The sequence below is a fragment of the Capricornis sumatraensis genome, chromosome 3, assembly GCF_032405125.1.
Source record: "Capricornis sumatraensis isolate serow.1 chromosome 3, serow.2, whole genome shotgun sequence".
In the NCBI taxonomy this organism is placed as follows: Eukaryota; Metazoa; Chordata; class Mammalia; order Artiodactyla; family Bovidae; genus Capricornis; species Capricornis sumatraensis.
In genome coordinates this window covers 108,289,044-109,256,290 of record NC_091071.1, presented here as the reverse complement: position 1 = coordinate 109,256,290, position 967,247 = coordinate 108,289,044, and the positions used below count along the sequence as shown (strand labels likewise).

Here is a 967,247-nt window from a genome sequence, read left to right as displayed (position 1 = left end):
TGAGTTCCTTTACAGTTTTTGATAGAAGCAGGATAACACTTCTTACTAGAATCTGAATCTGTCAACAACTTGGAATTTGCACTAGAATTAAAGTTTCTATCAAACTGAGATTATGAGAGGGAGATGACAAGAGCTTTCTGTTTTTCTGGCAGGCCCTGTTTTCATTTTACAGAGTGTACCCACAATTTGAGGACTAGGACAGTGACCTGAACAAAAAGTTGATTTGGAATTTTAAAAAAATATACTATCAACTTCTAAGACTTAGGACATCATTTCAAGAGCATGGCACTGATTCATTTATTGCTGGCATTTTTTTGCTACAAATATAATTTCTTTTTCAAGAAAATTTACAACTTCTGTACAAGTATTCCAAAAAAAAGTGCAAAATTAAGACTTCTGTATCCTGGGTGTGTTTACTTTTAATCCTTGTGGAACACAACAAATAGAATCTATCTTTATTGCCCTGTCAGGGAAGTAAGCTCAGTGGGCTGCTGGCTCTGAGTCTGACAGCAGAGGCTCTGGTACTGTGACCATTTATGTGTTGTCGTCTCTACCTGTCCTGCTCCTCCCACCCCTGCTTCTTAAGTGCTCCATTTCCAGCTCACTAAGGGGGGAAAAAAGCCCTTTATACATCATTTGAACCCTGACTTGCACAGGAAGAGAAGCTGTCGTATAAAGAATCACTCAAAGATTCCAGGTGGTCTATCCCAGGCCTATCAGAACTACTCAAAGAGGCCTCTTCAGTTTTTTCTTTTTCTTCCTTTTGTCCTTCAACCTTGTTCAGAGAGTTCTTCTCCTTTCCTAATAAGATCACAGTATTGCTGTCATATTTATTGAATGACTCCAGGGAAATTTTGCATAATCTAGTCTCAGGATCTTCTCTGGTTTCTTCAACTTGTTTCAATTTCTGCAATAAAAAGAGGAAAATATTAGAAACATATTTCTTTGCAAAATCAAGTTATTCTAGGCAATATTCAATTATTGTTGGTATAAAGCACAATTTAAAAGGATAGAAGGAACCTACAAGTCTTTTAACAAATCTTCTAGTATAATTTAATGTAATAATAAAACCAATTTTAGGGATAAATCAAGACTTTAATCATTTTACTGAGATAAATAGGTCCCAATTTGCAAATCATTTAAGTGCCACTTAATTTCATTTTAAATGGATCCTTCTGAAATTTGTTCAGGTAAAGTGTCTTCTTTTTCTTAAAGTTTCAAATGCCTTTCTTTTCCTAAATATTATTAGTTGTCCTATTTCTAAATATGGATAGGGACTGAATTTCAGCCAGAAATGACAGTTCTATGTTAAAAAAAATAAAAGGCATACAATCCTTTAAATTGCCACACAATTTAAGTACACGTTAAATTTGTCAGAAGCATCGTCATGTGTATTTTTGCTCACAAATCTTATGCTATTAGAAAGAGATCTTGGGTCTGAGGGGACAGATTCTTCAAGGCCCAAGGGCTTAAAAATCATACTAACAGTTCTGTACCCCAGTAACCTCTCCTCCAGGAGGTTCTAGCAAAACCAATTTAAACAAGGGTACTTATAGGCTGTTACTGGTAGTCTCTGGGACTTCATAAAACAGTGCAGTCATATTTGATAATTATTGTAGGTGAACTCTGTAAATGTGAATATATTCAGTTGCTTAAGTAGTTCCCGAGGTCCAAGGTGACCGGAGGCATAGATACAAAAACTGACAAATGTGGAAGTATTAAAGCCATGACCACATCTCTCCATCTCCTTTTCCTCTTTCAGGCAAAAATTCCATCGAAACACAAGGAGGACACAGGAACAGGCCTTAGAGATAATAACAGTAGCTAGCATTTATTAAGTATCCACCATATAAAAGACACTGAAAGTACTTTATCTATAAGCCTTTCCCTCCACCCCCCAACAAACCTGTAAATTATAACTCTTTGCGACCCCATGGACTGTAGCCCACCAGGCTCCTCTCCATGGACTTCTCCAGGCAAGAATACTGGAGTGCGTAGCCATTTCCTCCCCGGGAGGTCTTCCCTGACCCAGGGACCAAACCTGCATCTCCTGCATTGCCTGCAGCTTCTTTACTGTCTGAGCCACCAGGGAAGCCTGCAAGATACACATCTCTACTTTAATGAGGAGGAAAACAAGGCTCAGATTGACAGGGTTACCTGCCCAAGGTGGCTCAGCAAGTGATGGAGAAAAAGATCTGAATTCCTGTCTGGCAACCTTCCATGCTCTTGTAATAAAGGACAAGGTGTCCGGTATGGTTTTCATTTTTTGCATTTTGCCACCCAAATATGCCAAACCATCTCAACTACTCCTGTCAGAGGCCCTAACAAGGCAGTTCTATTCCCCACCCCTCCCACAACATAGCTATGATGGATGTCAAAGGTACAATGAGGAAATTGTATTTGGATTTGAGGAAAAGCGAACACAGTCAAAGCCTGTGAATTCTCACATACTAAATATTTAATTTGTGGTGGTTGTTGTTTTATAGTTGCTCAGTTGTGTCTGACTCTTTTGCAACCCCATGGACTATATAGCTCACCAGGCTCCTCTGTCCATGGAATTCTCCAGGTAAGAACACTGGAGTGGGTTGCTATTTCTTTCTCCAGGGGCTCTTCCTGACCCAGGGATCAAACCTGTGTCGCTTCCATTGGCAGGCAGATTCTTTACCACTGAGCCACCTGGGAAGTCCGTTAATATTTAATAGAAAGAGAAAAGAAAAGGACACAGAAGTGGATGGCTCTGGTGTCCCAAGAGCAGGCTCAGACAGCGTTTGTCTCTCTGCTGTGGGAAATGGCGTAATTCAGTGGGAATATTTGAGAATCATCCTTGAAGTGGTGTTTATTTCATTATACTATTAACGTACAGGAGCACTATTCACAGAACTAATTTTTGATCTGAAATGGCTACCTCGAGACCAGAGATGGGCTGACGAAGAGATTCCTAGGTGATTACAGAAAAGTGGCCCCACAATTAGGAACAACTTGATATAGCAGCCCCTTTTCATGCTGTGCCAATTTTAAGCATTCTTTTAAAAACAATTATAAAGTACAATGTGAAAAATACATGGAGGGAGTAGAAAAGCTTTGATTATGCTCCTGCTGCTGCTGCTGCTAAGTCGCTTCAGTCGTGTCCGACTCTGTGTGACTCCATAGACTGCAGCCCACCAGGCTCCCCCGTCCTTGGGATTTTCCAGGCAAGAACACTGGAGTGGGTTGCCATTTCCTTCTCCAATGAAAGTGTAGTCACTCAGTCGTGTCCGACTCTTAGCGACCCCTTGGACTGCAGCCTACCAGGCTCCTCTGTTCGTGTAATTTTCTAGGCAAGAGTACTGGAGTGGGTTGCCATTGCCTTCTCCATTGATCATGCTAAGTGTAGGTAAATAGAGGGCATTCAATGTAATTTCCTCCTCACCTGAATATCTTCTCCCTTTTTTCTTTATTCAAGAACCACAATTCTTTTTCTTGCCTATTTCCGGTTATTGTGGATCTCAAATTCATTCAATAAACACTCACTAGAGAAGCTATCATGAGGCAGGTGGAACGTTTTGGTGCTGAGGATATATAGCTGAATAAAATTGCAGACTTCCCTGGTGGCTCAGACAGTAAAGAATCTGCCTGCAATGCAGGAGACTCAGGTTTGAGTCCTGGGTTGAGAAGATCCCCTGGAGAAGGACATAGAAACCCACTCCAGTATTCTTGCCTGAAAATCCCATGGACAGAGGAGCCTGTACAGTCCATGGGGTCGCAAAAGAGTCAGACACAACTTAGTGACTAAGCAACAAGGAAAGGGTTATTTACGTGAAAACACTCACTGTTTATGGGACAAAAACAGCGCATCTTGTTTTCTAAATGTTGCCCACTTGTAGGTTTGGTTCTTTCAATTAATTATTATGACAAAAGCCTACACTGGCCGAGGAGGCAATGGAAATAAATAAAGGAATGGCCCACTATAAAATCACATGCCTTCTCAGTCTTCCTTCTATTTTCAGTTTTGATGAGGGGTGGGTGCCAAATATTCTGGACTGTAAGAACAGCATCAGTGCAAGAGTGACGGTGAGGACCCACAGGCATTTGACCTTGGTGTGGGGAGCTGAAGGGACTGGGGAGGACTGCGGTCAGCTCACGAGCATGTGCCTCAGGTAAAGGCAGGAGCAGCTGCTCAGATCTAGCTCATCACTGCTGTGCAGAAACAGGAGTCCAGATTTGGTCCAGATCTTTGATTTTAAAGTTAAGGCCACAATATTCGCTCATATTTAAAGTTCTCTAATTTTAATTATTTGCTTCGATTAAGGAAAAAAAACAAAACAACAAAACCCCCACTGCATATGTCAAGTAAATAATCTTTGCAGTGTCTGAACTCCTGAGCTAGTGATTTTTGTTTTATAGGTAACAGCTGACCCCCTCTTACTCCTTCTCTCACCAGTTTTCAGCCTAAAAATCTAGCCCAATGCTAATCATCAATAGATTCTCGATGGAGACTGGAAGATGGATTCAGCTTTCTCTAGCATCAGCAGAATTTCAGCTGTTGGCTTTGGTTTCTCCAGTAGTCCTGCCAGCTAAGAATAAAAACAATGAAGTAGCTTACTTTCCTTCCCTGAATTAGGAGTACACCCAGCCAGCCTCAACACTGTCTTGTCAGATCTCAGGTATGTTAATTTTGAAGTCACAAAACATTTAAATTTAAAACATAAGGAGGGGTTGAGGTCCCACAGCACTGTGCTTAGGATGGATCTGTTGAATGGTAACAAAATAGTGAAACAGAGCAGGACCCTTTGGTCCAAACTCCCCTCCCCAATGTCCTCCACCTGTCTTTTGTCTGTAGAAACATTTTAGCCAAAGGATAAGTTTAATGAAAGAAGTGAGAAAATACAGAAGCAAAGGAAAACAATCAAACAAGACAAAACAATAATAGTCAGTAAGCAAACTTAAAAGCCTTTAGTTCTTTCTCAAGGGCTATAGATAATATCCTGAGCCATATGATACAGCCATATCCGAGCTGTCTTATAGATACTGAAACTGCTATTTGGTGGAAGAAGTTAACTGCATGATGACTAGACTCTAGCAACAACATAAATTGGCTTCAAAAAATGGGAACAAACTGACCCTGGAACTGAAGACTGACTATACATAAAACAATCAAGATGATGCTTATAAGACCACCCCATGACCAATTTCAAAATGCCTTTCGGAGCTGCCTGTGTTGATTCTGCATGTAGCCCCCTCCCTCTGCCTATAAATGCTTTAGCCCACCGATGGTCTGTGGGGGTGGGGAGTGGGATGGAGTTGGCCTGTGGACAGGAGTCTGCCACAGCCGCCCCCCTCATCCTCTGTAGGCTGCTGGTCTCCAAAATAAAGCAAACTATCCTTTCCACTGGGCTTGCCTCTTTATTGGCTTTAGAGGAGTGAGCAGCTGGACTTCCATTTCGGTAACAATAGTGCACATCCATTGGTAACAAATGTATGTGAAGGTGCTTTGAAAACTAATCATGGTAATAACAGTATTCAATTAAGTGCCCCTGATCGTGCAGATATTTAAGGCAGGAGGAGAAGGGGATGACAGAGTATGAGACGGTTGGATGGTATCACCGCACGGCATCAATGGACCTGAGTTTGAGCAGGCTCCAGGAGACGGAGGACAGAGGCCGGACGTGCTACAGTCCACGGGTTGCAAACAGTGGGGCACAACTGAGCGACTGAACAACAGCAACACCAGTCAAGCGCCTGCTCTGCACAGACACTTGGCTAAGCACACTGCATGGATTATCTGTTTTCATTCTCCCATCAGTACCATGGCGTAAGGTATTATTGTTCTCTCCGTTTACAAGCAATCAAGGCTAGAGAAAGGAACTTGTTTAAGGTTATGGAGCAATACCTGGTGGGATCTGGATTTGGACCCAGGCAGTCTGCCTGCAGAGTCCAAGCTCTTAACCTATCCTGGAAAAGAACTTCACATATATCAGCCCATATTACCTTTAAGGGGAGCATCTGAAATAAGAATCATACAACAGCAGTGATAGTATTGATAACAAACCTAGTAAAGATTCCTGATGAAGACTGCGTGGGTTCCACATAACACTCATTTCCTCTGTAGAGTGTGCTTCATAGAAATTACCATAAAATTAATATACTACACTTGCCACCTATAGGTGGCAACAGTTGTACAGTTCACTTTTTGGTGGGGCTTTTCACTGTACTTGGGAACACAAGTTGGGCTAAAAAGGGTGAGAATATATTTTCAAGTTTAAAATAAATAGTTTTGCTTATTCCTAAATATTTTCCTGTCCTTTGTGTAATGACATTATTAACAATAATTCAAGCACAAAGTAGATAGTGTCATAGTCTCCAGAAATCCCTTGGTAATTATGCCTTAACTAATTTGATTCCTTTTAGTCAAATAATCAATCAATCAAATCAATCTCAGTTCAGTTCAGTTCAGTCGCTCAGTCGTGTCTGACTCTTTGCGACCCCATGAATCACAGCATGCCAGGCCTCTCTGTCCATCACGAACTCCCGGAGTTCACTCAAACTCACGTCCATCGAGTCACTGATGCCATCCAGCCATCTCATCCTCTGTCATCCCCTTCTCCTCCTGCCCCCAATCCCTCCCAGCATCAGAGTCTTTTCCAATGAGTCAACTCTTCACATGAGGTGGCCAAAGTACTGGAGTTTCAGCTTTAGCATCAGTCCTTCCAAAGAAATCCCGGGGCTGATCTCCTTCAGAATGGACTGGCTGGATCTCCTTGCAGACCAAGGGACTCTCAAGAGTCTTCTCCAACACCACAGTTCACAAGCATCAATTCTTTGGTGCTCAGCTTTCTTCACAGTCCAACTCTCACATCCATACATGACCACTGGAAAAACCATATCCTTGACTAGACGGACCTTTGTTGGCAAAGTAATGTCTCTACTTTTCAATATACTATCTAGGTTGCTCATAACTTTCCTTCCAAGGAGTAATCGTCTTTTTATTTCATGGCTGCAGTCACCATTTGCAGTGATTTTGGTGCCCAAAAAAATAAAGTCTGACACTGTTTTCACTGTTTCCCCATCTATTTCCCATGAAGTGATGGGACCAGGTGAATAATCATGTGGTCCTCCTTCTCAGAGTTTCATAGAAGAGGAGGCTCTTGGAATGCTTTTGAAGTATACTAAGTAAGAAGGCAATGGCAACGAACTCCAGTGCTCTTGCCTGGAAAATCCCATGGACGGAGGAGCCTGGTAGGCTGCAGTCCATGAGGTCATGAAGAGTCGGGCACTTACTGAGAGACTTCACTTTCACTTTTCACTTTCATGAATAGGAGAAGGAAATGGCAACCCACTCCAGTGTTCTTGCCTGGAGAATCCCAGGGACGGCGGAGCCTGGTGGGCTGCCATCTATGGGGTTGCACGGAGTCGGACACGACTGAAGCGACTTAGCAGCAGCAGCAGCAGCAGCAAGTAAGAAGGAGGGCATTCCAAGAAGTTTTGTGCCGCTACCTCATCTGTAGATATTCCACAGTCTCTCTTGGGTCTAGTAGCTGCCCAGATAGTCTTGTCTCTTGCCTTTTTAGATTCTGTAATGGACAGAATCACTTAAACACAGAAACATAGAGCTATGCCTATCCCAAAGGGTTCAAAGAATTCCATGGACAGAGGGGTCGCAAAGAGTTGAACACGACTGAATGACGAGCACTACCATGGGCTATAAATAATGAGTAGCTTTTATTTCCAAAGAGCTTTCTCATCTATGATCTCACTTTGCTCTTACATCAGCCTGGAAGGGGAGGAAGGCTGGTGTCAGCTGTATTTTACATGGAGTATTTACGGAAACTGTGGTTCATACAAATTCAAATACAGGTGAAATTAGACCTGGAAACTTGGTTTCCTGATTTTCAAAATGGAAACACATATCATTTCCCCCCACCCCCAATAGTCAACAATAATCATGAAGTAGAGAGTCTGCCTAAAACCAACAACCTGAACATAAGGAAGAATAAAATAGAAGGTGACATGTCCCCTTTTCATAAGGAAAAGATGGGGAGAATATATAAAGTTATGCCGAAAACTTCAAGTGATAAACCGGAATAAATATATGTATGATGAGATCAGCTTCAGAGAGAGACATGTTATCCACGTACAGTCAGAAACTCAGCCCAGAGCCAAGGAGAAATAAGTAGCAAATTCATGAAATAGCACAATGGATTAGTGTTCTATGATGAAGGCTACTGTTTTATTATTTCGAGAAAGTTTCCGTCTGTTGATTATATATTGAAAATACTGGTTAGTATGTCTACTGTGAAGTGTCAGGAGGAGATTCAGCTCTACTTGTGGAATTCAAACACAGCATCATTCCTCAGCTGGGCACTAATATTTGCCAAGAGGACTAGAGCTTTTAGAACAAATTAAACAGTACCTTTCTCAACAGATTTCGTATTTCTCTATTGCCATAATGATTCACTGACAATCAGTCCAACAAGACATATGGTAAGAGAATAATAGCTACATATATAAGGTGTTTTTACAATGCGTTTTACTATGTGTCAGGTACTGGGTTGACTGCAGTGCATGAATTATCTCATTTAATTCTTATACCAACCCTATGAGACAGTACTATTTATCCTATTATACAGAGTGAAGTAAGCCAGAAAAAAAAAACACCAACACAGTATACTAACGCATATATATGGAATTTAGAAAGATGGTAACGATAACCCTGTATGCGAGACAGCAAAAGAGACACAGATGTATAGAACAGTCTTTTGGCCCACATGGGAGAGGGAGAGGGTGGGATATTTTGGGAGAATGGCATTGAAACATGTATATCATATAAGAAACGAATCGCTAGTCCAGGTTTGATGCATGATACAGGATGCTTGGGGCTGGTGCACTGGGATGACCCAGAGGGATGGTGCAGGGAGGGAGGTGGGAGGGGGGTCCAGGAAGGGGAAAATGTGTACACCCGTGGCGGATTCATGTTGATATATGGGAAAACCAATACAATATTGTAATTAGCCTCTAATTAAAATAAATAAATTTAAATTAAAAAAAATACACACATGGGGAGACAGAGAGTAGAGAGGTTGAAATATTTAGCCACATACACATGGTTAATAAAACAGGGAGTCAGGACTCAAGCAGGAAAAGCCTGACCACAGATCTTGGGTGGGTTCTATGTGGAACTTGGGTTACCACACAAGGCTGGGTATTTGGAAACCAGTGTTCATATCCTGGCATTGTACTAACTAGCTGTGTGGCCCCATTGAACCTTAGTTTCTTTAAAAAAATTTTAAAGGATCTTCCCATTCTATAAAACTCCAAGACTCTTAAGTGTTCTTAATTGTGCAGCCTCTATGCATCCATTATTGGAATTTCAGGTGATACAATAATTCTCTTCCCCACCTTTAGCTCTGAATGAACTGAAGAAAGAGACAAACGAAAAAAAAAAAAAAAAAGGCTGATGGAAGGCAAAAATACCAGCTTTATTATTGAGAAAGCCTCTGAGAAGAATGAGGTTTTATCTTTAGAGAAGTGAGTTTCTTAGCAGTGGCCCTAGAAGTAGACGGGCTTAGTAACTGGTAGCCCTGGGCTGGGGGCAAGTGACTTCTTCTAAAACCTACAGCATGAAGGGAACAGATTAGAACGTGTGCTTGTAACAGCCAGCATGACTTGAGAGGAAGGATGCAGAGAGCAGGAGGTGGACTCAAGCTTTCCCTGTTCCCTTCCTAAACTTGCTATTTTTTTTTTAATTGAAGTATAGTTAATTTACAATATGGCATTAGTTTCAAGTGTATGGCAAAGTGACATATATATATATATATATATATATATAATATAATATCTCTATTCTTTTTCAGATTCTTTTCTCATATAGGTTATTACAGACTATTGAGTAGAGTTCCCCAGGCCATATATCCTGGTTGTTTATCTATTTTATGAGGAGGGCATGGCAACTCACTTCAGCATTCTTGCCTGAAGAATCCCATGGACAGAGGAGCCTGGCAGGCTACAGTCCATAGGGTTGCAAAGAGTCAGACACAACTGAAGTGACTTGGCAAAAAAAAGCAAAAATATTTTGTATATAGAAGTGTGCATCTGTTAGTTTGTTATTTAAACAAGCTATTCCTCCTTCTCCTGAGGAGAAGTGAATGAATGGAGGTTAGAGACATTAGAAATGTCATCCTAGCGAACTCCTTCCACATGGAAAGAAACACGTCCCCAGAATTGGGAAGAAGTGTCACGGCCATGGCCCCACCATCACCCCACATTTCCCATTATGTGTGATGATGCAGGTTTTAACTAAAGAATCACGTGTGCGCTGGGGACAAGAAGGTGAAAAGTTTGGAGACTGCAGAGAGTTAGTTTGGGCAGAGAGCATTTTCCATGGGTGAAGCAGTAGGAGGGAGGTGATTTAGCAGATGTGATAAACAGGTGATGGATCAAACAGAGGAGATGGGCTGGCTAATCCTGAGCTTCGAGTTGAAGTGGAAGGTGTGATTTCCCCTATCCCTTTCCTGAAGAGCAAATCTTGGGCACTAGGAAGATGATTATGTGTTACATTCCTGTGGGAATGGGGAGGAGGTATTTTAATACTGGGTCTCTTAGTTGAAGATCTATGCACATTCAAAGTCTCTGTTAAGTGATGTTTGCTGGGGGCAGGCCAACCTCAAGGGAAACCTTCCAGCTCAAGTCATTTTTCTCAGAGACACAGTTAATCTCTTCTTTAATACCACCTCTTACTGTATTCCTGGTGGAGCTGCTTTCTGAATGAGAGGTAAAAATAGACAGTGACCTTTGGTGAACACGGAAGACCCTCCAGACTCTTCTTGAGAGTTGTGGCGTTGACCCGGTTAACCTGGTCAAACTCCAACTTGGATAATTACTTTCTCTTGGAGTTCAGTTCCCTCTGTTACCTCAACTGGACACATTACTCTTCGCTTGCCCTTTTGAAAAATTAATGTGCCGGATCAGTATTCGAGAACCATTCTCCCCACCCACCCAACACCAGGAGATATGATTCAGCACTTGGGGGCACTCTGTTTCCTTATTGGGGTCCTGAAGAGTCTTCAGTATCCCCAGGGCAAACTGGTTTTATTAAGTGAAAGAGTAATTTTCAGCTGAGATGTGCTTTTATGAGTACAGTATTAACTGTATCACTGTTCTTTATCATGATCAATGACTTCCAGTGACCTCTGTTAGAACCCCTGAACTCAGAGAGGAAAAATGAGCTTACTTTTTTGGGGAAAAAAGAAAAAAGCAAGCAGAGAGAAGTGCAATAGTAAGCTTTAGGGTTGTTAGAAAATAATATATCTTGTGGAAAAGAAAAGAACTCAGCTTGGAGATAAACAGTGGCTGCCAAGGACTTTCAGAGACCAGATCAAAAGGATGGTAGGAAAGTGAAGTTATTTCATCAAAGAGATGGGAAATGTTCCCATACATGGAAAATGGGGAAGAAAAGGTCCCTCAGTGGGGAGAGAAAAAAAGGAACATGGAGAAAATCACAAACTTTGTCTATGGCAGAGAAAGGCATCTGGGAAAAGGAAAAGCATATAATCACAAGTTTGGGCAAAATGATTTTATCAACATGCAAAGAACACATTTGTGATTTCTCTAACATTAGTGCCCTGACTTGAAATGCCCATTTGAAACCTTGTAGTTTTTGTTTTTTGTTTTCTAGGAGGTAGGTGGATCCACAAATTTAATTTAAAATACAGTTTAATCACCTGAATTAATATATCAGATTTGATGATCACTATTGGTCAGTTTCTCTGAAAGTGAAATTTGCCCTGTTTCATAGTGACTTCTTGAGAGTTGGGAAATAAGCCAGCTCATTGGTAGCAGTTTGTAAAATTAACTAAACAGAACATGCTCAGCCATGTTGTTAGATTTATTTTTCTTCTTCCAGGGCAATGCTATTAACTAAAATGTTTATTTAGGAATGAGCATTGAGCAGATTCTGGGTTGGAACTTCTGAATCTGTTTAACTTAGTGTCAGGTTAATGATTCCAGCCGAAGAGAGAGAGGGCATCAAACCTCTGGCCTTTCATTTATAGGCACCATTATGGATAAAAATTAATTTATATGCTACTCACTTGCCTTAAAAGATTGATTAGACTTTTTTCTCTGACTAACCTTTCCATCATTTTATGTCTTAAACAGTATACCTATTCGTCCAGTGAGCTGGGCCATGACTGGCTTAGATGTCAGTGTATTTGTAAAGAGCCCATGAACTTTGTCAGAGGAAAATGCAGCCTGAAGGCACCAGTTGTGTATTCCAGAAGAATGACGCTATGTTTTCACCTTGGAGTAATACAGTTTGAGCTACTCTTTCAAGACAAGAAAAAAAAAAAACAAAGAAAAACTTTTTTGGGGGGGTGGGAATCAGAGGAGCATTAAAAAAAGGTTATACTATTTTTTTTTTCATGGATGTTCTCCTTCCAAAGAAACATCTCCAAAACCACCATCATCACAGACATCATAAAAATGTACCTGAAAGTGCAAAGTTTTCATTATGAAGTATTGGAAGGACTGATGCTGAAGCTCAAGGTCCAGTACTCCAGCCACCTGATGCAAAGAGCCAACTCATTGGAAAAGACCCTGATGCTGGGAAAGACTGAGGGCAGGAGGAGAAGGGGGCAACAGAGGATGAGATGGTTGGATGGCATCACCAATTCAATGGACATGAACTTGGGCAAACTCTGGGAGATAGTGAGGGACAGGGAAGCCAGTCATGCTGCGTCTGTGGGGCCACAAAGAGTTGGAAAAAACTTGGCGACTGAACAACAACAAAAATGCTGAGGGTTAAAACCAGGGGAAAATATTCTGCATTTTGCACTACTCATTAGCCTGCAAATAATTAGGCAGCCTGGAATTATTTCTAACACAAGCTGGTAGACCATCTGGGAGTCAGAGTGCACTGGGGCACACATCTATTTAGGTGGTTGCAGCAGCCACGGAATCCAGTGAGACTGAGCACTAAGGTCACCCAGAGACACACTGCTATTTGTGGATGGAAGAGTGTTACCTCTACTCAGGTTTACGCTATTCATCTCCCAGCGCAACTCATCTTTCAGTTCTAGGGCCCGTCAGCCTTTGCTTTAGATAAAACTATTTCCCAAGGATATTTGACATATCGAATCCTGAGTGTCAGAGCAACTCAGAATCAGTACCAATTTACTGATCCTTTTTCTCAAGAGAAGATTTCTTGATGGGAATTGTTCTAAAAGACTTAGAAACATTAAGCTGTATATTGTGTGTTGCACACAATTGTAAGGTGCTCTCATTCCTCATTACCCAGTAAGCACCAGGGGTTCTAGAATGGAAGGATGTGCTAGGTGGGAGAATGCCAGTGGGAATCCACATTTGTTCTAAGTTCCATCCTTTGCTTTGCCACAACACAGTAGTGACGATCCCTACGTCAAGTCTGGACCTGGATTCACTAAACATTTACGTAGGGATTATGCTGCTTCTGCAACGTCATTTATTCATTCAAGAGATATTTGTTGAGCACCTTTCACGTACTGGTAGTACTCTAAATACTGGAGATATTGGAGGGGCATGAGACAAAGTTACTGTTCACATGGAATGAGCATGCTAAAGATTTTTTAATATGATGTCAACAGAGAACAAAACTTCAGATATATTAGGAGATGAATCCCTGAGAACTGTTCGACTAGGCTATCCTGCCTAATATTTCCCTGGCTCAGATGGTAAAGAATCTGCCTGCAATGTGGGAGACCCAGGTTTAATCCCTGGGTCAGGAAGATACCCTGGAGAAGGAAATGGCAACCTATTCCAGTATTCCTGCCTGGAGAATTCCATGGACAGAGGAGCCTGGAAGGCTACAGTCCATGGGATTGCAAAGAGCTGGACATGCCTAAGTAACACTGATTTTGTCTGATAATGGCATTTAGAACACAAATATCCTGACAAACTCGAAGTTCTAACTGTATCCCTTTACCCTAATCCTAATTTTTAAATAATTCCTTAACTTGCTTATCTTCTTTTGATCTTTTCCCATTTTTAGTCTTTAAGATCATTCAAGCCAATGTTTTCCATAGGTTAACTAATAACTATTTACATTCACCTTTCTTAATCTTTCTGGGTCTAGTTATCTCCTAAATTTAACAAGCTTAAGTTGGATTTTTTCTCTTTTTCTCTAATTCCATATCATTTTTAATACTAACTACATTTTATAACTTGATCCTTTCCTTTCTTTTTTATTCACATCTGCTCGCTTTGTTTCTATAATACCTCATCCACAGGGATCTTTCTATGAATTCCTGGCCTAAGTGGCCAAATTACCCATTTCAATCTTGAACTTATATTCATTCTATTATATAGTTTCTTTTCATATCCACATCCTGCTTCTAAATTAGATGACACACTTCTGAAGGCCAGGCATTAAATTTGGTTCTTCTCTCTTCTTCAGATTCTGACCCAGTATCTTACATGTTGGAGTTGCTATTGATTGCATATCAATGAACAGTCACTATCAGGTCTGTTTTCAATACATAATTCCATTTCAGAGCTCATAGACTTGCTGAGTTTTCATAATGTCTAATTTTCCATGACGAAGAGGCAGGTAAAATAAGATCACTTCTGATGTTCATCTGGGCTGTGAAAGCCACACTGCTTTCCAGTCCTGGACACACTAGCAGAAGCACTGTCGTTGTTGGTTAGTCACTAAATCATGTCTGACTCTTTTGTGACCTCATTGACTGTAGCCCATCAGGGTCCTCTGTCCATGAAATGTTCCAGGCAAGAATACTGGAGTGGATTGCCATTTCCTTCTCCAGGGGATCTACCTGACTCAGGGATCTACCTGACTCAGGGATCAAATCCGAGTCTCCTACACTGGCAGGCAAGTTCTTTACCACTGAACCTCATGATTTCTGGGATTCCAGGATAGCCTCATAAAAACCAGGATGGCCCTTAGATTAATGGATGCCTGACTACCATCTGCTTCGGCAAAAGCAATTTCCCTTCTCTAGCAAGAGCAGAGACCAGTGGACTCACATCCCTCGGCCATCCTAGTCGGGCAGCTCTGCTGAGCATCCTGGGCCTTCTTCTGTACCTCCAGGTGGGCCTGGCCTGTGGCTGGGTGAAGCAGAAGCTGCCATCGCTTCCTGGAAATTCAGGACAAGAGCCGAGACAATAAGCTTGTATCTTGGGGTGCAATGTTATTGAAAAGATCAGGCCTGTGATAAATGGCACCAACACTGACTCTACTCTTTTATTAAGTGTGTCCTTCAACGAGCAAGTGCAGTCTTTCCTGGCCTGAGCCAGTCCCAGAAAGCTGCTTAAATTCAGATTTCTATCTCCTGAAGACAGGGGAAGCTGGGTGATGTGTTTTGGTGCTTTTAAGTGAAAGTGTAAACAGGACAATGATGACATTCTTAGAGACATCAATAAGACTATCTGGGTGATAAACCCACAAATATTACTGAGTGTGTGAAGTCAAGAAATGAAACTGTAAGGAGATTAAATTACAGCCAACTTTGGACAACATTCCAGTACCCTGCAGCATCCAGGTGCTTTTTTATTCTCTCCCTGCCACCAGTAATATATTCAATTGACAAACTGACTCTTGCTTTATAAAAGGGATTCTCTTCACGAACCACCTAGGCTGGCTTAACCTTACAAGGTTTACATCACCGATCCACTACAATAAAAACAAATTTTATTTTTGTCTCACATGCCCAGAACAATGTAATGTTTAAATTAATGTAGAACTGAAAGGCGCCTTGCTCCAAGTGAAGTATGCCTGCCCACCACGACTGTGTAAACACAACTCAATTGCTATGAGAATTAAAGATGGATCAACAAAAATCAATAGTTAACTGTGTAACTCAGGGTCTTTTATTTCAGATCTAATCTGGAAAGAAGGTCCAGGAGATGGCTGCTTTTGATTTTCTTAAAATATTATTTCAAGCCTTTCTGTCAGGCTAAGGAGCTCATAGGGTCTGTGCATCATTTCCATAAGATATTTGGCTTATGAGTAGTCAAGGTCATATTGATTACTTAGCTTCTCCAGTTTTCATTTTAAAAGTCAGTATCTTTATCAGTCAAGCTGCCTCATTCTGGGTATCTGGCTGGCACTGATGCCAAACAAACTTTATTTCAAAAATAACCCAACACAATAGCTGTCTCGGTACCAGACATGTTGTATTAAGTTGGGTTCTAAAATACCTTTTGGTATATTTGATTACACTATCCTTCGCAGTTAAATAGCTACATAACCACCCCATCCCCCATCAGCAAAATACACTGTGCTCTGAAGATGCACAATTTTGTGTGACACAGCAAGACATAATAAGGTCGAGTTGAGCCCATATAGATGGGTATACTGTCTGTTCTGACATTCCCAAAGGGACCAGAGCGAGGGGGAGCTGTTTGAATAGAATCTAAAAACACTTCTTCCAATCTCATTAGCTCAAACTGATGAGATGGGAAGGAGGGCATGCAGGCCTCCTTTGCAAAGGGAACACTACAGCAGCGTCCAGAAGACCATGGGGGTAACAGACGGACTGCCTTGACCCCAGTTTTATTACAGCAGAGCTAAAAATGTAATGTTTGAACTTCTTCTCCCTGTAAAATGCAACCTAAGCCCTACTCTCTCTTACATGTTGTTAGAAGCCTTCATCCATTTTGGGGACTGAAGGCAAAATGATTCTTGAAATAATGAATCATTTTTCTTTTGCCAGCTTCTCCAGAAATCCCATGATTATTTTACTGTTGCAGACAATGACCTTCTCAAAGGAGGCCTATCAAACACTCAAGATAAATAATGAGAGGGTCTCTTTCTCCTGCCTCAAGGGAAAAAAAAAAACCTGCAGAAAGGGAAAATGTTTGTGATAGCACTAAGATGTTCATCCTAGGATGGGCAGCGGTGTGCTTCAGGTGCAAGGGGCAGCATGTGTGTCGCTGTGTGACCGGGGGCCTCCTTCCACAGGACTCCTGGGGCAGTGTCTTTGGAGAGACCTTGGGGGGGAAAACACCCAAGCCCTTCACCCAGTAACACTGGAAATAAATGTTCTGCTAATGACAGGCAGAGGAAGCTTTAGCCTCTTGATCTGTGAGCAAGTTAACTAAAGGAAAGAAAGTTCTAGTTAATGCTGCCTCCCAACAGTCTAGAAAACCATGGTTCTGATGTATTACATCCAAGAGCTAAAATTAATCATAGCAAATTCCCCACTTCCTCCCACTTTCCTGCCTTCTCATCAGGCAGCACATCCTCAGAGGGTAAAAGGATCTAGTCTCTTGCCATTGTTGCCCTGGAAGCCAGGTCTTAGAAACCAAGTAGAGGTGCTTCTGAAATAGCCACCTTGCTGAGATTCGGGCACTTTGGGGATTCATGGAAGCCAGCTTCGCAAGGCAACAGATATCTGCCCATCGTTTTTTATTTTTTGATGTATAACATATCCACATTTATTTAAGGATGTATTCCAAAATCAAACGGCAAAGTTCAACAATGCAAAACGAAAATTACTTTTGCACCTACCTAATATCTCACTTATGGCAGAAAGTGAGGAGGAACTAAAAAGCCTCTTGATGAAAGTGAAAAGAGGAGAGTGAAAAAGTTGGCTTAAAGCTTAACATTCAGAGAACTAAGATCATGACATCTGGTCCCATCACTTCATGGGAAATAGATAGGGAAACAGTGGAAACAGTGTCAGACTTTATTCTGGGGGGCTCCAAAATCACTGCAGATGCTGACTGCAGCCATGAAATTAAAAGACACTTGCTCCTTGGAAGGAAAGTTATGACCAGCCTAGATAGCATATTAAAAAGCAGAGATATTACTTTGCCCACAAAGGTCCGTCTAGTCAAGGCTATGGTTTTTCCAGTGGTCATGTATGGATGTGAGAGTTGGACTGTGAAGATAGCCGAGCACCGAAGAATTGATGCTTTTGAACTGTGGTGTTGGAGAAGACTCTTGAGAGTCCCTTGGATTGCAAGGAGATCCAACCAGTCCATTCTAAAGGAGATCAGTCCTGGGTGTTCTTTGGAAGGACTGATGCTGAGGCTGAAACTCCAATACTTTGGCTACCTCAAGTGAAGAGTTGACTCATTGGAAAAGACCCTGATGCTGGGAGGGACTGGGGGCAGGAGGAGAAGGGGACGACAGAGGATGAGATGGCTGGATGGCATCAGGGACTCGATGGACATGAGTCTGAGTGATGGACAGGGAGGCCTGGCGTGCTGCGATTCATGGGGTCGCAAAGAGTCGGACACAACTGAGCAACTGAACTGAACTGAACTGAATATCTCACTGTTTTTATTTATTTATTTTTAATTGAAGGATAATTGCTTTACAATATTGTTTCCATTTCTGCCATACATCAATGAAAATTTGCTGTCTGACTCAGAGAACTCAATCCGGGGCTCTGTAATAACCTAGAGGGGTGGGAAAGGGTGGGAGGGAGGTTTAAGAGGGAGGGGACATATGTACACCTATGGCTAATTTATATTGATGTATGGCAGAAATGAAAACAATACTGTCCATCGTTTTATGGCTTTTGTACTTACAGCTCTGGGGACCTGAACAGAGACCTGAACTTTAGGAATAAGTACAAGGTTCTTTCCATACACACCCTTTTAGTCTCCTTATTTTTGTTGAAACTTCCTCTTTCCGAAGAGTTGGCTGATGGATGGCTTGATTCTAGGCCAGGGGAAGAAAATTCATTGCTGGTGAAGCCCACTAGGAAGGATATAACTACAGCACGGCTGCAAGGATGGCATGGGTAGGTAATGGGCACGAAGGTGGACTCAAGTGCACCTGCTCATTTAGACGGGCAGCTACTGCTTATTTAACAAACATCTAGGTAGCACTTGTTCTTGTCCTAAAGGCTAGGCGGAAGACCTCTACAAGGGAGGTGCCATTAGTTACACCATTTAATTCACAGGGAAAGGGAGACACAGGGAGCTAAGTATCTTGCCCAAGGCCCCCCGGCGGTGAGAAGCCAGGCAAGGCCAGGATCCCAGTTCAGGAGTCCAGCGGCAAAGTTCCCTCTCTCAGTTACTATGCCTCTTGCCTTGACACAAGCTCCATCTTATCCTGTGAGCATGTTGGCTCACTGTTGCCAGAACTTCTGATTTTTCAAGAGAAGTGAAAATCTGGACTTTGTATATGAAATCTCCCAACGTTTTGCTGTTGTTTAGTCACTAGGTTCTGTCCGACTCTCTTGTGACCCTGTGGTCTGTAGCCTGCCGGGCTCCTCTGTCAATGGGATTCTCCAGGCAAGAACACTGGAGTGGGTTGCCATTCCCTTCTCCAGGGGACCTTCCAGACCCAGGCGTTAAGCCTGAGTCACCTGCACTGCAGGTGGGTTCTTTACCACTGAGCCGCCACCACTTCCCCTGTGACACCCAACCGTCGTTTTACTCTTTCTAATGGGAGTTTGGTGTGTATCTGAACGTGTATGGTGAGTGGGAGGCGGCAGGAGAAAGAAGCCCTTTGACCAAAAATCAGTGCAATTAAAGTGCTTTATAAAAAACAACAACAAATCTAGTGATATTCCAGCAGGGGGCTTCCTGAAGCTACTGGAAAAATGATGAGGATTGACATACTTACTACCCCCACCCCTGGGGCAAGGGTGTTTTAAATAGTGAGTGAGTGAGTTAGTGAAAGTCGCTCAGTCGTGTCCAACTCTCTGCTACCCCATGGACTGTAGCCCACCAGGCTCTCCTCTGTCCATGGGATTCTCCAGGTGAGAATACTGGAGTGGGTTGCCAATACCCTCATAATGCTTCTAAATTCTTTGTCTCTGCCTTTCCCCCAAAAAAAGAAAATCCCCCAAATAAAAACAAGCAAAAAAAACTTCAAAAGCCACTCCTTAAACCTTAGGGGTAGCAGGTGACAGAGCTTTCTGATGTCTGTAAACTCACATCCAACACCTGGGCCACTGCTTGGTGTTACCACATAGACGGTAAGTCAAAGATGCTTTTATTCTTAATCTTACATGGGCTTTCTACTCTTTCCTTGGCTGCAATGGGTGGGAAAGATGATGTCTGTATCCTAAAGGAAATCAGTCCTGAATATTCATTGGAAGGACTGATGCTGAAGCTGAAGGTCCAATACTTTGGCCACCTGATGCGAAGAACTGACTCACTGGAAAAGACCCTGATGCTGGGAAAGATTGAAGGCAAAAAGGAGAAGGGGGCAGCAGAGGATGAGATGGTTAGATAGCATCACCAACTCAATGGACATAAATCTGAGCAAACTCCGAGAGATAGTGCAGGACAGAGATACCTGGTGTGCTGCAGTCCATGGGATCCCAAAGAGTTGGACATGACTTAGCAACAGCAACTGAACAACAAACAACAACAAATTGCCTCTTGACCTGTTATCCGCAAACCACACACCACAGGATATTTTTTCAGAATGGGGAGAGGGGCTGGTATGTGTGTGTAAGTTACTATACTGGTTTTATATGGGCCCTTTCTTCAGTTAGAGTTTGTGAACTTATTCACATGTAGGATAAGGAATAATCAAAGTCCAGTTATACAAGGAAGATACTGTGAATTTCCACAGGCTAACTGCACCTACCACTGCCCTGCATACCATTGCCTTCTACAGTCTTTTAAAGCAGGGGACCCCCAACCTCTGGGATCTAATGACTGATGATCTGAAGTGGAGCTAATGTAATAATAATAGAAATAAAGTGCACAATAAATGTAATGCACTTGAACTACATTCAAACCAAACCATCTCAACCCCATGGTCTGTGGGAAAATTGTCTTCCATGAAACTGGTACCTGGTGCCAAAAAGGTTGGCGACCACCATTTTAATGCACTGGATTTAGGTTATATCTAAGAATATGTTAAGTGTAGTAGTTAGTGGTCTTTTTCTGTGTCAAAAATGGAAAACTGGTGATAAAATTGAAAGACAGTTTAAAGACCTAAGGAAGGAAGGGAGAAGGAGACTGGGGAGAAGAGAAAGAAATTCCCTATTTCCAGGCAAACTTGGGCATCAGTGGACTTAACTGGGCAGTATCTAGCGGCAATATAGGGGGAAGGGTGGAAAAGCAATCTTAAAAGTAAGGAGGATATAAATGATCCAGGCCTTTAAAGAGGAAATTAAAACTGCCCAGCAACACCTTGAAAACAAATCAGTAAGCATGTCAGGAAGATCCCCTGGAGAAGGGAATGGCAACCCACTCCAGTATTCTTGCCTGAAGAGTCACATGGACAGAGGAGCCTGGCAGGCTACAGTCCAGGGGGTTGCAAAGAGTTGGACATGACCGAGCAACTAACACAAGCATGCAGATAGGTGCCAACATATTATGGTTGGTCCTCCATATCCACAGAGGGCCGACTGACTGCATTATGCCATTTTATATAAGGAACTTGGACATCCATGGATTTTGTTATCTGTCGGGGGGTCCTGGGACTAATTTTGCCAGCTAGCTGGGGATAGCAACAGGCTGAATTCTGAGTCTAGAAAGGCAGTCAGTGTCTCCGTGTTCTGGCCCACATTTCAAGGCTGGCCAATATGTACTATCTCTGGAGACTCAGCGGAGGAAAGCTTTCTGTGAATCCTTTTTTGACTAGGGGCCTTGACCACTGCCCGCTTTTCTTTCTCCTTCCTTCACTAGGCAGACTGTCACCATGGTACCAGTGAGCCATTGTGGTGAACTGGTTGCCACAGCTCACTCTCTCATGTAGGTACTATGATCCTATTATCTTTGCATCCCTTTTGCTCGGAACATCTAGCACATGGGAGGTCCATAGATGTTACTGGAATAAAGGGAGTTTGCTAATTGTATTTCTTATTTACTGATCTTCTTTCCATTTCCTATCTTTTCTTTGTCTTTCTCCTAACACCCTTTATTGTCTTTGAAAGTGACTGAGTTCCAAGGACAAGATACTGTATAGTCTGGCAGGGAACATTCATTTATTTCCTGAGGGGTAGTTAAAGCTCTAATTACTCAGAAGACACTTGGGTTTCATTTATTTAGAAAGTAGAGATAACTTGCCCAGTAAATAAACAGGAAAAGAGATTTTGATTTTCAAAAAAACTTGATTCACAGATGACTTTCAAGGAGCATTTCTTTTGCTATAAACCAAGCTCTTTGAAATAATCAGCAGCACTGCAGACTGCAAGGTTAGAGATTAAAACAGAGGAAATAAGTGGGGATTATATCATCTAGCAATGGGAAGACTGAATATGTCAGTGAGGCTTTTTAAAAATCCAAGTAGTTTTATGTGAAGGAAAAAAAAATCCTCACTGTGCACAAAATAAAATGGGATATTGCCTAAGAATGAAGGTTTCAGGATTCTGGGATGAAGTTAAAGAACACTGGATGTCCCTAAAGAACAAAAGAGACTTTTGAAAGGCCTGAAGTGACTGAATACCTCGACACAGGACAAAGTGGAACCTTAGGGTCACCTGGAAAAATATCTGGCCTTGGCTGTGTCCTCTGGGACGCAGAAGAAAAACGCGATGTGGCAGCAGCAGACCAATGCAACCAACAGGTGGGAACATTTCATACATCAGAACTGGCACCAGGTATCGTAGTGAGTGTGGAGGGCACGGGGGGAAGATAAGCATCCTTCAACTGCATAAAAGCCTAGAGTTACAGTTAGATGTGAGTGGGCTGGAGTTTCTCTTGGTTGGCTACAGTGCAGTGGTTTCTCTGCCACATATATCGGCAGTTCTCTAAAATGACTCGAAAATATACTTTTCCTTAAATTGGTGTTTAAGAAGTTGTTGGTACAATGTCCCTTCAATATGCCTGCTGAGTCATATCAAAAGGTTTATTGAAACTCATGAAACTAATCCAAAAGCTGTTCCTTATTGGAAAATGACTAGAAAGAGATGTTTAAGTTCAGACTGGCTAAGCATGAACATGTACACACACACACGCACACACACTCTCCTGGTCTTTCAGAAGGCTACAAAAATGCCATTGTAAGCAAAGGGGAAAAAAAAGAATCACCCCTCACAAAAGTGTTTAAGTGAATTTTAGTCTCTTCGTCAGGGCCAATAAAGATCTCTCGCTGTGAGCCAGCTAGAAAAGAAACCAGGGGAAGGATGTTACACTTTATGTGGTCTGAATGTGATTAGTGATTAGTGCTGGTAGCTTCAGTCACTTGGGAATAGCAATCAGGTTTCTCTCCTGCAACTCTGAACAACTACACAACACCATTGGCTCCCAGCCCATACGATGATGGGATATTAACTGAAAGTCTAATTAATCTGCAAATGAATTATAGCCTAAAAATAGACTATTTTATAATCAATTTGAAGTGAGTCCCTAACAGAAGATAAGATGAAGAAAAAGCTATAAAATTATCAGAGGTTGGTACATTCTGTTCACTGTGACTGATGGTTTTAAGGGGGATAATTTTACAATCCATCAAATTTTTGTCATTTCAAAAATCATGCCTCCCAATGTATGCTATAAATTAATTTTAAAATTTACATATTTATTAAAAATCATATTGAAAACAGCAGGAAGAGAGCCCCATTTGAATAATAACTTGTTATCCCACTAGAGATAAAAAAAACAAAAAAAATTAAAAGATTTTTATTTTAAGGTAATAATCATATAAATTGCTATGTGAATTAGTTAAGGCAAGACTTTATATTCACCAGAAGCATCAATAGAGTCTTATAGATAATCCCCCAAGTTCTCCTTTTGTCTCACAACGTGGACAAGGCACAGGAAGGTGAGAAGGGAGGTGAAGACCATGGGGCTGAGCCTGCTGGTGAGCATGTCTGATGTGGGGACTACAATCTCCTTGGGAGGAGGTATAGACAGGAAAACCCCAGGCCTGGCTCTTGGGTGGTGGAACACTTGAATTCATTTCAAAAACAACTTTCCAAAGAGATCCCTGACGGCATAAGCCCAACTGGCCAACTTTCCCATCCACCGTGGAAGGCTTGCTGAGGTATAGACCATCCCAGATGTCTACATTAGCCTAGGCTGCCAAGGGGCTGGGCACCACCTGGGGCGGGCTCCAGAGCACGCATGGAACTCACTGGAAAGGCCCAGGGATGTAGTCAGAGGGTGATGCCATGCCACGTCTGAGAAACACCACAGTCCACTCTAGATCAACCTCATAATAGATCATCAGCTCAGAGATCTGGCCCCAAGATCTGAACTGCCTGGATTCATCGACAGAGAGATGAAAGGGTCAAAGGGAACAGGGCTGGTGTGAGTCATCATGTGTACTCACTAGGATAATGGATAATCTACTGGGCTGAGCTGACCCAAGGAGATGTTCTGTTTAAACTCCTAGGAGAGGTAGGGGGTGATGAGAATATCTTTTTTCCATGAACTTCAGTTTAATCATGGCTGTTTCCTTCCACAGGGGATTCATGATAGATATTACTACTATCTTTAAGAAAACAACAGAAATCCCTCTTTGAAGCACTAAAGGTGAGGAAGTGGCTCCTACTGCTCCCGCTGTACAGAGTTCACTGCTATGATGCAGACACGGCTAATCCGGGCACTCACATGGCAACTGCCTCCTCCCATGGCCAGAGCAGGCGCTGCCTACCAATCACCTCCCGCTGAACATGGATACAGCCTCAGAATTCTTAATACAGTGATTCAAGCAACCTCTGTTTACTGAATGTCCTTAGCATTTGAGATGAAGGCTATTTGGCATCCCTGCTTAGTGTCTGTGTGAAATACATATACACAGTATCTATATGTTGGTGGAATAGGTATATCCTTGAGTAAATTTTCATACTATGAGATAAGTATATTGATGTCTAAGTATGTGGAAAGTTGAAGTTATCTTACCCCTGTCTTTCTCTCTTTTTCTCATAGCCTGTGTCAACCAGCCTTCTGTTAAACTGCGTTTGTTCTCAGATGCATTCTTCTCCTTTTCCCTGCTTTGCATCACAGGGAATTACATTTCCCAGGCTCCCTGTTTCTCTGGCTTCTGGGAAGGTTCAGCGAATGAAAGGCAATCCTGGATGGAAGGAGGAGAGGAGAAAGCAAGGCATTTCTTCCCTTCTCCGTGACCTGTGGGATTCCTGGCAGGAAATGCTTCTCCTCCGTGGCTCTATCTCCTGCCAGATAACACCTCTTACTCAGTGCTGTAGCTAGCATTGGATAGTCCAGCTTCTGGACTTTGATATCACTTTCTGCCATCCTCCATCTCTCGGGAATGATTGGGACTTCTTGCTTCTGCTAAATCTCTGGATTGCCTGATTGTCTCCTTTTAGCTTCTCAGCTACTCCATTATCTGGGTGGTTAATTCTTTCTCTTGGAGGGCACAACAAAATGTTACATGCACCAGGACAAAGGAGAAAGGAGCAGAAACCTCATAAGAGACTAAGCCAGACATGCTGTGAGTCTGTGATTGTCTGGAGTATCCAGGCGAGACGCGGGTCAACAGTGGCCTGCCGTGGGTCCAGGGGCACTGACTACAACAGTCCTGGGAACTGCTACGAGCTGGCATAAGTCCTTTTGAAGAAGGTCGCCATTACTACCATTACCCCTACCATAACTTGGCCTCAGGCCAAATGACAGCGAGGGAACACAGCCCCATCATCAACAGAAAGTTGGATTAAAGATATACCGAGCATGAGTAAGACTAAGCCTTCTTACTCTTGCCAACCAGAGTAAGAATCAGTATTCCCCACAGCCAGTCCTTTCCATCAGGAAGCTTCCACAAACCTCTTATCCTCATCCAGAGGGCAGACAGAATGAAAACCACAATCTGTGAAACCTAACCAAACTGAACATGGATTACAGCCTTGTCTAACTCAATGAAACTATGAGCCAAGCCATGTAGGGCCACCCAAGATGGATGCGTCATGGTGGACAGTTCTGACAAAACATGGTCCACTGGAGAAGGGAATGGCAAACCACTTCAGCATTCTTGCCTTGAGAACCCTATGAACAGTATGAAAAGGCAAAAAGGTATGACACTAAACGATGAACTCCCCAGGTCAGTATGCTACTGAACTCCCCAGCCCAATATGCTACTGGAAAAGAGCAGAGAAATAGCTCCAGAAGGAATGAAGAGGCTGAGCCAAAGCAGAAACAACACCCAGTTGTGGATGTGTCTGGTGGTGGAAGTAAAGTTCAATGCTGTAAAGAACAATGTTGCACAGGAACCTGGAATGTTAGGTCCATGAATCAAGGTCAATTGGAAGTGGTCAAACAGGAGATGGCAAGAGTGAGCATCAACATTTTAGGAATCAGTGAACTAAAAATGGACCAGAATGGGCAAATTTAATTCAGATGACCATTGTATCTACTACTGTGGGAAAGAATTCCTTACAAGAAATGAAGTAGCCCTCAGAGTCAAAAAAAGAGTCCAAAATGCAGTACTTGGGTACAATAAAAAAAAAAAAAACAACAGAATGATCTCTGTTCATTTCCAAGGCAAATCATTCAATATCACAGTAATCCACATCTATGCCCCTACCACTAATGCTGAAGAAGCTGAAGCTGAATAGTTCTATGAAGACCTACAAGATCTTCTAGAACTAACACCAAAAAGAGATGTCCTTTTCATTATAGGGGACTGGAATGCAAAAGGAGGAAGTCAAGGGATACAAGGAATAAAAGTCAAGTTTGCTCTTGGAGTACAAAATGAAGCAGGGCAAAGGCTAACAGAGTTTTGTCAAGAGGACGCACTGGTCATAGCAAACACCCTCTTCCAAGAACACAAGAGAAGACTCCTCACATGGACATCACCAGATGGTCAATACTGAAATCAGACTGACTATATTCTTTGCAGCTGAAGATGGAGAAGCTCTATACAGTCAGCAAAAACAAGACTAGGAGCTGACTGTGGCTCATATCATGAACTTGGTATTGCCAAATTCAGACTTAAATTGAAAAAGTAGGGAAAACCACTAGGCCATTCAGGTATGACCTAAATAAAATTCCTTATGATTACACAGTGGAAGTGACAAATACATTCAAGGGATTAGATCTGATAGACAGACTGCCTGATGAACTATGGACAGAGGTTCATAACACTGTACAGGAGAAGGTGATCAAAACCATCCCCAAGAAAATAAAAGCAAAAAGACAAAATGGTTGTCTGAGGAGGCCTTACAAATAGCTGAGAAAAGAAGAGAAGCAAAAGGCAAAGGAGAAAAGATATACCGATCTGAATGCAGAATTCCAAAGAATGGCAACGAGAGATAAGAAAGCCTTCTTAAGTGAACTATGCAAAGAAATAGAGGAAAACAATAGAATGGGAAAGACTAGAGATCTCTTCAAGAAAATCAGAGATACCAAAGGAACATTTCATGCAAAGATGGGCTCGATAAAGGACAGAAATGGGATGGACCTAACAGAAGCAGAAGATATTAAGAAGAGGTGGCAAGAATACACAGAAGAACTGTACAAAAAAGATCTTAATGACCCAGATAACCACATTGGTGTGATCACTGACCTAGAGCCAGATATCCTGGAGCGTAAAGTCAAGTGGGCCTTAGGAAGCATCACTACAAACAAAGCTAGTGGAGGTGATAGAATTCCAGCTAAGCTATTTCAAATCCAAAGAGATGATGCTGTGAAATTGCTGCACTCAATATACCAGCAAATTTGGAACACTCAGCAGTGGCCACAGGACTGGAAAAGGTCAGTTTTCATTCCAGTCCCAAAGAAAGGCAATGCCAAAGAATGTTCAAACTACCACACAATTGCCCTCATTTCACATGCTAGCAAAGTAGTGCTGAAAATCCTCCAAGCTAGGCTTCAACAGTAAGTGAACTGAGAACTTCCAGATGTCCAAGCTGGTTTTAGAAAAGTCAGAGGAACCAGAGATCACATTGCCAAAACTGTTGAATCATACAAAAAGCAAGCAAATTCCAGAAAAAAATTCTGCTTCATTGAACACGCGAAAGGCTTTGACTGTGTGGATCACAACAAACTGTGGAAAATTCTGAAAGAGATGGGAATACCAGACCACCTTACCTGTCTCCTGAGAAACCTGTATGTAGGTCAAGTAGTAACAGTTAGAACTGGACATGGAACAACAGACTGGTTCCAAATTGGGAAAGGAGTACAACATGGCTGTATATTGTTACCTTGCTTATTTAACTTATATGCAGAGTACATCACGCAAAATGCCAAGCTGGATGAAGCACAAGTTGGAATCAGGATTTCTGTGAGAAATATCAACGACCTCAGATATGTAGATGTCACTACCCTTATGCCAGAAAGCGAAGAAGAACTAAAAAGCCTCTTGATGAAGGTGAAAGAGGAGAGTGAAAAAGCTGGCTTAAAACTCAACATTTAGAAAACTAAAATCATGGCATCCGGTCCCATCACTTCATGGCAAATAGATGGGGAAACAATGGAAACAGTGACAGATTTTATTTTCTTAGGCTCCAAAATCACTGTTGATGGTAACTACAGCCATGAAATTAAAAGATGCTTGCTCCTTGGAAGAAAAGCTATGACAAACCTAGACAGCACATTAAAAAAACAGAGACATTACTTTGTCAACAAAGATCCATCTAGTGAAAGCTATGGTTTTTCCAGCAGTCATCTATGGACATGAGAGATGGGCCATAAAGAAGGCTGAGCACTGAAGAACTGATGCTTTTGAACTGCGGTGTTGGAGAAGACTTTTGAGAGTCTCTTGGACTGCAAGGAGATCAAATCAGTCAATCCTAAAGGAAATAAGTCCTGAATATTCATTAGAAGGACTGATGCTGAAGCTGAAACCCCAATACTTTTGACCACCTGATGCTTAGATTCGATTCATTAGAAAAGACCCTGATGCTGGGAAAGCTTAAAGTCAAGAGGAAAGGGGGATGGCAGAGGATGAGATGGTTGGATGGCATCACTGACTCAATGGACATGATTTGAACAAGCTCTGGAAGACGGTGAAGAACAGGAATGCCTGGTGTTTTGTAGTTCATGGGGTCACCAAGAGTTGGACACAACTAAGTGACTGAAGAACAACAACAAATTATTTCTACAGAAAGACTTAGAATGGTTCCTGTTCCATGCTAAAGTGAAATGAAAATCACTCAGTCATGTGTAACCCCATGCACTATACATTCCATGGAATTCTTTAGGCCAGAATACTGGAGTTGGTAGCCTTTCCTTCTCCAGGGGATCTTCCCAACCTAGGAATCGAACCCAGGTCTCCCACATTGCAGGTGGATTCTTTACCAGCTGAGCCACTAGGGTAGCCCAAGCATACTGGACTAGGTATCCTATCCTTTCTCCAGTGGATCTTCCCAACCCTGGAATTGAACTGGGTTTCCTACAATGCAGGCAGATTCTTTACCAGCTGAGCTACCAGGGAAGTCCTGTTCCTTGCTAGACTCTGGCCAATACAATCATCAAACTCTATTTGCTCTATATATTTTTTCCTTCTTATTTTGGCCCCACCATACAGCTGGTAGGATCTCAGTATCTCTGATCAGGGACTGAACCAGGCTATGGCAGTGAACGCCCAGAATCCTAACCACTTGGTACCAGAGAACTCCCAGTTTGCTCTACTCTTAAACCATATCCTAAACCCATTCCCCTGAAGAAGGGTATGGCAACCCACTCCAGTATTATTGCCTGGTGAATTCCATGGCCAGAGGAGCCTACTAGGCTACAGTCCATGGGCCTGCAAAGAGTTGGACACAACTGAGCAACTAACACACACACAAACCCATTCAGCTTCCCAGGTAGTGCTAGTGGTGAAGAATCTGCCTGCCAATGCAGGAGATGCAAGAGGCATGGGTTCAATCCTTGGATCGGGATGATACCTTGGAGTAGGAAATGGCAACCTGCTCCAGTAAAATTCTATGGACAGAGAAGCCTGGCAGGTTACAGTCCATGGGGCTGCAGAGTTGGACAAGACAGAGTGACTAAGTACACACAAACTCATTCATTCTCCACCATTTCTTTTCTGCTACAATGATCAGGCCAAGTTACACCATCTCTTGCTTGGATGACTGCAATGGTTTCCTAAGTGGTCTTGGCACGTCTACTCTGACCTCTTAACAGTCCATTCTCCATCCAGCCACCACAGCATTCTTTAAAAACTCAATCAAGTCACAACACGTTCCTGTTCAAAATCCTCCAGTGGTTTCCCTTTGCTGGGAACTTTAGAAACCTAAAGTTATTGCCACAGCCTACAGGGTCCTATGTAACTGGCTCCTAATTTCTCTAATTCCCTTCCTCTCTATTTCTCTGTTTCAGCCATAATTGTTTGGGAACACACACTTCAGGCTTTTGTACTTTCCTACATTCTCTGACAACATTCTCCTCTTCCAAAGAGTCACATTTCAAAGTTTCACTTCATTTAAAACTCTTCAAACGTCCCCTCTTCAGAGAGACCTTAGCTGATCACTCTCTTTGAAGTAGTACCTACTCATCCTGCCTATTTTTTTAAATAACATATCACTACTTGACTTTATGCTTTGTTTATTATCTGTCTTCTCATCCAAGACATAATCCCTACCCACAAAGGTGGGACTTTTTTGTTAACTTGCTTTGTCTGTAATACCTAGAATGTTGCCTGTCAAGTAGCATAAACTCTATAAACATTCTTGAAACAATAGGAATAGCACTGTGAAAAACAACTGGCACAAATAAATACTTATATGATTAGAATAACATTTTAGAAAACATTAGGAAAACAGATCAACACTTTCCTAATTAAATCAACATATGTCTTCAAAATGGAAACCCACTGCAAATCAGGGTATTGCTTGGGCATTATGACACAAATGAAGTTAATGAGTGGACAATGATTAGAGAGAAAGTCCCCAAGAATTAACATTTCTTCCATTTTTACATCACTGCCATCCCTCCTTCTCAAGCACTGTTCCTCAGTACCTATATTTAGCACACTTTGCAAGTGATGTTGGAAATACTTTTAAATTTCCATGTATCAAACAGAACCAGATACTTTGTGAATAAAGTTCAGTTCAGTTCGCTCAGAACCAGATACTTTGTGAATAAAGTTCAGTTCAGTTCCCTCAGTCGTGTCCAACTCTTTGCCACCTTATGAACCACAGCACTCCAGGCCTCCCTGTCCATCACCAACTCCCAGAGTCCACCCAAACCCCTGGCCATCGAGTCGGTGATGCCATCCAACCATCTCATCCTCTGTCGTCCCCTTCTCCTCCTGCCCTCAATCTTTCCCAGCATCAGGGTCTTTTCCAATGAGTCAACTCTTCACATCAGGTGGCCAAAGTATTGGAGTTTCAGCTTCAACATCAGTCTCTCCAATGAACACCCAGGACTGATCTCCTTCAGAATGGACTGGTTGGATCTCCTTGCAGTCCAAGGGACTCTCAAGAGTCTTCTCCAACACCACAGTTCAAAAGCATCAATTCTTTGGCACTCAGCTTTCTTCACGGTCCAACTCTCACATCCATACATGACCACTGGAAAAACCATAGCCTTGACTAGATGGACCTTTGTTGGCAAAGTAATGTCTCTGCTTTTGAATATGCTATCTAGGTTGGTCATAACTTTTCATCCAAGGAGTAAGTGTCTTTTAATTTCATGGCTGCAGTCACCATCTGCAGTGATTTTGGAGCCCAAAAAAATAAAGTCAGCCACTGTTTCCACTGTTTCCCCATCTATTTGCCATGAAGTGATGGGGCCAGATTCCATGATCTTAGTTTTCTGAATGTTGAGCTTTAAGCCAACTTTTTCACTCTTTCACTTTCATCAAGAGGCTCTTTAGTTATTCCTCACTTTCTGCCTTAAGAGTGATGTCATCTGTATATCTGAGGTTATTGATATTTCTCCTGGCAATCTTGATTCCAGCTAGTGTTTCCTCCAGCCCAGCATTTCTCATGATGTACTCTGCATATAAGTTAAATAAGCAGGGTGACAATATACAGCCTTGACGTACTCCTTTTCCTATTTGGAACCAGTCTGTTGTTCCATGTCCAGTTCTAACTGTTGCTTCCTGACCTGCATATAGGTTTCTCAAGAGGCAGGTCAGGTGGTCTGGTATGCCCATCTCTTTCAGAATTTTCTGCAGTTTATTGTGATCCACACAGTCAAAGGCTTTGGCATAGTCAATAAAGGAGAAATAGATGTTTTTCTGGAACTCTCTTGCTTTTTCCATGATCCAGCGGATGTTGGCAATTTGATCTCTGGTTCCTCTGCCTTTTCTAAAACCAGCTTGAACATCTGGAAGTTCACAGTTCATGTATTGCTGAAGCCTGGCTTGGAGAATTTTGAGCATTACTTCACTAGCATGTGAGATGAGTGCAATTGTGTGGTAGTTTGCACATTCTTTGGCATTGCCTTTCTTTGGGATTGGAATGAAAACTGACCTTTTCCAGTCCTGTGGCCACTGCTGAGTTTTCCAAATTTGCTGGCAGTACTTTCACAGCAGTACTTTCAGTGTAGTACTTTCACAGCATCATCTTTCAGGATTTGAAACAGCTCAACTGGAATTCTATCACCTCCACTAGCTTTGTTTGTAGTGATGCTTCCTAAGGCCCACTTGACTTCATATTCCAGGATGTCTGGCTCTAGGAAAGTGATCACACCATGGTGATTATTTGGGTCATGAAGATCTTTTTTACACAGTTCTTCTGTGTATTCTTGCCACCTCTTCTTAGTATCTTCTCGTTCTGTTAGGTCCTTACCATTTCTGTCCTTTATTGAGCACATCTTTGCATGAAATGTTCCCTTGGTATCTCTAATTTTCTTGAAAAGATCTCTAGTCCTTCCCATTCTATTGTTTTCCTCTATTTCATTACATTGATCGCTGAGGAAGGCTTTCTTATCTCTCCTTGGTATTCTTTGGAACTCTGCATTCCAATGGGTATATCTATCCTTTTCTCCTTTGCTTTTCGCTTCCCTTCTTTTCACATTGGTATACTTATTTTAATTATTTAAGGTAGGAATAAATATACACCTGAGATGTCTAAAGTTATTTGCCTGCTGCTTCTTCTGGCCAGGAATTATAGTTAGAAATGACCACTTGTTTCAAGTGAAAGTTGCTCAGTTGTGTCCAACTCTTTGTGATCCCATGCACTATACAGTTCATGGAATTCTCCAGGCCAGAATACTGGGGTAGGTAGCCTTTCCTTCTCCAGGGGATTTTCCCAACCCAGGGTTCGAACCCAGGTCTCTTGCATTGCAGGCGGATTCTTTACCAGATTGTTTAAGGGATAGATACTGATAAATCTGAAGAACTCAAAGCTCCAATAATTTGGCCACCTGATGTAAAGAGCCAATTGTCTGGAAAAGACCCTGATGCTGGGAAAGACTGTGGGCAAGAGGAGAAGATAACGATAGAGGATGAGATATTGTATGGCATCACTGACTCAATGGATATGAGTTTGAGCAAACTGAGGGGGATAGTGAAGGACAGGGAAGCCTGGCATGTGGCAATTCATAGAGTCACAAAGAGTCGGACATGACTTAGCAATAACTACAACAGTAATGAGAGCTGATTTCTTCCTACTGAAGTCAAATGTCTGATTAATTCCTCTACCACATCATCTTCAGTTTTTTTGGCTTTGGATATACTCACGGGTCAAATTATGTTCCCTGAAAAGCTACATTGAGGTCCTAGCCCTTGATTCCTGTGAATGTGACTTTATTTGGAAATAAGGTCTTTGCAGATATGGAAGGCAATGGCAACCCATTCCAGTACTCTTGCCTGGTGAATCCCATGGACAGAGGAGCCTGGTAGACTGCAATCCATGGGGTCGCTGAGGGTCAGACACGACTGAGCAACTTCACTTTCACTTTTCAATTTCATGCATTGGAGAAGGAAATGGCAACCCACTCCAGTATTCTTGCCTGGAGGGTCCCAGGGATGGGAGAGCCTGGGGGGCTGCTGTCTATGGGGTCGCACAGAGTCGGACACGACTGAAGCGACTTAGCAACATAGCAACAGATATAATTAAGGCACAAGTGAGGATGGGTCATACTGGCATAGAATGGGTCCTTAATCCTATATGACTGGTGTTCTTCTAAGAAGAGGAGAGGACTTCCCTGGGGGTCCAGTGGTTAGGAATCTGCCTGCCAATGCATGGAACACTAAGGGCAACCAGGCCCATGTGCCACTCCTACTGAGCCCATGATCTCTAGAGCCTGTGCTCTGCAACAAGAGAAGCCACAGAAAGGAGAAGCCTGTACACTGCAAACAGAGAGTAGCCCCTGCTCACTGCAGCCAGGGAAGGCCCATGCAAAGCAGTGAAGACCCAGTGCAGCCAAAAATGATTAAACATAAAAGAATAGAAATCTATTTTTTTTTCTTTAAAAAAAAAAAGGAAGAGGAGAAGAGGTAGAGAGGTAGTCATGCACAGAAGAAGGAGACGTGGAGGGAGACACATGGAGAGGAGAATGCCATGTGAGGATGGAGACAGAGATTTGGGGTTGTATGGCTACAAAGCAACAGACAAATTCTGCAAAGCATTGTCAGTAGCCACCAGATTCCAGGGGAGCTGCTAACACCCTCATTTCAAACACTGGGCCTCCAGAACTGTTATAAGCCCCCCAATTTATGGTTCTTCATTACATTATGGTAACCCTAGGAGACTTGCTAGAGTACTCATTAACAGGAGCCACTTTAAGTTACTCCTAAAATTTCAGGTTTTACAAATATATGCTTATGAGTTTTTTTGAACTGATGAGAAGAAAAGAAGGGAAGCTTATTTTTACACTTTTTACCTTTATTGGACTTAAAATGGAATGCTGAAGATAAAAGAACTTTGTTTAACTCTGTGCTATGTGAAATTATGAAACTATGAATATATTATGAATACATTAATTCTGTAAAATATTAAAAAATACTTCATTTGAAAGGAAATATCATCAGAAAGGAAATGAAGTTATATTTAGAGTACCAAGCAATGATGGAATATTTCACGCCACGTTTCTTTTATGCATGCATTAGCTCGCTGGCTGTGCTAACATGTTAGTTATACTGTCTCGCCCCCCCTGCAACCCCCAACCCTAGTATAGCTGAATCCAAAGAGTGGTGTAAAATGGTAATCAACATTTCCTTACAAACATGTTCTTGGCCCAAATAAAGTTTTAACTAAAACTTAAGTTTTAGTCCCAAGGTTTTTCTTTCTTTAAAAGTAAGTTCAAATTCAATTTCCTCTTAAAATTTGAAAATGTTGGATATAGGCCCAGGATTCTATTCCCAGCTAGAATTTCTGCTCACAGTATGCTTGGGGGAATACACCTGGTAGGCTGTGAATGTGAATGGCTTAACTTCCTCTACTCCCTTAGAGATGATAACCAAGTAAGTAAGTTATAGACTAAGTTAAGCACAGGCCAACTGGGGGGCCATCTGGCATAACAAAAAGAGTCTGACCAACTCCTTGTTTGAAAGCTTTTCTTAATATCAAGAGAAATATGAATTGGCTCTTTACAGAGTCCCTGTGGTTTCATGAAAGTTAGGTTAGCTCAAAAATGTATGGGTCCAAGATGAACTCGGGTGCCATCCCCCAGCCTCCAGTGTGGCCAGGATAAACTCAGGTGCCATCACCCAGCCTCAATAAAGTTGTGGACCCATGTGGGCCATTTCTATGCTTATGATGAAGAAAGAAATCTCTTATCCAAATGGGGAAAAAAATGTTATTTTTCTTGGTACAGAGCAAAAAGCTTCAGAACGAATAGCAGCATCTCTGCCCTCGAAGGTCTATCAAGAGTGACACCTAATTCAGTGTTGGGAAAATCAGCGTGGGAGCTGGAAATGTCAGAACCTGCCTTTCCTTTATGGGAGAAGCAGTCTTCTGATCCTGGAACTCCTTTGCTTGATTCCTGACCATGGTTCCCACCTTGTGCCCCATAATCCCTAAACAAATGATAAGTCATGCCTAGTTCTCAATGGAATTACCTATTTTGGCTTCCCTCATAGATCAGTTGGTAAATCATCTGCCTGCAATGCAGGAGACCTGGGTTCGATTCCTGAGTCAGGAAGATCCCCTGGAGAAGGAAATGGCAACCCACTTCAGTATTCTTGACTAGAAAATCCCATGGATAGAGGAGCCTGGCGGGCTACAGTCCATGGGGTCACAAAGAGTCGGACACGACTTAGTGACTAAACCACCTCTAGGATAAATGAGCCAGTAATCACTCTATCAGTTTCCTTCCTATGATCTTTGGTGCATAAAGTGGGAATGAATCCAAAAAAGGGCTGCTATAGAAATATAGGGGCCTAATGATATAAAGTTGTGCCTTCATTTGAAACAGGATACAAGGATACTGTAGCTGACTCATTGGAAAAGACTTCAATGCTGGGAAAGATTGAAGGCAAAAGGAGAAGAGGGCAACAGAGGGTGAGATATTTAGAAAGTATCACAGACTCAATGGACATGAGTTTGAGCAAACTCCAGAAGATAGTGAAGGACAGGGAAGCCTGCCATGCTGCAGTCCATGGGGTTGCAAAGAGTTGGACAAAACTTAGCAACTGAGCACACACAACACACACAAAGATACTCAGTTGCTCCTGTTACATGCAGCTTGTCCACACCACACATATTTGCCTTTCTCCCCCTTGACTCTTTTAAATTTTTTACAAACCATACAATTTTACTTCTCTGATAATCCATTATTTTCTATTTAACTCTAAAAATCTTTAAAAGTATCTCATTTCAGAGATGTATACACTTCTTCCAAGTTTTGCTGAATTTTTCTTTTTTTTAAATTAAAAAAAATTTTTAATATGGACCATTCTAAAAGTCTTCATTGAATTTGTTATACAATACTGTTTCTGTTTTATGTTTTGGTTTTTTTGGATGCAAGGTATGCGGACTCTTAGCTCCCTGAACAGGGATTGAACCCACACCCCTTACACGGGAAGGCAAAGTCTTAACCATTGGACTGCCAGGGAAGTTCCAGACTTTTCTTTTTCTAGTGATGATTAAATGTTTTTCCAAATACTACCTATACTAGCAACTAACTTTCATGTGAATATTCTGGCCAAACCAATACTAATAAATCCTAGTCTGTTTCAAAAATTCAATGCTGAGGAAAATTTAGTTTGCAACAAATATGATGGTACATACATTTATTTTAAAGTAGTAAATATTTATTTACATGGACACAGTCTGAGAAAATCAAGTACACTGGGTTTGTATGTAAAAACGAGGCCACAATGACCCCACAGAAGGACAGGTTCATGGCTTCTATTTTTCAATAATTAGTAGAGATTTCTGTTGGTTGATCCATTCTATAGAGCCTAGTCCTCTATAGACCAGGAGTTTATACCTACAAAAAGCTTTCCAGCTCTGGAATGTTCTAGTTCTTGCGAGCAGTTAATATTATCATTTTTATTAAAAGCTAATTGGCCCATATAGAGACAGTGATCATATTCAGTTCAGTCAGTTCAGTCGCTCAGTCATATCTGACTCTGCAACCCCATGGACTGCAGCATGCCAGGCTTCCCTGTTCATCACCAACTCCCGGAGCTTGCTCAAACTCATGTCCATCAAGTCAGTGATGCCATCCAACTGTCTCATCCTCTGTCACCCTCTTCTCCTCCTGCCTTTAATCTTTCCCAGATCAGGGTCTTTTCCAATGAGTCAGTTCTTTGCATCAGATGGCCAAAGTATTGGAGCTTCAGCTTCAGCGTTGGTCCTTCCAATGAATATTCAGGACTAATTTCCTTTAGGATGGACTGGTTTGATGTCCTTGCAGTCCAAGGGATTTTCAAGAGTCTTCTCCAACACCACAGTTTAAAAGCATCAGTTCTCCAGTGCTCAGCTTTCTTTCTGGTTCAACTCTCATATCTCCGCATGACTACTGGAAAAACCATAGCTTTGACTATATGAACATTTGTTGGTAAGATAATGTTTCTGCTTTTTAATATGCTGTTCACCTTTGTCAAAGTTTTTCTTCCAAGGAGCAAGCATCTTAATTTCATGGCTGCTGTCACCATCTGCAGTGAGTTTGGAGCCCAAGAAAATAAAGTCTTTCATTTTTTCCCCATCTATTTGCCATGAAGTGATGGGATCAGATGCCATGATCATATTACTACTTACCAAATACTTCCTGTGCTCAACGCACTGTGATAGAGGATGTGTACACATCATCTCCTTTAATTCTTAGAACTTTATGGAGGCAGATTTCACAGCATCCATTATAGAGATGAGAAAACTGAGATTCAACAAAGTTAAGGAATTGTAGGGACAGAAAGGGCTATCTGATTATGCATTCCTAGTCTTTTTATTGGCAAGAAAATTTAATCATCTATATTTACTGGTAATAAACTTAGACAGAGTTAAAAAGCTTTCAGACTTAAAGGTGAGAAAATCAAAACTAAGGAGAAATTTTCCTGGACTCACAGTTGGCAACTTTTTTAATAATCACATTAACAATCTGTTAATATAAATTGTTAGAGTAATCTAAAGTAATTAAAAGGGGACAAGATAAGATAGACTCCAGGGTGGCTGACAGTCTCATGTTCCCAAGCTTCTAACAATGGTCTCTTAGAGAGCAATCACCTTGGAGGAATTGGTCTTGGGGGTTTTGCCTGTCAGGACAGAATGCATGGAGATCAGTTTGGATGAAGCACTGTGACAAGTGCCACTTGACTTTATACTTTGGATATTTTGTGCATTTAAACAGCAGAATTGTAACTTATAAACTGTCCACATCATTCCTGCCATTCTTTGTTACTAGGATACTGAATCCTCTGAGAGAGATGTCATATTAGATCATATTTCTTACTCTGAAAACTGGTAGGTTTCTCAATAAATGAAAGTAACATTGGGAACACTAGCAAAAGTAGAAAGAAAAATGACATTATTGTTTTCTGTTGAGAATTTTGACCTTTCTAGAGGCTTCCACAGGTCAGCTTCTGGTACTATCTTTTTTTCATGTCCTGGAGGAAGCTAAGTGTATATATACAGTGACATTTTTCATTTTGATATAGTTGATCTATTTTCCAGATTGTAGAAAACTGGGAAATGACTTTTCATTTAAATATAAGTTGAAACCCTTTGGGAAAGAAAAATAATTCAAAAAATATAGAGAAATGGCTGTTTCCAAGCCAACAGGAAAAAGGGAGACTCTATGGTTTTCAAATTAGTTGTTAGGAAATACATTTTTCTTCCCATCAAACTTTTACTTTTCCTTCTTTAAAACAGATTAATCAAAGCTGTGAAAAAAAATCACTGGTTTAGTTTTCTGCCTGTTTGTTAAAAATGTGGAAAATATGAAGAGTTGTTTCAAACTTTCTGAGTAAATTGTTATTTTGTGACTTTTTATTAGCCTGTATTTCAAACCCAACTTTGCAAGAGCTCACTCTTTACTTCTAAGCCTTTTGCTGGTTAAGAATGTGCTAAGGGGTTATGTAGGCCATGTCTTTACAAACTGACAGTACAATTTCAAAGGACAAAATAGTTTCAACCATTATCCTACAGTATCAAAGTGCTGGAGTTCACATATTTCAGAATCTCATTAAAATAGACATCTGCTCATTTTTTCCTGCTTAAACAAGACACATTTGTTTTGTCTTTTCTGAAATTTATATTTATCAATTTAAAAATTAAAATAGCACCCTTGAAAATTATACAACTTGCTTTAAATTCTAAAATAACTCTTTAGAGCACAAACGCAGATACACGTGGCAGACCTGGGTATGAATATGGACTGCGTGACTCTGGACAAGTCATTGACTTCGGGCAAGCCTTAGTCATTGTCTAAGGCTCAGTTTTATCACATATACATTAGGGAACAATACAGAGGATCTGGAAAACTGTGTTTCTCAACAGGTGATCACCAGAGGAGAAAGAACAGGAGCATCTGAGAACTAGTTGCTGCTGCTGCTGCTAAGTTGCTTCACTCGTGTCCGACTCTGTGCAACCCCATAGACGGCAGCCCACCAGGCTCCCCCGTCCCTGGGATTCTCCAGGCAAGAACACTGGAGTGGGTTGCCATTTCCTTCTCCAACGCATGAAAGTGAAAAGTGAAAGTGAAGTCACTCAGTCATGCCTGACTCTTAGCAACCCCATGGACTGCAGCCTACCAGGCTCCTCCATCCATGGGATTTTCCAGGCAAGAATACTGGAGTGGGGTGCCATTGCCTTCTCCAGAGAACTAGTTAGAAATGCACAAATTCAAGCCCCACTCCAGACCCAAGGAACCAAAAACTTTGGGAGTAGGGTACAGTAATGTGTGTCTTCAAGCTTCCATGGGATTCTGATACACATTCAATTTTGAGAAACACAACTCAACAACACAACACAAAAACAAACAATCCAATTGATAAATGGGCAGAAGACCTAAATAGACATTTCTCTAAAAGAAGACATACAGATGGCCAACAGACACATGGAAAGAAGCTCAGCATTGCTAATTATTAGAGAAATGCAAATAAAAAAGACAATGAGGTACCACCATACCAATTAGAATGGCTACTAAAAAAAAATCTATAAATAACATATGCATGTATCCTTTCTTCCCTAAACTTTAAAAAAAAATTTTTTGTAGACCCCAGTAGAAAATAAACAAGTTTTGAAAAATCTATAAATAACAAATGCTGGAGAGGATATGGAAAAAAGGGAACACTCCTACATTGTTGGTGAGAATGTACATTAGTATAGTCTCTATAGAGAATAGTTTGGAATTTCCTCAAAAAACTAAAAACAGAACTACTATAATCCAGCAATCCTACTCTTAGGTGAAGATCCAGACTAAACTATAATTTAGTCTGGTCCCATCACTTCATGGCAAACAGATGGGGAAACAATGGAAACAGTGACAGATTTTATTTTCTTGGGCTCCAAAAATCACTGCAGATGTTGACTGCAGCCATGAAATAAAAAGATACTTGTTCCTTGGAAGAAAAGCTGACAAACCTAGACAGCATATTCAAAAGCAGAGACTTTACTTTGCAGACAAAGGTCTGTCTAGTCAAAGCTATGGTTTATCCAATGGTCATGTATGGATGTGACAGTTGGACCAGAAAGAAAGCGGAGCGCAGAAGAATTGATGCTTTTGAACTGTGGTGTTGGAGAAGACTTTTGAGAGTCCCTTGGACAGCAAGGAGATCCAACCAGTCCATCCTAAAGGAAATCAGTCCTAAATATTCATTGGAAGGACTGATGTTGAAGCTCCAATATTTTGGCCACCTGATATGAAGAGCCAACTCATTTGAAAAGACCCTGATGCTGGGGAAGATTAAAGGCAGGAGGAGAAAGGGATGACAGAGGATGAGATGGTTGGATGGCATCACTGACTTGATGGACATGAGTTTGAGCAAGCTCCGGGAGTTGGTGATGAACAGAGAAGCCTGGCATGCTGCAGTCCATGGGGTCGAAAAGAGTAGGACACAGCAGAATGACTGAACTGACTGAAACTATAATTCAAAAAGATACACGCACCCCTATGAACACAGTGGTACTATTCACCATAGGCAAGACCCAGATGCAACCTAGACGTCCAATGACAAATGAATGGATAAAGAAGATGTGGTATAAGTGTGTATATACATACATATATATGTACACACACACACAGACACAATGGAATACTACTAAACCACAAGAAAGAATGACATAATGCCATATGCAGCACATGAAAGGGCCTAGAGATTATCATACTGAGTGAATTAAGTCAGAGAAAGACAAATACCATACAGTATCACTTATATGTAAAACCTGAAATATGACACAAATGAGCTTATCTATAAAACAGAAGCAGACCCACAGACAGAGACAACATTCTCGTGGTTGCCAAGGGGGAGAGTAGAGAGAGCAAGGGATGGGTTAGGACTTTGGAATTAGCAGATGCAAACTATTATTTATAGAATGGATAGACAACAAGGTCCTATTCTAGGGCACAGGGAACTATATTCAATACCTTGTGATAAAATATAATGGAAAAATGCAAAAAAGAATATATATGTATAGCTGACTCACTTTGCTATACAGCAGAAATTAATACAACATTGTAAAATCAACTATTCTGCAATAAAATGAATCTAAAAAAATAATTTTGAGAACAATTGCTCTGAAGATCAGCCATAATCTAAACAGAGGGCTTCTGTGACACATCTTAGAAGTTCAAGAAATAGTAACTATTGTCTTTCTGTTATTACTCCAATTGTATGGAAGAAACTGAAGCACAGAGCCAGGTGGTGACAGTGCTGGAAAGGGCACCTGAGCCTTCCTGCTCAATCAAGTGGCCGGCTGGGCCACTCCTCCACTCCACACTCTCTCTTTGTAGAACAGGGTACATAGATAAATCTCAGTTATAAGTGCACCAAGTGTAGGAGAGAGCATGGCTCCTCCAAAGTTCATTTAGTAATACCAGCCATCTCCCTGCTGGGGCCAAGTGATAAGAAATGGTCTTTCTCCTGATAAGAACTATCTTAGAAATTCTGAAATCATAAATTGTGATATGCTTAGAATTATAGTTTTAGAAGTGGAAGTAGTTTACAGATCATCCATTTCAGTTTTCACACTGTGCTTTGCAGAGATTAGTGGATCTCCTCCCAGAATCTCTGGAGAAACTTAAAAAAACTGTAATGGGAACATACAACTCACAAAATTCTGACTTAACTAGTCTAGAATTTAGCTGGTTGAAAGTTCCTTATGTAGGGTTGCCAGATAAAACACAGGACACCATGTAAAATTGGATACCTGGGTAAATTGTTTAACTGAAATCATACTTTAACTGGGTGTCGTATATTTTTGTTTGTTAAATATGGCAACCAAACTGGAGGATTTTAAGGACAAGGTAGGGTTGAGAAATGCCCTTGTAGGGTTTTCCACTGAAATACAGCTGTAACTATAGTGACCTAAAAGAGCATGGCAAGCACCATCTGTGCCCATCAAACCTGCTTTTCTTTTATTAACACTTTTACATTCGAAAATTGCAAATTTTTTACATTTACATTACTAATTTTTACATTTACATACAAAAATTTACATTTGTTATCTATCTTATGTATTGTTTCTGTAATATTTTGCTTGCAAAAAAAGTTTCTGTTATGACTAAAAAAGATTTGTAAACCTCTGATCTAATTTAAGATCTTTTTTCCAGATTAGCAAAATATAAAACCCAGAGACAATGGCTCTTAGTTAAGCTCTCATAGCTGATCAACTGCAAAACCAAACTCTTTCATCAGATGCTTTTGCTAGAACCCTTTTCCTTTTTCTAAGATATAGGTCAGGAATAAGAGGTGCTATGATCCTATCTAAAAGTGCTGGAGGAACATTTGGCAAATCCCTAAAATTTTTCCAGAGACTGTGCTCAGCCTAGGGATTAAGGTGTGATTTCAGTTCTCAAGGAGCTGATACAGGGAGATAAACACAAACACTGTAGCTGTCTTTAGAAAGAAATGCCACTGACTTTTCTGACTTGTTCCCTCCATAATTTGACTATTCAAAGTATCCTTCTTTGATATGCAAAATTAGAATGGTAGGTTGAGGTCGGAAGATAGCACTGGGTGTACCAGAGGCAACTGGAATCTAATCTAAATTTGCATTTTGAAAATTAAAGGAATCAAGAGTAAATGATGACAAATGACACGGGGATGACTGTACTTTGTGCTGTGGCGTGATTCACAATGGCTATATCTGTCAGATTTTTTTGACAAATGGTCTTGAATGTTCTCCAGTTAAATGAATCACATAGAACTTAATGGAATTCCCTGGTGGCTCAGATGGTAAAGAATATGCCCACAATGTGGGAGACCTGGGTTTGATCCCTGGGTTGGGAAGAACCTCTCCAGTATATGGCAACCCACTCCAGTATTCTTGCCTGGAGAATCCTCAGGGAAAAAGGAGGCTGGTGGGCAGCGGTCCATGGGGTCACAAAGAGTCGGATACGACTGAACGACTAAGCACACATAGAACTTACCAGGTTCGGGGAATAAAAAAAATGTGCCCTCCTAGTTGGGGGAATACATTACTCCTATCCAGTGAAGGAGGGCAGTCACTAACAGTGTTTCAGTGCCATTTGAAAAAATAAAATACAAATAGGCATTGGGTGGAGTGGAGGTAATGCATTCTCTAAGGACCTCCCTGCCAGTGTCAATTTGGCAGGGTCTATGAAGGGCAATGAGGAAAGACAGCTGCTCCTTGGCATCACTTTTGGATGCCAAGGACCCTGAAATTAAAGGAAACTCCAGCTTCTTCTTCCCATTTCCAGGTGACTGAAAGACATTTTAGGTGATTAGTTGGCCTCAGGGAAAGAGATAAAGGAAGCAGGACTAACAAGCCATAAAGGGGTCAATCTTGAGGGCAAGAAAACTCCAGAGATACAATTATCTTCCCCTAAGAGTTTGGACTCTGACTCCAACCAGTCCCCAAGGCTCACACAGTGTGCGGGAAGTTGCAGGCTGTTCACACCATCTACAGAAGACTTATTGATTTTGTATTTTCTGTTTTTCGTCATCTTGCCTCTCTCCCGACCAGCATCACCGGGAACCATGTTGCCTCCTCCATGCCCTTCAGTTTCATTATGAAGTTTCCTTTAGCTGGGACTCCCAAGCCTCCCTATTACCTCCTTCCAGGATCACCATGGGTCTAAGAACCTCAGGGTAGGACTCTCTGAGGTGCAGAGTAATTTCTAGGATATATAGTCTGAGTCTGTTACCATCTGAGGATAAAAGGTATTTGTTATTACCAGATTTCCACAATGTTTTAAAAAATTTTTAAGTAATTAATGTGTTCAATGTAAGTATTCAAACACTGTTCTTTTCAATATATTCAAGTCCTCTTTATAAACATATAAATTTATTCTGTGGGAATTTTTCTTTTGAAGTTGCTTTCAGAATCTGGTTATTAGCTCCATTATTTCAAAGTTACATGTCATATTTTGTTTTTGACCATAAATGGTATTATTGCCTGGATTCACCAGATTTGTGTCTTAATAATGATGGACTGATTCCAAAAACAAAATTCACCTCTAGTGGATGAAAACATCCACTTTAAGGGAACACAACAATATTCTGAACAATGGGTTGGATTTTCCTCCTCAGTCAGTTGAAATGAATATACAAGACTGATTGACTGAGTCACTCATTAATTAAACACTTATTTTGTGTAAACATTAACATGTTTAGGGATACCAAAATAAATAATTCATGAGGGAATAAGCTATATGAGTAAAATCATCTTGTTATAAAGTTCTACAATTGCATATTTCTATAGTTTATAGTTTTTATATCTCTAACAGTATTTTGAGCAAATTTAGCATTACTGATAAAAATATATAATCCCCTGGTACTCCTTAGATGTCTAAGTTCTGATGTGCTAGTTACAAAATATGATTATTAAAGTTACTCCTTTTTCTTATGTGGTCACATCAGTAACATAGATAGTTAACTGTCAGCCAGTATCTAATATCCTATTTTTCCTTTTAATAATTGAACCTTCTGAGGTTTAATTGGGGTTTTGGCCTCCCGGCTACAGGCCACATTTTGCAGATGCCCTTGCATCTAGGCATGACCATATGTCTAAATTCTGACCAGTGGCTCTGAATGAAGTGATATATGTATCTTCTAGATTGTATCCATAAAATGGGTACCTTTGTCCTCCATTTCCTCTTTCTCCCTTCCTGGGAGCTGGAAGACAGATGAGGTACTGGTGAGTCAGCTTGGTTTATAAGGATGAGAATCACACCCCAGCAGGTGGTGAAGTAACACATGAAAGGAACATGAGTACCTGGATGATTTTACAGAACACCACCGCAGGACTCATCTTCCTACCTCTGGACTGAGATGGAGAAGGAAACAGATTTCTATCTTGATTTTCATCGTTGTGTTTTGCGGTCTAACCTAAGGCTACATTCCAAATGATAAACCAGGCACATGTCAAGTCAACTGTCTTTTTACTCTGAACACTTAGAAAAAAAGAAACTAAATCCTTTCATTTGCCTCTGCTCTGTACTGAGTCACCCAGATGTACTGTATGCAAGATATTTTAAGAAATTTTCCATCATGAGTAGTGAGAACATCTGTCTTTTGATCTCTACATCTTCAGGAGTTCTGAATGCTCATAGTAAGACCATTCTTCCATTCACCTCCATACTGCCATTGGCAGGAGAGAAATGGAGGCTTAGTGCAAAAATGCTTCAGATAAGAATGACCCACCCTTGAGCTCTGCATCATCACTGGACGGATTAGAGGGGCGGGGGCAGGGGGGTTCCATATTGTCCTACTTCTGGAGGGACATCTCCCTCTCCTCCAGTCTGTCCTCTCATATCTACAGTCTTGCCACTATCATGTTCCTGGAAATCTCAGGGCTGATATCCACAGTCTTGCCACTATCATGTTCCTGGAAATCTCAAGGTTAATCTCACAAAGACTCATACATGTGTATGTATCAGTAATCACAAAAAACTTAGAACTCTGGGGTGATTCATCATCCCCTGACCCTCATCTTCATTTGAGTCTTATTTCACATAGAATCTCTCTCCTATCCCTGCCCCTGTGCTCTTGAAACTTGAAGTAAACAAATAGAAATATTACCTACATACCCTCAACCTCTCTGAACACCCACTTCATCTTCTAACTCTTACTGAAATCTGACTCTTCTTTGGGGAAATGGCTTCCCATGAAGCCCTCTCAAGTGGTGGCTACTTTCTTCCCTACCCACTTTGTACCACTGGGCCTGGAGGTGCAGTAGAAATCCTCCTTCCCCTCCTTGTTGCCTCGGGATTGAATTTCATGTCCTCTGACTGCCATTTATTTCCCATCTTTGCTATAATCATCTATGGATCTCCTGGTCATTTCCTCTAATTCCTTGATGATTTTAGCTTATACTATCACATTCTCTGATGTAACTCTAGTTAAAAATCTTGATGATTTCAATGTCTATGAAGATAATTATTTGAAAGCCCTGGCTGTGGTCTTCCACAGGGCTGGTCTTCCACCCACACCCACTGCCATCAAATGCAACTTCTCCTGAACCTCAATTTCAAACTTCCCAGCCTCCTCTTTTACCAGCTTATTCCTTCTAATGCTTCAGCTCAACAATCTTTTGATTTGAATCTATCATCCATTGATTCTACAATTTTTTATTGGTTCCTTATATCCCTCATGTCAACATTTCCATTTTTAGCTAACTTTGTCTTCAAGGCTCATCATTGTAATCACTTCTTTTCAAGTGCTTTCAACTCCACTGCCTTTTTCTCTGTGGTACCACCCGGCAAAGAGTTAACTTTGTGAAGTCCAACTCACTGGCTATTTTTCATTCGTGCTGCTGAATATGGATGTAGATAAACACGCAACCCTATTCGCTGGTTTCATTTAATTCATAATTCCTAATGTCAAGTAGACAATCCTGCTCAATTTCTCTAGCCTATTGGCTCTCCCTCTCCCCTATGTGAGCCTATCTCATGCTTTCTCCTCTCCAAAATTTCAACACCTTCTTATCAGTTCTTACTCTGAGCTGATGACCTTGCTTTCTATTTTCCTGAGAAAACAGAACCAAGCAGAGGAGAATTTGCACAAGGTCCCATTCATATCTAATACCATCTGCCCATAAATTCTCCTGCCTCCTAGTTATCACGCATAAACACATGTTCCTATCTAAGGGCAGCCCCTCCACTTGTACACACCTCCTACAGCATCTGTTTTTCTCCTAATTTTACCAGATTATTTTCTTCAGTATACACTGTGTAGTCATTTTTCCTATCTAAAAAGAAAAAAAATACTTCTCCAGTGACACCACTTATTTATACCATTTACAGTAAAAATCTTGCAAGATTTATATATATTTACTGTACCTAATTCCTCTCTACTCTTTCCTAAGCCCTCTCTAACTGGACAACTGACTTATTATTCTATGCTCTCCTTCTGGTCTAGATCTGCAGTGACTTCCAGATCACTCAAAGGTTAATTTTCAGTTTTTATGTGAGTTGATCTAACTACTGACATCATTTGATATAATTTAATCTCTTCCTCTCCTTGGGAACTTGTTTGTAATCATAACCTACATTGAAAAGTTGAGTCAGATTTAAAATGTAACTTGCTTGCAAGGCCCTAGTGACATCAAATTCTGACTTAGGAGGTGTTTACCTCTATGAGGCAAATACTGGGAAGAATTTGGAAAACTCAGCAGTCGCCACATGACTGGAAAAGGTCATTTTTCATTCCAGTCCCAAGGAAAGGCAATGCCAACAAATGCTCAAACTACCACACAATTGCACCCATCTCACATGCTAGTAAAATAATACTCAAAATTTTCCAAGCCAGGCTTTAACAGTCCTTGAACCATGAACTTCCAGATGTTCAAGCTGGATTTAGAAAAGGTAGAGGAACCAGAAATCAAATTGCCAACATCTGTTGGATCATCAAAAAAGCAAGAGAGTTCCAGAAAAAACATCTACTTCTACTTTACTGACTATAGAAAAGCCTTTGACTATGTGGCTCAAAACAAACTGTGGAAAATTCTTCAAGAGATGGGAATACCAGACCACCATAACCTGCCTCCTGAGAAATCTGTATGCAGGTCAAGAAGCAACAGTTAGAACTGGACATGGAACAACAGACTGGTTCCAAATAGGAAAAGGAGTGCATCAAAGCTGTATATTGTAACCCTGTTTATTTAACTTATATGCAGAGTACATCATGAGAAACGCTGGGCTGGAAGAAGCACAAGCTGGAATCCAGACTGCTGGGAGAAATATCAATAACCTCAGATATGCAGATTACACCACCCTTTTGGCAGAAAGTGAAGAAGAACTAAAGAGCCTCTTGATGAAAGTGAAAGAGGAGAGTGAAAAAGTTGGCTTAAAACTCAACATTCAGAAAACTCCGATCATGGCATCTGGGCCCACCACTTCATGGCAAATAGATGGGGAAACAACGCAAACAGCTAGAGACTTTATTTTCTTGCACTCCAAAATCACTTCAGATGGCTACTGTAGCCATGAAATTAAAGGACGTTTGCTTCTTGGAAGAAAAGTTATGGCCATCCTAGACAGCATGTTAAAAAGTAGAGACATTACTTTGCCAACAAAGGTCTGTCTAGTCAAAGACATGATTTTTCCAGTAGTCATGTATGGATGTAAGAGTTGGACTATAAAGAAAGCTGAACACTGAAGAACTGATACTTTTGAACTGTGGTGTTGGAGAAGACTCTTGAGAGTCCCTTGGACAGCAAGGAGATCCATCAAGTCCATCCTAAAGGAGATCAGTCCTGGATGTTCATTGGAAGGACTGATGTTGAAGCTGAAACTCCAATACTTTGGCCACCTGATGCGAAGAACTGACTCATTTGAAAAGACCCCAATGCGACGACAGAGGATGAGATGTTTGGATGGTATCACCGACTCAACGGACATGAGTTTGAGTAGGCTCCGGGAGTTGGTGATGGACAGGGAAGCCTGGAATGCTGCACTCCATGGGGTTACAAAGAGTTGGACATGACTGAGTGACTGAACTGAACTGAACTGATGAAACAAATTATGAAGAAAAAGGAGGACCCAAGAGCTTGTCTTTAAAATCGATGATGTCCACATTTTAGCATAAACTTCTGAAAGCTAGCTAGAACTTCAGAATTCATCTAGCCCAACACTTATTTTACACTGAGGTCCAGAGGAGAGGAGTGTTTTCTCCATTGTTACAGGGTTGGGATTACCACCTAGATCTTCTTATCCTAGTATCCAGTTTACACTGCTTTACCTTTACCTACATACCTCTTTTATGTGCATATGCATGTGTGTGTATTAAAAAATACCTTAGAAGCATATATATGTAGATATATATAGAACCATATATGAACACGATATAAATGCAATATTTATATGTATACACAATATAAATACTGTATATATATACATATATGTATACATACACACAGACACACACACATATAGTGGTCCTGGAGAAGACTTTTCAGAGTCCTTTGGAAAGCAAGGAGATGAAAGTAGTCAGTACTAAAGGAAATTAGCCCTGAATATTCACTGGAAGGACTGATGCTAAAGCTGAAGCTTCAATACTTTGGCCACCTGAGGTGAAGAGCAGACTCACTGGAAAAGACCCTGATGCTGGGAAAGACTGAAGGCAAAAGAAAATGAGGATGGCAGAGAATGAGATGGTTGGATAGCATCACCAACTCAAAGGACATGAATTTGAGCAAATTCCTGGAGATAGTAAAGGACAGGGAAGCCTGGCATGCTGCAGTCCATGGGGTCACAGAGAGTTGGACATGAGTTTGCGACCGGACAACAACAATGCTTTTTGTATTCAGAAACCTTTCCCTTCCTTCAGTTCAGAAGGAATTTGTAAAGTCATGCTTCTAATTTACTGTTACTGTTAAGTCAAAATACAATAAAATTTTGAAATATTGACCTTATATTAAGTCACCTTGCAAAACATTCCTTATTATTTCTAGTAGAGTAGGTTTACATAAGTTCTTTTGTGTTTTTTAATGGACATGTCCATAACATCTAAATTGAAAGAGAGAATGCTATAAAAGAGGAGAGGAAATCTTTTTTGAAAATAACAACAACAACAACAAAAATGCTTGAACACTAGAAAAAGAAAGAGATAAAAGAAACAGAAACATAAGATATGAACTAGCTAAATGCCCTTGTGAGAGTCAGAATAAGAGAAAATAACTAAGCAAAGGTGAAAGAAATATGAAAAATAAGGAAAGAAATCAATAAAATACAAGTTAAAAACAATAGATTGAGCAAAGTTAAAGTTAGTTTTTGGAAAAGACTTGCAAAGTTTACAAACCGCTGCTAAGACCGATTTAAACAAAAAGAAACATTAAATAATATTATGAAAAAAAGGAGAATGTAACTGCATATGTAGTAGAGACCAAAATGATAATAAGTAAAATCAATCAGCTAGTTTATGTCAATAAACATAAAAACTTAGAGATATATTCTCATAAAACATTACACAGTTTATCAGAACTGAAGGAAGATGAAGAACCCAGAAAAATTTTATAGCTATTAATGAAATTAAAGCATCATTAATAATATTCTTATAAAGAAAATATCAGGATAAGATATTCTAACTCATACAACTTCTTAAAAAGAACAGAAAAAGAGGGAGTATTCCCTAGTCATTTTTACAAGACCAGTGTTATTTTGATAGTAAAGTATAAGAAAGTACAAGGTAAAGAAAGCACAGGAAAATAACACCACTTAGCCATTTCATCCCATTTAATAAATAAAATGGGTTAATAATAAATCAAATAGCAATAAATAATTAAATGGTTTAATAATAATACATCAACAAAACAAGACCAGGAGCTGACTGTGGCTCAGATCATGAACTCCTTCTTACCAAATTCAGACTCAAATTGAAGAAAGTAGGGAAAACTGCTAGACCATTCAGGTATGACCTAAATCAAATCCCTTATGATTATACAGCGGAAGTAAGATATAGATTTAAGGGCCTAGATCTGATAGACAGAGTGCCTGATGACTATGGAATGAGGTTCGTGACATTGTACATGAGACAGGGATCCAGATCATCCCCATGGAAAAGAAAGGCAAAAAAGCAAAATGGCTGTTTGGGGAGGCCTTACAAATAGCTGTGAAAAGAAGAGAAGTGAAAAGCAAAGGAGAAAAGGAAAGATAAAGGTATCTGAATGCAGAGTTCCAAAGAATAGCAAGAAGAGATAAGAAAGCCTTCCTCAGTGATCAATGCAAAGAAATAGAGGAAAAGAACAGAATGGGAAAGACTAGAGATCTCTTCAAGGAAATTAGAGATACCAAGGGAACATTTCATGCAAAGATGGGCTCAATAAAGGACAGAAATGGTATGGACCTAACAGAAGCAGAAGATATTAAGAAGAGGTGGCAAGAATACACAGAAGAACTATACAAAAAAGATCTTCATGACCCGGATAATCACAATGGTGTGATCACTCATCTAGAGCCAGACATCCCGGAATGTGAAGTCACGTGGGCCTTAGAAAGCATCACTACGAACAAAGCTACTGGAGGTGATGGAATTACAGTTGAGCTATTTCAAATCCTGAAAGATGATGCTGTGAAAATGCTGCACTCAATATGCCAGCAAATTTGGAAAACTCAGCAGTGGCCACAGAACTGGAAAAGGTCAGTTTTCATTCCAATCCCAAAGAAAGGCAATGCCAAAGAATGCTCAAACTACCGCACAATTGTACTCATCTCACATGCTAGTAAAAGTAATGCTCAAAATTCTCCAAGCCAGGCTTCAGCAATATGTGAACCAAGAACCTCCTGATGTTCAAGCTGGTTTTAGAAAAGGCAGAGGAACCAGAGATCAAATTGCCAACATCTGCTGGATCATGGAAAGAGCAAGAGAGTTCCAGAAAAATATCTACTTCTGCTTTATTGACTATGCCAAAGCCTTTCACTGTGTAGATCACAATAAACTGTGGAAAATTCTGAAAGAGATGGGAATACCAGACCACCTGACCTACCTCTTGAGAAATCTGTATGCAGGTCAGGAAGCAACAGTTAGAACTGGACATGGAACAACAGACTGGTTCCAAATAGAAAAAGGAGTACATCAAGGCTGTATATTGTCACCCTGCTTATTTAACTTCTATGCAGAGTACATCATGAGAAACACTGGACTGGAAGAAACACAAGCTGGAATCAAGATTGCCGGGAGAAATATCAACAACCTCATATATGCAGACGACACCACCCTTATGGCAGCAAGTGAAGAGGAACTAAAAAGCTTCTTGATGAAAGTGAAAGAGGAGAGTGAAAAAGTTGGCTTAAAGCTCAACATTCAGAAAATGAAGATCATGGCATCCGGTCCCATCACTTCATGGCAAATAGATGGGGAAACAGTGGAAACAGTGTCAGACTTTATTTTTTTGGGCTCCCAAATCACTGCAGATGGTGACTGCAGCCATGAAATTAAAAGACACTTACTCCTTGGAAGAAAAGTTATGACCAATGTAGATAGCATATTCAAAAGCAGAGACATTACTTTGCCGACTAAGGTCCATCTAGTTAAGGCTATGGTTTTTCCAGCAGTCATGTATGGATGTGAGAGTTTGACTGTGAAGAAGGCTGAGCGCTGAAGAGTTGATGCTTTTGAACTGTGGTGTTGGAGAAGACTCTTGAGAGTCCCTTGGACTGCAAGGAGATCCAACCAGTCCATTCTGAAGGAGATAAGCCCTGGGATTTCTTTGGAAGGAATGATGTTAAAGCTGAAACTCCAGTACTTTTGCCACTTCATGCAAAGAGTTGACTCATTGGAAAAGACTCTGGTGCTGGGAGGGATTGCGGGCAGAAGGAGAGGGGGACGACCGAGGATGAGATGGCTGGATGGCATCACTGACTCGATGGACGTGAATCTGGGTGAACTCCGGAAGTTGGTGATGGACAGGGAGGCCTGGTGTGCTGCGGTTCATGGGGTCGCAGAATTGGACACGACTGAGCGACTGAACTGAACTGAAGCAAAAATATTAACTAATTAAATGTATCAGTATATATAAAATATTACTCTATTATAGATAAATTGGGTTTATCTCAAGGATATAAGGCTGGTTTAATTTTTAAATATATTAATATCTTTTATTTCATTGAGAGATTAAAGGTAAAAACCACATGATCATCTCATTAGATGCATCTATACTCTCTGATAAAAGTCAACATGAATATATGATTTTATAAAAAACCTCTTAGTTAACTAGGATTAAAACAGAATTCTGTAACATGATAAAGTTAATTTACCAAAAAATAACAACAACAAAAATACAAAAAACAATCATCCTAAATGGGGAAACACTGAAACAGTCCCTTTAAAAATGAGCCATAAGACTAGAATGCCTATCATCACTGCTTCATCACTGATCAAAGAATCTTTCTTTTAGAACTATACATCCTTTTCATAGAACTTCAGGCTAACTTCCCCCTCGAATGTAACTCTAAAAACCTGTGTTCTTAGACCCACGGTTCAGTGTTTTGAAAGGTGGAACACTCTTCCCTGCCCCAAATCATCAGCACATTTCTTTTTAAAAATGGTGCTATACAGCATGGTACATTTTATCAGACAAAAAAAGTGAAAAGTATAATTTGACATAGTTGTAAATCCTGAAGTATTATCCAGGCTAAATACCATCTTCCTCTGGAACCAAGGAATTAAACTCATTTTGCTTTCTGAATGCATATCTTAAAGAGCTGTTTTAGCCCATAATTTCTTTCATCTTATGATCCAACTGGTATTATACTGAATAACATTTGTGATTTAAGCACATTATATGTGTGAACTTTGCACTCCAAAGAGACATTTCGTGGCACTGACATGATAATTTAAAAAAACAATTTTTTTTTTACTTTTGAGAAAGACACTGAGAAATTCTAAGACACTGGTTCATTTTATGCTTTCCTCTGAAAACCCAACTGAGTTTTTATGAAGAGAATAATTCATTTCAGAAGTAATGCTTTTCACTCATTTATTAGGTGCCTCCTATGTGCCAGGCACTGTTCTAGGCACTGGTGATCTAACAATGAACAAAATAACACATTCAGTCCTTGTGCTGCTTAAATGTCCAGAAATACATGAGCATTGTTAATAATAACATATGACAAAGGTGTGTCCAGAAGGTTCTAGCATGGGGACCCCCAGTCCCACTCTATGTTTTCCTTTTCTCTCTGAAAACCCTCCATTATGACATTTTAGGTACAAGAAAAGTGTCTGGGTTGAACCTCTTCCAGGCTTCTGTCACCCTTCCGTACCAGAGCTGTACCTCACTGAGCCTTTACTTGTAAATTAATTTATAGCAATAACAATAGCCAGCATTAAAGGACACCTTTCAAAAAGGCATGCTGCATATACTGTCTCATTAAAATCTTACATTTAAGCATTATTATTGTCATTTGATGGATGAGAAATTGAGGCTCAGAGAAGCTCAGTGATACCACATGCTATGGATATCAATTCAAGTTTTCCTGACTCCAAATCCTTCATGAGTATTTCCCAGTATATCTGGCTGTCCCATTCATTCATTCATTCATTTATGCATTCATACAGGTATGCATTCTTTCATCCACTATCTTAGCAAACCGTGCATTAGATACCAAAGAGAACTTTGGATTTCATGGTTCTCCTGAGCATATGCTGAGTGTAATCTTTATCCACAATCCATCAAGACCATGTTTCTCCCAGCTATTATTACTGTGTGACCCAAATGGCACACAGATCCTCCTGTCCTCCTCCCTCACCAGTGTATGGGATAGAAAATCTCAATTAAATGTTTTAATAATTAAATTCTTTCCAATGGAATAGCCTGATTTGTACAGTCATTAAGGAGAGAATGCATAAGAATAGGATAAGGGGGATTAAATCATTCTTCATTTATCAAATAAATATCCAAGAAATTCTCAGGCTACGGCACTAAACAAAACAGAAATTCCTGCCCTCGAGGAGCTTACATTCCAGCAAGAGAGAAGATGGGCAAGATAATGTCTGAGTTCTCTTCTAACACTTTTGTGCTCTAGGTTATTACAAATGGAGAGGAAAACCAAAAAGAGAGAGAGGCGAGTTTTCTGATTACTGTTTTTCAGCAACGGCTGCAGGACAGATTCACGTTGAAAGGCAGATTCTGGGGACAGTAATAGTAAATCCAAGCCTGTTGATTACATGTGTTCTAGCTCACCTCTCAAACTCACTGGCACAGACAGATCACAACAACTGCAGGTTGGAATCACCTTTATATAAATTACTCTCATAAAACCACATGACCTCTGTTATGCTGAACCTTTGGGGAAGACTGACTGTCACTGCCCTCTTCTGACCCTCTCTTCACTTCCCAATTCCCTCACTAGGTCCAAGGAGAAATTCTCTTCCCCTTTATGCCAACTCAAAATCGCAAGACTGGCTCCAAAAGTCCCTTTCAGGGAGATAGCATGACTGCTTCTTGCCTTTTGCTGGAAATCCTTGTTAGCACTCAATCTCAGAGTCACAGACCATTCATACACCCAGCCCTTCAATAAGCCTCCAGTAAGCTCTTCTCATATGCCAGAGCTTCAGTGGAAAAGATCACAATTCCTGCTGTTAAGAAACAAGCAGGGAGGTAGACAGGCATAGTAGTGATTTGATGGTCATGGTGAAACAAGAAGATTGTGGAATCCCAGGAGAAGGATATAAGCCCAGATCTAGAGTTTTGACTTGAGATGGTTCACTCCATTTGAAATGTGGAAAACAAGTCTTTATTTGACACAGGAAAATAAGACCCTATGACAGTCCACTATGTTAGGTTACTGAGAAGGCATTCTAAGTGGGACAAAGAGGTATGAGCAGGGGTGGGGTGTCTGTAACCATACTTTTGGGAACTTACTTATATGCTGCTGATATTATTGTTAGTGACTTTTAGAATTTCTAACTTCTTCTCTCTACTATTACTACTAGACTGTGCATTCTGTGTGGGCAGGACCATGCCTCATGCTTCCTTTCCAATGCCCACAGCACTTAACTTAGAGATGAGTTCCCAACAAGCACGAGCAGAGTCTACCACAAGCATGGCCAAAGGAGAGCCCAAATGTCCTAGGAGCCTTTTCATGCACACTTAACTTCCTCTCCTTGCTCATATGCAGGCCTGTAATAGCCTCCCAAAATTAGTCACAACAGGACAGCACACTCTACGATTCATCCAGAAGACCACTGGAAACAAAGGATGTTCCTTCACCTGGCCATGGGTCGTATGATTCTTTTTGCATTAATTAGGCCTGATGGTGAAATGACTGACACAGAATATGGGGTTGAAAGGATCAGGCTGGCTAACTGAATTATTGTACCAGAAGAAACTAAGGTCTTTTCATTTTTCCTCAGTTACAAAATTGTCTCCTTCACAGCTGGTCATAAAAGAAATTGATTGATCTTATCTTTTTTAAAGTATCTCTTTGATACAAAACTGACATAAGACAACTGGATAGTCAAAAAGAAAAGTTTGGATCCATATGTGAGGACAAAAATACACACTGTCTGGGTTACTATGAAAAAACATGAGTTTTTTAAATTAATAAACTTGCAGTGTACAAAGGCTTATCATAAAAGACCGATGGACTTGACCCTATGAAAGAAAATAAAACCTATTGCAAAGAATATCCAAAGTGACATCACAGGGAAATGAAAAAACTGGGAATGTCATGGACAATTTGTATCACAAACAAAGGAATAATCTCCCTAAATTTTATAAAGCTCTTAGAAATGGTGTTGAAAAAGACCTACATAACTCCATAAAAAATTGGGCAAAGGTCACTCGCAGATGATTCACAGATTTAGAAATACAGATGACATTTAAGTAGATCTAAGCAGAAGTTCTCAGCCTTGCTGTTCATAAGATAAATAAAATTCAAACCACACTGTTTTTCACTACATTTTTCCTATGTAAGACTGGCAGAGCACAGTAGTTTGACCTTAAATTTGAGGGTGAGGCTTTGGGGGACGAGGCATGTTGATCACATGTGGATGTGAAAATAGCCCAACTCCTCTGACAATGAATGCTTTTATCAGTCAGTTCAGTTCAGCCGCTCAGTCGTGTCTGACTCTTTGCAACCCCATGAATCGCAGCATGCCAGGCCTCCTGTCCATCACCATCTCCCGGAGTTCACTCAGACTCACATCCATTGAGTCTGTGATGCCATCAAGCCATCTCATCCTCTGTCGTCCCCTTCTCCTCCTGCCCCCAATCCCTCCCAGCATCAGAGTCTTTTCCAATGAGTCAACTCTTCGCATGAAGTGGCCAAAGTACTGGAGTTGCAGCTTTAGCATCATTCCTTCCAAAGAAATCCCAGGGCTGATCTCCTTCAGAATGTACTGGTTGGATCTCCTTGCAGTCCAAGGGACTCTCAAGAGTCTTCTCCAACACCACAGTTCAAAAGCATCAATTCTTTGGCGCTCAGCCTTCTTTACAGTCCAACGCTCGCATCCATACATGACCACTGGAAAAACCATAGCCTTGACTAGATGGACCCTTGTTGGCAAAGTAATGTCTCTGCTTTTGACTATGCTATCTACGTTGGTCATAACTTTCCTTCCAAGGAGTAAGCATCTTTTAATTTCATGGCTGCAGTCACTATCTGCAGTGATTTTGGAGCCCAAAAAATAAAGTCTGCCACTGTTTCCACTGTTTCCCCATCTATTTCCCATGAAGTGATGGGACCAGATGCCATGATCTTCGTTTTCTGAATGTTGAGCTTTAAGCCAACTTTTTCACTCTCCACTTTCACGTTCATCAAGAAGCTTTTTAGTTCCTCTTCACTTTCTGCCAAATGCTTTTATACTATGACTCAAAAGTCTAAATCTGGAAATCCATTCCATAGAGGACTAGTTACATTAATTATGGTACAGCCATACAACATAGCTGTGAGAAAGAAGGAGGAAGACTTTTATGTACTGACATGGAGTGATCTCCAGGATATATTGTGAGTTGAAGGAAAACAGAACAAGATGAAGCACAGTATACAGTTTGCTTCACTTTGTAATACAAAGTATTTGTTTGCATTTCCTTGATTTGCACAAAGAAAGACTAGAAGGATGAACAAGAAAGCCGTAAAGATGGTTAACCTACACGAGGCAAGGGGCAGCAAAGTAGGGAAGTGGCTTCTGTGATCAAAACAATAAAATCAAATTTTGATAAATGAGACCTGATGAAAACTCTGAGAAGCTCTCCAAATAGCTAAGGCTGCTGGATCTTGAAGCTTGAAGCTTGATGTCCAAATCATTACAGCCTTGATTTACAGGCTGTAGTGATAGAACATCAGGCCTGGTTGGGGCAGGAGGATCCGGAAGATATCTAGTTCTAGATGGGCCAAATGATGGAAGGGAGAGGCTTGCTCGATATCACTAAGTAAGTTATGGTCCAAGAAGACACAGGCATGCTTCTTCCAGCTGGCTAACTGAGTTCTTCTGTACATCTCAAAGGTCCTGTGGGCACTGTGAACAATGTTAGCATAGCTTTGGGTCTTCCCTAAAAATACTGATCCTGTCACCTCTCTTTTTATGGAATCCTAATCAAATTTAAGAAGATACCTAGAGGTTTTTTGGGGGGAGGGGCGGGAACATTCCAGGATGAAAAGAGACAATAGCCCTGGATGGGCCAAACAAACCAAGATAGAAGGAAGGCTTTTAAAAATGTGAAAAGGTGAAGGTGGAAGAAAACACTGTTTATGATGCTTCTGTAGGGGTTCATAAACAGGTGAGTAAGCTGATCAGGGGGCGGCTGGGAGCCAACCGTTAACCATTTCTGCCTGCCCAAGACTGAGAGTCAGCTTGGCCAATACCATGAAAAGAATGCTGTCTCCTTTTCTAATTAAATTTCTTAAAGAGTATGCTGATTTATTCATTTATAATAAAATTCATGGTCTAATTAAAAATGGAACTTTTCCCCACCTGATCCAGCCTCACCATATTTCTTGGGTCCCATGTAATTGAACCTGGAAACAATGATCCTGAGTGATAGCTTGGGATATTGCTACTCATTGCAAAAATAAATAATAAAGGATGGAGGATGCTACTGGGCTTGTTTCATGGAAGTTTAAATCAGTTCTTTCTTACTTAGGCTGAATTTTAACAACAGATAAAGAGACTATGATATTTCCCTTAATGAAACTGTATAACCCTGGCTAAGTTATGAGGGGGGTTTATAACCTTTCTGAGGCTGTAGCCTAACATTATTTCAGCCCACAGTTTGCAAGGTCCATGTGCCCTCCTCCCCTTTTCTGATAACCTCAACCTTAAATTCTAGGAATTGTTCTCTTCTTCAATATATTTAACACAGTTCCACTCATGTTTATTTAGCACTCTGCAGGTTGGAAGCCTTGTGACATCCATTTTCAAATCTGAACTATTCCATGAGAAGGAGGCAAGGTGGACATTGGATGGCAGATGAACAAAGGCTCAGAAAAGCTAACATTACTGGTTCAGGGCCACAAAGTGTACTCATTAGAACCCAAGTGTCCTAACTCTCACTTACAGGCATGTCCCACACATTTCACCAAATGGCCCATTGCTTTTGGTTTCTAAATTCTGAAAAGTTCACAGAGAACAACCAGTTGTATGATTTGCTGAATGATACTTGACATTTTCCTGGAAAAATTCCTAGTTGCTTGTTAGGAAGGGAACCCTGTTTTTTTCCCTGAGCTCATCTGCTTGGTTGTGTAGTACAAGATAGGTTTCTAGGGTTTTGGCTGGTTGAAGAGGGCTGAGTGGGGTGGGAGAACATGAGAAATGGTGTCTGTCATTTTTCTTCAAGTCTGAGAACAAAATACTCTAAATAATTAGAATGCATCTGTCTCTTTTCTCCCACATCTCAAAGATTTTCACATCACATTCACTTTTTTCAAACTTTAATAATTACCTCTAGAAAGATTTTCCCTGAATACCGAGACCTTTATTTTCCCCACAGACCCCATTTCTTCAACAGAGCTCCTTCTACTGACCCTGAATTTTTATTCCTGAGATTTATGTTAATCTTCCTAGTCTTAACCATTCTGTGGAAGAGTTCTGGCAAGGGGCCCTTTTTAAATATCACTGTGTGCTTTTTAGCCAAGCATGAACTCTGAGGTCCCCCAGGAACTCCAAACACCTGTGGAAGATGTTTTTTTCTTCTTTTAACATCTAATTGCAATTTACCTACTTTACTAGAGCAGCATGAGGATTAACTGTCCTCGGGTAACTTTCAAGTCTGTAAACGATTTCCGCCTCCTCAGGGCACATGTTCTCTAAGAGAGACAGAAATGAAATACTAGTAAGAGACTTAATGGGTATCAGCCTTAAACAATCTGTGCTCTGTGTTAGCACTTCAGACAGTCGCAGTGTCCCTGACACTCAGACAGAAGCACGGAACAGGCTCCACAGGCCAGCGTGAGAGGCCCCGACAGGAGCACAAATGTCCCTTCTAAAGCCCCTTGGAGAGGGAGTACACCCTGACCCCAAATCAGGCAGCTGGGCCAGGCCTGGGGCAAATGCACGGCAGGCAGGGGGATTTTTGCTGTTATAGTTTGGCGCAAATATTTGATAGCTTGTGCTTCCCAGCGAACATTTCCGATACCCAGGGGTTAATTTTGTTAGGCTGCTTCTTGGCCCTGCTGACATCCTGTGCTTGACAAGGCTTTGTTATTAGGGGCAGCCCTGTGCCTTATAGGAGGTTTAGCAGCATCCACGCGCTCCATGCACCAGACATCAAGCTCCTCCTCACCTGTGAGTTGTGACAGCCCACAGTGTCTCCAGACATTGCCAAATGTCCCCTGGGTGTCACAATCACCCCGTTTGAGAGCTACTGGGCTAGACGACCCAGTATGAACAGTGGGGGTATTCCTCAGATGCTGTGTAAGCTCTACACAAAAGTCATCTCAGACACTCTTCCGGGGCTGCAAGGTGGCAAGAGGCCTTGGGGGTTTACCAGACTCCACTTCCTTCTGCTCCCCCTGCATGAGACTGAGGGGATGCACACGTTTTCATAGATGAAATGGTATCCGATTCATGGCTTATTTATTTAGATCCATTGCCCAGCTTTCTTTCAGTCCTGGCAGCGAAAGATGGCTATTTTGCACAGCATTCTGTATCATTTGCTCCCCCCACCTATTCCACAACAAGCAGGGAGTTGCTTTGCACTTTGAAATTCCACTCTGCAAGCTCCTGTTTAACTGTTTGGGGCTATAATGGGTAGTGCTGGGGGGGCGCTGCGATAATGGTGGTGGGGGAGGGGAGAACATCCATCACAGAGTGACAAACTCTGGGGGGTTGGTATCTCTTCCCTCCAAAATGTCTCATTAGGGTCCCCAGACTTGGTCTCCATCTCCTCTGTATCCCGCAGTCCAATTTAATTGAGCGACAGCTTTGCCACGGCACACTGCTCTTTCGACAGGAGGGTAAACTCATTCTGTCCATCGTGACATTTGCTTTCTTAAGGGCCTCCCAATATGCAGCTTTAATAATTAAATGCAAGTCACATCGCAGCCTCCTTTTTCAAGCCTGTCTGAGGACACAGTGGGTTCTTTCTGATGGTTAGCTTCTGACCACGTGGGTTTTAAAAGCTAGTGGGGTTTTTTGTTTTGTTTTGTTATTATGCATGACACTTTTCTCCACTAAAAAAAAACAAAAAAAACACTTCAGCAGACTGCAAACCCAATCCTAACAGCTGAAAGGGCCGTGGTGGATAAATAGTGACAGAGAGAAATCTGAGACCCTGGTTCTGGCAAGGGTCTAAGAACAGCCTGCCTGACATGGTCAGGAGTTTCCATTTGTCATCCAGGAAAGCGTAATGCTAGGACACAAGTCCCTCGTGTTTTATTGCATGTGTTCATTCCGCTAGGGTCAGGATGGGTTTGTCAAATATAAAGCTAATCTTTAAAATAATCTAAATAAGACAGAAGATCCAAGAAGGACTAAAGACAGCTCTTACCTGTGGTGTCCATTTCAAACAAAAGATTTCTTCTGGGAGAACTTAGAATGATTATAATGAGTTTGGATTTAGTTTAACCCAATGCCGATTTTGCACATTACAACGATTTGTCATCTTTAAGTCATGTGCCAGATGAATGCTTTAAAATAGATGCAACTTTGCGTGAATTCTCTACAATATAGTAAAATCTGATTGCTCTATTAATAGCCAAAGTCCTTGGCCTTGGCAAGACAGGGTGGCAGCGTCTTTAAAATTCATCATCTCTGCATAATTAGTTGTGAATCTCGAAATATTCAAGCTGAGGAATTAACCAGGAACTGGAGCCATTATCCTTCAGCGTCTCTTTTAATATTGGTCCACAGTCATCATGTCCTTGTGTTTTTCTAATTACTGCAAAACCAACTGTTTTTAACTCAACTGTCCTGACTCTTTGTAATTTTTTGAACGCAATCACCTTGAAATGAATAAAATGTACTTCTTGTTCAGGGAATTGGGGCTCGATTAGGGGAACATCATTGGGGGCTGTGGGACCATGATTCTGAAGCTGTGCTCAGTGGACCTGATTTGTGTATTTGAGACTGAGGGGCCTAAGGTGGGAGGGAGAGCTCCTGAAAGTAAGTTCAGGACCCCGTGATCTGTAGACCCTAGTGGGAAGTCAATTTGTGAAAAACTAAAAGGAAATGAAATTCTGGTTCCTCACCCTGAGGAGCCAACAGCATGGCCTTAGGCAGCAGAACACAACTGTTTAGGGTTCTTGACCAGCTCCTATCTCAGCCGATGTTTTGCGTCTGTAGGTCTGATCAGAAGCACTGAGGGAGCAGGGCTGTGTCACTAACCTGCCCTCAATCCCCAGTGTCCAGCACTGGCCTGGATACAGATTAAGAGCTGAGTAAACCAGAGGAATTCGTTTTAACTCTCTTCTTTGCGTCTGTTCTTTCTGTCAATACTGTTCATCCACTAACTAATGCAACTTGGAGATTTTCACAGAACAAATATCCCAAGATTGAAGGTTCTCAACAATTACATGTCTCTTTCAGGTCTCAAAGGTATGGTGCAGTGTTATCAGAAGAAGGGACTCTCTGTGACAGTAACTCCCACACTGGGGCAGAGATGAAAATCAAGCCAGGGGACATGCAACCATTTAAAAGAAACAAAACAAAACAGAGGAGTCTGATATGCCTCCAACAGTCCCCATGAAGAATCATCATGGAAGAGGAAGCTAAAGTACATCTACACCTCTGAGAAAAATTGGAAAAATGGATTCACCAATTTCTCTAGCATAACCGTCCAGAGAAGGAGAAATGTTCTTATTGAATTTCCTTCTGTAGATAGCTGCTCTGAGTCATTCTTTCTCTGGTACAAAGAAAGGCCCAAGTGGATGATGGATGTTGCATGAGGAGCTAACAAGGCCTTAACCAGTCCTGTGCTGCATTTTAATTCAATAGTCAGGAAGCTGTTTAACATTTATTCAGCACTTACGTTGTACCAGGCCCTGTGCTAAGTGCAGAATATGAATAAGAAACAATCTTGGCACTAATGAGACACCTGAATATGCAAAGAAATAATATAATCTCAAGGGGCAAGGGACACAAATAAACACAGGGTAGGGCAGGAGAACAGACAAGTATGAGTAACTTGGGCATGGCAGATGGAGGAGCAATGGGAAGACTTCCTGGAGGAGGTAAAGTCTGAACTCTCAAAGACACAGTAGGAGTTACATGAAGGTTAGAATAGAAGGGTGTTGGAGTAAAAGCCATTCCAGGAAGCAAGACCACTAAAGCAAAGCCATGGAAGTCCCCAAGGGCATCATGTGTTCAGGACAGAACAAGCATTTCGATGATGCCTAGAGTGCTGAAGAATTGATGCTTTCAAACTGTGGTGCTGGAGAAGACTCCTGAGAGTCCCATGGACAGCAAGGAGATCAAACCAGTCAATACTAGAGGAAATCAACCCTAAATATTCATTAGAAGGACTGACACTGAAGCTCCAATACTTTGGCTACCTGATGCAAAAAGCTGATTCATTGGAAAAGACTCAGATAATGGGAAAGATTGAGGGCAGGAGGAGAAGAGGGTGAGAGGATGAGATGGTTGGATAGCATCACTGACTCAATGGACCTGAATTTGAGCAAACTCAGGGAGATAGTGAAGGACAGGGATGCCTGGCGTGCTGCAGTCCACGGGGACAAAAAGAGGTGAACACAACTTAGCGACTGAACAACAGCAACTAAGTTTAAGACAGGAAATGGAGAAAGATGAAGTCAGAAAGGCAAGGTCAAAGTGGGCTTTGTGAATCTTACAAGTGGAGGACACTGGATTTTGTCTGTGAATAAGAACGATTTTAAGCAAAGGAAGAATATGATGGGATTTTATACTTCGTGGCAGCATGAATGGGACAGGCAGGGAGTTGAGCAGGGAGGGGAGCAAGGAGGCAGTGGGCATGTTGACCAAATGAAGGCACTACTGGGGCAGCAGCAGAAAGGCTAGAGATTGGGTAGGTGTGAGGAACAGCTCACCAAGAAGCCAGCAGAAGCTTTGGCCTGCCAGGAGGTAGAGGCAAGAGAAGGAAGAGTCTAGGAAAACTTCCAGCTTCATAGTTTGTGCTAAAAGAATGGTGAGACCATCAGCTAAGACACAGAGTCGGCGAAACAGACATTTCTACAGTGAAAAGGAAAGGTCTTGGCTTGGATTTTTGCCCTTGAGATACCTGGCAGGGTAGGTGATGGTGGTGGGCAGCCAGATGGATGAATCCAAAGCTTAGTGGAGGGGTCTTGGAGAAATTGCTGTTTCAGGTGTGAGACTGAGCTTCACTGCTGCAACTCTGCTGGGCTGTCCCTATTTTACATTCTGGCCCTGGTCTGCTCTCTGTCCTTCATCTTCCTACCTCTGTACCTGGCTCCTTCCTGCCTTCTCCCAGGTCCTACCTGCAGGAAGCGGGTAGGAGTGTTTGTTATGCCCAACATGGCAATTCAGAACAGATAGCTCCATGGAAACAAAGCCACAGACTTACTTTGCCCACTCCCTCACCCGCTGCGCCACCCACCCAGCTCCTAACTCCTGCTTCTGCTGCTGCCTCTCTACTAACAACCTGGGCTTTCTACACATATTTCAAAGTCACGCTATAGAAACCAACTTTTAAAGTAAAGACGTGTATTTACTTGGGTCCTTTATGAGCCCATAGGCAGGGTTTTAGAAAGTAGGACTCTTTTGCATAAGGGGTAGAGGCCACTGAGTGCCCATTTTCTAGAAGCCTTGGAGGACAGATTGCCAATGGCAGGTACCCTCCTTACCTGAGGGATATTTCAGTGGACCAGGGAGAGACGGTGTGCTCGAGAGAGGCCAACTCTCTGGGACAACTTCCACTAAGGCTTTAAGATATGGAAAATTCCATCCTACGGGTTGGGAATCTCTATTACAAACCTTGTTACTGAAAGAGTGAACCAGCTCATGGGGCAGGAGCGGGGGAAGGGTAATCTCACCTTGCAGACAAAGGAGATAAAAGCAAGACAAAATTGTGACTCCAAAGGGAAGAAAATCTCTACCACCTACGTAAGGCATGCACCGTTTTCCGTGTTTTTCTTTTGTTTCAATCTTCTTATCAACTTTGCCAACATCCAAAAAGTTACTGGTGCTGCAGCAACCCTAAACGCCCCTTTCCAGGCTTGCAGGAAGCCAGCACACACCCAGAGCCACGCCAGCTGTCTGGACACATTTTCTCTTTCTGGCAGCACTGACATTAGCGGGGCTGGGGGTGGCTGGGTCGGTCAGGGTGGACAGATGACAGAGCTCTGGCAACAAGTCCCATTTTACAGACAGAAGGCAGACGCCTGGCGAGAGGGACTGATTTTTGTGCTGGTTGTGCTGCTTCCAGTTACTCTGCATCTTATTCTCAAGAAGCACCAATGGGCCCAGAGGCTATAGCAATAGAGTGAAAGAAACCTCTCAAATAGGGATTTGTTCTGGTTGGAGGAAAGAGGATGAGCACTACGAGGATACAGAGAAAAAAAACTGAGGCTGAGACTTGCTTTATTTTGCAATGAAGTAGAAAAAAAAAGAAAAAAAGGTAAAGAAGCAAGTTCTCTGTCCACCAAGATCCATAGCCACCACCTAATGGGTATTCTGTATTGCTTTGCACACCTCATTTAAACAAGCTAGGTTAAAACTCTGGACCCTAAAGTGATTTCTTTCATACTCAGGTATGTCATCCTCATGCAGAATCAATTTGTCTTAATCTTGTTTCCTTTTTGAAGATGTTTTCAAACTGCCTTTAGACCATCCCTCCCCCACCCCCACTTCCTACCCCCAGAACCCCACTGTCAGAGTAAGAGACAGGTCTCAATATGAAGCCTGTGTCCTTCTTTTTAGCAAGTAGCATATTGAACCATGGTATTCTCCCTTGACACATTCTCTCCACTCAGCTTTAGGAATGCCACACACTCCTCTTTGCTCACTGCTGGCTCCTGCCCAGTCTCCTTTGTTGGTTTTTCCTCTTCTCCTCTCTGGCCCCCTTCTGATCTCAGTGGGACCCAGGACCTTAGATTCTGTCGGCACACTGACATCCAATTACCTCTCCAGACCAGACTTGACCTGCCCAACCCCAGGCTCACACAGCCCACCACCTAGCTGAGAGGCCTGGGACCTGCGACCCTTTGCTGCAGTGCTGCAATGCTTTCACCTGGACATACCTCTCCTCGAGCAGAGAAGTACAGAGAAACTATAAAGGACTAAAAATAACTGTATGTGCATGCAGTTAGGGACAGATTCCGGAACATGAGCTAGAGACCAAAAAACCCCACTGCCACTTACAAAGGGCCTGGAGCAAAAGCAGGGTACTGTGCATGCCTCCTGCACACAACACAATCTAAGAGGTGGGCAAACCACCCAAGCCGTCCCTCTGGCTCAATTCCTGGACACACCTCTACCCTCACCCCATATAAGGAACAAGCTTGCCCCCTTCCTTAGGGAGTGAGCAAAGGAGCCTGGTGTTTGTTCTCACTCCCCACTACTGCAGCAGGAACCCTAATAAAGCCTTGCTTGAATATCTTATCTGACCTCTGATCAATTTCTATTGATGAAGGAGGCCAAGAATCTTGGTGGGCAACATACTCATACCTCTGCTTGCTTGCTGGGCAAGCAACTACCAATCAGCTTCCTCAAGCAGCAACCTCAGTCTTCTCATTTCAGCGGGCAGAGGGCTGTCCTTTCTAGGACCCCAACCTGGGAGCCACCCTCGACCCTGCTTCTTCTTTCACTCCACCTCCAATCTATCAATGACTCGTGTTGTATTTTTAATTAGAACTGGAATGAGACCATTGTCACTCCTTGTGTTGTACCAGCTATTAATATTTAAAGTTAATTAGAATTTAAAAAATAGAGGAAAATGGAACTCTTAGAGAAACTATGGCAAAAAATTAAATTAAAAAATCCAGTTCTATTCTCACACTAGTCATACTGCAAGAACTCCTGAGTCCTGGGTGGGTAATGGCGCTGGTACTAGACAGAGCTGATACAGAACATGCTCTTCACTACAGACAGTCCTATTACTAGCCCGTGCTGCCCACTCCTTCACGGGGACCATCTTGGTCTCAGCCACTAACACATGTTGCTTGGGTAAGTATAATGGCCTTCTAGTTGACCTGGCTTCTTCAGTCTTCTCAAAATAGCAGCCAGAGTGGTCCTTGGAAAGCACCTCAGATCATGCCACTGCTCTGTTCAGATTGCCTAAAGGCCCCCATGGATGGCTCTCAGGGGAGAAGCAAAGTCCTCAGAAAGGTGAGCAAGGCCTTACAAGAGCTCTGACTCCTTCTCCATTCATCTGAACTCATCTCCTAGTCTTCCAAGATCCTCCTTCTGCCACAGCATCAAGGTGTCTGCACTGATTGTTCCCTGGCTGATAATGTGCTTCCCCAAGATGTCTTCCGGGCTCACTCTCTCCTCCTCTACATCTCTGCTCAAATACCACCTTCTCAGTGAGCCTTGGGCTTCCCTGGAAGCTCAGATGGTAAAGAATCTGCCTGAAATGCAGGAGACCTGGGTTCGATCCCAGGGTCAGGAAGATCCCCTAGAGAAGGAAGTGGCAACCCATTCAAGTACTCTTGCCTGGAGAATCCCATGGACAGAGGAGCCTGGAGGGCTACAGTCCATGGGGTTGCAAAGAGTCAGACATGACTGAGTGATTAACACAACAACAGTGAGACTTGTTCTGACTGCTCTATTGAAATTTTAACATCTGATCCCCTTCCTCTCCCTTTGGACCAACCACCACTCCTGAGCAGTCCTGTTCTTCCATATCCTATCCTCCTTTACTTGTCTCTTCCATATCTCCTTTCAACAAGATATATTCATTTACTAGTTTATTCCAACCGGGAGATGCAAGAGACATGGGTTTGATCCCTGGGTCGGGAAGATCCCCTGCAGTAGGAAATGGCAACTCACTCCAGTATTCTTGCTTGGAAAATTCCACGGATAGAAGAACCTGGCAGGTTACAGTCTATGGGGTGGCAAAGAGTCAGACACAACTTAGCAACTAAACACCACCAACAAATACCTATATTTTACTGCCTGGCAGAGATCTTTGTTCATTCCTTCACTGCCAGAAAGCTGGCCCAGAGGAGGCCTTTAATAAGTACTTGTTCAATAAATGTATGAAATTAGAGCCAGGAAGAACAGTTCAGGACCAGTGAGGTGAGGCTATTCACTGTGGATCCATGCTAAGCGCAAGGAAGGAGCTAGACTAGCAGTTGGCCTGGCCTTCAGCATCTTCATGCAGAAGGCCCCTTGACGATTAATTCCCCTTCCCCTTAACTGTTACAACAAAGGGACACTGACAGACCCCTGAGAGCTTACAAGGACAACAGCCTAACTAAAACGCCAGGGGTGTTAGCCACTTTCCTTTTGGTAAGTCTTTGCAGGATCCACCCATTGGTCCTGCCTCTCTGGTGATTTGTAGGATGCAAGGAACAAAAAGGAGGCTCAGGTTAATGACGATTCTCACACACCCATCTCACCTCACATGTCACAAATGCCAAGACAAATGGAAAACTGGTAACACACACATAATTACTAGTTAATTTCTTTTTTTCAAAAGTAACATACCAGACTTGTTTTAAAAAGGACAGTCATGGTTACAACAGATAATTGCCAAATTAGTATTTGATAAAAGTTGATTAGTATGGAAAGAATGATTCTCCATGGATTCATTAAAGTATTTCTGATAATCCAGAGTAGATCAGGAGAAAAGCAGATCCTGGATCACACTCTGCGTTAGGGGTCATCTGTCCTCTTGTATCTGTGAGGAAATGCCATCTGACTATATATATTTTTAAATGCCCCAGGATGAAGGCTTTTCTACTGCCAATTCTCTTTCAAATAAAAATGTAAGGGAGTTTGAGCCTAGTAAACAGACCTGCTCATGATGGGTAACAGGTCCAGAGTTACAGAGCATGATATGAGCAGAGAGCCTGGAACACCCCATCCATAGCTCATGTGGTGATTTAACTTGCCAAAGTGTGTAATTAAGAACAAAGTTATCTTTATAGCCATCCCTTCATTACGAAGATAACTCCATTGGAGACTTTTTGGGAGACGCCAGATTTGGAAATAAAATCCTTTCAGACTGCACTGCAATGTCATTAAGATAATACCAGAAAACAAATTGATGCGCGTAGACAATGTTCCATAAGTACCAGGAAATTAGATCTCAGGAGAGACGTGGAACTAAGATGCAAGATCTAAGTGAGGCTGAAACAGAGCCTGGTGAAAGGCATGATCGAAGGCTACCCAAGAGAGAGGCTCCCTGAATTTCCTGGGGGCCCGGCGGGTATTACCTGGGGTGGCGCTCTTCATTGCTTTCACTAACTTGCCCCTTCCAGCTCCAAAACCATTATTTCCATAGTCCGGTCACTGTCACTATCACTGCTACCGCTGGCAGAGTATGCACACATTCTGGGTACCTTGTCCTGAATGAGTAATATGAGACTGTTACCATTATTCATGCAAGTCAAAATCGACAGTGCATCCTGCGAGGATGTTCATATCTGGCTGTTGGTCTGTGCACAGAATTCTATTCCCATCACCCCACCCTCACTGCCTGGTCTGTTGCTCTGTCTCCTGTGGAACTGGTGCCTTCTATTAGGTTATCAGAGCTGCAGAAATGGGAATGCGCTGATGAAGCCATATGCCGCCACTGTCCAGGTATGGGACAGTCCCCACAGTTACCCCCCCTGCATTCTGTACACTATTTTATGGCATCTTAGTTTTCTCAAGTGCCCATTAGAGCTGCTGTCCCAAGCCTAATGGCTTATTTATCTAGCTGATCTCACCACTAGCTTTCAAGTATCAGAGAGTATGACGATAATCAACCTTGGGAACAAAAGAATATGTGTTTGCCCAATACATAATTTTATTCCAGGCCCTGAAAGACTAAAAGCCTTTAGGAAAGTACACAATTGCTGGCTCTATAGAGTTATATGTAATCATTGAATCTACTAACAGTTCACAGGTCAAGGGAATTGGTCTCCTCTCCTGCTCACATGAACATACGACATGACCCATGAGGATGTCACAGGCATGGCAACAAAGCCAAGTTCAGGAACTGCTGAGGTTGTTCAAACTGTATGGATGGTTTTTCACACTGTGCACCTAAGCAGAATACTGGTATCTAAGACCTCAACCCCTTTGTGTAGAATCAAGAGCATTTGGGGCTTTCTTTTACATTTGCAGACTGCCCTCTTAGAACCGATTATTCTACACTCACCCCAGGCAGTTTATGCACAGATGTGTGGGATATGTCTCTCAAGTTAAATCTGTTTGGGAGGGTGCCATTTAGTCAGAAACGATAAAAACATATTTTAGGATCTAAGCTCCTTTATCTAGGGTTATGAATCCAGGCAATTACCCATTTCCTTTATTTCTTCATTCATTTAATCATTCATTCACCCATTCCAAAGATTCTGTGCTAAGCATCGTAGTACCTACTTTAGACTAAGTGGTATCCTAGGTTCTGGGGGTACAGAGCTCAATCCAGGAGATATCAGTGGTCTAGTAAGGATGACATTTATGAAGGATGACAGGTCTACAGCAGTGGTTTCAAGGGAGGCCCATGTCTAGAGTTCTGGCAGGAAGCTGGGTATGATGAAATGCATTTTCATCCCTCTATTCAAGAGACATGAATGGAACCAACCACTGTACTTGGAACTAGAAATATAAAGCTCACCCATACTTTACACTTTCCCTCCCTGGCAGTCAATGAAGCAGAGTTATGAGTTCCAAGCCCCAGTGATGACTCTTACAAGACCATGCAGGATTTCCAATGAACTGAGCTGGTGAAGGATGATGAGGAAGGAACCCCAGAGAGGTGTGTCTGTGTTGGGGATATAAATATTCATAGAGGCTCCCTCCTGCCAGCACTGAATGACACCCCCCTCTTTTTTTGTTTTTGTTTTATTACTTTCTTGGAATTGCTTGAATCCTTTGCCACTATCACTACCTATTGTTTCTGAACTGTTTCCCCTCCAAGTCTGGGTGTCTTTTAGAGTTTTATAAATTTTTTAGTTCCACAAAGCCAGCACAGAGTCCTTAAGGCATTGCTTCTCAAAGTGTGTTCTGTGAACCAGCAGCATCAGCATCACCTGGGAATTTATTAGAAGTGTTTGGACCACACCCCATCTATACCAAACTGGACTCTGGGTGCAGGCAGCAAGATACACATCCCATGTAGCCCTCCACATGATTCTGATGTCTGCTTACATGTGGCAGCTACTGCTTTAGAGGAAACTGAGAAAAGCCTAACATTTCTGTGTCTGATTAAGGCATGACAAAACATACTTGTTTACTCCTTTGCCTTTCACACCCCTGTTCTGAGTGCTGGACATGGAATTCAGAGGGCTGAGTTCTAATCTTAGTGCCATAGTAATTTTCCTTTGGACCCTGACTGCAGTCCAGCATCTCTGGAGCTGGTGTCCTCTGCTGCACATTGAGGCTATGGGCCCAGGGCATCATTTCCCCTACCTGTCCAGGTTCCCATTTCCATAACGAGGTGTTAAAGGCTGAAAGAAGGCTCCACCATACTGGCTATGTGGGATCTCTGATGTGGGCTAATCTGGTATTTGCTCATCACGGTTGGGTAGAAACCCTAGTAGAAATAGTAACGGGGCCTCCTAAAGCCAGAAGTGGGAGAGCTGAGGTGGCAGAAGCAGGAAGGGTCAAGGAAGAGCCAGGAAGCTCTGGTGATTGACTCTTATGTCCTTCCACACACTCTTCTCACTGTGTGTGGGTACCACCAAAGACCCTAAAGTGGGCTAGCTCAAGGACAAGGTGAGAAATCACGTACAGGCTGAATATGGCCCAGGTAATGAGTTGGAAGAGGTAAGCAGGAGGGTGCTAAGGAGGAAATACCATGTAGCTCCTGGAGAAGACCCAAGAGTCCCTGAGCCCTGAGCTCCTCCCCAGGTCCAATCACATGCCAGGAGGCCTGTGGTGTGCCATCTCAGGGAGGATGAAGGACGAAGGACTGTGAAAATGACAAGGACTGAAGAAACACATGTCTCACTGACCCCAGCAAGTCATTTGACCACTCCAGGCCTCAGTTTCTTAATCCCTAAAGGGAATATAATCACGCCTGCTTTACCTGTTTCACAGGTGCAAGGTAAAGTTAATGTAACTGATGAGATAATGAAAAAATAATCATGAACTCATTCTAAGTGGTGCTGTTACAGTTTGGGAAAGTGAATGACAGTCCCACAATGTCTCATCAGGGCAGAGAATCCTTACGTCGAGAGTCAGGGTGCAGATGGGCAGAAGCAGTTGAGTTACAAGAACACAGGGTTATCTAATAATTCAGGAAAAAAAGAGAGCCGTGGGCCTTGGTCATTCCTCACTGAACCACAACAAATTTGATTTAACATTAACTCTACCACAGAAGTGGTTAAGGAGGTCATTTTTCACACTCAGGCCCAGCAGATGGAGGGTGCCCTCCTGGCGATCTCTCCTTACCTGGGTCTCTGCAGCAGCGCCATCACCCTCCCAGGCTGGAAGTGGCTTGCTCGTCATTGTGTTTTCGACATATTTGAATGATGAACAATTCTGAGACCTTGGCTCAGCTTCACTCTGCATTTGGGAACTGATTTTTCCTAAATGAGGAAATGTAAATGAAATCACAATTGGCTTTCTTCAACTCTTTACAAGTTTAGGGAGGAAGGGAGAACATATAGAAATAATCAAAAAGGTCCAAACATGGCAAAAGCTTGGTTTGTCAACATTCTGTCCCCTGCAAGTCTTGCTAACAGAAATGTCTGCATAATTGTATGCACCGTTAGAGGATGTTCAGTCTTAGAGACCCAAAGGCAAACTGCCCTCGGACCACTTTTCCTCAAGATGTTGACAGACTTTCCATGTTTCAAAGCATTTAGCGGGCAAACTGCTTGGGAAACACTGATCATTCTCCAGGTGGTGTTATATTAATACATTAAATAGGAAGTAGATTTCTTCTTTTAGAAAAAAAAAGATTTTTTTTACTGGAGGATAATTGCTTCATACATTGTGTTGGTTTCTGCCATACATCAACATGAATCAGCCACAGGCATGCATATATCCCCTCCTTCCTGAATCCCCCTCCCATCTCCTACCCATCCCATCCCTTGAGGTTGTCACAGAGCACTGGGTTGAGCCCCCTGTGTCACACAGCAAAGTCCCACTTGTTATCTGTTTTACATATGGTAATATACATGTTTCCACACTATTCTCTCATTTCATCCCTCCCTTTCCTTCCTCCATTGTGTGCACAAGTCTGTTCTCTTATGTATGCATCTCCACTGCTGTCCTGCAAATGGGTTCACGGGTATCAACTTTCTAGATTCCATATGCATGTGTCAATATACAATGAACAAGTGGGTTTCATTTTTGGAGAACATCTTGGAGTCTTCATTGTGCTGATGGGGACAGTCATGATTTCCAAAGGGAGGATTTGAATTTGCAGTTTTTCCCAAACATGGTTGCTTAGGGAGCCTTGATTTTCCTAGCAACCTGATGAAGACCATTTTGAAATAGGTGGTTTGGGAAACTGCACAGTTCAGTTCAGTTCAGCTCAGTCCAGTCGTTCAGTCGTGTCCGACTCTTTGCGACCCCATGAATCACAGCACGCCAGGCCTCCCTGTCCATCACCAACTCCCAGAGTTCACTCAGATTCACGTCCATCGAGTCCATGATGCCATCCAGCCATCTCATCCTCTGTCATCCCCTTCTCCTCCTGCCCCCAATCCCTCCCAGCATCAGGGTCTTTTCCAATGAGTCAACTCTTCGCATGAGGTGGCCAAAGTACTGGAGTTTCAGCTTTAGCATCATTCCTTCCAAAGAAACCCCAGGGGTGATCTCCTTCAGAATGGATTGGTTGGATCTCCTTGCAGTCCAAGGGACTCTCAAGAGTCTTCTCCAACACCACAGTTCAAAAGCATCAATTCTTTGGCGCTCAGCCTTCTTCACAGTCCAACTCTCACACCCATACATGGCCACATGGAGGCCCTTAAAGATCTCACTGGGCAGTACTGTGCAAGCTCACATGTGCGTACACCTCCAGAGATTTTGTAACACTTCAGATTCTGATCCTGATTCAGGGGTCTGGAGTGGGGTCTGAGAACTGGCATTTCTGACAAGCTCCCAGGGGCTGCCGCTGGCCCAGGGATTATATTTTAAGTAGCCAGGGTGCAATTAGCAGAGAACGATTAGAGTTCCTCCATAACACATAATAGCAGACTAACCTGCACAGTGTAGCTCTTCCTCATGTCGGAATGGAGAACTGCTCTTATTATTGCTCCAGCCTCAATGATTATCAACAGGACATGCTGTGAGAGCCTCTCAGTAGCATTTCGCTTGTGAGCAGAAGCAAAGCAATCGTATTTTCATCAGCAATGGGAGATCTATACAGTTACTTCCATTTTTGATATGGGGATAAGAAAATAACCAATTCCAATACATATTTTAACCAGAAGTGACTGCATGGAACTACCTTCCTTTTGTTCCATCTAGTTTTCTGTTCCTTAATTTTTAAGATGAGTAACCAATGGTCACAGAAGAGAGAGAAGTCTTGGAAAGCAGGCCTTGCCTCTGACGCATGGTAACACCATCCTAAGGTGGGCAGGAAGTTTCAGGATGGACAGCACAAAAATGTCCTGCATCGTGTTGACCTCACTCTCTACCATATACCACTTTTTGTTTTTTTTATAACTCTTCATGACGATTTAATTAAGACACACACCTTAGAAAACTGGAGCACTGAATATTAGCAGCAAGATCAGAACAATCTCCTTCCTATTCTCTTCCTATGAAGCAATTCAAGGCTTGCGGTTTCTATTCAATTTGTTATAATGACAGTGTTTAATCATGGAGTCTGCTCGGCCGCCAGTTGCTGAATTGAGGTCACACATGTGGCTAGTCAGGCATGGAGCACATAATCTATAACTACGATTTCGCCCCTGAATCTCTGGAGGCTGTGTCATTAATTAACAATGCATTTACTTCAAAAATAATATGCATTCAGGCCTTTTAAAATGTAGCCTTGGCTTGAGATGAGCAGAAGTTTGTGATGAAACATTCACAGCAGTTAGTATTACAGTGTGGGGGAAGAACTCAGCCATGGAAATACCCAATCACACTGATTCAAAGATGTTTAACGAAAAGTCTTCATTTCTAATTTCTCAGAAGCCCCTGGTATAATCTCTACTTGTGGTTGCTTTCTCATCATCAAATCATAAATGAAAGCCTTCAGAATTCTAGCTCATATGCTTATACACATCATAAATGCAACATGGGCCATACAAGTTACAAATTATTTAGTGTCATCCTGAACTGTAATAAATATTTTTAATCCTGAGTGAACAGTGAAAAAACTTTGACCCTTAGCCTGATCCTGTCTTTAATCATGAAAGCCTGATTCAACTGACTGTAGTGAAGCATAGTTCTTCTCAGGTGGAAGGCTCCCTCCATTCCACTGTCATTAATGCACAATCTACTGCTAATATATCAAACTACATTTTTTATAGTTCAACATATAAATACATTTGAACAGGATAGGAATATGTCAGAAGACATATGTTTCTGGTTAGAGGGCAAACAACATTTCAGCTAAATTTATGTCTTGGGCCTAGATTGGTCTATACTCAAAGTTAAGATCTGAAAGATAAAACCTGAAGCGTATGTCATATAGGTTTCTCTGTATCGATTTCTATGTCCATATACCTGTGGTTACAGCCGGTTTCTTTTACATGTGTTTGTGCATGTGGATGTTAAGTCGCTTCAGTTTGCGTCTGACTCTTTGCAACCCCATGGACCACAGCCCCTCAGGCTCCTCTGTCCATGGGATTCTCCAGGCTAGAATACTGGAGTGGGTTGCCATGCCTTCCTCCAGGGGATCTTCCGAACCCAGGGATCAAACCTAGGTCTCCCATATTGGCAGGTGGGTTCTTTGACACTAGGGCAACCTAGGCTCCTTAAATAATACTGAGTTGATGATGTTCAGTACTTACTTTTATAACTTTTGGGGACTCAGACATTAAAGAGTCTTCCTGCAGTGTGGGAGACCTGGGTTCAATCCCTGTGTTGGGAAGATCCCCTGGAGAAGGCAATGGCAACCCACTCCATATTCCTGCCTGGAGAATCCCATGGATGGAAGAGCCTGGCAGGCTACAGTCCATGGGGTCGCAAAGTGTCGGTCACGAATGAGCGCCTTCACTTCACTTTGTAACTTTTTGGTTGAGGACATAAAGGGATTTCATGTATACACACTTCCAATGGGCAGAGGCCATTGACTGACCTGGTGGGAACCTTTCCTGCTGCCTGTTTTCCATTTTTGTCAGCAAGTACATGACTTTGACGAGAAAACAATCTCATCTGAAAGGTAAGGGGCACTGTACCTGAGGAGGCTGGTTTGGGGAGGAGATTCTGAAGAGGTCGCATCCCTCTGGCAGTCATGATGGGGTCGGATGTGGAGTGAACAATGGCGTTGTCTGCAGAGCCCTGGCTATCTGCAGAGGAAGGCACTTCTCTTTCAAGGGTCTGGGCTCTCATGGAAGAAGCTGCACAAAGGGCCGGCTGGAGAGACAGGATGGGGTCAGTGTCCTCAGGGGAGTCTGCTTGGCGTATGTACCGTCCCGCTGCGCGAGTTCCTGAGTCTGGGAGTGGGAAGGTTCCAATCCCACTGTCCAGGGTCCTCATCTGGCAGTTTGTTTCTAGACAGAGTAACATAGTGAGGGTTAGAGATGGCTCACATAAAAGGAGAAAAGGATCATGAGCGTTTGGATCTGGTCTGGAGGAAAGGGGATATCTAGAAGGAAGAAGTACTATTAAGGGTGTAGTAAGTTTCTAAAGAGTGGCATGAAACGGACATTTATTTGAACACAGACATATTCTCATAACATAATACGAAGTTAGAAGGCTGGCCATTATCGACAGCAAGAGTCATGTGTACATACAATGTGCATGGTTGTCTAGAGTTGTAAGAGAAAAAGAACAGTCATTAGAGGCCAAAAATTATTTTTGCTCACTCTTATTTCAATTGAGAACCATATGACTTCAATCAACGGTGACATTTATTAACTGAAATAAGAAGAGTAATGAGCACATATAACAAACTGAAGTGATGTCCTAACAAAGGAGATTGTGCATCTTCTACTATGAATTATCATCCGTCCAGTAGTTCACTAAGTCTCTGGCCTCTCAATTTGACTGTGAGGACAAGTAATTCACATACTACAACAGCATTCCCCCCAAATACATCACCTATCGTGTGGGTTTCCTGTGACTCCACTGCCATCTAAGCTCTTACTGAGAAGGTTACAGGGCCACTTTCTGCCTTTCCATCTCCCTTTCTCAATGGCAAAACTCATCAGTGCCCTTTGGAGTTCTTGTTTCCAGGGATCCCACTATTCGCCAAAACAAACCAAGCTGATTTCACCATCTGTGTGACACATTCTGCTGGTTACATCTCAACTCAAAATGTTTTTTATCCAAGAAAAAAATATAATATCTGAAAAAAATTATTACATAGTTAACTCCTGAAATGAGGTGTAGTTTATCTAAGCTAATGAGATAGCTTCCAAGATTTGCCTGTGACCCAAAAGCCTCCTGTTCACATTACAATCTTAGAATGAAACATCCTTAGTATAATTTGTATGACCATCTTAGTCTAGGACTGGGGAATAGGAACATCTCAGCACTGTGTTTGGCATGATGAGGAATGTAATAGAATATGTCATGATCTTTGTACCAAGAGGCTTAACAACTAACATTTCAGTGGTGCTTGGAGTCTGGTCTCTGCTAATAACTAATTGTGTGAACTTACCACAGAGGATCCTTAACCCCTCAAGGTCTCAAGTTCCTTATGAGTTGCTGTGAGAATAAAAATACGTTCACTGTGGAATTTCTTAAATTTAGCACACCATCAATAGCTGAGTGAAGAAAATAATGAATGATGACATAGACAATATGCTAGGGATATTTATTAGATTTCAGTAGATATATGACAGGTATATAGTTTATCTTTGAGGATTTTTCTTACTAATCTCACTGAATGTACAGCAATTCATATCTGAAGAGCAGATATGTCTATTCCCCCACCTTCCCCCTCGAAACCTCTTTGCTCTGAGTAATAGAATTCTGGAAATTTCCGGATACTAAGGTGAAAACAAAGCGGGTGGAGATGGGTACAGAGCTGACTTTTATAGGTTCTATTAGGTTTAGTGCTTGGTTTTAGAAGCTCTTAGGAAGATGGAATCCCCATCAAAAGAGAGGATTCAGTCTCCAAAGTGAAAGTTAGCAGGAAGGTGCAGACACCCGTTCTCCAGTATGGTGCCACTTAGCCATCTCACATGTCATCTGATCTTATGAGACTCGTCATGGACTTCAGGAGCCCTGAATCACATAACTATGGTCTGAGATCTTTCCTAGAACCACAAGGGCTAAGTTTTAGGTCCATTCATTTCAGGGCCTCCACCCGGTCACCTTTCTTCTCACTCAGCTTCCCAGATTCTTCATTATCTTCTCTGCTCATTTTCTCCTCAATTAAGCAAACTCAATTGCTACAAAAGAGACTTTTAGAAAAATACTCAGCTGTTTGCATGGGAATGCACAGCCAGAAAAGAAAGATCTTCTTATTCAAAATTTGGTGTCCTTTCTTCATGCTAACCTAGATATATAGCACTCCTCATGTTTAGCATGTCCATATGTTGTACTTGGGACAATTTTAACTATCTAAATTGTTTCAGTCTCACACAGAAGCAAGTGGATCAGTCTTTAGGGATGGGCATCAAAAATTCATGGAATGTACCTGCTTTGATGTGTCAGTTCCTGTGTGCCCCAGGGTGCCTGCCATAATAATTTCCTCCCAGCATCTTCAGGATGCTTCAGTTCTGGATTTAACAATTAACAGTTCTAGAGTTCTGTTCACTCGATGGCTCAGTTAACAGCCACCGAGGCAGCCTTGTGAGCTGAAAGCACACACAATGGCCCCCTACTTCTGGCCAGAGAGCCCGGCTTGTCCTCTGGAACTGCTGCTGGCCCTGAATACCAGCTGGCTCCCGTGAAGATGGAGTCAGTGGTTGGCATTTCTGGCATCTGCATGGTTCCTGAGAACCACAGTTCCTCAGTCTCTCTGCCTGCACCCTCTCGGATCGCATCTGTAGACTTCCATGCCAGGGTTGGGTTTTTTTTTAATCTTACCTCTCTGGGCTTGGTGATAGACATTGCCTCCAAGAGCAATATTTTTTTTGGCTTGGTTGAAGAATTCTGTAGGCATTTTATGCGTTAATATAGTCCCCTGAAATGCAGTCTCAAAAAGCAAGGTAGGAGTCTTGGCAACCTTTCTAGTGATTTTCTGGGGAAAGGCCCCAGACGTCAAAGCCTGTTGATGTTGCCTGGCCTGGATCACCAGGCAAGGAATAGGACAGGGAGAAATCTGGAGTAGGAAGAATGATAAAGGAAGTCTAACTCTCGTGCCCTTCTGAGGACACCAACATTTTTTCACATCTGTCCCTTTAAATTATTCTTCTTTTCCTTCTCTCCCTCCACAATATTGTCCTGGTTAGAATCTATAAAACAGAACATCTGGTATTCCTGAGTTTTCTCATTCTCTCAGAACTGTGTGCATTGACATTAACCTCAGAAATCATCTGCTATTAAAGCCATCTTTTTATTTCTAAAAATTACAGATGCCAAATGTAGTGAATTTGAAGGACTCAATTGTAAGTACCTATGAAATGAGGTGTGGACAGTCAGGAACTCAGACACCATATGCCAAGTTCCCCCTCAAGCAAAATTTCTCCAGAATGCAAAAACCTTTGGAAATAAAGTTTATACTGAAAATGCTGACACCTTCTTTATGTAGTTTCTTTAAGGCACTATAAGTTTCTCACAGTTCATAAAAAAAAAAATATTGTAACCTGAAAAAGTGTTAGATATTGTACTTTTGAAATCAGTTTCCACCCCCCTCCCCAGGGAATTATAAGAACTCACAAAATAATTGAATAAGATAAGAATAAACATCATGACATCTGGTCCCATCACTTCATGGCAAATAGATGGGGAAACAGTAGAAACAGTGACAGACTTTATTTTCTTGGGCTCCAAAAATCACTGCAGATGGTGGCTGCAGCCATGAAATTAAAAGACCCTTGCTTATTGGAAAAAAAGTTATGACCAACCTAGACAGCATATTAAAAAGAAGAGACATTTCTTTGCCAACAAAGGTCCATCTAGTCAAAGCTATGGCTTTTCCAGTAGTCATGTATGGATGTGAGAATTGATCTATAAAGAAAGCGGAGCGCCAAAGAATTGATGTTTTGAACTGTGGTGTTGGAGAAGACTCTTGAGAGTCCCTTGTTTAGAAGGAGATCCAACCAGTCCATCCTAAAGGTAATCAGTCCTGAATATTCATTGGAAGGACTGATGCTGAAGTTGAAACTCCAAATCTTTGGCCCCCTGATGTGAAGAACTGACTTATTGGAAAAGTCCCCAGTGCTGGGAAAGACTGAAGGCAGGAGGAGAAGGGGACAACAGAGGATTAGATGGCTGGATGGCATCACTGACTCAATGGACATGAGTCTGAGTAAGCTCCAGGAGTTGGTGATGGACAGGGAGGCCTGCTGTGCAGTCCATGGGGTTGCAAAGAGTCAGACATGACTGAGCGACTGGACTGAACTGAACTGAATTGAAGAATAAAGTTCAAAGGCACACACTGGCTTTGCATCCACAATGAGTTGATTCAGTCTTGACCTCAGCAAGTCTAAGTTCACATCCGTGTCTAAGAAAATAGCTGCCGAAAGGGCCTTGCCAATGAGTTTAAGGATTGGGTCACTAGGTGGATCAGCAGGTTATATTCTCTCAAGGTCATCAGTGACTTCTCTGTCCCTGGTAACTTGTCATCCCATTTGTTTTCTGTCTCCCAAGATAAGTTTTCTCAATTATCACCACCAATAAGCCCCAGATGTTTCATGAGATGACTTACAGCAGTGCTTCCCAGTCCTTTTAAAGTCCTGGCACACACAAGAATTATTTGACTCACCAAGGAACACACCATCTGCTCCTGGACCCCTGGCTACCTGAGACCCGAGGGCTCAACATCTCAGTACACCCGGGGTCCATTCATGGCACATCAGCATGGCAGAGAATCTCTTCCTTACTATGGACTTGGGACCTTCTCTTACTATCACCTTTATTTTGCATACCTATGGCAGGAAAGGAAACAAACAGATTTGCAGTCTGTTAGCAGCTGATAGAAGCATCTCTAGGCCCTTCTTTTTTGGAAAGAATGTTGAGAGTACTTGGGTTAGGAATACTGTCTGGTCTCAAAACTTCAGCAAAGAGGGATTTATTGTGCCTGAGAGAGGGGATGAGTGGGCTAAGGGTGAGCAACCAAGAAGGGTGACATTCTGCGTGCGATGGTGGCGAGAAGACATTTTGGAGAAACATTTCAACCTGGGGCTTTTCAACTGTTAACTTAGGATGTGCAATACAAAATCTCCACTCAGCTCATCAGTGAGCATAAGCCCTCTGCTCCTGAATCAGGTGCCCCAGCAGGTGGCTTTAATTTCCTCATTTGAAAATTAGATTATATAACCTCCATCACAGAGGTGCTCTGAGGACTAGAAACACAGCATACAATAAACAATAGCCCAATGCCTGGAACAGGTACATAGCTATCATTCAGAAAATGGCAGCAATTCTCAAAATAAGTGTTATTAGACTACTAGCATCCTGGGGGCAAGACTGGGTTTTACCCATCTCCTCAGAATTCACAGGAAGCCCATTCCTGACTCTACTTTACCTTTATTCCACTGAACAGCAATTATATGCTGATAGAGATGATGAGATTTATAGGCTGAGAGAGTGTCTGGTTTATTCTCCATCATCCATGCTAAGCACAGTGCCTGACACATAGTCAGCTCACATGGAGTGCAAGAAACCAGAGGTGGATGAAAAACAGCTCTCATCTTTAGAAAATTCTTCCTGAGATTAAGTTGAATATGAACTTTTCCTTTTGAAATCCCAAACTGCTGCTTTCTGTTCTCACTTCAGCAACCAGAGAAAACAGCTGACTTCATTTTTCTGTGTAGCTATATTTCTCTTACAGCCAGACTTCATTAATTCAGATAGCCAGGGGGATAAGATCATTCAGAATAACTGAATATTTTAAAGACAGATTTCTTAATACGTCCAAGCCCTTAGAGCAAAGGTCAGTGATCAAGATGAAGGATAGCACAGGCAATGCGGCTTCAGCATCCACCTTAGTCCCTCCCTTGCCTCAAAGCATCACTGGGCTGGAGGTCCCAGGTCTGGCATCATTCCTCTAGCCCTCATCCTCAGGAATGCAGATGCCAAGCTGAGTGTCAGCATTGCCTTTAATATCGGCACCCACAGTTGTACAAGAACCAAGTTCTCACAAAGGCAAGTTCCTGGGAACTACTTGTAGTGAACAGTTGCAATTATTCAGTAACTTCTTATATTTTTTACACAAAACAGTGAGGATTTTCTCTTTTAAAACAATTTGTTCTTATAATTTTCTTCTTCTTGAATCTTCCAAACTTGTTTTACACTGTTCCCTTACATTGTAACATTATTTTCAAAAATAGCTGCAAAGGGAAAATCTTATTTCCAGTACTGCTTCAGATAATACAAATTTCCAAGTTGGTGGAATCTGCATTAGCAGTTTTGGAGTGTTTGGGAAGGGCCACAAAATCATTTTCTTCCTCAGCCTTCTCTTCTCCAGATAAAGTATCTCAACTTTTTTTTTTTTTTTCCCCTACAGATCCTATCTCACAAATCTTTAATTGCTTGAATATGTAAACCAAAACTCCTGGTATTATTAACATATCTGTCCAAAGAGGTTATTGTATAGGACAGTCTTAAGCAAATGTGCCTTGAGTTCCCAATTAGTCTAAATATTCAGAAGAATGAAATGAAAAGAGAATATGCTCCAGAGTTGGAAAGAGGAGGCTTGATGACCTTCCTGGCTACCTGCTGGCTATATCAAAAAAGTGATTTTTTAAAAAACTATCCTGGCCTCATATAACCATAGCTCATTGGTGATAAGCCTGGCACAGTGCATATTACAAAGTAGGTGCTCAGAAAGTTTCCAGAAGGGGTTGTCAGGGAGAGGTGAGGGCCTCTGCAGGTACATGATACCTGTACAGTCACGGAATTGAAGACTAATCAAACCTTTGCCTCTGTGGTCAGAATTCTACTGCAGCACCTGAGTACATTTCACTAAACAGCTACCCTGTTCATTTCCTAAGCAAGTGCCATGTGACAGCCATTTCCTTGGGGATTAGTTGATCACATTGTCAAGAACAATTACAAACATGAGGCAAAGTACTTGGAGTTGGTTGCAAGCTGCCTTGTGTATAGAAAAGATGGAGCCCATTCTCTCAAGAAATCTATTTTGGAGTTGACACCAGAAAGGTTTTTAAAAAGCCTAGACAAATGAGGTTTACTAATTTTCCTTTGCTCACAGACTTATTACATTCTCAGGGAACACTCCCAAATTAGCAAGCTGTGATTTTCAGTCTATCCTAAAATGTTATATACTTGCTTCAGTGCAATGATCTATTCTCTCTTATATATTCAAGCAAACTACTTCATTCAGTATCACTGTTTTTCTCCCTTCCATACTCATAAATCCTCAGAAAATGGAAAACTAAAACCCAAACTCATTTTTACTCTGAGAACTTTGATCATATCTACAAAGTTTCAGCCAAACATGCAATGAGGACCCAGTGTAATTTACCAGCCAGAAAGAGCAACTTACAGGTGTTTAACATTCATACCATATCATTAATTGGCATACGTTCCTATAAGGTAATTGTTCATGTACCTAAGTCTTTTCAAGAGTTCTCTCCAAGTTCCTAAACATCTTAAGCTACATGTGGCACTGGCGATATAAACTTAAACTGCAGATGGGAGAACAGATCTCTTTATTTGCCCATCCTTCTCTTCATCTGTATGGCTGAAACAAGTTAAAAAAAAAACCCTAAGTCTGTTGCCAAAGTCATATCAATTACATGGAGGTTATTCATTCTAAGTTTACTCTGTGGTTTTGTTAAAGCAGTCTAAAATGACTATACTGGCTATTTACTCACAAACTTTTAACTGTGGCATTAAGATGACCTTCTGGAAGAGTAAATTCAATTTGATGGTTTCAGAATGCGTGTGGAGACTTAGCTTCTAAGTTCAAATTGGATTTAAGCTTTCTGAGATTTTAAAAATATATAGGAGACTGCAAACTTGTTTTCCAACCCATGTGTTCTCTTTGATATGAAGGAAGACTGGAACTTTGGGGGTCTGGTGAACTAGTACCCGGGCTTCCCTGGTGACTTAGCAGTAAAGAATCCACCTCCCAATGCAGGAGACACAGGTTTGATCCCTGGGTTGGCAAGATCCCCTGGAGAAGAAAATGGCAGTCTACTCCAGTATTTTTGCCTGGAAAATCCTACGGACAGAGGAGCTTGACGGGCTACAGTCCATGGGGTCGTAAAGAGTCGGACACATCTTAGCGAGTAAACAACAACAAACAACACTGGTATACAGGGAATGGAAAGGAGAAAAGATGAAGGGAGCTAGTGTGACACATATTTTAAAAAGAAAAAAAATTATAAAACTCCTTTGTCAAGGTGAAGAACAAGTTATTTAAACCAACATAAAAGACGTGCTACCTCAGGATGGGTTGGTATCCTGTGGACCTAATACTGTTAGTAGTAAGATCACATAAAATATTGTAGTGGGATGTGACTTAAGGACATAAATTGGAAAAGGTCAGGAATATGTTCCAAATGTCTGTGCTGACCATGAATTCACAGAAGCCCTTCTTGAATTTCTGTAATTATTCATCTGGCATAAACCCTGAGAGAAAATTCCTTAAGTTTGCTATATGTTCCTTCCTGTCGTTGACATTAAGACAACCTCTTCAAAGGTTTCTGGGATGGCCCTTGGTCGAGTATTCTAAGATTTTTTTTTTTTTAATGCAACTTTCCAAATCCGTTTTGATTTTACAAATTTTAATAATTTTCTCTAGACTCTTATCCCTCTAGACTGAAAACTCTTGAGCTCTTCACATAACTCCTTCATGTCTTGCTATACCACTGTGCCTGTCTGTAAAACAGCGGTCAGACTTGTACAGGGTATTTACTGTGGTCTTCTTGGTGGCTCAGATGGTAAAGAATCTTCCTGTAAGGCGGAAGACCCAGGTTTGACTGCAGGGTTGGAATGATCCCCTGGAGAAGGCAAAGGCTACCCACTCCAGTATTCTTGCCTGGAGAATTCCATGGACAGAGGAGCCTGGCGGGCTACAGTCCATGGGGCCACAAAGAATCAGACATGGAGTTGCAAAGAGTCAGACATGACTGAGCGACTAACGCTTTCACTTTCATAAGAGAAGGGTAACATGATCACTACAGTTTAAAAACCAGCATTTGCTTGACTTGGTCAGGTGGTCTAGGAACAGACCTGGATCCCAGATTCTTACATCTTGTTTCAGAAGTCACCAATTCCAAGGTTAAAGTCCTTATTAATAAGAATGCAATATAGATTACTCCCATCTCTGCACAGAAAGATGATTACCAATCAACCACTTTCCTAATCATATATCAAATATTGTCCTCCTCAGATACTTTTCTTATTGAAAAAAAAATTAATTTTATTAGCAAAACTTTCTAGAGTACCACCAAAATGTAGAACCACCATGGTTCTAGCCCTGACCTGTGACCATCATTTTTTTTCTAATTTAAGAAATGCTAATTTATCTCTCTCTTTTGTTTCCTATTATTCTTACTCATTCTATATCCACGACATAATTGCTCTGATCTCAGTTTTTCCCCCTCTTTATCTAATAATAATTTAGCTATTTGTTTTTTTTTAATCCACTTTGGGACTGGTGCTTATAAAAGGCATGCTGTGCTTTTGTGCTTAGTTACTCAGTCGTGTCAGACTCTTTGTGATGCCATGGACTGCAGTCCACTAGACTTCTCTGTCCACGGGGAGTCTCAAGGCAAGAATACTAGAGTGGGTTGCCATGCCCTCCTTCAGGATATCTTCCCAACCTAGGGATCAAACCCAGGTCTTCCACATTGCAGTTGAATCCTTTACTGCCTGAGCCATCAGGGAAGCCCTTAAAAGGCATAATAAAGTTCTAAACAAACTGTTTACTGGTTCTTCTTAGTTCAAAGAGGTATTGTATTCTCAGATCACATTATAATTTCCCCTTAGAGAAGATACAGCATATTTATCCTAAAAGGCTATCCTTGTATCTGTTCAATCATCTAACTTCTCTCTCAGTTTCACTCCATCTCTATCTGCTCTGCCAAAAGGAAGTGAAAAGTTGAACAATTATCTGGTGAATCTGATAGACACAGATAGCTATTATGGGTAAATCTGTCTTTCTAAATCTCTAAGACTCAATATCAGGTTACCTGAATTATATGGACAACTGCCTCTACTCTCCGTTTTACCTGCCTGGATAACATCTGCTCTGATAAGGCAAGTGAGGAAAGGGAGGAAAGAAAATAAATTGGAGGTAAGCTGCTGCAGGAAGAGTGTCAAAGCAACTTAATTTGTTAGGGAGCCTATAAAAATAGAGGAGCATGAGGGGATTCAGATTTATCAGTTTAAAAACAGATTAAAAATATTAAAGATGTTTATAAGAAAGAACTTAAGCATCCTATGTATTACAAACCTATTTTTTAAATTAAAATTTTACATACTCTAAAATTACAAATTATTTTAGTTTGCTTTTATTACAGTCATTATTGATATTTAATAAAGGGCTCCAGAAAGATAAGAATTTAAAGCTCATAGATGTTTTTCTCCATTTGTCTCTCTATATAGTCAATGTTAAGGATTTTTTCAAATTGTATGCAGAAAGGAAGAAAAAAGCTTAAATCTTCATGCCCTGAAATTTAAAATTAAAAAAAAATTTACTTTCATGTACCTTACTTGCTTGGTTCAGGATTTTAATTAATATGAGGTAATCTATTTTAAGTGGATATTCAAGGATCATTTATTTTTCTTTTATGTGACCGTAGCTGAAATGTGGGCGAAGAGAAGGCTAAAGCAGATATGAGCCTATCTTTCCAGTTCAGCTGTCCCTCTTCACTCTCCAATATTCCATGGTTGTTTCTACAGGAAGATAATAAAGAAGTAATGAAATCCAACAGACCAAAGGATATGAATATGGGTAAAAATATATAGAGACTTTTGCTTCTGTCCATTAAAGATTAACTATAACAGGAACAACATACACTATTAAACACTGTTTTCAGGAATTGGACAGCAGGGAGCATAGAACTTGATCTCCGGATGAAGGAAAACAAATGAAGTGAGCTCTGTAATGTCTGCAGCCAACTGCTGGGTGATGGCTTCCAGACTGAAAATGAAGAGGAGAAACATGAACAGAGTCTGGAGGGCCTGCTGAATTGAAGAGGTTGATATAGGCATGTGTGTGTTGGTGGCGGTGGGGGGGTAGTCAAAGCAGCTAGAATTTGCAGGGCTATGTCTTAGAAAGAAAGGATAATAGCTGCAATTTTCCTACAGTTTTCAACTATGTATTAACCTGCACAGGCATGAGGTGAGATTCATGAGGTCAGAGAAGCAATGACTATGAAGCTGTAGGTTAAATAATTTTTTGAGCTCACATAAGGCTGAAAATAGTTTACATTTCCATCATCCATGGAGAATACACCTTTCAAAAGATGGACCACATGATAGAGTCCTAAAAAGGGTAAAGCCATAGTCATGAAGCTAAATCATTCCAGAATAAAGTCTCCCCTGGATTGTCATAACAAAACTTAAGAGAAAGCTTGAAAAATAATATTAATCTGTAAATAACTGCACCCCAAAATAAAGAACAACAGTCTTTATAGGAATGCAATGAAATCAAGCACTCAACAATGCTTGACAAAAATTGACAATCTCTGGCATCCAATCAAAAATCATTACTAGGCATGAAAAGAAGCAGGAAAACACACTCCATATCCAAGAGAAAAATTAATCAGTAGAAACAAAGTAATGAGACCATGAAATTAAATAAGAAACTTAAACATATTGTAGATGTCATAAATATGTACAAAGATATAAAGAAAAACTGGAACATAATTAGGAGATATTAAAATAATAAAAATACACAAGTGGAAACTGTAGACAGGAAAAAATACATCTAAATAAAAAAACACACTATACAAAATTCACAGTAGATTTCAGAGCTATTAAATACAGCAGGAAAAAAGATCAGTGAGTTTTAAAACATAACAAAATAAATTCTCCAATATAAGGCACATAGAGAGAAAACAGTTAAAGAGAGAGACTATCAGTGACCTGGAAGTCAATACGAAACAGTCTAAATATGTATAATTGGAGCCCTGGAAGGAAAGAAAAGGCAGTGGAAAAATTATGTGAAGTAATAGCCAAAAATGCACATATTTGATAAAAAAAAAAGCATAAACCCAAAATCTAAGAGACTCAATGAACCTGAACCAGAACCAACATGGAGAAAATGACATTTAGACTCATCATAATCGAACTATTGAAGATGAATAATACAGATGAAATCTTAATGGCAACTGAGAAGAAAGATACTTTACAGAACAGAGGTTAAACTGACAGCAGACTTCATGCTGGAAACTACATAAACCAAAAGAAAATGAAATAACATCTTTAAAGTCTTGACAGAGGGGGAAAAAATCCAACAAAACCTTTCAAACTTTAAAAAATTAATTTGAATTAATCAACTTCTCAACTAATTTAAAAACCAAGGGAAAATATATGCTATTCAATGTAACAAAAAGCTGAGAGAATTCACTGCCCAGAGAATTTTTAGTGTTAGTTATTAAGGGAAGCTTCACAAGCAGATGAAAAATATGTATCAGGTAGAAATCGGGATGAAATAATAGAATGAAAATCGAAAGAAATGTAATTATATGCTAAATAAAGTATATTTTTCTTATTTTTAAAATTGCTCTAGAAGATAATTCACTAAAGTTAATTTACAACATATTGCAAGGTTTTCAATATCTAGAAGTTAAATATCCAACAATAGTATAAACAGTGAAAAAGATTATAAGACAGTAATCTGGAATACAGATAGATATAGATAGACTGCTAAAGGAAAGATGTAATTACATTTAAACATTAGTTCAATCACTAAACCAAACAAAAACAAACCCCCACTAAACCCCAAAGATGTATAGCTAATAAAGTGCAAATGGAGGTAAAGTGGAATCATAAAAAAATACCCAATTCAAAAGATGGTACATACAGCCCCAGAGACCAGGAGGACCCAAGCTCCCTGGGGGAAGCGCCTAGAGAAAAAACTTTAAAAGAAAGTGTCCATGACCTGATGCATTTGATTAAGTGGAAATTAATATTGAAAGGGGCCTTACAATTTTGTTGGAGAATCTGGAATCAATGAGCAGAACATAGAAACCTGATAATTGGGATAAAATGTCATTATTAATGCTAGAAAAAATTCTAAGCTCTATAAGAAAGGAACTTACAAGTAGTATAATTAGTTCATCACTGAACAGTATTTGCATAATCATAAAGCTCTAAACAATACATACTAAGTTAATCAAAATCTGTAATACATTTATTTTGGGAAAAAAAGGGAGAAGAAAGGATCAAGAATGCAAATTCATAATCTCACATAATAGAAAGTCAATAGATGAGTTTACATTTTCAAAAAACTCAAGAAATGGCAGTGCTCATTTTTCATTTCAGAATATGGAGGTGCAAGGCTGAAAGAAATAGCTGAAAGGCTAGAAACTAGCCGTACACTGTGGGCCCCAGGGCTCTGAGGACTCAGGCAGAGAAATTTGCTTTTAATATGTCTTAGAGAATTTTTTAACTTGAGACTAGAATAAAATAAAAATCACTGGTACAAAAACCAAAACCAAAAAAACAAAAGAGGCAAAAATATAAATAACAGATGGAATAAATAAAACATATTAATATAATAGATCTAAACCCAGCCATTTAGATTATTAAATATCCCAATTAATAGGCTAAGATTGTTAAATTTGGTTTTTAAAAAATCAAGACCCAATAATATGCTATTTATGAGAAGTCTGCTTTAATACATTCATGGATCAGAATATTCAATACTATTCAGATGTCAATTCTCTCCAAATTGATCTATAAATTCAATGCACTCATTGAAATTAAATGCACTCATATGCAGGTCAAGAAGCAACAGACAGAATCAGACATGGAACAACGGACTGGTTCCCCTTTGGAAAAGGAGCACATCATGGCTGTATATTGTCACCCTGATTATTTAATTTATATGCAGAGTACATGATATGAAATGCGGGGCTGGATGAATCACAAGCTGGAATCAAGATTGCCAGGAGAAATATCAACAACCTCAGATATGCAGATGACACCACCCTTATGGCATAAAGCGAAGAAGAACTAAAGAGACTCTTGATAAAAAAGAAAGAGGAGAGTGAAAAAGCTGGTTTAAAACTCAGCATTCAGAAAACTAAAATCGTGGCATCTGATCCCATCACTTCATAGCAAATAGATGGGGAAACAGTGGAAACAGTGGCTGACTTTATTTTTCTGGGCTCCAAAATCACTGCAGATGGTGACTGCAGCCATGAAATTAAAAGATGCTTGCTCCTTGGAAGAAAAGCTATGACAAACCTAGACAGCATATTAAAAAGCAAAGACATTACTTTACCAACAAAGGTCCATATAGTCAAAGCTATGGTTTTTCCAGTAGTCATGTATGGATGTGAGAGTTGGACTATAAAGAAAGCTGAGCACCGAAGAATTGATGCTTTTGAACTGTGGTGTTGGAGAAGACTCTTGAGAGTCCCTTGGACTGCAAAGAGATCAAACCAGTCCATCCTAAAGGAAATCAGTCCTGAATATTCATTGGAAGGACTGATGTTGAAGCTGAAGCTCCAATACTTTGGCCACCTGATGTGAAGAGCTGACTCATTGGAAAAGAGCCTGATGCTGGGAAAGATTGAAGGTAGGTGGAGAAGGGGACAACAGAGGATGAGATGGTTGGATGGCAACACCGACTTGAGGGACATGAGTTTGAGCACACTCAGGGAGATGGTGAAGGACAGGGAAGCCTGACTTGCTGCAGTCCATGGGGTCGCAAAGAGTCAGACACGACTGAACAACAGAACTGAACTGGATGCACTCAAAATCAAAACGCTATCAGGCTTTTTTATAGACACCGAGAAACTGATCCTAAAATTCTTTAGAAATGCAAACACTTTTTAGAAAGCAAAACAATGTCAGAAAACTTACAGTACACAATACCTGAATTCTATTTGGCTACAGTAAGCAAGAGAATGTGGTACCAGGTTAGGATTTGCATATAGATCAGTGGAACCGAACACATATCAGAAATAGACTTACAAACACATTGTCAATTGATTCCTGACAAGGATGACAAGGTAATTTAATAAGGGAAAGGTATATTTTCAACAAAAGGTACTAGAAACACTGAATATTCATGCAGAGAAAATTGAACCTCACCTCTTTCCTTATACCCATAAAAGTTCTAGAAGAAAACAAAGAAGAATATTTCTGTGATGTTGGATTAGGTAGCAATTTTTTAAACACAACTCAAAAACATGAACCATAAAACAACAAAAAAGTTAAACTTGATCAAAAGTTTTAAAAATCTTTCTCTTCAAAAGTATTGTTAAGAAAATTAAAAGGCAAACAACAGGTTGGAAGAATATGGCAAAAATATTTCAAATAAGGGATTTGGATATAGAATAAAAAGACCTCTCATGCAATAATGAGGACAAGCAACTCAATAGTAAATTGAGCAAAATATTTGAATGCATATGTCACCAAAGAAGATATATGGATGGCAAATAGACACATGAGAAGACGTTCAACATTAGCACACATAAGGGAGATGTGGATGAAAATCACAATGAGGGGACTTTCCCTCGTGGTCCAGTGGGAAAGCATCTGCTTTGCAATGCAGGGGGTGTGGCTTTGATCCCTGGTCGAGGAACTACGATCCCACATGGCATGGGGCAACTAAGCCTGCACCCTACAACTACAGAGCCTGTGTGCTACAACTTATATCCAGCACAGCCATGAATAAATAAAGTTAGGGGATACATTTAAGAAAATTTTTAAAAATAAAATCACAATGAGATATCATTATACTCCTCTAAAATGGCTAAAATTCAAAAGACTAAGAATATTAAATGTTGATGAGGATGCTGAACAAGATGAATTCCCATACATTTTTGGTATTGGTACAGAACGGTAAAACTTCTTTGGAAAACAGTTTGGCAGTTTCTTGTAAAGTTAAACATACACTCATCATGTGACCCGAAAATAATATTATTTACCCAAAAGAAAGAATAATATCCACCTAAAGACTCACATACAAATATTTATAGCAGCTTTATGCATAATACCCAAACAGGAAATAACTGAAATGTCCATCAGCTAGTGAATGGATAAACAAATGTGGTATATCCATACAATGAAATGCCTATTAGCAACAAAACACACACACACACACACACACAACTGAGGATACAGATAACAACATGGGTGATTCTCAAAACCATTATGCTAATTAAAAGAGGCCAAACCTCAAATATTACATACTGGTTGATTAATTCCACTTACATAAAATTCTAGAAAAGGCAACACTGAAGTGGCAGGAAGCAAATCGGCAGCTGGTTGCCCAAGCCCAGTGGTGCTGAGAGAGGTCTGGATGTAACGGGGCATGAGGGGATACTCTGGGGTGATGAAAATGTTATATATCTTGATTGTGATAGTGGTTATATAAACACATATATTAATTAATCAAAACTCATTGAGCTGGATGCTTGCAATGGGTACTGGATGCTTGCAATGGGTACATTTAGTTGTTAGATAAATTATACTGAATATATCTTACGGACCCAGGCTGCCAATAAACATATACTAAATCTTTAAATCCCAAAATATAAACAATCCTGGTTAAACATGGCTGAACAGAGGAACTGGGCTTTCCCCACATATAACTTTGAATAAACTTTAGAGGTATCTGAAAGTGATGTTGAGGAGGAAGTTTCTTCAGGAGTCACTAGGAAGCAAAACTGGAGCCATTCCTTAATGCTAGATCCAGGTAGCACACAAAATGCTTTGGGTACAGGGAGGCCTGGTGTGCTGTGGTTCATGGGGTTGTAAAGAGTTGGACATGACTGAGCAACTGAACTGGAAGTGGATTTCTTCATCTTCTCAATAATCTTGGGAAGTAGCTATTATTATCCCCATTTGGTAGAGGAGGAAGCAAAGCTCTTAGAAATGAAGATGGTGATTGGACAGAGTACAAGTCCAACTCCAAAGCTCGGGCTCCCTCTATTCATCAACCTACCTACCAGTAGGGTTAGGGATCCCCATTATCAGAGGGCCTGCCAGGGACTCTGTAGTGTAGTACTTCCCCAGCTTGGGGCATGGTACCTAGACCTCTGCTTTCTCTGGATGTGTGTCCCAGGCTTCTTTGCAGCAAGGGTCCTTAAAAAGTCAGTAAATCATGACTGTACAAGCAGCCTAAATATGCTCTGTGCTGATGCATTTGACCTTCATCGTACCTCGTATTTCTGCAGCATAACATTTGCTGACTGCTAACTATGGTGCAAGCATTTTGCTTGCATCACGTTACTACGCAACATGCAATGGACACATTTTACATACGAGGAAACAGGTTTTTAAGGAGGTTAATAAAGTTGCCCATGATCATATAGCTACAGACAGGCTTGACAGTATGTGATCCCAATATTGTCTTCTATGTTCAGTTTATTGAACATTCTGAATGAGTGCAGTGGAATGCTTCCGGTGGACAGTAACACATTAAACAGTAAGTATGTATTATCTCATGGTCCATGATTACAGTGAGGTGCGTGCACCTGTGTGTGCTCAGTCACTCAAGCTGTGTCTGAGTCTTTATGACCCCATGGACTGGGGCCTGTCAGGCTCCTCTGTCCATGGGATTCTCCAGGCAAGAATACTGGAGTGGGATGCCATTTCCTACTCCAAGGGATCTTCCCGACCCAGGGATCAAATCTGTGTCTCCTGTATGGGCAGGAGGATTCTTTACCATTGAGCTTCAGGGAACAGCTTTAGAGCTGCCTTCATCTGGGCTTCCCTGCATTTCTCTTGACTCTGCCCCTCCTGTGTCTCACCTTTATCTTCCTGTTGAGGTAGGAGTTGGTTGGAGCAGCCCTGCAATAGTCAGCTCTACATTCCCAAGATTAGAAGGAAAGAGAAGCTGATTCCATGTGAACCTCTCTATACCTAAAACCATACTGGCTCCTGAAAATTAGTCAGATGAGGGTCACGAGCTCATTCCTGGACCAGTCCACGTCACTGTGGGATGCCACTCAGGGGGTGGCTCAGGCCTGGGTTCTCATCACTGGCAAGGGGATGTGAGGGCAACCTGGTTGCAACATCTGTCACATGGATCACTAGGACCGGTTCAGCTGATCTGGTTGGCTAGGCGGGTGCCCCCTTCCTCCAAAACCTGCTCGCTCAGTCAAAGAGGACGACCATCCCTGATAGAGGAGGACGGGTCTTTGGTCAAGAGTATACAGGTAGCTGTGCTCCCCGTCTGGAACCTCCAAACAAGCTCTCAGCACTGGCAGGGACAGTTATCATGACTGTTCTAATCACACAGCACCCCTGGAGTAGAGACGAATGTTGGGGTGGCAACCATAATGTGAGCTACATTCTTTCTTAGTTATTATTTCAATGGAATTGTACAGCAACAGTATGTCAGTGATAATTTCCATTTTACAGGTGGGAAAGCAAATGCACAGGGAACAGATGTCTCTTGGGGACATGAGTACATACCCAGCAGCCAGGATTCAAAGTCAGGTCTTCCAACTGCAAGTTCACAGCTCTTTTCACTGCTTGGCAACTACTCTGACCTTAACCCATGCTTCCTCCTCAGAACCAAATTCTAAGATACTGCTCAGAACCTATTCATCTTCTAGGATCTCTCTTCTGGTATTTATCATCCCTTTTTCCTAATTCAATAACCATTTCATTATGGACTCTAGTGAGCCATTTATAACCAAGTCAGGTGGCCGTTTTTTTTTAAAGCACTTCTCTTCTAATGAGGTTTTATAGCTATCATTTAAAATAAATAATCTGATGTACCTTAAAACCTATTTAGTGTGATGGAGACTTTCTTCTCTTTTTTCCTCCTCAATCTTATTTTTTCAATAAGCTTGTGTTCAGAAATACTGTCTTTTTCAAATTCTTTTTTCACATCTACCTTCCGCATGCTATCAAACTATACCCGCAGGCTTTCTGGTCTCATCACCTGTATTCATTCTCCATAATGGACCTAATGAGACACTTGGCCTTCGGGATTTTAAAGCAAGAATGTCATAAAGCTACCATCTTTTCCCTTAAAAAGATATATAAGAGAAATCACATGGAAAAACTCCTTAAATACCTACAAAACTCCAAAAACATCTACACACAGCAGTGTTTCATCAAGTTCCCAAAGGAACAGAAATAGAGAACTGGCCCAGGTATGACTGTGACCTTGGTACCTAGTGGAGCCCCAGATGCTAGTATAAAGCTTCCCTGGGTTGGGGCCCATCTTACATTTTAAAATGTGAAGTTCATGTCCTTTGACTTTCCCAAATATCATGCACTGAGTTGGGAAGGCAGAAACCAGTATGTCTTAGTCTAAGATACAGAAACCAAGATAAAGATTTGCTTAATTGATAAGGGATAAAATTGTAACTGAAACTTAGCTATACTGGTTCAAGGATCAGTGCTGTTTATACTGCACTATTTTGATTCCTGAGAAGTTAAGGAAGTTGCTTGAAAAATCTGAAGACTTAGGAATTAATTTAGTACCACTGACCCTGGAATTTAAGTTTGAATCATTTATATATATTTTGACCTTTTGGTGGTGTTCAGGAAACGCAAACAAGACTTGACAGGAAATCTGATGAGTAGCTGCAACCATTTTGACCTAAGGCTGATACATAAAAATTCAAAAGATGTTCAGGAATACATGTTGGTACCATCTAAAGGCAACTGTCATAACCTGGCCTTCCAACAGAAAGATATTATCATTGCACATTGAATAATGTTGAACATGCTGTTGATTCTTTAGAAAATATATATCTCTTGAAGATAAGAAGAAAGAGGTGAAATAGTCATCAAAGAAGAGTCGCAGGGACTTCACTGGTGATCCAGTGGTTAAGAACCCACCTGCCAATGCAGGGTACATGGTTTGATCCCTGGTCTGAGAAGATCCTGCATGCTTTAGGGGAACTAAGCCTGTGTGCCACAACAACTGAGCCTGCCTGCGGCAACTACCGAAGCCCACACACCCTAGAGCCCATGCTCTGCAACAAGAGAAGACATTGAAATGAGAAGCCCGCTCATTGCAATGAAGAGTAGCCCTGGCTCACTGCAACTAGAGGAACCCCACACACAGCAACAAAGATGCAGGCCAGCCAAAAATAAACAGATACTTTTAAAAAAATCTCTCATTTTTCTAAATGTGAAGAATTGGGAGTATAGCAATGGTGCATGTGTGCTAAGTTGCTTCAGTTGTGTCTGACTCTTTGCGACCCTATGGACTGTAGCCTGCCAGGCTTCTCTGTCCATGGTATTCTCTAGGCAAGAATACTCAAGTGGGTTGCCATTTCTTCCTCCAGGGGATCTTCCTGACCCAGGGATCGAACCCAGGTCTTTCATATCTCCTGCATTGGCAGGTGGGTTCTTTACCACTAATGCCATCAGGGAAGTCCCTATTTTAGGGGTTACTAACATAGGAGCCAATTGAGAGTCTAGAGAAAAAAATCATAATAAGAAAGTAACCACTGTGAGAAGGAGGATATGGAGAAACTGAGGGGAATCACGATGGTGAAGGCCATTCCAGAATTATCTAGAGCTCTGCTTGGAGATTTTGTTTGTAAACAGGGAAATGACAAGGAAAGCTATGCCAAATAGCATTGACAGATAACACTGTTGAAGGTGGGGTTGAGGCACCTTAGAGAATTCAAGATGAATAGAATGAATATTACTCTGGCGAACTCAAGCAAGTCATGGTGACACTTAATGATCCCTCAGACCTGTCCTTTCCCCAGTCTGACAGGGAAAGAGTCATGGATGGACAGAATGAGGAGAGAAAGGCAGAAGCTGAGTGGGGGGGCAGACTCCGTGGGGTCCTCAGGGTTGCAGCCAAATGAAACATGCAAAGCTTCAAAGGTTTTTGCCAGCTAGATCTGCTTCAGTGTGCAGGAGGAGAAACTTCGGTCTGAAAAACACAGCTCAATCCATCTGTTTCTGAGGAATGTATCCTAGCTTCTATCCATATGACTGCAGAATATCACCTTAGCATTAAAATCTATTATCTCTGTAAATGCAAATTCACTAAAGGGTGTAGTTTACTGTGAAGGCACTGCCCCGTTGCCTCTGTCTGCTAATACTCCAAAGCTCCTGTCATCCTGGGACATTTCACCCAACTCAGCAAGGTTCCCATGCTTGATGTGACGATGGCCTGGATTGAAGGATCTTTGTGCAATGAAAGAAGCAGGAGGGATAGGGTGAGGAGGGAGGTGGGAAGAGAGTTCAGGATAGAGGGGACACATGCATACCTGTGGCTGATTCACGTTGACGTATGGCAGAAACCATCACAATATTGCAAAAATTACCCTTCAATTAAAATAAACAAATGAAAAAAACAGATGCCAATGAACCAACACATGCTAAAAAAAGGAAAAAAAAAAAAAAAGAAGCGGATATGTGTATAGCACTCTTGAGGGTCGCTTTCTCCCATAGGGGTTAGTGCACCGTGGGACTCCCTCCATACAGAGTGGACTGTCCTGCCCGGCAGTTTCATCACAACATTCTATGCGACTGTATCTGGAAACGAGGAGCTGGCACGAAGGAAGCATAGCACCCCACCCATTATGTAATCCTGGACATGGTAGTTTGGGTGAAAGAAGGCCATTTAACCCAGCTTCTCTGGAAGCCCTGTCTTCTTGCAGAGCGGAGCCACAGGTGAGTCTCCTGGCCCACTAACCGTCATCCACAATTCTAGCCATTCAGCACCATCACCTACGTGGGAAGCGACTCCCATTGACTTCATGGAGCTCCCGCTCCATTGACAGCAGGAGCATCTTGTGAACCTTGGAAGTCACTGTTTTTGGCTTGAAGGAGCTTTACCCTACAACACAAATTTTATTTAAGGGGAGCCATTACTCTGTAATGAATAAACATGCCATGAGCCTACATGCAGATATCTGGGGCCCTCAGGGGCCCTACCCTCAGGCACAGGCCTCTGAAATCTTTCTTCCCACTGCGATAAGAACGTTTGCAGAGGGCACACACCTCCATGAGAAAGTTCACATCATACAGACGTCTGAATGAATTCTGCTTTCAGATCCACAAGAAATCAAACTACCTGGTTGTGTTTGCTCACGGGAAACTGGAGTGCTCAACTAAAACGGCTTTTATTAACTGGGGTTTCCCCAGGGCTGCCCGCTCCACTGTTTTACATCAATGGTGATAATATGGGCTGTCTAATACTTCAACCCTGAGTTTTCACACCCCTGCCCAGTTTATAGGATGCTAGGTTTTCAGCTCAATTTTCCTTGGACTGGATGAAGCAAACTGAAATCTTTAGCCACCTGGACAGATGACAGCAGTTCAATGTCCTCTAACAAGCTGATAGTCTAATCATCCTGTGAAAATCTAATTACATGTACTTTTGTTAGGTTTCTGCAGAAAAACAGAGTTAAGAATGTGTGTGTGTGTGTGTGTGTGTGTGTGTGTGTGTGTAATAAGAAACTAGTTCATGTATTTATGGAGGCTGGCAAATTCTAAGATCTTCAGGGTAACTTGACAAGTTGGAAACTGAGGACAGCCCAAGGCTTAGTTCAAGTCTGAGTCCTGAGGCCTGGGAACCAGGAGAACTGATGGTGTAATTCCAGTCCAAAGGTCAGCAGGCTGGAGACCCAGGAAAAGTCCCTATTTTAGTGTTAGTCGGAAAGCAAGTAAAAAACTGACCTCCCAGCTAAAACGCAGTCAGAATTCTCTTACTTGAGGGAGAGTCAGGCTTGAGCCTTCAGCTGATTAGATGTAGCCCATTACATTTTAAGAGGGCAACCTGCTTTATTCAGTCTGCTGATCTAAATGTTAATCTTATCCAAAACACCCTCACAGAAACATTCAGAGTAATGTTTGATAAGGAGATCAACCCAGTCAATCCTAAAGGAAATCAGTCCTGAATATTCATTGGAAGGACTGATGCTGAAGCTCCAATACTTTGGCCATCTGATGCGAAGAACTGACTCACTGGAAAAGACTCTGATGCTGGGAAAGATTGAAGGCAGGAGGAGAAAGGGACAACAGAGGATGAGACGGTTGGATGGCATCACTGACTCAATGGACATGAGTTTGAGCAAGCTCTGGGAGTTGGTGATGGACAGGGAAGCCTGGCATGCTGCAGTCCATGGGGTCACAAAGAGTTGGACACAACTGAGCAACTGAACTGAAAGATTCCAGCACCCTGTGGCCCAGTCAAGTTGACATATAAAATTAATCATCACATGTAATTTGGGATTTGCTTGTGGCATACAGCAGTGATTAAAGAGCCAAAATTAGGGGGAGGGATTTCTAATTAAAACATAATCTTTGTGCCCCCTTCAAATAAACACTGAAGATGACCTAGTTAAAAGAACTCAGTGGAAACGGCCTGGCTAATGCCTTCCCCCTAACCCTCTGGGGCTACCCCCAGCTCTAAGAGACATTGTTATTACTTAGGAATGAATTTATTGTTTTAAACTTCATTGTTTAATTTCTTATTTTAAAACTATTATGTTCCCCATATTTTTCTGATGAAGACTACCAAATCTTGTGGAAATGGCCTGAGAATAATTTTAGTGTCTTCTTCCTGGATGAGGAAATGAAGCACAGGGGTGAGAAACAGCTTGTCCAGCGTCTTAGTATTTGGAAAACAAATGCGGCTGCATTTTAAAGAACTCAGGATTGCAGTCACCCACCCTCTATTTTTGGCGCTAGTGGTAAATAACCCACGGTCAGTTCAGGAGACATAAGAGACAAGGGTTCGATCCCTGGGTTGGGAAGATCCCCTGGAGAAGGGAATGGCAACCCACTGCAGTATTCTTGCCTGGAGAATCCCATGGACAGAGGAGCCTCACGGGCTACAGTCCATGGGTTTGCAGAGTTGGACATGACTGAAGTGACTTAGCATACCCTCTATTTTTAGGAGTATGCTGAAGCTTTCACAGGTAGAAATTGATGGCTCTGTTAGTTATTGAAGAGCTGGCTCAGATGCAGACAGCAAGGACAGGATTGAGAGAGATATTATTTGTAAAGGGGAGAAACTTCAAGGGGAGTCCCCTCAACAAGGTAGCTCACTTCTCAGGAGACTTGGGGCTGACATGGGATATAGGAGGTTCATTTTAATTGGGTAATGTGTTGGTCACTGTTCCTGGTTGGTCCATGTACCTTCCTGGGGTCTTACTGCTTGAGTGTGCTCCTGCTGAACTTAACAGTTGCCAGAAACTGCATCTCTTTGCCTAAAGCTAACAGCCTCTGAGCCAGCCCTTAACATATCAGTGATGGAAGGTGGTTATGAATATCCTGGTCCCTCACTCCTCAGGTGGGAAGACTTCAGACTTGAATTCTATACCCTGGAAGTTTATTTTGTTTAAATCTTTCTAATCTTCTTTCTTTTTTTACATATGCTATATGATTTTTTTTAATTGGAGTATAGTCACTTTACAATGTTGTGTTAGTTTCTGCTGTACAGCAGAGCAAATCAGCCGTATGTATACATGTATCCCCTCTTCCTTGGATTTCCTTCCCATTTAGGTCACCACAGAACTCTTGAGTTCCCTGAGCTACACAGCAGGTTCTCACTGTGTGTTAAGTCACTTCAGTCATGTCTGACTCTTTGCAATCCCAGGTACTGCAGCCTGCCAGGCTCCTCTGTCCATGCGATTCTCCGGGCAACAATACTGGAGTGGACTGCTACACCCTCCTTCAGGGGATCTTCCCAACTCAGGGATCAAACATAGTAGTGTATATATGCTAATCCCTATCTGCCAATCCACCCCACCTCCCCTTTTCCTCCTTGGTATCCATACATTTGTTCTCTATATCTACATCTCTATTTCCTTGAAAATAAGTTCATCTATACCGTTTTTACAGATTCCACATCTGTGCATTAATATATGACACAACTAAGGGACTGAAAAACAGCAGCACTGCATTTCTGTCTTTCTGACTTACTTACTTCACTCTGTATGACAGTCTCTAGGTCCATTCACATCTCTGCAAACGGCACAATTTCATTCCTTTTTATGGGTGAGTAATACTCCACTGTATACATGTACCACATCTTTATCCATTCCTCTCTTGATGAACGTTTAGGCTGCTTCCATGTTCTGGCTATTATCTATACCCTGGAATTTTTCCGAGATTAAACTTCTGTCTCTCACATTCACACACTCAGGGTTGTATGGTTATATAGGACCTTGTGCTCTGCAGTCACCACCTTGCAATTTTTAATAACTTTTGAACAAGGGAACCTAGATTTTATTTTGCATTGGGCTATGCAAATTTTGTAGTCAGTTCTGGTGGTAGCTGGCAGGATAATACATTTTTCATTGTCTGAGTTCTCTTCTCCATCTGACTTCTCCTAGTGTGATCTGACTTCTATTGGTCTCTCCCATCCTGATAATCCATTTGTCCTTGAATCCTTTTCACAGGGTCTACTTCTGGGAGACCCAAACTAGACTGTTGCAAATGTCATGATAATCCTGAGAAACAGTGAAAAGTATTACTACATCTCCCTATTCTATTAAAATAAAATAATAATACACATGGGCTTAATTGTCACTAAAAATAAAATCACAGTTAGATCAATGCCATAATACACTGTAATATCTAAGAGGTTTCATAGGAAGTAATCCTCAGCAAAGCTTTCCAGCTTCTCTGCATTCCAGATCAAGTGCCCAGGTGACTCCCACATGCAAATATCTCCCCAAAGAAGTAGGGCAATAAACAGCAGTGGAGTTGACATTTAAACAACGGCTCTGCATGCCATCTGTTTTAAAGAAATTATTTGTCTTTGCCAGCATGTCAAGAAGAATAAGTCCACATAATTTATGAGCTACTAAAGTATGTAAGCTCTTGATTTTACAAGGACAGCCCTGTCTATAGTCCTCACACTTCTTTACTAATGTCCAACAAAATTTTTTTAAAAAAACAGGTCAGGGAAATTGACCTTTTTGTACAGTTCAATGAAGAGGCAAGAGATTATTACAGTGATTCAATCTCAAACTAACCTTTAAGAAAAAGACATAAATAAGAATTCTGGTTCAGAATCAGCTCAGCTCAGCTCATGTAATCCAGAGCCCATGTATTCTCGATTTTTATGTCCCTAGGGTCTAGCACAATGTCCAGAATGGAGCTGATGCCTAATAAATATTTAGTAATTGAATGAACTTGGCTTATGGCTGTGCCTTGAGGCTTGGGTACCAGAAAATGAAAGTGACTCACCCCTACCTATGAAGAAGCTATAGGTTTTCCTCTAGTTCTTTCTTACAGACTGGAATTTATCAAATGGGTGTAATCCCAGTGCAAAAGATTGGTGGGAGGAAGAGTATGGAAGGCAGTAGGTTGCTAGCAGGTGCGGGTTCAGGTCCCTTTGCAGTACGTGGGGGATGTAATACTTGAGAAGCGGCTGGAGAACTCAAAGGTCATCTTGGGCCTTTCTCTCCATGTGTGAGACTTACAAGCAGGAACTTCTAAGATCAAATCCATCCTTCCTTAAGGCGGGATGGTCTTCGATATGAATCCTGTAATCACCTTGCTGTGAATTATGGCCATGAAGCCTCCCTGCGCCTTACGTTCCTCATCAGTCATAAAAATGACATCCAGTCTACATGCAGTTTGCATCAGTAGGCTGAGATCCTGACTCCACTTCTCTCACCTTTCCCCTGGAACACAAGCTTTTGAACAGACTGATTATTAAATGCAGCTGTCCACAGAAAGGTGAAACTTTTGAGGCTGCTCACCGGATAGATGATCAGGACCAAAGAGGTTACAAAAACCTATTTTGAAACATTTTAAAATTCAAGTTTTTGTTCTAACCAATTTCTGAACATGATAATTGTCTGCTTAAATTGTATAAAAATATTTTTATGTGTTTTATAGCAGCATGATTTACAATAGCCACAATATGGGAGCAACTTAAGTGTCCATCAACAGATGAATGTACAAAGAACACGTATAATGTAATACAACTCAGCCATAAAAAGAATGAAATCTTGCCATTTGCAACAATGTGGATGGACCTGGAGGGTATTATGCTTAGTGAAGTAAGTCAGATGGAAAAAGATAACTACTGTTTGCTTTCACTTATATGTGGAATCTGAATAATAAAACAAATGAATGACTATAACAAAACAGAAACAGACCAATAGATACAGAGAACAAACTAGTGGTTACCAGTGGGGAGAAAGTTGGAGGAGGTACAAGATAGAGGTAGAGTATTAAGAGGTATGTACTACTAGGCATAAAATAAATACGATACAAGGATGTAATGTACACCAAAGGGAATATAACTAGCATTTTATAATAACTTCATATGGCGTATAATCTATAAAAATAGTGAATCACTAGGTTTTACACTTAAAACAACGTTCTAAATCAACTATACCTCAATTAAAAAAAATATTTTTCTGTGAAAATTCTTTTATCCCTCTTGCATATGACCTCCTTAGACAAAAAACAAAAAACAAACAAAAACCACCGAGGTGAGAATTTAGGGATGAAAAAACATAAAAAGTTTTGATTACTGAATGATGCATTGATTTTGTATCAGTGGGAGAAACCAAAGTCCTGGCACCTGGGGACATCGGGGGTGGGCGGGGGCACGGGGTGGGCAGGGGCACGAAAGAGGGAAGCTTTCCCCTCTTCCTGAATGAAAGGTCCTCCTGCAGTGCTTCCAGGATACTGTGAGGGCCTTGATAGTTGGATGGCATCACGAACTCAATGGACATGAATCTGAGTGAACTCCGAGAGTTGGTGTTGGACAGGGAGGCCTGGTGTGCTGCAGTCCATGGGGTTGCAAACAGTTGGACACGACTGAGTGACTGAACTGAACTGAACTGAATTCACACTGACAACTGCACCCAAGGTCATCCCTGACAGCACCAACTGGGAGAGGGTGAAGGGGGCCAGCTCTTGTGCTTTTCAAACAGAACACTTACAAATGTCACTCATACTTGTGACTGGCTGCAATGCTTCTGAAATCAGGGACTGAACTAAATTCTTTCAGACTAGACTGGGGATCGTAGGGATGGAAACTCCAAGGGGAGAAGCCACATTGGGATCTGCTAACCTATACCATCCGAATAATAAATACCCTGTTTGGAGGGCCTTCATGATAGGAAAATCCTTGTTAAAAGAAGTAACAAGGACTGTGCATGGGAAAGCCCTTCCTGTAAATGTTATCAGTGACTATCATGCTGGCCTCAGCCCTGGATAGGTCAAGTCATTCAAGTCAAATTCAACTTAGTTCAGGAGCCCCAAAGGGAAAAGCTGAAGTCAAAATTTCAGTTTGGTCTCACCCTACTGTAAGGGAGTCCAACTGATAAAAATTTTGCCATAAAGATGCTTTGGACAGGGCCAACGTGCTGGATTGTGCACAGAAGAGTTATCAGAGCAAGCCTGAGAGTACTCACCCTTAGAAAGACCTGTGAGTAAGGTGGACCCTTTACTAGCACCTGGTAGCCTGCATTTTGAGAGAGTTCTCACCATCCTAACAGATAAGAGTTACTGGGCCTGAATGTTTCATGCAAACAATGTGGTTTATGCTGAATAACGGTTTCCCTTCTGGGGAACTGGGATTTTTGAAGGCATGAGGCAAGACGGTGACTGTAAAAACCCTGGGCTCTGAGTCTCTCACCAACTCAGGTAGTTAGCACTTTGCATGCACTGTCATCGCTTGTCACTGGCGGAGCTGAGCGTGTCCTGTGTGACTTCCAGGAAGAAAACCCTGGGCACTGTTCCCTCCCGATGCTGCCCCATGGGCCATTTCTCTGTTGATTTTGCTGTGCATCCTTCCACTGTAATGAATCACAGCTATGACTACAACTAGAAGGAAGGGAGGGAGGGAGGGAAAGAGAAAGCTGATATCCACACCACCCACACTTTTTCCTCACCTTCTTAATAACAAGGAAGACCAACAGTGGAGCTCTTACTAATTCCTGGCCTGGTGTCAAGCATTCATATGTAAAAACTCAAAGTTCTCAACAATACTTCTGAGTAGGTCTTGCTATGCTTTCCATTTGGCACATGAGGGAAGGAGGTTTACTCAAGTAAGGAAGGAACTTACTCACGGTCACAATATCTGTTAGGAGGCAAAGGGAGAAATGGAGATTGCCTTATGCGACTGCCAACCCTAGACTGGGAGACTCTGTTGAGGAGACCAGTGAAGCACTCTCAAAGATGCAAAAGTCTAGGCAAATACCCAGTGGTGACCCTACTGTTAGGAAGGGGGTCTGAGGCCTGCCCAGAAATCGCTAGATAAGCTTTGCAACTTTTCTAGTTTGCTTGGATCCTGGGATTGAAACCCACTTTCTTACAGAATCATGGGAGGTGGGAACTTGACATGGATGGGTATGTGTGAATTCAGGTATACCCTCCTCCTCAGATGTGGGAACTCTGGACAAGAAAAAAAAACATTAGAGAGCATCTAAGCCCTTCATTCTATGATTATGGAATAGAGAGAGGCAGCATTGTACACTAAGTCATAAAATCCCAAACTAGACTTTGGATCCCACCCCATTCATTTCTTCAGCACACTGCCTCCTCCTTATCAATTTTTTTCTCTTTTTAAAAATCAGATTCAATTGTATGTAACTCAGCATGCAGGAAGTACTTTCATTTTTTTAATTATAAATTACACAGAAAAGAGACCTATTTTAAATAAGAAGAATATGCACATACTTTTGGAAACATTTTGATGATTGGGTCAAAAGGAAGGGGAAATGACACCTTTGGAAATGCAATCCACTTATTTGAAAGCAGGGCAGCGGCTACCCACTCCAAATGTGTTCTCATACACACAAAATTCCCTCCGAGTGGGCTCTGAAGGCAGAACGCACGGATGAGTTTCAAATGGGCAGAAAGTCACCTTAAAGCATTTTTCCCCTCCATCTGGGAGTTGACACAATTGAGTTACAGGCAGAGACTGTTTATCACAGCGGCAAGAAAGTCTCTCTTCAAATTTCTCATGCTTTTATAATCAAACAATAACATCTCCAGAGTATAGGTTTTAACTACATAAGAAACATATTGGAAATTGATTCAATGCTCCTGGCTTGGCTGTGACAATGTTTCATAACCTGGTAACCTCTCAGCTTATTCTTCCCCCCTTCCTGAAAAGCTTTTAGCGGCAGCAGGGTGTCAAAGCAAAGATAAATCAAACATCATCCTTTTATCTGATCCTGTGCAAAATGAGAAGAGCAGGCACTGTACCACTGATAAGAAGATTGCTAAATGACTCTTCTCAAATTCTATCAATGGGCTGATGAACAAAATTAAGACTGACATTGATGAGTTATTTTCTCAGGCCATTTTCAAAAATGAAGGTGTTTCTTCTGAAGCAGTTATACCCCAGTTGCATGTCTGCGACATTAAAAAAGTGCCCAGGTCTGCCCTGTGTTGTAACAGATTGATGGCAATGCTTTCCTTTCTTTACATTCATTTTCTTTTTTCTCTGGGCTTCCCAGGTAGTGCTAGTGGTAAAGAACCTGCCTGCCAATGCAGGAGACTTAAGAGATGCCGGTTTGATCCCTGGGTTGGGAAGATCCTCTAGAGAAGGAAATGGCAAACCACTGCAGTATTTTTGCCTGGAGAACTCCATAGACAAATCTGGAGGGCTATGGTCCATAGGGTTGCAAAGAGTCGGACATAACTGAAGCAATTTAGCACCTTTATTGAATAAGGATTCATTCAAGTCAAGAGCGTTCTGTTCCCAAGATCACCCTTCCACCTTTTTTCCCCTCAGTTGCATGTTTCATTACACAACTCAGTTTCTGCCACCACAATGTGCCATAGCCCTCACCTGATCTAGCCCTTTACACCTGTCTCAAGCTAAGGTATTAATTTGAATGTGCCAAACTTAATGGACACATCATAGGGAATCCTGGTGGACGGAGTACAGAGATCAACTCAATTGAGATGGTTTTTCACTAAGTCTCTGTGATTGAGTTCTTACAGTCAAGAAAGCATCTTCCTTCCCAGCTTGACTACAGACTTCTGAAAAGCTACAAGTGCCTGTCTGGCAAAAGTTTTTTTTTTTTTTTTAATCATTGCTGCTTCTCAGTTACTAATTTTTTTAAAATTATCTTTAGGATTAAGAAGAATTGCTGATTTCAACAGCACTGATGGCGCTGACAGTTCAACCTATCTATAACATCTAATCAACCCAGAATTATCTGTGGTAATATGGAGAACAAAGAGATTAAGATTCAAGAGTTGTCCACAACCTCTGTTTCCAACTTACTCCTCAGACACCTGATGAGCTTCAGAACTGATGATGTAACTTTCTATGCGTGGTCAGGGATGTGTCCTTTCCTGCTCTTTCTCCTCTTGGCTGACCTCTCTTCTGGAGATGCTAATGAGCTGGTCAGAGGGCAGACAGGAAGAGTGTGGAAGGTGGAGGATGGATGATCTAGGTCAGCCAGGCAAAAGGAAGTCCCATTCAGCCCATACATGTGCTTTGTTTCAGACTGTACTTTGCTTATCTTTTAAAAACAAATATGAAATATACTACGAACACAGGAGCATATACAGCAAACAGTTACATTTAAATCACTACCACTGTAAAAGAATACATACATGCGCCTCAGTTTATTTTTTAAGGCACAATCTTTACCTTACATTTTATGTTTTAGAAAGGTATTATAAGCCTGCAAAATTAAAAAGATACAAAACAGCATATACTGAAAACATTCTCTCATTTTTGTGTTCTTTAAACCCAGGTCTGCTTTGAGGCAATCAACAGTACTGGCCTCTTGTGTTTTATTAGTTTTATTCATGCCAACAATTACGTGTGTGTACATGTACAAAATCATATTCACACTTGCATTTAGCTTTTTTAAAACCTATATATGTGTGTTATAGTCCTTTTTACTTTTTAAAAATTCAAGCATACTATAGGCAGTATTCTGTTCCTGCTCTTCTCATTTAATAACATAGCTCAGAAATTGTTTCTTATCAGTAAAGATCTCCCTTGGTTTTAAAGTTGTTTTTTTGATGTGGACCATTTTTAAAGTCTTTACTGAATTTGTTACAACAGTGCTTGTGTTTTATATTTTGGGTTTTTGGTCCCCAGGCATGTGGGAACTTAGCTCCCCTACCAGGGACTGAATCTGCACCCCTTGCATTGGAAGGCAAAGTCTTAGCCACTGGACCACCAGGGAAGTTCCCCTGATTTCTTTTTTACAACTATATTATATTCCATTATCAGAATACATTTAACCAGTACCACACTAATGAACATTTGGTTCATTCATGACTTTTTCCTGTTACTATAAATAAGGTTTCAGTGCATGCATTATTTCTCATATGGGCAAGTATGTCTATAGCATAAATTATTTGATTGGAATTTCTATTCAACAGCATTAAATAAGTGTGGCTTTTATTAGATATTGCAAACTTATCCATAGAGCTTGTACTAGCACCCTCTCATCTGTTGTATCCAATGCCTTTTTCTTCATATCCTTGCCAACAAAGTTTTTGTCTTCAAACTTCTTATGCTTTTCCAATGTGATAGATTAAAAAAAAAAAAAAAGGGATCTGAGTTTGACTCAGATCCCATTAAGGTGGGTTTCTCATATTATGAATGCACCTTCCTGACCCTGTTTCTGTTGATACATCTTTTTCTCTGGCCCTCTTCTGCTTCCTCCTCTCACTCTTAAGAGGCCCTGTGATGAGATGAAACCATCCCAACTCTAAGGCCAACAACTCAGTGTTTTTAAGCCACTCCTGCACCCCTTCCACTACCTCCTTCTCCCACCACTTCCCCTCCATAAGGAAACCCATTGTTGGATTTCATGCTACTTGGTAATTTGCTGTGGTTTTCAAATTAGCAAAAAAGAAAATAACATTGGATTACATTTATGTATAGGTACACATGCAGAGGTGTACTGGTTTATGATGTAAAAAGTTATTTCCATGCATACCTAGAAAAACCCTCGGTAAGTATATCAGGGAATATGCATCACAGTGACACTAGCAACACTGTCATAATAGCAAAAAATGGAAAACAACCCAAATGTTTATTAACATTAGAAAGAATAAATGAAATCTGAAATTTCTCTGCTATGGAGGACTATACAACTATGAAAATGACTGGACTACCACTGCAGGGACCATCACCAATGCATTCCAAAAACAACACTGCCAACCTAGCAGAATATTTATAGTATGATTCTATTTGTACAGTGAGCAAAAACTACACAATAGTGTGGTAAGACTCTACAAGTAAAGTGAAGACTACAAAACTATACATACGTGCACACACACACATCTACACACACACATACATACCACAAATCCTTTATTCATTCATCCAGCAACAGATCAATACTATCTTGGCTATTGTGAATAACGCTGCAGTGCATCTGGGGGTCCAGCTACCTCTTTGAGATAGTGATTTTATTTCCAAATACAACAAAACTATCATGTGGTTTAGCAATTCCACTTCTGGATATATATAGCAATTGCACTCAATGGACATGAATCTGAGCAAATTTCAGAAGATGGTAGAGGGCAAGGAAGGCTGGTGTGCTGTAGTTCATGGGGATGCAAAGAGTCAGGCACAACTTAGTAAGTGAACCACCACAAGAAACTGAGGGAACTATACAGCTATTTCTGATTCCCCAGCGATGTACTCTAGAGCAACAGGCCTTGGAAAAATCATGGGAGAAAAAAGAAAAAACTTATTTAACATACCCACTTATCACCTGTTCTATGGGATCTTTTGCCTTACTAGCACGTGCCACCCCCTGGGGCTTCATGTCTACTTCTGCCCTGGCAGCTGGGATCCCTGTCGGAAGAGCACCATCCTTACCTCTCCTAAACACCCAAGCATGCCTTCTTGTGCTTCTCAGTTCACTGGCAGGAGGATGGACAAGTCTCAGAGCTCACTTTTCTAGGGTCTTGCTGTTGCTAATCTGAGAGATGCACTGAGGTTATCAGTCAGTGACACTCAGTGGATACCCCTCCCAAACACCAGCTGTATATATAAGAGACTTGAGCACTTGCACTCAGTGGGTAGGATATTTATGTAATAAATATCGTGATAGATTTCCTACCCTGATAGATTTCCAGGAGAGTTCTTTTGGAGCAACCTTTTGGCAACTCTGTAGTAACCTTGGCAGTCCATCCTTTTACATGACTATATAACTCTACTCATCATGGCATATCCCTTGTGAGAAAACAGGATGTATATTTGGTTGGTCCAAGGCTAAGGGAGAGAAAATGAAGACATGTTTTTGTTTTGAAAGTCAAAGAATGAGCATCATAGTGATTGGATGACCACTTATTATGCTGGTCTTTAAATTTTTTCCCACTGTCTATGTGTTGTCTATAGGGTTAAATTCAAACATGTAGGCTTGGCTTTCAAGTTTCCCATAATCTGGTCCCATCCTACAAAAGCCCTTTTATCTGCACTTCAACCTTAAAACTTACCCTCTACTCTAGCCAAGCTGGTCATTTATTGACTCCCTTCCCTATGGTGTGCCATATTTCTATCTCCAGGTCTTTAAATATGCTGTTTACCTTGAGTTTAAGGATCTCTCTCTCCCCTTTGCTGATGAAATCCTACTCCTTAGGAAAGTGGTTCCCAAATCACCTGGGGATGTTTACAACATAGTAATGACTGGCTCTCCTTCCTAGACCTTGTGATTTGAGTTTGGGAACCACTGATATAAATGGTGAATGCTCTTAAAATTCAGTATCTTACTCTCTCACTCTTATCTTTTCCTTACAGATGGACACCAAAATGCCTGGCTTCACCCAGGAGGGGCTTGACACCTTGCTCTATGCACTCATATGTATGAAGAGCATGCTTCCATCTTATTTGTGACCATACTGTATCAGAATTATTTGTTTGCTTCTCTGTTTCCTTACTTGACTGGAGTTCATAGAGTGTGGGTACCATGTATCATTCACCTCCATATCTCCAACCTCTAAGATAGGACATGGCTGGAAGAAGATGCTTGATACAGGCTTGTTGAACTACACAGAACTCAGCTCACTGGTGCAATCTATAGAGGAAATATTTTATAGCAGTAAAAAAAGTCACACTTTCAACTCAAAGTCTACAGCTCTCTATCTCTCTAGTGAAAAAAAAAAAAAAGAAACATAAGAGGGGGAGTCATAAACTATGACCCGGTATGCTGACAAACTGGCTTTCCAGATGGTTCAATGGCAAATATGCCTGCCAATGCAGGAGACGTGGGTTTCATTCCTGGGTCAGGATGATCCCCTGGAGGAGGAAATGGCAACCCACTCCAGGATTCTTGCCAGGAAAATTTCATGGACAGAGGAGCCTGGTGGGCTACAGTTTATTGGGTTGCAAAGAACTGAACACTACTGAGTGACTGATATAGCCTATCACCATGCTCACAAATTTGGCATTCATGCCTTGAGAACCCCCTGAACAGTCAGAAAAGGCAAAAAAATATGACACTGAAAGATGAACTCCCTAAGTTGGTAGGTCTCCAATATGCCCCTGGAGAAGAGTGGAGAAATAGCTCCAGAAGGAATGAAGAGCCCGGGCCAAAATGGAAACAATGCCCAGTTGTACATGTGTCTGGTGGTGAAAGTAAAGTCTGATGCTGTAAAGAACAATAATTGCATAGGAACCTGGAATGTTAGGTCCATGAATCAACGTCAACTGGAAGTGTTCAAATAGGAGATGGCAAGAGTGAACATCAACATTTTAGGAATCAGTGAACTAAAATGGATTGGAATGGGTGAATTTAATTCAGATGACCCTTATATCTACCACTGTGAGAAAGAACCCCTTAGAAGAAATGGAGTAGCCCTCATAGTCAACAAAAGAGTCCAGAATGCAGTACTTGGATGCAATCTCAAAAATGAGATGACAGAATGATCCCTGTTCATTTCCAAGGGAAACCACTCAGTATCATAATAACCCAAGTGTATGCCCCAACCTCTATTGCTGAAGAAGCTGAAGTTGAACAGTTCTATGAAGACCTACCTTCTAGAATTAACACCAAAAAAAGACGTCCTTTTCATCATAGGGGACTGGAATGAAAAAGTAGGACGTCAAGAGATACCTGGAGTAAAAGGCAAGTTTGATCTTGGAGTACAAAATGAAGCAGGGCAAAGACTACAGAGTTTTGCCAAGAGAACACACCGATCATAGCAAACACCCTCTTCCAACAACACAAGAGAATACACATGGACATCACCAGATGGTCAATACTGAAATCAGGTTGACTATATTCTTTGCAGCTGAAAATGGAGAAGCTCTGTAGAGTCAGCAAAAACAAGACCAGGAGCTGACTGTGGCTCACATCATGAACTCCTTACTGCCAAACTCAGACTTAAATTGAAGAAGTTAGGGAAAACCACTAGGCCATTAAGGTGTGACCTAAATTATATCCCTTATGATTATACAGTGGAAATGACAAATACATTCAAAGGATTAGATCTGATAGAGTGCCTGAAGAACTATGGACAGAAGTTCATAACAATGTACAGGAGACGGTGATCAAAACCATCCCTAAGAAAAAGAAATGAAAAAGGAAAAATGGTTGTTTCAGAAGCCTTACAAATAGCTGAGAAAAGAAGAGAAGCTAAAGGCAAAGGAGAAAAGGAAAGATATATCCATTTGAATGCAGAGTTCCAAAGAATAGCAAGGAGAGCCAAGAAAGCCTTCCTGAGTGAAAAATGTGAAGAAATAGAGGAAAACAATAGAATGGGAAAGGCTAGAGATCTCTTAAATAAAATTAGAGCTAACAAGGGAACATTTAATGCAAAGATGGGCACAATAAAGGACAGAAACGGCATGGACCTAACACAAGCAGAAGATATTAAGAAGAGGTAGCAACAATACACAGAAGAACTATACAAAAAAGATCTTCATGACCCAGATAACCATGTTAGTGTGATCACTCCCCTAGAGCCAAACATCCTGGAGTGAGAAGTCACGTGGGCCTTGGGAAGCATCATTGTGAACAAACCTAGTGGAGGTGCAGGAATTCCAGCTGAGCTATTTCAAATCCTGAAAGATGATGCTGCGGAAGTGCTGCACTCAATATGACAGCAAATTTGGAAAACTCAGCAGTGGCCACAGGACTGGAAAAGGTCAGTTTTCATTCCAATCCCAAAGAAAGGCAATGCCAAAGAATACTCAAAGTACCACACAATTGCACTCATCTCACACGCTAGTAAAGTAATGCTCAAAATTCTCCTAAGGAGGCTTCAACAGTACATGAACTGAGAACCTCCAGATGTTTAAGCTGGATTTAGAAAAGGCAGAAGAACCAGAGATCAAATTTCCAACATTCTCTGGATCATAGAAAAAGCTAGAGAATTTCAGAAAAACATCTACTTCTGCTTCTCTGACTACGCTAAAGTCTTTGACTGTGTGGAACACAACAAACTGTGAAGAATTATTACAGAGATGGGAATACCAGATCACCTTACCTGCCTCCTGAGAAACCTGTATGCGGGTGAAGAAGCAACAGTTAGAACTCGACATGGAACACTAGACTGGTTCCAATTTGGGAAAGGAGTAGGTCAAGCCTGCATATTGTCACCCTGCTTATTTAACTTATATACAGGGTACATCATGCAAAATGCTGGGCTGGAGGAAGCACAAGCTGGAATCAAGATTGCCAGGAGAAATATCAACAACCTCAGATATGCAGATGACACCACCCTTATGGAAGAAAGTGAAGAGGAACTAAAGAGACTCTTGATGAAAGTGAAAGAGGAGAGTGAAAAAGCTTGTTTAAAACTCAACATTAAAAAAACAAAGATCATGGCATCCATTCCTATCACTTCATGGGAAACAGATGGGGAAACAATGGACACAGTGAGAGACTATTTTCTTGGGCTCCAAAATCACTGCAGATGGTGACTGCAGCCATGAAATTAAAAGATGCTTGCTCCTTGGAAGAAAAGCTATGACCAACCTAGACAGCATATTAAAAGCAGAGACATTACTTTACCAACAAAGGTCCGTATAGTCAAAACTATGGTTTTTCCAGTAGTCATGTATGGATGTGAGAGTTGGACCACAAAGAAGGCTGAGTGCCGAAGAATTGATACTTTTAAACTGTGGTGTTGGAGAAGACTCTTGAGAGTCCCTTGGACTGTAAGGAGGTCAAACTAGTCATTCCTATAGGAAATCAGCCCTGAATATTCATTGGAAGGACTGAGGCTGAAGCTGAAGCTCCAATACTTTGGCCACCTGATGCGAAGAGCTGATTCATGAGAAAAGATCTGGATGCTTGGAAAGATTGATGGCAGGAGGAGAAGGGGATGACAGAGGACGAGATGGTGGATGGCCTCACAGGCTTGATGGATGTGAGTCTGAGCAAGCTCTGGGAGATGGTGAAGGTCAGGGAAATATGGTGTGCTGCAGTCTGTGGGGTTGCAAAGAGTTCGCCATGTCTGAGTGAATGAACACCAGCACCAATACAGAAGTCTCCACCAAAGCCTCATTCATGATTACCTCTGGTATTTAGAGAGAAGCACTCAAGGAGCAAGTGTATAGATGACAACACCAGAGAACCAGCCACAAGAGAGTGAAACAAGAAGGATTATGGGTAATGTTCTAAGCATAGGGCTTGGTGAAAAAGAGACACTCAATGGATGGGAATATGACTATCTTCAGTCATTTTTAACCAGAAGGAACCACATGGTTCTGTTTCCATGAGTCTACCTTCATGCCACGTGGGATTTATATTTCAGGCTGCCAGATGCAAAGCTTCCCCTCTGAAGTTTGTTGCTTGTCCATATAAATGGACGAACTCAGTGCAGCCACGATAGAAGCTCCCGTGGCCAAGCTATTACTCTGTAATATCTCTGAAATGCCATTTGTAATATTTGGAAATGCAGAAATATTATCATCCTGGGAAGTATTAACAATTTAAATTATGTAAAATCACTCCTCCCTATTCCTCATCCATAGTTATTACTATCCATGCAGTTTCCAGTTCAGAACCAATCTGTTACTAGTCAACAGAACATTATCTATCAACATTGCTATTGAGAACCTTTATATTTCCCCCTCATGTTTGTTTTGATGATCAGCAGCTCACTCTTTCTACAATTAAGCCTACACATATCGGCGTGCTATTCAAAATGTGGCATTTGACTCAAATGGTCTTCCACTCAAAAAGCTGTGAAAATCTGATCAACTTTCTGAGATATTTTAATTTGTAATATGAAAGCCATTCCCTCTACACTAAATTGCTAAACTTTTTCAAATTTTCTCAGTGGGGAAAATTAGTAATAGTCTTGAAATAAGACAGATAGTTATCGAGGACTTTAATCGATTGGCAGCTACAGTACTGGTGCCCTACTGGTTTTAATTTTAGAGAAGGAAAATTCTAGCTGCACTGTACTCCACAGAAAATTTATTTGAACCTCTAAACTTTGTGGCTAACCAGTGATATGTTCATAAATATGGTGGTGGCAAACTAATTCAAGTTCAATACATTTCCTGAAAAAGTTAGTCAAAGTGAAGTGTACAAATAGAGACCAGTGGTAGTTCAGATCATGCAAAACTAGCATAAATGATTGAAATTAATCACATCTTTCCCAACAACTCTTGAAATTTATTTTCCTATGGTCTTCTTAAATGACAGTGAAAATTTATTTGTTACTATCAAGAAGATAACCTTGATAGGGGGCAAGAAGCAGGTTAGATTGCTACATGTCCTCTAATATTCATTGTCTTTTTCTTCCAGAGTTACGAGAACCTCCATTTATTTTAAGTTTTTTGTTCTGGACCTATGTCCTCCTGCCTGGATTAAGGTTTCTTCTTCTGTGTGACTAAGTGCCAGCCAATGCAATGCTACCCAAAGAACGGGTCAAGCGATGGGAAGTATTCTTAAAGGGATGGACCATATCCTTCCTCATCGCTCTTCCTTCCTGTGGGTTGGAAAGTGGACATAAAGGATGGTTTTTTAATAGTCATCTTGAGCCAGAAAGTGGCCTTGGGAATGGAGACCATATGAAGCAGAGAATGAAACAGGAGGAGGCTGAGGCTGTACTATCAGCCTGAACCACCTCCCTGTGCCCTGTCATGTGTGACAGAAAGAAACTTCTGTTCTTATTCAAATAAATTACTGTAATTTGAGTTTCTTTCCCTCCCATATGAACCTAGTCCTACTGGTGCTAACAATTAGGGAAGTCCAGTCTTGGATTTAAAAATAACTATGATCTAGCTAATGAAACTGTATAATCTATGTATGGACAACCACCATTGACCATATTGTACGTGCATGCTCAGTTGCACAGTTGTGTCCAACTCTTTGGGACCCCATGGACTGCAGCCCGCCAGGCTCCTCTGTCTGTGGGCTCTTCCAGGCAAGCATACTGGAGTGGTTGCCATTTCCTACTCTAGTGGGTCTTCCCGACCCAGGAATCGAAATTGTGTCTGTGTCTCTTGCATTAGCAGGCGGATTCTTTACTGTTGTTCCATCTGAGAAGCCCCTAACCAAATCACATTAGGACTTTAATACAATAAAGTATTGAACAGATTATGGAGTTCTTTCCATTCAGATGAGATAATAGGCTCATGTTCTTGTTCTCCAGGTAACTGAGGTACTTGATTCAAGAATCTGTGAGACCCTCCCTATCACTTGAAGAACCACAGATGCAGATATATCAACATCAGGTCAGGTCTTCTCTCTTCTACTGGGTAAAAGAGATGCTGCATTTGTCACCCTTCATTGCAGTCTGGTGTAAAGATTCCTCAACAATGATAACTATAAATCATTCGACTCTTTTATCCCTTCTATTTCTACCAGACTCCAGACCAGACACATTACTACCATGGATTAGGTGCTTTATGGTTGGACAGTCAGAACTTACAAGAACAAGTTCTGTGTGCTACAGAGGTAAAAATGGCCATTGTACCAGGAGGTTCAAATCTTCTCTATTTGGCTCAGCATGGCCTTGTCTTACTTCTTCACTTTCAGGCAGGCCATTACGCAAAGTAGGGTTTTATACAGCAAAATAACTCATTTCCTCGCTACACTGCTTCTTGTGCTTTTCATTGTCTGAAGTCAGGTTAATTCCTGTCCTTTCTTCCTCACCCTATAATTTGCTCAAATCAGTGTGTGCCTGAAATGTTAGCTCCCCAGAGTTCCTCTTAACTAGAGGTAGAATTTTTCTTGAGTCCCTGTTATAATGCAAATACATCATCTGAAAAAAAATAGCTGTTTAATCTAACTTACTGACATGCGTAAGTTTACCAGATTAGACAGCTAAAGTTTATATGGACACAAGGAATAAGAAAGCAAGACACCTTGGGGAAATGGAAATAAAGTGATGTATGGTCTGTTAAGTAAGTCAAAGTGGGTACTTACTGAACATCCACAATCCTCCTGCTAGTATATTAGCTGCTGTAAGACTATCTGGGGAGTGAGGAAGAAGGACAACAGGAGAGCTCTTGGAGGCAATTACTGAGTTGGGCAGGACGGCACCAAGGCAACTTTACAGAGCTAAACCAAGAAAACGTGATCCTCAAGATACTCAGAACTAGACCACGTCCCTTGTCACACTCTCCTCTGGTAGTGGGAGACAGAAGGGGTCCTTTAGAAGAGACTAGGAGTATACATAGCCGATAAAGGAGAGTAGACAAATCGTGTTCCACAATGAGGCACTGGAACATTTGCCCACTGTGCTACTGGGCAAATTGTTCTCCGTAACTCTGTAACAGGGAAGAACAAATCTGACTCCATATTAGGTCTGTTCATTTTCTCAAGCTTAGTCATGCTGGCTCTGCACCTTCTATGAAGGCACAGTTACCTATAGCTTGAAATATATAGACTAGCCTATTCTCACGACTCTGACCTTTCAGGGTCCATTCATACAGAGATAGAAAGTTGCAGAGCAGAGAATAATATTTGTCTTGTTGGAGGTTTAACAGGAATATTGTGATCTGACCTATGTGGACAGCTGCAAGAACAAAGTTGGTCTCGGTCTTCTTGATTCTGAGACCAAGGAGTCTTCAACAACTAACCACAGCCCTCCCTCTCCTGGCCTTTAAAAGTGCTTTGCTGAATACCATCCAGGAGTCTGGGGTCTTATTAGGCACAAGAAACCCATCTCCTTGCAGGGCCCTGCAATAAACCTTTCTCTGCTCCAAACTCAGATGTTTTGCCTTGTCGGCCTCACTGTGTGTTGAGCATGCAAACTTCCACTCCGTAACAACTCTTTTAGATTTAAGGAAATACCACACATCTTTCACTTCACAAGAGCTTACCATGAAGCCTTGTTTTCTTGGTTATCACTAATTCTGCTTCGCTTCTTCCTCAAATTCCTCAAAAGACATCTCTTCCTCTTTAAAGGAATTTCCAAATCCTCTGTCTCCTCTTAGATTATTTTTGATGCTATCATTAGCTGATGTTTTTAATATGAGGTAATGTTATTTGAATTCCTACTGATCATTTAATCTTATTAGATAATTAGCGTAATACACTGGGTGAATCAATTAAACAGCAAGAAAGAACAACTGGTGTTTGTGATCATTCATGTTAATACTTCTATTAGGCTAGTATGGTCATTTGCTTGTTGCTTATTAACATGAAAGTCTGATATTTATTAGGGTGATTTTAAAGAAAAAAATCTAGTTGTATTACTTCATTCATGAATGTTGAATTTCAATATAGAACAAGTTAACAATATCTTGTTTTATAATCAACTCATGCCATTTTGATTAAACTGACATGATTACCCTTAACCACAGAAATATAAACATTCAGTTTCACAGATTTTCTGATTGTTGTTCTTTGTCAAAGATATTAGCAGCTGTTTGGTTTTAAGACCATATTTAGATTTGCTCAGTTGCTGAGAAAATTGGAAATATACGATGGTTGTAAGTATTGGGAAGATATGTGATAATACTTAGCTTAGACAAAATGAAGAACTTTGGGATTTTTGGGTGCCAAAATATTTTTTCAGTCATTTTTGTGCAATAAAGATAAATAACCACTTGATTTATAGAATGTCACTCAGTCTTGAAATGGATGAACTTTTTAAAAGGCCTGTGGTAATATTATTGATTGTCTTATTGATTGTCTAACTCAGAGAACATTTTCACCCCTCTTCTCTCTGCTATCTCATGCAACAGGGGCTGGGAAGCAACATACTGACCTTCCCAGCTTCCTGTGCACCTAAGATTGGCTTTATGATCAGGTTCTCATTGATGACATGTAATATTAAGTCTATAGTGGGGAGGATTCTGAAAAATTTTTAATTTTCCTTACACTTTGTGTCTTGAATATAGCTGGGATACCTAGAGTGGTAGGAATCAATTTTCAACCAGAAGTGACAAGGATGAGGACAAAAAAATCCAAATAAACAGTGCTTTGGATGGCATTGCTGAGCTGCTGCTCCTCTTTTACGTTTGCCTTCCTTAAGACTTTTAATTACATAAGATGATTCAGTGACTTTATTACTTAAGTCATGGCTAGTCAGTTTTGTTGTTACTTGCTGCCAATAGCAGCTTGTTCAGATAGATCGCCACTAGTTTGAGGAGACGAATCTACAATTATGTGAAGACCAAGTCATTCCTCTGTCAGAAACAGAGTTCAAATTTTCTTCCAGGAGAGTATTCTAAACCAGCACTTTTCAGAAGAATTTTGTGTGATGATGGACATGTTCATACAGGCCATACAGAATATGTGGCCACTGAACACTTGAAAAGTGGCTAATGCAACTGAAAAATTCAGTTGAGGGGCTGAATTTTTAATTTTATGTAGTTTTAATAAATTTGAGTCTCAACTACATTTGACTACTGGCTATCATGTCAAACAGCATAGATCTAAAGGATTGCTAGTCTCTAGAAAGTACCCAGATAACTATAGCTCTCTCGAACAAAATGCAGCCTCTAACTTTATATATGTTACTGTAAAAGCCCAAGAATACTTCATTATAGAAAAATGATGACTCAGTGGGGCTTTACACAGTGCCAGTTTTGAAGGTTGTTGAATAATATTTAACTTGCATATTAGCTAACTATGTAGAACTGATACTAATTTAAGCATTTTACATTGACAACTGTACTAAAGGATGTCTTTCTGGAATAAAAATATTCAGATTCCACTCATTCTGTTGTTTGTTAAGACTTTTATATTCCCAATTACACCAGAAAAGAGTAACAATGGTGTGCCAATCTTATTAAACTTTGGGGGTACAATAAATCTCTGAGATAAACTGTAAATTGTAGCTGGAAGAAGACAGCTGGGTAAGCTAGAAAAACAGCTGCAGAACATACCAACATGGAGCCAGGAGTGATGAGACACTGAGAGCTGGCAGCTAAAGGTACTCCAGGGAAAGAACAGGAAGAGGCACAGTGAATACTGATGATAACAGAAACCGACATCTGTGGGGCTGTCCTAGCCCAGAGTACAGTAATTGGTACTGTCTATACACCCAAATGTGATTTGAAAAAATGACTCTTCGTGCTTTGAAGTTTTTTGTAAAACTAAATTAGCATGCTTACATTCACAGCTATTTCTAGAGCCCAAGGAACAATTAATTTTGCAAATGTCCAAGGTGGCCTAGAGCTGTTATCACATCTTCTATTTCCTGACAAGGATCACGGTCATAGACAGCTACTCTATTACCAGTTACCTCCTGGCTGATGGAAACAGGCTGAGAAAATCCCTCTGTGTTAGAAATCTGAGTCTCTTCAATGTAGGCTCATGCAAAATTCTAGGACAGAGCTGACAAGCCAAATATGTCTCTGAGACAGGACTACCTATAATCAGGGTTCTAATAGAAATGTAAAGAAAATGAGTGAGTTGGAGATTTTGGCAAGCTGTAAATACTTAATCTGGGGCTTCCCATGTGCTTCAGTGGTAAAGAATCCACCTGCCAACACAGTAGACACAGGTTTGATCCCTGGGTCAGGAAGATCCCCTGGAGAAAGAAATGGCAACCCATTCTAGTATTCTAGCCTGGAAAATCCCATGGACAGAGGAGCCTGGTGGGCTACAGTCCATGGGGTCACAAAGAGTCAGACATGACTGAGTGGCTAAACAACAACAGTATCTATTTAGTTCTCTGGGTAAAACATATTCAATTAAAAAAAGTGTTCAATATAAGAAAGTTACTACTCCGCATTTCAAGCCAGTAGTAGTGCTTCCTGAGACAGTTATAGAAACTGGATCAATTCAAAGTTGATTTTCTCCTCAGCAATTATTTACATAGTATCATTTTCATTGTATATTGACAAGGTCTCACCTTAGTTTCCATTTGTAAACACCTATGTTTTCTTCATAGGCTGTGCTTTGACCCATTTATTTTATGGTACTTTCCAATATTTAAGATAAAGATAACCAAGAATCAGAAGTTAAAATCCTATCCTGGTATAAGTGGGCATGAGACATGTTCTTTAAGAACATGCCCTCTCTGAAATAAGGTTGCATGTAGAAAATGTCAGTTAAAGACGTATGGAGCCATGAATTTTTACCTATGGTATGGCTCTGAAATGCAGAATCTGCAACTGTGTCTTCTTCATCCTCTTGCAGGTGTTCATTTGCCTCTCTTATCTGCAGAAACAAGGAAATACTGTGAGTTCTTATGTGTTACATTAAATTGATTTTGTAATCTTCAGAATATTGGTGCATTATATAACAAACATGGGTATGTATGTGTCTGAGTGTATGTTCATATATACACATATATTTTCTTTAGTTCATTTTACCCTACTCTACTGCTTGGCTTTATTACAAGTTTTAATTATAAGAGCATATTTTCAGAAATATAACCCCAGCTCTTACAGGGCATCTGATTCTGCAAAGATTTTCGAGATAACAGCTTTAGGTTCTTCTTCTTCCTTTTTTTTTTTTTTTTAAATAGTTAATAAAGTCAGTAACAGAGCTATTAGGAAAAATTAAGTCTAAGGAAACATAATTCTTCCAGGGACAGTGACTACCCCACAAGTTATTTTAATGAGAATAAAGAAATACACTTAGATCTTTTGACCTTTTCCTAGAATATAACTCTAAGAAAATGTTATTTTGTTGTTGCTCTTTCCAGAATGAAATGTGAGGTGACTATGATGCGTGCTCAGTGAACTAGGATCGTGATACATTTATTTAGATTTTTTTCACGTCAAAAACACCCTCCTTATTTTCAGCTGGGATATTCAGAGGAGTACCAGATGGAACTTGAGCAAGAATCTAATAAAATCACAGTATTTCACAAATGAGAATTTTGAAATCCAGCTACTTTCTTTAAAGATACCATAAATGCCAACACTGGAACTAAAACTCATGCCCTGTACATCCCAGTCTAGTAGCAGTAGTAATAAAAACAGCCAATGCTTAACTACTATGCATCAGGAGCTGTTTAAGTTCCTCACACCTATTCTCTCATAACCCTCACAATGCTAAGAGGTTAAGTGCTATTGTTAGCTCCATTTTGGAGATAAGGACCCTGAAGAAACAGAAAAGATAAGCAGTTGTCCAGGTAGTGAAACCCAGATTCAAACACAGCAAATCTGGTTTCAGATTTGTGTTCATTTGGTGAAATTTTGTTATTCTCCAATTTCCACTGAACAATGTCAGTGTAAACTTGGCCAAAGGGTCAAGATAGCCATGGTCCTTGGCAGAATGATCCTGAAAATCTCTTTGAAAGTGCATTCCAGCCACCCAGTGATACTAATGTGAACTGTGCAGTGAATGTAGTGGCGGTTCACTAGAGGTTGTCAGTGAATTTCTTCAGGGGTTCAAGTTGAAGGCTGAGAAACCATTACTTTATACTTAACAATATAGAAAGTCATATACTTGTAAACTGATCTTGAGCTAGACTTAGATTTCTACTTTTTATCTCTTCCTTTTCATAATTAATGGAATAAGAACAATTATTTACATTTCATGACTATGGTTCCAATAACAGAAGTAACTGGTGCGTGATCCATACATACTAATAGCCAGAAGATGGCACACTCAAGGGGGTTTGTCAATGGCTATCTGAACCCTCACAAGGAGAGTGTGCTAAGGGCTGAGTATCCAGAGGCCATGCTTCATCTCTTTCTCTCCCATCATCTGTCTGCTGTTGGCACTGTTTTGTTAGCACATCTGGAGGAAGGGAGTTAGGGAGTAAGGGAACGATCAACCAGCTGTTTCTCGTATTTATGGGAGGCAGAGAGGAACATCTCTGTGAGCACCAACAAGACTATGTTACTTATTTGCCTTCCAAAGTTCACCTAGCTCAGTGACCTCTTGTAACAAAGCTGCCAAGAAACCCAAAAGGAGGGAGATCCAAACACCTTCATTTCCATTAAGAATTCAACAGGAAATTTCTATCCTCATTTATAGAAATATCAAGGAAGTCTATTTATATTTTCAAACCATTCCAACACTTATGACAGGATGTTCCATATTTTCCCACACCTGTTATGTAAAATAGTATTTCCTTTGGGTTTTTCTAAACCAACCAATTTTAAACTTGAATGGGGTGCTGCAAGGTGGATGAGTCAACATCTCCATCAGTCTGTGAAATACCGAACAAAAGAATCCAATAATTAGAACAAGGTTATCATCTTGGGAGATAAAGCAAAAGAGGCTTAGAGAAGGTTGGTGATCTCTTTAAGGTTATAAAAGAATTTCAGTTTTAAGAATGGGCACTCTTGACCCCTATTCATTGCTGTAATTTAATTTTTTCAGAGTGTACCATATGGTCACACTCATCCTTTCCAGAACTTCCCAAGAACTACTGTATCTTTCTTAGTGTCTAGCAATTAGGTAGGCAGTATTTCAAATACACAAAAACCATATTTTCATTTAAGAGTAGCAAAAAGTTTTCTGTGTGTGTGTGTGTATAAGTGCCCCGTTTCTCTTCCCAGTGTCTTCTGTGGAACTTCACCACCACTTCTGTTTAAGTATCATATTTAAGAAGGAAAATAAAGCCATCTTGAGTTCCTACCTGTTAGCTCCTTGTCAGAACTTTGCTGTGGAATTAAGTGCTTAACAGCAAATGCTACATGTGGCCTCTTGGGTATTTATCAGAGGAACTGGGCTTGCAGTCAGGCCTCTAGTTCCTTCAGCTCCTCTGGGCTCACGATCCATGAGGAGCAGATGACCCAGGAGGGCAAATTTTGAATTGGAAGGGGATGGATGAAGAATCAACGAAGGAATGGAAAATAGGATAGTGTCTTTGAAGGGCACACTTGTCAGCTCTAATTATCCATACAAATAGATTTCAATACAAAGCGGTGAGTAATTAAAAAAATCCATTTGCCTATGGAAATGAGGGGCATAATTTATTTTGGCAGCAGATTCCCCTTGCTAATTATATTTTTCATAGGCTGAAATTAAAATTAATTTTCACTCTTGATCACACAGGGGCTGGATGCTGGCAAAAGGCTATGGAACTTCCAGGGGGCAAAGGGCTGCCAGCTTAAGAGGAAGAATTTGTCAAAGTGAATTCTTCACATGGCAAAGGACTTCACAGATGGGAATAGTCACAAAACCAAAAAGTTGGATTCAGCAAACAATGGTGTTTAGAGATTTATAATTTCTTCAGCCATTGCTCTACCAGAAACAGATACAAATCAAAGTCAGTAATGTCCCACTTGGTAGGAAGTATTAATGGCAAGTGATTCATAGACAACAAGTGTGGACTTTTTTCTTTTGGCCACACAATGGGGCATGTTGGATCTTAGTTTCCCAACCAGGGAGAGAATCCATACCCCCTGCACTGGAAGCACCAAGTCTTAACCACTGGACCAGCAGGGAAGTTCCAAATGTGGGCTAATTTGGTTTCAGTTTGCTGTCAGTATTTTGGGCATTTTTTAGTGGTGCATGTACCTTCAACTCTTGCCCATCTTTTGAGCTCCGCAGGTGTAGTCAAGAGCTTACTAAATACCAGTTTCTAAAAAAAATACCAGTATCTAACAAGTAACTATTAAATGTCACTGTGCCCATTATATTCTATTAACCTCTCCCATTAGAAAAGGCTGGGAGGAATGAGTTACAAAGGACACAGAAGGAAACAGGGAGAAAAATAATTCACTTCTGACAAATATCTACATAATTGCAGAATAAAACCCAGTATTTGGGGGACATCCTTCATTTAGAATTCTGTGTATACTTCTTCTTTGAATCATCCTAACACGAATTGCTTTCCCAGAAAACAACATTTTGATGTTAAAGCTCATTGAAAAGGAAAAGAACATAATGAACCTCTGTGAGATGAGAGAAGTGATCTTTAGAGGGAAAACTCCTGGAAGGCATTACCTTTAGAAAAGTCTGTCATTTAGAAAGGTTTGTAGGAGGAGGGTAAAATAGGCATGCTTCTTATTAACATCCAAATAGTATTTAGAACAGAAGTGTTCAATTAAAGATGTTGAAATTCTAAAATTTTGCAGAACTTAATAAGATGATAACAATTTGTGTAATTATTGTACTATTTTATACTACTTCATCACCACAACTTTAATGGGATTGAATTTGATACTTTATTATTGGCATATGTGATTTTTTTCAGCCTATGTGATACTAGGTGAAGAGAATACTCATAATTTAAATTAAAATACCCATATTAAAATGGCCTTCTCTTTCCAGGTATATGATCTTGTTAATTTTGTTAGTGATTTTTATTCTGTCCAGTGACAGTGGAACAGGATCTGTTCCTTTGAGACTTCTCATTTCAGAAAATTATCTAAATTCATAGAAAGGAAGGATCTACAACCTACAGAAAGGAGAGTGTACTTCTTTCTGACTTATTTACTTAATACTGCTGCAATCTTTTCCGGGGATGCCTTTTTCCCCTCTTATAACGATTTTGCATAATTTAAGTAAAAGTACAAAGTAATATGGCCCTTGTCAAAATTACACAAAAATTAGAGCTAAGTGGGCTGTAAATCATGGCATAAATGGGGACATAAGCCTCTAATTAAGGCTCTGAAAACAGAAAAAGATTTAATTCGGTAAAGTGTTAATGGGATTTTTACACATATTTTAGAAAGCATCTAGCAATCCTGAAAATGGATATGCAGTCACCAATGAATTAAATAGAGGTGTGCTACATACAGGGACTTGTTATATTACAGAAATAATTTTTCTATTATATTACCATAGATTAAAATAAAGGCATCCCAGGTGGAGCAGTGGTAAAGAACCTGTCTGCCAATGTGGACTGGCAGCACAAGAGATGCAGGTGTGATCCCTGGGTCAAGAAGATCCCCTGGAGAAGGAAATGGCAACCCACTCCAGTATTCTTGCCTAGAAAATACCATGGTTGGAGCAGCCTGGTGGGCTGCTGTCCATGGGGTTGCAAAGAGTCAGTTACAACTGAGCGACTGAACAGACGGACACAGATTAAAATAATGAAAAAGCCTTAGGACTCTCGTGATTAAATATAGTCTTAGTTTGTAAAGGGCAAGGATGATGGTAGATTATGGCATAAAAATTATATTTTTGGCTGCATCTCACATTATTCAGAATCTTAGTTCCTGACCAGGGATCGAACCCATATCCTAAGCAGTGGAAGCACAGAGTCTTAACCACTGGAACTCCAGGGAAGTTCTTGGTATGATTTTTGAAGAGTGATTTTATTCAGGGAAAAAGTATGCTATTGTTTTCACCCAAAATAACTACTGTGAGAATTTTTTGCAACACACTTGCAACATAAGAAGCAGATAGCATATTTACCTTGAGCCCCAGTAGAGGAAAATTCCCTTAAACTCTTGATTTTAAAAGGTTAATGAGCATTCACATCAGTGTGCTCTGGTATTATAATTTTCTTATTTTGCATCTAATTTCCTTTCCATATAGGCTGATAACATATAATAAATAGGTTTTCACTGCTATTCCTTTAATAGTCCCAAAGGGGATTATGGCCATTGTCCTTTCTAGAATTAGTAATTTTAGTCCAATCCATGTTGATGATCATAGAGATGAAAAAAATTGCATTTTACATCTGAAGAAATGACTAGCGTGTCAACTATCTAGGTTAATAATATTTCTCTATATTGAAAGCTTCCCAGCATGTCTTAATTTCCTCTTGCAGCTAACTAGAAAATTAGCCTATGATACCCAGGTTCAATCCTTGGGATGAGAAAATCCCCTGAAGAAGGGAATGGCTACCCACTGCAGTATTCTTGCCTGGAAAATTCCATGGACAGAGGAACCTGGAGGACTACAGTGCACGGGGTCGTAAGAATCAGACATGACTGAGTGACTAACAGCTGATAGATTATGTATACTTGGAGTGGTTAGGGAATCTTTGTTCTCAGAAAACAATATGAGTGTTTCTTGCAGATATTCTGGGAAGATGAAATGAAACTTGTTACTACATTGTAAAAGACTGAAAATGAGAGAAGAAAAGCAAGGCAAATTACTTTCCCATTAGGAAGTAATAGGAAAGTAAAAATGAAATTGTAAAAGCCAAACAGAGTTGTTTGGTTTTTTTTTTTTCCTCCTTTTTGGTATTTTTGTACAGTGAAGATATACCCCAAGCTGTCAGAACCATCTTAAATGGGGCATAGTTAAACTGAGTGCCTCTGATAAGGGGCTTTGCCAGGCTATCAAAGTTTTAGATCAGCTGGATTGAATTTCCAGCATATTGCACATTTCCACACATTTATTCTCTCTCTTTCTTTCAGTGACACTACAAGGGCAGCCTTAGATACACTTCTAATTTGAGATTTTATAATGCAAGGGACATCTATGTTTTCAAGAAAGGGTGATATCATGGAAGCCAAGAGCAAGAGTAAGGGGAAAGAAAAAACTTTTACAAAGAACATAGTCTGCATACCATTTCAGAGCCTGAAAAAAAAAAAAAAAAAGACCTTGTAGCTTTTTAGAGTAAAGAGCTGTTTGGAAAAAAAAAAACAAAAACATTTAAGTGTACATTTGTTTCAAATTAAAGTGAAACTTTAAGGAGACCTAGAGTTTAATTATTATTAACTAATAATTAATAATAATGCCAATCATGATTACTACTAAAATCTCCTCTATTCTTGAACCACTCCAGAAAAACATGACTAATTCCTTCATTTTTCAGGTTTTCCTGAAAAAGGAAAGAAAAAAGGTAGTAGATAGTATATTTTATAATCTTTTATTATGAGTACACAAATATATGGATATGGTAATTCTGCAAAGAGATTTTTTTTGTTGTTCGAGTGCTTTAAAGTTTACATAGAGAAACAATGAATATCACAAGATCAATGATGCAAGAACAGAAAGAATGTAAGGAGAGGAAGTTCAATTTAAGATAATTTTAAAACAAAAATATTTGAAACTAGCATATCCCGGGGAAATGCCTTTTATTCATTTTTTAAAAGGAAATTACCCCCTGAGTTCTGAACCTCATAATTAAAAAACAAAATGATAGGGAGTTAAGTTCCAAAAACGATACCTTGAATCTTAACTCCTTCTATCTTAGGTAGGATTAATCAGTATATACAACTTAAGGAAAAAAGGGGAAATGCTTAAATCAAATCATCAAAATAGCCAATATTCTCTTAAATTGTTTCACACTTTTATTTTTTCTAATCATTTTCATTCCCTTCTGCGTTGCTGGAAATGATGGAAATAATCACCATAACGAATTCCCAGCACAAGGGTACAACGTGAAGGTGAACACCCACAGCATCACTGCCTGCACTGTGATCACACCAAGGTTCTGAAAAGAGAGCTACAAAAGCAGCAGCATGGGTGGAGGGAGCTGGGACCCTTCCAATCTAGCTGCCATCATTCTGTTACAGTGTCTTCACGACGTCTCTCTCTCTTCTCTTTGGCTTTACCTTTCTCTTTCCTGGTCATCCCTTGCCTGTATTTTCATCAGTAAAAAGTAGACAGAACCCAACTAGCCCATATAGGGACCTAACACTTTATAACCAGGATGGTGAACTACTTACCGGGGAGCCTTTCGGTTTTTCCATATCTGCTTTGGTTTTGATGTTTTTCTTGTGGTTTCCTTGAGCGCTGAGAGAGCTGCTGGTGAGACAGGAGCCCTGGGGGCTGCCCTTTAGCACACTCCTACAGGAGAGATTATTTGATCCACTTTCCGCCTGTTGAGCTGCTTTCTTATCAACTCTGCAGGTAGAAAGTGATTCCTCTGATCAATTACATTGCTCTTCTTCAATCACTCTATTTATCCCAATCCTTTAATGTTGAAAGTAACCTCCATATATCTCCTTGTCTTTAAACCTTTGAGTGGTAAGTGCATCTCACTAGCCTTGGGCAAATCTGCATCTGCTATTCCAGCAGTGTGTCAATTTAGATTTGATATACAATAATTTGTTTTTATTTTTATGATTGCTTGTGAGATGAGGTGTGGTATAAAATAAAAACCTGTGAAGAGTGATTGCTAAATATATTTCTTCTTTTCTCCATTTTAACTTATTTTACATTGGTGTACAGCCGATTAACAATGTTATCATAGTTGCAGGTACACAGCAGAGCAACTCAGATATACATATACATGTGGCACCCTGGATGAGAGTGGAGACTTGGGGAGAATGGCTAAATATATTCTGGCTTAAGATCAGCAGAATATGTAATTATCTCTGGAAAGTTTTAAGTGTAAGTTTGTTTGGTACAATAAGTGAGATCAGCATCCTTTAAAATGTATGTGTAATTTTCTTCCATTTCATGCCATGTGGATCCACTCATGATTTCTAGTGTAGGTTGAATTTCTATCAACCTTGATAAAATTTACCATTCTTTAATTTCAAAGACCATTGGTTTGGTTAACAGAGTAACATGGACTAAATTATCATTTTATTGCTAACTTTTATTCCATTGTTTAAATTCTGGCTAATGTATAAAAGATTGCTATGATGCATTCCTGCTTGTCTGAAAAGCATGCTTGACTGGCATTCAATATGCAGGAGACAAGAAGCTCTCCTGGTTGGGGGTGGGGTGGGGTCCTGCACTGCTCTACACACTGCCAGCCTCCCACTCTCTTTGCCAATACACTACCTGTTCAGAAGTTCTGTCATAAAGGTATCTTTTGCTGAACATGGTACAGGGCTGGGTCTATTTCTTGATTCAAACTTCACTTGGTCATAAACGTCTGGTGGTGTTTTCAGGTTATTTCTATTTTGCAAACCACTGTCTGGACCATCTGCCAACTCAATGTCCCTGTGAAGTTCATTTTCCATCTCACACTGTAGCTCAGGCTTCTTTTTCTCTTTCTTTCTCTCTGATTTCAGCTGTTTGTTTCCAAACCCTAAACCTTTTGCATCTTTCTTTTCTGCTTTGGTTTTGGAGACATCCATCTTCCTGCTACTGAGAGCCGGGAGTCTGCTCCTCCGAAAACCGAACCAGCTGGCAAAAGAAGGCCCCGGCTTTGGTTTTGCTTCCACAGTGGTGGACTTTGTTTGCACTTGGCCCTTTTCCACATTTTCCTGAATGCACAACATGACCTTTTCTTCAATTGTGGGTGAGAGGGGGGCTTCTGGGCTTACAACACTGGCCCTGGTTGTTGAAGTGTCTGTATACCTTCCAGAAGTTTCTAGCTTGGAGGTCCTGCTTGCTGTGAAACTGCTGGGATGCGGTGTCCTCCCCAGGCTCTGTGGGCCTCCGGAGCTATCTGTTGGGGTGAGTGGGCACCTGCAGTGGTCGCTGCCTGGTTCCTCAGGCACCGTCACCCTGGGGCCTTCTCCCTGGGCGTAGGCCTGCTGCTCTTCTGTTCCAGCTGGGGTGAGGGGCTCTTCGGATTTTGGAGGGATCCTCAAAGGCAACTTGCTTGGGCTCCCATGCTGGCTGCTGGAGCTGCCTGTGCTCCCCAAGGAACCCTGCCTGGGGGAAGGATGTCCCAGGGGCCTCCCAGTGCTTGGGAGACCATCAGACACGGAGGCAGATGCACTCTTGCTGGGAGAGCCTTCGGTGGAAGAGCTCTGCCGGGTGAGGGAATTGCCTCTCTCAGCAGTGTTGGTAATAATCTGTGTCCGGACTTTGCCCAGCCCTTCTGTGGGGGGCGTGGGGGGCTTCTCCCCTGAGTGAGCACTGAAACTCTGGCTGCGGGCTTTGGCTCCATTCATGCCTAGAGCTGGTTTCAGGTGTGGTTTGCTGGAGGACAGGGATCTTTTCACAGACCTGTTTTCTACTCCATCTTTTCTATCAGCCCCAAGCATGCTATTTTCCAGTGACTCTGGCATTGCTCTTTCCAGGGGAAGCCCTTCGGCCAAACTCTCTTGTGCTGGTAAACCCATTGGAGACGCATTTCTTTCCCCTCCTGTGGTCTGAAGGCTGGCTGAATTTCTGGAGGCCCCTGGCTTAGCCTTGCTCACAGCCACGGAGGTTTTCGAAGCTTCATTTAGACTGTCTTTTTCCTGTTTCCCTGGCACCGTGGAACTTTTCCTGAGCAACTGGGGAGACTTCATGAAAACTTTGAGCCCAACTGGGAGGCGAGTTTTCAGTCCTCTCTCATGAAGGTTTTGACAACCATGTAGGGGGTTATGGCTTTTGAAGGATGCTGATGATGAGGGACTGTTAACCTGAGATGATGGTGATTCATTTACCCCTAAGAAGGAAGGCTTGGAGGATGCGGAGACACTGGCATTCAACTGTTCTTTTCTCCTTGGAGATACACCTTTGGAGGACAGTATTTCCAGTGGCTCACGAGGGGAAGCATAGTTCTTGGGAGTCTGTAACCCTGTGTTGTTCTGTGTGGTCCCAAGTGTTTGGTGAGGTGGGGCTCTGGGGACATTTCTCTTTGGAGAGACTTTTGGGTTCTCGGGCACCATCACAGCAAATGAGCTGGAAGGGCTGTGAGCAGGGCTTCTCATCTGGATTGCTATTTCTGCAGAGGGCGGTGAGGGAGTGAAGACAGGCTTTCTGAAGGCCACAGACGGTTTCTTCCCCTGCACATCTGTTAGGGTCTGGTTAAAATAAATAACAGGAGCAGAGGATCCTTTCAGAGGGGGCGATTTCAATACCATTCTGGCTGTCTCGTTGGGGACCCTGCTTTCGGATTTGGCAGATGAAGGTGGAGGCAAAAAGTCATAATTGGGCCTGATGAGTAGGGAGACCGACCTGCCTGGAGGGGATGGTGGGGAGGGCGATTTCACCCCGGCCTCTGGCCCTGGATCACAGTGTTTATCCCTCGTGGGGGGCTCCCCATCGTCACTCCGTTCAGTGGGGGGCCTGGACAGCAACTGTGATGCTAGAATCTGACTCTTGGAGCTCTGGACCCAATCCCTTCTGCTGGACATCTTGGAGCCATGAGGAAGCTGAGTAGGGCGTTTTGGAATGTGTGAATCTGGCTGCAAATCAAAAAGGGGAGCTGGACCTTCAGTCTTTTTGAACTGTGAGAGTTTCGCTGGAGCTGGTGATTTCTCAAGAGTCACTGGGCCAGCTGAGGGCATGATAAGGGAGGCTTCAGGCTCCCTTACTTTTGATTTCTGAGGTGAAGACTTGCCCCTGGTAGGTATTTTTGTCAGACTTTTCTTCTGACAGATGCCTGTGCCCACAGCTGACCTAGAATGACTCTGGCATGGAGTGACATGCGTCGGCTTGGCCAGCCTTTGAGTATTTTGCGTCACTGTCCTGGGGTGGAAAGACACAGCAGGCGCCATGGCAGTATCATCCACCTCATCTTGTGGAATGTTTCTTTCAGTTTCCTCTTCAGACCTCTTTAAAAAAGGGTAGTCTCTAGCTGCAGGCCCTGGCTGTGAATGAGCAATTCCCTGAGGTGAAAGTTCAGTGTGTTCCATCTGGGGCCCAGCAGGGGCCTGATGGATGGAAATCTCCTTTCTGGTAACAGTAACAAGGCCAGTCTGGTGAGAGCTGAATTCAATGGGCTCGCCGTCTTCTGCATCAAATATCACAGTAATACATTCTTCTGAGGAAGTCCGTTTTACAACCTTCTGTTGCTTAATGAAACTAAACGTCTTTGGCCTGCTCTCTAAATGGACGGGTACTTGGTTTTCTTCCTCCTCAGGAGACCCACGTGAAGATTTTTCAAATCCTGTGAGGATATCCAGGTTCTCTGTGGACTGGTCGGTATCCGCGGTTGCAGACACATCTGAAGGGCTTTTCTCATCACTGCTGTCGATGTGCAGCTCATCCAGGGTCTCCGTGTCATCGGTGTCTGAGGGCTGGAGACTGAGGGTTTGGCAACCCTGGATGGGTGATACCTTCTCTCTCTGTACCCGAGGCCCCTGCACGCCTGGACACAGCTTCTGCTCCAAGGGGCAGTTGCTGGCACAACCGGTCAGCTTCTCAGGCCTCTCCCTGGAGTAGACCGAGGAAGTGATTTCTGAACAGTGTTTGCCATTCAGCTCCCAGCCAAAAAGGCTGTCAGAGACACTGTGGGTTAATTTACAACTGTGCAGCCTGCAGACCTGGTTTGGAACCACTTGGACCGAGGCTAAGGAGGAAGCGTCCTCATCAGCCTCGTCGTGAGAATCCATGTCATAAACAAATGCCTTGTGGGGATCCGTGCAGGGGCTCCCTGTGTCTGTGGGTTTGCAGGGTGGATATTCCTTCAGGCTGCTACTTTTAATTCCTGGAGAATAGATTCCTTCATTGGAGTTCATGCAATCTTTATAACCCCATTTGGTTATCACTGATGGGGGTTCAAGTAACACTTTTCGCTTCTGGAGCTTTCTTAGTCCTTCCAAAATGTGGCTTTCCTTGATGCGAGTCGGAGGTAGTTCATCTGTAGGACTAGCAAAGCCACTCGGGAGCGAAGAGTCAATACTTAACCTTTTGTCCCAATTTTGTGATGACTGCTAGGAAAGAAAGAGGAGATATTAGACATGATTGAGCCCTGTGGATCACTAGTTTATAGAAGGAAAAGCCCATCATTAAACTTAGTTCATCCTAGTGGTTGATAAATATTCATATATAAATGTATTTATTCATTAGTTAATGAAAACTAGTTTATTATATAGCAAAACTCTACTTTGCCAGGTCCTGAATTAAGGAGTGCATGATATAGGTAAGTACAAGATAAGGTCCCTGCCTTCAAGGAGCAGGTGACCCAGGAGAAGTTGGGCTCAAGTACTGTAAGTTAAGGGAGCAAATGAGACATAGAAAACTAGTAGGTACTCTAGAGTTTCAGAGGAGGGAGACCACAGGTGTGCTTGAAAAACCACAAAAAGCATATAAGAGAAGCTCTCGCTATTCTTCTCCTTCCTTCTTTCCTTCCTTTGTTTTTATAACAAACTTAGCCCTAGAAAGATGGATAGGTTTGCCTTAGTTTAAAAGTAGAGGAGGACTTCCCTGGTGGTGCCGTGGATAAAATTCCACCTGCCAATGCAGGGAACACGGGCTTGATTCCTGGTTTGGGAAGATCCCACATGCTGTGGAGCAACTAAGCCCATGTACCACAACTCCTGAGCCCGTGTACCACAACTCCTGAGCCCATTTGCTGCAACTACTGAAGCCCTTGTACCTAGTTCCTGTGCTCTGCAACAAGAGAAGCCACCACAGTGAGAAGCTGGTGTACCACAATGAAGACCCAGAACAGCCAAAATTAAATAAATAAATAAAATTTAAAAATATATATATTTTTTAAACTAGAGGAAATAATTTCCAGGTAGAAGAAATGGAATGGCAAAGACCTTAACTGGAAAAGTATGCTTAAGGAACACTTAGGGAATAATCAAGACAATCTAGATCACTGTGCAGCCTTTATGGGAGGTGAAGAGGGCAAGAGGAAAAGTGAGCTGGTCCAGGCCTTATAGTCCGTTCCATTCTAACGACTGAAAGTTAGAATGTCATGCAGCTTCAAGACTTTATTTGATAGGCAGTGAATATCTATGATTTATACACATAGAGCAGCTGGCCATTTGCCGTTAGAACCCATAGCAATGATTGACCTACTAACTTTGAAAGGTCAATTTCCTGTTCTTCATATTTCTCCAAATACCAGTATTAGTTCTGGAGAAGTGACCAAGAAATGACATAGAAAAAACATGGTATTCTCCTCAGACATTCACATTTATCAAAATATTGCTAGCAAGAAACAGAATGGCAGAGGAGGAAACTCATGCTGGCCGAGCATCTGCTGTGTACCAGCCACTGACCCAGTACTTTGACTTAATTTCAGAACAAGACCATGAAGCAGACAACACCAATCCTATTTTCAGAGGAAGGAAACTGAGATTCCGCAAGATCTGTCCTTTGGAGATCATACAGTCAAGTAAGAGCTAGTGCAAAAGTTTCAACTCTGGTTTCCTGGGCCCTTTCTATGACTCAGTTCTGAAGTGGCTGCATGGGGATCTGAACCAGGCAGTCTGGCTCTAAAGACTGTGCATTAATCTTGAAGTGATACTGCTAGAGTCAGGCTTAGCCTCTGTTCTCCCCTCTGTATTAGTCAAAGTCATAATAGAGACCACAGGTTACTCCAACAGCCCTCTTCTGAATGAAAGTTGCAGAATTTAATCACAAACTAGCACTCAGGGAAATTAGGAGGCTCAGAACTAATGACTCTTTTAAAAAAGGCTGTATAATTAATGCTGAAGAATGTCTATGAATGAATCTGATACATGTTCTCAGTACCAATTTTGGCTAAGAGTTACAGCTCCCGTTGGCCTCTCTACTAGCTGCCCTGCTATCCTGGGACCCTGAACACTCACGCATATGCTCATAAGGAGACGTCAACTCAATGTCACAAACTTACTTTGGAATTTCAGATTTTTACTAAGCAGTGGGCATTTGCCTGCATTTCCTGACACTGAAGACTTTTTTCTGTTTTGTTTTCATAAAACTGACCTTTGCTATCAACGTGTCTTTTTTTTTTTCTATTTGTTATATGTATATTTAATTTTAAGTCAAATTATATATTCTGTTTGGAAAATTCTCCAGGGTCAGAAGTTGCTGTGGAGAGATCTATTTTGGTGATGCTTCCCTTCCCGCATTCCTTCTCCTCCTCTGCTGTGCCATTAAAAACTTGTTTGGAAAGCAGAAAAAAAAAATCCCTTTAGTGGGTATTATAGACTGACCAGTGAGTAGACTGCCACAGCTTGGGTTTCTAAGAATTTCCATGATTCTGATGTCACATGCACAATAAAGAAGAGAAGCCAGATAGAAGGGCTCCATTAGAGCTTGAAAGGGGCAGATTTGTTCAAGCCGTAGAAGATGTGCTCTGCGTCAGCCCACCCACTTCCTTCCTGCCCACAGCATGCCCATGCTACGGTATGATGCATCCCCAGGGCCAGCAGCTGCAAAGCTCCCAGGGCCCAGGCTCCCTACCCTGTGAGATTAGCCACATTCCTCAATCTGTTTTCCACAGAAGGTTATGGTATTTAATCACTTGAGAAAAGTTGGAGACAATCTTGAAACCTGAGAAAGAGAAGCACAAATCTTCTGTTGGGGAGGTGGTGGGGTAGAGCTCCTCATTTTTTGCAGGAAAGTCAGAAGAGAGTTGCTCTGGAAGGAGGGTAGTGGCTGAATGATGCTGCTACTAAGGTAGAAGCCTGGGTTTAATGTCCACAGTTCTTTTCTATTTCTTAAATAGATACCTGTTTCATGCGTTCTTTTTTGTTCTTGTTTCATTAAAGAACATTCTTGGTCTTATGGGAACAAATCCATCCCAACACCTGGGACTCTTCCAAGTGTTAGACTAATTCAAAGTCTAGCAGAATAGTTGAGGTTCTGGAGCCAACTGCTCAGTTCTACTTACTGGCTATGAGACCTTGAAATAAATGTGTAATTTCTCAGGACCTCAGGTTATTCCTCTGTGAAAGAGGGGAAATAAGAAAACCTAAGCAATAAGTTATCATGATCATTAAATGAGCTAGTGCTTATGAAGTGCTAACAACGCTGACACATGGTAATTACTTAGTAACTAGAGCCATTTTCCTCCATGAAGGGCAGGCTAGTGCATTTCATGAAGGTTTCATTTCTGCCTTTCCATTTCTATACAAAATAATACTAAAAATAAAATACTTATAAACTACCAAAGAGCCAATGGTCATATATTTATTATTGTGTAAGCTAATATTCATGTTCAAATTTATATTGTATGTGTTTATTATGGCAGTTAATACTAAATGAGTACTTGGTACATGGTAAGAACTTAAGCTTCTAAATAATGCCATTTAAAATGTTTTAATAGGGCTGGGTCAGTTTGCTGGGTCCCTGAGAATTAAGACTTTTCTCTGGGGAATGTGACAGGCATGCTGGTACTCCATGGCCATTGTGAGTTGGGACTGTTAAATTTCTGGGTGATGTCTACCAGAGTATGTAAGAAGTGTCTTAAGAACCTTACGCCTTCTCTTTCAGGGAAAAGATGTCTCCAAAAGATCAAGGTTTGCTCTAACTGGAAAAATTTTAGTCAAAAGAGAAAAAAAAAAAAAAAAGAAGAAGAAAGGCTGAGAGGGAGAGAGGATTAGCTATGAATGAAAAGTGCTGAGCGAGGGGCCCTGAGAGCCAGCAATATTCAGACAAAGAGAGGGAACACCCTCCCGACCATCTCCCCACTCTGGTAAAAGCCAGGTCCCTATCAGTCATTATTCAGAACTCCGAACATCTTAGCAAGAACCGTTCTGACAACACCCCAGGCTCCGCACTTTGCATTTTAAGTCTGAGTCCAAGGGAATAAACTCTAAATTCAAGCTTGAAATCTTTTTCTCAGTTCTTGTTCGGAGTATGACAAACGTCCTTCCTCACCTGAATTTTCTGACAGTTATAGACGTTCCCTGGTTTTTTATACTTCTGACATTATAAACTAAATTTATACAGATGATAGAAAACTGACCTCCAAATATTCAGATTCAGGGCTTCCACACTCTAGTACTCTTCACTTTTCTTTTTCATTAGTTTTTATTGGAGTATAGTTGCTTTAGAATGTTCTGCTAGTTTTCAGGTGTACAGCAACGTGAATGTTATATTATACACATATCCACTCTTTTTTAGATTCTTTTCCCATATAGGCCATTATAGAGTGTTGAGTAGACTTTCCTGTGCTATAGAGTGAGTTATCATTGGTTGTCTATTTTATACATTATACCAATAGTGTATGTATGTCAATCCCAATCTTGTTTTTCTTTAATATAAGGAAACTGTGAAAACAGCTATTCCAGATTCTTGACTTATACCGGTGTGCAAAGATGTTTATTCAAATCATGAAGAAATCTGTCATGTGAGCCCACTTAGCAGATGCGAGTCATTCCAGTCACAGGAGTTATTTAACAATCTAGTAAAGAAACTCTTGGTATCTATGTGGAGACTTTCACTGAAGCTATGGTGCTTGAAATCTACCATAGCATTTTCTCTCTCTACTGTACCTCCTTCAATTTATAGCCAATTAGAGTTTTATGAGGCTATTGCATTGAACAGAGGAGGTCAATATATTACATTGCTATTTTTGAGCAGTAAATTTCCACAAAGCTAATGAGACTTCCAAAACTTCTGGTCATTTATTCTGAGAGAATGCACCCCTCTCCCTATTCTCCAGAAGAAAACCTTCTCTTTGCACTTTCATAGGATGCTCAGTCTGGGATGACTTGGCCTCATTCAGCCTCATTTGCACTGGACATCGACAAGTCTCTCCAAGCATCACAGTGATAGAGAATGTCTATAAAACTAATTGAAAATGTCTGAGTCAGTCTGAAGCATGGTCAGTTCCATTAGGCCAGGGCTGCCATTCCAACTTGATACAAATCTGTGAACTTGGTGGGCTCCACCAAAGCACAGAAGGAAAATGTCTTTCTCTCCCAAACTCCCTCCTATAATGTCCTCATCATCTGAGATAAAGTCATCATTCCACTCCTCTCTGGCTGTATGACTTCTAGCAAGGAACTTAACCTTTTAGAGCCAATCTCTCCTTCTGTGCAATGAGGAAGATAATATCTCCCCCTATGGCTTTGTGAGGTGTAAAAGAACAAGGACTCAGCAAATGGGTATTTCCTTCTTGGCCTCCCTCCCGCCTTCCGCCTTCCTACCAGAAGAGGCTTTTTTTCTGGTTCCCTCTGATGCTGCAATGCCCCTGAAGGAGCCTTACCCTTTTCCTGAGGTTCTTTCCATCATGCCACGTGTAGGAAGAGCTGCTGGAATACTCGCTGCAGGTGCTGGAGAGAGAGAGCTCACTGCTGCTGTAGCTGCTTCGAGGGCAGAGATGACCTGAGACGGCAATCCCCATGCCAGGGCATTTCAAAGCAGGGGTTCCTGCTTTTGTGTTCAGCTGGCAGCCCTGAAAAAGCAGGACAGCTCTGAGCTAGGACTCTGCTTAGGGGAGAAGAAATATCAACTCAACATCATAATGAGGGAGGCATGAATATAGTACTGTGGTTAGAAACGCAGACTTTGGGGTCGACAGACTAGAGGTTTGAGTCTTGACTCTGCCTCAGACTAACATGTGTGGGAAATTATTAAATCTCTTAGAGCTACATCTCCTTTTCAAAAAGTGATAATGCTACCTACCAAATAGGGTCACTGCTAGGACCAACTGAGGTTCTAGATGAGATGCATGCAGCACCAGATCCAGCTTAGAAGCAGGTGCTCAATCAGTGAGCTGCCATCAGCATTAGGCAGAAGTATGACCATAGTAGTTTCTCATTTTATCCCATCACACTGATTAAAGGATCACATCAATATCAAGTCATGAATCTAATGTGACAAAAGGAAGAAGACAGAGCAACTTCTTTGGCTTAAGAGTTCAAGGGCATGTGCCCTGGACTGGAAGTCTAGCAACCTGGCTCTCAGGCTATACGTGCCACCAGATATGAGACACAGAGCAGAGAAAACATTTAACTTCTGTGGATCTTAACATCTTCCTGTGTAGGGTGGGCCAGTTCTACCATAGCACATCCTATGATCCGTATGGCTCTGATAACATCATTGTAAGTCTGGGATCAAATGCCCAGGAAATTATGTCCTGTAGTGAAACACCAAAACGAAGGAGTCAGGAAGCTCTGCTGTACAGATTCCAGGACTTTTCAGGTCAGATCAGTTGGATGTTCAAATGATAAAGAGTTTCACATCAAACAGATCTGGGCCCTGCAAGAAGGATCCAGGCAGTTAAAATTCTAGTGGGTCTGCACAAGGCACAGGTGGCAAAGCCATAAACACCCAGCACATCTTGACAGCCACATTACAGGCCCCTAATGTAACAGATGACGCTCCACTAACTGGATGGGCTAAATTAATTCAGCATCCCGATTGCAAGAATGGAATCTCTCCATTACAGTCTCATTCCTGTCCCCTATCTAGAAAAGCTTTGTCTCAGAAACTCATGGATGGGGGAACCATCTGTCTTCGTGTCACTGGCAGAATGGCAAAGCCTCTTACTTATGCACTTTATTGACACTTTATGGGAGCCTTTAGTACCTGCGTACTTATCACTGTTCTCCAAATGCAATTCTAACTGACGATGACTAAACACCAGTGTGGTGAAGGAAGGTGATGCTGTTCTGGGAGCCTCTGTGGTCAATAGGAAACCCCTGCATCAGTACAGAGGGCACGTTTAACCTGCTCTCTAATCAATATCCATAATGCTTAATAATGTTAGATTTTCAATATCAGGCATCTTCCTTGCTATTGATACTTCATTTTGGCTGCCTAATCATCTCTTAAAGTGGTCTGAAAATGCCAGGGAATTTTACTACTCTATTTTTCCCCCTGAAATTTGGCTCTAAATATCGCTGAAAGGAGAAAGTTGTCTTAAAATCCAGCAATATCTATTGATTTATGATCTTGTTTATTGCCAGATGCAATTTAGTTAAAGGGAGTTCATGTTTATGTCTCTACAGCTGCCCTCCACACATGGTCCCAGTGTCAGGAGAATAGGCTGAAGGTTTCAGCCACTGCACACATCTGGAACATGCCAGAAACAGACTTTCAGAAACAGCACGTCACAATCCACTTCTACTTGTGTGCTTTCGTTCTTCTCCATCCCGTTCTCTGATATTCTGTTACTTGAGTCAGCAGGGTGGTGGTCTTTATTTTGGATGACCTCTCCTCTGAGGCTTTCCCAAGGGCTCAAGCAGTAAAGGATCCACCTGCCAAAGCAGGAGATGCAGGAGGTGCAGATTCAATCGCTGAGTTGGGAAGATCCCCTGGAAGAGGAAATGGCAACCCAATCCAGTATTCTTGCCTGGAGAATCCCAGGGGCAGAGGAGCTTGGCGGGCTACAGTTCACGGGGTCGTAATGAGTGAGACACAACTGAGCAAGCAACTGAGCATGCACCTCTGTTCTGATGGTTGTGTCTACCATTCAGGGAAATATTATGTCTGTGTCTTTTGAGGCCATCAGATCTAAACTTCTCCAGCAGCCTTTGCACACACTGCACAGGTGTTAGTCACTGTTTGCATTCTACTTTTCTCCACAGTGCTGAAGCTTATATGTGATTTCCCTGTCTTTCCAGTCTTCACCTTTTCACCTCACCCATTACAATTATACCTATCTTTATAACTCAATTCCCAGGTTTTTAACAAATATGCTTCTCTGCCCTGTTATCAACCCTGTGTGCACCTCTGATAGATGCCGGATTAAGATGAAAGGAAACTAGAACACAGAAGGTGTGCTAGGAGAGAAAAGCATTGTTATCTCTCCCTTGACCTTGAACCTGAGATGCCCTGACATGACAGAGGGTACTGTGAGGAAGTGGGGAAGGCCCATCAATGTTATGTGGAGGTGGGCAGGGCTGGGGTAGTTAAATAGAAAAGTATCCTTAAGCCAGGCTTTTCATACTTCAATATTCACTTGAGTCATCCCAGATCTTGTTAAATATAGATTTGATTTAGCAATTCTGAGGAGGGGTCTGAAATGTAGTATTTTAAGAAATTCCCAGATGCTTTGAGGCTGCTGTCCAAGGCCTGTGCTTTGAGTAGAAAGTCCCTAGCTTAGGAAGAGCTTTGAGAGAGGATAACCTCTCATGTGAATTACCTGGTAGAAAGCTGTGTATCTCAGTCTGACCTGGGCTGTGCTGAGCAGGATGAAGGCAGGGGTCTGAGCCCTCTCTGGGGGCAGAGTACTGGAGAGAGGGAGTGTGTGTATAGTGGGCTGATTACAGAGTAATTCCTTGACAAGAAGAGGAAGGGGCTAGTCCTCTCTACTGGGAAATTCTCTCACATTTCCTGACCTTGGACAATTGATGTTGGAATTTAAGAAGGGACTCAGAATCTGACATCATGACTGAAAGTGAGCTCCTTTTTCCTGAGGTTTCCTCTCTCATCAGCACATGATTATCATCAGGATTATCTGCTCATTTATAAGGTCATTTATAAGGTTTAAATCCTGGCTCTCTCACTGGCTAACTCTTTGATTTGGGGAAAATTACTTAATTCTTTACGGCCTCCCTAAGGGACTCTGATGCTATGGTGTTGGAGAAGACTCTTGAGAGTCCCTTGGACTGCAAGGAGATCCAACCAGTCCATTCTAAAGGAGATCAGCCCTGGGATTTCTTTGGAAGGAATGATGCTAAAACTGAAACTCCAGTACTCTGGCCACCTCATGCGAAGAGTTGACTCATTGGAAAAGACCCTGATGCTGGGAGGGATTGGGGGCAGGAGGAGAAGGGGACGACAGAGGATGAGATGGCTGGATGGCACCACTGACTCAACAGACGTGAGTCTGAGTGAACTCCTGGAGTTGGTGATGGACAGGGAGGCCTGGTGTGCTGCGATTCATGCGGTCGCAAAGAGTCGGATACGACTGAGCGACTGAACTGAACTGAAGGGACTCTGTATTACCTTTAGCATGCCATCATATTTGATGCCTTGCACATGGGATCTGTGATGAGAAAGAGTCGAAAGTGGGTGTACTTTGTTTCTGGGGATCACTGATGTGACCTGGACAGGCACACTAGCAGGTACTTATCTCAGCTCTCATTCTCCATCTCTGCCATGTTCTTCTGTGGCTGTGACAAGAAAATTACTTAATTCTTGGACCACATATTTTAGAATAGAAGACAGCCAGAGTAGCAGAGATCTCATTATGGCCCCAAATTCTCAGCAGGTACTGTGTTATGTACATGTCATGTTATCTCATTTAATCCTCACCACAACTCTCAGAAATAGAACAGAAATATCATTCTTCTCATTTTCCAGATGGGGAACCTGAGGCACTGTTAAACTGAAGCTTTAAAATCTTATCCAAGGTCACCCAATCAATACAAGGTTCTGATGTCAGCCCCAGGTCCCAGCCTCTATGCTATAGCTCTAAGTAAAGCCCTTGACAATAAGCAGAACTCCTGGACATATACAGACTGCCAAGCATCCTCCTGAGAAGAGTTGTAATAGATAGTTATTATTAATAAAATTCTTGTTTGCCTAAAGATGTATGTTGGTCTCCATTGCAACATTACCTTAATTATGTTGATTGAATTGACAAAGTACACTGTTTGCACTATTCAAAGCGTTTTTTTCCCATAGTGTATTTTAGATTACCACCTTGAAGCACTCATATGCTTTAACATCCTTATTATGTGAAATGCAATACAAAATCCACAATTTTAGTTTTTTTAAAAAAAGGAGAGAGACAGAGAATGAAGGCAAGAATTTCTTGGATTAAAATTTGCAACTTAAAAAATTCCTAATCTTAAGGCCATTTTTTATATTGGATGGCATTAGGGTCTTCAAGAATGTTTAAAGGTGACAGTACTCCACTGACATGCAATTCCAGTCTAACTTGAGAATATTCACTTTTGATATAGACTCTCCTAGCTATACTTATAAATTTAGACAGTAAACTAAAAGGCCAGTTATCCACAAATGCCCATCAGTCATTGTTTTAACACTAATATTTTTCATTATATATTTGACTCTTGTATTTTTCAAGCTATCTTTTTTTTTTTTAATGTCAATGAGAGTTAAAAAACCATGCTGGTTAAAGTTTTGCAAAATAAGCACAAAGCTAACCCTAGCTAAAGAAAAAAAAGTACATCCCATGAATTTTTAACAGTTCATACATAATATATCATAAAAGTAAGATGAGTAATATGGGACATGGGCTTTAATAAAAAGCTCCTTGACCATTTCTCTGTGACTTTGAGATATAATCAATACCCAAAAAAGGTATCTTGGGGACAAGGCAAGATTTATAATATTTTTGCTGAGAGTGACATTTTCTACTTACTCTATCAGCTGGGGGATATGATGCTGAATTGCAGAGAACACAAGAAAGGAAAGTATTTTTATCTATCTGACAATGCTTCAAGGATGCATTTTATGGTTCACTTGTGACATCACATTTGATGGAGGAAAATAACCACCTGAACAAGTATTCTGAAGGCGACAGGGAAACTCACATGCATTTCAACATCAGTTCGTGAGTGCGTCAGACTCTGGCTTCTTTCCACATCTGAGAGTAAATCCCCGGATGAAAGATCTAAGATGCGTGAGTGAAGTTTCTGGGTAAAAACAGGCAGAAACTTTGAACAGTGTTGATTTAATTGCTTGTTTCAAAATCCTGCCTCAGACAGGTAAATCTCAAAAGAGTTGACATTTCTAGATTAGCTAACACATATCCTAACCCAAAAAATGTTTATCTGAGGTTATTAGTGTTCTATATATACACATGTGCAAATTACAGCTTATAAACAATAATCACACTTTCACAGTCTGTCAATATGCATTGGAAAATAAGTAGTAAGGAAAAAGAAACAGTAAGAAAAATGTGAATACCCCAATACACTTATTAGCCAGCATGAAAATTAACTTTTGATATTCACATTATGAAACACTCACCATTTTAACCTTATTATGTTGAGCAGTGGTTAAAATTTGAGCAAATAATTATAAAAATGACCTTATTTCTAAACAGCATTGATCTTGTGAAATCTTCCCTTGCACACATTTCAACTCAAAGTCATTAATGTCATCTGTTAGGGACAATTAATGTGAATAGAAAATAATTGCATCAGGGATCTGGGGACTTGGAGGGTTTCATGCATTAATATTCACATGCTATTCGATTATATACTCAATTCTTTATTTCAGTTTTGCTTGGGTGGCCTCCTAAACCAGGGACATTTCACTATATTAATCTTTATCCTAATTACTAAGGCTTTTCTGTGGACATTAAATTTGATCTGTTTAATTGCAAATACAATAAAACTTGTGATTTATGTCTCATGTTTCTGCTAGGCTGATGACATTTTTAAAATGGTACTTGCAGCCTGGTTTGTCTTGGTTACAACTTTTGTGACTTCAGACACTAAAAAATCGAATTGAGTAAGTAAATAATGTGACTGAGATGGCTCCCTCACCTCTGAAAAGTTTTTCTATTCCTTTGTCTCCCAGGAAAGGCCTTGCTGCATGCTGATGTTGATCTGGGAAATGACTGATTCTCTGCCATTAATTCCTGCTAGGATCTTAGCTTGCAGGGGTTTGCCGGACAGTCACATTGTCCCAGCAGATCCATCATGTTGTCAGCAAGGATGTAAATGCCTCTGAAATGAGGCCTGTTTTACTCTGTTTCCCATTTGACTTTCTTCAGGTTCAATTCGTGTGAAAGCCCTACGTATGTGGTTAGTTGGGAAGTGGCGGTTCAGAGGTTAGTCATGTCTAACACTTGAGATCCTGCAGACGGTAGCCCGCAAGTCTCCTTTGTTCATGGGATTTCTGAGGCAGGAATACTGGAATGGGCTGCCATTTCCTTCTCCAGATCTTCCTGACTCAGGGTTCAAACCTATGTCTCCTGCATTACAGGTGGATTCTTTATTGCTGAGCTTGGTTAGTCAGTCAAAACAAATTCTATTCAGCTCTCAGGATGAGCATGGTGGTAGGGCTGAGCTGCAACCAATTGCAAGAATAAAGGCTTTTTTTTTTTTTTTTTCCTGCTATGGATCAGTTCTTCTTATCAGTGGAGCCTCAAACCATTTACTTCAGACTTATACTTTTGCTTCTCTCAACCTGTGTTTGTGGAGTTACTTTTATCAAAAATAACATAAATAACTGGTTGTTCATTATTTTGAAAATGCTAGTTTCTCCAAGAAACTTAAGACATAGGTAAGTAGAACCAGGATGTTGTTTTTGCACAATTTCTGTAATGCTTATCTCAAGCATTCTCTAGAGTATGAGTTCCCCGGGACCAAAGATCCTTTAAGACTCAAGACTTCTCAAATGTGAATGCTCAGTAAGTAACTGACTGATGCTTCTTACAGCCCATAAAGAAGAAGCTGTCTATATTTTCTCCACCCAAATCTGGGTTTTAAGGACTGAGAGAGTGCCAAAAAAATGATAACATTCTGACTTAACAACACATTTATCATTATGCAAAGAGTCCAAGAAGTTATGGGAAATGACATTCAACAAAAGAAATGATGATTTTGAGTGGTATATCACATGATTTGGGGGAAGAGTCCTTATAGATTAGATATCTGACTTCTTATTTGGTTAATGGTTATATTTCACTCCTTTTTACCAGATATATGATGCCATCATTTTGCTTTCAGCATGAGTATGTGTATATATAAACTCATCGTCCTAAATGATGTTATATTTTATTTTTATGCAAATGGTCAGGTTTCCCAGGTGGCTCAGTGGTAAAGAATCTGCCTGCCAATGCAGGAGATGGAGGTTTGATTTCTGGGTTGGGAAGGTCCTCTGGAGGAGAAAATGGCAACCCACTTTAGTATACTTGCCTGTAAAGTCCCACGGACAGAGGAGCCTGGTGGCGTTCAGTCCCTGGGGTCGTGAAGAGTTGGACTAAGTGACTGAGCATAGTCAGTTTTCTCCACTGAAATATGTAGAGTCATGAGGGAGAGGGTAAAGATCCTAGAGCAAGGGGACTTGAGTTTTAGCCCTAAGATACAGGTTTTATCAGATCTGGGGATGTAACTGAATCTCTTTGTCTCAGATTACTTGCCAGCCACAAAAGGATGGAAGAAGCTACTTAACCTACCTCTCAGGTAGGGAAAGGTACTGGCATAGTCAGAAAGGATAATAAATAAGACAGCATGGTGAAATTTATAGTCTTATATCAATTAACTGTCATAACTGATGGTAATTTCTTAAATGTTAAGGTATAAATGAATCATTTACTGTTATAGTTTCCACATATGTAGGGAAAATAAAAATTGACTTAGATGAAAATAAAATCTACTTCTGTGTTAAGGCTGTAGGTAAGAAAATGATAGGTAAAGATCATCCTTTCACATATACACATTCTACATGGTTTAATTACCACAAAAGCTCACCAGCCCACAGGTGTTATACTTCTTATAATAAGAATTTTTATGAAAGGTTTATATTATATATATACATATATATAATAAATCATCAAAGGAGGAGAGAGAATATCACTATTCAAACTGGGACTGTGATATTATCTGGCCATAATTCAGATCTCAGGGAAAAGTAGGTAAAATGTATACATAGGGAACTCAAAGTCAGAAATACATATTCACACACACACACGTGTGTGTGTGTGTGTGTGTGTGTGTGTGTATGGATTTTCAGCTTCATGGAGAAGAGGCTACTTCATGTCACTATGCAGGAGGAGGGGTGAGGATCTGTGAGATAAGTGGTGGTGCAGCTCAATCCACAGTTAGAGTGCATGCTCACACCAGAGTGAAGAGACCAAGGTCAGCTCTGGGGACCTGGGAATGCCAGAGCAGCCAGGGTCAGAAATACACGCTGCGTTAATGATTTTGCGGTGGGTTACTCTGCCTTCTTCAGTCAGTCAGCTGTATTTTCTATTTTACAGTTTTGAATCTGTAACTCAAGGCTGAGAAAGGCTGCACTCAAGGCCAGCTGTCCATTATCCGGCGGGATGGAGGTGGAGTGGCCCCTTCACAGTGGCAAGGCTGGCTCCACAGCTCTCCAGCTAATGAACGCAGCAGAGACTGGGAATGATGTGCAGGCGGCCATTCAGAACGGGGCTGGAGGGCCACTTTGCCATTTTCTGTCTCTTCTCACTCATTGAGCTGCAGATCTTCAGATGCTGCGTCGGCTTGTGGCATTTAACAGAATTCTACCTGTGGGTTTTCGCTCAGTACTGAGATGATGTCTCAACTGGAATGCCGTGATTGCTGAGGCCAGGGAAGCACTGAGTCCTCATTCAGTGCTACAAGGTGGGGTTAAAAAGTAGATTATCTGATAAATGTGGGTAACATGGGAAACCATGCAGGAAAAACCAAGCAAATAGGGTGATGAGGAGCTTTTGTATATTTACTAATGTATTCCTTGAAGTTTGAAAAGGAACATGTGATTTTTTTTCACTTCAAGATGTCAGATGTAAAAAAGGAACATACAAAACACATCATTTAACCATTGTTCCCTTATCTTTAGTCATACTTGGTGAGAGAATTAATCTGGTTCCATAATCGTTCATATAAATTATTCTCCCTTTCAACTAAGAAAACCAAATACCTGTAAAAAGGAAATTATGAGAGTGAATATGGTATATCTGATTAATGGACTCTACCACCATGAGTAATTTAGGTTCAGCAACAAAAGGTAGATGTGAATCTGTGTTTTTAATCTGATCTGCTTCAATTCTCTTGATTTACTCAGCCTTGGTAAATGCTCTAGTAGTGATATCCTGAATTCTACCCTGTCCTGTTTTATATTCTCTAGAGTTCTTTCTCTCCTTGTGGAAAAGGTCTCTCAGTCAAAGGAGATGGCTCCTCCGCCCACAATTCTTGAATTCCTGTTTTATTTATGAAGTGAGGTCTGCTATTGCCAAATGATCCAGGGCTAAAGCTTCTTTACCGACTGTATTTTCCTGAATTCTATTATCTATTTCTAAAGCACTCTACCAACATTAGAAGGTATTTTTCTACTCTCCAAAAATTTCACAGCAGGATATTTAGAGGAGGAGTAGAAGAATTTCTTGGGATTTGCCCACTTGCAATTGGTATCTTTGGTCATTCAGCACCCTCTGCAAGAGACACAGTACCAGCAGCTGCCCCTCGTCATTTCTTGTGTCTAAGCTTATGCTCACCTGCTCCTGCTCACTCCCTTGTGGAGCACTGCTGCTCCTACTAGCTTGTGAGTTGGTTGCTTATTTGTACTTGGCCTTGAGTCAGGCTTCTCCGATGGCTCAGTAGTAAAGAATCTACCTGCAATGCAGAAGACTCAGGTTTGATCCCTGGGTCGGGAAGGTCCCCTTCAGGAGGGCATGGCAATTTACTCCAGTATTCTTGCCTAGAAAATCCCATGGACATAGGAGCCCGGTGGGCTAGAGTCCATACAGTTGCAAAGAGCTGGACATGACTAAAGTGACTGAGCATGCAAGAGTGCTCCCTCACAGAGCTACTTGTTATAGGAAAAGTGGAACACCAGAGGACAGTCATGTTTCAAGTACTGAGCCCCTGGGACAGCTGCCAAGTAAGGGTCTGTGGCTTCATGCAGGAAAGAATTCAAGAACGAGTCATAGCAAAGTGAAACCAGGTTTATTTAGAGAGATATATTCCAAAAACAGAGTATGGACTATCTCAGAAGACAAGAGATTGCACCAAAATATAGGGTGGTTAGTTTTCACGGGCTGGGTAATTTCACAGGCTAAAGAGTGGGAGGATTATTACAACTATTTTGGGAAAGGAGTACAATTTCCAAGAATTGGGGTGTTACCCACTTTTTGGTTTATATGGTCAGCCTTAGAACTGTCCTATGTCTCATGTACATCATGAGAATTGCTGGGCTGGATGAAGCACAAGCTGGAATCAAGATTGCTGGGAGAAATACCAATAACTTCAGATATGCAGATGACACCACCCTTACAGCAGAAAGAAAAGAACTAAAGATCCTCTTGATGAAAGTGCAAGAGGAGAGTGAAAAAGTTGACTTAAAACTCCACATTTAGAAAACTAAGATCATGGCATCTGGTCCCATCACTTCATGGCAAATAGATGGGGAAATAATGGAAACAGTGACAGACTTTATTTTTTGGGCTCCAAAGTCACTGCAGGTGGTGACTGCAGCCATGAAATAAAAGGACGCTTGCTCCTTGGAAGAAAAGTCATGACCAACCAAGACAACCTATTAAAAAGCAGAGATATTACTTTGCCAACAAAGGTCTGTCTAGTCAAGGCTATGATTTTTCCAGTGGTCATGTACGGATGTAAGAGCTGGACTATAAAGAAAGCTGAGCACCGAAGAATTGATGCTTTTGAACTGTGGTGTTGGAGAAGACTCTTGAGAGTTCCTTTGACTGCAAGAAGATTCAACCATTCCATCCTGAAGGAAATCAGTCCTGAATATTCATTGGAAGGACTGATGCTAAAGCTGAAACTCCAATACTTTGGCCATCTGATGTGAAGAACTGACTCACTGGAAAAGACCCTGATGCGGGAAAGATTGAAGGCGGGAGGAGAAGGGGATGACAGAGGATAACATGGTCAGATGGCATCACCAACTTGATGGACATGAGTCTGAGTAAGCTCCAGGAGTTGGTGATGCCTGGCATACTGCAGTCCATGGAGGTGTAAATTGTTAGACACGACTGAGCGACAGAACTGAACTGAACTGAATGGTCTACTAGAGCCTAATGAGCCTGATGAGGCTTAAGGTCTACTAGAAGTAAAATCTTCCACCATCTTGGGCCTAGTAAGTTCTGTTTTGCTGTTGTTTGTTTATATATTTATTTGCTCTGTGGTTAAAAAAAAAATCATATCCTATTCTTAACGATCATGTCATTCTTTTGATGGCTGCACCCTGCCACCTTCCTTCCTGTCTCACAGTGGCCTGAATCTTAGGCTGATTTCTTGGATGAAGAACTTACTGCTTCTTTAGCTGTGGCTTTGTTTTCAAATTGTCCTCTTCCACCTTAGAGAGCTGATCTCGGCTCAGAACTTCCAGAGAGCTTCCTAGAGCCCCATTCTTGCTCTCTCAACTCAGCCCTAGGTTGGTCCCAGGTGGTGTGTTTCATCTCCTTTAATCCCAACACAAGGGAAGCAAGTTTGGAGTATGTAATTATGAAATCCTCTGAGCATCTTCAGATTTTGCCAATTCCACAGTTTTCCTGTGATGAAATTTAAACCTTGGCTATCCACTGTTACAGGGGTGGAAAACATGTGTGTTGGATTTGGTATATGTTTAACAGACTTGTTCTAAATATGGCTTGAATTAGACATCACCAAGTGAAAAGCCTTGTTCCTTCTGTTGAGTAATAAAATGATTTTCACAGATATGCGCAAGGCTCTGAAAGGAGGTTCAAAGAAATCTCCTAAAATGACTTGGAGCCTGATAAAGATAATTTTTCATTGGAAGCTTTACTCACCAAATGACCATTCAAAAACCCCAAGTTTTATCTTACTGACACACTAGATTTACATTTTTACTTATATTTTGCCACACCCAGAAATGTGATTTTTCATCAGCCCTTCCAAATCCCATCAAGAGATATTGTGGCAGACGCTTGGTTCACATTTCAGAGGTTTCATTCCATTCCATTAAGAATTTATCATAAAACTGAATATTATATAACTGTATATTACATAACTGAGTATTATATGGTCCTTTCTTAGATTCACAAAAATTTGAGCCTAGGACAAATGTTTTTGGATAAAAGCTAATGTTTAATTACTTATGTCATTATTTCTATTTGGGGATACAAAGATAAAACATTCTAACTATTTGCATTCGGTCATCCTGCCAATGCCAGAGCATGCCTTTTGAATATTTTCTTAGAGGTCTTTTAAAAATATGTCCATCAAAATTTGATCTCATTTCAGAGTCTAAAATTTTTATAGCTTTTTTTTTAAGCCATCTACAACAGTCCTTGCTGCAATTATTATTTTCCATGACAACTTTCAGATTTTCCTCACATAACCATTTTTCTGTGCCCTAGTGCATTCTCTTTCACTCTAGATGGTGCTTCTGCAAATGACATGGTTCTACATCCTCTTTTCTACTTTTCTGGGATCCAAGGTTATAAAATGTTTTGAAACAATTATTTCAAAGCTATATTCAAAACCTTCAAGGGTCCCTGCTGCCATGACAACCTAATTACCCAGTGGCTGCCTTAGGGAGCATTTCGTTTGGTGACTAGGAAGTTTATGTGGGGCTTCTGCAGCTTAGACTGATGACTAGAGTGTCTCAAATCTGTCCTGTTCTGAAATCCCATGAAGAGTGCCCTGAGGTCCTGCTGGGAGAGGACCAATGAGACATGGATTAGGATGTAAACAGCAAACCATGCTCTCAGGAGTCTCCACTCTAATTAGTCCAACAAGAAGCATTTATGAAGCATCTACTATGTGAGGGTCCTAACTATGAACCATGAACAGACTCAAATAAGCTCATTAGTGTAATCTATAATGTGAATGAGGAGCCTGGACACACTGATGAGAAAAAAAAAAAAGAAGAAGCATTTTTAAGGCAGGATATACAAGAGAGATGCAGGAAGAGTAAGATAGAGGCAGAGGTGGAGGTGAGAGTAGGGGTCAGTGTGGCAACACGGTTAAATATGTGCTGATGCGCTGTCGGCTGTGCTCAGTTGCTCAATTGCATCCGGACTCTGTGTGACCCCAGGGACTGTAGCCCACCAGGTTCCTCTGTCTGTGGAAATTTCGAGGCAAGAATACTGGAGTGGATAGCGGTTTAGACCCAGGGATCTAACCCACATCTCTTGCATCTCCTGCGTTGGCTGCCAGATTTTTTATCATTAGCGCCACCTAGGAAGCCCTATAAATAAGATAATATTCTGTGCAAAAAAGGTTTAGGTCACAGGTGCTTAGGTCTCCCTGTCAAGCTCACAAATCGCTTGGTCTCCTTACATAAAACAAACAGGAAGGAATCGTAAGTATTTAATATGTAACAGCCAAGTGACAGATGTTCGGAAACAGTTTGCAGAGTGAGTGAGGGGATTAGCCCACCCAGACCTGGGAAGAGCCAGTTCCTAATGGTGATTCACACCTGCCTCCCAACCCTAAAACTCTCTGAAGCTTCACTTTTGTCTTTTTCTGTGACTCTGATCTGAGAGAGGAAGTGATTTAGCATAGTCTGAGCCTATTCTGGGATCTAAGAAATACAGAAGTGCCTTGAAATTTCCATTTTTATCACTAATTACTTTAACAGGTACTTTAATAAGTGCTTTGCAATTGCCCCTGCTGTTTTGTAAAATTATCTACGCTGCATTTTACATTTTTAATCAAGCTTTATTTTTGAAAAATCTCCTGGATTTCTGAAGGTTTTTGACTTTTACATGTGGGGGGAAAATTTTTTCCTCTGATTTCACAGAACTAAAGGGATTAGGGAGAAAAACAACTTGACCTTCTATTTTTTGCCAGACTTAATAGAAACTGCACTGATGGTCACTAGAGTCCAATACTCTGTTTATTAAGAAGAAATGATTCACCTCCTGCCCTGTGATGGAAAGGAACGCTGAGTGAAGTCCCTTCCCAGATCTTATCTCATGAATCCTCACACTGCTGTACAGAAGAAGGTAACTTCTTATTTTTAAGGGTGAAGAACTCAAACAACCAAAGCTAAAGATGGTATCCAGAGTCATAAGGATATACTCCAGTAAGTGGCAGAAGCAGGATTCTCTCCCAGGTCTCCCTTACTATTGAGTTCAAACTCTACCCCATTCTGTTCACTTATCCCCTCAAGGAAGGAAACAGCCTCATAGGTATCTTCTGCAAGATGAGTTGCTTCAGTTCAGTTCAGTTCAATTGCTCAGTCCTGTCCGACTCTTTGTGACCCCATGGACTACAGCACGCCAGGCCTCCTTGTCCATCACCAACTCCCGGAATTTACTCAAACTCGTGTCATGAGTTACTCATTTCTGTCTAAATTCTAAGCCCATAATTTATGCTATTCCCATTAAGTGAACGCTGTTGTCTTGGGAATTTTCTTGCCAAGATCTATTCTCAGAGGCAGATAATAACTAAAAAAGAAGTATTCATAACAACAACAGTAACAATAGCTGTGACAACTGATTAAGCTTTTTTTTAGCACTAAGTATCTATTTTTACAAATTTTATCATTGTAAATCCTTATTGCAATTCACAGTAAAGACTATAATTATCCCCATTTACAGGTGAAGAAATGGTGGTTCAGAGTTAAAATTATTTTCTAAGGTCATATAAATCATACTTAAATCCTAGGCAGTTTGACTGAAGAGTTCAGACTTAATTCTACAATTAAATCTGGTTAATGATAGTTTCGTGGAAACAACTTATTAAAATAACTATTTAAATTAATTAGACAAGACAATTACACAGAATTAAAAAACAGAAATAACTCTAAGTACAATGTCACAGCTTCACTTACTATACTGAAACATTAATTATTAATTTATTCAAAAATGTATTTTCTTTATGATTATTAATATTATTATTGATAATATTTTTGGTATCGGTGATATTTCCTTCTTAGGTCTGTACGTTCTTTTCAGGAAAACACAATTTGTGTATAAATATTTGGAGCTAACTAAAAAGTAAAACTAAGGAATCAAGATTGCCGGGAGAAATATCAATAACCTCAGATATGCAGATGACACCACCCTTATGGCAGAAAGTGAAGAAGAACTAAAGAGCCTCTTGATGAAAGTAAAAGAGGAGAGTGAAAAAGTTGGCTTAAAGCTCAACATTCAGAAAACAAAGATCATGGCATCCGGTCCCATCACTTCATGGCAAATAGATGGGGAAACAGTGGAAACACTGTCAGACTTTATTTTTTTGGGCTTCAAAATCACTGCAGATGGTGATTGCAGCCATGAAATTAAAAGATGCTTACTCCTTGGAAGAAAGGTTATTAGCATCCTAGATAGTATATTGAAAAGCAGAGACATTACTTTGCTGACTAAGGTCCATCTAGTCAAGGCTATGGTTTTTCCAGTGGTCATGTATGGATGTGAGAGTTGGACTGTGAAGAAGGCTGAGTGCCGAAAAATTGATGCTTTTGAACTGTGGTGTTGGAGAAGACTCTTGAGAGTCCCTTGGACTGCAAGGAGATCCAACCAGTCCATTCTGAAGGAGATCAGCCCTGGGATTTCTTTGGAAGGAATGATGCTAAAGCTGAAGTCCAGTACTTTGGCCACCTCATGAGAAGAGTTGACTCACTGGAAAAGACTCTGATGCTGGGAGGGATTGGGGGCAGGAGAAGAAGGGGACAACCGAGGATGACATGGCTGGATGGGATCACTGACTTATGGACATGAGTCTGAGTGAACTCTGGGAGCTGGTGATGGACAGGGAGGCCTGGCGTGCTGCGATTCATGGGGTCGCAAAGAGTCGGACATGACTGAGTGACTGAAATGAACTGAACTGAAGGGAAAAATAGCAAGGATTTATAGAGTGCTCGCTACATGTTTGCTAAGGCAAAAAAAAAAAAATAAAACTCAAGATGCTATTTTTTCCTTATTTAATCCTAGGATCATCTAACAAGGGAGAATCTATGAGTTCCGCTTTTCAGATGAATAAGCTGAGGAACAACAGGAGTTAAAGAATACACCAGGTAAGGGATTTGAACCTGGAAAGAGACTTCAGGGTCCCTCATGACGTCTTTTGCTACTATGTTCTCTTATTTGGGGTACGATCATGGACAAATGCAGCCTCTGCCAACAAGGTGCTTGTAGAACAAGCCACTGTACCCTCAGTGTCCCGTGCCATGGGAACCTCAGCAAAGGGCTCTAGCAGGGCTCCTCCCAGGAAGAAATAGCTAAGTTGAGATTTTATGAACAAGAAATGATGATGCAGGGGAAGAAGCCAAGAAAGAAAAAAAGGACTTTTGGGCAATACCTACACAAAAGGTCCAGAGATGAGGGAGAGTGACACATTCCTGCATTCAGCTCAGCAAGACCACAGCGGCAAACTTGAGGAGAAGCATGGTGAGAGGGACATCTCAGTAACAAGGCACCTGTGGCAAGTCACACGGGGTGAGCAAGTAGTGGAACCAGGATTTGAACCCGTCACTCTACAAAACACATGCGTTCTCTCCCCTTCCTTTGCCCATCACACATTTTCCCCTAATGCTGAACATGGCTGCTGGCCTCCATGACCCCGTCCATGTAAACAAGGCCTGGAAGAAGACACTAGAAGGGTCCAGAGGAAATGTGGCCACAGAAGGCACATACAGCTTCTAGCCTTCTCATCAAGCTTCTTCCTAAAAGGGCTGCCAAGGAGTTTCACCCAGGATCCTCGCTCATGCTGCATGCTAGGGCTGTCCTAAGAGCTGCCCATGCTCCAGAGACCTCTAGGCACTAATCCTGAAGACGCAGAGTGACTCCTCCTATGATGCCAAAATAGTCCATGCATCAAGCTGGCTGCCAGCAGGAAACCAGACCTGCGCCCGGCTCTGTTCTTGCAACCACTGTGAGGGGATATTAACATCAAACGATTATTGCTTGACCATACACGAGATTCTTCTAGAAAAGGAAAATGTCTTGTCAGTGTTTGGAAGAACCAAAAAAAAAAAAAAAAACCAATCATGCGGAATTATTTATCAGATGGGTGCTGCCTTACATTATTAAAGGAAAAATGAGAACAAATGAAATGCAGAGTTTTGGAGATTACATAACCACTGGGACCTTCACGGGCGCCAAGAGTCACTCTCACAATATTTCCCTGCAGGGGGGCTGCGGTAAGACACAGATCAGAGTGGATGAAGACGACCTCTGTGATGAGCCCTCCTCTGCATATTATGGCTCGATGCCCTGACTCTAATGGGACAAATTGCTGGAGTCCCATTCAGTTTATAACATTTGTGAAGACATATCAAGCAAGGCAGTTTCTGGCTGAATGTTCAGCGAAGGCCCATAGTCTCAGCACCTTTGGCAGTTAATACTAAGTTGTGCATTATCAGGGTCTCAGACTCATGACTTTATTTGGCCTTATAGGTTTTGTTGCTACATATCTGAGACATAATTTCCCTGGAGTTACATCCCCACAGCAGTTTTTTTTTTTTTTTTTAATCCACTGTTACTCTACCCCAAGGTAAGAAATGCCTCACAGTATTATAAACAAGCAGTTGAAAATTGTTATTTATGTGGCTTCCTAATAGCAATTTGAAATATAGCACATAAAATTACTAGCTTACAATACTGTTCAATATTAACAGTGGGAAGGGTAATATGTAAAACAGACATTAAAAGATTAGCTGTAAAATACATTTCACTAAGCTAAATCATTTCTTGGCAAATGGCAGTTTCCAGCTATTACATAGGATTTATCAAGTCAAGTGGATTTATTTTTATTTTTCTATTAGTTTGTTAAATATATTCTCCATTTCAATTTCAATTTTGTGTGTGTGCAAATTAGGACAACCTGTTAAAAACAAAATCTGAGATAGAAATGACATCAAAATTGTTTCTTGGTTTCCCCAGAAAACCCTCCAGTAAGTTGACTACAGACTCAGCTATAACATCCAAAAGAAAAGTACATGATATGAGATTACAAACATCTATATGACATTTTAGGCAGTTTATAACTGCATCAAAAAGGCATATCCTCCATGAGACATAAAACAATGCTTCCATTGTTTTTGCTTCATATTTGAAAGCACAGAACACTTTACTTTCATCAAGCATGTTCAGTAAACACTATGAATTTGTGAACCAGGCACTGAGAAAGAAGGTGAAAAGAGAAATTCCTAGTCTTTTAGAGTGGGAATTATTAAGTATTAAATGAATATTTGATGCATAAACACAAATAACATAATCTCTCCATTTTCTTCTAAGATAATCACCGGTTACCATAATCCTAAAATTACTCTGTTCTCAAATCACTACAGATTTATTAATTTTCATAAGTTGCCTTGATGGGAACTTTCTTAAAAGATGCAAACTAACCTTCCTCTGAGTTTCTTTTCATTTGATAACATATGCAACATTTTCAATCTCAGAGAATACCAAAAACGGGTTTTGGTTACTGATTTATAAATAACTATTACAAAGAAATTGGTTATAGATCTACAAATATTACAAGGCACTACAGAGACAAGAAACTATCCCTTAGACTAACTTGTGAAACTACAGGAAAATCCCAATTGCCAAGAATTTTTATTTAGAATTCGAGATCCATTTTGAACACTTGTTATTAGTCAGCTAATTTTAAAGACAACAAATTTCTTCTCAGACTATGAGTTGGGGACCACAAATATTTCTCCTCAAATGCCCAATGTTCACAATTTCAGGGGCTTCAAATAATTTTTTTCAATATAAATCTCTACTTTCTTGTTCAACTCTTTCGTGTGGGATGGTGTAGCTTTTTTCATAGATATTGATACTTTTCCATTGTTTGAAAACTAATGAAATAAGAAACCCTCTAATTTGAATGTACAAAAGTATCATCATTGTGTCAGATGGTGATATTAATGTACAGGAGTTTATTGAAGATTGGATGTTTAAGGGAAGAAATTTCTGAATTTATAAGGTTATGATAGAGACTCCATTCGTTCAAGTGCTTGGGACATATTACTCAGTAAATGTTAGCTATTTTCAGGATCAGTGACATAATTTACGGAACCCAGTGCAGCGGTTCATTTGCGAAAAACATATTAAGATTTTAAGATGATTTGGGACAGGGGGGTATCAAGCACAGGCCCTTCTAAGGCTTTACGTGACTGCACAGGTTCACAGCCACGAAGTGGGCCCTGACTATCATCTTCTTTGATAATCATTAAACTCTGAAAGATACTCATAATCAAGCAAGGATACAGTTTGTTAACTTTACTAAGCTTACTGGGTTAAGAGTGGAATTTTGAATTTTAACACGTGCTCAGTCATTCAGTTGTGTTCAACTCTTTGTAACCCCATGGACTGTAGCCCACCAGGCTCCTCTGTCCATGGGATTTTACAGGTAAGAATACTGTAATGGGTTTCCATTTCCTTCTCCAGGGGATCTTCCTGACCCAGGCATTGAACCCATGTCTCCTGCGTCTGCTGTATTGGCAGGAGGATTCTTTACCTCTAGCGCCACCTGAGAAGCCTGAATTTTGACATAATTTTTATTAACAGAGTAGCATGCATTTCCCCACCTGTTTATCCTCAAGCAGTGACACTTGTCTACCAGTGCAAACCAACAGTAGTTATGAGACAGCTAACATGAGATCACATTCACTGAAGAACCACCACTTTGGCAGCACATAAGTAATAACGACCATCTGAAACGTAAGACTCCACATTCCAAGCAGTGCCAACAGAGTATACCCCACAGAGGTACAAATAAATGCAAATAGCAATGGAAAGAGAGGTAAATATTCCATGAATGTCAGTTCTGTCAATTCTGAGTCACAGTTGCTTTATAATCAGAATGTTAGGGTGACTTCAAAAGTTGCTGCCTATTTTCACATATTCCCCTTCGTGCCCCCACAGGAGGGCCACCCATGCTCTGAAAGGAACTCCTGCCTAGACAGGAAATCTGAGAGGAATCTCCTGCCAAATCAGCAAGATGGCCCCAGGTAGCAGTGGGCAGAGAGATACTTTATACTCACATTCTTCTTTTTCTGCCCCCCCACCTAACACCTCTGTCCTACTCCTTAGCAATTCCACATGCCTTAACACTCCCTGGTTTTCTTGATCCTGAAAGTCATTGCTGATGCTTGTTCTGTTGCTGTCCATGGTCCCTAACATGACATGGGGGTGAGGACATGTTCTGAGCAAAAACCGTGGGCACACAGTCAATAAAGGCATACAAAATGGCAAATGACTTCAGGAGTCTACCCTAAAAAACCTTTCTGAGAACTGACAGTTTCCTAGGCCACTGCACTCTCCAAACATGGCCTCCCAAAGGCACAGTAAATAAGCTCACTAAGTTTCTTCTGCTCCCTCTCTAAATTGCCATATCTAACTATAAATTGTTGTTGTTTAGTCGCTAAGTCATGCCCTACTCTTTGCCAACCCCATGGACTATAGGACTAGGCTCCTCTACCCATGGGATTTTCCAGGCAAGAACACTGGAGTGGATTGCCATTTCTTTCTCCAGGGGATCTTCCCGACCCAGGGATCAAACCACAGCTCCTGAATTGACAGGCAAATTCTTTATTCTGAGCCATCACAGAAGTCCAACTATAAATTACCAGCTACAAAAACAACCATTATTATATTTCACCATGTGGTACTACATATCCACAATGTGAAAATCCTTTCAGTTCAGCTCAGTTGCTCGGTTGTGTCCGACTCTTTGTGACCTTATGGGCTGCAGCATGCCAGGCCTCCCTGCCCATCACCAACTCCCAGAGTTTACTCAAACTCATGTCCATTGAGTTGGTGATGCCATCCAACCATCTCATCCTCTGTTGTCCCCTTCTCCTCCTGCCCTCAATCTTTCCCAGCATCAGGGTCTTTTCTCATGAATCAGCTCTTCGCATGAGGTGGCCAAAGTATTGGCGTTTCAGCTTCAACATCAGTCTTTCCAATGAACACCCAGGACTGATTTCCTTTAGGATGGACTGGTTGGATTTCCTTGCTGTCCAAGGGACTCTCAAGAGTCTTCTCCAACACCACAGTTCAAAAGCATCAATTCTTTGGCATTCAGCTTTCTTCACAGTCCAACTCTTACATCCATACATGACTACTGGAAAAACCATAGCCTTGACTAGATGGACCTTTGTTGACAAAGTAATGTCTCTGCTTTTTAATATGCTGTTTAGGTTGGTCATAACTTTCCTTCCAAGGAGTAAGTGTCTTTTAATTTCATGGCTTCAGTCACCATCTGCAGTGATTTTGGAGCCCCCCAAAATAAAGCCAGCCACTGTTTCCATTGTTTACCCATCTAGTTGCCATGAAGTGATGGGGCTGGATGCCATGATCTTAGTTTTCTGAATGTTGAGCTTTAAGCCAGCTTTTTCACTTGCCTCTTTCACTTTCATCAAGAGGCTCTTTAGTTCTTCACTTTCTGCCCTAAGGGTGACATCATCTGCATATCTGTGGTTATTGATATTTCTCCCAGCAATCTTGATTCAGCTTGTGCTTCATCCAGTCCAATGTTTCTCATGATGTACTCTGCATATTAAGTTAAATAAGCAGGGTGACAATATACAGCCTTGATGTACTCCTTTTCCTATTTGGAACCAGACTGTTGTTTCATGTCCAGTGGAACAATCTCTAATTAATTTTAGCCTATCCTGTACCACCAAAGTACCATGTAGCCTGCTGCTGGTCAATCAAGTGATTGTAAAAGTTTTCAGTTCCTTTTCACATTCACTTCTTGAATTTGTCATCAGCCTCCAGAACCATCTGAAGGAATCAGGCAGTTCTCAATCTGATCTCGCTATTGACATTTATGTTGATCGATGTTGGCTCTTACAGAATTGGAATCCACAGATCAATTCTCTGATTAGATTCTTTCTCCCTGCTGCCATAATCATTTTATCACAGGGGCTGCTGCTATCAAATGCTGCTTTATCCTTATGAAATAGGACAGACTAAATCGGTTCCTCTAGTATGCTACAAGAAATAAAACACATTCCCCTGGTTTTAAATCTTCCTTTTCTCAAACTTTAAACATTTTCCTGATAATTTCATTCATATATAGATTAACTTGAAGTTACTGTCCCTTAAAATTATGTTCCATGAGAGAACCAATGTTGAATCCTAAGGAAAATATATACAAGACTCCTTGAAACCAATTTTCCTTTACTCTCAGAGAATTTCAGATGTCAGATTGTAAAGCAAGTATCTCCATGTGGTTACCTTGGCCAGTTGGGTAGAGCTAATGAAAATGTCATCGTATCTGCTAGGGTCCCAACAGCTGCTCAGGTAGCCTTGTATAAAGAGTAAGAAACAGAACTTTCAAGGTGCTTCTAGCTCCACACTTCTATTAGTTGTAAGATGGCCAAGAAAAACGCAGTATGGCTATTATCAGAGAACTCAATCCAATTCTACAGAATCAAACTTGGGGTACATGCTCCAGGAGTGACATAAAATATGAAACACAGTCATCCAAATATTTTCTAAAGTCTGCTATTAGAAAGTCTACTCTGCACTTATTCCTCTGGAGGAATAATACAAATAATTACCTTTGTAGCTACATAAACATGCAGTTGCCAGGAAACAGAAAATATAGATGCTCAGGGCTTCTTAATATGAAACTCCAGGAGTCCACGGATAGAATTCACAGCATTTGTGAACTTGGTGGGAGAATGCACATCTTCAATTTAATGAAATCTGAACTAAAATTTAGCATCTCCTTCTGACAGGAAGGTAGGCATCAAACTTCAGTGATATATTAACTGGTGACTTTGTCACTGACAGAAATCAGACATCTTCATGTCACATTACAGTTGCTAGAAATCTATTTGAACTTGTTATTTTATACTCTAGAAATGAAGCACATATATTAATATGTCATGTTTTTTAATATTTTAGCAACTATACCTCAATATAATTTGTTTCCTTATTATCCTATGTCATTTATTTTATACATTTCAAAGCATTATTCTGACAAGGGGACCACAGGCCTCTATGATCTTAAAAAATGAACCATGGCTACAAAATGTTTATGAACCCAATTACTTGACTGTTCCCCAACCCTCCACATCATGTTGCATGTGACATGGAAATCTTTCCCAGCCCTGATTTTCCATACATGTGAACAAGGATGGGTGAATTTCAGCCATCCTGTGTCCTGCCATTTACCTCTAGAACCTGGAGGCACTGGCTCTGGTTTGGCAAGGACCTTCTATTAATTTGAATCTCCACTAAAATAAATGAGTTTTATTTTCATTGACAAGCCTACCTCTTCAGCTATGATCATTATGTATTGTTGCAGTTGAGACCTTAATGGCATTTTAGCCCTGTGGTGGGCTCACAGAGAAACGATTTTCAAATTTCAAAAGGCCATTAAAACGTGTGCAGATGTCTGGAAAATTAATACTATTATCTAACTCTCACCCTTTGCCTGTAGGAGGCAAAGAAGAGACAAGGTTCAATAAAGATATTAGCGATCAATACATGGTCATAAAGCAAAGTGCTGTCCTTCCGGGAAGTACCAGTGATAAGAAGTGAATCCAACAGTGCTTTTGAAGAGACTTTCTCATTAGATTTTTTGTTAAAGTCATTCACTCAATCTGTTAAAAATTTAAAGAGAGAATGGGGATGGAATGGAAGGTGGAAGGAGAGAGAAAGATAAAGATAATTTTCTGCTATCCTACTTCAATCTAGATGTTCAAGGTCCAGAATTCTCAAGGGTGCACACTTTCATTCATTCACATGACAGAATCTGAATTTGTCAAGGTTAATGTTAAGCAGGTTACAGTTTTTAAAGTGTTTTGCATTCTGAGAGATTTCAGCCCTATTCTGTAAAATTCTCAGGAAACGGAAATACTTTCATAGCTAGTTTCAAGGCTTTCATAAAGTTTTTAAAACCACAGTATATTCTCTTCTCTTCCTTCATTTTACTTCCAACAGATTTTCTTCTGTGTGTCCCAGGTACCCCCAAAAGTCATGAAAACCAGACTTGTAAAAATCACAGAATGGGAGCTTTATATTTTTATTAAAGGATTTCTTTTAGAGAGTCCTTCAATTTAGAAAAAGGAAACAGAATGGAAAATGTGATAAAAGATGCTTCTAGCAGGGTTTCTTTTTTTCAGATGGATGGAACTGACCATGGGAAATACACTGGGGACTCTTAAGGAGGTATTATATAGAATCATCTCTCCAAATAGCCCTTCATAAGAAAACCTGAAAACATTTCACAGATTACAGGTAACACATCCTTTTAAGTTCAAGAATAATCCAGACTGTATTGGCGGGTATAGCATCTAGCTTTAAGAAGCAGAACCATTGACTTTCAGGGGCTTAAACATACAGGTATTTGTTTTCTCACACATCAAGAAGTTCAGAGATAGGCGATTTGAGACTTGGGGGATTGTTTGTTACTGTAAAGAAACTACCTTATCATGAGGAAGAGAGTCAACATAAAATGAGAAACCAAAAGGACCAACTGGCAAAAAGTGGTCTAAAAGAGGGTGAAAGTGAAGTCGTTCAGTCGTGTCCAACTCTTTGCGACCCCATGGACGGTAGCCTACCAGGCTCCAAGGTCCATGGGATTTTCCAGGCAAGAATACTGGAGTGGGCTGCCATTTCCTTCTCCAGGGGAATCTTCCCAACCCAGGGATCAAACCCAGGTCTCCTGCATTGCAGACAGACACTTTCCGTCTGAGCCACTAATTCTCCAAGCCATATTCTAATAATATTGGAGTGACTGTAAGACATTCTTCCAAAGGGGATCTTTTTCTTTTGACGTTCAAAACATAGAAAGACTGTCTCAGGATTGCATTTAGTTACAAAAAAGGAAAGTTTGACTTACAGCCTACAAGGGTTATATTTCTCACATAGTTGGATGTCCACAGGTATGCAGTTCAGGTGTAGTGGTTCACCGATATCATCAAGGAACCAAATTCTCTCTTCCCAGCTTTCTGCTATGCCATATATATATATATATATATATATATATATATATATTTTTTTTTTTTTTTTTTTTCCCCTCCACTTGGGGCAAGGGGTGGGGAACTCATGCCAAGATGGCTGCTACATGTGCTGACACTGCTTCACCTTCCAGACAGGAAGAAGGAGTTAAGTATGAATGAAAAACACCATGGTTATGCCCAGTCCCCTTTGTCAGGAAAGTCAAAGCTTTCATAAGTCCCCATTGCAGAGTTCCATTTAGGTTTCACAGGCCAGAATCAGGACCACATGGACTCTTTTAGGAGAAAATGAAGCTGAAAAATCATGTGGCTTTCCAGTTTTTAAAGTACGGAAAAGAAAGGAGGATGTTGATCGAGTGTGTTGGTCCTGAGTGCTGCTAGAAAGTATGCCTAACTCGCTTTCCTGTTGTGAAGGCGTTGCCTTGTGTTTCCCTATTGTTTTACGGTTGGGTGGGGCCATGTGACTAGTTCTGGCTGGTGAATTCTGAAGGTGGTGCTCCAGACCAGAGTGCTTTTAATAGTGATGTGAGACCTCCTAGAACTCTCTTCTTCCTGGCCTGGTGACTGGCAATGTTTGAGATGGTATCTGCTTCATAGGCCATGCCCCCTGCATGCCTAAAACATGCAGAGCTCCCCTGTTGATCCACAAGAGCCATGGAACATGAGGAAGAAATAGACTTGATGTCTGAAACCACAGAGGTTTTATCATTGCTATCACAGCAGGTGGCGCAGTGGTAAAGCATCCGCCTGCCAATGCAGGAAGAGCAAGAGACTCAGGTTCAATCCTGGGTCAGGAAGATCCCCTGGAGAAGAAAATGGCAACCCGCTCCAGTATTCTTTCCTGGAAAATCCCATGGACAGAGGAGCCTGGAGGGCTACAGTCCATGGGATCACAGAGTCGGACATGACTGAGTACACACACACACATACCACAGGGTGATCCAGTCTGTCCTGACTGATTCAACGAGTCAACCTGAAGTGTCAGAAGGAACATATAAGAGAGGCACAAGTAGTCTCAGGAAGGCCAATGTATTAGCGATCTTGGTACGTGGTTATCAGTGGGATGATATCCTGAAGCCAATTTTCTAGACTTCAAGTGTAGTTAAGTAGACTCTAATTCATAATGAGATAGCTGTCCTTGTGCTGCCCACAGGACACAGACAAATTACCTCTTTTTCCTGCGTCTCTACATAGGTAAGTGTCTAATGAAACATAGCATGTTCAAGGTAAGCCACCAAATTTAATATGAACTTCCAGGATGACCATCCACAAAATTTAGTGCATGATAACGAGGATGCTATAGTTTCTGACAAGCCTAGTTAATGATACAATTCACATGTCTGCCTTGCTGATCATGCCCTTAAGAAGAAGACCAAAAAACACACACACACACACACAAAAACAAAAAAACAAGGAAGGGGAAGTTACTAATAGTTAAACATTAATGGTCTCTTCAGTTAACATTAAAAATCTGATTTGATCTCTAAATATAGTATTTCACATCCTCAGCAAAGTCAATAGAAACTCATTCAATAATGACAAGGTTTTTCCCCACAAGGACCCCAAAGCTACCAGCATCCAACCCATGTATCAGAGGGCAAATCATATGGAGGAGGAAAGGGAATGCTAGTAGAATTCAATACAGAAGAGGTGAACTGCCTGACAGGCTGGTTCAAGTTTCACTGTTGCTCACATTTCATTTTAACTACTTTCCTTGGGCTGGTCATGGGATGGGAGAGGCGAGCCATATGGATTTATGCCAGCAAAATGGTTGGCTCCACAACAGATGGTAACACAGAATCTTACACAACATACTTATGCACTAAAAATCACTTAACAAAACTCATGTTAGGTTCATCTGGTTTGAAATGCAGGCAGAGCAGGGTGTGCGGCGAAAGGAATGGTATACGGCTACAAGCGTGATGCTGAGCTGGTCTTTTCTAGACAGTCACGCTCTAGTTCCCGCTTGCAAAGGTCAAAGGCAAGTTTGAAAACAGCAATGGGAAAACAAAAGACCACTGTCACAGAGTGCTACATTTCCCTGGAGTTTTCAATTGCTCATTTAGCAGAAGGGATGAGATAATCTCGTCCTTTTGTAAAAATCCAAGTATGGTCTGCTTTACACTCCCTGAATGTGTGTACCCACCTCACTTTTTGGGGTTTCCATCTTCATTTCATTTCAAGTGTCAATTTTTGAAGCAAAAATAAGAACATTACCTATTTAGGGATATCACTAGTGGTGGTGTTACAGTTTCTTTTCAAGTTTTCAGTGGATTCCCACTCTGCCATAAAAAGGATAAACCCTTTAAATCTTTGAATCATTTAATTTTATGTATTCTTTTGGTATTTCATTAGGGAGTTATGGGGTGTGAAATATGCACCATGATGAGAAAACAATTAATCAGCACACCTGTTGTTTATGCATGTTGTATTCAGGGAGGGCCTGCTGGAACTGTTATTTCAGTCCACAGCATGGCATCAAGTGGGGCGGGGTGGGGGAAAGTGGCGCGGAGAGCCTTCAGAGGTAATCTGATGCCCACCACATTCAACTTTTATTTGCATGACATGCCCTGGGCTTTGCCCTCATGTTGAAATCATCCTTGTTTCTCAAGTCAAAATCATGTTTGAAATCCACAACAGCAGTCAATAAGATCTTCAGGTCTAAAAGAAAAATTAGAGTTCACATTTGCTACAGGATTAGTGATAGAACAATAAGAGTAGCGGAAACCACTGTTGTTTGTTGAGTATTGACTACGCTGCTGCTGCTGCTAAGTCACTTCAGTCGTGTCCAACCTTGTGCGACCCCATAGACAGCAGCCCGTCAGGCTCCCCCGTCCCTGGGATTCTCCAGGCTAGATCTCTAGAGTGGGTTGCCATTTCCTTCTCCAATGCATGAAAGTGAAAAGTCAAAGTGAAGTCGCTCAGTCGTGTCCGACTCTTAGTGACCCCATGGACTGCAGCCCACCAGTCTCCTCCGTCCATGGGATTTTCCAGGCAAGAGTACTGGAGTGGGGTGCCATTGCCTTCTCCAGTATTGACTATACCCAGGTTAAAATAGGAAGTTTACAGATAAAGAAACAGGGGGTAGAATAGGCCATTCTGGGTTTGTCCGTAATACAGGAAAAGAAATGTTCTGTTTGCTACCTTTTCATTAACAGACTGCTGGTGGGAGAAGGAAGTAAAACATATTAAAAAAAATTAACTCTACTTCAGTATTTGATTTAGGGCCCATGAAGCCAATAACAAAAGATTGTAATTTCACAGCTCTGGCTAGTTCTCTGGGTGGGTATCTGGGGGTGAAGGACTATTTTGTTTAAGAAAATGGTTCTCAGTCTAGGAGACTTAATGTCCTTTGTAAACAAATATTTTTTAATTCTCCACTTACTGTTTACCAATGATATGCATAGGTAATATAACCCACTACACAGGAAAAGAAAATTAACATAGCAGGCTTCACTACTATCTCTTGGTAGCAGAAAGGCCCTCTTACCCAAGGTTGGCTCTTAGCTGGCATCCGGATTTTGGATTAGCTCACCCTCTGAGCTAATCAAAGTGGCTCACCATGCCTAAGCTGTGTGTATATATGGTGTGGTTTGGTTGAATACCTGCTTTCCTTTTGGGAGTCTAGAAGTTTGATACATGCTGGACGAAGGGTGCCTGTGTGACAAGCCCTTAATAAAATCCTGGGCACTGAGGCTCTACCGAGTTTTCCTGATAGACTACATTCAACACACATTGTCACAACCCACTGTGTATCTTGCGTGACTCTAATGGGAGAGCCTGCAAAGCTCATGGCAGGTCTTCTCCAGACTCGCTCCATGCACCTTTTTCCCTCACTGAGTTTGTTTTCTATCCTATCATCATAATAAATATATTACTTAAAAAATACACTGTACGAACTTGAACTCACATAAAAGGAAAACTACATATAATTTAGAATAGAACAAGAGGCTTTTTGATATGCAAATGCTCAGGCATCCTCCAGTGCAGATACAGTGAAGTGGTCCGATGCTTGCCCAGTGGAGTCAGCACCAATGAAACAGCCATAAATACAGACTCTGTTTTCTTGTCCTGGCAACTCAAACACAAAGAGAGCCACTGCAATCAACGATGTGCTTTCTTGCATCAGTGAACAGTCCTTGGCACAATTAAAAATGAAAAAGTTCAATTCTTCTTGAAGAATGCCCCCCAAAATTCAGCTTCTATTAAACCATGCCCCCAGTACTTTGAGTTTCTGTGTGACATGTGGTAGCTTCTCTGCTCAGATGACGGCCTGGTGGGAACTCTGAGGCAGTTAGGTACAAGGGATGAAGGCTGGCATTTTTGTCTCCAGTCCCTGAAACGTGAGTGTCAGCGGTGCTTCCCAAATGTTGTCTCATCCAACAATATGCCCCAAGTACCCCCCTTTCCAAGGTACAGGACCACCCATTCAGAACTCATCGTCTGTGAGGACACATGAATGAAGTGAGGGAGCATATAATCAGGGCTTGTGGTGAACCTGAGATCAGGCAAGTGGAGGGAACAAGAGTTAACAGCACAAAGAAAGAAAACGAAGCAAGCAGAAGTTTCTCTAGTAGCTGAGAACAGACTGCAGTTCAGCTTAGTGCAACAGACCTTTGGCAAGTGCCTACAATGCAGTGGGTGCTGTGCAAGGTGGGATAAGATGAGGCAAGAGCCGATGGCAGGAAAGAGAAAGTGCTTGCGTTCAGGGGCAAATGGACACGCAGGTATCCCCAGAGGTGCTGATACATGAGACTGCTTCTCAGGCGCGAGCAGAAGGCCACACGGAGAGGGTGGTAAATATCCACCCTGAGTTAGTCAGGGACAGAGTGTGGGGGTAGAGTCGCACAGAAAACAACTGCAGCCAGCGCAATGATGGCCAGGCCACTGTGTGTCAGGCCTGATTCAGGTCCTTATGTATTATTTCAGTCCTCACAACTTCCACGTTAGGTGGACGTGGCTACTAGTCCCGTACAGATGAAGAAACAAATGCAGAGAAAGGTAAAATAACTTGCTCAAGGTAAAAACCTAGATAGTCTTGTTCCAGAAAGTGTTCTTATAAGCTCTGTGCTATAAAGAATGATTCAGTGATCAGCAGTTACACTCACACTAAAAAGTTTGTAAAGGTAGAGAACAGACTTACGTTTGCTGGGGGGTGGGGGGTAGGGAAGACATGGACTGGGAGCTTTGGATCAGCATATGCTAACTATTATATACAGTATGAATAAATGACACAGTCTTGCTGTATAGCACAGGGAACTATATACGATATCCTGTGACAAATCATAATGAAAAAGAATGTATATCTGTGTATAACTGAGTCACTTTGCTGTATAGCAATAATGAACACAGCATTGTTCAGTATAGTTAACTATACTTCAATAAAAAAGAAAAGAAAAAAAGTTCATAGGATTTTTTGAGATTGTGTTGATGCATGACCTTAAAGTCTCCGGTTTACTGATTTTTGCTTTTAAATGAAGGCCTCTAAGGTAAGGTTTAAATATACTTCAGTTGAATTCTGAAACATAATTTTTAGGTTTTTACAAAGCTCTTGCAAAGCCCAAGGTTGACCCTGCACTTGTTTTTAGTTTACAGAACTACTATGATATATTAGTTGAGACACAGGCTTTGAAGTCACCCACAAGTTCAAGTCCAAGCTGAAGGATCTGCCTGATTTTATTTGTCACTTGTAAAATAGAAATGTTTCCTCCTTGTATGTTATGGTAATAAATGGAGAGACAGCAAGTAGATCTCTTAGTGAGGTGTGTGGAACCCAGGAGTTCATGTTACACCGTTGTTCTTGTCACGACTCTCCTCAGAGTGGACAGTGCATGTGTGTGGTCCAGTCTCAGGAAGTGACCTCCGTTCTCCTGTGACCCTTCTACAGCCTTCCTCCCACAGGTAACTATGCTGGCTCAGTGCATGACAAGACTGAGAAGTAGGCATTGCCTGCTCGTGTTTTTCTGTCTAGTCTTCCCTCGGGGTGCTGCCCGAGATGCCCAGAATCCCTGAGGAGGCCCTCGTCTGAGGCCTGTGGGACCATGACCTGGGCAGTGCCCTGTGTGACAGGTCATTCCTCCCACTTTTGGTTTCCAGAAATAACGTGGTGTCATCTTAGTTCTCAGCTAGGAGACTTCATTTCTTACAAAAACAACAACAATGAAACAGAGACAGCAGACTGAGGTAACAACTAACCAGAGAAAAGCATTTATGAATATTCCTTTATATTTACTGAAACAATGGCACAGCCAGTTCACCAAGTGAAGAAAACGTCAGCCATGTTTGACTTATGTCATGATAGTAATATTGAAACAATGCAATTAGTTTCCATTCATTTAACATAAAAGGAAGAAAAGAAAAGCATGGTCTGTGCAGTGAAATAAGGCCTGGATTCTGAGCTGGTGAACTGAATGCCTTTAGGAAAGTGAGATACTCATTTCATGACCTGTGAGATGACAGAAGCAACATGTACCTTATAGAGCACTGAGGAAATAAAAGGGATGATTTACGAAAACCCTTATACTGGCCCCACAGGAGACACTCCATAAGTAGGACCTGTTATTGTTATCTAGAACAGGAATTTACAAACCACAACCTATGGGCTAAATCCCTGTTTTTATAAATACAGTTTCAATACGGCCATGGCCACTCATTTATATATCTCCTCTAGCTGCTTTGGCCTACAACAGCAAAAGGAGTACTTGGTTTTGACAGACACCTACAGCCTTCAAAGACTCAATATTAACTATCTGGCCGTTTGCAGAAAAAAATTCCTGACCCTTGATGTAGAGTAGGCGTTCTCAAACTGTATCATGCATCAGAGCCACCCAGGCAGTTTGATAAACTCCCCATCATTAGGGCTGTGGTGAACCTGATAATCTGCACTTCCAGTTGGTGGCTAGGTGGGGATGCTGCTGCTGGCACAAGGACTCCACATGGAGAGCAGCCCAACTAGAGAAACTCACCAAAATTCTGTCTTTTTTTTTTTTTTCCGCAATTCCAACAGAATGCATACATACCATCAGATTTGCTTTGTGGCTGTTGATAGACCCTTGAGGCCCATCTGGTACTCTGGCCAAATTTTCAGATTTCACCAGTGAGGTTGACTCTTCCCTTTTAGTTCCTACTACAGTCTGAAGACACAACAGGCAAAGCTCAGGCTTTATTGCTTCTCTCACACAAACTAGGTTTGGTAAGCAGAAGAGCACTCCTAATGTCTGATGTTTTACTTTTTCAGCTTCTTCTCCACTAAGCCTTTCCTGAAAAACCCATTCCCACATGACCCTTTTCAACTCCTTTCCAAGCTGTAAAAATTATTTTCAACGAGATGCACAGAATTAAAAACAAATAACAGAAAGTTCTTATAAGTGGGAATCCTGGGTTTTTGTTGTTGTTTTTTTGCTTTTCGAAAGGGTGATAGAGGTGGCTGGGAGACTAAATTGGCTTTTTCGTGCTCGGCTAATTATGCTAAGGTGCTAAGGACTGATAATTGCTGGTAATTTTCTCTGTTGCAGTGCTACCTGGGAACTCAGGAGAGTAAACAATACCTCCAACCAAAGAACAAAAGACTAAGTGTACTGTGAGGGTCACTGGCCAATGGCAAAAGAGACACTGTGGGGACAAATTACTCCCCAAATCACCGCAGAGATAACAGCACAGAGGAGCCTGTTCCACCTATCTACTGAGTTCTAGAATAGCCTGCATGCTGCTTCCAGCAGAAGTGAAAATAACACAACTTTTCTCTCACTCGGACTCTCAGGATACATATTCATCATCTGCTCAGTCACTTCCTGAAGCTGTTCAGAGTTCCAAGAACAAAATACAGGTTTTATCAAAAGAACAGAAAAAGGATCAGTGGCATTTACTAGTCTTAATTTTAAAAAATATATGAAAATGTTCTTATAATAAAACTTCAATAATGAAGTATAGGGAGTAAAAGTCAAAGTCTTTTCAACATCTTCACTCTCACTAGGTTCTCTTCTTTTTCCCAGAAGCAGCCATTGCTTATCGGTGTGCATCCTTCCAGAACATTTACAATGTGTGGAATTTACAAATCCATTCTGCATCATTAATCATGCTTTTTCTGTTTTATACAATTCTGGTGTTTTCCAGTAGTCATGTATGAATGTGAGATGGACTATAAAGAAAGCTGAGTGCTGAAGAACTGATGCTTTTGAACTGTGGTGTTGGAAAAGACTCTTGAGAGTCCCTTGGACAGCAAGGAGATTCAGCCAGTCCATCCTAAAGGAGATCAGGCCTGGGTGTTCACTGGAAGGACTGATGTTGAAGCTGAAACTCCAATATTTTGGCCACCTGATGCAAAGAGCTGACTTATTTGAAAAGACCCTGATACTGGGAAAGATTGAGGGCAGGAGGAGAAGGGGATGACAGAGGATGAGATGGTTGGATGGCATCACCGTCTCAATGGACCTGGGTTTGGGTAAACTCTGGGAGTTGGTGATGGACAGGGAGGCCTGGTGCGCCGAGGTTCATAGGGTTGCAATGAGTCGACACGACTGAGCGACTGAACTGAACTGAACTGATCCTGGAGAGGTTACTTCTTCCTGGGTTAGCCATTCTACAGAGGCAGTAAATGAGGATTCTCAAGTTCTCACAGTGGTAAAGAATCTGCCTGTCAATGCAGGAGATGCAAGAAACACGGATTCAGTTTCTGGGTTGGGAAGATCTCCTGCAGTAGGAAATGGCAACCCATCCCAGTATTCTTGCCAGAAAAATCCCATGGACAGAGGAGACTGGTGGGCTACAGTCATTGGGGTCTCAAAAGAGTCAGACTTGATTGAGCATGCACTTGCTCAGGGTTAGAAGTAGTAAACTACTCACCTGAGAGGGAGCCTTTCAAATGCAAACTAACCAAGCGAGAGCCTACACCTTTCCAAAGCCTTCTTTTCTAGGCCCTTACACTCTGTTACACTGTTATACTAGTTGTTGTTGTTCAGTCCCTAACTGCTGTCTCTTCATGACCCCATGGACTGTAGCGCACCACACTCCTCTGTCCTCCACTATACTGGATCTCTGCCTGAATCGCCCCAGGGCTAGATATCTCAGAGCAGCCCCTACACCCCAGAGCCTGCTGGAATTATTTAAACTAGCCACTTCTAAACCTGCTTATCCTGTTTTACCAGTTCTTTCCAGCAAAAACCACAACAAACTCTCTTGCTCCCATTTTCCTCTTACTCTTCAAGCCTTCTGATCAACCCTGGTGCTGAAACATGTCACTGACCCCTGCATGGCATCATGTCAGGCACAAAGGCCTATGTTTTCCTCTTGGGACTAGTAACAAATATCCTCAAAGTTTCCTTTTTTTCCTCTTTTTGGTGAGAAATGCTATAGCTTATTTTTATTTATTTTATTAAAGTATACTTGATTTACCATGTTGTGTTTCAGGTGCACAGCAAAGTGATTCAGCTTCACACATATATAAATATGGAATATATATACATATGTTATTTTTCAGATTATTTTCCCTTATAGGTTATTACAGAATATTAAGTACTATTCCCTGTATTAATAGTAGGTCCTTGTTTATCTATTTTATATACAGTAGTGTAGATCTGTTGGGGTTTCCCTGGTGACTCAGTGGTAAAAAATTCGCCTGTCAATGCAGGAAATGTGGGTTCTATCCCTGGGTTAGAAGATCCCCTGGAGAAGGAAATGACAACCCACTCCAGTATTCTTGCCTGGGAAATCACATGGACAAAGGAGCCTGGTGGGTTACAGTCCATGGGGTCATAAAAGAACTGGACACAACTTAGCAACTAAACAACAACGACAAGTGCGTATCTGTTAATCCCTAACTTGCAATTTATTTTAAAATAAATGTGTAACGGCATGTAATGTGTAAATGCTGTTGGATATGAATTGGTGCCTTGTTCAGAAGAACAAAAAAATATCATTGTCCCTCTAAACTATCTTTTCCACGGTAATCATCTCCTTATCTGTTGTCCTCATCAAACCTGAGTAATAATAAAACCTACATTCTGAAATACATATGAACACACATTTTCCAAAAACATAAATGGTTGATAAAGTATTATGCATATGGTTGCACAACTTGCTTTCTTATACATTATACAATATTTTGAAATTATTTCTGATCCATAGGAATAGATAAATCTGATAATTTTTCTCACTGTAGAATCTGCCATCACTCAGAAGAAACATTCTTTGTTGAATCTTTTTCCCACTAGAGGGCTATTTTGGTTGTTTCTAAGTCATTGTTCTTTTGAACACTGCAATAAACATCCTAACAATCTATATATGCACATGCTCAAACATTTACGATGAAGAGATATTAAGAACAGGTATTTCTGGGACTGAGAGCATACTTAGATTTTTTTATAAAATGGCCTTCCAAAAAAACTGTACCTATTCATATTTAAGAGCATTTCTCATGTATCACATGCCAAATGCTGGATGTCAGTTTTTAAAAGTTTTGTCAATCAGTGTTTCTGATTGCAATTTTTATTTTCATTTCACTGATTACTAATGCACTTGATTGTTGGATATTGATTATTGGTTGTTCACAGGAAACTTTGCTTTGAATCTCTGCTTCTGCAAAGGTTTTAAACTTTTTTCTATTGGGTATTTGTCCTTATTTCTAGAGGGACTTTTTATATAGCGTGAATATTAATACTGGGATATTTTTCCTCCCTGTCATTTGCCTCTTAACTTTATGATACCTTCTATAATAGGGTTTTTGTTGTTTGGTTGGTTTGGTTTTGCAATTAAATACATCTATCATTTATGGCTTCTGGGTTTTGTGTCTTACTTAGTAGTATTTATCAGAAGATTATAACACCATTTTCTTCTATATCTTTATACTTAATGCTTTAATTTATTTGAAGTTTATTTTTGCTTGTGCTAGAGTTAGAACTGTACACTCACATACTGATGAATGTTTATTGTTTCCTCTATTGATTTAAAATATCTCTATCATAAACAAAACTTCTATTAAATATTATTTCTGAAACTGTTCTTTTGCTTAGTTAATTTGTTTTTCTACTTTTGAGCCAATACCATACTGACTTAGTTGCAGCTTTGCAATTCAGTTTTAGATTTGGTAAGCAAGTCTCCCTTCATACTTTCTTTTTCAAAAGTTTCTTTCAGTTTTTGTCAAAGTTCATAAATGAAATAAATGAGATTCAATTTAATTTTCATCAATTTGGAGAATACTGTTATTATCAAATGAAGAATATTACTAGCCACCTGGTTCCAGAGTGATTGAGTTATTTGCCACTGTCACCACTGATCTTTGACATACCCTGAAAGGAATTCAGAGTGGAAATCAGGAATAAGACCCTTTGTGCTCTGGGAAAACTGGAAAATGGGCCTTTAGATAGATATTTTCAGGAGAAAATTTCTTTATGAATCTGGATTCTTGCATCTTCCCATACATACTAAAATCATTAACTAAGAGCCATTTTTTGTGACACGTGTACATGGTTGCATGTACCCTTTTACCAACATCACATATATATTGGCTGACTATCCCTGTCTTACCTCTTAGAAACAGTTTCTCAGAGCTATCTGAGAGGTTGTTTCCTGAGCTATAGACCTCAGTAAGACACTGGATAAACTTGACTCATAGTGTTGCTTTTTTAAGTAGTGTTGGCATTATATTGCTGTGTGTTCCATGGATATTTTATCCTTCCACTTTATGGATCTCTTACAGTGAATACAATGTTACAGTTAACCTCCCATATCATTCATAGAGCTCTCAAGTGGACTTATTTATAGGTGTTTTATGGTGTTTATTATTGTTACTATCAATGCATTTCCCTTTTAATTTTCTAATTAGTCATTACTGGTATGTAGAATTGGTATTTTTTCGTACTTTTATACTACACATTAGATGACTTTCTTAATTGCTTGTAAAGGCTTTCCAGTAATATGTTTGGACTTTCCGGATCATAGTATTCAGAAATAATGATAGCGATATGCCTTTCTTTCCTCAATACATATACCACTTATTTCTTTACTTTTCACATTGGATTGGCTAGTAAATATTAAATAGCAACAAGTATAAACATATCTGTGTTTTTGATGATTTTAATTTAAATACTTTAAACATTGTAAATGAAACTTGCTGTTGGATTCTAAGAGACAACTAAGTATCGTCTAGCTTGCTAAGATTTTTTTTTTCTTTTTAATAATTTCTGGCAGCCACTGAGATGATTACATGGAATTTGTTTTCCTTGTTTTTAACATAGACTATTACATAAATGGAATCATTAAAGTTGGATCTTTGTACTATTAGAATAAACTTTGGTAATAATTTATTACAACTTTTAATAATACATCATTTTTTTCCAATAATATGTTGACCTTTATGAGAATTGCACGGTAGAGAAGAAGAGAGTGCTCACCAGCTAGGAGCTGGGAATCTCACACTCTAGTCCCTTCATGCATCAAGGCTGCCTTTAGTACTGAGCATACCCAAGATACCCTTTCTCACCAGCTCTCCCCTCTTTCCAGAATTGCTTTGGGATCTATAGAGGAGCATAGTCCTTTTACTTACAAGTGTTAAAATTAGAAAGAAATAAACCTGTATACTTGAGGAGGGGTTAAATATATATTTGAAAACAAGGAGACCCACAGAATTTATAAGACAAAAGAGAAAATGAAATTCTCTAAAGACATCATGGTGATTGTTCAAGGGAGCAAAACATCATGAAATTTTGTTTCATTTTGCTTTCAGTTCATTATTTAAAAAAAAAAAAAAACTTTTGAGAAATGTGACACAAAGTTGACTAACTGGGGTGGGGGAGGGTGTGCTGATTTATTCTTTATTTCCCTACCCCATGGTTATAAGGCAATATTGTGGCAGACACCATTGGTTACCTGTCCATTGGTATTAACCACTTTCCCTCTTCTCGACTGCCTGCTGCCCACCTATGTCTAAATGCCAGATTCTTGCCCTCCTAACTGCTCTGCATCTGGGCATATGTGTAATGGGCTTCCTAGGTGACACCAATGGTAAAGGACCCAACTGCCAATGCGGGAGATGTAAGAAATGTGAGTTCTATTCCTGGGTTTGGAAGATTCCCTGGAGAAGGAAATGGCAACCCACTCCAGTATTCTTGCCTGGAGAATCCCATGGATAGAGGAACTTGGAAGACTACAGCCCATAGTGTCACGAAGAGTTGGACACGACTGAAGTGACTTTGCACAAAGAAATGCACATATTTCATCTGTGTATATGTTAGGCTATATGCCTTCCCCAGGATGTAACTGTCTGCCATCATAGTAAGAGTCACTTGAGGTAAGTAGCATAGGGAAAAGAAGAGGAAGAGAACCTTGTTGGTAGTAGCCGCAAAGCAGAACTGAATGTCAGAGAAAGACTATTCTGTGTCTTGCTTCTCAACACGGGGCAATCACTGAGGGCTTCACATACAGATATTAGAAGGCCACACACATTCTACCTCCCAGACCACAGGGCAGAGAAAACCTGGAAGGCCCAGAAGAGGCATCTGTGGTTGGCTGGCCCACCTTGTTCTCATGACTGTTTTTCCGACCAAAGGAATGGGTTCACAGGAAAGGACCAGATTGGAATGAAAGGCATGAGGTATCATTTGTCAGTGTTTAGAATTATTTGCTTGTTTTTGCACAGGTGTTTCATAAGTGAGAGAATTGTACTTCTGGTTTGTGTGGGTTCTTGTCCAATGTCAATTTCTGGGTTTGCCTAGCCCAATGGAATGAGTTGAGAAACTTTGAGTCTGAAATGGTTTACATAATGATACAAATTGTGCCTAAAGAATGGGGTGGTACCGTCTTGTGAAACTTCTGCTTTGTTTTGAGGTAAGTCTTTGCCCTTTCAACTTCTTCTCTCGTCACTGTCACTGGTTGGCCAAAACTTCCTACCGTCTCCTGAGATGACTTTCCTCTTTTGTCCTCCTTAGAACACTATGCATTCAGTTTTATTGGTATAAGGCTCTCCTTATCTGTAGTTCAAAACCATTTTCTAATTTCCAATGTCATTTATTTGCAGTTCTACATTTTCCCCTACTTCAGGCTTATTCAAATTTCTTTCTTTGTTGGGGAGGTCTGTGTTGATTTTTTTTCACTTCTCTGCCTTTAATGGATTGATTAATTTCTTTGCTCCAATTTTCATTCAAACAGTCATGCTCACCATAACCCTATTCTCATAGTTTCCATTTTAATCTTTAACTGCCAGTTAATTTCATGTCAATTAATTTTGTTTTGTTAAAGTAAAATATGTAAAAGTTTAAAAGTCAAGTATTACTAAATGGTTTAAAATTAAAACAAAAAATAGAAGTCTGATATCCCTTTCTTCTCCACTTCTTGGGTCTAAATTATATTACTGCATTTCCTCCTTATATTTGGCTCCAGTTTTTAAATAATAATCATAGTAATGGCTCACAAAGTGCTTACTGTATATCAAACACTATTCTAAAAAATACACACACAGCAAAGGAAATCATCAAAAAAAGGTAAAGGCAACCTACTGAGTGGGAGACAACATCTGCAGATCATATATATGATGAGAGGCTACCATCCAAAAGATGGAAAGAACTCATACAACTCATTAGAAAAAAAAACAAAACACCAAACATCTGATTTACAAATGGAATTTTTTAAGAGGCATTTTAAATAGACATTTTCCCTGAGGAGACATACCGATAGATGGGTAACAGACACATGAAAAGATACTCTACATTATTAATCATCATGGAAATGCAAATCAAAATCACAATGATATATCATCTCACACTTGTTAGAATGGCTATTATCAAGAAGAGAAGAAATACAAGTGTTGACAAAGATATGCAGAAAAGAGAATCTTGTGCACTGTTGGTGAGAATAGCCACTATGGTAAAAAGTATGGGGGTTTCTCAAAAAATTAAAAATAGAGTTAACATAGATTCCAGCAACATACATTTCAGTTAACATACATTCTACTTTTGAGTATATATTTGAAGGAAATGAAAACACTCGTTTTGAAGAAATAGCTATACTCTCACGCTTACTGTCAGAGAAGGCAATGGCAACCCACTCCAGTACTCTTGCCTGGAAAATCCCATGGACGGAGGAGCTTGGTAGGCTGCAGTCCACGGGGTCACGAAGAGTTAGACACAACTGAGAGACTTCACTTTCACTTTTTACTTTCATGCATTGGAGAAGGAAATGACAACCCACTCCAGTGTTCTTGCCTGGAGAATCCCAGGGATAGTGGAGCCTGGTGGGCTGCTCTCTCTGGGGTCGCACAGAGTCGGACATGACTGAAGCGACTTAGCAGCAGCAGCAGCATGCTTATTGTAGCCTTATTTATAATAGCCAAGACATGGAAACAATGTAAGTGTCCATCAATGCAAGAATGGATACAGAAAATGTGGTGTGTATGTGTGTCTGTGCATGTGTATGTGTGTGCCTGTGCGTGTGTGTGCTAAGTTGCTTCAGTTGTGTCCGACTCTTTGCAACCCTACAGACTATAGCCCACCAAGCTCCTCTATCCACAGAATTTTTCAGTGAGTTGCCCTGCCCTTCTGCAGGGGATCTTCTTGATCCAGGGGTTGAACCTGCATCTCTTATGCCTCCTGCATTGGCAGGTAGGTTCTTTACCTCCAACACCACCTGGGAAGCCATACAAACACACACACACACACACACACACACACACACACACACACACACACATATATATAAACACACATACATATATATAGGTATGTTGTATATGTAATACTCCATTGTATGTGTCAGCCATAAAAAGAAAATCCTGCCATTTGTGAGAACTTGAATGGACCTTGAGGGCATTATGCTAAATGAGTCCTTGTAAGATGGCAAATATCTTTAGTTTACACTTGCTGCTGCTGCTGCTAACGTCGCTTCAGTCGTGTCCGACTCTGTGCGACCCTGTAGATGGCAGCGGTGGTTGCGGCATGTGGGCTCTCTAGTTGTGATGCATGAGCTTAGCTGCTTCTTGGCATCAAGGATCTTATTTCCATAACCAGGGATCAAACCTGCATCCTCTGCACTTCAAGGTGGATTCTTAACCACTGGACCACCAGGGAAGTCCCTTGCTATCCTCTCTGATCCTAGGATTGTCTGAATATAATTTCCAAGTAGCAATATGTTTTGATCACATTTTTATTATTTATTTATAATTTTATTAGCTTATTATCAGCAAATCAGCCTGTAAAATCCACACATCTTTTATTTCATTGAAGTTTTCTCTGTGGCTAAGGCATAATTGATTTTTTTCCAAATGTTCCATAGACACATGAAAATAATGAATATACCTTATTGAAATGATGTAGAGTTTTGTATATAGCTATTACATCAAGATTATTGGTTATGTGTTTCTTTATGTCCTACCTATTATTTCTCTATCACAGCTACCCAATTATGAAAGAATCTGTGTCTTTATGTTCTGAAGTCACTTTCTATAATAGTATTTTTTATTCTATTCTTGCATTTAAGTTTTTGCTGTTACTGCTGTGGGGTTTGGTGTATACAATTTTGTGATGATTAAATTTTTATTCATGACATATGCTTTTTATTGTTACAAATTTCCCTCTTGATCTCTTTAAAAGGCTTTTGCCCTTAAATTTCACTTAATCTGTTGTAATTCCTCCATACTTGTTTTCTTTATATTTGCATTTTTCAGGTATTAATTATTCATTGCTTCCTCCACTATAAGTTTGTTTGTTTAATAAACAGCTTATTATTGGGTATTATTATCTAACCCAATCTAACAATCTTAGATTCAGCTTTTGACCATAATCTGACCCTATTTTCCTCCCAACTATATACACTGTAGTGTCATATTAATATGACACTAATTGATATTAATAAAATAATTAATTTTATTCTTCCATCTTATCTTAGATCTCTTCTGTTATAGTGTCCTTTAATCTCTTATTTGTACAGATTTAGGTTGCTATTGCTGTTAGTCACTAACTCATGTCTGACCCTTTTGTGACACCGTGGAGTGTAGCCCTGCCAGGCTCCTCTGTCCGCGGGATTTCCCAGGCAAGAATACTGGAGTGGGCTGCCATTCCCTTCTCCAGGGAATCTCTCCGACCCAGGGATTGAACCCATGTCTCCTGCACTGACAGGTGAATTCTTTGCCAGTGAGCCACCAGGGAAGCCTAGGTTGCTTACTAGTTCCTTGCTTTTTCTCTTGTTAACTTCAAAGTTCCTGTGCTATTTTGCCCTAAATAATACACATACCCCTCTCACATTTTGAGAAAACATGATATCACCTATTTTCCCCACTGGGACAAATGTTTCCTCTATCCCTGAATTTTCTCAACCTCATAAATTAAGTCCTTAAGAATCCTTTCACCACCACCCCTTTCTCTCTTCCTCTTTCCCCTCCCATGAGATCTTTGGAACACTCTCTCTTTCTGTCCCTCACTACTTCCTACTTCAAGGTTTTAACTTAGAATAGCTTAGCATTTTAAGATCTAGATCAATAATTTCCCTTGTAGTATGTGATTTTTGTTTCAAGAGTCCCTATGAAACACATATATTACACTTTCTCAGAAGTCTATCATTATAAATGTGTGTTTTGTGTATATATTACATGTCTACAAATTATTCTCAATGTTTACATTAACAATTTTTTTCTACCATTGATACTATCTTAATTTACTTTTATGTTAAAGAAGGCATTTCAACTCTGTAAATAATATATAAATAATTTTTCATTAAAGAATTCAAACTCAACAAGAAAGATGAAGTGTCACTTGACCATCTCTCATCCTATTCTTTCCTAAAGGTATACTCTTATCATTATAGCATGCATTTTTTCAGAATATTTTCTGTATGTATATACACATGTCCTAAGTTGCTTCAGTCATGTCTGTTCTGTGCGACCCCATGGACTACAGCCTATCAGGCTCCTTTGTCCATGGGATTCTCCAGGCAAGAATACTGGAGTGGGCTGCCATGCCCTCCATGTGTATATATATATATATATACACACACACACACACACTATAGTGTATATTTTTAATATAAATGATATCATGATATTTGTACTGCATTCCAACTTCACTTTTTTCACTAAATATACTATAGAGATCTTTCTAGATGAGTAAATAGAATTTAACTTGATTATTTTAAACTGTTGCATAATATTGTTAGTATAGTACAATTCTTTTGGTGGACATTTAGGTCATTTCTACTAATTTGCTATTAAAACAGTGTATAATACATTACCTGTCACCATCTGCACATGAATAAATGTTTCTGTTAGATCAAAGGGTAAATCTTTTCCCTACTAAGTTGCCAACAGGAATTATTCTACCTGTTTATAATATTACTGGCAAAAAATGAAGTTTATATTTTCAACAACAGTACATAAGGTTGTTTCCCTCTACCGTTTTTTTTTAACACTGGTCTGCATGCATTACAGAATAGTTATCATATCCTATCAGTGAAATAACAGTGTTATTTCAATGTAACAAGGGGTAATACTCTTATAAACATTTTTTATATGTTTTAAATATATATACAGAAGTGTACATATGTACAGAAGAGTACTGCCCCGAAATAATACTATTTTGCATGTAGCAAGCTCCCTCCACTTCTGACAGAAGTGAATATTATCACAATTTTATTTATGCTAGAATACGTTGGTAAAAAAAAAAAAGCATCTTGGATTTTAATTTCTGATTAGTAGTTAGGTGAGCATCTTCTCACAAGTTTATTAGCTATTTGTGTTTCCTACCCTGTTAATTGGACTTCCCCGGTGGCTCAGACGGTAAAGCGTCTGTCTACAAGGCGGGAGACCTGGGTTTGAGCCCTGGTTTGGGAAGATCCCAAGGAGAAGGAAATGGCAATCCACTCCAGTACTATTGCCTGGAAAATCCCATGGACAGAGAAGCCTGGCAGGCTGCAGTCTATGGGGTCGCAAAGAGTTGGACACGACTGAGCCACTTCACTTCACTTCACCCTGTTAATTGTCTATTTCCACTCTTTATCTTCCCTCTCCATTTTTCTAACTCATAACACAATCAAAACTATAATTCACAGGAATTATTTATAAACTTTAGATTTCATTCCTTTATTGTTAAATATGTTCAAGCGTTTATTCTAGGTCTGTTGCTTATCCTTGCTTATGTTTATGGGATATTTGGGCAATGAAAATTTATAAATTTTGAGGTAGTCAAAATTTAATAGTCATTTTGTTTATATTATATTTGTTTGAGAAAGGCTACAATACACAACATTAAAGACAATAGTCTTCTGAATTTTATCATCTGTATTATTTGTACATTTAGGATAGTAAACTGTGCAAAATTTATGCTTCCTATGGTGAGGTAGGGCTCTGATGATGATGATGATGATTTTAAAATCTATTATCAAATGTCCTCCAAACATTTATGTATAGTTCATTATTTCCCACTGCTACTTTTATCATAAAATACATTCACTTTAAAAATAGGTCTATTTTTAGACTTCTTTCAGTGGATTTACTTCTTTGTGGTTCAAATCTACTCTTTTCCACTTACTACAATTATTAAGTATATTTTAAAGTATTATAGGATAATTTTTCCACTCCACACTTCTGTGTAGTTCAAAGCTGTCTTGTTTATATCAGAACATTTTAAGCTTCTCAGGTGAATTTATAATCAGCTTGACAAGTCTCATAAAAAATTCTGTTGAATTCTGATTGAAAATGCATTTACTTTTAAATTGGCTTTGGAAGAATGAACATTTTAATAATATTCACTTATCTCATGGATATATAATATATTTCCATTTATTCATTTACTCACTTCTTTTCTGATGAAAATTTTCCATTTGTTCATTTAGATCTTATACATGCTATTTTATTCAGTTCACTTCAGTCACTCAGTCATGTCCAACTCTTTGCGACCCCATGAACCACAGCACGCTAGGCCTCCCTATCCATCACCAACTGCCGAAGTCTACCCAAACCCATGTCCATTGAGTCGGTGATGCCATTCAACCATCTCATCCTCTGTCATTCCCTTCTCCTCCTGCCCCCCAACCCCTCCCAGCATCAGAGTCTTTTGCAATAAGTCAACTCTTTGCATCAGGTGGCCAAAGTATTGGAGTTTCAGCTTTAGCATCAGTCCTTCCAAAGAACACCCAGGACTGATCTCCTTTAGGATGGACTGGTTGGATCTCTTTGCAGTCCAAGGGACTCTCAAGAGTCTTCTCCAACACTACAGTTCAAAAGCATCAATTCTTCAGCGTTCAGCTTTCTTTATAGTCCAACTCCCACATCCATACATGACTACTGGAAAAACCATAGCCTTGACTAGACAGACCTTTGTTGGCAAAGTAATGTCTCTGCTTTTTAATATGCTGTCTAGGTTGGTCATAACTTTCCTTCCAAGGAGCAAGTGTCTTTTAATTTCATGGTGCAATCACCATCTGCAGTGATTTTGGAGCCCCCTCAAAATAAAATCAGCCACTCTTTCCACTGTTTCCCTGTGTATTTGCCATGAATCTTAGTTAAGTAATTCATATTTTTTATAGGTATTATGAATGGAATCTTACTTCAGATACATTTTACAAGTGGCTGTTAGTTTACCTTCGTGAACATATTAGCTTTCAAAACCTTTCTTCTGCTAAATGAAGCCTTATTTTCTAGTAACAAGCAGATGTTTTGATATAATGCATTTAGAGTTTAAGTTTCAGAAGTGAAACTTAGGTGTGCAGAGTATGACTCCCCTTTCTTTATATTTTTTATGCTGAGTCAATATTCAATGAGTTTTCCATGCCCCGCTCCCCTTCCCACTCACTGACCCGATCCCTTATTCTCAGCACCAACCAAAATATATCAGAAAGAAGGACTCCTGCTTCCTTGACAAATACCTCATTTTACCTACTGAGAACTAAAGCATTTAAGTAACTTGTCTAAGGTCACACAATGTAGTGCTCAGAAAAAGGCAGAATTGGATTAGCTTCTAGAACAGTTATTATAATTCCTAACATAATAACAGTGGCTTAACTATGCCTTTCTTATATATTATACATGCTTCTACACACAGTTTTATCCATTTTAGTATTCTATGGAATGGTTTGCATAGTATTTATGATTGAGTATGAAATGAGCAAATTTCCATGCCATGAAAATACTGTTGGTTTTCAATTATGTACTTCTAAAAAGTAGAAAATGGGTCATATTTATATTGTAACAGTATACAAGTATCCAAAATGGCTGAAGGCAGTTATCAAAATGCTTGCGAGTGAAAGCCAATGAAAAGTTATTAATCCCCCAAAGTGCAATAAGCATTCTGAGAGAAACAAAGATTATATAAAATGGGGCAAAGAATAATAGAGAAGTGATTTAATTAAATAGCTGTTATTTGCACTTTAATACATTGTACTATATGCTTTACAAATGGTAACTCTCTTAACTCTAAAACATACACACACAACAATCAAGAGGCAAATAAAGGGTTTTGTTTTATATTAGAGGAGATACCAGAAGTTTAGAGATGAAATTACTGGCTCAGGGTCAAGATATTAATGAATAGCAAAGACAGAATTGGAACCTGGGTGTATTTAACACCAAAATTCTTGTTCTAACTTTCCTATATACTTATCTATTTCCCTCAGAATCCAGCTAAAAATACACACATAGCTTCCCTTTTGGAAATACCACATTAGTATAACAAGTCCCAGGAACACTTGTAACTATTAACTGAGACCCATATGCATCTACTACCAAAAAGCTGGTCATTCCCAGGAATGCCTTTGAGAAAATACTCATGACATATCTCATCACAAATCAAAAGATCAAGTCATTGTGGAAGAACAATGCATATCAAACACATGCTAAGCAAAATTACCCAGACACCAAAGTGTGTATACTATATGATTCAATTTATATTAAACTCTTGAAAAGGCAAAACAAATCTATAGTGACAGAAAGCATATCAGCGGTTGCCTGGGGCTGGAGATCATGGAGAAGTGATTGGGAAAGGAAACAAGGGAATATTTAGGGGCTGCATGAATAGGTAAAGCAAATATTCTTCAGAAGCGGGTCACAACCATTGGTAGAAAGGGTTTAATGTTTCCTCTTAATTAGGGTAAGGAGGGGTAAGGACTAAGATGTATCAGAAAGCATCTTTGACGGGTCACCAATGAATACTATGTTATGTGGGCCTTCAATGTTTCAGCAACCTGGTCTGAGAATAGCAGCAACATTTAGCTACTAAAATAAACAGTCTGGAAGCTTAGTGACTAATCAATGGTGGTAATCTACTCAGCTGCACAAAGGGCATGTGGGAACATCTCAAATGTCCTGTTTTCATATGGAATTAATGCAGTCGGTTATTTTTTCTTTTTGAAATGGCTATAACATTGTAAGGGGAAGATAATTTTACGTCAGAGGTGTCAGCTTGCCGATTATCTCTTGCATTTCAGCTTTCCCCATTTTTATGGCAAATTCTGCTGTAGTATCATCGTAATGGCTTTTGACACTCATATTATTTTGAGATCTGTGCGCTAATTCTAGGATCTCAATGCCTGTCTTGAACAACATCAAACAGAACAAGGAAATATGAACAGGGCTTATTGGAAAACATCTACATGCATCTCACATCAAGAAATGCACATCACTTTTGGTTTTGAAAGTCTGATTTTCTTCACATTAAAATTACCTTGAAAGATACCTATTATGCAATACGATTCTGTGACATGATCCTTTATCTACCATCCCTTCATTAAATATTTAACTATTTGGTAAAGAAATACAATCATTAAAAGGGAAACCTGAAAACAATTCTTGATTTTAGGGGGGCTTTTACTTTGAATTTTTAAAGGTGGACATTCAGGGAACTAACATACCTTGTTAGGGTTTCAAAATAGGTCTAAAGGAAAGAAGAATGCAAAATAGAAAGTGTCTAACACAAGATGAACGAATAAAAGTAGATTATGATGCAGACTACCATCAAGAATTCAATCTTCATTTAGGATTCATTTCTTATTTAAGGAAGTAATAGACAGGCCTCACAGGGTCCCTGTAGGTCTTGAGGTTTTAAGAAAAATTTTCTCTGAATGTGGGGAGAAAACTTACATTGTCTTGTTCAGAATCTCAAAGGATTCTGTGATCCAGCCACAACCTTCCTCCCCTTCAAAGTTAACCAGCAGATGAGGTAAATAGCTTAATTCCAGGGTATTTCCAATTCACTCAATTTCAGCACATCTCATATACATACTCTTGCTTAAACATTCACTCCGAGGCATTGAGGTAAAAGCCTGTAAGGATCTACTTAGAGCTAAGTACCTCCAGAGAGTCTTCAGAAATACAAATCCCCAGGAAACTCAAAAACAACAACAAAAGTCAACAGTGAAGAGAAACTGATTAAATACAGTAAATGTGGGGCCTGAAACCTCATTCCCTCAGACCAGTTTTTCAAAAAGATGAAGAACCAGACCACTTTGTGCCCCTCCTCAGTTTCCCTATCATGTAGATGCTGATCACTAGGGGAAACATATACAACAGCTGTTCAGCTTCTCCCATGCGACAGTCAGTGGACTAGGCATTTTAGACATTTTTCATTGCTTTATTTTCTCAGATGAAAAATCAAGGTTCTTGGAATTTTAGGAGCCTGTCCATGGTCACCTAAGCAAAGCCACTGGGCACAGTTGGGACTTGAACCCAAGACAGCTTGGAGCTTAGTATTGTCTTTCTGCTCCTCCACACAGTGATTCCTCCTCCCTCCCTGCCTCACTTGTCCTTTCCCTTATGCCTCCTTGGAGGGGTGGGTGTTTTTAGTCAGCCTACTTCACCTAAACTACTTCCCAAAGCTGCCTGTTAGGTTAATAGCACATGTCTCATACTGCATTCTTGCTCTTCCCTATGTAAATTTCATATGTATCACCCATGGCACAGGAGCAAATGTGAAGTGCTGTGAACTAGGACTCCTGAGTCCTGCCTGCCCAAAACAGACCATGCGACCTTGCACAAGGCATGAATCGATCTGAGTGTCAGATAACAAGGTGGGTAAATTACATGATCTTGAAAGCTGAGATATAATATTCTAACTCTATTATTCCTTGGCATAAATATGTTTCTATTGAAAGTGATCTGATCATGTTACTAGGCTATTAGATCCATTGTCTTTATTTGGGGAAATATCACTTAGGCCCACCACGGTGTTATCTAGCACTCAGATTATAAGGACACCACACAAACATATTTAACTCAATTTGTCCACAGTGTAACATATTGCCAAGTCCAGACAGACCCTTAAACGTCTTTTAATGGGCTGATTTGCTGAAAGTTGCTGCACCAGGCCTCCCTTATGCAGGCCAGGGGGCAAGAGTTGGAGATGAAGGCATGAGCTAGCAGTGGGTACTTTGGGTGGGAAGTTTTGGACCAGGAGAACAACCTTGGTTAAGAACAAAAAGCTTCTAGGAATTTTATATTTTTGTTTGTTAAAAAGTAATAATACTCCAGACTAAGAGTAAGGGTTCAGTGAAACGACATCTGTCTGCTAATAAGGTATAGACCAACCTCACTATCAGAGATACCTATTTGGAAAACTCTAGATTTGACCAAGCCTGGCTTCCCCCGTGCCTCCCCCCAAGACAGATGTAGAAATTTTCTTGCAGCCTCAATATAGCCCATACTAGGCTGGCAGAATTGCATGGGTGACTTCTCTGTATGCACAACCCTGTTCCATTTACTTTGCATCACTTTACAAGTACACCCTGGTCCTTCTAGACTCTTGCTTGTGAGGTACAGTGAGGTAGAGATTTATCAGCCACAGAGTGAGGCTGGAGGCAGTGGTGATGTGTTTGTGTGCCCGTCTTCTGTCACCATGAGGCAGCAGTGATACTGTTTTAGCAGTGACACTGTTCATCCCTCATTCCAGGAGGCCTCTGGGCAGCTGAAGGTCCAACCTCCAAATTTTGTACAAAACTTAGGAGTTATTTTAGTTCTTGCTTCTGAGACATGAGGCCGATGGTGATCAACAGAAATTGACCCAGGTAAGGGAAACTAGCTGCTTATAAAGGCAGAAAAGGCTGCTGCAAATCGATTGAATGCAGCTGGTTTTATGAACAGGAGCCTTGGTGACACTGCTCTGGTTTCCCAGTCTTACAAAGGTGCCCGCCCCCACACCTGTCCAAGCATTTCCATCAGAGTGTGTGGAAATATGACCTAGGCCTATGCGTGTATGTATGTGTGTAAGTGGTAGCAGGTGGGAAAGGGCATGTCTTTGTGCCCCTGCAGCTGGTCCTGACCACTCTGGGGCAGCCAAGAACACAAGCTACACATCAGTGCATCAGCAAATGAGAGCATCTTGCCTTGGGAATATTTATCTCCATCCATCTGATCAGTTTGGGAGCTATTGTGAGCATAGTCCTGGCATATTTTTGAGCAACCTCAGTAGGCCAGGCACAGTTGAAGGGCACTCCCATTTGTCTCTAGGGTCTGACCATCCCAAGCTGCACTGAGCTTCAGACCTGCCTGAAGTTTACTCTTCATGGAGCCTCAGCCCATGGTAGGTCAGCTCTGCTGAGAGACTGCAGATGCTTCTATCTGTCTCCTTGGTATATACCCCAACTTCCCCTCCCTCTTCTGACCCTGGACTTCAAGGATATGCATCATCACTGAAGGCTGACCAGTTAAAAGACTTGTTCCTGAGTTTCCTAAGAGCTGTATAAATTGTGAATCTCTACCTGGCTCCAGAAAGTGGCTCCTGAATACGTCAGGCAGGTCTCAGACAAGTGTGCCCTCTTGGTAAGAGAGGTGAAGACAAAGCCAGATTGCTTTCATCCCTGGAAACAGTGGTCTTGCATGTCAGAGTTTGGGTTATTTAATCTTTTAGTCCCAGGTATAAAATTTCCCTGGTGTGACATCCACTGATAGCAATGGACATTCCACAACTTTGAGTGCCAAGAAATTAATGCTCCAATCTGCATAATCAAATCCCCAGGTAAACATCACCATGCCTTTCTCAGTACTTTTCATCCCGTGCATTTCCAAATCCTTACATTTATCTAAAATTCATGAAAATGTAATGCTTAATAACAATTTTTACTGTGGGAGCTTTTAAGGTTACTATGATAAACACTGACTGCATGAAGTTCACTAAATTCTGAATTATCAGGTTTTCCTATATGTTTAAAATATGAAAAAAAAATATAGCCTGAAGGTTACATGCGACAAAGTACATTTCCTGAATTTACATTTCAATCACTTAGCCTGTTTCAATATAATGTTGGTTTATGTTCAGGTTTGAAAAGTTCTTTAATGTTAAAATTCTTAAAACAAACTTTAGAAGCAGAAGGCTCTGTAGTTTTCATCAGTTTCCTTAATTTAGCTGAACTAGATTCTACTCAGACAAAAAGCTAGAGAGAATGAATGTAGAAGGCCATAGTGGCAGAGAATTCAACTAGCATGGTGACTCCTCAGAGGCTTATGCTTTTCCATAGAACTCAATGAATTAATCTGATATTGTTGGAAGGGATTGGGAAGGACAAATAATACCAAATCAGGTGAAGACAATTTTATAATTTTTTAGTCACAATTAAAACCAGACTTTGGGTTTAATCTGAATATAAACCCTGATACTAAGCTTAATCCCGAATCTAGTCTAAGAATTGCCTGTTACCTTAACAAACTCCTATGCATCCTTCAAGGCCCATTTTATCTGTCACTACCTCCTATAAGGCTTCCTTGATATCCCAGATAAAATTACTCTTTCCTCTGAGAAACTCTGCTGGTAAATATTGCTGTTTAATTTACTATTCTGCTACACAATTGTTTGTTCATGTTATATCTTATTATTAAATGATAAATTTTGCATCCTCAGTAGATGGTCAATGAATTTTTCTTGAAATAATGAATACAGCAATATATTCTAGCTGTCTCATGAATATGATTCTAAAGCTTGGTGCCCAGGTATTCTGAGAATTTATACTATTTGAAATTAAAACCTATCATCATTACAGCAAGAAAAGAAAAGCAGGTTGCAGATCAAATCTGGTTCACAGATGTTTTATTGGGCTTCCTCGGTGTTATAAAATAGCTGAATCAGAAGCCAACATTTAAAAGTCAGGAGACTGCATACAAAAGTTTGCACTTCCAATTTCTTAAAATGTCTAAATCTATGGTAAAATCTAACAAGCATTTCCATATGATCACATGTGGTGGAAGCTGGCAGCTGGGTACACAGCTTCCCTTGCTTATCCCTTTACCTGGCTGAGCCCCTTAGGCATTTCCATTTGCATTGTTGCTTTTAGAATATTAGATTTTTCATTGCTTCAGGTGATGGTGGTTTATGAAGAGCTATCCATGTACTCTTAAAAGCAATTAATACATATTTGGTATATGTCTAGTTTTAAGATGAGACAAAGAACAGGAAGCCAGGTGCCTTCTATTAAGTGGCTAAGATTTTGGGGTAGGGGCTTTGGGCAGGAGAGATAAGAACCCACATCCATTAAACTATATGAAACATCAGTCCCTCATCCAAGACACATGATGTACGAACAATTCCAAGAGGGAAACCACATATGAGGTCCCAATGGAATCAGGAAGACATAAAACTAAAGCAAAACCCAAACCCCAAACTAAACCAAACAACAATAAAACTAGAATGCACTTAGAAGGAGAAATAAGTCCCCCTGGTTGTCCTGACATGTCTAAACATAATATTGCAAAGTCTGCCTTCTTCATCTTAAGTGGACAGTGCCCTAAGGACCACTCTCCCTCCCTTCTCTTCTTGTTCCCCTCATGGTCACTTTCTTTGTGAAGCCATCTCCTTTTATGTCCTCTGTTGGCAAGCCTTTACATTTATCCCAGAGGTTCACTCAGTGCACTCAACATTTAGTGAAGCTCACTTTATTAGAATTTTGCATTGACAGGGTTCAGAGGCCAATAAGTCAAGGTCCTTGTCCTTATGAAAATAAAAGCCAAAGCAAACAATTACCGAGTAGAAATCAACCCTCACTTCCTTATAACAGGCTATGTTTACCCTCAACAATAATGTAGACAGGAAGCACACCATGACACATAAGCCAGTAAGCCTGAGTATTGCATCAAAGAACAAAAGTAGAAAACATCCCTCAAATGATTTGGGAATGAAGAACAAACATGCAAGAAAAAAAATATATGGCGTATTATAAAGTAACATCGGAGAAGGCAATGGCAACCCACTCCAGTACTTTTGCCTGGAAAATCCCATGGACAGAGTAGCCTGGCAGGCTGCAGTCCATGGGGTCACTGAGGGTCGGACACGACTGAGAGACTTCACTTTCACTTTTCACTTTCCTGCATTGGAGAAGGAAATGGCAACCCACTCCAGTGTTCTTGCCTGGAGAATCCCAGGGACGAGGGAGCCTGGTGGGCTGCCATCTATGGAGTCACACAGAGTCAGACACGACTGAAGTGACTTAGCAGTTAGCATAAAGTAACATATAAATATAGACTGGGACCTGGTGAGCCAGGCATGTGCAGGAGATTGGGGAGCAGGGTGGTTATTCCAGGACCACTTTCAAAGCATATTAATTCAGAAACAGGACTGAAAGGATGCCTCACATATTTGCACAGGCTGTTCCTTCTGGCTGGCATTTATACTCTCCCTTATCCACCTAATAAACACCTATTCATTTGTTGAGATGCACATGGAGGCATTACTTCCTTTGTTAGGTTTTCTTCAGGTACCTCGTCCAATAGAGGTACCCCCCACTCTGCCCATCCCCACCCTCCATAGACTCTCATATGCCCCTCACCATATCACTCTGTTCTTTCCATGGCACTTGCAGACTGAACTGTTGAGAAACGCATTTTACCACTGAATCCCTAATACTAGCAAACCCTTGCTGTTCTGAACTGGTTAACTGAATAAAGAGGAGTGGCAGTGGGTGGGATAAGGGTGGGTAGAATAGCATTTTGAATGGAGGAATGGCATACAAAATGGAACAGTTGAAGGAAAACCTATGTCAGGCTCTGTGGAGTGAGAATGTTTCTGCTTGGCTAGAGCAGAGAATTTGTGTCAGGGAAAAAAAGAAAAATGAGGCTGTTGAGGGTAAAGCAAGTCCATAGAGGGCCTTGGGTACATTGTGAAGAGGACAAAATCACATCGTGCCATAACCCTGAAGATTCTTTCTCGTCTCCTCTGCTGCTCTTAACTTGATTCCAAACCAACCTTGTGTGGAGGATCTCATCATTTCAAGCCCTGCCATGCAGGAGTTGTGTGGTCTTTTAAAGTGTCCCTTCTTTCTCAGAGAGGCCACTTTCTGCACCTCAGACAAGTTAACATCCTTTGCAGGGCTCAGTGTGTAAGACAGGATCTCTGTTGCACATTCTCTGTATGTTTTCATGCTGACAGGTGTCCATAATGAAGCCAGCATGGTCCTTCTGATCATGCAAGCTGACAGACCACTGCTGGTGGGTACTCTGCCATCTGGACCCAGACAGTCCTCAGCATCCCTGAAGCATCACCACACTGCGGCTCCTGTTGCTCTGTGGGTCTATAGGGCAGGGCTTGGAAGCTGCCTCTGTGGCCAGTACACAAGCAGCTCAAGGGCAGAAACTCATAAGGCAAGCCTACAACCTAGCAGTATGGGAAACCAGATAGCTGCTCTAAACTTGTATGGCTGTCCCTGCCTCTTCTCTTCACTCCCTCATGGCTTGTGTCTTGAGAGAGGCACAGGTCAATCAACATGAAACCCTTCCATAACCAGAACTCAGACCCACTTTTCCTCCTTCACCCAACCCCTCACTCACTCGCCTACTCCTCCCGTATTTCTGTCCATATCATTCTAATGTCCCCTTGATGACTTCTACTTTTCCTCTCACTTTATTGTCTATAGTTTCAAAGTACCCAAGAGACAGATAGGTAGATCTTTTAAAAAAGCAAAACACATGCGTGCTAAGTCACTGCACTTCTGTCTGACTCTTTGTGAACCTATGGATTCTGGCCTACTAGGCTCCTCCATCCATGGGATTCTCCCAGCAAGAATCCTGGAGTGAGTTGCCATGCCCTCTTCCAGGGGATCTTCCCCACCCAGGGACTGAACCTACATCTCTTTGTCTCCTGCACTGGCAGGCAGGTTCTTTACTACCAGCTCCATGTGGAAAGTCCCATAAAGCAAAATAAATACATTTTAAAATGTTTAATATGACTAGCATTTTCCAATTTCTCTGAATCGCCAAATACCCTAGAGGAGATGGCTTTGGGCTGGCTGTTTGATGGTTCAGTTCTGGGTACTTCTGTGAGGCTGTGTTCATTTTGCAATGGCAAGTTCTAAGGTAACAAAGAACATAAATGCCTAAAAAAAAATCTCTTGCTTCTCAGAAACTAAAAATTAAAGGATTAAAAATATGAGTTGGGTACCTAGGTACAAGGGATTCATACAAAAATACACATAAGTGGACAGAAAAAGGCATGGTCTTCGAACCAAGAAGATCATAGTTTTATTGTGGTTAGAAGCATCTCCCTTAAGGGTGGTATCATCAAGATGGTGACACAAGTCATTCTTGAATTTAGTCCCTCTTACAAGAAGATCAGCTAGTAACACCAACATAGGTGAGACACCCCCGTGAAAATCCCAAAAGATGGAGGTAAGATGGAAGCTGCCCTCTAGACCACAGAGACTGAGAAGGCCCTCATTAGAGGGGCAAGAGTAATGGCTATACACTGATCCCATCACCTGTCCCCCGGAAGGCACAGCAGCACACTGAGAGGCCCCTGGGGCCTATGGTTTCCCTAGTGAGATACAGAAAGCCCAAGGCGCACAGTATCGTGAGTCACTCCCTTGGAGGCACAGTTGGGTCTCACCCCACGGCTATCACATTGTGGGGCCAGGGTGGGGGATGCGGGGAAGGGCTAACAGTAACCAGGACTTGGGTCTTAGCACACCAAGTTCCTCTTAACGGTGGAGGAGGAGATCCCAGCCAGTGACTTTGCCCATGTGCAGAGCCTAGCTGGTGACCTCATCTGGCCAGAGTACTTGATGCAGAATTCCGCCTAATCTGATCCCCAAACAACAAGCTGTGCTGGTCTTGGGGCCTGTTCTGCTGCACCACCAGGCAGGGAAGCAGGCTCCTACTGTTCAGGATAGCTCTCAGTTACACCTGATCAGGAAGCATAACCAGAGCACCTGGAAGGCTGAGTGCCCTACCTTCTAGCTGCACTTGCAGGGACACCTGAGTAGAAAAGACAGCCAATAGCTCTGTCCATCCACAGAACCAACTCAGTGGCTCTGCCTGACCAGGGAGCGCAGGGAATAGTTTTGCCTGACCTTGATTCCCCAGGCAGTGAGAGATACCAGCTGTTCCATAGCCTTGGCCAGGTAGGGAAGCAATTTTTACTATACCTCTTAACTACTAAGTATAATGCCAAACTAGCAACTATGGAGCCCATTCTACAGCTGCACTTGAGCAAGAACCAAATCAGCAGTTCTAGTCAACTATTCCCAATCAGTGGCACTCCTGAACTCAGGGCTCAGGCAGTGGCTTCATCCAAATAGAGACCCTGATAGCAAGCTCCATTAGTCCAAGGATGCTACCAGCTGACCTGTCAGAATCTCAAGATAAACTGGCAGATGAAGGACTGCCTCTGACTAAAAGTGAAAAGAGTGTTAGTCGCTCAGTCATGTCTGACTCTTTGCGACCGTATGGTCTATCCATGGAATTCTCCAGACAAGAATACTGGAGTGGATTGCCACTTCCTTCTCCAAGGGATCTTCCTGACCCAGGGATCAAACCCAGGTCTCCTGCATTGCAAGCAGATTCTTTACTATCTGAGCTATGAGGGAAGCCCTCTGACCAACGGAATCTGTAAAGTCTATAAGTGGAAACTACTTTCTTAAATATACAGATACCAATGCAAAGAGTCAAAGATCACAAAGAATCAGGTAAACATGATGCCATCAAAAGAAACTAATAAAGCTCTAATATTAATAACTAACCTTGAAGAAATAGATCTATTATATGCTGTCTGACAAAACATTCTGAATAATCCTCTTAAAGAAGTTTAGTAAACTACAAGGTCACACAGGCAACTAAATAAAATTTGGAAAATAATGCATAAACAGAATGAGAAGTTCAACAAGGAAACAGAAACCATCCCGAAAAACCAAACAGAAATTCTGTAACTGAAGAATACACTGTCTAAATGGAAAAATTCAATAGACAACTTCAACAGCAGACTCAACCAAGCAAAAGAATTAGAAAATAGGTCATTTTGAAATTATCCAGTCATTTGAGCAAAAACAAACAAAAAAAATCAAAAGAGTATAAAAGTCTATGGGGCTTAGGGGATACACTCAAGAGAAACAATATATTCATTATGGTTAAGGACTGTTTCCGCTGTAATGAACCAGTAAAATCTGGAGGAGGTGATCATATATGCAAATGCACTATCAAGAATATCAAAAGTGAGAGAAATAAAGACTTTACTAAACAAACAAAAGCTAATAAAGATCACCACTAAACCTGCCTTACAAAAAAAGCTACAGGATGTTCTTCCAGAGGAAATAAGATAATGCTCACCAACATCATAAAGGTATATAAATGGAGGTATAATACTCACTGTAAGTTATATAACAGTATATACATAGACAAAGTCAGATTATCTAATATTGTGATGCTGTTACATAGTTCACTTACAACTCTAGATTAAAGCTCTTAAAAAGTATGAAAAATAACCATAACTACAGTAATTTATTATTGGATACACAATACAAAAATATGTGAACTGTAACACTTATAACCTAAAATGTGAGAAGGGAGAAGAAAAAGTGTAGAGTTTTATGCATGCTGTTGAAATTAAGCTGTTATCAGCTTAAAGTAGAATGTTATAAATGTATTTTATGTAAGTCTCATGATAACTACAAAGGAAAAACCTGTAGTAGTTACACAAGATTACGATAAACAAAGCATACTGCTACAAAAGTCATTAAATCACAAATTTAATCAGTAAGATAAGAACAAAGGTTTTACAATGTAATCAGAAAATGATCAACAAAATGGCAATAATAAATCCTCACCTACCAATAATTACTTTAAATGTAACTGGATTAAATTCTCCAATCCAAAGACATATAATGAAAATTTTAAAAAAATTAATATGCTGTTTACAAGAAACTTAGCTTTAACTACACACATACTGTAAGTGAAGGGATATAAGATATTTCAAGCAAATGGTAAGAAAGCAGGGTTAACTATACTTATATCAGACAAAACAGAGTTGAAACTACAAATGTCCAGAAGAGACTAAGCAGGTCATAATATAATCATAAAGCAGTAAATCAATCAACAATATATGACAATTATAAATACTTATGCACATGGTATTGAAGCATCTAAATATATGAAGCAAATACTAAAAGGAGTAAAAGGAAAAATAAACAGCAATACAGTAATAGTTGGAGACTTTAATATCTTACTTTCAACAGTGGATAGGTCATCCTGCAGAGAATCCATATGGAAACAGTAAATGTGAATAATACTATAAACCAAACAGACCTAACAAGACACATAGAGAACATTCCATTTAACAATACCAAAATACACATTCTTCTTAACTGGAAAGATCAATTTCTAGGATAGATCACATGTTGGAACACAAAATGAGTCAGTAAATTTAAAACACTGATATCACACTAAATGTTTTCCAAAAGTAATGATATGAAACTAGAGACCAAAGACAGGAAAAAACAAACAAACAACAACAATAAAAAAAAAAACCTCACAAATGCATAAATTAAAATAAAAACAAAACAAAACACATTTCTGAACAACCAATGAACCAAAGAACTGAAAAGAGAAAAAAGTATCTTGGAACAAAAACGGAAACATGACATAAGAAATATGAGATGCAGTGAAAGAAATTCTAAGAGGGAAGTTTATACTGATAAACACATATATCAGACAAAAGAAAGCTCTCAAATAAATAACTTTGTAGCTTAAGAAACTAGAAAAATAAAGAACAAATGAGGCCCAAGAGTAGCAGAAGAGGGAAATAATAAAAAATAGAGGAGAAAAAAAATAGAAAAGATTAACAAAAGAATAATAAAGATTATCCAACTAAGAGCTTTCTTTTTTTAAACAGATCAACCCTTAGCTAGGCTAGCCAAGAAAAAAAGAGAGATGACTCAAGTAAATAAAATCATAAACAAAAGAGAAGACATTACAACTGATGATATATTAGAAATGCAAAAGATCATAAGAGACTACTTTGAACAATGACATACAAACAAATTGGACAACCTAGAATAAATTGAAAAATTCCTAGAAACAACCAAGCTACCAAGAATGAACCATGAAGAAACCAAAAATCTGAAGAGACGAAGAATGAGTAATGTGACTGAATCAGTAAACATAAACCTCCAAATAAAGAAATGCCTAGGACCTCATAGTCATTTGTAAATTTCTACCAAAGATTTAAGAACTGGTGCCAAATCTTCTCACACTCTTCCAAACGACTGAAGAGGAGGGAACTCTCCAAAATTCATTTTATGAGGCCAGTATCACCCCGATACCAAAGCCAGATAAGGACATTACAAGAAAAGTAAACTATAGGTCAATATCCCTGATGTATATACATGTAAAAATTCTGAACAAAGTACTAGCAAACTGATTTCAACAGCTCATTAAAAAGGTCATGCACCAAAATCAATTGGGATTCATCCCTTGGATGCAAGGATGGTTAAACATATGCAAATCATTAAGTGTGATATATCCTAATAATAGAATTTTTAAAACCCTATGATCATCTCAATAGATGCAGAAAAAAAATTTGATAAAATTCAACATTCATTCATAAAAAAACTCAACACCTTGTATATAGAATGGATATAACTCAACATAAAAACATCATATATGGTAAACCCACTGCTAGTATCATACTCAGTGGTATTCCATATCTATAAAACCTAAAAACTGCATAACAATCTTTTAGATATAATCATGAATTGGATAAAGTTATAGAATGCAAAATCAACATACAGAAAGTCAATAGCATTTCAATATACTAATAACTAATTATCTGAAAAATAAGCAAAAAAATCCCATTTATAATAGTATTGAAAAGAATAAAATACTTAGGAATAAATCTTACCAAGGAGATGTAATAGTTCTACAATGAAAACTATAAGACACTAATGAAAGAAACTGAAGATGACACAAATTAGTGGAAAGATATCTTGAGTTCATAGATTGGAGAAATTAATATCATTAAAATGTCCATACTACTTAAGTCATATATTGATTCAATGCAGTCCTTATCAAGATTCCAATGGCTTTTTTTTTTTTTAAGAAATAGAAAACAAATCCTAAAATTTGTTTGGAATCACAAAAGATGCTTAATTGGCAAAGGAGTTCTGAGAAAGAAGAACAGAGCTAGAAGGATAACACTTCCTGACTTTAAATTACATTATAAACCAATGGAAATCAAAACAGTATGGTACTGGCATAAAAACAGACACACAGAGCAATGGTATAGAATCAAGAATCCTGAAATAAATCCATGCATGATATGGTCACTAATATCTGACAAAGGAGCCAAAAATGCTCAATGGAGAAATGACAAGCTCTTCAATGAATGGTGATGGGAAAACTGGATATTCACATTTAAAAGAATTAAACTAAACCCCTATCTTATATCATTCATAAAAATTAACTCAAATGGATTAAGACTTAAATATAAGACCTGAAACTACAAAATTCCTAGAATAAATCATATAGAAAAAAAAAAAAACAAACCTCCTGGACATTGGTCTTGGCAATGATTTCTTGGACATGACATCTAAAGTTTAAGCAAAAAAATCAAAACTAAATAAGTGGGACTATGTCAAACTTAAGAGCTTCTGCATTGCAAAGGAAACCATCAACAAAATAAAAAAACTACAGAATGGGAGAAAATATTTGCAAGTCACCTATCTGGTAAGGGGTTAGTATCTAAAGCAAAAAGGAACTTATATAATCCAAAAGCAAAATATAAAAGCCAATTAAAAAGTGGGCAAAGGATATAAGTCTTTTTTCAAAGAAAATATTCAAAGAACCAACAGGTACACGGAAAGGTGCTCAACATCACAAATAATTAGTTAAATGTAAATTAAAATCATATGGGTTATCACTTTTCCCCTGTTAGAATCCACTATCAAAAAATAAGAGATAACAGTGCTATTAAGGTTGTGGAGAAAAAAAGAACCCTGTACACTGTTAGTAGGAGTGTAAATTGGTATAGCCACAATGGAGAACAGTATGGATATGATTCAAATAATTACAAACAGAACTACCATATAATCTAACCATTCCAGCTAAGGGCATACACTCAAGAGAAATGAAAGGACTATACCAAAGAAGCAATTATCTGTACATCATGTTAACTTTAGCATTATTTATAAGAGTCAAAATGGGGAAACAGCCAAAGGGCCTAAACCCGTTTTCATAGATGGATAAATTGATAGAGAAAATGTGTTATATATGGTACACATATTTTTGATTCATAACATATATTTATATATTTTTAGAGATATATTTATAAATATATATATAGATATAGATAATAGAACACTATTCAGCCATAAAAATTATTAAATCTTGCCATTTATGACAATATGGATGGACCAGGAGGACATTATACTAAGTGAAATAATTTGGACAGACAGTAGAAATTGCATGATCTCATTTATATGTAGAATTAAATAAAAAACTAATTCATTGATAGAACTGATTGGTGGGGGATGGGGAGTTGCAGAAACTGATAAAGGGGATAAAAAGGTACCAACTTCCAGTTATTAAGGTCAATAGGTTCTGGAGATGTACAGCATGGTGACCACAGTTAATAATACTATACTGCATATTTGAAATCTACTAGGAAATCTTAAAAACCATCATTACTAGAAAAAAAAATCTGTACATAGTGACATGTTAATTAGATTTATTGTAATGTCCGTTTTGCAATATATACATGTATCAAATCATTATAGTGTATACCTTAAACATATACAGTGTTATATGTCAGTTATACCTCAGTTAAACTAGAAGAATAAAGGCAATTAGATTGTTGCATACAAAAAACAAACAAAAAGAAACATCACTCCCAACATACACAAAATTAAATTCCATTAAAAATACTGAATTAAGGTTAAGCCATCAAAGCATACACTGAATATGTACTATGAACGACATTGTGGGTGGGTAAAATGCTACATTCAGCATAGCTGCTACCCTCAAGGAGATTTCTATTTAGGTGAAATAAAAGTTAACATGACATCCCGAGTTATGGAGGCTCCATTGTGTGACCTCCACCATCAGTACCATGAGACTAGGATTCTGTAACCGCATAGAGGACAATGAATGAACTGCTTATTCTGTGGTATAGATTACCAATACTATGGAAGCTCCAGCAGAGGAGAAGTTCAGTGAGGACCCCCATGACTCTGGATGGCCCCTGAATGGCAGGGGAGTTAGACTGGTTGTCAGAAAGCAGGGTTCATTGCTTAAGGACAGGTGGAGAGGTGAGTGTGTTGTGTAGTGTCCTGTCAAATAAGACTCTTGGAGAGATTTACACTCTGAAAATAAATTCAGGGAAGGAAAAATACATCAGAAGCACAAGAAGAACTTAAAAATTGTCTCATGTCATCTGAAATAATAATATAAAACAAAACATTAGCAAAAAGAAGTCAATACTCTCAGAAGTGACAGCAAATTTTTACACCGTGGTTCTAAACTGTCAGATTCTCAACTGTTTGTGAGAATAATCTACACTATAACATTCTTTGCTTTCTATTTTGGTCCAAAGATATGAGTATAGGACCCTTTGAAATATCAGATAAAAAGGAAAAGGAAAAAAAAAAAAAAACAACTGTGTTAGGCAGAAAACATGCGAATAATGTCCTATCAATGTAATGATAACACAGGTGTCCTAAAGAAGACAGGGCAGAATACACAAGAGAGGGGAAAGTTGTGGATGCCAAAAAGCAAGAGGCTTTCAGAAATGTGTAAACATGGTAGGCTCCTTACTGTGATTACACTGCAGAAGCCCCTGATCTGATTTGATCACTAGTGGGCCGGTTAATCAAAATGTCAGAGTACAGAATCAGAAAATGATCCTCATGTCCATTTGTGTTCCGTGCAAAGGGAGCACAGATGGGAAGTGAAAGGGAGCACCTGGACCCAGACCATGGACTTAAATCTCCACTCTGTCAATTACCACTGGGTGACACAGGCTCTTTGTGCCTAAGTGTCCCTGTCCGGAAGATGGGTACAGACACAGGTCCTACCTCACAGGACTATAATGGAGAGTACACTGATGAACACTGTAAAGGCTGGAGAACAGTACCTGACATCATAAGCATTATGTGCTTGTTAAATAACATTCTTTTTAAAATAGGGCCAAAGCTGCTTCTTTTCCAGGGATCCTATTATGAGATCTTCCAATGTCTTTTTTGGCATCAAACACATGCTAGGTTTTGTTTTTCTTAACAGTGGAACAAGAACTTAAAACCACTTAAGAAGCAACTTCCATGCAGCATGCCTCTACATTTAATATAACTCCCCATCTCCCACAATTTTTTTTGTTTTTGCATTAGACACAAATATTGTTTGATCCCACTCTTTTAGAGATATGCCTTTACATGCTTTTGAAGCATTCAACTTTGTTTTATAGAAACAGTTCTTTTTGCACCACACTTCATTGGTTTATAATGTACTTAAAATCATATAATTAACAAGACAAATGATAGTCATATGAGAATGAGTTACAAACATAACTCATTCATAACTCAACTGGTCGGAGAAGTAAGTGTTCTTGGTAGAGAGCTCTCTGCTAGTTCAGGAAATTGAGAGTGTTATTTAATATGATTTGTAAGTGGCAAAGGTGAGCATTATTTAATCTGACCAGTAAGTTTGAATAAAGGTAGAGACTCCAATTCCATTAAGAATGTTACTTTTGGATTTTATTTGCTATACCAGTTTCTTAATTCATTAGAATTTAGAAAATTCTTTTAATATAAAGGAACTTCTTAATCTGATTTGTTACGGTCCATAGTCCTAGAGATGCTTTACTGGAAACTGGAACCAACAGAGAAGTTTATGGCCATTCTTAAGATTTAAATTTCAGGTTAGGCTTCTTTTCTTTCCCATCACCGACCTGGTTCTCTTTGTAAGTTTCCGAGAAACTGACAATTAACCCTTAGAAGTAACCCTTTTTATTCCTCCTACATCAGAATATGCTAAATAATATCCAGGTAACCCTTTCATTCTCTATTTTTGAGGGACAAAGAATTAAATATTTTTATAAATTATTTTCTTTTTCACTACTTAAAATATAGCTACTAAACTCACAATGTGTTCAACAATCTTCTTTCTGTGTCTCTCTTTAGGTAGCTACTTAGATTGTACAGAATCATTAGGCTGTATTCAGCAGATGACAGTTAATGCAGTTTTTTCAGATAGGATGAAAAGTTGTATTGAACCTGTAGTCCATGGGCAGAACCTAAAACATCTATCATACTCAGGACTAGGCATACTGATGGATTTGCTGCACTCACCAGCCATGCCCTCCAACAGACCGGGCTGGACCAGCATGGTTGCATAGTTCCAAAGCATCCACACAGACAGGAAACATTCAGAAGAGATAGGGGTGTAAACCTCCCTTCAGTTCAGTTCAGTTCAGTCGCTCAGTCATGTCCGACTCTTTGTGACCCCATGAATCACAGCATGCCAGGCCTCCCTGTGAATCACTAATTCCTGGAGTTCACTCAAACTCATGTCCATCGAGTCGGTGATGCCATCCAGCCATCTCACCCTCTGTCGTCCCCTTCTCCTCCTGCCCCTAATCCCTCCCAGCATCAGAGTCCTTTCCAATGAGTCAACTCTTTGCATGAGGGGGCCAAAGTATTGGAGTTTCAGCTTTAGCGTCAGTCCTTCCAGTGAACACCCAGGGCTGATCTCCTTCAGAATGGACTGGTTGGATCTCCTTGCAGTCCAAGGGACTCTCAAGAGTCTTCTCCAACACCACAGTTCAAAAGCATCAATTATTTGGCTCTCAGTTTTCTTCACAGTCCAACTCTCACATCCATACATGACCACTGGAAAAACCATAGCCTTGACTAGATGGACCTTTGCTGGCAAAGTAATGTCTCTGCTTTTGAATATGCTATCTAGGTTGGTCATAACTTTCCTTCCAAGGAGTAAGCGTCTTTTAATTTCATAGCTGCAGTCACCATCTGCAGTGATTTTGGAGCCCCCCAAAATAAAGTCTGCCACTGTTTCCACAGTTTCCCCATCTATTTCCCATGAAGCGATGTATGTAAAGCAACTCTCCAGCTTACAGAATGAATCTGGGTCATTTATTTTAATCAACAAATAATTACAGAGCTTCCATGGGTGCAATGCAAAGCAAACTCATATTGCTTCTACTTTAGCCCGTGCTTCATGATACGCATTTATGCCATCAGAAAGGAAAAAAAAAAAAAATCACAGGTCACATGAGAACAGACCACCTGAAAAGCCAGCAACTTTGTCTATGATTGCCAGTTCTTACATGTTAGAAGGCAGACATCACTCTTATTATTCTACCTCTCAGAACTGCTAATATTGTCAGCCCGTCTTTTACAAAATTCATTTAAATTAGAATGGCTCCTGGAAAGGAGATCTATTTGGGGAGAAATAGTGTGTTGGCAGAAGACACCCAATGAATAAATACTGAGTTCAATTGTTAGAACAAACACCATCCTCTGCCATTTGGATGTGTATTTAAGAAATCTGTGACAGCTAATGAAACAGCTTACATATCTATGGCACATGTGCCTACTGTGAAAATAAACCATCGTGCTTCATAAGCAGGGACTAGAGATCCTTAAAAGTTATTCCAGAAAAGCCTCAAGTTAAAACAGGCAAAACGGAAAAGCTCATGAACATGCAACAGCTGTTAAAAGTAATTACAATATTGGATCTTGATTGTAAGAGAGCAAATGAGATACAACTTTTTACAGATCCAAGATTGTCTCTGACCAACATTTATCGTGGCTGGGATCAGGAAACAGAATAGAGGGAGATGATTTTTTCCCACACAATTTGTGACCAATAAATTATGAATTAAGCACTAACAGATAAAGCAGAGAGAAAATTAATTTAAGAGATGAGATCTATTCTACAATTCAGAGAGCTCTTTTCATTTGTGTGTGTGAGGGATTACATTTTGAAGAGAGGATTTACCAAACATCTTTCTATCTCTGACATGAACTACAATTTCTCATTATTTCCCTGAGGAGGCAGGCGAAGATGTTTGTGTCAAAGTTCAGAGGGTAAATTAGCAACACCGTCTCAACCATCTGGAAACATGCTGAACTTTCTAGATGACAGAAATGTTCTATATAAACACTATCTAATATGGTAGCTGCTGGTCATGTGTGGTTTTTCAACACTTGCAATCTGATGAGCTTGACATAGAAACTTAATTTAAAATTTCAATAGCGCCATTTGGCTAGTGGCTACAATACCGGACAGGCTGCTGCTAAGTCACTTCAGTCATGTCTGATTCTGTGTGACCCCATCGCCGGCAGCCTACCAGGCTCCCCCGTCCCTGGGCTTCTCCAGGCAAGAACATCAGAGGGGGTTGCCATTTCCTTCTCCAGTGCATGAAAGTGAAAAGTGAAAGTGAAGTGGCTCAGTTGTGTCTGACTCTTAGCGACCCCATGGACTGCAGCCCACCAGGCTCCTCCGTCCATGGGATTTTCCAGGCAAGAGCACTGGAGTGGGGTGCCATCGCCTTCTCTGACTGGACAGGCTAGTCTAGAGCATATCTCTTTCTTCTTCCCTTTAGCCAATTAGATCAGGCAGCTGGGGTTTATCCTTCACACACCGTACACTGCCCCTGTGAAACCCCACATACTCTATGCCAGCTTGGTCTCCAAAGGGCTCTGAGCAAGGCTCATTGGAGCTTGTTTGAGCAAATATGCACATTAAGAGGATTTTTTTAAAAAATAGGCAATGGCAAATATCAGCTTTCTAGACCCCTCTGCCAATCCACGTGTCTTCCTGCACTCAGATATATTTTCTAGCGCTTTCTCAGGGACAGCTTCAAAATGATTCAAATGGTCTGACTTTCCATGACTTTGCCTGTTATAAAAGCAACTGAAAGAGTTCAGGGAGAACACCTAGACAAAGAAAACCTGTAAAATACTGAGGCAGAGTGGAGGAAGTCTTAGCTTGTGAGGAGGCAGGCTGCATAGAGAGAGATATGAAAGCACAACAAACCTCAGCTGTTTTTTTTCTTTTTATTACAGAGTGTTCAAAATAAAGAAATGCTCTTTGGCCATTACATAAAACTCTGCCTTGCTCATCATGGAGTGCAAACGTACTAATACTGGTTCCCAAAGCCATCAATTATTTTCTGACTCCATTTCCCAGTTTCATTGAGTTAACCAGATGATACTCTGATTGTTTCCTTTTACCTGTTTATTGTTTGTTGATGCATTTCTTTACGAGTCAGAAATTTAAGAGATGTTCAATTTTAATGACACCCCTTGAGAGGTGAGAAAATGGATGTTCTGAGGCAGTATGTCTTGCCCATGAAGACAGTGGTAACTTTTGAACTTAAGTCACTTCTTGTCAATAGCATTTTAGTAGCGAAGACTGTTTTCCACAAAAACACATACCTGGAGGAGATCAGAAGTTGGTCTGACTCGCTGTTGGAAAAGGATGCTTAGCGTTCGATTCTGTTGTTCCAAATCAAACACTCTTGTTTTCAACTTTACACATTCCTCCCTGAGATCCTGCAAAAAACACATTGAAAGGAAAAAATAAAGTCTATAATTGAAAGATAGCTTTGCATATTATAACCATATTTCATCTGCTATTTCAGATGCATTAGTAAAAAATAGTATTTTTAGTCTTCAAACCCCCAGAAATAAATCACACATAATATTTTCTTCCACAGCCCACTGTCTGATAGAATTATTATGTTCAGGAAAGCCAATATAAAAAAAAAAAATCAACAACAACAAAACAGCACCTTGAAATCAGAAATGCATTAATCTAGCATGCTATTTTTAAAGATGGTAAATCTCAGTGATATAAAGTCAATTTAAGCTTCCACCTATATATTTGGCCTTTCACGGTCTTCATAAAAGCAATCATCAAGCACAAGCCACAAGGACAGTAATGTTTTTGCAGTGAATAGAGATTTGATGAACTAAAGAAACTATCACTTTTGACGGAGCCCTTCGCTGTCATTTGTGGAAACGAGCTGAAACTCTCAATGCGGTTGCTAATCGAATCAGTGATGCATTTAGATGGAGTGAAGCAACTGTGAAGTAAAGGCTTACAAGGCCGCTTGGAACTTTCCCACCCTCTACATTAGTGGACTTTCATTTCGTTTGGGGGTGTTCTGGTCTTAGTGCTGGGGAAGAAGTGGAAGAACCGTACCTCGGCATCTCCTTAGAGCAGCTCTTTTGAATAACAGTTAAAACACCATCAAGAACTCTCCTCCAGCTTTCATGAGGGGAGCTGAGAAAATGGAGTTTTAGGATTCTCTGGAACCCCACCAAGGAGCTTCTTTCCAAACAAACTTACAATAAAAAGATACTTGTACTGACTTGTCTACATCCTCTGATGAGGTTCAAGAAAGACCAGGTAGAATAAAGCCCCAAGGCAAGGTTCTTCAAAAGCTGACCCTTTTCTGTATTTCAAACTTTATCTTACACTATTTCATGATTTTTTTTAAATAGGCTTCTGCTCTTACCATGTGAAGAACAAGGGTCTGCTTGTTCTCGAAAGCCATGCATCCTGACACCATCCTTCCTGCCTCACCTCCCTCTGGCTTCTCATCCACCTCCTCATTCTTCCAGTCCAAGTCTGGCTCTTTGGGTGACATCCAGCTCAAATTCTGTCTCCTTCCTGATGCTTTAATCTGGCATCCTCCACTTTTATCTGCTCCCTTTTGTGAACTCCAGTAAGCCCTCAATGCTTCTTCTGTGACATTTAGTTAATGTCACATACTGCTTTGTGTTGATTTTCTTTCATGCTTTGGACTTAATGTTGTCAATTAGGTAACATGTTCCTCAAAAAGCGTAAGAAGATACAGAAACACCAGCTTGAGCATATTGTCTGACACTTTTCTTTCATCATCTAGTACAGTACCCCACAGAGTAGTGGGAGCTTAGTAAACTTGCGTGATTATGTTGTTAAAGGGGAGGATTATGGTGAATTCTTTTACTCTCTAGTGATGGTGGGATATTCTACTAGTTTATCCATCTATATATTCTGATGTGGGGCAACTACAGGTTGGGCAACTAAGATCTTACTTAAGGCTCTGCAAGCAAGGCAAAGTGCCAGTCCACAGCTCTGCTCCCCAGAGTCACAGAGGTTAGTAGGTCTTTGCCATACATAACCATGTGGCAACCTGAGTGTGCAGCTAGAGAGAGATCTATTAGTATCTTCCAAGGCTTTACCTGAGGAGCCTCATCATTTCTAGGCTTATCCAATCCATTTACAGAAGGCAAAGAGACAGGGCACGGTATAATAGCTCAATGCACAGCTTATACTATACTCCCCTTTTTAGGTAAGTAGGAAGCCTATGCTTAGGATGTTTTCAACTGATTGCTGCCTCTAATGAAGAGCAGAGCAAAGGAATGTCATGTCAGAGCAAGGCACCCAGGTACAAGCTCTAGGCAGGCAGTGGCTGTAAGTTAGGGGCAGTGGGTGTGTGCACACGTAAACATGCATGCCACTTGGCAGAGGCTCTTTTGGAGGCCTAGGCACTGCTCAAATTAAAAGGCTAGATTTGTTGTCTTTATTTAGAATTCAACCTCTGTGTTTCACTTATGCTAATTTTTGCTCTTAGCATGTATATAACACTCCCTGCTCCCAAACACTAATTGTTTTCACTACTGCTAATTAAGCAATTAATAAAACTTGACTGTGAGGTAAATAAATATTAATAGTACCTATTGGGTGGGAAAACACAATCATTCTTTCTCACTTGCAGGGGGAGGGGTAGAGACAGAAGCATATGAGTGTGGATTTGCAAGGAGAAATGAGACTTGTAAGGAATACCAGCAACTGTTTTTAGCAGCAAAACTGAAAATAACTTGAAAAGATCTCTTCAGATGAGTTTTAAAAAAAAAAAGAAGGGAAAAAAATCAATATATTCTATAACGAGTTTTTGTACCAGTGCCCAAATTTCCATGGCCATTACTATTACTTAAGGCAGTAAAAGTTCATTAGCAGAAACACAATTTATTGACCTTGAGAACCATTTATCACTCCTGGCTTATCTAGATCAGTACACAGAAGAGGGGAAAACAAAGGGCTTTAGGAATGTGATGCAGGTCTTATCATCACTGACCAATAGACATGAGCTGCAGAGCAAATTTGTAGACATTAAAGAATATTCTGTGTTGTTCTAACATTCTTCCTTTCTTCACTCAAGCTGTGGATGGTAAATGATGCCAGACAGCTCTCACCCCAAGAAAGTGTAATCAAAACCATGTGTGTACCCATGTGCATACACATAAGTCAACCAGACTGGAAAGATGGAAAGAGAGAGAGAAAAACAACAATTTTTCTGACTACTACAGTGAGACCTGAGCAGAGAGTGTCAGCTGACTGTCTTTTCTTACTCTGGGCTCACAATGAGAACCCACTGACATAAAGGCACATAGGACATTTTGAGGCTGGGTAAAAGGACCATTAATGCTGACTCTGTCAGTTACAGAGACGGAAACTACACTATGCCTCCCAGGAAAGGCGTTAGAAACTAAAGAATTTTTCTATTTAGATGCCAGCCTCTGAGATCATGGCTCCCTATAAGGGCTGGACCATCTGCCCTCACGCACAACCCTTCTTTTTCTCTGACTCCCTTGTACCTCTCAGGTCTCAAGAGGAGGACCTCACTAAAAATAAAATATAGGGTTGTGTCTTTTGAAGCAAAAAAAAGAGAATATGTTGTATAATTGTTATCAAGAAGTAAACAATGCCAAAGATTTGACTACATTTCGTCTCATGTAAGCAAGTACAGTGGTCTTTGGGTTCAAGGAAATAGCCGGTTTTATTCGTAATCTGCATGCCACTCTCAACTGAAAACAAAGTAAGACATTACAGCTGGATGTGTGGGGAAAATATACTGAGCAATGTGGTATACTGGTCTAAAAGGGTCCTGTGTATCTTAATGATCCCAAGCCACAACTGCCTGGGAGGATCCACACACGGCACTCCTAACAAGTTTCCCCTGTGCTTAGGGCTGAACGAGATTCTGGATTCGCTGCTATGGAGTAGCTGTGGAGTATGGTCACTTTATGCACTTAGAGCAAAACCATTACCAGCTCCAGGCTAAAGGAAAGTTAGGAAAATGCTGGTTGCTTAAGCTTGATGTATACTGATATTACTATTAGATTATTGTTCAAAACTATTGAAAGTTGATTTTATCATGTAAAATGCTATTATACTGGTATAACTATTTCAGAGGTAGTATGTACTATGGGAATACACTGGATTGAGAGTTAAGGGGCCTGGACTCTGGTCCTTATTACCCACACAATCTTGAGGAAGTTACTTACTCTGATTATGCCTCAAGTTTCCTCATCTGTAAACGGAGTTACTGCACAAAATCAGGCTTTCAAAACAAGGGATGCCTCAGCTGCTTCATGAGATGGCTTGTCAAGGGCCACCACCTCAATCCTTCGCTGAGACTTACTGGTACCACCACATCCACCAGCCTCTCCTTGTCACAATCCTTTTCACTGTCTGTCACTCATATCCCTATCTCTTCTAAGAATGCTAATACTTCAGTTAAAAAAAAAAAAAAAAGCCATTGCTGGAAAAGATTGTTCACATCTCAGACCAACCAAGGACCTCAACATCAAACACTTAAAACAGTGAGACAGGTAACATAATTGTATCACTGAATCAGGTCAGTTTTAATCAATGGGGAGTGCTGAGTCTTGTGGCAAACTGAATACTGGAAGCCTTCATCCAAAAGGCATTCGGATTAAAACATTTTTAATCTGAGTGATGGCTAAACAGCTTATGCAATTACAGTAAATTGAGCCTATTATCAAAGCTAGTTGACAAGCTCAAGATTAAATGTTCACTAAGGTCCCTGGCAGTTGGGAAATTCTATCATCCAAAAATAAGACTGATTCTAAGAAAGCTTGATTTGGAAAGAGCTCCAAATTTACAGTCATTTTTGACTCCATGCAAGTCAGATCCTGGATGCCCTTGCTAGCAAGGGCTGGCAAGGCTTCCAAAAGTTTTCAGAAATCCACCTGTGACATTGCCCCTTTATTTCTTCCAATTGTATGTGACTAATGATTGGATTTCAACCCATCTGTTGAATTTCACAGTGTTTCCCTGCTTGCTGAACTACAGTGGGGAAAACATTAAGTGACTGAAGGGATTGTGGAGGCTGAATGGTGCAAAGGATAAAGGCATGGAGTATGAATGCAATAACCCCAGGTTAACATGTGGGCTTTGCCACTTGTAGCAACTGGAACCATGGGGAAATTATCTTCATCGTCCTACTCACAAGACTGTGGTGAAAACCAAATTATTTTGTGCATTTAAAGTGCTAGACATGGTGTCTGATTCCTTGTAAGAGTGCAGTAAATATAAACAGACTCTAAGGAAACCAGATCCTACACACACCATTGCTAGAAAAGTACACCCAGATGGCCCAACTGCTCTTTCTACAAGGGAAATACATAGGAGTTGGGAGTTCTTTTAGTTTAAAGCTACAAAATTGTGTTCTGCTTCTATCTGGATGGCTGTGTTGCTCGATTTCACCATATAAGAGCCTTAATTCTTGTTGGAAAATTTAAAAAATACCACGAATATTTGGTTATTTTAAAGAACTTGAAGATAAGACCGAGGTTGTTGATATACTGTAAAATAACTAGAGGGGAAAATGCCTTTCTTCCAATTTTGTGTTAGTGGCAAAAAAAAAAAAAAATTAAAAAAGAACATAGAAGAGTTAAATTTTCAGTGTGTGTAATTGTCTTAATGAAGACAGAATATATTTCAGACAAAATGTGAATTTGGCTCAGATTACTGATTGCACTTACAGGCTTGTACCTATGATTTGGAGGCATAATTGGAACTGAGCTGTGTTAAATATTGTCACTTTAACGTTATTGATCTAAAGGAGGAACAGTCAGCTCTCTTAAGAGAACCTGTCGATTTCTGAGATAAACTGAATTACTTTACTAGGACATGATATGTATCAATACATTTAACAGAAACTACTAATTTATAGAAATAATTTTTTTTCCTATCAGTACTTAGAAAGGAAATATACTCTGTATACTCTGTGACTTCAAGATACGTATCAGGGCCAATTCACTGTATGTCAGCAAAATACTTTTTCGGTTGCTGAGGGAGGAACAGAAGTCATGGGAGATTTGCCTTTGTGTCCCAATAAATGATATATTCCATAACTGTATGATTATGACTATAATTTCACCTCAAGGATGTGTGTGTGTGTGTGTGTGACTTAGATAATTCACTCAAGATTTCTGTTTTTCACTCTGTATCAGCTACATCACTCCTTAGAATTAGGTTTCTCATCTGCTTTTGGAGTACATCTTATTTCCCATATTGTGCTTTTCATTAAGAGATTTTAGTCTTTTTGTAGCCATTTTACAGTTTCTATAAAAACTGGGAGGTGCACGTTTCTGCAGAACATGATTCTTTTGGAATCTCTGAAAGCTCTGGCATCTTTTCCTGCTCACAGCGTCCCTGAGGTATGCTATCTCACAGTAGCACATCTTTTTGTGTCTTCCTGCTTAACTGTACCAAGGTAGATTTATCTGTTTACTAGTTATTACTTGAATTTGTATAGCTACGTTTTTGTGGCTGACCTGAAAGGTCCCATTTTCCTATATATTGTGCCAGATGGTTTTCTTGCCTCTTTTCTGAAGCACCATTAAAAAAGACAGGCATGAGAAGTCTTTCAACAGTTACACACTGAGCTGCAACAGTGCTCCCTGGCATTCCTTACATCTGTAATTAAATGAGGAGAAACAGGAGGAAAAGCAAATGAGAAATTAAAGCCTTTGAAAGAGAAAAAGTGTTCAAATATGTTGTGACAGAAATCATGATCTGTCCTTCAATGTATGTTTCTTCTCTTCTACAGTCAGGTGACAATCACTTTTCAACTGGGCACATACCCAGAAGAAAGACTCCATCACTGGCTTCCTTAGGTGTGGGTGTGTAATTAAGGTTTGTAAACAGGGAGGTACGTAAACTTTTAGAAGTCTCTCTTAAAAGATAGCTGCTGTGTGTGTTTTACCCTCTTCCTTTTCTTTGGCTTTCATTTCCTCCTGATGGCTAAAATATTAATGTGATGACTGGAGGTAGGCAGCCATTTTGGACCATGAGGTAACTGTGGAAATGGAGGCCACATCCCACAGAATAACAAGATAGAAACCATGATGCCAGTGACCCTATGAACTTTATGGAGCAAAGCCATCATGCTGGCTATGTACTCGCCACCTGCAGATTTAGATCTGAGAAGTAACTGATCTGATTTCATGTTACCTGATTTAAGCCACCATTATTTTGGATTTTTGTTATTCACAATTGAATCTACCTCTAACCTAATAAGTATGCTCAAATCTCTCTCTTCATGTAATGTTAATGTAAAATCTGAACTAGTTAAAATCATCTGTATCAGGAAGCATGACATTTTGACAGAAGTAGTCGGGGGAGAAAGTCTAGCAAAACTGTTATCACAATGCCCTTATAGCATGCATTTAAAATAATTATTTAAGTACATTCATGAGAAGTAGCCAACCCCTCAAATTGTTTTCAATTAAAAAAATTTAAATGCCATAAGTGATTTTGCTCTCCTAAGCCACATCTGCCTGAACAAGTCACATGTTCCCACATTTTCTTTTAAGAGGATATCTCTATCTCACAGAGCAGTAACTCAGAATAAACAAAATCGGAAGGAACTAGAATTCAGCCTCTCAGATAGATCATGGAAAGAGACGCAAAATGTTCAACACAATTCACCAAACTAGCTGTTTGGGCAAACTACCTGCATTTACCCATTCTGCCCCAATAACATGATCTGCAGGCAGAATAAGATGACAACAAAGGAGAAGGTATAAAAATTTCATGCTCAAAGACTAACATTTGTTTTCCCCTAACTTTATTGAGGAGAAATTCACATATATAATTGTATATACTTAAAGTGTAAGATGTGATAATTTGATATACATTACATGGTAGAATGATTACCAAGAGCAAAATAATTAACACATCCATCATTACACATAGTTAACTCTCTTAAACAAAAAAAATTGTGGAGAGAAGGCTTTCAATCTACTCTCAGCAACTTTCAAGTATATAGTACCACCATCTGCTTTATCTTTACCACAGAGCTGTTCCTGTGAGAATAGCTCTTCCTTTTCATAGAGGGACCACAGCAATTTTGGGAGGTGGACACTGTTATCTCTATTTTACAGAAGAGGAATTAAGGTCCAGAGAAGTTAAATAACCTTCCTAACCTCAGAGATCTCTTGCTGAATTTTAGGCCTCTGTTAATGCTGTCTATCAGAGGCTATTCATTTTATAGGGGCCAGAGGAATCCATCAACTTATTTAACATTTACATTTACTAAATAAAAATGATAGGTTTGCTACTCATCTAGGTAGGCCCATGGAAATCTTTCATCTTCAAAAAGCTTTCTATTACTTTCCCAAGAGTTTAAATTTTATGAATCTATTGGTCATTGATGTTCATATGCCATCTAAAACGCATACAATTTTAACCTAACTGAATAAATGGAAAAGTATTGCAGCTATCAATCATAGTTTCCTTTAGTTTGACAATGTGAGTTCCAATCTATTCACGTAAGTACTATGAAAATAATAAAACCAGAAAGTGACTTACCTTTTGAGTGAGCAGGGCTTGCACAACCTGGTTCGCTACCTTTAAAAAATAAAGAAAAGAGTTGCTGATTATAATAATGAGACCCTATATGCACAGACTCTAATTTACCAATAAGTTTCCCAAAGCTAATGAGCTCCTCATCTGGCTCTTTCCTCTACTTCTAGAGAATTTGATTCTTTTCATAATAAGCCTATCCTTCTAGGTAATATTTTGCATTTTCCGAAGGTGACCTTGTTGCTAATTAAGACGGTTAGGCTGGAAAGATCATTCATATCTTGACTCTCACATTTCCATACTTGGAAAAATAATATCCTTTCATATGTAAAGTACTTTAAGAAGGCTAAAAAATGATATAGTGCAAAACATGATCCTAATTATCTGTACACAGTTTTACACTGCTGATTTACAATGCCCTTTGCCTCTCCTTCCCATTCTTTTGCTGTGTGACTATCTCATTGCCTGAAATTACTTGCAATAGAGGTAGGTGGAAAGTGCAGAACAGGGGCAACTCCTTCACTCCTATATATGCTCCGCTTTCTTCCTCCACATCTTCATTTATATTATCCTCTGTCGTTACTACCTATAAGAGAGTCTGATAGTTGCCTACTTTATTCTTTATTTTCCCCTTCTTCCCGTGATTTTTTTTGCCTGGATACATACATATGCATTTTCCAACCTCCCTTGTCTCTGTGTGACAAAATTCTGGCCCAATGAGTTCCAGGCAGTCCATTTTCTTGGACTGATGGATAGGCAGTCTCCTAAAAAAAGAGGGCTCATCCTTATTCTTTATTTTCCTAGCTGGGATATGAAAGTGATGGCTGGAGCTTCGGCAGCCATCTTGAAAATGAAAGTCACATTTGGGTGCAGAAAAATAGAATGAGCCTTGTCCTGATGATGTATGGAGCTGCACTTTCTATTTCTGAACTTGCATATGAGATAGAAATAAAATATCCACTGTTATTTTAGTTTCTTCTAATACACAACTAAATAAAATTGTCACTTATTACTAGAACTCTAATTTTCTTCAGGTATCAGGCAGTTTGGGACAGTAAGAAAAGCTGGAGCCCTCTAGGCCCTAGGAGGTGAATGGTGAATTGGTGTTGGTAATTTCATTCCCTTTCAGTGACTGGCTTAGGAGTGGGCATGCGACACAATTCCAGTTAAAGGCCATGTGAAAAATCAATAACACATCCCTCATATTTCAAGGATCTGGCATTTTCTCCGAAAACTATTCATCTTTCTACATGTAAGATTTCTTTTTCTAAGATTTCTCTTTCTAAGATTTCTTTTTCACCTGCAGATTTCAAAAACACTTCACAGAGAGTCACTTATTAAACTTCACCACAATCTTAAAGTCATATACCCATATGGCTACTATTGATAAAATTATGGTAGATAGGTGAATTATATGCAATGTTTTAGTCAGTACATACACATACGGTAAACATTTAGTGTGATAATTGAAACTGACAACATTAAAGACCAAGTCAGGCCATTTAAATATCCTAAATATTTCTGTTCATTCATTTCTTCCTTCACTTATCCAATATAAATTTGCAGAGTATCTAGGATTGGGATGTGTTTCTTGGTTTCAAAAGGAACAGAGCTGGTAAGAGATAGGCAAGAACACAGTTATAAGGGTGATAAGCTTGTAATCATCTTGCTAAGTCTCACATTCAACCAAAGACTAAAGACCATACTTTTATCTTCTCTTTCTCTTGATAACAAATTAAATTCTTGTTGACACTAAATTGTGTATGTTCATTTCTCTTTTTAGTATACTGGAATAGATTATGATAAAAACGTTTTCATGGAATTTGCTTCTTGACTCAATATTGACAAGACAGCATATCCTTAATGACAGCTGGCTACCAGTACCCTCACTGAAAATTATAATAGAGGCTGCCATCTATTTGTGGTTAGCAGACATTCACACTACAAGTAGTAAATGACTAAAATCAGATTACCTGTACAATTGATATGTACAAGAGGGAATTTTTTTCCTATCCGAACCCTTTTCAAATTTACATTGCTGACATTAAGTTTAAAAGAAAGGCTTTTTACTGAAACTAACTATAGTTTTGAAGAAAAAGTATTATGAGGTATTTCTTTTAGTCCAGTCTAAGTTAAAGAAGATATCTAAGAATTACTGTAGACTAAAATAAGTCATTTTCTGTAACTTGTGATGTTTCTTTTTCTTTTATCACTTTATTTATACATGATCACAATGGTGATAAATGTTTCTCAGCCCACACAAATTGACCAATAGCATAATCTTGAAAATCTTTCAGTTTTTAAACGTTCATTCAAATTCATGAGAATTTAAAGTCAAACTACATACCATCTATTTTATTCTTGCAAATTAAAAAAAAAAAAAACAGAAGAACTATTCATGCTGCTTAAGTCAGAAGCAATGTACCAAACTTAATTTATACCATAAATAATTTAATTCTTTTGTATAGCAACCTTTGGATTTGATTTACATTCTCATAAAACTGCCTAATATCAATATTTTCTTTTCTTCCTCAGAACTGGCCCCTCACTTAAACCAGTCTGTGGAATGGTGGTCACATAAAAGAGCTCTCTGCATGATTTAACAGGAGTCATAAACGAGTATCTTATCTGTAAAAGCCTGCAGGAATAAATATGTTATATCTTTGCAATCCAAGTATGTTTGCCCTATAGGCTTACAGACTCTATTTCTGATACAGTTACTCTTGGCATGTATTTTGGACAATTGTTTGCTCTACCCGAAAATTGAACAAAGATACACAAATGCATTATTTCTTTACCTACTGACATGGGGTTCTATTACCCGGAAGGGCTCACAGGTTCTCTGCAGAAAAGCAGGCAAGTGATACAAATGCTTTCCTCGGTACTGTCTATAAGGATAGTTTATTGGGTTTTGTTACGACTTTTAACAGCTAGGCTTCCCAGATGCATAAACAGAACAATTGATCGGAGTTTGTATCTGCAACCTCTAATAGTCTCATAAGATGATCCCTGGAAATGGGCCCCTGCCTTCATCATAGCATCCTGCCCTCAGCACTAGGGTTTTAAATAATCACACCCTGGCAGGCCCAGCTAATGAGAACAGATACCTTCCAGTGTCAGCTGACAACCTTCCTCTCCAAAAAAAGAAAAAAGAAAAAAAAAAAAAAAATGAGCAGCTGGGCTGGGTCACAGGAACTTGAGACACAATGAGCAAGCTGATGGTCCTTAAGCCCCTGGCTTGTTTGACAATTTCCCTTAGGCTGTTTGTGGAAAGCTCCCCCTTTGTATCTAGGAGAGGAACAGGGATGGGTGGGCACTGTGGTACATCTCTTCTTTCCTCTCCATAAGAATTCTCTCAGACAAGCCAGCTCCTCTGATCCCCAGGTGTAGAGGGATCTCAAAGTGGGTGGGCAGAGGGAGGAGAATAGGGGATGCAGATTTGTCTGTTATTTTATTGCACAACAGCCCCTGAGGCTGAATGAGAAGCCATATCTGGGAGTTCATTCCAGAGGGAGCCAATTCTCACCACATCCAGAAAACAATTGGAGATGGGGTCGAAGGTGGGCGAGTGAGGAACTCAGCGGACACCATGCTTAAAGTCTTGTCCTCAAGCCTGGTTGTCCTGCTTTCATCCTTTTACGTGCTTTACATGCAAAGCCACTGCCATGTCAGCCAGGTAATTAAAAAACTGGTCACAAAAGCACACGTTTTAGAAATTGTGCTTTGGAGAAGTTTTCTCTACTTTTGACCTTGGTTTATTGTAGGAAGACAGCTGGGGGCAAGTACAAGGAGCACTGGTGGCAGAATCACAAGAAAAACCCAGGTTCCGATATTGTCCTGTGTTGACCGATCACTGATATGCACAGGGGTGGGAGAGCAACCTGATTTTTCTCATCCGTAATGCAGGGAAACCATCAGCCTCTGAAGTTGTTGTGAAAAAAGTATGAGATGACAGACATCATCAGAAAAACCTCCTCGGACAGTACCTGATGAAAAATACCTGACAAAAATGTTAAATCTGAATCTGGTCACTCAAACTTCAGGAAGTAAAACACATTTTCAGGTAAGCATTTAAGGAAGGATGGTTTGAGAAGAAGCCCTTTCATTTATAAAGGGATGAAGTCTTGTGTGTGTGTATTTGTGTGTAAAATATATGTACAAATAAAAATCACTAAGCATCTACGTTATTTATTTACTCTGTAAAAAGAAACCCTGTAAGATCCTGGGAGTGGGAGAAATTCATCTAAATATTATGCGGAATTCCAGCAAAAACTAATTTGGAAATTAATTTGCTGCTCATAATCTCCATTCGTTCATTTAGTTATTCAATAAATATGCATTGAGTGACCTAGTCTGGGCCAAGGATTGTGCTGAATATTGGAGAAATATTGTTAATGAGAATAAAGTACTGCTAATGGTGGTTAGAGTCTAGAGCAGGCACAAGAAGTGGGTTATCTGTTGATTTAACGATCCGTTCATGAAACAGCCATGAAATGGAGATTGGAAGCATGTGAGGGCCATGAGCAACACCATGTTCCATCCACATTTGTCAAGACATTTATTTTAAAGATGACTTAGGTCCCAGATGTGGTAGATGATTCAGCAATCCAGTCTTGGCATATCCCATAGGAATAAGAAAGAAAAGTAAAAACTGTTCTCAGCCTACTTCTGCCTTTAGTTAGTCTTGCTTTAAAAAAGAAATCCTGATGCCTTTTTTTTTTCCTTTTTTTCTGAACTACACCCAGAGGTCTGGTTTTCCCTGTCCTTGTGCTCTGAAGCGTAGAATGTGGAAAAGTCCAAGAAGAACTCAAACACTCTGGTAGCCTGGCTGACTGTGAACACTGGTCTAACTCTAACGGCCTGATGGGGAGGCAGGTTCTCCAACTTCTGTGTTCAGTGGCTTCACCTGGGAAATTTCTTCGAATTACCAGTTCTCTCACCCCTCATTTTGTTTAAGAGTAGCTGAGTGAAGTCTAAGAATCAAATTTTTAACAATTGAGACACCTCGTGGTGATGCAGAAGGGGTCTGGAGAAACAATTTGAGAAACACTGGGCCAGGGTTTATTTTTTGCTCAGACACTGTTAGGGAATCGGAAATAACTTTAAATCTCAGCATGGGTTCACCTGGCTCTTCTATCATCATACTCAATTCGGTGGAGCTTTCATCTTCTTACAGATGCTTTCTGAAAAGCTCTCTAAAACACACATTCAGAGACGTAAGGGTAGTGGTTCCTAATCTTGGCTGAATATTATAAACCCCTGGAGTGCTTTAAAAAATTCTAATACTCAGGCTCTGATCTAGAGCAGAATCAGGTCAGAATCTCTGGGGACAGCCAGCTGTTCTTTCAAAGCTCCGCAGTAAGTCCAATGTGTTGGTAAGAGTGAGAATCACTCACCTTTCTAGATCTGACTTCACCTGCTCCAGCTGTTTCTACTGAAGATGTCCTTTCAGTTTCGCCCTCTTTACCTCCTGCCCACCACTCTTCCTGACCTTTGGTGACTGTGCTATCTGTTCTCCAAGTCCCCAGTGCAGCCCATTTCCTCTGTGAGTTTCCCTTACCTCCTTCCTCTGGGATTAACCATCTCCCTCATTTATCCTGCTAGGCTGGGGGCACCCTGAGATCCCAGAGCCTAGGCAAGGTTCATATCTTACAAAGGTTTCGAGGGCACAGCTGAATCTACCCAAATGTAAGACATTAGTTTGAGGAAGTTGTATGTGTTATTACACTTCTCTACTTGGGAATAAACTGGTCTTAAAGGAACTGGCCAAGACGATACTGACAATAAACACTTCACCGCTTGCCAGTGAACTGTTCAACAGCTGGACACAGAAGCTAGATGCAAACATGAAAACCTCTAGTCCCTTCCCTCACAATCAAGAGTGGTCCTTGGTTTTGCTTTTGTATTGCAAGGTGAGGAGATGAGGGGTTGGGCGGCAGTAGAGGTGATGGTGAAGTGACAAAGTGTGTGCATGTATTTGTATGTGTGTGTGTGTATGTGCACTGGACTGGAAAAGGTCAGTTTTCATTCCAATCCCAAAGAAAGGCAATGCCAAAGAATGCTGAAATGACTGCACAATTGCACTCATCTCGCACGCTAGTAAAGTCATGCTCAAAATTCTGCAAGCCAGGCTTCAGCAATACATGAACCGTGAACTTCCTGATGTTCAAGCTGGTTTTAGAAAAGGCAGAGGAACCAGGGATCAAATTGCCAACATCCACTGGATCATGGAGAATGCAAGAGAGTTCCAGAAAAACATCTATTTCTGCTTTCTTGACTATGGATCACAATAAACTGTGGAAAATTCTGAAAGAGATGGGAATACCAGACCACCTGACCTGCCTCTTGAGAAATCTGTATGCAGGTCAGGAAGCAACAGTTAGAACTGGACATGGAACAACAGACTGGTTCCAAATAGGAAAAGGAGTACGTCAAGGCTGTATATTGTCATCCTGCTTATTTAACTTCTATGCAGAGTACATCATGAGAAACGCTGGACTGGAAGAAACACAAGCTGGAATCAAGATTGCCGAGAGAAATATCAATAACCTCAGATATGCAGATGACACCACCCTTATGGCAGAAAGTGAAGAGGAACTAAAAAGCCTCTTGATGAAAGTGAAAGAGGAGAGTGAAAAAGTTGGCTTAAAGCTCAACATTCAGAAAACTAAGATCATGACATCCGGTCCCATCACTTCATGGGAAATAGATGGGGAAACAGTGGAAACAGTGTCAGACTTTATTTTTGTGGGCTCCAAAATCACTGCAGATGGTGACTGCAGCCATGATATTAAAAGACGCTTACTCCTTGGAAGAAAAGTTAAGACCAACCTAGATAGCATATTCAAAAGCAGAGACATTACTTTGCCGGCTAAGGTCCGTCTAGTCAAGGCTATGGTCTTTCCAGTGGTCATGTATGGATGTGAGAGTTGGACTCTGAAGAAGGCTGAGCACCGAAGAATTGATGCTTTTGAACTGTGGTGTTGGAGAAGACTCTCGAGAGTCCCTTGGACTGCAAGGAGATCCACCTAGTCCATTCTGAAGGAGATCAGTCCTGGGATTTCTTCAGAAGGAATGATGCTAAAGCTGAAACTCCAGTACTTCGGCCACCTCATGCGAAGAGTTGACTCACTGGAAAAGACTCTGATGCTGGGAGGGATTGGGGGCAGGAGGAGAAAGGGACGACAGGATGAGATGCCTGGATGGCATCACAGACTCGATGGACGTGAGTCTGAGTGAACTCCGGGAGTTGGTGATGGACAGGGAGGCCTGGCGTGCTGCGATTCATGGGGTCGCAAAGAGTCGGACACGACTGAGTGACTGAACTGAACTGAACTCTGTGTATCTATGGATCCATGTCTGTTCCTTCTGAATAAACACACCCTTTTATTAGGAAATCAGGGGGAATCTCTGATCCCCAAGTACTTTCTCCAAATCCTCAATATGTTCTCCATTTCTCAGAAAATAACGATCAGTGCAAAAGGGATTGAAGAACACTTCAAATTAACATTTTATCCACCTGTGTATATTTTGTGAAACCCACTAGCAAGGAAATAACTTAACATGAGGCCTTACCTTGTTAGTTTGTTTAATTAGTACCAAAAGCCTGGAAAAGAATTTCCAGTTGGCATTATTACTACATTCAACTACCCCTTTGAGAGTGTTCTCTTGCAATGTATAGAAATAGATTGTCTCCCCTAGTGCAATTAGTTACAAAACAACTGGCATGTGTAATCAGGGGCCAGGATTCATGAATACAAAACATTTGTACTGCTCAGAGGTGGTTCTTTGTTACAAATCACCTCTTTGGCAACAGTTAATTTCTGCAATTAAGAAGGGAGAAATTCTGCCTCTGAAAATTCTGTCTTTGGTGGAAACTTTATACTAAATGATTTTGTGGGTGAAAACTTCGGTTTTGCCAGTCACATTCTAATGAAATGTGGGATGCAAGCATAGGGGACATATAGAAAACAGACCCTGAGTTTCCATAAATAAATGCTGGGAGTTTTTTGACTGATGAGGAAGGACGATTTATAGGGAAACTGTGACAAATTAAGTTTATGTGGTGTGATTCACATAAATTTGACTTCTGAATAGGGATTCTCATTGGAAATTCCTGTACAGGAGGTTAAGGTAGTACTTTGCTGATCAATACATATGACCCAAGGGCAGTATTTGTTCCTTTAAATATCCTTGGATCTATTTGGAATTTCTTGGCCTCAAGTTTGATTGGACCAACAGCCTGGGGAATAGAGATGAGAGGGGCTGAACTGGCCTCACTAGACATGAGTCATCACTCCCCCTTTTATGTCAACTTATTTGAGTGATTCTTTTAACTCTGGACATTGTAACGATTATTCTGAGTCCTTTCAAGTCTTGACAGGGCAGAGGGACTAAAAACACCATTTTGCTTGAGTAACTAAAGTGTTGGTCACTGAGTAGTGACTGACTCTTTGTGATCCTGTGGACTGTGGCCCACTAGGCTCCTCTGTCTGTGGGATTCTCCAGGCAAGAATACTAGAGTGGATTGCCATGCCCTCCTTCAGGGAATCTTCCCGACTCAGGGATGGAACCTGGGTCTCCTGCAATGCAGGTAGATTCTTTACCATCGGAACCACCAGGAATGCCCCATATGGCTGGAGCTATGAGACAATTAAAACATTAAAAAACTAAACAATTTTCTAGGGACTGTTTGAAGGTTCTTCAACAAGTGACTGTGAAGCCAAGTGGTGTGTGTTATAAGGATAATGCCTCTTGGTTTGCAGGGTTCAACAGATCATCTGGAGATCTTGCTGACACACAGATCACAGCCAGGCCCACCTCCACTCCCAGAGTCTCTGATTCTCTATGGCTGAGGCTTAAGAATTTGCATTTCTGGGGCTTCCCTTAGAGTCCATACCCTGAAACAAGAGAAGCCCTTGTGCTACAACAATAAAGAAGCCTCAGAGCTGCAGCTAGAGAAAGCCCACATGCTGCAACAAAAACCCAGTACAGCCAAAATAAATTTTAAAACTTAAACTAAATTTTTAAAAAAGAATTTGCATTTCTAACAAGTTCTCAGATGAGGCTGATGTTGCCAGTTCAGGGATCATATTACAAGAACCACTGGTGTAGGGAAATATCAAGCATATGTGGAATTCTGAGAAGAAACACCATTTCTAATTTTGAGGGTGAAGAGAAGTATATGGCAGAGGTGAGTATGCCACAACTGGGGTTTTTAATTGTGTTCTTTGTCATTTACTCCATCACCTTCATGGACGGGCTAGGGAAGGCGTAAGGAAGTTCAAGAGCATTTGTTGGAAAAAGTTTCCTAATTGACAGTGAGGAGGAAAAGACTGAAGATATACTTCCAGTTTCCATTGTTCAAGAAGTGGAATGTGACTGAACATATTTTTCTAATTTTCTTGAAATCTCTGTCAGCTCTATCATAACAACTATTAAACTGAATCTTCTAGAAGGATATGTGCAAGTTTTAGGGTATTGGGCAGATGACTGGAAGAGTCATCCCATTAAATGAATAACTCCAATTACCAGCCAACCCCAGACGAGAGCTGGTCAGGGAGGTCACTGGCAAGTCCTGGCTAGGTGACACAGGAAGGTTGGATGGTGCACTCCCTGCCAGGTGTGAGAGGATGACTGAGAAGAGAATGAGGGCCCTGCACACTTTCCAATTTTCCTTCCCCTCTCAGGAATCTGAGACACCTGCCATTTCTGCCTTCACCTCTCCATCATCATCAAATTATATTTAAGTTGGCTCATGCTCGTGCCTCTGTCTCCTTCCATTCTGCTCAAATTTTCTTCCTAGCTTCCTTTGTCTTCTTGGCTTGTTCACAATCTACTGACTGATATTTTCTCTCTGGCTGCCAACTGTGAACACCGTCCCCACCCACTCTATCAAGGATTTTGCTTTTATTCAGAAATGGCATCCAACTGGAGAGGATGCACTGTGCCCTGAGGCAGCTTTTCTCATTCACAGGCTGGGATCACACTTACCGGACAGGAGGAATTTATCATACAGTGAAGCATCTCACAACCTATGCCCCGAGAATATTAAACAATAACCAAAAGGAATTTGTAGACACCTGTATAAGGATATAGGGAGGGAGAGGGAGGGGACAGACTGAGCTTCCTTATCCATACTCCTTGTTTACAACCTCCCTTTCAAGGACTAAATGCTAATGTTTGTTCGGGACTGGTAATAGACATATATTAAGATCTGACCAAGGAATCCTAAATAGTCCAGCCTCTTATCCAGAACCTCTCTGTTCCCCTTACCTCATCAAGACATCTCTCATACTGTTCCCTTTGATTTTCATTTTCCAAAGCCAATGCTGAATTCTCTGCCTGCAGTAAAGACACAAAAATAATACAAATAAATCAATGAAATGTTGTGTTACGTGACAACTTCTTCAATACAGTTACTAAATATATCTCCTCAGGATCCAAAACAATCTTGTAGAAGAATCTTTGACGAGTTGGCTCTAAGTACTATTATAAATCTCTCAGGGATGACTTCTGTCTTATCTCTCACAAAAAGGTATTAGGGCTTAAAGAAATGCAAAACTTGGTATTCTGAACAGGTAGAAAATCAAATCATGGCCTGATGTGAAAGTGTTCTGTAAAAAAGATTACAATGTGTATTTCATTCTATGAAAATGTTTAATGGAAGAAAGGCCTTAATCTACTTCATTAAGACCTGTCATAGATATATAGCCTGATATTTGTTTAGGTCACAGAAGAGAATCTCTGGTAAATTCATGAAAGTATAATTCCAAATGCAGACTAAACATGTTGTTTTCCTGGTTAATCAATGACTGTTGAACATGAGACTACAATGAGAAATTCAAGAACTGAACTATACTTGGGCTCACTCCTGCCACTGCTGACCCTGGTCTGAATCCTAAACTGTGTGAGTTAGCCTGTCCCACTGCTGCCACAACCGCTGTCTCAATCCCCTAAGGCAACCTTGCTTCTCTCCCCTTCAGGACAGCCCTCCTTGACATTTAGAAATGGGGATACCGATCTCAAAATCATTTTTTTCAAAACTATGGTATGATTTTTAGGAGGTACTGGTACATAGATCCACATTTTCTATTTAGATTCTTTCCACCAGACTTTAAAAAACTTTTTATTTGGAAGTAATTTCAAACTTGCAGATGATGTTCAAGTATGATGAAGTGCCATATACCCTTTCCTCAGATTCACCAATTTTGCCAGATTTTCTGTATTATTTTCTTCTCTTTCAATTTTTTGTTCCTGTAACTCTTTATCCCTAACTACTTCTGTATGAATTTTCCAATAACGAAGACAGAGTATAGTTTTCAAATCAGGAAATACAGTGTTGATTAATACAGTACACAGTCTCTTCTATAGTCCTTATTCCATTCATCCATTGTCCCAATAATGTCATTATGGCAAATTTTTTTTCCAACCCAGAATCATATCCAGGATCAGGCACTGCACCTGTTTAGCATTCATCTAAGAGCATGTAATCTGGAAGAGTTGTCTTTCATGATTTCTTCTTTCCATTTTTAAAAAAATAGTAACAGACAATTACATTGTGGAATGTCCTTTAATTTAAGTTTCTTTCAAGTTTCCTTCTGCAAACTTGGCAATAATGGAACAGAAATGATACTACAGCCTTCTTAGTTCATCATATCAGGCTCCTGTATGTCTATCTGTCCCATATTTGGATATGTTAACTTTGTCACTTGGTTAAGGTGGGGTCTACCAAATCTCTCCACTATAAATGTACTATCTTTCTATTTTTAATTAATAAGTAAACTGGGGGTAGGTACTTAGAGACTGAAAACTCCTATTCCACATCAAACTTTTGTCTATTTATTTTAGTAACCATCAATGAATCTTGAATCAATAATTATTTTGGCTGAGAATGATGATTTCTATCATTTTTCTACCTACATTTATGAGTTTGCATGATATTATAAGAAATTGTTTTTCCTATTTATCAGCATAAATACATGGATACTTTTATTATTCATAAGTCTTTAAGTTATAAGACATAACTTTAAGTTATAAGTCTTTAAGTATTTATTTTGATGCTCAAATTTTCTCAGCTTTGGCAAGGTGACTCTCTTTAAGCTGTGCCCTTTGACATATTCCCTTCATTTTTAAGACATGTTCTTGCCTTTCTGGCAAATGGAAACGTCCCATATCCATTTTGCTTGTCTATTGTCCCATCCTGAAATCAGCCATTTCTTATAGGAATCCTGCTTATTCTTAGTGGGGCGATGCTATTTGGAAACTAAATTCTGGTTGTTAATGCTTGCCAATTACCACTGAGGAATCCTTGCTTTTAGTTCCTTTCAGTGGAAGGATTTCTTCTTTTTTCTCTTCCTCTTCCTCTCCCTCTCTTCCTAGACACACACACACACACACACACACACACACACACACATTTCCTCCTTGTTCTTCCCTTTTCATACTTGTATCCCCATTTTTTAGAAAGAGAGTATGGGCTGCTGACATCATTATACTAACCCATTTCTTCAATCCCACAGTGTGTGCAAAATAGTCACACTACAAAAAATAATACTTGACATATATACACTGGTGCTGCTGCTGCTGCTGCTGCTAAGTCACCTCAGTCGGGTCCGACTCTGTGCAATGGCACACTCATAGACGGCAGCCCACCAGGCTCTCCCATCCCTGGGATTCTCCAGGCAAGAACACTGGAGTGGGTTGCCATTTCCTTCTCCAATGCATGAAAGTGAAAAATGAAACTGAAGTCGCTCAGTCATGTCCGACTCTTCACAGCCCCATGAACTGCAGCCTACCAGGCTCCTCCGCCCATGGGATTTTCCAGGCAAGAGTACTGGAGTGGGGTGCCATTGCCTTCTCCAATATATACACTACTATGTATAAAATAAATAACCAACGAGAACCTACTATATACACAGGAAACTCTACTCAGTGCTGTGTGGTGACCTAAATGGGAAGGAAATACGAAGAAGGGGGGGGATGTATGTACACATATGACTGATTCTCTGTACTGTACTGCAAGAAACACAACATTATAAAGCAACTACACTCCAATAAAAATTAATTAAAAAATAGTACCAAGAAAAATTCTTAATTTCTTTTCCCTTTAGAATGCAGAAATATAGTAAAATTCAGTGTCTAAAAGATACTAAAAGATATACCCATCTGGATGCAGAGTTCCAAAGAATAGAAAGGAGAGCTAAGAAAGCCTTCCTAAGTGAAAAATGCGAAGAAATAGAGGAAAACAACAGAAAGGGAAAGACCAGAGATCTCTTCAAGAAAATCAGAGCTACGAAGGGAACATTTCATGCAAAGATGGGCACGATAAAGGACAGAAACGGTATGGATCTAGCAGAAGCAGAAGATATTAAGAAGAAGTGGCAAGAATACACAGAAGAACTATACAAGAAAGATCTTCACTACTCAGATAACCACGATGGTGTGATCACTCACCTAGAGCCAGACATCCTGGAGTGTGAATTCAAGTGGGTCTTAGGAAGCATCATTATGAACAAAGCTAGTAGAGGTGATGGAATTCCAGTTGACCTATTTCAAATCCTAAAAGATGACGCTGTGAAATTGCTGCCCTCAATATGCCAGAAAAGTTGGAAAACTCAGCAGTGGCCACAGGACTGAAAAAGATCAGTTTTCATTCCAATCCCAAAGAAAGGCAATGCCAAAGAATGTTCAAACTACCACACAATTGCACCCATCTCACATGACAGCAAAGTAATGCTCAACATTCTCCAAGTCAGGCTTCAACAGTACATGAACTGTCAACTTCCAGGTGTTTTAGCTGGATTTAGAAAAGGCAGAGGAACCAGATATCAAATGCCAACATCCGTTGGATCATCAAAAAAGCAAGAGAATTCCAGAAAAAACATCTACTTCTGCTTTATTGACTATGCCAAAGCCTTTGACTGTATGGATCACAACAAACTGTGGAAAATTCTTAAAGAGAAGGGAATACGAGGCCATCTTACCTGCCTCCTGAGAAATCTGTATGCAGGTCAAGAAGCAACAGTTAGAACTGGACATGGAAAAATGGACTAGTTCCAATTGGGGAAAGAAGTACGTCAAGGCTGTATATTGTCACCCTGCTTATTTAACTTAATATGCAGAGTACATCATGTGAAATGTGGGGCTGGATGAAGCACAAGCTGGAATCAAGATTGCCAAGAGAAATATCAATAAATCCACATATGCAGATGACACCACCCATATGGCAGAAAGTGAAAAAGAACTAAAAAGCCTCTTGATGAAAGTGAAAGAGAAGAGTGAAAAAGTTGGCTTAAAACTCAACATTCAAAAAACAAAGATCATGGCATCCAGTCCCATCACTTCATGGCAAATAGATTGGGAAATAATGGAAACAGTGAGAGACTATTTTCTTGGGCTCCAAAATCACTGGAGCTGGTGACTGCAGCCATGGAATTAAAAGATGCTTGCTCCTTGGAAGAAAAGCTATGACCAAACTAGACAGCATATCAAAAAGCAGAGACATTACTTTTCCAATAAAGGTCCATCTAGTCAAAGCTATGACTTTTCCAGTAGTCATGTATGGATGTGAGAGTTGGACAATAAAGAAAGTTGAGAGCCAAAGAATTGATGCTTTTGAACTGTGGTACTGGAGAAGACTCTTGAGAGTCCCTTGGACTGCAAGGAGATCCAACCAGTCAATCCTAAAGGAAATCACTCCTGAATATTCATTGGAAGGACTGATGTTGAAACTGAAACTCCAATACTTTGGCCACCTGATGCAAAGAACTAACTCACTGGAAAAAACCTCGATGCTGGGAAAGATTGAAGGCAGGAGGAGAAGGGGATGACGGAGGATGAGATGGTTGGATGGCATCATCGACTCAATGGACATGAGTTTGAGCAAGCTCTGGGAGTTGGTGATGGACAGGGAAGCCTGGCGTACTGCAGTCCATGGTGTCTCAAAGAGTCGGACATGACTGAGCGACTGAATTGAAAAGATACTAGACTGGCTCTTCCCCACCCCTCCCACTTTAGTGTGGTTATGTTCTTAATTTGAAAATGTATTTTTGAATTCAGTTCACTTGTTTCTGATGGCATTCAAATTTAATTTCTCATCTTGTTGCTTTCATGTTATTTTTTGAATATGAAAAACATGAACATGATTCTAAAAGTCAAAGTACCTTAAAAGGAGCAAAGTGTTGCTTCCGTTCCTATCTCTTTGACACCACCCATCCACCTCTTACAGGTCCTCTCATTGCTCCCTCTGTTGCTACCATCTAGCTACAATTCCGTGCCTTGCCTCTTCCTATTACACATGCAACACTCAACAGTCCTTGCCTCATTCCTTTTCCCAACTAACTCTCCAGTACATTCTTTCTGCTTTATCAGAGTCTATCACTTTCACATACTATTCCTCCAGCCTTGCACTATATACCCTTGTTTTAGCCTCTTTACCAGATGATGATGGAGGAGGCTGGTCTATTTCCATAGCATCTTGAAATTTTCCCTCATCTTTTCCCCTTCACATTCACATCTCCAAACAGTACATTTTCTCTTTGCCCTCCTCCCCCTAGAATCACTACCTTGCTGAGATGGTCACCTTAGGTTGTGCACACTTTTAAGCCCTGTCCGATAGCCAGTACTGAGATCTGAGCTTGTGGTGTCAGGCCGTCTCATTCTGGGAGTGCTTTCCTTGTATCCTGCGCCACCATCCTGCCCTGGGACACCAGGCTTGCTGCAGGTAGTGCTGTGGGTATTTGGTGTTTATTTTTCTATGTACAGCAACTGAAGTCCTAGTGTTCCGTTTTCTGGAACACAGAAGGTGTGGGTTCTGTGTGGTTTTATCAGTGCTTTGATGATTTGAATGTTGTTGGGATTTTGGGGGGAAGATGTATGAAAAGTTTTAGACTTATACCCATTTGTTACTTAACAAGCAAAGCCAGTAGTGTGACTGAACTAGGATGGGCACGAAAGTTGAAGAAAACTGACAGGAAACAGGCTGTTTCAAGGTGCTCTTACCACTGTCAGATCATCTCGACCTAGTCATCTTTCAAGTCCAAGGATCTGAACCTCTGTTTTTTCTTCAACTTTCAATTCTAATACTTGGCTTTGACCTTTTCCCTCTGAGTTTGAATCCCTGTTTTAGTAATACTCTCCCAACACTCCTGTCCCTCAGGTGGGATCCTGCCATGGTCTTTTCATTCTCATCATGGACAGACATCTGCCACCCAACCCAAACCTTCTGCCCTCATGCTGAACATCTGTTTGGATTTTTAAGTACTGGTTATCCCAGATGGTTCCATCATTTCATTCCCCACTCAAAGGAAAAGGAAACATTTTCCTGACCTAATGTTTCTTCCAGGGTTCGCCCTGCTTTGGCCTGTCACACTGAACCCCTTTTGACCTGCAGCTGGTGCACACTCTTGGCTGGCTGCCCAGCCCAGAAGAGAGGGCCAATTCCACCCCCTTCTAGTTTACCTGGCAATACCATGTTGTGTAACCTTCAACAAGTCATTGAACCCTCCTGGGGATTACAGTTCTTTAGCAGTTAATGAGTGAAGGGGACAAACTAGCCAATCTATAGCCCTTCCTCAAAGTGACTTCAGGTTCAAATATTTGGATACCAGGAATCACAGAGAAACTGCTAGAATTTCCATCTTACAAGGTCACTGTTTTCTTTGGAGAAATTTAGTTTTCCTGGGCTCTGCTGGTTTTATTTAGTAAAGCAGTAGCACAAAGGATGATAAGGAGAGATAAAGGAGAGAATAGCAACGCCGGCTAGCATTACTTTCACTTGAAAAATCTTGGGGAAAAAAATGTGTAAGGAAATAAAATTGAAAACAGAATGTGTATGGGATGTCTAATATTGCTTCTACCCACAATATCACGTTGCAATAACACTCCAATCGACCCATTCAGATAATTACCGTCATTACACCATTTACATTAGTTGCCTCACGTTTACTGCTCTGACAATCTATTGCAGGCAAGGAAATTAAATACCTAAAGGGTGCTGGGGAAGACACAGCAGCCACATTTATGGTTAACGCATTCAGTTACAGAGACCACTTTAATTAATGTAATCCTACATATCCCAGGGGATGGTGGAGATATTAACAATTATGCCAATGAAGTTAAAATAATCTTAAACTCATGATTTTCTTTAATCCATTTGTATTTATTAGAAATTCAGCATTAACCTGCTACCAACACAAGACAACAGGGGAAAAAACAGGAAAAGAAAAAAGAAAACTTAATTAAATGTGATTTAAAGAGACAGCATCTATTTATATGGCAGAGATAGGAGAGGACAAGGCAGAGAGAGGAAGAGAAAATGTTGGTGTCACTACTGAGAATTACAAAATGATGACATGGGTTTTGTCACTTTAAATAAGTATGTTATTAAAGCAGTGTTCTCAGAGGATGTCATTAGAGTGTTCAATTAAATGTAACCGTGGGTTTTAGGGTTCAGCTCTGTCTTGCACAACGATGATCAAAACCTTGTGCAAGGCTTAGTCCCTGATTTAGAGGATTTCCTGCTCTATGCTGTTTCCCCATGACTCCAAATTACAGGGATCTAAATATGTTTCTGATTCCATCCCTAAAGTCCTAAAATATCTTTATAAAATTGAAGAGCTACATAGAGTAAATCTATATTGTTTTGGTTTACTGTAGAAAATGGGCATGAATTAATATTTGTTTTTTAAAAAATTTTAATTGAAGTATAGTTGATTTACAATGTTGAGTTAATGCATGTTTAATATTAATATTGGAGAAGGAAATGGCAACCCACTCCAGTATTCTTGCCTGGGAAATTCCATGAACAGAGGAGCCTGGTGGGCTATAGTCCCAGGAGTCACAAAGAGTCAGACAGGACTGAGCAACTAACACAGCAATATCAATATATGTTTTAAAGAAACTATGTTTCTTAGAGGCCCTGCTCTGTTAACAGACATGCTGGCCAGAGCTTACCAATAACTAAATGGACCCATGTTTCTAAAGGACTGCTCTACATTAACCCTCTAAGTGCTTATTATGTTTAGATCTCTCTACACTATAAATGCACTTAATCCATCTGCTGTGGTTGAATGTTCGTGTCCTCCCCAAATGCTTATGGTCCCAGTGCCCAGTGAGATACTATGGGGTGGGGCCTTTGGAAGGAGAGTAGGTCAGGAGGTTGGAGTCCCCATGAAGGGGATTATAGTCCTCATAAAGGAGGCTCTGGAGGTTTGCTAGCCCCCCTTCCTCCTGTGAGGACAGAGTGAGAAGGTGCTAACTATGGCTGTGAAGCAAGAGGAGGACCCTGGCTAAAACGTGACCATTGCTGGGGCCTTGGATTTCCCAGATGCTGGAAATGAGAGAAATAAATCTCTGTTATTTATAAACTACTCAGTCTGTGATATTTTGTTATTGCAGCCTGAACAGACTAAGACAGTATCCTTTTCCACAGACCAAAAGGTAGAATAATTCTACCTTAAAAATGTTCCTCTGCATAAAATAACAACTCTACTGCAGGACTTTCACCTCTTAGACTCCGTGCCCACTCATCTATGCAAACATACATTTCCCACTAGATTGTATGTACCACCTCTCAGGTCAGTGCCAGTCCCTGTTCATCTCATGAAGTCCAAGTTCTCATTCCCCAGGCTGTGCCTTTGGTTCCATTGTTTTAGATGGGATATATTTCACTTGCCCATTGGCTTTTCTAAATTCTACTCATTTTTTTGTGGTCTGGCTAAGATGTGAACCTGAAAACTTAAATGGGGCACATATTTAAATTTTAAAGTAATTTCAGATGTAAAAAAAGGCTTTGAGAATACTACAAAGAATTCTTCCATACCTTTTACTCAGACTCCTCAGAGGTTAGTTTTTACCACCCTTGCTTTATAACTTGTTTTCTGGAGGAAGGAAGAACATGGAAAGAGAAAGATGTTCTCTAAAGGGGAGAAAGAGCAGGAAAGAGAAAAAACTCCAATTCACAATCGTTACAAGGGCCGCATCCCCATGGTTTCCCTTCTGTAACAGCTGGTCTTTTTCGGAATGACATCTTCCCAGCTTGCAAAAAATCCTTTAATTCAGCAAAGGCAAACGGGTCAGAATAAGGTCAGGAAAAAGGTATTTTTTGAAAATTGTGGTTAGGCCCCGAGTGGGAAAGCACTCTTTTATGATTGCATCTCTGAAGCAGAGTCCTGTGGCACTCCAGTTACGTACCCCAGTTGCCCATTAAAGCACCATCCTAACAACCTCACTTCAGATTCAGCCTTCCAAGCAAAACAGAGATGCCCTAAATTCCTTAATTAATCTGTTTATTTTGAAAACTATCTGAGGAGAAAGCGTCATGGTAGTGGCTAAATGTGCCATCAAGCAGGCCATCCAAGTGTTCACATTTTCATCGAGTAGAGCAGTAGGAAGCCTGAATACAGAGGACGCCAAGAACTAGACCTGGATATCACGTCTCCTTCCCTTTTATCTTCATCTTCAAAACTTTTGGAATTTCAGGATCATTCATCCCATCATGTCCAGTCACTGTGGTGGTCATGTTCGGGTGGGTAGCCAGCAAAAGGGTCTTTTCCACTGACAGTAATTTTTTTTGCAGCACGATGGGGCACATGGGATCCTAGTTCCCCGACCAGAGGTCAAACCTGCACCCCTGGCATTTGAAGCACAGAGTCTTAACCCCTGGACCACCAGCAAAGTTCCCCACTTGCTGTATTTAAAAGCTGCAGTCTCCATACCTGGGCAATGTCTAGGGCTGCTGTGCATCAGGGAGATAAATTCTGTCACTTTAGAAAATTTCAGGAAATATTTACAAGCTCTGTCCTCCCACCACAGGAATAAGATATGAATTCCTAGAAGGCTTAGGAGGAATCTCAGTGCTCATATACCACAGACACATAGCCAAAATGTCCTTTCTCTTGCACTAAACCAACCTGATGGATCCCAGGAACTCAAGGTCCAGCCCAAGGCACTGGAGACCTAAATTCAAATAAAAATAGCATCCATGTCTCAAGGAGTTCAGCGTCCCAAGCAATGATAACATGTTATGCAAGACATGTCTGCAGGCCTGACTAGAAAACACTTTCCAATGAAACCTCTATGTATTTGCAGAATTTAAATCCTTGGATCGGGCTTTAGACCAGGGGCTGGCAGACTTGAGTAGACAACAGGATGGCTTGGTATGATTCTGAGATCTAAGATTGCTTGTTAGATCCCTAGGGTTTGGATTCAGTGTAATTAGGACAGGGCCTGAGAATGTACATCTCTAACAAGCTTCCAGGTGATGCTGATACTGCTGGTCTGAGGGCCACACTTGGAGAACCAGTGACTTGGGGAAATCAGTTTCAGAATGAAGGCAGTCATCAGCCTCTGCCTCCCCCTGGCCATACCACCTGCCTTTAACTGTGCAGGAGTTTCTTAATGTTTCTCTGCAACTGGGGATGGTCATCATGCTTGCCTTCTCCATCAGGAAGTCTTCATGAGTCTCTTGTGTAACAGGTGCTCTTCTTTACTTCCACAACATGCCATCTACAGATTCTGAGTAGAACACCTACCATAATGATTTTCACTACATACAGATAAAAACACCTTATAACCTTGTACTTCACTTTCTCTGTTTATGAGTCTGTCTCTTTCCTCCTACATCAGTGATTTTCACTGGGGAGAAATGGCCCCTGAGAGGGCATTTCTGTGTGTGTGCATGTATGTGTAGAATGGAGAAACATTCAGAAAAATATTATTTGATATTACATATCTGGAAAATAATAAAAGTTAACGTTTTCATAATACAAACAAAAAAAGCTTGATACTTTTCTTTTCTATGGGGATATACAGGAAAGATCCATGTACAGATTTCATATGTAGGAATGAGAAGAATCTATCATCCTAGGAGGAAAGTATGTGATTCTAAAGGGATGTCCCAACATGCTTTGTTAATCTCCTTTTTTATTTTTTAAAATAATGGAACCAAGCCTGACTTTTGAAGTCAAGTGTTTATTTGGATCTTGATGCTACCTCCGGCTTCCCATCACTTCTAGAAAGTCACCTGGACTCTTTGAGTCTGTCTCCTCCTTGAAAAACAGGAGTGACAGTAAATCCCCACCGTTCTTCTAGGGATGAATGAGATGATGGGTGTAAAACAAATCTAAAACAGAGAGAGCCTGGCCCATTGCAGAACTTGATCAATGTTAGTTCCCTCTGTCCTTTGTAAAACAATTCCCATCTGGAACATGGGCAACTCATAGGCTTTAACACCAGGAAGGGTGTCAGCCAGGAGAGAAGTTATTCTGTTGATTGCGAAGGTTTAGCCAAGACCAGTGTAACCTGGGGTCCTCAATATTGTAAACAGCCTCACATACAGATTAGCTTTAGCCACTGGCTCCTCTCATCTGTGGGTCCCCCTTTTCTGTTTTCCCCTCACTTTCTCATACTTTATTTCTATTTCCAGGTACCCATTTATCAAGCACCATCTCCCTCAGAGACATACTGCTAACTTCACGCACATTAAGATTCAAAGCTGATAAACAAAGCACCAAAAGGATTTTCATTTTAAGAGAGGATTAAGGAGTGAATCTTTAATTGTAACATTTCAGGAGTTAGAAAGTAGGCAGGTTTGCAGGGGTGCAGGATGGTCTGGGAGAGGACATTACATTTCACCTTGAAATCCTATCATAAGGATATCAATCCTATCACCTTGAAAGCCTATCTCCTGCTAGGTTTTCCTGCAAGGTTTAGAATAATAACCTCCACTAGCCTTTAGGGCAGATGAAAAGAACATTATGCTACTCATAGTTTTCCTGAACTGTACACATGAAACAGTTGCCTGCCTGATTTGTGGATGCCATTGGGCCAGGTCCCTTATGTTCTTGGAGCATCCTGTCTGCCCTTTTGTTACGGTACCCACCACGTTACAGTCCAGGATGGACTATATTCCTCCCTGCCAGTTGTTCTACTCTTTGAAAGCAGGCCCCTTTGCTTTCCCATATTCTGTAACGCCCTTAGGATGTGGAAGAGATCCAGATTCGTTGAAATTCTGACCCTTTACATATAAAATTCTTGCACTGAAGGTATGTAGGCCACAACTGCTGCTGCCAAGTCGCTTCAGTCATGTCCGACTCTGTGCGACCCCATAGATGGCAGCTCACCAGGCTCCTCCGCCCATGGGATTTTCCAGGCAAGACTACTGGAGTGGGGTGCCATTGCCTTCTCTAGGATTACAAAAAGAAATATTAATAGGTTTAGGGAAATGAACGCTTCTATTTTATGCCTCCAAGCTTCTGTCTCTTGATTCTACTCAAACTTCCTGTGCAGACTTTTGCCACTTGCATAGGTCTGACATTTTGGCAAATCACTACAGCTGCTGATCCCCTTTTCCCCACTTTCCCCCTCCCCCTATCAAGGTTATGCCAATTATGGAAAAGCCAAGTAAATCCTCAGAATGACACTGAGTAAGGATAACAAAGTCACAGGATAGTACTCTGGACATGGCACATGGACCTGGCACACTGAAAACAGGCTTCACACACCAGCCTCCAGAATCACATTCTCACACCAGTAAATCAACATCCTCTTTAGGAGCCCACTGGCAGATACTTAACAACTGGCTCTTTGGGAGAGAAGAGTCCTGCTTTGTGGTTTTCCTGATTTGCATGGTGTCATTACTCCCATCATGACTCATTTCCAGCTGCACAGAGTTGGGAGAAGATGCAGAGCAGTGGTGCACCATCTCATAGGATGCCTGCCATCCGGGATATAGAATTTAGATGGTGGTAAAATGTTAGCACATAATTAAGAAGTGATTTGTTTTGAGTATGTATTACCTTGTCTTTAATTATGTATAAGTTTATATGACTTAATTAATAATAATTGCTATGTTTCACAGCAGGATTGGAAAATTCTTGAAAACTACCAATTGGCTCTTAAAAGCTGCCATGAGCTGGCTGCAGCACACATTGTTCCTATCTACCAACAGAGCGCCTGACAGCACTTCTCTTATGGTATAAATGTACACTGCTGTCTGCTGCTCCTGACTGTGTTCTGTTTTTCCATCCAGGAAACCATTTGAACCACAGGGCTCAACTCTGATGCTATTCCCTGCTCTGCTTTTCTCTTAAGGTCTGTTTTATTTTATATTTTATTTAAGCATAGTTGATTTACTATGTTAATTTCTGGTGTACATCAAAGTGATTCAGTTCTACACACACATATATATAAGTATATATATATATATATATATATATAGAGAAGTATATATATATATAGAGAGAGATGTGTATATATATATTATAATATCATTTTCTATTATAGTTTATCATAGGATATTAAATATAGCTTCCTGTGTTATGCAGTAGGACCCTGTTTATCTATTTTGCACATGGCGGTTTATATCAGCAGTATGTTAACTTCCAGATGTACAGCTGAGCTTAGAAAAGGCAGAGAAACCAGAGATCAAATTGCCAACATTCACTGGACCATGGAGAAAGCAAGGGAATTCTGGAAAAACATCTGCTTCCTTGACTACATTAAAGCCTTTGATGGTGTGGATCACAACAAACTGGAAAATTCTTCAAGAGATGGGTGTACCAGACTACCTTACCTGTCTCCTGAGAAATTTGTATTCAGGTCAAAAAGTAACAGTTAGAACTGGACATGGAACAACTGACTGGTTAAAAACTGAGAAAGGGGTAAAACAAAACTGTATATTGTTGCCCTGCTTATTTAACTTATATGCAGAGTACATCATGCAAAATACCAGGCTGGATGAATCATAAGCTGGAATCAAGATTGCTAGGACAAATATCAACAACCTATGAACATAGGAGTACATGTATCTTTTCAAATTAGTTTTCTCCAGATATATGCCCAGGAACAGGGTTTCTGGAGCATACTGTAGCTCTATTTTTAGTTTTTAAGGAACCTCCATACTGTTTCCCACAGTGGCTGTACCAGTTCACATTCCCACCAAGAGTGTGGGAGGGTTCCCTTTTCTCCATACTTTGTGTAGCATTTGTTAATTGTAGATTTTTAATGATGGACATTCTGACTGGTAAGAGGTGATTGCTCATTATAGTTTTGATTTGCATTTCTCTAATGATTAGCAATGTTGAACATCTGTTTCATGTGCCTATTGGCCATCTGTATGTCTTCCTTGGAGAAATGCCTATTTAGGTCTTCTGCCCAAGGTCTGTTTTGACAAGTTGATTTTGGAAACCCAATACCAAAGCATCATAAAGCTGCTAGTACTTATACTTCTTCCCCTATTAATGATGTTGCTTCCTTTGTCTCTGTACTTGCTAAATAAGGGGGTTTAACCTGGCATCCACTTCCCTGAAATTTCATCTCCCCCCTCCACCAGCTTGAAGAGAAAAATTGGTCTTTTCAGACTGCGCTTGGGAGTCAGACTTGTGTTAATTCAGGGAAGTGAAGTTTTGTATGTTTGACAAGTGCACGTTTTTAAAGATTGGTATAAACATTTAACTATTACAAACATTTAATACTACTGTCAAAGGATTTCTATTAAAATCAAAAACTTCAGCAATTTCAAAAATTACATATTTGTGCTCAAGATACAATAAGTAATTTTTTAATCATGACAGAGCCCAAAATTCAGGTACTCTATAGTTCTTAGCAAAAACATCCTTTAAACATACTTCACTCCCAAGATATGCATTCAGAAATACCAAATCTAGAAACTTCCCTGGTGGTCCAGTGATTAAGAGTCCCTCTGCCAATGTAGGGGACATGGGTGTGATTCCTGGCCCAGGAAGAGTCCACATGCTGGGGCAATTTGGCCCATGTGCCACAGGTGTGTGCTCTAGAAGCCTGGAGCAGCAGCTACTGAGACCATGCACCACAACCACAGAAGCGTGTGCTCTGCAACAAGAAGTCACCGCAGAGACTAGCCCCTGCTCCCTGCAGCTGGAGAAAGCCTGCTTACAGCAGTGAAGACCCCATGCAGCCAAACAAAGGAAAAAGAAAAAAAGAAATCCCAAATCTCTTTCAAGCAATAGGGGGACTAGAGTGAATTTTTTGGTTCTGGAAGAATCACAGAGAAATTTCACAGAACTGAGAAAAGTGAACAGATCTGATCATTTTGTTGCGTTCAGAATATTTGGGACATTAATTGTCAGTCATTTTAATAGTTGAACTATATAAAACTTGATTTGTATAACATAATATCAGTTACTATATTGACCTTATTATCTCACTTAAGGGACGACCCCTAGACTGTATGAAGTACTCCGTTTCACAGACAAAAACTTGAAAAATCATCCATATACATCCTCTAATCTACAGGGATATTTTCTTTATATACATAGTCCTTATCCTTAAAGTATTTTTAAGAACAGCATGTAAGCAAACATAGCCTGAGAAATGTAGCCTAAGTGTTTGTCCCCAGTCTGCTAAGAAGCAGGCAACTCAGGTTACTGAATTGACTGAGAATATCTTCAGGAATAGGAATCTTTGACCTCTGAACTGAAAAGACCTGAAAAATAAACAAGGGAAGCAAACAAGCACACAGACATTTGTGGTTCAGAAACCATTTTACTCCAGAGAGGAAGTTAATTAAAAATGTAAGTTAAAACCATAAAGATATACCATTACACACACCCCAGATTGGCATGAACAGAAAAAAGGTTGGTCAACACATGGAGCAACAGGAACTCTCCTATCCTACTGCTGGAGACGTAAATGAGTGCATTCTTTATAGAATAGTTTGGCTTAACCTACAAAAAACAAGAAGCTCATATACCTCTTGACCCGGCAAAGCCATCTGTAGGTATGTCTATTACAGATGCCTGTGAACACATATACCAGGATGGCCATACACATACATTCACAGCAGCTTTGCTCTTACCTAGATGGAGATAATCCAGATGAAGATTAACAGCAAAACTGGTATATAATTTGTGGTTTATTTATATAATAAAATACTATATGGAAAAAAGAAACAGTGGAATAGAGAGAATGATTCATGTATGACATGTATAAATCTTGCAATGATAGCCCTAAATAAAAAGATCTTGTTTGGCTGTTTGTTTGTAAAAGTATGCTAAATATACCTTTAAATAGTGACTGGAAAGTCTGTCTTATGTAATTTTTACTATTATTATTACCTTTATGGCAACAATAACAATCATTTTTTTTTTTTTACCTCTAACAATGTGTAAGACAGAATACAGACTAAGACACAAAAGGGAGAAACATTCCAGAAAATCTATTTTTTAAGTTTTTGACTCATAAAATACAAAATGATACTGGTCAAGCAAAAGCCCATTGGTCAAAATATAAAAATATTGTGGATGTATGAAGTAGCAATCTGCTCCTGAGTATATAGCCAGAGGAAACTATAATTTGAAAAGATACATGCATCCCTACATTCACAGCAGCACCATTTACAATAGCCAAGACATGGAGACAACTTAAATATCCACTGACAGATGAATGGATAAAAAAGATATGGTACATACATACGATGGAATATTACCTAGTCATCAGAATAGTGAGAATAGACATCAAAAGAGTGAAGCAATATTCGCAGTAACAAATACTAATAGTAAGATTATATCTAGCAATAAATATTTGCAGTGACATGGATGTACTTGCTATACATAGAGATTATCATATGAATATATTTAAACCTATTTATATTTATACATATAGATGACACCACCCAATGGCAGAAAGAGAAGAGGAACTAACAGCCTCTTGATGAAGGTGAAAGTGGGGAGTGAAAAAGCTGGCTTAAACATCAATATTAAAAAAACTAAGATCATGGCATCTGGTCTCATCATTTAATGGCAAATAGATGGGGAAAAGAATGGAAACAGTGGCAGATTTTATTTTCTTGGGCTCCAAAATCATTGTGGACAGTGACTGCAGTCATGAAATTAAAAGACACTTGCTCCTTGGAAGAAAAGCTATGACCAGCCTAGAGAGCATATAAAAAGCAGAGACACCATTTTGCTGACAAAGGTCTGTATAGTCAAACCTATGGTTTTTCCAGTAGTCATGCACAGATGTGGGAGTTGAACCATAAAGAGGGCTGAGCGCCAAAGAACTGATGCTTTTGAACTGTGATGTTGGAAAAGACTCTTGAGTGTCCCTTGGGCAACAAAGAGATCCAACCAGTCCATCCTCAAGGAAATCAACCCTGAATATTCACTGGAAGGACTGATGCTGAAGCTGAAGCTCCAATACTTTGGCCACCTGATGTGAAGAATGGACTCACTGGAAAAATCCCTGATGCTGGGAAAGACTGAAGGCGGGAGGAGAAGGGGACGACAGAGGATGAGATGGTTGGATGGCATCACTAACTCAATGGACATGAATTTGAGCAAACTCAAGGAAATAGTGCAGGACAGGGGAGCCTGCCATGCTGCAGTTCATGGGGAGAGTCAGACATGACTTAGCAACTGAACAACAAGAATGCACACATGCACACGCACACACACACACACACACAACCTCCCATTATGACTTCATGTACACATGTTAAACTGGAAAACTTACATTGTTCAGGAATATAAAAATACGAAGTAAAATTATTTTTCTTCTGAAAAGCAAGGAAAGGATTATCCCAGAAGTCAGATGAATCATTGCCTTCAATGGGGAGAAAGGAAGCTGTGATGAGAGACAAGCTCAAGGGGGTGGGCAGAGGGTGGTACTCTGCGCTGTTACTGATATTTCATTGGCTGATCTAACAGCAGTTACTCAACGGTTTGCTTTATAATTTCTCACTGTAGAGACGTACTTTATGGCTTATTTGTAAACACATTTCACACACACATACAGACAAACACAGCTATAAGTAAGTCATAGAGCACGAGGCAGAGCTTGAGAACGAGGGAGTTCTAGAAGGGCCTTGGTGTCCTCGGGCAGCCAGTTCTGCTCTAACAGGGTCAGAGGGCACAGAACAGGGGCACTGGTCAGGGAGAAAACCAGATAGGTGGAAGGAGCGAGACACTGTAGGGAAGAAAAATGACCAAACACGTATTTTAAGTAACTAACCCTCCAGTACCAGCAACAAAGAGAGATTGCAAGGGCAGGTGGGGAGATCAGAAAACATGTGACTGCAGCATCCTGCAAGGACCACCCACCCCTGAAATACAATGGTAGCATGGGGGCGGGGAGGGGGGGCAGGGAGGAGGAAGACACGCGCTGAAGAGAGAATCAAGAACCGATTCTTCCAACTCCTAACCAGAACCTGGGTGGGAAGGATAGTTGGGAACCAGAGACGAAACAAAGGTTGATGTTCTAGGCCTCTGAGAGGGTGGTGAGGTCTTTGACAAAAAAGCAGAGCAAAGTGAGATAAACAGTGTTATGGGAGATTTTTAGGAAAAAAAGAATCCATTGCCCTGCCATGGAACAATGTTTTCCCTTTCTACAGAGAAGACAAAATGACAACAGATGTACAACTCTTGCTCTTAAGCAACATATGTTTGCAGTCACACTGACCCCTCTCCCCTTTGTGCTGTTTACATGTTTCCAGGAAATCCTTTTCAGCAATGCTGAGGGCTCATTCTGACTCTCTCTTTCTCTTTAGGGAAGAATATTGTCTCTTTGCTTAAGAATTCACAAGGGAAATGATATTAAGCTTTAGGAAGACTGTGATTAAATCTAATTATCAAACATAACCTCTGGCCTGTCCACTCTGGACAACTGCCTGGTAATGGGTAGAGCACATGGGTAGCAGACAGTCAGTGAAGGCTGCCTCGGCTGCCTGCTCTGCACTCTCATCTGTCCCCTACATGAGTGGGCAGCAGCTCAGAATCTTCTCCTTCCTGCAAGGACCCAGTGCGATGGGGGTAATCCAGTGTCTAAGGATAATTTAGTTTGATTATTGCCTTTAGCTGAAATTATAAGGACATGTGGGACTTCCCAGGTGGTGCTAGTAGTAAAGAACCCTCTTGCCAATACAGAAGATGTGGGTTTGATCCCCGGGTTGGGAAGATCCCCTGGAGGAGGAAATGGCAACCCACTCCAGTATCTTGCCTGGGAAATCCCATGCACAGAGGAGCCTGGCAGGCTACAGTCCATGGCGTCACTAAGAGTCAGACACAACTGAAGCAACTTAGCACGCACACATGCATAAGGACGTGTGACATCTCTTGATTCATTTGCTGTCCTGAAACTTCCTCAAGAGATCAAAGTTACCCTCAAATTTATAGCAGTTCTCAAAACCCATCAGTTTTGAAAAAAGAGTTCAGTTTTGTATATTTGAGATGTGAGAGTAACATCTGGAAGAGATCCATCTAGATGGTGGCGGGGATGGTTTAGTCGCTAAGTTGTGTCTGACTCTTGCAACCCTATGGACTGTACCCCACCAGGCTCCTCTGTCCATGGGATTCTCCAGGCAAGAATACTGGAGTGGGTTGCCGTTTCATTCTCCAGGGGATCTTCCTGACCCAGGGACTGAACCAGGTCTCCTGCATTGCAGGCAGATGATTTACTGACTGAGTTATGAGGGAAGCTGCTGCTGCTGCTGCTAAGTCACGTCAGTCGTGTCCAACTCTGTGCAACCCCATAGATGGCAGCCCACCAGGCTCTTCCGTCCCTGGGATTCTCCAGGCAAGAACATTGGAGTGGGTTGCCATTTCCTTCTCCAGTGCATGAAAATGAAAATGAAAAGTGTAAGTGAAGTTGCTCAGTCATGTCCAACTCAGTGACCCCATGGACTGCAGCCTACCAGGCTCCTCCGTGCATGGGATTTTCCAGGCAAGAGTACTAGAGTGGGTCGCCAGTGCCTCCTCCGATGAGGGAAGCTAGATGTTGGTAATTATGTCTAATTTAAGACGGAAGCCAGGGCTAGAGTCATTGGCATAGCTGAGACAGAGATAAGCAAGGAAGCTCTAGAAAATGACGATCACGATGACAATGGGAGCTAATGAGTATGGATGTATGTGCCAGGCTCTGTGCTCAGCACTCAGTATGCTTTACTTCATGGGATTCTCATGACAACACTATAGAGAGGCTGTTCTGTCCATTTTCCAGATGAGTAACTTGAGCCTCAGAGAGACTGAATGGCTTTCTTCAGATAACACAGACCCAACTGAATCCAAGCGCTCTAAACCATTACAGCAAACTTCACAGCATCCTGAATTCCTAGTTGTCTTTGATTTAATAAATGTATGCTAAACTGAATCCTCTTCCAGAAATGACATCCCTTGTTTGCAAGTCCAGGAGCTAAAAGGGGGTGGGTGACCTGCTTCCCTTTAGAGAACCGGTAAGCAGTGGGATTTACTTTGAAAATCGTGAGGAGAGGGGAGAACTAACACACTGACACATCGCCCTCATGCTTCTCATTCTTGATTTGAAAATTTCCTGGGTTACCTCCTGTGGGTGAGTGGATGAGAAATAACAGCAGATATTTTTAAGCGGTTGGGACCTTGGCGGTGATAAGGGAAGAGGCAGCTGAAATGTAATTCCTTATTGAGGGCTGGATAAAAGAAGAGTAAACACCTTAGCTTACAGCTCAGCTCAGGGGCAATAACAGACATGTAGGTTGGGAAGTGAGCAGCCACCAATTTTATTAAAAGACTTTTCTGTTTGAATTACACATCGTTTTACCAAGATAATATTGGATCCGTGTGTACACTATGTACTTATCTGGTGACGCTACTAAGAAGGTATTTTATACCAGATGATATCTCAGAGAGACATTTTAAGGATAAGCATAGTATGATATCATGAGACCTTGATTTTTAGTTTTAGTTTGGTGATTTTAAAAAGATTTAAAAGCAGCATAATATGGCAGAGATCACAGCCAGGAACGCATGGTTTCAAGCTCTGGCATTTACTTACTGTGACCCTGATCAAGTTGCTTAACGTCTCATGGCTTTGCTTTTTGTTCCCTCATCCTTTTCCTGGATCATGTCATCTAAAAAGTCTTTTCCAGATGTAAGTCCCAAATTTCTTTGCATTTATACAGTAATTATCCAAGTATAAATAATCATAAAATCCTAAATTCTAAAGAGATGATGAAGTGCATCATACTTGAACTTCTGTCATAGTTCAGCCAGCTCTTTTATAAAATACTGAACATACATACATGGTTCTCCCTCCTCCCTTCTTTAAGTCTATGAGAGAGTCAGCCAACTTCCACTAGAAATCACAGAGCCTAGCTGGTCTCATGTCTCTAAACCAGACTTTGATACAATCTGTTGAGCAGACAGAAATGTAACCAAACCAGAATGAAGTCTCATTAAGACAAACATGGATAAAATGTCAAACTGTACACGCAAAACTTATTTCTATGTCTCAACAGATGGTTAGGAAAACATCTCGTTGATCTGTTAAAACAAACTAGATATAAAAAAATCTTCTATATAATGAGTATGTATGCAGTTTATCTGTGTATGTTTATCAATGTGTACGTGTGTTTATGTACCCAAAACATAAGCCAGTTCTTGTGGGAACAGGAACCATTCAAGTGTAGCAAGGGGAAGGTCTAGGAAAAGTTCTATAAGTAGAATCCTATTTTATGCCAAAGGAAATCACCAGTTGATATATGAAGGGCCTGCAACATGTTCTTAGAATTGTCTAGAAATGAGCAGGTGACAAGTCCTGTTCTAAATGTTAACACCAGTTCCATTTCTACTATTTCCACTTGTTATCATGCCAGTAAGCTCCAGGAATACTTTCTGTACAACTGCGTAGTATTTTCTATGTCTCAGGTTATACTGATCAGACTTGTGACACAATAAAAATAATGCCTGTGGTCTCTAGTACTATTGATTTTGCCCTTGGAACACATGGGCAAAAAAAGATTAAAACTGAAATAACAACAACAACAAAAATCCCACAAAGAACACACACAGATATCCCTATACCTATATACAAACTAGGATTTCTCCACCTTAGCACTAGGGACATTCTGGGTTAGATAATTTTTGGTTTGGAGGGACTGTCGTCTCCACCCACTATATACCAGTAGCATCCTCTTCATTCAGTTTGACACCAAAGTTGAGACTTTGCCAAATGTCTTCTGGGAGAGATGCACACACACTATATACACACACACACACACACACGCACGCACGCACGCATGCATATATATCTTTCTATATGTATATATGTGCTGTGTGCTGTGCTCAGTCACTCAGTCAATTCTTTGGTGACTCCGTGGACTGTAGGCCATCAGGCTCCTCTGGGTAATTTTCCAGGCAAGAATAGTGGAGTGGGTTGTCATTTCCTACTGCAGGGGATCTCCTTGACCCAGGGATCCAACCCACGTCTCTCACGTTTCCTGCACTGGCAGGCGGATTCTTTAGAATCAACCACCGTGCCACCTGGGAAGCATATATGTATGTATATATGCTCAAATTTTCATGCATATATGTCAGTAACATCAGATATATACTGGCTTGGGACTTTCAACTTCATGAATAAATGTGAATTTTTAGAGTTAGAACAGACTGGGAGTTTTACTAAGCACATAATTTTATAGATAAAGCAAACTGCATCCCAGAGATGTAAACAATGACTATCCACCCAGTCACTGTAATTCATCTTTTGGTATTATTCAACAATACCAGAGCTTAGAGAGATCTCAACTTCATTAAATCCAGTCTCTGTACAAGAAAATTTGATCTCTGCTCTTTGTTTTTCTGCCCTTCCACCCATCCCACTGATCATTTGGATCATTTGCACTCATAGATTATTGGTATTAAATAAATCTGATTCTTCAAGGTGGCATAGAATTTGTGCCCAATTAACCTGTGAAGAAACAGCTTCACAAAGCATGTTCCCTTTGATCAAGTAAGTGACAGCAGGGGGAGACAGGTCCAGGCTTGGGTCTTACACCTGCCGAGTTCTACTTAGGACTCATGGCAGCGAGAGAACAATTATCTAGTCAATTGCTTTAGAGGGAACATCATCTCAAAAACATGACCAAGTTCACACTATTGTAATTAACCAGACAACTATTCTAGTGTGATGGCAGTTAGCACTTCACAGATTTGGAACTGTCTTTTTAGCTCCATAATACACTGTTACATTAACGCTGAGTTCTATTTACATAAACCAAGTCCACATTTGGATGCTAATTAGCAAAATAATACCCACATTGCAATCCACATCTATGTTTCACCTTTGGATGGATATACATTAAATAAACAACGTATTAAGTGAAATAGGATTGTGTCAATATAACATTTTTGTTATATAAAAAAACTACTTAAAGTCCCTTGTGCAAAAAACAGACTTCACATTTTTTAAAGCTGTCCTAGAATTACTGTCTTTTAAAAAATGTAGCTTTTGGGGACTATTGAGACAGGATTATATAAAGAACTACTTTAAAAGAGCAAAGAGCAGAGCTGCTCTGTGCATTAATTGCATGTAAATATACGTCAGGAGTTTGAAAGGGGCTGGTTGCGATTTGCAAATGCTAGTAGAGGGTTTTCAGCCATAATGATGTTACATCATCTTATGTTTGAGAGCAGAGAAAAGACACTCATATTTCTAGGTGACATGCACTTTGCTTTTCAAAACCAAAGGTTCTCATTTTCTATCACCATTTGAATTATTAGTTTCACAGCATTTGAGGATTCCTGAGTTTCTGTGCATATTGATTTTTCACTTATCAACATTTGTACACCAAAGAAATTATTATTGTGTATCAGAATGATAATAAACCTGATGTTAAAGCATGAATATAAAAAAAAAACAAACCTCTATCTATCTGGAATGAAATATTTTTAAATCTGAGAAAATCAATTACTATTTCAAGAGCAATCATGACATGGGTAAGAAATGAGTGACCCGAGAGAGGGGAAGGCGTAAAGGAGGCATTTATTGGGCACTGAGGGAAAAGTGAACGAGGGTAGATGTCCACTTAGAACTCAACTAGTAACTCAAACCTCTGCCAGGTATCATGATAAAGGTCAAGGGGAACAGAGTTATGACAGTGAGCTTTAAAAATGCTGACAGTACTGGTTTCCATGTATGTTACCTTGCTATTCACATAAAACCATTAGTCCCTTCACAGAAAGATTTATTGATTTACACAGACACTCATTTGTCACACCCTGCAGAGTACATTAAAAGCTGCCTGGGCATTTCAAATATACTCTGCAAATTTGCTTTGTCACTTGTGTGTAGTCTGGGATCTTGGCTATATTTTCAACATGAAGGGCTTGATTCAAGAGAAAGTCAGCAACTTAAGCTTTGAGACCTCTCCCTGATGACTGAGAAGTTGCTCTTGTGGTTCATGGACACTGATGTGGAATTCGTAATGTAAGAGGACGGCGATCATTGGACGCAGACTGGATCCACCAAGCTGGGACAAGACATGGCCATTGTCAGGCTCATCTCCATGAAATTCCCTGACTTCCCTTGCAGTTTGTCACTTTCACTTGCATATGACTGCCTGGGTCATGGCCCAGTGTTATGTATGGGAGGCAATATGGGGTCCCGAACTGGGGGGTGGGAAAGAGGCTAGCTCAGGCATCCTCCCACGTGGGTGTTCCACAACTTATTAGCACTCTTACCCTGGACAACTCACTTACCCTCTTTATCAGTCAGGTCACTTATCTATAAAATGGGGGTACAAATAATACCTGGACCACAGGTGGTCACAGGGATCAAATGAGATAATATATGGAAAGCATTGACGCCTGATTTACAGTCATGCTACATTGTAGAGCAATAGCCACTTGTCACCTGTGGCTACTTAAATGTAATTTAAATTAATTAAAATGAAGAATTCAGGTCCTCAGTCACACTGGCCAGATTTCAAATGCACAATAGCCATGACTGGCTACCATGTCAGCACAGATAAAGAACCTTTCCAACATTACAGAAAGTTCTATTGGATAGCAGTATTCTAGAGGTTGACATATATTTTGATGTCTATTAACTAATATTAAATCTGCCTAATAGTCACTGAAAATTATGAAACGTGTTGACTTGAGAAATATATGTTGATAGACCTCAACTCATTATATTTTCTTACATTTTTTTCTTCTACATCATGTTTTCATATTTATCTCAATTTATTCTTATAATATCCTTGTGAGGTAACATATGTTAGACATTCATCATTTTCATATCACAAGAGAAGCAGATACAGGGAGAGTATCTATGTTCATATGAGCAAACAATGTCTGTTCCTTGGAGAGTTTTGAGAATATGAAACAAATAAAGTAAGGGATATTACTCAGGAAGAATGGAGATTTACTTTTCCTTGTTCAAAATTAACGAGAGTGTGTTGGAAAAAACATGAAAAATGCACCAACATGTGAAGAGAACAAAACTTGCTCAAAATTATACAGCCCACAGATAGCCATCATTGATGCTATGTTGTCACTTTCTAGAAATATAAAATACATATTGCATATTACAGTTCATTTATTAGGTGACAAATTTGATTTCACTTAGAATGAATCTTTTCTCACTCCATTAAAAATTATTGGGCAACATATTTAATGAATACACAAGAATTTCCTATGGGGCTATACTATTTAACCATTTCCCACATTTGCTGTTGAAAATAATGCTTCAAATCTGCACTTAAATGCAAGTTTCATTTTAAATCATGAATTGTTTCTTCGGGATGGAGCCCTGGCAGTAGAATTACTGGGTGAAAGCCCTAGAATGTTGTCAGAGATTCCTGATTCGTCATCACCCCTTAGCCTTTGGGAAAGCCTTTATCGATGTTCACTTCCCCAGGAGCACATGTGAGTGTCACTAGTCTTTCTCTAACACTGATTAGCACCTTCTAAACATTTTGCCAATTCTTCAGGCAAAACCCCCTTTTGTTATTTCATGTATTATGTCATTCATTACACATAAGGCTAATTTTTTCCCCTGTGTTTCTAGCTAAAGGTATTTTTTATTCTGTGAATTGTCTGCTCATATACTTTGCCCAGAATCTTGTTACAATGTTTTCATTATGAATTTATATTAAATCATCATATATTAAAGATAGCAGAAATTGTTTTAGTTCTGAAATATTTTTTCTTTTCCTGTCTTTTTATTTGTGATATTTTCATCTTCATAAATTTTAAATGTTTATGAAGTCCAATAAATCTTCTATTTCCTTTGTGATTTCCTTCATTGATTTTAAATTAGAAAGTCCTTTTCCCACTGGAGAGCAATTAAGTAGTCACTTTCGTTTTCTTCAAGTTTAATAATATTTCAATGTTTTTTTTTGGTGCATTTACCTCTGTGATCCATATGGGATTTATATTATGCTTCATTGTCAGGTAAGCATCTTATTTTCTTTCCAGATAGTAATAAAATGACTTCAGAACATTTATGGGATCAGTCTTTGTTTTCTGGTTGATATGTGATATCCCTTTTATAAGTATTAAACATTTAAAATGATAAAGTCTACTAGCCAGATAACTCATACTATTTTATCTGTCTACCTGATCTAGAGTAATAACCATAATGCTTTAAATGACATAAGTCCATATCATTTTAATATTAGAGTGAGCATCATTTTAATATTAGAGTGAGCCATCATTTGCTATTCCTTTTATTTTCAAAAATTTCTCATTTTTTCCCTACATGATCTATAGAACCATTTTAAACTTTTATTAAGTACTCCCTATTCCCCTCCTACAATCCAATTTATTTTTATTTCTTTTAGAATTTAATTTGACCTTAAATTCTTTGGGGCAGAAATATCAGCTTTGTAATATTTAGTCTTTCTATCCAGGAACACGGTTTGTCTCTTTATTAAATTCTTTATTTATCTTACTAAGTTCAATATTTCTGTTTAGATGGGTTCTGCCCTTTCTTTCAAATAGTACTTTATGACCTACATTACAAGGATACACCAACTTCCCCTAATTATTTTTTGAACCATATTCCTCATTAACATAAAAGTACTGACGTTTGTAATACTTATAGCTCACTTATTGTACTCTTTTATTAATTCTAGGTTTTTCCAGCTGATTTTCTAATTTCTAGTATAGATAATGTCACCTGCCAAGAACAATTTTTACTTCTTTTCAATACCAGTTTTATTTCTGATTCACATACAGGTGTCCCTGGATTCTGAAATCTCACTTTACACCACTTTGGTTTTATGAAACACATACATTTGTACCGGCTTTCATTAATGGAAAGAAATTCAAAGCGAACTTTTGCTTTCATGAAAAAAAAGGTAAAAAATGAAAATAGCGTTTATTTATTTTGCAGAGAGAAAGCCATTAGACAGGTGCCATGCACCTCAGCAGGGGGTGTTGGCCCCACCAAGTTTCTTCCCCGGACACTACACTCAGCATCTGAACATCAAGCCACCACAGGTTTGAACTGTGTGAGCATCTGTGCTTTATCTGAATTTATCTTGTGCATCTGTTAGCAAGATACATCCTAAGATTTTCACTTTTCTTCACTTTATATCATTTCATCTTACAAAGGATTTCATAGAACACTCTATTTTCAGACAGCAGGGGAAACCTATATTAAAGAATGAGGCAGAACTTCCAAAATGATGTTAACTAAGGATGCTAATTGCTGGCACTATGGTTCCTGACCATAGCCTAATATCTACAGCACATTTTCTCACTGATAGTGATACCAGATTAAGATAGTCTTTATCCTATTAAGGAATTATACTTTTAATCTCCTAAGAGTTTAAACAGGAATTGGTTTGAAATTGACTGAAAAACTTTGATCTGTAATTTTATCTACGTTGGAGTACTTCTTTTGTCAGATTTGGATATCTTTTCCCCCATTCTAATTTATAGAATAACAGAACAAGAAAACTATCTAATACTTGAATGTGACTAAAGAGACTGAATTCCAACAGATGAGGGACAATCCATCTATTAATAAAAGTGCCAACAAATTGTAGAAGCAGGTGGTCATTTTCCAGAAGAGGGATTTCGGGGTAAAGAGGGAAGGGTTCTTGGAGTGGTCATCACCCTGCAGAAGCTATATGGACCCATCACCTCCAGCCAAAATTTGGTGTGGATGTTGAAGCCGATGATACCACATATACACCAAAAGGTAAGAACAGGTCTATTTACTCAACAAGGCGGCTTTCTGGGAAGATGAAAGAAATCTTCAAAGTAGGTCTGAAAATGCAGTGGGAAAACTAGAGTTCTCATGGTTCGAGTTTTCTAATCACGCCAAAAACAGAGAACATTGGGGCTTTCTCATCAACCGGCCCAGAGGTGGGACAGAATGGGTAAGGAGAACAGGGGCACTGGAAGACTGTCAGCAAACATTCAAATGGAGTCCACGTGTTTCTTACAGTCCAGGCAGAGGGGGGAAGCAGAGGAACACGGATCTGATGGTGAAGAAGACAGGAATGAAAGTTGAGGACAGGTGACCTTAGGAGCTTGGGAGGCAGTAAAACATCAACCCTCCTCTATATTCAAAATTGCACGGTGGATAAGGGGTTTGGAGTACAAAAGAATTTTTGTTCCTGACAGGTGTTACTTTAATGATTTACTATTTGGAAAATAATTTACTGAACTCATACTGTGTACTGAAGTGTATAGTACTTTTGTACTGTAATCAAAATATTTGTTATTCGGATTCCAAAAGACTATTTCAAACTTTCAAGAGTAGAAATAAAGAACTTAGCCACTTCTTAGCATTATAGCTCACATTTTGGTGAACAATTACCTAGAGTAGAACTGCAAAATCTAAATGAATAGGTTTTCCACAGGCAGAGGTAATTGAATCAACAGTGACTAACACACAGTATATTAATAACATCAACAATTAAATGTACTATGTTGCTGCTGCTGCTAAGTCGCTTCAGTCGTGTCTGACTCTGTGTGACCCCATAGACGGCAGCCCACCAGGCTTCCCCTTCCCTGGGATTCTCCAGGCAAGAACACTGGAGTGGGTTGCCATTTCCTTCTCTAATGCATGAAAATGAAAATTGAAAGGGAAGTTGCTTAGTCGTGTCTGACTCTTTGCGACCCCATGGACTGCAGCCTACCAGGCTCCTCTGTCCATGGGATTTTCCTAAGATCAGAGAATTAGTAAATAAGGCATTACATTTTGAACCTCGATCCTTTGTATTCCAGTACCACTTGCTTTTACCCACTGGGCTGCTTTGAATATTCTGTCTGTGAACCTACATCATTACAGTGTTGTGGTTCATAGTGTGGAGGTTTGAGGTCATTTGAATCTCAGCTGCATTTGCTAGCATTTTCAATATGTTTTTAAAATTTTGCAAGTTAGTTTCCTCATCTGTAATATTGGTATAATAACAGTATCTACTTCCTAGAATCTCAAAAATATTAAATGATATAACATTTTTAAAGAACTCAGTATACTGCATAGGACACACTATAAAATTAAACTAGCATAAACATTAATGTTTATTTAGGAATAGTGACTGGAGAAGGCAATGGCACCCCACTCCAGTACTCTTGCCTGGAAAATCCCATGGACGGAGGAGCCTGCAAGGCTGCAGTCCATGGGGTTGCTGAGGGTCAGACACGACTCAGTGACTTCACTTTCACTTTTCACTTTCATGCATTGGAGAAGGAAATGGCAACCCACTCCAGTGTTCTTGCCTGGAGAATCCCAGGGACGGGGGAGCCTGGTGGGCTGCAGTCTGTGGGGTCGCACAGAGTCGGACACAACTGAAGCAACTTCGCACCAGCAGCAGCAGCAGCAGCAGGAAATGGGAAACCTTTTTTTCCCCCGTCCTCAACTCTAACCAGTTATCACTCAACAAAGTTAAGCATTTCTGAGATTGAATATAGACTTTTCCCAGTTACGATGCTTTACTTAGAAGGTAAACTATTTTTAGTATGTATCTGTCTCTAACTTGGGTGTTTCACAGGTTCAGATTATCGAGGCAAAAAAGCCTTCAGCTTTTCTTACCAGTAATTTAAAGAAGTCTCTTCAGCTGAGCCTAGAAGTATGATAAACCTTCACCTTAAGATGCCTAATTTACTTCCAGAAACTTGTGTTCACATTCTCTACCTTTTAAGAGGGAAAGATACTTCCTATTCCACAAGTCTGAAGCTATCACTGGCATTAAGTACCACCACAGTAAGTCTCTCATCCCTGCAAAACCCATTTTATAGCCATTCTAACTAAACCTCCTATTTAATGTAATTATTCTTCATAAAGTCTCACACTCTACAGAAGTTTATTTGGTCAATACTTTTATATAGGAAAACTTGTTAGTCCTAATAAGAAGCTTATCCTTTACCTGGACACCTCTAATTTTTATAAATTCTTTCTTTAGATTTTCATCCCTAAAACACCTACTCATTAACTCCTTTTTGCCTTGAGAGTTATATTAAAATATATGTGGTTCCAGAGAAAGTTCTTTATTTACAGATCTGAATTATTTCTTCTTGATCTTCATTTCTCAAATTAAGTAGCTGTGGCCTGAATTTATCTATATTTTTCTTACAAGATTAAAAATTTTTTTAATTTCATTTTGCTTTTTATTTTTTAAAAATGTTATTGGAGTATAGTTGGTTTACAATGTTGTGTTAGTTTCAGGTCTATAGTAAATGATTCAGTTATAAATACACATTTCTATATCAGAAGGTTTTGATTCCTCACTGTCCTGTTGTCTTTTTTTTTTTTAAAAAAAACGGGTACTTTGGCTTGTCAATCTCTCTCTTGAAATGGGGACTATTCAGGACCAAATCCTTTAAGATGTGGCCTGAATGGAGCAGAGTGTGGCAGGGCTAATCACAGTCTTAGAAAAGAATACTCTCCTTTTATTGAGCACCTTCTGATTGTCTTAGCTTTTAGTACACTCTTTTAGTACTAATTGCTTTTAAACCTCCTGATTTAATAAACTGATTTTAAGTCCAATATGCAGGAAATTTTATTCTTGTTCAGTTTTATCTTATTTATTACAGCCCACTATTCCAAGATATTAAGGTGTCATAAAATATTAGGACTCTGATAAAATCAATTATTACCCCTTGTCCTAGGTAGTATATATCTTTACATTAAAAACATGACTTCTAATATTTTTGTCATTGGTAAAATATGATGAGCAATGTTGTTATCAAGGTAGAGTTCTGTTTATAATTCTAGAAAGGTTACTCCAGGTTAATTAGTCACTATTTGACCATATTTGTGTATAGTGGAGCAGTTGATTACTATACACATCTATCCAACTGAACAATCAACCAACATACCTTTCCTCATCTTCTCTGAACATTATCACGCGTCGAGAAAATAGATGCTTTGTTGAAATCCTGAATCAACCAAGTTATGGCAGTCTCTTGCCTAATGGCTATTCTTTAAAAAAAATCTTCTAAAAAAGAAAGTATCTTATTTTTAGTGATCCTATGCTGTATCTAAGTGATCTTGTCTTTGTCATTCTCACTTTTCTAGAAATCTTCCAAGCACCAATTTCAAGCTTTATATACTTTAGTTTTCAGGATTTTTTTCTGCTACAAAAATGAGGACAGTATTTTTCCATTTCTGATCTTTTAGCTCATCTCCTATATGCCTTTCCATGGAGATTATCAACCGTGGTTGTAGGATAATACCCAGTACCTGGAATGCAATTTATTTGGGCTGGGGGAAGATGAGTCATCCATCTAGAGTAGCTAACTGCTTCTATTTCACTGAGTCCCCAGTCTTGGGCATAATTCACCTCCTGGGATAATCATCCCATCCTTCATTAAGTGAGGAACACGTTATAGAAACTACAGACAGAAAACAGGAGGTGATAAGTTTTGCCATTTTCTGGTCCTGCTGTTATAAATGCTGCTGTTTTCAAGGTGTTATCAAAAAGTCCAAGTGGTTGAGAAATCATAATATATTTTTCATCTTAGACAATAATAATAGTAAGATTTTATAAAGCTCTCACTCAATGTGCTAGGCCTTAACTTTTTTATATGAAGTTATCTCATTTATTAGTCAAAGTAAACCTATGATGGCAGTACAGATTATCCTCATTTTACAGATGAGAAAACTTATAATCAGAGCAGTTAAGGAACCTGTCCTATGCACAGCTAGCAAGACATGGAGTCAATATTCAATATTCAAATCAGGTGTTCCCGATACCAGCAATATTATTATACCTTAATATTAACTGTTATGCTCCACTGCAATTCATTTTAAAAATGCAAATTTGAGTGACACTCTTTTTGGTAAATTTTGGTCTATTTATTGACATTTGTATTCAATGATGCTATTCTTTCACATTTGTGCTCTCATATATTTTAACAGTCGTTCCTTTTAGTGAATATTCACATCCTGTAAAAACCTGATTCTAAAACCAGGCTTCCCTGGTGTCTCAGTGGTAAAGAGTCCACCTGCCAGTGTAGGAGCTGCAGGTTCAATCCCTGGTCTGGGAAGGTTCCACATGCTGGGGAGTAACTAAGCCTGTGGGCCACAACTATTGAGCCTGTGCTCTTGATTCCCAGGAACCACAACTAATGAGCCCCCATGGAGCAACTACTCAGGCCCATGTGCCCTAGAGCCCATCTAGGCTCTAAGGAATGAGAAGGGCAAGGGGAAGGCTCCACAGGAAGAGAAGCCACCACAATGAGAAGCCCACGCATCTCAACAAAGAGCAGCCCCTGCTTGCTGCAACTACAGAAAAGCCCAGGCGGCAACCAAGACCCGGCACAGCCATAAATAAATAAGCAAAATGTTTTGAAAATATTTGATTTTATCATCGAACTCCCTGGAGGATCATATTATACTTAAATATCTCACTGTGACCTTACCGTTTGCCCTACTGAAGTGGAAGAAGCTTGTTAAGCGAGTTTGTGTGCACATGCACACACACATAAAGGCTGTCACCGTCTTCTAAGCACCGCCAATGTGATGAGCATACTGCCTTTTTTTTTGCTAAGTGGACTCCACAAGATGAGAAAGTCTCTGCCTCCCATTTCTAAGTGATAATGGAGAAGTGTCTCCACAGCACAAAAAGTAGAAAGATTTACTAGACCCTATTACACATGTCTGTTCTGCTCCCTGCTTACTCCTGTCAACTCTGGGGCTGCTGAGTAGCACCGCTCCCACCCTCTCCAACCTGTCCTGAGAGATTCAGCCAGTTTCTGCTTCTTGCCGATGGCTGGGCGCATGACCTGGCTGAGCCGGTGAGCTGGGGCTGCTGCAGAAACTACCAACCTGAGCCACACAAGGTAACTGGAGAAACAGCCAGGTTCGGAAAGAGTGCACACAGTCACCTCAGCAGAGGCCTAGATGGATAAATCCTGTCTAAGGTCAGGTATGGTCTGAGGTGACCAAGTGGTAGTGACAGAAACAGGCTGGCCTGGGGACCTCCTGCAGGATTCTACAGGGGATGCTCTGTCTGCCGTCAGCCAAGCTCTCTCTCTGTGACATGATGTCCTTCATAAAAGGTCACCATGTCTGAACTCAAGATGTAACAAGTGTTTTCCAATCATGACAGAGTCCAAAGTTCAGGTACACTAAAATTCTTAGTAAAAAAAAAAAAAAAAAAAAAACCTTTAAACATGTTTTACCTCCTGGATATGCTTTCAGAGAGAATCAAATCTGTGACTTTCAAGCAACATGGGGACTAGAGTGAATTTTTTTAGCCTCTGATTCCTGGCCTACTACATAACTACCTTGCAGTTAAGCACAAGTTGGAGAGTAACACAATGTGTTCAAAACAAAAATTCTTCTTGAAAAAATTATATAAGTGAACTTATTTACAAATCAGATTCACAGACTTAGAAAACAAAGTTATCGTTATCAAAGGGGAAAGGTGTGGGGGGGAGGGATAAATTTGGAGTTTGGGATTAACAGATATACACTACTATATATAAAATAGATAATCCTATTGTATAGCACAATGAACTCTATTCAATATTCTATAATGACCTATATGGAAATGAATCTGAAAAAGAATGGATACATAAATACATATAACTGAATCACTTTGCTGTATACCTTAAACTAACACAACATTGTAAATCAACTATACTCTAGTATAAAACAAAAATTAAATTTAAAAAAGGCTTGAGATCGAGTACTCAGTTTTTCAGGCCAACATTCCTTTTTCTCTTTTCTTTTTGTTGGTGCAACATGTGGCACAGAGAATCTTAGTTCCCCCTGGGATCAAACCCATGTCTTCTGCAGTGGAAGTGCAGACTCCTAACCTCTGAACTGACAGGGAAGTCCCCAGTATTCCTCTTTTAGAACCTTCAGTCCTTTGTGAACTGTGTTACTCTTCAGAGGGTGTCCATGATTTCATCACTACTTCTTTAGTAAAGAAGTTGATACATCTTATCTCTTAAAGACCAGGCAAAGTGAAAATATCTAACCACTGCCCTGTTTCCAATTTTCCTTTGATGCTGAGTTTTCCTTTACCTCCAAACTAGAAATCAGATCCTTCCAGATGTTCAGAATTAAGTGCAGAGTAGCTGACCCTCTCACTGTTCCCTCTGCTTTCAGAGAGGGGAAACTATTTCCAGGACAAGCCAAGAATTTATCAGAAGCACTGCTTTCAACAATCTGAAATTTCCAGGGGTGTTCAGATAACTGAGGTCCCATTTCACTACCTCTATTGATGGTTCCTTTCAATGCAGAGGAGATTAATTATCTTCCACCTGCATACTCCAGCTTTAATCTTATCTCTTAATCTTCCTGATATGTGCTGTACAACTAACTGTATGCAGCCAAGGTCTGCATGCAACTTCACAAAATTCTTGTTAACTTTCAAACTTGACTCTTCTCCCTAAGGAATATTACAAAATACTCAGTTTTAGCTACCTGATAATTGACCCCACTGGCCTAAAGTAAACTCCTGTGGTTCCTTCTCTAGACTTAACACTTGGAGTTGGGCTATACCCTGGAGATGATATAGCTGAATCACTGATGAGGATGAACATGTATCAAGCGTCTACAGTCTGCACAGAAATGTCATGAGGTAATTATGCAGACCTAGCTTACAACTTAGAAGAAAAAATAGAGGTCTTAACAAATAAAATTATATAAACACAAATCTGACTATAACTAGGCCACATAGTGGCTGACAGTGTAGATGGTCTGGTCCTGACATTATTTATTAGCTGTGTGATCCTGGGGAGTCATTTAACCACTCTCTGTCTTGGTGTAAAGTGGAAGCCATAAGAGAAGCTAATAAGTTTTGTGAAGATGAAAGAGATGAAAAATACTTAGACTATGTCTGCTACATCGTTATCTCTCAATAAATGTTAGCTGTCCTTCAGATCTGCATTATCATTGTAGTGCTTTTCCACAAAGCTGGTTAAGTATTACAGATGTGAATGACTGCTTTTGGGGTAAAGGCTTACTGAGGCTCTTGACTGAGTCCTGTGGCTTTGCATCCTACCAAAAATGCCTTAGACGGTGCCTTGTACATCATGAGTTATAAAAAACATTTGTGGAACAAATGTTTGAATAAATAACCTTCAGACTTTATTATATCCATGTTTGGAAATAACTAAAAAAAGTAAACAAACAACAGAGTTGGTATGGACTGCGTAGAGAAGATTTTTGTCATAATTTTTCATTTCTTTATCCTCTATTAGCATACTTATCTTCTTCTTCAATCTGTAAGTAAATCTGAAAAATAATGGAATTCAGATTCATTTATGGAAATTAATCTCCTTCTTAGTTTAGCCCAGTGGGCCCAGTTGGTAGTATTTCCCACGGGGTCCTTGTAGGATTCTTAAAGTAAACATATAGTTAAAATCTGAACCAGTTTAATACACCTGAAAAATAAGCATGAGTCTTAATTGCCTTTTTCTAGACATACATCAATTTCTACACATAAAAATGCAGCACTGAATAACAGCAGTAAGCCAAATTCCTTTCAAATAGTACATCTGTGTGAATACTAGCTGTCCATTATGTTTCTTAAAATCTACGAGGCTGAATCTTATTTGTGAAAAGAAACTTTTTAATAACATTTAAAAAGCCTAATTCTCATGCATGGGAAAAAAAATCAGAGAAATAGTTCTCTTTTAATTAATACAAAACCTTCCCACAGGCTTCAAAACAGTAATAATTTTATTTTAATATAACTCATTACATAGTCTTTTATTGTAGTTTAGAAAAAGCAGTGAAGTATAAAATATAAGAAAAGTGAGATAGGAAATTTGGGGAATCGTAAACTTCTGCCTGAAAAAGGAGACGTACTCTAAGGCCTGACATTGGTCTGCTTTCCCTGTGGCTCACTCTCACAAATATTCTCATGGAACAACATTACCTTTAAAAACTAAACCCAAAGCACCAACCACCACATCTTACCTAAAGTAGATTTCAGAGGTCGAGCTCTGTAATGGTCATGATGACAATGATGGCTATAACTTATAAAACTAAAATGAAGTTATGCTAGTGTTATTATGCATATCAGCAGCTCTTCTCATGCAGTGTCCCTACATTTTTTGCTAGAAATGATCTTGAAAATTCAACTAAGTATATTTCCCTCATTGGTTTCTGCTGCTGCTGCTAAGTCGCTTCAGTCGTGTCCAACTCTGCGCAACCCCATAGATGGCAGCCCACCAGGCTCCCCCGTCCCTGGGATTCTCCAAGCAAGAAAACTGGAGTGGGTTGCCATTTCCTTCTCCAATGTATGAAACTGAAAAGTGAAAGTGAAGTCACTCAGTCATGTCTGACTCTTAGCGACCCCATGGACTGCCCACCAGTCTCCTCCGTCCATGGGATTTTCCAGGCAAGAGTACTGGAGTGGGGGTGCCACTGCCTTCTCCATCATTGGTTTCCAGGTGAGCTATAAAAATGCCCTCATGGGTGGTCAGGAGAACTGAGTCCTAGAGCTGATTTCACTAATGAACAGAAGTAACCTTGCCTGTATCTCGTCTACATTGATGCTAATTAATTGATGCTAATTCTAATGAAGACTGATGTTTTTTATAAATAAAGCTAACAATATTCAGCCTTGACGATTTCCAATTTGGAACCAGTCTGTTGTTCCATGTCTGGTTCTAACTGTTAATTCTTGACCTGCATACAGGTCTCTTAGAAGACAGGTAAGGTGGTTTGGTATTCCCATATCTTTAAGAACTTTCCAGTTTGTTGTGATCCACACAGTCAACAGATTTAATCTGGTCAATGAAACAGAAGTATATGTTTTTCTGGAATTCCCTTGCTTTTACTATGATCCGACAGATGTTGGCAATTTGATCTCTGGTTCCTCTGCCTTTTCTAAATCCAGCGTGTACATCTGAAGTTCTTGGTTCACATACTGCTGAAGTCTAGCTTGAAGAATTTTGAGCACTGCTTTGCTAGCAGGTTAATCAGCACAACTGTATGGTAGTTGGGGCCTCCCTGGTGGCTCAGTTGATAAAGACTCTGCTTGCAATGCAGGAGAACTGGATTTGATCCCTAGGTCAGGAAGACCCCCTGGAGAAGGGAATGGCAACCCACTCCAGTATTCTGGCCTGGAGAATTCTATGGACAAAGTAACCTGGAGGGCTACTGTCCATGGTGTTGCAAAGAGCTGGACACAACTGAGCGACTAACACTTTCACTTTTTGAGCATTCTTTGGCATTGTCTTCTTTGGGATTGGAATGAAAACTGACCTTTTCCAGTCCTGTGGCCACTGTTGGGTTTTCCAAACTTGATGACATACTAAGTGCAGCATCATCTTTTAGAGTTTTAAATAGCTTAGCTGGAATTCCATCACCTCCTTTAGCCTTATTCATAGTAATGCTTCCTCAGTTCAGTTTAGTCACTCAGTCGTGTCCTACTCTTTGCGACCCCATAATCACAGCACGCCAGGCCTCCCTGTCCATCACCAACTCCCAGAGTTTACTCAAACTCATGTCCATAGAGTCAGTGATGCCATCCAGCCATGTCATCCTCTGTCCTTCTCCTCCTGCCCCCAATCCCTCCCAGCATCAGGGTCTTTTCCAACGAGTCAACTCTTTGCATCAGGTGGCCAAAGTACTGGAGTTTCAGCTTTAGCATCAGTCCCTCCAATGAACACCCAGGACTGATCTCCTTTAGGATGGACTGGTTGGATCTCCTTGCAGTCCAAGGGACTCTCAAGAGTCTTCTCCAACACCACAGTTCAAAAGCATCAATTCTTTGGCACTCAGCCTTCTTCACAGTCCTACTCTCACATCCATACATGACTACTGGAAAAACCATAGCCTTGACCAGACGGACCTTAGTTGGCAAAGTAATGTCTCTGCTTTTGAATATGCTATCTAGGTTGGCCTTAACTTTTCTTCCAAGGAGTAAGCGTCTTTTAATTTCATGTCTGCAGTCACCATCTGCAGTGATTTTGGAGCCCACAAAAATAAAGTCTGACACTGTTTCCCCATCTATTTCCCATGAAGTGATGGGACCAGATGCCATGATCTTAGTTTTCTGAATGTTGAGCTTTAAGCCAACTTTTTCACTCTCCATTTTCACTTTCATCAAGAGGGTTTTCAGTTCCTCTTTACTTTCTGCCATAAGGGTGGTGTCATCTGCATATCTGAGGTTATTGATATTTCTCCCGGCAATCTTGATCCCAGCTTGTGCTTCTTCCAGCCCAGGGTTTCTCATGATGTACTCTGCATTTAAGTTAAATAAGCAGGGTGACAATATACAGCCTTGACATACTACTTTTCCTATTTGGAACCAGCAAAGTGAAGAAGGAACTAAGAAGCCTCTTGATGAAAGTGAAACAGGAGAGTGAAAAAGTTGGCTTAAAGCTCAACATTCAGAAAACAAAGATCATGGCGTCTGGTCTCATCACTTCATGGGAGGCCCACCTGACTTCATACTCTAGGACGTCTGACTCTAGGTGAGTGACCACACCATCATAGTTATCTGGGTCCTGAAAATCTTTTTTGTATAGTTCTTCTGTGTATTCCTGCCACCTGTCCTTGCCTCTTCTGTCCTTTATTGTGGTTATTGAAAGGAATGGTAAAAAAACAAATCTAATTCAGGATGAAGTGTACATTCCTGGATATATGTGCCCTATGGTTTCACTATCAGAGCAATATTCTTGCTATGACCTCCATAAAAATCATCAGTTCTTGAGTGTGCCCAGTGGCAAAATAAGATGCTGCCGGAACTCAACCAGGCATTAAGTAAAGCTATAGCTCCCAAATGCCTATGGCATACCTTCCATTTCAGCAATTAGGTTTCTAAGAATTTATCTAAGGGCACAATTTATGATAATTGGAGATGTACACAAAAATTTAGGTAGAAGGGGGCTTGCTGCTGAGCTGTCTGTGTGATGAGCCTAGGTCAGGATGGGTAATCTGATGCTTCTGCTGGACATAAGGCCAGGGTTGCCCAAGTATTTTTTGCTTGAATTTACATTCCTGGGAAAAGAAGTATGAAAGGTGAAAAATGGATTACTGCATAGTGTTTTAAGAGAAATGAGAGGCAGGGTGTGTGCATTCTAGTCTGATCAGGTATGATTCCTATAGAAGAGGCAGAAGACTGAAGTAGATGGTAATCCCAAACAGGATTTGGGAATTACCACTCCAGTTACCAGAACACCATTATGGGGGCCACGTGGGAAAGCAGTGTTATATCATTTTTTCCCTGTGGGAACCAGTGTGAATGTGAAACAATCAGAGAGAAATATTTACAACAAGGCACAGTAGAACTTTCACTATGAGAAGCTGTGAAATACTGGAACACAGGGCAGCCTAGTGGATGGAACATGAGGGCCCCTGTGTGGGTTCCTAAGCAGAGGCAGCAGAGAGGGGTCTTTCTTAAGCTGCCTTCAGTCCAGGGGTGTGTATGTTGGAAGGTCAATCAGATGACGGGAGAAAACGTTTTCATAAACATACATATGAGCTTCCTGGGGATTTCTAAAATAACTGAGAAGCATTTTCTTGCAAGGAAGAATGAGCTTCGCTTCTCTTTCAGCTGGAGGTGGGAAAAGATGGAAGAGAGCCAGCAACATCTGGGTTTTTAGTGTGACCTCATGTGCACCCACAGGCAGATGAGCTATGGAGATTTGTGGTTATATTTATACTCCAGTAAATCTGGAGACAAGTAAAATGTCCAACAAAAGGGGATTATCACATATCCCTACAGTAGGCAGGGTTATGACTCAAAGAATGAATGTGGATATTTTCTGTGTATTCCACAGTCCCGCTACATTCATTCTCCCTGTTATCCCAAGAGCATCCCTAGACCTCATGAAGCAAAGGCAAAGCTCAGAGAAGTTGATTGACAAAGTGATGACAGAAACACTGATGCAGACAGTTGAAGAGCCTACTCCCCTTTTTTAAACAGATACCAGAGAGGAGTCATTGTGTGGGTGAAAAAAAATATGGGGCAATCAGGGAAACCTGGTACATCTTACCTGGGATAAGAAGTTCCCTACGTATAGAGTGGCCATAGGCTTTACAATCAAAGTTGATCACTTTATACAGTGAAAGAGGACGCTACCTGGATAAGTAACTAGACTTTAACTACAATATTTATACATGGAGCTGGCAGATCCACTGCCATTGTTATTAATGGATCACAACACAACCGATAAAGTTTTATCATCAAACATACACTATAACATGGAAAGGCCCACTGTCACATTATAAAAATGTTACAAAATAGTATAAATGTATGATCCCATTAATATGGGGGGGAATGCATAGAAAAGTATGACTGGAAATCTAGATGCTGTTAGGAATGATTATTTCTGGGTAATTGTAAAAATGAATACTTAAATTATATGATTTTCAATTTTCCTATTAATAGACATTTTGTTACTTGTAAAATTAAAGTTTATGTAAAACTGTAAAAAAGAGTTAATTTAAGGACCAAGAGCACAGTTTATATATGGCCCTGGTTATTTAATTTTGAAATTCAACTTCTGGATCACATTTGGAAGTGTCATATTAAATCATCCAATTTAAGTTCATTAGACTTAAATTATAATTTTATCAAAAGTATGATCTTGATCTTATTTCATCTTTTACTTCTTTAGAGGGATTGGAATAACATCAATGTGTAGTCTGGATATAGTAGTATATGGCCTCCTTTCTGGAGTAATCATATTGAAATATTTCATTTTAGGTCTTGATTCTCTAATGCAAGCTTGACGTAATGGTAAGACTGAAGGAGACTCAATAATAATGACAGTTAATGTTTATGGAGTGATTTCCATATATCTCTATATCAGGTACTGTTCTAAGGTCTTTACTTGTTTTATTTAATCCTAACAATAATTTAATCCTCACAGTGAGCTAGAAACTCCCCAATCATCCCTGTTCTATAGCTAAGAAAGCTGAGCAAGAAAGATCATCAGTGACTTGCAGGCTTAAGATGCATAATCTATCCTCCATCTGTAGTGGTCTTTATGAGAACAATAAGCTACTCTTAAATCTAGGAATCTAGGAGGGAAAAAAAAAAACAACTATTAGTGGTCTTTAATATTTTAGCAAACAGCTCTTTTGTCTTAATTTTAATACATAGCTTTTGATGGCTTACATATAAGATATATATTACATATATTATGTTGCTCATTATAAATAACCCATGTTGCTAGTACATCACATTGTTATACAAAAAGAAGCATTGAAATGAGAGTGCTGAGTCTCAGGCAATGGGGTCCTTTTACTTTTGGCTTGTCCTTTAATATATTGGGATAGTTTGCTCATTTGTTATAATTTCTTATAAACACTTGATGAAGCTTTAAGTAAAGACATCTTTTCTGCTAGAACATTCATAATCTATGATTATTTTAATTTGCTAATCAACATGATGAACAGACATAAATGAAGTCAATACTGGGCAGAACATGAATAAACACTCTGACTTGATTGGCTTCAAAGAAAAACAGTCCTGCTGGAGCCCCTGTGTTCACTTGCAGATGTGGGGCTTAAATAGCCAGTCCCTGGGTTCTTTACTGAAGGCATCTGAGACATAAGCCTGTGACTCATTCTTTTTAACATGTTTTTCAGCTTTGGAAACCATAAGACTTCCCTCTAATAACTCTGTTACTTCACTCTAAATTCAACTTACATCATTTCATAAATCTAGTTTCTTTGAGGATCTTCCTCCCCATCTGCAGGACAACCAATTTAAATCATCCTTAAATCATCACATTAAACACTAGCTACCATTGGCTGCAAGGGGAGCCAAGAAGTGTATTATATCAAGTCTTAAAATGCTATCCATGCCTTTTTAATTTTACCATAAAATCAGAGATAGCTATTTTATCATGAAGGATTTAATAAGTTTACCTTTTAAACTAATGGACTATAATGGGTTCTTTAAATTTTGCATGTAAAAACCCCTGGGATGGGAAACTTTCAATTTCTCCTTAATAACTCATCACTATAAATCAGATTCCTTTAATATACTGCTATACGCTGATGTTTAAGACACTTAGAAAAAACCTGTATTATTTTCCTCCTGATGTTTCAGCCATAAGGAGAGGCTAGTTTATTTCTGAAAAGTAGTACTCAAAGCAATTTCATTTTATTTCCCTCCACAGAAGATACCAGATATTTAAGCACTCCCATAAAAGATTTACCCTTAGATATTTCAGAATGACCTGTTTCTGAAGAATTCATTGGTTTCTCTCTTGCCAGGTGGCGGGGCGGGGGGGCGGATTTTTTTTTTCTCTATATAGGTTTTAAGTCTGTCATGGTACATTCAGTGTGTATTTTGTAATAATACTGGTTTTTTCATAGTCACTAGTTAAATATTAATAGTATAACACATTTATTGGATCATTTTCCCTCCAATTAAAATGTAACATGAATAATTATCATGTGATGACACTATAATATCAATAATGATAATAGCAATGTTATTATAAAACATTAACACTGACTTATTTTCGGTCCCTCTTCAAAGCTTTGTACTTAAACAGATTTCTAAAACAAGAAAGAAAAGGATGATAAAATACAAGTTGATTCAAAGGTCTGTATAATGTAAATAACAATGCTTTCTGAAGATCCCAAGTTTAGAAAAAAAGTCATGAAAAGAAATTGCTTCTTGAATATTGCACAGTTAATCACAATCTGGTGCCTGAAGGTCTCCTATTGTGAAATGCCAGCTATCAGGATAAAAACTCAAAGATGTTTTCAAAAATTCATTTTTCAAACGTCTGATTTCAAACAAGACAAAGATATTCCCCAAGCATTCTGAGAGTAGGCATGTTAAGTCATGAATGGTCTGAATTAATGTCTTCTTTGACGATGAAAGGACCTATTGCTCATTTCTGGGTCTATCACCTAAAGTCAAAGAGGTAAATGGAAATTGTCAAGCTTCTTTTATTTCAGCTCAGCCAATATGAATACATGACAAAGCAGATTTTCAGTGACAAGAGAAGAAATGATTTCCATGCATGGTTGGACTGTTGATACAGCACTTTGGACTGGGAAGTGGAGAAAGGAGGGACAAGAGCACTTACAGGCAGAGCGTTCCAAGACCATGTTTATTTCAGCTATAATTCATCACTTACCATGCCACTGGGAATTCCAGGATTATAACACATTACACAGTGGAAAGATGTCAAGAGGCAGAGTCCTTGGTAGAAAATGTTTCAGGCTATTCATTTTGAATATGCGCTCTGCACAGCATCATACAGAGCCTGCCAGAGCCTGGGCACCTGGAGAGAGGTGTGGGTGGAAACAGCTGCCAGTGGGGAATCATTCACTGAACACATATCACACAAATTAGCTAAATGCTACCAAGCCAAGAAATTAATGTAAACACCAATCATAGGATTAACTACACAACATTTGATGCAAAATCAACAGGAAGATGATGGTATGGCTTCCAAAAGTAGGTATGCTGCTGCTGCTGCTAAGTCGCTTCAGTTGTGTCTGACTCTGTGCGACCCCATAGATGGCAGCCCACCAGGCTCCCCCATCCCTGGGATTCTCCAGGCAAGAACACTGGAGTGGGCTGCCATTTCCTTCTCCAGAAAGTAGGTATACTTTGCCCTTAAAGAAATCAGATTGAACAGGAAGAAAGGGCAAGATCAAGAGCAGAAGACAGGAAAGAGAAGGAAAGAGAAAGAAAACAAAGATGACAAAGGAACAAAATAAATGGAGGAAAGAAAAAAAAAAGTGATCTTTAGCAGATGTACTGCATACCTCTTACAATATCATGCATTGGTATCTAGGGAAATTCAGGGTTTCTGTGAAATATTGAAATTGCCTTAAAGTCTGAAGATGCTGAGTCTAAATCATCTCCCATGCAGCTCCCTTATGGGCAGAAAGCCCCAGAAAAGTTACGAAGAGAGGCCAAGCCTGGCTTGTCTCTCTCTCCCTTGGGTGTGAATGGATAGGAAAAGTGTCCTTGTGGCCAGTGGGTCACTGTTGGTTATAGTGCAAGCTGTTGGAATGAATCAATTTAAAATCCAAGAATCAACTGTCTTGTTTGCTGGCTATTACATACCTAGTCATGCCAACTGAGTGCCTTTCCAGGTCCATCATGGCCCTCATCTTCCCCTTATCATGACAGGGCTTCTTACTAACTTTTTAAACAATTAAATGCCTGATGCTAAATCATGGAATGGAGTCTCGTGGTTCTAATCACATGAGGCTCTATATGGATGCCAGTTTTAACATCAAACAGTTCATAACCCAGTTTTACCACTTATTAGCTCTATTAACCAGGTCAGGTTGCCTACCGTTTCTGAGGTTTGTTTCTTTCCCGGGTAGGAATACCAGCATGAATCTCAGAGGTGCCCCTATGGTTCTCATAAGCTGCAACCATCTTCAATCATTCTCCTTCCTTACTACGGATGGAATACTCTTAATTGGTAAGAGATAGGTTTGATCCCTGGGTCAGGAAGATCCCCTGGAATGGAAAATGGTAACCCACTTCAGTATTCTTGCCTAGAGAATCCCATGGACAGAGGAGCCTGGCAGGCTACAGTCCATAGCGTTGCACTGAGTTGGACATGACTGCCCACTCCAGTGTTCTTGCCTGGAGAATCCCAGGGATGGCGGAGCCTGGTGGGCTGCCGTCTATGGGGTCGCACAGAGTGGGACACGACTGAAGCAACTTAGCAGCAGCAGCAGCAGCAGCAGCAGCAGCAGCAGCAGAAGTGGCTCTGCACCTAGAAAGGGCCCTCCTTTTGTTTACAGGTCCTCACAAAAATGGCAGGAAGGGCCAGAGTCAGGGCCAGGAATTAAGAAAGGCTTTAAAAAATAAATCAGTGGGAAAATGTTTGCTAATCATATATCTGATAAGGCGTTAACTTCCAGGATAAAGAACTCTTATAACTCAACACATAAAACCAAATAGATTTAAAAATAGGCAAAAGATTTGAAAAGACATTTCTCCAAGGATTATATGCAAATATCTAACAAGCATATGAAGAGATATTCAACGTCACTAATCACTAGGGAAATGCAAACCAAACTACAATTTGATATTACCTTATATCCATTTGAATGAACATTATTTTTTAAAAAACAAATAGAAAAATGACAAGTGTTGGTAATAATGTGGAAAGATAAATGGAAGAAACATTGATTCTTATGACACTGTCTGGGCCTGTGAATATAGATAGCTATGTAGGTAGTTGCTACTGTTGCTGCTTAGTTGCATCCAACTCTTTGCAACCCTATGGACTATAGCAAGAGCCAAGCTCCTCTGTCCATGGGATTCCCCAGGCAAGAATACATGAGTGGTTGCCATTTCCTTTTCCTGAAGATCTTCCTGACCCAGGGATCAAACCCACATCTCCTGAGTCTCCTGCACTGCAAGGGGATTCTTTACTGCTGAGCCACCAGGAAAGCCTATACAGGTAGTTACTTCTGAACAAAGGAACTATTGTTCTATTGCCTAATGGCTCAAGGAGTTTGAGCTGGATTTTCTGCCATTTGAGAGTTTTTACCAATAATTCAGTTAAGACAGAAAGCACGTACTAAGAAGAAAGAATTGTATATGCAAAAGCTCAGAGGCCAGAAAATCAAGGTTGATCCTGTATATACAGATCTGTGAGACCGGAGTAGGTGTGAGGAATGATTTGAAGAAGAAGCTAAAAAGGTTAAGGGCCAGTGATTTCTAACCCAGCATTGCTCTGCCAGAGCTACTGTAGTAAAATGCAAATTTGACCTCAGCATTCCTGTTCCTTGATTAAAATATTTTAACATCATCCCAAAGGTACTAGCATGAAGTTCAAACCCATTAGCTTGCCACCCAAGGCTCCTGATGACCTGCTTGCTCTCCTCTCTTTTGTATCATCTCCCACATCTTTCCCACAGGCACCCTGTGCTCCAAGTAAATAAAACTACTTATGGTTTTCCAAACATGCATGCTGTTTCACGCCTTTGTGCCTTCATATTATATGTATTGTATCATTTAATCCTTGGAGAGCTCTAGGAAGAGGACATTCTTGTTCTGACTTTCCAGATGGGGAAAAATAAGGAGTAAAAAGAATCTGATACTTTGGCCACTGTATAAAGATCCAATACCTTGGCAACCTGATGCAAAGAACTGAGTCATTGGAAAAGACCCTGATGTTGGGAAAGATTGAAGGCAGGTGGAGAAGGGGATGACAGAGGATGAGATAGTTGGATGGCACCACCAACTCGATGGACATGAGTTTGAGCAGGCTCCGGGAGTTGGTGATGGACAGGGAACCATGGTGTGCCACATTCCTTGGGGTCACAAAGAGTCAGACTGGACACAACTGAGAAACTGGACTGAACTGAACTGAAAGAGTCTGAGGGAAGTCAAAAGCCATATAGTTGGTCAGAAGGAAAGCTGGGATTAGGACACATCTGTCTGACACTGTTAAAAGTTCTCACTCTTTCTTCTCTATCATTACTCATCCCAGTTCTTTTGACTTCTGGTCTGCAGATCTGTATATTTCACAGCTTTGTCTTTAAATGAAATAAATTCAATTTCAGAATATCAGGGGTGGGGACTGGACAGATGCTTACTAATCCAGTCAAGCTATATTTTGCCACTAAAATCAACATTCTTTGTATTTTCTTCATCTAGTCTACAAACACTTCTGAGCATCTTCTTCATGCTAGGGCCTGGGCCAGGGAAGAACAAAGCCAGCCACAGTCCCTGGATTCAGAGTGATTAGAGTAATCTATTTCTTTAACCAGGTTCTAATTTTGAAGGTTTCCTTCCTGGCTTCATGTGAGAATAAATGCCTCTTGCTTTCTTTTACACACATGGAACTTCATTACTGCTGCTGCTAAGGAAATATCACATGCATTATTTTCAACCAGTACTGCTCATGAGTTATAGCAGAGATTAATTGATCAGTTAAATGGGATAAGGTGGAGAATAGACTGGGAATAAATCAATGAAGGAAACTGTGCCGTGTCTCATATAGTTGGGATCAATTGTGTTACAGCTCACTCAGCCAGGCTCCAGATTGCAAAGCAGACTGCTCAGAAGGGGTCATGAACAGGGCAAATCACTGATTTAATTACATATGAAATTTTCATTGCCTTATTTTTATTCTATATCTCACCAAAGTGAACAACATTTCTAAATGCATCAATTCTACAGGATCACAAACTAGAAGTGCCTTCCTTTCTTCTGACTGGGACAAAACTGACCATCACTTAACAGGCTCTTTGTATGAAATATGCAAAAACTAATAGAGAAAGAACATATTTTAAAAGCGAAAAGGAAAGAAAGAACATACACCACAAAGTGGGAACCAAGAATCCAATGAAAATAAAAGAGCACTTTTATTTTAAGGTCAAATCTTTAATGCTATTGTGTGTCCAACCCTTTGCGACTCTATGGACTATAGCCCACCAGGCTCCTCTGTCCATGGGATTCTCTAGGCAAGAATACTGGAATGGGTTGCCATGCCCTCCTCCAGGGGATCTTCCAGACCTAGGTGTTGAACCCGCAACTCTAATGTCTCCTGCATTGCCAGGAAGGTTCTTCACCACTAGCACCACCTGGGAAGCCCAGTAATTACTTAATAAATCTTATTTGGTTTTTTAAAAAAGGCTACTGGAGTTACGGCAACCAAAACGTTGTAATAAGAAAAGGTTGTTGCAAAATGAAAACTTAAAAGGGAAATTTCCAATATCAAAAAGTCCCATCTTTTGTAAATGTATATAAGTGGATCAGTCCGTTTACCCCCTAAAACAGTTAAATTGGGTTCAAGAGGTTGAAAGCTGGCCACGAGCCCAGTTCATCTGAGTGCAGAGGGATTAGAGAGTCATGGGAGGGAAATTGAGCAGCTGCCCCATAACCCATGGATAAATGATGCTTGCTGTCCCTTGGGGTCTACAGAAGTGAGTGGATGTGGTGTCCAGAAAAGATTCCTTGGGCAGGTGACCCACACACAGCTGCTACTCGTGGGCAGGGGCTTTTGCTGCCATGAAAATGTCAGGCTAGGCAGTAGACATTCTGTGAGCAGAAAAAAGCCATTACTCCACCCAGGAAAACAATTTTTTCCCCTAACTTCAGTGGCTATCAAAAAATCAACCTGTTTTTCTTGTGCTATACCCTGGACCCATAAAATAGTTATAAGATCTCCAAAAGACTGTATTGCAGGTGGAAGTTTTGTTACAACCAACTGGCTAGAAGTGAGGATGACTTTAAAAGATTAATATTTTTAAAGGCTCTCAAGTCCAAAGATTAAGAAAATATAAAATGTTACTGAGAGGTATCTCCTTCTGTGTTGTATACGTTAATCATGCTTATTCAGTAAGTCACACTCTAAATGCAGGATGCCAAAACTTGAAATATTATTCTTAATTCCTTTAAAATTACATGAAATTTCCTCTTATTGACCTAGACAAGTAAAACAGAAATAGGCATAATTGATGGAAGACAACCCTTAACATCCAGGTTAATCCCTTGGCATGGATTAGATTATTAAAGGCTCAAATGACAACTAATCTCAAAGCTTTACATATATATTAGAGATTTAATTTGACTAAGCTTAACGATTACTTGAGTGTTAACCAGTGCGACTTAAGAGGCAAGGAAACTCATGCAAAGTCCTATTTAAGAACACAGTCTAACCTGCAATGGAGAATTAACTAAAACACAAAACAACAAAGAAAATCCTATAATGAACATGAAATACGTTCATTATAGATTTAAAATGTGTGATAGATCAAGACAATTTTTTTTTTTTTAATCTATGGGGGAAAATGAATAATTAACACAAAAAAAGTTAGGGATAAGATGGCACCTTGAGAACTAGAATTGTATGACTGGCATCTCACAATCCCTCTGATACTGGCTGTGTCTTAGTCATGATAGCTGTTTGCTACTTTTGGAGGGGTAGTTAATTCTAGTCTAAACCTCCTCTGTTAATTTGATAGAGTGACTGTGCCAATATTGACACAGCCAGGTAGGGGATAAAAAGTCATGAAGTTGTGATTTCCTGACTACCAGGTGTTATGGTCTTTTCATGATAGTAACTACTATACTTTAAACAAAGAACGGGGTTTCATCACTAAGAAGTAAGCCATGGGATTCCACCAAGACAAGTTCATCTACGATATTTCCTTTGCTCTTTTTCACGGGTAAGACACAAAAGGGCAAAGCCCTGCATGGTGATTCATAATTATTTTCCAGTTTCACAAGTATAGGATATATTGGTCTCTTCAAACAGAAGTAGAATTCCTTATTCTTCCCTTACTTGTCTCCAAAAGCCATCATAATGCAGTTTTTGAAGACGGTGGGAAGCGGCATAGGGTACTGGTTAAGAGGTCAGACTGCCTGGAGATCTAATTTCAACTTCATCATCTGTTAACCAACTGACCTTGAGTAAGTTACTCAAGCTCTCTGTGCCTCAGTAGGTCCAACTTTAAAACAGCTAAAATACTACTATTATCTCATCAGGTTATTGTGAATATTAGATGAACTATTCATGAACCTCTTAGAACAATACCTGGCAAGTGATAAGCATTATATATATGCTAAGTTAAAATAAAATGTTTATTGAATGACCAAATGTTTCTTTGCACTTATACTAATTAATATTATTCAGCAATTGATAAGGTTTCCCTAACCAATACTTGGTTTGGGAATTTGCTAAACCTTGAACAACTCCATCTGCTATTATTTGAGATAAGCCAGTTGATAACAGCTATGACACATATACTTACCTTGTAAGGGCCTCCACAATCATTTATTACTTGCTGAAAAACTCAAGTCAGTGAAAAGAGAAACAAAAGTCATGTTAACAACTAAACTTCATTAAAGTTTCATCTTCTTTTAAAGTCCAGGAAGACAAACAAGTTATCAGAGGAATTTCCTTTCGCCTGTAAGGCTTATTCCTACATTTGAACAAAACTGCTAAAGTGAATTAAATGGGATTTCCTAAATGGCCAAAGGCACAGTGGTGGGGATGAGGGGATAAAGCCAAGTTATCAGCATTGATATGAATTTCAATGCCTGAGATGAAGCTGGTATACTCTAACAATTAGACTCTTATCATACAGTATCTTACAATGTTTTTGTATCAACACTGAAAAATAAAAGTGATTATTGATTTATTAAAAAATACAAGTGAGAAGACAAAGTTAGAGAAAGTTATCCTCTTAAAAACATACCAATGATTATCTGGCATGGAAGGTGAAATAAATGACAAAAAAATGGTGACACTTTCCCATCTCTGTATGTATATCCTTTATGATGTGATTTTGTCATGCTGCCCATCAAGATATGAGGTCTATTTCCAACCCCATGAATCTAGGGAATACGAGACCACCTGACCCGCCTCCCGAGAAAACTGTATGCAGATCAGGAAGCAACAGTTAGAACTGGACATGGAACAACAGACTGGTTCCAAATAGGGAAAGGAGTACGTCAAGGCTGTATATTGTCACCCTGCTTATTTAACTTAATATGCAGAGTACATCATGTGAAATGCCAGGCTGGATGAAGCACAAGCTGGAATCAAGACTGCCAGGAGAAATATGGCAGATATGCAGATGACACCACTCTCTTGGGAGAAAGCAAAGAGGAACTAAAGAGCCTCTTGATGAGAGTAAAAAGCTGGCTTAAAACTTAACATTCAGAAAACTAAGATAATGGCATCCAGTCCCATCATTTCATGGCAAATAGATAGGGAAACGATGGAAACAGTGAGAGACTTTATTTTGGGGGGCTCCAAAATCACTTCAGATGGTGACTGCAGCAATGAAATTAAAAGAAGCTTGCTACTTGAAAGAAAAGCTATAACCCACCCAGACAGCAATATTAATAAGCAGAGTCATTACTTTGCCAAAAAAGGTCTGTCTAGTCAAAGATATGGTTTTTTCAGTAGTCACGCATGCATGTGAGAACTGGACTATAAAGAAAGCTGAGTGCCGAAGAATGGATGCTTTTGAACTGTGGTGCTGGAGAAGACTCTTGAGAGTCCTTTGGACTGCAAGGAGATCCAACCAGTCCATCCTAAAGGAAATCAGTCCTGAATATTCATTGGAAGGACTGATGCTGAAGCTGAAACTCCAATACTTTGGCTACGTGATGCAAAGAACTTACTCACTGGAAAAGACCTTGATGCTGAGAAAGATTGAAGGCGGGAGAAGAAGGGGATGCCAGAGGATGAGATGTTTGGATGGCATCACCGACTCGACGGACATGAGTTTGAGTAAGCTCCGAGAGTTGATGATGAATGGGGAAGCCTGGCGTGCTGCAGTCCATGGGGTCACAGAGTTGGACACGGCTGAGTGACTGAACTGAACTGAATCTAGGCTGGTCTTGTGACCTTCTTTGACTCAGAAAATGCAGAAGAAATAAAGTCATGGAGGTTCTAAGTCTTGGACTAGCTAGGCCTTATAGCTTCAATTCTCACTGTCTTGCATCACCATGGGAAGAAGCCTGGTCTAGCTCACTGAAGGATGAAAGGTCACTTGGAGCAGATATGATTCATCTCACCAGGAGCCCTCTAAACTAGACAGCTGACCACTAACACCAACCACCTGTAGTATGACTGAGACCACCTTAGACAGCTGTCAGACAACTATAGCCACAAACATGACCCTTAACCAGAACAGCATGAGAAACATCCAGGCCAAATCATTGGTCCACATAATTATGAGCATACAAAATGTTTGTCATTTGAAGTCACTGAAAGTCTGGGAGAGTTTGTTACACTGCAACAGATAACCGATAGAGGTGGTTTTCAAAGTCCTTAACAGGAAGTTAAACTAAGGAACTATAGAGACTCAAAACAAGGCAAAGAGGGAAAAGCATACAAAACACTTCTACTGTTTCTAACCCATGTATGTTTGACACAGAATATTTTCAAAATTTAAAATTAAATTTCAGAATGCCTGGCTCTCCGTGTGGATGGGATTGGTTTTGTTTGATTTGTGTTACCTGAGATAATAAAATAAAAGATCAAATAAAATATCTGGCTCATATTCCAAAATCTAGATGGTATTTTGGGAGCATATTTTAAGAAAATCAAATACATTAGATTTATTATGCTTTATGAGAATAGTTGTAAGTCATATTTAGGAAGAGGGATCTACTAAAGAACAAACCACAGGTCCCTGCTTTATTTAGCATAACTCTTGAGAGATTGGGGCAGATACATGCAGAGATCTGTAGAACTTTGTCCCACAATCCTCAACACACATTTCCTTCGAAATAGAGGCAAATCAAGCTCAATGTATATCTCATTTCCTCTTCGTTTCCCTCGTTTTTGTCCTCTCTTCTGCCTACTTCTTCTTCCTACTATTGGTCATTCTGCTGGCTCTGTGATATACCTACCTGGCTAGGCTAAACTACATTTCCCAGAATTCCTTTTGGTGCACATTTTGGAGTCACAAGTGAGACTGTTGGGGGCTTTGGAGGGTAGAAATGAAGCAGCAGCAATTTGTAGCCCACACATGTTGCTGATCTGCTGATTCAATTTGTCATGAAGCAGCAGCTGGCCTGCAACTGCTCTATCTTCCTCTGGATTCTTCTTCACTTCTTCTGACTCTTGACTCCTATTTAGGTCTATGACAAAGGGGCCTTGTGGCTGAGATCGCAGACGGTAAAGCATCTGTCTACGATGTGGGAGACTCGGGTTCAATCTCTGGGTTGGGAAGATTCCTTGGAGAAGGAAATGGCAATCCACTCCAGTACTATTGCCTGGAAAATCCCATGGACAGAGGAGCCTGGTAGGCTACAGTCCATGGGGTCGCAAAGAGTCAGACACGACTGAGCGACTTCACGTTCACATTCAAATGGTCGTGCAGGATACTCTTGCAACCAAGGTCAAACACAAGAATACTAGGTTCAATTCATTGTTATGGCATTCTAGCTCACAGATAAGGGCGTCAGCTTACTTCTGATCTTCCCTCTTTGACTGCCTGCCCTGTAAACTTTAAGCTCCAGCCTCAGATGCAGAGACAACAGCCCCACAGAGGCTTACAGACTGCTTTACCAGTCCCTACAACTGTGTAAGCTAAGTTCCTACAACAAATCCACTGGTTCTGCCTCTCTGATTGAACTATGACTGGTGTGGTCATTTATTTTGCCCATAATGATGCTGACAAGGTTATCTCCAGTCATCTCACTGATAAGTCCTCCACATCTATGGAGAAAGGTAAAGAGCCCCCAAGAGGTTATAGATATGGCTTAGGAATTTAGAAGCAACAGATAATGAAGATAACAATGGAGCGATCACACACACACACACACACACACGGCACTTACAATGTACATGGTCCCAAAACTAAAGATTAATTTTATTCAACCAAAAAATCTATGTGATAATTTCTATTATTTTGTCTTCCTCTGCACATTTGGCACAGAAAGATTAAATAACTTGATAGTAAGTGAAAGATCAAGGGTTAAAATTGGGCATTCCTGCTCCAGAATCTATGTACTACGTACTCTTACGTACTATTCTATGGCTTCAAATCAACCTGCATCTAAGAGTTTTCATCTTCTGGGTACTCTGGGTTTTAGAAACATTTCATAATGGAAAGCTAGTTTATGACAATTCATCAGGAAACTTCAGTTCTGGTCTTAAATTAACCACTAACTAGCTGTGTAATCTTGAACAGGTCATGCTGATACCCTTATTTGTAAAATAATCTCAATGTTCTCTTCCTGCTCTAAAGGTTCACAACTCTAGAGTGTTAAAGTTCTGAGGATGATATTAGAAGACCTTTGAAGGAAAGCTGCTAGATACGATAAAATCAGGTAATAAAACCTGCCACTGTATATTTGATTTCCTCCTAATAGCTTTCTACCATTTCCTGTGTCAAAAATTCCTCTATAGCTCCTTACATCATTATAATAGTAATTTTTATCCTTTGTATGTGCGAGGACCCTTGGCATTTTCTTTTCACCCACCTTGGGTCCTCAGTGCCCACACTAGACAGTCATGTTTTGGTGAGTTCCTCACTGTTATTCATCTACTTTAATTTTCTTCAACTTATCTTACAAATATAACTATTCCCATGAAATAGATGTTAAAAAATAAAAGGATGACAGCTTTTGTGCCACAGTTTTATTCTCTTTAGATTTACTATTTTCATTATTGTTTGTTTTGTTGTTTTTTAAACTTTATATCTTTGGTGAATATTACAAAAGGTCTAATCAGGACTGTCACTTTTTAGCAAAAGTTTTCCCAAGAGTTGAAAAACCAAGAGGCAGGCATCAAGTTAGTGACAGGAAAATAATACAGAGTGTAAAAGCAATTTAAAAAATTGGACAATCGATCCAAGAATAGATGCTGATTATCTTTACAGGCCAGAGTCCAAATCAGTGACCTTCAGAATTTGGTCAAACCTGTACTGTGCCAATGGATAGAAAATAAAATGGTACCACTGGCACTCACCAGAAAGGTTAAGGTGACACTGCACTTGGAAATGCAGCCACAGCTAAAAACGGGAGGTGACCATCATATGAACACCCGCTGTGCTAGTTACTTTTCTTGCGTCTGAGCCTGTGTCAGCAACGGTCTTACTTTTCCAAGAAGGGGAGAAGTATGCTCACATGCATGTATAATGACATTCCTGGGTATGCATTCTAGAACTCATTGCTGAACAGGAACATGGTGAAAAAGAAGCTCATGAAACCCATCCCAGGGAAGTCACCATAAGTCACTCTTAGCTGTCTTCTCTAGGCAACCATGATGGGGTATTGCAAGGGACTAAGAGGATTAAACATTAGCAGACATAGTTCAATACGACCCATTCAGGCAAATCTTTCCTTATTATCCTTTCATTCGACCCCTCAGCCATGGACTGAATAACCCTCACTTCTATATTTTTCCATACTTTTGCTATCATACGTATCCCTGTCTCATACTAGAAATGTACTGTACATCTCTCTCTCTCCCATTAGACTGTGATGGACAGAAAGAAATGTCTCTCATTCATGGATCTGTTCTTAGTATCTAGCATGGAGCCTGACATATAAGAAATACTCAGTAAATGGGCAATAGAATTAAATGAATCCTATCATTTTACTCTTGATATCCAAATTCAATATAGGAATCCAAGTGGAAATTTTTCCAAGTATTGTAAGAGTTATCAAACATTGTGTTTCTATGGAATTGACGATAACTGTCTTCAAATGCATCTAAAAAAGGTAATATCTATTCTTTTAAAATATCACAAAAGGCAGTGGCAAAAGTCCCAAGATGATCATGATCCCAATTAAAATTCTTCAACCCCAATGAAATAACTCTGATCTGATAAAAATGTATGAGTTGCTTTTTTTGTCACCATAATTTAAAGACAGAAAAATGGTTTTTAAGATTTACATAAACATGTGGAGGTCCAACCTCATTATGATGATTGTACCTAGAAGCCAGAGAGTTTTGAATGTTAAATATATTTTCAGAAAAAAGTGCATTTTCAGAGAAGGAAAAAAAAAAAAGAGCTACAACAATAGCTCTAATTTAACTGGAGACATTCATTGCACAATCCCCAAAGAAGAAGATGCACTGTTGAGAACATCAGCAGACTGTCTATTCATTTGGCATATTAAAATGAAAGAGGGCTCTCTGCCCAGTGGAGCCTGGCCTCTTCACTACAGGATTTTGCTTTTGAGATCTTTGAAATTGCTATTTCAAACACAATGCAACAAGATTTGCTCCTATTTAATCATGGAAGTTGAAAAACTCATATAACTTTAAGTATACTTGTTGATCTGTCCAGTCAAATCATGAATCTTGCCCTTGGGACCAATATCTACATTATAACAGGAAATAGACATATGTACAGCCAATTATTAATTTCCTCTGGTAATGGCATGCACAAAGTATGTAAAATCATGGATAACTGAACATGACAACAATCACTGTATGAAAAAAAGATGTTACTAAAAAGTTAAACAATGACTCCAAATGAAGAACTTTGAAAATCAAAGTTAAACAAAAAAAATCCTTTAAATCACTCTATTTTACTTCAACTCATTAAAACATATAAATTCATTGCATATTTACTAAAGACCTACTTTGTGTCAGACAAGGGTGACCATGTCTAAGAACTACAACCAAGAAATCACATATAATATACCATCTCTAAGCGTCTCTGTGATCTGTTCTAGTATGGAGGACTCTGTGGCCATCTACATAACACTGATTTCATCTTTCGGATATTAATATGTGGAAGTCACCGGATTGGTCAGTATTGATCCGTTTTTCAGGGACAGCAATCCTAATTTGTCTTATCTGTTGAGGGCTATATTAACTCCCTTATCCTAGTGATTGCTCAACCTATCCCAAGGATAAACCTACTTAGTACATGACTTTCCTGTGGCCACAGGGACTGATTTAGGAAAGAGTATATAATCAAAGGTAGGTTTAGAAAGGGGAGGTTCCATAGGGACTTTCAATGGTTCAGTATTTTCAGGGACTCCTCTGAGAAATATATTGGGTAATGTAGTAAGTGAATGTGAAGCTCAGATCTTCTACAACCATTTATCTACCCTGAGGGAAGCCATTTTAGAATAATAATAGCACATGAAAAAGGCAAAGGCAATAAAATTATATTAAAAAATGGAACCTGAAACTTAACCAAATTATGGGCAGAAGTCCAGCCAATTTCTGGAATCCTTTGAAACTTAACGATAGCTAGAGCTGAATTTTCTTTTACTTGCAGTCAAGTGTATCCTAATTATTACAACTATGATAGGAAAAAGCTGATTGCAGGTGGCCATTTCAGTAATCTGGATGAGAGATAATCAAAACACTCACTTGCACATTGGCAGGGAAAATAGAGAACAGAGGATGAGTTCAGAGGTACATCAATAATAGAATACATGGGTGGGACACTCCATGGGAGGAAAAGAGAGAGTAAAAAATGGACTGTAAGTTTTTACTCTTGAGATATTTAGTAATAGCTAATGCCTTGCTGTTAATCAGGAATAAGAATTCAGGCATAGGAGTTGAAGTTATGCATATTAGGTTGTGTCTGATTCTTTGTGACCACATGGACTGTAGCTTGCCAGGCTCCTCTGTCCATGGGATTCTCCAGGCAAGAATACTGGAATGGGTTGCCCTGCCCTCCTTATATCTATATATATGTTAAAAACAGTCACAGAAACAAACTAAATACAAAATAACAGTAATGTAAATAAATTATGGTATATTCACTAATGAGTAAAATACTATACAGTGAGTTATTAACATTTCTCTGTTGGTGACTCACTTGATTGATAATATTTCCCCCATAAAGAAGGTCTCCAACTCTATGTGTTTGCAGCAGGGCTGTAGGTTACATGCTCATTTCAACATCATCTGTTTCTCAGCCACTAATAGATCCCTTGGCATGCTATAGTTGAGAATCATTATATAAGAGAATGGCACAGAAACCACTTCAACTTGGAGGAAAGAAAAGAAGAAACACTGTTCTGATATGATCCTAGTTTTGAAAATTAAGAAAAATACAAACACATAGGAAAAAAAAAAAAGATACACACCAATATGCTTATAGTCATTAACTCTGAGTGATAGGATCTGGAGTATTTTTTCTTTGACTTCTTTACAGTTTTTATTTTCTTTTCCTAAAATGCACATGCATCAATCTTTATAATTTTAAAGGACACTGTCTATGTTGAGTTTCCCAGAAGGAGATAATGAGATGAGGATGTGTACGGAAATGATTAGAAAGTATTCTATGGAGAATCCAGTAGGTGAGCAGGAAGGTGGGAATAATCAAGGAAAGAGACAAAGCAAGGGTGTAATACTAGACAAAGTTTCACTGGAGAGAACCTGAGGTCAACCCATCAAGGTCAAGTCAGCTAGAGACTTGATTACTGGTCCTCAAGTCTTTCATTGATTAAGGGCTGCCCCTGGGAAGATGCAAATATTTCTCCTTATAGGCAGGAAAACTTGATGGCAGTCTGCCAACCAAGAGACACAGGTACTGGCTGTTATGAGCATGCATGAAAATAGCAAAGGGATTTGAGGGAATATGCATGAAAGACTGATGGCACCTGCTAGAGATATTCATGATATGAAGTCTTTATTGTTTTATTTAAATAACTATGAACACCTTCATTACATGATTATATCCATTCCTATTAAAAATGTTTACTTTGGGTTAAAAAACAGGACTGAATAATAATGTATTATTGGCTAGCACTGCTTACTGGGAAGGAAATTTAAAAAGTCTTACATTCTAAAATGACTATGTTAGAAACTACAACCACTGGATATAAAAGCTTGATGATATCTGGGGACACTAAATATGGATTATTACTTCTTGTTACAATGACAAGACTTCTGAAGTTTGGGGAAAGGAATCTTTCTTCCTGACAGCAACAGGCCAGATTGTTAAGAATGTTTGCATAAACCAATGGTGGCCTGAATTATTCAATTGGTATAAAACGGGTTAGAGAAGAATGTAAATTATCTGGCTTCCACCAATAAATTCGGGTCTGGCATCCATTATGTGTCCCCAAAGAAAATAATCCCTAGGGAGACAGAATGTTAGATTTGAGAGAATTATCCAACCAAGATGATCCCAGCACAAACTCCAATGCTTCATTGTATTTGCTAATATAAAGGGCAGACCCACTGGCATATTACATGTTGGTAAGATCCTGACTTCCTGTTGTGGTTCAATATGGACTGGACCAGTCTATCTCATCCGTTGAGCTTTGAGTCAATAAGTGGATTATATACTATTATCTCCTTCTCCCAAACCAGAAAGCCCAGTCACACATCTATGTAGGTAGCTGTCAAGATGGCATAATTTAAAGTGTACTGGGAAAGTCTTGTTTATCCTGAAATAGCTTCCTTCCATTGACCTCTCAGCCATAGAAAGTCTATCAAGATGACATTTCAGAAATTGAGCAAAAATGCATGGGTGTATTCAGGGATTCTTACCTCAGAGGTATGGGACTTATGAATAAACTTCAGGAGTTCTGGGATCCCATAAAATTATTTGAGAAATGTTGCATAGATATATAATGAGTGCATTTTCAAGTAAGAGAATTTAGAGCTTTCATTATATTTTCAAAGTAATCCATGACCCATGAAAGCTTAAGGTACTCAGGGATGAGTCAGGACAGTTCTATGCCTGACAGGCTACTAACTAACCAGGTGTTCTCATACTGAAACTTTTCCCTCCATCAGTTTAAGATTCATACACATCTGACAGCCCTGCCTGGTTAAAGTTTCAGCATTCCAACAGAGGCAAAGGCTTCCTTTCAAAGACTGCTAAGGAAAATGTCCAAATGCTTCTTTTGTATCTGCTCCTTATGTATCCCTCCTATAGCTAAGAGAACATTGATAAACTGAAACAACATTCCTGGAGACAAAAGGAAGGTCAAAAAGAGATGGGAGAAAAGGAGCAAAGAAAGGAGGGAGGGAAATGAGAAGGAAAGAGATGGGAAGGGGAACAGAGACCAAGTATTTTCATATGATAAAGTTGTCTCTATGGAGCAAACTTGAACAGAATTGACAGAAAATGGTTGTAGGAGACTCCCTTTCACTTCCTTCCAGTAGAGTTACAACATTCAAGTTTTTGAAAATTCATTTTTCATCAGTTAACTAGGGCAGAGAGCAGCGGCATTACATACATGTGTATATTCTCTTTAATATTTATGTTTCAAATTATCAAGTCATCATATTCCCCTAATGAGTGATAAAATGCAATAAGGGAAGAATTTTTATAAGCTTCCTCACATGTTTAATAGTGATATGTGGGGAAAAATGACCTTTTAAAAAACACTTAACCATTTAACTTTTGATCCCAAGTCTTTTCCCCATGGCTTAGTGTATTAAAACTAAACACATCTTGACATTATAAATTAGGAAAGATGAGAATGCAGTCCACTATAATTAGAAGCCTTAGCTAGGCATTCTAAGGATAGATAACTACAACTATTATAATGCAGTTCATTGAAAATTTGACTGAGTTTCATTCATATATAAGTAACAGAACTGCCATTCATTAATTAGGTTTGAATTAGGAAAGTAAAAATTCCAACAACTTTGGGAATCTCTGTAGACTGAGATCAGTCTTCTTTTGAAAACTCATAGCTGTTCTTACATTAAAGAAGGGGAAGACAATACAATGAACTCGGTAAGAGAGGCAGGGAAAATCTGTTAAGTTCTTGGAAAGTTAGGACACCTAACGTCACACTCATCACCACTACTAACCATTGACATGAAAGAGATTCTGTTGGTACCGTTGCTTTAAGGGCCCATTTTCACTTACTATGCATCTAATGTGCCAGACACAATCGCATAGATTACTTCTGGGAAAAGATCAAACTGGAACCACCAAAGACAGAGCCCATCCCTCCCCACTCAGAAAAGACCACACCATGGATGCACTCCTAGGCTTGCAGGAGATGTTTACACTTAGAATATGTCAAATAGAAAGACATGGATTTACCATCTGTAAGTGCCATCTCTTCCTATTGGACATGAAAATGACAATGAAACTAAGTTAACTGAAAAATTACCACACTCCAAATGTTCATCAAAAGAGTCACATAATGACATACCACTGACAGGATATTATATAGCCATTAAATGACAGTTATGAAAAGAATGTACTACTGTGGTAGATTCTTATGATGAAATGTTAAATTTTAAAGAGTAACATGATTCTATACATATTATTTTTCAAAGATATGGATGTGTAATCATGTCACATTATAATTAAGGAAAATATACAAGAAAAAAGTACTATAAGAAAACAAACCAAAATGCTAACATATAATCAAGAAGAACATGTAAAAGTATTTTTAACTCTTCTTTTTCATTTATTTTATAATTATATCATATATTATAATACATTTAAATTACTTGTATACTGCTAAATACATTAATGATGGAAACAGACATAACTTCTCTATTACTTATAGTCATATATGAATTAAAATTTTAAAATACTTTCTGCTTCTCTATCTCAATTCTTCAATTGCTATATTAAATTCAAAGCAAAAATGTTAGAAACCAAGTTGTTAAATCTGCAAACAAGACAATGGGTGAAGGTTGGCAAAGTCCAGACCCTGGTCAGGACAGAGCACATCCTCAAAAACAAAGCTGCTAATACCCGTCTAGCACTTCTTACCCCCAAATCAGATAGCTGCTTCTTGTATAAAAGTAAGTACACATTATAGATAATGCACTTGGAGGGGGGGAATCTTTCTATTATTGCCTTTTAGTACAATATCTCTGCATTTTTTTTTAAAACTTGCCTAGGCAAGCTTCCTACCATCCTCTGGCATCTTGTCCTGATTTTCCTTTGGTAAACAACTCTTTTTTTCATTCATGATCCACAGTTTTAGGTAAAGCTGCCAACTCATTAGAAAATATCCTGATGCTGGGAAAGACTGAAGGCAAGAAAAGGGGACGAGGAGGATGAGATGATTGGATGGCATCACTGATTCAATGGCCATGAGTTTGAGCAAGCTCTGGGAGATGGTCAAAGACAGGGAAGCCTGCGTCCATGGGGTCACAGAGTCAGACATGACTAAGTGACTAAACAACAACAATAACAAGCCTAGAAAACTAGTGCTGCAGATAATCCTATTTATTACCATTTCTATAATCTTGCCTAAGAATAAAATAACCCAAAGAGAAGCATAGCTGAGAATACAGTGAGATGATTCCTGGTGATATTATCTGACGCCTGGATATGAGGCTTAATACCCATCGTTGGACTTTTCATTTATATGAGTCAATAAATTGTTATCTCTTTGCACTAATTTGAACTTTGATGCTTTTGTTACAAGAGACCCCTGACTCATGTTTCTGCAATTACCCAGCAAAGTGTACACAAATATACTTTCTGGTTAAACAAATGATTACTGATTAATATAGAACCACTATGGTTCTATATGAGGTCATCAAAATTGTCTCTGATCATTCACCACTGTTGTGATCCATTACAAACTTCTTCCTTTAGTATATTTTTGAGCATCTTCTAAGATGCTAAATTCAGGGGAAAATACGGAATTACACAGTTATGCTACTTCAGTTATCACAAATGTGTGTTATAGTTCCTTCCTAACTTTGCAAGGCAACAAATTACTTCAGATAGGCTAATTTACATTTGGCAATCTGAAATATACACAGTATTTAAAAATAAGTTTTCATAAGCAAATCTTAATTGATAAAACAGAAAAGGAAGGTGTTTAATTAGCCATACTTATTCAATCTGGGTTTAGATTTTTCAATATATATAAACCTGAAGACTTTTTTTATTAATGGTAAATAATTCAGATCTGTGATTCTCAAACTTTAGGTTGTGTGAGAATGATCTGGAGGAGCTGCTTAAAAAAAAAAAAATTGCGGGCCACACTACATTGCTTCTGAATCAGTGGGTCTGGGCCTGTGACTCTGCAGTTCAAACAAATTCCCAGGTGATGCTGATACTAACTCCAATGGTCCAAGAACCACGGTTTAAGAAACACTGATTTAGAGTAAAAAAAAAAAAAAAAAAAAAAAAAATTGACATGTTGGTATAACTGCTGGTATTTATTGAATATCTCTTAAAAACAGGGCCCATGTTTTTTAGATGTAGACATAATTTAGATCTGAAAATTGTGGACGTAAGGATGATGTGTTTTAAAGATGAATGGGATATAACAGAGTATAAAGTTATCTGGGAAAAAGTTTAATTAAAATATTTCATTATGGAAACCAATCAACCTTGATTTCCAATAGATGACATGACCAGTCAGGCATTCTGCTACATCAAGGAAAAGGGAGACTTAAATGCTGCCCTGCTGCATTTATTAGCAAAGTTCACCAGGTCAAAGTAATCAAGAACATGACAAATTCCTAGGTGACTTTCTGCCTTTGCCTAACGAAACTATGCGGTTTCTATCTGCCAGTTGGATTGGAAGCTCTTAGGAAAAACAAGTAAACATTTTTAGCAAAACCTGGTTCTGCATTAAGTCATTAAAATGAGAATATAATCCAAACAATCTGCTGACTTCCAGGGCTGATGCCTTATTACTTTGTAAAAAACATGATAATGTTTAATCCATTTAGTTCAAGTAAGAGGTTCTCAGAATTAAAAATAGAAAAAAATAGAAAATATATATATATATTATTCAGCCACAAGAAAAGGAATACTGGCATTTTTGACAACATGGATGGACTTTGAGGGCGTTATGCTAAATGAAGTAAGTAACACAGAGAAAGACAAATCTATATGGTCTCATTTATACGTAGAATTTGGAATTAAACAACACACACACACACACACACACACAAAAGAGGTCAAATTTTTGATTACCATTGTGGGGTCAGGGGGAATTGGATGAGGTGGTCAAAGATACAAACTTCCAGTTTTAAGATACATAAATACTGGAAATGTAATGTACAACATGCAGACTATAGTTAACATGATATGGTATACATGAAACTTAAGAGAACAGATTGATCCTAAGAGTGTTCATCCAAGGAAAAAAAATACACATTTGTTTGTTTTTATCTGTATGACATATGAGATGGGGCTTCCCAGGTGGTGACGGTAGTAAAGAATCCTCCAGCCAATGCAGGAGATGTGGGTTAGATCCCTCGGTGGGGAAGATACCCTAGCATAGGAAATGGCAACCCACTCCACTATTCCTGCTTGTAAAATCCCATGGACAGAGAAGCCTAGTGGGCTGTAGTCTATGGGGTCACAAAGTCAGACATGAATATGCATGCATGCACACATGAGATGATGGATGTTAACTTACTGTAATCATTCCTTGATATATGTAAGTCAAGTAAGTTCGCTATATACCTTTAAGCTATGATAACCATAGAAAACTGGAAAAAATAAAATAGGTAAGAATAGTTTTATAGTACCAAAGCACAATATCCAACTGACTTTTTCTAGAATCACCCAAATTAGTTTTATTTTCCACTGAAAAATCATCACATTTACCCCATCTTCCCTTTTAAGGTATAACCACATACATACATACAGTGGAATATGACTCAGCCATAAAAAGGAACATATTTGAGTCAAGTCCTAATGAGGTGGATGAACTTAGAGCCTACTATACAGAGTGAAGTATGTTAGAAAGAGAAAAACAATTATTGTATACTAATTCATATATATGGGATCTAGAAAGAGAGTGGAGAAGGCAATGGCACCCCACTCCAGTACTCTTGCCTGGAAAATCCTATGGGCAGAGGAGCCTGGTAGGCTGCACTCCATGGGGTCACCAAGGCTGAGCGACTTCACTTTCACTTTTCACTTTCATGCACTGGAGAAGGAAATGGCAGCCCACTCCAGTGTTCTTGCCTAGAGAATCCCAGGGACGGGGGAACCTGGTGGGCTGCCGTCTATGGGGTCGCACAGAGTCAGACATGACTGAAGTGACTTAGCAGCAGAAAGAGAGTACTGATGAACCTATTTACAGAGCAGCAGTGGACACACAGACATTGAGAACCAACTTATGGACATGGCTGCGGGGAGGGGGAAAAGAAGAGCGGGGGAGGCATGGAGACAAAAACATGGAAACTTATATTACCATATGTAAAATAGCAGCCAATGGGAATTTGCTGTATGACTCAGGGAATTCAAACAGGAGCTCTGTATCAACTTAGAGGGGTGAGATGGGGAGGGAGATTAGAAGGAGGTTCAACTGGGAGCGTACATGACTGATTCATGTTGATGTTTGGTAGAAACCAATGCAATACTATAAAGCAATTATCATTTAATTAAAAACAAGTTTAAAAAATGGTGTAACCACTGATGAAATAAGACTCTTTTATATTTTAACAACTAAGATTAGATTATGACAGAAACTTCACTATATGTTACAGGTAAAATATATTCTCTGACTGGAAATCAACATGAACACAGCCCATTTTCACATACTGCATCCAAAATATATACTTTTTAAAATGTGCCAACACTACCTTTAAGGGTGATAAATCATGATTGGCAATAAGGATATTTATTTCTGTACAACGGAGATAACATGAATGCATAGAGCTGGAGGAAGTCTTATAGACCATCTGTTCAAATCCCTGCTTATACAAACAGGGAAACAAGCTCCTGAAAGGGTAATTTCTTTTCAGAAGAGTTCATTTAGCTGTAAAAACTGTGTTGCTGATCAGAATGTTTCTCATTTTTCCAATGGGAAACATTCCCTTTCAACATATCTGCATATGATACAGAGCAGGACAGAGAGCACATATATTGGACAACAGACTCAAGGACTCAGAAAGACCCCGAGAGTCTGAAGTGATAGATTATGATGGAATGTATCCAACCAGTAAAACTCAGCTGGAGTCAACACACTGCCCAGCACTCTGGTCAAAAACAACTGTGCAAGAACAAGGTGGGGGAAAGGCATGGTACCAGAGTGCAGCAGAGAGGATTCAGGGAGTGCAGACATAAGCATGAGTTGCTGTGCGACCAACATGCCTGGCCTGCTAGAACTGTGCAGCATGCAGAGAGGGGACAGAGGGACAAGACTTCACTCTGCCCATCCTCACTCAGAGGGGACCTCGAGTTATGCTGGTCGGATTCCACACTCACAAGAGACACGCATAAATGAGATCAATCAGAGAGAAGGATCGGAGTGGCAGAGGGATTTGAACCACAGGAGGTCCTCCCCAGTGGCTAGTGGTAAAGAATCCGCCTGCAGTGTGGCGGGAGCCCTGAGTTCGATCCCTGGGTCAGGAAGATCTCCTGGAGAAGGAAATGGCAGCCTATTCCAGTGTTCCTGCATGGAAAATTCCATGAATAGAGAAGCCTGGGGTGCTATAGTCCATGGTATCACAAAAGACTAGGCCACGACTACGTGACTAAGCAACAACAAACCTAACTGTAATCATGTAAAGCAACAGCAGAAGCAGCCCTGCCTACTTAGCCCAAAGGAGAAAAGTCCTGGAGGGGATGTGAGGGCTGTCCCTGGATAAGACAGACTGTTAGGGAAGAGGAATTAAATTGTTCTCTGTGGCCTCTGGGGAGAGAACTAGCACTAGTGGGTATACCTCCTGGGAGAACTTCAGAGAGGTCATTCTAAAAGATGAAAGCTGTTTAAAGATTACTCATTTAGTCACTCAGTCGTGTCTGACTCTCTGCGGCCCTATGGGATGAGACCCTGAAGAGGGCTGTAGCTAGACGCGACAATGAGCGGGCCAGTTACCCCAGACACCTGGCAGGGGAAAGGCTGTGCTGCTGCTCCTCAAGGGACAGGAGAAGGAAACTCTTGGATGACGCACTCCCTGTAACCACATCCATGCGGACATCAGGGCCCTGGGAAAAGGTCTAACTGAACAGTCTCCCGCCAGCCCCACCTAAAACATGGAACGCTGAGGGGATGATTTGTCCCTCCTGTGGGGCAGGAGGAGGGAGAGGTGACCAGAAGCACTGTCAGCGGTTTCTCCAACTCCTTAACTTAGAGCGAGGACAGGACAGCTGAAGAAGTAGGGCAAGGGAACTTGGAAACCAGTGGCAGCAATAAAACTGCCCAAGAAGCATACAGAAGGACCTCTCAGCACTTAGGAATAACTGGAAGTGCTTTCCTATCATCTGGATTCCTTATGAGACATTAGGAAAGCATAGCACCCATGGTTAACATTCTTCATAGTTCATTTTTCCTACAAGCTGTATGAAAAGAACTGCCTCAGATCAGTTCAGTCACTCAGTCGTGTCCAACTCTTTGCAACCCCATGGACTGCAGCATGCCAGGCCTTCCTGTCCATCACCAACTCCTGGAGTCCACCCAAACACATGTCTATTGAGTTGGTGATGCCATCCAACAACCTCATCCTCTGTCGGCCCCTTCTCCTCCTGCCCTCAATCTTTCCCAGCATCAGAGTCTTTTTAAATGAGTCAGCTCTTTGCATCAGGTGGCCAAAGTATTGGAGTTTCAGCTTCAACATCAGTCCTTCCAAAGAATATTCAGGACTAATTTCCTTTAGGATGGACTGGTTGGATCTCCCTGCAGTTCAAGGGACTCTCAAGAGTCTTCTCCAGCACCACAGTTCAAAAGCATCAATTCTTTGGCACTCAGCTTTCTTTATAGTCTAACTTTTTATGATCCATTCATGAATACTGGAAAAACCATAGCCTTGACTAGACAGATCTTTGTTGGCAAAGTAATGTCTCTGTTTTTTAATATGCTGTCTAGGTTGGTCATAACTTTCCTTTCAAGGAGTAAGCGTCTTTTAATTTCATGGCTACAATCACCATCTGCAGTGATTTTGGAGCCCCCAAAAATAAAGTCAGCCACTGTTTTCACTGTTTCCCCACCTATTTGCCATGAAGTGATGGGACCAGATGCCATGATCTTAGTTTTATGAATGTTAAGCTTTAAGCCAACTTTTTCACTCTCCACTTTTACTTTCATCAAGAGGCTCTTAAGTTCTTCTTCACTTTCTGCCATAAGGGTGGTATCATCTGCATATGTGAGGTTATTGATATTTCTCCTGGCAATCTTGATTCCAGCTTGTGCTTCCTCCAGTCAAGCGTTTCTCATGATGTACTCTGCACAGAAGTTAAATAAGCAGGGTGACAATACACAGCCTTGACATACTCCTTTTCCTATTTGGAACCAGTCTGTCATTCTATGTCCAGTTCTAACTGTTGCTTCCTGACCTGCATACAGATTTCTCAAGAGGCAGGTCAGGTGGTCTGGTATTCCCATTTCTTTCAGAATTTTCCACAGTTTATTGTGATCCACACAGTCAAAAGCTTTGGCATAGTCAATAAAGCGGAAATAGATGTTTTTCTGAAACTCTCTTGCTTTTTTGATGATCCAGCAGATGCTGGCAATTTGATCTCTGGTTTCTCTGCCTTTTCTAAAACCAGTTTGAACATCTGGAAGTTCATGGATCATGTATTGCTGAAGCCTGGCTTGGGGAATTTTGAGCATTACTTTACTAGCATGTGAGATGAGTGCAATTGTGCAGTTGTTTGAGCATTCTTTGGCCTTGCCTTTCTTTGGGACTGGAATGAAAACTGACCTTTTCCAGTCCAGTGGCCATTGCTGAGTTTTCCAAATTAGCTGGCATATTGAGTGCAGCACTTTCACAGCATCATATTTTAGGATTTGAAATAGGTCAACTGGAATCCCATCACCTCCACTAGCTTTGTTCAAAGTGATGCTTCCTAAGGCCCACTTGACTTCACATTCCAGGATGTCTGGGTGTAGGCAAGTGATCACACCATCATGATTACCTGGGCCATGAAGATCTTTTTTGTATAGTTCTTCTGTATATTCTTGCCACCTCTTCTTAATATCTTCTGCTTCTGTTAGGTCCCTACCATTTCTGTCCTTTATTGAGCCCATCTTTGCATGAAATGTTCCCTTGGTATCTCTAATTTTCTTAAAGAGATCTCTAGTATTTCCCATTCTATTGTTTTCCTCTATTTCTTTGCACTGACCACTGAGGAAGGCTTTCTTATCCCTCTGTGCTATTCGTTGGAACTCTGCAGTCAAATGGGTATATCTTTTCTTTTCTCCTTTGCTTTTTGCTTCTCTTCTTTTCACAGCTATCTGTAAGGCCTCCCCAGACAGCCATTTTGCTTTTCTGAATTTCTTTTTCTTGGGGATGGTCTTGATCCCTATCTCCTGTACAATGTCATGAAACTCCATCCATAGTTCATTAAACACTCTATCAGATCTAGTCTCTTAAACCTATTTCTCACTTCCACTGTATAATCATAAGGGATTTGATTTAGGTCATACCTGAATGGTCTAGTGGTTTTCCCTACTTTCTTCAATTTAAGTCTGAATTTGGCAATACGGAATTCATGAGCTGAGCCACATTCAGCTCCCAGTCTTGTTTTTGCTGACTGTATAGAGCTTCTCCATCTTTGGCTGCAAAGAATATAATCAATCTGATTTCGGTGTTGACCATCTGGTGATGTCCATGTGTAGAGTCTTCTGTTGTGTTGTTGGAAGAGGATATTTGCTATGACCAGTGCATTCTCTTGGCAAAACTCTATTAACTCTATTAAACTTTGCCTTGCTTCATTCTGTACTCCAAGGCCAAATCTGCCTGTTACTCCAGGTGTTTCTTGACTTCCTACTTTTGCATTCCAATCCCCTACAATGAAAAGGACATCTTTTGTGGGTGTTAGTTCTAAAAGGTCTTGTAGGTCTTCATAGAACCGTTCAACTTCAGCTTCTTCAGCATTACTGGTCAGGGCATAGACTTGGATTACCATGATATTGAATGGTTTGCCTTGGAAACGAACAGAGATCATGCTGTCATTTTTGAGATTGCAACCAAGTACTGCATTTCAGACTCTTTTGTTGACCATGATGGCTACTCCATTTCTTCTGAGGGATTCCTGCCCGCAGTAGTAGATATAATGGTCATGTGAGTTAAATTCACCCATTCCAGTCCATTTTAGTTCACTGATTCCTAAAATGTTGACATTCACTCTTGCCATCTGGTTTGACCACTTCCAATTTGCCTTGATTCATGGACTTAACATCCCAGGTTCCTATGCAATATTGCTCTTTACAGCATCGGACCTCGCGTCCATCACCAGTCACATCCACAACTGGGTGTTGTTTTTGCTTTGGCTCTGTCTCTTTATTCTGTCTGGAGTTATTTTTCCACTGATCTCCAGTAGCATATTCGGCACCAACGACCTGGGAAGTTCATCTTTCAGTGTCCTATCTTTTGCCTTTTCATACTGTTCTTGGGGTTCTCAAGGCAAGAATCAGCCCTGAATATTCATTGGAAGGACCGATGTTGAAGGTGAAACTCCAATACTTTGGCCACCTGATGTAAAGAGCTGACTTATTTCAAAAGACCTTGATGCTGGGAAAGACTAAAGGTGTGAGGAGACGGGGATGACAGAGGATGAGATGGTTGGATGGGGTCATCAACTCAGTGGACATGAGTTTGAGTAAACTCCAGGAGTTGGTGATGGACAGGGAAGCTTGGCGTGCTTCAGTCCCCAGGATTGCAAAGAGCTGGACATGACTGAGCTACTGAACTGAACTGGACTGATGGAAGAGACTGACTGAGAGGGAAACTGGGTCTTGTTCTGGTACACAGGGCCATCAGTAAATCTTTAATCCAATTTTCTCTTGATAGGTGGAGTTGTGTTCCTTCCCTGCTATTTACCTGGGGCCAAACTACGGTGGAGATAATGAAAATAATGGTGACCTCCTTCAAAAGATCCCATGCATGCACTGCTACACTCAGTGCCCCCAGCCTGGCAGCAGGCCACCACTGACCCACGCCTCTGCTGGAGACTCCTGAACACTCATAGGCAAGTCTGGGTCAGTCTCATGCGGGGTCACTGCTCCTTTCTCCTGGGTCCTGGTGCACCAGGTTCTGCCTCAGTCTCACTTAAAAAGAATAACTCTAAAGATTCTGCTATTCAGTTTAGAAGAAAGAAACCAGGGAGTCTTATTGTGCCATATCCAACTCTAGCATTTAAAAATACTACTTTTACATTTAGTGCATTTGCATATGTATTACTATGCCCATGGTATAGATGCAGAACTGAATCTTTAAAGTGTTAGAGAACTGCCCCAGAGTTAGTGACAGGAGAAGGATCTGAACCCAGGAATAGAGTTCAGCTTCTCCTTATTTCTATAATGCTGCTCCAGCATTAGGAACATTTCAAAGTTCAGAAAATTACAGAACCCAAAACCACAAGCTCTCTTTACGTCCCTGGCTAACAAGTATTAAAAAGGAGAAAACAGGCCCCAAATGGAGTCACCGGGCTTAGCACAAATTGAGACTCAATACTTAACCTAACTGCAGTTTCAGCCTTTCTCAGGAATGTAATCTTTAATCAGTCAACTTGGAATTACCTGTTCAGCACTAGTGAGATAATCTGCCCAACAGACCCACAGACTCCTTCCAGTCCCCTTAGGAAGGCAACCTTGCCTGAACAATACATTTCTTTTTTTGCTAACAGTTTCCCCTTACAGCTCCCTTTCCACCTCTAAAATCCCTTCCTTTTTTCTACAGCTCAGCAGAGCCCCTTTCTGTTGCTGAATGGGATGCTGAGTATTCATGAATCACCAAAGTCAATTTGATCTTTAAATCTATTCAACTGAATTTTTGTTTTTCTTAATATAGGTAAAGGCACGTCCCACTTGCTTCTGTCAGAAAATCCATCGTCATGTAATAGTTATCCTAAGAAATTTGAATTTTAATATTAGACTCTTAGAGTGGGGGGGGGGGAGCTAAAATACAGGAAATTTGTGAAATGGGCGAGTTACTGAAGAAGTTGGTGTTGGAAGGGAAAGGAGGGGAGGCTGACCGTGGGATCTCTCCTCAGACTGCTTGGTAATCAATTTCCAAATTTGCTTCTGTGAAAGGAGCTGGGGGTGAGGTTCTCAGCAAGATACTCTCTAAGAAACGGCCTGTCCTCTGGCAGGTAAGTGACCTCCTAAGGCATCCAGAGGAAATGGGGCAACAGATACCATTTCCAGAGTTGTCTTCGGGGTGAACACACAGGTTTTAATTCAGCAATAATGAGTAATGATGATGTTTTGATGGGCTTTGGAATTTATAATGACCCTGCAGAAGACAGCTGCCCTTAAAATACCATCAATCTTTCTGTGGGTACTGGCTAAGCTCTCACTGCCTCACACCTCCTCAAAACATCTCTAATTTCTCTGGGTGAAAAGCGACAAGGAAATGCAAGCTGTAAAAAGCGAGTCAGTAGCTTCAATTCATGAATGCTTTATCACCTTCAGAAGTTCATATATGAGGCCAAATTATCACAGGATTCATTTTCGAAAAGTGATAGTTAAAAAGCATTGATCAAAACAGACAAAGTAAATTCAATGGTTTTCCACACATACAATAAAAATTCAGTTTCACAGGGGGCATGTTGGTTACCTCTACTCATAAGATCAGAGTAGGGTTTTTATTTGTCATATGCTTAAGGTGAACTCAAATAGAGGTGGCAATGCATATAGTAAAAGAAAATTAAATATTCTGTGACATAAAAATCAAAGTGGGAGAACTATAACAATTATAGACTTTCAAGTTGTTAACTCTGAGATTTTTTTTGGAAAAGCTCTTCTGTCAAGTATTAAAAAATTAAATAAAAAAAAAGATGACCTATGGATTAATCAACTCTGCCTAAAAGTCATTAAAGACATTGCACAGCAGTGCTGATTTTAAAATAAGATATGCTTATTTACATACTGAGAGTAGAATAAATGAAAACTAGAAATGATGCAAAATAGGTGAGTCTCCTGGGTTTTGTTCTGTCTTGGTTTATCAGTATTAATAATAAAGTGTAATTTTAAAATGAAATGATTCCCTCAGCAGATAGTACACAATTCCTTGCAGCCAAAGAATGAAAAACAGATTAGTTCTGTGACTATTATCTTGGTATACCATCCCTTTAGCAGGGCCCCGCTTCTTGTTATAAACCTTTGTATTCATATGCAGAGTGTACTGCCTGGGTGATTTAAGCAAATGCTACAATTCAACACAGTGAGTCCTGTTCAATAGAAATTCGAGGTGAAACTGTACTTCCTTGTCTTACCCTCTGGGAAACCACACTTTAGAGAGGGATGACAGGACACTAGTTTTTTTGTTTTTTTGTTTTTTTTTTGTCGGGGGGAAGGGAACTTAAATCCCAAATAAAAGAAATGCAAATTTACCGAATCACATCATGGGGGGCTATATAAAGTGCATTTTTCACCAGTTTCAACTGCTCCCTATCCCGGATTGCCAATGCACTGTCTTGTAAGAATATCTTCTTATTCTTCAGGAAGGATTACTATGATACTAGCCTCAGTGGGGAAATACATATAATCTTGCTACTGAAACGGAAATCACCCTGACCTGGGATACACAGGATCTTCCAAAATCTTTATCTAACACACTGGCATCCTTATAGCATCCTCAATGAATGCCCATGGGATACAGGGAAGGGAAGGGAACAGTGACAAGTGCCTGTGGGCAGACTTGGATAATGGTAGAATCACCATAGTAATAACTTAGTCATTGTTGTACCAAAACAGCTCCAGCTTTATTTTTTATATCCTATAGACCCTTTCTCTATATTTTTTCTGAGCAACCATGCATGTGAGGCTTCCAAAAAATAAGTGGGTGCTCTTTATGAATGGCTGGTTTAGAAGGTTAGTTTGGTTTTCTGTAGGTTCGTAGCTCATTGTGACAAGATTCATCTCAGCTGGTTGTGGGCAGAGAGCAGCTGGCAGCATGTAACCAAATAACTGCAGAGAGAAGGTAAAAGGGACTGTTGCCTGCTGAAACACCAGAAGAATTGCTTTAAGGACTCCCTAAAGCACAGCCTCCAGTAGCAAAGGGGCATCAGCGAGGCGGAGAAACTTCGCAACTGACAGCCCCGCTGATGAGCAACTGCAGAGAATGTAAACTGGCTATTTAGAGTAAAGGTTTGGGGACCAAATATGAGCCTAGGATATGGGAGTGAAAAATAGTGATGGGCTCTCTGGACAGCTTCAAAGGACAGGCTGTGTGGGAAGAAGAGACCCATCCTTCAGATGCTCCATGCAAATTCCAAGATGAAAGGCACTAACACAGAGGTGTATCTTGATATCCTGACCAGTTGGAATTTGGTCTCTTGGAAGCTGTGGCTTTTGAAATGACTGCAGACCCAGGTTCAACATTTTGGCCCTCCCACCTCTTCCCCCTACCTCCACCTTGGCAGGTGGATAGCAATCCCTGGGCACAAATAAATCAAGTTTAGAGCCACCCAAAGATTAATATAGGGGGACTGTCTGATTCATTATAGCCAATTCATTATGTGTAAGGAAAAGAAAATTCCAATGGATGAGGAAAGGTCTATGTCACACTGAATCTCTGGCGTCCTGATTCAGAAAAACAAAAAACCAGAGAAATCAGAATAAAGAAACATGGAAAAACATGGAGATTCTCTAAAAAAAAAAAAGCCAAAAACTAAAAATTGAGTTGCCATATTATCCAGCAATCTCACTCGTGGGTAAATATTTGGAAAAATATGAAAACTCTAATTTGAAAAGATACATGCATTCCAGTGCTCATAGCAGCACTATTTACAATATCTAAGACATGCAAGCAACCTAAATGTCCATCAACAGATGAATAAATGAAGAAGGTATGGTATATATCCACAATGGAATATTACTCATCCGTAAAAAGAATGAAATTATGGCATTTGCAACAAAATGGATGGACCTAGAGATTATCATACTAAGTAAAATAAGTCAGACAGAGAAATATAAATATCATGATATCTGGTATATGTGGAACATAAAAAATGATACAAATGAACTTATTTACAAAATGGAAACAGAGTCACAGACATAGAAAACAATCTTATGGTTGTCAAAGGGGAGGGGTGGGAAGGAACAAATTAAGTTTGGGATTAATATAAACACACTGCTATATATAAAATAAATAACAGCATCCTACTGTATAGCACTACACACTACCTTATATACATAACAAGGTCCTACTGTATAGTGCAGGGAACCATACTGAATATCTTATAATAATCTATAATGGAAAAGAATCTGAAAAAAAATATATGCATATATATATATATACACATATATGATTGAATCAATTTGCTGAAACTAACACAACATTGAAAATCAACTATACTTCAATAAAAAGTAAGGTTAAAAAAAAAAAAAACATGGTAGGAAGGAAAGACAAGAGATTCCCTCCCCCTTTGAATCACTCTGGGCATAAGAAGATACAAAGAAATTGGTGAGGAAGTGAAATATGAGGATCAGTGATAAAGGAAACAGCCCAGAAGTCTGGAAGCACAATATCTCAGGGTCCTCAAGTCACCTGTGTGACTCACTGAAACAGCGTCCACTCTCAGATGCCCCTGCAGCCTCAGGTAGAGGGAGGCAGATATGTACAACACAGACCACATACGTGTATGTCTGGGTATCTACTCACTTGTCCGCGAACCAGTGAAGAATATAAGGGTACCAGGGTGATGGTAGAGGAGGAAGAACAAATAATTCTTTTCTAGCTCATTGAAAACTGTCATAACAGGCAAAAGAAATTCATCTATTTTTAACAAACCAAACTTGAATCTGTTCATTAAATACATATTCCTACAGTGCATCTTACTAGAAATACTTCTGAAAAATTCTTTTTTGAAAATTGTGAGCTGAGCTATTAATAATTTAAGATACTATATAAGATTACCAGATATGTCTCTTTTAATATTTCCCCCCCAAAATGTATTGCCAGTGAATTTATCAAATTTACATCTGGCTAGCAACAAGAGGTTGTAATATTATATCATTTTTATAATTATAATATCATTATTTTAGTGAATATATACTTATTAAATCTATTATAATAATTATGTGATTATTATAATAATAATTACTTAATAATGAGCATGGTTTAGATTTTTTTTTGATGATCCATAAAGGGCTTATGCCCTTGCTGTGAAACCCTTGAGATCAGGTTTTGGGCACTGAGAACTGAGAAAGACCATCAATGGGGTCTGCACTCAAGAATTTACATTCATCTCAGGAAATAGGCAGACACTGCTTTGGGAAGAGAAAAACCTGTTTGTTTGCTTATTTGTCTCTCTCATAAAACAAGACTGCAGGGAGATTTTCGGTTACTTGGATTTCTGAGGGAAGCATTTTATCATATGGACTTGAAACAGTAGCACATTGTATGGTTTGCCTGTGGTTGCTTCTCATTTTAAGCTGGAATTACTTAGAGTTCCTTCTTCCAAGTTACTATGCTATAAGGGAGGCAGTCACCTCTAAACGAATTCACAATTATCTTGGTATTTTATGAGATTACCAAAGCCAATTTAACTTTGGCTCTAGGCATACAAAAAGAAAAAAAAAAAAAAGATGTCACAGGAAAAGATGCTTTTCCTGTTTCTAAGAAAGCCCCCATGGATATGACTACCAATGAGACGCAAGTAAAGGAAAAGACTCTGCCTTGGGGAAAAAAGATGCAAAATTTCCAATCAGGTCATGTACCCTCGTGTAATTTTAAAAGTATTTCATTTTTCTTTGCTGTGTTGAGATCTTGTCTGTCCAAAACAACAGGCACATTTTATAAGCTGTATCTTAAAGAGCACATCAGAAAGTTAACTTTCTAGAAAAGCCCAGTCCCCTACATTAGTTGAATACTTGGCAACATTGAACACTGAAGAGGTCAAGCCTACCCTAGATGACTGTAACTAATGGGCTCCAATTAGAAAACCAGGGATGTAATTAAGCATCATGCTGAGGACAGTTATATTTAGAAAGTTAAATTCACAAATAAAAACAAAGATATTTTTAGATAGTTCTGAAATAGGACTAATTACCCAAGTCAATACTGCAGAGAGATTTTTTTACATCCAGGACAGTTTGTATTTATAATCTCTCCTCCCACGTTCAAATTTTAAATTCCCTGATCTGCTCATAGAGTACTTGGTCACAATGCTTTAGTGATAGACTAAAACTGTGTATTTCCCACACCCAAAGTAGAGAACCCCTAGGGTTGGGGCTGATTTGAATGCTAATGAATTAGGTCACCCTCAAAAGACTGTCATCAGAAATCAGAGCAAGTGAATTTCTTACAACACTATTGCAGCCATGACATTAAAAGACGCTTACTCCTTGGAAGAAAAGTTATGGCCAACCTAGATAGCATATTCAAAAGCAGAGACATTACTTTGGCAACAAAGGTCCATCTAGTCAAGGCTATGGTTTTTCCTGTGGTCGTGTACAGATGTGAGAGTTGGACTGTGAAGAAAGCTGAGCGCCAAAGAATTGATGCTTTTGAACTGTGGTGTTGGAGAAGACTCCTGACAGTCCCTTGGACTGCAAGGAGATCCAACCAGTCCATTCTGAAGGAGATCAGCCCTGGGATTTCTTTGGAAGGAATGATGCTAAAGCTGAAACTCCAGTACTTTGGCCACCTCATGCAAAGAGTTGACTCATTGGAAAAGACTCTGATGCTGGGAGGGATTAGGGGCAGGAGAAGGGGACGACAGAGGATGAGATGGCTGGATGGCATCACGGACTCGATGGACGTGAGTCTGAATGAACTCTGGGAGTTGGCGATGGACAGGGAGGCCTGGCATGCTGTGATTCATTGGGTTGCAGAGTTGGACACGACTGAGTGACTGAACTGAACTGACTGATATTACTGACTCAGCACATAAAGGCAATACCTATATAACAAGGGCATTTTTCTGGACCCCATTCTTGAACCACAGCTTTTCTTTCCCCCAAGGCTGTGTAACATTTTCTCCTGGCAAACTATTAGAGTTTATAGAATTCTGTGAGTCTGTAACTGGGAACTGGTTCTGTTCATCAATCATACAATTTTTTGAATCACAGATTGTAGCTTTTATTCATGACACTTAAGTAAGTTATTGAAAAGCACTACATCTAGAATAATTCAGAAACCCACAATGAAAAAAGAACTAAGATTTGGGGTTTTGTTTTCCAATTATACTCGTGACATACCAGGCTTAATCATACTTTGCATAGACAGTGAGGATTAAAATGCCTAATTGGCTATGACTAACCAAACTGAGGCCTTTTGATTAATCAAGCCAGCAGCTTTCAGTTTCTGACATCAAAATTTATACCCTTCATGAAAAAAAACAAGGCCACGGCTACATAATATTAAACCAACACACAATTAACAACACTTTGTTCTAATTACCTCTGGGCACAATTAATGTTGGCCCAATGGTTCATTTTTCTTCTTTGAGAGCTTTTAGAATATTTATGGAGATTAGGCTGTGATGCATTATCTTTCACTAAGATTTGGGGTTTTCTTACCAGCTCCTAAACCTGAGCAGGGCAAAGTACCATATTTATGCAGATTAAAACATATTAGCTTTTTCTAATGTCTGAGGCGCTTCTAACACATTTCCACTCAAATCAGGCCCTGGCCAGGCAATTCAGTCACAGGTCCCCTTAACACTGAAGCTTACTAACTCACACTGAGGATTTTTTTTTTCTTTCCCCTCAGCAGTTAGTCATAACTGATGAAAGGTTATATCTTGATTGAACAAGCTTCCAGGAGTTGGAAGGCCAAAAGGGCTGCTGTAAAACAGCGATGCAGATGCTAACAGAACCCAAAGCAAGGGGACAGCCCTGCTGCCTATTATCGGGAAACTAAAAGTGCAAACAAGTTCATTTCCTCCATATCTATAATGAAGAGACAGCAACAGGACAACGCACACAGATCAAAGGCTTTGGTGATTGGCACCACTTTAATTTATGGAAGGCACATCTTTTCTCCACACTCTAAAGGAGTCGGGGTGGGGGGTGGGGGCGTAAACTTTAAAGTCATAAATATTCTCTCCGTGACCCAGGTCTATTTCGCACCCTCACTTGGTGTGTTTCTTCGGCTGTTTCATTTTATGCTCTAAAGATGGGCTGAGCCACCCGAGGAGCTGTAGTTGCAAGACACTGGGGAAATTCAAGGGGCTGTTTATCTCTAAACAGATTAGAGGTTTGATTAGACGCTCCATGAATTTTTTAAATAAACACTGTTAGCTTTTAATACACATGTGTGGAATAGATGAGTGGCTCCATGCACTGGCAATGCCAGGACAGGCCCAGCTTTCCAGTTTAATTTCTGGAAGAATGTACCCAGGCTCTAGGCAGGCCCGCATCCTGATGGCTGCTTGATGCTGTTTCAGACTTTTCTGCTTTTGTCTAGTCAACTCCCTGTGATGTAGCAGATAGATGGGTTCCGGGTTAGACATTTACAACTGGCCTCCTGTTTACATGCCACTGCTGCTGCTGCTGCTAAGTCGCTTCAGTCGTGTCCAACTCTGTGCGACCCCATAGACAGCAGCCCGCCAGGCTCCCCCATCCCTGAGATTCTCCAGGCAAGAATACTGGAGTGGGTTGCCATTTCCCTCTCCAATGCATGAAAGTGAAAAGTGAAAGTGAAGTCACTCAGTCGTGTCCGACTCTTAGCGACCCCATGGACTGCAGCCCACCAGGCTCCTCTATCCATGGGATTTTCCAGGCAAGAGTACTGGAGTGGGGTGCCATTACATGCCATGGAGCACAAAGAAGTGGGCTTCAGGCTGGATACTTAGAACTGTAAGCATTTCCTGAGATAGGAGATAGGTGAACTCCAGTTAAGGCATTTACAATCAGCTTTCTATTTGTCATCCAAGATGGAAGTAACAAGAGAAACAGGGTAAATACCCAGTGTCTGTCTCTTGCAAACACCTCAAGGGGAGAGTCAAGGCAATTAAGTAGTCAAGGTAAGGACAAAGAGGGGCAAAATCCTGTTTGAGTAAAGGATTAAGGGATCTCCCTCTCCCCTCTTTTGGGACAAGGGAGACATTACACCAGATAGAAAGGCTCCTTGTGGGTCAAAAGTCAGGGGATAACACCAGACCATACTGACTCTTGCTCCTTCCAGAAGCCTTCACTTACAGATCCCTCTTGGCTGAGGGTGCGTGCACACCCCAGGGGAGGGTTCCAGGGTAGGTCAGGTATGGAAAAAGAAACCAGATGATTGGCCTGAAAGAAGACAGAAGACCTGGAAGAACTGGCCTACATAAATTAAGTAACCACCTCTTTCCGTGCTCCTCCTCACTAGGTGGGATGCCCACACCCTTCCTCTCCTGTGCTTTTCTGCCTGCTTCTGTCTTAACTAAACAAAGCATTTCTCTGTGTGCCCTCCCACTTGCTGTTGTGCTATGTCTCTAATAATGAACTTTGTACCTGTATTTATAGTTTCTTCTTCTGTGATAAACACATTTTTCACTGGGGGCAAAGGTCCAGGGAAAATAGCTTTCTAGCCTCTAGCCCTTGCTGGTCTGGTGGCTAGGATTTCTGGTTCTCATGCAGGCTCAGTTCAGTTGCTCAGTCATGTCCGACTCTTTGCGACCCCATGAATCGCAGCACGCCAGGCCTCCCTGTCCATCACCAACTCTACCCAGGTTCAGTTCCTGGGCAGGGAATTAAGATCTCGCTTTACACCACTGCTCACTGGTTACTTGCCAAGATCACCTCTGCCTTTCCTTGAACTGTTTGCCTAGAAAATGTATACAACGTCTCAAAGATTCGGTTCAAATGGCACTTTCTTATCTGCTGGTCTTCTCACAAAATAATCCAATTACATCCTTCTATTTCGGTGTTCAGCACAGAAGAATTGATGCTTTTGAACTGTGGTGTTGAAGACTCTTCAGAGTCCCTTGGACTGCAAGGAGATCCAACCAGTCCATTCTGAAGGAGATCAGTCCTGGGTGTTCTTTGGAAGGAATGATGCTAAAGCTGAAACTCTAGTACTTTGGCCACCTCATGCGAAGAGTTGACTCATTGGAAAAGACTCTGATGCTGGGAGGGATTGGGGGCAGGAGGAGAAGGGGACGACAGAGGATGAGATGGCTGGATGGCATCACCGACTCAATGGACGTGAGTTTGAGTGAACTCCGGGAGTTGGTGATGGACAGGGAGGCCTGGCGTGCTGTGATTCATGGGGTCGCAAAGAGTCGGACACGGCTGAGCGACTGAACTGAACTGATTGACCCTTGGACATACTTAAAACATTTTTTTAATAAATGTTAATGTTTATTTTTTTGTTATTTAAATTAGCATATTTGTGTCTTCCTTCCAAAAGTGTGTCTCCAGGGCAGAGAAAATGTCACATGGATCTTAGTAACTCCAGTAGCAAGTAACACTCCAGGCTTAGAGATGTCAAAGAAGGGAGAGAAGGAGACGTAGAGAAGAGGAGAGAATGAAACAGATAGAGATACAGAAGGGGAGAAACATAAGAGAAAAAGAAAGAAGACACCACAGAAGACAAAGAAAAGACAATACCCAAGTAGGAACCTACCTTTTTCAGTGGTATTCAAGCAATTCTGACATTTAAATAACTAAACCCCAAGAACTTTCCCAAATCTTAGAAATAATGCGACTGTCAGTTGTGATGTCCCCCCTTCAATTTTCAGTATGTGAACACATGTCAGTGACATCCCCTTCTGGAGTCTGAGAGCTTGGGTGAAATTACCAGGAAAGAGAAACAACCTTTCAGTCGTTTGCTGATGCCGTGAGAGACAAGTCTGGAAGCTTCCAATTGCCCTCTTTGCCAGTGAATGGAGATAGCCCACCTAAGAATGAAACCAACTCACAGGAGAGTGGGGCTGAGAGATGGAAAAGCTCCCTGACATAGTCTGAACCCCTGCACCAATCCATGCCTTCATCCACTGATACCCCTCAGTTTCCAGCTACAGTCTCTCTGTTAAGTCCGTTTGAGCAGGGCCACTATGACTGAGAACTGTAAGAGTAATCACAGAGTGCCTTGAAAGAATAGCAGGACTGCATGCATTGCAGCTCTCCTGAGAACTGAGATCTCTGAAACTGTCCCAGCTGTGTCACTCTATCACTGTATCCTATGCTGAGCAACATGGTGGCTCCTAGAAGGTGGCTTGGGTGCTTCTCCCTAACTGCTGCCCCATCCGAGCCATTTCTGGGGTTCTTAACTTTGGGGAGCCACTGCTTCATTTAAACAGATATGAAGAAATCTAGTTGCATAACTTTTTGAAAAGAATGGTCATGCGGTAACTATTCTATTAAAATATGTGTGTATAAAGGCTTGTTGCACCAGGACACTCATCATCTCATTATAATAAGGAAAAAGTATCAACAACTTAAGTAGCCAATGAAAGTGATTAAATAAATGGAACTCAGCATCCATTTGACAAATTTCTGCTAGCCATCAAGACATATTTTAAGGAACGTTGGATCACGTGGGGGATGTTTTTGATATATTACAGAAAGAGCAAGCTACTATCTGTATAAAGTGACATTTATGATTTTTAAACTTGATTGGCATCTTTGACTCAATGGACATGAATTTGAGCAAACTCTGGGAGATAGTGAAGGACAGGGAAGCCTGGCATGCTGCAGTCCATGGGTTCACAAAGAGTCGGACACGACTGAGTGAGTGAACAACTTGATTAAGTACAACAGAGGAAAAAAATGACGGAAAATATACATACCAAAATGTCAACAGCATATATTTCTGATGGGTGTAATTATAATTTACCTATTTCCTTATCACGGTGGCTCGGATGGTAAAGAATCTGCCTGCAATGTGGGGGACTTGGGTTCAATCCCCAGGTCTGGAAGATTCCCTGGAGAAGGGAATAGCAACCAACTCCAGTATTCTTGCCTGGAGAATTCTATGGACAGAAGGGCCTGGAGGGTTACAGTCCATGCAGTCTCAAAGAGTCAGACACAACAGAAGCAACTAACACTTTTACTTTTCATTATTTCCTTATATTTGCCTAATTTTCTATAATGCAACTACTGACTATTTTTATAATCAGAAATCTGTTAGTACAAAGTTACATACTGACATAGGAAGGAATATTTTTTTAAACTTCAAGCCCCTTTGCCGAAGAGGAGATTTTGTCTCGAATCCTGGTTCATTGATTGTTGCTAAATGACCAACAGTTGTATAGGAATTAATCAGAAGAAAGATATATACCATGCACCTTAAGACAGGTATGTCTGGAGCTACCTGTCACCAGGCTGTCATAGAAACTAAAGATTAAAAGGAAACAGTTAAGGATTTCTACTCAGACAACCACCAGTATGCTGCTTTATAACTTTTAAAATTTCTTTTTATATTGTCTTAGGATATGAGAGATGGACTTCTCAGGTGGCACTGGTGGTAAAGAACCTGCCTGCCCATGTACGAGACATAAGAGATGCAGGTTTGATCCCTGGGTCAGGTAGATCCCCTGGAGAAGGAAATGGCAACCCACTCCAGTATTCTTGCCTAGAGAATCCCATGGACAGAGAAGCCTGGAGGGCTACAGTCCATAGGGGCACAAAGAGTCGGACACATCTGAAGTGACTTAGCATGCATGAAGGAGAGGACAAAAATGAGAGGAATAAGAAGGTAAGAGCTTGAAGTCAATCAGGAATGCCATGCAGCAGACCGTTTCTCTCATCAGCAAAGAGCCAAAGTCAGACCTAGGTGTTTCAAACCCACAGCCATGGCAGGGGAGCCATCAAAGGCCACTTCGGAGCATCTTGATTATAAACTTTCCTCAGGTTCAAAAGCTCTCTGGCAATGGGCACACATGGGAAGGGCTTCTGCATTTGAGTCTGAAGATTTAGGAAGAGTAGTACTGGGGGCAAAGAAAGGTTAGATTGAAAACTGGTTGAAACCAATGAGTTTGGTACTGAACTGGACCTAAGGTGTTTCAAGAGCTTTCAGTGTTATCCTAAAAGCTGTATTGGTGGTTCTCAATTCTGGTTGTGCATCTGAAACACCCTCAGGGTTTTATAAAAACACAGATATTTAGCTTCCATCTTAGACAAGACTTCGAATTTCCTGGGTTGTCTCATACGTGTCTGGTTTTTCAGAAGCTCCATTCCTGCACGCAATTTATCCCTCTTATGCTTGCAGATGTCATTGCTACATTTATACAGGAGTGAGTTATATGTCTCACTCCTAACTCATGGGTTTTTCCCTTTCTACTGGATGGTTCCCAATGGCACATCAGCATGCCCTAACATCCCGTGTCTTTTTAAAAGAATTCTCTTGCACAATGTCTCTCTCCAGCTATGACTCTCACCCATCTTGGCTTGACTTCACCAGAAACCTTACAAGAGCCATTTATCTCCATGATGTCTCCATGTCTTTACCTGCCTACCAACTCAATCAGAAGCTGTTGTTGCTAGGCTTTTAGCTAACCCATCCCTTGCCAGAGCCAGTGAGGATTTCTATGTTTTCTCTCTCTTATTCTCCCCTCAGCATTCGACAAGGTTGTCCTTGAAACATGTTCCTCCTCAGGCATCTGGTTTTCCTCCCAGCTCACTAGCTACTGTTTCCTGGTCTCATTTGCTGGCTCTTCTTCCTCTGCTGGACCTCCAATAGAGAGGTGCCCCAGGGCTCTGTCCTCTGCCTCCTTAAGGTCCACCTTCATGGCCTTATTAAGTTCCACAACGTAGAATGTCATCTATATTCTGATGACACTCAAATCTATATATCTAGCCCTGACCTTGGCCTTGGATAGCCAATTGCCTATCGAACATCATCACTTGAATGTTTAATAGGCATCTCAATTCAACATGGACACAGCAAATGGTACCTTTCTTTCCCCAAGTCACCTCTTCTCCAAGCCTTGCCTGTCTCAGAAATCTGGAACACCTCACGTTCAGTTACTAAGGTCAAAAGCCTAAAAGTCATCGTTGTGTCTCCTTCTCTATATTCCACATCCAATACTTCAGTAATGCCAGTAGGTTTTACTTTTAAAATATTTTCTTACTTGACTATTTCTTGCCAGCATAGCATAGAGAAACTACACAACTGGAAATCAAATTATCACACTTAACCTGACCATGGTTAAGTTACCCAGCTTGCCTGGAACTCCAGTTTCATTATCTGTAAAATGGGGATCATAATAATCATATACATCTCACTCCACAGGGTTGCTATGAAGATTTCAATAGTGTATATGTGTATATGTGTACGTGTGTGAAAATCATCATTACAATTTCCCACTAGTCCACTGATATTACTGTATAGTTTTATCGTTTTTATTCCCTGTTAGTCCTAAGTTGCCCAACTAGACCAGTCTAATAATATATTTTGTTTGGAATCTGAAACAACCTCCTACCTGATCTTCTCTACCTCTGTCCTGCTGCTGCTAAGTCTGACTTGAGTCAGGTCTGACTCTGCATCCCTATGGACTGTAGCCTGCCAGTGTCCTCTGTCCATGGCATTCTCCAGGCAAGAATACTCTGTCCTACTATCAGCCCACAAACCAGCAAAATTGTCTTTCTAAAGCACACATCTGATCATGCTACTTTCCTAGTTAAAAATCTTTCCTGGCTTCCCTTTCCATGTATCATCATGTTAGAAGTCTTTACTGACCTAGAAGGCTTTAAAGGGTATAGCCTCTGTCTACTTCACTGAACTCAATTTCGTTCCAGTTTTCAAATCTTATACCTTATTTCCTTAGGACAAAGTTCTTCTGTTCCTCTAAATTGCCAAGTTTTCTACCATCTCTGGGCTTTCACACTTACAATTTCTTCTTGTTCATCTTCCAGACACTTACACAGCCGTCTCCTTTTTTTAAGTGATATTATCTCCATGTGACCCAATATGAGAAGCCACTGGAGATAAATACCTCTCCCATTTCCATCCCCAGAGTCTCTACTACTGTATCACCTCATTTTTTCTTATTCAGCGGGCCTTATTTATATATTCCTTGTTTGCTTATTTATTATTTTATTTAAGTTTGTACATTTTGTCTGCATTCCCTGGGGTTGACTGGGGTTAAGGACCATGAAAATTGCTCAAATCCCAGTGTCTAGAATAGTGTTTGGCCCATAGAAGGCATTCAGTTAATATCTATTGACTAAAAAATCAACATATAATTGTGATGTGTGGCCAGATTTGAGAATCGCTATTCTAGACTACCTCATTTTAAACAGGAGTTACGATGAACAAGAATGCTTAAGCTTAGCACTTTAATTGTCCTACTTTCATGGAAAGTTTAACTGAGCCGAGAAAGCTATTCACTTTAACACATTTAATTGCCATATTTTTTCTGCACAGAGTAAATCTTTTCTATGAGAAGCTAAGTTCTTCTGACTTCAGGCTGTAGCTAAGACTTCAGCATGAATCTGGAGGCTCAAAACTCCCAGATGGTCTCAGGGCAGTCCTCCTTCTGGCTACAGTCTGAGAATGAGAAATGCGATGGGAGGTAAAAGTGAGTATACGGATGTCCAGGTTGACTTCCGGTCATGTACGAAGTTGGTTAATGCATGGGGAGAAAGGGCTGTTTGGTCCATAGGGAGAGGGTTTGGAGACAAGGAACTGTGCATGTCAAGGAACATGCCAAGACCAAACCTGGGGCCTGAGGCCAAAGCCCAGGAGTAGAGAATAAGGAAGATACAAGGTCAGATCAATGGACTGTGAAGGTCAGGTCTGGGAAGAGTCTTTAAATCAATGGTCTGGGATGGGATAGGAGAAAGGAATGGCAGGGGCCTGTGACATGGTGGTGCTGTGCCAATGAACATGGTGAGCTCTATTCTGAGAAAGCAGTCTCTGATAGCAGCTATGGGAATCTAAACTTTTCTTAAAAACAGAAAAAACCATACTTAGCACTTAAGAGTTACAGAAAATGTCCAAGCAGCATCCAGATTGCCTATGTGGTCCTTGTGGCATAGACATAAAATATATCAAATGGCTTCTCCAGCAGACATCAGGACCCCAAATGGAAATTATCATTTAGACCAAGAGGAAGCAGTTGCTGGGTGGTGATGTTAAGTGTCCTGCTCTTCTGCATTAACACTTGACAAATGCCAAAACCAAGGCACTGAGTGGAGAAAACAGCTGCTAAGAGAAGGAAAAAAAAGTGTGACATGCATGTGTATATGAAATTATTATTTTGGCTGATGGACAAGGAGTTCTTTTTGGAAGGTTAATAAATGTCTTATTTAGCAAAATACCTTAGTGAGCCAGGGAACAGTGTGGAAGGAGACCATGAATGAGGTGCAGAGACCAACAGAGCTCTATGTAATAACATGATGGGGAGGACGGCTAGGGGAGAGGGAACATGTGAGAAAAAGCTGGTCTCTGCCAGGAGGCTAGGAACTGAGAAGTGCCCCGTGAGGAATGCCCAGCAGCTGCGGGACTTAGAGGAAGGGCTCTCTAAAGGGTAAGTGCAAAGCCCTTAGCCTCAGGGACATTCTGCATGACCACATATTCTTTGTGGGATTGGATTTTGGGAAAAGTGAGTAGAGTGGATTCTGTTTCACCTGAGATTGATTCTGAAAGAAGAGAGATTGACAGTTGAGTGGTATAGAAACACAGCCCCTGGAATAGCCACAAGAGAGAATGACTCAGGTAGGCGTGGGAGCACTAGACTTTCTTCAGGCTGGGGGATCTGGTGCTTGGACAACATATGCTTAATTAATTCTCAAAGTCTGGGATGACTTGGCTATAATCTAGGCTGTTTTTGAAAAAATTCATTTTATTCAAGTACAGTTGATTTACAATGCTGTGTTAATTTCTATACAGCAAAGTGATTCAGTTATACATATATACACATTCTCTTTCATATTCTTTTCCACTATGGTCTATCATAGGGAACTGAATATAGTTCTATGTGCTATACAGTTGGACCTGTTGTTTATCCATACTATATATAATAGTTTGTATCTGCTATTTCCAGACTCTTAGTCTATCCCTGAATCAGTTCAGGCTGGCTTTGAATAATATTGTGATATTCATCAAGAACATAATATTAAAAGTCAAGTTTGTGTCTCTTCTTTTCTGCCCCTGTTTGTGGAGCAGGAATGAATGAAACCGGCTTTCCATTACTCTGACAATCATAACTCTCTGCTTCCTACCACACCAGGGGCCAAGAGATTAAGGTACAAAAATATGATTGTTTCAAAAATACACTGATGGAAAAGAAAATATTTTTGTCTTTCTAAAATCTTGCTGTACGACATCAAAATTCACCAAAGTAATTTTGAAGCATTATGGTTAATTCACTGGCAATCTTCCAAAAGAGCATTTTGTTAAAGTGTAGAAATCTATGTGGGGGTCTGTGACCAGATCTGATTACAGTCTATCAAAATCAGTCTTTTATCGTCTCACAGTAATTGCTAACTTATGCAAAAGGTTTTATACAGAGAACACAAGTATTAAATTTTAAAAAATAAAGTAACACAAAATTCTTGAAACAATCAGAGGATGTATAACTCTGTGTGTTTGTGTATGTGATATGATTTCTTTTTATTATCTGTTTAGGTAGACAATAGTGACTACTATTAGGAGCAAGGAGAGAGTTCATTTACTATTGAGTAAAGAATTTTAGGAAACAAGTCATGACATTGTGACTAGAGAACATTAATTTAGGAAATAAAATATTTTTTTAAATTAAAATTGTGGGGCTTAATGGCACTTAGAGATGTCATCTATTGCATCCAACTGATCCTAGAGGCAAGAGTTGTTGCCTGAAGTGTAAAGATCTCTGTGAAAGAAAAAAAAAAACAACTGTTCTCTCCTACTCAGTGAGGGTTTCAAAGACATTTGCTGCCAAAGATATTTTTTAGAAACCTCTTAGCTTGATTAAATAAAATGTCCTTCAAAAGTTGTCTCAGTGACAATTAGATGAACTAAAAGCAATTCTGACTGTGATCATCAATAAGATTAACAATTTAAGTACGTGGTTCTAGGTAAATAAATTGTAATATCAATTCATTCCTACAATTATATTCAGTTAATTCAACCTCAAGACAAATCTGAGTTCTCAAAACTCTCAGATAACAGCCTCAGTTTCCCTTGAGAAGGTCTTTCTACCTTTCATAGCGATTATCTTGAAAACGACAAATGAGAACCTTTGGGGAAACAGGTGAATATTGGCCCTTTGCTCAAAAGGAACTGCCAGAGGGTCCCTAAGTTGACCTCTCTTCTGCCCCATATGTAACATCACACACTAAACCTTCAGTCACTCTGGCGTAGAACAGCTGAAGTTTTCCATTCATAGTTCTTGTGTTAATGATTGTACTCAGATAAAGAAGAGAAAAGCCATGTAAGGAAAGGCAGGAGCCTTGGAGTAGGAGGAGAGAAAAGACGATTGGCTAGGCACTGTTGTACAAATATTAACTCACTTAACCCTCATTACTTCCCTGTAAGGTAAGTTACTATTATCCCCAGTTTTGGAGTTGAGGCAACAGAGGCATAGAGTCTAATTGATTTGCCCAAGGATTCAAAACTAGAAAATAATAAAACTGAGAGTCAAACCAATCTGTGGGAATCTGTCTCCAAAGTCCATAATCTTATTCCTTTCGCTTTACTATTGCTGAGGAAATTAAAGTAAAAATGGAATGCGGCTAGAGACAACAAGGTAGGTTAGGATTAAGGACAGAACTGCAGAAGTTAGTAAAAGAAAAGAAGATCTTCCAAGGTCATGTTTCTTTTCATTAGCGCAGGAAGTTTCAGGATTCTGCAGACCCTGTGGTGAAAGTGAAGTCGCTCAGCTGAGTCCAACTCTTTGCGACCCCGTGGACTGTAACCTACCAGGCTTCTCTGTCCTTAGAATTCTCCAGGCAAGAACACTGGAGCTACATTTTTTAGATATTGGCTGAGGGCCCATTGTGCCTAGTTTAAGAAGAGGTGGCCTTACCATAGTGAAAGTGAAAGTGAAAGTGAAAGTGAAAGTGAAGTCGTGTCCAACTCTTTGTGACCCCGTGGACTGTAGCCCACCAGGCTCCTCTGTCCATGGGATTCTCCAGGCAAGAATATTGGAGTGGGTTGCCATTTCCTTCTCCAGGGGATCTTCCCAACCCAGGGATCGAACCCAGGTCTCCTGCATTGCAGGCAGATGCGTTAACCTCTGAGCCACCAGGGAAGCCTGGCCTTACCATTGTCCTTGCTTAAAAATAATTACGTTCCAGTATTATATGCAAACAAAACATTTATTGAAAGGAGGTAAGCCAACTCACGGAACAAGGCATCTTTGCTGGATCTTTCAGCATGTGAACTAATAAGTAAAATGCTCTTTGAGGGCTGCTATAAACATTCAGGAATTAATAGTTGAAATGATGTCAAATGCCACTAAGTAACAGACCAGAGGTCTCGAACTGTTTTGAAGGACTACAGTGGTCAAAAACCCTCCTTAAAGCACCTTTAGTGCAACTTCACCTCTATTTATATATGTTTTATATGTTGAACTTCAGCATAAGCTTTTTCTGTTTTTTGAAGAAATAGCTCTACTGCTTAACATTATTTTTCTTATAACTGTCCTTATACCGTATTCAATAGTTTGTTTATTCATTCATTTATTCAATCATTAGGTATTGGGAAAATAAAGCAAGAATATCACTCAGACCTTCCTTCAAGGAACTTGAAATTTTAGGGAAACTGATCTAGTTTGAGGGCCAAACTGAATTTAAGATGAATTATTGTCTTATGTACTCTTTTCAAGGCAATACAGTCGTAGTTACTAGGTTAGGACTCATTCAGTGAAACAAATTTTAACGTTATACTCATCATTGACAAAGGCATCTCAATGGCAGCTACTAGATCCTATTAGTCTGGGAGAACTAAGAAAGGGAGATTTATCCTTTCGCAAAAGCAGTGCCAATAAAAGAAGTAGAACACGGTTATTTTTCTTTAAACGTGTAAAAAATGGTTCCATTTCTTACCTCTAGAGCTTTCAATCTTTCTAACAGCCATTTGGTCTTTCCTTTCCCCTCATCTGCACTGCTCCCTTCACTCCTGGAGTCCTCATCTAGCACCATGTGACGGCCTTCCAAAGCTGCCTTGTGTTTTCGCTCCTCTTCTGACAGTTTTTCCTGAAGCAAGAAAGAATTGTTGTTTTTAGTAATCTTCACTGAAAAATAAGAAAGAGTTTAAGGCTGAAAAGTCTGGAATCTTCCTACTCTTTTTGCTTTCTTTCTAGGGCTGAGGTAGAGAAAATTTTGCTAAACAAATTCTGAGTGGTGCTTGTATTAGTGGTGCTTAATACTATAAACACCGGAGCTAACTTTAATGAATGTTGGCAGGTCAAGTCATTGGGTTACCACCACTGAATGCACATGTCCTCTGCCCTGCTGGAGAAGTGACTGAGCCCACAAAGTGGTAGGTGAAGTCATGTGGTTAATTCACTTTGATCTGCACTGAGAAATTCAGCTCTGCTCGTAACTGCGGGAAAGTCAGTCAATCTTGATACCTTGACTTGTGAATAACTTAGTTCCTCAAAAAAAGATCATCAAAGTCACTGGACATGCAACCAGTATAAGGTAAAAGAAAATATGAGAAAATATTTAAATGGTAAAGATCTCAGAATTCTATGCTGAAACCACTTAGCTCCTTCTGCTCAATAATGACGTGGCTCTTAAGGACCCTGCTGCTGCTGCTGCTGCTGCTGCTGCTAAGTCGCTTCAGTTGTGTCCGACTCTGTGCGATCCCATAGACGGCAGCCCACCAGGCTCTGCCGTCCCTGGGATTCTCCAGGCAAGAACACTGGAGTGGGTTGCCATTTCCTTCTTCAATGCATGAAAGTGAAAAGTGTAAGTGAAGTTGCTCAGTCGTGTCCGACTCTTAGCAACCCCATGGACTGCAGCCTACCAGGCTCCTCCGTCTGTGGGATTTTCCAGGCAAGAGTGCTGGAGTGGGGTGCCATTGCCTTCTCCCTTAAGGACCCTATAGCCCCCTTTCTAGAAAATATTTCGGGATCTCTAGTATAGCCTTGAGGCAGACATGAAATGTTATCTTGCCTGGCTTCCCTGTTTGTTGGTGGCTTCTTACTCAATCCTGTCACTTTCAGCTTTTTGGAAGCTGGGAAGTATTCATTTGAGCCTCATGATTGGCTCTTGCTTTCAAGGTAAAAAGAAATGTCAAGAGCATATCATATGAAAAAAAGATATCTCATCCACTTTTATACATACGTCAAGACACTGTGCTACAGAATCAGGTGTCATCATTTCATCACACTTTTTAACTCTAACCAGAATGCTGTAGAAATCTTTGTATTGATACAGCTGCTTGCCAACCATGTGGACTAAACCGGATTTCAGTGGTGAAGGGTTTCTTTATATTCAGCACTAGACTGAGATCATTTGCAAATATAAAAGTATTAAGAGATAGGATTCTTAAAAAACCCACTGGGAAAACAGCATAAGCAGGAAAAAAACAAAACAAAACAATTTTTAACTGTGTTCATAAAAGTGTTTTGCAAGTTCTGAAATTATTTAACTTCTTTTTTTGAAAATAAAATATGAAGGAAAAATTCAATGTATATGTACACATGTGTAAGTATACATGCATGTATAAATACATAACACATTGGAGACTAGATAGAAACTTAACACATGTTAATCTGTTTCCTAACAAATTTCAAGATATAATTTCCATTTCTTTATATAAATGTGCAATTGACTAAGCAGGTGATAGCTCTTTATAAAATCCGGCCTGGGTGTAGCCACATACAACGCACAGGTGTGTCCACTTCGGTAGCTGGAGTTAGTTTGGTTCAGATACATGCTCAGCAAGTTTAAAGTGTAGATCCCCAAGCCAAGACAAACATCCAGGACTGTATTTTTATAGTTTTGATTCTTTAAGGTTTGTTCACTCATCAGACCTTCATTTCCATGATAAGGACTTGAAATCTGCAGTTATAACTCAATTTAGAAATAAAGAGTTCCTTCTATTTCTCTTTTAAGATTCAAGAGCACTGTACTTAAACACTAAATTGGGATTACAAAACAAGCTTTAAAAAAATATATGATCTACCACTATTTCTGTGTGTGTGTATACACAGAAATAATTAGGATTCTACTTAATTAAATAGAATTATTCTATCTAATTAAAACTAACAAAGGAAAGTCACTGGTATAAACTGAAAGCCAAAAGACTTTGGGATATGGCAGCCAGATTCCACATCTACCATTTATCAGCTTTGCAAATAATACTGGGCAAACTACTTAATTTCAATAAATCTTGGTGTCTTTGTCTCCTAAATGCTTAAATGAGGTTAACAGCCTCACACATAACATGCACACATCTACAGTCAATTCTCATTATTCATGATAGCTGTGTTCACTGAATTAACAAATACTGAATCATTGCTCCTTGGGGAGATATAGGGTTAGGTTTCTGGAGGCCTTTGGTTGCAACAGTTTCATCACTAATCAATATGTAATCTTGTTTTATGAGTGTTTCTATTTAAAGACATCTTGTTTAATATATATTGTTGATTAATTAGCACTGAACTAACCACAAAAGGCACTATAACTCATGCTTAAACAAAGCTTATCTAATACCCATTTTCTCCATGAGGCATATTACAGCCTTCTTGCACTTAGGAAAATTAGATAACAGTTCACACCATGCTTGGGGACCATTTTCAACAGTAAGACCACTCACAAAAAAATATAAAAAAGTGGCACTAAACAGAGTGTTAAAGGACACATTTCCAGTGGGAGAGCTGAAAAAAGAAGGCAGGACATTGCGTTGGCTGACCTAAGCTGGGATAATACAGGTGTTGGATGACTTAAAGTTTTCACCCCTCTGCAATGTCCATGAATAACCATGAAAGCACTGCAGGCTTTCATTTTGGGGCTGCAAATAAATTTTCGGTAGTAAGTGAATTCAGAAAGTCAAAAATCATGAGGACTGGCTATATGTATGCATACACTCACATTAAAGTGTCTAGGCACAGTGCCTAAATATTATTATATGAACAAACTGGACACAATTCAGGATAGTATAGATTATAGATGAGTATTTAGGTTACATAAAAGTCAAGGGTCACTTTACATAACTGAAGAAAGGGTGATCAATGATGACTGGGAGGAGTGATTTTGTAAAAATGGAAATGACTTATGCTTTGGTGGACTGATACCACTTGAATAGGTAGAGAGGCATAGGATGGGATTTCTGGTTAAACAGAAAAGTGGAACAAAGGCCTCCAGACAGGAATGCATTTTGTCCTTATTGGTTCATGAGGAAACCAGTCTGATTATCTTGCAAGAAAAACTGAGAGGCAGGTAATAGAACTGGAGAGTAAAAGAAAGGGTTATTGGAAATGAGAAAGAAAAATTCAGATATCATTCATTTATTTATCCTATAAATGTTTCTTAAACACAAAGTATTGGCCTTTTGATAGTCCAGTACTAGAGGTATGGCAAACAAGACAAAGTTTCTATACTCTATGAATTTGTATCCTAAGTGTGGGAAACACAATAAACTCCAAGTCAAATCAGTAACCAGTGGTATGTTTAGGGACAATATGAGATACGGTGTCATCAGTGTAAGGCATGTCTGAGGACGTGGTCCTTTAAGCTGAGACCAAATGATGGGAAGGAAGCAGCTGGACAATGGTCTGGGAGAAAAACATTTCAAGCAGAAGAAACAGCAAAACAAGTACCCAGTGGCAGGGCTCAGCTTGTCTTGCTGACCAGTTGAGGGAGAGCCTGTGTGACAGAGGATAGGAGCTCTTAAGAGTAAAGAACAGCACGGAATGAGATTAGAGAGAGTTGAACCATGGCAGTCTTTCAAGGCATGGAAAGGAGGTCTGGTTCTATTTAAGTGCAGTAAAGAGGGATTGGAGGCTAAGTAGCGGAGTGATAAGCTTTGGTTTACATTTTAGAAACGGCATCCTAACAGCTACAGTGGACAATGGGCTATGGCAGGAAGGAGCCAGGAGGCCAGCTGGGAGGGTTTTCTACAAGAAGGAATAAAAATTAGGAATGCTCTGAAAGTATTGGATGGGAACTCACCAAAACCAGTTCTCATACTGGATGGTAGGCCAGACGCCCTGGATTTAATATCCTGGTTTTACAATTGTGCCCCTTGCTGGGCAAAACATTCAGTCTTTTCAGTCCCTCAGTTTCCCTCAGATGTAAAGTGAAATGGATGGACTAAATGTCCCTTGCAATATAAAGGTTCTAAGAATTCAATTATTCAAGACACACTTTTCCGGGAGGAAAAGCTATTAATATGCTCAATGGTAACAGAAATGACAAGAATGACAAGAGGACACAAAAAGGACCTCTACATTTTGTAATAAGAAGGTTGTTAGTGGGAACTTGAGAGCTATTTGACTCAAGTGTGATGATGGTAACCAAATTGTCAGTGGTTATGCAAAAAGTGAAAAGAGAAAATTGCAGCAATTTTCTCAGATGCTTATTTGAAAGAGTGGCAGGGAAGGAAAGGAAATATAAAGAACTACAGCCAAAGAGCACTGAAGAGACAAGTGGAAACCTTGATTTCAAGATGCAGAAAATTGAGTTGTTTGAAGAAAGAAAGAGAACAGGTGGAACTAAAGAGATGCTAGCAAAGGTGGTATGAAGGTAGGAAGAGATCTCCCAAGCAGAGAAGGCAGAGCATGAAAGGCTTTGAAGGAAAAGTCAATGTTTTTGTTTTTTTTTCTTTAAATGTGGTTCCCTGCAAAATATTATGTCACAGAGTAATTTCCCAGTTAGTACTGCTAAGTCTGTAGTTAGTGTCTAGCCTGGGTTCTTAAAGAACAAGGGTTTACGTGCACGTAGTCCATTTGAGACATGTAAAAAACACCAGTTTGGAAGTGACTCAAGCAAGGGAGCCACTAGAGGGCATATTACTAACCCATTGAAATTAAATCCATGAGAAACTCAGGGAAATGCAACAAAGCACGGAGCTCAGCATCATCCCACCCTAGGTCCAAGGGTGTATGTGTGTGTGCTCAGTCATGCCCGACTCTGTGACCCCAGAGACAGTCCCCTGCTGCGCTCCTCTGTCCATGGGATTCTCCAGGCAATAATACTGGAGTGGGTTGCCATTTCCTTCTCCAGGGGATCTTCTCAACCTAGGAATCAAACCCAGGTCTCCTGCATTATAGGCAGACTCTTTACCAACTGCAAGGGAGTTGGGACATTCATGCACCAACCTCCTAAGAATCAGTAATTGGGGGCAGCTTCTGGGGTGTCAGTCTCCAAGCTGCCACAGGCAGTAAGGTTTTTAAAAATACTTCTAACATAAAAGCGCTCTTCAACACAGACACTGATAGCTAGAGATCTCGGGAGCACTCTGGATGACTTTGGGGTATGGGCTGAGCATCGTCAGTGTCCTCTACAAGTCGAGAGGAGGTTTGTGACTGCTTTATATGACCCCACGAGGAAAGAAAGCCACATTTGTATACTTCTCAGGCTTAAACGCACATTTTATTGTGTTTCAATGCTATTAATAAAATGCCCTAAAACCAATCCAGTAAGTGCTGTAGAGTTATCCATCCTATCCTTTTCTTTACTTTGTCTCTTTAAGCACGTACCAATGAGAGTGTTGGAGTGTAATGTAATATTTAGGAGGAAGACAAATGGAAAGGACATATTAAGTAAACAGATGAGCAAAAGAGGAAAATAGGTGGAGAGAAACAAGGAGAAGGGAGAGTTCTGGGAGAGTTGGAAGGCTAAACCCCATTGACAGATGACTACTGTCGATTTCAGACATGACAGCTGTTGGATTTATATTATGCTTAAAAAGCATGACCATATTTTTAAACATTAAGTATATGAATTCTATACACACATAAATAACCAATTTCAATCAGAAATATTAGTCCCTTTTCTATTAATAATTAATCTGTGATTTACCTGGTAAAAAGAGAGCAGGACAGAGATCAGAAACATATTTTAAATACAATGTATTCTTCATATAAACCTCTAACAGGGAAACAAGACAAATGAGGCAAGTCCACTCCTGAGAATGGCAAACTGTGAAGAGAATAAGTTGATTCCAGAGGTGACCTGTTTTCATGTTTCAGACCTTTATGGACTTTAATCAGCAGTGAATTCTATAAAAGTGAGGCCACCACAAAAAACTTTCACTCCCCACATATTTCACATATGGTTGAGACCATAAGCTTGTTGCTCTCAACAAATACCAGCGGGTACGCAGGAAGTTAAAGATTTAAAAGTTCAGTTAGTATCCAAGGGTTTAAATCAAACTCTGCCTTGAAGGTACATAAAGCAATCCTTGGAGCTATAAGTTTCTTTAAGCAGTTATCAGGGCAATGATTCACCTGTGGGGGAGCCCTCATCTTTTGTTCTCACGTAGTCAGCATCATCAGACCTATGTAAAATAATATTGATCAACACAAAGCTCTCAGACACATCAGCTCATCTCAGATAGATGACAGTCCGGGGGGCTCAGTTACTTCAAAGAGCAGCCAGGACAGCCCCTTACTGATGGCCAGCTACTATTCAAAAACATCATTGAGGAAAATGATCAGAAGACCCTGCTCCCAAATTATGTCCTATTCATCTTTTGGTCACCAGCTTCCCCTAGCCCAGCACAATGGGATTCAGGCAAGATTTCATGAGGTCATCTTACTTTATAACTAATTAATCCATCCATCCAATACATATGTACTGAGTAGCTTTTGTATGCCAGGCACTGTGGAAGATGCCAGAGGTAGAAAGGTGAATAAAAACACAAGTGGAGCCTGTTTTCATGAAGCTTAGAGTCTTGTGGAAGGAGACAGTAATCAAAATGTCACCAGCAAATATAAAATAACACTGTGGTATGTGCTGGGAAGAAGAGATTCCAGGAGCTTTGAAAAATCATTACTAGAGGGATGCCAGAGCGGTCAGGAAAGCCAATGCTCATGTTTACCACCATGGCAGTTAACCAGGAAAGGCCCATGAGGTTGGGGAGGGAGAGAGCAGTTTTTAAAAAGTCTGAAAGGAGGTATGTGTAGCTGGGGAGAAAAGTGAAGCTCAGTGGACTAATGAGACCATGCCACAGGTCAAGGAATGTTGGCTTTACTCTATGCCTTTACTCAATAAGAAGCCATGGACTGTTGTCACGCACGTGTGTGTGTGCACACATGCACACACATGATACAGGGTGGGGGCAGTTGACAAGGTAGGATCTATATTCTAAAATAGATCCCTGGTAAAGTGTGGAGGATGGATTGGAGTGAGGTAACATAGATGTGGGAAAAATAAGATGCTACTGCAATAGTCTCAACAGGAGTAGACTGACCCATGATTAAAGTGACAGTTTCGCAAAATGAGACCTCATAGTTTGTAATTATCTTGTGATTTTGATTCTTTCATACGCAGTTACTCCAAGAATGACAAATGCTAAAATTTCCTTGGGTCACTGATGTTGGCTGGCATCCGTCAGTCATTGGTCAATGGGTGTGGGGAGCAAAATGTGGCTTCTTTAAAATGCAGATACCTTGGCCAACTTTGGCCCCAGTGGATTACAATATCTAGGAGTGAGGGCAGGGATCTGCAATTTTAGAAAGCACCTCAGATAACACTAATCTATGTCAAAATTTAAGAGCCTCTGGACAAAGATGCTTCAATATATAAGATAAATCATTTTTACTTTAGATAAGCTTTTGAGGTTGTCCATTTGATTTAATTCTTATAATTATTCTACAGAATAAACAGAATAATTATAAGAATGTTGCAGAATTGCCTGGTGCACAAGCTTGGCCTTAACATGGTGGCACTGCTGTCTTCCAGCCCATCAACTGGGGGAGTGACATTAGGTCTGAGCCCAGGACTGCGAGGATCATTAAAGAACATAAATTTGGGCAAAGGGGAAAGTCAGTGTATGCCACATGTGGACATAACTTGGTACTTCATTTGACAGGATAAAGGGAGGGTCAGCCTCATCTGTTTCTTGAGGGCCATCAAATTCCATCTCACTGTGATCTATTCTAAGCCAGAGTGGGAAGAGACCCATTTTGGTTTTAAAATAAATAGAAATGAAAAATTTACATTCCAGTCCTAACTCTGCCACTAACCAGCTGTGTGATTTTAGTCAAGTCACATAACTTCTCTGTCCCTTAATTTCCTCATCTGTGAATAGAATGTACAGAAATAGACTATATCAAAGGTCCCTCCTAGCTTTAAATGTCTACAATTTTGATCATCTGTAAAAACTCAATTAAAAGAATAAGTATTTAAATACTAGTGAAGTTCAGGAATGTTAATACAGAATGCCATTAAGGTTAGATCTGCCTAGGTAATAAAATCTATTTGCTTCTTTCCAGAATGTCTGTCTGTCTTCCTTGGGTAAAATCCGCGACACTTTTTTTTTTTTTTTTGCTGTGTACTTCTCTTGGGCGCCAGGACAGACATCACCTAATCTAATCTTTGCTTTTTTTTTTTTTTTTTTCGTTTAGCCTGTTTCATTTTCTGTCTGTAAGAAAGGAAAGACCTGGTAAGCAATATTAAGGGAGAATTTAGTGAAAGATACTTGTAACACTCACAGGAAATCATGCCCAACGTGAATCCTGTATGTGAAAAGGGCCTTTGCTTAGAGGAGGAATAATTTCAAGTATCTTCCAGTTGCAAGTATTTTTTTTAATCACCCATCTCTATTTTTATTATTTTTAAATCTGATGGCCAACACAAAGCCAATATACAGAAACTCTGCACATGTGGTAATAATCAGTTCAGTTCAGTCCAGTAGCTCAGTCATGTCTGACTCTTTGCGACCCCATGAATCGCAGCACGCCAGGCCTCCCTGCCCATCACTAACTCCCGGGGTTCACTCAAACTCACATCCATCGAGTCGGTGATGCCATCCAGCCATCTCATCCTCTGTCATCCCCTTCTCCTCCTGCCCCCAATCCCTCCCAGCATCAGAGTCTTTTCCAATGAGTCAACTCTTCACATGAGGTGGCCAAAGTACTGGAGCTTCAGCTTTAGCATCATTCCTTCCAAAGAAATCCCAGGGCTGATCTCCTTCAGAATGGACTGGTTGGATCTTCTTGCAGTCCAAGGGACTCTCAAGAGTCTTCTCCAACACCACAGTTCAAAAGCATCAATTCTTCGGTGCTCCGCTTTCTTCACAGTCCAACTCTCACATCCATATATAACCACTGGAAAACCCATAGCCTTGACTAGACAGACCTTTGTTGGCAAAGTAATATCTCTGCTTTTTAACATGCTGTCTAGGTTGGTCATAACTTTCCTTCCAAGGAGTAAGTGTCTTTTAATTCCATGGCTGCAGTCACCATCTGCAGTGATTTTGGAGCCCAAAAAAATAGTCTGACACTGTTTCCACTGTTTCCCCATCTATTTCCCATGAAGTGATGGGACCAGATGCCATGATCATCTTTTTCTGAATGTTGAGCTTTAAGCCAGCTTTTTCACTCTCCTCTTTCACTTTCATCAAGAGGCTCTTTAGTTCCTCTTCACTTTCTGCCATAAGGGTGGTGTGTATCTGAGGTTATTGATATTTCTCCCGGCAATCTTGATTCCAGCTCATGTTGCTTCCAGTCCAGCATTTCTCATGATGTACTCTGCATGTAAGTTAAATAAGCAGGGTGACAATATACAGCCTTGACGTACTCCTTTTCCTATTTGGAACCAGTCTGTTGTTCCATGTCCAGTTCTAACTGTTGCTTCCTGACCTGCATACAGATTTCTCATACTATATTACAGATCATTCATTATTTTTCTAAAGGAGATTGTCCTGAGCTCTTACCATGAAAGGAAGGAAGGAAGAAGGGAGGGAGAGAGTAAAGGGAGGAAGAGGAAGAGAAGGGAAGAGACCCACGTCAAGTACACACAGATGTACTTGAAGATGGCAAAATGAAACCACGGGGATATGAAGAGACAACTAACTATCTAACTGTGGAAAGATAGTCAGTCAAGGAAGTTGGAACATGTTTTTCATTTTGGATATCCAGCCATGTGTTAAATATCTGTCTACTAATTCATAGTAAAAATATAAAAATACATAATTTAAGACTGATCACATAAGGAAGAGACTTGGGTAGTGTTAGCATAAAACATTAAGCCCTTTCCAGAACACAAAAGATATAAATAGCATCTAATATTTGTAGAACACTTCAGAGTTAAGCCAAATCACCTCATGCATATCAATTAACATACTCACTGCCATGGGGACATAAGACAAATGGCCTGGACTCCATTTATAGACAAGAAAACAGACTCCAACAGGTTATAAAAGTATAACTGTTAGTCGCTCATTTGTGTCCAAGTCTTTGTGACCCCATGGGCTGTAGTCCCAAGGCTCCTCTATCCAAGAGATTCTCTAGGCAAGAATACTGGAGTGGCTTGCCATGCCCTTCTCCAGGGGATCTTCCCAACTCATGAACTGAACTTAGTTCTCCTGCATTGTAGGTAGATTCTTTACCATCTGAGCTGCTAGGGAAGGCCAACAGGTTACCAAGAGTCCTGTTAATATTTAGTGGCAGAGCCAGAATTTAATTACAGTGCAATTTCCAGTGTCATGCTCTTTCTACAGGTGCAGTTACTTCTTTTGGACTTTCCCATGTACTTAGAGAGCTAATTCTATCTGAGAATCTGTGATCATTATCCAACCATGGGCCATGCTGTGAGACCACATCTTCCCAAGGTTTCCTGGTCATTTATCCAGGGAGCAGGTGATTTTATCAGAGATGTTGGATCTGGTCTCAGATGACTTTTACCAGCACAACAGATTTAACAGACCACAACCATTTCCATAGTTAATAATGTTTCAATTACTTCAAAACAGAGACACATACCTACTATGGGAAAATGAAAACGTAGAGGCCAGTCGTTTAGCTGACAGCTGCCCCAGTGAGCCCCGGTGGCTTCAGCCTCAGATTTACTTACTCATTTGTTGTCTGGTTGTGGGGAGGGTGCACAGAATATATCGTCACTTTAGCTAGCACTTTGGCAAACACCATAACAACATTCCCAGGGACTGCTAGCAGCTTTTGTTCAGGACTAGCACACTAAATTTTAAGTGGGGAAACACAACGTCAGATAAATCACAGGGTTTTAAAAGAACATCCAATTTGTTCACAGTTTAACATTAGTACTGTCAGGCAAAACATATAAAACTCTTCTTTTTCATCCCTGGATTTGACTTACAAAATGAACTCAGCACACAGTAAAATCCCCAAGATTAAATGTGCATGATGGATAAGAGAACAAAGTATTTTCTTTATGTCTCTAATATGAACCACGACCATTGGCATATCAATTCACATCTACTCAACATTATTCTTCACTCAAAACACTCCTCAGTACTGCCAACTGTCTTCCATATTGAACAGCTCTGTGAAGGTACATTAATAAATTTTCAGATGATGCTTTTATTGCCTGTTCCATCTATCAGCAACATTTATTTCCTTTAAAAAAAAAGTTCAATTCCAAAAACACTTTAAAAGAAAACTCTACTGTGGAATAGGATGATGTGAAAAAGTGAGCTGTAATTTTCATTACAGGCATGCTTCAGCTGGTAAGAAATCTTAAAAAAAAAAAAAACCAAAAAACAAAAATGATGTCCTTGTAGCCCATAAATAGTTGTCTGAGTGTAACTCAAGCAGAAGGAAACCAAAAATGCTAAGAATGTTATGCAGGTGGAGAATTTCAGTAGTCAGTGTCTACACTTAAATGCTTGGACATCACTAAATACAATTCATAAGTTAACATCAAAATTTGCATTCAAAATTGATCTCTTTTTCCTCTTCTGCTCCCTTTCTCCCATCTTCCTAGCTTTCAGAGAGAATTCATGGAACAGGAGAGCCAGATAGCCTCCAGAGGAAAGCACTTGGGCTCAGCAAAGGCCATCCCAAAACAAACAGATTATTCAGTCCTTAACTAGTTAGTGGTGGGCGGGTGCCTATATTACTGATGTCTTTATATACATCTCAACAGTCATATGTTTGCAATCCTGGACAGAATTTTAAAGAAAATTTAAGCAATTTAAAAATATTCCTATCTCACTGTTCCCATAAATATATAGTGTCTGATAACCAACATATCCAAATTTTTATTTCAGAAAATATGATCAATACTATATATATATTCTTTTTTTGACAATTATTGCCAGGTCCATATTTATGTATCATCTGAGTTTGTTAAACTGAACTGAACTGACAAGTCTCTCCTAAGAAACAATTAAGTGTTCAAATACAATATTATTATTATTATTATAATAAATAATAGTTCAAAGCAGAGACATCACTTTGCTGACAAAGGTGCACATAGTCAAAGCTAGAGTTTTTCCAGCAGTCATGTACAAATGTGAGAGAGGGACCATAAAGAAGGCTGAGCACCAAAGAATCAATGTTTCCAAAATGTAGTGCTGGACGGTCTACAGTAGCCAGGACGTGGAAGCAACCTAGATGTCCATCGGCAGATGAATGGATAAGAAAGCTGTGGTACATATACACAATGGAGTATTACTCAGCTATTAAAAAGAATGCATTTGAATCAGTTCTAATGAGGTGGATGAAACTGGAGCCTATTATACAGAGTGAAGTAAGCCAGAAACAAAAACACCAATACAGTATATTAACATATATATATATGGAATTTAGAAAGATGGTAATGATAACCCTATATGTGAGACAGCAAAAGAGACACAGATGTAAAGAACAGATTTTTGGACTCTGTGGGAGAAGGTGAGGATGGGATGATTTGAGAGAATAGCACTGAATCATGTATGTGAAATAGATCGCCAGTCCAGGTTCGATGCATGAGACAGCATACTCAGGGCTGGTGCATGCACTGGGATGACCCTGAGGGATGGGATGAGGAGGGAGAGGGAAGGGGTGTTCAGGATGGGGAACACATGTACACCCATGACTGATTCATGTCAATGTATGGAAAAACCACTACAATATTGTAAAGTAATTATCCTCCAATTAAATAAATTTAAAAAAATATGGAATTCACATATGACAAGCTGAAAAAAAAATGCAGTGCTGGAGAAATGTCTTGAGAGTCCCTTGGACAGCAAGGAGATCAAAGCAGTCAATCCTAAAGGAAATCAACCCTGAATATTTATTGGAAGGACTGATGCGAAGATGGATCTCAGCATCCAGCCGATACTTAGGCCACCTGATGCAAAGAGCTGACTCACTGGAAGACTCTGATGCTGGGAAAGATTGAGGGCAAGAGGAGAAGGGGATGACAGAGGATGAGATAGTTGGATGGCATCACTGACTCGATTGACATGAGTTTGAGCAAACTCTAGGAGATAATGAAGGACAGGAAAGCCTGGGGTGCTGTAGCCCATGGGGTTGCAGAGTCAGATATGACTTAGCGACTGAACAACATGGAGAAGAAAACTATCATTTCAAATTCAATAAATAGATGTTATATGCAGTTTACTAGGTCCCAGTTATAACGTAAGACTCTCGGGGGTTGGAATGTTTTATAAATCACATCCCCATCATCACACCTTGCATAACACAAAAGGCATTCAATAAATGTCCAATGTTGTTGGTGTGATGATGCTTCATAAGGAATGCTGCTGCTGCTGTTTCTAAGTCACTTAAGTCATGTCTGACTCTGTGCGACCCCATAGACAGCAGCCCACCAGGCTCCGCCGTCCCTGGGATTCTCCAGGCAAGAACACTGGAGTGGATTGCCATTTCCTTCTCCAATGCATGAAAGTGAAAAGTGAAAGTGAAGTTGCTTAGTCGTGTCCAACTCTTAGCGACCCCATCGACTACAGCCTACCAGGCTCCAGAGTACTGGAGTGGGTTGCCATTGCCTTCTCCAATGCATGAAAGTGAAAAGTGAAAGTGAAGTCACTCAGTCATGTCCAACTCTTAGTGACCTCATGGACTGCAGCCTACCAAGTTCCTCCGTCCACAGGATTTTCCAGGCAAGAGTACTGAGTGGGTGAATAAGGAATGACATCACTTCAATTTACTTCTGACAACACTATGCTCAAGCTTAATGCTGAACTACCTAAATATTCTTAGGTAGTTTCAACAGAAAACTATTTTAAGCCAGTATTTTGCTAACAGAAACAAGAAGCAATGGACTGATGGAATATTTGCATAATAGGTAAAGCACCACTATATTGATTTCCACTCCAAGAAAATAAGATTTTGCTTGTTTATCCTTTAAGGGACAGTGCACCACAAGGATCTCACCCAGAAGCTCATATTTTATGCCATGTAACTATCTAACCTAAAATGCCCTGGGAGTTTCTGGAGACTCACACACTCCTAATCAAGATACTCAGTTCCTCCCTGCTTTCTCTTTCCTGGAGTTACCTAAAAGAAAAGCTCTAATGAGGTACATTAGTTATACTTTTGAAAGTCAGAGATGAATTATCTAGTTAATTCTCTTGGGGTCTCATGTCAGAACAGAGAGTAGCTTCACTTATTTGCACCTAAATGGAACTTAAACATAAAGCAAGAATATTACACTTTTTTTTCTAATAAAATTTACATAATACTTGCTCTCTGTAGTCAGGCAAAACCCAAGGCACAGCATAGGGCCGAATTGTTTGAGGATTTCACAGAAGAACTTTTGCTAGCAATATTGTCCTGGTATGCTTTTTGACATTAAAACTCTTATTTTTATCTCTAACCCCTGAAAACAGCAGAAAGCTATCACTTGAGGTGCTTCTTTGTCACTGAGTGGGATGTACATCCTGACAAGCTGCTCACAGCCACAGTGGGTGTAGACAGACAAAGAGCTACTTGGTGAAGACACCTGTAACCCTGCCAGATGATTCATCTCGGTAAGAGAAGGAAGGCAATTCAGATAAATTAGCAAGAAATAAACATGATTCTAAGGGACAATCAGAAAAATCAGAATACACACACTCACACACATATACACGAAAAGTAATATCAAAATAAATGTGAATCAAAACCTTAAGAGTAAGCATTTTCTTCATGCAAAATCTGTACATTTAAAAAGTAATGAATCAGACATGTTTTGGTGCCTGAGACAAAGGCCAGAGGTCTCTCAACTTACTCCTACATCCCAGAGATGGTCACCTCAGTACTAAGCCATTTTATATTGCCATAGGGAGGGAGGAAACATACAACTAGCTACTGAGCTGATTGCTCGTTGCAGGTGTGCCACTCATGGGCAGTGGTGCCTTAGTAAAGGCCCTGGTTATCAGTGACATTGTTTCCTCATGTGCAAAATGATGTGGCTGGATATTGGAGGTAACTTTCCTCTTTCTGAGCACATTAGACTTGCTAAATATCCTGATCATCTCTATACACTGACTGACTTTCATGTGTCACACCACAACTGATTCCTTAGAAAATAATGAATAACAAAGGCTGGCTATTGATTATATTCTTTGCAGCCAAAGATGGAGAAGCTCTATACAGTCAACAAAAACAAGACTGGGAGCTGTCTATAGCTCAGATCGTGAACTCCTTCTTACCAAATTCAGACTTAAATTGAAGAAAGTAGGGAAAACCACTAGACCATTCAGGTATGACCTAAATCAAATCCTTTATGATTATACAGTGGGAGTGAGGAATAGATTTAAGGGCCTAGATCTGATAGAGTGCCTGTTGAACTATGGACAGAGTTTGTGACATTGTACAGGAGACAGGGATTAAGACCATCCCCATGGAAAAGAAATGTAAAAAAGCAAAATGGCTGTCTGGGGAGGCCTTACACATAGCTGTGAAAAGAAGAGAAGCAAAAAGCAAAGGAGAAAAGAAAAGATATACCCATTTGAATGCAGAGTTCCAAAGAATAGCAAGAAGAGATAAGAAAGCCTTCTTCAGCGATCAATGCAAAGAAATAGAGGAAAACAACAGAATGGGAAAGACTAGAGATCTCTTCAAGAAAATTAGAGATATCAAGGAACATTTCATGTTAAGATGGGCTCAATAAAGGACAGAAATGTATGGACCTAGCAGAAGCAGAAGATATTAAGAAGAGGTGGCAAGAATACACTGAAGAACTGTACAGAAAAGATCCTCACAACTCAGATAATCACAATGGTGTGATCACTCATGTAGAGCCAGACATCCTGGAATGTGAAGTCAAGTGGGCCTTAGAAAGCATCATTATGAACAAAATGAGTGGAGGTGATGGAATTCCTATTGAGCTATTTCAAATCCTGAAAGATGATGCTGTGAAAGTGCTACACTCAATATGTCAGCAAATTTGGAAAACTCAGCAGTGGCCACAGGACTGGAAAAGGTCAGTTGATCCCAATCCCAAAGAAAGGCAATGCCAAAGAATGCTCAAACTACCACACAATTGCACTCATCTCACATGCTAGTAAAGTAATGCTCAAAATTCTCCAAGCCAGGCTTCAGCAACACGTGAACTGTGAACTTCCAGATGTTCAAGCTGGTTTTAGAAAAGGCAGAGGAACCAGAGATCAAATTGCCAACATCTGCTGGATCATGGAAAAAGCAAGAGAGTTCCAGAAAAACATCTATTTCTGCTTTATTGACTATGCCAAAGCCTTTGACTGTGTGGATCACAATAAACTGGGGAAAATACTGAGAGAGATGGGAATACCAGACCACCTGACCTGCCTCTTGAGAAATCTGTATGCAGGTCAGGAAGCAACAGTTAGAACTGGACATGGAACAACAGACTGGTTCCAAATAGGAAAAGGAGTACGTCAAGGCTGTATATTGTCACCCTGCTTATTTAACTTATATGCAGAGTCCATCATGAGAAACTCTGGACTGAAAGCAACACAAGCTGGAATCAAGATTTCCAGGAGAAATATCAATAACCTCAGATATGCAGATGACACCACCCTTATGACAGAAAGTGAAGAGGAACTAAAGAGCCTCTTTTTTTTTAATTTTTATTTTTGCTTTATTTTACTTTATAATACTGTATTGGTTTTGCCGTACATTGACATGAATCCACCACGGGTGTACATGCATTCCCAAACATGAACCCCCCTCCCACCTCCCTCCCCATAACATTAAGTGAAAGAGGAGAGTGAAAAAGCTGGCTTAAAGCTCAACATTCAGAAAATGACGATCATGGCATCTGGTCCCATCACTTCATGGGAAATAGATGGGGAAACAGTGGAAACAGTGTCAGACTTTATTTTGGGGGCCTCCAAAATCACTGCAGATGCAGCCATGAAATTAAAAGACGCTTACTCCTTGGAAGAAAAGTTATGACCAATCTAGATAGCATATTCAAAAGCGGAGACATTACTTTGCCAACTAAGGTTCGTCCAGTCAAGGCTATGGTTTTTCCTGTGGTCATGTATGGATGTGAGAGTTGGACTGTGAAGAAGGCTGAGTGCCAAAGAATTGATGCTTTTTTTTTTTCTTTTATTTTTTTTTTATTATACTTTACAAGAATTGATGCTTTTGAAGTGTGGTGTTGGAGAAGACTCTTGAGAGTCCCTTGGACTGCATGGAGATCCAACCAATCCATTCTGAAGGAGATCAGCCCTGGGATTTCTTTGGAAGGAATGATGCTGAAGCTGAAACTCCAGTATTTTGGCCACCTCATGCAAAAAGATGACTCATTGGAAAAGACTCTGATGCTGGGAGGGATTGGGGGCAGGAGGAGAAGGGGACGACAGAGGATGAGATGGCTGGATGGCAACACCGACTCGATGGATGTGAGTCTGAGTGAACTCCGGGAGTTGGTGATTGACCAGGAGGCCTGGCGTGCTGCGATTCATGGGGTCGCAAAGAGCTGGACACGACTGAGTGACTGAACTGAACCCTATACACAGCAACATCACAATGAAGAGTTGGTAAAAAATGGCCTATGTTCTTGGCTGCCCAAGATGATCCAACCCTTTCCAAGTAGCCCTGGGTTTCCAAGATACCAAGTTACCCCTTTACTGACTTTTCCCATCACTAAAGACACTTGCCCAGAAGCACTGTGGCTGTAGGTCTTTCTACCTGGTAAAACTGCCCAGTTTTGTCACCCTCTCAGCACATCAAACTCAGTTGGCTTTGTGTGTCCACAATGATCTCAGACACCAATAAAAGAGTCAAAAGCAATTATAGTTCAGGTTACTCTGGAAAATCAGCGGAAGGTTTTGAATTTGTTAGGCTGAGAGAAGTTTGAGGAACTCATTTTGAGGATTAGCCTCTAGGGCCCAGCTGACCACATTCTTGCTGACAAGTTTATACTGTCCCTTTCAGGGCCTGCCTTGCATTATGCCAAGGACAAAGTCTTAGTTTGGTAATTCTCTAAAACTACCAAATTGTTAGAAGTTTTGAAAAGGAAAATAAGCCTCAAGCTCAGTTAACATGGAACACTAATTAAGATGAATTTAGAATTTTATCTTTCTTTCTTTGTGCTCATGGGTCCCTCCTATTTATACAAATGAAATAATTTTCCATTTCCAGCAAGGCCTCCCTACCAGCAGAGTTTTCCTCAACACTTCTATATCCTCAGGCATGTCCACTAGTTCTCACTCTATCTAGCTGGGGGCTCTGAACTGGGCCCAACTGCCCCTATCATTTGTCCGAGTGACTCACTGACCCACCTACCTGTTCCATGTCCTCATGGTCTCCCAAAGTCTCAGCTATCTTTCTGACCCCTCATTGCCTCCTCACCAATGAGCTCACTACCAATCCTTGGACTGAATGTGACCGAGAGTAAGGTCCTCAAGATCCCAAGGGGTTAAGTAAATTTTCAAATATTATATAGCTTGTAAGTGGCTCAGTCAGGATGTGAATCCATACTATTGGCCTCCAAAGGCTGTAAGCTTACCCATAATCCCCTGATTTCTCTCACCAGAGTGCCCATAATCCTCTGCTCTACTTCACTGGAATCCTCATAATCCTCTGCTATACTCTAGTGGAATACTCACAGAATACCCACTCTGCTGTATCTCACCACAATACCCATAATCCTTTGCTGTCTCTCATCAGAGTACACATAAAATAAAAGGACCTTTCCATTTATCTGAATTTTAATGTCTTTTAAGGACCAACTCAGGGCATCCCAGGTGGTGTAGTGGTAAAGGATCTGTATGCCAATGCAGGAGACATGGGTTCAGTCCCTAGGTTGAGAAGATTCCCTGGAGTAGGAAACAGCAACCCACTCCAGTATTCTTGCCTGGAAAATTCCATGGGCAGAGGTGCCTGGTGGGCTACAGTCCATGGGGTCACAAAGAGTCAGACATGACTGAGCACACACACCTGCCCACATGTGACTAACTCAGCTCTTACCTTCCCAAGAAGCTCAATATGTTTCCTAAACATGAGCCAGTGGGTTGGCTGCTTTGAGGAAAATGCTGGTGATAGGTTAATGAAAACAAGACCGTGGTTGGAAGAACCTTTACCATGATGAACAAGAAAGGAAAAATATACAGCTGAATATAATGCCTTGTAGCACAGTGGTTCTCAACCCAGATCAATTCTAACAGTTAGAATAGGTCTGTGAAGATTTAAAAAAATCCTCATGCCACACCCTTGATTAATGAAATCAGAATCGCTGGGATGGAACCAGGACATCACAAATTTTTTGAACTCTTCAGATGATTACAAGGCAAACCAAACATGAGAACCACTAGTAGAGAGTGTAATCAATGCTATCTGCAAGATTATAGGACTTGGAATAAAAAGACCAAATACATGGTGGCCTGACACTGTATGACACTTGTAAGTCAACCACCTCTGTAGAACTCAGTTTCTTCATCTGTAAAGTGTACTTGAACTTTTTGACCTTCCTATTTTGAAAGGTTAATATGAGGATCAAATGAGATGATGTTTTGAAAGTGTAAACTGTATATATTAATTATTACTGTGGCAATTTTGACTACTGATCCTCTAGTGTTGATGTTTAAATGCCCTGGAGAGAAGAGGTAATAAAAAATTATAGAGAAGAAAAAATCCAATAATAGTTGGATTTGAAAAACTTAGACGTAATTACTCAAGATGTTCAAGCTGGTTTTAGAAAAGGCAGAGGAACCAGAGATCAAATTGCCAATATCCGCTGGATCATTGAAAAAGCAAGAGAGTTTCAGAAAAAAATTTATTTCTGCTTTATTGACTATGCCAAAGCCTTTGAATCTGTGGATCACAATAAACTGTGGAAAATTCTGAACGAGATGGGACTACCAGACCACCTGATCTTCGTCCTGAGGAACTTGTATGCAGGTCAGGAAGCAACAGTTAGAACTGGACATGGAACAACAGATTGGTTCCAAATAGGAAAAGGAGTACGTCAAGGCTCTATTTAACCTGCTTATTTAACTTCTATGCAGAGTATATCATGAGAAACTCTGGGCTGGAAGAAGCACAAGCTGGAATCAAGATTGCCGGGAGAAATATCAATAACCTCAGATATGCAGATGACAGCACCCTTATGGCAGAAAGTGAAGAAGAACTAAAGAGCCTCTTGATGAAAGTGAAAGTGGAGAGTGAAAAAGTTGGCTTAAAGCTCAACATTCAGAAAACTAAGATCATGGCATTCGGTCCCATCACTTCATGGCAAATAGATGGGGAAACAGTGGACAAAATGGCTGACTTTATTTTTCTGGGCTCCAAAATCACTGCAGATGGCGACTGCAGCCATGAAATTAAAAAAGACTCTTACTCCTTGGAAGGAAAGTTATTACCAACATAGACAGCATGTTACAAAGCAGAGACATTACTTTGCCAACAAAGATCTGTCTAGTCAAGGCTATGGGTTTTCCAGTGGTCATATATGGATGTGAGAATTGGACTATAAAGAAAGCTGAACGCCAAAGAATTGATGCTTTTGAACTGTGGTGTTGGATAAGATTCCTGAGAGTCCCTTGGACTGCAATGAGATCCAACCAATCCATCCTAAAGGAGATCAGTCCTGGGTGTTCATTGGAAGGACTGATGCTAAAGCTGAAACTCCAATACATTGGCTACCTGATGCGAAGAGCTGACTCATTTGAAAAGACTGTGATGCTGGGAAAGATTGAGGGCAGGAGAAGGGGACGATAAAGGATGAGATGGTTGGATGGCATCACCAACTCAATGGACATGGGTTTGGGTGGACTCCAGGAGTTGGTGATGGACAGGGAGGCCTGGTATGCTATGGTTCATGGGGTCGCAAAGGGTCGGACATGACTGAGCAACTGAACTGAACTGAACTGACTCAAGAGAAATACAGCCTAATTCATATCTTAAGGATTATATTTACAGTTATTTTGTAAATGAAATAAAAAATGGTTGTTGGAGAACACTTGCAATGGCATTGTTTCCAGATCATCACTTACAGTAGAAGCTTACTAATTCAGACTAAGGCATAGACTTGGCTTTAATGGGGAGAAATGAATTTATTCTGCTACTTCATTAATTTAGCATCGATACAAAATTTATCAGGGTGTGGGGGTAAACCTACCAAACAAAATGCATTTGAAAAAACATATTTTGATCAGTTTACAAAATAATGGAATCATCATGAATTGTTTACAGATATTTGCCTGTTTATTTAAACAGGTAAGAGAAAAATATAGGCCATTGTAAGACCCTGACTTAATATGCTTGCTCCAAAATTTCCTTTGAACTTCTCAGTTTGATACCTGGTGCATTTCACAGAAGTTATGCAGTAATGACACTAGGGGCAGTAGACCAGACCCACGGTATGACAGTATCAGCCTGATATTTGGGTTCTGAGAGTATCATGGCAGGAAGACAAAGAGGTTTCACTCTCCTTTGTATGTATACAGCACTTAGCAAAGGAGACACCAGTTCAATTCCTGGGACGGGAAGATGCCCTGGAGAAGGGATAGGCTACCTACTCCAGTATTCTTGGGCTTCCCTGGTGGCTGAGACAGTGAAGAATCTGCCTGCAATGTGGGAGACGTGGTTCAGTCCCTGGGTTGGGAAGATCCCCTGGAGGAGAGCATGGCCACCCACTCCAGTACTCTTGCCTGGAGAATCCCAATGGACAGAGGAGCCTGGTGGGTCGCAAGAGTTGGATATGACTGAGCGACTAAGAACAGTATAGCACAGCATTTAGCAAACCATAGAAATGACGGCTGAAATTTGCAAATTGATTTTGCCGGCTTTCTTTTCCCTTCTGTACCCCTATGCTGGTTCCTAACACTTCTTTCTTGGTACTTCCCCCCAGGGTGTAGCCTCAGCCAAACGTAACAAACATAGGGGATTATAAGCTCTTAAATTACTCTAGGAAAATTATTTTTCTGTCTCTTTTCCTTTCATCTCTCAAGCTCCAAGTTTCAGTTTTCTGAGATGAGTTGATAGAGCAAAGCCCACAGATTTAACTGGTTCCCGCTAACATCTGAAGGACCTTCCCTTAAATATTTATCTTCTTGACTCTTTATTTCTTACATAGAATGATATTTTAATGGATACAATTTCAGAGAAACATATCTGAGTGAGAAAATATTGGTAGATAGGGTACAGGGATGACAAAATTGTAGCGTGGGAGAAGATATCATTAAAAAGGCCAATCATGTCAGGAAACCTGACCCTGGGTTTAGCTCTCCTGAAATGTCCAGACTGCTTCAATGGAGACTGCAGACCCCAGGCCAGACCATCTTCCTCTCACCCCACATTCAGTGATTCTTCTTCATTGCCATGCTGTGTTGGCTGGTGCAGGCAAGATCAATAAGGACAATACAGCTGAAAGGTTACAGTGTAAGAGAGATTTCAGCAATAAAAGTTTTTTTCCCCTAGCAAGCACCTTCCACTTCTTTCTTTACTATTTTCTAATTCCAACATTGTCCATTTTTCCCTACACATAATTTTATCTCCATTTCATAAAGCATTGATAAGCCAAGCCCTAAAAAACAAGAAAAGTTTTGTTTTTTAGCTTCAGGTGAGTTAAGAAAATAGGATCAAAGTTTAAGGATTGGTATCATCATGATTTTGCTCTGTTCAAACTCATCTATTTCCTAAGAGGAAGAAATAACTGATACGACTAGTTGATGACCTGATGTGCCCAAAGTATTAGACAACCCACACACTTACGAAAGGGCAACATCTTTTGATTTCTACCCACACAATCTCCCAACTTGAGACCCCACTTGGGGTTTCCAAAACAAAGTCTGACCCTCTGCTAAGATCAGCTGAGGAAAGCAGCTCACCTATAGGAAGAGAAGGTGATTTTTCAGGGCACCATCTTATTCATAGGTTATATTTGTTTTAACAGAGAGTCTGTATTCTGCTTTTACTTCATAAAAGTTCAACTCTGGGTCAAAATATCCAATGGGGAACGTATTCATGTCTGCACATAGAATGTAGGCAGAAATTGAGAATGAGAAAGAAGAGTCAGAACCTATTAAACCAGGAATTTAAAATTCCCAAGGAGAGAAGTAACTACTCAAATTCTGAGTGATATTTGATACCCCTCTACTTCTTTCAAAGTATTTCATAGACTTTGAAATTACAGAGGTGAACCCTCTCCCTAGTCAGTGTGCTAACAAAGATTGTTTTCATAACTTCTGGAATTCTGGAATGTGTTTCTATAGGGTATAAAATCATACATTCATCATATAGAATACTTTCAAAGAGAAAAGAGATATTTTATGAAGGACAACGACTTTGACTATACTGATGACACTTTGCCTTTAAGAAATTCTCCCTCTATCTAAACTTAATATATGAATAGAGCATGTTCCTTAAAATAAAGGGAAGGAAGAAAACCACTTCCTCAAGGAACATTTTCAGCCCTTTAAAACTTAACACACAATAAAAATACTCCCTTTATTACCATTACCCACTTCAGCAGCAATTCAAAGTTCACAGCAATTCAGAGAAAAGGCCAAAATTTCTTCAAACAGAATCAAACACACTTGAGACTTCCTGAGATTACAGGCCATACACATAAATAAAAGCACTCAATAAAAATATTTCCCATTCCACTGTGTGTCAGAATTTTATAAATACCTGTGTAAAGACTTAACCAATCTCTCAACAGCCACTCAGTAGAATTTCAGATCATTTCCCCCCACTGGGGAGGAAATGAAATCAAAATTATTTCCCCCCAGGGGGGAGAATGTACTCACTGAATGTACTCACTGGTGACCTACGGATTTGCATTTGTTTACCACATTTTGTTTAGGAAAGAAAGAAAAAGAAAAAAAAGAAACAGAAACACTTCTGAATAACCAGTATGAATTACAGTCAAGCTCTCTGTAGAGTTCTAAAGTGTTCAGATCTCTTAGCTAATTAACTGCCGGAGCACTTACTGAAGTACGTACGTCACTGAGAGAGTCAGTGAACGATGCAGTACGAGAGCACATAACGCACCCTGAACTTCATCTCCATTTCCTCCTTTGCAAAATGAGGAAATAGGGTGGTAGTCTGGGTGGGTTCTGAGGTATCTCACTGGTCTCCAACACATCTGTGGACCAGATAAATCAAAATTACCCATCAGACTCATAAATAACCAAAAAAAGACAGACTGTTCTAAGTCTGAAGATAGAAGTTGCCCACATAGCTGAATCTATGGTTTCCTAAGGTGATCCATATACTCAGCCAGGAAACAGAGACTGGAACTGTGCTGCTCCTGGGAACCACAAACAGAAGTTTTGTTTTGCATTTATGCATGTTCACAAAAACAAAATGAAATTATGATAGAAGCTTGGAAATCCACACTTTAAATATAGGAGGAATATTGTTGCTTTGAAAAGCTTTCTTAGAAAGGAATCTTTTATGATTATTTAATTTTTCAGCCCTAACTTTTCTTTCTAGTGCACTCAAATTTTTTTATTTGCCTAAAGTACATTTAAGTAATTATAGGGAAAGAAGGTGAAGTTTAAAGCAAACAAAACAAAACAAAAATCCTATCCCTAATAAGAATAATCATTTATAAACATTTCTCCAAAGAAGAGATCCAGATGGCTAAAAGACACATGAAAAGATGCTCAATGTCACTAATTATTAGAGAAATGCAAAGTAAAATTACAGTGAGATATCACTTCACACTGGTTAGAACAGACATCATCAAAAAAATCTATAAATTGTAAACGCTGGAGAGGGTGTGGAGAAAAAGGAGCCCTCCTACACTGCTGGTGGGAATGTAAACTGGTGAGGCCACTATGGAGAGAAGTATGGAGGTTCCTGAAAAAAGCTACAAGTAGAGTTACCATATGATCCATTAATCCCACTCCTGGACATATACCTGGAGAAAACCATAATTTGGAAAGATTCATGCACCTCAATGTTCATAGAGGAACTATTCACAATAGCCAAGACACAAAAGCAACCTAAATGTCCATCAAAGATGAATGGATAAAGAAGATGTGGTATGTATATACAAGACTTATTACTCAGCCACAAAAAGAAAACCATTTGCAGCAACAAGGAGGGACCTAGCCTAGGGTTACAATACTAAGTGAAGTATGTCAAAGAAAGGCAACTATCACTTATATGTGGAGTCTAAAAAAAAAATGGTACAAATGAACTTATATACAAAACAGAAATACACCCAAAGACATAGAAAAAAAAAATTATGGTTACCAAAAAGAGGAGGGAAAATAATCTCTGTGAGTGCATATGTGTGTGTGTATACACACATAGTCTTTTTCAGATTCTTTTTCCTTATAGATTATTACAAAATAATGAGTATAGTTCTCTGTGCTATACAGTATAAGTTATTATTGATTGTCTATTTTATATATAGTAATGTGTATATGTTAATCGCACACTCCCAATTTATCTCTCCCCTCCTCTTTTTGGCAACCATAAAACCTACTCACTTTGCTGTACACCTGAAACTAACACAATGCTATAAATCAACTACACTTCAATTAAAAAATTCTAAATTATGAACTAATGTTAACACCTCTGCTCGGCAGGACTTGGGCTTCAGTGAGAAAGACCTCAGCCCGTGTCACATGCTTTCTGTGTACATAAAAGAATCTGGATATGTATTTGATGTTTGACATATTTTAGAATGACTATAAAGATTTCCTTTCCCCAAGCATCAGCTGCTTCAGTTCAGTGCAGTTCAGTCGCTCAGTTGTGTCCGACTCTTTGCGACCCCATGAATCACATCTAATTCTACTTTTTAAGGAACTATTTAAGGAAAAATTCATTTTGATTTTCAATTAAATCATTGAAAATGGAAATAACTGGGTTATCAGACAGTAATGCTTTAAACATAGGCTAAGGGATCAGTAACTGAGCTTAGACCCTCACTGGAAGAGAGGGAGCTGGGCTCAGATGCCACACAGCCCAGGGCTGTCCACAAAGACGTGCAGAGTAAAGGGGTGAAGAAAACTGGCTGTGGACCATCGCAGCACTGCTGCTGTGCCGGGCCAAGGGCACCTCCTGATGAAGCTCCTGTGCCCCACCCTTGCGGCGACTTGCTCTGTTGCCGAGAGGGCACCAGGCCATTCAAGGGACAGAACCCTGGTGATGTGCAACTTTGGGCAGACGGTCTAACTGCTCTATGCCTTAGTTTCCTCTTTTGTAAAATGGAGACATTTCAAATGGTTCCTGTGAAAATTCAGTGAGCTCACACTTGTGAAATGACTGGACTGTGACCAGTACATAGCTGCTCAGCACGTGTTAGAAGCAGGGGTGGCGGTGCTGTAGGTGTGCGCTTCGTGCTGCACTTTGTGTAGACCAGGTCTCACAGGACTGCACAGAAGCATCAAAATCTCAGAGTTCTAAGAGCAAGAAAAAACACACAAAAGCATTTTTCTGTGCTGAGTGTTGCTTCCCTGAGTCTAGCACGTTTCACTTACTCTGCCTTATATATATATATATGCGCCATTATTTACAGATTAAGAAACTGCTCATAAAACACTTGAACTTTCATCTTTTGAAATATCTGTCATATTGTGTTCATTCTGAGTCATCTGAATCTGCTGCAGTGGGACTCTGACTGCTGCCTTTAGACCAGACAGACTCTTTGGTCAGTTTTCCACCCTGTCCATCACTATTGCCCTTTGACAATAAACCAGGTGTATGATGCTACTGTGGTTTTTAAAACCAAGGCTTTTTTGCCTTTGAATAGCAAACAAACACCACCTATTTCCTTACCAAAAGTGGGAAAATAGCCTGTAACCCCCCAGAGGACACATATTGTTCTCATACCTGCTGCTGCTGCTGCTACTAAGTTGCTTCAGTCGTGTCCGACTCTGTGCAACCCCATAGACGGCAGCCCACCAGGCTCCCCCGTCCTTGGGATTCTCCAGGGAAGAACACTGGAGTGGGTTGCCATTTCCTTCTCCAGTGCATTAAAGTGAAAAGTGAAAGTGAAGTAGCTCAGTCGTGTCCAACTCTGTGTGACCCCATGGACTGTAGCCCACCAAGCTCCTCCACCCATGGGATTTTCCAGGCAAGAGTACTGGAGTGGGGTGCCATTGTTCTCATACCTAGACCATTTTAAACATTTGTGTTTTTTGGCAACTGTAGGTTTTTGGGTTTGTGATTATTAATCTAGTCCCAAACCTCTTCATTCACACACACACAATCTGAGGTCAAAAGTCCTGGCAGACTTTAGTGGCAGAAGCTGTACCCACACGCAGGTCTCTTTCCACCCCTCATTTCTGTTTGTACTTATCTGTCCACTTTTTTCTTTCTAAATAAATGATCTAATGTGGGTTCAAATTCATGTTGCATAGAGAGAAGCAGAGACAAGAAGAAATCTACAGCCAAATCTAGTTTTAGCTACAACAAAGCAACACAAAAGGTAGCTACAGACACAAGAGGACTCTAATGGGTAATGGATCATCAGGATTAAAGTTCCCTGTATCTTAGGTTGTCTAGGTTGAAATATTTTGACAGATGAAGCTGAAGGAGTAATGTCCTCTCAACGAACTGCTCCATTTCATTTATGCTTAATTGCCCTTGCTCATATTGAATCATGAATGTTTTATCTAATATGCTTCCTAACTACTCAACTAAATGAAACGGTTACAGAGGTTTCAAGAATACACTATATAACACAGAAGAAACCCCCAAATGCCTAGGAAAAAAAAGAGTTGGAGAAAAAAACACAAGAAGAGAGAAACGGAAGATGTTTCTCCTTTTCAGCCTCCTTTACAGAAAATCCTTTGGAGTCTTTTATTTTCCTGTAATGAAAGGAATCTGTCCAAGGTGCTAGGTATGTCACTTTCCCTCCGTATACTGATAATATTTCTCTCACTCATGGGCTTGTCTCTCCCACAAAAGAAATGTCAGGTGCAAATATTATATGGCTTATTAATTGATTTCATTTTCCTTTCACTGATTTTCTTGTATTTTGAAACAAGGATTTTGTGAGCAGGGAAGTCTGTGTCTGTTCCCTCCTGCACCATCCGATTATCTCACTGGTAACTTCTCAGTCTCATTCTATGTTTCTCACTTAGGAAAGCCTGAGATTTCTTTCTAGTTTTACCACTTAGCATTTACCGGAGTTCAATCAAGCTTCTCTGAGACTCATCCTTAAAAATGAGCAGGATAATCTCTCCTTTAGAGACTGCTAAAATGAACAAATGAGACCCATTGTGTGTAAGCACTTTGACAGCTGTAAAAGCACCAACACATGTGTCCTGACAGTCACAGCTGTATTAAAATGCCAGGGATATAAGATGCTCTGTGCAAGGCAGGCTGTGGTGCACACGACTCTCGAGTCCATGACATCAGAGGCTAAAGGGAAAGGGAAACCAATTACTGAGAAGTCCTAGGCAGGAGCAGAGTCTCCAGGGAGAGCAGAGCAGTAGGTGTGGTGGCATCTTCTTTTTGTTCCCAGAACTCAAGCAGGCTGCCCTCTGGGCTCCTATCACAGAGTGGCACATATTCAATTATCTGCCTTTCCTCCCTAGTTTCCAGCATCCTGTAAGCTGAGCTTTCCAAGAGAAGGCATCTTTCTACCTCCAGCACTTAGCTTGGTGTCAGCTAGGTACCTCCAGCCTGCTAGATAGATTAATGTGCTATTTAGTGTAGTAGACAGAATAATGTTCCCTCACTTAAATGTCCACATTCTACCAAGCCTCAAAACCTGTGAATGTGCTTCCTTTACCTTCTATGGCAAAAGAGACTTTGCAAATGTGATTAAATTAAATATCTGGAGATAGGGGATTATCCTGGACTAGGGGGATGGGCCAGAAAAAGGAGACATGACAACGGAACCAGAGTTTGCAGTGATGTACTCTGAAGATGGAGGGAGAGGCCAAAAGCCAAAGAATGCTAGAAGCTGGAAAAAACAAGGAAATAATTCTGTCCTGAAACCTCCAGAAAGAATGTAGCCCTGCTGCTATTGTGATTTTAGACTCTGACCTGCAGAATTAGAAGACAATACATTTGTGCAGTTTTAAGCCATTAAGTTTGCTACAGCAGCAACAGGAAACAATATACATAGTTGCAAATGTAAATAACTATATGAATGAAGGAGCAAGTAAATGAATGACTGGAGAGAGCTCTAGGCAGACAGTGGAAAGGCCTAGGTTCAAGTCCCATTTAGCAGAGTAACTTGGGCTCCATGATTTCATCCCTGTAGAATTTATCTGCATAAGGAGTTAAGGCCAAGGAGTCAGACCAGCTAGGGTTCAAGTCCCTTCTAAGCTATTTCCAGCTGCATTTTGGGGCAAAAGCTCACCTCTGGGAGTCTATGTCCTCGTCTGGAAGGTGGGGATAGTGACAGTACTTCCTGCACGGTTATTGTGGGGACTAAACTACAATCCAGTCCACAGTCAATGGGACCCTGAACTAGGTCTATTTTAAACTGTGATCACATAAAAATGCTGTTTATGTCACTTGATGCCCAAACCTTGAAATTATGCAAATTCTCCAAATTAAAAAAAAAAAGTCAGGAAGTGCACAGTGACAAAGCTGGTGAAACCACTGATAGCAACAGGCAGGTTTGTCTTAGCTGGAGAACAAAAACGACTACTGACTTTCCAGCAGGTCTAGATGAAATTATACAAGCTCTATATGATACAAGTAACCAACTCTGAGAAGTCATCAGGAACATGCCCCTTGAATGAACCAGGACCACCTTTCAATGCATGCCAGCAGTTAGCAGGGGTCTGGAACCTAGAAAACTATTACCCTACTGTTACTATATTAACTCAAAGACAAAAGCCTCAAGACAAACACTTCAACAATGGAAAATAAAATCCACTTCAGCCTTCCTGTGGACCTCAGCTCTGCATGGGCCTCTAATTCATGTCAGAGAAATCTTACTGTTGGAAAATTTGAGTCAGGTGTGCCAATAACCCTTCATATTATGAAACAATAAATTTCCCAGCTCTTACCCCACAGAATATGATCTCAGAGAGTGTTAACTATGCAGTCCACTGGTTTCATCACATATGCCTTGCACAACTGGTTTCACTACTGTTCCCATATTTAGAACACTGTGATGACGGAGGTGACAGGGATCTCCGTGGGACTCAGGGCCACCCTTCTCTGTTCTCATGTTCTGAATCCCCAGAGGGTAAAGTTGTGCCTAATTCACAATAAAAACTCAGTAAATAACTGTTCAATCTACAAATGAGCTTTATGGTTCATGTAACCCAAATTCCTCTCCCATTTTCCTGATAGTGAACCTAAGGCCAATGAGAGCAATAGCTGAAAAATCCCTTCCGTGGAGCATGAATTCATGTTAGTAACTGTCTCCTCCCTAGAGAGGAGAGTTGACTTCCCAAATCTAACAGACTAGACTATTAAGAGGAAACAGGTTTCTTGTTGTTTTGGGGGGGTTTTTTGAGTTTGGAGTAGAGAAATGTTTATTGTAGGCCAATGCAAGGAGATGGGTGCTCAGTCGTGTCTGACACTTTCACCCCAGGGACTATGGCCCACCAGGCTCCTCTGTCCATGATGATTCTCCAGTTAAGAATACTGGAGTGGGTTGCCATGCCCTCCTCAAGGGGATCTTCCCGACCCAGGGATTGAACCCAGGTCTCCCGCATTGCAGGCGGATTCTTTACCAGCTGAGCTACCTGCCTTAAAACCCCCAAATTCCCGCAAAGCTTTCAGCAAAGCCCTTTTCTAGGAAAGGTGAGAGAGGGGCATGGGTAGTTGTTGCAAACTTCTTGGTGTCAGAACCTCTGTTCTTGAGGTCAGGTCATGATCAGGTAACGATGTTCCTGTAAACCTCCACCAAGCAAGATTATTCCCTGTTCTGACAAGAACAGGCAAGGACCTGAGGCACAACTTTCACCCTCTGAGGTCCAGGTCCTGGCTGAGAGGAGGCAGATCTCAGCTGGTTCCCTAGGGCCACACACCCAGACCCTGCCCAGCTGTTGTTGCTGAGGGAGCCAGGGGTTCAGGACCCAGCTGGTCCTCAGACTCCTCAGATGGCACAGGCCATGTACCAAAGACTGAGCCCCAGGCAGACTCCCATTGATATCAGGTCACAAGAGGTGGGGATGGGGGAGAGATTCACCGGCAACTCAAGGGCTGGGCAACCTTGGCCAGAGCTCTGGGGCCCGGCAGGACACAACCCCCAGCCTGTTCCCTGTGCCTCGCCTCCTCCCCAGCTCACCAGCCAGCCTGAGGACTCCTACTTCACTCTCCTAAGGACAACCCCTCCATTGACTATTGGCCGACAAGCCCAGGTATTCTCCTTAAAATTGAGAAGCATCAACAAAAAGGGGGAATCGTAACAGAGCAGGACAGTGCACAGCCCTTGGCAGGCAGCCATTGTCGGGTGCCATTACCACACAACACATTACCAGGCAATGGTTACCAGTTACCCTGAGACCACTAATGCCAGAAAGTTACAGCGAGGTTAGAGGGCCCGCTCAACGATTCATCAGCGCCACAATGGGCCCCGCCTCCAAGTAGCAACTCTCAAAGAGGAAATAGTTAAAACACATTTTTAGAAGTCTCTGTTTTTCTAAGAAGCTTCTGGTTTCATAAAATGAATTCTGATGATAAGTGTCTATACTACAGACTTGGCTAATGGGTGGTAAAGAGATAAGCAAAGAATGATTAAAAGAAAATAAGAACTTGGATGAAACAGAGCCACACTGAGGACACGGGAAAAAGCATAGAAGGAATGCTGAGTTACTTAGTTCTAATTGAAGCCAGGTATTACCAGGGGGCAGAGAATATGATTCTTTAAGGTTAAACAGAACCATTTAATGCAGAGTCAATCTGGGTTTTTTGGTTTTTTTTTAACTTATACTTCAATTTTCTGCCAAAGAAGATATTACTACTAGGAAAGATTCAGACCTAAAAGCACTTAAAACCGTATCCTAACTGCAGGCGACCACACACTAGGAAAAGCTGGGTATGCCTTCCCCACGTGAAGACGACCTCAAGAAGAATCTCAACCTTTTCCCTAGAAACAGATTTTAGTGGTTTTTTTACTGTCTTTATGGAGCTAACTTTAATCTCCTCTGAGTTAACTTAAGTCAACACCCCACATTGTTTTCACTGGAGATGGAAAACAGTTGTCTCTGGTGTCAAACTGTAGACCTGTAGATGTCTCAAGAGTCAATGATTTAGGACACAGACTTAGGGGCTTCCTCAGTAGCTCAGCTGTAAAGAAACAGCCTGTAAGTGGCAAAGAAATGTAGGTTTGATCCCTGAGTTGGAAAGATGCCCTGGAGAAGGAAACAGCAAACCCACTCCAGTATTCTTGCCTGGAAAATACCACGCACAGAGGGCCGGTGTACTACAGTCCCTTGGGTCACAAAGAGTCAGACATTACCTAGAGAGTAAACACACACATAGACTTCTTAAGGCTAACTTTACCTAGATTTCTTCACTTTATATGATACTGTGACTTTTATTATCAGATTCCTCTCAATATTGTCATCATAAGTTGGGTTGTAGAGCCCAGAACCTGTGAATTCAGGGAAGCTAGTGTGAAATGACCATTTACCAGCTGGGTTCCTTTCTTTGCCTCTCCAAACCCACTTGCTTTCTTAGCTAGCCAAAACCTGGGGCCACCCAATGATCATCTTAAACTTTAGCCCATTCCCTTGACTTTTTTAGCTTTTAAAAGCTCTCTATGCACAGTTGTACAATGGATATTGGGTGTTTATTTGTGATTTTAAGGGCTTTTCAATAAAAGTCTTCCATTGATCTAGATAGAATGCCTGGGCCTCTTTCTGCTATCAGACTCTTCTCATTTGTGTGACCAACTTGGGTCATGCTCAGATTAGACGCGCAGCTTCCTGGCCTGGTCACCTTGCTAGTGTTTTTTGTTCTATGTTAAAGATTTATTTATTTTTGGCTATGCTGGGTCTTCACTGCTGTGCACTGGCTTTCTCTAATTGTGGAGAGCAGGGCCTGCTTTCTAGTCACAGTGCAAGGGCTTCTCATTGAGGTGGTTTCTCTTGTAGAGCACGGGCTTTAGGCACTCAAGTTTCAGTAATTGTGGTGCATGGGCTCAGTAGCTATAGCTCGTAGGCTCTAGAGCTCTAGGTTCAGTAGATGGGGCGCAGAGACATGGTTGCCATGCAGCATGTGGCATTTTCCAGAAGCAGGGGTCAAATCCATGCCTCCCACATTGGCAGGTGGCTTCTTAACCAATGGACCACCAGGAAAGCCCCTCATGTAACTAGTGCTAAAGCACCGGGGGGCAAGGGTTATCAAAAGGTGACAATTTGTTAGTCTACTGACCACTGGCTCTCTTTGGATGTCTATAGAGTTAATGTGGCCTGAGGTGCAAGGCCACACACATAAGCGGAGCAGACAGGCATAACCTCAAGAGATCTTCAGCATCCTGGAATCATCTTCCTCTCCAGGAGTCTGTCATGCACACTCACACCACTGCCCCTTTATGTAGGCTTCCCTCTGCCTGGAATGTTCTTTCTCTTGTTTCTCTATTCCTCAGGCCCACTTTACATGTGAAAGCACTGAGAAGTATTCCTTACCTCCCTGAACAGGAAGAATTACTCCCTCCCCTTTATTCCCAGATACTTCTGTTACAGCCCTGGTCAGAATTCTGTAATACTTCTTTAGGTCTCTCTGCATCACTATAAACTTACTTTTTGCACTCTCATACAACTAAATCTATGATTCTTTTTCACAAAGTACAAGGAATGAATGAGTGAAGTAAACGTGTACAGGATTCCTCAAACAGAGGTAAGTGGGGTGGCTCTCAGCCCTGGGGGCAGATCGTCCTTTCTTATTTATCTCCAGGTAAGAATGGACAGAGAGAGAGAAATCTGAGCAAAACAAGCTGACCAGTACCCAGCCAAGAGTAAGACATGTAGTGTACCTGATAGACCATTATATTAACAGTTTCTTCTTTTTTCTGTTCTGGAGGTCCTTGACTCTGTAGTAAATTTCGTACTGTTTCTTCCATTCTGAAAAATGAACAAACAAAAATAAATAGATGGATAAATAAATAATTTAAGAAATGTTTCCTATTAACATGGGTCTTATTCAGTTAGTAGAAATCATTCTTTAGTAAATGATTCCCTAAGCTTAAAGCCTAGAAATCTCTCTTCTCTCCTCTCTCCTTCATCCCCTGTATTAAGAATCTGTCTTAAGTCCTCTACGATCATTTTGCAGAATGGCCCTGGCTTCTCTCTCTTTTTGTTTACTATTCAGGTCTCTATCCTTGGACTCTCATGTCTGTACTATTGCAAACATCTTCCAACATCCCTCTTCACTTTCAATTTGACACAATGTCACTCCAGTAATCTTTCTGAAATACTCTCTTGATTTTTTAAAAATCAATTTTCAGAGTCGACAAATCCTACATGAATGCATTTTCACCATTAATATACTGCTACATCTTTCCATGGTGATCTTTCTATGTCAGCACACAAAGATCTACTTTATTCTTTTCAACTACTTCCTAATATTCCATAATGTGAATGTACCATAAATTTTTTAAACATTCCTCTGCTGATGGAATTTAAATTGCTTCAAAATTTTTGCTATTTCAATTAATACATTTACAAATACATCTTAATGTACATTTATGAATATTTCTATAGGTCACATTATACCACATATTGTATGCCATAATCTTATTAAGTACCCACATCACAGTACCCCTTTCCAGTACCTCCTCCCTCAAGCCTAAAAGAGAAGAATAAAACACACACACTCATTTCCATTTCCAGACAACTACTTTCTGGAATGCCAACAGCCTTTCATCTTCTCATGGGCCATCCATCTTTCAAAATCCACCTCAAGTTTCACTTCCTAAGAGACTTCTTATTAGTACCCTACCTGTATGAATTCTTACAGCCCTACAGTCATTCTTTCATTTTAAAATTCTCCATTTTAATCCTCAAAGACTTCATGTATGCATGCTCTGTCCTCTGAAGTAAATTACAATATTTTGTATAGAACCACGTCATATATTCTTAATTTATCCTTCAATTCTGGATAAAGTAAACACTCAGAAGACAATATTATGTGAATCTCTGATTGATTCATTTTTTTTTAATATTAAATGCTTACTCTGTAACAAGCAATGAAAATGTATATTCAAACTGTATTCAAATGGCTTTGTCCTTGGGATTTTATCTGTGAGGATTCATGGACCAGAATTCTGAGAGCGGGCCGCCTGAATGAAACACAGTGAACATAGTGCTCTTGTGCCCAGAGCCTGAGTCGGTTTTCTCTTCAAGTCCCATCCTGAAGCATGTATTCTACTGACTCAATATGATCCTAGTTCAGAAGAGTTGTAGGGAGAAGCAGACTAAGCCCTCTCTCTCTCTCTCTTGGGCATCTAGCAAGACAAATTAGGGGCTGTAGGGGCCTATGAATTCCTGGAAGTGGCAAGACCCTTACAGTAACCAAGGTAGTGTGGTTGAGAAAGCCAGCTTCTCATATGGTGCATCATTACTTAACAGCAGAGAAAAGACACTGCACATGAACTGGGCTAATCCAAACCTGGGTTATAATTGGGGAAATTCTGCCTTCTCAGGGAGTGGAACCATTATCCTTTCAGGATTTGGAGAAGATAGTGGACACTGATTATGAGTATGCAGAGAATGATTTTTTTTGCACATTTACACAAGCCACCTCTTCATGACTCCATCTAGGAAAACAAAATACGTTCCCAATAGTTTCACATATCTCATTTTATTAACGGTGATTAGTAGTACTTTAAGCTTGTCAAAGAACTCTCTCATCTATTAATCATTATAATGCACTGTTGGCTCAGTAGGTAGAGTCTGCCTGCAATGCAGGAGATGCAAGTTTGATCCCTGGATCAAACCGGGGCTGGAAAGATCCCCTGAAGGAAGATACAGCAACCCACTCCAGTATTCTTGCCTGGAGAATCTCATGGACAGCGAAGCCTTACAGGCTATAGTACATGGGGTCACAAGGAGTCAGACATGAATGAGCATATGGCAGCGGCAATGCACTTTTTAAAATATCATTATTCCTCTGTGGTAGATGATAAAGCTGAGGCCCAGAAAGGTTAAGTGGCTTACTTACATGATCACGGTTAGTTGGATAGGGAGTTAGGATTAAACTATTTTCATGACTGTAAAAACAGCATCCTTTTCCCACTAGGCTTTATTTACATTCAAGGAAATGATTTTAAATGAAGTAGAGTCTTAACTCCTAATTAGGAGTTATTTGTGAACACCTATTAGCTGCTAAACCCAAGAAAGCACAAATATTGTTTCTGATCTGTGGAGAGGTTAGAAAGACCTGGTAGAAAAGACAAAGTAAGTTGGTGAAGAAGTTACAAATTCTGAAATAGTAAGTGATTTTAACACTTTCAAATTTCATTTTATAGAAACAGAAACAACCTCTTTAATGGTGGTAGATTTTCCATGATATTTGCTAAACCTATCAGAAACAAGAAAAGTAGGGATTCACTGGTGGTTCAGCAGCTAAGACTGAGTTCCCAAAGCAGGGAGCCTGGGTTTAATCCTGGGTCAGGGAACTAGATCCCACATGCCACAACTGGAAGAACCTGCATGCTGCTAGGAAGACTGAAGATCCTACATGCTGCAACTAAGACAAAGCATAGCAAAATAAATAAATATAAACATTTTAAGTAGGAAAAAAGAGAAGGGTAATGATAATGTTAATAACTTGTCCAAGATCACTCAGCAGAGACTAGGCTCTCATCTCCTAAATATTAATCTACTCTTTTCCTACCTTAGCAAAGAGACTGAAAGTCTCTCTCACGTCAATCCTTACTTTAATCATTTATATAAAAATTTGGCTTAATTATGGCCCAATAGTTAAAACTCAGTTAAAATAAAATCTTGTCTTTGTCATAAATAAATTAGAATACAATTCTGTTTCAGTGCATATCTTGCTGAATTATCTCTTCTGTATAATTAAAAGTTCTATGCATGAGTTGCTGGATCAAAAAGAAAAACATTTATTCACCTTCTCCCCTTTCTTCTTGACTTCACAGTTTGAAAAATAAGAAAGAAAAAAGAGGGCGTGGACAGAAAATTGTTAAAACAGAATCTCAAGCAGCCTAGACCCACAGTAACACTATGAACACTTTTCTGGCACAAATTCATGATTAATTAAAACCAGTTATATATCCAAGCTACAGCTTGGAATAGAGTTGTAGGGACTCAGCTTAATTCTTGATTAAAAAAAATAAAGTTGTCTCATCTTTTCACAACCTTTATGAATCTGGTGACAGAGAAATATTTTGAACCTGATAAGAATATACCATTATTTATTCCCTAGTGACATTTTTAAAAAAGATTATCATTTAGTAAACTCCCTTATTTTAAAAATCAAAGATTGTGAAGCACCATCCATTGTAGTGTAATGTCCAGTGACACTTTATTTTATTATTTTGATAGCTGGTGTATGAGTCTAGTCTGCACACAGAACAATTACACTATCCACTTTCCAAATGTGAACTAAAAATAATTCAATTCCTTTTTCCAGGTCAGGCATGGGCAGAGTTTTCCTGCTTGTAAGTTGCTGATTTGTTGAACATATCATTAAACACTAACCTTAATTAATATCTTCTAGTTCTGTTTTTTTCCCCACTTTTGTCTAACCTTAGATTAAATCCTTTCATCCTCTAAGTATGGGTCAAGTAACCATCAGAACTAAAAACTGTCTAGGCTAAAATTATACTTGGTGAGATGTAATAAATTTTAATACATATTAAGTGAACTATTTTTTAAAAGTTAAGTCCTATACACATCAGACAAATAAACTGCATTCATATGCAAACAATATATTTTAGATAACATAGATAAAAACGTAAGAACTGTATTTAATTAAAAACAGATTCCATGTTTTACAGTATATGTCACTTAATTACCACCACCACTATAGTATTTTCTCTAGGGGAAGAAAAAAAAGGTTTGGCTTAAAAGGGGCACAAACTTACAAGTCAGAAAAAAAGGACATTAAAAAAGAATTCATGAGAATAACAATTCAAAACCACCTAAGAGCTGGATCAGTGAGAATTTGAAACAAAATCTCCCCGTGCCCAGGGACCGACCTTTGCCACAGACCCCCCTTTTAAAGAGCACATGACTGGGGAACTGTCACTGGATCTGCTTCCTTGTCTTATAGAGACAGTCTCCCTGCACAACAAACGAAGATTCTTCTGGAAGTAAATGTTCAAAGATAATGGTTTCCTGAATCTCCTCAAGGCAGGAAACAACCTAATAATGTCACAATCAGAGAATATGATTTGAGCCCTAAAGAACTTCATTCATTCAATAATGAAAGGATTATTAGGAAACAGGATCCCAGGGCACTCTGGGAGCAATTTATTCTAACAGCAGGTAAAGGAAAGTGAACTCATCCACACTCCTTTCTTTCTCCCCAAATCCTGCACTCTCTTTTGCTTACTAACATTCTGGGAACTGATCAGACCATTAGACTGAAGGGTTCTTTTGTGACTCTTGTGATCAAATATTCAGTTTAGTATGTCATTTTTGACAGAAATGGAACGAAATGAACACAAAAACAAGAAGTCACTCTCCCCAAATCAAATTAGTAACTCATAAGGCTCTTTAAACCAAAAGCTGATCATGCTTTTTGTTTTAAGAAATATACTTTAACCTGTATATTTGCTGATGAGTCACATAAAATTAAATCACTAATTCAGTTTTTCAATAGTCCCTCATATTTCCTATGTGAGAGGCTTCAAGATCATAACCCACCCACTTCTGATAAATGCATGCCATATTCTCTTCATCTACACTGTGCAGTTTGTTCAGAGCTGCTGCTGTGACTTGCAAATTGCTTCACCCTGTGTTTTACTGACTCCCAATCCTCTCATTTTGAGAAAGTGTATCAGTTTAAGCAAGGATACCTCCATGACTGAATTTCATTTTAAGACAAGAAGAAAGGGACTGTGGTTCAAACAGAAAGAAGGCTGAAGGAGCTGGGGCAGCGCAGCACCTCTCTTTCTCCTGGAGCCTCCCCCTTATAAAAACATGCCACATGACCCCATTTGGAGAACAGCAACCATCCAGCCAGGTCAAAGGCCATAAAGGGACAAGCATCCTTCTCACATCTGCTAGAGAAAAGAGAAATGCTTGCAAGAAAGTCTTTCATTGGATGCCTATTAGCAGGGTTAAAAAGTTTAAGCATACTACCACTAGGGTATTCAGACAAAATACAATTCATTTATTTTGTATTTAACCAAACATCTTTTTCTTGAGCCCCCACATGCTGACCAGCATTAAATTTTTTCTCAAATCTTACTTCAAACCCTAGACCTAGTCTAACATGATGGATTTTTATTTTTTTAATATAAATTTATTTATTTTATTTGGAGGTTAATTACTTTACAATATTGTATTGGTTTTGCCATACATCAACATGAATCCGCCACAGGTATACATGTGTTCCCAATCCTGAACCCCCCCTCCCACCTCCCTCCCTGTACCATCCCTCTGGGTCATCCCAGTGCACCAGCCCCAAGCATCCAGTATTATGCATCGAACCTGGACTGGTGATTCTCTTCATATATGATACTATACATGTTTCAATGCCATTCTCCCAAATCATCCCACCCTCTCCCTCTCCCTCTGAGTCCAAAAGACTGTTCTATACATCTGTGTCTCTTTTGCTATCTTGCATTCAGAGTTATCGTTACCATCTTTCTAAATTCCATATATATGTGTTAGTATGCTGTATTGGTGTTTTCCTTTCTGGCTTACTTCACTCTGTATAATAGGCTCCAGTTTCATCCACCTCATTATAACTGTCAAATGTATTCTTTTTAATGGCTGAGTAATACTCCATTGTGTATATGTACCATAGCTTTCTTATCCATTCATCTGCTGATGGACATCTATGTCCTGGCTATTATAAACAGTGCTGTGATGAACATTGGGGTACATCTGTCTCTTTCAATTCTGGTTTCCTCGGTGTGTATGCCCAGCAGTGGGATTGCTGGGTCATAAGGCAGTTCTATTTCCAGTTTTTTAAGGTATCTCCACACTGTTCTCCATAGTGGCTGTACTAGTTTGCATTCCTACCAACAGTATAAGAGGGTTCCCTTTTCTCCACACCCTCTCCAGCATTTATTGCTTGTAAACTTTTGGATCACAGCCATCCTGACTGGCGTGAAATGGTACCTCATTGTGGTTTAAATTTTAAAATCCATTGAGAAGCAAGTGTCCATCAACAAGAGAATATATAAACAACTGTATGACAGACATACCTTGATTAGATAGTTTCTGGGTTCAGTTATAGACCACTGCAATAAAGTAAATATTGCAATAAAAACTCTCACAAATGGTTTCCTATTGCATATAAAAGTTATGTTTATTCTACACTATAGCCTATTAAATGTACAACAGAATTATATCTACAAAACCAGGTATATACCTTAACTAAAAATACTTTATTATTAACAAGGAAAAAAGCTATCATCTGATCATGCAGGGTTGACACAAGCCTTCAAAATGTAGTATTTGGGAAGTATTACACAAAAGAGTGAAACACAATAAAACAAAGTATGCCTGTATATACTTCCTACATTGGAAGACTATTCAGCAATCAAAGGGAATAAGCTGATAACATGCAGTATTGAAGACTCTCAAAAACATTAGGCTGAGAGAAAGAAGGCACACACAAGACTAAATACTATATGATTTCATTTATATGTAACTTTAACAGGGAAAATTAATTTATGATGTAAAATTTAACAACAGTGATTGTCAAGAAAGGGCAGGGGAGGGGCAAGGACTGACTGGTAAGGAACACAAGGAACTCCCTGGGATGATGTTAATGTTCTATTTCTCTCTAGGGGTTTCAATGGATTGCACAAACATAAGCATTTGTTGGAATTCATCCAATGCTACATTTAAGATTTGTGTATATCATTATACATAAATTTTACCCCAAACAAAAAACACGGAGTAAACAAATATGGAACTCTAATTAGCAATATACATGCCCATATCTACATAATTTGGGCCAAAATATATCAATGCCTGAAATTTACTATGAAATGCTTTAATGATTAGATGATGGATGGAGAGAGAGATGGATACATGGCTAGATATATAGTAGAGCAAGTTCAGTAAAAGTGAATGGCAGAATCTAGTTGGTGGGTTTACAGTGTTTGCTATAAAATGCATTCAATTTTTTCTGTATTTAAATTTTTTTCATAATAAATTATTGACAAAGTTTTAATTGTATTGAAGAGAGGCAACTGCTTTTCTTCTACAAATGGTTGCTAGGTATATGCAGGTCTGGCTGTGTGGATCTCAGTCTCTACAGAGAAAGGAGATTTGGGTGTGGTGTCACCTTACACTTGGAGAGAAGTCACTTGTCTTCAGATTTGTTGCTGGCCCTTCTGCTTCCATGTGTAGGTCCTGAGGCTATTCCCAGTCTGTCTGTTCTATTTGATTAGAGCCTGGAGGTCTCTATGGCACTCTGACCTTCACTTAGCTTCTGCTTGCTACACTATTCTGAATCTTGGCCACTTTTAGTGAGTGTGATGACCTGGCGGTTTGTCTCCAGACACTGCTGTAGAAGTGCCCTGGACCTGCCACAGTCGGCCCCGTGGGTCTCCAGGCAGCCTTGAAACCACACAGAATCTGAAGAAAGCCTGGAAAGGTAAAGCCCAGGATCTCCTCTGTACCTGAGCCTAGTGGACCACCAAGTGGATAGTCTTCTTTCCATAAGGAGAAGCCTTACCTTCGTGCTTTCTTCACACTCTGAGCTCCACTCCATCATAACCTCATGGCATCTTATTAATAAGCTCTGAGTTCCTTAAGGTCAGTGACTGTCTTATTTATCTCTGACAACTAACCATAGCTAGTGTTAGTGAGTCAGTGTTCAATAAGTTCTTTTTTAGTGCATGAACAAATGAATCTAATAGTTCTTTTACTCATTCGTTCCCTGGCTCCTTAGATTGTCATTGCCCTACAGACCTATATGTAGATCTAACTGGTCAGAGAGAAGTCATAACAAGTGAGAGGTACCAACAAGACTAAATGGGCTGTGACTCATGGGGCTAAGATGCAGGGCTCCTGGTCATTGGTAAAACAAACCAAACATCTCCCAGAAATAACTCTCCGCCCTTTCTGTCAAATTGAATATGCAGTCCACAGTTCATATGCTTCATCTGCAACTAATTAGCTTAGATAGTTAGAATATTATCCTAATGAGGCCAGGGTTTGCAATTCAGTCCCTAGCCTGGACACCCTTTTTCACCTGGCCAACTAATCTCTGCTAAGAAAGCCCAGTGTCCCACTGCTAAAGGAGAAAGGATCGGAGAATTATATTAATAAAGAACATATTTTGTATGGTCTGCCAAATCATTTGCTTTTAAATTTCTTTTTCCCATTCTACTTCCATTGCTTTCCTCAACAACCCACCCTACCTCTCCATTTTAATTGCAGTGAAAAGCTTTCCTCAAGGTCAGGAGTGAGAGGAAGAGCTGACTAATTTTCAGTTTCAAGATGAAACTGTTCATGTGGAAACTTTGCTGGTTTAGAACTGGGTTCTGCTCAAGTATACCAACTTGTTTCCTTACCAAATAAGCTTCCTCACTTAGAAGCTAGCACATCTAAGCACGTAAGCAGGGAGAATTCCCAGGTCAGCTGTGACTCTGATGTTCTTAACCCAGTCTTTCCTTATCCTGGTTTTAATAGTTAGGAAGACTAAATCTATGTCGACAATAACTAAAGACAGCACGGAAACTGAAATTTACTCTGGTTAAATGTGGGAGAGATAGGATTTCTTCTTTCTTTCCTAGATGATATATATTTTTAATTCAGCACAAATTTTGCCAGAATAATACTGTTGCCCAGAAACCACAGTGCTCTTAATTCACTCATGGGGACATAGCACCATCTATAAACAGATCGAAAGGTGCTAGTCTAATTTGAATTACTGCATCATATTCACTCCAGGGCCATCTGTATGTGAGCAGAAAGCAACATAAATTTCCTCATGGGCAGGCTTATCCTGATCTTGCATGGGGAGCTCACTGTGTGGAGAGAGGCAGATTTTAAGAAGGCAAGGAAGCAAGGATATGCATTCAGGGGAAAAACCCTCATTTTTCACATGAAGTTGAAGGGAATCTCCTGAATGTTAACAAGCAAATCTCAAGTGTCTTTGCACAACAGAGGCAGAACACAAAACTGCATTTATGGATTCATGTGTTTGTAGAGTTTGCACTAATCCAGAGATAGAGAATCCTGTGTGTACTGGTGAATGCCAGAAAGAAGTGTATCTCACTAGTTCTCACTGTCCTGAAGGCAGGGTTGGTGATGTTTCCCAAGAATCCACAAGAGGCCTACAAAATGGGTTACTTCTCTCTGTGGAGCCTGGTTTTTAATTAATGCAGTAATTATTAATATGATTAGCTTCACTAATACAAAATAATTAACAGTTAATACAGTCCCCCATGTCCAATCTCAAAAGCTTGTCTCCTTTTTAAAAAAAAAAACTTTTTATTTTGTATTGAGGTATAGCTGATTAACAATGCTGTGAAAGTTTCAGGTGGACAGCAAAGGGACTCAGGGACACATACACATGAATCTATACTCCCCGAAACTCTCCTCCCATCCAGGCTGCCACATAACAGTGAGTGGAGTTTCCTGTACTATACAATAGGACCTTGTTGGTTATCCATTTTAAGTATAGCTATGTGTACATGTTCATTCCAAACTCCTTAACTATCCCTTCCCCCATCCTTGCCTCCCTGGTAACCATAAATCCATTCTCTAAGTATGAGTCTCTTTCTGTTTGTAAGTTAGTTTTGTCTCTTTAACTTCTAAATCTACCCTTATGATGTGTTCTAATAGAATTCCTCAAAATAGTGAATTTCCACAAATACACTCAGATTTACTTGGATTTCCTAAGATTTTGTTTTCTTGAGTAGTCTGAAGAATGAATATTCTTTGAGTTTGACACTGCCCAAAAAGAACTTTGAATTAACAAGACTACTTTTAATATAAATGGATTATTTAGCACTAGTGGTACCCAACCTACCTGGCCAATGAAGGAGATTTAAGAGACACGAGTCTGATCCCTGGGTTGGGAAGATCTCCTGAAGGAGGGCAAGGGAATCCAGTCCAGTATTCTAGCCTGGTGAAGACCATGGACAGAGGAGCCTGGCAGGCCACAGTCCATAGGGTTGCAAAGAGTCGGACACGACTGAAGTGACTTCACACAGCACGGCAAGACATATTATTTAGGGTACAAATCTTTATAGCTCAGTAGCCAAAGGTTAGGGAAACTTTGAAGATAACAGACATTTCTATTTGTAATCGATCCTCACTGTTTATTCTTATTGGCTGCTGATAATAGGAATAAAATAATGTATCATGAGGATACATATTAAATTGTAAGTAGTGGCTATTCTCTTTTAGAATATTAACTAGTTGGAGCATCATTTTACCCATTTCTTAAAATGAGACTTTACCTTGGTCAAGAAAACAATAAAATGTGGACTCAGTCGTCAAGATTTCTTTCTTGACTTGCACCATGCTTTTGAAAGCTGAAATCTAGTAATGGAAGGATGTCAGGTACTCAAAATGAGGCCCTCCATATGTTTATAATTTTTTCCACAGTTGTGACTGGCTCCTCACAAGATGGTTAAGACCCCCAAGAATTCACCACACACTCTGTTTTATCATGCTTCAAAACCTTTTTGGGATTTGACCCAGAAAAAAATGAAGAATTGAATGAGATGATTAGACTTGCTTCTCATTGGGAAATTAATCATGAATTTGACTCTCACTTTCCACTTCTTAAAGACTCTTTTTCAGGGGGCCTGGAAGAACAAGAGTTAATGTTAAAGAGTCAAACCAACTCTACACTGGATCTGAATAATGTCTAAGGCAGCACTGTAAGTCAGTATTTGTTGTTGTTGTTGGGAATATTAGAGAAGGACAGGAAAATCTAATTGACCATATTTGGGATCCAGTTATAGTGTTAAGTTTGGGGGCAAGAAAGTGCAATAGTAGCAAAGAGATGTTTTAAGAATCCATAAAACTGGCTTCTGGAGTCTCCTGGATGCCACAGGGCATTCTTCAACGAGCCTGCTCTTTAATTCATATGCTTCTTTTGACATTTGATTCATAATATCTTAGGGTGGCTTCTCTTAATCAAGAAGACAGTACTGCAAACCATAGCACAGCCAGAAAATTGATGCTATCAGATCCTCTTCCAGCCTCAACTCCTGTGGCCACAGTATAGTAAGTAATTGTATGAGAGTCCTATACTTCCTAAAATGACATAAGTGGGTCTGTGGAAACATTTCTACCAGCTGTGCAACTCTGGACAAATCACTTACATTTCTAGAACCTTAGTTTCCTTCTCTTTGAAATGGATATATCACGTCAGTCGTACTTACCCCAGAAGGATGTTGCGAGGATGCAACGAGACAAAATGTGAAATGTTATATAAGTTGGTATTTGTTTCTCTTATGTCTTTAACTAACTTTCAGAAGTAAAGGCTCTGTGAATTGTAGATCTTCTGGAGATGGTGTGAGAAAGATAGAAAATAGTCTCTTTCGGAATATAAACCAATCAAGTCAACACTTGATGGAGGCACCTACTGTCTTTTCCTTTTTTCAGCAACAACTGGTCTGAGGAATAACCTATCTTCCAAGCCCGGAAATGACAGGTTACACTGGTGTCACAAAGAACCCCAACATCCCCGTGGCTTAAAAATGACTGATTTGTATGTTGACACATGGTCTGGGTACCTTGGCAGTCAACTGTCCTGCAGGAGTAGGGAGTTTCTATGTCCTGGCTTCCCAGGACAGTCCAGTTTATGTCTATCATCCTGGCACAATTATTGACAGCATCCTTTTCACTCCAACATTTTCTGGTTGGATGATAAAATATTATGATCTTACTGTAAATGGAATAACTCAAATATTCAAGCTGTGTTAGCCTCTCAACACGAGGCCTACAGTGCTACTGGGAAAAGAGACCCTGGTGAACACTGTAGGAATTTTTACTATCTCATTTCAAAAATCACTTCAATTTAAAAGCCTTTGGCCAGAACTAATCACAGGGCCTGACTAAATGCTATGGTAGCTGGTAAATTTTGTCTTGTACCCAGCAAGGAGAAGAGAACCAGATACTGGTGCTAATAAAAAGTCTTCCATATCTGCGTTGTCAGAATTGAACACTTACACGGAACTACTTCTCAGTGAGTGTCTGCTCGGCCTGTCTGACTGTACACAGTCATCTCCAGGTGGCTGACTGCCAAAACTCAAGACAGGCAAATGGGTGTTAGTCGTGTTGGTCTCTTCCCTTTGGGTATTACTTCTCTCCATCTGGTGACTGAGCTGTCACTATTGAGACTTTTCTCCTTTCCCAACTAGATATCCATTGTCACCCTTCTTTCACGCATGCTAAATTGATCACCACCCTGTACAATTAGTCCTTTTGAGCTTCCTGAATTGTCTACAAATGTGTTCCTTCTAATGGGAAATTTTCAAATCAACACCTTCAAAGTCTGTTTTGCTTTGAAGAACACAGTGTAAGCTTTCAGCATGACAGTTAATATACATATGTTTCTAATGTAGCCAACTATCTATAAACATGGAAAAGCAGCCTGTACTTCCATAGAACTTTTGTGATCATCCAAGTCACATCAGAGAAGAAAATGGAAGAGGTGGTTTCTCAGTGGTGTTAGCAGAAGGAGACATTTAATGTTCCACTTATTTTTTTACCCAATAGTCCTTGTTTAAAATGTCATCACAACTCAAGATATGGCAGTAACTGGCATGCTTGATCCTTAGAAATCCTGAAGTGTAGAAATGTGTCAAGATTTAACAGGTAAAAGTGAAAACTGGGGAAAAAGAAGTCAATTTAAAACCTGCTTCTGCGGTAGATTAAAAACAAAAAAGGAAACATCAGAGGAATACTCTGCAATGCCATGAAAGTGTATTTTGTCAATCATCATAATCATCTGGTATTTGGAGAGAGATGTTCCTGCCAATTACCATAAGACAAAGGAGATTCCTTCCTTTCCCTCCTTGCCTATCCAAATATCATGCATCCATCAAGTTCCAGACTAAGGCCCATCTCCTGTTTCCCTGATAGCTCTGGTCCACTGGAGTCTCTCCTTCATCCAGTGAAAAGTGTTTTCTCCAGAACAATTGCAGGAAATCACCAAGGTGGGGTGGGGGCGAATCTCATTAAAATTCAGATTCACAGGTCCACCAGAGATTTAGTGATTCAGAATCTCTGAGAATGAATCTGTATTTATTATAAGGAAATTCTTATACATTAACTTTTAGGGATCTCTGTTATAATCTCATGTCTTCCCCAAACACTTACTTATATACTACTTGGCATGGTTAAATATTACAGAAACAATTTAATGTGTAGGATTCTTGTTTCAACAACTATCTGTAAGTTAGTTAGAGGGCCCCAGTATGTATCTCAGGTCTTCTTCTATTATCCCCATCACAGAATCAGTATCAATTTACCCCGAGTGTACGGAATATCTCTAGAGTTGTGAAGTTATATACTAATTAGCTTCATCTGGAGCATAGTTGATAGTGAAAAGTAGATGGGAAGTATGGTTAGATGAACCTAGGTTTCATTCCAATGCTGGAAAACTTAAAGACAATTCCTTCTATAACATGAATAATCATTCTCTCATTTACTCATTCTTTTTTTCATCATCCCCTCATGCATTTATCTATTTCCTTATTTGCTAATCAGCCACTGAACCCATCTATGCACTTTGTACTATAAGCAGCCACTCAAATAAAGAAAATCAGCTAAGTATAGGAAACAGGCAGGCCAGTAATTACACTATATGTAATAAGTTCCAAAAGAAGATGCCATGGAGGTGAAAAAAATCTAAGAGGCTAAGAGAGTTCCTTTGGAGGCGTTGACATGTGCTGAATTTTTGGAAATGAGTAGGATTTAATTTGACAGAAAAGAGATGTTCAAACTAATGATTTTGTTTACAAATTTTAAATTGCTTGCCATGAGATTTTGTAATGAGAAACATGCTTTAAGTGTGTACATCATAGTCTGTATGCCTACTGAGTGTATGAGCATTCCATTTTAGTATTGTATAGGTTGTATAGACATTTTAGTATTATATAGTATTGTATAGACATTTTAATCCAATGTAAGGCATTTTTCCATCATTGTTAGCTAAACTAGTTAAGGTTCTTCCAAATAAACTACATACATTTAAAGTTATGTTCACAGTTTCATGGAAATTTATAACTACGTTTCAAACAGTGTCCAACAGAACTTCTAGTTACTGCTCTCCAACTGATACATATTCCTAAATGGAGCACTGGCCTCATTACATTCCATGCACATATGTATTTATTCCCCGCAACTTGGGATGTTCAGCTTTCCTCCACTAATTAGAGTCTGTTCTTCTTGACTTTGAATGTCTATGAGAAAATGAAGAATAACCACATCAGAGTATCTGTTGCTAAATAGTTAGTATGATAAAACTAGTACCAATAGCTGCAAAATTTCCCAACCAGAAGGTTAAGATTAAATAACAGTGGATTGTTTTCAATTATTTCTTATTGTGGAATACAAGCTGTTATGTAGCACTTTTATTGCACATTTCTGCCCAGTGAAATAGAGGCTGGAAATAGGGTGACTTTTGGTGAAAAGAGTGCCCATTTATCCTCGAATTTTCAATGCTTCGGAAAGAAAGAAGCAAGGATAGTTGGGGGAAAGGGCAGAGAACCTCTGCACTAACTTAAAAAAAGAAAAAACATTTTGATATGTAAAAGCACCAGAGAAACCAGTTTTCAGGCTTATCGCAAAAGAAAAAAAATGAGACACTAAGTACTGATAAACACTCAAAATCTGCCAAGTGTCAGGATTTTTAAAATGTAAATGATGAGTGAGAATACGCTATGCTGATTGAATTGCTAGAAATTATCATGGCAGCATGCATAGATACATACAACATTAACTGCTTTTAATGTTAAAGCTATGCTATTTTAGGACTTCCAGACCCATGGTCAGAAGTCCTTTTCTCCCCCCGTCTCCCTGTGAACATGAGCAACTAGGCAGACCTCTGTCGTCTGTCCACTCGCGTGGGATTACTGCAATAATGGTAAATTCTACACACCCACACTATACAAAGGGCTTCCCAGGTGGCACTAGTGGTAAAGAACCTGCCTGCCAGTGCAGGAGATGTAGGAGGTGTGGGTTCAGTCCCTGAGCTGGAAAGATCCCTTGGAGGAGGGCATGGCAACCCACTTCAGTATTGCTGCCTGGACCACAGATTGTGCCACAGGGTCACAAAGAGTAGGACATGACTGAAGTGACAGCTGCAGTGACTTAGCACGCACTCATGCGTACTATACAAATATCCAAAACCAAGCAATAAGCAGAACATTCAACTTTCTTCCAGCCATCCTTACCTTCCTCTAAATGAAGAAGAACACATTTAATCATAAAGAACAGAGACTTCTAGATTGGAAAGGGGAGGGAGAGGGTCACTCCACAATAACCTATTAGAACACAGATCCCCTAGGACCTAATTATCTACCTCTTGTCAGGCTATAAGGGACTCTAAAATGATATTGCAGTTTTTCTACAGCCAAGAAATTGATTGATGAAGCTGAGTAAATCTAGTGCCAACGTACTTCTTATGGGTGAGTATTGGCAGTAACCACAGCCTGTAACAAGGAGCTGTCATTACCACTCAGCAGTCACTAAGTATACAGAAGAGGGCATTTGTATCCACACTGACTGGTGGTCATTTCCAGATTTTTCTGCTTGGATATATTGGATAATTTTCACTTGGCAAGACACGTTCCTCTGGTCCTTGCTTTGACACCCTACTCTCTGGGAGGAAATTCAATACATCTGTAACATCTCAGTGACAACGCCAATGAGGAAACTAACGTCCTCCCTGAGCCCCTCTGCCATGGCTGCTCCTGGGCCCCTGGGTTCTATCCTCTTCCATCTCCTCTGGACCTTCGCTCTCACACCTGCCCCGTTGCTGGTCTCTCTCGCTCCATAAGCTTTTTTTTGTTTTGTTTTTAATTTTAAATCAGATGTCAAACAAGTTGATGTCAATTTTACCCTAATGGATCTTCCTTTGCCCCACTCCCCCTTTGCAATGTATTCCTCTTTTCTCTCCTCTTACCACCTATATTAAAGAATAGTTTATATGTTCTGTTTTCACATTTTTCCCCACCAAATTAATCTCAACGACTACCTTTCACCCAACTTCTACCCTGATGTCTATGCTCAGACTAGTTTCTTATCATCAGTAGACCTAAAATCACCACACTCACTAATCTGTCCTAAGTCTTCTGACTTAAAGCGTCTGCCTACCTTGGTCACCCCTTCCTTCTTGAAGCTTTCCTCTCTCTTGCCTCCACGGCTACATCCTCCACATCCTCCTCCTTCCTACCTAAACATGTCTCTATTTCCTACTGAGGTCTCCTCTCCCATCACCTAAAGATGAACACACCTCATGGCCAAGGCCTCAGTCTTCTGTCCTCGCTTTCTGCTAGCTCTTTCTCTACCTGTCTTTTTCTCCAATCTCATTTATTACCTCTTGTGCTCTGTTTTTCCAAAGCTAAATCTCCAAGCCCAGATCTGGCACTTACTCAGTGCTCAACTTAATGCCATGCCAGAACTTCATACTCAGCATATACACACTCACCAGCAACATCTTCCCCAGATAATCTTCCTTCTTCTTTTCCCTGTTGGGTCTGGTATTGTTTTATTGCCCTTGGCAGACTCCCTGCCATACTTTCCCTGATGGCTCAGGAGCAGAAAGCCTGGGAATTTTACTACCTCAGACACCATTACCTGGTTTCAGGTTCCTCCAGTGAGGTGCATGAACAAAATTTTGAACGTTGAAAAGAAGCCTACGTTTTTCCCCTCTTCCAATAGTGGTGGAGATCATGTGGGCTTCGAGAATGTCAAGTTTTGCCACAGTTGGCTGGACTTGCGCTTCCTTGCCTGTTAGCAGTCTTGGGACTGACTGCAGGGCTGCTGTGACTACTGTTCTCACAGTTGCTGCATCTTTGGAACTGGCAACAAACCCTCTAACTGTGGACCACAGCTCAGCTTGAACCTGATAGCAGCGGTCCCCTTAAGGACGCTCCTTGAACCTTTCCTTTTGTTGTTGCGGGCATGTACTCCCCTGGATGGAATCCCTCTATGCTGCAACTATCCTTTTCCTGACTGATGCCGAGACCACTCCTTTCCCAGTCACTCAGGATGAAAGGTCTGCAGCATCTTTTTGAACTGCACCCTCTTTGCCATCCAAGTCCCACCACTTTCCAAGCACTGCCAACTCTTCCCTTTCAGTGTCCTCCTCTTTCCTTGATCAATGTCTCTACTTTGATGAGGCTCTCTATTTTGTGCCACTGAACAACACTAAAAGTTTCTAACTAGTTCCCATAACTAGTAAGTCTCTTCATCATCCTCATTCGGCATCAGGTCACTCTCCAAACAATAATGGTCATGCTTTCAAGAATTTGGTTACAAACATTACATGAGCCCATATTCCCTGCCCACAGGACAGAGTGAACCACATAGCAGGGTATGTGCAATATTTCCTTCCTCCTGTGGCCTTATTATATCCCGCTCCTTCCCTCCTCCCACAGCATATGTCCAGTCAATCATAGCCAGTTGGAATTCACTCTTACAACAGAACACTTGCTTTCTGGACTCCACACCTACTTCTCATCATTTTCCCATTTACAGTGTGACTTTCCTCCACCCCCCCATGGAGGTCTTCAAATCCTTTAAGAATCAATTTAACTGTCACTGGGACTCTCCATATCTGGCTAGATTCCTGCAGCCTTCTGAACCTGACCTGGCTCATCCTACATCTCAACAGCTGTGCTGACCCTGTGACCCAACATGGGAGCCACATAGCTTTCACTCAAACTGTATTCTCTATGTGGGCTTCCCCGAGAGCTCAGTGGTAAAGAACCCACCTGCCAATACAGGAGACATGGGCTTGATCTCTGAGTCGGGAAAATACCCTGGAGAAGGAAATGGCAACCCACTCCAGTATTCTTGCCTGAAAATCTCACAGACAGAGGAGCCTGGGGGGTTACAATCCACGGGATTGTAAAAGAGTCGGACATGACTTAGCAACTAAACAACAACAGCAAATTCTCTATGCTAGGCTTCAGTCTTTGGTTTGGTAAATTGTGAAAACCAGGAAACATAGTACTAAGTTCACTTCCCATGTCTGCGATCCAAGCTAGACCCTAATCTGACTGAGATCTGAGCACTAAGGGTTCACTTATTTAATAGTTAATGAGGTACTCCAGCTAACTTCCCAATCTCTGCCAAGCCATAGTCTTATAGAGACTATTGCTTAAATTTAGTGAATCATGAGATCTCAAAGTTTCTCATATATAATTTTTTATTTTAAGATTTTCTTTTTTATAGGTAAGATCTAGGACTCCAAATAGGTAAACACATATACATTAAGTTGAATCATGTAGAATTGTTGATATTTGACCATTTTTGATCTATAAAATGATAGTTATACATGGTTCAACCTAATAAATACATGGAAAGAGATTTTCATTGCAGGTATTTTTCACAATAACATCTGCTATATGTAAAAGGCACAATTAACAAATGCACTGAAGAACAGATATACCTCATGGAAAAGGGCTTTAATGATGACAACAGTAATGGTGATATTTATTGCATACTTACTATTATACCAGCTATCATGTTGAGAATGTTACACAGATAATCTCTTACATAGATTATATCTTTTCTGTCCTCATAAAAACTTACGTTTTAATCAGTATTGGATAAATGGAGAAACTGCTGGTGAAATGGTTAAGGAATTTTTCCAAGACCACTGAGCTAGTAAGCAATGGAAGAATCTGAAGGAAGACTTATTCTGCAGTTGTAGAATGAGAAAATTTATTCTACATTTGGCCACATAAAATAAAATTAACTACCTTTTTCTCCTGGAGTCTTTCAGATCCCTTGGTTCCTCCAGACAATGCCAGGAAGAAGAATGAAGAGAAACAGAATTCAAGGAAGAGCCTAAATGCCACCTCCTCCTCAAAGCCTCGCTTGACTGCTGGGGCTTTGGTCTATGTGCAGTATTACTACACAGTCCTTTCTCTCTCCTTCCCCTTTGGCTGGACTTAGCATATGTTGCCTCTTTTCATAGCTCTGTATATGTTGAAATTTCTCAGTTAAGTTGTAAAACTTCAATAAGACGTTAATATAAGCATGTGCAATGTGTTTCATTTCCAAGATCAAGGAATAGATACTTTATTTTCACCTAAACACAATCCATCCATCCATCTGATGTTAACATTGCTGGCTGCAAACACTAAAATAAAAGACCTAGTCTCTACTCAAAAGGAACTTACTACTGGTTAATGGGGCACAAAAAAGTGTGACAGCACAAACAACAGTCCACATTACGTATGATGAGAGAGGTAAGCCTGAATGTGTGGAGAGCAGAGAAGTGGGGCATCCAGCAGTGGTTTTTAAAAGCCTGATATTATTGAGGTGAAGCTGGAAAGGTGAGTCAATTAGCCATCTAAAAAACCTGAGAAAAGGATACTCAGAAATAAAAAACAGCTTGTGCAAAGACATAAAAGAGGCTGAGATACTCAAATTATTGCGAGTGTTTGATTTGGCTTAGGGATAGAAATAAACAAGCAAGTAGAGGAGAGAAATAGGAAAGGGAAAGGAACTTGGAAAGAAAAAAGAAAGAAAAAGGAAAACAGTTTAAAAAAAAAAAAGGAAACTAGTGAAATTTGCCTTTGATTTTGGGAAAGTTTCAATGAAGATAAAGCAGCCACCCCATACCAACCAACACAACCAGATGAATTCAGAGCTACTGCTCAGTGGCCATGACCCTAATGCTCAGAATCACCCACAAAAGAGATCCTGGCATGTAAGAAGAAAAAGAGTCACCATCTCACAAAAAGTCTGTTGATTTATAATAACTTTTGGAAAGTTGAAAATGTAGTTCCATGGGTACAAAAGGCTGATGAAAATAAGGAAGGTTCTGTTTCTACCTGCTTTGGTAATTGTAGCTCTTTAGCTGAACAGATGTGCATTTCACCAAAATCTGATGGAAACAAATCTTCACAGGCCTTCTGTATTAAGAAATAATTTAGCTGCCTTCCCCAGAGCTGGTATGCTCTTTGTCTAAATACAAAATAAGACAAGGAAACTGGTCTTTTGGAATCCTTAATTAAGCAGTATTAATCCTAGAGAAGAAAATAGGGTCTGTTTCCAAAATAAATCATAATAAAACAAGAGGAGGTTTTCTATGTCTGGACACATTATTAAAGACATTCAGTGTAAGGGAGGATTTAAGTATATTTCTTAAAAGTTTGTGTCTGAAAGGTTCAGGAAGAGATAAGTGTGTCTGGCTAACAGAACAGAGTTAATGGCCATCTCCAAAGTGATCAGCCTTATGGAGAAGACATCTGCTTACCTAACTAGAAAATGTAATTTTGACAGAAAACCAGGAGATATACGGCAATGCAATATTTATGGACTGCAACTCAAATGAAACCACCTTTTAATATGTAATTGAATGACACAACAAATTTATAACACACCTTCTACATTTCCTAAATTTGCATTGAATAATGGCAAAGGGCAAGGAAACTACTCCGTTGTTAACGGATTGAGATGCAGCGTGAAAGGTGTTCAAATTTATATTCTTTCCATACCAATCTTCTATTTTTATTTATATGATCATTTCCTGACAAACATAATAAAACAATGCCTGCAGAATTTTTATTAGCAAAGTGCTAAGGCAATACTGCTGTGCCTATCTGAACCATCTGCTAATGACTCATGCCAAAATCTATTTGTATTATTTCATTTTCTTCCTTCCTATGAGTTCTGAAGGTTATCATTTCCCACTGAATTGATCCTGGCCACCTTCGAGGCATAAGTATTCTTTTGGCATTTCACCTTCTTTGGGAAACCCCTGGGTATTCAGATTCATTATGGAAATTCCTAAAAACAAAGCCAGGTTAGAGTTTAGAATTGTAATATAACTTTCTTTTCCTAATGGACCAGAGGGCTACTTGTCACTAGCGACAACCTTCTAGAGAGATATGTACTGGATCGCATGCACACCATAGCCAAAATCACAAGTATACTGGCATCTCCCCTACCGCTTCATAGCAGTTCCTCAGAGCTAAGAGAGGGGCTGTCTCCTGGGCTATAGCCCTCAGTATGGTCTCCAGATAATACTGAAACTCACAACTTTTATGTTGTGTGTTCCGTGGAGTTCTGCCCCCAGGAGACAATACATTATTTGCATGAAGATCACAATAAAGAGGAAGGGGCCAAAATGATTAGGACTATGAGTTTCGGTTCCAGAAAGCTGGAGTTCTACTTCTAGATTTAATATCTCTGGGCCACAGTGTCCTTACTCCTAAAGCAGGGATAAACACATTTATCACATCTTACAGAAGGTATGATGGTCACATAAGTTTAAAAGATTTAAAGCACTTAGAATTATACACAAGCGTTTCTGTTGCTCCCGTGCTCAATAAGTGTATAGTCATCATTTGCTCAGGGGTACGAAATAATTAACAAAATCCCTTGAAAGACAGGCTTCCAAGGAGTTTTTCCACTTTCTTCTTTGTGGGTACTCAGAGACAGAAGGAGTACAAATTTTCAGCTACACTAATTCAAGAAGAACTTTGTCTTAAAAATAAACAAGTTCATGGTTGGAATTACACAAAGTCATAGAGCAAGCCTACAAGGTATGATGAGTGGAGAATGCCTAAAGGACTTCCAACCCTCTAGCCTTGTTGATATTTGAAAGTTAGTAAAGGTTAATTTCTTTAGTTTAAATTATTTCCTACTAATTATTAGAGATATGCAAATCACAGTGAGATACCATCTCACAACTGTCAGAATGTCTATCATCAAAAAGCCAAGAAATAACAAGAACTGGTAAATTGGAAGTGGTCAAACAGGAGATGGCAAGAGTGAACATTGGCATTTTAGCACTCAGTGAACTAAAATGGACTGGAATGGGTTAATTTAACTCAGATGACCATTACATCTACTACTCTGGGCAAGAACCCCTTAGAAGAAATGAAGTAGCCATCATAGTCAAAAAAGAGTCTGACATGCAGTACTTGGGTGCAATCTCAAAAATGACAGGATGATCTCTGTTCATTTCCAAGGAAAACCATTCAATATCACAGTAATCCAAGTCTATGTCCCAACCGGTAATGCTGAAGAAGCTGAATGGTTCTATGAAGACCTACAGGACCTTATACAACTAACACCCAAAAAAGATATTATTTTTATTACAGGGGACTGGAATGCAAAAGTAGGAAGTCAAGAGATATCTAGAGTAACAGGCAAGTTTGGCCTTGGAATACAAAATGAAGCAGGTCAAAGGCTAACAGAGTTTTGCCAACAGAACGCACTGGTCATAGCAAACAGCCTCTTCCAGCAACACAAGAGATGACTCTACATATGGACATCACCAGATGGTCAATACCGAAATCAGACTGATTATATTTTTTGCAGTCAAAGATGGAGAAGCTCCATAGAGTTAGCAAAAATAAGACTGGGAGCTGACTGAGGCTTAGAACATGAACTCCTTATTGCAAAATACTGACTTAAGTTGAAGAAAGTAAGGAAAAACCACTAGACCATTCAGGTATGACCTATCAAATCCCTTATGATTATACAGTGGAAGTGAGAAATAGATTCAAGGGATTAGATCTGATAGACAGAGTGCCTGAAGAACTATGGATGGAGGTTCATAACACTGTACAGGAGATGGTGATCAAACCATCCCCAAGAAAAAGAAACACAGAAAGGCAAAATCATTGTCTGAGGAGGCCTTACAAATAGCTGAGAAAAAAAGAGAAGCAAAAGGCAAAGGAGACAAGAAGATATATCCATCTGAATGCAGAGTTCCAAAGAATAGCAAGGAGAGATAAGAAAGTCTTCCTCAGTGACAAATGCAAAGAAATAGAGGAAAACAAAAGAAGGAGAACGACTAGAGATCTCTTCAAGAAAATTAGAGATACCAAGGGAAAATTTCTTGCAAAGATGGGCACAATAAAGAACAGAAATTGTATGGACATAACAGAGGCAGAAGCTATTAAGAAGAGGTGGCAAGAATACACAGAAGAACTATACAAAAAAGATCTTCATGACCCAGATAACCATGATGGTATGATCACTCACCTAGAGCCAGACATCTTGGATTGAGAAGTCAAGTGGGCCTTAGGAAGCATCACTATGAACAAAGCTAGTGGAGGTGATAAAATTACCGTTGAGCTATTTCAAATCATAAAAGATGACGCTGTAAAAGTGCTACACTCAATATGCCAGCAAATTTTGAAAACTCAGCAGTGGCCAGAGGACTGGAAAAGGTCAGTTTTCATTCCATTCCCAAAGAAAGACAATGCCAAAGAATGCTCAAGGTGAAGTCACTCAGTCGTGTCTGACTCTTTACAACCCCATGGACTGTAGCCTGACAGGCTCCTCTGCCCATGGGATTTTCCAGGCAAGAGTCCTGGAGCACGTTGCCATTTCCTTCTCCAGGGCAAGAATGCTCAAACTACTGCACAATTGCACTCATCTCACACACTAGCAAAGTAATGCTCAAAATTTTCCAAGCCAGGCTTTGACAGTATATGAACTGTGAACTTCCAGATGTTCAAGCTAGATTTAGAAAAGACAGAGGAACCAGAGATCAAATTGCTAACATCTGCTGGATCACCAAAAAATCGAGAGAGTTCCAGAAAAACATCTACTTCTGCTTTATTGGCTATGCCAAAGCCTTTGACTGTGTGGACCACAGCAGACTATGGAAAATTCTTAAAGAGAAGGGAATACCAGACCATCTTACCTGCCTCCTTAGAAATCTGCATCCAGGTCAGGAAGGAACAGTTAGAAATGGACATGGAACAACAGACTAGTTCCAAATCAAGAAAGGAATACGTTAAGGCTGCGTATTGTCACCTTGTTTATTTAATTTAAATGCAGAGTACATCATGCGAAATGTTGGGTTGGGTGAAGCACAAGCTGGAATCAAGATTGCTGGATGGTATATCAGTAACCTCAGATATGCTGATGACACCACCCTTATGGCAGAAAGAGAAGAAGAACTAAAGAGCTTCTTGATAAAATTGAAAGAGGAGAGTGAAAAAGCTGGCTTAAAACTCAACATTTAGAAAACTAAGATCATGGCATCTCATGGAGGATTCTCATAAAATTAAGATTAGAACTACAGTATTATCTGGCTATCCTAATTCTGGGTATTCATACAAAGAATATGAGAACACTAATCTAAAAAGATATCTGCACCCCCAGGTTCATAGTGGCATTAATTACAATAAACCAAGATATGGAAACCACCTGAGTATTCATCAGTTGATGAATGGACAAAGAAGATGTGGCATTTACAGACAGTGGAATAGCTCAGCCAGAAAAAAAGATGAAAGCCTACTATTAGGTGACAACAAGGATGGACCTTGAGGGCATTATGCTAAGTGACATAAGTTAGATGGAGAAAGACAAGTTCCATACTATTTCACTCATAGGTGGCACATAAAAAAGCTAATAAGGCACAAATGAACAAATACAAAGCAAGTGAACATAGAAATCTAACAAAAACAAACATATAGACAAAAGAACAAATTAGCAGTTTCCAGAGAGGAAGGGATCGAGCGAGGGTAAAATGGTTAAAGGGGATCAACTGTATGGTGATAGAAAAAACAATTGTGGTGTTACAGTTTTTATGATAATAAATAAATAAAAAGCTCTTGGAGGGAAAACATTAATGAAGGAAACAGGCCTGGCCATAGGATGAATGGAATCTTATTTGTTAATGTTTTCGATTGTACAGTATCATACTGAGAAATTTACTCCCCTTTCAGCAACTAAAACCCAGGGATACCTTACTGAGCTGTTACTTGGAGAGGAGATAATACAATACAAGGAAGCCACACAGTAGAGTGCCTGGCGCTCAGGAGACACGTGATGCGTTGCAGCATCCTCTTCATTTTTTTTATCATGTTAAATCACTGAGCAGAGTCTATCCGATTTTTCTGAAGTAAAAGTTCATGGACAGTGAAGGCAGCAGAATACACTACCCCAAAATATGACTGTAGGATTTCAGGACACAGCATCTCAAAATATACTGCTTTGACACTGCGATTATTTTGAGCTGCAGGCACTTGAGAAAAGCAGCAAGTGTAGGGAAAAGTTTTCCCTGAACGCCCCTCTTCTGCCTAAAGACAGATCTTCCCAAAGAAACTCCATTGTCATCCATCCCCTTCCCGGGAATGTCCTCAACCAGGAAAAATTGACTTGTCACAGGAAAGAAGACTAGACCTTGGCACCACACCCAGACAAACTTTGCCACAAATGATCACATCTTTCATCTGTTCTCTAAGGACCCATTTATCTTTCCGAATAATCATTTACTCTCCTCTAAGAGGCCTTCACCCTCCCCCACTTTCCCTGTGAAGATGAGCTCTAATCCTAAATCCTAAAGCCATCTTTTGAGTAATTTGTTTTTCCTAGGCATCTCCCATGTAGGCAAGAGGCGCACACGTTAACAAATTTCCATTCATTTTTTCTTGTTGACCTGTCTTTTATTACTGGGGTCTTAAATAAGAACTCAGACAGGCAGAGGGAACATAATTTTTGCTCCTCTACAACAGGGTATTTTGATGGAGGATACAGAAGCAAGGAGGGGGTCACTACTAGTGTCTGGAAGAACCACAGAGGCAGGAGGGTGGTAAAAGCAGAGGACAACTAAACCTAAAGCATGCCTCACCTGCTCGGAATCCTGGGGCCTGACCTGTGAATGACTTTGTCTCTCCCTTCACACCGTTTTACACCTAATTAAAATTCCTTAATTAAGTTCTGTGCTAGAGTCCTTCAAAAACCTCACTGTGAACTCTGATTATTCCTTGACCTTGCATCCCTGGAAAACATGATAAAGTCACACAAGGCTGAGCAGGAGGCATTTCGCTTGTCCCTCATGTTCAACAGGAACACTAGACTCACTGCACATGCCTAATCACACTTGAAAAGTCAGGAAAGCTGCCCAGACTAACAAAACTCCCCAAACAGAAGTTTATTACTTGAAAATATAGCTAATTGTAAATGAACACACAATGGAATAAGGATAAAACTGTAATCATCTCTGAAATGTGTGAAAATCACTCTCAAAAACAAATCCTCCACTTAAGTCTCCTATTAACCCTTTTTTTGTGTGCAATTCAGAAATGCATGTCTGGGTCAAAACCCTGCAAACTGCCAAAGAGGCGGAGCTGGTAGTGGCTTTCTTGTTGTGCCCTGTCACTGACAAGTTGTGTGACCTTGAGCCTATTATTATCTCCCTCTATCTCAGTTTACTTAGGAGTAAAATTTGCCTGTCATAGAAGAACGGCTCCGTAAATGATACGTGTAGCAAATTATAACTAAAGTTACTTATTTATTTGGTATCTACCATGTATTTAGCACTGCCCTAGATATTGAAGCCTGGAGAATCCCAGGGATGGGGGAGCCTGGTGGGCTGCCGTCTATGGGGTCGCACAGAGTCAGACGTGACTGAAGCGACTTAGCAGCAGCAGCAGCAGATATTGAAGCAATCAAAGAAGACTCTGAGTGAATCCACCTTGGTTCAACTGAAGGGAAAAGTATTATAAAGAAGGTATGTGTGCCTGTGTGTGTGCTCAGTCGCTTCAGTAATGTCCAATTTTTTGCGACCCCATGGACTACAGCCCATCAGTCTTCTCTGTCCAGGGGATTGCCATTTCCTCCTCCAGGGGATATTCCTGACCCAGGAATCAAACCCACGTCTCCTGTGTCTCCTGCAATGCAGATGGATTCTTTACCCACTGAGCCACCTGAGAAGCCCTGATAAAAGAGACATCAGGCCCCAAATGGAGTCACTTGTAAGCCCACTTAACCAAGTTGGTAAGTCTCTTGGTAAGCCCACTTAACCAGACTGCAACATCATACTTAACCTAACTGCAGTTTCAGCCTCTCCAAGGAATGCAATCTTTACCAGTCAGTCTAAAATCACCTGGTCAGCACTAGAGATGTAATCTACCTGAGAGACCCCTACTGTCCCCCAAAGGCAGATGACCTTGATTGAAACAATTCATTTTTTTCTAGTGACATCCTTGTCCTGACTCTTTCTGCCTATAAGAGCCTTCCCTATTGCACAGCTTGGTGGAGCTCCTTTCTATTTGCTAGATGGAATTGCTGAATAAAGTCAGTAAAATCTATAAAATTTGCTCAGTTGAATTCTGTTTTTTAAAAGATCCGGTGGCAGCTAAGGGATGGAAGGAGACTTCTGATGGTTTCAGGGACAATGAGAAATACTTATCCTGGGACTTCCCTTATGGTTCAGTGGCTAAGACTCCATGCTCCCAATTCAGGGAGCACGGGTTTAGTCCCTAGTTAGGGAACTAGATCCCACATAATGCAACTAAGAGTTTGCACACTGCAACTAAAGATCTCACGTACTGCATGGAGACTGAAGATCCTCTGTGCCACAACTAAGAAGTGATGCAGTCAAATAAATATATTTATATTTTTAAAGTAAGAAATGCATGTCCTGGTACCCACAAACCCTTTGAGTTCCCTTTCTCGCCATTTCTGAACATGGTGATAAGTTCCTTCCTCTTAGTTCTGAGCTCTGTTCTCTTTGTATTGAGCTCCTGATCTAACTAGCTTTCTAGTCCAGGGACAGTTAGCTTAATCGAGCAGACAGTTCTACCCAGAACCCAAGTCCCTAGCGCTTGATTCAGTCTCCAGCTACCCATTTGATTGGAATCCCAGTCCACAGTCCCCTTGTGCTGAATTCTGTTGGTTCAACCCTATCCCCCTTTCCTAGTTTCACGTTGTGAATTACTGGAGGTATGTCCAAAGCTCTCTTGTGTCCAGTCCACAGTAACATCTCTTTGGTTACTGCTGGTGTGTGAAGGCCCACATGAGGTAAAAGCTGTTGCTAATGGGAATCTCAGAAGCCGAAAGTCACACAATTTGTGGGCACAGACTATGCACTGAAAGGTTTTTAGAATGTTCACCATCTCTCTCTATGACTCCCATGTTAGCATAAGTTGATTACAGAATGGGTTAGATTAACATTTGGTCACCTTCCAAACTCAGGAAAATTCCCATGCAAAGGGGTACACTGTAGCACAACACACAATCCTCAACCCAGTGGTACAGCCCTCTTCAGTATTAGTGTGACTCTGAAAAATGCAAAGTCGTAGCTAAAAAAATGGGAACTTTAAGTTCCAAAGAGTCCAGCATATGACCTCCTGGTACCTGCTAATTGTATGACTAAGAACTATGGTCCCAGAAGTTATAAATATCTACAAAAATGGCAAAATCTTACTAAAGGCACCCTAGAATTAAGATGGCCATTTGGGGAAGATTCTAATTAGACAACATAGTTTATTTTAAAAGTACACTTGAAAGCAAGTGTTTCCAAGCCAAATTAATAGAATAGGATACCTATTTTAATTGGTATGCACACACTTTCAAAAGGCTTCAAGACTTTCATGTAACTTCATTGAAAAATTCATTGCAAAAGGGTAACTAAACCTTAAAGATACGAGATACCTAAAACAAAAGGCTGTAACAGATGTAACTCCTGCTGCTCCCCCTCTATCCTCCTTTATTTGCATAGTCATTTTAGAAATCCTATGTCTGAATTGTATTTGCATTTTGAAGACATTGAATGAGTCTGAAGGAGTTACCTTTTAAAAAGATGACCCGAGGCTACAGGCAACCCTCTTTGGGTATCTTTTTACTCCTTGGTCAAAAGATTAACTAAGTTCAGTTCAGTTGCTCAGTTGTGTCTGACTCTTTGCGACCCTATAAACCACAGCATGCCAGGCCTCCCTGTCAATCACCAACTCCTCGAGTCCACCCAAACTCATATCCATTGAGTCGGTGATGCCATCCAACCATCTCATCCTCTGTCGTCCCCTTCTCCTCCTGCCCTCAATCTTTCCCAGCATCAAGGTCTTTTCAAATGAGTCAGCTCTTCGCATCAGGTGGCCAAAGTATTGGAGTTTCAGTTTCAACATCAGTCCTTCCAATGAACACCCAGAAACACAAAGACACCCAAAACACAAAGAAAATTAAGGGGTCGCACAGAGTCAGACATGACTGAAGTGACTTAGCAGCAGCAGCATAAATTAAGTATTACTACAACTCTCAGAAATATAATAGAAATGAACCCAAATATTTTTCAAGTTCAAGTGATCTCAGATAATCTTTAAGTATCAGGTAAAGCTTTTTTATTTTTAAAAAATCAAATTAAACTTTTTTCATTTAATTAAAAACAAGCATGTTTTTAGAGTTTTCAGCATTAAATATAACATTTTTTATTTTATCTAGATTTGCTGAAAACCAAATAAGTTCATATTACTCTTACAAAATTTACTAGCAAGAAAAATAGATTGAACTAATAGCTGACTTGGTCTAATTCTCATGAAATTTTCATGAGTAATTTAAACATAATTGTTAAAGATAAGGGAATTTAAAAATCTAAGTGGGATGAAAGTTTTCTAGGTAAACTCTTCAATAATAATTATGTTTTCTGGCATGTCTACTTTACAGAATATAATTTCTAAAATATTTTTAGTTACTTGACACTTTAAAGTTTTATTAAGTTAAATTAAATAATGAGTTAAGTTGAATTCATTGATTACCTAGATCATTTACAAATAAGATAAAAGGGTGAAACATCAATTACTGAACAAAGGTGTATCCAGTTTTGGCTTCCTTTTACAGATAAATTAAATGGTATTTGAATCTATGGAAAATACATTTTTATGTCACACTGAAAAATTTACTATGAGAAAGTACATGTTTCTAAAAAATATAAAATGTATTTATAAATTTACCAAGTCATAGAATGCTAATGTGAAAGACAGCTCACTATCACTTACTTCTTTACTATCACTAAACATTGAGGCTTTTAAGGGTTACAAATTCTAACATGTAATTAAAGCTACCAGAAATAATAAGAAAAACATCTTTCAGATGCGAGGCAAACAGAATGTGTGTCTTTGGTTAAGAGATGGTATGAAGATCGGAAACATATTTTGTTGAGGTGAAAAAGAAGTACTTTTGTCCTAAAGTGAGGCGTTAGGTTCTTCCAGAATGAGAAAGAGAAAACACATAGGACAAAATCTGGATGGAAAAATAAAGCTGTGGAAGGTTTTTGGAAAAGAAATCTTGAGGAAAGAATTTTCTCCATGGTCAAGATTAAAATGAATTTATTTAGGTGAAAAGAATGAGTTTCATTAAAAAAATAATAGGTTTATTTATTAAATGTTTATTTAATAAACATTTATTCATTTTTATTAAAAATAATCAGTTTAATTAAAAAATAAACTGGTACAATAACAAAACTTAATTTACTCTCTGTTAAAAGGACAAAGTTTAACTGAGCTATTGATTAATTTTTGGTAAGAGTTTATTATGAAAGTTTCATCTTTATCAATTATGTAGTCTGCCTCGAGAGCAATGATCTTGTGTCATGTCAAAATAATTTCCTGTGTTTCAGGTTGTGTTTATCAGATATTCAATAACTTAAGAAGTGGATTAAAGACTTAAATGTAAGACCTGAAACCATAAAACTTCTAGAAGAAAACACAGGTAGTATACTCTTTGACATCAGTCTTAGCAATAATTTTTTGACTATGTCTTCTCAGGCAAGGGAAACAAAAGCAAAAATAAACAAATGTGACTACATCAAACTAACAAGGTTTTGCACAGGGAACCGAACTATTAATATCAACACAATGAAAAGGCCACCTACTGAATGGGGGGTGATATTTAAAAATTATATATTTGATAAGGTATTAATATCCAAAATACACAAAGCATTCATACAATTCAACATCAAAAACAAAAAAAAACCAATAAAAAAATGGACAGAAGCTCTGAATAGACATTTTTCTGAAGAAGACATACAGACAGATAGACACCTGAAAGATGCTCACCATCACTAATTATCAGGGAAATTCAAATAAAAACCACAATTAGATACCATCTCATATCTGTCAGGATGGGTATTATCAAAAGACAACAAGTAGCAAATGTTGGCAAGGATGTGTACAAAAGCAAACCTTTGTGCACTGCTGGATGGAATGTTAACTGGCGCCGCCAATGTAGAAAAACACCATGAAGGTTTCTCAAAAATTAAAAACAGATTTACTATACAATACAGGAAGGACACAACTGGGTATTTGTCCAAAGAGAAAGAAAGCATTAATCCAAAAACATAAATGAACTCCTATGTCAATTGCAGAATTATTTACAATAGTCAAGATACAGAAGCAACTTAACTGTCCACCAAAAGATGACTAGATAAAGAAGCTATGGAATACACACACACACGCAGAGAAATAGCTGACATCAGGGGTAGACTGCTTCCACTCAAGATGCCAAATCAAGACTTCATACTTTAAACAGGAAATCTTTTCTTCTTCTCTGTCTTTTCTTTGGGCTTCCCAGGTAGATCTAGTGGGAAAGAGTCCACCTCCCAATGCTGGAGATGCAAGAGACTAGAGCTAGATCCCTGAGTTGGGAAGATACCCTGGAGGAAGAAATGGCATCTCATTCCAGTATTCTTGCTGGGAGAATCTCATGGACAGAGGAAACTTGTAGGCTACTAGAAAGATAACACCGTCATTTTATCTCCCAGGGCCATTGCCAATGGAGGGCATCTTTCAGGGTGCTGGGTTTGTCGTCAAAAATTCCCATCTGCTCCCGTTATTGGTGACTCCTGTCCTCCCCAGTTCTCTTCTACTCCCAATGTCACTACAGACTACAATCAACTCCCCTCAGAAGCCACTGGCGGAGTCCAACTTCTATGGCCAGAGCATCCAATGCTTTGCTTTTACCCTTCTTAGAGTATAACTGCATTTTCCCTATTTGACATAAATATTTATAAATAGGTGAACTATTTGCATCTCCACATTCTTATGATTATCTAAATGAGATGTGCTTCTCACAAAAAGATCTCACCAGCAGTATTCATCTTTACAAGGCCAAAGTTGTTTTTTGATAAGAGGGCAGCCCTTGATTATATTTTAGCTAAAGAAGGAGGTGTCTGCGCTATGGCCAACACCACTTGCTGCACCTAGATTAACATTTCTCGAGAAGGTGGAACTTAGCTACATAAGATCACTGAGCAAAGACACTTGGCTTAAGAAAGTGACTCCTTTGAGGGGGGTCTTTCTTTGACGTACTTGATTTACATTCACTCAGATCACTTAGATTCACTCAGATCACTCAGATTTAGATTCACTCAGATCAAGGACCACTGCCCTGAAGTGTACTCCAGACAGTGGAAATTATCCCGCTTATAACAATCCTAATAGTCTCCCTGGTACACTGTATTCTCTCAGAAGCTTTAAATGAATGTTCACAGCCACTAACCATCAAGAAAATTCTTTTCCTAAGACTGGAACATCAAAGAAGGAACATAGACAATAAATAAGTAAAATAATGTGAACCTGAAGTTATGACCTGTGAATACCATAGAGATTCAGCAAATAATGTCATGATCTGTGAACACCACGCTGCCGATCAGCAAAACCTGCGACAATTTCAGAGCAGTAGCTGGGAGTGGTGCTAACACCCTGAATTTTGATCACATCTCTCAGTTGATCAAAAGGGAGGAATTGTTAAAAAAAAAAAAAAAGTGTCAACAGACCTAAGATGGAGTCACTTGTGCTAAGCTCCAGGTCAGAAAAGCAAGACTTAATACTTATCCTAATAGCAGTTTCAGCCTCTCCCAGGAATGTAATCTTAACCAGTCACTCTAAAATCACCTGGTCAGCACTAGTGATATAATTCACCTGATAAGACATCTTCCATCCCCACAAAGGAAGGTGGCCTTGCCTGAAACATCCATTTTTTGCTAGTGACTTCTTTTGGAGCTCCTGTTTGCTAGATGAGATGCAGCCTGACTCATGATACATCTTTGTTGTTGTTGTTAAGTCATGTCCAACTCTGCAACCCCATGGACAGCAGCACACCAGGCTTTCCTGCCCTTGACTATCTCCTGGAGTTTGCTCAGATTCACGTCCATTGATTCAGTGATGCTATTTAAGCATCTCATCCTCTGTCATCCCCTTCTCCTCTTGCCTTCAATCTTTCCCAGCACCAGAGTCTTTTCCAATGAGTCAGCTCTTTGCATCAGGTGGCCAAAGTACTGGAGCTTCAGCTTCAGCATCAGTCCTTCCAGTGAATATTCAGTGTTGATATCCTTTTGGATTGACTAGTTTGATCTCCTTACAGTCTAAGGGACTCTCAAGAGTCTTCTCCAGCACCACAATTAGAAAGTATCAATTCTTTGGTGCTCAGTTTTCTTTTTGGTTCAACTCTCACATCCATACATGACTACTGGTAAAACCATGATATACTGAATGAAAACAACTGGATATTTAAAATTTACTCAGTCAAACTTGTGTTTTTTTTTTAAACAGAAAGTTGCTAAGAAATACAACATAAAGAACATTAAATAATAAGCAATGGAGTTGGAACTTGATCCTAGCATTAGATGAGAAACACTGAGAGCTCTACAGAAGTAAACTACATACCAAAAGCACGTTTGTAGGGGCTGAGTCTTGCAGTCAGCTTTAAGCAGGAGCCACTCAATTCAGATGAGGATGAGTTAGTTGGAGACATGGTAGAAATGGGAGGTGGGAAATGAAGAGATATGTCAGAGACATTTTCAAGAGCTGGCAGGATGCAGAGACAACCATAGGACCGAGCAAAGGTGAAGGGAAGCCAGAGGGACTGGATGATGCTGAGTGAGGTTCCATAGTTGCAACTGCAGAGGATGTTAAGAATGGAAGCTGGCTGGAGGCTAAGACAGTGTGGTTTTGTTTTCCAATTTCATTTCATTCTATTAAAAGCATTCTGACCTTTAGGGTCTAAAAGTCCAGAAGAGTAGCAGTTATTCAAAATAAATACAATGTGGTAAGCTACATTCAATTCAAGATAGGTTAGGCTGAAGAAAGGTGGTGTGAATAATTCTGCCCCAAGGGGCCAGGGACAACAGCAGAAGATAAAATCCCAGTGAGGTCAAGGTGGAGAGCCATCTACCAAACAGTCAATGGGAAGGAGGCTACATCAGGGAGAGAGAGCAGCACACGCAAAGACAAAGTGTAGAAAATGGTAGAGCCGCAGAAGAACTTTAGAAAACCATCTCTACTGTGCCAGGACAGGCCACGTCAACAGCTACTCCCTCGTGATAATGACACAAATGCCCAAATGACTTCCCCATCCACCTGAGGGCACACACTACAAAAAACACACCTTTTAAGAAAGTCTTGGCGAAATGAACAGTTTAGACCAGGCTTCTGCTACTTGTGAGAGGAACAGATTGGCTAGCTGTGCTAGGAACAAATATTTTTGATGAATTATACATTTTAACATTTTGGAAAGTACTATCCTTAGAGGAAAAACTGGTCACAGGATGCGGAGATCTTATTAGAAAGAAGCATGGACATAGTCAGTGCCTAGAAATCCAGGTTCTCTAGCAGGGAGTGAGTCTGGGAATCAGCAGGCAGAAATCTGATGTAATGGGGCTAGAGGCAAGGGAAACTCAAAAATGAACAAAGGGGTCCCTAGAAGGGGAAGTGGGAAAGGAAGAAAGATATTCTTTTCATCTACTTTAGATTTTACTTGGGGTCAAATATATGTTCAGTTCAGTTCAGTTGCTCAGTCATGTCCGACTCTTTGCGACCCCATGAATCGCAGCACGCCAGGCCTCCCTGTCCATCACCAACTCCCGGAGTTCACTCAGACTCACGTCCATCGAGTCAGTGATGCCATCCAGTCATTTCATCCTCTGTTGTCCCCTTCTCCTCCTGCGCCCAATCCCTCCCAGCATCAGAGTTTTTTCCAGTGAGTCAACTCTTCGCATGAGGTGGCCAAAGTACTGGAGTTTCAGCTTTAGCATCATTCCTTCCAAAGAAATCCCAGGGCTGATCTCCTTCAGAATGGACTGGTTGGATCTCCTTGCAGTCCAAGGGACTCTCTAGAGTCTTTTCCAACACCACAGTTCAAAAGCATTAATTCTTTGGCGCTAGAATGTTTATATTTAAAACCTTGATGAAAAAGTCTTCCAGTATATTTTATTTATGAATGTATTTGTGTGTATATTCATCTACACACATTTGTGTGTATGCATATGTACATGAACACATGTACACAATACTTAATTTATGGGTTATGTTTGCAGCTGAGCAAGGTAAAGTACAACGGTATGCATACTTCTGAGTTGACCCCCGATAATCCCTGCCTCCTGCTATATCATACTCCTGAGAATTATGAGGTGTGTTTTGCAAGAGGACAGACAGGATTTAGTGACTTGTTTCTAACCAACAGCATACAGCCAATTTGATGGGATGTCACTTTGGTGATTACAAGTCTGTGACTTCTATCTCACTAGCAAACTCTGTGCTGCCTTCTCTGCTTGCATGCCTTGATGAAGCAAGCTTCCATGCGGGAAAAGCCTATGTGGTCAGGAACTGATGAACTGCCAATGACCAGCCTCCATCAAGGAAGTGAATCCAGGCAACAGCAAGAAGCTTGAAAGCTAGTCCTTCCCCAAGGGTAGAGGTGTCAGCAGACACATTCAATGTAGCTGTTAAGAGACTGCAGCAAAGAATGTAGCCAAGTCAGGCCCAGATGCCAGGCTCTCAAATATAATGAGGCAACGAAACATATATTTGCATTGTTTTAAGGCACAGTTTTGGGGTAGTCACTTACAGGACAATAGATAACTAATATAAAAGCCAAACATTAAAACAAATCCTCTCCATTCAAACAAGGAAAATTGTAAAGTTTCTCCCAAGTTAACTATTGCCAGCACCTTTTCATATTGTCTTCTAGACCTTATTTTTTTTAACATATATTCTATTATAATTTATTTATATTTCCTCATCCTGTTCATTCAATGCACATGAACTTGGGCACACTTTGGGAGATAGTGAAGTACAGGGAAGCCTGGCGTGCTGTAGTCCATAGGGTCACAAAAAGTTGAACACGACTGGGCGACTGAACAACATCCAGTTCCAGCCTTTCTTTGCTTCTTCCTTAAGAACGGCTCGGCTGCAAACCTACCATCTTCTTTATAATCATCAATGACGAACTTCTTTCTGATAAAGAACTTGTATCAAGAACTAGCTTCCTTGATATATGCAATGTACAGTCTTTATATTTGACACAAACATGTACGCATTAATTGCTTCTTGCTGATATAACTGTAAACTATGTAAGGGCACAAAGGATATCTAATCACAGACTCTGAAGATCTGTGACCCACAAAGAACTGCTTGTATTTCACAGCCCTTCAGTGTAGATTTGGGATTAATTTTGCAAATACAGTACAAGCTCTTTCACAGAGCATTCAAAGAACTTTTAGAAATAACTCAAAATACAGAAATTAATATCTTTACTTCTGACATAAATTTAAAATCAGTAAATCATATAAAGACAAACTATACATGTTTGAATAGAATATAAGCTAAGGATGTTAGCCCTGAGAACTTCACAAGGTATTAAAATGGAATAATGCCAAGGGAAGTTATACACATACCTCAAAGAATTATCTAAAATATACTGCTCATTATGCAAGAAATAATAGGCCTTTAATAAGCAAATATAGACTATGGTACTTCATTTAATTCTGAAAATTTATAGTTAACTTATCTTGCACTAACAAAACATTTTAAAAAGACGTTGAAAACCTCATTTACTTGTATTTAGTACACTAAATGTGGGAAAAAGTTATGCACTTATTTTAAACAATTATAATTTCCGCATATTGAAAACAACAGCTGTGGAAGAAAGTAATTAACATGATTTACTATATAATCATTCTATCATTAGATGCTATTTGGAAATACAGAAGCAAAACTGAGTGGCTTTCTTTCTTGCATTCTTAAAGAAACCTGTTTTCTCAATCTTCTCCTCTTATGTATTAACTGTACATGAATAAGAGCTTGGTTCATTTATGCGAGAACATTTTATGACAAATCTCTTGTATTTTGGAACTCATTCCCCACTGCCTGGTACAGATGCTTACTGTGTATGCCTAGCCATACCTACCATGTTACAAAGAGATCCAACTTATCTTCCTGGAGTGATAATGCATTTGACGACATGCCATAGAAAATATGATGATGGGTCTGAAAAGATAACAAAGTCTTATCCTTGCTTGGTATTTCTGGCTATGCTTTTAGGTATTTTGCAAAGAATGATAATACTAGGTGAATTAGTCCAATTACCACCCTGGAGAAACAGACAAAGAAATAAGTTTTCTCCCTTCACTTTACCATCCTTATTAGCATCCAATTTTCTCCAACGTATTCCTCCCACTGACTTCTGCAGTTCAAATATGGTGTCGCAAGAAAGTTTTAAAACAGGCAAATATCCAAAACATTTTTCTTACATTAGGAAAAACAGTTCCCAGTGCCTGTTTTTCTGAAGATAACTAACTGTTGGCTGATATCTATAGAATGAATCAGTCAGCATATGATATATCTGATCTATGATCTGCCTTTTATTTTGCCTCTCGAGACTATGATTTTTGAGAAAGCAAGGGGTTCTACTTTGCATGCTTCTAGAAAACTTAGATCATGCCATTTGATGAAACCTAACTCTAAGAAGAAACAATATGTGTAGGGTGGTGAACAAAGTATTACTTCTAATTTGTGAGTGCTTCCGTGTCTGTGAGAGATATCTATTCAGCAGACACCCCTGGGTGCTACAGGTAGAGGTGAGTTCTAAAGGAAAACCTGACACTGTGCTAATTATGGCAACAACACTCCACTAAATGTCAGCAAGGAGCAAAGATAAGACCAAGAGGGGTGGATGGAGAACTTCCCGAGCAACTATAGCCCTGGATTAATGGGAACAGAGGATTTCCTAGCACAGTGTATCAGAAATATTTCCACTGGAGCTACAAAGGACCCAAGTTCATTCTTGAGCTCCAGGGATAGTGCTCATTGTGGGTCTGTTCAATGATGATAGCACATTTTCTTATCTTGGCAATCAAAAGTCATAGCAAACTACATTCTTTCTAATTTTTTTTAAAGAACACATTTGTAGGGAATCATCGTGGACTTACTTTTCAGAAACTTCTCTGACTTGAGAAAGAGAAGAAGGATTCCAGCACAAAATAATAGTGAGAAAGTTTTTAAAAATTCAGAAAACTCCCTTTGCACCTGCTGTTGATGCTGCTGTTGCTAAGTCGCTTCAGTCATGTCCGACTCTGTGCGACCCCATAGATGATAGCACATCAGGCTCCCCCATCCCTGGACTGCAGCCTACCAGGCTCCTCCGTCCATGGGATTTTCCAGGCAAGAGTACTGGAGTGGGGGTGCTATTGCCTTCTCTGCCTTTGCACCTAAAGGATGGTTTATTGTTATGCTGAGAAAAGAACTATGAAGACTTCTTGAAAGAAAAAGATGTAGCTTTTTTAAAAGGCATTTTTGGGGGGGCTTCCCAGGTGGCGTAATGGGAAAGAATCCTCCTGCAATGCAGGAGAAGCAGGAGATGCAAAAGATGGGGGATCGATCCCTGGGTCAGGAAAGATCTGGAGTATGAAATGGCAACCCTCCAGTATTCTTGCCTGAAAATTTCCATGGACAGAAGAGTCTGGCAGGCTACAGTCCATGAATAGTCCATGGAAGAGCTGGACTCAACTGAACGACTCAGTACACACATAAACTTGCTTCACTGGATTTCACTTTTATGACCAGGCATTTTAAATCAAAGGAGAGCTCATCTTAGAGGCTGAACTGACTTTGAGGAGGCCAGTGCTGGAGAAGGCGCTCAGGGAACCATCCATGGTGCTGAATTAAAATTCCTCTGCCACTCTCTTGCCTGTTAGATTCCCAACTTTTCAGACAAATCCTCATCACTGCAGTCCATTGTGCTTATCAGTGATACTGCCCCTTTAACAAATATTTTTAGCTACGTCCCAGTCAGAGACCTAGCCATATCTGTTAGCATCATATCTGACTCAGTCCTGTCTCCTCGGCCCTGTCCTATTCCTTCTGATCTCACCCAGGCTACCTTCCAGGACAGTTCATTCCCCTGTATCCTAACCAGTAGCAGTGACTCATGCTGCTGAGTAGGGGTAAGAGATATATTTCCCTGGAACTAAATGCATTTGGGAAGGCAAGACACTCAGGGACAGGCCAGCATGACTCTTCTTTCCAATAATAATGGTGCCTCCCTATGTCTACTTCCCCCTTGAGCTACTTGTTGCTGTTCAGTAGCTCAATCATGTCTGACTCTTTGTGATCCCAGCAGCAGGGACTGGACTTCAGCAGGCCAGACTTCCCTGTCTTTCACTATCTCCCAGTTTCCTCAAACTCACATCTATTGAGTCGATGATGCCATTCAACCACCTCATCCTCTGTTGCTCCTTTCTCCTCCTGCCCTCAATCTTTCCCAGTGTGTGCGTGCGTGTGTGTCAGTTGCTTAGTCGTGTCTGACTCTTTGCAACCCTATAGACTGCAGCCCACCAGGCCCCTCTGTCCATGGGATTATCTAGGCAAGAACACTGGAGTGGGTTGCCATTTCCTTCTCCAAAAGGAACTATAGAAAGAAAGTGAAGTTGCTCAGTTGTGTCCAACTCTTTGTGACCCCATGGACTGTAGCCAACCAGGCTCCTCCATCCATGGACTTTTCCAGGCAAGAGTACTGGAATGGGTTGTCATTTCCTTCTCCAATCTTTCCCAGTATCAGGGTCTTATATCCAGGAAAATGACTTGGGACATCAAAACTATCACAAGATTTAAGATCTAACAGTTCTATACAGATAAGTCCATACACATCACCTTGCAGGTAGCATCTATGAACTACATGGCAAACACCCTTGAGTTTCTTTTAAACTGGAGTATAATTGTTCCAATTAAATGTTGTATTAGTTTACTATGTAACATGGTGTAAGTTTCTGCTGTACAACCAGGTGAATCCACTATGTGTATACATAGATCTCTTTTCTCTTGAACCTCTCTCCCTCCCACCTCCAGGTCATCACAGAGTGCTGAGCTGAGCTCCCTGTGTTAGACGGCAGCTTCCCACTAGCTCTCTAGTTTGCACATGGTAGTGCATATGCGTCATTGCTGCTGTCTCAATTTTTCCCACCCTCTGCTTCCCTGCCTGTGTCCACAAGCCCATTCTCCACATCTGCATCTCTATTCCTGTCCTGCATATAGGTTCTGCACCATTTTTTTCTAGATTCTTTCTCATTCAGTGCAACTCATAATTTAAAGGATGGTAGATTATAAGTCACTAAACACAACAACTTCCTGTCACTTCTACTCTAGACCCTGTTCTAAGTGCTTTGCATGTTTTAAACCATATAATGTTCAAGATAATAATCTCCATGAGTAACTATTACGACTATCTCTCATCCCCTGTAATTAGATGAAGGAAATGAGACAGACAAGTGATGAGCTCAAGGTCACATAGGCCATTTAGTGGTAAAGTGGGATATGCATTCAGGGAATCTTGCTCTAATATTCAGTATCCAAACTGCTCTACATATCTGCATCTGTCATATAAGAAACTTGTACTGGTGATGCCTGTGTTGAAAGGGACATTGGACTAAAAATCTTTAATTCCTTGCAGTTTGAAATTTTTGTGTTTCTAAGAAATCTAAGAGTTTTAGGGATGGTTTGTTTGTTCTTTTTTTACATAAACAATGATCTTCAAAAATGCTCATGATATGCTAAATTACATTTATACATACAATAATTTTAAAATATTTCATTATTTAATTTTTACTCAAGGTCTTAGGTATTCAATATTTGCAGTTCTATATGCTTTTACAAAATATTATATGCATAGCATTACACTGAATCTCCACTGGTGCATTAAATTTTATGATCTCGGAATAAAATTCCTAAAGGGAATCATTTAATGTACCTCAAAATATATTTTCTCATGACCCAGGAAATTTAATAATATTATTAAATATTATTAAATAATAATTTTATTTAAATATTTAAATATTATTATTCCCAACATTTTTATTCTCAGAGGAATAAAAACAAAATATTAAAAACAAATGAAGTTTTCAGATAACTATTAACTACTTATTCAATTAAAAAATCTTTTGGTAAACATTTTCCTAAAATGGATCACATACTTTTAAGTTTTATGGGAATGATCTGAATATAATTTAACTTTTCCAGGACCGTTTAGAATAGTCACTGTAGCTATCAACTGTTGAGTATATATAATTTTCCTGTTCCTTTCTCAATTTGTCATTTGTCTGACACTGTTATTATGATACTTGCCTCTAACAATTACTTATATCCATATCATATTTTCCTCACTGATTGCTATGAACTTAAGAAACTATATAACCAAATTGACTAACAATGTGCCTGAAACAGAAATAAACCAATTATGAGTGGGAAGCGTAGCACTCTCCCAATGAATAAACAGAGTTCAATTCAGTATATAGAGCCTGAGGCACTTGTTTTCACTACAACACACACAAATTTTTTTTCATTCCTTTTATATTTTCAGCTGTGCTCTACGAAGTTGAATTCATCATGTAAGTAAACTTCATATACATTTTACAGCCATATCAACAGTTGTAGTGAGAGGCAAGAAGGCCAGGGGACTCCAAACAGAGGAAATAGGCTGCAAGTGTCAGACATTTTTCTCTCTCTCTTAAGGGGCAGGAGGAAACAAACAAGTGTTAGATTTTTTTCCCCTTCTCTGTATAAATTTAAAAGAAGTTTCTCTTAAAATTCTGGGCTGCCATGACGACACCTGTCTCCACCTGAACTTAACTTTTCTCAAACTTGAGCTAACCAATGCATTTTTCTTAGGAAACTGTTTGTCTTCAGTCTGTTCAGTTCAGCTGCTCAGTCGTGTTCGACTCTGCGACCCCACGGACTGCAGGACGCCAGGCCTCCCTGTCTATCACCAACTCCCGGGAGTTTACTCAAACTCATGTCCATTGAGTCCGTGGTGCCATCCAGCCATCTCATCCTCTGTCATCCCCTTCTCCTCCTGCCTTCAATCTTTCCCCACATCAGGGTCTTTTCAAAATGTTTGTCTTAAGCTATGTTAATGAACTACGTATTTACCCTAGACTCTGTCTTTCTTCAAGTTGGTTCCGCCTAAGACTCAGAACCTGCTGGACAAACCATAGTTCTGTTAAGCTATGTTAATGAGACTTGTATTTGCTTGGAAATCCGCCTTTTTTCAAGATTCATGTCAATCATTTTATGGCCCAGGATGACTCACCTGGTGCCAATGTTATCTCAAAATGCATGTTGTGGGTGAGGGGCCTGGTGCCACTCTGAGTTTTGAGACATCTTCTTTCTATAATTAACAGCTTGCTAGTGGCTATATAACATCTGGCTAAAGACTAGCAGAGGGGAGCTCTTTCTACCCCCTTCTGATGTCAATGTCATAAGCTTTCTCTATCTATTTTATACTTTAATAAAACTTGATTACACAAAAGCTCTGAGCGATCAAGACTCATCATTGGCCTTGGATTGAATTTTCCTCAGGTGGCCAAGAACCCCAGGGTCTTTCGTGGTTCAGCAACAACCTTCCTGTTGGGGGCTCGTCTGGGATCCTTCAGGACAGGTAAGGATGCTCGGAGCTCTAGTTTTTTGTTCTCTTAGCAAACACGTTTTCTGCTCTAATTTACTAACTCTATGGTGTGTTCGTGTGAATGAATGACATGCCCTGCGTGAAGCAAATGAGAAGCTCTGCTCCGCATTTCTGGGGTGACCTCATAAGGCTTATGGCAGAAACCCTGTTGGGGGATTATGCCGACCTGCTAATGTCAAGCGGCAACCAATGTCTCCTTCAGGGAACAGCCAGAGATGGTTCCTTCAGGGATCGGCCAGAGTGTATGGACCGAATACTCCTTTCTTGGTCAAACTTTCCAATCTCTTTGACCATTTCATAACTTCTTGGGAATTAGAACTACTAACCTAATCTGTCGGATCATAGACTTTGAAGGGACTTGTGATCTATGCTGGTACTGTGCGCTGTTACTTAGGTCCCAAACATGGATTGGTAGTCAGGAAGCACCTAGGAGTCGGAAGTTTGGAAGCTAGATGGAGCTCTAGCTTCAAGAGCATCTCTCAGGTTAAAGGTTACTCAGATGGGAAGTACAGCAGGCTTCTTCCTCTGGTAACGCTAGCTCTTAGTGGACTAGAGGAGGCTCTCCAGTACCAACTCCTCATATATTCTTTCTGTGGAATCTGTGGGAATGAACTGAAACACTGGCCCTAATAATCTGAGGACAAAAATCACTTTTTCCTCACTGGCCAGCCCTTCACCATCTCTTTTGCTGTCGCTTATACTGGTGTGGTGATGCTCAGAAGGAATATATCGGTTTTATGTTTGTACCAGTCTTATTATGGTCAGGGATATACTCAGGGTCGTGCACAGGCACTCAAATGACAAGTGTTTCCCCCAGCAGTCTTAGCTTGGGAGGCATTCTGGAAGGTTACTCTGACAGCACCCCAGGTGGCATCGGAGGCAAGCAAGGGGTACTGGACACTATACTGGGATACCATGAGGTCTACCCCGGTGCATCTCCACCCCGCCTCGGTGGTAGAGCCAGGAGGGACGAGTATGGCACCTGAGTCAGTAAGGGACAGACTAAGTCCGACCAGGGAAGGAAAGCTTCGGTGTTAAGTCTGTCAACACCCCCGTCTAGAGCAGGGAGAGACACTTTCAGTAGAAAGATGGTGCTGTCACTTTTTTCTCTCTTACAGATGGGAGCTAACAATTCCAGCCTCACTCCTTTGAACTGTGTCCTGAAAAACTGGGATAGATCTGATCCCTAGAGCTTAAAGAAGACACGCCTGATCTTCCTATGTGATACTGCACGGCCATGGTACCCATTGGAGGACAGCAAATGATGGCCGGTTGGAGGGTCTCTTAATTATAATACTGTTTTACAATTAGACCAGCTCTGTAGGAGACAAGGGAAATGGGCAGAAGTAGCATATGTGTTGCCCTTTTTCTCTGAGAGGCATGTCAGACTTACGTCCTAAGGGTATAGATTTGGGTATGAAACCTTCAGCTCCCTCCTGTCCTCCTACTTTGCCCCCATACTCGGGGCTCCAAACTGAGCAAACTCAAAGTCAGAGAACCCCCTTAGGAAGGGTTGCCTTGGTCTTGGTAAAAATCCAAACTGAGGTTCCAACTGCCCAAGTAGAAGTCCAAACAACCCCTGTCTCAGTACGACCTCAGACTACTCTGGTTTCAATAGAAACTCAGATAATCGAAGTAAGAGAAGCTCAGACAGCAAAAACTAAGGGTGAAATACAGGATGAGATGGAGGACAGGAGACAAAGAGATAAAAATGACTGACTCTTGCAGCCTATTTCCTCCGTTTGGAGAACCCTGGCCTTCTTGCCTGTTACCGTCTCAGTAGCATTTACTATCAATGATGCTGAAGGGTATTTAATGCCATATACTGTGTATGTGACATATGTCAGGACATTTCATTTGCCACCTACTGTCCTGATTTGCAGACTATCATGTAAAGCTCACCGAGTAAAGTCACTTGCCCCAGACCATTTAAGATGTACTGGAGCAAGAATTCAAACCCAGAATAACAATAACCATTACCTGAATTGTGTGGGGAGATTGGAGAGATTCAGGGAAGAAAAAGTTATCACTGGATAACAATATAACTATAGATCCAACCCATCTTTTCTAGGCTGTTACAGTCAGCAAGGCTAAAACAAAAGCTATAGACTGAAAGCCAGTTCTGGAGACTGGCAAGTCCCAGATCAAGGCACCAAGAGATTTGGAACCTAGTGAGGACTGGCTTCCTGGTTCATAGATGGCCATCTTTTCATGGTGTCCTATGCAGCAGAAGGAGGCCTTTTTTACAAGGACATATTCCCATTTATGAGGGCTGTACCCTCAGGACTTAATCACTGCTGAAAAGCCCCACTGCCAAACACCATTACATTGGGGATTAGGCTTCAGAACTGAATTCTGGGATAATACAAACTCTCAAGCTACAGATCAGGCTTTTCAAAAGATGGTTTGTATCTAAAGGTAGAAACAGTATCCAATGTAGTATGGTCTTACACTGGTAAGACTGAATCAGTCAACATTTACTGAGTATCTACCATATGGATTTCCATAATAAACAGCATCTCAGGGCCTTGAAATGACTGGTACTTGTCCCATCCAATAGTACAGGCTAACAGGTGCCCCAGGGTACACTGCTCAAAGAGAAGCAGAAGCAGACAGGAGAGTGGGGAAGTATGTACACTGTCAGAAAAATACTCACCAGCTGTCCACTCCTATTTGTTTTCCTGCTTCAAATAAGCCATAAACGACTTCGGAAACCCATTAGACAAAAATAAATGTTTGACAAGGATTTTTCTGGATATATACCTAAACCCGTTAGAAATGAAAATATCCCTCAGGTCCCAGTCCCAGTGAGACTGGCGGCCCAAATCATGAAGAGCCTCTTAGTTATGTACACAGCTGTCAATGCAAACAGGTACCAGCAGAAGCTGTCAGCCAAATCCCCCTCCTGCACAAAACAGCATGTTTCAGAGACGTGTTTCCAGGTATACACATGCAGACATGTGTTCTTTAGTGCAGATTAGGTTTCAAGGAAGAACATGTGAAGTTTGATCACTGAGAGATGTTTTGGCATTAAACCACAATGTCAAAGAATTGATTTTGAGAAGGGAATAATCTTGAGGTTACAGAGGGATGGTTAATGATAGAGCGTAAGGGTGTGGGTTATTCTCAGGGTGATGAGGGAGCATGTAGAAACTGGATTTCCAGACCAGAGTCTCACACTCAGGGTCTGCGAGGGCCCAGCAGACACAGCAAGTCGAGGGACCAGCCAGGGAGCAGTCCGGCTCCACTGCCCCCTGACCATGCCTGCTGTGGGGAGGTCATTCTGTGTCAAAACACATCCAATTCTCCAGGGAAGACATACAACTAGATTTTACAGATATCTTCATATTTTACTTATTGAAAAATAATTTTTACTTATTTGTATTTTTGACTGCACTGGGTCTTCCTTACTGCACACGGGAACTCTTCAGCTACAGTGAGCAGGGGCTACTTTTCATGGTGGTGCCTGGGTTTCTCACTGAGGTGGTTTTTCTTGAGGAGCACAGGCTCTGGGGCATGGGCTCAGCAGTTGTGGCACACAGGCTTAACTGCTCCGTAGCATGGGGTCTTCCCAGACCAGGGATAGAACTCATGTTACTCGCATTGGGAGGTAGATTCTCAACCACGGTACCACCAGGGAAGTCCCAGTATCTTTATATTTTAAAACGAGGATGCAGTCTGTGGGCTGCTGAAGCCCTCCAGAATGCCTCCAGCTTCATCTCTGACCCAGAAGACAAGCAGGTAACTCAATATCAGTGCAGAAAATTCTGCTTAGTCATTTGGATGAAGCCAGGCTGATGTGGAAATCCTGATGAGATGTAAAAACCTAAGCTACTGAGCATTCTTTACTGTTTACAATAAATTCATAAGTACGTAGACACTCAGACACAGGGTGAGCCTTGAGGATAGAAAAGGAGTCAAGGATAGAAGCCACATGTGTTTTGTGCTAACCTTCACCCTAAAACACCAAACTCTGCTTTTATATTTGATGTGGCCATTTGGATGGCACAGGATAACGAGCAGTTTCCAAATGCTTCTTCTCTCAATAAGACTACCACGTTGAATGCCCCAGGGCTATGAATGGCATGTCTCTATAGCCAGTGGCTTGACCAAGTCCATTTCAGTGGATGGCTATTTTCAGAGCGTGGCAGAAGGCGCCAATGTCTTGGCCAGTGGGAGAGTGGGCAAAATAGGCAATGTATTAGTTTCCAATGGTCATTTTGGACCACAAAGACACTAAACAACATAAATTTAACTGCTCACAGTTCTTCAGGCCAGAAGCCCCAAATCAAGGTGTCAACAGGGCCACACTCTTTCGGCTCTAACTAAAAATCTGCTCCTTACCTCCTCCAGCTTCCGATCACTACTGGCATCCTTATCTATGCCCACATGTCTCTGTGCTCTGTCTTCCCACTGACTTCTTGCCTATCTTCTCTTCTGAGCATCTCTCTGATAGGGATAACTGTGACTCCATTCAGGGCCCACCTAGATAACTCAGAATAAGAGCTTTCTCTCAAGATGATCAACATATCACATCTGCCATATACAGTAATATTCATACTTTTGCCATATAAGATGTGAGATAACAGAAAATATGTATTTGTCTCTGCCTCTTGCTCCTGGCACAGACCTTCTAAAACCTTTATAAATTCCTAAGCAACTACAATACTAGGATCATCTCTTATTCTATTATTTGCCCTTCACCTCATCTCTGCTGCAGGGCTCCTAAAGCCCTTGTAAATTCTTAAGTGATAAGAGCTCTAGGAACACCTTTTGTTGTAATGAGGTGACTCTGGATGGCTCCTAGATGGGGCTGGTCACCAGAAAGACCAAGCCGATGACAAACTTGGACCTTTCAGCCCCACGTTGCATCCTCCAGAGAAGGGCTAGAAATAGAGTTAATAATTCATCATGCCTATATGAGGGGGTGTCCATAAAAATCCCAGTAAGCATAGGTTTCAGACAGCTTCCATGTTAGCAAAACACATCCATACCAGGAGGGTGGGTGATGCACCCCGACTTCTGGGCACCAGAAGCTCCTGTGCTCAGGACCCTCCCAGACTTGGTCTTACATACCTCTTCATCTGACTGTTCATCTGTATCCTTTACCATACCCTTTAATAAACTGATAAATGCAAGTAAGTGTTTTCCTGAGTTCTGTGAGCTGGTGAAGCAAATCAATCAAACCTAAAGTGAAAGCCACTCAGTCATGTCTGACTCTTTGCTCTTTGAGACCCCATGGACCATAGCCTGCCAGGCTCCTCTGTCCATGGAATTCTCCAGGTCAGAATATTGGAGTGGGTAACCTTTCCCTTCTCCAGGGGATCTTCCCAACCCAGGGATTGAAGCCAGGTCTCCCACATCTCAGGTAGATTCTTTATCATCTGAGTCACTAGGGAAGCCCAAGAATCCTGGAGTGGGTAACATATCCCTTATCCAGGGGATCTTTCCCAACCCAGGAATCGAACTGGGGTCTCCTGCATTGCAGGTGGATTCTTTTATCAGCTGAGGTACCAGGGAAGCCCCAGTCAAACCTAAGGAGAGGTTATGGGAACCTTGGATTTGCAGCCGAATGAGACAAAAGTTTTGGGTAACATGGGGACCTACTATTTGTGACTGGCTTCTGAAGTAGGAGGGAAGCAGTCTCGTGGGGCTCGGTTCTTAGCTCATGGACTCTGACACTCTCTCCAGAAAGATGGTGCTACACTTGAGTTGGACTGTAGGACACCCAGCTGGTGTCACAGAGAATTGCCTGGTATGGAAAAACTCTCACACATTTGGTAACCAGGAGTGTCAGCAGAAAAGGAGACACAGAGGGAAGAAATACACGGTAGGGAAGAACTGGGTTTTTCTCTATGTAGAAGGGAAAAAACTAAGTTTTTCCTTTACATAAGGTGATATTCACAAGTTCTGGATATAGGGCATGGGAATATCTTCTGGGGTATCACAATTCAACTCACTATGAACAGGGAGTTGGGGCAGGTGGCAGAGATTGCAAAAGGTCTGAAAGAGAGGGTGGGATAAACTGAGTGAGTAGCAGTGAAACATACATATTACCATATGTAAAATAGATAGTGGGAAGTTGCTGTTTAACACAAAAGAGCTCGACCTAGTGCTCTGTAATAACCTACAGGGATGGGATGGGGTAGAGGGTCAGAGGAAGCTTCAAAAGGGAGGGGACATATGTACACTTATGGCTGACTCATGTTGTTTTATGGCAGAAACCAACGTAATATTGTAAAGCAATTATCCTCCAATTAAATTTTTTTAAAAAAACAAAACAGACAAAAAAGATCTACCAGAAACCTAGAGTGCATCGCAGGATCAGTTCTGGGAAACCTCAAGAACCTTACAAGATTTCAATAAATGAATTTAAGTAGACCAGGCCAGGATGTGGTCACTGAAATGAAGGAACCCAGGTGACAGCTACTGGAGGAGAGGATATGGGTAATTTACGAGATGTGTTCACAAAGGTCAGAGGAGTCCCTGGCCATGCATTTGTCGAAGAGCAGCAGGTTTCAGATCAGCTTACCTGCCAGGTGGCAAATGGACAAATGCAGGTGACACTGATGACTGCTGGAGAAGGAAATGGCAACCCACTCCAGTATTCTTGCCTGGAAAATCCCATGGACAGAAGAACCTGGTTAGGCTACAGTCCATGGGGTCGCAAAGAGTCGGACACGACTGAGTGACTTCACTCACTTCACTCACTCAATATAAACCTCAGCAATTTCCCCATGCCAGGGAATACTTTGGATGCTGAAATTCTGTAGAGCAAACCAAGATAAGAGGTTCTGGCTTACTTTATCAGTTAATTTTTAAAATGCAGATGGCCAACAGTCAATGAAAAGATGTTCAACATAGCTAATCATTAAGGAAGTGTAAATGAAAACCACAGTGTCTGGCATTCTTCACAGAACTCGAACAAACAATTTTAAAATTTGTATGGAAACACGAAAGACACCTATCACAATGGCCGCCATCAAAAACAACACAAATAACAGACTGGAGAAAAGGAAACTGTTGGTGGGAATGTAAATTGGTGGCAGCCACTATGGAAAACTGTATGGAGGATTCTCATAAAACTAAAAAAAGAACTACCATGTGGACCAGCAACTCCACTCCTTGGTATATATTCAAAAAACAAAAACACTAATTTGAAAAGATACATCCACCCCAATGTCACTGCAGCAATATTCACAATAGGGAATATATGGAAATAACCTAAATGTCCATCAACAAATGAATAGATAAAGAGGACGTGGTGTCTGTGTTTGTATAGACCCATTATATACATATGTGTGTGTGTGTGTGTGTGTGTGTATAGCACTTATACATGGAACTAAAAAATACAACAAATTACTGAAATCAAACAAAAAAACAAGACTCACAGATATAGTGAACAAACTAGTGGTTACCAGTGGCAGCGGGAGGAACAATGTAGGGGCTGGGGAGTGGGAGGTACAAACTGTTTGGTGTAAAGCAGGCTACACGAATGTACTATGTATCATGGGGAATATAGCTAATATTCTGTAATAACTGTAAAGGGAGTTTAACTTTTAAAACTGGTACTAAAAATATAGATGGGGAAAACAAGTATATAAAAATTTTTGATAACAAAAAAGAAAAGTAAATGGGTATTTAAGTCATTTGCAAACAATCTTCAATACATCCACATGGCTCTATTTTTCATTTAGGATCAAGCCCCTGATCTTGAACCCCAGACAACAGTCTCACTGGTTCAAGATGATTCACAACAAAATTCTAATACAATTCTGCACACACAATTGCATGGCAAGGTTTAGCCCTGACTAAGGAGTTCAGGTGCTAAGAGATCAGGAATACACCATTCCATTACCTGTATGTAACACACAACACTTTTACATTTGAGATTATAACCCAGTGGGAATAGAAGAGCCACCCCTCCAGGGCCAGCTCTGCAGCAACGAGTGCTGAGTCCAGAGCTAGGCAGTTATCAGAAAGACTGATTTTGGCATGGGCCCTGGGTATCTGGAAGCCACCAGCCAGCTCTGAACACTAGCACCACAAGCCACAAAGTTTGCAAGACCAGAAGAACATACAATGCCACACTCTTTAGGAAGAGTGGTCAAGATGGAAAGTTGTCCCATGGACAGCTTTGTTTTGTTTTGTTTTTTACAATTTTTAAAAAGTATTTAATGATATCTAGACAATGTATTTGGAGAAGGCAATGGCAACCCACTCCAGTACTGTTGCCTGGAAAATCCCATGGATGGAGGAGCCTGGTAGGCTGCAATCCATGGGGTTGCTAGGAGTCGGACACAACTGAGCGACTTCCCTTTCACTTTTCACTTTCATGCATTGGAGAAGGAAATGGCAACCCACTCCAGTGTTCTTGCCTGGAGAATCCCAGGGACAGGGGAGCCTGGTGGGCTGCCGTCTCTGGGGTCGCACAGAGTCGGACACAACTGAAGCGACTTAGCAGCAGCAGCAGCAATGTATTCAGCATTTAATAAACAGATATTAAGAGAAAAATAGAACATGCCAATAAAATTCCAAATGGAAATAATGGAGAAGTATATGAAACTGTTTCTTAAGAGACATATGAAAAGAAAAACAATTCTATTCCTTTTATGAACACTTTATATAATCTGAGGCCATGGTATCGAACTCCGGCAGACATAAAGTCTATCTGGGGTAGGACACTGTTAAAATAAAGACACCAGGGCTCGAGCTCCAGAGCTTATTTATTCTGATTCAATAAGCACCTGCGAAATAATTCTGCTCTAGGTGGTCTAGGAACCACATTTGGTAAGTGGAAGTGAAACTGCTCACAGACAAGTGCAAATGAGATTTGGAGAAAAAAAGCTACTTACAATGGGACATATTACATATTCATGTACAATAAACTGAAGTTGTTGATCATGTACGTTCGCTCAGGGATTTTAACCAAGTTTTTAATTTATTTAAAACTTATTCTTAATTTGGAGGATCCTTCATTTAATTTTACTTCTTTCAAACACTGCTTTTAAATCCCAGATCCCCTTTACCTAGAATTAGGCCTCCCAGGTGGCACCAGTGGTAAAGAATCTGCCTGCCAATGCAGGACATGCAGGAGACACAGATTTAATCCCCGGGTCTGGAAGATCCCCTGGAGAAAGATAAGGCAACCCATTCCAGTATTATTGCCTGGAAAATCCCATGGACTGAGGAGCCTGGCGGGTTAGACTATGGGGCTGCAAAGAGTTGGTCACAGCTGAGCACGCACACATCCCTAATACACTAAACATTTATAGAAGAAAACTAAACTTCTACGTTCATTCAGAACCATATCCAGCATACCTTAGCAGAACTGAGAAATAATGGAAGCGTGCTATATATTCTTCAATCTTTGATTTCTGTTTACTAAAGAAGCTATATGATAAGGCACATACCACAGGCTTCTCCTGATCCTCTAGCTAGTTCTTACGTGTTTATACTTCTCCTCTCATATTTCGTACATCCTACATGATGATGGATTTATTTGTGAAGGCCACTGGACAACATCTTTTGGTTTCAGGAGCGTGGTGTTTTCCATCCTTGTGCATGCCCTTAGAAAGCAGCTGTGAACAAAGCTGGTATAAATAAGAGTTTATTGAGTTAAGTTAAATGGAAAGCATGTATGGTCTTCCTAATAATTTCGAAGTTCATTATATGATTATAATTCCATACTTCATTACATGGTTATACAAGTATATTTTAAAAAATCTTTTCAAGTCTACCAATTTCATTCTTGAAATAAACTGTTTTCTAAAGAAGCAAGGGAAAAAATATACATATATATACACACAATGTTGAAAGAATAATGAAGACTAATAAAGAAAGCCATCCCATCTGAGGTATCTGGGTGTAACCAGACAGCATGAGTTCCTTTACAAAAGGGAACTGGTTTGGATACATCTGTGAAGAGTTGGGCTGGGCTATCTTTCAGACTCATACTACATGGGTAACACTACTGGTTACATGCAATTTATCTATTTCTCCAGGCCACACAAAATTAATTAAAAGGTATTGAATTTTCCCCTGGATTATTTCTAGGCTATGCACTCAAATTTGGAGTAGATAAGAGGTTTGGAATGACTCAAGTTCAATGACAAATGTTAACTTGTGCAAAAGTAACAGCTTAAGAATAGTGATGATTTTGTAAAATATCCCAAAGGAGTTTTGCATATTTCAGACTCTGTGGCGGACTACAAATACACATTCCACTCATAGCAACTGTGAAATTTTGCAAAGGAGATGCTCTTTACCTCTCTCTGAGCTGCTCTGGAACTAAAGCTGGATAAAGCGAAAGCAAACTGCGTAAGGAGTGCTGAGGGCACAGCATGATAACTTTTACACACACTTGACCCAGAACTGGGGAAAATTGTAAATTCTCCATCTAACAAATCATAGTAGCAGAAACCACAAAACCAAGTACTATCATGGGAATGATCACCCATTTTGATGATAAGAACTGACAATGATTACTTCAGTTAAAATTCTGATGATGAAAATGTTAAAAGCTGGAATTTCACAAGTAGTTTTCATTTATTGCATGTAGCTTAAGAATATTCATGTGAGGAATTTTTTCGGATCACCCACACCTGTTCAGCAGACGATACTTAAAATGATATATTTATGCAAGAGAGATTTTATATATATATATATTTATATGGCATTGAAGTGGCCATTATTCTGAGGTGTACAAACTGGAACTGTCTTATTGAAGTTAAGGTTTAACTCAGCTCCATTTGAAAACAGGCTGCCTTGCTTCATCTGCTAAATAAACTTCAATAAAAATACACGAGGTGAGATACATGACCAAAGTATTCAGCAGTGAAGTTATATAAGTCCTTTGCTCTGTACTGATTAAAACTGTAAACATTGACTCTTCGAAATGGTACATTTTCAGCCTTAACAAGAGAGAAATAAATGATGCTGTTATGCATATTCTTTGCAAAATAAAATAAATTAGCTTTTATTAGAAAACTTTTTTCTAACAAAAATTCTCATTTAACACTATTCTCATTGCAGTTTATATTTTATGAATGACAAACACACTAAATATCATTTACTTCACTGATTTGCCTCTATTTTTAGGATATGCTTGATGATTTGATCAAAAGATTATCTGCTAACTAAATGTAGCAGATTTTTATTATGCAAGGATTTGGCTTAGTTTTTTATACATACAATCTAAGTTAATAAGAAGGTGTTTTCCCATTGATTTTCAAGTTTTTATATGTATTCAACAGGCCTAACAACAGGATGGTAAGGTATAGAAAGCATCTAGCCCCGTATCTGACAAATAGAGTGAGTTTTTTAGTAATTAGCTTGTGCATCATTAAGGAGCTGCTGATGTATAATGGAAAGTAAGTGGCAGGGTGGGAAGAGATCACACAAGCAGGTGGTAGATTTCTTTCTCAGCCCACATATTAATTGGTTAAGATGCTCTTCCAAAAGGAAGGTGAGCTGACAGTAATATAATTTCTACATGAAACCAAAGGCTTGCTTACTGAAAAGTGAAATAAATGCAATAGGTATTTAACATACTTCCAATAAGTAATTGGATCTGACAAATTTATACTTCTTTCAGAACTGCTTGTATTTACACACTAAAATTCTGATGTATAATAGGAATAGTGTAACTACTTTATTAAGCAGAGATAGTCCTTGGCCAACAAAGGTCCATATAGTCAAAGCTATGGTGTTTCCAGTAGTCATGTATGGATGTGAGAGTTGGGCCATAAAGAAGAAAGAAAGAAAAGAAAGTGAAGTCGCTCAGTTGTATCCAACTCTTTGCAACCCCATGGACTGTAGTCTATCAGGCTCCTCAGTCCATGGAATTTTCCAGGCAAGAGTACTGGAGAGAGTTGCTGTTTCCTTCTCTAGGGGATCTTCCCAACCCAGGGATTGAACCTGGGTCTCCTGCATTGTAGGCAGACGCTTTTAATGTCTGAGCCACCAGGGAAGCCCACCATAAAGAAGGCTGAACACCAAAGACTTGATGCTTTCAAACTGTGGTGTTGGAGAAGACTCCTAAGAGACCCTTGAATAGCAAGGAGATCAAACCAGTCAATCCTAACGGAAATCAACTCTGAATATTCATTGAAAGGACTGATGCTGAAGCTGACGCTCCAATACTTTGGCCACCTGATGTGAAGAGTCAACCTACCAGAAAGGATCTTGATGCTGGGAAAAATTGAAGGCACAATGAGAAGGGGACGACAGCAGACAAGATGGTTGGATGGCATGGACATGAGTCTGAGCAAACTCTGGGAGATGGTGAAGGACAGAGAAGCCTGGCATTCTGCAGTCCATGGTGTCACAAAGAGTGCGACACGACTGAGCAACTGAACAACAACAAAAACTACTCTGTAAACTAGTTTAGACAATTTGTGTATAAGTGTAAACATGTGTTTTTCCTATCTTCCATAATTAAGCCTTAATATTAATTAAAAATATGGTGAATTCTACAGATTCAATCATAATGGGATGATTTTCATTAGTATTATTTAATTGAACCACAATTAAATAAATGAATGAAAATCAGCCTTTCATTCAGAGCAGCCTAGTCTACCTAATTCATCTCAGTATCATTGTTTTCTTTGGACAGTTCCTGGATTTTATTTCAATACAAATAATTTTATAGGATCATTAAATATGTCAAAAAATTCTGAAGAATTTTATTTGATTTTTGACAGGTTCCAGGTTAATATTTCTGAAAAAATAAAAATAACAGTATATTAATATAACATTATGGCCATTTGTATTAAATGTCTTTTTTTCTTATATTCTGTATTGCTGGTGTTCAGGTACCTGAGTCCTTACTGACCTAGAAGAGACCTTCCCTCTCCAAGTATCTAAGGCCCCTTTGGAGTGTGCCTTTCATATGCAAGCCAACCAATCCACACCCCACACTCCAAACCACCTCCTCTTTTCTGGTTCCTGTAGTCCAGAGGTAATGGTTCTCTGCCCTAATCACCCAGGGCCAGGTACCAGACAGCTAGAGATAGCCCCTACAGCACAGCTCATTGAAATTATCAAAAGAAGTCAGTTTTAAACATGCTTACCCTGTCCTGCCTTTCCTGCTTGCTTGCTCGCTCAGTTGTGTAACCCTTTGCGATCCCATGGACTGTAGCCTGCCAGGCTTCTTTTCCATGGGATTTCCCAGGTAAGAATACTGGAGTGAATTGCCACTTCCTTCTCCAGGGGATCTTCCTGACCCAGGGATCAAATCGGTATCTCTTGGGTCTCCTGCATTGCAGGTGGATTACTTTACTACTGAGCCACCTGGGAAGCTGCTGCAGATATCACAATGAAGCCCTTACCCAAGCTTTTCCCTCACTCTCCTTTTGCCTCTTAATGAAGCCCAGTGCTTCCTCACAGGGTCCTGCATGGCACCTATTTCCAGGGAATCCCTCAGTAAACAACGTTCTTTTCATAACATTCATTTCTGTGATTTTGCATCTTATCATATTTGATCAAAACAAATCCCAGGGACAATCTAAGACACCATTTAATTGGATAATTAAACACATCATCATCTGAGGAATACACTTAAACATGAGAGACTCAGCACTCCTACATTAAAGAAAGACCTTTAGGAATTTCAGTAGTGAAATCCAGACTTATGCTCTAGGCATCACGATGAGGGGTGAGAGAACCTGAAACTGACTTCTACAGTCACTATATGGAAAGGCTGGCCTTCCGGTGGGCAGGGCTTCCCACCTGAGTTCCATCTGGATCGGATGGAGAATCCCAGTGAACCACGATAAGGTTTCTCTTTGGGGGCTTACTATTTTGTGTCACATATTAGTTTGTGAAGAAGAGTTAGGAATGTTTGTCTAGGAACTAATTTAACTTTTGACAGACAAACAGACTAGAGGAGATTTAAACAAAAGACCCAGTTTTAATCAGTGCTAGGTATTTATTCTCCTGTTAATCCATCACATAATCATGTTTGCTTCTTTATGAATAAATGAACTACACATCAAAAACTTCCTGGAATGTTTCTAACATTTACAAACTAAAAAGTACAATTTAACACAAAATTTGTCTGGATGTACTACCTAACTGTTGTGAAAGAAATAACACTGTATACCAAGAAAGATTGTTAACAAACTACCCAGAGCTTCTCACACCACATTGAGCTCAGAGTGGACACAGAAAAAATACTTGTCCCTTCCTTTTCTTATTTCTCTTTGAAGGCAAAGACATTACCTCATATTCTATTCCCCTCTATATTTTCTTGCATTCTCTCCATCTCAATGCTGAGCACATAATTGAGAACTCTGTGCTAGCTTTTTTGATTTGCTGGATGATAGGCTGATTCAATGGTATCTATTAGTATGCTTGAAATAATACATAAAAATGTTAAGGATTCAAAAGCTATAAACGGCAGAGCCCAGAAACAGATCCACATAAATAGGACAATTTGGTATTGGACAGAACTGTCTCTGCAGGGGTCAAGACTGTAGGGATCAGGGTTCACTTTCTACCATATGGATATCTATCTGCATGCATGAGTGCCCAATCATGTCCAGCTCTTTGTGACCCCAAGGACTGTAGCCCACCAGGCTCCTCTGTTCGTGGGATTTTCCTAGCAAAAATACTAGAACGGGTTGCCATTTCCTTCTTGAGGGAATCTCTATGCAGACTAACATGGAAAAAAAAATAGGTTATTCAATTAATGGTACTGGGAAACATTTTATCCATAATTAGACATTTACCTAACACCATATCTAAAGATCAATATTTAAAGTATAATATTTTATGAATCTGATGTAGGAAACATTCCATAAGCAGGAACCTAGAAATGCAAACAATGAAGAAAAATGTGATAAACATCACTGCATTGAAATAAAATATTCTGTTTATCAAAGGACATAAACAAAAAATTGATAAGGTAAGCCACAGAAAGAAGAATTTGTTATGTATATAGTCAGAAAAGGACTGGTATTCCATACATCAAAGAGAAGAAGACAACTCAATAGAAATTTAAGCAAAGTACTGAACAGGAACTTTGCAGGAGACAAATTTTATATAAATGGCCCATAAATGTGTAAAGTGATGATCAGTTCCATTAGTAACAGGTAAACTGAAATTAAAGCCACAATGGATATTATTTCACAAACATAAAATTGACCACAAATGTTGCCTGACAAAACCAAAACTTGGCAGGATGTAGAGCTCTGGGAATGTAAAGTATCCCAGTGGAAATATAAATTAGTGCCACAATTCTGGACAGAAGTTTGGCAAGATCTAGTAAAGTTAAGAATGAGCATACCAAACAACCCAGAAATTTCACTCCTACCTATTTATATGCCCCCAGAGAAGCTCCTGCACACATGCTCAATGAAAATTCACAGCAGCACTTTTTGTATGTGCCACAAAGGAAATCAAAATCATTAGCATTCATTTATGTAATGAAATACTATACAGTAGAGAAAACAGGCATATTGGTGGCTCAGAAGGTAAAGAGCCCACCTGCAATGCAAGAGACATGGGTTCAGTCCCTGGTTGGGAAGATCCCATGGAGAAGGGAATGACTACTCACTCGAGTATTCTTGCCTGGAAAATCCCATGGACAGAGGAGCCTGGCGGCTACAGTCCATGGAGTCACAAAGAGCTGGACATGACTGAATGACTAACACTTTCACTTTCACCCACATGGATACACCTCACAAATAAAATGGTGAATCAAAAAGAGAAAACTGCAGAAAACACACAGTGCGCATGCTCAGTCACTTCAGTCATATCTGACTCTTTGTGACCCCATGGACTATAGCCCACCAGGCTCCTCTATCCATGGGATTCTCCAAGCGAGAATACTGGAGTGGGTTGCCATGCCCTCTTCCAGGGTATCTTTCTGACACAGGCATTAAACCTGTGTTTCTGACATTGCAGGCAGATTCTTTACCACTGAGCCACCAGAAAAGCCTATATTTTATATTATACATTATATAATATAATATATAAGCCCATTATATATTATACATAATATATATTATATTATATAGTATATTATAACTTTTTTTTTTTCATTTTTAAAGGCTTAGGGTCATAGCACTATTGATCAGTGGGTATAGACACTTCTCAAATAGTCCCTGCCCTTGTATAATGTTTTATAAATGGAAAACTAAGACCAGATGCTACCGTTGATTTTAGTCAAAAAGCCATGTATCTTTGATTTTTAATATCAGCATGGGTTCATGGATATTTATTTTATTCTGAGGGCTATAATCCAATATTGTCATTTATTTTATTGCTCAAGTTGTCCCAGATTTTGCCATTAGGAGCTCCTTCAAGTGGCTCCTGTTCCTTCAATGTGTCCCATCAGTTTTTAAGTACTGCCTTACTTTGGGGCACCACAGGACATTTCAGACTCATCTTCTATTTTCTTAGCGTCAGTTCTGGACTCAACAATTTCCCCAAGTGCTCCTGATTCCATTTATTATAAAATGGCATTTAGAAACCAAGACTTGGGCTATAAATTTGTTTCTTGCTTCTAGGGTATCACTGCTTCTAGGCCTTTTTTTGCAGACAGAGCTAGAAAACATAAGTATGGGTACTAACACATACATGTATATGTATCTAAATTTATTTGTCTATCCATAGGAAACCATAGTTTTATTGGGGTAGTATTAAATTTATAAACTGATTTAGGGAGAACTAAATGTTGATATCATTTCCAATAGCAGGTTAATTTCTTTTCATTATTTTTGTGTATTTGATGGTGCTTGGCAATTCTCTTCATATGGAAAGAAGTAAATTAAAAGCAGTAATGTATATGGACTTGGGATCCACATATATGTAGTAAAAGTAAAAGGTATGAATGGGACTAATAGGCACTGAATTTAAGGTTAGGTTAACTTTGTGATGAAAAGTAGGAGAAACAAAGATGACCATAACTCTATTTGTAATATTCTACTTCTTAATCTGCTTATTGAGAATATGTGTTTATTATACTGTTCTCCAATTTTGAACCAAAATATTATTTAATTTTTAAAAATATCTAAATGAAAAAATCGAATATATTTTCTTAAATAATTTTTCTAAAGATTTACATTTCTTTAAAAGAAAGTAGAGACCCTCCAATAAATTTTTACACTTCACTCAAGATAGAAAAACTTACCTAGCCCTCAGAAATAGTTTAAAAACTATACAAGATAACTGGGAAGGTATTGCAAATTATTTACATGATTTCAGAAAGAGAAATAAATACTTTCTGGAAATGGATATATATTAGCATGAGTTTTCTCCAGAAGGGAAGAAACATGAAGGGTCCAGAGAGTTTGTTGTTCTTTCTGTTGCAATTGGTGTTGCCAAACTGCCTATTCTGCTGTTGGCTCCTTCTCCACAATCCCAGTGAATTAAAAAGATAGCTTATCAAAGTAACTCATGCCAAGGAAAAAGTCCGAGTGATTTGCCCTTGTCCCCCTCTTGGGCCACAGAGACCTACTTAAAGTGTAATAGCCTGCACTTGTTCTCAGTAAATTCAATTACATTGTTTCTGGTTACTTTATCATTGGGCCACAATGATTGCAAATTGTACTGTGCCCTCATCTTCCAGGCTAATTTTCATGCCTGCAATGTGAACTTGATGGGTAGGCTTTGTTTTTTCCATCCAAAGTTCTTTATTAAGGACTAAGTTAGCTGAGCACTGAAGAATTGATGCTTTTGAACTGTGGTGTTGGAGAAGACTCTTGAGAGTCCCTGGCAAGGAGATCCGCCCAGTCCATCCTAAAGGAGATCAGTCCTGGGTGTCTATTCAACGGACTGATGCTGAAGCTGAAACTCCAATACTTTGGCCACCTCATGCGAAGAGCTGACTCATTGGAAAAGACCCTGATGCTTGGAGGGATTGGGGGCAGAAGGGGATGACAGAGGATGAGATGGCTGGATGGCATCACCGACTCAATGGACATGAGTTTGAGTGAACTCTGGGAGTTGGTGATGGACAGGGAGGCCTGGCGTGCTGCGATTCATGGGGTCACAAAGAGTCAGACACGACTGAGCGACTGAACTGAACTGAACTGAACTGAAGTTATAAGCAGCGCTGTTAAGCACTTTTCAAAAAACTTGTTTGCAGACAGTCTCAGTGGGCTTCCCCAGGTGACTCAGTGGTAAAGAATCCATGTGCTGATCCCTGGGTCATGAAGATCTCCTGGAGGAGGAAATAGCAACCCACTCAGTATAGAGCCTGGTGGGCTACACTCCACAGGGTCGAAGAGAGCTGGATGCGACAGCACACAGGCACACACCCACACACCCCATACAGTCTTGGCAGCCTCCTGCCTGTACTCCCATGAAATCTAGTACCTGCTCATGCCCAAACCACTGCTTTTAATACTTAAGGCAGCCAAGATCAATGTTGATCCCTAAAACCCTTCCTATGAAGTGAATCCAATACGTGTTATGTTTGAGAAAGACCATTTAAAAATGTGCTGGATTATGAATTCTCAAAGTATTTTTTCCATGGTTAACGGAAATGTGAAACTTTACAAAATATCAGGTATCATTTTTCAATATACTTATTTTGACTTTAAATACGAAAGAAAGCGTCTGCCCCCACCCCCATCCCCTTGCAACTGCCTGGATGATAATGGCGTAATTGCAGTTATAATTACAATGGGTGTCAATTCAATTTAATTTTAACTATTTAAAATTTGTAAACACTTCAGGAAAACCTCATTAAGCTAGATGAGCCAGCTTGTTTGCAAGAGAGACCAGGAAGTAAGCGTTTACAAATGATTTACATTATAATATCCATTTACTTACACTAAGCTTTCTGAGTAACCAGTAATCATATTCTTTGGGGGTCTGCAGCATTGGCAAAGCCTGTTACAACTTTTAAAAAAGGATTTGTAAAGTTGAGGATATAAATAAACTCCCATATTCAAAAACAGCCAGAAGAACTTTGGCCTGTATGAACTTTGGAGAAGAAACAAAAAGACTCTCACAAAGTGCACGCATTTAAAAATACTGGTGATTCCACATCAAAACAGAACAGACTCACAGATTTAGAAAACTAACGTATGTTTACCAAAGGGGAAGGTTTTGGAGGGGAAATAAATTAGGAGATTGGGATTAACATATACACATTACTATAAATAAAATAGATAATCAACAACAGACCTATTATAGAGCACAGGAAATTCTACTTAATATTCTGCAATAACTTAAATGGGAAAAGAATCTGAAATATATATATGTATACATAAATATGATAAACTGTATCACTTTGCTATACACCTGAAACAAACACAACACTGTAAATGAAATATAGTAGAATATAAAATAAAAATAAATAACAAAAAATTTTGGTGAAACAGACATCTTAGAATCCCTGGCTTCCCTGATGGCTCAGAGGGTAAATAATCCTTCTGCAGTGCAGGAGACACAGGAGATTCAGGTTTGATCACTGGCTCAGGAAGATCCCCTGGAGGAGGAAAGGGCAATCCACTCTGGTATTCTTGCCTGAAAAATCCCATGGAGAGAGGAGCCTGGTAGGCTATAGACCACAGGATCACAAGGAGTCGGACACAACCGGATGATTAAGCCCATTCGAGTCTCTACCAATTTGCGTTTAAGTCTCTTTTACTTTAAGATTGTGTGAGTTGCCCACCTCCCTCAGTCCCAGGGCCTCACCAGGATGTGAGGCTCTCAGTGCTCAACGGATGGCAAACCTCAGCCCTTGCACAGACACGTTTAGAAGGCAGTGCTCTGTGATGTAGCAGTGGAAAGGGGGCCGTATTACACCTAGGGGCACCTGACTCAACTCTATCTGGGGTGTCTTCCAGCCTCTCTGAGTCTGCCTTCTTAAAATAATCCAAACATGAACAGCTACCTCACAGAGTTTTAAGAAGAATTCAATGTGCCTGACATACAGAAGGCAGACAATACATATAGTTTGTGGTGCTAAAACTGTTGAAATTAAGGGTTAACCTAGTTAACCTAGTTACCTAGTCCACAGTGATTAACATTTTGGCGATTAGTGTCTGAATATGTTTTAACTTCAAAAACTGAAGTTTTCAGAAGTCATCATCATTGGTTTATTTGATAATAAGAATTATAATAATTAGTGAATGAAGGCTATGTGTATTAATTTGTATGATTAATAAAATATCCTATATCACAAATTCTCTGGGCAATATTAGGAGGCTTGAATGGACATATTTTTTAGTCAAATTAAAATCCCACCTGGTGATAAAACACTCTCACTGTCACATTTAACCAGATCTGTTTTCATCTGTTATTGGAATTTTGGCATTTCCTGCAGATACTTGGCAAGAAACAGGATAATAACAATAATCATTATTACTACCCAGCTCAAAAAAGGACTTTTAAATTTCTAAATTTTAAGATTCATTGTTTTCAGCTTGTTCTAACAGTGACCCCTGTGGATTTTGACCACAGAAAGATTTTACACAGTGCCCCTAAGCAATCAGTGGCCACGGAGAGTACGCTATGGAAAAGACTAATTGGTTTTACTTCCCTTTGGAATAAATGGACACAGTGCACCCTGGCCAGGACGTTCCCCTCCTTGTTGGAGATTCCCATTCCGCTCAGCTCCATCACCAAGCTTTGTGCTTTTGCTCCAGAGCTCCAGGGCTCCAGCATGCTTTGGTCAGTTGACCTAAATCCCAGGCCATCTTTTAGGGTCTGAGTCAAAGCAACCTCACCAATGAATCACCATCATGCCCAGGACCAGTGCTAAAGACAAAAGTTGTACAGATATAAAACTGGCCCTTCTAGCAATGGAGCCACAGAGAACTGACTTGTGGACACAGTGGGGGAAGGAAAGGGTAGGATGAACTGAGAGAGTAGCACTGAAACATAAACATTACCATATGTAAAAGAGGTAGCCAGTGGGAATTTGTTGTATGACACAGGGAGCTCAAATCTGGTGCTCTGTGATAACCTACAGGGGTGGGATGGGGTCAGAGGTAAGAGCTCGGAGGTTCAGGAGGGAGGGGACATATGTGTACTTATGGTTGATTCATGTTGGTGTATGGCAGAAGCCAAAGCACTATTGTAAAGCAATTCTCCAATTAAAAATAAGTAAATAAACTGGCCCCCCAAAGTTTCAAGAGAATGGAGGAAATATTCTTCGATAGATAACTGTCATTTCAGACTGATATGCTAAAATCTGCTAAGAAAATACAGATAATACATTTCATTGAATTGAGGGGGTCTGGTCATTACCTATTCTGACCACCCATGGCTCTTACTGGTAATTAACAATTTAGCACCTGCAGGGTTTTCTAGCTTCTCCAGCGATTTTTTTTACAGCTCTTCACTGGGGTGTAAGTCATTTGAAGGAAGCAACCTGGGTGTCATTCTTCTAGATGACTCTCATAGTACTTGGCATAGTCTTGGTTACAACATCAGAGTTCAGTAGAGACACATTAATTAATTGTATATAGAAGACTCAATGGGTGGAAATGATTTTTAAAAAAGCTGGGAGAAAGCAGAGTTTCTTTTCAGAAGAAGGCATAAGAGGGAAAAAGAGAAATGGTTTAATGTGGGGGAGTTTTTTTCGGTAGGAAATAAATAAATGAACAATCTTTGCACCATTTGAAATCTGCATTCTACTGGCTAATAGAAAGTAATCTTTCCTATTTGTAAAATGAAAACCATGCAAAGATGATAACACACTTTGTACTAAATCTATTTAAAGAAGGAACAACAAAATTTTCTCCATTAGCTAAATTCAGCCTGGAACATATAAAATGTACGAAATTATAATTCAGAGCAGGCTTATTTTCTGCTGCTATTTATTTTCTGAAACATTAGTCCAGGAATATTATTCTACTTTTTAATATTAAACTGTATCTCTTAAGTTTCATACATATACTCTCAGGGGGACTGGGTGCTACCAGTTTTGTAAAATGTTAATTATTTGACTGGCGAACTGAACAAAAGATTGCTATATTTTACATTTATCACCAAACAGCCTTTGATAGTTCAAAATATTTGTTAACCTTTGTCTCAGTTTTATCACTAAAAATAAAGAGGAATAACAGTGCTTGCCTTGAAATATATATGCAGCTGCACACATTTGTGAAATTCTTTTAGATTCTCAGATGGAAACACTATTAGAATCATTAAAATTTAGTGAACCTTGGGAATTTGAATCCTTTAATACTGTAGAGGTAAAGTAATCAGATTAATGGATTTTTTATTTTTCCTTAGTTACTCTTGTCAGGAGTCTGGGTTATTCAAGATCAGAAGTTTTCCACTTCTCTATTGAAAAAAACTGACTTGAGACTTGGTAGAGAAATAAGTCAGCTTCCTAATTATTCCCTCTGCATGTTCCTCTGAGACTACAGCTGATCTGGGGTTAAAGTTATACTTTAACTAATTAAACTCTTTTTCTTTAATTAAGCAGCCCTAAAAACCTTACTTATAGACAACTGGCTTCCCTATAATTGTCTGATATATAACACAAGGTGGGTGAGTAATACCCAAAAAAAGGTTTAAGAAATTACTCTTATCAGATGAAGCCTTTTAGTTAAAGGAGAGAGGGGAAGGAGAAACAAAAGTAGCTGGAAGAGTTCCCAACCTGAACTGGCCAAAATCTGAACAGGTGCTGGACCCTGTAAGGCCTGAGGTCCATGGGGGGATATTTTGCTAGGAAATGGCACCCCACTCCAGTGTTCTTGTCTGGAGAATCCCATGGACGGAGGAGCTTGGTGGGCTGCAGTCCACGGGTCGCAAAGAGTTGGACACGACTGAGTGACTTCACTTTCACTTCACTATAGCATGCCTAACAATATCTGACGTAAGTCCTTACCCTGAGCAACGCAAAGCATTAAAAGAGACCAGATACATGGATTAAACCCATGACAAAGTTGTTAATGCACTATATTATAATGCACAGTGAATACAGGAAAGAATTAAGTCCTCTGTTCCCCTGATGTAATCTAGCTGTGTTTAAAACAGGGACCTAGAAAATGATAGGCTTTCAGAGCACATTTGCAGAATGCTTCCTGGATGAGTATACATGAATGAATGAAAACGAAAAAACTAAAAATCATTTACTAACCTCATTCACCATCCTCACTGTGTAGATGAGAAAGGTGAGGTCTAGAGAGTTTAAATTAAATATCCAAGTTCATACATGTATTTTTTCAATACACCTTAACTGAAGGCCCACTATGTGTCAAGAAATCTAGGGTTATAGAGATGAATAAAACTGCTGTTTTCCTGTGCAAATGAGCACATTTCCCTAGAGGGTTTGCAACATTATCATTGGTTTCCATCAGCAGCGTAAGTGAAATTTCCAGGTTAACAAGTCAGAAGCTCAGAAAATCTTGTTTTTCCTTTTCAACAATTACAAAATAAACGGATCAGTAAATCAAGTCAGCCTCTTCTTTCTCTGATGATGCACAATGGGCATGGGGACAAAAGGTTGGTTTTCTACCTTTCTAGAAAAGCATGTTAAGGTGGAGACAAGGGATGGGCAAAAAGACTGGAAAATGGAGGGTTTCTGGCAAAAAGCATTAACAAGAAAATAAAATCTGTTATCTTCTTTAAAATGAGGAATAATTAATGAAAAACATCTAGTACAATTATGTTAAGCCTCTTTGAAGGAGTGGAAGAAATGTCACAAGAAGGCAGTGATTAAACATCAGGGAGCAATATGATCAAAATCATAATACTACAACTGTTTTTTTGGTTTGCTTCCTGGGACAGGGAGTGAGAGACGGAGGGAGAACAAAAATGTAGAAGAAAAGAGAAAAGTGGGAGATGAAAAAAGTACAGTTAATCTGGAGATAAATTTTAGTTCCTATTCACCAGAGCTAAAATTTTCAGAGTGATAAACTAACAACTGCCTATTGCCTGTGCCTTCATTGGGTTAGATGGTAAACAGCTCTTTCTCTACTTCAATACTAGGAGAGATTTTATTCTAAAGTGGCTAGGTGTAACAGCTCATTCCTTTTTTTTTTTTTTTTTTGAGCTGTAGTCCTAATGACAAAAATAACTGTTCAGAAAGCAACATGTTATCTGCTTGAGTTGAAATTTCTCTCCCGGATGGAAATTTGCCGTTTCTAGTCCAGTGATCCAAGATTCTCAAAAAAATAAAAATAAAAATAAGATGCTTTCATCAACTCATATTCTAAAAAGGTGCTTGCTACCTTCTTGTCAATTATCTTAACCACAACTCTACTTTCATACTCTTGATTTTACAGTCAAAATTTCCTTTCTGAAATAAATCTTGGCTATAGAAATAAATTTTTAATTAGACAAATGTGCAAAGTGACCTTTAAAAATTAAAGGTTAACTTTCTTTACTTTTTAAATCCTATTGTGCCATGTGTGGCCATGTAAATCAGCACTAGTCTAATCTGTTTCCCTTATGATTTCTACACTCTTTGGCAGATTTCCATTTAATTTTTTCAACTCTAAGTTGCTTACAGGGTAAGATTTCAAAGCAAGCTCCATTTCCTGGTGTCTTCATGTAACCTTGGTTTTTGTTACTAAGGAAACACTTCTTTGCTATGCTATACTGTAAATCCTTTAATTCCTCATTCTCCTAATTCTTAAGTAATCCATTTAAACTGCAAAAGCAAATACTATGAGAGCATTCCATAAAACACATAGCTTGGAAGCCAATTTATTTTTAAAAGCCTATGTATTAATTCACCCTTAAATTTTCATATTAATTGTCATTAGAAATTCAAATTCAAGAATTTATATAGGGTAAATGGATGAATAGAGGTAGTAGATGACAGATAAGCTAGTACCTATATAATGATCCTATAGTGTTTATCAGATAAAGGAAGACAGCAAAGGTAAGTCACAGGCTGGTACAAAATTTAAGCAGTTTGCAAGGAAATGCAGGCAGTATTTAATTATGCATTAATTCTAAAATGCTTTGTTCCAAAATGTATACTCAGAAACTCAATTATTCCCTCAACAAACATTGACTGAGATCATACCTTGTTCAATAAAATATTGTAGTTCAAAGACATGTTACATCCCCGCCCCAGTGGGGAAAGAACATATACAGAAAAAAAAACACAGAAATATGCTAGAGGGCTAAAGAAAGGCACGATGTGCTATGAGAGATGGACAGGAGCAGTTTATTGCTGGCTAACATATGCACAGAAGCCCTCATGTAAGTGAAATGTTTGTGCTGGCCCTTTTACCAGTGGAACAAGCCAAGATGGTGGCGTGAGAAGTGAACATACATTCCAAGGAACAGTTCAAGCACTGAGTGTGATACTGAGAATTTACATGCTGTTAAGTTAACCAGTGTCCTCCTGGGGGAGGTGGATAGAGTGATTAACAAACAGGCCAAGGAATCTGAGTTTTGAACTAAATGTAGTGATGATGGGCAGATTGTAGTGGCGCTGGAAACAGAAATACTTCAGAGAGGAATTCAAAACTAAAAAACCAAACTTCTCTTCACAAGATAGAATGATATACTTTCACTCTCGTCAAATTTGATTTGGGATTTCCTCAGGAATTAGGTGTCTACCAGATTACCAGGATTCACCATTCAGCAAATTAATGAGTCACATAATGGCACTTGTGACCCACTGCAGTATTCCTGCCTGGAGAATCCCATGGACAGAGAAGCCTGGCAGGCTGTGGTCCATAGGGTCGCAAAGAGACGGACACAACTGAAGTGACTTGGTACAGTATGGCATGCAAGGCTTTGGTCTCTAACCAGAGATTTTTTTGGTCACGCTGCATGGCATGTGGAATCTTAGTTCCCCGACCAGGGATCAAATCTGTGCCCTCTGCAGTGGAAATATGAAGTCTTAACCACTGGACTGCCAGGGAAGTCCCTTATAACTAGATCATCTTTATTTCATCCCAGAAAATTAAAACCTGATGAAAAGTGCCAATAAAACATTTCACCTAAAATCTTAAATTTACACATTTTTGTAGGAGGTATTATAATCATCTTCACAGATGTACCTGTGAAGTCTATTTATAAAACACTGCTTTTACTGAAGTCAACTATTATTAATTCAGAGAAGTAAGTGGGGATACAGGAATAAGGAGTGGTGTTACCACAAAGGACCAAATTAGAGGAAGGCAGTTTTTCATTTTAGACTCCACAGGTGATATTAGCATCAGGGAAGACACTGATCAAGGGTGAAGGAGAATGGTAGTCCAATCAGCCAAGAAAGGAAACTCTGAATGAGTCATCCACCCACAAGAGTGGAAAACAGACAAGAAAGAAGATTCAAAGGACAAAAAAACAGAAAGTTGGGCCTAGTTTGAAATAACAGCAAACAATGTAGAATAGTTCACTTTTATCTTAAAATATGGAACGAAGTAGAAAGCCACATTGAAAAGGCCAAGGATAGTATATGCTACAAGATACCAGACTATTTAAGAAATAATGATGCCACTTTATATCAATCCAAACAAAAATTGTTAACGTCAAAATAAAACAACACAGATATATTGGCTGTAGTGAATTTAAGCTCTGAAATATGCGTGCAGACAATGAAATGCTGTTGGGTGACATTTACTGCATTATTTAGTCTATCTACAAGTTATTGTCTCTCTAGGTTTCATTAAATAGCCACTAACAGCACTGCAAGAAAACCTAACTCCCAGCAACGGCGCCTATCCTTTTGGTGAGAGATTTGAAAGTACAACTATTCTTTTTGGTGAGATCTCTGAATTTTCCACCTGGCCAAACTGCTTAAGGTTTGCCTGCTTCCCTTAGAGGGTGTCCATTTCACCATGAGCTTTAATTATGGGGACAGAAAATGCTTTGTTTCTTAAGATTACTTGCAACAGTTATTAAGAGACTCCTATGTGACAGATAGATAGGAACAAATTCTTCCACTCATTCTTCAACTGCCCCTCCTTTCCTCACTTTCTTGTTTTACATATTTAATCAAGTTACTCTTGAATCCTAGTGTTAACCTGTATTCTAGGCAGGAGAATTACATGGCTGAATTCTCTATATGATGTAGATTCTTTTATTGTACCTATCATTTATCTGTATCTATGTTATTGTCATTGGAAATTATTTTTTTGCTTATACCAATCCAGAACCTCTGTCTCTTTGTGACTAGCTCACTTCTAGCCTCTTCATGAGAACTTCCTCAAAGGCAGCATCTCTTCTCTGAATATCAACACTCCCTAGTCTAGCAACTCTGTTCTGTATGATAACCTACCATGTATTAGTTTCAAATGGTCCCTATTCTTCTCTAACTCTCCATTGTGCCTAGGGTGATATCACATTATGTATGGTATTATATACCATCCTGGGCACAAAGGAGAGTTATCAATAATACTTATTGATAGATAAATTATAAAATGTCCCTTTCTTTAGCAAATTAAGGGCTTGGTAAAAAAAAAAATCTGGTGTTCTCTTAAATGCTAAACGTTAAAGTGTTTATCCATGTTGCTTTTCATTTTCAGTGAAGGTTTGTGCCAATTACATATCAAATGCTAAAAAGCTCTAGATATGAGAATTGTGCTAAATATAACCAGGGTAGTTAAAGACATATGGACTTCTGATATTCTTCAAGTCAACAAGCATTTACTAAATGTGTACTATTGATGACAAGCAGGAAATCTTTCCCATGTTCTTTTTTTACAGATACAAGATGATTGTGCACATTTGACAACCCCATAACTTTTTTTTTAAAAAGTTATGCAAGCAGACTTCCCTGGTGGCTCAGATAGTAAAGCGTCTGCCTGCAACGTGGGAGACCCGGGTTCAATCCCTGGGTCGGGAAGATCTCCTGGAGAAGGAAATGGCAACCCACTCCAGTATTCTTGCCTGGAGAATCCCATGGATGGAAGAGCCTGGTAGGCTATAGCCCATGGGGTCGCAAAGCATCCAGACATGACTGAGCGACTTCACTTTCACTTCACTAACTTTTTAAAAAAGAAGTATCTTTCAGGCAATTTTGTTTGAAAATCTGTGTGCTTAGAAATACATGGCTCCAAAGATGAAGATATAAGGAACGGCTGTTTTACTTTGATCAAATACATATCTTCTCAAGTATAAGACAATAACGGAGGAAGTGGACAGTCCTCTCACCAGTCCAACCAGCTGAATTAATCTGATGACTCCAGGACAACCAACAGATACTGCAGTCAGAGAACCCTACCCTCCCAGGACCCAAATTAAGTTAACCCCAAATGAAGTAAAGTAAAGTCATTCAGTTGTGTCCGACTCTTTGCGACCCCATGGACTGTAGCTTGTCAGGCTCCTCTGTCCACGGGATTTTCCAGGCAAGAAGACTGGTGTGGATCCCTTCTCCATGGGATCTTCCCAACTCAGGGATTGAACCCAGGTCTCCATCATTGCAGGCGGATTCTTTACCGTCTGAGCCACCAAGGAATCCCTATATAAATGCATAAAAAAGCATATTTATTTTTTCTAAGACCTCAATTAGACTAAGAAAACAAAACCATCCCAAGAGCTAAACTTTAAGCTATTTAAGTGAATTACACTTAGCATTTTTTAAAAAATCACAGTTGTGATATGACTTTGTAATATCTTACATATATAATAAGTACTTTTTTCATAACTAAAAATTTCACATGAACAAATTCTTGCAGGTGGTAGGTGTGTTCTGGGAACCAAAAATATCAAACTTTCATGGAAGGCCATTTAGGGAAGAGGTGATTTCAAAGAGAAAGGTGTTATCCTGAAAAAGTTGCCAAGACTATACCTACTGTGACAAGTTTCTACTGAGCAAAAAACAGCCTATTAAAAATTCCAGATATCACCATGTATAAACACCACAAAGGAAAAGTGGACTGTGTCAATATATTTTATAGCTGTATGTTCATGGATATGTTTTCATGAACTAGATTAATCAAAATATAAGAGGCTGTCTTCCCTCCTATTTTCTAGCTGTCCCTGAAATTCACTTTGCTGCCAACTATAATCCTTTCCCCATTTTTATTTAAAAGCCATCAAGATGCTAAAGTAGTAAAATTGAATGGAGATGTCAAACGTGAGACTATTTTCCTTTCTTATGACCTATGAAGACAAACGTGCACATGGGGGTAAGGAATATAAGCTCTGCACACAATGTACATCAGCATAAAAAGACATCACTCTCTTTGGGAGGAATTGACAATTTATTAGGAGGCAGCATTCGAGCAGCCTTCTGAATATCTTATCATTTCTTCCATACCATTTTCTTCCCCTAGTGACTTCATCATCCAGGCTTCTCTCTGCTCTCCTTGCTGGATTTGAGGACTATAATAAGCCTGACGACTAACCTATCATCAGAATACTATAGAGACTTCCTGCATTCTTGTCTATAAAGCTACAACTCAGTAAACAGAGGAACTGCATTGGCAACAGCTACTGAAAAGAGAAAAGCAAAACTAGTTTCCATGTCCACAAATGCTAGAATACTCAAGAAAGCTGTTTAGTCTTTTTAAAATTTTGTTTCATTCATAGATGGTAAAAAAATTGGATTTCACATTAGATTAGACTCAAATTCAATCACTGTATTTAGGCCCTATGTCAAGCACTATACTTGAATCACTCATCAATAGTATCTCATGGAATCTTCAAAACCTTCTTAAGAGAGATTTTTCTCTCTGCTTCATAATTAAGACACTGAAATTCAGAGAAGCAACTCATCCTGCCCAAATCACAGAACCAGATGAAGAGCAGAAAGCCAGGCTCTGGACTCAGATTTGAAGTAAGGACAGGGGACAGAATTACAGGAACTCATTGTCTACTGGAACTATCAAACCTCTCCTTTGAATATGTCAGGGGAAATGAAAACAAAAGAGAAGAAAAAGACATATGAGTTCTCAGAGGAAGAAATAGAAATTAAAAAAAAAAAAGCTCATAATTGATCAAAGTCCTACTTCTCTTATAGGACTGAGCCTTTATTTAATTAAGCCTTGGTGTCTGCTGGGTTGCTAGGGCTATTCCATCTTAAGGAAACAATGATAAGCCCCTCACCATCTAAACATCTTTCTCTGTCTTCCAAACATTCTGCATTACTGAAAACCAACAGACTCTTGTATCATGCCCACTGATTCTGCAGTCATTTCATGTGAAAAAAAATATATATATCTTAACTCTATGCCACTCATTCCAGTCTTGCTGTACTCCTGTTTTCTTAACTTTTTCTGATAAGTACTAAAAATAAAAGGTAAACAATCTTAGAGATGGAACAACAAGTGTTATAAAAGAACCTTAGGTACTATGTTTTGTAAGGAATTATAGTGGTTGGGGGAAAAATCTTTAAAATCAAATTGAATGTTCAACTTCCACATCTGTGGCCAAGACAAAAAGCCCAGTTAAGTTTACATGTGGTGTTATTTTGAACTCTGGTTTAAAAAAAAAAAGTTATGGTATCACTTTATGAGGCCTGGCCTCACACCTCCCATTAGATGAGAGACGAGGCAATGCTCTGGCGCAGTGTCCGGAGGGTCACTGAAGTGCATTACGCAGATCTGCAGCACAGATGCTGAGCAGCATTTTCAAAAGAACAAGACAATGGTTATGGCTAAGTTATCACAGAGAAAAATACAAAAGCACAACTTGAAATATGAAAATTCAGCACTGTTGTAGAAAAATAAACACTTGTCTGTCCTTCAAATGAGCCACTCAATCATCATGAAAAACAAAGTAAATCCTTCAGATAGAAATGAATGAAACATCCCCCTCCTTCCAAGTACCTTCCAAGAGGTACTTATTAGGTATGTGATCTGGTGGATGGCTGGAGATCATTTAAACAGCAGGGTTACAGATTTTAAAATATATTTAAAAGATAGTTTGCATTTAATTTTATTTCTGGTGAGATTAATGTTCTATAAAGTTAGATGAGCAAAAATGCTCTGTGAAATCATTTTCTTGGTGAATCAATCTTTATAGTTCAATTGCTTACAAGATTTATATAGGAACCTTTATAAAACCAAAGCAAATTCAGTAAAAAGCACCTATAAATTGACTCACATGGAGAAACAAATAACAAGACTGTATTATCAGTATATTTATGTCTAAATAACAGAATAAGGATTTGAATATGTCAGACGCACAATAAGTGGTCCAGTCTCTCCTGAGTGTGTTCCTCTAACTTCAAAGTAGAAAACACTAAAACAGGCAGGCAAAACCAAGCTCCTGTTGAAAGGCACAAGCCATACATATTATTCTAGATAAGCAAAGCAAGGTTAATGCAATCCCCCCGAGAGAGACATCAGAGGGACTCAGGATTAATTAATCACAGCAGGAAGAAGCTGAGTTGCCAGAGATGTTGCTAAGTCGCCCCTATAAAAAGGACCAAGTTGCTCCCTTCCTTAGGAGTAAAATGGAGATGTGATTCCAAATGTCAAATTGTGGATTTATAATCAATAATGCTATTGTCAGATCATTTACAACAAATGTGTTTATTCAGCTGGCATTGACAGGGAACTCAATTTATTATCTCTGAACTGTCTGAAGTTATATATCCACTGCCAACATGCATTTATATGTGCCGAATCCATCTGCAGTTTCTCTTTTTCTGGTCAGGAGAGTTCATATAGCTTACCAAGGAGCCTGACCAGATCATAAATCAAGGGGAAGCAATTTCTGATAACTGAATATGAGTTTCCTCTAAAGCTTTTATGTGACCAAGATTTGAGGAGCTCTGTGACTAGCACAAAGGAAAACCTATCATGACTTTTTTCCCCCCTCCCATCAATTGCTTGCTTCTTTGTTCTAGAATGTACGACTATAATTTCAGGTGCTTTTCAGCATTTTAATTCACATTTGTCCTTATACCCAGGAAGGCCTCAGCAGCTTATCTTTCTCTCTACTCATGGCTCCCATCGTATCCAATATAAACTGAGCAAAGCAAGTTGCTACCAACTTTTGACTCTCCTGCCTAAGATAGGTTTTCAATTTCTTTAAAAGTAGGAAAACTGAAACCACCTAACATATATTTTGTGAGGGGAAAATGCTGACATTTGAGAATAAGAGGAGGGAAAAACCCTTTAAGATCTGCTATATGACAGGTTAAAAGTTGTACAGGAATTAGAAATACCCAGCCAAACCCCTCCCTCCTTCTGGAACTGTCCATGGTGACCACACACCATGAAATACTCCGTTCCTAGGCACCAGGCATCAAATCCAACTCAGCCTCAATGACTCATGAGTCAAGATTCCTATTCCATTTCTTTCTTAAGAAAGAAAGAAATTAATAAGGTTTCCTTATTAATAAGAAAACCGAGGAAAGACAGACAAAAGATGCTGAGATCAACAGACGCTGCCCTATCTCACAGTTTTCATCTTAGCAGGCTTTTCATCGCTAGCTATAAAACATCATCAGGGAACTTCACTGGTTGCAAACAAATTTGCAGTGCTTTATAAAGTTGCTTTTAAAGCTTATCCCCCTTCCCAAGTAAAAGTGATTTCAACGGGAAGATAGAGCTTTGAATACCCTGACACAGTGCTGCGTTGTGCTGTGCTTAGTTACGCCCAATTCTTTGCAACCCCATGCACTGCAGCCCACCAGGCTCCTCCATCTATCAGGATTCTCCAGGCAAGAATGCTGGAGTGGGTTGTCATGCCCTCCTCAAGGGGATCTTCCCAACCCAGTGATTGAATCCAGGTCTCTCGCAGTGCAGACTGATTCTTTACCGTCTGAGCCACCAGGGCAGCACCTTGATATACTAAGTGTAATGTTTAGTTTGAGCAAAGCTTTGCCTATGAGAAAAAGTCTTTCTAAAAGGGTCTTCTAACAACATAAAAACAACATATGTGCCAGAAAGAATGCTGAGCTGAAAACGAAAGTTACTTCTAAGCAGATAATGTCACTTTCCCACAATTACACAAATGAATAAACAGATTAAGGAAAACTGTTAAGGAGTTTTACTTCGACTACAGCAAAACCATTTCAAGGAAGAGATAAACTCAAAGAACGATTACAAAATGTTGTAAAAAGCCAAAGAAAGCTTGGCAAATAATGAAATTTTAAATTATGGCTCACATGAAAATAAATGATACTGCCCATCACTGCTCTGGGAGGGGTATGCTTTGCATAAGGAATACTCAGATGCTAGAAGGAAAAAGAAAATCCCAATAACTATGATGATAATCCAAACACAGTAATGTTTACAAAAGAGTCTGTCTTTTAATCTGTCTCCCTGAGCATAACCATTTAGTAACCACAGTCACAGCACTAGCTGATTTTATTTCAAATTCTGCAAGAACGTAAAAGTTCATTAAAGTAAATGGACCAGTCCATCTGAGGAGATGCTGGTACAAATAGCCTGCTTAGTATGTGACTAAAATCAGAGAGCTCCAAGAGGCTCTGGAAGCAATATTTTTACAGAGTGCCCAACAGCCAAACTGGATTAAAGTGATCGGAGCTATGAACAGAGTCATTTAGCCTTGCCCTCTTGTTTAAAGGGTTGATTGCCTAAAAGTTATGAGAAGAAGGTTCTCTCATTTCCAGCCTTCAGAGTAAGCAAAAGGGAAACATCTCAAAAATCCACAACCTAATAACCATACTTGTAATTTTTTAAAAGCTCAAGTGGTAAAAAAAAAAAAAAAGCTGTGAAAAAAGCCATTTTTGTTTTTTTCTTCTTTAATAGAAAGTGTTCTCTCTCACAAGTGAGTTTATCATAAGGAGGGATATTAAAATGTAACTCACAGGGAGAATAGTACAGGCAAGAGGCTACTGGTAGAAAGTCAGTGCATCTGGTGGTCTGGTGACCTTGGCAAAGTCACGGAGGAGTCAGGAGGTCTCCTGGAGCTGCAGGAGAGGATTGGTTGGTGTTTCACTTGCATTCAGATTAACCATGTGAGATACTGCATGAGATTATGAACGTTTGGTGGAAAATTGTTTATAACAATGTAACACACAATCCACACAGATACTATCATTTGATGTCTTTTTCATTCATCTTAATGTGAACTGCTACCTCTATTCACCCTTCATGTCAAATGTTCATATACAAGGCTAAGGAATGTGTGGCTCATGTGTGTGTGTATCTGCGTGCACATGTGCGTTTGTATGCATACTTAACATATGCATGTGTTTCCCTCATATGCTTTATTAAGATAAATAGAACTGAAGGAACCATAATTGATGACTGGAAAATTTAGTAGAAATAAAGCAAGAGAAATCTGGAGCTCTACTACATCAACATGATAAAAGGCAAATTTAAGGCTTAATTACCAAACTGTAGAAGCTATTTAAAAATTATGATTCATGTTAGAAGAGCCCACAATTGAAACAGCCTCGTCATCATATTTCTTTGTGTTTTCAATAAGTGCTCCTCTTCTTATTAACCAGAAAATGGTCTTCTTTTTTCTACAATGCTTCTTACAATTCCACAACTAAACTCAAATCTATCACAAAAACTATAAACTAGGTTCTCCAGATAAATTAGAATTGTAAGCTAGATATTGCCAATGCAACTCATTAAAGATAGTCCATCAAAATAGGGAAATTATATGCATTTCCAAGCCACTCAGGCCTACACACTTTCTCTCTGGCTCCCTCCCTTCTTCACTCCCTCACTCACTCACAGGTTCACTTACACATACATACTCATCTATGAAAAACACTGCAAACACTGGAATTTTGAGTGCTATATTTTCCATGAAACTGAATAAGACCAAGCTAATTTCCTTGCAATTAAAAGGAAATGTTGTTTACCCTCCCACATGAAAAAACCCTGTCTTATTTGTATTCCGGTCTCAGAAACATTAGCATAACAAATCTGACCAAAAAGAATTGTGCAATGGTTGTATAGAAGTGAGGAGGATGGGAGAGAAAAGGAAATCCTAAAATCAGAGTTTTTAACATTAAAGACCTCTCCTTGTGACAGAGCACTCTTGTGGAATTTAGATTTGTTCAGAGAGGTTACCTGAATTTAGGTGGAACAGTGGCAAGTTTTAATTTTAAACCATATCTGAATTAGCAGTTACTCCATTTAAAACTTTTCCTGAGATCCTGAGGGAACAGATAACCTAAATTTAAGCAGAATGGAGGAATTTACATACCATTTTCATAGCTACTATTCAACAGGGTTTTCAGAATGGTGACACTGGCATTTTGTTACAAGAGTTAAATTCTCCATCCATATTCTGGGATTTTGTCATCTCTCATGTAAGCTCTCATTCTCTATCTTCAATAGTCTATCAGATATCCCAACTAAGATATTCTGATGCCATCCAAACCTACGCTTAAGACAGAAAACACTGTTCCTTAGTCTGCCTTCAAGAAAATAGGCAAATAAAATTGGGATTATTTAGGAATGAGGTTTGCTGGAATCTAGCTTTGAACAGATGAAGAAAAGGAAAGATGAACAAAAGGAATCCAGGGTCATATACAAATGAGAGTGGACATAAATCATTAGGTTTTAGAGCTGACCTGAGCAAGGGAGCCAGAGGGCTAACTCTAGCCTGTGGTTTCAAGAGATCCTGGTGTCCTAGGGAATCCAGTATAGAGGACAGGAGGCCCAAGCACCAGGGAATACTCAATCAGGTGGGAGGTGACATATGAACGCGAAGAAGAATGCCCCCTAGCAGCTGAGAGTGTTAGGACAAGTTTCAGCCAGAGAAGAAGCTGGGCAGGGTCAGCCTGAGTGGGCCAGGCTGCTTTACAGGATGAGAGGCTGGCTCTGTTTATGGAAGAGCAGGTGCATACTGTCTCACTGGAAAATAAGACTCTGAAACAGGTATTAGCATGAATGAAATGTAAAGGGAGGAGGGGTTAAAGTCACTCTGGAGCTAGGATGGACCCAAAAAATTGCTACCAACAGGGGGAGTGCACCCAGTCTGTTATGCCCCTCATGAAGTAGTCACTGGATGCATGCCTGACCCTGCGAAGAATAAGGAACTGGGGCAAGATGCTGTTCTTTACCTGGTAGAGATATCCAGAGAGGGACTCAGCAGAGATCTATCTTCTATCCAAACCCCTAGTTGTTGGAGGAAAGAAAAGGAAGTCCTGAGGGGAAAGGTCTGGACAGTACATCATAGATAGTCTGGAGAGTAGCATCACAGAAGTGACAGCAGGTGTGCAGCAGGCAACTTAGGATAAAGTCTGATGGCAAAGGTGGATTTAGGACTGCCTGAATCTTTGCAGGCCCAGGGCTCACTCAGATATACAAGGTACAAGGTTTTGGTACCAGCAAGACAGATTCCGCTCAGAGCCACTCAGATACTGCTCTAATATAATTCCTCATGGTCTTTGGATTATCAATGGTCTTATACCATCTATATTCTTCTAGTGACAGTAATAGTAATAAGATGGCCTGAATAGAGTATTGGAGGCATGAAGAAAGGGGAGTGCATGACAATGAACAAAGCCACTGAGCTCAATTTCAGGACACCAGGCAAACTTATCAAGGGACTCCGTCCAGACTCTGTACCAGAGATAGATTCCCTGATCAAAGCTGGGACTCGTAGAACAATAACTCAACTCCGGGTCTAAAGAACCAACAACAAAATTGGGAAGGAGGTAAAATCATTCCTGAAGGAGTCATCTGACTCCAGCCAAGCCACTGCTGTCTGGGTCAGGCCTGAAACAGTGGGCCCCACAGAGGTGTCTGAACCATAACACTAGGTGTGCCTGCCCACTGGTGATCTGTCTAGTATCCCAAGATGTCTGAAACTAACTTCACCCTTAGGTAGGGATTTCAGAATATAGATAACCAGGGAAGATTCTATCCTTAAGATTCAACTAACAAACTTGTAACTAGCAAAGTGAGGCATCATGTGTTAACTTTAAAGCTCGTTAGGGAGGAATCTAAACATAAAAACAAGGATTTCCCCAACTGTTACACTCCAAGTTTGAAATCAGGAATTTTATACTTCTGGATTATCACTTTCCTTTGCTTACTGGATTGGATAGAGAACGCAAACTGTGACAGGATGGCACAAAATTGCAGCCCGAGGAGTTAAGTGATAGAGAGTTAGGGAACCAACATTACACGGTGAGGTACTTGTGATTCAGTGAAGAATTTGAAAATTAGATGCCTTAAGATCTTCCTACAGGTCCTGTCCAGCCTAAGTATTGATAGAAAGTAACTTAAAATGGAAATAAAATTTTGTTATTGTTGTTGTTATTCTAACACCTTTCTAAACTCCTTTCCTAAATCTTTTCCTTCTTGGGGATATCATGAACCCCTTTGAGACTCTGTTCCCCAGAATCTTAGAATCACTCTGCTCTAGAATCACTAGAATCACTCTGTTTTAGAATCACTAGAATCAACTCTGTTCCCCAGTTGCCTAGAAATCACCACTAAAAGAGATAACATGCTGATATGGACAACATCCCAGAATTTTTCCTCTGGTGTCCAATCAAAATTATTTTCTCATTTCCCCAAGGAATTCTTCCCTAATAGGCAAATGATGAAAACATAAAAATTAAGGCATTGATGGCTATTGTTACTTAGTGGGTTGTCCATCCCAGCTATAGACAGATACTTCCTTTTAATTCCTATTGATTCATTTCAAAGATGTAAAAAAGGATAGTATCAGAGTAAAGTCTGCCATTTCCTCCCTGCCTCATTAGATGGGAGGGTTGGTGTGGCTAGGCAAAATGAAAATAGCACACAAGGTAGTTGTTGAAAGTGAGTGACTGAATGAAATGACAAGGAAAGATAGCACAGGAGGCGTATAAAAAATAATAGGTTAGCTGAGTAAAGTGATGAACAAACCCCCAGTACCTAATAATTATAGAAATCACTCATAAATATTTATAAATGTCATTGATTCATTCAACAGATATATACTACATTCAGAATCTAGTATTTGCTTTTCAGTAAGTATCTTTAATTATTTATTTCAAAATTATAATTTATGGCAGAAATTAAACAGCTAAGGCAGGTATGTGGGAAAGCATATTTGGCCAGAGAACCCTTTGCACTGCATTTAATATCACCTCACATATATGACAATTATCAGAACTAGAGTTAAATCGACTTGGTAAACTCTGAGATTAATATCACATGTGGAGTTTGCTGATGAACAGGAAGTGTCACTTTAGCGTCAGTTTATGATTTTCCTTTTGTAAAACGTAGGATGAGAACACTGTCTCCTTACATAATGAAAAATACAATTAGAGTTCTCAAGGCTGCGAGGAGAATTACTATGTAAAGATAATGAATGGAAATTAAAGACAGAGTAAATTAAGATGGGATGATATGGTTGATAGATATGCTGTGCCCACTAGACCAGCAGATTCTTTTCATCCCAACTCTGGATCAATTTTTAGGTAGAGGTAGTCACAAGGAAGCAAGTTTGGTACCCACTTGCTGTGAGAGGCACCTATATATCAATCCATCTTAGCCAAGAGAAAAGGACAAGGAAAAATTTCCTGCATGATCTCTCCAGGCTACCTGAGGACTGATTTCTAAGTTCCAGTTTCCTAGAGAGGCTCAGCCTCCCAAGGAGTTAGAAATGTTCACAATTGTACCCCTGCCTTCTAACTCCAAGTTGAACTTTTTGGCCAATCCAATATATATTTTATAAGTATATATACAGCTCATTTTTGCAGAAATTATGGGAGTATCCAATCCTAGAAATATTTATTCATCTTAATAATTTAGTGGCTTAAATGTATATGAGAGGTCACTCCAGCTAATAATAATTCTAGAAGAGTTGTTCACACATGCATCAATTACTTTAGAGAAAATGAACGAAATTACCTTTTAGCATAAGGGAAACAAAAGATGGCATTAAAGAAGCAAAGGAACACAATTCATTTCCAGAAAGTTTTAACTGTAGACCAATCATATTGGCAGGGAGCACTGAATAAAATATCTGAATCTGAGAAAAAGAAGGCATTCTTAGGGTAAAATAGGAACAGGAAAAGCAAGAGCAAACAAGACCTACGATAAAATTACAGCAGTCCCATGTACCAGGATTGGTGGAATGTCCATATAGGAGAAACTTCCAGTCTTTATACTATCCTTCCCAATCAAATGCCACTTAATAGAAACCAGATGAAGTTAATGAAGCTGGGCAGTACTCTGCTTTACTGAGAACGTTCTAAAGACAGAACCATGGGAAGGGTCTTATTCTTTTGGAGTCTTTAAGCAGAAAATAGAATAGTATTTTAAGCAGAGAAAAAAAATTCAATCTTCTTGCCAACAATCTTAAAGATATACTTGTTGAGTTTTGAAATTCAGAAAAAAGTATCAATGCCTTCAGGATACCATATGCTTTGAAAGAGAGAGGAAAGCAGAGAATTAACATTTCCTGAGAGCTTCCTATATAAAGACAGAATAGCACAGTGGGCAAAAGTAGGTGCTTAGAGCCAGACTGCCGATTTCAGAGTTCACCGCTGCCATTCACAGGCGGTGTCACGGGGTGCTGTATTTATTGTATGAATTAATATTACTGCAGAGCATAGTAAGTGCTCATTAAAAGTTGGCTATTGTTTCTGTTACTCTGTGCAAGGCCCTTTCTGACATGTCCCATGGTCTCCCTTGTTTCAGTTAGTTGCCATGCTCTTTTGTTTATCGAGACTCATCTCATCCCCCTACCCTTTTCCCTCCTGCCTTCCCTTACTGTTTCTCTTCAAAATCTCACCTTTTCTAGGAAACACTGCCTGACCTCTCCAAACTAGAGCAGGAGCCCCCACTCCCATTTCACCGTGTCCTGCTACCGTTTGCCTCACTGGAGGCAACTTGAGAGCACCCATTCCACCCCCGGGGTCTAGTCCAGTCCTAGATATTTACAAGGATTCTACACTATTAGACTAGTATGCCCCTTCACTGAATCCATATAAAAACCTTACAAAATGGGAACACTGTTACTCCTATTTTGTACTAGATATATATGAGTAACACAATATTGAGTGAGGTGAAGATTCAAAGAACACAAAATTAGTAAAAGCAGGATCCCAGATTTGAACCAAAACCTGTCTGAATCCACAGTTCACAATTTTTTCCTGAGCTTACATTCCATATGGATGTGTCTTACAGATTTAATGAGAGACTCATTTACAAAAGTGTATCTAGGTCTTGAATGACAAGTGAATTGTCAAACAAGCTTGGTGTCAATTATTAGCCTGCTTTTACATGTGCCAACTAAATATCATCTTCAGAACAGTCATCCTCAAAGTGTGGCTCCTGGAACAGCAGCATCAGCAGGATGTGGGAATCTGTTACAAATACAAATCACTTGTCACCACCCCAGAACTACTGATTCAGAAACTCTGGAATAGAGCAACCTGTTTAGCAGGTGCTCCAGGTGATTCTGATACAGGTTCAATTTGAGCACCACCTTCTTCTGGGTGTGCTTATTTACTAATAGATGCTCCCCTTGCCAAGAGGCACAACAGTGGAAGAGATTGGATGTTTGCTCAAGTCCCTCCCAGCGATTACAGGTCTGTGATTTTTCCACTTGGTCACAAGTCAATAACCTAGCCAAGCTTTCACTTGAAGTCTTAGGTTCAAGGAAGTATATTGAGCAATCAGTAATATTTTTTTTCTTGAAAAGATGATGTCATTATTATAAATGGACACCTTAAAAGCAGTTTTGCTTTTCACGAATCCCAATCATTCAAAATTATTAGGTTTTTAATTGTTGTTGTTTACTTGCTAAGTCATGTTCAGATCTTTTGAGACCCCATGGACTGTAGCCCACCAGGATCCTCTATCTATAGGATTTCCCAGGCAAAAATACTGGAGTGGGTTGCCATTTTCTTCTCCAGGAGATCTTCCTGACACAGGGATCAAACCGGCATCTCCTGCATTGGCAGGCAGATTCTTCATCACTGAGCCTCCAGGGAAGACCCAAGGTTTTAATTATGGCATGCTAAATGCCATTTTCAGTTCATTTGCAAACATTTATTGAGCAATTGTGCACCAGGACTGTTCTAGGAGATGGGATACAATGTCGGACAATGTCCTTGACTACAAGCAGCTTATGATTAAAAACATTCCAACAGCAAACTAATATAGCAGTCAATGGTGTTTCAAATGCAATATTTTTTTGCTTGTGGAAAAAACTAAACTATCAAGTCATGTTCAAAACCCATTATGTCTATGGTATTTTCAGAATCATCGTAAAAACTGAATCATCATAAGAAACATCAAAAAAGAATATAAAAATGAATCTCATCATATTTACTGAGAAACCCAGTAGGGCTTCTAATTCTAAGATGCAAGAAGCACATTCTATCTATTCTGCTGATTACAATGAAAAACATCTGAACTAAAGATATATCTCAACTATTTGAGAACGCTGAAAATTTAAAAAGTAGCACATAGTTTAAGAGAAGTGAGAACTCAAAGAATGACTCATAAGGCAGTGAATTTGTTTCTTTGGTCCTCCCTCTCTTAGATTTGAGGATAGGCCAGATTTTCAAACTGTAGGGCAGGTATGAACCAGGAAATACCCAAGAGAAGATATTTTTAGGCCATAGGACAAGGCAGGGAGACCTCTGTGGGTCAGTGAGGAGTGTGTATGGAAGTTTCCCTCCCCTCCCCTCTCCTTTTTCTCTTTTAGTTTCCCTGCCTTGTCCTGAGTAGAGCACTGGTAAGGAGGATATACTCCTGTTGGGGGCAGCAAACATGCTGATACCTAGAACTCTAAGAGAAAATCTTTCTTTCTGACCAGAGGGATTGGAAAAGGAGCTCTCCATGGTTAGAAGAGTATGGAAAGAATTCTTAAGATTTTTTTTCCCCTTTTCTCTTTCCATTTTGTGACAAAGGTAGACCCATTTGTGGAAAGCAGAAATAGTGTAGAAAGCTTAAAATCCAGCTTTGTAGCCTGAACCAGGAAAAGGGACTCCCAGAGAGCTGGAAAGTGCAGGGTAAATTACAGAGAAAAAGAAGCTGTGAGGCTGGATTCCCTAGTCCTGTGCATAAAGTGCTTGCTGCTGCTGCTGCTAAGTCGCTTCAGTCGTGTCCGACTCTCTTGACTTACTCCCAAGATACACATTTTTGGAATTATCCTGAAACAGCACATCAAGAGTTTTGAGTATTAAACTAGAATGTAGATTACTGCCCCAGAGCTTTGAGAATTAAACTAGAATGTAGATTACTGCCCAAGTCCCAGATGGGTGCCAGCTTGGCACAATGCTGGACAGGTCTGAATAGTACAAAAGAAACACAGTGTAAACACTAATCAAAAGAAACATGGACAGAGTTTAATATGACAATCTAGATTTATGACCAAGAAAAACTGCCAGAGATAAAGAGAAATACTACATAATGATTATTATACCAATTCATAACTATTCTAAATGCACAGGTACCACAACAACAAAACCTGAAAATACATGAAGCAAGAATGGATAGAACAGAAAGGAGAAATAGATTCATAATTGTAGTTGGAAACTGCAACATTTTTAATTGATAAACAGAAAATCCTTGAGATACAGAGGATCTGAACATCACTTCAACCAGCTGACCACTCTAACCAACAAAGGTAAGATATATACTTGTCTCAAGTACACATGGAACAATCACTAAGATGACACATACGTTGGCTGTAAAATAATCTTTAATTACTTTAAAAAACTAAAATCCTAACAGTATGTTTTCTGATGATAACAAAAACTAAAGTAGAAACTAGTCACAAAAATATAACTGGAAAATATCTAAATACTTAAAAAATGAACAACATATTTCTAAGTAATCCATGGGTCAAAGAGGGTGTCATCTTAATGAACATTAGAAAATCTTTCATATGGAATAAAAATGAAAATACAATATATCAAAATGTATGAGATGGAGTTATAAAAAGGTTGCTAGACAGGAGCCAAAGCATCAAACACTTACATTACTACAAAAGAAAGTCCCCAAAGCAGTCATCTAAGTTTCTATCGCAAGAAAGTTGAAAAAGGAAGAACAAACTGAACCTGAAGCAAACCGAAACAATAAAAATTAGAGAAGAAATCAATAAAATTGAAAAAGAAAAACATAGGAAAAAACAATGTAACCTGAAAATGTTTCTCAGAAAGCATCAATAAAATTGATTAAGCCTCTTGGTCTTTACTAACCAAGGAAAGAAAAAAAAAAAGAAACAAGATGCAATTTAATAATATCAGGAGCAAAAGAGGGAGCATCTCTACAGACTTATTAAAAGAATTCTAAAGGAATACTATAGACAAATCTATTTTAATAAATTCATCAACTTTGATGAAATAAACCAATTCCTTGAATGACACAAACTATCAAAATTCATTCAAGGAGAAATAAACAACCTGAATAGTCATATATATTTAAAGAAGTGAATTTGTAGTTAAAAACCTTCCAACAAAGAATACTCTTGACTAACATGGTTTCATTGGTGAATTATACCAAACATTGAAGGAAGAAATTAATATGAATTCTCATATAAATCTCTCCCCAAAATATAAAAAAACTAACATTTTTCCTCTTATTTTATGAGGCTAGCATTGTACCTGATGTTCAAATCAGACAAGAGAAAGTATAAAACTACAGAATAATATAAAACTCAAAAACAAATGTAAAAATTCTTACCAAAATATTAGCAAATATATTCTAGAATATATATTATAATATATAATATATATATAATAATATAATATATATATAATATATATTATAATATATAATATATATTCTAGAAATATATAAAAAGGATAATATATTCCAATCAAATGGAGTTCATCGCAAAAATGAAAGACTGATCCAACATTCAAAACTCAAAGTAATTTACCATAGTAACCAGCTGAAAGATAAAAACATATGATCATATTTTATAAAAAGACATTTGAAAAAATTAATATTTATTAATGATAAAAATTCTCAGTAAATTAAGAATACACGGGAACTTCTACAAAAATCTACAGGTCGCATCATTCTTAGTGGTGTAAAACTGAATGCTTTCTTCCTAAGACTGGGAACCAGGAAGGATGACTGTTCTCATCACCCCTGTTAAATACCATACTGAACTTGCAAAGAAATAAGGCGAGGCCTTATTGGCCAGATTGGAAAGAATCAAGATTGGAAAAAATAAAAAAATCTTTGTTCAGACAACCTGACTGTTTATGTAGACAATCCCAAAGGATCTACCAAAAAAAAAAATTTCCTTAGAATTAATAAGCACAAAGTTACAGAAATAAAATTCATATATAAAAATTAATTGGGTTCTATATATTAGCAATGAACAATTGGAAACTGACATTTAAAGAACAGCATAATTTACAGTGACTCTAAAAAATGGAATAGATATCAATAAGGTGATTCTAAAATGTACATAGAGAGGGAAAAGTATTTGAACAGCTGAATTTTTTTGAAATTGGCAATAATGGATTATGCATCCTGCCTAATTTTAAGAGTTACTATAAAGAGTTACTTCTAATTTTAACAGTTACAATAAGCAAGTACAGCAATGGCAATGAGATAGACTTATAGATCAACAAAAGAGAATAGAGTCTGAAAAATAAAACCATACAAACAACTGACCACAAGAGAATAGCCTAAAAGAAGTTTCTTGGAGTGCAGAACTTTCCTATGTCTCAATTGTGGTGATGTTTGCATAATTTTATGTATTTGTCATAAAAACAAAGCTGTACATTAAAAAGCAGATTTATGTATGCAAATTTTAAAAATTATCCCCTTCTTAGAATTCAGTGTTCCTAATTTACTTCTATGTACTTTATGGGCTTCCCTGATGGCTCAGTGGTAAAAGAATCTGCCTGCAATGCAGGAGCTGCAGGACACACGGGTTTGATCTCTGGGTTGGGAAGGTTCCCTAGAGTAGGAAATGGCAACCACTCCGGTATTCTTGCCTGGAGAATCCCGGGACAGAGGAGCCTGGTGAGCTACAGTCCACAGGGTCCCAAAAAGTTGGATACAACTGAGCTACTTAGCACACACACATGCATGTACTTTATACACTTTATAATCCAAAACATGAACTTTCTAGATGACATATTTTATAACCACATGATGATCAACCCTACATAGTGGGAAAGAAAAAAGCTGACTGTAAATTATAAGTTTAATATCGCTACTCTATCTGAATGATTATTGTCTTAATTAGGAAGAGTGTTCAGTTGCTTGTAACAGAGAGCCAAATTAATGGTTTATATAAATTATGAGATTGTTTTGCATTTACCTAAAAGGTAGGCAGTCCAATATTATTTGAACTACCTGGATGATAGTGGGTATACAATATCATCAGTGTTTCAGGCTTTTTTCTTTACTGGTCTGTTTTGTAATCCTTAGAATATAATCGCTTCTACCCTCAAGGTTCCTGATAGCTCAGTTGGTCAAGAATCCACCTGCAATGCAGGAGACCCCAGTTTGATTCCTGGATCAGGAAGATCCCCTGGAGAAGGGATAGGCTACCCACTTCAGTATTCTTGGGCTTCCCTGGTGGCTCAGCTGGTAAAGAATCCGCCCACAACGCGGGAGACCTGGGTTCGATCCCTGGGTTGGGAAGATCCCCTGGGGAAAGCTACCCATTCCAGTATTCTGGCCTGGAGAATTCCATGGACAATATAGTCAATGGGGTCGCAAAGAATGGTTCACAACTGAGTGATTTTCACCTTCACCCTCAAGGTCAGCCATGGTCACATGATGGCTACACAGGATGAGTTAAAAACATCAGGTCTACATGAAAGGGAGTAGGAGGAGCAAGGGAAATGACGAAACCAAAAGGGTGTGTGTCAGCTGAGTAAGTTCCTTTAAAAAACCTTCTTGGAAGTTTCAGTAATAAATTTCACCCTATATCCCAATGACTATCTCTTTCAGCACAGGAGGCTGGGAAATGTAGTTTTTACAAGTTGCACTTATAGTCATCCTCAACAATATAGAGGTCCTACAAGGAGAAGAAAGAGAAGAATGACTATTGGCAAAGAGCAGTCTAGTTATTTAGACAATAATTCACAAATTTGTATTAGCTGTTTGCAGAATCTTAGTTTAGAAAAGCAATTCAAGTCAATGGAATTGAACAAGGGAAGAAAATGGAGAACAAAGAATTCCATTCACATATTTATAAAACTAGATCTATATCTGTATTATCTCTGAAATGCAGAATGATATGGCAATTATTACAAACACAGTTGTCTAAATATATACTGACAGACATTCCACTCCTCAAAATTAAAGAATCATTTTATCTCCAGGGTTTCGATTTTAATTTGAGCTAAATCCAAATGGAACTAACCATGGATGTTTATTCCCCTTCTTTTTGGACCAGAAAACAAGAAACAAAAATATGTGTTTTTAGACTGATCCTCACTTCTCCACATGAGGATTCTTCTTGCAGACCCTGTTGCAGAAGCTTAGATACACATGGTGATGAAAGGTCATTTTACAACTTCACATGTTCCAGATGGAGACTCTTGAGAAAGAATCTATTTTCTGGTATAAGCCAGGAAAAGAAACTTTACACTATTTAACTGCTGTTAGTATTTTATTTCCTGCCAACACAAAAACATGATGGGACAGATTGTTTTCTCTTAATGTAATTATGTCCTTTGAAACGCAGTGGTGTAGAAAACACAAGCAGTGGGGGTGGGGAGGCGGGGAGGGGTGGAGGCGTGGGCAGAGATGCTCAAGGGCTGAAAGCTCCATTGGAGGCTGAGCTTTCCACTAACCAGCTATTATACCTTGTCCAAGTTGTTTCCTCTTAGTTTCTGCTACTCTGGACCAGCTTTTGCACACTGTAGAAGAATCTTTAATTTCTTCATCTGTAGAATGAAAACTAGAATATAGTGGCTTGTGTAAGAGGCAGAAGCAGTGCATGAACCCAGGTCACCTGACTCCCTGGACAGTACATTCCCACTAACCGTGCGATGCTTTTATATTTGAGAAACCAGTCTTCACCAAAGTCTCTGAAGCTGCTTGCGCAGGAGAGAGGAGACTGAAAAATGAGATAAGAAACCAATATGCTGGTACCAACTCTGTCACCAGCTAACTATGACATCTAGGTTCAGGTTTCTTGGCTATAAAGTGAGAGAGTTGTTTTGGACTGGAGAGAGCACTTATTGACCCAAACATATATTTGACTCTGAACTTTATCAGATATTTTATCTTGCAGCAAGAAACCTTCCTGGATCATCTTTAGGGAAACATGATCAGTGTGTTCCAACCTTTCAAGTTGTGATACATATAGTACACAAAGATATCTTTGGAAAATGGACTCTAAGACCCCTTTGAATAGAATATGCAGACACAAAGTACCAACTGTATCAGCATTCTACTCTGGCACATATGAAAGAGGCTTCCTGGAGTCCTGAGGGCTTAGGGGAATCAGGGTCTCAGCACATGTGTAATTCTGGGTGGCACATAGAAAACTGGGAAGCTACTGCCTAAATGTAACCCTTATGGTCCAGTAGTTAAGATGCTACACCTCCAATGCAGAGGATGCAGGTTTGATCCCTGGGCAGGTAAATAAGGTCCTACATGCCACATGGTATGGCCCGAAAAATTGGGGGGCTCCCCTTGCGGCTCAGAGGGTAAAGAATCTGCCAGCAATGCAGGAGACCTGGGTTCCATTCCTGGGTTGGGAAGATCCCCTGGAGAAGGAAATGGCAACCTACTCCAGGATTCTTGCCTGGGAAATCTCACGGACAGAGGAGCCTGGCGGGCGACAGTCCATGGGGATGCAAAAGAGTCAGACACGACTTAGCAACTAAACAACAGCAAATCGTTAAAATCTTATTTTAAGATTTTCTTATTTACAGGTAAGATCTAGGACTCTAAATGGGTCTCCCGCATTGTGGGTAGAGGCTTTATCGTCTGAGCCACCAGGGAATCCCCTGTAAATGGGTAAATACATATGTATTAAGTTGAACCATTTGAAATTGTTAATATTTGACCATTTTTGATCTATAAAATGACAGTTCTACATGGTTCAACCTGATACATGAAAAGAGATTTTCACTGCACAGTTATTTTTCACAATAAGATTTGCTATATTCAAAAGGTATAATTATTTGCCATAATTAACAAATGCACTGAAGAACAGATATGCTTCATGGTAAAGGGCTTTAATGATGACAACAACAGTAATGGTAATAATTATTACATACTTACTATTATACCACCTATCATGGTGAGAATGTTACATAGATTATCTCTTACATGGATTATCTCCTTTCTGTCCTCATAAAATCTCAGTTTTATCACTATTATATAAATGGAGAAGTTACTGTTTGAAATGTTTAAGGAATTTGATGGTGTTTGTCAGAGTCAGCCTTCAGTGGGGCCATTCCCTCAGGGCCTCTGCTGATAGATGGTGAGTTGGAGGGGAGGAGGTTGAAAAATGTGGTCATCCTAAAAGCTGAAAAGATTCAAACCAATGTGAGCCAGACAGAAAGACCAGTGACTCTCAGGAAGACAAAGGGGATGAGATGGGCTTCTCATGTTTTCACTCTCCCACTCATAACTCATCATTCTAATACCAAAACCAGATGGAGACAGAAAAGAACCCCAGAGAACAATATCCCTTGAACACGGATGTAGATCACTGAAAGCCCTTTACAACTTCCTTCCCTCTAAACAGCCTTCGCTGTTTGTTCACTTCAACCGGATTTCAACTGCGAAAGGATTTTGGCTGATGAAAAAAACACTATGAGAGGTTTTGGGCCCCCTGACCCCAAGACACAGTTCTGGTCTGCTCCAGCCAAGGTTAGATAAACACTCAGTACTCATGGAGAGACACAGACGACAGGTTCGAAAAAACAGGCATTTCCTATTTTATATGAGAAAAAAGGAGATGGAAGGCATAGAATAATAATCTGGGGTAAGCAAGCTCTTAGTATCTAGCAAGTTCAAATTGCTGGATTCTTTCTTTTGTCTTTCCTTGAACTAAAGCTTCTAAAAGAAAAAAGACACACAACAAAAACTCACCGACACTGGGGATTTATTCAGCAAAGCAATTTCCAGAGGCTATCCTAGAATCATTTCACATTCAGCTCAATATTCTGTATCTTCCACATCTATATCTTTTGTCCTATACAATGATAACTGATGGTCAGCATTACAGCCCTCAGGTCCTGCAACACACTGAATCATCAAAGGGAGATTCAATTATATTCATAAGACTGGATGGGCCCCAGCAGCAAAGGGGACTTGGAGATCCAGAAAGGTTGCAACAAAGGATTTTCTGGTTAACCCTTAGTAAGTCAAAAGAAAAAAAGAAAAAGACCCAATTCTACATAATATGTGGGTGGATGGAAAAAGATTCAAATATTTGAATTGATTTAAAGATTTAAACATTTGCATAAATATGAACATTTATAATCTCATAGATAACTCAGCAACAATTTAACTAGAAGATTTTCTATTCTTGCCCAGCAGAAAGTCACCCTAAACTTCATTTTGTGGATACCATGCTTTATTGTTAGCCATTCTGTACAATTAAAAACATCTTTTAGATTTCTTTTGGCTTTCTGATAAATGATACATATTTTTTTTAATTAACTATGAAATATGAAACAAAAGCATGAGAAAGATCTCTGGGAACTTCGCTATCAAGAAAAAGTCATTGTTAATATTTGGTGACTATCATTATCATGATTTTTTCATCTAAGCCTACTTATATACTTAAAAATTTTTAAAAAGATTTCTATAAATACATTTTAACCTCTTTTCCACTTCTTATGAGTATTTGAATCTTTCCATGCAATTAAAATTCTTCTACAATATCTATAATGTTTGCAAAATAATCCATCATAGGGTAAAGCAGAGCTTACCTCTTCCAATTGTTGGATATAAGATTTGGTACTGATTTTTCTTTGTGGCAAACAGTCTTGTAATTAACAACTGATAGCTCAATTCTGGTTCACTTCCACAATGATGCAATACCCAGCAAAGTACCTGCCAAATTGTAGGCCTTCCGTAAACATAAAAATTTGCGTATTAAAAAGCAGAGACATTACTTTGCCAACAAAGGTCCATGTAGTCAAAGCTATGGTTTTTCCAGTAGTCATGTACGAATGTGAGAGCTGGACCATAGAGAAGGCTGAGAGCCGAAGAATTGATGCTTTTGAACTGTAGTGTTGGAGAAGACTCTTGAGAGTCCCTTAGACTGCAAGGAGATTAAACCAGTCAATCCTAAAGGAAATCAACCCTGACTATTCATTGGAAGGACTGATGCTGAAGCTGAAGCTCCAATAATTTGGCCTCCTGATGCACACAGCAGACTCATTAGAAAAGACCCTGATTCTGGGAAAGACTGAAGGCAGGAGGAGAAGGGGATGACAGAGAGGTTAGGTGGCATCATTGATTCAATGGACATGAGTTTGAGCAAGCTCAGATAGATGGTGAAGGACAGGGAAGCCTGGCATGCTGCAATCCTTGGTGTCATAAAGAGGCAGACACAACTGAGTGACTGAACAACAATAACAAATATAGATTGAAAGAATTAATGATTTCTTCAGCATAGTTTCAGAAGAGGATTAGCAGATACAAGACTATGAATATATCTGTGATATAAAATATCAAAGTGCTTCTGGAAATGCTAGACCAATTTATACTCTTGACAGCTGTGTGAGTGTGCCCAGAATAAATATTAATTTAAGAAAACAAACAAAAGTCATCAGTTGATTTCCACATTCTGAGTAACCAACAAAACATTACTGGGGGTTTTGGAACATTTCAGAGAAACTGACAAGATATTCTTTCCTGGAACTTGTGAATGTGAAACACGTCCTGTATGATTTACAGTGTCCTCTCTACATTAGTTACCCTAAAATCCAAAGGGGTATTCTATAAGAGAGGTGTTTCTTTGCCTTAAACCAGGGCCTGCCAAACTCCCACCTGCTGCCTGTTTGGTAAATAAATTCTGATTGGAGCACAGCCACACCCACTGGCTTATATATTGCCTACAACTGCTTTTGTGCTACCATTGCAAAGGTCAGTAGTTGCAACAGATTAGTAAGGTCTGCAAAGCCTAAAATACTAGTTGACCCTTTTATAGAAGTGGTCCCCAGCACAATTTTTCCATGGACCGGGGGTTGGGAGGAGATGGTTTATGAATGATTCAAACACATTAAATTTATTGTGCAGTTTATTTCTAATCTAATGCCTCTGCTGATCTAATAGCAAGTACCAGTCCGAAAACCAGTGGCTGGGGACCTCTGCTTTATAGGAAATGTTGTGTGTGCTAAGTCGCTTCAGGTTTATTTGACTCTTGCAACCCTACGGACACAAGTCTGCAGGTTTCTCTGTCCATGGGATTCTCCAGGCAAAAATAATGGAGTTGATTGCCATTTCTGCCTCCAGGGGATCTTCCTGACCCAGGGACTGAACCCAGGTCTCTTATCTCTCCTACACTGGCAGACAGGTTCTTTACCATCAATGTCATCTGGGAAGCCTACAGGAAATGGTAAACCCTTCTATAAATTTCTAACTGAGCATTTGATATTTTGTGTTTTGTTGTTGTTTTTAATTTTTTATTTCTATAATTTTCAAGATTATTTTACAATTATTACAACATATTAGCTATATTCCCCATGTTGTACAATACATCCTTGAGCCTATCTTAGACCTAATAATTCATACCTCCTACTTCCCACCCCTATATTGCCCCTCCCTGGCCCACTCCACTGTCAACCACTAGTTTATTCTCTATATCTGTGAGTCTCCTTCTCCTTTGTTATATTCAGTACTTTGTTTATTTTTTAGATTCCATATATAAGTGATATCATAGAGTAGCTGTCTTTCTCTGATTTACTTCACTTAGCATAATGCCCTCCAACTCTACCCATATTGCTGCCCATGGCAAAGTTTTGTTCTTTTTTATGGCTGAATAATATTCCATGATAGAAACTAATGGTACACCCATGACAAAAAATCAGTTAGCAAGCATTTACTGAACACTGTGGGACATGCTACCTTGTCTCAAGGAACTTAAAGTATACTCATGGAGAAAAAAAGATATGTAAAAATTAGAGTTAAAAAGCATTTCCACATTTGGAGATAGTACTGGAAGAAAGATAAAGTATTAAAGGATTTCAGAAGAGGGAGAGAAGAGCTGGGATTGGGAAAAAAAAAGGCCAAAATATCACTGAGAGGCAGAACTTGAGTTAGATGGTGAATGAAGAAGATCTTGGGGGCAGGAAAGCAGAAGAGAAGACTGTTCTGGAATCAGGAGCATCAAAACAAAAAAAAAAGGAGAGAAGTGGTTTGCACAGCAGGGAGCCATGAGGAGGGACTCTGTCCAGATGCAGGTGGAGAGTCTATTAGAAAACCTATTCTGCCGTAGGGTCTGAAAGTAAAACCTACTTTACCCACGTTATATTTCAAAGGCACACATTTTTTTGTTAAAGGAACCCAGAATATGCCTTTTACTTAAGCAAAGAATCCTTTTATGAAGCAAATTTTTATTATACAGTCCCTCTCTATAGTTCATGATGTCTAATTTTTGTCCCCTTTTCCAAATCTAACAGACAGTTTATTTCTCAGTAATCTGAATACCAGTGCAAAACTACACTGAAACATTAGAAAGACTAGGGAAAAATAGGATCTGAATGCAATACACAAAAATACAAAAGAACCCGCAAACTGATCTCACCACTTACCATTTGCCAAAGCTCCCTGTTTAACACTGCATTTTTCTGAATAAGCCAAAAGTAGAGTATCTGCTTGTCTTCTATTCCCTTTGATCCAAGCTGACACGAATGTCATTGTAAAAGTAAGTCCTCTGTTTCTGTTGTTTATAAATTTTGAGACCCCAAATGCCTTTTAAAATTTGCAAAGAAAGATATATTTACAGTATGATCATTATTAATCAGCAATTCTTCACTGCAGAGCACACTCTTATATGGCATGGGTGAGCAGAGATGAATATAACACTGAATCTATTTTCTTTATCAATGCTTTGTATGTGAAAGCGCAGGGGTAAGGGGATGACCTTTTAGGAGAAATTTTTTAGAGAAAAGGTTTCATAGCAATTTTAAATGAAGGACGAGTTATTGAATGAATGCATCAAATTTTTGATTCCCAATATAAAATGGTGTAGATGTTATTCTCAGCACACACTGTTCAGATGTTCACAGACAACTGACTTATTATTGTTTAGTCGCGAATCGTGTCTGACTTTTTTGTGACCCAGTGGACTGTAGCCCTCCAGAATCCTCTGTCCATAGGATTTCACAGGCAAGAATACTGGAGTGGGTTTTTTTGTCCAGGCATCTTCCTGACCAGTGATCAAACCTGCGTTCCCTACTTCACAGGCGATTCTTTACCACTGAGCCACCAGGAAAGCCCATATCTGACCTATGTGATGTGTTAAAATAAGACACCCTGATGCAGATTTGAATCACAGAAGCCACAAGCAGAAGACTGAAGACTCTTAATGGAAAGTATCATAGCATACCGACTGTGCCAAAGCAGGACATCTCTGGAGCTTTTTCATGGGAAGAACATTCCCTGGTAAGGATGATGGGGATGGAGAAAAGGTGCCTAGTTCACTCTCTCCATCTCCTCCCACTCCCGGGCTGGTGCTGGGGCTTCCATCTTTCCCATTTCCTTCTGCCATGTTCAAGTTCAGTTAAGAGTTCTACTCCTGAGAGTAGGGCTCTTCTGCTCTGGGCACCTGAGTGAACAGACCCACCATCCCCCAGCCAAGAACTCTCCCTGGTGCCAGTTGTCAAGTCAAAATGCCCTGTGAGCTGCAATGGCCCACTGTTTAATTGTATAATTATAGACAGTTAAAAATGCATGATATGTGGTGGAGAGAAAATAGTTGGTGCTATGGGAGCCATTACAGATTATAGTTTATGAAAATTTAAAACGCTGCAATATTTATATGAGCTTGGGTGCACTGAGTTATCCTGTGTATGCTGTATTCTGCTCTGGGGCCACTGGTTCCTTACCAGAAACCAAGAAAGCCAGATGGGGATCAGCAGAGCTGCTACAGTGGTTGTAGAGCTGAGAAAAGAGAGCATCTTGAGGGCTCTGTTTCAGAACACTTTCAGGTTCTGTGTCTCAGTGATCCTGTGTTAAGAAAGCACAGTCATCAATGTTTTAAAAAACTACTTGATAATTGCTCAGATTCTCTTACAAGAGGACAATAAGACTTTCTTTTTATGATCACTAGCATATAAAACAGGAAAAAAAATCCACACTGTATTTTCCTGGAGTCATGGTTCTCCAGGAAAACAGAACCAAAAGGAAATCAACCCTGAATATTGATTAGAAAGACTGATGCTGAAACTGAAGCCCCAATACTCTGGCCACCTGATGGCAAGAGCTCACTCACTGGCAAAGACCCTGATGCTGGGAAAGATTGAGGGCAGGAGGAGAAGGGGACGACAGAGGATGAGATGGTTGGATGGCATCACCGACTCAATGGACATGAGTTTCAGCAAACTCTGGGAGATGGTGAAGAACAGAGAAGTCTGGCATGCTAGGTCCATGGGGTTGTAAAGAGTCAGACACCACTAACAGACTGAACAAAAACAACAACAACAACAATATATATTACAGGAGATTTAATTATAGAAATCAGCTCATATGGTTTCAGAGGTCAAGAAGTCCCACCATTTGCCATCTGCAAGCTGAACAACCAGGAAAGCCAGTGTTACAATTCAGTCTGAGTCTGGTAGGGAGTGCTGTTGGTGTAAGTCTGAGAGATGAAAGGTCAGAAACTAGGAGCTCCTATGTCCAGGAGTATAAGAACATGGGCATCCCAGGTCAGGAAGAGAGTGAATTCACCCTTCCATTTTTTGTTCTTTTGGGCCCTCAATAGATTGGATGATTTGCATGTACATTGGTGAGGGCAGATGGATATTCTTTATTAAAAGTCTACTGATTCAAATGTTGTTGCTGTTCAGTCACTCAGTTGTGTCTAACTCTTTGCAACCCCATGGACTGCAGCATGCCAGGCTTCCCTGTCCTTCACCATCTCCCTGAGCTTACTCAAACTCATGTCCACTGAGTTGGTGATGCCATCCAACCATCTCATCCTCTATCATCCCCTTCTCATGCCCTCAATCTTTCCCAGCTTCGGGGTCTTTTCTAATGTTTTTTCTGACTGCCCAAGATATATATGTATGTGTGTATATATATATGTATATATATACGAACAATTTCTATGAGTTTAGAGAATTTTGCGTAACTGTTTGAAGGAGTCAGACATGTTGCTTAAGTGGAGGTGACATCTGCTATGATGTTTGAAGGATGAATAGGAGTTTCTGAGCCCAGAGGAAATGGCCTCCCTGGCAGAGGGAGCTACATTTAATAATACATGGAAGCCTGCAGAACATAGCATGTTTGGGAAATTGCATGTGACCCCGGGTCACTGCATAAAAGAAAAAGAAGTGTGGAGAGTGAAGTGGTAAGGGAAGTAGCAGGCTCCAGGGAATGACCTTGAATGTCATATTAACGGAGAAATGGAGGTGGAAGGATAAACCAGGAGTTTGGGATTAACATACACACACTACTATATATAAAATAGATAACCAACAAAGGCCTAGTGTACTCAATATTTTGTAATGATCTATAAGAGAAAAGAATTTGAAAAAGAATATATATACACGAAGGATGGAGGAGCCTGGCGTGCTACAGTCAATGGGGTCACAAAGTGTCAGAAACGACTGAGCGACTTGAACCACCACCAACCCATCCTTGAACAGCTGTAGTCCTCCCCTATAGGGGCAGGACCCCTAGTTCATCTTAGAGGGAGTACTAGACTAAACACACCCCAAATGAGAACCAAGCAGACATCGCCCCCTTTGTTTCCTTTGGAGAAGCAGGTGAAGGAGGGAAGAAGAAGCCAGGAGTGGTACTCCATCAGTACAGAGTGTCCCCAACATACACGACAGATAACAACCAACCAGGAAACACACAAACTCCCAAGTGACTAAACAATCAACACCTGCTACCAGAACATTTTTTCCATTTCTAGTTAGAGCACTGTCACTTCTGTGTAACTTTAGATCAATGATTTCATAGCCCTGATTCAGGGTCTTTATCTGTAGTTGCAGGAGCTATAGTAGAAGGTCTCCTAAAGTCAACTGGACCTTTCTTTGTCCCCTTCTGAGCCCCCTAACATGCTAGGTGATGCCCACTCATTGGGTATACAGTGTCAAGAGAAACTCTTAGTACTTGAAAATACTTCTAGTGAAGAGAGCATCTGAATAAACAAACTCTTAATTTGATGCCCAGATCTATTTTTTTCTTTTTAAGTCAAGTGAAATACTACATTGAAATAATTTGAAATCCATTCTTTACATTGTTTTTCTTAAGTTTTTCTCAAAAATAACACACAAAGAGATCACATATTTTTCATAATGTAAGAATACAATAATCAACTTATTATGTATATGTCAGCCTAGGCAGTGATTTCTAAAGAGGAAACTGGGTTTGTGGAAGATTTAGGGAGCATGAGGAGAAAGAAAGAGCTCTGACATGATTCTAGAGGTGAATATTTTGTGTTTCCAAGCATATCTGTGATATAGGAATTTATTTATGAATTAAGAGTATTATCATGTCACTTGGTTACATAAGGAAAAAAAAAACAAATAGAAAGTGACTTTTCAATAATAGAGAGCATAAAAGGTGGAACCAGGGAGAATTCTCAGCTGCATAATTTGTTAATACAGCTCATTCTGAGATCTATTAATCTCTGAGTTTAATTAAAAGTCTGAATGAACAAACAGCTGTTTTATCTGATGCCCAGTTTCTTCTGGCTTTTCTTCTGATACCAAGAGAGATTACTGGAACTTTCTTACCTGCTTACTTTCATTTACTCTTGTAAATGAGTTCAGATCTAATGTGTGGCCTCGTGGGGCATTCTATAACTAAACCCAGTTGCTAGTGAAATTTACAAAACCAGTGACAAAGAAATTCAAAAACCAAAAAGAACAGTCTTAAAAAAAATTGCTATTTCTCTTTTCAATCAGTTCTCAAGATTAAAGGCAGAATTTATTGAGAAAGACAGAAGTAATCCTGTGATGGAGTGAGATGGTATATCAGTGTTCTACAAACTCGTTCAATTAATAGACTTCACTGTATGCAAACACTGGTAAGTGGATGAAATGTGCTGCTTCTTAATGATCTAATCTGTATTCTTAGAGGATGGAAAGCTCTGCTATACAAACATTTTGCTTGGCTATTTCCCCTAAACATTGATGCTTGGTAACGTGCTAGCTTTTTATTTTGACAGTGGAACTTGACGCACATCTTGGCTGTTAATAGCTCTGCCAACATTATACAATGGAAATACGGCATGACTAGAACTAATCTCATTATTTTCCACATTAATAATTCTTCAGAAACAGAAGATCATTAAAATACAGAATGGTCCTACACAGATGTTTAATGTAGATGTTCAAGAACTCCTAGCCAAATCATTCCTTCACTCTTTCTGCAAACAAATATTAATTGAGCAACTACTCTGTTTCGGGCACTGTGGGGCTTGTACATATTTTTAATAAAACAGACATGGTCCTTTTTTTTCATGGAATTGCCATTCTGAGACAGAGACCATTAAATTTAACAGACAAATAAATGTATGTTCAGAAATTGGGACAGATATGACAAAGGCTTTTTCTTCACCATAATCTCCCTTAAGCACACCTACCCCTCATTTCCATTTCACTGTCAAAAGCCCAGTTCTATTCATTTATTTGAGTGAAAGTCTTGCTTCTTTATTTTTCTTCCCCAAGACAAAGGTTAACAATAGACCCTTTGCCTTGCTTGATCTGCTGTGGAAACATTAAGTCCTTGATTTCTAGAATTCCATATATGCAGCCTGAAATGAAGATAATTATAATTCATGCTTATAGCACAGAACCTAAACATAGCCTGTAGCTGGATTCTATACTACCTTCTCGGTAACTGTATCAAAGTGATGTCAACTCTGACTCATGGAGACATGAACACAGTGTAATCTGCCTATAAATCACACCACTCACAATTCTGCAAAAATCTTATGGGCATTTAATCCTCATTCTTCTGTCTGCCAGCCTTGCCTCATCTGCCCCTCAAACATGGAGCAGAAGTGCTCTTTTCTACCCAAGACCGTCTCTTCTTTTCAAAAGAAGCTTGAGGTCTCTCTCCCCTAGAAAGCCAGTCTACACATACTCCCCACATCAATCACCTTCTCTTTATTCTCCTCCCACCTTCCTCACCCCTCCACCTCCTCTCACCACCCCAGAGAGACCACTGCTTCTGCCTTTTGCTTAATACACATATTATTTACAGTAACAGTTTTCAACCCTATCAGATGCAATGTACCATTTTATAACAAATGTTATGCAATGCTCCCTTTACTATCCTGAAATAAAATTAACAGATAATATAACCTTCCTACAACATTATTTTAAGAAAAAAATCAATATGATGCCCTAACAAAGAAATAAAAGGGAAGTTGTTAGGAATAAAATAATATGTACTGAGAAAGGGTATCTTGGAATACATATTGAATTAAGCAGAAACTTGCACCTACCTATAATTATAATGAATAATTTTGGATTTAAAAGAAACAAACAAAAAAATTAAGTTCCATAGAAGTACAAGAATGCTAAAGAACAGAAGTAGAAGTTGATGCTAAAATAAAAACTAAAGTTTGCTTAAGTAATAACAGATCAGACTTATTTATACATGATAAATAGAAGGAAACAGCTTTAATTAGAGAGAACCTGCAGAGACAAATTTCAGACTGCCAAAATAGAGACATGTATGATGGAGAAGTCTGATATTCTCACAAATGACCTGAGCCTTATTTACAAGTGAAGCGTCAACATTTTCCTTCAAGTAATGACATGCAACATGGTTGATAAATACCATGGAAAATGTCTCTTATCCTAAAATTCCACCACCTGCTGAAGCATGCATTTCATCTTTAGCTTAAAACACTTTGGACCACATGCTCTTCCATAGGTCATGAGAAATAAAGGATGAATGTGAAAGTGAAAGAATAATTCCAGAGGCTGAAAAACAACTGGGTGTTGACCTCTTAAGAAAGAATCAGAATAAGATGAAAAATGCAGGAAAGTCAATATTTTTAATATGGAAGTTTTATAACCTACAGGTTTCTTAACATGGGGCTACCAAATTATTCACATACTCACATGTACACACATACAAACGTGATGCATTTATATATAAGTGATTTCTTTTGTGTGAGTGTGTATAATGGCAGAAATATTCTAAATTAAGCATTAATAATAAAATTCAACGAGGTCTATTGAGTTTCACTTCTCCACTAATTTTATAATGTTTAAGTATCTTAATCAGAGTCACTCATCTTTTTTATTACATATTTGTATGTGGCAACTATAAATGCAGATTGATAAAAGCAGGAGTGTTTACTTATTAACTCAATGGTACAAATGATGATCCTGTGCGTGACAGCTTACCAAAATGGCAAAAAACTTAAGTTTTAAATAAAATAAAGTACCCTTATTTTACAAAACAGATGCACTTTAGGAAAGCAGGCAAAAGCATATTCTGAGTATACATATAAAACAGAGTCTGGTTCCAGGCATTTATCTCTATTATCTGTATGACCATGAATGTCCGGCAGAACCAGGGGCATTTCTTTGTTTGGGAATCCTGATTGCATGTTAAAGGACATTGAGCTTCCCTGACTCCTATATGTTAAAAGCCAGTAGCACTACGAAGGTCTGCATTGTCAAAGCTATGGTATTTCCAGTAGTCATGTACGGATGTGGACAATAAAAGGACAATAAAAGGCTGAGTGCCAAAGAATTGATGCCTTCGAACTGTGGTGCTGGAGAAAATTCTTGAGAGTTCCTTGGAGAGCAAGGAGATCAAACCAATCAATCCTAAAGAAAATCAACCCAGAATATTCACTGGAAGGACTGATGCTGAAGCTGAAGCTCCAACACTTTGCCACCTGATGCGAAGAGCTAACTAATTGAAAAAGACCCTGAGGCTGGGAAAGATTGAGGGCAAGAGGAGAAAAGGGTGACAGGAGATGAGATGACTGGATGGCATCACTGACTCAATGCACATGAGTTTGAAGAAGCTCAGGGAGGTGATCAAGGACAGGGAAGCCTGGCGTGCTGTAGTCCATCCGGTCGCAAGGAGTTGGACACAACTGAGCAACTGAACAACAACACCTATGATAACAGGGATAAAAACACAACCCCCACAAAAGATCACGTAATGGGCAGTACTTTTCTAATCAAAATCATGGCTTTTAAGGATGCTTTTTTTTTTTTCTGTCTTCTAGTTCTCCCCTAGTGCTTTGAATCTTCCAAGCTGTGTTTCAACATGCTTGTTATCAGTGAGCCCAGCAATGGTAGAGTGGAAAAGATACCTAAATCAAATCTCTAGAACCCTGTGAATGTCAGCTTATTTTGGGGGAAACAAAACAAAACAGGCTTTGTGGGTGTGATGAGGTTAAAGATACTGAAATAGATCATCCTAGCTTATCCAGGTGGGCCCTAATTCCAACAGCAAGTGTGCTTTTAAGAGAAAGACTGGTTTGATACAAAGAAGAGAAGACACAAAGATGAGGACGAGGCAATGTGACCATGGAGGCTGAGGTTGAAGGGCAGTGGCCATGAGCCAGAGATTGTTGGCAGCCAGAAGCTGGAAGGGGCAAACAGCAGATTTTCCCCTGTGGAGCAGAAGGGAGGACAGCCCTGCGCATAACTTGATTTTGACTTTCTGACCTACACAACTGTATAACCTTCTGTTGTTTTAAGATACCAAGTCTGTGTTACTTTGTTACAGTAACCAAAAGTAATTAATATACCAGGTGAGTCAGTCACCAGCCAGGGCAGAAGTTTAATACACAATTACTTTGACGTGTTTATTTTTCTCTAAGGCTTTTGTATTCCCCAGACAAGGGTGGACACTAGGGAGAAACTACAAAATGAACTTCTCTCTTTTGAACATTCCACTCAGCACCCCCTGCCCCCTTTAGGTGATGAATCTCAGTGCAAGATTTTCTTCCAGCTGAAAACATTCACATTCTTTAAATAAGTGGGCATAGAACTGTTTTCCATTCTGCAGAGCATCCACCTCCTTTTCAAGCTAAACATTCACGCCTATGATTCTCTGGCAAATACTGGTTTCCTCACTAGAGCACAAGTTCCCTGAGAGAAGAACTTTTGGGTATATGTCATCACCACTGGTTTTTCTACAGCCTGGCATGATGTCCAGAGTAGAGAAATGTATATATAAGTATCTTATGAGTGAATATTTGTATACAACTATTTACAGATGTTCTGATTAAAATTTTAAAAAGCCCTTGTCATTAGGGTTCACAGCAGCAGCAACATGTGTTTCTCCAGAATAAAGGAATATTTTAAGGAACAGATTCTTCTACATACTGTATTTAAAATGTCTTATTTCAGGGGGCTAATCATCCCAATCTCTGATTCAATGTTTGAATACAATTAGCTCGTGGGCAGTTTTGTAGGTTGAATTATGTGCCCATAAAAATTTACACCCACGCAGAAGAGATGAACGTGACTTTATTTGGGAATAAGATCTTCTTAGCTGTAGTCATATTAAAATGAGGTCATATTGAATGTGGGTGGGGCTGAAATCCAGTGATTGGTGTCCTTATAAAAAGGGAGATAAACAATGAGGTCCCACTATGTAGCACAAGGAACCATTAATACATTCAATATTCTGTAATAAACCAGAATAGAAAAGACTATGAAAAAGATTATACATATATATGTGTGTTTTATCTTAATCATTTTACTGTACACCAGAAACTAACATAACATTATAAATCAACTATACTTCAATAGAAAATGAAAAAGAGAGGGAGACGTGAACACATGGGAACCCAGAGGACTCAGAGGGGAGACACATAGAAGAGACGGCCACAGAGGCAGACACTGGAGAGATGCATGTATGGGCCAAGAAGTGCCAAGGACTGCTAGCAATCACCAGAAGCTAAGAAAAAACGAGGAAGGATTTTTGCTTGGAGCCTTTTGAAGAAACACAACCCTGCTGCTGCTGCTAAGTTGCTTCAGTCGTGTTCGACTCTGTGTGACCCCATAGACGGCAGCCCACCAGGCTCCTCTGTCCCTGGGATTCTCCAGGCAAGAACACTGGAGTGGGTTGCCATTTCCTGCTCCAATGTATGGAAGAGAAAAGTGAAAGTGAAGTCGCTCAGTCATGTCCAACTCTTCGCAACTCCATGGACTGTAGCCTACCAGGCCCCTCTGTCCCTGGGATTTTCCAGACAAGAGTACTGGAGTGGGTTGCCATGTCCTTCTCCAACACAACCCTGCTGATATCTAAATTTCAGACTTTTACCTTCTTAAACTGTGAGAGAATACATTTTGCTTGCTCTATGCCACCCTTAAAGTAGTCTGTGGTACTTTTTTTTTTTTTTTTGGTAGGGTTAGAAAACTAGTAGAGCCAGTAACTAGTGGTATATTTTATAGTTTGCCTGTATTTTTTACAGAGTTATCTCACTGGGTATTGTCTTACTACTGATAATTCCAATACTAGCAATTGCTTCCAGACATTGGATAACAAGAAGCAAAGCCAGAATTATGGGAATTGGGGGACTCAGCTCTGGGAACAGACTGTACACTAGTGTGATCTGAGAAAGTACTGAACAGACAGGCCCAGGTGCCAGAGGGTTTTTTTTTATTGCAGTTCCTGTCTCATGTAACTAGAAGTTACACGACCTTGGTTAATATACTTAAGAGCTTTGTCCCTTAACTTCTTCATCTGTCAAATAATAATAATCATCCTTTCCTCATTGAGTTCCTGCTGCATGCAAAATGTTTAGGACAGTACCTAGGACATGAAAATTGCTCAATAAATATTAGCCCTTACTATTGTTAATACTGGCTTTCAGTTCAGTTCAGTTCAGTCATGCAGTTGTATTTGACTCTTTGTGACCCCATGAATAGCAGCACGCCAGGCCTCCCTGTCCATCACCAACTCCCGGAGTTCACTCAGACTCACGTCCATTGAGTCAGTTCCCGGAGTTCACTCAGACTCACGTCCATCGAGTCAGTGATACCATCCAGCCATCTCATCGTCTGTCGTCCCCTTCTCCTCCTGCCCCCAATCCCTCCCAGCATCAAAACCTTTTCCAATGAGTCAACTCTTCGCATGAGGTGGCCAAAGTACTGGAGTTTCAGCTTTAGCATCGTTCCTTCCACAGAACACCCAGGGCTGATCTCCTTTAGAATAGACTGGTTGGATCTCCTTGCAGTCCAAGGGACTGTCAAGTGTCTTTTCCAACACCACAGTTCAAAAGCATCAATTCTTTGGCACTTAGCTTTTTTCACAGTGCAACTCTCACATCCATACATGACCACTAGAAAAACCATAGCCTCAACTAGACGGAACTTTGTTGGCAAAGTAATATCTCTGCTTTTGAATATGCTATCTAGGTTGCTCATAAATTTTCTTCCAAGGAGAAAGCGTCTTTTAATTTCACGGCCACAATCACCATCTGCAGTGATTTTGGAGCCCCCAAAAATAAAGTCTGACACTGTTTCCACTGTTTCCTCATCTATTTCCCATGAAGTGAAATACTGGCTTTAGTGGAGGCTAAAGAGAAATCATCTAACATGCTAGTAAAGTAATGCTCAAAATTCTCCAAGCCAGGCTTCAGCAATACATGAACCATGAACTTTCAGATGTTCAAGTTGGTTTTAGAAAAGGCAGAGGAACCAGAGTTCAAATTGCCAACATCCGCTGGATCATCAAAAAAGCAAGATAGTTCCAGAAAAACATCTATTTCTGCTTTATTGACTATGTCAAAGCCTTTGACTGTGTGGATCACAATAAACTGTGGAAAATTCTGAAAGAGATGGGAATACCAGACCACCTGACCTGCCTCTTGAGAAACCTATATGCAGGTCAGGAAGCAACAGTTAGAACTGGACTGTTCTAACAGTCCAGTTGGAACAACAGACTGGTTCTAAATAGGAAAAGGAGTACGTCAAGGCTGTATATTGTCACTCTGCTTATTTAACTTATATGCAGAGTACATCATGAGAAATGCTGGGCTGGAAGAAGCACAAGCTGGAATCAAGACTGCCAGGAGAAATATCAATAACCTCAGATATGCAGATGACACCACCCTTATGGCAGAAAGTGAAGAGGAACTAAAAAGCATCTTGATGAAAGTGAAAGTGGAAAGTGAAAAAGTTGGCTTAAAGCTCAACATTCAGAAAACGAAGATCATGGCATCTGGTCCCATCACTTCATGGGAAATAGATGGGGAAACAGTGGAAACAGTGTCAGACTTTATTTTTGTGGGCTCCAAAATCACTGCAGATGGTGATTGCAGCCATGAAATTAAAAGACGCTTACTCCTTGGAAGAAAAGTTATGACCAACCTAGATAGCATATTCAAAAGCAGAGACATTACTTTGCCAACAAAGGTCCGTCTAGTCAAGGCTATGGTTTTTCTAGTGGTCATGTATGGACGTGAAAGTTGGACTGTGAAGAAAGCTGAGTGCCAAAGAATTGATGCTTTTGAACTGTGGTGTTTGAGAAGACTCTTGAGGGTCCCTTGGACTGCAAGGAGAACCAACCAGTCCATTCTGAAGGAGATCAGCCCTGGGATCTCTTTGGAAGGAATGATGCTAAAGCTAAAACTCCAGTACTTTGGCCACCTCATGCGAAGAGTTGACTCATTGGAAAAGACTCTGATGCTGGGAGGGATTGGGGACAGGAGGAGAAGGGGACGACAGAGGATGAGATGGCTGGATGGCATCACTTACTCAATGGACATGAGTCTGAGTGAACTCCGGGAGTCAGTGATGAACAGGGAGGCCTGGCGTGGTGCGATTCATGGGGTCACAAAGAGTCAGACACGATTGAGCGACTGAACTGAACTGAAAGAGAAATCATCACTTAATTTAATTGTTTTTTTTTTTTTAAAGCCCTATGCGGTAACTACGATATAACTAAAACTGATTATGTGTACAGAGGACCTTTGAGAAAAAAATGGCAACCCACTACACTATTCTTGCCAGGCGAAGTCCACAGACAGAGGAGTCTGGCGGGCTATAGTCCATGGGGTCACAAAAAGTCAGAGACGACTGAGCAACTAACACTACGCAACAGAGGACCTTATTTCTTCTTTTCCTTGAAGATAAATCAGGAGTTTGACTCCTTGGAACACCTTTAAAAACAAAAAGCATTCCATTTTGGAATTGCAATGCCTGAACACCAATTACACTCACCTGAACTTGTCCAAGTTACTATTTAGGAAGCCTTGCATCCAGCAAATGACTTCTGAGTGAAGCTGAAAGCCAGTAAAACATTACATTCCTTACTGTGGAGACAGGGAAACCCATCTGTTTCTAAGGTTTTTAATAGTTAAACATCTTGACATCTAGTAACATGCTCAAGTTTTCTCCCTATCTAATATACAAAGTTGATTTATAATGGAAACGCAGGACATGCTCTCTTCCTTCTAAATGGTAGAGGAGAGAGTGTATACATTTCTCTGCAGTGGTTTCTGGTACAGCTACTCAGAGTGAGCAGAACACAAACCAGTTACTGGGAAGTGTGCAAAGAAAACAGCTATAGTTCCTGTTCCTGTACAGTTTGATAGAGGAAAGGGTACAGATGCACTTAACCGGTGCTACCTTATGAATCCATACTTCTAAAATCGAGACCAGGCACAGAGCAATCATCACAATATGGAACCCAGTGTGGGTGGGGGGGCCCTGTTTACTGTTAGCCATTTACTTCCCTGGTGGCTCAGACTGTAAAAAATAGAGACCGGGATTCCATCCCTCAGTTGGGAAGATCCCCGGAGAAGGGAATGGCTACCTGCTCCAGTATTCTTGCCTGGGAAATTCCATGGACAGAAGAGCCTGGTATGCTACAGTTCATGGGATCACAAAGAGTTGGACGTGACTGATGAACACTTTCACGTTCCCTTTCTTTTTAGCCATTAACTACCTGGACTGCAGGTGGTCTAAGCATCTCAGGGAATGGCAGGGTGTTCCAAGTCTTAGGATGTGAAGACATCTCATTTAGTTGCAGGACACTCAAGAGAGCTTGGGGCAGGGACAATTTGCCTACCAACACAAAAATATTTTAACAGTATAACAACTTTGTGGCTGTAAAGGCATGGATGGACTGGTAAATATTCACCCTGGACCAGACTGTAATGAATTAGATTGGCACAATGACGGCAGGTCAATCCTGGGGCAATCATGTAATGGAAGATGGTTGCAGAGAGACGGACGAGGATACCACTGTGTATCCGTGCTGGCGCTGTTATTTCTATAGAGTCACAGAGGTGACTGTTTGATCCCTCAAATTCTTTTAAGACATTTTGCTTTCTAATTACATTAATGCAGGGACAAAATTTCCTTGTTAAAAATTTAAAGCATTCCTATTAAAACTAAATATATATCACCTGCCTTCCAAATTTTGGTCTACTCTCCAGAGATAAATACTGTTGTTAATTTAGTAACATCATTTCAGATACCGCTCTATGTGTATTCACATGCATTAAGTATTGTCAAGGGTGCTATCTATGTGTTTACAGTGTGATAAGCAGAACTGTAAAATGCTCCCCTAAAATTTGTCTATTCCCCAGAACTATGAATATGATGAATTATCATACTCTGATTCTGTTATGTGGCAAAAGGAATTTTGAAAATATAATTAAGGTTACTAATGAATTGACTTAGAGTTAATTAAAAGATGTTATTCAAATGGGTTTAATCTAATCACACATACCCTTTTAAAGCATAGTTTCTCTAGGTAGTAGCCAAAAGGAAGTCAGAGAGATACAAAGCATGAAATTAATTTGATGTACCATTTGTGGCTTTGAAAATGGAACAGTCACATGCTGAGGAATATCGATGGCCACTAGAAGCAGAGAGTCACTTCCACTGAAGCCAGCAAGGAAATGGCACTTCATTCTATACCTGCAAGGAACTGAATCCTGCCAACCACTTGTATAAGCTCAGATGCCAATTCTTCTCCAGAGCCTCTAGGTAAGAGTCCAGTCTGGCTCCAACTTGATTTGAGTCTTGTGAGACTCTAAGAAGAAAACCCAGCTAAGACCAATACCTAAGTAAATGGGTTTTGTTTTAAGTCACTAAATTTGTGACAACTGATTACATAGCAACAGGAAACTGATACCACCTACCACTCTATGGTTATTTTTTAATCAAGAATATGTTTTATAAATCTAAGCATATTAACTCATTCTTTTGAACTTCTCTACCATCTTTCACTGTATGTGTGGTACAAAATTGCCTAAAATGGCTATTTACCAATTCCTGCCATGACTGTTCAGATCCAGCACTTTTCTCTTCCCCTTCTCTTTGAATCCGGTCTGGCCTTATGATGTGTTTAATAAAATTTACTGGAGATAATGTTCTAGAAATTCTGAGTTCAGGTCTTGAGAGACCTTGAAGTTTTCACCCTTCTGGGATCCAAATTGCACATATAAAATTTCAAAGTAAACCACATAAGTGAGGGGTCATGAAACAGGTGAAGGAAGGAAGGGAGTATGGAGACAGGGAGGGAAAGACAGACAAGGAGAGAAATTAGGACCCCATGAGCCCCAGGTAATACTGAAAAGACTGTATGTAGAGCAGAAGAACCAGTCAGCTAAGCCTAGATAGTCCAAAGAGTTGTGAGAAATACTCAGTCACTAATGAATATGGTAATTTGCCATGCAATAATAAATAACATTGTAACAGACAAATCATGAACATTACAGTTTATTCTTAAACACTGATGAACATTGTTTTTCAAATTATTAAATTGAACCATATGAAAGTACCATTTGTATAAGTCAAAATTGGTAAAATATCAACCATTTCATGAGGTTCAATAATAAAATAGTTTGTTATAATAATAGATAACATTTTAATAGATATATCATGAGTGGATACATCATAAATGGATAAATTATAAACATTAAAGTTTACTTATCCATTTTCCTACTGATGAACATTTTTGTCTTTATTAAATTGAACCATATGAAAATCCCACTTTTATAAGTCAAAATTGGTCAAATATCAGCAATTTCATGATGCTCAATCCTACATATAAAGCTGCTAGAACTCTTCTTTCAAGCACCTGTTTGTGTACATGGTGGGAGGTATCACTGAAGAGTGAGTATCAGATACCAGGACTGTTTAGTTATAGGACAGGCACACTTTACATTTAGCAGATGTTGCAAAATTACCTGCTACAGTGACTACCAACTTATGCTCTACTATCAGTGTATAATGTTATCCTATATTCCTTGATTCATATGTTTCTAGAATTCCGTTATAATAAAAATAGTTACCCAGGACTCAAGATGCAGCCAACATAATACGAACCAATTTAAAATTCAAACAGTGTTGGCAAATCTGATGTAAAATTCCTGACACCCTACAAGGCATTCTGATTTGAATTTTAATATTATATTGTAGGTGCCTATTCTAAGATAGATATACCTTCCTATTTGTGGAATAGTTAAATGAATATAAGTTGAGTTAATGTTCCATGATAGATGTCATGTAAGTGCTGGGAGTGACACTGGAGTAAGCAAGCAGTGGGAGGATGCCCCAGCCTAAGAGGTGACAGTTTCAACAGACGAGAATACAGAGAGATGCCCTGCTCCACGGGTAACGAACGGGGTTATCCATCCGAGTGCCAATATCAGAGTTAATATTGATACTGCTATCACAGTTGATAGCTGGGGGGGGCTTATGTTAACTGATATCTAGAATGTGTTTATTAAGAAGTAAATTACTAAATGTGTGTTAAGGCAGAGACACAGACTCTTCCTAAACAGTATTTATATGTGGCAGATTATACTTGTCCCCCTGATATAAACTCTTGTCTTCTGTAGCACGGACTTACTTGATAGCTCAGTTGGTAAAGACTCTTGGAGAAGGGATAGGCTACCCACTCCAGTATTCTTGGGCTTCCCTGGTGCCTCAACTGGTAAGGAATCCACCTGCAATGCAGGAGACCCCGGTTTGATTCCTGGATTGGGAAGATCCCCTGGAGAAGGGATAGGCTACCCACTCCAGTATTCTTGGGCTTCCCTTGTGCCTCAGCTGGTAAGGAATCCACCTGCAATGCAGGAGACCCCAGTTTGATTCCCGGGTTGGGAAGATCCCTGGAGAAGGGATAGGCTACCCACTCCAGTGTTCTTGGGCTTCCCTTGTGCCTCAGCTGGTAAGGAATCCACCTGCAATGCAGGAGACCCCAGTTTGATTCCTGGATTGGGAAGATCCCGTGGAGAAGGGAAAGGCTACCCACACCAGTATTCTGGCCTGGAGAATTACATGGACTGTGTAGTCAGTCCATGGGGCTGCAAAAAGTCAGACATGACTGAGCTGTTTTCACTTTCACTTCTGTAGCATCAGATAAAAACGGTCACTTGCCAGCTGCCTCTATAAGTATTAACTCAGTAGCCACTGCAGCTGCTGACCTTCAACACACCCTGAAAGCAGTTCCAGATGGAGATCAGGGATGAGGCACTCGGTGCCTTGGGAAAAACTGGCAGAACCAGCCTTCAGAGAGTTACAAGATTTCGGGAGATTTTATGAGCCCAAACTCATCCATCTTCTCGTATCTAGAAAAGCACTAAAATCTTAACTGGAGATATCTACTCCTCTTGACCAACAGCAACCTTCCCATGACTAGCACCACGCTTCTGCCAAAATATGTACTTGATTGCACATTCTCTCCTTCACTAAAATCATATGTAATACTGACCTTCCCTCCTTGAAGCAGCTCCTCAGAGCTATCTGAGATGCTTTTTTTCCCTCCTTTTACCTCCAAATAAAAGTTATCTCACAAATCCCACATTGTGCACATCTTCTAGTCAACAGAAAATGTGATGCAAATATACCTGGCTACCTGATCACACTTCCTCTCTTACTTGATTATCAAATCCTTTACTGGGAACAGGATTTGATAAAAGGGAAGGAAAATGGGAATTCATTTGGTGAGTGGTTACAATGGTGTGGGAACTCTCTCTTAAGACAGAGGGGACCAAAACCACAAAGAACAGTAATAATCAATTCCTCCTTCACAGTTTGACTACACACGTCTGACCGCACAGAGGCACAGCAGAACCATAAAGCCACCTTTTGCCCTAGGCGACTGGCAATGTGCTATGAAATGAAGATTAAAAGAACACATGTTGTGAAGCTCATGGTGACTGGCGTTAACTCCTCAGAGGACCTATCAGAGCTAGAGTTGTTGGAGATCCCCGTTTCCTAACACGTGCATCTTCTACATCTGGGTGAACCCTGTTACCCAGGAAAACAGGTGACGCTTTCTTGTCCCAGGGAACAAGCTCCATGCTGGCCGGTCACATGAAAAGCACTCTCTTCAAAAGTTGCACGTGTTTAGAAAATGCAACAATTTGCTTTCCCCAAAGCCCATACCCAGAAGAAAATCCAAGAAAAGCAGTGAAGTAAATTAGAACTATTCAAAAAATGGAATGAGAAACACTTTCTGAAATACCAGCATAAACACCTCAAGTAAAAAATTTCCAACATAATGTGTTTTTAATCAAATACATCCATCTAAAGTTTTTTGCAACATCCACAAACTTGAATCCTATTGTATAATGTGATCAAAATGCATTAAAATAATTGCATTAGGGTTTTTGGCATCAGTTTATAATAAGTGGACAGTAATTCTTACTAAATTACAGCTGAATCTCTGCAGAATTAGATATTACATCCATATTAGAATCAGATGCCTCTATCATGATTAATGATACTGCAGTGAATACCAAGAGAATTAAAATGATTAGCTATTTATTCTAAAGTGTTGACATTTTCCTACAATTTTAGAGTTATGTTTCATGAAAACTTTCCAATTAAACTTATTGCTAATAGTTACTGCGTTAAATGCAGAGACAAATATTCCTCAAAAGGTCAACCTTATTAATGAGTAAATATTAAAATTTGAAAAAAAATTAGCTGAACTATCTACTTTAAATAATTAATACCAGATGATGTGTTTAACATATTAGACATATTTGAACAATATAGCTGTGTAATTAAAGATACTTGGCAACAATTAAAATCTTGATATTAACTCTTTCAAAATAATTCATGCAATGCAGACTCTATGTGTGTGTTGAGCTACAGAAAGGAAATGCATTGCCTATTTTGGAGGAGTACATGTTATTTTACTGTTAGACTTTTTGGTAACATATTAAGAAATTATGAAGAGTAAAAGCATAAACTGGTGTTTAATTGTTTACAGAAGATGCTTAGGTTATAAAACACTTTCAAGCACTTCTCAGGAGAAAACTTGGTAGCAATTCATCAGACCCAGACTTGGCAATGTCTTAGTAAAGTAATCATGTACTTGAAAATGGACAGTAAACAAACACTTATGGAAAATGATTTATTTTTTCCTACTGTTTTAGTATGATTGGATGCTAGTTCCAAAGATAAGTATAATATTGTACAAGATTCTGTGGTTCTTAGAACAAGCTTTTCTCAGCCCCAAGAGTAACTTTGTAAATGACTGAAAAATGCAAATGCTATTAAGAGAGTAAGCATATGTGGAAAGAATTGTTTTGAACTGGTATGGAAACTTCCATGGGTTCAAATTTTGAGTTTATCTCTAATTTACCCATCTCTTTGGAATTTGTCTCATATATACAGACTCAGTATTTTTCTGACTTGGTCTCCCAGTTCAAAACAATATAAAAAAGGTAAATGAAATAATGCTGAGAGAACATATTGAGCTCTTCAGAATAAAGCTAATTGATTTCCTCCAGTGTTTATCACTCTAGTTAGAAATCCTGCCTCCATCTTCACTTAGACAATGGAGAGAAATTTGAGCAGGTAATAATGGGGGTCACTGTCACTAACTCGCTACTGGTCTCTGCTAAATTTGCCCCAAGTCAATTGTAACCTCTAAGAAACACACACCGTGTCTCAAATATCTTTATTTTCATATTCCCAACAATGCCTATTAAAAGCTTAGGGAGACAAAACAGGGTATTCTCATAAAACCCTTTTCACTTGTTGGGGCTCAAAGTTTCTCCCAGTCTTCATCTTACATTCACCTAATGTATGATCTCACTTTTTCTTCACTGTAACCCCCACCCCTCTTTCCTTATGTAACTCCCTAGAGTGCGTGTGTGTTGGGAGGGGGGGCGGTGGCCAACTAGGATCTGCAAGCCAATTCTGTGCTGCTCCCTGCTTTTACAAATAAAGTTGGACTAAAATCCAGCTTTTCTTGCAAATATAACTTGTGTTTACACTACAAAAGCAAAGTAGCTGTGACAATGACTACCTAGCACAAAAAGCCTTAAGCATTTATGATCTGGCCCTTAACAGGATGAGTTTACATTAGAAACAGGATCCTCAGTGCTTGTGCACTGCAGAACTCTTTTGATTCTCCTCTGAAAGCAGCTGAAAATGTCTAAGATGGAAGTTAACAGATGGGTGGGGAATTATTCATGAAGAACCATGGGCGTATGTCAATAACTTTCTTCCAACAATCCACTTGAAATAAGCGTTTCAAGCAAAGTAGCCCTAATCCCACTCCCAGCCATAAACTCCCAAAGGGGGAGGCGCTCAAGTGACACATGGTCACCCAGGTCATCTTCTAGGTGGGATGGATCCTCATTTTAATGTCAGATACTGATTATTAATCATCTGATAATTAGATATTACCCATTCAGTTTTCCTAAGCTCTCTTGTTACTCTGCATCAGAAACTTTACATACGTTATTTCAGTTTAGTTCAGTTCAGTCTCTCAAGTCGTGTTTGACTCTTAGGACAAGAAGCATGCCAGGTTTCCCTGTCCATCACCAATTCCCAGAGCTTGCTCAAACTCATGTCCATCGAGTCAGTGATGCCATCCAACCATCTCGTCCTCTGTCGTCCCCTTCTCCTGTCTTCAGTCTTTCCCAGCAACAGGGTCCTTTCCAGTGAGTCAGTTCTTCCATCAGGTGGCCAAAGTATTGGAGCTTCACCTTCAGAGTCAGTCCTTCCAATGAATATTCAGGATGGATTTTCCTTAGGATTGACTGGTTTGATATCCTTGCAGTCCAAAGGACTCTCAAGAGACTTTCTTCTTCAACACCACTAATCAAAAGCATCAATTCTTCAGTGCTCAGCCTTCTTTATGGTCCAATTCTCACATCTATACATGACTATTGGAAAAACCATAGCTTTGACTAGACGGACCTCTACTTGATGTCAAGGTTGATCATAGCTTTTCCTCCAAAGAGTGTTTTTTAATTTCATGGCTGCAGTCACCATCTGCAGTGATTTTGGAGCCCAAGAAAAAAAAGTCTGTCACTGTTCCATTATTTCCCCATCTATTTACCATGAAGTGATGGGACTGGATTCCATGATCTTAGTTTTTTGAATGTTTAAGCCAGGTTTTTTTTCACTCTCCTTTTTTACTTTCATGAAGAGGTTCCTCAGTTCCTCTTCATACATTATTTAGTCTCCCAAATAAATATACATAGCTGAAATATATGTATTTGTAATATATATAATATACATAATCCTATGTATATGTAAAATATATATCCATTTACAAATAACAAACTGAAGTTTACAGAGTTAAAAGCGCTTCTCTAAGGATGCATAATTGGGAAAAAAGCATAACTAGAATTGAACACAGGCAGTGGGACTCCATGGTCCAGGCGTGACAGTGTGCTGACTCGGAAGTAATTTAAATTTCTGCTCCCCAAATATTCCTGAACTGCAGGCACTCAAATTAAAAAGACTAGAAATCGGATTGTAGCAACAGTATAAAACATTCTTATTGCTTACAGAAAACTTGCAAAACCCTGCAAAAAGCATCTCACTTATTTCAAACCCCTTATAAATGATATTCTCAAATGTTATTTCTCTTCAGATCAAATTAGCAGTAATACTTTATATTTAAGCAGTTCAAATGAACTCTCTTCTGTGGGGGCTTGGAAAAATAAAGTTCCATCATCTTAAAATGCTTCTTTACAATGATTTTCCCAGTACAGATATGAGATTAAAGTTATCATTTGAAGATATCTTGTTGATGCTCATATTCTTAACAATGTTTTGAATTATGTGGATATTATAAGCTAATGGAAAAGATGCAAGAAAACATAAGGAAAATTATATTTTTCCGTTCAAAAAATACTACTAAAAGCAATGTCTGAGGCATGTAGAAAGGCAAGCCCCTGATATCAAAGGATGTTTCTGGATATAATTGGAAGACTGCTCCACTGAGGTTTCAAGTCTCACATGAGGCATATGTTGGGCTAAGCAGGAAACCTGTTAAGAAGTCAAGACTCCCCCAGGGACGGTAGGTTGCAGAACACAATGAAAGATGCGATGTGCTGAAGCGGAATCTATTTTTCACATGGCTTTTGATCAGTCACTAACATCCTCAATAGCATGTCAGCCAGGCTCCTCAAAGCACATCCAGATTCTAATAACTGGGGAGAAAAAGGAGTTTTTGAGGGAAAAAATATATTTTAGAAAAAGAAAAAGTAATCTTAACGATTTTGTAAAATCTTAGCAAAAACGCAAAGACTGTAGTAAGGAGCATGAGATCATTGAAAGAAATATTCTAAACTGACTTTTTTCTTTTTTTTTTTTATATGGGTTCCTTAACTGTGGGAAATGACATGTCAAAGAATAAAGGAAGGAAAAGAGTGTTGTTTTGTTAATTAATGTTCTACATGTGTTTGGTACACGGTTATTCATGTAAGAAACTTCATCAGCTCTTCCTTTGGGATCTACATTTCAACATTCAAGTTCAAACTGCATTTGCCACCGCCATTTATTCATATCTTCCATTGCCTCCACAGACACATCTTTGGCTATGGCATTGCTAACTGTTATCATTTTTAATTGATAGTTCGGACAAGCATATAAACACACACCCATGGATGTATACAAACACATTGGTCCCATAAGTCGTTTACACTAAGAATTGTAAGAGAATAGAGCGGTACACATTTGAGACTGAGTTCCTGAAGATCCAGTTTCAAGTTCCAGCATGACACTTAATCTGTAACTTTGGGAACTCCCTGGTTGTCCAGTGGTTAGGGCTCCGTGCTTTCACTGCAGGGGGCACAGGTTTGATCCCTGGTCGGAGAACTAAGATCCCGCAAGCAGCACAGCACAGTCCAAAAAAAAAATTAAGCCGACTTTGGAAATGTCACCTTTCCTCTTCCAGTTTCAATCTTCTCTTTTGAAAACCAGTGGGTCTGTACCTGAGGATGTTCTTTTCAGCTCTGATATTTTATCATCCATGAGTCATGTCTGCTATTTCACCCTATTTCTATGGTACTAAAAGCTCATTTCTTTTCATTTTCCCCAGTGAGAATGATTGATAGCTTTCCCCTTAGCAATCTCATTACATATTTTTACATATTTGTTGGTTATTATGTTTTCCTTCCATCACTTTTCCACATGAATGAATGGCATAAGTTATCTTCATCTTTGAAAGTTCTACCTTCATTTTTCACTATTTTCTTTTATGGCTACTTTTTGAGTACTATTTCCTAAAAATCATGTAGGGTGGCAGTTAGGAGTCAAGGCTCAGATTTAGACTGCCTGGGTTTGAAGTCCCTTGACCAAGGTGAAACACTTTGCAGGTCACTTAATATGGCCAAGTACTCTTATTTATAAAATGAGCACTATAATAGTACCAAACCTGTCAGTCATTGTGAGACTTAAAGGAGAGAAAGCACGTTCAGATGCACCAGATGACAGGTATATAATTAATACTGTTTAAATTACTGTTGGGGGGTTATCTGTTATTAACGTTTCTGACGCCTCCTCATTTCCACAATGAGCCAGAGCACTAATTCAATAGAATTATTCAAATGAAAACTCAAGAAGGCTAGATAAAGAGAAACAATTCCATCCATTTAGAGAATCAAGGTACTTTCTGTTGAATAATAAATGAGTTTAATAATTAATTAAACTAAATGACCATGTATGTTTCAGAATCATCAGTGTGCAAAACCACACACGGAACTGAGAAGGGTGTCAGGGATCTGCTGGAGGCAGTGGTGAGATGGCCATGCTTTCATGTAGATCTCATTTCTGCTTTTGTTCTTCCCTGATTCCCTTCAGGATGTGGGGCCCTGATGCCTTAAATCACTGTTCTAATCTACCCTTTCCTATAGCTTCTTATACGCCCATGTCGTTATGCAACAACAAACTTACCATTTTTCATACACACTTGTCCTTCCTAAATATTCAGAGATCATTTCACTTATTCCGTTTCCTTTAGGACTCTTAAGTGTACTTAATCAAATCTCAATGCCTTCAATACATTCAGTTGCTAAAGTGTGTCTTAACCTGCTCCAGATGAGAACTCACTGACTTCTTCCTGAATATTACTGTACTAGCATCCTTTAACTATTAACCTCTGTAGTGATGGCTGAACAGGACAGCTGGTAATGACTTCACGGTTTTCCTGCAATGTGCCTGCCCTCCTCTCTTTCTAATAAGTGGCAGGTATCCTCCTCTGGGAGAATTCTCTTCTGTCTTGTGGACACATGCAGCTATACTCTGTTCACCTCATTTTCCAGGAAAATCACATTGTGTCTTCTTATATTTTTTTGCTCTATATTTCAGTCATTCATACGTTTAGAGCTATCTTTAGATTCTTCCTACCAACCATACCTAAAATATTTCTCTCTTCATTACAAATTGTACCCAAACATATATATCTTCATTGGACGTATACTTTATTTTTAACCTTCAACTAGTTAACACAGACGCATAGTATCATTCCATTCTAGATTGGCTAAGGTACGTTACTTTTTCTATTTACTTGATGGTGGTTTAGAAGGACAATAAATACATGGACTCAACAACTGTTTTTGCCACTGGTTTTAATTTGAAGAATTCTATCTGTTCTCATCTTTGAGAGGATAAAATACTAATTTTCATCTCAATCTATCCATCTGACTTTATCATGCTACCCGAGAGTATTCCCTCCATCTAGTCCTTTGAGCTCTGTGTCTCTTTATCCCCTGCATCTCAAAATCAAGTTCTGTCTGCTTTGCTCATTTTATTGGATTGGCCAAAAAGGTCATTCAGGTTTTTCTGTAAGATCTTATGGGGAAACCCAAACAAACTTTTTGGCCCACCCAATACTTGCCTTAATACGTTCTTCATTCAGACAACTCAGGCACAGTGTCAATTCACTGGGCATCCCACCATGCTGACCAGTGGGATACCAAACTCTCAGAAGACATGCTGATTTCCATGGTTAAATCCAGTGAGTCCCAAATGGTATTCAAACACGTGCCTTGATTATCACAGAGGTAAATGGGCAGAGGGTCTGAAGGAAGGAACTATATAACAATTATTTTTTAAAAAATGTTTTGGTTGTTACTATATTTAAACTTCCTGCTTATGTTCTTAGCTTTAACGTTTTTTCCCCCTTTCTCAACATGTTGATATTCAGCTTTCACAGTCATAGAAATAAAACATAAATCCTGTTCACTCAAGCCAAAATCCTACCATATGGACTCTTCTCACCTACCCACCCACCTCATACTTTATTCCTTTCCTTCCTTGGCAGCTTTCTTCCCTGTGAAGAAAGTTAAAAACACAGGAAGCTGCTTGTATCAGAGAAGACAGCGTGGGCTATCCTACGGATAACTTATAGGGGCTATCAAAAAGAGGGGATCACTCAGCCTGAATGGGAGGAGAGTTTGCGGGAGATTGGATGCATGGCTATGTATGGGTGAGTCCCTTTACTGTCCATCTGAAACTACCACAACATTGTTAATCAGCTATACTCCAATATAAAATAAAAAAGGTAAAAAAAAAGAAAGAGGGGCCACATCAGCACATCTTTTAGGCATCAGGACCAGCAATGTCTACTCAGTGGGCAATTATTTGAGGCACATTTATTAGGCACCTGCCCAGTTGCTATTTTTACTCCCAGAAGGGAGACAAATGCTTTCTTCTCATTCACACTGATGCTGAATAAAGGTCACCTGTTTTAGAAAACATGTGAAGAATAGTATTTGAGTTCACTTATTTCTACATAATGACATTCTTTTTGCTTTCTTTCCTTAAATGCTGTTGGGAAGTGGTGAGGCAGAACTTGTGTGACCTCAGATATAGCAGTTTTAAAAAATATGGTTCGCCTAGACTATTGAAAGAGGGAACAGAATTGCTGAAAACAGCTGCTCTGGAAGTTTGAAAATTTTTATTGACTCATAAAATGTTAGAGTGAGAAAGAACCCAAGAATTTATGTTAGAAATGAGCAAACTGGGGCCCCAGAAAATTAAGGGAATTGCTCAAGGTCATTCAGCATCTTACTCGTGAGGTTGGAACCAAAGTGAAAACCAGTCTGGTGAGTTTTCCAGTATATGACATTGTCTCACTGTTTTCTTTTCAAATGTCAATCTTTCTGTTAACCTGGCCTTAGATGGGAGCAATTTTTAGGCTGCTCCACTGTTGCCTGAATCCAAAATAGTATAGTGTGAAAAGGTCATTTTAAAATCACCAAAGCTTCTAAAATTTGGGGTCAGAAGGGGTCATCTGAAAGTTCTTGCTGCCTCCAGGTAAACCTACAGCAAACCCTCTATTCTCTACTCTACAGAGTCCCATGGGGCAGGAAGGACCATGACAAGCTCCCTGCCATCACCTTACTTTCCAACCAGAAAGGGTGCTGATAGCTCCGGCATGTTCTATGGGTCATGACAGTGGCTGTAAGTTCAATTGTGGATTCTGCACTCATATATTTTGCTTTGCATAGAAGCTATATTTCTGCAAAGCTGTAGGACACAGCGCAAATTCTATTTTGTATATTTGAATTCTAGCTCAAAAGCAGCAGAGGAACTTGCTATTTAAAGACATTTTGCATTAAAACTGCACAAAATGTAAATAACATGTGTTAATTTAATGTTAGTCAAGCCATATGTTCATTTGCTGAATTTTCATATTTAAAGCTTTGTATAAGAGTGGTCTGTCTGCATGAAATGGAGAAAATGCCCTTGCTACTTCACTGCCACCATCAGTCATGGAAGCATCTCCAGTCAGACATTTATTGGGTGGACATTACAAGGCAGAACCTGGCTATGTTCCATGGATACAGATATAAATAGAGCCCTCAACACTGGAAAGGTCAAATCTGGTAGGAGAAAAAGACCCTTTAAAAATAAGTTAGGGCATCATCTAAATGGTTTTGTTGAGAATAATTACACTGTCTCCTTATTTTTGTCCATCTAGAAGGCATATCCTTTAAGGTAGAAAGTAACCTTTAAAATTATTTAGTCCATCTCCCTGGTCTTCGGCAAGAATAAGATTTAACCACATCCACCATTTTAAAAAAAATGAACCTCTTTCGAATAGTCTCTCTAACATTTAGCCATCTTTACTTTTACGATGTAGTTACATTACCTCTAGCCTATATTCCTCATGTTGTAACTCAAGTTTTCTTCCCTTCTTTATGGACTCTTCAGAGAAGATGATGAACATTTTAACCAACCCATTAATGTAACCAGAATACCATCTTAGTTTCTTGTTTTCTGGAATCCATAGGTTTTGATTTATGTCAGTAGGTAGTATGCATCATTCTCCTCTGTGCCTGCCCTAATCAGGAAGCCTGAAAACTGTACAAAGCTGACAAGCAGAAATATTTGCCAAGACAAGTGGTGTCCTGGTGAGGGCATGACCAAGCCCCCATGGAATGAGACAGAAAGAAGTGCTTGAAGATACTGTCTGTGTTTACATGGCAGCACACCAGGAGAGCACCCTTCTTTTTAATCATCACAACAGGAGAGCACCCTTCTTTTTAATAACAGTCTTCCAGGGAGCCCTTTGAGAGACTAAGAACCATGCTCTTAGACCTCTTTAGATCTTTTTCTTGACCTAGGATCACATACATTAGCTAGCATGCTGGAGGTCTTCAATCAACTTAAATGAAGGAAGGAAGAAAAACAGAGGTTTTCCACTCTCACTATAATGACCTCCATTAACTCTTCCTAGTGGAGGTGATGGAATTCCAGTTGAGCTCTTTCAAATCCTGAAAGATGATGCTGTGAAAGTGCTGCATTCAATATGCCAGCAAATTTGGAAAACTCAGCAGTGGCCACAGGACTGGAAAAGGTCAGTTTTCTTTCCAATCCCAAAGAAAGGCAATGCCAAAGAATGCTCAAACTACTGCACAATTGCACTCATCTCACATGCTAGTAAAGCAATGCTCAAAATTCTCCAAGCCAGGCTTCAGTAATACATGAACCATGAACTTCTTGATGTTCAAGCTGGTTTTAGAAAAGGCAGAGGAACCAGAGATCAAATTGCCAACATCCGCTGGATCGTCAAAAAAGCAACATAGTTCCAGAAAAACATCTATTTCTGCTTTATTGACTATGCCAAAGCCTTTAACTGTGTAAACCACAATAAACTGTGGAAAATTCTCAAAGAGGTGGGAATACCAGATCACCTGTCCTGCCTCTTGAGAAACCTATATGCAGGTCAGGAAGCACCAGTTAGAACTGGACATGAAACAACAGACTGGTTCCAAATAGGAAAAGGAGTATGTCAAGGCTGTATATTGTCACCCTGCTTATTTAACTTATATGCAGAGTACATCATGAGAAACGCTGGGCTGGAAGAAGCACAAGCTGGAATCAAGATTGCCGGGAGAAATATCAACAACCTCAGATATGCAGATGACACCACCCTTATGGCAGAAAGTGCAGAGGAACTAAAAAGCTTCTTGATGAAAGTAAAAGAGGAGAGTGAAAAAGATGGCTTAAAGCTCAATATTCAGAAAACGAAGATCATGGCATTTGGTCCCATCACTTCATGGCAAATAGATGAGGAAACAGTGGAAACAGTGTCAGACTTTTTTTGGAAATCAAAATACTATAAATTATTCTCATCAACAACTATTGGCCACTAAACAGTAATAATTTCTTTGGAGAATTATGAGAATTATATCTCCTATGTGCCTACAAATGTAAACTATTATTAATAGTTAACAGTTATGGACATAGAAAATAAAATACTAGAGGTGTTAAATTCATGATTTTACTCTATTTTTTTAAAAAATTTCTTCCATATTATGTAGGGTCTCAAAAAGCCTAAACTTCATTTAAGCATATCTGTGTGCTGCGATTCATGGGGTTGCAAAGAGTCAGACACAACTGAGCAACTGAACTGAACTGAACTGTGTGCTACAAAATATAGGCTATTATAATTTTGAGTTTGATACTTTTAAAGAACTTTTCAAATGAGGCATTTTCTTGAATTCAAATAATTAAGATTAAAAATATTTATCAAGAATCGATTCCATCAGGTATTGTTGAAATAAGAGTTTCTGAAAAACGTGAAACCAAATATTAAAACATTTCCATGTGAATATGTTATGGAATATTACAAAATGAAGCTCAAAAAAAATAACAGCAATATAACTTGTATTATTGAACCAAGTATCCACAGAAACATGCAGAGATATGATCATTCAAGTTAAGTAATTACCCTGAGTTTGTTCCTAGTTGAAACAAATTACTTCCTTCCTTGTACTTGATATAAGAAGGCTTCAGAGCAAAAAAAGAAATGCAATTAAAAGGACAAAAAATAAAAAGTACATTACTCATTATTTGCAAGCCTTGCGATAACTAGGGTTTACTATCATCCCACCTCCCCCACAGACTTGCAGGAGAGGTTCATAAGCCAGTCCTTTATATGCTTAAATGATCTCATTCATAGACTTGCCTTCCTTTTGTGAGCTCCTACAGTAGTTCTCAACGGCCGCTTTGTGACTTGCATCCAATTGCCAAGTGCTTCTAGTTACTTGTTACTAATCCCATGGACAGAGGAGTATTGTGGGCTACAGTCCATGGGGTTGCAGAGAGTTGGACATGACTGAGCAACTAAACTTTGGCCACCTGATGCGAAGAGCTGACTCATTTGAAAAGACCCTGATGCTGGGAAAGATTGAGGGCAGGAGGAGAAGGGGAAGACAGAAGATGAGATGGTGAGATGGCATCACCAACTCAATGGATATGGGTTTGGGTAGACTCTGGGAGTTGGTGATGGACAGCGAGGCCTGACGTGCTGCAGTTCATGGGGTCTCAAAGAGTCGGACACTACTGAGTGACTGAACTGAACTGAGCAGCTAAATATAGAATGTTAAAGTTTGCAAATGACTTACTTCAAAAAGCTAGTTCAGATTTATTTCTCAAGTAAGCAGGGGTGATAAACTATGTATGACTAGTAAGGCATAGATAACTATCAAACTTGCTGGCCTGAGTGGTTGCCACTGTCCCAGGTGCTGAATGATGGGGTGGACCAGAGGGCTAGAGAAGAAATGTGTCAGCACAGAGGGCACTGGGAGGAGGGAGGCTTAAGAAACCTAAGCTCTTATCAACTAGGAGTGAAGCACCCTGGCATTTTAACAACCCAGTACATCTGTCTATTAGGGCGAGAAAAAGGTGAATATCATTTTTGATTATCATATTAGCTTTATTCACACATTTCCTACTATATTTTCTTGAACAGCAAAGGGGAAAGGCTGGAAATTATACTTAGCTTATGGGTTTTCTCACCTGCGAACCCAGGGAAGTATGCCACATATAAATATAGGAGGGAAGGGTTACGACTCTGCCCTTCTAGTCTCATGCACTATATTATTCTGCTAGGGTTGCCATAATGTAATAACACAGACTGGGAAGCTTAAACAACAGAAATCTACTTCTGGAGGCTGGAAGCCCAAGCAGTCACCAGGGTTGGTTTCTGGTAAGACTCTCTTTCTGGGTTGCAGATGGCCGCCTTCTCACTTTGTGTTCATAAGGCCTTTCTTCTGTGGGCACATGGACAAATAGCTCTGGTGTATCTTCTCCTTATAAGGGAATCAGTCCTATTGGACTAGGGTGCTGTACTTATGACCTCATTTAACTTTAATAATAACCTAAAAATAGATGGGGAAACAGTGTCAGACTTTTATTTCTGGGGGCTTCAAAATCACTGCAGATGGTGATTGCAGCCATGAAATTAAAAGACGCTTACTCCTTGGAAGAAAAGTTATGACCAACTGAGACAGCATATTCAAAAGCAGAGACATTACTTTGCCAACAAAGGTCCGTCTAGTCAAGGCTATGGTTTTTCCAGTTGTCATGTATGGATGTGAGAGTTGGACTGTGAAGAAGGCTGAGCACCGAAGAATTGATGCTTTTGAACTGTGATATTGGAGAAGACTCTTGAGAGTCCCTTGGACTGCAGGGAAATCCAACCAGTCCATTCTGAAGAAGATCAACCCTGGGATTTCTTTGGAAGGAATGATGCTAAAGCTGAAGCTCCAGTACTTTGGCCACCTCATGCGAAGAGTTGACTCATTGGAAAAGACTCTGATGCTGGGAGGGATTGGGGGCAGGAGGAGAAGGGGACGACTGAGGATGAGATGGCTGGATGGCATCACTGACTCGATGGACGTGAATCGAGTGAACTCCGGGAGATGGTGATGGACAGGGAGGCCTGGCGTGCTGCGATTCATGGGGTCGCAAAGAGTTGGACACATGACTGAGCGACTGAACTGAACTGAACTGATGGACTCATTGTGAGCAGGATCTCAGTGAGGCCTGTGCCACCTTGGCTAAAACCACACCTCATCACTGCTACTGTGTACCCAACTTTTTTTTTTTTCCTAAGTCGCTTCAGTCGTGTCTGACTGTGCGACCCCAGAGATGGCAGCCCACCAGGCTCCCCTATCCCTGGGATTCTCCAGGCAAGAACACTGGAGTGGGTTGCCATTTCCTTCTCCAATGCATGAAAGTGAAAAGTGAAACTGAAGTCACTCAGTCGTGCCCAACTCCTAGCGTACCCAACATACCAACCAGTAAATACTTAGTATATGCCAAATGTACTCCCAGACCAAGGAGATAAGCAAGAAGTATAAGGTCCACATAGTTTAGAGGGAAACAGAGTATACTTATGAATCAGTCTGTGAATATATCAGTTCACTTCTATTTAATCAATGCATGACAGCCATACGGAATTTTCACAGGTACAAACACCCCTCTACAAATACTACTGTGATGACCACCTCCTTATATCTCTCTTCCATGATTTCCATGCAAACAAGAATATTCCCCGTTACAGTAACATGACCCAAAGCAGACAGCCCTGGAACTTTTGCTGCATAGAGGGGTGATGTTGATGAAACTGTTCACTGTAGTCAGTTCCAAATTCACTCGAGTCTGTTTCATATCGAACTATGCTGAACACTTGGTCAACAGGATGCTTAAATGAAAAATACAGATAAATGACCATAGAGGAAAAGATAAATTAGTGGAATACCATATAACATTTTAATTCTAGGAAGAGAGACATAACAGAGTATGAGTGGAAGGACACCTCAAAAATATACACTAAGTTTCCAGATGAATTAAGGGAGTATATGGGAAGACACTGAAACCAAATTCTGGCTGGGATACAGAAGCACAAAACTTGCCAGAGAAGAAAATGGGAAGATAAAGGCAGCACAGAAGATAGAAAGAGCCTAAAACTTTGGAAGTTGAAAGCAGGGTATCAAATACTATACAGAAGTCCTTACTAATTTTATGCCTAGCTCTCTGAGTTTCAGTTTACTCATCTTTAAATAGTTATGATGCTATTCATTTCATTGGTTAACTGCAAGGATTAAATGAATGCGCACACGCACACACACACAATGTCCGTAACAATGCCTGATACACACAGTAAAACCACTCATAAAAATCTGCTAAAGGGATACATTAACAGTATAATTAGTAGCTATACTTCTGCTGCTAACTTGGAGCTGAAACTATCAGCCACAATAATGGCAATGCCATCTGCAGTGAGAAGATTGGAATCCTTTCCACGCCTCTGTGTAGACAGATGAGCAGCAGCCGTTTGGCTTAATAGAAAATTATGGTCAGTACTACCCTATCATTTGCCTTTTACAAATGTCCAGATGCCCCTAAATTGGGCCCAAGGTCACCATGGTGGAGTCCACTGTCCTAGAGCTGACTGTCTTCTTTCTGTCACAACGGATCCAGGGCCAGATGTTTGCATGGCATCGACTGCTGGCTTATAATTTTCAGCAATTTTTAGAATGGAATTTGTCCCCAGATGACTGACCAGAGGGCAACCAGGGCAGTTATCCTTGATGAATTCTGCTTCCAGATGCTCCATGGGATTATCCTGCCCTGTTCTGGGAAAGTTTTCTGCCAACTGATCAAAACAGTCTCTCTCTCTCGCTCTTACTCTGCTACAGTAGCATGTGCGTTGTAGACTCAAGGTGGACCAGGACCCCTGCCTTGGATGTTATACAAACAACAATCAACTCTTCCTTTAAGGATGGTTTACACTTTTTTTTCCCTTGAATACGATCTAAACTGGTGTTAATTCTACCAAGTGAATGGGTAGCTAAATCCTCTCAAGTTGCTAAATATACTTGATAGCAAAACAAAAATTTTTTTAAAAAGATGAATGTTCAGTTTGTATTTTAGCTTAATTGTTGTCAATATTTGCAAAAGCTGAATGTCAAAAGGAATGAGAAATGTCAAACAATGTGAGCAAAATTAAGGGTTTCTTATAAGAATTATAGAATTCAACCTAACAGAGATCTACCTCCCTTGGCCCCAGGGACAACATGTCAAGCTCTGGGCCCTGAGCTTTAGAGGGCTCTGCTCTGACCCCCCAGCAATCACCAATTTCCACCAGGTGAGGACTCCTCAGGATTAAGAGGATATGTCCCTTGAAGAATCGGTACCTCTCCTGGGCCTCAGGATGCTCTGGGTACTTTAAAATCAGGAATTTTCTTCCAAAAGGCCCTAAGTCTGGTTCGAGGACCTGTACAGGCCTCTGTATATACTCAAGGCCCAAGGAGTGGCAGCATACAGGGTATGTGAAAGAGTGTAAACAGGAAAGCTGGGTAGTACACACAGGTATACTGAGGCTCCTTGTAATTTTCTTTGGCTCCAAAATCACTGCAGATGGTGACTGCAGCCATGAAATTAAAAGACACCTGCTCCTTGGAAGAAAAGCTATGACCAACCTAGACAGTGTATTAAAAAGCAGACACATCACTTTGATGACAAAGGTCCGTCCATACAGTCAAAGCTATGATTTTTCCAGTAGTCATGTACAGATGTGAGAGTTGGACCATAAAGAAGGCTGAGCACTGAAGAATTGATGCTTTTGAATTGTGGTGCTGGAGAAGACTCTGGAGAGTCTCTAGGACAAGAAGGAGATCAAACCAGTCAATCCTAGAAATCAACCCTGAATATTCATTGGAAGGACGGATGCTGAAGCTGAAGCTCCAATTTTTGGCCACCTGATGCAAAGAGCCAACTCACTGAAAAAGGCCCTGATGCTGGGAAGGACTAGGGCAGGAGAAGGGGACGACAGAGGATGAGATAGCTGGAAGGTAACATTGACTCAATGGGCATGAGTTTGAGCCAGCTCCAGGGGACAGTGAAGGTCAGGGAATCCTGGCATGCTGCATTCCATGGGCCATTCCAAGGGGTCGCAAAGAGCTGGACATAGTGACTGAACAACAAAGTAAACAAAGATGGGGAATGGGAATAAAAAGCGAGGTGACCAAAGGACTGGGCTGCAGGCCAGGGGTTAGAAATTAGAGGTCTAGTACAAAACATAGGAAGGAAGCTGAGAATTTTCAACTCAGATTTGGTTTTCCAGGACATGATGAAGGTGTACTCATCTAGATAAGGAAATAGAACGTATTTCATTTGGCAGTTCACTAGCCTGACTTGTGACTTATGTATTGGACACAAAGAACATGGGTACCACTTTACTTTCACTGAAGGCTCTTATAAATGTTAGCAGTAGGCTATGTAAGTTAATTTTAGAAAAATAACAGGCCTACAAATGAAAGAGTAATTGTATTAAATTCTGCTAATTTCTTTAGCACTAAGAGTATAGCTAATAAACCACAATAAGAAAGAGCATGTTTCTGAGATATTCTTTTCTTTTAGTGAAAACTGCAAACATCTACAAAAGTAGAGGTTTACAGGATAAGAAATTCTTATGTGTTTACCACACAGATTAATTATAATTAACTCATGGTCAACAGGGGGCTTCCCAGGTGGTTCAGTCGTAAAGAATCCACCTGCAATGCAGGAGACATGAGTTTGATCCCCACGTCAAGAAGATGCATTGGAGGAGGAAATGACAACCCATTCCAATATTCTTGCCTGGGATGTCCTGTGGACAGAGAAGTCTGGCAAGTTACAGTTTATGGAGTTGCAAAAATATCAGACACAACTGAACAATAACAACATGGCCAATAAGGTTTCACATTTACTCCTCATCCTTCTTCCAGGTGGTTTAAAGCAAATCACATATTTCTGTCAGTATGTATATTTAGAATATAGACTCTTTTTTAAAATGCAATTATATATTACCACAGTAAAAAAAAAAAAAAAAAACAAGAACTGTATAAAATATCCAGGAAGGATATACATCTTCCAACCACTTCATACATTCCAGTATCTCATCTGTTTTCTTTTTATTGTTCGTTCAAATCAGGACAAATAAGGTCCACATGATGTCTCTTGAGTAATCTATAGATTTTCTCTCTACCTTTTTTCTTCCTTGCAGTTTACTTGTTGAAGAAACCAGGTTATTTGTCCTATAAGAGGTTCCTGCAGTTTGAATTTTGCCCAACCTATTTTCACGATGTCTCCTGTAAACTGGTCATTAGATGTGCAGGCTTGATTGCATTCAGGTTCAAGGTTTGTTAAGACGCTTGCATAGGTGGCAGTGTGTATTTCTATCAGGAGGTACATACAGACAATAGTCTTTTCTGTGATGCTAGTAGCCAAAGATGATCATTGCCTAGATCCATTGTTTCATTAAGAGTTGCAAAATATATTCTAACTGTATCATTCTTTCCTCATTTATCAGCTGAAATATCCTATAAAGAGAAACATCCCTTAACAACGTATTAGTTATAGTTCTTAAAGGAAAGACACAATAAATGCTTGAATCCTTTCTTTTGATATTGGTTTTGAAAATAATGAGTTGGTTCTCAGCATCCTCTAACGGTTGTTTTGTATGATTATGAACAAAAGGATTTATCCATGACAGATGCATTGCAATATACTACTGTTATTATTCTTACTGATGCACAAATTGAGACATTTTTGATGGGTAGAAGTCTTTTCAAATTGGCTTGTCTTTTTTAAAAAAAGTCTCAGAATAACAATAGCAACATGACCTCCAGAAACATGTCTACTAAAAACAATTACATTTTTTTGTCTTTATTTTTTCAGACAGTTGAATTTATTATTTTATTCATTTTTATTTAGAATGTATAATAGTGTATAATAGGAAGAAAATATATCTTAAGGGATGGACCTGAGCTGAATCCTGGCTCAGCTGTTTAGTGGCTGGGTGACCTCGTGTAAATTACTTAACCTCTCTGAGCCTTATTTTTCTTGTCTATAAAATATGGATTCTAATACTTCTTCACAGGATTACAAGCAATAAGATTCTATGTTTAAAGCAGTCTCAAAAGCTACTGATACAAGGTTAATACTCAGTAAATATTAGCTCACTTGCTCTTTCATAGGTAATAAAAAATTGAGTAATGGTTAAGAGTCAGGCTATCTGAGTTCAAATCCTAGCTACAATATATTCAAACTGTGTGATGATGGTTACGTTATTCAACCCTTATAAGCTTCAATTTCCTCACCTATAAAACAGACATAGTAGGAATATTTTCTAAGGAAAGTTGTTTTAAGAATTAAATTACACATAGTATTATGTTTCCTTCATGAAGAAGGGACATTTTTCAGTTTTGTTTCACTACTATATTCCTGGCACCTACAAGAGAATCCATAAAGGTGGTATCTTCTGCATATCTGAGATTAATGATATTTCTCCAGGCAATCTCGATTCCACCTTGTGCTTCATCCAGCCTGGCATTTCGCATGATGTACTCTGCATATAAGTTAGATAAGCAGAGTGACAATATGCAGCCTTGATGCACTCTTTTCCTGATATGGAACCAGTCTGTTGTTCCATGTCCAGTTCTAACTGTTGCTTCTTGACCTGCATAAAGATTTCTCAAGAGGCAGGTTAGGTGGTCTGGTATACCCATCTTTTCAGAATTTCCCACAGTTTGCTGTGATCTACAGAGTCAAAGGCTTTGGCATAGTCAATAAAGCAGAAGTAGATTTTTTTTTCTGGCAGATAAGCAAAGAAGAACTAAAGAGCCTCTTGATTAAAAAAAAAAAAAAGAAAGTGAAAGAGGAGAGTAAAAAAGTTGGCTTAAAACTCAACATTCAGAAAACTAACATCATGGCATCCAGTCCCATCACCTCATGAGAAACAATATGGGGAAACAATGGAAACAGTGATAGACTTTATTTTTCTGGGCTCCAAAATCACCATAGATGGTGACTGCAGCCATGAAATTAAAAGACGCTTGTTCCTTGGAAGAAAAGCTCTGACCAACCTAGATAGCATATTAAAAAGCAAAGACATTACTTTGCTGACAAAGGTCTGTCTAGTCAAAGCTATGGTTTTGCAGCAGTCATGTCTGGATGTGAAAGTTGGACTGTAAAGAAAGTTGAGAACTGAAGAATTGATGCTTTTGAACTGTGGTGTTGGAGAAGACTCTTGAAAGTCCCTTGGACTTCAATGAGATCCAACCAGTCTAAAGGAAATCAGTCCTGAATATTCTTTGGAAGGACTGATGCTGAAGATGAATACTTTGGCCACTTGATGTGAAGAACTGACTCACTGGAAAACACCCTGATGCTGGGAAAGATTGAAGAGAAGAGGAGAAGGAGACAGCAGAGGATCAGTTGGTTGGATGGCATCACTGACTCGATGGACATGAGTTTGAGTAAGCTCCCAGGAGTTGATGATGGACAGGGAAGCCTGGCGTGCTGCAGTCCATGGGGTCGCAAAGAGTCAGACATGACTGAGCGACTGAACTGATATGGATACTGAGAAAAGAATCCAGCACATGGTTAGTTCCCCTTAACTGCCAATAAAAGCTAAATAAGTTAAACTTATGCATCATAGAAGGATCGTCATAGATGTTTCAAGTATGCAGCTTTGTCATTAATCACATCTAAGGAGTTCTCTCCTTGTGCCTTTAGACTTAGTCTTTTGCCTCTCCAGGCTATATTAAATGATGGATGTTCTCACCATCACTGTAACCTCCAAGGTCCTTGTTATTATTTAGTCGCTCAGTTGTGTCCAACTCTGTGACCCCATGAACTGTCCTAGCCTTTCCTAAACCAAGCCTTAAGTATACTGAAACAGTTTCCCCAACCTTACTACTCCACTATTAGATTCTTTACTCAAGAGAGACTGTTGAGAAAGTCTTGGTCTGCAACATCTTGAAGCTATTCAAATCCATTACAAAGACCTGTAGGGTATTTCCTGATAACATACTGTGTGCTTTGGTGATTGTTTCTGAAAAAGCAATAGACTTGTAAGTGTTATATGTGTCATGCATATTGGAAGTATACTAAATATATTACTATTTCACTGGGAACTCTCTTGACAATAATGTGAATTGCTGAGGGAACAGAAATCAATCCTTAAAGTATTTCTGACATGAAAGGTGACCGTTGGGCTTCAGGGAAAGGGTTCAAAGTAAGATTGACTTGAGTGATTGAGATGTTCTTAACATCAACACTGCAAAGGTAGGCCAGGCATTCTTTCACTAGATCCAAGATGCAAGGCAATGCCGAAGGCCTAATTCAAAGGACTGGTGTGATTAAATAAGAGCCTGATAGGAACTGAACCCCGGCCACACAGGACTGTCAGCTGCTTCTGAGACCCATCGGGAACGTTCACACCTTTAGGCACACCTTTGTCTTCTGTTCTCTTAACCTAAAATCCCCCTTCTTCAGTTTTCAATTAAATCCTCCTCACTCCCAATGCTTTAATTCTCATCTCAAACGAGTCTCTTTCTGACTAGCAGAATTTTTCTCAGGTCATTTTTCTCTCCCTTTCTTGCAGCAAAAATTTGATTTCATCTAACCTCAGGGTTTTTTTGTTTTTTTTTTTTTCGCTGTGTTTTTTTTTTTTTTTCCTTCCCTGCAAGTGTGACTTTCCCATAAAATCCTGAGGGACAGGGGACAGAACTGACTTAATGCATGCTCTTTCCCTCTACTTAACACAGAGTCAAGTCAATGTTGTCATTAAAAAAAAAAAATTGTTACACTTGGATCTCAAAAGTGCTTGCTAACTCTTAATGCAACTGAATGGAAAGACTTATTACCACCTGAATGGAAAGAAAAAAATGTAATCATATAAAAGTAAAATTAAAATTAATAAGACATCTTAAAAATTATTTAGTAAACATGATGCACCAGAATGGCCAAATGTCACCCAGAGTGAGGTCTTACTACATGATAGCTAAAACAATAACAGGGCCTGCTGGAAATGCTACTTGATTTGTTTATTATATTTACTGAGCACCTACTATATATCACTCTAGAACCATAAGAAGATTATAGTCCACTAGAAGAAGTGCATCATACTGGGGTCCAAAAATGCTATCAAGAAAAATATGTAATTATGTGCTTAAGGTCTGTCTAATAATTAGATGAGCAAGTGTAATGCTATAGACAGCATCAGGAAAAAGTGAATCTGGATCTGGGCTTTGTTAACTAAACACATACTGTCCAAGCCAACTGCAGTGGGAAAATCTAGGTCAATTCAGTTAAATTCAATGACCAGACAGTCCATGTAATAAATGGAACTGTAATTTGATGGTAGCCTGAATGTTTGGAAATGCTAACTTTATTATCAGCCTAGCTAATCTGATAATGCACTACAAAGACATTAGCCGAGTTAACTTGATAATGTGGACTATAAAAGAGGCACTAAAAATACAAGTGGACTTTCCTTATGAATTCTGAAATAAGAAGATAGATACAAAGTTTTCCATTTAGTCTGGTATAATGTCATTTATTCCTCTAGCCTATGTTTCTCTTGGGTACAGTTTCAGGTGAGAATAATCAAGTTTAAAAACACCGTCAGTGGCAGAAGGCATAAATTTATGATCTAGACTGAGACCTGCATGATCTACGATTACTTCTGATATCATCCGAAACTTAAGTTTCTACCATGGATTGTAAACTACAAAATGAATGAGCACGACAAGAGAAAGAGCATCTGACCAGAACTCAGCAGTTCTAGTATCTCAGTTGGTGTCCACCTCACCCTGTGACCATGAACAAGTCACTTCATTTCTCAAGTTTCAATACTATATCTATTTAAGAGTTGCCATGTGATCCAGGAATACCCCTCCTGGGTATGTATCCAGAAAGAACTACAATTCGAAAAGATGCATGCACCCTAATGTCCATTGCAGCACTATTCACAATAGCCAAGACATGGAAACAACGTAAATGTCCATCTCCAGATGCATGGATAAAGAAAATGTGGTATATATACACAATGGAAGCTACTCAGCCATGAAAAAAGAATGAAATATTGCCATTTGCAGTCACATGGATGGACCCAAGATTGTTATACTAAGTGAAGTAAAAAATAAAAACAAAAAACATATAATATTACTTATATGTGGAATCTAAAATATGACACAAATGAATTTACCTAGGAAACAGAGACAGACTTGTGGTTGCCAATGGGAAGAGGGATGGGGGACGGGTCGATTAGGAGTTTGGAATTAGCAAATGCAAACTATTATTTATAGGATGGATAAACAAGGTCCTATTGTACAGCACAGGGAAGTATATTCAACACCCTGTGATAAACCATAATGGAAAAGAATGTGAAAAAAAATGTATATACATACACTATGTGAGAATTAAATGAAATAATGTAGGGAATGGTTTTGTAAACACTGAAAAATAAAAGTGTAAAATGTCATCATTTCTGTGGCCATGTTGATATCAATATTAATAAAAATGCTTACTATAAAACCTAACAGCTTGAAATGTTATAGAGACTATGCAAAATGAGGCTCATATTGGTGTCTTGAGAAAATGCATCCTGTCACTTGCTGCTCCTCCAAACAACAGGTAAAAAACCTTCGGTCAGGATAAATGTGAAAAAGAATCTTGAAACACAAGTTAATGAAAACTACAACACATTTCTTTTGTCAGAATCCCATAGCTTCAGCATAACTAATTCACTACTTTATTCTCTGGGAACCTTCTTAAAAGCTTGAGGCTGTTTGTTAGCAACAGATGTAGACATTTATAAACAAAGACCATCTTCACTGAATTATTTTTCACAAATTAAACAAAGGGTCCCAAAGAACAGTTCCAAATGTTTACAATCAGCATGCAGAGATACACTCTGCGGGAATACCATTCATTAAATGCACTGCCTATGGACCTAAAGGGTAATGAGAACAACAAACAGTCCTTGCTACTCAGACTGCTGCTGTTGCATCCGTCCCACTCCCTACCCTAGACAGACCAGTATAAACGTTATCTGAGGGTCATAAAACACTCTCTGAAAGTAAACTTTACCCTATGGGAAGCAAACATTCAATGCACCAAATTCCATTTCGTGCCCTGCAGACAGGAAATCTGAAAAGAATATTCTGAAACAGAAAACTCATCTTTTATAGGTGAGCACTCTATCATAGAAACCCAGGAATGGAAAATGGGCTCCTCATCCTCCCAGGCCATCCTGGTTTATAACTCTAAGAATGATGATTATGTTCCAAATTTTAAAGATTCTCAGAAATGGCCATTGTAAAATCTCTCTTGACAGCAAATTTCTATCATAAACACATTATCTTTAAAATTCTTCCATATGTTTAACCTAAGTCTTTCACAGTAGCAATACAATGCTGACTGCACCTTTCTGCTTCAGTGAAGGTATTCATTTATTCTTGTATTTATTCATTCATTTTTTAACCAAATTCAAACAAAATTGTTTTTGAATGAGCATCATGGTAAAGGTCATAGGTATACAAGGTATATGGGGATATGAGAAATATTCTCTGCCCCCTTAAATAGGCATAAACAACCTTTAACTCTATTTGAATCATTATTAAGAGCAATGTATAGAAACAGCTACTCTTTTGTGGAAAATATGGAGGACCAGGAGGACACGTTGAATTGTCCCAAGAACAATAACTAATAAATTTAGACTCTGTCTGAGAAACTCGATTGGTCCAATCCTCTAGGTTTTTCAATACATAAATCTGAAGAAAAAGCAAGTGATAGAGGGTAATCTGTTGGTTAAAAGAAACCTAAAAGATATATTCAGTTTTATAACAAACAGACAAGATAAAGTATGCAGATGTACATTAAATGAAAAACAAAAAAAAACTATTAAACCATCTAGAGATGAATGGATAAAGAAGATGTGGTATGTGTATGTATGTGTGTGTGTATATATATGTGTGTGTGTATATATATATGTGTGTGTATATGCATGCATATATGTATATGTATATATTCCATTATATAATATTATATCTATAATAACTCAGCTATAAAAAGAACAAAATAATGCCATTTGCAGCAATATGGATGGACCTAGAGATTTATCATACTAAGCAAAGTAAGTCAAACAAAGAGAAAGATATCACTTACATATGGAATCTAAAAAATGATACAAATGCACTTATTTACAAAACTAAAACAGAATCACAGACATAGAAAACAATTTTATGAATACCAAATGTGGGGGCTAGGGATAAATTAGGAGTTTGAGACTAACAGCTACCTGCTACTATTATAAAACAGATAAACAAGGATAGATATAGCACAGGGAACTATATTCAGTATCTTGCAAAAACCTATAATGGAAGAGACTATTAAAAGAATGTATACATATATATATGTATAACTGAATCACTTTGCTATACAGAATAAATTAACACATCATTGTAATTAAGCTATACTTCAATAAAACTTTTTAAAAAACTATTGAAAACACTAGGCATTTACTGCTCTAAGATGAAGATAATAGTTACTTATTGGAAGAAGATAATAATAGTTACTTCTTGGAAGAGGCACCTGGAAGGGATTCTAGGAGGTATGGCAGAATTCTCTTTCTTGATTTGAGTTGGTTATAAGGATATTCTCCTTAATATAATTCATTAAGCCAAACATTTGTTTTGGTGATCTTATGTATTTGTGTTTTGTTTTTCAAGGAGCATTTATCAACATGGAACAATGAGAACCCCTACACACTGCCAGTGGAAATGCAAAATGTCACAGTGACTTTGGAAAACAGCTTGGCAGTTTCTTGTAAAGTGGAGCATAGGCTTACTATATGACTCAGTTATCCCATTTTTAGTGATTTGTCTAAGAGAAATGAAAGCACACCAAGACTTGGGTATGAAAGTTGTATGTTTAGAGCAACTTTTATAATCACCAAATATGGAAGAAACCCTTCAATAGATGAGTGAATAAACAAACGGTGGTACCGTTATTTCTATACAGGGAATACGACTGAGCGACGAAAGGTGAAGAAGCTCTGACACATGCAACCCCGGGGCTGCATCTCAAAAGACTTGCTAACTGAAAAAAGCCAGATACGCAGGCAGAAAAGTTAAATACTTTACAACTTAAACAAGAAGAACTTCTGGAAAAGGCAAAACTACAAACACAGAAATCAGATCAGTCATTGACAGGGTCTCAGGGTGTGGAGAGGAAACAGAAAATAAAGCGAAATGAAGGAACTTTTCAGGGGCATGGACATATTCTGTATCTTGACTGTAGTAGTAGTCATATGACATATGCCTGTCAAAACTGATCAAACTATACATTTCAAAAATGGATTTTTTGTAAACTTGAACCAAAAAGCACTTATTATTTAGAGTAGGGATGGATTTAGTTTTCAATTTTAAAATAAAATCTATTCTCCCATATCTTGCATTTATTTTCTTAAAAGAAAAAGTGTGTTGGGTGGGTATAGTACATTGAGTCATCATCAGTAACTGAAAAAAAAAGTTTGGAGGAGAGACTAAATCACTGGTATTTTTTACTGAGGACTATGCCTTCAGAGAAATTGTTTAGAAGTGGAAACAACTCTGGTTGTCATAAAGTTCTCTCTGTTTCAGCTTTCCCCCAAACTAGTTCAAATAAATCCTAAAGCAGACAATATCAGAGCTGAGAGCAATAATGGTTATGTTCATAGCAGAGGATCTTTACTTTCTTTTACCAGCCAGATTTCTCAGGATTCAATCTGACTATCCTCAACAGAAATATTTCATCTAGGCTTGGCAGTTTTCTCATCTCGACTTCTCCAGAGTCAAGTAACCAAAATGGACATGGTGAAACTGTTCCAAAAAACGTCATTGTCATCACAACATGGAGAATAAGACGATCCATTTCAAGTTCTTAATATGAAACCTGTTGGTTAGGACTTCAAGGAGCCCTGGTTATAATAGTGTAATTATAACTTCACTCAAGAAATGCATTTCAGTTCTAAAACATGGCCTTTTCAAAAGCCTAAAAAGCATTATAAAACTATAATGCAATTCAACTTCTTCATTTTACAAATGAGTGAAATGAGATCCAGAAAGGTCAAACTATTTAATCAAAGTTATTAAGCTAGTTAGGAGTGGGGCTAGAATGAGGTATTAGAAAACCTCATACTCCATAGGATAGGGCTCCTTGAAATGAAATTGGAACTGTATTCTATGTTAATACAGTTTTTTCTACCAGACATGAGTAATGGGCAGTACAACTTTCATGCTGCCTACTCAACAACATATACCTCTGTTAAAATTGTTTTTAAATTGTGAGATCATCCTGTATTATGCAGAGGCAGAACTACAAGGGACTCAAGGAATGTTTCACATTAAGTTAGAAGCTGCTCAGGGAGCTGTAAAAGGCCTCCTTTCTTTCCATTGTCTGTATAATTCATTTCAGACCCTGTCTGCTTTGCTCAGGTGAGGACTTATTCACTATATCACTAAGGTACACATTTCTGACATCAAAGTATGATTCTTACTATGTTAACCAAGCATTTAAAAAGATGCCATGCCATTTATTCCATCTGTTGCCATTTGAAGAGAAGTTATTTGACCAATGTTGTTTTGCCATTTTTACTTTTTAGTTGTGGCCTGTGGAATACGGGATCTAGTTCCCTGACCTTGCATTGGGAGCATGGAATCTTAGCCACTGGACCAGCAGGGAAGTCCCATGTCATTTTAAACTTCTGGTAGATTTACCCAGAGGAGCAAATGAGAAGCCTCCATTTTTATGAGAAGTCTCAGCCAGAAATATTGCTGATCATGTGGAACCAGTAACTCCAAATCAATAGGAAAGCACACTCTACATTCATCAGGAGAACAAGGCACTCAGGAGAGCCAGCCTCAGTGACAGGTTAAAGTTGACAAACATTCTGGGAACTGAGCAAATGGAAAATAGGAGCAGAAGAGGCCTGTGCTGCTAACTGCCCAAAGGTCAGCTGACAGCTCTTCTCATCTTCTTAAGTTTCACTGCTTCTAAAGATGTAAAATGTTCTTTTAATGCACCAGACAGATACAGAGGTAGAAAGGAATAGGTGGACAGAACAATGGAAGGTGTATTACTTTCACCACCCTTATGGCAGAAGGTGAAGAAGAACTAAAGGGCCTCTTGATGAAAGTGAGAGGAGAGTGAAAAAGTTGGCTTAAAGTTAACATTCAGAAAACTAAGATCATGGCATCCAGTCCCATCACTTCATGGCAAATAGATGGGGAAACAATGGAAACAATGGCTGACTTTCTTTCTGGGGGCCCCAAAATCACTGCAGATGGTGATTGCAGCCATGAAATTAAAAGACACTTACTCCTGGGAAGGAAAGTTATGACCAACTTAGGCAGCATATTAAAAAGCAGAGGCATTACTTTGTCAACAAAGGTCCATCTAGTCAAGGCTATGGTTTTTCCAGTTGTCATGTATGGGTGTGAGAGTTGGACTATAAAGAAGACTGGGCACCAAAGAATTGATGCTTTTGAACTGTGGTGTTGGAGAAGACTCTTGAGAGTCCCCTGGACTGCAAGGAGATCCAACCAGTCGATCCTACAGGAGATCAGTCCTGGGTGTTCATTGGAAGGACTGATGTTGAAGCTGAAACTCCAATACTTTGGCCACCTCATGCAAAGAGATGACTCATTTGAAAAGACCTTGATGCTGGAAAGATTGAGGGCTAGAGGAGAAGGGGACGATGGAGGATGAGATGGCTGGATTGCATCACTGACTCAATGGACATGAGTGTGGGTAGACGCCGGCAGTTGGTGATGGACAGGGAGGCCTGGTGTGCTGTGGTTCATAGGGTCACAAAGAGTCGGACATGACTGTGCAACTCAACTGAACTGATTACTTTCTTCAACACACACTTCTATGTCAGATGCTGACAGCTTCCAAACGAACAACAGAAAATGAACCCTAGGATTCCATAAAGTCTCTGACATATGATAATGTGAACAGTGGCCAGTGAAGTAGTTAAGTGGTAAAACCAGCTCCATGTATGTCTCCTTGAAGTTCAGCAAGCAGCAGACTGCACTTAAGCACAGCAAACAACTGTGAGAGGCCAAATCCCCTTACAGTAAGCGAAGAAATAGCTTCAGCTTCAAAGCAGCAGATAACAGAGCAGGAGAGAAGGGCAAAACAGGTGCTGAGAAATTCTGGAGATAGAGTGCCAGCTTGGATTCCATTTGGGTGATTTTTAAGTATCTTAGTCAATTATGAGTGACAAAGTTTAATTGTTCCTGTTACTGAAATTTTCACTGCATGGCATAAACACATACACACACATGCACGCACACACACACGCACACACACACACACACACATACACACACACCACCACCACTACCACCACCACCACCACCACCACCACCACCACCACCACCACCACCACCACCACCACCACCATCACCCCCCCGCCGCCCAGGCCTGGAAAATTTCAAGGCCACAGAAAAACATTGATTCCTGATGCTTTGGGTGTGATGTGATTTGCTAACCACAGATCGCTTACAAAATATATCTGCCTGATGGTGAGTCTACCAGGTTGATTCTAATTTAAAGTTTCAGATATATACTGCAGCATAGAGTTTCCACATAATGATCACATATGTTATTACTGCTAGTTTCACTACTCAATTATTTATTTCATTTGATCTGACTCATGTCTTTGCATGAAAACATACATTAGTAAATATGAAGTATGGTTGTCCAGAATTTAGACAAATGTCCCTTCATTTACAGCTAAACTTAAAATGTGTTGTTGGATTCTTAGATGTACATACAGCTTCTCCACCTGGAGTTTATAGTTTTGAGGACACATACTGTATTCTGGGCTCCCCTTGTGGCTCAGCTGGTAAAGAATCCGCCTGCAATGTGGGAGACCTGGGTTCGATCCCTGGGTTGGGAAGATCCCCTGGAGAAAGGAAAGACTACCCACTCCAGTTTTCTGGCCTGGAGAATTCCATGGATTGTATAGTCCATGGGGTTACAAAGAGTCAGACACAGATGAGTGACTTCCACTTTCACTGTATGTTATCTTATCGTGCATACAAAAGTAGTTGACTGTCTATATGAACAGCAGCTTTCAGTAATAACCTACACACTGATTAGATTGTTTCCTAAGGGACCAACACAAATAACTTGTGCAAATCATGCATGCTTTGCATGAAATCAGTACTCTGTAGACTTGCTTGTATCTTCACAAGTCTGTTTTTTAGAAATCACTGATTAGTTCAGTTCAGTCACTCAGTCATGTTCAACTCTTTGCAACCCCATGGACTGCAGCAAGCCAGGCCTCCCTGTCCATCACCAACTCCCAGAGTTTACTCAAACTCATGTCCATTGAGTCAGTGATGCCATCCAACCATCGCGTCCTCTGTTGTTGTACCCTTCTCCTCTGGCCTTCAATGTTTCCCAGCATCAGTCTTTATAGATCATCAGTTCTTCCAATCAGGTGGCCAAAGTATTGGAGTTTCAGCTTCAGTATCAGTCCTTTCAGTGAATATTCAGGACTGATTACCTTTAGGATGGACTGGTTGGATCTCCTTCTGAACAAGGGACTCTCAAGAGTCTTCTCCAACATCACAGTTCAAAAGCATCAATTTTTTGGTGCTCAGCTTTCCTAAAAGTCCAACTCTCATATCCATACATGACTACTGGAAAAACCACAGCTTTGACTAGATGGACCTTTGTTGGCAAAAGAATGTCTCTGCTTTTTAACATGCTGTCTAGGTTGGTCATAACTTTTCTTCCAAGGGGCAAGTGTCTTTTAATTTCATGGCTGCATCACCATCGGCAGTGATTCTGGAGCCCCCAAAATAAAGTCTGTCATTGTTTCCATTGTTTCTCCATCTATTTACCATGAAGTCATGAGACCAGATGCCATGATCTTCGTTTTCTGAATGTTGAGTTTTAACCCAACTTTTTGACTCTCCTCTTTCACTTTCATCCAGAGGCTCTTTAGTTCTTCCTCACTTTCTGCCATAAGGGTGGTGTCATCTGCATATCTGAAGTTATTGATATTTCTCCTGGCTATTTTGATTCCACTTCGTGCTTCATCCAGCCCAGCATTGCACATGATGTACTCTGCATATAAATTAAATAAGCAGGGTGATAATATACAGCCTTGACGTACTTCTTTTCCTATTTGGAACCAGTCTGTTGTTCCATGTCCAGTTCTAACTGTTGCTTCCTGACCTGCATACAGATTTCTCAGGAGGCAGGCCAGGTGGTCTGGTATTCCCATCTCTTTCAGAATTTTTCACAGTTTGTTGTGATCCACACAGTCAAAGGCTTTGGCATAGTCTATAAAGCAGAAGTAGATGTTTTTCTGGAACTCTCTTGCTTTTTCCATGATCCAACAGATGTCAGCAATTTGATCTCGGGTTCCCATGCCTTTTCTAAATCCAGCTTGAACATCTGGAACTTCATAATTCATGTACTGTTAAAGCCTGGCTTGGAGAATTTTGAGCATTACTTTGCTAGTGTGAGATGAGTGCAATTGTACAGTAGTTTGAGCATTCTTTGGCATTGCCTTTCTTTGGGATTGGAATGAAAACTGACCTTTTCCAGTCCTGTGACCATTGCTGAGTATTCCACTTCAATACACCATACCTGGTCAACGCCACTTCATTCACTCAAGGTGGAGCATGAGTTGTGCTCACTCTCTCAGTCGTCTGACTCTTTGCAGCCCTTTGGACTGTAGCCTGCCAGGGATTTCCCAGGCAAAAATACTAGAAAGTAAAAGTGAAGTCGCTCAGTCATGTCCAACTCTTTGCGAACCCATGGACTCTAGCCTATCAGGCTTCTCCGTCCATGGGATTTTCTAGGCAAGAGTGCTGGAGTGAATTGCCATTTCCTTCTCCAGGGGATCTTCCCGACCCAGGAATTGAACCCAGGTCTCCCGCATTGCAGGCAGACGCTTTACCATCTGAGCCAATACTAGTGTGGATTGCTAGCCAGAATACTAGAGTGGATTGCTATTTCCTAATCCAGGGGATCCTTCTGGCCCACGGACTGAACCCGTGTCTCCTGAATTGCAGGAAGATCCTTTACCTACTGAGACATTGCAGGAGTAATGAAACTGGGGTTCAAACACTAATTATCTTTACACAGAAAGGAAGGAAGTGCCATAGCCTTAGTTTGCACCATTGACCTTGGCTGGCTTGACAAAAGACAGTTCAAACAGTGTAAAGGAAATTATAGAATTATAGGGGGGAATCACAAAGCTAACCCCACATAAAATATGCCCAGACATATGGTTAAACAATCACTCTGACATCTGGAAAGCATCTTTGATTTAATCATTAAATAATAAGAGAAGGAAGGGGTAGCCCTAATGACACCACCACCTGCCTTTATGTACTTCTTATTGCATCTGGCTTGATTCATGCCTTCATCTATGGGGAAGGCTAAATTTGACCGCATTCCTTTTTTTCTCTGAATTGACATTAAAGAAGGTAAATGGGCTAGATCAAGTTTGTTATGGTTGCCTGACTCACCGTCAGTGAAGGCAATTTCTGATTTATGAGCTTATAGATAATTATGTAACCTCTGGCCACATTTTATTTAATTGCCCAAACTCTGGACTCCTGCTAATCATTATACCCTAATAAGAGGTCAAGAGGGAGGAAAGGCTTATAGATGAAGGTTTGGTGGTGACATAAAAGAGAACTATTCATTCAACACTTGAATAGATTTTTATCACCTAACTGATCCCCTTACTCATTACCACAGATAATCACAACCAGGTTTGCCCAGTGCTTCTAAGCCACCAAGCCCATCACCTAAATGAAATTGTATAAAATCAAGCCTCAAAATCATTCTGAATCACTCATTCTGACACTTGAACTCTACTTCACACATGTACCTAATTGTCCCATCTTCTAACTTCATTATTCATTTTTTCCCGTTAATGCCTCATGTCATTCCTGGACCTGAGCCTCAGAATCTCCTTGACTACTGTTTAGATTCTCCCATGGATACAGTATGATCAAAAATACCATGAAAATACCTCATTCAACTCAGCCCAGGCCTCAATATCTCATACCTCTGTGCTCTAGTTTCATAAAAAAGTATTAGAAAGATACAACACATGTATACTTACATGTCCCCATGAAATTGAGATCTAATGCTTGAAAACACTGAGCAGTGAAGTTCTGCCTATTTCACTTGTTTTCACACAGATATGGACCAAAACATTCATGTAGTGTGAAGTTGCTTAACTTCATAGACATAGGTGACATAGCAGACGGAATAATACTTTTAAGAATTAATCATAATTTACACTATCTTGGAGCATTGTCTATCATATCCTTCAATACCATCTCTCGAAGGGTCTATGAAATGCATTCCACTATGAGTTTACTGCCAAAGATAATGTTTCTAAAGAGTAGTAGCCTTTGTCTCTGAGGTAATAATTACATATCCTCTTGCATTTTCCTTTTAATCATGTCTGCCATGAATCTTAGAGGTCAATTAAATGCCCACTCTCAGAAAGCATGCTTCCCTTTCGTGGTCTTCATTTTCTGTTCTTATTTTAATAGTCTTATTGTAAAACTGCCTTTGATTGTAAGTTACATCATATCCTTTGAAAAGAGAGACTATTACATTATTTTTAAAAATAAACTCACACCATGAACAATACCCGAAGTATGTCTACAGTATACCCTGGACATCATCATGTGCTAAAAAGACTTGTTGACTATTAAAGTTTTAAATTCAATACATTTTTTGAATTATAGAATTTATTTATGTGAGCATTTAGATACTGACCATGTCCCAGGCTGGTATAATGCAGTTCATGGGGTCACAAAGAGTCAGACACGACTTAGCGACTGAACAGTAGCAACAAATGTCTCAGGGTGATGTGCTCTAGACATGTTTTGTAGTAGTGAGGATTTTATAAAGACTTAGAGTACAGTAACAGGGCTGTTTAAATAAGCCTAACTAGAGACATCTTACAGACCAAAGTTTAAAATGTGAAAGGCCATCAGCAGTGGTTTGGTGCGTCTACTTGAATTATTCTGTAATTATCTTCTCTGTTACATATGCTTTCTCCCCCATCTTTTGCTGATTTACATTAGTAGTCTGGCTATAACTGGCCTTGAACTTTCAGTGTCAAAGATGCTTACCAAGAAAACTGATTATGTTGAGGGAAAAAAATCTTCACAAAAGCAGTATGTAAAACAAACCACTATTTGTTTTACAAATAATTATCTTCTTTTTCAGCCTAGGATGTAGCATCCACTCTTGTGCAACTCAAATCTGTATGGGATTGTCATCTGATTTACAGCAGATCGCCTGGCATCATAGGAAAATAATTTACTGTGCCGATGCCTCACGTCCTGTAAATCAATAGCTTGAATACAGAGACATCTCAATTAGATGGTACAAGGGTAGCACAATCTGCACCCTCCTTTCTTATATCATTAAAATGGCAAGTATTACAAAGCGGTACTTGTTTCAAAGTTGCTTCAGGGGGTGGGGGAGGAGCTATTATTTCAAGGTGGGAGACATAAAGTGAGAGTTGCCATCAAACACAATGAAAAATTGAGCACAAGGCTATATAAGTAATAGCCTGTGAGGGGTGGGACATGCATTTGTTAAAGTATTGATTGGTGCATTTCTACAGCACCTGTATTACCATGGGCTCCAAGAATTGAACAGGGTGTTAAATTATGACTCTGAACACATAGGAGTCATCCATCCTTTCTACCCTACTTCTCCAAGATGCCTCTAAACCAAAATCGCCCACATTCATGATACGAGCCACCATGAGATAAATCATCTAAAGGCTCAATTCTTCCCGCAACACAGATAAAACTGTTACCAATATAAAAGCCTCATGATGAGGAAGCAAAATTATCCATCACCAATTTTATTCAAATCCCAATGGTAAATCCAAGGCAAGACAGAGCTTGCTGAAGAAAATCTTAGGGCAACTTTTTAAATTTGAATCTGAGACAGCCTCATGAGGGAGAAAAGAGTTAAAAATTATTTTCCTGGTTTTTGCAAAGTGAAGTAAAACTCACAAAAATGAAAGCAAAGTCCCTCATAGGGTGCCTAGATCTGATTCTAGGACTGTAATTGCACAAGTTTGTGTTTCTTCTGTGAAACTGAAGAGATTTTAAATAATAGGTTGAAACTTTACCTGGCCTTATATTAACCATATTTGAAAGTTGAAAGCTTTTTTACTGTGCTGACATTAAATCAAAGAGTTACCTTTGCCAAATTGTTTCGAATTAAAGTTTTCTTTTTTAAAGGAAAAATGATGATTATAATTTTAACAGATTCTAAATATCACTCTAAATAAGGAGTAAGAGTTTGCTGGGAGATTCACGCTCTCTCTACCTGAAAACTGGACGATAAGCCCAGTAAAACTGCATCCTCCTGGCGGGGCTTTCCCAGATCACACCTGCAGGCCACACAGCCCACTCATCTTACTTTGGAAAGATACTCTGAAACGCCATTAGGGAAGAAAAGATAACTAAGCTCAAGAAATTCAAGTCTGAGGTACAGATGGAAAGTTCCAGAATATTGGTCCAAATCCAACTGGATGGCTTGGCTAGAAGCTAAACTGTTGGTCATTAGCTTCTCAAATGTAACACGAGCTTGCACAGTGGAAATACAAGCAAAGGTGTAACTGGTAGGGGGAGCAATGCACCTCAGGAAGCAAGATGCTCCGGACAGAACAGTACCTGGAGAACTGCTGCTGCAGGCCGCGCATCTGAATTCTGTTGCGCTCAGACTCCAGTGTCACCTCCTGCAAGCGCTTCTCACTCTGAAGACGCAAGTGTCTCTCCTCTTCCAATTCATGGATCAGCTTCTCATGCTGCAAAAGGCACACAGGGGATGGCTTTTAAGAATGTGTTTCTTAAATATTACTAAAAAATAATTAGTAGTTACTTTTGGTTATTAAATGCTACCTTGGACTTTATATATTAATTTCATCCTCATTGCAACCTCATAAAGTAGGTTCTAGTATTAAACTCTTGTTATCTAGGAAACCAAGGATCCAAGACATCAAAGTAGTTTGTCGTAAAAACAAACAAGGTAATAAGTATTCAATCCTGGCTGATTGACTCCAATGCCTGAATGATTTCCACCAAACCAGGTGGCTTCCTAGACAGAGATGAAGACTGATGACTGAATAATGCCATACTGGGCAATGGCACCCCACTCCAATACTCTTGCCTGGAAAATCCCATGGATGGAGGAGCCTGGTGGGCTGCAGTCCATGGGATGGCTAAGAGTCGGACACGACTAAGCGACTTCACTTTCACTTTTCACTTTCATGCATTGGAGAAGGAAATGGCAACCCACTCCAGTGTTCTTGCCTGGAGAATCCCAGGGAGGGAGGAGCCTGGTGGGCTGCCGTCTGTGGGGTTGCACAGAGTCGGACACAATTGAAGCGACTTAGCAACAGCAGCAAATGCATATCAATTTGAGTAATAATGAGTAAGTTTATTGGTGATTGTTGAGAATGATTTCATCTCTTCAATCTCTGGTAATACTTTAAAGGGAATATTTCTGTATTATATACAGACATTCCAACCTAATTATACCATGGAGCTGATGAGGATAAGGTTAAAGAACTATTTTGAATTTGCCCAATTAGATTTTCACAGATGGAAACTGGTTAAATCACAAACCAGTGATTACAATTTATAAATTACAAATAAAGTGGCTTATTTGTAATCCCAGAAAATGAGCTCCTCACAAGTGGACATCAGGTGTTAAAAAGAGGGACTGGATGAACCAGGATAAATGGTTCAGCAAAATCGCACTTCAGGAACAGGTAAAAAGCACACATGCTCAGATCCTGACATTATAGACTCAGCTAAAACTAACAACTTTTTTTGTTTATGTTTGGCTGATGTTGCTGCCTTTTCTTTTTTTAAAGCATGTCATGCTATTATGGTTATGTATATTACTAAATTAAGCACTTTGTGTACAGCATATATAATCAAGAAGGAAAATCAAAGACAATGCCTGATTATGAGGGACCTACATTCTTCAAGGGAAAGAATGGAAGCAGAGATTTGAATCTTTAAATAAATCAAACACTACGACTCTGTACACTGAATTACCCAGAAAAACTTGATCCACTGTATCATTCAAGGAAAAAAAAAATTCTTCTGAGGGCCATGAATGAAACAGACCATTTCTGGAAAAAAATCAAGGTCCTCTAAAAATACTTCACACTCTGTGCCTCAGCAACTTTGACTACATTCTCTCTTCTGTGTAAGAAGCCTGCTCTATTGGGTCGGGAGCTGCTGCTACGTGGTGCTGGAAAGACTTTGAGGAGATAACCCCACGCCCAAGGGCAAAGGAGAAGCTCCAGTAAGATAGTAAGAGGGGAGAAATCACGTTTAAAGTCAAACTGTATACACACCAGAGAGGCTCAGAGGGCTCAAACAAATCTTGTGCGCACCAGGACCCAGAGAACCCACAGAGTAAGACAGAACTGTGTTTGAGTGTCTCCTGTGGAGGTACGGGTCAGCAGTACACTGCTGCAGGGGCAAAGGCTCTGGGTGTGGTAGACCAGAGGGTGCCATAAGCCTTCTTGGAGGACACTGTCATTAACCCCACCACAGAGCCGCCAGAACTTACACAGGATGGGGAAACAGATGCTTGGGGGTCACAGAACCTTGTGAGCACCAGGACCTGGGAGAAAGGAGCAGTGACCCCACAAGAGACTGACCCAGACTCGCCCGTGAGTGTCCAGGAGTCTCCGGTGAAGGCATGGGTCAGCGGTAGCCTGCTGCAGGGCTGGGGGCACTGAGTGTAGCAGTGCATATGTGGGCCTTTTGAAGGAGGTCACCATTATCTTCATTACCTCCACCACAGTTTCAGTTCACTTTAGTCACTTAGCTGTCCCCAACTCTTTGCGACCCATAGAGTGCAGCACGCCAGGCCTCCCCGTCCATCATCAACTCCCAGAGTTTACTCAAACTCATGTCCATTGAGTTGGTGATGCCATCCAACCATCACATCCTCTGTTGTACCCTTCTCCTCCCACCTTCAATCTTTCCCAGCATCAGAGTCTTTATGGATCAGTCAGTTCTTCCAATAAGGTGGCCAAAGTATTAGAGTTTCAGCTTCAGCAGCAGTCATTCCAACGAATATTCAGGACTGATTTCCTTTAGGATGGACTGGTTGGATCTCCTTGCTGTCCAAGGGACTCTCAAGAGTCTTCTCCAACACCACAGTTCAAAAGCATCAGTTCTTTGGTGCTCAGCTTTCCTAAAAGTCCAACTCATACATCCATACATGACTACTGGAAAAACCACAGCTTTGACTAGATGGACCTTTGTTGGCAAAGAAATGTCTCTGCTTTTTAATATGCTGTCTAGGTGGCCCCAGGTAAATAACAGGGAGGGAACACAGCCCTACCCATCAGCATAAAAATGGATTAAAGTTTTACTGAGCGTGGCCCACCCAACAGAATGAGACCCATTCCCCCCTCAATCAGTCTCTACCATCAGGAAGCTCCCATAAGCCTCTTATCCTTCTCCATCAGAGGAAAGACAGACTGAAAACCACAATCACAGAAACCTAACCAATCTGATCACAAGGACCACAGCCTTGACTAACTCAGTGACACTATGAGCCACACCCTGTAGGGCCACCCAGGATGAATGGGTCGTGGTGGAGAGGTCTGACAGAACGTGGTCCACTGGAGAAGAGAATGGCAAACCACTTCAGTATTCCTGACTTGAGAACCCCATGAACAGTATGAAAAGGCAAAAAGATATGACAATGAAAGATGAACTCCAAAGGTCGGTAGGTGCCCAATATGCTACTGGAGATTAGTGGAGAAATAACTCCAGAAAGAATGAAGAGATGGAGCCAAAGTAAAAACAACACCCAGCTGTGGATGTGACTGGTGATGGAAGTAAAGTCTGATGCTGTAAAGAGCAATTATTGCATAGGAACCTGGAATGTTAGGTCCATGAATCAAGGTAAATTGGAAGTGTCGAACAGGAGATGGCAAGAGTAAACATCAACATTTAAGGAATCAGCAAACTAAAATGGACTGGAATAGGTGAATTTAATATCTACTACTATGGGCAAGAATCACTTAGAAGAAATGGAGTAGCCCTCATAGCAAACAAAAGAATCTGAAATGCAGTACTTGAATGCAATCTCAAAAACAACAGAATGATCTCTGTTCTTTTCCAGGCAAACCATTCAATACTACGGTAATCCAAGTCTATGCCCCAACAAGTAATGCTGAAAAAGCTGAAGTTGAATGGTTCTATGAAGATCTATAAGACCTTCTAGAACTAACACCCGAAAAAGATGTCCTTTTCATTATAGGGGACTGGAATGCAAAAGTAGGAATTCAAGAAATACCTGGAGTACCAAACAAACTTGGCCTTGGAGTACAGAATGAAGCAGGGCAAAGGCTAATGGAGTTTCGCCAAAAGAACGCACTGGTCATACAAACACCCTCTTCCAACAACACAAGAGAAGACTCTATGCATGGACATCACCAGATGGTCAATACTGAAATCAGATTGATCATATTCTTTGCAACCAAAGATGGAGAAGCTGTATACAATCACCAAAAACAAGACTGGGAGCTGACTGTGGCTCAGATCATGAACTCCTTATTGCCAAATTCAGACTTAAATTGAAGAAAGTACAGAAAACCACTAGAACATTCAGATATCACCTAAATCAAATCCCTTATTATTATGCAGTGGAACTGAAAAATAGATTCAAGGGATTAGATCTGATAGACAGAGTGCCTGATGAACTATGGACGGAGGTTTGTGACACTGTATAGGAGACAGGGATCAAGACTATCGCCAAGAAAAAGAAATGGAAAAAGGCAAAATGGTTGTATGAGGAGGCCTTACAAATAGCTGTGAAAAGAAGAGAAGTGAAAAGGCAAAGGAGAAAAGGAAAGATATATCCATTTGAAGGAGAGGGCAATGGCAACCCACTCCAGTACTCTTACCTGGGAAATCCCATGGACGGAGGAGCCTGGTAGGCTGCAGTCAATGGGGTCACGAAGAGTTGGACACGACTGAGCAACTTCACTTTCACTTTTCCCTTTCATATACTGGAGAAAGAAATGGCAACCCACTCCATATTCTTGCCTGGAGAATCCCAGGAATGGGAGCCTGCTGGGCTGCCGTCTATGGGGTCGCACAGGGTCAGACACGACTGACATGACTTAGCAGCAGCAGCATTTCCCTTTGAAAGCAGAGTTCCAAAGAAGACCAAGGAGAGATAAGAAAGCCTTCCTCAGTGTTCAATGCAAAGAAACAGAGGAAAACAATAGAATGGGAGACTAGAGATCTCTTCAAGAAAATTAGAGATAACAAGGGAACATTTCATGCAAAGATGGGCACAATAAAGGACAGAATCGATATGGACATAACAGACTTCCCTGGTGGCTCAGATGGTTAAGCGTCTGTCTACAATGAGGGAGACCCGGGTTCAATCCCTGGGTCGGAAGATCCCCTGCAGAAGGAAATGGCAATCCACTTCAGTACTATTGCCTGGAAAAATCCCACGGACAGAGGAGCCTGGTAGGCTACATGTAGTCCCTGGGGTCACAAAGAGTCGGACACGATTGAGCAACTTCACTTAACAGAAGCAAAAGATATTAAGAGGAGTTGGCAAGAATACACAGAAGTGTACAAAAAAGATCTTCATGACCCTGATAATCATGATGGTGTGATCACTCACCTAGAGCCAGACATCCTGGAATGTGAAGTCAAGTGGGCCTTAGAAAGCATCACTACGAACAAAGCTAGTGGAGGTGATGGAATTCCAGTTGAGGTAATTCAAATCCTGAAAGATGATGCTGTGGAAGTGATGCACTCAATATGCCAGCAAATTTGGAAAACTCAGCAGTGGCCACAGGACTGGAAAAGGTCAGTTTTCATTCTAATCCCAAAGAAAGGCAATGCCAAAGAATGCTCAAACTACCACACAATTGCACTCATCTCACATGCTAGTAAAGTAATGCTCAAAATTCTCCAAGCCAGGCTTCAGCAATACATGAACTGTGAAATTCCAGACATTCAAGCTGGTTTTCGAAAAGGCAGAGGAACCAGAGATCAAATTGCCAACATTTCCTGGATCATTAAAAAAGCAAGAGAGTCCCAGAAAAACATCTATTTCTGCTTTATTGACTATGTCAAAGTCTTTGATTGTGTGGATCACAATAAACTGTGGAAAATTCTGAAAGAGATGGGAATACCAGACCACCTGACCTACCTCTTGAGAAACTGTATACTGTCACCCTGCTTTTTTAACTTATATGCAGAGTACATCATGAGAAACGCTGGGCTGGAAGAAGCACAGACTGGAATCAAGATTGCCGAGAGAAATATCAATAACCTCAGATATGCAGACACCACCACCCTTATGGCAGAAAGTGTAGAGAACTAGCCTCTTGATGAAAGTGAAAGAGAGTCAAAAAGTTGGCTTAAAGCTCAACATTCAGAAAATGAAGATCATGGCATCTGGTCCCATCACTTCATGGGAATTAGATGGGGAAACAGTGGAAACGGTGTCAGACTTTATTTTTTTAGGCTCCAAAATCACTGCAGATGGTGATTGCAGCCATGAAATTAAAAGATGATTACTCCTTGGAAGGAAAGTTATGACCAACCTTGACTGCATATTAAAAAGCAGAGATATTCCTTTGCTAACAAAGGTCCATCTACTCAAAACTATAGTTTTTCTAGTAGTCATGTATGGACGTGAGAGTTGGACTTTAAGGAAAGCTGAGCACCAAAGAATTGATGTTTTTGAACTGTGGTGTTGGAGAAGACTCGAGAGTCCCTTGGACTGCAAGGAGGTCCAACCAGTCCATCCTAAAGGAGATCAGTCCTGGGTGTTCATTGGAAGGACTGATGCTAAAGCTGAAACTCCAATACTTTGGCCACCTCATGCGAAGAGTTGACTCATTGGAAAAGACTCTGATGCTGGGAAAGATTGGAGGCAGGAGGAGAACAGGACGACAGAGGATGAGATGGCTGGATGGCATCACCGACTCGATGGACATGAGTTTGAGTGAACTCCGGGAGTTGGTGATGGACAGGGAGGCCTGGCGTGCTGCAGTTCATGGGGTCTCAAAGAGTCGGACACAACTGAGAGACAGAACTGAACTGAAATGATGGTTTCAAGACATACATTCCATTAGGCCTTTAATACTTTTTGAGTTAATTTTTGTTCATGTTATAAAACAGTAGTCTAGTTTCATTCTTTTGCATGTGTATATTCATTTTCCCCAAAACTATTTATTAAGAAATCCTCTCCCCATTTTACAAACTTAGCTTGTCATAAATTTATTGACCATGCTGTTTTGGCTCAGTTGCTCAGCTGTGTCCCACTCTTTGCAACCCCATGGACTGCAGCACACCAGGCTTCCTTCTAATTCACCATCTCCCAGAGCTTGCTCAAACTCATGTCCATCCAGTCAGTGATGCCATTCAACTATCTCATCCCTCTGTTGTCCCCTTCTCCTTTTGCCTTCAATCTTTCCCAGAATCAGGGTGTTTTCTAATGAGCTAGCCCTTCACATAAGGTGGTCAAAGTTTCAGCTTCAGCATCAGTCATTCCAATGAATATTCAGGATTGATTTCCTTTAGGATAGACTGGTTGGATCTCCTTGCTGTCCAAGGGACTCTCAAGAGTCTTCTCCAACACCACACCTCAAAAGCATCAATTCTTTGGTGCTCAGCTTTCTTTATGGTCCAAATCTCACATCCATACATGACTACTGGAAAAACCATAACTCTGACTATACGACCCTCATCAACAAAGTAATGTCTCTGCTTTTTATTGACCATGTATATGTGGCTATATTTGTGAGGCCTCTATTTAACTCCATTAACCTATGTGTCTATGTTTATGCCAGTACCATCCTGTTTTAATTACTAGAGCTTTACAATATAATTTTAGCGTGATGCCTCCAGCTTTAATCTTCTTTCTCAAGATTGCTTTAGCTATTCAGGGCCTTTGCACTTTCATACCAATTTTAGGATTGCTTGTTCCATATCTGTGAAAAATGTCACTGGAATTTTAATAGGGATTGCATTGAATCTGTAGACTGCTTTCGGTATTATAGACATTTTATTATTAATTCTTCCAATCCATGAGAATTGGTATATTTTTCCATTTACTTGTGCCTTCAGTTACATTCATTAGTGTCTTATAGTTTTCAACATATATGCCTTTCAACTCCTTGGTTAAATTATTCCATAGGTATTTTACTATTTTTGATGTATGTAAATGGGATTATTTCCTTAATTTCTTTTTTTTTTTTTAAACTGATCTGATTTCTTTATTTTCAGGTTTGCTTCTATACCTTTTGTTACACATAGAGACAAATGGAAATTTTATTTATTTTTTTTTTAATTTTTAATTTTTTTAATTTTAAAATCTTTAATTCTTACATGTGTTCCCAAACATGAAACCCCCCCCCCCACCTCCCTCCCCATAACATCTCTGTGGGTCCTTAATTTCCTTAATTTCTATTTCTGATAGTCTATTGTTAGTGTAAAAGAATGAACTGGAATTCTGTATACTGACTTTGTATCCTGAAAGTTTACTGAATTTATTACTTTTAACAGGGTTTTTTTTTTTTGGTAGTTTTTGGAATTTTTGATACATAAAATGATGTCTTCTTCAAATAGTGACAGTGTACTTCTTCCTTTCCAATTTGGATGACTTTTATTTCTCCTTGATAACTGTTCTGGCTGAAACTTTCGATAATATGCCAAATAAAAGTGGCAAGAATGGACATCTTTGTGTTCTTCTGATATTAGAAGAGAAACTTTCAGCTTTTCATTGTTGAGTATTAATATTAGCTATTATCACAGGCTTGTCACTTATGGCCTTTTATTATGCTGAGGCATGCTCCATCTACACCGTGGAGAGTATTTATTATAAATACATGTTGAATTTTGTTAAATGCTTTTTCTATGGTGATTCAAACGATCATATGATTTTTGTTCTTCATCTTGATAACATGATGTATCATGTTGACTGGTTTGTAGATGCTGAACTCAATTTGCACTTGTGGAGTAAATCTCACTTGATCATGGTATATGACTCTTCCAGTGCATTGCTGTATTCAGTTCACTAAGATTGTGTTGAGGATTTTTGCTTCTATGTTCATCAAAGCTATGGCCCTGTAATTTTCTTTTCTTTCTTTTCTTTTCTTGCCTGGTTTTAGCATCATGATAATACTGGTCTTTTAAAATGAATTTGGAAATGTTACCTCTTTTTCTATTTTTTTTTTTTAAGTTTGAGAAGGATTAGTATTAATTCTTCCTTGAATGTTTGGTAGGATTCAGTCTTAAATTTTTGTTCTTTGGGAAGCTGATGATTATTCATTCGATTTCTTCCTGGTAAGCACTCTATTTAGCCTTTCGGTTTCTTCATGATTCAATCTTGGAAGGTTGTATGTCTCCAGAATTCACCAATTTCTTCTAGATTGTCTAATTTGTTGACATATAATTCTTCACAGTCACCTATCAATATCCTTTGTATCTCTGTGGTATGAATTGTAACATCTCCTCTTTCATTTCTGGTTCTTAGTTAATCGAGTCCTCTCTTATTCCTTGGTAAATCTAGCTAAAGGCGTGTCAATCATTATTTTCAAAGAATCACCTCTTCGTTTCATTGCTATTTTCCGTTTTCTTTTTAGTCAACATTTTTCAGTTTAGAAACTTTTAGATATCATTTACCTCCACTCTGATCTTTGTTACATCTTTCCAGCTATGAACTTTAAGCTTAGTTGGTTTATCTTTTTTTAGTTCCTTGAGGTATAAAGTTAGGTTGTTTATTTGAGATATTTCTTTTTTCTTGGAGTAGACATGTTAGTCTGCTTGATGTTGTCTAATAAGTCCCTTAAGCTATCTTCCTCTTTTCAAATTCTTTTTTTCCTCTGATCTGCTTAGATGAATTCCTTTGCCCTGTCTTCAAGATCACTGATCCCTTCTGCTTCATCTAGTCTGCTGATAAACTGATCTAGTGTATTTTTCATTTGTTATTTTAATCCTCAGCTCTCTGACTTCTGTTTGGTAATTTCTTATTTTTTTCTATCTCCATCAATGTTCTTACTGTGTTCATCGAGTCTTCTCCCAGGTTTGGTTAGCATCTTTATGACCACTACTTTGAATCCTTTACTGGGTAAATTACTCATCTCCACTTCATTTAGGTTTTTCCTGAGGTCTTACCTTATTCTTTCATTTGGAAAATTTTTTCTGTTTTTCTATTTTGCTTGACTCTTTATGATTGTTTCTGTGTGTTAAGTGAAACACTTGCCTCTCCCCACCTTGAAGGAGTGGCCTCCTTGCCCTAGATCTTGGCTTCCTCATGAAACTTTGTAATTGGCCAGGTAGTCTGCTTTATTATTTTTTAATGGCTTGCAGGTAGCAGTGGTGTGCCTAGAACTGTCAGTGTTATAAAGGGAAAGAACTGTCAGCACCTAGTTTCAGGGTGCTTAGAGGCCAGACCCGTCAGGCAGTAGCTTTTGACATATGCAAATGATTGAAGTTCCTTTGGGAATGCAACTGTAAACCCTGCTGGCTCCAGACCTGGCACTCTGGACGTGTCCTCTGGGCAACAGCTGCAATATTCAGGGCTCCAGATGAAAGTATTTGGAAGTCACTAGTGTCTGTTCCCAAGACTACCGCCATAGCCTCTAGATGAGTGGTAACCTGAAGCTGTCCCTCAGGCTGAGGCTCCAGGATAAGTAAATAGGCCTCTTTCACAGAAAGACTAAATAAATGTGTGTTTCACTCTAGTGTCTGTGCAGTGTCTAAGAACTGCCTCCAATTGTTACAGATCTGTGGGACTTCACAATGCAAGCCCCTCTGGCTACCAGAGCCAGGCAATCAAGGAGCATCTCCTATGCCCACAAAAACTGGGGCACCAGACACAGGTTAGAGCCATCTTCCAAGAGACACTGGCATTCTGGAGCACAGTACAGAGTGTGAAGAGAGCATCTGCCCTCTAAGATCTTTGAAAGATTTAAAGTCAGTCCTTTGATGTGTGTTTAATTAGAAGAATGCCCCTCATACTGCAGCTATGCTGATAAGTCTTCCACGGAAAGATTGAGTTCCTGGGTCTGTTACCTCTTGGTGTGCCCTCAAGTGGTAGCTATTTAAAAATGCTTTCTCCAGTGGTTATCATTCTGTGAGACCCACAAGTGTAAGCCCTCCTGACTTCTAGAGCCAGGTGATATAGGGGTGTCCCTTTGTGGCTGCTGCAGAAATGAGGGTACCAGACAAGGGTACAAGCTCTTTTCTGGGAGATACCAGAAAGCTAGAGTGAGGGACAGTGAGAGGATGAAGACTATCCACCAGCCTTTATCTCGAGAGCCTTTCCCTGGGTCGCTAGGAGTGTGCCAGGCCAGGAGCTTCTGGACAAGGAAATGGGCCTCCTCAGAAAGACCAGGGGTGTTACAATCTGCTATCTGTGCGCTGAGGGTGGCAGCCTGCTAAGAACTGTCTCTGTGATTGTTATACTCCCATGAACCTAGGAAAGCAAACCGTTAGAGCCAGGTGCCCAAAGGCGGTCCCCTGGGTTGCTGCCAGAAAACTGTATACCAGACATAAAAACCCAGAGCACCAGCTGTGTGTGACAGCTCCCATCTTGAGACACTGGCACTGAGGAGCTGGCAGGGAGAGACCACATAGATGCCACCTTCCAAGAATTAAAGAAAAGAGACGGTGACTGCAGGCTTTAGTGAAGCAGAGGAAGAGTACAAGGATGCCACTGGCCAGTCCCTCCATTCCTAGTCAGAATCTGAATAGGCCCCTTCCCCTATGGCATGCACTTAAACATTTAAAGATCAGCAAACAAATCTTCACACGCAGTCTGGGTGTGTTTCTAACTGCTGCCTCTGTGCTGTGCCCTGGGGTGAATGAGTCCTTTAAGAGCGGTTTTCCAGTTCACTACAGCTCTTTGGGTCTCATGATCATGAGCCTCAGTGGCTTTCAAAGCCCAGTGTTTTGGGGGCTCGTCTCTCAGGTGCAAGTCCTGAGTTGGGGTGCCTGACGTGGGGTACAGACTTCCCATTCCTGAGGGAGAAGTTCAGGATTTATGAATTCCCTCCCAGTTGTGGGTCACCATGCCAGAGTGTGGGATTTAAGGCGGGGTCAGGTATCTGCTTCTACCCACCTCGATGGGGCCTTTTTCTCACTTGATATGATGAAAAAGTTAAGCTAGTCTGGAAGTATTTTTCAGAGGGAATTGTTCCATATGTAGTCTAGTTTTGGAGCGTCTGTGGGAGAAGGCGAGTTCAGCATCTTCCCACAATGCCATCTTAGATCACCTTTTAACGCATATTTTAAAAAGACAAATTTATCCCAGCACAATGGACAGACAGTCTGAGGATGATGCTACTCTCTTAGACCCAATTTCATTCACGAGAAATATAAGTGAACGCAGAAAACTGCACCTGAATGAACCTAGTTAGAAACATTCAATGCATACCTCAGCCCGCCACGTGTGTCATGAGTCACCCCATCCACGTCTGATGGTAACACTTGCCCTCTGACCTCACACAGCCTTCTTTCCACTGCTTCACAATAACTCACGAGCTGCAGCCCTTCCCATGATCACTCCCACAAGCAAACTGCACGTCCTTTTCAAGGTCAAGTGCCATATTTATGGTGTTATTTCTGTATATCTTAACCATTTAACACTGTAAAACTTAGCTGCCATTTTTACTAGATGCCTATTTTTTTAAAGTGTCACTTCCAGTTTTTCAGTATTGTGTCCCTGGTTTCATTTTTCCTACAAGCCCTGCGCAATGATTTTTAGAAACAGATATGTCCTATTACAGCAGGGCTATATATCATGGTGGAGAAAAAGAACTCTGAATCAAGAGGAGGATTCCAAAGCCCTTTCCTCTTTAAGTGAGTCCAGCTTTTGCGACCCATGGACTGTATGTAGCCCACTAGGCTACTCTGTCCATGGAACTCTCTAGGCAAGAATACTGGAGCTGGTTGCCATTTCCTTCTCCTTTCCTTCTTTGGGCACAAGAAAATAGTTGGACCTTCAACACAGAATCAAGCATAAAAACCAAAAGAAAGTGTTTTACATACTGTTTTAAGTTTTTGTTTTACTGTGGACCATTTTTTAAAAAAATCTTTATTGAGTTTGTTACAATATTGCTTCTGTTTTATGCTATGGTTTTTTGGCCACAAGGCACATGGGATCTTAGCTCTGGGACTGGGGATCAAACCCACCATCCCCTGCATTGGGAGGCAAAGTCTAAAACACTGGACTTTCAGAGAAGTCCCAAGAAAACTCTCTTAATTCCAAGTCTTTTGATCACATCTTTATCTCATAGCCTTCACATAGTCTTAAATTTCCTCAGTCACTATCCTCTAACTAAACCTCCAGCAAGGGAGATGCCACCATTCCCCTGGGTAACTCATTTTATTTTTTTTAACTCTTATTTTGCTAATTTTCCTGAGTTGCTTAAATTGTTTTGAGTATCAAAAAACCCTCCTAACTGTATGTTACCAGGAAATGGAGAAAAATCTATAGGTACTGACATTATTTCCTAATTTAATACAACTCTTCTTAGAAAAAAAGCTATACACACACGCTCATGGACATATTAATTCACTTAGACCATAAATGTTTGCTGAACAGGTACTATGTGCCAGACACTAGATGAGACAAGCCAAGAATCCAAAAGACACTATTCCTGGCTGTAGTAGACTTAGTCACTAGTGGACGTGGCAGGTACTACATGAACTATCACACAGACAAATATATCAATATAAACGGATGGATAATTAAAGGTTTGCTGAAAGATGACAGCCAGAGGAACTGATTTTGTTCACTATGTTAGGGAAAGGCTTCTCCGAGGAATTAATATACAAACTGAGGCCTCTGTGATGACCCGGGAGTTACTTGGTAAAGAAAAGGGATCAGTCCTATAGGCAGAATGAGTAGCAAGTAGAAAGTCTTTCGTTACATGTGAAAAGAACAAAGAGAAGTTCAGTGTGCCTGGAGCCTGGTGAGCAAGGGGACAGAGTGACATATGATACAGGTGGAAGGAGCCAGGGGAACAAGAAGGTCATATTAAAATGTGAGATTATATCTACAGTACAACAGTAACTCTTTACCACATTTTAATCTAGTGAGTGATAGGATCTAATAAAGATTTTGCAAAGATCACCTGACGACTGTGTGGATAAAAAACTGAACTAAGAGGCTGAATAACAGAATGGGAAGATATTTAAATAGAGAATGGTGAATGCTACCAACTACTGGTTTAAACTGTACCACTTGCTAGTCCAGAAGGTTTGGACAGCGGATTTAACTTGAACTATAACTGTTTTAAGCTTGCTTCTTCTGCCTTTTTGGGAGAGCAAAATCGCCCAATCCAACTTCACAATATCACTGTAAGGAATGGATAAAATAATGTACACAAAAGCACTGAAAAATCTTGAAAGTTCCATATAAAAATAAGATAGGGCTAACAGGAACTATACAGCTTACATTATCTAATATAATTACCTTTGATAAATTCTGAGCATTTTAAGCATTACTTTACTAGCATGTGAGATGAGTGCCACTGTGCAGTAGTTTGAGCATTTTTTGACATTGCCTTTCTTTGGGATTGGAATGAAAACTGACCTTTTCCAGTCCTGTGGCCACTGCTGAGTTTTCCAAATTTGCTGGCATACTGAGTGCAACACTTTCACAGCATCATCTTTTAGGATTTGAAATAGCTCAACTGGAATTCCATCACCTCCACTAGTTTTCTTCATAGTGATGCTTTCTAAGGCCCACTTGACTTCACATTCCAGGATGTCTGGCTCTAGGTGAGTGATCACACCATCGTGATTATCAGGGTCATGAAAATCTATTTTGTACAGTTCTTCGGTGTGTTCTTGCCACCTCTTCTTAACATCTTCTGCTTCTGTTTGTTAGGTCCATACTGCACAACTGCACTCATCTCACACACTAGTAAAGTAATGCTCAAAATTCTCCAAGCCAGGCTTCAGCAATATGTGAACCATGAGCTTCCAGATGTTCAAGCTAGATTTGGAAAAGGTAGAAGAACCAGAGATCAAATTGCCAACATCCTCTGGATCATCAAAAAAGCAACAGTTCCAGAAAAACATTTATTTCTGCTTCACTGACTATGCCAAAGCCTTTGATTGTATGGATCACTATAAACTGCGGAAAATTCTGAAAGAGATGGGAATACCAGACCGCCTGACCTGTCTCTTGAGAAACCTATATGCAGGTCAGGAAGCAACAGTTAGAACGGGACATGGAACAACAGACTGGTTCCAAATAGGAAAAGGAGTATGTCAGGGCTGTATGTTGTCACTCTGCTTATTTAACTTATATGCAGAGTTCATCATGAGAAACGCTGGGCTGGAAGAAGCACAAGCTGGAATCAAGATTGCCGGGAGAAATATCAACAACCTCAGATATGCAGATGACACCACCCTTATGGCAGAAAGTGAAGAAAAACTAAAAAGCCTCTTGATGAAAGTGAAAGAGGAGAGTGAAAAATTGGCTTAAAGCTCAACATTCAGAAAACAAAGATCTTGGCATCTGGTCCCATCACTTCATAAGAACTCGATGTGGAAACAGTGTCAGACTTTAATTTTGGTGGCTCCAAAATTACTGCGGATGGTGACTGCAGCCATGAAATTAAGAGACGCTTACTCCTTGGAAGGAAAGTTATGACCAAACTAGATGGCATATTCAAAAGCAGAGGCATTACTTTTCCAACAAAGGTCTGTCTAGTCAAGGCTAAGGTTTTTCCAGTGGTCATGTATGGATGTGAGAGTTGGACTGTGAAGAAAGCTGAGCACCAAAGAATTGATGCTTTTGAACTGTGGTGTTGGAGAAGACTCTTGAGAGTCCCTTGGACTGCAAGGAGGTCCAACCAGTCCATCCTAAAGGAGATCAGTCCTGAGTGTTCTTTGGAACAACCGATGCTGAAGCTGAAACTCCAATACTTTGGCCACTGTAAAAGTGCTGCACTCAATATGCCAGCAAAGTGAAGAGTTGACCCATTGGAAAAGACTGATGCTGGGAGGGATTGGAGACAGGAGGAGAAGGGGACAACAGAGGATGAGATGGCTGGATGGCATCATCGACTCGACGGACATGAGTTTGAGTGAACTCCAGGAGTTGGTGATAGACAGGGAGGCCTGGCGTGCTGTGATTCATGGGGTCGCAAAGAGTCAGACACAACTGAGCAACTGAACTGTTAGACATTTTAATCTTTAATGATTACTACATATTAAATAAATATCGCAGTTACATATTTCTCTTATAAGGCTCAAAAATGTGTTTTTTTTAAAGCAGACCAAACATTAATTCTGAAGGGAAGTACCATTTAAATTATATTTTAATGTAAGAACCTAGAGACCAACTTTATCACAAATGTTAATTAGAATGCATATAACATTGTGTTTGGACTTCCTGAAAGACATTATTTTTCAGTTCCATTACCTAGTATCATCTTAAACAGGTGGCCTGATCTGTGATGTTCCAAAATGCCAGGAGTTAATATTAAAATATTAACACTTCATTGCAAATACAGAAAGCCAAGAAATACCTCTATCCAAGGTCTAATTATATTTAGTGATTCTAGTTACATGCGTGGGTGATACTACTGGCAAACTTAGTTACAGAAGAGTCACAGTATATTAACACATATATATGGAAACTAGAAAGATGGTGCTAATGAACCTATTTGCAGGGCAGCAAAGAAGACACAGACGCAGGGCATTTGAGCGGAGGAAGGAAAGGGAAAGATGAATGGAGAAAGTAGCATGGACGCATATATATCACCATATGTAAAATAGACAGTGAATGGAAATTCGCTACATGACTCAGGAAACTCACACCTGGGCTCTATAATAATCTAGAGGGGCGGGAAGGGGTAGGAGGCAGGAGGGAAGTTTAAGAGAGAGGAGACATATATACACCTATGGCTAATTCCTGGTGATGTATGACAGAAATCAAATCAATATTGTAGAGCAATTATCCTTCAATTGAAAAGAAAGAAATTTTTAAAAAGGAGTTTACTTGCTGTGAAAGTTCTAGTGCCATCTCGTACGGCCATGTGCTAGGTGAAGACGCACGGGAGTAAGAGAAGCACCTCCCACATATGCTCAAGCATTCCGTGTAAGTCCTGCTTAGTGAGTGACACGAGGCCTTGTGTCATCTAGAGGCATTCTGCACTGATATGATGCTCAACGGCACATGATACTATATAGAAAGGCATTCACTATGTTTCCATCTCAAAAGATTTCTTGAAATGTATTCAAAATATAATATTCTTTTTGAACAATATTTTACAACCAAAGAGTTAAAGGAAAAATATTAACACTCTTGGAAGGTGAAAGAATCTAAAAGATACTGAAAAATGAACAAAACGCCATTAGATAAGGGCCCTGGGTTAAATATTCGTGGGTATTCACGAAAAAATATATGAATTCATTGAAGAAATGTGGACTCTGGCAAACAAGCTATATACTGTGCCAAGGGGATTTTAAGTAAATAGATTATTAGAAAAGTACATTTGATTCAATGACATACACATAAAGCATGGCAGTAAAACCCAATAATCAAAACTGCTTAGATTTGCTTATTAATTGCTATGTAGACAATCACAGATATTGCCATGTGTTCACCAATCAACATCTGATGTATACTGAAATGTTTTAAGACTACCCAGAGTGCAGAGTTCCAAAGAATAGCAAGGAGAGATAAGAAAGCCTTCCTCAGTGCTCAGTGCAAAGAAATAGAGGAAAACAATAGAATGTGAAAGACTAGAGATTTCTTCAAGAAAATTAGAGATACCAAGGAAACATTTCATGCAAAGATGGGCTCAATAAAGGACAGAAATGGTATGGACCTAACAGAAGCAGAAGATATTAAGAAGAGGTGGCAAGAATACACAGAAATGTACAAAAAAGATCTTTACTACCAGAAAATCATGAAGGTGTGATCACTCACACTCACCTAGAGCCGGACATCCTGGAATGTGAAGTCAGGTAGGCCTTAGGAAGCATCACTACAAACAAAGCTAGTGGATGGAATTCCAGTTGAGCTATTTCAAATCCTGGAAGATGATGCTGTGAAAGTGCTTCATTCAATATGTCAGCAAATTTGGAAAACTCAGCAGTGGCCACAGGACTGGAAAAGGTCCATTTTCATTTCAATCCCAAAGAAAGGCAATGCCAAAGAATGCTCAAACTACTGCACAATGGCACTCATCTCACACTCTAATAAAGTAATGCTCAAAATTCTCCAAGCCAGGCTTCAGCAATATGTGCACTGTGAACTTCCAGATGTTAAAGCTGGATTTAGAAAAGGCAGAAGAACCAGAGATCAAATTGCCAACATCTGCTGGATCATCAAAAAAGCAAGAGAGTTCCAGAAAAACATCGATTTCTGCTTTATTGACTATGTCAAAGCCTTTGACTGTGTGGATCACAATAAACTGGAAAATTCTGAAAGAGATAGGAATACCAGACCACCTGACCTGCCTCTTGAAAAACCTGTTTGCAGGTAAGGAAGCACTAGTTAGAACTGGACATGGAACAACAGATTGGTTCCAAATAGGAAAAGGAGTACGTCAAGGTTGTATATTGTCCCCCTGCTTATTTAACTTATATGCAGAGTACATCATGAGAAACGGCTGGGCTAGAGGAAGCACAAGCTGGAATCAAGATTGCCGGGAGAAATATCAATAACCTCAGATGTGCAGATGACATCACTCTTATGGCAGAAAGTGAAGAAGAACTAAAGAGCCTCTTGCTGAAAGTGAAAGAGGAGAGTGAAAAAGTTGGCTTAAAGCTCAACATTCAGAAAACGAAGATCATGGCATCCAGTCCCATCACTTCATGGCAAATAGATGAGGAAACAGTGGAAACAGTGGCTGACTTTATTTTTCTGGGCTCCAAAATCACTGTGGTTGGTAATTGCAGCCATGAAATTAAAAGACGCTTGCTCCTGGGAAGGAAAGTTATGACCAACCTAGACACCATATTAAAAAGCAGAGACATTACTTTGCCAACAAACAACCATCTAGTCAAGGCTATGGTTTTTCCCGTAGTCATGTATGGATGTGCGAGTTGGACTATAAAGAAAGCTGATTGCAGAAGAATTGATGCTTTTGAACTGTGGTGTTGGAGAAGACTCTTGAGAGTCCCTTGGACTGCAAGGAGATCCAACCAGTCCGTCCTAAAGGAGATCAGTCCTGGGTGTACATTGGAAGGACTGATGTTGAAGCTAAAACTCCAATACTTTGGCCACCTGATGTGCAGAGCTGACTCATTTGAAAAGATCTGATGCTGGGAAAGATTGAGGGCAGGAGGAGAAGGGGACGACAGAGGATGAGATGGTTGGGTGGCATCACCAACACAATGGACATGGGTTTGGATGGACTCTGGGAGTTGGTGATGGACAGGGAGGCCTGGAGTGCTACGAGTCATGAGGTCGCAAAGAGTCGGACACGAGTGAGTGACTGAACTGAACTGAGAGACCCAAATTAATCCTTCTATTTCTCTTGCTACCTATTGAGAATCCAAAATTGACAAGTGACTCTTTTTCTTCCAAAGTCCATAAACTAAATACACATCAGCAACAAAGTGAAACCATTTTGTTTTCATGAAAACTAGTTTTTAATGGGAAAACTCTGCATTAACCAATTTCTATCAAGCCACTGCAAAAATGGGTCTAAATTAAGCTATACTTATTACCTCTAATTGCAGCCTCATTTTTGCTTTTTACACAAATTGCAATATATTTTCCCTGTAAGGCTCCCTGAATTCAATATCCCCATTAGTTATGAAAGATTCTGTTACCCTAGAAGCAGAGAAACAGATAAAGAACTTTAGAATTGATTTTTTTTTTTTAAGCCTGTGCTGTTACGTGTAACAGAAGTATCAGAATCGGATTTTGAGATGCTAGGACAGAAGTGGCCCAATACACATTTACACAGCTGATAACATCACCCAAGAGAGACAAAGCTTTTATTCTAACAAAAAAATACACAGAGCTCAGTTTAACAAAAAAAAAATTGAGAGGACAGAGGAAAGGGCAAGCAAGACAAATAAAGGAAAGGTGTGTGTTGGGGGGGCAGGGATTTCAAGGGTAAAGACGACAGATCTGCTGTTAGGAGGAGCCTAAAAATGTCCTTAATGCTAGATGGGAGCTCTAGAAAGAGAAGTGGCCACAGGTGAATCACTCCATACGATTACATTTTCTTGGGCAAAGATCATCTATATATTTATTACTTATCAAGCAACCAATGTGCACTTTCTGGGAGGAGTATTTTCAGGGTGGGTTGTGCACAGAAGCACGATGAAATGAAGGCTGGGAATGTCAAGATTGATGTGGATTATAAAACCATGTGGGAACAAATTGCGACAGATCATGCTATCCACCAAAGACAGCAAATTAAGTTGTCTTTTGCTTATCGTCACTGATCTTTATTATCTATCAAACAGTGCTACACAAAGAACAAAGCAGTGATATGGCATTCATAATATAAAGTAATGCAGTTTTGACTTTATTATCACCGTATAGCTAAAGAAATAAAAGGACAGAAAGTTACACACTGATCCACACCCCACACTTTTCATCCATTTACAGTGCTATGAACTTCGCCGTCAGGACTTCTGTGCAAGCACCACCGGGAACACCAGTCCACTGGGTTATTGTCTTTTTTGTTCTCCCATGAATTCCATCTGCAATATTGGGAAATGCACCGACCTTTTTGGACCCCTTTCTAAAATGCTAAGGTTCCTTTCAACACTCACATAGACATCCCTGAAATCTGCCACAATCATAGTGATGGGCTTTGGGACGTTACCCTTAAATATGGCACCTTGGCAGACTAAATGTCTTAACCTGAAGCAGCTGGAGGAAACAAGATGCAGAAGATGGAAGGTTGCTCTGACCTCCCCCAACTCCTTCACCTTCTTCCCGGCAACAGGTCATAAACTCTCGTGTGAGAGATATCCTTCCTCTACCCAGGAGACAGAGAATTTCAGGCCAAAAAATTCACACAAACCAACCTTGTTAAACTAACTCATCTTACTAGCATTCTTCACCACTTACTACCCCTAGCCCATACCCCTCTGTCCTGTTAATTCTTCATGAATTGGTTCCCATTTTTTCTTTTTTTTAATCTAAAAGCTTCCTGTTCTGGTCACTTCTTTGGGTGAAGGCTGCTATGGACACATAAAATTCAATACAATGTAAACAATAAGGTCCTAATGGAAAGGACAGAGAACCATATTCAATATCTTATAATAAAACATAATGGAAAACATTATGAAAAAGAATGTATATGTATATCAGTTCAGTTAAGTTCAGTTCAGTCTCTCAGTAGTATCCGACTCTTTGCAACCCCATGAACCGCAGCACACCAGGCCTCCCTGTCCAACTCCCAAAGTTACCAACTCCCAAAGTTTACCTAAACCCATGTCCATCGAATCGGTGATGCCATCCAGCCATCTCATCCTCTGTCATCCCCTTCTCTTCCTGCCCTTAATCCTTCCCAGCATTAGGGTCTTTTCCAAGGAGTCAACTCTTTGCAGGAGGTGGCGGAAGTATTGGAGTTTCAGCTTTAGCATCAGTCCTTCTAAAGAACACCCAGGACTGATCTCCTTTAGGATGGACTGGTTGAATCTCCTTGCAGTCCAAGGGACTCTCAAGAGTCTTCTCCAACACCACAGTTCAAAAGCCTCAGTTCTTTGGTGCTCAGCTTTCTTCACCGTCCAACTCTCACATCCATGCATGACTACTGGAAAAACCATAGCCTTGCCTAGACGGACCTTTGTTGGCAAAGTAATGTCTCTGCTTTTAAATATGCTATCTAGGTTGGTCATCTCTATGTGAAAGAATATATTCATGTGTGTGCATAGTTGAATCACTTTGCTGCACAGCAGAAATTAACACTTTGTAACTCAACCATACTTCAATAAAATAAATTTTTAAAAATGAATAAAATGCAATTGGTTTTCTTCTGTTAATCTGTTTTATATCATTTTAATTCTTAGGCCCAAGTGGATGCCAAAAAATGGTAGAAAACAATCTCTCCTTCCCTACAGCACCAAGGAAAAGATAAATACTAATGGCTCAAAGAGTATAATAAGATGAAACATGGTATCTATAAGACATGGGGGTATATATATGTGGGGTTAATCATAGCATGGATTTCATCCTATGTATGGATGAAGGTGCCTGACATTCCTGAGTGGACAATGAGGTAGGTGAAGCTGTGGATTTAAGAGGATAAGGATGTCGTTTTCTTGGCTAGTGTAAAATAGGCAAAGTGAAGTGAAAGTGTTAGTCATTCAGTTGTGTCCTACTCTTTGCGACCCCCTGGACTGTAGCCCGCCAGGCTCCTCTGTCCATGGGATTCTCCAGGCAAGAATACTGGAGTGGGTTGCCATTCCCTTCTCCAAGGGATCTTTCCAACCCAGGGATCAAACCTCGGTCTTCTGCATTGCAGGCAGTTTCTTTACCAACTGAGCCACCAAGGAAGCCTGTAAAACAGGCAAGGCGATGTTAAAATGGTAACTACCATTGGGCATTACACAACTGGGAAGAGAAGTGGTAAAACTTTGACCCCAGAGGCACAGGTTTTCGTTAGGTTCCCAAACAACTGCAAGTCTCAGCAGACTTTGACAGCGACAGAATCTAAATGTGTGAGCAAGATGATTCTTCCTCAGGGTGTACCCAGAAGTGAAAGGCAACTGTAATAGCAACCAGAAGTGACTGCTTCTTAATTACTGTCAATCATTAGCAATGGTACCTTGAGCTGGAAAAGGTTTTCCTTAGGATTTTCTGGCTCACTGACTTTCTGATTTCAACAAGCTTCTCAGAAAACTGTTTTCTCCCAAGCCTTTGAATATCTGATGATTATGGAGGCTGACCAATGAAAGCAAAATGTCAAGTAATGAAATGAATAGATGCTTGCCTTCCACTGTCAAACGCCAGTTCAGAGCCTCTATCATTTATTTCTTTGAGTAAACTTGGTCTAAAGGCCCAATTTTCAAGTTTACTTATAAAAAAGCTTCATCTATACAACCATGGGGCCCTTTTATAAGAAGTCAATGACTCCTCCTCCTTCTCTGGTCACAGATCTTTCTCTGTTGTCATGTTAATTGATCACTATTAACAGTAGCTATTAATTATTCTATCCCTCTGGGGGTTCTCAAAAGTCAATTTTATTTATTAAGTGCCTTCCAACTTGACTGAAATCTTAAGTATTCTTTCCTGTTTCATGGATAGAGTATACTTCATATAAGGAAGTGGGAGAATTTCAGTTCTTCAGGGAATTTTTACTTTCAGGCTGGCACCCATCCATATGGCCCTAGATTCACTTTTTCTCCACTTCACCCCCACTCCGTTCCTTTTCTATCTTTACCCCACAGTGACTGGTAAAGAATGAATGGATTTCTTCAGCACTCAGTTTCCACTGCAAACTTTGAGTCACGACATTTCTCTCCTCACTCTTTACTGTAGAGAATTCCAAGATCTTTTATTTTCTCTTGGAGTATAATTATTCTGTGCTGTACAACGAGGTAGGTGGGCTATATGCAGACATATATCCCCTCCTTCCCGAGCCTTCCTCTCACTCCGCTCCTTCCCACTCCTCTAGGTCGTCACAGAGCACCAGCTGAGCTCCACGCAGTCTCCCTTCTACACTGCCCTCTTTAACGTCAGCTCTACGGACTATAAAAGTTATCGGTTGCTCTGCCTTCTCCACCCTGTCTCTCTTACTTCACTGCCCACCTAATTTCTTGTTTATCTCCTACATTGATGTTCTTAATATTTAACTTAGCTTTTTAAAAAGTACATGATGTCACATTATTTGCCAAGCATTTCCTATATAATTATTATCCCCTATCTCCTCAAAGAGCATCCTTTTCTTCAGGCAGAGACTGAGCTTCACACTTGGTAATATAACCCTGTGGAAGGTTAGCGTATCTCTAAGCATTCTGGAAATGCTCCATACACTCTTGTTGAGTTCACCCAAATCCTACTGAGCCCCCACTACATCCTCTCCCTTACTCGGCAGCTAGCTCTAGGCTTGCAGAGTTTGTACCCATGACAACTTTCAGTCTTTGCTTTAAGGACAATGTAATGAGAATTTTTTTTCTTTGGTTTAAAAACCCTCAACATACATCTCATCCAGTTTGTCATTTTATTTCCCTGACCATTGCTTTTGTCTGGTCTTGTTTTTCGCCCTCTCCTAATTGCCCATAGATTGTAATCCCAAACTTTAGAATGAAATCTCTTATTTCATTAGTCACTTCCATTTCTCAACTATTAAGTCAAAAATTTTCTTTTTAGAGCATTTGTTGTGGCCTTTTGAAAAAGCATGTCTAATTTCATTACATTTTTTAGGATAGTGCATTTTACGGTTCTTTTGTTCACCCTACTAGATTTTACAGAATTGTAAGAGGAAAAAACTATTCAGACAAAGAATTATTGTTTCCCTGTGATTGGAATCCTTATATTCCTGCCTTTCTTCAGTGAATGGGTGTAATTATGTGTATGGGAAATTAGAGTATTTGCTATGATAATTATTCACTCCTCTCAAACAGGAGAATAATTATAATGTCAGCAACAGACTATACAAGGTATTACCAGAGGTTTCCTTTAAAATTTGTCAGAGAAATGGCTTCTGGGACCTCAGTAATTAATATTAATTTCTCACAAATATGTTTTATTCATTTGGAAAACATATTAGAATGCCTTCATACTTCCAATTTTATGGTAGAAAACTCCGAATATTTTTTTAAGCTAGGCCCTGAGAACATCTGGATAGGCTTTTACATAGCCAGCTTCCATTATTTTGTGATACTAGACCATTTTAGACACATAAAATTTTGAAACAACATGATTTTTAGCAGTGCCCCTTATCCTTGTTAGCAAATGCAAACTTACATATTCTATCACTCCATTAAAAGGTCAGCTATAATATTTAAAAGATCAATGTGGAACTAATCACAAGTTTTGGTTCAATGCTTTCGCATTTCATTTCATACAATTACCAAAGCTAAAATAAACTGAAAATATTATGCATTGAATAATTATAGTTTATGTTACTTTTGAGAGGTAAGGTTAAACAGAAATACCATTTTTATGGGGAAATCATTAAAGACATAGAAATGAACCATGAATCTATAGAAAGGGAAAATGTGTGTTGTGAAAACACAATCTGAGCATCTCTTTGAAAGGTGTACTTAACTCTTGGTTAATCACATAAATGAAAGAGAAGATTATGAAACAAAATTGCAGTTCCTGAGTGATGGGCTTCCCTGGTGGCTCAGATGGTAGAGAACCTGTCTGCAATGTGGGAGACCTGGGTTCAATCCCTGGGTTGGGAAGATACCCTGGAAGAGGTAATGGCAACCCACTCTAATATTCTTGCCTGGGGAATTTCATGGACAGAGGAGTCTGGCGGGCTACAGCCCATGGGGTCGCAAAGAGTCACCCACAACAGAGCAGCCAACACACACTGAGTGGTGGTGGACAGCTGCAAGTGAGATCTAATAGAAAACATTGCCCCATACAGTGCGTAATGGCATGAAAAAGAGGTCAGTGTAGACTATAGTTACCACTTACAAAATGTCTGTCTGTCACACTGCTGAGAAAAACCTCATAGTAGAAATGCCTACATTATGACTATAAGTTGTTGTTATACAATTTAAGTATCAGAAATTATGTTCTCAAGTGATTTTTTTTTTTGCGATTCCCTGGCTTCTCCCCAGTTTCCACTCCTGGCTGAATGTTTAGCCCTCTCTCATCCGGAAGTGGTCTCTCCTGAATGGCTTAATCAGACTTGAATGAACACAACCAAGCTATTCAACTAGGTTTCCGCTAAAAACCTATGGATCCTCTATAGATCTTACAATCAAAAGTAAAGGTGGATGAACCTCAAGACTATTATACAGAGTGAAGTAAGTCAGAAAGAGAAAGACAAAAATCATTTATTAATGCACATATATGGAATCTGGAAAGCGGGTACTGATGATTCTACAAGCAGAGTAGCCAAGGAGACACAGACATAAAGAACAAACTTTTGGACTCAGTGGGAGAAGGAGAGGGTGGGATGACTTGAGAGAAGAGCACTGAAATATATATGTTACCATACGTAAAACAGATAGCCAGTGGGAATTTGATGTATGATTAAGGGCACCCAAAGACCATGCTCTGTGGGTGCTGTGACAACCTGGAGGAATGGGCTGGAGAGGGAGGTGGCAGGAGGATTCAGGACACATGTACGTTTATGGCCAATTCATACTGATGCAGGGCAAAAACCATAACAATATTGTAAAGTAATTATCCTCCAATTAAAAAACAAACTGGAGGAGGAAACGGCAACCCACTCCAGTACTCTTGCCTGCAGAATTCCATGGACAGAGGAGCAGAACAGGCTGCAAACCATGGAATCGCGTAGAGTTGGACACAACTGTGCTATTAACTTTCAACTTTCATAAAAAACAAACAAAAAGTAAATGGAAGTCTTTACACTTGGAAAGGCACTTTAGATCACCAAGTCCTAAAGGTCCTAAAGGGTGCTAACTGTCCAGGGGGATCCAGCCCACCCCAAGTCTTTGTCTCAGTGCAGAGCAGATCAAACCTCCTCTTCAAAGTCTCTCTTCCCAAGATAACTGAGTGAAAGGCAAATTTTCAGGAGGTTGGTGGAATTGTGCTTCTGGAATATTAGGATTTACATGCAAAACTTTTATCTACATTTATCAATTACTTTCCTTTGCAATTGAAGATCAAAATAAAACTCCTACATGATGATAGAAAAGCAACTGGCAAGACCATAAAACATTTTAATCATCATTATATTAGTATCTTTAAAAGCAGTCTTCCCAGGTGGCTCAGCAGTAAAGAATCCACCTGCAATGCAGAAGATATGGGTTCGATCCCTGGTTCAGAAAAATCCCCTGGAGAAAGAAATGGCAACCCACTCCAGTATTCTTGCCTGGGAAATCCCATGGATAGAGGAGCCTGGCAGGCTACAGTCCATGAGGTCACAAAAGAGTTGGACACAACCAAGCAACTAAACAACAACAAGAACAATCGTTAAAATATCTCCTAGAAAAAAATGTGCTTCCCTCTTCAGAAAACAACAATGTTAAATGCTAAGTTTTGCTTTTTGTTTTTTTGGCCAAGCCTTAAATGTTATGAAATGTGGTTCCTTCAGTTTTACAGGTATAGTATATTGGTGCACTGTGTAAATTTCTACACAAGCTAGGACTCTCAAAAGTTTTTGATCAAAGAAATGGATTCAACAGGTACAAAGAAAATGAGTGAGACGTAACTGCCATTCATTGCTATGGTCAAGAAAAACATGGGTACTAGAACACAGCCATGGGATTCATCACATCCAAATGCCTGGAACAGCAGCAGGCCAGGAAGAATTGCACACAGTGCACAATTTACAAAGGATTCAGTATACTGAACATTACTTACAAGGTGTTACTGCATATATAAAAGCACAACTACCATAATACTGGGCCTCTGAAGCTTTATTTTCCTTTTTGTTTAAAAAAGGATCCAAAAGGATCCATCTAATCAACAAGATGGTGGCCACTGGTATTCAGTATGACATGGTTGGTGGCAGCAGCCCCATTGATGTGTAGAGCAAGGACATATGTATATACGTACATTTAAAGAGTGCCTGTGTTAGGCCTTCCCTGATGGTGCAATGGCTAAGATTCTGCACTCCCAGTGCAGGAGACCTGCATCTGATCCCCGGTCAGGGAACTAGATTCCCCACGCCACAACTAAGAGTTTGCATGTTGCAACAAAGGCTCCCATGTGCAGCAACTAAGCCCCAGTGCAGCCAAATAAATAAAAATAAATATTTCAAAAATTCTGAAAAATAAAGTAAAAAAAATGTATACTCAAAATTACAAAAGAAATTACAAAACCAAATCCAGGACATATCAAGTGAGTGAGAATAAAAGATGGGGAAAAAAAATGAATACTCCTGTATCACAAATAAGAATGATATTAATGATGATTCCAGACTGTGTTCTAAGCACTTTTCATGAATTATCCACTGAATCTCACAACACACTGGACTGCAGGCACTATTTCCAAGACAATTTTCATTTCTGATTATGAAGCTAAGGCTACAGGAACTGGTGTAGCAGAGCCAGTCTGAGCCTAGGCAACCTGATTTCAGGGTTGCAGAGCTTGACTGCCTCTCCCTACAAGTACCAAAGAGTTTTCGTCCTGGTTGAGTGAACTTCCATCTCAACCACTGGACCAACTGTCATTAAGCCTCTTCCTTTCCATGACCTGTTAGACTGTGCGGGGTATAAAACAGATTTAACAGATGGTCTTAAAAAAAAAGAGATAGTCTTTTGCTATTAAGAGTATTATAATAATCACACATCAAACAACTGGATGGCAGAACATGAGTTCCTAGAACAGAAGTTGGTGAAATTTTTCTGCACGAGACCAGATGATAAATATTTTAGGCTTTATGAGCCTCACAGTCTCTGTCGCAACTGTCTGGGTATGCCCGAGTAGCACAAAAGTCAGCCAAGACAATAAATGAATGAATGGGTGTGGATGTGTTCCAATAATCTATTCCCAAAAACATGTGGGGAGGGGGAGAGCTCAGCCATAGTTTTCAGACCCTTTATCAAGATGACCAGCTAACATCTCATGAAAGGGAATGAATCACAGTCTTCTTTTCCAGGAGGTGGTATTTCTTTTATTCTAAATCTATAAGTTCCCCAGAAGCCATAGGGTTAGGAACAGTCTTATTATTACTGAGGAACAAACACAATTACACTTTTCCCAAACTTAATGAAATTGGAGCCTCTGTCAATAAGCAAGAAGTTAGTTTTGTGATTTCCAAAAAAGGACAAACCTTCTCGTACTTCTGGAAATAATGTAATGTTTGTGCTGGTCAGTGTGCTGGGGACAAATCTCTCATCCATTCCTGTGTGGCTATCTTTGTATAAAGCCACCAGCTTTATGTTACACACTGAATTACATTTTATCATTTGATGTTGAGCCATTAGCCAAAGTCTCTTCTTATTCTCATTAGAAATAGATATCCACCTCTCCCCACAGAAAGAATAGTCTATAGTCATTTGCTGCCAGTGTTGCTTAGTGTTAGAGATTATTCAAGTTACTTTAAATCGACAACAATTTACAAAGGACCTACTTCATGTCAAGCTAATCTCAATATTAGATAATTTTGAATTCTAGTCATAAAATATGGATAGATAAAAGATTATATAGTCATACAGATAAACATCTTGTTTTTCTCTAATTCTCCAAGAGGCTATAGGATTTAATGTTGGCAGGATATGACATCTTTAAATGCTTTCTATTATATATTCTCAGATGCAAAAGTAAAATCTTAAGTCTAACACTAAGATCAAACAACTCAGAGTATACAATAAGACCCTTGAGTGTATAGATTGCAGGTTATAGCAAAAAAATTATTTTTCCATCGCTCTACCAAAAGTTTTGTATTTACTACGTGCTAAATAAATTGACTCTTTTGTGGTCAATAGTTAAGCCCCCTATTTTATAATGTCTGAGTTGTCTCGGGAGAGAAAGAAAAAGTTTACAAACTAGAATTTGTGTAGCCCTTGGGTCATGATGCTTTCACTGAAATTTTAACTCCCCAGATTGTGCATTTAGTTCATATTTTAAAGACTTCAAAACTTCAAATGTCCTTTGTCTGTGATCATTGATTGCTGTTAAACTAAATGTTTTTCACTCTGTAATCAATACTTTCTTACAAAAATAAACCAAGGCATTGACAAACAGCAACTATGCAGCACACTGCAGCCTGCCTGAGAGCAGACAGCATGAAAAACTACCGCTCCCTGGAATTTAAAAGATCGCATTGACTCCAGCACTTATTACAATTTTTACAAGTTTCTTACAGCTGAATCATTCCACTGTAACAAGACTTTATTAAATTAGACAGCTATTGAGTAATAAGCTTTCTGAGAATAACAATTAACGTGCCTTTGGCCTTTATTACTGTTTCAAACTATTGCAAGCACACTGCTCATGTTCCTTTTTGCATCTTTGGTGGCAAAGTCATTAAAGAGCAGTAGCTCGATAAAATGAGGTTACGAAATGTGATGACTTTGTGTATCATCAAACTACTGTAAGTTTTTCAAAAAAGAAATCATCGCACTTTTTGGACCCTAAATGCAAGGCATGCTTTTATGTGGGATTTTAATCCTGTACACTCAAAGTTGTACATTCCTGGCTTTTGTAAGCGCTTGATTTCCAATTTGTCTGTTTGTCAAAGGACACTCTTTAATGCAACTTCTGGTGAGAATCATGGCAGATGTGAGTCATGAACAGCCAGCAACACGTAAGATTGCGATCAACATGCACCATGTGTAACTCTCTCCCTCCAAGACTAATGTACTCAAACACCAAATTCCTAAAGCACATAACTGGCAATGAGTAGTCAGTGGTCTGGGTGAGAGCTAAATGAAGTTGGGAAGAATAACACCAAGCACTTCCAAGTACAACAGCACGCAAACAAGCACTTCCGATGCACACACCTTAGATCGGTTATGGCAGTTGCTTGCCTTCCTGTTTATTAGCAAAAAAAAAAAAAAAAAAAAAAACAAGGAACAGCGATTTTAAATCATATGAACCCTGCATGTGTTTATCCGTGACAAACTACAACAAAGGCATTTACAATTTTTATTAGCAACCATTGATATTTACTGCCAACAGAGGTGGTTTTGCATTACAGTGAAGCAATTCAGTGAACCAACTCCAAGGTTTTTCAAAACATACTTTCTCTTTCTTGTTCCAAGATGCCTTAGCGCTTGTTCCTCTGTACCTCAGCTCAAAATTGCCACCAAGTGGATAGACAAACACCAGTTTGCTTATAGCTGTACAGCAAACAGCTGCTTCTGATCTGAGGACAGTTGAACAAATCATATCCACTAGCATTTTCTAAATTACATACTATGTACAAGTTATTCTCCCAGATGCTACAGATTAAATACATTGTGATTATGAGGGAGAAGACCAAAGTCCAATTATGGACCACAATTTTCTAGATATATATAAACTGTACTTATCTCTTAATATATAAAATTTAATAATATATATATATATATACACACACACACAAATTTATATCTTTATAATCTATAAGGGAAAAAATAACCAATTAGTGCTACTGTTCCTGAGAACAAGGGTAATACCCAGCTTGGGGAAAGTTTTCTTACTGCCAGTAACTGTTTAATTGCATGAACGAGAAGCTTCTGAACACATAAAATTGGAGTTGCTTCTTAAACCACTGATAGTATTCAAGAGACCAATAAAGTGGAGGTTATGTGGACCCCCTTTTACAATCCTTCACAGATACTGTAGCAGACCTGATAGTGGAGATGTATTACACAGTTCACTGTAGGACTATAACCAGGGAAAGGAAGGCACACAGATGAGAAACATCTGTATTCCAGCCTATCAGCTGCCTCTCCTTGCATGGGTCCACCCTGACCTTTCACATTGCAGAGCACGGCATACGGGAAACCCCCAAAGGGAAGGGAATCTATAAACACACTTGATCAACCAGTGTATTACATGAAATATCTAATTTATTCAAATGAGTATTTCTGTCCTATTCAGGCTAATCCTCAGCTTCCAGCATTATTTACTTTCCACTACAAAACCTATCCTCTCTCTCGGAATCATGGGCACCAAAGGGAGGAACAGTAACTTTTAATGGGTGCAGTTAGAACTTGAATTTTTTATCTGAAAACCATAAAGCTTTTAAAAATGAATTTGCAAATGTAATTGAGCTCCTAATAGCTGCTACTGATAGTAATTAAAGAAATCTCATTTCCCTAAATTAAACATAATGAAATGTTTTTCAAGATCAAATAAAACTAGAAAATGCCATCAGGATGATAGAATTTGCCTCTGAAAGTGGTGTTCTGGAGTCTGCAGAGAAGCCTCCATTGCCAGCAGAAGCCAATGGCTTATAGGGTAATGGGTAATGGGGAAGTCATTTCCACTGGATCATATCAGTCACGGTGCTTATGCAAATGTAACAGGCATCCTGTAAAGCTCTTTCATTAGGGTCTTTAAAGAGTTTGTTATTTAATTAAATGTCAGCATGTCTTCAGCTCAACTTGGGCATTTCCAAACTTAATGTTTAATTTTCTCTTTTACATTTGCCTCTTCTTAAAGTGAAAAGGGCACTTGGGGCCCATCAGCGACCGTCTCACCCTGGTCCTGTTAAGAGGCAGGGAAGCACTTCAGTTGCTCAGAACTGATCATTGCCTCTCCATTTCTTAATGGTCCCCAAGGGGGAAAAAGTATCCAGACTTTTCCTCTGTATTTCAGCAGTTTATCATCCTAGTGGTCAAGAAGTTTTTTGCCCCTTATGATGGATCAAAACATTTTGTGTTTTAGTTTCATTCCTTGCCTTATCAGTTGGACTTCTACCAATCCAAGAAACAGTCTCACAGCTCTTCATAAAAAGGTCTTACTTCAGGAGAAAAAAATTAGGTCAGCCTTCAGTCTTCTTTTAGTAGTCACATCACTTCTCATCCCAGGACAAGCTTTTATCTTCACACTTATGTATGGCATGAACAATGATGCATTCTTGTGGCTTGTCACCAGCTTCTTTTTAATTACTATGTTTGCCACCCTTCTCTGGTATTCTCACATTTCCTTTAAAAATGATTCTCAAAATCAGATACAAAACGATAGCAAGAGTTAGGTAACCAACCACTGATTAATGTTACTAAATCCCAGTGCTCTTTGTTGTCCCCCCACTCTACCCCCACAACACACATACCAACAGTCCTTCTCCGCTGAAAATCCCTCATTCACCTGCTGAAGAACTCATAGCAAGTGCTCAACAAATAGCTGTCTTTAACCAATGAATGATTTTTTTATCCAAACCTATACAAGATGGTCAGCATCATATCGCATTAGGGAACTGAAAATTAAAATATCAGTGAGATATCACTATACACCTTTTAGAAAAGCTAAAATCCCAAACAGTGGTAAGAAAAAATGCTGAGGAGCAAGAGAAATTAACATTCAATGCTGGTGACAACTCAGAATGGTACAACCAGTTCAGAAGACAGCGTGGCAGTATCTTACAAACCCGAACATCAGTTCAGCTCAGTTCAGTCGTTCAGTTGTATCCAACTCTTTGTGACCCCATGAATTGCAGCACGCCAAGCCTCTCTGTCCATCACCAACTCCCGGAGTTCACTCAGACTCACGTCCATTGAGTCATTGATGCCATCCAGCCATCTCATCCTCTGTCGTCCCCTTCTCCTCCTGCCCCCAATCCTTCCCAGCATCAGAATCTTTTCCAATGAGTCAACTCTTCCCATGAGGTGGCCAAAGTACTGGAGTTTCAGCTTTAGCATCAGTCCTTCCAAAGAACACCCAGGACTGATCTCCTTTAGGATGGACTGATTGGATCTCCTTGCAGTCCAAGGGAATCTCAAGAGTCTTCTGCAACACCACAGTTCAAAGCATCAATTCTTCGGTGCTCAGCTTTCTTCACAGTCCAACTTTCACATCCATACATGACCACTGGGAAAACCATAGCCTTGACTAGACAGACCTTTGTTGGCAAAGTAAACCTGAACATATGGTTCCATGTACAACCCAGCAATCATAGTCTCTGGTTTTCATCAAAATCAGTTCAAAAGTTATGCCTACAAAAAACCTGCACAAGACGTTATAGCAACTTTTGGGGGCTCAGGGCAATCTGCTCCTAAAGTATGCCAAATATGGCACACTGATTATTTTTGTTTTACAAGAATGTACTCAAACGGCCAATGCCAGGAAAAACACTCTGACTCCCTTCTTTCCTCCTGAAAATGAGAAATAAATCTCCCATGTGAAGGTATCTTCCCTATACCAGGAGGACAGAAAGCATCCCTATCACCAGAGTCGGGGGACTCAAGGATAAGAAAACTATATAAACAAACACTGTTATTTATTTATTAGCATGCTACCCCAAGCACAAGCCCTTTTGCTTTGTTAAACCTTCACAAGTACTTGCTTGTCTAAAAATAAAGTAATTGTTTCTTTGTCTTAAAATAATATAAGTGAAGTGAAGTCGCTCAGTCCTGTCCAACTCTTTGTGACCCCATGGACAGTAGCCAACCAGGATCCTCTGTCCATGGGATTTTCCAGGCAAGAATATTAGAGTGGGTTGCCATTTCCTTCTCCAGGGGATCTTCCCAACCCAGGGATTGAACCCGGGTCTCCTGCATTGTAGGCAGACCCTTTACCGTCTGAGCCAAATGACATATAAACAGTCTTATAAACAAAACATTATACAAACAAAGCCTGCTCTGGTCACTTTGGAGATCCCATTTCTATGACATTTTCATATGTATGAATTAAATTTTTTAAAAGGTCAAGTGAAAGTGTTAGCTGCTCAGTTGTGCCTGACTCTCTGTGACCCTGTGAACTGTAGCCCTCCCAGCTCCTCTTTCCATTGGATTCTCCAGGCAAGAATACTGGAGTAGGTTGTCATTTCCTACTCCAGGGGATCTTCCCAACCCAGGGATCACACCTGGGTCTCCCACAATGCAGGTAGATTCTTTACCATCTGAGCACCCGACAGCTTTGTAAATAAAACACTATTTAAACAAAGCTTGCTTTGGTCACCTTGGAGATCCCATTTCTACGATACTTTCATATGTATGAATTAAATTTTAAAAAATTATTTATTTATTTGGCTGCATTGAGTATTAGTTGTAACACTCAGGATCTTTTTAGCTGCAGCATGTGGGATCTAGTTCCATGGCCAAGGATCAAACCTGAGTCCCCAGCATTGGGAGCACAGAGTCTTTCTTAGCCCCTGGACCTCGAGGGAAGTCTTTTCAGTTTTTTTTTTTTCCTCCTATAATATGTCAATGGCAACTTAAGTATTAGAACAACAAAAAGAACTAAATGCATTAGGGGGAGAATTTTTCCTCTCCCCAACAACTGTCATGGACTGCAAGATGCTCACTGGATCTCACTTCCCTGTCCACTCCCACCTTGAGGCACAGATACCTTGGGACCTCTCCTCACGAGAGCCAGCGACAGGTGAGACTACTTGTCAGCCTCCCAGACCTCTGGCTGCACGATCTGCTGGAAATAAAAGTAGCGAATCTTTTCTTCTTTCTAAATTTAGATTATCAGGAGAAAATGTGTGTGGGAAGAGCTTCTTGGACATAGCAGCTCTGGTAAATTTGGTAATAAGTATCGATTCTTTCCCTCCCAAAGATGATCACTGTTTTTGTTTTTGTGTTTTGCGTCATTTGTCACAAGGAAGGAAAACCACAGGGCAAAATATAGGCAAAACCCCTATAAGCCTGCTGCTCAAGCTGGACTCACAGACTGTTAAACTAATGGTTCTCACCAGATCGGCAAACTCTACCATGGTTCCTCTATGTAAAAATCGAAGGAAAATTTTCTTTTCGGCTTGTTCTATGTCTTGAGATCTTGGCTTTATGACCAGTGAGAATATTCTTTCTGGTCTCTGCCATCCAGAAGGTACCCTTACTGTGGTGTCTCTCATGACCAGTCAAGTAAAATGAAGTTCTGAAACACAGTTACAAGCCACACTCTCTTTGTCCAGTCATGTCAGTTCTCAGGTGAATTTGTCCTAAGGGCTGTCAGTTCATAAAGGGGCATCTGTCATTTCAATTTTCATTGCTTTTTTAGTGCTGGAAAGATGCCATTCCAACTGTGCCTGCCTGGTGGCACACAGCAGGTCTATGACTGGAGGCGTCCCACAGTCTTGTGGAACCCAGAGACCCTATTTCATGTCACCATTCTTACCACCCAGAGCCACGGAAGGCTTTCACTTTCTTAGACTAAGCTGAAAGAAAATTTTTTAGATCTGTTAAGGGCTGCATACTCTTCTGTGAGATTTCTCTTTCACCTTGGGTTAAGCCATGCAAAGGCTTATTGGTTAGAGTCACTATTTGAGATGAATATAAGATCCTACTTATCAACCGCCAAACAAGAAATCCTTTAAGTTGGCTATACTTAAAAGAAAAAAAAAAAAAAATTAGAGAGCTCTCATTTTAAAAACAAATCAAAATATGATAAAAGAAACAAAACATAGAAAGTGTTTTAGGGACTTTAGGGATGCCCTAAAAAGATGAGAGAAATTAGATTTTTTTAAAAAATTCATTGTAAGTTCTCCTTCTTAAAAAAAGCATCCTATGTCCTCAACTCCCCTAGTCCTCCTACAAATAATCAGGAAATGGATCATCTGGAAACCAATATTCAAGAGCTAACAGAAGGAACCATTTTGTCTTGCAAATTGCTATAAAACCAGAAATACAAATCTAGAAGCAAGTCAAGGCCTACCTATCATTATGATCCCAAAACATTGTCTGTTTCTTTCAAAATGCCTGTAGATATTATAAAAGATCAAGATATCAGAACCAAAAGGATCCTGTACTTAAGGAAAAAAATAATAATTACTATATAGTGATTACCCTAAGGCTTCTGGTACGTGCATGCCAAGTCGCTTCAGTCATGTCCAAATCTTTGTGACCGCATGGACTGTAACCTGCCAAGCTCCTTTGTTATGGAATTCTCCAGGCAAGAATACTGGAGTAGGTTGCTGTTTCCTTCTCCAGGGTATCCTCCCGACCCAGGGATCTAACCCATGTGTCTTATGTCTCTTGTCTTGACAGGTGGGTTCTTTACCTCTAACACCACCAGGGAAGCCCAAGACTTCTGGTAATAAGATAAATACACTCTAAAATTCTTATGAAAAAAACAGGTATATTTTCTATCTCTATCCCTTGAACAAGTAAATCTTACCATGTCTTTGAAATGTAAACACTTCAGGAGATAACTGAGACAAACTTGAAACTAAAAGAAAAAAACAAACAAACAGGAAAGAGGCCATTTTAAATACAACTAAGAAAGCTCTCTTGTCCAAACTCTAAACAGCCACCATAACAGTGTTTGTCAAGAGCAAATACAAATCTTGAAAGTCTTCACCAAATGTAGTAGAAGACTTTAGCCATCTGAGCAAATAAACAGTTCTTTCCAACTGTTGTTTATATTCTGTATTGTACCAGATTCATAGATAAAGTTCTAAAATGAAGGCAAAGAGACCTCTGTTTATGTCTGTATCTATGTTCATTGGAAGGACTGATGTTGAAGCTGAAATTTCAATACTTTGGCCACCTCATGCGAAAAGTTGACTCATTGGAAAAGACTCTGATTCTGGGAGGGATTGGGGGCAGGAGGAGAAGGGGACGGCAGAGGATGAGATGGCTGGATGACATCACCAACTCGATGGAAATGGGCTTGGGTAAACTCCAGGAGTTGGTGATGGACAGGGAAACCTGCTGCTAAGTCACTTCAGTCGTGTCCGACTCTGTGCGACCCCATAGATGGCAGCCCACCAGGCTCCCCCATCCCTGGGATTCTCCAGGCAAGAACACTGGAGTGGGTTGCCATTTCCTTCTCCAGTGCATAAAAGTGAAAAGTGAAAGTGAAGTCGCTCAGTCGTGTCCAACTCTTAGCGACCCCATGGACTGCAGCCCACCAGGCTCCTCCGTCCATGGGATTCCCTAGGCAAGAGTACTGGAGTGGGGTGCCATTCGTGCTACAATTCATAGGTTCGCAAAGAGTCAGACATGACTGAGCGACTGAACTGAACTGAACTGATGCCTATGTATGCACATTAAATGGTATTTTTCTACCTTCAGATGGCATTACCAAAGTTAATTTGTAAAAGAGTTCAATTTAATCACTTAAAAACAAGTAAATGTTTATAGAAATTCAAATATAATGGAAACTAAGCCAAGTATTTGTCAAGTTTATATGATCTGGGAAAAAGTTTTGGTAAATAAAGTCTAATTTAAGTTTTTTGGTTTAATTAAAACAGACAAGTTCTTACAATTACCAACATTAGGTATAATACTTTTATTCTACCAGGTTTTACTAAAAGTCAAGAAAGTCTACATTATTTCTGTTACAAAATGTGTCAGCAAGAAAATCAGCTTGAGATAATGACTCATTTTGTCTAATGTTTCATAAAGTTTTTGTGAGTAATCTAAGTATAACTGTTGAGAACAATAATTAAATAGATGGAAATAGATTAAAAGGTTATAATTTTTAACATACAATATGTTATGATATGTGTTCTTAAATGCTATCTTCTGAATTCTTTTTGGTAATTTAAAACCTTAGAGTTTTGCTAAGTTAAATTAAATGATGAAAACTCACTGAATATCTGGATTTCCAAATAAGATAAAATACCAAAACATTAATTTCTAAACAAATTTAAGTTTACTTGGGTTTAACCTCTTACTTCACAGCAAATAAAGATGTCTGGATTTATTTGCAAATATGCTTTGTGCCACTTTAAATTATTATGCTATGAGGAAATATATGTTTCTAAAAATTATAAATGTGTTCAAAAAGTTAAAAGAATTCAGGTATAGCAGGCAGTTCACAATCAGACACTTCTTAGTTGTCACTAAAATTAAAGTTTTTAATTAATTTCTGTGATTAAGGTCATTAGAATTAATAAGGGCAATAATTCCATGTGCATGAAAAGAAAAATGTACTTTTGGATAAGGTATGAAACATGAGTTACATTTTGTTGATGGAAAAGAAAGTACTTTGTCCTAAAGTAAAATGATTTCCAGAATAAAAAAGGAAAACACAGGACAAAAGCTGAGTTAAAAAGTTTTTGAAGGTTTATGGAATGTAATTTTATATGTGCTCAAGCTGGCTAAGATTGAAATAATTTCAAAAGCAAACAAAAAGGTTTGTTTGAAAAACAAACTTTACTGTCAGTAGTGTACTTGTATAAAGCTGAATTTGCTAAAAGGACAAATTTTGATCAGCTCTTCTGATAACAGGTTGTAAAAGATGTTCTTTACTTTTAAAATAATCAGCCTAGAAAACAAGGACTTTGTTTCTTACCAAAATGATTTCCTCGCCTTCATATTGTTTCTATCAGGTGTTGGATTTAAAAACAAACAAACAAACAAACAAAAAAAAACTGTCAGTCCTTGTGATTAAAAAGAAATAAAAAAATGTTTTACTTACAACTATTCAGTGTTCTGTATTTGCCTGTGAAGTCTTTAATTTTCACTATAGTTAAATGGATAACTAAGTATTGTTGCACAGTGACCTATGATCGTATTTCACCAAGTGTTTTAAAATCTTATGATAATTTTGTCAAACTTCCCCCAAAATCAAGTTCTATCTGAAATCTTACTGACTTGGAAATGACCTTTGAGTTTTCCAGAGGGCCTATGAATACCACAAAAGATTTGTTTTCTCTCCTTATGAAATGGAAATATTAAACTAATCAGGCTAATTTGGTATATTAAATTACGTGGGAAGCACTGTTAAATAAGTGATGATAAACCTTACTATGTTGTACTGTATGGGTAAATGTTATTAATATAAGTGTTTTAAAAATCATACAAAATTCATAAAATTCTGGTAAGTCCTGGTATAAGTTTATTACTTGTAATTCTAGTTATTATCATAATGTTTATCACAGAAATAACCAGATTTCCTTGCCAATTTCATTGGAATGAAGCTTCATCAAGATCTTTAACCATGGCCATTTGAAAGTCTTCTATCATTTAACAAGTTATTGTTTTGCTCAGACACTTTTACAAAAGCTTCTGGTAAACGTATTTCACCTTTAGAGAAGTTCATGGAGAGGAATCTAACAAGTACTCAGTTGGTAAAGAATCCACCTACCCATGCCTGCCAAGGGGCTTTCCTGATGGCTCAGTTGGTAAATAATCCGCCTGCGAAGCAGGAGACCCTGGTTTGATTCCTTGGTCGGGAAGGTCCACTGGAGAAGGGATAGGCTACCAAATCTGGTATTCTTGGGCTTCCCTTGCAGCTCAGCTGGTAAAGAATCTTCCTGCAATGAAGGAGACCTGGGTTCGATCGCTGGGTTGGGAAGATCCCCTGGAGAAGGGAAATGCTACCCACTCCAAAATTCTGGCCTGGAGAATTCCATGGGGTTGCAAAGAGTTGGACACAACTGAGCAACCTCACTTTCACTAAAATACAAGTTTCTGATAACTTTAAATTATACCACTGAACTAAAATTTTCAGATTCTTAATGGAGAAATTGACAGCTTCATAAAATTTCTAACAAAAGATCAAGCAGAACAAGAATAATTACATGGGGCTGAATGAACTGCTGAGGATAATTATAATTTTTAATGACTTTTTATTTAAAATATTGCTGATTCTTTAATTTTTGTTTTTCAGATATTAGAACACCTTTCCTCTTAACCTAACTATGACTTAGAGCACATTTTTAAATGATACTTTGTAAGCAGAATTGAAATATTTTCCTCCTTACCCAATCCTTTCAGAGTTTGAAACTCTTAGTAAGTATTCTTAATTTCTTGATAATATAGTTATTTGCATAAGTTCAATACAAATTTTCTCTAGGACACGATTGGAAACATGGATTACATTACCAAAATTTTAACTAGCATGTCATTTTTGAGAGAGACATATATAGACTCAGATATGACCTGACAGCTTTAAAAAATCCATAATGCCCCCTAAAAAAATTGCACTGGTACCTTGCTTATAGGGCTCCCAGCAACTTTACTGATGAATAAGAAAAGTTACTTCCTGGCAGGTCCAAGAACCTTAGGATATTCTGAGAATCTTAAAAAAGAGAAGAATTTACCCAAATCTATAGGTATTGCAGGCAGAGTCTGATGGCAAATGTCCAGCATAGTTTTTCAGCTTTGAGAGGCTACTAAAAGCTTAATCTGGAGATTTCTTATTAAAAAATCCAGCAAACCAGATACATGATAAATCACTATTATTGCTACACTTATGTAAATAACCAGGCCACATTTACAGAATCTATTTATTTGCAAGCAAATTAGTCTAACTTTGGAGATCTTTGGTAAAAATCATTTTCAGATCGAAAAATTATATTTCAACACCCTTGCGGCTATTAGATTCTTATCCTTTTCCACACTGATCCCTGCCCTGGGGGGCTACCCTGTCTGGTCCTCATTAATAGGTTTTGTACTCTGGCTTCCTGTCAGGTCTGGCCCAGCAAGAAATCAGGAGGAAGCAGGGAGGGAAGTGGATTCATTTACCTAACTAAACTGTTCCTGTTTAGAAAGCATCAAAATCACACAGAACAGGGCTTGTTAACACCCAGATTGTTAACAATGTTAACATTGTTAGCATATCTGATTCAGGCCGGCTAGGATGGGGCCTGAGAATGTACATTTCTAAACAGGCTCCCAGGAGATGCTGCTGCTGCTGTTCAGAATACCACCTTGAGAACAACTGCCAAGCTCCCTCCCTCAAATGGAACTTCTGAATACTTCTAACGTCCTTCCACTAAAAGTGACTGCTCCTCTCAAAGTAACTCATTCTACACGAATGTGATGGTTGATTTTTTGTGTCAACTTGACTAGACTTTAGTATCCAGATTTTTGGTCAAGCATTGAGATATTGTTGTGAAGGTATATTTTTGATGAAATTAATAGTTAAGTCAGTGGACTCTTGAGTAAAGCAGATTATCCCCCATAATGTGGGTGGGCCTCATCCAATCATTTGAAGGCCTTATTAGAAAAACAGTAACCTTCCCAGAGGGCTTCACTGGTGCCTCAGACAGTAAAGAACCTGCCTGCAATGCAGGAGACCTGAGTTTGATCCCTGGGTTGGGAAGATCCTCTGAAGAAGGGGTTGGCATCTCACTCCACTATTCTTGCCTGGGGAATTCCATGGACAGAAGAGCCTGGCGGGCAACAGTCCATGGGGTCACAAAGAGTCAGACACGACTAACACTTTCACACTTTTTAGTCTCCCCAGAAGAAGAAGGCATTCTGTCAGCAGAATGCCTTTGGACTTAAACCACAACTTTTCCATGGATCTCCAGTCTGCCAATCTACCCTGAAGATTTTGTACTTGCTAAGCCTCCATAATCATGTAAGTTGATTCCTTAAAATAAATCTCTCCACAGACAGTCATATAGATAGACACGGATAGGTAGGTAGGTAGATTCATGCATGCATGTGCACACACACACACACACACACATCCTGTTAACCCTCGTTCTCTGGAGAAGTCTGACCAATACAAAGACCTAGTTCCCTCTAGGTTCTAGAACTGTTCCCTGCACGGAATATGTGTCCTGCATGTTTCTTCAGACAAGCTGATAACACTGACGGCTTAAAGTCTCTGGTACATGCACTGTCTCTTGTGGCGTCCCTATTTCCACACTTCTGGAAAAAGTCCCTATGTGACTAACCCTTCTTGAATTATCCTATTTCAAATGTGTCATCTGCTTTTTGTTGGGATAGAACCGGTATAATGCATCCTAAATTCCATGAGGGGAAAAGCCACCTCACCTTCTTGCTCTCTAAGCCTGTGGCTCCTTGCTGTGCTTCCTCCCAGGCACCTAGACTTGAAAGCTCAGTATCACTTTCTGACTTTATGGAATTGTTGGTTCAACTTTCTGGGTTCTATGCAATTCTGGAAGCCCCTTAACAAGTAGCATGTCATTTTGGGTTTTTGCATCAGTGGAGTCGAACACAGCATGTACTGGGCATCTTCCAAGTGTTCCCAAACTATGCTTTAAAAAAATGAATACATTAAAATTCTATAAATCCTTATAGATTGCATATGCCTTTCATATACATTGCTTCCAGACTCCAAATCTCAGTTTCTTTCTGGAATGCTTTGCTCCGATAAGCAAAGATTCACCATTAACATTTGGGTAGGTCCTTCTTCCATAATTATATCTGTATCCATCATTTCTCCATTCTCATTTCCACAACTCTGCTTTATGATTCTATTATTGGTGACCCAAATAATTAAACAAACTTTAAATTGTTTCCTTGCCTCCAGTCTCCCTTTCTACTTTACATCTTAAATTTCTGATCATAACTTTTTCTAGTGTGATGGCATCCTATTAGCAAACTAATATGATACAAACTTCTTAGTTATTACATGCAAGATTCTTCACGAGCTGGTCCCATGCTAATTTCTCGTTATCAGTCTTACCAATTCTTTAAGCTAATGTTCTACCCCAGGTGCTGTTTAACTGTATTTTGTACACATTCTGAGCATCTCTAGCTCTGCGTCATACTCTATCCGTTGCTTTAAACCATCAGCTATTCATTTTCATATGCGTCTGCTAAAACCCAGTTACAAGCCTGTTACTGGAGCTTCCCAGGTGACACAGTGGTAAAGAATCCTCCAGCCAATGCAGGAGACACAGGAGATGCAGGTTCGATTCCTAAGTTGGGAAGCCCCCTTGAGTAGGAAACGACAACCCACTCCAGTATTCTTGCCTGGGAAATCTCATGGACAGAGGCTACAGTCCATGGGGTCACAAAGAGTCAGACAGGACTGAGCATGCACACACACACATCCTGTTACTGTCACTATGCCACCTACACTCACCTTTCGTTTCCTCAAACACTTTCAGTTCTTACTGCCTACACGTCACATTTGAAATCTACTAATATACGATCCAGCTATCCCACCCCTGGGCATATATCCAGATAAAAGCATCATCTGAAAAGATACATCCACATGAATGTTCATTACAGCACTATTTACAGTAGGCAAGACAAGAAAGCACCCTCAGTTCAGTTCAGTCACTCAGCTGTGTCCGACTCTTTGTGACCCCATGGACCACTGCACACCAGGCCTCCTGGTCCATCACCAACTCCCAGAGTCTACTCAAACTCATCTCCATTGAGGCAGTGATGCCATCCAACAATCTCATCCTCTGTCGTCTCTCTCTCCTCCTGCCTTCTATCTTTTCGAGTATCAGAGTCTTTTCAAATGAGTCAGCTCTGCATGAGGTGGCCAAAGTACTAGAGTTTAGGTTTCAACATCAGTCCTTGCAATGAACACTCAGGACTGATCTCCTTTAGGATGGACTGGTTGGATCTCCTTGCAGTCCAAGGGACTCTCAAGAGTGTTCTCCAACACCACACTTCAAAAGCATAAATTCTTCAGCGCTCAGCTTTCTTCACAGTCCAACTCTCACATCCATACATGACTAGTGGAAACACCATAGCCTTGACTAGATGGACCTTTGTTGGCAAAGTAATGTCTCTGCTTTTTAATATGGTGTCTAGGTTGGTCATAACCTTCCTTCCAAGGAATAAATGTCTTTTAATTTCATGGCTGCAGTCACCATCTGCAGTGATTCTGGAGTCCAAAAAATTAAAGTCAGCCACAGTTTCCCCATCTATTTCCCATGAAGTGATGGGACCAGATGCCATAATCTTAAGTTTTTTGAATGTTGAGCTTTAAGCCAACTTTTTCACTCTCCTCTTTCACTTTCATCAAGAAGCTCTTTAGTTCTTCTTCACTTTCTTCCAGTGAAGGGTGGTGTCATCTGTATATCTGAGGTGATTGATATTTCTCCTGGCAGTCTTGATTCCAGCTTGTGTTGCTTTCAGTCCAATGTTTCTCATGGTGTACTCTGCATATAAGTTAAATAAGCAGGGTGACAATATACAGCCTTGACGTACTCCTTTTCCTATTTGGAACCAGTCTATTGTTCCATGTCCAGTTCTAACTGTTGCTTCCTGACCTGCATATAGGTTTCTCAAGAGGCAGGTCAGATGGTCTGGTATTCCCATCTCTTTCAGAATTTTCCACAGTTTATTGTGATCCACACAGTCAAAGGCTTTGGCATAGTCAATAAAGCAGAAGTTAGATGTTTTTCTGGAACTCTCTTGCTTTTTCAATGATCCAGAGGATGTTGGCAATTTGATCTCTGGTTCCTCTGCCTTTTCTAAAACCAGCTTGAGCATCTGGAAGTTCACAGTTCATGTATTGCTGAAGCCTGGCTTGCAGAATTTTGAGCAATACTTTACTAGTGTGTGAGATGAGTGCAACTGTGTGGTAGTTTGAGCATTCTTTGGCATTGCCTTTCTTTGGGATTGGAATGAAAACTGACCTTTTCCAGTCCTGTGGCCACTGCTGAGTTTTCCAAATTTGCTGGCATATTGAGTGCAGTACTTTCACAGCATCATCTTTTAGGATTTGAAATAACTCAACTGGAATTCCAACACCTCCACTAGCTTTGTTCGTAGTGATGCTTCCTAAGGCCCACTTGACTTCACATTCCAGGATGTCTGGCTCTAGGTGAGTGATCACTCCATCGTGATTATCTAGGTCGTGAAGATCTTTTTTGTACAGTTCTTCTGTGTATTCTTGTCACCTCTTCTTAATATCTTCTGCTTCTGTTAGGTCCATACCATTTCTGTCCTTTATTGAACCCATCTTTGCATGAAATGTTCCCTTGGTATCTCTAATTTTCTTGAAGAGATCTCTAGTCTTTCCCATTCTATTGTTTTCCTCTATTTCTTTGCACTGATCACTGAAGAAGGCTTTCCTATCTCTCCTTGCTACTCTTTGGAACTCTTCATTTAAATGTGTATATCTTTTCTTTTCTCCTTTGCTTTTCACTTCTCTTCTTTGCACAGCTATTTGTATAGCCTCCTCAGACAGCCATTTTTTCTTGGGGATGGTCTTGATCCCTGTCTCGTATACAATGTCATGAACCTCTGTCCATAGTTCATCAGGCACTCTGTCTATTAGATCTAGTCCCTTAAATCTATTTCTCACTTCTACTGTATAATCGTAAGGGATTTGATTTAGGTCATACCTGAATGGTCTAGTGGTTCTCCCCACTTTCTTCAATTTAAGTCTGAATTTGGCAATATGGAGTTCATGATCTGAACCACAGTCAGTTCCCAGTCGTGTTTTTGCTGACTGTATACAGCTTCTCCATGTTTGGCTACAAAGAATATAATCAGTCTCACTTTGGTGCTGGCCTTCTGGTGATGTCCATGTGGAAAGCACACTAAATGTCCATAGACAGATGAATGGATAAAAGAGAAGTGGTGTATATATACAATGAAGTATTATTCAGCCATGAAAAAGAATGAAATAATGCCATTTACAGCAACATGGAAGGACCTAAAGCTTATCATACTGTGTGAAGTCAGTCAAAAAAAACAAATATCATATGATATCACTTAGATGTGGAATCTAAAATAAATGATGCAAATGAACTTACTTATATCACAGAAACAGATCAACAGACTTAGAAAATGAACTTATCATTATGAAAGGGAAAAGGTGGGGGGAAGGATAAGGGTTCTGAATTAACATAAACACGCTATTATATATAAAATAGATACTCAACAAGGACCTACTGCATCGAACAGAGAACTCTGCCCAACATTCCATAATAACCTACATGGGAAAAGAATCTGAAAAAGAATTGATATATTCACACATACAACTGAACCATTTTGCTATAAACTTGAAACTAATTCAACATTGTAAATCAACCAAACTCCAAAGTAAATATTTATGAAAAGTAAGTAGGTATGTCTCAACTCTCAAATTAGGCTGTAGGTAATCAAGTGAAAGTGAAAGTGAAGTCGCTCAATTGTGTCCGACTCTTTGCGACCCCGTGGACTGTAGCCCACGAGGCTCCTCCATCCATGGGATTCTCCCGGCAAGAATACTGGAGTGGGATGCCATTTTTAAATGGTGTTCTACTTTCTTGTATCCACCAAACCTCAAGCAAAGTCGTTGTCATAGCACAGGAATAGCATTCAACCCATCCTTCTTCAGTGTGTTTCCTCATTGCTGGTGAAAAACTATGCTTCTAAAGAACCTGTACTGACTGTGCTCCTACTTTGAGGCAATAAAAGCATACAGGAAAGGACTCCATCTGCTTGTGTTTTACAGAAAGAAGAAGACTCTACATGTAGCTAATTTTATTGAGTGTTTGTTTTGAAAAGAGCAACTAGAGTGTACGCTTTGATTCCTGGTTTTTACACTTTTTTTTTTTAAAGAGGCTTTTCAAGATGTACTTGCAGAGACTATAACTCAAAAGATGTAAATGTGGTCCAGGAATTTCCTTATTACTGAGGACTTTTAGCTATTCAAAATGCTGGTGGTTTTGTATTTGACCCTCATTTTGACAAACACTAGAATAGTGTATAAAAAGAAGAAAATGCAAGGAAAAGAAACAGAGATTTCATGCTATTGATGGAGCAATTGTAAAAAACACTATTAAACAGGTCCTATTAACAGATACTTTTATTCGATTATTTTTTTCATTAAAAAATCCACATAATACAATGAATGAAGGTATTTGCCAACTGAGAAAATGATTCTCTATTTGCCTTAGAAATCCCTTCATATAACAAAGGTATACTAGCTAATTCTTAACCTCATGAAGCTCTGACGGGTACTAACATGTTAGCTATATGACATAAAACATTTCATTCAATGCAACTATAGGGTGGATGCTTCTAAATGAAAGAGGCCATGGGTATCCAGAGAGGAGTATCGAAACCTATACATATTAAGCTAGGCAAAAATCAGACAATTATCCTTTAGAAAATTCAAAACATTCCATTTCTCCTTTCTGTTTGCTCTCAGTTTGGTAGGCTTTCATTGGAACCTATCTGAAGCAGGTGCTGAATATATTTGCTATCATTGTGTTCTTTGATCTCAGTATACTGGATTCAGCTATAGAAACAGGCAATGTGGGTAAATATGAAGAAAACACACTGCTGCCTGCAGATAATATTTCTCTGGGCTGTGAGGGAAATCCAAGATGATTACCAATTTTGCTCCATTTAATTTCAAGAACATGAATAGAAACAGATACTTCAATCTTCAGAATTGAAGTTTTACCTTCTGAACTCACTTTGGATTCTGAGTTAAGAAAATTCAAAGTACTGTATTGATGAAAGTGAAAGAGGAGAGTGAAAAAGTTGGCTTAAAGCTCAACATTCAGAAAACTAAGATCATGGCATTCAGTCCCATCACTTCATGGCAAATAGATGAGGAAACAGTGGCTGACTTTATTTTTTGGAGCTCCAGAATCACTGCAGGTGGTGACTGCAGCCATGAAATTAAAAGACGCTTACTCCTTGGAAGGAAAGTTATGACCAACCTAGACACCATATTAAAAAGCATTACTTTGTCAACAAAGGTCCATCTAGTCAAGGCTATGGTTTTTCCAGTAGTCATGTATGGATGTGAGAGTTGGACTATAAAGAAAGCTGAGCACCAAAAAATTGATGCTTTTGAACTGTGATACTGGAGAAGACTCTTGAGAGTCCCTTAGACTGCAAGGAGATCCAACCAATCCATCCTAAAGGAGATCAGTCCTGGGTGTTCATTGGAAGGATTGATGTTGAAACTGAAATTCCAATACTTTGGCCATCCGATGAGAAGAGCTGACTCATTTGAAAGGACCCTGATGCTGGGAAAGATTGAGGTGGGAGGAGAAGGGGATGACAGAGGATGAGATGTTCGGATAGCACCACCAACTCAATGGACGTGAGTTTGGGTAAACTCTAGGAGTTGTGATGGACAGGGAGGCCTGACGTGCTATGGTTCATGGGGTCGCAAAGAGCCAGACATTACTGAGCAACTGAACTGATCTGAAATTGCTGTATTCATTCATTTGCTCATTCAAAAAATATCATTGAGATTTTGTGCCAGACATGTAAATAAGGGGCCACCTACTCTAACAGTAGCATCCGGGTGTCCTATTCACATCTCTGAAGAACAGAGCTTCTCTAGCCTCCATTTCCCCAACAACCTCTACTACCCCATTTCTAGATTAGTTCTACCACCTGCCTGTCTGTATACCTTCAGTATTTGGGATCTCAATCCACCTTATATTCAATCAACAAAACAGTCTTGCCAAGTATTATTTGGATCATTGGCTACTGGATTAATAACACAAAATGGTACCTCAGTGATTATCAATGATTCAATTAATCCCTCAACATGTAAAGTTACTGAGAACCTACTATTACTCTAGGCACTGGAGGTGAGTGGACATCGAGGGGAAAAGGAATACAAAAGAAATACCACATAGAACTTTGCCTCTTAAAGACTGTGGAAGATTGGATAATGTCCCTCCTCCCTCAAGATGTCCATGCTCTAATCCCTGGAATCTATAAATTAATCAGAAGGGATTCTGAAGATATAATTAAGGTTACACACTTCAAATAGGGATATTATCCTGGATTATAAGGATGGGACTAATCTAATCCCTTGAGTCTTTAACAGAGAATTTCTCTTGCTTTATGCAGAGAGATGAGGCAGAAGGAAAAGTCAGAGAGCTTTCAAGTAAGAAAAGGATTGAATGCACTATTCCTAGCTCTGAGACATAGGGGCCGGCCCACATGCTAGCACTAGAAGAAGGCTTCCAGGAGTCAGCAGTGGCTTCCCGTTGAGAAAAATGAAGACTTCTGTCCCATAATCACAAGGAACCAGGTCCTGCCAACAACCTGAATCAACATGGAGGTAGATTATTCCCAGAATCTCCAAATAAGAGCCCAGCTGACCAACTCCTCAATTTGGACCTATGAGACCAGGAACAGAGAAACCAGTCAAGCCGCCCCAGATTTCTGAACCTATATAAAATATACCTAGCCACTATAATCTGCTAAATGCACATAATGTATGGAAACAACTAAAGACTAATACAAAGAATCTATGAATGATTTATATGCAGAGTAGCACTACTCTATAAACCAACACATTTCATATTTAAGTAGAAGATGTAGAGTCTGGTGAGAACCACTGGCACAGTGACATGTACACATAAGATAGCTAGCTAGTGTGAAATAGCTGTATTAACACCCAGAGTCCAGTCTGGTGATCTGTGACAACCTAGAGGGGTACGGTGAGGATAGGGAAGGGAGGCTCTAGAAGCAGGGGATATATGTATAATGATGACTGATTCACATTGTTGTACAGCAGAAACTAACAAAACATTGTAAAGGAATTTTCTTCCAATTAAATAAAAAATTTTAAGTTTTGAAAAAATCTGGAGGAGAGAAAAGTCAGTGAGATTTATAGAAGTCACAGAAGGCTTTGTGCAGGAAATAGAACTTGAATTGTTTGAATAAAGAAAAGTGAAAGTTGCTCAGTTGTGTCTAACTCTTTGCGACCCCATGGACTGTAGCCTGCCAAGTTCCTCTGTTCATGTAATTCTCCGGGTAAGAATACTAGAGTGGGTTGCGATTCCCTTCTCCAGGGGATCTTCCAAACCCAGGAAACGAACCCAGGTCTCCCATACTGCAAGCGGAATAAAGAAAAGTGCTACATAAAAAAGTAGGGAACTTCCCTGGAGGTCCAGTGGTAAAGAATCCACCTGCTACTACAGGGGACATGGGTTCCAGCCCTGATCTGGGAAGATTCCACATGCCATGGTGCAACCAGGCTTGTCCACCACAACTACTGAGCCCCCATGCCACAACTAGTAGGCCTACATGCCCTAGAGCCCGTGTTCCAACAAGAGAAGCCACCACAATGAGAAGCCCACACACCACAGCAGAGAGCAGCCCCACTCCACAGCCAGAGGAAGCCTGTGCACAGCAATGAAGAACCAGAACAGCAAAAATAAGTGCATATTAAAAAATAAATATAAATAAACTAAATATTTCAAACAAGTGAAGACATGGTAGTGGCAGGAACAAGCAAGCTGGGATAACTGTGAAAAGAACAGCTCAACTGGAAGGGTAAACTTCATTGGTTGGCATGGATCATAAGGCTTATGACTAAACAATGGTTTAACTGTTCAAAGGGGTTCCCAAGGCCAACATCAGGATGCAGAGCAAAGCAAAGAGGAGTGTGCAGGCTCCATGATGGGGGTAACTGAGCCCTGCTTTCCATCCTTCCTTCAGTCATAGCAGTTCTATGTTGACAGCTTTCACATATTAAATCTCTGGGTATGACTACATTTGCAAAAAAGGTTCCATGGCTGCTAGTTTACCAGGGCTGCAGTAACAGAGGGCCACGAAAGAGGAGACAGAGCACAACAGGAATTTATTCTCTCACAGCCCTGGAGGGCAGAGTCTGAAATCAAGGTGTCATCAGGGCCAAATTCCTTCTGAAGGTGCTAGGGAAGGACCTATTCCAGGCCTCCCTTCTAGCTTCAGCTGGATCTTTAGCTTGCGGTGACGTTACATTCAGCCTTCATGTGATGTTCTCCCCATGGGCATGTCTGTGTCCAAATTCCCTTTTTCTAAAGACATCAGGCACTGGATTAGGAGTTCATACTATTGCATTAAACTCTTATCTTAACTGATTTCATCTTCAGTGACTCTGTTTTCAAATAAAGTCACCTTCTGGGAATTGTGTTTAGGACTTCAACATATGAATTCTGGACGGAGAGGGCATAGCTCAACCCATAACAATGGCTAAAATAAGCTTTGAGAACTATATGTATCAAATAACAACTCTGACCAGCATCGGAAGCCCCCCAACCAATAACTTGCCTTTCAGTGTGTCCAAATTGAAGCTTTCAGGCAAGCAATTTACTCATTCTTCCTCCTACTTATTACCTCTCTCCTCTCTGAGACCTTTCTATACACAGTGCCAATGTTAAGGTCCAGAGTTCTCTCCTTTATCATTTGGAAAAATCTAAGAGAAAAACTGTTTCTAGGGAGGACACTGTTTTACTCATTATATTACTAACTAACTATATAATAATATACTATCTTATGCTTGTTGATCAACTGCTTAGTAATTACTGCATTGACATCCTCTTTGAGACAGGAGCCAAGACCCCTGACTGATTTTAATCCCCTTCTACCTAAAGCCTTGTTCTACGCGCAGCACGAACCCCATACATTTTCATTAAAATTAGTATATCTGAAAATATATTTAAACATTACATATCCAAAAACGGAATTCAAAGCTAAATGTAAACTCCGTCCCATAGAAATACACTCCTGGCCAATTTATAATGAGCATATGGGTCCTTCGGTGTGCCAAGCACTTTGGCAAATACTACCTTGTGTCTGAGTGATACACATGTACACATAGCATTCGTAACTACAGTACTGCGCTGAAGATGCAACCTTCCAACCAAAGCTGGAAAAGTGCCACCTAGCGCTCCAACGTCAACATTACATGTCAGCACAGGACTGAGCAAAGCACTGTGGTCTCTGGCAATGAGCATTATTTCTCAAGTGAAAAGATAAAGACAGAAACCCATGTTAAAATTAAGTCTCAGAGGCTCTCAAGTGAGACCTAAGTTTTGAAAAGTAATTGCACTCCCAAAGCTCAGGATTTCCAAAAAATATTTATTTTATTTTTCATGCCAGTGGGAAAGCAGAACACCCCAGAGTTATGCACAAAGGCATTTTCTTCTACAAGCACAAAGGATATACAGCCAAGGTGAAAAGTACAGATGTGTCTTAATTTCTTGGAAAGCCCTTGAAACGTAGGTTCAGATTCTAGAGACTTCACATGGTTCTGCCTTCCCCATCCTCAAAGATCCAAGTTGCACTTGCTCCTTCTTGTTCTTACTCTGTGCCCTCTTGCAGAGTTCATATACAGAGCCTATAATTAGGCATTCACCACTCTTGAAAGCATATGTTTTTCACAACCACGCCACTAACCTCAGAAAACATACTCTACATAAATAGACAAAAGGCCACGAAGAAAGATTTTTTTTAAGTTTTAGATAATTTCTATCACAGTCAAGGAATACTGTTAGCAGAGACTTGCTTTTGGTAAGAAATTTAATTACTGCATTTAAAATTCACATAAAGCACTGTACTAAAGAGTAAAGATCTGCATGGAAAAACATTTTGAATTAAAAAAGGGCTGTATCCACATATATTAGAGTTATATCATCTTAAATCAGAAAAGGATTGCTCTATGGAAAAGAAAAGTATAAATACTTCAAGCTGCAGTGTCATATTTATTTTTGTAAAAGGAAGTACAACGTTTACTTATCCCTGTAAATACAGTGTTACTATGAGAGGGGGAAAAAATCAAAGTGATCTATAGAAGCCCTAAATTCTTTCTTGAACACCCTTGGGACTCTGACTTACTAATCAACCTCCACACCGGATGCCCCATTTTGACTCTTAAGGAAATGATGAGGTTTAGACAGGTCACTCCAGAATGCACTGCTTTGGCCTGTGAATTATTTCAAGCTGAAGACAATCAAGGCCCAAGAAACCCAAAGAGATTTTACTTCTCCATTAACTGCAGGAAAGAATTTAGATGGGGGTAGGGAGCTGTACCAGGAAGAGACTTATTACCAAAAATAAATTTTTATATCAGGAAGATTCATCTGCAGGGCATGGCAAACATTTGTTTACCAAACATTAGCTCTTCACAACTTTCTGTGAATCCTCTTTCTCCCCTGTAATGTCTCTGACGCCTAATCCCTTCTCCTTATCTCAATATGACATATAAGCCTCAACGGCCTGACATTTGGAAATGTCTCATGTCTTTGTGCTCCCTGGTGGCTCAGATGGTAAAGGGTCTGCCTGCAATGTAGGAGACCGGGTTTCCATCCCTGCATTGGGAAGATCCCCTGGAGAAGGAAATGGCAACCCACGTCAGTATTCTTGCCTGGAAAATACCATGGACAGAGGAGCCTGGTAGGCTACAATCCATGGGGTCGCAAAGAGTCGGACACCACTGAGCAACTTCACTCATGTCTTCATGCAACTCTCTTACATATAAAATTAAACTTGTTTTTTTCTCATGTTAATCTATCTTATGTTAATATAATTATTAGAGCAGCCAAAGAATCTAGAAGGAAGGAAGGGGAAACTTTTCTTCCCCTACAGAAACACCGACTCGACTTTCTTGATAATATTTATATATATAAACATTCTAAATTTAGGAAATGTTTAATTCAAGTATTTATACCTTCACAAATATATAGTCTTTTAAGAAGACAAGCCAGGAAAATTGAGAGCTTTCAAAGCCACTTGTGACTCCTCCTAAATTACTTTGTGCAGTTAAAATAACTGTGTAAACCAAGTGTTTTTCAAGAGTAGGATCCCCTAAACAGCCATATGTTATTGCTTGCCACATAACCAAATGCATTATTGTGAAGGATCAGTGACATAAAGATGGCACTAGAGGACTAGGGTGGTGTTTTCAGTTCCATAAAAGGAGAAGTTTCAAAGAGAGCTGTCCAAGGAAACTTAGGTATTATGCCATACCTCAAGAGAGGCAAAAACCTACTTGTATGTTTTTAAAAAAGATGGAGGACTAAGTTTCAAGAAATGCAAAAGTAAAAAAGAAAATGCCTCCAATAGCACTTTGGAAACCTCAAGGGGAACTAAAGAGCCAGCCCTTCAGATGACCACATCCTACCATTTGGGCTGCCCTGCTTCTGCCTGTATGATTGGTCCTGAAGGCCCCATATACACTGTTGTTCTTGGACATAGTTCTTTCTTGTGCTTTAACTTAATTGCCTCTATTTGTAAAGGTACAAGGGCACTGAGACCTGATTTATCAGCTGTTCAGAAAAGCCTGATGTCATGGGAATACAAGCATTCTTGGGTTCCTGAGCTGAAACATTCAATAACAGAGGCCCTGAGGAAAATGGGGACAGATATTTTACTTGCCAAATTTTCTCAGCTATTTTGAAAAAATTTACCATCACATCTCCCTACCACTGATAGTTATTAGTCAACACCAAGTCAGGCCAGCTTTATATCCTTTGCTAGAGTAAAACTTCAGAATAAAAATCATTTGGCACTGGAACTCTAAAACGCATAGCTTCTGTCCAAAGAATTTAACTATTCAGAGATGCTGAGATGGTCTTTACCCATGTATTCTTGAAAAGGTTTAGTGAGCAGCAGAGTTTTTTTGTTGTTTCTTTAAACATTTTTTCATTTTCCTATTGACCTCTTGTCCACTTAAAAAATAGTCACAACCTAGAAGTTGAGAATTGTGTTTTATTTGGTGGGAATTTTTAGGACTTCAAGCCCAAGAGACAGCATCTCATGTGACCCTGAGAGAATTGCTCTGAGGAGGTCGGGGGGAGTGGTCAGGTTATATAGAAGTTGGCAACAAAGGGCAGGTAGTCTGAATATCAAAAGTATTTTGGGGAATTAAAGAAAATCATATAACTCAAGGAATTTAGTGCTTTTCTACATATGGGAAGATGCAAGAGTCTGGGCTCACTGAAAAGCATTCTTTTCATATGCATCTCAGCTATCTGGGGCCAGTATCCTGTGATTCTTCACATCCTGAGTTCCCCTGTGCTCACCATAGGGAGTGGCTGCAGCCTCATGCTGCCAGATCACAGGTAGTCTCCTCCTTCCTGAATGCCTTGGAGGGCTGGAATCATTGATCACTATGACATTCTTGTATACTGATATGGCAGGAAATGATCCATTTCTCATTCTATTCTCATTTCAAAGGAATTTTTAGTTTTATTTATCAGTTGCCTTAACATCTTAACTGTTAGTTTCTTTGTCAAGTAGTAATTGCATTAGATGAATTCCAATTCAAAGAATACTGTTATTTGGAGGCAGCATTTTAAACTAGGTAAGAACCTTTTCTTGTGTTTCTAGCCTGAATAATTTATCTGTTTTGTAAGTATGGATTCTCAAAACTTCAATATCTTTTTTTTAAATTTTTATTTTTACTTTATTTTACTTTACAATACTGTATTGGTTTTGCCATACATTGACATGAATCCGCCACGGGTGTACATGAGTTCCCAATCCTGAACCCCCCCTCCCACCTCCCACTCCATATCATCTCTCTGGATCATCCCCATGCACCAGCCCCAAGCATCCTGTATCCTGTATCGAACATAGACTGGTGATTCATTTATGGGCATATCTCAACTGAACAAAACAAGCATCAAGTGAATACTAATTTTAAGCTCAGCAATGCCTAAGAAAACAGACAATATAAAGGAAGTTAGTCATGGCAAACAATGAGAGAACAATTCCAAGCCCTCAGGCAAAAACACAATTTTGAATGGTTCTCTGTGTACAGAGCCCTTTGCCCAAGTTCATGTGCATTGAATTGGTGATGCCATCCAACTATCTCATCCTCTGTCGCCTTCTTCTCCCTCTGCCTTCTATCTTTCCCAGCATCAGGGTCTTTTCCAATGAGTCACTAGTGTTCACCCAAAAGTGTGGGAAAATACCTTTAACATAGAGCAATAAGCTAAGCTTGCTGCTGCTGCTGCTGCTGCTAAGTCACTTCAGCCATGTCTGACTCTGTGCAACCTCATAGATGGCAGCCCATGAGGCTCCCCCATCCTTGGGATTCTCCAGGCAAGAACACTGGAGTGGGTTGCCATTTCCTTCTCCAATGCATGAAAGTGAAAAGTGAAAGTGAAGACGCTCAGTCGTGTCCGACTCTTAGCAACCCCATGGACTGTGGCCCACCAGGCTCATCCATCCATGGGATTTTCCAGGCAAGAGTGCTGGAGTGGGGTGCCATTGCCTTCTCAGATGCCTATAAAGATTCCTCCTCTGAGGCATAGCCTGCCCAGACCTGTGGTGTTAAGTGGTGTGAAAAGAGCCCAGAAAATTCTAAGTGTTGGCAAGATATAGAGCTGTGGTTCTCAAAGAGGGAGGTTTTTGCCTTGCTCCCCACCCCCACTTCGGGGGACATCTGACTATGTCTGGAGACAATTTTGGTAGTCACACTGCAGGAGTAATGCTACTGGCATCTAGTAGATAGAGTCAGGAAATCTGCTAAGCTTCCAATAGCCCACAGACAGCCCCCACTCAGCCTTCCTAGGAAAGAATCACTGGTCCGAAATGTCAGTCGCACTGAGAGTGATAAACTGATGGAGAACAGACGTAACTCTCATGTACTGCGATGGGACTGCAAACTACTCCCTGCCCCTTGACAACAAGCTAGCAGTCTATGGTCATTCTCAACATGCTCATAGCCTATGACCCAGAGATTCTACTAGGCAGTGCCTTCAAGAAATTCTTGAAAGAGCCCTATTCACTGTTGTTTGGAGAAGCAGTCTAAAATTCTATTAGTAGAAGAATAGATACCTAGCGGTATATCCATGTGAAAGAGAAATGCTGCCTGCCATATCAGTAAGCAAATGATGTTGCAGCCATCAAGCCATCACATTACAGCCACCCTGATGGTGAGCCCTGGGAAAACTCAGGATGCAAACAGGATGCTCACCATCAAGTAGGCAGTCACTGCAGCCACCCACAATGGTGTACGTTGAGAAGACTCAGAATGAAAAAGCACAGGATGCTAGCCCCAGAGAGCTGAGGTACATGTCAAAAGAATGATTTCAGTGAGCCCAGACTCTTGCATCTTCCCTTACATAGAAAAGTGTATTAACTTGAGATATCTGGTTTTCTTTCAGTTCAGTTCAGTCGCTCAGTTGTGTCCGACTCTGCGACCCCATGAACTGCAGCACACCAGGCCTCCCTGTCCATCACCAACTCCCGGAGTTCACTCACTCACGTTCATCGAGTCCATGATGCCATCCAGCCATCTCATCCTCGGTCGTCCCCTTCTCCTCCTGCCCCCAATCCCTCCCAGCATCAAAGTCTTTTCCAATGAGTCAACTCTTCACACGAGGTGGCCAAAGTACTGGAGTTTCAGCTTTAGCATCGTTCCTTCCAAAGAACACCAAGAGCTGATCTCCTTTAGAATGGACTGGTTGGATCTCCTTGCAGTCCAAGGGACTCTCAAGAGTCTTCTCCAACACCACAGTTCAAAACATCAACTCTTCGGCACTCAGCTTTCTTCTCATCTGGTTTTCTTTAATTAATAGTAATTACTTTGGTGAAAAAACTCCTATGTATCCTGCCTCCCCTCCTAGTTTCTATGGAGCAGTCCCTCAAAATGACTTGAGTCTTATTTTCCAGGCTTGAAGTCCTCAGAATGTTTGCTGAATAAAACTGAACTCTCAGCTTTTAGGTTGTGCATTTTTTTCAGTCGATATCCATACAGTGTTAAACTAAAGAGCTGTTAAAATGAATGGACTACAGCTACATGCCTTGAAAAAGAGGCAGATAGAGAGACAGACAGAGAGATGAACTGACTCCAGTAGAAGAGAACTGCAGAAAAAAGAGCTGGGGAGACATAAAGAGCAGGGGGTCCAGGGCAGACAACAGAGACATTTGTTTCTGGTGGGTCTAAGCGTTGGTGTGTGAAACAAGGGTGCTCCTCTGGTGTCACCAGGATCCAGGGGTCATGCCTTCACATCATCTCCCATCCCTGGCACGGAACGTCACTCACCCCAGTCACCTTCTGATGATTAATTAGCTCCGTAGGTACCTTGGTGCCCAAAGAGGCAGGGCCCTGGTAGGAATTCCAAGTCTTCTCCTCTTTTGAAGGCAAGAAAAATTGTAAAAATTATTAAACAGGGCTCTGATTGAGTCATTATCTTTTCACTGTAGTTTATATAAAATTTATATTATTTCTTTGTTAACCCCACTAGCATTCGTTAGTCAACAGATGTTCAAACGCCTACTATAGAACAGGATGCTGTGTTTGGTGCTATACACACAATCGGGGTGAAGGAGATGTGACCTCGGCTCCCCAGGGATGCCAGACAATCTGAGGATCATGCTCTGGCAGCAGTATCAAGTGGGATACTACGGTAGAAGGTCTGTCTGAGGATGCAGCGTGCACAGACGAAAGAAGGATGGAACAGTCAGCAATGCAAAGAACTATCAGAGCAACATTCCAGAGAAAAAGAACTCTGAAGTTTGAGAAGATAAGAAAGCATGAGAATCTTTACTTTACTCCAATGTAACTTTATGTTTGTCATTTTACCTAGTTCATATTTTACAGAGATGTAGTCATAATTTACATGTACTTTAGTATCTTGTTTAGTATATTGTATCAGTGAATATTTTTTTGGTGTTGCCACACAGCCTTCATAAAAATTTAAATGGCTGCATGATATATCACAGAGGGCTATGCCACCTTTTACTTAATCACTGTCTTGCTTTTAAGTCATTTGTGTTACTTATAATTCTTTGCCCTTCTGAAGAGTGCTGAAATATAGTGGTTTTTTTTACATAATTTTTCCTTATGCCTTTTGCATTATTGCTCTAGGCTAGTTTCTCCTATCTTAAATTTAAACACAGATGCACATGATAGGATAATGAAGAATGTTTCATTCCTGATTCATCTTAATCTGTTTTATATCTCAAATTCTCAAGTGTTTAGAGAATAGCTCACCTTATCAAAGCTATATCTTTAATTTCAGTATAGTCCTGAATTCTCTGTAAATTCATCACATATATAAATTGAAGAATTGAACTACAGTTAACAGAAAGATTTTAAAATCTAAAGCCTGATTTTAGGAGGCTGACATTTCTCCAAGTTATGATTTAAAATATTTGTTTCCTCTTTTTAGTCTCTAGCATATCAACCTTAAACATTTCTTCTTGAAGATTGCTAATGATCACCAAGACACATTATATATGACAATATTACCTGCAATTGTCTTTGAATTCAGTCAGTTCAGTTAAATTCAGTTACTCAGTAGTGTCCAACTCTTTGTGACTCCATGGACTGCAACTTGCCAGGCTTCCCTGTCCTTCACCAACTCCTGGAGCTTACTCAAACTCATGTCCATCAAGTAGGTGATAACTATCCCACCACCTCATCCTCTGTCGTCCCCTTCTCTTCCTGCCTTCAATCTTTCCCAGCATCAGGGTCTTTTCCAAGGAGTCAGTTCTTCAAATCAGATGGCCAAATTATTGGAGTTTCAGCTTCAGCATCAATACTTCCAATGAATATTTAGGACTGATTTCCTTTAGAATTGACTGGTTTGATCTCCCAAGGGACTCTCAAAGAGTCTTCTCCAATACCACAGTTCAAAAGCATCAATTCTTCGGTGCTCAGCTTTCTTTATAGTCCAACTCTCACATCCATACAACACTGCTGGAAAAATCATAGCTTTGACTAGACGAACCCTTGTAGGCAGAGTAATGTCTCTTCTTTTTAATATGCTGTTGAGGTTAGTCATAGCTTTTCATCCAAGGAGCAACCATCTTTTAATTTCATGGCTGCAATCACCATCTGCAATGATTTTTGAGCCCCCTCAAAATAAAGTCTCTCACTGTTTCCACTGTTTGCCCACCTAGTAACCATGAAGTGATGGGAGTGGATTCATGAACTTAGTTTTCTGAATGTTGAGCTTTAAGCCAACTTTTTCACTCTCCTCTTTCACTTTCATCAAGATGCTCTTTAGCTCTTCTTCGTTCTCTGCCACAAGGGTGGTGTCATCTATGTATCTGAAGTTATGGATATTTCTCCCAGCAATATTGATTCCAGGTTGTGCTTCATCCAGACTGGCATTTCACATGATATACTCTGCATATAAGTTAAATAAGCAGGGTGATAATATACAGGCTTGATGTACTCCTTTCCCAGTTTGGAACCAGTCTGTTGTTCCATGTCCAGTTCGAACTGTTGCTTCTTGATCCACATACAGATTTCTCAGGGGTCAGGTAAGGTGGTCCCACCTCTCAGAATTTTCCACAGTTTGTTGTGATCCACATAGTCAAAGGATTTGTAATAATCAATAAAGCAGAAGTAGATGTTTTTCTGGAACTCTCTTGCATTTTTGATGATCCAGCAGATGTTGGCAATTTGATCTCTGGATCCTCTGCCTTTTCTAAATCAAGCTTGTACATCTGGAAGTTCACAATTCACGTACTGCTGAAACCTGGCTTGGAGAATTTTGAGAATTATTTTGCTAGCATGTGTGATGAGTGCAATTGTGCAGGAGTTTGAACATTCTTTGACACTGCCCTTCTTTGGGATTGGAATGAAAATTGACCTTTTCCAGTCTTGTGGCCACTGAAGAGTTTTCCAAATTTGCTGCCATATTGAGTGTAGCACTTTCAAAGCATCATCTTTTAGGATTTGAAATAGCTCAACTGGAATTCTGTCACCTCTACTAGCTTTGTTCATAGTGATGCTTCCTAAGGCCCACTCAACTTTGCATTCCAGAATGTCTGGCTCTAGCTGAGTGATCACACCATCGTGATTATTAGAACATGAAGATCTTTCTTGTATAGTTCTTCTGTGTATTCTTGCCACCTCTTAATATCTTCTACTCTTGTTAGCTCCATACTGTTTCTGTTCTTTATTGCCCATCTTTGTATGAAATGTTCCCTTGGTAGCTCTGATTTTCTTAAAGAGATCTCTAGTCTTTTCCATTCTACTGTTTTCCTCTATTTCTTTGCATCGATCACTGAGGAAGGCTTTCTTATCTCTCCTTGCTATTCTTTAGGACTCTGCATTCAAATGGGTATATCTTTCCTTTTCTCTTTTGCCCTTCACTTGTCTTCTTTTCTCATTATCTGTAAGGCTGCCTCAGACAACCATTTTGCCTTTTTCCATTTCTTTTTCTTGGGGATGGTCTTGATCTCTGCCTGCTGTACAATATCACAAACTCCATCTGCCGGGAGCCGCCATAGGAGATCCCACCCATGACACGGTCATGTGGAAGAGAACTGTTAAGCAAGGCTTCAGAACTCAAGGGGCTCCCTAGGCTTTCTTGAGCATCTACCCCAAAACCAGAATCTGTCTGTTTTACTGTTTCATGACTTTCCCCAACACCCCTGACATTAACAGGGGGCTAACCCTGACCACCTTTCTCTGGAGAAAATCAACTTAGGGCTATAGCTAATAAGTCTCCTGGACATGAGAGGAATATTTCAAATCAAACCCCCTCTATTAGCATTCTAGCTTTCTTGGCAGGTTATCCAGACTCTTGCAGCTATGCATACAATTATTTACAGCCTCCCAACTGTGAGAAGCATGGAAAGCCTAAAACATAGAGCCTTTGAAAGAGTTAAAAGTTATTAGAGTAGTGCTAGTGCTGATGTAGGATTTCATTATTGGGCCAATGCTTGTTGCTAAGTTCCCATATCTCTTATCCACTGTGCACCTGGGAATGCATTAGTTAACATAGTGAGAATGCTAGAAAAACAAGTGTAGCCTTGAATTTAACCACATCAGACTTTTGAGCTAATTGGTTATTTCTTGTAACTCACTGCACCTTTGCTCTGTGAAAAACGTAACTCTGTTTGGCATTTTCTGAGGCTGACATAGATTAAAAATATAAAGAAAAAACACTTTGAGGGAAAATAAGTTTTCTGGTTGAGCAGCCTTTATCAAAAGAGGGTCATAAAATGTTCACAGACCTCCAAGGCCAGAAGATACAGTACACAATATCTTTTGTGGAAAAGGTATGCAGAAAAATCATGGTTTCAATAAGGGCAATCCTGCTGGAATGTTGGGCTGACTCTGTATGACCTTGCATCTTTCATTTCTCTCTATGTACAAAAAAGGTGTATAAGTACCCTTTAAAAACAAAGCTATGGATCTTGTTCATCAAAGCAGCTTGATCTCCTTGTGTCAATCATTTTCCTCCTCTTACTCTCTCTTTCAGGCTAGTTCCCATCTGGAGTACAGAGATCCGCCGTGTCTACTTACTTGCCTGGGTTTCTAAGACCTGAATGGGAAGGTGCCCTGCACCTTCACTCCCTCGGGAGACCGGGAGGGCACCTGTGGCCTCATGTAGACGGTGCAAGTCTCCTGTCTTGAGACTTTATTGATTTTCTGTATAAACCAAGGAACACCAGCCTCTTTTCTTCTCTCCTCTATTTTCTTATCTACAACATTCTTAACTCTCTCTCTAAATCAATCGCAATCACTGACGCCGTTTCTCCTTCGGGTTTCCCTGGATCCTGCAGGGGCTGGACCCCGGCATCCATCCATAGTTTTTCAGGGACTCTGCCTATCAGATCTAATCCCTTGAATCTATTTTTCACTTCCACTGTATAATCATAAGGGATTTGATTTAGGTCATAGTGTTCTTGCCTGGAAAATTCCATGGACGGAGGATCCTGGTAGGCTACAGTCCATGAGGTTGCAAAGAGTCGGACATGACTGAGTGACTTCACTTCACTTCTAGGTATCTCTTGACTTTCTACTTTTGCATTCCATTCCCCTATAATGAAAAGCACATCTTTTGAGGTGTTAGTTCTAGAAGGTCTTGTAGGTCTTCACAGAACCATTCAGCTTCAGATTCTTCAGCATTACTGGCTGGGGCATAGACTTGGATTACTGTGATACTGAATGGCTTGTGTTGGAAATGAAGAGTTGTTTTTTTAGATTGCATCTGAGAACTGCATTTCAAACTCTTTTGTTGACTATGAGGTTACTCTATTTCTTCTAAGGGATTCTTGTCCACAGAAATAGATATAATGGTCATCTGAGTGAAACTCACCCATTCTAGTCCATTTTAGTTTGCTGATTCCTAAAATGTCCATATTTACTCTTGCCCTCTCCTGTTTGACCACTTCCAATTTACCTTAATTCATGGACCTAACATTCCAGGTTCCTATGCAATATCGTTCTTTACAGCATCAGACTTTACTTACATGACTGGTCACATCAACATCTGGGCATTGTTTTTGCTTTGGCTCTGTCTCTTCATTCTTTCTGGAGTTATTTTTCCACTCTTCTTCAGTGGCAAATTGGGCACCTACTGCCCTGGGGAGCTCATCTTTTTGCCTTTTCATACTGTTCATAGGGTTCTCAAGGTAAGAATACTGAAGTGGTTTGCCATTCCTTTCTCTAGTGGGCTACATTTTGTCAGAACTCTCCTTCATGGCTCATAATTTCATTGAGTCAGAGAAGGCTGTGGGCCATGTAATCAGTTTCATTAGTTTTCTGTGATTGTGGTTTTCATTCTGATAAGAGGCTTATGGAAGCTTCCTGATGGGAGAGACTGACTGAGGGGGAAACTAGGTCTTGTTCTCATGGGCGGGGCCATGCTCAGTAAATCTGTAATCCAATTTTCTGTGTTCCCTCCCTGTTGTTTGACCTGAGACCAAACTGTGCTGGAGGTAATAAAGAAAAGGGCGACCTCCTTTAAAAGGTCCTGTGCATGCACTGCCACTCTCAGTGCCCCCAACCCTGCAGCAGGCCACCACTGACCCACGCGTCCACTGGAGACTCCTGGACATTCATGGGCAAGTCGGAATCAGTCTCTTGTGGGGTCTCTGCTCCTTTCTCCTGGGTCCTGGTGCATGCAAGGTTTTGTTTGTGCCCTCCGAGAGTCTGTTTTCCCAATCCAGTGTAAGTTCTGGTGGCTCTATGGTGGGGTTAATGGTGACCTCCTCCTGTTTGCTGTACCGAGAGCCCCTGCCCTTGTGGCAGGCCACTGCTGAGCCATACCTCTGCAGGAGACACTCAGACACTCAAAGGCAGATCTGGCTTAGTCTCTGTGGGGATTCCTGGTGCGTACAAGGTTTTGTTTGAGCACTCTGAGCATCTCTGATGGGTATGGGGTTTGATTCTAAACACGATTTTGCCCCTCCTACTGTCCTGCTGGGGCTTCTCCTTTGCTCTTGGATGTGGGGTATATTTTTTGGTGGGATCCAACATTCTCCTGTCGATGGCTGTTCAGCAGCAAGTTGTAATTTTGGAGTTCTCACAGGAGAAAATGAACATACATCCTTCGACTCCACCATTTTGGAGCAAGTCAGTATCAGTGGTTTATCATATTTTTCTCAGCACTTGCTGGTTCCAAGCTTCCCAAAGCTGAGTGCCCTGATATCAGAGGAGTGGCTCCTTCCTGAGATTCTGTAAGACCTCTGACTGGTAACAATTTCCCATCCCCAAATGGCCTCCATCCCTTCCTTATTAAGCAAATTCAAAGTTAAAATTTGAATTTTCACAAGTAAATTCAAAATTTCAGTGCAAATGCTTTCCAGTGGCTCCAACCCATTTTGGGTCCTGAACTTAACAGGTTGTGGTCTATCGAGAAATTCCTCCATGTTACAGAAACTATTTACATAAAATCAATAGTAGGCATGTGATAAAATTTCAAGTCTTTTTGTGGTGACACAAATTTACTCAGTATCGGGATGACAGGTGACAACCTGAAAAACTATCACCTGGCCTGCTTTGGGCCAGTGATTTAAACGTCAGTGAGAGGTGGAAAGCATCACAGGGAAGGACTGAGCAATCATTGAGAGATCTAAAATAAATCACTGGAATGCGCCATATCTTTGCCGTCATTAAGAATAATTCCCGTGTGGATCATTTCTAAACTGCATGGTGAATGATGCAAGCATAATTAGAGCTTATTATTTGCAGAGTTCTTTAGAGTTCATAAATCATAATCATACTTTTGACCCTCCCACTCTGAAGAGTTTATAGGACAGAAAGCCCGGTTATTTTGTAGATGAGAAAATGATTCCTTTGCAGGTTAACAGATCTGCCTGAAGTCATATATAATGAAGTAAAGCAATGAACACTGATATCCTGATTCCAAATCAACTGCTCTGCACTATGCTACCAGGATCAAAGCATACTGAACAGCAATTCATTTCTAGTTCAACTTTTGGCATGAACTAGCCATTTTTCCTCGTGCAAGTCAAGTAACACTGGGTCTAGTGTCTTTATTTGTGATAGGATAACGTTTGATCAACATGACTTCTAAAGGCTGAAAATTCAACTTTCTATGAACAAATTTTCGTTTTCTTTACATGAGAAAAATCATTTTCCCAATTCACATTCCTGCTCCCCACATCACCAGTTACACTCCAGCCCATGCCAAGTTTATATAAATATGATCTGATTCAATAAGTCAACTTCAGTGTCATAACTGTAATATGAAATAGAATAGAGTAGAAATACAATAGAAATAACAGAATATAAATAGCTAATTTTAACTGTGTGCTTACTATGTGTAAGGCACAATTTTAAGTATTTTATATAACAACTCATTTCGTCCTTATGATGACCCTGCTGCTAAGTCACTTCAGTTGTGTCCAACTCTGTGTGAACTAGGTAAAATCACTATTTCTACTTTATAATTACAAACTCAGACCTGGCAGAGGTAAAGTTATATTTTCAAGGTCACAAAGCTTCAGTCAAGATTCAAAGTCAGACAATATAATTCTGGAGCCCATTGTGCTCAACAACCATTTTATGAAGCCACAGTTCTTGACTTAATATTCTGTCAAAATAGTCTTCAAGGGTGGACTCCAACTGACATACATTTCTTGACCATAGACCTTGCTTAAACCTACCTTGTCTAGAAGAACACCATATTCCCATGTAAAAAGCCCACAACCAGTTTTTTCCTAGTGGATGGATTCCTGTCCACTGTTGATGGAGATGTTTGTACCATTTTGGGGAACTCTTCCATCTTAGGGTCTCCCCAAACAAAAGGAGTTGTTGAGCAATGGCTCAATGGAAGAGATCAGGCTAGAGCCTTCAGACCAGGTTCTCCCCTGTGCCTGGCTCCCTTCCTCTGCTTCACTTGTTGGACTTGCTAGAAAAGTCACTTCCTTCTTTGAGTCAGTAAAGAGTCACTGAGTTCAGTTTGCCGTAACTTCATTGACTCTCAAGAAGAACTCGTAAGACTGGACACTAAGACGCCAAAATAGTTTCCTCTTCTTTCACCCCAGGAAGAAAAAAACAAAATACAATATACATATTTTTATTACCTATGTTTAATAGTCACTGAGAAATTTTCTTGCATTTTTGTAAAGGTCAAACTTACTCTTTATATGAATGGTGAAGATTTCTCTCATAGCAAAAAGACCAAGACTACTCCTCAGATAAAGAGTCCAAGAGTCTGTGTGTGTATGTTCAGTGGTATCCAACTCTTTGCAACCCCATGGACTGTATAGCCTGTCAGGTTCCTCTGTCCACGGGATTTTCCAGACAAGAATACTGGAGTGGGTTGCCATTTCCTATTCCAGCCAAGAGTCTATCCATCCCTGTACTTCCTTTTTGCACCATGGACAGCACCTCCATATTCTAAGCACAGCCAGGCAATCAGAAAAGCTACCCCTCTCTCCCAGCAGCCCTGACATTAAGGGACCACATTAGTCAATTTTTCCATTCTTTATCAATACCATTGTAATGCTGTAGAATCCAGTCCTGGACCCAGCATCCCAGCATAAGAAAAACAAACCAGCACTTGTTAGCAGCAGCAGATGCATACAATAAAGTAAACCTTATCAAGTCGGGACAAAGACTTGAGAACAATTTTCAACAATCTTATCTTACTACCCTGACCCTGCAATGCCAAAGTTCACTCTAGTAAACAAAAGAGCAACAGATCAAATGTTCTGACTGCTGTTCTGTTTGTAGAAACCTCCAATGAGATATGTGACAGGACATCTCACTCACACTAATCAAGATGGAAATCTTTTCATTCCCAATTAGGTCCAATTGTGCAGATAAAGTAGTGCATCTGTTTGCCTTTCAAGAAGGCTCTCTTGGGGGATTGGCAAGTTTTACTGACAGAACAACTAGATGGTTTGTCATCTATCCTTTCCTCTTGAAGAGCGACTTTGTCATCTTTTATCAGTGGTTATACACAGCTTCCCTTTTGTGACAATATTAACCCAGGATTGCTGCTATAAGCATCCAGCCTCTGCTCGCTGCCTGCAGGGATGTCTGATGAGAGTTTATCAGGATTGCTGAGCCCAACGCTTTTACATTAAAGTGGTTTCCACTCACAGTTATTAGTGTGTGTGTGGCAAGTTCACACCTGCACATACATTCGGCCAGTTCCCCAAGAGTGTTACCTAGAGCAGTGGGTTTTGTCTGTTTCCAGAAAGGAAACAGGATGGCTTTTGTGCAGTTGAAAATGAATAGTACGAAATAGACCTGGCAGACTTTAGAAGTAACAGCAAATACCTAGTATGGCTGCAAGAGTAAAGAATTAAGGTGTTTATCAAGCATAAGGCATCACTGTGCATCATAGGTTTGTTTGTAAAGCAATAAACAAGTCCATCGATGCAAAAAATGCACTGTATTCCCAATGTACAGTCAACAGAAACTGCAATAATCAGACACTGACTTTTAGTACATGTTTCCCCTTGGATGACTTTTTAAATGATTTTAGTCAGGGTATATTATAAGTCTAAATAAGTCTTAGTGATTCATGCAAAAGCAATTCTTTTTAAAATGGCTGGAAAGACAGGCATGTCAAAAGTGAAAATATTAGGAGAAAAGTATAATTTCACTGCCTCTGGGGACTTCCTGTAAAATGGAAAGCATACAGTTGGGAACTTGGACTTTGGGGTCACACAGAGTTCAAAACCCAGCTTTGCAACTTCCTAGCTATGGGAGTTGGGCAAGTTATTTAACTTCTCTGAACTAGAACAATGCAATATTAAGAGGAGTCACTTTCACAGGTTGTTGTAAAGAGCTTCAGCAGAAAAGGTGTCCCCCGAATAGAAGTCCTTGTAACCATTATCCAATGTAGACTGGAGTTGCTGTCCGTGTGAGTTCTCAGATAACTCTGCAACTGCTATAAAAGGGGATTCTACTCAGTGGCATCAACCCTACCTTTGTGACTTTGACAGTCAGCTCTGTATTCATATTGTTGTAATAGGTGAGGAAAAAATAGAAGAAATAGCTATTGCCTGACTACTGAGAAACTCCAACCATGTTCTGGCAATCATGATCAAATGAGCACAGCTTATTTTTCAGAGGTTGTTGATAAGACTCAACCAGGGCCATGGTGCCGTGGATATCTTCAGACACGTGTATTCCTCTCTTCTAAATTTCCTTTCCATAATGTCTTTTTTGAGGTCTCATTTTACATATGTTTTCATTTGGGCCCTGAGTCACTTCTCAAAACAGGAATAACCTCTCTCCAGTTCCATTCAAAACATAACCAGCCCAGTAGAAGTGCCATGCTCATTTCAGGGTGACCCACAACATCCAAGACATGGAAACAACTTATATGTTCATCTACAGATAAACAGATAAAGAAAATATGTTATACAAACACAGCGAAATATCATTCAGCCTTAAAAAAGGAACTACAATATGGGATGAACATTGAGGACATTACATCTCAGTGAACTAAACCAGTCACATAAAGACAGATAATGCATGATTCCATTTATATGCAGAGAAGGCAATGGCACCCCACTCCAGTACTCTTGCCTGGAAAATCCCATGGACAGAGGAGCCTGGTAGGCTGCAGTCCACGGGGTCGCTAAGAGTCAGACATGACTGAGTGACTTCACTTTCACTTTTTACTTTCATGCATTGTAGAAGGAAATGGCAACCCACTCCAGTGTTCTTGCCTGGAGAATCCCAGGGACGGCAGAGCCTGGTGGGCTGCCATCCATGGGGTTACACAGGGTCAGACACGACTGAAGCGAGGAGCCATTTATATGAGATATCCAACACAGTCAAATGCATAGCAGTAACGAGTAGAATGGTGGTTGTCAGGGGCCTTGGTCAGGGGCGGGGCAGGTGAGATGGGGTGGGGGAATGGAGATTTGCTATTGAACAGGCATAAAGTTTTAGTTTAATAAGACAAGTAAGTCCCAGAGATCTGCTGTACAACACTGTTGTCAATAGCAGTTACTGTCACTTAAAATTTTATTAAGAAGGTAGATCTCATGTTAAGTATTATTAACAAAATTAAATTAAAAATAAAACTGCATAACCATCTCCTGCTTCAGTCACTCAGATGGCAAGCTTCTTAAGTCTAATAAACTAATCCAGTATACACAGTTAAATGGCTCCTGAATAGAGGAATATATTACCATGCTGGAGATATTTACAGTTCTAAGACTCGCTGAAGTAAAATGTAATAATCCAAATGAATTCATTTTTCACACTGCAATTTTAGACTCTAGAGCTGGTAGGTAGAGAGAATTTGGGGGCAGGATCCTTTTGAAGGCCTATTTCAAACTGTGTTACAAAGGCTACAACCTATTTTTCATACTGTGGCATCAATTTCACAAAAGAAGAGAGAGTTGTTTTCGTGGAATGATAAGGAAAAGTAGGCTATTATACACTTAATTAGAGATCCAATCCTTTTAATCCAACGGAGATGCGATTTCCCAGCTGAGTAGAAATGTGGGCTTCGGAGAAAAAGCAAGCAGCTTTTTAATTTTTGTTGTTGCCTTTCTTCATTTATTTTTGCTATTACTGTTTTAATATAAAACACATTAAGATCTATCTACTCATCCCAGCGCTGAAAGTATCCTCATGCCATCAGCCTCTGGTGCTGGTCTCTGAGCTTGTCTCCCTCCCACTCCAAAGGCGAGATCTGGGCCCAAGGTGTTCAGAGCATCCTGCCCCATGCACTCCATCCAAACTTGCCTAATAAAGAACTCAACATGGATTTTAAATGGATGTGGCTCCCTCTTCTGGTGGAAAGTCTGAATCAATAAGAAACTCTGAGAAGCCTACCTTCCTCTCAGTTCCAGAAACAGATGTCAACACAAGAGCCCCAACAAGTGAATCAGGCAGTGTCAGCCCCTCCATAATTCTTACACTGTTTCCTGATACCAATACTAATATGGTGAAGAGAGCCATAACTGAAATACAGTGACAAGAAAGGGAAAAAAGAAGTCCCATTTTGAGTAGAGAAAAATGAGACACTGACAAAGGTATTTTCAAGGGCTGTTTAAAGAAGATATCAGGGGTTAAAATAACTAAGTTTTCCTCTAAATAATAAGAAATAGTAAGAAACAGTCTCCTGATCCTTGGGTCTCTTGAAGAGGAGCCATACCTATAAAGATGTGAATGGATATAGGGACTGATGAACTACTGCTTTGAAAAACTATTACGAACAGAATTCTTCTGGGACCAAGTCAATATCTCAATACGCCTATTTGACATCTTGATTCTTCACGAGGTCAAATACACAGCATTAAAAGTACTCTCCATCACATACAAGGAATTTTTATGAAGGGAGGCTTTGAAAAAGAGTCTTTTGTTTATTAGAAATTAAGACTTGGACCCCCATTAGATAATTTTGTATCATTAAGCCAAAAATGTAGACAACCATGGTGTGGTGCCAAATATGTATGCTTATGTGAATTTCAACAGCCACATAAAATTACAGAATGGTGATGCACAAACATGCTGCTTCCAAAAGGACTCCTACCAGGCTGAGCATGACAGAGGCCAAGGAATAGTTAAACACAAAGCACAACAAAACAAAAATGCTCACAGTCCTAACAGAAGAGCCTGTTTAGACCCCCACATTCTATCTCTGAACACTTCGTTGACTGCTAAATTATATTCACTCCTGAATGATCCCAGTGTTTCTGGATCACAAATCCTGCCACTCGCTAGGAGCTATAGCCTAGATTTATCTTATCTTGATGAAAGCAGTTCAGTGCTGGGAGCAATGCACTGTGCTTCCATGCAGAAAGTTCAAGTTGAAGAAGGCAGAGGGCTCCAGCCTCATACCAAACATGACCAGTGAAGACCCGGGTGATCTTGTGTTTGGCCTCTGAGGATGGCTCCACCAACTCTCAGTGAAGATTAAGTAAACTCCCTGTTTTCGGAAATGACAGGAAGTCGGGCGTGGGGTATTGCCAAAGACAACTTGGGTAGATATACTTATTTTTGTTCTTTCCTATAAAAAAAGAGGCACATTGCAACTCTGAGGGGAGTTGGAAGAAAGGAAATGGATATGGAAATATCAAGCATCATTCATACCAAAATATAGACACACAGGCTTCCCAGGTGGTACTAGTGGAAAAGAACCCATCTGCCAATGCAGGAGATGTAATAGGCGTGGGTTTGATCCCTGAGTCAGAAAGATCCCCTGGTGAAGAGAAGAGCAACCCATTCCAGTATTCTTGGGTGGAGAATCCCATGGACAGAGGAGCCTGGCAGGCTACAGTCCATAGGGTCGCAAAGAGTCAGACACAACTGAAGTGAATTAGCACACATGATAGATTTATTAGGGATACGGAAACCAGAAACACAGACTAAAAAAATGAAGAGACGTAGGAAAATATGTACTACATTGTTTTCAATGATATAAATGGACGTAATTCACATTGGTATAACACCATTCACTAAGGAGCATACTTGAACATCATCAATTATTTTTTAACAATATCCTCCCTCTGTTCCAGTATCCTATCCAGCATCCCATGTTGCATTTATTGGCATATCTCCTTAGTCTTGTCCAGTTTATAATAGCTCTTCAGTTTTTCCTTGACATTCATAACCTTGAGAATCACAAAGAGTACAAATCAGTTACTGTGGAGGATGCCCCTCAATTTTAGTTTTTCTGGTGTTTTAATGATTGGAATGAGGGTATGTGTAGGAAAGTATAACCACAAAAAATGTTCTCAGTGTATCATACCAAGAGTTTGTGATGCTACTGTCTTACTACGGGTGATGCTGACTTTGATCATTAGTTGAGGTCTCTCTGTTGTAAAGTTGCCAACTTTGCTTTGTATTTAATATAATATATTTATATTATTATAATATGTATATAAGTATATTATATTATATAAATACTAATATATCATGTAGCACATAAATGTTAATGTAAATGCATATAATATATTTATATTAAATACAAAGGGAACCAGGCAACTCGGATGAGCTACTCTGAGAATATGTAAATTTGATTTTTCCTCAAACATACCCACTAATTTTAGAATCCTCCATATGGACCCACGGAAATCTGTTCTATAGGTTAAAATTCAATTCTGGGTTATTGATATTATTCATTTTGCTACTCATATTTCTCTAGCTTTGGCTATTAGGAGCTGCTTCAGGTAGATCCCATGTTCTTCTGAGAAATTTCCATCTATTTGGGGGCACTTCTATGCTTTCTGGGAAAACAACATATTTCAAGTTCATCTTGTGTTTTTCTGCTCAAGCTCTGGAGTAAATCACTCTTCCAAAGAGTCTCAGTTTTTTGGTGAATGGTGTTCAGAAATCAAGATCTGGGCTCTAGATGTGCTCACTGTGACCAGAGCGCCACTGGGTCCTCAGTGGGCTGGGACATACATGTATATGGTAACCTATGCAGTTGTATACAGCTATATTTCTGTTTAAACCACACTGTTGTGCATATTGTGGGGGGGCGGTATATAGGCTGTTAAGTATGTACAATGTATATGTTTGTATGTGTGTAGATGTGAAAAATTATGTGTGTGTGTATATATACACATATATACACATATATAAGCACACACAAATATGAAATCGCTTCAGACCAATTCATAGAGATCTTTCTTGTTGTTTTTTTCACAGCTGCATAGTATTCTATTGGGTAACTATGCTACAGATGATTTAATAAATCTCCTATCTGTTGGCATTTAGGTTGTTTCCAGTATCTTGTAATTACAAAGCATCTTAAATGAATAACCTTGTGCATGCTGCAGATGTATCATAAGGATTCCTAGAAGTAGGAATTCCTAGAAGTAGAAATCCTAAGTATTCCTAGAAGTAGGATCTCTAGGTCTGAATCTAAGTATATATGCAATTCTGTTAGGTGTTACCAAATTTCCCTTCAGAAGGAAAGCACCTATTTGCATTTCCGCTAAAAATGGATGACAAGAAAATGTTTATTCCCAACACAGCCTCTCAACAACATGTGCTGTGATATTGTCTAGTTTTTACCACTTCCATAGGTAAGAAATAGTATCTCAATGTTTTATTTTGCATGTCTCTAATTAGAGCTGAGCTTGATCATTTTTTTCATATGCCTATCGGTCATTTTTATATCATTTTTGTAGATTATATGTACATGTCTTTTCTCCATTTTTTTCTATTAGGTTTTTGGTCCTCTGACTCTCAACTTTTATTTATTTATTTTTTTTAATTAATTTTTTTTATTTAATTTTAAAATCTTTAATTCTTACATGTGTTCCCAAACGTGAACCCCCCTCCCACCTCCCTCCCCATAACATCTCTGTGGGTCATCCCCATGCACCAGCCCCAAGCATGCTGTATCCTGCGTCAGACATAGACTGGCGATTCAATTCTTACATGATAGTATACATGATAGAATGCCATTCTCCAAAATCATCCCACCCTCTCCCTCTCTCTCTGAGTCCAAAAGTCTGTTATACACCGCTGTCTTTTTTCCTGTCTTGCATACAGGGTCGTCATTGCCATCTTTCTAGATTCCATATATATGTGTTAGTATACTGTATTGGTGTTTTTCTTTCTGGCTTACTTCACTCTGTATAATCGGCTCCAGTTTCATCCATCTCATCAGAACTGATTCAAATGAATTCTTTTTAACAGCTGAGTAATACTCCATTGTGTACATGTACCACAGCTTTCTTATCCACTCATCTGCTGATGGACATCTAGGTTGTTTCCATGTCCTGGCTATTATAAACAGTGCTGCGATGAACATTGGGGTACATGTGTCTCTTTCAATTCTGGTTTCCTCGGTGTGTATGCCCAGCAGTGGGATTGCTTGGTCATAAGGTAGTTCTATTTGCAATTTTTTAAGGAATCTCCACACTGTTCTCCATAGTGGCTGTACTAGTTTGCATTCCCACCAACAGTGTAGGAGGGTTCCCTTTTCTCCACACCCTCTCCAGCATTTATTGCTTGCAGATTTTTGGATCGCAGCCATTCTGACTGGTGTGAAGTGGTACCTCATTGTGGTTTTGATTTGCATTTCTCTGATAATGAGTGATGTTGAGCATCTTTTCATGTGTTTGTTAGCCATCCGTATGTCTTCTTTGGAGAAATGTCTATTTAGTTCTTTGGCCCATTTTTTGATTGGGTCGTTTAGTTTTCTGGAATTGAGCTGCATAAGTTGCTTGTATATTTTTGAGATTAGTTGTTTGTCAGTTGCTTCATTTGCTATTATTTTCTCCCATTCAGAAGGCTTTTAAAGGATTTTTTTTAATGTTAGTTATATTAGCTGTTTGTTGTGAGATTATATATAGCATTTTACCTCAGCTTGTCACTTGTCTTTTGACTTTGCTTACAGTGTTTTTGGTCATGCAAATATGTTTAATCTTTCTGTGAAATACATCAGGCATTTATGTGAAATAGATGCCTTCTATTGCATCTAGAGTTTGAGTCATAATTAGAAAGCCTTTTGCTAAACCAACATTACAGAAAAATTCATCTGGGTTTTGTTCATCTTAGTAGTTACAGAGTTTCATGTTACATTTAAGTCACTAATCCATTCAGAATTCATTGCTTTACAATAATCGAAAGAAATAAGGTTTTTTTGATGGTAACTTAAGGCCTCTTACTCAATTATTCTCAGACCATTCTGAGAATGCCTTGATTTTTCTACTCTGACCTAAACCAAGGCTAACTACAGTGTAGATATTTAGCTTGGAGTCATAAGTTGGAGAGAAACATCTGAAGCTTTATGCAGTCCAGTTTTTCTTCTTTTCCTATCCTGTCTCTTCTGTTCCATGTTTGTCTCTGTCTGTGTCTCCCTCTCTCACCCCACAGATGGGAAGCTAGAACTCTTAACGATAAACTTAATTGGGTTTAGAGGCAACAACGGAATGATTTCCTTTATTGCAGGATACACTCCAAGCTCCATATACCAACCCTCATTGTGAAGGGCGAATGCCAGGGACCATGGTAAATCCATTAATAGGACTTGCTCCCCATTATTAGCCATCTGAGTCTGTTAAAAATCTTAACTAGGAGTTTAATTTCTCTACAGAGGGCTTTAAATTAATTAGGGGTTTACATGCTAACAAAGAGCCTGATGCATCCATAAATCAATCCAGTGGAGAAGGACTACACAGAGAGGACAGCTATTCAGTGGAGACTCAAATCCAGCATCCCTGTCGGGCTCCCAACAAAAGGGTGCAGGTGTGGAATAGGCCACTGTGACAAGAAGTCCCAATAATTATTTTGCATCACTTACACCACAGCAGGTAATGTGGCAAATCAAAGTCCCAGGCGCTCAGCAAGTGAAACCCATGTTACCATGAAAGCCACATCACACTGCTTTAACCGCTGTAAATGAACTGCCACAGCACTGTGATTTATTTCATACCAAGTTCAGGAATTAAAAGGACATTGATCAAAATGATCTCCTTTTATTTCCTTTTGTTAGGAATAGAAGTAACAGATGGAATCACTGTCTTTTTTTTTCTTTTTCATGGACCAAACATCATTCTAAGAACCTTTGAAATTGCTAGTGCCCTCTATTAAATATTCCTGCTTTAAGGTTTACACTTCTGTTCTGTCCTTTGGATAGAATGTTACTCATATTCTTTTCCTAAAACATGGGATTTGTATTTTTAAATCAAGTGTGTACCAATGATTCCCAACCTCAAACACTTTCAAGTGATAGTTTTGTTTCTTTTGTGTCACTTGATTAGAAAACACCTAATGAAAGAAAGCAACAAGGGATTCACTTTTAAATGATTTTATATTTCACCAGGTACAATAATCTTTACGTCTATATGAAAAACATGAGTGTGTGTGTGTGTATATATATGTGTATACATATATATATATATATATATATATGGGAAAACAGACTGTGTTTTTAAAATCTATTTTAAAAACTAGTTTCTATATGGATTTACAGTCTCTTTCTTTTTGTAGTAATTTCTTTGTCTCCCAGCCTGTTTAGACTCCACTTCTCCTTCCCCAACCACAGGCATCTGAAACCCATCCTAGAAGCAAGTATATTTAAATCTATATAAATAATATCCTATAGTGTATTCCTCTTTGAGCTGAAACTTTATCGCATCAACTCTCTACTCCTCCAAAATGGTGGGAAATCAGTATTTTTAAGATATGAATGCCAAAAGTCCCACTGTAAATATAGCATCTCAAAGATACTGTGAGTTTAAGCTAAATAGCCCAGGTTGCAGATGATTTAAGTCTAGAAAGAATGGAGTCAACACTGAACGGATTTTGGTGACACAGTGTTTTTTTTTCCCTGCACATATTATATAAAAAGCATCCACGCAGTCCATGTTTTCCACCTATCCATGCTCACAGTATTTGGTTAGGCTAGCAGTGATTCAGACCCTCCAGAGTTCATTGCCAAGTACAGAAAAGAGAAAGAAGGAACACTGTGAGCCCAAGAGCAGGACTTTAGGAATTCTCTGGGCCCCTCTCCCCACTCTACACTGTGAAGAAAAATGAGAGAGAGAGGAACTGGGAATCCAGAATGCAAGCCCAAGCCATCTCTGTGCAGCTTCCTTAGCCTTGCTTTACCCTCTTCAAGCACACAGATGTTCTCAGAATGCAAACACACATGGTGCCAATCATTTAGAACAAAACAAAAAGAACAACTCATCCTTCGATCCCATATTTCACTCCCAGCTAGCACTTTAACCTTGAGCTGTTTTCATATGGCAAGTTTGGGAAGAGGGGTCTGTGTTCGAGTCTCCACTCCTATCTCTGGTATTTCCTAGTCTATATCCCATACTTTTGAAGCTGTAATGAAACACCTCAGCATACCCACAGGGGAGTGAGAGGCAGCCATTGGAAATGAGGACTTTCATCCCCGTCATGTGGTCATGACCCTCACCATGTAAGTGGAGACCCCCTGGCAAGTCAGCCTAAACATCCACCTCTATCTAGCAGTAATGAGAGCCTCACCCCTACCCCATGTCCCACTGCAGTGGTATCAGTGGGGGCCTAGTGGAGAGATGACATGTTTACCACTTGCTGTTGTTCAGTCGCTCAGTCATGCCTGACTCTCTGTGGCCCCATGGACTGCAGCAAGCCAGGCTTCCCTGTCCTTCATCATCTCCTGGAGCTTGCTCAAACGCATGTCCATTGAGTCAGTGATGCCGTCCGACTATCTCATCCTCCGTCATCCCCTTCTCCTCCTGCCTTCAGTCTTTCCCAACATCAAGGTCTTTTCTGATGAGCTGGCTCTTCACATCAGGTGGTCAAAGCATTTACCATCACTGAGTAGTAAGGAGGCTGAGCACCCCTACTGCCAGAGAAGATCATGTGGAAGCAGTAACAAGACACTCTCACCCGTCCCTCATCCAGAAAGGAGATTATTGGCAGAGGCCAAGGAGGCAACCAGAACTCCCATCCCTGCCCAGTGCAATGAGAAGCACCCCCTTCGGTGTCAAGGGAGGCTGACAAACTTCCTCACTAACCTCGCAGTAACAAGGTGCCTCTCCCTTCTTCCAACGGGCAGTGTCAGTGAAAACCAGGCAAAGCAGAAGGTTCCAATAAGCTGCAGAGTCTCATAACACAAAGGTCCAGATGTCATTGCAAAAATCACTCTTAAAAATAATCAAAATCTCAGAAAAACACTACAGTTGTAAAGTAATTAGCCTCCAATTAAAATAAATAAATCAATTTAAAAAGTAATCAAAATCTAAAATAGAAAAAAGAAGACACTCAAAAGATGCAAAGCCCAAGAACACAGAGCTGTTAGAACTATCTGACAAAGACCTTAACATGGCCACAAAAGACATGCTTAGCTGAGCAGCCATAGACACGTTTGAAACAAATGAAAACCAGAATCAGGTTATTTGCCTTTAGTAAAGAAATAAAGGATATAAACAAAAAAACAAAAGACATAAACAAGAACCAAATGGAAATGTTAGACCTGAAAAATTCAGTAACCAACATGAAAAAGCCAATGAACGGGCTCAACTGCAGCAGGGAGGCCAGAGGAATGAATTCGCTGATAGGAAATGCACAATCTCAACAACAGGGAGAAATGAGACTGAAGAAAAGTATGAAACAGAAGAACCCCAAGGGTGTGTGGACACTAACAGAGGGCCTACCTTTTATGTCCCCTGAGTTCTGGAAAGAGAGGACAAAGGGTAGGACTGACAAAGTACTACAAAAAATAATAATGTGCAAAAATTTCTCAAATGTGACCCAAAACATACAAATTTAAGAAACTGAGTAAATCCCATACATATAAGCCCAAAGAAATCCACCTCAAGACAGATTATAGCCGACTTTCTGAAAATGAAAGACAAAGACTATAATTAGAACAGATTTCTCATCAAAAGTTATCACAGCCAGAAGTAAACAGCCCAGTATTTTTCATAAAATGTTGGAATTTCTTTCAGCCCAGAATTCTGCCAACCCAGAATAGTTTGGGTTGAGTTAAAACATCCCTCAGAAATGAAAGGGGAACTAAAACATTCTCAGTTGAAGGAAAAGTGAAGATAAATTATTGATAGTAGACCTACCCTAAAAGAATATCTAAAATTTTCTAAAAAGAAAAGAAATAATAAAAAAAAAAAACCACAATAGAAAAGGGTGATGTGGTTTTAAATGTTTGTAGAGGAAAGTTTTAAGGCATTTATATTTAAATGGGGAACAGTAAAGGGATTTAAAGGAATGTAAGATTTCTGTATTTCATTAGGTAAAATGACAACATCAGTAGACTAATAAGTTATGTTTATATTGTAATAATCAGTGGAATGAATAGAGGAGCTATTCAAAGAGATAAAAAAAAGCATCAATAAATCAAAATCATATAATTGCATATTGTAATTCTTGGGGATTGATCCCAGAGAAATGAAAACATGTTCACACACAAAACTGAAAGTTTACAGCAGATTTATTTATAACAGCTTAAAACTGGAAACAACCCAGATGTCATTCAACAGATGAATGATTAAACAAGTTGTGATGCATCCAGACCACGGAATACTATTTAGCAATAAAAACGAATTAACTCTTGATACACACAGCTATCTGGATGAGTCTCTAGAGAACTATTCTGAGTGAAAAGGGCCAATCTTAAAAGGTCACACATTATATGATTCCATTACATTCTAGAATATTCTTTTTTTTTTTCTTTTTGGCTAAGCCACAAGGCTTCCAGCAGGATGTAGGATCTTAGTTTCCTGACCAGGGATTGAACCAATGCCCCCTTCAGTGGAAGTGCAGAGCCTTAACCACTGGACTTCCAGAAAAGTCTTGATTAGTATAACATTCTTGAAAAGACAACACTAAAAAAATGGAGAACAAATTAGTGGTTGTCAGGGGTTAAAGAGCAGGTAGGAAAAAGAAGGAAATGGATGTGGCCATAAAACAACAATATGAGGGGTCCATACAGTCAAAAATATGTTTTGTGTCTTGACTGTATAAGTGTCAATTGATACTGTGATTTTTATACCATTTATTTACAAGAGGATATATCATTGGGGGAAACTGGGTAAAAAGAACACTGGAATCTATATTATTTTAACACAACTTCATATGAATGTATAGTTATCTAGATATAAAAAAGGTTAAAAAACAGAAATTATTATTTTTTTATATGGAGATACTTTTGCTTCTTTGCAAATGCCCTGAAATCGGTGTATATTTGTGAATACCAACTAAGGTTTGATTAAATTTGTAAAGAGAAGTAAATACATAAAAGCTAATCAGTTACTTGTAGCCTCTGAGTCACATGGCATTTTATCTTCTGATTGTAATAAGCAAATGTCTGATTTAATACTAAATTACATTTAAAAAGACAAGTTTCCACAAAATATATTTTAGTAGAAAACTAAGCATACTGAAAATTTCCTACTTACAAAGTGGATTGGGGGCTGGGTTACAATTGATAAAGGAAACCTGAAACTAAATTCACTGTTTTTAAGTGTAATACATTACATATAATACATACATTTATTATATACACTAAGCTTAAAAATGGCAACTTTTAAGGCTCTTGTTTTTTTAAACTCATGAGAGCTAGAAGAGACACTGTCTCTGAGAAGGGTTTGAAAGTGACTATTTTGTATTAGGGGCTTCCCTGGGGGCTCAGAGGTTAAAGCGTCTGCCTGGAATGCAGGAGACCCGGGTTCGATCCCTGAGTCGGGAAGATCCCCTGGAGAAGGAAATGGCAACCGACAGGGAAGCCTGGCATCCTGCAGTCCATGGGGTGGCAAAGAGCTGGATGCAGTTGAACTGAATTGATTCTGTACCTGAAATTGATCAGTCATTTAAGTCTAGGTACCTTGTTGCTGCTGTTGCTGCTACTGCTGCTGCTAAGTCGCTTCAGCTGTGTCCGACTCTGTAAGACCCCATAGATAGCAGCCCATCAGGTTCCCCCGTCCCTGGGATTCTCCAGGCAAGAACACTGGAGTGGGTTGCCATTTCCTTCTCCAATGCATGAAAGTAAAAAGTGAAAGCGAAGTCTCTCAGTCGTGTCCGACTCTTCGCAACCCCATGGACTATAGCCTACTAGGCTCCTCTGCCCATGGGATTTTCCAGGCAAGAGTACTGGAGTGGGTTGCCATTGCCTTCTCCACTAGGTACCTTAGTTTATATATTATCCACTAACAGAGTGCTTGCTCAGCAAACATAACACTGTCATTCTAATGGAATAAAATGTTTATCTAATAAGTAAATAAACATCTTCCTCCAGACAAAGACTGTGAAATGCATCTTATTCCACACATAATATATGGGTAATTATTTAGCATCATAGACCTACAAGTCAGTCTCTGGCATCCTGACCTCTCATTTTGTATTACATATAGGATATGCACACACCACCCTCACCTTTCCCGAGATACCAGCAAGTACAGCAAGTACAGGTGTCTTGCCAAGGACACCAATGTTAAGATCACTGTTTCTAGGACTGCCAGGTTAACTTTTCTGTTGTGTCACTATTACCTGTCCTCCTGTGTTCCCTATTTCTGAGAATTATACACCTATGATTTCTCATTCTCTGCATCCTGAATCTTGCTCATTTTTACAATCATTACCAAATATATTACTAAAATCTATTTATATAAATGTTGGTACTTCTAATGTGAAGTGAATTAAAAAAAGAAAAAAAAAAAAAAGAATGCACTCACATGCCTGCCTGCCATCTGAAGACCCAGATAATGAAGAAGAGATAATTCTCTTGCTAGATAAAATTATCACTGGAGTATAGACAACTACTAGATAACTGTTAACAAAGGGATATTTGAAAAAATATATTCCAACTCCATTTATTGTAGCACTGGTCTAGCGTGTGCATGCTCAATTGTGTCTGACTCTGCAACCTCATGGACTGTAGCCCACCAGGCTCTTCTGTCCATGGAATTTTCCAGGCAAGAAATACTGCAGTGGGTTGTCTGGCCCTCCTCCAGGGGAATCTTCCTGAGGACTCAGGGATCAAAGCCATCTCTTGAGTCTCTTGCATTATCAGGTGCATTTTTTACTACTTACACCACCTGGGAAGCAAAATTAAACACTATTTGGCAAGACTCCTTGGGGCTTTTAATATAATTATATGTAGAATTAAATATATATTAAATTATATAATTTAATATGATTATATATATTATACTACTACTGAATCACTAGTAGAGGAGTATGAGTTGTTGAGTTTCTAAAGTTTATTTAAACCCTTGCTTTTCACACTACACACTCCAGTTGCTAAGAGCTGAATGCTAATTTTAGAAGCAGTGGCTAAGAGTAAGAAGCTACTCATCTAAATCCTCAAGATTTCTCTCTGTAGAGTTGTACACCCGGATGACATGAATGATCAGATGAGTACAAAATCAGAACACCAGTGAGGTTAAGAGCTTCTATAAGGCTTGCTGTCTCTATTTAAATCATTAACAATCACTAGAAAAAACATTTGGATGAAAATCCCCTATAGATACTCAAGAGAATATTTTTCTTGTTTTGGGCCACTGAAAATTGGTTAAAGTGATGGTGAGAATTAATCAGCACTGAAACCCAAGATAACTACAGTTGAAAGGGGACCTCATCATGGCATCTTTATAAGTGCCTTGAAAGTATCATGAAAATCAGAAGTTTTGACATTAAACTTTAAAGATAATTAGGAAAACACAGAATTTTTTTTTATAACTTTACAAGGCAATTCAATACAGAAAGGATGTCTGTTCAACAAATGGTACCAGAAAGTAATTTTTAAAATGTCAAACAGCTTAGTTTAGAGAAAATCACAATATTGTTTCTACCATAAAATTGAAAACAAATCTGATGTACCTGGGCATAAATATCTTTGAAATTGTCTTGTTGAGGTTCACTGAGCTTCCTGAATCATAGAAATCAAGGTTATAAATTTTCAACCCCATTGGAGAACTAAAGATATTGAGAAACATAAATGAACTAAAACCCAGAAACTGATGAGCTCCTACTCCAAGTAATGAAGAGACCCATGACTGCTTTCACCCTGGACAATGACAGAGGAGAAGCCTGCCACTGATGGGAATTAGGAGAAACCAGACAAACTTTTTACAAAATGTTAAAGGTTGAGTGTGCTGGTGTGTTTGTTCAGAAACCCTAGAAGCCCCTAGGGATTGACATACCACCTGTCAACTTTTTGTTGTGACTCTTCACTGAAACACCACCTGTAAGTACTGGGTCAGATGAAGAGAGGTAGGAGAGAATTCCCCTGAATTATGTGAGCAGCAGAAATACTAAACATAAGGGCACAGCACAGAAAGCCCGTGATACAGTCTTGGCTTTCAACAAGTACTAAATAAACATGGACAGCTAGCTGCTGGTGAAGGACCATAGACAGCTGGGAAAGAGTCACCCTGAGGAAGGTATGTACAGGGTTTCCTAAACTGTGACTAAAGGCAAGAGAACTAAGATGCACACAGGCACTCCAAACCCTCACTGAATATACAACAGCCCTCTAAGGCTAAGGGCAGAGAAGAAGAGTAGAGGGTAACATGGAAGGCATGGAAAAGCTAAGAGTACCACAAGGAGGCAAAGACCTCTTCCCAGTGACTCAAAATGCTATCAGCTGGGCTGCAGGGCAAGACATCTGAGGTGAGCCATGTTTTCAAATATTGGCAGTTGGAATAAAGCAAAGGAAATCTCCGAGGCCCCTGAATTGCTCAGGGTCTAAGCCAAGATGAAGGGAAGGTATTAATTCTGACCTAAAAATCCCTTGGTTCTGCTTACAGCAAAGATGGAGCAAGAATACTCCAGCACCTCTCTCATTTAATGCAAATATAAACCCTGGATGCACAGAACTATTATCAAAGGACTCTGAAAAGTGAAGGGTATATTGGAGAAGGAGATTAGAAGTTTTACTGAACGTAGTCAGTTTACTATTTTTCCCCTCTGATACCACTTGGCCTGGACTCAGTGACAGCCCCAAAACTCAGAAGTACACAGCAGGTGTAGACAGAAAGGACTCCAGGATTAGCTCTCTTTCTGGCCTAAGGAACAGGAAAGGGGGTCCATAAGAATAAGAGAGTATACAGGGCAGGAGGAGAAGAATTTAGTTGTTTTCTATTTCCCTTTCTCTCCTTCCCTAGCCCCTGGTAGTAGCAGAAAAACAAAGTTGAAAGAGCTGCACTGTACTATTTTAAAGCTTACTACAAATTCACCACATTCAGGCAATGCAGTATTTGCAAAGGACAGAGAAATGTATACAAACAACCAAAGTGAATTCAGGAGTAAATCTGTACATATAGAGTCAAATGACATCCAGCAAAGGCAACAAAGCAATTCAATAAAGGAAGTAAAGTTATTTCAAAAAATGATAACAAAACATGTAGATATCTATATTTTTAAAAACAAATCTTAACACCTAACTCACACCACCGAAAAGAATTAAGGGTCAGTGCATCATTGATCTAAGCATAAAAAAGAAAGCTCTGGAGGAAATAATATTTTGGTCAATATAAGGTAGGCTGAGACTTTCAGAACACAGAAAGCACTAATTGTGAAAAATTAAACACAATTTCATCAATATTAAAATGTCTCTGCTTATCAAAAGACAACATTATTCAAAATGATTAGGCAAACCAACAATGGAAAATCTGCAACACATACTTTGACAAGAGACCTATATTCAAAATATATAAAGCAACTCATTAAGAAAACTAGTTACTTCTCTCAATTAGACAAAAGAATTTAACAGACATAAATGAACAATAGGTAGATGAAAAGTTCTCCACATCTTTCATCATCAAGGAAATGCAGATAAAATCACAATGAATTTTTCACCTCTTTGGTCAAATTTATTCCTAGTTATTTTATTCTTTAAACATAACTGCTTTCTTGCTTTCTCTTTCTGATAGTTTCATGATGTAAAGAAAACCAATAGATTACATTATATTAATTTTGTATCCTTCAGCTTTATTGAATTCATTTATTTGTTCTAATAGTTTTTTGGTGGAGACTTAAGGGTTTTCTATATATAGTACTATGTCATCTGCAAATAGCGACAATTTACTTCTTCCTTTAGGAAACCACTGTACATTGTCGGTGGAAAGGTAAACTGGTGCAATCACTTTGGAAAACAGTATAGAGGTTCCTCAAAAAACTAAGAGTAGAACTACCATATGATCCAGCCATTCTACCCCTGGGTATATACCCAAAGAAAATGAAAATACTAATTCAAAAAGATACAAGCACTTCAATATTTACAGCAGCATTATTTACAACAGCCAAATTTGGAAACAACCGAAGTGTCCAGGGATGGATGAACAGATAAAGACAATGTGGTATATTACACAATGGAATATTACTAAGCCATAAAAAGCAATGAAAATTTTCAATTTGCAACAATGTGGATGGACCTAGGGAGTATTATGCTTAGTAAAACAAATCAGAAAAAGACAAATTCTGTATGATATCACTTATATGTGGAATCTAAAACCAAACAAAAATAATAGCAAAAAAGAAACAGACTGACAGATATAGAGAATAAACTAGTGGTTACTAGTGAGGAGAAGGGATGAGGGAGGGGCAAGATATGGGTATGAGATTAAGACAGATAAGCTACTACGCATTACTGCTGCTGCTGCTAAGTCGCTTCAGGCATGTCTGACTCTGTGTGACTCCATAGACGGCAGCCCACCAGGCTCCTCCGTCCCTGGGATTCTCCAGGCAAGAATACTGGAGTGGGTTGCCATTTCCTTCTCCAATGAATGCATGCCTGCTAAGTCGCCTTAGTCGTGTCCAACTCTGTGCAACCCTATGGACAGCAGCTTACCAGGCTTCTCTAGCCACAGGATTCTCCAGGCAAGAATAATGGAGCAGGCTGCCATTTCCTTCTCCACTACTATGCATTACTATAAAATAAATAAGCAACAAGGATATATTGTACATCACAGAGAAATACAGCCATTATTTTACAGCAACTTTAAATGGAATATAAACCAAAAATATTGAATCACTATGCTGTATACCTGAAACATAATATTGTAAATCAAGTGTACTTCAGTCAAAAAAGAAAAAAAAAAAAAAAAACGAGATACCACCACATATTCATTACAAGAGCTAAAATTCAAAAGACTAACAATTCCAAATATTGGCAAGGATATCAGTGGACCAAAACTCTCAAATATCACTGGGTGGAAATACAAAATAGAACAACTACTTTGGAAAACACAGTGGCAATTTCTTACAAAATTAAATATATATGCATCTATCCTAAAGTACAACAATTCCACTCCTACATATTTATTCAAGACAAATAAAAGCATATGCCCATAATAATGAATGGCACACGAATGTACAGAGTAGCTTCTTCATAATATCTAAAAACTAGAAACTACCCAAAAGTATACAACGGGAGGATAAACAAAATGGATGCATTTACACAATGAACTACTCCTCACCAATGTAAAGGAATGAACTGTTACTACATACAAAGACATGAATGACTCTCAAAAGCATATCCTGAGAGAATCTAGACATGATAAGAGTACATACCCTAGACTCATTCATAAGAAGTTTGGAACCAGTAAAACTAATCTGACAAATTCAATATAATCCCTTTTAAAATCCCAGGTGCTTTTTTTTTTTTTTGCTAAATTTAATAAATTGATCCTAAAATTTACATCAAAATGCAAAAGGCCTAAACTAATCAAAGCAATCTTGAAAAAGAAGAATGAGTTGGAGGATGCACAATTCCCAATTTCAAAATTTATACTACACCATAGCTCTTGTATTACTTGACTATTCCAGTAATTCAGACAACATTGTTCTGGCAGAAGGATAGACATATAGATCAGTATAACAGAACTGAAAGTCCATGCTAATTGGTATAGGGTTTCTTTGTGAGATGAAACCTGAAACTAACAAACATTGTAAATCAATTCAGTTCAGTTCAGTTGCTCAGTTGCGTCCAACTCTTTGCGACCCCATGAATCGCAGCTCGCCAGGCCTCCCTGTCCATCACCAACTCCCAGAGTTCACTCAGATTCACGTCCATCGAGTCAGTGACGCCATCCAGCCATCTCATCCTCTTTCGTCCCCTTCTCCTCCTGCCCCCAATCCCTCCCAGCATCAGAGTCTTTTCCAATGAGTCAGCTCTTCGCATGAGGTGGCCAAAGTACTGGAGTTTCAGCTTTAGCATCATTCCTTCCAAAGAAATCCCAGGGTTGATCTCCTTCAGAATGGACTGGTTGGATCTCCTTGCAGTCCAAGGGACTCTCAAGAGTCTTCTCCAACACCACAGTTCAAAAGCATCAATTCTTTGGTGCTCAGCCTTCTTCACAATCCAACTCTCACATCCATACATGACCACAGGAAAAACTATAGCCTTGACTAGACAGACCTTAGTCGGCAAAATAATGTCTCTGCTTTTGAATATGCTATCTAGGTTGGTCAATTATACCCCAATAATTTTTTTTTTTTTTACAAAATTCAGATAGGGATGATATCTGGACAATCTAAAACACTGAGTTGTACACTTTAAAAGGGTAAATTTCATGGTATATAAATTATATGTCAATAAAGATATCATTTAAAAGATATAAAAAAAGAAATGGAAGTCCAAAAACAAAACCCCACATTCACCTCTAATGATTTTTAACAAGAGTGCAAGACAATTCAATGTGGGATAGAACAGTCTTTTCAACAAATAATGCTATGACGGCAGGATAGCCACATGCAAAAGAATTAAGCTAGACCCCTTCCTCAAACAACACGAACCAAAAAAATGCCAAAGTGGAACACAGACATAAATGTACGAGCTAAAACTATCAAACTCTTAGAAGAAAATCTTCATGGCCTTGGGTTAGGCAAGACCTTCTTAGATAAGACACCAAAGGTGACAAAAGAGAAAAAGGAAATAAATTAGAGCTATTAAAAAAAAACAAAAACCTTCGTGTTTTAAAGGGCAGTGTGCACAAAGAAAGTGAAAGAACCTAGCAGAACTGGAGAAAGCATCTGAAATCATGTATTTGATAATGGGCTGACAGGTCCATAAGAAGAACTATATAAGAATTTCATAGCTGCCTTATTTGTAATAGACCAAATAAAAATAAACCATATATCTGTCAAAAGGAAACTGGAAAAACAAAGTATGAAATTCATACAATGAAATACTACTCAACAGTTGAAGAAAATAATAAGGAAAACCTGAAAAAACTAAAACAAACAATATATGAAGAATCTCAAAAACATTAAATTGAAGGAAAGAAGCCAGACACAAAAGAATACACACTGTATGAAAGCATGTATATAAAATTCAGGAATAGGCAAATAATACATGGATTATCTGAGGTGTATCAATGGTTGTTTCTGCAGAACTTGGCAGCGGGGGGGGGGGTGATGGAGAAAGGTTAAGAAGGAATCTTTTTTAAAATATTCTATATTTTCAATATTCATATATGGAGTATTGCTTTTACAGGGAAAGACATATACACAAATGTATCAAATTGGAGAATTATGATATATGCACTTCACTATATGTGAATTTCACTTCAAATTTTTTAAGTACAAGAAGGGGGAGCACCATGTTTCATGGTGTCCTGTACCTCCCTGTACCCTTTTCAAATACAGAACCCAGAGGCAAAGGGACTCTGCATGTAAGTACGTAGGCTTCTAAAAGTCCTACCTTATTTGAAAATGGAACACACTCAGAATAGTTCACGAGCTTCCTGATAGAATACTGTATCTATCTCCAGTATCAACCTTGCATTAAAAGGAAAATGGAGATTTTCACCTAACTCTTCTGTGGGCTAGACCTGGTTAGCAAGAGGTGAACAGATGAATAAGAATATACCCTTCTTCAGGGAACACTATTTCGACTTAAAAGAGTTCTAGGGAAATCTTAGAGGCTCTAGACTGATCCAACTTTTAAAACATAGCTACGTAATCTACTGGAGAAAAAACTGGAAACCCACTCTAGAATTCTTGCCTCAGAAATCCCATGGACAGAGGAGCCTGATGGGCTTTAGCCCCATGGAATCACAAAGAGTAAGACACAGCTTTAGCCTCTAAACAAAAACAAATGTGTAAGTTATCAGTTCATTTCAGTTCAGTTCAGTCGTGTTTGACCCTTTGCAACCCCATCACCAACTCCAGGAGTTTACTCATGTCCATTGAATCCATGATGCCATCCAACCGTCTCATCCTCTGTCGTCCCCTTCCCCTCCTGCCTTCAGTCTTTCCCAGCATCAGGGCCTTTTCAAATGAGTCAGCTCTTCACTCAGCTGGCCAAAGTATTGGAATTTCAGCTTCAACATCAGTCCTTGCAATGAACACTCAGGACTGATCTCCTTTCGGATGGACTAGTTGGATGTCCTTGTAGTCCAAAGGACTCTCAAAAGTCTCCAACACCACAGTTCAAAAGCATCAGTTCTTCAGTGCTCAGCTTTTATACCCCAACTTTCACATCCATACATGACCACTGGAAAAACCTTGACTAGACGGACCTTTGTCGACAAAGTAATGTCTCTGCTTTTTAATATGGTATCTAGGTTGGTCATAACTTTCCTTCCAAGGTGTAAGTATCTTTTAATTTCATGACTGCAATCACCATCTGCAGTGATTTTGGAGCTCAAAAAAATAAAGTCTGACACTCTTTCTACTGTTTCCCCATTTGTTTCCCATGAAGGGATGGGACCAGATGACATGATCTTAGTTTTCTGAGTGTTGAGCTCTGAGCCAACTTCACTCTCCTCTTTCACTTTCATCAAGAGGCTCTTTAGTTCTTCTTCACTATCTGCCATAAGGGTGGTGTCATCTGCATATCTGAAGTTATTGATATTTCTCCCGGCAATCTTGATTCCAGCTTGTGCTTCCTCCAGCCCAGAGTTTCTCATGATGTACTCTGCATAGAAGTTAAATAAGCAGAGTGATAATATACAGCCTTGACATACTCCTTTTCCTATTTGGAACCAGCCTGTTGTTTCATGTCCAGTCTTAACTGTTGCTTCCTGACTGCATACAGGTTTCTCAAGAGGCAGGTCAGGTGGGCTGGTATTCCCATCTCTTTCAGAATTTTCCACAGTTTATTGTGATCCACACAGTCAAAGGCTTTGGCATAGTCAATAAATCAGAAATAGACGTGTTTCTGGAACTCTCTTGCTTTTTCCATGATCCAGCAGATATTTGCAATTTGATCTCTGGTTCCTCTGCCTTTTCTAAAACCAGCTTGAACATCTGGAAGTCATGGTTCATGTATTGCTGAAGCCTGGCTTGGAGAATTTTGAGTATTACTTTACTAGCGTGTGAGATGCGTACAATTGTGCAGTAGTTTGAGCATTCTTTGGCATTGCCTTTCTTTGAGACTGGAATGAAAACTGACCTTTTCTAGTCCTGTGGCCACTGCTGAGTTTTCCAAATTTGCTGGCATATTGAGTGCAGCACTTTCACAGCATCATCTTTTAGGATTTGAAATAGCTCAACTGGAATTCCAACACCTCCACTAGCTTTGTTCATAATGATGCTTCCAAAGGCCCACTTGACTTCACATTCCAGGATGTCTGGCTCTAGGTGAGTGTGAGTGATCACACCATTGTGATTATCTGGGTCGCGAAGATCTTTTTTATACAGTTCTTCTGTGTATTCTTGCCACCTCTTCTTAATATCTTCTGCTTCTGTTAGGTCCATATCATTTCCCCATCATTTACCTTCACAGTTTATGGCCTTGCATGTGACATGCAAGGTGTCATGCAGAGACATGACTTAACCATGCCCTGATCATAAAAAAAACAATGCATATTTTCTAATAATCTGAGAAGTCTAATATTTTCTTCTGATTTCTCCTATCTTCTCTGCTGATGGTTATTACAGCTTTATTTTTTCAATTTATTTTCATTTTTGTAATTTCTGAAACTTCACTGAGGATTAACCAATATCTGTTTAATCTGTACAATGTGATGATTTGTCATACATATACATTTGATATGGGCTTCCCTGGTAGCTCAGCTGGTAAAGAATCTGCCTGCAATGTGGGAGACTGGGTTTGATCCCTGGGTTGGCAAAATCTCCTGGAAGATCCCCTGGAAGAATGCATGGCAACCAATTCTGGTATTCTTGCCTGAAAAATCCCCATGGACGGAGGAGCCAGGTGGGCTATAGTCCATGGGGTCACAAAGAGCTGGACACAACTGAGAAACTAGACACATACATTTGATACATGTATACATTATATGAGATCAAGATAATGAATCCATCCATCACCTGCTTACTTAACTTATATGCAGAGTACATCATGTATCTATGATACATCTCTCCACCAACCTTTGTCCCTTTTTTAATACTTCATTTCTCCATTAACATCTCACATATTCCTTCCTTTTTAGATTTATTCCTAAATGCCCTTTAAAAAAACTATACTGTTCCTTAAAATTACTTTAAGAGTTGATAATGGATAGATTAAACCAGTCAATCCTAAAGGAAAACAATCCTGAATATTCACTGGAAGGACTACTGATGAAGTTGAAGTTCCAATACTCTGGCCACCTGATGCAAAGAGCCAACTTATTGGAAAAGACTCTGATGCTGGGGAAGATTGACAACAAAAGGAGAAGAGGGCAGCAGAGGGAGAAATGGTTAGATAGCATCACTGACTCAATGGACATGAATTTGAGAAAATTCTGGGAGACAGTGGAGGACAGAGGAGCCTAGCATGTCCATGGGGACACACAGAGTCAAACACAACTGAACAAGACAGTAACAACAATGGAAATGCAGGATTTCTATTCACTTTTGTAATATTCAGTAACTTCTGTAATATTCAGTAAACTTCTAAAAGTATGTCTAAAGAATCTCCTGGATTTTCTACTTAGACAATTATTTACAAATAATAAAAACTGTGCTTTCTTCCTAACCCATATATCACTCAATTTCATATGTCAGTTAGGTCCAGAAGTGTAAAAACAAATAGCCGTGCTGACTCGAAGAATCCTGGTCTGGTTACGGTTTTTAAAAGGAACACTTCCAGATTTCACCTTTAAGTACAATTCTCACTGAAGATCTTCTGTGAGTACCTTTTGTCAACTTAAGAAAACATGCTTTTGTTCTTGGTGACTGCATTTTTAAAAACTACTGTGAATTGCTATTGAATTTTATCAAATGTTTTATTTTGTATGTGTCGAGGCTTTGTTCTCTGTATTTAATCTATAGCTGTGATTATTTTAATTGACCTTCTAATGTTAAGAAATCACTGCATTTCTGGAATAAACCCCATTTTAAATAAGCCTCAGAAAAGCGAGTTGACACCTAGCAACCAGATCTTGGTTTCAAATACCCTTGTCCTTCAAATAAAACCAGTGCTCGTTAAATAAATAGCTGATTTGAAGACTGTAGCAGGAAATATACAATACGAGCCTGAAGCTCCTTGTAAAACCAAAAAAGTAAGAAAGTGTAATGGTAAAGAATCCATCTGCCAATGCAGGAGACGCAAGAGATGCAGGCTCAATTCCTGGGTCCAGAAGATCACCTGGAGGAGTAAAGCAGTAGCCCACTCCAGTATTTTTGCCTGGAAAATTCCATGGACAGAGGAGCTGGGTAGACTGCAGTCCATGGGGTCACAAAGAGTCAGACACAACTGACCTACTGAGCATGCATGTGTGTGCACACACACATGCACACACACACAGAAAAGAAAGGAAAGGACAGGAAAACAAACAAAACCAATGATGACAGTGTGTCAGAGCAACAAGAGAACCAACTGAAAGGGCTGCTAATGGACAATGAGAAACAAAATACCAACAAAATTATGTAGTTTATGTTGGTTCACAACCCAAAGTGTAAACGCAGATACCGATGCATTCATAGTAATATAAATGACTGAGCAAATAAACAGCAAAGAACAGACGAGTCTCCCATGTGGAAGGATTACAAAAATATTCCACCCTCAGGAGGAGGAATACAACAGCACACTCTAAGCGTGGACCATGAAGAGTGACCTTCCTTCAAGGGGAACAGTACAGAAGCGGGGGTTGGGAGAGAAACTTCACAGTGCAAACCTGACAGACACTACCTGAGCCACCTGACAGAGGTTCACCAAAATAAAGGTAAGTTATACAGCTAATATGCAATCTTGATACAATGTGATAAAAACGGCACTTTAACCTGCCTTTTAAATACCCCCCCCAAATCTATGCCCATCTAACTATAAGAAAAACAGCAGACAAATCTCCTTGAGACAAATCTCCCAAAGCAGCTAACCAGGACTCCTCAAAACTGTCAACATCAGCAAAACCAAGGGAAGTCTGAGAATCTGCCACAGCCAAGAAGAGCATAAGGAGGCAAGGTGAGTAAATGTCATATGAATTCTGGATAGGATCGTGAAACAAGGACATTAGGTAAAACTATGGAAATAGGAATAATGAATGGACGTAAGTTACTAATGACAAATCAACACTGTTCCTTAGCTGTGACAAATGTACCATATTAATATAAGAGGTTAAGAGTTGGGAAACTGGCTATGAGACATATTGGAAATCTCTGTAATATCTTTGCAATTTTTTGGTAAACATATAACTTCTCAACAGAAAAGTTTAGCTTTTATTTTTGTAAACAGTGAGTTGGGGATATTTTCTTCATCTTCTTCACATCAATGTGTATAAAATATTATCTCTTTCACTCCAGGTTTGGTTGAACTCTAAAATCATTAGACCTGGCAGTTTTCTGGGGGGTGGAGGGGTGAGAATGGTTAAAAACTTTTATCATGAAAAGTTTTAAACATTTGTAAAAGTATGTGCTGTGCTGTACTTAGCCGCTCAGACATGTCTGACTCTTTGCGACTCCATGGACTGTAGCCTGCCAGGCTTCTCTGTCCGTGGGGATTCTCCAGGCAAGAATACTGGAGTGGGTTCCTGTGCCCTCCTCCAGGGGATCTTTCCAGCCCAGGGACTGAACCCACATCTCCCACATTGCAGGCAGATTCTTAACTGTCTGAGGCACCAGGGAAGCAACACTCAAACTTCTACAGTTACCAAATATGGCCAATTTTTAAAAACAATTTATACTTTTGAGGTATAGTTGACTTAAAATACTGTGTCTCAGGTGTACAACATAGTGATTCAACAGTTATACTCTCTTTATCGTTATTACAAAATATTGGATATATTCCCTTTGCTGTAATTACATTCTTTTAGCTTATTTATTTTATGCATAGTAGTTTGTACCTCTTAACCCTCTACCCCTCTCTTGCCCTTCCTTCCTTCCCTCTCCCAATTGATAACCACTAATTTGTTCTCAGTGTTGGTGAGTCTGTTTCTATTCTGTTCACCAGCTTGTTTTATTTTTTAGATACCATGTATAACTGATATTATACAGCATATATCTTTCTCTGAAATATGACCAATTTTAATTTATCTAAACTTCAGCTGTTTCCCTCTTCCAGCATTATTTTGAAGTAAACCCAGATATCACAGCATTTTAAGGGTAAATATTTGTGTGTTTCTCTAAACATAACTCTTTTGAAACACAGAATCACAATTTCAAGTTTACATATATATGTATATACACATATATATACACATATATATGTATATATACACACAATAATTCTTAATATCAAATAGTCAGTGATCACAAGTACAATTATCTTATCATTTGTATGCATATCTGATAGTGATGCTGAAAATTTTCTGCTATTTCTTCATTTTGTACTTCATTGGCTTCTGTTTTTTACTTCATTATTTATTTCCTCTTTCTGTATATTACTCCTGATTACTTCTTGAATTAAATGATTAATTTAAAATTTTTTCCTATTATATACCTTTAAAGGTAAACATCTCACCATAACTTTTGATTTAATTATATTGCCAAAGTTTGTGTACACAGAGTGTTTTCATTTTCATTCAGCTTAAATATTTTAAATTCTCTTATAATTTATTTTCTAAAAAGTGGAAAAGACATTTGTGTATATATATATATATGTATGTGCATGTATAACTAAATCACTTTGTTGTATACCTAAAACTAACACAATATTGTAAATCAACTCCACTTCAAAAAAATTTTAAGTGAATAATCTAAAATATTTTACTAAAATTTTCAGAGATATGCAGTTTTGAGGGGATGTTATTGATTTCTGGTGTAACTGTGAACAAATATCATGAAAAGTATGACATTGATGTATTTCTGCAATAAGTATATTATAAATTTTATGAAAGCAAGTACTTCATTTTATTCTCAGCTGGATAAGTTGAACAGATAAATGAACACAATAATATGCAGGGCCTATTTCCAAAATTTAGCACATATACAGAAACAAGTCCTGAAGTTTGCCATCTACCGTTCTATACTCTTAGGAAGACATGTCTACTTGATTTTTCAACTTTAATTGCTGCTGTGAAAAAGAGAAAAAAAAACTGGTTCTTTTTCCAGAGATATATTATGGATATATTTTAGCCAGTGATAAACAATATGAATGATGTATTGCCCAAGACACTTTTCTTGGATGACACTTTAAATTCAACTGCCATGATGGCTGCTAACATCAATATATTAACACAAACAGACAAGTCAAAACTTCTCATGAGACTATAACTAAGTTTTTCCAAAATCAGTTAATTTCTACATATTAATAATAAACTATCAGAAAGATAAATTAAGAAAATAATCTAATTTATAATTTCATCAAATAGAGTAAAATACCTAGGAACAAATTTACCCAATAAAATAGCTAGGAACATATTTAACCAAATTTAACTTTAAGACACTGATGAAAGAAATTGGAGACACAAATAAATGGAAATATATTCTGTGCTCATGCTTGAAGGAGTTGATAGTGTTAAAATGTACATACTACCCAAAGCAGTCTACACATTCAATGCAATTTCTATCAAAATTCCAATGGCATTTTTCACAGAAATAGAACAAACAATCCTAAAACATATATGAAACCACACACAACTAAACTGAATAGCCAAAGGAATCTTGAGAAAGAAGAACAAAACTGGATACATCATGTTCCCTGATTTCAAACTATATTACAAAGCTACAGTAATCAAAAAGGTATGGTACTGCCATAAAAACAGATACATAGTTCAGTGGAACACAATAGAGAGCATAGAAATATAGCCACATGTGTATGGTCACCTAATTTATGATGAAGGAGTCAAGAATATACAATGAGGGAAAAACAGTTTCTTTGATAAATGGTGCTGGGGAAACTGGACAACAATATGCAAAAAGATGAAACTGAACCACTATCTTACTCTATCCACAAAAATTAACTCAAAAATGGATTAAAGACTTGAACACAGACCCAAAACCAGAAAACCCTTAGAAGAAAACATAGGCAGTGTCTTGAGATCAGTCTTGGCAATGATTTTTTTGGATTTGACACAGAAAGCAAAGACAACAAAGGCAAAAAGTAACAAAGGGGACTATATCAATCTAAATAGCTTCTGCCCAGCAAAGGAAACCATCAACAGAATTAAAGGCAATCTACTAAATGGAAGAAAAAAATTGCAGTCATATATGTTAAGGGGTGAATATCCAAAACACATAAAGAAATAACATGTATCAGCAGCAAAACAAACAATCCAATTCAGAAATAGGCAGAGGATCTGAATACAGTCACGTCTTCTTTTAAGTGCTTACTATATAGTGCTTCACGCTTGTGATTTTACAAACAGAAGGTCTGTGGAAATTCTGTGTTATCAAATTATGGGAAACATTTTAGTAATAATGTATTTTTAATCAAGGCATGTACTTTTTTATACATAATGTTATTGCACACTTAACAGACTACACTGCAGTATAAACATAACTTTTAGATATGCCCTGGGAAACCAAAAACTTCATGTGATTCACATTATTGTGATATTTGCTTTATTTGAACATTCTTTGGCATTGCCTTTCTTTGGGACTGGAATGAAAACTGACCTTTTCCAGTCCTGTGCCCACTGCTGAGTTTCCAAATTTGCTGGCATATTGAGTGCAGCACTTTCACAGCATCATCTTTCAGGATTTGAAGTAGCTCAACTGGAATTCTGTCATCTCCTCTAGCTTGTTCATAGTGATGCTTCCTAAGGCCCACTTGACTTCACATTCCAGGATGTCTGGCTCTAGCTGAGTGATCACACCATCATGATTATCTTGGTTATAAAGATCTTTTTTGTATAGTTCTTCTGTGTATTCTTGCCACCTCTTCTTAATGTCTTCTGCTTCTGCTAGGTCCATACCATTTCTGTCCTTTATCGAGCCCATCTTTGCATGAAATGTTCCCTTGGTATCTCTAATTTTCTTGATGGGATCTCTAGTCTTTCCCATTCTGCTGTTTTCCTCTATTCCTTTGCATTGATCTCTGAGGAAGGCTTTCTTATCTCTTCTTGCTTTTCTTTGGAACTCTGCATTCAGATGCTTATATCTTTCCTTTTCTCCTTTGCTTTTGGCTTTTCTTCTTTTCTCAGCTCTTTGTAAGGCCTCCCCAGACAGTCATTTTGCTTTTTTTGCATTTCTTTTCCATGGGGATGGTCTTGATCCCTGTCTCCTGTATAATGTCAGGAACTTCCGTCCACAGTTCATCAGGCACTCTATCTATCAGATCTAGGGCCTTAAATCTATTTCTCATTCCCACTGTATAATCATAAGTGATTAGATTTAGGTCATACCTGAATAGTCTAGTGGTTTTCCCTACTTTCTTCAATTTAAGTCTGAATTTGGCAATAAGGAGCTCATGATCTGAGCCACAGTCAGCTCCCAGTCTTGTTTTTGCTGACTGTATAGAGCCTCTCCATCTTTGGCTACAAAGAATATAATCAATCTGATTTCGGTGTTGACCATCTGGTGATGTCCATGTGTAGAGTCTTCTTTTGTGTTGTTGGAAGAGCGTGTTTGCTATGACCAGTGCATTTTCTTGGCAAAACTCTATTAGCGTTTGCCCTGTTTCATTCTGTATTCCAAGGCCAAATTTGCCTGTTACTCCAGGTGTTTCTTGACTTCCTACTTTTGCATTCCAGTCCCCTATAATGAAAAGGACGTCTTTTTTGGGTGTTAGTTCTAAAAGGTATTGTAGGTCTTCACAGAACAGTTCAACTTCAGCTTCTTCAGCATTACTGGTTGGGGCATAGACTTGGATTACTGTGATACTGAATGGTTTGCCTTGGAAACGAACAGAGATCATTCTGTCATTTTTGAGATTGCACCCATGTATTGCATTTCGGACTCTTGTTGACAATGATGGCTACTCCATTTCTTCTAAGCGATTCCTGCCTGCAGTAGTAGATATAATGACCAGGCAGATGCAAATCAAAATCACAATAAGATATCATCTCACACCCTTCAGAATGACTATTAATGAAAAGATAAGAAACAAAAGTTTGGGCTAGGATGTGGAGAAAAGGGAAGGCTTGTGTACCATTGATGGGAGTAAACTGGTAAAGCTTCTATGAAAAATAATATGGAGGTTTCTTAAAAAATTAAAAATAGAACTACCATATGAACCAGGAATTCCACTTCTAGGTATTTATCCAAAGGAAATAAAATCACTATCTTTAAAGAACAAGTGTGCCATCAAGCTCATTTCCACATTATTTACAATAACTAAGACATGTAAACAATCTAAGTGTCCTTTGATGGATGAATGGGTAAAGAGAATGTAGTATATAATACATACAATGGAATACTATTTAGTTATAAAAAGAAGGAAATGTTGCCATTTACAACAATGTGGGTGGACTCTGAGGGCATTCTAAGTGAAATGAGACAGAGAATGACACATACCACACAAATGTGTGGAATCCTAAAAAACAAATAAGCAAGACTCATAGATACAAAAATAGAGGCAAGGAGAGGGGAAGGGGTAGGCAAATGGTAAAGGAGGCCAAAAGGTGCAAACCTCCAGTTCTAGAATGAATCCTGAGGATATAACAGACTGCATGCCAACTATAGTTAATAACACTGTATTTTATACTTGCTATGAGAGTATACCTTAAAAGTTTTCATCACAAGAAAAACAATTTGTAACTGTGTAATGATGAATATTAACTAGACTTATTGAGGTGATCGTACTGCAATATATAGGTAGAAACCACTTTTTGAAAGTTTACTTTGCATTACTTCATTTTTATGAAAGACATATATCTATACCATTTTTGCCAACCAAAAGAAATTCATAGAGGACTTTCACTATTACAAAGAAGGTAATTGCTTCTAGTTTTACACCATTCAGCTTACCAAGGATTTCATAGGAATTATCTACTTTCAGACAGCAGGGGAAACCGATAAACTCATATATTGAACCATTATGGTGGATACCTCAAACTAATAACAATGATGTATGTCAGTTTTGTCTAAAAAAGAAAAGAAATACAAGAAAGTTAATTCAGCCTATAATCCTAACCCCTCTTGTTTGACTACTGAAGTGAAAGTGAAAGTCGCTGAGTTGTTTCCAACTGTTTGCAACACCACGGACTATATAGTCCATGGAATTCCCAGGCCAGAATACTGGAGAGGGTAGTCTTTCCCTTCTCCAGGGGATCTGCTCAACCCAGGAATCAAACCAGGGTCTCCTGCTTTGCAGGCAGATTCCTTACCAACTGAGTTATCAGGAAAGCCCACTGCTGTTTGACTACTAGCAGTTAGAAAATCAGTTATATTACCCACTGTGTTGTGAACAGCAGTCTTCTAATTCTACCAAAACCAAACAACTGACCCCAAGAAATCTAGCAGCAGGAATTGACATGTTTAGTACCGCAGCTCCAGGCCCTCTTCCTTCTGGGTTTCCAAACTCTTGGCTGCCCTCTTGTCTATCAGAAGCCAGACAATACAGCTGGGTAGGCATGAAAAGATGAAAGACACACTGGTCGCAGTCCTGGCCATTCACCAAGGCACTGTTCACCTGGGTTGTGTGCAATGTTCCTATTTTTACATATGTCTCTTAAATTAAAAGAAATTATCTCTTCCCTGGTCAGGGTAACGTGGCAGCCTGGATGGGAGGAGATTTGGGGGGAGAATGGATACACGTATATGCACATCTGAGTCCCTTTGCTATCCACCTGTAATTATCACAACATTGTTAATCAGCTATATTCCAATATAAAAGAAAAAGTGTTTTTTTTTTTAAAGAAAGGATCTCTTCTTGTTTAAGACACAGTTGTTTAACACTGTGATTTTTGCTTTCTGTGAATAACTAATAGGCAAAGTAAACTCATGCACTGTAGAGGGCAGGGAATCGACATGTTAAAAATAAGACTAGGACTAAAGCTCTCAAAAACCACGTTCGGTTCAGTTTGGTTATTTCAGACTCTTTGCGACCCCATGAATTGCAGCACGCCAGGCCTCCCTGTCCATCACCAACTCCTGGAGTTCACTCAAACTCACGTCCATCGAGTCGGTGAGGCCATCCAGCCATTTCATCCTCTGTCATCCCCTTCTCCTCCTGCCCCCAATCCCTCCTAACATCAGAGTCTTTTGCAATGAGTCAACTCTTCGCATGAGGTGGCCAAAGTACTGGAGTTTCAACTTTAGCATCAGTCCTTCCAAAGAAGGGTATTCCAAAGAATACCCAGGACTATTTCCTTTAGAATGGACTGGTTGGATCTCATTGCAGTCCAAGGGACTCTCAAGAGTCTTCTCCAACACCACAGTTCAAAAGCATCAATTCTTCAGCACTCAGCTTTCTTCACAATCCAACTCTCACATCCATACAAGGATTCTGACCTCCCTATCTCCTTCAACTTTCATTTTTTCTCAAATTCCTGAGATGACTGAAAATATCCTAATCACTGATAGTTATTCCTTAGATGTTAATTACACAAAAAACAAGGGGATATGGTTCCAAATTCAGCTGATGGTACACAATGGACACCCAGTCAGTGTTTGAATATCCATCTAGATGAAAGAAAAAGCAATGAGCAACAGGGTAAATGGGGATACAATGTTGCCTTAGTGTCTTGAGATGAGTAATCAAAAATTGGTATTTTTCTTTTTCTCAAATTAGAAATTACTCAATGGGATGAAAAGGAGCCATACAGTGTTGGTAACTTTGCATAATTAACCCAAGGATTTCAAAAATTATATTTGGTAGAATTTTAGTGTTCTACAGATATTAATAAAAAACAAACTCATTGGCAGAAGAGATATTCTTTTAAAACTTTTTAACATAAATGTAGAAAAGTGAACATGTTAAGCTTTTTTCATGTCATTTTGAAATAGTCTTTAAGATACTATTCTGTCATAAGCATGTATACAAACAATTTTGCTATTTTTTAAAAATCCAAATACTTATTTTTAACTCACGAACCTGAGTTGTTGTTCACTAAATAAAATTATCGTTTATAAACTTGGAGAAAAGAATTAATCAGAAACAACTCAACTTATAAAATTATTAGACTACAAATTTCTAATAATAAAAATAGTTAAAAAAAAAATTTAGGCTAGTATAAGGTCCATCTAGTAAAGGCTATGATTTTTCCAGTAGAGGCTATGGTTTTTCCAGTAGTCATGTATGGATGTGGGAGTTGGACTATAAAGAAAGCTGAGTGCCGGATAATTGATTCTTTTGAACTGTGGTGTTGGAGAAGATTCTTGAGAGTCCCATGGACTGCAAGAAGATCCAACCAGTCCATCCTAAAGGAAATCAGTCCTGAATATTCACTGGAAGGACTGATAGTGAAGCTGAAACTCCAATACTTTGGCCACCTGATGCAAACAACTGACTCACTGGAAAAGACCCTGATGCTGGGAAAGACTGAAGGTGGGAGAAGAAGAGGATGACAGAGGTTGAGATGGTTGGAAGGTATCACTGACTCAATGGACATGAGTTTGAGTAAACTCCGAGAGCTGGTGATAGACAGGGAGGTCTGGCATGCTGCAGTCGATGGGGTCACTGAGAGTCGGGCACGACGGAGCAACTGAACTGAAGACTAAACTAAGGTTAATATAAAAAAATAAGCGGTCCAGTAATTGATGCAGATTGATTGAGAGTGGATTTGGAAAATAATAAATATGATAGCAAAAGTTAGATACTGCTTCATTTCCCAACATCATTTACTGAACAATTAATTTGGAAAAACACTCATTTTGATCCCTACCTCACAACAATGTAATTCCACCTAGAATATGCAAAGATTTACATACAGAAAAATAAACACTATGTACATTCAAGAAGAGAATGGGATGAATATTTTTAAACTCTTGGAATGGAAAGAGCTTTCTTATATGTAACAACACTTAAGATGGTTTTAGAAAAGGCAGAAGAACCAGAGATCAAACTGCCAACATCTCCTGGGTCATCAAAAAAGCAAGAGAGCTCCAGAAAAACATCTATTTCTGTTTTATTGACTATGCCAAAGCCTTTGACTGTGTGGATAACAATCAACTGTGGAAAATTCTGAAAAAGACGGGAATACCAGACCACCTAACCTGCCTCTTGAGAAACCTATATGCAGGTCAGGAAGCAACAGTTAGACCTGGACATGGAACAACAGACTGGTTTCAAATAGGAAAAGGAGTACATCAAGGCTGTATATTGTCACCCTGCTTATTTAACTTATATGCAGAGTACATCATGAGAAACGCTGGGCTAGAAGAAGCACAAGCTGGAATCAAGACTGCCAGGAGAAATATCAATAACCTCAGATGTGCTGATGACACCACCCTTATGGCAGAAAGTGAAGAGGAACTAAAGAGCCTCTTGCTGAAAGTGAAAGAGGAGAGTGAAAAAGTTGGCTTAAAGCTCAACTTTCAGAAAATGAAGATCATGGCATCCGGTCCCATCACTTCATGGGAAATAGATGGGGAAACAGTGGAAACAGTGTCAGACTTTATTTTGGGGGGCTCCAAAATCACTGCAGATGGTGATTGCAGCCATGAAATTAAAAGACACTTACTCCTTGGAAGAAAAGTTATGACCAACCTAGATAGCATATTCAAAAGCAGAGACATTACATTGCCAACAAAGGTCCGTCTAGTCAAGGCTATGGTTTTTCCTGTGGTCATGTATGGATGTGAGAGTTGCACTGTGAAGAAGGCTGAGTGCCGAAGAATTGATGCTTTTGAACTGTGGTGTTGGAGAAGACTCTTGAGAGTCCCTTGGACTGCAAGGAGATCCAACCGATCCATTCTGAAGGAGATCAGCCCTGGGATTTCTTTGGAGGGAATGATGCTAAAGCTGAAACTCCAGTACTTTGGCCACCTCATGCAAAGAGTTGACTCATTGGAAAAGACTCTGATGCTGGGAGGGATTGGGAGCAGGAGGAGAAGGGGACGACAGAGGATGAGATGGCTGGAAGGCATCAATGACTCGATGGATGTGAGTCTGAGTGAACTCCGGGAGTTGGTGATGGACAGGGAGGCCTGGCGTGCTGCGATCCATGGGGTCGCAAAGAGTCGGACATGACTGAGCGACTGAAATGAACTGAACTGAACTGAAAATGACATCAAAGTCTTACAGACAGAATCAATTTGGCAATAAATTGAGTCAGAGATAGGGAACACAGGCGGAAACACAACTTCCCAGAATAAAGAGGAACATGACCTTATAGCAGTTTGTGAAAAAATAATGAAAGGTAGGTGTGAAAACAATGGCAATATTTATTGTATGGAAGAATGAATAAAGAACAAAGAAACAAACAGGAAGTATCTAATATGATGAAAGATAGCTTTGCCAAATAAGACCTGAGTTAACAGAACAAAAGCACAGACAGAATTGTTAAAAACCCATAAAGTAACGTGTCCAAGTTACATAGCTAACTAGTGGTGGAACTGTACTTTGAATCCAGACCTGCCTTATTCCCATGTTTATATCCCTCTGATTTCCACATATGTGTCAATCAGCCATCAGAAAGAAATCTTTATACATGCAATGCAATACCTTGAAATGAATCCTAAATCAGAAAGGGGACATTATTGGAAAAACTGGTAATATTCCAATAGAATCTGGAACTTAGTAGTAACATGTCAGTGTTAATGTCTCAGTTTTGATCATTATCCTATAGTCATGTAAGTATTAACACTAGAAAGCTGGTTGAAGGGTCTGTAGGTGTGCAACATCATGGAAGTCTAAAATTATTCCAAAATAAATAGTGTATTAAAAAATAAAAGCAAACTCTCAAAAATGATGCCTTTGTTACTACCTTAAAACTCATAAGGAAAAAGATTTATTGCATAGTCAAATTTTTAAAAGGGCATGTTTTACATTATAACAAGTTCACAGGTTTGCTTCAATTATTAGAGGTTCACTGATGATTTTAAAAACAATTATCACCCTTGATTATACTATTTTTTGAAAATACAACTTATGTAACTTTTTTCATAACATTTTTCCTTTCATGTGATAAAACACAGAATACTGTAAGTATTATTCTTTAAAAATGTAAGGTGATCTGGCTGTAATGAACTGTCTTCATTTCTGCTACAAAAGTGACAAAAGTTCTGGACTTGTAACAGCAAGAATTAAATTTAGAGGATTAATAGAACTGCCTGGTTTTAGGAGCTGTCAGATACTGAGAGAATCAGGACTTCAGAAATAAATGAATCCTAGGAGCAGAAAAGCTGAAGCATATAATTAAGTCGAAAACTTAGAGGCGGTTGACTGGGTAAGGAGAGGGGGGAAATAGTAAGAAAAAGTGAAATAAAGAACATTAATAAAAATCAGGGCTTAGGTGTCTTTAAAGCATTGAGATGTGATAAACTATGGAAAGGGGGAAATATCACATGAATAGTAGTACATCAGATTGGATAAGGGCACTCACTCAAAGCCTGCCAATGGGTCCCATCACTCAGGGCATGAACCGGGGATCTCTGGGAATGCTCAGGATGTACCCCTCTGCCCCCATCACGTCTCTGATTCCTGTTCTACCATCAGCCTCTCCCTCACTGTCCTCTAGCCACCCTGCTCCTCCATGCTGTTCCTCAGGCAATCCAGGCCTTTGTACTTGCTCACCTCCCCACTAGGAACATTCTCCCCCAGCAGATACCATCAATGGTTCATTCCTTTTCCTCCTCAAATGTTGCTCACACGCTAACTTTTCAGTGATACACTACTAAGAACACTCATACTGATCCTCTGGCATGCTACTTTCCTCTACCCTGATGTTTTTTCATAGCAGCTTCCACCATCTATCAATAATTCCATCAAACTGCTGTTCTCCAACCACTAGAACGTATGCTCTCAGATATGTACCTATTTGCTTGTTTTCCCACCAATACTTCCCCAGTGCCTATATAGAGCTGGGTAGGATAAGGGTTAGGTGCTCCATAACTTATTGGCTACATCAATCAATACATAAACGTGATTTTTCAATAATATTATATAAATAAGAGTAATAAATCACAGGTAATTTCTCCAAAGTTGCCTTTTGAGCAGTCAGAGTGATCTTTTATTTGTTGGGCTCCAAAACCACTGCAGACGGTGACTAAAGCCTTAAAACTAAAAGATGCTTGCTCCTTGGAAGAAAACCTATGACCAATCTAGACAGGATATTAAAAAGCAGAGACATTACTTTGCCAACAAAGGCCCGGCTAGTCAAAGCTATGATTTTTCCAGTAGTCATGTATGAATGTGAGAGTTGGATTATAAAGAAAGTTGAGCACCGAAGAACTGATGCTTTTAAACTGTGGTGTTGGAGAAGACTCTTGAGAGTCCCTCAGACTGCAAGGAGATCAAACCAGTCAATTCTAAAGGAAATCAGTCCTGAATATTCATTGGATGGACTGATGCTGAAGCTCCAATACTTTGGCCACCTGATGCGAAGAACTGACTCACTGGAAAAAACCCTGATACTGGGATAGATTGAAGGCAGGAGAAGGGGATGACAGAGGATGAGATGGTTGGATGGCATCACCGACTCAATGGACATGAGTCTGAGTAAGCGCCAGGAGTTGGTAATGGACAGGGAAGCGTGGCGTGCTGCAGTTCATGGGGTTGCAAAGAGTCGGACACAACTGAGTGACTGAACTGAACTGAACTGATTCTCTGGGTATTTCCTACACTGAACAATAACCTCTATAATGTTTTAAAAGGGGGCTTCATTTTACAAAAAAAAAAAACTAGACAGTTATCTGAGATGATTTCAACCCAGGTTCATCCACTGTCAGATTCAGAAAGATAAATTATTTAGGGGTCTGATCTTATGAGCTTAAATAATATACCAGAAAAACTTTCTCATTATAAAAACGTCACATGAGCAAATGCTCATTCATGATTCACTAAGCTAACGGAATTGCACAATCCCAACCTCCTCATTTTAAAGATGAAGAAACAGTCCTAGAAAAGCTGTCACTGCTTCACCTTCACGTTGAACACAGCTGAAGAAGTGCTGAACAGCAGCCAGCATGAACAAAGATGGAAGTATTACAGAATGACCTAGCTGAGAAACATTGTGCAATGCAGCGTAAGTCCAGACTGAACATTTTCAACTCACCATGTAACTAAACTTCCATTTTCTCCAACTTATTCCTGTATCATTGTTCAGAGATCATATTGTTTGAACAGTCAAGATTCTCTTTGCCTTGAGATCACTAGCAGAGCAAGCAATGTGATCACCTCCCTAAGTGTGTTCAAGGGCCACCAAAACTTCCAGAACCCACTGAACATTCAGCCTCTTTTTCCAGACCTTTGCCTGCCCTCTGGAGAGAAGTTCAAGGCCAGCTTATTTTATAAGTTTCTTACTTTTTTCAGCAAATGAATTGCCAATTAACTCTCATGAAATCAAATGGAAGCAGCTTTCAGGGTTTAAAAATGTGTGGCTTCTCTCTTTTTAAAAAACCATTGGCTGAGAAATTGAACACATGCCACTGTTTTGTTATCAGTGGGGGGAAAAAATCTGGTGTCAGATTTCTCTTCTCAGAGGTAACAGCAGCAGTTAATCCACACAAGTCCATTTTCCAGGTCCCCCGACAGTCGTCTCTGATTATAGAAGGACACACAGGCAGATACTTTGGCAAAGAAGTCTATAAAATGAAGTTGCCTGGACCAAAACACCTATATTGATTTTTAGTACAATTCAAAACACAAGGAAACATCAGTTTCCTAAGTAGCACATACTGAAATGGACAGGGAAAATACACCGCAAAGAGCTCAGAGAAAGAAGAGGGTAAAAGACAATTACATTAGCAAACATCTGAGTGTTCTTTTGTTTTCTTTCTGAGGTTTTTTTGTTGTTGTTGTTGTTGTTGTTGTTGTTGTTGTGTTGTTGTTGTTCAGGTTTGTAGAACTGAGAGGCTTGAATTAAATTGCACTCTCCTTATCTGAGAATCTGAGATTGATCCTTTAGGGGCACTGTGCTCCCAGCTGGAAGCCTAGGCATCTAATAGACCTTCAGGAAATAATGCCGACAAACTTTTGAACATTTTAACATCCTCCTTAGAGCCCTCAAAGAGTTATTTTTCCCAATTAATATTTCCTGCTCTCTCAGCAAATGGCAGATTTGTTTAAACTGCATTATAAACATATTATTTACCAATGTAGCATTCAGTTTGCTGCAAGCAAATATTTTCCTTTGAAATCCTTAGTGAGACAAAATGCCTTTCAAGCCAGAGACCTCCGGAAGGGAGGTTGGGAATTGGGACAGACCATCCAGGACTTACCATGGCCCCCTCATTTCTTCTCTGGGCAACTTCTCTCTGCAGTCGGGCCACAGCCAACTTCTCCCTGGAGAAGCAAAAGTACATAATTAGCTGACCATCCTTCTCAGGGCAGAGGGACACTGGCATGGCTTTGAAACATCCTTTTGCCGTCTCCAGGAAAACCCCCTCCTTGGTTTAGCTCACTTCCTCCACTAAACTTTCTATAAATATTTAAAGTGATTGGTCACAAGTGCATTGTTTTCACTGTGTGTCATGAAAGAGATATTTTGCCTTGGATTTTTGTAATAGCCAAATAAATGCTATATCCCAACTCAAAGCTTCCCTTTAACTTCATGAGCATGTATCACTTATAAATGTTCCATAGCTAAAATATTTCAGTTTTCCTTTCTGTATCAACTCTGCTCATAAATAGTTTTAATTATTTTTATTTCTTTTGTTGCCCTATGTAGATAATTGAATTTGAAAAGCAAACAAAATGTAACCTGGTACCATTCTTGAAATAAAAACAGAAAATCCTTGGCAGGCTTGATACATAACAGGAACAGTGCTGGCCATTTTACCTGATTTCATATGAGACTGACAACAACTCTATAATATTAATAGGCTTTATTATCTCCATTTCATACATATAGAAATGAGGCTAAGAGGCTAAATAATATATGAAGCCCCCCGCTGGTAAATAGTAATATCACAACCAAATTTTAGGTTTTCCTTAGTTCAAAACCTACTTTAAAATTCTGCATATCATTTTTCAGGATCTAGGAAATATGAAAATGTGAAATTGAAAATCAGATTATTTAAGTATTTTTTAATTCACAACAGGGAACTGTTTCTAAGAGCTTTATATCCTTTATAATTGGAATTCTGATTTCACTAAGAGTCACTAAAATTTTAAAAACACTTTTGTAAGGTGACAGATATCTTCATTTTGGCCAACTTTTCAATTATTCTTAAAAAGTTGATAGACGAAGTAGGGGTAATGAACTCTTCCAGTAATTCTCAAGTCTTAGCTCTAGCAAGGATCTTCCCTGAAATCCTCTGCTGCCTTCAATTTGAAAGCTATTTCAGCCCTCTGCTTTCCCTCTACACAGGATCAGCTACATGCAAGCAGCAAGGAAGCAACCTGAATCCAAGATCAGGGTGAGGATTTCTCCTTCTCTAACCATTTATGTATTTGAAATCTCAAGACTGTCAAGAAGCCATGCATTTTAGTTTGGTTATGGGCTTCCCCGGTGGCTCATTTGGTAAAGAATCTGCCTACAATATGGGAGACCCAGATTCAATACCTGGGTTGGAAGATCCCCTGCAGAAAGGAATGGCTACCCACTCCAGTTTTATTGCCTGTAGAATTCCATAGACAGAGGAGCCTGGCAGGATATAGTTCATGGGATCGCAAAAGAATCAGACACAACTAGCAACTAACACTTCTGCTTTCACACAAAGTAGACTGACTTTGTAGTAGGAATATTTCTCTCTCTGAATTAACACCTAAAGACACAAACTAGAAGGAGGAAACATAGAATCAGGAGACTTATGAGGGATAAAGCTTTAGGAACCAAGGGCAGGACGTGTGCTTATAATCTGTGAGATGGCAACAAAGTAGGTGGGAAGAAGCCAGAAAGAGATGGGGTCATGTGTCCCTTTTTGAGGTTAGCCAGGCAAAGAGCCCACACATGTTTTCTGATCCAAGTCCAGATGAGCAGGAGCAGAGAATTGAAACAAGACTATGACAGATTTCTGGTTTAATAAGAAAATTAAACACTTGGTAAGTATTCATGAGCGCAAAAGAATGGAGAAGATTACATTAGTAGTCTATGACTCAGTAAGTCCACTCTGAGGTATAAACCCAACAGAAATGTATATATATGTTTACTAAAACACATTGTACTATATTTTTCATAGAAAGACTACTCATAACACCATTAAACTGAAAATGCACACACCCATTAACAGTAGAATGGATAAACCTGAACACAGTTACACATTAAAATATCATAAAGTACTAAGAAGGAATAATCAAGACTTCAGTGAAACAGTAATGGGTGAAAGAAGAAAATGTAGATGAATATACACCTAATTTATTTCATTTATTGAAGTTCAAAGATGGCATAACTCTGCTTGATAAAGTAAGAAAAAGAAATTAAAGATACAATTATCAAATTTGGTTTTGCTGTTTAGTCGCTGAGTAGTGTCTCACTCTTTGCAAACCATGGACTATAGCATGCCAGGCTCCTCTGTCCTCCATTATCTGCTGGAGTTTGCTCAAATTCCTAGCCATTGATTTGGTGATACTATTTAACCATCTCATGTTTTGTTGCCCCCTTCTCCTTTTGCTTTCGTTCTTTCCCAGCATCAGGGTCCTTTCCAATGAGTCAGGCTCTTTGCATCAGGTGGACAAAGTACTGGAGCTTCAGCAACAGTCCTTCCAATGAATATTTAGCATTGATTTCCTTTAGGATTGACTTGTTTGATCTCATTGTTGCCCAAGGGACTCTCAAGAGTCTTCTCCAGCACCACAATTAGAAAGCATCAATTCTTTAGCACTCAGTCTTCTTAATGGTCCAACTCTCACATCCATGCATGACTACTGGAAAAAACATAGCTTCGACTGTATGGGCATTTGTTGGCAAATGATGTCTCTGCTTTATAATACACTGTCTAGGTTCATCAGAGCTTTCTTTCTAAGGAGCAAGCATCTTTTAATTTCATGGTTGCGGTCACCATCCTCAGTGATTTCAGAGTCCAAGAAAATAAAATCTGTCACTGCTTCCATTTCTTTTCCACTTTTATCAAATAGGAAGAGGAAAAATTGTCTGTATTCACAAACAATATAATGTTCCAAACAGAAAATCCCAAGGAATTTACAAAACAATACAAAATTTAGCAAGTCACAGTGATACAGTGAATATAGAGTACAGTGATAGTGATACACAGTGATACAAGTGAATATACAAAAATCAACTGTGTTTCTACATACAAGCATCACACAATTGGAAAATCAAATTTAAATAATTTATAATAAGATAAAATACTTAAGGAATAAATGTAATGAAAGACTGCTACACTACAAAACACTGTGTACAGCACTTAAAGGAGATGACACACACCTCATTCATGTGATACAAAAACTTAATATCACACCCCAAATTTTTACCAAAATAATCAATAAATTATTTCTCACTGGAATATATAACACCACGAAACTAAATAAAGAGAACCCAGAAACTACTCTGATGCTTATGATGATAATTAAGTTATAACAGTACCTGAACTCATTGCTTTCTCTTTGTACTGAATACAGAAACATTTAACTTCTAGTCTACACTCTACATTGTATTATATTTCCCTTGATTGATTGTTACTTTAGTATATCTTTTTCTCTAAATAAGAAAACCTTCCTAAGTGATCAATGCAAAGAAATACAGAAAAACAATGTAATGGGAAAGACTAGAGATCTCTTCAAGAAAATTAGAGATACCAAGGGAAAATTTCATACAAAGTTGGGCACAATAAAGGACAGAAATGGTATGGACCTAACAGAAGCGGAGGACGTTAAGAAGAGGTGGCAAGAATACACAGAAGAACTGTATAACCACGTTGGTATGATCACTCAGCTAGAGTCAGGCATCCTGGAGTGAGAAGTCAAGTGGGCCTTAGGAAGCATCACTACCAGCAAATTTAGTGGAGGTGATGGAATTCCAGCTGAGTTATTTCAAATTCTAAAAGACGATGCTATGAAAGTGCTGCACTCAATATGCCAGCAAATGGAAAACAGCAGTGGCTACAGGAATGGAAAAGGACAGTTTTCATTCCAACCCCAAAGAAAGGCAATGCCAAAGAATGCTCAAACTACTGCATGATTGCACTCATCTCACACGCTAGCAAAGTAATGCTCAAAATTCTCCAAGCCACGCTTCAACAATACTTGAACCGAGAACTTCCAGATGTTCAAGCTGGATTTAGAAAAGGCAGAGGAACCAGAGATCAAATTGCCAACATCCACTGAATCATCAAAAAAGCAAGACAGTTCCAGAAAAACATCTATTTCTGCTTTATTGACTATGCTAAAGCCTTTGACTGTGTAGATCACAACAAACTGTGGAAAATTCTTAAAGAGGCGGGAATACCAGACCACCTAACCTGCCTCCTGAGAAATCTGTATGCACATCAAGAAGCAACAGTTAGGACTGGACAAGGAAAACTGGACTGGCGGAAAACTGGACTGGCTGCAAACTGGGAAAGAAGTATGTTAAGGCTGTATACTGTCACCCTGCTTACTTCACTTATATGCAGAGTACATCATGCGAAATGCTGGGCTGGATGAAACACAAGCTGGAATCAAGATTGCCAAGAGAAATATCAACAACCTCAGACATGCAGATGATGCCACCCTTATGGCAGAAAGTGAAGAGGAACTAAAGAGCCTCTTGATGAAAGTGAAAGAGGAGAGTGAAAAAGCTGGCTTAAAATTCAACATTTAGAAAACGAAGATCATGGCATTTGGTCCCATCACTTCATGACAAATAGATTGGGAAACAATGGAAACAGTGACAGACTTTATTTCTTAGGCTCCAAAATCACTGCAGATGGTGACTGCAGCCATGAAATTAAAAGATGCTTGCTTCCTGGAAGAAAAGCTATGACTAACCTAGATAGCATATTCAAAAGCAGAGACATTACTTTGCCAACAAAGGTCCGTCTAGTCAGTGCTATGGTTTTTCCAGTGGTCATGTATAGATGTGAGAGTTGGACTGTCAAGAAAGCTGAGCGCTGAAGAATTGATGCTTTTGAACTGTGGTGTTGGAGAAGACTCTTGAGAGTCCCTTGGACTGCAAGGAGATCCAACCAGTCCACTCTAAAGGAGATCAGACCTGGGTGTTCTTTGGAAGGACTGATGCTAAAGCTGAAACTCCAGTACTTTGGCCACCTCATGTGAAGAGTTGACTCATTGGAAAAGACCCTGGTGCTGGAAGGGATTGGGAGCAGGAGGAGAAGGGGACGACAGAGGATGAGATGGCTAGATGGCATCACCGACTTGATGGATGTGAGTTTAAGTGAACTCCGGGAGTTGATGGACAGGGTGGCCTGGCGTGCTGCAATTCATGGGGTCGCAAAGAGTTGGACACAACTGAGAGACTGAACTGAACTGAACTGAACCTCGAGAGCATATTAAAAAGCAGAGACATTACTTTACCAAGAAAGCTCTGTCTAGTCAAAGCTATGGTTTTTTTCAGTAGACACATATAGATGTGAGAGTTGGACCAAAAAGAAAGATCAACACCAAAAAATTGATGCTTTTGAACTGTGGAATTGGAGAGGACTCTTGAGAGTCCCTTGGACTGCAAGGAGATCAAACCAGTCAATCCTAAAGAAAATCAGTCCTGAATATTCATTGGAAGGACTGATGTTGAAGCTCCAATACTTTGACTACTGATGAGAACTAACTCATTGGAAAAGACCCTGATGCTGGAAAAGATGGAGGCAGGAGGAGAAGGAGACTACAGAGGATGAGATGGTTGGATGGCACCACTGACTCAATGGACATGAGTCTGAGCAAGCTCTGGGAGTTACTGATGGACACAAAAGCCTGGTGTGCTGCAGTCTACTGTGCCACAGAGTTGAACATGACTTGGCAAGTGAACAACATGTGAAGACATATGCCCACTTTCAAACAGCCATGTGGAATTGTGTGATGCAAACATAGAGAATCTCCAAGTAGCCTGAGTCACAGGAAAGACAATTCCCATCCCTAGCCCTGCTCCCTGGTTGTCTTCACTTACAAGTTGGAAACTCACTTTAGTCTAGTTCATGGGAATTACTCTCATTCAAAGCAGCCTGGTGGTGAAGGAGAATTTTCATGAAAAACAAATACAAGTGCCTCTTTGGGCCCATGCTCTATAATGCTCTAAATCATTTGTTTAGGAAAGACAATATATACAACGTCTTAGAACAAATATTACTATTAAAAGCCCAGTGTCTTCTGTGGGGTGGGTTGGCAAGACTAGTGGCAGCTAAATCAAACTACAGCAAGGGAACCCCAATTTTATGTTCTAGGAGCTATCTCATGTAGTAAGGCTCTGAATCATATTTCCATATGGTAAGGCTCTGAATCATATTTCCTTTGAAAAGAGGGTTTCAAGGCTAAAACTCACCAAAAAGGGTCGTCAGGTTCCATATTTTTGTATTCCCTAAATCTTTCAAGCTTTTGGTATTTCATGTATGTACACTTTATGTCAGCAGGAGTTTTTCCCAGCAGAAATTGTATTTTTTGTGTGTATGAAAGAAGGATTGTCTTTTTTAAAATTAAAATTAAGAAACTAATGGAGTTGTTGAATGGGTGAAATGATCTATGATAAAATTCTTAGCATTTCTAGATGTTAATATTTCTGGGTTCAAATTATGAACTTAAAGTATTAAAACTTAAATTTTTTTTTTTTAAACTGTACTCTCATTTTCCCTTGGTGTAGTTGCCCCTTGGCAAGCCATATCTTCAAATTCCCATGGTCCCAGTATATGTATGGAACCAACTGGGACCAGCATCTTTTTCATGTAAATTCAAGGTTCTTAAGAACAGCTTTGTATAAGAAATAAAGAATCCTTAACTTGCAGGCTACCCAAGGCAAATTAAACCCACTCCCAAATACTCTGGTTCCTGTTTGAAGGCCTTAGCTTACCTGCTAAAAATTGACAACTGTGCTTTTGCAATGCATCTCTGTTTTGTTTTATGTTTGTGGCAAAGCCAATAACCCATTATGAAAAGGATATTGACTTTATGATTGCAAGACAAATGTCCAGAGATATTTTATCAAGAGCTGTGGCCCCTTATTTATAGAACAGGGATAAAAGAAGGATATAAAAAATAAACAAACAATAAAACAAAAGAGATCACAACACTCTCGTCCTTCAGTTAAATGCAAAGAGAATTTTTCTTTCCAAGAAGGATGAAACAGAGCTACATTTTTATTCAAGTTTATACCCAAATACTGAATTAGTCCCAGGTTTCTAAATCCTTCATTGCAGCCCCAGACAATCTCATCTAAAGACTGTAACAAACAACAACAAAATTATTTACATGAACCATGAACCTTCAGAATACTACTGATACACCTGCAAGTTAAGCCACAGAAAGATTGTCTACAATGATATCAATATCAACAGGATGTTGGCATTTGTAAAATCCAGAAAAGACCGGCAAGGTTTGGATGTTCAGAAAAATGTTCCCCAAAGAGACAGCAGCTTGCAAAGCGGGACTATATTCTGTTTTTGATGTGTGGAGACCTCAAACTTCAGGGCACCGAACAGCCATCTGTTGCAGCAGTGGGGCAGGCAGCCCTGTCAGTGGTGTTCTGCTGCCATTTGCAAGGAAGCCCTATCCATCCTGAATGCGCAGGAATGATGCCGCCGTCCAGGCTTGCTCTCCACCACGCAGATGGTACCCCTGTGACACTGCCCTGAAGGAAGGGGCAGCACTGGTTGATATTCAGTGTGAGTGTGGAGAATCACTTCTACTTATTGTAAGTCTCATCACACTCAAACTGGCTATATACACAACACATTTGAAAGGTGCAGATCGAAATGTACATCCAGCAAGCTATCAATACAGTAAGTACTCTGTATTTTCACCAAATTGCCAGCTAATCTGTGTTATTTCTATTGGACTCTTCTAGAAAAATAAAGTATAACAACTAAGCATGTTCACATATGTATTTTAAAAACAATATTACTGAGCAGCTTACAAACCTAAAGTCCATTTCCTTAACTGTAGGAAAGATACTATGATATTTAAGAGTCTTCTAATATCCCACCAAACTGTACCTTCATGTTTGTTTTGGTTGTGAGGATAAATTCCTATATTTTAAAGTATTTAAACTCAGTTATTTTATGTATTATATAATGTATATATCTTTCCCTATTTTAATTTACTTGGAATGTTCTGCTGATTATATATAGCAATCCAGTGATGGAAATACTAATTCATTCAGCACACATTTAATGTGAGTTTACTCTAGGCCTGGGCTGATATTAGGCACTGGGAAATAGAGAGCTCAGGGTATGACACACAGAGAGCACACCTAGGCACACGTGTGTCATAAGGTGCATGAGCATAACATGAGTGCTGGGTATTAAAAAGTGTTGCTTACTTAAAAGTTGGTTTTTAAAATAAATGTGAGGTAATGATTTTTTCAAAAAATAGCATTTATCTGCCTTTAAACGAATAGGTGCATTCTCCTATTTCTAAGAAAATTATTTTCCAAATTTCATGGTTTAGCAGCAAGTCATATAGAAAAACAGGTCTCTTTCCACAAGTATTTTAGTTCTTAAGAATGTCTATTACAGATCTTGATTGCACTATTAAATTCCTTAAGTTTTGCAGGTGATGGTACTGGACTTCAGTTCCAAGTTTTGCCAAGGAGACAATGATGCTATCCAGGTTATTTTTTTTTTTTTTTCAGAGAAACTCAATTGACTTCTTCAGCCTTTTCCATTCCAATATACCATATCACAATTATAAAAAATAATATTAACAGTTAATATTTATTGAAAAGTTAGTATGTCAAGCACAGTTCTAAATACATAAAATATTGCAACTTCAATCCCATGAGTTAGGTATTACTATCATCAACAGGACACAGAGCAATGATTCTCAAAATTTTTTAGAAACTTTTTACACTCTGAAAAAAATTTGAGGACTCCAAAGTGCTTTAATTTATGTAGGTTACACCTACCAGTGTTTCCCATATTCAAAATTAAAACAGGCTTTAAATATATATTAATTTATAGTATAATATGTATACTACATATACTAATCTATTTGAAAATATAATTTCATTATAAACAATATGTAATTATAAAATACAACTATATACAAAACTAAAATTAATAAAAAGAATGGCAGTGTTTTATAGTTTTGCTAATGCCTTCCATGTCTGCCTAACAAAAAATGACATCTGGATTCCCATAACTACTTCTGTATTCAGGATGTTGCAGTGTTATACACTGAGTAGCCTCTGGCAAACCACTATACACCCATGAGAGTGAAAAAGACAAATGACATATCAGTATTCTTATAAACAGTTTTGAACTCTGAATTCTTGAAAAAGTTGTAGGGCCCCTGGAGCCCCCCCGGTCCACAGTCTGAGTGCTCTTGATGCAGTGACACCTGGCTTCCCTGGGCAACCTGAGGCTCAAGCAGTCTGGAAAACATGCCCACTGTGCCCTTGCTGTTAAGTTCAAATACAACCACACAGGTATTTCTATATTTGCAAAATAGCAATGAATATTTATGTAGCTAAAATCTCATTTGCTAGAACTTGTGCCTCTGTATTTACCATCAGCTATAAAACACTGCCTCTACTGCTAGAAAAGGAATCACCTATTCAAACAGGCTGGACCTGAGACCCTTTGCAGAAAGGCTTGCTGGAAAAACATCTCCTCCAGCAACAAAATACAAAGAAACTATAAGGGACTAAAAATAACTGGGTGCATGTGCAACTGAAGCAAATCATGGACAACAAGATACAAAGAGACCAAAAAACCCAACTGCCACTTCTGAGGAGCAGGGAGCAAAAGCAGGTCACTGCATGCCCCCTGAACATACCACCACCAAAGCAGTGGGTAAACCACCTAAGCCACCCTTCCACTGGACTCCTGGACACACCTCTACCTTCACCAAATATAAGGAACCAGCTTACCTCCCCGATCTGGGAGTGAGTGAGGAAGAGAACCTGTTGCTTCTCCAAGCTCTGGCCCCTATAACGCCTTGCCTGAATTTCCTGTCTGACCTCTGATCAATTTCTATTGATTAAGGAGGTCAAGAACCCTTGTCAGGGTCACCATAATGTGAGAAATAATGAGGGTCTTTAAGGATAAAACTTTCTTGACTATTTGAAGGGCAATCAATAGGAAAATTTCTGATCAAACTTTTCAAGGACATACTGAATTCCAAGAACTATGAACCTACATTTCTGGCAGAGTAGAAGAAAAATACTAATGATATTCCTCATATAAACCTAAGTTCAGGCACACATTTTGTTTCAGTTAACAATCCCCACCCCCATTTTTTCCCTACAAAGATCTCACCAAGTGCCCAAAGGGAAATGAGATAAATGATTCCTATCATTTATACCTTGGGGCAGAAAGTCACACTCTAAATTCTTGGAGAAAAGTTTCAATAAGTTATCCACCTTCCCATTTCTGAATGGGCCCCATGGATAAGAGCATGTGTATGTGAGAGAGAGGAGAGCAGGTCTGCTCCCCCAGGAGGCCTAGAACCATTCTCTGCACACACAGGCATCCTAGGAAGGTGTCGGCCAGAGAGGCAGGACAATACCGAGTGCCAGGTGCGCCTGTGGAGTGGGCAGATGGGGTGATCAGTGGCAACAAGCCCTGAGTAATGGTTAAATTAATTAGCCTTCCAAAACAGATCATTTAATTACTCATCCACTTGGATATTCAGAGCGAGACTTAAAGAGAAACTTTGAGAGCTATAACCCAGATGAAGGAAATGTCTGTACAACTCAAAAATCACCCTCTTATTTCATATTTCAGAGGACTCAATTAAAATCCACAATCCATAAAATGCAGTAAGTTGAGAATGGTTCTAAACTGGTGACCTTAAACGATCTGGGGCAGCAAAACTTAAGGCAGCATACACACCCACTGACTTTGAGAGAGAGGCAGTGTAGTAACAGTGTGTTGTGCTAATTAACCAAATTTCCTTTCTACCAAAAAAAATTAACACAAACTTTGTAGAGAATTCAGTATATTGAAATACAGAGATGATAAGTAAAAACAAACGCACACTCATTTGCCTGATTCCTGAAGGTCTGTCCACATGCTGTTCCTCATGGTGTTTTCTGAAGTGCTATCAATGGTTTTTTCCAATTTTCTAAATTTCTTGAGAATTTTCTAAAAGTTCTCTAAATAAGACGTCACATAAGTATTTTTGACTTTGAAAAAGAACAGATACATGTATATGCATTACTGAATCACTTTGATGTATACCTGAAGCTAACACAACACTGTTAATCAACTGTAATATAAAGATTAAAATAAACTGTTCTACAATGAACGTTCTTCCACTCTCAAAAATGGTGTCTCAAATGATACCCGCATGTTCATTTAGTGAACATCCATACAGCCACTTGCTCCACCTACTGTATCCTAATTGCTTACCAGTTTCTCACCTCCCCTGGGCGTTAAGACCCAGGCAAGTAGGACTTCATTGTCTTTGTGTGTCAGAGGCACAGACACATCCTCAATGAATGAAAGATCATGCTTCAGGGCAAAGACAACCTATGGACTTGAGGCAAGACCACAAGCTGTCTTCTGAGTATCTGAATCTGTACTGATTATCAGAGGTTAGTCTCATGCCCCAGCGCTTAACAAAATGTGCCAATAGTAAATCCTACTTCTACCAACACACTTGCAGAACTCTGCTCATTTTAGATGAACCATGTACTCTTGTTAGCAAATAAATAAACTAGTGAAGAAATATTTCTGGGGTTTCTCTTCTATATTTCTAATACTTAGAATTATTAGCTTTCACTAGAAGAATACATGCTTTCACCCCAACATGTTTTATAAACACAGGGTCTACTAACTTTATTGAACACAACACTGAGTTAAAACAACCCCATTTTCTTCTCTTCTTTTTGTGGGGCAGAAGAAAATCCCAAAGGTCTTCTACCAAATGTGTATCTAAAATACATATTACAACAAAAAAACCCCTCCCTTTTAATACAGGAAATTTGAGTCTTAACTCTTGCTGTAATTTCTTTCTTGAATGTTAAGCAAAGTTTAAGGACTTTAAAAAAAGGTCTTCTTGAGACACATTTTATGAGTCATTGAAGGGCTGTTTAATTTTTTAAACTGAACTGTCACTTCTAAAAAACCTAGATTTCTGAATGAGAATTCCTTAGGCTTCTAAATTTTCTAAGAAATGTGAAATATTGTATGTTCTCATATTCTGCACCCATAGGTCTTCCTTTAATATTAAAATTCCACTAAAAAAGATACATCTAGGTTTGTTTTATGCCTGTCAATTAAGGAAAACAATGGAAAAACAATAGAACTTCATTAATAATGTTTCATTTTCTTCCATCAATTTTCAGTTCAGTTCAGTCGCTCAGTTGTGTCCGACTGTTTGCGACCCCATGAATCGCAGCACGCCAGGCCTCCCTGTCCATCACCAACTCCTGGAGTTTACTCATACTCATGTCCATCGAGTTGGTGATGCCATCCAGCCATCTCACCCTCTGTCGTCCCCTTCTCCTCCTGCCCCCAATCCCTCCCAGCATCAGAGTATTTTCCAATGAGTCAACTCTTCACATGAGGTGGCCAAAGTACTGGAGTTTCAGCTTTAGCATCAGTCCTTCCAATGAACACCCAGGGCTGATCTCCTTTAGAATGGACAGGTTGGATCTCCTTGCAGTCCAAGGGACTCTCAAGAGTCTTCTCCAACACCACAGTTCAAAAGCATCAATTCTTCGGCGCCCAGCTTTCACAGTCCAACTTTCACATCCATATAGGACCACTGGAATTTTAGTAACATTCAAAATGTAAAGAGAATTCTTAAAGAAAACACATGTTAACTGTCTCCTAAGGAGCATTACATACCTGTGGGTATGTGAGACAAAAGCCTTTATATGACAATTAATTTGGTTTTCATGGCTTTAAATTATCAATAGCCCTGAAATCTCATTCTGTCTCTATTTTCATGAAGGTCTCAAGACAGTATCTGTGAGTAGATTCAAGCCATCTGTCTAGACCAAGAAAAATAAGGCTTTTGAGTTCCTATGGGAATTAAATTAAAGGAGATAATGAAGAAAGCCATGGTAAGACTGCAACACAGAACACAGTTTATCCTCTAAGTACTCCTTCTTCACTTGTGAAATGAGCTGCACATCCAAGGTGAATTTGGCTCAGCAACGTGGTGGCCACTTAGAATGGATTAGCAATGCCATAAATTTGTCCCACAAATATTGTCCTGCCTAGTGTTTTGGATGGGACTTCCCAGGTAGTTCAGTGGTAGAGAATCCACATGCCAAAGCAGGAGACGCAGAAGACCCAAGTTCAATACCTGAGTTGGGAAGATACCCTGGAGGAGGAAATGGCAACCTGCTCCAATATTCTTGCCTGGAAAATCCCATGGACAGAGAAGCCTGGTGGGCTACAGTCTATGGGGTCGCAAAGATTTGGACACGACTGAGCAACTAAGCACACACATACTATGCTGGAAGCACTTGGCTAGTCTCAGATACAATGACAAGTAAGGCTTAATCCCTGTAGTCAGGAAGCATCATGTCTCAGAAAACAGGGCCTATAGCCAGTGTTATGAGTTAAACTGTGTCCCCCTAAAAATTTGAATGACTTTGTATGTTGGAAGTCCCAGCTCCCAGTACCTCAGAATGTGACCTTATTGGAGGCAGTGTTTTTACAGAGGTAGTCAAGTTAAAACATAGTCATTAGAGTGAGCCCTAATCCAATATGACTGGAGTCCTTTAAAAAGGGGGGTAAATTTGAAGATGGGTATAAACAGAGAGTATACCATGTGATGACAAAGAAAGAGATTGTGAAGATTCTTCTGTAAATCAAAGAACTACCAGCAAACCAGAAGCTAGGCAAAGGGCATGGAACAGATACCCTCAGAGGAAGCAACTGTGCCAACACCTTGATCTTATATCTGTAGCCTCCAGTACCATGAAACAAAACATTTCTGTTATTTAAGCCAGCGAGTGTGTGGTACTTTGTTAGGGCAGCCCTAACAAATGAATATATTCAGATACACTTAAATTTTAACATAAAATCTACCAAGTATATGTGTTTGGACATATTCCCTCTGTCTACAAGCAAATATACACATAGCTTAGTAAAATATAATGGCTGCCCCAAGCAAGTGTCATATAGTTTAGTTTTAGTAGGAATATGTACTTCTGACCAAGGGAATCAAGGAGGTCTTTATAGAGGAAACGGTAGTCACATTTAGACAAGTTAAGGGCTATATAATTCAGAAGGCAAACCTAGGAATTTATGACTATAGAACTATAAAGTATTTATTGCAAAGTTGTTCCTATTGTTTCTCATCTAATCAACTCACTTCTTTTACCATGCCAGTTCTCAAGAAAGTTCAAGAAGTCTATATGAATGGCTCAAATGGCACACCTCATATCTAAACTTCTAAAAATATACATTATCTTAGCGACAAAGATATTTTTAGTCCTTTCATCTTTGTATTGCTTTTTCTAAGGCTACTGTGACAGAGGATGACATGATTGGATGGCATCACCAACTCGATGGACACGAGTCTGAGCAAGCTCCGGGCTATAGTGAAGGACAGGGAAGCCTGGTGTGCTGCAGTCCATGGGTCACAGAGAGTCAGACATGACTGAGTGACTGAACTGAACTGAAAGGCTACTGTGATATCCAGTATAAGATAAGTGCTGCCTCCTTGTGCTACTAGAATACTGACTCGGTTGGTCTTTCCAAGGGTGGATGATTAGCAAACATATTTACTCTGGCGGCCACCTTCTCCCTTGTAACTACACTTAACTCACTCTCTGGCCACCACCCTCATTACAGGGATGTGAACTGGTCACTGGCAGATAATAAGGAGTTAGGAGTCAAGTGCAGTCCTGGAACTGCTCTGTCTAGAGACAGAATCCATGACCATGCTCCCACTAACGTAAGTCTCTCCCAACAAGCCATTATCAAGTCTTAGAACTATTAATTTTCTGATTTTTATAAACCATCCAACTTAATAACCTTCCCTGAAGCATTCAGGAAGAATAATTTTGGAAGCTTTGATCATTTGCCAGTTCATATTAATGAATCCATAATCTATCAGAACCTAGCTCACTTACTTTACTTTCAGAATTTTCATTATTGAGCTTTGTAACCTGATTTTTTTTTCTCTATCTTTTCATAGGGAATGTATGAGTCTGTTATTTCCTGGTTGTAACAGAAACAAACTCCAGCTGGCATAGGAAAGATGAAGCTTTTTACTGAACAGATTATTTTATTTTAGGAGCAACTGAACCACCAAACCCTAGAAAGGGCAGGACCCAGAGCATGTCCAGAATTGATTTACCTTCTCATTAGGCGCGGCTATAATGCTTGAGCTCAGTTCTGGGAACTTCTGGTTTCCATTTCTCACCAGTTTCATATTTTAAATTCCCTGGAATAAGATCCTGATTGGCACAGCTTGAGTAGGGCACACCTTCTGAGTTGATGGGCTTTGGCCTGGAGGTCAAGGTCACACAGCATAGTCTTAGACATACTCCTCACTAATATAGGCTGGGGGCTGTTTCAGAGAAGAAAACAGTCTATCTTATGGGTTGCTAAGATGTGTTGTCTTCTCTTTGGAAAATGGTTTCTATAGATTTCCTAATTAATCTTTACTTGGACCTATAGCAAAAATAACCAGATTTCATACTTTTTCTTAATTTAATAATTTTTACATTCATTTTAACTGGACTAACTCCTTTTGAGGAGTCCTTTTAAAATACTGGACTAGAATGGAGCCTATACCTTGCTTTCCTCATATTCTCTTGACCCTTCCACTATTTCTGTGACCTAAAAATTCATATTGAGCACATTTCTCACTTCTTTCTAGAATAGTTTTAGTCCATATATGCTTTCTATATATTGCCTTACTAGCCCCATTGTCAGCGTTACTTAATTTACGTTGAGCACATTCCTAGCAATACTATCAACTATGAAGCATTCTGTACATGTTCACACAGTACACATAATATTAAAACTAGAGAGAAGACTCTCAGAAGATATGAAAAAATCAGGGTGTATCTTCATCCTCTAGCTCCTGCCCCTTACACCATTATCAGCAAGTCTATTCAAAACACCAACAATAACATTACAAGACAATCTGTATCTTTTAAAGGCACATTTAAAGGAATGTCAATGTAGAAAAGCTAGAAAATAAAAGCTCATATTTCCCTATATTCTTGGTAGACAACCTAACTGTGGCCAACTACATATACTATCCAATTAGTATCTGAACTGAGTAGCCACCAAAAAGTCAACAATGGGAAGTTTTAGAGGGAAAAGAGAAGACATGGGTGAAAAAATAGAATCTAATGTCTGAGAAACCAATCTGTGAAATCATATAATATATGTGACACCAGGTAAGACCCTAGTGGGGAAAAAAAATTCTCAGATATATGACCACATAGGATACTCTCAACAGAAGTAAAAATATTTTAGGAAAAAGGAAAACAACTCATATGCAAACAACAGCAGGTGTTTTTGAAGAATAATAATAGCACAACAACCAGGCAACAAAATTAATTCTGTCAAAACAGGTTACTGAAAACTTTTCATTTATAGATAATTAAATCTAAGCATTTAAATTACCTGTTTTACTAAAGAGAAACATTTGAAAAGTGAAGGCATCTTTAGCATCTTAAAACAAGAGAAGAGAAAGTCAGATTGTGAGTAGTTTAAATTCAACAAAAAGCCATTTTCTGAAGAACGACAGGCACTCATCATCCTCAAGTCAGAAGGTGGTTAAAGAAGTGAGGAATCATTTTTTAACAAATTTTGGTTACATTTAAGAAACTAGATAATGAGAGTAATAACAACAATCTTAACACTCACATTGTGATTACATTCCAAGCATGTTAGTTATTAACTCATTTAATCGTCATCCTAACCAAAAAGTAGGCACTATTGTTATCCCCATTCTACAGATAAGGAAAATAAGGCAGAAAAAGATTATTTATCTGCTCAAAGGTCTTGGAGGTAGTGACTGATGATGTCAGGATTTGGAGGCAGACACTCTTGGTCTCAAAGCCCCATTCTCATCTGAATGCTGTGCTATCCGTGTAGTTCTAGTGTGTGTGAATGTGTGCTCAATTATGGCCGACTCTTTGTGGCCTCAAGGACTACAGCCCACCAGGCTCTCTGTCCACGAAATTCTCCAAGCAAGAATACCAAAATGGGGTGCCATTTCCTACTCCAGGTGATCTTCCCAACCCAGGGATCAAACTCATGTCTCTTGCATCTCCTTCATTGACAGGCAAAGTCTTTACCACTGTGCCACCTGGACAAGTAAAATTCTAGCTGGAGTTAACGATTTTTCTTGGTGCATTGTTGTTCAGTAATATGGACACTAAAGATCTGTGTGAATTTCTCAAAATCCATTTTCATTCCCTCTGGGAGCAAGCAACTAAAGAGGCAGAACAGAGGTGTGGTTAGCAGAACAGGCTACAACCAGACTGCGTGGGTTCAGAATTCAAGCTCACCCACCCACCAACTCACTGACTGAGGGGAAGTTACTTACCCTCCTGAGACAGAATGTGCAATCACTCACAAATACAGACTGCCCCTTTTCTGGGGAAACATTTTGACGTCCCCACCTCACTGATACCAGTCTTGGCAGGAGACCCACTTTGGCAATGAAATGTTGAGTAGAAGGAACATGTGTAACTTTGGGGCAGAAACTTGTAGAGCTAGGACAAAATCTGCCATTATTGTCTTTCTCATTGTGATCAGCGTTGTTTGAGAAAGAGGCTGGCCTGGGTCCTGGAGTGAGGCAGCCTTGAAGCCAAGCAGCAGACGCACCACAGACTCCTGCTGGAGTAAGAAATATACCACTGCGTTTATAACCCACTATAATTCGGGGGCTGCTTGGCTTCACATACAGAGTCACATACTGGCTCTCTTGTCTCATACACTCTGTCCCTCAATGTCCTACACCTCCTTTTAGAATTGCTATAGGAATTAATGCATTATTTTTATGAAGTGTTTAGAACAGTGGCTGGCAAGCTGTGTGGAAGTGTTCATGCTTATAACCATTATCATCTATAACCGGTAGGAGATAAGTATTAATGAGCCAGACACTCACATGGAAAAAAACACAAGTAGAGAAAAAATTGCTAGAGGAAACATTTCTGGTACTAATCAAATCCAATGCTTCTCTAATTCTCAGATTCTTTCAACTCAGTTCTAATGTTCTACTGGTTGCCTTTTGGGCTTTTTGCACACTTCTCTTCAATGTCCCCAGTAATCTTTTTCATTTATTGACAATCCAGGACTTTAATATTAAAGACCTGAAGTCTCTAGTTTTCCTTCTACAAGATCTAGTCAGTTATTTTGCCCATGAAGATGCACCTCTTTCATTTCCTTCAGCTGTCATTTTGGAAATAGAGTTGAACATCAGTTTTTCCATTGATGGAACACAATTTGAGTTACGATCACAGCAGCTGCTATCTCTGTTTCTAAGGGTGAAGGATTATATAACTTTGACATGTTTTTTGCTTCATGACTTCTGACCAGCTTTAGTTTCCTAATGTAAAATATTTTATGCAAAAGCTCCTGTTTCACAATGATGTCCCACCCAACCTGCTTCCAGGGGATGCTGCCGATGACAACTCTGTAAGTTGCGGCAGATACTGAGAAAGAGAAAGTAACTGTTTGGTGCTTCTAATCTATCTGAGAGATCACAGGCCACTAATATGAGAGCCCAAAGAGATCTTTCACAGTACCACTCTTAATTTAGAGAGGAGAAAATGGAGTGTCAAAGAGGCTGACTACTTTGCTGAGAAAAATTAAAGTCTGAGCAAGAACAGAGTCATTATCTATAGGAATCAAACCAGTGCTCCTTCTAGGCTAATTGTGTTTATAAGAAAAATATTTGGTGACATGAACAAATCTGTACAAACTACAAAACATGCTAAATACTCAACAAATTCATTGACTCCATATTACTGTGCATCTTATTGGGTTTTAATCTGACCTATTCAGGTTACTGGGGCTTTTGGGGTAATGCTGGTAGTAAAGAACCCGCCTGCCAAGGCAGGAGACGTAAAGAGATGTGGGTTCAGTCCCTGGGTCGAGAAGATCCCCTGGAGAAGGGCATGGCAATCCACTCCAGTATTGTTGCCTGGAGAATCCTCATGGACAGAGAAGCCTGGCAGGCTACACAAAGAGTCGAACACAACTGAAGCAAGCGGGTGAGCAATTCAACTTACTGAGAAAAATACAGTAATACAGCCCCATTTTACTATGCTCAAATGTGATGTGGGACCAAGTCAGTATCAGGGCTTAACTAAAGATATAAAACAGAGAGCAATTTGTTTATTACATCAAAAGCAGTTACTTGCTAGATAAGTAACTCATCAGTTATTTGCTCTGAAATAAAATGATTACAATGTCTATCACATCCAACAAAAACTGAAACAGGCAATAAATGGGATCAATCTTCAAAAAATAAATATACTAAAAGTAGCTGCTTTTGACTGTAGCAAATAAAAGCCAAAGCTATTTTGAGCATTCATCACTTCAATGATTTCTAAATTTGCTTCTCCAAAAGAAATGTACTAGAGATTAATAAATTTTACATAAAAGCAAATAGAATGTGTAAATTACTAAGGGGTTGACTTCCTTTTGATTCTAACCATTTTCCTAAGCTCAGAAAAGATATTCACTCAAGTTTTGTATGGCTTCTGTGTAATCATCTCCCCTACAACTAAACAGGTAAAGAAATGATGTACTTTTTTAGTGGATAATGATAAACCTGAGATTTGTAGCTAAAAACATTCTTGATCACAAATGCTTTGTTATTTTCTTTGCTCCTTGGCTACACTCTCATGTCTAAAAGACAAAAATGAAAACAAAACAAGAAAAGGATTCTGCAGGCATCCACATACAAGAAAGATTCAGTCCTTGAAAGTCACAATAAAAACAGATCATCATAGATGGGAGTTCCATTAAAGAAGGACAATATACTTGCTGTGGTGAAGGGCTCAATGCATTTTTTTTTTTTTTGGTAAATTACTGATATACAAAGTCCAGAGCTGAAACACATTCTTAAGATCAAAGGCAAAATAGCAATGTTCAAGTTAGTCCAAAAGAAAAGCAAACCTAGCAACAGACAGATTTTCTTGCAAATGGAGAATGTCTTTAGCACAATACAATAAGTCTGTTGTATGTGACACCTTGATAAATTAAAGAAACAGAAACACTGTCACAAAAGAAAAGGAAGAAAGGAAGGAAATTCACAAAACAGTGCCCACAGAAGATGGATAAGAACATTTTTAGAGAATACATGCATTGATTAAAGGCAGGCAAGGAAAACAAGATAGCTGCTCTATCTGGCTCACCCCCTACCGCACATGCCCTATTGTATTGTTTCTTTTGGCACTAACTACAAGAGAGCCTCATCCTATGTCTAATAATACTATTATTTATAAAATAGAAGAAAAACATCCTGATAAGAATATACCTCAATAGGAAAAAGTCTCCTTCTATATAATCTGAGTGTCCAGATGAAAAAGAAATGCCTTTTCAAAGCAATAACAATTACAAAGCGACCAGTGAACAAGATAAGCACTTGCAGAAGGAACCACACTGAATCTATTCAACCAACCAGCTTTTCTGTCATGTGAACCCAAGAAGGGATAACTGCTCCTCACTGGGAAAACCTGCAGTGCTGTCAAAATGCCAATATATGGTCGGGGGCGGGGGGGAAGGAAATCATTAAAGAAAAAAAGAAAGTCGAGAGAGAAACAGAGGAAAGGGTGACAATACAAGTTGTAATTCTGTATTCAACGTTATATTCATTGACCTGTTATATTTAACTCAATATGGAAAGACACAGGGTTTTGAAAAATACACACATCCACAATGGCCCCTGTCCTCCAAAAGCTAGAACTTATAAACTACTACTTTGGTCTCTGATTTTACCAAAGCTCATTTCTTGCAAGTATAAACAGAATGTTCAACACTGTAAGTGAAGTTATTTTCATATTCTGGCCAGCATCCCCATATTAATATATTTTTGCTGCAAAGTACATTTCTACTATATCAAAATAAAAAATCAAAATAGAATGCATATTTTCAGAAGTCCAAGTTTATGAACAATCTATTGAATATGATGTTTCCTATTTCATAACTTTATATGCATGATATGTACACCTAACTACATCTGAATACCAACCATCTTATACATGAAGTACAATCTGATCAGGTATTTCAGAGATGAGGCTGATAATTTGCTGGAGTTGGAGAAGAGTAAAAAAAAATCCATAATACTATTCAGTTCAGTTCAGTTCAGTCACTCAGTTGTATCCAACTCTTTGCAACCCCATGAATTGCAGCACACCAGGCCTCCCTGTCCATCACCAACTCCTGGAGTTCACTCAGACTCAACGTCCATTGAGTCAGTGATGCCATCCAGCCATCTCATCTTCTGTCATCCCCTTCTCCTCCTGCTCCCAATCAGAATCAGTACTTACTCAGCCATTAAATGTGGCAGCCATTGTCTTATATGCTGCTACCTTTATTTTCTTATTGAATCCTCACAAATCTATCCTTCTTACAGATGAGTAAAAGACCTTCTAAATGAACAGTCATTTGAACTTCAAACCACTAAACTCCTTCAAGCCACACACCTCCAGAAGAGATTCTGTGGAATCTAATTTGTTGTTGGTTATGAATGGAATTGTACACTGCTTTTGAAACATGATCAAACCAAAGATGATTCCAACAATAATTCCCCAACAGAGTTTGTAACTAGAAGTGCCAGATGGCAGGGCAAGGACCTTTGAGCCACCCCTGCTCTTACCCTCAGGAGCAGGCCTATGAGTTCAAAATAGGAAATTCAGGCACATAGTTCAGAGAAGCACCTTCTGACAGGTATAGGGAAAGGTCTAGATTTGGAAAAGTCCAGAATGTTTCCCAAATCCAGGTTCTATGAAGGGGATTTCAAAGCTAGTGGTCACCTGGGAGTTTAAGTTTCAAGGACAGAATTCCAGTTTCTACAAGGGATGACAGCAATGTGATAAACAGTCTTAGATCAGCTGAAGCACAGGGCAAAATTACAAGGAATCTACTCAGAATAGGTAAAATCAGAAACAAGGATAATTTTAATATACAAACATATGCTTTTAAGTTCGGAGAAGGCAATGGGAACCCACTCCATTACTCTTGTCCCACAGACAGAGGAGCCTGGTGGGCTGTAGTCCATGGGGTCACGAAGAGTCGGACACTTACTGAGCGACTTCACTTTCACTTTTCACTTTCATGCATTGGAGAAAGAAATGGCAACCCACTCCAGTGTTCTTGCCTGAAGAATCCCAGGGATGGTGGAGCCTGGTGGGCTGCCATCTCTGGGGTCGCACAGAGTCGAACACAACTGAAGCGACTTAGCAGCATGCTTTTAAGTTTACTCTCTCATAACACTTTTAAACAAATTCAATAAAATGTATTAGTTCACTCTTCTGTTCAACAGTAAGTCCCCGAATGAGTTCTGTTTTGAGAGCACATTCACAAGTCCAATTTATTCATTAAGTCCAACAAAGTTAGCCTAATTCCCCAACTAACACAGTCAACTATATAGTATTGTACTGTAACAGGTTTGTAATACTTCTCACACAAATAATAAATAAACACAAAAAATAAAACATTTTTAATCTTACAGTACAGTATCTTGAAAAGTACAGCAGTACAACAGCTGGCAACAGGGGCACATTTGCATTTTCAAAAGTTTGCAACTTGAAGGTTCATATGCAGGGGACTTAGTATCACTTTTCTGGACCTTGATAGGTTCATTTTGAGAAAGGGTGAATCTAGATCTCTCTGGCACCAATACACCATGATGGAGAAGCCAGCCTTAGGAACATTAATTCCAGTACTGACCATCATGGATTTCTTGACACATTGCTCACATCTGGAGAAATCTGTCAAGAACAAAATCTAGACTAGCCTGCAGTTTTGTTGACTTCTACTTTCGACTTTTAGCCCTTCACCATGAGCTAAATTCTGTGCATTCATTCTAATTTTTAGAGAAAGATAATGGAAAGTGTGACATCAAATCTTACTTTTAAAATATTTATCTAAAGTTTTAAAGATTGGTTTTGCTTTCTATAAGAACAGCCAATGTTAAAGCAAGAACCAAAAAATAAATATTATTATTTTAATAATAATTATTCAGGCAGAGTAAGCACTTCATTCTTAAGTCTATACAAATATAGACATGAGTCATTAGGCCAGTTGACAACTAGGGGCCAAGCCTAGAATCATGGACCATGTCTCTCTTAGTATCATGCTCAATGCCCAGTAGGTCTTGGTAGATGATTACTGAACTGAATTTTTCTAACATCTAAAGTCTGAGTCTCCATCTTTAAACTCCAGTGATAATGTAATCAGGGGCTTTCCTGGTGACTCAGTGGTAAATAATCTGCCTGCCAATGCAGGAGACGTGGGTTTGATCCCTGGATTCAATCCCTGGGTCCAGAAGATCCCCTGGAGAAGGAAATGGCAACCCACTCTAGTGTTCTTGCCTGGGAAATACCATGGACAGGGGATCCTGGCAGGCCACAGTCCACATAGTTGCACAGAGTCGGACACGACTTAGTGACTGAGCATGCACGCATGATAATGTAATCATTTCTCATTATTTATCCATTACATATTTGCAAATTTGCCTACTCAGTAAAATGTATTTGCAACCCCAAAATCAATACCTGAGGTGTTTTCATGATCATTTGCAAACATGAATAGAGCAGCAGAAAATGTGAGTCGTCAATGCCCACACTGCTAGCTGAGGTTGAACAGGGCAATACTCTGTAGCTCTCATACCATAAACAAGCATCCTTGCCATGTTTTTTTACACTTCTGTGTTTTTGTTGTTTTGGCCCTCAAATATAGTGCTGAAATGTCACAGATTGTCCCTAACTGAAAAAAGCTATGATATATCTTACATATAAAACATATATGTTAGATCAGTTTCATTCAGGTATGAGTTACAATGCTATTAGCCATGAGTTCAATGTTAAGGTATCAACTATATTAAATAAGGTATTTTCAAAAGATATACATAGAACATACATGGAGATAAAGTGCTGATTGGATAATGAAAACATTAACAACACCACAGGCTAGTAGAAACCGAACTCTACTTCCCTTAGGGGTGATGATTCATCATATACCAAATCAGTGTTTGTAGCAAGCTTCTAGAGCATCACTACCATGAATTATAAGCAGTGACTGTCCTTATTCAATCAGTGTGTTTTAGAGCTGAGAAAAGGTAGGTTTGGAAAATGCTGGTGAAGTGACCAGCACAAGTAGGCACTTAGGGAATCTGACCCATCTAAAGGTAAAGCCAGCATCTTCTCAGCTGTGTGCAAGCAACATAATGTAAAACATCTACCTGATTCATTGCATTCCACAGGAGAGGGCATGAAAACATGAAATTGCATTTAAATATATCCCTGAAGTTAGTATACTAGCAGAAGTTGGAAATACTAAGATTATCTATAATCAATCAAAAGGCATCTGAGTTCCAGGTCAAGTAAATATAGCCTACTGGAATAGGCTATTAACTCTGCCACTTAGAAAATCATAGCCTTTTACGCATAAACCCTTCAAACAAATCCAATTAAAATGGCAAATCAAACTTGAGCATGTCAGTGACAATAGTTTCAAATTACAAAGTTGTCCTCATTGTAAAAAAATTTCAGGGTTTCAACATAAAGCAGAAACTCACCAATAAGAACGGCTCCATTTAATGAATCTAGAGAATGTACTTTAGGAAACAAGAGTATTGTTTTAAAAACTCTGCCTTGATTAATTATGAAAAACAAATTAATGCACTCCTAAGCAGAGATAGACTCCTAGCAGAGATACACTTGTGTAAAAGTGTAACAAAGTAACCCTTTCTTAGTAAAGATAAGATCATTTTAATTCAGATTTCACTAACTCAGAATCAAGAGTCTAGGCAGGCATTGCTTTGTTCTATAAAAACATTTGACAGGTAAAAACACACTAAATGATATTAAAGGAAACAAGTTTTAGAATACTGTACTAAGAATTTTTTAAAAAGCTTTTCAAGATTTTGAATGCATCTATTTTCATACAACTTATTTGTTTATTCATTCAAGATGCATTAATTCCACACAAATTTATTGAGTTCCTCTCTGGGCTGGCCATCAGAGACACTGCCAGGAGAACAAGATATAGAATAGCCTTCCTGAAGCTCACGTTCTAATAGGTGAACAAACGTTGCCAACAAAGGCATCGCAAGGTGATAAATACCATGAAAGATGGAACCGCAAGAGGAGAAAAATATTACTGAGCTGTGCTGTGCTTAGTTGCTCAGTCATGTCCGACTCTTTGCAACCCCGTGGACTGTAGTCCACTAAGCTCCTCTGTCCATGGGGATTCTCCAGGCAAGAATACTAGAGGAGGTTGCCATGCCCTCCACCAGGGGATCTTCCCAACCCAGGGACTGAACCCAGGTCTCCCGCTCTACAGGCAGATTCCTTACCATCTGAGCCACCAGGGAAGCCCATGGAGCTGAGGCTGATGCTTTGAAAAATAACCCTGCAAGGGGTGACCTCATCTCCACATTAAAGAATGGTTTCTCCAGGGGCCACAGTACCAGTCAGCTCTGCTCTAATAGGAACACTTGAGAAATAATGCAACTCTAACTCCATATGTGAGGGAGGGAAACCTCATGCTCAGACTAGTCCGGATGGGTAACTCTCACCTTCACTGTCAAGTCACTTTTGCTGTCCACACCACAAGTTGAAAGCAAGTTAGCCGGAAGGTGGAGATACTGGATCCCACCAGTGTTGTTTCTGGCTGGAAGAGTCATTAGAAGGAGAGCACCCTGACTCTTGCCACTGAAAACATATGTGCTCTCATGAAAGAGAGTACACAGTTTTCATTACCCTGATGTTAGTTAGCTTGGGCAAGTGATGGAAAGTTGACCCACACCTTAGTTTCTCTCTACAAAGTGACACCTCTTAATTTTATTAGTACCTCTTTTATCCCTTTCTCATCTCCCCCTGCTTTTAACGCAACAGAAATGTGATGGATGTCCTTTCCCAGACTTAAGTTCTGAATATGGTTAGTTTATCTGTTTGAGACTACTGAAGAGGAACAGGATCAGTTGAAGGAACTCAATCCCCCCAGGTAGGTCATCTCCAAAGAAGCCCACACACACTAAACGACTTTCAAGAGCCAAGAGCTCAGGGCCTTGCTGCTGAGCAGGAAGCATCTTTGTCCACTCTGACCAACCAGGCTGGAATTAGAGTCACCTTGGCCTCCACTGCTAATCCTTCCTCGGTACCACCAGGAAAAGGACCTGATCTACTGGGGTGATGCTGATAGGAACCAGAAAGAAGGCAGAGACTCGGACATCTATGAGGATTCTAGACACAAGGCAAGAACCACAATTATTTGAGAAGACTTCGTTCAACAGTTCTGAGAGGAAAATGCCCAAGTGGGTATGTGCCACCTGTGAAAGAAACCGACTCACCTTCTTAAGTCTTCTAAATGTATGCAGACTATGGGACCATTATTCCAAATCCAAAAACAATACAGCTCCCAAACAAACAGAGATAAAATACTGAGTATAATGAAAAGAAATCAGACTTCAAAAGTTATGACCCAAATGATTCCTCCAGCATGGTTTACACTATCATGATTCAGAGGATACCTTTTCTTAAGACTAAGGAAATAAATGTAGAAGAAGGTTTGGAGGGCCTAGCATCCCAAAGGAAGACGGAAACCTGTTTTTTAGCACAGGTCTCAAGCAGGGTGAATTTAATGCATAATTTAAGAGGAATCATCCCATTGGATGGAAAAGGTGGGCCACAGGAAGAGATGAGGAAATCCCAGCTCTCAGAAGCAGCTAAAGGACTCTTCTCGTGGAACTTCTCTTGTGATCCTGTGGCTAAGACTCCATGTTCCCAATGCAGGGGTCCTAGGTTAGACCCCTGATTGGGGAAGTGAATCTTACATGCCTCAGTTAAGTGTTCACATGCTGCCAGCTTTAAAAAAAAAAAAAATCTTTTCATGCTTTCATTAGGTTAATACCTCTACCATTCAGTACTTATACTTCTCTAGCCTTTTTTTTAGATATACATTTATTTATTTTAATTGGAGGCTAATTACTTTACAATATTGTATTGGTTTTGCCATACACTGACATGAATCTGCCACAGGTGTACATGTGTTCCCCATCCTGAACCCCCCTCCCACGTCCCTCCCCATCCCATCCCTCTGGGTCATCCCAGTGCACCAGCCCCGAGCACCCTGTATCATGCATCAAACCTGGACTGGTGATTTGTTTCACGTATGATAATATACATGTTTCAATGCCATTCTCCCAAATCATCCCACCCTCGCCCTCTCCCACAGAGTCCAAAAGACTGTTCTATACATCTGTGTCCCTTTTGCTGTCTCGCATAGAGGGTTATTGTTACCATCTTTCTCCACAGCTTTTCTAGGCAGCCTCAAGTGTGTACTCTCCAAAGCAAAACATTCTTCTTTCTTTCCAAGTGAATTGGATCTATGGTAACTTCTCATTTAATCTCATTCTTACCTAGACAGGGTTCCACGAATTCATGATTCATGAGAGAGCATTTAAAGTGTCAAGAGGCTGAGTTCGAGCTTCCTTCCATTCTTCTACCATTTTTATGGTTTCAGATAAATTACCACTTCTTTGGTCTCGGTTTTCCCATGACAAAGCAAGAGGAGTAGATAAAAGGATTAGTAAGTCCCCTTTCATTTCATATTAATCTACCTGGTACCTTGTAATATATCGCCTATTCCAAGTTAATAACCAACCCAATTCCTTTATTAGGTCAGTAAAGAATCTGCCTGCAACACGGGAGACCTGGGATTGATCCCTGGGTTGGGAAGATCCCCTGGAGTAGGGCATGGCAACCCACTGCAGTATTCTTGCCTAGAAAATTCTCGTGGACAAAGAAGCCTGGCGGGCTACAGTCCATGGGGTCACAAACAGTCGGACACCACACACGTGGCATACCTAAAATCCATAACGTAAAAACCATTTCACAGTTACTCAAGCTGGATTCCCATAAATACGAAATTTTTTATACCTGCCAGTCAAATCAGCCAAATGCATTTATCAAAATCCATTTAATACATCATGTGATGGCATCTTCCAAAATATGTTCACTTGTTATGTTTACCAGAAAGAATTTGTAATGAGCAGCTGCCTCGAAATTAATTAATGTGTATAGCTCACATGATAAAGTTACAAGCCAAATCCCATTATAAGTAATATATTTTCAGTGCATAGCTCAAATTGCAAAGGACAGTGAAACTCCAGCTGATGGCCCATTTATTTAGAGCAGTATGTGAATCAACAAAATTACAGGAGCATGAAAAAAATAGTTCTGTTCTCAATGTATATATTGAATAATATATTCTATGAAGTACTATACCATGGAATTCTAGCAAATTAAAGAAACCTTATTGATCCTTCATTTTTTCCTATAAACTGTTAACCTTTTATATATAGAACCAATATAGGAAAATTGGAGTATCTGAACGCATTAGCTAGATTCCGATTTTACCCCCAAAATTATCAAGCCAAGGAATTATTTATAGCCCATTAATTGATTACCTTCAAATATCTCTATTTTTCACTTACATCCTGTTCATGTGCTAAATCCCAAAGCATTTTTGAAGGAAATCAAAGTAAGGTAAATAAAGCTGAAATCCTGCTTTGGCAACATTTTTAAAAAATCAAAATCAGGTGTAACTGAAAGAAAATAATGATACACCTTGCTGGCACTTGTTCCATTTTTTAGAACAAATGTTCATACTGACCTAGGGGATGTTCCATCTGCTTCTCTCATTTTAGTTTCCATGCTTTGCTTTAATTATTATACATAGATAAATTACCAAGATCTTATGGTCTCAAAATAAATAACCCTGTTCTCATTTTTTCAAATCATAATCTACCAAAAATGAAATCAGATTTCTTTCAGAAAGTGGTATTTTAACAATGTGTAAGTTAGTAGAAAAGGAGATCTTATCATCACACCATTTGGGGAAAGTATCATTTCTAGAATTGCATAACGGTATAACTGTATACTCTACAGCTTTTAACTTCACCAGGCAAATAGAATATCTATTCTCTTAGAGTCTAAAATCCAAAATTCATGTGTAGGTATATTTCAAAAAGATTAAAAAATAATAAAACTGATAAAAAGCATTAAACAGATACACAGTAAATAACACAAGTGCACATCAAGGCATGAATGTCTGTGGCTTGGTACATCAGGTCAGTAGAAAAGTGACATGGAATCACAGAAGTGACAAACCTTGACTGCACCAAAGCCTCAGTGAAAAGCAAAGCTTTAGTACAACACCCATTCATTTTGCCTTCCCCATGTCCCACCTCTGAGGCCCCCAAAGTAACTGCATAACTGATTTATTTCTCATCCAGATGGCTGGCGTCCTGTAGACAGACTTAAAATGTTGACTGTGTCTTGGGCATGCTTATTCAGTGAGTCTTGAAAGCCATTATTCACTAATTTCACGTGAAAATGAAATTTCAGCTTCCCATTGTGTACAAATAACTTGGCCACTTATGCCACGCACAAAAAGTGCCTTTTGCCAGGCAGGAGTGGACGGCTGGAATGCAAAAGCCTTGTGTGCTTCCCTGGCTCAGGCCCAAGCCGGCATATGGCGGCCCCACCAATCAGCTCTATATATCAATAGAATACTAGGTGAACGCTTTAAGCAAGCCCCAATAATGTGATTTACAAAGCACACACTGGATGGCTGCTGTTTGCCTCTATTTTCATTCAGGATAGAAGATTAATCTTATTTCAAATAAAAGCAATTGGTGACATGTTGCTCCCTTGCATCCACTCTCCCAACATGATCAGCTGCTAATATTTTGGTGTATCTAGAAACAATCTTGAGTTTCTAAGCTTTCTTCCTTTATCGTTTTCTTATTCTACATTGCAATCCTCAACATGGGCTTCACTTTCTGTGTCTCATCTGGGACTAATAGGCAAATAAAACTGGCTTTTCAAGACCAAGTTAAAGATTTTAGCAAAGCTCATAGGCTTTGCCCTGGTGCAACATTCCCACCCCATGCTTCTAAACAACTATTGATATTTTCTGGAATTTCATCTCAGAAATTGTTTGTTTTCAGAGGTCAAAGAACTCCCTTCCCCTCCCTTTCTGGGGTTTTAGTTCAGAATCAGCAGTGCTACTCATCAGTCATAAATAAAAATTCCCATGTAAATATCCATGAACATTTCACACTGTTGCTGAGGAGCTCAAACATTACCAAAATCACTGGTGATTTCAAGCCCTGAAATCTGACTTTTGGATCTTTCCAAGAAAATTTATTTACATCATGTTTGCAAAGTGCAATTTGTATTTATAAACAGAGGTATATGCCAGCACTCAGCAATGGATGCAACAAGTCATAGCCTGGAACCATCATTTGTTTCCAGCAGAAGTTCCCAGAGATATGAGATAGGCCTGTCTAAGGAGATCCTTTCTCCTCATTTTGAGGAGTAAATGGCTTTTTCTCTCCTAGTTTTTATCTACCCTGCCACATAGCTCTCTGTTCCTCCCCCATATCTGCAGAGGGCTAATAACCCTCCCCCTTTCAGATATCCCAGGAATGTGTTTTTGCCCAATTGGCCTACCCCCAGGGTTGACTCCTAGATAGCTGAATCTCAGGATGAGATGAATGATATGGATTATAGGGATATCTGGTGCATTAAAAATAAACATGATCAAGACAAAAGAGCTCAATCTCTATTTGGAATTACTCATCCAATTCCTGAAAATAACCAATGCTCTCAGCATTGAACGTATAAATACCCTGTTTCCTTTTTCTTTTTTTAAACCACAAAAACAACTGATAGAGCATTCAGAAAAATTAACTTTGACTTATTCCTGCAATCACAATCTACTCTAAAGAAAGGGAGATACCCTTGCATCAGAAAAAAAGTGAATGTACTTTAAAAACAAGAAACTGGCTCTAGCATGGAGCGGACTGCTGCCACTGCTACTCCGTCATGCCCAGCTCTTTGTGACCCCATGGACTATAGTCCACCAGGCTTCTCTGTCCATGGGGTTTTCCAGGCAAGAACACTGGAACGGGTTGTCATACCCTCCTCCAGGGGATCTTCCTGACCCAGGGACTGAAGCCACATCTCCTGTGTCTCTTGCATTGCAGACAGATTCTTTACCCACTGAGCCATCAGGGAAGCTCATGGAGGGGACATCCTGAAACAAACAGTGGTGGCTCCAGAATTTCTAGATGGGGTTTCAAAGAAGCAATTGGGTCAGAATGAGGATGCAGGGTATTTGCCTTGAAGCTCTATTTGAGCAAGCTCATACTTCTTTTTTATTTTTTTTTTTAATTTTTATTGGAATATAGTTGCTTTCCAAAGTTGTGCCATTTTCTATTATAGAGCTGCTGCTGCTAAGTCACTTCAGTTGTGTCTGACTCTGTGTGACCCCATAGATGGCAGCCTACCAGGCTCCCCCATCCCTGGGATTCTCCAGGCAAGAATACTGGAGTGGGTTGCCATTTCCTTCTCCAATGCATGAAAGTGAAAAGTGAAAGTGAAGTCAGTTGTGTCTGACTCTTCACGACCCCATGGACTGCAGCCTACCAGGCTCCTCTGTTCATGGAATTTTCCAGGCAAGAGTAAAGAGTGGGATGCCATCGCCTTCTCCGCTATTATAGAGCAAAGTGAATCATTCATACATATACATATATCCCCTCTTTTTTGTATTTCTTTCCCACTTAGGTCACCACAAAGCACTGAGTAGAGTTCTCCATGCTCTACAGTAGGTTCTCATTAGTTGCCCATTTTATACAGTGAAGGTAAGTCAGAAATAGTAAACCGAGTATCATATATTAACACATGGATGTAGAACCTAGAAAAATGGTTCAGATGAACCTATTTGCAAAGCAGAATTAGAGACAGAGACTAGAAAACAAACTTATGGACACTAAGGCGGAGAAAGCGGGTATCAGGTGAATTGGGAGTTTGACATATAGCTCATACTTCTTAAATGGACTGTGGGTTTATAAAAGTGGCTGAGTGAATGGCTAAAGGAAATGCCACCATTAACTATGTCAATGCAAACTTTGGTAACTCCTCGGAAAGAATGCAGCTTCTATATGCAGCATCAGTAGGACCCTTCTTAGAAGTCAGCTTGGATCTATCAGCCTTACAAGAAATATAAATGATTGGACAAACATCTTTGAAAAAAACAATAGAGGCACTCACAGACTCTACAATTCTCAGTTGGGAGACATATAAGTATTAAAGGAAAAGTGAATGTCTATTCCTCCTCCTCTCATCCATTACAAATTATTATTGGGAAGATGTTTTAATAAAAGACCCATACTACAGAGGACTTTATACAAAAGATCAAGACCACTGTGGCACAAATATCAGATGAGTATAAAACTAGAGTAACATGATATATAATGTGTAGCTTGTATCCAAACTGAAAAAAGAAAACTTGGTCCTAATATTGTTTTTGGAGAAGGCAATGGCAACCCACTCCAGTACCCTTGCCTGGAAAATCCTCTGGATGGAGGAGCCTGGTAGGCTGCAGTCCATGGGGTCATGAAGAGTTGGACACGACTGAGCGACTTCACTTTCACTTTTCACTTTCACGCATTGGAGAAGGAAATGGCAACCCACTCCAGTGTTCTTGCCTGGAGAATCCCAGGGATGGTGGAGCCTGGTGGGCTGCCATCTATGGGGTCGCACAGAGTTGGACACGACTGAGTGACTTCACTTTTCACTTTCACTTTTAAGAAAAAAGGTCAAGAGCAGTAAAAGCCTGGACTCTTCTATAATTTAAGTGTTCAGTTCAGTCACTCAGTCGTGTCCGACTAGCCCCAATTTATTAAATCATGAAATAGATTTTCGATTGGTAGGGAGCTGCTCAACAGAACTCTACCTGGAAAGAACCTTTCTAAAGATGTTTTTGAACAGAAAGGCAGTTCTAGGATAGGTAATGGCATTCTCACAACAGAGCAAGTTTGCTTCCAGCAGATCCTAGACTGAAGCATTTCATACGTGGAATAATTCATTTCCTAAAAAAGACCTGGCCTGGTAGCTACCATCTAGCAGTAAAGGTAGCAAGGGGAAAAATGCTGTGACAGCATTTTCTTTTGATTCAGCCCAGTAGCTATGGAAACTATCTTTTAAAGTCCAATTGGTCTCCTTCCCTACAAACCATATAAAATAAAACTATTTCTCACCTTCCATGGATTCCATGTCTGGAGGCTTCATTTTTCAACATGTTTAACTTAGCTAAGCCCTCTCCAGCTCTAGGTATTTGCAAGCTAAAGCTATCATATTTGATCGATACCATGGTTTTAAATTAGAAAACCCATGAAGGTGTTTCTAACTAAGGCAGCAAGAAGTCCTGACGCCCAGACAATGAGGAGTAAACATTTGTTAAATCTGTTTGATATGCTCCAATAAATACAATGTTTGCTTCTTTACATTTTTCTATTTCTCCTCTTCTCCAGAGGAAAGAAACTATGTACATTCCCATCACCTGTAATGTCATCAGCCCATGAGTTTTTCCTGCAGCTGTACATACACCATAGGCTGAGTAGCAATTCAGAGTGAAGAGGCTCCTTCTATCTAAGATCTTTCTTTTGTGGCTCTTTCAAGAAGAAAATGGTAGACAAACTAAAATATAAAGCAAGTCTGTGGTCTTTTTTATTTTTTTTCCTATGTGAATTTTAATCATAATCCATTCAAAATGGAACTGTCTTCAGAAATTTTTTCTAGATGCAGTCACTCTAGGTTCACCATGTTATATCTTAATTATACTTAAGTATTTCTTTTGGTACAAGATTTGATAAAGACAGATGTTCTTAGTGCTCACTCTTCTACTCTAAACACCACTTTAATTCATCTTTATTGTCTCTTATTTTCCTCAGTCAAATCCCCTCAGAATCTGTTTCTCTGTATACAATCATCTCTCATCAGCAGCCCCAATTGTGAAATTTGCAAAATCAAAATAGAGTAACTATTATCTTACAACATGCATAAATTTCTCTCATTGATTTTTGCCATGATTTTGTCATCTTTCTCTTACATAAAATTTGTTTACAGCCCATTTGAAGAATACTATATTGTTAGCATGATACTTAAAAAATGCCCAAGACAATCCTACAGAACAACAAAGCTAGAGGACTTCCGCTATGTTAAAGTCAAAGTGTTAGTCACTCAGTCATGTCTGACTCTTTGCAACCCCATGGACTGTAGTCTGCCAGGCTCCTCTGTCCATGGAATTCTCCAGGCAGGAATACTAGAGTGGGTTCCATTCCCTTCTCCAGGGGATCTTCCTGACCCAGGCATCAAATCCACGTCTCCAGCATTGAAGGAAGATGTTTTACCATCTGAGTCTCCATAAACCTGGAGACTTGAGACTGTTGGAAGCAAAAAAATAAACAAATAGACCTGTGGAACACAATGGAGTCTGAAACATATATATATATATATATAAAACAGGCATGTCAGAAATAGAGAGTCACTTGATATATAACAAAGATAACAAAGGAAAGTATTTGGGAAAGAGTGATTTGGATTCAGTGGGTATCTACTGGGGGTAAAATGACTCTTGAGTCTTTACTCAAATCATAAACCAAAATCAACTTCTGAGGGACTTCAAATATAAATACAAAAGACAACAAAGTATCTACTTTAAAAAGCACAGGAACATGTATCTTCATAATTTTGGAATAGGTAAAGGATTCTTAGAGAGGACACAGCTAAGCATTAAGGGGAAAATCTGAAAACTCAGCTTTATTCTCAAAAGACACATTCAAGAGAATGAAGAGATTAAGCTTCAGGGTAGGAAAATATATATGCAATTGTTAGGGAAAGCACACTGAAACCGTTCACCCTGGCCAGGCACCATAGTAACTATTTGCATAAGTTGTTTTACAACAGGAGGTCCCGGTAAGGAACACAGAACTAATAAGCCTCCACCAACCGGAAGAGTTCGGGAAAGGTCAAAAGGTGACACCACATGTCCGACCACCTCCCAGAATCCTTCTCTCTGGCATCCATTTGGCTGAACAAGGCGTGCACCACCAGAAAGGCCTCTGAGTCAGAATTATTGGCTAAAGACAACCCAGAAACTAATCCCATCACCATAAAACCTGAGACTGCAAGCCATGTGACAGAGCTATTCTCCTGGGTTCCCTTACCCTACTGCTCTCCACACGGGTGCCCTTTCCTAACAAAATCTCTTTCTTTGTCAGCACATGTGTCTCCTCGGACAATTCACTTCCGAGTGTTAGACAAGAGCCCAGTTTCAGGCCCGGGAAGGGGTCCCCTTTCCTGCAACACAATACCTACATCCAATTTAGACTTGGATCCATAATATATAAAGAATTCTACAAATTAATAAGAAAAAAGAGATATAACCCATTGGAAAAATGGGCAAATGACTTGAACAGACCGTATCAAAAAAGAGAATACGTAAATGGCAAATAAGCATATGCATATCAGTTTCATTAGTCATCAGGGAAATGCAAACAAAACCACAGTTCAATACTGCTACCACCCACCAGAGTGGTGGTGGTTTATTTGCTAAGTCATGTCCGACTCTTTTGTGACCCCATGGACTGTACCCACAAGGCTCCTCTGTCCACGGAATTTCCCAAGCAAGAACACTGGAGTGGGTTCCCATTTCCTTCTCCAGGGATCTTCTTGACCTAAGGATCAAATCCATTTCAGGCAGATGTTTTACTGCTGAGTCACCAGGGAAGCCCACCCACCAGAGTGGTTAAGTTTAAAAAAAAAAGAAAGAAAATACCAAGTGTGTGTTGGCAAAGATGTAGAGAATAAGGAATTCTCATAACTTAATGATTCAGTTTTATCAAAGGGAAAAAAAGTGGTGCCAGACACTAAATGATTATAGTGCTGGCACCAGCAATGACCATATCTTCCCACAGCTGTGCTGTAGGGAAGCCTGAGAAAGGATAATGGTGGAGGATTGAATCTATCTAGATATACCTGGTGGAAGAAGGGAATGTGAGCCTGAAGTGGAGACAAATACAACACTGAATTTGCAGTCTGAGGAGAGAGTGCTAAGAAAAATTCCAGAGAGAGGGAGAATGCTGGGACAGATGGGTGGTGATTGTAAACAGACTGAATTTCCACCATGAGGTCTGTAAAGAGAAGCCGCTGCGGAAGATAACACTGAACACCAAGCTCTATTCTAATGGAAAAAAAAAAAATCATTGTCCACTCTTGGATCCCTTAGATAAAACAATGGCGTGAGAAGAAGCTTGTGAAAGAGGTATCTTAATTCATCCAACTACATTTACTGCCATTTTCTGGAAACTTTTTCAAATTGTGGGAAGCGATATATTAGTTGAGGATTAAAATCATGTTGACACCACCCTTATGGCAGAAAGTAAAGAAGAACTAAAGAGGCTCTTGATGAAAGTGAAAGAGGAGAGTGAAAAAGTTGGCTTAAAGCTCAACATCCAGAAAACTAAGATCATGGCATCCAGTCCCATCACTTCATGGGAAATAGATGGGGAAACAGTGGAAACAGTGGCTGACTTTATTTTTCTGGGCTCCAAAATCACTGCAGATGGTGACTGCCACCATGAAATTAAAAGACGCTTACTCCTTGGAAGGAAAGTTATGATCAACCTATGACCAACAGCATATTAAAAAGCAGGGACATTATTTTGTCAACAAAGGTCCGTCTAGTCAAAACTATGGTTTTTCCAATAGTCATGTATGGATGTGACAGTTGGACTCTAAAGAAAGCTTAGCACAGAAGAATTGATGTTTTTGAAGTGTGGTGTTGGAGAAGACTCTTGTGAGTCCCTTGGACTGCAAGGAGGTCCAACCAGTTCATCCTAAAGGAAATCAGTCCCGGGTGTTCATCGGTAGGACTGATGTTGAAGCTGAAACTCCAATACTTTAGCCATCTGATGCGGAGAGCTGCCTCATTTGAAAAGATCCTGATGCTGGGAAAGATTGAGGGCAGGAAGAGAAGGGGATGACAGAGGATGAGATGGCTGGATGGCATCACTGACTCAATGGACATGGGTTAGGCTGAAAACTCCAGAAGTTGGTGATGGACAGGGAGGCCTGGCATGCTGCAGTCCATGGGGTCACAAAGAGTCAGACATGACTGAGCGACTGACCTGAACTGTAATTATTCAAACAATTTTGCTAAAATTGACATTCCTTAAGAAGAGGGTAGACTAGAAAACATCACAGTGGAAAAATGATATAGATGATCTTATTTGCAAAACAGAAACTGAGATACAGACACAGAGGACAAACGTACAGACACCAAGATGCAAGGGTGGGATGAATTGGGAGATTGGGATTGACATATATACACTACTATGTACAAAATAGATAATGAGAACCTACTGATACTAGGGGGCCCTACTCAGTACTCTATAGTGACCTAAATGGGACGGAAATCCAAAAAAGAGAGGACATATATATATGAATGGCTGATTCACTTTGTTATACAGTAGAAATTAACACAGCATTGTAAAGCAACTATATTCCAATAAGAATCAATTTTAAAAGAAAGAAAGAAAACACCACAGTGCATTCCACAGACGCTTAGCAAGGACGTACATATTGCAACTGATCCAGGATGGAAATGTGGCAGAGTGGGGGATACCTGATGGAGGGAATATGAGGAATATATGTAATGGCTGACTCATCCAGCTTGTCTTCATTTCATCTGGTGCTAGAGCATTCTTTTTTAAAAAATTTGTTTTAGTCACACATGCGTACATGTCCTGTATGTGTATATATTCACACATATACATGCATCAAGTTGAAATATACAGTATATTTCTTACTGTGGTTGGCAGTCAAAAAAATTGGGAAATCATGACTCTGAAAGTAGAGTTCTGTAGAATGAATTTGAACAAGGAAAGGCTTGAATGTTTGCCAAAGAACACTAAATGAGAGAGCTACTCAGTAGATGAAAGAACAGCCAGTGCAGAGTCTACAGTAAGAGTCTAGAGCGAAAGTCTACAGCAAGATGACCTGCAGACCTTCCCAAGTTCCTGCGTAAACCTTAGGGTTATTTGTTTCTCCCTAAATGTCCTCTTTCCCAAGGCTCTTCAATTCAGTAATATCAAATGATGCTGGAATTTAATCATTTCCTATGTTCTTTTGTATTTTTAAAAAATTGTCTTGGATTACAGTTGATTTACAATGTTGTGTTAGTTTCACAGCTCAAAGTGATTCGATTTTAATATATACGTATATTCATTCTTTTTCAGACTCTTCTTCCCATACAGGTTCTCATAGAATACTGAGTAGAGTTCCCTGTACTATACGGTAGATCCTTGTTGGTTATCTATCTTATATATAGTGATGTGTATGTGTTAATCCCAAGCTCCTGATTTATTTCCCCCACACACACATTTCCCCTTTGGTAACCATAAGCTTGTTTTAAGTATCTGTAATTCTGTTTCTGCCTTGTAAATTCTAAACTGTGTTGCATTTGGAACACCTAATACACCTAGCGCTGCCTAAGAAGGGTCAAATAACTGGCAATTTGAGGTGAGGTTGCAAGCTGTCTTTTCTTTAACTTATCTCGTTAGTTATGTCTCTACATCATTTTCACTAAATAAATCCAGCATCAGCAAAGCTAATGGCTGTTTTATGATCATGCCATTAATGATGTTGACATTAAAAACTGTGATGAATGTTAAAAATAATTTTTTACATACAGCAATATTATTCTATGTTAATTTCCTATCTCCTTAAAATTATGCAGACTTCAATTAAAAGAACATAAAAATTTCCCAACCCCTTCAAATTTTATAGCATTAAATTAAAATCCAATAAGCAGCCTCCACCCATGCCCCCACCGTCATCACTTTAAATTAAAAAAGAAAACTCACTAGGAACCCAAGGTCTTTAGGCAGTAAAAGCATTCCAATCAGCTACACAAAGCGTTTATTGTGGGATAATATCCATGAATAGTTAAAGGCCCACTGAAATATCTGAGTACATGTTTTCTTTATATAAGCTTATACTGGGAGTGGAGAAGGCCTTCATTCATTCTGAAACTTGGCGACCTGGAAGTAGGCAGTCACAGAATATCTCAAGTGTATATTCACTTCCTCTTCTGCAAAAATCTGCTTTTCCCCATACTCTACGGTTCTCCAATTTCCCCCCATCACATCCTATTTTCTGCTAAGGCTACTTGAAGTCATGTTCATCTCATGTTACTTGTTCCAGAATTACTCTAAAATCCTTTCAGATATGTTACTATATTAGGAAAAGGGAATTGAAACTTTCAGAGTCCTATCTGGGTATCTGCAGTTGCTCTGTCAATAAAGCCATGTGTTGATTGCTTACTAATTGTTACTGATGCATCAGTAAGTGTTCAAAGAAGTTTAGGAATTCAACCCCAAAAGCTGCATGGATATTCTAGAGAAACTATTCTCTTACTGCCCAGGAAGAAAATGGACTCCATGCTGAAAGGGGAATAATAATGAACTTGACCCTGTGCAGCTGCCTTCCTATCAGCCAGTCATATGACCTCCCTTGATTTCAAGACAGCCACTTTTAGAAGATGGTGTAATTACAATACTATATTGACCAAGTGGGTGAGTTTAACTGCATTGCTATTGTTTGGGACTAGCTATTTTTGAATCTACACCCAATCACACAGCGGGTATGCATGTTCCACCTCCTGCTGTATGCTACTCATAGAAAGCTTCTTTTTGTCCATCTGTTTCTCAAACAAAACCACTCAGGGCTCCATCAAACCAAAAGCAATCTGTGTTTTTGGGATGGAGATAGTGGGCATGTGTCCTAGCCCCACACTTCTCTACAACAGGCGTTGAACAGTATATGGGACACTAATACATGAGACCATTTCAGGATTGAAGCCAAGAACCTTGGTTTCTAGTCTAAATTCTGACACCACCTGGCCATGTGTCTTTGGACAACCCACTTGAACTTTCTAGGTCTTAGTTTTCTAAGTTATAAAATGCAGGGGCAACTTTAAAATGCAGTTCAACTTTAAAATTTTCTTTTATATGGATAAGGAAATTGCAACCCACTCCAGTATTCTTGCCTGGAAAATTCCATGGACAAGAGGAGGCTGGCAGTGGGCTACAGTCCAAGGGGTTGCAGAGTCGGACACAACTGAGCGAGCATGCACAGCACATGCAGCTGCATAACTGACAGGTTTACAGTGGCATCTTTCACTCAGACCAACCCAGAGCACCCACAGAACATTTGACTTGCTTCTGCTTATTCCCCTACTGGCTCAACAGATCCAATCCTGGTCCCTGGGAAAACCTACTTCTTCCTTCCTCAGTTCCAACCAATAGGAAAGAGAGAAATAATGAATAATAGTTCAGAGAGAAATAATGCTCTCCCCACTAGAGAGATTTTGGTGGCCATTACCCTTGTATGTTTCTATCTTACTTTCTCATTTTTATTTCCTTCCTCTGAGTCCTGCCAAGGAAGATAACTCTAAATTCATTTATCCTGGACTATGGGTGTCCCTTTAGTCTCCCCCCAACCCACAGTCTGAATCCACTCCTGACATCTTGATATCCCTATTTAAGTAGTTGTGGAAGAAACTCGATCACCCACATGCGAATGTAGCAGTCAGACAGTCTCCAAGTGGACAGATGAAGCACGTACTGCTGCTGCTGCTAAGTCTCATCAGCCGTGTCAGACTCTGCGACCCCATAGATGGCAGCCCACCAGGCTCCTCCATCCCTGGGATTCTCCAGGCAACAATACTGGAGTGGGTTGCCATTTCTGTCTCCAATGCATGAAAATTAAAAGTGAAAGTGAAAGTGAAGGCGTGTCCGACTCTTTGCGACCCTATGGACTGTAGCCTACCACGCAGAGAGTTGGCTATAGAGTGATGCCTCCTTACATCCACATAAAAGGACCTGCTGGGTCACACCTCTTACTTCAACCCCAGAACAACTTAACCCAACATAAATGTGTCCCCCCACCTACTTGTTGTGACACTCTGACCGCCACTATGCCCCATTATGCCCTGACCCTTCTGGCTCTAACTGAGGTGTGACACAATCTTTCCATGTCCCCAGAACTCTCCATGATTAGTCAGATAGTGTTCCCCATCACCATTAAGCTGTCCACAGCACAGTCCTTGAAACCTCAGAGAATATTACCTTACATGGCAAAAGGGAGGTCAAAGGTATGACCAAGCCAGGGGTCTTGAGATAGGGGCAGGGGAAGATCCTGGGTCACCCGAGTGGGTCCAGTTTTATCACATGGACCCCTGGAAGAGGGAGGCAAGGAAGATCAGCACCAGAGGAGGAGATGTGGCAATGGAAGCAGGAGCCAGAGTGACCCAGTTGCTGGAAGGGTGCCCTGAGCCAAGGAATGCAGGCGGTCCTTAGAAGCTAGAAAGACAGGGAAATGGATTGTCCACAAGGGCCTCCAGAAGGAATCAGTACTGCCGACACCTTGACCTTTGAACTATTAAGTCCATTTCAGACTGCTGACCTCCAGAACTGTAAAGATCATAAATGTATGTTGCTGCAAGCCACTGAATACATGGCAAATTGTTACAGGCAGCATTAGGAGACTAGACTTCCCGGTGGCTCAGACGGTAAAGCGTCTGTCTACAATGCGGGAGATCTGGGTTCGATCCCTGGGTCAGGAAGATCCACTGGAGAAGGAAATGGCAATCCACTCCAGTACTATTGCCTGGAAAATCCCATGGACAGAGGAGCCTGGTAGGCTACAGTCCATGGGGTCGCAAAGAGTCGGACATGACTGAGTGACGTTCCTACCTACCTACCACACTCTCCAAGACTGTTCTCGGTACCACTATCCCCAGTCTGACCAGATCCCAGCACCTTTCCTTTGTCTTCCTGCTTTTTCCCAGGGCATGTTTACTGACCACCTTCTATGTGCCAGCTCTGTGCTCCATACTGCTCCATACAGGACAGCATGGACACACTGTCCACAGGTATGAAGCCGATGAGCAGACCCAAAGTCAATAACAGCAAATGACACGAAAGCTACAAAGGAGGCAAATAATGTTCTCCATGGACTGGATGTTTGTGTTCTCCCCAAAACTCATAAGCTGAAGCTCTAACTTCCAATGCAAAGGTGTTTGGAGATGGGGATTTGGGGAGGTAATGAAGGCATAAGCTTAGAGTTCTCATGAATGGAATTTGCAACCTTATAAATAAAGACACAGGAGAGGACACAGCAAGAAATCACCAGTTTGCAAGCCAAGAAGAGATTCCTCACCAGACACTGAAATGCCAGGCATGTTGATTTTAGAATTATAAGAAATGAGCATCTGTGGTTTAAGCCACCCAGTCTGCGGTATTTGTTACAGCAGCCCCAGGTGAGTAAGACATTCCCATGGGAGCACATTGTGGGGGCTGACTTCATCTCTAGAGGAAGGAGGCTTAAGATAAAGACCTGAAAGAAGAGCAGGCTTTATCCTGGAGATGGGAGACAAGCAGCCAGCAATGAGTTTTGCAAGCAGAGGAAAGGTCGGGGCGGGTTGTGAAAAAGGAAGCCAGAGGAGAAGGCAGACCCTATCAGATCCAACTACTATGCCACAGGAAAGAGTGCCTTTTATTTCTTTTTGGTTTTGCTTTTGCTTTAACTTCAATCTAAGGAGAGGGGTTTTAAACAGAGGAATTACAGGATATCTGCAAATATCACGTTCCTGAGATGAAATCAGAGCACAGACTCCAGAGCACAAGGAAAACATCGGATTTTTCTTTGCGGTTTTGATGAAATGTGCAAATATTTCCCAGGCAGAGTACCTCTTAACCCACAGCTTCGGGATAAACCTTTATCAGAAACAATCCATCTTTTGGTGAGCCAGCCACAGAGCAGTGCCCCACGGACATGGAATAAGGAAGAAAACATGCCTAGGAGAAGAGGGGAAGCGTGCATTCAGGACAGCCCCTGGTTGGGGCAAGCTCCCAGAACTTGGACCTTGGGTGACCCCCTGGAGAGAAGCCCAGACCCCAAGTGAGCAGAGCAGGTGGAGTAGGGTTGGCCCACTTTTCGTTTCACTCCTAGTTGGAACCCCAGAGGGCTGAGCCTTGGCCTCCACCACGGGAATGGACATGATGTTGTCCTTGGCTGAGTTCACAACCTCACAGAAGAGATGCCACCCTTCAAGGCTGCTGAGAAACCATGCCAGACATGCCTCCCAAAACTTTGAGGAGCATGAGGCCAACTGCCTCTGAGGCCAGCTCTGCCCTCTTGGGCATCTCAATGCCTGCTAATTCCTCAGTGGAAAAGAACCCACATCGGAAACAAATTCTCTCCGATTTACTTTTATTTGCCTTTAAAGGAAGTATCTGCTGCTAGTCACAAACTGTACTGCACGTACACTCGGTCACTCAGTCAGGGCCAACTCTTTGAGACCCCATAGACTGTAGCCCACCAGGCTCCTCTGTCCATGGAATTTTCCAGGCAAGAATACCAGAGTGGCTTGCCATTTCCTACTCCAGGGGAGCTTCCTGACCCAGAGATCAAACCCTCATCTCTTGTGTCTCCTGCATTGGCAAGAGGATAAATATACTTGCCAGCTTGGAAGCCCACATTCTCAGAAGTGAAACAGAAAATAGACAACTGTATAGATGTTGATCCAGACCCTAAAACTGCCACTGAGCTTCCCCAAGGCCAGGCCAGGCCTTCCCAGGACAGGTCAGGCTTTGCATGAATGTGCTAGTCATTGTTTTGTGACATGGCTATGGACTTATCAGGCACAGTGGTTTTAAGGGGGATAATAACACTAAATAAAGCATCCAGCACATACCATTGCCAAAAACTACATACAATCATTCATTATTGACTGTGCAAGGCACTTTAAGTATGCAACTTTAACCTAAAGCAAGTTCGCTACCCATTGGGAATTGAGAATTTTTAGATGTTAAGTTTAGAAAATACAAATGAAATCAGTGCATACAAAGAAACACGCACTCATAACATTTATTTTCACAGGCTTATTTCTTCTAAGAGCAATGAAACAGAGACATGATACAAATGCCTATATCTTCCCCGTGAATGTTCAACCTCATTTTGTTTATTCCAGTGGTTCTCTGAAATGGAGGGCTTAGACCCTGAAATGAGGAGGAAGTCTCCTCATGTTTGGCCTTGGCCATAACCCACTAAAATATTATTTTTAATTTCTCTAGGAAAAAATGATTTCACAGACCCTGAGTTTAAGAATTGGAACTCCATAACACAGGGGAAGGTAGCTCCCGTGAGCTAATATCATCCATCTTGTACTTTTCAATACCTGAAGCATCACTGTTCAGTCCAATCCCCACATCTCCTAATTAAACAAACAAGAGAACAGAAGCCTGGTTTTTAGACTGGAGATATGTTTATTAGCAATGAGGAGAGAGTTCCTGGCAGGAAAGGTTACTTAGAAAAGCTATAAAATCATTTTTTCCAGAGGCTTTCAAAAAGGAAGAAATAAATATATCTGCTCAAGTTGGTTTTGACATAATCATGCCTAGAAGCGGTTGAAAAGAGACTCTCTAAGCTTTCATTCTCACCCTAGGGCTCTCCTTCTGTTCACACACACAAAAGCCCAACCTCCCAACAATACCACAACTTACAGATATCCCATCACTGGTGGAAGCTGAGCCCCCCTTCAGAACCACCAGACACCATCAGATCAGAATACAAAAGATCTGTGAGCAGAGTACTGAGGGAAGAGTCACTGTTTAATTCCAAGGTCACATTTCAGCTGTCCTGACTTGATTTAGGCAAAGAAGATGCACTAACACTTTCCTATATCCTTGTGGGAGTGAGTCCAACCTTCCCTTTTCCAGAACAGAAGTTTCTGAGGCCAGAGTCAGGCTGCCAGAGAGCAGCATCTAATGCAAATGAAGAAAGCTTCTCTTCGATGCCAGCCAAAAGGAGGGGCCAGAAGGCTTAGAAAGCTCTAATACATAAAGTCTACAAGTTTAAATTTGGGACTGATGTCCTGCTGGTAGACTCCATCCCAATGCTTAGACTAATCTTCTGAAGCAGTCATTTACAAAAGTAAGCCACGGTCCTTCCCCATCCTCCTGAGGTAGGTGGTGAATCCCGGTGGGTCTGCCAACTACAGTTTTTGTGGTATGTGTGGTGAAGACTCTGTCGGCTACCTTCTGGACAGAGGGATTCATTCACATCACCACTCCTGTTAAGGAATAACTGGTTCTGTGTTTCAAGGGAAAAGATGCCAACTTTTCCCAAGTTGCATTTCTCTGAAGTGGGCAACCATAAAAGAATCCCTGATGGGAAACCAGGCAAGTAACCCTCAACTTTTCCACTCATTTGTGATGACACAGAGCACAATAAAAATGCTAAATGCATTTGAAAATATAATAAATATTTCATAGATTTTTTATTAACAAAAAATTAAAAAGACAGATGCATCCCTATGTTCATTGCAGCACTATTAGCAAGACATGGAAGCAACCTAAATGTCCACCAATAAATGAATGAGTAAAGAAGATGTGGTTCATATATACAGTGAAATACTACTAAGCCATAAAAAATAACTAAACAATCCCATTTGCAGCAACATGGATGCAACTACAGATTATTGTACTAAGTCAGAAAGAGAAAGACAAATGCCATATAATGTCCCTCAAATGTGGAATCAAATATGATAAAAATGAATCTCTCTACGAAACAAAAACTGACTCACAGAGAGAACAGACTTGTGGTTTTAAGGAGAATCGGGGGGAGAGGGAGGGATAAAGTGGGAGTTTGGGATTAGCAGATGCAAATGAATACATATAGAATGGATAAAAAGCAAGGTCCCACTGTATGGCACAGGGAACTATATTCAATATCCTGTGATAAGCCATAATGGAAAAGAATATGAAAAATAATATATATATGTTGGGTTGGCAAAAAAGTTTGAGTTTTTCTATGTTACAGAAAGACCTCAAAAAATTTTTGGCCAATCTAATATATGTATGGGCTTCCATGGTGGTCAGACAGCAAGGAATCTGCCTGCCATGTGGGAGACTTAGGTTCAATCCCTGGGTTGGGAAGATCCCCTGGAGGAGGGCATGGCTACCTACTCCAGTATTCTTGCCTGGATAATCCCCAGGGACAGAGGAGCCTGGCAGGCTACATTCCATGGAGTCGCAAAGAGTCAGACAGGACTGAGCAACTAAGCACAATACATGTATAACTGAATCACACATTAACACAACATTGAAAATTAACACAACATTTCATTGTGTATCAATTTTACGTGAATAAAATTAAACTTTAAAAAATAGAGTAAGTGTTCATTCAGCTCTGTGCCCAAGAAAGAAGATCCTTTCAGAAATATAAGGAAAGAGGAAAAAAGAATTAACATGTTTTGAACATCTTCTGTATGCCAGGTCCTCTGCTGGGCCCTATGATTACTTAATTCAACCTTCATGACAAGCCTATGAAGTGATTAAGGCAAGTATGATTCTTCTCTTTTTCATGGAATAGATAACATATCCCACAAATAAAGCCAATGAAGGCTGAAGAGCAGAGAAGTTAAAGGCTGGAGTTCACAAAGTGGAAAGTAGCAGAATTAGGAAACATACGGAGAACTCAGGTCCTATCTATCACCCCACGCTTCCCCTTAACACCCTCCACTCATTACTCTTCCCTTCTGCTCCCACCGTCCCCACTCCCATTCCATTTCACCACCTTTATCTCTAGAATGGAAGCAAGATGGGGAGGCAGTATCTCAGTTGCAGAGCCGCTGCAATGAGACTCTATTTCTACTTGTTTTCAAGCTTCATGCCATTGCAAAGGTTATTTAAAGTCCTAGACTCAGTTTCTCTATCGGTAGAATGGGTATATAGGTCAAAACTATGTGCATTTCAGAGAGAAGAGGAAAAATATATGCAAAAGTGGTTTAAAGTTAAAAACTTAAATGTGAGGTGTCATTACCACAAAACCCTACCCAGACATGTTCCAACAGCTCTTCTACCACGGGAAGCTCAACATGAGAGAGAATAGTGGACACTAACATGTTCCTTAGAGGGACAACCAGGTTACCCTCTATTAACTCATGGAGTGGCAGAGACAGACTCAAGTCCTCTGCTCATGGACTGGAGTTGTCTTATTCATGGCACCACAGCAAAGGCACGGGAAAGACATCCTTAAAGGCTTTGAACAATTAGAATGACTATGACAGTTGGTCATCTCCAAAGATGACCACTCTTAGGCATAGTCCCCTCCAAGACTGAAAACAGGTTGGTCCTGTGAATCCCTACAACCCATAAAACATGGCAGAAGTAACAATCTTCCACTTATAGAACTTAGCCTTAAGAAGGTGTAGAAGCTTCTAGTTTTGCCCTGAGACACCATGTAAGAGGTCCTATTCGAAAGACCAAGTGGAATAAATTACAGAGCCAGCCATCTCAGCATCCCTGCTGAGCATAGCCTTCTGGCCATCCCGCCGAAGCACCAGACATGTGGGTGAGTCATCCTGGATACTACAGGCCAGTGGAGCGCCCGGAGGATGGTAGCCCCAGCCAAAAAAGGAGCAAAAGAACCACCCAGTCAAGCTCAAACAACGCAGAACTGTAAGAGGAAGGAAGTACAATGAAAGTTCTTCTAAACCCTAAGTTCAGGAATTGTTTATCAGGTAGTAAAGAAAACAGTACCAGTGGAGAAGGAAGAGGAGAGGGAGAGCTACCTTCATCTGAACCGTTGCTATACACCTCATTTAACCTTCACTAACACAGGGTTTATGCTTCCGATTCACACACGACGTTGGGTGAGGTAAGTTATCTAAGGTCGAGAAGACATGGATTTGAAACCCAGCTCTGACCACAAAGCCCATTTTCTTAATAACTGTGTTATACTTTTCATAAAACATATGATAAAATTACTGGTCTTTGATGAATCATTGGAAAACTGGGCTAACAGAAAATGTTGCTAATTATTAGATACTTATTTTAAATAATCTAAGTGGAGCCCATGTGTTATAGTGAAAATAGCTTTTCAACTAGGAGCCTGGAAACTTGAACTTGACTTCTGACTTAATCACCAGCTGTATAAAAATGAACACACAATTTGACTACCAAAAGGTTCCTTTTATGAAAAATGAAAATAATGTCTTAGATTTTTGTGGTGGTTGTGGGATCAAAATGATATGCTTAATAAAAAGAACTGTAAGCCAAAAAGGAAAAAAAAAAGTCCAATACAAATGTGAAGAATTGTTGAATTAAGTTGACATTTCTCTATTCCATAGTTATCAGAGACATTCCCAGTTTCAAACTGTGTTTTCTTGCCTCCTTCCAAGATAAATATTCATATAATTACTGTTTTGTTTCGAGAGCTTTGGGACACACCCCTTTTTAAAAATGGGGAATAAACTCAAAGATAACTATAATACATCAGTTTTTATTAATATTTTTGGAGGCAAAGTTGTAAAAAGCAGAAACCTTTTGACTTCTAATGAATGTCTATATTCCTCATCCCTTTGATCCACTGATTTACAGGAGTTTTGTTCCTAGGGGACGGGGGTGGGAGCAGTAGCTTTAGGCAAAGTGCAATGAGAATACTCACAATCTTTAGGCAAAGAGAGGTCTCCTCCTGGTACTGGATACCAGAAAAGAAGTGCAAAAGAGATGATGACTACAGATTCTATCTGGCAAAAAGCAAATGTGTATATGAAGTTATCTGCTCTATTGAATGAAATCAGATATAAGAATTCTCATAAAGAGAAAGAAACTCTCCGCTCCTTGGGTAGGCAGTGGCAGCTAAGAGCATTACAATATCCCCTGAAGTCATTGCCTAGAATTCTTTTAGCAGTTTTTGTTTTGGAAACCAAATGGTGTCACTGGTAGTCTCAACAATTTATGGGACTTCTTTCATCGGAAATAAAATGTATACCATAATAAGATAATGCATGCCTAAAGCTTATATTATAGAGTTAAAAATAAGAGTTTTATTCATGAACAAATTATGTGCCAGCTCCTGAGTATGAGATGACAGGTGGTAAGGAAGATGCTTCTCTTATTAAAGATTTAAGATTATTCTTTTCCAAAGGCCTCAAAGCATATATATTTTCTAGTATGCGAACAAACAAAATATCATGGCTTCTACTGAAAAGTGGAAGGAACAATGGTAGACTAAAACTAAATAAAACAATCTATGTTTTAATGCTTAAACATAAAAATGTTTAAATAAACCAAGGACAAAGTTGGAAATATAATCTGATCAGTCTGATTTCAAATATGCAGCTTATTTTCTGAGTAATGGTACTCATATTATATTATGCTAATAAAATATGTATAATATATACATGTGTTTGCTTATACTTATGTGACATATTCTTATCTCCTCATTAAACAAAATGGAATGCTACCCACTCTTCTTAAATCTAATTGCATAGAAATAGAAGCTGTGAGTAGGCAGTGAGACTAAATCCTTCATTAAAATTAAAAATCCCATTAGGAAAAGTTGTGCCTACAAAATACAATCACTATAGATTGATTATGGTTGATTCAGCATGCTTTTGTTCTAATCTTCCTCAAATTGTTTTTTTTATCATGAATATTAATAATACCTTGTTCATGTTTGCTTTTCTTTTTATCAAAGAACATTCAAGAGACTCTGAAACTTTCTCTTAAATCTGCATGTAAAAAGGCAAGTCAGTATTCTCACAAGCATATTAAAATTGTGGTTTAGAGAAAGAATGACAAAGATAAAAATCTTGAGGATACTATAATCATCTACTTAGGAAATTAATGTGGCCACACAAACTAGTAAAGACATTTGGCCTGGATTATTATCTACAATATATGAAATGGAAGAAAAATATATCCTGTAGTTGCAAAGAAACAGCCAAACTTTCTGCTGAAATCTAGCACACTAGAGGCCATTCACTGACAACTGTTCCCAGGTACGTATCTCCTCCTAAGATGTGCCTTCTCTATTTGTTTCCCTTATCCTCCCTTCCTTCTCTCCTAGATTCATGTAGCAACAGAAAGTCAGCGAATCCTAACCAACCAAACAATAACAATAGCTGGACAAGTGAGCTGGAGTCATAATAAGAGTTCCATCTTTACCCTTTATAAGCCATTGTCTATGACACACTGGCGGAGAATACACAGTGCTCACCAAAGGAATGGACTGAGTGGGGGTTGGGTGGGATCCGAGTAGCAGAAGAGCTGGGGATAATTACTAAAATAGCCACAAATGTGTAGCACTAAAAACAAAACAAACAAAAAAGGAAAAGACTGATTTTGCAATTATAGTAATTTAGCCAACAGTGACAGCCAAATGAAGAAATCAGGCAACAACCTAAAAGTCTATAGCCTGAAGGAGTTGATATACTCAAGGACACTGGTTTATTTACAGATTACAAGTTAATTTCACAGTGAGGCATCAATGGACAGAGATGTGTCAAGCAAGAAGTATAGACAAGACACATATAATATCACTTGTATGTGGAATCTAAAAAAATGGTACAAATAAACTTATTTACAAAACAGAAAGAGTCACATATGTAGAAAACAAACATGCTTATTGGGGTTGTGAGAAGAGGGATAAGTTGGGATAATGGGATTGACATATATACTCTACTATATATAAAATAGATAACTAATAAGGGTCTACTGATAGGGAACTCTACTCTGTAATGACCTACACGAGAAAGACTTTTAAAAAAAAGAGTGGATAAATGTACATGTATAAATGATTTCACTTTTCTGTACAGCAGAAACCAACATAATACTGTAAATCAACTATAGTCCAATACAATTTTTTCAAAAAAAGCATAACTCAGGGTTTTCAAGGCCATGAGCAGTGCAAATAAGCAACATAAGTGGAGAACCAAAAGGATTCAGATACTTTCTGGAATTTCAAACAATAAAAGAGAAGAACATTAAGAAGTACTGAATATTCACAACTACTTTGAATCATTTGCAAGCTTTCAAATACATGAACAGAGTAACAATAGGTATAGCAATGGAAAGAGGTAAATATAGGGAATGAATGAGTTATCAAGCAGTTAAATGTATTTATATTCATAAATATATAAGAAAACTGGGAATCTTATCATAATTAATTGCTCCCATGAACAATTTTAGAGAAAAAGCAGCAGAGCTTTTCATTTTATACCCTGCATGATTCTGCTGCCTATTTGGGGGGGACAAGGTATTAAGAACATTTCTCAAAAATAGAAAATAATCATAGAAAAGGAAAAATCATTACTCTGTGTAATCTTATGTGAACAGCCAAAAGCCAGGTGCATGATTTCCTGCACACAAATTAAACAGTATATGCAGATGAGGAACAGACCTGGAGTCCAGTCCTTGGAGACCAAACAGACAAGTGATGAGACTCAACTCTGTAAGCTGAAATCTCTGCCTCTCCAGGGATGAATAAGCTCAAGAGACTGGCAGCAAAATTGGTGTGACTCCTATACTGTGCCCACTGTCATTTCCAATAAAGCTCCCCATGATGAGGAAAACCAACATAAGTGCCCTTTAGCCAGATTCCCAACAGCAGGGTGTGGTGTCTTCACTCCCTCGGCAAAAACAAGCCACTTTCAATTCAGGAAGCTCTAATAGCTGTGTTGGGTCATTTATGACAATGTTATACCAGACACATGATTTAAAATAGCAGGACTGTGTTAAGTTCGTTTTACTGAGGAAGTATTTGGACTATTGGGCAATCTCCCCCAAAAGGTACATGCCTGCAAAGATACCCGTTTCATCAAGTTTTCTTTGCTTTTGACTACCACCTGGAAGATTAAAGAAGTTTAGAAATAGAAATTGCTAGATAAGGCTCCTAATGCATAAGAATCTAAAAGTTTGAGGCCATCCTTGATTCCCCATCTTGGCAACTCGTTTTCATTTGGTCATTGGAAAAAAAAAAAAGAATGGAGGTTCTTATACACTATGAACTCACAAAATCTCTCTCTCCTTTCCCATTCCCACTACACTCCCCAATCCAGGCCTTCATCCTGACCTGCCGCCTCCTCATCGTCTGGTGTTCTTCACTCATATCCCACCCACTATGCACTGTCTTCAGGTTCCTGCTCCTAACATCTTTTACCCATATGACTCCAAATCATCAATGGCCTCCAACAGCATTTCCTGAAACAGGATCCCATAAAAAATGGATTCAGTGATCAAAAATATTTTGTGAAACTCTTAAGAAATGAACAATGCAGATTAGTGTATTAAAGCCCCTGAGAATGTCTGCAGGAAAGAAAATCTGTTTAACTCTCCCTCAGCTTTTCTTACTTTTCAACCATGGGGACTTGTTTGGGCTAACACATCTACAACACCCAGCAGACCTACCGTTCCAGGGAGATGTATTTTGGGTAAAGTGAGCCCAGAGGATTGAGCCCAGGTGGCTTAGCACACATGTGCCGACCATCGTTGCTGGGCCCCCACTACTTCTCCATCTTCAGCGCCCCTTCTCTTCTGGGGCTGCTTGAAGTGCCTGTCTCAGCGCCAAAGAGCAAGCCCTCGCCTGCCTAGATCTTCTCCCTCTTTTTAATCAGCTTTTGGGGTCAGCTATGTTCTCCTCCCCCCTCCTTCCTCACCCCCAAACCCAGAAGCCTATCCCATCCACCTGGTCCTCATCTACCACTTCATCTTCCCACTTCTGCTACACTGATTCCCTTCACTAAACGTTTTTGTTATCTTACAGGTGTATTTCTTATTCCATCTAGATAATAAGCTCCTCTGGGACATCGGCATCTTAAAACTAATTTTTATAACTAATGACATTTTTTTAACAACTCACTACAAATTCATGAAATCTGGGGCAAGGTCTTGTGCAGGACAAGTGTTACACATGGTCTCTTTGAATGGAAATAAAGTAGATGTCTCCAAATATGCCAGTGTAGGAAGAGGAAGAGGGAGGTCATATTGAGACAGAGTGCAACTTTCAGAATACTTAGAATTTAGCAGAGTGGGTAAAAGGTGTCCACGGAGCAGCATCAGGTTTCCAACAGTTCTAGAAAATCATTCAGTTCAGTTCAGTCGCTCAGTCGTGTCCGACTCTTTGCGACCCCATGAATCGCAGCACGCCAGGCCTCCCTGTCCATCACCATCTCCCGGAGTTCACTCAGACTCACGTCCATCGAGTCCGTGATGCCATCCAGCCATCTCATTCTCTGTCGTCCCCTTCTCCTCCTGCCCTCAATCCCTCCCAGCATCAGAGTCTTCTCCAATAAGGCAACTCTTCCCATGAGGTGGCCAAAGTACCAGAGTTTCAGCTTTAGCATCATTCCTTCCAAAGAAATCCCAGGGCTGATCTCCTTCAGTACCAAAATGTCTTAAGATGAAAACACAGACATAAGGCAGTGTACACCAAACCCTAAAATGGACTGTCCAATGAAAAAGAGGATACATTCCCTCATATGATCTGAGGCAGACGTGATGACACGCAGGAAGAAACCCCCAAATCCGGAGAAGGCAATGGCATCCCACTCCAGTACTCTTGCCTGGAAACTCCCATGGATGGAGGAGCCTGGTAGGCTGCAGTCCATGGGGTCGCTAAGAGTCAGACACAACTAAGCGACTTCCCTTTCACTTTTCACTTTCATGCATTGGAGAAGGAAATGGCAACCTACTCCATTGGAGAATCCCAGGGACAGAGGAGCCTGGTGGGCTGCCGTCTATGGGGTCACACAAAGTCAGTCACGACTGAAGCGACTTAGCAGCAGCAACCCCCAAATCAGAGAATTTACTAATTCCTAACACTTTAAGGTTTATGACCAACCCAGACAGCATATTAAAAAGTAGAGACATTACTTTGTCAACAAAGGTCCATCTAGTCAAGGCTATGGTTTTTCCAGTAGTCATGTGTGGATGTGAGAGTTGGACTATAAAGAAAGCTGAGCACTGAAGAATTGATGCTTTCAAGCTGTGGTGTTGGAAAAGACTCTTGAGAGTCCCTTGGACTGCAAGGAGATCCAACCAGTCCATCCTGAAGGAGATCAGTCCTGGGAGTTCATTGGTAGGATTGATGCTGAAGCTGAAACTCCAATACTTTAGCCACTTGATGTGAAGAGCTGACTCACTGGGAAAGACCCTGATGCTGGGAAAGATTGAGGGCAGGAGAAGAAGGGGATGACAGAGAATGAGATGGTTGGATGGCATTACCGACTCAATGGACATGAGTTTGGGTAGGCTCCAGGAGCTGGTGATGGACAGGGAGGCCTGGCATGCTGCAGTTCATGGGGTCGCAAAGAGTCGGACATGACTGAGCGACTGAACTGAACATTTTAAGAAATTCCTAAGCTTCGTCAGGTTTTCCTTTTCTTCCTGTAGTCTAGTTAACAAATATTTATGAAAAGCCTACTGGGCATCGAGAACTGAGCAAAAAAGACAAGTGAAAATGTATCAGGAAAACTAGTATAGACTCTGAGACAGACTAGAATCTAGATATAATCTTTTAGAAGAGCAAAAGTTTCTATTTTCTGAATAAATGTTTTGGTGAAATAAAAAGAAAATCCATGCGAAATAGTATATTAATGCAGTAAGAATGAGATCACCTGAAATAAGTCACAAAGCAGGAAGTGGGCAGAAATGTGCAATGGCAAATGTTTGTGCTTGTTTCTTTTGAGAATTAATGACTTTCTGTTGAAGAATGGACACTGGTTGCAGTGCCTCTTCAGCCTGACATGTTGCCTGACACATGGTAGGTATTTAATCCCAGTCTGTTGACTAAATTAATGAATAAACAAGTGAATGAAAGACGGCAGGCAAGAAAGCCTTCTGGCAATGCACAGAAATTCTGTGTTTGGCTAGAATTCTTTTTGTGCTGGAATTTCTTTAAACTGGGCACAGCGGATGATGAGCTGCAAAGATCAACCTATGCTTTCTCAAGAGACTACCTGTCTCCTTTAAAATATCATTATGAATGATTAAAATTCATATGCCCAAATATTTAGATAGCCTATGGGATTCTCTTTTTGTGTTACAGTGATTCAGGCAAATTCAGGATTCCTAAGATAAAAACACCACTTCAAAAATCTGAGAAGACAGTTCATTTTATACAGTCTCAATAGGAGAAAGTGGAGAGTGACAGTTGAGCTTGGACATCTGTCACCTGGGAGGAGGTGGGAAGAAAAGCATTACAATATTAGAATATTAACATGCTTAGGTGAAAAAACAAGACGTGACTAAAAGGAAAAACAAAAGAGGAACAGTTTGGGAGAAGTCAACGTATCAGAATTTGCATCACGTGAAATGTGTGTTGAATCTTGGATTTGACTCTGATGCTGGTAGTCAATAATCCATGCTATTTTAAAATGCCACAATTACCATTTGGCAGACACCCATGTGTGTTTACAAACTTGATATGAACTACACTACAGGAAAGTTTGGTCACTTTAATGTTAAGCAATAGAAAAACAGAAATAAATTCAAAGAAATCATTGATGATAATATGGTCCTTAGAATAAGGAAGAACATTTCAAGGGAAGTGAGTAAGATATTTTCTGTGGGGGCATGTACAGTGAAAATGAACAAAGACTTGAGAAAGAGAAGAGAATGAATTCCTCAGTGGCTGCTTAATAAAGTCCAGTCTTTTCTCTCTTTTCTATAATGCTATGAACAGAGCATAGGGGATCAAGAGATTGTTGAACCCCAACACAACCCTGGATAATGCAGTTATGAAATAAATAACTTTCAATATTTCCAGACAACTCATTCAAACACCAGCAAAAACCACCTAATGAAGGCTTTTCTGATAAGGCTGACACTCTCCTTTGCAACCAATAGTATTTTGTTAATAATACCGCTGTGAAACTTAAGTTTCCCTTTATCCTATCTCTATAATGGATAGAGATATGATAAAATAAATAACATCTAAAATAACATCTCTCACAGATATCATATTCTGCTTTTAATAAAGGAGGTGTCTGACACACACCAGGGCTTACTAAGTGACAGGTGTCTTCATTATGATGAAGTTTCTTACTATTATGCTGTAATATTTTTTCACATCAACACATCCTCTCTCCCACCTTGAAAGCTGAGAACAAACTGTTTTTATCTCTTTGCATCCCTTGTATCCCAGCATAGTGCCTTTCATAGGATGAACTGAATGTTAACTGAAAGTTTCTAGGTTTACCTGTGAACCCTGGAAACTAAACTGTTTGTGCTGAAAGAGAGAAACAGGTACCATCTACCGTCATACTTGCAAAAGGCATGTGCTCCTTCAGAAAGTAGCTGCAATGGCTTTAAACTATAACTCTCCTATAATGGTGACCCTCTGTATGGTGCTGGGAGACAGTTCAAAGGTGATATAGATGTGAAAAAGCAGTTCTGTTGAGTTCCAACACAATGGAAAAACCTTAAAAGGCCACATCAGAGAGCATACACTAATCTTCTTGCATATTAGATGTCGTCCTAAGCCCATGAATGTATACTTAGAATGTATATGTTAGAATTTATACTTAATGCTTTATAAATGCATAGTTTTCTCTTTTATTAATAAGGAAACAAAGCTGAGGTTATAGAGATGAACAACTTTGCCTCAAATCACATCAATAGTAAATGATGGTATCAGGATCTGAGTCCAAGTCTACAAGACTCCTAGGCTTAATCTCTTAACCATTTGCCAGGTAACTTGCAGTTATAGCAACACTGAATCCACAATTCATTTAGGAGTCACAGTCTTACCTGCAGCTGTAAGTACCATGACCTATTCTTGACATCTTTCAACACAGCATATGATGATTCAGAGAACCTGAGAATCTGGGTTCAGAACCAGAAATGTCCTTAATATATTTGTGTGCTAAGTTAACATCAAGTAACATGAAACAGCCATGCTCTCTGAGATGAGCAATGAATTCACAGGGACGGCTTACTTAATTCACTGCCATCTAAGAAGTCTAAGCAGGAGGAGACATGTGAACAGAGTTACTGGGAGAATGAAGGTTGGAAGAGGGTAATATTTAGGAAGAAACAACGGTCAGAGGCAGCAGCCTTTGGCAGCAATACTATAGGACTTCACTGCAGCAAGAAAGCCTCTCAAGCACCACATTCTGTGTCCTCTAAACCACAGCTACAGGAACCCCGAAGGGCAAAACCATCAGATATTTGAAAGGAACACGACTAATGGACTAGATGAAATGGCACAGCTCTGTAGAAAAAGCAAAGAGGCTTGGACCACAGAGACTGGTCTCTAAAAACGCTCAACAAATATTTATTGAACAAGCAAATCAGTAATGAGGGTTTAGATTAGAAAGTCATGGGGAAGCCTGACAACCCTGCAGCAGGGTGATGTTAGCCATCATCACGGTGCCCACAACTTTCCTCTACTCGTGCCTCTCACATTAAACAGGAAAATCAGAGGAGGATGCCTAGGGTTGGAATCAATCATACCTCTCTGTAAACTTCACTAGAAATCTCAAGCATCCAACTAAAGCTACAGAAGTCCCCCTGTTAGAGGAGGGTCCATTAGATCCAATCAAACTTTCTATATATATATATATATATATATATATATACGTTATATGTTTTTCATTGACACACAGTCAACCTAAGCATGTAAGTTGAACTCTAATCTAAATGTTTTAACATCTAAGAATTAAAAATAATATACAGGAATGCCAAATACAGAGTATCAGGGTTGAGAAAACAGATTCTCCACCAAAAAAAAAAAAAAAACCTTAAAACCAAAATACCTACACATCAAAAGTTTTCCACAAAGCCCTCATGATACCAAACAAGAAAAAGCTTCCTTGGGTATCTCATTCTTTCCTAACAACAGACCTTACTCTGTGATTACTTTCTTGGCTTATCTGTTATCTAGTTAGTGGTACCCGCAGCCAGCCTCTGGCCATATTTAGCTCCTTATGATATACCATCTTGCTTGTAAATCTTCTTTGAATAAAAGTTTTCAAAATGACAAACAAGAGGCCTCATATGATGTCTGAAATGCCAACCAAATTTTCTACCAGTTGGCATTCTTGACATCGTTTTTGGAGGGAAGTCATGAGTGATATTCACAGCTGAGACATGAGAAACAGCTGCCCTCCATGGTGAAGAATAAGGGAAAAGGAACAAATCTACGGAAACAAACCCACATGAAGGCCTTCTGCACATTTTCCCTATAAATGATAAAGCAGAGAAATTTCTATTTATCCACCTGTTTCCAAATATAACCCTAGTTTTCCAAGTAGTGGCTGGAAAATAAAACCCTGATTGTCTTCATATGGCTCAGACAAGGCACAAAAACTCAAGTTTTATGCTCTAAATACAGAAAATTGCTTCATTTCTAAAGTAAATATATGCCAGAAACTTGCGGATATCTCAAGAATGCCTTGTAGCTAAAGAAAGTAACATCATTGCCTACTCATTTTGCTTAATTTGCTAGTCTCTCAGCAACTTTGCGCTAACACTTTCATCCTGTTTTAGATCTTGGCATAAGGCAAAGGTCCAGAGCCCAGAAAGCCACCTCCAGCGGCCAGCCCTCTCAAGATGGAGTGTCTTCCCAAGATGCCTTTCTGCTAATGCCCATGTTCCATGCATTTCACTTATCTTCCTCAAGCTACATTCCAGTAACTAAGCTTCATAAGCTTCTTCTGAATTGTTTACTCTGTGTTTTAAAGCTCTGTCAGCTGTTGGGATGATCTGCAAGATTCTTTTTATTTTTGGTTAAGCGGGATTGGCGAGCCTTATTGGGCCTTTTGGTGGAATCCCTACTATTGAAAATTCCCACTGCTGGGATTAAAGGAGATAATGCCTATGAAAGCCTTTTGTAAACTGTAAAGTCCTGGTCGAACGTAGTGTGCTGTTGTAATATTAACCATCATGGCAATAACCACAATCAAGCTTTAATGGAGGCTTTAAAATGACCACAGCCATTTGGGCCTCGTCTCTGCTCCATTTCCAATCCATGTCCTTGGTTGGTGTCCAACACAGGAGAGCTCACAAAAAAGCTTGGTTGGCATGAACAAATGAATGGCTTAAAACATCACATCATTTTCCAAATTAATATCCACATGTAAAATGAAGCTAGACTATTTAGATAGTGAAAATATCCTGCCCAAAACACTAAGGGGCTCAGAAAAAAACTGCAGAACCAAAACTTACTTTGAAGAAAATTTCACTGATAATAAAAGCTGGCCCTTTGCGCTCAGTATTGGAGAAGAAGAGAAGGGAGACAGACAGGTACAGGAATTTCTATGAGCCTGCAAAAATTTCTTTTAGTTCACAGTAGCTTAGAGGAGGAGGTTGCCATCCTAGAGAAGAGAAGGGAAGGGAAAAGGATTTTGGATGGCTAATGTGCAAAAACACAGAGGTGGTAAAGGCTGGCCCAGTATGGAGCATCCCAAGCTCAGGCTAATTCCGGGGTGGTGTCTCCTTGGGTTGCAGAGGACCAGCTCCTATGGGAGGAGGGAAGAGGCAGTGCAGTGGGAGGAGAGGAGTCTGCTAAGGAAGAGGTGCTGAGAGGAAATGAATTATTTTTGGAAAATGTTTTCCGGAGCATTTGCAGGCACAGTTCAGGTCATGATATGATCTATCTGAAGTCTACCTCTGTGTGAGGAGGTGGGGGCTGGCAGCGGAATGGAAGACCATAGCGACCAGAAAATGTTGCCTTGTTTATGCTTCTCAGCAGAAGCCATCTCAACAGAATCAAGAACGGAAACTCCAGGGAGACTGCTAGACTCAGGAAAGCAAATGCAGACACTTTATGCCCAGGGGCTAAGGTGATTCAAACTGTCCCTTTTGGCTAAGGGGTGGGGTGGGGTGGGGTGGGGCCTAGAGTTGGGAACGGTAGCAGGAGGTCTGCAGGGCTCCAGTGGCTGGGAGGGCCCCTGCACTAGCCTGGCCGCTAAGCTCCAGAAAATATCACATTTCTGCCCATCAATCAGCATTAAGCGGCTTTGGGGGCTGAGCTTTCAGCACAGGCAGTTGCCAGTAGCAACAGGGCACACACTAGTAGCTCCTGGTGAGCTGGGGAGACAGCAACCAGTGAGGGGCTGCCCGGGCCAGACAACCTGAGCTGGGTAGACAAGATCAGAGACCATTGGTGATGGGCCTGGGGGTACCGGGATGGAGGCAGGCCCCAGGGGCCAGAAGCGGTGCCAGGCCGCTGGCCCCTGGGGATGGGGGGCGGGGTGAGGAGGCTAGGTTGAAGGGTTTCTGGTGGTACAGCATTGCCAGCGCCAAGTACAGTAGCCTCCCGACCCCCCTTGGAGGGGCCTGGCTCTGCTAGTCCAGGACACAGAAGTCAGGGCCAAGAAGCAGGAAGAAGCACTGGTCCTCAAGTTCTCAAGATCAGCCCCTTCCCCCGCCACCCCTCTCCCTTCAGGAGTCTCTGGAGAACGCCAACGTGGAATTGTGTCTGCACGTGTGCTTGTTTTCATTTGCGCTTCCAGCACAAAAACAAGGCCCCACAGGTGGAAAGGAGGGTGTGTGTGTGTGTTGTGCGAGGTTCCGACTGCGTGGGAGCGGGAAGGGGGATGAAAGCACACATCTCGGCTCCCACCCACAGCCTGAGAGGCGAGTCCAGGTGCAGGAGCTTGGGGAAGAGAGCCGGAACCTCATGCCACCTCCGAACTTATCCCCCTGATGTTGGGATCCGGTAAGGTGGAAAAAGAAGGGCGACAGTGAGGCAGGGCGGTAGAGGGCAGAGATGGACCGAGGAGACCACAGAGGGAGGCACTGAAGCAAGGAGTCCACGCGGACTAGTGGAAGGAAAGGGGCCGAAGGGTCAGGCTGGAGAGCGCGGGCGGCGTGAGCGGGAGGCGCGCCCGGGAGGGGGAACAGGCTGGCATCTCCTTACCTGGCCGGTGGTGGAGCATCTTGCAGTGGGTCGGGGCCGGGATGGGCAGACCCTGCAGTGCTGTCACTTCGGGGGCAGCAAGGCACTGGCCGCGGACCCCGCAGTTGATAAACTTGCCATACCCCAGGCTCGCGGAGGCAGCTGGAGCCAGACGCACCCCACCGCCTACCGCGGCCGGCAGCCAAGCCTCCTCCGTGCGCTCCCGGGCGCTCTTCCGCTTTGTTGTGTTGGGTTTGTCTTCCTGAGCCTGCCTCGGGGTGCTGGGTGCCCTCTCGGCAATGGGACGTTTCCCCGGCCTTCCGGGAGGCCCCTGGGATCCGCGTGCCACTTTCCTCCCGGAGGCGCGCGTTAAACAGCTGCCCCGTTGCGCCTGGCGGGGCCGCGCGGTGCGCTCCTAGCAGGCGGCTCCGGCCTGTAGATTCCCGCCCCCCACCTTCTCCCCCTCCCCGCCCCTTCGCGGCCCCCACATCAGAAGCTGCTTAGAATCAGGCTGTCAAATCCAGCCCATCTGCTGCAATCATAATCAGTCTCAACCCAACGGTTCTGACAAATCTCTGCCTGGAGCCTGAGTTGGGGGAGCCGGTGGGTGCGGGGCGCGGGCGCGGAGGGGAGGAGGGGGCGAGGGGGCTACCGGGAACAGCGCGGGGAGAGCGGGGCCTGGAGGCTTCTATTGTCTGCCCCAAACAGAGGAAGTGAATGGGGAAATGGGGATCCCAATGGAGAAATAATGGTTTCCTTTCCCAGTTTCCGATAAGAAAAATCAATCCATCCTGGTAGACATATCCATCCCCTTACCCGCATCTCAAACCGCTGCTTGCTCTTTCTGGGTGGAACGAATGCTAAGGAACTGAACAAACAGGTCCTGTGGTCTTACCATCAGGCTGATCCAGAGACTGACAGGGATATTCAAAGTAAGATGTAATTGGGAGGTAAGAGCTAGAACTAACAGTCATTTGTCTGCAGTCAGAAGTTGGTTCCCAAGTACATTTGAGAATCAAGTTTATGGAGAGAGAACCACCCTGTAATTCGCGATGAAGCTGGGCCCACTGCCTCCTGTTGGCATTTTGAAAGATAAAAGGAAAATCTGCTTTGGGCAAGAAAATTCTGGACTCAGGTTAGCCCCATCCTTAGTTAAAAGAATTATCATATTTCTCTCACATTTTAATGGAAATGGCCTTTTTAAAGAAATGCTATTTTATTAGAAAATCATGACTTCTGAAACTGATTTTTTTTTCCCAACTAAAATAGTTTCTTCTGCAGATGAAATAAGTTTTTCTGCTCCTTTCTATAATATACTTTGAACTATTTTAATATGCCACTGCAATATAATCACACATATTTCTACTGGTTATAGGCTTATGGGGATTATGGCAAAAATTTTTAAATGAAAATAACAGCAGTCCTAGATATACATAAATCTTAAAGTATAAAGAATACAACCAATGGGATTATGCCTGCTTTCATACATTCTTTGCAAGTGCTGGAAATGTTCCCTGAATGACAGTGTTTGTTGGTAAAATAATTTGTTGGATAAACAGATCACCAGTTGGAAAGTTGAAGAGGAAAATCTTCAAGTCATTTATTCAGATAGATGTAAGAGTCAGGTAAAAAAAAAAATAACTATATTGTGAAAACTGAATAGAGCTTTAAAATAGTGCTCAAATCATTCTTTTGCTTGATGCTATAGTTGAGAAATGCAGGCAAGTCACAGTTAAGTCCCCCACTGATCCAACCAGAGACTGTGTCTTCTACTTATTTACAGCCCAGTAGTATTTACAACAGGAATATGCAGTAATGGGCACTCCATGAATACTGATAGTTTGAAGTTTTAATTTACAGGTCACTGTAAATTAAAATCATATACATTACTGTGGCTGGACAGGTGAGCTAAAATGAAGTTCAAGTGTTACTTTCCTTCATAAGTAAATAATATAAAGGACAACTACAGATCCAATGTTAAGATGTTTTTATAATATCTAAAAATTGCATTTTTTCATTGCCAGTTTGTTTAATATTAAAAATTCTGTTAAAGATTGATCAACATGGTACCAAGAAGTAAACATTTCCAAAAAGGTCCTCCCCACCAGAATAAAGCGTGATGGTGGTAAATAATTTAAGGGATAATGTCCAGGAAATCACCGTTGTCCAAGTAGACAAGAGCTGAGTGGAAAGTCAGCCCCTGGGCTACAAGCACCTTACTGTTGTGTTCTGCTGTGTTTTTTCCCCTGCAAGCTGGTAGTTTTAATTGTATCAGGCCCACATAAGTGAGAGGCTAAATAGATGGCCCCACCGCCAATCCATCAAGTCTTTGGTTCTAAATTCAAAATATATCCTGTCTAGTTGTCTCAATTATTTACTTCTCAGTTATATATTGAGTGCTTGCTGTGTTTCAGTGCTGGAAAATACAAATGAGTATAAATTCAAAAAAAACATTTTGATCTTGTGGAACTTACATTCTGCAGGAGAAGACAGACATTAGAAAAGAATACGGAAATAATACTCTGTTAGAAGGTCATCAGTGCTATGGAGAAGAATAAAGCAGGGAGGGTTGGGTGGTATTAAAGTTTAAGCAAAATTATCGGTGATAATCCCACTGAAAATACCAAGTGTAAGTAAGCAAAAAGAAGAGGCAAGGAAGCAGTGAGCCATGTAGGTACCTGAGGGAAGATGGTCCTGGGAAGCAGAAAGAGCAGGTGCAGTGCCCCTTACTGAAGAGTGTGCTGGGAGAGGTCTGAGAACAGCAGTGAGGCAGTAGGGATGGAACAGAGTGAGGTGAGAGGGCTACAGGGATGATCTGAGAAGGCAGATCATTGGGTGGGACATAACAGGCCATCTGAATCCAGAGTTTCAAAGAATAGCAAGGAGAGATAAGAAAGCCTTCCTCAGTGATCAATGCAAAGAAATAGAGGAAAACAATAGAATGGGAAAGACTAGAGATCTCTTCAAGAAAATTAGAGATATCAAGGGAATATTTCATACAAAGATGGGCTCGATAAAGGAGAGAAACGGTATGGACCAAACAGAAGCAGAGGATATTAAGAAGAGGTGGCAAGAATACACAGAAGACTGTATAAAAAAGAGTTTAATGACCCAAATAACCACGTTGGTGTGATCACTCAGCTAGAGCCAGATATCCTGAAGTGAGAAGTCAAGTGGGCCTTAGGAAGCATCACTACGAACAAATTTAGTGGAGGTGATGGAATTTCAGCTGAGTTATTTCAAATTATAAAAGATGATGCTGTGAAAGTGCTGCACTCAATATGCCAGCAAATTTGGAAAACTCAGCCGTGGCCACAGAACTGGAAAAGGACAGTTTTCATTCCAATCCCAAAGAAAGGCAATGCCAAAGAATGCTCAAACTACCGCAACAATTGCACTCATCTCACATGCTAGTAAAGTAATGCTCAAAATTCTCCAAGCCAGGCTTCAGAACCGTGAACTCCCTGATGTTCAAGCTGGATTTAGAAAAGGCAGAGGAACCAGAGATCAAATTGCCAACATCCATTGGATCATAGAAAAAGCAAGAGAGTTCCATAAAAACATCTACTTCTGCCTTATTGACTACATCAAAGCTTTTGACTGTGTAGATCACAACAAACTGTGGAAAATTCTTAAAGAGATGGGAATACCAGACCACCTTACTTGCCTCCTGAGAAACCTGTATGCAGGTCAAGAAGCAACAGTTAGGACTGGACACAGAACAACAGACTGATTCCAAATTGGGAAAGGAGTACGTCAAGGCTGTATATTGTCACCCTGCTTATTTAACATATATGCAGAGTACATCATGAGAAATGCTGGGCTGGATGAAGCACAAGCTGCAATCAAGACTGCCAGGAGAAATATCAATAACCTCAGATATGCAGATGACACCACCCTTATGGCAGAAAGCAAATAACTAAAGAGTCTCTTGATGAAAGTGAAAGAGGAGAGTGAAAAAGTTGGCTTAAAACTCAACGTTCAAAAAACTAAGACCATGGCATCTGGTCCCATCACCATGGCAAATAGATTGCGAAACAGTGGAAACAGACAGACTTTATTTTGGGGAGCTCCAAAATCAGGGCAGATGGTGAATGCAGCCATGAAATACCTTGGAAGAAAAGCTATGACCAACCTAGACAGCATATTAAAAAGCAGAGACATTACTGACAAAGGTCTGTCTAGTCAAAGCTGTGGTTTTTCCAGTAGTCATGTATGGATGTGAGAGTTGGACTACAAAGAAAGCTTTGCATAAAAAAAACTGATGCTTTTGAACTATGGTATTGGAGAAGATTCTTGAGAGTCCCTTGGACTGCAAGGAGATCAGTCAGTCCTAAAGGAAATCAGTCCTGACTATTTATTGGAAGGACTGATGCTGAAGCTGAAATTCTAGTACTCTGGCCACCTGATGCGAAGAATTGACTCACTGGAAAAAACTCTGATGTTGGGAAAGATTGAGAGCAGGAGGAGAAGGGGACGACAGAGGAGAAGATGGTTGGATGGCATCATCGACACGATGGACATGAGTTTAAGCAAGCTCCAGGAGTGTGTGATAGACAGGGGAGCCTCCCGTGCTGCAGTCCATGGGGTCTCAAAGAGTCAGATACAACTGAGTGGCTGAACTGAACTGAAGGACTGGCTTTACTCTTAAGTGATGTGGGAGGGCAGGGATAGAGAGGTTTTGCGGTAGGGGGCAGCATTTTGTTTGTTTTTTGTCACCCTGTGCAGTTTGTGAAATCTTAGTTCCCCAACCAGGGATTAAACCCACTCCCTCATCAGTGAAAGTGCATAGTCCAAACCACTGGACTACCAGTGAATCCCCCAAAGAGAGTTTTGAGCAGAGGAATTCCATGATCTGACTTTTGTTTAATAGATTATTCTGGTTGCCTGCATGCTAAATCGCTTTGTGACCCCATGGACTGTAGCCTGGCAAGCTCCCCTGGCCATGGGATTCTCCAGGCAAGAATACTGCAGTGGATTACCATGCCCTTCTCCAGAGGATCTTCTTGACCCAGGGATCGAACCCAGGTGTCTTACGTCTCCTGCATGGCAGGCTGATTCTTTACCACTGATGCCACCTGCGAAGCCCCATATTGCAAACTAATTTAAAAAAAGGAAAATGGTAAGGGGGAGATCTGTTATTAGGCTATTGCAAAAATCCAGGTAAGACAGAGTGACTTGGGCAGGACCATAACAAGAAAAATAATGAGTGTTTGGACTTAGCAGGCAAAAGGATGGAGTTGCTATTAATTGAAATGAAGAATGCCGGGAACCAGTGTGGAGAATCCCACCCATGGCAAAGGTCATGAGGAAGAGGCCTGATGGGCAAAGGCGAGATCAGGACTCAAGGGACCCTCTGAACTTGCTCGAGCATCTACCCCCGAACCAGAATCTGTCTGTCTTATTATTTTATGTCTTTCACCAGCTCTTCTGACATTAGCAGGGGTCTGTCTCTGACCAAAAGAGTTAACATTGGGCTTTAGTTTCTAAATCTCCTGGGCATGAAAGGAGTGTTTCAAACCCTCTGTTAGCATTCTAGTTTACATGGCAGCTTTATCCAGACTCTTGCAACATTGTTGAGCCTATGCAATGCCTGCTGCCAAGTTCTCACATCCCTTATCCATTGTGTTCCTGGGAGTGCATATAGTCAGGATGTAGGAGAAGCAAGTAATAGCCTTAACATTAGCAACATTAGACTTTGAGTTAATAAATTCTTTCTTTGCTGTAACCTGCTGAATCTTTGCTCCATAAAAATGTAACTCTGTACTTTAAGGGTGATGCAGGCTAAGAATTTAAGAAGAAACACTTTAAGGGAAAATCATTGTTCTGGTGTTCTGGCTGACCAAGCTTTATCAAAAGGAGGTCATGGAATATCAACAGGCCTCCGGAATAGAAGATGATGTACAGAAAATAAGACTTTTGCAGGAAGGAACCTGATATCGATAAAAGTTATTACTGATGGAATGTTGAGTTGACTCTGCATTTTTCACCTCGCTGCATGTATAACTCAGGGTATAAAAGCCCCGAGAAGAATAAAGTAATGGTCACCCTGTGTTATCTCTGTATCTATCTTTCTTCACTCACCAACGTCGTCCATCCTGAGGATATCCCTGGACTCTGCTGAGGCTGGACCTCGGCAGAAGAAGACAATGGGTAGAGCAAATTTTGGTGGAAGAATATGAGGTTTAGTGTTAGATGTGTTATGATTAGGATGCCTATTAAGTTACATTTTTAAATAGCTATATAAATAAAGCCCTTCATAGTTCCTGGCTTTTGCTAGTGAAGTCACTCAGTCGTGTCCGACTCTTTGCAACCCCATGGACTGTAGCCTACCAGGCTCCTCAGACCATGGAATTTTCCAGGCAAGAGTACTGGAGTGGGTTGCCATTTCCTTCTCCAGGGGATTTTCCCAACCCAGGGATTGAACCCAGGTCTTCCACATTGCTGGCAGATGCTTTACCATCTGAGCCACCATAGATGGTTAAATTAAATTTATCATCATATCTGGTGGGCCATTAAGGCTGAGAACACAGTTAGAAAAGAGAAGATGTTTCAGGATTAAATCCCAAAAGACATTCCAACTTTAAAAAGTCAAGAAGATAGAGAGGAACCAGCCAAGGAGATGACCCCAAATGGAAACCTGAGAGGGAGAAGGTAAAGTAGGAAAGCAGACTCCCTCAGGAACCTAGTAATCAAGGTATATCAAGGAAGGAGTGATCTGCTAATCAGAGTCTCCTGGTATGACCATCTCCATAGAAAACCCAAAAGAACATACAGGAAAGCTATGAGAGAGTTAACCGAGGTTACTAGAAAACTTAATTATCTATTGTCTGTTTACAGCACAACATTCAGGGTGTCCTGTCACTTATGTAAAGGTCAGGGGCCTGAGAGGTATTCAGTGTGTGCTGAATCAGGTAATGAATCAGTGAAGGATCAAATGCCTTATGCCGAGAAATATTTCTTAGCTTATCTATGGATAATTTTGGAGGGGTCGCCTATTCTTAAATTCAAGAAATATTGATGTAGAACAAGGTTTCTGAGAGGGAATAGATATGTTTCCCTTTCAGTAAGCAATGTCAATAGACCAAAGATTTCTAGCCCACAAGTTTCATATAGAATGTTTTCTCAGATCATGTTCAATAAATTGTAAAGTAGTAACAAAGAAACAACTTGCAGACATATGGAAGTTTAAAAATATACTTCTGTAAGCAATTTTCAACTTAAGACAACAACCCGATTTAAGTGTGCAGAAGATTTAAGTACAACCTTATCAAAGAAGATATAAAAATGGTAAATCACTGCATGAAAAGATGATCATCATCATGAGTCACTAGAGGAAAGCAAGTTAAAATCTCAGTTACATTTACTCACACCTACAAGAATCAACAAAGTTAAAAATATTAACAATATCAAGTGTTGGCAAGGATGTAGAGCAACTTAAATTCTCATCATACATAGCTGATGGAAATGCAGAAGGGTATAGCAAGTTTGGAAAACCAGTTGACAGCTTCTCAAAAAGTTAAACACAGAAAAGATATATGTTTCCCAATGTTCGCTGCAGCACTATTTACAGTAGACAGGACTGGAAGCAACCTAAATGTCCATCAGCAGTAGAATGGATAAAGAAGACGTGGTGCATACACACAATGGAATATTACTCACCATAAAAACAAATGAATAGTGCCATTTGCAGAGACATGGACAGACCTAGTGCTTGTCATACTGAGTGAACTAAGTCAAAAAGAGAAAAACAAATACCGCATAATATTACTTATATGTGGAATCTTAAAAAATGGTAAAATTATTTGCAAAGCAGAAATAGAGACACAGATGGAGAGAACAAACTTATGGGTACCAAAGGAGGAAGGAGAGGGTGAGGTGAACTGGGAGATTGGAATTGACATATATACACTACTATGTATAGATAGATAACTACTCAGATGGCGAAGAATCTGCCTGCAATGCCAGAGACCAGGGTTCAATCCCTGGGCTGGGAAATCCCCTGGAGAAGGGCATGGCAACCCATGCCAGTATTCTTGCCTGGAGAATCCCATGAACAGAGGATCCTGGCAGGTTACAGTCCATAGAGTAGCAAAGAATTGGACAAGACAGTAGCAACTTAGCACACACGTACCAAAGCCATCAAATAAAGGATTGATGGGAAGTAACAGATTAATCCAGTATCAGGTATCACCTTGTGATTTTCTGCTAATTGTTAAGGGAAAAGTTATACAAGAGAGAGATTCCCTGACATGCTCCTGCTTATATGATGCTATGTGAGAAGAGCACCACATCACCTGTGGGGTAGTCTTGGAAAAACCATGTTTAACCTGAAACTAAGTAAGGACTTTGATATAATTTCCAGCTTATAAGAAATAAGGAAGATAAATGACACTATGAAGAAACAATGAGGCTTATGCAAAATACAGGGTGCTCTGCAGCACTTAATGTCTGAACAGAAGGAAGTAGAAGCAATAAAAATAGATTAAGTGACAGAAATAAATGAAACTAATGAGGTTAGATCTTGGTCCAATATATAAGCTTTAAGAGACTTTCCCCTGGTGGTCCAGTGGCTAAGACTCCATGCTCCCAATACAGGGGGCCTGGGTTCAATCCCTGGCTAGGGAACTAGATTCCATATGCCACAACTAGAACCCATGATGCCATAAAACCTGTTTTAATAAAACAAATATTTTAAAAAATTAAAGATACTTTGGAAATTAGAGAAATTCAAATAAGGTTGGCATTGAATAGGATAAGAGAAGTTTTATTACTTTTCCTAATGATGAAAATGATATTGTGTTTATAAAGACAGTAGTCCTTAGTTTTAAAAGACACATGCTAAAGTATTCAGGGTGAAGTATCATTGTGTTTACCACTCACTTTGGAAAAATTATATATGAAACAAAATATTAACATTTAGGTGGTGTTAGTATTTAACTGATATGCAGAGTACATCATGAGAAACGCTGGGCTGGAAGAAGCACAAGCTGGAATCAAGATTGCTGGGAGAAATATCAATAACCTCAGGTATGCAAATAACACCACCCTTATGGCAGAAAGTGAAGAGGAACTAAAAAGCTTCTTGATGAAAGTCAAAGAGGAGAGTGAAAAAGCTGGCTTAAAGCTCAACATTCAGAAAACGAAGATCATGGCATCTGGTCCCATCACTTCATGGGAAATAGATGGGGCAACAGTGGAAACAGTGTCAGACTTTATTTTGGGGGGCTCCAGAATCACTACAGATAGTGATGGCAGCCATGAAATTGAAAGACGCTTACTCCTTGGAAGGAAAGTTATGACCAACCTAGATAGCATGCTCAAAAGCAGAGACATTACTTTGTCAACAAAGGTCTGTCTAGTCAAGGCTATGGTTTTTCCAGTAGTCATGTATGGATGTGAGAGTTGGACTATGAAGAAAGCTTAGTGCCTAAGAATTGATGCTTTTGAACTATGGTGCTGGAGAAGACTCTTGAGAGTCCCTTGGACTCCAAGGAGATCCAACCAGTCCATCCTAAAGGAGACCAGTCCTGGGTGTTCATTGGAAGGATTGATGCTGAGGCTGAAACTCCAATACTTTGGCCACCTCATGTGAAGAGTTGACTCACTGGAAAAGACCTTGATGCTGGGAGGGATTGGGGGCAGGAGGAGAAGGGTACGACAGAGGATGAGATGGCTGGATGGCATCACCAACTAGATGCACATGAGTTTGGGTGAACTCCGGGAGTTGGTGATGGACAGGGAGGCCTGCCGTGCTTCGATTCATGGGATTGCAAAGAGTTGGACACGACTGAGAGCCTGAACTGACTGAACTGAACTGAACTGAGTGGTAAAGTATCTGCCTGCCAATGCAGGAGACACAAGAGATGCAGGTTCAATCCCTAGGTCAAGAAGATCACCTTGAGTAGGAAACGGTAACCAACTCCAGTATTCTTGCCTAGAAAATCCCACAGACAGAGGAGCCTGGTGGGCTAGTGCATAGGGCTGCAAAGAGTCAGACATGACTGAGCACAATGCCAAGTTATGGATAAATGAGTATTTCATTGCCCTGGTCTTTTACTTTTTTCTATACATTGAATTTCTTCATAATAAAAAATGAAAAAATACATACTTATAAAACCCAATAGTTAAATATGAAGGAATTAGAAAAAATAGAATTTGATGTCTTAAAATTAACACACTATCAAAACTTGTAAGATGAAAACAACTAAAGCAGTATGTAAAGAGAAATGAATAATTTTATTGCATATTCTGGAAATGAAAAAAATTGGAAAATTAATGTGTAAAGCATCCAAGTAAAGAGGCAAACATAGCAATAAACAAGTAGAATAAAAGAATTAGTAAAGATAAAATCAAAGTCTAATAAGGTATAACAAAGCATTAATACAGGATCAATAAAACAGTGACTGCTTAGATCAATGAAAAACAGAGGAGACATAAATCACTAAGTTTTAGAGTAAAAAAAAAGCTGCATAACTTAGGATACAAGAGATTTAAAATAATAGGACTGCTTCACTATGAACAACTTTATAGCAATAAATTTTAAAACACAGATAAAATCATCAATGTCCTAAATTTTTAAAAAATCTGTCCATAAAACTCTAGAAAAACCGAATCGTAAACAATATATCAACTCAATAGTTGAAAATAAAAATTTACCCCTGCATAACCAATAGGCCTAGATTTTTAAAACATCTTTATTGAGATATAATCCATATACTATAAAATTCACCCATTTAAGGTGTACAAACCATCACCATCATTTAAGTTTAGAAGAACTTTTATAACCCCTCCCCCCAAAATCCCCCAGTACCCATTTGTAGTCACTCTCCATTCTCCAGCCAGAGGTAACCAACAATGCACTTTCTATCTCTATAAAATTTGTTTATTCTGGATATTTCATATAAATGCACTCAAACACTATGTGATCTTTTGGGTTTATCTTCTTTCACTTAGCATAATGCTTTCAATACCTGTCCTGCTGTAGCACATGTCAGTATTTCATTTCTTCCTGTTGCCAAACAATGTCATTCTATGGAGAGATATCATTGGATAAATTTTGTTTCACTTCCTGTGCCCATTTTTATATTGGATTATTTGTCATTTTATTGTTGACTTGTGGGTCCAGTTTTTTTAAGGCAAGTTTTACAAAGCTTGAAAACAATACAAAAACTCTAATATTCAAATCTTGCAGGAAAAGTTCTAGCAAAATAAGGCAAGGACGGGAGAAAGATTAAAGAGAAGGGGGGAGAAAAAGGTGAGAGGAACGATTTTATGAGTCATCTAGAATGACCTCGATACTAAAAGTAAACGTATCATACAGGAAAGCTAATGAATGTTGTCCTGAAAATTCTAAATAAAACAAAAAAATGCACAATAATTTTTGAGAATGGTGACTCCACTAACATCCAGAAACGAGTCAGGCACCTTGCTATAAAGGTAGGTAATTAAGCAGGTAAGTGAGGTAGGCAATTGCATCAGTGAAATAGTAAGAGAGCCTAGACATAGAGGTACATCTATTGAATAAAGGTGTTGATCAGAAATGGTATCATTGGGACTTCTCTGATGCAGAGGGTGTGGGTTTGCTCCCTGGTCATGGAGCTAAGATCCCACGTGACTCGTGGCCAATGAACCAAAACATAAAACAAAAGTAGTATTATAACAAATTCAATAAAAGACTTTAAAAATGGTCCACATTATGGTGTCATTAATTAGTGGAGAAAGAATTGACTACTGAAACAATGGCAACAAATCCACTTTCTATCTGAATAAAGAACTCAGACCATTCACAAAAAAAAACAAACTAAGATTAAACACTGAATGTGTAAAGGAGAACAATTTAGAGGACTTTTTACCTCCAATTTCAAGACTTAACGCCACCCAATTTCAAGACTTAAATAAAGCCACGGTAATCAAGAGAGCATGATATTTGAGAAAGGACAGATATATTAATGGAGAGACCAGAAATAGAACCTCATAAATATAGCCAACTGATTTTTGACAAGGAGAAGAGACAATAGAACAAAGAGTCTCTTCAACAAATGGTCCTGGAATATCTAGAAACCCACATGCAAAAAAAAAAAAAAACCTAGACTCAGACTTTGCACCCTTCATACAAATTACTCAAAATGGATCAAAATGGACGTAAGGGTAAAACACAAAACCATAAAACTCCTAGAAGATAACATCAGGGAACATCTAGATGACCTTGGGTACAGTGATGCCTTTTTAGATATAACATTAAAGAAATAATCCATGAAAGAAATAAGTGATAAGCTGGACTTCATTAAAATTAAAAATGTCTGCTCAATGAGATACAGTATCAAGAGAATAGATTGGGAGAAAATATTTGCAAAGGACATATCTAATAAAGTACTGTCGTCTACAATTTACAGACAAGTCTTGAAACTCAACAATAAGAAAACAACCTGATTTTAGAAATGGGCCACAAACCTTAATAGGCACCTCACCCAGCAAATAAGTGTATGAAAGCATACTCCACACAATGTCACTGAGGAAATACAAGCTAAAACAATACTAATGAGATAACACTGATACCTGTTAGAATGGGTAGGATTCGGTGATAACACCCAATAATGTGAGGATGTGGAACAACTGGGTCTCTCATACGTTGTTGGTGGGAGTGCAAAATGGTAGAGCCAGTTTAAAACAGTTTGGAGTTTCTTACAAAACTAAACATACTTGTACCATATGATCCAGCAATCATTTTCTTTGGTATTTATTCAAAGGAGTTGAAAACCCATATCCAAGCAGTATAGAGGAGGGAAGGATTGGGAGTTTGGGATTAGCAGATATAAACTATTACATATAAAATGGATAAACAAAGTCCTACTGTAGAGCACAGGGAACTATATTCAATATCCTGTGATAAATCATATTGGAAAAGAATATAAAAATATGCATATATATGTATAATTGAGTCACTGCTGTACAGCAGAAATTAATCATAAATCAACTATATTCAATAAAATTTAAAAAAACACATCCACATAAAAACTTGCATACAGATATTTACAGTAGCTTTATTCATAATTGCCCAAACATGGAAGTAACCAAGAGGTCCTTCAGTAGTTAAATGCACTATGGTGCCTCCAGACACTAGTATATTAGTCAGCAAAGGAGCCGGCTTAAAACTCAACATTCAAAAAACTAAGACCATGGCATCTGGTCCCATCACCATGGCAAACAGATGAGGAAAAAGTGAGAGACTATTTTCTTGGGCTCCAAAATCACTGTGGACAGTAGACAGGCTTGCTGCTTAGAAAAAGAGCTATGACAAACCTAGACAGCACATTAAAAAGCAAAGACATCATTTTGTCAACAAGGTCCATCTAGTCAAAGCTATGGTTTTTGCAGTAGTCATATATGGATGTGAGAATTGGACCATAAAGAAAGCTGAGCACTGAAGAATTGATGCTTTTGAACTGTGGTGCTAGAGAAGACTCTTGAGAGTCCTTTGTACAGCAAGGAGATCAAACCAGTCAATCCTAAAGGAAATCAACTCTGAATATTTATTGGAAGGACTGATGCTGAAGATGAAGCTCCAATACTTTGGCCACCAGATGCAAAGAGCTGACTCATTGGAAAAGACCCTGATGCTAGGAAAGATTGCAAGCAGAAGAAGGGGATGACAGAGGAAAAGATGGTTGGATGGCATCACCAATGACTCAATGGACATGAGTTTGAGCAAACTCTGGGAGATAGTAATGGACAGGAAAGCTAGGTGTTCTGCAGTCTCCATGGGGTTGCAAAGAGTCACACACAACTTAGTGAACGAACAAGAAAAAGAAATGAACTATCAAGCCGTGAAGAAATAGGGAGGAACCATAAATGCATATTACTAAAGGAGCCAATCTGAGAAGGCTACATACTGTATAATTTCAACTATATGACATTCTCGAAAAGGCATACAATAAAAATAGCCATGATTCTTAGATGTCGGAGGAGAGCTGGAAATGAATAGAGGATTTTTAGGGCAGTGAAATTAACAGAGGATTTTTAGGGCAGTGAAAATACTCTGCATGACACTATAATGATGGATATATGTCATCAATTTGTTCAAACCCATAGAATGTACACCACCAAGAGTGAACCTTAAGGTAAACTATACACTTGGGTGATTATGGTGTGTCAACATAGGTTCGCAGTTGGTAAAAGTGTACCATTTGGTGGGTGCTGTTAATAATGGAGCTGGGGTGCTATGCACATGTGGAGGCAGAGGGTATATTGGAAATCTCTGTGTCTTCCTCTCAATTTTTTGTAAACTTATACCTGTTCTTAAAAAGTAAGTCTGAAAAGAAAACACACACGAAAAGCAAGTCTATAAAACCTTTGGAAGAGTACGTTTGTATCATCAGGCTGGGAAGGATAAAGAAGTATTTTACTGCATCATATTTTTGAACCACTGTGAAAAGAAAAAAATTACCATAAAGAAAATAAAAAGTTAAGGCACAGATTAGAAGAATATTTTTGAAACATATATAACTAAGAGGCTTCCTAGGTGGCACAGTTATAAAGAATCCACATGCCAATGCTGGAGACATGCATTCAATCACTGGGTCAGGAAGATCCCCTAATAAAGGAAATGGCAACCCATTTTAGTATTCTTGCCTGGAAAATTCCATAGACAGAGGAACTTGGTGGGCTACTGTCCATGAGGTCACAAAGAGTTGGACACAACTGAGCACACACACATAACCTAAAAAGAATCACTATCCCAAGCTGATAAAGAAAAACACTTCCCCTGGTGGCTCAGCTGGTAAAGAATCCGCCTGCAATGAAGGAGACCTCAGTTCAGTTCCTGGGTTGGGAAGATCCGCTGGAGAAGGGATAGGCTACCCACTCCAGTATTCTGATCTGGAGCATTCCATGGACTGTGTAGTCTATGGGGTTGCAAAGAATTGGACATGACTGAGAGACTTCCACTTCATAAGTATAGTAGAAAATAATTTTTATAAAGAAAATATATTTATAGACAGCTCACAAAAGAAGATAATTGAATGGCAATAAATAAAGTGCTCAATCTCATTCCTGGGGTAATACAAATTAAAACAACACTGAGATACTATTTCATGCCTATCATGATAGGAAAGCAATAATCATTCTGATTACAGTATGTTTTGGTGGGGCTTCATGGAAAACAAAACTCTGACACATGTCAGGCAGAAACACTTAGACCTATGCTGGAAAGGTGAAAGTGCTCCTTGTCTAAAACATGGCTGCCCCATATCTATGTACCTGCAAGAGGGCAAGTCTCACACATATATATACAAGCACACGTGGAACATACAAAATTGCATTATTTTGTTGTTGTTGTTTACTTGGCTGTAAAACTCCAGCCATTTAATAACAAATGCTTCTCCACCCACACCCCTCACAGCACTCGGAGAATCATGGAACCAACCATTGGTGTGGGATGTGCTGGGAAAGCCAGGGTGAGGGGCAGCAGCCAGCTGACTCCTGAGAGCCTCAGGTCCTAAAAGTTCCATCCAGGGCAGGGTGGAGCTGCCCATGGGCCCAGCCAGAGAGGATAGGTGGAAGCCAGGCTCAGGAGAGGAAAGGGCGGGATAAAAACAGAAGTGACGCTGGTCTGCCACCAAACTGAGGCCTCCTGGTCTGCCTGTGCCAAGTCCAGCTAAAAGGAGTTGGCCTTGCCCATCAGAAGGCTGCTGCCACTCACACTGTCTGCCTTCTTAACTTTCAAAAGGTGTATGTTCTAGTTATAAGATAAATAAGCACTAGGGATATAATGTACGACATGATTGATATAATGAACACTGCTCTTCCTTATATGTGAAAGTTGTAAAGAGAGTAAATCCTAAGAGTTCTCATCACTAGGACATTATTTTTCCTTTTTATTTTGTATCTATATGAGATAATGAATGTTCACTAGCTTACTGCAGTAATCATCTCATGATGTGAGTAAGTCAACTCATGCTATATATCTTAAACTTATATAGTACTGCATGTCAATTATATCTCAATAAAACTAGTGGTGTAAGTCATTATATATTCAGTCTCATAGTAAGTATCAGTAAGTTCCATAAGGTTGAAATATGACAAAGGTTTGTGGGTAAAATGCAGTAGAACAATAAATTATCAACAAATTTAAAAATGTAAAAGCTCAAGGACTTCCCTGGTGGTCCAGTGCCTAGGACTTCCCACTCCCAATGCAGGGGGCCTGGGTTTGATCCCTGGTTGGGGAACTAGATTCCACATGCCACAACTAAGAGTTCCCACATCAAACTAAAGATCCCACATGCCACAGCAAAGATCAAAGATCCTGTTGCAGCCTTCCTGAAGTAAAATTTGGCAACATCTCTAACAAAATTCCATGTATATTTACAATTGGAGTGAGCATTTTCACTTTTTGGAAGATTTCCGGGATGAAAGTATACTTCCAACAATACAAAAATACACAGGCACATGATTATTCAATGCTAAATTGTTTGTTATTTTTTTATTTTTTAATATAAATTTATTTATTTTAATTGGAGGCTAATTACTTTACAATATTGTATTGGTTTTGCCATACATCAACATGAATCCACCATGGGTGTACACATATTCCCCATCCTGAACCCCCCATCCACCTCCCTCCCCGTACCATCCCTCTGGGTCATCCCAGTGCACCAGCCCCGAGCATCATGTATCATGCATCAAACCTGGACTGGAAATTCGTTTCACATATGATAATATACATGTTTCAATATCATTCTCCCAAACCATCCCACCCTTGTCCTCTCCCACGGAGTCCAAAAGACTGTTCTATACATCTGTGTCTCTTTCGCTGTCTTGCATACAGGGTTATTGTTACCATCTTTCTAAATTTTTAAACTGTTGTTTAAAATATATTTAACTTATTCTTGGGGCTTCCCTGGTGGCTCAGAGGTTAAAGCGTCTGCCTGGAATGCGGAAGACCTGGGTTCGATCCCTGGGTCAGGAAGATCCCCTGGAGAAGGAAATGGCAACCCACTCCAGTACTCTTGCCTGGAGAATCCCATGGAGGGAGGAGCCTGGTAGGCTACAGACTGAGCAATAAGGAAGGGAACTTATTCTTACTCTACATTTTTTCTTTATCCTTATCTTATTATTTATCTTTTGGACTGGATTAAAAACCATTATTTAATTTTGTAATCCTTTATGAACAGTTTCTACACTATTTTCTGTGCGGTAACATTGAATAAATCTTTATTGATTTGAAAATTATTAGGGCTAAACAATTATTTGTTATAAGAAATTTCGTTTTGAAATAAAGCTTTCATATAACTAACACTATATGGCTTACTAATTTTGGATTTATCCAAGATTGTTGTCTGCTATATTTTTTTCATGGTTCCAATGAACTTTCTGTTAATTGGGAAATTTGATTTCTTCAATAATTAGACCTCTGAGGCTAGGGTACAAGGCTGAATTCAGCACATACACTTAGAGAAGATTCCACTGGACTTGCTACACTTCTGCAGTCACAATTGAGCAGATCATCATTCTAGGATAGCATTATTGTCTTCAAAGAAATTTATAAATGGAATGCACTTAAGTAGTACCTGATTATTCTTCTGGGCCTTGGTGAAAAAAAAAAAAAACAGATAAATACACATCCATGTTCTACCGATTGTTCTATTTTTTGAAGCTTAAAGATTCGTGTTCTTTCATTGTACTTAGTCACTCAGTCGTGTCAGATTCTTTGCAACCCAATAGACTATAGCCTGCCAGACTCCTCTGTCCCTGGAATTCTCCAGGCAAGAATACTAGATCAGGTATCCATTCCCTTCTCCAGGGGATCTTCCCAACCTAGGGATCAAACTCGAGTCTCCCGCATTACAGGCAGATTCTTTACCATGTGAGCCACCAGGGAAGTGCATTCTTTCATTAACATAGTTATGTATTCAACTATCATTTATTAAGCAACTATTACCCAGATATAGGTTTTTAAATTCAAAAGTCTTTGAGCCAATAAAGTTTCATGATTTCAAATTTTAACAGCTGATTTTCTGAATATTTTGTGTTGTATTCAGATCTGCCTTAGAATGTCTCCTAAAGTTAGTGTGTGTGTGTTACATATATTAGTTTTTTCAATTGATTTTACCTGATGATTTATGGATTTCCATTCTTATTGTTTCTCATAATAGACACATATGAAAGAATATGATTATTGAAAAGAGCCTAGAATCACTCTTTGTGCTTGCTCTATAGATAGGGAAATTGGGCTTACATTATATTTAGGACCACACAAGGGATTTATAGAGAGAGTTGAGTGTTGGCTAGGAGGTTTCCACATCTACTGTTCAGAACCCTAGCCACCAGATCTGTGGACCTTTAAGTGCCCCAGGGCTTAGCAGAGCAGCTCTGAAAGATGCCTTAGAAAGACGTAGAGAGACAGAATCAGAATTATGTTGACCTATAATCCTTCTTTACTTATACAGAAGTTGGTATGTAGAGAGATGCAAAACAACACAAACATGTTTTTTTAAAAACACATTCTAGATCAGGAATTGGCACCCACAGGCAAAATCTTAGCTATTGTACCAAATAAAATTTTGAGGGGACACAGTCATACCCATTCATTTATCTGTGACTGCTTTTCAGCTCTAGCTACAGATTTGAGTAGTTGCAACAGTGACCATAAGGATACAGCCAGTAAAGCCAAAAATATTTGTCACCTGGCCCTTAACAGAAAAATTTGTTCACCCCACTATAGAAAATATTGCTCTCTCACAAGCTATAACTATACACATTAATAACTATACTTCAAAACACTGCCAATGATTATAATTTTTAGCTACACTTGGAAACAACCATGGTAATTAAATGCATGTTATAGAGTCTAATGAGCCCTCAGGTTTCTGATGTAAGTTGTTCTACAGCATATACACTTCTGCAGAATCTGAAACATTCCATTTTTAATAGTTAGGAGTAATTTTAGCTAATTAACTTTTAAAATTAAACCTAAATTAACATTTTATAGCCTGCTATAACTACAGCTAAGAACACTTCCCGATAATTAAAATACAGTGTTCCTAATGAAAGGATATCTACTGTAACTTCCTTTACAAAGAGTTATAGTTGCTTTTATAGTTTCATTTTGTTCTTTGTACACTCAATATTATTGTATTTTCCCAACATACAAACATGAAATTTTTTAAATCCATTTTTACATATTAGGAATACAACATTTATGTTGTTTTCTATGTTACACTATAAGTAAGACTTAGTGTAACAATGTGTTACACTAAGTTTCTATGTTACACTATAAAATCTTGAAACTGTAGCTACTATTTGAGCAATTACAGTAACTTATCTTTTTAATTTTTATTTTATAGTGGAGCATGGTTGAATAACAGTGTGATTCACTTACATATGTATGTGTGTGTGTGTGTGTGTGTATGTGTGTGTATATATCTATTCTTTTTCAATTTCAGTAAATTTAAAGGAATATTAAGAAGAATGGATTCCAGAGTTGCTTATAAAAGGAATAGAATTTTGAGACATATTATTCAGATATACTGGGGATAAAATGAAGAAAAAGTCTAAAGCAGAAATTGGCATATAAGGGGTTGAAATAAGATAGCACCATAATAAATTATTAATTTTTAGGAAATATTTTCTAGGCACCACAGAGAATCTGTTCTGCCTTTATTCTGTTTGGTCTGTGTTTGGAGTCAGGAAAGACTAGGTTATGGTAATAAATCACCCCCAGATATGCATAGCTTGACACAAAAGCTTGTTTCTCATGCTACATGTTGGCAGAGACCTCTGCTGATGGTAGTCATTCTATATCCCAAGCTTTAGATAAAACACCATCTTGAGCATTGCTGGTTGTCATGCCAGAACAAAACAGCACACTGGAGGGTTGTCTGTGCACCATATTCAACTTGGAATGTCCCTTTTGCTAAGGACTCATTGGCCAGAATAGTCACATGACCCTGCACAACCACAAGGGACCAGGAACTGTAATCCTATTATGTACTTCCCTGGTGGCTCAGATGGTAAAGCTCCTGCCTACAATGCAGGAGACCAGGGTTCAATCCCTGGGTTGGGAAGATCTGGAGAAGGAAATGGCAGCCCATTCCAGTATTCTTGCCTGGAAAATCCCATGGATGGAGGAGCATGGTAGATACAGTCTATAGGGTCGCAAAGAGCTGGACATGACTGAGCGACTTCACTTTCACTTATGTACTCATAAGGGATAAAGTAGAATTATTTACTAACAACTCATTGGATGTTTAGGTTAATGATTAAGGACTTAACCCTCAGACCAAGCTAGTTAATTGTCTGTACTTTACTTTCCTCATCTGTACAATGAAAATACTAAACCTCATAGAAATGTAGGAATTAAATGAGTTAAAACTTACACAGTATTTAGAAGAGTATTGGAGTACAGTAAAATGTGTTATTGTTGTTTCATTCCAAGTTATGTACTTGCCACACTGCTCTTCAGAGTCAAAAAGAGAGTAGGGCAGCCTTAGGAATGTTGACCTGGGCCTAGCAGAGATGCCTATGAGAAGTATGAGGAAAGGTCCATGACTAAATGAAAGAAATCAAAATGCTAGGTTTTCCTTCTAAGTAATATTGATCCAAGAGGCAGGAGACATGCCATTAAAGGGGTAGACAGTTCAAGAGAAGCTGGAGCACCAGGGGGATAAAGACATCAACGACAATAGGTCTTATGAAATATGAATGTCAGAGAATGAATTTAGGATGTGAACATAAAACATGGACAAAGCAAGTGGCATATGCTGGGTAGGACTAGAATATATTAATAGTATACACATTTGGGTAATACAGTATATGAATGAATCCCTTCTAATAAGTGGTTTATGAGGTTTGTATCAGACTAAATATAAGCGTTAAAGTAGAAGACTCCCATTAGAAAAAAAATGAAATTGTTAGTGGCTCAGTTGTATCTGACTCTTTGCAACCCCATGGATGGTAGCCTCCAGGCTCCTCTGTCCATGGAATTCTCCATGTAAGAATACTGTAATGGGTTGCCATTCCCTTCTCCAGTCTCCTGCATTGCAAGCAGATTCTTTACCATCTGAGCCACCAGGGGTTGAGTCCCATTGGAAAGGGCAAAGGTAATACCAAAAGAAGAGAAATGGGAAGAAAGAGACAGTGAGCCAAGAACCAGTGTGCAGGATGTGCAGTCACCTCCCATCCTATGTAGAACATAGCAAATGGTGGGTTTATGGCATTGTTCAGTTCCTATCAGAGCTGTTGACTCAGCACTGGTACAGTACACAGCGTACAACTGCTCTGAATCCATGACCAGATATCCACCCCTGACCATCCACCCGTGACCACCCCTGCATCAGCACATAGCCCAACGATTCTGGACAGTTAGGCACCAGGTGAGGAGAAGAGCAGACATGATTTCCTCTTCCAGGAGCTAATAACAAGGGACACAGAAAAGTTACTAACCCATGCATAACATAAATCAGAATGAAAGAAATTCTGTACTGCACACACATGCCAAATTTTAAGAGCACACAGAAGGAGGAAAGGTCCATTTTCAGGAGATATTTAGGGAATACTTTTTGGAAGAACTAACATTTTAACTGAGATTTTAAAGAAGAAGAGGGATAAAAGTCAAAGGATGTAATGAATACCAAGCTAATGAAATATCATGAATGACCATAAAATGGGTAAAAGTGACTACTTGGAGAGAGTAGAGGAGAAACAAATTTTTAAAAGTAAAAGGAGCTCTTTTTTTGACCCACAGGTAATAATTCAGAGGCACCTTAAGAAGTTCTCATTTCATAATCAATTTATATTTATAAAATTCCCTGCTATTTATTCCCCAAAATAGTAATTACAATATAAAAGTGGCTATTTAATTTGAATTTTATTTCTGTAGTCTTGAAATGTAAGCTCCACAGTCTCTATTTCCCTAGATGGTCACAAGTTCAAAAGATCATAGAGCTGAAAAGAAATCACAGTCCAAAGTTCTGCTTCAAAGATGGAAGGTCCAGTAACCAAATGACTTACTCATATTGACAAGAGTGCCAGACTCAACACTAGAACTGTTATAATACTGAATGTACCAGCTGCTTTAAAAGATGAAAGAATCAAGAAAACAAACATGAATCCAGAGCTATTCCTGTGGTTTCTCTGGGAATGTTCTGTATTAGAACCTAAGTGATTTATATCTATAAGAACGTAAGTAATATGAATAGAGCAAACATGGAATTATTCATTAAATTCAAAATGTCTAATGGAGGAGTCACTACTTGCAATCTATGTGTGTTTCAGCCATGTAAAAGGAAGCCCTACTGCACAAGGTAGGGATTATGTTTATGGAACTTAAATGCAAGGTAGAGGAAGTCAGAAATACAAACAAATTCTGAATGGCTCATGTCAGGTAACAACAGGCCCATCACAGCTCATAATAAAAAATGCAATGTCTGTGTCATGTTATCAGTGTTTGAAGTGAACATCAGAGAAGCGCTGCTTTGCCAACTCCGCCAAAGACAGGCAGCACAGAACCATGATGCACCATGACAGTTCTTGCTTCCATCTGTGAAGTGTCCACATGCCTCATTTCGGATGCCATGTGAAACTGCTAGGCTATTGGGTTTCTGAACAGAAGATGGACATTCAAGGAACCAATTTTTGACTATATATTAACTATGACAACTCTATCTAAAATATCTTGTTCCCAAACAGGAGCATAAAGGATATTTCTACATTCTAACTTTACATGAAGAATCAGGTCTTGGAAATCCCATGAGAAAGTTTTCATGAGGATTTATCCACACTTTCCTCTTTGGTTTCCTCAACTGCAAAGCAGGAAACCTTCCAGACATCCTGACCCTTTTGTGGTTTTTCCCATCAACATACACAAGCATCCGTGCGTCAATTAGAAAATCTCACCACATTATAGCATGGCCTTGTTTTAGACCTATATCTAGAACACTACTGTTTCCAACCCACTACTGAATGAATTAACTTGCATGTTTCTTGGGAAAAAGAAGGTGTCATTGGCTCAGAAATGTCAGAAGTCCATTATCACATAAACCTATCAGGTCTCCAAGATGATGTTCCCAGGCTACCCTAAACGACTTCCTCAGAATGTGTCCTGCTAACATGGGAATCAGCTTTTTGCCTTTTAGCCAACCTCAGCTCATTCCTTCTCTGTGACAGTATCAGGACATCCACATCTGACAACAGTCCCAGCTAATTAATTTACTCCAATGACTAGCAGCCTTTTGACAGGAAAAATAATCTACATTGTATTTATGGCAAAATCTCTACCACTCTGACAAAGATGAATGCCAGCTTCACACAGCCATTTTTCAGCTGTTATCCAGAGCTGAAAGTGATTTTCAAATGTTGGCTTTAAAATTAGGAGGAAGGAGATAATCGTTCTACTTTAAAATGGCCTGGAAATGGAATCTCTATAATGATAGTGTAGCATCAAGCCAGAAAAAATAAATTCTCCTGCTACAACCATAAATGGGCCAGAAATAAACCTCGGGGTGGGGTCACACACAAAGACTGGGCAGTGGAATTGGATTTCCAAAATAAATGATCTGAAACTCACAGGATAATGTATCTTCAAAAAGTGATACCTTTCCTTATCCCCATCCCTCTGGCCATGGGTAGTGGGGGGAGCGACATCTGCCTCTGTAAAATGCACACTGTTGTTGCTATTGATTGGTCGCTAAGTCCTGTCTGACTCTCTGGCAACCCCATGCTCTGTAGCCGGCCAGGCTCCTCTGTCCATGGTATTTCCCAGGTAAGAGCACTGGAATGGGTTGCCATTTCCTTCTGCAGGGGATCTTCCTGACCCAGGGATCTAACCTGTGTCTCCTGAATTGACAGGCGGATTCTTTACCACTGAGCCGCCAGAGAAGTCCTAAAATGCACACAACACTGTCAGAAAATTGGAAAAAATCAAAATTTGAACCCAGACAACATCTACAAAGCTCAACTTCTGTCTCAGTCATAAGCAAAGTATCCAGTAGCTCCATTCACTTTGGCTATGCTCGGAAATACTTTCTCATGAGTTTTGTTTAATCTTCCTAGCAGTATCCTTCCTAATGTTCCTTAACCTTGGGATTGTAAATGTTAAATTAATAATTATTCATTTCACTGATAATCCGAACCTCATTCCCTTCTTCCCTCTGAAGACCAGAGTAATCATCCAATAAAAGTTCTACCAAGGTCAGAAATGACCTAATTTATTTGTAATTATTAATTCTTCTCTGACCCTTTAACCATAAAGCCTTGGCATTGGAAAAAAAAAATGTGAAACAGGACAAAGCAATTTTCAAAAGTCAGGGAGTAATGGAACAGTGGAGAAAAAGAGAACAGATTTTCTAAATTTAAAACACTCCTTGTCCTTTCTTGAAATAATGATTTATATTTTTTGAGTCCACAAGAGAGTAATTGGATATGTGTGATGCAATGCTGGAATTTTAGGTATTTTGCGTAAAGGTTATTAACAATTAGTACCACTGGGATAAAAATCATAAAGTTGAATAATAACCCTCTCTCAAAGGATGACTGAAATTGAACTTGTAATCTGCTCCTAATCAAATATATTATGTTTATATTAGAGACCCACATGTTCAGAGGGATATTGACAAACTAAAATAAATCACATAGGTGGCCATGTGTAAGAGGGGTCTGAAATGTAAGTTGTATCAGGAGCAATGCAAGAACCAAACCTGCTTCCTTTGGAAAAGTGAAGACTGAGGTCAGACAGATCAAACTGTCAATATTTTAAAGGGCTGACAAGGAAATAGTCATTACAAATAGAGATACTGATGGTGGTGTTAGGGCCAGAGAGTAAAAGCTGTATGATGAGTTATCCAACACGAAAGGCACCTGACCTCTCCCCATCCACGGAAGGAGAATCCTCTGGACACGACCTCTGAAAGATAGTCACCCAGGCTCTGCCTAGACACTTGTACTGGCACAGAGCTCACTATTCCAAACACCCTCCTTAGTGTTAGAGAACAGAATGTATCAGAACATTTCTTTTTAGTCCTGAGTTGCCATCCCTCAGGTTCTAACATAGACAACTGGATAACTAGTACCTGCCCTGCTGAATATCCTAGGATACTGTTGATCTCTTCTCCACAAGATAACTCACTGCAGTTGTTTTTTATTGAAGTATAATATTATATGAAGTACAGGTATGCAATATAGTGATTCATAGTTTTTAAATATTATACTCCATGTAGAATTATTATAAAATATTCCCTGTATTTCCCATATCATACAATATCCTTGTAGTTCATTTCATACATCATAGCTTGTACTTCTTAATCTTCCACCCCTATCTTGCCCCTCCCCCCTTCCTCACCCCAGCTGGTAGCCACTAGTTTGTTTCCTACATCTAGGACTCTGCTTTTTTTTTTTTTTGCTATATTTACTAATGTGTTGTATTTTTTAGATTCCACATGTAAGTGATATCATACAGCATTTCCTTTCTCTGTCTGACTTATTTCATTTATCATAATACCCTCCAAAACCATCCAGGTTGCTGAAAATGGCAAGGCTGCATTCTTTCTTATGGCTTAATAGTATTCCATTGTCTATATATGTGTGTCGCAGAGTTGGACACAATTAAGCAACTGAACTGAACTGACTGATATATGTGCGTGTGTGTGTGTCCACACACCATTTTCTTTACTCATACATCTATTGATGTACAGTTGGATTGCTTCCATATCTTGACAACTGTATTCTGCCATGAATATTGGGGTGCATGTATCTTTTCTTATCAATGGTTTTGTTTTTTGGATACATACCCGGGAGTGGAATTGTTGAGTCATATGGGAGTTCTCTTAGTTCTCTATGTGTCAAGTTAAACATGTGCAATTCCTTCAGACCCTCCAGATACTCTCTGGTTTCTAATGTTCTTAGCTGACATCTGAAATAAGTATTCTTGATACAGTATTACCAGCCACAGTACAGAATAGAACTTTCAATTCTCCTGTCGAAGAAATATCAGTTAGTATGTGTTAGCTGAACACCTATTATGTTCAACCCTATGCTTAGCCACCATTTGATATAGAAGTAGAAGACCAGGTGCTGAAAATATCTATAGAATAAAAACTGAGGTATGTGGAATAATTTTGGAGTTTTTGCAAGATGCAAACAATTATGTGGACATATGTGGTATAGTCTCAAATTCAGGGTGAATTTTAAAAAGGGAGCCTGGGCGGACTGAGGCTGAGGAATCCAGGTGCTGAGTTGTAATAGATTAGGAGGACCATTGCTTGCTCCTTGGAAGAAAAGCTATGAAAAACCTAGACAGTATATTAAAAAGCAGAGACATTACTTTGTCAACAAAGATCCATCTAGTAAAATCTATGGTTTTTCCAGTATTCATGTATGGATGTGAGAATTTGACCATAAAGAAAACTGAATGCCAAAGAATTGATGCTTTTGGACTGTGGTGTTGGAGAAGACTCTTGAGAGTCCCTTGGACTGCAAGGAGATAAAACCAGTCAATCCTAAAGGAAATCAGTCCTGAATATTCACTGGAAGGACTGACACTGAAGCTGAAGCTCCAATACTTTGGCCACCTGATGCAAAGAAATGACTCATTGGAAAATACCCTGATGCTGGGAAAAATTGAAGGCAGGAGGAGAAGAGGATGACAGAGGATGAGATAGTTGGATGGCATCACCGACTTGATGGACATGAGTTTGAGTGAACTCTGGGAGTTGGTGATGGATGGGGAAGTCTGGTGTGCTGCAATCCATGGGGTCTCAAAAAGTTGGACAGGACTCAGTGACTGAACTGAGCTCATCTCTGCTCTCCTTTGAAGGATGTGTGTGACTAGAATAAGACACTGACAGTAGGGAGTGAGTGTGTAGGAATAATCAGTAATAAAGAAGGTCAGCGTTGGTAGGGACATGTATAGCTAGAAATAGAAATACTTAGATTTTTACTCTTAACATGTCTACTAGGACTTTCTTCAATTCTAAATATGCTGAGCTTGACTTTGCTAAAAAAAAAAAAAAGAAAAAAAAAAGCCAGTATTCAGATATCCACAGTTCCCTAATTGGCAAACTAATCCTTGGTGAATACTACCAGGAGCTAAGAGAGTAAAGCTAGAACTTCCCTCAGGTGGCAAGTACAGATTTCAGAAGTGATTTTTCTGGACACCCAATTTCTTTTATTTCAAGCGTGAGAATTCCAAGCAGTCCAGTGGTAGAGGTATTTTTGGATAGATGCAACTTTTGGTACAGTTTAAATTATGTCATCTTGGTAATAAATGATTCCAAAGGCCAAAGTCCTAAATTATGTATCTGACCCAAAGAATTTCTCTTTTAGAGTGGCTGTCTATAATTGACCCCACTCAGATATGTATTTCCAAAGCCAAGATACAGGAAAATCAATTAGATAATAAAAATGAATAAACCCAGGTAAATACACATTTTGGCTTTCAATTACCCAATGACTTTGTGAATCTCTAGGGAACACTGAAGAGACATCATAAGACAGTGCAGTTTCCCTTAATAGGGACCATAACCTCAGAGTGGCATATTTTTCAAATAATGAGCAAATGATGTGTTTTTTTTTTTCACCATGCTGTGCTCATAGCTTCTGTGGAAACTTAAACATTATTCAATAGAACAATTTCCTGCAAAGCCTTTAGCAAGTGTCACAGACTCTGACTCTATTCTGGTGCCCTGGGTCTGCCAGCATGCTGTTTTACTACCTTTGGAAGATTCAGGGCCAAGACACAGTCCAAGAGTTAGAGCTGAAAGAAGACCAGGTATATAAAAATAATTTGCTGCCTTCTTTCAAGAAGGAAAACTGTCACTTTCTATCACTTTCAAACTTTCAGTAATTCTGTGGATCTATCATTTCTCTTCTGTCTTCATCACTCAACCCTTCAGCTGACCTACAAGGTAATTGATAATAATTAGACTGTTAGCCCTAAAGAAAAGACTGCTGAAATCACTGATTAACCCTGTCCTGTTATCAGTGGGAAACCAAGGCCCTGGATGTCTAAAGGGCTTTTTCAGAAACCACACTGTAAGTGTCAGAATCAGGACATGAACTTCACATTGCAGAGAAGGAGCCAGAGATAGTATTTGAAAAAGTTCTCAACAGGACAGCACATTCACCAAGCAGTCAGAACAGAGACCCTGATTGTGGCAGTGTGCCACCAAATACCACCACAGGTGGACTAGATCAGAGGTTTAGGAGATAAAAAGTGCCCCTTATTTGTTATCTAAAGCACTTAGCTGCTGCTGCTGCTACTGCTGCTAAGTTGCTTCAGTCGTGTCCGACTCTGTGCGACCCCACAGACGGGGGCCCACTGTCTCTGGGATTCTCCAGAGTGGGTTGCCATATCCTTCTCCAATGAATGAAAGTGAAAAGCGAAAGTGAAGTCGCTCAGTCGTGCCCGACTCTTAGCGACCCCATAGACTGCAGCCTACCAGGCTTCTCCGTCCATGGGATTTTCCAGACAAGAGTACTGGAGTGCGGTGCCATTGCCTTCTCCGAAAGCTAATAAAAATGAAATTTACTTTTAGCTGTTAGTTGCTCTCTTTTTTCATCTGTTTACTTTCTACTAATGCCACTAATCCTTTGAAAACTTGCCCTCTGTTTGGCAGCCCATGTCATTGTTATCTATGGTGAATGACCTTGACTTCAAGTGTGTGTCCATCTTAACGAAATTCTAAGGTCTTCTCTGCCAGTACCACTGTATAGATTTTCAGGCCAAGCCCCAATTCTATTTTTTTTTAATTAAAGTATTTGTTGGTTTATGATGTGGTATTAGTTTCTGGTGTACAATAAAGTGATTCAGTTTTTTAATATATATGTACATATCTATTACATATACTTTTAATATATGTATTATATATATTATACAGTGATATATATATGAATGTGTGCTTATATATATATATATATATAAAAGTTATATATGTATGTGTATATATATACGTTTGTGTGTGTGTGTGTGCGCGTGCACACACGTGCGCTGTCACTTCAGTCATGTCCGACTCTTTGCGACCCTATGGACTGTAGCCTGCCAGGCTCCTCTGTCCATGAGATTTCCCTGGAAAGAATACTGGAGTAGGTTACCTCCTCCAGGGGATCTTCCCGACCCAGGGATAGAACCCACGTTTCTTATGTATCCTGCATTGACAGGTGGGTTCTTTACCACTAGCGCCACCTGGGAAACCTATATATATATATGTAGGCTATATAAGCTTATATATAGGCTTCTATATATATAAGTTTCTATATATATGTGTGTATATATATACACACACACATACACTTTTACAGATTCTTTTCCATTATAGGGTATTACAAGATATTGAATATTGTTCCCTGTGCTATCCAGAAGGTCATTATAGGTCATTATTGTTTATATATTTTATGTACAGCAGTGTGTATCTTATCAATTCTATCTTTAAAAGTAACGATCGATTGTCTACAATTTTTCTAAAATTTTTTCATTTTATTCAAGGAGATAAATTATTGAAGGCCTAGATTTTTACCATGGATTTTTTTTTTTAACCTCTCATAGTCTCTTAGTCCTTTTTTTTAAAAATTATGAGAAATTCTTTCATTGTGTCTATTGAAAATGTTGTTTGCAGCCCAAGATACAACTGGTAGATAATGGGAATAAAATTATGGACAGAAATACACATTTGATTATTGTTAATGGTTGGAATCTTTCCTATGATGCCCAGTGACACAACATGCAGACAGGACATGTCTCCAAACTTATTTTATGATTGAATTTTTTAAAAAGCATAAAATAAAAGTCTAGTGAAGCAAGCATTCTTCCTAGCTTTATATAGCAAAAGCAATATGTTCACATCTTCATGAAGTATCCCATCTTTACCTTTCTAAGAGGAACTATCTTGAAACTATGGATCCCTTTTAGCACTGGTATAGCACTGAAACAAAGGACCTTTTGTTATGCTTGCTTGATCTTTTCCTTGCAATGGACTCACCAATAAAGGTAGACTCATCCGTAATGAACACATGAACCATTAATAGTTTCTCTTCTTGAATCAACATCAATTCTTTCAATGGCTTAAGAAAAGTGTTTTGAGGACCTATCGCATGCTAAGTCTCTTAGGTACAAAGATGATTAGAACATACAACCAATTGTCTCTCTGCTTTCAGGCTAAGTGAAGTGTTAGGTTTGAAGTTGGATGTCTTATGATAAGCACTATGAGAGAGATGAGATACCCAAAGATTTGGTTTTACAAGCCAAAAACCTTAGGGGAATAAGGTGGCTCAGTGGTAGAGAATCTGCCTGCCAATGCAGGAGATACAGGAGATGCAGGTTTGATCCCTGGGTTGGAAAGATCCCTGGAGTAGGAAATGGCAACTTGATCCAGTATTCCTGCCTGGAAAATTCCATGGACAGAGGAGCCTGGTAGGCTACAGTCCATGGAATCACAAAGAGTCAGACATGACTGAGCTACTGAGCATGAGCATGCGCATGCATGAAAAAATAAGACAGTGTGTGACTGAGAGCTTCATGCTTGGAACTGGTATAGAAGTCATTGAAGGTGTGGATAGAGCCAGTGTTACATTTTGGATTATTTTGTTGAAGGGTCTTTCTCATTAACTTGGGGGAGGGGTAAAGTGATAGAGCAAGAACCAGGGCCTCCCTTGGGTCTAAGTGAATGATGTCCTCTACTAGTAAAAGCTGACTAATGGAGCAGCGTAGAATTGAGATGTACAGTTTGTATTTTCTCTTTTCATAGAAGCTCTAACATCTCTCCCTAGAATTGAAGGATTTAGGTGGGTTCTAGAACTCCCTTCCAGGCCTCTGAATACAGACGCCACAAAAAGAATAGAGGGTAAGCAAAAACAAATAAGTTTACTCCTTTAAACTCCAGAGTTACACATGTAGAGAGATATGTAGAGTTATATCCTAACAATCAATCTCTTTGGGGGTGGGGAGAGTCACAAGTATGCTCATGCACTAACAAGTTGGTGATTCTTTTTCCATTAAAATTAAAATTAAATAGAATGCCATGGTAAATTACCCATTTTATTCCTCCTTCTAGAAAAAAAAAAAGACACTTTGTCATTCTTTACTGTGGGTGCACGTCAGCTTCAACACATGCATTTATGTCTAGTAGGTCATTTATATCATCGCCTGCTGGAGTTTTTCTTCTTTCAACTTAGTAGGGAATATTTGTGATCTTTATTACCCCCAATAAATCTACAAAATGCCTTTTGCTTGAGGCTTTTTATTTTAATTTCACATAAATAAATCACATTAGGTTCCTGGCTGTCATATTAAGATAAGCATGGATCTAAAAATAACAAATGTGTTTTTAAGTCAAATGTTTTCAGATTACATAGTAGTAAATTTCTCTGGGTCACCCCTGAATCTTATTGATGTTGAAATATTTTTTGGCACTTTAAGATTTTTCTTGAAGAGCACAAACCTATTTAAACTAGAAGTAGAATAATTTTCAGATCCTCTACAGACCTACTTGTACAATATTATTCAACTCAAGCTTCCCATGGCTGCAATAAATCCATCTTTAATGTGGGGATGTGTCCCCAGTTATAGCAGAGGGCAGTTTTATGTCTTTGTAGGTTAATTGAATGCTCTATCTATACTGTTTTAAGTATTAACTGTAAAGAGCTCTAGACCTGAATCCCTCATCAAAGATCTTACATATAGTTATACTCAAAGGTCTTAAAGGCAGCCCAAATCCAGTCTAGTCAATAACCAATTCTTCATCTGTCCTCATGCTTCTAGACCTGCTCCTACTCAGGACTCAGATCAAACCATCAGCTCCTTGGGGAAACCTTTGGTCTTTTGAAGGACTGTTTCATATAAAGTGTTTTACAGAGTCTTCCACTTAGCCTGGGGTGGAACAGTCTTGATAAATGGATGTGAATTTTTCTTTCAAACAAGATTTGTAGTGAATAGGCAAAGATAAAACCCATAGGTTTTAAATAGTTTATTTTATACATTTATTCAGTTGAGACCTAAATATATTCTCTGATGGATTAGCACAGCCTTTTTAAGGGTGGACAGGTTTAATAAGTAAATCATGTATATATAAAGTTGGTGTAGAGTTTCACTCTGGCATTTTTGGTAATCTCTTTGCCTTGGATAACTTGGATTCAAATACTAGGCAACTCTCAAAGTAGACAAACATGCCGACCATACACCAGTCACCTAAATCAACAATAACGTTGATCAATCCTAAAGTAAATGTCAAATATGAACCTGGGCGGGCTTCCTTGGGGACTTATGGGGTAAAGAATCAGGCCTGCAATGCAGGAGACCCAGGCTCAATCCCTTGGTTGGTAAGATGCCTTGGAGAAGGGAATGGCTACCCACTTCAGTATTCTTGCCTTGAGAATCCCATGAACAGAGGAACCTGGTGGGCTGCAGTCCATGGGGTTGCAAAGAAACAGACACAACTGAGGAGCAAAGCATGAAGCATGATGAACCTGGGCAATCTTCCAATCAATCGGATACCTTTCTGGATTAAGCTCTATTAGCCCCTTCTGTTACTGAACAAAAGTCACCTTAAAGATAAAGCTGTTAGTTCAGCCAGGGTCTCGGAGCTCTGAGAAGAAGCCTACATGCTCCCTTGTTTACCTAAAGCAGCACCATCAGTCTATAATAAGAGTCCTTGGGGATACATCTCAGCCCACAACCTTCACCACCACCGTCCATGGATGACATAACCACTGAAGCATGTGACAATATCCGATTTCCTGATTTATTCTCCCTTGTGCTGGGCAGAGGGCATGACTTAAAGGCAAGACTCTTATCTTGGCAGGGGTCTGAGACTGTCTGCATCTCTGGAACAACCCCTGGTGGGTAATTGAGAAGTGACATTGATGGGTTCCCAGGGTGGCCTGATGCTTGCACTTGCCCTGAGGACGCAGATATATACTAGAAATCCAGCGCAAGGGCAGAGAGGAGGGGAAGAAACTGTAAAGCTTGCTAGTCCTGGTCTCCTTTGACCTCAGCAGAGAGAAAGATGCAGAGCTGGGAAAGCGTACACTATTATTCTATGGGCTTAGCATGAGCTTTTGCTTTTATTGCTAGCAGAGAGCACTGAGTTCTTTGTTTGCTACACAGTCTATCCCCCAGAGGTAGTCTCCTTTTCTCTTGAAGGGATTTTAAAAAACAAATCACAGTTCTTATTTTATTTGGTGTCCACCATTAAGAATTCATGCAGAGCAATTTTACTTGTTGCCAATTAAGCTCTCCCAGTGGAAGTCTATGATTATACCAAAGGCACCCTGTGTAATACTTGGAATCACTTTGGTCTACATAAATTAACCCCTTGAGGATAGAGACGTGCTAATTCTTAAGATGCCTGGATAATTTGATTCTAAGAACCAAAATACACAGAAGGCAAATCTCCAAGAAGTTCTGGGCTTGACTTTTCTCAGGCTGTGTGTGCTTTTGCCTCTTAACTCTATTTTACAGCTACAAGACAATTTCTATATAACATGGTAGCAAAGGATGATCTTTTCCTAGAGATAGAATGATAGCATGTCGCCTCTCAGTAAGCAACTTTAATGTCACTCACATTTTACAGAAACAGGGATTACTGCTAAAGGAAACTTTAGGCACTGGGGCCAATTACCTTCACCCCAAAATGTATAAATACGTCAAAATTATGGAGAACGTGAAGACTATTTGGGATGTGCATCATTTCACGGCAGTCTTCACTCTGCTTAGGTAGGCAGCATGTTGAATCATGGCGGGAATGGAAACAAAGCTCTTGCCCAGTATTTTTTTCTATCTCTTCCCTTATATTAAGAATCACAAATAAGGCAGAATGCAAAAGCCTACTTTACAGATTTTTGGATGCACTGAAACTATCATTTTATTGTTGGAAGGATGGATCCTAGGGACTCTTATTGCACCCAGAGATCTCTACATGCTTTTCAGTGAAGTGTTTTCTTCTTCTTGGTGATGTAGGCAACCAACACTTATTCCTCTGGGAAACACAAGTTCTGTGCTTTACCAGGGCAAACATTGCTTGTGATCAATGGTTCTTCAGATTCTTGCAATCTGGTATTATTAATACTTTGACTGCCCCTCAGAACTTGGGGTTGACTTTCCTCTTTTATCAATAACCCAGACTTCTCACACTATTTGCTGCTCTTTTACAAACTTCCCATCTCTTTTACAAACTACCCATACCATTTGCTTCTTTTTACAAACTACCATTCACAGGTACCCATCCCATACCTGTGAAGTAAGGGGAGAAAGATGAAAAAAGAGATGCAACTATGTTTTTGTATATTTGGCTATCAAACTAGATAAGTCGCCATTTCCCAAAATATATTCCTTAGACCTTTAGTCAGAGTAGATGCTCCAAGAAAAATAGGATTAGGAAATATTTTTTAAGAAGTAAAAATTATATTTTATAGTCTATATTTGATATGCATAACACATTAGCAATATAAATAGCTCTGAGTAGTTCTACAATTAAAGCAAAATCTTTTCTTTTTTGTCTATTTTTTGTCTACTCCATGCAGCATGACAGATCTCAGGCCCCTGACCAGGGATTGAGCCTGTGCCTCCTGTAGTGGCGTGCCTGGTCCACAAATGTCAAGAGTGCCTTAACTGAGAAACTCTAGCCTAAATACAGCTTGTTCCAATGAGGCTTCGCTTTGGCATCTGTCGGTTGGAAATTGGCACTGTGCGTTCACCAGATCTTGTCATTTAATTTTGGCCTTGAAACCTACTTATTCTTCACTTACTTACAGGCTATTGATAACTCTGTCTCTAACTCAAACTCTGAAAATCTGAAATGAATACTTTGACATTATCTGGTTCAGTCACTGGCAAGCTGTTGTTGTTTACTCACTAAGTCGTGTCTGACTCTTTTGCAACCCATGAACCATAGCCCACCAGGCTCCTCTGTCCATGGATTTCCCAGGCAAGAATACTGGAGTGGGCTGCCATTTCCTTCTCCGGGAATCTTCTGGACCCAGGATTAAACCCACATCTCCTGCACTGCAGGTGGATTCTTTACCACTGAGCCACCTGGGAAGCCCCACAAGTCATTAGGGATCTATTATATTAGGCATTTCTACAGATTCTTCGAAGCCTTTTATGACATATATTAAATTCTACATGATCCAGCTATATAAGTATTAGAGAAAAAATATTATACAGATCAGTACATGTTATTTATAGGTAATGCTATTTTAGATATTATATGCTTCATATAATCTCAGTGCTCAGTTATCTTAAATACTAGCTATATTGATACCTTCTTTTTATACCTAAGGAAACTCTGTCTCAGAGGTGTTACCCAGTAATCACTTTGGACAGACCAGGACCAGAGTCTATGCCTCCAAAACCTCCAATCCAGTCTTATTTCCATTTCTAGAGTGTTATGCTGCCTCTATTTGTCATACATAATTTCACATATGTGACATGAAAGAGTAATTAACACCATAAATATTCATGAATCCCGTTTGTATTTTCCAACTGTTTGTGTTTGTTCTAAACTCTTAATCTAAGGCTGCAAATGGATAAAGATTTCTGTCAAATATCAGGAGAAAGTCTCAGCAGTTGTTTTCTCACACTCCTTCTTGTCAGTCACAAATATATTTAGTCAAATCAGAAATAGTAACAGATGATATAAGAATCATTAAGTACAAAAGAGCCTTTTTCTCCTAATCTTAACTTTCCTCATTAAAACAAATAAACATACAAAAATATATGATCACATTTCAACATCAACTTATAAATAAGTTGTTGCTGGGTATGTTTATTTTTTCTTATCAGGCAGGGAGAGGCAGAGCAATTGAAATGCACCCAGATTTGTACTCAAGTCTTAGACTAGGTTCTAGATCCCAAATCTACCCTCTTCTTCAGATAAATTCACAGAAGTTTTCTTCTGCTGGTATCAAAACATTAATTGAGCTAAATGCTCTTTGCCAGACAGCTATAGTTGAACACCACAAATTCCTTAACAATTTGAAAACCTAGAGTAGATTAAAGGTCTATTTCAGCACAATACTAAACTGGACCCCAAAATAACCAGTTATCTTGAGAGTATGATTATAACAATATATTTGTGTCACAGCACATGGTTATGCTATAAAAAATGACTAAAGCCTGTTAAAGACTATGAGATTCCTTCACAAAAATAAGACTTTTCATTCTTATATCCAATCTTCTACCATTTGTCCAATTCTTTTATCATTAAGCAAGAGGCAATAACAGTATGACGTATATCTTCTTTTGATCAGTCCTCAAAGACTGTGGCCATAAATTAATGCTGACTAATATTATTGTTGGAAGATAAAAATACTCAAAGTTGGTACTTCCCTGGTGGTCCAGTGGTTAAGACATCCCCTTCCAATGTAGAGGGTGTGGGTTTGATCCCTAGTCAGGGAGCTAAAATCTCACATGCATTGTAGCCAAAAAACAAAAACGTTTTTTTAAAGCAACATTGTAACTAATTCAATAAAGACTTTAGAAATAGTTCACATCAAAATAATCTTTTAAAAATATTCAGAATTTTTAAGTTATAGGTTAAGTATAAATGGAAGACCATTAGTTAATATCAACATCAATGAAAGTTGTAACAGCTACACGAAAGTTGTAACAGCTACAAATCAAATGCACAATAAAAATCAGAAAACATATTTACTGAATTATGGGAATGTTTGTTTGACTTCAGACGCTTTAGCTGTGCTTGTGTTTGTGGTACGCCATGGTCCTCGGCATATCATAGAGTCTACCTTAACTCAAGAAAGCATTTTAAATATTCAATCATAAACAGAAAAAAAAGTCCCCCACTGCTCACTGTCACTCATAAATCTTTCACCATAAACTATTTGGCTGTAGTTGAAGTTGAGATATTGTAATAAGCATCAGAAAGCCTATCACTATGCGTCAGTCAGGATCTATTTACAAAATATAATCAAGTATAATTTCATGATTCAATAAATAGTATGTAAATCTACTATTATTGGTTTTCATTTTCATTTCAATACTACCATTTCCATTTCCTCACTGTTATTCTGACTATTCAAATATCATTATTGCCCTTTATTATTATTCAAATAAAGCTTTTCTATTAGATCTTGTGACTATATGTAAGCCTTTGCTTCTTTACTAGCAAAATTCTATTACTGAAGGAAAATAGCTGTGATTGCCCACAAAAATCTGAGCTCTTACTTTAGGTTAGGTGATGTCTGTACCTGAAATGATATTTTAATTTAATCATATCAGAGAAAACCAAAGGTTTTTATTAACTACCTTAAAAAAGCAGGAAAATATCCTTTCCCATGCAGGTTTTTTGATTCAAAAATGTGTGAAACTATTATTCCTCTTCAAAAATGTATATAAAACACACTGACCAAATTATAAATAAAGTATAATTTATTCATCAGATGGTATTCATCATTCATATATTTTTCTTTGGAAAGATGGGGGAACTTATTTTATACAAATAGTTTTAAGAAAATGTTACAACTCAGTTAAATATACTTTGCAGTACATCTATGGAAAATATAATTTAAAAGGCATACAGCCATAAATATATTGCTATTGCTACACACTCGTTCTCAAAAGAAAACTGTATCACCAAGTTATAGATCTCAAAATCAAATCTAACAAATATTGCATCAATTTATATAAAGTTAACTGATGTGTCTTTTAGTGACAAGTGGACTTAAAAATTGTACAGTTTTGTTGTATCCTATTAGCAGTTTTCTTCTAGGTAGAAAAATAGAATATTGTCTATTACTATAAATACCGACACGTTTTCTAGTTTCACAACGAGTCGGACATGACTTAGAGACTGAACAACATGTTTCCTAGTAGGAAAACTAACATCAGAGCAGAACAAATGAGTAAAATGGATTTGGATGAGGTTGGGCAAGAAAGCCACATGGTTAGGTCATACTTACCTCCCTAAAATCTTTGTGTACAGAGGGAGGCTTCCCTGGTAGCTCAGAGGGTAAAGTGTCTGCCTGCAATGCGGGAGACCCGGTTTCAATCCCTGGGTCGGGAAGATCCCCTGGAGAAGGAAATGGCAACCCACTCCAGTACTCTTGCTTGGAAAATTCCATGGACAGAGGAGCCTTGTAAGCTACAGTCCATGGGGTCACAAAGAGTCGGACATGACTGAGCAACGTCACTTCACTTCTTCACAGAGGGGAAATTGGCCTCCATGCCATGAGGAGATAAGACATAAAGGACTTTGGGGCTTATTGACCCCTTAGAGAGGAAGCTAATTATATTCAATAATTCTGATGCAGTGTAAGGTATCATGCAATTAAGCACTAGCATATTTATTCCAGATAACAAGAACTATAGGAATTTAGTAAGTGGAATTCAGAGTCCATACTAGCACTGGCAAAAACATGGCCACATGGACTTTAAAGATCTAGATAATCCTATCACAATAATCTCCATTCCCTAGAAGCCTCAGGGAATGAGTTACTTGGGAAAACTTATATAATACTTATGTAATACTCTCCTCTTTTTCCAATTTACCTGCAGATGTTTTCATACCTAGGGTTAGAATCCATCACATAAAACAACCAAACCAAACATGGGGGACCTATATAACAGCATTCTTGAAATATGTATTTTTTAATATAAAGAGAAGCAGAAATTTTAAGCAGAAGTGTTCTCAGCCTTTCAGTTATAGAAAAACAAACAATATTTAGGCAGGCAAAGGCCAGAGGATTTGGGTTCTAGTTTCTACAAGAATACAAGTATTCTTGCCTGGAAAATCCCATGGACTGAGGAGCCTGGTAGGCTACAGTCCATGGGGTCGCAAAGAGTCAGACACGACTGAGTGACTTCACTTTCACTTTCTTTTCTACAATATGTTTGTTGCATGGCTGTGGACAAATGCATTCCTTGACCTTGGCAAGTGTTATGATTTCTACCATCCTCCAAGCTCTGAGCAGGTCCTTCACTCAAGGACAACTTTTGACACCACTGTTTTACTTTAATTAAAGGAATGGAACTCTTTAGGTAGCCTCTGCTGATTTTTGCCCCCAAAGGTGCGTTTGGCCACCAAGTAGAAGAAGGACCTTTTGCCAACTCCATGCTTCCGTGATCAAGATTAAAGCTATAGATGCACCTATTAAGTTAAGAAGTAGATTTAACTCACCTCCAGAGACTTCTGTGTTGCTCCTCAAGTTGATTTAACAGATGTTCAATGTATTTGTTGGAGTCCATGTATTCCTGTACATAGAAAAATAAAGCTGCATTACACCAAAGACAAAGGCAAAGACAAAACCGCTTTACCATAGGCATCATCTTTATCTCTACAGGACAATTTTGGACAAGATAATTCCCTTGGTCCCTCTCATTTGTAGGAATAGATGCTTCTGTGACTTATATGCATTGTCATTTGGGGACAAATAAATTTTTCCCCACATCCTGTGACGGTTCCATAAATGAAAAAATGGAGGAGAACTGGAGTTCTATCAAGTCAGCATAAAAATGCTCTTAATCACAGAGAAAAGCCAAATTTCATAGTCATTTACACTATATTTTATGTGTATGTGTGCTGTGTGCTCAGTTGCTCAATTGTGTCTGACTCTTTAAGGCCCCATGAACTATAGCCCACCAAGCTCCCACGTCCATGGTACTTTCCAGGTGAGAATATTGGAGCAGGTTGTCATTTTTCTACTCCAGGGGATCTTCCTGACCCAGGGATGGAATCCATATCTTTTCCATCTCCTGCATTGGCAGGCATATTCTTTACCACTGCACCCCCTGGGAAGCCATGTTTTATGTTTTCCCATATAAATATATGGGGTTGTGGGGGGATGGGAATTGAGCCAGCCTTAGAAAAGAAGGAATAAAGTAGGTAGTGCAGGTCTTGATTATACTGATTTTACACAAATCACTTTCTAACAAAAACACTATTTTTGAGCTACATAGAAACTACATATTCATTGCCCTCCTTCACTGGGCATATCGTTTATATTGATGAATCACATGTTTATTTTTCCTTCATTTCCTTATATGAACAATGCAATTTGTTCTTGAGTTTCCTTTTTTTCTTTTTATCTTATTTATTTCCTTAGAAAACCAATCTTTAGCTTCTAAGAAGATATAAAGGCAAGCTTTATCTTGTTTAGAAATAGTCATAAATTTGTGTAAATCAAATTAGGTTTTCAAGAAACATCTCCCAAAAATGAGGGATTCCTTCATTACATGAGAACTGCTCATAGAATCTGTAAGTTATTGAACCTAATTATTTTAAAATTTGTGATTCCTGAATATGAGGTTCAAATACAGTCATTTTAATTGCTAACTATGTAGAAAAATACAACAACAACAACAATGAAAACTTGTATAATTTATTTCATCCTGAACCTAATACTTCTTTCCCTTTCTCTTTGAGGAGCCCACAGGCCTCTGTGTCTACATCACAGCAGCCTTAGACAGAAGAGTGTGCAGTGATTTCAGTGTTAAGGTACCCATGAAAGTTACCATTTTATATCTTATGGATTTAAGATAAACTAGGAACTCAGATTAATATTGATACCTTTTAAAAACATTTTTATTTTGATGGAATACTATATAAAATCAGTTGTTTCTATAAAAATATTGACTATCATGGGTGGGGGAGTAGAAGAGCTGACCTTCTATAACAGGAAGGGCTCTGTTCAAGTTTCTGGACCTATGTAGCCTTGGAGAAGCCTTTTCACCTTTCTACAATATTTCAGTTAGACTGGAGGGCATCCCCAGTCCTTATCTAGCAAAACTATTCTAATAGTTTTCCATAATTCTATTGCAGAAAATTAGCCGAAGAGTTATACTCTTATTAATATGCACATTCAGGTGAGTTATTTAAACAAGACCATTACATGAAAAGCAAAGCAGGAATCTGTTGCTGCAGGAAGTTGCAATGGTTTGTGGTAACGCTATTAAGGATCTTGACCAAGGTTTAAACATGATAGGAACACTCAAAATTCTTAAAGATATTTTCAAATACATCCTTTGAAAAAATTTTAAAGACAGTGTTTCTAAGTACAGGCAAATATATAAACTTCAAGGTCACCCATACAGTCATCTTTCAAATTTTTTCAACACTTATTATATGTCATGTACTGTTCTAACTTCATAGATATAGTTCTCCAACACCACAGTTCAAAAGCATCAATTCTTTGGCACTCAGCCTTCTTCACAGTCCAACTCTCACATCCATACATGACCACAGGAAAAACCATAGCCTTGACTAGACGGACCTTAGTCGGCAAAGTAATGTCTCTGCTTTTGAATATGCTATCTAGGTTGGTCATAACTTTCATTCCAAGGAGTAAGCCTCTTTTAATTTCATGTCTGCAGTCACCATCTGCAGTGATTTTGAAGCCCAAAAAATAAAGTCTGACACTGTTTCCACTGTTTCCCCATCTATTTCCCATGAAGTGATGGGACCGGACGCCATGATCTTCGTTTTCTGAATGTTGAGCTTTAAGCCAACTTGTTCACTCTCCTCTTTCATTTTCATCAAGAGGCTTTTTAGTTCCTCTTCACGTTCTGCCATAAGGGTGGTGTCATCTGCATATCTGAGATTATTGATATTTCTCCCAGCAATCTTGATTCCAGCTTGTGTTTCTTCCAGTCCAGTGTTTCTTCCAGTCCAGTGTTTCTTCCAGTCCAGTGTTTCTCATGATGTACTCTGCATATAAGTTAGATAAGAAGAGTGACAATATACAGCCTTGACGTACTCCTTTTCCTATTTGGAACCAGTCTGTTGTTCCATGTCTAGTTCTAACTATTGCTTCCTGACCTGCATACAGATTTCTCAAGAGGCAGGTCAGGTGGTCTGGCATTCCCATCTCTTTCAGAATTTTCGAGAGTTTATTGTGATCCACATAGTCAAAGGCTTTGGCATAGTCAATAAAGCAGAAATAGAGGTTTTTCTGGAACTCTCTTGCTTTTTCAATGATCCAGCAGATGTTGGCAATTTGATCTCTGGTTCCTCTGCCTTTTCGAAAACCAGCTTGAACACCTGGAAGTTCACGGTTCACGTATTGCTGAAGCCTGGCTTGGAGAATTTTGAGCATTACTTTACTAGCATGTGAGATGAGTGCAATTGTGTGGTAGTTTGAGCATTCTTTGGCATTGCCTTTCTTTGGGATTGGAATGAAAACTGACCTTTTCCAGTCCTGTGGCCACTGCTGAGTTTTCCAAATTTGCTGACATATTGAGTGCAGCGCTTTCACAGCATCATCTTTCAGGATTTGAAATAGCTCAACTGGAATTCCATCTCCTCCACTAGCTTTGTTCGTAGTGATGCTTTCTAAGGCCCACTTGACTTCACATTCCAAGATGTCTGGCTCTAGGTGAGTGATCACATCATCGTGATTATCTGGGTCGTGAAGATCTTTTTTGTACAGTTCTTCTGTGTATTCTTGCCACCTCTTCTTAATATCTTCTGCTTCTGTTATGTCCATACCATTTCTGTCCTTTATCAAGCCCATCTTTGCATGAAATGTTCCCTTGGTATCTCTAATTTTCTTGAAGAGATCTCTAGTCTTTCCCATACTGTTCTTTTCCTCTATTTCTTTGCACTGATCGTGGAAGAAGGCTTTCTTATCTCTTCTTGCTGTTCTTTGGAATTCTGCATTCAGATGCTTATATCTTTCCTTTTCTCCTTGGCTTTTCACTTCTCTTCTTTTCACAGCCATTTTGCTTTTTTGCATTTCTTTTCCACGGGGATGGTCTTGATCCCTTTCTCCTGTACAATGTCACAAACCTCATTCCATAGTTCATCAGGCACTCTATCTATCAGATCTAGGCCCCTAAATCTATTTGTCACTTCCACTTTATAATCATAAGGGATTTGATTTAGGTCATACCTGAATGGTCTAGTGGTTTTCCCTACTTTCTTCAAGTCTGAATTTATGGATGTGAGAGTTGGACTGTGAAGAAGGCTGAGTGCCAAAGAATTGATGCTTTTGAACTGTGGTGTTGGAGAAGACTCTTGAGAGTCCCTTGGACTGCAAGGAGATCCAACCAGTCCATTCTGATGGAGTTCAGCCCTGGGATTTATTTGGAAGGAATGATGCTAAAGCTGAAACTCCAGTACTTTGGCCACCTCATGCGAAGAGTTGACTCATTGGAAAAGACTCTGATGCTGGGAGGGATTGGGGGCAGGAGGAGAAGGGGATGACAGAGGATGAGATGGCTGGATGGCATCACTGACTCGATGGATGTGAGCCTGAGTGAACTCCGGGAGTTGGTGATGGACAGGGAGGCCTGGCGTGCTGCGATCCATGAGGTCGCAAAGAGTTGGACACCACTGAGTGACTGAACTGAACTGAAGAGGAAAAAAATACCTGCCCTCAGAGAGCTTACATTCTGTAGAGAGATACATAACAAGGAAGCGATCAGATTGATTTCAGGTTGGCTACCTGCTAGGAAGGAAATAACAAATAGGAAGGACTTTAAGTGGGGAGGGCACCTCCTTTATACACCATGGCTGGAAGAGGATTCTGAGCAAATGAATTCTGGGTCTAGGGCCTGATAGAGAAATAGGCAAACAAATAGAAAAAGGAAGAGGGGGAAGAACACCACAGGCAAAGGAAACAGCATAAGCAAAGCCCCCCAAATGTGGTATTTAAAACAGAAAGGAAGCCAGTGGGGCCAGGGAACAGAGCCTGAGGTGTGTAGCCTAAAAAGAAGTTGGACAAGAAGTGAGTATGAGGCACTCAGTCATGTCAGACTCTTTGTGACCCCGTGGACTGTAACCCATTAGGCTCCTCTGTCCTTGGAATTCTCCAGGCAAGAATACTGGAGTGGGTAGCCATTCCCTTCTCCAGGGGATCTTCCTGCCCAGGGATCGAATCCAGGTCTCTTGAATTGCAGGCAGATTCTTTACCATCTGAGCCACCAGGGAAGCCCTCCCTGGACAGGAAAGTAGGGGCCAAACCATGTGCAAGCTCTAGTAACCAAGAGATCTGTGTTCTGCTTATTCTGCTTAGCTCAAGTCAGAGGTGGACTCTAAAAGGTTATTACAAATATAATCTTTGGATCAAAGAGATTTAGGTGCAAATCCTGGTTTTGGTACTTACTAGCTGTGCCCCCTCAGGCAAGTCATTTAATCTCTCTAAACCTTACTTTTTTTCATAGAGATAAATAATTGAAGAGGTATAGTAAGGATTAAATAAAACAGTTTAAGCATATAACACAAGGCAAGCAGTGAACAGAGCCATTTCCAAAGGATCAAACCTCTTCTCAAAAGGCAAACCACTTTACAAGGTGAAGGTTATATGCATTTTCTCTTCTCTTACTCAGCTTCAAGGTTTGTAAGTCAAAGCTCTTCAATTATAGTTGGATTTTAGAACAGATAGTTAGAGATTAACAGTAATAATACAGCTTTTCAACCATTAATTCGGTATATCTGGATTATGATTTAAACTATAAATGCTATTTCAAATAACAAATACAGACAGAGTGCTTCCATTTAAGGTATTTTTACCCAATTATCCATAAAAATAGCTATAATATAATGACCTCTTAAACCACAAACAATGGAAAACTAAAACTATGAATTCTTCATCCTTCTTTTCAGCTTAATTTTTCTCCATGGCATGCTTACTTCTAATATCCAGTTTATCTTACTTGCATATTTATTGGGTATTGCCTATACCCCACCCCTATGTACACACACACACACACACACACACACACACACACACACACTAACTTAAATGAATTGAAAGAAGAAAAGATGATGCTTACATGTGCTTTCTGTTAAATGAAATGTTTTCCCCTGCCCAAGAGAATTTAGGCAGCACCTTATACATTTATCAATTCTGGCTCCTGAATTGGAAAGATTTGTTAACTAATAATAAACACCTATCATTCTGTAAGAATAAAATAGAATTATTCTACTGGGAATCATTTACATTTGGAGATTAATTCCCAGAAAACAATGGAGGAGGATCACAGTGGGGCTGGCAGTGGTGCACGCTGGAATTACAGTCACAGACAGAACAGTGCTGTAGCAATGGTGTGTATAGTGCCAGCTTGAGTATAAAGCACACACTGAATGTTCTTAACACAAGCTCCAATATTCCAGAGTATCAAAGCCACAGGCAAAAAGAAGGGGAATGGCAAAAGTTTACCTCAGTATAACACACCTCTCCAATGTACCTGAGAGACTGGACATTGGGAGACCTTGGAGAAAGATTTCTGAAGCAACTTAGCACACATGCATGCAAGCTAGAAGAAAAACATATACCATATTCCCATTGTCCTTGGTGTCAATATTCATTGTAATTTTATCCATGAAAAAATGCCAGTTTCATCAGGCTTGCTTTGCCTAGAAGGTACTTCTCATGTTACTCAGCATAAAAACTATATTCAAATATAGTTATTAACATGATGAACATTGTATTCTACTCATTTTCCTTATGACAAACCCACATTAGATTTTACAGTAGAAGTGACAATAAAAACACTTACACAGTCCTGTGAAGGACAAACAATCTAGATAAATAAAGGATAAAGATGAAAATGAATAGAGACAGGGTGGATATTAGGTCAGAAAATGTAGGTGTGTCTATTAATTATAGCATTTGAGTATTTGGCAAGATTTGTAAATGGCACCCTACTCCAGTATTCTTGCTTGGAATATCCCATGGATGGAGAAGCCTGGTGGGCTGCAGTCCATGGGATTGCGAAGTGGGACACAACTGAGCAACTTCACTTTCACTTTTCACTCTCACTTTTTACTCTCATGCATTGGAGAAGGAAATGGCAACCCACTCTGGTGTTCTTGCCTGGAGAATCCCAGGGACAGAAGAGCCTGGTAGGCTGCCATCTCTGGGGTCGCAGAGAGTCGAACACAACTGAAGCGACTTAGCAGCAGCAGCAGCAGTAAGGTAAACAACGATCAAAGGGATAATTAAAGAGACCTTTCAGCATAAAATTGAGAAAAAAGAAAAACACTTGATTTTACACATCAAAAAGTTTCCTCACACTCCAGGTAGATTTTACAGAAAATCATCCACACTTCTATCCACATAAGGGCTGAAAAAATAAAAAATGTGTGTATGTTTGGGGTGGGGGCTGGAAGACTGCATGTACCCAAACAGACAAATGGGTCTCCTACCAAGGATTTTAAAAAGGCTAACTGCATAGCTTCTGGCAAGTACAGATGTCCATTGAAACCTTTGAGTCTTAATCCATAAACAATCCCAATAAAGTAGAGTCTTTGTAACAAAGCAACAGAAAGACATTCCCAGGTTTACATGAATTCAGAAAGTAAAGCACCTCCCTTAATTAAAAATACATGTGCATGGCAGGGGTGGGGGTTGGTGGGGCAGGGAGAGGTGTTCCAAGGTGGAGACTCAGGAAGATCAAGAACTCACCTTGCCCCATGGACACACCAACTCTACAGCTATATATGGGACAATATTCTTCAAAAAGGAACTGAAAATTAGCTGAACTGCTCCTCCACAACACATGATCAAAGGACCACACTGAGATTGGTAGAAAATGCAGAGATGCAAACTCAACAAAAATTCCATCCCTGGTGCAGAGTCCCACAACAGGGCGGGATCTCACAAACAGAGGGCTTTTCCCCAGGATGACGAATTTGTTCCCCACATCAGCCAGCCCAGCCCTGGAACCTACAACAAAGAAATGAGCCCCCAAAATGTCTGGCTTAGAAACCAGCAAAGCTTATGTTCAAGGAATCCAAAAGTCTGTGTGAACTAAAAATGCCACCTGCCACATAAGTAAACAGAGTATGTTGCTGACATCAAGCCATCACATTACAGCTGCATGGTGAGCCCTGAGAGAACTCTACAGTCCATAGGGTCACAAACAGACAGAACTGAAGCGACTAAGCATGCACAAAATATTCCATCCAAAAACTGCAGGACATATTGTTTTCAAGTGCACATGGAACATTCTCTAGGACAGATCATACATTTAGCCATAAAACAAATTGCAATTTTAAGGAGACTGAAATCATATCAAGCATTTCTTCAAACCACAATGGTATGAAACTTGAAATCAATTACTAGAAGAAAACTATAAAAATCACAAATACATGAATATTTAACAACAGATTACTGAACAACCACTGGGTCAATGAAAAGTATCAATAGAGAAATAAAAACATACTTTGAGACAAATGAAATACAATATACCAAAACCTATGGAGCAAAAGTGGTTCTAAAAGGGAAGCTCGAAGAAATATCAACCTACTTCAAGAAACAAAATCAATTTCAAAAAAACAATTTAAGTTTACATCTAAAGAAGCTAGAAAACAAAGATCAAACAAAGTACAAAGTCAGAAAAAGAAAGTAAATAATAAAAATCAGATGGAAATAAAATAGAGACTAAAAGGACAATAGAAAAGATCAGTAAAACTAACAGCTGATTCTTTGAAAAGATAAACAAAATTGACGAACCCTTAGCCAGACTAACCAAGAAAAAAAAGAGGTCTGAAATAAATAAAATCAGAAATTGAGGAGATGTTATAATTGATGCTACAGAAATACAAAGGATCTTAAAGCAAGTAAGTGAAAGTTACTCAGTTGTGTCCGACTCTTTGTGACCCCATGAACTATACAGTCCATGGAATTCTCCAGGTCAGAATACTGGAGTGGGTAGCCTTTCCCTTCTCCAGGGGATTTTCCCAACCCAGGGATCAAACCCAGGTCTCCCGCATTGCAGGCAGATTCTTTACCAGCTGAGCCACAAGGAAAGACCAAGAATACTGGAGTGGGTAGTCTATCCTTTCTCCAGGGGATCTTCCTGATCCAGGAATCGAACCAGGGTCTCCTGCATTGCAGATGGATTCTTTACCAACTGAGGTATCAGGGAAGCAAAGTTCTTAAAAGACTATCCTAAACAATTACTTGCCAACTCATTGGCAATGTAATGAATGCATTCAATGTAATGAATAATTCTTAGAATTGCAGAATCTTCAGTGACTGAATTAGGAAGAAATAGAAAATCTGAACAGACCAAAACATATAAAGAGATTGTGGGAGGCTTTTGATTACTGATCAAACACAAGTTTGGGACCAGATGCCTTGTCTAGTGAATTTTATTAAACATTTAAATAAGAGTTAATACCTATCCTTCTAAAACTCTCAAAATTTGAACAGGAGGAAATTCTTCAAAACTCATAGCATTATTGTGATACCAAAAACCAGACAAGCACAAAAACCAAAAACATCACAAAAATTTAAAATTACAGGCCAATGGCCCTGATGAACACAGATGCAAGAATCCTCAACAAAATATTAGAAGATCAAATTCAACAATATGTTAAAAGAATCATATACTATGATCAAGTGGGATTTACTCAAGGGATGTAAGGATGGTTCAACATCAACATCTGCAAAGTAATATGATATACTACATTAACCAAATGAAGAACACAAGTCATTTGATCATCTCAATAAGTGTATAAAAACACTTCTGACAAAATTCAATATCTGTTTATACTAAACTTTCAACAATGTGGGTACAGAGGGAATATACCTCACCATAATAAAGGTCGTATATGAGAAGCACACAGCTAACATTATACTCAACAGTGAAAAGCTAGAAATGTTCCCTCTAAGATGAAGAATAAGACAAGAATGTCCATTCTCCCCACTTTTATTCAGCATAATATTGGAAATCCTTGCCAAAGAAATCATTCAAGGAAAATAAGAGGCTCCAAGTTGGAAAAAAAAAAAAAAGTAAAACTGTCACTATAAACAGATGAAATTATTTTATATGTAGAAAACCCTAAAGTTTTCTCCAAAAAAGACTGTTAGAACTAATAACCAAATTCAGTGAAATGGCAAGGCATAAAATCAATATACAGAAAGTGGTTGCATGTCTATATACTAGGAGGAATTAAGAAAACAGCCCCATTTACAATTGCATCAAAAAGAAGAAAATACCTAAAATTAATTTTACCAAAAAGTTGAAAAACCTGTACTCAGAAAACTCTAAGACATTGATAAAAGAAATTGACGACACAAAGAAATGGAAAGATATTTCATGCTCATGGACTGCAATAGTTAATACTGTTAAGATGTCCATGTTACTCAAAGCAATCTATAGATTCAATGCAATACCTATCAAACACCAACATTATTTCACAGAAACAGAGAAAATAATCCTAATAGTTGCATGGAAACACAAAAGACTGAATAGCCAAAGCAATCTTGAGAAAGACAAACAAAGCATCATGCTCCTCAATTTCAAACTATATTTTAAAGCTAGAGTAATCAAAATAATGTGGCATTGACATGAAAACAGAAACACAAACCAATGGAACAGAGCAAAGAATCCAAAATAAATCCATATTTATTATATGGTCAGTGAATTAGTGACAAAGAAGTCAAGAATATGCAATTTAAAAAGGATTGTCTCTTCAATAAATGGTGTTGGGAAAACTGGACAGCCACATGCAAAAGAATGAAAGTAGACCACTATCTTACACCACATCCCCAAATTAATGCTAAATGGATTAAAGACTTGAATGTAAGACCTGAATTTGAAATTCTTAAAAGATAAAATAGATGGCAAACTCCTTGACATGAGTGTTCTGTGATGAATTTTTAAATCTGATTCCAAAAACAAAGACCACAAATGCAAAAATAACGAAGTGGGACTACATTAAACAAAGACAAAAATTTCTGCATAGCAAAGTTGTTGTTTGGTCAGCCAGTCATGTCTGACTCTTCGCAGTCTCACAGACTGCAGCATGCCAGGTCTCCCTATCCCTTACCACCTCCCGAAGTTTCCCCAAGTTCAGGTCCATTGCATCAGTGAGGCCATCCTGCCGTCTTATCCTCTGATGCAAAGTTTACCATCAACAAAAGGTAGAGACCACCTTCTGAATAGAGAAAATATATCTGCAAATCATATACCTGATAGTGGGTTAATATTTGAAATATAAAACTCATGCTAACTCAGTGGCAAAAAATGCAAAAAATCTGATTTTTTAATGAGCAGACATGTCTCTAAAGATGCAAATGAATAGTCAACAGATACATGAAAAGATGTTCAATATCACTAATCATCAGGGAAATGTGAATCAAAACTACAATAAAAAATGCCTCACACCTGTTAGAATAGCTATTATGAAAAACGACATATCTTGACAAGGATGTGGAGAAACAGGCACTCCGATGCACTGTAGGTGGGAATGTAAATTGGTGCAGCCAATTTGGAAAACAGCATGGAGCTCCCCCAAAATTAAAAATGGAACTACCATATTATCTAGTAATTCCACTTTTCTGGTGTATGCATGCTAAATTGATTCAGTCATGTCTGACTCTGTGCAACTCTATGGACTGTAGCCCACCAGGCTCCTCTGTCCTTGGGATTCTCCAGGCAAGAATACTGGAGTCGGCTGCCATGCCCTCCTTCAGAGGAATCTCCCTGACCCATATATAAAACTGTATAATGTTACGTGAACCGTGAACTCCCTGATGTTCAAGCTGGTTTTAGAAAAGGCAGACGAACCAGAGATCAAACTGCCAACATCCGCTGGATCATGGAAAAATCAACAGAGTTCCAGAAAAACATCTATTTCTGCTTTATTGACTATGCCAAAGCTTTTGACTGTGTGGATCACAATAAACTGTGGAAAATTCTGAAAGAGATGGGAATACCAGGCCACCTGACCTGCCTCTTGAGAAATCTGTATGCAGGTCAGGAAGCAACAGTTAGAACTGGATATGGAACAATAGACTGGTTCCAAATAGGAAAAGGAGTACATCAAGGCTGTATACTGTCACCCTGCTTATTTAACTTATATGCAGAGTACATCATGAGAAATGCTGGGCTGGAGGAAACACAAGCTGGAATCAAGATTGCCGGGAGAAATATCAATCACCTCAGATATGCAGATGACACCACCCTTATGGCAGAAAGTGAAGAGGAGCTAAAAAGTCTCTTGATGAAAGTGAAAGGGGAGAGCAAAAAGTTGGCTTAAAGCTCAACATTCAGAAAACGAAGATCATAGCGTCCGGTCCCATCACTTCTTTGGAAATAGATGGGGAAACAGTGGAAACAGTGTCAGACTTTATTTTGTTAGGCTCCAAAATCACTGCAGATGGTGACTGCAGCCATGAAATTAAAAGATGCTTACTCCTTGGAAGAAAAGTGATGACCAACCTAGATAGCATATTCAAAAGCAGAGACATTACTTTGCCGACTAAGGTCCGTCTAGTCAAGGCTATGGTTTTTCCTGTGGTCATGTATGGATGTGAGAGTTGGACTGTGAAGAAGGCTGAGCGCCAAAGAATTGATGCTTTTGAACTGTGGTGTTGGAGAAGACTCTTGAGAGTCCCTTGGACTGCAAGGAGATCCAACCAGTCCATTCTGAAGGAGATCAGCCCTGGGATTTCTTTGGAAGGAATGATGCTAAAGCTGAAACTCCAGTACTTTGGCCACCTCATGTGAAGAGTTGACTCATTGGAGAAGACTCTGATGCTGGGAGGGATTGGGGGCAGGAGGAGAAGGGGACGACAGAGCATGAGATGGCTGGATGGCATCACGGACTCAATGGATGTGAGTCTGAGTGAACTCCAGGAGTTGGTGATGGACAGGGAGGCCTGGCGTGCTGCAATTCATGGGGTCGCAAAGAGTCAGACACGACTGAGTGACTGAACTGAACTGAATGTTAGGTGAAAGAACTATGATGTAAAACTGCATAATCTTATAAATATGTATATATACACATATATACATACATATCTGTGTGTATATATATACATATGAATATATATATATATAGATATACACACATGCATATTTGTATTCATTCCCTGGTGGCTCAGTGGTAAAGAATCCACCTGCAATGCAGGAGATGTGGGTTGGATCCCTGGATTTGGAAGATCCCATGGAAAAGGAAATGGCAATCCACTCCAGTATTCTTGTCTGGTAAATCCCAGGGACTGAGAAGCCTGGCGGGCTGGTCCATAGAGTCACAAGAGTTGGACATGACTTAATGACTAAACACACACACAAACATATACAAATATCAAAGAGGTGAGTAAAAAGTATATACCAGATATGTATATGTGTATATGCCTGTATGTGCATGTGTATATATACACATACATTATATACTGAACCATAAGTGAAAAACATGGAATTCACAATATAAAAGGAAGATCCAAATTAATTCAAACAGATTTTAATGTCTAAAAATTCAACTACATTTATAAAATTAAACATCCTAGAAAGAAGATGTAGGATGTAAATTATGCATCTTTGTGGTAGACAGAGGGAGGAGGAAGAGAAAGGGGGAAGCAGGAGGATGCAAAGATCTCTCCGTACATAGAGACAGGGCTTCCCTATCTCTGTGGTGGCCCTAGTGGCAAAGAATACACCTTTTAGTGCAGGAGATGTAAGAGATATAGGTTTGATCCCTGGGTTGGGAAAATTTCCTGGAGGAGGAAATGGCACCCCACTCCATTATTCTTGCCAGGAGAATCTCATGGACAGAGGAGCCTGGTGGGCTACAGTTCATGGGGTCACAAACACTCAGACACAACTGAGCATCTGTGGACATAGGTATAAAGTTATTGTTCTATTTGACTTGAAAATCAGAAAAGCTTAAGTACAAGGCTGTATTTAACAGCTGGGAAAAGCAACTTAGTAATACGTCATGAAAATTAAAACATTCATGTTCATTTGATCCAGAAATTTCATGTCTAGGAATCACCCTGAGTAAAAAGTCAAAACAAATGATGTTCAAAGTATGATTTATAGAAATATAAAAAATTTGATGTATTAGGTTCCAAAAATAAAGGGTTAGCACACTTTATCCATTTGAAGAATTATACAGTTTCTTAAATTTGTAAAGAATATATAATAAAATGGATAACAGTATAATATTAGGTAAAAGAAACTATTGTTTTACCTGTATAACTGTATAATTCTTTTACCTGTATAACTGTATAATCCAATATAGCACAGTTTGGAAAATATATAAAAGGTCAAAAGAGAATAAAGCAAATAATACATGGTAATATTATGGACTAAATTAATTTCTTCACTATATAAATATTAAAAGTGATGAATCAGTTCAGTTCAGTTCAGTCGCTCAGCTGTGTCCGACTCTTTGCAACCCCATGAATCACAGCACACCAGGCCTCCCTGTCCATCACCATCTCCTGGAGTTCACTCAGATTCACGTTCATCGAGTCCGTGATGCCATCCAGCCATCTCATCCTCTGTCGTCCCCTTCTCCTCCTGCCCCCAATCCCTCCCAGCATCAGAGTCTTCTCCAATGAGTCAACTCTTCACATGAGGTGGCCAAAGTACTGGAGTTTCAGCTTTAGCATCATTCCTTCCAAAGAAATCCCAGGGCTGATCTCCTTCAGAATGGACTGGTTGGATCTCCTTGCAGTCCAAGGGACTCTCAAGAGTCTTCTCCAACACCACAGTTCAAAAGCATCAATTCTTTGATGCTCAGCTTTATTATTTAGAAAAATACAGGCCAATAAAAAAATGTCCAAAAATTTAATAATTAAATTTTAGAAAGCTGGATCTAAAATACCACAATAAAACAAAATAGTTTATATTATCTGAGAGCTAAGCTAGTATTTGAAACAATGAAGACTTTCTTCACTTGTTCTTGTCAATGTTCTGCTAAAAGCATTTCACCCAAGTGAAGACAGGTGAGGAATACCAAGTTATACCATTACATAGCTGTATGATATGTTTTAAAAATTTTACAAAGGCATGGCATTTGTTCCTTGTGCAAAGGAATCTAACTTACGCAAATCAGAATCATTTGGGAGCTCTATTTCAGGGAATTTGCCTTTTACTTCTCTAATGAACATGCTTCAGGACAGTGAGTATGAAACATTTAAAGTAATTAGGTTTATAGATACACAGAACACTGCATATCTGTGTAGTATGAGCCCACTTAATGTGAGCCTGGTATTGTCTAATCTGTGTCGGTTCTGAGCAAAGCCCATTATAAATGAATTCCAATGATGAGAAGATCTTGTTTTTCATTCACTTCAAGTGGAGTTTAAAATATAATACTATTTCAAAGCTTACAGAGATCCAAAATCCCTCAAAATAATCGTTATGCTATAATCACCATAATTTATGTCAGAGCTTGTGAAATCCTGTCAGCAGTTTTATACTACTTATGTAGGATTCCAAATCCACCTGCAGGCAAAGCTGTATGAACTAGGCCAGCTGTTCAAATCAACCGATCTAGCATTAGTTACAGGATTTTTCACACCTAGGAAATGACTAACTACTACAACAAGTGATGCTGTCCTCAACAGTTATTTTGTCACCTTAACAGAAAGGTATATCTATTCAGTAAATATAAAACACTAAAACATACTCACTTTGGAAATGACATAGCAAGGTAACAGACAAGAAAGGTGCCTCATACTTGATTAGCATCTGTGCCAACATAAGTTCTTCCAATAAAATATTTTTAAATGTTAAATAACACAAACAAATCAATTCAGAAATACTTGCTGTGACAAATTCATCTCACTGCAATTATCTCTCCACCAGCCACCTCTAATTTTTCTTTTCCAATCATTCTTTAAACCTCACTTCTACTGCAAATGCTTCAGTGGAACTGCTCCACTAGAGCCACTGATGGCCTCCACAGGTGGAATCTCAGAGTATTGCCTTGATCCTTATTGTATGAACAGTTTCGATAGCACGACATGTGAAATCATACTTTCTCCCTCTTTGGTATTCTACGAAAGTGTTTCCTGCATGCTATCACTCTGAGATCTTTGTGTGTTTTTTTTTTTCCTTCCTTCTTCCTCCTCTTCCAGCCCCTTATGTATTAAAAGTAAGGTTCTATCATAGGCCCCTTTTCTCCTGGAAAATCCTATAGACTACTAGGCCTTCAAATATCACCAAAAATCCAGAAACTCCCAAATATTTACCTGTATGCTAGATCACCCTTTTGGGCTTCTCAGGTGACTCAGAGTTAAAGAATCCACCTGCCAATACAGGAGACGTGGGTTCAATCCCTGGGTCAGGAAGATTCCCTGGAGGAGTAAATGGCAACCCACTCCAGTATTCTTGCCTGGAAATTCCATGGACAGAGGAGCCTGGTGGGCTGCAGTCCATGGGGTTGCAAAGAGTTTAACACAACTTAGCAAGTGAGCATGCAGATCACTTTTTTGAGGTCCAATCTTGTGTATCTGGCTATTTATCAAACAGGTCCCTTTGAATGTGCCACAGATCTTCAAAGCACCTATTCCTTCATTTTTGTACCCTCCAGTACTTAGCTGAGCACTTGGAACATCATAGATGTGTGATAAATAAATGAGTAAGTAAATTAGATAATCAGCTAGATGTAGTCAGTCTAACAAAAGAGAATCTGAAATTCTAAGTGTATTAGTTTGACCTTACAGGGCTATTTTTAACTGAAAAAGATTACAGTGGTCATAGAGACATTAGGCCAGGTTTCCAAAACCACTGTATGCTCACTTTTACTCTATTAGTACAAACCAGAAATGGAATCTGAAAAATAACCTATGGACAGTTTTCCAAAATCATTGTGTTCCGCTGATCTCCTAATCCTTCCTCCTGAGGAAGATTTAGCTATACTGCTTATCTATGCTGTGTAAGTCATACAGGCTGTCAAAGATTTCAACACAATACAAAAAGTCATAGCCAAAGTTTGTTGTCAAATAGAAGGATAATGGATAGCAAAATGAATAGTAAACTCCACAGGGTGAAAACATCTCTTAATTTCTGTCACATATGAGAATTTCATTAACATAAATTAATAGTGACAGAGTATAGACAAATAGTACATGTGGTCCCCAAAAAGTTTCATTGCCTGCTCTTTGGGACCAAGGCAATGCAATTAATGTAAATCAAACTATGAGTACAGTTTAACAGGACACTGTAGGACAATATGTATCCATTTGTTGGAGACCACTAAATTGTCCCCCATTGTATATTTATTTTACAGGGAACTGACAAAAAACAAGGCAACTATATTCAATATACTGAGATAAACCATAAAGGAAAAGAATATGAAAAAGAACATATATATATATATATATATATATATATATACACACACACACACACACATGTATGCACATACATATATGTCTGAATCACTTTGCTATACAGAGAAATATTAATTTATATATTATAAATCACTATATTTCAATAAAAAAGATAGCTTCCACTCCTCCCCAGTTTCAGCTGAGCACTTGGTTTGTGAGCTGGAGTTTCTATTTCCCAGCATGTTAGGTGTGAACATGTGACTGAGTTCAAGTCAATAACATGGAGCAAAAATGGTACTTGCAGTATCCAAGGAAACTTCAACCTAAAGACAAGTTGCTTGGGACTTCCCTGACAGCCTAGTGATTAAAATTTAGTGCTCCCAATATAGGGGGCACAGGTTCAATCCCCAATCAGGTATCAGGGAACCAAGATCCCACATGCCACACGGCATGGCCTTAAAAAAAAATCCTAACAAACTACTTTCAAATTCTGTTTTTAAAAAAACGACAGGTTGCTTGCCCATTACACATTCTTCCCCTGGGAGGAAACAGTAACAACCTTGGACTCAAAAACAGAAGGGCAAAACTGATTGATTTTAAAGCAGCTGTCTGCCCACCTTGTGAAAAAGAAGTAAGTTTCTATCTTAGATGAAACATTTTGGGATCTCTTTGTCACACAATTTGCCCTATACCATAAGTAATAGAATAAATACTCTGTTCAAAAGACAATTCTTTCAAAATTAACATCGCAAACAGACAAAGTGAAATATGGTACTAAACAACCAACTTAACATCTCCATATTTCTTGATTGATTGATACATTTTATCATCATTTTCCAAAGCACTTTGGCAACCATTCTCATTTAATCCTCACTACACCTTTAAGTCATGGTCACCATTTCAATTTAGAAGACTATGGCTCAGATTATGGTTAGATGATTTGTTTGGGGTCAAACAATGACAGACTTAAGACAATCACTCAGTCTAGCACATTTCTCATTGCCTCAGGCCAAACTGAAGTAGGAGAATGTCCTTCCCTGCGCTCAGCTCAGTTCAGTTCAGTCGTTCAGTCGTGGTCCGACTCTTTGCGACCCCATGAATCGCAGTACCCCAGTGCTGAAAGGGAAACTAGAGGGACAATGACTCCGCCAGTCCCTCACTTAGGGGGATCTGGAGAGATGCAGTCATAAACAAAGTCAGGAATAAACCTCCAAATTCATGCTAATGGTACATGCTGTGTAAGTTTGACTTTGGTTTTGCTTTGATAAGGCCAAGGGCAGAAGTTAAATTAGTAATTTCATATTTAGCACTCTAAGAAATGGAATGAATTCAAACACAATACATTTTAATTTTTATCACATTTGAGAAAAGATGCTATTACTGATACCTAGATATTCTCTGAGGAAAAGACATAAGAGTTATACTTGGTTTTAAGTGAAAAAGAGAAGTGTTACTGTATTTCTAAGTTGCTTATATTATTTTCATACTTACTGTTTTATAGCAATTTGGGAGATAAGTATATATTGGTCAAATAAGGAACTCATTTAAATGGGAAAATAACTTACTTTTAATTTTCCTTTTTATTTTTTCCTGAAGTAGAAATGAAAAATAATTCAATCAATCCTAAAACTGTGTGAGTCAGTAACGTGTCATTTGTCAGCAAGGCAGTAGATGATATATATATATATATATATATATATATATATATATATATGGTTCAACAAAAATATTGGTCACCATAAAAATATAAATGACATAGTTAACAGAGTCCTCATTTCAACCTTGATTCCTGTTTTGATGGAGAGATGCTGACAGAGCCTTACATAAGTAGAAAGCCTCAATGAGGTCACTAGCTACTGTAAATAGAAGAGTTTGGCCACAGAAAGTTCAAGGACTATTCCAAATTCCAGTATCACATCAAAACACATCAGGAATTGACTGATGGATCCATTACATTAATATACTGAACTTTTCACATTTCCTTCCACTTAAATATCAGATCACAGAATACTATTGCACTGATTACAGTGTGTCATAGCTCCCTGAGCCTACTACTATCAACACTATTCAAAATCTGGCTAGTTATATCCTAATTTTATCTCCTATTATTCCCCCAAAGCTGTCCTGGGACTTGTGTTTCCAGGCTCCTCACTTTTCCTGAAAAAATAATAAACAAGATATAAGCTCTCTGCGATTCCAGCACCTAGAACAGGACTGCAGAAAGGTAGATGCCAAGTTAAGTTTCAGCAGTGTCATTCACAATTAGGCTTTTAAGAGACCAGTATAGTAGCAGTAGTGTTAGTCATTCAGGCATGTCTGGCTGTTTGTGATCCCGAGGACTGTAGCCAACCAGGCTCCTCTGTCTACTGGAGTGGGTTGCCATTCCCTTATCCAGGGGATCTTGAAGAAACTATCCTCCTCTGGACAGGAGAGTATAAGATGCCTATTGGATGTGGGAGAGGAGATACTGACAAGGACACAGATAACATTTCGAGCCACAAGACAGAAGTGAGGTTACCTGAGGAAGGAACAACACTGAAGATGAAAGGATCCCATAGTCAAAGGTTGGGAAAAGGAAAGTAAGCCAATAAGTGAAGGAGAAGTCGGTGAGAGAGAAAGAGGGATGAATTTCCCAAAGTGTTTCAAAAAGAGAAGGTCAAATACAATCAAGGATTACATACGACAGGCCCCAAAGTTGACCTTGGCCTTTGCCAGTATGGAGCCCTCAGTGGTCTGACGGAAGCAGTTTTCATGGATCAGGCTCTCCAGAGTCCCCGCAGGGGAGATTCAAGGAAAGTTTGATGCCAGGTTGGAGAAAAAGAATATTTCTAGAATATATCATGTGTCTTAAAGGTCAATGCTCCTGAGAGAAAAATGGCAGATTCCAGGTCCCAAACCAAACACTCTGGTTCTGTAAATCTGGGAGTCAGGGAAGCCCCAGAGATCTAATTTTAACAGGAATAGAGAAGAAAATATTGTCAGTTTTCTGGGGGCACTTTTGGAGAACTGTCAGCTACATGGAGGTTTCAGTCATTTTTGAGGGTCTAATGCATCAAACCCAACCAACCAATAACCAACAAGCAATCAACTAAATGAACCTTTTGCTGACCCACTCACAATACTTGTTCTATCTCCATGAGTCAGGGTGTTGCAGTCAATTGACATTCCCATATTTTTAAAGAAAACTCGGAACACAAAGATGTTTGAGAAAAGCAGTATATGATTCTATCCATGTTGGAGCCAGGAACTCTTCTAGGAAAGCTTGGGTTGCCTATCCTAGGAAGATGCCCTTGCCACACAAAAAAAGCTGTAAAAATATTTAAAAATGTTCTTTGTTTTCATATTCATGCTTGGTAAGTGATATTCTCTAAGAAACGGGTTACTTCCTACTGGGTGATAAGATGATGGTTTATGTATTAACACAGAAACCTTGTTTGGATTTTATTTTCTGAGCCTGAAAGCATTTGTGGATTCAAGGATTTGAGTACACTGCCTGTTAAACTGCATTTCTCACTTGTGGGCACTGTACATCAATCATGCTGGAGAAAAACATTCCTCCTGGAGCGAGCGGTTTCAAAGACTTCCTGTCTATTGCCTCTGGGTCTGGGTGGGTGGTGTACAATCAGGTCTCATTGATGTCTATAGTTTCATCATAAAAATAAAAAAATGAAGGTAATGGACCCAAGCTCGAGTTTTTCTCACTCTCCTGTGGCTGGAGGCTATTGTTGTAAGTATTTAAACATTCAGACTTGTTTGGGTGAAAAGAAACACTAGCTCTCTCTTGTATTTCCTAAGATAAGAAAAGGCAGAACATTTGAATGACCACCATTGACCATGTTCTTCCTCTTACCCTTCAATCTGGTGTCCATGTTATATCTAATGATGTATAATGGGAGACTACAGGTGCCCCCCTAACACACATTTTGGGAAATAAAGGATGGTGGCGCCGAAGAGATATGCCATCTCTCAACAACCTTCTCTGACACAATATTCTGCAGGGCATACATGTGTGTGCATGCACACACATATAGTATAAGTCTGTATTATCAATGCAAAATAGGAAAGAGGGCTAAAAAGTTATGAAAAATTCTAGAACTCAAAAATGTTAATGTAATTGACAAAAGCTATAAGGGGACAGTCCAAAATAAGAACAAACAACCATGAATAGTTTCTGGCTGCACCAGAAAAACTCCAAGCTTGGATAGAACAGAAAAAGAGTAGAAAGGGTCTCCTACATAATAGCCTGTGTGATGTATTCAAATGAACTGTTCTGTGGTCATCTCCCTTCTTGCACACACCAAAGAGAAGCAAGGAAGTTTGATCTCAGGATTGAAAAGAACTGTCCTCACAGAGACTAGACTGGTGGTTGCCAAGAGGGAGGGGGTAGGAGAGGGATGGGTTGGGAGTTTGGGGTTAGTAGATACAAACTATTATATATAGGATGGATGAACAATAAGGTCCTGCTGTATAGCATAGGGAACTATATTCAATATCCTGTAACAAGTCATAATGGAAAAGAATATGAAAAAGAGTGTATAGTGGTGCTAGTGGTAAAGAATCCACCTGCTAATGCAGGAGACATAAGAGACGCAGGTTTGATCCCTGGGTCAGGAAGATCCCCTGGAGGAGGGCACGACAAGCCACTCCAGTACTCTTGCCTAGAGAATCCCATGGACAGAGGGGCCTGGCGGGCTGCAGTCCATAGGGTCACACAGAGTTAGACGCAACTGAAGCGATTTAGTGGAGAAGACAATGGCACCCCACTCCAGTACTCTTGCCTGGAGAATCCCATGGACGGAGGAGCCTGGTAGGCTGCAGTCCATGGGGTCGCTACTAGTCGGACACGACTGAGCGACTTCACTTTCACTTTTCACTTTCATGCATTGGAGAAGGACATGGCAACCCACTCCAGTGTTCTTGCCAGGAGAATCCCAGGGATGGGGGAGCCTGGTGGGCTGCCGTCTATGGGGCCACACAGAGTCGGACACGACTGAAGCGACTTAGCTGCAGCAGAAGCGATTTAGTAGGCACATTCGCACATATGTATAACTGAGTCAGTTTGTTGTATAGCAGTAATTAACACAACACTGTAAATCAACTCTACTTCAGTTTTTAAGCAAAGAAAGAAAAAAGAATTGTCCTCTACTGAGGATTAATTTCATCCTTGGACAGACAGGGCCAGGGTGTTAGGGTGGCGTTTGAAGATTGAATTCTGTGTGGGTTATGGACTTAAGAAAAAAATAAAAAAGAGCTGGTATCCACTGGTAACTCTGCAAGAGATGCTAGTAGAACCCTGCCAGTAAGAGCTGTCAGCCTGCAAGACCTCAATGAATCATGGAGAGCTCTAGGTTGCTTCTTTAGCTGTGGCTGTCTAATGGTAGAGACTCTTGAACTTGTCCAACATCCTCCAGGAAGAGGCCAACTCTACAGAAAGAAACTTAGCTCCTTGAAGGCCAGTTCAATGGTATTTCAATATGGTTCCCTAAGCCAGGATCATTACTGATATAATAGGCATGAAGGAAAAGCAGGACATGTCTGGCTGCCACTCTTCATTTTCAGATCTTTAAACATGACCAGGAAAATGTCAAGTGGGAACTAAAAGGTACTGGTTCCAAATAGGAAAAGGAGTGCATCATGGCTGTATATTGTCACCCTGCTTATTTAACATATATGCAGAGTACATCATGAGAAACGCTGGACTGGAAGAAGCACAACCTGGAATCAAGATTGACGGGAGAAATATCAATAACCTCAGAGATGCAGATGACACCACCCTTATGGCAGAAAGTGAAGAGGAGCTAAAAAGCCACTTGATGAAAGTGAAAGAGGATAGTGAAAAAGTGGGCTTAAAGCTCAACATTCAGAAAATGAAGATCATGGCATCCGGTCCCATCACTTCATGGGAAATAGATGGGGAACAGTGGAAACAGTGTCAGACGTTATTTTTGGGGGCTCCAAAATCACTGCAGATGGTGACTGCAGCCATGAAATTAAACGACGCTTGCTCCTTGGAAGAAAAGTGATGACCAACCTAGATAGTATATTCAAAAGCAGAGATATTACTTTGCCAACAAAGGTCCGTCTAGTCAAGGCTATGGTTTTCCCAGTGGTCACGTATGGATGTGAGAGTTGGACTGTGAAGAAGGCTGAGCTCCGAAGAATTGATGCTTTTGAACTGTGGTGTTGGAGAAGACTCTTGAGAGTCCCTTAGACTGCACGGAGATCCAACCAGTCCATTCTGAAGGAGATCAGCCCTGGGATTTCTTTGGAAGGAATGATGCTAAAGCTGAAGCTCCAGTACTTTGGCCACCTCATGCGAAAAGTTGACTCATTGGAAAAGACTCTGATGCTGGGAGGGATTGGGGGCAGGAGGAGAAGGGGACGACAGAGGATGAGATGGCTGGATGGCATCATGGACTCGATGGACATGAGTCTGAGTGAACTCCGGGACATGGTGAAGGAAGGGAGGCCTGGCGTGCGACTGAACTGAACTGAAAGTGAGTACTCCCTTCTGCCAATGGATCCCTGCCTCCTGAAGACAAACGGACTGCATCCAGGGGCTGTCTACATTTTCATGAGGCAGCCCCTCTTTCTAGTTTGCAACTCTGCCAAGGCAGAAAAAGGGCACAGTGGGGGACTTCCCTGGTGGTCCAGTGGTTAAGAATCCATCTTGCAATGCAGGGGAATGGGTTCCATCCCTGGTCAAGGAACTAAGATCCCACATGCTGCAGAGCAACTAAGCAAGTAAGTTGCAACTACTGAAGCCTGTGTGCTCTGGAACCTGCATGATGCAATTGATGAGCCCACATGCTGCAGCTAGGGAGTCTGTGCGCTACAATGAAAGATCCCGAGAGCTGTAAGACCCAACACAGCCAAATAAATGAAAACAAATTTTTTTTTTAAAGAGAAAGAGCACAGTGGGAAAACATGCCCTCCTCTGAAATGACAGAACAATTTTCTTCTTCAACTTTGCCTCCAGAGACCCTGATCTTCTAGCCTAGAGGATTCTTTAACACCAAGATAAACAGTTTCCCCCAGAATCAGGCCCATGGCATAACTGCCAGTCACTAAGAAGATTTTAGCACAGTGTTGGAAGATGCAGAGAAAGGATTTAGGAAGTAGAAGATAAAAATAGATAAAACCCAATAACAATTCAGTAGTGAACTTCTCCATTTTTCTCAAAGTGAAGTGAAAGTCACTCAGTCATGACTGACTTTTTGCGACCCCATGGACTATATAGTCATGGAATTCTCCAGGCCGGAATACTGGAGTGGGCAGCCTTTCCCTTCTCCAGGGGATCTTCCCAATCCAGGGATGGAGCCCGGGTCTCCTGCGTTGCAGGCAGCTTCTGTACCAGCTGAGCCACCAGAGAAGCCCTTTCTCAAAGAGACTGGATTAAATATCATTGTTTCCACTCTCAATGCTATAGTGTGATATATAGAAAGAAATGTGAGTTTATTCTCCAAAGTGCCCCAAATGTCTTATAGTATAACATGATTACCACTCTGGTTAAAAAGTACTCTTATTAGAGGTAATTAGAGGACTGATACAGCTGAAGGAAATGGCACTGTCTCTTGTTGGTAAGGTAATTAGAAAACCATTTTGTCCTAACAATGGAAACTCTCTCTGATTCTGGAGAAAAGAAATTTCTTTCTCTTGAAGGGCTAGCCAAATTAAGTAGGTGTTAGAATGTGGTTATAGGAGTCTTGAATGCTTTCATTGGTAAATCTAAAGAGAAATGTTGTAACACACAGCACCTCTTAATTTAGACAGAGACTTTGTACCCAGGGTCACCATTTCTTGGCACCCATTCATCACTGGAAGAGAAGCAGGATCAGAACATAGCATCTCATGACTTCATATCACCTGAACCCTGCTCACATTCATTCTCCTCTCAGCTCTGCCAGGTCTGACCAAAACGGTCCTTTAGCTTTAGCTGAATACCTATTATGAGGCTTCTCAGGTGGCAATAGTGGTAAAGAACCTGCCTACTAATGCAGGAGACATAACAGACACAGGTTCAATCCCCTGGAGGAGCGCATGGCAACCCATTCCAGTATTCTTGCCTGGAGATTCCCATGGACAGAGAAGCCTGGTGGGCTACAGTCCATAGGGCCACAAAGAGCCAGACACAAATGAAGCAACTTCGCACACAGCACAAATGCCTGTTATGCCTCACAAAAGTACATTCTTCTTAAAATTAGGATCTAATTCAGCTTTTATCCCTGTGTGGTCTCCTGACCAGCAGTAGCTTCACCTGCAAACTTGGTAGAAATGCAGATTCTTGGGTCTTTCCTGAAACCAACTTAAGCAGAACCTCTATAGTCAGGGCCCACCAATCTGGTTTTACCAAGACCCTCAGGTGCTTCTGATCTCACTTTACTTTGAGAACCATCCCAATAAATGGTTAATAAGTTAATCAGCCCATCCTTATTACATTCATTAACCACATGTGTCCCACCCCTAGAATTTTCAAAATTAACTAATCTCAAAAGTCCATAATTAGTTTGAGTTGCTCTCAGCATTGAATAAAGATTCCAAGTTTTTTCTTTTCTTTTTTTTAAAATCTCATTTTGAGGGTAGGGGACTAGAGAATCATTAAGGGACTTGCTTCATCACATCTGGTGAAAACTCCGTTTATTTAAAATAGTGCAAAATAGCTGTGCTGCTGTGAAGCCAGCTTTCATACTATTGATGAAGGTGCCATTTAAAAAATCAGCATGGGGTCAGTAACCATGATAAGTAGAATGGTAGGAGGTACACCTGTGCTGTTACTCTAATTTTTTTTTTTTTTTAAGTATTTCCTCTGAAAGCCTTAAGTAGCTAAGACCATTCAGTGAACGGACTGGGCAACATTTGAGATTTGAAGAGTCATGAGCTCTTTGTACCAGGACAATCACCCAAGACAAGAACTCCATTAAAACAAATACTTATCTGGGGTTGAGACACAGACAGGTCACTTACCAGTGGATAGTAATTTAGCTATCCTAATCCTTATTTTTGATGAAAATAAGCCACATTTAGACAAGGCAGATGTGTTAAGTCAATTTAGAAAGGCAATTTACTATGATGAGGTTGTTAAGAACATCAGGAAATTTATGCAAATATTTTTGGGAATTTGTTCTGAGTATGCAAATGCCACATAATTAGTTATTCTGCTTTTCATGCAAAATTAAATTTACTATAATAACGAATCACAGTCAAGAATAAGACTAGTTAACATGAGAGGGACCCTCATTTTTATGCCTGAAAGGCTGCAAATTGAGAGTAAACTGCAGGTGAATCTCATTGCAGTCTCCAGTACTGTTATTCACTCAGATCAAACAAAACCAACTGAAGTGAGAGGTGGGAGGATTCTGCTGACGCTGGCACCACTTGTCTGGATACAAGAATCAAAAGTAGTGGAAGCAATGTGTCTTTTAGCCTCTAGTTATTTTGGAAGGACTCAACACGATCATTTTAAAACAAAACCAAACTTCTATTTTGGAATCTCTCTAAAATCTAAATACTGCTCCACTCCTTCCTGCCCTAGGCTGATAGGCTGGAGAGAATTTAGCCTTCTAGCATATTGATTCTCCCTTCCTCACTCTGTAAAGTCGTGTCCGACTCTTTGCGACTCTGTGGACTGTAGCCCACCAGGCTCCTCCATCCATGGGATTCTCCAGGCAAGAATACTGGAGTGGGTTGCCAACACTCCCACTAACAAGTGGGCTCTGGACCTCCTTTTGTTGGACAGGTTCTGTCTTATGACCTTGCTGGAAAATCTGGAAATTAGGCTCTACATGCCTCCTGGCCTGGCACTAGTGGTAAAGAGCTCACCTGTCAATGCAGGAGACATAAGAGATGTGGGTTCAATCCCTGAGTTGGGAAAATCCCCTGGAGAAGGGCATGGCAACTCACTCCAGTATACTTGCCTGGAGAATCCCATGGACAGGAGCCTGGTGGACCACAGTCCATAGGATTGCAAATAGTCAGACACGATTGAAGTAACTTAACACATGCACATACACACACACAAACACACATGCCTTCTGGCCACTTGAGTTATAGGTCATCCGCACTTGCACAGGACTGAGGCTTCTCAGGGTATGAGACTTTCAGGGCTAACACCAGGGAAGTCTCGGACAAACTGGGTCAAGGTGGTCACTCTACCGTAATCACAACTCTTAACTCTCGGCCTTTTTGCCCGTTCTATAACCAAACGGGATCCCCAGGGGTCTTCCCAGGACACACCTTCTTCCAGGTCCTCCACCTGCCTCTTATTCGTAGAAAAACTTTAGCCTCCTAGGCCTTCTCTGAGTTCCAAAGTGTAAATTTAACCAGAGAAGTGAGAAAATGCTGAAAGAAAGGAAAACAGTCAAGCAAAACAACATATAATAGTTTAGCCATTAAACAAAGTCAAGGAACTTTAGTTCCTCTTCGAGGGCTATAGATAATATTCTGAGCCATATCCTTTGAGCTGTTTTGTGGATACGGAGACCCCCACCAGGTGGAAGAAGTGAATTGTGTGCTGCTTACAAGCATGTAGCCCCCAGACCTGCTGGAACCAGAAGGTTGATGATGTCAACTTCTGGTTACCTCATCATCAACCAATCAGAAGAACGTCCATGAGCCGATTACACGCACTGCAACCCTTTCCCTCACCCTGTCTTTAAAAACTTTTCTCTGAAAGCCTTTCAGAGTTCAGGACTTTTGAGCACCATTCACCTGGATGCCTTGCTTTGGCATCCTGCAATAAACACTGCACTTTCCTTCACCACAACCTGCTGTCAGTAGACTGGCATTACTGTGAATGGGCAAAGGAACCCAAGTCTGATTTGGTAACAATTTCTCATTACTGGGCTTCAGTTTTTCTAAAAAATGCTCTAAGTTCCTTTCTGGAAATGGATTCATCCCTAAACTTTATTGCAACTGACCTGACTTAACCCTAGGGGGTGCTTTTGCTCCTCCACCATCTGCTAAAGAGGTGGGAAGTGATGAGTCCAATCACTGTCCCAGGTCTTGCATTATCCCACGTGGACTGCTCTGGAATCAAAGGCTTGCTCTCTTACAGGGAGCTCACTCTCAGAGGGCCCATGCCCTCAACATCACCCCCAGGTTAAAGCCCCCAAGATAAATCAGTTTGCATCACAGCCATGCCTCCACCCTAGACACTGTGTGTGACATCTATTACTACTCAGGACACTACTCAGTTTTACTTCTTAAAATATACTTTTCTGTCTCCTAAGAGAAGTGAATACTGTACTTCTTGAAAATTCATGTTGTCTTTCCTCAAAAGCACTGGTCATAATCCTGTTGCTCTGTTTAATATAGTGCTTTACTGTATTAGTATCGGGTTATACTTCATTTTATTGTTCTTCACTTTATTGGGCTTTACAGAGACAATTTTTTACAGATTGAAGGTTTATGGCAATCCTGCCTCGAGCAAGTCTACTGGCACCATTTTTCCAACAGCATTTGCTCACTTCGTGTCCTTGTGTCACATTTTGGTAATTCTTGCACTATTTCAAACTATTTCATTGTTATCATTTTATTTGCTATTGTGATCTCCAGTCATGATCTTTGATGTTACATCGGGACCCACTGAAGGTTCAAATCATAGTTAGCATTTTTTTATTATTTTTTAACTTTATTTTATAAATAAAGTATTTTACTTTATAAGTATTTTTTAAAATAAAGGATGCACATTTTTTAACATAATACTACTGTACACAAAATAGGCTACCATACACTGTAGATATGCACATTGAAACCAAAAAATTCTTATGACTTGCTCTATTGCAATATCTGCTTTATTGCAGTGATCTGGAACTGAGCCCACAATATCTCCAAGGTTGGCTTGTATAATGAGAGAAACAGATTTTAGTAGCATGTTTTTGGCTAAAAGTAGAAGCCAAAGCTGTACTAAATTTAGAAAGAAACTCCAGAATTTGAAAGCTGCAGCCATTCCTTAGATTTGAGAAAAGATGGACATGGTAGAGATAATTTGTAAAAACAAAAGGGGGATATGAATGATAAAAGGACTTTGCCTGGCCGCTGACACATGGAGACATCCAGCTTCCTATTGAGCCTGACTGTTAAAAGCACTTGACTCTTTTGGTTTCAAGAGCCTGCTAATCTACCTCCTTGCTACACCCCAAGCTTGAAATGAAATAGTCCCTATCCACATACAATGTGTTGGACTCTTTTATCCTCTATTCCACTTCACCTTAAAAAAAAAAAAAAAAAAAAAAACAGGACAATACCCAGATTAAGCCCAACTCCAGAGCAATAGTTATTTAATTCACTCCAATTTAAGCTAAAAGCCTTCTCAACTTTAACTATGCCTTGTCTTAGCTTGCTTTTAAACTTAATTAGCTAAATCTTTAAATTATGCTTGTGCATTTACTTTACCCAAAAGTATGTTTCTGTAAGAATTGTATGTGGACTTAATTTTCATGCATTGAATCATTTTATAAAGCGAGTATCATCCCTCAATTCATCATGTTTGTAAAGAGTATTTTATATATACTAGCGTTGCTTAGCAGAAAATCAGTAGATTTGATTAAACATAAATATTAAAATATCAATAGTTAAATCAGCAAATAAATATTTTAATACTCACTATGCAAATTCTGTTCTGCTACAGACAAGACCATTAGCCTCTGAGAATGTAACATTGCATAGATGTAGGAAAGTTACACACATTTAATCATATGGACATATTTTACATAAAAAAGGTACCATTCTAACTATGATTGAGATCCAGCAGCATGTAAGATCAAGGCTTCTGGGAGCTTGCAGGAAAATAATTTATGTATAAAAATCACATTTTACATAATGCCTTATGTTTAATACAGTGTCATACAATTTGTCACTGTTCATTCAAAATATCCTACTAAAAACTGCATATCAGAATCTGCCCTGGATCAGATGAAGGATACTTACAAGCCATATAGACTCTGATACCTCTGCTTCTCTGCAGCCTTACTTATAAGGAGGTTGGGCCAGATCAGTAGTTGGCAAACTTCACAAGGCATCAGAATCAACTGGAGAGCTTGTTAAAACAAAGATAGCAGGAGCAAGACGTGAGAATCTGTATTTCTAATAAGTTTCCAGGTGATGCTGATGCTGCTGGACTTGGAGAACCACTGAACTATATCTCAGATCAAGGCACTAAGGCTGCTGTCGTTTTGAGTATGAAAAACTTAAATAATGGTCTTCCATCTGGACCAGCTAAGAGTTATGTCTTCATGTATCCAGCATCATCCATCCACTCATTCAAAAACATTTGTTGAATGTTTATTACCAGTACGTTTTCCATTTGTCCCCAGTTTGGGTAAAAGTAGAGAAGATGATTTAGCAAATAGATAATAAAACACAGGGACTTCTCTGGTGGTCCAATGGTTAAGATCTGCCTCCCAATGCAGGAAACGAGGATTCCATCACTGGCTGGGGAACTAAGATCCTGCCTCAGTAAAGAATCTGCCTGCAATGCAGGAAACCTGGGTTTGATCCCTGGGCCAGGAAACTCCCCTGAAGAAGGAAATGACAACCCATTCCAGTGTTCTTGCCTGGAGAATTCCATGGACAGAGGAGCCTGGAGGGATACAGTCCAAGGGTTCCCACAGAATTGGACATGACTGAGTGACTAACACTTCCCTGGCAGTTCAGTGGTTAAGGGGTCCTGGATCCCTTCCAAAGTAGGGAATGGGTGTTCCATCCCTGGCCAGGGAACAAAGATCCCACAAGCTGTGGGGCAAGGGCAACTAAGCTTCCACACCACAGTGAAGGATCGTGCACTGTAACTGCAAGCATCTCTCCCCTATTTCATCATTTTTGAGTTTTCCTCCCTGTCCTTTGCTGGAGAAGCTCAGGAAAGCAAAGACCACATGGAGACCAGGCTGAGAAAGGGAGAATTGGGGTTAAAGAGAAGGGAGCATGGTTACATGCAAAGTGTATAATTGACTCCTAACACAGTGCATTACCTGATGGAGACCAAAATCCCTTGTCTGCACAGTGTGAATCAGCTCTCATTAGTGCCAACTGTGCTACTAATGAGGGTATGCATTTCCTGAAATTTACCTCACTTCCTAGCATATACTTCGGGGAGTACAGGGTTGGCAGCAAAATAAATGAGCAGCCAATTGTCTGGGAAATCCGACAGAGAGGTAAATTTGATATAATTACTGTCCCAGCCTGAAGCACATTTTTATGGGACTATGGTTCTATAGACACATGTTTAGAAATAATCATAAAAGCAGTAACAAAAACAAACATGCCCAATACTTTTCTCTAAGACAGAAACCTTCAGTCAACCTCAGCTCCTCACTGCGATGACAGTTGGTCCTATCCAGGACCTGGCATCAACAATTTGAAATGATGCCCAAAGAAACTCCCAGAGATTTTCCTGGAAGTGGCACTAAATCACCCTCACTGTGTGAGACAGATCCTGAGCTCCAGACAGAAGTCTTCATTTAAAGATTTGGCTTCTAAAAATACCTGCCTTTGTCTATACCCTTTGACCTTCCCTCCCCACCCCTGCCCATTGGGTTTCCAAGGCCTAAGTAAGGTTTGAAGGCTGGACGGTATTAAGTTTAACTTGCCCATCCCTCTTCCCAGACGGCACTAGAGGTAAAGAACCTGCCTGCGAGTGCAGGAGACATAGGAGACACAGGTTTGATCCCTGGGTCAGGAAGATTCCCTGGAGGGGGCATGGCCACCCACTCCAGTATTCTTGCCTGGATAATCCAATGGACAGAGGAGCCTGGCGGGTCACATACAGCTGGACAAGACGGCAGTGACTTAGCAATCATGCACACTTATCCCTCTACAAAGAAGTGGAGAGGAATCAACCCTGCCTTCTGGGTCAGCAGACTAATCTACCTCCAGGGACGGTTCAAGGGGACAAGAGACTCTATTTTGAGAGTATAGAGGCCTGAATGGCATTTCAGTTTCTCTGAGCTTATTTGTGACAGCAAAACTGACTCACTGAGAAGATCTTTGAAAAACATTTACTTGGAATGACACTAAAAAATATTTTAAAGGATTTTTGTCAGAAGTAGGAAGTCTGTTTCACAGATGGCTGAGTCAGACTGCTGCTGCTAAGTCACTTCAGTTGTGTCCGACTCTGTGCGACCCCATAGATGGCAGCCCACCAGGCTTCCCCATCCCTGGGATTCTGCAGGCAAGAACACTGGAGTGGGTTGCCATTTCCTTCTCCAATGCATGAAAGTGAGAAGTGAAAGTGAAGTCACTCAGTTGTGTACGATCCTCAGCGACCCCATGGACTGCAGCCTTCCAGGCTCCTCCATCCATGGCATTTTCCAGGCAAGAGTACTGGAGTGGGGTGCCATTGCCTTCTCCATGAGTCAGACTAAACTGCCCGAAAAACTGGAAACCTTCAGCTATGCTGTAGCTTCTTGGTTGCAAGGCCTGGAGATGTGCTTCTGAAAACAAGGCACAAAGAGAAAGACCCAGAACTTCTTTGAAGAGTTCACTTGGATGAATTGGGAGATTCTGACTGACATATTACATTACTGATGCTATGTATAAATGGAGAAGGAAATGGCAATCCACTCCAGTATTCTTGCCTGGAAAATCCCACGCACAGAGGAGCCTGGCAGGCTACAGTCCATTGGGTCACAAGAGTTAGAGATGTCTTAGAGACTAGACCACCATCACCATCAGTATGTGTAAAATAGATGATTAATGAGAATCTACTGTATAGCATAGAGAACTCTGCTTAATGCTCTGTGGTGACCTGAATGGGAAGGAAAGAGGGAATATACATAAACGTACTGGCTTCCCTGGTGGCTCGGTGGTAAAGAAACAGCCTGTTAATGCAGGAAATGTCAAGAGATGTGGGGTTCAACCCTTGGGTCAGGAAGACCCCCTGGAGGAGGAAATGGAAACCCACTCCAGTATTCTTGTCTGGGAAATCCCATGGATAGAGGAGCCTGGTGGGCTACAATCCATGCGATTGCAAAGAGACACGACTTAGTGACTAAACAAGGACAATATATACGTATGGGTGACTAATTTTTGCTGTACGGCAGAAACTAACACCAACATTGTAAAGCAACTATACTCCAATAAGAATTTTTTACGAAGAAAGAAGAAGATACCTAGCACATAGAAGATCCTAAAAACAAGAAAATTTCTCAAAGAAGGCCTGCTTTTAGCCAAATAGAAGAAATCTGTTGTAGAGGCACACCTAAGCATCAGTTATAATCAAGTAAGAAAATAATAAATATTTTAAAGCACCTCCTATAGGCCAAATACTTTTAAAATCATTTATTTATTTATTCACTCAACAAACTTTGCTGATATCTGCTATATGTAGTGCTAGGAGCTGTTGGGTACAATGGTGATAAAAAATAAAGTCCCTTGCATCAATGCCATATATAATCTTTACAACCATTTGGGAGGGAGGAAGCAAGAGAGGAAATGAGGCAGTGGTATCTCACTTACTAAAAGAAGCCCTATAGCTCTACCACATTAAGCCCCTTTCCCAACTATTCCCAGCGAGTGAGGGAGCATCAGGGGAAACGTAGCCAGGATTTTGTGTCTCCAAAGGGTGTGCTCTGACCTTTGGGAAGGGATGGGTCCAAATACTGTATGCAAACCAGATCACTGCATCTTGCAAAGATCACATTTATTTAACCCTCTGTCCACATAAGCCTAACAACAGGGGACACTTCTACCAGCTACTCTTCAGTACGGGGCCTTTGGGGATGATGTTTCCTGAGGGATCTGCATGCACTGTGACTCATTTTTATGATTTCAGTCCCAGCTCTCCCTAAGTGCTCACATCCTTAGTTTCCGCAGCACCACTCTCTATGGGGCATTGCATTTCTCAGTTACTGGTGGGTGCACAGAGCAGACATTTGTGACTTTGGAGAGCATGAAACCCTTTTCTTTGGGAGACTCACTCCTTTTTTACCCAGTGGCTCTCTATCCCTGCTCCCAGGGTGGAGCCTGTGACCTGAATGAAAGGCAAACAGCAATCACATTCCCCAGAGATGCTGACTGGTTCACAGATAGGCACTGGACCCAACCAGAGCCAATGAGGTTTTGCTGGAACTAAAGCGTGAATGGCATCTCCTTTTCTCTTCCAGTCTTGAGACTACCAGCTTCTGCATTGGTTGGAGCCATCACCATCCCCTGGGCCCAATACATGTGACCTTTTGGCTACCTTTTCCCCTCTTCAATATAGCTGAAATGTTCACTTTTACCCAATTTCTTCAATAAAAAGCTGCCAATGGTGTGTATGCTCGAATCAGTTAAAGGGGAAACCATTCAAAGGATGTCATTAAGGTCCACTAACAATGCCGCCTTCTAGTAGTTACAAGGAATAGATTAACCTTATAAGCATGCAGAGTCGGACATGACTGAAGCAACTCAGCATGCATACATGCATTGGAGAAGGAAATGGCAACCCACTCCAGTATTCTTGCCTGGAGAATTCCATGGACAGAAGAGCCTGGTGGGCTGCCGTCTATGGGGTTGCACAGAGTCGGGCACGACTGAAATGACTTAGCAGCAGCAGCAGCAGCATAAGCATGCAGGCTCTCCTTTCACTCATTCTGGAGGATGGACCACTTTAGGGATGATATGCTCAGCATTTCTGGCAACAAAGAGCTATAACTGAGGATACCACTGATGAAAGTACAGGAAAAGTTGCCACGAGACTTGTAAAATGGGACACTGAAGGAGGGGTCCTGAAATAGCACATAACAGTTCCACTTTCCCTTGGAGACATTTTCCATCTCTTTATTTGAAAAAACTTTACAGAAACCTGGAATTCTGAGCACTCTGTTCATTAACGTGGAAAATCTTATCTTTCTGCACTCCCATCTCCAGGGACCTCTCCCCCATCTCTGATGACCTGTGAGATCTGTCATCACCCACAGAGTGGGACTTAGTGATGACTTATTTTTCTTACTACTTCCTACTTAAAAGTTTCCAGGATCCTTTCTACTTAAAGTGAAGTGTACTAACCTGAAGCCTCAGCATCTCTTTGGTGCTGGCTAGGCATGCAGTATCCTGGGCCCCACCTCAGACCTGTGGGCTGTGAATCTGATTGTAACAAGCTCTCAAGTTGCTACTGCTGCTGCTTGTCCAGAGATGCTCCTGCTGGCCTGGGGTTGCAGCTGCTGGCCCAGGGATGCTGCTGCTGCTGGCCTGTGGACCACATTCTGAGCAGCAAGGGTTTAGACCTCAGTGTTTTATAATCCTACTTGATCACAAAATTCACACAGGGAGCTTCCTAAAAATACAATTTCTGGGCATAACCTCAAACCTTCAGATTCAGAATCTCCAGAAAAGAAACTTGGATATTTACCAGGCAACCCAGGTGATTTTCTGAAGGACAGACAAAAATGGGAATTGAGTTTCAAGTTCCAGGCTGTGCCTTCAGCTCCTAGCTCTTGTCCTGCCTAAATTTGGGGGTCAGCAGCTAGAAACACACTAGTGCTCCCCATTGAGCTATTTCTTCTTTTTTTTTCCCTGAAGGCTTGCTACCAAATGCTGCATCTTTAGCATCTGAAATTGTTTTTTTACCTTTATTCTATATCATTAAGTGAGAAAAGACCTCTGAAGTATTTACATTGCAATCCTAGGCAAGAGATGTTACTAGTTACGACCCAGTGGCACTGTTTAATGTTCTTAGAGTTTCAAAAACAAAATGTAGATTCTTGACTCTCATTGTTCTGCAGGTTGTAGACATGGTATATTGATTGGTCTGAGTAACTAGTTTATTTGCAGGACTCACAAAATGCAAGAACAGTTGTTATCATGGGGAAAAAAATGGATAGAAATGAGAACCCTCCGTCTAGGGTCTAGGAAAACAGTGTTTGTTATGGTTTTCTAGATCTTTTTAAAACTGGCAAATATATTTAATACAATTGCCTCAAATTCTTAGGGCCTTTGAAAAGCCCTTAAATATTTTCCCTTCTATAGCTTCGGATTTTTAATAAGACTCTAGGGATATGCACACCTAAAGGGCTCCTGTGAGGATGCGAGGTCCAAAGGTGAACGTGCAAACCTGTACTTCTCACCAGGGGGCGACTTTGTACCCAAGGAAACATTTCTGGTCTCAGACCTGGGAAAGGAGGCGTGGCAGCTGGTGAGCAGAATCCAGGGAAACTTCTAAGCAACCTCATTGTTCAGAGAAGCGTCTACAATCAAGAATTAGCCAAAGTGTCAATACGGCTGAGGTTGAGAAATTCTGATGTAGACCAAACCAGAGACTGTCCACATCCTCAGGGCTCCATTAATGACAATTAACCTGCTCTCTACCTGCCACCATTTGGCACAAGGGTACCTACTCCATAGAACCAAGATTTGAACCAATGTCTCTTACCTCTACAGCTGCGTCCTTCCCATTCCAACCTGCCGCCTGCCCTTTCTGGGCAGACTACCTTAATCTTCCTTTGTTGATTTATAGGAGGTCCTGCAAACTGCAAATTCTATACTGATTTTCAAATTCACTGAACGTTTGCTCTCATTATATAAGTTTCAGGTAGGAGATAAAAAGTCATGGAAGAATGGAGTTAACATAATATAGTAGCTTGGACGTAGATGAAAATTTTTCTCTTCTTGTTTTAAACTGAGCTCTTACATGAATCAAGATATTTAAAACGATCTATTTAAAGAGAGAGAAAAAAAAGACTCAACAATAGAGACAGAATGACAAGTAGGTTGAAAGTAATTAATACTTTCTGAATTCTTCTGCACCCCATACAGCTCCTGGAGTCTCAGTGGGCTTGACATTCTTTGACAGCCAATGTTTTAAATATTTAAGAGAATTAAATGATGAACACATAATAGAAACATGGGAAAAAGTCAGACACTATGAACTTCATTATGATGTGTTGGTAATAAGGATTGAAAGCAACCAGCCCATCCAGTAAGGTCTACAGATATATCTACAAATGGAAAAATATATACAAGTTTTATTTGAAGAATAGACTAGATGCATGCCTCATGTTTAATTTAAAATGAACTTGCATTTTCAAACTCATATAAGCACTACTGAAATATCATTAAATGCTGGGAACTTTCCTGAAAGTAAAAATTTACAGCAATCAAAATATTAGAATTTTATTCCTCTCAGGTGTTTATAATCCCAGGACAAATGATTAAGCACATCTCTTTATGTGGAAATGCCCTGTAGTAACTATGAACATTGTATAATAAAGAAAAGTAAGACAATAAAAAGGAATTAGTTTTAAGGAAGCATTTGGAGTTTCACTGTTTCCTTTACCCAAATATAGGGGCCTACATATATTAAATTTTCTCTTATTTACTTCTTTTTTAACATATACTTGATGAAAGTGTATGTTTTGTTAATTTCTGCTATAGAGCAAAGTGATCTAGTTGTACATATATATATTCTTTTTAAAAAATCATTTTTTTCATTATGGTTTATCATAGGATATAGAATATAGTCCTCTGTGCTCTGCAGTAGGACCTTATTGTTTATCCATTCTATATATAAAAGCTTACATCTGCTAACTTCAACCTCCCTCTCCATCCTTCTTCCAACACCCTCCCCCCAGCCCCACTATAGTAACCACTAGTCTATCACCTATGTCCATGATTCTGTTTCTATCAGTGGCATCATATGATATTTATCTTTCTCTGTCTGACTTCAATTAATATGATAATCTCTAGTTGCATCCATGCAATGGCATTATTTCCAATCCAATATAAATATAATTATTTCATTCCTTTTTATGGCTGAGTAGTATGCCATTATATACATGTACCACATGTTTTAATTTTCTCTTCTAAACTTTCTGAAAGTGGAATCGAGCTTTCTGCCAAATTATTGAAGAAACAGAAGAAGGGAAACACTTGAACCATCAGGATTGGTTCCACCTCCCTGTCTTGCCTCATTAGCTATTCCCACTGTGCAGTCTACAGGCCTGTGAGGGAATACAGAGCAAGCAAGGGGGGCCAAGTGGCCACTGGGCAAGGGAGCAGGAGGCTGGAGACGGCACATAAAAAGAAGAGGGTGTACCAGATATGACTTCCCATAAACTTCACAGTTTTCCAGTTGCCTTAGGAAAAGGGGGAAATAACAGAGAAGCAAGCAGAGGAGCTTGAGGTAGAATTTACCTACCAAAAACACCATCCCTTAATAAGGAAGAGTCAAGTTTAAAAAAAGAGAAAAACAACAAATCTGACAAAAGACAGGTGGTGGATGAGTAAGGCATTTGGAGAGCAATGGGAGGAGAAGACAGGTTTAACAACTGGCCTAACATCAATTCACCTGAATTGTCAAAATTTGGGTTAGATAATAGGAAAGATATTTGTACCATGACACATTAAATGATTACTCTGTTAATTTATTCACCAGAGCTAATGCTGGGATAGATTATGTGCATTTTTGTAACTCTTGAGTGCTCTGGAATTTTGGAAACACTAAAAAGGACACAGGGAGCTGGGCAGAATCCTGTTATGGGCTGAACTGTGCACCCCCAAGTTCATATCTTGACGTCCTAACTCCCAGTACCTCAGAATGTGACTGTATTTGAAGATAGGGTCCTTAACAGGTGATTAGTATCAAATAAGGTTATTAGCATGGGTCTAATCAAATACGTCTGGGGTCCTTGTAAGAAGAGGTTAGAGCACACACACAGGGAAGACCATGTGGAGACATCAGGGAAAGACCACTGTCTACAAGTCAAGGAGAAAGGTCTCAGAATGAAACCTACATTGCCCACACCTTGACCTTGGACTTCTAGCCTCCAGAACTGTAAGAAAATAAATTTCTGTTGTTGAAGCCACTCAGCCTGTGGTACTTGGTACTTTGTAATGGCTTCCCCTATGTCTGTCAATGCAGGCGACACAACAGACGTGGGTTCAATCCTTGGGTTGAGGAGATCCCCTGGAGAAGGAAGTGGCAACCCACTCAAGTATTCCTGTCTGAGAAGTCCCATGGACAGAGAGGAGCCTGGCAGGTTATAGTCCATGGGGTCACAGAGAGTTGGACATGACTGAGCGCACACTCATACATAATGGTGGCCCTAGACTAATCCAGTTCCCCACACATCGTTCTCTAAATGTGCAGGAAAGGAGTGGTCACCCACGACTCTGTTTGTGGGTGCTCTGTCCAGTTTCATGCATCACTTGAGGAGTCTCAAAATATGGATTCTGCTCTTCTGATGCATGGGTCTGAAATAAATCTGAGGAATCTGTGTTGTGTAAAGGTCTTCATTTAATCCTGAGCACCTAACCTTTGACCTGAAAGGGCAGTGTCTAAGATGCTATGAAAGATACAGAGAGTATACTGGCATTATTCTCCAGCCTTGGAAGGGAATGTGGGCAAGAAAACAGCTGTATTTTTTTCCTTTCTAAATACATCAATCCTTATTTTTTAAAGGACATCTTTTATGTCATAACAAAAAGAAAAGAAAATTGAAAGTCTCTTACTTACAACTTTATTTTGATGTATTGCTCTCTACACCATATAGTATTAGTGGCAGTTAAACATTATACTCTATACTATACACAGATATTATTTAAGTTGTGCAAACACACAGATACACACATACAGCCCAGTTGGGCATGTACTAGTATTATATTCATTTTACAAATCAAGAGACCCTGGGTAAATATGTTTGCATAAGTGTGTGTCTATGTATGTGTATGTGGCTATGGTTTTAAGTAAAATATAAAATATATCCTAAGGACAGTGTCCTCAAAATTGATACACAAATTTTTACAAATATTCTTGTGTTGTACATATTAACTTTTATTATCAGTTCTTGCTCTTAATATAAATATTTATTCTCTTTCTCCTTTTCTTGCTGGCAGGGTACAGTCATTTAAGACATCTTCGTGGAGAGGATAAATGATGAATCACAATTGATGGATTTCTCAAAAGTTTTACATTAATGATTAAATTGCACCTGATTAAAATCACCTGATGACTTACTCAGAAACTTGAAGACAACAAAACATAACTAAATCTATCAATTAGCATTTTCATTTTCTCTCCTGGCAGCACCTAATAGTATCTGCAAAATGCAATTTTCAGCCCTGAGCTCTTTGACATTTTCTATTTCCTCTTGTGTTTCTCTCCTGCCGCTCCTGTTATGACTACGAGCAGCCATGTGCTTTACTCCACGGTGGCAAATGCATTGCTGGTCGTGGAAAGGAAAGCAATTATTGTGTCCTCATTAAATCTTGGGGACAGCTTGGGCACTGCTTTCCCACTAAAGTGCATAAACAGCCAACCCAGGTTTTAAGTGGCTTAGCCTTCATAATGGCATCTGGGTGGCAGGTTGATGTCACCTGTGGTGCCCATTAAGGGTGTGGAAAGCTGCCAGCAGACACTGCCCTTCCAGTAACTACTACAATCGTCCCTCCGGGGAACACACTGCATTCCCACGCACAAAGCAACACACAGTGACTGGGAAGATAACATATTGACTTTCCTTTCCCGCTCACTTAGTTTGAGGACAGCAGCCCTGGAGAGGAGGTTGGGCTGTTCCCAGCTGGTAGGAGCAGATGCTGTCAGGAATGACATCTCTTCCTTTTACAGGCAGTTATGTTTAAAAGCTCATGTACGTGTCACATGTGTGGACCCCTGTCTAACTCCTCTATATCTGGACAGTCCTGAAGGAGGTTCTGGGTGATAAGAAGACATGTGTCTTCAGGGAAACTTCAGAGTGTTACCTTAGAACTTTGCACCTAATGGGGCACCTGAGTTTCTAAGCTTGAGGGTCAAGTGCCCCAGCAAAACACGCTCAAAATACCATTTTCACCTGAGTTATTTTTTAATGCACCTTTGCCTCTCTGTGCTAGGGAAATTGCCTTGTAAATACTACCAAGAACCAAGTGAAGCCTTTCATTCTAAATAAATGCACCAAGTCTGTATTAACCAGAATCCAATGGAACTGATGTGCCCAACAAACCAGAATCAGTTTTATTACCTCATTTTTAGAAAAGAGAATAGGATGTTCAAGAGCATATTCTCATTTCAGCTAAAGAAACAAAATTCATTGTTTTTTCTGGAGTCGGTCATCTCAGTGGTTCAGCCTCTATCTAGCTTCTTATATAAAGAATGGGTTTTTATAGAGTTGCCATATGATCCATCAGATCCTTTCCTGGGTGTATACTCAGACAAAACTATAACTTGAAAATATATAGGCACCCCTATGTTCCCATCAGCACTATTCACAATAGCCAAGACATGGAAACAGTCTAAACATCTATCAGCAGATATGTGGATGAATAAGATGTGGCGTATACAGAGAATGGAATATTACTCATCCATCAAAAAGAATGAAAAGTGTAATTTACAGCAACATAGATAGATAGACCTTGTGGCTTCCCTGCAAGCTCAGCTGGTAAAGGATCTGCCTGCAATGCAGGAGATCCTGGTTCAATCCCTGGATTGGGAAGATCTCCTGGAGAAGAGAATGGCTACCCACTCCAGTATTCTTGCCAGGAGAATTCCATGGACAGAGGAGCCTGGCAGGCTACAGTCCATGGGGTGGCAAAGAGTCAGACACGACTGAACAGCTTTCACAGTTTCACTGTGGATAGACCTAGAAGTTGTCACACTAAACAAAGGAAGTCAGAAAGAGAAAGACATGCTACTGCATGATATCACTTATATGTCAAACCTAAAATAGGACACAAATGAACATATCTACAAAACAGACTCGCAGACACAGAGAACAGACTTCTGACTGCCCAGGGGGAAAAGAGGTGGAGGAGTGATGGATTGGAAGTTTGGGATTAGCAAATGGAAATTATTAGGATGGATAGACAACAATGTCTTGCTGTACAGCACAGGGAACTATGTTCAATATCCTGTGACAAACCATAACGGAAAAGAATGTGAAAAAGAATATATACATGTATAACTGTACATTTTGCTGTACAATAGAAATTAAACATTGTAAATCAACTATACTTCAATAAAATTTTTAAAAGAATAAATTTTCATAAGACCCTTGCGCAATGATCATACAGTTATCATAAAAAGATATAATGATTGACGTGTTTATGCTTAAGAATTGAACATTTCAGAAAATGTTTCCACTGTATATAACTTTAAAAAGTTTTAGGGACTATGAGGTTAATGATTAAGGTAAACAGAAATTTATATCCATGCATATACTCTTGGCCTCTAGAATTCCAGAGTCAAAATTGAAGTGCTTCTTTTACTCTGTTAGTTTTTTTTTTTTTCTTTCTGAGGGAAGACTAATCTTTCTCTCACTTCACAGATGGGTCCCTGAGGTGGAAGGTTCCATGACCTGCTCAGAATTAGACAGCATGTCAATACCCAATTTAGGGTTAGACCCCTGGGGTTGGGCTGATCATTTCATGACGGAATCTATCACTATGTAGGTGGACCACTTGACAACACTTCTCTAAATGGTTCTCCTTTGAGAGAGAATTCTGGTAAGAACAAAACAAACTAAACAAAAAAATGGAGTTTCTATTGGATTGACTAAAAAGTTCATTTGGGTTTTTTCTGAACAGGTAAAATTGGTAACAGCCCAATATTACCATCAATGTGACTCCTTGCCAACTGTCTGCAGAATAATTAATTATGAGTGTAAAATTTGCATTGATCTCTGAATTTTCCCTTAATAGTCACTAGCAGAATGAACACAAAGCCTCTACATTTCAGTCTCCCCAGAGCTAGTTCTGTAAGTAAAAATTCTATTACTCTAGCAGTTCCAAAAGTTTTATAGGTGATAGGTGGTTAATTCATTTCAGAATTGCTTGAGACAAAAAAGCAAGGGGTGATAATATATCAGTTCAGTTCAGTTGCTCAGTCGTGTCTGACTCTTTGTGACCCCATGAATCACAGCACACCAGGCCTCCCTGTCCATCACCAACTCCCAGAGGTCACTCAAACTCACGTCCATCAAGTCAGTGATGCCATCCAGCCATCTCATCCTCGGTTGTCCCCTTCTCCTCCTGCCCCCAATCCCTCCCAGCATCAGAGTCTTCTCCAATGAGTCAACTCTTCGCATCAGGTGGCCAAAGTACTGGAGTTTCAGCTTTAGCATCATTCCTTCCAAAGAAATCCCAGGGCTGATCTCCTTCAGAATGGACTGGTTGGATCTCCTTGCAGTCCAAGGGACTCTCAAGAGTCTTCTCCAACACCACAGTTCAAAAGCATCAATTCTTCGGCACTCAGCCTTCTTCACAGTCCAACTCTCACATCCATACATGACCACTGGAAGAACCATAGCCTTGACTAGACGGACCTTTGTTGGCAAAGTAATGTTTCTGCTTTTCAATATGCTATCTAGGTTGGTCATAACTTTCCTTTCCAAAGAGTAAGCGTCTTTTAATTTCATGGCTGCAGTCACCATCTGCAGTGATTCTGGAGCCCCCAAAATAAAGTCTGACACTGTTTTCACTGTTTCCCCATCTATTTCCCATGAAGCGATGGGACCAGATGCCATGATCTTCATTTTCTGAATGTTGAGCTTTAAGCCAACTTTTTTGCTCTCCTCTTTCACTTTCATCAAGAGGCTTTTTAGCTCCTCTTCACTTTCTGCCATAAGGGTGGTGTCATCTGCATATCTGAGGTTATTGATATTTCTCCCGGCAATATATAGATCCAAATATTTACCTTTTCTGTTTTAGATAAAACCTGGCTCCTGGAGTTTGTAGAGTTTATCGATGAGCACATGGTACATTGGAAGAACAAAAGTGCTGGAGTCTCTTGGCCTGTTTGAAGCTACCTTTGCCCTTAAGGTATTACCATGAATGTCAATGTTCTCTCCTTCTTCCCATAACTAGGCATAGCCATGACCCTGTGGCTCTCAACAAATAAGAGTATGGAAGTGAAATCACACAGAAATACTATGATCATTCATGTCCACAACAGTTCTCTATCCTAGCCACACACTGTCACCTTGTCCACACCACTGAATTAGTGGTAGAGTCAGGAATGGTGGCAATGCACCATTTTCCTTCGAGACCTTCCATAAATTGTCTCAAACAGTTCTGAGAGTCAGTCAGGCTGCACTTTTCAATACCATGAGACAAGAGTGCCCAGAGAGATAGATCTTCTCAAATCTCCTTTGCCTCAGACACTGGGGAAAACAGTAGGGAGGCATTTCAAAAAACCTAAAACTAGAATTACCACTGGACCCAGAAATTCCTTTTGAAAAGATAAGGTGCACCCAATGTTCACAGAAGCATTATTTATAATTGCCAAAACACGGAATCAATCTAAGTGTCCATCAACAGATGAAGGGATAAAGGTGTGGTGTACACACACACACACACACACACACACAATGAAATACTACTTGGCCATAAAAAAGAACAAAATTTTGCCATTTGCAGCAACACAGATGGACTCGGAGAGCATTATGCTAAGTGAAATAATTAAGAAAGAAAGGTAAATACTGTATGATATCACTTATGTGTGGAATCTCAAAAGTACAACAAACTAGTGAATATAACAAAAAGGAAGCATACTCATAGAGAACAAACTAGTGGTTACCAGTGGAGAGAGGGAAAAGAGAAGGGACAGTGCAGTGCGGGAGGGAAGTTTCTTCCTGTCTTATTCAGTATAAGATATGCTCAAGGTCATATTATACAACACAGGGAATATAGTCAATATTTTGCAGTAACTGTAAGTGGAAAGTAAACTTTAAAACTGTATACAAATTTTGAAAGTTTTAAAAACCTTCTTTGCCTCAATTTTTATACTATTCGTTGGCCATCATATGTAGTGAGGGACTAGACTGGGTGCCTTGAGGAACTGAATGTGACATAGGCACAAGCCGAAACCTGTAGCCTCCCAGGCAGACAGGCATATACATATATGAACCAGGCACCACGAAGTGTGACCGGTCTTATAGAAGGGATTCTAAGGAGATGCAGGGGAGGAAAGTCAGTGACCAATCCCTTGAAAGTTAGTTTATTTTAGTGGTTATGCGCATGGATGCTAGAATTATCTTGCTTTGGTTCAAAGTCTGGTTCTACAACTCACTGGTTCTTTGACCTTGGTTAAGTCCTCAGCACTCTGTGTATCAATTTCCTTATCTGAAAAATGGGTATAATACCAATGATGATTCTTATTTCATATGGATTTCAAGAAAATCATACAAATTAATACTTGTAAAGCTGGCATTGTGTAAGGGTTAGCCATTCCCCTTGAGGACTGAATTGACACAGCAGTGCTCTCGGTGGTGGTGGTGAGAAATATTGGTCATGGAGGGCATGCCATGTGACCGATGCCAGACACCTTATGTTCATCATTTATTTTATTGAATCTTTCCAGCAAGTAGCTCCTATTACCCCCATTTTAAAGTGACTGCTCACAAGTATTGAATGACTTGTTTGAGGTCACAAGGTAATGGATGGCTGAGTGGAGATTCAATCCCACAACTGTCTAGTTCCCAAGTCCACGCTTCTTCTGTCACTCTACATTGCCTTTTATAATTTCTCCACATTATTGTACATAAAAATAAAATTCCTTCAATTGTAGGAAGGAAATTCTCCATGTACAAAGCCACAGAGAACTGACTTTGTTATCAAGTTGTTCCCCATTCATACTGTTCCGTTCAAGAGGGCTGTTGTGTACATTAAAGGCAAAATAGCTGTGCATGCTAATTCAAGCATGGAGCACCAGATGCTTTGCCAGAAAGTGATTAGCAAAACTCTTGAATTAGGGTGCCCCTCACACTGGTAAGTGCAGGAAATAGCTTCCTGATATTAGATTTTTCATACTGGTAGGAAGAACAGCTTCTTTCAGCCCTGGCTGCAAGGGGTCTCTGTTGTTAATCAAAGATGTAGAGAAAAACCCAAACACATGTTCATTACCTTGTAGTTGCTCACTGCCTTCCGTAATAATGGCAAACACGTGCTGGGTGCTAATTATGTGACATGCATTATGCTAAGTGTTTTCCCAAAAGTCTGTTCCTTAAGTTTCATGTGGCTGAACGGTGTAAGTATTGGTGTCATCCTCATTTTATAAGTGCCCAAACCAAGGCACTGGGTGGTAGAGTAACTGGCCCAACTTATGGTATATGTGGAATACCTCAACAGAGCTAGGATTCAAATATAGGCAATATGTTTTCTGAGCTATAATCACTGTATTATAGTTTCTTCCTGTCTTACTCTTAAAGCTAAAAAAAAAAAAAAAATTACTTCAAAGAGATTAACTTTCCCAACAGAAATATAACCCAAATCTGCTTGCTATGCAGGAGATCTGGGTTCAATCTCTGGGTTGGGAAGATCCCCTGGAGGAGGCCATAGCAACCCACTCCAGTATTCTTGCCTGGAGAATCCCCATGGACAGAGGAGCCTGGCAGCTACAGTCCATGAGATCACAAAGAGTCGGACTCAACTGAGCCACTAAGCACAGCACTAGCTCCTAAATTGCTGGCAGTTCTTCCTATTCACCACTAGTTGGTGCTCTAGCTGGGACCATTACACCTCTTCCTTCTCCTTTAGTTGGAAGAACACACACTGTGAATATTAGAATTATTATAATTCATGTACAGAGAGAACTGGAAATCAGTTTGGCACTTGGGAGCTGGGTGTGTCACTGAAAGAAAAGCAATTACACAAAGCCCCTTAATCCTACATATATTTTACCTGTACTATAAATCTCCTTTATTTTAAATCTGTCACTTGCTCTATAAAAATGCATAGAACAAGGAGCCATAAAAAACTTAAATAAAAATTTTAGCCTAATGATATATTGATTGTGCATACATATCTTCATTTTTGCATATTCTGTGTTGTAGTAAAAAGATCCCTTAAAAGCTGAGTTTAAATAATTATTCACTTTTCCCATTATTATTGTAATCAATTGCCAATTATGAAAATTATTCCTATCTTTATGAATTACTTTGCTAAGTGAAGTAATTAGAACTGATATTTTATTTTCCATTTCTATTCCAAAAAATTGATTTTAGAAGCTAAACAGAGTAGGAAAGTTGAGATATAAATTTCTTAAAGCAAAATGAATGGCTGGTCAGGCTTCAGGTTAGATGCCTTATATAGTATTTGGTGTTTGTCAAGGTATTTTTCTCTTGAGACAATATTGCTGATTATTACATCTGTTAGCACTCAAGCAGGTAGAAATTCCTCCATTTTATAGTCTTAGGTATCTGATATTCCCAAGAATGAAGAGGTATAGGCCTTCAACCAACACAGAGGGTTGGAAAGTCAGTATCTTGTTTTCACTAATCCAGCCATTATTTCTTAGAGTTTGATGAGAAAGTAGAGAAGAGACAGGTCCCATTCACTAAATGTCTTGGGTGTACCTGGCCCCATTTACTAAATGTCTTGGGTGTACCTGGCATTAAGCTCAATAAAACAGGACTTCCCTCATGGTCCAACAGTTAAGAATCCACCTGCCAATAGAGGGGACATGGATTCAATCCCTGGTCATGCGCACAACTACTGAAGCCCCATGCCCTAGAGTTTGTGAGCTGCAGCTGCTGAAGCCTGCATGCCTAGAGCCTATCCTCCACAAGAGAACCGCCGCAAAGCATGTGCACCACAGTAGAGCGTAGCCCCTGGTTACCACAGCTAGAGAGCCTGCACACAGCAACAAAGACCCAGAGCAGCCAAAACTAGATACATAAGTAAATAAGGTAAAGAGTACTTAAAAAAACTCAGTAAAGCATACATATATATTTTCTGTTCCTTATAGTTGTCTGGCTAGGTAGTTACTGTTCAGATAAGGACATAGGCTCAGAGAAGGAAAGTGATTTGTGCTCCATCAATCAGATAGTTGTCAGTGGCTGAGTTGAGATTCAGACTCAGATCTGTTGGTTCAAAAGTTCACATTTTCTTCTTTCCATTAACCCCCTAAATGCACAGTTTACATAAATACATTTTAACACAAGGATTGAGCTCCACGATAATTGTGCCCTTTGGCATGATCATTTTAGCAATGTTTCAAACCAAAGTGCATGCCCTCCCCTGGTTTTTACACCATAGTGAGTTGTATAGGAAAATGTAAAAAACAAACAAACAAACACAGAATGAAAGATGTGTTTGAAGGAAAGACACATATAATAGTTTCACATATATTAATGGAGCTAGTGAATTGAAATGAAAGAGAGAACCACTCAGTGGGACAGGGTGAGAATCCTAATTTCAGATCAGCTAATGATAAGCTGGGAGATTTGAATAAGTTCCCCTTCACTCTGGCCTTGAAATACCTCATTTGTAGAATGAAGGGTTATGCTTCTCAGGTTAACAACTTCTCTTTTGCCTCAGGAAGAGCTGATAAAATTGATTCCACCGCTAAAAGTGACAGGCAGTGGGCCTCCATCAGGCAGAGCACAGCCCCCCTGGGTCTCTCAGCGCAAGGAGCAGAGGAGGCGTTCATTAAACAGCTTCACCTGATTTGTCCTCATGACCCCAGGTGTCTATTAGAGAAACATGAGTGGCATTGTTATCATAAATACCAAACAACTAAAACTGTCAGAGCCTTTAGAGGTTCTTGTCATAAGCCAACAAACTTCTGTGACTGTGGTTTAAGTCAGGCCTCCTTGCAACTGTGCTCTCTGCTCCCCTCCCCTACACCCAATCTTCTTTACTTCCTTATTGTAAGGGATGCATCTTATGTCAACATGATGGACAGTTTTTATTTTCCACACAGCATATTCAGTCCAAGGGCTTCACTGATGGTTTAGATGGTCAAGAATCCACTTGCAAAGTGGGAAACCTTGGTTTGATCCCTGGGTTTGGAAGATCCTGTGGAGAAGGGAATGGCTACCCACTTTAGTATTCTTGCCTGGAGAATTCCAAGAACAGAGGAGCCTGGCAGGCCTCAGTACATGAAGTCACAAAGAGTCAGACACAACTGAGCGATTTTCACATATTCAGTTCATATTCACCATGCCTGCGTTTTAAGCCTGGCTCTGCCATTGTTTAGCTGTGTTCTGTGAAATTCATCTAAACTAGGAGGCTTCATCAACCTGAGATTTTTCATCTCCTTGATGTTTCACATTCAAGGCAGCTTGGTTTAAGATACAGGTTTATGGAAGAGATAGTTGGTAAACTGGAGGTCTGCATTAATACTCTGCTCAGTGTCTCTGTTACAGGAATGGATTCAAAGCAGACTGATGTAGAAAGAATTTTCCTCATTGTTTTGAGCTGAACTGTGTCCCACCAAAATTCACACCAACTCCCAGTACCTAGAGATCACTGTGCCCTCAAAAAGGTGACTGAGTGAAAATCTTTTGAGTGGCCCCTAATCCAATGTGATTGGTGTCCTTATCAGAAGAAGAGATTTGGACACAGAGAGAGAGAGACATCAGACACATGTACACCCAGGAAGACAACAGCAAGAGCTCAGGGCCAGAAGGCGGCCATTTGCAAACCAAAGAGAGAAACCTCAGAAGAAAACAAATATGCCAACACCTTGACTTCAGGCCCTGGAATTGTGAGAAAACCTATTTCTGTTGCTTAAGCCACTCAGTCTGTGGAACTTTGTAATGGCAGCCTGGACAAACTAATAAACTATTTTTTTTTTCTATTTTTTTGGCCATGCCACAGGGCATGTGAGCTCTTAGTTCCCCCACCAGAGATTGAACTTGTGCCCCTGCAGTGGAAGTGCACTGTCTTAACAACTAGACCACCAGGGAAGTCCCTACTATACTCATTATGCCACTAATCAACATCCTTGGGTAGGATGAATCATTTTCAGGAAGAATTTCATGCTAGAGCAGAGAATGTACAGCCTTAGAAGATCTTACCCCAAAATTGGTAACACATATTCTAGACTATAAACAAACACTGATATATGTTACATTCATATGTTTAAACATGTTCTATTCCATCCAGCCCAAATGTTTGAACCAAATTTTCAAGAAGTCTAGATTTTAATATTAGCAAGGTATAGTAAAAATTCTTGGAACATATAAAGGGCATGATGGAAGGAAAACTGGATTACATGGGTTTATTGAATCTTTTGTTGGTTTCAATCAAATTTCTAAATTGAACAATTTGGTTAAAAAATTATGTAGCATTTTCTCCTCACAAGCACTTGGTGTGAATGATGTGAAAAAGTGCAGGGAAGTCTGCACAAAGTGATAGCATATTCTTCTCTACAGATACCAATACATGTTCAAAGACAAAGACATACCAGTTCTTACTAATGAGAATGAAATTCTGCCTGGAAAAGAATGCATACACAAGGAACATCATTGTATTCCAGCTCATTAATAATAGAGTAAGCTACATAAGGCGGCCTTGACTCAAATGCTAGCAACCTGGATAGTGCACCTCACTCTCATATGCAGGTCTCATCCTGAGACATTAAATCCTATTACTATATGACTGATTAATTCTTTTTAGTCTTCAGCAAAGGTAATACAAATGAGTACTATTTGATATGTGAGGAAACAGAGACAATAACTGACTTAATAAACCACAAGATTTATTTAGTGTTTAGTGGTGCCATCAAGACAAGAACCCATGAATTCCTACATTACTTTAGTGTATTCCTTCTTTGCAAGCAAAGGTGCTCTGACACATAAGCTTCTTTAACACACAAGGACACTTTTCCCTTTCTGTCTGTTCCTGCTATCATTATATGCAGGGGAAAAAACTGAAGTCACTAATGTAATATAAATTCTTAAGAACTGAACTACCCATCTTTGTTTCTTTCTCCTCCCTGAAGTCTCTTTAGCAACAGAAAGAAACTGTAAGTTGTGTATCTTTTTTAAAATAACTCTGCCACAAGAGAGAATCTCCTAGAAATAATGAGAACTTTGTGGAACTTTTCCCCTTTTGATCTTAAAAAAGAACACAAGGTTAAGTCATTGAAAAAAAAATTCTATGAAACAGGTCCCCTGGGCTGTGAATTCATGCCCCAGAGCTATTTTTAATAAGGCATATAAACAGTGAGTTGCTTTGGTCTTTGAAGGCCTGAACTTTAGAATAAGGAAGAACTAAGAATTCCTTAACTTTTGACATTTAAGAATGTTTGTGTGTGTGAAGGGGAACTAATTGGACAAGTGGGCTGGACTGTTAGGACCACAGCTTGAGTAACCATACTTTAACCAAACATCATAGCATGCTCAAAGGCAGCCATTCATTTCTTTTTACCAAGACAGACAGACTTACACTCAATAATGTGTGTGTGTCAGGGGGGAGAGGATAATTAAGAAAATCTAGAGCCAGAGCAGAAAAGTTACTCTTGTCTTGACAATGTGATTCTTCAGTTTGTAATTAGCAATTGATAAAATGTTCAGTTCAGTTCAGTTCAGTTGCTCAGTCGTGTCCGACTTTGCGACCTCATGAATTGCAGCACGCCAGGCCTCCCTGTCCATCACCAACTCCCAGAGTTCACTCAGACTCACGTCCATCGAGTCCATGATGCCATCCAGCCATCTCATCCTCGGTCGTCCCCTTCTCCTCCTGCCCCCAATCCCTCCCAGCATCAGTCTTTTCCAATGAGTCAACTCTTCGCATGAGGTGGCCAAAGTACTGGAGTTTCAGCTTTAGCATCATTCCTTCCAAAGAAATCCCAGGGTTGATCTCCTTCAGAATGGACTGGTTGGATCTCCTTGCAGTCCAAGGGACTCTCAAGAGTCTTCTCCAACACCACAGTTCAAAAGCATCAATTCTTCGGTGCTCAGCCTTCTTCACAGTCCAACTCTTACATCCATACATGACCACTGGGAAAACCATAGCCTTGACTAGACGGACCTTTGTGGGCAAAGTAATGTCTCTGCTTTTGAATATGCTATCTAGGTTGGTCATAACTTTCCTTCCAAGGAGTAAGCGTCTTTTAATTTCATGGCTGCAGTCACCATCTGCAGTGATTTTGGAGCCCCCCAAAATAAAGTCTGACACTGTTTTCACTGTTTCCCCATCTATTTCCCATGAAGTGATGGGACCAGATGCCATGATCTTCGTTTTCTGAATGTTGAGCTTTAAGCCCACTTTTTCACTCTCCTCTTTCACTTTCATCAAGTGGCTTTTTAGCTCCTCTTCACTTTCTGCCATAAGGGTGGTGTCATCTGCATATCTGAGGTTATTGATATTTCTCCTGGCAATCTTGATTCCAGCTTGTGTTTCTTCCAGTCCAGTGTTTCTCATGATGTACTCTGCATATAAGTTAAATAAGCAGGGTGACAATATACAACCTTGACGTACTCCTTTTCCTATTTGGAACCAGTCTGTTGTTCCATGTCCAGTTCTAACTGTTGCTTCCTGACCTGCATACAGATTTCTCAAGAGGCAGGTTAGGTGGTCTGGTATTCCCATCTCTTTCAGAATTTTCCACAGTTGATTGTGATCCACACAGTCAAAGGCTTTGGCATAGTCAATAAAGCAGAAATAGAGGTTTTTCTGGAACTCTCTTGCTTTTTTGACGATTCAGCGGATGTTTGCAATTTGATCTCTGGTTCGTCTGCCTTTTCTAAAACCAGCTTGAACATCAGGGAGTTCACGGTTCACGTATTACTGAAGCCTGGCCTGAAGAATTTTGAACATTACTTTACTAGCATGTGAGATGAGTGCAATTGTGCGATAGTTTGAGCATTCTTTTGCATTGCCTTTCTTTGGAATTGGAATGAAAACTGACCTTTACACATGGCAAATTTGGGGATGAATAGTTTGTCATTTAAAATACTAATCTCATTTTCTTTCACCAGTACTTGTTCCCATCCCATAAGTAGGCCATACAATTTGAAGAAGAAAAAAAAAAATGAAGTGTCAGTGTATACCAGCTATGATTCTGGGAATCTCTTTAATTTTAAATTTTTGGTTTTAACAACAAATCCAATTTCCACTGCTGAACATTTTTCTAGTTATTTTAGCTTCCTGGGGTTCAAAAGCAGATTTCTACCCCCTAACATACATACTCCCTGGTCAACAAATTATTGTATTTTTAAATTATATCAGCTGACACACACACACATACAAAATCTGGCTTTTCATGAAAAGAACAAGTGTTTGAAAATAGACCAAATCACAGTAATACCAACTTACTCACAACTGTGTGAAGCTGACAAGCAATTTTTTTAATAGTTTGGTGGTAAGTGCCTTTTTAAAAAAACTGAGGATAATATATTCTTGCTGTCACTTTGGGAATGAAAAACAATTCTCCTTCTCTTCATCTTGAAGGTTCAAAGACCTAATGTGACCCTCAAAAGTCTTTTTCTCTAGCCAAACTAAGTTTTACCAAAAAAAACTCATGGGATTTTAGACATTGGGAGTCCTAGCCTACTTCTTTACTTCCTCTTCTCTCTATATTCTACAAGTATTTATTAAGATTTTATTTTGCATCAGAGTTGGATTCTATGTAATCTAATTCTTTGACTTACAAAAGTGACTTTGGATATTCCTTGACAAAGTGTGGGAAAAGAAGAGCTTTACAATTTAGCTGACAAGCCAAGAAAGAGGGAGTAACTGACCCATAACAATGACCTTAATAAACATCACTTAAGTGATGTAAAATGGTGAAGGGTCTAAGAATTCAGAGATAGTGTGCTGGAGTAGACAGATTGCTTTTCAGAAGAATGGGATAAATCTGGATCTTAAAAGTACATTTGGAGAAGGAGAAGGCATTCTAACACCTACATTTTCCACTGCTTATGCCTCGGTGCATTCCTATTTGCTTCCTGACTCAGTTAACTCACCTCCTCAGGGGCATCACTGTTCCTAGACTTCCCGAGGAACATCACAAAGTAGTTTTATTTAGACATGTTCATGTCTCATACTTCATCCAAACCACTCTAAATATTCAGTTCCCCCCTCCAAACTCTTGTCAACTCCATTAATTGCTATCCACTTCTAGATGAAATTACGAAAATCACTGGCTCAAATCTATTTCTGGTTATCTCCTATAACCATGCTCATTTATTACATAAAAGAAGCATTTATTAGAGTCTATATTTAGTGGTAAAAATGTCAAACTATAACAACACAAGAAATAATGACCAACTAGGTCAAATCCAACACTGACCTCTGACTTGTCACTCTGGAAGTGAAAGTTGTTCTCAATATTTTTCTCTGTATGCACAGACCTGAAGGCTATGACTCACTCCTCACCAATTCCCTCTAGGCAGTACTTCTAAGAGGGGTGGAGGAATGGGATCTCTTTCTTAGAGGAAAATAGCACATGCTGTCATGAGATGAGAAATATGTAACTCAAGAAAAGACCCTCAGGTGATCTTAATATTCTTATCTTCCCCATCATTGAGTTCCCATCACCAAAAATGATCCCTCTCTTGGATAGGGATTTCTTCTTAACATCAAATGCAATGAGTATCATGCTAGCTTCCCTTAATAACTTATTCTCAATCTCTCATCTGAGACTACCTAAATAATTTAAAAGTTATCTGTCTTTCAGAATACATGTGCTTAAATGTCATTTTAAAATTACCGACAGCTAAGTAGAACAGCACCTGCACACATAACTACACTAGATTATCTCTTCATCTATGTTTCTCTACCCACAAAGTGAAGTCTTTGAGCCTTACAGCACAGCAGGAGGTGAGAGGCAGGTGAAACCCAAAACCATATCCTTTATACATGAAAAAATTGTCTTCCACAAAACTGATCCCGCCAAAAAGTTGGGGATCATTGCTTTGACGTCAAGGATTATTTTCTTTGTTTTTGCATTTCCAGCACCTGGGACAGGGCCTGGAATTTAGCATGATTTAGGATTACATTCAATTGCTAATTTTGCTGCTCAAACGTAGCCACACTGGCAACTTCATAAGATTCAATCTAGTAACTGGAAGCAATGATTGGTGAATAGAAGAATAGAGGAGTCTAGGCTTATTTTTTTTTTAAGGACTTCCAGGAAAGGAAATGGAGAAGAGAAGAAAACTAACATTACTGAGATTTTGATGCAGTAGTTCTAGGGTGGGACCCAGGACCCTACAGAATAACTAGTATCACAGACAACGTTATGCAGAAGATGCATGACCACACTGTGACCAACGCCGCCCTTGATGACCCAAAGGGAGGAAAATGTGCTTTGGTCAATGAGGAGGAGACAAGAGACAAGCCTGCCTCCCAACTGCTCCTTTCTATGGGAATCCTCCTCATCCTTCCCAGAACTGGCTGTGTGAGCCAGATTTAGGAGGGCCTGGATACTCTGGATGTCTGTCTTCATTCAGCCTTATGACCATATGCTTTTTGCAAGGATAATTTGTCCTTTGAGAAGTCCCTAGAAGTTTAAGGACTATTGCTTAACAATGTTCCCACTCTCCCTCCAAGTCTGCACTGTGCATGCCGGGGAGGACCCTTTCACTCCTGCATCTCCGTGTACCTCTTTTAGGAAAAGGGTTCTCTAATATGCTCAGACCCAAAAACGCCCAGAGGTCACTGTGTTCTTGGTTCAGGTAACTTCAGAGCCTGAAAACATAGGGGACATTTGGACAGATGTCACCATTTTGTGATTAATCAGTGTCTCCTTTTGACAAGCTAGGAGAAGGTCACCAAAGCAGTTCCCACAGGCTGGTGCACCATCTCTTATACGTCAGAACAGTGAGAGATGGGTGAGAAGATCATCTCCAAAGCAAGATGGGAGAAAGTGACCCTGGAACATGGGCTGCAGGCTCACCAGATCTAAACTCTCTTATTCCTTCTTCCCAGGTATAAAGGCAAAGGTTCATTCAGGGAAAATTAGAGACACAAATCCTCTGAGGTGAGGCATCACAGATGCAGGTGTGGTGATTGATGGACGTGCTGTGTTAATGACTGTCCTCCTTCCCCTTGGCACAAAGCATTGAGTTGAACTAAGTGCTGTTCATAGGGGACAATGCATTCAACTTGTTATGTCCCCAAACACGCTGGCTGATGTCTTATCCACATACTATTCATTATGTACATTTTCCTGGGTTTCCAGAATTTATGGTGACCCTGAAGAATAGCACTCCCCCACTAAAATTGACATGTTTAATTTAGACAGATACATAAAAGAGAAAAGTCTTATTTTGGTAGGAAATGACAAATACAATATACATGCAAAAGAAAATCACATGTAAAAAAAAAAAAAAAGAAAAGAAAAAGAAGAACCTATGCTACCTGCTACTGGAGGTGATGGAATTCCAGTTGAGCTATTTCAAATCCTGAAAGATAATGCTGTGAAAGTGCTGCACTCAATATGCCAGCAAATTTGTAAAACTCAGCAGTGGCCACAGGACTGGAAAAGGTCAGTGTTCACTCCAATCCCAAAGAAAGCCAATGCCAAAGAATGCTCAATTGCACTCATCTCACACACTAGTAAAGTAATGATCAAAATTCTCCAAGCCAGGCTTCAGCAATACATGAACCGTTAACTTCCTGATGTTCAAGCTGGTTTTAGAAAAGGCAGACGAACCAGAGATCAAATTGCAAACATCCACTGGATTATAGAAAAAGCAAGAGAGCGCCAGAGAAACATCTATTTCTGCTTTATTGACTATGCCAAAGCCTTTGACTGTGTGGATCACAATCAACTGTGGAAAATTCTGAAAGAGATGGGAATACCAGACCACCTAACCTGCCTCTTGAGAAATCTGTATGCAGGTCAGGAAGCAACAGTTAGAACTGGACATGGAACAACAGACTGGTTCCAAATAGGAAAAGGAGTACGTCAAGGCTGTATATTGTCACCCTGCTTATTTAACTTATATGCAGAGTACATCATGAGAAACTCTGGGCTGGAAGAAACACAAGCTGGAATCAAGATTGCCAGGAGAAATATCAATAACCTCAGATATGCAGATGACACCACCCTTATGGCAGAAAGTGAAGAGGAGCTAAAAAGCCACTTGATGAAAGTGAAAGAGGAGAGTGAAAAAGTGGGCTTAAAGCTCAACATTCAGAAAACGAAGATCATGGCATCTGGTTCTGTCACTTCATGGGAAATAGATGGGGAAACAGTGAAAACAGTGTCAGACTTTATTTTGGGGGCTCCAAAATCACTGCAGATGGTGACTGCAGCCATGAAATTAAAAGACACTTACTCCTTGGAATGAAAGTTATGACCAACCTAGACAGCATATTCAAAAGCAGAGACATCACTTTGCTCACAAAGGTCCGTCTAGTCAAGGCTATGGTTTTTCCAGTGGTCATGTATGGATGTGAGAGTTGGACTGTGAAGAAAGCTGAGCACCGAAGAACTGATGCTTTTGAACTGTGGTGTTGGAGAAGACTCTTGAGAGTCCCTTGGACTGCAAGGAGATCCAACCAGTCCATTTTGAAGGAGATCAGTCCTGGGTGTTCTTTGGAAGGAATGATGCTAAAGCTGAAACTCCAGTACTTTGGCCACCTCATGTGAAGAGTTGACTCATTGGAAAAGACTCTGATGCTGGGAGGGATTGGGGGCAGGAGGAGAAGGGGATGACAGAGGATGAGATGGCTGGATGGCATCACTGACTCGATGGACATGAGTTTGAGTGACCTCTGGGAGTTGGTGATGGACAGGCAGGCCTGGCGTGCTGCAATTCATGGAGTCGCAAAGAATCGGACACTACTGAGCGACTGAAATGAACTGAACTGAACTGATGCTACCTGTGCTCAGAGAAGTATTGCAAAGATCAATAGTTTAAGAAAAATATAAGGGAGCGAAAATAAAAAATTCCACCCTTTGAAAATTTCGTTTCTGAAAATTGTGATGAGACCACCAAAATATGACTTTCACTCATCCACCCATCTGATGAAGATTAATTAAATGCCAACTGTGTCCGGGGACTCTCACAGACAGTTAAATATGACCATAGGCCAAAGTCACTCTAAGTTATATGATCAGGCCACCCAAGATGGATGTCTCTTGCTCTCTGTACATCCTCTGCTTGACCCATCCTTGCTTTACCTACACCCTACTCACATGACTGATCTTCCTACATAACCACAGAACCTATTCAGTATGTACCTACATACTTGCCCCAGGGCCCAGCTAGTGATTGTTCTGATAGTTTATTAAAGGGACTTTCTCCTCTGCTGGTTTCCCTAGTAACTAATAAACCAACCTGAGGTCAATTTGCCCTATAACTGGCAACACTCTCATCCCCCACGCCCAGCCACAGTGAGGCTTCCATGTCCTGCCTGCCTTCTGCCTCACACAGTGTGGTGGGCAAGTAGAGGGCTTGCAGGCCTTGGGGGTGCAGTCCAACATAAGCCCCTGTGCTCATGGAACTTAAATTCTACTGAAGGAGTCAGGCCAAACACACAAAGTCTATGATCTGAATTCAGGTAGTCAGAAGCAGTGGTATAAATGTTTCACAAAAAGCTTCAGGGAGGGAGCACTTGGCGTAGCTCCTCTGTCCACGGAATTTCCCAGGCAACAATACTAGAGTGGCTTGCCATTTCCTTTCCAGGTGATCTTCCAGACCCAGGAATCAAATACACATCTTCTGTGTCTCCTGCATTGCAGGCAGATTCTTTACCTGCTGAGCCATCAGGGAAGCTAGTAACTTTTTGCCACAGTATAAACACTCCCACTCTGGATAACCTCAAACTGGCAAGGTGATGTCACATTCAGTGTGACAACATGTTGTATATAGTCAGCTCTGTGGAGCAGTGCAAGGCAGGTCCAACTCATGCCTGGACGTGATGTAAAGAGGCAAAGCATGGTTAAGGGGCCAGGTGCTGCGTGGAATGGTGGATCTTTTAGGCAGGTGATCAAAATTCGTAAGCCAATGACATTTAAGCAGAGATGGGAATGAAGAGAAAATAAGCCATGAAGTAGGAAGTTGGGGATGGGTCAGGAAGAAAAAGTCAATACAGGGACCTAAGGCAGGAAATATCTTTTCTCTCTGTGGAACAGAAAGGCCAGTGTGAGAGGAGAGGTAGGCAAGGGCTAGATCACATGGACTTTGTCGGCACTGGAAGGAATCTGAATCGTGTATGCATAAGATGGGGAATCAATAAAGAATTCTGAAAAGGTCAGAGCTGTGACCTGATTTATTGGGTTGGCCAAAAAGTTAGCTTGTTTTAAAAATCCAAATTAACTTTTTGGCTAACCCAATACATTTTTAAAGAAGCAGTCAGGCTGCTGAAGAAACAGTAGGGAAACAGCACTGTAGTGAACGTGCTCTCTTCCAAGGTGAAAACATGATGATCGACCAGGAGGGCACAGAGGTAATTTCCACGAGAGATGAAAGTGATCTGGAGTGGCAGAGGTGGAGGTGATGAGATACTTTTAGGTTTGGAATATAATTGACTAGGAGACCTACCAGAAGTACCTGATGGACTAGATGGGAGAGGGTAAGTGATGAGTCAAAGGTAATCTCAAGAATGTCTTAGTTAAGCTTAGCTCTTAGATGAATAAGTGAATTAGCTACTAGGTGGCACCATAGCTTGGATGGAGAATACTGAGGCAAGAGCAAGTGTAGAGGGGAAAATCAGGAGTTCAGTTTAGGTCATTTTAGGTGAGCGTTATGACCTGAAAATGGAGATATCAGGTAGATAGCAGGATATATAAAAGTCTACAGCTTGGGGAAGGTCAGGAGTGAAAATACAAATGTGGAAGTCCCCTGTTAATCTCTCCATGTTTCTGAAGCTATGAACTTGCTCAGTGGTGTCCAACTCTTTGCGACCCCATGGACTGTAGCCCACCAGGCTCCTCCATCCATGGAATTTTCTAGGCAATAGTAGCTACTTCCCAAATAATCCTGTTATAAAGTCTACCTTAATACTTATCAATGAACTAAAAGAGATTTATCCATAACTTAACTAGAAAACTGAATGTTTTGATATTCAGAGGGGGAGCAATGGTTCTCAACCCAGCTACAGATTCTAATCACCAAGGAGCTTTGAAAAATACTAACACCCAAACCACACCCCCAAACATCCACACCCTGAGGCCATTCTGATTTGTTTGGTGAAGGTATGGATTTATTTTGAAAGGAATTAAATTAGGGGGAAAAAAGACAGGAAAGGCAGTGATAGAATCAGAGACCTGAAGGCCTTGATAAAGCAGAGGGTACTTGCCAAAGTCATCTGAGAAGGGAGGCGTTGTGGTCAGGGAGTGGGATGCTTGCACTGTGACTTTGAGGGTGGCTCAGGATGTGACATAGGAGCTGAGATGGAGTAAAGCAAACCGTGACCTGGGATCAAGGAAGTGAAGTAAGTGAAGTGAGCCAGGGTGCTGCAAAATCCTGGGGAAGTTTGTTTAGAATGTGAGGTTGATTTTTTTTTTTTTTTAAGTTCCACATGTAAGTGGAATCATGCAGTGTTTGTCTTTCTGTGTCTGGTTTACTTCACTTATAGTATTGTCCTCCCAGTTCATCCATGTTGTTGCAAATGACAGGATTTCCCTAAAATTTGCTAAGATGATAAATCGTGTGTTCTCAGCAAAATACATACATACATACATACAATTTTTCTTTGCCAGTTATACCTCAATAAAGCTGAAAAAAATTCCATGTTTCAAATAAGTGACTTTCAGAATACAATAATTTAATAAGCAAGAGGCTAGGGCTTCCCAGTTGGTAGTAATGGTAAAGAACCCACCTGCCAATGCAGGAAACATGAGAGATGTGGGTTTGATCCCTGAATTGGGAAGATCCCCTGGAGAAGGGCGTGGCAACCCACTTCAGCATTCTTGCCTGGAGAATCCCATGGACAGAGGAGCCTGGTGGGCTACAGTCCATAGAGGCACAAAGAGTCAGACACAACTGAAGCGACCTAGCTCACAAGCGAGTGGCTATTCTTACATAAAGTTTTATTTGGACAATATTGTTTACAGATCACTCCAATATTTAAACTTCTATCCATTTATTTTACCCATCTATCTAGTATAACAAAACACAAAATCTGCATCTAATTTTTCAGGTGGAAATACTTCTCAGAAACTATGAAGATGATGTTACAGTGATGCCATGCCAGTATCATCACTTCCCTACACCCCCAGATGCCCATCAGTGGCACTGAGGTACCACTAACCTGCACGTAAATATCATACTGCAATTTGTATGCTCTTGATCACAAGAAATACAGTTTCTAACCCTGTTAAAACAAAGGAATCTCATTTTCTTCCTGATTCCTGCCACCCATGCTATTGAAAACACCAATTTCCTCCTGATGGTTAATGAACGAGATTCAATATCCAATAAAGGCAATTTATCAAGACTGTAAGCTTCTGCCTAATTGGGAAGGAGTTACAAGAAATAAGAAGACATAACAAAGAGGAACTGAAGTTTAGAAAACCCCCAAAGCCATGCAAGCAAAAATGGAAAAGTAAGTAAATACTAACATATTTCTTTTTAGAAGTCTTCTGGTATTGGAGTAATAACAAAATTCTCTCCCAGAAATAACTCCTAAGCACTTTTTCCCCCCTAAAAGCAGTTTATTTTGAGCACACATCCTTCTTGACCTCTCCTTAATTTAAAAATGTCCTGTCAACTCTTTCCTTTTTACTGCCTTCTCTCTGTCCACAAAAAGAAAGGGGAGTATATTTTAATAATTTGTTTGCGGTAAGTTCAAACATTACAATTCCTATTCTGTGGCCTTCAGTTTAGGGAAATGTCATTTTGTTTCCCTAGAAAGAAGAGATAATGTTAGTATGAATGAATGAATTTGCCTTTCCCTGCCACCTCAGGGACCGCCTGAGAAGAGGAGAGTTTGCAGTTAACAGGAGGGAAGCTATGTGTTAGAAGGGGAGCCCCAATGCCCCCTGTCTTCTCTTCCAGGGATCCTCTTTGGTGGGACATCTCAGAGAGCATTGAGAACTGCGGTGTCCAGAGGAGACTGTTGGCTCTGTATCTTAACTATCCCTTTTCAACACCACCACGCTGCTTTGTCCTCAACTCCTGCCCGGCCTATAGAACTAGCCTCATCTCTGAATTTTGTGTTTCCAACTGGCCCATCTCTTATCTGCTCTCTGAAACCAGAGTTAGTTTAATATTTATTTTTTCATTTTGATTTTTTTTCTTTTGGCCTTTATATACCGAATTCTTTTTAAAAGATTTTTATTGCTGTATAGTTGACTTACAATGCTGTGTTAGTTTCAGGAGTACAGCAAAGTGGATCAGTTATACATATACATATATCCACTCTTTTTTAGATTCTTTTCCCATGTAGGCCATTATAGAGTGTTCAATAGAATTTCCTCTGCTATAGAGTAGGTATAACTTTAGACTCAAAAGAAGTTACAAAATTAAAACACAGTTTCCTGTACCCTTTACTTAGCTTTCCTAACATAACATTTTACATAACCACAAACATAACATCTAGGAAATCTATGCTGGTACAATGCTATTCACTAAATCAGAGTGATCCTTTACAATGCAAATCTGACTATGCCAACCTTTTCCATTTTGCTAAACCTGTTAATTACTTTCCATCAACTCTTACAACAGGACTAAAATCCTTAAGCTGGCTCATAAATAGTGTATCTATCAGTCTAGTTTGGCCAGAACAGACCTCGTTCTCACACAGAGTGCCATTTAACATTTGAGTACTCAAATGCCACTCATTTGCCACTCAAAAGAGTGGCAGTTTGGATGACAAATTACTTGGTCACCCACAATGAGCTCTCCATGTCTGACCCTGCCTCGAGACCTCTAACTTATGTTTTGCATCACTCCACTCCCTGCTATTGAGGCCCTGTGGCACAGACTTTCTTTCTTTCTTTTTTAACAATGAAATACATGTATGTGTTTTACATGTACACACTTAATAATGGACTGCTACATAGCAATAAGAAAAAAGCAAAGCAGCAAGGATAAATTTTAAAAACTAGTGTTCGTTGTTAGTAAGCTCAAAATGATACTAATATATGATACCATTATATATAACTTTAGAACATATAAAGCAACTTTGTTATAAGTGCTACCTTTTTTTAATCTCTCTCGATTTTATTTTATTATTATTTTTAGCTGTTGACTCATGGCCAATCTTGTTTTATTTATTTTCCTCCCATTCCATGTTGTTCTCCTCAGTAATACAAAGCAAATCCCAGATATGACTGAATCTGTAATATTTCAGTGTGGATCTTTTAAAAAGTTTATCACAGTATTACCATTATTCTTAAAACAACAGTAATTACTTAATATTATCAAATATGCAGTGTTCAAATTTCCAATAGCATAAGTGTCATAATTTTTTCCACATTTTATCGACTCAGGAATATTTTTCTGTAAGGTCCTGGGGGATGAGTGGGTTTGGAAGCCACTCTTGTGCATCTTTGTTGAGCTGCAGTCAGGCATTATTTTTCCCCTTGAGATTACATTCCAAACAAAAAGAAAGGTATCTCAACGCAAATCAAATGGCTGCTCTACCTAGAAATAGTCACCGCTTTATTGTCCCTTGTAGTTCTTTTACGAAAGAGAATTTTACTTAGAAATCTGTGATTTTTCTTTTTTAAAAAAAATTATTTTAATTGGAGGCTAATTACTTTACAATATTGTAGTGGTTTTTGCCGTATATTGACATGGATCGGCCATGCGTGTACATGTGTTCCACCTCCTGAATCCCCCTCCCACCTCCCTCCGCATCCCATCCCTCAGGGTCATCCCAGTGTACCAGCCCTGAGCACCCTGTTTCATACATCGAACCTGGACTGGCGATCTATTTCACATATGATAATATACATGTTTCAATGCTATTCTCTCAAATCATTCCACCCTCGCCTTCTCCCACAGAGTCCAAAAGTCTGTTCTTTACATCTGTGTCACTTTTGCTATCTTGCATATAGGGTCATCTTTACCATCTTTCTAAATTCCATATATATGCATTAATATACTGTATTGGTGTTTTTCCTTCTGACTTACTTCACTCTGTATAATAGGCTCCAGTTTCATCCACCTCATTAGAAATGATTCAAATGCATTCTTTTTAGTAGCTGAGTAATATTCCATTGTGTATACGTGCCACAGCTTTCTTATCCATTCATCTGCTGATGGACATCTAGGTTGCTTCCACATCCTGGCTATTGTAAACAGTGCTGAAATGAACATTGGGGTACACATGTCTCTTTCAATTCTGGTTTCCTCAGTGTGTATGCCCAGAAGTAGGATTGCTGGGTTGTATGGCAGTTCTATTTCCAGTTTTTTAAGGAATCTCCACACTGTTCTCCATAGTGGCTGTACTAGTTTGCATTCCCACCAATAGTGTAGGAGGGTTCCTTTTTCTCCTCCCCCTCTCCAGCATTTATTGTGTGTAGACTTTTTGATAGCAGCCATTCTGACTGGTGTGAGATGGTACCTTATTGTTTTGATTTGCATTTCTCTGATAATGAGTGATGTTGAGCATCTTTTCACATGTTTGTTAGCCATTGGCATAGACTTTCTTTAAGATCCTGGGATGGGATGCAGGATGTGCAATGTTTCTTCCTGCCTCAGGACCCTGCACATGTCCTTTCTGCCTGGAATAACTCCTGCTTCCAACGCCCCTTGGCCTAGTTAGCTCCTACTTGCCTTGGTTCAGCTAAATCATCACTCCTTCCCCAGACTGTCACATTCGTCCATTACATGTCCTCACCACTCCCTGGACCTCTCCGCTGAATCACTTATCACAGTTGTAATTTCATCTTCGTTTCTATAAGTAAAGAGTAACCTGTAAGAAGGCAGGGGGCATATTCGTGTTTATGCAACAGCAATCCCCAGAACCTGCATGAAACTTGCTACACAGAAGACAATTATTTCAAAGCTATGGATTGAACAGAAACAAGCTCAGCTGACAGCTCCAGGGGCAACAAAAGCAAGTGCTTGATGGCTTTAGGAATAAAAATAAAAGTGAATAGCACTTGCATTTCTTTTGTAGGCTGCTGCCTGCATGGCTCATTTAACCACTTAAAACCCAGCTTTAGTGAGTGAGAGAAAGTCCCAAGTTTAAAACTTGGTACCTATTAACTGAAGAACTTTATGCTAGTAATTTAACTTCTTTGAATCTTATTTTTTTTCTTCTATAAATAGTAGTAGTAGCTATAAAACTGCTAATAATAAACTCATCTACATATAATAACAATTATAACCATTATAACTATATAACTATAGCTAATTATAATTATAACTATATAGTTAATTATATAATTATATCATAATTATAAAATTATTAATTAAATCTATAATAATTATTTATTATAATAATGATCAAAAGATCATCTACCCTATAAAATTCAGGTGAGGACATCATTGGGTAAATGTTAACTCTTAATATCAATACTATTTGGCTAAAGCTGTTTCAAATATATCCCATGTCTAAGATGATTGTCTTGCTTCATGAAAGACACACCGTGAGGACTTAGTGCTCTACACCTGACACAGCCTCCTCCACCTGCTCCCCTCAACCTCTCCACATCAGACAGGCACTCTATCCTGGCCATGACCCAGGCCAGACCTGGCATCTTCTTGGACTCTTCCCTTTCTCCCCTTACATCACATCCATCATGAAAGTGTGTCTGCTTTCCTTCAAAATATGTTCAGAATCCTGCCACTCCCCACCGTATTGACTACTACATTCTGATCCACCCATATTATTACATCAGGCTCCAAATGGGTCTCCTGCTTCTGCCCCTGCCTTTGCGAACAGTCAGAATGATGTTGTTAAAATGTAAGTCATATCAGGTCACTCTCCTGCTCAACCTCCTCCAAGGCTTCCTGTCATCCACAGGGTAACACATGACACACTTCTGGAGTGGAGATAGCACCCCACAACCTGCCCTTTTTCTTGGATTCTGTCTGGCACATCTCTTCCCCGTCAGATCTTTCCTCCAAGGAGAGCCTTCCCTACTCCACAAGATCAGCACACTGTATCTCTCCCTGCTTTGCTTTTGTATCTCTCAACACTCACCACCTTCTACACATTTTCTTTATAATCTGTCTTCTACACTAGAAAGGAAGCTCCTGGAGGGCAGTGATGTATGCTTGTTCTGTCACTGCTGTCTCCCTAGCACTGAACACTAGGGAGTATCTGATGTGTATCTGATACACAGCAGGTGCTCAATAAATACATTTCGACTCAATACATGGATGGCAGAGAGGGAGGGATGGGTGGATGGATAGATGGATGGATGCATGGATGAGGCATGACCATTCCCAAGGCAAGAGCTGTCCCAAACACAATTTGATATAGGTTACAAGGCACAGACAAGCAGCAAACCTGTTTCAAGTGAGTGTGAGGCAGAGGCCCAGGAGGAGGAGGAAAGGTTAGGGTGTACCCAAGCACATGCTGATGACTGGCTTCCTGACTGTGGCCACATCAGTATGGCAGGGACACTGGTAGCACCCTGGTGGTGGCAATGCCAGCCTCATGACTCTGGGACTGCTGAGTGGCTGTGTGTAAAAGGACAAGGATGGTTGCTCTCTGCACATGCAAAGAAGGGCATCTGTTCCCCTTCAGAGAATGATCTGATCAGATGGACCTGCCAGTGACTAACACGGACTGCCAAAACTCAGGGACATGCCTGCGGCAGAAGACTCTGAACAGAAATCCTGCTGGCTTGGGGGCCAAAACGAGGCTGTTTTTAGACTAGCCAAATTCACTTCCCATTGTCAACTGAAATTGAATTTCCAGAACATATGCTGAGAAACTGGCTCAAAATGAGTTGTCCAGATGTTGGCCAAAGAAAAGCCAAAAAGAAACATTTATAGTAGGCTGCCTGTCTTGTGACTCCACAGCTTTTTGCCAAACAAACAAGTTTGTCTTGTTGAAACTGAAGACCATACCAAGGCTCTGAGTAGACCAGCATTGAAAGAAACTTTGGGCCTTATTCAAACAAACTTGGACTGAGCAGAGGACACTGAATTCTCAATTAGAATGCAGTTATTTACAAACTTAAAGGAAGTGAACTTTGATAAGGAAGAAAAGAAAAAGAGCATTAGTATTTAGGCCTCATAAAATCAGGCCTAAATGAAAATCTAAAACCTAAATTCTGTCTCGTTGTTACCAATAGACATGAAGCATTTGCAGAGGAAACAAGCTGGATTGTTATCCAACAGGCTTAAGAGAGAAGACATTCCTACAATTTTCATTGCTCGAAGGCATCTTACAGGCCATCCAGTCCAGATTTCCCATGTTTATCCCTTCCCTGGGCTTCTCAGCACAGTTCTCCCTGAAAGCCAGCAGACAAGGCAACCTCAAGGCATTGGCTGTGACTGTTCTCATATCTCATCAGTGACTCAGTTCTTCCTTGTCCTCTGTAAGACTGACTCCAGGCCCCCTCATTACTTGTTCAGACTCCCTTCTCCTCCTCACTTCTCTGCTTCTCGCCCACACACTTCCTTGATGTTGTTACCACACACCATCTTGGGTCAAGGGACAAGGTCTCTAGCAATCTTGGCCTGGGGAATGCTCAGTAGTGGTCAAATGCATCAACTAATATATTAAAAAAATGTTCTATAGAAGAGAATTGATTGTCTTCCATCTTATTAATGATAGCCAAATTAATAACCCAAGCCTTCTGATTCCTAATAAAATAATACCTCTACCAAAATGAGGAGGATGGGGTAAAATAAGTTAGCTTCTATTTTTCTAGTTTGTTTGCAAGACCATGTATAACTTGTAACATATTGAGACATGATAGCTATTTAGAAAACATCCAAAAATCTCAGAAAAAAATGCTCAGTAGAAAGAGCAACAATGTCGGGGGAAGGATAAATCAGGAGCTTGGGATTAGCATATGCACATTACTATATATAAAATAGATAACCAACAAGGACCTAGAGTATAGCACAGGGAACTATGTTCAATATCTTGTAATAACCTATACTGGAAAAAACCTATATAAGTATATATATGGTATATGTAAAAAGATTATATATATATATACACACACACTCACAAGCACATATATATATCACTAAATTTGTTGTACACCTGAAACCAACATATCATTGTAAATCAACTATAATTTCCTTAAAAAATTAAGGAGAAAAAGTTAATCAGAAAAAAATGCAAAAATAAAAAAATAGTGCCAAGGTATTGATACATAAGGCATGTGATAAAACATCCTGAAGAGGCCACTTCAAAAGACCCGAGTCATGAACTAGATATATTCTAACTAGTTTCCATATAATCTCATCATCTTAGCTGAAAAACAAAGTTATTCTGGATGGTTAACATGGTATAAAATAAAATACTTACACTTCTTAACATTTGTACTTAAAATAATTGTTTGAGATCATCACAGAGAATCTGAAATAAAAATTTAATAGCTCATTGACCTTTATGTTTATAACTCCTAAAATGGTAGATAAGTGAAAATGGATATTTTATTCAAATGAAACCACAATATTTTTCTTGCTTAAATTTTTCTCTAGCTCAGTTTTGTAATAGCTTGATACTTTATATGAGTGATTATGAGCTGATCTTAAACTGTAGCCATTGCTCTAAAGAAAATGTTTATGGCCTGCTTCGGATAATTGTATTCTCCTATTAAATATCACTCCTTCAGGGCTAGTTATTGTTCAGTATAAATGTGCCACTTTATATGCAAATAAAGCATACTGAGGTTTGAATAAAAAGTTCTGCATATATCTACTGACAAATCATCTTATTATGATTCATATTAACAGACAGAACCTCTCCAGAAATGAGATGCTAATATCACACACAAGAGTTAATTCTTTCCTTGATTTTTTGTCTTCAAAATGTTCAGGTAGTGTTGGAAATATTTAGTTTCCTCATAGCTATAGCACATTTGGAACTGGAACCTCAGTGTTACTTTGAGTCAAAAGATTTTTCAATATTGTGATTATGAAAGCATTTCTTTTTCATGACTTTGCCTAGCCTTCAGTCTTTTTCTCACCAGGAAAAATCAACTTCCCAGATACTCCACTGCAAAAGATACCTGAGAGTTCAGCTTTCCCAAGAAGGCTTCTTAATTTCAACCTAGTAAACCCAGGTCTCCTGCATTGCAGGCAGATTCTTTACTGTCTGTCCACCAGGGATTCAACCAGCAAAGCAGAGAGATTCTACAAACACGATACATGGCATATAAGCACTCTAAGTCACATATCTGCATTTTTAAAAAAATCTAGGTTCTTTGAATTAGATATTTGTGCAGAAGTGTGATATTAAAACCCATGATTCTGCTTTTCACACTTGAAGAAGCAATGTCCTACAGCACAAATCTCAACTCACACCTGTGTCTTGTATTTTTATTAACCTCCTCTCATGGTCCTGTGGGACCATGATTAAAAAATATTATGCGTATTTACCACTATCTATGCTGAGTTAGCTCAGAGAAGGTGATGGCACCCCACTCCAGTACTCTTGCCTGGAAAATCCCATGGACAGAAGAGCCTGGCAGGCTGTAGTCCATGGGGTCGCTAAGAGTTGGACACAACTGAGTGACTTCATTTTCACTTTCATGCACTGGAGAAGCAAATGGCAACCCACTCCAGTGTTCTTGCCTGGAGAATCCCAGGGATGGGGGAGCCTGGTGGGCTGCCGTCTATGGGGTCTCACAGAGTCGGACACGACGGAAGTGACTTAGCAGCAGCAGCAGCATGCTGAGTTAGCAATGCAAGATAAATACTATTTAAGGAAACAAAGTTAAGGATTATTTTTTTTAGAAATATTTTGGCTGTACCATGTGGCATGCAAGATCTTAGTTCCCAGGCCAGGGATTGAACCCACACCCCCTGCAGTGGAAGTTTGGTGTCTTAACCACTGCGCCTCCAGGGAAGTCCCCAAAGTAAAGCATTTAATGACCATTTTCACCACTCTCCCTGCAGCGTCCAAAAGAAGGGAGCAGAGTCTAACAGCATCAGTATTGGAGACTGAAATCTGATTTTCTGGCCAATACATCTAACTCCCTAGAGTTAAAGGGTCACACAATTGAATGGAGACTAAAGGACAGGATGTAAGTAAGATAAACTGAGGGCTGTATCTACCCAATCAAGATATTACTGCACATTTGGAAATTTATTTACTTATGATAAAACTTGGAGAAAGCTTATACCCCACAAATTAGATAGTTATTCATTCATCCAGGAGTTGTAGCTAAATACTTACACCTTGAGAAATACCTACAATTTTGCTGTTGAAGTTAAAGTCTGACTATGATATTTTTAATTAGGATTTATGGATAATAGGAGAAATCATACAACTGGTATCTGCATTATATGAAAAAAGATGGGAAGGCCTTTAAGCTATTTTCCCTGGGAAGTCAGGGAACCATATTCAATATCTATATTCCTTCTCCAACAATTCAAAGCCAGCTGATGGAGAGCTGGAAAATACCAAGGAACTGAGATTCTTGACCAATTTGAAGACTTGGATAAAAGGTATTGTGAGATAGAACTGCATTAATTGTTTAAAGGCAAATGCATTTATTTGAGTAACATTGGTCGTTCTTGCTAGACTGTAATTTCCATAAGGGCAAGGCTCATATCCGTTTTGAAAATGATTGCTTCATTCCATAGTCCTTGTCACCTGTTAGAGGTTCAGAAATATTTGATGGATAGATTGATAAATGAATGAGTGCATGCTTTCCCAACCCTAGATAATGTTCTATTTCTAGTCCATTTTTTAAAACTGTAGTCACCCAACACTTATCCCTATCAGTTGGGTGACACACACACACATACTCAAACACACAAACACACACATACACACACACAGACTAATGTGAAAATAGACTTTTTCTTATAGCCTTTAAAATGGATTAAATCCTTATGTTTCCATAATCATTTAGATGTTCTGATTAAAAGCAAAGAAATTGACTAAATCTGTCCTAAAAATGAGACTGGTTTCCACACTACAAAATTAAACCAATTAACATTTTAATTGTAAGAGGGCATCACTAAGATCACCTTGAAAATAATGATTTTAAATAAAGATTCTCATGGTTAGAGGGGGCATTAATAAGCTTGCATGGGACCTGTACTTAGGCCCTGATACTTGGGACAAAGGAGACAAGTCACTGGAAAGGTCTGTGCTTCAAAAATGATCTTTTCATCAATCTCTTTGGCTTTAATCTTATCCTGCTAATTCCAGTCTCCAAAATGAAGTCAAGGTACCTACTTAAAATGTAAATCCTGTCATGGTGCTATCTTGCTTTAAGCACTTCAGTATTTCAGTAGTCTCCATCTTCTTTTTTAATATCTAATTAAAGTCATTTGAATATTTAAAAGACAGGGAATTCCCTAGTAGTCTAGTGGTCTAGTTGTCAGGACTCTGTGCTTTCACTGTCAAGGGTCAGGATTCAATCTCTGGTTGGAGAACTAAGATCCTGCAAAGCTGGTTGGGTGGCCAAAAAAAAAAAAAGAAAAGAAAAAATTATTATTTGGAGTCTACTAAATTTAAAAATGAGAATGGTGCTAGGAGCCCTGAAAGATATCCCTCAATTTTTTATGATTTCTTTTGTGTATTTGTTAATTTATTTTTATTGAAGTATAGTTATTTATAATATCATATTAGTTTCAGGTATACAACATAGTGATTCAATATTTTTATAGATGATACTCCATTTAAGGTTATTATAAAATACTGGCTATATTCCCTGTGCTGTACAATATGCCCTTGTAGCTAATTTACTTTTATACCTAGTAGTTTGTACCTCTTAATCCCCTATTGTCCATCTTGCCTCTCTCCCCTTCCCCCTTCCACTGCTCACTGCTGTTTTTCAGATCTGTGACTGTTTTTGTTTTATTATATTCATTTGTTTTATTTTTTAGATTCCATGTGTAAGTTATACCATACAGTATTTATCTTTCTCTGACTGATTTCACTAGGCATAATATTCTGTAGATCTATCCATGTAGTTGAAATGTCTTCATTCATTTTAATGGCTGAGTAGTATTTCAATGCCGGGCTAGATGTGTCAGAAGCAAGAATCAAGATTCCTGGGAGAAATATCTACAACCTCAGATATACAGATGATACCACTCTAATGGCAGAAAATGAAGAGGAACTATAGAGCTTCTTGATGACAGTAAAAGAGGAGAGTGAAAAAGCTGGCTTGAAACTCAACATTCTAAAAACTAAAATCATGGCATCCAGTCACATCAGTTCAGTTCAGTTCAGTCACTCAGTCGTGTCTGACTCTTCGTGATCCCATGAACCGCAGCACGCCAGGCCTCCCTGTCCATCACCAACTCCCAGAGTTCACTCAGACTCACGTCCATCGAGTCAGTGATGCCATCCGGCCATCTCATCCTCTGTTGTTCCCTTCTCCTCCTGCCCCCAATCCCTCCCAGCATCAGAGTCTTTTCCAATGAATCAACTCTTCGCATGAGGTGGCCAAAGTACTGGAGTTCCAGCTTCAGCATCATTCCCTCCAAAGAAATCCTAGGGCTGATCTTCAGAATCACTTCATGGCAAATAGATGGGGGGAAAGTGGAAGCAGTGATGGATTTTCTTTTCTTGGACTCCAAAATCACCACACACAGTGATTGCAGCCATGAAATTAAAAGACCCTTGCTCCTTGGAAGGAAAGGAGCAAGGTTTGCTTCCTAGGTTTGTCTATGAAAAATCTAGACAGTATATTAAAAAACAGAGACATCACTTTGTCAACAAAGGTCCATATAGTCAAGGCTATGGCTTTTCCAGTAGTCATTTATGGATGTGAGAGTTGACCAATAAAGAAGGCTGACTGCCAATGAACAGATACTTTCAAACCGTGGTACTAGAGAAGACACTTGAGAGTCCCTTGGACAACAAGGAGATCAAACCAGTCAATTCTAAAGGAAACCAATCCTGAATACTCATTGGAAAGGCTGATGCTGAAGCTGACGCTCCAATGCTTTGGCCCACCTGATGCAATAGCTGACTCATTGGAAAAGACCCTGATGCTGGGAAAGATTGCAGGCAAAAGGAGGAGAGAGCAGCAGAGGAGGAGATGGTTAGATACCATCACTGACTCAATTCACATGATTTTGAGCAAATTCTGGAGATATTAAAGGACAAAGGAGCCTGGTGTGCTGCAGTCCATGGGGTTGAAAAGAGTCAGACATGACTTAGCCACTGAACAACAGCAACAGTATTCCACTGTGGACTTCCTGGTCACTCAGTCGTAAAGAGGTAAAGAATCTGCCTGCCAGTGCAGGAGATGCAGGCTTGATCCCTGGGCTGAGAAATTGTCCCTGGAGAAGGAAACAGCAATCCACTCTGGTATTGTTGCCTGGGAAATCCCATGGACAGAGGAGCCAGGCAGGCTACCATCCATGAGGTCACAAAGAGTCAGATGCAACTTAGCCACTAAACAGCAAGTATTCCATTGTGTGTGTGTGTGTGTGTGTGTGTATAAAAATATTACCACATCTTTAACCATTCATGTGTTGATGGACATTTAAGTTGCTTCCATGGCCTGGCTATAGTCAATACTACTGCTATGAATGTTGGGGTGAATGTAAACATTACAGTGTTTTTTTTTCTTTTTTTTCTGGATATATATGCAGTAATACAATTGCTGGATCATATGATAGTTTTATTTTTCTTTTAATTTTGTATTTTTAGTTTTTTTAGCAGCCTCCGTACTGTTTTCTATAGTGGTTGTACCAGTTTACATTCCCACTAACAGTGTAGGAGGGTTCCCTTTTCTCCACATCTTTACCAACATTTACTATTTGTGATCTTTTTGCTAATAGCCACTCTAATAGGCTATCCATCCTAAAGGAAATCATCCCTGAATATTCATTGGAAGGACTGATGCTGAAGCTGAAACTCCAATACTTTGGCAACCTGATTCGAAGAACTGACTCATTTGAAAAGACCCTGATGCTGGGAAAGATTGAAAGTGGGAGGAGAAGGGGACGACAGAGGATGAGATGGTTGGATGGCATCACTCAATGGACATGAGTTTGAGTAAACTCTGGGAGTTGGTGATGGACAGGGAGGCCTGGAGTGTTGCAGTCCATGGGGTCACAAGGAGCTGGACATGACTGAGCAACTGAACTGAACTGAACTGATTCTAATAGGTGTGAGGTGATATCTTAGGCTGGTTTTGACTTGCATTTTTTCTGATGATTAACAAGGATTAATATCTTTTCATGAGCCTGTTCAGTAGCCTATCTTTTTAAGAGCAATGTGTTTGTTTGTTTGTTTTTGGCAGGGTGAGGGATGGGTAAACCCTGACTTGAACTATGCTCCTCCTACATATTCAATCCCAATTCCCTTTGCTCTTTGCCTTAGTTCTGGAAATTCTAAAGAAATAGTTACTACCACCTTTCTGAACACACTGCATTCATTTACACACCTCTGTGCCTTTGTGTCCTTTCCTTTGTCTAAATGGCTGTCCTCACTTTTCTTCACCTTGTTGATACTTTCTCCCTTTAAGCTTTATGGGGTATCTTCCTAGAGATATTTGGTTATATGTTCCTCTGTTATAGCCCCATATATGCCTGAGTGTATCTCAGTATTTGCTATGTTACATTGAAATTAACCAGTTACATGTTTATATCCAACTCTGCACTCTAGGTATTCTCATTTCACAAACTACATCAGTAATCTTAATATTTCCAGCACTCATTCTGAAATCAGAATCACAGTACCAATGGAATTAATATGTATTGAACCAAATTGACTAACATTATCTTGTTTTCTTACCATCAATATTGCCTAATTTCTCAATGTTCTGTTGTGATCTGGGAGTTTCCATAAATTATCATTCTTTTTTTTCTTACATGAATCAGTTAATTAAGCTACTAATGTCCTTCATAATGATAGGGCAACAACACTCTTCATAAATGTGTGTTAACAAAAGCCATATTGCTGACACTGATATATTAGTAAGCAACTTTATACTGGAGACTCAGGTGGGAAAAATACCCAAGCATGAGTTTGCTTAATGTGCTAACACTTGCAAAATATAATCACTTAAGTTGAAAGCAACATTTCTATTATACCATCTCAGTTCTGTTTCATAGTAACTAAATTTGATATTATTTGCATATTGGGAATGGTTCTATAGATTTTTTTCTTTTTAAATCTAAGAACTCGTTTCATAAATTCAAAAAATAGTTATAAAATCATTTCTCTATTTCAATCTAGTATTTCAATGTATTGCCTAGAGAGATTTTCCTTATGGTTGTTATAAACTCAGAAGAATTTATAATAGAAATGCTGACACTCCTTGAATAATGGTGGTTCTAGCAGCCTTCTCAGTATCATCAGTAGACTGTGCAATGCAGTGACTTAATCAGTACTCCCCAAAGCACAAAGTAGGCAATCGTTTTTGTCCTTTGTGCATTTTTCACATCTTAGAACTGTTCCCCTTCAATCTTCCTATGTGCTACCTATACCCACGTCTCTCTCACCCTATATCACTATTCTTTACAATTTCTTCTGAGCTTTGTTTTGTTACTACACTGAAATCTTATACATAATTATGTGAAGTTGCTATGGAGATTTTATGTGATTTGTCATGAGGAAAATCTATTGTGTTTGAGATCATTCTCCATAGTAATGACTCAGGAATCTATTTCCCACCTCCTCCCCCTTATTTTCTCTGGGATTATAACCAAATGCATATATTTGAATATCTATAAGCAAAAGTCATTATATAAATAATGCAACCAGAAAAGTTACTGAATTCACCATGAAGATGAAGCACATCACTGAAACCAGTCAGGCTCTCAGAATATAGAAAGAACTTCTAAAACATTACTTTTTGGAACCCATTGAATTCTTCCCTGAATCCTTTAAGAAGTGACCCCAGAGAAGTTCTTCCACAATTATACTTCTTAAAATCCCATCACTAACTATATTATAGGTATTTTGGCTATGGCAAAACTTAGGAAATGCAATTTTGGTTAATGTGCTTTACAATAGTGTGAAATTAAGGGAAACTGTAACAACCTCATTAAAATTACTTATTTGTTCTACTTCTATGGCACAGACCATTTCAAGTTGGGAGCTATGGTGAAAGTGATCATCTAACATTAGTCAAAGGCAGTCTAAACTGAAGACTGTGTGCTGAAACTTCACACCACTCAACAAGAATATGAGTATCTTTCTCTTATATCCTTCTTGTCTGACTATACCACTGCCATCCTAGAATGTGAAATATGATGCCAATTATCACTAGACAGCTCACATGGGCCACTGTTTTGATTACCAGATTTTCAGAATTGATTTTGGAATCATGATTGATCTTTGGAGAGAAACATTTCTGTCAGGTGTAGGTGAGAGAGAATTTCAATGAATCCAGCCATTTGCCATCAGGAGAGTGGCATCCAGAGAATAGTTATAGAAGTTGAAGTCAAATTTCAACAAAATCCTAAGCAACACTTTGCCTGAAAACATAGCCAAGTTACTAATTTCCCAAACAACCAATTCTGAAAAGTGTATGGTTTTCACATAGGATGATTTGATATCCCAGATAGAAATCCAATAGGAGCGAAGATAAGAAGTGAAGGGAAGAGAGGGAAAGTGAATCAAGCTGAAGGGACTGAGTGAGATGCTCTAAACAGAAGCCAATATCTGTGTATTTCTCTTAAAAGCAGAGCTAATGTTATATTGCGTAAGTCAAGACTGACGAGTAGCCCATAAAAAATGGAGGCAAAGAACAGGAAAGAGTAGAGGAAGAAAGAGGAGAGAGTAGACATCAAGAAAATGCCCATTTGCAGGCTGTGATAAAGGAAAGTGTCGAATGAGAAGCCCACACACCACGACTAGACAGTAGCCCCCACTGGCCCCAACCAGAGAAAGACCATGTGCAGCAGGGAAGACCAAGCACAACCAAAACTTTCAAAAGTTAAAGTCATCAACAAACTTGGCAAGAGAAAGTCTGCATACCAGGGATCCTCTAGGACTTTTAGGTATTCCAGTTCATTTGAATATCGGTAAGTCTAGATAGCAAGAGAGCCCTTTCATTATCCTGATGGTAATGCAATGAAATGCCTTCTTCTTGGCATCTGAGAATCATCGATATAGGACATGTCAATTAGTGTCTGACAAGTATCAGAGCAGGTGGGATCTTGTGGATTTTTCTCCATGTCCCAACTGGTTAAAAGGGAAAAGCATTCCCAGAAACCATAGACGATCATTTGATAGAAGACCATTTACAAAGCTGGAAAGAAACTGGAATCAATAAATCGTTTTATGGTCTTCTCATGGAAGGAAGAAAAAATACCAGTTCAGAGGAAGAATTCATAACTATCTTAAACATAAAATGTGTGAGATAGCAATGGTCAGAGATAGCAGTGGGCAACCTGAAGAGAGAAACAAGGACCTCCTCTCTGGTGACTGGAGAACTCTCCCTGAAGTCTTTAGAGGCAGCCATGGACTCATCTCAAATTGCTAACTAGGGATTTGGGTCTTTTCTTGGAGCCTGCATCTGAGATGCCAGAGAGAGCCTCACCCACTACACAACTAACACTACTCCATATTGAAAAGAAGAGGAACACATGAAGCCCAAGAAAAGTGAAGAAATCCCTCTGGAGATCAGCAAGCTATTTTGAATAAATCCAACCCTCACCGATCAACTACACCCCAGGTAATGGAAGGCCTTCACATGGAACTGTGGAAGCATTGTTGCTAATCTTTGGGAAATCATGGTGCATCAGAGAGGGGCCTATATTAGGAGGAGGAAAATGTGCTTTAAGGACATTTCAGAATTTTTAAATTTTCATTATTAAGGCATAAGCTGCATTTAAAAGCTATAAATCAGTTTCTAGTTTGCTTCTCTCCCCTCTACCCATCCCTCCTCAAAAAAGGGAAGAGAAAGTATGTCTAGAATGAAATGTTTTAAAAGAGGATATATGAGAATGAGAGAACACATCAGGAGTCACAGGGCCTTCCTAAGAACAATTCATGTTCATAAGTCTTGAATAAAAGTAACAAGACTGAGGGGTAAAGTGAATCTGGACTTTTACTGAGTGTTTAATAAAGTAAACCAAGAAGTAGGACATGGAAACAGGGCCTAGAAGTGCATTTTAGTTAAGCATTGCAGAGGTGTACTGTAGTGTTCTCTGCCTAACAACTGTGCTGAAATGATGCAACAGAAGATAGTAACATGCCTGGGCTTGGAGTCAGGAATTTCACGTTGAGTCTCTGCTTCACCACTGTTGAGGGGCCCACACATCTGACCCACTGCTCATTTTTGTGAATCAAGTTTTATTGGAACACAGCACACGCATTTGCTCACCTGTCATCTGTGACTGCTTTTGGGCTCCAGTGGCAGAGTTGAATAGCTGTGCAGAAACCACATGGCCCACAAAGCTAAAACATTTACTGCTGAGCCCTTTACAGAAAACGTCTGCCAACCCTCTGATGAGTCACATAAGCTAAGATGTATCACAGCCTCTCAGACACTCATCATCACCCACATTTTAGAAACTGACGACTACAGCAAATGCTTCACAAGGTATCTAATGAAATAATGTATGAGAAAGCTCTGTGTGGATTTTAAAGTGCTCTACACATGTACGGCATGGCTTATTATGATCTCTGTGCCTGTTCAAAGACTAATTGCTTCTCTTCACATTAAAAACAAGCCAAGTTCAAGTACACAGGAGACCCTCAAAAGTACTGGATGGATGGATGATAGCAGTAACCATACCTTACGCAGTAGCAACTGTGTGCCAGAGACACATAATGGTTTAGACAGAATACCTTGTTTTATCCTTATAGCAAAAATTGGACATAGTTTACATTTCACTTCTGAATAAAGAAAAAGAGATAATAATATCAGGAGCAACAACTAATATTTATAAAGCAGTTATTACATCCTAACCACCATGCTACATATTTATTAAATGTTATTTCATTTAACTCTTTCAACCTCTTCACAAGATGTTAGTATCATCACCATCCTCACCCTCGTTACAGTATTTGTGGATGAGAAAATTGAGGCTCAGAGAAACTAAATAACTTCCCAAAGTCAAGTTTCAAGTAAGTGGCAGAGCTGAAATTCAAAACCTTGTCTTCCTGACTCTGATCTTCTAACCATCATATGCTGGGGCAACTTATACACATGAATAAGCCTAATTTTATTCAGGATAAATGTAAAGTCTTATTATTTGTTTGAAAGAACCTATGAAAAGTTCCTATGAAAAACATACTTTTTAAGGAATCTCCACACTGTTCTCCATAGTGGCTGCACTAGTTTGCATTCCCACCAACAGTGTAAGAGGGTTCCCTTTTCTCCACACCCTCTCCAACGTTTATTGCTTGTAGACTTTTGGATCGCAGCCATTCTGACTGGTGTGAAGTGGTACCTCATTGTGGTTTTGATTTGCATTTCTCTGATAATGAGTGATGTTGAGCATCTTTTCATGTGTTTGTTAGCCATCTGTATGTCTTCTTTGGAGAAATGTCTATTTAGTTCTTTGGCCCATTTTTTGATTGGGTTGTTTATTTTTCTGGAATTGAGCTGCATAAGTTGCTTGTATATTTTTGAGATTAGTTGTTTGTCAGTTGCTTCATTTGCTATTATTTTCTCCCATTCAGAAGGCTGTCTTTTCACCTTGCGTATATTTTCCTTTGTTGTGCAGAAGCTTTTAATTTTAATTAGATCCCATTTGTTTATTTTTGCTTTTATTTCCAGAATTCTGGGGGGTGGATCATAGAGGATCCTGCTGTGATTTATGTCGGAGAGTGTTTTGCCTATGTTCTCCTCTAGGAGTTTTATAGTTTCTAGTCTTACATTTAGATCTTTAATCCATTTTGAGTTTAATTTTGTGTGTGGTGTTAGAAAGTGATCTAGTTTCATTCTTTTACAAGTGGTTGACCAGTTTTCCCAGCACCACTTGTTAAAGAGATTGTCTTTACTCCATTGTATATTCTTGCCTCCTTTGTCAAAGATAAGGTGTCCATATGTGTGTGGATTTATCTCTGGGCTATTTTGTTCCATTGGTCTATATTTCTGTCTTTGTGCCAGTACCATACTGTCTTGATGACTGTGGCTTTGTAGTAGAGCCTGAAGTCAGGCAAGTTGATTCCTCCAGTTCCATTCTTCTTTCTCAAGATTGCTTTGGCTATTCGAGGTTTTTTGTATTTCCATACAAATCTTGAAATTATTTGTGCTGGTTCTGTGAAAAATATCGCTGGTAGCTTGATAGGGGTTGCATTGAATTTGTAGATTGCTTTGGGTAGTATACTCATTTTCACTCTATTGATTCTTCCAATCCATGAACATGGTATATTTTCCATCTATTAGTGTCCTCTTTGATTCCTTTCATCAGTGTTTTATAGTTTTCTATATATAGGTCTTTAGTTTCTTTAGGTAGATATATTCCTAAGTATTTTATTCTTTTCGTTGCAATGGTGAATGGAATTGTTTCCTTAATTTCTTTTTCTACTTTCTCATTATTAGTGTATAGGAATGCAAGGGATTTCTGTGTGTTGATTTTATATCCTGCAACTTTACTATATTCATTGATTAGCTCTAGTAATTTTCTGGTGGAGTCTTTAGGGTTTTCTATGTATGACCCAGCAATCCTACTGCTGGGCATACACACTGAGGAAACCAGAATTGAAAGAGACACATGTACCCCAATGTTCATCACAGCCCTGTTTATAATAGCCAGGACATGGAAACAACCTAGATGTCCATCAGCAGATGAATGGATAAGAAAGCTGTGGTACATATACACAATGGAGTATTACTCAGCCACTAAAAAGAATACATCTGAATCAGTTCTAATGAGATGGATGAAACTGGAGCTGATTATACAGACTGAAGTAAGCCAGAAAGAAAAACACCAATACAGTATACTAACACATATATATGGAATTTAGAAAGATGGCAATGATGACCCTGTATGCAAGACAGCAGAAGAGACACAGATGTGTAGAGCAGACTTTTGGACTCAGAGGGAGAGGGAGAGGGTGGGATGATTTGGGAGAATGGCATTAAAACATGTATACTATCATGTAAGAAACAAATCGCCAGTCTATGTCTGATGCAGGATACAGGATGTTGGGGCTGGTGCACGGGGATGACCCAGAGAGATGTTATGGGGAGGGAGGTGGGAGGGGGGTCCATGTTTGGGAACACATGTACATCCGTGGTGGATTCATGTCAATGTATGGCAAAACCAATACGGTATTGTAAAGTAAAATAAAGTAAAAATAAAAATTAAAAAATAAATAAATAAATAAAAATTTTTAAAAAAGAAAAACATACTTTTTGAAAGTGTTTTTATTTTCAACAAATTTTAGACAGAAAAATTATAAAAATAGTACAGAATTCCCATTCTGTTCCTCACTCAGTTTTTCCCAATGTTAACCTGTTATTAAATACAGCACAGGGACTTCCCTGGTGGTCCAGTAGTTGAGACTCCACACTTCTGATGCAGGAGTCACTGGTTCAATCCCTGGCCTGGGAACTGAGATCCAACATGCTGTGTGGCACAGCCAAATTAAAAATAAGTAAATAAATACAGCACAATGACAGTCAGGAAATTAACACTGGCACAATACTCAACTAAAGATCTTACTCAAATGTCACCAGTTTTTTTACTAATGTCCTTTTTCTGTGCCAGGATCCTGTCTGGGATCCCACTTTGCATCTGGTTGCTATCGCTTTTTAGTCTCCTCCAATCAGTAACACTTTCTCAGTCTTTGCCTTTCACTTTCTTGACACTTTGGAAAAATATTGATTAGCTTTTTGTTGAATGTCTCTCAATTTGAGTTTGTCTGATGTTTTCCTCTCCTGCTAGGCTGAGGCTGTTTTGACAAGAATAGCACCGAAATGCTGTGTTCCCCATGCCTTATACCATGGTATTTAAAATGTCAATGTGACTTTTTATTTAATGGACTACAAGCTCAGTAAGCTGATGTGTAGCTTAGTCATTAACACACTTATATGTGTACACATACACACAAAATCTCATGACAGTTCCAATTCAGAAATTGTTGAGAACCACAAACAGCATGAGTATCAGTTCTACCTTTTTCCAACAATGCCGAGATTACTGGAATAAACACTGGGCTATGAGCATCCTAAGTTTACTTCCTATATTTAACCATTTGCATGCTAGCTGGTAAAGCATGTTGAATGACAGAAATGAACTCTTAACATGTATGTCTCTGAATTCCAAAGACCAGAGTAGTTTGGGTCATGATCCTAATATTCATTCATTGCATGAGTCAGACCAGCCCAGTTTTCCTGCCTCACCTATTAGCCAGGCTTATTGGATGCTGGGGGAGTCTTCCAGAATCTCATCATTATATTTGGCCAAATAGAAAAAAATACACACATTGATTCTATATTTATATTAAAACACATAAGTCCCATGAAGGCAAGGGGACTTTATTTTCTCACATCTTATTCAGCCAGCTAGCTAACTTCAAAACTGCAACTGATAATGAAAAGAGCTTGCTATGGAGACACTAAAGACACATCACTGCTCACACAGGCACATTGTTAACCTATTAGGAGAGTCCTGATTTATTTATTGACTTGATTTCTAAAATTTCTTGGATTTCAACACATTTGAAACACATTTTCTCATTTTTCTTGTTAGATTTATCTCCTCTGAAAACTATAGTCTCATTCAATCTGAAATGTGTTCATTCTACAATTCAGTCACTGTAAGGAAGGAAAAAAAACCTTTAGTATTTAAAGTAGCAGAGGTATGCCCTGCTGACACTAAAACATTGTTGTCAGATGTTAGTTGTCAAGATTTCTCCAGAAAATGCCCTATTCAACAATGTGCTTTTATTATTTCAGTTAGAGACACTTTCTTGATATGTTTAAAAGGACAGAGAAAAAATAAATTTGTTCACCTTAAAAGTAAAAAACCTGCAGAAGTGGGAAAAATTGTCTAGTGTATAATTTTTTTTGAAATTTTAGTGTTTGGAGTTTTTTTATAATAATTTAAGGAGTAATGACCATTCTGAGATCTTTCATTATAAATCTCTTATCAATAGTAAAAAGAAAAGACAATAAAGCCACAAATTTATAAGAGATTTTTAAAACAATATGGATGATTTGAATGTAAATAAATATTTTAATTAAATACTAACAATTAAATAAATAGTTGTTTTGATGTAACTTCTTTTCAGTGCTTATTAAATTTGTATGACACTAAAAATTAGTATAGTCCAAAAATAAAATGAAAAGAGTGAGGAAGCATTGTTAAACACTGACTATTGATGTAATAAATCTTTAAATCAGGACTTGAAGGGACATTTAGGGTGTACATGATATAAATTGTTTTGCTCTTTCTGGAATACAATCTTGACACTGTATACAAAAGATTTAAAGTGCATATGAGACAGTTTTACTCTCAGAATTTATCATAAAAATATTGTAATAGAAACATGCACTAGTGTATGTGCTCTTATGTTCCCCATGACCTTACTCATCATACAAAAACGTTGAAAATTAGTAACTCAAACAGGGATCGGTTAATAAATCTAAAGACAAATGGTCTTCAACTCCCATATGTATGTTCTACCTCTAAATAATGTGAGCTGTAATGGAATCTCCTTCTTAAGGATTCTTCTTAAATGCTAAGTGTGAACTCCTGTTTACCAAAATAAAACAAAAGAAATATCCACAACAAAACCTTCCCAGCCATGGAGCAGTGGCAGGTGGCAGATTTGCCCAGTCAGTGTCTGAGGTTACTGTGGCTGCAGTCCTGCCCTACCTGATATCGCAGACCCTGAGAAACTGTCAAATATCACTGCTATAACACCCAACACTTTCATTTATTGATTTTTTTTTAAATGAGCCCAAACCAGAAAAAATAAAGTGCTGATTTTAGTCACAGGGATTGTAGATCTCATAAATTTAGGCTACAGTCTGTTATTCAAAACTCTTTGTTCCAGCTATGTTTTGGAACTCAGAATAGTTTGTATCTATGAGCTAGTTAATAGAGAACATATCCTCCATATTAGGTGTTGGTCCCAGGAAGGACTTAGGGCAGCAACTCATAGTTAAATACATTCATATATTGAAAGCAAAACACATAAGTGTTTGCAGCAAATGGATTATATAAAAAGCTATAGGTTTCCTCACAGCAATTTACATCTTTTTTTTTTTTTTTGCCAATTGATCTGGGCCAAAACTTCTAAAAAAATAAAGAAAACTTTTGACTCTTAGGGCTTTCTGGATGTTGGGACTGTGGCCAAAGGACTGTGCATCTATGTGGTGGAAGTGAAGTTGGAGCTTCTCAGAAGCCAGAAGTGGAGACTTCAGCCCAATCCACTGAACTGAGGCCAGCAAGAAACAAACAAAAATTCAGTGATGAAGTTCAGTGAAAATTTCTGTACAAAAGTCAGGAATACTCACCAAAGATAGTCACTTGGAGATTATAGATCCTTTTCAGCAGTCAGTATATATGTCTATTCTGACTTCATTCTCTAAAATACATTGTCAAAAAGAGACTATATATGCTTTAATATCCATACAATGGCACAGTGATTGTGTGATGTGTAAGCAATATCTATCTTATAGTGTTAAGTGAGAAAAGCTGCCAAGAAATATCTTTCTATTATTAATAGGTATATGGATAGGTAGATAGATCAATCTCTTACCTTGTGTGCACATGGATAAGAAATGTGAAATGATAAATCCCAAAATGTTAATACAGCACCTATCTCAAGGTAGTACATTTTCAATTGACTTAGAAATTTCTTTTTTAAGCATTTCTGTATTATTTGAATAGTTTATAATGAGAAAGCATTATCTTTTGTAGGGGAAAAGAGCTCAACCCTTGGTGGAAATTGTAATCATTAACAAATTATATATAATTTAGTCCCTCAGTGTTCAAACAACTCACCAAAGTCACAGTGTTAATTGGTAGCAAAATTATATTTGAATTTAAATCCTTTGACTTCTAGTTCTGATCTTCTCCATGTTTTTTCATGCCACATGTGACAATGAAACATGAGGTATGGTCCCTATCTTGAGAGCTGATGTCTGAAGGGAAGAGATAAGAAATATAAGTAGGAAGCATTGATCAACTATTATAAGATACTATCTACTTAAGTAACTGCTACAAATACTTTAAGAAATGTGCTGTGTGTGTGTTGGGGGGTGAGGAGTACATATAAACCTCAAATAAGAGAGAATAAAGTATAATGTTACATCACACACATCACAAATCCCCATGAATGTGGAGGAGTATAAGATAAGACAGAAGTACCAGAGAAGGCTTCACGGGTCCAAGATGAACATGCTTTGAAAAGGCTAGATCAGGGAGGACATTTCCACAAAGAAATAACCAGACAGCATGATTGATAACGGATGGTAGAAATATGACTGCACATGATGGGGAAGGAAGGAAATACGACTGGAGAGGTAGAGTGGAGACAACTGAGGAAGGCTTTGAAAGCCAAGGAAAGAGTGGTTTAGATTTGATGTGGAAAGAAATGGAGGCCATGGACAAATTTTGTCAAGAAAACCATGTGGCAAAAGTCATTTAATTGGCATGAAATTTCCAGTAGTGTATAGTATGGGTTGGCAAGGGGAGGCTTGAGTCCAAGATGCCAGGTACAGGGCTAGGGAAGTGAGGGTAGGCTGTGTAAATCAACAAGAGATCAGATGTGTGGGGGTGGAGGTGAAGGGGGAAGTTGAGTCACAAAGATCTCAAGGTTCTAAATGAATGTCTCTGAAAACAGTGATCCCTTGACAGTGACAGATGGTTAAGATGAGGCTCACTATCTTAGAAGGGAAAGCAAAGAGAATAGAAGCATTCATGTTCCTGTTTTTTAAAATTATACTATAACTATTTGGCTTTGTAGATTTGTGCACTAAGGCCATGGGACTAGACTCAAACTTCTGATTTGCAATATAGTTTTGTTTTGAATCTTAAGCTGTGTTATTTTTATTTCATGCAGCTATCACAAATGCAGGGCTAGGATAAAAATACAGAAGATCAATAAGGCAATACCAAGAGAAAACAACAATTAATAAAAAAAATTAATAAGACAAATCCTGAAAATATGACATCTAGATCAATAGCACTTTCTTTGGATGTTGGGATAGTATTTTATACGGCTTAAAGAGCAGCTGAATGTTTCCTTTTAATTTATCTGTAAAGGAGAAAAAAGAGATTTTAAATGCAAAGGATGAACTAAAATACAAGTCATCCTGTCTTCCTTATGTCTGCTTAGGTCTCCTATATTTTGTTTAAAGTGTTTCTTAAGAAATGATTTATTATCATCATCCAGGCTGCCCCATCAGGGACATCTCGATTGGGTCACAGTGGCTGGCTGAGCTAAGACCTCACTGCCTCTGAACCTTTAAATAGACACTGCTTCAAATTTCATCTCTGAGATCAGGTGACATCCAAATCCACTTAACGTTCCACTGGTAGGGGTTTTGATGTCATCAGAGACCTTGATGAAATTACAATCCTATTAGTTACCACAGGGGAAGACAGGAGACCTTAGGTGGCTAATGTTCCATTCATAACAAGAAAGAGACATTTAACATTTGTAAAGGGCATTGATTTCTGATAGTTCCCTGCAGAACAAGGCTCAAGTGAAGAAATATGACCAGAAAAGGCTTGGGAAAGAAATGATAGAAAAGGCAAGATTGCATTTACCCAAACAACTTAACTCTGTGTACTTTCTACAACTCTGCTTGACTGAAAAGAATTGAGTATTCAAGTAATGTGGGTGGGACGAAGGGCAGGGCAGAATAGGAAGGACATGCCTAGCTATGCAGAGATTCTGTTACTGAGAAATCTGCGAAATCATACCAAGCCCTTGACTGATGCCAGAGAGGTGCCTCTAAATATGAAGGGTAAAAATGGAGGTTACAGGGAAAGGGCTTTTAATCTGGGTGATAAACTGCCAGATTCCATTATGTTTAATGAGTCTCATCAAAGCAAAACTAGGCTCAAAATAATAATAATAATAATAATAAGATCCCTTTCAAAGCCTACTATAAACAAATTAGAAGAATTAATATTAAAGATCCTATTAATGTGTATGTAATTTTAAGAAGTTAATGAAGTCAATTAGAAAATTTTGCCTAATGTATTTTTACCATTTATAAGAAAATGCCTCATCATCAAAATGGATTCATTCTTTAGCTTTTTTTTTCTTTTAAACTCAAGTATGTCCGTGTAAGACTTAAAGGATTACATTTCTTTTGGCTAACACTTCTCCAGGGAGAGCCCTGTTTAGAAGTTATGGGATATGACAAAAAGAGTGTTGCCAGCCCCAGTGTGCTTACGATGCTTATTGACCTGAAAGTAACAAATGGGATTCATTCAAGTGAATTTGCCAAGCCTCATAATATGCCTCCTAACCAAATGGAGAGCACAGGAAGGCACACTTCTCAGTCATTAGACTGCGGAAACATAAATCTTTTGCCTCTCAATATAATTGTAGGTAGGAAACAAGAAGCGGGGTATGAAAACATCTATGTGTGGTTCCAAATAGAAGTGGTTGTTTCTCATCAGCTAAGACCCTTGGTCTTAAGCAAGAGAAAACTTGCTGGTTTTGCATTTACAAGTATTTGTACAATATACCGTCAGTCATGAATTAGAAATTAGATTCTCACTCCTCACCATGAGGATTCTTTTAAGCCATTATTTTAAAAGAATCTCAATACTCATGTGTATAATCAAAGCACTTGGGGACATGGGAGAAAAGGTAGCCCTGTTTTGCAGTTAAATCCCCAGGTGAGAAGGCACAATCAGACATCTGTGCTTAGTTAGATTTCCCAGAAAACGAATGCCACATGCTCCTTAATGCAACATAAAATAACATAACTCATGGTTTTCAAATAGCATCAAGGGCCATGGAGCTTGCCTGCAATGATGTCCACTATGAAGTTAGGAACAGCCCTGTTTATAATACTACAAGATAATATGCAGAGTGTCTGACACCCAATAAGCACCCAATAAATATTTCTTCAAATGTGGATGGAAGAGTGAGTTCTTTTATATACAATCTGCTACATAAAGTTTTTACATCCTCTATTTTACTATAAAAATAATATATGTTCTCATGCACATCTGCTTCAACCTCTGAATCAATAAAGACCCAGAGCCAATCTTGCCTTCTCTGACATCTGTCTTTCCTGGGCTGCTGATGTGCTGGTTTCTCCTGGTTCTGCCTCCAGAACTCTGAATATTTCTTTATTGGGCTTCCTTCTCCTGTCACTTATTGCTGTCCCATTCCTGTTCATTCCCTTTTACATTTTCTTACAAATTTATTGAGTTTCAGGGCTTCAACAAATGCTGCTGTGCAACCATGTCCTTCAACATTTACAAGCTTAGCAATAGACTAGATTTTGTAATGGATGAAAAGTGGAATTAATCTAAGGTCTCTATCCTCTGGTGTTTATAATAGTTTAGTAAGTGAATGACACATCCAAGGATAAATAATGATTTTAAGGACAAGTGAGTTGGCAAACCCAGAAGAACCATAATTCGAGAAGAGAGTTGTATCATTGTTGGCAAAGGAGATGAGATTCGAGTGGGCCCTTGAAGGATGAGTGGGATTTATATAAAGGTAGTTGAGGGGGGTGGGAATATTAGAAGGGTCAACTATTATGAGCAAAGATGGTGGGGATGGAAAAGTGTGTGACTGGTTTGGGTCAGTGAGGATACTGCTTTGTCTGCCATGAAGGTTTCATTACAGGAATATTGGGGGAGAGGATGGGCCAGGCAGATTGACCCACTCTGGAGACCTTCAAATGCCCGATTAAGGGATGGGATTTTATCCCTTAGGAAAGAAGGAACTATGTGAGATTTTAAGTGTGGAAAAGACAATCAAAATGATCTGTTTCCTATTTCTTACTGGCTACAGGATACTTTCTCAATATCTCATCACTGCTTGCTTGTTCCAGAACTCATATTTATTTTCCCCATGTCCACTGGCCCAGCCATTTATGTCAGTGACAACAAACATTCCTCTCTGGTTCAAAGGCTGATACCCTTGGAAGTATTTTTGATGTTTGTCACTGGCTTCAACATTAGATGAAGACTGACCAAAATCACCTTGGGGGCCTTTAAATAAGTACAAATTCCTAAACCCTGTCCCAGACCAAGTGAATCCAGACAACTTGGGGACCCAGACTACTACCTATGATATGATATGATATGATGCTTAATTGCTGTTATGCTTTCTTCCAAACCTCTCTCAACTTTCTCATTTCCCTTTAAACCTACAATAATCTCTGTAACTCAGGATTTCCTCCCCTTTGACCTACTACCATAGGAACCTTCTGGGTTGCACTTTTCCTTTTAATACCCATATCTTCTTTGTAGCATTCAACCTGGGCTCAGGGAAACCAACATAATTGTAGTTGAGTGGTGCGCAGATATTTAGGTGGTGGAAATTCTGATGACATAAACCCTTCCCCAGTATGCTGGAAAGGCAGCTCACTCAAAGAAATTTTGTGTGAGCTCAAATCAGGGTCTGATGACTCAGCCAGTCTACATGGACACAGGCCATGCTACAAGTCCTTGGCAGTAATCTCTGCCCCTTAGATAAGCCACTGTCTAAGCAACTCCTCAACAAAGATAGCTCCTGAGACAGCCTTCTCTGTGGCTGTTTTCCACAGCTGAGTTTCAGGAATGTGACTAGCTGGCAACATGAGGAGCAGCCATGATATGATTTCAGAAGTTTCCTCTTCATACACCCCAACTCACCACCCCTCACCATGGGCATCTAAGATGTCTCTAACCATGACTGGTTTCAGCTCAAATCTCCAACATTAGATATTCTTTTAGCTAACCTGAGATTTTCTCTCTTTATATGTGTTACATTCCCCCAAACTCTTTATATGTATATTATAAGTATGCTATAAAAGGGAAGTTTCTAGCATCAGATTCTCTTGGGTACCAGTCCTAATTCTTCTGCTGACTTTATGGGATTTTGGTTATGTTTTGTAACCTTTCCAAGTCTCAATTTCTTCCTCTATAAAGTGGGAATGACAAAAATACTACCCAGAATGTAAGACTGTTGATATAATGTACATAATGTGCCTATAATAAAGTACATATTTAATGTATATGTCAAAATACCTGACACATGGTAAATATTAATGTTAGATATTATTAGTATTCTGTTATGCTTTTATGCTTAAGATTTAGTGGAAAGGCATTCATCCAGTCCTTACTCAGGATGTTGAATGAAAAGGCGGAAAAGAAGTACAGATGCAGAACACCAAAGGGACCATAAATTATGGGATACTGCGAAGAGTCTCCAAGTCTTGAGGGAAAACCATGTGCAGCAACTACTGTAAACGTGAGTCAGCCTTAAAGCTGATCTTAAAACTTGTGTGGGGTAACTCTTCAGCACATGTTTTGTCTTTGATACACAAGAAAACCCAGCTTTCCGCCTTTGTCTGTATGAGGTCAATAGTGATGTCACTCAGTTATTACAGTGTTCTATAGAAAATGACATTAATAAATTATATGAAGTACCATGTGCAGTGCTGTGCTGAGCTTCAGTTGTGTCTGACTGAAGTGAAATCACTTCAGTTGTGTCTGACTCTTTGCAGCCCTATGGACTGTAGCCTGCTAGGCTCCTCTGCCCATGGGATTCTCCAGGCAAGAATATTGGAGTGGGTTGCCATGCCCTTGTCTAGGGGATCTTCCTGACCCAGGGATCAAAACTTTATCTTGTCTCATGTCTCCTGCACTGGCAGGCGGGCTCTTTACTACTAGTGCCACTTGGGAAGTCCATGAAGTACTAAACAGTTTGTATATTAAAAAGTCTTAATCCAGAAAAAAAAGGAGGGGAGGGAATACTGTTAAGGGTCAAACGATGTAAAGATGACAAAGGGGAGAAGGGAATGGATATCTGACCCAGCCAATGTCATAATTTGGAGCAGGCCCAGCCTTGCCTTGGGCATGACTTGTGTGAGCCAGATTTGCTTTCTAAGATTTTTATCTGAGAAAGATGTGTGCAGACAGGCTGAGAGAACACATACTTCAAAGTGAGGACCACTTTAGATTCTCCCAGACTCTTCTGAACTTAACATTAAATTTCTTCACTTTCTCAGAAAAAAAATATTTTTTAAATTAAAAAAAAAGTTATTTCAGGAGTCACAAAATTTAGTTATGTATTTGACAATACCATTAACATATTCTTACTGTTAAGGAATTAAATCATATGGAAGACTAAAGATAGATACACATATCATAGACAACTTCCCTTGAGAGCACCAGCATGAGGAGAGAGGTTCATAACATTTACATTCAAAAGCTGTATGGAAAACCACTCTTTTTGCATTGTGGAAAAGTAAACAGACTAAAAGTCACACTCTGTTTATCAACTGTTGCTGCTGCTGCTGCTGCTAAGTTGCTTCAGTTGTGTCCGACTTTGTGCGACCTCATAGATGGCAGCCCACCAGGCTCCCCCGTCCCTGGGATTCTCCAGGCAAGAACACTGGAGTGGGTTGCCATTTCCTTCTCCACTATTTATCAACTAGCATCCCCTTTTCAAACATAACAAATAGTTCACTTTTAGAAAGTAAAAGAGATAAATAGTGAAATGTAATAGTTAAAACTAATTAAGCAAACTTGTTGTTTCTAGGGACTTCCCTGGTGGTTCAGTGATTGAGACTCCATGCTTCCAATGCAGGAGCACAGATTCTATCCCTGGCTGGGGCACAGCCAAAAAATAAAATAAAATGCAAACTTAAAAAAAAAAAATCAGTACTGCCTAATGCTAATCACTGAGGTTAAAAAAAAAAAAAAAAAAAACTTGTTTCCAAAAAACAAAATTCAAACTTAGTAACAAATTTTCTTATATCTCAGTGGAATGAAGTAAGTCTCTCTTTCCTTCCTCTTCATTTATACCATCAACTCACTTTATTCCTCCACATGCTTTATGTAGAGATCTCAGGGATTAGCAAACAAGATGGCCATCGTTAGAAGTATAATGAAAGAGATTTGCTTATAGAGGAAAATGCTCTGATCCTGGACCTGTTATATTATGTGTGTAAACAAATTTCTACAACTAATTCAACCTTAGTTTCCTCACTTAGGAAAGTGAGGATTCAGGGGGGATCCCTGAGGGCAGGGTCAGTGCCCAGCACTTCTTTGGGTTCGTCATCCCTAAGCCTGGCCTCTCCTTTTTCACAAGGTCTGGCTTATGCAAGAGGCTGATAGCTTCCTGACAATCATCCCCCAACTTGTACCTTGTACTTGTACCTCACCAGTCACAAGTCCAGAGCAGGTGGTTTAGAACCTTTATTCTCAGTAAGTACAGCACCAGCTTCCCAACAGTGCTGGCTGGGTTGGCGCCTTTCTTTGGAAAACTTGGTCCTCTCATTCCCATGCTTCTCCATCATCAAAGAGACATGATCCTGACCACAGATTTGGAATTAACTAAATCTGTCATTTAAGCTGATTTGAAGTTTTGTTCCTTCTCTGGCTGTACCCTGTGAGTGATCAGGGAGATTCCCTGGTTTTCATCACTGTTCACTCCCTTTTCCAAGAAAGAGGGATTTTCCTTCCTAGACTTTACCCTTAATAATGACTCTTCCTTTCTCTTGTGTCATCCTCCTCCCTTTAGTAAATCTTTCCACCCAACAGTACAGAGGACTGCCTTAGGGCTTAGCTTAACCCATGCCCAGGCTGATGAATTACCATGGGTATTCCAGCCAGCTGTAAATGTTGTTGCTAGGAGGGACCCACGGAGTTTTGCCTTCAAATCTCTGAGCACTTCCAGAGGCAGCTCCCTCCCTAGACCTGGGGGAGGACAAGTTGGGCTTGGATCCACCTACGCCACCACATTTGCTCCAGGAAGAAATTTTCTTCTCAACAATACACTTCTCTTCTAGATTTACACTTCCATCTAGAGTCAGTCCTATAATCCCGTCACCAACTTGTCCTTCTTAGGCCCCTTCTAACTGGATAAAGTCTTCTCCTTAGCTTTTCTGCTTTCTCAAATTGAGCATACTTCCATTGCCTTCCAGTGACTGAGAAGGGCTTTCTTTCTTTCCTTCTTTCACATTCCCTCTCCTAAACCCTCCAGCCATCTACATCCCAGTTCTAACCAACAACAGGTCACACAGATGGCAAATCAATCATGAAATAAACATGAAATCTACTTTTCTCTATGCTGTTGGTCTTTAGGGAAAGAAGCATCTCCAACGTACATTACAATAAGAGCCACATAACTAGAGAAGTAATCAGTCTCAGGAAAACACTCATTACACTTTCTTCCTAAGGCCAAATTAATACCCAGATGGCTTCTGAAATTCTATTAAAGATGGACATCCCCACCCCAAAGCCAAAGGCCACTCCAACAACTGGATTTCAAACTCCCCAAGTGAGACAACCCCAAATTTATAAATACAGTTCCCTCTATTCCTGTGCCCTTCTTTCAGTTGGAGGGAGGGAGCAAGTATGGGGGTCAGGGTTGTTGTACTGCCACAGCTTTGCGGGCAGTGGAGTGAAATAGTGCTTATCTGGCAATGAAATGAATCCCTAGTTCAGTCAGTTCAGATCAGTTGCTCAGTCGTGTCCGACTCTTTGAGATCCCATGAATCGCAGCACGCCAGGCCTCCCTGCCCATCACCAACTCCCGGAGTTCACTCAGACTCACATCCATCGAGTCAGTGATGCCATCCAGCCATCTCATCCTCTGTTGTCCCCTTCTCCTCCTGCCCCAATCCCCCCCAGCATCAACCCTTTTCAAGTGGAAAATCCCCCTGTTCCAACTTCTATTAATGAGACTGAAGTGTAGATACTCATTTGGAAACACACTGCTTCCATAATCTTATGCTCTCTTTGCCATTTTAGAGTTTACCCATAGTAACTTATCATGTTTCCAAAATGTGATTATATTGCTATCATTCTAGAGTGTGGATAAAGTTTTAAGAAGATAAAAGTAGGCCAGCAGTAGCCTGTACTGAGAAATGAGTCAGATGAAGTGAATCTGGCATGAAGTTAAATATCTAGAAAAAAAAAAAAAAAGGATAGCAATCTGAAAGCCACTATTTTTAAGAGTAGGCTCATCAATGATGCCAATGATTACAGGAACTCTAAAAAGGGAAATGGGTCTAATGTCTGAAAGACCAGCTAAGGCAGGAAAGAAAGGGCTTCAGAAGGTGGCCATTGAGTCCAATCAGGGAAGCTGGCTCTCCAGCACCAAAGGCCTGGCTAGGTGTTCAGAAAAGTATGGTATTTCCACCAACAAGGGCTGGGCAATGGAATCAGGCACAGGTACAATGGAAATGAGGGAATCCCTGGTGGTTCAGCAGTAAAGAATCTGCCAGTGGGAATTTGTTGTGTGACTCAGGGAACTCAAACCAGGATTCTGTGACAACCTAGAAGGGTGGGATAGGGTGGGAAGTGGGAGTGAGGTTCCAGAGGGAGGGGCCATATGTATACCTATGGTAGACTCATGTTGATATATGGCAGAAATCAACACAATATTGTAAAGTAATTATCCTTCAATTAAAAAAAAAGAAAGTATCCACTTGGAATACTAGAGACTGCCTGCAATGCCAGAAATATATTTTCAATCCATGGGTTGGGAAGATTCCCTGGAGTAGGAAATGGCAATCTGCTCTAGTATTCTTGCCTGGGAAATCCTATGGAAATAGGAGCCCAGTGGGCTACATTCCATGGAGTCACAAGAGTAGGTCACAATTTAGTGACTGAACCACAACAGAAATGAATAGAAGGTGTCAGAGTACTGCTGTCTACACAAGTCTGGCACATAGTCTCAATAAACACCCAATATCCATCTGATGAATGAATGAATGAATGAACAAATTTAAAAAGAGGTAGGCACCAAGATAATCATGATGGTGTGATCACTCACCTAGAGCCAGACATCTTGGAATGTGAAGTCAACTGGGCTTTAGGAAACATCACTACAAACAAAGCTAGTGGAGGTGATGGAATTCCAGTTGAGCTATTTCAAATCTTTCAAATTGAATGATGCTGTGAAAGTGCTGCACTCAATATGTCAGCAAATTTGGAAAACTCAGCCATGGCCACAGGACTGGAAAAGGTCAGTTTTCATTCCAATCCCAAAGAAAGGTAATGCCAAAGAATGCTCAAACTACTGCACAATTGCACTCATCTCAAACGCTAGTAAAGTAATGCTCAAAATTCTCCAAGCCAGGCTTCAGCAGTACATGAACTGTGAACTTCCATATGTTCAAGCTGGTTTTAGAAAAGGCAGAGAAACCAGAGATCAAATTGCCAATATCTGCTGGATCATCAAAAAAGCAACAGAGTTCCAGAAAAATATCTATGTCTGCTTTATTGACTATGCCAAAACCTTTGACTGTGTGGATCACAATAAACTGTGGGAAATTCTGAAAGCAATTCTGACCTGCATCTTGTGAAACCTGTATGAATGTCAGGAAGCAACAGTTAGAGCTGGACATGGAACAACAGACTGGTTTCAAATAGGAGAAGGAGTACATCAAGGCTGTATATGGTCACCCTGCTTATTTAACTTACATGCAGAGTACATCATGAGAAACGCTGGGTTGGAAGAAGCACAAGCTAGAATCAAGATTGCTGGGAGAAATATCAATAACCTCAGATATGCAGATGACACAACCCTATGGCAGAAAGTGAAGAACTAAAGAGCCTCTTGATGAAAGTGAAAGAGGAGAGTAAAAAGGTTGGCTTAAAACTCAACATTCAGAAAACTAAGATCATGGCATCCGGTCCCATCACTTCATGGCAAATAGATGTGGTAACAGTAGAAACAGTGGCTGACTTTATTTTGGGGGGCTCCAAAATCACTGTAGATGGTGACTGCAGCCATGAAAAGACACTTGCTCCTTGGAAGGAAAGTTATGACCAACCTAGACAGCATATTAAAAAGCAGAGACATTACTTTACTGACAAAGGTCTGTCTAGTCACTGCTATGGTTTTTCCAGTAGTCAGGTATGGATGTGAGAGTTGGACTATAAAGAAAGCTGAGCACAGAAGAATTGATGCTTTTGAACTGTGGTGTTGGAGAAGACTCTTGAGAAACCCTTGGACTTCAACAAGATCCAACCAGTCCATCCTAAAGGAAATCAGTCCTGAATATTCATTGGAAGGATTAATGCTGAAGCTGAAATTCAAATACTTTGGCCACTGGATGCGAAGAGCTGACTCATTTCAAAAGACCCTGATGCCAGGAAAGATTGAGGGCAAGAGGAGAAGGGGACAACAGAGGATGAGATGGTTGGATGGCATCACCGAGTCAATGGACATGAGTTTGGGTGAACTCTGGGAGTTGGTGATGGACAGGGAGGCCTGGCGTGCTATGGTTCATGGGGTTGCAAAGAGTCAGACACAACTGAGTGAATGAACTGAAGGCAACAGAAACGATAAATTATCTCCAATACATGATAGCTGAGATCTCAAATTCAGTATACTCAAACCTAATAAAAATAAATGATTTATTAGGTAGGACAAAAAGTTTGTTTGGGTTTTTCTGTAACATCCCATGGAAAACCCTGAAAGAACTTTTTGACCAACCCAATATAAAAGCAATGGTGTTAGAAACTGGGGACAATTTTTAATAAATGGTGACTGATACCTGAATTTCAGTATGTTCACACGTGACTAAGACCACGTGAGATGTGGCATCACTGGTCACCCAGTCACACAGACCAGGGGTTTGGGAGTCATCCTCAAGCCCCCTTCTCCACTTGCCAGAGTCCCATGCCACCAAGTTCTCTTGCATTAACATTCTCAATAAACTTGAAATATTTCCCTTGATCCCCATCCTCATAGCCACTATGACTAAATTTCTGTCTTTATCAAGCCTCAGTGAGAACATTGCAGAGACTTCCTAACAAGCTGCTTGCCTCATCCCCCCGCCCTCCACAACAAACTTCAGCTGCAGTGATCTTTCTAAAACATAGATTTCATCACCAGACTCTCCTGCTTCAAGCCTGCTGGTGGCTTCCCTCTGTCTACAGAATCAAGCCAGGTGTCCAGGCCTAACAAAGCTTTCCAATCTCTTCCATTGTCATTTCCAACAAATAAAAAAGGTAGAAAAGCATCACTGTAAGAGCTGGTCTATAGCAGCACTAAGTATTGCTGGGGATTCCCAAATGAAATGAAGTCAATATTGTTGCTGACATGTTCCATTCCTGTAGGGAACTTGGATTTTTTTTTTTTTTTTGACAACCACACACAATGCAAAGCTCTGTAGAGAGTCCTGAAATCAATTCTGGTACTGTGTTCATCTAGCAGTGTGGGCAGAAATGCCTGAAATATCAGACATAATGTTTGGAAGTTCTCTGAATAAATAGTATCAAGAAAATTAACAAAGAATCCTGAGTGGGGAGGCAGGTAACATAGAAGTGGGGGAGTAGGAGGTATTATACAAATTATTAGGGTAAGACAGGCCACAAAGATGTACTATACAACATGGGAAACATAGCCAATGTTTTGTAATAACTTTAAATGGAAAGTAACCTTTAGAAATTGCATAAAAATTTAAAAAATCATCTTAAGGTGAGTGTCTTGTCCTGTTTTTCTGAGACATCAAACTCTGTTCCTATATTCTGTATTTCTCATTCACCTAAAGCCATCCATTGGAAACATCAATCTATATTATCCCTTGTTTTAGCTGAACATTGCCAAAATCATACATAAACAGAAAAGAAAGCCTGTTACAAAACCCAACATGACTATAATTTCCAAAGCCACATATAAGTTATTTGAGATTTGCTGAAGTTTCAAATTATTAAGTGTATTGATGCATTCTGAAAAACATACAAGCTTCAATAAGCACAGTAAAAATATTATAACACCACTATAAAATTCTTGGTGAATGCTGCAGCAAAGATTTTGCCACCCACCTACACTATTGAAAATTCACAAAGAAAGTAGGGGAAAATACATTATTTCCCACACTACCCCTTGCCTGGATCAAAAGTGGGAGGAAAAGGAAGAAAAAAAACACTCTACAAAAGCATTTTGTGTAAAGAGCCTTGAGATAGAGCGAAGGGAAGTGTAGAAAATGGGTTTAAGTAGCACTTTCGATTGCTACGTGGTGAGGCATCCAGTGTTCCCCTGAGTTACCTGGAAATGATTCACAGGCCACCTAGTATGTGCAAAGCAGTGTGAGGTTGAAAGCAAGGGCAGCAGGCTTAATGTTCTAAAGAGCATGTGATGTGTGACAGCAAATGATCTACAGAAAGGCAGAAGGCACAATACTGGGAAGACGGAGGTGAGAGCTAGGCTGGACTTGTGATAGAGCAAGCTCAGTGCAAGCCCCAAAGTGGCCTTGATGTCTGGAATCAAGCAGAAGTTCTGAACTGGGCAGCTAGCAGGTGCCTGGATCTACCCTAACATCAATGATCACAGGGAGGACAGGCTTGGACAAAAGCAGGGTTTCCCCAGGTGTGTTATGTGTTATGCGCTATGTTATCTGTAGAATGATTATAGCAGCTCACAGAAAAACATACTTACATCTTCATAGCCATGAGTTTGAGTATATATTAAAAGAAAATAAAAAATAAAGCTACCGATGTATAGTTGTTTTATAATAAAACTAACCTTGTGACTCATTAATATTCTTTCTTAGGGTCACATAAGTTAAAAAAGAGTCGATATGAAGAAAAATTATAAGTAAATGATAGTGCAGGTCTTCCTGGGATATGGAAAATTGTGAAGCTTATATCAAATGGTTAAAGTTTGAAAAAAATCTGAACTTAACCAAAGAGATAAGATAAGGCACGTCAGTGAGTTGAAAAAAAATATCTAGTGCTAACATTAAAATGATATTCTTGGAGAGGTTATTTCCCCCCTACTTGTTAGATAAATTACAGACACAAAATAATCTGAGTTCTTATGTAAACTCTCAAATTTTCACAGAATAACCAGTGAGGTGGGTCTAAACCCAACTTCTTAGTTTCTATCTGCAATGTTTTTTGTGCATCCAATTCTGCCCTTTTTTTTTTCCACCTCATTGACAGTAATCAGACAAGAAAGGCTGACTTTCCTGCAAAGCCTGCCATCAAAGGCACAGGGGATGAGGCTGCTGAGCAGCAGGTGAGAGACAGGTATAATTAACCTGTCAGACCAGACCTTCCTTCCCAAGCCTCCTCCTCTCAGCATAGGGAGCAGCCCATAGCCAGGAAAGGGTATCAGAGGGAAAGCAGCATGTGCCACCTAGGAAATTAAGTGAAACAAACAAGACCTCCCTCCATCCCATCTCACCCAGATTCAGAGCATCTTAATTGCAGAGAGGCTAAGCTCATTAAGTGCTGCTCAACTGTTGGCAGAATATTATCAAGTATTAAATTTAAAACCTATATACATACAGTCTTTACACTTGCTAATAAAAGTGTGTAAGGGTTTTTTTTCCAGAAGCCCAATCTGGGATGATTGTGAAGTGGTGATTTGCTAAGAAGCTTATCCTAACCAATGTGGATATGAGCAATTTGCTTCTAATTATTTCAATCAACGAGCTTCCTAAGATATCCTAATAATAAAGTAACTTATGCCACCGAAGAACAAATCCTGGCACTCTCAATATCCAGATAACATAACCATGCTATTAAGAGCTGACTTGTCAGCAACGATAGTCTTTATATAATCATCTAACTCTATACAATACACCAATGGTGCCTAATGCAAAACAGGGGTTATATATAGCATGAGTTAACTTGGTAGCAAGAATTCATATCCCACCTTTGCACTGGTCAAAAAACATTATTACACACTCCATTGCCCTAAGCAATAAATTAATAAAGCTCATCACTTTTCCTGTAAATCCCGATGTGCATACCTCTCTCGGTACAAAATAATATCTTCCCAGTCTTGCCCTTGCATATCCTTCGATACATTCATGGAGAGAGAATTATTTTCTGGACTACCCCACTCTGCATCTGACCTCCAGATGTATTTCACCAAACTGGGTTCTGGCCAAAGCTGGGGAAGAAATCTCAATGCTAGTGATGATCTCATCCTTTCATATCAAGTGAAGGGAGGAAAGTTACCAGGATTTCTTGTTCTCATTAAAGTGAGTGAAAGTTGCTCAGTAGTATCCAACTCTTTGTGACCACATGGACCCCATACAGTCCATGGGATTCTCCAGGCCAGAATACTGGAGTGGGTAGCCTATCCCTTCTTCAGGGGATCTTCCTAACCCAGGAATCAAACCAGGGTCTCCTGATTTGCAGACAGATTCTTTACCAGCTGAGCTACCAGGTAAGCCCATTCTCATTAAAAATCTCCCAAATACCAAGTTCCATCGTTCTAAAATTATACTGCATCAAAACACCCCAGGGTTTTATCTTTCCTTGCCTTGTCAATTTGATGTGGGCAGGAGCTATCGCCTTCTCACTTATTCACGTTTATATCCCCAGTGTCTGGCACAGTTATCTACTTAACACCTGGCACAAAGTAGGGACTCATGAAATGCTTATGGAATCAATGAATAAGCATTATTAATATTACATCCCAGATCTGAGAGGGTGATCCATTGTGATGTCAGAATACTTCAAAGTGCAATAAAATGCATCAGTTATGTATTTATTAATATCAGGGACCTCATGTAAGGTATTTTGTGAGATACAAAAGAATAAAAATTAGGATCTATAATCAGATGATGGGAACTAACCTAATTAACACAAGGAAAATAGTGGGAAACAAATAAGGGTGTGGACTTATTTGGAAAGATGTTTAAAATTTTGCATCTTAAGTGTCAACAAGTGAAGTGCAGAAATATGAGAGAGAGAAAATCTACTTTTAGCCCCTTTGAAACTCATCCTGTAGGACTGAAAATATAATTTCCCTTTTAGAAAGAAAAAAGATATTAATTTGTTTCTCCCTCTAAAATATTTATGTGAATACAGAGACAAGATTTACATAAGCACAGGAAAAAGCCTAAAAGTTCACAACAAACTCTTCAAACACTGTAATGATGTTACTAAATCTGAGAGGTAGGGTTTGGGAGAGGATATGTCTTTACTTTCTATTTTATGCCTTTCTGCACTGTCTGAATTTCATGTGATGGGCAAGGATCATTTTTTGTAGTTAAGTAAAACAATGAAAAAAATAAAACAACAATTATATAACCACATTTTGTGGTATATATTGGGTGTTTTAGGTGCTCAATCAAACTTTGTCCAGAATATAATCAAAGACCTCAATAAACTAGCATGTTTTCCTTTGTTTTATTCTTCGTAAGAAGCACATCATATAAAAACAAATTCATATCAAGAATTTAGAAAGCAGTATTGTTTATCAAAATTAAGTGTTTTTAGGGGATGGTCTCACTACCAACCATTCAGCTCTTCTAAGTAATCTACCTGTATCTTTGTTGGTACACAAGTATTAGTACTGTTGAGACATTTGCTCCTCCATGTACAGTCCCAGACAAGCAGGTTTCCAGAATCAAAGGCTTCACCCAGACCTACTGAATCAGAATCTCTGGGGTCAGACTCTAGAAATCTGGGTTTTAACTGATATGTACGCACATGAAAATTGAAAGGTACTAGTTTGGAAGGCTAACCCTGAGATCCTGCATGATTTTCAACCTACAAAGAAAGATGGATTTATTTCAATAGATTTTCCTTTTGGAAACAGAAAAGTAGATCATTTTCTACTTTCTGTAGGAAGTGCAAAACTGTGCTAACTAGTAAACAAAGTGAACCAGACAAATAGGCACACTGCCCCTCCCCCCCACCCCCAGCATTATCCCATCAGATAGCTGGAAATGGCATTAGAATTCAACACAACAAAATAAAAAGGATAGTGGAAAATTTCAGCTCCAGAACAAGTTTGGCAAAGTATAATCCTGCAATTACTTTTTTTAACCACCAGATAGTGCTCATGTATCGGCAGGGCAAATATGAGATCCAGATTTCAGAACTGAGATGGCAAGTGAAAGTGAAAGTGTTAGTTGCTCAGTCATATCCAACTTTTTGTGACCTCCATGAACTATAGCCCACCAGGCTCCTCTGTCCCTCGAATTCTCCAGGCAAGAATATTGTGTGGGTTGCCATGCCCTGCTCCAGGGGATCTTCCCAACCCAGGGATGGCAAGACATGACATTCAAGATGCAACCACTTCTCATCCCATACGAAAGACAGACATCTCCGATCAACTATGGCTCTTTCTCCTCCCAGCCAAGGTGCTGCACCAGAATCCTTCTTAGTAGAGAACCAGAGGTAAACCATGGCCCATGAGTCAAAATTAGCATTACAAAAATGTGTCTTTATCCCTATTTAAAAGCTGCTAGAAATGATAAGTAACAAGATTAAGTGATGATAAATGAAAGATGGGTAATTTGAGGCTCCACTGAGCAAACCAAACATGAGAGATTCTGAAATGGCCAAATATTACTCCCTACCTCTAGAAACATATTTATCTCTATTCCCCAAGAGACTCAATTAGTACAGATTGAGATTAGAAATTAGAATAAATGAGATTTTAGAGCCAGATGGACTCATTGATTAGCTCAACTGCTTCTCTCTCTCTCAGGAGGGAATATTGATCTAGGGAAATCACAGTGGGCAAGTCACATTACTAGTCATGGCTGAGCCCAACTGGGGATCAACTGTATCTAACCAGGATTTCTCCTGCTATGTCAGATGACTCCTAAAACCACGACAGCCACTGGGAGGACAAACTGGGCGTGGATATGCATATGGGTTTAGAGACAGAGAACCACATCATCTCCTAGTTGTAGGGGTAAATCAAACTCATGTAATGGTGGCCCATGCTTCTTGGTAAGGCTGTGTAGCCAGCCATCAGGTAGAGTAAAGATAAACAACAAAATGGAAAATTCCTCCAGGGGGTGATGCACAGGTACTCCTAGGAGTGTTGTATGTGAGAGTATCAAGAAGGAATCTGAAAGGTCAGGTCTGAGGCTGTACTTGCTGATCATCTGTTCTTAGGTCTCTCCCAGAATACTCAAGACATTGAAAATTAACTCATGGTTTATTCTGTACACCCATGCCAAAGCAACAGCAAACCTGTTCTTCCTCTTTTGATTTTGCAGGACTGAAGACTAGAGGCCATCCCTCCTTCTTCCTCAATCCCAAATCCAGGACTTCCCTGGTGGTCCAGTGGTTAAGACTCCATGATTCTAGTGCAGGGGAAGCAGGTTCAATCTCTGGTTGGGAAACTAAGATCTATGTCACATGCATCAGTTGCTTAGCTGTGTCCGACTCTTTGCAACCCTATGTACTGTAGCCCGCCAGGCTCCTCTGTCCATGGAATTCTCCAGGCAAGAGTACTGGAGTGGGCTGCCATTTCCTCCTCCAGTGGATCTTTTTGAGCCCAGGGATCAAACCCAGGTCTCCTGCATTGCAGGCAGATCCTTTACCATCTGAACCATGAGTGAGGCCCACATGTCACATGGTGCAACCAAAAAAAAAAAACCCTCAAATCTGATCAGCAGCACCGTAAATTATATCCCTAGAGAGCTTGGAATTCCCCACATCTCTACACTTTCCCCATTACGATGATAGTCATACACACTGTCCTTTCTTGCCTAGACTTGCACAGTAACTTATTAACTGGTCTTCTCACTTTTAACTTGTCCTTCTCCCCCATGTGTCCACCAGACAGTGGCCAGAGTAATTTTTTTCAAATATCTATGTCACTCACCTCCACTTAAAGCCATTCAATAACTTCTCAGAGGTTTAATACAATCCTCAATTTCTTACATGTTCTGACCCCACCCATCGCTCCTGCCTCAGCCCTTAATTCTCCCCAATCTCAGCTTTAAACCCACTTCCTCTAGGAAGCCTTTGCAGACTCATCAGTGTAGACACTGCTCAGTAATATGCTCTTAAGTATAAGTATGTGTTTCCTTTGGAGGACTTCCACGAGTATATAATCCTACATTCATTAGGACATTCTTGATTTATGCCTGCCTCCTCACACACCACCCTGTCCTCACTAGTCTGTAAACTGCACGAGAACAAGACTGTGACCTTGATAGATCACCATTTTATCCTCAGTGCTTAACCCACAGCTGACACGTAGTAGACATACACTAAACAGGGAAGGAAGGGAAGGAGGGAGGGAGAGAAGGAGGGAGGAAGGACAGAGAGAAAAAAAGAAAGAATAAAGGAAGGGAGGAAGGCAGACAGAGGAGGGAAGAAATGAAGGAAGAAGGAAAGGAGAAAGAAGGAAGGAGAGAAGTTAGTTGAAATTTATGCCATTGCTTACGAAGCAGCTAGTAATAATTTGCAGCTTCTAGGTACATATGAGAGTAATGCCTTCTAGGATTTCTGAGGGGAAGTAGCTCCTTAGCTGTACCAGTGGCTCATAAATCTCACCAGCGTATTTCTGCAAAATGGCCTATTCTTGGAAGCCATGTGTATCCAAAAGACCCAAGTCAAACCACATCTCTAGGTTCAGATGTGAAATCACGATGTCTTACTTCTTATCATTTCTGACTGATTCCCCCACCCAGGTGTCAGCTTCATAAATTGGGGCAGAGATGCCACGAAATACATGAGCACCCAGGTAAGTCCCAGGTATGGGACAAGGACTAACCTGTGCACTGTCAGCAACAAAGCCTACCAGAGGACAGTGCCTAACACGCTTGTATTTATTAGAGATTCAGCATGGAAGGCAACAGTGAACATAAGGTCCTCCTGCTCTGTATCACAGTCTGGAAGAAGTCTCTAACATCCAAAGCCAATAATACTGAGCAACCCCACATGTTTCTGAGACGTGCCACAGCCAACTGGATCACAGGGTTTACAACAATTAGAATGTATGGCCCTGTGCTTGCTCATCTATTGTCCTGGTTGCAGGGTCTCCCTCCCCCAATCCCCTCATACTCCTGCCCTTACTTATTCTGACTCTCTCTCTCACTTTCTCTCGCTTTCTCTGTTCTTATTTGTCAGAGAACTCCAATGTTGAGCAACAATTACATTCTTTTCATACAAAATGACTTTTCACCTTTAGAATGAACATCTAGTGGCTTGTTCTTTCAACAGTAGAATCTTGAAACTGAAATTAGCCTTCAGAAGCTTTGGCTTCCAGGCCACCTAAGTGATAGCTTGATTAGACCAGTTTCCCTGTTTGGAGAATACTTGAAGCATCTCTAGGGCTTCCCAGGAGGTTCAGTGGTAAGTGTAGGAGATGCAGTAAAGGTAGGTTCAATCTCTGGGTCGGAAAGATCCCCTGGAGAAGGGCACGGCAACCCATTCCAGTATTCTTGCCTGGGAAATCCTACAAACAGAGGAGTTTACCAGGCTACAGTCCATAGGGTCACACAGAGTCAGACACGACTGAGCACACACTCATGCCTGAGGCATCTCAATCAAACCCTCAGGACCAAAGATGCCTTCCACTTTATCCCAACTTACACCCACAACTAAGAATGGGAAGTAACACGCCCATAATGACAGCTGTCTATCAGTAAGACTGGGCAATTCCTGGCAACCAGGCCCACTGGTGTCAATACCTGAGTACTCATACCGTTCCTTCACAGGACATGCCCGTGCTTTGAACCCTTCAGACCACAGAATGGACAGGACTGCTTCCAGTGGAGACTATTTTAGCCCCTCAGAATGTTCTGGGTATCAGTCAGTGATGATTAACTTCTTGATTTTCCAGTTTAATGTACCTGTGGTGTGCCTACCAGACAGAATGCAGAGCAACACACACATGCCCAGTGCCTGGAGGGCATGCACCTATTTCCAGACTTGTTCTGCTCTTTAACCCAATTCTTTCAGTCAAATTTTTCTTAGGAAAAGATCTTTGCCTGGTTTCTTATGGAATATGCTCTTTCTAATCCTAATTTTTCCTTTTTCCTAAAACTGTTTCACTTAATTTTTTTCTTGCCTCATTTCCCATTCCCCCAGCCAGGGTGTTACCTTCACTTTACCCTCCCAGTTCATTCTCGTTTCCTCTAGAGCAGTAGTTCTTCCCCTTGGCTTCACACTGCGATCACATGGAGACTTAAAAATCTACACACAGGAGACTGTGCCTCTGTCTCAGCCCCACCCTAGAAAGGGGAGAAGGAAATGGCAACCCACTCCGGTATTCTTGCCTGGAGAATCCCAGGGACAGAGGAGCCTGGTGGGCTGACGTCTATGGGGTCGCACAGAGTTGGACACAACTGAAGCGACTTAGCAGCAGCAGCAGCAGCTAAGGAGTAAGACTTCCTCACTGATCATTTCTAAAGGATCTTCCGTGATTCACTGTATACTCAGGGATGAGAGTCACTACCAAACATTTCTTTACCTAATTGTACCTTTTAACTTTCATTTACTCATTCAGAATGTATTTACGAATAATCTAGTCATTTTATATTTATTAAATTTTTACATGCACCTGTATTGGGCCCTGAGCCTGCCTAAATATACAAACACATCCTTCTTCTGTGTTGACATTCTGACTATTCCCATCCTCAGCCTCCCTGTTCTTCTCAACTGAACTCTCTTCTCCCTCCAAAAAACTCTCAGCCTCCATCCAATTATCGTTTACTTTCTGAGAGTCTCCAAGTTGAAATATTCAATCCAGATATCCACCCAGATGTTCAGACTAGTGTACGTAACCACATCATGGACATCTGCTTTGGTGGATCCCATAGACAAGTCAAATTCAATGTGTCAAAAGAAAATGCTTTGGCTTCCCACTGGACCTGCTTTTTCTGCATCCTCTTAGTTGGCAGACCCATCATCCGTTTGGTCACTGAAGTTCAAACCTGAGAGTCTTGTTTCTCCTACCTCTCCCAGGCACTCCCTCCCCTCATCTTCTAAATCTATTGTTGTCTCCAAGAAATTATGTTCATTCACATGGCCAGTCCCTGGTGCCCGGTGTCCTGATTCAGGCCTTCATCCTTTCTCTGATGGATGTCCCTTAATTTATTTTGCTAATTGCAAAATAAGGCTAATTATGGGTGTCCCTTAATTTATTTTGCTAATTACAGTCCCATCTTCAGCAGAATCACCAGGATAAACATCTAAAGAGAAATGTGATTCATGTCACTGTTCTTCCTTTGCTCAAAAGTAAAATTTAAGGTCCTTAACCAGGCATGTGATGCCTTCCAAAATCTGACACCACCTAACTCTCCAGCCTCAACTAGAATGTATTACTAATCCATTATAAATCTACAACATAAAATGGTTTGCAGCTTCCCTTGGCCACCTATGGTCTTTCTCACTTGTACCACCATGGCATTGCTCAGGCACCTCTGTCTGAAAAGCTCACAACCATCATACACACACTTCATGATCAATTGATTTGTCATTATACTGAGTGCACAATCTCAAGCATGATACCAGTTTAAAAAAGAACAGTGTAATTATCTGTCTTTATTTCTATCTTCCCCATTGGTGAACTCCCTAAAGACAGTAACTATGACTGTAAAGTTACTGTTTTTTTCTTCCTTTACATTTTCAAAATCTAGCACAATGACTGAGTCATCTCAAGTACTCAGTAGCTACTTAAAAAATGATGAATGCTGCCTCCCCTTTGTTGTTGTTGCTGTTGTTCAGTCGCCCAGTCTTGTACAAGGCTTTGTGACCCCATGGACTGCAGCACACTAGGCCTCCCTGTCCTTCACCATCTCCCAGAGTTTGCTCAAACTCATGTCCATTGAGTCGGTGATGACATCCAGCCATCTCATCCTCTGTCACCCTCTTCTTCTGCCTTCTATCTTTCCTAGCATACATTCCCTTAAGAAGCTTAAAATCTAATACACTTTTTAAAGATTTTATGTTCACCTATCACAGTCCAGAAATAGCTTTCTCTCCTCCCAAACTCTTAACATGTACCCCAAAGGTCCATTATACTCAGTACATAAAAAAGTGAAAGTCACTCAGTCGTTTCTGACTCTGCGACCCCATGGACCAGTCCATGGAATTCCCCGGGCCAGAATACTGGGGTGGTAGCCTTTCCCTTCCCCAGGGGATCTTGCCAACTCAGGGATTGAACCTAGGTCTCCCACATTGCAGGCAGATTCTTTACCAGCAGAGCCATAAGGGAAGCCCAAGAATACTGGAGTGGGTAGCCTATCCCTTTTCAAGATCTTCCCAACCCAGGAATCAAACCGGGGTCTCCTGCACTGCAGGTGGATTCTTTACCAACTGAGCTATCAGGGAAGCCCAACACGAATAAGACAATTTAATTCAACACTGGGAGAATGTAGCTTACTATACCTTTTGAAGGATATAGGTCATGTATATTATTAATACTAGTGAAAAATGACACTCTTAGCAAACAACAGAGCCTAAAATTCACCTTGTCACTTTCCATAATCTGATTGTTTTTCAGAAAAAGTTCTCATCAGAAAAAAGACTCAAATGATCTCATTACAGAAGCCAAATTATAGAATCAGACAAATAAGGAGGCTGGTCTGCTGAGTTTGGGGTGCTACAGTCCATGGATTGCAAAGAGTCAGACAGGACTGAGTGCTGAACAGCAACAACTGCTGAATCAAGAGCTACTGACTGGATCGCCTGTCCCACATTCAAATCAACCAACTCTTTTTGGAAACTAGACTTTCAGATGTTACACCAAAGATGTGCATGAGTGGAACAGAGCTTTCCAAAGGAGGAATTATACAGGATGCTTATTTTATTAGAGATTTGAGAGGGAACCACTGAGCCATTGAGTAATAAACTCAGTTTGACCTTGTCAAAATCCAACATCCAGCAGCGTTTTGAAAACTTGTTGGTTCCGCCTCTTCGTTCCAAGTTGTTTAAACTTTAGTTGAGCACATGAAAGCTTTCAGTTATCAAAAATGTGCTTATATATGCACATTATTTCACGTTCATCTGCACCTGCCTAGCAGTCATCACCAGAGGCCCTAGAAATATTCAGAGAACCACTGAACTGTGAGCAATAGTTAATAAAAAATTCTTGCAGTTTTAATTACAAACAAAAACCAAGCATGTTTCAACTCTATAAAATGGATCTGGAATATCCAGGGAATGGCTGCTGTTTCTAACCACACATAAATTATATTCATCTCTCATGCTGAGTTAGTGCAGCATTACAGATTGATATAAAGCCAGCAGGTTTTCATATTTATAAAAATATTAGTTCTAACACTTGTTTCTGGAATTCTAGGTAACCCAGCCTCCAAAACAAATAAAAAGTGATAAATAACAAGCTCCTTCACCTTCCCATCACGGGCTCTTTCCTAAGTCGCTTTCCTATCTATGAAGGAAAAACAAAGCACTGCTAAGAACCTTGGTGCTATAAATAATTGGAAGGAAAATTGCTGTGCTTTGTCTGAGGGTCATTAGTGGTAGAGCAAAATTAAGAAGCAAATCAGAGTTTCTCCTTCTGTCTGAATTCTCACTGCCAAAAACATGATGCAAGATGATGTAAGAGATTCTTACTAGGGATCTTGGTCCCCACTTGCTTATTTCTTCATTTGGCACCTATCTATGACCTGGCCTCCTTACTGAGCACTCAGCATACAAAGATTATTTAGGAAGATATTGTCTTCTCAAAGATATTTTCTGTATAATGGGCAATTTACATAAGAAGTCACACAGTTCGGTAAAAGTGAGGGAAGAGACATGTCTTTTTCTGTCACTCTTTCAATAAAAAATCTGGCCTGACTTTCAGATGTCAGATACTGTATTAAGTACCAGAGAACCAAATCAAGTCAATTGTTTGTCACAGATGTTCAGACAGTAAATGTGAGTATATTCAATTGCTCAGTTGTGTCCAACTTTTTGTAGCCCCATGGAATATAACCCACCAGACTCCTTTGTCTGTGGAATTTTTCCAGGCAAGAATATTGGAGCCAGTTGCCATATCCTACTCCAGGGGATCTTCCTGTCCCAGGGATCAAACCCACATCTCCTCCATCTCCTACATTGGCAGGTGGATTCTTTAGGCCACTAACACTACCTGGGAAGTTCCAGACGGTAAATACACAATCACAAAACAGTGACCTATGTCTCTGGTAGGTTAAGTGCATAGAAACATCTAGCAAGGGCTCCAAACTCAGAACACAGGTTTCCAGGAAAAGTCTCTAAGGAGATGGGCCATTCAAGGCAGAGCTAAAAATGATGAAAGAGGTGGATGTAGAGAATACAGGCTAAGGGAAGCTGCAGGCCATGGGACTTGCAAACCAGTAAGAACACAGACACACTGTGTTGATTTAAAGACTAGAGTTAGGATGACTACAATGTTCATTCTAGGAAGGTTTTATGTAGCAAAAGGAACCAGAGATATTAGATCCTCTAGTAGAGGCTTTGGAAATGATTATCCCAACTTTTCAAATGAATCCAAAGAATAAGTAGTGATGTTTCTTAACAGAAATTCCAGGTGTCATTTTGGAGGAGGATCCTTGAAAAACATATTAGAGAATTAGATTATATGAGGGGAGATGCGAAGTTACCAGGAAAGCATGAGGAGGAAGCAGACCAAAAAAGCCTATGACTCCGTAGCCTCGGAGAGAGACCCAAGGAGATGGGAACAACACTTTAAACCATGTGAAAATACCTAACTCAGGCTCTGGGCAGAAAATTAAAAGGATAGAAAAATTCAGTGGGCAGAAAATTAAAAGGCAAATTTAGTTACCTGGTTTTGAAATAACCAAGAGGATTATTCCCTCTGAATTAAGGAATGAGATAAATAAAATATTTAGCAATACATCTGCCAATAGAAAATATTCCCTACATGTCAGGTACTATTGTTGTTATTAGTGTTATCATCATCTATGAGGAACCAGTTCATAATACATGTGATACGTTGATCTAGAGAGGAAAAGCATCTCTTAAGCAAATAATTCCTATTAAAGTTTTCAAAGGCAAACAATAGAATGGGAAAGACTAGGGATCACTTCAAGAAAATCAGATATACCAAGGGAACATTTCATGCAAAGATGGACACAATTAAGGACAGAAATGGTATGGATCTCTCCTCCTGCCCCCAATCCCTCCCAGCCTCAGGGTCAACTCCACATAAGGTGGCCAAAGTACTGGAGTTTCAGCTTTACCATCATTCCCTCCAAAGAAATCCCAGGGCTGATCTCCTTCAGAAGGGACTGGTTGGATCTCCTTGCAGTCCAAGGGACTCTCAAGAGTATTCTCCAACACCACAGTTCAAAAGCATCAATTCCTCGGCACTCAGCTTTCTTCACAGTCCAACTCTCACATCCATACATGACCACTGGAAAAATAGCCAGACTCAATTTCCTAGAGTGTGAAATCAAGTGGGCCTTAGGAAGTATCACTATGAACAAAGCTAGTAGAGGTGATGGAATTCCAGCTGAGCTATTTCAAATTCTAAAAGATGATGCTGTGAAAGTCCTGCACTCAATATGTCAGCAAATTTGGAAAACTCAGAAGTGGCCACAGGACTGGAAAAGGTCAGTTTTCATTCTAATCCCAAAGAAATGCAATGCCAAAGAATGTTCAAACTACCGCACAATTGCACTCATTTCATACAGTAGCAAAGTAATGCTCTAAATTATCCAAGTGAGGCTTCAGCAGTGAGTGAACTGAGAAATTCCAGATGTTCAAGTTGGATTTTGAAAAGGCAAAGGAACCAGAGATCAAATTTCCAACACCCATTGGATCATAGAAAAAGCAAGATAATTCCAGAAAGACATCTACTTCTGCTTTATTGACTATGCCAAAACCTTTGACTGTGTGGATCACAAGAAATTGTGGAAAATTCTGAAAGAGATGGGAATACCAGACCACCTGACCTGCCTCTTGAGAAATCTGTATGCAGGTCAGGAAGCAACAGTTAGAACTGGACATGGAACAACAGACTGGTTCCAAATAGGAAAAGGAGTACGTCAAGGCTGTATATTGTCACCCTGCTTATTTAACTTCTATGCAGAGTACATCATGAGAAATGCTGGACTGGAAGAAACACAAGCTGGAATCAAGATTGCCGGGAGAAATATCAATAACCTCAGATATGCAGATGACACCACCCTTATGGCAGAAAGTGAAGAGGAGCTAAAAAGCCTCTTGATGAAAGTGAAAGAGGAGAGTGAAAAAGTTGGCTTAAAGCTCAACATTCAGAAAACGAAGAGCATGGCATCCAGTCCCATCACTTCATGGGAAATAGATGGGGAAACAGGGGAAACAGTGTCAGACTTTATTTTGGGGGGCTCCAAAATCACTGCAGATGGTGACTGCAGCCATGAAATTAAAAGATGCTTACTCTTTGGAAGAAAAGGTATGACCAACCTAGATAGTGTATTCAAAAGCAGAGACATTACTTTGCTGACTAAGGTCTGTCTAGTCAAGGCTATGGTTTTTCCTGTGGTCATGTACGGATGTGAGAGTTGGACTGTGAAGAAGGCTGAGTGCCGAAGAATTGGTGCTTTTGAACTGTGGTGTTGGAGAAGACTCTTGAGAGTCCCTTGGACTGCAAGGAGATCCAACCAGTCCATTCTGAAGGAGATCAACCCTGGGATTTCTTTGGAAGGATGATGCTAAAGCTGAAACTCCAGTACTTTGGCCAGCTCATGCAAAGAGTTGACTCATTGGAAAAAACTCTGATGCTGGGAAGGATTGGGGGCAGGAGGAGAAGGGGACGACAGAGGATGAGATGGCTGGATGGCATCACGGACTCGATGGACGTGAGTCTGAGTGAATTCCGGGAGATGGTGATGAACAGGGAAGCCTGGCGTGCTGCGATTCATGGGGTTGGAAAGAGTCGGACATGACTGAACGACTGAACTGAACTGAACCCTCATCTCTCCCATACTCCTTTTTTCAACTCTCCTATCCATTTCCCAAGAGAATATTGTGGAAGAGTCACTGAATCACCAAGATATATAAAATCCAAGGAATATGGCCAGCAGTGTTGGCAAGCTGAGGGATGTTATAAAAATTCTGCTTGGAATTTAATAAAAGTATATAAAGGTCAATGAGCTTTGTCTACTACAACAAGAGGTAGAAACAAAATTGGGAAGTATGAGGCAAAACCCTCAATAAATGAACAATGTGGTTGCAAGGGCTTTTGAAATTTGCAGGAATTCCTATTTATACACCTCAGCTCTTGCCGCCAAGATGACCCCAGCTGATTCTCATCAAAAGAGAATCACTAAAGCCACTCTGGTCCTTTCCCCTCTCAAAACTCATAGCAGCTGATTCCTCCAAGCTTCTTGCCTCATAGGAAGGCAACCAAAATGAGATTCAGGATCTCTGCTTAACTCAGATGGCATCTGAGTTCAGGCAAACAGTGTATTAGTTTGCTAGGACATCAGTAGCAGAGTACCACAGACAAGTGGCTGAAACAACAAACCTTTACCTTCTCCCATTTCTGGAAGCTACAAGTCTGAGATCAAAGGTGCTGGCAGAATTGGGTCCTTCTGAGGGAGCATCTGTTCCAGGCCTTGCTCCTAGCTTCTGGTGGTTTCCTGACATCACCCAATTTCTGCCTTGATCTTCACATGGTATTTCCCTTGTGTGTGTCTGTGCAAATTTCTCCTTTTCCTAAAGACACGACTTATATTGGACCAGGGCCCATCCTGATGACCTCATTTTAAGTTGATTACTTATGTAAAGGTCATTTTAAGTTGATTACTTGTGTGTCTCCACACAAGGTCACATTCTGAAGTACTGAGAGTTAGAACTTCAATTAATAATAGAAATTATTAACTGAATTAATATTATTAATTGATCATTAATTATTAATTAATATATTGGATTATTATTAAATAATAGACAGAAATTCTTTTAAATAATATAAATTGTTGGGTGATACATTTCAACCTATGACACATGTTAATATCTTTACCATCATTATTATTCAACTGAGTCTGTGGAGCAGCAATTACAATGGGAAAGGCGCAAGCTTGTAGCTTGATGGATTCAGGCTGAAACTCACCTCTGAGGGTCCCTACTATATGACATACAGATAACATCTCTATCATGCAAGGATGGTGTGATGCCAAGGCAGGGGGAGCAGCTTCTATAAAGAGGTCTTTGTACATTGCGTGTGTGCTCAGTCGGTCAGTTGTGTCCGACTCTGCGACCTCATGGACTGTAGCCTGCCAGGCTCCTCTGTCCATGGGATTTTCTGGGCAGGAATACTGGAGTAGGTTGCCACAGTGAGCCACCTGGGAATGCTAATTGTACATTACAGGTCACCAATAACTAGTTACACCCAGGTAAATTAACCCACATTAAGTCAGCTCATTCTTTTCATAAAACAAAAATAACACAGCAAAATCAAGCTTCTTCCTCTGTTTCAAAAAAGGAAACATCTTAAAAATAATTCAAAAAAAATCACTCAAATATCTTTGTTTACCCCTAAGACTCTAAATATTCTTTTCTCATAATAAAGATAGGTTTTTTATTTATGGCTGTTTACTCAAGTCTATAGAAAGAAATCTAAAAGGATCCTTCTTGTCTTTTCATATTTGAATCCATCTAGTCACTTGATTGCAATCTCTTGGAATGGAAGAACAGTGCATTCAATGATATCTGAAAATATTTTCAAAGATAGCCTTTTTGTTAACTACCTTCTCTATGTAATTCAATGGGAAAGTTGTGCAACTGTGAAAGCTACCTTTGTTTCCCAGTCTGTTCTTTCTCACTAACCTTGATATTCACTGTCTATTGGGAGTATTTGGGTTGCCTCTTCTTTCCTTATTCTTAAAATTTACTTGCAGCAAAAAAAGCATAGATGCATTTGGGGGGACTGAGTAGTAAATTATCCTGAAGTTGTTGAGTAGTTTGGAGCAGTTTGTAGACAAGAGTGTAGTGTTATAATTATTGTAACAATTCTTGAGCAAACATTTACAAGGCCTTGCTCTAGTATAAATCTGAATGTTATAGCACTTTTCTAATCTGTATGAGAAGGGATGCTTTTTCTAATTTGCATGAAGGGGATGCAAAGGCCACTCTTGTTCCTGCTGCCAGTGATTACACATCACTCTCAGGAGATTCTCAGGCAAGGAGAGCTAAGCCAAAGGAAGAAAATCTGTGCCATTTCTAGCATCATGTGAAAAGTTAATCTGGGGAAAATCTTCTGATGAGTCCTATGTCAGGGACAGCCCCCCCCTCAGCATCAGCTCAAGAAAAACAATTTTACTTAGGAAGGGCTCCTGGGTGAGTGGCGATTCTGCCAGCATTGGAGAAATGAAGATACTGAAGTATGAATTTCTTCCTGGCAAATGTTCTACCCTCTGGTTCCTATGTGAGAGCAGGGACTTGGCCACCCTGTTGTCTTCACTCATCACAGTTGACTCTTCTGGACAAGAAACAAACTCAACAATAAGAAACTCTGAAGATGAGAAGCAACTGAAATAAGGTAGTACTTGGTAGAAATGTGGCACCCTGACACGTGATAAAGACCTTGATTTAGTGCGTTTTAACACATCCAGAGGAAAGTTTTACTGAATTATCCTAATTGTCTCCGCACAAAATAGCAATATGACCAATAAGGCGAGTCAGTAGAATCACTCTGAACCATATTTTTTTCAATATAATGAACGTATGGAGTAAAAGAAAACATGTCCATTTTAAATAAATACATCTTCTAACTGGAGAGTAGGAAAAATAGCAGTGATAAATTTTCAGGGGGACAAAAGTGTGGATACATCAATAGTGATGTATTTGGAGAGAGATGTACGTGGTGACTGGTAGCAAAGCCCCAGAGGATGGAGATATAGAGAAAGGAGAATGGAGAGAGGGCTGGGGCCCATTGGGTGGGTGTGACTGGATAAGTTTTGATCACCTGACTCAAAGTTAGCCAGTCAAAAGCATCAGGAAGCAGGGAGCAAGAAACAGCAGGTGAAAGTTTCTAACATGGAGTTGGTCTGAGAATTGGCATCACAGATAATGGTGTCAAAGTGACATAAACCAAGATTGCCTAGAGAGGCCACTTTTCCAAAATGTGAGGGCAAATAAATAAATTTGAGAAAAGAGGAGCCAAGTGGAGATAACAGAAAACCAGAGAAGTATCAAAAAAGGGACAGCCTCCCAGCCTGCTGATGGCTTCCTGGATCCTAAGTTTAATTCCTGTTGAGCGTGCTTCCTTTTAGAGGGAGCCCTGGAACCGTGCAACGAAACACCCTCATTCTTTATCTGAGCTAGCCTCAGTGAGTTTCTGCTCCTTACAGTCACAGTTTTGTAACAAAAGCTGCACAAGTGCTAAGTAAAAGAGGAGAAAGAAGGAATAAGGTTAGGGAGGTCTCTACAGCCAAATAAGGCTCACAGATAAGGAACTGACCCTAAGATTAAAAGATTAGCTATCTTTACAGAGCTGGTGGGGGAGGGGCAGCAGTAGCCCAGAGTTTTCTTAAGATTCTGTCCATATTGACAGGCAAAAATTGTGACTTGGAAAAGCTCACTTCAGAGTTTTTTTTTCCAGCATTTTATATGAGGTTTTATTCCCCTCCTCCTAAAATTTCCAAATCTTCAATCCCTTTCAATAAGAATACTTTTTGCAAATTATTAAGAGAGACAGTATGGAAACTTCAATAATATTTAGAAATCTATGTAGGAGGACTAACTTGATTCCTTCCTCACATTTGCAAGTAACTGATGTGGACTCCATTTCTGACCACACAGCACAGTACAGATAGACTTTTGTGTATCAAAATTAATGAAAAAAAAAGGGGGGGGGTGTTCAGGGGTCTCAGTAGTTCTCCCAATTTAAATACGCTTAAGTAACTGTAAAAACCAGTCAGTTTACACATAATGGCGTGCCAAGTTAAAACAGAAAAGTTCCATTGATATTGACCACATTTTTGGCTCCTATTAAATTGCTACATAAATATATAAAGCAGGTCTGTAATACTAGATGTCTGCAAAAACTTGTTTTTGGCAAACAAAAGTTTTTCCATTTTTAATCTTAATCTTCCTTACACAGTATTCTTAAATATTTTTAAATTAATTTGAATTCTTAAGTATCTTATCTGCTCTCCACCCCCTATCTTCCACGCACACTTTTGTGGAGGATACAGGGTAGAGGGCAGATCTATCCTTTTCTTTTATATATTTACACATAAAATAGTTTTATATTAATGAAGATTGGCATTTTCAGTCTCTCAAAACCCAGTTTCTAGTTGTCAGAGAAAAAACATCGGAAGTGTAATGTTATTAGTCAAGATCATAGTAGGTTGAATTGTGGTCTACTCAAAAGATATGCCCATACCCTAAAGTGTGGAATGTGATCTTATTGGAAAAAGATCTCTAACGATAAGTAAGCTAACCCATGGACTATACAGTCCACGGAATTTTCCAGGTCAGAATACTGGAATTGGTAGTCATTCCCTTCTCTCGGGGGTCTTCCGAACCCAGGGATGGAACCCAGATTTCCTGCATTGCAGGAAGATTCTTTAGCAGATGAGCCACTAGGGAAGCCCAAGAATACTGGAGTGGGTAGCCTACCCCTTCTCCAGTGGATCTTCCTGACCCAGGAATTGAGCCGTGGTCTCTGGCATTGCAGGAGGATTCTTTACCAGCTGAGCTAGCAGGGAAGACAGGATTTCCATCTCAGATCATTCTGTATTATCTGGTGGGTGCTACATCCAAGGGAAAATTTCTTTAGAAGAGACTCTGAGAGGGACTTCCTTGGTGATCCAGTGGTTAAGAGTCTGCCTGCCAATTCAGGGGACATGGATTCAATCCATGGTCTAGGAAGATTCCACATGCCCTGGGGCAGCTGAGCCCACACATCACAACTACTGAAGCCCATGCCTTTGAGCCCGTGCTTCACAACAAGAGAAGCCACCATAATGAGAAGCTTGTGCACTGAAACTAGAGAATAGCCTCCACTTGCAACTAGAGAAAGCCCTGAAGTTGCAATGAAGACCCCAGCACAGCCATCAATAAACAAGTTCATTATTTTTTTTAAAAAGAGACATTAAGAGGATAGAGAAGGAAGAAAAGAAAAAGATGATCATGTGAAGATGCAAGCAGAGATTGGAGTAATGAAGTCACAAGCTAGGCAATGACTGGAGCCACAGGAAGCTGGAAGAAACTAGGAAAAGCTCTCTTTTAGAGACTTTAGAGGGAACACAGCCCAATCTGATTTGCAATGTCCGGCTTCCAGAACTGTGAGAGAACATTTTCTGTTGTTTTAAACCACCATGTGGATGGTAATTTGTCACCATGATTAAATGATACCCATTTATTTTTATCAGCTTTTCATTAAAGTCATGACATATATAAAATGCTGATTTTTTTTTACCACTGTTATCTCTAAAATGATTAAAAATAAGTATCTTATGGGCTTCCCTGGTGGCTCAGTTAGTAAAGATTCTGCCAGCAATACAGGAGACCCAGGTTTGATCCCTAGGTCAGGAAGATCCCCTGGAGAAGGCGATGGCTACCCACTTCAGTATTCTTAATTGGAGAATCACATGGACAGCGGAGCCTGGCAGGCTATGTACAGTCTATGAGGTCACAAGAGTTGGACACAACTGAATTACTAAGCACTCACATATGCAAGTATATTATAATAAAGCACTAGTAATAAAACTAGAAGCTAAGGTAAAATTTATCTCTAAATGCTCTTTATTTTAAAAATGTCACAAAACACTTTTAAATGGCAATAGTGTTTAAACATTTATATGCTTTATGATTTAATGTTGTTACCACAACAATTGAATAAAATCTATAACCCATGAGGAAAAATCACAGCTATACTGCAAGATATATTCTGCAAGGTAAGCACCAAATGAAGCCAGTAAAAAGCATAACACATGACATCCATGCTTTTGTACCAGAATTAAGGAGTTCAATTCCAGAAGATCTTGCTGTGTCTCAGGCATTGTGCTAGGCACATAAAGATCATATTCCTTTGTCAAGGTGCATTTACCCTACTATTGGGATAGACATGTAAATAAATTGGCTAATTTCTATTAAGCTCAGAATACAATGTCTGGTTTTAGGAGATCCCTTAGCTTCAGTGCATTACCTGGTAATTCTGAGCCATATTGTTTTAATAAACTCCTTAGCATGGCAAGGAAGGCCTGGCTCTTACCTACCTCTCCAAGTTTTTCTCTCCCTGTACTCTTTTCTTGGACCAACTGCACTACTCTAATCTACTTGTGGTTTCCAAACCTGCCTTCCCTGACTTCTTAAAAATCAGCTCAAGGAATGAGATTGTGAAATCCTTTATGTCCTTTCAGGGACACCATCCTGTCAGTCACCATCGTAGCCTATACAGCTTCATCAGGGATGCTGTAAAGTTTTGGGGCATCCCTGGTGACTCAGATGGTAAAGAATCTGCCTGCAATGTTGGAGACCTGGGTTCAATCCCTGCATTGAGAAGAGCCCCTGGAGAAGGGAACGGCTACTCACTCCAGTATTCTGTCCCAGAGAATGGACAGAGGAGCCTGGTGTCTTTCAAATTAATAATCTATGCACACTGTATTTATGATTCAATTCGGAAAGTCATTTTTGACGGATAAATAGGGGAAAAGGCAAACCCATAGGAGGCCTCCAATGCTAAAGAATAGCTCAACTTGCAATTTTGTCTGACTGGCACTGTGTGCACTCAGCCTTCTGATGGCATGGAACATAGATCCATCTAGAAAGTCCTCATTAGAATGAGGCTCCTAGTGATTGGTCGTCTGGATGTGAGGAAGAGATGAAAAAGGAGCTTAGATGGGAAGTGGGGGATTTGGTTTGGGATACTAGATTTGATGGAGAAAACATTTCTCTTTAGGTCATAGAGATATGGCAGCTGCAAAATAAGAGGAGAGTTTGAGGTCACCCTTGGGCTTCCAGGTGGCACAGTGGTAAAGAATCCACCTGCTATGGAGGAGATGCAAGAGACACAAGTTCGATCCCTGAGTCAGGAAGATACCCTGGAGAAGGGAATGGTTATCCACTCCAGTATTCTTGCCTGGAGAATTCAGTGGACAGAGGAATCTGGTGGGCTACAGTCCATGAGGTCTCAAAGAGTCAGACATGACTGAGCATGCACGCACAGAGGTCACCAGCAACAAAAATTTAATAGGAATGTAAAATGTAAGACATAGCAATATATCTTTATTTACTGTTTACATTTCCCAGTGAGTTCTAAGGAACAGAAAGATTGTTTCAGTTGTGGAAATAATTGACCAGGGTTAAGTTTTATATCCCTGTGGAGAAAGATTTCCAGACCCAAAATGGCATAGCACAGATCTCTGAATAGCTTTGACAAGGAGAAATTATACCACAGAAACCAGATAGCACTGTGATTCGCTGATTATGCTTCAAACAGCTAAGAAAGTCCTGCTGCTGCTGCTGCTGCTGCTAAGTCTCTTCGGTCATGTCCGACTCTGTGCGACCCCATAGACGGCAGCCCACCAGGCTCCGCCGTCCCTGGGATTCTCCAGGCAAGAACACTGGAGTGGAAAGTCCTAGGTCATGACTAATAAAGTAGGACCACAAAAGTTCATTTCTAAAACAAATAATGTAAAACCAAATTCATTAAGATGGAGGCATTTATTTTATAAAGGAAATGACTAATGGATAATTAAAATGCCATGCATCACTGATTATTTAGTGACAATTGGTATTTCCACAGTGTTAAAAAAAATACAGAAATTGATTTAATTAAATTTACTTTAGCCAGCACCTTATAAGAGTAAAGTAAATGGCCTGTCGTGGATATGTATGACCACATGGTGTTTGTAAGTTATTTCTTCTATGTATTACTCAAAGTATTTAGTCTACCAACAATGTTTTATTGAGTTTTTAAAAATCTGAATGTCTAGCATTTAACATAAGACTCTTGGTTCAAAATGACTGCATTTCACATCCATGTGAAATATATTTGATCTTCAGGAAAGCCCATCTATTGATGTAATTTTAATAACTTGAGGCTGACATTAGCTTTAACAGCAGATGATGTAAACTACTTTTGTCACTGTGGCCCTTCCTATCACCTCCTTTGCAAAATGCTGTCCTATAGAACATGCTCCTCTGGGCACATTCTTTGTAGTGCTCCAAGTGCTTGTCCATCTCACCTCCACCAGCCCCAACTTCCTTTTTTAGGTAAAATGGAACAAAGAGGATTCACATCATTTCAGTCCATCCTTATCCAACCTTTCAGAGGGTGCAGGAAATGAAAGCACTTAACCAATGCATTCAATCTTAGGGCTTCCACAGCTGGCCAGGAGCCAGGGTAGGAGGCATATATGGAGAGGTGAGTTTTTCCCAATCAGTTCTGAGCCTGTTGACTGCCCTGTGAAGGCCCACTTCTCAGCTCCAGGGCCCCCAGGCTTGCTCTGCATACTCACACAGCCTACAGCCTGGATTTTCCCAGAGGCTCAGGTACCACAGCTACTGTGCCTCAGCTTTATTCTCTGTCTCCCAAGTATTCTGAATTGAATGAAGTAGGAGCCTACTTTCCAGTTTTGTCAACACACTTCATTGAAAGTGTAACTCCACCAGCATGTAAATGATCAGTTAGATTTTGTGAATGAGATCACTTGAGGGATCACCCCCAGTCCCCAGCTTCCCACTTCAGTTAGGTCAGATTCAAATGCTCTACATGAACTCTAAGGTCAGATACAACTTGATACCTCCTACATTCCTAACCTCATCTCCTTTCAATACTTTTGTTTGTTTCACTCCAAGGTCGCAAAAATTCAGACATGACTTAGCAACTGAACAACAACCACTGATCTCCACATTTCTAAGTCAGCCCAAGCTCACCCCTATCTCTCGGCCTTTGCACTTGCTGTTCTCTTTACCTGGATTGTGCCTCCCCCAGATCTTGGGAGGCCTGGCTCCTTATTATATTATTATCTTTATTGTCTTCCTTACAGTACAGGTCTTAACTGACCTCCCTATACAAATAACCAGTTCCCACTTGGTCCCACCTGATCTCATGCCTCGGTTAATTTTCTTCCTAGGAACCACCTCTATAAGATGTCCTTATATTGTTGCTGTCTCTCCTTTTATATAGCAACAATATTAGAAGTATAGCCTCCAAAATTTATAGCTTATCTCCTTTCTTTACCACTGTATCCCCAGTTATACACTAGAACTCAATATACTAAGTATTCAATAGATATTTGTCAAATTAATGAATTCATTAGTGACAACTGTTTTCATAAGATGTACTTTCTCGGCAAAACAGAATACATAGCCCATCTTTGACAGTATCCAAATTTTAGGGGACTACTTTACAGGTCTAAAAAATCCCCAATTTGAAGATCCACTACTTTTAAAAAGCACCCTCTATGAAGTTCCAGCCTATAATCTTTTCCTATTATGTTGGGATTTTATTTAATCATACATGTCATCAATAAGTCAACAGCAGCCTCTCAAATTAGAAACAGTACTAAATTGTTGAGAGAAGAGGGGATTTGGGGCAATTTCACCTGAGTACTGATATAGATTTGTTATTCTCTTATCTCTCAGATGAAGACAATTTCCTTTCACTTAACTAAGCTGATTTGCTAACTAAGCTAAGAGAAGCATTTTGATGAGCTTTGGGTAGTGATTTGGGAGAAAGGCAAAATGTGAAAAAAGGTATGCAGAAGGAAAGGGCCGCTTTGGAGAACTAGATTCAGCATGAAGGCAATGGACTCCTGGAGGTGAGAAGAAATACAAAACATAACAAGGAAGAAAGGAAGGGAGGTGTGAGGCCTTCAGAATCAAACCTCTGTTTCACAGTGTTGCTTGAGGTTGGGCCTGCCTCATGCTCTCTTGGTATGACCCCAATTTGTTTAGAAAAAAGAAAGAAAGAAGGAAGGAAGGAAGAAAGAAAGATTATTTTACTTTTTCTTTTTTTTTTGGCTCTAGGTCCCCAGACCAGGGATTGAACCCATTCCCCCTGTAGTGGAAGTACCAGCATCTTAACCACTGGACCACTAGGGAAGTCCCAAGAAAACCCTTAATAAAGAGGGAAGGAAGGAAGAGAGAGAAGAAGAAAGGCAGGAGAGACAGAAACTGAAAACCAGTTGAGTTTAATGATTAATTAATCAAGTTGGGCTGCTCTTTGTGGCGGGAATGCAGATACAGCTTTCTGATGAGTAAACTCACAGACAAGAGAAGTTCAGTTCAGTTGCTCAGTTGTGTCCGACTCTTTGCAACCCCATGAATCACAGCACGCCAGGCCTCCCTGTCCATCACCATCTCCCGGAGTTCACTCAGACTCACGTCCATCGAGTCCGTGATGCCATCCAGCCATCTCATCCTCTGTCGTCCCCTTCTCCTCCTGCCCCCAATCCCTTCCAGCATCAGAGTCTTTTCCAATGAGTCAACTCTTCGCATGAAGTGGCCAAAGTACTGGAGTTTCAGCTTTAGCATCATTCCTTCCAAAGAAATCCCAGGGCTGATTTCCTTCAGAATGGACTGGTTGGATCTCCTTGCAGTCCAAGGGACTCTCAAGAGTCTTCTCCAACACCACAGTTCAAAAGCATCAATTCTGCGGCACTCAGCCTTCTTCACAGTCCAACTCTCACATCCACACATGACCACTGGAAAAACCATAGCCTTGACTAGACGGACCTTTGTTGGCAAAGTGATGTCTCTGCTTTTAAATATGCTATCTAGGTTGGTCATAACTTTGCTTCCAAGGAGTAAGCGTCTTTTAATTTCATGGCTGCAGTCAGAATCTGCAGTGATTTTGGAACCCAAAAAAGTAAAGTCTGACACTGTTTTCACTGTTTCCCCATCTATTTCCCATGAAGTGATGGGACCAGATGCCATGATCTTCGTTTTCTGAATGTTGAGCTTTAAGCCAACTTTTTCACTCTCCTCTTTCACTTTCATCAAGAGGCTTTTTAGCTCCTCTTCACTTTCTGCCATAAGGGTGGTGTCATAGGGAGTGCATTGTTGTACTCAAGAAACATGATTCAGGCCACCATGGAGTTCCTTAACCTCCCAGAAAAAAATCAAAGTCCATATCAAGTTCCACCTGGCTCTGCCCTCCAGGGGATTTTCATAATGGCAAATCCAAACTTCTCTCTCCTACTGGGGGTTGGGGGCAGGGAGAGCAGCAGCCTTTAGTAGTGTTTTTAACATGAATCCAACAATTCTGGCAGCCCTTTAGAGCCTTCCTATGTCTCAGATCCAACAGGAAGAGCAGAGAGAGCAAGTGAATGAAGTCGCTCAGTTGTGTCCGACTCTTTGCGACTCCATGGACTGTAGCCTACCAGGCTCCTCTGTCCACAGGATTCTCCAGGCAATAGTACTGGAGTGGATTGCCATATCCTTCTCCAGCGGATCTTCCTGACCCAGGGATCAAACCCGGGTCTCCCGCATTGTAGACAGACCCTTTACCGTGTGAGCCACCAGGGAAGTCTCTCAAATGGGAAATAGGGTGTCTCTGTGCCCCAAGCTCATACTTGACTCTCTAGGCATATCTGTTTTGCCAAAGAACTGAACTCATACAATAGCATCTGAAAAGTACAGGAGCCAGAGTCCTGAGATAAGGAATGTTTATCTGCCAACTATGAAAGATGAAATAAGGGCTCCAAGAATTTCGTCTTAACTTGCAAGTAAGGAGAGTCTATTGTTCAGGGGCTGATCAGTGTTGATTTTCAAGTTTTCTTAGAAACACAAGTGTTTGCTCTCAGGATAACTATGTTGTTTTCTTTTAGGGCTTGTCAGTACACCATGAAAACAGAGAAACCAAACTAATCCTAGTCACTCCTGTTGGCTTCTTTTAAAACCTTGAGTGGTTTCCAGTCCAAACCAGATTTTCCCAGGCTCCCATTTAAGAATAATCCATTTACCACAGCAGTCAAAACAATTGAGCAAGTCTGGGAGGAAAGCTAACATGCAGTGGGACTGGGGACCCGGGACTGGTTGGGGCGTGGGGGCAGTGAAGATGCTGGGAGACAGCAAATCATGTTTGCTGTGCCCCTTCACAGGGAGAGGTGACTGGGCCATCCACTTAACAAGCTGAGTCTGGGGTTTTTTAGAAGAAGACAGGGATGCAAACAAGTGTCCCTCAAGTTCCCAAGTGGACTCCTTTGGAATCTACATCATGCTGTGACTATCCCAAGAAAAGATAACAAATATATGTCATCCCTGAGCATATAAAACACAGAAATATCACAACTAAAATGCAACAACTTCTTAATTTTCAATTCTTCTAAGAGTGAAGAGAAGAACATCTCGTGTTGGACTATAAATAACAAGTTTACAGATGTTTTAAAAAGAGCCAGTTGACCCAAAATGCGGTCACTTGTGATAAATGCATATCAGCAAACCAAGACTTAACATCTAACTTAATTACACTTTTCGGGCTCTCCCAGGATAGAATCTGAAACCAGTCAATCGGGAATTACCTGACCAGCACCAGTGAGGTATCTATCTGCCTGATAGACCCCTGTTGTCTGCTCATGGAATGTGACAAACAATCTACTCTTTGCTAATAACTTCCTGTTCCTCCCCCTTCTGCCTATAAAGCCTTCCATTTCGTACAGTTCCTCAGACCTCCTTTCTATCTGCTAGATGGAATACTGCCTGATTCACGAATCATTGAAGAAAGCTAATAGGCTATAAATTTACTTGTTTGAATTGTGTTTTTCAACAATATATACAAATAAACTTCATCTACAGTTGGTGTTTGGGGAGGGAAGAAATAATAGAGGAATAGAGAGGATCGAGGTTAACCAGCAATAGGACAGGAGGAAACAGCCTCACAATCCTTGGGTGCCCTGACGGGAGGGGACAGAGACCGAAGGAAACCGCAGGCAGATCACACCTCACTTTTCAGGATCATAGACTTCACAAGCTAGACTGCAGGCCCTACTTTGTAAATGAGAAATCTGAGGTGCTCAGTCCCTCAGTTGTGTCCAGCTCTTTGTGACCCCATGGACTGTAGCCCACCAGGTTCCTCTGTCCATGGAATTTTCCAGACAAGAATACTGGAGTGGGTTGCCATTTCCTACTCTACAGGATCTTCCTGACTCAGGTACTGAACCCATGTATCTTGCATCTCCTGCATTAGCAGGCAGATTCTTTACCACTGAGCCACCTGGGAAGCCCTAGAAATCTGAGAGCCCTGAAAACTCAAGCAGTTTGCTAGAGCTGCACATCCCAGTGGGGAGCTAGGACCAGGGTCTGGCCTCTTAGCATATTTTCCTTTCTTTTTCCTGCTGCTGAGTTGGGGAAGATCTGATTGCAGTTTACTACAAAGAGGAGATCCTAGAGCCCTTGGTCTCCTAATGGTGTGGAGCACAGTTCAGTTCAGTTCAGTTCAGTTCAGTCACTCAGTCGTGTCCGACTCTTTGCGACGCCATGAATCGCAGCACACCAGGCCTCCCTGTCCATCATCAGTTCCCAGAATTCACTCAAACGCACGTCCATCGAGTCAGTGATGCCATCCAGCCATTTCATCTTCTGTTGTCCCCCTCTCCTCCTGCCCCCAATCCCTCCCAGCATCAGGGTCTTTTCCAATGAGTCAACTCTTCGCATGAGGTGGCCAAAGTATTGGAGTTTCAGCTTTAGCATCAGTCCTTCCAGAGAACACCAGGGACTGATCTGCTTTAGAATGGACAGCTGGTGCTAAAATGGGATGCTAGACCTATGACTACTACTCTAACAATGTTTTTTGGGCTGGCACACATTTTGTGTTCTTTTCGTGTGTAGTGTGTTATTAGGCTGCACCTTGTAGGCCCACAAGCCCTGTACCTGCCCACCTGCCAAACTGAAGGAAAAAACCCAGAGGCAACAAAAGAGAGATCAGTGGTTTAATGGATGGAGGACCTTACATGTCTGAAGTGAGGTCCTGGAGTGACACCCCACTGTGTACAGCAGGAGGTGGACAGGATATGGTGGCAGGCTTCACTGTGGTGGTAGGCAATAGGAGGGGGGCGGTGTTACCAGTTATAGGAGGAATTTTCCCCTTTAATAAACTATCATAGAGGAGTCGTTATGATCTAGAGATGAAAACAATCCCTAGTTGGGGCCGGAGGGAAGTATCTGGGCATTTACTGATTAGGCTCTATGATGAAGAGGGAAGGTCAGTCATATCAGCAGGGTGTAGGTGAAGCAGGACCTTGTCAAACAGCAAGAGAACAGTCATCTTGGGTGGCCTGATCACACATCTGTATTTTTTAAATTCTGCCAGAATGCTGTTCCATAGTAAATCTATAGGCTCTGTGAGACAGATAAAATCTCTCCTCTCTGAGACTTAAAGCTCCTCAAGGCCAAGGTCTATGCCTTTCATATTTCTGGCTCATTTCCATACTACAAGTGTATGGCAATTAACACTAACTTGGTAATATTTAAGGAACTGATTGGAATGGACTGCCTGCTGAGTGATTAAGGGGACATTGAAAGCTGTATCATTTAACTTGGATGGTGACAGATTGTATTACCTGTTTGTAATTCTCCTTTTTCTACCATTCCTGTTCAGGGAGAATTAAAAAACATCTCCTATCACCACTGATTTTGAGATTTGCCAAGGAATGGGCTTTGACCAGTGAGGCATGGGCAGAAGTCACCCTGTGCCAGTTTTAAGCAGAGCCTCTTTGCCTTCCCCTCTTGTGTTCCTGCCTCCCCTGTGAGAAAAACACACTCCTGAGTGGGAAGTGGGGCTGCTCCTTGAGTCTGGGCTTTGGGATAAGATAGGAGGAGCAGACCCAACTCATCTGGCTGCCCAAGCACAGCCAAGCCAGGCAAGGACCCAGCAGCTCCATGCTAACCCAAAGAGCCATGAATGAGAAATGGATGTTGGTTACTGTAGCCAATATGTTTTTTCCCGGGTTGTTACCACACATGATTTAATAAGTGGAATCTCTCCAAAAAGCAAATCCACCATAGAGCTGAAGTGCTGTGAACTGTTCTCAGCCAATTAGATCACAGAAAACACTGAGGTTCTTTCTGGTAGATAATGACATTTCCCGAAGAAGCCTGACCTTGCTGCTAAGTTATAATGGAAGCAAATCTCAGATCAGATGTTCTTCTACAAATGTAAACAATGATTAAATAAATATGGCTTAGCCAGCAGGCATAAAAATGGTCCTTAGAACCTGTTGTGCAAGTTCAAGAAAGTGCCAGATCTCTGTCCTTTGATGCTCATCTCACCCCACCATGAAATGTTTTCTAGAAGCTAACACCAAACATTCCAGAGGCAGCATGCCTTTTAATAGGCAGCAAGAAACTATTACTCTTTGTAACGAGGCCTGGGCAAAAGGACTTCTAGAAGTCAAGACTCAGTCGTCAGGCTTTCATCCCTGTTTTATGCCTTAAAGGTGAATCTATCCATTCTCTATCTATGAATCTAAAACTGTGTGAAAAAAATTGTTAGTCTCTCAGTTGTGTTTGACTCTTTGTGACCCCATGGACTCCTCTGTGGAGGAGGTCCCAGAGGACCCCATCAGGCTCCTCTGTCCATGGAATTCTCCATGCAAGAACACTGGAGTGCGTATTCATTCCTTTCCCCAGGGGACCTTCCTGAGCCAAGGATCGAACCCGGGTCTCCTGCACTGCAGGCAGATTCTTTACTGTCTGAGCCACCAGTGAACCCCATATATCTAAAACTAATTAATATATATCAAATATGTAACACCTTGAACTTCACTAATAAGACCACTCCTAACATTTATCAAGCTAATTTACTAATTTCACAAATAAAAGCAATGTCTGACATTCACAAAACCTCAGGTGGCTGGCTGAAATGCTTGTAGAAGCTGGCCCTGGAGTGTATTGTCCAGCCCTGGAATGGGGATTTGCAATTAGAAATCTGTAACCTAATTTGAAAATTAAACTAGTTAGCACATACATAAAATCACACTAGTCCAAAGTATTTTGAAGTAAATTGCAGACACCATGACACAGAAATTATTGCCTCTGTTTCACCCTCCAGAAATACCCAGGCTGCCATACCTAGGGTGAGAGTCTTTCCTGCCTATAACAGGTTTACTGTGGAAACATTAGCTTGGGGACTCACACCTCCAGCCAGGACTTCAGCAAAAAAAAAAAAAAGAAAAGGAAAAAAAAAAAAGAAGCAACATTAGGAGGCCGTTCTGATTATTTAAACAAGAATTGCAAGGGTTCATGGCCCTAAATCCAGCAGAGGAAATACCAGGCAGGAAGTCAGATAGCAAAGCCTTGGTGTGAGAGCAGAGGACACTGACATGGTACTCACACTGGATTCAGACGGAATGTTCCCTGTAAGCCCTGCTGGGCAGCCAATAGAGGTCCAGAGTATCCCATCACACCTGTAAAGTCCTGACACACTGCTACAAACACAACACCTATGGCACAATATCCACAAGTGCTCAAGCTCATTTCCTACTTCATCACTCCAGTAGAAATCATTCATTCTTTGACATTGACTGAGTGCCCTTCCAGCCAGCCATTGCACTAGACGCCAGAGACTCCATTACAGACAAGTCACAAACCTTGCCATAGAGAAGCTTTCAAACTTGGGCAGGAGTTCTGGGGCCTGTGGCTAGGATTCATGGATGGGTTTCAGTGGTTTGTAAGTGTTCCAGAAAGCAAGGCTATGTATGTATGTATATACGTGTGTGTGTGTGTGTGTGTGTGTGTGTACTGTTCTGTGCTGAATCTATATTGTTCATCAGATTTCTGAAAGAGCCCTTGACTCAGAAAGGATGAAAAATGTGTGTTCAATGGGGAAACCTGTATATGACTTATTGTATGACTTGTATGACTATATAATAAGTGCATTTACTCACACTTTGCTATGGAAGATCAAACTGTAGACCATACAAAAAATAGACTTTTTATCAAAATGACCCAAAAAACCCTTAAACATAATAACTTCAATGAGATAAGAGCTTATTTAAGAAATGTCCTTATAACTGAACTAATGACTAATAAAAATGGTACTTGACACATTGCAATGAGGGAAACTTCATCCTCTCCATTACAAAAGTCAATCACAGATGCAGTAAAGCAAGGGCTCAAGGTTCTCTGAGATGTGACTATGTGTACAGGGTAATAGTAATAATTCCCAAGCCTCATTTCAATCTCCATTTGTCTTTTCAGGTCAAGGATGAAGTAGAATGGGGAAAATTTACAGCCATGACTTGACTCTCTACTACTGGCCTAGAATATACATCAAAGTTAAGATAATCAATGTACAGGTAATAGGGACATTTCCCTCTCAAATAATTCAAGCCTGTTCAGCAAAGAGTTCATCTGATGCCAATGAAATTCATGGTCCAAGAAGTTACATGTTATCCATTGTGTGGTTTTCATAATTTCTGCTATATCCCCAGAGATCCCAGTTTGAGAAGCACAGATTTAACCTCTCTGAGGTTCAGTTTCCTCCATATATTTAATAGGAATAATCCAACCTAAATCAAAAGGTTTGTGGGAAGATTGTGTCACTTGTTGGCCAAGTCATATAACATATAATCATTCTGCCTAGTACCTAGCATGTATGCAATAAAGGCTAAGATGTAGCCCCATCCCAGTCTTCCATTTAGGTGTGTGTGAAATTGTGGTCCTCGATTATGATGTGCAGCAGCAGCATCACAAGGAACTTGTTAGAAATGCAAATTCTCAGGCCCACCCCAGACGAAGAGAATCCAGAAATTCTAGGAGTGGAGCCCAATGAGAGTATGTTACCAAGCACTCCGCACAATTCTGACAGATGTTTCACTGAAGAATTGCTAGAGAAGTGAACTGCAATCACAGCTTAGCATTAAAATCACCTTGGATGCTTTTAAACACAATTGATACTCAAATCTACCTTAGACTAAATCAGAATCCCAGGCATTGACAGTTATTAGAAGGACCCCCAGTGATTTAAATTATTTATTCTGAAGCCCAGGGAAGTCCATTTTTCTCCTTTTCTTCAGGCTGTGATGGACACTTGAAGATCCATCAACGTGCAGTTGTCCCCTCTGGATGCAGACCTGCCACACCGCTTAGTAGCTGTGTGATATTGGGGATGTTTCCTACACTTCTTTTAGCCTCAGCATCTTCATTTACAAAACAGAAACAGTAACAATCCCTACCACATATTTATATTTTCAAATGTGAAAACTGAATTCTAATGTCTTTTTCACTTGTAGCTACACCTCCAGTAATAGAAGGAAGACCAGGACCAGTCTTTGCTGGGTCCTCTCTGCTGGAGAGTCATGTGTCTGGGTGAAGGGAGGAGAAATACCTGGGGGTGATGGAGAAGGCATTGGTAAACCTTAGAGTATTTTTGGCTTAAATGCCAAAAAGCAGAGCTGCTAGGTATTCATTGGAGAATGTAACATCTAGAAAGGGGACTGTGGGTCTCACAGGACTTGGTGGGAGATGTATAGGGCAAGACAAGGAGCAGCATCAGGAAGGGGTGACTAGTGGGTGTGCTCAAGGATGGAGACCCTGTTTCCACAGGGGTCAGTAGAGGAGCAGGCAGTGTTGGCTAGGACCCATGGAGACTTTGAGTTCCAAATCAACATGGAAGGGCTTGGAGAGTGTGGCGTTAGTCCAAAACAGAATTGGGTGAATATCTGTGTGCACTCTCCTTCTATAACCATTTTCTCTTGCTTGGTAAGGAAGACACAAGTTCATTAGCTCAAAAGGATGGGATCCAAGAAATGAACTAGTTAACTCTAGGAAAATTCAACTTTGGGTTTATTGAATCCACTATCTCTATCCTCCTCTTCCTCTGCTTCTTCTCCATGAGAGACACAACTTCTGAATCACTAGCTCTGCTGGGTGAGGATGGTTCACTGTCATCTGAGAAGAAGCTTCAAACTAAGCTTCATGGCTTCTGCCTCCAACTACTGTTTACACACAATATTGGGAAGAAAGCAGCTGGCTCTAGACCTCAACCCATCATGGGTCATCGTGGTCACCATGTGCTGGTCACTTAGGCTCTGCCCCCTCTTTTCCTCTTTGCCACATTCTTTCCAATTCTGAACCCATAATTCTGACCTTGGTTGGTACTCAGAAATCTCAGGTCGCTGATTAAAGTGTTTTTTATTCCAAGAATGTCTGCTATTACCTCTGTCATGATAACCTGGAATGACAACACTGTAGCATAGGAACCATTCCCACACTGAGGTTGGAAAAAGCACTGAAGTCTATGAGATCAGCCAACAAACATTCAAGGAAGACTCTTCCCTTATAGCAGAAGGAAATCTAGAAGTATATTACCACCCTCAATACTCTAAGACTTTATTGGCATTTTCTTTTTGATATCATGGGGGTCTTAAAGCCATTTACAGTAGAAAACTGATTTTTTATGACAGATGGTATAAAAGCAAAACAACTCCATAACTGTAATCTCCAAATTACAGCTCACTGCTTTTAAATAAATATTTGAGATTTCAAAATTCCAGTATAAACAAATAAATACTTTGGATATCCACCACGTTCAAGTATTTGCCTTCAGTGGGGAAGGAGAGAGCAGGAGAAATTAGGAAGGAATATGAAGAAAGCAAGTCTGAGATGCCTGTGAGCCCAGAGGGCATGTCCAAGGCCAGAGCCTGCAGGGACAGGCTCACCTGTAGGACGCATGCAGAGCTGACCAAGCTTCAGTGGAAAGCAAGGCCAGATATGGAGCTACACAGTGGGGAGAGAAGGGGTGGGTGTCAGAGCATGACCATTGCTGGGCTCTCACTATTAGGCAAGATGCAAATGGGATCAGACCAGAAGAACGGAAAGGCATTCAGAAACGGAAAGCTAGGAGGGGTCCATCTTCTAGCCAGGTTCTAAAAAGGCTTCTCTATCTTCAGCAATGAGGACCCAGAGCCATGGGCTGATTCTCTGATTCTAGCAAGATTGTAAGAGACACTGGTTGCAAGTAGAAATAGTAAAGCAGGCTAACTCTGCCCCACAGCTATAATTTGGTGGATATGTACTGAGTTGGAAAAGAATGAGCCAATAAGGTCAGTGTATTATATTAATGTCAATTTTCTGATTGTGATATTCTGTAGTATGCAAGATGTTAACACCAGGGGAAATAAGGAGGAAGATGTATGGGATTTCTCTGTATTATTTCTTGCCACTGCTTGAAAATTTATAATTATTCAAAGCAAAAAAAATGTTTTAAACTTTAACTCAAGAAAATGAGTTAACCTTTATAAACCAGAAGATTTCATATAAACATTTTATTTTCCAGCTGTTCTTGAAAAACTGGAAGATTTGACAATAGCACCCTTATACATTGTTCCCACAGTAGCATGGTATCCCATCATAACAACTGGAGGCCTAATTCTCAAAGATAGGCCTTAAAATCTTCACTTGGCCACATTCACTACCCAGGCTGCCACACTTATGTATGTTATTTGTCTGGTCCCCACAGACACTAGCTTCATCCCATCCTTGTATAAAGAATTATGGAGATGAAAGTTAGGTTGCCCAAGAAGTCATCTGAGTTTGCACAGTCTGTCTCAGGTTTAACACTGCATCATAAATGAGAATACAAGGACACCTCACTATCTGTCCCCCTGGGGTTGTGAACATAAAAGTTACCCTTATTGTATTCTTCTGTAGTCACTGAACCACTTAGGGTGGGTTCCAAGAAAAATCAATGATATACTAAATGTCATGCTATTATAACTCTGTCACAACTCAGGAGTCATATAAAATATAGGGAGTTCCTAAAGTCACAAATTCTCTGAAATTATCAATGAAATAAGAATCAGGTAAGGCCTAATTAATCAAAGTTGAAAATACATAGACACATGATTTAATTGGAGCTCTCATATATGTACACACTAGGATTCAAAGACAGAGTATCATTCCAAATGGAGTCTGCCTTTTAGTTTTCTGAGATTAAATATTTTCCACATTAAAAACCTGTTCCCTTTGGTTTCCACATGGTAAATTGTTCAAGTGGAATCATTTACCCCAAAGGCAATGCAATGTTCCCATTATCACTAAGCAGCAAAGGGCAAAAACACCAATGGGGTAAAGACAGGAAGGATGAATTGAGGTCATTCATTCCTTGCTACACCAAAAAGGCATGAAATTGACTCACATCTTTAACTCCATCTTTATGTTTATTAAAAGATATTTTGTATGATCCTTGGCCTACTCAATGTATGGTCCATCTCCTCTATTAGCATCTCTTCACTATTCATGTCATGCTCAGACATAATTTTTCCTAGTTATGCCATTCTAATAGTGATGTTTTCTCATAATTTTAGCCAAGAAAATCAGATTTTCCCCATAATAAGTCTATTAGAGTTGGAATATTATAGCATACAAACCATATAGTGAAGAGAAAGTATGATTTTTTTTACATATTTTTTCACATATAAGTTAGCTTATCAAGAGAGTTAAATTGCATTTAAAACATATACACACTACTATGTATAAAATAATCAAGGACCTACTACTATATAGCACAGGGAACTCTACTCAATATTCTATAATAACCTATATGAGAACAGAACCTGAATAAGCATGAATATATGTATATGTAAAACTGAAGCACTTTGCTATACACCTGAAAGTAACACAACATTGGAAATCAACTATACTTCAATATAAAATAAAAAATTTAAAATAAATAGATTGCACTTAAAATTCAGGGGCAGATGGAGGTCCTGGCTAATGGTCCCTCATGTGGCCTGTTAGGTCAAGGATTCACTGATAGGATTCTCTCATCCTCCTTGGTGCTGATCTTTGACCCACAATATGTTCCCTTTCCGCTTAGCCGTTTTCCAAATTGGTAAATACACAGACCAAGCTGCTTCTGTTCATTACGTCCTCAGATTTATTCAGTTTGGCTACACAGGTTAATTCAACCCTCTAGTCCCCACAGATGCTGCCTCAATTCACACTGGTAGAAGGCAGTTATTGTTACCATTTGCAGTATGTCACTGCCAAAGAGAGTGCATATCTGGAATTCCTTTCAAAATGCTTGGAGCCTGTGATCTGGCTGTCACCAGCAGCTATAGATTGGACCACAGCTCGTGCATTTGGGAAACCAGATTACAAGCATGAGATGCTGGTTCTGCTGAATTGAAAGTAATGTCAATGACGTGTAAACCAAGACATTTTATTTGTAACGTAAAATTGGTGGTGCACTGCATGTAGCATCAGCTGGACCCTGCTATAAGGCATCTGGTGAGGCCATGAGGCCCCTCCACGTGTGCTGCTGCGTGTGTGTGACGGCCAGCTGGCGGTGCAGCTGCTGGCCCAGCTCACTTATGGAGCCAGCTGACCATCCATCCTGCAGACAATGCATCGAAAGGTCAAAGGGGCTTTGGCTCTTACTTTGAACAAGTGTGTTCAGTCACCAGGGGTTCCACTGACCATCGGGCAACAAATCAGGCAAATAATTTGCAGCTTCCCTAATTAAGCTAAACTCCAACCCCCAATCTAGAGCTTCACTTCCAAATGGTACTTGTATTTCTTACTCAAATATTTTTTGCAATCATGGATCCCCTCTCTGTATACAAAGGCTCTCTTTTGAAAAAATGATTAACTCCTTTTTTGAAATGATGTACTTATTCTGAATAGATTTATAGTTATAGATAGAGGTAAAGATAGCAATCAAATATGGTTTTGCTTCCCAGAGATGAGTTTATTGGAGCAAAAGTAAAACATCATTATGAATGGTGGATTGAAAGCAGCTTGGTTTGATTTTGAGGAGTCAAATCAACAGTCCCATTGAATAAAATATTCCTGTTATCATTTAGTGCCAGATCTCTCTGCTACTAAGAGATCTCAGGTTTCTGTTTGTCCCTGATAAACCTCAGGCCTCCCTGCCCTTTTCATGATATGGCATGTTATCATGATTAAACAGATATCTAGAGAACATCCTTCTCTGTAACCAGTGCCATGTGGGATTCTGGGTCTCATGGGGAACAAGACAGATGAGGTCCCTTCTTTCACAGACTGAAATGAGCAGAAAGTTCTCTAGTTATTCTTTCCTAGCAAACACATATGTTTTGTTTTCCAAATCCAAGATATGGGAAATTTCCTACATAGGCTCAATAAAAAATCCCTTTAGAATTATTTTTTAGAAATCACCTATCAGACTATAAAGGGGAAAAAAATTAAAAAACATATTCTGGAACAACTTTTTCACATTTGCAAAAAGCCTCAGAATTTCTGAGAATGGGGGATCCTCAGAAAAGAAAAGAAGCCAGATTCTTTTTCTTTTGATCCCCTTCACTCTTGTAGCATTTTATTGGAAAAAAAAAAAAGAATAGAAAATTTGAGTGTGCATCAATTTTAGTAAAGTGTTGAATTACATATTTGTTTCAGTTAAGAAGCCATCTTCTTGATGAAAAGGGTCACAGCAAACAGAAAGCACAGGCTTCTTGAGAATGCCCAACTACATCTGAAAGATTGGGTGGGTTCCCTATCTCCTTATTACATGTGTGGATTTGCAGGGAAAGGGGCTTATGACCAACTTGACAATGAAAGTGATTTCCTCTGGCATCATCTGAAAAAGTTTGTTTGGTATCATATTGGAATAACTATATCCTACAGGATTTTTACAGCCTGTTTTCCTATTTTTATCTCTCAGTAGGATTTCAACTCAGCCCAGGTTCATCATTCTAAGCTTTGTGTGAGAAACATCTCATTTCCTGGACCATCCTGGAGAAAACGCCAGTTCTGAAGCAACATGCAACTTCTCAAGCTTAAGAAAAAAGAGGCCTCCAAGGGTAGCATCTTTCTATTTTACAAAACTCCTCTCCCTGCCGAACATTTGGTTTTGCATGCTTAGAAAGAGAATGAGAAACCCAAGTTTCAATAAAAGCATTGCCAGATACCCTGCTTTCAAAATGTTCCTTCAAATGAGAAACACTTTTCTCTTGCACTTTTATGTGAATAAGGGGAATATCTTTCTTTTTCGCCCCATTCTATTTTTTTTAGAATAAAAAGAAAACTTTTTTTTTGTTTCTATTAAAAACCACATTATCTTCCATCTGACTCATTTGATTTTTTCCAATTATTGGTCCTGACAGTTGGCACTTTGCTCCCAACAGCCCTGGAGGATCCAGAGGGGTCAGCTCTCTCAGCATTTCATGATTTGTGACAACCCCAAATGGTGATTTCCCATTAACCTCTGATTGCCTCTCCCCCTGAAGGCAGGCCCTTCTGTCCCATAAGGTGAACCTACAGACGTCACAGCATGCAATCAACCTGCGCCTCACTTTCCCAGGTTGATTTTATGATCATGGGAAGTAATGCTGTCAACAAGTCGGCCAACTGCCTGAATGATGGCAGGTGTCCTGCCTGGCAGAGCGCTCCCCTGATGTGGATGTGGGAAATATGCTAATATTCAGGGTGGTGCTGGGAGCCCCAGGCTCTGTGACCTCTCATTTGAGAGGCCTCGGTGCACTTTTTATGAGATGGAGCTATTGTCTTGCTGGCCTCCAACAGGAGATTCAGAGGAGAACCACAATGGAGATCAAGGGATGGCAGAGGAGGACCTCCAAGCAAAGGGTCCAGGGCCTGGGTAGTATTTTGCCGGGGAGAAGAAAAGCTGGAACTGGAGGGGGTCTTGAGACCAGGATGGTATTGGGGCTATTATGTTGTTGACATGGCCAACTGTTCAACATTCTGTGTGAGAAGAAAAGCAGAGGAGAAAATGAATGTAGACTGGGATGGGGAAATTCTTGTTTGCAATGTCCAATAGTAAGGGCTGTTAAATACTAACATTGGTGACAGGAATACATTTTGTGTTTTAAAATTCAGATTTTCTCAGTTGAGAGTTTTAAAAGCAAACTTGTCTGGATGCAGGGAGAAGACAGGGGTCCTTTGAGTCCCCTTCAGTTAGCCATGTGCAAAACAGAATTTGGCCCTTCACCACTGCCCGTTATGACTGACGTCTCTTTGAATGGGAAGAAAGTCCGAAAGGGAGAGGATATATTTATATGTATGGCTGATTCATTTTGCTGTACAGTAGATACTAAAAAGAAAGCTGAGCACTGAAGAACTGATTCTTTTGAACCATGATGCTGGAGAAGACTCTTGAGAATTAGTTGGACAGCAAGGAGATCAAACCAGCCAGTCCTAAAAAAATCAACACTGAATATTCGTTGGAAGGACTGAGGCTGAAGTTGAAGTTCCAATACTTTGGCCACCTGACGTGAAGAGTCAACTCATTGGAAAAGACCCTGATACTGGGAAAGATTGAGGGTGGGAGGAGAAGCAGGTGACAGAGAGTGAGATGGCTAGATGGCATTGCTGACTTAATGGACATAAGTTTGAGCAAACTCTGGGAGACAGTGAAAGACAGGGAAGCTTAGCATGCTGAAGTCCATGGGGTCACAGAGTTGGACATGACTTAGCAACTGAACAATGAACAACAACAAGCATACTAACAGCATTGTAAAGCAACTATATTCCAATTAAAAATTTTAAAAAATGATAGCATTTGATGTTGCCATGCAGGATTCCCTAAACCTTGTTTTAATAACTTACTTAGCTGAGATGGGACTTGTTTTTGTGGCCAAGTGACAGATCAAGACCTTGGATGACGGGCATCCTGATGTCAACTCTGCTGTTAATCAACTCTCAGACTTCAAACAAGCACTGAAGCTCAATTTCCTTAACTGTCACATGGGGATGATTGCTGTGTTGTCCCTTGGAGGACTGCTTGGAGAGACATATTATGAAAGGAATGAAAAGCACAATGAACCCAAGTATGTAGTAATTAGACTGTTCAGACCTCGGGGCTACTCCCAAATAGTAAAATACCTGGCTTCCTTAGTATTATTCTAATAAGCTACTCCTACCTGGCCTCTGTGTGAGAACAAAGAAGGGTCAGCAGGACAGGGAACTCAAGATCAACGCGATGCTGGTGTCCAAGCTGCTGTTTCCTTCTTGTCTTTCCCAGATCTGCAGCCCAACATTGGGCACAACCAGGAGGCCTAGACCAGTGCAAAGCAAACACATAAGGTGTTGTAACCAGGGCTGCAGTCTCCACAGTGTTTGGACATTTCGAATGGAAACACTCCACCATGAAATTCTCAAATATCAGAACTAGGGAACTCTACTGACCTTGGTACTTGTTATAGGTATGTTTTAAATAAATACAAAATTGACAAATAAATATAAGTGTTTTCTGTATGTGTGTTATTCGCTCAGTCATGTTTGACTCTTTGCCATGCCATGGACTGTAGCCTGCCAGGCTCCTCTGTCCATGGGATTTTCCAGGCAAAAATACTGGAATGCGAAGTGTTTTAGCATAGTCATAAAGTGATGGAAATTTTTACCCCTAGAGCAAATTCAAGCTGAAGACATATTCAGTTACCAGGTAAGAAAATAAAACTTGTCCATCCAGAATTCTAGCTAAGGAGAAAAGAGCCTTTGAAAATAAAGGGAAATTAAAGTACCTTTTCAGCCAAAAGATGAGAGACTTTGTCCCAAGAAGATCTAAGTTTTTCCCAAGAAGTGGAATGCACCCTTGCCTTTTCAGGTTTGTCATGGGCTGGAACATCGCTTCTGTTCATTATGTGGTCTGTGCTACTGCTGTCAGAATCAGAAGTCTGGACTGGGCAGTCTTTATGCAGCTCTCGAATGATAGAGGCAAAAAGACCAACCAAGTATATTTCATCAAATATCCTTATTTTCCGAACAGGAAATAAAAGGTTAGAGAAATAGAGACAAACTAAAAATAATACAATTAGGAGGAGGACACACTGGAATTACCCCAATTAGCCCCACAAGGAAAATGTTGTGGTCACTAAGTCATATGATTTGCTGTTTGAAAGGCCACAAACTGATCTTCAGGGAGGTAAACAGGATTCATAGTTATTTTTATTTGGCCCACAAAGTCAATTTTTAAAATTCAAAATTAATTGCCTTGAAAATTTAGAAGGCATTGTCAGGTGAGCTCATATACCTATCCGAGCACAATCAGCCAGAGTTTCATGTTTTCTGTCCCGTTTAGATGTGACATGTACTCTCTAGTTTGCCATAGTCACCCCACTCCCTAATGTCACCATGACATGAGGTCACAGGAGATTCAGAATGAATCATCATACTTGTACAGTTGCATATCTTAACTACTGATGTCATTCATTCATCTTATTTTCATGGGCCATGGAACATTTGATTTTGCAATCCCTTCTGTTCCATATGTTGTTTTTATTTTCCTAAATAGTAATCATGATAATTTTAGCAAAGAACTAACAAACAAGAAACTTAATGTCTATCTGCATGGACGACACACTTTTTTAAAACACTTTTCTTTCTTGATTGATTGATTGGTTGATTGATTTCTGGCTGCACTGGGTCACTGTTGCTCTTTGCAGACTTTCCCTAGTGGAGAAGAGTGAGGGGCTATTCTTCACTGTGGTGCACGGGCTTCTTCTCACTGCAGTGACTTTTCCAGTTGCTGAGCATGGGCTCTAGGCTCAGGGGCTTCAGAAGTTGTAGCACGCAGGTTCAGTAGTTGCAGCTCGAGGACTCTAGAGCTCAGTCTCAGTTGCTGTGGCATATGGGCTTAGTTGTTCCAAGGCATGGGGAATCCTCCCAGATCAGGGATCGAACCTATGTCCCCTGTACTGGCAGGTGAATTTTCATCCAGTCTACCACCAGGGAAGTTTACATGGCACAGTCTTGATCCTATGGTGATTATGTATTTAGGGAACACAAGGCATGTGCATTCACATAAGCTGGTACAGGAGGCCTGTTTATTATATCTGCATGTACCTAAGACTTTAAACATTGAGAAAATCCTACTTGTATCACAATATTCTGAAGGAGAATGATGACCATTTTGCCATTTTTCTCAATTTCCACTGGGTAAGATGTAGCCTCCCCGAGTCTTTTCTACTGTGCTCCCATGTAACTTCTCAGGAAGATGGGGCAGGGGGAGAATCTAGTTTTATATCTATATTAAAAAGATAAGCTAGACCCATATGTCCACACAATGAATTTCATAGCAGTATTATTCATAATAACCCCATGGCAGAAACAATCTAAATTTGAATCAACTGATGAGTGGATAATTACAATATTTTACATCTATACAATAAAACATTATTATTTGCTAATTTAAAAAAAAATGAAGTACTGATACATACTACAACAGGAATGAACCTTGAAAATGGTATGGTGAGTGAAAGAGGCCATTCCAAAGTATAACATTGTATACTTTCATTTATATGAAGTGTCTAGAATAGGTAAAATCTATAGAGAAAGCAAGTAGATTAATGTTGCCCACCACTGGCGACTCGGGCGGGAAGCGGGAATGACTACTAGTGGCGATGAGGTTTCTTTTTGGAGGAGATAAAACTGTCCCCAAACTGACTGTGGTGATGGTTGCACAAGTCTGTGAATATACTAAAATCATTGAATAGGATGCTATAAATGGGTGGATGTTATGGTATGTGAATTACAGCTCAGTAAAGCTCTTATTTAAAGAAAGTTGAAAACTGATAAGCCTTTTGTAATTGGGAAAGGGGAACTAATATTTTGAAAGGATCTGCTATGGGCCAGGCAGACTCAGACTGTGTGTGCTGTGTGTGCTGTGTGCTGTGTGTGTGTGTGTGTGTGTGTGTGTGTGTGTGTGAGTGTAAGTGTGAATGATTTTATTCAAGCCTCACAGCAACCTGCCAATTGATTTCATTTTAACCATTTCATAGATGAGCAAATAAAGGCTCTCAGAGATTAGGCCTCCGTAACTAGTTACTCGCTAATCTGATATGTGAACCCACATCAGTCCATGCAGCATTTCCTCCTCCCAAAGACATGAAACTAAATAGAAACGATTTCCCTTGGCTGTTTCTTACTGCTGCAAGTTGACTACTTAATTATGAACAGGAAAGCAGCTTTTCTTAAAAGCTAACCTGCAACATGCCAGTCTTTCTAAAGCCAAAGGGAGCTTTTTTTCTCTCAAGGAAATGTGTCCTTTTCTAAATGCAGAGCTAGACCTGCCTAAACCACTTCTCTATCTGCTGTCTGTTGACATTTTCTCACTTACCCAATGTAATGTTCTCCTTGAACTTACCTCAGCTTTCTTCCTCATTAAATATTAGAGCTAAAAGCACTGCCTAATGTACCTCTCACCTTACCCCTGAATACATAAAACAACATCTAGACAGCACTGAACATGTTTACGACATCCTCATTCTATTGCATGCGTGTCTCTCATTGTCACCATCAAAGAACACCTGCATGTGAATTCATGTGGACAAGCTCCTCAAGTAAGCATTCAGAACACATGCACCTATATCCAACCCACACACTTCAGGAGGTACTGTTAAAGCATAAATCACCTGGGAGAGGGCAGTAAGGTGCGGTGAGGGGAGGACAGACTCAAATAGAACTCACACACCTTGCATTAAATGAGAGTCAGCCTGAGCTGTATACGAAGGGGCAGCCAGCAGAGATCCCAATCATCTCCAAGCCACAGGCTCAGAATCTGCACTGACTCACATCACAAGCCATTAGTGTCCCAACTGGGCTCCAGTCCTTACCTCTACTGAAGCAGAAGTCTTCACCAGGGAGTGACCTCACTGGGTCATCAGGATCACTGCAGCTTCTCAGTTTGGCCCCTTAGAGCCTCAGTTCCCTGATCTGACAGCCAGATCTTTCTTTCCTCTTTCTAACAGGACCAGTATGTTTCCTCCTGCTTGTCAATATTTAACTACCCTGTCAAGTTACATTACATCACCTGCACTAAATCCCACTCCAGCGATAGCTAGAGGGTGTGCCTGCTCTATTCAATTCGACTCAACTAACATTATATCTACTACTGTGGGCAGGAATCCCTTAGAAGAAATGGAGGAGTCATTACAGTCAACAAGACAGTCCAAAATGCAGTACTTGGATACAATCTCAAAAATGACAGAATGATCTCTGTTCGTTTCCAAGGCAAACCATTCAATATCACTGTAATCCAAGTCTATGCCCCAAACAGTAATGCTGAAGAAGCTGAAGTTGAACGGTTCTATGAAGACCTACAAGACTTTTAGAACTAACATCCAAAAAAGATGTCCTTTTCATTATAGGGGACTGGAGTGCAAAAGGAAGAAGTCAAGAAAAACCTGGAGTATCAGGTAAATTTGGCCTTGGAGTACAGAATGAAGCAGGGAAAAAGCAGAGTTAGGCCAAGAGAACACACTGGTTATAGCAAACACCCTCTTCCAACAACACAAGAGAAGACTCTACACATGGACATCACCAGATGGTCAACACCAAAATCAGATTGATTATATTCTTTGCAGCCAAAGATGGAGAAGCTCTATACAGACAGCAAAAACAAGACTGGGAGCTGACTGTGGCTCAGATCATGAACTCCTTACTGCCAAATTCAGACTTAAATTGAAGAAAGTAGGGAAAACCACTAGACCATTCAGGTATGACCTAAATCAAATCCCTTATGATTATACAGTGGAAGTGAGAAATAGGTTTAAGGGATTAGATCTGATAGACAGAGTGCCTGATGAACTATGGACAGAGGTTTGTGACATTGTACAGAGACAGGGATTAAAACCATCCCCAAGAAAAAGAGATGCAAAAAAGCAAAATCGTTGTCTGAGGAGGCCTTACAAATAGCTGTGAAAAGAAGAGAAGTGAAAGGCAAAGGAGAAAAGGAAAGATAAAAGTATCTGAATGCAGAGTTCCAAAGAAGAGCAAGGAGAGATAAGAAAGCCTTCCTCAGCAATAAATACAAAGAAATAGAGGAAAACAATAGAATGAGAAAGACTAGAGATCTCTTCACAAAAATTAGAGATACCAAGGGAATATTTCATGCAAAGATGAGCTCAATAAAGGACAGAAATGGTATGGACCCAACAGAAATAGAAGATATTAAGAAGAGGTGACAAGAATACATGGAAGAACTGTACAAAAAAGATCTTCATGACCAAGATAATCACGATGGTGTGATCACTCTCCTAGAGCCAAACATCCTGGAATGTGAAGTCAAGTGGGCCTTAGGAAGCATCACTACAACAAAGCTAGCGGAGGTGATGGAATTCCAGTTGAGCTATTTCAAATCCTGAAAGATGATGCTGTGAAAGTGCTGCACTCAATATGCCAGCAAATTTGGAAAACTCAGCAGTGGCCACAGGACTGGAAAAGGTCAGTGTTCATTCCAATCCCAAAGAAAGGCAATGCCAAAGAATGCTCAAACTACTGCACAATTGCACTCATCTCACACGCTAGTAAAGTAATGCTCAAAATTCTCCAAGCCAGGCTTCAGCAATACGTGAACCATGAAATTCCAGATATTGAAGCTGGTTTTAGAAAAAGCAGAGGAACCAGAGATCAAATTGCCAACATCTGCTGGATCATTGAAAAAGCAAGAAAGTTCCAGAAAAACATTTATTTCTGCTTTATTGACTATGCCAAAGCCTTTGACTGTGTGGATCACAATAAACTGTGGAAAATTCTGAAAGAGATGGGAATACCAGACCACTTGACCTGCCTCTTGAGAAACCTGTGTGCAGGTCAGGAAGCAACAGTTAGAACTGGACATGGAACAACAGACTGGTTCCAAATAGGAAAAGGAGTCCGTCAAGGCTGTATATTGTCACCCTGCTTATTTAACTTATATGCAGAGTACATCATGAGAAATGCTGGGCTGGAAGAATCAAGATTGCTAGAATCAAGACTGCAGGGAAAAATATCAATAACTGCAGATATGCAGATGACACCACCCTTATGGCAGAAAGTGAAGAACTAAAAAGCCTCCTGATGAATGTGAAATGGGAAAGTGAAAAAGTTGGCTTAAAGCTCAACATTCAGAAAACTAAGATCATGGCATCTTAGATCACGGTCCCATCACTTCATGGCAAATAATAATAATGTATCATTAATTGTGACCAACATAGCATCCGTATGTAAGACACTAATAACAGAGGAAACTAGATATAGAGTATATGGGACATTACTTTTCCATCAAAGGCCCGTCTAGTCAAGGCTATGGTTTTTTCCTGTGGTCATGTATGGATGTGAGAGTTGGACTATAAAGAAAGCTGAGCACTGTAGAATTGATGCTTTTGAACTGTGGCATTGGAGAAGACTCTTGAGAGTCCCTTGGACTGCAAGGAGATCCAACCAGTCCATCCTAAAAGAGATCAGTCCTGGATGTTCATTGGAAGGACTGATGTTGAAGCTGAAACTCCAATACTTCGGCCAAATGAGTCAGCGAAAAGCTGACTCATTGGAAAAGACCCTGATGCTGGGAAAGATTGAGGGCAGGAGGAGAAGGGGACAACCGAGGATGAGATAATCAGATGGCATCACTGACTCAATGGACATGAATTTGGGTAAACTGCAGGAGTTGGTGATGGACAAGGAGGCCTGGCATGCTGTGGTTGATGGGGTTGCAAAGAGTCGGACTCTACTGAGCAACTGAACTGTATTGAACTGAACTTTTATCAAGTGCCTTCCATGCATTCATTTCTTTCAGTTCTTTCAGCATGCATTGAGCACCTACTGAATTTTCAATGGAGATACAGAATTTAAGATCTCATCCTTGGGCAGTCAAGACAGTGTGTTGTGTGTTAGGATGCTGGACCACACAGGGTAGGGAATCTCCTATTACAGGTGGCTGCAGAGAGATGACATCAATGGGACCTGAGAATTTTCCAAAGATGGGGACACTCAGAATCACATCCTTAATGGGCCAAGCTAGATCCAGAAAAACACAGAAGGATAAATGCATCGCCTCTATCCTCAAGGAGCTGAAACTCAACACAGGGGGCTCTATCAGTCTACAGAATAGCAGGATTGCATACATAAGTACCATGGGCAAGGTATGAGAGAGGCCAGTCATTTCTCATTTTTTCTTGATGAGTTGGATTATCAGCTATTTCTCTTTTTTCATTAAATTTCATTTGGCATATAATATGTGTATACTAAGGTTCAGTTCAGTTCACTTCAGTTTCTCAGTCGTGTCCTACTCTTTGCCACCCCATGAATCGCAGCACGCCAGGCCTTCCTGTCCATCACCAACTCCTGGAGTTCACTCAGACTCACGTCCATCGAGTCAGTGATGCCATCCAGCCAGCTCACCCTCTGTCGTCCCCTTCTTCTCCTGCCGCCAATCCCTCCCAGTATCAAAGTCCTTTCCAATGAGTCAACACTTCGCATGTGGTGGCCAAAGTACTGAAGCTTCAGCTTCAGCATCATTTCTTCCAAAGAAATCCCAGGGTTGATCTCCTTCAGAATTGACTGGTTGGATCTCTTTGCAGTCCAAGGGACTCTCAAGAGTCTTCTCCAACACCACAGTTCAAAAGCATCAATTCTTTGGCGCTCAGCCTTCTTCACAGTCCAACTCTCACATCCATACATGACCACAGGAAAAACCATAGCCTTGACTAGATGGACCTTAGTTGGGTTACAACATGTTAATCTGATGTATTTATAACAATTACCACTGTAGTGTTGTTAGCACTTTTATCACAGCACATAGTTACTATTTATTTTTGGTGGTTGTAAACATTAAAATCTAATCCTCTTAGCAAGTTTCATGATTATAGTACAATATTCTTTCCTATATTCACTTGAGTGCACATTAGATCTCTAGGACATGTTTGTCTCTCATTGCATATTTGTACTTTTAAACAACATCTGTTCTCTCCAGCTATTTCTAAGACTGAATATTTGAACGCAGATGTCTCAACAGGGAAAACTGACTAAAGTCTATTGGTCCCTTAGTATTACAAATATGGGTGACTCCTCAGGTCTTTCAAATAGCAGATAAACCTAGAGAGTAAAGAAGATTACCTGGAACCTATTTTCAAGATCAGGGAAAAAAGAGTTTGCATAACAGAGTAACATTCTTCCCTGATCAAAGGAATTAATCTGGGACAACATGGCTTGGCCACAGGTAAACAGGGATCTGCCAAATACCCTTCTAATCTCTTCATGACTATTCCAAAACAAAGATACAAAAATTCTGACACTTAATGAACAAATGATGACTCTTTTAAATAAGATAGACAGGGGCTTCCCTGGTGACTAAGTGGTGAAGAATCCACCTGCCAAGGCAGGAGATAAGGGTTCCATCCCTGATCCAGCAAGATCCCACATCCTGTGAAGCAACTAAGCCCATACTGCTGCTGCTGCTAAGTTGTTTCAGTTGTGTCCAACTCTGTGCGACCCCATAGATGCCAGCTCACCAGGCTCCACCGTCCTTGGGATTCTCCAGGCAACAACACTGGAGTGGGTTGCCATTTCCTTATCCAATGCATGAAAGTGAAAATTGAAAATGAAGTCGCTCAGTTGTGTCTGACTCTTCAAGACCCCATGGACTGCAGCCTACCAGCACATGCACCACAGATATTAAGCCTGTGCTCTAGAGCCCAGGAGTCACAACTACTGAGCCCATGTGTCACAGCTACTGAAGCCTGTGTGCCCAAGGGCCCATGCAACAAGAGAAGCCACTGCAGTGAGAAGCCCGGGCACTGCAACTACAGTACAGCCCCCACTCGCCACAGCTAGAGAAAGCCCAAGCCACAACAAAGGCCCAGCTCAGCCAAAAATAAATAAATTAATTTAAAATAACAATCTATACAGATTTACAGAGCCTGGGCAATATTAAACTGTGGCCTTTCATCTGTGATCAGGAAAGCTCAAAAGTTACTCACTTTAGGATGTTTTTCAAAGTTTGAGTTTACCACCCAGCACAGCCCTCACATATATCCACATAATCTCTTTTCTACCAAAACTGACTTCAATTTCATGCTGCAGAGAACAAAGCTCCCCATTTATATGTGAACATTCAAAGAACCCCACCATTGGGAGCCTAAGAGACTGCCATATAAAGCGTTGGGATATTTGAATTGCAAACCACAGCCTGAGGACCTCAACACATCTAATCTGGGACATGTTCCAAACTCAAGAGCATCTCTGCATGGAAGCATCTTTCACAGTCAGTTTCTCAGGCCATTTCCCAGCTCCACACGTCCACTTCCCCAACTGTTTCTAAAGTGAACGTTTATAGTCTGTTTCCATATTTTACTACAAGGTATTTAAGGTTTTGACAAATACTAACTGACACTGCCACCATTCCAGTGAAAACTGGTGACCTGGAACTAATGCCGATGACTTGGTTGTGGCCAAAGACATTTTTTAATCGGTCATTAATGTTCAGCAGAATCCTGCCCCAAATGTCTCTTTCATATCCTGGAAACATGGTTTAATTTCAGTCTTTAATAAATCCACAGTGCATGTTAAATCATCACAAAACTGAAGCTTTATCACACTCAAGCTTGATCTTTAAAAAAAAAAACAAAACAAGACGTTTTCAGAATCTCTTTTCTAATAACACATAACACATGTGGCATGGGGGATACTATACATTATTAATAGAACAATTGTTACTTCTAATTGCCCAATGCCTAGGGATTTCTGGATCCAATTAGAGTGGATTTGTGCCATTTATCTTGCAATCCCACTAGAAGGATATGGTGCTATATGACCTTTGTTTGTTTTTAAAGGCGATTTTAGTAAACTATAGCAAGGTGAGGGACACTTTTCAAATAATACAATTAATATCAGAGGTAGTGAGATAACTGTCATCCCATGGAGAATAATAAGCAAATGCAACTGACATATCCAGATGTCAATTATGAAGAATTTCTGTTTTCAAAAGACATGCATGCATGCATCCTCAATTGTGTCCAAATCTTTGCAACCCCATAGACTGTGGCCCGCCTGGCTCCTCTGGCCATGTTATTTTCTAGGCAAGAATACTGAAGTGGGTTGCCATTTCCTACTCCAGGGGGCCTTCCCCACCCATGGATCAAACCTGCCTCTCTTGTGTCTCCTACATTGGTAGGTAGAATCTTTACCACTGTGCCACCTGGGAAGCCTCTTTCAAAATACAGAATATTTCAAATATACCCTGCTTATCTCTTGTGTACTCAACTTTACAAAATAGAAGAAAGATGGTTTGGGGTTTTTTTGCTTGTTTTCTTGTTTTTAATAAGTCATCTTAAGAAAATTTCCAAAATAAAACAAATTGCCCAAAAGCCAATTAAATAGTCTTCTTTTTCAGAAAGGAAGTGGCATTATATACTCATCATGAATATAGACAAAAAACTTGAGGCCTCAGTCAATATTATGATATTATGTGAACCTGAGCAAGGCACTTCATCCCTGAGATGAGGTAGCTAGGCCTGCCCACCTCTTATGAGGAATAATTAAGCATAAGTGATGATTATTGAAAGCACACAGCACTCCTGTGGGGCAGGGAATTCTGGGCCTTTTAAAATAGTTACTTTGAGAGCATAAGACATGTTCAAGGTCACAGAGTCCTTCTCAGGTTGCTATTAACTGTCCCAGTTTGCCCAGGACTGGGGGCAGGACTCCCAACAAGCATGATGTTGAGTGCTAACACCAGCAAAGTCTGGGACAGTCTATGGGTTGGCCACTGAACTTCCTATCACTTGACTCATGTTAGAACTCTGTGCTGGGAATGGACGTTATAGTTGTCAGCTACAAATTGGCACTCACCTGTCAACTACAGATTGGCACTTGCCAAGCACTTGCCAGTGACTGAGCAACAATAGCAAGGGCATCTGGCATCTGCTTGCGCTGCTGCAGCTGCTGCCCTGCACCATCCCCTGAAGGGGATTCAGGGTGGAGAGTGAGGCACTCTGTGCTCCAGGGAAATGGGTGGAACCAGTCTATAGTTAGTTAGATATTTTTAGAAACTGATTTCATGATGCTAATCCTTGTATTGCCTCATATCTAGAAAAGCACTAAATCCCTTCGTGGTGACATCAGCTCCTCATGTCATGACTAACACAAGACCTTTTGCAAGTAAGCACTTGATTGTATTGAACTCCCCCTTCATCAAAATCTTATTATTGACCTACCCTCACTGCCTTTTTGGAGCAGTCTCTCAGAGTTATCTGAAGTGCTATCTCCCGGCTGCACTCCTCATTTTGCCCCAAATAAAACTCAACTTGTAACTTTCACATTGTATACCATTTTTAGTCAATATAATATATTATCAATTATTTATATCTTTTTGAGCCAACAAATTTTGATTCTTCAGAACTCAGTTGGCTTTTTGAAATAAATATTTAGAGCCACCTCCGCTCCCCCACCACCCAATGGATTTGCAAGGTGGGTAAAAAGTTTGATGTAAAAAATGAGAAGTGTTCATCAGTTAAAAAGTTTTCTTTTTTGAGAGGTTCAGAAACTAACTTTAAAAAATTTTTGTTTTAAATCCAGAAGGATTTTATAGCCTTGCTGCTCAAAGTGTATCCACAGGATTAGCAATTTTGGTATTACCAGAATTTGTTAGAAATGGACAAACCTATCCCACCCCAGACCTGCATCAGAATCTGCACTTCTGGAAGATTGCTGGGTGTCTGAAGCCATGACAGTTTGAGGAGCACTGTTTCAGAATTTGTTTAAGCCTGGGGTAAAGAGGGAACAAACCTCCATAAAATCATTTGATAGAGTTATAAAAATAATAACATTCCTGCAAATCAAAGCTTTTTGAGCAGGGAAATGAAAGACATTATTGTAATTTATGTTGTTGTGCCTTGTGAATTCTAGTTTCATAGTCAAGGAGGCTATAAAATGTAATTCAAGTCTAAACGAGAAAAAGCAAGTTTCTGACATATGTGGAGAAGTCTATTTTGGAGTGGGAGATTTGAGGGGCCAATAAACACACATGTGTGGGTCAATTTGGTATTTGGACATACTAGTCTGGGACTAAGCAAGTTCCAAAGGGGTATGTACATGATTTCCTTTTGTAAAATGATCTGGAGAGCTGTCAGCATAGGGACTGTACCAGATAATAAAGGGATAAAGGATTTTACAGAAGACAGCATTCCAGGCCTAGAGGACAGCACAAACACCCTTTGGCAAAAGGAAAAAGGAAAACAAAGCAAAACTAAAAAGGGTGATAAGCAAAAACTAACTAAAAGTTTTCTAAATCTGTGTCTCTGCTTTGTAAGTTCATTTGTATCATTTCTTTTTAGATTCCATATATAAGGGATGTCATATGATATTTCTCCTTCTCTATCTGACTTATTTCACGCCATATGATGCTCTCTAGGTCCATCCATGTTTCTAGGGGGAAGGGATAGTTAAGGAATTTGGGAAGGTCATGTACATACTGCTATATTTAAAACGGATAACCAACAAAAACTTATTTTATAGCACATAGAACTCTGCTCAATGTTATGTGCCAGCCTGGATGGGAGGGGATTTTGGGGGAGAATGGATACATGCATATGTATGGCTGAGTCCCTTCACTGTTCACCTGAAACTATCACAACATTGTTATTTGGCTATGCTGCTGCTGCTGCTGCTGCTAAGTCGCTTCAGTCATGTCCAACTCTGTGTGACCTCATAGACAGAAGCCTACCAGGCTCCCCCGTCCCTGGGATTCTCCAGGCAAGAACACAGGAGTGGGTTGCCATTTCCTTCTCCAATGTGTGAAAGTGAAAAGTGAAAGGGTAGTCACTCAGTCGTGTCTGACTGTTAGCAACCCCATGGACTGCAGCCTACCAGGCTCTGCCATCCATGGGATTTTCCAGGCAAGAGTACTAGAGTGGACTATATCCCAATACAAAATGTTTTGGTGTTAAATAACTGTTTTTTTTTTAAAGTAACTAAAAGTGAAATCTAAATGGATGACTATAACATGGTAAATTGAAATAATATAAAGGTTTAAAGGCTTTGCTTCCTAAAACAGAAGGTACATATTGTAACAGCAAATACAATAGAAGTCTGAATCCAAAATTCTAAATATTTCAAATGGGAGAGCCAGGAGACTGAGTACAAAGTTTTATTTGTGTTGTTATGCCCAGTGTCCAAGTCCCCAAAACAGAGAATAAGACGTCCACAGCAATGCAAAAGCATAAAGGGGTTTATTGCTAGCTCGAGCTAGGGCTCAAGTCTCATCCAGTGCAGTGGAATCTTGACGAAAGAGCCCTGAACTCTGACTCACAGCTGCTTTTATACAGGCGGGTCTTAGTACAGCTGGCGGGTAATGATTGGCACGCGCGATTTCCAAATCCCACATCCCTACCCGGATTGGCTCAGGTTTGGCGCCATCGGAGACTTTCCCAGGGTGTGGTTCCCCGGAATCATGACTCAGGTTTTAATCCAGTTTGGAACTCTCCTAGAGTGGGGCTTCCTAGAATTATGACTCATGCTTACAGGAACCTGAGGCTAGGCCTAGTGTGGCCTCTTGAGCCTGTCATGGCTCAGGTTAGGTCCCAACACTGTGTGTATGCATGAACATTTATGAACAGGAAATATATAGCCTTCTTTTTGCTCATGGGGCATAAATTTACAGGAAGTGATTAGGCATATGGACACAAAGAAGACACTGAGATTCCTTGAAGTGAATGAGGAAAGGACAAAATAAGAAAATTTAAGTGGTTTTCAATGAAAAAAATAGTCTCCTAACTAAACCAAGTATCACAAAGGCAATAAAAATACAAAGTACAAGTTATTTAGATATAAGCACAACAATCAAGAATACTTCATTCTTATCAAAACTGGGATGCAGCTGAATGCAAAGAAAATATATAGCTTTAAATAGTTTTTTTTTTGAATATAATTAAATTAATATCTCAAAATTCCCAAAGGAATTAAGGGACCTAATGAAATAAAATGTACTTTAAAAAGGATAGAAAAAACATGAAATAAATTGGCTAGTAATCAGTTTATACATTAGCTGACTCAACAAACATTTATTGAACAGTGCCTAGGAGTTCTCTTTGTTGTTGTTTGCTTTTTCCTACTTTTTTAGACTCGGTGAATACAGCAGTGAAGGAAAACCATTACTAAATAGATGAACAAAAAATAATGGATGAATAATTGATGTAGATATTCCACCTTCAGTGAGAAGGAGCATAACTCCCTACTCTCTAAGTATAATATGGAAAGGAGGTGGGGGAATAGTAACTTTACTGTAGAGAAACCAGAAAAACATTTAACAGCCAGGTGATCAAGATAAACATCAGCTGTGATATATTCTGTTCACAGTATGTACCTTTGATATGATGTGATGACAATGGCACTTTATCACTATGGGCTTCCTCCTCAAGCCCCATAACCCCAGTGTAATCATGAAATAAAAATCAGACACGTTTCAAGAGAAGAGCATCCTACAAACTGCCTGAATAGTACTTTTCAAAACTGTCAAGGTTATGGAAAATAAGGAAACACTAAGACACTGTGGTAGCTAAGAGGAACCTGAAGAGTCAGGGCAACCAGATGTTAGTGTGGTATCCTGGATAGGATCTTGGAACAGAAAAAGAACAGTAAGTAAAGCTAAGGAAATTTAGGGATTCCCTGGTGGTCTAGCGGTTAAGACAGTGGTTAAGCAGTTAAGCAGTTTCACTGCTGGGGACACAGGTTCAATCCCTGGTTGAGAAACTAAGACCCTACAAGCATGTGGAAGAGTCAAAAAACAAACAAACAAAAAAAACTAAGGAAATTCAAATAAAGTATGATGATAGTAAGTTAATAAAAATAATAATGTATCATTAATTGTGACCAACATAGCATCCGTATGTAAGATGCTAATAACAGAGGAAACTAGATATAGAGTATATGGGATATTACTGTGCCAACAAAGGTCTGTCTAGTCAAGGCTATGGTTTTCCCAAAAGTTGTGTATGGATGTGAGAGTTGGACTATAAAGAAAGCTGAGCGCCGAAGAATTGATGCTTTTGAACTGTGGCGTTGGAGAAGACTCTTGAGAGTCCCTTGGACTGCAAGGAGATCCAACCAGTCTATCCTAAATGAGATCAGTCCTGGGTGTACATTGGAAGGACTGATGCTAAAGTTGAAACTCCAATACTTTGGCCACCTGATGCGAAGAGCTGACTCATTGGAAAAGACCCTGATGCTGGGAATGATTGAGGGCAGGAGGAGAAGGGGATGACAGAGGATGAGATGGTTGGATGGCATCACTGACTCAGTGGACATGGGTTTGGGTAGACTCTGGGAGCTGGTGATGGACAGGGAGGCCTGGAGTGCTGCGGTTCATGGGGTCACAGAGAGTCGGACACAGCAGAGCGACTGAGCTGAACTGATATGGAATTCTCTGCCCTAGCTGGTCACGCTTTTCTGTAAACTTAAAAATGTTCTAACAAAGTCTATTTGAAATTTTAAAAATAAGTGTATGAGTTCAGATAGTGATGTGCTGTGTGCTGTGCTGAGTTGCTCATTTTTGTCTGACTCTTTGAGACCCCATGGACTACAGCCCTGTCAGGCTTCTCTGTCCATGGGGATTCTCCAGGCAAGAATACTGGAATGGGTTGCCATTTCCTTCTCCAGGGGATCGTCCCAACCCTGAGATCAAACCCATGTCTCATGCATTACAGGTAGATTCTTTATCATTTGAGCCACCAGGAAAGCAAAGTTACAAAGAATGTCAGATAGGGTAATGTAACAGGATGTCCTGGGAGAATGGCTGGGAAGGGTGATCAGCAAAATTTCCTCTGCAGCATTTGAGCTGAGACTCTCATAATGAAGGAGGGGGAGCTCAGGGAGAAATCTGAGGGGAAATGTTCCAGAGAGAGGGACAACATCAAAATAAAAAAGCAAAGGAGCAATTAAATTGAAAACTGGTTATTCAGGAAGACAAAATACGTTAACTCTCTAGCATCCTGATTAATGAAAAAAGACAAAAGTATACAATGCAAAGACTAAGAAATAAGTTATTGATGTATATTGAGAAATGAAAAGACTATGTGCATTTCACTGACACTGCATTGGGAACTGAATATTTTTTAAAAGTAAAATACAGATGACTAAAAGTAATAAGGCTGAAGAAAATAGAATAAAATAAATTTAAAATATTGCTACAGATCTATTTTTTAAAAGTAAGCAAATAAACAGTCCATGGAATTCTCCAGGCAAGAATAGTGGAGTGGGTAGCCATTTCCTCCTCCAAGGGATTTTCCTGACTCAAGGATCAAACCCACATCTCCTGCATTGCAGGCAGATTCTTTACCATCTGAGCCACCGGGGAAGCCCTGTAAAATTTTAAGCAATAGACAATTCATATATAATTCAAATTATGTCAGAGAAAAGAAAACACATTTTATAATTAACTTTGTTAAGCCAGTATATCTTAATATTGAAGCCTGATAAACCTGGCATAGACAAATTCCGCTTTTATCTTAAAAGTTAAATGTATTAAATAAAATGTTAGTAAATTGTTTTCAGCCTTATAATAAACTATGACCAAGTATAGTTCATTTTAGTTATATAAGGGTGAATCAGCATTTCTATCCATTGAATTTATATTAACAAATCAAAACAAAAATATGTAATTATATCATTAGATGCTGAAATCACTTACAACACTTTTGCAAGAATCTTGACTTTAAGTAAAAGAAACACCACTGGAAGCTTCGTAAGCATGAGAAACTGTTTACTAGAAAGCAAAACAAACCATATTCATATTAAAGTCATAAATATCTCCCTTATTGCTATACTTTTCAACATCACTTTAGAGCATCTAGCAGATGTAATAAGATGTGAAAATGAAATATATATATATATAAATATTGGGAAATACTATATAAAACAATTCATTAAATTGTGCATTCAAGATATACAGCACAATCTTTTAAAAAGTTCAGAGACTACTTTAAAGCAACTGAGAAATAAAATAAAGACAAACAAACAGTAATGCTATCTATACTACACAGTAACAAGAAAGAAAATAAAAATCTCAAAACTTTATTTTTTTATTTTTGAGAGAGAGAAATATCTGGCTAAATAAAGTTTTGCTGCATCATGGAAATAGTATTATTTTTTAGGGGTGCATAAATTCATGTATCCAATTCTGCTGAGATGACCAAGTACCAATGAGACATAAAAGAAACCAGTACTGCAGCTGACAGAACCTCAGAATATTGAAATAATAATTCCCCGGAAGGCAAACATCAACAGAACTCAGCTATTCTGCCAAGCTAATCGGTCCTACTGCCCATGTTTCCTATGTTTAAGCTGGCTGTTTCTCGTTGTCTTCAGATGTATAATCTAGTCCCAGCATAGAATTAATTACTGTGTGTTGATGAGATATGTTAACCACCTCCCATTCCCACCTCTGGGCTTTCAGCTTGAAGAGGAGAGAGAAAGCCATTTCCAAGGTACACAGCTTGGAAGGCCTGAAGGCTGTCTCTTTGATGTGGCCTTTTGGTTTCACTGACTCATCCTCAGAGAAAATATGCTGAAGTTGTTGCAAAGATCATCCGAGACCTCTATAGTGGTCAGCAATAATACATCTTTTTACAGTGCCTGCTTGCATCAACCCAGAAGCACAGAGAACCAGGGTAACCTGCTTAAGTGAGTTGTGCTTTCCATAGCAGAACAAGGTTTGCATTTTGTACATAAAGGAGAGGATTCTTTTTATGGTACTTTTTAGCAATTACACCTAAACCTCAAAAGTAAAGATTTCTTCCTATTACCAATATCAAACAGGGAGATGGAGAGTGGAAGTGATGCTAATAAAGAAGAAAGTGAGAGGTGAGAAAACAATTTCCTTTATCATGAAAGCAAGAACAGGAGTAAGTTTTCCATGCAAATGAGAAGAAGAATCAAACCTATTTATGTGAAAATAAAAATTAAGAAATCACAACCCAAGAACCCAAGAGTTCTCAGTGAGTATAACTTTTGAGTAAAATTGTCCATGTAAGAGAGGGTCCTATTGAGAAGAAATAAATATGTTTCCCTCTGAAACATACACATTTTGCCAAACACTTGAATCAGATAAATATCCAAGTCATGGAATCTATCACTACATCATTCCTTAACCTTAGCAAGTTAAGTTGAAAAATGATTTTTCTATAAGTGCCTAATGTTGCCCACAGCAAGAGCTCATTAAACTGTGAAGAGGGAATATCACGTTTACAGTCGAACTGCGCAGTTACTACTACTGCGTTAACTGTATCAGGCAACAAGCTTAGCATCATTATAGTTCATGAGATACAATAAAAATTGTTTATTAATTATTCATATTTTGTTTCTAGTATATAGGACCTAAAAAATATATATATATATACATATATATATATACATACACACACAAGAGAAACAGAAGTGTTGTTACCCTAAACATTTAGTTTTGTCAACAGAAGACTCAGCGGAGCTTCAAAACATTGGATTTCAGACTTCATAACAGCACTGATCACTTGAGCACTTTGAGAGCTCCACCCTGCCCTTCCCACAGGCTGCTCAGATGTTCCCATTGCCTGATGTCACTTCTAAGCTAGGGATAAACATTCCATCAATATTACCATCCTGTGCACAAAGTCAGCTCCAAATGCAATTCTGTCAGGTAGCATATTAAGGCCAATCTTTTAACCATCAAACTAGCCCTGCTACATACCTGCTCATGAAGGTGGTGTGTTAATTTCACTAATATCTAACTCTGCTGACAGCTTAGTAGCAAATGGTAAGTAGTTTATTCATCACGATAGTCTCAGAACCTGGAGCAGTATTTGGACCATGCATGCATGCATACCCAGTCGTGTCTGACTTTTTGTGACCCCATGGATTGTAGAATCCCATGGACAGAATCCCTCTGTCCATGGGATTCTCCAGGCAAGAATACTGGAGGTGGGTTGCCATTTCTTCCTGTAGGGGGATCTTTCTGACCCAGGGACTGAACCTACATTTCTTATAGCTCCTGCATGAACAGACAGAGTCTTTACCACTGAGCCACCTGGCACTACCTGGCACGTATAAGACAATACATGCTTATGTTGAATGGAGCCTATAAGAATCTTTGAACTTTGTCTATCTGTAAAATGAGGATATTATAATTTCTTTAACTGCTTCTGCATTGTTTCTTCTTTTACTACCATATTAAACATTGCTGGGATTAATACTTTACTCGTGATTTTTCCATATTTTGAGTTCTCAAAAGGAGAATTAATGGGCCAAAGAATCAGATTTTTAAGATTCTTGCCAAATGACTTACATGAACAATGTCATAAGTAAACAAGAAAAAATAAATTTTACCACTTGTCATGAAGATTAGCTATTAAAGGTTTTTAAAAGAGTGGATAACTTGAGGAGAGAATAAAATGCTAATAATATTTTGTTGTAATTCGAATGGAATTAATTTTGTAAATTTAACATTTTTTTCTGTTTAGTTATAGTTTCTTTTTTTTTGGTCCATCAACTGAAGAACTACTCCCCATTCTATGTATTGGAGCCTTTCCCGGATACTTCATTAAACTTCGGCACCATAACTTTTTTGACAGTTTGGTTCCTTTGATATTCCTTCTCAAAAGTACAACAGGAGCCTTGAAAGCTGAAGTTTAGGTGATCTTAATACTTCTATTGCCAAGGATCTCTTTACTCAATGGACTTATATGATAGACCGGGGCCCCTAAGATTATTTACATGTGTGTTGATAAATACCTTTGGAGGTTTTCATTCTGGCAGAATTAGTAAGTTATTTGGTAGAGTCAGGCCAGTTTTATGAGCCATAAATGATAGCTGAAGTAAGTCACAATCAGGGACCAGCCCACACAAAGAAACCCTATACCTACCAAAGTTTCAGTGCTAATACAATTGACAGCTGTCACCAAATCCTGTTATCTGTCTGGATAGAAAAGTGCTCAGCAACACACTGATAGCCCAGAAGGTAGAGAATTGAATTAAGGCCAACAAAAACCTTTGAGTGAATGGCAGATTCAAGATAATAGTGGAGTGATAAAATAAAACCTTCCCAGAAACCCAAGTCCTGATCAAATTACTCTGTAAGTGCTCTGGGACTACTGGTGTATCTAACTTCTTTATGTTCATACAGCTCAAGTATTTTTGGCTTTGGGAATAGACCCATTCAGGAATGTGGAGACAATCTAGGCAATTGGCAACAGGGCCCAAGGTGGAATCTGTTCTGTAAAGCTCAGAGGTTGGTATTATTGTATAAATGTTTATATGTGATTTCCAAAACAAGGCATTCTCATTGTAGATATTCATTGCTTAAATGCTTGGAATGAAAGTAAACACCCAAGAATACTTATAAAAATATTTTAGATTTGTATGGTACTGGCACAAAGACAGAAATATAGATCAATGGGACAAAATAGAAAGCCCAGAGATAAATCCACATACCTATGGACACCGTATCTTCGACAAAGGAGGCAAGAATATACAATGGATTAAAGACAATCTCTTTAACAAGTGGTGCTAGGAAAACTGGTCAACCACTTGTAAAAGAATGAAACTAGAACACTTTCTAACACGATACACAAAAATAAACTCAAAATGGATTAAAGATCTAAATGTAAGACCAGAAACTATAAAACTCCTAGAGGAGAACATAGGCAAAACACTCTCCGACATAAATCACAGCAGGATCCTCTATGATCCACCTCCCAGAATACTGGAAATAAAAGCAAAAATAAACAAATAGGATCTAATTAAAATTAAAAGCTTCTGCACAACAAAGGAAAATATAAGCAAGGTGAAAAGACAGCCTTCTGAAAGGGAGAAAATATTAGCAAATGAAGCAACTGACAAACAACTAATCTCAAAAATATACAAGCAACTCCTGCAGCTCAATTCCAGAAAAATAAACGACCCAATCAAAAAATGGGCCAAAGAACTAAATAGACATTTCTCCAGAGAAGACATACGGATGGCTAACAAACACATAAAAAGATGCTCAACATCACTCATTATCAGAGAAATGCACATCAAGACCACAATGAGGTACCATTTCACATCAGTCCAAATGGCTGCAGTCCAAAAGTCTACAAGCAATAAATGCTGGAGAGGGTGTGGAGAAAAGGGAACCCTCTTACACTGTTTACACTGCAAACTAGTACAGCCACGATGGAGAACAATGTGGAGATTCCTTAAAAAACTGCAAATAGAACTGCCTTATGACCCAGCAATCCCACTGCTGGGCACACACACTGAGGAAACCAGAATAAGAGACGTGTACCCAAATGTTCATCACAGCATTGTTTATAATAGCCAGGACATGGAAGCAACCTAGATGTCCATCAGCAGATGAATGGATAAGAAAGCTGTGGTACATATACACAATGGAGTATTACTCAGCCATTAAAAAGAATACATTTGAATCAGTTCTAATGAGGTAGATGAACTGGAGCTGATTATACAGAGTGAAGTAAGCCAGAAAGAAAAACACCAATACAGTATACTAACACATATATATGGAATTTAGAAAGATGGTAATGATAACCCTGTATGCGAGACAGCAAAAGAGACACAGATGTGTAGAACAGACTTTTGGACTCTGTGGGAGAGGGAGAGGGTGGGATGATTTGGGAGATGGCATTGAATCATGTATACTATCATGTAAGAAATGAATCGCCAGTCTAAGCTCGATACAGGATACAGGATGCTTGGGGCTGGTGCACTGGGATGACCCAGAGGGATGGGATGGGGAGGGAGGTGGAAGGCGGGTTCAGGATTTGGAACTCATGTACACCCGTGGTGGATTCATGTCAATGTATGGCAAAACCAATACAGTATTGTAAAGCAAAATTAATAAATAATAAAAAAATAAAAGCATCATGATCTTTTAAAAAAAATTTAGATTTGAAAGGTCAAACATTCTTAATGATAACCCAAGGTGTGCACAGTGAGCTAAATGTTTACTTCTTTTTTCATTTCTATTTGGCTAAGCGATGCTTAATAAGAAGAGACAGAGTATTTTTTTAATGTTCCTTTTCAAAAATCATTAATATATGAAGAGTTAAATGTCAGCCACTGAAAAGTCAACAACCGCATTCTATAAAATTCATTTCAAGGGGAGCTTTGTCTCCCACTGGAGACCATAGCTGAGTGGAGGAGAGAAAATAAAGTACAGTGGTTAAGAACAGAGACTGGAGATGGACAGCCTTAGTCTAATACCAGCTCAGCCTTTATTAGCTGTACAATTTGGGATGTGTTGCTAAATTCCATATTCCTCAATTTCCTCATCTGCAAAATGGGGTTAATAATAACATTATCAATCTCATAGTGTTGTGATGACGAAGTGAGTTAAATATGTAAGAACACTCTGAACAGTGTCCAGCACATAACACCAAGTATTCTCCATATGAGATTACTAATATCTTGTGAATAGTATATAAGTGTACTCTTTAGAACCAACATCACCCGGGTACACAGTAGGTGATTCATAAATAATTGCTGAATAAAAGGATGGCTATAAAGACTTTTCTACTAGGATTTCTTGAAAGGACAGCATTTCCTGTGTCTTCAAAGTATGAAAGTGCAACACAGGACTGACAATACAGGTACCTTTCAGAAACAATTCCAGGGTGCAGGGTGCATGTACCTGAATGCAGCAACAGAATGAATAATGAGAGAGCGATGAACAGTATCAGATAAAAGACAAGAAGAGTCTTAACGCAAATCCAAATGGCTGAATTAATGCAAGTACAATTTTCTTGGCATAGCCCAGGCCTGCCTTTCTACTCTTTACTGATAAAGCCATGACTATTACACCATCTGGAACGGGTCAAGATGAATTGGAGATTCTGATCTCATCCTTAATTATTTCTTCATTCAAGTGGGGGTTGGAGAGTGGGTAGGAAAGCTTCAGGGAAGGATTTTTCAAATGACACAGATTCACTAATAAAATACTCAGGAGCTGATGTAGGCCTATTTAATCTCCAGGACATCGGAAACAACACAATGTCGGCAACAACTTATCCTGGAAAATCCCAGAGTCATTTTTAACTTTTTTTTTAATCCATGTACTTAGTAGTCACATCACTCACCACTAAAATGCAATTCTTATTTTTGGAGTTAGAAAGAGCAATGTATTTCCTAGGAACCGCAAGATAATAGGATGGCTAGACACACAGCTCACATCATTCAAAATGGAGACAGACTGGCTTTACCAAGGTGGAACATAGCCAGCCTCTACAGTGTTTAGTATGATCTGGGTGTGGCATCACCATTTTTACCTTAGACACAATAGGGTAAAAGAGTGGGCAAGGAAGTGAGTGAGATAATGACTGTATGATTGAATGAACACATACAATGAAGATAGAGAAGGTACTGACCTACAAAAAATTGTAGATGAAAGAGTCAGGGCTTTTCCCATTCATCAGATATTGTCAAGAATGGATTTCATTTTGGATATCAGTTTGTGATTAGTGGCTACCATACTGGATGGTGAAGGCTAGGTGAATCCCCTTGACATCTCTATTCTTCTCTGTCTCCTTCACAATGTTTTTGTCTTTTTTTTAAATCTGCTACGTACCTATTGGGATGCCTCACTGGCTCCTGCTTTTGTGACTCTGTATACCTTCTACAACTATTTTTGGGATACCTGATATTCTACATTGCCAAAATCTAACCCTTTGTCTTCTCCAGTAAAACAGCTGCTCTTTATTAGTTTGTTACTTTGGTCACTGGCACCATCTTCCACCTAGTTTCCCAAGCAGGAACCATTCTCTCTCCCTAACCCCATCCAATTGGTTATCAATTCTTCCTACAATGATATTTCCCTTTCAAAAAATATTTCTTAAAATCCATTCCCTACATCCCACCTATGACTATACACTCTAAATTATCAATTATTTCTTGTGTTGTAACCAATATTCTTCTAGCTGAGGGATTCTTTCTTATTTCTGTATGTTAGAATCACATGGGGAATTGAAAACATGACCAGGACTTGGATCCATTCCAAGAGATGTGGTTTTCTTCATGATGGGGCAGGGCCTAGGCACTGCTGGATAAAGCACAAGCTGGAATCAAGATTGCTGGCAGAAATATCAATAACCTCACACATGCAGATGACACCACCCTTATGGCAGAAGATAAAGAACTAAAGAGCCTCTTGATGAAAGTGAAAGAGGAGAGTGAAACAGTTGGCTTAAAGCTCAACATTCAGAAAACTAAGATCATGGCATCCAGTCCCATCACGTCATGGCAAATAGATGGGGAAACAGTGGAAACAGTGGCTGACTATTTTTTTGGGCTCCATTTCCAGTAGTCATGTATGGATGTGAGAGTTGGACTATGAAGAAAGCTGAGCACCGAAGAATTGATGCCTTTGAACTGTGGTGTTGGAGAAGACTCTTGAGAGTCCCTTGGACTGCGAGGAGATCCAACCAGTCCATCCTAAAGGAGATCAGTCCTGGGTGTTCATTGGAAGGACTGATGTTGAAGCTGAAACTCCAATACTTTGGCCAAATGAGTCACTGACTCAATGGACATGAGTTTGGGTAAACTCTGGGAGTTGGTGATGGACAGGGAGGCCTGGTGTGCTGCAGTCCATGGGGTTTCAAAGAGTCAGACATACTGAGCAACAGAACTGAACTGAACTGAATGTGACTTTAGTGGAGTCAGACTTCAGAATCACTCTTCTTGTTCTTATCTCTGGCTCTGGTTTTGTGCCCCTACAACCACACCCTGAGGAAGTACCAGGATGCTCCATCTATAATGTTCATCTACTCATTCTGTCTAAATCTCTTCAGTGATTGCCCAATGTCTAGAAAGTGAATCCCAAATTCCTTAACTTTTTGTGGCCTCTCTACTTATGCCCCGACACTGCCTCACATCTTTTGTTCTACTTACTTCAGCCCTGGGCTCATTCTCTCTTCTTTATTCATCATGTTGATCCCTATTCTTCACCTGGTGAGCACCTGGTTTGGTTTAGTCATGTCCAACTCTTGTGACCCCATGGATTATAGCTCTCCAGGCTCCTCTGTCCATGGGATTCCCAGGCAAGAATACTGGAGTGGGCTGCCATTTCCTTCCCCAGGGAATCTTCCCGACCCAGGAATACTTTTTGTGGCCAAAGATTTGGGCTCTGGTGTCAGGCTACCTGCATTTGCATTGTGTTGTTCCACTGCGAGGACGCATGACTTGGGTAAGTTTGTATAAACTCTCTAATTCAGCTTTATAATGGAGAATAATGTACCTACTCACACAATCACAGAGAATTACATGAGCAAAACTATGCAGGAAGATTATCAAGATGCCTGTCACAGAGAAAGCTTTTACCTATTTTACTTACTGGACTTAAAATAATATTTCACTTGAAGAAGGGATTTGCTTGCATTAAAAAGAAATACTTTGTGAAAGCACAGTGCTAGAAATGTTTGACTATAGAGATTTCAACCTGACTCTCCCTTGGGATCTTTGTAACTTGAGTGGCTGATGGAGCCAGTGTTACTCCTTTCCTCTGCAATTCAGAGACTCAAACCCATGCCTTGCCTGCTCCCTAGAACATGTTAGTGGCAAAAAACAAAAACAAAAAAAAACACACACACACAAAAAACCAGTGACCCATGACTTAAACTTCAGAGCAAGCCACAGGTGCTGATGGGTGCCAGCTTCTAGCAGCATGACATAGAAAGAAATGAATGCTCTTGCCAGTGTTGGGAATATAACTGCAATATACCTATTATAAATATTTACCTTTTTACCTGGAATACCAGGGGACACTAGGGGTTTCTGTTTGAACAGAGCTTTGAGGCAGAACTCATTGAAATGACATGGAAAGCTTTGCATAAATCAACACTTTTATGATTATATTTGTAACACATCATGCCATCAGACTGCAAAATAAAGCTTGGGACGACAAAATAGTCCCAGTTATTTATATATAAGTCTTGTTCCCAAAGCAGATTTGTGGATAACTTTGCATAAAATATAATAGGAGATATTTCATTCTGGGGAAAGGGGACTATCAATAGGGTTAAAAAGCAATGGAATTTGGGGGTTCCAGTCCAGGGATTATAGCAGATGTCTTTGGAGTCAGACACACATTTGAGAAAATAAAGCACTTTGAGTATCAAGAACCTAAAATAGATGCAATAAGCCTTAACTGTGGTAGTAATAATAGTAATTATTAAAAAATTTATTTTATATTGGAGTATACTTGATTTAGAATGTTGCATTGGTAATTATTAATAATATTATTTTACAAAATTCCAGCAAAGATGATTAGGTTATTTTCATCTTATCCTATGTTATTTTTTCCTGGTGCTGTTGTTTGTGATTTTTAGATCACTTCCCAAATATTCACATACACTACAATCATTTCAATATTTTCCAAGGATTTAGCAGATCACACCAAGCTATGAGAATGAGATTGAGGTATCTGTGTTTTTATGACCAGAAGGCAAGATAACTTGTCCTAAAACTGTTTGATCTTGTTACCATTTCTGCTGAATACACTGAGTCATGCAAGGGTCCAGAATGTCTTTTATTCAAAGGCTTTCAGAAGAGAGATTACATCGACAGAAATTCAGAGCAAGCTGCTGGAAAGCTATATTAATCCAGATCTCAGGCTAGTACACTAAATATTTGACAGGAATCCAAATTCTCCTGTAGCCTTCCACTAAGAAGATAATCCTTCATAATTTTAGCTGTGAAAGGGGAGGACTTGATCTTTTGAAATGGAAAGGGTGAGCCTAATTGAATTTCCTTCTTTGGTTTCTTATTAAAGATGGGACCAGATTGAATCATATTCAATTAATGATTATACGTAGACATATTTATCTTTGCAGAGGTCAAAAATAAAATTAACAAAGCTGGAAAAAGATGTAGGGGGCAACGGCGCCAATTCAACACTTAAAGGGCCAGGCATCAGTTTAGTTCAGTTCATTTCAGTCGCTCAGTCGCGTCTGACTCTTTGCGATCCCATGAATCGCAGCTCGCCAGGCCTCCCTGTCCATCACCATCTCCCGGAGATCTCTCAAACTCACATCCATCGAGTCGGTGATGCCATCCAGCCATCTCATCCTCTATCATCCCCTTCTCCTCCTGCCTTCAATCTTTCCCAGCATCAGAGTCTTTTCCAATGAGTCAACTCTTTGCATGAGGTGGCCAAAGTATTGGAGTTTCAGCTTTAGCATCAGTCCTTCCAAAGAACACCCAGGACTGGTCTCCTTTAGAATGGACTGGTTGGATCTCCTTGCAGTCCAAGGGACTCTCAAGAGTCTTCTCCAGCACCACAGTTCAAAAGCATCATATGTAAGAGCAAAGACCTATTTCAGTGCCATATATTTATGTGATTTTGGAACAGGCTGGGCCATTGTTTTTCATCAGCTCAAGAACTGAGTGGAAAATTGTATGATACTGAGCATCACCATTGAGGGAAAAATAAACTTATAAATGCCTCAAAGAATGATCAGGGCATACTATTCTGTGACCTGTCCCCTCTCCTAACTACCCACCAGATACACCACAATCCTGGTAGTTGTTGATCCAAGGGACACCCATCATGCTCCCTTCTCAGCTCACCCACCTGTTTCCCAGCCACTGCAGCTCAGTTTTAAGACTGTTGTCTTCCACAAGGTTCTAGTAACCACAGAAGCACATTTTATGGACTAATAATTGTGATATGAGATCTGACAAGTACATTCAAATATTTAAAAACTGGAACTGTCGAAGAGTGCAGTCTCTATAATTACCATCTCCATAAAACTCTCCCTTCTGTAAACTTTTCTGGGATATTTTTTCTTCTATATCTTAAACACTGGCATTTTAACAGATAATAGACTTATATCTCTATTTGCATAGTGTACCCATGGCAGTGGTGTGAGTGCTTCTAGGGCAGACTGACTGACTCTTCTATTCTTAGGTGACCACAGTACAGAACATAGAGGAGGAGATAAATTACTACTTCTCTAAATCCAGTTGGTGTGTGTGCGTGTGTGTGTGTGTTTGAGGGAAGGAGGTGGTGCTAGTTTGGGAGCTAGAATTTGGAATTTTCATCCCATCCCTGACTTTTGACATCTGCGTGAGCCTGTATCAGTTTCCATATCTGTAGAATGGGCGTAATAACCCATAATGATGCCCACACTGTGATGATGTTATATGACATTTGTATAGTGTCTGGTGTGCAGTGGAAGTTCAATTCATAGTCATTCCCTTGCTGAACAGAAACCCTGACCCAAGAAAGATTTGGGGATATGAGAAGGACTGGAAGGCAGTACTCATGAGCAAGGACATTGGAACCAGACTGCCTAAGTTCAAACCCCAATACTAAACTTTCTGGCTGTGGAATCTGGGGCAAACTGCTTAACATTTGTACATCTTAGCATCCTCACCTGTGAAATATGGATACTCCCAGTATCCATGTCCCTAGAGAGTGAGGGTTACATGAGTTAACACCTGTACATCCCTTATGAGTGCAGAAACAGACAAGTATGTGGCTTTAGTATTACTAAGGATGACCCTACCTAAGACACACAAATGAACTTAGTTTAAGGTCTTTGAAACTCTGGATCTACAGTTCTGCAATGAAAACATATGTACTCTTTCCTTTCAAGCCCCACAAATAAAGTAACATACATACTGAGACAGTCCCCAGTGTCTACACACACATATCAGAGTTTCATCTTTTTCCTTCCTCTGTCACAACTCACTCATCTGCTACCTGCAGTATCTGAAGGCCCAAAAATTTATGATCTGTCATAACCAGCTAGGAAGCTGGCTTGAAAAAGAGACCTGAACTCAAATCCAATATTCAACTTGAAGATTGTTTGTCAGAACATCTTCTCTAGCCATGGTCTTTTTGGTGAGCCAGAAGTGCCTTATCTAAAATAGATGCTTGAAGAGCAAAGGTCTGGACTCAGAGCCCAGCATTAAGATGAACTTTCAGGGAAACACTGAATGAAGTTCATCAATGTCTAAATATGAAGCCTCTTCCAGCAGATTGGCTGTGTCAGCATAAAGTGCATTATAGAACTGGCTGGAAGTCTTCAGAGGATGGGCATACAAAACACTTTCCAAGAGTGGGTACAAATTATCCACACAGCTGCACATCAGTGAATGTGCAAAAAGATCTGGGGACTTCAAGAAAGGTAACAGAGTAAGCTCAGCATCAAGATGAACAATGAGCTAAGATAATAAACTAGTTCTGTGACTTACACAGTATTTAAGTTCTTTGAAACAGCCCTCTGCTACCGACCACCATCCCACACATCTTCTTTGCTACTGGCTTTGCTGCCTCCTCTTCTCTAGTCACCAGTCGGTTACAATGACCTTCACAGGACACTCCAGTTTCTTTAGATATTTCCCAAAACGGCTCAGGAAAAACTCATATCATTACCGTGATTTTCATGTATATACTTATACCAGTCTTCTCTGTATCAATCTTGTTCTTTCGGTCCTTCTGTCATAGAAACTCTGCCAAGTATTGTTCTTTTTCTTATACCCAAATAGGATTCAAATGCATTTCAAATCAGGGAAACAATGAGAATTGTGCCTACATGGCTTTCAGATGGAACAGAATGTAATGACAAAAAAGACCAAATGAAGAAACAGACAATGTGATTTCAAAGGAAAATCTTAAGTACAGAGGAAGGCAGATTACCAGAGAGTTACCTGCAGCCCTTCACGGGAACATCAGGTAGATGTCTAATGAAATCTGAGTTTTTAGGAGAGGCGTCAGACATAAAGGAGGCTATTCTGGTGCTCTGAAAGAGCAGCTGTTGTCTCACAATGAAGCTCTGTTCAGTGATAGAAAAGGAGTCAGGGACACACATCAAAGGCAGGACGGAAGGGGAAGACGAAATAGAATAGAGTTGCAGTGATTGAGCTGAATAAATGACTCTAGACAGTTATACAAATAGAGGAGATAGGGTGGTAATGACAAAGAGAACCATCCTCTGGAAAGACTTCCCTACTCCACTGTGCCTACCAAAACCTTCCTCATCTCTGAGTCACTGCAGAGATTCACATCCCTGTAACAACTGCAAGGCACCTAGCAACTCCCCTCTGACATCTGAAGTACTTACTCTTGGTACCAGTGCTTGTCAATTATGGGTGATTTTTTCCCCCACAGGAGACACTGCCAATGTCTAGAGACATTTTTGGTGGTCACAACTGGGAGGACGCCATCTCTAGTGGCAAACAACAGGGAGGCCACTGAATATCCTACCATGCACAGGACAGCCACACAACAGAGGATCAACCACGCAGTGGTTGAAAACACTGCTCTGCATCACTGCTATCTGGCCCCAGATCCTCATGGCCTTGAACTTTAGCACCATTTACTGGGTATATGCATTGAGTCTCTGTGCACCTTTAAGTATTTCTGAAACATGGACCACACAATACTTCATGCCATTGCCCAGTATGCTGGGCACAGAGCCTTGCAAGTGGTAGGCAGTGTGTGAATGAGGGGAGAAGAGAAAAGACGTGTCTATTTTTCTGAGTCAAGGCTGAAGGAAGTTAGTTGCCTTTTGGCAGCATTAATGACAAATCTCGCTGGGCACAGAATGGCATGGCAAAAAGCACCATTTCTATTTGATCAAGGGGTGAGAAGTGAGGGCTAGGCCGCAGCATCATTTCCATTAGTTGATGAAAGAAAACAATGAAAGATGGGCATTTTAAATGTTGCTTTTACATATAATTTAGAGAAATGTCCCAAAGCTGTCCAAGCCAGGAAAAAATTCATCTGTCTGCCTCAGGATGCTGCTGAGTTTCTACTAGTCCTTCCTATGGCAATGACTGCAATGTACCTGGGCTTTGTGAAGCTTTGGTGGAGCAGAGACAACATAGACAACCTCTCGCTCCCTCTTTTCCTCTTCTTCACCCTCTTCACTACTCCACTTTTGTTGTATCTTCTCTCCATTCTGGTTGGCCAGGGAAAAGCACAAATCACTAACCCAGGTTGATATGGCCAGCATCACCTCTGCCATAAAGCCTTCCTAAGGTCCACACCATGCTGGGCCTTGAGTGTGGCTCTCTTATTCTACTGCTTTCTAATTGGTACCTCAAAAGTTGTTGCCCCACTAGACTGAGGGCTGGCTCCCTGGTGCTATGACAATGCATTACCCACCTTTAGTCCAGCCAGCTCCGACGGCAGCACTAGGTACATATAACATACCCTGTATGTGTCTATTGAGCCCCTGAAAGGGGATACTTGTGGCCTCTAAGATGAAGCCAGTTCCCAGTCAGCGCAGCATGGAAGCCTCGGGTCAGGCCATCTCAGATAGCTACTCAGAAGGCAGAGGCTGCAGGCTTGAAGACAGTCCTGCCTGGGAAAAAGAGGTAGCCACAGAGTTCTTGTTCTAGAACATTCTTGCCATCAGCTGCATGTAAATTTCTGAATATTCATCTCTAATTTGAGGCTAGATGTTATTTTTAAGTGATAATGAACTGCATTATTCCAAACACATATTTACCAAAATGTAGCTTTTCTTTCTGTACTTATCCTCTTGCTACTGCTACTGCTGCTAAGTCGCTTCAGTCGTGTCTGACTCTGTGCGACCCCATAGATGGCAGCCTGCCAGGCTCCCCCGACCCTGAGATTCTCCAGGCAAGAATACTGGAGTGGGTTGCCATTTCCTTCTCCAATGCATGAAAGTGAAAAGTGAAAGTGAAGTCACTCAGTCGTGTCCGACTCTTAGCAACCCCATGGACTGCAGCCCACCAGGCTCCTCCATCCATGGGATTTTCCAGGCAAGAGTACTGGAGTGGGTTGCCATTGCCTTCTCCGACTTATCCTCTTAGATGGCTTTAAAACAAAAAACAAAAATAGAATCTTAAATTAGTCACTCCAGAGTTTTCTCAAGCCAGTGTCCCCAGAGATGCAGGCTTAAGGGACGTCACAATCTGAACCTCACAGACTCCTACAGGGGAGGGAGAAGAGCTCTTCTCTTGTCCTGCTCTTTCCGTTCAGTGCTGGCCTTTGCTCTAACCTTGCTTCGTCTTCCTGGAATTTAACAAAAGCCAACAATCATGCTCCTCAGTGATGGCCACTGATTGGTCCACAGGATCCCATAGCTCCACTCAGACTACATGGCATGGCAAAGCACTGAAGTTCAGCCCATCCCTAGTAGGAACCTTCCTGTTTCCTTCTGATGTTCCTCCATGGACCTTCCTCCCTATAGCTCATTTTTGGACTCTACTTGCAGGAACTTTCTGAGAACTTTGAGCTGACTCTAGCCTCTCTGGCATGAATCAGCCTCCCATTCCCACTGTGCCACATAGCCTGGGGCATGTGCCCCAAGGCAGCTGCTCTATATTTAGCCAGGCCACAGTCATGGACAGTCACACGTTCTTGTGACTCCCAAGCTTCAAGTAGGCTTCCATCAATTGCTGCCCCAGCTCATCCCTGAGTGTCCTGCTCCCTTTTCATATATGATCTTTCCTCTTCAGTGCTGTTTCTCTGCTGGAAAAAGGGAGTGGGGGAAGGATGAGTAAAGGGACCAGTTGAGTATATTTTCATTCTCCTGGTGATCTTTCCTGTGTTTGAACCTAAGGGCTGACATTTGAAACTAGAAGTCAAGATTCCAACAAGCTTTTTCACTGATATGTTTCAGAGAGTTTCACACCACTGCCCAGGGCAACTGGCTGCTCCTTCCTAATTGCATGCAAGATGCTTAATCAATGTACAAAAAACACCTGGCAAGTGTAAAATTTTGAGACATTTCAATTCCTGGTGAGTGCTTTTAAATATGGCCCCAGCCCCAAGCATCTAGTATCATGCATTGAACCTGGACTGGCGATTCGTTTCTATTATTTTTTTAGTCTACTTCATTGTCCAAAATTCCCTTTCTCATGACTGACATACACGAGGCCTTTAAATAAAGCTGGTATGTGTTCAGGCCTCCAACATTTTGTCCCATCCTCCAGATGAGGAAAGAGATCAGAAAGAATGAAGGACTGATGTGCTCAAGTTTTGGAAACACAATCGAGAAAAGTGGCCCCAGGATCTTAGGGCTGATTAAGTACAATGGAACAACCAACATAAGGCCATGAGGACCCCAGAAACTTTCCAAACTATAAAGAACATTTTAAGACAAAAACTGGAAGGACTTGTTTTTTTAGAGCTATCCATCTTCTGGTATTGCTTTAAAAATACCTTCTTGATATAGTCTATAAGAGAAACCCACTGTACCTCTCTCTCTCGTCAAACAGGAGGATAATGAACCTTGTTCTCCTTATCCCAGTGGGGTGTTAAAAGGATAAAGTGAGATAACAGATGTAAGACATCAATCTCAAGTCAGGAGATGATTAGAAGTCTCTCTGCATGTTACCTGTGGGCACTGCCAGGTGCCTGTGTTTTCCCTCCTCACACCCTCATCTTTGGTTTCCCACTTATTGGCTCAAGCAGAACAACAGTTCACTCCTCACTTGACTGCTAACCCCTCTTAACCTAAGACCTGACACCAGGCCAGACAGTGGCCTCCTTTCTTCTTTGAATCCACCTAGTCTCTAAATCTGGGGCTTCCCTGGTGGGTCAGAGGTTAAAGAGTCTGCCTGCAATGTGGGAGACCTGGGTTCAATCCCTGGGTCAGGAAGATCCCCTGGGGAAGGAAATGGCAACCCAATCCAGTATTCTTGCCTGAAGAATCCCATGGATGGAGGAGCCTGGTGGGCTACAGTCCACTGGGTCTCAAAGAGTCGGACATGACTGAGCTGCTTCACTTTCAGTCTCTAAATTGGAGAAGGCAATGGCACCTCACTCCAGTACTCTTGCCTGGAAAATCCCATGGATGGAGGAGCCTGGTAGGCTGCAGCCCATGGGGTCACAAAGAGTCAGACACGACTGAGCAACTTCACTTTCACGCATTGGAGAAGGAAATGGCAACCCACTCCAGTATTCTTGCCTGGAGAATCCCAGGGACGGCGGAGCCTGGTGGGCTGCCATCTATGGGGTCGCACAGAGTCGGACATGACTGAAGTGACTTAGCAGCAGCAGCAGCAGCAGTCTCTAAATGTTCCCTCCTCAGCTAACGTTTTGAACCTTTTTACCCAATATGATTCTCTCATGGATTGTGCTCTCCATGCGAAGAACTGTTTTAATACTTTTCCTTTTAAGATCTCAAGGGGCGAGGAGAGATGTTAGTTGTTAATAAGAAGTGATTTCTTAGATCATTTTGTTTATCTCATAAGAGGATGCTGCTGCTGCTACTGCTAAGTCGCTTCAGTCATGTCCGACTCTGTGCAACCCCATAGACGGCAGCCCACCAGGGTCCCCCTTCCCTGGGATTCTCCAGGCAAGAACACTGGAGTGGGTTGCCATTTCCTTCTCCAATGCATGAAAGTGAAAAGTGAAAGTGAAGTCACTCAGTTGTGTCTGACCCTCAGCGACCCCATGGACTGCAGCCTACCAGGCTCCTCCACCCATGGGATTTTCCAGGCAAGAGTACTGGAGTGGGGTGCCATTGCCTTCTCCGATAAGAGAATGTTAAACATTGCTAAACATTCTCTTGTGACTGATTCATTTAGGAAATGAAATAATTTATTAAAAGGCCATTTTCCTTATATGAAAGGGCAAGTTACCAAAGTATTAGATAATGTGAACTTTTTCTCTCATGTTTTACCACCTTGACACAGCCCCCACATTTAGGTAGATCTCAACTAATATGCATAAGTTGCTTCAGTTGCGTCCAACTCTTTGCAACCCTATGGACTGTAGCTCGTCAGGCTCCTCTATCCATGGGATTCTCCAGGCAAGAACACTGGAGTGGTTGCCATTTCCTCCTACGGGGATCTTCCTGACCCAGGGACTGAATTCAAGTCTCTCATGTCTCCTGCACTGGCTGGTGGGCTTTTCTTTTTACCACTAGCACCACCTGGGAAGCTCTATTAGGAGAGATGGGAGTTTTAAATAAAACTCTTTTAAATAAAACTCTGTTTAAAAGAAGGAAGTTGTGGTTACAAAGTTTTACAAGTTGAATCTTACAGCTTTAGTCAAAAATAATTATTCAACACCAATCCTAAATAGGGTGTAATACATAAGGAATGTGGGGAATATATTAAAAATGAAATGCAAAGCAACTAGTTCTTAAATAAAACTAGGATTTTTTAAAAAGTGCTAGTTTTAAAATGTTTTTCATATATATCTGACTTAATTCTCATAAAAAAATCTGTGATTTGGCTATTATTGTTACGACAGTTATGTAAGCAATAAAATGGAGACTGACTTTGGCAGACCTTGGATTAAAATTCCAGATCTCCTTCCTTCAAACTCCAAATCCTTCTCACCACACAAGGCTCAGAACTTCGGTTTGCAGCAATCAGTGTCCCTCAGGGGAGTGAACACAAGGTGGTATTTGGTTCTTTTAGGAGCAATCACTTCTTATGCCCTGGACCAACTAGATGAACATGCAAAGAAGCAGGTCTAAGTCAAGGATGAAGTGTAAAAGTAACAGAAGATAAAAGTGCACTTCTGGAGGGCATCTGTGCAGAGTTGTCAACTGGACTTATGAAGAGGATGAGCTGGTCCTGGGGGAGAGGGGAAGGGCAGGGAGAAGCAATGAGAAGTGAGGGGAAGGAAGAGCAGAGATGGGAGGGAAGATCAAGAATGCAACTTAGAAATATACACGCTTAGTAGGTGAGAAAGAAGAAGAACTAGAGAAAGAGACCAAAGGCTTATAGTCACCAAAGGAAGACCTGCAAGTAAGTTCTAAGCATGATCCCATTAAAACTAAATGTGGAAGGTCAGTTAAGCAAGGAACCAAGCAAGCAAGGCCATTGGTACAGCTGAGCTGGTGATTCTGATGGGGTCAAGGCAGAGTTCATGGCTTTACGGTGAGTTTAACACTAACACAAATGACTGCAACTCCCAACTCCAACTTTCCCCACCAGCCACTCCCACCCTCTCCTCAACAAAACCAGGAGAAAACCAGAAACAAATCACCATAAACCCAAGAGAGGTTTCATATTTAAGAGGAAACTCCATCTGCACCTTCTACTGAGTGACATGTAGAATTTGGAGGTCAATGGCAAGGTACCTGAACTCATTCTTAAAGTAAAATAGTCCTCTTAGGTAAGTAATACACTCAAAGTTAATCTGTTTAACAACTTATTTTCAAAGTCTGTTTATTTATTTTAAATGGAGGAAAACTCAGTGTTGAGCCAGTATCATATTGCACTTCTCTCCGTGGCCTCATCTTGATGCTCTAAAGGGTAGCTTGTGTGTCTAGCCTGCTGAGACAGAGCTCCACAGATGGTACTTCCAATAGTTCTGTGCACATGCATGGGCTTTTGGCTTGTACAGCATTAAGGGCACTGCTGAGAATACTGATTAGACTAAAGCAAACACAACTATTAACTATATTATAAATAGACACATGTGAAGCAACAGACATAGCAACAGACTAAAGCAGAGACGAATCAGCAGATCAGTGTCCTAAATCCATATACTTAAAATTTCTACTTCTAAGTTACTCCTCCCTTAGTATTTCCCTTAGAAATACTATGAAACAGTACTACTGAAATAAAGGCAAGATTTATTCTCCTATTGAATGTATTCTCCCCTTTGTCAGCATTCATTCCAACAAGCAGTTTGATATTTATTCTGAAAAAAAGGCACAATTTTTACAGTTTGTAAGCTCCTAGAAACTCTTCACCATAAATCAAACTTCTGAACCATTCTGGCATGAGGAAGTTCATGCATTTCATTGACTTGGGAGGAACAAATTTAATCCATTCTGCGTAGAATCATGTCAAGCAATCCAATTGTTTATCCTGAGCAGTCAAGAGGAAAGACTTGCTAAACCTTAAAACAAAGCAGTACATGTAAATGCTTGATTTGGTATTCTTCAAGATTTCTCTAAAGGCTGAAAAGTGAACTCTACCTAGAAGTATGTGTTTGGGCAGCTTTTCCATAATTTATTTTTCCCCTTTAAAAAACCTTATTGATAAGAGAGGAACCCTGACTTCTATAGCTATTTTAGCATTTTAGTCTATCTGCTTCTTAGACTTTCTAACCATCTTTCTCCTTTCTGTAAAATAACATAGGTAGGTAAGATGCTATGTTTACACAGACATTCATAAGACGTACACATGAGCAAAGTATAGGCTGTTCTTTTTTTTTGAGTTATCTATGAAGCTACATTTATTCAAGTGAGTCTATTGCTTTCTAAAATGTATTTATTACTTTAAAATTGAAGTATAATTAATTTATAATATTCTATTAACTTCAGATGTACAGTATAGTGGTTCAGTATTTTTGCAGATTTTAGTCAATTATAGCTTATTACAAAATGATGGCTATACTTCTCTGTGCTAAAAAGTAAATCCTTGTTGATTATCCATTTTATATATATGCTGTGCTTGATGGGTTTTTTTTCCTGCCCTGTGGATTTGATGTTCTTTGAAACTTTCAGGCACTCTGAATATTCCTCCATAAGAGCACTTCTCATACTATATAGAGTTATCTCTCCCTCCTAGACTGAAAGTACAGGATTAAGGATAGTTTCTATCCACTTTACATTTCTGTTTCCTATCAGAATAGCTGTGGCATAATCTTTGGTGGGTCAGTAAATGGCTGAATGAAAAAATATTCCCTAAACTATTATCAGCTCTCATATATGTTAGAAAAAACTGAATTTCTGACCCTAGCTTTTTTCCTTTTTTCTTCAACTTTAGCTGAAAGATACAGTGCCTTAGGCAAAAGCAGTTCTAAGTCATCTATTTTATCCTGAGAAGATTTAAAAAAATTTAAAATATATTAGAATAATGAGAAATTATCAAAATAGGTAAATGGCATTATATAGAATGTATAGATAAGTATAAATGACATTGTATAGATAGAGAATATATCTTCTTTCCTAAGACAGAAATACTAGACCCAGATACCTCTGAAACAGGTATACTTTTAGGTCCCTTCCAACCTAAAGAATTCTCTGAACAAGGAAATAGAACAGTTTGCCCCAAGCACAGCAGTTCTTTTTAATAATATGACTCAACTTCCAAAATGCTCCCTTTCCAAGACTGCAGGCCATTCTGAAGTGAATTTCATGTCAAAGTTGAGATCATAGATTGTATCATCCTGACTTTATTACCATTTCTCTTTTACATGCTGTATCAATTTGAACCATAAAGGGAGGATAATATATAATTAACAGCATTATGCCCCATCCAAACCTCACAGAGTTTTATAGCATATTCTTTCAAAAGAAGTTATAAAATTCAGAGGTATAAGGCCTCTTAGAGGCCAAATAGCACTGTTGCATTGACTGAATTGTCATGACAAACTCTTCTGTCAAATGGCCATGCTTTTTTGCTTGCACAGCTCCAGGAGTTCTTGGAACTCACTGTCCCCTAGGCAATCCCTGGATCTCAGAAAAGAGGTTACAACGTATCAAAGATATACCTTCCAGAACCATGCATTGATGTGTCCAAATGTGGCCTCTTGGAGTAAAATAGGCTAAAATAGAATCCCTCTTCCAAGCAAACATACATACAAACAGCCTTGAAAAAATTTTTTTTTAAAGCTGACTTGTTCAGCCTGGTTCCTCCCATTCATTCTTCAGGCTAACATTTCAAGTTTTACCTATCCCTCAAGTAATGTCATCTTGAGTCATTTACTCCCTTGGCCATTGTTCTCTGAATACATTCTCAAATCTCCATCAGATTTCTTGAAATATTTGGTAACCTCCCCTGGATATCATTATTAGCAATATAATTTGACCAGCCTAACGCGAGGAAGATGATGGCCTCTCTCATTCCATTAGGGCAGTTTCTGGTTTACACATTACTATTTTGGGAGCCATTCATATTGAGATTAATGTTGGCTATTTAAATACATATGGTCACTAAGACAATAGCCCTTGGATGCTCTAACGCATACTTGATTTTAGAACCATATCAAAATTTACATTCATTTTTTAAAACATCCTTTTTCCAGCTCTATTAATCCTTTAACATCATTATTTGGCTGAAACTAAAAAATTCAACTATGTGCTATCTTCAAATGAGATAGACAATGTTTTCATTACCTTCATTCACATAATTGACTAAAAATTTGAACATACCCAAGGCCATGAAAAGCACTGTGGAGTATGCCACAAAAACCTTCTTTTGACTGACAGTAATCTCTCTCTGGGGGCAATAACTCAACCAAGATCTAATTCACCATATAGTATTTCCATCCAGACCACATTTCTCCACATTTTCCACAAGGGAAAATGAGAAATCTTGGGAAAAGTTTCCACAAGATAAAACTAAAAGAATGCTTTGCGAAAAAAAAAAGATGGAGAAAAAATTTATTATTGTATTTCTCAAACTGTGTGTACTGGGTTAAATAGTGTTCCCTCCTCCCTCAATTCATATTCACTCAGTAGTTTGTGACCTTATTTGGAGACAGGGTCTTTGCACATGAAATTAATTTAAGATGATGTCATATAGGGCTCTGTGCAAGGATGAGTATCCATATAAGGAAACAGAGATGTGGACGCAGATACAGACACAGAGGGAAGATGGCTGTGTGAACTAGAATACAGTGAATGAAGTTATGCCTGAGCATTGCTGGCAACCACCAGAAGCTAAGAGGCAAAGGAGGATTTTTCCTTAGAGCCATCAGAGGGCACACAGTCAGGCGGACCCTGGATTCAGACTCCTAGTCTCCAAAACTATGAGAGAATGATTTTTTTTTCAAGCCACACAGTGAGTATGATTTGTTCCCACTAGCTCTTGGATACTAATGCACTGTGTCATAGGGAGAAATGTATATATTGTGTATCATATGGAGAGCACAAGGCTTCTGCCTTCAACCCGCCCAAATCATATGAGCAAACCAAGTATGCCCCCTGACCCATCTACTGAAACTCCATATTCATCTCTACCTTCTTTTCACTACTTGGTCATTAAAAGGAGAACTACAGAACTTACCACCTAGTAACATACATTGTCATGTTCTACAATTATTTCGTGAGTGGTACTCTTATACTTCTAATTATATTATAACCTTACTGAGGGAAGGAATAATATTCTTTTTGTAACCACTCTAGCACCAAACTTCAACTATGTCCATTGCTGGTGTACACAATACCACATGCATGAACACACACATACACAAAACATTCCAACAAATGATTATTAGAAGAATAAGCCTCAAAAAGCAAATAATTCATTTGAACTAAGTTGGAATAGTTTATCCTGGTAAACAGCATGTCTAATTTGCCAACAAATGTTCATCTAGTCAAAGCTATGGTTTTTCCAGTAGTCATGTATGGATGTGACAGCTAGACCATAAAGAAAGCTGAGTGTTGAAGAATTGATGCTTTTGAACTGTGGTGTTGGAGAAGACTCTTGAGAGACCCTTGGACTGTAAGGAGATCCAACCAGTCAATCCTAAAGAAAATCAGTCCTGAATATTCATTGGATGGATTGATGCTGAAGCTGAAGCTCCAATACTTCGGCCACCTGATGCAAAGAACTGACTCATTGGAAAAGACCCTGATACTGGGAAAGATTGAAGGCAGGAGGAGAAGGGGATGAGAGAGATGAGATGGTTCGATGGCATCACCGACTCAAAGGACATGAGTTTGAGCAAGCTCCCGGAGTTGGTGATGGACAGGGAAGCATGGTGTGCTGCAGTCCATGGGGTTGCAGAGTCGGCCATGATTGAAAGACCAAACTGAATTGAAACAGCTTGAATAAAACACTATAACACTTTAAAGAACATGTTATAATATGTCAATAGGAAATATGAGTTATATATTTTAAGGAATTTTTACTAAATTTTAAAATTAACCTTTCCACTTAGAGAGAATATACTATGCATTATATTGTTTCTTCTTTCCTTGTTCTTGGTCTTTTATATTGTCCTCATGTTAATCACTTCTTAACCTATGATACATGAATGCTCAGTTATACAATTGATCTGTAATATGAATATGCTTTCTGTAGATCATTCAATATCATGGGGCAATTCTATTAGCAAGGGGGAAATCTTGCCATCTGTAGAGTCTAATCAGAGATGTTTAAGTGAGGATCAGAGGCCATCCTTGACTCTGATGTTGTGGTAATGTATCTCACTACTTCCTGTTCTTCAGCATCACCCATTAAATGCAATGCAAATTCCCTGGAAACCAGCTCTCACCTCACCTCTCTCCATCTTTCATGTTGCAAAGAAACTGAATAGCACATGGAACTCTGTTCAATGCTATATTTGGCAGCTTAGATGGGAGGAGTGTCTAGGAGAGAATGAATACATGTGTATGTATGGCTAAGTCCCTTTGCTATTCACCTGAAACTATCGCAACATTGTTAATCGACTATGTGAAGTCACTCAGTCGTGTCCAACTCTTTGTGACCCCATGGACTATAGCCTACCAGGCACCTCCATCCATGGGATTTTCCAGGCAAGAATACTGGAGTGGGTTGCCATTTCCTTCTCCAGGATATCTTCCTGACCCAGGGATTGAACCTGCATTGCAGGCATACATTTTAACATCTGAGCCACCAGGGAAGCCCCAGTATAAAATAAAAGTTAAAAAAAAAAAGAAATTGAAGGCCCACATTTCAGGGAACTGGACTGGGGTCTATTCATATGCAGATATCAGAAAACCTAAGGACTCATGAGTATTATTTCCAGTAATCAACTTCATCAGTGAAAACCAAGTCTGCTGAAAAGTGAGTTGTGAGATCTTGTCTGTCTTTTAAAGGATCTTTTCCCTACAATGCCACACACAGCCATGTAACAATCACACAAAAGTACCGCACTGGTTTTTCTGCCAGGGTAACAGATCCACTTCACTAAAAACACACTGATTTTTGAGTTAAACCTTCTGTTTCCATAGCAAGGCAGAGAGAGTGACAATACCAGCGTCTATCAGCCAGATGACCCGCATCCCTTGTTCTGTCTGATGCCAAGTAATCTCGCAGTCCCAGAGACTGAGACCTAAGAGTGAATTATGACATTTTACTCTTTCTGAGCTAAAGCCCCTGTGTGACTTTGCCGATTCATACTAGTAGGTCCTACTGGGCAGAAAAGAAGTGACGGGAGCTTCAAACACTCTCTTCTAAAATACAGTTGTGGATGGTCTTACCCCACACTCAATTACACACACATACTGAATAACCAGGTCTATGTGTACACCCCACAAGCCTATTCAGAGGAGAGGAAACTTCACAAATAAAGGATTTCATTGAGTCTTCTTTAGGACAGGTGATCTGGCAAATGAGTCTCCTGAGACAGCTACCCAGCTCATTTCACTACATATTTCAGTTCTCTGAGATGCAGAAGAAAACTGACAACTGGCCAAAAATAATAACGTTTGACTCAAAAACAGCACTATGTTACAAGCAACCTCCTCTCCTTGAGAGAACTATTTCCCATTTATGCAAGTTCAGTGCACACTGAAGGGCATCCATGTTCCCAGGACATGGGACCATTTGAGGAACCAAAGTGAAACACAGCCTACTGGAAGAGGCTCCATGATTAGGAAAATAACCAGTAGTTCTGGAGCAGTCCATGAGATGAGGAATATGGGACCAGGGGAAGCCCTGATTACAAGGAACATGTATGTGCCCAAGAAGGAAATTCACTGGTGGAGAACAGTTATCAATAATTTTATCAATAAGTTTTTCAATAAAAATATCAACCATTTATAAATTTAGACCTATGGCTGATAACATGGGATAGAGAAACTGTCACTGAACCTCACCAGAAAATGTCATTCACATTCATGCATCTGAGTGGCACAAGAGTGGAGGGATAAGGAAGTAGGGGGCAGGTGATACATTTTCTGCCTGGATAGCATCTTCCCAAATGGCCCCTGCTTAACAATTTCTAAAACAGAAGATGTCAACATTTTCCAAAAGGCCATCAGAGAAAGCAGAGTGAAACCAACCTGTCAGTCCATTCAGGACAAGATTCAGGAGTTAGATTCTGATACATGCAAGAAAAGGATGTCATTGGGGATTCCCCAGTGGTCCATTGGTTAAGACTCTGCAATTGCGCTGCTAGGACCCAGGTTCAATCACTGGTTATGGAACTAAGATCCTGCAAGTCACATGTAGCAGTCAAAAAAAAAAAAAAGTTGTCACCAAAGTGAGGTACATTTTTACACATAATTGTGCAGCCCAAAAGCCCTACCTGTAGAAGGCCAGGGGGCACCTTGCTTCTGCTGTATTCTCTGCTACTAGGTGTTGCCACTCTTCAACTTACTGCAATTTAGTATATTTAAAAAACTAACTTATTTTTGACCACACTGGCACTTCATTGCTTTTGTGTGGGCTTTCTCTTGTGGTGAAAGGGGGCTACTCTTTGTTGCAGTGCTCGGCTTCTCACTGTGGTGGATTCTCTTGTTTCAGAGCACAGGCTCTAGAGCACCAACTCAGTGGTCGTGGTCCTCAGGCTTAGTTGCTCTGTGGCATATGGCATCTTCCTGGACCAGGGATCGAACCCATGTCCCCTGTACTGGCAGGCAGATTCTGACCCACTGCACCACCAGGGAAGTCTAATCTAGTATATGTCTTCACATCACTAGATACTGAACTCCCTGAGGGAGCCTCTCCTCTTCATGTTTTTCCTCCTGTTCTTTGCATTGCTACATACATAAAGTCATTGCTAAATAAGTGAATTTATATACAAGGCAGGAGAGATTTAAGAATCTCCAAATAAGTCATTCAGTAATATCTAAAACAATAGCTTCAACTTTATAGAAAAAAATAGAACTTGAAGTATTTATTATCTTTATCAGTTCAGTTCAGTCGATCAGTCACGTTCGACTCTTTGCGACCCCATGAATCACAGCACGCCAGGCCTCCCTCTCCATCATCAACACCTAGAGTTCACTCAAACTCATGTCCATCTAGTTGGTGATGCCATCCAGCCATCTCATCCTCTGTTGTCCCCTTCTCCTCCTGCCCCCAATCCCTCCCAGCATCAGGGTCTTTTACAATGAGTCAACTCTTCACATGAGGTGGCCAAAGTACTGGAGTTTCAGCTTCAACATCAGTCCTTCCAATGAACAACCAGGACTGATCTCCTTTAGGATGGACTGGTTAGATGTCCTTGCAGTCCAAGGGACCCTCAAGAGTCTTCTCCAACACCACAGTTCAAAAGCATCAATTCTTCGGCGCTCAGCTTTCTTCACAGTCCAACTCTCACATCCATACATGACCACAGGAAAAACCATAGCCTTGACTAGACAGGCCTTTGTTGGCAAAGTAATATCTCTGCTTTTGAATATACTATCTAGGTTGGTCATAACTTTCCTTCCAAGAAGCAAACGTCTTTTAATTTCATGGCTGCAATCACCATCTGCAGTGATTTTGGAGCCCCTCAAAATAAAGTCTGACACTGTCTTCACTGTTTCCCCATCTATTTGCCATGAAGTGATGGGACCGGATGCCATGATCTTTGTTTTCTGAATGTTGAGCTTTAAGCCAACTTTTTCACTCTCCTCTTTCACTTTCATCAAGAGGCTTTTTAGTTCCTCTTCACTTTCTGTCATCACCTAACTATAAATGAAGAACATCAGACAGTAAAGTGAGACAATGTATGATTCCCCCTAATCATCAAGTCACCTCATTCACAAGATCTGTGAAAGTTAGAAAATCCTAAAAGCAAAAATAATCAAAATAAATTTATTATTTAACTATTTCAAGACATTTATAGAACCACAGGATAAAGAACCCTGGAATCCTCCATCTCCTTAAGCCAACCAATAGTATTAGATTAAGCTGCAATAATCTCAACAGAAAATCTTGCCTACTATAAAGACCCTGAAGAAAATATTCTGCACATTATTGATGAAATAACTTCAATTATAATAAAATTTCCTAGGATATTAGTAATAGATATGGACAAATTCTTATAAGCAAAGATGTTCACTGGTGCTTATGATATAAAAGAAAAATAAGAAGGAAAGAAAAAGAAAGGAAGGGAAGAAGGAAGGGAATTCAGTTAGAAATCGACAGAATAAGATCAATTTACTTAATGGAATATTTGGGCTTCCCAGGTGGCTCAGTGGTAAAGAATTCACATGCCAATGCAGGAGAGGCAGGTTCAATCCCTGGGTCAGGTCCTGACCCAGGAGGAAATGGCAGTCCACTTCAGTATTTTTGCCTGGATAATTCCATGAACAGAGGAGACTGGCAGGCTACAGTTCATGTGGTCACAGAGAGTCAGACACAAATGAGCAATTGAACATGCATACAATGTACCCAGTAAAAGTAGTACTGTTTCAGATTCTATCATTACATTGGAAAACATGGATAAAACAGTGTTCATGAAAACAGAAAAGTGAAACATTATACACCCAGTATGGTCTCTCACAAATGAATGAATGGACAGGCAGACAGATGGGCAGTCAGAAGGAATGAAAGCAGACAGGCAGGGCAGCCATCCAAAATGTTGACTGAGTTTTCTTTTTTTGAACTTTCATGTCTGTATTTATAATGATCAAGTATTAGTTTCATACTCAGAAACACATTCAAATAAATTACAAAAAAATAAAGTTGAAAATTAATTTCACTTACATGTAGAATGTAAAACAACGATAGGAAAACCCCAACTCCTAGATGCAGAGAATAGACTGTTTTAACAAACTGGTGGTTTCTAGACATAGGGAGTGGGGGTGTGGCAAAATGACTTGAGGAGGTCAAAAGATACAAACATTCAGTTAGAAAATAAATATCATGACGATTTAATACATGACTATAATTAATAATGTTGCATTACATAATGAAAATTGATGAGTAGATCTTAAAAGATTTCAACACAAGAAAAAATGTGTAACTATAAATAGTAATCAATATTAACTAGAGCTGAATGGTAGACAGGTTGGTTTCACACTGCTTCCTCTGATGCCCTTTCTGTCATGTTGACATCTTCTATTTTAGAAATTGTTAAGCAGGGGCCATTTGGGAAGATTCTATCCAGGCAGGAAATGTATCACCTGCCCCCTACTTCCTCTTCCATCCCCTCTTGTGCCACTCAGACGCATGATTGTGAATGACCATTTCACAGTATATACAAACACCAAATCATTATGTAATACGCCTGAAACTAATATAATATTACCTCAATTACACCTTATTGAAAAACAGAAGCTGAAAATAAGAAGTGACATAGAAGAGTCAGGTTTTAAAACTACTTCTAAGCATTTTCAAGCCTGTTACTTACATATAAGAATTTGTCACATATTTTGAATTTACTTCAATAATTATCTTTAAAAGGGCAACAGGAGTTATTAATTAAGTTATCTTGCTGTTAGTCGGCAGTTGCAAATCAGTAAAAGGGATAGTACATGTTCATTTCCAATAATATGAGTAGAAGCTAAGAAACTAGGCACTTATGATTAGAAATCAAGCTAATATTGTTCAGACTTTTCTTTTAAACAGAGTTAGCAAAACAGCTTTCAGGGTATTCAAGCTGGCCAATACAATTGAAATGGAATAAGCCAGTGATTTCAGTGATTACCACATGTAAAGCATGGCTGACTTACTTTGAACTCTGTAACTTACAGTGAAATAATTTCCTACAGAATTATACTTAAACATAATAAAGATTTTGATAAATATTATGTCTGTTACCTGAGTCAGGTCATTAAAGACAAGCAAAAGTAGAAATACTTCAGAAATCTGTAACAGTGCTCTGTGCCTTTGAGATGAGTATCTCTTTAACTCAGATCAAACCATGTAATAGTTATAAAACAATCATTTGCATCAATAATGGCTATCAACATTTTTGATCAAACAGTATACTAGTAAACTCAAAACCTTCTCTGCACCAAGAAAGAATCTGTTTAGTATTTCAGATGTCAGCTTCCGTAAGAACTGAAGTGCTTTGGACGTAGCTGAGATGTTCAAATTAATCATACCTAGAAAGCCCAGCTAAGTATAAACATGTCTACATTCTATAGATGGTTTTGATTTTCAAGGCTGTTTGCATAAACAGGTTGTAGGGCTTACCTCCTTTCAGGGACTTTTTCTCTAACTTTTTAAAATAGGTTGAAATATTTTACCCTATTATTTGCACAATCCAAGATACTTTCAGTTATGGTAATCAATCCAAAATGAAAACAATTGGGATGTTACCTATCACACAGAGAGAATCTAGACCAATGGTCACATACTTTTATCCAAAGTGTATGAATCGAGCAAATATATGGCATGATATTCAGCATTGGTAGATTACTAGCAGCTTGAGTGAAAACCTTTTTTTTTAAACATAGCTGATGATTCCTTGATTCCTTCAGATTAAAATACAGTGAAGTTTCCACTTAGAACTGATAGGAAGGACAAATAGTAATTTTCAAAAGAGTCTTTCTTAGGGAGTTCAGAGAGGAAGGTGCTAAGTATTGGATTAGCCAAAAAGTTTGTTCTGGTTTTTCCACAAGATGTTAAGGGAAACCTCAAATGAACTTTTTGGCTAACCCAATATATTTTCTTGGACAAATATGACTAATAAGATATTTGCATCCCCTGAACTGCACCAGGTCAGGAGACTGACTATCCTTAGAGCAGTCAAAGGAAGTAGTGAGACCACAAAAACAACCCCATATCCACAGCTTCATTGTACCCTTGAAGATGTAACAGTGGTTATTTTACGACCAACACATTTCACAGATGAAATGAACCAAACCCTATGACTCAGTTTTCAAAATATATTGCATGATGATTGGTCAGAATCTTTATCCAAATATTGGGTAAAGTATAGCTTTCTAAAAGCCACAAAAGTTTAATCAAGCCTGGATGTGTTTCAGGTAATACAACAACAACAACAAAACAACAGCATATTCTTTATATAGTCCAAAAAGAAAGACTGCAATTTTTTGGGTATGATTATAATATCTTAAAGTCTTAACAATTCAGATTCTTTTTGTAAAATCTAAAATGCCACATGGAGATACAGTTCCTGTCCATTTCCTCCCTGTCTAAATTCAAGGTCAGTCATTTGATATGGCTTTATGAATATTAGAATTATGGCTTTTCCCCCTTCCATGCTTTATCATAGGTTAGTGGCTCTAGTCATTTGTGGGACAAATATTCTAATGTATTCATTATTATTCCAAATACTCTCTTGCAACTTGTGTCACTGGGCTCTATATATCAAATCCATTTCTCAGAAATTCCTACCTAACAGAGTAATTATATCTAGACTGCACTATATGATGATCATTCTTTATTTACTCTAATTGACAATGTTTCTACTTTCTTTTTCTATCTTAGGTTTTTCTGCTTGTTCAAATTCTGATCAGAAGCCAAGATACCTTCAAATCCAAATGCACTTTACACCACTTCTACACCACCCCCCAAAAAAACAAAACAAGACGTGAAGGCAATAAGAAATGGGAGCATAAAGGATTATCTATGAAAAAGTCCTTGCAATAGAACATAAAACTCTTTAGAGTTTGAAATCCTAACAATCAAATAGCTGCCAAGGTAAAACCTTGCAGGCATTAAGTCTTACATCAGCAATGCTGATATACAAATAAATCCACTGATAAAAGTACAAAGGTAAAAACACCCCATAACTTATTTTCCCAACCACAGTTGAGAAGAAGAGGAAGCTGAAATTCACTAAATCAAACAATATCAAAATGGAAAGACATCTGGGCTCTGAATCTATGGAGTGATTGTATACCATATCTTGTTTGATTCTCTGAACTTTTATTGTTTTATGAGCAATGAAATCTTCCCTTTGGGATCCCAGGTGAGAGCCCACACAAGTAAAAATTAAGCATAGTACCTGATGCAGAGACTGGCAGTTTCCTGGGAAAGTTTCCTTATTCCTTTTATACGTCACTAAAAACACCTCAATATTGCAAGGGTAGCATTGCACCCAAGTGAAAAATGGCATTTAGTAGGCTCCTTGGAGGACAGGGTTAACAACTGAAATGTAAGCTAAAGTCACTGTTGTTGTGCCAGGGCTCCCAGGGAAACTGTTCAAAGGTGTCCGAGTTGGCAGTTGCCCCTTTGCCCTCCTATCTCCCTCTTCCTCCTTCCTTCAATAACATTGTGACCTGAGGTAACCTTGACGAGACCTTGATAGTGGACACTATATAGCAAGACTGGTGGGATAGCCGAAAAAAGGAGTACAATTCCCTGATGACATCCAGGAGTCACAAATATCAGCTCTGGATTGCCTCCTCCAAGATTCATGCTACAGAGGAAAAAAAAAAATCCTTTCTTGTTTAAGATATTTTCATGATTTCATATCTCTTATTTTCAGGTGTACTTAACTCCTAACTGATGTAACACTCTTATTATTAGTGAATTTGAAGAAAGCTGCTGACCCCAAATCAGTAATACATTAATCAAGTCATTTTTCCATTAGTGAGAATAGGTTCAGTTCAGTTCAGTCGCTCAGTCATGTCCGACTCTTTGCAACCCCATGAATCACAGCACGCCAGGCCTCCCTGTCCATCACCAACTCCCGGAGGTCACTTATACTCATGTCCATCGAGTCAGTGATGCCATCCAGCCATCTCATCCTCTGTTGTCCCCTTCTCCTCCTGCCCCCAATCCCTCCCAGCATCAGAGTCTTTTCCAGTGAGTCAACTCTTCGCATGAGGTGGCCAAAGTACTGGAGTTTCAGCTTCAGCATCATCCCCTCCAAAGAAATCCCAGGGCTGATCTCCTTCAGAATGGACTGGTTGGATCTCCTTGCAGTCCAAGGGACACTCCAGAGTCTTCTCTAACACCACAGTTCAAAAGCATCAATTCTTTGGCGCTCAGCTTTCTTCACAGACCAACTCTCACATCCATACGTTACCACTGGAAAAACCATAGCCTTGACTAAACGGAACTTTGTTGGCAAAGTAATATCTCTGCTTTTGAATATGCTATCTAGGTTGCTCATAACTTTCCTTCGAAGGAGCAAACGTCTTTTAATTTCATGGCTGCAATCACCATTTGCAATGATTTTGGAGCCCAAAAAATAAAGTCTGAGACTGTTTCTACTGTTTCCCCATCTATTTCCCATGAAGTGATGGGACCAGATGCCATGATCTTCATTTTCTGAATGTTGAGCTTTAAGCCAAATTTTCACTCTCCTCTTTCACTTTCATCAAGAGGCTTTTTAGTTCCTCTTTACTTTCTGCCATAAGGGTGGTGTTATCTGCATATCTGAGGTTATTGATATTTCTCCCAGCAATCTTGATTCCAGTTTGTGCTTCTTCCAGCCCAGCGTTTCTAATGATGTACTCTGCATATAAGTTAAATAAGCAGGGTGACAATATACAGCCTTGACAGACTCCTCTTCCTATTTGGAACCAGTCTGTTGTTCCATGTCCAGTTCTAACTGTTGCTTCCTGACCTGCATATAGGTTTGTCAAGAGGCAGATCAGGTGCTCTGGTATTAGAGCAAATACAACTTTTTTTTTTAAACTCAAATTGGCCTTTTTTTTTTTCTTTTTTTAAACTGAAGTAGTATTTCCTATATATTTTTAACTAAAGCACTGTCAAATGTGCCCTGTGGGTGTCCTTTGTCAACCTAGACAGCATATTAAAAAGCAGAGACATCACCTTGCCAACAAAGGTCCGTATAGTCAAAGCTATGGTTCTTCCAGCAGTCATGTACAGATGTGAGAATTGGTCCATAAAGAAGGCTGAAGACCAAAGAATTGATGCTTTTGAACTGTGGGTGCTGGAGAAGACTCTTGAGAGTCCCTTGGACTGCAAGGAGATCAAACCAGTCAATCCTAAAGGAAATTAACCCTGAATATTCATTAGAAAGACTGATGCTGAAGGTGAAGCTCCAATACTTTGGCCACCTGATGTGAAGAGCTGACTCACTGGAAAAGACTCTGATGCTGGGAAAGATTGAAGGCAGGAGGAAAAGGGGACGACAGAGGATGAGATGGTTGGCTGGCATCACTGATTCAATGAGTCTGAGCAAACTCTGGGAGACAGTGAAGGACAGGGAAACCTGGAGTGCTGCAGTCCACGGAGTTGCAAAGAGTTGGACATGACTCAACAACAAATAGGGTGTCAACCATACAAATCTAACCATCGTACTCTCAGCACTCTCAGCAGCCAGGTAATTGCTTACTAAAGTTTTGGGGACAGTTGGATATGTCATTAGTGGAGGGAGAGCTTTGTGTTTCAGTCCCATACTGTCCAACCAATTCATTTTATTAGTCCACAGCCAAGAGCTTAATTTCTAGTGAGAAACACTGGTAGCAAAGAAGTCCCAGGTAAAAATAGGTACTTAAGATGTATAATATTTCATATTAAAAAGGGACTTGACTTCCCCTGAGAGGTATGTGATGAGGAGATAGATTCCATCTGACAAAATGGTTCCCATGTGGCCTGCCTGGAGCCAAAGAAAATTGGATTCAATAGTTTCCTATGGCCTCATCCAGGCTACGATTTCAATGATTTTTATTAACTTCCATTAATCATGTAATCATCTTTCCATTTGTAACTGAATTTATATCATTTTAAGATAATGTCTCCTAGGGTTTGTAGAGCCAAAACTACAATTTGACTTCAAAGAGTCAATCCATCCCTTGGTTACATATCAAATGCTGCCACTGTGAATTCTTTCCCATTTGATGTGGAGGCAAAGATGTTCACAGAAGCACTTACACCATGTCCTGGGTAGAATGATAATACAGACTGCATCTTCATATTTCAAAATAGGATACTTTCTAAATAGCGTAGAGCTGGCTCAGGAACAACAGTAAAATATTTAAGACGGGAAGATAAATTTTAAAGTAACTATTTTTTTGATAGCCTGAAGGAAAAAAATCTTATGGAAACTTTTTCATTCAGAACAATCAATAATCCACATCAAAAATAACATTCATGAGTTTCCAAGTGAGATGAGGTGTAAGGCCAACTCAATAAAGTCTACTTTTTCTTGTCCAGTTGCTCAGTCATGCCTGACTCTTTGCAATGCCATGGACTACAGCCACACTGGGCTTCCCTGTCCCTCACCATCTCCCGGAGCTTGCTTCAAACTCATGTCCATTGAGTTGGTGATGCCATCCAACCATCTCATCCTCTGTCATCCCCTTCTCCTCCTGCCTTCAGTCTTTCCCAGCATCAAGGTCTTTTCCAATGAATTGACCCTTTGAATCAGGTGGCCAATGCATGGGAGCTTCAGGTTCAGCATCAGTCCTTCCAATGGATATTCAGGATTGATTTCCTTTAGGATTGACTGGTTTGATCTCCTTTCAGTCCAAGGGACTCTCAACAGTCTTCTCCAGCACCACATTGATGTTCAAAAGCATCAGTTCTACAGCACTCAGCCTTCTTTATGGTCCAATGCTCACATTCATACATGACTACTGTAAAATATCATAAAGTTGACTATGCAGACAAGTCTACCTAATAATCTTCATTTGTGTAATCTGAAAAGGGAAATGCAAAAATCTCTCCTTAAAGGGCTAGTTTCTCCCTCTTTTTTTTTTTCTTTAAACAAAGAGTACAAATCCTAATTCTTTTTTTAATGTTCTTCAGGCTATACATAATGACTGGTAATAAAAGGAAAATTATATACTTTGAAATTTCAGACAGTTGTACTAGGACAAAGATTAAACATCATTTTCTCCCTTTTCCTTTACTTAGACTAGTACATAAACATGCATGCCTCTTTTCACCACTTCCTGTGTTCAGCCTTGATGTCAGGCCTCTATTACCTCATATTGCAGCCAATAAATCCATTATGAGCTCAGCTGGCATGTACAACCATGCCTGGTGGCTACATAAAAAAATTCTGAGTTCCAGGAGCATTAATAAGGATGTGTTCAGTTTAAGCTACATAAGCAGAGTTAAAGAGAACCCAGTTGCATTTACAATAGGCCCATCCATTGCCACTGGATTAGGTATTGACTAGTAGTAACTTGAATCACATTTATAGGATTAATTAAAATCTACTGTTTGTCAGGGAAGAGGATGGGGGCTGGTATTCCTCATGATATCCTTTGGCAGATGAAACTCCTTTAATAGTGAAGACAATGTTCCCACCTCCCATGAAGATTTCCATCTTTTCTGTGTCCCTCAAACCCAATCTTAAAAGACCATATCCTAAGCATCAGGATAATTTTAAAATATGAGCAACATTATGTGTTAGGCATTTAGATGTTTCAAATGTGCAGACGCAGGAAAAACTTGAGGGACCAGTGCAATATCCTGGCTGCCATCTGATCAGATCAGAGGAAGCATTGGACTGGAGGTGGATTGTTCCCTATCCACATACCACACCTACCTTCTAAATCAACTATGTGACATTACAGAAAATGAAAAAAAACATATATGTGTGTGTGTGTGTGTGTGTATATATATATTGCTGTACACCTGAAACTAACACAGCATTGTAAATCAATTATATTTTTAAAAAAAGAAACAGAAAAGCAAATATCAAGTCTTTAGATTCTGATTGTCACCTTTTAGAAGGCTCCTGCAGGAAAAAATAAGCCCTTAACAAAGGGAATAGAATCTTTTTCATTGTTGTGCTTACTACTTCAGAACGTTTTGAAGAAATCACTCCTGGGTACAAGAGGACAGTGAGGGGAAGGACTGAGGGGTGAAGAGGAAGCTGGTAAGAATCTTAGGATTTGAGAAAACAGGTATTTAAATAGGCAGGTCATCAATACTATCAAATTGAGATGGGAACATTATTGACTGGCCTACAGAGAATTTCATCTTCACAAATATGTTCACTTAGAAAATCCTTAAAATGGCTTCTGATGATGATCATAAAATCTCCTGAAAGAGGACTCTTGGGTGACTTCCTGCCTTGTGGAATCTAGATATGCATGTATTCCATTTCTGGTTTGTTACCAGCCGTGTTGGCTTTGCTTCAGCTTTACGTAGGCTTGTGCTCTTTTCTCTCTAGAGCTAAGCTCATGAGAAGAACTAGCACAAAGGCTGGATCTGTAACAGCTGAAGCACTGAGCACTTGGCTGAAAAAGGATTTTCTTGGAATTTTTCATCACAAAACCAGATTCCAGGGTATTTGTACATTTCTCCCATACTGAGATGTGAGCCTGAGCAAACCTCCGAGGCATCAGGGGCTAACAATTTGTCTCTTTGGCTTTTGTGAATACATTTCTGTAGGATTCTTCTGGGGCCTATCCTCCTAAGGAGTTGAGGGGCCACTGAGGCCAGGCCTCCTCTTTACCAATAGTTTCTGGGTTTCTCCAATTGAAATTATGCCTATGTATGGAGAGTTACACTGTAAGGATTGAAAGAATTCCACATGGATGATTTCACTTCAGTTGTTCAATGGGAACATTTAAAATTCATCCTTTTCCCTAACTGATTAGCATTTGTACTTTTCTTAATAGACTGGCATTCTGAAAACTGGGAATGGGCCAGACTCTCCTGACCTACTAAATGCCTGTAAAGTTCTACAAATATGTAAAGATGAGCATTGTATGTATCTGGTCAGGAACGAGAAGCTAACACTTCCCTTAGGAAGCACTGTTGTTGCTCAGTCGCTAAGTCATGTCCGACTCTTTGAGACCCCATGGACTGCAGCACCCCAGGCTCCCCTGTTCTTCACTATCTCCCGGAATTTGCTCAAATTCATGTGCATTGGTCAGTGATACCATCCAACCATTTCATCCTCTGTTGCCCCCTTCTCTTGCCCTCAATCTTTCCCAGCATCAGGGTCTTTTCCAATGAATCAACTCTTTACATCACATGGCCAAAGTATTGGAGTTTCAGCTTCAGCATCATGAATGAATACTCAGGGTTGATTTCCTTTAGGATTGGCTGGTTTGATCTCCTTGCTGTCGTTGGTACATGAAATGTTACTCAAATGTGTATATGTTCACAGGGTTTCCATGTTTCAAATATAAAGTTTCAAATACAAAGGTTTCTATGTTTCAAATATAAAGTTCAGCTTATCTACTAAACAGACTCACAAACATATATAACAGACCTGTGGTTGCCAAGGAGGAGGGGGGTTGGGGGAGGGGTGAATTGGGAGTTCGGGATTAGCAGATGTAAACTATTATATATAGAATGGATAAACAACAAGGTCCTACTGTAGAGCACTGGGAACTATATTCAATATCCTGTGATAAACCATAATGGAAAAGCATATGAAAAAGAATGTATGTGTATAACTGAATCGTTTTGTTGTATATCTGAAACTAACACAACATTGTTGGCAATGGCACCCCACTCCAGTACTCTTGCCTGGAAAATCCCATGGACAGAGGAGCCTGGTGGGCTGCAGTCCATGGGGTCGCTAGGAGTCGGACATGACTGAGCGACTTCACTTTCACTTTTCACTCTCATGCATTGGAGAAGGAAATGGCAACCCACTCCAGTGTTCTTGCCTGGAGTCGCACAGAGTTGGACATGACTGAAGTGACGCAGCAGCAGCAGCAGCAGCAGCAGCAGCAGCGGCGGCAACACACCATTGTAAATCAACTATACTTCAAATAAGAAAAACAAATATCAAGTTCAGTATTATATCTGTTTGAATATTAAAATGATTATAGGTACATGAGAGAATAAGACACATGGAAAGGGAGGAAAAGAAAACTTCACGTTATCTTTTTACTAGTCAATCAGCAAATAGAAGAAGAGTGCTATTTTTGGCTAATGCCTAGTTTTATGATTTTATATTGTACTCTGTCCTCATTGGATGGATAAAAAAGTGCCCAGTAACTACATTTTCCTCTTTTTACCCTTCCAAAACTAACAGGGGAAATCAGCTCACACATATTTATCACCCAAAATGGTTCCATTTCTAGTTTTACACGTTGATACTCGGCAAAATTCTAAACTGCTCAGTTACTGAGCTGAATCAGATGCAGGGCTGAAATAGACCCATTAATGAATCATTGTATTGCTGGAGGTCTACTTAGAGCTACCTGATTTTAGGATTAATGGTAGAATAAATCTTAAAAGGCAGGCCAATATATTTTCATTTTATGAATATTACCAAATTAAGCAATATATTCTTAACACTGGTTTTGTTGTAAGTATATTATTACTACTAAGTATCAAAAGAAGTTTAGAAACATCCACCCATTTAGTTCATATTACAACTTTAAATGGAATTAAAATTTAAGCTTTTGAGAATAGAATAAGTGTAGCTCATTTGCTAGAATAACACTTAACATGACCAGGTACTTATGATCATTATAAAAGCATGGAAGAAAAGTCATTTAACTAGAATTGTTATGTGCAAACCATAAACTGCAACATAAATGTTTTTCCTTTAACTAACAGAAGCAGCATCCAAAGAAATTAATAATAGCTAAGAAATTTCATCTTGAGAAAAACAATATTTTTGCTAAGAGAAAGAAACCAAACTTTCTTGTATTTTTCTACTTGAAATAGCTCCCTTACAAAATAGTTAATATTTAAAGTCTCAAAAGCTTTTCAAAATTAAGGCAAAGTACAGAATTTACAATATTTAAGAAAAATCAGAGGATCAGTACATTACTTACAATTTTTAGAGAAAAACAAACCTATCTCTTTTATTAAAGTAAAAAAAAAAAAAGAACCCTATTTTTCCAAATGAGTTTTAAGAAGTGGCTTATGTGAGTCTTCTGTTAGTCCACAGAAACTCTAAATGATGTTCTTTGTACCCAAGCAACACAAGGCAGCCAAATGGAGATGGCATGGGTCAGTGGCTGCAGGAGAATGCACCCTGGTCTTTGGCAGTCTTCACTGGAGGAAGAACCTCTGAATGTAAACACTGTCTTTGGAAATATGGATAACCTTTTCTATTTCCCTATGTTTTCTTATATTTTATAAGTTGTTTAAATTTAATGAAAAAATTTTTTCCTGAAAGTTCAACTTCACTCTTTTTCAAATCTCCCTCCTTGATCTTTTTATTGATCCATTAATTTGGTGATTTTTTTGCTTATATGTTCAAGCTTCTTCAGTATTTTTCAAAAGCAGCTATATATATTATTAAGGGCAAAGCTATCATTTTAACAATATAATACAGAAACTTAAATAACTCAGAGGTTTACATCTCTTTCACCTGGTCTGAGTCTGAATGACCTAGGTCTTTCTATGTTCATTCAGAGACACACTGTTCTTCCACCTCCTAAAACACTGTCAACATGGGCATAGTGAAAGCTTGGTTTTGACTTTTCTGGGCTTCATTCAAGTATAAAGGGGCAAGAGGTGGCCATGGTACACATCACTTTCACACACATTCTATGTGTGAGAACCTAATTATGATTGTACATCTGATTCCAAAGGGAACAGGGGAATGCAATCAACCAGGCGGCAGTGTATCTTCTACTATTACTATGGAATAGGTGAAAATCTATTTTATGAAACATCTTTGTTCTTGTTCAGTTGCTAAGCTGTGTTTGACTCTTTGCAACCCCATGAATTGCAGCACATCAGGCTCCCTGTCCTTCACTCCCTGAGTTTGCTCAAACTCAGTAATGCCATCCCACCATCATCCTCTGTCACCCCCTTCTCCTCTTGTTCTCAATCTTTCCCCAAATCAGGGTCTTTTCCAATGAGTCAGCTCTTTGAATCAGGTGGCCAAAGCATGGGAACTTCAGCTTCATCATCAGTCCTTCCAATGAATATTCAGGGTTGGTTTCCTTTAGAATTGACTGGTTTGATCTCCTTGCTGTTTAAGGGACTCTCAAGAGTCTTCTCCAGCATCACAGTTTGAAAGTATCAATTCTTTGGTACTCAGCCTTCTTTATGGTCTAACACTCACATCCATACACAACTACTGGAAAAACCATAGCTTTGACCATATGGACCTTTGTTGGCAAAGTGATATCTCTGCTTTTTAATATGCTGTCTAGGTTGGTCATAGCTTTTCTTCCAAGGAACAAGCATCTTTTAATTTTGTGGCTGCAGTTACTGTCTGAATTGATTTTGGAGACTAAGAAAATGAAATCTGACACTGTTTTCACCTTTTCCCTATCTATTCACCATGAAGTGATAGGACCAGATGCCATGATGTTAGTTTTTTGAATGTTGAGTTTTAAGTCAGGTTTTCCACTCTCTTCTTTCACTTTCATCAAGAGCCTTTTTAGTTCCTCTTCATTTTTTCCACTAAAGTGGTATCATCTGCATATCTGATATTTCTCCCAGCAATCTTGAGTCCAGCTTGTGATTCATCCAGCCTGGCATTTCTCATGATGTTCTCTGCATAAGTTAAATAAGCAGGGTGACAATATACAGCCTTGATGTGCTTTTTTCCCAATTTTGAACCGGTCCATTTTCCCATGTTCGGTTCTAACTGTTGCTTCTTGTCCTGCATACAGGTTTCTCAGGAGGCAGGTCAGGTGGTCTGGTATTCCCATTTCTTTAAGAATTCTCCATAGTTTATTTTTATTCACACAGTCAAAGGCTTTAGCATAGTCAATGAAGCAGAAGTAGATGGTACTTTTTTAAATCCCTTTGCTTTTTCTATGATCCAGCATATGTTGGCAATTTGGGCTCTGGTACCTCTGCCTTTTCTAAATCCAGATTGTACATCTGGAAGTTCATGTACTGCTGAAGCCTAGCTTGAAGGATTTTGAGCATAATCTTGCTGGCATGTGAAATGAGGGCAACAACATGAAACACAAAGATGTTACATTATGTGCTTAATACATCCACTATCACTCTGGAAGTCTGAATCTGCTGTTTTCTGTTTTTTACTTATCATGTCATATTGCCCTTTGTTTCTTGTGATTTGTGACTGTGAGTTTATCTTCTATGGGACATCTTTTGTAGGATTTTTTTTTCTTTTTTTTAATATAAATTTATTTTAATTGGAGGCTAATTACAATATTGTAGTGGTTTTGCCATACATTGACATGAATCCACCACAGGTGTACATGTGTTCCCCATTCTGAACCCCCCTCCCACCTCCCTCCCCATCCCATCCCTCTGGGTCATCCCAGTGCACCAGCCCCAAGCAACCTGTATCATGCATCGAACCTGGACTGGTGATTTGCTTCTTATATGATAATACACATGTTTCAATGCCATTCTCCCAAATCAACCCACCCTCTCCCTCTCCCACAGAGTCCAAAAGTCTGTTCTATACATCTGTGTCTCTTTTGCTGTCTCATATATAGGGTTATCATTACCATCTTTCTAAATTCCATATATATGCATTAGTATACTGTATTGGTATTTTTCTTTCCGGCTTACTTCACTCTGTATAATTGGCTCCAGTTTCATCCACCTCATTAGAACGGATTCAAATGTATTCTTTTTAATGGCTGAGTAATACTCCATTATGTATATGTACCACAGCTTTCTTATCCATTCATCTGCTGATGGGCATCTAGGTTGTTTCCATGTCCTGGCTATTATAAACAGTGCTGTGACGAACACTGGGGTATACGTGTCTCTTTCAGTTCTGGTTTCCTTGGTGTGTATGCCCAGCAGTGGAATTGCTGGGTCATATGGCAGTTCTATTTACAGTTTTTTAAGGAATCTCCACACTGTTCTCCATAGTGGCTGTACAAGTTTGCACTCCTGTGGGAATGTTTTAAGGCTTGGGTTGAAGTTGCATTCTTCCAGGGAGCAAATACATTTGCCTTTACCAATCCTAAAAAATGTTAAATTGATTTAATTTCTGTTAGCCCTCACAGGCAAGTTTCCCTGTGGATCTTTTCAGGGCATTGGACGTATTTCCAGCTATCCGCATTCTGAGACCACAGTCCTTTTAGTTCTCACCTTGAGTGGCCCTGAGCTTTTACTTCATGCTACATCATGCTATGAAGCCATCAGAATGGCAATTAATGGATTGGCAGATACCCTTTAGTTTCTTGGTGCCCACTTCCCTCCTTAATTCTTGTTGCTATTTTAATTCTGGCCTCTCTGGAATCCTTGCTTTTGTTCTAGCTTTGCAATACACTTAAAATTATGAGGTTTATTTATTTGTTTTACACTTTAACCAGCATTTTAATTTTCTTCTTGGGTGTGGGGTTTTCTAAGACACTTAGGAGATGAAAGCCCCGAATACCGTGTTACATGATACACATGCTTACATAAATTATAATGACATAGACACTTACATAGATTATATATATATATAAATATATATGTTATATGCATATATAATTATTTAAGGAAGATCATCAAAAGAACAAGAGAGCTGGAATCATAAGCCTAGAGTTTTACTCCTGAATTTCTTCTGTTAACAGACCATACTCACAACTCTGATTTCTTGCTCATGGGAAGACAGGTGGTACAGTGGTAAAGAATCTGCCTACCAATGCAGGAGATGTGGGTTCAATCCCTGGGTCGGGAATATGTCTTGGAGTAGGAAATGGCAACCCACTCCAGTATTGTTGCCTGGAAAATTCCACGAACAGAGGAGCCTGGTGGGCTACAGTCCATGGGGTGGCAAAGAGTCGGATATGACTGAGCTTACTAGCATGCACACAAGGATGGGAAGAACCAGAGTCACCATACACATCTCATCAAGTTATGATAATGATCAACTGATAAAGAATTTTGTAAATGCTCAGATAATATTTTCAGTTGAGATTAAGATCAAGAAACTTATGAGCTTAAGAACATCCATATGTCAATAGGTACAGACACGTTCAAAACCAATGATTCTCGAAGCCTTTCTCGATCTCTTCCCCAGGGCCTGCCCCTGCTGAGCCTGCCCTCTAGTTATTGGTTTCACCGTGAATGGTTCCTGCTACTGCTGACTTCATCAAATATCTTCCTTGTACTCCCATCTGAATTTTATGTGAACTCTGGAGTGATTAGTTGCTAATATCAACAGTGGTGCACAGTCTAGAAACATTTATTGCTCCCCTGCTTGGCTTAATGTTTCTGACTTGGTACCATAATATTATTAATAGTCACAGGGTACAATAAAAGAAAATTAAGTGTTTATTTTGTTTAGGCATTAGTCACTTTACCTACAGCCTTTTTCCATTACATTTGCACATAAATGAGCATACTCTAAATTTTTTAGATGCAAATCAGATTTTAACTTTGCTAATCATATAGTTTCCTTTCTGGTTGTCTTCCAGGCTGGCTTGTGTTACTCCTGATGCATGTATATTGTAGCAAATGAAGTAATGGCCATGTGGTTGGTGTTTGCCCTTTTGTGATTCATTCATAGCTGTTTTTGTAGAGCAACTGTGTTTTAAAATCTAGTGCCACTGCCAATATTCCTTTGCCATTCCAGGAGCCTATCTGTTAAATTCTAGGCTGAAATCAACTGTTGAATTGCAGATCATTTATTAATAAACAGTTGGGGACAACTAATGTGCAAAGACATGAGAACAACTTTGAGTAAAATACTCTAGAACAAAGCACTGAACGATCTCCACTTTTCAGTATAAGTAAAAGCCCAAAGAACTGAGACATTTAAGAGGGCATCCAAAGTGAATACAATGAGTCTAGTCTGCATTTTCTGCTTCCTCTACTACTTCCTAACCAATGTTCTTCTAGATGAAGGGTTTGTTCTCTGCCTTGAAAGGATGAATTAATATTTTACATGGCAAGGACCCCTTTATTCCCTGGTGGGATGTTTCTGACTTGATTTATATCATGGTGTTTAAATATTTAAAAGCTTTTGCAAGGCAGGTTTTCAATCGATTAAAGAATTTAGGTTCCCTTGAGGTTCCAGCATCAGATGTTATCTCAGAAGTCTTACTTCCAAAGATTTATAATCCCATCTCTTTCTCCTATTAACCATATATTTCAGCAAGCATCCCATTGGACAAAGCTTGGGGATTTCAGGTTAGCATCTTCACCTGGAATGATTGCAAATAGCACTATCGAATCTGCATTTCCCAATGTCTCATCAATGGGCTCTGGGTCATTCCAGACTACCGTCTGCTGTCTTGGCAATTTATATGAGACATCTGGGGCTTCTGGGGATATCTCAAAGGTTCAGCAAACAGATATTCTGAGTAGAAAGACAGAAACACAATAAACTGAGTGACCACATATAATGTACTAAAGTTAAATCCATGGTAGATCACTCTGAAAATTGTGAATAAATTTTTATATAATACTTTGTAGTTTGAAACAGTTTTCCTCAATATTCCATTTCATCTTAACTATTAATATAAAAGCAGGCATTATGATGAGGAAGATTTTGTTGGTGAAGAAACAGAGTCATAGAGATGTGGGGTCACTGACTTAGAATACAGACTCAAGTCTGTTGGTTCTTACCAAGGCTATTCCTTCCTCACCATGTTCTTGGACATCCAACAACACTTTGGGGCAAAGCTGGCCCCACACTAGGCTGTCTTCTCTAAAGATGTCAATGCATTTTCAATGTTTCCTTCCATGGCATCTTCCAGGCACGTGCCAATACATCAACTGCATGGTTTTGGAATCCTATTAGTAATAGCCAAATACACCAACATCTCTGCCTTATCCTTCTCCAAATTTCCCAAGATCAACATAACACAGTGCTTTTGAGGATTCCCTTTTACAGAATATTTAATCTCACCATAGTTTTGCCTAAGAATCCAGTTGTAAAATCTTATACCTCCCTTCTAGCCAATAATTTGCATTAATGTTTATTTTATGTTGTATCTTCAATAGGCATATTCGTTGCAATGATAATCTCTCAGACTTTCACTGCATCTTTTCCCTGTTTGACAAAGGGCTTTTATGTACTATTAGAATAGTCATAGTTACTAATGTGCCCAAAAGCTTTGCATTCATGCTAGCCAGTGGTACTCATTCAGAAAAGGATGAAAAAAATAAAGTGTCCTTCATGAACACCCCAGTCTACTGGACCAGCTTTTATCTTGCCAACCCTTAACCCAAGAAAGAAGCAATGACATTTCTCTCTAGTTATCTCGTTATTTTAAATTTTGTCTGTCTTTGCAAGGAGCCTAATGATAGAACTATTTCCAGGTTCTAAAATCAGGGGAAATGAAAATATGGGATGGAGGAGAAAAATGACCATGCAGGGACAGATTAAAGTTGTGGTTGTTGGGCATAAGCATTCAGAAAGAGGGCAATTTTGATGACCTCCTGACAGTGTTTTATCTGGACCACCGGTGTTTCACGTGTAAATAAAACATAGCTTCCACGGATGTTTTTCATCACAGGTTAAACTCCTTTTTAACTTTTTTCCCAAGGGATAATTGACAAGTTAATACTCCTCTTGCCTTTCCCATAGACACTGATCTCCTATTCCTTGCCTACTCAGGGCTCCCTCTGCAATACCCAGAAAATGAGGCAAACCTTCCTTACAACCCCTTCAAAGCACTTGTCTTAAGTTTCAAACTTTCAATACCATAAATTATGCTTTAGTTTGAAACAGTAGTTGCTAATAAATTTTTGTTTATTTTTTCCTCTTTATTTCAACTTAGTGTTCATTATGCATAATCTCAACTGAGTAAACTTTTAGAAGTAATTATAACATGCTGTTATTGTTGTTTAGTCACTAAGTCATGTCTGACTTTTTTGCGACCCCATGGGCTATAGCCCACCAGGCTGCTCTGTTCATGGAACTTCCCAGACAAGAATATTGGGGTGGGTTGCTATTTCCTTCTCCAGGGAATCTTCCCAACCTAGGGGTCAAATTCACGTCTCCTGCATTGGCAGGCAGATTCTTTACCACTGAGCAACCAGGGAAGCCCAATTATAACATAACAACATTAAAAAAAAAAAAAGTCTGCTGTGCAAAAGCTTTTAGGTTTGATTGGTCCCACTTGTTTATTTTTGTTTTTATTTTCATTACTTTAGGAGGTGGGTCATAGAGGATCTTGCTGTGATTTATGTCATAGAATGTTCTATGTTTTCCTCTAGGAGTTTTATAATTTCTGGTCTTACATTTAAGCTTTTAATTCATTTTTAGTTTATCTTTCATATGGTGCTAGAAAGTGTTCTAATTTCATTCTTTTACATGTAGTTGTCCAGTTTTCCCAGCAGCACTTATTGAAGCGCTGTTTCAATAAGCACTTATCTTTGCCTGATTGTATATTCTTGCCTCTTTTGTCAAAAATAAGGCATCCGATTCCATTGGTCTATAGTTCTGTTTTTTTTGTGCCAGTACCATACTGTCTTGATGACTACAGCTTTGTAGTATAGTCTTAAGTTAGAAAGGTTGATTCCTCCAGCTCCATTCTACTTTCTCAAGATTGCTTTGGCTATTCAAGTCTTTTGGGTTTACATACAAAGACTTTTTTGTTCTAGTTTTGTGAAAAATGCCATTGGTAATTTTATAGATATTACATTGAATCTGTAGATTACATTTGGTAGTATAGTCGTTTTCACGATAGTGATTTTTCCAACCCAGGAACATGGAATATGTCCCTATCTGCTTATGTTGTCTCTGATTTCTTTCATCAATGTCTTTTCTGTATACTGCTCTTTTGTCTCCTTGGGTAGGCACCAGTTAAATCAGTTCAGTTCAGTTGCTCAGTCGTGTCCGACACTCTCTGACCCTATGAGTTGCAGCATGCCAGGCCTCCCTGTCCATCACCAACTCCCAGAGTTCACTCAGACTCACGTCCACTGAGTCGGTGATGCCATCCAGCCATCTCATCCTCTGTTGTCCCCTTCTCCTCCTGCCCCCAATCCTTCCCAGCATCAGAGTCTTTTCCAATGAGTCAACTCTTCGCATGAGGTGGCCAAAGTACTGGAGTTTCACCTTCAGCATCATCCCCTCCAAAGAAATCCCAGGGCTGATCTCCTTTAGAATGGAATGGTTGGATCTCCTTGCAGTCCAAGGGACTCTCAAGAGTCTTCTCCAACACCACAGTTCAAAAGCATCAATTCTCCAGCACTCAGCTTTCTTCACAGTCCAACTCTCACATCCATACATGACCACTGGAAAACCCATAGTCTTGACTAGATGGACTTAGTTGGCAAAGTAATGTCTCTGCTTTTGAATATGCTGTCTAGGTTGGTCATAACTTTTCTTCCAAGGAGTAAGCGTCTTTTAATTTCATGGCTGCAGTCACCATCTGCAGTGATTTTGGAGCCCCCAAAAATAAAGTTTGACACTGTTTCCCCATATATTTCCCATGAAGTGATGGGACCAGATGCCATGATCTTCATTTTCTGAATGTTGAGCTTTAAGCCAACTTTCTCACTCTCCCATTTCACTTTCATCAAGAGGCTTTTTAGTTCCTCTTCACTTTCTGCCATAAGGGTGGTATCATCTGCATATCTGAGGTTATTGATATTTCTCCCAGCAAGCTTGATTCCAGCTTGTGCTTCTTCCAGCCCAGTGTTTCTCATGATGTACTCTGCATAGAAGTTAAATAAGCAGGGTGACAATATACAGCCTTGACAGACTCCTTTTCCTATTTGGAACCAGTCTGTTGTTCCATGTCCAGTTCTAACTGTTGCTTACTGACCTGCATATAGATTTCTCAAGAGGCAGTTCAGGTGTTCTGGTATTCCCATCTCTTTCAGAATTTTTCACAGTTTATTGTGATCCACACAGTCAAAGGCTTTGGCATAGTCAATAAAGCAGAAGTTAGATGTTTTTCTGGAACTCTCTTGCTTTTTCAATGATCCAGCAGATGTTGGCAATTTGATCTCTGGTTCCTCTGCCTTTTCTAAAACTATCTTGAACATCTGAAAGTTCATGGTTCACATATTGCTGAAGCCTGGCTTGGAGAATTTTGAGCATTACTTTACTAGCGTGTGAGATGAGTGCAACTGTGCGGTAGTTTGTGCATTCTTTGGCATTGCCTTTCTTTGGGATTGGAATGAAAACTGACCTTTTCCAGTCCTGTGGCCACTGCTGAGTTTTCCAAATTTGTTGGCATATTGAGTGCAGCACTTTCAAAGCATCATCTTTCAGGATTTGAAATAGCTCAACTGGAATTCCATCACCTCCATTAGCTTTGTCGGTAGGCTTATTCCTAGGTATTTTAAGACAACTCTCAGAATAGGAAAAATAATAGCAAATAAAATAACTGACAAAGGATTAATTTAAAAAATATATAAGCAGTTCATACAATACCAGGAAAACAAACAACCTAATCAAAAAATGGGCAAAAGACCTAAACACACATTTCTCCAAAAAAGACATACAGATGGCTAATAAACACATAAAAAGATGCTCAGCATCGCTCATTATTAGAGAAATGAAAATCAAAACAACAACAAGATAGCACCTTACACAGGTCAGAATGGCCGTCATCAAAAAATCTACAAACAATAAATGTTGGAGAGGTTGTGGAGAAAAGGGAACCCTTTTGTGCTGTTGGTGGGAATGAAATTGATACAGCCACTATGGAAGACAGTACGGAGATTCCTTAAAACACTAGGAATAAAACCACCATATGACCCAGCAATCCCACTATTAGGCATAACCAGAATTGAAAAAGATACATTGAACCCAATATTCATTGCAGATCTATTTACAATAGCTAGGACACGGAAGCAACCTAGATGTCCATCAACAGATGAATGGATAAAGAAGTTGTCATACATATATACAATGGAATATTAATCAGCCATTAACAGGGACACATTTGAGTCAGTCTTAATGAGGCAGATGAACCTAGAGCCTATTATACAGAGTAAAGTAAGTCAGAAAGAAAAAAACAATTATTGTATACATATATATATATGGAATCTAGAAAGACAGTACTGATGAACCTATTTGCAGAGCAGCATGGAGACACAGACATTGAGAACAAACTTATGGACATGGCTGAGGGGTGGGGGAAAAGAAGAGGGTGGAAGGTATGCATAGACTAACATGGAAACATACGTTACCTTATGTAAAATAGATAACCAATGGGAATTTGCTATATGACTCAAGGAACTCAAACTGGGGTTCGATAACAACCTAAAGGGGTGGGATGGGGAGACAGATGGGAGGGATATTCAAATGGGAGGGGACATGGGTAAACCTATGGCTGATTCATGCATAGAAATCAATGAAAACTGTAAAGCAATTATCCTTCAATTAAAAATTAATTTAAAAAGAAAAAAAATTCTGAGAGCAAAGATAAATTCACCCATAATTTCACCATCTCACTCTCTTACTTCTACCATGTTCGTGCACCAAACTACATTTTATATGTAATTTTACATAACTGAAATCATATTTACATGAAATTGTGTATACTTTAAAATTTTGCTTGGTTTCATTTGTAAATATTCATTTTTATACCATACTATAGGCTTTATAATAATCATTTCTAATGCCTATGTAATCTTTCTTTAGATTTCTTATAATTAACCTTGCTATCAAACATTAATGTGGCTTTTTATTTTTCTCATTTAAACAATTCTGTGAGGGATATCTTTGCACATATAGATTTTCCAAACTTTGGTTATTTTGTTAGGATTGCTTATTATTTCTTCTCCATCTCTTTTATAAGCTCCGCCTCCACCATCCACTCTTCAACAGTCAGGGTTCTCTTGGGTTTCATGAATAATTCTCTTCCTGTATTCTTCTTCTCATCTGGGTGAAATCATTCACAATCAAGGCCATAATTTCTCTGGGGCCCCAGACCTGTGTCTGTTAGCCAACAAACATATACCCACCAAAACCTCAAATATTTTCACAAGCAGTAAACACTGACTTCTAGAAATTACTCTACTTTCCAGGTGGACATGTAATGGCACCCAGGTAAAGGCACCAAGATTCATCCAATCTCTGAGGTTGGCAACTACACTAGAAATCTCCTCTCTCTCTCTTCTCCGTATCCAACAGGCCTCAAGTCCTCCTTAGCACTGTCTTAGAAGTCTCTTTCACACCTTGGAGTGCTTCTCTTACTGGCTCTCTCACGGTCACTGCTTTGTTCTAGGTCTTTATCATCTTTTACTTGTATAATAATTGTCTGCAATTGATTTCCATGCTGACAATTTACCACTGTAACCCATCTGATCTGAAGCAAAGTTTGTCCAATTAAGTGTTTTATTAGTTTTTTCTCTTGCTTATATCATTGTCCAACTTCAGCATGTATCAGAATTACCTGGAGGACTTGTTAAACCAGTTTTCTGGGTCCCACCCTCCAGAATTTTTGATTTAGTAGGTCTGGGGTCAGGCCAGAGAATCTGTGTTTCTAAGAAGTTCCTAGGAGATGCCAAAGCTGCTAGTCTGGGGATGACTCATTGAAATCTGCTAGTCTGTAAAATAATATTGATAATCTAATAACTGACAATCTAATTGTGTACATTTTAAAATTTGGACTCAGTTTACTCATCCAGCCTTACTTGGTAGAGGTGACCAGTGAAAATGACTTTCCTGCCTGCTAAAATTACCAGCTATGCTCATCTCCTAACTGCTTTCAGAATTGCCCCTCCTTGTATATGGTTGCCAGAGTAGCCCTTGTATCCAAGGCTTATTTTTCTGTTGAGAAATCAGCTGATGATCTTAAGGGAATTCCTTTATGTTATTTGTTGTTTTTCCTTGTTATTTTTCATATTTTATCTTTGTCTTTAATTTTTGTCAGTTTGATTACTATGTGTCTCAGTGTGTTCCTCCTTGAGTTTAACCTGCCTGGGACTCTCTGCGCTTCCTTGACTTGGCTATTTCCTTTCCCAGTTTAGGCAAGTTTTCAGTATTATCTCTTCAGATAATTTTTTGGGTCCTTTCTCTCTCTCTTTTCCTTCTGGGACCCCTATATTGCATTTAATGTTGTCCCAGAAGTCTCCTGTGTGTGTGCACACTAAGTCACTTCAGTCATGTCTGACTCTTTGCGACACTATGGACTGTAGTCTGCCAGGCTCCTCTGTCCATGGGACTGTCCAGGCAAGAATAATGGAGTGGGTTGCCATGCCTCCTCTAGGGGATCTTCCCAACCCAGGAGTCAAACCTGCATCGCTTGCATTGACAGCGAGATTCTTTACCACTGTGCCAGCTGGGATGAGGTCTCTTAGGCTGTCTTCTTTTCTTTTCATCCTTTTTGCCTATATTTTGTTTTGGCAGTGATTTCTACCATTTTGTATTCCAGGTCACTTATCCATTCCTCTGCCTCAGTTATTCCTCTATTGATTCCTATAAGTATACTGTTCATCTCTGTTTATTTGTTCTTTGGTTCTTCTAGGTCTTTGGTAAACATTTCGTGCATCTTCTCCATTCTTTTTCCAAGATCCTGGATCATCTTCCTATCATTATTCTAAATTCTGTTTCTGGAAGGTTGCCTATCTCCACTTCATTTAGCTGTTTTCCTGGGATTTTATCTTGTTCCTTCAACTGGGATATAATCTTCTGCCTTTTCATTTTGATTAACTTTCTATGATTCTGGTTTTCAGTTCTGGAGGCCATGGGATTGTAGTTCCTCTTGCTTCTTCTACCTGCCCTCTGGTGGATGAGGCTAACAGGCTTACACAAGCTTCCTGATGGGAGGGACTGGCAGTGGGTAAAAGTGGCACTGTCTCTGGTGGGCAGGACCATGCTCAGTAAGACTGTAATCTGATTGTCTGGTGATGGGTAGGGCTGGGCTCCTTCCCTGTCGGTTATTTGACCTGAAGCAACCTAACTCTGGAGCCTATGGCAGGGCTAACAGCAACCTCCAAGAGGGCTTACACCAAGGGGCACCTCCCAGGATTGCTGCTGCCAGTGCTCCTATCCCCATGGTGAGCCACTGCTGACCCATGCTTCTGAAAGAGAACCTCCAACACTAGCAGGTAGGTCTGGTTCACTCTCCTGTGAAGTCACTGCTCCTTTCCCCTGGGTTTTGGTGCACACAAGATTTTGTTTGTGCCCTCCAAGAGTGTTTCTCCCACCACGGTAAGGGATTTGATTTTGTTGTGATTGTGCCCTTCCTACCATCCTGTTGCAGCTTCTTTGTTTTTAGGTGTGGGGTATCTTTTTTGGGGGGTGTCTAGCACACTCCTGTCAATGGTTGTTCACCAGCTAGTTGCAATTTTGGTGCTCTCACAGGAGGAGATGAGTGCATGTTCTTCTATTCTACCACCTTGAACCTAGTTAGCACAAGTTTTCTTTTTCTGTTGTCAAATAACTAAATGAAATCACAAACTTAAATATGCATGTAGACCAAGTAGGAAGTCAAGAATGCATGAAACAGGAGAACGACAACATGAAGAGAGTTCTTTTTAAAGGTTCAGCCTCTCCCCAGCTCTTCACTGTTATTATCCTCAGGAGACTATTGTTAAGACTTCTGATGTTTTTCAAAAGAGGCCAGAAATTCAGATTTCTAAGCAAAATCTCCAGATACTTAGATATGTGCAATGGATTCAAAAAATTTTCAACAATGAAACCATATGATGGCTGAACTCAGCCCAAGGCCTGTAAGTTTGCAACGTAGAATTGCAACGCAATGTCAGTTCCTCAATGCAGCTTCCCTAGTATGCATGCTACCCACAACCATACTCTCAATGTGCACACAGTACACACATGTACACACACATACAGCCTTAGTGATGCTGTCCTTTCTGATCTTATGACACTTGGTTAAAATTTATATGAAAGCATTTATTTCAATTAAAATGTTTGTACAAGTATTAGTCTTTACTACAATGCAACTCAAGAACAGAAACTAGATCTTACACTTTATTCTTATTTCCAAATGCAGTGTACCTAAGAAATAGGTATGAAGGTGCTCTTGTTTCTTCATACAGAAATAAACAAGACAGACTGAATGAACAGCTAAATGTAAACTCTTTTATGACATGGCAAACAGCATTTTGCTTCACATACCATAACAGCCCTTTTTGGACTTTCTCAGTGACATGTTAGATTTCTCACAATGAAACACCCAGCATTCAGCCACACTTTCAACAGATGTGCAGAAAAATATTGGTCTAAGTCATCTAATATAAATACTGGATGTATTTGGATCAAGCAGCATTATCTTGGTGTGTCTTTCAAGAGGGAAATGATGGGTGTGATTCATGACAATGACTAAAGGCATCAGTATTCCCTTATCATAACTCCAGGTAATCTTTCACAAGCATGCAATTAATCACAGTGTTTGGAAACGGGAAGATTTATGCATCAATCCAAGAGCCAGCTGTCTTCTATCTATTTAATAATTTTAAAAAATCTTCCCAAACAAAAACAACAAGGAAAAAAAAAAACACTCTGTAGTATGCCTGACAGAAAGGAAGTCAAACCAGAAAGTTTTTTCTTTAGCATCCTTTGGTTCTGGAGTTGTCTAGTTCCTAGGCCTATGTGTGTTTTGACAATCATCAAATATAAAACTAAAATTGAATTTAACTGGTTTCTTGAGCCCTGAAGGTTTTTTCCTAATAAGGAAAAGATATTGCCAATGGTGCCCTTTGATTCATACTTTCAGTGTAAATAAAACTCATTGCAGAGAGGAATGCAAAGTCAGGTTTCTCTTTCATCTCGACTAAGCATTAAACCATGGGGAAATAAAAAACACTTTAAGATAACTGATTTTCTTTAATTATAAAGTGTAACTTCATAACCTGTAAGGCTTTTATTAGCCAAGGTCCATCCATTCTAATCAGGCTGCCCTCACACTGGAAAGTTTCACACCTGTGTAATTAAAACTTCTGATTCTGCTGACAGCATCCTACAGTTTCCAGAGGCCTTATCAAGTAATCAAGCAACATATGATAGCCCTATATCCTGCTTTCTGTGCCCTTACATTTTAATAGAGGAGTTAATCTCTACTGTTTTAGCTTACTCTTCATATATTCTTCCCCTAGAGCCAATGATATTAATCAATATAAAAGAAGAAAAAATAAATTACCAGGTAAAATTATATTTTAAAGTGTTTAGATAGAGTCATCCATCTTTAGTTCACCTTTTCCCACTCACACTGACTATTCTTCATGATTATATATAGCACAGTGATTTTTACATTATGGATGAAGATTTTCTTTAGGAAAATACATCTGATTTCCCAGATTCTCCAATATAAAGTGCTTAAAGAAAAAAGGTAGTAGCTGAGGATGTTATTATAATTACCTGTTCTATTTCTGAACACCTTCCCATCATGAGCTAGACATGAGACTGGAATTCATATCAAGGTTCCCTATTTGAAATTGCCACAACCACAAAAGAATCTACTCAGTCTTGCTCTGTTCAACCTTTTTTTTAAAATTCTCTTCTCTTTTTCTGTTGGTCAGTTTCAATATGTTCCTGAAGCATGTTTTTAATCATGATTTCTCCCTTATGGAGAAAATTTAAGGTTGATTTTAACTACTCTGTTCATTTTTTTCCAAAGCTGTTGAGCAATATGACCCTCATTTTACTTCCTCAGAAGAGGAAAAGAGAGAAACATTGGCCCTGAGCCCAGGTGTCCTGACCCAGCAGCCTGACTAGTTGACTGCTCCTGTTATAATCTCAAGGTCAAGGAACTCTGGCTATTGCCCTTAGCACGCAATTGGAGAGCTGTACCCTCTCCCTTTGATAAAATCTTCTTGATGATTTATTTTTATTTCAGCTTAGACATTCTATTCTATTTCAGGAAGACCAAGTTGCTGTTGGTGCTTTTATACATCTTCCAATTAAATACTGAGTTTTTAATGACATGACAGTGTTTTCCCATAGACATGCTCCTATTTCTCAGTTTCACATGGATCTACATTATAACTTTAAAACATAAAGGGAAAAGTTAAGCCTGTGCAAAAAGAACCAAATCTTCAGAATGTGGCTTCAAACTTTTTCTTTCTTTTCTATCACAATGAATCATGAATCACTTGACCCTAATCATGCCAGCAAGTCCTCTGCAGTTTGTTCATACCAGTAGCTCATTTTGTACCATTATATGTATTCCCAATAAATATTCCTGACACATTTCCTTGCATTTTTCTAGAAATATCATTTGATAATGAACTCCTTGAGGTCAATGACCTTTGCTTTCTTTAAAATTTCCTTCACCAGACATCAGCACAATTCTGGATTTGGAGTCAGTAATTCCACCATTTATTAGAACTATGACCTTGATACTTTCACAGTCCCACAGAGGCTGGTTTCTTGCCATTAAGTGGGGATGATCATGCCACTTGCCCTGTTACCTCAAAAGCCAGGATGATGGGTGATGGTCCCATAAAGTAGAATCTGCCAGGCCACTTTTCAAACCACCAGGGCTCACACAGATGCTCTAAAAATCATCTGAGTAAGTACTACTGTCTCACAAACTAGCAAATATTTAAGATAAGTCATACAAGACAGTGGTTTCACCACTCAGACTAAAATGCATTTTAAGTTTTCATCTTTTTCTATCCTCATGAATAAGCTGGAGTTTTAAACACAAATGCAGAAGGATCCGGGAGACCAAAAATGTAAAAAGAAGACCTAGCATAAGATTATGTAAGGTGTGCTGAGGACTGTAGTAAACTGGAGAGTCCATGTCTTCCTAAAGTGTGGCACTGACACCGGGTCCAATTAATTGTACCACGCAGAAAGGTAAGCCAAATATCTTAAGAAAAGCAGCAATCCATATTTCTGTAAGCAAAATACCTAGAGTTTTTATTGTTGGCCTTTCATTCAGTTATTAAACGTACAATGGTCAAATTCATCATTGATAGATTTGCCCCATGGATCACAAGAGTTTGCAATCTCTGTTGCAAGGCTTTCAACAACTGAGTTTGCATGGATAACCAAGAAATAACTCTAAACTCTAGTAAGAACTCATTCTGAACTAATATTTAAAGGGAATATTCAAAAGAAGCATAAGGCCTAGTCCTTGTTATCAAAGCAGAGGAACTAATAATTATTAAGTGCCTAACATTTACTTTGCAAAAGTAAATAGTTTGCTTTAATGTAATCTTTATGAACTTACCAAGTGGTTACTATCAGACTCATTCTACTGATGAATTAACCTTAAGGTACAAGGAGTGACTTGCCCAAGAGAACATGGCATTAACCAGTTAGTGGCAGAATAATAATTTTGGCTTCATTCTGGCTATTGCAAAAACTTAAGTACTTCTACAATGAGAAGGAACTGAATCAAACATTAAAGTCCTAGGGGATAACTGCAGTTTAAGTTCAATGGTGGAGACACTTTGATAAGGCTTTAGAGAAAAGAAAGAAAGAATACAATGATGAGAAATATGATACTCTCAAGACATACAGGAGGATTGGAGCCTTGGGTTGTTAAGATATGGATGAATGGAGGAGAAGGAGAAGGAAAAGCATGAATGAAAGCCTGGGTGAATATGAATAACTTACCAGGTCCTAATATCCTAAATCAAGCCTCTCTTTCTCCCCCATTCTCTCTCTCTCACACATGTACATGAACATCCTTAGGCTTCAATTAAGCAATGTCTGTTGGTTTTGCTTGCCTCATTGTTTCCCCATCTTTTGGTAACATCACCCTTTCATGGTCTTTCCTTTGCAGAACAGACCTGTCATTTTTCTTCATTAACGCTGTAGCAAGAGCCCTCTGCACAAGGGCATGCTCAGATATGCTAATCTAGGAAGTGAAAGGGAGTCAACTCCCAGAGGCAGCACAGGGCTACTGGTGTACCTTCTATGCCTTGTGTAGACAACACTGCTCTTCAGAAGGCACCAGACAGGTGGACCACCCGTAGCTCACAATGGTGGCCAGTTCATGAACACACCTTTGCATGGTTGTCCTCTCCTCTGACTCACCCTTGCTTGTCCCCCTACTGCTGCTCCCTGGGAACACTTCCCAAATGAGCTGCCTGTTACAAGTTCTTATTTATACTCTGCATTGGAGAAAACCCAAGTGAAGACAGTTCTTCATACTGAAATGCCGAAACTGCTCTCTGCCCATCCTTCCCAAGGTGAGATTATGCAACTTTCACTCTGTTACTAATCTATACTCCGTGTGTGTGTGTTAGTCTCTCAGCTGTGTCCAGCTCTTTGCGACCCCATGGTCTGTAGCCTGCCATGCTCCTCTGTCCATGTAATTTTCCAGGCAAGAATACTGGAGTGGATTGCATTTTCTACTCCAGGGGATCTTCTCAACCCAGGGGGAAGATATCGCTTATGTCTCCTACATTGGCAGGCACCACCTGGGAAGCCCCAGTCTATCCTCCACTCATCTAATAACATTCTTGCTCCACTTGTATATTGCAGCTGGCATCCATTTCTGTTCCTTACCACCAAATAACTTTATATATTTATAGGTTTATTTTAAGTGGACCCATATTATATCTTTGAATAATAGGAGGAAAGTTGTACATATATACAAACATACAAATTTTGCTGGTGATCAGTGTGGTTATTACTTTAGATGGCAAGAAATTCTGAAACATCTGACAGTATTATTAAGTTGCTCTTAAAAAACGAACATTATGGATGAGCTGTACAGTCATCTGGCAAATGATTCATGGCGTTTCTGCCAATGCCCACACCTGGCATGTTGAAGTGCTGAAATCCAGCATTTCCCTGACGAGTGCCTGGGCATCTGAAACTAAGACTCCATATGATTTTGTGCCTTCTCTATTAGCTCCCCCACCATATTCTGAAATCATTACCTTCTGTTGTTTCTCACTTAAGGACCACTCCCGTGATAGAGTAATCTTTGGAGGAAAACACAAGTTGCTTTTTACTTTTCCAGGTAAGGAACTGGAGAACAGATGCAAGATTCAAATACATGGCTTCCCAAAACTCTTTTTATCCACTAAATCATACAGCTTTCCAGTACCACTTGAAATAAACAGGCTAGATTCCTATTAAGTCCAAGTATATCTATCATCCATTCTGTTATCTAGCTATCATCCTACTTTCTTCCTATCATCTGTCTTCTACCTAACTACTAAGTGATTCCAAATACACATGTATAGTCCTGAAAAGTGGCCATTTTTCTAAAATCTGCATCTGAAATTGCAAATAGAACAATCTCCATTACTCTGGTGGTGCATCTGGTACTTGTTAATTCATAATCTGTTGTATCTTTTATTGTCATGATTTCTCCAGATGTGTGAGTCTAACTCATAAGTTAATATATTACATAAACTACACTAAAGAACTGTTGAAACAGAGTTGAGACTCCTGGACTCACAGCACTCCTCCATACAGGAGCAGTTTAAGTCTAGCTGACCAGATGCCAAGGAGATCATAAAAATCCACTGACTAAGAAACTTGCAAATGAGTCCAAGATGCCCCTCCCCCTGCTCGGGGATGGGGTGGGGTGTGTTTTACACTCTGTTGAATTTATAAAAAGAAAAAAAAATGCTAAGAAAAATCCAACGCTTAACCAAAGATAAATAACTGTTTGAGAACTCTGTTAATACTCCACACAGTAATGGGCCTTTTATCTCCTAAAATAGAATCCTGAACAAGGGGTTTGCTTTTAAACAATGCTTTAAAAATAGAACTTGCCGTTTGGAAAGTTTCTTAAGATTTTCTAGAACAGTGGCTTCCAAATGCAGCCCATCATTAAAATCACTCAGCAGGGCTGTCAATTTAAAAAAGAAGAAGAAGAAGAAGAATATTCCAGGGTCCCACAGTAAACCTACTGAAGCAGAATCTCTGGCAGGTAAGAACAAGTTTCCCTGGTGATTCTGATATTCAGCCAGGTTTGAAAACCATGCATGCCTAGAGTCTCGAGTCTGAACATTAAATATTGCCTTAGCAGTTAAAATTTTAGTGCCTGTGATTATAACTTTATTCTATTAATTTCCTTTGGATTTATGTTTTGGAAGAAAAACCTGGATGGGAAATCATTGGACCAATATTGTGTCCAAATCCTCCATTTTGAAAAAGCCCTTCAAAAAGTTTAAATAAAGACTTTCAACAATAATTTGATCCTTGATTACTGTAGTTCTGATAGCTCTTCTGTGGGGGACAGGCCCCGGGGAGGGGGAAGATGTGAAGTTATTTCCAACCTGGCTGAATCACTGGGATTGAGTCACAAAGCTGGAAAGTATGAGGAGAGACCATCTGGCTTTGTCCCTGTCTTCATGTGGTTGTGATTTGCTTCTAGGAATTTCAAGGCAGGGAGAGTTCACATCTTGTGTTTCGCATCTCAACAGTGAATAAATTCTTCCCTAGGGGCACTTGGTGCAGCTAGGAAGCTGGCATGTCCCCACCCCAAATGAACAGTACAAGATGATTTTTTTCCCTAACCTCTCCCTAATGTATCCCCTAGAACCAAAAAACTACACTTAAAATAATATGAAAGGATGGATTATAATCCAAACGTAAGCATGACACCATAAAGAGAACCGCAGACTTAATCAGGATATCGAGATAGAAGTTTCAACATTGCCACTAACAAAAATAGCCAAGTCAGGCTAATCATAAATACCCTTACGTTTTCATTTCTCCATCTTCAAATTGAAGAAATTAAACCCTTTCTGGCTTGATGTGGTACTTGTCTATCAGGCTATCACTTATTTAATCCCTCATGGAGGCCTTCAGTGTACCACTCAATGGCTACATACTGGGTAAAAGCAGGAAATAATAAGACAAACGTGCTCCCTGACCACAAACAGTTTATAGTCATAAGGAAAACAGACAAATAATGAACAGTGACTATGTAATTGCATTGATACTATTTCTGAGGAGGAAAAGAAAGATGGTGAGTCACTCTAAAGGAACTATTTAGGCTGGAATCTTTCCTACCCTAGACAACACACCTGGCCCTTTAAATCACTGAAGTGTGGAAAGGCAGATGGCTGTGCATTCCAGGAACTCTCCAAATGAACTGATTTACCCTTGAGAATGAAACTGATCAGTCTTATCAGATTTTGGCAACTTCTAGATAACTATAGACATATACTTTGTAAGGAAGTATCCACACTTTGCTTGCAGGGCTATGTAGCTATGTAAATATCTTCTATGAAAACCAACAGGGTCTCTAAAGACAAAAGATGTGACCTCAGTGTCAACATTATCCCTTGGCTAGGAATTAACGGCAAGGTCAAAGTCATAAACTAAGGCCCATTAACTTCACTTAGCAAAAATGTTGCATGGCCACAAAATAAACTACTAACATTGGCTCTTCTCCCAAACATGAGATGATTGTAAAGGAACCCAAGAGCATATGGAAAGCTTGGTGAAATTTATCTCCAGTCATGGAAAACATCTACTGTAGTATCCTACTTGCTAAATATTGGGGTGGTAGGGTTAACCCAAACTTAATAAATTCCATTAACAAGACATTAGTTTACACCAGATCACATTTGTAACCTCAATGATGTCTTTAAGTCAGCTGCCACATAAGATATACCCTCACAACTATGTGCAGTAGATGGGGTGATCTATCCATCTGAAAGAAGAAAACTATGGGCTAAAGAAGTGATTGAATCACTTCCAACTTATGTAGCTAATTGGCAAACATGCAGACATATGTGTCCATACACACACACATACAGACACCATATGTCTCTATGTCAAAAGGCTGCTATATAGACACTATGCTAGGCTGCTTCAGTCATGTCCGACTCTTTGTGACACTATGGACAGTCCACCAGGCTCCTCTGTCCATAGGATTCTCCAGGCAAGAATATTGGAGTGGGTTGCCATGTGCTCCTCCAGGGATCGTTCCACCCAGGGATCAAACTCAAGTCCCTTACATCTCCTGCTTTGGCAGGCAGGTTCTGTACCACTAGAGCCACTTGGGAAGTCCACATAGACACTAATAGTGATGAAGTCCAAAAACAACAGATGACATGGAAGAAAACACATAGACTAGATTACACAGAAGATACACGGAATGGAATAGACCACAGCTAGTCTCTAATCATCCTGTAAAAGCCCACTGTATTCTTTCTCAGAAAGCTGAGCTACCAGTGACTATACTAAATGCCAAAGTAGGTAAACATCACACATCTTGTTTGCTTTTCAAGAAAAAGATCTTAGGGCAGGTCCCTCAGTCCTTGGTCTGATTTCATTTGAAATCTTTCGTTATTATTGTTGCTGTTGCTATAAGCAGCAGCATCACTACCATGATTTTTTTTTTACTCTTTTGGAAGGGAAACTCAAACTCCAATAACATGTGATAATGATGATAAACACTTGTCTGTCACCTGAGGTACATTCTCGGCAATCCTTCATATGCTTACCTGTAACTTAATGTTCAAATGCTTTTAAACATACCATCAGAGAATCAGAGACTACAGATGGGTTAGTGTTCAACACATGTTAATATAGAACTCAGATTCAATCAGCTGAATTGACCTCACTAGGTTAACAAATTTTTTTATTCTATAACAGGTTGAGTAGCGAACTTTTAAAAATCTTTTCCTCTCAGCAATTACACAAAAAGCCCAAACCTTGATGTAGTTAAATAGGGTCAGGCATTATGAAGAACTTATTTTGGTTCTGGTAAGAACAATTCATAATCTATTCACTAGAATCATTGATAGACACCAGTTCATTCAATAGGTCATTGTGTTTCCTATAATTCAGTCTTCCCACACTTTTTCACAAGTGCAGTCATTGACTGGGCCCCACTTCGAGGAAGACAAATGCTTGAAGAAACAATAACCACAGCTTTTATCAACTGGACCCTGGAAAACACAGCCCAGCAGCACACTGCAGGGGTAAAAGGCAGTGCCCTGACCTGCGTCTTTGAAAGCAGGGCTTATAAATAGCCCAGGGCACTTTCCTGTTTGGAGAACTCAGTAACAGCTGTTCATAGCACACATTTCTTTCATACTTCCCTCCCTGCCACAAAGAAAATACAAACTAAAACTGGATGAAGGAATGGACATTATTCAACATTAATGTGCCTTCAAAAATAGCACAGGAAGAGTCATAGACACAATGCAGGGAAAACGAGGAAAACCTAGGAGGAGTAGAGAGTGTAGAGAGGAGACACTTTTAAGTAATGAGAAATTTAAACTAAATGGGAAGGCAAGACAAAAAGGGCAGGATTTGTAAAGGTTGCCTCTCAGAAGTGATATGAAAAGGGCACTTAGCAGAAATTAGAAAAATCAAGGCTTTTGTTGGTGCTGATGGGAATTACTCATGCCCCCACTCTTGGGCATGCCCCCAAACATCTCCAGGTCTCTTCCATAAAATAGGCAGAGGGTAAAAGAGACAGAGCTGGACAGCCTGTAAGAATTCCCTCTAATTCCAAAAATGTTATATTGTATGAACCTATAGAGAATGTTGGCTAGTGGGGGGAGGAGCTGGAAGGAATTCTGGATTCACCTGCCAAATACATAAGTTCCTGGCCCCTTGGGAAGGGTATTAAGGGATTTGAAGATGAGGAAGACTGAAACACATCCAGGTTCACGGTCATTGCTTTGCTCCTCCTAGGACGGCTGCTTAAATGGATGATAAGAAAGCTGTCCTCAACCTCCTGGCTACAGCAGCAGCACCAAGGAAGCCCACAGTCTAATTCTCAGAGATCCATAACCATAAAATTCCCTTCTATCTTCTCTGGTGCCCAAATGAATGTTCCTCCCCAGGGCTCACAAATTCAAGATGGCAGAATGCACACCCTTTGACTAGAGGCCACACAGCCTGTGGGTAAAGAGCACAGGTGCTGGGCTCAGACAGATCTGTACTCTCTACTCTGCCGAGTACCAGATCCATGACCTTTGGTAAACTGCTTAATATTTCTCTGACCTTCAGCTATTGTTGTTGCTCCTTTTAATTTTCCGAAATGCAGACAGAAATGCAGTTATAAGCTTTAAATGTAGCTATCAAGTGCACAACACAGGGTTAAACACTCAATTGACATTATCTTCTAGTATTTGTTAACATTATTTTTACAGAGCATTTTACTTATTTAGCTTGAAGAAATGTTTGTGTTTTGTTTTGGTTTTTTTTTTTGGTCTGTTTTCCCAGGTCTTTTGACCTCCTGAATCACCCTAACACCTTCCATGGGAAAAGAAAGTCTTCTAGCATGGGATGGTCAAGCAGCAGTTGACTGCACATTGACTTGAGCTCTATTAAAAAGGCAAAAATCAGGTTGTAAGTCTCTAATGTGGACCACTTAGTGCTCGACAAGTCACTTCAGTCGTGCTCGACTCTTTGCAACCCTTTAGATTGTAGCCCACCAGGCTCCCCTGTCCATGGGATTCTCCCAGGAAGAATACTGGAGTGGACTGCCAAGCCCTCCTCCACGGGATCTTGCTAAACCAAGGAATTGGAACCCAAGTCTCTTATGTCTCCTGCACCGGCAGGTGGGTTCTTTACCACCAGTGACACCTGGGAAGCCTTGGTCCACTTAGTGAGTAAATCTAAACATTTGAAATGGGGACTCCAAGTTTATGGTTAGATTTCCCTAGGGCAACAGATGCACATTTTGCTATCCACCTAGACATGCAAAGTGTTTCCCTTACCTCTCACCCCTCTCATCATGAAAAGGAACATACACCTGTATGTTGGGAGTGTCATCAGATGGGATATTTCCTCTATTACTTCTGCTTCTGTGAAATGTGCTGAGAAATCAGTCAATAATATATGGAAACTATAGGTATAAATGCTCATCTAAAGTCAGGATCCTAACGTTTATGTCTACTTTTTCTGTAGATATGAGGTTAGATCATCTGAAACAGCTCTCAAAAGACAAATCATCTTACATGAAAGAAAGACATTTTGAGAAATTAGTCTATGTTTAGGGAGATAAAAATTAAAAATGGGTTACAAAGGGGATCTTTCTGGGGAGACGTGGGAGAAAAAAACAATCATCCCTCCAGAAGGACTCATGGAAGTTCTCATATGAAAGCAAGGCTTTGGTAGTACTGTATTTTTAGTCATCACTCCTAACTCACATTGATATGGTCATTCTACAGCAAAGTAGAATCAGAGAATTTTAAAGTAGCAAGAAAGAAACCAAACAAAATCTTTAGTTGAATATCTTCCTTTTACTTTCCCAGGTAACTACAGCTGAGCTTTAAACAACACTGGTTTGAACTGCATGAGTTTTTTTTTTTTTTTCCCTTATATGTGTTTTTTGTTTTTTTTTTTTCATGGCTGAATGCTATTGTACTACACAGTCCGAGGTTAGCTGAATCCTCAGATGTGAACTGGAGCTACGGGGGCAACTCAGAAAGATGCCTCAGCAGCAGGCAGAATACCCAGACAACCAAGATTCAATCTGAGTGGTGGAAATTGTGATAATCAACTTTGTTAACCTACGGATTCTATTACACACAGAGATCTAGGCAGAACTAGGCAGGGAATTTCCAGGGTGCTGAGCAAAGGTGGCTATGGAAGAGGTTGGCAGAAAATAGGCTTATGATGCTGGCAGAACAGGGACCCAAGGGTCTCAGAGACAGAGCACCAGTGCTATAAAGGGTCAAGGACCTCCTCTTGGCAAACTTATGATTTCTGACATTATTTCCCAAATGTCCAAGTTAGGAGTACTCATGCCATGAGTGCTGGGAGTACTCATGACATGCTGGCTGTGCCAGCATCAATGATCAACACCCTGGAGCTAGATGCAGCCCTGGTCTTGTAAGCACCCTTACTCCCATATCCTGAGTGAAGTCTAGGACACAGGTCCCCAGTGAGGCCAAGAATGGGCCGCTGAGAGTAGTTACGGTGATGCCAGTTTCTCTAGAGCCCTAAAGGAGCACTTATTCTTAGGCAATTCCAAGCTGGTCCAGAAAGCAACACAAGTGACCCCTCTCAACACTGTTTCCAGATTCCTCAGGCCTGCAGAGTGAGCAGTTAACACTTGTTTTATGGCAATAATGGTGTGTGCAGAAAAGTCCAAGAGAATCACCAAGGTTATGTCTGAATCAATGAGCATCTCTAAGCTTTTTGAGAATGGTGGGAATGAGAGAGAATGGTGTAGGGCAAAGGCAAAAAACTTGAAGCATGATCTCCACTGCACAGAGCATGTTCTACACCATCAGCATAAGGAAGACAAGGTCCGGAGCCAGGAGACTTAGGGCTCGTTCGAATGCAAAGTCAAGTGAAGGGACAGGAAAAGAGAGCACCTCATGCATCATCGTTCAGCTTTATGTCAATATTTTTAATACCTGTGGACATAACCTGTCAGACCCAGGCTGCTAGCCCTAGGAAAACGCCACTGACACAGTTAACAACTGAGTTTCTGGTGCTAAATTTCAAGGCAATGCTCCTTTTTAGCCAAGTCATCAGAGACTCAAGCACTGTCTATTTGCTTTGTATTTACTGAGTTCATAATCTGTTCTGTGAAGAACTGTTCTCCTCTCCTCGAGGAGAGGTCCTTTAAAAAAAAAAGTAGGTATGCTTATTTTCCAAAAAGAACCAGAAGAGATGTCAGGGAAATGCTCAGCTGGAAGTGGGAAAAGAAGATAACTGATATTGAGAGAAAGAGAACACTAGGAATTTGCAAACTTATCTCATGTCCACCTAAGATATCTTATCCACATCATTGAATATTAATTAGTTCATTCATTCAATAACTACTGGACATTTTGACATGCTAGGTCCTGTTTTAAGCACTAGAAAAAAAGGTTAATAAAAAGCTACTCCTGTGGAGTTTGCTATCTGGCATGGGTGATGGACAAAACACACATAAGTAAGTTTATTATTAAAGCTAGGTAATGACAATTGCCCTGAATTAAAATATAGGAGGAATTGGGGTTCTTGAGTGCCTGGCCTGAGCTATTTTAGATAAGGTAGTCAGGGATGGCTCTCTGAACAGGGGTCCCTATGATGTGAGGGAAGGAATTTTGACAAGATGTGAAGGGTTACCTAGCCTTTGCTCTGAGATGTGAGCATAGTTTAAGAACCTCAAGATGAGCAGGTCAGCTAAAGCCACTGGTGCAGGCTAAGGTAGAAACAGGAGACCGCTTAGTCACTGCCTCCCTGCAGGGCCTGTCAGATGAGGACCATGCATACAAGTCCGCAATATCTTTATGTCCATTCATAAAGGCATGTGAAAGTTTAATGCATTTCTTTGTAAGTGTGCTTATATTTCTCTCCTTTTTCAACAAAAGTTCTCACATATTTATTATTGAGCCAAAGTGCTGGAGTAGAAACACTGACACAAAGAGACAAATTATTTTTCCAATAAAACACATCCAGCTGTTCAGAGAGTAGTGATGTTCTCAGAGCAATGTAGTGAGAGGCAAGAGATCTGGACACAGCATAAATATGTGTGCCACTTCATGTGCTCATTTGCAGGACTCCTTATAGACTCAGCTTGATTCTTCTTCTCTTGAAACTGTACCTGACTTTATTGCCCGTTTTCATGAAAATCCACTGGGGAATGAGATGATCCTGTTTTTGTTTCTTGGCTAAGAATTGCTTAATCTTGAAAGTCTTGGAGAAGACATGGCAAGGAGCAAATTCAACTGCACAGAGGATGGCAAAGAATAAAAGAGAAATGAATGTATTTCAATCTCCTTCATGTATTTTCTTGCTCTTATTGGAGGAGGGTTATTTTTCCACTTCTTTTCTGTGTGACTTTCCCCCAGGAGCTCCCATTTTTTGCAGGCTTTCTAGAAGGCCTTCCCAGCTAGTCAAGCCAGAATTGTTTGCTCCTTTCTCTGACCCAGCTCTTCTTTGGAGTCTGTGTGTATGTGTGCTATTGTGATTGACTCTTTGCCATCCCATAGACTATAGCCCACCAGGCTCCTCTGTCCATGGGATTTCCCAAGGAAGAATACTGGAGTGGGTTGCCATTTCCTCCTCCAGGGGATCTTCCTGAATCTAAGATCAAACCCATGACTTCTGGGTATCCTGAATTTTAGGAAGATTTTTACCTGCTGAGCCATCAGGGAAATCTACTGAACTGCATAATACCTGCCCCACCAGCACCCAATGTAGGATGTAGGATTTAGGTTTCTGTTTGTTTTGCAGGTACTTCTATGTCATCTCTGGACAAGCCCTTAGTAAAAGTGAAGTCAGAAAAAAACGTGACTTCTAATTCCAGCCCTTCCACTCACTGGTTGTAAACTAGTTTTTCAAACTCCACTGTAAAACAGAATGTGCACGCTAGTACCCATAGCATGCTTGTAAAGAGAGAGCAGTATAAACGGGCATTTGGGCATGGGAACAGATGTCGGAGGGCTATGGGTTTCTGTAATAAGGGGCTATGCCTTTGATACTCAGTTATGTCCCACAGTACCTATAACACTTTGTTGTCGTTCAGTGGCTAAGTCGTGTCTGACTCTTTGTGACCCCTTGGACTGCAGCATGCCAGGCTTCCCTGTCTTGAGCTATCATGTGATAGCTCAAACTCACGTCCATTGAGCTGGTGATGCTGTCTAATCATCTCATCCTCTGCTGCCCTCTTTTCTGTTTGACTTCTATCTTTCCCAGCATCAGGGTCTTTTCCAATGAGTCAGCTCTTCCCATCAGGTGGCCAAAGTACTGAAGCTTCACCATCAGTCCTTCCAATGAATATTCAGGGTTTTCCTTTAGGATTTACTTATTTGACCTCCTTGCTATCCAAGGAACTCTCAAGAGTCTTCTCCAGCACCACCAGTTTAAAAGCATCAATTCTTTGGCGCTCAGCCTTCTTTATAGTCCAACTCTCAAATCCATACATGACTTCTGGAAAAACCATAGCTTTGACTATATGGACCTTTGTCGACAAAGTGATGTCTCTGCTTGTAATATGCTGTCTAGGTTTGTCATAGCGTTTCTTCCAAGGAGCAAACTTCTTTTATTTCATGGCTGCAGTCACTGTCTGCAGTGATTGTGAAGCCCAAGAAGATAAAACATGTCTCTGTTTCCACTTTTTTTTTAATAACACATTATGTTTCCTATCAATGGTCTTTGAAGATAGTGTTACATGCTCCAGAAAGCACTGGGTTTAGAATTATCAGAGACAGATTCCTTTCAGGTTCTGTCACTTTCTAGTTATATGACCAAGAATAAAGGTCATGTAACTCCTCTGAGCCTCAAATTCCTCATCTACAAAATAGGAATAATCATGCTAACCTCACAGGGTTATTGGATATAACCTACAAGATAATAGATAGAGAAAGGAAAGCATTTCCTGTTCTAAAACCTCTGATTCTGTGGCTCTTAACTCCTTAATTCTTGTTGATTTAATACAAAATTCAGTTATGTGAAGCTATAATTCCTTTAGAAAGAAATTCAGAGACTAAGTACTTCTCTCTGACAACTCCTTCCTGGACTAGAAGACCAGGGAGAAGTGAGAGTCATTCTGATGTTGCACAGAAGTCACAAGGAGAAGGCCATTGTTAAGGTACATGTGACTCAGCTCAGGGTTATCAGAAACCCCCATGTATTTCTTTCCAAGGTGAAGGTCTTTGATGGACTCTGCACTGGTAAATCTGACAAATCACTTTGTGTTTATTTCAGCTTAAGTCCCTCTATCTGAAGCAGTCATGTGGTGTTATAAATATCTCACCAAATGGCAGGGCAAAGTTGGGTGGAGATAGGTCACAGTGCCCGAATGGACATGCCCAGCAACTTTTTTGCAATTCTAAATGACACTCTGACCTTGACAGGATTTACATTTGGCTGATACACTTCAAAGTATGGAAGGCAGAGCCAGGTGTACAGTAGTTGAAAAATAATATAGGCGTGAATGCCAGTATAGGTCCATAGGGCAGGAATAATCTAGATAGGGCACAGGAAAAAGAAAACATAGCTGAAAGTAACAAGCATCTCTAACCAATGACTAAATATCTCCATATCATTCTTGTTCAAGGATATTACAGTATCCTCACCATAATTTTGGCAAGCTTATTAAATCTGGTGACAGTATGGACACTACAAAAATATTTTGTAAAAATCCAACATGTAGGCATCAGGAGAGCAAGGAACTGTACCCATTTTCTTGTACCAGTTTTCATGCAAAACCATTGGGGAATGAGATGATCCTGCTTTTGTTTTTGGCAAAAAAATCACTTAATCTTGAAAGTCTTGGGAGAAGACTTGGCGAGGTGCAAATGCAACTGCACAGAGGATGGCGGAGAAAACAAAGATGAATGTGCTTCAGTCTTTTTCATATATTTTTCTTGCTTTTATTGGAGGAGGATTATTTTTCCATTTCCTTTCTGTGTGACTTCCCCCATGAACTTCTACTTTTTTCGTAGGCTTTCTGGAAGGCCTTCCCAGCCAGAATGCTTGCTCCTTTCTTTGACCTAACTCTTCTTTCAAGTCTATTTACTGCTTTTCATAATACCTGCCCCACAGCACCTGATGCAGGATTCAGGATCTGGATTTGTTTTTATTTTGCATGTACATCCATGTCATCTCTGTGGAAGCCCTCAGTAAAAATGTGGTCAGGAAAAATGTGAATTCTAATTCCAGCCCTTCCACTCACTAGTTGTGAATTCGTTTTTCAAGTTCCAGTGTAGAATGTTATGAAGTCATCACCCTCTTACACAATTAAAAACTTGCCACTGATTGTCTTATAGAGCTAACTTTTCCATTTGCTTGCACTACAGAGAAGAGTAATACATTAGCATGTGTAGCACCATCAAAAGAAAAAAAAAGTGAGCAGACTGAAGAGATGATGCAACCAAGAGATGACGACAAAAGGGAGGACGTGGAAGGCCTGAGATCAGCCAGCTGCCCTTGTGCTGCAGCACCTGAAGACTGCTCACTTTAAGCAACAAAACAAAGAGAGAGAGGTCAAATCTTTCTTACTTACCCAAGAACTCATTGTAACCAGGGAAGAAAGGATTTATGAGAACAGGTTGGTGGTCCTTTAGCTTGTTCTACATGAATATGCATTCTTCGGCAGACCTTCCTGTTCAGAGATGATGCTATGGACCATAAGGCAGCTTCTGGAGTGGGTATTGCAAGGTCCACAAAGGGCCCCTTTTCTATTTCTTTTTACCAATGGAGAGATGTAAGTTTGCCTCTTTAGCGCAAAACTGACTCTTCTCTGTGCCTTTACTGTTCATCCTCACCACACCAAAAGCCAGAGAGGCTATCTAACAAATTTGTTAATAGAGATTAACTTCTATCTAGCCCCAACCTGGAACTTCAGGCTTTCACTTAGCCCTTTTTCCTGTCCCCCCAAACTTCCCAATCCTCTTTCTCATAATAGCCTTCTTCTCTGCATTCCCACTGCCATGACCCTAGCTCAACTTATTCTTGGGTTTTTCTTAAACTAACAGAAATATTTTCTAACCAGTCATATGCCCCTTGAATCCGTTTTCAATATTTTCACCCCGGGTGTGAGTTGAAAAGGCAGTACTCATCGTATATCATTGTACTGAAATCCAATTCCTTAGCACAGGATATAACACTCTTCATGACCTGGCTCCTGTTACCCTCTCCAGGTTCATGTCCAGCTTCTCTGGAGACACTCTCCCTTCCAACTCTGCCCATCAACCTGCCATTCCTGAAGCACGCTAGCTCTCTCATACTATTGTGCTTGTTCTACATTTCTCTGTCCAAAACATCCTTCTTTCTGTCCTCTTCCTTCAATCTCCTCTCTTTTTAAAACCTACTGGAGATTTCCCTAATTCTATTAGGCAGCCCTCCAACCACTCACCTTTGTGTGTCCCTGGCATCTTCTCTTTCTATCAATAGTAACCATAGTGCTAGATTATTAGCTGGTTACTCACCTCTCCCCAAGGCTGAAGATCGTGCGTCATCTATATGCACACATACATATACAAAGAGGATACATCTAATGCTCACTAAGTGGCTGCCAACCTAATGAATAAATATATTCATCTCTGTCTCTTAGATCTGCCCTTCCTGTTCTTCCTGCTAATAATGCAATTGCTGATTTCCCAGAGGTCAGAAGAGAGCCACAAAACAATCAAGTGTACTGCTAATGCCACTTGGGAGGTTGAGGGAATAGAAAATCCTACCAGTCCCAGATAAGACTCCTGGTCCATGGGAAGGAGAGAGCAACAATCCAATGACTATATTTGAAAGGAGAAACTGAAAATGTGATCCCTGGCAGACTTCTGTGATAGAATGCCTTGTCATCCAGCTATGAAGAACTACAGGTGTGCATACCAGGAACACATTAACATGGCAACTTGACCAAGCAACACATGCACAGATTCACACTCAGAATGAGCTGACAACCCGCCATTACCTGCCAAGAGCTAGTATGATTTAAACTCCTGTGAGATTTGTAGAGTCCAAAGCCAGAGCATCTTCTTTAGTTCTTCTTTAATACTGAAACTGCTATTTCATCCCAGTCTGATTCTGAAGGGCTGTGGTTACATGTGCACAGAAAGACCTCAGGATAGCACAGAAGGATTCAATCCAGGGACATGGGTATGGAGGGGGTAGGGAACTGGTGGTGTCAATTAGTCTCACTTAGGAATAAACCCGCTAATGCATCTGTGTAGTATAAATACTAGACAAGGAATTATTAGGTAATGATTACATTTAAAATAAATAAGCAGTAAAACATTTCCTTACTGGTTACTCTCAGGCAAAATTTTATGTCCTCCTCATAGAATGTCACTGGAGAAGGCGATGGCACCCCACTCCAGTACTCTTGCCTGGAAAATCCCATGGATGGAGGAGCATGGTAGGCTGCAGTCCATGGGGTCGCAAAGAGTCAGATATGACTGAGCAACTTCACTTTCATTTTTCACTTTCATGCATTGGAGAAGGAAATGGCAACCCACTCCAGTATTCTTGCCTAGAGAATCCCAGGGATGGGGGAGCCTGGTGGGCTGCCATCTGTGGGGTCGCACAGAGTCGGACATGACTGAAGTGACTTAGCAGCAGCAGCAGCAGCATAGAATGTCACAATATCTCAAGGTCTCAATTAAATAAGTACACTTGCTTTGACAGATCATATCTCTATTCAGAAGTTCATTAAAACCAGGAGTATGTACAAAATCCAACAATACTCGAGCTTAAAAAATGTGGGTTTTGTCATTGTTTTTTTTTACCAGTGGTTCAGTCAAATATATCTAACAAAATCCTTGTGGAGACAGTGAACAAGCCAACTTTGGACATTATTTATAGACAAGGAGACATTTAAAAAGCAGCTATTGTTGAATCATTGCTGAATCTGTTAGTTTATAAAGTGGAAATCCTGCTTACACATGCAACAGTTAACCTTATGGGTGACACATGGTGCATCTCTTGAACCCAAGTCTGTGCCACTTGTTAATTGCTGATTGAAAAAGTACCAGCCTTGGGGCTTCCCTGGTGGCTCAGTGGTAAAGAATGGGCCTGCTAATGCAAGACACATGGTCCAAGCAGATCCCATGTACTGTGGGACAACTGAGCCTATGCTCCACAACTACTGCGACTGTGCTTGAGAGCCCGGCAACGACAGCTCCTGAAGCCTGAACACTCTAGAGCCTGTACTCTGTGACAAGAAAAGCCGCCACAGTAAGAAGTCAGAGCACCACAACTAGACAGTAGCCCCTGCTCACCGCAACTAGAGGAAAGCCCACGCAGCAATGAAGACCCAGGAGACCCAAAAATAAATAAATTATTTTAAAAAATAAGAGAAAATCATCTGTTTTAGTTGAGGGGAGGGATAAATTAGGAGCTTGGGATTAACATGTACACAATACTATATATAAAATAGATAACCAACAAAGACCTACTATATAGCACAGGGAACACTAACCAATATTCTGTAATAACCTTTATGGGAAAATAACCTGAAAAAGAATGAATACATATACTTGTAGAACTGAATCACTATGCTGTACACCTGGAACTGACACAACATTATAAATCAACCATATTTCAAAAAAATTTTTTAGATTTGCTTCTAAAACTTTGACAATAACTTAAGTTTAGAGCAATTGAAATACCTATAGAGCTAGTTGAAAACACAATTTCAAAAGCATGATCACTCTAGGGAACTGGAATCTACTTCTTAACACAAATTACAGAGCCATTATATGGAAAAACTGATCTTTTAAAGGCAAGAACATATCCTATAAATGAACTGCTTTTCTATAATTTAAACAATAAATCACCTAAGGAGTTTCCTTCCTATAAAAAGAGAAAAAACAATTATCTGCCTTATTAAAATTACATTTTTCACTTGTTTCCTGGTCAGCTCTAGTCTAATATCTTCTTCAAAGTCTACTCTGTGTCCTCCACCTCATATTCATTCTCTTTCCTTCTCTATTTATAGGTTTCACTGTGTATCCCTCTTGAATTTGCATGTAATTTACACAAAGTCACGATAGTAAAAAAATACATCTGACAAAATTTACAACATGCTAACCAAGTACTCTTGCCTGGAAAATCCCATGGGGCGGAGGAGCCTGGTGGGCTGCAGTCCATGGGGTCGCTAAGAGTTGGACACGACTGAGCGACTTCACTTTCACTTTTCATTTTCCGGCATTGGTGAAGGAAATGGCAACCCACTCCAGTGTTCTTGCCTGGAGAATCCCAGGGATGGGGGAGCCTGGTGAGCTACTGTCTATGGGGTCGCACAGAGTCAGACACAACTGAAGCGACTTAGCAGCAGCAGCAACCAAGCACATAGCAACTTCTCCAGAAATTCTCTCTGAGCCTTGTGGTTCTTTTGTGACAACTTAACATTAACAAACCTCATGGGCCTCAAGGTGTACATCCCCGTCCATCAGCACCAGAATCAGCATCGCCTAGGAAATTGTTAGACATGGAAATTCATGGCCCCACCCAGGCCTACCGAATCAGAAACTCTTGGGGTGGGACCAGTAATCTGTTTTATTGAGACTTCTGTATGATTTTGACTTGTATCTCAAACTGGAGAATTATGGTCCTATGACTACAAATCAGCATCTATTTGGACGATTTGCTTAGTTTATAAGAAAAAGGAAAGATTGGCGTTCTTATGATGGATTTGAAGAAGTTGAAAAACAAAAAACTCCAATTATCTTAGCAAAGAACTACTTCTTGCAGAAAGTAGGCACAGTAAGATTATTGATATGAAAAAATTGTTAAAAACCACCCATAAAACAGAGAAATGCTTGTCTAATGGAGCAACACAGATGATATTTCTAATTATCAGGAGAATTGCTTAGCACTGAGTGTCAGGACAACCACAGCCTCCTGAATTAATTCAGGTTCTGGGCTGAATGAATGAACGTGCAAAGCTTATTCCCATGGAAACCAAGTACTATACAGATTGATAGGGTTAGAGAACATATAACTGAGCTAAGGTAATTGCCAATTTTAAAAGATTAGCACTGAAAATTTGATACCATGAATTTATTTTCCAAATATCAAACATGGCTCATCTATATTTGAGGATAAAGGATGATCAAAATTTGACTTAAGAGAAAAGAAAAGCCCTACTACAACACAGCCTAGCATCTTTAAGCTCTGGCCAGAACAAGGCAGAAGGTCTGTTTTCTTAATACTGCCCTCATTACAAGGAGATTGTTCTGAACCTTGGTATTAAATGGGTTGCCATGGCCTCCTGCCTGGACTCCAGCATGCCAAGTTTCAGCCATGAGTGAGCTATGAATGGGCTGAATAAGATGCTCACAGATAAGGTTTCCTAGCCCACGCCCCTGCCGTAGAGCATCCCACCAGGAAGATCAACAGGAAGTAACAAAGCAGTAAGAGTGATCCAGCCTCTATCCACTCTTTCTGGCATTCCTTCCCTGGTCCTCACTAATGACCTTATCACAGAGGACACATCTGCTGTATAATGAAGCCTGCTTTTAATAACAGTAGATCTGCTATCTGCCATTCCCAAGCATGGAAAACCAGGGAGAAATTGCTTTAGACCTCTGAAAGATTTGTTTGTTCCTTGGGCAATTTTGGCATTTTCTAATTTTATATATGACTGTGACCAACTGGGAAGAAAGCAAACAAGTTCAAAACATGGCTAACTCTGCTCTGACACAGGCCTTTGTATCCAGTAAAAATTAGAGACCCATAGGGGATTCTGTTTCTGCATCCTCAGACAGACACAAAGAACCTCAGGTAACACAAACCAGGATGTTCAAAATGAGCAAATGCAACCCGCAGAGCTGGGCTTATTTCAATATCTATTCAAATATCTAAGACCCCAGATTTAAAACTCTCCACTTTTCTGATCTTGTAGCTCCTCATAGGGACTAAGTCTTTGAAATTTCATGCCAGGTTTCAGTGATTGAGGTTTTTGTCAAGGAAAAAAAAAGTCCATAAGTAAATATGCTCCTAATTGGAAGTTGTGTTTGTAAATGCTCAGCATCTGAGAGCTGTGCCTCACATTTTCAAGGGCTAGAGGTAGTTTTCAGAGTTTCATATTTTGGAAGGTAAGGTAAGAGTTTATTGTTGATAAGCAAATCTGAGGAACAAGGCCCTGAGGGTCCAAATGAATTCATGGATTCCTTTCAGGATATTTACATTGACATGTAATTAGGCAGAATGTGTGTGAGGGAAGAAATGGAAGGGATGGAGGGAAGAAATGGAAGGGATGAAGGGAAGAGTGGGCAAAATAAAAGGAAAAGGCAGCAAAAACACTTGTAAGAGAAGATGGAAGTGATTTTGGCTGCGCTGACCTGAAGGTCTAGAAGGAGATGAGAGAGCTTGTCCTCTTCAAGAGGTGATCAACTCAGATCCCCAAGCTTGACATGATTATCTCACAAGCTTTGATAGTTCATTATTTCAGCTTCCACACATACAGTTGTTTTATTGCTCCAAGAATAACCCAGGCCTATCTGAAATGTAGCAGTCATACCCAGGTCTATGACCTCTTGATTCAAAGAACTTGCTGGCTGACATTTTATTTGAGTTCTAATACAGGTTGGCAAGTCAACATTGTTTTCTTTGTGTGGGGAGAAGGTAGCCTTTTAAAACTAACTGGGAAGTCATTGGTATCATTCCAGTTACTAAATTGGAGTGGCCAGGCGTCCATGGCTTTATCTTTTTGCTTGCAACTTTTGCAGATTTGATCAAAGTCATAAGGACTTCTACTGAAGAATTACGAGCTATTTTTGGTTTGCAACCCAGTACCAAATTGGTAAAAATGAACCAGTCTTTAAACAGAAAAGTTTTATATTACCTGGACATGAGATAAATATTTAACTCCAAAAGCTTATTTGCAAGTTAAACTATGACCCCAAGATAGTGGAACACATGTCTGTCTTTCTGTCTCAATCATCTCTGGGTCCTAAAAACACATAAACTAAGTGGAAGAACCACATTTTCAAAGGTCATATGCTATATGACCTGATTGGTCACAGGATTTAGAAGAGCAAACACTGTAAACATTCATGAGTTTTGAGTTGACTACCTGGATATGTAAAATTATTCCATCTGAAATCTACTGAGTCTATATCAACTTACAGAAAAACATGGCATTTTGTGAAAAGGACCCATTGCTTTTAGCAACATGGATGCCTATTTCTGCATTCATTCATTCAATAGATATTATATCTTCCCTGTGCTGAGGATAATAACTTGATGCCTCACACTCACTTGACTGACAAAGTTCTCAAGTTCAGAACTGGTACCAAATGGGAGTTATCAGTCAGAGGCCAACCTCTGTTTCCTGGGGCTTCGCTGGCTTTGGGTCCTTATCCTAGACCTTCAGATCCATTTTGAAGTATTTCTTCATCACAATATCATTCATTCATTCAAATGGCATCTAATGGACTGGGTGCTCTTTCATTCTCAAAGGATATAAAGGCAAAAGCAGTCTCTATCTTAACAGTCTTGGTCCAGATCCTTCTGCAGGCTTGTCTGTGAGACTTTGAGCTAGTGGAGTTTGTTTTCTTATTTACCCCACTGCAATTTTATTTATACTTTCTTCAAATGCTTCCATCTCTTCATTTCTCCCCTCCTTTTCCTCTTTTAAGCAAGGGTTTCTTCAAAAAGGAGGAGGAGGAGGAGGAAGAAGAGGAGGAGAGGGATATGGATGTTTTGGCAAAGTAATGCCAATCATAACTTATTTATTTATCTTTCAAACAGATTGAAAAAATTCTATTCACTGTTAATTCAACTATAAATTTGAAATGCCTTAACCATCAGTCTTTTAAATAATATTCAGTCACACAGACTATCAACTCCAAAGTCTCCAAATCAGTGAGGCTTGACCATTTACTCAACCCCTCTGAAGTCCACAAAAGTATGACTTGTGACAAGACTTTTCCTTATAATTTATAACTTAAGTATGCTTATCAGGTCAAAGACACTGCTCCACTGACATGTGTTTTTCTGAAGTATAACTTTGGAAAGCAGAAGAGGGATAACTCTAGTGGGGAATATGCAAACCAGACATAGGAATAACGTCTCTCAAATATAATACCAATTGGCCACATCCCATTGAAGCAACACTGTTCTGGGCAAAATAGAATCCTTAAATTCACTGTAAATCTCACAAGATTGCTTTGGACAAAGTGAGAAATTAAAGCATTAAGATGGATTGTAAACTGACTTTTTTTTAAAAAAAGCTATCTTGCGACTTCCCTGGTGGTCCAGTGGCTAAAAGACTCAGCACTGCCAATGCAGGGGCCCAGGTTCAATCCCTGGCCAGGGAACTAGATCCCACATGCCATAACTAAGAGTTTGCATGCCACAACTAGAAAAGATCCCACATGCCTCAACTGAAGACCACACATGCAGGATCAAAGATCCAAGATGCCCTGTGCCACAGCTAAGATGCAGCACAGCCAAATAGATAATGATGACATAATACATATTTTTAAAATTAATAAAAATAAACAAATAAGGTTATCTTTATTCATTTGAAAGGAATCTAAGCAAATAACTTTCGGATAGTACAAATTATCTCCCATTGAATTTTCCTCAGAACCTTACAAGTGAGTTTCTTATGATGGTGATATATATGTGACATATATTTCTTTCCCTTTATTTTCTCTGTTCGCTCCTTGCAATTCCATCATTAGGCATTCCTCCCTTTATCACCCAGAGGGAAGGCCTGCTATGCCTTCTCAGTGACCAAAACTCCATCTCCAGAGCTGTACCGGGAACACTGTGGTAGCTAGAATCTGTTTTTCCCCATCTTTGGCATTCCTCACGATATGTTAGACACTTAATATCACAGAATCATTGAGGTCCAAGAAACCTGACAGGTCACTGGGCCCCATCCTCTGATCATGAAGACAAAAAGGTAAAGCTAAAACTCAAAACAAAAAGAAAAATTGTCTACAGTGACTCAGCTCATTAGAGACAAAGCTGGGTCCAGAAGTGTGGCACCTGCAGGCATTTGGCAACACACTTTGAAACGGAGCAGGACCCTGTGGGGTTCCTGGGCATGGAAGCCTTTCTGTGTTCCTCACTTCTTTCATTTTCCTTTGTTCCAAAGGGCAGGTTCAAATATTTGCTGATCAGGGAAGAGAGAGGATACAGAGACAAAGGAGAAGCAGCCAAAAAACAATAGTGCTCTTAGGACAAAAGCCTGGTTCCAACTCAAGGGAAGTACATAACAATGTCTGAGCTCTTTACAGAACTAAGACCCCTAACAAATGGAAGATGTTAATTATCTGATGAAGCATTCTTCATTCTAGATAGAGGGTCACAGTTTGATAACCTCGAGAACCACAGAAGCTTGTCAGGAGACCACATGAGGCTGGATTAAAGCAGTGCAGGCCCTGCACACACCCTGATACTTATCAGCAACCCCACCCTTGAACCATTGCTATAAAACTTCTCACCAATCCTCCTCCCCTGCCCCCCACCCAGGCTGAGATACACAGCTTTTGAGGGCACAAACCCCTGTGTCCCCCTGTGCCTGGCAAAGCAATAAAGCTTTGTTTTTCTACTTTACCCAAAACTCTCATCCGAGATTCAACTCAGCACTGATGCACAGAGGCCAAGTTTTGGCATCAACCTCCCAAGACTTTACTGAGTCCTCTGTGGGCTAGGCCAGGAAAGGACTACAAGTGCCTTTTCATATAGAAGTTAGCCAGACTCAAAACCCAATAGTTACAATGAATCTACCTGCCTACCCATAAACATAGAAGTTAGTTCTTAACCCTTGTGAATTGATCTAATGAACTTAATAAATGAGATATAAAACTCATATCCTTAGAATGTTGCACCCATAAAGAAGTATTAGAACTTAGAGCCCACAGATGTGTTTTTAACTTTACTAAAAAAAAAAAAAATGCATTTATAGACTGTGAAGAGAGAGCTCAAGCTCTTTAATTATATACTCAGAATTAAAGTTGTGTTTATTCATTTAGTTAGTCTATTATTTAGGTGTGTATACAAAGACTGTATACATAAAAATCTTAATTCTGATGTTCAGATCTAACTGGTTACTATTAACATTGGCTAAGTTATTAACTTTCCTAAAGGATCAATTTGTATGTTGTCATGCATGATAGTGAATCTTAGTCAAGTGTGAACCTTTACTCCATTCAATTTTTCATGAATTCTCTCAGATAGTTTTAAGAAATATCACAATGTGGCACCTTATCAATTTCTAGTCCTCTTGGGACTGTCTGAACCATGGGACAAGGATATGAATCACAGAGCTCAAACAGGAAGGAGTATTAACTTCCAACACTTGACACACAGCCCTTGCTTCATGAGCGCATGGAGGTTCCCTAGATTTCTGAGTTCCCATCCCCTCATGTACTTGTGGTAACTACAATACCTACTACTTTGGTGTCTGGCTCTGGCCTTGGGTTTCCCCAGCATCTCAGAACTCCATGCATGGTTCTGTCTGGTCTCTCTGCACATTTTCTTTATCTGGCTGATGTGTGTCTTCTCCCAAATGTACTAACTTTATCTCATTTTGGAGATGGGCAAAAAAGTATAATGCTTGAGCTGTGTCATTTCAGGGGTCTTTGCGTCCCTTCATGCATGCAGACATTATGAACCAGGGTCCTTACCTACCCTGGGATATCACATAAATGCTGGCTCATATCTGAGAAGTGAGGGAGCAGAGAAGAAACTGGATCCGATTATTGGATATCTGTTGTGTCTGTGGGTATGTATGTGTGTCATTGTTGCATCTGTGTGTGTGTGTGTGTGTGTGTGTGTGTGTGTGTGTGTGATGCGATCATTGTTCTAGTCTCTCATTTTCCTTCAGCCCAAAAGTCACTAGCTTCTCTCTAGAGAGTTATTCCAGCCTCGGGACTGACTCAGTTCTCTGCCTTCTTTCCCCGTTCTGTCACCCATCCACTTCCACTTTCAACATTCATAAAGGACCAATGCAGAGAAAGACAACACTTTTTGAATGCAGCTCTTCACAGCACATGTTACAAGCTTCTGTGACTCCCATCTGTGCAGCTTCCCAAGAGGGCCCTCATCACAGCTCTGAAGGATGCATGGCAGAAATCCGGAAAGAAAGAAATAGTAAATTTTTAAGACAGCTACATTTTTAAAAGATTTTAATAGGAGGAGAGTGCCTTGCACAGAAGGTACTCAATGAACATGTGGTAAACGGAAGAGTAAATGGTAAGCCTACAAATGTGTCTGGGAAAAGTTGAAGCTCTTTCAGGAGGTGGGGCTTTGGATGGAGGTGGCCCCTTTTCCTTGCCCCAGTAAGGGCAGGTATCCACCATGATCTTTCTTAGATCACATCAAGTTGTGTGAACTGCTTCCTGGGCATCTGAGAGTGGCCAGATGCACCTAGCACTCTCAGGGGCACGTTGTCATTTTTTTATTTAATTAAGAAATAAGGGGAAAGAATCCAAAATGGAATATATATGTGTGTATATACATATATGTGTGTGTGTTAGTTGCTCAGTTGTGTTTGACTCTTTGCAACTCCATGGACTATAGCCTGCCAGGCTCTTCTGTTCATGGACTTCTCCAACCAAGAGAATTTCAGTTTATTCATTTAGTTAGTTGATTTATTATTTAGGTGTGTATACAAAGGCTGTAGACATAGAAATCTTCATTTGGAATGGGTAGCCATTTCCTCGTCCAGGAGAACTTCTCAACTCAGTACTGCGTTAGTTTTAGTACAGTGATTCACTGATAATAAGTGTGTGTGTGTGTATAACTGAATCAGTGTGCTATACACCTGAAACACAAATTGTAAATCAATTATACTTCAATTAAAATTTTAAAAATAAAAGAATGTGTGTGGCTTACTCTCTGTACTCAATAGAATAGAGCTTTATGTAGTGGCTGTAGTGCCACTGCAATGACACTTTGTTTTTATTTCATTAGTGCAACCGTTATCCTTCATTGTCTTTTGCTCAGCCATTCATGGACCATTTTGGAAGGTGGCCCTCCACCAGGTAGTGGGGGATCTCACTGTACACAGTCAAAACCCTTATTCCTTATCCTAATTCCATATTGTTACTGTTCTCATTTGTTATTGGGGTATAATTTTTAACTCTCTCAATTTTTTTTCCCTCTCAAGTCACTTGATTCTAATATAAGTCCTGAAGAAAACAGAGGCTCAGAAAAGGTTAAAGGGTACACAGCCAGGCAGCAGCAGAGCTAGGTCTTACTTTGTGACACTGAGAGTTACATGTCATTTCTACCAGCCTGTGCTCTTTTCCTTTCTAAAGGAGCCCCGCAGCAACATGCTTATCAACAGGAACAGTCGATCCTCTCTGGGCAAAAGGACTTTAAATACCAAATGTGTGACTTACAAAGCTGTGCTTTCACTAATAACCATTATAAATACTTTTCCAATTTCCCACTGGGAAGATGGTAACCACATAGGGAAAAGGATTAACTATCTTTCTGGTCCTATTCTACTAAGACTCATCCTGGTTAATTCCTCACTTAATACCAGGGTTTTTTGTTGTTTTTGTTGTTGTTTTTGCTGTGTCTTCCAGATAATCTCCAATTATCAAATAAATATAAAAGAAATATAGATTTGATCATTAACTGTTTCAAATATTTAGTTCAGGGTATAGAAAAACCAAGCAACTGACTTTTGGTTGAGCTTGGTTCTGGTTCTGAAACAAATGCCACCTCTTACTAACTTGGGTGATCTGTCTGGGGCAAGTGATTAAACCTTTCTGAGCCTCAGTTTCCACATCTCTAAACTGGAAAGCATGATACCTGCTTCACAGACTGTTGAGAAAATTTAATGGAATATAAGCTCCATTAGAGAAGGCCAGTATTTGGCTTGTTTAACCACAGAATTCATTAAAGAATCAAGCACAATAAATATTTGTTAAAGGACTGATTAAAATATGTAACCTGGGTCAGTACAGTATCCCCAATGAGTCATAATCTAATTCTAAGCTAATGTCTTCCATTTCGATGTTTTCTTTCATTTATTCAGCTCCATGGGCTCCATGGGATCTGTACAAATAAATGTTTAACGGATATAACTGGCAAGGAGGGAAGAACTTTTATATTAAAAAGTTCTTTAAAAAACGTTTTATAGAAAAAACTACCAGGAAAGTCTTCCAGAGACATGCAAGAGGATTGTGAAGATGTCTGAATTGCTTGGATTAACTGTAGATTGCCACCCACTCTTCATGACAGAGAGCACAGCCCATGAGCCCCACCAGAGCTGTCAAGAGTGAAGAAAGGAGGGGCATCCATGATGGTCCAGTGGTTAAGACTCTGCACTTCCAACAAAGGGGATGCAGTTTCAATCCCTGGTTGAGGAACTAGGATCCCACGTGCTGCGTGGTAATACCAAAAAATTTTAAAAACAAACAAACTAAAAGAAAAGAAGAATGAAAGAAAATGACTCTGCCCAGGAAGAGCAGAGTCCTGGTGGTGATCCTCCTCTTATTGTCCTGAGTGAAAATTACCTCCAAGCTCCTGAGAAATCTGTATGCAGGTCAAGAAGTAACAGTTAGAACTGAACATGGGACAACATACGGGGTCCAAATTGGGAAAGGGCACGTCAAGGCTGTATATTGTCACCCTACTTATTTAACTTATATACAGAGTACATCATAAGAAATGCTGGGCTGAATGAAGCACAAGCTGAAATCAAGATTGCCGGGAGAAACATCAATAACCTCAGATATGCAGATAACAACCTTATGGCAGAAAGTGAAGAGGAGCGAAAAAGCCTCTTGATGAAAGTGAAAGAGGAAAGCAAAAAAGTTGGCTTAAAACTCAACATTCAGAAAGCGAAGAGCATGGCATCTGGTCCCATCACTTCATGGAAAATAGATGGGGAAACAATGGAAACAGTGACAGACTTTATTTTTGGGGGGGGCTCTAAAATCAATGCAGATGGTGTTTGTAGCCATGAAATTAAAAGACATTTGCTTCCCGGAAGGAAAGCTATGACCAATCTAGACAGCATATTAAAAAGCAGAGACATTACTATGCAGCAAAGGTCTGTCTAGTCAAAGTTATGGTTTTTCCAGTAGTCATGTGTGGATGTGAGAGTTGGACTATAAAGAAAGCTGAGTGTCAAAGAATTGAAGCTTTTGAACTGTGGTGTTGAAGAAGACTCTTGAGAGTCCCTTGGACAGCAAGGAGATCCAACTAGTCCATCCTAAAGGAAATCAGTCCTGAATATTCATTGGAAGGACTGATGTTGAAGCTGAAACTCCAATACTTAGGCCACCTGATGCAAAGAACTGACTCACTAGAAAAGACCCTGATGCTGGGAAAGATTGAAGGCAGAAGGAGGAGTGGATGTCAGAGGATAAGATGGTTGGATGGTATCAGCAACTCAATGGACATGAGTTTGAGTAAGCTCTGGGAGTTGGTGGTGGACAGGGAAGACTGGCATGCTGCATTCCATTGGGTCACAAAGAGTTGGACACGACTGAGCAACTGAACTGAACTGACAGTCACAGGCTCTTAGCCCCTTAAGGGCTTCTGGGGACAGAGCTCTGACCCCAAATACCACGTATGATCTGTTTTCCACCACAGGAAAATGTTTTTTAAAAAAGTCTGATTTTGGGTGTTTAGTTCCATGGGAAATTACCACCACAAATTGCATTTTGGAAAATCAATTCAATTTAAAATGCATTAAAGTCTATTTTAAGAAACCTTCTGGGGAGTCCTTTGTTATATGAGGAATCTCTGTGGAAAGAGGAAAAAACACCCCCCCAATATTTTGTGTAAACCTCAGTTCAATTCAGTTGCTCAGTCGTGTCCAACTCTTTGCGATCCCATGAATCACAGCACGCCAGGCCTCCCTGTCTATCACCAACTCCCAGAGTTCACTCAAACTCATGTCCATCGAGTCCGTGATGTCATACAGCCATCTCATCCTCTGTTGTCCCCTTCTCCTCCTGCCCACAATCCCTCCCAACATCAGGGTCTTTTCCAATGAGTCAACTCTTCACATGAAGTGGCCAAAGTATTGGAGTTTCAGCTTTAGCATCAGTCCTTCCAAAGAACACCCAGGGCTGATCTCCTGCAGAATGGAATGGTTGGATCTCCTTGCAGTCCAAGGGACTCTCAAGAGTCTTCTCTAACACCACAGTTCAAAAGCACCAATTCTTCGGCGCTCAGCTTTCTTCGCAGTCCAACTCTCACATCCATACGTGACCACAGGAAAAACCATAGTCTTGACTAGATGGACCTTTGTTGGCAAAGTAATGCCTCTGTTTTTTAATATGCCATCTAGGTTGGTCATAACTTTTCTTCCAAAGAGTAAGCGTCTTTTAATTTCATGGCTGCAGTCACCATCTGCAGTGATTTTGGAGCCCCCCAAAATAAAGTCTGACACTGTTTCCACTGTTTCCCCATCTATTTCCCATGAAGTGATGGAACCAGATGCCATGATCTTCGTTTTCTGAATGTTGAGCTTTAAGCCAGCTTTTTCACTCTCCTCTTTCACTTTCATCAAGAGGCTTTTTAGTTCCTCTTCACTTTCTGCCATAAGGGTGGTGTCATCTGCATATCTGAGGTTATTGATATTTCTCCCAGCAGTCTTGATTCCAGCTTGTGCTTCTTCCAGCCCAGCATTCTCATGATGTGCTCTGCATATAAGTTAAATAAGCAGGGTGACAACATACAGCCTTGACGTACTCCTTTTCCTATTTGGAACCAGTCTGTTGTTCCATGTCCAGTTCTAACTGTTGCTTCCTGACCTGCATATAGGTTTCTCAAGAGGCAGGTCAGGTGGTCTGGTATTCCCATCTCTTTCAGAATTTTCCACAGTTTACTGTGATCTACACAGTAGAGTCATATAAATAGAACTTTCTTAAACCAAGGTGTGAGCACAGCCTCACTTGCAAAGTGGTGAAGTTCCTGGAATTTCACAGCAGCTTGTTTCATCCTTTCACCTGCTCAGAATCCTGGTAGGACCTCTCATCACAAAACCGAGGAAGGTTTCTAAACATGAAGGAGGCTACACTGATATCAGATGTAAAGGCCTTCAAACCAACAGGAAAACTACTTTGAGAAGAACCACTGTCAAATGGTTATTGAAGCTACAGCTGAGAACCCTCCAGAAGATGATGTCTTGTAAGTAGACCACCCCATCACCATGGGAAAGGGAAGCCAGAAAGCCCTCAGTCAAACCCAGAGAAGCAAGCTCCTCTCAACTCTAAAATGCATTCAAGATACACATGGACAGTGCAGGCATTACAAACAGCATGAGCTTTTTGATAAGACTGCCCTTGGAGTTTATTAGTTGAGTGATCTTGGAGCACTCAACTCATTTAATTTCTGAGCCTCAGTTTCTTCATCTGTACAATGGGGATATTATAGTCCCTCCCTGTAGAGTTGTTATGAAAATTAAATAAATTGAACATAAATAAAATATGTAAGTTCAGCACTCAGGATACTGCAAATGCTCTGTAATGTTAACTGCTATTATTATCAATGCCACTTATTCAGATGGGAATTAAAAATCATAAAGAATATTTTAAGGTCATCTGATTTTTCCATAACACCATCATCATCATTTCACCCAATGTGATGACACATTGAGGGGCGTATGTAACTGGTCCCCCTCTTTCCATCTCAGAATTCACATCCTATATGTTGGAGTTACTCCATCCTGAACCAATAGCTGGATCTTGTCCTCTTTTCCTCCAACAGAACACACCAGTTTTGTGCTTCTTTTTCTCAAAATCCTTTCTCAGCCAAATGACAATTGGACATTTCAGGTGACATAATATGAGTCACTTGAGCACTTACAAATGAATTTTAATTCTAAAATTACAGTACCACTCAGCAGTCACATTTAAGGTAGCAAAGTACCCAAGCAAAGGATTAGGCCCTAATTAGAAGCAGGTTGTAAATATTATATGAGGACCCTGGTGTTTCTGCTCGGTTTAAGTTACACTGACTTCCAATCATGCGCTTTATCTCTTGGCAGGCATACATAGGTGCCCAATAAATGTTACCTTTGGTGATAATAAAACAAAAAGCGTAACTTTCAAAAGTGAAATATCCAAAAGACCATTGTCTGCATTCTTGGCAGTGGCCAGGGAGCCTGTTTTCCCAAGTCAGCAGCCTCTGAGGAGGCTGGCCAGGGGCCAATTCCCAGGGCTGGTGCATTCCTGGGGCCTGGCAAGAGGCCACTGGGCCCCTGTTTCCTTTCTCATTCTCTTTATGTAGTGGAAAATCTTTCCCACTCCAACCCCTCCAAGTCTTCCCCCAATCACCCCGCCCCATCGCAGTAAAGAGAGGGAGTCACATGGGAAATGGTCCCCAGCCCCTTCCCCAAATCTCATCTCCCACTGCTCTGAGCTGGCACAGCTCAAAGCAAGCGAAGGCATTAGGCAGACAAAGGAGAGCTCTGGTGCCCAGTCCTCCTGCCTGATTTTATCAGGGGCACAGGGCCTGGAGCCCAAGACCCAGCGGGCCCCTGTGCACAGGGGGTCATTGTACAGTTGCTTGGAAAACTATGGGCACTTCTGGAAGCCTTTCGAATACAATTGCCTGTTATAAATAGACATTGGCTGGGCTTCAAGGGTGACAGCAGTAGGCTAAAAGTTCCAGAAAAAATATAACGCTCCATATAAGAAGGTCTGGAGTCAGCTCACTAATAGGCGAAGACCAACTGAGCCACTGGACGAAGAAGAAAGGAACCCAAGGTTTGGTCAGGCACAACCTGGAGTTAACACCTGGCTGAACATTTCTAGCCAGTATTAATAACATCACAGAGATGCCATTCAGCTTTTAAACATCATATAGGAATATATGCAAACCACACATTAAGAAAACATCTTTTCTGAATGCCCCCTTCCATCTGCAGACAAAGAAGACTGCCATCTGGAGGCCCCACGGCGGCCAGCTCCACAGATTTTCAGCACAGAGGAACCCACTCTCCAAGCACCGGGCTGTGTGCTCTGCTTGAATCCTTTCTGTTCATTCTCTCAACATCCCTTCGAGGAGGAGATTAGCACCTCTTCCTATAGATGAGAGCATGGAGTCTCAGAGGAGGTAAAGAGCATGGCCAACCTCACACAGGTAGGCAGAACTGGGCAGGCTGAGGTTCAAATCCAGTTCAGGCTGATTCTCCAGCCAGCCCATGCTCTTTCCACTACTTGATGTGACACTGGTTTCTGTTGTAGCCTTTGAAAGGAGTATTCTGTCCACAGGAGGCCCTGAGTGTGTATTTCTTCCTAAAGCTGCCACTGCTATGTGTATTTTTGATCCACTGAAGTTTAGCAGGTAGGAGCTGCAGCAGGGCCATGATAGCAAGATGTTTCATTTACAAAGCATCCTACAGCCTCCAGAACAGCCTCTTGTTCTTTTTTGTTCAATGCCAATGGTGACTTTATTATGCACATAAATTATGTGGAGTCACAGACTGCCTGTCTTCATCACTAATTTTTTTTAATTAGAGTACAGTTGATTTAAAGATTATGTTAGTTTCAAGTATACAGCAGACTGATTCAGTTTTATACATATATGTATATAATACATATAAATAGATATTATTTTTCAACTTCTTTTCCATTACAGGTTATTATAAGATACTGAGTATAGTTCCCTGTTCTACACAATAGGTCCTCCGCTGTTTATCTCTTTTATATATAGAAGATAGACGTGTGTATATGTTAATCCCAAACTCCTAATTTATTCCTCCTTCTGTCTCATTCCCCTTTGGCTAGGCTGTTTTCTAAGTCTGTGAGTCAATTTCTGTTTTGTAAATAAGTTCATTAGTATCACTTTTTTTAGATTCCACTTACAAGTGAGATCACACGATACCCATCTTTCCCTGTATGACTTCACTTAGTAAAATAACTTCTTGTTCTTTATTTAATTTTGCCTTCATAGCATCTCCACTACTGAGAACACAGAGATTCAGAGAGTTCCAAAGGCTTGCTGAAGCCCACACATCTACTAAAGGGTGCGCTTCAAGTTTAAATCTACAGACTTCGAGTTCTAATACAGTGATTAATCCACTAGATCACACTCTTTGAACCCCAGCCACTGCACAACACATACACAGCCCTGCACTGGGCATCTTTATGAGGACCCTGGAAGAGAAGGCCATGCCTCTGGTCACGTGGAACTTATCTTCTGAAGATGTGACATCATATTGCTCAAGTCAAATTAAGTTGGCAAATCTAACAGGCAAGAACCCATTTCTAGTATATAAATAATAAACTAGTCAGACTTAGGATAGTATTATCTTCTCATCCCAGAAATGTCAGAAGAGAGAGACTGAGGCAGGGCATATATTTATATGGGATACATGCACTGAGCACACCCTGTATGCCCCTACACACCCACTCTCCATCCTTCTCTGCACTGCCCCCGTCCCCAGATGCTCTGAGGGCCCCTTTCTCTTTGGCTTTCAATTGGGTTTGACAAATGGGAGGTGCCAGCAGGAGCCTGGAGAGTGGGAGGGGACCCCAGTGAGAGTCTTCATGCCCTGATCACCTCCCTGCTGGTGGTCTGCATCCTTCCATCTAAGATGACATCTCCCACCAAGCGGCTCCCTGCCTACAGCCACATGGTTTTCGGGTTACCTCCTCCCCCCGCCCAGACCTTTCAGGCCTAGGTCACAGTGGCACCCCACTCTTTCCAACCTTGGACGCTGCACTACGGTCATGTAAGTTTCCCTGAATTCCATCACCTCTTGGTAAAGAGGTTCTTTACTAAACCCTCCTCTGGGTCAGTGTGCCATCTGTTTCCTTTGAGAACCTCAATGGATGCAATAAATAAGAAAACCAGATTGTTGATGAACCATCTTTGTAGACAAAACTATGGACCCTTATTTAGGTCCTCCTAAGAGGATGGCAACAAAGGTCCGTCTAGTCAAGGCTATGGTTTTCCCTGTGGTCATGTATGGCTGTGAGAGTTGGACTGTGAAGAAGGGTGAGCGCCGAAGAATTGGTGCTTTTGAACTGTGGTGTGGAGAAGACTCTTGAGAGTCCCTTGGACTGCAAGGAGATCCAACCAGTCCATTCTGAAGGAGATCAACCCTGGGATTTCTTTGGAGGGACTGACGCTGAAGCTGAAACTCCAGTACTTTGGCCACCTCATGTGAAGAGTTGACTTATTGGAAAAGACTCTGATGCTGGGAGGGATTGGGGCAGGAGAAGAAGGGGACGACAGAGGATGAGATGGCTGGATGGCATCACTGACTCGATGGACGTCAGTTTGAGTGAACTCCGGGAGTTGGTGATGGACAGGGAGGCCTGGCGTGCTGTGATTCATGGGGTCGCAAAGAGTCAGACACAACGGAGCGACTGAACTGAACTGAACTGAAGAGGATGGCAAATGCTAACTATGTGACATTTGACTCTCTCATAGCCTCACTTCCTCCTTACTGCACCTCGTGAAACATGAATGAAGTAAGGTATTCTGCAGACCTCCAAATTTGGCCCAGGAGATCACCAAATAGCTCCCCCCACCACCATCTAGCTAGGATTCCAACCAGGGAGGAAGGAATGATAGACAGTACCAGCTATGTCCCAGTCATATCTAGTGGGTGCCTTCAAGAATGTCAGCTCAGGTTGTACCCACTGACACCAGCTCCTGCCAGCCTTCAAGGTCTCACTGTTCTGGAGGTGGCAGGCCTCTGACCACAGCTCCACCTCACAAAAAGGCTAACAGCCCCTGAGCCTGCTTCTCTGCTGGCCCTGACAGATGGATCCCAGAATTCACTAGACCAAATGATTTTATTTCCCTCAACACATGCATGAGAGCAGTCAATGGATTAATTGTATTAGGAAACCTACCAAGCTCAAGACAACTGCTTCAAACTAAGAACCAAAAAGGTGCTGAAAGACAGAAGGCAAGCAAACCTCAGAGGCATCTTTGGAAATGGACAATTATGATCCATTAAGCCTAGTTAAGGGACTGAAATTTATGAGGAGGAAACATCTGGAGCTGCCTGGAATGCAAAGGAACCAGAAGGAACCACTGTTTGGGCTTGTAGAGAGCAGCCCAGACAAATGGGATTCTGTCTTAGGCAAAAACTGCAAAATTAGTACATGAAAGGGACACGAGTCGAGGCAGTGCATCTGGTGTTAAGTGAAGCGTTTTAATATGATGGCTCCTGGATTTGCTTTTGAAATATTAATTGAAATTGGGATGAATATGAGGGCTGTCACATGAATAGAAAACTGGCAAGAGGATCATAAATACTGGCTAGGCTGAGCCAAGTCAACAGAACACGGCAAGGCAACAGAAAGTAATAAAAATGCTGTTGAATTCATAGCTATGAACCCTGTGGATATTTAATAAATATTAATTGATAATAATGAACTAGAGTACAGGGTGGTAAATTACTGTGAGACAGTTAGGCTGTTGAAATGCAGCTAACATATACACAGTGGGTATGCACTGCTAAATGAATGAGAAGAAAGGAAAATAAAAGTGATTTATCTGTGAGGTGCATTTTGCCTGGCACCAGGATGTACGGGTAAGAGAATATTAATAAAAGGGTGGGGAGGGGTAGCTAGAGGGGACAGGAGGAAAGTTAAGATGATAATTCAGGATCACAATAGAGCTTTCTTAGGGTCTCAGCAATTCCACAAGTATAAACCAGGCACCTCGGAGTCCTGGTCTGTTCTTTTAAGACACTGTGGCTTTCTCAATCAATTTCTGCTTCCAGGAACTCAGAGACACCATAGATTAATGTGCACCAATTTTCTAGAGGGGGAATGAAAGCTTTCCTTCTTGAGAAGCCCCCCTCCCTGATCAATATAGCCAGAGAGCAACCTCTCCTTTCTAAATCCCAGCCTGCTTGCTGGCACCATTGCATACCTGCTGGTATTACTATGATTCCTATACATTTGATTAGATTTCTTAAGCTTTGTAAAGCAGAAATCATGCCATGCATTTATTAGCACTTACTTTACAGTGCTTCAGATCTGTTAGATGCTCAGTGTCTGTGCTGATTCATTAGAAACTCTAGAAAGAAAAGCAACCACCTATCAGAGAGGACACCCCAGCTACCTTTTGGGTTTGAGGACCTGCCTTTAAGGCGATCGATGAAAGCTCTATCTCTTGTTAGGGACAAAGTACTAGAGAGAGTCCGCTGCAGGAATGATCTTAGGCTGCCAGAGAATGATGCAGAAAACTCAGTTGCCATGGAAACTTGTGTGATCTGATGATTCCCACTGTTGAAAGATGGAGAGACACCAGGAGAATGACAAGCAGATCTCTGAGTCTTAAGACAACACAGAACACGCCAAGCAAACGTCTCTGCCCATTTGTACTAATTTCTTGTGTAGAGGTAGTTTCATTTCATCATCTACTCATAACACAGTGTTTGCAAAGAGCTTTCAAAACGTTCCCAGTTCCTGGTTTGATCTGGTGATCTGTGAGACGCTGCGTATGCACAGCAGGCAGACAGCACTCACGGCAGCAGCTGAGCTCAGGTGAGGGAAGCAGGTGCTGTTGAGACCTGCTCTGTGACCTGGGGAAGGGAAGCCATCTGTGTGCAGGTGCTACAGGCTGGACTTTCTAGGCTAACAGCAGGTAGCGCCACCTAGCCATTCTTGAGTCAGATGCCCTTGAGAATCTGATTATACTTGTGGACTCACCCCTCAGAAAAATGCACTTAAGCATATACACATAAAATCTAATGTATTTCAGAAAATTTAAACCTCTGGAATCTTGTCATAAATGTGCCCTATCAAGCACCTTGGGACTCAGGGTCCAGATATGGTAAAATTTCTGATGTATAATAATAAAAACTTTAGCCACACATTAGACTCATCCCTGGGCAAAACAGAAAAAGCAGAATATCATGGACCTTCCCACTCAGCACTCAGTGTTTTCCAAGTAGTTGCATCTCCCCCCATACCCAGTGTTTCCAGCTGGTTGGTACATGCCATAAACAGCTACTCACTGGTACATTCATTCACTCATTCATTTCATGGAAAGTTTTCTATGCATCAGACTGTAGGGATACAAATATGAGTATGAAAAGGCTCATGTCCTCAAAGGGCATTCAGTTCAGTCAGGGCTGACTGCGCTCCCCTGGGGACATTCAGCCATGTCTGGAGGCCATTTTGGTCATCGCAACTAAGGAAGAGTGCTATTGACATCCAGTAGGTAGAAGCCAGGGATGCTGCTTTACATTCTACAATGCACAGGACAGCCCTCACAACAAAGAAATACAGGGTCCAAAATGTCAGTAGTGCCTCAGTTGAGGTTCTTCAGTGGACAAGCTTGTGCTCAAGCGGTACATGTGGAGATAAAGATCAGAAGTGACTCTTACAGCACCTTAGGAAATGACATTTTAATAAGAACTCTTATTTATTTACATCTGCCTGATTTTCAATAATGAGATGAAGAAAAGAAGAGAGAGACGAGTCATTTAAGGGGAGCCATCATCATAATAAAGGTAGACCCTCCTATGGGTGACATCGGAGGAAGGGGCACCAATTGCAAGGAGTGGGGAAACACATGACATATTTCGGGAATCTCCTCATGGGAAATGATGCTGGCACCATATACATCTCCATCAGGCAGTGGCCCAGTCAAAAGGTGGTCCAGCCATTTGGTAGGCATCGCTCAGGTCATACTCCCTGCTTCTTACTGGGGGACACCTGTATTTTTGATGAACCCCATCATTCACTACTTTCTCCCAACTCTACTCCTATCTAGTAAATAATTTCACCTTGTACATGTACATACCACAATCATTCTCATATGGCTAAAAACATTAACTTACAGATAAGTTATATATTATAAATATGTATTTATCATACATATATATTGTACGTGTATTACAAAGTTTAATCTTTGTAGAAGTTGGTTCTGAGACCTGGTTCATATGAAAAAACACAAGACCAGATTAGGTCTAGACCAAGTTTCAACACATGCAGTTTTTTATTTTTTATAACCCTCCACCTCCAACCTCTGCCCTTGACAATTCTTTTGTCAAAATCAGGACCAGCCCTCTGTCATCAGGAGGCAAAGATACGGCAGAGGAGGCAAAGCACATGTAAACCTCTAGCCCTGCTGAGTCTGGGGCTCTTTATGGTTGGGAAGCAATCACGTGAGGAGCTCCCAGTCACTGGCAGAAAATTTTCTGCTTCCAAGCTGCACAGCAGAGAGTAGTCTAGAGGTAGCCAGATCTGAGTTGAAATCCCAGCTCATCACTCAGTCTAATTCCCTTTGCAGTCCTCTAGCCTTGAGGAAGTTGATGAGCTCATTAAGCCTCAGATTTCTCATTTGTAAAATAGGAATCATTAGAGTTCCTACTTTACAGGGCTTCATGAGTATTAAATGACAGTTTCAGTTTCCACCTAAAGTACTGAGCAGAGTGCCTGGCACATAGTAAGCCTCAACAAATTGCCTCTATTATTACTAAGGGAAGAAAGCCCTCCTGGTTGAGATTCAATGCATGACTCAATGTCTGCTAAGGTGGCTTCTGTATTAGACTCAACCAGCTCCGCTGCTGACACTCTAAGCCCCTTGGCTTGGGCATGGTCTACACATGGTCCTCTGTTATTACTCTCCCTTCAGACTCTGTCCCCAGCAGTAGCATTGCTCAGTTCTTGAACCTCCCTTCCACCACTGTTCTCATCTCTTTCTGTTTGTCCAGAGCCCCTTTACAACCCTTAGCAACCAGGTGTTGTGGGCTGTGCCCACTTGGCCAAACCTCTCCGGTCTTCCCCACCCACCAGCCACACCCCTGAATCTGCCCTGAATCTATCCATAATCCCCATGAATCTATCCATAATCCCCATGATCTATCCATAATCCCCATGATCTATCCATAGTCCCCAACGATCTGTGCTGAATCTGCCCTGAATCTATCCATAGTCCCCATGGATCTGTGTTGCTAGAGAGCAGCTGGACAGGGTATTTCTCCAGTCCTTTCTTGACCTGCCATGATGGTCAAGATGCTGGGCTAAGCTAGTAGGCAGATTCACTAGGTAAATATCCATATAAGGATCTGACACTTCTCAAACTCTACAATTTCCCACTTTTAAGGGGAGCAGTCAGATTCAGCAAGCCACTTCAGAAAGGTGAATAACCTAGATAAAAGCTGGTCGATTCTCCATTGTTGCTTTTTCTTTAAAAAAAGACTGGCTGAATCCTCAGACATCAAACCATACCCTCCAACTCTGGGCTCCAATGCATGGTCTGTTCTTAGGACATCTAACAGATGGCTAAGAGAATAGCCCCATTAAAGGGAAAAATGTGGTTGGGAAATAAGAAGCTCCCTCACATTCCTTGACCCTCCTTCACTTGATGCTCACTTGGGAAATCTCAAACAATCTTGACACCAGAGAACAAAGGTCAAGCTTCCCAGGGGACAGCTTGGCCTTTGCCCAGTGGTCACAGCACTGAGTAAACCATACTTTACATTTGCTTCCAATAGTAGAACTGGTCAAGGGTAGTTAGGATTTGAGTAGCTAGAAACCTCCTGCAAACTGGTAGTTTCTGCACAGCATCCCTCCAGTGAGGGGTGGTCCAACTATAATACCAAAAGAGTAGAGAAGGTTAAAGAAATGCCTGCAGCATTCCAAGGTGCAGATTTTTTCCTGAGTATTCACAATCTAATGGCTACTTTGAGCCACACTAACCATGACCTTACTTCATGTTTAGAAAAAGTCTCAGTGAGTTGGGATCCTTCTAAAATCTTTCCCTTTGCTCAGCTTCTGGCCACTTGAAGATCTTCATTTTTATGTTAATAGCCTCAGCCTATCCCTTTGCCTGCCTTGGTGTATTGTGTATCCTAAGGGGAAACACAAGTCACTACTCAGAAAGGCAGCACTCAGGACAAATCCAACCTGGACTCTCAAGTTTCCCATTTCTGTAATGTGTGCATATACCCTGTAGAATCCAGCCTGCTGCCTGTCTTTGTAAATAAAGTGTTATTGGCACACAAGTCCCACCCACTGACTCGTGTCTTGTCTGTGTCTGCTCTCAGGCTACAACGACAGAGTTGAATCGTCATGACTCCTCCTTGGGCCTGCAAAGACTCAACTGGTCACTCACTGGCTGTTTAGAGTTTGCTGAGCCCTACTTTGAATAGCTTCCAGTCACTAAACATGGGGATATAACTGAAGATAAAACAGCAGAAAGGTTTAATTCTGTGTGGTAGTCAGAGCTCTGTGTGTGTGTGTGTATGTGTGTGTGTATGAATAAAGAGATTTATTATGAGAGATTATACTTGTGATTATGGAGGCTGAGAAGTCCCATCACTGTCTGGGAGATGGAGGCCCAGGAAAGCTGGTGCTATAGTTGATTCTAAACCCCAAGGCCTGGGAATCAGGGAGCCAATGATACAGGTCTCAGTCTGAGTACAAAGGCCTAACAACCAGGAACACCCTTGTCTGAGGACAGAAGAAGATGAATTCACCTACCGTCTGCCTTTTTGTTCTATATAGGGACTCAACAGATCAGACAATATCCACCCCCATTGATTAAAGCAGTCTTCTGTGTTCAGCCTACCAATGCAAATCCTAATCTCTGATGGAAACACCAGCAAGACACACCCAGAAATAATGTTTTGCCAGCTATCTTGGCATCCCTTAGCCCAGTTGAAGTGAATATAAAATTAACCATTACAATTTGATATAAGGAAGAAGTTTTCCTGGGAAAAAAATAATTCAGCAATGAAGTGAGTTGTCACCAAGGGGCATAGCACAATATCCGTGGGTAGCCTCTTTCTCTTCTATCCCAGTCTTCACTTCCTAAATTCTCTCCATTGCTTCAAAGAACAGCTATAACTGCAACTTCTGTGTGATGTCTCCTTATATCCTCCCAGAAGGATCTCAACTCCTATCACTGTCAATGTCACACCTGATTTACCTTCTCTGTGTTATGTCATTTTTCCTCTTTAATAGGTTAGCTTCTACAGATAAACTATAAACACTTTGAGAAGGAGTATTACCTTGTATCAGGCAGGGGCACCCTGCAGGAAAAAGATAGCATACCCAAACCACCTAATTGAGGAAATTTTGGTAAAAGAAATTATTCACTGAAGTGTGGGCAGATCAAAAAACAAATCAATGTGAGATGGACTGGCGACATCCAGGAATCATCACTACCATAATGTTTGTAGGAACCTGAGGAGAGAGCAAGTGCCAGAACACAGAGAGCTGTGATTATAACCACAGCTACAGTTGTGGGATAGGATTGCCCAACAAAAGCCGTGGACTTGGGAAGAGTAGCCCAGTCACTGTGGTCCACAGCCAGGCAGGGAGACAGCAGGAAAACAATTACCTTGACCTCTGTCTCCTCCCAACCAATGACGTCCTGCTAGGTCATCCCATTGGCCAAACTGAACGAGCTGCCAGAAGGCCAGGAATTCTTTTGACAAGGTCCATGCGGTACATCCTGCAGGGAAGGACAGCCACGTAGAGCAGGATGGAGTGCAACTGGAGTGGGGGTGGGGTGGGGGAATGGCAACTATCCAGCACATCCCATGGCTACTAAAGCATCTTAAATATAAGGCAGGTTTTCAGTGGTGCTTGTTGATCCACAAAGTTAATATAGCCTGTGGAAGGTCTAATTACTCTAATGATTTGGATGCAAACCATCAAAGAGGTTGAAGGATGAACTGAAGGTCAAGCATAGGGCCTTTCCTGCTGCCATGAATCTATCAAAACTGTGCTGAGGTTAGGTGTAAGGATCTAGTACGTTTTGTCTTCCTTTTGGTGAGGGAGAAAGGATTGGGGTACCAACTGCAATTCATCATTCATAAGAGAAACCGTTACACCTATCTGTACTTAAAAGCAAAAAGCATTCTTTCCAAAATTGAAAGAGAATCTTTGCTCTTGAAATGTGAGCTGGTAAAAATGATAATTAACTCCCTGACTTGCTCATCAGTTAAATGCTATCACAGCTATAAGTGTCAAATAGCTAAACACATAGCCTGGGGATGATTCTTACAAATAAAGCACATTATGAAATGCTGACTTTTTCTGATCAGAAAACATCCTGGGGTGTGGGCTGAAGAGCTCTGGGTCAAGAAGAGGCCCCAATTCCTGGGGTGATTTTTATTGTTATCATAGAGAAGACTGTGCTTGCCATGGATATGTAGCTACTTGGCACACTCACTACTGGGGGGAGGCAAATGTGCAATCACTTGTCTTTCTCTCAGGGTCTTTACCTCTGACATTGAAACATATGTTTCATTTCAGTTTCACTTCCCTGCCATGTTTGTCTTTAAAAGGATGATTTACCAAGTAAAAAATCATCAACATCAAAGAATACTCAACCCTTACTAGAGTGAGCATGTGTGCAGACACACACACACACGCCCTCCCCGTGTCACATCCTGAAAGAAAACTGTGACCAAGGACCACAAACTCATATTCCCGCATTTGGAGCTTTTCTTCAGTATCTCAACTGTGAGGTTTTTTATTCTGTGGTTCTTCAAGCATAAAATTTTAAAAACTGTTGCGGGGGGGGGGGGGCAATAATTTCTACTCAACATTTCACGATTTGATTATGAAAAATAAAAAGTGTAATGAAGTTAATAGCCCCTTATCCTTGCAGTACATTCTAAGGAATTTTTTGCCTGCAAAAATCTGTAAGTGGAAATTACCTCTGGGCCCTCTAATTCTCAAAAATACGGCTCATAATGATTACTGCAGTGGAATGTCAAGACTTAAGAGTTCAGTATGTTTCTCTTTCCTCTGCTCAGTTTTCCAAAAGGATCTTCTCTTACTGGGTTATTATTAGAGAAAGAAAAACAAAGAAGTGAATCTTCAGGTTGGAAACTTCACTTCTACTCTTGGCTGTACCCTAGTTGTGTAGCCTCAGGGAACGCATTTAACCCTGCTGATTATTAACTATAAGCTTGGCCAAAAAGTTTGTTTGGGTTTTTCCATAACATTTACTGAAAAAAATATGAATGAATTTTTTTGACCAACCCAATACTTTTTCTGTAAAGTGGGGGGACTAGATAACCCATTCTCAAATTGCATTCCACAATTTAAAAATAGAATAGAATAGAGTGGGATAGAATGACACAAAGTAAACGTGCCTTGGGAATGAAGTGTGTGTGATATAATACCAGGTGTTTCTTAATTTTTTTTTCCTTGTATTTCCCAGAAACCTTGGTCTAGAATCATCCTTGTGTGCTTCTTGCCTAGTTATTTGTGTGGTTTTGGCATGGAGCCCAAGAAGGGACAAAGTCTTGGGTTCAAGTCCCTTACAGGCCAGTCAGCTTTAATCTCCCTCATCTGTTTTAATCTCCCTCATCTGTTTCTCTTGGCGTCACAATAAAATTCACTTAAGGGCCTTTCAATGGGTCTCACACCCTAAAAACCAACCTGACAAGAATCACCTTGCTGTCATTGTTCCACCAGTGGCATCCTATGTGAGGAAAGAACATAACAGTGAAATAGAAGACAAAAATCAGTCATATGGCCTGTATTGTACAATGATTAATGGTATTCAAGCATTCCTATACATGGAGCCACAGAGTCATAGGAGAGCACACCCACACACTCTTTCAGGATTTTCCCAACATTCTCATGCAAATGTCACACTCAATCTGCCTCCAGGAAACAAGGAAGATATTTCATTAGTGCAAAAACCCTTCCAATCATCATTTAGGGAGATTTAACAGGTTGATGATTTTCAAGTGTGTTGCTTGGTACCACATTCTTTTCACAGTGCTCTCTGACACTGTAAGTAAAGAAACAGATCCACAGCCCTCACAAGACTCAGGCTAGAGCCACATGCCAAAGGGAATGCAAGCTCAGCTTGGGGATTTCAGCCCACACAGGTAATATGAAGGGCTTTGATTTATGCTCACAGTCAAGTCTGGCCTAAGGAAAATTTAAATGTGGGCAAAACTTCATTGAAACACCTTCTCTGATTTTCAGATTCCTCATACCCTTGTGATAATCCATGTCCCCTTTCCTCCTTGCCCCAACCCAGTCCTGCACAGCAGGACTCCATGCTCTGCATGTGTTTCTTTACCAATAACTTCAACAAAATTCTACTCATCTGGCTGACACCTGAGAATGATCCAAGACCTTTTATTAGTGAGTGCTACTGTGAATGATTAAAAGACAATAGCTTACACTGTTTGGGAGAAACATCTTAGGAACTTGTTTGGACATCAGCGAATTTTCGAAGATAGCTGCTCTCATCTAGGGATCCCAGACCTCAGCTGCAACATTTCCAGCCTCCAGCCACTCCTGCTCGCTTCAGAAAGGCCACCACAGTCTAAAGGGCTCTGGTCAATCTATCCTGTTACTGTTTGTCCTGAATTCAAGGGTTCTTGTATACGGACAGACTCTCACAGTTTGTCTCAAGTCTGAAGTCAAGGGGAGATTCTATCAGCGACCAAGGACCTTTGTTCAGTCCTGAATGGTGGCTTTTTCCTTCAGTTCCAGGGCTTGTCCTTATATTGTGCTCCAAAGCATATAGTTATACCATCCCTTAGAATGTCTAGTTTGTTAATATGAATACATTGTACCCTTAAAGCTGTTAGTCCATTTTACCTTCATTTCAAAAATCTGAAAATAAGGCTAGCATATTCCTGAACTCTTGGTGAAATTTAAATGTGAATAAAATAGTATGATACCCCCCTCCAATCAAAAAAAGACAACAGCTTAGCTTAGCTTCTTTGGGCCCTAAGGCAGAATTATGAGCTTTAGGGAGTAATCAGCAAGGACGATGCTTCCGGGTTAAGAGAAACTTTCTTTTACTACTCATATTATATATACAATGTGAGTGCCTGGCTAGGCATAAGACAGACCCTACTGGCAGATTGATATGTAAGAAGTGTTTCCTTTGGCAAAGAGAAAAAGGGGAAGCTGAGAAATTATCTTTTTATTCTAAGTTTCCCTAGAAGTTGCAAAAGGTATAGACAGAAACACACACACACACACACATACTATTTTCACCACACTCTACCTAGAGACAGAAAAACCTCAGAGATGAGAAGGTACATCCATTGGGAGAAGAACTTAAAATCCTATAAGAGTTCTTGTCTCTGAAGGTATGTTGCTCAGTACCTACCTCAGTCAGAGAGACAGAGAAGTTGATGTTAATAACCGAAGAACTAGACACAAAAGTTTAATGCAATCCTTTTCTCAATTTCCAGAAACTCACATCTATGAACAGTTTATGATGTGAAACCTTAGCAGTCAGATATTGGAAAAGGGCAATTGATAAATCACTTCAACAAATCTTTTATTGGAATACTCTGACCCAAATTCCAGGCCAGGAACCGGGAAGACACAAAATGAATAAACCACGTTCCTCAACAACATGCCAAAGAAGGAACTAAGCTACATTTTCATGTGAGTAAATGGCCAAAAGAGAAAGGAGTGACTTGCTCCATTTGGTTTCTTATTCTGTTCAGATGCCTACTTGAGTAAGTGACCAAAACATCTTAGTTCAGACTGTGAAAGAAGCGCCAACGTTCAGAAATCACTGATATAGTCTATTTCTTTGAACTAACCAGATTCTCATACATGAAACCCAACCAATTTAAGAATGATGATTATCAGCGTTCAAACTTTATAAAGTTTATGGACCAATGAACTAATTTCTATACCTAAGATCTCAGAGATTTTCTCTTCTCTTCAGTATTAGAAACCCTACTGAATTCTTGTTCAACTTATCCCCAAAGTTAAGATAAGTGGGTGATAGAACAACTATAAATAGGCTTGGCATTTGGCATTAGCTGTACAGTAGTGTTTTTGTATGGGTTAAAGTCTACTTCAGCTGGAATTAATGTAATTACATGTAATGCTGACAGATTATGACATTTGCCTATTAGGACACTATACAAACATTCCAATAACTTACTGGCTTTTGACTTTGTAAAAAAATAAGTGAAACAAAAATCCCAGGGGATATTGCTAACAGGGTAACTGGAATAGAGGCTTTTGAAAGCATGGGGTTCAAGAAATCACAAAGAATAATGCATTTCAAGCCAAAATATATAGAGTGTAATGAATATTTAGTACTTACCACGAGACTGCTATCTAAAGACAGCCTTTTCCCAAAGTCCCTTTTCTCAAGCTGTCTCTTTCCCTCCATGGGTGAAGTGATTTATTTTCCTTTGTGATTTATAAGAATTCCCCTTCTGTTGCCAGGGTCACTGCAAAAAGTGAACATGTGTTTTACTATCTGAGTGAATAGTGTTTAGACCCTTGTTTTTCACTTTCTAACCAAGGGCAAGTGTTGAATCCAAAAATACCCAGGCCCATATCATAAGTTTAGAACTGGACTCAGAAGCTCTCTCCAGCAGCCAAGGTCAGAGTAGTCTTCACGGAGGCCCCTGTGTTTTCACAGGTTTTGCTAACCGAGTTGGGGAATGGGTTTGCAGGTTGAATCAGCAGACTGTGGTGGAGAAAAGCAAACAGTTTCATGCCACACTTGTTTCATACCCATCCTCTCTCTCTTTGCCAGCATCAACCTGTTGCCAAGTACATAGCTGCTGTCTGCAAATTCCAGGAGAGCAAACGAACAAAGCCACACTCCATATCCTAGAGTTGTGGAGTCCAAAACCCAATGAGGGGAAACTGAAGCCTGAACATTACTGTCAATATTTAATTTAAAAATACTTAATTTAAACCTGTTTGAGGAACATTATAAGATACATTCACTTTGGGATGGGTTGAATCAGAATGAATGGTGATGACATCGTTATCGTTACTGAGTGATTTGAACGCCCACTGAATTACATCAAATCAGATAGAGTCAACCCCTGCACTCCACTGAGTTGCTTGCTCTATAATGATTCAGAATTCTGTTTCATAATGATGCATTATATGTATTAAGCACTAGCTTCCAGTTTTTACCAAGATATAAAATGCTGGAAATGAAAGAAAGGTTTAAACCCAGGCGTTTCTACCTACTAGCCAAGTGACCTTGTACAAGACACCGAGGTTCTCTGAAGCTAATCTTTCTCCCACTGCAACAACAGATAAAAAATGGTCATCAAATGACGTATATAAAAATGGTTTAAATGACAACTTATATTTAAGTTCTAATTACACAAAGATTATGTTAAAAACCAGCTAACCTTAAATACAAGTCAACATAATTTAATATATCTTTGATAATTCAGAAGTTGCTCTGAGGTACAGAAATTGCTCATCGTCTGCAGAAAACACTCTTTATATCAGTCATTGTACTGCCAATATAGGAAGAGCTGAGATTAACAAAATACCATACCAATCGGTTTCTAATAGAATTGAGAAGAAATACCTTTTAGAATTATTCCAACTGCTCCAAGTTTAACAAGGATACAACAGATGAGACTGCACAGCCCATACGCAGTATGTGGCCTCTTTCCCTTGGTTTCCTCTGCCAGGAAGAGAGTTGAGACAGCTGTGCCCCAGGCAGGGTTTGCCCACATTATAGTCAATTTGTCAGAAACTGATGGGCTCCTTTTCCAGTACACATTCCCTCCTCCATCTTAATCATTCCATCTCTCGCTTTCAGAAACATTCATTTTAATTCATTACTAGTCCACTCAGAAACGCCTAGGAGTACACTCTAACAAGGATAAAATCCAAAATTTTCAACATCACATTCAAGTTCCTGCCAACCAGTCTTTTACAATCCCCAAACACACTAAGAGGGTTTCCCAGGTGGTGCTACTGGTAAAAACCTGCTTGCCAATGTGGGTAGATGTAAGATGTGGGTTTGATCCATGGGTCAGTAAGATTCCCTGGAGGAGGGCATGACAACCCACTCCAGATTCTTTCCTGGAGAATCCCAGGGACAGAGGAATCTGGAGGGCTACTGTCCATGGGGTGACAAAGAGTTGGAGGTGATTGAGCACATGAGTCAACTGAAATTTATTTGGGAGCTTGTCTTTCCTGCTTTCAGCTATCCCCAACCATTTTGCAGCCACCTCCTCATCTCTATGACTTTATGCACTGGTGACTCAGAATACTCTCTGTGATAATCAGTCCAGCTACAGAGACCACTCAGACCCTGAGAAGTCCCTGTCCAACAAAAGCATACTATCCTGAGTCTTATTCCCAAGAACTTTGGGGTTTAATAGATCACAATAGATGATACTTTGGCATTTAGCTCATATTTATGAACATTATTGATCGGAGGATTTTTGCAGAAACTAATGTGTGTGTTTGGCACATTGTTATTTAAGTGAATATTGATAAGTTTCCACTCTATAACATTTGGATAAAAAATGATGTATTAATACATCTCTGGTCAATAAATTGTTAAGTGCCTAATAAGTGGAGGACTCAATATTTCTGTTGTGTTGTGTTTGCAAAACAGCCACATATAACAAAGATCAAGCCCTTGCCTTCATGAAAATTAGTGGGAGGACTCTGTGTGTGTGTGTGTGTGTGTGTGTATACTCAGTCACGTCCAACTCTTCGCCAGCCCATGGACTGTAGCCCACCAGGCTCCTCTGTCCATGGGCTTCTCCAGGCAAGAATACTGGAGCAGGTTGCCATTCCCTACTTCAGGTGATGTTCCTGACCCAGGGATCAAACCCACGTTTCTTGTATCTCTCGCATTGGCAGGTGAGCTCTTTATCGCTGAGCCACCTGGGAAGACCAGTGGGATGATACAGAAAACAAATAAGTAAACAATTCCAAATTATGATAGATGCCTGCTACTGATGCCAAGCTTGGCCTCTCTAGACTGGTGAAGAACTGAATCTCAGAGACAGACTTTTGGGTGAAGTAGAAAAGGATGGCTTTAATGCTTTGCCAGGCAAAGTGGGACACAGTGAGATCTCACCCTTGAAAACTTTGCGTCCCACCTCAGAGGACTTGATGAGGGGTTTTATAACAATGGTTCAAAGGTGGGGTCTCTGACAAGACTAGGGTGTGTGTAGGGCCTGCACTCCCTTAACCTTGCCTCAGGTGGTCAGTTCTCCCAAACTTGATAAGCGTCTCTGGTCTCCTCAATCTTGCCTTTAATGGTTTTGTGATTGCTCCTCCCTTCATTAGAAACTGTTCAAATCTGCCCTTTGGAACTCAGGGAAGGTCCTTGGGGGTGGAGTCTTACCTTTCAGAAACAGAGGGGAGAAAAAAAAGCCCTCTGTGTCCGGGAGCCCCATAGGGCCTAGACTGGCTTCACTATGAGGAAACCAGTAGTTGGTATAACATAGGGTCAGGTATAAGAAAAGAGAACAAATTTTAGATAGAATGGCAAGGGGAGGAGCTAGACATATAAAAGCATGGGTAAAGAGCATTCCCAGTAGAGGGGTCAGTCTTTCTGCTGGGAAATAGCTGGGAAAAAGGTTTGTGTGCCCCAAAACTTGGGACCATGTTCTTAGGAATAAAGCAAGTTAGGAAGAGCCTGAGAAAAGCTCTAAAATGTAACAACTCGATCACACAGGATCTGGTAGGTCAAGGTGACTTGTTTGTTCTAAACACAATGGTTAATCTTTAGATTTGATTCTCTACTGTTTACCAATTGATCATGTTAAACAAATTATTATTGTTGTTCTGTTTGTGACATCAGTTCAGTTCAGTCCAGTCACTCAGTCGTGTCCAGCTCTTTGCGACCCCATGGACTGCAGCACGCCAGGCTTCACTGTCCATCACCAACTCCCAGAGCTTGCTCGAACTCAATGTTCATCAAGTTGGTGATGCCATCCAACCATCTCATTCTCTATCGTCCCCTTCTCCTATTGCCTTCAATCTTTTCCAGCATCAGGGGCTTTTCCAATGAGTCCGTCCTTCGCATCAGGTTGCCGAAGTATTGGAGCTTCAGCATCAGTCTTTCCAATGACTAGTCAGGACTGATTTCCTTTAGGATTGACTGATTTGATCTCCACCCCATCCAAGGAACTCTCAGGAGTCTTCTCCAACATCACAGTTCAACAGCATCAATTCTTTGGCACTCAGCTTTCCTTATGGTCCAACTCTCACATCCACACATGACTACTGGAAAAAACATAGCTTTGACTATACAGATCTTTGTCAGCAAAGTAATGTCTCTGCTTTTTAATATGCTGTCTAGGTTGGTCATAACTTTTCTTCCAAGGAGCAAGTGTCTTTTAGTTTCAAGGCTGCAGTCACCATCTGCAGTGATTTTCCAGGTGAAGAGGATAAAGTCTGTCACTTTCCATTGTTTCCCCATCTATTTGTCATGAAGTGATGAGACCGGATGCCGTGATCTTAGTTTTTTGAATATTGAGTTTAAGCATGGACCATTTAAAAATCTTTATTGAGTTTGTTATAATATTGCTTCTGTTTTATGTTTTTGGTTTTTGGCTACAAGGCATGTGGGATATTAGCTTCCTGACCAAGGATGGAACCCACACCCTCTGCATTGGAAGGTGAAGTCTTAACCATTGGACTGCCAGAGAAGTCCTAACAAATTATTTAACCTATTGAAACTCCAGTTGATTCATCAATGAAAGGACACTAATAACATGATCTTCTTCTTAGTAATGGACTTCCCTGGTGGCTCAGGTGGTAAAGAATCTGCCTACAATGCAGGAGACCAGAGTTCAGTCCCTGGGTCAGGAAGATACCCTGGAGAAGGAAATGGCAATCTACTCCAGTACTCTTGCTTGGAAAATCCCATGGACAAAGGAGCATGATGGGCTACAGTCCATGGGATCGCAGAGTTGACATGACTCAGCAACTAACACTTTCACTTCTTTCTTCCTAGTAGGCTTGTGATGATGAATGAGATGATCCATTTAAAGATCACATAGTAGAATTTAAACTGAGTCCCCCTAAAACTGAGTTCTTCTGCTGAGTTTATGACTAATGTCTCCATCCAAAATGTTGGGGCTTCCCTGGTGGCTCAGTGGTAAACAACCTGCCTGCCAATGCAGGAGAAGCTGGTTTGATCCCTGGGTCAGGCAGACCCCTTGGATAAGGAAAACCTGCTCCAGTATTCTTGCCTGGAAAATCCCAAGGACAGAGGACCCTGGCAGGCTATAGGCTCACAAAAGAGTCGGACATGACTTAGAGACTAAACAACAGTAACTATCCAAACATTATGCCCTTTCTTGTCCATCACCTGTTCTCCTCAAGACTGAGAAGTATCAGGTCAAAGGGGGGACTGAAACCAAGCAGGATCCTGTGGGGCTCCTGGGTACAAATCCTTTCTGTGTCCCCCATTTCTTGTTTGTAGGAAACTGACTTCATTTAGCCTCCATGACATTCCCTGAGTTCTAAAGGGTATATTCAACCAGGTGCTGATCAGGGAAAGGAGGGGATGAAGAAACTAGGAAGCAGCAGCCAACAAACAGCACAGCCTTGGGGCAGGAATACGGAGCCTGATTCCTCCACAAATACTATACATAACAATATCTTTTATCTCTTTTGTAGGAACTAAGGCACTTAAGCAGGTGAAGGATGATAACTTCAAGAAGAGCACAGAGTTCCTGGGACACCACTTTCTGGGACATCATTCTGTTACCTCACCACCAACCAATCAGAAGAAAGCTACACACTCTGCTACCCTCACCCCAAATCTTGCCCATGAAATCTTTTTCCCAAAAACCATTAGGGAGTTTGGAGTTTTTTAAGCTTGCTTGGCCCTGCAATAAACATTTCTCTGCTCCTCCCCCCAAAGAAAAAATTTAATTAAATAAATAAAGATCACATGGTAGTTAAGCTTTAAATGATAGACATATTGATTATCCCTTCTGGTAAATAAGATTAAATTTATTAAGGAGCAACTCTAGTGGCTGGATTTTATACTCTGAGATAGGCTGATGAAGCTGTTATTTTTGGAAATGGAAATCTTTTTGACAGTTCTCAAACAGTCTAGTCTGCTATATGGAAGGCTAATTGAACAGCTTAACCTGGTCAATTTCTTTTCACACTTTATGGTGCTAATTACACAGGCAAAGATTGACATTCGAAACATTTAGTGACTGAGATGGCGCAAGTATTGATGGATCAGAAGGGAACAAAGGCAACAGGCAGTACAGCTCTAGCAGTGTATCCTGGGCAGTTACCAGCCTAAGTGTGTACTATCTCTGCCCCAAGAATTGAAAATTTGTAAATTAAACAATAAAACATATGCAAAGGATCAAAGTGAGTTATCCAAAAGGGTCAATGCAAGACCATCCAAAAGAAACAAAATGGCAGCCAGGATGTGTCAGTATGAAAAGAGGAGGAAGCCACAAAGGGAACATCAGAAATGTTGATACACTCTGCCCCCAGCACCATGGGGGTGGAGTGCCCTCGTGTATATAAACCCAACAAGGACTGTGGGTCTAGAGGAAAAGTGGGTATGTCAGACTTACTTTGGGGCTTCCCTGGTGGCTCCGACCTTAAGAATCCACCTGCAATGCAAGAGACCTGGGTTCGATCCCTAGGTTGGGAAGATTCCCTGAAGAAGCGAATGGCTACCTACTCCAGCATTCTTGCCTGGAGAATTCCACAGAGAGAGGACGTTTTGTTATGACACTGGCTATTCATATCTTCCAACAAACTCTTCTGATCAGAGACTGTCATCAAACAACCTCCTAATTTTATTTGATTACCATGTAGGGTTTTTTTTTTTTTGGCTGTGTCAGGTCTTAGTTGCACAAAGGATCTTCATTGTAGCATAAGGAACCTTTCATTGTGGCATGTACACTATTCCATGCAGTGCACAGGCTTGTCTCTAGTTGTAGCTCACAGGTC

The 967,247-nt window shown here is 39.9% G+C and overlaps 1 protein-coding gene and 1 non-coding gene across 2 annotated transcripts; one reads left to right on the top strand and one right to left on the bottom strand.

The window, feature by feature from the left end:
* Positions 1 to 70,026: 70,026 nt before the first annotated feature.
* Positions 70,027 to 960,696, bottom strand: NCKAP5 (NCK associated protein 5). Its single transcript, XM_068969056.1, has 15 exons — positions 960,628 to 960,696; positions 704,187 to 704,260; positions 604,535 to 604,598; positions 498,007 to 498,140; positions 350,334 to 350,421; positions 316,230 to 316,379; positions 226,247 to 226,315; positions 215,978 to 216,016; positions 207,742 to 207,858; positions 145,140 to 145,241; positions 139,895 to 140,083; positions 122,454 to 122,532; positions 77,077 to 77,391; positions 73,166 to 73,302; positions 70,027 to 70,131 (listed from the first exon to the last, which is right to left on the bottom strand). Exons 1-15 carry the CDS (start codon positions 960,694 to 960,696, stop codon positions 70,027 to 70,029), a joined length of 1,731 nt encoding a protein of 576 aa, XP_068825157.1.
* On the top strand, positions 936,901 to 936,974 carry TRNAG-GCC (transfer RNA glycine (anticodon GCC)). Its single transcript has one exon. It is a non-coding gene; the product is annotated as a tRNA-Gly (tRNA).
* Positions 960,697 to 967,247: the final 6,551 nt, after the last annotated feature.

What these genes read in the sequence shown, in the direction of transcription:
- NCKAP5 (XM_068969056.1), bottom strand. Translation starts at nt 960,696, where the DNA reads ATGGAGGGAAAGAGACAGCTTGAGAAAAGGGACTTTGGGAAAAGGCTG. An exon ending in AAAGATTGAAAGCTCTAGAG is followed by an intron (nt 226,316 to 316,229) that starts GTAAGAAATGGA and finishes TCTTTACTGCAG; the next exon opens with GCAGAGAATTCAGCATTGGC. An exon ending in CAACTTCTGATCTCCTCCAG is followed by an intron (nt 145,242 to 207,741) that starts GTATGTGTTTTT and finishes GTTTTTACCCAG; the next exon opens with AAACTTCACTCACGCATCTT.